Source organism: Bombus flavifrons, chromosome 5, assembly GCF_040668555.2.
Source record: "Bombus flavifrons isolate JBK064 chromosome 5, iyBomFlav1_principal, whole genome shotgun sequence".
In the NCBI taxonomy this organism is placed as follows: domain Eukaryota; kingdom Metazoa; phylum Arthropoda; class Insecta; order Hymenoptera; family Apidae; genus Bombus; species Bombus flavifrons.
The window spans coordinates 16,341,494-17,447,305 of record NC_138446.1 but is presented as its reverse complement, the minus strand read 5'-3'; the positions used below and the strand labels follow the sequence as shown (position 1 = coordinate 17,447,305).

The following is a 1,105,812-nucleotide window of genomic DNA, read 5'->3' as shown; positions in this document are numbered from 1 at the left end:
AGTGTGTCTGGGAAAGTTGGTCGAACTCTGGGACTTGCGCGATCTCGTTACTTCGAGTCGAGTCACGTTTCGCGTCACGTTTCGCGTCCTGTTCGAAATACTTCACCGCGACCAAATTTCACGTATCGCGCAGGCTGGTCCTATCCATGGACGATTGATCGTGGCTTCCTTCGACCTTCGACCAGAAAATTTCATACGTTCCGCTCACGAGCGAAAACCATCGTACGTCGTAGCTTACGCGAGCGGTCAAATTGTTTCCGCGAGCATTTCGATGATATTCAAATCGGTAGTCGATTATTTTCGGAATTTATTTATCGTTAACCCGGTCCAAGCGAAATAAGTTTTTGGTATTTCGAAAACACTTATCCGCAAGTTGGGATAGCGACGTCACGCGAAACCTCGTGTCTTTCGACCGATACTGGGCGACTCGTGTTTCGCGTGCTCGATCTGCGACGCCTTTAGGCCAACTGCTCGTGAAAATGCGGCTCTTGCTGCGCGCCACGTTCCCCGCGCCTGCGCCACCACCAATTTCTTCGATACTCTCCTTTACGTGTTTTCGATATCGCGAGCTTCTGATTAATTCATCTTCGTTCGGGTACCTTGAACGACGATTTCCTCGAACTGCAGTTCTTTCCGTCGTTGCAGCCCCTTTCTACCTCGTTCCACTTTTTCAATAAAGCTCTCCCCTAACTTTGGACTCGTGTAACGATGTAAATCGTCAAGATGTAACGACCGTGTGTTGCGCGTACAATCGACAGTAAAATATAGCAGCGAAAGCGTTAAGATCTTCCGCTTCCGTACCTCGTTAAGCAGTCCTTGCTCCAGTAACTCGTCGAAAATAGGCCTGTTCGTATATCATACACAACTTTGCTCCAATTATTTCACGAGGACGACCTGGTTTCAGCGCGAATTCGCGAAACAGACGTCGGATACAGTTCATCTTGGACGTTTCCACTTTTCGTCATACATACGAGCAAATGAAATCACAGAAGCTACGTAAAATTTTCTCCAACATCGTTGGTATTGGTCGGTGATGGATTCGAAACGCGAATAAGAACAAATTGGACGAAATAGGGACGGAAATGGTTGCAAGAGCATGGCATTCTTATTCGTTCTGGGTACTAATATACGTATATTTCCGGCTGTGCACATCGATACGAATATATCTCCTTTAAAACGAAATATTTTGGAATACGCGTTATATTTCCCTGTGATGTGCTGTTCCGGAAATATTTTTACCGAAACGAGGAAAATACAGGTGCGTTCGACCCGCTCGAACTGGATTATTACTTGCACGATCGGAAATACGTTGCATTTCATCAACGATGAAATATTTAGACGAGACCATTAACCGCAATGCCCCTCGATGCCTTAATTGGCTACAGACAATAGGTGCGTGCGCATTAACCGGTTGGACGCAGAGAGGAACGCGCGATGATTAACGCACTGTATATCGATTCGGTTAACGAGGCGTCTAGCTCGTACCATTACGTTATCGTTTGTTCATCTTTCGCTTACGTCGCCAACTTAATCCGATGACGTTCGCGTGACAATACGAAAACGGGTACACCTGCGGCAAAGCACGGCCTTCTATGCATACGCGAGCGTGTACCCGTGCTGACACGTGCAACCGCGAAATCACTCGAAACGGACGGGATGTGATAGGACGCTTATACCGTAACATCGTACTCGCCTTGGATATTCACCTCTGACCAATGGCCCGAATATAGCGGCTGGCGAGAATATTTAGACATTTACCGTACCGAACTTTTATATCTATGTACTTATTGTATACCTATATCGTATCTGTATATATGCGTGTACATGCATGCATGTGTATATCGCTTGAACAGGACGTGCATGAAACGCGTAACTTCTGAAAATCGAGTTGAGAATAACGAGTAGAATTACGAGTACATTAAATGGAGCAGTAGTGGAGAATAACATAAATTCGGTGATCGAAACATCGAAAGTTCGTGAAACTTTCCAGCCATAAACGTTACACGTATGCGAATAATCGAGAGAACAATGAAAAATTAACCGGGTCGAAGTTGCGCGCAACTTGTTACCGCCTCTAACGAGCGAGTATAAAATATTCGATCCTAAATTACCGATCATATCGTCCGATTCGTTATCTGCAACTGATTAACGACATGCAATGTTTCGTTAATAATCTTCGTTAACGCATTAAATCGTTATTCGTTACGCGGTATTTGCTAGATTAAAACGATGGTCGAGAAGTCAGCCGAAAACCGACGCGCATTTCGAATTCGATTTAGACGATGCACTTTAGAAGCTACACAGGATATATACGTAAATTGGATTGTCAATGGAGGGATGCTGGTACTTGTATTAGCATTAGACTCTGGTTGCTGTAGGACCGACTATGCCGATTAACCGTATCTATTTGCTCGACTACAAATACGAAATACAGGCCTGCCTCATCTGCATTCGATTCCATTAACGAACTAGTTATCCGACCGAGGATCCTCGTAAATTTTTACTCTTCTCGTCTCATTTCTTTTCAACCTTCGATTCCAGTTATCGGATATTGCTATTTCGGAGATGAAAATTCGCTTCTAAAATCACTTGGAAATTTGACTGCCTCGAAAATCATATTCCATGATATTCGATTTCCGAACGTTCCGGCTCGTAAAAGTTCCATTGGTTTTTTTTTTTTTTGGTAATCGTTATTAGAAGCGGAACGAGAAAAGGCACGTGGAAGACAGTTGGCAGAATTTCGGTTTGGCTCGAGCCACGAGCGTGTCATCTCGATTTCTGACTACCGTTTGATGGCTACAGTTTCGTGATAAATCGTAAACCGTACTAGACGACTCCGATCTTGGATTCTCTGAATTCTCCGGGACTGGAATGGAACTAGAATTTCCTCGAAAATACGTCGCGATCTTTGCTCGAAGATTTTTCAACACTGCGCTGTGAATAGTTTAATAATAAGCGTCGAAATAGCGGAATCGCGAGGTGAATCCAAAGTATTCCCGGAGAGGAAGCGAAAAATGAAAAAGTGAAAGGGAAAGAAGCAAAGTTTATAAGCAGGTTTCGAGAATACGCAGAAAGAGAAGGCAAACGTCATGGCATTGATATACGCGACAGATGATGCAAGTGCGAGACAGTCGGTCGCGTTGCGATAATCGCGTGAAACGAACGTTATACGGCCGTAATTGACGGGACGTTAATTGCATTACTAATCGCGTGCTTCCGAGCACGTAGCACCGCGCAAAGATCGAACACGCGTGCATCAGTACTAGGCCAGAATTACTCCGTGCGCTGTTTACATATTTTCCTTCGTGCTCGTTTTTGCCCGCATATATTTACTTGCTTTTTCCGTTACGTTTTTACGTTAAAGGATGAAAAAAAGGTAAGGTTACTTTTTACCGCCGTGTGGCGAAACACCGCGAACGTTGGTTCACGAGTAAACGAGAAACTCCTTTTTACGATCAATCTTTTACTCCAAATATCAATTACGTTTCAGTGATTTTTAATTTAGCCGTTGGCAGCAGAAGAGATTCGGCACGCTTTGCGTAATATTTTTCTTTTTCCTAACAGTTATAACGCCTACGTGACGACAGTTTTTCTTTTCATTTTGCGGTAAACAGACGTGTATCGAGTTGATATCTAAGAAAGAACGACGTGAAAAAAACGTACTCGTTTTTCAACTGCTTTTTGTAATTTAACGAAGCAACGCGACTTTAAACGGATCACGTCCGACTGACATTAAATTTCGTCCAAGCGTGAAACAGCGTCAGAGATCGCGCAAATATCGATTTATCTTTTCTTCGATCTAAGTTTAACGCGCTTTCCTATTTCTGTCGTTTCGGCGCACACGCAGACAAGATATTCGTCGCTCGGGAAATACTAGTACGTTCAAAATGAAACGCTTTTTTCAATTTTTTGTACAAACATTTTCTTTCGTTATTGACACTCGCGAACAGGTGTGCTATCGATCTTAGTTATTTAAAGTTCGGTCTTAAGCTACAATTGTTTCGCCGCCTTTATCGTTTTCCAATTTCCTCTGCTTTCGTCGAACTGGACTAGCGGTGGCTGGGCACGGCTCCCGATCGTTTCTTCTTTCGATCTTCGCTCGATTTCCAACTTTCGTCCAAGTTTCCTTACTGCACTAATTGTAAATATTCTCGTGGCACATGATCGACGGTAAAAACGCTATTGGAATCGTATAAAATAACACGCGAGAAGCCTGCTGTTTCGGCGATGCTTTGCGAAGAATCTCTCTCACACTCTTGACACGAACGAAGAGCGAGACAAAACAAACAGCCCGCTTTTTCTGCGAAATTACGAATTTAATACGCCTTTAACACGCCTTGTATTCCACGGAAGACGCATTTGCCTTTGATTTATACTTTACGACAGTCATAAGCGTCTGTGCAAACGTATTCCTATTAAGCACGACGAAATCGCATTGATTTCGCATCATCTAAATTGTCAAAGCACGGCAGCAGTGTATTGTATCGTTGTCGAGAAAAATAGATGCACGAAAGCGGCTTTTATCTTTGTCCCGAAAATATCTGCCAGAGAGTCGGGGATTCTTTCCTCTTCCACTGGAGAGCTACGATTAAATCCTGAGGAACAAGGAAGTCGATAGCAGGTTTTTAATAACGCGCCTATTGCGAGGAAAATCGAAACGTCCATTACCTAGCGTCGATCGCGCGATACGCTACGTCCGATCTTTCTCTATCTTATCCTCTTCTTCGATATGAAAGCGATCTTGAGCAGATTGACGATGGGCGCCTCGAACGCGATGGAAATGCAGAACGACATCAAGTAGGAGGCGACCAGATTGCCAAAGTACAAGATCAGCTGAAAAACCACACGAAAAGTGAGCATTTCGAGAAAGTACGAAGGTACAAATAGTTGTTTATGTCTGATTCACGGACTAGAACTCGTTCTGATTCGAACCATCTGACACTTTGAGATTCACCCAAGCGCACATTGTCGCCGTTTGGACCCGAAGAGAGCTGGTTCGTTCTGCGTAGACTTACCACGATATTGTTGTGAAGGTGGAGCGGACCATCCATCTGGGATACAGTGACCATCATGATGACAGGATGCACCAAGTACGCGCAGTAAGTCAACCTCGATAGCGGATATATCAGCTTGAGCGACAGTAGACTGTCGATCATTCTAGCGTACCCGGTGCAGCATTGAATCACGATGAAGGATACACCGATCGCCCAGGCGGTGTGTCCTAAGGCGGCGTACACGGAACTCACCGGCACGGTTAAGTTTCCGGGATATAGACCGTAGACTACCGAGAACATTATGGCGGTAGATAATACCCAGCCGATTACTCGTACGATCTGCAACAGTGACGTTTAAGCTCGCTCGCTCGATCTCGTCTCGGTTACGAGTATCAGCTGACAACCAAATAATTTATCAAAGATTAACTGGAACAGGTTTCCTTGATTTTAAACTCGTCGGTATATCTGCCACGTTGGTCCACCAAGGGGAATTTACGTTTCACTTTCTGAGATCAAACGGAGCATCTTTTACCTTATTAAGGTGCCGGATTAGGCTACTTACCAGAGGCAATTTCAATTTGCAATTCGTTCTGAACAAAATGTAACCGGTGATGATGCCAACGAAGTAAGGCCCAGCTCTCAGCCAAGGCTTATCGTACAGCTCGTCGAAAAGCGCAAACGGTTCTTGGATTCTAACCGGGGGAGAAACAAAAAGAGAGAATGAAGATTTACGCGGCAGAGATAGCCGGCAAGTGCGGTATAAGTGGAAAGTACGGGACTCGCTAAGTTATTATAATTAGCGAGTAATCGCGTTATAACCGTTCGCAAAGCTAGAAATCTGACGTTTAATTATAACGGGTGAAAATTTAAAGCGGTGGTGTTTCATTTATAAATCGAATACCGTTAAATCCAGTCTAAAAGTAGGTAGTTGAAATTACACGTTCGGACAATGGACACGACACGCGACAAAAAGGAGAAAAAGAGAGAACGAAGGGATTTCACTGCTGAACAGAGGTAAACCGGAACGTTTAATCGTTAACGTTAAACGTGCAATCGACAAGATTTTAACGCTTAACGGATTAATTACCTGGCGATGTAATCGTTGGAGTAGGCGACGGAGAAGGTGGTAAACCACGAAGAGGCGATCAATAGCAAAATCACGACGACGATGGCCTTCAGGTATTTGATAGATAGAAGAAGCAAAAGTATTCCGAGAACGTAGAACTGTGTGTCGTTCGCCATATACCAGCTCCACAGCATACACTGGAAAGTTGTTAATCAAGTATTCATAGGATAATCACGTCAAGGTTCAACGTACCGAGAATAGGTCATACTATCGGGGAGTATCGAAAAAAAAAAAAAAAAAAAAAAAATACTTGGTCCATGGAAAATCTATAGCCGAGAAAAACTTGATAGCTAATGGATCAAACGTCGTACTAGTTCGACTAGTTCGTTCGATCAAGTAGAACCGTTTTCACGACGTTACATAGACACGACGATGGTTTCCTTTGGTTTGACAGTGGCAGCTCGTAATTTCTCGCTACAGATCTTTGAAATGCGAGGAAGCAAACGGTCGGCTGTTTAACCAATGATTAACCCACTCTTTCTCATGGACGATGAAATTAATTCTAGAACGGTTAGACACTCTCCGCGTTGTCCCGGCACTTTGGAACTTTCTGCGAACGATAGAATTAATTATCGGAAAACGATCGAGACGCTGACACCTTCCCGTCCCGTAATCTCCGCGACTCGTACTTCCTTCTGGAAATTTTGCCGCATCCTCCTCTCGCTATGCATCGTCGTTCTTTGATTTAATTGTATTTGCGTTCGGGTTAAGAGCTACGTCAATATTAACCAACGAGGCTGTTAATTCGCTAACGAGTCTATTAATTTTCTAAATGGTAAAAAAGTTGATCCAATATCCTTACCATCTCGGTACGAGGGTAGAGCGAGTTAAGGTACAACGCGTTTCTCCACCAAAACTTTTCGCACGTCAAATGGTCGACGATCACTGGCGAGAACACCGTCCTTGATAGCGCATACTTGATGGCGATCTCGTTTATTCCCAGGACAAAGAGATACGCCGGTGTCAATCTTGGTAAAAGAAAATGGAAAGAGATCGGTATGCGAATTCGCTTGACCAAGTCAGTCGTTTGACAGTCGTTTATTGGAAGAGATTCCTTCTTATTTGAAATTTGTATGCTCGATCGAATCGTGTATCGGATTTTATCGTGGATTTCTTCGCTATCGACTTGGAATAGAACCACGTGCGAAACTTTTACAATTTTAATCCGTTCTGTTTTCGTATCGTAGAATAGTTCGATCTTTTTTACCTGATAAATCTGTAGAGGATCATGATGATAAATTTGGTGAAACACGTCTTCCAGAAAATGCCTTTGTCATTTTTCAAGCTACCGGAAGACCGATAGAAGAGGATCGTAACTAACAAGCCACTGAAACAGTCGCATTCGTATGGATTAGGCGATTGATTATCTCGTAACGAGGATACTTGTCATCGGATGTGTCTTACCTGATGAAGAAAAATGTGTCTACGGAGAAGGTGGCGTTGCTGATAGTTTGGAACATAAAATTCCGCTCTGTCACCGAACGCAGGGTTTTGTTCTCTGTAAGGCGATAGAGAAAGTCATCTCATCTTGAAATTATCAGAGAAAGTTCGAGGTAACACGTTATACCGAGACGAAGAAAATTCGATTACGGTGAACCAGCAGACCGGTATACGTATTCCGTTACATCACAATATGTTGTACAGAGAAATTAATCGGATCTATATTAATAAACAATTTTTCCAACAGTGAAAACTACTCTAAATTCTAATTGCTTGCAATCTTTTTCCATCGAATCTCATCTATCGTCGACTAGGACGATTCTCGGTGTTCTTAATAGCAACGTCGCAATTACGACAATTATTATTTTCACGAACGACTAATAACAATGTTCCTTGTACTCGTAAATTATAGCGATCAGAAAATCACTCGGGTTCTACTAAAACATAGTGGTCCAAAGTGGTCCAAACGGACGTTCACCGATATTACGCGAACATCGTGATGTTGTTTCTGAAAAGGGATGATCACTTTACCAGCAATGGAGAAGACTTGAAGATAGGTGTGCACCATGACCACCCATCCCAGCGAGAACACTCTGAGCCCATGCAGACAAGTCAGGCTATCTCTCGCGGCAGGTTCGGTGCTAACGATCTTGCTGCCGTTCGCGATAGGATCGAAGGCTGTTAGACACGTTAGCCAGAAGCCTGAAAAGAAATCGACGAGAAAGAAAACTGTTAGAGGATCCAATGATTATTAGCGAGTAACACGAACCGCCGAGCACGCGTCACCTTTCTTGCTCTCCTTTTCAGAACGACCAGGCGATTCTTTTTGCAAGTTCTTCCCCTTTTCGATCAGCTCCTCCCCATTTTCTTGGATCACTTCGCCATCTTGGTTTAGATTTTTGTTGGAAAAATTGCTCAGTCTCTCGTTGTTATTCGATACGCTAGATGATTCCACATCCTTGACATTCGCTTGTACTCGTGTTCTGTACTCGTACATAGTCGCACAGATCATCAGAAATAGTAGCGCGCCTGCAACTCCGCTGAAAAACCAGTCGGAAATATGTTTCGCGAACGTAACGTGCAAAAGCAGGATGAATTAAGGAAACGTATCCTCTTTAGAGGATGATTCGAGAAAACTAATTGCAACGTAAACTCCATAAGCTGTCTCTTTCGCGATGATAATTTTAATGGAGCAATCCTTTTATCGGGCAAATTTACATTTCTTCAAGAGGTTGAAATTATATCGAGGTGATTACAGCGAAGCATTAAAGCGTATATTAAAATGTAAAATTGATGGTAGTACCGCTAAACCGCTCTTAAATCACGAAGGGATATAGGAAATTTCCCGTGGCATATTCGTTTTCCGTCTCCTGCTCCTTTTTCCACGACATTTCGCTGCTCGCTTTAAAACGCGATTAAACTACGCTGATACCCCTGTAAACAGTTGCCTCCATTATACGTATAAATAATGTAATATCGTGGACAAATGGCCTAAGAAATATCAGGTGAACCATAAACAATGTTGCGAGAAAGCCTAAGTGTCGACAAGCTCATCCTGCTCCTGTGTCGTGGGTCCTTCGATCGAACAGTTACGCGGGAAAAGGCCTATGTGACCATGTTAAACCTTTCGCTTCGCATATAAGCAGCGACCACGAGACGACTGCTGAGTCCGGCACCCCATATATCCGGCATCCAAATGATGCATATACAAGTGCTATCTGTAGTCAATAGTATATTTTTTCGTTACCGGCAGAACATTTTCTGCTGATTTTATTGACATATTGGATTAATCACTTCTTCAAGTTACTCATTACCGAAACAACATCAAAACGTTTCACGCGATATATTTCAAATATCCAAACCAAAATATTTACCCTGTTACGTTTTTGTTTGATTTGTTTTGGTTGTGTTGCCGTTAATTTTTGAATTTAGATTAAATGGTAGCGTTGTCTGATGTTTAATGCGATTGCCAATTAAACTCCACGTTTCGGTTAACTTGCTACGCGCGGGAGTACTGGCGCGGGAGAGGATTAAGGTTGGTGAAAATAAATGTTCGCTTAATCCTATTACATTATTAGACAAATATCTTCCACAACAAATGTTTATTCTAATTCTAATTGGGTATTGACAGAATTGTCGTTGAGATTTCGAATGCTCGAAGTTACAATCGTTCGCGATACGTTTTCGCTCTTATTAATTACAAGATTTTAATTTAATTGATTTTCAATAATTTACGAATTGACAAATACAAACACATCGATTAACAAACTGACAAGAACTGGGAACTAATGAAACAGAGAACTAAAAGCTGAAAACTAAAGGACTAAAGACCTTAAGAACTATGATCGTATACTGTTTCATGTTAAAAAATATATTAAATCCATTGACAGTGAAACGATATCTTTCGTATACGGTTCTTACAAGAATTATCGTTATTCAAGACTTAGGAAAACGTGCATACGGTGTGCGTATTTCTGGCGCGTGTTTCCGTTCAGTGACAGTACTTCGGCGGATTGGACTGCCGAAGCGAAAGGGTTAAGGGAGAAAGACGAATTAAGAGTCGATAGTTAGTCGAGAAATCAGAGTGTTGCCAGCGTTGTCAAAGAGTGTTGTCAACGTTGTCGAGGAGGATGGTCCGCGTGAGAGAGAGAGAGAGAGAGAGAGAGAGAGAGAGAGAGAGAGAGCGTTGGAACCGTGGTGACGTGAGTTGTAAACGAACTATTTAGTTGTCTTAGTCACAGCACACTGCTGTATTTAGTTCACGTTAAATAACCATCGTTTCCTGTTTAATCCATTCCAGATAAATAAGAAAATCTTACAATAATAATTCGGGTTTACGAACAGCTAATCGCTCATGTTTCTTAGGAAGTAGAACTGGGCATTAAACGAATTACGAATTGTACGGTTAAGCACATTTAGCCGCAATAATTTTTATCATATCCATCAATCAATTTGAAACGCGAGCTAATCTAAACGAGCATGACCGAACGTGAACACTGCGAATGCAATTAACATCTCTTTAAAGTAATTAGGTTATGTCTATCCTCGATAGCGATGTTACTGCTATTAAACATACGAACGGTTTTACATTATCGAAAATTTATGACACAAGTTCCAATGCGAATTGATAATAAATTTAGACTTTAAAGATCAAACAAATCTTTTTCAAAATTAAAATAATGGACGACCAAGGAGGAAATTAATCGGGTCGCTGATGAATATTTATAACGTGGTTACTTAATACGTAACGGTAGATTTCTCACGGGATTTTTAAAGATCGCTACGTAGCAAATATTTCTAAGCATCGATAGAGGCCAAGTATATCGATACGGACGAAGGAAAACCAATAAAGTTTGGGAGATTTATGTATAGCGCGTGTTCCAGATTTCTGGAACGCTTCCCACAAAATCGAACCACCTGCGCAATCATTACCCGTCAACGGTGACTTTACGTCGGTCATAAAGATTCGTAACGACTCAATCACTCTAACTGGAAATTGGTCGTTTCGAGGTTTATTTACTAGCTCGCGATTCATCGAAGAATTACTTTTGAATATACGGTAGAACATTGATCGTCGGGACGATTAACGGTACGATCGATCATCGGATCACCGATTAAGAGAAAATTGTAATGGGGCAACGACGATAAAACTCGAAAGAACTTGCCACATTTTTATTCGAAAGCTTCTGTTACTGCTTGATACGGAAACGTTTCATTTTATACGACAGCGAGATGTACGATAATTAATTTGGATAATTAACGTTCCGTTATATTAAGAAAAATCGCGATGAAGCGCAATCAGGTTCACCGTGCGATATCGACTTCGTGACTTTCTTTCCTTGCTTAACCTTTTTAATCGACGTGCAACGACGCTTCGCGGAAAACATTCTTTCCATCAAGCGTTCCTCCTCCCGGGGGAAAGCGAACAATAAATAATGCTCGTCTTTCTCTTTCTCATTTTTTCCAGTTAAAGTAGCGAGCTATGGCAGAGAACAAAGAAATCGATACTCGAGGGATCGACTCACGGTACAACTAGGAACAGAAGGCGAAGTATGCCAGAACCGGGTAATCGTAAGTAAAGTATTTCGGTTTGTCAAAGTTGGTGGAAGAAAGAGAGCTTATTCCGCTTGGCGCGGGACAAACGACAAAAAGTTCGTCATTTTTCTACGTTAATAGGCCCTTAAACGCGAATCACGATGCGCTGGGGGAGAACAAAACGGGGGACAAGTTTTTCCCTCGGCTTTAAGGGGACTCTCTCGCCGTCATTTTAAATTACGATGGGAAGCAGCGGTATAAAACTTGCCAGATTTAAATTATGCCGTGGCTCATTTGCATTTCTCCTATTTATTTCGAGATTTTTCAGGAGTCACGCGGTAGTTTGTTCGCATGTCCGACGAAAGCTCGTCGAAGGAAAATCGAGGAAGAAATAAGAAGAGTAGAATTACCGTGAAAATTGGTAAAGCACTTTGATCCTCGTGTCCGAAAAGCATCGAAACCGGCTGAGAACTTTCGGTTAATGCGTTACTTATATAGGATCGTTTCTAGGTCGAAGATTAGGTACTTTTACCAACCTTCAAGAACCTTTATCCGAATCTCTCGGGGGCGTAAGCGTAACGCGGCGGTAAAAATTTTCAATTTATCCAGAAATTGAACCGTGCAACGTCTTTATCCCTCGAGAAAACTGGCTACTCCGAGTCGAATCGGAGGTCCAATATGACGTCTCCTTGACAACACGACGCTTGAGAATGCTAAGGATAATAAACGCAATTTGACTTCGTCCGTCATGGTTTCCTACGTACTATGTTCGTCATACTTTGTATCCCATGAATAAGATTTCGTTCCGCACGGCGTTATCTCAGTACTTTTCCTTTCTCCACCTTTAATACATGCAAATGAAAAATTGTGGCAATACAGTTTTTTGTTGTTGGACAGCGCGGAAAACTTTTTATCTAATTTTATTCATAAATGTAAATTATCTAAGAACGCGCGGAGCAGTGATTCGCTTATTCATCGAGTCGGCCCTTATTATGCGTCGTTTCTTGCATTTTCGTGTAATTAAATTCGAACGATTACGCGTGCATTTTCATTGCAGATTCGCTGGTTTCTTTGCATAACGAGTGTATATGTTATTCGATGGAACGTTAGAGCGAAGTTAGCGGTATCAACGCGATAAAACTTCACCATTCTGTAGTCGTATTTCGATAGCCTTTATGTCATTTCTGCTGAAACGATCGTTCGATCCGGCAAGCAGCTTTCAAAATCGATCCAGGTGGAGCAATGCTAACCTTAACGCGAGAAAACCGATGGCCGTGGTACCCTCTTCTGGACGTTGAACGATTAAAATCGGACGCGAATCGGTAGAGAGACGCGAATCGAATCAATTCCGCCTTCGAGTGGAATGCACACAATAGCGAATCTACTTTCACGTGTCGACGCTTTCAGCCTTTCTACGATCTTGCGTAATACATTCGAGGCACACGTGCGACCGTGCACACCTGCCGATACGCGCTCTAACACGAATTTCCAAGCAAATCGATCACCGGAAGAAGCGAAACTCCAGAATGTATCTATTTAGAAGTCGGACAGGGTGTCCAATTCGAGAGCTTTGTATCTCAGTGGATGCGATGTAAACACGGGCTCGGAATCTCTCTCACGTTCATTAAACTGCAAATGCAATGCTCGTTGCATAATTGCTGTAAACCGGTTCGTTGCTAATATAAATACGTGGCTCATCGAGAGAGGGAGAGAGTGTAAAAAGATGATCGTAAATGGACGATTAAAACCTATATATTTGCGCAATCTGGAAAGCAATCTGGAAATTGCTAATACATCGATGCAAATACCAATCGTATTTGTAAAAATCGTGTAGTTTGTTCAAAACACTTTCTTCGAACGTGGTTACGTCGAAACGTACGCACATTTTTGCAACGATTAAGCTACGAGTAAATAGGTCGCAAAAATTTGATTCGGACTATCGAGAAAATCGATCAATTCGTACAATTCAACGAAAAGTTAGTAAGAAAGAGGATCGTAACCCTGACCTTAGACGAAAGCTGAAAGATCTAGTGACTGTTGTGGATGGAGCTTAATAATCTCGAGGTGCACGATCTTATCTAAACGGCGATCGTTTTAAGGCCATAAGATTGTAACTTGCCTTGGAACTTGGACGCGCTACTTGTTGTATTATAGTTAACAGGTGTATATGCATCGCGTGCAAGGACGCGACGAGGTGTGAATTCCTATTTATAGTTGGAGCAGGTTAACACTGACGTAATTTGCAGTTAGGAGAAAATTACAAGTTCGAAGGTAGCGAACCCTTTGGAAGCATCTTGCTGCTAGTTCTGTTCATCGAGCGGCCGACCAAGTACAGCCGAACGATTCGAATATTTATGACCCAAGTTTTTCGATTAAGATCGGACTTTTACTATTTTTAGCGGAAGTAGAGCGACGCGGCGAGCTTTCTCCGGTATTTACGTGATCGTCGATCTTTCGTTCATTTTGCATAGTTTCTCGTTTTACCGAGAGCGACTTAAGTCGTTGGCATGCGATAAAGGCGCTTCCTCTCTCGGCATCTATCAAAGTTCATCGTGGCGAATCAAGCCGCTGTTCGAAACTTGCGAAAAATTGTGTACGAAGTAACGAGGTATTCGGCGACCGGATGTATACGACGTTGCTTTGTGTTCGTTATGATTTACGCAGAGTAATCGCTCTTAGCACGAGCTGGCTTCCGTCTTCGATCGAACAACGATCCTCGAATGCATTTAGAGATTCGCATCGATTACCAATCTCTCGCTTTCTCCCGTTCTTTCCTCCGGTGACATAACGTCGTTTATCGAGATTTAATTGGCCCGGTGCAAGGACGCAGCGATAGAATCGCTACGAGATATTATCTCAGATCTGAAGGCAAGTTTCTCCAGGAAAAATCGGCGGATGACGTTCGAAAGTTAAATGTCTTTTGGTACAACTTTCGAGTTGAGTTGTTAAAGTAGCAACGCAGCCGCGTTGCATAATTCGCGATCCGATGGCTTTGCAAAAACCGTTCTGGCGTCGCCACAGACACGGTGAATATGAATCTAAGTTGTGCAAGTAATGCAACCAACGATCTGCGTGCAGCGTATTTTTCGTATTTTTCTTTTGTTCGGACTGTCATTCACGCAATCGTTGTTCTATGGCGCTTTCGTGTAACTGTGACATGGCTCGCATAATATTCCATCGAGGCGTGTTCGATCTTTTCTTTCGATTTGTCGCAACCACTCAAAAGTAGAACGGATGTGGCAACATATTTTTTCGAAGAAATCTGCTTTTTCAGAAAATTGCCGAGTTGCGTACGAAAGGGAATGTCGCGATGGACCGAATCGATGCGAGCGTTTCTGCATGGGGCGAGCAAAACGCGTTCTAAAAAAATTTTGCAGCGATGGTTTGCGCGGAGACCGTAATTCCATTCCAGAAGAAAGTACAGAAAGCGTATCGCGCCCGTAGATGAACGAGCTTGCGTACGTGCGCCGTGATGGATCATTAAGCGTGCTATCGTACGGACGATAAACCTGTGATACAGGCTCGCTGTAACTAGACAAATTTACAACGTCGTACAATTAAAAATACTACCACCTGCTGCAATGCCTTCAACGCCGCTTTTAGGAACAAGAAAGTTGATGAACTATCGGATTATACGCGCGCAGGATCAAAAACCCTCGAGCTCGCTTCTCTTCGTGTATCGTTTAAAAATAGGCACATGTAACCGACGATTGAGAGAACTTAATTTTGTTTCGTTTCTTCGCGCGTATTCCTCTTTACGCGAACAGAGACGCGCGTCTAATCGGACAACGAGGAAAAGTTTTTCTTATATAAGCCAATACATTGGAACATATCGTAATGTTACCGCGAGTTAGCTAGCCATCTCGACACGTAGTTACGTGAACGCGTGTGTAAGTTATTCGTGCTAAGTTATCGAAGTGAATGTAACCATTGCGCAAATTCCGGTCGTGTAACTGAAGAAATCGCGGCAAAAAATATATTTCTATGCGTTGTTAGGTCTGCAATGGAATTTCGTAATTACCGTAATTTCGTTGAAACGCCAGTCGCTGATTGCGTTGCACCGAGCATGCTCGTATTTCGAATTCTGAAATTTCGTAATTTGACCACGAAAAGTTAAACCGCAGAAACTCGTGGTTAGCTGATGGCTTGAAACACGTCGAACGAGCTTTGCAAATGCTTTGCCGGGGTCTTAAAAATTGTCTTGTCGGAGTTTAACTGCAGGTAAACCGCGCCACTGATCTTTTACGAGTATTTAAATACATATGTATATCCTCATCACGTAGTTGCTTCATACGCGGAAACGTTCGAATATTTTTTACGTAAGTAAAGAGACACGAATTCGCGTAAGAGTGTCATGCATGGAAATTCTTGTTGATCAAAGATACGTATCCCGTAATATCTCGCGATATCTTGTTCCACGCGGTTACGCCGTTTCTCCGACTTCTCAGCGACTTTTATCCGTCGTTCGAAGTTTCTTTCAACCTTTGCAATTATTTTCTCGTTGATAGCTGATATAGGAAAATGTGTCGGTTTGTTCGAGTTGGCAATCTAGCGGAACGAAGCCGATAAACGCGGCAGCCTCGCAAAGGAAAAAATAATTGAGATCGCGCGATAGGTTATCGGATGGTGAAGTTCGGTGGAAAATTTGATCGGTCGACTTACGATTTACGCGGGCCACGGCGAAAGAAAAGTTCTTGCATTACTTACGAGAGAACGTACGACTTGGGATCGCGCCAAGGGTTGTAATTGCTCGAAGGCACAGATTTCACCGCAACGATGTGGATCTTCGGGCCGGTCGATCGATAAGTCGAGTTACCTTCTCGTTCGACTCGATCGGCGTTCGCTCTTAGCATCGAGGTGAGGGATGCTTGGTCGCACGTAGCTGGCAGGCAAAGACCCAAAAATACTTGTCTTGTCTGAAAACAAATTGGTTCTAGTTCGATCTACGATGTGGCTCGACAAGGATGAAATTACGTCGCCGAGATACGAAGAAGCAGGAAAAAAACTATCGAGGCGTCTTAATTAAATTTCAGACGCTGAATCGCAAGATAAATCAGAGCAGGAAGATTCAATTTCAAGATTAATTAAACTTTCATGCGCTCGCATTTCGCTCGGTTTACTTTGCGCCATGATTTCCAAACTGCCTCGAAGTTCGACGGGCTTTTAAAATTCAATTTCTTTCTAGGTTTTCTTCCTTCGTTGCTCCATTTGTTTCTGCTACCCGTTTCTCCAGCGCGATCGTGCCACCCATCGTACGTCTGACGGGAAAGTCGCGAAACGATTTTGAACTTGCCTGACGTACAGCTGAATCTGCCCTCGCGATAATCTTCCCACGTAGAAACTCTTCCGTATCGGTGGCGTTGTAAACACGATTTCTAGGAACCACCTTAGTGGACACCGTGAAAGACGAACTATCGACTACTCTGTTACAGGAGAAGTCGTTGATTTTCGCCACGCGAGAACTTGCCGCGCCTTAGATTTCCCACGTGCTACTCTTTAACTCGGCTTCTCGATCTTCGAACAGCATTCCAAGAACGATATCCACCTTGCAGCGTTTCTATCCTGATTAGCTTGATTCTCGCGCCAGACGCGTCGCAACAAGGAAGGAAAATAACTACGAAGCACGGGGTTGTTTCTCTAGAATCGCGAAATACGGAGCGTCGTGTAATCTGATTAAGCTAAACGATGCAACTCGGATTCTCGGTAGCGACGAAGTTCTTCGAGTATTTACGCTACGATCAAAACGCTAATAATCGCCAGGTTGTCGCAGTAGTTGCGTTAATTTTCCCGCTTGCCGTACAAATAATTCGCTTTATTAATCTCGTCGCGCGGGCAAAGACGACAACAGTCGGCGGATTCTTCCACTCGTAAATATTTAACAGAGGCTAAACAATCGTTTGCGATTAATTATTCGTCGACTAATTCCGTTCGGAGGATAAACGTTTCGTGCGTTTGCCGAAGCCGGTTTCTTGGAACTATGCGTTTAATTAATCCGTCTGATAATTCATTCGCTATCAGAGCCGTCGCGCTATTCGACTTACGAAGGCTGATTAAAGGATGGTTTAATTAAACGAATTAGGAATACCTTTGTGCAAAACGATAATTCTGCGCGAATTTATCCGATGAAGACAAGAGTTAACGATGGAAAAGTTGAAACGATCGGGAAGAAGGAAGCAGAAGTACTTACCGAGAATTCGAGTTCCTTGGGCAACGTCAAGTACATCCTCGCTACGTGAAATTTCAACGCATAGGGCGGAGTATCGTCGAGTTCTTGGCGAATACTTCCTCTGGTGGCATTTAGCTCTTTGCAGAGGGTGCTCGAACCAAGCCAGAAACCGTTCCCGAAATGGAACTGCGATGAGTAACGGCCACTGGCGTCCGACACTGCGAAGAAAGAAGCACGTTGAGGAATCAAACGCGATAAAGAAAGCGTTCTTCAAGAAAACAGAGGAAGATAACCGCACGTCGCAAACACCGTCGTTTCTCTGCAATGAATCTCCGTCTCGAATGGGTTTACGAATTGCCTGCTGAAAGATGAGATTTCAAAGTTGAAAGAACAATAGCGACGAAGAGATTTCAAAAGGTTTTTTCTATCGTGAAAAGACATGCCGCGCTGAGAGAAGATCCTTTTCCTTCTCCTCTGTTTTCATTGTTTTTGCTGGAGACTCGCGCGAAAAGCTCGGCATTCCAGTTTCCGAGGGTTGGATTATACGACCACGCCTGAAAGGTTCATTGTCAGTTACGTAAAGCCAGATTGTGACCGCAGTAGCGGAGAAAGTACAGTCGACTGCCATTACGAGAAAACACGACTCACTGGCGACAACGCGTATTTAAGCGGACGTAATTTCGCGTGAATCTTGGATCGTCGAGATATTAGAGGTAAACGATAAAATCGACCAGATGGAATCTCGCGTGCAACAGTTGGGATGCTTCTCGAGAAAAGAATTCTAGCAAGCGGGAATCGCATTCGACGCTTTGCTTCCAATTTTGTAATGTTAGCTACGTTCGAATTGACAATTAGAATGGCTTTTAAAGAACTTTGTTCTTTCTACATGCATGTAATAAATACAATTCTCATAAAACCGTTCAAATATTTGACTAGAAACTACATTCGTATTTACTACGTGTATATTTACTAGGCTCTTTTTCAACAAGCTGCTCAATTATACTTTGTTCGCCGAGTGCACAGACGATTAACAGTTTGCGTCGGAAAAAGGAGGATCGGTGAACAGTCTCGAGCTTTCGAAACACTGCGGTGACGGGTCGTGTCGGTCTGTTTCGACGAACGAGCAAAGTAGTCTGCAACGTTATCGTCCGACGTAACAGCTTGTGTGCATTCAATGAGAATTTGTCAAAGAAGTAATCTCAGGAAAATCACCGTTCACCGGTTACTCCTCGAGGGCTACGTTCACTCACCGAGTTTGAAACGAGTGTTCCATAATTTCTTGGCGTCGTTGCGAGCTTTCAACCGTTCCCTGTATTTATGCGACTACGTTAAAATGCAATTTTTAACTGGAGCGTCGAAATACGTAGAATACGCGCACAACGCGCGTGTTTCATAAGGCTCGTTGATGCCGTGAATCCCCTCGTACGAGCTATGAGTTTGTTAATTTTTAATATCGATATTTTCCACGATATTGTCAAATGTCAAACGTAGAACTCGTACGATATAGAACCTGCCTTTTATACGTTCGATGGGGCACCGCCTACGCGCGATATTTTGCGCGTTCCAAACAAAGATAGAAATTATCAGTATGAACGAAGTATTTGGGATATCATTACGTTGGTCGGAAATCATCGTATTTTATTTGTTTACAACTTCGGCGATGTCTGTACACCGTAGGCAGATAAAATTGCTGCGTATTTGAATCGAAATATAAATTATAAAACGATGGTGTAATATTGTTGGAGAAACGAATCGTTCAATGAATTATTCCGTAATAGAGAGAATCTCTTGAACGCAGCATGTTGTACGAATGTCTGATAAAAGGAACTTGCAATAGGAGCGATCTTCGCAGTCTTTTTTAGACGCTTTATACAATTTTTCCAGCTTAGAGCTAAAGTATTTAGTATTGCGAGTCAAATCGTAAAGCCATTGAAAGAGTATTTCGACGACAAACAAAAACAACAACAAAAATGAAAAATGAAAAATAATATAATAAATAAATAGGTAAATAAATATAACGAATATAATACTTATAATAAAATAAAAAATATAATAATATCAAAAATGAAAAATTTAACAGCAAAGAGATAAATGAATCGCTAAGTGAATAAATGGAAAAGAATAACAGAAATTTCAATAAAATCCGAATTATTTCTTTCCTTCTGAAGAACAAAAAACGACGGATCAGCTTAGTAGATTGAAAGCACAAAACTCGTAAGTCATTGGAACAGGTTCGTTAGTTGAATCAGTGCCGATAAAAAAAACATAGCGATCGTATGGCCATCTCTCTCGTGTTTCTCCGTTCCTCCACGACCAGCATGTCGCAATGAACGCGATGTATCTCTGCGGAAAGGGGTCGAACAGTGTCACAGAGCGTTTACGTCGCTTTGGAAAGTGAATCTGCCTGTACGAGTGCGAGTGCGATAACGTCGTATGCGGTTTGTCGGCGATCGAATCGGCGCACATATTCGCGTTGCAGTTTGACCGACCGTTTCGCCATAATCCGATCTGTGCTTATTGCCGGAAGCAATCGCGAATCTGGAAAATCATGCGATTCTATTGGATTCGCGTGATCCAGAGCACCGATCGGTTCGTCGAATGATCATTCCTCCGCGCGTCTTTCTCTCTTTCTACCAACCAGTAATGACCGCACGACCTCCATCGCGATGGAATTTGGACTTCGAGGTAGAAAAGTACCATTTCCAGACTGTCTTAAGACGAATCTTATCGTTTTAAGATCTCTGTATCGATGTCCAAAGCGAAGTAACGATCGTCGAAAAAAATGCGTCTGGTCGTAAATTAGGAACTCGAGATTTTCAGATTGAAAATCGTCATAAATTCTGCCGATTCTAGCATTCGTCGAGGAATATTCAAAGATACGAGCGACGATTCAGCGATCGTGCGTTAAGTGCGTTTGACAAGGAACCGCGATGATCGAGATAAGCGATCATTGCGAAACGACCGGTGTACGGAATTCACGCATAAATCAAATTATATAAAGCGTTAGCTGTTCCGTGGTATAGAAAGCAAATCTATTCGTAATGCACGTTATACCGTTATCGGGCGAATGCCACGGTTTATGGAAATAAATCAGTTACGTAATGCTGGACGGCGTCGAGTGGCATTAATCCAGCGAAACACAAACTTTCGATTCACCCGATTCGGAGTCACTCTGGGTCAGAATTAATGGAAAGGGAATATTTCGAATTTCCAACTTTCTTCGACGAGTTTACCAGTGATCGAAACGATCACCCACCCTGACGTTGGCTTGGTGACACGGCAGAAGCGGGAAACTTCACAACTACGAGGTGTTGGTTCGCTTCCATTGCGATTTACGATAATAACTTTGCGTTCCTAGCTCGAGACCTAAATTTCGCAGTAACTTGGCTTGGAACATCGTAATAGACTGCCCGTTCAACTTGGCTTTTTGCATCGTCCCGAGCCGCAAGAATTCCCCGATTGCTTTATCCACGGTGGAATAAGGTCGAAAATTCGTTTAACGATAAAGCGTTCGTTCCGGTGCTATTAGATGAACGTGACAAAAGCCTTGCGAAAATCAAGCGGTAAATTGCTGTTTCACATCGTAATAACGCATTTAGCAATCGGCTCTGCCAACGACACGCCGCTCGCAAACACAGCGAAACACGACTTTCTCTGAACGCTCGTTATTAATTGCGGGCAACGTGCGAGTGCTAAAGTATCAGTTCCAGAAATGTTCGACACATACTAAAACGCAAACGTTGCAACGTCGCAAGTGCGATTGTTAATCGCGTGACACGACGGTGGATCACCGCGAGGCGGGAAACGACTCGAGCGTTTCCTGCTGTTTTCTCGATCGTTTTCCAGCGAGCTTGTTCTACTCACTCTTGGCGGCCCATAGCTTTCCATCCTTCAGAGACTTCAGAAACAATTCTAGTTCGTTCCTGCAGTCGTGGCCGAGTTTACCAGGTACTCTGGACCACTTGAGGGGATCGTAAAGATCCACCAGCCATTGGATACTGTTCGCCGTCTTCTGCAACTTTTCTTTCATGAAATCGATATCCAGATCTTCGTGTTCCTCTTGCTTCTCGTCGAACAACTTTAGATACTTCTTCCAATCAAGTTCCGGATTGTTTTTGCTGAATTCGATCAACGGGCCGCGCCTATCTTTCGACGTCTGCTTCTCCACCTCGTAATCGGTGCTGTTCAAATTTCTCACCCTGGCCGTTATCGACGACGCGTCTTGAGGCCTGCCGATTCGCAGAATGTTGGATTCGTTCCTCGAAACTGGACCCGCGTCTACGACGCAGTTTAGCACGAATAAAAAGCAGCCAAAGTAAAGCGACATTTTTCGGCCGACTTTACGAAACGGTCCAACTATCTCGTATTTTGTATCGCGTTTTCCAATATGGATCGACGCTGCGCTTCTCTCTCGGTTCCTAAACATGTCGTCGGTTTCTTTCGTCGAAATTTCCAGACGTCATATTAAATTACAACAGCGACTGAACTTGCCTCGATGGGCAATTTTCGTTTCTCGATTGCTCAGCTGTTCAAATCATCGAGCATGTTTAAGGACGCGGAAGGTCGATCGTGACAGGAATGCGACCGGGTTATCCCAGACAGTTTACGATCGTAGCACGAGACTCACTTTCGTTTCTCACTAACCACCGGTTCGACTCTATTTCCAATGCGAATTACCGCTTAGCGTAACAACGATCCGGTAACGACACGAAAATTCCAATGGAATTGCCGGATAGATCGTACGAATAGAGCCTGGATTCGTTTATTCCCTCTCGAGATATTGGACACGAGTGAAAAAATCGAGTCTCCAGGGGGCAAAGTTAGACGCACACACGAGACTAAGGATCACGCACTGAATGAAGCGAATCGAGTTAGCAGTCACGTTTACCTGTCGACTTGGGGCCCCCCTTTCTCTTCACGATATACTTTACCGTGGTAAATACTTTTCCTTCTTCGGCCCTCCGACAACGGTCGCCGACGAGTGGCGTCCTGTCTCTTTCCAAAAAGACCCCTTCAGAAATCCCGACGATCCTGCTATCAGGATTCTCTCTGTATTTAGGAAATCCTTTCGCCTTTTTCTTCGTTTCATGGCTCGATTCGTTCAACTTTACGATGCCACTTTCCGATACAAAATACTACTTTCATTGCGTAAAAAATTACACTTGGTAGTTGTGCTGGGTATGAACGCTACTCGATGCGATTATCAAACAAATTACAAGACCTTTACACAGGTCTTTGCAGCATATGGAAACACCATAATTCAGAGATACTTTGCACGAACGTAAACCGTTTTTTCGTTCGTTAACGGTGTTTGGAGAAAGCGATGAATATTACGTCGATTACTTGAGTTATAGTTTCTAGAGTAGCTGGTTACTATCGCCTCGGTGAACTAACGCTTACCATTAGAATGCACGTTTCTTTTTTTCCCATCTGTCATTCTTTCGTCCAAACGCTTATTACTTTCGCAAGGTCGAACGAACGTACATCTTCTTTAGAAATTTACATATAAAGAAGTTCATGGCTCGTAAATCTTCACATTTGCGTCGTAGTGAATCGTATCGTAGGAAAGATGTTAGAGTATTTCTTTTTGTTTTATTTTGTAATATATTTCGTCACCGACGAAGTCACCTCTGCGAATCCACGTAAAGATTAAAATACTACGTATAATAAGATAGAAAGATAGAAAAGACAGGACAGAAAAAAGGGGCACGCTTTTCGCTGCAACGGCGGCCTTCCTTCGATCAGCGACTTTTCTTTTCTTTCGTAGAATATTCGGCGTAAAAACACGTAATTTCTGCGAAAAAAAAGAAAAAAAAAAAAACGAGATGCGAAGCTGGTGACAAATTTTTGCGAAAACCTCGTAATGTCTAAGATAAAGACAAAGAAAGGGAAGCGCGCAAATCTGCGCGAGAGTTCATCGAATCAGCGAGCCATCTGTTTTCTTTCGACTTTTCCACGAAGTGCTCGAATTAAATCCCACGGGTGCCTGAAAGAGAAGCGTTTAAACGAAGTTCACGTTTCTAACTTTTAGATCTTCGTGAAATTGCATCTTCCACTTGCGCCCAAAGCCCGAGACGCGGCAAAGGGTTTGATGAAATCTTGTTCCGCGATAATAGAGAAGCTTCTCGTCGCGTAGCTCCTCGAAATAAGATTTAACAAACGAGGTTTTAAAAGAAACTTTCACCCAAAGTGAAACTGCTTCTTCGTTCCCTCGAAATATTTGCGTTTTCATCGAGTAACTGGCCAAGTGCCTCGTCATCGTCAACCCCGCGTACAAATCGGGACATCGCGAGACCCTTCGATCGCGTTCTTTAACGGTCGTTAGGTCATCCACGACACGGCTGTTGCATATTTTCACTTTTATTTGACATTTACGTAACGCTAGCGCCAGTAAAACCGCCGCGAGAGACTTTCGATCGCGGCTCTCACTCGTGAGCTCGATTCTCGTTCGCGTTACGAAGCTTCCAAGGTTTCTCCAAATTTCTCGATCGCTCCCTCTTCCGACGATTTCCCGGAATCATCGGGGTTCGGCTGGTTCCACGGCACGGAAACTGCCTCTCGAGGAGATCCGGTTGTCTGTTACGCAACGGAGCTTTCTACGCTCTCGGTAACGACTCGCAACCGGTCCCCTCGTAGGAAGCGGGAGCTGAGTCTCGGAGCCGCCGCTTTAGCGACTTGGAACCGGTGAGAAAGCAATTTACCATCGATTCGAATTCACGTTATTGCTACGCGGGACTGCTGCAACAATCGATCTTTTTTTTAAAGTCGATTAACCTTCGACGATCTCGATCGACAAGTTTTACAAAATTGGATTCCCGCCAATTGGAATTTAGACTACACCGTTTAGCAATATACAAAGTTTTAGAAAGCATTGCAAAATAGATGGGTTTATACGCGAAAGGCATCGGAACAAACGGAACGCGTATGAGTAACACGAGCTCGTGTATCGAATGATATTTTGGCGTGGTATTTTTCTGCCGAACTTTTTTATTCACACAGAAACGACGTGCGACGTGAAAAGCGTGAAAAGTGAAAAATCGCGTGCGAGCAACGGTAAATGATATTTCGCTGGAGTGTCGTATGGCACGTAAAATATCTTTTGGCAAATATTGCATTTACATACATTAAGTATGTAAAAAAAAGAATATCAAACATCTTCTCGACGAGAGTTTCATTGAAAAGCAAATATTAAGGAAACGTACGAAAGGACTAATTAGTAGACAATACACATAAAAGACGCGTGGATGTAATTGCGTTTGCAAATACCATGTATCGCGGAAGTGAAAGGCCCAAGTATTGGTAGAAAATTCTATTACGATTTCCAAGTGTGTTTTTGCATACCGTGAATTTATCTCACGCATAAATTCAGGTAGCGAACTACATTTTCTGCAGATGGTACTTTGTGCCGTTCTGAAATATCGATCGTGTGAAAAGTTACAGGTACAAACGATATTCGCAAACAAGATACGTACGTAATTTTTCAAATTAAAATTTTCAAATTAAAAGTTTCAAATTAAAAGTTTGTAATCTTATCATTTCTATAATCGTCGTAGGAAATCGTAGGGGGCGTAAAAAACATTCTGATTTTTTTCCAGTCGATGATCTTATCGTGTTCTCCATCGGTAACGTCGGTGCATCGCTACAATGGTAAAAAGAATCGAGCCTTCGAGCAACAGAAAAATGTAGACTCAGGCAGATAATATTATTTTATAACAAAGTTTAATTTGTAGCTTACAATCGTTCCGAAATTAAATTCCATTTTGCAATTAGATTTTCTTCTTATATCTATCAAATTCCAAATATAAAAGCATTCTGTACAATTTCTGACGCATTTTGAAAATGTTGCATCGAGTCAGGATGGCCGAGCGGTCTAAGGCGCTGCGTTCAGGTCGCAGTCCACTCTGTGGGCGTGGGTTCGAATCCCACTTCTGACAAGTTCCTTTTTTTCTTTCCATCTCAACGTTTCTATCAAATCATTATCGACCATAGATATCATCAGCCTCTTCTATTTTAAACTGTGTTACGAAACAAATGACGATATCGTATATTTTTTAATTTCTTCAATCCACGTAAGAATCGCTGCACGTTCGATGAAACGAAAGCTAAATGAGGAAAGAAAACAAACCGATGGAATGGTCGCTGTCGAAGTGCAAAAGATCTTATCGCGTGCAAATATTATCGCGTTACCAGTTAAGGTATCGTGCTTTGAATCGCGTGTATTTACGATTTTAATGTTTACGATAACGAGTAGCGACGAAGATAACTGTTTCACGGCGCAAACAGTTAAACAAACAGGGAAGAGGAGAAAATCAAGAGAGGAAGTACTATTCACCGTTTGATCGATGACGTGCAAACTCGAATCGCGACGTCGGGAATTTGTAGCATCGTCGCGGACTTTGGTACAAGAGAAATACGAGGATACTGGCAAATTCTTAAGCGCAATCCACGTTGCACTACCGATATGCGAGACCAAGAGAAGCGTTGATAGGACAAACGAGTCATTGACTGGCACGGTCGTAACATTCGAGACAGCGAAAGAGACAAAGCCGAGAAGGAAGCGAGCCTGGTCTCTCGTTTTGTTCGTAGATATCGAGAATTGGTTGTGCGACTCCATTTGCACACAAAGCGCAGAAAATATCGCGCCATTTGGAAAAGGAAATCGCGACACGTTCGACTTACTGGTTTACGCGTGTCGATTAATTTTGATAGAGAGATCGGAGTTCCCATTTATTCGTTTATTCGTCGATCCTTGGCTTACGTAACAGTTACAATTATAGAACACGATCGTGGGTAGATAAAATGCAGAAGAGATTCCGCATAAAGGTAACATGGGAACAGAAAACGTTAATTGATCCATCGAACTCACTTACGTTGACGATGTTACGCGAATGGAATGAAATTCGTCGTAAAGATTTCGGCGATAATCTTAGAATGGAAAGAGTCTCGTTTTAAGGCAGTCGAGGACGCGTGTAGGTTGAAACGCGATAAATTTTCAGCTTCCATGACTACGCTATTAGAGACACTTTATTATAGACGATACCACGATATTACCAGAGCGATCTAAATCGTTGTATCGCGATTGCAATTTGACCGGCGTTCTCTCGACCTCGTGGATACTTTTTCGTAACGTCGAACGTGCGATTACCAAGCGGTACGACAGGCGACATACGGTCGTACACATTCGTGAAAGTTACATCGCGGAGCCCGCATTGCGCGTCTCGTGGAAACTCGTTACACCAGGCTCCGTATAAACAGCTGGATTTGTAGCTAACGACGCTCGGCACCGCGATGCAGCTCGGCGATTAAGATCGATGCGCCGTGTTTCTATGCACGGATTGTTTACACGCTGCAGGCGCATGATTTCGCAGGTTTCGCACCATCTGGCGCACAAGTAGCGGTGTACCGTCGCGACGAGCTTCCTCCCGCGACCGCGAGGACCCACTTTCCAGATATCGCAAATACACGTTCAACGATGCATCGATAAACGATGTCCGGTCGCCTAATTGCCCGTAATCGCTTGGAATTCTCGAAAATGTTTCCCCACTCCTACATGCCAATACCGAGAACTATCATCAGGAAATACAACGATTACGAGCGATCCAGTGACAGATCGAAACCGAAATACCATTAAACGTTACATCGACGCTTAGGTTGCGCTTAGGCGAACAGTTCGCGGTCCGCTTCTTGGCGCATCGTTCAAGAAGAAGCGTGTTTTACGCGTCAAACGCCTGCAACGTCGATCCGATGAATAGAACGTTAGAACAATCGATATACAGCTCTTTGTAAGTGTATGGATCTTAGCTTAACGCGAACATGGTAGCTGAAAATTCTTTGGAATTTTCCATGACCCGTTTTGCTACTCGCTACGCGACGGAGGCAACGAAACGGTATCGGTCGCGATCGAACGTAATTAAATGGCACGTCGGTTCGCGCGTCGAGGACCATCTGGCGCCTGCTACCAGCGGAATATGCGAACGCGCGCGAGCATAGCGGTCCATGGGTCGCGTGTTCCGCAGCATCGAGCTCGCTCTTTCGGTACCGAGATTCCGTTTTCAGGGGACCTACTTTCAGCGGATACCTTCGCGCGGTCGATGAAACATCGCGTCGTTCGATTAAATTCCACGTTCGCGGCTGGACGAATCGAGCAGGCTAACCTCCGCTAATCTCGCGCGCCGAACGATCGTTTGAATAAATTTCAATCTTCTCGCGTCGCAGGTTTACAGCGGCGATTTGCCTCGCAACGAAAACCAGGTACCGTTCCCACGAAGACAAACGCGTAACGAGCAAACGCACGCGTATTAAATTATATTTGCGGCGACATTGGATCGGAATGCAACTGCAGCGATGACCAAGCGCGGCGAAAAAAGGCTATTAGATTAGCGATAATTTCGAAGAACTCGAAGGATGCTTGGTTTCGTTGCGAATTTTCAATTTTTCGGGACAATGGAAAATGCGGTGAAACACTCGGGCGATAAATCATCCACCCATGAGGTTTAACCAGGTTGGCTCCTAAGGCGGTTCGCCTGAAAGATAATCCTGCTGCTTGGAAACGTGCTGGAATCTCGATAAGCCGCGCCGAGACGAGCCTCTCGTGTACGTTCACGGGTGATTGTTAAAAACTTTTTTTCAAGATGAGCAGCGATAACCGGCGGATAGTTGCACGAATCAACGCTTAACCCTCGATTTTTTCACGCCGGTTCTTAAGGGTCCGGCGAAACTTCGTGTCAGCTCCAAACACCGTTGTCGAAGCGTAACGTCGAAAGCGTGACCGCGTTGTTCGGTCTAATACCGTCCGTACCCTGTCTCTTTTCGATTAATCTCGTCGCGTAATAAATACGTACTACGACGAAACGAGCCTTCGACTTAGTTTTATACGAAAACGTCTCCGTCGTTTAACGTCGATCGTAGTTAGATCGTTCGACGATGCAATCGCGACACGGTGACTGAAATCACGCGAAACGAACACCCAAGGCAGTGGAACGCGCAGCTATCGCAGCATCCTCGCTGGAAATAACTACGCCACGGTCACGGTAACTCGGTCGATTCTTCGATATTCTCGGTAAGTTTCGCGTCCTCGTTCGCGGGCGTGGAACGATATCCCATGGGTCGAGGACGAAAGGCAAGATATTATCTGGCCCACGAAAACGCAAACGGAATTTTCAACGACACGGCTAACCACGATGTTGCATGTATAGACGTTGTATAACGACAGGGACTTAACCGGATAGGCGATAACTGGAAGAAGGAAAGAATCACAGGCTGCGGATATCTCGTAAGTACCAACCGTGAAGTCTTAGCTGCGATTCGATGCATTGCCGGCCGCTTCTTCCCGCTTTAAAGGGAATGGGAATCTCGTTCGGCTAATTTCGACGAGGAAACGATCGTGATGCGTTTCACGGGGAAAATATTCAACGTTTCTAGAGATAGACACGGTCCGTGGATGGTCCAAATAGCTGGTCGATATCCTGGTGACCCGATTGACCGTTTTCAACGCATGACCGCGTATGAGGAATATTAATTATCGCGTATTCAGCGGCAGCACGCCGTGCCGGCGAATCGTATTGACACGGCGGAAGTAGGTCCACCGGCGATAAATGCCACGCTAAACGTCATCGCGGTGGCGACACGAATAATTTGGCGCGATAATTGCCCGGCTAAACAGTGGCGAACGTGGCTAAGAACGCGGGGCAGAAAGGCATCCGCGGAATACCGGCGCGAATGTACCGTTTACGAGAACGGAACGGAACGCAACGGACGCGATAATAGGGAGCGAACGAGCGTCGAGATACCCGACAGGGTTCTGAAAGAGAGCTTTGCGTCGTTCAATCGTATTCGAAGAAACGTTAATTGCATGACAGTGCGGAAATCGTGGCTGCGTCGTTGGCGCGGCTGAACAAGGTGCAAGGTGCTCGAGCCGTGCGCCTGGAAATCTGCTTAGCTCACGCGTTTAGTCGTCTCTCAAGTCGTCTCGGGCTAAAATGTTTTCGCCTATTATCGACGAATTATCGAGGCAGCGAGGTACGAGCAACGATCGATTCGAGGCTGTCTCGCGAGTGGCTAAATTAAATTGCGCGGAGAGGATCGCGCGATCGGAAGTCGATACGTCGAGGGTCGACGCGCCGTTGTTGATTTACGAAGAACGAAACTAGAGTATCGTCGACCAGAGGATGCGTCGCCCAAGTGATAATGGAATCGAAACTACGCATTCGATCGAAGATACATATGGCAAGACGTATAAAGTATTCATCGCGCCGATCGGTCGTTTAGCTCGGACGAGCGTCATTAACCCGAATAATCTTCTCTCGTATCCGTTTTTGCCGCGTCACGAAAGCGGTCGAGCCGATAATGAGTTCATCGACGATTACGGCAGCGGTACGACGCGGTTCGCCTGCAAATACGCTTATGTCACCAAGTTGGCGGCCAGCAGGTTAGTCGTTTTCGAACCATCTTTATTTCGGTCGTTCCGCTCTCCTCTCACCTTCTTCTCCTCTTTCTTCGATCTGTTTCGCCGTCCACGTTGCTCGCACTTACGTTTACGACTCGTTTGCGCAGCCGAGATCTTGAACTTGACTGGAGTCGAGAGCCCTGAACGCGGCAGCCTTGCCGATCGTTACCGTTACTCGTCATATCAAGCGAATTCCCGCGCGGTCGAAACTAATTACGAGACTTTTCCGCGTCGGCATCGTCGCCAGATCGAATCGCCAAGACCATAGACCGGCCACTGCGCGACCCTTCCAGCGGATTCTTTATCGCGCGTGGGAAACCGCGAATAACAAGATTCTCAATCGTCGGTTTGGAAAAGCTCGCGTCTTTTTCTCTGCCGCGCAATTTCAGTTGCGCGCTATGCGAGCCATTCTCCAGACTAATAACGAGGATTAATTGGTCGTGCATACATCGCTGAGGTTAACGATCCGTACTCCCCTCCAACCTGATCTTCGCTTCCTCTGTCGTTCCTTCGGTTCTTTATTTAGATACTGTTCATTAATCACACGTGGTTAATTCTTATTACCTCGTAACCACGTCCGAACGAAAATACATCGGAACAGATAGCCGCCATACAACGTTCCAATGTTTGCAGTCTGACGCGTGTATTTCTAGTATCGCGTTCTACTAAGGCGTTATCCTCCGATTGAAATAAGTCTAGCGCGACGAACGAGGTCAGTGGAGTGGATCGCAGGAGGAAGCGAACAGACGCGGAAAATAGAGTTTCGAGCGCGACGAACCAGGTGATATCCACTCGATACCATAGCTGTCTCTGAACGAACGTTTCGCGTACATAGATTTATTTCGCGGAACGTCCAAACCACCGTTGCGAATCTCTACCGATCGTAGATTAACAGACCAGCCACGAGTTGCACGATATCGCGCGCGTTGGTCGTTTGTCCGACCGTTTTAATCGCCGTTCGTTTAATGCCTAACGTCGATCGAGTCTCCCACGTTTGTCGCCACGATCCATCACCCGAGATACTCGTCTCTTCGCAGTCGATAAACGCGGACAAATTGCTATTGTAAACTAATAAGGAGAAATTGCGTGGATAACGGTATGGACGCGAACCACTCGTGGAAACGAAATTTAATTAAACGGTAAATTAGAGGATAGTTCGCGGGATCGATCCGCGCGTCATTTCCATCTCGACGAACGCTCTACGAGTAAATTAATCCGATCGCCGCTTAATTTCACGGTCTTTTCGACGGACGATCGCGTTCGCGAAAGGTTAGCCACGATGAGCCTGTCCGATCATTTCGTTGCTACGCACAACCTACCGTTGCGCGCAAACTCTATTATCTGGTAAATTGCTGCGGCGCGTTCCAGACGATTCAAACGCGATTCGAGGGACGGTGGCGCGTCAAACGATTTTTCAATTATCGAATCGTCGATTCCGCGAAGCCTCGTTCCTTGTTTGCCAAGCGTTATTTCACTCTCGATCGCATTGTGCAGGCGGACGTTTAGAACCAGTTCGTAAAGTTTGAAACAGATTCGACGATTGTCTACGCCACGATGTCTCGCTGCATGGGAAAACCAGGGTTCTAAATCACGGTAAACCTGTTGTTCGATGTACTCGAAGCTTTACGAATTTGCGAGCTGCTCGTAAAGCGAAACGATCGATTCGATGGAGTTATAATCGCGCAGGAAGGTACGATGTCCCAATAACGCGGACCAAACACACTCGATCCACGAAGATCGAACGAGCGAGTCGGTCGTAACAGCGATCGTTTCGATAAAAACGTCAGCTCGAGCACCCTATCTAAATATACACCGGCGATAAACGTCCGTCGTAACGAAAACGGCATCCTGCCGACAACTCGTGGCGAGTCACGTGAAATTCCTGTTCTAATTCTCCCATGATCTTCGATCTCGACGATCCTCGGTACGCGTTCCACTGTTCTCACGCCAGTCGTTTTTTCGCCCCTCCTCGTCTCCGAGATGATAAAACTGGAATTCGTGGGAGGACGAAGGCTGGGTGCTAGCAGGCAGACAAACAGAAAGCGGGAAACGCGGAAATCGCGCGGCGAAATCTCGCGTTCGTCGGCTCCAAACGACTGGCCCATATTCCACCGACTTTCCAACCGACGTACAGTTATCTGGACGCGGTTTCTACGCACCGGCGCTGCGTTCTTTCAGCCGATACCCGAGATTCTTTGGATCTCGTAAAATCGACGGACGACCGTGGCAACGGTTTCGTGCCTCTGTTCTTTCCTTCGTGTCTGCTCGATTGCCTCGTGGGCGCGGTGGTATTCAGATTCCTGCGTCTTCTTCGTTTTGCAGACGATCCGATGAAACGTATTTTCATAGGTCTTCGTGACTTTTCCGTAAAACATCGAACCACCGTAATTTCTAACCAGCACACGAGGCGATTATATCAGAATTTCCAAGGAAAGATACGGGTGGTCGAACGCGGACAGGCATTCCGTGGAACCTTGGCTTCGTTTAGAATTTGAAATTCGCGGATCGAAAGTGCGCAGACCGCCTCGATGTTCCGTTAGTCGAATGTCACCGACGTGTAGCTCATCTTTCAATTTCATAGACAACGAAGTCGCGTTACCGTGCCAGCTACGATTGCCAGCAACGAAAGTTAAAAGGCATCCGCTACGTTTCGTGGCACGACGGCGCGTCCCCTGATTCGCGATCCAGCATTTCAAGCAGCTTGCATAAGCATCGTAATTTCTTCGCGCGGGACAAACAGAATCCCGTACGAAGCGACATTTCCGAGAAAGCGTTGCTCGCTGAGGTGGCCGAACGCCGCTGACGCGTAACCTGTTACGCACGCCCATCACGACCCGTGCACGCGTACATATTCTGCAAATTTCCGAGTGTTCGTTTCCCATCAGCGGCTATTCTAATTGTTAGGCCGTGACACGTTCCGTGTCACCGGTATTTCAGCTTCGTCCACCGTTTGCCCCGTCCGTTGCGGTTAATACTCGATGCATGAGAGTTTTACATTCGACGTGCCAACGAACATTCGGCTTCGTGCGAACGACCAGTGTCGTCTTTCTCTTCGCTGTCTGAGCCGCCTTGCCCGATCGAACCGATATACCAGCGAAATTTGACAACTTACGAGTTACCTTTGCCTCTTTTCAACGCTACCGCATAGTCGCATGTCGTTTTTACGTACACCGTTGCCGCTATTCGCGGTCTGACGATGCGTTTTCTCTGCTTGAAGATATGCGTGTGTGATCGAGAAAGAGAGAGAGAGAGAGAGAGAGAAGCCAAGGTTCTCGAACAGAGGAATGCCGAGAAATCATACGATTTCGTGCTTGCGACGTCGATAAGCGGAAGACTGACGATCGTCGACGCACCTAGTTGAGATTTCCGATACGATCGCGGTACAACAGGAACGCGAGAATCGCGCGCATACAGGCAACGACAACTATTTCAACCGTATGACACTAACTAAGCGCACGGAGTAGGCGTTCGTCCGACAGACTCGAGATTACCAAATGACTTCCGTAAGTTTCGAAGTAACGGTGCCTGCCTTGCACATTGTAACCCTTGAACGCATATTCTTGCCAGCTAGAAAAGCGAAAACTGCGTTTTCTACGGTTTATGACAATTCGCACTCGGTTCAAACGAGAATCGAGAAGATGTAAACACAGGGGACGTTAAATCGCGGTCGGTACCCTGCGTAGAAAGCGAGAGCGGAACCGACGACAAAGTAGCCGAGCATTCGGAAATCTTAATTAAGCGTATCGGAGAAACAGCGGTAAAAAGACGGGCCTCGTAAGAGCCTTTACAACTGGCGATATCATTTCCACTTGCTATACGGTCAGCCACGAACCAGTACAGTTAACTCCAAGACCGGAGACTTGAAATATTGCGCGGCTTTTTTGCCGCCGTTCGCGCGAGAAACTAATGGATTGTACGGTGGCTGCGCACCGAGGGCGCGCCACCGACTTCCATTCGAATACGCGTTTAAGCGTCGTTACCGGCAAAGCCGGTCGTTATTCGTGTAACCGATACTCCCTCCGCTCCCTTCTTCCTTACAAGCTTCGGTTAAAAATCGTTCGATTCCCCTCTGTCGTCGTTTTCCTCTCTTTTTTCAGGCCATCGGCGGCCTTCTTTCGACCAGTGACTCTTTCGGATAACTCGAGGCGTCGAATAGCAGGTCCCCATCCCGGTTGCCGCGTGATACGCGAATAAGACGGAGAAACAGCGGAATAAAGAGTAGCAGTCCGTTATTTAAAATATCCCGGAATGACCTCGCGGGTCGCGCAACTCGCAGCTCGTACATTCAGTTTCCGGAAAAATGTCGCCTCGACCGTGTTTAACCCTGGATCGTGGTACATTGAGAAGTGGCGGAGGATCGTGAAACGATCGCAAATTAAGTTACGCCGCAAGTATTCGAAGTTAATTTGAGTTCGATCGTACATCGATCGAGTACGTGGTTAGTTTCTAAAATATGCGCGCATCATGCTCGTAAACTTGGCAAATAGTTTCTTTCAACGAGATAGGATCGACCAGATATATAAATAATAATTTGACCTTTGCCATTCGCCTAAATCTAACGTAAGCGCGGGTTGCGTCGCTTCCTGGCATCAGACTCGAGCTTCCTCGTAGTTACCTATAAAACGTTCGCCATAACTAATACCACGGTGAATTTTAATGCTTCGTAGGTTAGGCTATGTAGCTACCGATCTCTTGCCACGACTCCGCCGGAGAACGGACACGTTCGACTCTTCCGCTCTGAGAAAAACGCTTGTTAGATAGCCCTTAAAAGCCTCTTGTTAGATTAGTCCTGTAAATCGCAGGAAGTCTACCAACGTTTTCCATTCAACTTCGGTTAACGAGCATCGCTGACCGTTTTTGTCATTTGATAACGGGGCGAAACGATGCGGTCTGACACGCGGCTTTCCACCCACTCCTTTACGTTCGATGTCGATGGCTCGTGTCTCGCAACGAAGATGCCTTGGTCGACTACAGCACGGGTCAGCGCTGCGTGCCTCGCACGGATGAAAACTCGCGCGACAGGAACGCCGTGTTCTCTCGTTTGTATCGGCGATGTTGAGAACATCTTGGAAATCTTCCGAAAATGTACTTCAACCAGGAAGTCGTATCCTTTATGTGGAAGATCAGGACGTAATAATGGTATCTTCGGGTCGAACGCGTAACAGGCTCGCGTAGAATCACGTTTACGACGAATAGGGTAATAATAACCGTGGATCGGGATCGTAAAATTCTTGGCCGTTGCTTTTATCGTTGATACGCAAGAGTTGAATACTCGTCAGTGACCTTGCTGACCGAACCTATACTATGCACGAACGTAAATCGAATTAGCTTTCATGGATCAGGTCTAACTCGATCTTATACGCATTTTCGACTGTAGCTCGTTATTAGGCAAAGTGTTCGCATCTACCGATCGTACCAGGTATGTAAATATGAAACTGGAATTTGCCTATAGCTGATAATGTAGTTATCATTAAACTGCATCATTGATGCCAAAAGTCTTTGTTGACATCTCACAAACATTTTCGACTCGGAACAATACAAGTTTCATACAACAGCATAGTTTGTAATAGCGTTGAACGTGTCAAATTTTGTGCCTGGAAACTACGATTTGCGGACAGCATTGATTTTCTGTTACCATTTGAAGAAAACTGCTGCAGTATCGCATCGAATGCTTGTCGAAACTTACGGTGAGCATGCTCTTGGTAAGTCGCAGTGCTTTGAGTGGTTTAAAAAATTCAGAAGTGGCAATTTTGACGCGAGGAACGAAGAACGTGGAAGACCGCCGAAAAAGACCACCGAGCTGTTAAAACCTGGCGAAACCGTTAATACCGAGCGCTACCGACGACAAATGATCGATTTGAATCAAGCTTTACGCGACAAACGACCAGAATATCAAAAAAGGCAACACAAAGCAATTTTGCTTCGTGATAATGCACCATCGCATACAGCAAAACCGGTCAAGGAAACGATCGAAGCGTTCAGTTGGGAAATATTTTCGCACGCGGCTTACTCACCAGACTTTGCTCCATCCGATTACTATTTATTTGCATCGATGGGACACGCACTTTCTGACCAGCACTTCGCTTCTTACGAAAATGTACGAAAATGGCTCGATGACTGGTTTGCCTCGAAAGAGCGACAGTTTTTTTGGCATGGCATCCACCAATTGCCAGACAGGTGGGAAAAATGTATAGCTAGCGATGGGCAATACTTCGAATAAAATATTTTTAATCATTTTCATACAATAAACGTGTATTTTCTATACAAAAATTCCGGTTTTATATTTACATATGGTATGATCCGACGAATAACGCGACTCCATCTCCCGTATTGTCCCGCTGGTCTTCTTCTCAGCTTTGTGCGCATGCTAACGCGTTGAAGAGAAAAGTGTACATACTTAAAAAATTAACATGATTGATGAGGTAGGGTATAACGATTTCTTGATTACATCGAAGGTCGGCGGAATATATCGATAGATGCTGCGTTAATAATCATACGATTAATTGCCACGAGGTAGCCAAACACCGTATCGCGAGATTCTGAATACGTGGAACTCCGTAGCGCCGTGGATTTCTCGCTCCAACGTTAACCTTTTTTCTCCGTAATTCGGCAACTGTCCATCGAATCACGGAACAGCTTTATATTCAACGTATATAGGATGTGGCGAGATTTCCTTGTATTTTCCAATCTGGCGAGGCTAAGATTGGGCAATGCGAGTCGATAGTTACATCGCGTCGAGAAACGAAGCAAGATTTTCCCTTCGTAGTCAGATGGGATGGTCCATTCCGACGCGAAACCAATACAATGCCCGGAGCAGATCGCTGCGATAATTCCGAACAACCGTTCCACTGTAATTACGATTTCGATGTTCGTTCCGATATTCGGTCGACGAAGGCTGGACAAAGTCGAAAGCCTTGGACAACGAATCGAACGTGCCTGCGATAGGTTCGCGACGATACGACCACCCAGGAAGACAAAAGGACGAACACACGGGGTCGAGAGAAAAACCTGCTGAGACGCGTAGCGCGATTCCTGCATAGTACACACCCACGCACGCGGCCGCGCGTTGCGTCGTCCCGATTACATCGTGGTTTCACGGACTGGCTACGATCGCGTAACCATGCGTCGAGTCGATTAACCTGCCGGTTAGAATCGCGCGACCGAGCAACAGCTCCGTTTCTATAACGCGATTCGTCGCGTGGGATCCAGCGAGCAGGGTGCTCGACTCGCGCGTACGCGTCTTGGGAAATTGTACGTTGCGCACGCTACTGCGATGCGCGTACACAGGAGTGCTGGTTTGACGTAATAAATTCTACCTTGGCCTCCTATAATTAATACAAAATAAACAATTTCTTATAATTGGATTTCGATGTTTGAGAACCTGGTGTCGTGTACTCGATAGACGTAATATTTCTTCCTCGCGCGTATAATTAAATTATAATAAAATTCTTATCGATTCTAACGGCCCAACGATTCTGCTACGAAGTTGACAAATATCTACTTAAGATTCGCGACAGTGGTGTTTCTTCTCTTCCAAACAATTTTGCGACTTTACGTCTCTTCAAAGACGCTCGCGATTCTTTAGAAACATCGACCGCGTATCTTCGTTCTCAGAGGTGTCTTCGCCGATGAATGTTCGCGAAGTGACGTAACTGTCATAGACGAAGATTTTTTCGATTTTGAAAGAGAGAATACGCGCATGAGTAACGAGCGGGTAAGGCAGCTGTCGGAACGTTGAGAATCGTCGAGCAAAGCCAATATTTTTCTCGTGGCGTAGAAACCTGCTTCACGCAGAGAACAACCGTTAGAGCACAACTATATGCATATTTTCAGGAAGCGTTTCGTGAAGTATCTAGAAAACGCGCGGAAGATTACGCGAGAGGAGCAAGAAAACTGTCCCAGTCGTGTCAAACGTGTTACGGACTAGTGTCAAACGTGTTACGGACTGGTGTCAGGACGGCTCGAGGACGTCGTCGTATCGGAAAATGCGCGATTAATTCCAAGCTGACAGTAATTAAAGACAATGATTACAGCTTAACGGCACTGAAAACGTTCGGTGTATGACGTTCCATTACTTCGCGGAGAATTCCAGCCACTGCTAACGATTCTTTGTTTAATATCATAAGACGGATGTGCGATTGCATCAAGCTCCGCTTTACTGTTAACCGACCTAGAAAAGAACGGTCGCTCGTTCGAAAGTTCGCTGCCTTCCAATTACGTTTTGAACCAAGTTTTTGATTAATCGACGCGCCGAACTTAGAGACATGTAGTAACGCGTTGATCGACGAAACGCGAGCATCCGTTTCCCTCCGCTTCTTCCTTCTGCCATTATCTTCGAGCATGGGAAATGTAATGCCCCGTGATACGACCTCGCGCTACAGCATGACCCGTTGTTATTTCCGTGAACATTGTGTGGAAGCGACGAACCATGCCGAAGAAACAGGACCACGGCCACGGAGGTCGTCCCTAAATACCTGAATCTCCATTGCCTCCGCTCTGCGCCGCGCATCCCGCTTCCACCTCTTTTACCTAATCACCGAATTATGTAAAATGAATCAGGCGTGTACGCAAATACGGTTTCGCGTATGGTGATTGTTAAACGCGTGGCTCGACTCGAGAAGCGGGAAACCTGTTTGGACTGTGAATAATGAAGGCAAAAAGCACGGCCAACTTTAATGAAAATATAATGAGGTTTTCGACGTACGAGCGTAATTCCATTAAATTCGCCGAACGAAAGAGACCCATGGTATGTGGCTTCGTTAATCAAGTTTCTCGGCACACGTGCCGTTACGAGCAGCAAGACAAATTGAAAGGAAAAACCGTGCGCCCAGTTTCATTACGCGTTTTACCGCGCCGTATTATCGAGGAAAAACGCCTACTCGCCGCTTCTTGCCGGATATTAATTTTCTTTCGAACGAGTTGATTCGTTGTACGCACAATGACACAATTACCACGCGTCGATGCGTAACCGTACGAGTCGTTCGAACGATCTTCTTCGAGTACGATCGGCCTGGTTGGTACGAGGCGTAGAGAAGAACCGAGATAAAACGCGAAGACCTCGCGTCTCGAGTTAATTAGCGAGACACCTTCCGTTCGTACGGCGCGTCGACGGAGCACGCGGCCCTCGTGAAAACGAGAAGCGACGACCCTAGGTCGCCATTCCGTACGTCATTAACGCACGCGCTCGCGCGCTTCCAACGCGCCTACACGCTGCACCCTCGACTTGACGTGGGATCGTGCGATCGAGTCTAGTTAATTGCCACTCAGAATGCAATCTCGCGAAATTGCTCGCTTCCATGCATTCCTTTCAAGGACGGAAAAACATCGGAACTCTGGAGCGGTGAATCGAGGGAGTCGAAGACCCTCCGCGCCTCGAGCTTCCACTTTTTTCCCGAGCTTGCCGCGCTCTTCCAACTCCGAAGATTACAAAGCAAGTAGCAACAGATCGTATCTATTGCCGTAAATACACCACGACCGTGAAATCAACGTAAAGGTGCTCGATACGAGCTGGCAGATTGCAGCGTTATTTGCAAAATCGTCGGGCGCCGCGATTACTTTAAATCACGTCATAAACCGTGCAGTTGCGATTTACGTCCTCCGACGCGTTTCACCGAAGCGCAAAGTGTATCCTTGCTCTTGATACGCGGAGGAATACCAGAAGACTCGAACGCACGGTGTTGCAAAATCGGTCGGTCTCTCCTTTCTTCTTCGGACCCTTCTTTCGCTGCATCGCAGTCGTGCGAAGGCAGGCCGCAAAAATCACCTTCCTCGCCGTACAAGGTCCGCCTGTACAGCTAGAAATGTAACTACGAATAGCACGACCGACCACGCGTGCCTTTGGAGGAACAGTTGCGGGATCGATTTTTATACCGTTTGGACGCTCGCTGGATCGAGAAAAGATTCGCAAGACGTCGAACAAAAAGCCGATAAATCACTCTCGCTGCTTCGAGAACAAAAGCTCCTACGAATCGTTCCATTTCTTTTTTTTTTTTTTCTTTTTCTTTTTCCTTCAATCCCACTTGCCGCGTCGAGGGAGCGTACGCGGCGCGGCAGCTGGCAGGATAATTGCCGATTAGAGTAAGAAACCGCTTTCGAATGAAGCTGAAGGGTTGGGTGATTTCGAGTAAATTCCCGTCTGCTTGTAGACAAAAAATTGTTAATTTAAGAAACGTCTGTAGCGACTAATTTATCGATGAAGACCGTTGGCGAGACGAGTCGTTGTTAATCACGACGAAAGAGGCAGAAGTAATTTTACACGATCGCGATTTACACGAATTCGAAGAACCGGTAAAAGTAAATAAGTAATAAGTGGATGTAGAATAGGTAGATAAGTGGACAACGTCCAACACCTGTTGTCAAGGCACAAGTCTCTCAAGAATCGGACTTGGAGCCTCTTCGACAGTGACGGTACTGTTACTTCGACCAAGATCCACATCCTTTAAGGTCACCTACTCCTAACTGGACCTGGCGTTCATTATCGGATGTTGAACGGCAATTCGAACGCAAACGTTCGATGATGTCGTCCTTTGGATATCGAATGCGGCGAAATTACATGCGCATTCTCGAGGATGAGCATCGATTTCCGGTGATAAAAGGACCCTTCCATATTCAGCAGACGCTCCGTATTTGTCGATCCTTTCTTTCCTTTTTTAACAGGAACGTTGAATCGCGAGAGGGAATGGAGCTCAGAGAAGGAATTATAATAATTAACGGACAGAAGAGGAGGACTTCTCGTTCGAAGAATTGGTCCAAAGATACCGTGACTGTTATCGATTTGTCTTCCAGCCGAGAAAAACCAAGACAACCGCCGCGTTCTCTTTTTCTTTCTCCCTCTTCTTCGTCCTGCTGCGTCTCAACGTTCGTTACATCGAGCCTCGCACACGACGCTAAACCAGTGCCAAACGATCGAACGCGCGACGAATCCTCGTCATAAAACTTCGATTAACCGACGCTCGACTCGGAAAACCTTCGTTCGCAATGTCGAAGAAATATTAATTTACTCGAGTGTTTGTACGTAAAGAGAGCAAAGACGATTCGAAACTTGGAAAGTTGGAGGAGGCGAGGCGGAGATCGCGTTCTCGAAAGTCAAGGCCATTCGTAGGTCGCGCAAGGTTGCCTCGTTAGCTGGCTTATTAGAAGCTATGCTTCATATACGGATTTTTCATAGAATTTTTCCTGGAAATCCGTTCGTTCAATTTGCAATTACGCAAATGATGCTGCCGTTCGATTTAAATATGCTTTACATGAATTACATCGTATCGCACGGATCACCTTCCTGCATCAGTTTTCGTTACGGTCTTTGCGTCGAAGAAATTCCTGTTTCGCCAACCTCCCCTAATTGCCGACAATTTCGCTAATTAAGCTAATCGAAGCTGCGGTAGCGTGAACAGCAGCTAACACGGGTTACAATGAGTTCTTGCTCCGTGAAAATACGTGACGTAATTTCAATATTTGGACGTGGTTCGTTTCGCGTACCAGCAAGCTCCCGCCAAGATGTCGGATATTTGCATCGAACGGACGATGATTCTCGTCGAGGATGCACAACGAGATAGAATGTATTAAGGATATTGTAAGCGCTGCGATTCTTCCTTCCAATTCGCTTCATTTTTTCCAACGCCTTTAAGCGAAGTACGAATTATTCGTTCCCCTCGATTCAACTTGTTCGCTCGTTATCACCGCGTTCGGATCGAGCGAACGGATTTTCACGCGATGCAGCCGATCGCGCGGTTCCCTGAAAATTCGTCGATCAACGCGGATCGATCGGACGAAGAATCGCGCGATTAATCATCGGAGCGTGGTTTTATCGTAACCGAGGCAGCTGCGATTAACGACGATCGTTAATCAGTCGGATCGTGTCCTTTTCTCTCGTGGCGGAGACACGCGATACGATGTTCCACGTGCGTCTGTGGGTGTCGTGGGTGTATTCGTAGAAAACGCGGTATGGATAACCGGGACTGGTGAGCGAAGCGAACGGCGAAAGAAGAAGGGAGAGATCATAAATCTGTATAATTGACAGGTCCCGCAGAAAATGTTCATGCTCCATAGATGCTCGAACAGATAGCTCGCTAATAACGCCGCGCGAGATGTACGGACATATATAATAGCCGGAGAAAAAATTCGTACGTCGACTTAGTATAATACGAAATCGTAGGACGCTCAGTGGCTTTGGGCTTCCCTTAAAGAAACCGCTGTCGCAACGAACGATTCCCTTCGCGGCTGTATCGCCGACGATCTCAGCTTTCGCGTTTCTCCGAAAGAACTTGGGCGCCGTTTTCGAGAATGCCGGAATACCAGTTGGCCGTGAATCGATAAATAATTAAACGATGCAGCTACGCGATACGAGATCCGCGTAGCTGGTCAATTACGTCCACGCGAATAAACCAAGTCGGCCCGCGCACGTCGAGATTCCTCGGCAACTCCAGCTGCGAACACGCGTTACACGGTGTTGCTCTATGCCTCGTAAACGAACGAAATTGACAGGGCAGCGTGGCGCGGTGATGCTTGAAAATTATCGTCGGCTCGTGCAACGCGCGCGCAGATACGACGATCGGAACGACGAAGGCTAATTTAATTTTAGATCAAAGATCCATGGGATCGTGCGGAAGGAAACCGAGAGTCTCGGCGCGTACGCGTTACTCTCAGCCAGAAAAGAACAGCCCTGAAATTATGTACCTGTCCATTAGGCGGACGCTTAACTCGGTCCTGTGTGCATACGCATAATTTTCCACGCAACACGCTGCCCTTCCTCGGCGGCATTCGCGCCCCGTTCGCGGTTACCCAACTAAGAGGCTAATAATTTCATTCAAGATCGGGTATAAACCCGTCCGAGGGAATAGGATGCGGTCGTTGCCTCGTTTCAGCGAATTCTCCGCGTCAGCTGCTACAGGCTGCTCCAGCGAACCAGTAGATTTGTGGGAGAAAAACATCGTGCAAAGCTGTAGAATATGTTGCGCGCCCGTATCTCGAGCAAAGTACAAATGTTCCAGAGTACTCCCGGCAGATCGGAAGAGAAACAGGCTACTGAATAGCCCACGATACATCCACGTTCCATCGTGGACGCGTCTTTTCTTGCTATTTCAATAAGCGCGAGCGAGCCGGATCGAATTTCTCGGATTGCTCGAGCTGCGGTGCAAACGGTGAAATCAGCCTCGATTTAACGTCGGTAATCGACCGGAATAAGCGAAGAAACGTGAATCGCTGGTGGTTAGCGCCACGCGTGCGCGATCCTGTACGCCTTACGGACGATCGCGGATCGGCCGAGGCATCCACGAAAACGTAAGTTTGCTCTGACATCAGTCACGAGGGCCGCGTGCAGCGAGTTCGTCGACAAGGATCTGGCAAGCCGGGCGATGCTCGCGACGAAGGATCGCCTCGACGCGGCGTCGGATACAGCTTCCTCGAACTACTTGGCGTGTAACGCTAACGAACGTATAATTACGCGCCCGACATTTCCACCTTTTTTTCTCCTACTTCTGCCCGCCATATAATAAACACATCCGGGAGCACGGAGGGACGAAGTCTGTCTGGTGAACGCGTCGTAATCGCGTCATCAAGTTCCAAAGTCACATCGTCGGGGAAAGCGGAGGACGCAGGCGAAAGTATCGGAGACGAGACGAGTAGCTGTTGCCAGGATGTCGACGATTACGGTAACCAGGTAATTGAATCGCGTCGATCGCAAGATCACCTGCACAGAATGCAATCGACGTAAATTCGCGACGGAGCGTGCTCGAAACACAAGGATGAACGAGCTGGAAAGAATCAATTAGATGGACGCGGTTCGATGGATCGACGAATTGCCTTCGGGCCGAGTACTAGACATCTTCGCAAGACCAATAATTCATTGTTCAAACGTCGATTATGCTTCTTCGGGGCGATTTATTTACGATCGAGAAGACGCAACTCGTCGACGAGACTGACCCATTAAAAGCGTCTACGCCTGTAAGGGCCTGCTTGGAGCGGAATAATTCGTTCGAATCGCCCAGAGAATAGCACCGATGGCGCCGTTCCCCTTGTAATCGCATCTGGATCGGCCGACAGCTTCCTGTGCCTGCGGTTCGCCGCTCGAACCTTTGCAGCGTGGTAACGCGGTAAAAGTGGACATCGACGAGAGGCCACGTTCCGCTCGTTCGCTCGGAAATTTCTAATTTTTCTCGTAACAGAGAACGGAGGCTAGCTGTCGGGGTAATTATGAGACATTTGACGCCGAGCATCACGGACATTTGCAGCGGAAACGTAGCATTACCGTCACGGTTATAGCTTCCCTCGAGACTTCGGCGAGTATTTCTCGGTTCGTCTACCTCGAATGACGAATCAATTCTGAAAAGCAGAAGAACTGGAGGCGTAGATCGACGATCGAAAGTATCGAATATACGCTCGAGGAAACGTCGAACGACGAACGCCATTGTAATTTCGAATAAAGTCGAAAGACGAGGAATAAATAACAAGTGGACGAGTAAATAACGACGAGCCGAGATCGTCGCGTAAATTCATCGAAGCACGTGCACGCGTAGTTACTGCTCGTTTGCAACAAACTATGCGCGTACAGTTTGTCAGATTGCTTTCATTGGTTTCGCCGACTCGACAAAGTAGGGCAGGTCGAAAGCGTGAAATTGGAAAAGCATTAGCATCGACGTGTAAATGGCGGTGTCACAGAAACACCGATAATAGGAAACGACAAAAAGGCGTGCCACGAAATCCATCTTCTCGGACCATCTCGTTTATTTATCTCTTACCTTTAATTTAGCGTAACGAGCACTCTTCTTTGACGAGTAACGAGATATCCATTATCATTTGCGATTTTAATGGGAGGACAGAGCGTGCGAGCAACGCTCGAACATCTGCAGTTTGTACGATGTCGTTGTTCGTGTTTCCAGCCTCGGTTTCTTTGGTCTAGCGTTGGCGCGATTAACGCCGGTCGTTAACGTTTCGTGTTCGACTGGGAATACCGATTGCTCGCGCGGCTCTATCGGGCCTGGACTCGCAGTGACCGTTACCTTGGGTCGACCTTAGTCGATTTATCGAGGCCGGCGAAATCAGACGTTCGGTATCGGATTCAGGTCCCGTTCGGTGAAACGCTCGATCGAGTTTGTTTCGATTTGTCGAAGGCGATCGCGTGGTACGTGTAACGTCCTTGAACGTGCACGCGAGTATTGCCACACGTCGAGCGGAGAAAATTCCTAAGAAATTGAACGATGAATTCGAGGAAGGCGGAAAACATCGTCGATTCTTTCGATTCTAAGATGGTAAATTAAAGCGAGGTTGAACGCGATCGGAAGAAACATCAACCGGTCGTTGGTAGGATATAGAAATCCGCGATTATTAATCGGGCGGTTTTGCCGGGACGCATTAGCCAGGAATTTCGCTGTTAATCGAAGGAAAAAGATAATCGAGTCGCGTTAGAACCGATAACCGCGCCATACCCGTCAAGTATTTTATGATATACATATGTTCACGACAGGGAAAATAAATGGCGGATCACGGGGCAAAATGGCAAGCTATGAATTACGTAATTATCGCGAATAACACGCATCACATCCGGCAGCAAGAAACCGCGCTCTAACGAAGGAAACGAAAGAAAGATCCAGTTTGATAGTGTGTGTGATATCTGTCGTTACCACTGGTTGTAATATCGAGAAACGGTAAAATTAACCACAAATATGCATTACGCTAGCCATAAGTACGCGTATGCATAGCGCTTTACGATCACGAGCGCGAATCTCATTTGCTCTGGTTCCAAAGCGTTCAAACCTCCTTATCAGCGAGAGATCGCATTTACCAATTTACACTAATTTTAAAAGAAAACCAAACGGACATCGTGATTACACGATTCTCGATCTCGAGTAAACAAAGACGTTAGTCTGGTGAAAAACGAGGACACGGTCAGTGACCAAACACAAGAGAAGAAAAAGCCCTAGCCAAAGATATCGCGTTGTAATACCATTCCCAAGCAGAACGCTACACGACTTCACGAACGGTGAACACATGGACCGAACCAGAATCGTAAGCAATCTCCGGGTTGCGAGTTCTCCGGGCCGAAATAACTCGAAATTAATCGGTCGTGACCGGTAGCCCGAAGAAAGAAGAGAGGTAGGATGGAAAACGTGTCCGCGTCGGAAGCTCGTTCGTTCGTCTGTCGACGTAGCTTTTATCCGGTGACAAAAAACCAGTAGGAAACGCGTTCCGCGTGCAGGGTAATATCTCTGGGTCTGGTAGGTGGGACCAATTGCAACCGGCAAACCTAATCGCAGCCTGGTCGCAATCGACAAAACGATCGGCAAAACTATACGTATCCAACTGGCCATCGGGAGAGTCGACGAGCTCTCTCGAAGGTTGTTATGTGGAACGGCGTTGATCGCGGTACAGTTACCTTAACGCCATCGAGCACATCCTTGCGGATTCTTTAACAGAACAGGCATGCGAACAGTTCGTCGTTTTATTACAGCTTCTTAACGAAACGGGAATAAATCGGCGAATCCGCGGGCTCTTGCTCCATTATCGTAAGGAGGTCTTCTTCGATCGCGTGTATTATCGATCTTATCTCTCAGTTTTCACGATAGTTTGGTTTACGTCGTTTCCTCCAATTTTCCCTAATTGGATACAGAACTTTGGATCGACTTTGCCGATTTCAATGGCCTTGGTATATGGTGTCAAGGTCAATGTACCGAGTAATCTCATTTACGTAGACAGCGTTGGTTTTTGCTTTTCCAGGTATTGGCGGACGTCAAACCTGACTGGATATGATAATCGCCGAATTTTTTCAGGCGACATCGGACGTTTATTAAAATACGCGTTGTTCGCGTGGCAAAAAGAAGGACGTAACAGTAGCCCTCGATCAATTTGAGTCGTCTTTTCTTGCAATCTCTGTACAGGTGTTCGTTCCAATAATACGCGTAACAAACGAAGGTGCTGGAAGAAAAAAGGCTGACGAAGAAGCGCGACGACAGCCGGCGGTATCTTAGCCCAGACCGCACACGGCAATCTTCGAGATGATATTTCAATTACGGCGGACGCCGCGAGTCGAACGGAAGTTGCGAGGATGGGAGTAAAATTAAAGATGATTCGCCTGGTTGGAACGTTATGTTCGACTCGTTGAATTCCAAATTGTTCGCACGATTTCGATCGAAGAAGGTTCTCCGATGGCTTGATCGGATTCGTAGTTAAGAAAATACACGATCGCTCGAGTTTCGTCGTTTTGGCCGCGTTTCGCGTGGAAGAGATGCATCGTTTCTTGATCGCGGAATACGTCCGTTGAGATGGTACTCGTCGAAGTTAAAATTAGCACGGGTGGTCGGAGAAATGGAAGCGAACGTAATGGAGCACTCAGAAGTAAGCGAATGAAATTTGCAAACGATTCGGTCGTAATCGCTTTCGAAATTGTAGACGGCAGATGCGAGTTGGAATTAACACAGGAAACGTATCTTACGATGAATGTACAACGGTTCTAGAGCAATTATCGTTGTTGTACAGCGTACCGAAGCTATGGGAATCGAAAGGAAATTACTCGCGAGCGAGACGAAAGATTTCAAAATCGAGAACACATCGGTTCGAATACGCGTGATATTCAATATCAATGGTTCGTCTTCCATTCAAAATCGTGATTTAACGACCACAGTGAACGCGGTGGTAGCCGTTGAAGCGTCAAGCTGGAAAAAGCTACTCGGAACCGACGAACTTCGGCGCTCCAATTCGATACGATCTTCGTGCTTGAACGATGATTGGCCGCATTCCGTGTAGCGTGCCGTTTTTGCGGCAAATAAGTCTACAATCCGAGACGTCGGCGACAAATTTGCGGAGAAACAACTACGAGGCGTGAAGCTGTACGTAAAACGCGGTAAAAGAACGACTCCCGGTGGAAAAAAACGAAGACGCTACCCGATGAAAAACGGATCTAAAATTCGCAGGATTTATCTCCCATAGTAACCGTGAAATTCTTCAATTATGTACGCGATTTACAGCAGGGCAATTACCCCCGGTGCATCGTCGATGCTCGTTTTTCCAACCTCTTTTTTCCCTGCTCTCCTACCACAAAGCCAACGTAGCTTCTTTCTGTTGGTTTTGCTATTGTCTTGGTCGTCACGCAACTTTTACCCGCTACACCGTGAAGCATAGAACGGGTGTCTCTTCTCCGCCACATCCTTCTGCGATCGAGTAAAAGTATCGTTCTACGTCGACCGAATCGTCGACTTAAACATCTCGTTTTACCGCGCACAACCATATCTTCCTGAATCTTCGTTGGACGTTAATTTCCTATAATTATACCGGTTGTGACTCGGCCACGAAAAACAAGAGTTCGGCCATTAAACCTAGCTGCGTCTCGCGCCGATCTCGACGATCTATTAGTCGCATCTACATCCGTGGAACAGGGCCGATAAGCGCGCGACAGTGTCCTCGACTAGTTACGCAGAAATCGAGCCGCGTATCTCGATCCACGAAGCTCCTGATGTACCAAAGAGAAGCGAGAAAACCGAGAGAAGCTTCGGAGATACCAACGGTAAATCCTGCCCACGAGCGTCGCGCCGCTACGATCCACAGAGGTGACAACGAATAGATAGACTCGAACGCTTCGACCAGACGAATCGAGCACGATCTAAGAAGCGGCGCTCGGATCTCGAGCCTCGAGAGAGCCTTCTACCGTCACGTCCGACCGTGATTAATTAAGCGTCAGCGGATCCGGTGTAGCTGCAGAATGTCCTTGTGGCTCAACGCGAGGACAAAAATCGTCGTGCCGAGTCGTCGGGATCGCTCGGTCGAAGATAACCAGCGCCCACGCGCTTTCTATCGAAACGCCCGATAAGATGGCAAACGAGATGTCATTTTTCTCACTGAACGCGGAAAGGGAGGAAGAAGCGGTTATAGAATTTTAATAGGCACGGAAATTGATTCGTATCGGTGTGGAATTTTTCCGAAAAACCCGAAAGCGGCTCGTTCCACCGATTTAACGAGATACAAGTGACAAGGTAACGGCTTGCAGCTTGCACATAAGCGAGTTTACATCTTCTCGCTTGTACTCGGAGTCTAGTTTCTCTTCTTCGGTCCCTCTTACCCTTCGTACGTTGTACGTCTATGCGATAATAGTCGTGCGAGTTCAGGAAGGTCGACAGGTGATGCTTTATAAATCGCCAGCGATTAATTCACGCGGCATACGCGACCCGAATACGCGCGATCCAATCTGAGATCGCGTGACCAACAGACAGGTCTATTAAGAAATAGACCTTGTCGATCACATGCTCGAGTATTTTTTTCTCGTTTCGTTGATGAGACGTCGTGCGACCTAGAATATCGCTTTGGTCGTTGATTATCGTCTAGGAAGTCGATTCAACTGTACGTAAATATTAGACGCGTGATATTCCAGCGACGCGAGAGATTGGAAACATGGAATTTGCTACGTTTCCACGAAGGGAAGCGAGTTTCCTAACCTAATGTAAAGCGGTTTTTGCACGAGCACGTGCGTATAGTATTACGTTTCGAAGAAACGAACCCATCGATGCCGCCTCTCTTCGGCGTGGGGCCATTTCCTCGGGCAATGGAGAGGATGTTCGATTTCATGGATTCTTTCTACGCAAACCTACTCGCGGAGCGATTATAGTTTTCGAGAACCGTATTTAAAAGGCAATAATCGAGGAACGATTGTCGGTTAATGCTTAGAACCTGCGAACCGCCCGCTATGTACATCCGACAGCAATTTAAAACAGTCGTTATCGAGATCGGCACAACGTACGGTTGTCGGTTAAATTCTATTTCCAGTGACGGATAATCGATTTCTGTCGCAACCCGTGAATTTACAGCTGTGGTGAAGGAATGCAGCGAATTTAAAGAATTTTTCAACAATGTGCCGTTCAACCAGGCAGTCAGGATCGTAAAGTTCGTGCAGGCTCGTCAGCGAGTTCATTAACGAGGTTTCGCTGCGTCCGAAAATGCCGCTCGTGCAGATTGCAAATATATATATACGCGTGTCTCGTAAGAAATATCTTCGCACACGTAAGAAACGCGTAGCGGTATCTTTCGCTGGTTGGGCTGATTTTTGGGTCAAGAATTTTTGGTGATTCGTCAGATTCTTGTACGTTTCGTTGTAAATTATTACAGTGTTCCGCGACACGAAGGCATTAACACGGTAAACATGCTTCCGAAAGAATTGCCGGTAACCTGGAGCCATCTTCCACCACGTTCCGTCATCCGCCACGATGACGGCAAATCACGAACGCCGGAGGACGAGCCGCGCTACGATACAAGCTGCGGAAATCACTCAGCGACGAAAACGAAGAAATCCCAATCTCCGTAGATCTTATTAGCGAGTACCGTTGCCGGTGCTGCGCGTCACGGGAAATCGGCAGAAAATATATACGCGCAGGGGAGGCAGGCAACGCTTAAGGTCGTTTACACCGAGTCGCGAGGGAGGGGCAGTTGCCTGACTAGGAGAGATCGTTTCTCCATTAAATGGAAGCGGCCGACCTCAGGCCCGATAATGCCGCATGCAGTCGCCAGGATCTGCGATTTACGGCCAGTTATTCGATCGTTAGCGGATCGTCGAGGGAGCGCCGACAAACGCGCGCTCGCAGCCACGAAACTGTAATAGTTTTCGGAAAAACCATCGACTACCGATTAAACCTTCTTCGTATTTTTTTTTACGACGGCAGAATTCACCGACGAAACGGTTCTACGAAGATGATTCGAATAGAACGCGACTAGGTAAAAGGTTATTTACACCGTGGCGGATAAGAAACGGCGGCGGTCGGACCGCGGGATCGGCGCGTCATCGAAAGAAAGCATCCACCGTCTCGCTGATCCCGCGCTGCGTTGAAAACCGCGAAGGCGTGCGACCGTGGGCCAATTATTCAGATCCCTGGTGATTACGAAACAATCGAGCGATGCCGGTACAAAACCGACGACTAAGCGGCGAGCAAACCACGCGGAAACTTTCCGTGCGAAACTTGCAAATTTCTTTTCGTCTCTCTGCCTCGCCGCTTCTCTCAAACGCTGCCCTTGATAGCTGGCAAAAGTATAGTTCGCGCGTCTCTATCGAATAAAATAAAATGAGATATCGCGTCGAGGTACGCGTAATTATACGCCGCTTTTTCACTCTTTTTATAAATGAAATTAGCCATTGAAACAGCGGCAAACGATTCGAGAGTCATTCCGTTTGATATATTATGACGCAGGATGGTATTCACTTAGGCATTCGCCGCGAGAACAACGCACACACGGCGGTCAATTGTTTTACCAGCTGGCTTCAAGTTGGAACAATGGAAGGAGAGAACGTTCTCATAGCTCGGTGCCACGGTCAAAGCAATTAGCATCTAATATACCTCGAACTTCATTAGCGACGTGTTCCTCTCGCGGTTCTCGAGCTCTTTGCGATCGACCTCCGACCGGATGAAATCTTCGACCAAGTTCAAAGAGTGTACCGTCTTGCGCAATGAGAGAGAAACGCGGCGAAGAACAGAGGAAAGTTGGAAAAGCATGGAAAATCATCGGCGATATGGAAGAGACGCTCGAGCTGTGACGCGCGCGAGAACGAAGAGGAAAGTACCGTAACCGCGGTCGGCCGGGAGGACGCGTGGCTCCTATCCGCGCATTGTCCGCGAGCGTGTGCAGTTCGCGGCTCGAGCGGCTTCAAACCGGGCCCTGTTCCCTCAATTAATAAAAGTACTGCAAAAAAACGGGACCGTAGTTGTAATTAAAGCGCGATACGGAAGACGGTGTTCTGCCGGGACGGTCTCTCGACCGAGCTGAGAGGAAGAAAGAGACGACACGGGGAGAAGAAGCGTTGGACACCGGTCACGCTTCGTGCCGATTTAACTCGTCCTCGGTCAGAGCGAGAGAATCGGCCCGTCCGAGCGAAACGGACGATCTACACGCGGAAATCAGCTACGATGCCGAACGTGTTCGAGGATCGCTGCCGCCAATGTCCTTTGGGGAGTTCGACCACCAAAGAAGGTGAAAATTCCTCCTCCAGCAACATATTCTGATCTATTCGCGTGGTAATTACAGCTATATGCTTCTCGGCGAGATTGCTGCGAAGACGATGATCGTAACTCTGAATTGCTGCCGCGAGGGATATCGGCGTACAGATTCAGCGAAACAGAGGGAACGCCTTTGCTTCCCCTCGACGAAACAGCAGCGGTTTTCCGCGACGATCGAACCGTGCCTCGTTTAATTACTGTAATCCGAAACGCGGTAATTGGCGCGGTAATTATGCAGCGAGATTAGCTTAGCACGCGGCGACTATCGAGAGAAGGGGCGGCGAGGTCGATCGGTGCTCGAACACGGTGGACACGCGGAAGCGCGAACAGGAGGAAGGAGGAAAAGCGTGTGGCGACAGAGGAAGAGACGCGAGGGCGTGGAGAGCGGGAAAAGAGCACGTGGAAGAGCACGGAGAGCGAACGGAGGTAACGAGGCAGCGAGTCTGGGCGCACGAGTGAACCGGATGGCGAACGGACTTTTTTGACCGAGTAAATACTCGCGTGACACTGGAGCACGACGGTGTACCGTTTTTTCCGTGGCGACCCCGTCGTTTCGCTTACCATTCGCGAATAATAACGTGAAATAAAAGTTGGCGACGCGGCGCGCGTCGTCTCGTAGGCTAGTTCGTTCTTTCTCGCGCCACTGACGGGATAATCGACCGGAACAGAGGACTCTGTATTATTATCGTTATTGCAAACGGAACGTGTACACAGCCGGCGGAGAATGGAGTCGGATAATGAAGCGAATTACCAGCTGGGAATCATTGTTGCACGAGGGTAACGACTGCGAGCGGATTCGAGCGAAACCACCATAAGAACGCGTATAAATCTTCCAACGTGGATGCGTATAATCTCCGTTTCGATAGCAAAACACGCGCGATTCTTTTCGCTCGCGTATCGCGCCTGATTTCGCTTAATACGGCGTAAATAAACGATTTTCTCGTTCTCCGTGTCGATTTCAACCGTTGTTAGACGTTGAGATTCGTCCGTGTCGATCGAAGCAATTTACGAACCACTTTCGTAGGGGATCTTCGTGGCTGAATTCGAAAGAGCAAAAGGACCGGAGCGGCTCGTGACCGCGATCGACAAACGACTTGCTTTGTGTCCCAAGGAATATCAGAAGCTCGGTATTCCATTGTTCCTGTCCACGAATCGATCGATCGGGCAAAATGTACGTTTTCCTGCTCGGCCGTTCCATCGGCGGAATGATAAAGTCATTGGAGGAGGCGAAAAGAGGAGGGCACGCGCGGAATAATTACGACGCTTAGATACGTTACATTATCGTTACTAGCGAGCGGTCGAACCAAACCGGTACACGCGGCAATTTATACGACCAGCCGGAAGATTTATGTGACACGAGAAACGTGTAATATCGCGAGGCGCGAATACGCGCCAACTATAGTTTTTTCCGCGGAACGAACGCGAACGCGATCAGGCCGATCGATCATACAAAGAGAGAGAGAGAGAGAGAGAGAGAGAGAGAATAGAATCGTGAAATGGCCAGCACGTTTTTCGTAAAGTACGCGGGCTGACTGGTAGCTACGCTGATCGATCGGTGCGGATCGATCCATGAACCGAGCTGGCATTTCCAGATATTCTCAGGATAGTTACGTCTATATTTAAACGCGGAAATAAAAGCGAACGTTCTCGATTCGTTCCAACATACTTGAGAACCGGCGATCCTCTTTTTTTCGACGCTGAAAGTGAATGAAATACACACCGCGCCGTAGTCAACGCAACTGTAATGAGTAGAGTCGATATTAAAATCCGCGATACCGTTAGTCGATGGCTCGTACACAGGCAAAAATGGCTCGCGTTACGACCGATAACGAATCTTCGAATCAGGTTCTTCCATCGTCCTTCCGGCTGCGTAACGATTCTACGAGTACGGTTAAAGCACGGTTAGGGTGAAAAAGACGAAAGAGCGAGAATTACGGAGCGGTCCAGGACGAGCGATAGAGGCGGAAAAATGATCGGACGATGAAGGAACGAGGGGACGGGACTCTCTCGTGGACCGATGCAACGTGTCGAGCGTGACACAGGCTCGACCGGATTCCATCCCGGTATTTTCCTCGGCGCTTCTTACGGTGTTCGTTCGTGCGTGAACCGTGCCTCGCTCGGTAATATGTAAGAGGATCGGCCGTTTTATTATTACTCGCGAGAAACGGAGGATAGAGCGGAACGCGCGCGCCGCGCAGCCAAGTCCGACGAAGATAAGGGGCCGGCAACCCCTCTTCTGCGAACGGGACGCGGCGTGCAGGGGAAAAGATCGCGAGCGATGAAACACGAGGAGCAAAACTATCGAACGGTTAAGAAGTTTCGAGCATCTTGGACGAGCCTGCCGAGAGTTTGCGCGAATAACGTGTCGTAAAAAAACAAGAGACGCGAGACGGTCGCGATGCAGGAAGTCGGAGGCGGTTCCTATAACGCCGTTCTCCCCGCTGTTCTAGAGCGATCCTAGAAGCGCCAACCCATTAAACTAACCGTACATCGCGTCGTTGCTGTTGTATGTTTTCTTTGGTAATGCGACCATCTCTCTCGTCCTTCCTCAAACCAACGGCTATTTAACTACCGAGTCGGCAATCTGGCTCTGATAAAAAACGCGAATACTGTCGGGAGAAATTCTATTTTTGAAACGTTTCTTTCGCATTCCGCCACCCCCCCAGAACGTCGCATTACCGGTAGCAATTTGCGTTCCCGCACCGTCATTCTTCCACTCTTCGTTCCAAGCGTCCACGAGCGAATATAACCTACCTGGACGACGATAGAATAGGCGAGAAACGAGGAAGGAAAGAAACGAGAAAGATGAAGATGAAGAAGAAAGGTCGAGGGGGAGACGACGTTCCGATTTTCACAGACCTGTTACTCTCGTTCTTTTCAAGGGGGAAGGCTACGTGGAGAGACCAGTTTGTTGCACGGGTTTCTGTAACCCAAGGTCCTTGCGTCTCTCGATCGACCTTGGACGACCTTGGACAGACCGACGACCGGTGGCTGTTGCTACTCGCCTTTCGATTCCCGCATTCGACCGTGGCTTATCCCGTAATCGGCCGCGGAAAATATCCGTCGCACGCCAGTCACTCGCTGTTGCAGCAACGAGTATTTTATCAGCGACGAAATCGCGCCAGTACGAACGAATCGACGCGCTTTCCCGTTTCGCCGTTTCCACTCTTAGAGTGCGCCGCCTGGTTTCCACGTGGTTCTCGTCGCGACTTTTCAGACGCAAGGAAAATTCCGACGTTGGAATTCAGGAAGGATCATCGGGAATGGTCTTGCAGATCGGATCCATATTTCAAGGAATAAATGCGCTCGGTATACCCAGAGATTAAGGAAATTTCTTGGTCGGACTAATCGAGCCACGCGATACTTAAAAGCGTTACCGTGTCGTCGCGTCAGCGGAAATTGACGACGTTAAGCAAAGGGACAGAGACGGCTAAAAAGCGCTTAGGCTCGGATTAACTCCTTGGGGGAAGATTTAGAATCGAAATGCTTCTCCGTTGGCTCTTACGGTTGGCGCGGAAGAGGGCGGGAGAGGAAATTGGCGGCTGTTTGCGAAACGAGCGGTATCTTATTTTTCCTGCTGCCAAATCGTCTCTCTATTCAGCGAAACGATTAGGTAATCGAAGGCCACCTAAGCGCTGAATCGCGTACGCCGAAAGTCACGCGGTTCTCGTTACCTCGTTGCGACACGGCTCGTCGTATGCGTTGTATCATTATGGTTCCGTTATCGGCTGAAAGTGGCGAGGAAAATTGCCGGCTTCCACGAGCTTTGTGTGCGTCCTCGCTGCCAACGTACGTACGCCCCGGGCTCCTAATCGTTCCTGATGTTCCATCGTGAGATACAAGTTCCTGAAAATCCCGACACGACCTCCCGAAGATGAATTCCCTCGACGATAGCAACGAACCATTACCGCCGGATAAAAAGCATCGGACAAGTCGAAGTCGATACACGAAAGCCGCGTAATTATCGGTTACGCGTTGAAAGGCTAGATTTCAGGGACGATTCCGACCGGCTGGCTCTCCGAGGGCTAGAAAGTTGTCGCGAGCGTTCGCGACTGCGTTTCGTTTCCTGCGCGAAACGCTCGCTCGAATCAAAGGCTAATGAAAGTGCACGACTCGTCGAGCGTTCCTCGCGGCTGAGTATCGAGTATCGAATGGCCGCGAGAAACTGAATAAGATGGTACTTGGACCGGACGATGAACGTATTCGCTTGGGAAGATTGCAGCCATTTCAACGGAGTCGGTATTGCCGGCTAACTTATCGCCCGCAGTTTCTATAGAATTAGCGTAACGTATATGCGCGGTTATCGCCGACGATTTCTTCCAATCGATCGTTTCAATTATCGTTTCTTGCCTTTTCTTTATTCCACTGTGCTCTAACCGCGTTGCGCGTCTATTTTCGACGATTCTAAGCAAAGATAACCGATCCGTGTATCCCGCTTCTCTACGTTAATCGATTTGTTTCCACAGCGATAAACACGCTCGATCGAGAGAGCAACGACGATCGATCTGCCTGCTTGTCGGCCGAAGCCACTACTCGTCCATCATCGATCGATCAAAGTCTCGTGTAATTCCTGATTCTTATCCGACTTAAAAAGTTTGCCGCCAACGACGTCTTTCGATCTTCCTCACTCTGTTTACTTTCGATCTTCCGTATAAACTGGTCACAGACCTCTTCTCCGATCTCAGGTCACTCGAAACGACATTGAGTCTGGCCGCGCGTAACAAGTGGTCCGGTGTGCGTGCACGCACTCGAGCCTTATATTCCAAACCTAACCTCAACTAACGCGACATCCTCGAACCGTGTCGTCCCGTTCGCGATACGCCTGACGTGGACCGACCGGTGGTGACATCCGAGACTCACCGTAGCTTCCTCCTCTTTACAGTTTCCTCATTCCATCGCGAACCAGCTTCTCTCTCTTCTCTCGCTCTTACTTCGCCTCTTTGACTACCCGCTTCCCTCGATCTGCCATCTTTTTTTCTCCTCTTCTCGTTCGTCTTTTTTCTGCTGCTTCTATAGCAAACGTTTCCTCTTCTGCGGGCTGCGACGGAGAGAACGATGCGGTTAAGACGAATCGTTCGTCATACCGCGGTTCGAATAACGCGTCACCGCAATCTCGGCTCGCCGTGGCCACGGAAAATTTGCATTTACTTGGAAACGAGTTACTCCGTACCTCTTCCGTCCTACGATTGCGAAATAGAAGAAGATTCAGCGTCGCAAATGCTGTAAATATCGCGAAGCGTGAAAAATCTCCCTCTAGAAGCGGAATTCGAGAGACAAGAGTAGACAAGGTACGTTCGTTTCCGCGGATGCTGTCCAGATGCTAAGAGGAACGCGCGCCTAGCGTTTGAATAATCGCGTGCTAGACAGATACGGATCGAACGCGATACTCCTCTCGTTTTTCTTCGACAACTTTAATCCTCGCGTTCCCAGACAGGAAACGTTCGGAACAGGCGCAACGTTTTTCTGCTGCCTCTTCTGCTTTCCCTCCCCGTTCTTGCTTCTATCGTGATAAACATGTATGAACCAACGATTGCCGGACGTTGAGAGAATCGTAAGGGACGCCGATATCCCGATTCAACTGTTCCCGCTATCGATTCAGGAAGGAGACCGTACTTGCGGGATGTTGTTTCGAATGGATTCTCTGTATCTTTCGATATATCTTTCGACATATATTTCGTCGAACTTGTCGGACAAGCTTGGCTGTAAAAATTAGTCGGACGAATAAACGTAAATGTTAAGTAAAATATTTATATCGGAGAAGAGACGGAGAGTTGACTGGAGAAATCGAGTTTGCCGATGACGATGACTCGAGCCAATTAGTCTTGAGCGTGGAACAGTGGGTAGCATCGAGGATTCCGTTCACGTGCCTACGTGTCCTACGAAAGCACGTCGTTCCAATTTAAAGACTGAAAGTTTTACGAAGGCGAAGAGAATAACGAAACGACCAACTATAATTCTTGAGAGGAGAGGAAAATTAACGGACTTGGTGGTAGTAAAACTCATACGGGAAATTTGCAGGAGTGTGGCGAGTTAGTAACGAAGATAATTTTACGAGGGTAAAGAGAACGATAAATCGTGCGATAAATTATTAGAAGACGATAAACCTGTAGGTGAAAAAACGACAAAATCAGAGATCGGTCAGGAAATAACGAGAAACAAGAAAAATTGTTACGATTCGAGCTTCGGAAATCGTTTGCAACATCGTCGTGTGTTTTTACCGAAACGATCGAAACTTCCTTTAAAATCGTACGAGATGTCGATAAAAGTCAACGCATGCGGCTTGTGACAGAATACTTTGCTTGCACCGATGTTGGATGAACCCGTGAAACTGGCAGCCCGTTATATCACGCAGGCGTAATTTTCTCGGTGAAACAACGAGGCAGAACGCGTGCAGGGTTAACAACGTGAAGAAGGATGAAAGCGAAGGGATAGAGAGGAGAGAAGAATAAAAAAGAAATTTGATGAACGGACAGTCGATGAACAGGCAAATAGAATCGACGTTCACGGCACTCTTGTCCGGTCGACGTGTTCTACTCGTTCGAGTCGACGAGCGGGAAATAAACGCGGAGAAACTGATGAGAAGGAGGAAGGGAGAAAAGGAAGCGAACGAAGACTGGGAAAGACGGCTATGCGGATTGTTAAATAGTTCGCGGCCGAACGAATCGTTCGAGACTCGTTAAACGTGGTAAAGAAAATACAAGCGTGACCGCACTCGTAAAAACGGAGCAGAAAGGACTATTTTCGATTCACTACGCGGACAAATAGCTGCACGCAACGAGTTTCCTCCCTTTGTTCATTTTTTCCGCTTGTCAACGATGACTTTCCGACTACGCTTCTGATCGAGAATTACCGGTCGCCAGATACTTGTTGTTTTTTGCGTGATTTGGATACTCATAGAAAACGTGCTTACTTGTTCGAAGGAAATAGTCGGATGAGCTTTCTCACGAACACGGTTTACAGGCTCGATACCTTTCATCCGGCGCTCTAGCTAGTTAACCTTCGAGGCCGACGTGTGTCTGACCAAACGGTGACAATCTACTTTCCGCGTAAGAGGTCTCGTAATGCTTCGATAATATGACGCTTACACTGCCAAGTTTGTCGTTTCTCCCTTCTTACTTCCGAGTGTACAACAGTAAACATCTTGCGACGACTGTGTCTTCTTCTTCTTCTTTTACCGTAGCAAGAAGCGGAAACACTGGTTCGGTATCTGGTAAAAAGGGCGATGCTTCGTCGATTCTGTAAAATTTGTAAGTTCTACCGTGTCTGGATCTGTGACTAGAACAGGTTACCATCGTAAACCATCGTGTTACAGACCAAAGCGACGTTTACTTTCCAAACGACCGCTTGATATCTATAGGATAGTCTTCCATCGAACTGTTCTTAGACTTTCGCGTTGAAGCAGTCGACTGCTCTTCGAAACGTAACTTTCTTCTTATTTTTTTTTTTTTTTTTTTCGTACTTACCAGGGTTCGATAAAGATATTTTTGGATTCCCTGGGTATCGGTATCAGTTGTTCGTAAAACTAGCTACATACGCAAAATACTAAATAACAAGTTTACATCCTCTCGTGGAATAAAACCAAGTGGATCTACCACTCTTAATTAGCTTCTTCCATTAAAATCGTCCTTAAAAGCCCTGCCGAGTATCCTGAATCCGCTGAGTTTTTGCCAAACATTCTAGGAAGTTTATGGCAAAAATTCCGAAGGGAACTGGCTTCTGTTGTTTTCGAGATGGCACGAACAGCGGAGCAGAACGAAGCGGAGCGAAGCAGAGGACTCGCAGGGAGGAAAAACAGCCGAACGAGAGAGGAGGATGATCGTGGATGCACGTGGGCTCCGACACGGCCGCAAAGAGCCGGCAAAAAGGCGCGACGGAGAGGGCACGGTTGGTTGGTGGCACATAATGCAACCGCATCGAGCACGATTCGAGTGGCTACGCCGATAATGGCCGTTGCCAAGGGGGAATAGCCGAGCAACAGTGTGAGCATTTCGTGCGGAAATCGATTACGCAGATTTCGCGACGATACAAAAAGAAACGGAACGCCGCGCTAGTCCGCGCTGCATCGCGGCGTGAAAATGCGCTCTGGAATCCAACCTGCTGCCCGCCACGTGACGTTCCACCGGCTGCCAATTTCGTCTCGCTTCGAAATATCGCGCGCGAGAATTGTACCGTTCGACAACGTGATTTGAATTTGGGCGCGACTAAACTGCGACACACGACTGTTACCGATTAGAGGATTAACCTGATTTTCCTCTATAAGTGTGTTCACCCTAGAAAAGGTCCATTTCGATGCATACATAGCGAAAGCGTTTGCACATTTGTTAGAGAAAATCTTCGTAAATATATTGTCTTCGTGTACGAATCTCTTTGAAATTTTACCGAACCTGTGGCTTCACGACGCTATCGTCACACGCTCAACGAGCGCTACCTACTCAGAAGCGGTGATCAAGTAGCCCAAACATCCTGCATGCCACAGCTATCGAAATAATAACAAAACAGTAACTGAATAGCCGCCTCTGATATACATCCGACGATAACCCCTCCAAAGGGACTAAAACCTCCATATAAAAACCCTCCTAAATTAGCGCTCACACATTATTCTGCTGTAACACTTTGAACCGTCACTCTGTTGGATTTATACAATAAAAATTCCATCGTTTTATACGAAGTTCAATTCCTTCACCTTATTCGTGAAACGTTCGAACTGCGACGCGAGAAGATCACCGGCGATCTATCGGTTTCGTGATTTCTTGTGACTTCGACGTGACACTATCGTAATTATATCGATAAAATTTGAAATCGAAAAGATTATAAAATGCAAACATATATTTATCGTCCTTTTTTAATAATCCAGTTTCTTTCCTGTGTAATCCACTCGGTGTTCGTTGCAATATTTACAAGGCTATATACGAAGGTAGACTGATGTAGACGAATAATGGCGATGAGTATCGAAGGGTATAATGAAAGCTGAGAAAACCACGTTCACCTTTCTTCTTCGCGATGATTCTGGACCTATAGTCGCGAATCTGGACGAGATAACGCAGGTTTTTCCAACTGACACACATCTACGTATCTCGAGCAGGCGGATCGTAAAGCCAGGAACTTGTCGAGAATATCCGTTTACGGGTAATAGAAATATTCGGAGCAAAAAGGGAGATAAGGTAGTACAAGTGGCATAAATTAATTTTATTAGGGGAGAAAACATTCGATATCGGCGAACGACAAAGAGACTCAGCCGGAACATGTTCACCGTATCGCGTTACGACGTTGTACGCGTTTCTTCCTTAACGCAGAACGTTCGGTATCGTGCGAACGACACCCGCCACGGTAATTGCTCGGACGCGGCATGATTCCGTCGTAAACGTTAATAATCGCGGAACAAATGGAAAGCGATAGGCAAGTAAACGCGCGAGGCTGAAAGCGGCAGGACGCGCGAAGCAAAAAGCTAGGCATTTACGAGCCATCACCACGGAAGACGGTAACGCTCTTCTTGTCGCTCCGAGGTGCCTCCGGTTTTTGCGCCTCACGGGGCAGCCGTAAAACGAAAGGTCGTTCGCGAACAAGCGATAAAGCCGCACGAGGAAGTCGATCGGTAATTACGGCATCGATTAATTTTTTTTAAATCACGCCTCTGCCACGGATTTAATCGATAACCTAACAGGTTTTGTTCAGATTTCTTTCGAACGAAAGCGACAAGGCGATCGGAGAAGTCGAGCCACGATTTTCTGCAACTCTGGGATACCAACAACGAGTCGACCGACCGATCGTTCGTTAAAGCGAATCGTCGCGGAGGGTAAACGTCGTGAATTTATACCCCGCTGCGATTACCCTTCTCCAATGGAGCGTCATAAAGGATAGCTTGCTCGAACGGAACGCGGATTCGCGTCGTACAACCGATTCAATAGACCAGACGATGCATACCTTCTGTGACTTCCGGCCTCTGTACACCACGGTGCAATCGGGTTGTAACCGCGTAGCGCGGACATCCTTGAATCGCATTCAGCGTCTTCTAATTACAGGTCCGCGTTATAAATCACGCTGCAGCGCGAACCAATAACGGTTTCGACCACGACGGCGAGTCACGTTTGCACAGGATGCAACGAACTGCACCCGAGGCTAAGATTCTATACTTGGGATCTACCGTCTCATCCCACGACATCCGTCAAACTGGATCTTGATCGGAAAACCGGTGTCTATTTGCGAGTACGCGTAGCCCTAAATTTGACCAAAGCGAAGGAAGAGCGAGCATACCATTACGATCCAACGCGCCATTGCGAGCTCGAAGAGAAGGAAACGTATTAGCTAAAAGTTGGAGTATATCGTTGGCCGGCAGCCAGCCGCCGCGCCGGCTCCATAGGATATCACGCTCCCTTTGAATCGAGCGTTAGAATGGGCCGAGGGAGAGACGTTGCAGAGGAATAGCTCCTTTCGAAGCGTACACGAAGGCGGATAAGCGATTCGACGTAGCCTACAAAGCACCTAACTCGACTTCCGGGCTGCTGGTAGACGCGTGCAAAGGGCTGCCTCGGCCTTTTACGCCGCTTCGCCGCGCCTTGTATGGGGAAACTCCAGCGAGAATCATTTTCATGTCCGGCTTGTGCGGGGAAACGATCCTTGCTCGTTTTCAAACGGATGTATCGATTATCTTGCCGAATGTCGCTGAATCGAGCAAACTGAGATTCGAAGCAAACGTTATTCCTTTCGTGGACGACTTTGCCAAGTTGGATTCGAAGAGAATTCTCGCGCGGTAACGATTCGTTCGGAAACCACGTACCTCTTGCCGCTTATTCTATCGCGAATTCAACGTTTGGAATAGTCCAGTTCGCGGACTTAGTCACGGTATTGGGAAGATCGCGAAGCCAGATAGAAATAAAGCATATTCCGGGCACGAGAACAAGAGATACGATAGAAGTCGATTTATACAAAACTTTGTCGGAAGACAAACGGTTTATATAATTGGAGGTCGTACGGTAGAAGAAGGTCGTTGCTACTTGCTGACAGTGTTTAATTCACGACCTCGCTACATCGTGACCGAACTCTATCGTGTTCCGTTTTATCGAGCCCTGAAATGCGACAGCAAAGCGCAGCGCGACTGGTTCTGGCGTTTCACGGCGATCAATCTGATCGTCGAAGCGTTCCCGTTCGCGAGCTGGCAGCTCGCGACGACTCTCATCCGCGCGTACCTATAAATAGACCCGTTCTGACTGAACGCGTGACCTTGACGAGAAATCGCCGATAGATCGAGCGGAATCGAGGCAGCGAAAAAGAAGGCCAAGAAACCGAGAGGAAGCGCGGAAGAGAGGCAAAGAGAGAATCGAGAGCATCCCTATCGAGCATGTTATTACATATTCGTACGAACTGATCAGCGAGTACCATGAACGGAAATAACGCGAGGAGCTGCTGCTCGTGCGTATTATCCTTTTTGGAAGCTTCGAGAGCTAAACTCGAGCGTTCCGACGTCGAACCGACGAGGCGGTCGGTTTGTTGGTCTGGGCGAGGCTGCTTACGGCTAGATCGCTCGAGGCAACGTGTGAGAACGAAGGTGCGCGACGACGGAAGTCTCCGAGGAGGAGAACACGCCGGCCTGATAGCGGTAACGAAGCTGGATAAGCGAGCCTTTGAGCCGCGTTTATCGCATCCTGAGGAAAAATGGAAATGGAGTGAAACGGTAGGCGAACGAAGCGATACGAACGAAGAAGCGAGCGCGAAACGACCGGTGTACGAAGAGTTACCTGGCGCTGCGGCGAATTTGCAGGTCGAATAGAAACTCGAAGAGAAGCTGTCGGACAGTGTTTCGTTCGGAGGTTGCGATTAACGATGATCTTGGGCAGTAAACTACGGCCTAATGAGTAATAACAGTAATTAGCATCGGTGACGAGTGTTGAAGGAGATTAACGGATGAGCGGCTTTGGTCGGAGGAAATCGCGTACCAGGGAAGATAGGCAGGAACAGACTCCTCTACGATCGTGGCTGCTCGTTGTTTGCGAGGACGGCGGCAACGGCGTCGTGCCGGCACTTCGCGAGTCCTTGACCGACCCTGAACCTCGAGGAAGAGTGGAAAGCCGGCTAGTACCTGATTGGCTGCCGCGCGCCACACTCGATGCCTCTCGAACCGGCCAACTAAAATATAGTGATTACGAGAGAAGCTGGTGTGGGAGGAGGCGGCGTAGGAGGAGGCTAGGTTCCACGAGAACGCCGCGGAAGAGCCAAGAAACGACCGAGCCGACGGCCGATCGAAAGGAACATCTTCCGACGCTGTTCCTGCTCGAATACGATAATCCTTGTTATTTCCAACCGCTATCGTTTCCATTTATTTATTACGTTTCGCGTACTTTGTCGAAAGATCGAAAAAGATCGTTTCACGGTTGCTTCTTACCTCGTTGGGAAACAATTAGAAACGTAGTACGATCTCGTTCACCTTTGACGCTCCTGTTTATCGATCGATAGGCGTGCCATCGATCGACTCCTTTGTTCGCCACCTCCGACAAACACGGCGTTTCCTCGCGAACCCGGAGAAGAATGGGCAATTAAAGTAACGCGATAAAGAATAATCATAAGAACAGCACAGCCGACGTCGGATCGCGGAACCGACTATAGCGGGATAACGTAACGTAAATTAAAAGTAGCAGAGAACGACCTTTCTCCTCCTTTCGACTTCCTCTCTGTACACGGTGCCGCGCATCTCTCACCGGGAGATTCCCGTTGCGGGAGCCTCTTTCGTCTCCTTCTCTCGGTAATTTCGGTGATGATCCCTAGTTTTCTAACGGTACCACGAGAATCGAGTCAAATCGGCCAACCGGTAGCCACCCGAAAATCACTCGACGACGCGCCGTCGATGATTTCGTCCCAATTCGAACGAAACCGAACGAAACTCGGCGTGACTACGCCGAGAGACGGGGGAACATTATTCTCGATCATCCAAGCGTTGCTCGAAATACCGGCGAATCCATCATCGAAACAGCGAAATAAGAAGATACAAACGAAGCGTCTGTACGACGGTTTCCGAGTCATCCGACAGAATTGTCATTCTTCGTCCATCGATTGATAAAGACGCGCTGGAATTCGCTCTCATCCTCTTTGGAAAAATCACCTAAAGCGATTTATACCATGGAACGAATCGTGCCTCTACAACGACAAAAAAGAAGTTTCTCTTCCCTTAATCCCCGATTATCCACGGTGTTCTGGACAATGCTCCGATCCGGTTATTATTCCTGCGCCGTACGCGCTGCTCGATTCCGTCCAGCTCCGAGAAACCATCCGAACGGATGCCATTATATCGATCCGATTAATTATGGGAAAGAGCTAGGTACGCCGGCACGTAACGCGCTTCGTATGAAATATTGCAGCGTAATCAGTCGCGCTTCCGACCCCGCTTCACGCAAATCTATTTGCACGCGTAACGATGATTGAGACGCACAAAGCACCAGAGGTTAGAGTCGTGGCATTTTTTCGACGAGAGGAGGAGGTGCGGAACGAGCGATGGCATTAACCGATCTCGTTTGTACCAGTTGGTAAACGCAACCTCTCAAGGCCTCGCAATATACGCGCTTTTTCGATTGAACGAGCCTCGACTACTTACGTCCAAGCACCGCGAATCAACGATCTACCAAGCGATGCTTGCTTTTTGTAGTTTTCGCACCAACCGCCGTTGGCTCCGCTACTCTCGTTCTCTTTCTCTCTTCTTCTCCCTTCTTCTCTCTTTTTCTCGTCCCGTCGATTCGCCTCAGAGGTAAAGCTCGGAAATCGTAATCGAGTGGCATCCATCGCAAACGATCGCGAACGATCGCAAACGAAGCCGCGCTGATGCCCGAGGAAAGGTAAACGAGACGAGGAAAAGAAAGGAGTTAAACGGCGGGAACGGAAGGTAAGATGGGTGAAATCGCAGGGGGCGGGATAATTAAGAGGTTAACCCGCGGTGACCTCGTCGACACGGCGATTCTCCATATCTGTAAACGCGTGGTACTTAGTTACACGGCGTTTCCTCGGGCGAACGCGAGGACTCGAAGGAGCTCGTAAAGCATCGAACGACGGGGCCACAGCCCGAACCCGTATGCCCGATCATCGTCGTGGAATAACTTCGCACGACCCACGGGGAATCGTATACACGCCCGCGTGCAACGATGGATGAACGGATAGACAGATAAATAGATACTTTATTACATGCTGTAAGAACCGTAAGACCAATCCGCCGCGGGATGGATCGATGCGAGCCCTCTACCACTGGGACAGCGAATGGATGTTCGAAATTAAAGGTATGGGCGAGTGCGCGTGACAGATGAATGCCTAGATAAATGAGCTGATTTTATCCGACGGAGATTCGACCGGCGGCGCGATGGACACTTTGACCCGGCCACCGGACAGAACAGAACTTCCTGCGATTCAGGAGCGTTTAATTGGAAATCTATCTAGCCGCCGCGACGTGTTACGTCCACGGTACGACTATAAGTCCACCGGAGGAAAGATTCGACCCACCCGACGCCGACAAAGAGAAATCGTCGAGAGACGAGCTGGACGAGGAAAAAATTAGGCGAAAAATGCGCGGACACGGTACGGAGGATCGCGGTCTAGCAAGGCATAAAAGTCTACAGTTAACCAACGGTGACTGGCTGGGACAGAGGAAGGGTCATTTGCATGGTGGCCACGTGGTCGCAAAACTCGACGTATGCAAGTTAGATCAACGAGCATAAAACGCTACAGTTAGGCACTTAGGCTGACCAGCGGCGCTGATTTCGGCTGATTGTTTTCCACGGTTCTCTTCATGGTACGCTGATCACGCTGTCACCGGGCAAACCTGTTCCGCGAACATGTCGTTGTTTGTTCTTAATCACGAACAATGCCGAGACCGTATCTCTCGCCAACGTCTAGGCGTTGCTTAGACCGTAGTCTCCAAACCAGTGACACGCGATCGCCTCCTCCACGCGTTCGTTCCCCAGGATTCGTCGTAAGAAGGTTACGTGGGATCGTCGTACTGTAATTACCAGATCGCGGATATTTGTGCGCATATGAGAAATTTAAAGATGCAAAGATATTCAGGTTATAACACTTTCCCTGCGAAAGAGAAAGTAAAAGAAAAAATGATGGAAAATAGAGGACCACCGTGTAACGCATTATTGCTGCCTAGCTGCTTGAAACGTTACTTCGCTATTGCTCGATCAAGCAACGAGTGAAATTGATCTTCGTTCACATCGCATTACTTTAATTACATTTGCAAAAACATGGAATTGCATAAATATCCACGGTACAACGACGCAATCGAGCATCGTCTCTCCTCAAACTCTAAATCTATCGCGTCGTTTCTTCGGGTAATGGCCATTCGACGTTCCTTCAGTCCGATGATACCGGAGTCACGCGAAACGACTTACACGCGTCGCGTGTTTAATTAACGACGCGATTCCACGATGTCGAGAGAACGCGGGCACCTCGTTCGTTGAGACCCGTGACCCAGCGTGGAACGCGCCACGTTGGTCGACTGTTAAACGGAGGGATCGCGTGTAATAAAGAACAATTAGGAAGGACGAGGAACGCAGGAACGCGAGATCACGGAACGAGATGGGACTCGCTCGTGGTCGGGGAATGTCGAATATCGCGCCTAAATCGGTGGAAAACCGGGAAGTTTCCTTGGTTCGACCGTTGGTCGGTGAGCGCCGAGATCGTCGAGAACGTTGCGTGTACATAACGACGACCATTAACGACGAACCGCTTCGATTTGCTCTCGTGGCGTTTCGTAGAAGAAAAAACCATTATCCGACAGAGGCGTAACGAGTCTACGTCGTTTCGTAGAACTGGAGTCGCGCAGGCATCCCTCTCGAAAGCTCGTGATTCGTTGCATCACGAAAATTTACTCTCGAATCCAAGCGGTTTACGAGCACGGTCGCGCGGCAAACATTTTTCCCGCCCCATAAATATCCCGACGCCAACGTTAATGCGCTATACATGCTATTCGTGGTGCAGGACCACGACTCTCTTATGACGTATACGTCCGTTAACGATCCACCTGCACGGCTAACGAGTAGAAAGAAACTTGGTACTGGTGAACCAGATACGCTGTTCGCGATCGAGTCGTAAATCAAGGTCGACTCGTTGTTCGATTCCTTCGTTCGATCGTTGCTCCAGGTTCGCTTGCATCTCCACGAATTCGATCGTTCCTCGAAGGTAAATTGCGATACCAATAAATTTCCATTTCGACGCAAGAGTCTCGTCGACGAGCCATAACCGGACATGCATCTTCTTGTCTACCTATAGTCACGATGGATACGTGGAAGCAACACGTGTTCTCCAACTAAAAATCCGATATCGCGTTCGAACGTCGAGCTTGACCTTTCCCGTTTGAAGAACGTACGATCGATAGACGTCGGTGGTTGGATCTTCGGACGGATCTTCGCATGGGAGATTTCCACTCGCTTTTCGGTCAGCTATCGTTGCTTTGCATCGCGATGCATCCTATCTGCAGGGCGAAATACCTTCTTCGAGAGTATTTCTTTAAAATAACAGTTTCATGCAGCGGTGATTGTCATCAAGGGCCATTACGGAGTTAGAGAGCCGGTTGGTATCCTCGTAAATGGCGCAGTTAGGATATTCACGGTAGTTTGATATCTACGGCGAAGGGTTCGATCGGAGGTGACGGTGGTTCGGTCGCTCGAGGCAATGATCATCGTCGTTTCGTAGGAATACTGTGATCAGGCTCGAGGCTCTCGCGTCCACGAGATAGCTCGTTAGCGACAGTTATGTTTATTTAGTGGTCGATTTATCTGAATGGGAATTATGTGGAATTGCGTGCACGCGCGGATTGTACACGCGCGCCACCGCTGCGAGCCGAGCGGGACGTTACGCTCGCCTCTCGCTTCGCTTAATAGCCTTGTTAGCAGCGAGCCGACGCTATCGAAACAACTGTATTTGTCCAATGCTAGCTTCCGCGCGGAATACGCATGGAATGTCCAAGATCGGCCTTTTGCTCCTTCGAGAAAGCGAAGAAATAGAAAAAAGACGGATGGCGTGGGTCGATGCAACGTGCGTAATTCGATCGTGTCTTTTTCCTCCCACGCCTCTGATGGATCTGCGGCACTAACATCTTGCCGATGCTTCTTAATATCGTATTTCAACATCCCCTCTCAACGACATACAGTAAGAGAAGTTCGGTTTCGACTATTGTTCAACGACGGGGGATAGCGAGGAATCGACGTAAGCAGGCATACCGTGCGCGCTCGGTGCAAGAGTCAGCGGATACGGCCATACGGAATTGCAGAGACTCGCGGTTTCTAATCGGAGATCGCGTCGCCTCGCGCGACCAGCCATCGTCTACATCGTAGAAGTTCGCCGGCCGACGCACCGAATTAATCTTGCTTATTACCTCGACTTGACCCTCTGCCACGAAGTACGAACGTCGCTCGGGCTTCCTGGTTGCGATCATCTTGCGATCGATCTTGGAAAAATCTTTCCCTCCGCCCCATCTTCTCTTACTTTTCTTCCACCCTCCTATCTCTTTGCGGGGCAGCGTGACCGCCGATACCGTCGCGTCAGCGGGTCGTCGAGGGCGGCCTATTTCTCGAATTCTTGGTCGGTTGGCGGCAGCGGACGAGCGTTTCATCGCCAAGCAAATGACGCGGCGAACGATTCGGTAGCAGTTGACGCGACCGTCGCACGGAAGTCGAGGCGAGATACGAAGAGAAGGAGGAAGACGAAAGGGAAGAAGAGAGAAAGGGAGGGAAAAAGCGGTAAAATGTCACTGTTCCCTAATTACGCGAAATAACTAGCCTGTGCTGGGTTCGAGAGGAAAGCGAGAAGATAGAAGGGAAGGACGGAGAGAAAGAAGAAGGAAGAACGAGATAGAGACGCACGGAAACATCGTAGCCACGAAGAAGCGAGAGATCCCCCTTGGATGGAGCCACGGTACCGCTAGATCTCGCGGCCAATCGCGCGACCTGTTTACGCGAACGCGTCCAATCGCCGGCTAGGTTTGACCGGCAAGCAAACGCGACCACCACCCGGCCAACTCCGTTTATAAAGTGAGCCCGATGCGCCGCCTCGAAGACAGAGCCGTGCCGACAGCCCAACCATCAGGAACGTTGTTTTTTTTTCTATCCATCAACCCGTCCGAGACGAGTGTTCCGTCGTGTGTGATCGACCGGTGAACGAAAATTCGGTGAAGGTTTCTCCGTCCTCTCTGTCCTCCCTCCTTCTTCTCCTCCGGTTCTCCAAAGATTTCCGGTTCCGCGAAGTTTCGGCACAAGTTCGAGCGGGAACCCAGTGATAACCGAGAGTGATAAGAGAGAGCTGGTGAACCGAAGAATTCAAGTTCGATACCGAGTGAATTTCCAACCAAGGTACGTGCGTACCCAAAGTGTTGTCCAACCTATTCCTGGTGGAATAAGTGTTCGAACGCACCGGTGTCGAAGATTCTCCCAGGTCGATAAGGAATATTCAATGATAAGGAGTCCACCACGATCGATCGAAACGATCCATGGATCGATTAATCACCGCGAAGACGTGATAAGCTGAGTGACGAGTCCGCGACGGGATTTACGCGATGAGAATCTTCCTCGCCGTTGCTTTCGGATACATGTTCGTCCATTGGATGGCTTCGCACGGTTTGCGAGAATAGATAGAATGTTTTGGAGCAGAAACGACGCGCTGGTGGTCGTAAACGGTGGAATACGCGACGCGAAAAATATTCCAGTTGTAAATCGTACGAATGCGATCTGTTCTTCCTAAAGAGATTCTCCTCGGAGAGCAGAGGTTAGATCGAAAAACAGATAGATGGATAGACGCGAGCGATGATCGATCGAGTCGGGAAAATAAAAACCTGTGCGATCGGCGCGATGCCTCGTGGTCGCCATTCCCACGGTTCAGAGTCGAGCAAACGCGGTTCAAAGTCAGGGCCGTGTTGAGCAACAGTCGAGACCCGTAATATCGAGCGAAACCGCGCATAAAACCGACAATACCGATCCGACCATTTTCATTGCGAGTAGAGAGAGAGAGAGAGAGAGAGGGAGAGAGAGGGAGAGAGAAAGAGAGAGAAAGAACAAACTCTTCTGACAGACAATGCTACTGTAAGCTGCGTCGTGTCGTGTAAATAACAGGTCCGTGTTTCGAATAGATCGAGTATTTTTAGTCATTTCAACGATGCATCGAGCTATTGAATCGTTTGCTGTATTATGCCAAGCGAATCGTTGCATAGAAAGAAGACAAGTATTTCGAATAGGTGGAGTATTTTTAGTCGTACACGGACACTCGGCCGTCAAATCGTTCGTATTCTCGATAGACGTCCGATTTCGTGTCGGCCCGCGACGCCGGTCGAATATTCATGCTGGTACCTTGTTTCGACTGGTCGGAAGTCCGTCGACCCTTCGAACAACGAGTTAGTCTTTCGATATGTAAATTCCGCGAAGCCAACGATATCGCGTTAAATACGATTCCAGTTAGGAATTTCGGAGAAGAAGTTATAAAAATCCAAGTAAGATAGACAGATCTTAACGAGAGATACGCGGAGAGAGTTTTTCGAAGAATCATACAAGTAGTTTCGTACCGCGAAACGTTTAGGAATGGAAGTCCGACGTGTCGCGAGCAGGTGCGCGTTTTCTAAGGTAGAAGCGCGGTCCAAGTCGGTGAGTTCAATGCCAGAGAGGCGTGACGCCTGCCAATACTCGCACCGCCGGCGTCGTTATTCCGCGTACTCGCACTTTCGCGAAGATCGCGAATCGTCGAGTCGAGGAAGTGCTTGCGCCTCGATACTATCGTCGATTATCTTTCTGCCGAATACAAGTTGAAACGCAACGAGACACGGTCGACCGTACGCGTTTCTATCGTCCCTTCGTTGAGTCATTAAGGATAGAGCGGCGTTCGCGTAAACTCTTCTCGCGGAACGTTCGAACAATGGCTAATATTATTCACGACTGAGAAACGGAGCAAATGAAAGATCCGAATGAAAGTGTAATTGTCGGGTGACCGGAAACGTTATTACGTCCATTATGGTTCTCACGAAAGGTTCAACAACCATTAAATCATCGGGTATGTTCGTATATTTAATTACGTAACTCGAGCACACTTAATTACCTTTTTGTCACGCACATCTTACGCCGCGTGAAAGAATCCTGATTAACTCTGAAAACAATAAAACTAGAGGTTTTACTCTACCACGGTGAAACGATCACGCGTATACACGTACGTATATCTCGTGTATCGAAAGAAGAAGGATGCACAGAGGGATTCGCATAATGTTATAGCACGTTATAATTTCACAGTCTCGTAAGAGGACGATGAATAATCTCTGCTCTGTACTTTCATAAATCGCCAGTCATCGTCGGTCAGAAAATTTCAGCGAGATCCGCATCGGCTCGTCCAGGTGCTATATTTAAACGACCAACGATGCGATGCTCGAATGGTCGCTGACAAAAAAACTCTAATTCGTGTCCCCGAGATCTGACGCAGCATCCATGGTACTTGCACGGAGAATCGTTTCGTCTTGAAACGATCAACGCATCTCGGAAGATGGTAACGTTCGCGGGACTGCTGTTCTTGCACGATATAAAGTCCAAGAGAGAAGAGACTCGCTGGTAGAAATAGCGTGCGCGCGCAAGCTCACCGCTCCGTGACGGACTCCTTCTTCATCGCCGCCACCATCATCATCACCGCGATCATCATCCTCGTCGTTGCGATCGTCGCCGTCATCGTTCCTATGCTTTTCTTAAAGCAGCCCCACTTTTTGCCTTATCGCCGCTATGAATCGCCGAGTTACCAGCACCAATCCCATCAACAAAGTTGAACGAACTTGAAAACCATATTCGCCGCTTCACACGGGCTTTGCAAAGGAGTTTGCGAATTCCCATGCTCCTTGCTAATCTCGTATTTTCTTCTTACATCCGTCTTCGTTCGATTCGAGCTTTTACGACACGTAATTGCGTTTGAACAGGAAACGATTTGTTCCTTTTGCAGCTTTGATCTTATTCGTTAAATCGTGCGATTTGAGCGTTGCCGAGCGAAGATCGTTTCGCCTCGCTCAGAGCTTTCGCTGCCGCGATCCTGAATGGCCAGCGAAGAAGAAAAGTGAAGCCCGCGAGAGGACACCCCGAGGTGACAAGCGTGACGTTTTTCATTTGGCGATTCGCGCGAATCTGCCATTCGAGTCGGCGGTGTTCTCTTCTATCCTGTCGGTGCCTTTCCTTTTTCCTTTTTCCCCGGACTCGTAGCCACGACCTGCCCCACTATCTCGCGTTCAGCCGATGGAGGATCTTCCAGGCGCCGCCTGGCCGTTGACCCCGAAGCTGCCTACGGCCCTGACCATCTTAGTAGCTCCGCGCTTCGCTCGCTTAGATCATCGTCGGACGACCTGCTTCTTCGGCGACCCTTTGGAATTTTATCCCGCGGAATCTTTTCAGTTAATTAACGTTTCCTCGTCGAGCGTTGTTCCAACGGCAATCGCTCGCCTTCGTCGACCTTCTCGCCTCGCGCGATCCGCGTCAACCGGTCCGTTCGTCACCGAGAAAGATACCAACAGGTGTGAGACATTCCGCTCAGGAAACTCGTATCCCCGTTGCTACTTCGCTGCTACTCCGCTCTACAAATCTGACCAAGAATCTGGCGTATCTTTTTCGGTGATTAACGAGTAGAGTTGCCTCTTGGAATATCTCGGATCTTAAAGAATTTCGGGCCCCGGCTAACTTTGAACTTGCTGCGAGGTTCGACGAACGGAGTTCGTTTGGCTGGAGTCCAACGTTCGACAAAGACGCGATCGACTAGAAATAGCGATCCGTCAGTTCGCCACGGTATAGTCGCCAGGGGAATATATATGTGAACCGCATAACGGATGTCGGATTCATAAATGAGACGCGCGGAATGTCGTAACAAACGACCGGTTAGAGAGCGGCAAACAAATTCTCATTTGCGAACAATGAGGACGGGACACGGGTTTCGCGGACGCGCGGAACAAAAGTCAGATTACGATCGTATTAGATCGCTTCGATTTGTGCGTCTCCGTGCGACGACCTCGCGACGTCGTTCGGGTGATCGTAAAGAAGGATTGCAGCTTGGACGCGTTCACGGAAGACACGAACGTTCGCAGAAGGTATTTAAGGTATCTCATTATGGCTAACAATATCCTCGAACGCGCTCTACCCATTATCTCTTCCGCCCTTAATCAGTAACGCTCAATTTCTAACTCGTAATTTGCGCGGACGGTGTGTACACGCTCGAAAGGAAGAAGGTACGCAGTCGGCGGGAAAGTGAAAAGGAAGCGAGCCGAAGGAGAAACCAATTACTCGAACAGACCGATTAGTTCTCTAAAACAAACGGACCTGCCTGTCTGGGAAAAGCAAAACGAACGTAGTGCTCGACAAATTTTCGATCAACGACTACGAGAATAGAAGGAAAATAAGAAAGATGGGAACGAAGATCGTGCTGAGAGTCGATGAAAAGTATCGATACGGGGATCGAAACTGAGCAATGGGCAGTCGAACGCGAAGGTAAACTCGTAAAGGCGAACGAACCCGAGGAGCGAACGCGAAAGAAAAGGGGGAAGAGGACGACAGGAGCTCATTATTGAACACTTAGCACGTTTTAAAGCTACTTCCTGGCCATACTGCACAGATAGGCGTGGACGCGCGCCGCCGCATCTCTTCGATTCGCTCGACACAACCTTTAACGATTCCACGCTGCCTGCCATCGTCGGCAGTTCCTCGCGATTACAACCGAAGGCGAACACCTGTGTTCCCTGCACGGTCTAAAAATAAGGCGAAACCTCCGGATCAAGTATTCCACTCGCGTTCGAGGAAAATTACGCTTTAACTTAAGGCGATCGACCGTTTAGATTTCCTGCTTTCCTAGTCCCGCCAACGATCTCTCACGAAAGGAGCCTGCCTGCCAGTCAGCCTTGATCAGCCCAGAACGCTTCGTCCTTCGGAATAAAGTAAAAATAAAGCGTCGGGGTGTTCCCTGGCCCGTCTGAGAACACCTGCACGATCGGTCGTTTAGGGCGTACTGAAAAACGAAAACAGGAAGGATTAACAGCCTGTGTAATTTCGGCGGCCTGTGTAATACACGGAGAAAAGAAACACCGTAATCTCGAAGCGTTCACTTTGCCCGTGGTTATGGGGGCAATACATCCGGCAATTTTGGGCCGATTTTCAATCGCTAAACGGAGATCGCCGATGAAGATCTCCAACGAAGAACGCGCAAAGTACAGGATCGACGGTGGACGTTATGCATCCTCGCTTGATCGCGTAAAAATCGCCTGACGAAAACTCGAAATGCGGAGAAAACGCGATATCGCGACAGATGCAGTTGGCGGTTCGCGTTATTTGCAAATTGCTCGATCAACGGTACCGTGTTCGATTCTCGTGGAGGAAGAAGGTCGCGATGGAGGTACGCGACCTGGATGACTGGCACGATCAGGAGAAAAGGAAAGAAAAACCTGGTACCGATAGTTTGGTCTTCTCGTCACGAACAAATATTTGAACCCGTACGACTGGTAATGTTGGAACGTTCTGTTTGAAAGTCGTTCCGGTGAGTGCCCTCCGTTCGTTTCAGCCACCCTCGCTCGTAACTTTCCGTGGGCCGAATATGTGGGTAAAACGGTTCTACCGGTCTCCGATCCGGTTCTTGGGCCGTCCTTACATTTCGATAGACTACGCCACGCTCCACTGCGCTAAAAACACGCTTTAGTTTCCTCCCTTCGTTCGATTTTCCAAACTTTTCCAACGACCGTTACGCTTATCGGCGTCCGCCTAACGTTAGCGGCATTCTTTGCTCGATTTTCACGAGTCGAAGAATTACGAGGCCGCAGGAATATACGGCGGAGGAATCGATTCGACTGCTTGAAAGAACGAGCGTGCCGAAACCGTTCGCTGCAATCCGTTAGAAGGCCGGCCATCGAAACCGTGTCGTTCGCGGAAGGAACGCCGGAAAGAAAAAGCCGGTTCCTGTTCAGCGATCACGTTTGTTCGTCGACCGCAGGCGCCACGAGAGAAGGAAGTGCTACGGTTTGACCGTGATCTTTCGACGCCGATCTTTCGCCGTTTCTTTCAAAAGCAACACTCTACCAACCCGAAACCATATTGGACTATCAGGCTTCGCGATCCCGGAAAAGTCTCGCGAAGGAGTAGATTTCGCAATGAGCCTTCGCCGTATTCGGTTTATCGGAAGGATCGAGTAGCGCGTCCCATAAATGGCAGAACGAAGACGCAGGGGATTAACGGGAAGGAACGGATACGGACGCGGTTCGGACGAACGCGAGCTGATATCGTCGAACGGTAACCAAGTTTTTGCGACATCTACGCGCGATAACAACCGCCTCGCAACGGCTTTTAACTTCACGTGGGTGTGAAAATGGAGCACCTTGGACGGAGACGTCCTCGTTACCTCTATTCTACCGTATCGCGACGAACAGACTCCAATGTCGCTGGGCTTCGAAATCGTTTGGCGAAACACCGTTTAAAAATCGAGACGAAGTATCGTCTTCGCCGAAGTATCGATTCACGAAGCTGATTTAAATCGTGCCGGGCAAAGGACGTATTCTCGGCGTTCGTGATCCAACTTGCACGATACGTTAAGTAGCCGTGATGGTCACGCGGCCTATAACAATGCCATAAACGAAGAACAAAGATACGAAACGAGGGGAAGAACGAGACGAAGATGGAGATGGAAAAGCAAACGAAGACACGCGATTCCTGGAGAATATCGACTGTAAGGAGTTTGTGGACCACGCAACGGTAACCGCTCCTCTGGAGCGCGAATCGCGGAGCTTGTGTTCGAACACCGTTACACTTATGAGCGCGAACTCCATAAAACGCCACGACCTTAGTTATCGGAGTTGGCCGGCGAGGCCACGGCCACGGCCGCCAACGACGCCCACCGCTCGCCTTTATTTTCTCTCGCCACTGTGTTACCGTTAACCGTTGTGTTTCCTTGCGAATCTGATTCCGCGTCCCTCTCTGCTCACGACTTTCTCTATCGCCAATTTGTGCAAATCGGCGGCTGCTCGCAACTGTCGTCTTCCGGCGAAAGGGCACAGGCCAAGAAGATGTAGGACGAGAAGCTACGACGTAATGCTGAATCGTAAATCGAAACGCGCCAAGTAACGATAGAAACTCAACGGACAATATCAGAAAATTCTATTTAAAACTCGGTAAATCGATAAAAGTAAAATGAAAAATAAACGTTACAACGATAGAAACCATAATAGAAACGGATAATGACGAAGAGTTCTACCGAAAGAATCGACGAATCTCTTGGCAATCTATGGACTGAGATTAAAAAACGCGAAGGATTGAGAAAATGAAAGATGAAAACCAAACCGGAAACGAGGAGCCGCCATCGCGGGTGAATCAGTTCTCTGCCATCTATATACAACATCCTGTTGATTCCTGGCAGGGCTCGCGAGAGGCAACCTTGTCGTTAATGGCAATGCCGACGTCGAACGACTATTTATCTCCGATCTCGTTCGAGCATAGGAAGGAAGACTCAGAGGGGAAAAAGGAAGAGGACATTCCAGGCAACGATCTGTTAAGTGGCCGTTCGCGATCGAATTTCCCATTCGATCGATTATAATATTTCGAACACGGCCTCTCTGTCGTTGCCGAGCGTATCGAGTACGCGGTTATCGGCGATAACGATCATGATAATGGACCATCGAAGTTTTACGACTGATTCGACCGTTCGCTTCTGGAAAATGACATTTGCTCTACGAGCTTTTTTCGCGATCGTCGTCTATCGAACGATACGCATACGGTAGCCAGCAGTGCATAGCTTCCCGTTTCTGCCAATAATGCCACGCAACGGTGCTTCTGCCTCTGGTCGCGGCATTTGCGAACGCCGATATATAAATATCGAGCAATGGCAGATGGTGTACGAGTGTGTCACGTTCCGATTGCCCATTAACGGTACATCTTATGGATAGGATAGGATGGGATAGTCGTGGGATCGCGATCGCTGTCTCTAATCGGCCGTTCTGACAGATGCCACGTAACTTCACGCATCGAGCATTCTACCGATGGAAAGCGTTTCTCGTCGCTTCGACCTACCACCGATGGATCGTGTATTAAAACGTTTTCGTCTAAACGGCGATCCGAGTGAACTCCCGCCGGCTGAAAGTAAGTAATTACCGAGTCGACAGGCTACAAGCGGGCGTACGTAATTGCTAAGAATTTACGACGCCACCGTGGACGATTAATCGAGCAAAAGGAGGAATGTAGCCGCGGGGGGATCGTGCACTCGAATTTAAGGGGGGGTCGCTATTCGATTCGGCTGGCCAGTTTCGACGATTTCTTGGAAAACGATCGTATCGAGGCGAACAAGCGTAGGGACCTGTAACGACACAGCGGAAAATTAATAACGCGATCGAAACGGCGATAAGCGTCTCCTTTTCCTGTGAAATATCGAGGCAAGAGCAAAGAAGAGATAACGAGTCTCCGGTCTTAACGCGAATCTGTGATTTCTTAAGGTGAGTAGGTGTTACGTCGCGCAAGGCATCTGCACGCCATCCGGCGCTGCTTGACCGCCAACGGTCTGCGCACCGTCCTTCGACCCTCGATAAATCCAAGGAACCCGTAAAACGACAGCTTTTAATGCTATTGTTTTGACATATGTCGTCAATTTACGGAATAAGCTCCATATCCTAAAGATGCTTTCCGTTTATAGCCAGTTTAGAAAGGCCCTTGGATTTACTACACGCTATTAGGAAACTCGGAGAAAGCAGGTAGTGACTTAGCAAGAAACGAATGTTTAATCACCGGGAAATCCAGGTTTTCCGTTAAACAAGACATCGACTAGCAACATTGGTAGGAGGCTCCATCCCCTCTGGTCATTCTTTAACATTGACTTAAACCAATGGACATCGTAGGTCGTTGCCCTCGCTCTACTCACGAAAGGTGTGAACAACGAATCCACGTCCTTGATAAAAAGGGAAACACCCACACCGAGCTTTCTTCTGTAATCCTACGAAAACGAACTACAGTGAACATTCATCCTGTCGATTACGAGGCTACTTCGGTTGTCTCTCTTACTCGTTCCTTGACTACGTCATATCTTAGGATATCGTCTACGTTACTGCATATCAGTGTAAAAGCGTTGAAAATATATAACGTTTATAGCTCTGTTAATCACAGTGTTATACTTATTCAATCACCCTTATTATCCTAGCCGAAATAAGGGGATCGATCTATTCGCGGTGTCGATTCTTGCAATCGTAACGGGAATTTACGACTCCCGTTGACGCGCACTCTCGCAACCGCGTCTGCCCGCGATAGGCCGAAAATACAGTAGGGAAAAATTAGTTGCTCTTCCTCGAATAACATGCTCTCAGATTGACTACCTCGTAAACGATTAAAAACTATCGTCGACCCTCATCGATCACATCCGTTTTTATCTTTCTCGCTGTTCGTGCGACTCGTTTCGTTCGTCGTTTCGTTGTCTCGTCCTCGACCGCGTACACGACCGCGTAAGAAGACAATCGGCGGTGTCGAGTGTACGCGCGATTCCACGAACAGGCTTAATTAAGTAAAACAAGTAACTGTATCAATTAGGGACACGCTTTAGCCGATTGTTCCGTCCGACGAGAATATTTTGTGATTTATAATCGTTCAAGACCGTTACCTTTCTCTTCTCGCGACGAGGTATATCGCGGCGAAGGAAGAGAAAGAGAAGGAGAGGCGAACGCGAGAACCGCGACGAACCGAGCCGAAGAGAAGGGACGAGATAAAATCGTCGATTCTAATTCCACGCGATGCGCGCCTAACTGTATGCAATAACTGTGGCACAAGGTGAACAATCTTTGTCGACTTTAATGCGACTTTAACGACAGCCGCTCGCACCGTTACCGGTATAGGAATTTCCTGAGAATCAGTCGACAGAGAATTATTGTTTTCCCGCGGATTACACGTTGCAGCTTTATACCGTATCCTACGATCGTCGTTGCCGCGTAGATTCATCGCGTCAACTAACGTTTCGGAACGGGTTTCCGGCTTAAAAGCCTCGCGGTAGGCGTGCGCTATCTGGATCCGTGACGATTCGAGAGTTTGTCGTTTCGATTTACGTCTCTGCGAGACGAATCGCGTCGAGCTTGTATGGACACCGTTGTATGCGAAAACCGCGATACACGCGTCGTTTTTGCACACGTGTCTATCAGACGCCGCGTTTCCGCCTTCGAACGAGACGATGAGAAGGTTAGCGCGTACGGAATGACAAAAAGAATCACGTTCTTTTTATATCTGTAGATTTATTCTTCAACGGCGCATGTTTTCCTAAAACCGTATCGTGTTCGTTTAAAAAATCGACGCTGCTCCAACAAGCGTAAAAGCAGACTCGTTCGAAAACGATCGGTCGGCCTAACGAAAGAATTTTAGCCGAATCGCTGGTTCGTTCCTTGCCCCAGCAGGGCTCTCGCTTCTCCTCTTTCTCCCCGATTTTACGACGAGCTCCACCCCATCGTCTAGAGGCTGTTTATCATGGCGAGGAACTTTTATCGACCTTATTTTCGTTAGGAGGAAAAAAAAGAGGCAGGTCTGCCGACCTCGCAACGTATAATTTAGGAGCGATCGAATCTGCGCGGAACAGGGCCCACTAACGTGTTCTATCTTTCGCATGACGATCCTGGGAAGGAGCGTCGTTCGGTATAATTTTATGTTTGACTATCGAAGCACCGAACATCGAGCGCGCAACTTTCGTTCCTGGGCGCGCTATTAATATTCAACGAACGACGCGACCGGTCCCTCTGCTTGGCTGCTTCTTACACGACGAGTCCGTGGCAAATTAAATCACGGCTACATCGATACAAACAGAGATATTGACCGACTTAGACCGTTCCATATCTGTAAAGTTGCATCTGCCTGAATTTCATTAATTATAACGCTAAATGGAACGGGAGAGACTGGATCGCACACTCGACCGCGTGGTAGTATTCTCGGTCGTTGTGCAACCGTAAAGGGAGGCTGATACTCCTTCAATACCGTTAAAAGCAAGCAGACGCAACTTCCATCGTCCCGTTCCCTTTTCGATGGTAAACCTCTGATCGCCGACACTTCGACGAGGCAGAAGTTCTTATCTCCCGTCGAATCTTCCAATTCGCCACGCCCTCCCATAATTTATGGATAATAGAAAGAGAGGATGATCGATACGAATTTTTTGCGCATATCCATATCTAATTAACGCTACCGAATTTATCGACCCCGACGATTTATCGACGATCGTACCCCGACGCCGTGACTCTGCGTTATCGACCGACGTACGAACGAAACGTCGTACTTACGGTTGGACGAAAATCGCACGGCTATAGCGACGATCGACGAATCTGTGGAATTTTTCTGAAACCTGTAGTCGCCGCTCGAAGCGAAGAAATCGAGGCGAAGCGTCAGCGAAGAGTCACAACTGCGAATCGACGCTTCGAGTTTAACGGTAAATCGCGTAACAAATCGAACGGCCACGACCGATGAGAAATGGTCAATGAAACGCGGCACGACTAGTTTGGTAACTCGAATTGTCACCCGATTAAAACCGTTGTTCGGTCAACTTTTGCTCGACCTAATTCCAACTGACCCTGTACGAAGTTCAAGGCGAATTTCGGAACGAAAGTGGGCCTTCCCTTCTCCTGCCAGCGAAATACCATCGAGCTGGTAGAACCGCTGCAAAAGGAAGTAACCTTTCTCGATTGTTCTCCTGTCGCGAAAAGGTCACGAACCTCGGTCGGTATAGAACGAGTTCTCCATCATCCAAACAGATCGTAAATAACGTATCTACATATGTAATAATTATTTTATTACGCTGTTTTATCGGTAAGTCCATCACGGGGTTCCTATCGCCAGACAACGCTCGCGAGTTTCTATGATTAGGCAATTCGCTGGATTTAAATGCCATTGAAAATGGCATAGATACTGTTGAAATCGCTTGTGTATTCATTTTCAATCGCCGTATTATCGAACTCGAAGGCAAGCGCGCAGGATGTGCGACGAAATAATGAAAATATGTAGCGCACGATACGAGAAAAATGCATGTTACGATCGTGGCAAGGCAATGAAATACAAATTATTAAAGACTGTTAACCATTTCCAATTCGATGGCCAAGAATATTACGTGGATAGTTGATTTTATGTGCAAGTGAGATCGCGCGCGTTATTACGATAATTTCCATAGAGTGGCGATTCTTCCGCGAGCTGGTCGTGTCAGCGAATAGAAGAGGAGAATCCGCCTCGGGGATCGGATGAACTTGACACCGAGATTGCTTGTCTACCCTCGGCCGTCAGTCGTCGACCACCCAGATGGAGCAGTCTATTAGCTCTTAACTACGCGATTATTTTCAAGGAAGGTTCGTTTCGTTAAAAACGATCGGATCGACTGGTTTGTTGAATTGCGTACAAGCTTGCCACAATGTCAGAAGGGTTCGTTAAACGGAGCATTACCTTGATCATATAAAACGCTCTCGTGGGCTACTCGTGTTCGCCACAGTCGCTTGAATTCTCCTCGACTTCGCTACGGAGTAGAGCACGACGGTACCTACGGTTAGGCACTCCTTCTCGAGATTCGTTCCATTTTCTGTTTGTAGCTCCAAATCTTGATCGTCGAATGTAACGGTCGACTGTTTTAATAATTGCGAAACGAATAAATCGCGAAACGAAGGAAAGAAAAGGCATCGATGGAGAAAGGAGACGAGGCTCCCAACGTTTTCTCCTCCTTTCGACTCTAGTGTCGCGCTCGTCTTCGCTTAACGGTATAAACTTCCTCGAAACGAGGTCGAAACCGAGCGTTCGAAAAATCTTGGAATTGCGCAACCAGGCTTGGGTCTCCGGCGATTAATCGTTTCGTGAACACCCAGTCGCATCCATCGACTCATAATAAATCAGCGTACTTTCTTTCCGCGCGATGAACCGCCGCGTACCGTTAGCTTCTTCTTTCCGATTCTTTCCAAGAAACCGCAGTTCTCCGTGCAGAGTTTTAGATTCGTGGAAAAGAATCGTTCCGGTCATCCAGACTATCCCTTAACGTCGGTTAACGTCCGCGTTTCGCAACTACCTATATCCTGTTCTGTATCTTGCAGGGATAATTCTTCGAAGAAATTTCTTCGGTCAACTCTTTCGCAGCTATCGACGCGTATGTTACGTCGCATTAACTATATTCTCCTCTCCACTTCTTCTTCGCGTTTGTATCTTTTACAGATACGTCCTTTCTTTCGGATACTTCATTCATAAAATGCGTAGGATACGCAAAATGTAATAAAATTATATTCGGTACTGAAAGCAAATATTGAAATATAGTACTTATTTGGGACTATACAGGCCCGAGGAGAATAACTGAATCGATACTATAACGGAGTATACTTTGTTTCCGTTTGACGCATGTCTAGCTCTATTCGTGGATACATTGCGCTATATCAACACGTTGTCCGATACTACCGACGCAACAGGTGCATCTTTGTTTTCATGCGGCTTTAAAAACCACGTAGTATATAGTCATACAGTAAACATCTTTATGGATGAACAGACTTCTCAGAAAACACTCTTGCCCGCGACGTGCAACATAACGAGAGAGTGCTTCAAGGACAAGGTGATGACTCGTTCGCGGCGCGCGAGATGCTCCAAAGAAAATGTGTTAATCTCTCGAGCGTTTTGCCGGTATACCGTTCTAACGGACTCGAACTTCGCAAGTACGTCACGTTTGCTCGAGCTTCAGAGAAACATTAAGATCGCTATTGTGAAAACAGCGACGGTGACGTGTCTCGAAGGTAAACAACGTGCAACGTGGATCCTCCGTCGCGATAACGAAGCCGGTAACCCTATGATCCGATTCGAGACGCGGAAACATCGAAACTGGCTTCTGCCGTTTTTGTCGCAATTAAACGATTCGAGTCCCCGAACGAATCCCAAAGGACTCGACGTCTCGCAATATTAATTTTCTCGTTGATTCTACCCTTTCGATGTCATGGAAATTCTACGAGCTTACTATTCGTGATACTCGATTGACGAGTATCCCGAGTTGCTTCGACCAGCGATACATCGACGTTCTACATAATAAATGTATATAGGGAATGTGGTTATACTCGTAAATCGACGAAGAAGAAAATGTAGCGTAAATAGTTAATCCAAACAGCGAAGCGAGATCCTTAATTATAAAAGGCGACGTTCAACTGCGCGGACTCAGTTGCCCTTTAATTTGGTGCTCACCGCGAATGGATACGGAACGGGATGCCTAGGGAATGAGGATGTTTGTTCACAATAGCGAGCATGGTTGCTCGTGGCTGGAGAAGGTACGTAGCGCGCCTGCGGATTGATTACAAGGCATGCAGCCCTGCTTGCTGCTTGCAGCGCGCCGCTGTTGCTTTGCCACGGAGCTACGAAAGAGTAATAACGCAAGTGACTTTGGTCCAGAATTGCCACGTCCTACGTAATTCTATTTAACCGCCGTCCACGAAATGGATGCAATCGACTGGATTCTGTCGGCACGATGACACGATTCGTGAAATGCAAGCGTAAACGACGAGCATTTAAAGTTATGAAATATACGTACGTATAACCAATGCCATCTTCTTTTCGTATAATTTTATTGCCTTCTTTTTGCACAAATGTAATCGTTTATTTGTCGAATACGAAAGTAAAGAGCAATAGCGACGAATAGACCAAAGAACAGTTAATTCGGTACTGTATCTTTCAATTTCGATGAAGACAATCGGTTTCCACGCGCCATTAATCACGCAGAAAGCAAGGATCGGTAGTAAACGAGTCATTCTAGCATCGGTCCAGCTCATCCTCGGCAGAGGGGAACGAATGACAGGGAACGGAGCGAATGAAACGGCAGAAAGAAACGAAAAAGAGCGAAAAATTTATTCGAAAGTTTTTCTACCCCGGAGTCTTGCCAGACGATCGACTGTTCTGCAATTTCACGGCTGATATCGGATATTACGAACCGCTTGCTCGTTTGGATTCCTTTCCCGAGATGATAACGAATACGCACGGGAATGCGAGCTTGCCGATTTTTCCTGACATTGAAAAAAAAATCTCGCGATGAACCGGGAAACATCGAAAATCCGTAGTTAGCGAACGAACCGTAGAAATCGACATGTTCTTGACTCTCGTCTAGTTCGATGCTTTCTTGATTTTTCATTCGCGTTTCTTCCAATTAACTCTTTCTTATGGACTCAATCTTCGCTCGCGTTCGACGAAACTGATCGACGATGGGAAGATCGAAACACGTAACAGCGAACTCGCCTTCGCGATACTTGGATCGATTAGGGGGCGTTAAACTCGTTTTCTCTTCGTCAGAGGCATCGAAAGCGCGTGGCTTGTCAGATTCTTGTTTAAACAAAAACTAGACGCGCCGAACCACGAGAGGCACGTCCAATGGTGCCCTTTGATTTCCAACGATCGCCGCATCCGCCATTCGTGCTGCACGCACGCGGTGGTGCACGCGTTGGTCAGTGCCGCGAAACGAGCGCACCATGATTCGTGCTTCTTCCACACGCTCTGAGCGAGCTTCGTCAACCATCCAGTTCATTAACTCTAAATGATTTCTCGTTCCATAGCGCACGAGTCGTGCGTAATTGCGTAAAAGCTATCGCGTGTAATAGGAAGACAGACTCGCTCTTTCCCATCGTCTTTGAGAATCAGGATATATCGAATTTACCAGCCAGCTCTTTCTTTTCTTCCTTTTTCCATACGCGACTGGTTTACAAACCTCGAGTGGTTTACAAAAAGGAACCGAGCAGTCTCGCAAAGCAACCTTCGCTTGAAAAGAACGCGTAATGTTGATATCGGATAACCTCGCTCCTCGTATAACTGGATATTGCGAGCAATATCGAAGTTAACAACTAAATCCAGGATATTTAACCTCGGTCGTGTTGTTTCACCTGGCTCGTAGCTATATTGCCGAACTTTATCGACGAAATTGCCAGCAATCTCGTTCTTTTAGTACGTGTCGTGTTCTTCGTGCTTCGAGGAACATAACATAATACGTACGTTTCGATGGAGATGAGAAACATACCGGACAAGGTAGAGTCGCGTGCCCAACGTTTCTGCGGCTTTCGAGTTACGTAAACGCAATCACGATTACCTCCAAGTCTCGTAAGCATGGTGAAAGTACATCTTCCACTCGACACTGACCCGCTTTTTCAGCGACCGTGAAACAGACTCCTGAAACTTTCTTTACGCGAGCTCGTGCGGTTTTGTATGATGATCCTGAAAGCTGATGAAAACGAATTCGCGGCGCCTACACTGGATGCGTGTTCCGATGAACTCGACACGTCATATCGGTATGTAGACGTATTCGAATGTGTGCATTTCGGCCTTCGGATGCTCCATTCCTCGAGACGTGCATCTACCGTTAGCATCAGCCGTAAGTCGAAAGTCCACGCTTTAGCGTTGTTTCTCGGTTTCCTTCCAACTTGATCGACTCTAGCTCTTTATCGATATTTATCGATTCAGGTGTCCGGATTATGTTAAGTATGTCGTAAAAATTAGCAGGTATTCATCGACGATCTCGATGGTCGATCAACATCGCTAGATATATTTCAATGACCGTAGAAGAGGAACGAAGATAATTACTCGAGCTGATAAACGAGCCAGTCATCGTATCGTCGTCGTGAGTCGAGATCAACCGGTAGGTTAATCGCGTAGTTTAAACGTTATGCAGGCGAACACGGTTGAAACGTGGAGAGAAACTGGATTCCGAGACCATTCCCGCCGATACATCCGAGTCTCTCGAGCTTGACTAATTGATCGGCGCTCGTTGCACACTTCCTTATGCCGAGTAATCTACGCTTATCCGCAGCCGTTTAACTCGAATTATGCAAAAGTCCAACCGGCTCGCAAATCATCGAACAACGAGCTCGCCGAGAAAATTACATGGCCAACTACGAAATCATACGCGATTTCCTTTACTGCCGGGTCATCACTTATCGCCTGGCGAGCATTCCCATGGACGTTCGATTACAGGCTGTTTCGCGGCACGTGGGAGCCGCTTCGAATGTGCTTTCACGAAGTAAAACGAATCCATGAAATGCTTAAACATTCTAAACGATCGGAAGATTATCTTTCGAACGAAATTTCGCGCCTCTTGTAACACCCTGGATGTAGACTTTCCTACGAGCATCGACGCGCGTGGGATTTCGAATAACAATCGCTTTTCTTAATAGCAAATCGAGATAGAAATTTCAACGAAAAGTCTTCCCTCGATCAATCGTTTGTAGTTCGTTAAAGCGTTCCACTTGTACGACGAAGACGAAGGTCCACAATTGCCGTGAAATCTTTAAATATCGTAAATTACGAAAGGGATAGCTTCGACATCCTGTACATAGGCTATCCTACAAGCACACACGCGCATAGCGTTGTAGACAACGTTGCGTTGCTTCCCTTGATGGCAAATTGAGATAAAAATTTCTTCCAAGTGTTCGGTCTCGAAAAATTCTTCGTGGTTCGTTAAAGAATTCCACCCACGCGACGAAGAAAGGAGAGAAGAGGGAACCTCGAGCAGTCGACTCGATGGCCGTGCATCGTCGTCGGCGAACATCCTAAGGAGAATCATTAGTTTCGAATCTCGGCAGTGTCGGGACTGGAATAGCGAATTTAAAAGAACTCCACCGAACAAGCAGTTTCGTGTAACCGAGATCCACGAATGACTCTCCCCGGTGGATCCTTTCGTTCTTCTCGCGTTCCAAGCTGCATTCTTCCTCCTTGTTCGCCGGCTTGGGCATCCTTGTCACGGAGCTCGGTGTTGCGGTAGATCGTGTCCTTGAGCGGTACATCTCCGGCTCTTCCTCGGGCTCCTTTTTCCTTCCTCGTGTTCTTTTTCTACCGCCGGCTGCCGGCGTTGCTTCGTGGCGGGTTTCTTTCGCTCGCCTATTCCTGGCCACTCCATTTGCATGGAGCGCAACAAGAAGAAGACAAAAGGAAAGAGAGAGAGGGAGAGCAAGAGAGAGAGAGAGAGAGTGAGAGAGAGAGAGGGCGAGGGAGAAGAAGAAGCAGAAGAAACAGGAGGTGGAGGCAACGGAGAAAAGTCGAGAGATCCGCTTAGACGGCTGGAAAAATCGCGGAACACGAAAGCGAGCCGCTCGTGCATCGAGGGAAGAAGACAAAATGTCGCGGGCGATGGTTTTACATGGTCGTGGCTACGTAATATCTGCCGGCCGGCTGCACGACCGGATGCTGCGTCTCCGGCTCCGAGTTGCCTCGTTTCGCGGCCGAACACCGTGTCTTGAATTTGCAACCGGCGTTTCCTGCGCGCTCCGAGCCATCTGATAAGCCGCCCTCCGCCTCCAACTCCATCCTTTGCTCGTTTGCTTCTGCTTTTTACAAGATCGTGCCCTTCGACTCTTCTTGTTCCTTGCGCGGGTCCCACCGCCGCGACCACACCGCGGCTACCGATCATGCCGCCAATAATCTATAGCTGCCTGGCGACTCGTGGCAACTATACGATTCCACCAAAGCCATCAACTCGTTCCGCGACACACGTTCCACGGCGACAGAACCAACGGCACAAACTCGACAGCCACCCTTGCAGTCACACCGCTGCAAACACACCGTCATGGACTTTTACCTCGCGCCGTTCACCTACCAGAGTCACGTTAGGTCGCGACAGTGGCACCGATCTAACGGACCACCCGCGGTCGTCTTGCTTGCAGTTCCACATATTATACCTACTATTGTACATCTACGTAGCAACCCTTTACAAGCAACGGCTCTCGCTTGCGGTTCCTCGTCCGGCCAGGCTGCGTACCATTGTCCTATCGCCAACATCCGCAACTTCTAGCTGTATAACGGAGTCCCCTGGTGTTCTTGTTCGGTCGTTGCGAAGTAAGTAGCAACGTAACGAATGCCTGTAGACTGCTTTCTTGACGCGTATCGCGTGCTCGATCCACCAAGTGTTCTCGGTAGGTCGATCAGAGGCATCGAATCTCATTTCCAAGCACGTGATACTTTTTCACCGAATGCGCGCGTTTAGCCTGCCATTTCGAATCGTATAAATGCTTCTATCGGTAGCGATGACATTCACCGTCAGTTGCGGTTAGTTGTCCATTGAAAATTCAACAGATTCCCGGTAATCCTGTGGATTCCATCGTAAAGCGTTGCGAAGGTGCAGTCACGCGACGTATAGCGCCATTTCGATTCGCTACGTTGATAGGCTACTTTATCCGGGCGGCAAGCATTCCCGCGCGAACATCCATTCGTCGACTAAACACAGTAATCGGACGGAAGAGGACGATCCAAAACGAAATCGACTCGCCACCACCTTCCACCAGCTTCTTCGAACGATGAGACAGACCTTCGACAACTGCCAATTTACTCGATTCTCCAACGAAGAACGCTCTTGTCTCTTAGCTCCTTTCCGCGCCAAGGAATCGGCCAAACGCTTCATCGAGCTCTGAAATCACGCGATTCGAATCGTCGATAATAAGCACAGCCAGAGTACCGATCGCTCGCGTGCAATCTGACGGAAGAGATCGATGGAAACTCGCCAACTTTCCGAATCGATTCCACGATTTGCCATTCCTAGAATGCGAGTCTACCGGAGATCTACCGGAGATTTATGCGCTCGGTGATTCTGTTTGCGCATCGAGGCGTGACGAAAGTCGTAGAATATGGAAGAAAGACTCGTTCAACGTGAATTCGCGGTTTCCAGCCCGATACGTTGCCTGGTTCGTCCTCGGCGATCGATCGAAGGGCTCGCGTAGAGAGAGTGACGTGTTTTGTGCGATTGAAATATTACGGCGTTCAGCGGGACGCTTTCGAGGATCGTTCGGAGGAGAAGGAAGCTAGTCTTGGCGCGCAGCGTTCACCGCGATGATTAAATTTACATGAAAAACGAAAAGCCCGAAGCTGGCAGGCCGACGTCTCTGCCTGGCGGATGTTACGTCGGCGTTGACGTGGCAGCGTGAAGAGGAGCTGACAAGCTGGAATAGAGTTCTCATCCGTGGATCCGCGCCGGTTCGACGAGCGTTCACCTTTCAAAGTCGATTCTCGTTTCTGTCGACCCGGGAGTAGCTCGATCGCGTTGCCCCCTTCCAATTAAAGCGTTTTCTCGTTAATGACCGCGCGCTCCCGTCGCCCTATCGAATAAATCAAGCGAACGCGCGACCCCGAATAACGTTCGTGGCAAAAAGTCGACAGCGCGCAACGCTACGAGCGCGTTCGATTAAAATCATAATTAACGCAGAAGCAACAGGGTCTATTTGCGGAACGAAAGATAATCGGACGTGGATCGAGGTCGAGGCGGACGATAGCGCTAATCCGATGATCTTGAGTAAATTCGAAGGCGTAGATCGAAGCGAGGAGGTCGCGGCCGCGCTGCCCCCTCGTATTATTATTCCCGCGGTACGAGAGCGCGCAAGGGAAGCGAAGGGCTTCTTCTCTAGCGGGACGAGGTCGTTGCTCCGCGCATCTCTCACCGGCAGAAGGTATAATCATATTTCTTACCGCGTTCCCTTCGTCTATCGACTCCCCTTCGTCCGTCCACTCTTATTTCGTTTACACCGTCTCGCGTGTCTGGAAACGGCCATGAAGACAACTACGCTGCAACCGCTAATTACTTCGAAGATTTATCGAGATCGGTTGCCGCGCCTGTGTACCTTCGCCGGATCGATCGTTATCACCGAGCCTTGTGCTTTTCCGTCGGACAACGTTCTGCTCGCGACAAAATCGATCGTGGTCTGGACTCGGCGCGAACGAAGAGCAATTTCTCCCGTTGCAGACGGATGTTGCAAGGTCGATGTTAAAGCGATGTCAAGACGAAGATCTTGCGGCACGCTTCGTCGATTCCTAGGTGTCTACTCGCGGAGGAACTATCGGAATTAGAACGTCTTCGTTCCTCCAGCCGTGCGTGATATAACTAACTATGTATGATCGTATAGCTCGCCGCCTGCTTTCTCACGGAAGACGAACCCAGATTCCAGAGACGGAACGCGCGATTTATACGATCGACGAAACGGCGGAAAAATCATCGAACTTGGTTCGCGGAGATGGCGACCGTACGGAAGAGCTTCCGTGGAACGAGATCCATTGCACGGTGGAGGATCGAGGCAGCCAGCTCGGCACCGATTTACGTGCCTTCATTGTTTATGAATCTCTTATTCTCCGAAAGGAAATCGCTGCTCGACCGCTCTACCCCCTCCGTCCATCGTCTCATTATTTATGAATCTACTCGCGAGCTACCGTTCGCCGCGGTGCTCGTCGAGATGCACTCGTAAATCAGATCGTTGAAGTCGACCGTTGCAGGGATCGCGGCGTGATAACCCTGCGAATGCCGGGCAAGCCAGGCCAGCCATCCCTCTTCGATCGATGCGATCGCTCCGAGGCTACAGCTACCGACTCTATGTCACTGACCATAATATTCTCGTCGACCGTTTACGATCCGCGCCGAATGAGCGTCTATAGGAAATGGTCCGCGTCGTTAAAAGGAAAATTGAATACTCGCCCATGATTGGTTGGCGGAATGGCTGTTGGAACGTCTTCTGTTGCTGCGGAGGGACGCGAGAGGGCGCCACGATTTACGAGCGAACACATCGTCTTCCCGTTTGACTCGCACCTACGTAACTTCCATCCATGACTCTGGACGATGAATTTGTTTATCGCGATCGGCGTAGATCTGATCTTTACGCTGGCGCGAACATTCGTTCGCGAAGGGAGGCTGCGTGTTGTGACGGAGAACGCGTTCGTGGTCCAAGCGGTCTTAAGCGAAGACCGAGTCCCGGTTCGGGCTCGGGGCTCGCAATCGGCGACGATCTACCATCGAGTAAAATATGTAAATGACGTAGACCCTGCCGGAAACGACGGGTGGGGCGAAATTAGCCGACGGAAACGATAGTATCGCGGTTTTTAATCTGCCATGCTCTATCCTCCGCGAATTCCCTTTCGCCTTCGAGCATACGTTTCCACGGAACGCGAGCAACGAACGAGCCCGCTAATCCGCGCTGCTTCGCGCCTCGCTCTTGACCTCGTAATTTCACCCCATATTTCGGACATCTGGAACGAATCGATTAATTGTACGAGATGCTGATGAATTTGTGAGTCTCTTTCTAGAAGAGATCGATTCTAGACGCGAAAACTAAAACTTAGGCGAGAATATACGTCGAGGCTTCTCTGTCGTTCGAGTTTAAAAGATATACGTATAAGGACAACTAAGAGCGAAGCTCTTACCTGTAACCTGCGAACGTGCGAGTATCTTGCGCCAGTGTTGCCGCGTCGTACGAATAAATTATCGAAACGTACCGTGAAATGACCGAACGTACGATTGGAAAAAAGGGTCGATGTAAAATCGATGGACTCGAAGGACTCGTTAGCGAGAAGGCCATGGTGCGCAGTGATCGCTGTGCGAGAAAGACCACGCGGAAAGACCACGGACGACCATTAATCTAAAGAGCGGAGACGTTGCAAGGAGCATAAATCTGCATGTTGCAGTAGCTGTGCTCGCGCAGCATCTTCCCGCTATCTGTCCAGGACGCACGATCGCGAGATCGCGATCGTACGCTCCGAGAGTTTATCTCGATGCGCGAACTAGATTTATCCGGCTAATGTTGGCCCCGTCGTTCTGCCCCGTCGTTCTGCCCCGTCGTTTTACATCGCCGTTTTATATGGCCGTTTTACACCGCCGTTTTACCCCGTCGAATGGAGGCCGCTGAAAATCGTTCGAATTACGTGGGAATACCTAGCGATGGAGAAACGATGCTCAAAAATCTTCGAAAATAATCCCGTGAGCAATTTTCTCGAAGCACGTCTCCGCACCGTTACCATCCGCGTAATTTGTAGGTAATAGGCGGTAGATAACCGTCGATCGACACACTTTTGGCGGTGCGGCTACGGCTAGATGGGACGGGAAACAGATACAGAGTGCTTAGGATCAATTTCGAGTCAAAGACCTCGAGAAACAACTGTGTGGATTATTCTATACTCTGTTGAATCGTGTCGCATCGCGTCAGGTCATTTTACACTCTAGCTTTTTCAGTCTACGATCCCTACAAAAGGTATTCGTACACCATTGTATTTATCATTGTACCATTTACGTACTAATCAATTAGGTCCAAGTATATTAAGTTACGTATCGATCCTCGGTACTTTCGTACGATTATAAAATTTTGATACTGTAGCGGCACACGAACTAGAGGACAATTCGAGCCACGTTGTTGTCTTGCCTCGGAGTATCAACACCGTTAGGACATACATAGTGTAATAATAAGTAAACTCTGGGCAAAAACAACGTCGCCGCTACGTGTAAAACCGTCTAACAAAAGCGAATGGAAATTTACCGGTAAGGTGACGAGTTTATCATTCTGAATCTCGTTCGATCTTATCAGCGATTTATACACAGTCTTTAGCGTATTTATTAATTGTTTATTAATTACTTTAAATACTCTTGACGGTTTTAACATCGACTCATCTCGTCATTTAAAACCAACGCCCAACCATCCTCCACGATGCTGTGAAAATGAAACGTAGAATCGAATAGAAAGATGCTTCCTCTTCTGTTTTCCGCGACACGGTAGCACGGGCTGTGACAGTTAAATCGCAAATCGCGATGGTTTAATGGACGGAATAAAAATGCGTGCGACGATTCGCGTGTAAACGATTCGACAGACGTTCGTTTTCGGTACCGTGAACGGGAAGGTGTGTCGGGTAATTGATTCTTCACGGAACCCAAAGATCCCATCGCGTAATGGCGCGGACGGATCGCCGCGAGTGCTCCGCATAATTCCCCGAGAACAGGCGATCGTGACTTTGTAATTAACCGCCGCCGAGAAGTAGCCGATTCTAATAAATGCCGTGATCCGCTCTCTTATCTCGTCTAATGATTAACAATTTACCGGAATCGCTGGATTTAATTAAAACGACATGGAACGCCGACCCCTGTTCCTGCGTCCCAGCGGCGGTCTCGCGAACGCGTCCTTAGGATGCGCGTCGTGGTGTAGAATGTCGCTCGATTCGACACAGTGCTCCAACTACAATCTCGGTTACCAACGGCAAAACCGATTAACTCGGAGCTGGACAAGTCCGTTCGCGTAGCCTGCCTCGGGCAATTTTCTCATCCGTTACGAATATCGTCTGCGAAGCATTTTTCAAACGCTCTTCGTGAAGAACGCCGAGCACTCTACAAATAACCGTGGCACGTTGAGTCGCTCGATCGAGTCTTTACGCGGTACTCGGTTCGCGTCGATGAAAGATTATTGCTATCGCCATCGAGGAGAAAAGATTTCGAGGCAACTGTTGAAAGAGCTGAAACGAACGATATGGACGACTGAAAATCCTCTTCTCCCAGCGAGCAAATGGTTTTTCGAGAAATTAATTAGCGGATTGTTTTACGATCGCGCTAGGGAACGAATAACGCGCGGTCGGATTCTAAGATGCGCAGGCTACACGCTTAGGCAAGAACCTAATTGGAACTATCTACTTGCGAGAGTAATTGCTTACGGTAGCGGGAGAATGCGAAATTATTAAGCCCGCTTTAAAAGCACGATGACGCATAGCAACTGGACGTTCTAAACGCAGAAACAAAAGGTAGAAAAATGCGCATAAGCGCAATTACGTTGCTCATTACCGTTCGTCATTCTCGTTCGAAGGTTGGAAAAAATCGCTGGCGAAAGAACACGTCGCTGAGGATGCGCGTCGCTTATGCATGCAGACGTAATCGCCGCTCGCCGTTCGTTCGTTTAACGAACGCCAGATAGATAACCGTTTAATTGCCCCTGCTCGAGTTCGCAGGCTTTTTCTGGGTCGAGGGAGGAAACGCGCGGTTGGCGACCTGTTTAGTATCGACGATTCGATCGGTTTCTGGGTTGGGAACGGCCGCTTATTGCCCTTCGAGGGCCACGGATCTCTAAAACTAGTTCGTTACCGGTGGACGAGTTAATAAGGGGGATAGATTCGCTCAGGGCGATCTCGTCGACGTCGACGAAGGATACGACGGGGGAACGCCTCCGCGAGAGTCGAGTGCATTTGTTACGAGATCATTGTGCCTAGTCACGAGGCTGGCCACGAGAAAGCCAAGACAAATGGAAATTCGTGCTCTCCCCGGGACGCCAAGGAGCAGGTCATGATTCACGAAGCGATTTCGAGCGAGAAGGAGAAGAAGGCTCGAAGGTAATCCTGGGGACCCATGCCTTTCATAAACAGGATAATTAACTGACCAGAGTTGCGGCCCGCAACGGTGTCCGAGTCCGGATATCAATTACGCCACTCCGAACTATCGCTGGGCCGATTCTACCGACCGTTTCTATACGAACGAATCCAGTGGTGAATCCGAGCTGCTAATATATTATTCCCGCCGATGCTATCCGTTTCGATCACTGGCCGATTCGTTACAACTTTTCTTAAGTTTTTCACGCTTTCGTTAATCGACGAGTTGTTAATTAACGAAACGATAGTAACAGTTGCTTTTAACGAAACTGTTCGCAAACATTAGCGCGTCCTGTCTGCTTTAGTCACCAGGCCGAAACAGTTTGCTTCTATTGCTCGTGATTAATAGAAGACAAATTTTTCTACGAATTAACGCGATGTTCGGACGTGGAAGAGTCAAAGAGTTCAAGTTTTTTGGCTACGTGGAATATTATAGGTCCGTACACTCGATCGCCAATTCGTATACCAATAACGTGCAATTTACGTATTTTGCCAATTAACTTCCACACTTGTCTTCTTTTCGTGTTTTCTGTTATTCCAGATAAAGTCGTACAATTTTAAGAGACGATACACTTGCGCCTTACTTGTTAATCTGTTCGACGTTTGACTTTCTTCAACGCAAAGACGGTACGTTCGCGTTTTACACTTCAGTATTTCCCTTGCACAGTCATTTTTCCAAATTGGCTCCGTGCAATGTACTTACACCCTTCGCTCCGTAAATTTACGGAACGAAATTTACGGAAGAATTCTTATTGTTTTCTGTCGGGTAATCCGAAATTCGTAAAATCGATGAACAATGGTACGATAATCGTGTCGGAGCGGTCGGTTCCGCTTGTCATGGAAACGTACCCACGATTACAGCCGAAAATATAGCCGAGATAGCGTTTGTTAAGGACGATATCCTTCGTAAAAGCGGAGGGTTAAGAACGAGGGGTCCGGAAGCGACGTCGTTCGCGGAACGAAATACCGGAAGCCACTCTCTATGCTGGCAGGGCCTTGAAAAGCCGTGGAACATCTCGCGAGAACTCGTCGGCCAGGTTTCTCGCTCGTATCACCGGTAGGGACCGGTTGTGACGTAAAGGTCAGGGATACGTGTGCACACGAAACGACTTTTCCTGCGGGTGGAACGCCAGTTAGGACAATGCGCTCGGAGAAGTTCGCACGTCTGCTTTCAGCTGTTTCTCTCATCTGCACCTTTCGATCTTCCTTTCTTCCTTCAACGATAAAACATATGACTATAGGAGTTCGCAAAAGATCAGAAAAAATCTTCGAGGAGAATTTACACGAATTGAGAGAATAGCTGGAACACTGCGAAAATACATTTCTTAATCCCTCCAAATGAGAATAGGGTAGAAGCCAATTTATCTGCAAGTTCGTAGATTCTCTCCATTATGTACGATTCCTCGTTCGTATATCAGGAATTTGTGTTCGAATTACTGAATTCTATCGATCAGAATTCGTTAAATCGGACAATGAGTAAAATTTCGTTCGAATGAACGAAGTTCCACTGTGCTTCGTTAGACCAGAGGAACCTTGCCTCTCCGATAGGAAATCGAAGTTGTATGTCTCGGAGCGCTGCCACATGTGGAAGAAAATGTCCCGGTTGTTTGGCGGTGACGTGTTACGCGACACGTGTGACGTTAGCACTCGGACTGTCCCGTGCTCGAGATGAAAGTAACGCAGTGTCGAACGGTAACGCGATAAAGTACCGCGTTCCCCTCGATACCGACGTTCCTAGAAAACCCAGTGTTCTCAGATAACTCGGTAACCAGCCGCGCGCCGGAAGAAAACCGCGCTTCTTCTCTCGGTTTCTTTCGCGGCGACCGCAACGAGAGCATTAATCTTCGTAACAGTGCATCAACCCGTCCGCCAAGAGAAACACGCGCATTCCTTGTTGTTAGCGGGTGCAACTTCGCAACGTTCGCAACTTTATCGCAAATGTCAGAAAGAAATTCGCGAATCTGCAAAATCAAATACGTATCTTCGAGTCGTAGGCGAATAATCGGTGTACTCTCGACGATTCTCGATAGCGATTCGCGACACGTTCGATGCGATTTCTACGTGCGATAATCGTTGATTCCGACAAACGACTGACGACGTCGTTTCGACCAATACAGATAGATTCTTACGAGTATATGCAATTCGATGGTTCGTACGTCGGGACACGGGCAATTCGCCGGTACACGTATCCGCTGCAACCATAATCTAAAACGTGTGTACAACGAAGAGATTGAAATCGATTGCACCGAAGCTCGAAACCCGTCGTCACGGGGCGGTCTGGGGGAGGAGACAAGAAAGAAACGAAGAAGAGGAGAAGGTGGGGATCCAGGCTGAACCTTTGACCTCGGTGCAAGACACGACAAAGCTCTCCTCCTCTGTTACACGGTCCTCGGCTATTGCAGGCTCGATGACCTCGAACCGAGGCTACGAAACACCGAAGCCTAGACTCCATCGTCCGAGGTCCTAACGCGCCGTTATCGCATTACGTTCGTTTCAGATCGAGCAATCTCGCGTCATTTACGTGCTGCCGCAATTACTAGAGAGCACGTCGCACGACACTGAAACGTGTACACCGAATCCCTTGGATTTTAGCGAAGGCGAACCAACAACTCGCGTTTCTATCGCGCTTCGAACGAAGATAACCGACGGATGAACCACGGGTGAACGAACCAGCTGCTCGCTCGAGGCAATAACCACGTTTCGAACGATCGTTCGAGGAGGAAACGAGTCGGTTGATTTTGGAAGGATCTAACCAACACGCGGGAAACGAAAATGAACGGCGATCGGCGTAATGACCGGTCTCGAAGCAGGATTTACGTGCTCTCGAAGCAGGATTCCGGAGATCAAGAGAGAAGAAGAACCTAGAACAAACCTGCGAAATGGCGAGCCTTACACGGCAGCCTACCGTAAGTATCGCTGGATCGCTCAATCGACCGGCAGGAAAAACGAGGATCGAGTGGAAGGGGGAGGCGAACGATCGCGGACGCGCTATCCTCGCTCGAAGACGAAGAAAGAGAAATAGAGGGAAATAGAAGAGGAAGGGATGAGAAAGAAGCTGGGTAGATACAGGAGAGAAGAAATAGGGAGAGGTAGAAAGGGAGCAAAAACCGAGGGAAAGAAGAAATCCAGGAAGCAGTCAGTTGTTGAAACACGAGCAAAAGGTACACGGGAAGCCGGTGACTTGCGTGCTTCCCGACCAGCTTGCACGGGCGAATTACTCGACCGACGCCAGCAATCTCGAACGACTTCCTCGAGCTGAGATCGTCTCTTAACACTTTTATGAACGGACTCGCTCGACGAGCGGCTATCGACTTCCAACGATTTATTCTTCGCTCGATTGATTTACGAACGCTGTTATCGGGAACCTCTCACCTCTCGCCTTTTACCTCTTATCTCTTATCTCTTGCCCCTCTAGCGTATGCCATCGACGTTGTGCCAATACAAAAGGATAGAAAAGAAAGAGATCGCGTGGCAAACCGACCGCGTTACGCGCTACGGCAGTAAACGAATTTCAAATTCACGCCATCGATTAGATGCTCGTTTGACTCGTCTTGGAACGAGCGGAACTTCGCTTGGTGAACTATTTTAAACGCGTAAACGTTTCATTACTCTGTCTGTCCCTGTTACGCGCGCGCAACGTTCATTAAACGACTCGCATAGGAGCGGAGGCACCTTGGGAACGAAGGACGAGCACGAGAGAATCGAGCTGAGCGCGACGGGGTAATTGCGCTTCTAACCGATATCCATTGCTTCTGTTGCAGATGGGCTCGTCCGCGATCGGTACGATGGCAACCGTGGTCGCTGGCGTCACGCTGCTGGCTTTCGCCACCGTCGCTCACGCTGCTCTAGGTAAGTACCTGTACCTCTGTTAGTCCCTCGAAAGTACCGAACGAGATGCTCGAGAACCACTTGTAAACAAGTAATTCCAGTTACGCCGTTCCTTGCAACGTTTTCAAAGGAGACGCGTTCACGTTTCAGCTAGGACAGCGTTCGAGAAGCTGACAGACTACGATTACCGCGGAACCACGTACTACAGCGTGAGGAACCTGTCTTTGTACGAGTGTCAGGGCTGGTGCCGCGAGGAGTCCGAGTGTCAGGCGGCGGCGTTCTCGTTCGTCGTAAATCCTTTGGCGCCGATGCAGGACACCCTGTGCCAGCTGCAGAACGAGACAGCGGCAACGAATCCCGCGGCACAACCGCAGAGAGCTGCGAACATGTACTACATGACGAAGCTTCAGATCAGATCAGGTGAGCGGACTCGGCCAACAACACGCTTCGAAACCTCGCAACGCGAGATCGATCGAACACGGCCGAGAGAACGCCTGCTAAATGCTATTAGGGCCATTTCTTTCGACCAGAGAGTCCACAATGCTCGTGCACTTGTCTAGAAGATTCCACCTCGAGCAGCTGATACACTCCGGAATAATCGAGCCACCAGCACCGGACGGTAAACTCTTTCGAGAGGTCGATGAGAGAATAGAAAAGAACTAACAGGACGTCTGCAGGTCAAAGTAAAATCCCGCAGTATAAACGGCACTGCCGGAAAGGAAACAGGCAAAGATAGGCACCGGGTACGATAATCCGGGTTTGAACGCTAGTGGCAAAGTCGTCTGAGGGCAGGTAGATGCGCAAATAAGCGCGGATACCGGTAGCCATCAGATCACGTTGCACGGTAACCTAACACAATATCGTGGAAACAACGATGCCAGGTCCTTTCTTTGCTAGATTCCGCCTTTTCTTAAACTTCCATCTTTTTATAGCTAAAAATAAACAAAAAAATCAAGGATAAAGTCGAACGAAAGATCGAAATTGACAAAAATACAACAAGAAAAACGCTAAACTGAATTTTAGTGAAACGTTCCTAACATTTAAACGTACGGTGCGCTCGTCCATTGTTCGTCGTACTAGAAACGAGCGTGGAAAAGCTTCCAAACCCCTAGACCCTAATGCAAAAGCCGTATCCTGCGTGGGTATAGGCAGTGGAATTTTCACCAAGGAAAGAAATTTTAAAGAAAGGGCAGGTCAGATAGCAGTAAACCACCTAAAAGATTTATCGGTACCTTTCGGGTAGTACGGAAGATACCTTAAGTACGGTCGCCGTTGTAAACAGGTACCTGCAGCCAAAGTGTCGAAAAGATCCCAGGGGCGTCTAAGAAACCTCTAATATTAGTTTAACGAGCCTGCTGGTACCTCCGATAACGCCAACTATCTTAACACGATCGTAAAGTTCACAGCGACGAGTCCCCGAACACTCTCAGCGATACCCTCCAGGTTTGGGCCTGGATCACGCTCCGAAGGACAACGCACGTGAAATCGTTCGTTTCCTCGAAACGCGCCAACACTTTTCAAGCCCTTCGTCGTCCTCATTACGATACATTGACGATCCTGTCGACTGGATAGAAAATAGGTCATTATACAACGAATAGTCTGCGAATGTTAATACGTATTCATATTTTAGAGAATTTGTGACTAGAGAAACTGAACGTAAATAGAGATCCGTTTCGTCTACTAAATATTTTCCTCGCGTCTATAAAAAAAGAAGCGATCGTGAAGCGAGGAAAATTTAGTAGCGACTTTTAGTATCGAAACGACACGTTTTTCAGCTGGTAACTTCCGTTCGAAATCCTTCCTCTCTTAAAATAACCGAGAACAGACGAAACAGACCTCCGTCATCGAAGTCTCGACACGTTAAGAATTTGCATGGGCGCGGTCGATCGGCCTCTCGACGACAGAAACTCGAGCGTAAGCACTTGGCTCGTGCAAAATTTTACGCAACGAGCCCCGTTCCGTTCCCGTATCCCAAAGTTTAATTCGAGAAAATAAAGCAACCCGCAACGGCGATTAATTTTAGCGAATTCGCGTGAGTCACAGATAACAGAGTTCAACGTCGGTTCGCTCTGTATACAAAATATATTCGGCGAATAAAAATTACCGCCCGTTTCCTCGTCTCTGTCGTCGTACGCGCGTTTCAGTCGTCTGAAAATAGCGAGCGACTGAAAACAAGCGGCCGGCGTATTTTTAAACATTCCAACTGTAATATTCGTGGCGCGATTGCAATTACACTCGTATTTAATTCTCTCCGCTCTTGGCAAACCTTTATCGACGAATGATCGAATTACGTAGTCGTAAAGAAATCAAAAATTAACGAATAAATAAATCGGAAGATGTAAAAAGTCTTAAAAAAAAATGGAACAATTACACTCCATAAGACGTCATTGTCGAAGAAACGAGGCTAATATATCGGCTGGTATATCTCGATGGTCGTCGTTCGATCGTACGAAACGAGGAATTCGCTCGACCATGGTGAATCATCGGTGTCGTCGTGACGCGTCGATTCGTTGGCATCGGTCCCCGGTGTTCGTCGACATTAGCGCCGGTTTCGAGGGCGGAACAAAAGAAATTGGAACGGTCGGCCGGTCCTCGACGAAGTGTATTCTCGTTTCTCGGCTGAAAGTCGCGCGGTCGTGCGTCACGAAGCGGCGGATCGTTCCATCTGCCAAGTCACATGTTCTCCACTCGTGATTTCGGCATCGAGGCAACGCGCGCGCGCTTCAACTCGTGCCCGTCTCGCGGCCGTCACGCTCGCGTGATCGGCCAACCGAGAAATTCGCCACACTTCCTCGGACTGGCCGGATATAGTATAACTGTTCCTCGATCGACGATCCGTGCCCCGAGCGTACGCCTCGCATTCTTTTCGTTTTTCACGCAGCCGTGCTTCCCTCTCGACGAATACGAATTACCATATTTCACGGACGTTGTCCTGTCCTACACGCAACTCCGTATCTGCTTTGGAGTTAAAAATAAGAACAACCTTGAAGTGGCCTTGACTTTCAAGAAATAGTTTGAAAGAGGAATCTCGAGCAATTCGTAGAAATATTATTTACACTGTGCACCGTAGACGCTTTGCTGATAGGACTCTTGAAGTTTGAAATGTTGCAATGTCGAGGATGCGAACGTTGATCGTTTCTCGCGTATCTACAGGTGTCGATATATGAGGCTCGTGTGGCATACTCGAGCGTTACGTAAGGAAAAACTCGCAGCAGCCTGCATGTGCTTCATCAGGTGTGCAAACGTCGCGTCTGCGGTCAGGCGTACGCACGTGCTCTGCCTCTCTATAAACAAAAACATTTCGCTCGTTATAAAATTATACAACGACGATATGGCACGAGACACTGTTCCTCTCGGGTCTCTTTTTAATTTCCTCTACCTGAAATTGGAACGTTCTTAACGTTTTGTTCGCTTTCTCATCCAACTTTTTCAGAGAACGTCTGTCTGCGACCATGGTCCTTCGAACGCGTTCCAAACAAGATGATTCGTGGCCTGGACAATGCTTTGATCTATACATCGACGAAAGAGGCTTGTCTCGCTGCTTGTCTCAACGAACATCGATTCACCTGCCGCTCCGTCGAATACAACTACGTAACTTTACAATGCCATTTGAGCGATTCCGATCGAAGAACGACCGGCCAGTATGTGCAATTTGTAGACGCCCAGGGCGTGGATTATTTCGAGAATCTATGCTTGAAAGGTACGACACAACAGACGTTCGTATATCAAAATATATCGTACGAATCGACATGGAGAAAAGTTACTCAAGATATGGCAATTTTCAGGGAAAGAAGCGTGCAAGTCGCAGAGGAACTTTCAGATGCCACGAATCGGAGTGGCCGATGATAAGGTCGCGCAATACGCGGGATTACATTATTACACGGACAAAGAGCTGCAGGTTCAGAGCGAATCCGCGTGTAGGTTGGCTTGCGAAATTGAGAACGAGTTCCTCTGTAGATCTTTCCTCTATCGCGGTGCTCCTCAAGGATCGGCATACAATTGTCAGTTATTCCATCTGGATCACTGGACTCTTCCTGATGGGCCTTCCACGTACCTCAATGCGGAACGACCTCTGATCGATAACGGAGAAAGAGTTGGAACTTATTTCGAGAATTATTGCGAAAGTAAGAGAGAAATTTCAAATTTCCGTTGTATTTCTTCCATCGTACGATCGAGCCCGTCGTTCGATATATTTCAATTGATCCACAGAGGGTACAGGACCATTAGCGGATCCGCCAGTCGTTTTCGAGACCACGGAAGACCCCACTATCAATAACCTCACGAGAAACGACATAAACTGCGATAAAACTGGTACCTGTTACGACGGTATGTACATATTAAACAGACATTAGCTAAGGAAGGAATATGCTATTAATCGATTGAAAAATGACAAAGTATTCTTCGGAGCTATCCCCGTTATCGTGAACCTGAAAATAACGGATCGTTATATTATTGCAGTATCGGTGGACTGTAAAGACACGCGAATTGCCGTCCAAGTTCGTACGAACAAGCCGTTTAATGGTCGCATTTACGCTCTCGGCCGTTCGGAGACCTGCAACATTGATGTGATTAATAGCGATCTCTTCAGGCTCGACTTGACCATGAGTGGGCAGGACTGTAACACCCAGAGCGTGGTAAGTGATTGGTATTACCCGTTCACACTCTGGCCATGTATCCGCTCGAGTCGTTAAATCCTGTTCAAACTCTCTGTTCACTATGGCAGCGTGACGGTTTTCAGACTGGCATCTACTCGAATACGGTCGTCCTCCAGCATCATTCCGTGGTGATGACCAAGGCGGACAAAATTTACAAAGTGAAGTGCACTTACGACATGTCCTCCAAAAATATCACATTCGGGATGATGCCTATCAGGGACCCGGAAATGATAAGTATCACCAGCGCGCCGGAAGCCCCTCCACCAAGGATCCGCATTCTCGACAGCAGGTCCAGGGAAGTCGAGACTGTTCGTATCGGAGACAAGCTAACATTCAGAATCGAAATCCCGGAAGATAGTGAGTTTCTATCGTCGTTACGTCGAGATACATCGATTTTAATGTTTCTGATCGTGACCTTCGTTTTTTTCGATCCATAGCTCCCTATGGAATTTTCGCAAGAAGTTGCGTCGCCATGGCCAAAGACTCAAAAAGTACCTTCCAGATCATCGATGACGAAGGGTTGGTGGTATTTGTATGCAGAAAATATCGTCGCGATAATTAATAAGTTACTTGAACGAGTAATTATTTCATTTTCAGATGTCCGGTAGATCCATCCATCTTCCCAAGCTTCACGCCCGACGGAAACGCTCTTCAATCTGTCTACGAGGCATTTAGATTCACCGAGTCTTACGGTGTGATCTTCCAGTGCAACGTCAAGTACTGTTTGGGACCGTGCGAACCGGTGATTGAACGAACATCGAACATAATTTATATATCTACATATTACGTCGACGGCTAACGAAGATGTTTAATTGATTATAGGCTGTCTGCGAATGGGGACGAGAGTCGGTGGAATCGTGGGGTAAGAGGCGTCGAAGAAGCATCGCGAATGCCACCGAGGAAAAAGCAGAGGACATGACGTTGTCTCAGGAAATCCTTGTTCTCGATTTTGGCGACGAGAAACAGTCAGACTTCTTGAAAAGTGACGCCAGTATAGACTTCAACGAAGCCGGTAATTGTACAACAGACGATTTCAGTTGTCTCGAAGTTTTCGTTTCTCTTTGGAATTATTCCAATATATTATAAAGGATATTTTCTAAAAAATATTTACTTTCATTTTCCAGATAAAACGGTGACCATAATAGAACCCTGTCCAACGAAGACTTCGGTACTTATTCTAGGAGTGACGTGCGCCCTGTTGGTTCTTATTTACATTTCCACGATCTTTTGCTACTACATGAAGAAATGGCTGTCACCTCGCAAGATGATGCCCTGAAAAATTCCCATCTAGGCTGAGGACCCACCGAGTTGCTCAGGTGGTGACGAAAGAAGCGACAAGGAAAACTCCAGATAAAGTGCAAATTCATCTCGCGTAACGCGTCATACGTGTTACATGATAGCATGCGGTGAACCCGATGGACACGTGTTCGCGTAGACGCATGGAAAATTTGCAGTTTCGCGCTGTCATTCTCGATATTACTCACGGTTCGCGCCTCTCTCACAAAGGTAGCAGCCGTACGGTAAAAACATTCGTGTTTCCATACGAACTACGCCAACATATTTTTCATTCAGACGGCGCGGTTTCGGGTTTGTCGCGATGCTTCGTTACTGTCGAGGACTTATCATTTATACATTAGGCGAGAACATGATATTCGAACGTTGCGTTTAACTCGTGAAGCAATTTAATTAATCGCAGTACAGATGCCCCTTACCCTCGAAGCTTCCAAGCATAATTCACGATGAATGTAACGTTAGAAAGGCGAGGCAAAATTAAACAGAAGAGGAAAAAGAAGGAGTATCTCTAAAAAAAGAAAGCTAAATCGAAGATCTATTGTTCGCCGTTAAATCGAGGACTTGCACATGGCGGAAGTCACAGGTCGGTTATGCAACGCTCTGAAGAAAATCATTTCATTGACGATGTTAAAGCACACTCATTATAGAACACTTTAAATATAATTTCACACGGACACGCGACATTAAACGATGTGGCGTGTGACGAGAATCACGAGGCTCGCCGCTTGTGCAACGCCTCGAAAGGGGGATTAGTTTTACATACAGCTGAGGATCGATGTCGTATACAACGACAGAGCTAGATACGTTGGTTTCAGAATATCTTACGGGACAAGCTCTACACTTACGCATTTTACGTCTGACATTCCACTCATTTATACATAATATTTATCATACATATCGGATCTTTTAGATCGCATGGGTCGAAGATCGCAGGGATCTTGCGTGCAATATTTCGTAGGGAGTCGCGGAACATCCATTTTCTCGACAACGATGAAACTATGGGAGATAAAGGAATCACGCCTCGCGTGGACGTCCCTCTGACGTCGTGTTCCTCGTATCGAGAAAAGAAATGATACATTTGATCGAGGATCGTCGATTGGACGAAAATTGTTCCCCGATCCGCGATTACTACGTTCTTTTCACTAAGAACAACCAGGGACACCCTGACGACAAACGTTGTAATAAGTACACTTTATTTAAGGACATCTTAGACACAGCTAACTGTCTTATCTCTTAAGGGCTACTTCTGATCGGGTTGCAAGGGAACTAAGGTGTAACGAGCGACAATTCTTTCCCCCTTCGTTGCTCGGTACAATCTCTGTGAACTTTTCAGGTTGTTGCCGAACGAGATAGGTTTCTCCTCGATCAAATATCGTTCGGCACAGCCCTAGCCACATTTTATATCCCACGGAAATCTACTTATAACCCGTATCAAGACTAGCGATATTTAAAGGTTCACGCTTCACTAACGTTTCTAACGATACAACTAGCGTTTAAGGTAGAAAATAAACGAAGCATGTAAGCATAGGTAGAAGCAAGAACAAAAGAACGAACGAGAAAGAGCATTTTTTCATCACGATTAATACATACGCCGTTGAAGTCATGCTGGTGCCTTTATCGACCGCTCAGAACTGTCTTCCCTGTTTTCATGTAATCAACTATCAGGATCTTTGAAAAATTACAGTTACCGTGGCAGTACAAAAAGACGAACGGTAAATTCAACGTCCCCGGTAATTGGAAGATTAATGCACGAAGTCTAGCATGAACTCCGATCACGAAATTGAAGCTGATGAAAATGTCGATCGCTCGAAACAAACTGCGAGAAAAACCGAGCTTTCGGGATTATTAGGTGCAGATACTTTGATCCTCGATATCGAATCACAGATATTCCAATACCGAATCACACTAAATTTCCATTCCATCGTAGTTATAGGTCGTCGAAACAAACGACACCATCGCTCCAAAATGACAGATACGAGTAAATCGTTTTAATGAAAATTTTGTGTAGGATCGATGTTGAAACATATTTTTAATAAAGCCCGAATCATCCATATCTTACGTAATTCACACGCATGAGGAGTTATATATAAATCATAAAGTGCATGAAATATTAGCAACATTGATCATACTTCTGTATAAATTGCATCAAATATTCTCGAAGCATTGCGTCAGAGGATCGAAAAGGAAGAGGGAAGGGACAATACACTTGCAACAAGTGCAAGCAAGCATCCATAAACTTTCTCCGTATGTCATTCTTAATTGTTCCTGACTTCGTTTATCGGCGTGATGATTAAAGTGGATTTTAAAAAGGGTCGAATCTCAAGGGTAGAAATGGAAAAATACAAATGTATATATTATTGGATCGTAATAGGTATTGAGATGAAGAAGACATACATACACGCATCAATATCACATGTATTTGTACTCTATTTATGTACGCGAATGTTCTAATAATTAAACGAAGATCAATTTCCAAAACACCCTGTTCCTCTTTCTTTCTGTTCGACGGTTAATCATTCGTGGTTACGTTACGCGAATTGCTGTTAGATTGCAAATAATCTGATAAATTAGTGATAAAATTTCACAGATCTCCGTTGCAATATGCATTCGAAATCGCTATCGGCAATCGTACCACAAGATTCCTCAACAACCAGACGTGTAAACAAATTAAAACAATTGGTCGACGGCCAACGATCGGTTCGAACTTGTGATTAATCGAGCTGTGTAGAAGCACGTACTAAAGATGCACGTGTGTAAGTTTATTATTGCGACAAGTAATAATATGAATCACTTGATACGGTTGCTGTCGATGAATAGTCAGTTGACTCTAGATAAAAATAATTACGGAATTTTTGTCTAAAAATAGACTGCAATTGCATCCATCGAAAACATATTTTTAAATCTTCTCTGTAACGTTAACGTAAATCGATCGATCGAATTTTTAAAATTTACCAGCTAAGCGTCGAGTGAATTAAATGAAAAACATATTTATCCTTAATCGAGAACAAATTGTAATCGATGTGTAAATTTCAACGTATCCGGTGTATTGTAGACGTTCCGCAGAACTGCATATCGATGACGAGTCATGTTTTAATGAGGTTTCAAAGGCTAGCATTAATCGATAACAAATTTAACGAGCTTAACTGCTCTCGACCCTCGAAGACAGCGGTTATCTAAACGATAGATATTTTCAGCTGCTCGTTAAAAGAGATTTTGCAATACCAATGAAACGACTGAATCATTTGAACGGCGAACGAATATCATTGGCCACATTTAACTTCATGGTTAATCCAATTTGGGGATTAAAAGTAAATATGAAAACGCTGAAGTAACATGAGCGGTCTTAAAAAGTTTAGTGTGATTAAAAAAAACCCTACTATACATTGATATGTAAACACCGCGAAAAAATAAATGAATCGATGATATCAATAAATCAAAAAAGTGAGAAAAGAATTGAATGAAAAATAGGATCAAAAGTAGCGTTCAAACGTCGATAAAGCAAATAACGGATAATACGTGGCTTTTTAATCCTTTAATTTTTTACCGCTCGGTCGATAAAGCAAATCGCGAGGCGGTAACCATCGAGGTCAGAGGGAGACTACACCCGTAGCGATCCCCGTGTTCGAATTCAAGGTTTTCCCGAAAACCAAATACGAAAGACGCTAGTAATCGTTTCGAATCGTGGTCATCCGCATCGTCGTTGTCTTTCATCGTCGTATCAAAAGTAAACGCATGGCAACCTCGTCAACCTCGATACGCCTTCGCCAATGATAAGATAAAGGTTAGCATGTGTACGTTTCTCGTAGAGTTGCAAATGTGGGCGTTATTGTATTTCACTTACTCGTGTGCACTTCGATCCTTGCGTTCGTTCCCGATAACATTTCTTTCTACGCGTTCTTTTTGTTCTTTTATTCCATCCTTCTTTGTCTTGGCGATAACACGAAAGAAAGCGAGTGGATTGTACAAAGGAACGAATCGAAGAATCTCGATGAAACAAGAGTTTGCGAGGTTAGCCTCGGGCTCACACAGGTATGCGCAGGTATGCGCGAGTAGGCGCCATCGTGTGACCGCCCACGGAGAAGGTATATTTCTGCATTCGTACGTGGGCAAACGAGCGATGCGACCAACTGTGACGCTTAACCTATGTATACATATAGATAATAATCAGGGCTGCTTTTATCTGTCAAGGTACGAGGCGACATGTTTCGTTCCCTGATGCACTAAATTCATTTCGTTACGAATTGTTCAAGCTTCGAAATTTTGCATCGAAACCCCGCTGTGATTAGAAATTCTTACGGACACACAATCTGTTACGGTTCATCTATGCGACTAGATTTAAAATACACAAGCGTTCACACGTATACACGTAGAATAACGTATACAACGCAGACACCAACACGTAGCAATGGAACTGTATGTGCTGGTGCACGTGTGGCGCTCTCCCAGTTAGCATGTACGTAAATAAACTCAGGTTATAAACTCGGACCTGCAATTTTAGCAAGTGCCGCTCTTCATTCTGGACAAAAGATCTTACATACGTATTATCGTCTTAAATTGTCTACAATTATTCGTTATACTACACGATGTAGAGTATACGGAGTTGATACTTTTTTTCTCCAACTCCGATCATAAGGCCCAAAAACAAAGACAAATGAAGGTATAATTAGTTGAATGAAGGAACAAAGCGTTGCTTGACAGAGGCTCGTTCGAAACGTATACGTATACACAGCAAAGTGATATTACGTACTGGACAGAAGCCAATTATACGAAAACTTGGACAGTGCAGCCTCAGACAGGATTCAATCAATCGTCCGAGCAAAATAAGTATCATAGGCGACTGTTTGTCTCGTGTTTGCCAAGAAGCCTTGAACGATGCCTCTATACGCGTGTAACGCAGACAAAGATAACGGAGAGAACTGTCTAATGCGTTTTTTGCAAGCAATTGCAACCGGTACGCCCTTTTCTTTTACGCTGGTATTCTCACGTGACTTTTGCCCCGCAAGTAAGGTAGGTAAGGGCTATATGAGTATAGTATGGTACACAGAACTCAAAGGTGAGGTGTCGCAAGTCGAAGCAATGGTAAATAGAAGCGTCTTATCTCGCTTACTCTTACTTTCAATCCGGCGACTCTGTCCTTTGACTGTCGCGCGCGCGCACACACACACACGCGCGCGCACGCGCGCACAACTACAAATGTGTGAAAAGAGAGCAAGGAAAGCGAAGGCTACGAAACCGAAGCAAACGAACATGGGGGAGAAAGAGGGAAAGAGAATGGTCGGCGTACATCATTTGGGCGCCGAGAAGTCTGGCGCGACCAGGCCAAGCCAGGCCAGGCCAGGCCAGAGGCGCGTCTCTGGTTACGCGACCATTTGGGGCGCCAAGCATGGAACGCCGCAGAGACGAGAAGAGCGAGAGGATGGGCAGATAGAAGAGGAAACCATAGAAAGGCAAAGAGGGAGAGAGAGAAAAGAGGGCCCCAGGAGGACCAGTGCTGAGGAAGGTAGGCGTTCGAGCATCGTCGTCGAGCTTTGAACCGGGGAATCGCATAGGGTGACGTTGAGGAAGGAGAGGAGGGAAGGAATCAACGATGGGGCCCCTGCAGGCTACATTCCAGCGGGACGCGAGTTTTCAAACATGGCTACCCGCGTGAATGTAGGTCCACGACCGATCGTATAACACGCACACACGTTCGACCTTACGAACTACAAGATCCCTCTTTCCTTCCTTCTCCTTCCTATTCTCGGTCTTCTCCGTTTCGCCTGTGTAATCTGTTCGGAACGATTCCCTCTCATAAACGTGCTCCTTCCCCCTAATGCTTGCTCCGTCACACGCTTATACAGACACTAACCCACAGAATCCCCCTGCCCCTTTACACCATCGGGTTGTTCGTTTCCCCTCTCCCCTCGTAGCAACCCGGACGGCCAGGCCGACCGAGCTGGCGACACCCTGTCTGGCAAGACCGGCCGGCGGACAAAGGAGGGGGAGCCTGGCCGCTGCGTTGCCACGTCCTCGGACTTCGAGCTGCACCTACCTTCGGCCCCAAGGACAAATCCGATGAACGTGCCAGCCATCGTGGCGTACTTAGGCGACTGTCGGTCTGCTACTGCTATGCCTCTTACCGATATTATTCCACGATCGGCTCTGCTCTCGTTTCTCCTCCATAGACCCAGAGCTCGACTACGATCATGAGACGTCCGATGATAGAGAAAAACAACATTGAGTTCGATAAAAAAAGGAAAGAAGATACGATCTCGTGATTTGAACGACAAGCATAAAATACCAAAAAGATGAGACACGCTCGCGAAACTATGCGAAGGTCGTATCGCTTCAGGAGGCACGTTCCTCTCGTCGCGATGTTAATGATTGTCAGATGTATTTAGAAGCGGTTCGGAGTTGGAATGATCGACGGAGCGAAAATAAGCAGGCAGATTCTTAGAAACGCAGTAGGGTGCTCCTTCGTGGAACGACAGGAGGATCGGCCGAGTCTCAGTTTCTGCTAGTGGCGCGAATCGTGGAAATTTACGAGGCCTCGGTTCGTTTCTTTCTACAAGGCCCGTCTCTCTCACTCCTGTTTCTCCAAAGTACATATATACTAACACGAGGCTTGCGTCATTGCTTGCAGGTCTCTCCGCGTCCGTATACGTTGCGGCCTACGTGCGGCTCAGCGACATGGCAACCGCGCGTGAAGCTAAACATATTAACTGTCGGCTCACGCCACAAAAACAACATGATCTCATTCCACTACGTATATGCGAGGAACGTGTGATCCGTATGCACGCTTCGAAATCTCATTCAGTGATAACCAAGAAGTGAATAGGACGAGCATTCGAGAAACGAAAAATAAGAATGCGACGAAAACTATGAATAGCCACCGTAATGACTGGTAACGGTAAGTCGGTAGAATGCTGGTAATAACCAGGAAAAAACAATACAGATCACATTACCCTACCGCGATTATAATGGGAACGGTACTTCAACCCTAACGAGACCTACCACTACCTGGCAAAGCTGACACGGCCACAGGCATTTTTCCTGGAAGACAAAATCCCCTTGCCTCACCGGCCTTTCCCCTTATTCGATGCCAATAAAACTTCCTAGACGACGGTCGCTGTGTTGGCGCTCGGTACGGCAAACTTTCAAGAATCGTACCGTATGCGAAGTCTGACGTAGGTCTTCAACGATTTAACCTAGATAACACGCCTAATCTCAGCCGCGCGAGAAAACATCGTAGCTCGTCGAGTCGAGTCGAGTCGAGTCGCGCGTCCACAATTCTTTTGACGCTTTGATTCGATTCGAATCGATTCGATCGCAATTCATAGACATTGGAAAAGATTCTGCATAGCATATGCTAGTATAGCGAGTGCCGAGAAAAGATATGATCGAGTCGCACTAGGAGAAAGGCGAACAAAAATCACGGCTCCATGCTGGCTAGTGCGAGCCGAGAGTTGGTAAGCAACGAGCGAGTGAGCGAGCGGGCGAGCGAACGGCAGAGGCAGGCAGGCAGGCAGGCAGGCAGGCAGGCAAGCAAGCAGGCAGGCAGGCAGTCAGACGAGTACGGCAGACAACATGGCGCCGAGAGCGTCGTCACGCTGGCGTGACGTTTCCCGCGCGCGTCATTAACGGAAGTGAGCACACAAAATGGCGGAGTTTTACGGAGCTGAGGTGTGAAAGGGAGGAGAGAAAGGCGAGAGGGTGCGACGGGGGGGAGGGGCGGGTGGGGCGCCTACGGGTGCGGGCAGTCAGGCAGGATGACGAGAGCCGTAGAAAGAGAGAAGTTGGTGGAGGTTAGGTCGGTGGCGCAAAGAAAGAAGAATGACTGGTGGCCGACGGCGGTGGACTAGCGCCTGTGCTACTCGAGTGGGATGCGGGACGTCGAGGGGCGCTTACTGAATACGGAGAGTAAAGGACAGAGAATGGATCGGTGGTAGGAAAGAGGAAGAAAGCCCGAGAGTACGGTCGATGCGGGAGTGGGGGTAGTACGGTGAGAGACCGAGAGTGCGGCAATGAGAAGGGAGACGCGCGGCAAGGGGTGAGCGAGCGAGAGCGCGAGCTTGGGACGAGGGAGGGGAAGGGAAAGATCGTTTCAGTGGGAAGCAGCCGCATTCGTCGCCGGTGGTGGGGATGAAAATTAGTTACGGCATCTACCAAGACCTAAAAGGAACTCCGTGCGCGGCGCGGCCAGGCCACTTCGTGCAATGTTACGCGTTAAGGTACCCCCGTGCGTCGTTGGCAGTGCCCGGTTTCGAAGCTCATCGTCGTGTTCTCGTTCTCGTGTTCGACGTGACGGTCATCGTCACGCTGCGAAGGAGTTCGGTTTGTGAAATATAACACGCGTTATGGCTCATGGAGTAAACGAAGTGCTCGGTGAGGGAAACACAGCAGTGAAAATGGTGCATCAAAAACAGCAACAACAGCAATCAGTGCATCAACATCAGCAGCAACAGAACGCGAGGAAATCGGTCGGTGTGATGGGAAGCAGACGGATATTTGCCCCGGCCTTCAAGCTCAAGGTTCTCGATTCGTACAGAAACGACATCGACTGTCGTGGAAATCAGCGTGCCACCGCGAGGAAGTACGGGATTCATCGACGTCAAATACAAAAATGGTTACAGTGCGAGGATAATTTGAGAAACAGTTGTGCCGAGACTGGAAATACCAGTGGTGGAGTGGTCTCGACAACGGCGATCTCTCCCGTGGGTGTTTCCAAGCCGGACGGTACCGTGACGGAAGCCACGGGGCCTGCCGTGACTCCAGCAGCGCCGGCCTTGAACCTCAGCCTCGCCAGACTGCACGGCGACGAGCTGGCTACACAGCAAGGGCCCCCACCTCTTCTTTCTCATCCTCCTCATGGTGGTTCACCCTCTTCGCCCCAATATGCTTCCCAATCTGGAACGGCGGCGGCGCCGGTTTTGCCCGTTCGTCTCGGATATCAAGAATATTCCGGCAGCAATTCCGAGCAGCATCATTCTTGTCGGGAAACGGAGGATCGAGTACAGGTAACGGTGGACGTTCACGGTTACTCAGAGACACGCGCAGATCAAGAATCCACCTACTACGTTCTAAATTCGGACGGCCAACGAGAACACGAAAATTTTATTGACGGTCGAAACGAAGCGAAAGTGTATCAGACTCTGACGGCGTATCGAGTACCTGTTCATCAGGAACACCACCGATACGGTGGTAACGAGGCTAGCAACGAGATTGCGATCGCCACATCGTCGTTACATCGACATCGTTCTTCGACACCTAGTGCTACTCATCATCATCATCGATCTCAACAAAATTACGGGGACGTGGATTCGTCGTCGTCGATGGACGGGAAATCATCGTCACCGCCGTCGTACGGATCGCTGCTAGCGCCGTCGATGATAAAGACGGAACGAGCGAGCCCAGACTCGGCGGCGACGCCAGGGCCGTGCGAGTCGACGAGTTCCCCCGGTGCCTCGAGGGTCCCTCTCTCGCCCATTTCGTATCCAGCCAAAGGCACCGGTTCCAACTCTAGCTCCAGCTCCACCATGTCCGTTCACTTGGATTCCCCACGGGCCTCCGCGAGTCCATGCTTGCACGTGCACGTCCACGAACACGCACACGCACACGCGTCACCAACGTTGGATTCCGAGAAGCCGATCCCGTCCCTACACCACCGATCGGCGCAGCAGCAACACCAGAGAGAGTCCAGGGAAACGACGACCACCGCGGTTCGTATCCACGCAGAGAAGGAAACGGAGAACATCGCCAAAGAACCGGAAATCGGTAGGGCGATGGTCAAGGAAGAGATCCAGCTGGAGGAGGATGTCGCAGCACCGATCGTGGAAGAAGGAAGAGAAGCCGTTGTCGCGTCTTCGTACGTCGATTACCAACGACCACCTGCCGCTACGTCGACACTCGCCGACTCCTGTCCGATAAGCCCCGTACACGATCGAGAAGGGTACTCTTTACCCTCGAGCCCTCAGGAACCAGTCAGCTCGGGTAGATCCAGCACAAGTTGCTCCGACAGCGAGATGGACCCTCTCGACTGCTCTTCCGGCAGCCACAATTCATCCAACGATCTCGCTCGTCGTCGATCTTTCTCCCTTCGATTCAAATTGGACGTCCTCGACGCTTTTCATCGAGACGTCGGCGTGGCGGGCAATCAACGTGCCACCGCCAGGAAATTTGGCATAAACCGTCGTCAGGTACAGAAGTGGCTCGGGCAGGAGACGGAACTGCGAGGCGAGATCGCCCTCCGTGGAAACTCCAGACAACGGCTCGGCCCTATCCAGGATGCCGCTTCCGGTGACTCACCGGTAGATCTGAGGACGTCGAACTACGTTTCGAGCTTATCGCAGGATCGAATTGAAATCGAGTTCGAGCGATCGCCTCCGCCTCTTTACTGTTGTGACGTTGGTTCCTCCTCTTCGCACCATCTTCCGTACTACCAGCATCCAGCCACGGTCGATGTATCTTCCGAGAACGAGCCCGTCGTTTCTTGCAATCTCGCCTGTTGCATGGACGGCCACGTCGTAACACCGGTCTCGTCGTGCTACCAAGAAACCTCCTTAAGAGGATCTTGCTACTCCAACTCGCACACCAGACTGTACTGTTATTCGCCTCGAGAATATTCCTCGGAGATCACCTCGGCTCCCGAGCACTCGGAGGAATTGTCCCCTACGTTTAAGAGACAGCACTGCACGCTTTCCTGCTGTTACGAAACTCTGCCGTCGCCGAAGAGGCTCTGCCTAGAAGCCGAAGACCCGATCAGGACGAACTCCTGCCATGAAGTGCCTCCTCAGGAAACGCCGCTCTGTTTGGTGAAGCCAAAGAGGCTCGTCGTCGCCTCTCCGTCGAGGACGGAGCCGGTATCGAGCACCGTGCCAACACCACCGGCGTCCACCGCACCTCCGCCACCGGGACCAACGTTGAAGAAGGACGCAATTCTGTTCAAGCCGTATTTGGACAATCCTGTGACCAAACCCATCAAGGAACACGCGATCCAAAGAGGCTTGTCGCCAGTCAGTAGCCAGAGTATAATCGTGAACAACAACAACAACTGCCAAAGTATTTGTAATTTGAACGAAGGCAGGGGTCACGACTATGCTCTCGAGCTGAGCCTGAGATTGCCGGTATCCTGGAGGGCTCACCCAAGCCCGTACACTGAGTTCCCACAGGTCAGGAGTGCGTTTGTTAGGTATCCAGCGAGTCCTCATTACACTTAATTGGTAAATCACGTTTGATCCTCGATTGCGCGAAACAGGAGCGACGGTTTGTTCTATCTTGACGGGATATAGTATCCTTCCAAATTAATCGAATATCAAGGAGTCGATATTTGATATGAAAGCAATTTTTTAAAGCCGATATCTCCGTTCAATGTAACCGTTATCGATGACATTTAATTCGGAAACAAAAAAAAAGATTATAGTTAATATTTTATCCGTATGAAGGACGTTTCAATCGATTCGTAGATATTCGTCGGATAGCAAAAGACCTTCCACAAAGGATTTAGCCGGGCAGGATCGATTGGTACGTGATCTACGACACGTCGTATGCCACGTAAGCGTTTATCATTTCCTCGATCATCGGTGTCGCGTTATACATCACGATAAGTCTTAATCGACCATTGGACGAGCCGGGATATGGAAGGAGATTATACACGGTCGCGTCTTCGTTCGGCATGTTCCAACTTCTTCGGATCTGGCCTTTTTTCTCCCGCTGCCCTCCGCAAGGTTTCTTCACTCCTCCCCTTCTACTCTCCCTCCTTCTCCCCACCCATGAAAATCGTCGAGAAGTACACACACGGAGAAGTTTTTTCTCGCGCCGGCTTTATCGACGAGATTAGCTCGTTCGACGGCTATCGGCTAGGCCGTTTAGAGGTCGAGTGTGCTCGCTATAATTACGGAATTATGTCAGTCTCGGTATGATATCGATCACGAGGAAAACTCGGTAGCGTGGTCTCGCGCGCGGCACCGTGCCGTTCCGCAACGCAACACCACGAAACCGCCTTTATTTCGCCGCCAATTGCCTTCGCGGAAAACGCTCGATTCGTAATCGACCATGGGAAACGGCTACCGGTTTTTCTTTTTCGAGCCCGGTTCGATTTCTTGGTAGAAGCATATCGGTGTCGCGACACCGGACTTTTCCACGAACCGACGCCGCTCCTCTCGTTTCGCGTTCAGTCGAGGATCGATCTCTTAATATCGTTTAATTGCTCAAACAATTTCTTCCATACGCGCACCCGTGTGCCACGCATGGTGCGTAAGTATTACGACAGGGTTTCGTCTCAGTTTTTCCTCTCTAATTTTCCGGAACTCTCTCCCCTCTCGAACAGCCAGGCGATTTATTTCCTTAGGTATCTCGTTTCCTTCATCCTGGATCGAATTTTCTGTAAATATGTATATACGATGGTACGGGAAGATCGAGCCAAGTAAACTCGGATTTCGAACATATCGATGCATCTTTGATAATAATTTGGTTCGATCTCCTCGCTAACATCATCATTCGTGGTTATTTTTGTATCGAATGTGCGATCCCGAGGAAGAAGGAAAGGGACGAAATGTCGTAGAAGGACTTCGCGAGAAATTCGCCGTACACGTTTCCCTTCGAGGCCGCCATCCGTGCCTTTCTTCTCGCTGATCCTAGAGCAAACGTGTAGCCCAATTTAGAGCAAACTTACACGTAGACTTAGTCGTATATAGAGCTATATTTTGTACAAATTTGTGTCTCGATTCCGCTAAGAAGTCGACAAGGATAAAAAGGGAATGTAAAACGGCGAATCGATTCCGCGTGGAGAAACTTAAAAATATGTATTTGTTGCGATAAAGTAATTGTAAATATTTTTATTGCTATTGATCGATGAAATGTTGACAATCCAATGTTCTACGTCGAAACGATTCGTTCGTTGATCGCACATATACGTATACTCCAAGTCGGGATACGAGACTGATCGTAGTACGGGGAGACTTTCAAAAAGACACACACGAAAACGTTCCGTAAAATCCGCGTGCCTTACACGATATACATATAATATAGAAATTAGAATCACACAGGGACTCAACGTCGTTATAGCATCGAGTGTTTAGAGAATATGGTCGCGATTCTAATTTAGGTTAGCGCACTCGTTCGCGGTACAAAACCACGAGAGTAATGTTCTTAATTATTCTTATAAATTATTCACGCGTTTACATCGTTTCATGCGTTCGTTCTCCAGTTGGTATTCCGCCGGCTTATTTCGATTCTCGAGTCGATAACGCGTTCATTTTTATCGTCGAACGACCTTCGAGCTATCACGGCGAAGAAAGTTTCTGAATCAGCGGTCGGTCGCGAAGCGAAAAAAAAAAAAAAAAACTCGGAAATGCCCCGTTCCGTTTTCCGTGTCTGATAATCGATCGCTATCTGTCCGAATCGATTGGAACGAGATAATCTACGCGTACAGCGTGTGCCCCACGGTCTGCAAAAATAGAGTACGATCCGGCGAGAAAGTTTCCCTCGGATGGGAAACCGAAAATAGCGTTCCACGAATGTTCTGCGATCCGGCAATTGAGCACGTCGCGGCAAAGAAGGGCAATTTTGTAAATTACCATCGCAGACAGAGCAGTTACGTCAATGTTTCAATATTCAGACTCAATCGAGCTCGTTCCAAGCGCAACTAATCTCACGCGTTGCGATAGCCGCGTGTATTATCAGCCAGAAAGATGCACTTGCGTTCCTCGTGGATAGTGCTACGCACGGGTCAACGGTATTCACCTGGATTCATGCCTCCACGGAGCAGAAACTAAATTCCTCCGGTTTCCTACCTCTATTGGTAGATGGAATTTCATCTACCAAACGTACCGCTAATCTCTTTCTTTTATTCATTTTCTAACTGAGATCTTTTTAACGAATTTCTTTGGCAAAGAATAAACCTCGAGAATCGAATATCGCCAAAGTGGGAGAAGAAACCGTATTAACCTTGTCCGCGTTCGCCGATAGGGTCAAGGTGGCAATGTACAATAAAATATAGCGTAATCTTAAGCCATAATGAATTACATAATGCCATAACAACGTTTTACATAATAAACGTACTGTCGAACCGACTGACGAGAGAGAGAGAGAGAGTGTGTGTGCGTGTATGTGTGTGTGTGTGAAGGAGAGATAGAGAGAGAGAGAGAGAGAGAGAGCGTGCGCGTTCGATAGCGCAAGAAATAAATGCGTGGTTGCGTGTATGTCGGCGCGCGTTTTGAACGTGCGCACGCGTGTGTTCCATGTGCACAGCCCACAAGAGTCTATTAAACGAGGCATAAAGCGTTGTATAAGCAATATTTTTTAAGTGCATCAAACTGTGTGAACAGAAAGTAAAAGAGAGGGGAAGGAGACACGGAGAGAACGAACGGTTGGTTCGAAGTGGGGAGAAAAACTTCGTGGGCGAACCCCCACGTTTTAAACCCACGTGCAGGGAGACGATGTATATATACAAACCATACATACACACATACACACACACACACACACACACAAATAATTACGTTGTAAGCATAATGCTCGTGTATCTTATATGTGTAAAGAAATATATATATATATATGTAGTGTTGAACGATAGAGACAAAGTGACTTTATATATATATATATAAATAAATATGTATATGTATACATAATTATTATATTTTAATATGATCAAATTGTATGTAACGAAGCGCTTGAAAACTCGCCCGGTGCCTTTTAAAGATCGCTCGTGCCTTATAGCTTCGCTGGCGCGAGAAAGAATCAAGGACCAAAGTGTCTCGCGTCCTTAGAACGAGCCACGTATTTTTACGTCCTCTCCGCGGCAAAGAAGCGTTCCCGTGCGGGTTGTTGGCAAGGATACGCTCCGCGAAAGAGAACACCGGTGACTCGTCCAAGCGTGTAATAATATCAGTATTCACATTTATTCTTTTATTTATTTGGTCGCTAATTCGACGCGTCAAAACCATCGTCTTGTTTCTCTTCTCTGTTTTCTAATTGAATAAACCAGATCGATCTAAATGTCGTATAAATTCGATGGATCATACTTTTGTTCGTTTCTTTTTTTTTTCTCCTCCTTTTTAGTATATATCTTCCGCTCGTCCACTGTACATCTCCAGTCATTCTGATCGGTTGGCATTTAATTCGCATTCGATCATAAATCATCCGGATGATATATGGAAAACTGTGTTAGTCGAACGTGAACTCGTTCTGAGGGTTGATCGAGAGCTAGAAACGAACGAATCGGGTTCCCTCGCCAAGAGAGGCAGCTCAAAGTGTGATAATCGTAGAATCGTTGATACCTAGCCTCGAGGGCTTATCCATTTTTTTTCCTCTCTTTGTACGGTCGAAATTCTCAGCGGACGTTAAAAACAGCGGCGAAAGCAACGATATTCCGCGCATCGCCCGATCCGCATATTTCTCAATTTGTCGGCAAAATTCGACCGATTACCAAGCATATCCGCTATTGTGATTCACCGAGAACAACGTAGCGACAGCGTGAGAGGGAGAGACTGAATTTATTCGGAGAGAAAGGGAGAGAGAATGCTTGAGAACGATTTTAATGTACGGTGAGACAGGCATCATGAATCTGTCGTTTATTTCACTTTTTTTGTACGCTCGAAGAAAGAAAAATTACTGTATTAAATATTGTATTATATACACACGCGTAGATTATGAGAATTTGAGAGAAAATATAAGAGACTATTTTAAAAGAAACCTTCGTGTATTATTTCCATTCTTGAAAGTAATTAACAACTTAACGCAACAACTTAATTATAGTGGCACGACCTTTCCCTTTAACCCTGACTACATAGTACGTGTTTATCGTGGAATACAAATTCGCAACCGTTTTTGCATCACGTTTTGCCACCATCGAAAATATAATGCAATCAGTACATCCTTTTCTTTTATTTCTCGTAGCTTTAGATAATTCTAATCGTACGAGATTACGTGATTGTGAAAACGCATTTGATTATGTATATACATTTCTCAGAGGCGCTTACACGCGTGGCAGACTGAGCGTCTCGAGATAACTGGCAAACTGATAATTTGAGAAAAGTTGACAGAGTCGAACAAAGATACATACACACGCCGATTTACAAGTTGACTTCGAGGGAGCGGTACAGTCTTTGATCTCGATCTTGTTCCATCCCATTATTTATTACGCGACGTATCGATACATCGAGGACGAGAATATAATTAGAAATGCATTCGAGGAAATAACAGACATGGCTTACAAAGTAACTTTTGTCTTATCGACCCCACAACTTTCCTTTGCCTTATGCCTTTCTTTTTTGTGACAATAACGCGAATAAAGTTCCAATATTTTGAGAAATAACTCTAGAAATAAGGTGAGAAATAAATCCAATAACTTATGTCGTTGGGGACTACGTTTGAAGAGGTTTGACGTTGAAAGCTCGTACGAAGAAAAATGTCGCAAATCGGTATCATTCCTGCTATTGTTCAAACGATTGTTCTTCTTTTCTTTTTCAGCAAAGATGGTAATCTTATCTAATGAAACGTTTCGCACGCTGAAGAAACTCGTGAAATACTACTGCAACGTTCTGCCTCGAATTACGCTAAATTCAACTTAAAACCTACAACTGCGATACAAGCTTGCAATATGTCAACGTCATTCGGTTCGAAATTTCGTCATATTCTGAAATACCGGCGTTACACACGTGTTACATTTATCGTTAAAGTACACTTCTTCGCGATGTTTTTAAATAATTCTGTCGCATTTGAACGAGGACTGAAGTCATATCGAAGATAAGGACAAGTCAACTTAGTGATTCGTATACTGAAAGTAGTCACGTCGGATGCACACTCATACAGTCGTGCGATCTGCAATCGATGCAACCGATGCATTGTTTCCGTTATCGTGGTTGATTGGTAGTATCCGAGGATCGACGATCGCACACGTACTCGCTAAACTTTCTAGGCACGCAATCGCACGCCTGCCTGCACGCCATGCAGTTGCTGTTCATCGGCTATGCACTTGTGTCGATAAATGACGTAAAAGATCTTTAACTTATCGTAGTTGTTTTTTCAAATTGCTAAATGTCTTCTCATTCTTAAAACTCGGCAAGTTTTTTTACGATATAAAGACTACATGTTTATTTATAAATCACCGTTAATGCAGCAGGCTAATGCGAGGAGAAAAATTGAATTGCTGTTTTTATTGACTGTTTCCTTGAACTTACGTAGCAGGGGCTAAAAAATGTAGCGCGGGCAGCTGCACACATGCATGTGATGCAATACATATATTCCTATATATCTCTAGAGTAGACGTATAATTGGATTGGAATAGATGATAATTAAACCGGAAGAGCGATTAGTTTCGTGCGATAAACTTGTACTAATTGTTACATTCCTATTTAAATGTGACTTTAACAGCTTATTTAAAATTGTAATGTCCCGAATGACGTTGATCAAACAAGTTTTGAATCCCTCTGCAGGTTTATGGAAGCTCTTAACGTCAATCGTATAGTCCAGGCATTTTTGTTATCGACGGTGGTAGCATAGTTGTACTGATTTATCGATACTTCTCTCTACGATTTTTTGAAAGATTATTAAATATCTTATCGTTCTTATTGTAGGCCATATTGCGTTCTCCCGGTACGTAATTAGCTTAAAATCATTTGGCACGATTAACATTGCAAATGGGAAGAAAATGAAATCCGCGATAACTCTGTTTGTAAGTGGTGTTCATTCTAGCCGATAATTTCGGCTGTATTAAGGAATAAACGATGTTTATCGATAGTTCCTAATATTAAATCGCGATTCGTTTTTATTGAGGCCACCGTGTGCGCGCAAAACAGACCTTGAATCAAAGTATGACTGATGCAACGTTTCAATCAACGCCAATAAATGTCACCGACTGCTACAATGCAATTAGGAAGGGTACAGTGGTATATGCACACGAAAATTCATACTAACGTTACATATTTACTTCGATCGTGTAACCTTGCAAATGAATCTGTTCGAATTGAAGTTACGATTGCGTGGACCCAGTTAATTTCCTCCCAGTAAGTTGTACAACTGCATAGCACCGTATCTTTTGCTAAATCGTTTCGCATTCAAAGGTAATAAGCTACTGTCTACAACGCTAAAAAATTCACGACAGTATTCCACGCGTCTGGCGTTCTCAACCGGAAGTTCGAAAGGGATACCAAAAAGTTTCTGGCTTCATTCCAATAGACGAATAACGTGTCTTCTCTGTTTGCGAGTTAAAGATCAGCGTGACGACAAAGTCTCAAGTTTCGCTGATTATTCTTACCGTGTACTTCTTGTCCGTCCGCCGATACCATCAGACAGTGCTTGCTTATAAATTGTCAGCGACTTTAGAAACCGCCGACCTGGACCGTATTTTATCAACCATCGTCCGTACAACAAAGTTGTTTGAAAAAGCTGGGCATCGTGTTCAATTTACCGGTATATAGATTGCATGTTCTCAAACTCGGTTAGAATCATGGTAGAGTCATCTGTTAGACGTAAGCGTTAAAGAGAAAAAAGGTAGCAGAAACATTCAACCATTATCATTTTGATTGGACAATAATTTAGTGCTGAAGGAGGGAAAAAGAGAAAATCTCTCTCAAGAAACGGAAAAAGAAAAGACCAGATTGCGTAGCTAATCAAAAAGAGGAGGAAAAAAAAGTAGAGAATATTAATTCTGAAAATAGTTGGAAGACAGCGTTTACTGCGTTGTGAAAGTCCAGCCAGAGTTTATTTTTACCCTAGACGAACGTGTGCCTTCTCTCCATCGTTTCTCCTGCTTGTTTTCGTTCTCTCGTTCTCCTCGAAACATGCCTCTTTTCCCCACTGTCTTTTATCTCTCTTCTGTTTTGGTAGACAATAATTTTCGAGGGACAGATCGTACACTTCTTTCGATCGATGATTTTGCTGGTTCGTTAAACACAGGACATTTTATGATGATTGTCATGTCGTTCAATCGCGGAGCCCATTTGTATATCGTAATTTGTACATCGATACGTGTTACAGGTTTCCTATACAAAGACCATTGAAAAAAGAGTTGTAAATGACGGAGCGCTATGAATCGCCCGAAGTGAAGGCCGTAGTGACCAAGGAAGAGATTCACAAGAGATACCAAGACGCTGCTCTGATCATATTTAAAGTAATTATTTATTTACGACGCACAGGTCTACCAATTAAAAACGTCATATTTAAATTGTAATTAAATATAGAAACAACATTTTATTAATCTTCTGTTTCAACTTAGAATCGTTTTAATACATAAATTGTATTTTAAGAACACATTGTATATGGTTTTGTACATTGTTCCGAGTAATAATTATTTCAATGCCTCGTAAATTTCTACATTTCAGGAGCAACAAAGTAAAAAGGAACTTGTTAACTATTTAACCTTTGGGACGAGTCGCAGAACCATGGAATATAGTAGCTACGGAAACCATCCTGTTATTGTGCGGAGACCAGTCGGCTCTTTGGCAACTCGTAACGATAGTACCATATCCTCACAAATATTAAGGATATATCGAAAGCCTCGAGATAGCTGTGCAATAAACTAATTTATAACCCAATTATGGTTCTCGATTGTAAATTAAACGACCATGTCTCTATTTTATAGTTTAGTGTCTTTAATGTTTTCCCTCCCTTTATTTCCCTCTTTTTCAAGTAAAGTAGCAATCAATTCTCGTTTCATTTCCTACCTAACATATTCACATTGATTTTATATGATATCCAGTACAATCGTAATTAATACGTTTATATACATAAATGATTCTTTAAATATTTATATAATTATATTTATACAATATATTTCCTTCCGGATACAATATTGTGAATTGAATTACAATCCGATCGATCTATAATAAACGTGGTCCAATATCGATTCGATTTTAGCACAAGTCCAACGTTGCCATTACGACAGAGTTTGAGTATGTTCGTGCGTTACAAGAATATAAGCAACAGTAACAGCTTTGCGTTTAACCGATATCATCCAGGAAAAATTAGAGGGTCATTTATGACTTCGTATAAAATAAATATACGACAAAGCACATAATATTAAGAAGACCCGTGGTAAAGCGATCTTGATTAGAATACCAGTAATACTGGTGAGAGAAAACAGCACTTAACTCACGATTTCATCGATAATTAGTCAATTGGCTGTTTCATTGTGGGTTATGATGTCACGACTAAATGTAAAAAATTGTCAGGATAGCTCATGTGTTCAGACATCCATTGGAGGGGTGTTTCCAAAGGTGGGTTAATACCATGAGTGAACACTGTAACTATACAAAAAAAAACGATACATATAACTCATAAAATATTTACAAACAAAATAAATATTTACCATTTTCATTGTCCGGGAATACTTCGTTCAGCAAATGCCTTAACGTCTTCCTTTGGCCTTCCTCATTTACAGGTTTTACAAGTTTTTGTACATATTTGTCCTCGCTTGTATAACATCGAAATGGTATATACTTAAAACCTTCCTCCGTGTTACTAGCCTCCATAAGTTTTCGATTTACAGACCAGAACTGATCAAACTTATCATTGAGTAAACCAGACCATAATTGATTGTGATCTTTCTTTTGCATACTGGATACAACCTGGCTTCTGTGCTTTAATACATCTGCTTCCTTTACACAGGAGAGAAAGTATGCTTCCACTACTTCTCTATAATTGAAATTCAAACGTCTCGTCAAATCGAGTATCTTATTAGAAACAGATATTCGGCTATTTGCAGATATACTCACTTATTTTGACAGTGCATCAGCACATTTTCTGGGAACCTGTCAAAATGAACGACGATATTCCAAGGTAATTCAACGTCATTGGAATAGATATCCAAAAGAACACCAATTGGATAGTGCCACTTTAGGGGGATACCGTTAAATTCTAACCACATCTCATGCTCCTGCTTACTGTCACTTTGTATATGTCTTATAAAATGTTTTCGTATCTAATAAAAAAAATGTGTAAAATGGAGCAATTAAAAATTATAGAGATAATTGTTATTGATAGCACTTTACTTACATCTTTTATATTATTTATGTTATTTATTTACCTTATCTGTGCAGAGTGGGAAATAACTTAACCTAGGCACCATAAGATAAAATGGGTCGGGTCCTTGTAATTCACATATTTCTTCGGAATCAAGCGTAAAACAAACAGGAATTTTACCATCCCAAATTTCTCTCAATACCTCCCGGTCATTCGCCATTATGCATACGGCAATAAATAACCTTTATTTTAATTCATTCGAACTTTTAATAACAATCGTGTATCTTGAAATAAAAGGTTATGTTTTTCGTCTGCTACAAAAATTAACTAAGTCCATTCAGATAATGTCACATAGTGTCCAAAGATGAGTAGGATGGTTGTCAATGAGCATGAGAGAAATTTGGCCAAAGGTACGCTCCACGAATTACCGCCTCTAACGGTCAAACGGTCGAACTATACACACATTTCTTCGCCCGATGCTTTTGGTGGGAGCATACACGGCGAGTGGAGAAATGTACGTTCGTACCGAGCCGTACGGAGTACGGGAGACTCGAAAGTAAGCGCTTACTTATAGTGCGATTCGAAAAAAACGATAGAACGCTACGCCCGTTAATATGACTACGATTTTCACGTCATTTTCGTCACTTTTGTGAGAAAAGAGTTGTTCTAGATCCATCGGTCGAACAAAGAAGTCAAATTCATAGAAGATTATTGTAAACCTGCAACTGGAATTAAATAAAACAATCTCATTTTGCAAATGAACAAAGCGTTTAATAATTTAAAATCCTTCCGACGGCCACAACCCTCGCGTAAAAGGTATTCGAATCCTTCTGAAATTTCTAGTAACAACGTCGTCATTTTATGAGAAAATCGGAGAGCAAAAACTTTTCTGACCAGTTTTGGGATTTCGTATCAAGAGAGAACGTACACGTATCAAGAGATAACATACGAAGTGACACAATTTCGCGATCATTTTTTAATGATCTGGCTACTTATGATATGCCGATTGTCGTTTCTGTCCCACTTCCCCCACCGAAATAGCATTTCTATACTCAATAGAAAAGAAGCAATTTATTTCTAATTACTAATTAATCTTCTAAGCAATTATTATGTTTATTCTTCTTTATCCTTCGCTGGCCGTTGTGCCGGTACGAATGTACACTTCCCCTCACGCCGTACATACGCTCGTTTCTCCCGCCAAGAACGTTGAAGAAGAAGCGTGCGTATATTTCGGTCGTTGGCCACCAGAGGTCTGTATTCTTAGTGTGCATTTATTGGCTGACTTTTTTTAACATTGCACAGGCGATCTTCCTATTCATCTCTGTAGCGTTTATAACACGCAAGTCTCTTAATGTCGTTAAGTGTGCTTTACAAATTGATCATTACCCATAGAGCTGCTGCGATCTAGCAGGTATTTTCATTCATTTATCGATCTATGTATGCAACGAAATATGCATCGAACAATTGATATGCCAGAAATCGAATACATACGTCCGCGCTTAAAATATTTCCAAGCGTTTCCACGAGATGACAGCGCAAACGTAAAAAAATCTAGTTGATAGGCTAGGAATCTGTGATACCGTCGGTCGGATAGCTCGGATAAAGCTGCGATACAAAGATAGAGTGTATATATCTACGTAAATAGATACATAAATGTATATAAAAAGATATTTTTCGCGTATTTATTTTAAACATACATTGGTCAGGTTTCTGTCGAACATGTGAAAAGACAGAGATTGCACTGATAAATAAAAACAATTTGTTTGTTCTTTCGATCTGTTTGAATGTTCAGGTTTACGTTCTTCGTAGAGCAAACATTTTCGATAAAAAATTCTATTTTGCGATGAAATTGTCAATAAAATCCGAAGAGGAACTTGAGCATAAAAGGAAGCGTGATAACGCACGAAAGTATCGGACACGTGGTTATATCAAATATCAAATATAAATAAGCAAGGCAGATTTCTTATCAGTTAAGCGATGTCGGGCGAGTGAACGTATTATCGGTCGAACCTTTGAACTTTGAGAGGGCAGTAAGAAAATTCACTCTCTTCGTCACGATAAAAGCTTCTGCTCCGTTTCGACTGCTTCGACAGCCGTGCACGCACCTCCATTTCACTGATCATTAACACACGTATCATTAACAGTCGTAACGCGACTAAACACAACATCGATTTTAACCACCTGTTGCTCCTTCTGCTCGGAACGAACAGTATTAAATCTCAGAGTGCCATGTGTTACAACGCGTTTAAAAAGATAAACGAAACGTGGCATTTCCGATGGTTAATCTTTTAACTGTTTATCTTGCATAATCTATCGCGTAATTTGCAAACTCTCGCGTATAATGTATGCATTAAACGTGAACGTTGTTTTCCAACGTTTAATTCATTGTGGCGGTAATACTCGAAATGTTTTTACGTAAATATAGCTATCGTTGTATCGTTGCGTCGTAGGCAAAGTATGCCGAGCACAACGCGCATTACAGAAATTCTGAAAGAAAACACTGGTAAAATACACGATCCATCGTCAAAGTAGCTAAACCGCGGCATATATCGTAAGACGCGCTAATCAGAAGGAAATTCTGTGGCTCGATAATCGAGGCATACACGTTGCTTTATTTACCCGGCAGCGATGGTGGATTCGTAGCGGCAGTAGTATCGGTCGACAGTTTAGTTTATCGTTACACCGTTTTTTCCAAAGGCAGAATTTTTGATCGATCAGTCCGGTAATAACTAGCGCGCCTTCTTACGTAGAAATTGCAAATGGGCGGGCGGCACGACATCAATTTCGCGTACAGCTGCACGCAGTGCCGCGTGTGCGTGTTTCGCTCGCTCGTGTCTCCACCGACTGTCTGACCCGACTGTCTGTCCCGATAAACGAAACCTTCTGATAAATTCCTCTTATAAACAGCAGCTCGAGACCGACCAACGATCCGGCATGAAAACTTTATCGCCAAGCACTTACATCATGCCGGGCAGAGGGATATCGAACTAACATCGTATTACTAATACGCGTATTATAACCGACGATAAAACTGTCACCGACAAGATTTTTCTGTTTCGTCACTTTTAATTAGGCACGATACGACAACGATGACGAAGAAATGTTTTCATCGCGTTTACAAATAGAACGGTTCGCATACACCGCAGAAAAGAAGTTGCACGCGGTTTTACGTTTACAAGAGTTCTACCGACAGAAAATCGCTACAGGAAATACGTTATTGTTATTAATTGGGTTATCGTATCGGTCGATTTATGTGTATTCGGCAATGAAAAAGACAGTACGCCCACGCAACCAGTCAATGTGGCTAAGGTCATCGACGAGTTTATTGTGGACTATGGCTCTCGATCGGAAACCAATGCCTCTCGGCGATAAACGTATGAAAAAACGATCTGGAATCTGGAATCAGCGAAGGGTGGACAAAGCGGAGTACGTATAAATATATCCGCAGTGCGGATAAAAGCGACGTCTTTGTCAAGAGAAGCGCACACCGACCTATCCTTCAATAACGATCACGGTCTATTAACAAAAATCGCCGGAAGGAAAATAAGAGGGCATTTATTCCTTCCTCCTCTTCCTTCGTTCGCGACTGTTCCATCAAAATGGCTTTTAAATTGTTTTTCGCTGTCACGCGAAATTTAATGCTCTTGACAAGGTTAAGATCCTTGGTCGATAGAAATTTTTATATCGTTGGAAATTGTATACCTACGTGTCTGTGAATTCGAATATTTGAATGTTTGCGTTTAAACTCTCGGGTACTGGAATATTCTTCGAATTTGAATTTCTCAAAGAGAGATTTTCCGAAGGAAGGAATCGAACGACGATGCTTTCCGCTGCAATCTCTGTTTGATCTGCTTCTGACTGGTTTGCGCGATAAAAACGTGGCAATATAAGGCAACGAGAAAAGGGGAGAATCTATCGCTGGAATAAAAGTCATTTCGTCTGTGCTGACACGAACTGCAATAAAAGCTCGATTTATAAGACAACCTTCGACCCCGGTAAATGGTTCGCAGTTATCGTTACCGCGTTACAACGTCGAGCAATACGATCGCGAATATAAATAGCAAAGATCCACAAGCTTCCAGTAAAACGTCGTGAAAGTTGAATTGGAAAACTGGAGAAGTTGAAAAACCACCATCCACTGCGGCAGATAGGTACAGTTGACCAACGACGAAACAAAGAAGCGGTACGACGGCAAATCCTTGGGGAATTTTGCTCCAAGGATCTCTGCTTCAAGTTTCGTCGTAATTTTCGGCTCGCAGTTGCTGCCTCGCAGGCAACCTTTAATTCCGAATAAAACCGATGTTTTCGGAGTCACTGGCCGCGCCCACTGAAATCCTCGATGCCACTGATTGCCAGAGAAATGAGTTTCCGGCTAGTCGATTTACTAAACCGAAATTATACCACCGAAATCCACCTTGTCGCAGTCGATATTCGCTAAATTGGCCAGAAAGAAAATTAAAGTGATCGGATTAAGGTGATCGAGGTTACGAAACGGACCGTCCGACTTAACAACGAATCGAACGGGACGAATCTACAGCTATTCGGATAGTTGGAATCGGAACGAGGTTACGCGACGACGCGTCAAAGCGGTGTAGACGCGAATACCCGATGTATGAGCCGGCGCTTCCGGTGTCCCGGTGCCGGAACTGCACGCCCGGCCGGTTCGCTGTCGCGACGAGGACAGACCGCTCGCGGCAGAACTCGCCCAAAGTCATTTCACGCCCGGCGGAGCGCGGAAACGGGCGTTTACTCGAGATTTTCGTTCATAAATCAAGCGTCGAGCTTTCATGCAGCCCCTCTTTTCATCGGCGAGGCACCGACCCACTCTCACGGGGGGGTTTACGCCGCCATTCAGTCGCTTAATCGACGCTCTTGTTCGTCGAGATCGTAATCGTGGAATTCGTCCATACACCGGAAACGGAAGAGTTGCAATCACGGCGCAGTTCCGTCGTGTGGCGAAGAAGAATTTCCAAACGGAAGTCGCAACTTGTACCTTCGCGTCACAGGTTACAACGTTGGCAAATGGACGGAAAATATTCGCGCTGCCTGGAAAGATATTCCGCAGTTGTGACTTCCAAACGATCGATCGTCGGTGACGGTGACTCGTGCGCGCTCTGGCAAACCGGAAGAGGCATCGAGTTTTTTCATAGTCGTATTCACCCTTCCCTTCGGAGGAAAAGCCACTGTGCGCCGACTGCGCACCGAGCGTGGAAACTCGTAGAACGTGATATTATTTTGATTTAAAGGAAATCAACAGGTGATCGCCGACAGACGGGTAGCGAGTGTCGAAACCCGTGTAGATAGAGCCTCTGCTATCCTCTACCTGTTTCGGATCATTTTCGATGTTATCCCGCAACATATGCCCGACAAGGGGCAGATGGTAAAAAAGCGTTGAGCTGAAGCAGCAGCGTGTGACACGGGACAGTTTAAAGGACCCCGTTGCTGCTCATCGAGCCAGCCACCAATCACTGTTCCCTTTTGATTCGGCGACGCTGCACGAACGCGACGGCCGTTGCACCCTAATTATTATCCGTGAATGCTCCTTTTAACGGGGACGAGCGCGTCGGCCAAGCCTCCGATTAAACGATTCGCCGAAGCCGAAGCCAAAGCCAAAGCCGAACTCGCATCACCGGGGGGCGCGTCCTGTCTCGCAGGGGAAGGATCTTTCTTCCTTCCAAGCAACATATTTCTCGAGAGTTTCTATCGTTCTTCTTAGAGAGGCCGCCACGACCGCGTAATTTCCCTAGAACGAGACGGAAATCTCAAAGATTCGCAAGTGGTACGTACCTACCATATACTCGTTTCGTCGTTTAACGAACACCACGACCGATCTAGCCGACGTTCGTCGATCCCTACCGCGTCGATCTACACCGCGGCAATTTCTAGGTCGTTGTCGCTTCACCCGTTCGCCATCCAACGGAATTTCCAACGGATGGAAACTCGATTTCGCCGTAGGCGGCGAGTATTACTTCGCACTTGCCTGCGATCTTCCACGCTTTACTACGCGATACTTCCTCCTTCTTCGTGCTCGCCCTTGTTATTATACCACCCGACACCATTGCCATCGTTTCACGCGTCCATCGACCATGTATCCCCCGACTCGATTATTAAACAGCGAACAAAAAAGACCGATCCTTTCTCGGGCGTCCGTATCGAGAGACGTTCGAGACATGGTCGAACGAAGCGATTCGGTTCTAACGACGACGACGACGACGACGAGGAACGGTACGTGGACGGAGATCGATGGCGAGCGATGGTCGTGGAGCAGCGATCGTTGGGCAACGGTCGATAGCTCGAATTCGAGCTAGCGATCGTTGGGCAACGGTCGATAGCTCGAATTCGAGCTTGGCCAGGAAACGAGAGAAAATTTATGATAAGGACGGGAAGATGGTGCGAGCCGTTCGAGGAGAAGGATGATGACTCCGTTCCACCTGTACGTACACGAACGCGTATCGGTATACCGTGTGCGCGACACGCGCGCCCGTGTATGCCAGCCCCAGCTGCCATCCATCCCAGCCGCGCTCTAGCGAGGAGAAAGGAACGTACAGGTGCAATCGTTAACTCAATTGAACTTTGATAAGTAAGTAAAAGTGCGCCAACATACGCGTGTGTTTACTGGCGCGAGCGCGACTGCCTTATCGTCGCGTCTTTTATCGCGGTCCGCCTCCGTTCGATTAATTGCCCTATCCATAAATGGACGCGTCGGTGGTGCCGGACCACCTCGTGCCTCCTGTTTCCATAAATTCACGAGGCAGCAAGTTGCGCGCACCAAGCTTTCTTCCTATCTCGCTTTTCGACCAACGTCGTTTCCTTCGGACTCTTTAAAAATTGCCCTTCGTTTAACGATTATGACGGCTGTTACTCGCTGCTTCTTAAGTCGTTAATTACTCGTTGATCGCTCTCACCTATTACGTATACAGATATACGAAGACGCATTAGCGGGCGAGAAGCTTTTCGAAGGTTCTTCTCGAAGGTTCTTTTCGAAGGCGAAAGTTCGTCAATGGGAAATTTGAACGCGCCGGTAGAACGTTTATGCGTCATCGCGTCGACGCGCGTCGAAAAACCCGAGTTCGCAACAAGTTTCCATGACGATCGCTCGCTCGAACAGTGGTCGGCAACGGCGAATAGAACGAAACGGAATGGAAACGGAAATCCGGGAAGAGAAGTCCGAGAAGAAAGGCCATCCACGCTCGCGTGGGACAACGTGTCATTAATTCGAGAAAGCACTCGCGCCGCCTGCACTTGTCCGTCCAGGAAGAAGCACCTGACGGTGAGCCACCACGACACAGGGTGGAATTTCAACAGTCGGAAACATAGCGACGCATAGTGATTTCGAGGGTAGCGCCGACTGGAGGCCCCGTTCGATAGATGATCGATAATGGGACGCAGGTGTTTCTCTCCGACTGGTATCCTCGCAACTCTTCCAACGTATCTTCTCTACCTTCCTCTTCTCCTCCTTCTTCTCGCCTCTTCCGGTATTCGTTCGTGTCTTCTTTCGTCGTTACCGTCTTTCGATTTTCTCTCTTTGCCGTTACAGGGGCAATTTTAAAAGGATGGTTCATCCGTAGCGACCGATCTACGCTTCTAACTAGAGGAATTTCCAAGGAATACACGTTGAATTGCCCATTTCTAGAAATACGTGCTACGATCTTTACTATTTTAGCGTGTAAAACACGAGTCTCTAGGTTGCTCTAGTTCGTGACGTAGAGATCTTATGTCCGATTAGGTTGTCCTAGTAGCGCCGTCAAAGACGTACAGCGTATAGGACGACCTGACTCCGGTTTTCCAGGATTCGTGCGACTGGTTCCGAATAACAACGGTATTATCGATTTCCGAGAAAAAGAAGCTTTTGCGAAATTCTGAATATCGACGAATATTCGGTGTAAAAGGAGGCCGCCTCTTTCAATACGGTAAAAGTAGTACAAAGGCAGATACTTTAAAGTTGTCTTGACCGTACGCGATATGCTTCTGCTCTTAATAAGAAATGGTTTTAACAAGATCGGTAATTCTACCGACGTGTCCACTAGCACGCTGCAAACCGACTGCCCTCCTCCTTCTTCTCTGTCCTCCGTTTCTTCGTCTATTTCGTGGATAGCGCCACAACAGCGAGTTAACCAGCTAGATAACGAGATCGAGTTCCGGGGTGGGTGGAAAGTTGGATTGCTAACGCAGAAGGCAACGAATTGGAGGATCGAACTCGAGTATCGGGCCTATCGATTGTTTCTTCGCTGCCGTATGGCATTGTGCTGTCGCGGCAAGACGGAGAACGAGTGGGTTCGTCGGATGGTTTCTTCGGTCGTTCGGCACCGTACACGGCGAGTGTAGCTTCGTGGGGTGGGAGTCGAGGGGTGGTGGCGCTGAAGAAAACGACGGTTGAAAGTCGCCCGGTTTCTCGTGTGGGACCTTCAGGTGGACGTGAAACTTTTTAGCTCTCCACGGCACTCTCGATGCCGCTCGGGGTGTGCACCTGCTATACACCTGTTGGCCGTTGGTTGCTCCTGCTGGCTGCCGTGAAACAAATGCGACCGCGGCTCTCTCGCCGCCGCACCGCGCCGACTCCTCTAGCTCGTCCGTTAGAGGGAAAAATCGCTTTGACCTTCTTCGCCGCCACCTTCTCTCGCCTGTCTCCAAGGAGGCGCCCGCGCCTTCTGCGTGGATCACTCCACGACTCCACTCCCCTTCCTTCCTGCCTGCCTTCGTTCTCCCTTTTTTATTTCCACCGCTTTCAACGTGTTTGGTAAATTCTCGAAAGTTCCTACGGCTCGTGGCGAGGCGAGCAAGCGGGAAATGTCACCGAAGCACCTACGTATCGAATCGGTATTAAGCCGGCGCGACGTTGAGAAATGGAGGCAGCGGATAATGCCTATGCGATGCCGAGATTTCTCGATAGAACGCTCGTAAAACGGCGACTACCGTTGCGAAGCGTAACTAAGCGTGTCCAGCGACGAAAATGAGGGGAAAAAGGAAGGAGAGGACGATTGCGTCGGAAGAAATCCCGGCTGCTCCGATTATGTAATTACCCTTGACTTCGTTTTGGTCGGTTCGGTCGATCGGCAGTGTTGTCCCGTTGGTCGGTGCTCGAGCATCGAGCCGATCGGGATTAATGTAAAAAACACGAGGAGCCGAGTTAGCGGCACGGTGAACGGAGAGAGGCGGCCGAGACGATCGTAATGGTCGACAGTTTCCGGCCGTGGAACATCGCCGCGCCCATTCTTAGACCGTTTCCAGCAAAAGCACACAGCTAACAGTCGGCTCAACCGGGATAATTATCGGCAGAGTAGAATCATCAGGTATTTCCAAGTGGGAGGAGTACGAGTACGTGCAGGCCAAAGTGAAATCGAATGGAGGCTCGCGAGCGGGAGCATGCCATGACTACGGAGCAGCGAACTAAAGAAGAGGAGCAATACAAGAAGAAGAAGAGGAAGAAGAAGATGAAGGTGAAGGAGAAGAAGAAGAAGGCAACGAAGAAGAAGAAGAAGAAGGAGAAGTAGAAGGAGAAGGAGAAGAGGAAGGAGGTGGAGGAGGAGGAGGAAGGCCTGATACACTTTTAATACGGGACCAAAGGAGCCCCCTGCACAGCAGGTGCACCGCAGGTGATTCTGCTCGTCCTTCTCTCGCTGCGCAGGCTTCCTCTCACGACTTCTCGACCGGCCTGCACCCTGCGTACGCGATCTCCCACAGTGGTAGACTCGTCTTTTTTCCGCGAGAAGCACACACGGCGATCCTTTTTCGTGAGACTTCCTCCTCCTCTTCCACCCTTCTTCCTACGTCTCTTTCTTTCTTTCGCTCTTTCACGAATCGAAAACCAAGGGTTCGATCGCGACGGTTACGTCGTCGGCCGCTCACATCTCGGACCAACGACTCGCCGTTTTCACGAAGAGTCGACGATCGCGATATCGAATAAACGGCTGATTTCTACCTTTTATCGCAGTCTCGAAGTCGCACTAAACTCTTCCTTCTTTCGCGGACGTTGCCTCGTTTCCTCAGAACTTTCGGACAAGTAAACAATTCTTGATGCAACGTATCAAGTGCTATACCGTATAGAAGGTAGAACTAATAACGGAAGAGACTCGTTAGCGCGGCAAACGCAAGGAGGGTTCGAGTGGAACAAGGTCCCGAAGGAGTTGGCTACGACGAAAGTCGGAGTGTCGGCGACGCGTGGGAAAGTCGAGGGGCGCCAACCGTTTTTCGAGAGAGTAGAACGGCGAGACCAGAGACGCTGGGGGTGGACGCGTAATTGATACGCTTCGCAGGGCCGTGTTTTGAATTTCATTAAAACCCTGACGCCATTTCGGAATCCATTCCGCTTCACTGGCTCGTCCACTCGAACGATCAAGAATCCGCTAGCCAGCCACTCTCATTCTCTCTCTCTCTCTCTCTCTCTCTCTCTCTCTCTCCCTCTCTCACTCTCCTGGTAGCGATCGAAACAGTCTCACGACCGAAAAGTGCATCGCTCCTCGAGCTTCCCTACCGGAGGATTAGCTTCCCTGAACGCGCAAGAATCGTATGGGAAAGTTCGGGGTGAAAGAGGATAACCCTCTGATAGTTTTTGCGCGTAACCTGCGGAGGTCAGGCGGATTACGTTGCATCCTCGTGAGATTGTGAGAAATGTCACCAATCTCGCCTCTAAAATATCGTTTAAACGGTGCTTTTCGCAATTTTTGGAGATGTACGCGTCTGAAGAATAGGCTTTCGTGCGTCGATAAAAATAAGACTTGCGCATCTTTGCGTATAATGCTAAGATATAGGAACAGAACTAGAATACAAAAAGTTATATCGGGCAGGAAATTACATTTTTGCTAAAGGCGTCGTTCAATGTTCGTACCATTCGAAACAAGGATCGGCTAGCGCACAAACATCTCTGTTAAACGCTAATAAATAAATGTCACGTTTGCGTCGATGGAGCGCGCTAGCAGAGTACCATAGAGGATTTCGTTTGTACATATCCAACCATATACGTACGACCATACCGCTGAAAGGATTAATGAAGTTGCAAAGCGATGGAAAAGAACGAAAAAGAAGTGGAAAAAGACATCGATATTTCAGCGGAATGATGCCCGGCGATCTCTGTAAGGAAAGCTCGGATCGAATCTCCCTTATTCCGGTCGCGCCGCCGACGCAAATGGGCATCGACCGGTCCGCAAAAAGACAGTGACGTTACGGGTTGTCGAGGAGCAGGCGCGTGCTGCTCGCGTCCGTCAAATTACTAAGCTTTTCTTTCGCCAGCAGCGAATTCGTCGCCCCGACGAACACACTGGGCATGTGCACTCGTGAAAAATGTCGGTTGCACGGGAATCGTGCGACGCGGCTCATTGTCCGACTCTGGCTCACCTGCTGCCCTGCCGATGAAGAAATTCTGACAAAGAACCTCACAGGTGCCATTCGTTTTTCTCGCAATGTTACCGAGGTGCCTAAAGCATACAATTTTATAACTCGCTGGCCGCCGCGTTGCGCAACGATCGACCGGCGAAAAGAGCGTCAAACTCTGTTCCTCCGCCTTGCCCGAGTATTATCGAGCGAAAATCGCCCGGAGATCCGCGCAGGATTCTGCTTCGGGGCCGCTAAAGGACTGGCACGGTGGAACGATGCGAGGGACGTGGATCGTCCAGCGGCCGCTACCTCCGAGATTAACGCCGTCTCCGAGACGCAATATCCCCACGAGTAATTGCGTATTTAATGAGGAATGAAGCAGCGATCGCGGGCCGCGCGTGTCGGTTAATTACAGACAGGGTCGATGCCGAAAGGAACGGAGGCTGGTGCGGTGTCGGTAGAGAGCTCGGAAAAGGCGAAACACGCGTGTCACAGGCGTGCAAGGTGCACGCTGTTCGCGTTCGATGCGTCTTGCATAGCCAACGGACCCCCATAAAAGAGCAGCGCAGCTGTGTTTTTTTTCGAAAAAATCCGAGCCGTGTGTGCGGGGGCATGCGGTCGATACGATACGAGAAGACAGTCACGAAGAAAGAAGAAGGAGGAAGAGGAGAAGAGGAGGAGAAGAGAAGAAGAGAAGTAGAAGGAGAAGAAGAAGAAGAAACAGAAGCGCGGAAGGAGGCCGAGGCAGGGAGAGAGGCAGAGGCGATGGAAAAAGAAACGAGCTGTCGCGAGCAGAGGGTTGAAGAACGGGTTGAAGAAGTGGAAAAAGAAGGACGAGAAGAAGCGATGCAACAGGCCGAGGGTACCGGCGGCGGAGGTGAAGGAGGATAGCGAAGGGGCAAGGTGCTGCCAAGGTGGCGGTTAGGGCAGCTGATCTTCGAATAGCAGCAGGTGAATGCGAAGAAGCTCGCGCTCGTAGAACGAGCGAGACAACCGAGATGGTAGTTGCGGTAGATGCGCCGCTGGCTGTGGAGGAGGAAGAGGTAGAATCCACGCGTGCATAAAAGGTGTTTCGTTATTGTTACCAAGCGCGCGCGCTACCCGGCTCCTTTCGATTTATTAATCTTGTTCTCGTGGCAACGAAGTTTCTCAACGCCCAGACCGATCGAATCAACCTCCGACGTATCCTGTCTGCCGTTCCCGATTCGTCTATTCGTGATGTCAAGCCGCCGGAAATTCGTCGTTCGTTTAAAATATATCGTAGTAGAATTTCGTTCGTCCGAATCGACGGACGAGTAGTTTGTGTAACAGTTCGCCGTTTCCGTCATCCGTGCTTTTTTCAATTATGTAGTCGGGAACAAAAACAAGTGGATAGCTATCGTGACAATAAAACAAACGACTACGTTCAGATAAATACATTCGCAAGATAGGACTTAATTTAATCAGAAATTTCGAGTAAAATCTCGTTCGCACGAATCACGTTTTAGTCTACTCGCCACGCCTGTTATCTATCCACGCGTCGCTTATTGGCAACGGAACCGGTCATAGGCTACGTTTTCAAATCGCCGGCGGTAAAAAATCTCATCGAGAAATCGACAGATACGAATTACCGATCGCTATCTAAAAATAGTGCCCGATTCTTGCAGCGTGGATCCCGTTAGCGCCGCGCATGGAGAAACACGCGTTTCAAGCGAATCGCTGATGAATTTATGACCGGTTCCGCGGCGCGAAAAGGCTCTCGATGCGCGTGCACGTACTCGATCAACGACATTCTTTCCCATGCCGAGTCTTCCGTAGACGATGCGAAGGACGAAGCCGCGTCGTCGAGGGTACACCGATGCCTGCTGCTTCTCGAAACCTTTTTCCCCTGATTGCGGTTTTCAGGCTGAACCATCGTTCGAAACTTATCCGTTACGTAATTCCGCGCGTCGAGCACCAACTACGTGCTTTTTTAACGGAATTACGTGGTAGATACGTATTTCACCATGTCGCTACTCTCCTCTTTACGCGATTGAGATTCTTCCACGCGATATTCAACCTTCACCTTCGACCAGATATTCTTCTCTTTCGTTCGTCAATTTGTTTCTGGATAACGACAGAAAAATCCGTTCGTTCTATCGATCATGATCGATTCTGATATCGACGATATTTGCATCATTATATGTTAATCTTAATTCGTTTCTATACAAGTTTGCAATTAAATGTAGCGTCAGTGACAAAACTTTGAAGCTTGCTTCGCGTTTACTTAGAAATTACTGCTATCAATTAGGAATCGCGCTTACCAAAAGATATTCGCAGCCGTTTAACCACGGTGAGCAAAAGATTCGTTGCGAAAGTTTAGCTCCATCAGTTTCACGGTAGAAGTCAAAGGGCCGGAAAAGTAACCTCTTGGAAGTATCCGCGATCGGTGATCGTCGTTTCCTTGCGGTCACTTAGTACCGAGGAAGAGTAGCTCGCATCTAGGCGCTCCTTCTCCTCTTCTTCTGTATTTAGCGGAAGACGAGAGGGACGAGGAACATCGTGCGTAAGACCGTGTAACTTTCTTGCGAACGCTCGTTCCCATGTCCTCGACCGTTTATGGGGCTTTCCGTTGTCGCCGCTTCCCATGGACTTCCTAAACATTGACTTCCTCGAAGGAGCCAGCAAGAAGCAGATGGCCTATTAATTCGACGACCACGAAGGAGAACCCACCACCTTCGTGCACCCTCTGCGGCACAACTTGCGTCCAGGGAACACCACTGGCCTTCTTCCCACAAGTGCGTCGTGCACTTGTTCCGTGGCGTGTTCGACCGTTAAGTTTCACAGATTCCTCGGCCACCTTGCGCCCGCACTTCCTTCCCAACGGCCAGTCCGACTTTCTTCCTCCACACCTTTTCAACTTTTCCATGGAACTTGACGGTACAACCGTTACGAACGAACATATTTTAGTTGGAACTGGCTGATCTCCGTCTTGGCGTATGTCGTTTTCGCGTATCTTTCGGTATCTTTGCCATTTTCGTTATTAGTCGAACGAATGAGAAATTTGAAGAATTTCGGCTGGTCTCGATTCGATTCACCCAGTCAGAAGATGAGAATCCCCCGGATGTCTCCGGCGAGCGTAACGCGTTTCTTTGCACTTTCTCGTAACATCACGGGAAAAAGTCGAGAGTTCGGGGTGAAAACTATCAATATACGATAACTTCGGTGAAATTCCTGCGAAAGGTTAAGTCGAGAGAGCGATCCGTCGTCGCGTGTGTTCGCGATCGGAGAAATCGTAGAGCGTCTCGAGTAGCTAGCTTACGCAATCGAGCTACTGTTATGCAATTAATCTTCGTTGTATCGTTCATGATTTCTGGCGTGGCCACGTGAACGGTCGTGACACCGTAATTTGTCACCACCAACAGGCACCAGCCAATTTCTATCTTCGAAAGATCGATTTTCCAAATCGTGGGTCCGAACTTAACCTAAATTCCGGCGTGAAGAGAAGCCGACCGACTCTGCATTTTTAGCAAGACTGGAAAAAATGACCCGTGGACGCAAGATCCGAGATCAGATTTTTAACTACCTGGCGCCAATATGTTTCTGTCCGACGAAGAACCTCCGTGGCCACGGCTGACGTTGTCCCTGGCTATTCTGCGGTTGATGGAAGGTCTGGATGAACTGGTGGAACGAAATAATGCGATCGGCAGAGACTGTGGAGGGTGAAAAGGGGCTACGAGACAACAAGATAACCGAGTAAGAGGACGGAGGAAAGGAACGAGAAAGATGAAAGAAGGACGGAGATGAAGAGGACGAGAGAGGAAAGTGGCGTTAGAAGGTTACGCGATAGCATCTACGAGGGCTCCTGTTTTCAGCGTGACCGGTAAAGCACTCGGGGATCTTTGGGCCGGCCTTTGACGATAGGCGACCAGCAAGATCGCATTTACACGTGTACACCGATCTTCTACCGGTATTGTTTTGACGTACAATTACGCTTACTTCTGCTTCTTCTATCTAATAGACGGTCGTATCTAATTGCACCGTCAACGGTACGTTACGTTATAGGAGACTGAGAAAGAAATATGTAGATACCGCGAGTATCGATCCACGAAACAGACAGATCAAATTATCTAGCAGTTTGGAATTCGTAGACATAACCGTCCGCAAAACGATAGCAACGCTCCAGCAATTTCTTGGACAATTGTACCATTTCCCGTTATATCACTTGCGCAATTATATTACTTGCTATTGTTTTCTTATTATTTTACAGTATTATTATCACTCTTACTAAGATCATCGGACTTTAACACGGTGGAGGGACTGAGACAGAAATATGCTATGGGGTAGACCGCTATCTGATATTTATGAAAGTTAATCCTAACGGTAGATGAGACCTACGAAACGAAAACAAGTCAGTTTATTCCGAGAAGGTATCAGATAAACGCCATTATATCATAACACGTCTGAGAGACTCGGTCAGTCGCACGACGATACCTACTCACGAAGGGTTAAACGATTCGATAATGATAATTATATACGACGCTTTGGCGTGGCTGTTCGTCAAAGTGTTAGAAAGGCTTCTTATGGAAATCAGACGTACGCGTGCAAAGAAAGTCGTAGCTGGAAGCAATTGGGAAAATTTCCATGGATGAAAGTCGACCACGAAGGGACGGGTCAGGTGGGCTGGTTATCTCCGTTGTATCTAGTCAATCGTTCGTGGCAGATGGCAACGACCAACAAATTCGGATATACGCGTTCGCCGCGTAATTATTGGTCGCGGTAGATGTCAGATAAGATACACAATCGAATTATTAATGAAACGGCGCAACGGCGCCCGCGCAAGAGAAATCGGCCGGAAAAGGAAAAAAGAGGCGGACAGGCGGTGGAACTTGTTACATCATCGCGCTTCCTTGACCCTGGATCCGAAACTCGTCTCGCGATACTTTTGTATCATTCCAATAAACTGGTTATGCGTCCAGCTCGAGGATCGCCATTACGTCAGTGAGCAAAAGATAGCGAAAGGAAGTTTGCTGAAAACGTACCTTTGCAATTCGAATACTCGACTTCGTTCGACAAAGTCGACATTTCTTTCCAAGTTACCGACATCGGCATACGATGTCCATCGTATTTGAACGAAATTTTAATTAGTGTCCGATCGGATCGAAAAGTACGTAACCAGATGGAGAAGAGAAATGAGTGGACTCTTATTACGCGTTTGAATAAACTGCCACTTTTCTCCATCGGAAAGTCCATATAAGCAAAATTCTACCGTACATGTACTAATAAAATCTAAGGACACGGATACGTAGAAAGACCAGGACACTCGCGTGAGCGTATCTTTCCGCGGCAACTCGGCGGAAAGAGCGTGAAAAGGAGATCCGAGATGGAAACTGGTTGGCGTGTGCACAATGGCGGGCAGGGTTACGTAGGCGCCCTTGGGATCCCTATTCAGGGTCAGCCTCGTCGAATAGGAGCTCAAAAAGGATACGATGGGTTCGGTATCGTGATGTCCGCGTGCACCCACGCGAGACACAGGGAATCTTCGTGAAAAAAAGGGACGGAGTAACGGTAAGGGAAAGGTGACGCGTAGTAACCGTCTTTACTCCGTCTCCATCTATTTCCATTTACGAGAATTTAATTTAACGCTAAAGAAGCGACGTTTATTACGTCGGACATAAATTTTTAATCGATCGATGTTCTTATTGATGAGACAATTTGAGAAGCTCGGGGCGGGCAAATTAAATTACTGGCTGGTAACAGGAGGCAACGTGGCGAAAACACTCGACGATGGTATCGCGACGTGAACTTCGCAAAGAGAGATGGAAGTAGAAGAAGAAGAACGGCTGTACATTATGGATGTGCATGATAAACGGCCGTTCTACTATCGTTATTTATTTGACCGATACCGGGCAAACTGCGAATTAAACGACCAACTGCTCGACGCGGTTGCGGGAGTAGCGGTAATTGAGATAAACCGGCCCGCTCTTTGTATCTATAGTATACAACTATCACCGCGCATACTCCGTTCCAACCTTATCGCAAGAATTCTAGACAAGAACGTCGACGATAAAAAGCTAGCAACAAGTTGAGAAAACGGCGTAACGGGACGAAATTATTGCTGACCGCGATATAAAAAAGTTATAGGGGTATCAAAGTCACGAGCTCTGTCAAAAAATCGAGGCGAGAGATTCGCTATGCCTTTCTCCCTCCTCCTAACGTTCTTCGCTCGCGAGACGACGTTAGTGCGCTTCCTTTGTTCGTAAGACCAACGATCCAAACGAAATGGCAATAGAATAACGACGTATCGGTCGATAAGTAAAAAATTGTTAACGAACGAACGGGAACAACAGAAACGACGAAGTTGCCTACTAAAAAAGGCAATGACGTGGTCCACGATGGCATCGATAACGAAGACGTAAGTTTCATGACTTGCCCCTATTTTTCGGTCGGCGTACATGCTCGTCCACCTGTTGCTCCCTCCTCTCGAACACGAACGTGCAGACCCGTTTCCTAGAGGTACCGCGCGTGTCCTGGCTCGAAGAGTGAACGTGGAGGATCACGAGCCGCTTTCGAGCGGCAACCGTCGCTCGATCGTCTAGTTCGCAGGAACAAGGAGGGGAGAAGCTGTTGAAGAGAAACGACGGAGAAAGGATCTCGAGAGGAAGGAGACGAGCAAGCCGCCCCCAGCAGAGCATGCAGCCTCCGCGGATCGTCCTGTCCCACGTCTGGCTACGCTTTGCTCGGATCGAGTTCCCTCTTCTAATTTCTCATCTTGTATCTCCAGATCGTAACACCGAGCTCTGATGAGTTTGAAGTAACGCGGCTAGATTTATCAACGGAGAGAGGCTGCAAATTTTTAAAACAGGTTAGAGAGAAATTTGTCGTTATTTTATAGAAACTTTCAGAGATGATCGAGGCGTGCGATCGGAGAAATAAAATCGTAGACGATAGTCTTGTCGATAAATATCTATCAAGGTAGCAGAACCGAGTGAAAGAAGAGGAGAAGTTTAAACAGAGGTTAAAGTAGAAATGAAATAACTTTGAAGAAGTTCGTGGTTAGCGCAGACATCGCGGAGTATATCGTCGAAAGCGAGGCAGACGCGTCCTGGCTCCTTAAATCAATCATTTTGTGGGCGTTTCAAGAGTACAGCGTGCTTTCGTTGCTCCATTCGGAGCAAAGTGGTCGGAGGGAAAAAAGAAACGCAAGTGGGACAAGATGGAACGGGAGAGAGAGCGAGAAATAAAAAGGGAACGCGAGGAGAAAAAAGTGAAGAAGCAAGAAGCCGCCCCCAGCAGAGCACGCAGCCTCCGTGGCTGGTCCTGTCCCACGCAATATCACGGTTTACTCCGCACAAGCTCCGCTATACTTCTACCTTGCGTCCCCAACGGTGTCAAGATAAATAATCTTCGCGTCGTTACAGTCTTCTAAATTTCTTCCTCAAACTTATCGAGTACCGTACAGTGAAACGTGTACACACATATAAGCTCCATATGGAAGACGACCGTCTGTAAAAAATTTTCCAGTCTCTTTCCAACGGACGAAGAAATCCTCGGGTCAGGAAAATTTGGCGGAGCAACAACGTTGAGCGATCGTCGATCGGCTGGTCATAGTCCCAAAGGACGGTAACGCGAGTCCTTTTTTGGCGTCCCGACTGACCTAATTGGGACCACCATGCTCGTGTCCGCTCATTCACCGATCGCGGCACACCACTGCTCGTGTAATTAACCCGATTTACTGCGGTAGGTCTTTCGAAATTTTAGCAACCAACTGGTATCATCGGAATCGTCAGAGAACGAATTCTTCGTTCTAAGAGCTAGGAAATGTGATTTCATCGAATATATGTATATGTACGTTGTTTCGCCACGGGCGAAGGTTTTTCCAAAGAAATTTCGCGCGGTTCGACCCTTTGTGCGGGAGCATTTTCGATAAAATTGGAGAAAAAGTACGGTTACCGGCGTGGTCGAAGGTGGTCAATGGTTGCTAGGTAATTTACAGGACATTTGGACGAGCGGGCGTCGCGAGACGTTGAGAAATAAATTTTGGTTCTGTCAGCGAGGATGCGGCGCGCCGTGAAAGCAGCCTGGAGCTGGAATAAATCTCCGAGCCACGATCGTCGTTGCTTCACGAATGACAAATGCACGGCCGTATAAAAAGGGAGGCAAACCTGACCGAGACGAGAAGGTGAATCGAGATGCCCGGATCGATCCGAAGCGCGTCCAGCCTCGCGATTAAAATAATCAAATAAACTGGATGGAACGTCGCTGAATAACGGTACGTTGTCAATCGCGTTGATCGCCAACGAAATCTCGCGTGGTCGATCGGACGATAATCGTCGACTGGCGCGCACTTTCTTCGGAAACGAAAGAGAAACGCACGAGAAACGATAATGGATCTTTTCGACGATCCAGAAAAAGGGGGAAAACCGTTCAACGAATATTGTCGTGTCGATCGCATCGATCTCGATCCAGATGTGAATTCGAGGGAGAGCGGTCAACGAGACTCGACGAATGGCAGTGGCGGACAAGCGCGATTTTCTGCGCAGCGAATTAAAGTCGATTTAAATTTAAACTCGGCCAACAAATCTTTCAGGCTACGTTAAATCTTGGGAGACTCGCGGGATCTCGCACGGCGAATGTAACGCGGTACGAAAGCACGCACTCGTGCGTGCACAGAGACGAGTTGGACGGACGCGTGTGTCCGTGTGCGTACACGCTGCTCGCAGCAATGCACACAGAGGCACACGCACACGAGTAGCGAAACGCATTCGAAGCAGGGGGCAGGTCTGCCTACGTCTTCCCGGGGTATATTAGGATGATTCTCCATCTGCGGTGCATTTCCCCGCATTACACGACGCATGCTCGCTCGTTCAAGTCCGAACAAAGTATCGAGTGTAGATCGTCGACCGGTTGCGTGTCTAGGAGATCTTGGAATTAAATCGTCTCCAAGTCTCTAGAATTACGAAATTATGACTCGATACGGAATCGTTCCAAGTTCCGACATCCGAAGTTCGTTCAACCTCGCGATCCGTTCGGCAATTTTCGTTATTCGTCGAGATTCTCGTTCCATCAAATCGGCCACAGTTCGGGACAGTTCGGGCAAAGGGGAAGACCTCACGGGCAAAGATCTTCCTCGCGCATACAAAGTCCGCGCTTGGGACGATGATCGGCGGTGAAATAAAATTTCCCTCGATTCCGTTACGTACCGCGTGCGCGATCCACGCAGCGCCACCTAACCGAACGAACGCACACGGCCAGACGGCCGCGCTCGAACGCGAGAACCCGATGTGTCCTTTCCTTTCGACCGTGTGGGTTGCCCTGTGGGAGTCCCTTGCGGAGCTTTCTTATTCCCGGCTGCTTCTTCCTCTCCTTCTCTCTCTTTTTCCCAGCCGCCACCTCTTCTGGAGACGGACGCAACGGATCCGTGTGCGTGAGGCTTGGCCGCGCGACACGAGCTCCCGTACGAATATATTACTACCGCGTTCGAAAAAGAACGCAACCGCAATAACTCTTTCGTCGCGAGGCCGCGACCGAGCGCTGCCGTCTCCTCTCTCTCTCTCTCTCTCTCTCATTCTCTCTCCCTCTCTTTTTTCCTCCTTCCTTTCTCTCGACAATGCCCACTTGTTTTTCGTCCGATCGACTGGCCCGAATTAAAGGCGACGCGAGCGCCGGCTGCCCCCTCGAGTACGGCCAACCACGAGTTTCGACGTTTAGAGAGAGGATGGACGTCGATCGATCGGAGATCGCGCCGCGGTAGGTCCGCGACAGTGAATCTGGAATTCATGTAAATAGATTCGGCGAACTTGATCGATCCCTTCCATCGTACTCGTCGCCGTGAGTAGACGCATCGTCTCGTCGGTTGAGAAGCAGCGGCTCGTTTCCGCAACCACTGCATTTTAATCACACGTTTCTATTAATTGCACGTAATTACCACGTTCCTGCCGCGACGCATCCAGGTCACGAAAAATGTCTCGCCTGATAAATGATTCATCGAGCCGTAAGAGAGAGGAACCGAGAAAAAGAGACGATCGAGGTATTCCTGTCGCAGCTGCATCGCGCATCGGCAAACCGAGACACGATCGCGATCGGTACACGCGACACACGTAGAAACGGCTCGGTTCTTTCCTTGGGATCTACAGCGGTTCGAAGAGCAAGGGGAGAAAAGGAGAGAACGAAGATGAGAAAGAGAGGCATCGAGGTAGAAGAGACACGTCTCGGCTAGGTGGAAGGGATAAGGGTTGAGGGTGTGAGGTAGTGGGGGCTGTTTGGTCCGGGTTAAGTTAGGTTAGGGGTCTCCCCACTCTGGCCGCCGTGGCGACCGCCTCCCAGGGGCCCTGGGGGCCCACAAACGCCGCACCATCGTCGGCCCTGACGAGAGAGTGGGACAAGGATAAAAGCGACAGGAAGAAGCGAGAACGAAATCGAGAGAAGGAGAAAGAGAAGACGACGCCACGAGAACCCACGTAGACAGAGAGAGAAGCCGAGGCCGGAGGAAGACAGAGACGGAGGGAAAAAACGGGAAAGACGAACCGAAAACCCACACCCGAGGCAGGGACTCGCGAGGAACCTCTTGGTGCTCTCAGTTCGAACCGAGCATCCTTGGAAACTGGCGGTTCGATTCAGACTTGGACTTTTCGTGACTCACTCGCGTTGCGTTTCTCTTCTTCTCCTTCCTCTTCTTTTTCACCTTTTCCTCTTTTTTCTTCTTCTTCCTCCTCTTCCTGCGAGTTCTTCCTCCCTTTTCCGCCACTTGTCATCGTTCGTCGTCCTTTTCATTCCTCCGATCGTCGCTGCGCGATTCCTCTCCACCTCGTCGCCTCCTCGTTCGCTGCCTCGTACGCGCACGTGTCTTGGACGAGAGCGTGAAATTGCCGTTATCAGACGAGAACGTCGTGGAAAAGTTGAAAAGCACGCAAATCGGGCGCTGCCTCGGCCTGGACATCCGACAACTCGACGATCCTAGCCCCTCGGACGTGTATCCGAACGAGCACGTGGTGCCTCGAACCTCTTCTACCTGGTGTTTGCGGTCTGCTACCTGGTCGGATATGCCGCCTGCCGTATAGCCGATTGTTTATCACCGACGATTCCGCGTCAAGACTGACTTCCGTTTTCTTCTTGAGGATTTTTCTCGTCGTTTCGATCACCGAGGGAGCCCGATGTGTCAAAGGAAATACCGGCGGATCGCCTCTACTCGTTGTTGGTGAGTTTCTAAGATTCTCCTTCCGTTATTAGCGAACTTAAAGACGAGATCGGCAGAGCTCTTGCTTCCAAATGTCGCGCCTTTCCCCGCGAGAGGGGAGATACTACGCGGTGACGCGAACATTTCGAATCAGTCGCGTCTGATCCATTCCATTGATACATATTCTTGACAAGCGATTACGTAATCGCGTATATTTATCGAAACGTCATCTATTCAAACGCAGTTGCGACAATCGATAATTTCGCTATAATACGAGAACGTGTCGCTTGGGAAAAGAATAATACATACATAGCAATAGTTAAATAATGTACGCGCGAAAGGCTCTTCAAGTGCGTAGCTCGAGCTCTGACCGAGGATTTTGTGACTGTCGTTTTCGATTCTCTTCTCCTTTGTCGTTCGACGTTTCGAAAATGATCCGAAGATTTATCGCGATTGAATTTTCGGGAGAAGCTATCGATCTCCCGGAGGTTCTACGAAACGACAGCTTCGAAGGACCTTTGAAACCAGTTTCCCAAATTTCTGCGGACGGGAGAGAGATGCGAAGAACGAGTCGCCTGTAAAATGTTTACGGAACTCGCAAAATTCGACCGAAGACGTGCAAATTATAATACCTGCTCGCCTTCCACCGATCGCTCCGCGGAAAGACGAGCAAATTCTCGGAACTTGATTTACCGCCGGCAAATAAATACTGCGGCGAAGGTGTCGCTCGCTCGACGACTGCCAAATCCTTCGACAAACGATTCCATGAATTTCGTTTTGTCGGTGAATCGGTGCAGTCGCTTTTACGGGATGATCCTCTTGACAGTTAACTGAAAAAAGCACATTGTACGACGCACGATCTCGCTTCCATTTTATACGCATACAGATGTACCGTTTACCTAAACACGAGTCAAGTCTCCAACGTGTATGAACAAATAGCAAATGGATAAATAGCAATAAGGTGGAATACCAGCCTTCGGTGTTCCACTTAATTTTAATTCCCCTTGATCAAATTGGCCGAAGGCTCGAATCTCTGATCGGTGCAGTCCTTGCACTGGGACGATATTAATCTCTAACGACGAATCGCATGTATCGATACGGTGTTAACTCCGCAGTTTTTAAATTAGGTCGAGAATCATCCCGTATCTTAACGACGCAACAAGTAGATATTTCTCGGTTATCGTTGCTCCGTAATACGTTCGACTGTCGGATAGACGTGGAAAAAAAGAGAACAAAACGGAATGGAACCAATGGCAGAGAACCGGGTTAGATCATAGATTAGATTTTAAACTCTACGGGAACCAGACCTGGGTCCGATTTTGACCTCGCTTTAATTAATGAAGATTGACAACGAGCACGGCTCTATCCTTTAGCCCGCTTCCCTTTCTTCGATCCTCGAGATATCACGAGCGGGAAAGGAACGGCCGAGACCAAACATGGAAAGACCCACGCGGACCAAAGATCTACGCGCCCACGCCATTGATCCGGAATCTCGTACGTGTATTTTAATCAGCTGTATAGAAAGCACCAGCCTGAACCTTTCTAGACCTGACTGTTTTCCCAGGTTGCTCGAAAATTCGTTACCTGGTTTTGTGTATATACAACCTTCGTTTCTAATTCCAAACAGCCGCCTGTCCTGCGCTATTTGTACGACGGCTGTACGTACCGACTATCCCATATACCGAAAATTCAATTCTCTCTTCCCTCTTGGCCCGTTGTCGCGAGAAAAATAGGGGGTGACGAACGTCACCGCGGCGAGATTCGCCGCAGCGTGACAATGACGCTCGACGGAGGACGGATAAAAGAGAAAAATCGGCCAACGATGCATCCGAGGAAAGAAGATGGGGGACTGCTCATCGTAAAACCCCTATAGTAAGGGTATTTTCGAGTCCATGGGGGGGACTAGGTCCCCTAGGACAATGTCCTCATGCTCCCAGGTTGGGATTATCCTCGGATCAGGTAGGAGGAGAAAGGTCCCCAGCTCTCGATTCGGTGCATCGATGCAACAATATGACCCGCAGGTCATGTTCAATGGGATTGCGTAAAAATCGGTCAGGCTCGTTGGGATGTGTGGGAGTCTAGACTGCATTTGGATCTTTCGAATCGAGTTCGAGAAGAACTGGGAGGCGGGGATCGATGTTCCGGCTGTAACGTACTTTTGCCGCGGGCACCGGAAGCCCGCTAACAATTTCGAGGCTTCGACACCTGCATGCTGGTAAACGACCGATTCGTCGTGAGAACACGTTCGAATGGTTTAGGTCGTAGGTAGATGCGTAGGTAGGTTCAGAAATATCGTCCCTATCTTAGCGATGGGATAAATTTTAAAGGGAACTCTCTCTCTCTCTCTCTCTCTCACACACACACACACTCTCTCTCTTTCTCTCTTTGAATGTCGTAGAAGCAATCTACATGCGAAATTAAGAAAGGACTCGTGTTGGTTGCCTGAGTATTGCCGGTGGAAAAGATACGATGAGGTGCGTTATCGGTCAGGCGTTAAAGTTTACGTGTTTCGAGAGACGAAACAGTAATTTGGGATACACACGGCGGAAGATAAGAAGCTCGAGACATAATTCGGAATTGTACGACGTCGAGTCAGAATTATCTCCTCCTTGTTACGTTTAAAAAAATCGTATCTGGACTTCGAAATAGCAAGGTTATGTTATAAACGTTACACAGAAATGAAATGTACCGATGCACAAACGATCCTCAAAGACTCCAGATGCTTTGCTATAAGATACGTACGACTCTAGGTGCTATTGCTTACGCGATCGTCAATTGTGTCGTCGATTAATACCTCGATCTATTACCTGGCTAATACCTCTTGCGTGAAATATACGTTTCTCGCATATTAAATCGACCCACTCCCAACCACGCTATTTCATCCTGTCCGTTAGACAAAAGTCCCTGGAAACTACATAGCAGGAAGAAGCTAACGTACTTTTTCAGCCTCCGACTGGTCCTTGGTCTGCTCCCCGGTTCCACGATCCCTTGACCGTTAACGTAAAGAAGAGGAAATAAAAAATTATATAGAAGGAAGCGATCACGTAGGAAGTTAAGTTAGTCCCGCGACCGTTAGATCCGTTCTTTTTGGAGTCAGATTCACGGGCCTAATCTTCGCTAGACAAAAGGACACTTCACGTGTCCCGGTCGCAGGACGAATCGTCCCGGTCCGGGATACAGGATGAACCGGTATCCTGTCGCAGGACCGTTGGCGGCCAAGTTTCGTTTCTCTCGCGCGGTCGAACGAAGAAGGATAACGGGGCACGTGGAAGGGAATCGACGGAAAGTTGGCCCCCGAGAAGATGCATATGTATGTCCACGTAGACACGCATAGGAGTCCCCTTTTGTACTTCGTCGTGATTGTTCCATTGTTACGGGGGAATAGAAGAGACAGGTTTCATTTATGGTCACGTATGGTAATGACTGGAAGAGGAAAGAGAGGAAGAAGGGGAGACAGTCAGCGAGAAAGAGAAGGTTGGTCGTCGAGGTTCGTGCAAGTGAGTAAACCAGGCAGCCCAGTCAGGCAGGATGAGGAATCGTGTCCCGGGATACGAATATAAATTTGCATATTTTCGGCCCGCATCCTTCGACGCGCGTCCCACGTGGGAATCCGCCAACTTCTGACTAACCGGTGAGTCCGTGAGCGGAGTGACGATGCTTTAACGGTTCCTTTTGTCAAGGAACCCTCTTCGCGAATCTTTGTCGCGGTGTATCCTCGTTTCAATAATGGGATTATCTACGCGTACCTCGTCTCTCTTCGTTTCAACGTTTCAACTTTATAGAGAGTATCCGTTTCGCGTTCCGTCTCGATATCGTCCTTGGAGAATTTGGTACTTTTCAGTGACCGATAAAACGAGGATGGCTATACGTACGTGGAAAGCTTTCAGAGGTCGATCATCGATGTCGATGGCCTCCATCCGCGCAACGTCAACGCACACCTTCCTCCGTTCTCCGCATTGTTCGTGTTCCGATAGTTTCTTTTTGTCGGTCACCTCCATTCGCTCGTTTCGAATCGGAACGCGTTAGTAAAACTCGGCATCGGAATCGGTGTAGCCCCACCGCGTTCCGATTCGGAACTCTGATTGCGCTCGACGCATCCTGCGTTCCAGCGACTTTTTTGCCAGCCGTCTGCATCGATTGCACTTAAATGTAACCTCGGTCTCTCGGCGCTGGCCTTCGTGAACGGAGGTCGTGGTCCAATCTGAAACGTACACCAGCAAATCGAACAATGAATCGTTTCCAACCGTCCTTTCCTTTTCCTGTATTTACCAACATGTTAGCTTACGCTGAAAAGATCGTACGATTGTTCGACTTTACGTCCAAAGATCTCTTCACGACCCTCGCATACTCGTTTAGTTTAAAAATACTGTACCTAGAAAATGTTTCGACAGTGAATGCACGATATATCTAGTTCTCGAGATGTATTATTACCTTCGTCGTAAACGCATTGTCCAGGAGTTTATAAAAGTTCGGAAACACGCCATAAACCGTTCAATGACTTGTTTTCGTAGCTCGTCGGACCTTTCCTCTTTTACTCGGCTGGCAAAAGCGAATTGCACGCAGGTCATGGAAGGGAAGATCCTTTGTAAGGTGTTTACGGGCTGATTTTCGAGGATGATGGCTGGTTCGTAGGTGACAGCGAACGGTTCGCTTCGTCGTTGACGCTCGTCGAACCTTTCTATAGCCTCGTCGTATAATGGACCACCAAGACGATGTTTTCACCGTTAAGACGTTCAATTAGCAACAATGCGGGAAACCCCCTGCCGAGAAAGCCACCGTTAGCCGACGACCTTTTCAACCCGCATAAATCTTTCTCGAGAGTAGAGTCTCTTCTTCGTTGCTTCGTGTCCCCTCGATCTTCGTGTATTCGCGTCGCGCTAGGACTCTACCACCCATCGATTCTGTTTTGCCAACATCGCGATATTAGGAATCCAAAGGAATCACTTCCCTACCAGGAAGAATTTCAAGCCAGAACTTGGCTCCCAGGGGTCTCGAGACGTCGAGTGCCGAGATACGTGCGTGCAAAAGGCCCGAGACTCGAGCGTTACGCGTACCATCTGCTAAGAGAATCAACGGAATCGGCGAATCCTCCGTCTCTTTTTCGATTTGGCCGTTTAAACGATCGTTGCGCGTCTCACGAGTCAAATTGCCTCGCGAGGGGAAATTGATTGCACGTTTCTGCGAACAGCGTGCGCGCTCGATCCGGCAAAAAATCGCGCTTCCGGCCACTGGTCAATGTCACGAGTGCGATTTCGTAACGAGCCGGTTCGCGAGCGTATCGCGCCTTTATGGCTACTTCCCGGGCGCGTTTAATAGCAAGGTGGTTAAGTGACTCCTCTCGGTTTTCAGACGGTCGGTCTCTCGCTCGTTCCTTCGCTCACTCGCTCGCGCGTCCTTCTCCCGTTCGGGCTGCCGGCTTTTTTTCTTTGGTTTCGCATGGAAGATGGAAGGAGGAAGGCCATGGTGGTGTGGACGGAGAAAGAAAAAGCGGGAGGGGGGAAGGGCGATCCTTCGTGTGTGGTCCTCGTGGAGTCCTCGGTCAACTCGGAGCCGAGGTGTCGCGTTGTGTGTGGTATGCTACGGTGTCTTGCGTCGCGCTGCCGTCTCGTCCCACGTGAACCACCATAAGCATCGAGCAGTTCGGTCGTCTCTCTATGCGCGTACTTATAACAACCGGGATAGCTTGTAAGAGGAGTCCTGTTCGTCCCTTGCTACACCGACCCCCTATAGAGCTTCGCAACGTCCGCGTTCAATCCTTTTCTCTTTTCGTCTTAGCGCGTTTGGTGCCACTCTCTGCTCCCTGATCCCCTACACGTTGTATATTGACTGAAGAAGTCCCTAAACCGGCCAATTTGTTACGATATAGAGAAACATTTACATCTCGACTAGGTCGCGACTCTCCTCGGCGAACGAACGTGCGATTGTCGTAGCGAAGTGACATATCGTTTCTTTCCATGCTACTCTTTTCTACTCGTTGGGTAGTTGGATAATCGCTTCTCTGATCGGAACGTTTCATCTTTTTATCCTACCATCTTAGCGAATCGAAGAGCTTCGTTTAGAAAGAACCAATTAGCTAGGGGATTCTCGCAAGAGCCGATGGGTTCGAGCGGATTTCTAAGGAACGGTTACGACGACCACGAGCCACGTATTATCGTCCAGCCTTGCAAAATTTACGAACTTTCGGCCGGATTCACGCACCTACAGCCCCGCCGCGAATCTGGGGAAGCTCGTTTACGTTCGGTGAACCGAGATTGCGGCGATCCGCCATTGGGACGCAGAGGAAATAGCGAAAACGCGGAGTCCAAGTTGGTCGTCGTGATGCTATTTTTAATCCGGGAGGACCGTGTCATTCGGGAACGTGTCCGCAACCTTGAGCAGCGGAAAGAAAAGAGGAGAAAGAGGGAAAGGGAGGCACGACGAGGAACCACGAAAGCTCGAGGGACGAGGCGTGTGCAGGCTCGATGTGGGAGGTCCTCCGGTTTCGTAGCTACAAACCGTTCGAATCATTTGTCAATGCAGCCCAGTTTAGCGATTCGTCTCACCGACACCAAACTTCCACGGTTCCGTTGCACGCTCGAGCTCCCCTCCTCGGTGCGGTGTGTGTTCTATTCATTGCACGGGACCGCGTAGGTCCGGTCGAGACGCGGCAAAGAAGCCTCGAAGAATCCTCCCACCTTTCCTCTGCCTTCCTTTCTTCTCTACGCTCCGATCGTGGTGTGAAATTCGTGATTAATTGTCAGGTCTCGGGGGCGGGTTGAACAGCGAGATTAAAGACCCTTCGGGAGATGCGCGAACTCTGGCTGCCTCGTCGCGTATGGTGGAGATCGAAGGTCCGAGGGATTCTCAGAAACGTCCGATCGACCGTATTCGAGAACCGATAAATTCTCCCTGCTCGGCACTCAGATTTTTGTTCGCCGCTGATCTCCATCGATCTAGGATGCTTGTTGACGGAAAAATTCGTGAAACGACCAAGAGGAATTTCTGTAGGACAGAAAGCCGAGTAAACAGGGGAAAGTTGGCAAATATTTTCCTTCCTATCCGGTGCGCGCGTACTTGCATTCCTTCCAGAAATCGAGAAACGTGCGAAGGACGTTTGGATGTTCGGAACCGGCACGGCCCACGGGGAGGGGCCCACGAAACGTGTTTGAGGAAAGTAAAACTTTGCCTGTTTATTTTTGACCTCGTGAACCATCCAAGGGGTCCCGTCAGGTTCTCGGACAAGGTAAGACTCACGGTCTCCCCTGGATCGTTCGACGACGTTCGCGACGTTCACGACGTTCACGACGAAGAAAATACTCCGAAATAGCCGTACGCGTTTCTAGTCGAACGATTCTCGGCAATTTCTATCTTTTCATCGGGTAACTCCGTACCGGCGTAACTTTAAACATTTAAACGCCGAAAGGCTAAACGGCGAAGAAGAAAACAACATATCGTAGCCGAGGCAGCGGCAAACCGTTAACCGATCGCATCGTTACGACGCTGGAGGAGCTTTACAACTTCCTAGTGAGGTGCGGCGGGGGTAGAGTCGCTATCGTAGCGAATGAAACACGCGATGAAGATGTCATCGGGGTCACGGATAAAGGGCAACGGAAGTTTAAGCGACACTGTGTAGTCTCGACGGGGGTCTGCCGGTGACTCGTCTCTGGACCTTAAGCCGTCGTTGTTGACTCGCAGGAACGAACAACGGATAGAAACGGACAGAGAAAAAGACAGAGAAGCTAAAGCCCTGTTCGCTCGGCGCCAGGGGCCTATTAAAAATGATGCTTAAAGAACGAATTATGGAAATGAGCCGTTATACCAGCTCTCGGTTCCCATATTACCGACGACTTAGTCCGCTCGCGTTGAAATTACAGGTTGCGCTCGTCTCCCTCGTACTTCCCCCTCCTGTTCTAAGTCGGGAACAGGCCGAGCCCCTCGGGGAGGAATACATTACGTTGATTTTCGGAATTGAAGATTAAAACCTCCCGCCGCGGGGGCTTCTTCTCGATCTTCTTCCTGCCTCGGCGAGTGGAACCACCTATCCAGCGCTCTCTCTCTCTCTCTCTCTCTCTTCACGTGATCTAAACGATCTTCGCTCGTCTTGTCGGTTCTTGAATCCGATGCCCTCGGACTAGCAACGTCGTAACCCAGCCGCTGTTCGCGTCGTTCCCGTAACTTCGACGCATCCATCTTCTTCGCCTCTTCGTAATTGGACCTATCGAACGAGATCGCGCGTCGCGCGCCCATCGCTCTTCGTATTCGTCGCGTGAAACACAGCGACGTTTTCGACGAGTCTTTCATCGGTGTACGTACGGCCAGAGAAACACGGTTCGGAATAACGGTCGAGAGCAGAGGATCGACAACGCGACTCGGTTCACGCGCGATATTTAACGCAGAATCGGTGTATCGCGCGTGAGAAAGTCTAACGGTCGAGAGCGTTGTTCGCGGTTCGCGATTTCTCGCGGTCTTCCAGATCACCCGAGATCTGGAAAGATCAACGAGATTTTCGAGAAGCTCGAAGGGAGAAGAGTGCGTGTTGAGTCGATGGGTGTGACGAACGCGTAAAGCTAGAAGCTTTCGGGCCGAACGTTCTCGTCGTATTGGCTTCTTCGAGTAAAGTTCAACGCGTCCGATCGAACTCGACGTCGATTTATTTACGTTCGCGTCTAGACTGGAATTCGATCGAGGTTCAGCCGGCTCCCGTTCAGCCTGTTATCGCGTGCTCCATCATCTCGAGCCGACTTACAAACATCCTTATAGAAAAATAAAGCGTTATCTCGCGATCGTCCCAGTAGCGACGCGATACATAGCCGTTCGTTGGTGCGTTTAAAGAGGGCGATAAGATAGATGCAATCGCGTCGTTGTTGTTGCTTGTACGACTCCTCGTCGTCGGGTGTGAACTGAAAAGCGTCGACACAACGTGAACGGAAACGTTGATAACGCGGATAAGAACCTGCGATCTTAGCCTAGTCATCGATGTTAACGAGCTTCTAAAGACAGGTGTTGCAAAATCGAAAGCAAACAAAGCGTGTGTAACGCGAAACGTAGGAAAGCTAGGAGAAGAAGCAACTTGCGAAAGGAAGCGCAGCGGGCGAGTGTGGCGATCGACGGCGCCGTGTTCCTTATAAAGCGGTCACGTGACCGCATAGGCTCGACGAATCAGCAGACGGTAGCGCCGTCGCCGGGAAGGGAACGGGAGGAACGCGAAGCGGGACCACGAAGAGGAGAAAGAAGAATAAGAAGAAGAGACAGCCGCGGAGGAGCGAAGGGCTGGGAATGGGATGGGAGGAGAGTGAAGGGGAAGGGGAGGGAAGGGAAGAGAGGAAAAGAGAGAAGAAACGAAAGTTCGCTTCTTTCTCGGTAGCAAGGTTCGAGTCGGCAGAGAGGTAGAGGACCCCCGGCGTGCTCTCCTGCTGTGACCGGTAGCTATCCTCTGTCCCGTTCGTAATACCTATGGAGAAGGTGTGTGCGTGCATCGTGATCCAGAGACGTGTGCACACGTACACGGTGCACGGTGGTTCGACGCGACTCGGTGTGCGCGATCGAGGACGCTCGTGACGCCTGGAAAAGGACCGGAGGCGCACGCCATACCGATATTAATATTCCATCCTGAAACGTGATAAATCACCAAAGGATACGTCGTTCATCCCCAGCGGCGTCCTCGTCGCCCATCTCGCGTTACCCCGCAAGGTCACCGCGGTTCGACTCTCCCGGCCGTGGTTCCGTGGATTCCGTGCGAGTGACGCGATCCTCGAGACGGGTTCGACCGAACGATCGCTCGAGAGACGACAATTATTCTAATTGGTTCGGCTACCTGGCTGAGACGCCCGGCAACGCCTTCCTTCTTCTTGCGTTCGAGAAAAGCTAGGGAATAATCCGAGCTGTTAGACCGTTGGAGGGTCCGTGCTCGGCATTCAGACGAAATCGTTCGACGACGGCTAGGGTTCCACGAGTTTGCTTAATAAGTAGACGGATCCGGTGGTTGCACTCGAATTAGTCCAAACTCGGCTCCGTGAGACGAAGCTGATCGTCGACGGTCGTAAGCCGACAGCCCGACGTTGGTCACTTCGCTGAGAGTTGTGGGAAAGAAACGGAAACGGTTCGGCTAGGAAGCACTCGTAGGCGAAATTTGCCGGGAATGAGATCGATCGAACGGGGATCGAAGTAGCGTGGAGAGTCGTCGAAGGTAGTAACCGCGGGGGTTTCACGGAATACATCGACGTTGGCCGTCGCGAAAGACGAGAGGCCACGACGGTCTTCCCTCGGCGGCCGTGCTTCTCTCACGGCACTCGAGGCTCGCGTCGGTATCGGTTGCCGGCGAGGCAGCGAGAGAAAAAAAGAGCAGAACCACGATCGTTCCGGCCCCCAACAGCGCGATCGAATAAAAATGTGCGCCGAGGACGTCTACGTTAGACGACGCGGTACCCCGATCGAACCACGGGAATTTCAACCCCCGCTGCGCCACCGACTGCGACCCTCTACCGTCCTCGCGAGCTCCGATACCCTGCACCCTCTCTGTTCACAGGGTATTTCTGTAGCGGCAGCCACACGCAAAGTGCCACGCGTTCTATATATGCGTTTCGTTGCTTTGGTGCGAGTTAAAACGCCGCAAACACACGGGTGCCGTGTAAATTCTTGCTTGGAGGTCCGTGAACCGCCGCGTCCTTCTCTTCTACCTTCGACCCGACTCCCAACAGACGACGACGGATCTTTAAACTAGCCGATGAATCGTGTTTCCTCCGTAATCCCCTTGTTGCTCGAGGAAACCTATAATTCGTGTGCGAGACCTTGGATACCGATCCACCGTGCCCATGTCCATTAGTAAATAAAAGACAAGACCGCGTCCAGCTACCGAAAACGATTCTCTCGTTGGCGAGTCGGGGATCTCGGAAATTCCCTCTGGGCCTGTGGAAGATGTTTCGCCGGTGGAATACCGAAATCAAATCTAAATGAAAGATCGGAGAGGCTGACGGCGGGGGCAGAGGGTGGAGAAACCTCTTTCGGCGTTCCATGGACGCGTAAGCTGCGCGACAAGGAGCTACGCAGAGAGTAGAGAGAAAAGAGAAGAGAGAAAGAGAACGAAGGAGAGGTGGAAGGATCGAGGGAAAGGGCTATCTCCGGCGGATCTCAATCTAAAAACTCCGAACATATTTTCTCGAGTTTAGAGCCGGGTCCGGATCTCATTGGTCCCGCTGGAATCTCCGTCTTTGGCTGTCCGTCTTTCTCCTTCAACCTTTTCATCCTTTCCCCGTCCTTTTCTCCGTCTCTTCTACCTGTTCGCCGCGTTCTTCGAGATCAAAGCGCGCCGACGCCGGCAGTTCGGTCCGTGGGGTGTCATGCGAGACGAGGGGTGGCAATCCATCCGGTGCAAGGGACGAGAGAAAGCTGTTGGTACCATATTCGTTAATATCCTTGCGTAGGGCCGCTGGGGGTATCTAAGGCCGGCAGCCGGTATCACACGGTTCCACGCAACGATTCGCCATGCCGAATCGTCGAAATCGCCTCTTAGAAATTTTCGTTTTCGCGCCTTTCACACGATACGATCCATCGACGGTGTACCGTCTGCTATACGTTTTATGTACGGCTGCTCGTGATCATCGATGATAAATTTACTCGTCGAACTTCGCGTATCCAGATATCCGAGATCCTAGACAGATTGGTAACGCTACTCTGCCAACATCGCGCGCGAACACACGCGCGTATACGGTTTCGTCGTCAATGTGGAATGGACGTCGCGACTCGTCCACTTGTATATCTGTGCACGTCGATCGAATTGTCACGGAAAAAATGAAAAGCGACGTGCCGAAAATTTATAAGGTACGATCGGATGGAAGTCGAGACACCAGGTATATACCGGACGTTGATCATCCTCGAGTTAAGATCGACGGACAATGGCAGCCCGCGCTCCTCGGGAAATCCTTAATTTTTTTCTTCCTTTTAACGTCTATCTTCCGTCTGGCATCTGCCGTGTCGCCGTCAGGATGTCGCTCGCGCCACCACTCTTTGTCCCCTTATTACGTCCAACCCCCTAATGCCTTCCTGATCGTTTCTTAATCTCTTCACGAGCGTAGTTTCTTTCATCCATGTGTACAATGTGTACGATACGGCTTCTTGCGACGTAACGCAAGTTGGACGGTGAACGATACGTGGAACGAAGCGAACACGTGATTCCGAAGGGGGGAAAGAAGTAGCTTTTTCGAATCGCTCGTGCGCCGCAACTATATCGGTGATATCACAGCGTGACAACGACGCGAAACGACTACTCCTGCTCGTACTACGTCAAAATTCGTATCTTACAACGAGCAATACCGCAGAACCACCCGCGGTGTTCTTATCTAACAAGCAGTGAGATGTGCCACTTCTCACGTAGATAGCTTTTCTCCTCTTACGAAGATAGTGAGCATCGGTTGTTCGACGATCTCGAGTAGCCCGCTGGCATGGTCGATCATCCAGAAAAATCCGATACACGTAACGTTAGAAAAATGCAAACAACACCGCGACATAAAGAATGCGTCGCCATTCTTTTCTACGCTTATCTGGATTACCGTGTTACTTAGCGCGTACATCTATCGAAATGGAATATTTTCCTCGCGGTACAGATAAGAAAGAAGAAACGACGCTATAATGAAAGTTTGCCTTAGAAACCGTTTGAGAACCACTGCCGCTGATAGCAACAGGTGGATCTTGATCTTGACTCCGGTGCTTGTTTACCAACGCGCACGAGACCAATTCTGACCCGCGATTCCAGATTAGATCGCCGTTCGATTAGCATCCTGACGAAGAAACGACCATCGTCTCGCGTCGATAATTTACTGCGCGAAGGCCGAAGACCGTTCGATCCGAAATTGGCAAATAGGTACTTGCACGCGAAAATCCAAAATTTTGCCTGTAACGAAGGAAACGCTACGAAAGAGAGTGGAAAATTTTCTCATGGAGCGTAAAGTTCGTCCGCTTTTGAAGGGTCACGAATCTCGCCTAGTTTCCCCCGTTTTGTTCGCGAAAGATCGAACCGTGGGGAATAAGCGAACAGCGACGTTCGATTTTTCATTTCGCAGAGAATGGTCCATTTATCGTAACGTTCAGGGTCGGTTGGCACGCATCTGCTGCGGAAACGTCGCTTTCCTCTCGAAGATAGTTTCGTAAGCGATTCTTGTTTGCTCGTTCGAAAGCAAAAGCCAGATGATTCTCGTAATCGTAACCTTGACACACTATAGTTTATCGATATTTCCATTGACATTAGTAAGATATTTTCGGTAGCGTTGAGAATCGTCGTAGATACGATCCGAGTCGGATAAGTCTGTCTGTAATAGCAGAGATACGCGATCGCTCGACCCATGATCCAACCCACGATGATTATTGACGGCTCGTTGATCTTTTCAGTCGCACGCAAGGTTGTTTGCGCGCGATGATCGAACGCTAGAGGATCGGAATAAATTCAAGGTCGGCCCATCAACGGAAACGGGCTCGAATCGATCGTCTCGACCGGTCCGAATGCACCCACGGACATATTCGACTTTCGAGCAGCTGCCCCCTACTCGCATCGAACGCGATTAGTTTCGTGTAATCTGTTCGATACCGCGAATCCGGCAGCGCTTACGGGACAACTAGCCGTCGCGATTGGTGGTCCGTGACGAGAACACTTGCGTAACTCGAAATTTTTTCCTCGTTAAGATAGCTCGAGACTCGACGTCAGACGTTTACTGCGACGCACCTCGCCGCTTGCTCCACTGAAACTTCGTAGAGGGGGTCCGGTTTTATTTGGCCGTCGCTATTCCGTGACAAATTCCTTATTCCTACTTGAAATCGTCGCTGTTCGAACGTACTCCACGTGTTTTATTTCGCAAGTTCTTTCGATAGGCCCGGCCACGCGACGATCGGTTCACGATCCCTCTGTTCTAACTTTTATCAACGCGATTTTCTCGGTCCGAGAATCGGCTGGTCCCCGATTATCGTCGATCGAATCGCGATCGCGACTAATTTATCGATCGTTGATATCGTTACGATACGATCACGAAAAACACGCGTTCGTGCACGGTGGCGACGAGACCTTGGTCCAACGAAGGATTTTGAAACGTAAGCGCGAGGGGGCCCACCCACGGTGCTACCACGTGCTACTTGCGATGCTGAAATTTTGACTAGTGGGAGGGAATTACTCGAGTCGAGGTCTATTGACTCAGCTTGCGAGCGCCCATTCGCGGCAAAGCGTTAATGCGAGTCGCGATAACGTTGCGCAGGCTTCTCAGAGATACCTACGCAGAACTTTGTTCTCATTCACTTGGCGGGGAAAGGGGTACTTTGAATAGGATTCACGGGTGCGAATCCTAAATGATTGTAGCACCTGTCGTCATCTTTTTCCTCGCTCAAGGCACAGAACCGTCGGTTTTCGTTGCAACGACTGGTTACAGATCGATTCAGAAGCTGCTACCGATGATTAAACGTGGCGTCGTTCGAATAATCCAGCCGACGTCCGAGTTTCAAGAATTCCGAGTTATTTCAAGATAGCTTGACGATTCTCTACGATTCCTCGAAACATTGGCTTTACTTAAATTGACGTTACTCGAAGACACAACAAATCAGAAGATTTTGGCAATAACCATGTATTCTTTCGTTTTCGGACATGTAAATTTGGAAAATGAAAAAGAAAAGTTATTCGACGAAATGTTCGTACAAATCGTGTTTGTCGAAGCGTATCGTCTTTCGAGATAAGCAACCGACAAACAATCGTCGATCATCCTGTAAATTCCAAATGTTGGCAAAACTGGCGCCGTTTTCATCTTCCGTAACATAACTAGTTATCCAACGTTGCTTTCGAAGATATCGGTAAGTCCACACGGTTCCGTCCACTGACGCATTGCAGTCGGTTGTTATCAACGTCGATGTATTGGTGCGCCCGGGCGGAGAGGCGTGGGACGTTATCGGCGACGATAGCGCGGCTATATATAAAGCGGCTGGTTCGTCGTTGACATTAGTTCCACGTTCGTTGCAGCCTTTTCGCAACAGACGGCTTCCTCTTGTTCTTCGACTGCCTTTCTTCTCCCTTCTCTGTCCTACGCTCCGCGCTCCGTGCTCCGCTCTCTGTCTATCAGTCTTTGGCTGACTTAAGTTACTCGACGAGGATCATCGATACGCGTCTGCGCCAGTAGTCGACCACCGTGGTACGCGATTCATCGACGTCCCTGGGGGGTAACTCTGACCACCTGATCATCGACGCGTCACGCTGCCAACCGGAGCCGAGATCTTTGCTCCGAGATAAAGAGGGAAGTCGAGGCAGAGAGATCGAGCGACCAGATACGAGGAAAGAGAAACGAAAAGATGGAGGCGACGTTGTTCTAGCGTCGACAGGAACCGATCTCTGCAACGTTTGACAGACCAGCAGTAGGCTGTCAGAGGGGGCTGTTCCGTGCGCCACGGAAGCCTCAAGTCGATTCGATCGGGGTTGCAAATCGAATCGGTGGTATCGTTCGGCGAAAGCGACGGCCTCCACGAGGAAAGGGCGCTCGCGTTTGATGAGTCTGTCACGGGCCAGCCTAGTTATGTTCTCGATCGAGTACAGCAAACAATTCCTGAGCTACCGTATACTCAAGTCGAACCGGTTCAAGTACATCTGACGATACGGACTCGGACTAAGTGTGATAAAAGTGTGCGCGCTACGGCGAAAGTGTGTATGTGAGCGTACTGTGCCGTGCTCGACTTGTCGTTGGCGACGGTGTTCAGGAAAAGGAATCGAAAGCGCGACCAAGTTCGAAAGAGAGCCCACGAGGATACGGCAAGACCTGGAAAGTCTTGTTCACGATTTTCATCGATGCGCCGATCGTTCTCTCCGTTCGTTACGAATTGAGATAAACGAGACGTCACCTTCGAAACTCGTTGATAAGACGACATTTTCGAAGGCGTTTGAGGTCGCGACTCGAGGAAAGGACGATTCCGATCAACGGGTGGCACGAGTCGATCACAGCCAGATAGATATAGGCAGCCGATGAAACAAAATTACATTCATAAAACTTACGTATTTCAACGTGCTTCTTTCCATCCTACAAATCCATTCCAAATTCTATCAAATCGTCTATCAAAGCGAACACGATAGCAGTTCAATTTTTTCGATCCCTTCTCACCTAAGTTCTCGTTGATCCAGACAACGTACACGGCGATCCGATATCAGGAAAATTTGCACGTTTTTCGATCAAATTGGCGAGTTCCTCGACATAACGAAATTAAAGGGAACAGATAAATACAAGAAGGAATAAACATGATCGTTTACGTTCCCGGTAGAATGCCAAGCCACGTTGGCGCGTACGGCTCTGTTCGCTATCCGGGCACGCTGCTAGGAGTGGTGCCGGGTTTTTACAGTCCGATTTCCGGTTACTCGACCAGCCCAAACCCCAGCTACTACGAGAGCCTCAGCCTGCAACAACAAGCACCGCTGGACCTTCCGGTTTGGCCACGAAGCATGCCGATCGAGGAAGAACTCGCAACTTCCCCGTCGGCTGTGATACCGGGTTTGGGAGTCTCCCCGGATGGTTTGGCAAACGGTGGACCACCTAGTCCAGCTCACAGCGACTCGGACGCCTCCAACTCCAGCTTGGAACTTGGCTCCGTTCGACGTGGCGAAAATGCTCAACTAAAATGCAGGTAAATTGTACATCGCTGTTTCCATTCTAAAATAGTCCTAAGCTAGAGTTTCGTTGCAAGTTTTCAGAGACAGTTCGGGTGGTAAAGATATTTTGCCAAAACCTAGCGTTACCGTACGCTCGTCCGGAACAGAATTTGTGAATACGCGATCGTTATCTGAATCGAACACGGATATGTCAGACCCGACCGAGTGTGAAACGCCTGTTTATTTTCGGTTGTGCATCTCGTTATCAGAAAAATAGCTTGATGCGCAATTACGTTTTCTTTCGCTCGTCCTTCGCCCGAACGACTCGCTTTCGGCGACTCTTCGCCGTTTGCTTTTCGCTTCGTTCGCCTTTTTCACACGAACAACGTTTTTAGTCGACGGTGGTCACCGGACGATGAGTTTCTACGCGAAACGCGCGCAATTCACGCGCAACTCTCTTAAGTGACGCTAATTTATCTGCGGCGCGCGCGCGCGCGGTTACGTTCGCAGCACGCGTCCCATTCCGGTTCTAACCAGTTTCCCGTATCCGTCGCGATATCAAACGGCATTCTGCTCTTTTTCCATATCTTTCCTTCTCTTTCTTTGCTCTGCCCTTCCCGCTAGATTCGACCGAGACTCTAGAGTCGTATAGCAGCCTGGTTCTTCGATCGAAATTCGCGGGAATCGATCGAGGGAAACACCTTATCGCGCAAGTTTCACAAACTCGAACAAGAATCCAGTAAGCGAGAGCCACAAGTTGGAAAGAGAAAAAAAAAGAACAAAGTATAAAAATAAGTAAATCCAGCGGGGGGGATAGCGAGATATCGAAGCGGTTAACGAATCTAAGCGATTACGATACTAGAAAAAAATGTCAAATTTCGATAACCCTGAAATAACGATACGCGATTACACGGTAAGATGGCATTCAGCTTCGTTGAGAAGATTTCGGCTGGCGAAACGGTACGATCGTTTATCGCGTCAACAACTCGTTACGTGCTCGCGCTTTGCATGTGGTAACCTCGTGCACTCGGGAATGCCTGCTTTGTTATCACCGTGGCAATCGTGGACGATGTCGTCGTCGCATCGTTGTAATTGCGACTCTCGTACGCGTCACACGCCGAATCTTTCGTTTTCCTTGAAATTCGATAAACGCTGAATTTTCCGTGAAATCGCAGGATCGCGAACGTGAGTCTGATAAAAGCGAGAAAATTCTACCGGCGATTACGCGAGTATGTAAGAACGGTTCTGAGGGATTAGCTGCCGTCGCCTTGATCCACAACCTTTTATGCGAGCATATCGTTCACGGATGCGACGTCGTTTGCTGTGACAGTATCAAAGCCCATGTGTCCAGATAAACTGGTGTCAAGCGACGCCAATTGCACAACGGACGGAATTGGTATCAATTGGTCGGTTGAACGGATGTTCTTGACGTAAATCGCGCGTCGATGTTTCAACCGAACGCCCGCGTCGCGTCGTTTCAATCCCACTATTTACGTTTATGTACGTCGACTCTGGTTCACGTGATAGCATGCTACTGGCGGCGCAACCTTGAAAACCAGGGAACAACTCGAGTCGATCTCGAAGCGAACGAGACTTTTCGAAGGTTTTACGAGCGCTTCTCTCGAGTTCCAAGCGTAGGGATATAGCGACGCGCGAATCGATCGAACGATCAAGATGCACGGGGCGACCCTTCTCGCGCGTGTTGGTTATATTTAGAAATTCCCGGTATATGAGCGACAGGATGAATAAGTAATATAAATAGATCGATTGACGGGAAGAATACAAGATTCGAGATATTGGCCTTAAACGATAATCATCTTATGAACGGCACGATTGATAGGAACGATCCAGCGATCAAAGATCAATAGCCCTAAACGTTTCGCGACTATTCCCGTGCGATCGCTTAATACGTAGTTGCTTACGTTCCCGATGCTGACGGACGACACAGCGAGTCGAATTAAAATTTTACTGGCGAGACCAAAGGCTAACGCGTCTTGCTCCAATTCGCAGATGGCAAAATTGTGGTCGTTGGTTCACATCCTTGGAACAGCTGGCAGGACACGTTGCGCGACTTCATGCTGCGCCGGGACCACGTGGTCTTTTTTACTGTGGCTGGGAAGGGTGTGCCAGAGGTGAACGTGGATTTAACGCCAGGTAAAACCTTCTTCTTATTTTTCTAGAATTTAAAACCGATCGAGTTTCGAGTTTTACCTCGCTGCTTCTTTCGTTATCCAGGTACAAGATGCTGGTCCACGTTCGAACGCACACGAACGAGAAACCGCATCACTGTTTCCAATGCGACAAAAGCTTCAGCAGAGCGGAAAACCTGAAGATTCACGCTCGTTCTCATACCGGTGAACGCCCTTACGTCTGCCCCGTTGAAGGCTGCAACAAAGCTTACTCCAACTCCTCGGACAGGTTCAAGCACACCAGAACTCACGCCGTGGACAAGCCTTACTGCTGCAAGGTGCCTGGCTGTCCCAAGAGGTACACCGATCCTTCCTCCCTGCGTAAACACGTGAAAACCTACAGACACTACGTGAATAATAACGACAAGGTGCAAGAGAAGAGTTTCGAGGAAAACAATTCACAGGAGAAGGCGAGATTCGATACCGTAACGCCGGAGAAGCAGAGCAGCAGTACCCATTCCGAGTCGTCCGACAAGAAGGACAGCAGCATAGAGAGCAGCGTATCAGGGTCTAGTCCAAAGGCCAGCAATAGCTTCGAGGAGCAAAGGAATTTCGTCGAGTGGAATAACATGTACAACCTGCAAGATCAGCGCAAGGAACAGGAGCACATCACGCCGAGAAAGACCTACGAACAAGAAGTGAAGATCTATCCGAGAATTTATGACGAGAGTTACATAATACCGGACAGAATTCAGGTGAATCCCATGTACGTATCCAACAACCCGATCATCAAGGAGAGCCCACCTCAATCGGTTCAGTCGGTCTCGCCTCAGACCAGTCCGCACCATGCCCCCGACACGTTGCCTCATATCGGAATGCAGTCGACGCCCATCAAAATCGAGGAACCCATCGAATGCCCCAGTAAGGTCAGCACGGTCGATTACAGGAACATCGAGTCGATTATCAACAGCACGCCCTGCAAAAAGGAGAACGTCGTTATTTGCGACCCGGTGAGACATTCTGTGATAAAACGAGCGGAAGACCTGAAAATGGAGGTCGAGCAAATACCGACCAAGGAGGATATGTGCAAAGACACCACCGATTGCTGTTGTCGTCACAAGTGTTGCGTGCACAGTAACGACAATATCTTGGAGAAAACGAAGATCCTGTCGGATTTAATCCTCAAGACGCAGAATCCTCTGTTCAGACACCTGTTGGGCACGGTGGATCTGCAATACGGATTACAGAATATGTGGGGCAACATTGTGGACACGAACAATACATGCGGGCAAGACCTTAGAGTTAAGAACGAGAATGTGGTAGAGATGGAGCAGGATCTTCCATTGGATTTGACGATCAATAAATAAGGAGAATTTTTCACATGGTATTGAAGTTAGCGTTGCAACGAGTAAAATTAGAACGCTTAGAACTTTGTTAGGTATATTTCTCTCGCAACGAATCGATGAATTTTTTAAATTCTGTAGAAGCAGTCCTCTTAAACTACCGACCGTGGCCAGGGTTCGAACATCTTCGAGGCCGTCCTGGAATCGAGTGCCTTGAGTCTTAGGTCGTAACGTCTTATTCGGTATTTTTTATAAATCCAGGGCGACTTTGAACATTGGAGAATTTGAGTTTCTACTCGGGCCATGGTTTTTACTTCCGTCATTTTACATCAAATTAGTCTTTCGAGATTAGCGAGGCTGCATAAAACGTTTGAGGATTATTATTTTTGCCTAGTTTATTCGATTCGATGATAACTAAAAATTATAAAAGTTGATTAATACTAGAGGCAGATAAAGGTTGATTAAATGTATCGGTTTGAAGGAAGGTTTGTTGTTGGCGAAAAGAAAGTTGTCCGTTTTCGTTAGACTGTGAAGCCAAATATATTGTAATACGTTAATGTCTGTCGAACGATGAAGTTAGTCGAAGCAGAAATAGTTTGATATCGAATGAGGTTTGCTCAATCTTAATTCGTTAATAACTCCTTTAGCAACGTAATTAGAAGAGTCTCAGATTTAGATTTACGGGTAGTTCGAACGATCGTCTAGAACGAAATCATCGTCGATACCTGTATATACACACGTTAAACCAAAACCTAACAAACAAAATAGAGTAAAGTAAATGAGAACATGCGAGGTACGTGTTTCATAAAACTCCCAAGTAACATTACGGTCAAACGACCGCTGTATCATAATGTGTCTGAAAGAAGTGATTCGATATGTAATGTTCAACATCTATGTATAATATGTATATAAAGTTGTATTATGTTATGTATAAGGTATTCAAGATGTTAGACGTATGAAGGAAAGTACTGCAATGAGAAAAGCGTGTTTAACGACATTAAACTATTCAATAAAAACATTATTTATGTAAAAAATGTTTATTTTTTCTTAGCACATAACAAGTTTCATCTTACCCTCGATGTCGGAAGTATTGTAAAACCGCATTTTTGATAACATCAGCAAAAGAATACGAGTCGCGGTCACGCCTATAAAAAACTTCTCTCTTTTTAAATATCGCCAAAACAGGTTGGTTCGATATTGGCACCAGTCATTTAATACGTGGGAAATTATCATAATTGATAAACGTTATCTTCGAGCAAAATAAAGTTTAACATCGTAAAGACACGTGTTTAACTCATAATAAAAAAAATCAATAGTTGCAGTTAGGAAGTAGATTCAGAATGAATATGGCACCAATTTTACGGAGGTGCAGTGTCTCTGTTGTTAGCTGGATTTACAATCTTATTATCGGCGATAATAATGACCATATCTCTTTAAGTATGTTGACAAAAATACGCAAGAAAATTGCGTTTCTATATATAATTCTCACGATATATTATGACTCATTAAGAGTTCAGACATGCCGTCTTTAATGATTTTCAAACTTTCTAGATCGGAGTTTATCGTTGCTATAAGTTGTGCCATGCCCTGTTGCTCCATTGTTAGGTACTAATAAAAAAAAAAAAAGCACCGATTACGTATGTATTCTTCGATAACTTTTTCGTAAACATTTTCTTTACGTACCGCTTTTATGTCATCCTGCGCTATGGGGTCCATCGCATACCTTTCCTGATTTTGTGTGTCTATATGATTTCTCATTCTCAATTGAGAAAGCATTTCACTAATTCTACCTTTGAACTGAGTTGGGGCGCTAACTTGGGAATGCATAGATTCGAACCTACGTGTTAGAACTTCTTCCTCCGGTTGCAGAGACAACCCAACTTTACGCGTAATTTCTTGACGTACCAGTACCTAAAGAAATATTTAAACATATAAATTGAATGTATGCCATTTGAAATAATTACCAGAAAATACATTTACATACCTGCAACACCCTGTGTTGTAGTTCTAACAGAGTCCTCCGATGTTCCTTTAATCTAGCTTGTATCGCCGTATGTTGTCTCTGCAATCTTTGTATTTCATCAGCCGCCATGTCTAGGAAATTTCTGTGCCTTGTTGTTTCTTCTTCTTGACACTTTAACCTGTGTTTAACTTGTTGGAAGCCGATCATTGGCACAGGTATATAAAGTTCTGGATTGGGATTGTCCAGCTGAGCTTGTTTCCATAATCGTGGATCGATTGAACAAGGCGGATTGTCTAAGTATTCCTTAAGCTGCGCAGGATCTAATTTTACTAAAGGTAACATATCTTCTACACCATTTTGCACTAATTGTTGCTTCTGCATCGGTTGCGATAAATACGCAACTAACTCGCTGGCAGGGATTTTTCTTGGAGCTCCAGTAATTCCTTTTTCAGTGATAAAAATGGTCACCTGACTTTTGTCTTCTCCAGTTGCTTTAATATTGTCTATTGTAAGCGATAAATTCGGTTTATTTCCCAAAATATTATTCATAAAACCGATCAATTGTGCCTCGCCCTCTTTAACATCCTTTTTCTTTTTATTGAAACAGAGTACTACCAGACCGTCGTTGTTATCAGCATCGGGCATCCGACTGTACCCGATAGCTTTGAATCTACATAGTGGATTTTCTTGATTAAGCTCTATAGGTGGAGCATTCATATAATAATAAGCTTTTCCAGTTCCCCATAAAGCTTGTATGAGGTTCCACCTCGCGATAATATTGTCACGTTCATCGTTATATAACTGGCAATTAAATACGGCATTGTACAACGCTTCAGATATGGTATTAACGGGCTGTTGCTGCTGTTGCTGTTGCTGAAACTGTTGTTGAGTCTGTGCTAACCCAGATCCAAACCCCGTAAATCCTGTACCTGCATAGATAATTTAATCTGAGTAAAAAATACGTTGATAAATAAAGGAATGGTGCAGCTACCACCAACCTGTACCAAAACCACCAAAGCCAGTGGTTGTAGTTGTTGCCGTTGGTTTTGTGCCGAAAGCACCAAAACCTGTAGACGTACCAAAAGTAGGGGCTGTACTTGTAGCACCAAATCCCCCAAAGAGGGAAGGCGCAGAGGTGGTCGTTGTAGTTCCAAATCCACTGAAACCACCAAAGCCTAAAGAGGATGTTGTAGTGGTTCCAAATGTACCGAATCCAGTGGTAGAGGCTGGTGTGCTACCAAAAGTAGAAGTGGTGCCGAATGCAGTGCCCGATGAAGCAGGTGTACCAAATACCGGAGTAGTACCAAAACTAGTAGCAGAAGCAGCAAAAGTAGGTGCCGAGGCAAAACCACCTGTTGCTGTGTTGCCAAAACCAGTTGCAGCTGGCGAACCAAAAGTGGTACCACTTCCAAATCCTCCTGCTGCTGGAGTTGAAGAGGAACCGAAGAGACTTGGTGCTGAGGTAGCCGGCGTACTAAATCCAAAAGATGGCGTTCCAAACCCTGCTAAAGTGTTTGGTTTCAATATTTAATAACGATACATAAGCTAATATTAATAAGATAATATTTAATAACTATATATAAGCAATATATATAGAAACGAGACGTTCGAGGTACATAAATACGCAGGTTATGAAAAAATATAAATATATACATATATATATATATATTATGAAGTTGTACCAATTTTCTTACTGAAAAGTTGACTTTTGTTTTTACTGATTTGAAACCTGCTTCAAGTAGAAAAACTAGTATATGACAGAAATGTCTTGCACAAGATCGCAATAATAATTTGCGCTGTATTCGTTCGTAAAGTCTAACTACACGCGTTCAAACGAATCGAAAAAATCATATAATTCGTGTTCGCATGATAAAAATTTATTAAAAGTCCCTGAATTATAGATAATTGCATAGCAAAAAACAATATGTCGTATATAAATGAGCAAAATCAGGTAAGGCTGTTAATAAAGCAAAAGTATAATGAAAATCTAATTCAACTAATGAAATTAAATAGGGAAGCAAATATGGACAACTTGCTAAAAAATTATTAAAGATAGCTTCAATATCTGGTAGGAAGGTTGCACTTCGTCATGTTGGTGAACCTATCGATTATTCTACTGAATTGTTGCACGAATTTGGCACTACAGATATAACAATTGGAGTATGTTTTAGAATTTTTTTTATACATATTATTACATTCTATATTATAGCATAAATTATAACATGTTTCATTGCAATTTGCGAAGGATGTTACAGCAGATGTTATGATAACAACAATGGGTAAAATTCCAAGTGAAATGTTTTACTTAGAGGATACAGTTGCTACCGTAGTTCCACAGAGAATACAAGAAACATCTACATTTGCAAAAGCTATTGTGGCAACTCAAGAATATTATCGACCAACGGAGTCCTCCAGCCATTCGCCGGTCTTAATTGCTTTATTAACCGCTCTTTTTATAATATTGTTATTATGCTGTATTACGGCATGTATCGTAACCAAGTCGAAGAGGAGAAATAATTTCTTTGGGAAGGGAAACATGGAATGCGAACCAGGATGTACAGGACTGAATCAGCCTCTGCTAGGAAAACTTTCAACCACTACAAATAAAACCAGCATTAGCTCTTTGAGAAATTAAAACTGATTTTGACACTAACTTGCATAAAACTTGCAATAACTTTTTACCGAATAAAACACGGTCTTGAGGAATTATTAACGTGCGACGTAGAAATTAATGCAAGCTGATTATATTATGAGTAGGCATTGTGATGAAACAACACATTGAAAAGTGGAGTGTTCTTCGAATTGATATTCCAAGAATATCTACAAAGACAAGTTTTGGAAAACTTATAAGACATACGATAAAGTTCGGACCAATGGAAAATACAAAATGATAACTTTAATGAAAATACGTTTGAAAAGGTCACATGTATCCATAGAACGAGCGAAATGTGACTTAACCTATAAACTAGACAACTTACCCGGTTTTACTGGTGTCGCCGTAGTGGAAGCCGTTGCACCAAAGCTAAACGCAGGAGCGGGTGTCGAAGTCGTTCCTCCGAATCCCGTACCAAATGACATTTCTCAAATTAAACTAAATTTAACGTGTTACGAAAACAGTATTTACCGCGCGCGCCTTATAATTTCGTATAGGCGACAATATAACGAATATGGCGGCTGACATGCGCCGCGAATACGAATTTCCGTTTTGGTGCAGACACGATGTCACGTGATCATGCTAAATGCTGATTATTCAAATCACAATACGCGGCAAAATCATGCCCTTAAATTGTAACTAAGTTTATTTGATTTTTTAATACAATTGTATTTCATTTGTACTACATATTTTTTATAATCGCCATATGGATCTATGATGTATTAAATATACGTATTTCTTCAGAGAATCGTATGTGTCGTCCCCTAATATCTCTCAAACAAAGTTCGTTTGGTTTCCTGCAAACTTTTTAAAGTTCACGATAGTAAAATTGCGATGCATTCACGCGAATTAAATACTTCCGATTTTAAGTTCGAAAGCACATTGTTTCGATTATGTAACTGTAACACAGCAAAGATCCGTGAACGATTAATAGATTCGAGAGCGAACGCTTTTCCGATAAGCGCAGGGTTATCAATAACAGATACAATATGAATTTTTAACGAATTTTATAATTTAAAAACTTAAAAATAAATATATCTCCATATTCTAACGTATATATATATGATACTTTCTTTAACAGTTTGATAAGACTAGTATATGTATATCGTATAATAATATAGTAGTCAAGCGCAATTCGCGCGACAGTCGATCGAAGAAATATAGTAAAAAATACGTGGATGAGCACGATAATGATTATACGAGAAAGAATTCAACAGAAGTTCGTAAAATCTCTCTAAACGTCGTATATACGTGGAATGGTGAAATTGAAACGCAAGTACGAAAAAGTTGTGCTTCGTGGCTTGTTCAATCTACGTTATACATACACGTAAGTCGTCTTGTGTACCGATAAAATTTGAATTGCAGTCAAATCACATTATTTTCCCATTGATAACGTGAAATAGTTTCTGAACTCAAGATTTTCAAATATTTCAACGTTCGTGTCTGTAAAATTTGAACCTTTGGCATTCCGTTAAAAGAATCCTCAGACACATATCTTGTTGGATACAATATCTTAAGTTTCGACTAAATCGTAACGTTAACTGAATTGCACATTTATAAATTCAAGGGTCTTTTCCAAGCCGCCACTCTGAAGAAATATCATTCCATTGAAATAATCTCTTCTATAGACGAGATATGCGTGGCAAAATAACTCATCGACGATGCAATGATAGAATTGAATTTTTATCGCTACAAACACGATTTCCGGTTTGTTTCCGATCACAAAATAAGAACATGCAGTTCCATTGGAATTACGCATGTGTACATTTAACACTAGTTTTAGAAGAGAAAGAGAAATAGAGCGTTTTGTCGTGAGCTTTTAGCCCGTTCGTACGTTCGTATGCTCGTATTGCTTTTGTCATCCTAATCGTCGGGGCTCTTGTGTTCAGCCAACCTGGTCCGTTTCTAAAAAGAAGAATTCAAAAACGATAATCCCTCAGATATCATGCGGGGTAAACGTAGAAAGTTTCTTTGCCCATTCATAAATAATTAATATTTGATCAGACTCAAGCATCCGAGCACCTTTACATTTAGATCAGTCATCAGAGGGTGCAATCTGAAAGATTAAGCGTTAACTGGCCATAAAGCACGTCGATCCACCTCATCAAGACTCCCAAATTATTTATGAATGGCGCAATGTTTGAAGCGTTTAAATCTCGTTAGCACGTTCACTGTTTTACGTGTGTACCTTGTTGCCCGCGATCGAACACCAATTTCGCGTACCGTGCAACGTTTCGTACAATTTGGGAGCAGACTTCATGAGGTTCACATCGATTCGCTGTCTCGGAAACGACCAGGTTATCGTCTAACGAGATTTAACTGCAATCGTTGCAAATCATGCGTAAACTACGTAAAAAGGTTTAGGCCTGCGGCAAACGAAACGTTCGCGATGCTTCTTACGTTTCGACTAAACGGATCGCGACTCAAATTATACGATATCCAGTAATTTAAGCGATCTTTTGTACCTCGTGTGGAACGTATATAATATTCGCGAATAAACGAAAACGTTCCTTTCTTTTATGTTTCTCTATTCGTTTCTTGGACCCGTATAAACGTGCGCGAAGAAATTCGGATCGTCGTGCATTGTCGCGTTTCGCACCAATACAATGCATGATAATAATGCACGGACAATTGAGTATTTTGCATAAAGTATTCGAAAGTCAACAGGAAATATTTTACGAAGTGTTTGGTCCGTGTTACGTAATCGATTTATGCGACCAATGCGATTAGTGTAAATTTATCTAATCATGATTTAATTAAGAATCGATTCGTTTGATAAAACTTCTCTGTACAAATATCTGTATAATAATAAAATCTGGATAATATGTAACGAAAAAGATCGTTGTAAACGAGAACGGCGCGATAGTCGTAGGCCAACTTGCGATCTATGATACCTAAGAATATCTCGCGCGTATGAATTTGTTTTACACAGAGATACTACTAATCGTACTACGCATACGCACACCTATTACTTTGTTTGTTATATACATACATCCAACATTTATACGTTTAGACACCGAGTACACGACACAGAGTGCGCCGCCTCGGGAGGAGGCAGCGCATCCTACGAACTATGAACTTAGAAACAAAGCTGTCTCGAGCTAACGAGTCGCCTGTTTGCATTTCAGAACTTTGGTGCGCCGTTTCCCTTTCGAAGTTTCACTAAAAAATTGCAACGAGTGTCATTCGGTGTGCGATAGTATGTAATAGTACTTTGCAAAAAAGAGACAAACAACGAGAAAATACGTCGCGTGATTCGATAGCCTCTAAAAAGAACTTAAAAGTAAACGTCGTCGTAAGAAGAGAACAACATATGTACTTTTATCCATTTAGGTCCCAGTTTCTTAAATTCGTTACGATGCAGCCAGAAAGGGCAGAAACTTAACGCACGGCGAATCTACAAGTACGATCCTGAAAACTCAAAGTCAGAAGCAGAAGCTCGAGATGATTGAGTATAAACAGAAATACCCCCACCGATTGCGCTATCCGAAGTCCCCTCGCCGGTTACAAAATCGGCGACTATCAACGAATCCTTCGGAACGTTTCCGCTGCCACCTTTCAGCGTGTCTCGCTCGGCCAACGTCTGTTTTAGAAGTTTGATCTTTTCTTCCTTCTGCAAAAGAATCGTCCGTTCTTCGTAACAGCCAATCGTTGACAACTGCGATCTTGAAGCCGAACAGCGAAAAGTTTCCTTACCGCGGCGATCAGTTTCTGAAGCTCGTCGTTCTCGCTAAGCAGCTTCTGATACCTTTCCTCGTCTTCCTTCGACATGCCCACGTCCGGATTGTACTTAGATTCGGCCTTGTCTTTCGGATGCCTGATCACTTCGATCACTTTAGGCACAAAGATCAGCGCCATGCTTAAGAAACAGCAGAAAATAATGGCGAGTGCAACGAAAGCGAAATTAGCATCTTGCTGGCTGGCGATCACCATCGTCACCGGTGCTGTGATCAAACAGAGAACAACCACGTTGTATATCGACATCCCGACGTATCTGGAATCATTGATCTGTTTAACTTTGATGCTCCTCGTTTCGTAGGCCAAAAACAGCCCGAATACCAGAATTATTCCTTTGTAGCTGTAAACCAAACCTGAAACAAGGACGCGGATGATAATCTTTGCTCGGTAATCAAAGATAAGTTTCACGTTGATCAGCTTACCAAGCCAAATGTTATTGTGTATGCTCTCGCAATGCTCTAACTCAGGTCTGATCATTGCATCGTCATCGCCGAACGAAGACGACTCCAACGGAAAGGTTTCCATCTTTCTTTGCAAAGGATCGAATACTTGCCAGGAGACTAACAACGCTATATCCACCGCTAACAGTCCGCTTACCATCGTATACAGCTTCCACGGTTGAACTTTCTTCTGTATGGACGAAACTTTTTGTTTAGCCATGAACAACTAGAAAGAATCGAGAATACGTTAAAGTCGAGGGTCATACGAGCAGGATCTGCAAACCATGCACGGGGCGGGCACACTGCGTGACTAGAAACATTAATTAGATCGTTAATCGGTTAATCGATCGCACGTGATTACCGTGGGTGACTCTCTAAAACGATTTCAAGCAATCGAGCGCGTTGATTCGTTGTTTCCGGTACTTACTTTCGCTTGATCGGCTTTCGTCTTTGTCGTGAGTCTGTGGACCCGCCACACTTTGCTAAACATCGCGCCGAACGCCAGAGTAAATCCCGTGGATAACATCCAGGATCTGGCCTGGCAGATAGCTGGATATTCCCACGGTGCGACGAATCTACCATCGATTCCCAACAGAAACACCGACACCAGACACGCTATCACTCCAACAAGCATTATTGTATTGCACACAGGATGTGACGACATTATAACCCTAGAAAGGGGGATACCAGCGTTCTCAAATATTTAGAGAAGAAAGAAATAAATATGGAACGAGCAGATGTACCTTCTGTGCCTGTTCCATATATTAAAAATTATCAATGCCAGCGCTATTGCGATTCCCACCGAGGATATAGTTCCCATGCAAATAAACAAAGGCAACGAGACTGTCCTTAGAACGGTCCTTACGATGGTCCTATCCTGAGGTACTTTACCACCGATCCACCTTTCCATATTCCTCCAAGTCAGATTGTCGCTTTGCGTATCGTAATATCCCAACTTAACGTACTTTCCATCGACCACTTGCTCGATTTGGGTCAATGCGATTCTGTCACCTTGCGAACTAAACGCAACGTATCCCTATAGCATATACAGGATCGATTAAAGATAAGTCGGCCTCTTATTAAAGATAAAGCCTTCGTTTTATTTCTAGTTCTAGCCGAGTCACGTACAGATACCCCTAGAAACTGAGTGGAGTTGATCGCCGAGTAAATTTCGTCCGCTATCTCCTTGTTGGTGTAGGTGAAGTTCTTTAGACTCTTCCCTTGCTTACTCAGCTTCTCCATTGTTTTATTGAAAGCTGTAGTTCAAATACGAAGAATACAAAACTGTGGTAAAAATTCGACTCTTCTATGACCGGCACTTTTACGTAGCAATTCGAATTCATACCTAACGCCACCGACCAAACAGCGTCGTAAGCGAGGGGCGCTTCTTGATATCCTTCGGGGTAGTGATTGTTATCGATGTCAAAGCTGCTTTCCTTCAGCACTTTGTTTAATCTCTGCCTAAAATCCTCGGAAGTCATGCCGCTGATTGTCGTGTCGTTATTTTGATTCCACATGAGAGCCTCGGTCGTCAAGTGTCCTTCAGCCGCGCGCCTCATTTGTTCTATCGTGCACGTGATTCCCTCCGTTTCCAAGTTCTTCTCGAACCAATTATCCTCGTACCAACCGATGAAGAACCACACGTAACTTTTGCCGTACAGATTCTGATGATACAATTCGCAGAGAACTCTTCTCGCGGCCACCACGTAGAACAAACCGACGATGATTCTGGCATCTTGGCGACGAAGATTTCTCACCGCGTCCGACGGGTCGGACAGGAAGCTCTGACGCGTAACTATTTCTATTCCTGCTTCCTTGCAACGTGCCTCTAAATCTTCTACGGTCTATAAACATAGAGGGAAACAGAACGATAAATTACCATGTTCGAAGGTTTGGATGGATTTGTGCGAGAGTGAGATGTTACAGATATGAACACTTCTTCGGCTTGCTGCAAGATTGCCACTCGAGACCAGCCAAATTTTTGCAACAGTTTAATTCTCGTGGGATTGTGCACCGTGGCTGACGGGTGTGTCCTGAAAAGTGTCGGGAACCGATTTCGATCCGACAACGCAGGAGATGATGCACCGTAACACAACTAAAGACGACACGAGTCAGTTTCCTTTTCGTATCTGTTTATTTAAATAACAAATTTCATCGACACTCACCACTACCAGGTTCCACATCTTCGCTGCTTCAGCGACGGTCGTACATACCGTACTACATCCGGCTAACAACATTAATTTGTGTGGTTTATAGTATAATAAATTGTACATCACTGAGGCACCGAGTCCTGGCTCGCACTGAAACGATCATATAATCAATTAACGAAGTTCCTCCGTCGTGATTTCCCTACGGTGCTTTTCAAGCTTCTCGGCAAACATTTTGTATACCTCGCTATCGTTCGAGTGAAGCTTCAGTATGAATCCAGGTAACAAATTTTTTTCACGGTTAACATCGTCTAGAGCCAGGTTCACTGCTGGCATGCAAGCCTGTTGAACGAAGTATACGTTGACTGATGCAACTTTTATACATTTAAGAAAGAATAAAAATTAATACTCGCCTGGCCACCCTGCCATCCACCCTTTCCTCGTATGGGAAAAATGCCACCGATATGCAACACATTGTCGGCGTCGTCGGGAGGTAACGAACCCCCGATCGCTCCCGTCAACGTTAAAAATATAACAAGCCCTATCATCACGTCGTTTGCCAAATTTTGTCATTTATTCGATTGAGCAAGCTTAAACCTTCTGTACTTTCTGTTTGCCCTACGACACACCCCAACAGCACGATGCCGAGTATCGTAATTTCTTTACACGAATCACAGCCATCGTCGTTGACCGCTGATCGTTTTCGAACGAGAATCACTGATCCGTGGAACGATGATTTTACCACCGTTCGGGATTTTGCGAACAGAGAGCGATACACTCGAGGGAATGTTCCGATATTCTCGGTGTCCCTAACGAAACGCGACGTACGCGGCATTAAAATCGTGTGTTCGCGTTCTCCATCGCGTTCGCCCGGTCTCGACGCTCCCCCCTGAGCGATACGCCGTGAAATTTCGCGTGCGAATGAATTTACCGAAGACGGAGAGGAGTTCGCGTGAGCTTTCTATTGATTTCATCCCGGCTTTCAAGGATCGTAGTGGGGATAGGGTGGCTCTGTGCCCTAGGTTTCTTCTAGAAGATCAATATATAAACGATTAGACCTTACGGTTCACTCGTGACCGAAGGTCACGTTGAAAATCGAATTTTCAGATTTTCCGTGCTTTTAAAAAGACGAGAGATCGCCGGTTACCGAGATGATTACGAGAGATTTCGAATTGAGGTGCACTCGCGACCATTTTGGTTCGGTCGGTAAAATCGCATCAGGCAATGGCGTTGTTATGATCCCGTTATGAAGTGCTCTAAACAGTTTGTGTTGTCGCAACGTGCGGAGTTCGTCGTCGTAAATAAAGGGCTGTTAATTTTTATTTGAAATAATGGCAGCACAGCGAGCATTACCGCAAAGCAAGGAGGCTTTGTTGAAGTCTTATACAACAAGGTTAAAAGAGGATGTGAAATCGATGTTGGAAAATTTCGAAGGTATGCTATATAACCTCACTTTTTGCGCGGTACATAATAATAAGAGAATCGATGGTTTTTTTTTAAATGAAAAAACGATGTTACGTTATGCAAGTATAACAACCTATTGTTTGATGGATATTTTCGTTGAACTTAAACGATTGGTTTTATTCAATATACTAATGATATTTAAAACCTAACCTCTAATTATTCGCAGACGTTCAATTAGTTTGATTGTTATTTTACAGAGATTGTAAAGCTAGCGAAAGGAGAAAGCGATTCGCAATTATCTCGGATGACACAATGCGAACAAGATACGTATGAAATGCACGTCAGGGCGGCGAATATCGTTCGCGCGGGAGAATCCCTGATGAAGCTAGTTTCCGATATAAAGCAGTATTTGATACTCAACGATTTTCCATCTGTGAACGAAGCCATAGCACAAAATAGTAAATTATTTAGGACAAAACAAGCTGAATGCGATCAAAAGTTAGCATCCCTGCGAGACGACATGGCCGCCGATTTGTACGATTTGGAAGAGGAATATTACACGTCGATATACAAATAACACAAACTTCGGTTAGGTTTTTCAAGGATGTACAGTTATGTACTTATTTGGACCACGAATTTACTGAAATGTGATTTATTCGTTCAATAAACTGTATATATTTATTTAAATAAATAAGAATAGTTTTGATAGTACATTCTTACTTCTTAATTGGGAGCCTGACGAGACACGCGAAAAAGATAGACTTGACGATATAATAATTCGGGCATACTTGTTTCATTTTATTACTTGAATACCTTAATAACACACAGACGATACATCACACAATACTTCTAACTGGTAAGTATACTCAATAAGGTAATTGTGGATTCAAGCTTCGGATAATGATAACAATAATAAGAATAATGAGAGTAATCATAATCATAAGAAGAACAATAAGAATAATCTTAGGATAATACTATTTCCTTTTTTTTTTAATCCTTTACTTGAACGACGATGCCTCTCCATACTGTACAGCAATAATTTACAGAAATAATACGGAGTTCCCTCGACCGGAGCAGCGAGATTACCGACATCGATTCGCAATCAATCGACCGATTGGGTTAAACGCAAAAACGCGTGCTATTAGAATTTGGAATGTTTCGTCCATCGTAATCTCGCTCACTCCGATACGTAGTACATACTGCGAAAATACAAACTGAGCGGTCGACACGGTTCTGGTTCCTTAAAATATTCGGAAGCAATTATTATATGTCGTTATTAGAGAAAGTAAGAAAAATATCACAGTGTAAAATGCAACGCTGTGACACAGACCCATCAAGCATCGATCAAACGATAACGTGAAATCAAATGAAAATAGTACGAGAATACTAGCGTCTACTAAATACAGTGACGAAAACTGGAACACAGTTGTTGTTTCGGTGTATAAATGCATCGTTATCGGTAATTATTATCATCGTATCGCACGTTTACCCTTGAATCAGTCCGCGATCACGCGATTAAATCTTAGTAGAAAGTTAACCATACTGCCGCAATCATACTTCGAACATTTACGCGATTCAACATAACATTTTTAATTTCTCGACGTTCGTGTAACCACTTCAAACATAATACGGACAACGAAAAAGAAAAACAGAAAAGCACACGTAATAAGTCGATCTCAAAGCAATTTAATTGTTCCGTGTATAAACTTTGCGAAACTTTGAGATCGATAATAATTTAATATGTACAAAATTTGATTCGCTTAAAATTAACGCTCGTATTCACCAACAAATCGATATTTTCCCCCGTATCTTTCTTATTGATTATTAATTTTTTTTCTTTTTACTTGGTCCACGTCTAGATGTAAGAAACGAAAAGTGAAACAAACTCAACAAAACAAATATCGTGTATACATCTATCGTCTTATCTTGAGCATTCGCAAAGGATATCTGTATGATATATCATACATTTGGTATAAATAACGAATTTCTCGGAATTTACAATTGCAATGTTATTCCTGGACCAAAACTTTCACTTATTGTACATATACATATTATTAAGTATATCAAGTAGACTTACATTCTACTTTGGCTAAAACTTTTACAAAAGTCTGAACTCGAGTGTTCCAATGTTTTCTTTTTTTCTGCAACGATTCTTTCTTATTGCGTTTAATTGTTTTTGTTTTTTTCTTTTTTAAAAAATCCTGCATACAACTCTGGCCTTTGACTGGCAGCTTGAACGTTGAAGGGTTCAGCATTAAAGTAATCTCAAAAAGGTTACAAAATGTTCAGTTCCATCGTCGACTTCTCTTCGTTTGTTATAAAAATGTACCAAAAAGGTGATATGCTCGTTTTTTTTTTTTTTCTTTTCTTTCTTTTTCTCACCGATCACTGGGCTCTCCGTTTAAGGTGCTATCGAAAAAAGAAATGCACTGACATATCTTGGCAGTTATAGTTACGCGTCACTTAGGAAAAGTCTGTTCACTTCGTTATCGTAATAATACAAAGAAATGCATATACTTGGAATGATACCGTTTTTTCGCTTAATTACCTAAGAAAAGGATTGCCTCTGCTTCGACGCGTTCGCGAACGAATATTTACTCCCCTTTCCTGCTTTTGATTCGTACCCTATGTCGGGAAAAAGTATTGCGCGCAGTTCTTACGACAGCGAACTATCTACGTAACACACGTAACGCTCGCTTCGACCGCGAACGCGTCGGGTGATGCGTTTCTCGAAAAGTTGCAGCTCTGCTTATACTCATAGGGTGAGCAATCGTCACGTTGAAACGTTCGAAGGAACTCTCGACATGCTTCTCTTCTTTGTTCGTAACGACTGTTTACTTCCTTCTTATAAAAGACTGTTTCCGCGACTCTGCCTACGAAAAAAGGAAAGAAAAATACTTTGCCATTAGTCTTCAGAGTAGTCGGAATTTTGGGATCCCCTGCTCTCTCTTCCAAGGAGAGAGAGCTCTCCTTTGAGCTTTTTAACGAGTTTCCCGCTTCACGCGTCTTTCTCTGATCTTCGAGTTCTTCGGTCGCGTCAGTAGAGGAGATCACCGGTCGTTTCGGAGCCCCACGCGCCCCCGTCTTGAGCCGGTTTCAGGTAATCCACTTCGGTTTCGTTGTCCGCTTGGCTCGACGCGGTGGTTGTCGGCGTCGACGACGATGTCGATGTTGCCAGCAAGCTCGACGATACGGCTCTGGTCACGCCCAGCTCGAACCCTTCGGACGTCAAGTCCACTTTGCTAGGAGTGTAACTGGCAAGGCCACCACCACCACCTGCGGGGAACAAGCACTAGCTTTCAGCACGCTACGCGATCTAGGAGAGTTGGACAAGAGAAACGTGAACGACGTATACAGAGCGAGGGACTAACGAAATGTTTCGAAAGTGATATAGCGACAAGAAAGACACGGAAAGTTTTTTCGACGAAGATAAGGAAAAACTGTCGGTTAAAGTCGGTGTAGGGAAAGTGAAGCGTTTCTAGAAACTATGGAACTAATTTATACTAGAGACTCTTTTACGGGGTCGACATTCAAAAGGAATTGCAATTGTCTGCAGCGGTTCACGGGAGACATAACGTGGTGTATGAACGTCGCCTCTGGAAAAAACCGAAAAGAACGAGATACGTTGTTAGTGAAGGAACGATGTACTCGATAAAAGCTACATTCTTTCCTAAGTAAAAGTAAAGAAGAAAAAAAAAAGTAGTCTGACCGCGACGCTGGTTCGTGGTAACGAGAAACAACGATTAAAATTACCGAGTAGGGTCGGCATGTTGGTCGTCGAATTGGTCGAGGACGTTTTACCGCTGATCGGAGTTGATTGCTCGACGGAACCGGAAGTTTCGCCATCCACGCTGCTCTCACCCTCTAGCATCGACGCCTCGCTCGGATATTCGAAGGTACGGGTAGCCGTATCATCAAATTGTATTCGATGCTGAAACAAAACGCAATATATCGGTCAGTTCGATAGCACATCGAATTGGCAAGCTGTTCGATAGAGAAGTTTCGCGTCTAACGGAAATGCACCGAATTCCACCATTTGACGAGACAAAGGCCTTTTGCAACGATCGAAATACATCGATACCACACGATTATTGCGAATCAGACGGTTATACGACGCGGAAAGGTCCGTGTCTTTTGCCGGTTACAAATAAGACACGGGAAGAACAAACAACGGCACACAGCCTGGAATAACAGTAACCCGTCACACTCGATGCTTTTTCGACTGCGAGCGAGGACATCGCCTCCTCGTCCGTCTCTTGTCCATGAACGCGATCATCAAAAGAGAAAGCAATTCTTTTTCTAGAGAGTCGTTGGAGCTCGCCGTTCATCGTGCATCCGATATTTCGGTCCACGAGGACCTTCAACGTGCCAGACTATCGTAGCCTTGTTTACTGAAAAAAAAGTGGAGGGCACCTTCTCTTTTGAATGTTCGTGCGACGGGCATCGATTAGTTTGTTTCATAGCGACGCTTGTGTCCGCGACGATAGCGCTACTAGATCGCGAGAGCAAATAAATCCTTGGTCTTTGGACTTGCCGAGCTGGTAACAGTATCTGCGATTATTTCGAGCAGAGGATGACTACTCGCTGGTTAACTACGTGTACGGAGTTTTCAAAGCTGCGAAACTATTTCGGACACGACAGCGGAGAACGCTCGTTCGTCGTTTAACGAACAAAGGAAGGAGATCGTTGAGAAGAGCGGCGACAATGGCGAATGCCTTCGAACGAGTTTCCGGCACGCACCAAACAAAGAGTAGACGCGTTTTATCCTTTCGCGTATATCGTTTCACAATGAAAGAACGTTCGATAGGATCGCACGCGCGAGCTTTACGAGCAAATTTTTAATCGACTCGTCGACGAACTGTTTGAAAAGAGCACTCTGGCCGATCAAGGTCAGCGACGTCCGGAACGTCCTAGTTAATTAATGGTGCCAGTTAATTACGAACTGCCATCCGTCTCGGGTCATCGACAGCGATCAGAAGAACTTGCATCGTATAATCACCTGTTTCCAGCCGGTATAACAGCCTATCGACTGGTTAGCAGAGTCTCTTGTTCGAGCATCTATCGACTCGTTCGGAAGAAAATATCGCTCGAGTTTAATAAGCGTTTGTTCTCGAGCGTACTTTTTTCCGTAATAAAGTTTCTTTCGGCGAAACAACTTGAAACGACTTTGAACGAACGACTGGAACGTTTAGAATCCGTGCACGTACGCCTAAGCAGAAGCGACTATCGGAGCGAACGCGAAGAAAAGGTTTTCTTCTTGGCGCGAAAATCGCGACACTATGTCGATAAACAGAACACGCGCGCCATTGGCAAAAGGCAAATATCAAGATGGAAAGTTACATCCTGGACGTTCGGCTGGCAGGGACGAGCGTGTTTCGCGTGCAACGAGCGTCAAATCGTTCTTCGAACCGAGATACATGGGAACCATCGGAGGCTCGCGCTCATTGGTCGCCGGTATATTGATTTTTAGGAAGAAAACGGCGAACCGAACTACCCTCGAAAGAGCGCAAACCTTTTGTTGCGTCGCGCGTGTGCTTTCTCGACCATAAAATCATCCTCGAGAGCACGCTGTCGGTGAATATCCGTTTAAACTTTGCGCGTATAACCGTTGGCGAACGTTTAGGAGGAGAAATTCACGGACGAAACCGAGGTGCGCGAAACGCGTTTCTAAACGCGTAGAAACATCCGCTACTGCGATAATATAAATACAATGTGGCGTGATTTCGAGAGACAGATTCGCGTTTTTCTGCGGTCTCGTTAAGAAACGGACAAACAGGAATTTCGATAACGAGTCGTTTGGTTTCTGCTTCGCATCTTTACGATCGATAAAGAGAGGAAGGCCGCCTCGTTTAGAGATCGCGTTCGCGTTGCACATTCGTTCCTCCCCGACAAGCTCGGCAACCTCGAAGAATTTTTCGATTTCGATGACAACGACTCTCCGCAGGAAGGAATCGGTCGTAGGAAAAGTGCGTCTACAATGTCGCGGACAAGCCATCGTTACTTTCGACCACAACCGGAGAAACAATGCGCCTCTTATCGTCCTCGAGAAAGGAAACCGTTTATCGCGGCGGACAATAGAAAGAGGAAGCCAGGCGGACTTTTACGTATTATGCGTTACATTTTACGTCCCACATGCGCCGCGCCGCTTCGTAATGCCTTTGAAATGCCGTCGCGTCGCTTCGCGGACAGCAACGTAGTTCGCTCTAAATTTTATTTCAAGATTATTCGCAGTCGAAACAATGTCCGACGCTGCAACGGAGAACCATGCAGAACTAATTCGAGAAAATGAGTCGACGAAGTCGTAATGGCGCGCAATAAATTATTCGCGCAAGTTTCACGGACGTAGCGCTTAACCTGGGGGATAGGCGATCGTTCGGGGATAATTTGCAAACGCGAGGGAGACATAAAGTTTAACGCGGCGCGAACCCTGCGATAGGTCGAGCAGTGAAACTCAAAGGGGAGACGCGGACTTGTAAAGTCGAAGCCTTTTCTCCGCGTCGCTTTGGCCAGGTCGTGCACGGCAGGCAACATAAAAGCATCGAGGAATTTATCGTCGTGACGCCCCGTTCCCGTGAACACCCGCGTATCTCACCGCACGACCGCGTCAAATGGACGCATAAAGCATGTTCCACGCGGTAAAAACTAGACGCGTACGTATCCGTTATGTCTGGCAAAACCTGTGATCTTTCTCGCGCTGACAAGATTAAACGGCCCATGAGGTATCGCGCATTCGAAAAGCGGACAAGAAGCCAATTGTTCTTTGATTCTCCGTTTAAACGACCGCTGTTCGAACGTTCAACTCTGTAGCGTCAAACCGCGTCGAACCACAGGCTTCGACTTTTCGTAGAGATCCTTTAAATATGATCTCAACTGGTTCGAAACGAATTTTTCTTTCGATAAATCCAACGATACGATAACGTGAACTTTCATGCATATTCTAAATGTAATTTTTACTCTTTGCAAACTCGTTGCTCGTCAGTCCTGAAAGGGTTAAATTTTGCAATAATCGATACCCATCGATAACGAGATCCAAAGAACGAGAAAGTGGTTGCATCGAATCGGGCTATTCTATTCGTCGCGATTAACGTTATGCACGACGAGCGATTCGCGTGAATTTTTCGAAGATTATTTACACCGGTATTCGGCGTCGATCGGATGGATCGTTTCGAATACCGTTACCGTATAAACGGTCACATACACGTTCACATGCACGGTCCCACGAGCACGTTAGAAGCAAATTGCCCGCGTCTACGAGTGTTTACATTATTTCTTCATTTGCATACGCGCCGAGCGACCTATTCAATGGCGATGCACGCGGGGTGCATTCCTCGAAAAGAACTTACAAAGCGATGTTGTATTTACGAGGCAACACCGGCTGAATTTATTAGCGTACAGAGAGTCTCAATCGACTAGCCAATGTTACGAACATTTTCGTTGTTTCTTACAACATCGAAGAAATCTTTGGCGAGCGCAGTTGTTCGTACCGCGACGGTACAATTTTCATTTTTACAAATCGTTTTAGATCGTTTTCGGATAAACTAAAACAGCCTTGGATTGGAATCGTCTTCGAGTGACGTTGAACGAGAAACACCTTACTCGCATCGATGTTAACCATGCGAAGCATATTGCGATGACCGAACGAAAGAACGTATCTCAAAAGCTTGTAGAGACAAACAGCCAGGAGAAACGCGCCTTACAACGATAAAAACTTCGATACTCGAAATAATCTTTTTTCTCACGAGGTTAGCCAAGTTGAACGCGGAAGATGGAATGCCCTGTACGCAGCTCTTTTCGACAAGATACTAACGGTCCGTAAACGCAATTACCCGTCGGGTTTTCCGCAACGTGGTAAAATTAGAAATTCAAATTCACCTTTTTTCTCCCTGCTACCGATCCGGAACAACGTTCCTGCGCGGTAGCAAGCGAAGTAGAAAAAAATCCCGCCGCGCTTCGTCCAGCCCACGAATTACAATTGATTTTCGTATATTTTCCAGCGGCTGCGGCGTTGAAACGCTCGCAACTGTATTACAATCAAAGCCGAGGAGAATTACCGGTCGTGCAATTTTCTCTAGAATGGTATGATTTCGCAATTGTTGCGGGAGGTGACGGCACCATAGGGTCGACGACCACGATGACGCTAGCGTTAAATAACCAAAATATACATACAATAGGCAGACGTTGCTTCGCAAAGATATTCTTCGCTTTTTGAAATATTATCTTCAGACGTAAACCACCTGTCGTTGGACGTGACAACGCCGATCGAACTCGAACTTATGAAATTCGACGATAAAACAATGGCGTAACAATATCTGTTCGATATAAGCGAAGAAATCGCGTAAACAAAGTTTTCAAATCGTTGACCTACCTTTTAATCAAGGACGACGAACGTTGCAAAATCGCTGACGAATCGTTAACAAATCGGCGACGAGTCCGCGAAGAGAATCGCAGGCTAGCCGATTCAGCGAATAAAGGTGCTCGGTTGCGACGTCATATCGTTCGCGAACGCTGCGATTATTTGGAACCGATGTCATTTGCGTTTTATTCGAGTCGATTATGCAACATGATTCTGCCATCGTCGTAACGATCCGTTATCGCGGTACAGCTTCTGAGAATTTGTTAATTGTTCGCCGAAGCAATCTTTAACGCGCTTGTTTGCCCGTCGTAGACGTTTACGTCTTCGACCAATTTTCATGCACACGTTGTTTGTATCGCGACGATTCGGTAATCGCGTTGATAAGCGGCGTTATCAGTGCGAAATTTTAAAATATCGCGTTTGACTGTAATTTAGATAACCGTGGAGACATAACTAAGTGTTTGAAAACTCCTTGTTTCATTTAACATGCCATTAATCGTAGTCGTAAGCAGGATTTCACGCAGAAGATAGATGACTGCGAGGAATCGACGTCCATCGGTTGAGTGGTCGATGTCGCTTGTCGCGCGGTACAAAGACCGCAGCCCCGAAGCGTGTGCGAGTGTGCCATCAATCGCGCTCGCGATTATTCGCATTATCAGATGCTGCACGCGTAATGGCTTTACACCGGAGCGCCGGTCATTACCTTTCACGGATCGCTATTAAATAAAAGAAGCATGAGCAACGGTGATGTTGATCGCGGATTCTCGCGGAACCACTTACCACTCCATTAAGAGTCAAGCGATGATATTCCTTTGATCAACGTCTCGATGTATTAAACGGTTAATTAATTGGTATATAACTCGTTCGTCAATTCGATGGTAGGCATCGGAACGTGTCTTAAGATTCGTCGATATGTTTCTTTGAAAATAGTTCGAACGTTCCTCTCGAACGTTACGCCGATACTCGAATTGTCACTCGGTGTTTGCCTACTATCAACGTATGGATACGTTAGATTCTTCTTGTAGATCGCTCGTGTCCTTCCGGCAAATACGCTGTTAGTGAAAGAGATACAACGAGGCTATAAAATCGGTCAGGCGGTAAAGTTTATGCGTTTCGATACTCGAAACGATTTGAAATTATTGTAACGTATGGTGCGAAAGAAAAGAAACGGATTCTAGAAACAGGCGACTGGCTGTTTTTCGTACAGCGAACATATCGATTCGAAGATGATTCGTAGCTTGAGATTCAAAGCGCTCTTCGATTTACCACCTCGTTATACTTTTTCTAGCAAACGTAAGTACGTTAAATGTGACTGATTTTAGCCAACGCTCGATTTGATAATTCTTGTCAATGGCGTATGTTGAATTTTTACGAGACGCCAGATATTTGTGTATCGCTGTACGTTACGGAAAACAAGAGAACCGTATTCCCGCGGTTGCTACGGTTGCGTTATTGTTCGCGCGTCTTCGATTTCAGGAGAGAAATTTCCAACGGTGCTGAAATATTCGACCGGGAACAGGGTCAGTGAATTTCGCACGAGCCTCCTCTTTGTTTCACCTATTTCCCTATCGAGCGACGTGCACGCACGCCGGCACATGCCGCGTGTGCTTTATCGTCGAACGACTCCGTACGTGGCTAGTATCGGTAATAAAACCGATTGTTTGCGAGGTGAAACTGTACGATACGCGGCCGGAGGCAAAGTGGATCGTAAAGAACAAATTATCTGCAGCAGCGTGCTGCGACGACCGCCGGTGTTTGTCAGACGAGGACGACAATTTCGCGGTCGAAAGTTGCTCCTTTCGCGTGCTTTTTCAGTGCATCGAGTCGGAAAATCAAGCAATTTTCTCCTGCACTTTGATGCAGTACGTGCCGTGTTCGTCTCGCTCGTTCCGATGAAAACCTTCGTTCCGGGAATTATACGCGTGTCTTCTGAAACGCGTTTGGAAAATACCATCGACGCGTTTCGCTATTTGGATCAGGTTGCAGTAACGAAACGACGAGCGTAACAGGCGAGAATTTGCGCAAAAATGCTGCGGGTTACGTAGCGAAGCAACGAGCTAGCCATCGGGTAATTCGAAGAATTTTTCTAACACGGCATGCAAACAGGGTTGCGCAACGCGTCATCTCGCGCCGCTGTTTTCAGCCGTGTAATTTTTCACCGTTAGAATTCCTGTACGTCCAATAAAATTAAAATATAGCATAGAAGCAATCGCGGTACGCGTTCTCCGTGACTAGTCGCGATTTCTAAGCTAACACGTTTCGAGTGCGCGGAAACGCTTTCGCGTCGCGAAGATAAACTTTACGCGATACTTACTTTTATGGGTAGGTACGCGGCTTTGCTTTCGGTCAGCGCCGTTTTAAGGTAATGGTATTTAAGCCGAGCTAACTGTGAAACCTCCGACTGCCGACGTACCGTCCGATTCGCCAGCAGTTCGCGCAACTTTGTCCTTAATCATCCCGTTATCCTATCGAATTCAATTTCGTACGAGCCTAAACTCTCTTTATAGACTTGGTAGCGTGGTTCGAAGTAGGAATTAGCTGGTAGCTTGGACGACGCCTCGTCGAGCGAGGAACAACGCCCGCATTTTCTACTCGAGAAGAATTATTCGCCGATAACTCAGGCCACAATGGAATTCCACGTCGTATAATAGCTTGTTCGCAGTTTCTATCGATCCGATACGCTCGACGGACGGCGGAATAAATCCGAGAAAGAAAATACGATGCATCGGCGAACAATCGATTCAGGAGATATCGGTTTTTTCGAGACGCGACCCGAAAGATCGATCGCTGGACAATAAGCGTGACGAAGCGGCACTCGAGTCGTTTCGTTTCGATCGCTTTTACGATGAAATATTCCGCACCGGTTTCTCCAAAATCCGCCTACCCCCATCCGCCAATCCCACTTTCCAATATGCAAATTGCCTCTTTTACCGGTTTTGATTTTTCATAACGCTCGTTACGTAATCCGTTATTAAAGGTTACTGCCTGTGCAACGTTAATTGGATACCAAAATTGAAACTTAGGCGGAGCCTCGTGAAATCGATTTACTCGACGGTGACTCAAGCATCGATGCATCATTATTGACTCGGATCGATAGAAAACACGTTGCGTAAGGTTCAATTTCCAGAGAATCACGATCATCGCTTCTCCGTCGTTTCGCTCGTAAACCGATCGAACAAAAGAAAAACGCAAATCGTCCCTCGCCTTTGACTTTTAGACACCGTCGCCCGTTGCGTAAAACAAACAAAGATTTCCGCCGAATCCGAAAGCAACGCGTGCTCTTGCGCTCGTGAAAGACATATCGTGTTGCTCGGTTTCGCGACGACCATGAAACGGAATTTGCGCGTGTTTCGCCGCATTCCCACGAAGCACGGTAGATTAACTCCTTGGACGAGTCGTTGCTCGAAAATCATTGCCGGTTCGTGCATCGGCTACTACTTTTACTTTGCAAATCGACGCTGGTAACAGGTAGACTACCTACGGAACGTCACGGGAATCCGCGTGTACTCGAGCCCGTGAGAAAGTCGTCCATCGACGCGTTTCCATCTTTTAACGTGCTAATAATTATCGACACCGACAACAAGACGAAAACAATCTACGATTTCTGTGCTATTCGGTTTCTTTGCTTGTACATTTACTTTGGATTTGCTTTAAACGGTCGACGCAGCGCCGCGGGTCCGCCGTTTCGGCCTGCAGCAGCATATGCTTGGCATCGTAAGAGGAACAGACCGGGAGACTGCTTCCCCGGAGATTCGCAAATACCACGATGAGTCACGTGGTGTCGAAACGTAGAATTCCATGGGATAAGACGTCGTAATCGCAGTCGATTAACCAGAGACGAATCGATCGTCGAAACTGTACAAGAGCAATTTCATCTTTAATGGCAACTCGCTGGGAGAAGCTGGGCCGTGAAAATTAATGACGCGCCTGTACAATGTTATAGCACATTAATTATTTAGAACGATTATCTATAGTTCGAAAGGAGAGTATCGTTTAATCCGCTTTCGAGCTAGAACGAGCCTTCGGGTACCGGGGATACTTGTTCTACCGAAACTCGTTGATCGGTAAGTTTTCGCTTTGGCGAGTAGTTCGTTGAACCTTCGCGGGTATAAAAATCCAAAGTACCTACATATCTGGAAAAGGTAGGATCGTGGAGCGAAAAAGTTTTTTTCATATCTTGTCACGACGCTCGACAGATACGACTGTGACTGAAAGAATGACGCGATAAAAGGAAACGTTCAGCGTGTAAATCCTAAATTGTATAGAATCAAACATGACTCTGCATAACTACCTTGCAAATCGATATACATATATACATATACAAAGATAAGCTATCAGCATGATGAACGGTTGCTGGATATAGCATGCAAGCTGTAATAGGTTTATCGGTGACACAACACAAATAACGTCTTTTGATTTTCATCCGGTTTAATATACAACGATACCGCGTCTTACGATTTTCGACCGAGAGACACAACGTAATTTCGGCACGCCTGTTTTCAGACAGGGACGAAAAATGCGTTAAAAATTCGGGTTGAGGGAACAGGAAATAAAGAAGGGACCGTACGAAGGGAGAGAAGAGCCGAAAGGCTCGGTGCGGTTTGTCCTTGAATATTTTACAATCTCTCTCTCAAGAGGGAAAGCGCATTCCCACGGCGAACCAAGGGCCTTGGTTACAGTATTGCGTCGCTTGCTTTTTCACTTAAACGAGCCCCCGCCGCGCGATCCCAACTATAGAGCTGCAGTTGATTAGATTAGATAGCGTGTCTTTCCGTCCGATAACCAGATGTTAACTTATCTTTCGAAGAGAAAAAAAAGGAGCAAAAGTAATAGGACGTATCGGTAAACGCGACATCCTTGTGTTTAACAGGCTTTCGTATAGTTTTCGAACTTAACCCAAATTATCGCGCATCAGATAACGCTCGATCTTGTAATACACGCTCGTCGCAGATCAACAAACAGATTATTCCGAGCTTTTTGCGTCATTGCTTTTTCGTGTTTTTAGTCGGCGTTGTTATTATTAGATCGCGGAACCTCATGCGATATTGCTAAAGAAATTAAACAAAGAGTTACTTGACGTACTTTATACGTACGTTTCTACAGACTTCAATTTTCCACAAATGCATAAACGTTTGATCATTTGAGGACTCTCGCGAGTCACAAAACTAGTCGAAAATACTCAACCACACGTTTTGCTTACCTTGTGATTTCGCGGTGTCCTCGAGAGATTGCTGCGACCGTTGATGAGGACGTTATCGTTGAAGAAAGACACGTCGCATGGCGAAGGTGGACCACCGGCGAGTTCCCATTCGGCGTCGTCGGTCGTCGACGCGTCCAACGTAGTGTCCAACACTATGATGCCACCGTCGCCAACCTGCGGGCCCAGCAAAAAAGAGGAGTGAGCTCTCGAAATCGGAACGTGATGCGTGGAATCCGGCGAGGTGACTTTCGAGTCTCGTCGACCGAGTTCCGAGGAAACGCGCTGCCTCGCGTTTCTCACCTTCGATCGTTGCTTCGTCGAACCGCGAAAAATCACCTCCGGCTACGAGTATCGACTTTGCTTAAAAAATTTCCGCGTATATCGACGCAAAGCCCGTTTCGAAACCGGCTGTCCAGAGTCTGTTACGGCCAAAGTGGATTTCGCGATCGTCTATATGCACGTTAGCGCGCGAGACGCGCCCACGTGCTCGCTTGGCTGCAATTTGCGTGCGCGATGCAAACGAGTCGTGTTCGCTCGCTGAACAAACAGCGCCAGGTGTCTCGAAGAATAAGAAAGACTGTTTAAAGCGTCTCGAAGAACACTCGACGTGCAGATATCGAAAGAGTATCGAGATGTCGAGGCGAGATCGAGTGTGCCGTAGGTTAACGCAGAGACAACTATAAACGTCGTAACTTCCTCGATACGCTTCCCTCGAGCCCTCAATGTCGGATACGCTCGCACGGGACGACACGCGTCTCGACCGAGCGTTATTCATCGACATCCGCCGCCTTTCAATTATTTCGTGAATGAACATCCTGTCGATTTGGAAACCGAGTCGAACGAAAAGCGACACGAACGCGTCTTCGACACGCACCATCGTCCGTCTGTCCTACTATTTCGAGTTCCACTACTTTTTCGCACACGGCTGTCTCTGTATCTACCGACACGAACATAAAGATACAAACACGCGACTGTTTTCACGCGTATCTCTCGCGATGACGCGTTTAATCCCGAACGCGTGACAAAATCTGCGCGATTCGCGGAGTACGTCGCTCGATCGTTTCGTTGAACGATCAATAGAACGGAATCGCGTTCTTCGTCAACGAGACGACACGTACGTACGAGCAATTTCTCGTACGAGTTGCCACGAATCTCTGGATCCGTACGCCAGAGAAGAAATAATCGGCATCTTTCGAAAGTGATTCTTTCCTGTTCGCGACAATTTCTTTCGCTCGTTCTTTTCCGTTTCCCACTCTCTCTCTCTCTCTCTCTCCGCGCGACCGAAAGAATTCGGGTTGAACGGCGAGATCTAAGAAAAAATGCGGTCACGGATCATAACGCGAAGCCACATTACGGACGAGCAGAAATCGGGGCCGCGTAACGCAATATCTATCTGGATTTGAATATAACGTGCCGCGGATGCACTGGAACGAAAAGATATCGATCACGGATCGCGGTGGATTATCGATCACCGGATGGAAGACACAGAGTCGTCGCTGTGCGATACAATCTGGTTTACGGTTTCAAAAGCTATGACGAAAACGCGCGTTGAGATTATTTCAATTACGAACCTGTGTTCCTGGTGAAAGAGATACGACAAGGTTATAAATTAAAACGTTAAGTAGGTACGTCGACTGATCTAGCTGCGGTCAGACAAACGTAGCCTCGTCGGTAGATTGCGAATGTTCGTGCATTCACGAGAAATTTAGACGTGTAACGATCTGCAGTACGTACACAATATCTAAAATAAAGTATTCGTTACAGTATTGTTTAATATTATTTTTAAACCGTATACCTTTATTCGCGTTGATAAAAATTTGCATTTGCATAAATATCGGCAATCTATCTTTGAAGAAAACCCAAAGTAGAAGCACCCATCGAATCGAGTTTCTAAACGTCGTTCATAGATCGAATCGAATTCCTGTTTCGACTATTTAAACTCGTGCACTTTCAAGCTTCGCTTGTTTTACAACCTCGCGTATCTCTTCCATCCAGACAGACAACTTACGTTTGGATGTGTAATAAAGCGCGAGCGAAATTAATCGATCCGTGGCGTTATCGTCCGTACGATAATGAACGTTCATTGATGCTGCCGTGAGAAGAAAGTAACTCAATATTTCCGTTGCTTCCGTGGCGCGGTTGGTATCTCTTTATTGTGTCGGCTATATTACGCAAATGATTGCACGCGATAACACGTCGTGAGAAAAATCGTTCTGGATGCGTTTATCGCGCATTCTCGCTCAATAAAGAACCAAGTAGGCGGATTAACTTGGACACCTTGGAATTAACACTAATCCAGTATCGTAAATAGAATAAACGTTTAGATCGATCTTGGTTTATTCCGTGTACCGGCAACATTTCTAATTTACCAGATCTACCGACTGCCGACCACATCGACGACTTTTAATCCGACGCTATCGATGGTCGAACGCGTTCGCTCGAGTTGACGTATTAATTGGAACTAAGATATCGTAAACCAAGCGTGCAGTATGGCTTAACCGACTGCATCGAAAGGATTTCCAAGGATAAAAAGGTAGTTTTTAAGGGAAAATACGGAAGACAGGGGAAGGAAGCAACGACAATGAACCTAAAGATGAGGTGGCTGACTTCATGAGAAATTCCCAGGACGCTTCTTTCCATTATTCCAAGCGTATCAGGGTATCGCCTGTACTGCTTAGACCTTGAACCCTCCGAGAGTCCAAGACACTGTCCTAACGATCGTATAGGAACAACCTCTCTTCGAATACACCTGCGTTCACGGAGGTGCAAGCCCGCATAAGTTAACCCTTTGTCGTGTTCGAACCACGTAGAAGAGTCAAAAAAGGCGGAGAACCGGATGTATGGGGTGTCTCGAAAGTAAACCTCGTGTCAATAGCATATTCGATTTCGAAGGTTTGCGTTTAGGCTCCCTATATAGACACAGCAAAGACGATTACTATTATTAAAAAAAAAAAAATAAAAATAAAAAAGGAAGAAAAAGGACAGAGAAGATACGATCGCTGTAATACGCGTAGCTACTTTTTTTTCGTCAGCTCTACCCGACGTTTAACGAGCTCGTTTCCTGGCGAGAACCACGGCCAGCTTTGCAGACGTCACACACTCGTGGTCTCTAAGCAACGAGTTTAACAATCTAGCTCAAACAATGCAGCTATCTACATACATATGTATGAAATTGTAATCTCTCTACACGGACACGATTGCACGAGAATAATTAATGTCATGTTAATTTCGCTTTATTTGACTTTATTAGGCGCGTGCGTTAACGATGATTCTATTAAACCGAGGACTATAAAGATTTGCTATCTAAGTTCGTACGGAAAAAGCTTGGCGCTCCCCTCTGCGCTACGGAAACATAGCCAATTTCGTATAAATTCTCGTCAGAAGTTTACGATTGTATATTTCTATTAAAAAGGAAGTACACGATGATAAGAGTACGATACGTTATCACGTGGAAATTACACGATGACACGCCGCGCAACGGATGCAACGTTTCGTCATATTCGTTGCATGTGAATTCTCGAAGAAATTCAGTCGTTCGTGAATTCGTCTCGTCACGCGAAATTCGTCGCGACTCGCGCTAACTCGGAACAATATAAGTCGCGACGGGCGTAGAAAACCGATTTTATCTTCGATACCAGTTCCTCAAAGTAGAAACTTTCTCCCCTTTGTTCTACCCTCGGCAGTCGTCGCGTTTCTTCGCTTCGCCGTCAATTTGAACGGCCGCCGTCCCGTGGGACGTAGGACAGCGAAATTATGCAAGAGAGACCACGCCCAGTCTTGTTCTCCGTCTATTCGCGGATTCGACAAATTTATTTGTCGCCCGGAACGTTCTCCGTTTAGTCGTGGTCGCCGCTGCTGACTCGAAATCCTATGAATCAGCCACGATTTCGCGACACTGCGAAAAATCGAAACGCTGCCTCGTCGCGGGTTTTTCACGGAAACAGCGATATGACTCGTCGGTGGATCGTGGCGTCGCGTCGGGTTTCTAAATTGGAGCTCGCACAGTCCCGACGGCATGATTCATACAGTGTCGAGATTAATCCATGGAGGTCGTTTGCCATAACCTTTCCGCGATTTCCATTTACGCGTTTGCCATTTTCGCGTCGCTGATACCGTACATTCTACTCCGTAATGGATCGAATTATACAGATACACCGACGGATAAAAAAAACGTCAAGTCGTTTTCGGATCTAAAATACCGGCCATAGACTTTTTCGTTTCTAATGCTAGTCGAAGGTCGTTAAAGTCACCGAAGGTGATATACAACCAGGCGATACGATTTTAATTGGTCGCTGTACAGCTTTTATCTTTGACTACCGTAAGCGTCCTGGTATTTATTAGGCTCTTAAAACGAATATCTTCCTGTTCGTTGATAGAGACGCGTTTTTGCCAAAAACTGGATCCATTACGTAACCGGAGAAGGAGGGTGAGAGGGTCGAACGAACCGTACAACGTTCGAGGCTTGCATGCAAATGCAAATTCGATCCACGACCAGCTGTCCGCTCGCGTTACCACTCGAGTTTCTCCAGAGATCGTTGGTCAAGGCCAAACGAGGTCAGGCACACCGAATTTCGTTAGAAAGACGAAAACGGATGATCGGCGCGCGTTCACGACGTCAATTGAAAAAATTCCATCGTGCGGTATAAGCGTGTCGGTCGTGGCATTCGGTTACTTTATCTTTGGCTTTATTTATCCAACGGACCAATTAAGAGAGCTGGAAAAAGCGCACGAGAAATAAACACGTAGCGGGTACATCTCGGTAAATTGATCCTCTCGAGTTTGAATTTGTCCACCGAGGGAACGGCCGATAAATCTCTTGGATCGTCCGGAATAACCGAAGACTGGCCACGCAAGCCATCGCCGCTTATTTACTGCGTCGCCGCGATGATAAAAACGTGAATCGTAATGGGGTTAAGGAATGCAACAGCTGGCTGATTCGAACCGTACCAGTAAACGGAGAAAAGTTCGTTAACGTTGCCTCGTTAATCCTCCCATGATCGCTTTTTAGCTCCGGGTGCCGCGATTAATTTCGCAAATGGACTTCTAATAAATCGGAGAGAACGCCGCCCGTGTGTCGCATCGCCAGCGAGCTGCTTTCAATTGCGAAAAATTCGCGTCAGCTCGGAGATTACCGACAGAGTTACGCAGCCATTTTACGGTTTAATATCCACGCGGCGAACATTCGGCGACGCAATAATAACGTTTGTTCAACGTATCGATCACCGGAATTAACGAAACGATAAATCGATAGCGCAACGATGGTATCGCGCGTACCGACCAACCGGTTCTCCACCAGTTCTGGAAACGTTCTCCGACCGGTCAAAGTCACGCGTTGAAGATTACAGAGTACGAATCGCGATCGTACGACCGACGATGAATCGGTGGATCGGAGCTTCCCACTAGGAATTACAAAACTCGGAGTAGAGAGCCGGTCGAATTTTCAATGATCACGATGACACGATTCCGAGCATCGATTATGCAAGAATGCATTGTTCGCCGCGGGCGGAAGAGCAGATAACGCGAAGGAAAGAGAAGCTATTGTCGCGTGGCCTACATACCAAAAATCTTAGCGGCTGATTCAGTTGCGACACGATCGTTAGAGCGCAATGTTCCTTAGAAGGTCTGCCTAAGGAGCGAGTCTGAAACGCGATAACGGGCCTAGCCAGCTTCACTCGCTGAAGCGGTACGTACAGTCTCGCGTCCCTCTAGGACGACCATATACGAGAATTCCCATAGCGTGGTATGGAATGTCACCAGCCACGATGCCGCTGCCATTTCTTAGCTGGCTGATCGGCTATCCAACTTCTACCTGGCAAATTCTTTCAGCGACTACGACCTCCCGTGACCGCCGACCGATCGAGACGAACTGCGAATTCGTTCCCCTCTCCTCGAAAGGAGCGAAAAGAAACGTCTCCATCGAATTCTCGAGACAACCGAATCTCGCTATTCGAATCCGTTCGTGGCTAAACTATCTTCTCGACCAACGATCATCGATGACGACGTCTAACGCGATAACATTGCTACGTGCTGTGTGTTTACAAGCAACGGTAAGTAAGACTACGAGAATCTAGAAAGTATCATCGAGTTGGACGAATTAAAAATGCGATCGCAGATTAGCAAGATAAAACGGTAAGCCGAACTTGAAGACGAGGTGCGAATAACAGGCTATCGGTGATAGTTATCGAAAGAAAGAAGGTCAAGGATACCTTCTCCAGGCGTAAACTCGATTACCGTACTTGCATGCAATACGGTAAACCTGTCGACGAAACGAGCCAACAGTGGTTCTTCGAACGATACGATGCGCGTTTCCTTTCTCTGCCGCGATCTCGCGAGTATATACCAGCGATAGCACGAGCTACGCAAAATCATCGAAGCTTCTCGATCGAATCGTATTGCCTTCCCTTCCAACACGCCCAATCCCTTGTCGATGGTAATTTTGAAAAAAATACGATCGATGAAACAGCATTTGACGCATCGGTGGTATTCAATAACTGGCCGTTCTTGTCTCCTCTTAATTATCAGTCGATAAGACAAAATAAATAACTGCCTGACTCATCCAGATATATCCTAAATTGTCTAGGTATACGAGCAAGGATTGTATTTATACAAGAACAACTGTAGCCGTGTGTTTATCTTTCTTCGATGACAACTTGTTAAGCGTTGTACGACATTCAACGATAAGTCGATCGGAATTCAATGGAACACGAAACATGCTACTCCGATCGTAGTACTTCCGTTGAAACGGAGGACACACCGCAGAGCGTGCATGGTCTGTTTCTAGAAGAAATTAAAGAAACAGAAGACAGTCTGACGCGCTTCGAAGATCTTTAACTTTTTTTTTTTATAACGAAAGATAGGCAAATCGTGGTCGCGCGCGTTTCGTCGAAACTGATTTTCCTTTCCGAATATTACGCGTGCAACGTTACATCGGTCGGTAGAGCATTTAACGCATAATGGATTCGTGATAACAGTAATAACATAGAAAGCAAAGGAACGTATTTAACGGTTATGTAATAGCGCGTAATCATCGGTTGTACTTCCCTGCGGGTTGTTACACGGACAAGACGAATGCCTGCTAATCGTACGTTTATGGTGACAAAACTAATGTATCGGCCGGCTATTGTAACGTAATAATAATAAGCGCGAAGGAAAACGAGCATAACTGGTCTCGTAACGAGTTTGGTTTATCAGTTAACATCCACATTCCTCGGTAATTAGCGTAGTCAACGCCGAGAGGCTTTCGAGCCTCCCACCGAGTTGAAACTCGGACAACGACAACGCGGAATTCTTGATTTCCGTTGCTGCTACGGCACGATTAAGACGCAGAAATGCCACGTAATTTCTGCTTTCACCGGGGATAAACTTTCGGAGGATTGTGAAAGATTTTACCGTTACGGGAAACAGCGTTATTCGAAATGTACACGGATCCTCTATCGCGCCCAAGTGGAAATATTTACGAACGTATACTTCTGGATAAGCTCTGTTCGCGTAACGTTGAAAGAACTCGCGAAAATACAAATCTTATCGTTATTATTGGCAGACTTATCGTAGCTTATCGAAGATCGAAAAATGCTCTTCCTAAAATAGCGGGGCAGCTCGGTTGCGTGTAAAATACAACCACGTGTATACTTTCCGTCCACGTAATACCAAGTTGGTAACGCTCTGTTCTGCAATTAATTTCTTTCCGGCTGCATTACGAAACGCTCATCGTTTCAGTCGGCTACCTCTAGGAATGCCACGAGACTACACTCAGCAATTCTATTTCATTTTCCTATTTTTTTCCTTTTTCAATTACATCTATCCCGGTTCTAGCTTCATTCCTGTCGTTTCTCGTTATAAAGTCGCTGGCAACGGGCGACGAAGAAAACGCGCGATCGTCGATGCAACTTGATCGATCACGAATATTCGTTATCCGTGTTTCCTCTTCTTCTTTCAGCGTCGTACATTAAAAAAAGAGAAAAAGAAAAAGAAAAAAGAAACAGAGAGGACGGTCTTCCGAACGGAGGATCGTTCCACGGCCTAATTCCGTTGGCGCATCACACGGTGAAGGGAGCCTTTTACCTCGTTACGTGCGCGGATCCCGAACCATTGTGAATATTTTCGTCGATTAATTAGGCCAATTATTAAAGCTCGCTATAACCGACTGCATCGTGACGCGTTACACGCGCTGCCGAGGTGCACCGCTCGAGCTTGCGCAATTATTACGAGGTCGTCGAAGGTTAATTAACGCGACCGACGAGTGTTGCACGCAGTACTATCGCGTATCTCGACCGATCTGCCTACATTCGAGCCTAAACCAGAATCTCCTCCCACTTCGTTCGAACTTTTGTCGCCCTTTTTGTTTCGGCATCGAACATACCGGACAAACTTTCGATCGATTAGCATCGTTTACCGGCGCCCGTTCGATTTCGTAACTCGATATCCGAGAAGCGTGCACGTCTATGCAATTTCGTTATCGCCAGATCCGTAGCCACTTAATTTCTGTTTAATTACCAACGAAGGAAGGTTATATTCGCGGCGGCAACATCAGCAGCAACCAGCGGTAGCAACTTCGGAATCGCTGATCTACGCTGACACACGCTACGCGTATATACGGCAGCGTCGAACCGTGCTAACGTTATGAGACAAGGAATCCGATATCCGCGACATGTCATCAATCGAATTACGCAGACCGCCGCGAAATTTTACCTTTCCCTGACTGCCGAAGGTAAACATAGTACAAGCGTAATCGTACACCTCCTCTCGCAGCTACGACAAAGATAAATTTGCAGAGGTGTAACAGAGGCTTCGCGAACATACCACGAAGATCGCACAGGTATCGATAGGTAGGCCGTTTTGTCCTTACGACTATAATCTAATTGTATCGGGGACAAGCAGGGGCTTCTCGAGTTCTAACGTCAGAAATTTCCATAGATAGCTGCAGATCCGGCTTTTAATCCGTGAGAAAGCTACTTACGACTAGAGATAGTCTACGGAAATAGCGTAGACGGAATAAGACACGTATGCACGTGCTACGCGAAAGAACGCGCTACCTTCGCGACTCCAGAAGGCCTTTCGGTCGACCCAAGGACGACGGAGCTTGACTCGATCGAATGGAAAGTGTCACGAGGAGTGTCGTTCGATGCATAGCGGTAAACGTTCAAAAATCCATCACGTTCTTCGCTTCGTATGGCTCGACGATGATTTCGAGATCTGGATGCACGCTCCAGTTTCCCGTTCGTTAAACGGTCCTTCCGTGTATCAGGACAGCGCGGTTGTTCCCTCTTTTCCGGAGGTCGATTCGCGAAAATCCCGTTACAACTATTAGACGGACGTCTCTCGACGAGATGTTCGTAGATGAAGATCACGCAACAAAAAGTCGATAATTCCAGGAACAGTGATAAATTGCAAGGCGATGATCGTTAGAAAATTACCGAGAACGGCTGAAAGAAATTGTAGAGCGATTCGTATACCGGACGATCGAGCTTCCGCGTTATCTAATACGAGAAAGTCAGCCTCGTCGCCACCTTCGATTTGCCGATCGCGATCTTAATTTTCTAGCTTTTCGATGGAACATGGAATACGCTCGATTTCACCGGTAGCGGTAAACCCTTGTCACCAGGTTAACGGTCTACGTTCTTTAAAGTTCAAAGCTCCGCGACAGACGAGTTCGATGTCAGGAGTTGAATTACGATCGAATAGAAGAAGCGCGTATCTGTCAGAAAAGTCGCGTTACCGTTTCGATTCGGTATGGCATCAGCTGTGAGACAAGTTTACGACGAGTCGAATGCGCGACATCCTTCTACTCGACGCTGTGGAATGGAAAACAAATAAATGTCGTGTACGAGCTGGTTAAATGTGACCGCGTGCCACGAATGCTCAGACGTCACTTAAAATTCTACGTGTGCCGCGGCCCGAGAGCACGTACGCCTCGAACGCAACGCCAGCAACGCTTTTGTTAACGTAAGTCATATTAAAGAAAGTGAAATGCTCCAATTATACGCACACGTACGAAAAGAAAGTGGTCCGTGACAGGGTACCATTGAACCGTGTCGATATCCAGCTATTTATAATCCGATCACGAACTCTTCAGTTTCCAATTGGCATATCTCAGACCGTTCGAGCAAAGGAGCATCGTACGTTTGAAAGGTATTTTCCTTTCGAAACGTTGCTTTTAATGAACTTATGCAACCGACGAACTTTTATTTTAGTTTAAGAAAGTGTTTCGGACCTCGTGCGTAATCAAACTGATATCTTTATTGAGACGTTGCCTGTCGCGAGCTACGAGCTATCGGTTCTAACATATCGTTAAACAGATAAATTTACTAACTTTATCTATCGAACCACGAGTTGATTAATCATTCCATTCGATGGAAAATTATACACTTGTGAATAAAAGAACTACGCAATTTACAACTTGTACTTGTATACACCGATTATATATACAACGATATGGTTAAGTAGAAAAATATCGCTCAAGAGAACCCTAACGTCGAATAATTCGGTTTGCAACTACGATCGAAAACGAACGATTGTCCGAATTCACCCTTCGAGACACGCAGTTTCGAATATTGGCGCGGTTTGGAGAAACTGCGATAGAATGAGAGGGAAACGAGCGAGATTGGAAGTAGTCGTAGCGATGACTCACCTTTGGCTTCTCCCGTTTCTTTTTGATAATAAGTCCGTCGTTCTCGATATAATCCGGCACTTCCTTCCGGTTACTGAAATTGAACACCATGGTGTTGTTTTGTTGGTTCCAGGGCTTCGTCTCCCACAGTCCGGCTCCACCCGTGCCAGACTTTTTCGCGGGTTGAATCTCATCGGCGCTCTTCAGGCTAACCACAACCTTGGTAGGTTGTTCTATACTTTTCACTCGATTGATCAGATTTTTCTCCAACTCCCGATTGCTCAGATTCTGCTGAGGATGCTGCGCCTTGGTAGACACGAGCGGTCTTATTATCCCGATTTGCTTTTGGGGCGGAGACTCGACCTTTTGGCATCTTATCGTCTTCAACTCGTTCCCTTGCGGATACGAGGTATTGGTCGGAGACTTGATCAGACCCAGGCTGCAGATAGCACCGATCGGTTTGGTTTCCACGTTTGCTTTGGTATCCGTCGTATCCTCTTTATTGTCCTCGATTTTCCTGTCACACTTGTCCAGTTCTAACCTCTCCTGCAGCCTCGAGACGGTCTCTTGATCCGTTACGACGTTCGTGGAACCTGCGGACAAAAACGACTTGCCCCGAGCAGGTTCCAGCGACAACGACTTCGTTTCGGTCCGAGCATCCGCTTGACGTTCGTCCGTTGGCTTCTGACCATTCTGCTTGAATCCTGGCAAGTAACTCTTGTTGGAGATCGGTTTGTCGTTGAAACTAAACTGCATTGTGACGCCGGTTTTCGCGATATTCTCCAGTGCGGTCTTCGATATCGTCTTTGGGGCATCGACCTCCTCCGCCAGTTCGTCGTCGCTGTGATTCGCATTGTTGATCGGTGGCTTGTTCTCCTCGGGCTTCTCTTGATCCGTAGGACTGTGCTGTATCCTCTCGGAGGGCTGCTGCTGCTGCTGCCTCGGATGTTGTTCGACGTTGACGATATTCCCGTTCTCCTCGAGTTGCGGCCGCGGCGTGATCTTACAGGGTTCGGTCACGGACATCTGTCTAAGTAACTCCCTGCTGGGACTCGGCGGTGGCTTGTGGACGGGGCTGGAATTCTGCCTGACGAAATCCTTCATCGGGGACGGAGGACTGTGAACGCGTGGTGAACATTGCCTGAGCGTGTCCTTCATCGGGGACGAGGGACTCTGCAACCTGGGCGAGGAAATTCTGGGGGAAAGAACGGGCGTTACAGGCGGTGACTTGACGTTGATCTCCAGAGAGGATTTCAATTTACTTAGTTGTGGCTCGGGACTGGGCGCGGGCGAGAATTTCAACTTGTAGGATGGCTCGGGCGACGGGGATGGGGAGTGCGACTTTTCGATTTGCTGGAACTTGCTGACCACCGACGACACCGACTGCACTATGGGATCCGTAATCACTCCGTCGATGTGATACTCCTGGCCGTCTTGGCTCTCGATCAGCTCGGCCGTGGGTTTCTGCGGCAACACGATTTTCTTCGGCGATCCTGGTGGCGCTCTGGAATTCCCATTGACGAACGGTTTAGGTTGAATCGGTGGTTTCGGCCCTACCTTCTTCTGCGCCTGGGCTTTGAACGTGTCGTTGATCGTTTTGAACGTGGCCACCTTCGCGGCCACCTCGCCTTTCGGTTTCAGCTTCTTCGCGGACCCCTCGAAGATCCTCATCGTGGTCTTGACTAGATCCGGCGGCGGCCTTTCCGTTTCCGCCAGCAACGGTTTGATTCTTTTCGGCTTGTTCACGGGTTTGGGCCTGTCCAGCTCGCCCAATCGGCTCTCTATTTTCACCGAGCTACGATCGATCAGAATAATGTGATCGTTGACCGGGTCCTGCTTCAATCCGTTGGTCACCACGCGACCGGATACACCGTGGGTACTGCCGACTTCGTCCGTCCCGTTGTACCTCATCAGAGTTTCGACGCTTCGGGCTCGTTTCATCGACTCGTTACCACGGCAAGCGTTTCTGTACCTGTCGGTTTTCGTAGCGGCACCGGTTGTCGTCCTTTTCGTGTACTTCCTCGCGTTCTTCTCTCCCGGTTCGTCGTCACAGTCCAGCAGATCCTCGAGACTCGCGGCGCGTCTGAAACGTTGCACCGAGACGCGACTCTTGTTCATCTCTTTCAGAGTAAGATTAAGGTATTTGCTCTTGAGTTTGTTCACGATTCCCGGTCCGTACTGCAGTTCTTCCGAACTGTCGCTCTCTCCGTCGTCGCTGGCCGACGCGCGATTCCTCGCCATTTCCGTTTCCATTTTACCGGCTTTCATTTTCGACAAATCCGCGAGAAGCTCTCTCTCCACTTTGTTCGTTCTACACGCGCGATGATCGTCGCAGCCTGCCAACAAATCGGCCCCTTTTCCGTCTTGTTTGGAATCCTCGATCTCCGAACTGTCACCGTGTTCCGATTTTCGTTCCATGTCCGTCGACGATTTGCTTAGAGTATCGTTCGCAACATCCTCCGAGTCGGAGCAGAACGACAGATCCACCTCGAGACGCATGTTGCACGCGACTGTCGAGGCAACGTCGGTGGCGGCGGTCGTTCCGCTGCTGATGATGGCGCCACACGCCGGTCCTCTCGAGAAAAACGGCGAAGATGATACAACGACACCAGCTATGGCGCTTCCACCACTACCACTGTTAGCACTCGAGCTGTTAACCATATTCACACTGTCCTCTCCGCTGCTCGTCGTCCACGATCTCGATGGCACATTGCCGGCTATACACTGTTCTTGACTACCGGTCGGATCGACCACCGATTCCGATGTCCCGCCTGTCGTCGTCGTTGTTGTCGACGAGCCGATCACCGCCGAACATAGCTTCACACTGGCTCCGTTATTCGCGAGAACCTTGTTCTGTTGCCGACGACGCTGAATCAAGTCTCTTTTCCACTGTGGCACGTTACTGCCGTTCGTTTCGCCGGCGCTTGTCGTCGTGTTGCTGGTGGTAGCCATGTTGGACGCGCGATGGGCGCGTTCGCAAACGCGCGCCCGAGTCTACGCGACACCACACGTCCCCTCGGCCTCTTTCGATTCTCGCGCTGTCAAAATATGTCCTTTTTCGTTTCAGGCACAACGCTCGGCGTTCATCGTGCTCGTACGAATCCTTCCACCGATCGGAACCACCACCAGCTGCGTATGCTCGTTGGAAAATCGATGTCTCTGACACATATGTATGCACGTTTTCACGCGCACGAGGTTGACAGAAGACACGTTTCGTTTCTCCGGCAATGATTTATACGATCATCTTTCCTAGTGTCTCCAAAATTAGAGAGCAACGATATTCTCGACGAATACGTCGTATCACCGACGAGTCGTAACAATTAACGGAAGATGCAGCTTTTTCCTCGTCGCTCGATTCGATTCGACGTTTCGACGTCCGAGTCGACTTTACTTTACTCGAAGAGTAATTGGAAAAAATCAAAGGCACCTGTCGTGAGAAACGCACACGCATTCACACTTGCACACGCGCACAGCACCCGAGAGGAATGAACAGCACAACTCCACGTACCGTGCACGTACTATTTCACTCCATGGTAACTATCATGTCCGCTTCCTGGTGCAGCGTCGTACCCGGCGAAGGCTCGCCAATCGTTGGAAATCGAAAGTACCTGCCCGTGAGGACGCACTCATGCACGCACTCACTCACGCACTCATACGAAAACGCCGACGAAAGGCGAGCACGGCCGTCCTCGTTCGTTCGCACGCACTCCACTCCTGCCCCTGTACAGATATCTCCTCTCTCTCCCGTTTTCTATGCATCAGCCCCCTCTCGCGCCACCACACAACCCATCTGAATCTCTCCTCTCCTTCACCCTTCTTCCTAGCCCCGTTTACCACCGCTCGCTCCACCACCCTGACGTTATACTTTCGAGTAAACGCGGCTACTATCGAGTATCGCGAACTGACATCGAAATCTTGGGGTTACGAGGACGTATCGTGATTCGAACGTCGATTCCACGGGGCGGGAAATATAAAGCGAAATGGGGTTGATATTCGTGCTTGACGTGGTACTCGAATTTTCATCCGTACGAAACAACGCGTAATACGATTCGGACGTTCCAACGAATACGTATCGCCGTTTCGAAGTTAACGTAACGTGTGAAATTAAGTGATTAAACGTTTATACAAATTGGTCGCGTTTTAATACCCTTTATCGTTAAATGAAACTAGTGAAAAATGTAACATACGTCGAGGGGAAGTGCATCCGGCGAACGATAATAACGAGCATGAGAAAAACAGGACGGATCTGAGAATCGGAACGAACGATGACCTAAAACGTGGAATCCCGAGCACTCGGCTCGTTTCCTCGTGTTCCGTGACGGGCGAGTCCCGCTCGGAATGTTTGTTCATTGCACGCTTTACGCGAAACTCTTGTGTGGGTGTTATTATCTCGTTACATCGTAGACTGGTGTTTTATACGCATGGGTTTATATAGCCCTGGCTGGTTCACGAAATAGTTCACTTCCGGCGTTGGCATTGCTATCAGAGCGTGCGAAGATTCATAGTAACATCGACGCTGACGAGAAAAAGCAAAGTGTCTTAAATATACTTATCCGAGGAATCGATTAATTTTACGTTGCAAAGGATGCTCGTTGCTCGAAGGGATCGATTCTGTTGTCGCAATAAATCGTTCATCGATCGTCGAGACCGAAACAAATTTCTACGAATCGATTAATCGGCTAAAGCATGCCCTTGAAAGTTTCAGCACCTTTGTCACTTTTCTCGCAAGGATACTAAGTTATCGATTAACCTTTGCATCCAGATCAATATGCCCTCCTTACGATCGAAAAACTATGTTACGACACGCGTTAGATCGCGTTTGGATATATCCATCGACCAGAACGTTTGAGAATGTCAGGAAAGGATGATTGTTGACAAAAGCGATGAAAAGTTCAATTTTACGAGAATATGAGTTTTCATGCGTTTTATACGCGATAATTGCAGGTATGACTTCACGAACATACATTGCGTATGTACGGATGTATGCGTCTTAATTGTATGGGAAATTCGAGCTAATTATGAATTATAATGCAAAACATAACGCGTATATTGTGGAAAGTGAACGATGAAACTCGGTGTTGTACGCGCTTTAACAATGTGAAAAAATTCAAGGAATGACGTAATAGAATCATAGAAATGCCTACAAATCATTAAATGGAATGCGCTCAGTTTATGAAACTTGACATCTTACGTTTAACATGATCCAACATGTAACAAGTGATGTAATAATAAATAATTTATTATCAGTAGATTGCGGATTTTTATGCATTTATAGGAAATTTAAAATTGGAAATAAAACATTGCGCAGACATAATATGGAAAAATGTATAAAGTATCGAAAGTGTAATAGCTTTCATAATACTTGGTAGGTAACACAACTTTCTACCGAATCTTGTAGATTTTTAATTATATTCTGAGAATTATGAATTTGCATAAATATCCACAGTCTAATCATCAGAATATCTGGAATGTGGCTCTGGTAATTCTTTCGCGCGAAACATGGCTGTGAATTCTTATACGCGTAATTTTTACGTTCTAAGTAGTTCGGCAGTTGTACAACGGTTCTCTATCCTCGATATTCGCGTAAATCATGCTTCAATGCTGAATTGGTATTATCGTCAGTCGTTCTTTACTGAAAATATCGCTGAATACTGCCATCCACTGCTTTTAATTCGAAACTTGAAACTTGCTAACGTCTGACGTTACAAACCGACCGTTAACCCATATCTGAATATGTTCGAAACTGGTACGACCGTACACAATTCTATTGGTTAGAGAACCTAAGTACTTTTGGTGTTTACAAAGTATGAAGTAACATGGCCGCCAGTTCTCGACGCGTACGGAACCAGTTTCAGTATGAAACCGGTTTGGAACTAGTTTCCATTGGTTTTTCGGCCCCCTGCAAGACCGTGCCACGACCGAGATTGGCACTCGTGTCGGACTTCTTTCAGAGATTAGAACGGAGGTTACGTTACGAGAGTGTGCTAATATGGCCGATATTACAGAACAGAAAGGTAAGAAAAGCAATTTTCAAACAAGGTTATATCCTATTATTGTCCTGTATTCATCGTGAATTCTGCGCTGCGCCGAATGCCTGGCGCTCGTGTCGTACGCGAGCGTGGTCATCTCGCTGCTCCCTTTTGAAACTGTTCAAAATTATTTTATGTTGTTAATAAATACATCCATGACTTACTTGCTCTCCTTATTCCGATTGTTGTTGTTCGTTTATCTAAAACACGTTTAATACACTTTGTCATGTAAATATATTCTTAAAAAGGGGAAAACTTCGATGAACAAATGGAAATCAAAGTGGAACCGGCGCTGCAAGGGTATGTTGAAGAGGAACACGAAAACGATTTTCCCAGTTCTGACAGTAACAACGTAATTCCTTCTAGTGCTGATGTCGGTGCTTTAAATTTATGGACCAGTAAGGCCACCGCGTGTCTTATTAGCCAGTATAAGAAATATCATTCGAAGGTAGGACAGTCGACTCAGATTCGAAGTTTACGTGAAATGTTCGAGATGATTTCTCTCGAGATGCAGAAACATGGCTTTTACTTTAGTCCGCAAAAGTGCGAGAACAAGTGGCGTGTTCTCGAACGAAAGTACAAGAATCTTGTGTTTCGAGAGCTTTTAAAAAAACCCGGTAGAATGAGACATTACGGGCAATGGGAACACAAAAGGGCGTTGGATGAAATTTTTAAAGAAAAGAAGAAACACATGTATTTGGAGGAAAGTGATTTTCCACCGCCATCCGGTTCCGCGAGATATATGTTTATTTTACCAAAATCTATAAACGAGGAACAAAGCAATATTAGCGTCGTCAATCAGCAACAGGAGGACCCTCTTGCGGCGCCGTCCTCGAACTCCTCTACAAACAACAAGAGCGAAGCGATGGATCAGAAGGAAACCCCAACGACGCTTTTCGACAAATTTCTCAACGAGATGGCAAAACATTTCGCGATCGCGGAGAAAAATAGAGAAAGGAGGCATAAAGAAGAAATGGCGATGCGGCAAAGCGAGTTGGAAGTTCAAAAAAGACTATTAAAATTAAAAGAACAGAAAATGGAGTTACAGAAATGTCAAATGATCGCTGCTGCGCAGCATTTACATTTGAACATGTAACGAAAACACTTGAAAACGTTGATCAAAACAAATTAATCTAAAAAGTCAAATTTAAGAACGAGTGATTATAAATTAAAGTTCAATATAGATTTTTGTTACATCGTTTTTATATAAGATACTTTGTTATATCGTTTTTATATAAGATATTTTGTACGAATAGATTTACCAGAATAATATAAAAACAACTTAATTATTACAATATCTATACATATTTACGTCTACTTTTCAGTGTGTGTACACTGTACACTTTCTTTTTGAATGTGTTACGTCGTGATTGCTCACTAGTTGCGCGAAACAACCTTCAGGTGGTAGCACCTACCATTTTGCCAGTTCTATAGCTGCATATCATTAGGTAATCGATGTGCGCGAGTTCTGTTTTTTCGACTGTCGAACCGTACAAATCTGGTTGTTCACGTGTTGTTAGTGTTTTTCCATTTTAAGTTTTCAAAACGATCGATTAAACGAATGTAAATTGTTGATCAAGGATAATAGATCAAAAGGCCAACACGCTGTCCTGCAAGTTGTAATACGGTGAAAAGAGTTTAAAAATTGTTCTGTTTGTAGAAACCCTGTACAAGCGAGTTTATAGAAGAAGTACATGTATCTCATACGTTATACATACATATATGTACTCGTACATCATGTTACATGGCGCAAAGATATGTTGGAGTTTGGTTTTATTGTTAAAAGTTACAGGGCGGTTGTTCCTGTTCGACGTTAAGGATTACTATCGTTATGTATGCTGCCTCGTGCTCCTAATGACTCAATTTATTAAGCGGCGGTTCAAAAGATTGCCTCCCTAGGCTTCGTCGCATTGATATTGCACCTTCAAAGGATCATGCAACGCGTAGGGCTCGACAGAGATTTATAGCGCTTAAATGCAATTTCATTATTCTATCTTATCGGATTAACACAGATCAAGTCCTGCACTTTCATTTTATTTATGGATGTTTCATGCAGATGTGGATCATAAATTATATCAACTCTCAACGGAAATATAATAATAATACGACAGAGACGAAATTGTTTTGTGACTTTACGCATCGTGAATTATATTTGAAACAAACAAAACGCGCCTGCGTCATTCTTGAGAGGACAGAAAAAGATGTATCATCTACGAAATGTAGAACGGCGCTCATTAAGCTAAAAGCAACAAAGCAACGTGGTAGGGAAAGTTAGGTATGGATTGAATCAACTCGGTGAATCGTATTCCCCGTAATTAACATTCTCGGTACGAAGTCATTCAATTCGTGATGCGATTAATTGAAATGCCACGAGAAAAATCTCGTAGAAAGTGAAATGGAGACGTTCGATGACTATGGAGCAGGCCAAATTTGCATTGACAGAACAGGTAGAACAAAGGACAGGAAACATAGTTTCGTGAAGCTCGATCATGGTGATGTCGAGCATGTATCGTGATTCTGTAGTGGACTGCCTTGGTGTCACCTTACATTACGCCTTGCATTATCCAGTGCATGACGATTGTACGTTTGGAATTTTGAAAAATTCATTCCTGTTACGCAGCATGGATTAAACGACAAGTCACTTTCCCCTATAGAACAGTCTGCTTGCTCGTTCCTAGCTCTCCAGTTTTAATCTAAATTCAATGGTAAATATTAAAAATCTGTATCCAAATATTTGAAACAATTTTATGTTTTAATGTTCCGAACGATACTCGCGTAATCGCAATTTCCTGCGAAAGGCATTAAAATATAGCTTCAAGAAGTTTACGGGAATACCGAGAAACCACAAAGGGCAAACAATTTTACAAACCGTGGTGAATGCTTTTCGGGAAAAAATCGGTGAAACCGGTTACACCCGGCCGTATGAGTATTCGTACGCACTGACGACACATACATGGTGCATATGATACACACACAGGGGCGTAAGAGTTATACGCGAGCACGTGCAGGTACGTGGCAATAGGTGCACCTTGGGTAGTAGTACACGGAAGGGCGCCGGTTCGCTTGATACGGGAGTGAGTACGGCGGGTAATAGCGCGGAGGCGGCAAGTCGTCCAGTCGAGCCGCGACTACCGACCGGTGAGCACATATTTTTCAATTTGCCTTCGATTTTCACGGACAGAAGAGAGACAAGGAGGGATTCGAAAATATTGCATCGTGTTCGACATGAATTTTAGTTGGAACGTGCAGGGTTCCGGTGAGAAAAGTAACCGCGCGAGGATCGATCTTCGTCTCGGCGAAATTTCGCGTGCACACGAGTAAACAGAGGGTGAAGGAGGACACGCGATTCGTTGGTGCCTGTCGACGCACGCGTACACGTTCTATCATACACGATATATCATAGGCAATGTGCATCATAGCGATTGTGGCATACGTTTCGCGTGACCCGTGAACGTTCTGCCTGTAACGCGCTACGACTCTCACGAGTTCTCGAAATCGGGGCTGATCGTTCCAATTGTTTAGCCGTGCATCCATTTGGTCAGACTCTGGGAGATCGTTCGAGCTAGTGGCATCGAAGTATCAACGATACCGGCTTCGTCGATGGTAATCGTCACTGCGACTGCAGCCCTATATATTTACGTCACGTCTGTGTAGCGTGTCACGATCGTATCCTTGGACGTTGGTGTCCGAGAAAAGAAGGGAACGAATAAGAGTGAATCGATTTTCAACAGTACCGACGAATACCTGTCGAGAACTATCTCGATATTACGCTGGTTCCGTACGAAAGATACATAGCTTAGGAGAAAAGGAGAATCAGAAAAGTCCGAGCGCGTGGTATAGCGGACTTTTCTTCAGTGGCAGATGGCTTGAAATCGTATGCACCGCGTCCTGGTCTCTGCATCGCGTTTTGCAGCACGTTGCGAGCCCTGAAGGCTCTGTCTAAGTAACAGTACTTCCTCGCGCTCGGTGGAGTAAGCCTCTCTCCGAAGAACGGGACCCACACTCCACGAGCCCGCTCTCTACACGCTCCTCGCCTCTCGCCCCCTCCCGTCTCTTCACCGAACATACTCTTTCTGTGTATTTCCCTCTCCTTCTATCGTGGCCGAAGTAGTCTGGCCGGTCGAGCACGGGGAGTCTCGTGAAACCAGTCCTCGTACGGTGGACCTCTCGGTTGGGACCTGGCGAAGAGAGGAGGTTGTTCGCTTGTTCCTCTACACCGGCACCTTTTGCACCTGCCGTGTGATTCCAAGTTTTTTTGCCTTTCCAAACCGATGCCCTCTGTGCTACCTCATCCGAATAGTAACGAGATTTTCCGTGGATGCTCGTACACGCTTCGCTACAGTGAGACTGCGATCGGCTTCGCGTGAATGCGAAGCGACGCGTAGCGTGTTTATTGCACAAACCAGTCCTGCTAGACGGAAGGACGCATCGGTCATTTGTTAAGTGGCACGCTTTTGTACCGAACGCGGTACTGCAAGATCGCAGGTGTACCATTTGCAGCAACATTTTCGGAGAGCTTACCTTACCAGAGAGTGACTCTGTTGTGAATACGACGTGTGATTTATAGGGAGGAACGGAATAAGAAACGTTTCGTTAAAAACGGGAGAAGAATCGAGGATTTATGAAATTAAAGAAAACGTCCGTGTTACGATATTTTGTATTTCTTAGCGTAGACGTGATGCTCGCGTCAGGGTGCGCGACGTTTAATTCGCCCCATGTCAATTTTTGGAGGATTCCGAGAATCGAGAAAATTCTTACGAGCGAGAAGATCAGCGACCAGTAAATATCAAGATCGGTAACACGTGCGAGCAGAGAGACTCGCGTGAAATCACAGTCACCATGTCAATCGCTGTCGAAGCGTATCGGAGGTCGAGGTGTACTTTGGAGAAATAAAATGAACGAAAAAGCTAAGTACTCTGTGGAAGTTTAGAAGAATCCGTCGTGGTCACCGAAGCCGAGCGATTATCAGTTTGGCGAAAGAGAGGTTATGTGCCTCTCTCCGGATTCGACCTAACCTCCAAGTGTCTCGGTTACGAGTCCCACTAATCTAATTCGTGCCTCTTACTGCCGCGCACTCGATGGAAGCGCCGACCGTATGCTACATCGTGTAACTTCTTTTTATAGCTATCGATAATCATCGTGCGATCTCGAGGATTTGGGATCGAACGGAAACGGTACGACGCGTCGTCGATCAGCGTAAGATATCGACCATCGCCATTATTGAATTTTGAGAAATCGTTTAAAGCGTCGAATCTTGTGCTTTTCGTTACATTTGCTACCCTTCTCGGTCACGGCAACGTCATCGATTTAGTGACCGGTGAAATTCGATCGATATCGCTTCGCGTATAACTCGATTCGTGCATAGAATAGCACGGTGCTGTGGTTAATCGGACCGAGATCGTAAAGATCGAAAGCAAACGCGTTTCGAGTCAGTGTTCTTTTCCTTCTCGCGTGTGCGTGTTTGAGCTTGTGCGTTTCGTTTTTCTTGTTTTATCTCCGATCGCTCTTGCCGTGTGCCTCGACGCCGAAACGAATCGATGGATCGACGCTGAGGGTCGTTCAGAAGAATTCACGAAGAAACAGTCAGAAATGAAGACCACACAACGCGCATTAAGGTAAGATCTGTGCGAAAGTTCCTCGAGAAGGGAATTTACTTATTCCGGTACGCTCTATGCTTTTCTATAATAGAACGGTTGGCAGTAACAGTACGCGGATCATCGTCCGCGGTAAAAGCTCGTTCGTTTAACGAGGGCCGTAACGAGTCGCGTTTGTTTGGACCATTGGAAAGTCACGGTGTATTAACGTTGAAACAGACATAAATCGAATTATCCTCGAACCGTTTGTTATGGCTCATTTTCTTCGAAATCTCTGTTAATAATCCTATCCGTTCCTCGCGCGAGCATACGTCGTAGCGTGCAGGAGGTTGAACAGGGCAGGAAAAATCTCATGTTGAAACGTGTCGTCAAGGGGGTTGTTGAGTCGTACAACGATGAAAGTGCGTCGTTTTAAATTGTCGCTTTCTTCGTCGTCGAATTCAGCGTCTATCGCACTTTACGAATAAAACACCTCATTTCCTAAGAATGTCCGTAGGTGGTAGCGGTTGGCATTGAGATTTGCATCATCCTATAACATCCCGGCACACTTTTTCCTGCTTCTTTGTCGTCGGATCGTAAACAATTTTACAATGGCGCAACGGCAAATTTCTTGGGAGGAGGTTCGGCTCGGCCACGACGAGCAATAACGCGTCGCATTTCGAGCGAATTTGCATGCGGTGTTTTCGAATTGATAAAAAAGAGCTGTATTCTGACAAATGATCAATGCGATCATTTCGAAAGAACGTGCCGTTCGTTCGATGCCAGGTCGAGCGCGATGCAGACTCCCTTTAATCACGAGATTAACTCTGCGATCTGTTCGCGAGCCGTGTGCATCGGTTCACAGATAAATTGACGAGTATCTCGGCCACAATCGCGATGCAATTACATCGGTAGCCGTTTGTTAGGACGAACCACCACTACGTGTTTGGCGAACGTCGTAAAACTCCGGGAATTGTTATTGTCGTATTCGTGCCTCGTTTGTACATATTTGTATGTCATTCACCTTTAAAACGACGTAAAAGAAAAAGCGCGGTGGAATGGGTTGGGGAACGTAATTTCGGTGATCGATTCACACCTTTGATCGGGAAAGTGACGTTCGTTTATCGGCTTAGAGGGGCAGATAAGATAGAACACGATCGCACGAACGACTATGTAAATGTTACTCGGCGTATTGTACGAAGGCTTTGCATCGAAAATGTCAGGTGCTCGCCGACTGACGACTCCTCGGTTCGAGTCGTTGATCGTGGTTGTGTCGTTGTCGCGACTGCCGTCTCTCGAACACCTGCACGGACAAATTGAAATGCTAATTTGGAAGCTGCCACCTTCGGAGGCTGCCGGGGCTTCCCGCTGTTTCGGACTAGCTTGATTTTCGACGTTCGCCCCCTCCATCGAATTTTCCCCATTCTTCTCGCGGTCGTCGCGTATCTGGTGGACGGTCACCGACTTCTCGTTAGTCGGCATTTTTATTTTTTCAGTCTGCCGTAGTGCTCGGTGTCACGATCCATCCGTGACTCTGCGGCGACCTTTCTCCGGCGAGAAGATCGAATTCCTCGGACATTGGTCGGCCGTACGTTCGTTTAGGAACAATAACAGTATCATGGCTGGGCCTTCGCATACGAAAGAGGCCGGTTATCGCGACCGATCCGAAAGTGGGGCTCTCCCCGAAAAAGGGAATAGAAAGCGGGAAAAATATCGAATGAGAATACCGACCGGCTTGGTCGTTGGGTCGGTGAACTACAAAAAGAAGTTTCGACGTTTCAAACATAAATCTTTCTCGATGGCGCTTTAATTTTTCATTGTTACGCCGGCAAATTACCCGCTAGAGGTAGCGTCCGCGTGCTTCGAATAAATTAACGAACATTCGGCAGCAATTCGTTTCGTTCCGAGTTCATATTCGCTGGCGAGTAAGACGGTCAAAATAAACGTGTCCGCCGCTTATGAACGCGCCAGCTGCAGTAATTATGGAATCTGTTGCGACGTCTGGGAAAATACGCTTTCCTTCTTTTCGTTTCGCGAAAACGAAGCATCGATAGTCCTCCTCTTATCTTCAGCTTCTCTCTCCTCCTCTTGTTCCTCACCCTTCTCTCTATTCTCTCGTCGAACGAAGCTCTAATTAAAGCATTTCAATTAAGGAGATCAACCGGCCATTGTACCTCTCCAGCGACTCGACTCGACTCGACTCGATTCGATTCGATGAATTTTCCCTCGACGTCTCTTCAGGCTTGGGAAAGTCGTCCTTGATGCGATTAATTGCAGAAAGCGGATTTCTCTCTTCGTCCTTTTCTCCCCTTTGCCTCTTTCTCTTTCTCTTCCGGAGCAGCACGTCAGGAGAAACACAGCCCGGAGTTTCTTCTTTCTTCGTTAACTCTTAATTGATCGAATTTCGTTGCAAGATTTTTCCACGTAGAACAGCCGTTCCTGTCTAATTTCGTTGCACGCGTCTCGCCGGCGTTTCGCGTCCTTTCCACAGAAGCTTCCTCTCGCTGATCGAAAGCGACATTGAGGTCTAGTTGGAACACGGTAATACGATTGTTCCGTTTGAAGAAAGGTTTCCTCTCTTTCGTAATAGGAACGCGGCTCGGAATCCGCTCTCCCGAGCGACTTTTACGCGATGTTGTTAAGGTTTTATCTCGTAATAGCGAGAGAGAGAGAGAGAGAGAGAGAGAGAGAGAGAGAGAGAGAGAGAGAGAGGAAATGCGTGGATGAATGTATAATAGAAAAATATATTTAAGCGAGTTTAAGTATAAGTACACTGTGTATGCTAGTCCAGATCCGCGCGCTGGCAGCGTTACTTCACGAAAGAGTTTCAAAGCCACGGGTCTACGAGTAGTTATACAATTGCGCAAAAAACTGGCCTGTCTGTATCCCGTTGTATGATTTGTGCGAGGCACGTTTCTACAAAGCTACGAGGCTGAGAGGCCCTTCGAATTAATTTAGCGTCAAACAATAATCCTCAGTGGCTTCGAGGACTAAGAAAACTAAAGTTTAGAAAAGACGCGGAGGTTTCCTCGAAGTGGGACCAACTTCGACAGATGTACGAAGCAACGCGACTGATAACGACTTGGTTTTGCTTTTCGAGTTGGAGGAATTCGCATGGTAACGACGATTTTTCCTCGATAGGGGGAAATATCCGTCAACAGGGGAACCCGGAACTATCATCCCGATGAAGAATAGCCAACACCGTTGTTTAGCCCGTTAATCTCGAGTCATTCTAACGACGTGCAAGCGGTTTCAACGAAATCTCATTAATCTAACTATTTCCACGTGGTACGATGGGATAGAGTTAAGGGCCATAACCGCGTAAGTTATTGCGCGTTACTTTGAACGTTGCGCCGTGCATCATATTTTACTGCTGGCCCGTTACCGGCTCTCCGCCGATATATTTAAAAGAAAATTCGCTAAACAGTTTGCAAGGAAATTACACGCACGCGAGACACGTGGAGTAGAGGGGAAGGGTGGGGCGGCGGTGACGAGAGTTTCAGAGGAGCTTGTGCTCCGTTTTTAAGGCGTTACGGAATAGTTTCTGGGAAGCGATTGCGCACCGAGCAAACTCGCCGCCTTTTCAACAACCGGTCGTCGAATGGCGAGAGTTTGTTCTTCTAGCGACGCGTAACGATCGCCGTCGTTTATTCCGTTCGGCTTAAACCGCCTTAAATTCGCCATGACTGCAATACCGTTTCATTCGCGTTACTCTTTCGTTCTGTTCGTAATTACTACGCCATTGTGCGTGTTTAGCGTAAACCAGCGGAATGACTGGCGTTGATCTCGATCTGTTCCAATGATCCACTCCGACATAGAAGACTCGTTCCACCGTTATCCTTGTTCTTTGTCAGCTTATAGGACTCGTCGAGCCGAGTTCGTCGATGCCGCCTTTTGGCCACAGACGCAGAATACACGATATCGAGTTGCGTCGTAAGTCTTGTCATCTTCTATCGAAACTTTGATACGAAATTGTAGAAAATTTGTTCGGTTCGGTGGCCAATTTATTTGGATAATTTAGGACGCACCAACGACTTAAGTTTATTTGCTTACATTCTTCTTACCACTGCGCCGAGTGGTGGAGCATCATCAAGCTGTTTAAGACTGCAGCGAATGTCCTTAAACTTGAAACGCGCGAGGTAAAAATGAGAATGGCGTTGCAGATTCGCGAGTTTCCCGACGATTAAAAAAACGATATCGATGTTTGATAACATTGTTCGGCGAGTTGTTGCTCGTGAGCACGATCCTTATTGCAGGGGTTCGGTTCGCGGATGATTTCGTGCGTGAGTCACGAGTGATTCACCTCGCCGGTAGAACCTGTTGTTGGCAGAGAAATCACGTACCGCGAGATTGTTCGTGCAAAGTCGGCTTCGAAACAATCGTATCTTGGATGCATTCGCAATCGCCTCTGGGTGTCGACCGGTCGTCCAAAAGGGTTCCAACTTCTCGTTCGCCGACTACGTGGTAAACTTTGACTCGGCAAATTTACATATTTACGATCACGCGTCAGAAACGAACAACGGGGAATAACGTTTCTTTCGACGATCTCGCGATCGATTTATCGCGGCAAGTGTCGAACGCGAGGATAAAGCTGAACGAACTTGTGGATAACGGGGTTAAACGGCGGGTCAAGAATTGTTTCTCTTTGACGTCGTCGGCATTGATGAACAAGGAACAATACGACGGAGATTGGACGCTTGGTCGAGCGGAAAACCCGAGTGGAAAATGCTCGGACGACGAATAAAAGGACGACGACAACCGGCCGTTGATTGGAGGGTTGCTCGCGTCGCTTCGACGACTACAGCCGAGCTGTGAAAATTCCACCAAGGAAAGCCCCTGATCGAGCGTAATTTCCGAACGGAGCCGTAACTGGGCCAGCCGTATCGCTTTGATACACCTTATTCACAATGGCAACTGCCGCGTAACTTTTACGTAACGACTCATCGCCCGAGGCTTCGGCCGCTTCTGTCGTCGGTCGAAGAATCGTTCCATTGTTCGCCCCCGTCTTTCCAGTAATCCCTGCTTCCACGTCTGCCTCGTACGTACGTGTTGATCCAGCTGCTCCGTAAATCTCGCGATAATTACACCGCGGATAAGCAACTTTCGCGTCTGTTTGCCTCGATCAGAGGGATGGTATCGACATCGACGAAAGAATCCGGTCCTCGGATTCGATTACGATCGAGTCGACATCGTATCGCATTGTTCGCCGCGATAACAAAGGTCGCATAGTTTCGTCATTTGATAGATCGACTGGATACCGTGCTAATGGGATACGTCCGATCAGGGAACGTGGCAGAGGAACGGTTCGTTGAGGAATTCGTTATCGGTGTTCGTTGCAGAGGCTGGTCCGTCGAATTATAATCGACGTGGATGCTTTCCTCCTCGTTCAGCACGCGTCAGGTTCGTCCGTGCGTTCTTTCGAAACGTCAACGTTTCTGTCGTATTAGCAAGTGGAAAGAAAAGAAGCGGAGAGCGCGAACGATGTTGCCGAGACACGTGATTCTGCGTATAAAAGTCGAATACCACGCGACGAACGTTGATTTTCAGAAAGTCGGCTAATAAGATTACACGGTTACCGGTTGTGGAAGGTATCCGCCGGACAGAAAAAGCCACGCCGTGAAATTGCGTCGTCGTGAAATAACCGTTTCGACGCGAAAGCGCCTCCACGACTTCCTGTTTTTCCTTTTTCGTCCCCCGTGTGGCTCCGGTGATCCGTGACGAGACGCGATTTCAGTCGGGATCCGCCGATATCCTCGCTGAAATTCTCCAACGCTACGTTCCTGGCTGTTTCGCCGCGAATTGATCGAACGTTTCAACGGATTCGAGAAACGTCGCGTACGAACAAGTACGTGCGTCCGTGCGGTCACGTTTCGTCGGACAGTCCAGCCTTGACACACTCGCACGTTGACGTAACAAAAGTTGCGCTCCTACGAATTATTCCCATTTTCCACGAGTAATATGCCTATTTCGCTTCCTACCGATTTTCCAGAGCTATTCTCCGCCGGAGGTAACTTCCGAATGACGTATTTTCAATCGCGAACCGTTAGTTGGCTAGTAAAATGTACGGCAACTATTTGCTACACCAACTCGGCGTCTACATCAGACAGAACGTTATATATCGTTTTCGTTTTATACGTGCCCCAGAGCGTAGCAACGTTTCATCTTTGGTATCCGTTATCGGGCCTATTTTTCTCCGCGGTCGAAACGCTCGACAAACGTTGAAATATTCGTCCAAGAGCGAACGTTTCAAAGGTGCAGGAGTTTCTTTCTGCGCAATTTCCACGATATTCGACCGAGCGAATAACCGTGTGGGTAGGATCGCGGCGCGACGCACGTGGAAACCGTGAAATTTCGCGATGACGTCAATCAGTGTCAATTGATTTTCAGCCGGTCCGAAGATACCGGCTGGTATCATCGAGCGACTATCCTCGTTTCGTCTCGCTAGTAATTAACGCGAAACCTGGTACGAACGTCGAGCTACGAGCGTCGAAATGAAAAGGGAGCCACGGAAACGGCATTAAAATTACGACTTTTATAGCGCTGTTGGAAATCACACTTTGCCAACTAGAAACACAGTTTGCCGAGATCGACGTACGTGTAACGTTAATCCACGTCAGAGACCAGGCTCGCTTTAAAATCGGAGATAAAGATGTGGATGATGAGCCATCGATATTCCAACGGTCCTTCCGCCGAATATTCGAGGAGAAGGCGTGCGTGGCAGCGATCGCGGACGCCTAACAAACTCAAGGATAGTGGGGATATCGAGGGGTGACAAAAGACAAATAACCGAATCCGATCGGAAGTCGAGTTGTAAGAGTCAGTCTTGAAAAGTCACGCTTAGAGCTCGGAAGTAAAAATTGTGAACTGTGTTGGAAAAAAAAATAAAGTTTCTTCTTTTATTTTTTTCTGTCTTTTTTGTGTTATTTTGCGTGACATACGCTGTGACCGGCGTATTTGCGACTTCGCCGGACACTGTAGGGCAGGCGGTCCTGGTGCGTACCGGAAATTAGGTATATCCGCGTCGCACGATACTTTGGTAAGCTGCGTTCATCGCGCGACCTCGATATCCGTCCAGCTTTAGCTCGTTAACCGAAACGAACGAGGCGTATAACCGTTTGCGTGTTCCGTAGGTTTCGATGTGACTGGAATCGTTCGTGACAGAAAATTCTTATATCCGTTAAACGTTACATTCCCGTTTCTCTGCTGTGGTGTTCTAGTTAGTTAGTCGTATTTAGCGGTATATTCCATACGAAGTTTGGTGAAAGAGCGTTAGAAAGAAGGTAGCTTCGACGAGAACGTTAACACGTTCGGATTCATCGGCAATAGCTTCGAGTTACACGTTTCGCGAGTGTATTAGCAGGCCGGGTCGTATCGTATGGAGACAAAGCTCGCTTCGATCGAGGAGATGGTCGATGCTTTTCATAAATTTACATAACGTGTAGTCTGTTGCTTTGGCCCGTGAACCGTGCACCTCTTAGAGGCGCAAACGACGATTCGAATTTTAAATTCTCAAAGGTCGGCGGGATCGTAAAAATTCAAGCAGGTAGAAGAGAATCGAACGAGGAGAGCTCGTGAGTGGGCCGTTGGAAGTTTTCAGCTTGCCAGTAATTACCGATCGATCGCGGAACAGGCAACGGTTCTGCTTAGTTGGATCACTGGAGGCTTTGTCTCGGGCGAGTTCCGATGCCGGTCCAGGAGGCGATTAGGGAGCAGGTTCGAGTTTCGAGCAGTCGCGTTTCGGCGAGATCAATCGTGCGAGACTCGTCCTTCGGGACTTTCTTGTTGCTTTTCGTTCGTGCTGTTCCATTCGCTCTTCGTTCGACCTGCAGGCTCGCGTTCTATCGTACGTTTCAACATCCGCGTCAACATCCTCGTTGATTCTCTCTCTCTCTCTCTCTCTTTCTCTCTCTCTCTCTCTCTCTCTCTCTCTCGGACGTCGGTGAATCCTTTTTACAGCGACAGGCTTACGCTACGTGTAAAAGCATCTCGATACGTTTTTAACGTCAAAACGCGCGGTGCTTTGCCATTTGAAGACATATCCGCCTGGATACGCTTTATTTTTGATGTTCGAGTTCGACGAACCGAATGTCCGATCGTCAATTTGTGTCCGTTACCCACCTTCATACGCATTATATATAGACCAGCGTCGTTACGCCGAAGCAAAAGCGATGCCTTTAGGCGTCGAGATACTCCGATTAATCGAACGTTTAGTCCGATAAACGATTCGTCGATCTAACAGCGATATTCGTTAAGCGTAATAAGTCTGAAGTATTAATCACGGCCGATGCGGCGCCGCTCGTTTAACGTCGAAAGCGTAGTAATAGGTTTTCCATCGGACCAAGCGAACCGTGAAAACCGCCAGTCGTGATAATCATTTTTACTCGACGTATAATACGCGATGCTTCTTTTTAAGAAAACTGTAGCCTCTTGGGAGAGCGGACTCTGGTGGCCGATTTTACGAACGGCTTTGTCCTTCCTCGTTTCTATTAGTCGTTTTCACATCGTTAGGACTTCGTTTAGGGAGCATCAACCACCGTGTCCGGCTATATTTAACGATCGGTTCCGAAACCGTTCTCGCGCATATCCGTTTAACGACCCGCAAAATTGCGGAACGTCGCTCGTTAAAGCCTGAAAACCGAGGCTCGATACGGTTCGGTTTTATTTGCCTTCGAATTTGACATTTACGTGTCTGCGCGACCCGTAAAAATGCACCGGTTCCGCCTTCGTGACCGGTTACACTTTCACGCGCGGAAACTCGTCGGAAAATGCCATCTCGATCGATCTCGAAAAATTGTCAAATCGGAGGACTAATATTTTCGCTCGAACGGTAGTTGTCGTTGGATTTTAACCGCTACCGGAGGTGTAGATGCAACCATAGCAGAGAGAGTTATCCGGTGGAAGAGCCACGGTCGTCGTCGAGTACGCAACGTGTAAATTAACGCGATTGTAAATAAGAACGCGTTGCGTTGGTGCGAGGTGGTTTTCGCGTTTCAATTTCGTTCTAACGTTTCTCGGCTAACGTAGCGACCGTAGACGGAAAGAAGGAAAAACGGAGGAGAATAAATCGGTATACCGCAAATACTCCAGTGTCTTATACCGTGGATGCATTAGGCCGTAGCATAAGTGCGGCATAAACGCACGTGCGATGCACTCGTGGCTGATTGGTTTACCACCTGCGGCTACTTCGCTCTTTACGCCTCGAACGGCCTTTAAAGTTTCCCTCTGGCCACCCTTGGTTGCCCTCGTCCTCCGGCTCTCTTTGTCTCTCTCCACGGTTGATCAGCTCGGTTTATTTCTTTGGTTCGGACGCTCTCTCGGAAGTCGATCGACCGTCGGTGATATCTCGATATCGAATCGATTCATTTCAGGGTCGAGTGCTCTTCGTACATTGATTTTGCCGAGTTCGGTGGCGCCTGTGCTCGCTCCTTTCCGCGGATTCATCGCCAGAGCAAACGCGAAACGCTCGTCTCGTTCGTGGGAACTTAGTCGATCGTGGCTCGTAAGTAACGCCTATTTTTTCCTTCCTTGGCAAAACAAGCCAATTATCGAGCGGTTTCTCGATCGCGCCGTTCGATTCGAGAAAGCGTAACCGCTGTCGAATTTACGACGTATCCGGTTCGTTTCAAAAGCTCTCTCGGGCACCGTGAAAATTTTACCACGAGTCATGGGAAAACGCGGCAGGATTCGATTACCGCGGATGGAAGCCGTATCAACGCGGAAAACGATACAACGGCATTTCCTGCACGCATCGATGCGTGTGAAAAACATGCTGCTGTATGACGTTGCGTGGCCAGCCATCGTGGAACGCAGCGCGTCGCGTTTCAGCCACTTTATCGATTACGCTATTATCTACTCCTGTGAATTTTCGCGAACGTCCGCGGGCGGACAGCCTTCCGAGCCTGTCTTCGCGAGCTTTTCCTCTTTTTACCCACGCATCCAGGCCAATCGATCTCCCCGCTTCGTTTAATTCCACTCCGACCGCGATTCGCTGCCCCTTCTTTCGATCCCAAGTATATTATGCTTTTCGGAGATTACGTTTTTTCAATCGCAGCGTATACGAGTTTCTCGATGGAAAATTCGTTCTCGCGAAAATGCTCTTCGATCCTCGGTAACTGGGATTTATTCAAAGTTATTCGCGACACGTTCGCGCTTATTTCCTTGGAATCGTAGCGAAGACTACAAAGGCGCGGAAGGCAGAGAAAGGGGACTTGGTATCGATCGATGCCACTCGAAAGCGAAGCTGGTTGGCGCAGTTTTCAGGTTTCACTTGGCTAACAGGCGTCCTACGGGCTATTCCGTGGACGACGCATCGCAAATACGGCAACGGTCACTGAAAGAGGAATAAAACTCGCAGAGAGTTGTTCAGATCGCTTTACAATAAATGCGGAAAAAGTATTCGACTGAAAACGATGGCGAAGCGAAAGAGGGCAGGACGAGGAAGGCTCTTTTATTCCGCTCGCGTTTCAACGGCCACGTCTCCGATCTCTTTCTCGCATTCAAGTTTAACGTTCTTATCGGGAAAATTTGTTTTCCAATATCGACTTACGTTCTTCCTGTTCGCTGTCCGTCCGACAGGTAACGATAGCTTGGACGTCAAAGGACAACGTAGCTTCCGTGCAAGCGAACGCGACAGTCGGAATGAAAATTCGCTTATACTCGATGAAAGAGATACAGCGAGTTTGTCAAATGAAACGTACGTGTTTTACATGCAGGCAGCCGCAATGGCCGCGTTTATTTTTAATTCGATTTCTATCGTTGTCAGCGCTGGCGAACACGCTCCGCATCGCGGGTCCAATCAAGAAAGATAAGGATCGAGAATCGTGTGTTTCGAAGCGAGAGTAACGGACCGTCATCGTGCCTACCTCGAATTGCTTCGTGTCACGAAATCGGACTATCAAAAAGACACGTTTTTTCTTTAATATGTGGTAGAAAGCGTAGAACGAAGCTTCCAATTCCTAAATCCTGTACGTTCCTCGAAACGTCTCGAATTGCTCGTTCGCATCCTCGAAACGCGTACGCTTTGACTCGTGGTCGATCTAACGACTTCACCGAGAATCCGTACGTCTCGTTGTGTTCCGTCGCGTGCGGCGAAATCGTGCGACTTGGCTTCGGGTAACGGTGTCCGCGATCGAGTCGCTGCGCCGTATCGGCCGCGTGTACGTCGCGTTGACGCGAATTCGTACGTAAGGGAAAACTAGCGGCAGAAGGCGATATATTTTTTTCTCCGTCCGAGCAAATAGTAGAACCGATCCACCTTCGATTTCCAATTCCACGTACGAGTATTTATCTTTGGAGAGGAATGCAGTGTCAGAACGCACAGCGAGATGTTATCGAGGCAACGCTGCACGGTCTTCTCCCCCCGCGTTTTCATACTTGGCGCGATAAGAACTTCTTTCGGATGACTCGGCGAAGATGCGAGAGAGCTTCTTCTCGTGGTTGCTGGTTTTCGCGTTTCCCTGGCGTGACCGCATGATCGACGTCCCTCTCGGGTCGACCGGCTCGCAGACGTCGGATGGGAAAAGAAGCCAAGACCCCCCGAAGACAAGAGGATACCCTGTTGAACGTTGCTGTGTGCAGCAATCTTCGAAGGACGCGGAGTTTCGCAAACCGAGGTATCATTTACAATTTAAATACGTTGATTCTGCCACGTGTGCGCCTCGGCGAACGTCTTCGTACTTCTTCGTGCTTCTTCTTCCTTCTCATTTGCTCGGCTCCTCTCGGAGCGCGACTCGCGGATTCGCGGCCGATTTATGTTTATTCGTCACACGGCTACAACGCCGTGAAATCACGATCTAACCCTCCGATTTATGGCCGTATTCAAACGAGGGTGAGTTTTATAACGCGCAATCGCACACGTGCGACGCGGTCCAGTTACTTGGACTCTCGCGCGATCGCTGCAGTTCGCGGTCTCGCGCTGCTTTTTACATCCGTCTGGTTTCCACGCGCGATGCTTCAGCTCGAATCGAGGCTATGTTCGCGACGCGCGTTCTATAGAAATACGTGCGTAGATGGTTTCGGGCGTTCTTCGCCTCGGTTTTCGTCCACCGCGTCGTGATTCTCCTTTGGCAACGAAATAACGGCGTATGGTTGTACGCGATGGTAGTTAGGAAGCGAAGAGAAGCGCTCTCTCGGGATGTATTTTCCTCTCGATACGGCTCGCTGTAGGACGTTGGCTGGTCGTGCGGCGTACACGATCCTCTTGAAAACAACAGGAACAACAGGAGATCCCGTTGTTGCTGGCGGGTGGAGTCGAAGGTCGATTTTAATGGGCAGCCGCGGCGGTAGTGCACGTAAGAGTGATATACTGCCAAGAGGAATTGCTTTTAATTGCTGTTGGGTGTCCGTGACCGTAGTGGAGGCCACTTCTTCGCTTTTTCTTCTTTTTATTCTACGACTTCTCATTGTCTCTCGTTCGTGCTCTTTTCTTCGTCTCGAGAGTCTGCTCGCGATCGTCGAACGTTGCCAACCAAGGGAATATTATTTCGCGTACGGTCGCAGTTTCCAACAAACTCGGCGAGAGTCAGGAAAACGACCAAATTTTCATGGAATAATTTTCACGTCGATCGATATCGAAGCTTTTGATCGTCGAACGAAGGAAAGCCTGGCAATATCTCTCTATGCGACACTTATTGCGACCTAGTCTCTCTCCCTCTCTCTTTCTCTTTTACAATGTCCATTGTGGCTACCCGTACCTCCTTTTATGAAATCCATTTGCAGCGGGGCCCGCATTTATATGGAAATCGAATGCACATATCGTTCGAGCGGCCACTTACGTTCGAACGCTATCCCCCCGGATACAGTTTGACCAGTCATCAAAGTCAAAGGGGGAATAATCTGATTCACGCGGAGCTACCGGCATCGGTTCCGCCCGTTGTTTAATAGCGGCGAGCGGGCACGATCGCATCGCTCCATTATAAATTCCTCGTCGCATAAACTGCATATTATCGGAGATTAACCGTCGAGATTAGAGCTTCGCCTCTCTAATCTATTCGGAGCGCTCGTTACCGCGTGAGAACACGTACTAGTTTCGCGGAATTAGAATTCTAATCTCGCGGAATGCAACGCTCGAGAAAATGTCCATCTTCCGAAATTCCACGTCGACGTCGAGCCTTTACCTTATGCCGGTGCTTCGACACGTTCGCCGAGAATATCCGACTTTCGTTATGTACAGCGTTGCACGCTATTCTGCGCGCCGCGATACTTTGTACGCGTATCAACTCCATGCGAATTATCGCTACGTGTTTCCTCTCCATCTCTTGCTTTTCGGTTCGCGTTTTACGTTCGAGACGCCGCTGTCCGAACCTACGGGGCAACGCGTTAAGAGAAGCGCTTCATTGAGAAAAAAAATGGTGGATGGGGAGAGGAAAGTATCTTGACTATTCTCGGCGCATCGACTTAGAACGATCGAGCTGACAGTGTTCGCAACAAGAGAACCGATGGATCATCCTAGATGACTGTGCAAATCCGTCGATCGGCTGGAAACCGTGTAACGCGAGAAAATCAAGCGAATCGAACGTGAGCAACGTCAGAGAGGTTGGTACCTACTGCGACGAACGAGCGAGGTTGCAACCTTTCTCGATCCTGGTGGGTATTTTTGCGTTACCAGAGGAAACGCGGAGAAAAAATTTCTGCAACAAGCTGCGACGTAATCGTTGCGCTACCCTCCAGCGTCGTACCCTCGAGAGAGGGAAGGTCGGCGTAATAAAGCGAAGCTTTTTCCAATCGCGATCATTACGCTCGTTCGATCGATGAAAAGATGTCTTCTCAACGTGGTCGGTCGTCGGTGGAGTTAGCGATACAGCGTCACGATCAGTCGCGTTGTAAACGCATAGATTCGTCCGATACGATTCGTCTCTTGTTCGATTTTGCGCGAGAAACGAAGAGCTCGACTTTTTCCCGAGTTTTATGCTTCGACGAACTCTGCGCGAAAAGTCGGTCGAAGCTGGTACGGCCGATCGTCGAAGAGGAAGCTCGCGTAACCTTGCCATCGCGTTTTGTATCGATCTGCTACGCACTTGACTCGTTTGCGAGGCGAAAGTGAAAGCGAGCGAGAAAGAAGGGAAAAGCTCGCGCGACCGGAAAAACTTGCACGAGCTGAAGCTGTAAGAGCGATGGCGCTCTTTCTATCCGGGCCTAACGGCTCTCTGTGGAGAGAATTCTCGCAAACGCGACTGGATTACGCAACAAACAGAGAGGAAGATTTATCGAAAAGATTGTGTTAAGGTATGGCGAGAATTTGGAGAGAATAAAAAGTTGAACTTTATTTACATATTAACTAAGTTTAGCTTTACACGTGGGTTACTCTCTGAAGGACTAGAAGACACTCGCTTGCTTGCTTTCTTTCTTTCAGTCATACACTCGCATACAGTGGCATACAGTCTAGGAAGAGCATGCACGCATGTGTCTGCTCGCTCTTCGCTCTCTCACTCTCACACGTACAATACAAATGTACTGTCTATTCAACAGATCGAAAGAGTGAACGGAGGACGTTAATGACAAAACCGTCGATTAACCTTACGTTGACGTAAGGAACGTCAAATAAAATTATAAACGTCCCTGTTACGAACTAACGTTATTTCGATTATTTGTACAGCGTGCGCTACGATTAATTCGTACGACGAACGTTCTCTATCAACGTTACGTTAAGAACGATTAGCAGAATCTGCCGCCATTTCCAGAGCAAAGTCAAATTAACGACAAAGATTGTTTCTGGCTTTGTGAAACAGATGACATCTAAGAAGAAGTACTCGCGTTGCGCGTGTTTCACTTGGCAGAAGGCGGTCTGTCGGTCGAAGGAAATCCATCGAAGACCTTCTGTCCCTTGACACACGCGGCCATAAATAGACAGTCTTTCGCCATCTGGCTTTTACGAAAGGGAAAAATATGCGAAATAAATGGAAAAGAGCGTAGTCTCGTTATTGGAGGGCGGTAAATAAAATATCGATCGGTAGTAGTCGTAGTCGAAGTGGAAGTAGAAGCAAGGGAGAAAAATGAAAGGGCAATGGAGGCCACGAGAGGGATCGCGACTGGTAAGTTACGATAATGGCGGGCATCGCTAAGTTATGTCAGGACGAGACAAAAAAAAAGGAAAAAAAAAAAGAGAAGAAAGGAAGGAAAGAGCGACACGAGAGGAAGAAACCGGCCTCCGCAAATAAACGGGATCGCTGGAAAAGAGGCAGACATCGCGACGAACGACCGAGGAACGAAGGATGACGCGAGGGAAGCTGCGATTGGCAGACTCGAGCAGACGCGCCAGTACGAAACGAGAGAATCTTCTCTCGGTAAGATCGAGCGTAGGAACGTCGCGAATACATGCTCGGTACGACCGTGATGACTATCATCGAGCGCAATTATCAATGCTCTCCGGACTAACGAACGAAAACGAATGGTAGGTGAGTTAAAGATAGCTTTTAACGCGCTTCGCGAGCTCTTGCCTTGACCCGCTTCCGTCTACCACGTTCCTTCGTATTAAATTGGCAAACGTGCTCCTGTTTCTTCCGAGGCGTTTCGAAGTGGCGACAGGCTCGATTTGCGATCTCGATACGATACCAGGAGGGAGGGCATTAGGGAAAGTAGCGGCGAAGAAACGGCGCGATCGGCGATCGCGTTGAAACGATGGCGAAACTTGCACGAAATTGGTTAGGTCGGAGGGATCGTGGAACGGCAGAGGCGAAAGCGGGCAGGACGATTGGACAGAGAGAGGTAGAAAGGGAAGGAGGAAGAAGGAACAGACGCGGCAGGAGGCCTCCTGCGACTTTGGAGAACTCATTTGCGAGAATCGTAAAACGATTACTGCCTGTTTGCTTCGTTCGGCGGCTCAAGTCAAACAAGAAATTGCATAAAATCGCAGTCGGCTGTCGAAGGGACAAGCAAGAGAAAAAATAAAGCACGAGACGGAAGAAAAGGAGAAGTAGGAGAAAAAAGGAGGAGGCCTCGGGAGGTGATTTTAGTGGGACCGCCGTGATGAAATAAACGTCACGAGCACCATTCCAGCCATTGAAAACAATGACGAAGGCGCGCAGGATGATGGCGGATCGTAAATGGAAGATAGCGGGAAAGATGTTGAAAACGGCGGGTCGCGAGATAAGGAGGCGAGAAGATGGCGCGTTGGAATAGAACGCGAAAGAGGGATCGAAACGAGGTCGGGAGAGGGCTGGCCGATTTGATACTCTTCTTTCGAAAGAAACGGGTGTAGCTTGCGCCGTGATCTTTACGAAAGCATCGCGCGCATCCGAGGGCGAGATTTTTATCAAACGTCGTCGTCGACCCCAGTTGGAACTCTATCCCGTAGAAGTAGATCGGAAAAGTCGAATCTTTCTGCAAGAGACGATAGAGACGAAAGGCTCGATGGAGCGTAACGAGATGAAACGCGACGGCATAGCGGAGGCAGAAAGTAAAAGTCGCTGTTCGTTGTTTCAAGTGGATGTGTCGGATACGGTGATCTGAAAATGACAACTAATTGTTGCGCTTTCTCGCGTCATCGTACGTAGCCGCGAGCCGAAATATTTCACCGGCTGATCGCTTCGGAACGGTGTTCATTTCCATTCGAAATTGTTTGTCTTTCGGTTTTTAATAAACTCTGTTTTATCCTCCTTACGTGTCGCCTTTTTCTCTGGAAATTTGCATTTTATCGCTACCATTGGTTGGCTGCGTATCATCGTCGTATAATTTACGACGCGAAGTTTCTCTCGCTGGTGAAAAGACAACGTTCTTCCGACAATTTACTACGGTTTACGAGGAATCGTGCGAATTCGTTGTCGCTTAATTTCAAGGACCTCCAACGATCAGTCTACGATACTTTCGTTATAAATTATTTCTCGCGAACGATCTCTTCGACGTCTGAAACGCGTATGTTTCGCGTCAAATATATTTTAAAGAGATAACGATGGCGAGTCGTGGAAACGAACTTGGACGTTACGACGAACGAGCCAGCAGGCTTGGTGCACGCTCGATCGCGAATACAGTCGTAGTCGACCTTTATCGTCCTTCGACTTACGAAATAATCGCGCGGTGGCGAGCGCACGCGGCAGGATTAATCGTCCTCACCTTCGATCGCCCCTCCTCGCGTGGCACGAAGGTCCCGATTGGACGGGAATCGGCGTTCTCGCGAACAAGCGTCGATCTGCACACGGCCGATTTCATACGTTCACCTTTTCCTCGGCAAATGCCAAGTCCTCGAGAACGTGTTCTGCCTCTAACGCCGATATACGTGCCGGTCGCGCTGCGGCGGAAAGAGCAGAGGCAAGACGGAGAGAACCGTTCTTTTCCGACCTGCTTCGACCGCACACCGCCACATTAATTACAGCCCCTGGCCATCGAATTAGGACCGCGTGCAACGATTTTCATTCGAACGCGTTTAGTCCACTTTTACGAGCAAACGCCGACGAACGAAATTCCACGGTGCCTGGAGAGAGAACAGCGAACAGATTACTTTGCACATTTGCGCCTTTCATAGTGAAAACTGCGCGTTCCATGATGACGTAACGAGCGTCTCTGGTAATCGCAGGCTATCGCTCATCGATGATGTTGCGAGAGGAATCGAAAGCTCCCAAGAGACGATTCGATCGACGTATCGTGATTACGGCAACTCTGTCTTCTTCGAATCGAACTCTCCTTCGGTCTTCCTTTCCACGTTGAAAGTCCGAATTAACCCAGCGTCCTTAGTATTCGAGACTGGACCGCTTCTGTCCGAATAAGGTTCGGGTTAGGTTATAGATATACTTTTCAAGGTTCTACGAAACGTTCGACGTAGCGAAGCGCAGAAACTTTCTTCTTTCGTTGCGCGTTGAAGGAAGAAGCTGAACGCGATAAACCGATTCGGGCTATAGAACGGCGGTTGGTTGAGCCAACGTTTCACGGATGAAAGTTCTTCGCTACTTGGAGAGGATCGTTTATTTGCCATTTGTCCACCTAGCCGTTATCCAGGCGAACGGAACCGCTTCTGTTCGACGGACGCGTGGTTAACTTTGCTCGAAGCACGCGTACGCGCTGCTTACCGCTGCGACTCGCCAACTGGGTCGGCCAAGTTCGCCGATAATCCGCTCGAGACTAATCCTCGAGATCGTTCCCTGATACCGAGACGCGGGAGACGAGTTTGTCCGGACCACGAGGGAGTTGTTTGTCGTCCGGCGTGTTCGGGGATTCCTCGTTCCGAGACAAGAGGCGTAAATCTCGCGTCTTCGTCATCCGTTAAAAACCTGCCAGCAGTTAGGCTAAGCTTCCAGGCTTGGTTCGAGGCTCGAGCTTTAGCGGCGTAATGCAACGAATCGATCGGTAATTCCGTGATTTATCGTATTACTTTAACGAGCGTACCGTGATCCGGGAATTCTGCTCGTTACAGCGTCGTCCAAGACGTGCCTCTTCAAACGAACCTCACCCTTTCCACGTAACGCTATCTCGTATCCGATTCCGCGGCGAAAAAAGAACGTTTCCACGCCGGATGAAGACCTGTGTACACAAAGACGGTATGCAGTCGGTATGAACGCCGGTATGTAAACTCCGCTGCACTAGGGGAAACGTATTTACGAAGCACCGCAAATTGCCGGCTCTCGTTTTTCTTCGCCGTACGTCGTCGTGGCATCTTCGTCAACCGTATGGACCAGGCTGCAACGAAGAAAACTATACGCTCGTTACCACGTATATTCCAGAAAAGGACGATCCTCTCGCGTAATTGAATATTTCTTACGGGACGCCACAACGGGCTACGATACGCTAACCCAAGTAAGAGTATCGGATCTCTCGTTGAGTATAAAACGAAGAAAGATCAAATATAAAAGCGAGCTTAAAGATCTCGTACGTAAGATTTTACGCGTTCTTCTCGCGTAATCCCACGTACAGCACGGCCTAATCCACTGGGATACTTCGCCACAAACATTCGTTAAATACCTCTTCTCACTCGCGGAACGGCGATCGCTCGGGGCGAGCACGAAAGCTCGCGCCACGAAGCGGCTGTTTCTTCAGCCGCCGCCGCGAAACGTACCCTTCGAATCTATTAGTCGAGGAAAATATAGCGTGTAGCATTCGGTGCTTCCTTCCACGTCAGGATACGCTACGCGTACGCTTAACGAGCAGCGCCCTTCTCGGCGACTGGTAAATCCGCGCGCCATAGCCAAAGGCATGGTAAATCCTGTCGGTTGATCGTGTACACGGAATATTCCATTTGCCGCGGCGCGTGTATTTCGGAAATCACGAATCCCTCTGCCGCGATGCTTTACGATTCTCCATTCCCCTTCCTCCAATTACGCGGCTTCGATTCCGGCCGCGCACTTGCCAATCTACCGCCAGAGATACGATGCTATTATTCTTGACGAAGCGTACACGCTCGAAACTCGAAACCGTTCCATTTCGAGTCATGGACGATGGCCATTCGCGCGGATCAAGGTTCCGGTCGAAGAGAACTTCCGTTCGGTTGCTTCGATTTAATACTCTCCCACCCCCACTTTAGTAGCTTCTGGGACACACGAGATACCGCACCATGCGAACGACTACGGAGGCGGATCTGCATCCGGTATCGAGGGACAAAGGACGAAACCTTTTCCGCTTCGAGCCACAGGTTGATCGTCGTAACGACGAGCGATCGAAGCGTTGCTGGCGGTCGTCGAAGGATCGCTGGAACACGGTTGGCGCGCTCTCTTCGTCTCTTCTCTCTCGGGGTCTCTCGCCCTATGGAGCGAACGTCGTCCTTGCATTGAAAAAGCAGCAAGGTCGTTCGGGACTTATATAGCACGGTCCGGCAGGCTACGGTTCGAAGCCCTCTCTCTCTCTCGCTCTCTCTCTCTAGAGAGACGTCCTTTTCGATTCTCCCTTTCGCTGCCTCTCTTTCTACCCCTTCCTACCTATCCATTGGTCGGTACTTCTTTTTCTTCGCCCGACTCGACACTCGTACACCGAAGGTGTCCTGGCTTCGTAACTCTCCGACACCGAGCAAACTGTGCATTACTTATCTTCGCGGCTAGACGCTCCCACACGAAGCCCGACTCTGATATACGAGAGTAGCGACGAAATCGTCGTCGCGGGGTAACCGGAGAGAGATAAAACGCGGAGTAGCCGGAGGAGAAGCACGCGATTCGCTACAGTCGTGTTGCTTTTCATCGCGATTTTTCTGTCCGCCGTAACGAGACGTTTACGATACCGTGCACGACCACTGCGCGTATATCCCATACGTCCTCTTACGCGCTTCTCACCCAACCGAATCGAATCGAAGCGACTCGCAGCAGCGACCGTTCTTCGGCAATTTGTCTTTTAACTTTCTCACGATCTTATTCGCACCGATGGAATCGATTTGTTCGAGGAAAAACGCTCGCCACGTCGAGAAACGACGTTATTATCGGCGTCGCACGCGCGTAAAATAATCTGTCGGAAATTTTCTCGCGATTTTACGAGGTACAACGCGTCCCGGTCAACGAACGCACACGGGTTACGAGCCATAGTCATCGGATACGTTTCCTCGTGTTCGTTCCTCGTTTTCCAACGTAACGTGCCCGTTCTCCTAGGTACGCGAATACGTTCGGAGGAAAGTTTTTCGAAGAACGTCGCTGCTGCCCGGTGTACGAGCATCGCGAGAGCATTCAGCGGGATTTATGCCAGCGAGTCCATTTTACTCGTCTTCATTTCCCATCCGCGCTCGTTCCAACGATGGCTTGATCGTATCTGTCGTTCCTTGTGTTACCAGCTTTGAATTACGACCACGGTTACGACGATCCGCATCTTTTCTCGGCTTCGTGCTGCAACTGCATCGCGGACGCACGCCACCACGCTCGTGTCTCGAACCCGCCGAACACCACGATCGACGAATCGCACGTTTTTACACGCCGGATCGACGCAATACGATCCGTTCCAAAGATTCCGTTCCTTCCGCAACGACTCCGACGATTTCGCTACCGCTTTTCCAACCAAGGTACGCATTCCCCTAACAATATCGCGCCAGTTCGAATCGATACGAATTAACTTTTGCCGGATAACGGCGTCGAGGTTCCAGGGTTTCGAGTAAAAAGCTCGATTATCGCCAATGGCTGAGCGTAATAAGCGTTTCGAACGACTGTAAATTTCGTCGGCGCGATTGCACGAGTCCTTTATCGCGCAGTAGCGGCCGGTTTATTTCCACCCAGGCGGCGGAGAAACGACTTGGCGCGGAGAAATCAAGAACGTCGCGCCGTCGTTGCGCTGCAAGGAGAATATCGAGGCGCCTTTATTATCTCGTGTTGCGAATTCGAAAGAACGCGGCAAGTGTCACGCATAATAACGCGATACGTGAGCCGACTCGTCGATCGATGAACCAATTAATCTCGGTAGAGGTCGTGCTCGTTAGAGTACCGTGCCTTGATCGGTTCTCGAGAAGAATTCGCTATCGATTCGTTGCGCGTTAATGGGCAGAGCGCGTAATACGCGTAGCATATCGGAGACGCGAAAAATAGGCGCAAATCGATGACCCGAATGACGAGACTAGACGATGGTCGTCGGATCGTTCGAACGGTTCGGCACTGGCAGCAATTATCGACGAAACAATTTCCACGGCGTTCGATGCGCGTACAGATGGAGAGTAACGATGGCCTCCGCGAGGACTCTTCGATCGCGCAAAATTTTCGATGCGCCGGAATCGTACTTTCGAGTTTGCCAAGCTTTCTCGGAGCGATCTACCATCGGCTCGCGAAATGGCGTCGGTTCGCCGCTACGAGAACAGAGATGCACACGCGCGCCGTTCGACGTGCGATTATGATCGCGCGTTTTTTTTCGAAAAGAATCGAAGGCGGCGGATCCGCGTTAAAAAGCCACGATACAAAAGGGTGTCAGCAAAGTTTCTGGTCAGGCCGCGTAACCCATATTCGGGTGTCGCTTATTTCACTACTTGCGAAGGATCGTCGTAGGTATTTGAAAAAATATTCCATAATAATAAATTGTTAATTAATAATTAATTCTAATAATAGTTGAATTGTTATAAAATAAAAATACGAAAATGGTTTATTAAAAAAATTATTTAGAATGTAAAAGTCTAAAGCATTCTATACGTAGTTGAGGTTGGTCGGGACAATTTGGACAATAAGTTGTTGTTTTCTTCAAATTCTTTTGTCCCTTTGTTCGGTCCATTCGACGTCTTTTATTTGCATGTCGGAGATGAGAGGACACCGGAGCCTCCCCTCCGAAACTTCGGGAAAATCCATAAGAATTATAATTAAAGTTTACAGCTGTAATTAAACAATTTGCCGTCATTCTACCCAATTGGTTTTATTTGAGATTCGTGACAATGAGCTTGGGCTCAAGACGACAATCAGTCGCCGAACGTAGCCGCGGTCAACGGAACGAACGCTCCGTCTAACAAAAGTATGGAGTGATGATATAGCCCTCGTTAAAAGAAATAGCCGTAGAGGTACTCGACGGTAAACATTTCAGCGGTTCCTTCGGGCAAAATAATTACCAGATGTCGACGCACCTACACGGCACAAGTTCAGCTATCCTGAGGACCCGCTATAAAGCTTAGGATTTTGTTAATTAAGGTTCTTCGAACGGACAAGCGGTCTTTGTTCCAAATTGACCAATTAACGGCAGCGTCAATTTCCCTCGCTTCCCGAATGAAGACATCTCTCCGCGAATCCGAGGATTTCGCGTTCTTAGACACACCCCGTCATAGTTTTCCTCGACAGCGTCACCGTGACGGAAAGTCACTCTCGCTGGTGTACGAGCACTTGGACTAGTTAACTAACGTCTTGCTATCGATTTCAACTTAGACTTCGACGAAGGAACAAGGCTACTAACCGGTTGGCCGCGGATTCGTTGTTAGACCTAGGATCATCGTCGTTAGCTTCTCGAGTGTCTGATTACCGCGGTCACTTGTCAAATTCTGTAGTAGTAGTATTTGCACTAGTCAATGTCTTCCTCATTGCATAGCAGCCATGCGTAGTTCAAACGAGGATTCGTCTTCACGCCCCTAACCCTAATCATAATGAGAACTCGACATGCATAACATAGTTCGCATGCGCGTCTAATGCTTCTTCCGGAATCGTTTTTCCGAACGGCGATATTATGCCGACTCCGTCGAAGACAAGGATTTTTTGTATTTTCAGACAACCTTAATAATTTTGCAACTAGTAATTGTCTAAATATTCTAATATTTATATTTTTTTTCGTTGCAATTTTGTAAACCGTCAAAGCGTTTACGACAGAGATTCCCAGAAAGAATCGAATGCCAAGTTTTCTGTACCATTTGATTCCTTTTCTAATTGTGGTGGCATAAGAAACCATTTGGTCGGAATAATCTATACCACACTTTCCTTCGTTATATTCAACGACAGCTAGTGGTTTTAACGTTGCGGACAAACGAAACGAAAGATCGTTCTTGAGACCACCGCTCGAGCGATTCGCATTACTAAAATATCGATGGGAGCACCTAGCAGAGAACGCTTGGTATTGCTGTACGCGTGGCCTGACGGAGTTTTCTTTGAAAACACGCGTGGCGGTCAACGCATTAACAGCGACGATAAACGAGTTTGCGGGATTTCGTTTTCGCGGACGGCACGAGCGTGTTTACGATCGTACGCGGCGTTGATCGCGTTTACGCGCCGCCTCTGTGTTCTTGCGGCGGCACCGCGCGCGCATTTTCTCGTTCCTTCTGGTCGTCTTGCTCCTCTTCTTATTTCCCACGATTTACCTCGGCTCGTTTACCCTTCGCGCTTGGTTTTCGTTGGTTTGGCGGTCGACCGTGCTCTTTTCGGTTGCCGTCGTGTGTCTAGAAACAGGAGTCAAGGGCGACAGACCAGAAGGCGCCTGGGGTTGGCTCCACGGGTGCACATACAATCGATATAGCCACTAAAGTTCATGGCGCAGCAACCACCAACCACCAACCACCGACCACCACCACTACCTGCCACCGTTACCTTCCTGCGGTTCGAACTGCCTTGCTTTCATTCCCTGCCAGAAGGTTCTTCTTCCCGTTTTCTTTTATTCCCCCGCGCGCGCCAGTCTCGCCTGACCTTACCTACCCACACATTTACACGCGCTTCCAGCGCACGTTGGATCGTTCCGCCGTTTAACCTTGAATTTTCTCCGCCACCCTAATCGGCCTACTTTTTCTTCGCAGCGACGTCTTTGCGAGGGGCGCGTCGTGGCACGCGTACCCACGGGGTTACGTTTGCCTCGAATCCCGCGTAAATCTCGCCGACTCGCGGTCTCCGCGCGTTTCATCGCAATACGCGCGTACAGGCTTGTTACGTAGCGATGTTACCTAACGCGCGATCGTCGCGTACCAGAATATTCGAGATAATTAGCTTTCGATCGACCGAATCGCGCGCAACGAATCTCACGTAACACAGCGAGCGAATCGTTTGAACGTATTTTAACGCGATCGTTCGTCGCACGTGGCTCCTGCCGCTGCATCCTTTTTAACGATCCGCCAACAGCTCCAGTCGATCGCTCTCCTCCGAGTCGAAATTTCAGACGGAAGACGATCTGCTACGGTTATCGATTTCGCTCGATCGTTGTACCGAACGTTACACGTTCCGATATCAAGCAACGTGCAGATCGTGGATGTTCGTTCGTAATTATCCAAACGCAACCGAAGAAACGGAACAGGCATTAATCAGAGATTTGTTTCGCCTCGTAAACGTTGTAACGGTTATTGCAGCTTCCATGTTTTATATATTTTGGGATATCCATGTTCCGTGCAGTCTCGTACGTTTAAATGTCGCGTAAATGCGCAAGTATCCGCGGTCTAGGGAGGCGGAAATAAATAGAGCCAACGTGGCGAGAAGCGAAGTTCAAAAAATTTCTTCCCCTTCCTCTCGAGTATTCGAATAGGCAAACGTTGTCGTTGCACGGCTTTTTCGCAATTTTAGCGAGTAAACGCAGGCGACTGAAGAGGAAAAAATCGCCGACAATATCGACCATAGACGACAGAGTTTATTTTCTCTGTTTTCTTTCGCCTCGATTTCCATTTCGTTGGCCTTCCATGTACGCGTCTCCTTTTTTTCACAGTTTTTGTTCCGCCTTTTATAACAGAATCCACGCTCGAAGGAAGCGGCGCAAACGTGCGTGCTTGCTTTCCGTTCGCTTTGCATCGTTACTTTCGATGCAGCTTCTCCCGAGTCTTCGCTCGCGTCTTAATTAATCGGCTAATTAATCAGATTCCCACGTTGTTCGCGAACGAGAGCGATCCGAAGCTTCGCGAGGCGTCGTCGAAATCATCGGACGGAAAAATATTTCGGAAATCTTCTCACAGCGGTTGCCATTCTTCGGAGTTTGCGCGGTGAGAGGATCAACTTTCGATGGAAAGTTTCGACTAGATCGTAGACGGTTCGCCTTCGGTTCGATTACGCAAGAAGGAGACCGCGCGAGGAGCAAAGCGTCGAGGGACGGAAACGAGAGGACGGAGGATGTCCGCGGCAGCGAAGAACGTTGAACACCGCGCACCGGTGAGATACGAGACTCGGATAAAGGCTCGAGGGAACTAATCCGGGCTTATCTGCCATGATAGATTATGTATTTGCCGCGTGGACGATAAATCGCATGCGCGCGAGACGTACTTTCGCGGCCGAGCGACCGATCTTTCGGCATGAAAAATGTTTAACGACGGCACGACGTCGTTTCGCTCGACCGTCTCGATGTTACCTGGGATACTAGACGGAAGGTAAATGATCCGACCTCCTCGAGTAACCAAGAATCAACGTCACGGACCACGATACCGATCGGTAGAGCTCGCTTTTGTTTATCTCGCGTGTACATCCAAGTTGTCCGACCGATAGGGACCCGGTTGTTTGGAAGTTTCGTGAAATTACGCAAACCTACTACCTACGTATCGCAGGCGGAGACGGATGGCAGATCGGAGGTACGGAGGATCGTCGGCCGTCTTCCTTCGTACGACTCGCGTTGGCTCGCGAACGAATCTGGTATTGCGATAAAAAGCATCGAATAGGAGGAGATAAGGAGAAAGCTAATTTGCTAGGAGTGAAATACCGCTGAAATACCGATGGAAATACGGAGCCGTAACTAATCGGGCAAAAATCCTAGCGGCCGAACAACCATCGCCACGCGTAGTTGATCGCTTTCGATTCCATCGACTTTCGGATAAAACGGGGTCATGGTAAAAGCTCGGACGATCGGTCAGCACGCCGCGAATCGATTCCAGCGGGTCCCGCGCTTCCGTCCTTCTTTCTTTCGTCGAGTTTCAATTACGAGTAAAATATCGCGCGAAGCGTATCGCGTGTTGGAGAACGCGCCAGCCAGACAACGTTCAGCGTCTCGGTAACGAGGAACGAATCGAAAGTCGCGGTGCGCGCCTTACCGCGCTCCGATCCCCGCCAGCGTTTCCGTTGCGTTCACCAATTAGATAGCAACGCGTAGATAGCGGCGTTAATCCCGCCGCGGTATAAGAAAAAGCAAATAATTAATCGCGCGGCACCGTGGATATATCATCCCACGCTTTTTCCAGGTATCATTGTACGCGCCGCGTATACAGCCGTCGCGCCGCTGTGTATCGGTTTCGCGATGGATAAAGAAAATATAGGGACCGCTCGAGGACCGGCAAAATTTATTGCTCCCTGTTTCTCTTTCTCTTTCGTTCCCTCTCTGTGAAATCGGCATCGTCGCTGGCAGTATCGCGTCCATTGGAAAAGTCTAGCCTAAGAGGAGAGGAGTAGAAATGGTAGGAAGGAAGAGGAGAGAGACAGACAGACAAACAGACAGAGAGAGAGAGAGAGAGAGAGACCAGCGTCCAGAGCCGTACCAATAACGATGGTAACAATGTTGACCTCGTAGGTCGGCAGACACACCCTTGCAATATACTCGTTTCTCCTCTCCGTTGTTCCCGACGTTCTTTTTCGTTCCGTCTCTATCCTCGTTTCGCGCATCCTCGCTTCTCGTTGGCGGAACGGTCGCTGGAGCCCCATGGGTTCTATAATAAGACGTATTCTACGGTACACCGTCTGGTACTGCACGTGTACCTGATTCCATGATTGGCCAGTACCCCGCAATCTGCCTCATACGTGATCTATGCTCGTTTTTTTCCTCTTCGGCGCCTTCTTCTGTATCTATCTCCGTCGTGCTTGGCGGCTTTTTTCCTCGGCCTCTTTCCTCCGTGCTTTCCTGTCACGGCTCGTTGCCTCTATCCACTCTCGGCCATGGGACACGAGCATGCACGCGAATCCAGACCGCGGATTAGTCGAGTCGCGCCGCGTGTTCGCGCGATCAAAGGGAAAACGACGATAGTTATTCGCATAAATCAGCGCGGTCTCGGCGGTGCCACCGATCCACGAGAAGAATCGCGCGCGAATACTTCGCAAGGCTCTTCGTTTCGACCGATATCTTACGCTCCTGTCTCTGCGCGTGATTTTTTCCTAAGGTGATTTCGAGCGAATCTTAAAACAACAGCCGCACTCCGACGATTTAAATTGCAGAATACTCGCAGCTTTCTTTTCAGCCAGGCGAAGAAACTCTCGCCTGTTTCCAGTTCGAGAGGCGTTTGAAAGAGAAACAATGCTGTATAAATATTCAGCCGCCATTTCACGGCGGAACAACGGCTACGTGTCCGAATGTTGTCGGAAGAACGAGTTTGAACGGAAAGAGGAGGAGGCGGTTGCGCGGTGCGGTTTCGCTTAAATTAAAACGTATCGAACGTCCGCCAACGAAGATTCGCAACTTTATAAAATTCGTAAAAAGGAGAGACGGATATTATTCCATTTCTCGCGAAGCTGCGCCGAGTCCGAAGGACGTAATAACCTAATTTAAACTTTGAAATATCTCTCGCGTACCGAGCAATCTCGATGGGGCTCGACCCGCGTCGAGATTGCTCCGATTCTTTGAGACTTATCTCCGACACCCACCGACCGTTCTTCCCCGTCGCTCGTTCGATCGAGATTCTCTTCTCCGTGAAACATTCGGGTGCCGGTGAATTTTTAATTTTCAATTAGCGCCTACGCGCTTCGCAAACTCGGACGATGAGAAGAGCGCGCCGTATCGCGATTCCGCTCTTTATTCGGAGATACGATCCGGCCAGAAAAAGCAGAAAAAGGAGATCGTCGCTTCGGCGCTTGGAAACGACTCTCTTAAATAATGGCCGGAACGAATTAAAGTACGCTCGCGTGTATTCATCGCGCGTTCCACGCACACGTTACGCGAGGTGACTGTCGCTTCTTCGTCTTAGCTAGTCCTTTCCCGAATAGACTTCCTCGGGCAATTATCCGGGCGGAGAAGACGACCGTAACTGGCTGATAAAGTAGCCAGAGTCAGCTTTTTATTATTTACGGTTTAATGGTGTGGAAGATACGTGGGTCGGTCGTTATTAATCGTCGTTAATTGCGATGAATAATCGAGCTGGCAAGACGGAGAGGGGACACGCTGGAGAGAAGCGCAGGGGTTGACGGACGATCGGTTATAGTCGTCGTGACGTTTCGTCGTCCAATTAGCGAGCCGATAGCCGTGCAACGAGCCCTTAATAAACTCTGAAACGCTCGTTTTTCTTCTATCTCGAGGATGAACCATCGATCACCGGTGTACGTCGTCGATAATCGTCGTTGCCTCGTCCTCCCACTCCGTTTTAGCCTTCTTCCTCTCTTTCCACGAGGAGTAAATGGAGCAACCGAGCGAGGGAAAAGCGACGTTCGAGAACTCGGTCGAACGCTTGCCGCGTGTTGTTCGAATCGCTTTCGAATCGCCAATGAAAGTGCATCTACGATGCGATAATTGCGCGATTCTCCGCGTGTGCTTACGCCGCTCCGTACGGTCCAGATATTTCTGCAACCTGTAGCGGAGCATCGATGCGACTCGAAAGACGTTCCAACAGCTGGAAATTATAATCGTCGATCGCGTGTGATACGCGGTGGCCAGTTCGATTTCCATACGGCTCGCTTTCGATTTCGTCGATTTATCGCCGGCGATGCCATCGGTGGACGTACGCATCGAGTCTCGATCGTCGTAATGGTCGTAAATAACCGGAGGGACTCGTGTTCGATCGATTCCTGTATTACTCGAGCACACCAGACACCGCGTTAAATCTCTTTCCCTCTACATTATCTTGTCCGTTTAGCCGCGACGTGGCGCGTGCTCGCGTGCGCTAGCTCCTGCCAAGGCAGATAAACTGGATAAGCTCGATAGCGTTTAACAACACGCGTTGCGATTCTATCCGAGCGACGTTGTTTCGTTCGCCTCTCTACCTTCGCCGATAGCGAAGCTTCTTTCACGCGGCAAACGAAGAAGCTTTTAAAGAGGGAAAAGGTTATCCCTCCCGTTGGCCGTCTTTTACGCGAAATATGTTTTTCCGCGATAGCAGTCGCCGTAAGCGTCCGTCGCGTACCGTGACAAGCATTTAGGAAAGGCACGATCCGTCGTTTCTCGATCTTTGTTCCGCGTGCTGGCACTTTCGCGCGTTCGAACGTGGCGCCGTGCTGGTTTCTCTCGCCGAGGTGGGACAGATCGGCGACGTTAATTGCAGCGCGAGTCGCATCGAGGGAAATCGACGGCATCGACGATGACGCGCGAAGAGAGAACGCGGCATAATTGCGATCGCGATACGCCGGTACGCGCCACACAGCTACGAAACGAACAGAGGCGACTCTTTGTTCGCCGCTTTTGTTTCCTTCGAACGTTCGTCCGTCGACCAACTTTCACTCGTTCGAGGCTTCCTTTCGTCCGTTGGCCGTTCCATAGATGCTCGCTCGATAGACGATATCGTCGTGACGTTTAAACCACCGCCGACATCCGCGAATCTACCCGCTCGACCACGCGAGAACGATCGATCTGCCTGTCTGCGAACATCGATTTTCCCGAATAAGACGACAAATTGGTCGCAAGATGGAGAAAGTCAACGTGCAGCTGGTTGGACGTGCGGAAGGCAGCTCGTAATCGGACCGTGCGAATCTCCTTTGTTACGCGCACGTGCGTGTCCGAATAGCTGGCGGAGAAGCCGTGCGAGCCAGCGCGTACTCGTAACCTCTCGTTAGTCGGTCGAAAACGTTTCGCGCGCAAATTGCCCGCGCTCGTGAATATTTTTTTTACGAGGTTCGAAACGGCGAACGAGATTCGAAGGAACCATCGCCCCTGGTGTTTGTTCCTTTCCTGGTGCAGGCTGAAATTATGCCGCACCGATTACGCAACGGACGCGGCAGCCTCGTTTCCCGTCGATTATTCGCCTTTTCTCAGAGTTCCAGCGAATAGAGACGCCTCGACGAAAGGTAGATTCAACGTGGAAGAAAGAGGTGTAGGAGGCGGTGAAGGAGACGGACAGTTGCGACACCCTGCCATGGTCTACATTCGTCTCGATAGTTCAAGAGTGCAGATAGTTGCCTCTCCTTTTCTCCTTCGCCCGACTTCTTTTCTCTCTCTCTCTCTCTCTCTCTCTCTCTCTCTCTCTCTCTCGCCTCTTCGTCTCTCCCGACCACTCGTATCGCTAAAACGAGATATAGTTTAGATCGTTACGCGCCATGGCTTTCACTTTTCCTGCCTCTCGAACACCCACTCTCCGACGACGTGCTGTGGGAGAGAACGAACCGCGATCCACAGCTGCCGCAATCGTGGCTGCAATACCGCGGCTGTCTTTGCTTCCCGTCTCCACGAATCTGCATTTTCACTTTATTCCCCCTTCCGTTTCTATCCACTCTACCTTTCGCGTTTCCTCGTCGACCGTCTTCGAATACGTAAAATTGCTTACGCTGTACCATTCGAATCGTATTAGCATATTTGCGAAAGGCGAAGATCGGATCGCAGGAAAGAGAGATCACCGAGGTCTCGACAACGAGGAGGAGATGGCTTCCGATCCTACAGCACCGTCACCTTTTCCACTCCCAACTACCGAGCAGAACGCTCCTCCCTGTCCGCCAGAGACCAAACTCGAGGCGAGCGTCCAAGAATCGTAACCGCGTTGACCTCGACCCCGTCGGCCCCCACGACACGCAGAAATACGATTCGAGAGTAAATAACATCGGCCGGAGAGACGGCCGCGCGAATAAACGTTGTTCGTCGTCCTTGACCCAGTGATCCCGTCCCGAGACGGATGCAAAATTTAAGACGCGGCTGAGCAACGTCCAACTGCGTGGCGTCTTGCTTCCGTCGAGGGTGACGACGATATTTTCAGCGATGCCGTGGCAACCGCGTTTCTCCGCTGCGGTTTCTTCTGGCGAGACTCGGTGGCTCTGTTTCTCTCGTTTGCTCGACGACATCGACCGCGAAAATGCGGATTTATCGCCACGCTGTGGTCCCCGTAGCGAACCATGCGAATACGTGGGTACCTACTCCCGCGTCCTCCGTCGCTTTGATAAATCATCCAAGAACGGCTGGACGCTGCATTAACTCTATTATTATTTACGACCGGCCTACGAGCTGACCCCCGCGTTATTTCTCGGTATTACGCGTTACCAAGCATTGTAATTCATTGTCGAGGCTTTGTGCGCGTTCGATCGCGCGATACGGCCATTCTCGCCGTAGTACACCGTCCACGGTTTCCTCCCCTTCCTTTTGCCGTGCTTTTTTTTTCTTCTCCTTCGCCAGCGACCAGACGTTACGCGCGCTGTACCGCCGCAAAACACCCAACGACTGGTCTCTCTACGAGTACGGTCGACGATTATCTCGAAATCGCGCCCAACGTTTCGCTCGTCTTTCGCGCAAAATTGCCAGGCTCGATCCGCTGATTTGTCTCGGCGCCGCCGGGCACTTGCTAATTAAATCGTCGGATCAAATCGGGCTCCGTTCAGCTATCGCGCGTGTCCGACTCCGACGCTCGAACGATTCGACGCGTAAACCCTGCGAGCAACTGTGCAAACGGCAAGTGGAATTATACGAGCGGTTTTTATTTTCGTTTAACTCGAGCAGATACGACGTGGCCCGATCCGCGCACGTCGCTCTCGTTTCGCGATTCCTCCATTAAATATTACCGACGTAAGTATCTCTCGTTCCCTCTTTAATCGCTTAAGGGCATATCCCGAGATAACTCGATGTCAATTTTACGTCAAACTTCCATTATCCCGAATCGAATCATTCCTTGAGCGTTTATTCGTTGCGAGTTTAACGTACGAGCTCTAAAAAAAAAAAAAAAAAAGAATGAATCTTTTCTCGTAGCGGTAAGCGGTGCTCCTTGGCCTTCGTAGCCGAACGAGTTAATGTTTGCGAACCATCGTTTCGCCTCTATATCGTTCCGTTACGTTGCGTCCTTGCCGCTTCGAATGAGAACAACCACGCGACCGGCGAGCAAAAAAGCTGGCCAGCGTTCTCGTCGGACTGCAAAATTTCGAGACGAATCGGAGCCGCGTAGATCCTCGGGGGCGGCACGCGAGACCCGAGAGGCGGAGGCGACCTCGTGAAAAGTAGGTTTCGGGGAAGTACACGTCACGCCGCGTTCGGTAATGGAGCTGCGGTATCTGTAGCGATAAAACGGGCTTAAAAGTCGCGGGACGAGAGATAAGAGAGAGAGAGAGAGAGAGAGAGATTGGGAGGAGGAACACAGAAAGACGGAAGACGACAGCGGATAAACGAGAAAGGGATAAGGAGGAGTACGGGAGGCCGCGACAGGCTTATGCACTTTTCTGGTTGTGAGGCGGTGTCGCCTTAACGAGTCGGGAAACGGAAACCCGTCCCGGAACAGATCCGGGAACAGGTTTTCTCGGGGTCTGGACGTAATCGAAATGGCCGCGCCGCGTATTTGCATACCAAATCGTGGTGCAAGGCGTGCACCGCTCCCCTCGAATCAATTAGACGGACTGTATCGTATTGCGAGGTCGTGTCTCGAGCGATGCTCGAAAACGGCAACGACAAGGGCGACAAAGGGGAAATTTGGACAGAGACTCGTTCCGCTTGACCTGGTTTCCAGTATAAATCTTTTTATCGGCCAAAGAGGTTCCTTCGAGTCGAAGGACCGCTTTTCGTAGAAGAACTTACGTATCGGAAAATATTGGAAACGAGCCGAGGCGACGAGACAATGGTATTCGTCGTTTCGTACGTCGTTCGCTCTTTTCGCGATGGAGCGAAGCGGAGAAAAACGGAAGCGTCGTTTCGATCGTTCGCAAATGGTCGCCGCTGGACGTTCCGGTTCTCTCGTCCGCTTTCGAGACGGTAGCCACGGGGCAGGGTAAAAAGAAAAAGAAAAAAAAAAGCAACAGGAATCTAGAAAGTCGAACGTGACAGCCCGATCCGTCGAGTGGCATCCGATCTTCGATGGAGAAATTTTACGCTCCGTTAGATCGAACGCCACCGGCGAATAAGCGATTTTGAATTGTAAATGCGCCCGGCGAATTAATCCCACGCCGGCGATTATTGGAGCAAAAAATCGTATCGTCGACGCTGTTGCATCGTTGCATATCAACCCGTGCATCGCAACCCGTCCCGTTAGACGACGCTCTGAAATCCGGTAGCGCTTTAACCATCGAATCGATCGAGGAACGTCGACGTGCGCGTCGTTTGCATTCCGCAACCAATCGGCTGGAAATTATTTCCACCATCGACTGCCTCGAATCGCCATGGTGATTTAAACGGGGGAAGGAAGGTAGAGACGTTCGGAGGAACCGGCACGAACCAAGGGGCTTGTAATTTTGGTCGGAACAAGATACACCCGGTGCACGCGGTACGTGCACAGACTGTAAAGGTTGGATTCGATAGGAAAGTCGTATATCGCTATCCAGGCACGATGGATTTTTATCGCTCGTAGGTTTCAACGAGGAGCTACTTTATACGAGCGTAGTCCGAGTGCTAAACATAACTCGCTTTCTTCTCGATGTATCTTTCCTCGAGGCCTCCCGAGGTGCAATAACGTTTACCCGCGTCTCGTTTTTCATCCTCCGGCACCGTGTATCTCCACCGTCCTTCTAGAAACCGATCGCAACGGCAAACACCTATTCCTATATCTACATACGTATTTTCTTCCAACCCTTCGGACATCCGCCCCACCTCCTTTCCTCCCTTTCGTTCTTCTTCAATTTTCCTTCCCCAACCGGAACCAGCTTGCGTTGCACGACGCCGATATCCGTCCGACGAAGCTCTAGAAACAAAGTAGCAACACGCGAGGAATCTCGCAGAGATGTATTCTCCGTGGAATTCTGCTTTCGCGGTCGAAGCGGTAATTTCATGCAAAATACCTATTCCACGAGACGAGATCGCGTGCTTCGCTGTTCCACGTTTTCCAATGCGAATCGAAGATACCGCGCGCCGCCTCCATCCAGATTACCTGCTTTTCTTTTCTCCGGCTTCTGTCAATTTGCTCGTCCGGGCGTCTACGACGCGTGAATTCTCGCACTCGACCGATCGTACAACTTCTCGATATCGTACAAGCTACCGTACGCGTCTTTGGTTGTCACGCGTCGCTGCGGAAAAGTAGGTCGAACGCAACCAAGTAAATCGGTAATCGGACGTAATTAAACTGTCGATTGGTAAAACGGTCGATCAACGAGTAAGAGAAAGAACCTGGCTATCGGATAACGTTACACGCGTTGCTTTGTGTAAACGACCACGGATTTCCTTTCCACTTTCTTCCAATTTATCGCTTTTCCCGACCGATAGGATCGACTACGTTGCTGCCTCGTTTCTCGCGTTCCGGTTTCCTTCTATTTACCCGCGGAGATTGTGTCGCCGCGTTCATACGTCGTCCGACCGACGGGATCTTATTCGGCCTCTTTTCGAGCGCCTCTTCGGCCCATTGTACCGTCGACCTCCTTGCACGCACCTGGAAAACCAATCTTCCTTCCACGTTCGTCGTGCACCGTTGCATTCTAAGCGCGCGCGCGTAGATCCGCAAAGTTGGCGATTCCGTGGCCACGATATTCGTCATCCCGTCAGGTATTTGTTGCACGCTTTGACGTTTACAAATTTCACGAACAAACATTCGACCACTTTCGCTTTCGTTCGCGACGACGACGTCGCGTAGTGGTTGAGATCTTTTTGTATTATTTATACCGGCGTATTTGTGGGAAATCTTCAACTACACCGTTATTAAAACAAACACCGGATACCTTTTTCCCTTAATAAATTCCCAACGAAATACGTAAACGAAACGTGATGCGGAATGGAAGAACCGACGAATTTCTTCGAGATTTGCAAGACAATTATCGCGATCCCACGCGCGTTGCCTTTCGCTGTGCGCAACGTCGAGATTAATTTCACGAGCTGCCCAACTTCCGGCATCCGGAGGCGGCCCTGCGCGTGACAGGAAGCAGCGGAGGGTCTAAAAGGCTGGAGAATTCCGACGAGCGAATAGAACGCGTCTAATTATTCCGAAAACCTTATAACGTGGTTATTATCAAAGGGCTGACGTATCTACCATTAAAAAGCTGCAGTTCTTGTTCGAGGTTCGTGCTCGCAGTGGAACATTAAAGGAACGAATCTCTCTCGCGAAGAGGATGTTGCGCGAGCTTCTTACGTCTACCTGCTTTTATCAACGTGAACTTTCATATCGAAAACTTTCATGTCTCGGAACGACGACGAAAATTGATCGCGTAGAAATTGTTAAGGTATAGAGAGGATTTGGAAAAACAAATAGTTTAAAATTTATCTACAAATTATTCGGCTCTACGTGTACGTTACTCTCTGAAGGACTCGACAACCTACTCGCTTCTGATGTGTTGAGGTTATTCGATGTGTAAACAGAGAAACTCGTAGATAAATTGTAAGGTAGAAAATATATTTAAATAGAAGTGTAATTATAAGTAAGAATACAATTTGAGCTGATCCAGATCCGCACGCTAGCTCTGTTATCCGATAACTGAAAACCCCGACGCCAATGTCACGTAAACCTAAGAGTTGGTTGATGAAATAAAATAGCTGAGTCGTAACACAACTACTAATTTTGTTTTAATTAAACTTTATTACGAATTCAGCAAGCACAATGTAATACACACTGAATTAACATAAATCACAATTCACTCCAACCACGTTATGTAAGACTTAGTTACAATGATACGTTAAATACGCGACTGTTATAAGGGTAGAGACCGGTAAAGATACGTTGACTATTCTGAGGATACCGAACAAGTGCGTTTTACTGACGATACCGTGTCTGAGGAAGGCTAGGGGTGGGTCTGTCTAAGGACACGAGACTATCGGATTTGTCGATGACAATTTTGGCTAAGGAAGCGAGGGCAGTAGACACCGTCTCCGATTGGACGATAAGACGGTTGGTGGACCAGGAAGGGTTTTAGCCGCCCTCGCGAGAAACTTGCTAACGGAACATACCAGATACGAAGAAAACCAACTTTCTATGCTAACGCGTGGTAGACAATAAACGTAAAGGAAATCTAAGACAAGAGATACTCGCTTGGTCCGAAGGACCTTACCTATGAAAATTCCAAGACCCCTGGTGGGTACTTAGGGCTACTTAGGAGGGTACGCGCCAAGGATGTGCAGACATCTGGATGCCATCCTGTCCGCGGTGAGTGGCCTGGTCTCTGATGTGAACTGACGTTACACCAACGTCGCCTGTCTACTGTTTGTGGTCTGTCTTCTTCCTGCAAAAGTGTACGCGTAACAAAACGCCACTGGAGCCAGTTTTCTTCGCCACGTAACATCTCGATCTTCGCACTTGCTGATTCCATTTTAACACTATCCCTTACTTTACTAAGCGCAACGCTTTAAGAATTTATTCACTTCACGTTGCTGCCTTACAATTTACAGCCCTGAGCCCATAACCTGTTGAGGTTATTCGATGTGTAAACAGAGAAACTCGTGGATAAATTGTAAGGTAGAAAATATATTTAAATAGAAGTGTAATTATAAGTAAGAATAGAATTTGAGCTGGTCCAGATCCGCACGCTAGCTGTGTTACCCGATAACTGAAAAAAAAGCCAAACGAAGCCAACGTCGCCCGTCCACTGTTTATGGTCTGTCTTCGTCGCAGTCTTTTGTCTACACGCTGTCGATGGCTTCGGTGCTTGAGAAAACTAAAAAGACCAGATGTAGAGTTTTCTTAGAAGTGGTAACCACTTCAACATGATGATTCTGAGGTGGATAGGTCGTGATAGGTACTGAAGGTACACTCGAATATGTTCGACGACCAATAACGTTTATTGGACTCTATCAATTAACAACAATCAACAACGGTTGACGCTTAACGACGATTAATAACGGTAACGATTAACCGAACTCTCAAGAGTAGACGACTCGTTTCTCTTCACCATTCGCACATTCGGGCAGAACGAATCTTTTTGGTTCAAATCCGAACAGATTCTCTCCTTTGTTGCCTCTCGATATCCACGCTACGCGCGCGTTTATTAGAAGATCGCGACGGTTGTGTCACGACCGGCTCACTTTAAAATCGGAGATAAAGATGTGGTGGCACTCGGCGACAATGTATATCGCTGAAGTGCCTAATGAACCATCAACATCCCAACAGTCCTTCCACCGAAGGTTCTAGAAGAAAGAGCACGTGGCAACGGCCGCGGACGCCTAGCAAATGCATGGACGGTGGGGATGTTGAGGGATGACAAAAGAAAGTGATCGGATCCGATTGAAAGTCAAAAAAAATCATAAGAGCTTCAGTCTTAAAAGGTCACGCTTAGAGCTCGGAAGTAGATTGTAAAACCAAGTGTTAGAAGAAAAATAAAGTTTCTTTTTTTTATTCTTTTTTGTTGTTCTTTTGTGTAATTTTACGTGACAGTTGCCGCGTATGCATTCTACCGGATATTCGGCGAAGGAACCATAGGGATATCGTAGGGATATGGTACGTTAGGCCTTACGCTTTGAAGGTGTAGCACTTCGTGGCGCGAAGGCGTTGGAAATTTCCGTGGTCGAGTGCCGCCACAATTCTAATCACTTCCAACGGCTTTTAATAACTTCTAAACGCTTTTAATCTGTCTTTTAATCAACCGAGACCTGGGCGTCCTTCGACGCTCGCATACGCTTTCACACGTACAGTATAAAATGTTGGTTGGCTGGACCGCGAGCTCATCGAAGATGCTCGATGCGTTTTTCGTAAATTGAATTACGGTTGGACGTCGCTTCGCGTTTCGATCGAACTGGAAATACGCTCCGGTGGACCGAAAGTGATTGGACCGTACGAAATGTGATCGAGTCGAGTTCGCTCTTGATATACAAGAACGAACGAAATAATTTTCGGCGTACTCTATCACCGACAAACTAACCGAAAAATGGATTAAAACGTCGGACACGTCGGATCGTATTTGCTCGACGATGGACTCGCGAGTAACGGAACGGACGTCGATCGAAACGATTACATAGACACGGTGAAACCGGATTTTTAGGAAGAAAATCGGATCGTCGCGTAGAGTACGAAGGAACACCGGTGCCGCTTATCTAGAGCCGTGTCACGCGATGAAGATGTTCTCGGCGCATAAACGTTTCTCGGAGACGCGCGAGGACCTCGGGGTACACGAAGAGGCGGCTCCCTCGATCCCTAGCGAGGTGTCTACCAGGAACAGGAATAAAGCAGGGAGGGACAAAGAGAAGCTATTAAAATTCGAGCAAACAAACCGCTTCTCCGGTGAAAGAGATGCGGCGAGGATAAAAACAAAGGGAAGAACCAGTCCATCGGGTTTCTTGCCCGATCTGGACGCGGCTCTCTCTCCTCTCTTCCCTCCCCCGCCCTTCGTTCCTCCGAAAAGGCGCATTCTCACGACTTTTCGTGCCTACTCGACGATCGACCATGGACGATTTCAAGCCCCGTCCACGGCGAACGATATCGGGCCGGATACGATAATTTCTCGGGCAACGAACGACCAACTTGACGGAAGACAATCGCCAGATATCTTTTGTCCTCTGGCGTTTTTTTTTTCTCCCGATTCGTGGTTCGCGAGTCGTTTAAAATTCCGAAACGAAGGCCAGCGATGTTCGCGGCGTGGACAAAAACTTGCCGGAAGAGATGTTCGAGTCCGACGATCGCGTCAATGCGCCGAACTTTCTTCGGTTGTATCGTCTCGAAACTCATCGACGATACGGCTGGCTCCGTTATTAGCCGATCGTTGCGCGTCCCTTTGCCTTTTTCCGTCTCCCACCCGTGCGCACGATCGAGAAGCTCGCGAACGAAAGTCGCTCGCCGATCGAGCGCCTCCGAGCGAATCGATTAGCCTTTTTTCCCAGGACACTCCGAATTACTGTCTGGACCATCGTGCTTCCTGTTCCTCGATCGCTCCACCGCCTTCGAGGTGAACGTTCTTGCCAAACGGCGACCGAATAGGACGATGCTCTCTCGAATTACGAACCATACGAGCCAAAGTGCCACCGGACTATGTAACGTCGATTCGAGACGGTGCAACAGCCGGTGGCACGAAGGGAAAGAAACGAGCGAAAGGAGAAACACGGGGTGGAGCAAAAGGCAATTTGCGGTGACCGGTTAGGTGGACAAGATTAGCTCTGCCTTCTTCGCTTTAGTCGATATACGCGGCAGCTCCGATTTTTACCGCAGTCCGCCGAAAACCATCAGAAGGGAGAAAGCGTCAGTGGGTTAAGGCCGACGAGCTACGTCCGCGTGGGCGTAGCGGCAACCGTCCATTTCCATAAATATTTATGAAAGTTCGACTCGCGCCGAATCGATGTTCCTGTAGCGGATACCGTGGCTGCCAGCGATCGATTTATCGGACGATATTTCCCAATTTAATCTGCTACGATAGGAAAAATGTCGCGGCGAGTCGAACTTAAAGTTGCTGTAAAAATATCTACGAATACGGAAGGAGAGAAAAATGAAATGGAGCAAGAAAGGAACCCGTTCTTTCTGTTTTCGATACGCGCGAGTTCAGGATCGCAGCGGTCGATTCGACGAGGTAGGGATAGGAGCGTGGAGGCGGCCGATTTCAGGACGGAAGTGGAATCCTGGAAACCAGGACAACGACGTCTCTTCGTATCTTTCCGTCTTATTGTATTTGACCACGTGAAACTGGAAAGGGAACGGCGGCTAGGTAATTTCAATTATGTCGGTCCATTTAATTACCAGCGTCGGAATCGTGGGACGCTGTGCCCGCTTTCGAGACAATTACACCTTCTCTATCTACCGAAAACAAAAACGTGGATAACCGAGAGACCGTCTATATTCCGTAGCACGATATAAATTTCGTCTCTTCCATTCCTCTCTTTCGTTCGAACCAGTAACCTAAAGGGCTAATTAGCGTACTCGATCTCCGTTTCTCCCAAACTCCTGCCGTTTCTATTTGCGATTCGCGTAATTAAACGAGCTGTTCTCGTTGCGAACTCGGAAAGTACGAAACGCAGAGAGCATCCTGCCATAATATCGACGATGCGTACAATTGGAATTTCGGTGGATGGCAGGTTTCGCGTATCGCGTTCGTACTCGCCGGTGTAGTTCGCCTGTTAAACTCGTGCACGCCAGATTGATCGATATCCTCATCGGACACGATCGAGCGAGACGAAACGACCGGCGGTTCTGCTATCGACGGCTGAACTCTCGCAACTCGGCTTGGTATTATCGATATTAGCGTCGATTACGTAAAAGTAAAAGAAAGAAAAAAGGGACGAAGCGAGGCAGTTACGTGAAAGACACGCGTCGCTTTTCGTTCTCTCGTTTACCTCGTTAAACGTTGGACAAGCGCGGAAATAAAATTACCGGCTTTTTTCTCGGCGCGATCGTTTTAATAACAGTGGTAAATAACGCGGCCGAGCTTTCGCGAACGCGTAAAACGTTCGGCGATGTAATCGAATCGCGAGGTCGACGAAGAGCCGACCGGACCGTTAGCGTAGAGACGTCGGTGGAGCAGCTGCTCCGCAAGCTGCTTAACGTTGTTAAACTTTCAGCCGTCGAGCGAATAAAGGAATCGAAGCAGCCCGTGCTACGCGAAACGAATCCAATTGTACGTCAAAGTTGGGCCCTCGTTCATCGAAACCGTCAAACTTTGTCGGCAAGAATTTCTCTGTATTCGAATTTTATTATTTTACGTTGCTACGTTCGTTGCAACGTTCCCACAAATTAAATATTCTCTCTCACGTTTGACGCGTAATGCGGACTGATAAGTCTGTATTCTGCAAGGTAATCGCGTCGAGCGCTACGTAACGCAACGACTCGACGACTCGAAAACGCGTGGCATCCAGAGAAAAATCTCTCTTTCTGTCTGTCGTAATCGCTTTGATCGTCGAACGAGCATGACACGGCTGTTATCGAGGAAACTAGCTGCAACGTAATGACAACCGGTTACGAGCAGCGTAGAAACGCGATATTCCAACGTACTATGTTGGAAACATTGTTGCGGCACCTGGATCGGATATTGATTCGCAAATATAATTGTCCTCGGTTTAATGGCTTGCTGAAACTCCGAGCAACTCGCTCGCGTCGAACTTGTCAACTTGTCGGAAGCGTGCAACCATTCCACTCGATATTTCGCGATCGAAAAGGGAAAATTACGGGGAATATGATCGGTTACGAGACGCGCAGTTGCGCGACGTCGATCGGCAATTATTCGACTGATTACTAAACCGGAGACAAAGCGAGTTCTCTGGCTGAAAATCGAACCTCCGAAACGGGTTTTCATTTAGAAAGGGGTAGAGGAGCTCGAGTGTCACGCAATGCCAACTAACGTTTTAATTGCTCGGCGAGAGAGAACGCGTTCACTTCGGTAACTTGGATAATTCTGCGCTCGGTAAATCTCTCGTCGTTTGTACCGATACGCGAGAACCTTTGCACGATATTTCCTGCTTGACGTATCGACGATCGTCGAATCGTCGAAATGAAAAGGAAAATTTGATATCTTTCGCTTCGTAGTTGTTTCATCGTGTCGATGGAATAGCCGAGTTTCTTCCGGAAATTACACCAAGCACACGATCGCGCGAATATGCGACTCGTGGAAACTTCTTCTCGATATTTCATCGACGCTCGATGATTCTCATTGTCAACGCGACTCGTCTTACGTTTCCACTCGTGACTACAAAGTATCGCAGCGTAATCACAGCAACGGGAAATGTAACGTAGAGTGGAAAAAAGTGTATCTGACAGGAAGCTTTCTTCTTATTACGGCAGGATGAGATAATTGGAGCGTTGCTCGCCGCCAAGTGGTCGCGATTTTAATTGCGCGAAACGCACGACGAACGAACGCAAAACTGGCACAGAAACTGGCTGCCACTTTGTTCGACCACGCTTCTCCTCTTACAATTAGTAAGAAGCGGAACGAATCCACTACGGCTGATCCCATTGCCATAGAAAACGTTTCGCGGAATATCAGCAAACGATCGTGGAACGGCGACTCGACGGTTTACACGGAAACGATCAACGAGCGATCGAGCGTAGAAACGACGGGACCAGGAGCTTGATCCGAAGGAACGACATTGTCGTTTATCGGCAAAGGTGCAGGTCCATCGGAACTTGGATTTAATTGCTTCGTTACCGTTACCGCTGCTGCTCGTTTCCAGCCGAGCAAAAAGCAAAGAACAACGCGAACGGAGGACGAAGGGAGAGGGGAGGAGAGGGAGGAGACAAGAAGCGATGAATGAAAACGAAGCGGGCAGTGAATGGTATTCCGCGGCCGCGAACCACCGAGCGTAAAGATCGTCGTTACGTATCCGTGTTTATGTCGCGTCGCAGGCCGGTTCTTGTTAAAACGCAAAAGGGTTAGAGAAGAGGAAAAAGCTCGTTACGTCTGGACCGTGTACGGTGTCGCGATTAATCTTGTTAATAGGGGAAGATAACGAACGACGGACAGTCGATTAGTCTCATTGATTAATACGCCTTCGATAAAGGCTGATCGATTAGCTCTTGATTAAACAGCCCCTTATCGATGCTGGAGCGTTCCCAATAGCCTCTTGCTTCGTGCTCTGTTTGTTTCGATAACGTAACGATAACGGTGAGAACGTCGTTGCTCGTAGTACAACGATCAATTATTAGCCGCTCTGCTAACGACGTTGCGTAGAGCATCGTTAAACGAGACTATCGTGAAATTTGTCTGAACATCTGCCCGATCGTTGCGTCGAAGTATCGCCGATAATTTATCTTAATTACCGAGAAACGAGTCGGCAAATAGTTTTAAACGATCAGCTTTTGCAAAGTGGAGGAGATAAGGTTTATCGGATTGGATCGCTGCGAAGGTGTACAGAGTGTCTTGTTTCGATCGATTATCGGAAATATTTTGAAGGGCACGATTAGCGGAAGAAACTGAAAAGCGTAAATGGATTAAAAAAGCTGCGCCCCTCTGCGCTGTCGATCAAGCTCGTTCCACTGAACGTGCGAGTTTCAACGTGCAGCGACTCCAACTTTTCCATCTATTCTTCAGCGATCGTTCGATAACAACTTCGAGTTCCAGCTCGTTTCAAATTATTCACGCCGTTATGGACGAAGCGACGCGTCCGAGGGTCGGTGTAAGGCTTCCTCTCGACCTTCTGCATCGGTTGTTACGGTAATTCCGCGACCAATGTGGCAAAGCGGCAGCAAAACCCGTGGAAGCCGTCGATATCACGGAATAAAATAAGATCGTGGAGGAGGAGGAGGAGGAGGAGGAGGAGGAGGAGGGCTCGTAAACGCGAAACGTACAAGACTCTGATAACGATAACGTAACCGCATAAAGGCATCCTGGCTAGTTCCTGGTCAGATAATATTTGCCGAGCGACCGTCGCGATTTATCTGAAATTTACGTATACGCGCCTTGACCTAAGCTTACCTTTTCGCTCGACCGACCGTTCGTTTTACCCGAGACTCGATCAGCGTAGAAATTTTTATCGATTTTGCTTGCAAGATCAGATGCTTTCGATCTACAGCCATACCGACGTTCTAACGCATAAATACCGTAATATAATTCGGATATTGGAAACGTGGAGCATCGGCCACCGCACGGAGGATAATTTTACGAGGAATCTTTTTCATCGCCGAGCAGAGTCCCCGACAATGTTAAAATAACGGAGGAATCACTGGATGGGAGATCGAGCTGTTACGCTCGATAATGACGGTATTTAACAGCTATTGGCGAGAGAAGCCCCGCGTAATATGGAACGGTGGGCGCGGTAATAAACGCAAAGCGGCCGCTTCTTGCCTTAAAGTCGTTTAATCGTATTAAATTAAAATGCCTAGCCACCGGCCGAATCGTCCAGAAGCAAACGACCGTGTGGGAGTGAGAGTGGGATGATATAACGTATAAATAACAAAAGGATGACGATAATCGACGGTGGATATGTTCTGGCATACGGACAAAGGTTGTTTGCTCGTTTGCTACCGCGACAAAACCAGGGTCTCGCTCGTCGGATAGTCGGTGAATCAACACGCGTCTTGGTAACGAGCACGCGGTCCACATCGTGTCCTGCCTTCGCGGCCATGATCCTTGGGATTTGTAACGGAAGGATTCGGGGAGATCCAGCGTATGTTCTATGATTAATTCTCAGTCGGCGTGGTGTCGATAAAATCACCGGTGAACATTTTATATATTTCCCACTGACTGATTTTGTACACTTACGATGCAAGACTAGTCGTTGGCTAGTTGACGATAACGCGATATCGTCGATACGACGAGGTTAATGGGTTCGTTTGTTGGAAATTTATCGACGACCCGACCAGCGACCTATCGGTCGACGATCAACAACGAACGTAATTCTAGTTCCTAAATAGCAAAAACAGTCACCGGGTAAGTTAACTTTCGTGTCATCTTTTCAGAGGAAAATTCTAGAAACTCTATCCAATGCCAAGCAGTAGGCAATAATACGGCGAAGCTTATCGAAGAACGTTTCTACCGCGTTGCCGATCTTCGCGAAGGTTGTAATACGAGCTTCCGTTCGTGATTCCATCGACGTCACGCTTTTCTCTGGAATATGCATTACGAATTAGTAACAGACGCCCACGAAACTGCTTCGTGACGCGTCCGATTTGCCCCAAACACCCACCGATGTTACGCGAGAAGAAGAGACGGATCTCTATGGACCGACCGCGGCATTCTTTTTCCCTGCGGACCGGTACCTTACGCAAGCGAGCGAGACACGCCGATCGATTCGGCACATCGCGCTCGTCTGTAACTTTCGCGTATTTGCAACAAGGCCAAGACCGCGCGGAACGTTGCTAGAACCCGTTTTTCGAAACGACGCAATGCGTTTTCCTTCTCGGTTAAAGCTACCGAACTAGGTCGAGTTTATCTCTTATCTCGCTCTCTGCAAATCTTTGTCCAAATCAAATCCATTTCAATCTCGGAAACCTCCGAGTCTTTTCTTTTCCTTCAACTTCTTTCTCTTACCGTTCCTTTCGCCCTTCTCTCTTCTCTCATAATTACTTTCTATTCTTTTTCACCTACACGCCGTCTTAAACGGCGACTACACGAAGATTTAATACGTCGCAAGAACAGTCAGGCAAAGTAATTACCTACGCAACTTGGAGCTTAAGTTTCAGCAAAACTAACGGCGAACTTGCGGACACCAGGGCCGGAACTTGTATTTCACCGCGTGGCGGACATTCGTTTCCGTCTGTGCGGCCGATAACGCTCTCGTGTAAACGAGGCAAACAGAGACGGCGCGCGGCTTTTACGCGCAGATTTACCACTATCGCGCGCCCATTAAATTTACGTCCATCTCGGTGTCGCCCTTTTTTCCGTCGAGCTAGCCCTCCCACTCGCCCTTTATTTCAACTCGTCCGCACGAGTGGGTGTGCGTCGTTTTCCCTGCGCCTCGATTCGCTCGAGCCGCCTCTCTCGCAGACGTTTTGCCAACAACCGTCCGCTACATCCGCGAAGAAGAGTAAAAAGCGTCGTTCCGCCTGGAAAGATCACAGAGGTTTTCGTTCGCCGCCGCGATTCGCCTCGACGCTGTTCGAGCTCGCGTCGTTCTCGTCGCGTATACATTAACGCGACGGATCACGTAGGAGGAATCGTCCTTTGTAGGGAACGCCACGTTGCTTCGCTCCCCTTGGATTTTATCGTGGCTACGGAAACTAGCTGGTAAACCAGGATCAGGCGCGTGAAATTAGAGAATTTGTTCGCGTCTCTTGGTCGCTGTTCTTCTTTCCTGTCCAACGAACTACGAAATTTCTCTAACCTAGGTGAGATTGGCAACGACGCTGCAACGAATGGCAACTGGATAATAGCGGAAAGGATCGGAACAGCGAAAATATAAAAGCAACTCGTCGGTAAGACGAGTTTGGTTAGCCGCGATCGCGATATCCGTGCTCGGAAATTTCTGTAAAATCGATCAGACGCGCGATTATATATCTTTTTATTACCGCTGTTACGTCGGGCGACGCTTTACCTAGTCCAGGCCACACACCGCGGGCAAGGCGGGAACTTAGATGTCCGCTCATCCTTGCTGCGTACCCTCGATAGTCTCAAGGTCCCATCGTAAATCTCAGGAATTCGCTAGCTAAGGTCCTTCAGATCGGACAAATGTCGTTTTTCTAAATCGCTTTCTAAAGAGTATCGTCTACTACGGCTTGACTCGGGAAAGTTAGTTTTCTCACGTACGATGCTTCCCACTAGCAACTCTCTCCCGGGGGCGGTTAGCACCCTTCCTCGCCAACCAACCTAGAACATCAACCAATTGACTGCGAAGTATTTCCCTCGCTCTCCCAATGAAACCTTGCCCTTGACAAATCAGCTCTTTCTTGTAGATTGGACCCACCTACTAATAGCTTTCCTCCGACACAGCATCGTCACTTTACCTCACTTATTCTTCGTCGTTGGAATAGTCAACGTGTCATTACCGGGTTTCTATCCTTAAATCGATCACTTATGTAACTTATACGTACGCATCAGTGTAATTATCTTCTCTACAATGTTGTTGGAATAAACGTTAATTTACACCTGTTCATTCGGTATAACCTGGATCGAAACACCCCTATTATCGTAACAGAAATCAGGGGAACGATCGGTTCGTGGCGTCCGCCGCGAACGGTCGAAACAACCGCCGTTTTCCTTCTTTTCCGAACGTCAGACGGCGAATGCATAACGCGAGCTATTCAAATATAAATATTCGTTCGAAAGTAAACCTGATAAACCGTGGCTGTTCAGGGAGTTCGACGACGAAGATGTAAAACTTGCTGGAAATGAAAAGCCGAAGGACAGCGACGAACGGGAGCGCAGTTTGCCGCGAGTTCCGCTAGCTTGGGAATACTTGAAACTTCTGGCAAGTCAGAGAGGACAGGCAGGCGAGTTCGAAACGATCGAGAAGTTTGAATTTCAATTTGAAACCGTAGGAAACAAATGGAAGAGATTCGTCGGCCAAGTGCTGGAAATCGTTTCGAATAGTTTCTCCTCTCTCGTTCTACGGTACTCTCGTTCGGTGCAAGCGCGAACAGGACGAGCGAAAGAAGAGGTAAATTCTCGGAACTCGTTCGTGGCGATCAACTCGATCGGCGCATGGAAATTTGACGTAACTCGGCGAGAGGCACCTCGAGCGTCGCACGGTCCAGCGAGCGAGCAACGGCTAATGCACGCGTACAACGCGCCCCACCGCGCTTCGTGTAGGAGTAGAAAGTTGCTATTGTGCCTGGATCTGGTTTTATATAAATAGCTGCACTCTCGGGGCTCGATCCGTGCCTCGAGTTTCCGCCGAATAATGAAATAATACGTTTCTCGTTAAATCCCTTTACCATCTTCTGTCAAGGAGGTGGTCGTATTACGTCGCCGCTAATTTCATCGAAAACGACGATCGATTGTTCGCTTATTTCCGTTCTCCTGCCGATGATCCATCGCTTACGAAGGCTGTTCGCGCAAAAATAAACCCGCTCCATCTCGTCTCATCTGGCCGTGGCCAGATATTTTTTATCGCCTCGGGGAAATTTTCACAACGCGATCGTCGAGTTGACCCAGAGTCGGTGACTTTTCCCCGTCGAACGAGGAGGAGAAGGAGGAGCGAACTGCTTGAGATTCACGAGTTGCAGATGGAAGAACGGTCGTGGTAGTTTATCGCGGTCGTCGCTGATGGTTCTCGCGCGTTCATCAGACGAGTAACGGCCCGTGATGCGGTGACCCGTTGTTTCGATGGAGAACGCGCGCTCAAAACGTGCCAGGCATTTCCGTGGAACGGCGCACGGGCAATATCGGCGAGTCGAGTGTTTTTCAAACAAGAGGAGAGCGAGCGAAGGCCGTCTGCCGCGAAAGTTTCCGCTGCGCTGCTTTTCCCTCGATGCACCGTATTTTCGTGCCCTCGTTTCCTCGCAGGGCCGAACGTGGCGGTCACCTCGACGATTCAAGGTCGAGTCAACGCGCGCCAGATTCCAATTCGCTAAGATCTCTTCGCGAAAATTCCAACGTGTCGTTTCGCGTCTCGTTTCTTTCGCGCGTTTGCCCGCCAACGAATCCCAAAGTTCGCAACAAAGCGGCCAATACGAACGTAACACCGTCGGATTCGATTTGCCTGTTGTTCCCTGGCAGCGGCAAGGGTCAGTTGGCTAACAACAGTTTCGCAACAATCGCGTTTCACGGAAGCCTCGCGGTACCGTCCGATTCACCGAATAGCCTGATCGGACCAACATATGGCTAACGGTGGCGGGTCGTGGACGTTGGAGGCCACACGGCCAAGCTACGCGTGCGGTTGCAGAGCGCGAGCCAGCGATGCTTGTTCGCGCCACTTTTTCCCCGAACGGATCGGCTTGCGCTCAATTTGTTGCCATAAATAACATAGAAATTCAGGTAGACGAAGGGGAAGGGGAGACCGGGGGATCGCGTACCGGTCTCTCTGGATCTAGTCGCGGTTTCAGCTCACGACGAGGTAAAACCGCTGCTCGATCGTCCAAGTAATCTGTTGGAAGCGTGTCGTACGGTCGATTTCCCTTTCAGATCGGCGATCGTATATCTCTCGGGTCGGCCGCGTGATTAGAATCGTAAAATCGTCGTGTATCGCAGCGGACAGCCGAGTCGGTTTTATGGACGCTCGTTTTACGCGCGCCCCACCTAGCCAGCGCCGCGGTTACGTGCGTGTCCGTGCGCGCGCCTTACCGGTTTTCTCGATTTCTGCCATCCAATACGACCCGTTATTTCGTCATGGATTTAGATACGCGAGAAACGAGCCGTTTCTTAACGCTGCCCACCCAAGGACGGCTCTTTGCAGCCTGAATCGCGACACATCGATATCGATAAGGTATCGAAGCGTTGCCCGGACTCTGTCGCTTATACACTCGCGTACACGTCGCACGGTTTTTCTTGCCAACGATGTTTTAATGTCTCGACTCTGCGTAAAAGCCGCCGTACCGCGGAGAAACGTAACGCTCCATTTAGAAGGAACGAAAATGACACGATTACCTCGCTAACACTTTCACCTACCGCGAGCGTATCTGTACCACGCTGAACTTTACTCGATGCTGGGTGAGCCGCTCGGAAGCCGCGTCCATCGACTTTGTAAATTCAAAACCGTGTTTTCGACTTTTTCTTAAAAATTGTACGTACGTTTCTTCGTTCTATCCTCGTACGATAAATACGCGTACGATGGCATATTACGTGTTTGTTTTTTGAAAAGATCCACTCGGCCGCGGTTGCTTAGTTCGAATTTCCAGGCAGCCTGCTAGTAAGGCGGCGGTAAAACGAAACATCCTGAAAACAAAAGTGATCCGCGCGATGAAAAGGCCTGCAGCAGATATCAAGGTATATAGGCTACTAGGTCGAACGTGCTTCTTCTTGGTTAATCGCGGTTTCTTCGCCCATACTTTTCGTCCTCGTTCTGGTCATTGTCGCGCAAGGATGCTACGCGTTTGCGTTGGTTCGAAGTAAGTCGTGGCATCGATGCTCGGAAGGCTGAACCAGCGACGCGTCTTTGCCTTGGTCGATAAATGTCGGCTAGCCGCGAAATCGAATCTCCGACGGGGAATCGCGAAGAAAAAGCCGATCGTCGATGTGGCGATACGAGAAAACCGATCGCGTCGAGAAACTCTCGACCTATTCCCGGTCTATTTCTTTGCGTGGCCGTTATCCACGGAGGAATCTCGTCCGAAACCGTTTCGCTGTTTTCTCCGGATCCGGGGAAATTTCGTGGGAACGAGCGAACCGGAAAGATCGTCGAGCGAAAACGCTTCTCGAGGAAATGTCGCGTAGAATCGTACGGCTGAATCGATGGCTGATCTCTTCCGAGACGCTCCAGCGATTCGTTGGTATCGTTGTGTGAAATTTGCGTCCTACGTATTATATTTATATCGGGAGAATAGCTGGGAATGTACTTGTAGGAAAGTGGAGATCGTTAACGTTGGTGAGAGAAGAAACGTTTCGAACTACGTATACGCGAAGCCACCTGCAAACCGATAATACAAGGGAAATATTTAATAAGTTTAATTACTTCCCGGATTCGCGGCGGTTCTGCCGGAAGTCGGTAAACGGGCGACAGCAATTGTCAGGGTAACTGTCGGAACAAAAGGCAAGGAAGGCGTTAATCGCGGTTTCGGTTCGAATGGATTCGCGAAACTTTCCTCGGTGATCGGATGAATGGAGAAGGCATAAAAAGAAAAAAGAAAAAAAAAATGGGCGGGGAAAATTAATTTCCTTAACGAGATTTCGAGCCGCGCGATTAAACGCGGCAGAGACGTCGACCGCGATATTCCAGCGAGGATAAATTATACGTGGAGCGTGGAGAGGTTCCTCGCGACGAGCAGTAGATCCGGGGCAAGCAAAAAACGTGGAAAAAAAGCTTATAGAGGAAACGACCGATAAAAATGGCCAAGTTCTTCGCGTCTAAGGAATCCCGCTTGGCAAGGTCGGGAAACGACCTAGCCGCCGGCTATGGCACTCTTTTGCCTTCGTATTGGTACGCGAACGTGCATCTATTTCCACGAGTGCTCGCGCTAGAAAGACGACCTAACCCCTCTTCGCGTCCTTTCGTGTCGATCGCGATACAAACGAGCAGCTTGCTACCGATTAATTGGAAATTTACAAAACTCGAGAAAAAGTGCAAAGCGGGCAAATAAAGCAACGCCTATCGTATCGGCTATCTGTCTACGACGCAGAGAGTAGGAATATCTGTGGGCGAAATATGCAATTTCAACGGCCCTGGCCGATATTATTCGGAGAATAAACTGGAAAAGCCGAAGATTGACGTAGCCGAGTTTCCAGATCGACTTCGTTATCCGGTTACGCGTGCGTTCCAATGATCTTACGTAACGTCGGGGAAGTAGCGGAGCGGCGTTTTGCGATCGCCTGGCAACGGTCGAGGCAAAGCGGACTATCGAGAACACTCGGACGATTCCGTTTTCCATCCGAAAAGTAGCTGTAACCAGGCTGTAACCCGTTGACAGCCGATGGAAACTCGGATGCGAATTTTAATTACGCCTTTCTCTCTGGCTCGTAGATCGAACTGTCGCTTTCGAACACGGATCCTGGCATTGTTCCGCGAGAACCACTGTCTACCGTTCCTCTCCGATGGACACGTTGAACCTTAACGAGGTTGCAGCGATAGCGATATTGTTAATTGTTCGATCAAACAATCGCCGGTACGCTGTTAATTCTCGCAGCGTGGTCTATCGTACGATCTCACCGCGCCGCAGAGCAACTTCGACTCGTTAGCGATCGGAAATCGCGCGCAAATATTTGATGCAAATATGGGCGATCGCGGAGCTAGAGGGAATCGCGAGACCTTTCCGGTCAAAGCTAGAGGGTTATCGTTTCGCCGAGCAAGTTTAGAGCGGTTATCGGAAAGCGCTTGAATTCGTCGAATAACGCGAAGAGTTTCGCCGAACTCTGTGCGCGCTCGCCACTGAAATCCTGTCGCCTCGTTCGCGTTTTTATCGCGTTCGACGTCACGCTCCGAATGGAAATTCCAAATGGAAATAATCTCCGAACGACTCTCTCGCCGTCGAGAGATTTACTCGAATTCGTATTCGCACAGGGACACCCGGTAAACGGAGAGTTGGAGGTTGCGTCGGTAGTCGCGTGGAGACGTTTCTCTCGCAAACCGCGTTAACCCTCGTTTAAATATCAAACGAGTTACACGACGCGGCGTATCGGGACGAGAGCTCGCCGTGAAATTTACAGCGCGAGGTCGTCAGCGAAACGTTCGAGGAAAGCCGATAAAATCGGGTCGTTCGCGCGCAGCAGCAGTTAGGATAATTAGCTAGAAGCTAGAGTCGCGGCGAAACGAAGGAAATTACGTTGGCACGATCGGATGGTTCGCTCTCGCGTTTTCGATACCGGTCGGAGTCCGTTTCAATTTTCCAGGCCTAGGGAAACGTCGCCGATGAATCTGAAACGTCTTTTCGATCGATCGTACAAAGCACGCCCTTGTCCCGTTGTTCTTTAGAACGCCTCGATATTCTATGCGGAGAACGTTCACGCGACAGCTTATTGGAACGCGACGTCGCTCGATTTCCATTTATTTCTACCGTGTATTATCGTCCAGAAGGCCACTCGATCGTCCTCTTTGACGCGTCGCGCGTTGCCGCAAAACGCGGCGTACGTTACTTTTTAGCGAACCAACCGTTCTTTCTCGGTAGACGATTCTAATTAAGTTTCAGGAAAATTCGCACCGATGAAACTCGAAACCGCGATCGTTTTTCCACTCTCGTCGAAGTTTCTCGTACGAAACGCAAAATTTGACGCAACTTGCGATAGCTTTGGAAGAACTTGCGGCGAAAGCCGCTCGATCAACGATCTTAGGAAAAGGCAACCTAATAGTTGGTAGGACGAAGAGGTAGGCGCAAGAGGTGAAAGCAAGAACGTCGTCCGGAATGTTTTTAAATCGACGGTAAACGTCGCCACCGATTCTCCTTACCTGTAGAGGCGAATTGACACAAGGAATTACTCGAGAAGACTATTAAGTCGACTCTGTCTGTCGAAGATGAAACAGGAGGATTCTCGGAAGACGCCGGCTGTTCCCGTGGAAGTACTCGAAGCTAATTGCCTTGGAGCTCGATCAGCATCTTCCCTCGGGGAGGGTACATTACGGCGCGAGAAGGAGGCACGCGTTTCTTCATAAATCTTCATTCGCGAGGTGTCGTTAGCCTGTAAAATAAAACGGCCAGCGTGCGCCAACGAATGATTAATCGCAACGGACGTCGTTTGTTACGCGGACATCACGGAGAAAATAGTAACACGGTTGCGTAATCCGAGTCCCGCGTTGTTTGCACTCGGCAAATTACGCGAACGTGTCTAACGTGGCGAAGACGCGACGAGAACAACGTCGCGACCGGCCAACGATCATTTTTTAACTCTCGTTCGCCGCGTTCCCCGCCCTTTCCTTCTGTTTCGTGATTCGTTTCGTTTCGTTTCGTCTCGTTTCGTTCCCTGCCGATCCGTCCCGTTGGCAAGATTGCTCCTGTCCGTGTCACGGCGAAGATTAACGCGCCACCACATTCATCAGCCTCTATCTCGTGACTTTCTACTTGGAACAACGACGAACGACCGGCATCTTAACTCCTAATCGATCGTTATCGTCAGGTTTGCCGCGGTGCTTCGCTGCTGCGTTGTTTATCGGAGGGAAACTTTCTTCGATCGCTTTCGTCGAATTACGTCGTCGAGGTTTTGCCAAAGGATATTAAATTGGATATTTGCCACGACTCGCTCTACCAAGCATTTCGCGTTACGTCTCTCCGCGTAATTAGATCGCCGGTACGATCTGTCTGGTACGGACGACGCTTTGCCTCACCGTTCCAATTCCATCGACGAAAAAGATTCTTCTGTAGAACACGAAGAATCAAGAAACGATATCAACGGCTGGCTGGAAATGTAGCGCAGTCGCGTAATTAAGAAAGAAGCAGAGTCGTTTATGGCGCGGAATGCAAACGACTTTGGATGGCGCGCAACTATCGCCAGTTAGATGAGATCTAGAAGAGTGCCAGGGTCGTTCGACGGCCTCCTATTCCCGATCGAGGCACTCGCCGAACGATCTTTATTCCTTCGTTTTCGCGACGACCGTGCGTCCCGAGAACGCGTTCTACAGCGATCGCGTAATAACTTGTGGTCGGAGAAGCGGTAGACCGACTCGTTTTCAGCCAGTTCGTTCGTCTCCCGCGTTTATTTCCCTCGCCCAGTTCCCTCCTTCCATTTGTTATCCTTTCACGATGACAAGGCGTGCGCCTGTTTCTTGTTACAGGTGAGTCAGGACACGGGGAATTTTTCCGACATTCCTCCGGTCGACGGGTGTGAGTAACGGCGATTCGAGTTTCCAGCTTTTCCCAAACCGACGATGCTTCTCGAGCTCGTCGCACGGTCAGTAAAGACAAGTAAGATAAGTACGCGTCTCGGTCGATTCTTTCCGATTCCAGCAACGCGCGAAGCAAATGTTCTTTCGCCTATAACTGGATTCGTTCTGGCGATGTTAAAATTTCCTTAAAATTTCGTTAAAATTTCAATGAGATTGAAAAGGTCAAAGTGGCGAAGAGAAGAAAAGCAGTTTGACTGTACGCAAATTACGCGGCGAAAGCGCGATAACTTGATGGTGAATTGGCAGACGGTACGCTCGTATTAGGACTCGCTTCTTCCGCTCGACGACTTGGTGCGTATAACGGACAGGAAACTACGAGCGTGTACATCCGGAAGCGTTGATGCGCTCAATGCCTCCCTTCCGGTGGTACTACGTAGTCGACATTGCGAACGAGGCGAACAGAGGCGACCCATCGACGACGGCGCCCGGCGTCGCTCCTACCACCTGCCTCTCAGCCTGCTACGCAGATGGCGGTAGTCGTCGGTCGACCGAAACTTACCTACCATCGTTTCTACCCAATTCCCATACGGAATCGTGTACACCGTTCCGCAATAAATTTTCAATTTAATCGTTTCGAGAGTTCGACGGTTCCGTCTGTAAATCTAGAAAAGACTTTTGGCTGGGCAACACGGTGATACTGTATCGTCGTCTCTATGTATAAATGCGAGATATACTTTATCGCGCAATGTTCTTTCGCAAATACTGCGACAACGAAACTGTCGTAGCAAAGGCAGGTGTGTCTGGTGGAACGAAAAATTAGGCGCATAGTTGGAAACGTGAAAAACGCATGTAAACAAGCATCGATCTATTTAGTTTATCGCCAGGGAGTCGCTGGACCGCGACGCGAAGCGTACGTTTTTACGCGAACGAGCGCATCGTAATCTCGCGTAAAAAGTAGCAGAGTGGATTGAAAGTAAAAGGATATAGAGAAAAAAGGTAGAAAGGTAGGCGGAGAACCGGACAGAAAAACGGTTTACGACGGTCGTGCTTAAAATGCCGAGTGCTCGGAAAATTAGGAGTCTGGCTTCATCGGCGTAATGCGCTCTCCTTTTCTTTCTCCCTTTCTCTCTCTCTCTCTCTCCCTCTCTCTCTTTCTGTCTCAGCGTGATAAATTTCATTTAGCTGTGTGCCGCGCATAGCGTGCGTGAACGGTGAACAGAAGAGAGCGTTTCACTCGGACGCTGCTTTAACGCGTCGACCAAGCGACGATGGGAATTTGCAAACCGCGTTGTCCGTGATGAAACCGTGATGAAACCGTGAATTCGCACGAGTTTCGTCGGAGTGTGAATTACGTTAATCGCGATATACGTACACATGCGTGGCCCGCGTTGAAAAATAACCACTCGTTGAAATCTCGCCACTGCGTTCCGCGCGAGTGAAATTTTTCAAACGCGGATTATTTTTCAATCGCGAAAACGGTTCCGTCGCGATACGAAGCTCGTAAAATTGTCGAGCGCTTCGAGGTCGACCGTACGCGCGTATCTCGACGAAGAGTCGACATATTTTTCATAATAATTGATATTTTTGATAATTGGGAATAAACTGGCTGTAGGAAAAAGCAAAATATCGCGAGTAGATGCGTTTCCAGTTGGATCACGCGCAGCTTTACATCCGTGCAAATAGAGAGGAACAACGAGTAACCGGATATGCCAGTCGATCCGTTGTTACTTTCCATCGGCGAACGTATGGTAGAAAAACGACTGGCCCGCGCACACGAGCAAACGTTAATTACACAACATACTCGATTAATTAATATGACTGCGTTTGTTTCCTGTGCGTTTGCCGGCCCTCGGAGTTTCGTCCTCTACCGCAAACAAAGGCCGACAAAAACCACGACGATTCGCCGATAGTGGACGCGACGACAGACAGTGTTTTCATCTTTTTCACCATCGACCCGGCGACGTCCTTTTGGCCAGACCAGAGCATACGCGCAAAATACAGAGCAGTACGCGACTGTTTTGTTTTATCGATGAGAAGGAAAGCGCGTGCCTTGCTATTTATTTCCACTGCTCTCTCCTGTTCTTCCTTCTGTCTGGCTCTCTATGGGACGCGCGGGGTACCTGTAGAATCACGTGTTTGTAATTCGACGCAACGTTAATTCCATCGGTTCGCGTTCGTCAACGATACATTATCGATATCGATGTTATTACCATATCTCGGGTGGAGTTAGGCGAGTCCCCGCGAGACCCAACGTGTCCCAACGTGTCCCAACGTTAATGCAAACACGTAATTGTACCTGTCGAAATTCGTTCGCTCGGCCCTTCGCCCCTCGTTTCCCCGCCCTGATCCATCGAATCGCGCTTACCCATCCGCATCGTCGAAAATTCCGAAAGCGTGTTGCATCCGTTTTTTGTTTCGCGTTTCTATGCCGCGTCGACGCGTTTCGAAACGTAACTACGTTTGTCGAATATTTGAAAATTAATCGCGGGCAATGGCGCGATATTTTGCTAGTCAAAAATTCCAAGTCCGCGAAACGAGTTTCGCGCGCGAACTTCTGGCGTCTCGGATGTCTACCCACGGTTGCAATTTCGCGGAAAATCTTTGTCGCCCTGTGTGCCACTTCCCATCTCGCGCAAATATCTCCACAAAGGATTTCGTTTCGCGACGAATGCGAGTTCCCTCGTTCGCTCGTCCCTGCTCTCTTTTCACGACTATGCGCAATTTGTCTGTCTTACCCGACACTGGTATTTCTCATCCTCCTCGGGCTTTCTCGTCTAAGCGATTCTACGATAGTTTCGCGTATAGGCACGAACGACCGAATGAAATGCTTTCGTTGATTTAAGAATTCGCCGGCACGTTCGAGATGCTTCTATCGTACGAGAAAGTACGCACGCGATACTCCGGCTCGACCTGCGAACGCAGTTCCCCGAAGATACCAAAACAGGGGCATCCCGTTGAAGTTTAAAAACGAACGAGGTTTGTTTCTTACGAGGAACTGATTTTTCAAACTTTGACGTTATGTCGCGATGCACAAAACTGCTGCCTAGACGCTGTCGCGTATCTGCGACGTGCGTTTCCCAACGAGAAATTCAACTCGTCTCTGGAGCAAAAGAGGAACGTCGCGCGTGAAAAGGGCCGAGCGTTCGATTCGCGCGTTCCGATTCATCTGCATTTACAGGCCGAAAGTGGAACATCCTGCGCATCGGGTGAGACGAAAAATCGCAAATACGGAAAACACGCGACGTTACGCGTAGAATCGCTCCACGAAGCTCGATGCACGCTCGTGCCGAAAGACGACGAGATCGCCTGTGTTGCCCGTCACTCGGGCACGCCATTCAATAGTCTTTTCGAGCGTCGAAACGCAGTCATTTTTTCTTTGACTCGCGAAGCCGTTCGAGTAACGGACCGTGTGTGCGTAGGGAAGAGATTCTCTGATTTACGAGCGCGAGACGCGCGTCAAACTCGGCCGTAAATTACGAGGATGCGAACCGAAAACACTAACGGTTTCGAGCGCCATTTTTCTACAGCCGATGGCACGACCAACGCTCTGGTTAGTCTCTGGACGAATCGAACGCCGCGATCTTCCATCGTTGCCTGTATCGCGAGCAATCGATAACCTTTTGCAACCGCCGAACGCGACGGATTAATCGTTTGACCGAGGAAAGCGCGACGCAACGACGATCGAATATCGACGCGCTCGTTCGTCGGTCGGTTCGAGTCGACGCTCCACTCGACGAGGTAATTAACGTCGAGTTACGGTATTGTACACGGGTCGGTCACTTAGCTGCCGGTCGAGATCCTAGATGACCGAACAAATCGTCGGAATAAAGCGGAGTTATCGACGAAAGGGCGCGAGATCTCGATGAAACGCGTGAAACGAGAGATTCGATCGGATACGTAGGTCGTAACGTCGGACTGACAGTCATGTGCAAATGGTTGGCTGCATGCGATTTGGAAATTTGCCCGGCGTCGGTCAGTCTATTCTACACCGCGTGTTTATGTATTTTTAAGTCATAGCTCGTTCCTGATGCAACGATGACGAAAGAAGGATATTTTTATTAAGCACCACCACGCAAAGTTTCTCATTCGATCGATCGTTCTCTGTTATTTCAAGATGGTCCGATGCGGTTGCCGCAGTTCGACGAGTCCAAGCTCTCGCGGTTATTAAGCGTTCCGCCAGCTTGTCCATAGGGCGTGTTCCTCTTTGGCATCCGATTACAGTTTCCGCCTAGGGATGCTCGCCTCGCGTTATCCATTCGTCAAATTGCCCCGAATAATTTCCATTGCAAAACGATGGTACGCTCGTTCGACCGCCATTTCGCTCGCTTCGTTTATTCGTTTTATCGAAACGTACGCATCTTATCGCAAAGATAGCTCCATTCTCAAGCTCGTACGTCCCTTTCGGAAGGGACAAGCTTCTAGCTGTCGATGTAGTAAAATTACAGGTCGATGCTCCGCACGGAAAGCATCGCATTTCGCGCGTTCGACGTAATGCTTTTTCGTCAGCTCGAAGATATTTCACGTTCCCGCAGTTTGATTTTCCGGCGTGACGGACTGAAAGCAGGGTAGACGATATCGGCGATGGATCGCGGTAAGGGGCCAATATTTTCGACGTCAATTTGCAAACGGGCCGAAATTTCCGCGCGCGATTTCCTCGGTATCCCGGAGCTGCGCGATCTCTGCGGGAAGCGACGTCGCTTTGAATAAATATCATCGGCGTAGCTGGTAGTTGCGGAGTAACGACGATAAGGCGGTTAGCGGAGGACGTAAAAATGAAATGGTCGCTTTACGAGCCGTGTTAAATACGTTGTCACCGACTATCGACCCTCGTCACACCGATGTTTTCCCATCGTCGAATCGATCCAATCGGTTGATACAACGTCGATTTTAGCCTAATACGATTAGGTCATCAAACGAGCCGCGATTCTTATCCTGGTTCGTAAATTTGATAAGAAAACGTTTCAGCGCTCAGATGTCCGATAATTTATTCGCCGTTTACATCGTTTATTATCGTTTACGCTTAAAAAATTGACGTTTCCGAGAGAAAAGCTTCGATAAATTAAAAATTCGTCGAACGCCTATGCGTAATTGAAGAATCGAGACGATATCGATCGCTCGTTGAACGCGTAGTTGTACGCGAACGATTATTTTACTTGTTAACAAATGCTAAATAATTTCGTGTACCGAACGATCCGTAGCGCCGAAAAGATTAAAAATGTCCGATCGTCAAATCACGAACGTTTCGTATTTCGATAATACGACGCTGCCAAAATTTTGTGGCACGCCGCCATAAATGTTTGAAAAAGACATCGGGCTGGACCTTCGAAAGACTATGGGTCGATTGAAAAAGAAATATTTGCATAATAAACGTTGCGTACCAGATGATTATCGATCGGTGGATGATTCGTTGCGATGCTACTCGCGACGTCTTAGGTACATCTGTGTCGGCGTACCGATCGTCGTGTCACGTTTGATCGACATTCTTCGAATTGCGACCGGGATGCCGCGAATCCCTTTAGCCTGCGCGAATCTCGCGCTCGGAATGACGCTTCGGGAGCGATTATGCGACGCCTCGGTGCTGGCGACTCGAAACTCGCTGCCCTTATCGCTCGATGCGTGTCACCGAGTATTATGGAACTCGACAGAATTTCCCGTGGGGTTGAGTCTGGCTGATGTAAGACGGCTGAGATTACCTTCCTCGAGAGAGGGATTAAAACATCCGCCGTGTTCAGCGTCGCTGATAGCCGGTTCATTTGCAGGGGGAGGTGTGTGTGTGTGTGTGTGCGTGCGTGTGTTTGGAGAAGATAAACGGCGCGAGATCGTCGCGAGACACGAACTAAGGAAAACTGTGAAATCGGCTAAGACCACGCGTAGTTTCATCGTCCGTCGTTCTACGTTTCGTTCGTTTCTCTTTGCAACTTTCTTAAAACGAATGAATAGTCTTGCGAAGTACGACCAGCGATCTACCGTGTTAATGGTCTTGAGCGGTTAAGATCCTCGGAACGATCTTGGGTTTAATTCAGCCACTACTCGGCAGAGAGAATTCATTGAGAGATTGATTGCGGTTGGAGGAAAAAGTCGATGGGTTACTCGGTCGTTTGGTGTTCCTATCCTGATACGGCTGGACGAACGCGCACAACGGGCACAAGCGCGGAAATGAAAATGGAGTCCGTCCGATCATCGCCGGAATTCGCGAACGACACTTTCGATGAAATCGGTTACCTCCGTTGCGAGTCGGAAGCGCGCGTCTCCCTTAACCAATAGACAGAGAAGGGTCGAAGCGTTAATCGCGTATTCCATGCAAATAGTAACGCGTAACCACGTGCGATCGCTGGAACCGTTTCTCTTTCAACGAGAACAATCCTACAAACGAGATGTAATTCCAAGATTAAAGAGCCCGATAATGATTCGACGTGAACAAATCGGATAAGTGAGAAGTACTAATTTGAAGAAGCGACTGGTTACAATTGTATGGAATGTAAAGAAGAGAGAGAGAGAGAGAGAGAGAGAGAGAGGAGGGTGTGGTGCAGTACGAGGACAAAATCGACGGTCGTTGACTTTGCCTCGAGAATCGCTAATGCACTTGACAACTTGCCGAGTCTGCCTCGAAGGTGAGTTTATACGCGGAGAAAGTTTGGAGAAGCCCGTATGACTCGCGAGTATTCTCCATTTTCGTCCGGTGAAACGCTCTCGTAGAATTTTGCAACCCTTGGTTCCGAGAAGTTTGACCGCGTCGAGGCACCGTCTTTCAGGAAGCTCCGTTGTCAGCGTATAATATACGCGTTTGCATGGAACGCGCTTCTTTCACCGCATTGACAGCGCCAACGAAAATGAAAAATACGCTTTCCATCGTCGACTATTCGCTGCATATACGGTACGCGAACCGAATGACACAGTTATGTGCACGAAATCCGATGCTTAACCGTGTATGCGAATATACGGAAGTTACTTTTCAAGCTGAAGCGGGTTTTCAGCTTGTCACCCGTGTATTATCCGCCCTGTAAAAACCTGGCTTCTCGGATAATTAGACGCGCAGGTGGCATTTAATTACTCGGCGAACGAAAGTCCTTTTCACATTTCCATTTGCCGCTTCAACGGCTCTTCTTGGTTTAAAGGCGATCAACCAGTACGTTCATCTTGGTTTCAACGAAATTCAAAAGCGAATCGCGAAGAAAGACGAAATCTTCGAACGAACCAGCCAAATAGATTTGGAGCGTGTACGCGTAGACTTGGCAAACAGAGGATGCTGACCTCGGTTAGGCAATTTAATAAATCGGAGATCGTTTCAGCCTGTCGACACGCGCAAGCGACTAACTTTTCCTTCTTTTGTCTCCGATCGTGTCTCGTTTTCCAGCATGGCGAAACAGAGGCGACGTAACTTCAAGAAGAACGAGCCTATCGATCGTCTAGCCGATCCCAGCAAGTCGATATTTTGCATAATATTCCTGGTTACCCCTGTTTCGTTGTTCCGATAAACTTGTTGGTCGCTTGGCGAAAATGGCGTTGTTTGGCGCGTCGTGGAAGGAGTCGGCGATGGTTCCTTGCATTCGCCGCAACGAGGATGTATTACCGCCGTTATTGTTATCGCGGGAATCGGTAGGTGGTGGGAATCGGTAGAGGAGGAAAACGAGGGCTGGGAGGGGCGTCGGGACGCTGCCGGAGGAGGTTGTCGAGCAGCTGCAGCCGATGTCCGCCGGTCGGGGCTTGCAAATACGACGCACATGTAGTATCGGCGAATATTCGGCCACGGCAGTTGCGCGGCGAACGTGCACGAAAGCGGTCGCGAAACGCGCTCCGTCTCGACGTTTTCGCGCGTTCTTTTCTCCCTGTCGCCCTTCCGTTTTACCGGTTGCGAACGTAGACGCTTCGAGAAAGAGACGGAAACGGCAGCGATACGAGTAATTCTGTGAAGAAAGGCGAGGCTAAGACCGAAGGGCCGTTTAAATTTAGCGAAGAAACGCAGAAGGAGCCAACGAGACGAGAAACATCGTCGAGTATCGAGTTTGCACTTCGTTTCGATGGAACGCGTAAAGTCGAGCGTGAATGTCACCTCGATTTTCAAGTTTCGATGCAAGTTCTCGGTGCATTCGTCGAATGGTGAAGTGGAAGCGATTTTAGTTGGCGAAATAGTCGTATTTCGAGACAATATACGGCTGAACGATCGTTCGGCTGTGCAACGAGTCGCCTCGCATCGGAACACGGGTAGTGGAGGTTGAAAATGATCCGCGCGACGAAGATTCCCGGAGGTATAAAAACACCCGGGAGAATGGAAAAACCACCGTGATTCGCGGTTCAATCGGAGAAGCAATTAAAAATCCTTGGAACAACTTTATCGGACACCGATAACCACGAAACTCGAGTTCCGTAAAGAAAGAAACGAAAAATTGGAAAGTCTGTAGCGCGCGTCAACGTGGAGTCGCAAGGAATCTCATCGAGAATCGAAGAACGCCTTGCGCACGTTTGCGAGAACCTTCTATTTTCCACGACGTTGGTCACGTCCAGAGCGCGAGCCACGATATAATCGTTCGCAATCTTATCGCGGTAACTTTGCAGCGAGGAAACGCAGCTGGCCCGTTCAATTTTCTTCTATTCCGAGTTCGCGCTGCTTCTTCCAGACTACCACGGAGACCGATACGAACGAGGAGAACGAGAGAAGAGAAGGTTATTCGACGTGTCCCGATTGAAATTAACGTCACGTCCGCAGCTCCCCGCGTTCTTCTACGCTTTGTTCGCGACCACTCACGTTGGCCGAGCGATTTCGCTGTTTTATACAAAATTCACTGTCCTCTCTGAGATCGTCGTCCCTTCTCGTGCAGGTCGCTCCGCAGCAGGTCATCCTACCGACGTCCGGTCTGAGTTTCTTTCTTCCGCCTCGAGTAAAATAACCGAAATTCCTGCTCGTAGACGTTTTCTATCCTTTCGCTCGTCTTTTTTCGACCTTCTTCCTCTCTTCGGTAATAGACTCGTCTCGGTGGTTGCCGTTTCGCAAGGACTCGGCTTCCGTTGAAAACGCAAGGATTCAGCTTCCGTTGAAAACGCAAGCATTCAGCTTGCGCTAAAAACGCGAGGATATCACGGTTATCTTTGGTATTTACTTTTCAGCTGAATTTTCCTTCCTTGGTTCTCTCGTCGAAATTCTCGTAGAATCAGATTACCTTCCAACTATACGAGCCTTCGTAAGCTAAACTACGTTGAATATTTTAGTAGTCGTAACGCGCGAACGAAAGATAATTCGATACACAGTCGATGCATACTCGATGATTTCGTTTATCGCGACTGTCGAGTACATTCTGTCGCCCTTATATATTCTCTTCTAATCTCGACCACGATCTCGATATTCCGTTTGTACGCGAAGTTCGCGTTTCCCCGACTAACGAGGCGTGTTCTCGTTCGATCGTTGCACAGAAAATGTTCGGTTTCCGAGTTCTTATCCGCGAAAATATCGAAACTTCGTTCCGCGGTTTTCACGTTTGTGGCTTCGTCGTCCACAACCGTTAGTTTCCTTTTCTTTCGTCGCGGCGAGTAGCAGCTTGCAGCCAGCTTTCGTCTGTCCTTGATCCGTTCGTTCGCTAAAATCTCGTCGCTACAGGGACCAATTTAATAACTTGGCGAAGCGTATTCAGCGCGTTAATCCGTCGATCGAGAATGGTTTCGTCGAACACCGTCCACTCAAACGGACGAGATTCCTTTTCATTTGCAGAAAATCGAGAGACCGGACGATTGAACGTTCTCGATGTTCTTTTTTCACCGTGCGAATCCGTCGTGTCTTCCGCCGGTAAATGGAAGCAAAACAAAAGACCGAAATGGAATATGGTGTTTCTCGTTCGGTCGAAATACCGCGAGTTTGGTGGGACGTGCGCGACGAGATACCGGGAACATTCTGTCACGTAACGGCGTGCTTCTTTCGTCTTTCCTGACACGCGCGTTTCGACTCGATCCTGTTGCGCGGAATCGCGCTTTCATTCCCCATGATACGTTCTTTCGTAGCGAAGCTACTCGCGAGAGCCGAGGGAACGCAACAAAGTTACCAAAGCTTGTCTCCGAAGTCTGGCAAGTTGCCCGTTATAACGAACTACCTTTCCAGTTGCCTACGACTCATCGACTCGCGGCAATGTCTTTATCGTCTATCGTCTCTCGGATGTTTCGAGCTCGCGCGAAATTACGAGCAACCGGGTAAAGTAGAAGCGTCGCGCTCCAGCCGATAGCTCTGCCATCGGAGAATCGACTTTTCTCTCGCTTCCTCGACGTTCCGACGCGTAGAACGAAAATTGGCGAATCGCGGAAGCCTCGAAGAACGTCGAGATACCATGGAATTCGCTAGGAACGCGCCAAACTCACTAGTTTCACGCGTAGCGTCGACAGCGTACGGATGTCGACGAGCCTGCAGCCATTTGTTCTTCGCATTCACCGGTAATTTCGACCACAGTCCGACCGTGTCAACCTCGCAATTCGAATACCCAACGCCGCTATCGCGGTTCATATCGTAATCGAGGAAACGTTAAACAGGAAAAAGAAAAGGCTGATTCGTTTATCGTTAACTTTTAATTAGTCGCTTTCGTGCGTATTCCCGCAGCGGACTTGCATTCTTCCTTCAAACGAATTTTCTTTTTCACGTACTTTTTCTCTTTAACGATTATCGCCGTGTTTATCTGTAAATTCAACGGATTAAACCGTCGACGATTACAGCTTCTCCGTAATTGCTCATAATCGTTGGAAATTTATGCTCGCGTATGAATACGCGGACACCAATTACAGGGGCAAACGGCGTCGCTCGGATCGTAGCTGTTGTATTCGCGCAACATCTAGTTCGCTCGTAAACGTCTAGAAATTCGCTTAACCGCGCGAAATCGTTGACTACGACAGCGATTTTCGACCGTGAAACACGACTCGCGAGTGTGTTGGCGAGCTGGAAGGGTTCGTTCGATGCGACTTGACGGATAATTTGTTGGTTTTGAAACGGTTTGCCGGTCTCCGTGGTATCGTATTCGCGAAACTCGTACGAAACTCTGCGAGTTTCACGGGGTGACGTTGCCTCCGTTTAATTTTCCCACGGAACGCGACGTTGTCCGATAGAACGTAGCTTCTTCGCAGAATTATTCCTCCCGATGGTTATTAACGTAAATAGTTTTCGACGAATTTGCCGTGCAAATTCGAACGACGCGTCGATAAGATATTTTCAAAGATCGCTTACTTTATTTATAAGCAGAGACGAAAGTAAGTTTTCGCGAGCGAAGAGAAAATCGCGATAAATTGGCAAAGTTTGGAATTCACGAAAGCAACTCCACCCCCTCCCTAATTACTGGAATTTACCCAATAGTACCACAAACGGTCTTCAGTTTCTTAAGCACGCTGTATCGCGGATAAAAAGTTATAGGAAAACGGTTGTTCGATGGATCTCGAGGCAAGAAGCGGCTACGGAGAGAGACAAGCCGCCCTTAAACTCTATGGAAAAAGGGCGTATCTGGCGCTGTTCGACGTTGCAAAGTTTCGTAAGAAGATAACGACGGAAGCTAGTCGAAGATGGATCGAACCGATCGATCACGGAATCGCGGCGACCGGAGTACTCTACTCGGATGTCGGATGGCCGAGCGACGCGCACCACCACTACACGTGGCCTACTCGAAGAAGCATGTGCAGAACCGCACAGTATGCAGCGAGTTTGACGAATTTCAACCGGCACGGCGCAGTGGCAGCAGCGGCAGCGGCTGTATGCGCGTTCTCCGCTTCCTCCTGCCGTGGGTTAATCGGGCTTGCGGCGTCGTCGTCGCTGCTTCCAGCGCTGCTGCCGCTGTGTCTCACGGACGTTGCTGCGGATGAAGGTTCGCCGTCGTGCGTCTGCGTGGTTCGCCTCGAGATGCTCGCCACGAGATCGGGAACGCGATTTTGAAAGACGGTGCACGGTGAACGCGGCGAGTTCCGTCAGTCGGTTCGTCGACCATCTACCACGAGGACTGTTTGCTTCGCTGGTTGCAGTGGTTGGATCGCGCGACTCGAGCTTCGAGAACGGTGACGCGCTATCGTCGGATCGAGTCATCCTAGAGGAATTATTGGAAGGAGGAAGAGGATCAACGTAGCAGCATCGAGCAGATGAGTATCCCTTTGACGAGACGAGGGAGAATCTCACGATCCACGTTTGTCTGCATGATAGCGAATCGGGCCAAGTGTTTGTAAACAGGACGCAAGGGGTGAGCGGTCAGACCGTATCAGAATTTGGACATAGAACGGAACTGAAGCCGCCGTAACCGCGCTGACTAGATCGACGAACAGAGAGCTATAGACATCGATAAGTCGAGGGATTATCGGAAGAGAAGCAGGAAACAGACGAAAGAGAAAAACCGGCCGTAGCACACAGCTGTTTAGCACGAAGCCGAGAATCTCCGACCGTCTTTAGAGCGCACCATACTCGCTTTGCGTCGCCTTTTCTCGTTTTCGTCTTTTCTCAGCGAAGACGCATCGATCAAGGCTCGTAAAAGCGGACGACTTTTGGCACGAAAGCCCTTCGATGCAGCTTTTTTCGTTTCGTTCGCACTTTTCGTCCGCCTTATCTCTCGCTCTGTCTCTGTTTCTCTCTCTCTCTCTCTCTCTCTCTCTCTTTCTTCTTTCCGTTACACGCGGTCACGCGCCTCGTCTTCTTTTCGTTCGCTTCGTCCCCCCACCGCGATTGCATCAACCACCTGCCACCTTGCTACTCTGCCTGCTTTTTCGCGCGATACTCTCTTTCTCGTTCGTTTCTTCTACCTCACCTTCGTCGAAACAATTCGATCGTTTTTTTTTTATCCTTTGTATTTTCATTCTTCGCTGTTTCATCTTCCTTTCGGGAGTTGCCCGTTCTTTCCTCGTCCAAGAAGAAAAGAAGGTCCATTGGAATCGCGGTCACCACGAAATACCAGCTCTCTCGCGTTCCGCTCCACCTACGATCGAGTTGTCCGGCTTTTCATCGCGCCGAGACCAACGAAAAGGAGACGAAATTCGCTCTCTGTCGCGGAACACAGGCGACGCGTCATTCTCCTTTTTCGTTCGCGCAGGATGCATCGTTTCTGCTCCGGATGTCGCCACATCGCGATGCCGACGAGACCACGACCAAAGGTAATCCTCTTTTCGCTTCTCTATCGATTTGTCAACGCGTGTGCTACTCTATAGGGGAACGAAGTCCGCGTCGAGATTAACGTAACGAGACGACAACGAGTTTCTCGCGGTCAGCTCTTGTTTCACCTCTTTCGCACCCTTTATCCGCGCGCGTTTCACGAGCCCGTTAGGCAGGCTAATTGCGAAATCCTGTACGAGAGGACGTACGTTTCCGCGCTCCGCCTTCAGCCTCGCGTTTTACATCAACCGCCGCCACAGCCGTCGTCGATCTTCCTGACCTTTCCCGCGCTATCCTCTCTCATCGTCCTCGGAAAAAAAAACGCTGCTAGCGAAAGTATTTAGCGAGCTTCCGTCGCCGCTACAGGTTCTCGGATTCGTGAAAATGCCCAAATAACAGTTTCCAACGTGGTTTAGCGCTAGATTCTCGAAGCTTTTACCTTGTCCGCTATAGTCTTCGATGACCTGCCGACTTTGGCTTAATTTCATCGGGCGTATTAATTTCGGACTTTGCCTCTCGGAACAAAGGACATTGCGAACTAAAGTCTTTGTCGTTAATAAGATTTGTGACGCGAGGTAACCACGCGAGAGTCACAAAGTCGAGGAAAAGACTCGTCCGAACGAGCATAGTTCCGTTAGGGCCACCGACTCGCGATGTTTACCGTTTAGAGTCTACCCTCTCGAATCTTCCTCTCCGTTCGAGAATCCGCGTCTAGTAAATTATTCGCGAAGCTCGAAAAACCTCGGGGTTTTTCCTCTTATCAAAAATTTCGGTCTCAGAGATGAGAAAGGAAACGCGCGTTTTCTCCGAGAATCGTGGCTCGTAACGATCGAAGAAAAGCGGCATATTTGCGTTTCGTAGGATGAGCGAAAGACGCGCGATTAACGAGGGAAACCGGCAGTCTGATGGAATTAGAGGCACCAAGCCAAAGTGGCAGATGGCGAGGACATAACCCGAGAATCCTCGAATGGGCGATGACGAGAACAGGTTGTCAAAGAGGAAAAGAAAGTGGAATAAGCAAGGCAAATATTTTCCGGTGGTGCTTTAAGAGCGGCTATAAAGGAGAAGAAATGGCAAGGGAAACTGCGAGTACCGCCTTCAGTCGCCACACTGTCGAGAAGAACTCTTCGAATATACATCATCCGCAACGAATCTGGCGAAAATGCCACGCGATCCAACTTTCTTCGACGAGCGATTTTAACTTACATCCGTTTTTTCTTTCAGCTTCGCCTTTATATGCTTTACGATATCGCGGTCGTCCGTAAATTTTCCGCTCCGCCAGATGTTGCGTGACAATTCTCCTCCAATTGTTCGACGATCTGCGATTCGTTTTAATAGAACGCAGCTTCCAGTCGTTATTTATTCGCCGCTATATACGTCGAGAGCCGTTAATTTAATGGGATCTGGAAATCGATGAAAATTCGGCGTGCCAGATTTTCTCATACACGCGCCGATCATCGAGCGTTATCGATTCCGTGCGTTCCCAGACGCGAGAGGTAATTGATAGATCGTGCTCGAAATACTTGTTCCGGCAGTGGAGGAGTCATCGCGAGAGGTGTATCGGGAACTTGGGATTGATCGTCGAGGTCGAACGAGCAAAATAGAATTTCCTAAATTTCATCGCTCTTCTCCGTGGAACATAAAACTAATTTCGTCGTCGATACTCGTTATTACGCTGGCCGTTCGGCGGCAATCGTCGTCGATAATGAAATTATAATTAATACGACCGGCCAGAGGGAATAATTGCGAAATTTTCCTGCCAATGATTGATACTTTTATACTGCGGGGATCCGGGAACGGGAGGATCGCTCGGTACAGCCGCATGTTCGTTTCCATTCCTGCGGCAATTACGGTAAAACTGTCTTTGTCGTTGCCTGTGTTCGACCATGCGCCGAATACCTTTGCTAATCCATAACAATATCGTTCGCGTTGCGCGCCGTTTAATTCGGCAAATTGATTCGCCAACTTATCGGACCACGCTCGTTCGTCTCTCAAGCGCTCAGTCTACGGGAACGCGCAGCTCTTTGTTCGAAAAATTACCGATACTACGTCGTATATCGAGATACACGGACATTTCCGTTCTTACGTTTACGATAATTAGGAATTCACGTCTGCGAAGTAATTTATTCGTAGTCGTAAGTAATTGGCGATGAACGAGTTTTATGGACAACGTGGGTGAGAATTGGCCGACGTCGTCGATCGGCTACACGGGACGAGCAACTTTTCGCGCAGTTCCTCCGACAAACGTTTTCTCCGGTGTGGTGATTCGGTGCCGCGGTGGAATGCTATTAGATCTGGCGTCGTTCGATCGAAAATCCAAACGACGTTGCAAATTAACGTCATCTTCTAAACTAGCCGTTTCTTGTTCGCGTTAACGACAGCCATGCTACCGTTAATACGAACGTATCGCTTAATGGCTGGTGAAACATGAATCTCGGTATTCGGCAAACACGTTCGCCTCGCATTATCCCGTCGTAGTTGCCGAATGGCCGAGCAGTCGAGTAAACGCGCGAAGAAGAGAAAAGCGAAAGGGTCGTCGCGTACACGCGACGTTCTATTATCGCGTGGCCCGAAGCCAACTCTTTGAAAATAAAGGAAAGGGACGAGAATAGACGACAGCTTGTCGATCGGATCGCAGAATCGGCGAATGATCGAAGATCGTCGTCCGACGGAGGAAAAACGAGGTCGTTCGGAGGGAGGAATGGACAGGTTCGATGGGAGGAAATGTTTGTTTCCGAGGAGAGCTTCGATGACCTCCGCAATTAGGATAAACACGATCCGAGAAAAGGCCACGTACTCGGCTTTTTACGAGCATTCGTAAGAGCAGCGTACGACGAGGCGAGCGTTTCCGGCACGAGGTGGAAATTATGCAAAATTGGCGAGAGATGCATGCGGTCATCTCGATGTAATTCGTTGGACGATGAACGGCGAGTGTTGGTACGGGTCGCGTAGCAGCGTGGTCGTCGCGATCGGTAATACCGTTTGGAAATTACCGGTTGTAAAAAAACACATTCGAGAATGACCTCTTCTCTCGCATAACGCCGTGGCATTCTCGGAACTCGAATCCTCCGACGTTTATCAGGCTAATCGATATTTCGGTTACGTCTGTTGGTGCAATTTTTCCGAACCAGCCAACTTTTAATCTTGCGGTGCGGCAACGGCCTCGAGTGCCGTCCGGTTACATCCCCGTTCGAATCACCGATTCGTCGAGGTAGTTAAAAGTTATGGTTTGCGTCTTGGTCGTAGAACCAAATCTCCGGTTTGGCCTCGATCGAGCCAGCTGCGATGTCGGCGAAACGTTTCGTCCAAGTGTTACACGTACGCAATCTGTTCCGTAGCTTATATCCCAACGATCGATCCATCTTATTCAGCGTGTAACGCGCGTCCATATCCCAAATTACTTTTCCAATTAAATCGTCGGAAATTCGTAGATGGGTCGACTCGTAGTTTAAAACGCCGTAGTTCGATGCCAGATGAGATTTCTTCCGCGATTTTTGAAATCCTACGATCCGCGCGAAACGACCTCCGCGAGCCGCAGCGCGCGTCCTGCGATTAAAAACTCTCGTGCGAATGATAAATAAGGTCGTTAGAACGCGTGGTCGGCATCGGCGCCACGAGGACGCGTAGTCACTCGTTTCGAGGAAAAATTACGCAAAGGCAGAAGGTGGAGCAGCTACTTATTTTCACGGCACGCTGCTGCGTGCTCGCTTTCCTCGGTTATCCTCGTCGTTGTCGTCGTCGTAGATTAATTTTAATCGCGCGATAAGCTCGGTTTGCCGATCGAGATGGTTCGCGAAGTGCCGAGACGATCGTAAATCGCGAGGATCGTCGATCAAACTGCGTTCGTAAACTTTCTACGTTCGCTCGCGGAATATCCTTTGACCCACGTGCAATTCCACTTGAAGGCGTATCTTTCGTTGGTAATTTACATTTAATTCTACGTATCGCGTCTGCTGCACAGATGGACGTCGAAAGTTCAAAGACCTCGAAGAAACTCGAGGAGATGGTTTCCACCGTTTGGTTCGTTTATGTCCGAGCTGCTTCGCAAAACGTACGTATTACTTTTAATAGAGACGGTACCTGTGTATTAGCCGTGTAACGCAGGTCGTGACGGTTGAACAACCTCTATGATGTAATTTATTGGAGCGGCGAGTGATTATTTTCAGGCTATGCAGAGGCGATCGTTCGGCCCCCTGAGAAATTGCATTTCCTATCCCGTTCTTTATCCTTCGGACAGAGCCGACAACCACGTATATTATAATTTTTGACTGACTAGGGCGAAATATAATTTCCGCCCGTCGTTGCTCCCGCCCCTGAATCTATAAGAGTTCCTGATTCATCGACAGCGGAAGCGCCGTCGTTCAAAAAGCTTTTATCCCTAGTCTCTTTTACCTTCCTCTACCTATCCTTCTTTTCCTTCGTTCCTTTTCAACGTTTCGTTTGTTTTTGACGTATATTAGCTTCTTGCAACGAGGTTTCGCGAAATTAATCTACCACTTTTTCCGGATACCTCGCGATCGGTTACTCCGCTCGTACCAATTGCAAGCAGATAATCCGATTACATTGAATTTTGCTGCTCGAATTAAAACGTCTATTACTTTAGCCAGATCGAGGTGGTAGAGATCTATCGAACGAAACACTTTCAGACACGTAGACAAACACGCCCGATCCTCGTACCCGCCGCCTGTCATTTTGACGTATTTTCTCTTGACCACGGTTCACCGTCGACCAACGTTATCGATCGATGTCCAGCGATGAATCACGTCTGCCCACGAACCGTTCTATCTCGGTGAAATCGAAGATCGTGTATCGAGGTATTCGTTCGATTCGCCGTGTATCGGGGGTGCACGGTTAGTAGTCTTTTGTCGGTCTTTCTTCTAACTCGTTGCCTAAACGCCTCGATCGATCGACACTCCGGTTACCTTCGAAAAGGCCACAGGCAAGCGGCATCCTTTCTATTCGAAACGTTTTTGCGATCGTTTCGAGAGGTAGGTGTACACGGACGGTCAAAGAGATGTAAGAGGTGTAGTTGCTGCCAGGTGAAAATAGAGTTCGCGTTTCGTCCCGGGACTACCGGTGGACTCGTCAGCAAGGCTATGCCCGGTAGTCCCTGCCTTAGACGTAAAGGGAGTCTCGCTAGGTGCGGTATTTGTATCGTGACACCGTATATTCGACCGCTAACGAGACAGACAGACTCGTTGTCGTCGTAGTAGCACTCTGGTGTTGGCGGTTGGTACCCGGATCGCCCGCAAGGTGTTACGACCGCGTTTGATGCCTCGACCTGTCGGCGTCTTGTTGGTACCGATCCGCCACAGAGACTTCGCTTAAAACCATGCTTCGTCCAGTTCGTTAACAGCGTGCCTAACGATGGAGTTCTTTAAAACGCCTGGTCCTTTCGTTTTACGCCAAAGGACCAAGTAAAAACGAGAAATAGACGAAAGAAAAAAAGGGAGCCTAGGTGGAACGAAAGGTCGAGGAAAGAGAAAGACAGGGTCGCGATACGACGCCGGTCGTTACGGTTATCGAGATCGCAGCTGAAAACGGCTGGAGCTGCGCGTAGATTAACCGGACCTCCGTTTCGCACCACCTGGCGCACAATTCACGACGAAAGACGAGTGGGTTGGTCGGTCTCTCTAGATCGCGATAGTCTGTTTCGCAGGTGCGTGCGAGTCAAACGAACGGGAGGGTTCTTCGTTCGACGTAGCGTACGCCACCCCTTTCCATGGCCGAAACAGAAACGCGAGAACCGAGCCCTCTGTTCGCATTGTCGGCGATAATTGAGACCGATTTGCAGAAGTCGTAAATGAAGGCCTGCAGGGCTCGTAAACCGACAGGGAAGGGAAATTCGCGCGATACACGCGACTATATAATACGAACCAGGGGATAGTTTCGCCGGAAGTTGCAGCGAACGGACATGTGGCAAGCTGAGAGACGGTTTTGTTTGTCACGCTGCCGCGATCGTTCGTGGTTAATGGAGAACCGTGTCCAACCAGCTGCGTTACTCGTGCGCTTGCAGGCGAACAAAAATTGCGCTGTTAGCAAGACGCGGGCATACGACCTCGAGGATGCTGCAAATTCTGTCAATGAAGCGTAAACCCTGTGTGGTCTTAAATAAATCAGCTGTCAACGGCGCGTTAACGATGCATCGGAGTTGTATCAAGATCTCGCACTCTACTAAACTATACGCGTCTTGCAAATTCCACGGATTTGTTCGTGGCTGTCCAAGTACGTTAATTGCCTCTTAGGCACTCGCGTCAGCTAACAGACACTGTATCTACGTACAATTACGTAGCTCGTGCAACGTCACTCGTCCGAGGGGCTCAAAGGCACCTAGGAAATGAGATATTCGTAAGCGATCTTTCGCTAGGAAATATTTTTAACCGTCGCATGTTTGAAGAACGCGCGGAACGAATCGACCGGCGAGAAACAACTGAGAATTTAGCGATATTAACGTTATGAATATTCAACGGTCGAATAAAGTACAAACGACGAGGGGTTGTCTGGTGAATAAGTAGAGCGCTCAACGGAGCGGGAAGTGGCACGAGTCGGTGCGTGTTTTTCTTGGTTCGCGACACCCGTCTATGTCGTGCGAAATACAGTGGCGAGTAAGCAAGTACGTAGACGGACGAAGCTGGAGGAATCGATCGACAGAAAGAAGGAAGCGTGAACCGTGTCGGGTGACTCGGTCGGTGACTCATGCATAATTTATTTCAACTTAATTAGCGAATGGTCGGGACTCGCGTGCAGGAAAAGCAACATTTTCCATAAATACATCGAGGCTGTGTTATGCAAATGATACCTAAAATTGTAAATGAAACGTTACTCCGTTATCCCGCTTGCTGGATTTCGTGCGGTCTGTGTATCGATTATGTTCGCTGCTCGAAATCGTTGCATACTTTTACGAGTACAAATCTCGAATACGAATAGCCGAATAAACCGTAGAGCGCGACTGCAGCCTTGCACGAACGCAGTTCCCCGTATAATATTTGATACGTTTCATTTGAATTTACGCCAGAGATATTATGTTGGATTTTTCGCTCTCGCAACGGTGAATTTCACGCGGTCCAATCGCATCGCGCGGAATTTCCGACGGCGCGTCAAAAAAATCACGAATATTCCGCTGCGAATATAGAATAAAATCGCGTAATTCGTTTTCCGTGTTTCGAGAAGGCGGTACTCGATGCGATTAAAAGCCATAGATTCGTCGTAACCTCGGACAAACAACGAATTGTTTTTATCGAATAAAATACGAGCGGAGTTATTAACTTGTCGGAAAATTCGAGAGCTCCGTTGCGAGTTAATAAACGGAAACAAAGTTTGCGCGCCGGTAAGCGAAATTTTATCAACGGAGTCGTTCGAATCGCATCTTTCGAAACCCGGTATAAATTCTTACGGTCGTGAATCCGTGTGCCCGTGTCTTTCGCAAGCCGCCTGCTTTTTCAAATTTTCCAATTTAAAACTTTAAATGGCCCAGTTTCTTTCACGAAGAATTAATTATTCCCGAGGAAAAGAGATTTCGCGTAAATCGCGAGAGCGAAAACGTGGTAAGGAGAGTGGAAGGAAGCGAATTTACGGACGATTTACGGATACGCGACAAAACTACGGAACGAAGCTCGCAGGTTCTCGGTGGTCGCGAGAGCCACGGAAGTTTCGCAGATGCTCTCTCGAATTTTTTCTGATATTCAATGCGTTCGGTGTGCTGCGCGATCGCGGCGAGTCCTTGCGGTTCTTATTAAATTTCACCGCGAGCTGCATGACCGAACGGAACTCACGGGACGAGCGGATAAAAACGAGTCTCGTCGGTCGATCGATTCACCGTCGAACGATAGGATAGCATCGTTCTCGTTTATTCGAATCGAGACTCGGTTTTCAAAGGACTCGGCTGGCTCCACGCTCGAGAAATCCTCGTTTCCACGTAGCTCGGCTAATCCCGATCGGATCGAGGAACACGCTCCGCGTGGTCGCTTAAATATTTACCTCGCATCGATTCGCAGTTTCGACGACACCGTACACTTTCCGACGATCTTGCTCCACCGTCTACGAGATCCATTACCGACCTGATAAATAGGAGATCTCAAAGACGGTTCCCTAGCCGTGCATTTCCACGTTTCCTTCCTCGATCGATCGATCACGCGACGAGTAGGCATTCGCGTCGCTTCCAACGATCCACGTTTTACCATTCGTCGAGGTTCCAGCTCGCTATCCAGATAGAACCAACGATAAGTCAGCGAGATCGAGACGCGAGCAATCGTGCGAACAGAACGGGAAATAAAAACGATCGTTCGATTTCTGATTTCAGTTTCGACGAGACGTCGATGGACAGCTGTCCGTTGGCAGCGATCACCGAGGCAAGGCCAGGCGATTTGTCCAAGGATGGCAACGAGATGGAAGTGACATCGCTGGAAGAGGCAAAGTCGGTAATAGCTGCGCTTCGAGCGAGGCAAAGAGCACAGGCGCATCAAATGCTCGCCTGGCGAAGGACCCTGAAATTGCAGGTAAAAACGAAGCCAAGGAGGAGGGGGGGGGGAGAAAATACATCGTGTGTGCTTCTACCTCGGAACCTTGTCCGTGCTCGTTGATCAAAGCTATTATCCGGTAAAACTTTGAAGAGGAACCCGAGCCCGCTTCCGGGACAAGCCAGACGTTTCGTGACGTTCGACTATTTCCCTTCGGACCTTGCGTGATCACGGACAATCTACGTGTTCGTGGCGGTGCATTCGCGAAAAAAAATCCTCCCTCGAAATTCTGCGGAGATCTGCGCGGCAAATGATCGACAACGATCTCCCCAACCCCAGGAAGCACGGATTACGTACGGCATGGCAAAAGTCTCGGTCTTGGCGCGAGCGATAGAAACTGCCGGGAAAAAAGTAGGAAACGCGAAAGCATTTTCGCAGAGGTATCTCGCAAATGCTAGAACGAGACGTCGATCGATCTCCTCTTTAGATACGAAGAATCCGCTGAACAAGCTAATTTCCCACACGATCGTTGTACGTCTATCGAAAGAAAGACGCGGCGGAAGTTACTCTTTGACTTTCGCGATTCCTTTTTATCGTTGAACCTCTCGCTAATTATCGAGAATTTTGAGAAGAGATGAAACTGAATGAGAGTTCCTCTCAAACAGTCGTTTCTCGAGTAACGCTGTGCAGAAAACTTTAATTTATCGTTCACGCGGGATTATCGTTTCTCGTCCGTCACACTTTCATCCATTATCGCTTTTATCTCTCGACGATTTCTTTACGTTCGGCTGATTCGATCATTGATCACTTTCCTGCCTCTAATACGATCGGATTAATTACGAATACACTTGTCATTGGACCGAGCGCATCTCCTGGTCGCTTTAAAATTCCGTTCCCACGTCGGACGCGTGGTTCCATACACGACGGGGAATAAGAAATTGTTGGAATACACAACGATATTAATCGCATACAGACCAGGTGATCGATCGAACGGATTCTTCCCTTCGTTGCCCAGCGATATCTAGCGTGCGTTCGTTGGATGTACCGCGGCGGCTGGCGCGTGCATGCTCTTCCGAGAATTCGGCCGAAGAAGCGTAAGAATATGGATGGAACATTGGGCACGTCGGTGTCGCGCCTCGACGGCGTAGCGCTTTGTATCGCGAAGCTGCTGGAAGGTTCCGTGGCACGTGCCGCCACACAGCATCTACACAGGTCACGCTCGTTACCGCATAGAGAGTGGGGTTCAAAATCTCTTCAGGGGCCATGGGTCGCTAAGTCAGTCAGTCTGAGAATGACTAGCCGACTGTCAACATTCCACACAACACTCGCTTATATTTCCTGTAATTTTTGTTTAATAAATATCACATAATATTATTTCAACATTGTCGAGGTTATTCGACGTGTAAACGGAGAAATCTCGTGGATAAATTGTAAGGCAGAAAATATATTTAAATAGAAGTGTAATTATAAGTAAAAATACGATTTGAGCTGGTCCAGATCCGCACGCTAGCTGTGTTACCCGATAACTGAAAACCCCGAAGCCAACGTCGCCCGTCTACTGTTTATGGTCTGTCTTCGTCGCAGTCTTTCGTCTACACGCTGTCGATGGCTTCGATGTTTGAGAAAACTAAAAAGAGCAGATGTAGAGTTTTCTTAGAAGTGGTAACTACCTCAACAAACACAAACATCGTGTCTTCCACAGATTATTAATCTTAATTTCGAGATAAAATTCTAACAGAAATTGTCGCGAGAATTAAAGTTAATGTAGCGAGACCGACGAAATTCCATTCGGTCGAAATCAACTGGCGAAACCGAATTGAAACGAAGACGAAAGGGAGAGACACGCCGCTGGCGAATACAAACAACCGGTGCATTAACGAGCGAACGCGCCTACGTTCGTTTCCGCCAACTAATTCATCGACCGCCACACGACCTCCCTTTATGCGAAAACAGAAAGGACAGAAGTTAATCAGATCGACGCTCATAGATACGAGTTAGAGCGACCGATGCGAGTAGAATAATCTCGTGGAAAGTCTGGAGGAAAACGATCGATGGCGATTTCCGTGCGAACTGCAGCCTTACAACGACGCTTAGTCGAGGGAAAGATTGTTAAATGTTTGCGACCATGTCGGAAAGACGCTTAGGACAGGTGGAGTAGATGTATAGTAAATTGCTACTGTCACTCGTCCTGTTCCACCTGCCAAGACGTCGTTTCTTCGATATTAATGCGACGCGAGAACTCTAGCCCTCGTTGCAGAAACTGGCCCGTTCCTTGTCTCGTTCCCTTAAATTCTGAATGTTGCGTGGCGCCAAGAATCCTCTGTCGACGTTGGTTTTTGAAGTTCCTTCGAAATACATGCATTCGTATATATATATGTACACGAAAGAAGAAAATCTACGGAGGAGAACTTCTTTAGGCGAGTCGCGCAAAAGCTGTCAACCTCGTAAATTGAAAAGTGGAGAAAATCCCAGGAATTTACGATTATTTGTACCGTCCTGTCGCGGCATAAGCGTATTTCTGGTAGTAAATCGTTTGTTTTTTACGTAGTCGTGCGTCGCTGTTAATCGCGTCGGTGTCTTGGAAACGGAACCGTTGAATTTATAAAAGTTCGATCGATTTTACATTTAAACGGCTGGGTCGTTTTCGTCGCATCGTAGCCATCTTCGTGCGGTTCTTTCAATTTATACGAGGACGTTGATCTACGTCGAAGGAAACTCGTGAAATGCGAGCGGTCGTTCGATCGCAGGCTTCTCGTGGCGTCGATAATTCGTAAAGAAACGGACAGCGAGCACGCGACCGTCACGTGCGCGAGATACGACGTCGTAACAAACGGTGGAAGAAGCGTTTAATTACGACATAATGATCTGTTATTAGGCGCAACGACCTCTTCGCGTGCGACACACGTGACCACGTCACGGCACCGAGGAAATTTCTCGTTCAGCGTTGCACGCCGCACGGTGTTCCTGCATAGCGTTATTTTGCCTATGGCCGGTCTTCGCGCCGCTTTTAGTTTACCCTTCGTGTCCCTTCACGCTCCCGTACATTTCTCAATCGTCGTCCCACGGACCGTCTCTCCGCACGCGTGTCAAACTCTATGCGCGAGAGGAGAAACAAGAAAAACGGCAGAGATCGGTTTGCTGGTCGCGCTTTATTTCTCGTAAGTTGCAGCCAAGTTAAATACCTTTTTTTTATTATTAACGCGGAGGAAATCCGCACGGACACCAGGTCGCTTCTGGGGAAAAGCGGCGTGGTAGTGCCGGACTCCAACCGACTAAAACCTCCACGATGACCGTCCAAGCTGCGATCGAGAGGGGTCCGGGAACCGGTGTGAACGACACACCGGGCCCCAAGCTAAATACCTAGGACTCTACTTAGACAGACGATTTACATGGAAGCAACGTGCCAGATCAATCATAGACAAAATACGGATAAAAAGAAGACAGATGTACTGGCGAACCAGTCGAAACTCTAAACTCAGAATGGAAAATAAACTAAAAAACGATAATAAAACCAATTTGGACGTACGGAATACCACTATGGGGGGTAGCAGCAACGAGCCACGCAAATAAACTACAATCTACGAGCTGTCTAAGCTACAATCGAAGATACTCGGAACGACAGTCAACGACCCATGGTATGTCACAAAAACGAGGATATACGCAGACTTAAAAATACCAACGGTCAAAGAAGAAATCGGCAGGTACGCAAAAAAATACAGGAAAAGAACGGCGACACAGCCAAACTATCCGGCTGCTGAATCGAGCAAAACTCTCATAAAAAGAAGATCGAAGAGAAAATCCCACCGACCTCGTTAAAGAAATAAAATAGACAAACTCGAAGATGGTATCCCGCTGGGGGTAGCCACCCGCGTGTCAATATTTGGCAACAAAGGTAGAAAAATTTACCGAATGTCCAGCTGGACATATCGTAAAGCACAAATTAAATAATAAAAATAAGGAGTTGGAGAGATCATCGCGCGCGTCATATCGAAAAGAAAACGAGAAACTCCGCCGGGGGTAGCCATCCACGTGTCAATATTTAGCAACAAAGGTAGAAAAATTTACCCAATGTCCAGCTGGACATATCGTAAAGCACAAATTAAATAATAAAAATAAGGAGTTGGAGAGATCATCGCGCGCGTCATATAGAAAAGAAAACGAGAAACTCCGCTGGGAGCCCGTTGTCCGATCGAAATCGAAAGGACAATTTCGCGTTCCTTTTTCAACGAGTGCGAGAAGCGCAACGATAGACTCGTAAATCGATGACGTGCGCCGTCGAAGAACCTACGATACTCGTCGCGTGGGCCATTCCATGGCACTCTACCATTTACGCGAAACAATGCCGAGAGTAACGGACTCGTCCTGTTTTCGTAGAAAAAAAAGAACGAGGAAGGTGGTCGGGTCTATGGTCCGCGCAAAGCACCGGACGCGTTTCGCATTTCAGGAACGCCAAGCTTCGCGAAGAACAGGTTTGCCGGATCGTCCCGTACATTCAAGCCGACGCGACAGAAAAATTCTCGAGGACCCTGCGTTTCGAATGTTTCGCGTTACGTACTTTTACCGGCTTCCCCTATTTTCTACGTGGACCTGTCGCGCGCCAAGATCGGTTCAGCGAAGAATTCGCGATCGCTTTTGCCGCGAGGTTAATACTCGAACATTGTCGTGGCGGCTACGAACTTTGATCGAACGAAGACAGAGACCGTCGAAGGCAGCGAGGACGATCGATGATTCACAGACAGTTCGCAACGTCGAAAACGAGGTTCCTGGCGCGGTGACAGCGTCGGACCTCGCTCGAGTTACTTGAAAATTGACAGCGGCGTTGAACGTTTATAATTCAAGACGGTTGTCGGACGACGTCGTGACATCGGCAAAGTGTAAAAGTTAGCGCTCGAGCGAACAGCAAACTCTGTTGGAAAATTTGTTCCCTGAAGCACCTCGTACACCGCGATGGAAAATGAGATGTAACGAAGAGGTTGCTTTAATGGACGAAGATCTTTACGTAGGAAGAAGAAGAAGACAGGGAGGGATTGTTTCAGTTTCTTGACATTAAATACCGACCGTTCGCGATCTAAGTTTGAAACGTAAACGTAAAACTTTTGTCCCAAATCGTTGTTGTCGTCGTACGGAAACCAGGCCCCGACCGTATACGTACAATGTTACATATATCTCGTGGAAAACGTTCCTTGTATTTAGCATGCACACGGTTAATCGAAAAGCGAAAGAGAAACAAACTCGATAATACCGTGCATTGGCATAATGCGGTAATTGGTAATGCGGTCGGGGCAAACCCTCGGGATCTCCTAATTAATACCACATTAATAGGCAAATCGGAGATGCCTTGCGACTGACACAGTTGCGCGTAGCCGCGACGCTTCCTTTCCCCGTAGGATACGATCGTTGGACTAATTACGACGACGACGAACTCGATGCATGCAAATTTTATCATTATCGATTCGCAACGGTTTTCTCGCGAATCTTTTTCTTTACGGTCGGTCAGTTTCTTTTCTTTTAACGCACTGCCGGAAGACTGTGGAGAAAAAAAGAAAAAGGGTCGTTAATCAAGCGATTCTTATTCCTTAATTATCGATAATGAGCTAACGTGATTAATCGTTGGTTGATTACTAGCGGAGAAGAGCGAGCCGAAGCTCTCTCGACTAATACAAATTGCTGATTAATTCAACGTCGATAAAGCCACGCAGAAGTGGTACGTTTACCACGGTCTCGAAACTGCGCAGCGGTGGCTCGCGCGTACGTTACATGAATTCGCCAAAGTCACTCAACGGCTGATATAATTATTTCAGGAGGACCTCGTGGCACGGCTGACAAGGGAGAAGGCAGAGCAGCTACGGACATTGTCCTCGCAGCTGTTGCTGTTCGAATCGAGGCTTTGTCGAAAACAGAAGGAGATCGAGGCTAGTCTGGCGCAACGAGAGTCCATTATTCTCAGACAACAGAGGGTGATTCGTCAATTGCAAAGCAGACTGGCGGAAAGAAGTACCGGGACGAGAGATTCGCCACCTTGCGACGCTCTGGATAGATTGGACAGTCTCGGAGACAGCGACAGCGCCGTTGTTCTCGAGGAGGCGGCGGACGACCTAGCGCCACCGAGGTACGCGTACGCTTCGTTCGACCGAAACACACGCGAATTTTCTCTCCGCGCCTTTAAAACTATCGTTACGGCCGTTTGTTATTTACCAGCGAAGCTAAAGACAGAGAATCCTTTGCTTCTACGCGATGATTAAATTTACTTAAAAAACGAAACCGTTCTCACGGTTCGATAGACGCGAAATATCCGCACACGTTAGGAACGGTACGTTGGAAAGTTAATAAGTTAAGTCAAGTAAATGTAAAATATCCTTCGCAGGTTTCGCTCGAACATCACCGACGTGACGGTGATCCGATCGGTTTCGGACGCGGTCGAACCGTCGAGCAAGTACTCGTCGATGCGACGATGCAACGGTTTCCTGAGGAGACCGGAGATCTTGGAGACCGTTTACTCGGTGGAGGAGGACGGAGACAGCGAAAACAATCAGGACCCGTCCGAATCGACGGAAAACTCGGAATGCGAGGAGAGACGGGCAAAGAACTTGGGAAACGGAAAGGGCAGACTTCAGGATTTGTACGGCAGCTTCGAGAGACTCGCTCAAGAGGCAGACTCCCCGCCCAACGAGAGACCAAGGGACGAAAGTCAGCAGGCGCAGGTAAGAATATCTTTTTCTCCGAATATCCACTTAGTCGCAACCGTCTTTCGTATCCACCGTTTCTTCTTTCCACCTTTTCGTTAGTCTATTTGCATACGCGCTATACGCGCCACTATCGAACTTGTTTCGTCGATTCGCGTTCGAGCAACGTCTGGGAACATACGTGTACGAGAATTTTCTTCTCCCTTTGAGAATCCTCTTTCCGACTTTTCATCCTCTTCGACTCGTTTATCCGTCCTATCTTCTTACATTTTTACTATATTCGCGGTATTTTCGGAATCCTTTGAAATCAAACGTTCGTGCAACCGCGTCCATCGTACTCTCGATTCTTTCTCGTAAGCCGGTCGCAATTCTGAATCTCGTGTTTTTCCAGGTCACGTACAACAGGGTAATGAGCAATCACCGATCAGTGACGAAGCCAAAAGACGTGAAGTACAAGAGGATAAACAAGGCGAAGTCGAAAAGCCTGGAAGAACTAAGGGGACGATTGAGAAATTGGGTGGAGAAAGGGAACAAAATCGCTATATCGTTGGATCAATCTTACGCCTGAATCTCTACTTTCTGAAAGTATATTATACAAATTGTTGAAAACGGCGATCGAGATCGATCGATCGTTCGTCGTCGTGCGCGCGGCAACCTCGAGCGTCAACGATGTGGTGGACGTCGACGCGATCGATCGCCGTTGTATATTTAATTAAAATTCTCATCGCTCCATGTGATATTTACCGTAGTGTCTCGAGAATTAATTAGAAACTTTACGCACCGCGGAATACGTTGCGCGTGGACAATTTTAACATTTGTGATATATATAATGATTTTATGATAATGCAACCACGTTATCTAGTGATAATTATCGTCGTCGCGATCGCGGAACGGTAAGAGGAGTAACGCTAATGGAGGAGAACGAGACAAGATAATCGAGAATATTTGCTAATCGCGTAAACGTAACTTGTACCGTGGTAAGCTCGCGTTGCCAAATTCTCTGGCGTACGATCTGCATCGTAAATCGAAATTGCCTTTCTCACCGCGAGCGAAACTAAACGCGCGCCCGATATAACCGAGTCGTAGCTTCCTTACTTCCTTTCCACGCGTTCGCCAAATCGTCAATTACGACCACCGTGCTATATCGATCAACTGACGCGACGTTTGATCTTCTTCGAAAAGAGAAGAGCATACGCGCGATCGCATTGTCCAACGGACCTGAGCTCGATTTTTTATCTATAAAAATTGCTTAAACGCCGATCACACGCTATATATATGGCTCTGTCGCGTCATACTCCCTTATCTGACTGTATATCTTCGCCTATACGCAAAAAGAACAAACGGGATAAAAGCTTTGAACGCGTCATACGCGAAACTTGTACGATATTCTCGAGCATCTTACGAGATACGATATCTTCTTTCTTATGTCGTTCGACGAACATCCTACATTATATTCGGTATCGACAAATGTGCCACTCTATCTACTTTTCTATTAAGATTTCGTAGGGCGAACTTGCTCATCGATTCTATCGCCAGGCTAATCGAAACAACCGACACTGTGCACCGTAGCGAAAAGAGACGCGATTCGAGTTAACGCGCTTACCGTACTCGTAAATATCAAAAATTATTATCGAGAGGTAATACTATATGAAATATGTGTATACTGAACGATAAATGCTTTAAAAAATCACGGTACTTAAAGTATCGATGAAAATATTTTAACTCGACCACTATATTCTATTACCGCGATTGTTTCGATCAGTCTGGCTAGTGAATTTCTTTAGATAATCTTCGAGATTATCTGATTTAATCGACGGAAGATAATCAATATCTATATATGTATATGTGATGCATTTACTGAATCTAATGCAGCACGAATTATTTTTCGAGATTTACGAATGTCTTTTCGATGCGATTAAAAAATGTTCGTAAGACACGAGTTACACTGTAGCATAATATTTTTCGATCGTTCTTTACGCCGTACCAACGACACGAACTCGACACTTTATTTATTTATCGACCATGTATGTGCGGCCGTCGTCTAACCTTTCTGTCTCATTTTATTCAAATGAGAAAACTATTCTTGCGGGTACCTGTGTAATGTTAAAAAATACATAGAAACGTTTTCTATTTCGCGTTCCGTTCGAGGCGAATTTATATTTAACCGGCGCGTTCTCGAACGGGATAAGGGTACAAGAAAACTATCGACAATCCCCAATTTTGAAAAAAAAAAAAAAAAAAACGCAAAACATATTCTATTAGAGAGGAATCTACAGACAGTTCTTTTGTAAATAAGATGAGATGAAATATATTATAATATGTAATAGCTTAAGGTTAAAACTCCTCGGAATTCTGCAAATGATTATCATGTAGATAGCCGCGTTAATAAGAACAATAAATTTTAACGATAGAGAATCAAGTTTTATGTTCCTGTAGGCTGCATAACAGCCATCGACAGATCTCGTGCATAATATATTTGCGCGCTTATAAATACATATACTTATAAATAAATCGCATATAAATATATAAATATATATAAACGAAATACTATATGAAACTGTAATTGAGTCTACTTTACTAATGACGAAGTGGGAATGAGAAAAGAAAAAAGTCGGAATAATCTGAGCAAACTGACACTGATGAATCTGTGGTATCGTATTTGCAGATGTTCCAATATACGCGTGAACAATATAGATGCTACAAAACTGATACAGATATCGCAAATGGTTTATAAAGAAAGTCGACTGTCATTCTAATTTATGTAAACGATGTATCGTGTATACCATCGCTTTCTTAGAAAATTAGTAAACTGCTACCGATATTAATAATTACCGCATTATTATTTTAATTATTATATTAAATCGCAAATAAATTATAATACAAAAACTTGTTGCGTGTGTCATTGTACCCTTTCAATTTCAAGCATGATGGGAAACCATGGAATTAAACGATATAACTTTTGAAATATGATCTTGTTTCAGTTACAATGTCGCATATATTCGTTTAGCTCTAACGATTTGTTTAGAATCGTTATCTATCTTTCACAGATCTAAGGCTTTCATACATCCTACCTATACAAAGATCTAATGATTTCTTTAGAATTACTAAAGTCGTGGATTAAGTTTTTCTTGATTTTCTCGATATCAATGAAGTAATATTTTCTGAAATATTGTAAAAGCATAACGTTTTATACTTCCTTTGCAACTATACGATCTATTACGATCGATCCTGTTCTATATTTTAGTTATAATTTCGTAAAGACTTAAACCTACAAATTTCATGGAATGTCTTGTCTTAATTTAAACCGGTGTGTGCCATTGACTAAATATAAGATAGACCTAAGTCTGCTATCTATTACTATACCGTGTTAAGTCGATAATATCGCATGTGATACGAAAATGGCAAGGGGGTCGAGTGACCTCCAAAACGTGAGACACGAAAAAGCATTGCATGTTACATCTATCTTGTACCTCGTCTGTGGCGCTATTTTAGTATTGGCGCGTTTTGAATCGTTCTACCAATCAGATTCAATTTGGTAACCACCTTCAAAACAAAATAATATGGCTGGTATTACGCATAACGGAAAGTTAACCGGGATGCATTAATAAAATTTTATAGCGATCAAAATCATTTGATCTTTGTTAGTGACATGATTATTGTGCTCTTCCATGTGATCTATTTCTTTGGCAAGTTTGTATATCAGAATTATCGAAGCAAAAGACAAAAAACAATGGATAATAATACGGTTAACATGGAGCCAGAACGCAACAGTTCTGAAAGTGATTGTACAATGATAAATCCTGAGACACCTCAGAGTTTTGAAGAAAATATCAAATTTTTCCCGCCGGCGTACATCCAGAGATATGCTGCTGTCGCCGATGTACTTAGTAGTGAGAGATATCGAGGAAAAATACGCAAGGTATTCCGCTTTCATATCTTCGCAATAACTTTACACGTGGATTTTTCTTTATTGCTAGAAATATACTTATAAATCTTACGCGCAATTTCATATATGATATAATACCTTTTATTTCGTATTGCATGTTTGATATTTGCAAACATGGATTTAACAAATTTTTAACAGGTAATAAAATGACTAATCTCTTTCTTTGTTTAGATCGTTGACTTTGGATGTGCAGAACTTGGTTTTTTAACACACCTAAAAAATACAAGTGGCATACAAGAAATATTATGCGTGGATATTAATAGACCGCTTTTAGAAATTTATAAAAATAGAGGTGCTCCCTTAGTATCTGAATATTTACATAGAAGAACTGCACCTTTTGTGATTGAGATAAGCGAAGGTTGTGTTTCTCAAAATGACAAGAGGCTAGAAAACACAGATGCTGTAATCTGCATAGAATTGTAGGTTGCTATATATCGTGATCGATTGTTTTTAATTTTACTTTTCAAGCGATAAGAAACTCGTATAATATTTCATAAAATATAACTCATATTTTAACGCTTTAGGATCGAGCATTTGTATCCAGATACTTTAATAAATTTCCCTTTCAATATTTTTGGGTATATCAAACCAGTATTGGTAGTGATAACAACTCCAAATGCAGAGTTTAATACATTATTCCCAAACTTTTCTGGATTTCGACATCCTGATCATAAATTTGAATGGACCAGGCAACAATTTCAAGATTGGTAATGATTTTGATTTTCTGTTTAATTATAAATTTTTAATTTATTTTTAAATAAACAGGCTGGTATATATGTATATACAGGCTGGTCTATGAATCAGTCACCACACTTTGCGAGCCTTACCCGATGATCTGATAAGAAAATGTTTTCAATAAAAATTGAACAATTTTCAACCGGCTACAAAATACGGTATACAAAATTTCCAAAAATGCTTTTTTCGACCAAAAGTCAAGGTTACGTTATTTATGCTTTTGTAATGTGCATATAATGAACATTTTTCTCCTTGAGGCGTCCGATTTAATCGAAGTAAAATTATTTTTAACGGTAGCGCCCTTCTCGATTAATCATCGTTTCAATATTTAGTGTCATTTTAAGGTCATAGTTAGATGATCGTTATAAACTCGTATTAACGTCAACTACGACAGTATAAAATAAAAATACGTGGCATTCATTTAAAGAAGTCAAGGTGATCTTGACTTTTTCTCGAAAAAACGATTCTTTCGGAAATTTCTTGTATTGAAATTTGTAGTCGATTTAAAGGTGATCAATTTTTATTCAAGATATTTTTTTATTAATTTGTCCAGTGTCTGAAGTATTGTGGCGATTGATTCATCGGCGTATCAGCCCGTACATAACAAATAATCATACATGTCATAAACATAATTTCTGTTAACAGGGCTCAAAATATTGTTTTAAGATACCCCAATTATATAGTAACATTTCATGGGATTTGTAAAGGCCCAGAAGGCTCAGAACATTTAGGATGTTGTACTCAAATGGCTGTTTTTCATCGCGTCGGTGAGAAGGAAGAAGTGTATAGCCCTGGCATTGAAAATTTATTCAAAGTTGTAGCTAGATTCGAATACCCGTTTCAAATAGATAATCGCTCAGATGAAGAAAAGATCGTTGACGAAGCATCGTACTACATTAGACATTTATCGTATCAAGACGATATGGAAGAAGAAGTTCCATTAAAACTAATATTAAAAATGTTACGTACATTTCCAATTTCTATGGATGAATTGGAAACAATTTTAGGGGACGCTGGCTGGGCAATTGAAGAGCGTGAAGAAGGCCCCGTTGTCTTAGTACCACCACCTACTACGTATTCTGATACTACAGTAGGAGGTGGGCCTCTTTGGAGTAATGACATGTATGCTTCGGAGGAAGATGACTGGAATATGGAATCCGAATCACCTATAAATTACAGCAGACGAGAAAGGGGCAATGAAGATTGGAACGTAGAATCAAGTATCCTTATACCTGTTATGCCACACAGTAATTCTACGCTTGAAGACAATTCTTATGACGAAAAGGATGTTTTACTTAGTAATGAATTTGAAACGACAAGAAGTGCCGAAATTTCTGATAAATACAGTGAAATTAACAACGAAGGAAATATAGATTCGATACTTGGCACAGATAATTTCAATAAATCATTTGACAATAACGATCCATTGTACTTAAATGAATCAACAGAATTATCTGATTCTTCCGTAACAAGAAAACTTAAAAGTTTGTATATAACATCGGACACACAAGATGATGCTGTATCAGATACTGCACAAAAACTTAATTGTACGTTAGATCTAGTTTACATGTCTCTTTCACGGGCCTCTACTTCGCCTGAGCCATATCTTTTAAACGCCGTTAAGATGGACCAACAATTAACGAACGATAGTATATGTAATCAAAGCATGAGTGATCACTGGATGTTAAACAATTCGCTCCAACAGGAAAATATATCAACTAACACCAACGCAGATGTAAATGATGAAGAAAGCAAGAAATCATCGTTAAAATATGATCTCGATGTACATGATCACTTAAATGATATTTATTCAAATACATTATGTAAAGAAGATAAAGATCCTGACAATGATACTAACACAGCAGCAAGTACAAACCCTATCGATCAAAATCAAATGCAAAGTATCCAACAGAGCAGTAATGTCTCGGAGCATAATTGTCATCTAAAAGATCAATTACAATCAGACAATAGTATAGTTTCTGCTAATGATATTGTAACAGACAATCAACCACAGTTTACAAGTTCACCAAAAATAGAAACTAGAGCAAGTAGCGTGGGTAAAAAACGAAGATCTCTTGATTACAAGGAGCAGGAGAAAAATACTAATTCGTTAAATATATCACAGAAATGTCAGTTCACAAGCCCTGGTAGTAATAATAGTAGAAATGAGGTACTTTTACAAAGCAATATTGATACAAATATAACTGCTATGTCAGGCAATAAACCAAATACAATAGGAGAAAGGTATAGTAAACAAGATACTTCTATGTATCAGAATGATATGAAAGTAAAAAGTGGGAACGAGTTAATAAAGAACTTTGATAAAGATACACTTAATAGTAGTGATACAGCAACAAATTGTCCTACATTAGATGATGATAAACAAACAATAGAGGAATTGCCTGAAACGAATTCTTTAAGTAGCAACAATGGCACGAAAAGTAATGAAACATTACAAAGGGAAATTACAGATCCTTGTGCTACAGGAAAGTTAGTAAAGGAAGAAAAAGAGCTTCCTGCAATAAATACCAATAACATACAGTCAGTAAATTGTGATACAAAAATTCAATTGACGAAAAATTCAATTAATGAAAAGACTGATTTAAAATCTGAATTACATAATGATCATGATTTAAGGAGCGTTGTTACCGAAATGTTTTGTAATGATACCAAAGATACAAGAGATATTGAATCCACATCAGTATTAAAAAATGAGAAACAAGATGAATGTAACGTAGAGAATCGCGAATTGAAACCTTCTCCAGAAACTGTGGAAACACCTTCAAATAGTTGGTCTCCGGAAGTAATAGATTCCGGATATCCAAATACCGCTTCCGCTCAGGATATAACACCGGAATACGCTCTATCAAGTATAGCGCAAGATCATATATCCGATTCTGAATCTCCAAGTATAGCAGAAGTTCTAAGACCCGAAATTCCCGATGAGATCGAAGTTGAAAACGGTGATCTTGCAAATAATAACAGAGATGGTGAAGGTAATAATATGATTGCTGCAGAATTAAACGAGCTGGAAGACTTACAACCCTTCATTGAAGTACTGGAAAATGATATTGAAAACGAGAATGATATTTATGGTGTAGAGAATGACTTCCCTATATGGTTGCTAAGAATATTAAATATGGCCAACCCAATTGATGTGGACATAGGCATGCAGAATCACAGGGAATTGATGTTTCCAAACAGAGCAGCAGGTAATTTTATCAGTATATACAAATTGTCAATAAAGATAATGATTAATTTTTATATAAACAGGTGACAACGCAAGATACGTAAATATGGAACGCGATGAAGGTTTTGATAATAGTTCTGAAGAGAATAGTGATTTAGAAAATAATGAAATGTAAATGATGTCAATGAAAATGCGCTAATGAATAATGTCGAAGACGATAATGAAAATGCGCTAATGAATAATGTCGAAGACGATAATGAAAATGCGCTAATGAATAATGTCGAAAACGACAATGAAAATGCGCTAATGAATAATGTCGAAAACGATAATGAAAATTCTTCTAACCGAAATAGTGAAAATGAACAATGGGTTATAATTACACGTAATACGTAATATTGTTGAAATAATAATATAGATGATTTCACATATCACCCTACAATATGTTTGCAAGGTCTGAAGATAAAAATTTGAAGGTAATTATTTTTTAACAGTACATACATGTGTGTATTCTGATCGTTCACTTATGTTCCTCTTTTTTTCTTTTAAATGTAAATATATCTTAGAATATTGTAAAATCCATAAAAATCTTTCAAGGAGCTTGTTACGAAAGTTTCTTTTTCTTCCTTTTATATATATGTATAATATAAGAGATGAATTTTTTTTATTGTCTTTTTTCTTTTTTTATCGCATAGAAATATTCGTGATACACTCGTTTTCCCATTCAATCTATCGAGATATCAATGTTCTTGTAAGTAAGCGTAACACAGTATTTCAGTATCAATACATCTGTATGCGATTGTATACTAGTAATAATATTTGCTTGTTAATACTTGAAACATTAAGACGTCGAATTTAAAAAAGATATATATTTTCTTACGATTTTCAAGACTTCTCGTCATATCGTTTTTAAGTACGTAAATAAGATTTGTGATGCGCTATTTTATCTAGATATGCTTTATGAAAGTTTATCAATATGTTACATTTCTGTCTACTCGCACTTATTTAATAAAATGCCTAGTTAATTTATAACGATATTTCCTGATAATATATATGTTGAAATCTATCTAAGACTGAAATGGCATTTCCATTTTAAACAAATAAAACATATCACATACCCTCTAATAACTTTTCTCAATACATTATTATATTATTTAAGAACCAGTACTACTAGTTGATATTAATGGCATAAGACACTTAAGAAATAGACAGATGATATCTTTCTTTATTTCAGTAAAAGTGGAATGACATTACAAGGTGTACAGTGATACATGTGTAGTAACCTAAAATCTTTACATGACTTGTTAGTAATTTATCTTTATATATATTGTTTTTTAGTATTTACAGAAAGTACATCTTTTGTTTCATACATCAGATGTAGGATTATTGTTAGCTATTGTACGAATTTCTAAAGTGATCATAATCTTCGCTTCGAACGTGTATATGATACGTAGTAAATGTTACGTTAACAATAATGCAGTTAAATTATCGTCAACTGGGAAAAAAAGCAAAACAAAAATAATCATTACCAATCTCTTCTATAAACTGTACGATGCAAGATAACGGCACGATATTTAATTTAGTTCTTGGTATTCTAAATTGATAACTCACAGTACAAGGAGTACAAAATAAATTAATCAGTAATTCCATTAAATGAATGGCACTAATTAATACACACACATACACACATTCACACAAAGCTAGATTTACAATCTAAAATATCTTTTCAAACATTCTTGAATATTTACTCGGTCTTATTGTTCACGTAACAGAAATGTTTATTACACATTTGGTTAAATTCTAACTTCGAGTAGTGCCTTGACATAATTTATGGCCTTAGATCTAATTTATGTAGATTCTGTCAAAGCAAGAGACAAATGATAATTAATATACGTTTAAGCATCACACGTCCGTACATGTCGTTTACTGATTGCGAATTAATCAAATTTTCAAAAAAAAAGGAAAGAAAAAATGAAAAAAAAAGAAAAAGAGAAAAAAAGGAAAAAAGGAGATTAAGGTAAACGGAAAAAATATTTTGCATTGTAAGAGACTATATCTAGTCTTATATTAAGTTATTTTGTTCAGCTGCCAATGTACCTGCAAAATGTTGCAGTATTATTTTACGTGATTATTAATAGCATCAGCAGACAATAAATTGCATATAAAAATTAAACAATGTGAAATGTTTCTCTTTCATGTAATTTATGTTACTCGTTACGATTTAAAATTAGTTGTAAGGCGCATACATCAATAAGTGTCATACATATTCTTTAATCAATAGCCCTAGATATACCGATTAAAATAAAAGTTTAATAAAAAAAACGCACATGTATTTATGATTTTGGAATGTCATTGTAATAAATCCGTACAGAAAGTAAATGAAGATTACAGAAATATTATCTGATTTCCGCAGTCTGTTACGTCTGTTAGTTGCCTGAGAGAAAGAGAGAGAGAGAGAGAGAGATCGATAGATAGATAGATAGATAGATAGAGAGAGAGAGAGAGAGAGAGAGAGAGAGAGAGAGCTATTTATATACAGTAAAGTCTATAGTATTTCTATTTTCCACGTCTTAGACTAGTTTCATACAAAACGTAGTGAACTTATCGCTAACATCTATTGTAATCTTTTTTTGCATCTCCATATGTGCCCTATCACTTAATCAATTGCTTAATATAGGACTTCTAATTTCGTGTGAAATTCCTTATTAATACATAAAAACCGGATTTCAAATAAAATTAATAATTCACAAACCAAGTTTAGGTAAAAATCAATATACTGAAACGATTAACAAATGTAAACAAGTAATATCAAGATTAATATCAGAGTTGCAGGATAAAGCTGACATCGCTAAAAGCACGCGATTAATAGTGCACGCGAGGAACCTGACGTAAAATATACCGAATGTATATTATAAACAGGTCAAGTAGAATACTACATGTAATCATGGACGTACATTGTGTATTCGAATTTATATTTCAAATAGGTCTTTTCTCGTAATATACGAATTCTTCCAACACTTCGCCTGGTTAAAGTAACTTCGTTTGAATAGATGTGTATAATATATTATAATTAGGTTTATTTTTCTACTTCAAAATAGCGTTCCTCGTTATATTTATGCACTTTAACTCGAATACTTACTGAATCACACAACTTCCTTAAGATTATCACGAGTCTCGCGATTACGGGAATGTATCAAATGATGCATTTCACCTCCGGGTGCGCTATCTCGTCTAAGATCTTTCATTAATGACGGAGCTATTACTTCTCTTTTATTCGCCGCTTCTTTTATACTCGACAGTGTCTTACTAAGCCACGGCCAGCTGTTTCTCGCTGCTTGAAGTTCAGAAGCAGTCGCATGCAATTGATGTGTTAAATCCTATAAAGGAAATTAATCTTACAAATGTAATTCTAGATAATATCGAGAATTAGTAAATAACATGCTTATTTACCTGGTTTCTACATTCAGCTTCAACATGGGCTAGCTTTGTTTGGGCTAACTCCAATTCTAATTCTCGTACTCTCTCCTGCACTCTGTGCAACATAGGATCTATTCGGTTTTCTAAAGGGTGTGCAATATCTGCTAATATATTGGACGAATCCATTATACAACTTTTACACTTTTCACATTTCGAAACCTTCGTCTAAAGGGTAAAATTATTTATAAATTGTCATACAAGAATTCCATGAGAATTAAATGTTTTTTACTTACTCGCAATTCACTAAGTGTTGTCTTTGCAGCATTATAGTCATCTTCCAAACGTTGACAAATCTAAAATAAATATTTCATCTATGATACAGTACAATAAATTCAATAGTTTCATATGATAAATGTGATCATTTACATATACGTGCCTGTTTGTACTCAGCAATAATAATATTGCTTCGTCTACTTTCCGCATCTGCTCTTGCTACTTCTCGTTGTAGCATTTCCTTGACTTGAACCAATTCGGCTTCTAATCTCTGTTTTTCCTCCTCATTTCTCGCTACTGTGCCCCGTAGCTGTTCTACTTCATTGCTATATTCATCCGCATTCTCTTGCGCTTCTACGCCATAAGAAAAAGTTACACGTTAGCGTTTGAAACAAGTCTATATACGTACATTTGTATGTTTCTGATATTTTATATAATAAATATTTATATTAAATCTATAGTTCTATAGTAGGATAAAAATATTACAGTATTTTTAATCGTGATTATGTAAGAAGCTTACAAATACAATCTTACTCTCTATCAATGTCTTTATAGTATGGCTCATGATTCCGACAGTGAAACATTGGAAACGAATGACTTTAATGTAATTGGCCGACATACGATATCTTGGAAAAGCAGATACCACCACATATATTCTCTATGCAGAACATACCATGGCCAATTTTAAACTGCTGGCACAGCTGTTAAACTTATTAAATATGTTTGTTGCCTGCTATAGCTCATAAATATACAGATAATGCCTCTGATAGAATTTAACGCGTTCAAGGTATAAAAAATCGCGAACAAATATAAATTTAAAGCATTTGATATAGTTTTAGAATGCCCTGTATATACTCGTTATTACTGTACCTAAATAAGATGATTTGTGCGCGATAGCGTATTTATCATTTTCGATAATGAATTTCAATATTTATCAAGCCTTGTAAGCCTTAACAACTTTGTATACAAATTCTTGCTAAAATCCCATTAGTATTACATTAGAGATGCACTAACTTGCAAACAATTTAATAATAATATACCTAAAGTATAATTTATTTGATTCTGTAATGAGCAATTGGTAAAATAAAAGCTATAAGCTTTCATATAACAAATATAAAACATTGCATAAAACAATTGCGGTTAAAACAAAAAATGAAACTTTTTCATAAAGTGTGAGGAACAGGGTATACACAGGTAAATTGACAAAATTAAAAACGCTATTCTAAATGGACGATTTATTTCTAACAAGAAAAAATAAATAATTTTTTTTTTTTATAAAAATTGATATACAAGACAGTATACAAAGCAGTACGGCTGGATAAGCGCGAAAAAATGTTATTATAAACAACACAAAATTATAAAAATTTACAAATATTACAACATAAATAATTCAATAAAAAAATGAGTATAATTTTTGGACAATGCTTTTTTATAACAGCTGATTTGCGCTTCGTTAGTTTGTACGAAAGAATATCAACTTTAAGCATAAGAGAATCAATCAAAACAGAAAATGTATCGATCTTGCAAAGAGTATATTGCTATAACATAGTAGCTGTGATATTTCAGCCAGTCTATCGAATCTGAAAAAATTCTGTCCAAAATTTACAACTGTAATCTCTTATTACTATTTCGTCTTTGAGAAAGAAATTGAAGGGACCTCTTTGGAATTGACATAAAACTGTCTCGCGGGAAATATACATGGCAATAAGAAAAAGATAAGAAACGTATTTCATGATTTGTCAACTGGTTGAAATCTCATGTTTGTGCATAACTGTTACTGAACTAATATTTTATCAACATATGTACACAGCTTGTGGTTAGCTTGTTACGAAGATTGACAATACATTCGAAAAGTTATACAAGATTAAATGGAATACCAAACAGAAATAAAAGAATCTGTTTATAAGTAGAAGAAATATTTCTTCAAAACAATAAATTTCATTAAATTTTTACCAAATATTTACTACATAATTCTTGATATTCCAAACTATATTAAGAGTTTTATTCCACAAGTTCGTATTATGCAATAAAATGTTTTCCAACAACGTAGATCATATTGTAAATATCAAATATTTTTTACAACTATTCACTGAAGTGTCTTTACAAGACTATGTAGGTGGACATAATTTATGCTTTGGTATATAAGCATGAAATTATGTCATGCAAATGTAAAATATATTTATTTCATAAAAAAAAAAAACTAGATTGGGATTAGGTCATATTATAAGTTGCCAATTTTCTTCGAACTTAGTACTAGATAAAACAGAGGTATATTATTTTGATTTTCATTCATATTCTATGTATACTTTCATTAAAGTCAATGAAAAGAGTAGGTATCTAAATGTCGAAATACGTATTTACATTTCAATTCTAAAATATGGCAACAAAGACGAACGTGTAAAGCTTCAGCACAACAAAGTTAAATTTATGATCGCTCGACCATTTTTTTCATCTCTATACAGACTATACATGCATATAAAAGAGTATTGTAGTTTGTATTACTTTCAGATGTACTAAAAAGTATACATGTATTTGCGTGATTCAAACATAAAATATGAAATTACCTTTCAGTGTCATAAATTCCGCTTCATACTTCTTTAATTTCTTTAAGGTAACTGAGCAGGCTAACTTCATGACATAGCGCGATATTTCTTCGTTTCGACAACGTTTAGGTAAATGCACCCGAAAGTATTTTAATATACTTTCAAAATCTAATTGAAGTAGTTCCTTTTTGCACAACTATAGAAACATACATTTTTATAAATGATATATTCTGTAAAACGTGTTGCGAGTTAAAGACGGTTACCTACCATTAATAACGCGAGAGCAACCTGGAATAATGTATCAAGTCCTTGTAAAAGGAATACGTCCAGAATATGGAAAACAAGATAAAGTGGAAATCTGGCTGTAAAAAGAGTTAAAAACCATTGTGCAGCGAACATATGTGTTTCTACACCACGATCGCAAAAATGTTTATAAAGTTCTGGCAGCTGGTCCTAAAAGTACAATAAAAATTGTAAGTAATAAATATTGTAATTGTCCGTAATTAATTAAAATATATTACGAACCTCTATTAATCTATTAAGCTGATAAAATCTCATATGAAGGTTGTCAAATCTATCCTTGTACAAATCTCTTAGACCATAGTCATACATTAACTTCACCAGAACACAAAAAGCTTGTTCTTCCGGCATCTGTAAGAAATACCTAATGTTTCTCTTGTCATTACACACCCTAATAAATTACTATCAAAAATGCAGATATGCCTCTTACAAATGTCAACCATTGGATGCCAATCACTTACGTGAAGGAGTAAACTAGCAACTAAAAAGCTAAGTCCTTGGCAATATCCAACTTCTTCATCGTACACTGCATACGCTTTACTTATTCTGTACAAAGAATCTTGTCCCAAACCACCTGTTTCTTTGAAAAAGTCATGGGCAGGAAATGTTCTATTAATATCTCTTAAAATAACACTCTCGCAACTGCTTTCCTATAGATGTAAAACAATATAATTATTATATACGTTTTCTGTCACATACTATTTTCATTTACCTTAGTAATTAAAGTCCTGTATCTATCCATCATTTCTTGTGAATTATCGCAATTACTTAAACGTTGCCATACTTCTCCGCGTAGGGCTTCAGGAATACCTTGCTTTGTAAGTTTTATAAGAAGTTTTGGACGTTGTTCATTAACTTGCCAACTGTCTAGTACTTCTGCCCAACTAGCTAGTTCGTCTGCAGAACAATCTTTTGATACTTCACCTGTGCCACTTAACATCGGTTCATCTCCATCTGTCAATGTAGAAATATAATCAATATACTTTTTATCCTTCTCATTAAATAAAATAGTTAAATATCTTATTTTAACCTGAGTCTATTTCCTCCTTGGGTGTAAGCGTGTCAATGCTAGTTAAAGAAGGAGATCGAATCAGTGATGCTAAATTAAGGGCGAGATTTAATCTGTTTCTATCCAGCTCTCCTGAAGTTTCTATACTTTGTACTTCATAGTGAACTTCCGTACCATCTCCGGATATTATCTATATAATGATAAATACGCATGAAATTTGTGACATTAGAATGAGTAAAGAACTAATATTTTGGATGTCTTACTTCTTTTGAGTTAAGGTAAAATTGTTGTACAAGATTTCGTTTATTAAAATACCAAAATCTTTCATTTTGTGGAAATACTTTAACTAACGTCTCTATTATAAATCTGACGGGTTCTCGGATACCACGTATTACTAAATCAACAGCAACTGTCATATAAATTTTTCCTTCTCTTGGGGTTTCAATATTGAGAGTTTCTAAAGCTGGATCTGCAGGATCCCAGTGACCACATATGTTGTAACATTGTTTATCTTGAACTAGTGGACCAGCATTAACTTGCTACAAACAATATCATTTTTATTATTATTGTAAGACCAGAAGCATTATTAATTATAAATATCTGGTTTGTAAATAGTTAATGTTACCATTTCAAGCAGACGCATATCACTATGTTTAACATTGCGTCCAGGACTAACAAGGACTCCAAAGCACCTCTCAACTTCAAGAGTAATTCCTCCTTCTTTGCTAGAAACTTGCTGAATACTTAAACACACTTGTTTAGCTACGTTATTTCGAAGTTTAAAACAATTTCTATCCTTAGGAACTATACTGAAACCTCCCTTTCCATCTTCTTCTTTTATTTCCATTGTTACTTCAAAAATAAATACACGAGAATTAGTTTTTTCACTTCCAATGTTAAACCCATTGAAATCACTTCCTGTTAGAGAGCTAGTCATCGAACGTGGTATTCTGTGGAAGGCTTTAGAAAAGCAAGCAGAAACTTGTCCTACCTATGACGAATTACATCGATAATGTATTTTGATTAAAACTTGATATTATCGTGCAAAAAAACATTGAACATACTGCTTCTGGTATATCGCATCGGAAAACATGACACTGATAAATGGCAGATTCCAATGTATCCCCATGTGACCATGTAAAAGCAAAACATGCTGCGCATGGACCAACACTTTCACCACGCGCATAAAATAGGATTCGTTGTACTTCATAATGTGCAATTGGTTGTTGAGTAGCAGCATCATATAAACTATCAAACAAACATAATGATACATGATGTACGATGAAAAAAACATTTTATTACTATTTCTAGTAGCTGTACATACACAACAGAACCTTGAGAGCTACTTGGTACAGAAACAGATACTTTAATTCCCAAATTAAGGGATTGTTCTGCATTTAATATGTTCATATTGCGCTGTATTTCACATTCTGATTTAGGCGCATTTATTGTTGCCGATCCCAGATAAGTCACCCCATTGAAAATAGTACATTCTTGTTGAACATTAGCCAGGGAATTTATTTCTAAATATAAAAAATGATATCTCATACTCTGCAGAATATCTTTTATGGTTGATAGAGAAATAATAATTTGTACCTTCGTCAATATAATCTTCTGGTTTCATAATATCCTGTTTCTCAGACGCAACCATACAAGAACTTACATCATAAAATTTACTTTGTCCCACTTTTTTAGATTTTGGTTGATTTTGTTGCGCACTGCTCACAATTTTATAATCATTGCTTTCCATTTTTGAATCTTCTGTCAATACCTATGGATTTTTATCAGTGACTCAGATAATTATTGATATGCAGTTAAAAAGATAATATACGTTAAGAATTGATATTTCTAAATAATATAAGTATGTCCAAACCTCACGAAGATTATTTTGAAGATCTTCAAAATTGCCGTTATTGGCAATTTTCAACATTGGTAATTCACTGATTAATGTTTGTTGATGTTTGCCATTACCTCTGTCATTTACAAATTCATATTCATCACTTGTTGCCACTGATTCCATTGATTTAACACTCATGCTATCCTCCATAACTATGTCTATAACATAGCATATAATATTACTGTGTTATAATAATGTAATGTATAACATATATGTATATATATACGATTAAATATTCTTTAATTTGATATTTTTGTGTAATGATTACATGTAGATATGTGAATACATATATATGTACACACACACGCGCGCGCACACACACACACACACACATCTTGGAATATACATCCCAATATATAACAATAGATACATAAGGAAGAGGAAAAAATAAAGCACAGTAATATATGAGTTGAATTAATATTAACAACTACACACAACTGCATGATAAATTTAAAGATAAAACTAACTGCATGTATTCACTATACATAGAAGATGCACAATGTTCGCATTCTATTTAGAGAATGTCGTGAAATCAAAAAACAGATATGTTTCCCACAAATGATTGCACTCTACTCACTATATTTCTCGAATATAACTTAATTTTTATTTTTAATAAGCAGAGAGTACCATTTGAGTAATAAATTCGGGAATGGGAATCCGGGACGGAAGAATTTCACTTGTGACAGAATTTCCTAACAATCGAGCGTCAACCTCATAATTTATCAATACGATTCATTCGAATACGAAGAAAATAATTCAGTGGATCGAGATTGATAAGCAAAACAAGCTTTGCGCGTACAAAGTTCGACACGGCATCGTTAAAAGCACACTAACTCGAATTCATAATGTCGATTTGGTTTGTAAAGTATTTCGGATCATCTGAATTGCATTCTTAAGCGAACTTATTGTGCCTCGGTTCTCGGTGTCGTACGGTTTTAGTTGCCCGCTTCTATTTACACCCCCAGCAAAGAACAGGGATTACCCTCTTGGTAGATCCAAAATTTGAAGAGACACCGGTGCCTCTTCTTGCGTTGTTGTTGATTAAAACCACGGACACACCCCGTTTCCACGATCCACGCATCGATCTACCCACGTTCCAACGATTTTTCCAAGTTATCGGTGGACATTTACATGATTTCGATCACGTCAGAAATAATTTCGTTTGACAGAAAAGACAACCTTGGTGTCGGCCATTCGAGCACTAAGGTGCCGGAAGTCTGCTTTGTTACAACGAATTGCGAGCGAACCACCTCCAAGCGCGCAACAACTTTGAACTAACTTTAGTTACCGTCTCGCCTATACTTATTAAGATTCTTTTTCTTAATCATAATCAATTATGTAATTATGGAAGAAGAATATATATATACTAGTTTGTGCTGGAAAAATGTTCATATATTCAGAGATAATACCATTTGAATGGCAAATGTGGAGCTTTTTATCCGATATTACTATCTTACCTACTTGCACATTGGAATAAAATAATAGTAAGAATACGGCGATTGCGAACGTTTATTTTAAACATTATACGTTCGATGATCTATTTATTGTCTATTTTCTTATATTTAATTAGAGCATTTTTTAAATTACTAACTTCAAGCACCTATAACTTAGTCACGTGAATAAATTCACATGCTGTCATAATATCTGTATACAAAATTTAATAATACATATAATTGCATTCAAATATTTATTATACTATGTGACATGGTGCAACATTCTACTATGTAAATGACATAGGATTATCAGTTTACATTTAAAGTATTTTAAAAGTGACCGATTTGACGATAATACTTTTTAAATAATATTAATTCGTATAATACCGTTTAATACTTGAATTTGGAAATCGTATCAACTTTCTTCCTAAACGTCTGTTTCTATTGGTTACAATATTGCCCGTTATTTCGGAAGTTATTCGATGCTAGCGACAGGATAGTGGAACGGTTTGTCAGAAATTCTTCTGGTCGTTTTGGCAGTGACCAATCAGGAAATGCGTCTCGCTCACCGCGTGGTAATCTCGAGGCCAATAGAATTTCCGTTCGAATATAACTGCAAGGAGTCGACGACAGGTGGAGTTGCAACGTTAGTGAACAAGCTGATATCGAGACGCGTCAGTTCACAGAGGACCTCCGTTCCGTCGGATGTGAGGAAACTTTTTTGTCCGTAAATTTGTCAAGTTCTCGCATCGAGACTTTGTAATTTCGTGGTTTCCCGAAGGAATGATTTTGTAATCATGAAAAGTGTAAGACTGTGCGAGGTTGGCTAACATCGATAAAAGCGAGAACGAGCCGACGACGAGTGAGTACAATTCAGAGTTGATGACTCTCTTTTTTGCTTCTTTTTTGGAACGGGCGTCGCATATCATTGATAATTTCGCGGTCCGTTACGATTTTACTGGCGTCAGGATGTTTTCTTTTTCCGTGCTACGTTACAGTTTGACAGATACGCGAGATAAAGCCCGTGCACTCGTTGGAAAGTTATCGGCGAGATGAAAGGAGAGGTTATAAAGTCAAGACGGAAATTGTTCTGCACCTGCCATCATGAGACGATTACTGTGAACCATCGAATCGCGTTGTCTTTCGAATCGTTTCTTGTCACGATGCGCTTCATCTTTTCAACTTGTGCCTCGAAATTGGCGTACCCTTAAAAAAATTGTTGTCACAATACGGTAGATCGCCTGGCGTTGTTTGCATTTGCTCTGAAAAAAATCGAGCTACGTACAGTGTGCCGACGTTATATTTGATGTATCACGGATAAAATCGTTTGACAGGTGGTAGAATAACGTATCGTTGTGTATTATCCATCAGAAAATTCCGAAAATATATACCCGATATATCGCTTGTTTATTGTGGCGTAATTTTATCTGTAGAGAAGCTCAATGTCTGTTCGCAAATATCATTGCGAATGTGCACACGTCGCTTCCACCCGTTCCTCGTTCTCGACACAGAAATGAACGAAAATAATACGAAATCAGATTCGTACGGTGTACACGGTTATCGTTTGTTTCGCGCTTTTTCCTCCCCGCATACTCGTTAGTAGGTTATTCGTGGCAGAGCATATTCGTCTAGCGTTCTTCTCGATCGTGTATGCACCTTTGTGTGCATAAACGGTGTGTAGTAGTGACACGTGACAGCCAGTTTGTTTAAACAAAACGCATCGGTGGAAACGGGCGCATCCGTGTCATTAACGCGGCGCACGAAAAATAAAACAGGTAGGTGAGATAACGTCGAGAGATAGATTTCGAGATGCACGATTCCTGAATTTTATCTTTTTCCGTCGCTTTCTATACAATATATAATATATACAGATTGGCGGTTGCGTGTGATTATGAAATTAAACGATTCGTTCGTAATTCGCGATCTTCTAATTAGGACTGTGTTGCATTATTATAATTGCCAAATATACATTGCCCAGAGGGTTCTGTTAGTTCGGTCAAGTATTTGTAGGCGCGTGGGTTCGTTTAATTCGATTCGGACGAATGCGCTTCTTGTCCCGGGATCGAGCTTCGTCTATATAGTTCTATAGGGTGGTCCATCTGTAACGAAACTGTTACGTTTTTCTTTTTGAGGTATATTTTTACAATACGTTTAAAGTTACTACGCGAATTTGGTAATACTTCTTTTCCTCGACAGGTGATAGGTAAAACTAGGAGTGAAATTTATTATTTTTCTATATCAGGCGGAAGTTAGACCCAAATAAGGAGGAAATTATTACGAGTAATTTGATAAAACGAACATAGGTAATGATATTTTGTAATTATCAAAAAATAATGTAGAATCTAAGAAAACGTTAATTGCTCCTTGTTGCTGTTATCGATGATGCATCGATCGATTTCAAGTTGCTCTTTATCTTCGATCGGTCGGCGATCGAGGGATTTCGTCATTTGCAGTGCTTACGTGGTAACTTATTTATTGTAGAGACGATAACAATAAGACACGAACAATCAAAGAAAGAAACAAATCCGAAGGTCTGAAGCAGTTTCTAAAAAACTGCCTCTTATCTTATCGTTCTAAATTAAAACCACGCCTCCTTCCTCCGAGTATAAATATTCTAATATCGTTCGCGACAAGTAGTATAAATTTTTCCTCCGCATTTTGTGCTTTCAGCCTTGCTCCAGAGTGTTATCGTTTCGTTGCAACTTCAGTTTTATTTCAGTGGATCGCGTTAAATTTGCTTTTTGCTCTTCGTTAACGAGCAACGAGTTCGCGTGTAAAGTTTTATTCGCTCGTGGACGTCGTTGTTGCCCTCGAATCAAAACTACTTAGACGAACGTCGTTCAATGATCTTGCACGCGCGTAAGTTCTCATAGGACAGATGAAAAGACAAACTTCATTCACGATCGTTCATTTCCCAACACGTTATAGTTTCACGCGATTAATTAGAGACGTTACTAGATTCTCTTTCGCGAACGTGTATACGTTCGGTTCAAGAAACTTATCGTTTCAAACTATGTCTCTAACTAAGATTTTTTAAGCCGAAGTTAGTTTTTACTTAACTTTACACCGCGTTCGATTTACACGCTATCTACACAGCATAATAACACGTGTATGCGATAGTATTGTTGGTGCAAACGATATAGCGAAAAATGACTTTTTGTACTACAAATCGGATCGCGAGGTTCTCTCATTCTATCCTCGATTGGTGTAACGAACCGAATCAAAATTGACAAGAATATTTAAATATATGCTTTATTTGTAAGAAAGATGGGACACGCGAAGAAGCAGGGAATTTCTAAAGGAAAAAAAGATCATCGTACGAAAGAAATTGACGAAACGCGTGACGGGTCAACTCGTCTTCATCGGTTAAACGTCTGATCGATCCCGTAGCTCTGCTACGTCTGTCTCGCCAACTATACACGGCGAGTTCGGTGTGAATGGTCGGACATGATTGACGAAAGAGTCATCGAGGGCCGTTAATACGTAATTCGTAGTACTAGGCGGAGAGCTCCGGTGGTCGTCGTGTCGAGTGCTGCGGTCACCTACTTCGCAACTTGAAACCCAACACCAGGAAGAGTGTGCTCGTTTTCGCTTGCTCGCGTTCCCAGCCGCAATTAGCGTTTTCAAAACAATCGACGTTGCGCCGACGGCGACAGGTCTCGCGACCACTGGTCGCTCGATCCTGCTATAGGTCTTCAAGTCGCGTGAACGTGCCTATTGGAAATGTCGATAAAGGTTCAGTGACATTCGTTGGCGAACGTTCACCCGCTAACGCTTGCTACACTCTGTTATTTGTTCAGTGGCGCTTTTAGTTCCTGGAACTTTGCTCTTTTGCTCGTACAACGCGAATGTTTATCGTCTATGGTCGTTTGATAAATATCCTTAGATTATGTTTCATAGAAAAATAGGATATCAAAGTGTGGATCTAGAGTACGAATAACGTCGAGATTATATAGGTCGAAGAATATTATCAAAGTACTATATATTATCAGCCAACAGGATGTAAATAATTCGTATAAAAGGTAGTAGGATTGAGGTGATAGATCGTGACAATGTTAGGAAGAAATACTTGAGTATATTTAACAGTATATATGTCGGAGATGAAAGGACATCGGGGCTTCCTTTTTGCAATGTTGGGAAAAACCCCAATACCCTAGTCCAGACTTTTACTACAGCTACACTTAAGTAATAAAACTAAGAAATAGTTTTAATGTTCTAATCCGATTTTATGACGATGGGCTTGGGCTTGAACTAACATAACGGGTCACTGAACGTAGCCACGGTCACGGCAGGGACGTGTACCTGACACAGGTATGGAATAATTATATATCTCTCCTTAAAAACAAAGATTGACCCGAAAGGTGGGGAGAAGAATATATAAGGGCAGTTTCACTTGGACTGTAGGTCAGTTCATGCAGATAAGTGTTACTTGTAAGTATAGTCATACGTGTATCACATCGCATTCGTCATTCCGTTAACCGTGGATTTTTTTATCGAACCTGAATTCGTTGTCATCGACATCTCGCCCATCCGATCGCCGCTATTACTTATAGCCTCTCGTAGTGACCACATTTGTACCAATAAATATCAGCTATATCCGCGATGGTAGATTCGAGCGAAGGTTCGTCGAACGCCTAAAATTCCAACCTTAACCCGACATATATATTTATTGTGATATACTCTATACGTACATTTTGCGTAGAACTCGCGATTACTATTAGCGGTTCGCGATTCGCGATCACAAGTTCGACTTCTGGTCGATGCGTTTTGATGCGCGATACAAGTTCGGGCGATGGTTGCTTAAGATGCCGAGGAACTCTGATCGATTATTGTGAACTACCAACTATTGGACTCGGACCAACGTGTAACGACTCTAACTGACTGTAACGACTGACTTTCCGTCACGATGATGCTGCAGAGGGAAACTATGATGCGGTCTAAGGATGCGAGATCATCGGATTCGTCGAGGAAAGCCTTGATTCGGAAAGTGCGGGAAATGGACGTCGTTGTTAATTGGCTAATTTTGTGTCGGTGGTTGGAAAAGGATGCTAACTGCCCTTGAGAGAAAGTTGCTAGCGGGAAGCATCGTACGTTTAGAAAAACAGATTTCTCGTATCTTCCCGTAGTAGGTGATAGATTTAGGGACTGTTGAGAGAAAGACTATTTGTTCCTTTGGAGAATCTTAGCTAAACAATATCCTAAAATTTATGGCCATGGACAGAAACCGTTGGAAAGTTTATTGTCGAGTGCCGCTACAGGATCAAACACGCGGCTTAATCGCGATACTTAACGAACCGTGTAATTCGCTGTTTAAAATAGACACGTACAAAATATTCGGTGTAAAAATATTCGTTGTTGTTTGCTTTAAGCGGAACAGATTGGCGCTATAAATTCAAAAATAATGCCTGAAATTAGAATGAACACGAGCTAGACGCGAGCATCTATCTGGAAAAAATTGCACAAGCAGACCCATAGACCTATGTAGCAACGTCTCTGATCGCTTTTTTTTTATAGTTGTGCAATGAAAGGTTCCAGATGCCCGTGGCCCTGGGATTACCGCGGGCATTATCGTTCAAAGCTCGAGTATTAATGCCACACACACGCGCGCGCGTCGCGTATGTAATAGATACGCGAAACGCGGTCACGATTCTTCGCAGCTTTTATTATAGAAAGACACTGAATTTGGTTTAATTTGCAGTCTCGACGAGGATGGCGAGCACGAATAATTGCCGTTTGTGAGTGTCGGTGCCGAGAGAGAGGATCGCGGAAGGCCACGTTCGTGTTGGTACGAGAGAAGAGCAGCGATGTCGGTGAAGCTTCGAACGAGATCCGCCCAGCCGGCTTCAAGTGTTCAGCTTCGTCCCTCGGGATCGACCAGCCTGTAAAAAAGTTGGATGATCGTTGTTCGACAAAGAGGATCAAAAAGAAACGGAGGGCCGTGGTACTGCCTTTTCGTAGCGGAGTAGAAAACGCGAAGAGATATTTTGGTAAATAGTATCTAAGGTAATTGGTGGAACGGTATCACGGCGCGAGACTCGACTAGTCGCTATCGGCGATAAAACCACGTTAAATGGTCGCATTTGGCGCACAATTTCTACTTTTCTCGCGCGTGCCGTGTACCGTGTTCGTTGTTTGCTCGAGAAAATCGTCGACGATTTCCGAGTAAGAAGCTGGAGAATCGCGAACGTTCTCCGATCGAATTTAACCACGATTAAGCGACTCGTGGTGAAAGTGAAGTGTCTCGGTCTTGGTGACATGGCCTTCATGATGAAGAAGAAGAAGTACAAATTCTCGGTGGAGGTGAACCTGGAGGAGCTGACCGCGGTGCCATTCGTGAACGCAGTGCTGTTCGCTAAGCTCAGACTTCTCGACGGTGGATCTTTCGTCGATCATTCGACCAGGTAAGCGATCATCAAAATTTCCCTTCGTTCTCTCGTTCCTACGTTCGCGATCGTTTCTCGCGAGTACGAAAAATCCCCTTGGTATTCACGCGAGATGTCGCGTTAGGAGGAGAAGTTTCGCGACGATAATCACGATCGATTCGTTTCGATCCGCCAACGTGCGTACACGTTCCAGCGACCGAGTGTCATAGTTGGAAGTACGAACGGCGATCGTGTCTAGTCCAACGGACGGCGAATTTTTTAATTCGCGATACAATAACGATCGCGTGTCTGTGCAGCCGTACAGCTCGTTAAAATTACTTTTTCAACCAAGTCCGGAGAGTAATTACTCCGTAGGAGGCGGTTGTTTCGTGCGAGAACGAAAGTTGTTCCAAAGCGTTTCGTCTGATCTTCGCTTAATCTTTTTTTGAAAGCTCGTTTACGTGCTCAACGACCACAGGCATAATTCGGTTCTCGAAAAAAAAAACCACTTTTGCTGCATGTTCTTTTCTCTCATTTTTCCATACGGTAACTTCGTTATATCAGAGAGCATAGACGGTTGAAATTTAACGAGCGAACAAACAATTATCGCGAAATAACCGGTGTGCCGGTTGAACGAACGTTCGCTACTGTGCACCGCTGAACAACGCGTTTTACGACGCGTCGAATGACACGCTTACGTTTGCCACGAAGAAGCTCGCGTACGTCTATTGGATTATTTAGTTTCCCTACTTGAAAGGACAGCTACGAAAGCGTGACGGAAACTCGTTTAAACCGTATCGGCCGTGAATGAAACGCGTGCCGTGGACGCGGATTAGTAGCTCTCTTGAGCGAAGCGTGGATCATCCGAAACTCGGTAACAAGGTTCCACGCGTGTTGCCATTCTTTTTTTATTCTTAATTACCAGTAACGTTGACGCTTTATCGAGCAAACGCGGAATACGAAGAAGCTGACCTAGCGCCGCAAAGTCTCCATATACCTTGGCATTTCGCCATTTTACCAACTTGGATATGATTAACGAGCTCTAACGTACAACGTACAATACGTACTTTGCTTCGTTAATAATAGAGGGGATACCGCGTACGTACGCGGTAAGAGGTTTTAGCGAGTATCGAACGAGCGATTTTCTGGATCCGCTTCGATTCGCTACTTCCTAGCAAGGCGAAAAATAGTACGGTGTTTACGATGTAGTCGCTTTTAAATAGCTGACAGTTGCGTGCGTCGACCATACATTTCGCCCACGCCCGCCAACTCTAAATTCGTCCTGGAATTTCTCTAGCGTTCTCGGAACTCGCCCGGGATTTCCGAATCGACTAATCAAATTTCTCTAACGATCGTCACCGTGATAGACCTTGAACGAGCGTAAAATTCGATGGTGCTCTCCCAAGGAGAAAGAAACCTTTTGCAGTTTATCCACAGCTGGCTTTTCTTTTCTCCCCGTTCGATGAAACGTGCCTTGACTGCCTCGAGTACCTACGCGCTTTGCGTTCTACTTTTGCTTCGCAGAAACCAGAATTTCAAGGGAATCTTACCATTTCGTTTGCACGATCTCTCGAAATCTTTCGCGTTATTCCGATGCATCCGCTACTTCCATCGAAACGTACATCGAACGTAATAAATTTCGTAGCAGCGTAGGATGGATCGCGATCGATCGACTTCGAAGAAGCTCGTAGAAGCGTCGATAAATTTTCGTGGAAGAACCGTACCCGTAGCTAGCTACGCGTTGGCATCCGATCAGGTGTTACAAAGCAACAGTTGGCTGATAGCGGTAGCGCTACTCGACGATTGTTTTCTTCGCGCCTGTCTAACAATAGATCGTTTTCTAACGTGGAACGTTAGTTCGGGTAATTCGATTATTAACCAAGACGAAGAGAAGAGAGAGAGAGGAGAATCGTCCGCTGGTTGATCTATCTAGCGCGATATTTTTTAATTTAGTAAAAAAACCAAACTCAGGGCGAAAACTGAACAGAATCGCCAGAGCGATGTAACGCGTACTTACGCGCAACTGGCAACCCGAAGGAACGTTCAAACGCGACGTTAACGTTTCCTTCGGACAGTGTCGCCACGGTATATCGATATCTTCGCTTCGCAGACACGATTCGATCGTGTTCTACCTTCCGTCCATTGTCGGTCGATATTCAGCTGCGATATTTCACCGAGCCCGGAGTGCACGGTATTTACATCGAGCGCGCGTTATGCACGACATCGTGTATTCTCTTGGGAATAGAACGTACCCGCACGTGTGCAAGATGCACGCGACATAAATTCCAGCGACCGTACCGGTTCGTAAACCATATTTCGTCGGTAGCCGCGGTCTGCCGGACGCGGACGCGCGTCTCGTTTAAACCAGCGCGGACGTTTCACGGCAAAGGATCGATTTTTTCCTCCTTCTCTCTCTTCTCTTTACGCGTATCTGGTTTATTTAGCTTCCGTAAAACATCCTGTCGTCGTACGATGTACAACGTAATACGTAGACGCGGTAGTAAATTTGTTAGCGGATCATTTCGAAACAAACAAGTTGAAACGAAGGGAATTCCTTATTACACTCGACGACGTGCTTACCGCGACTTTTGGCGCTTGGTCCCAGAGACGCGTAGCAACTTGTTTAAAACTTTAAACGAGGAAAGTAAATCACAGATGAACGTGTTTTGCTCTGCGAACCGTTCGCTCCTAAACGCCGAGAGGCGCATAGAACGATTAGGTTTTCCATGGCAGAGAGACAACGTTCGACGGAATCAAGACTGTACGAAGAGGAAATTAGCACAGTCTGCGGAGAAGAATACGTCAAAAACTCCTGTTCCGGATTATCTATAATCCCCCGACACAGGGTTAAATCAACGCGAATTGTCGTTTCGCGGCTATGAAATCAGCGATGAAAATGAGTCACGTACGGAGTATATTGTTCACCGTTGCAACTTTTCAGACCGTCTGTCTTCCCCTTCGTCCCTCGCTCGTGACGCCTTTGAAAATACCGGAAGCTGGCTGGATCGGTGCCAGAACGGTCTCTACATCTCTGGCGAACGACCCGATCGTTTTATTATTTCGCGATCGGTGTTCGTTCGCATAGCTTTCCCATTTTTTCGCCATATAAACCTACCGCAGCTTGGGCAATTTTTCGCGAAACGAGCCAACTTTGGCATTTTCCGTGGCGACGCGACTCGACTCCAGCCGATGTCGCAACGATCAACGATTAATTAAACCAGCACATTTTTGGTCTTTTTTCCGATTGACAAGTTTAATCGCGGCAAACGGCGATAGCTGGAGCTCGTAATTAACCGCTTGCTCGCCGCTAGTTCCAGAAGCGTGTGACCTCGAGGTGATCTCGATCGATTCGCTCGACTTTCCACCGAGTTTTCCCGAAAGAACCAGAGAAGGGAAGGAAAGGTGGGGGATCTCGGAACGTTCTCGCGAGAACGCATCGCTCTGCCGATCTTCCTGTGATAGGATTTTCTAGGAAAACAGAAGCAATGGTATTGCGGAAAAGCGGCGTTTCCGGCGATCCTTCGTTGATCGATCGCGTCTAAGTGACGAACGTAAACTGATCATCACGCCTCAACGGAATTGCTGAATATCAACGAGATACATCGCGTGTCTTCTCTCCTAGCCTTTTTGGTTCCTTCGATGGAAATTCCTCGTGAAAATCCTGTTACCTCGATATCTCGATATCTAGAAGATCTGCAGTTTATTCGCAATGGATGCTATTCCGCACGGCTGATAACGAGATCTTGATCTAATTGTATATACAAGTTTCTTGTCGATTCTTTGATCTCTTTACGGAAAATGATGCAAAGTAGGCTAGGGAATCCGTGTTTTTCAGCACTCTCTAGCGTTCGTGAAAAGACAGCGTATCCGCGAAGAAGTCATTACAGGAGAAACACCGTTCCTTTGGATCTATGTCAGTGAGAACGATTTAAGTTTCTAAGAGATTTCTCTCCGCGTTCCTGCCGTGTGTAACCCTCTCGATTTCAGCCGGTGACGAATCCTTGGCTACCGTCCATGTTATTACATCTCGCCAACTAACGAAAATTAGCGGTGGGAACACTTTCGATCGTCGTTTTTACGTTATCTTGCAAGACGAATCTCTTGAATATTCGAATCGTTCGTTTGCAACGACGCTGTCGCTTCGAAAACAAAATCTCGTGCTTATTGTTCCTAAACACATTTCCAAACGTTATAAATTTTCAAAAATTTCGCCTTGGACCAGGGTTTCGACGATTTTGTTTTCCAGTTGGCCAAGACGAGATCGTTAAAGGAAACTCGAACTCTCCGAAGCGAACGTACGAGATAGCGTAATCGCCGAATCGAGGGGAACAGCGTTACAACGAACGACTGGCAAGGCCGATACGATTCATCGTCGGAGGGAGCGGTGCGCGCAATCAGATCGAGATAAGCGATTTCGATTTAACGTCAGAGACGGTCGGCTGGTTTCTCGGCAACAAGGTCTACCTTGAACCATGACCTTCCTCGGAATCGGCCGCTGACCACCGAATAAAAGTCTGGAAATAGTGCGTCCACGACGATCGGGCAACGAGATTGGCGGCGAAAACACGATGGAAAGCGGAATACGGCACGAATTTCCCGGTTTCGAATGCGTCGATACGTGGAAGACCTATTCACTTTAAAGTTTAGCAAAATATCCGCTTTAAAAGAGATCGAAAACGCCTCGAAACGTCTCGCATACGATATGGTAGAGCTTTTCTCGCTAATTTCTCGACGGTACCGATCGATGGTCGGTGGATGAAGCGACTGGATAAATAACGAGACTCGAAAGCCGCGCGAAAGAAAAGCGACAGTGGGAAACGTCGAAAGAGAAACGCGATTCTCTCGCCACCGATAGCGTTAGAAAGTACGGCGATTCGTTCTCGTCCTGATTCGCGAGGCGCGAAAATTGAAAGAGAAAAGTTTGGTCGGTCGATGGGTGAGGAGGAAAGGAATCGGGGAACGTGCGAACCAGTAGTTGATGGTGTCGAGGAGAGGCAGAGCAAGGGAGGTGGAAAGAGACGGAGATGAAACGAGCGGAGGTAGTTGACTAGAAGAGAGAAGGAGAAGATACACGAGGGCACGACGATAATGGACAATGTCCTGTCGTCCGGTGTGTCCCGGGCATGGAAACGAGTGACCATCGTTGGAGGACCTGACACCGCCTCAATGTGTCGTGATGAGGAAACACCCGATTACAACGCTCCGACCGAGGCACGGAATATTTCTGCGTGTATCCACGGGAACGATTATGTCGATACTCGTCGCGCCATTGGCTCGTATAACCATGCACATATTTGCCGAGAAGGGGGTAGAGCAGCACGAGCCATAGGGTCGCAGATATCGAGGGATTCAACGTGTCACGAGAAGCTTACCCTGATTTTTATCGACTCGAGGGGTCACGTTATAGAAGTGTCTTCGAAAGTGTTCCGCCGCTTTAATCGCTCTCACGTACTAACTGTTCGCAAACGCCGATCACCGTTTATATTTAGGATCGTCGTATCCGATCGACGACTCGCGAGGGTTGAAATTCGAAAAGAGTTGGCAAGCGGTTGCTTCCTGTTAAGAGTCTTCCGGTTACGATACATCTTTTTCTCAACGATGAAAATCTAAACGGAAGATATCGTGCAACGAAATGAAACTTTCCAAGTTTGTCTCGCCTCCTGGCTGTCCAATACGAATACGAATAATACTGCGTTTGATGTATCTCGGTTCGACGACGAACTTGCGCGAATAGCTGTTAAAGCTGCGCGCCGCGTAACACCAGTAAAACCAGTTTGAAAGTCAGGCAAAAATTACAGCGACTCTTGGTCGAAACTCTGGTCAGGATGGGCCAGCTCTTGGAACGCTCGCGTTCTTGCTCGCGATATAAATTTCGAATACGAGGCGCGTGCAACCGACAACGCAGCATTCAGCGGAAAAACCAGCCGACGGCCTGCTATTATTTCGTATTTCCTGGATCGTCGGACGCACTCTTTCACGATGCGCGTTATCGCGCGGTCGTTAGTCGAAATACGTATAACCAAAAACTGTTTCGAATTACGTAACCGGAAAGGTAAAGTGCCTGGCGCATATTCATACGTCGAAGCGTAAAATCGATTATTATGCGGCTACTACGCGTCCAGTATAAAACGCAGAAGAATCAACCAACGTGTCGAGTTGTTCGGGTGACCGGCTGTTTAAAAAAAAAAGAAAAAAAAAAAAAAGAAAAATAGCGACTGTATGACAAGCAGGTCGGTGAAATTTTGTGCATCTGCACGCTTAGCGTGCTCGCTGGAATGGCACGCGAATCTGTTTCAGTGCCACGAATGGAAGTGGAATCTGCATCGTTGAAATTCGTAACGGTGAAATCGAGATTAATCTATAATATTATGCGAAAAACGTGCTGCCGACTTTTTCACCTTTAAACGCCGGCATAATTTTCGCCTTAATTTACATCGCAACAACCGCTCTCCTTCCCTTCTTCCGATATTTGCTAACTTGTAGCTCCGTTGTGAACAGGCGCGTGATCGTCGTATCCGCGTTTCGATCATTTCAACTTGTTATTATTATCGACAAATTCCATCTCTTTGTCGAGCACGTAGTTACTTTCTGAAATATTACCGGAATTGTCACGATGGTTCCGTTCATCCTGGAATTATCTAATATGTCGTGACACGATCGTGGCCGAGGAACTAATCGTAACGATCGTAACACTCAACGGTGGTAACTATCGGTGACACTGTCCTCAGGAAATCACGTGCCTCTTGTACGGATTGAGCGTCACAACCAGAAGAGGAGCCGTTTCGCGTGGGTGGTCCGTTCGATCGTTTGAAATTCCGCGATGCTCGCGTCTGCGCCAACGACCGTCCACCAGCCGCTTTCCTATCTTTCCCCCTTCTCCTTTCTCTGCTGTCTTCCTCTTCATTCACCTTTTCCACGGAGGTTCCTCTCGTTTCGGCAAGAGGAAAAAAAGAGGTGTGGGTGGGACACGTTAGCCTACATTTCGCGTTGCTTCACCGAACTAGAAGAATGACGCGAGATCCGAAACGGTCGGGAACTTTGTATTCGGTGGCCGAGTTGGCAGGAGATTTCATCGAGGTGGACCTCGATCGATCCGTTCGCCCTGAAGAACGACTCCGAGCCAGAGAGAAGAACCGTTGTCCCAAACCGGCTCCATTCTTTTTTACATCGTTTTCCCTGGTCTCGCGTGACGCGTTACGCACGCTTCCAGCTCGGGCACGAGAGGCAGACTACTAGTATCACGTCCGTGAATTTTTCCATCGCGACGAGAAAGTCCGCGAAATGGTCGGGAAAATGGACGTGGGTAATCGTAGGTAACGAGGAAATTCCAGTTATTTCGAAAAATGGGAAAAAGCTAGTTGGACGCTCGGTCGTTCCGCTCCTACGAAAATATTCAACGTCCTCGAAATACATAGGTACGCGAAACTGGATTTTTCTCGAGTTTTCATCTTCTTCGTTTCTCTTCCTTTTTCCTTTTCTTTGTTTATTCGACCGTACGCGGAGAGACGCGATCGCGAGGAAGCGCGTCAACGGGAGTCGTAAATTCCCGTTACGATTAGACAATCGACGCCACGAGCTCATCGATCCCCTATTTCGATTAGGATAATAGAGGTGGTTTTAACGAGTAGAATGCCTGATCGACAGTTCAAAGATATTACACGTTTCCAACAACTTTGCAGAAAAGATAGTTACGCTGATGCGTAAGGTATAAGTTAAGTAGGTGATTGATTGAAGGGTGGAAACCCGGTAAGGAGATGTTGATTGTTCTAAAGATGACGAATCAGTGAAGTTCGGTGACGACGCTGTTGCAAAGAAAACTCTTGCTCGGTGGTGATCGACCACTCGTCGCTTGCAGGTGGAATCCCGGGAAACATGGGAAACCTACCTTTCCCCTATTTCTACCTGATGGAGCAATAACCGTAAGGAACCTTTAGACTCGAAGATGTTTTATGCCAATTAACTGCCTTAACGGTAAATCGAAAAGGTTCGTTTTATGACAGTTCCTTAGGATTATTGCGGTCTGCTTAATTCTATGTGCACAGCTAGTGGTCGCCTCGACGTAGAGAGTCACCGGACGTAACGTTCTTCTTTCTTTTTTCATAGGAGAGAATCTTTTGTTTCAGAAAATTAAAAACTCGTTAAACATCTCGTCGTTTAAAATGCACTTTTTCTGCGAATATTTCTCACAGAATTATTCTGCGACATTTACCTCTTGCCACTATAACAATTAACATACACGTTTTACACGCGTCCAACGCTTTTCCAAGGCTTTTTCGATTCTTCGTTTTCGTTGGATTCGTCTGTCGGGAACGAAGTGCTTCGAGGCAGAACTTGTTATCCCACATTTTCCCCTCTTCGACTTTCTTTTTCTTCGCGTTTCCTCTTCACCGTGTCCTCCCATTTTCCCTCGCAGGCCTGACGATTTCCCTTTCTCGTTCTTCTTTTTGGAGCTTTGTGCCGGGTCGTTCTGCGTAATTCGCGGCCCTGGAAATTCGTCGTCTTCTTATCGGGGGAAGTTGGCAGCGCCGTTCCTTCCATTCTCGGAACTTGTCACATCCGGCTTGAAATAACGCCCGCACCTAGGAAGCATGTTTTATTCGCTTTTAAAAGTCGTAGGCCGTAACACGAAAGTAGATCCGACGCGTTACCTTTCTGTTCAGTTATTCCGTTGCTCCGAACTGCATCGGTTTAACCGGCGATCTAACGAATCGTGATTTATTAAATCCGATGTTTCTTTCAAAATGAAAAATCAGTGCTTCGAAATGTATAAGCTGGAGAAGCGTAGGACAGTCGATAAAGTTATTGATAGTTTGAAATAAAGGTCACAAAGAGTGTATCATTAGCCACCTTCTTACGATTTTCCATGCTCGTCTCGAGCCAAGAAAATGTACGTAAGGGCCATCTCGGAAATTTATCTTGTCTTGTTCGATTGATCGAACGTATTTGGTTTGGCGAGCAGACCAAACTACACTGGCATACTCTAAATAGAGTACTGAATCTCACGATAACTTCTAAAGAGTGGGAAACACTAAGGAATTGCTGAAATCCTTACAAAATCGGATTATAAAATTTGCAAACCACATTCGTGACACGATCAGTGATTAATTAACTTCTGTAAGTATCGAAATTTATTTTTCAAATTGTTCCGATGTCACCCTTTTTTGTGCAAGTAAAGAATATAGAAGGGAAGAATATAAAAAACTGATGGCGCTGAGATTTTAAGATTTTTCTAGAAAGAAGTAATTAAAAGGCAGAAGAAAAATACAGTACACGGCTGACCACTCATCTTCCTAAGAATCTTGGCGAAAACATATAGACTTCGACGATCGAGTAAAAAGGATTGTACGTTCTCGCAGCCGCAACCAACCGATCAACGCGATTCGATGTTCTTCCTTTTTCTACAAGGAATCAAAATCGATGCTAACGAAAGGTATTTTGCTCTGTTTATTAATCGCGAGTAAAGCGTACGATTACGAGCGTATCTTTTTGATAAAATAATCAGCTTATTTTTATTCGGGCTGATTAGACGAGCCTCGATTACTCTCCTCTATCTCCTGGACTATGTATCAACTCGCGATCGCTACCTTCCTTCAATTTCTTTACGAAACACAATTAATACATGGGACGAGAAATCAGGTTGCACGCTCGCCAAAGCGTTTTACCTTTGATAATTTTTGTCGTTGGAGAGAGCGGCTCGCCTGTTGTGCAATTTTCCTTGCTAATGCCTCGGTAGCTCGAAAAATCGGAGTGCAAACGAGCGTGTGTGTGTGAATCGAGATACGTGGCGTCTCGGTGGTTGAAGCACGGCTTCCTGAAAACGTTCCTCCTGTTTTGAATATTCATTAGATACACATATCGGTACGCGTCTCAAGCCGAGCAGCAAATGTACCGTCTAATTTCTTAATTGAATTTAATTCGCTGCGTTAAGCGATACGATTATAACGACCAATCGTCTTTTCGTTTATCCGCGTCTGCTTTTACCATATAACGAGAAAAATAAATTCTGCTTCGTCGATTTCAACGTGATAATCGAGTAACTTGGTGCTCGTATTTCCGAGCCAGAGATTTCCATTTTAAATAGATAGCACGACGATTTATCTGAAATAACCGCAACGTTATAGGTCGGCTCGTGTTTATTCAAGTCTGAATGAACTCGTTCCGCGAATACTTCGCTTCCTTTATCTCAGAGCCCACCCTTCGTTTGCACTCGTGCGTGCTTCAAGCTCGAGCTTCGCCGGTGCTCGCGAGCAAAGCTCACGATCCGACACCGTCAAACGAAGCCTTTCTCTCCCCTTACAAATTTTACAAATCCTCTCCTCCGCCTCACCCACCCCCTCAGTCATATACCGACTTTTCCGTTCAGGTTCGCGTTATTTTCTGGCCCCGTTCACGGTATTTTCATTAACGGTACTTTCACCCTTTCGCAGAGTTTCCCTGTTTTTCAACTTTTCTCTGCTGGAATTTCCCCGGTGTTTCCACCTTTTCGTCCATCTCTCGTGTCCCCATTTCCTCTCGCATTTCCAAAATTGCTTCAGCCAACGAACCACGCCAAAGCCCACGCGTAGATTTCGACTAGGCAGAGGAAGGTAGCCACGCCAGGAACGAGAAGCCAGGGTCGCTCGACAAAGTGCAATGCCAAATAATTGCAAGGTCGGAGGGATTTTCAGTGTCGATCGTTCGACCTTGACCGAACCTCCGTTCGTCTCTGTTGCCGAATACTCGCGGCTGTGCTCAGCGTTCGCGCGGCCGCGCAGCTCATCCTTGACAGACTGAAATTTCCGTGGAAATGAATTTTCGTCTCCTGTCGCTACCTGCCCATCCTCTCGTTCTAACCCCAAGGAGCTTATTCTCCGAGAGACTACTACGACGGAATAAATCGCGCTAGAACGGTAAAGAGGATATTCGTCAGGGAAGGGAGAACAGTAACGCAGCGGGGTTTCGGCCGTCGATTGTTCTCCACGCGATACACGAGACAGAATTGCTTTCAGCGACGCTGAAACTTTCTCGTGGCCCTCCGCAAAAAGGGTTGTTTGTTTCGCGAGTGCCCCTTCGTCGCAGGGGCGTAGCCGGTCGCGCCAGAGCCCGGTTCCAACCTATTATTTGCACCACGCGCATTTCCAGCATCGATTGCTCGACCTTGACCGATACCTCCACCCCCGGTCGTCCTTTGATATTCGGGCGACTCGCAGCGATACAAATTCGCTCCACCTCGAAGCGGGTTGCGTCCTTTGTGACTTTCGTGTTCGCGACTCGTAAGGATAAAAAGTGTAGAAAAGGAGGGAAATTCGTACGTTTTAAAGAAATTTCCTCTTTAACGATTCGACATCGAAGGCGAACCGTACCATGATACCGATAAAGTCGTTAGAAACTCGGCAAGATTTTCCACCGAACGGAATAGTTCCGTCGTTTATTCTAATTGACATTCTCTCGGACGTGGTCCGATTCAATTTCAGCCAACAGATTCGAACAAAAGGTTACCGATAATAACGATCGCGTGCTCGGCGTTGATCGACGGCATCGAGCCCCCATTTCAGTTTCAATTTCCCGGCCAGCGCGCAAACATCCAGCCTCGCCGTCGTTCCTCTTTTTTTCTCCTTTTTTTCGTAAACGCCCGATTGATCCTAGGATGGTTGCAGGTCCAACCTGACGAGCCACCGCGAGAAATCTCTTTGAAAGCTACGGCAAGCCGAGTGCTAGACATTGTTTAGTCAACAGTCGAGAAACTTATCGATCAGTGCGACGCACACGCACGCGACGCCCCTGTGCATATGGTTCGACTCGATTTCAAGCGTTGGTGGTGGCCGCGCGCACATACCCCTTCCTTCCGTTTAACTCTTGTGCATCCCTTTCGTTCGACCGTGTGCGTATCAAGCGCAAACTCAGCCAGACGGTAGATAACGAGTTTCCTTCCACGAAAAGAGTTTCCAATAACGATGCCAGCTGGAAGTTAACGGGCCGCCTATTTTCCCGACTCCGCGAACGAAACTGGAGCGTTTCACGTCCTCCTATTTCCATCGATCACCTCCATACGGCCATATCGCGACTTCTGCCTCTTTTTTTGCTTATCGATTCGGCTTGATCCCGAGGAGGAGCAGCCAGCGACTTGCAAGTTGAATGCTCGGCGAGATGCACAGCGTCTCGACTCGTACAATAGATCGAACGTAATTAACGCTTTCGATGCTCGAAAGCGATACGAATGATCGAAGAGAGGCAACGAGATCGTGGAACCAATACGAATCTTATTTATCCGGACTCGTCGAGAGACAAACGGTTCGTTTAGCAGGAGTTTGCAGATCCTTCTAAATACGCGCGATTATTTAGCTCGTACAATGGAAGTTTGTAACGTAATTAAGTGGAGTCAGTTGGCAGGATTTTGGACGATAAAGATCCAGTTGTCCTTCGACGCTGTCTCGTACCGTCACTTCCTGTGTCTTCCAAAAACGTCTGCTTGATCTTCAACGACCGTAGTGAGTCCACGCGACACGTTGGCAGCTATTGCCGCTTAACTACTTCCAATCTCGCTACGTTAAGTACGTCGAATTAAGTAGCGACTATAATTAAAAGCGATGTTTTTACGATATGAATTTTATCACTTACGCTCGACCGATAATCCGTTTCGGATAGATACTGCGACCACGGTTATCTAGACACTAGGTGCAGCGGGTCGAACGGTAATTCATAATTTATCTGGCTTTTAAAATAGCCAAGGTCGGCCGAAGCCATCGACAGCAAAATTGAAGGTAACGCGCAATGCAAGTTCTAGACAGAACTGTCTACGGTCGTTTCTCCTCCAATCTCACCGGCGAGGAATCAACTAGGTTAATTCCTAATTGGTAAGATTGGCAAATTCGCAAAGTCAACGCGACCAGCGAACCAGTTACCCCGATTTATGATATCGACCTTAATACATAATCCATTTCCACGGAAGTAGTAGAGAGGGCGAGTTTCAAGCGCCTCTGGCGAAATTTGAAATTTAAAAATCGCGGAAAATCGAGCTTCGGCCGCCGCAGTCTCTCCCCTCCGTAAATTCTCTGCAGAGCGATTTACTTTCGCTCGACATCGATGCTTTGCCGCGATCGTTCCCCTAACTTTGATTCGTCGTCTCGTTCGTTTTCGACTCTCCGGCGAGGCCAGTGAAATACGTCTGGTAGGCTGCACACCACGTGCGTTATTTTCTCTTTTTTTCCTCTGTCAACGGGACGGTTTACGTGGCTTCTTCCCACGGCTTGCCAGCCCTCTGATTCCTCGTTTTAGCAGGCCACGTACATTCGACTCTTATGCCGTCATTTCCGCGCGTTCCAAGCAAGTGCGAAACGATTAACACTAAAGCTACCAGCGGCGATCGAATCGACCGCTCTCCAACTTCTACGCAAATTTAGCCGTATTTAAACTTTATCATATCGCTTCGTAATTTCCGACTTTTCCTAAAACATGCGTACAATATATTTTTCGGTGTTTACTCTTAGTTTGCTCTTTTATTTTATAGAGAAAAATTTGTACTCTGCTTTGCCCATCGTGAGCGGTCATTTTGACCGCTCAACGAAATATTTTAGTTGTTCTTAAAATACATGTAGTCTCGACATTTCTTACAGTCCATTGTTAGTAACATTTTAAAAATCGAGAGGTTTCTTAGGGTTATTGCTCATTGCGATAAGACGCGGGAAAAGCTCTCTCAACTCCACCCTCGAGTAACCGTTGGTGTAGAACGGCCAATACCTGTCAATATTTTCGTGTAAATATGCCGTCACAGACCATATTCTTACTTGCTATTGTCCTCTCGTCTAGAATACATCTCAGTTTGTTAGTCAGTTAGTCGAGATCTGAACTTGTTATCTGTAAAACTCAGACGGAAAGCATCTCAGGGCGTTTTGCGTAAAGTTGTTATAAAAGGAAAAGTAAAGCACATCAAATTTGACAATAATTTTGTATTCCGTACGTGGTATTATTCTTTGATAAATATTTACCCTAGAAATGTCAAGACTTTCCAAAAAAAATTATATATAAAAAAAAAAAATAACGGACATAGAAGAAGACTATTCAGTGTGCGATGAGCAAGAAACTTCAGCAACTGAAAACAGCACGGAGACACACGAGGAGCTATTTACAACCGAATCAGAGTTGAATATTATAAATAAGCGTTTACGTAAGGGCAAAAAGGAAAGAAATTATCGTTGACAGCAAAGGGCGAGACTGAGGTAGAGAAACAACGTATCGAAACTGGGTCCGATGGGACAGTTTGGAGAGAAATAGATGCAAGTCCCAAACCTGGCAAGACATCAGTTCATAATATTTTTAGGGATATGTTTAACGGCATATCGTGAAAGGACAAGTAAAGACAGCATTTTGTCTTGTCATTGATCACCGCATAAGGGATCATGCAATAAAATATACGGAAGAAGAAGCATTTGGAGTATTGGGGACTAAGAGGAATCTAGATGCAACAAAACTATGTTAAGTAATGAACCCAGTACAGAGATGTTGACTGATCTATAGTCGTAGAACCAGCAAAGTTCGGTGATGATACTGTCGCAGAGGAAAACCCTTGCTGGGTGTTGGTCGCCCTACCACCGGTCGCTTACGGGTGAAAATCCCAGGAAACATAGAAAAGCCCACGTTTCACCATTTTTTACCTGATGGAGCAATAACCGTAAGGAACATGTTCACTCGAAGGTGTTTTACACCACTTAACAGCCTTAACGGTCAAATCGAAATGCTTAGTTTTACGACAGTTCCTTATGATCATTACGATCCAATTATATCGACGTAGTGAGTGACCGCCTCGACCGAGGTATGGATTCCGGGCTACGCAAAGAATCACCGGACGAAACAATTTATTTTGTCGGTAATTCTTCAAATAATGCGATGGTCGAGTTATATCGAGAAGCGAATCGCAAAGGAACGTGTCTAAATATCTGTAAAGCATAAAGCAGCGCGGTTCTAAATCGTATTAGGATCAGTTATCTATTGAAATACCAATCGCGATTGCAAAAATAATTTAGTCGCTAGAGACAATTTTGACAAAATACATTCGTCTCGAGCGCGTTAACGTTCTGCCATGTTCTCGTATTCTTTTACGTTTATTTTTTCCTTCGTTTTAACAAAGTCTCGCCTTTCTCGTGATATCCTCATCCTCTCGGTTTTCTCGAGACCGAGGCATCGTTTGATATCGTCTTTAACGAGACACGCTCGCCAACCTTCCCTCGCCCTTTGCTTCAACGGTAACGAGAAAGAATACGAGCGCTGGTATAGTTTCAGCCGGTTAACTGGCGCAATTAAAATACATTAGCCTACCTAGGACTTAGCCTGAGTCGCTGGCTTTCGGACCAAGGCAGCCGCGCTTGTTCCGAGAAGCTCCATTTTTGTTTTGTTTCTCTGAAATAAACGAGGATACGGAAGATGGCCGCGTACTTCAGGGAATTGCGAGCTCCTCCTCTTGCAGTCGTCCGCTTTACGGAATTGAAACGTTTCCTCGTCTCGTCTTTTCGTCGTGCTGTACACCACGCGCAATAAAAAAGATATTTTTACTTTTCTGATAGTAGATCTCTCGCTGTAACACAGGGAACTGGCAACGACCGAAATATAAATCTCGTTGCAAAGAAATTGGGATAGAAGGTACCCGCGTAATGCGAGAAGAAGAACAAGCTTTTCTCTATATATTTTATACAAAATCTCTGAAATTGCTCCAAAATATCCTTAATTATCCTTATTTCTATGAAAAATTTGTTTAAAGAAGGACGCATTCCCAAACTAAATCGCGCCATTTTCTTCTCCCTCTTCGGCATAGCACCCGTTCAAGGAATGCGAAACGCGATGATTAATGGAATTGGTAACACGATTACGTTAATGTCAGAGTTGTGCGTTTTGCCTTCCATCGCGGTGAACATTCGGGGAACGTCAATAACGTCGTGTGACTGAAACCGCGACGCGGTTTCGATTACCTGTCGTCTCGCGTATATACCAGCCAACGTGTCTCGTATTCGAGCCGAGAATTCACCGAGAAAACGCGTCTAACGGAAAACCAGTGTTTAAACGCAAACGATAAGCTATTTTCGGTACGTTTTGCCTTGCCGCTACACGTCCATTCTCCCTGTCTTGATGTTTTGTTCTTTCGCCTTCCTGTGCGTTTCTGTGCGTGTTCGGCCGCTTTAACCGAACAGTACCGTACACGTTTTCCCTTCGAAACGATATTCTTCGGAAAATAAAGCTAGTCTCCACGTATGAGCGAGATGCTGCGACGTATGGACGGCATTCTCGCGCGTTCAAAATCCTTCGAGTCTATGCGAATTTTAAAAACTGGCAAAGTACTCGCCAAAAAGTCGTACGTATTAGAATGTGCGATAGGCTTGTTTACGTTTCTTTAAAAATGCAGCAAAAATGTAATTAACGAAGAACGTGTCAGCTCTGCGAAGGCGAGTGAATCAAGTAAAGCGAAAATTAATAATTAAAAAATTCCGGTATTTACCTAAGCTATTTACCTACGCTATTTACCTATTCTTCAAATTACTTAGCTAATGATTATTGTAGAAAAAATTTTGCAAATATTCAACCAGTAAATAAATAATATTTCAATACCAACGCAGTGCAGCAAATATTCCAATAATTTCAAATTCGCAAGGGGCGAACAAACTTATTACACAACCTGACGTTACATCTCAGCTGCGAAGTTTATTAAAAAATAGTAACCGCTGTACGGACGGTTCTTGCGTCCTCGTGTTATATCTGCGACGAGAGGATCTTTAGTTCTACAACGGGTCAACGATATTCTTCGAAGCTGTTCGTCAGCCAGAAATAACATTTTTGAAGCGGCCGTCACTGACTTATTCGCTGAATTCTACGGAAGGGAATTTTCTCTGTTCTAGATTCCGTTCTAGGTGATTTTCCTCGGTTTGTTCGCGTCAAGAACGACGCGATATAAACGAAGAAAGCAACGTGAAGTCGATCAGAAGTCATCGAATCGGATATTAATTATTCCACAGTGAGGGCGTATTGCCGCGACGTTGTTAATTTGTCCGCTTTGTAGTCGGTTTACCGGCTGCCTCGCTTTCCTCGATATCCACTGTCTTCTATTTTCCAACAAGTTTCTTCTCCGCCTCGCTCAAAGACGAAACTAACTCTACCTTGCACTTGTTGCACCTCGTAGTCCGCCTTATTCGGCGTCTCAAGGGGAAACCTTGACGTCTCGCGAGAAGTATCGTCTTCTTAATCATAGCCCGATAAAAATTCCGATCGATTCGCACCTGTTACTCGGACGAACATGGTCGTTGCTAGTATTAAATGTTTTTACAAACCTATCAATATTATGTATTATCTCCGAGCACTATCTCATCTGGGTTTCGTCGAGGACTTCTTTCGCTCTGTCTAATCGCGGAAAGTCGTCAACTCGCGCTATCAAACTAATATATCGATTCTCGGAAATAAAATGACAAATGACTCTCTATGAAACGTACAAAAATAGAACAGCCAACCGGCTGTGAAATATACCGCCAAATAAACGAACCACTAAGGCGAACAGCGAATTCTTCACATCGTCGACATCGTCTGAACAAACATACACGAATGGTTTTCGCAGCTGCGAAATTACAAACAAGCCCAGTGTCTGAGACGAGACCAGACGATTCTCCTTTTCGATCGGTTCTTGCGTTGTCTTACCTTGATCGTCGTCGTCGTCGTCGTCGATCTATAATTAAATAACGAAATCGTTCTTCGAATCGCGTTTCGAACGTTCGATATCGGTGAAACGGGTTAAGGCTTACCGCGTTTCGAAGAAAGCGTTTAATTAATCCTGTTCACCGATGACCATACCGTGGCCGTTCGAGTTTCGTTGTATCGGCCTTGCGTAACGTATTACGTCCGCGCTGGTGTTACGGGCACGTAACGAAACGTATTCGAACAGGTTCTCCTCCCCTCGACACCTTTCGCTCGCTTTAAACTTTTTCGATTCAAGCCGCTGTTTCTCGATCGCCAAAGATTCACGAGAAAACTGTATATTCTACGTTCTACGGAACAAATCGGATACGACACGGTTACGAGAGACGAAGGTTCGCGTACATCGGGTTCTGGCGATATTTTTCACCGAAACGGCAGATACGTTCCTCCTATCTAAGTCCTACGTGCACGCGTTACGACACGTCTTTATCAATTTATCGGTGAGAACGTTTGCTCTACTATGTGCTCTACTATTTGTGCTACTATTCATCGAATCTACCGGCTGACTTTTGTTATCCGAATTATCATCGAGCGCGTTTAAACGAATGCTATTATGTAACGCACTTACGAAGCGGTAGATCGTTTAAGTCTTTTACCGATGCGAAAACTTCCTTCTTCGATAGGTTTGTAATCGATGAAATTGTGTAATATCTATATACACGAGTGTCCAACATTGTTAAATAGCAATGGCAGTAATAACAATCTTGGTGTATGGCCGACATAAGCAGAAATCGAATCTAAAAATAGACGATAGTGATAATAATGGTCAGCGAAAATGCGTTTCTCGCGTTTACCGAAAGATAAACCGGTTTACGGAGAGGAAAAATCGCAAAAATCCTATTATCGAGCTGTCTCGAGATGTCGTGGAATCTCGGCGTCGTCGATCGAACGTTCCTTCGCTATTCGGTGGATCGTCGCTATTCGTTCGAGACCGCTCCATTTTCGGAGCTTAGTTTGAAAGCGGCGTCTCGTCGCGGCAAATCGAAATGCTGATTAATCGAGAAACACGGCGTGGCTGTGGTATCAGAGACAGACGGAAATAGAGATCGAAGCACGAACGGCGCGCCGTTTCGGGCATCCGTTTTTACTCGATCGCGTTTATTTCTTCCCGTTTCGCGATCAACGATTCGCTCGTCGCGTTTTTCTTCCTTCTTTCCTGTTCGTTTTGCAGAACTGCGCCACGACCCAATTCGGCATCCCGTTTCTCATCGCGATTCCTTCTCCGTTCATTTTCCACTCTCGTTCAAAAGAGCGACGAATGCCTCGACGTCGATTCACGTACAACCACCGCCGATTTGTTCCACGTTCGTTCGTATTCTTCCTGCCTCTTTCTTTTCCTTTCGAGAACAAAGGCTGCCAGACGTTTAACCGAAAATGTACGCTTCGTTTCACCGTCAATTTTATTTAACGCCAAATTAACCGCCAAGTTTAACAGGGAACGCGATAGAGCAATCAGCTCGTGCGCCGGTGGAGCTTCCAACGACGATATACAGGGTGGTTGGTAACTGGTGGTACAAGCGGAAAGGGGGTGATTCTAGGCGAAAAAAGAAGTCGAAAATATAGAATAAAAATTTTTCGTTCGAGGCTTTGTTTTCGAGAAAATCGACTTTGAATTTTCGCTCGGTACGCGTGCACTTTATCGCGTCTCGTTATAACGGATCTCACTGTAGATCCTTGTCTTGATGGAAGAATTTAAAAAAAAAAATTAAAAAAAATTTTTATTCTATATTTTCGACTTCTTTTTTCGCGTAGAACCACCCCCCTTCCGTTTGTACCTCCAGTTACCAAACACCTTGTATATTTAACCGTAAAGAATGATCAACAGCAACAACAGACTGAAAATCATCGTCCCTTTGATTTCATAATTTAATTAGCTTCGTCGTCGTAATTTCGTCGCTTCGACGTCGTTCTAAACCGGCTGTCGTAAGATGTTAAGGAGAGGCAATCGAATCTCGCGAGGAAATATTTTCATAGCCAGCGTCAACTGGCTTTGAATCGCGATTAAGGAGTCTCCTTTGCACGTGTCTTTGCTGCATAAACGATGACGACTACCGTTAATAGGTGGCGACATTGTGAGATCTTACGTAGGCCGTGCTCTTCTAGCGGAGGCCGCCGATGCGCTGTTTGTTTGCGGACTTGACACAATCGTGTTGGAATTTTCTACGAACAACAGTGCTTTTATATATCGTCCGAGTCTGGACGTAACCCTGACGCGGCCCAAGAAACCGTACTTTTCTTACGGAACGTTGTTCGTCGCGTTTCCAGTCTCTTTGGTATTCCGATCTTGCTTAAATCGCAAACGCTCACGAGCAAACGACAATGTCCTTCGATTAATTTGTACGATCGATGTTCCATTAGGAGCCGCGCTCTCGTCGAGAAACATTGGAATCGAATGGCTAATTAATGGGTGGAAAGTAGGTCGGTCGTATGTTGATGAGCTTCACGGATGGTTTTAATCAACTCGCTGCGACGAAATCGTACGATTCGCCGTACGACGTTGAACGAAGTGTCTCAGTCGTGTGTAACGAGATAATCAAGTTCGATCGTTAGAGGACATTTTACCTGCTACGATTGGGTTTCGCTCGATTGCTTTGGCTGACTCGTCTCGCTAATTATGCGTATCGTGGCCGGCACGGGTAGTTGACTGGAATCTGCGTCGAAATTGGGCCACGCTCTCTACGAACGCCACGGGGTTCTACTTTAAGCGTTGCCACCGCTCGCGTTTTACCGACACTTGAAAGCACTTAAGGCAATCTATACTGTCGTCGGGCGAATTCTTCTGGTGTCCTCGCTTCTCGCCGCAAACGTTTCCGACCGTCGTCGACGAGAAACCGCTTATTAAATCCGCTTGAAAGTCGTTAACGTCGGGCTAGGCGAAATTTTTCTTCCAGTCGAGTCGAGTCGTGTCGAGTCGAGTCGAGTCGAGGAGAAGCTCCGAATGACATTCCGCGGTCTGCACAGTGTGAAAGGACCGCATAACGTTTTCATAACTCGTCAGGATTTGTGTAACGTCGCGAAGTATATACGAGCCTGGCGTCTTTCTTCATTCAACACCGTACACCTATAGTTGCAGCATCTTTGCCATGTAAAACACCTGTCGCACGTGCAATTCCAAGAATCGCAAGGAACCCGTTTCTGGCATCGACGAAGAATTTATGGAAAAATCAGCTTTCGCCGAGGATTCGCGGAAGCCGATTTGGAAAACACCTCCGGCGTAGAAGCGAGGTGAACGCTTCGTTAAAGAAGCTTGGAACTCGTTTTTCGTTGGTGGTTGAGCGAGGTTGTCCTGGATCGTACAAAGTTACCGTGCGTGCCAGCGTAACGCTAATTATAGGCCTGTAATCGTATGGTAGCGGCGCAACGCAGAATAAACTTTGGTACGTTTCTCGTTTTTTAAACACGATCGATTGCCTCTGCCGCGAATAAACGAGACGTACTGTGCGTTCGTTTAAAAATTGAACGTTTCGTATCGTTTTATGGTGCGACATTGACCTTAAGTAGCAAGGATGCACACGTTACGTGCCACGTATTAAATAGCACGTGCCCCGCCGTGACATTTATCGTATCAGTAATTACGTGAAATTGCAGAATTATTGAAACGCACGTAATTTTTCGTTACGCAACTCTTGCAACAATTTTGCCTCGCAGTTCGATAATAATAGATTTCATCGACAACGTACTAACACGGCGCGTAAGGATATTTTCTGATGCTTCTTGCGGCGATCGGTTAGTCTGGTAACGAGACGAAACCGAAGGAAAATTTTACCGACTATCTGCTTCAAAGACTACGCGCTTTATCGGCACGTAGGATCTCGTTGTAAACAAATAATTTTCACTTCAAATTTTTAAACTCCAGTATATTGTACAACCTGTGATATTGACACGTTGAATGCCATGGAGGCCACCGGTGACCACAATGAGATAAATTCATTAACGATGATTATACATTGTAACTTATCTCTTGCAGATAATATTTCATCGCGTAATAAAAAATTCACCGTCAACCGCGCCACGGCCAAACCTTGTAAAACTGGCGTGGCATTCAACACGTGTTAAACTATCGCGTTCGTCGGTGAAAAGGAAGTTGGTCTCGACAGGGTTGAGACGTGTAACGTTATCATCTGTGTTGGGAACAGAGTAGAATCGAAGGTTCGTTCCAAAGAATGCAACGATTCGCACGCCAAGCGGTATTACGCGGTAAAGAGTCGATTACGTAACGATTAAATCATAGATTGCTCGAAGATCGTCTATTTTTCGTGCGGCAATTACACACATACTCGTCCGAACCGGTAGATATCTTTCCTTTTCTATTTCTCGTTGCTCCCGATCGCTAATAGTGTTGGTGTTCGCAAGGTTGTCGACGAGGAATCGAGCGATCGACGAGTAAACTTCTATTTGCCTGCGCCACGCGACGCGTGCCCCATTATTCTCGAAGAATTCCGAATATCGCTCGAATAGTAACTCGATTCTCACGTTTTATTTCTCTGTTTTCTTCCGAAACGAACTATTCGTGCGCGTTTCGCGAACAATGCAACGGTATTTCGCGGTTTTACGCGCGGAAACAAAGGCTTTCTAGTTCGATAGAGGCGATTACCTCCCACGTGCTGCGGCTATTACCACCGTATTTTAAAATCTGCCAGATTGATATCTCGCAGAAATTGCCAGGCTGTATATTTCCATCCGAGTCGTCTAAAATCTACAACCAATATTTTACGAGTTCTTCGACTCGGTTAAACTCTCTTTCGTGGGCCGCAGGCGCGTTCCATTTTTCCATACTTTTGTATTTTATCGAAGAAATAGAAAAGGAGGAGAGAAAGAGAGAATGCGCTGTATAGCGTTCTGTGTAATACACCTTAGGTATATCGGATACGAGATATTTAACGGTAGAACACACGTCTGAAAGTTCTTTGACGTGGTTCGAGGTGCCAGCCTGATATATCGAATTTCTTTTTCAAACGCGAACGATACTGCTATCTATCCTGCACCGGTATATACATCAATAACAATCATATCACGATAGAACAGAGGATTGTAATTTCCACGAGGTTCCATTAGGAGAAAGTTATTGATTCGGTTCGACGTTCGTGTCACGGTCACGTGGGTGAACGTTATCGTAAATGAATTCGCGTGGCAACTTTTCCTCTCAGACTCCGCTCTTTCGTATCGCGTTCCACGAGCCACCGATAATTCAACGATTCTCGCAAACGTTTCTGTCATTGGTATTGGCGCTGCGCTGTCGTTTTCACGATCGCGCGACATCGGTCTAGAACACCGTGTCTACGGAAACGTTCGCAATTCGTATCACGCGTATTCGCGAAACGTATCGGCAACAAAGTAGCAAAGTTTAAAACTTTCGTTAAAAATACCTAAACGTTAAAACCTTCCGCGAATAACGAGGTTCAGATTTTTGAGAAGACAAGCGCTGATATTTTTATAGCCAGCCTGCGGTCGATACGTTCGTCGAGAAATTGTACCGAGAACGAGCGTCCAAAGGCTCTCTGACTCGAGATACGTAGCCTTCTGGCAACTTAAAATCCGCCGCTACTTTTCTCGAGGATGTGAATGTTTAAAAAAGGTAGCCCAGGAATTGCCACGTTGTCGGAAATCGTTTTCGTGGAAAGAAAATCGTATCTCGTCTGCGAGTCTCGACGGTTGTTTGCTTTATTTATTAAGAAGTTGCGATCGATTATAAAGCACGTGCGAAGGTACTTGCCGATAACCGTGTGAATTATTTGAACGGTCTGGCAAACGGTCTGGTAGCGTCTGGGAATCAACGAAAACAGACAAACAGTTTCGCGACGGCAAATTATCGATCTGACTCGCGAACCAGATGCTTCTGAAAATTGAATATATCCAGTCTAGACGTTTAAAGGTTAACCTGTTTTTATGTCTGTTGCGTTACCGTCGTGTAAAATCGAGGCATGTCCGATGCGTACGTTCGTCGTACAGCTGCGAACCTCTTCGACGTTCCACGAAACTTCCATTTTGATAGCGTTTGCGTGGATACGCGCCGGCTACAGGGAACGGAACGGCAGCAACCTGCATTTTTCGGCAAACGGACAAATTTTCGTTCGACGAATGTACAACTCGATCGGAAAGTACGCAAAGCCGGATTATTCGCTAAGCCGTATTTTTATCGTTCTTTTGTTTGCGAAACGCAACTGACTGAACTCGTAAAGAATTGCGGACAATTGAGATAAGAGGAAGCAGAAAATACAGCGGTACACGCGCAACGAGACGAGAGAGAAGGACGTGGAATATCGATTTAAGCCAGGAAAGAGAAAATAACGGTCTTCCTATTTTAACAACGAGAACGATAATTACAGGTAGAAAAGAAGCGAGTCAAGGGGTTAGATTGGTTAATTGCACACGCAGCGGTTTCACGACAACACGCGCGAAACGTTTTCGTGTCGCGTATTCGCGTGCTAGTCGCAGGTTTCCTTGAGATTCGCGCGAAAGAACGCGCTGCGTCGTACTCGCGATAGCGGCTCGGCCAAACACTCGCGTTGAATCTAAAACAGATCGGGGAATTTTCGGTTGACGAAACCGGGCCAAAGGTGCGAACGGCCGATCTTTTTAGCCTTGATTAGAATGTCACCGACCGTTTTGGCATTCGTCCCAAAGCCACCCGTTCATTTCTATCGCTTTCGCGTTACGGGCCGCTCTCTGCGATAATTTATACGCGCGTCGTCAATTTTCGCCTCTGTTTCTGTCTGCTATTCGCTGCGTCTCGTATACGAAAAGTATCGTTTCCGACGTGCTCCGTAGCGAGAAAGCAACGGTAGATACGCAAAGGAAACTCGCTATAAAGGTATATCCCGATTAGCATCGATCGAGGAATTCGCAACAGCGGGCTTTCCATCTGTCTCGACTCTGCTCTTCCCGAGTACCTTCACTTTGCATTGTTACGTATTCATAAGCGACGTTACGTAAGCGGTTCGAACGAATAGCTAGAATTTCGCCCGGAAGCATCGGCCGTGGCGAAACGATGCGCTTGGAATCGCGCGTGCCTTGCAATTGCTCCGAACCGGAAGGGATGTCTTCGACTTTCTGCTTCAGAAGTGGTTTAATTGACCGATTTCTAGGCAAACTTTTATTTTAAACGAGTCGAAGGGCGGGATAACGTAGTTCCTCGAATCGACGTAGTAGCGGTAAGTTCAAAGTTGGAGTTCCGAGGATAGTCTCGGGGATAAGCCGTGGCATCGAAGATGATGGAAAGCGTACGCGCTCGAAGCTAACCGCACATCCATACGTATTTACCCGACCAACGGGCAATCGCAATCTCCGACTAAAAGACCGGTAGGAGCCATGAAATTAAAGAGTTGTTCGAGTACTTGCAATTACAACAGCGCGCGCTTCAATTCCAACGAATCGTTATCGTAATTCCAGCGAGACAGATTGCGTTCCAGGAATGTTTTTAAGCACCTTAACGACGAAGAAGAATAGATTCAACGAGAACAAACCGGACAGACGTAGAATTTTTGGCCTGGCTGTTGCCAATTTATCTTTTCATCGCCTTTATCGATAAATTTAATCCGTTACGCGTGTCGCAAAGACAGAGAACACGCGAAGATTTGTCCATCGCAGTTGTCGCGAACAGTAAGTGTCGTGAGAAAGAGTCGTCGATTCGTATTGATCGTGCGAACCTGGGCAACAACAATGTCTCACACATTCAATTGTTGCGTTACGTTAATAACGCGCAGACGTCGCGCGGCAGCGGGTGTACCTTAACCGATGGTAATTATCGTTCGTTTGCCAGCGAGCACATCGGCCGCCTATGTGTCGAACAATGCGACATGTGACCGTTGTTACTGATAATTAGCGTGGCTGGTGGTTGTTAGCGATAACCGCCGATAACGCGATAAGAAAACACATTGTACTTACCACGTTGTTATCGTCTTTATTTCGAACCTCGTAAACTATCGCGCAATTAAATCTTATACAGCCAACCAAGCAGGACGATCTTGATCGAGTTTGGTATGGTTCGAACGCGAATCGGAAAATTTACCGATAGGAAACAGTCCGAACGTCGTAACGATTAATGCGCGCATGGTACAGCGTCGAAGAAGGAACGCTGTTAATTTATACCGTTTAACCTTTTCAAGCTTACCGTTTATGCATACGCGATATCGCGTTGACTTTACGCCATTACGATCGTATTCCAGTATCGAGGTATAGGTATTCCGTCTCGAAATATGCGAGTCTGGTGCATTTAATTGTCCGCAACTTGTCGATTCTACCCTGCCACGATAGAAGCACGCTGTTAAACGAGAGATTCGTAACGTATAACGTTAAATATACGTTACAAAATATGTACTTGAAAGTGACTTTTATACGCAAGTAAACGTATCAAAAAGATAATCGTTTTCGACGAATTAACATACAACGATCGATCGATCGATCGATTCTTCTACCACCTACGCGCATCGCTTCCAAAAATGTCCGTATCTCTCGTCGTTTGTATTTTTTTATTTATCGTCTATCGACGTCCTACATCGACGTATTCCAAGTAACTCCGATAACCACCAAGTTCGCGCTCTTTCTATTTAAAGAGAAGCTGTCCTCTTAGCAAACTGGTGTGGTTATTCAACCTGTTACCAACTGGTGCATTAATTTCAATGAATTCTCCGCGTTGAAAGTCGATACTGGAAAGCAAACGGTTCTTGAAACCTCGAGATCCTGCTTGTGACCGCGATCTCGGACGGAAGGTCTCGGTTAATTGTCAGCTTATAGTTAGCGCGTCTTATTATTAGTGCGTACACGTGTTCCTAGCAGCGGAAACGGTGCTCGAAAGCCGCGTCGTACCTTTTCCTACACGAACCCGCCTCCGATCTAACGTATAACGGTCTCCCACGACGACGTTTCCCTTCGACAATTTAGACGCCTGCGTTTCGATTGAAGTCAACTCGATAATCGTCCGTCTTGACGAGCCGACTCGAATTCTTCCGGCTCGTGTCGATCTCAATCGTGATTCTCGATCCCCGGCAGTCACCGACTTTCCTTTGTTGCGGCCCTTCTCGCCGATATAGACGAAAGAAGCATGCGACGCGTTTCGCCTCTTCTCGCTTTCTGTCCGACTATCTACCATTCGATACCACCTGCTCGCGTATTCACCGAGTCCTAGTCTTAGCTGTTACGTTTCCACTGGTTACGTTTACTTCAAAGTTAAAGTTTCCCTTCGTCTTTACCTAGAATAGCAATCGAGGAAGCATAAAATCGTCTTCCAATGGCGTTATAACGTAAACGAACGCGCGTCGATTCTCTTTGACGATAAAGCGATCAAGAATCATCTGGGAGAGACTTATCTTTCTGTCTCGCAGATGTTTCGCGTCTCTGCTAGATTTCTGTATAACCACGGGTTCTTACGCGTTTGTACGAAATTTGCACAGAACGAATATGTCGGAGATGAAGGAACATCAGGCCTTTTTTTTGGAATTTTGCAAAGATCCTCGATACTTTGGTCTAAACTATTTGTTATAGCTGTACTTAAAGAATAGAACTTAGAAGTAGTCGTCGTGATACGATCCGATTGTGTTTGCCCGAGATTTGTGACGGTGGACTTGGGCTGGAGATGACACAACTGGTCGTCGAACGTAGCCAGGGTCACGGGATGGACGTTTTTACCTAATAGAAGAAGTACCAATATCGAGGGACGCACGTTGTATTAAGAAACAAGCCCCGGGCAGGAGCAATGTCGGGTCTACGCGGGTCTGTGTAGTAACGGCGCCTGGGATTTTGTTGATATCCCCGGTCAACATGCAATTGACAAATGTGATCGTATCGGTCTTTTATTCTTCTGATCACCTTGGAGAGTTTACACACATCGTCTTGTCAGTCAGAATAATACCGAGCGTCACAGCTAACGTCGCTTTGTGTTTCAAAATATATTCTATCGAACAAAGAGTTTTCCCCGTTGAACGTGGGTTCGTTATCGAACCTAAGAACATTGTCTTTAACATCTAGAATGTCTAATCACCACGGTTAATCGTCAAACTCTGTAAAATCAACATTTGTACATAATATAATTGTAAATATAATCTCCATTGAACGATAACTATGGCTTGTCCTAACGAAGATACGTTACACACGCCCCTAAGTCTAACGACAACCCGACATATATGTAGTATCGTAAATGCTTAGGGTGTAGATGTTGCTGCTGGGTACGGCCGCTTTTCTTTTCATTTTTTGTATCGTGGAAGAAAAATCGGAACTCCGGTCGCCGGGATTCGAACTCGGGTTCCGAACGTTCGCAACCTAAGACGCTAACCACTGCTCTTTTTTTTTTTAATGACGTTTATTTAAACCAAGATACAATTTTTAATACATATTGGGTATTCACAATAAACTATGAATTTCGATAATATGTGTTAGGCAAAAGTACCGATACGCGACGGTACGACATAGCCATACTATATTATGTGTCGGCGCTTTACATTTTTTGTGTTAAAATCTAATCTTTGGATTTAAGCCGCTTGGGAGCGGAGCTTTTATGTAATTTTGTTTTTGGTTGACTTTTTTGCCCTGAAAACTTGGTCGCAAAACAGGACGCTTCGGTAGTCAACTTTTTGGGTGCTGTATAACTTTAGGGAGAGGCGGGATGATAGGGAGGGGGCGGGGGAGGGGGATGTCAAATAGGTTTATTTACAATATTTACAAATATTTACAGTTTACACCTGTGTTATACGGTGCCAGAGTTGAGTTCTGTCGGTTTAATGGTTTGCTCTCTTGTTTTATTATGGATTTGGAATCCACCAATATTTCTTTGTGTTTTTTCTGTGTTTGTCTTTAGTGTCTTTCAGAGGGAGGGCGGCGCTAACAACTGCGCTACCGTCGTCCGACACTAATTAGCGTCGAGTGGTGGTATTTGCTATCGAATGCCGCCACAGGCCTTTTCCCACGATACTACATATACAGGGTGGTTGGTAACTGGTGGTACAAGCGGAAAGGGGATGATTCTACGCGAAAAGGAAGTCGGAAAATATAGAATAAAAATTTTTTTTTTAATTTTTCCATCGAGACAACGATCTACAGTGAGATCCGTTATAACGTACCGCACGCGTACCGAGCGAAAATTCAAAGTCGATTTTCTCGAAAACAAAGCCTCGAACGAAAAATTTTTATTCTATATCTTCGACTTCTTTTTTCGCCTAGAATCACCCCTTTCCGCTTGTACCACCAGTTACCAACCACCCTGTATAATAGGTAGATAAAAGTGCACAAGATATCCATAGAATACTCGGTTTCGTTCTTAGTAGATAACACGAATCTCTATTTATTTTCGCTTCTCGGCTCTGTCCACAAAGATATAAATTCGCAGAAAGATCCGCAGTCCGATAATATAATTCCATTAAGATAATTCCTACGTACGATGATGTTCGAGATGCGAAGTTGCCGCTACTGTATCTAACAACTTGTTCGAGTTTCTCTTGAGCCGCGCTTTTGGATGGTTACATCTTCTCGCCGTCACGGTATTTCTATTCTTGTTCGTCCAGTTCCTTTTGCAGCGTGTGAAACCGATTGCAAACAGTGAATCATTATGAACGCGCGATCCCATTACCAACAGCGGCTTAAACTCGTCCCAGGATATCAAACGAGATCGCGTTCTTCTGGCTAAGGGAACTGGTCAGCCCGGAATCGTGCGCCACTTACGCCTCGCCCGTGCCATTTGCTTTCTCGGTGTTTCCAACTCGATTCGAAATTGTACGACGCGCGCGTATCCTTTTGGCCGGAAAATCCAGCAGCTTCGTCGCACGTTTTCTTCCTTCCCTGTCGAGCATCGATTACGCGAAATCGCACGATAACAGACGCGTTGCTGGATTCGCGATCAACTTTTGGTCGCCTCGACCGATTCTGAATTTCATCGAGCGTCGAAACATCGAACGCTCGCGATTCAGATCGAGAAAATTTGGGAGGCTCTGTTTCCAGTTTTCGGATATTGGCCATGGGCCGAAGGAACTTTGATCGTTTAGAAATTCGTCGTTCTTCGGCAGTTTCGTTTCTAATTCCAAAGATGGGGGACGAATCGTCGTGGCTGTTAGTTACCCTCAACGATTCCTGGGCGATGAATATTTTTTCATCTATCGGCGAACGAAAAATTAACATCTGGTCGTTGGTTTTTATTGTTTGAACTTTGGTCTAGCGACCTTATCGTTTGCGTACGGTGACCTTCCGATGTTATCGATTTTGTTTTATTATTTCCCGTGTTTTGTAGTCGATACGAGTAATTTACAATTCAAAGGTTCCTTTACGAGGAAGACGTTCTAACGACGCGAATGCGTGGATAAGCGTCTCGTTCCGGAGATTAATCAAATCCGCTTAGTTCACCGCTGCTTTGGTGCTGATCGGAACGGATTAAACGCGAGCACGATGAAAAACAAGGAGACAGCGCGTCCTTTTGTCTCTAAGAGCGAACGTGCTTTAATTCGAAATTTCACGTGCTGGAACGACGCTGCTTTCCGCTTGGCTCTTTGAAAACATCCGTACCAGGCCTTGGTCGTGATCGTAACGGAGATTTATTAATTTCCTCAACGGTAATGAAGCGTCTTTTCGACTCGAACGTAACGAAATTGCGAATCTGCCAGAACCAAAATTCCGATAGCTGGCAGCCGTTCGTTTACAGTTACTTGCATTCTCCAGTTAGAGAAACGGTCCTCGTCATGGCACGTTCGTCGATCGACGTTTGGAATCGAGTCGTCGTTGCGGTACTTTTATATATATTCTGCGGAACGTTTATCCGAAGAACCATCGCAGTCACAGTTGCGAGCGTAAATTGCAATTGAATTTAGAAATTGGCCGGAACGAGCTTCCAAATAAGTTCGTTCGCAAATGACCGCACCGATTGCATTTCTATGACTAAAAACTAAGGTCGAGCGGGACGATGAAGCTACCTCGGAGAAAAATCTGCGAAGCAAACGGCCGCAAGTCCGGGTAAGCGGTAATTATCGTACGTTAGCGAGTTATCGGCTGCGAGCGTCGCTCGAACTTCCCTCCAGTGGAATTAATCCTCGTGGGTCCTGGAAAATTTCACCAGCAGCCCTCGCCAAATGTTCTTTAGCCCAACTTTGCTCGCGATTCTTCACGCTAGTCCTCCTGTACGACCACGATAAGCTTGGCAGCGGGTTTGCGCGTGCATTCGTCAGACACGATGACAAACTGTCCGTGTCGTTAGTTAACGGGCCGTGGCGTTCAACGAGCGAACGCTGCTCGGAATTTACTGCTTCCAGGTTACGTAATCCGCGCGTGTTAACCATATCCGATGGATCGCGGATCGAGCACGAGGATCCTCGTAAGGATTCGACGCGGTTCCTTGTTAACCGGATCGATCCACGCGAAAGATCGTAAGAACGTCGCTAATAGAAACTCGGAATAGTCGAAAAAAGAAAACGTTTATCGAATACGTTGACCTCTCGCTGCAAAGAGACGGAGTCGTTATGCCAACGCCCATTTCTTTTTTTGTTTTACCGTTCTGGACTTTCGGAAAAAATCGTAAAACGTTTATCAGGGTAGCTTTGAAATTCGCTCGATCGAACAATTTCAAATAAATGTCGCGGAAGGAATTATTTTTAGCTTAGACCGTTTGACATTGGTCGCAGCAGATGGAGATTTATCGTTGGTTAGACGTTAGACGTTAATTTATTAGAACGGATCGGGGGGTCGATAAGACGGAATATTTGAGGAGAAGGCGCGGTTCTCGATTCAATGGGGAAATTGTGTCCGCCCGTGAAATATCGCGCGATTGTGTAGCGCGTGACGCGCGACGGCGAAGGCTCGCGTGCAAGGTGAATCAGAAATAATCGCGAGATTTCGTTGTCCCTCCGTCGCAATATCAATCGATTCGTTGTTTCGCCGATTACGTCGCACGGTTAAACGCGAATGCATCGATCAAAACGAAAATAACCGTGATCCGCCTTCTGCCTGAATAAACAGTCGATTGACTGGCATCCATCGAAAAAACCCGCCTCCGCGGGGAATCTTAATCACAGGATATTCTTTTCGAGTCAGTCTCGTTTATGAAGTCATCCGATCGCATTTTCTCTATACCATGTACGCGCATCTACGTATACGCATCTGTATGCACGTCGTACGTGGAAGATGGATGGCGAAGCACGTCCAATGTATCGAGCATTGAGTTATTTAGAACGCTACTGCTGGAATGTTATCTATTTTTGAATTTTTATCCTCATCGAGTCTCTGATAACTCGCGAAAGACTATCTCGTTCTTCTTACGCGCATATTCTCACCACGTGCGAGTAAATTTCACATTGTGCGAACGTTATCTCACGCATATACCGTTCGTCATTCGTATTTATCAAAGTTACTCGGACAGCTTTTATCGCGTAAAAAAGCCCAAGCGTCCACCATCCTACGCAAAGTCACAGAGTCGCTCGAAGAAGGCATCGATAGCCGCAAATAAAATCGAATCGAACTGCGTTACGCTATTCGACCGTTTGCGACTACCTCGGCAACCGTATCGCCGATTACGAGACACGATCAAGCGATCACCTGTGCGTGAAAGTGCTACGAGAGCCGACCGTTCGCTTGCGAATAGCTAAGTACACGCGAGAACATGGGCTTGCATTTTCATCCGAACTCGATTGCGAAACTGCGAATGACACACAATCCGGACAGCCTTGGAGCAGCCTTGCCCACGGCTAATGCAACGGTCGAGCTCGTTCGTGATCCGTGAATTATACCCGGTGACGTCGGTGAAAGTTATACCCGTGATCCTCGTATCGATCGTTCGGCGATCAGTTTCGCGAGATCACGGTGCGTTCGACGCATGTGCGAAAAGAACTTTCGTTGCTGCGATTTTTCCAATCCACGTGCGCTCGGATTTCCTATCTTGACCGAGGGAAAATTGCATTTCGTTCTTTCGAACGCATCCTTCGCCGTCGTTGGAACGCGTCTGAGTCGAGAAACGGCCTCGTTTCATCGTGCATCGCCGTCTTGAAGCTAGATCGAAACGTATGGATGGTTCGCAGTCGAGGCTCGACCTATTAAACTTGTAATTGTAGCCGTGGCAACGGCGGTCTTTATCGCTTCGTGTTTAAGAAATTAATCGAAGGTTCCGTCGGTGTTGGTTCGATTCGGTCGTTAACTTTAAGGGGTCCACCGGTACGCTCGATGTTCCCGCTTACGAATCTGACCGCTTAAAGGTTACTACAAAGCGGTGACCATAATCAGCTTAATAGGTCTCTATGGACAGTGCTTAATCCCGACAAGGACGTCGCACGCATTGTCCGGTGTACGCGAATTGATTTCACGAAATACTTGGATCGACTGGAAAAGCGCAAAATCAGGGGAACACGGCTGATGGCTTTTTTCTGTTCGGACTATTCGAAGATTTTACGATTACCGGGAAAACCTCTTCCGATCTATTTTTATTTCGCCGTGTACTTGAAATTTTCGCTCCTAACGTGTACGAATTCGACGTGTAATCGAATCTCCGAGTCGAGTTTAAACGTTTTCGTGTTTGTAAAGATTCTTGAATCGGATTCTGCAATTCCAATTTTATCGTCTATTTCGATTTTCCAAATCTCATCGAAAGATAGAAGTTTAAAAAGCGTGGAAGAGGAAGGTTTCGCTCGCTTGTTTTTCTTTCGAAGCACCGATGACTCCGCCGGTTGGACAGGCAACGTCGCTTTTTTTTTCGGCGTCGCGGCGCGCCACGAGCGTCGACCGCTGACATATTTGGAGCAACGACTCGGTCCAATTGTCCGCGGAGCCACCGTCGTTGCAGCGCTGGCTATCTTTCGCCGTTGATTTTTTCCCGTGCTCCAGCCACTTGCTGTCTTCCCGTCTCCTCCTCTTCTGTCTCCGCCTCTTCCTTCTCCGTCGCCTGCTATCGATCTAACGCTTTCCGTATCGCCAGATTGAAACAATTATTCGAAAAATGAATTCCGCTTGCTGGTAGAAGACGGGACACGGACAGAGCCGCTTTGTCGCGTATATCGTTCTTCCAGATCGAAGAGATGGCACGGTTTCTCTTATTGGATCGGATCAAACGCAAACTGCAGGACGACCGAGTACGTTCGAGCGAATAATAGATAGTTGCATAGTTACGGGTTCGATATCGTTGGGTGCAATTTGCGCTTGGCGTAGGAGACGAAACCACGGAGCGAATTCATGAAATATTCAAGACGGTACGTTATTCTTTATCCGTATCGTACGTACAGAGACAAAAGCAAAGTGGAAAGCGGCGAAGAGGGTAAAGGAGCGCGGAGATTCGTCGCGGAGCACGGCCACGAAGACCTGTTGACATCCCACGCTGATATCAACCGTGGTAGAATCGTCGTAGGTAGAGCAGGATCAACGATCAAATTATCGAGCGCGCACGGTGGTTGAATTTAATCGTCGCCTTCGCCTTCGATCTACTCGGTCCACGGGTTAAATTCATTCCGTAGCTCTTATCTTCGTCCGTCGAACTGGAAGTTGTGGGTATACGATCGAAACTTCGCCATAGACGCCAACTCCCGAACGATCGTCTTCGACGAACGACCACGATCGGCAGGTGCTTGAATTTTACCAAACGAACGTTAAATCGAGCAACCGGATTGCTCGAGTCGGACGAAATACGTAGCAAAAGGAAAATACAGATTCGCTTGGAAAATCGTTTCACGCCGTTTACGGTTTTTTTTTTTTTGCGTACAAAGTTTCGTCCCTGAATCGGAGAATCGATTACGAGGCTTCTTGCTCCCCAAGCTGCTGTGCAATATCGTTTTACGAGCGCGACGTACGTTGGATGGACTATCGTCCGGCACGCGAGCAACCACGTTAAATCGTGTTTCCGGATCGCGTCGATTCCCTGGATACACGTGTCTTTTATCAAGGAATCGATAACTTTTGTAGCAGTGTGCCGCTTACTTTCTGTTTGCGAAACCGTTGCCAAGGAACGCGCCCTTAATTAAATAACCAAAGACCAACGACAAGGTGTCGAGCGGACGTTCGATTGGAAATTCGACATCCATCCGAGAAGCAGGAACGGCAAAAGTTAGAGCTTTCTCGTTAACCGAACTCTAACCAGAGGGAAGACTTTACGACGCTATTCGGTCCACGTTTGTCGATTCTCGTCGATGGACGTCGATCAACGCTGGCGAATTTCGTGTTCGCGTTGAGACTGAAAATTCGTCGGTTCCAAGGGCTGTGGCTATATAAATTTTTGGACACGTCAGAGGATAGGTCGACCCGGTTTCCACGGTAATTGGCTCGTGCTTCCCACCCGACGGACAACGGTTTGTCTTCGGACCCGTGCGAATCTCGTAGCTCGGCGGCCGTCCCGCTGCCAAAGCGTCGACCGTGGTTTCGTCGAACGCTTCTGTCGTGCTTTCGCAAGCTGCCACGATATCCTCGCGTTACGTTCGGACAACGAAATTCGTTGCCCGGATAATCGACTCGATAGCGAGAAAGAACGATCGTCGGTTTATCCGATCCCTAACAAAGCGAAGTACCCAGTCTCGCTAAATTCAACGAACTTTCTGGTTATCCTTCGATTTGTGGCGGCAACAAATACCGCCACTCGACGCTAACTTCCACCGGACGACGGTAGCGCAGTGGTTAGCGAGTCCTGTTTTGCGACCAAGTTTCAGGACAAAAAAATCAAGCAAGAACAAAATTACATAAAAGCTCCGCTCCCCAGCGGCTTAAATCCAAAGAATAGATTTAAAATCACAAAAAATGTAAAACACTGACACATAATATAGTATGGCTACGTCGTACCGTCGCGTATCGGTACTTTTGCCTAGCACACCATTACCAAAATTCACAGTTTATTATGAATACCAAAATGTAACAAAAATTGTATCCTTGGTTAAATAAACATCATTAAAAAAAAAGCAGTGGTTAGCGCCTTAGGTTACGAACGTTCGGGACCCGAGTTCGAATCTCGGCGCCCGTAGTCCTATTTTTCTTCCACGCATCTAAATTTTTAGAAGAAAAATAGCAGTACCCCAGCAGCGACATCTACAGCCAGCATCATCTACAAGTATCACGGACAATAACTACACGTCAGATTCTTGAATTTATCGAGAGAAACGAAAAGCCTACGTTAGATACGATTCTGTACGTTACGTCGGATAGCTACTCGAGCTTCTGTTAGGACGCGTAGCTGTAGCCCGAAGAAACCGCGAAACATGTTCTTTCATCAAAAGCATCGCTATGGGACTTTTCTTGCCAGAATCCGAGAAGAAAAGTCAATTCTGCTTCGCGTTCGTTCGATCTCCGGGAAGAGGAAAAGAGATAGGTTTTAGGGCCGAACAACAGCGTATAATCGCAACGACTACACTCGTTGTTCGTTGGATTACAGAGCGCAGTTGGAGATCCAGCGGATAAATGCTAAATTTACGCGAAATTTATTCCTAGATGACGTCGATTTTCGCGCGTGAAATTACGCTCGTCGCGAGATACGATCCGCGTTTAACTCGACGACTGCGGTATCGCGAAAGTTTACGGCAGACTGTGTGCACCAGAGGCAGATGAAAAGTATGACGGAATTAGGGTCGGCTGGTATCGCGATACGGAGCGTGGCTCGGCCAGGGTTACACGAAGCTTCTTCTTTCTCGTTCTCGTCGTCGAGAAAGGTGAGAGGAGGTCGGTCTTGTTATATCGATATTCAGGGGCTCGTGAATGCTTTTGCCGGTAGCCTACGTGACCGTAATTCCTCGACTGGATGCCTCGTCACGTTCGTAGTTCGTGGGAAATCCTTTTTTTTTCCGCTGGTCGGCATACGTTCTGGAAATAGTGGCTCCTTTGATCGAGCTAAAGATGAAAGCGACGTTGCGCGGGGGCGGAAGGTAAATTCCGCGTTTCGCGTGGTAGAGCGCGACGAAATCGCGACACCTTGGTGAAAACACGGGACGACCGAGGACTCGAATTTCCTCGGCGATTCGCTGGCCCAGCTTCTCCGACGACTACTCGTCGGCTTATCTGCAATTCTTATGCTCCGTACGATCGTTAAACGTAATTAACCTTGCACACTGTGACCGTGAAATTGTACGCTAGCGGGCGATCACGGTTCGATTATTTTGAAAACGTTGCTTCGCTAATTAGCTGCGGTCTCTCGTATTTCGTCGATCGAGTTTGAAAATTTTGGTCGTGCGCCGAGTCGACGAATCGGACACGTTGCGTGATCAGACCGTTGCGAGAATAACAAAGAAAACGACCACGCGCTTGATTCGTTATCGGTTATCAGCAGGCCGCGTCGTCTCTCGCGTCCTGTCCCTATAACCCACTATCCGACATTTAATCGCGACAGGATGCACGTTTCTTCGAAACCTTCAAAAATTACACGTGACGCGCTCGGTTCATCTCGTCTACGCGCCTTCCTTCCGGTCAACGGAAGTTCGTTTAAAAAAGAAATTAAGCGTGACGAAGCTAAGACATTTTTACTCGATCATCGATCTTCCGCTTCCTTTACCAAGTACTATTTATTCCTTGAGTCTGCAGTAGCTGCTACATGTCGCGTGAGAGTAAAATATTCATCGTGATTAATTGTCAGATACTTTTGGATAAAATCTGTTAATAACTAAAACTGTCGATTCCACCGAAACGGCAATCCTATCGCAGACGGCAATAACAGGGTGACTTTTCCAGCGACCGATACGCGCATCCAGATAACGGTGGACTAAGGCAAACCCGCTAAGCCGTGCGATCTCGTTAACGAGTCAAATCCGTCCAACAAACGTACACACGGTCGACCGATGCGTTTACAGGCGACGATGTCGGTCATCCGTTGGTCGATTCTGGGAAAACTTCAAGTACGATTCGGTATTTCCATCGTTCAACAGGATGACGACCGCGCATCTTGGAGATCGCGTTCCTCCGAAGCGCGCGAGTGCCTTTGTCGTTGCGTTCTCCTCGACGGCGTTTTGTTCCTCGGAAGTTTTTCTGCTCCCCATGCAAGGTCGATACAACGGGGTGGATCTGGACGAGCGAGAAGGGTGCGTGTGGCGTGGATGGCGTTTACGAGTCGGAGGGTGCTCGAAAGGAGCGCGAGGCAAATGGGAAAATCCACGAAAACCCCGTTGCGTTTACTTGCCATTGGAGCAGCGTATCGTAAAATCGTCGTTATCCGAGAATTTGCATTTCGTAGCAGGCCGAGCAACTTTCTTCTTCTTTCTCTGTGTTTTGCATAGGTAATGCAATTGATCGTGAACCGTAACAACGCGCACACGGTATATCTTTATCTATCTAGTTGGATTGCAACGACTCGACCGAAGGCCATCGAGAGACGGAATTCTCTGTCCTCGAATGAAAATAGAATAGGAGGGCTGGTTTATCACACGCTACTCGCCGAACACGTACAAGCCGCTTTCTAGCTTTGGTTCTACGCGTACTTACATTGCGACTTATATGGAATTCGTCGCGCGAGACATAAACAATGACGGCACATAATTCAGCCCTTTGTACGATTCGATACGTGACGATGACGCGGCCGCCGAGCGGATGTTCCCTTACCGGAAGCAAAGTGGTCTGAATATTCATTTAAACGACCGGTTGGTAGATCCCGGTGAGAACTTGCCAGATCAGCGGTGTCCTGCGCGAGACTGTGAATCATCGTTGACCGTGAATTTCGTTTAATCCCTTTGTTCCACCAGCGACCACTTGCAAATTGGTCACCGAAATTCGTTCGCGTTTCAATGTCACTCGTAACCGCGTAGCAAATGAAAATGCGATTAAGTTTCACGTCCGCCCTGTCTCTGCACGCATATTCATGTGTTTCTTTTTCGTTTCAGGGAGGAAGTGCAGGAGCATACCGTCAGATGGGACGCTAAATTCGAGTTTCTATGCAAGATGAGTGCCAATGCGTCCACCGGTGTTCTCGATCCGTGTATTTTAAGGATATCCGTGAGAAAGGTGACTCGTTTGAATTTGGCCCTGGATGGGCCAAGCGTTTCCCTTTTCTACCTGTTCTAACGATAGATTATTTTCGTAGGAATTGAAGGGAGGCAGGTCCTTCCAGAAGCTTGGCTTCACCGACCTGAACCTCGCCGAATTCGCAGGAGCTGGACTCTGCAAAACGAGGTATCTTCTGGAAGGCTACGACTCGAGACACAGACAGGACAATTCCATGTTACGCGTTGCCATCAAGATGAACATGCTGTCCGGAGATATTCTGTTTAAAGTGTAAGTCGCAATAGACGTGTTTTGCCGTCGTTTTGTAATCTAACGATTAAGCTTGACGATTATACCCGTGGTTAGACGGAATGACGAAAGCTGAATCGCATTTTCTAGGCCGTCTCCGTCGTTGAAGCAAACGCAGCTCGCAGTACCTGGCGTACCAGGTGTTTCCGGTGTGACGACGGACGAAACTGCATCCGAGAGGTGTACCAATCGAGAAGATTACGTATCCACTGGTTCGTTAGCTGGAAGTATAGCTAGTGCTAGCAGCGGTTTTGGTAGTCTTCCCAAAAAGAGGCCTGCCCTCTTTTCCTCGGGTAACGAACGAATCTTGTTTCGCCATCTTTTCATGTTCTTTCGCCAAATTCGAGTAAGATAAGCGAAGAACGACGTTTCGCAGACAAACGATAGAGAATCGAAACTCGGTGACAGAACATGACAGGAACGAGGATGGTAATTGGTGCGGTTTTCACGATTGACGAATGGTTAACACAGCGTTGATTTTCAGAGCTTCTCAGTGGGGCGGAGTCCTACGATCCGATGACCCTAAGCGAGATCGTACCGTCGGCTCTTCCAGTGGAGACTCTAACCGAAGCGCACACAGAGTCAGGCCATTCTCGCAATAGCAGCAACACCAGCCAGCTGAGCAAAGGCTCCGGCTATGGATCTTTAAATTCACACAGTCAACACAGTAGGCAGAGCAGTAGTGGTGACAGTGGCCACATTAGGTAAGGCCACGCGGTCGCCCCAGGATGACGAACGAGACAGACAAATACGCAAACGATAGAAAACTCTTGTTCAGGGTAAACGAGACGGAGATTCGAATTAGATTCGGGAATTTCAAGCGAAGAAAGAGAAATTAAGCCCCGATCGATGTCCAGAGTTCTCTTCTCGAATCTTTCTGTAACAAGTACTCGTCGAATACTTTTCTACTAGTCGGTAATCGCTTGATACTTATCCTACCATCTTCGAACGTGTCCTCGCTCCGTCGATCTCTTTAGAACGAATCGTTTTTTTTTTTTCTTTTTTTTTTTCTCTCTCGTTAATTTGAAAACCGTTTTGCCCCGACGTTCGATAGACATTGTCGCGATCAGCGTGTTTCTAACAGTCTTTTTGGTTTTAAATACTTGGACGATAAGTGCGCATGGTATTTTGTATGGGATCGAGTAAGAGGAACCTCTTAACGGAAATACAGTTGTTTGTACGGGTCGCGGGATACCTCCCTCGGATAAGAACGCAACCAAGAACATCACCCTGTAACATTCACTAACAATTTCTTAAATCGCGCGCCACTAAATACCATGCAGTCGCGCTTTTGCGATTTTGCTTTCGAACTCTACGCTTACGTCTATATTTTAATCGAATCTTTCGACAGAATCTTTTCAAATTTCATTATCGGTAACTTTCTAGAAATTTCTCTTCGGAGAAGTTTCGGTGCTTGCCTCTTAACAAAAGGAACATCAACACGTACGCCATCGAATTCTCTTTACTTTACCTAACTTACCATTCGGACTCTTATCATCTTAGCACGTGTTCGTTGAACGGTTGTTAACAAGAAGGCATCGATAACGATTTACGAGGGAAACATTAGATCTGTTTCTTTTTTTTATTTTGTTTTTTTTTTTTTTTTTTTTTTTGTTACTTTCTTGAGACTCTGGATTTTCTCTATTCCCAGATACATATATACACATATATTTTTATTTTTATTTTTTTTTTCTTTACGTCTCCCACGTCTTCTCATTTTCGTCTCTACTTCGTACTGTATATGAGTTTATTATTATTTTTGCATGCTTGAATATTTGTGTTGTGATCTTTATAGGTCACCCTCCTGGCCGGTATGGGCTCCACGTATCCCCAATGTCTCCCAAAAGTCCTCGAGCCAGCAGCCTGCCAGACCCGAGACCTCTCTCGACTCCGAATCCCCGTCCTCGTCTTCCTCGACGCTGCTGGACCCACGAAATAGGTTCTGGTCTATGTCCAGCCCTCTTTCGTCGCGCGAGGGAAAATCGATCGCGCGGAATCCTCTAAGATCGAGTATAGCAGCCGTTCCTCCGTCGAACGACCAAAGCGAAACGAATGGATCGAAGAACGGCGTCGTTTCGAGCGACGACAGTCGCGTTAACGAAAACGCCAGTAACGACGTTGGCGTGTTCAAAGTGCCTGGACCACAGGACGTTCGGCGACACTTGCGAAAAAACGTCGAGAGGAATAGCTTCGACGCGCGAAACGAACGTAACGCGACGAATTCGGCGGCGAACGATCGGAACGAACAATGGAACAGCGTGATCGTGCCGACCGCAAAACCGAGAATCGGTCAGCCAGGTTGGAGAAGTATCTCGAAAACCTGCGACTGCATCGAGAAAGGCAAGATCAGCCCGGTTTTGCGGCTGGTTGACCAGGCCAGAGCCGTATCCTCTCCCGATCCCCTTCATAGGCCCGATAACCCCAGAGCCTCGCTACGTTCCGCGACGACCGCTCAGACCCTCAGGTAGGTTTCATTCATCAGCGACTTTCTCTGTTATAATTGTTTTTAATTAAATCCCCCTGTCCTTCCGTTCGATGATTTTGTGCGTTCAATCTGTTTTATCACTCCCTCTGCTCGTTGTTCTGCGTTTAACCGGCGTAGCGTAGTTCGATAGGTTTCGCGCGAGCAACCTGCCGTAGTCGTCGAGCGCGTCAACTCGATTTCTGGATGGACGAGTACGTTCTTTTAAATCGACAATGTCCGACGTTAGATATCGTTCGTTTAAAAGTTGACGCGACTCGTCAAAATCCGAATCGTACGTCGTAGTATCTCGGGTTACGGAACAAGGACTGGCGATTCTTTTCTCCCTGCGTGTTTCTTAATTTTTTCGGTTACAAGCACGCGCGTCAGTTTTATTTCTTTTGTTCTTTGTATAATTTATCGCAATTGTATCTTTACGTAAACTCTCGTAACGCGTATTTTTAACGTATACGCGTTAGGTTCTTTTTTCTCGGCAATATTTTTCCTATTATATCGTTACGTTTCCTCGAAACGATGCTCGAAATTAACGACACTCAACGTCACAGGCATTCCGATCCATACGATTTTTAACATTCTATCGACGAGGCATCGGACAAACACGTTAGATACACTTGCTGCGACATCAGCTTTCGCTTTGCTTCCTCGATCGCCCGAGTTTCCCTCTACCGATGCTAAAATTCGACGATTCGAACGAGCGGCATACGCCGTACTTGTTCGTTAACTGCGATTTTAGTATCGTAGTTAATCGTAAGACGTTCTCTGCGATCTCTCTCGCGTGTAAAAGTTTACAGGAGGCGCAACTGTACTTGAACGCGACGTACGTACTAGAAGGAGGATATTGGAACAGCGTTTCGTTAAACACGCTCGAAGGGACTGTTTCAGTGAAAACGTTTGCATCGAAATTTCTGTTTTGCGGTGTTTACTAATTTCAGAGAACGAAGAACGTCGGTCGGCCAAAAGATGGATAACAACTTACGTATCCGATGTATCGGATACAGTTGCGCGATAGACGATGGATCGACCGTTCGTCGTTCTACCGGCCGTCGTAGAAAAACGTCATAAACGATCCGTTGACAAAGCAAACACGATGATCTCGAGCGATCGAGCAATTTCGACAAGCTGCGTCGTCGAACGTGTATTTCGCCGAACGCTTCCACGGTCGACAGGCTACTCTCAACTCGTTTCGAACGATAGCTACGACGAAACCGATGTAATCGGTCGGACGACGAACGATTTTCGAAGGAAAGGCAGTTGCGACCGTGGAAGCGTGCGCGACGTACATGGAAGAAACACCGAGGAGGTGAACGGGTATAGGGAAAAAGGGGAAACGAAAGAAAATAGGGGGAACGAAGCGAGTAACTTGAACGAAGGATGAGAGGAGGTGTAGCTTTCCTTGCAGTTTGGATGGCTTTGTGAATCCTTGCAGGGGTATTGGCGGAAGTCACCGGAAGTTGCTGGACGGGGCGGGGGGCAAGCTGGCTACGGTCGCCACCAGCCCAGCGGACTCCGAAGAGTCCTCCTTAGGGGTACCGGAAGTCGCTCCACCGAGCTCCCAGCACCGAAACAGCATAACCCCACCGTCAGTCCATGCTTTCGTCTTAATTCTCTTCGTTTTTCTTTTCTTTTCTCGTTTTGTCTGGTCTCTGTATTTCTCTTTCTCTCTCTCTCTCTCTCTCTCTCTCTCTCTTTCTCTCTCTCTTTGTCGCTTTGCACTTTCGACGCGACTCGCGGACACGTGGATACAGACGACGTCGACGCCCGAATCGGAATCGGAACTGGCGTGCCCGTCCTTCGTTCCGCGACGAGGTTGCGAAAGTCGAAGTTGCGTGTTTCGAGTATCGGAATTACGATGTTTGAGCCGTTGTTCCACAAAGCAGCGGGTTAAACGTACAAAATGACATACGAGTGTCACGTATTTCTGCATAAAGTCATGATTCAGCGAGATTACGGGTGAATACGAGAAAAACAATTACGTAAACTTGATGTATGCGATACTTAATGAGTTTAGTTCGATCGTTACAAAAAAAGAAACGCCAAGCTAACACTCTGGCTGAATTTTTTTACGTTTTCACGAACGGCGTTGAATGACTGCGTAGAAATATATGCAAACGTATTACGTTGATGTCTCCACATGTCCGTCTGCGAAACTTCTAGAACTATTAGAAAAACTATTAGAGAATATTTTTTAAATTCGATGCAACTTAAAAGGCGAACGAGCTTTGGCAAGTTCTGAACGCGTTGTTCTCTCTATCTGTTGCGCTTCGATCGACAAAACCATTTTCTCGATCGATTCCATGCTACTAATACTTGTAATCACTTTTTTGCACGCATAGTTTTTATCAGTTGTAAACGATATAAAAGCGTAATTTCATTAGACTAAGATAAAGTCGCCTGTTAATCCCGATCGATCGATCGACTGCTTTTCCCTGCGATGGAAAGAACCGCTCGAGTTATATATCTCGCGTAAAACTATCATCGGCGTTCGTTTTCTTTCGCTACAATTACGATATTTCGAAGTTTTGCCGAGGAAAAAGTGCAAGCGCGAAGAGTCGAGCACTTGCGTAACTCAGATCTGTCCGTAACCAGATTCTTTCACCTTGTAACGAATCTCTGACATTTAGAATATTTAATATGCCACGTCTATAAGATTTATACCGAGCAGTAAATTTGTCAACTTCTCCGGTCGCTTTTGCAAGTTACTTCGGCGAAAAGTAAAGACAGCGTAAGAGCGGCGAATTTGGATAGGGCTGGCTCGATTCGCCGGTTCCACTCCTAACGTAACGTCGATCTGGTGACGGTTGGCTCGTTGCATGCGAACCCAGCATATTCGCCTTGGCACATATTCGATCAAAAAAATTAGCAATCTCGCCGCTTGACACACACACACACACACACACACACCTTCCTGTTTCGCTTGCTCTCGTCTATCTCAGCCTCGTCCCAAAACGTCTATCGTATTCGATCGTTACGAGACGCGTTCAAAAACCGACCAATCGCTTTTGACCTTTGCTTTTGTTTCGTTAGCGTCGTAGCAACAACAGCTGTCGTGTGTTCCTTGATCTTTGTATCGAACGTGACGATGTTTTTGCACGAGGTGTGGTCGTGGAAATCATTCGCGTCCAATTATCCCGCGAGGAAGATGAGCGCTGGCACGGAATCGTCGTTTTGTGAAAGCCGACGCTGTCGTAAAATTGTAAAGGACCCAAGGACCGTGTTTCTTAGGAGCAACGATAAATATTTATTAACTTTGTCTCAATAGCTTTCATGGCCAGATGTTCGTGTTTTCTTTCTTTTTCTTCTTCTTCTTTTTTTTTTTTTTTTTTTCCCCCTCCTTTTTTGTCGATCGTCCGACCAACGACTATGTCCTTTACGGCGATTTGCTTCTTGGAAAATCCAAGAGGAAACAGAAAGAAGAGGCGCGTATTATTCCGTGCCAGTGCTCGAAACGGCAGAAATTGGAACATCGAGGAGGAGGAGGAGAAAAACGGTGTATGTTAATGGTCGATTCGTCTGTTCCCTAGAAATCCCTCCGGTGGTTCCGGTCTCAGCGAAACGGGATCTTTGGACCGAGCAAAGGCGGCGTTGGAGCGTAGGAAAAAAGCGGAAGACGGCGCGGGAAATCCCATCCTGTGCAGGGTGGAAGTGACCAGGCCAAACCCGGATTCCCTGATCGACGAACTGATCAAGGCAACGAACTTGGAGCAAACGGATCTCGAGAGCTCCGAGAGTACGTTACTACGACACCCTCTGTTCGATTTCGTACTCGACCCCGTTCTTTCGTTTTCAACGGCAAATACGAACGGTCTGGTTGAAACGCGATATAAAAAGTTATAAGTGGTCGATTAAATGTAATTGGTTTTTCGACGTCAACAAGGCGTAATACAAACAGCGTAATCACGTCTACGGGAAAAAAAGCTATTGACTACTTTATTTTTTTCTTTTTTTAACGTCGTATATCTAATGTCTGGTGTCTAACGTTTCTGATTATCGATGTTTGTAGCGACTGGACTGCAGCTATTCATAGCGAAAGACGGGACGACCGCGCTCGGTAGCCACGAGATCAAAAGTCAGATGCCCGCGGGTGTGTTCAAGCAGGTGGTGATGGAAGAGAATAATAGGTAACACGAAGCTATGGCGGCGAGAAGACAGTACGCGAGACAGGCCAGCGCTACGTTTTCGCTGGCCCTGGTGCCAGAGCTCGTCTACGAGGCCTACGAGCCCCGGTAGTTGCGAGGACAACGAAGCTTGGACGAGGGAATCGTCGAGAGGGACGGTGAACGCGGCGACGATGGACTAACGCCGGTGCACCTCCATCTCCTATCTAAATTATTCGTTTCGGTTGCCTATCCGCCCTATCGGCGTTCGGCGCTTTACGCTTCTCGTACGTCGTACCGGTAACCAGATCGATCGTCCTTTGCGCTCAAACGTTGCTAAAAATCTTTCTTTTTATATATCGAATCTAAATTTACGCGACTGATTTCGCGGTCCGTGGTAATTAAAACGGGACGAAACGCTTCGAGTCGTATAGGACGCTTCGTCGATGAAAACCGGCACGGGTGCACACGACTCGACCACGCGACGCGTATTCTCTTCCGCCAAGTCGAAGCACAATACGAAACGATTCCTCTTTTTCCTTTCTTTTTTTTTCATTTTTTTATTTTTCAATGTTCTTCTCGTCGACCGTGCTTCGAGAGGAAATCGGAAAGCGTTGTTCGCGTAATTACGCGAAAAAAGAGAAAAAGAATAGTTTTGACAGAGATCGGAGACAGCGTATTATAGAAAGCGCGCATCGATGTGCGAGAAGAATGAGAAAGAGAGACAGACGGACAGACAAAGAAAGAAAGAGGAAAATATGACGAAACGCGATCGGCGCTTAATGTGTAACGTTAACCGTTCGATGTCGAGTAGCGTTGAACAATGCGCGTGCACTAACGCTTCTTTTTTCTACCTGTGTTCACGGTTCCTTTGTCGTTCGCGTAGACGACCGCGCAGTATACTATCGAACGGACCGAAACACGCGCGTTCGTTTCGATCCTCGAGAGAATACTCGACGTCGGGCAACGTTTAAAAAATAAAATAAGAGAAAACGCGAGTAGACCCGCTGCACGCGCGCTAACGTACAAAAACATTTTCCAACGATTCATTTCGGCTATACTTTTCCTTTTCGTCGAGTTTTTCTATCGTTTAAGGTACAAGCGTTTCGTATGTACGTATGTTCATATATATAGATATATAGATATACAAATATATAGCGTTCTGTCGTTCAGTTGGTTCGCTGGAACCGAACGGATTCCGCGTCGGACGTCTCCGTCGGTGTTTCGATGATGTATTTATTTTTATTCATGGATTTAACTCCACTTTGTAGTACGTATTTCCGTCTAATATATTCTCGCGAACTGAATTTTGTCGCGACGGGTCTGTACTTTGTAGCCTTTATGCCGGCTCCTTTCTTTTTCTTCTTGTTTCTTTTTTTGCTCTCATTCGCGCGGCCGTTTGCGTATGCGTGCATGTATGTTGCGTGTATGAGAGAGAGAGAGAGAGAGAGAGAGAGAGAGAGAGAGAAAAGAGCGTCGTTTCCTGCTCGCTGTCGCGAGAGGAGATTCCATTGTACGAGACACTTGGAATCGGTGAAACGAGATTCATCAAGTGCCACATTATTTAATTTTCGAGGCTGGACTGTTTTCCGTGATATTACTCTATAATTGTCGTATTCTCGTCCTCGTACCTTTTCCGCTATCCCGTTAAGCCAGAGAGATACGAAGCGAAAAGAGGGGAAAGAAACGCATGGAAGGAAGAAAGGAAGGAGGAAAGACGAAGAAGAAAGCTGGAGTTTGATTTTTTGGTTATCCGGTGCGATCGGTGACCGCGTTAGTGATTCGTTGTATATAGAGCGGTAGTAATTGTTACGTAGGTAAATGGCTGGTGTCGTATACGTTCGTCCTCTCCCTCGATCACTACTCGAATTACCTGTAACTGCTAGAGTACCGGGCGCCGGACGGCGTCGGCGAAAGTTCGTCGCGCGCCGTCCACGAAGAAAAATGGCTAGAAGCGAGAAGACGATAACGTTTTGTGTACATAAGCGTGCCTGAATACGTCGAGTGTGAATGAGACTCGCAGAGAGACAGAGAGAAACACAGCGAATAATCGCAGCACGCAAGGAGGAACGAAGAAACCGTTGAAAAGAAAGCTGGAGGAAGAAGAAAGAGGAGAAGAACGGCGGAAACGTTGCTCCTTGTTTGCTACGTGCGTGGCGCCTTGCGACCTGCGACCAGCCGCTCCATTTCGCCAGTAGACTAACGAACCGAGTAAAGAAACGAAGCAGAAAAAGTAACGATTGAGACAAGCGCGATGGTAGCAATCGTGCGCGCAAAAATCAAAAGCTTTCGCTCTAAGAAGAAAGTCTAGCCTCTTTGTTTCTCGTCTCTATTTTATACAAACTTGCAGAGCGAGATAGCTCTCGGCTGATTTTAACTGTTCCATCGTTCTCGTGCTGCAATTTTATTTTAGCTCGACTCGCGTTTTTCATAGTTTGCATATCTTCGACCTTCTCGATAAAACGAACCAACAGTATTCGCGCCTACGCTTGTTTCTCGCTAACGCGCGTATCGCTACGATCACTGTCCACGATTCCCTACTTTTTCTACTTTGTCATGGATATTACGGGCTCGCGCGTAAGTCGCCAAGTCGAAATTGTAAGCTCGGAAAGCGAATTATTCGATACAGTTTGATCCGATCGAACGCTGCAACAGCGATGTTTTACGGACGTTACAGAGCGACGCGGTAACCTATTACTTAACGGAAAAACCAATATTACTTAACGACGCGCTGGATAATTGTACGCGTCAGAGTTCCCTCGCACTACCTGCTATTTCCTGCGATAACGCAAATAGTCCATCGAACGGTGTAAAAAATTGCCCGACCAACGCAAGCAAGTGCGACTAATCGACGTCGAACGAAACTGCTAATCGAGTCGTTCCCCCGCGATTTTTCCTCCTCTACGACCATTCCGTTTCTACTTCTTTTCCATCGCGCTCTTCGCCGCGGTATTCCTCTCCGATGCTCGTCCGACTTTCCTACGATTACCGCGTCGCGTTGTTCCCGAGTCTCGCTGCGAGCTGGCCGATTTCGTTTCTCGCGGCGGAGAGAAACGGGCGCGAGTCGCCGATCGACGCGCGTCGTACGCTATTTTTTCAATGTACGTCGACGCGGAGACAAATTTTTATTTAAAAAGACGCCGCACGCTGTTCGGCGACCGCATCCGTGCGCCACGACGCTTCGTTCTATCCGCGCAAATCCCTTCGCGGTTCTGCCTGTCCGCGTTCTTCTTCTTTCGCGTCGTGGATCTTCTTTTAATTTATTCCGGTCGACCGAGTCCGGACACGCGAGCGAAACGAGCGTGTTATCGTTCACCTCGAAGTCCATGGTCCAACCATCGAGCGGTTCGTTCGATGGCTCGTGTCCCAATCGCGAAATACGCGTCGAACACCAAGGTATGTCGAGGTCTAAATCGGGCCGAGAACGTCGCGGGGGTACGTGATTTCACCGGCCGATTTCGCGCTGTTACGTTCTGCCCTGCGAAGAAAAGGAGTCCTTCGAATTCGAATAACCAGTTTTCGTAGGAACGCGCGTTTCTAACGCGTTTTGTTAGCCCGATCCGGTCTTTTGAAACGCGACAGGCATCACGCCGCTCTTTATGCTTCCGAAGTCCGGTGGAAATTCTCGAGACTCTCCGCAGAGTTCGAGGTAAAAGGCGCGCGTCTCTCTCGCACGTATACCGGACGACGCGATCGACGACGATGGTCGCCGCCACACGCGGTAAAAAATTGTTGTTGCGTTCCTTCCTTCCTTCCTTCCTTCCTTTCTTTATTCTCCTATTACCTTGAACCGTTCGGCCTTATTCTCGTTTAAGCGTCGTTTTCCTCCTTTTTCCATGCAGGAGTCGCGCAAAAAACACCCGGCAGATATTAACGTTGTGATAATTTCTAATATCGTAACGATTACTCGCGTCGAGTCGCCTCTGTATTACGAATTATATTACACGAACGAGTACTACTCTTTTGACGTTAGAAGCTGACTTTTAGAACGCCGCGGATAACGCGGCTCTCCGGCGGCCTGTAACGTCCGTTTCTCTCTTTTTTTTTTTCTTTTTTTTTTTGTTTCTTATTTATGATTGTTGACGTTTTGTCTGATTCTTACTTTGTGAGATGGATGCGAAACTATCATGTGCTGATAATAATACATTGAAAATCAGAAGGTATCTGTGTTGTTTTATCCCAAGCCACTTTCTCTGTCATCGTTCGCGCGTCATGGTTTTCCATAGTTACGGGATGCACCGTTTTCCCAATAGGCTAACTTTTTCACCGACGATATCGCGACCAACGGAGCGAACAAATCCGCCCGAGGCTTCGGCCGTATACGCGTACGAACAACGCGTGTCGTTAGATACGGTTTCATCGGATCGACCGGTAGACTCGTAAATGGCGAGATTCGAAAGATCCAAGACGATGGTACGAAGATTTGACGATTTTTCAAACGTCGAAGACGTGGCGCGTTTATCGATTACAGATTACAGGCTCGTTAATCTTTGACTAAAAATCTGGACAACGCGACGCGTCCAGTCTGTTCTCGTCGGTCGGACAACGTTTTTTTTTTTTCCTATTTAGTTGTTTACATTCACGATTTGTCCGATTTGGACATTTGGTAGAATTTTTTGGCTGTTTGATTATCAGGCGAGTGGCTACCCCCAGCGGGATACCATCTTCGTGTTTGTTAGGTTATATCCTTTGTGGGTCGGACAACGTTACACGGAAAGACGCGACGAAAGCGACACGTTCCGTTGCTCGAGGTTCAAGGTAACTTCGAGCGAATCGCACGCGTATTTCGGCTTCCATGTTTTCCTTAGGAAATTTGGACGAAACAAGGCGGCGATAAAACGAAAAGAAGAGAGGAATAAATGGAGCGAAATTTCACGCCGGTGTCGTTGTCGCGGATTATCAATGAACGTATCGAGGAAAAATCGATGCACGCGAACCAGGAAGAGGAAACGGCTTACTTTCTCCGCCGTGGACAGATCCACGGCTCTGACTTAACATCCGTTCGTACATACCGGCGCTCGTTTTACTCCGAGCGTTATGCGAACGCTTTCACAACGTAACTCGCTTCTGTTACGTCTAAATGAAAACAAACGTGGATCCGTACCACCGAACGTAATAGGATGCGACACGAAGAAACAACTGGCTCTATTCGTGAAAGGCTTGCTCGTCCATCTTTTCTCGCATTTTAGATCCAACCAATCCACGTTTTCTTACGGATTTATCTACTTTCTACGCCACGTCGTAATTCTTTCGTCTCTCCGATCCTATACTACGACGTCCGATTTTCGATATATTCTTCGTAATCCGCTTCCGATCTTGTTACCTCGCTGTCGTACGTCGACGACGTATCTCCAGGGACGAATCGCGGAGGAAGATATGAAAAACGAAAGGAAAAACAAATACGTCGACTGCATCGTTGGCTCTTGCAACCATGCTGTTGCCAGAACGTGTTTCGTAATAATTTGAATTACTGATTTCAAGTTGCATATATCGATGATTTATAACCAATTTTTTTGCACCAGTCGTCGTTAACTCTTTTCATTCGTGCGCACAAAAAAAGGATATATAAATATATATATATATATTTATATATTAAGTGATAATTACGATTTTATTTTGATATCGTTAAAAATGCGAAGCTACGAACGATAAAGGTTGTTTATTTTACAGCGTAATTCTCGTTTGACTCGCCCGTTTTTGCTTATCGATAACGAATTTAATTTGTCCTCTGCCCCACGTCGCTGCGTATCACCGTACGAATGTTTGAAACGTTATTACTTTGCTGCCAAAGAGGCTACATCTTTCCTCGAAGGGTGAGCATCTCGCGTGACCGAGAACTAAAGAAAAACGCGAGAGGATTTTCCAACCACCGTACTGAAAGATACGTCGGTCGCTAAGGCGTTCTGCGATAGCGTGTAAATAAAAATTAGGTTAGGAAGCAATCGTCCTTTGCGAGCGACATTTTTTCGTACACCAAACTGAAACGCGAAATTGTCGTTTTTATCGCGCGTTACGAATATTGTGCAACTGCTGTTATGAGTATTAATAATGACGTCACGCATTCCTCAAAAAACCCGCGACTTCTCCTTTACACCATTCCGATCACTGTCCCGAGTACTCGTTACCTTTGTAGAAACGTCGCGAACGCGGCATCGATTTCTATCGTTCGTTCGTCGTCGCGAAACATCACTGAACTCGGCCTGAATTCGCGATACAAAATTCTAGTTTCCGAGATTTATCAGTTTTCGAGATATCGATAAAAAACCGTCTGTACGGATCTTTGCCTGTACGACTGTACTCGCTGTATGGTGGTCGACCGTCGAGCAGCGACCATGACGCAACGCCGATATCGGTTTCCATATCTATAGGGTGTCCCACTCGACGTATTCGACTACTTTTTCCTAAACGCGTAACCGGCGATCGATCGGTATTAGCTTTCGATCAGGATCGGGTCAATGGCGCGATACTAATCCGGCTGCCGCACCGCGAGACGTTTAATCGTTTAATCGCTTCAAACAACAACGAAATAGAACGTAAAGAGTCCTTTGTCGAAAGTGACGAAAGTCGCAACGATCCATTTTGCGTCTCCGACGTTCGATCTCCGTAGAGATTCGTAGACATCGTCGAGCTGTTGAACGGTCAACGACGACGATGACGACGACGACGACGACGATCGTATCGGTAACGCGTGTACGACGGGAACTCGATGTACGGTACCGAAAGCTGCGTATTAACATCTCGCGGATGGATAAATACGGCGAGATAAAAGAGATAAAATCTTATATTCCAGGCGTTCCTCTGTAACTTTATCGAAACATTTTCCTCTCTTTCTACGCTCCGACCGACAGAGGCTACTTGTATCGAATACGACTGGTAATCGATACATTTGCGATAAATAAGCGCAAGCGACGCGATTGTTGGAAAAATCCCATTCGGCGTGCGAATCGATCTATCGTTGCCGGGAGAAAGAGGGGAACGTGAACGAATTTTGAGTGTAACGTCCTCTCGTATCGCTTCTGTACGCGCTGTGTAACGCTCTCAGCGTTACTTCCAATTTTTCCAGTTACTTGGAATAAAATTACGTTTTATCTGGATACGAAGGGGAAATACGAAATTGTAACGTTACGCGATAACGAAAAATAAATGTTCGTTTGCCGAGAAACGCTGACACTCGACGTTTCCAGATTTTTTTCTTTTTTTCTTTTTTCGTGTACTCTTCGTACGTACGTCTCGAGAATCGCCGATAACGGTCAATAACGCAAAATAAATAGTTTCGTTGTTCGAGTAAATGCTAAAGTAATGGCGATAGTATTTAAAATTTACGTTTGTTTGCGTAGCGTAGTTGCATCACGAACGGAAATGCAAATGGGTGATTTTTTTTACAACAACCTTCCAACGTTCGTCACATCGTTAATACAAATTAAAATTGATTAATTCCATTTCTCTTAATCCGTACGGCGAAAAAAACGCTCTGTTTTTGCAACACCGCCGTCGACTATATTCCCAATATGGAACATGGCGACAGCTGAAAAGTTAAAGTCAAAGTCTAAACGTCGGTCGAGTTTTCACGTGACCGCCACTTTTTTAACACGATCTATCGAAATTGTATCCGGAAGTTTGCCAAGATCGGTTACGTATTATCGTACGTTATCGTATCAGCGTACGTATCGGCAACGGAAACATTGCCAATAGTTTTCACCAATTTGCCAGTACGATTATTTAATTTTTTGACACACCTGGTATACGGTATACGTGGCGGCCTACGATTAAAGCGACCCTGCGTTCCTTTCTTTTACGACATAATTTTGCGACATAATTTCAGGCAATTGGCCCAAAGTTTAAGAGGCCGTTGCATCTCGATTTAATCACCGTCGCTGTTCGAACGTCCGTGGAAATTTCATTGCGAATATTCTTCGGCAAAAGGAGACGGCAAATTTTGCAAGCAGAATGTTCTTGCACGAAGCGGACGTGTAATCGTGGAGCGTCGGAATCCAAAAACATTGGAAACGATTTATCGCGTGCCACTCTCCTAACAAAAACTCGATACGTACATGCATACCACCGCGCAACTCCGAATCGCTAACGATACGAGGTTGCATCGTAAGTTTGTTTCGACGTTGATGTTCCGATGACGAGCATTTTTATACACAAAACGAACGAAAGCGAGTAAATCGGAGTTGGAAGTGGACGTCGTCGAAGCTCGCGTATAAAAAACACCGCGAACGATCTATGGTTATCGGAAGAGGTCGCGGATAAACGATCTATCTATAGTTCGCTCGTGGCCAAAATTAAGAGAGAAAAGAATAGAACGGCGCGATTATCGCGTAAACGGTTTGCACAATGCGGTATTACAAAGACGCGTTACTTACTGAAACTACCACGCACGTACCCTGCTGGTACGTAGCCAGTACCGGTTCGTGTAATTCATAGATTTGCGTGGCAGACGCGGAGAGGTCGAAAAGTCGATTCGTAACTGCCGATTGGACATACGCGTGCAAGAAATTCTAAGCATCGGCGGGATCGAACGACACGCGTCTGTCGTTGCTTGAAATTGCGAGAAAGAGAAAAGCGAGGAGCGCGGAGAGACGCGGATAACCTTTTGTGCGAAAGAACGAGAAGCAGAAGGACAGCTTGGAAAAAAGGGTTACGTTGTGCTCCGGGCTATAATCACGCCGCGTCGGCTCTCGGACGACGGACGCGATAACGAAAGAATTTCTGCTACTTCGATAATGTCCCGCCGCGTAATATTTCTATACGAAATCTAAAATCGACCGTTTGCACGATGGCTCGATCGACGATCGGCTGTGAACGAGTTACAAACGCGTACGTTCGCTAAACTTTTTCCTCCTGTGACGCACATAAATTAATTTATGTTAAACGTGTTTGCGGCACATCGAACGATACATCGTGCTCACTTCGAACACGAGGTTCGCGTTGCACGGCTATTGTGGTTTTTGCTCGACGAATTAAGGGAAAAGAGGTCGACACGTCGGTTCGCGATCGCTTCGAGCTGTCTCGAGGTTTCAAGGTGCAACGAAAAACGTTTCGCTGCAACCGTACATGGGCCAAAGAAGCGAGACGCTGCGCGTTCTGTTATGCTCGATCGAACGTCGATCAGCCTCGTCGCGAAATCGCCGACCAACGAAACGTTCGTCCGCCTTTACCGCGTGTTATCGTTCTCGCCTCTTCTACCTGTTAGGAAAAACGCGCGCTATGCGTCGATCGTTATTCCTTGTTATTATTAAATCGATCATACGCAAAGCGAGATGTTTTTCTGCCGATATTCCACGAATAACTTGCGAAAGCGCGATTCGTGGCTAACTTACTCGTATCCTTGACATTATTCGTTCCTCTCCTCGAGAAAAGGTGTAGCTACGTTAGGTGGATTTGGCTGGCGGATCGGGTCTCTATACTCCAAATGGTCAGGACCATTACATAAACTTTCGTGTTTTCACGAAGACGGCAAAAGGGAGTGGCCGTTCGAAGGAAAACGAAACTCGCCAACAATCCGTGTCATCGCGGATGGATTGCGTTCGAGATACAAAAACGGATAATTAAGATCGCGTTGTCGTGTGCGACGATGTTTCAACCTCGCGTTCGACACAGAAGCGACGAACGTTACTTTTTTTTTTTTTTACGTTAATGATTCGTAAGAAAAAATCGTATGAAACGAGCGTCGGTGAGGCGGAAACGTGACATTTGCGTCGTCGCGTCGATTCACGTCGATTCACGCTTCTTCCGAACCGATAGAAGCTTCTCTATCGCGTCCCAGCAACGCGCAACTACGTCAACGATGTCCCGGACAAGGTTGATCTTTTTTCCAGTTACGTCGACGACGCTTCCAACGACCCATCGCGATCGTTAATTTTTAAGAATTTTGCGGTTTGACAGGTTTCCTGTTTTTCGATTCGGCCGTTATTCCCGTCAATTTATAATCTCCTTTATTTTCGCTTATTTTTACAGCGATTTATAGCCCACGTTCTTTTATATCCTTTCGTTATTTTCGTCTTATTACATTGTTTCTCTTCTTCGTTATATATATTTTTTTTTAATTTGGCCAAATTTACAGAAACTGTTGTTCTTTCGAGGAGCAACTTTTCAACAAGTTTGTACTCGTTTTACGTGGAATCGAAAGCGAAAGCGCCTCTATCTAGCGGATCGATCGCCACTCGTAGAAATCGCAAGAATTCGTTCGGTCGAAATAATACGAAAAATAGCAAACGAAAGTGAAAAGGCGAACAATTCGGTGAAGAATCGGACGAATCGTCGAGTTTCCATGACCAGGTCGTGCTACGTTCGAAACGAACATATATCGTGCAAAGAAGATGTACGCAATTTGCTCGTATTCGTCGATCTGTTCGGTTAAGAAATAATTTTACGCCAACGGTTACGATAACTAAACGCTCGGAATTAGCGTTCTCGTCCAAAAAATAAATCGTATTAGATAGAAATATTTTACACGTACGAGCGTCGATTATGTAACAGACACGGAAACGGAGACAAGACAGCCAAGTATTATTTTCATAATATATGCGTCGTTGATCGTAAATTCGAGGCGTACGAAAAATGTCAGAGACTGATATTTTTCGCTGGAGGAGCAGGAGCAGGAGCAGGAGTAGGAGGAGGAGGAGGAGGATGAGGAGGAGGAGGAGGAGGACGGGAGAAAAAGAGGAAAAGTCGACTGGACTTTCAAAGTCGAATTTCAACGAAACCTCTCGGAGCGATGTTTGTCGAAAACGGAGAGGACGACGAGGAATTTGAAAGATCTTAAACGCGCACTCGACGCTCCGAAGACAATACACGATCTTGTTAATCAAACAAAAGTCATCGTGCGCGAGTAATTTTTTTCATGCCTGTTTCAACATTCAGCTTGGAACGAGCGAGCGCAAACGCGAGGAACGATCGTGTCCGCTAAGGACGATGGCTGTTCCCTATCGGATTCGGATAGATTTGCAGGCGCGTGCTACGTGACGGCGAAATTCGACGAAGTAACGAGCCGGCCGAGACTTTACCTAATCGCGCCAATAAAATAAGAATGCTAATTGCGCGCAACCGGCGAACGTAAAATCTCGTGGAAGGAGCGTTAAACGCGCGCCCGAGACCGAGAGTGAAAGTTTTTGAAAGAAAACGAACCGCGATGGGCAGGGCGCGGGACAGGGAAAAGAAAACGAAGAAGCTTGCTCGTCCGATTCGGAGATTCTATCGCGGTTACGCTTACCTGTATCCGTTCGACGAAGCGACATAAACCGAAAAGCAGAGCAACCGCGTATCGCGCGATGCTCGCAACTCGCGTAGGCGACCCGATGGTATTAGAAAACCAGTCGTACTACGTATCTACCGAGGTTTTGACTCCTTTTTCGTGGAGTCGCGTACTCGCCGATTCGCCGTCTCGATTCGTCGTACCGCCGACGGAGTTGTCAGTGACGAACGAGCTCGTCGACCGTCTCCGACGACGCGTTGTACAGCGAACAGGTATTTTAACGAATTAGAGGCGACTAAACGAAGAAGGAGGTGCGGCGTGGCGTCGGCGAGCTCGTATAAGTCGAGCGGAGAATTTTTAAATAAATCGACCGATTTTGAAAATGACGAAAATGAGGAAAACGTTCGTGCGAATTCGCACCGGATCCGTGATCCTGAGGAAGCACGAGGCGAGGAGAGGAAAACAACGCGGTGTACCGATAAAGGCGAAAAGACGAAAAATATGGCAGGTAGATGGAATATTTGCAACGACGATTTATCGGTACGTCCTAGGGATAATAGCTGGTGGAGACAAAACGCGTAGTAGGGTGGGGGGTGTGCTGGTGTGACTTCAAAGCCAACAACGATGACGATGCAGACCACGAGGACGGCTTGCTTTCCATTTGGATTCTGTGATTACTCCTCCTGTACGGCAGTCCTTTCCCGTTCGTCGTATCTCCATGGTCGGTGCTCTCATGCAAATAAATCGTGTGTTCCTCGCTGGAAACGCGTTGTCTCGCTGCGATCTTGTCCAACATCGTTGATTCTCTCGAGCTTCGTTCAACGAGCGAGTCGCGTACAACCCTGTCGTATCGTCGATTCGAACGTAGTATCGAGACGGCGGCAACTCGACTTTATCGCCAGGAAGAAAATAATGCTGGTTCGCGCGATCGCCGATTTTTCTCGACAGTGAATTTCGATAATCCAAGTGTACAAATTACATCGTGAAGCATGGAGCGTGGCAAAATTTCCTCGTGCTCCTTCTTCTTCTTTTCGTTATTATTAACGAGCTTTTGCGCGTGCATCCGAGCGACCGCGCAAGACCCGGTCACCATGAGGCAGGTACTTCCAGTGTACGCGATTATGGAGAACATCGGTCTTCTGAATTCCAGCAGATGTCGAACGGAGATAGAAGAATTTCGTAACGCGGTGGACGAACGAGTAACTTGGGGTCTGAGAGGTTAATAGAACTTTTAAGATATTTCCGTATAACAAAATCGCTATCGCTGTATATCACGTTCGCCGCTCTGTTTCGTAACACGTCGTAACACTGTTGTCGTTCGCGTGTGGAATGCGTTAACACCGCGGAAAATTCGACTCGGTAACAATAAAAACAAGGGTTGCGCAACCGCGAGAATTCTTCTCGGCATGATTACATCGAGTTACATCGCATTACGTGGCGATTGTGTCAGATGCGTAATTTTTTGTCCAGCCAACCCCCGATCCCGAGACTTTCTTCGCGCGTTGCACAAGAAACTAGTTTCTTAGGTCGGAGCGCGTAAAAGCGGCGATCGTGATCGCTCTTGTTCCCCTTTTCCCCGTCCGATCAGATGCAACTGGCTGCGTTTAAACGCGAAACGTCAAACTATGCGCTTCATTTTACCGCCGTTTCCCGTTCTTATCGCACGCAATTGTATCGCAATTGTATTACAATTGTATCGCAATTGTATCGCAATTGTATCGCAATTGTAGCACGAGCTGGCCCGATTATCGTATCATGTATTTTTCAAGTGATGGACACCAGTGGCGTGCCACCCAGCGGATTTCTCCATGGGGATAATTTTTGGTTAGGAGATGAAAGAAGTTGCTATATACTCTCAGAAAATACCACGCTACCTCTCTCGGAGAAAACACGAAAGAACAATTCGATATACCGGAATCCGAACGAGGAGTTTCCACCTTTTCAGCTTCGTTTCTTTGTTGGACGTATGTGGCACAATAGCACCGTGCAATATCATGTAGAAACAGAAAAGGAAGTAAGCACGTGGATATTTTACAGTTTGTATCTATCTATAGCTCGAATCTATAGCTGGAATCTGCAGCTGCGACGATTCGAGTGCGCGCAACGCGCGTTGCCGTACTGGCGATCGGCGCGTAGTAGCCCGTTTACACGGCCGATCCACCATTTGCCCCGTTAAAATAATCCACCGGACATAATACGAGCTTTTGTCGTCGTAACGGGCTATCGCGCGTTTCACGCATTTCACAGATTTCAGAGATTACGCTTTTTTAGAACATGATCACGCTTGGACTTTGTTTGCCGGCATCCTGCAGCAAACGCGATGTAGCCACGATGCTGGATAAAGTGTTCCGTGATGAAACTCTTTTGATCGGGAAACTTTTTTCCATTGGCTTCAAATTGATCGAAGTGAACGATTTGGTGAACGATCGTCAATGGCTGCTCTCTGCGAAGATCATCTCCATCATGTATGTAAATTTCAAACGTACAACGAACGCCTAACTAACGCGATGGAAAATGTTTCGGACAAAGGTTGAACGCTTTCCAGGTAGAACGTAATTTCACGCGGTTAACGTTTTTCGTAGAAGAACGCGTAGAGGACGGACGAAGGTGCAATTTCTTCTTTCAAGTAGAACCGCCTGTGTATTATTTCGCGCGTATCGACTCTTTCAAACGCTGCGCGTCCACGATCGTCGAGGTAAAAATATTCAAAGGATTCGTCGTGTATTTTTCGTTGAAGAGTAATCGATTAAAAAGTTTTCGACACGCCAAAGTCGGAAATATCTTCGGGATTGCCGACTGTTGTCGATATCGAGTGCCAATGTTTTTTTACGCAGAATGTTCTAAAGAGTCGATACGTGATAATAGCTATACCAATCGCTTAAAAAACAAAAGCTGTTTTCTTCTTTCTATAGGAAACTCGACGAATGCTCTCTGATATTTCCAATATTTACGTCGTGTATCTTACATTCGACGAATCGTCGGTTCGTTTAACATCGTACGTTGATGCTTTTTCGCGTAGAAATTTGTTCGTTAGGAAAAGGACTAGCCACGTCGAATTGCGTTTTCCTCTGGAACCGTTCAACCTTTCCTTTCAAACGTTTTTCCTTCGAATCGTTACTTGCGCGGCGATTCGAGCGATCCCAGTCACACGCACTGCCCGGTATATCGCGATCGAACGTTCCATGAAATATCGACTAGAAACTTTAAAACTTTGATTACAGGGGATTTTTGCTATTGTTAATTGCTCTCGCGATAGGAGCCACGCTATACGATTTGTTCGTATACCGACGGGTAAAAGAACACAGGAAAAAAGAATTTCTTACCTTTGAAAATAACAATACGAACGGTAAGCGACACGCGTATCGACGCTTCGTATTATTTAACGCATAATCAATAATAAAAACAAAACGCTCGAGTAACGAATTTACGCAACGTACGATTAACTGCGAACAGAATTGAAGAGCGAAACAGAAGAGAAATGCGATACCGATCACGAAGAACCGGTACTGTCGGAGTCGAGGCAGCAGAATCGTACCTTCCAGTATCTTCTCTGTTTTTCGATTTCTTCCAATATGCAGCAAATATTTCAACGCGAAAAGAGCGAAGATAATACGCGTATGTTCCACGGCCTGAAATTCTTGGGAATGGTATGGATTATTACGGCGCACTGCGTCTTCTACTCGCTTCACACTATAAGTAAGAAATGAATTTTAATCGATTTTAATTTCGCTGATCCGATCCGATTCGATTTCCGATCTTTCTTACCTTTTCTTTCTTTCTTTTTGACGAAACGAATCGCGTACACAGGTAACAAAATCGTCGTCTATACGATAACCGATACCGTACCCGCGCAAATCCTAAGCAACGCGACGTATTCGGTGGACACGTATTTCTTTATCAGCGGGTTCCTGTTAACGTATATATTTCTGAAGCAACGAGAAAAAGACAAGAGGATTCCGCCTATAGCAGCAAGGGCGAGCCAACTGATTAGAATGCTCGTGAAACGATATATCAGGTATGGTATAGTATTATAGACGCGCATCTAGTTCGATCGATCGGATTTCAACGATAACGAAATAAACGTTACTTCGAAGGATTACGCCTGCATATTTCATCGTTATATTGATCGTGATACTGAATTTTTCCTGGCATGATCGTGTCTCGTTGGTTCTTCCTATCGAGCAACCGAGTTCCAAATGCTCGAAACATTGGTGGACCAATATACTCTACATCAACAACTTCTACAGTTGGGACGAGTTAGTACGTGTGATTATACTCGTTAATTTACTAGATGATAAACGTCGTTTGCGTTACTAGAAAAGAATCATTTCAGAAAAAGTAATACTTTCAGTGCCTGACCTGGAGTTGGTACCTACCCAACGATATGCAGTTCTTCATATTTGGCAGTATTCTCCTAATGTTATCCGTCACGTGAGCTTATAATTTGCTTTTTCTAATCGTTTGTCTAATCTAGTTTTATCCGATCGATAAATTTAATCGAACGTTATTTTCAGACATTACAATATCGCCCTGGGAATAGGCGGTGTTACGCTGCTTTCGTCCATAGGAGCAACCCTTTACATGGCGTACACTCTCGATTACCAACCTGCGTAAGCAGAAAAATAATACAAAATGTTTCCAACTTTTTCTATCATAGGGAATGCATAGAACACGTACATTATACGTATATATACTTTTCCTAGATTGGACGAACAATATAGGACGTTGACGTACCTTTATTTACGGCCGTGGGTCAGAATACCGCCGTATCTCATAGGAATGATCACGTGCCAACTTCTTTCAAAGTGGAATTACCAACTAGATTTATCAAAAGTAACGTATCCCGTTTCTACCAGTTTCTTCGTTATACGTACATTTCCGCGCATCGTTAAACAACACGATCGAATCTATGTTTCAGAGAAGCTTGATCATTGGTTCCACGTTGGCTATTTTATGCAATTCTGTGATTCTATTCGGCACAGCGATCAAAGACATGCCATTGAGCATATCCGTCCTTTATATAGGCTTGAGTAGAACATGCTGGGCCATGGGCATTGCCTGGCTCATAGTTACGTGCGCGACGAATCACGCCGGTAAATCGACATTTCTTTAAATCGTCTTCTCTTTCGTGAAATTACTACTAGTTTCTATCGCAATATTTTTTTTACGCTTGCAGGTATGGTGAGGAAATTCTTATCGCTAAATTTTTTCGTTCCTTTGAGTAGATTAACCTACTGTGCCTATCTCATAAATCCTATTCTTATACTTTCGATAAATTCGATACGTGTTTATCCCTTTATCGCTGATGAAATCATGATTGTAAGTATGATCGAATAATTACGTTCGAACAATTCCCGCGTAATTTTAATATGACTTAATAACGTTTTCTTCTCTTTCAGGGTGCTTTGTCCTTTACAATGATTATTTGTACTTTTATCCTTTCGATTCTGATATCCGCAGTAGGAGAAGTGCCGTTTATATTGCTCCTTCGATTACACAATAATCCACAAGGAAGAAAGAAATGAGTGTACACTAATAAATATCTCCGAGTCCTTTAATCAATAAACTAATGGAACGAAGTCACACACATACACACACATACACACACACGAAACTTCTAAACATTCCGCTTTATTACGATGTCGTCCCGGTTCGATGCAATAATTCGTAACTTTATTTACTATTTCGTAACGCCTGGGAAGGAGAATTAATTTATAGAATCATTTGCGCAAAAGTTGTAAACGTTCTTCTTTATCAACGGGCATTTTGTACATAGCGATATGATTCGAGCGAAAAGAGCAAGCTCATATACAAATAACTACAGATCACTGAAAAATTGAGAAAGAATCTTTTTTGCCGTGCTATGAGTGAACCGGCGAATGTATCCTAGGTGGTGCCGGCGACGTCATTGAACGATTTGCTCGACTAGCCTGTTCGCGACGACCTTCCTCGAGTTGCTTTTCCAGTTGTTCCTTCAACACTAGTAGTTCTCTTGTTCGTTGATAAACAGGATCCTTCGAGAACACGGTGAAAAGAACGCGTAACCGATGATTTAAGTTCACCTATGGAAATTAAATCGCTAGGACGTTTTACATACCTGCTGTCGCATACTGGGATTCCATCTACAATACAGACTTTTCCACGGCTTGATATACCTCATACTAGCGATTGGCATTAGAACGAGCTGGTAATTAGGAGCAGCCCAGTACAAAGGATTTTGATACAAGGATAACTGACTATTCGTATACGACCATAACGAGACAGTTTTTTGTTTCACTTGTTCGTGAACTCGTTCGCGTTCGCTGTAGACGTATTTATAAACGGATGATTACATCACAGACACACACACAACGGCTTTACGGAAAATATTTCGCATACCTGCTAAATAAAAATGTGCCAAATCTACAAGAGTATAAATGATCGAGAATAGTGATTAGAAAGTGTTCGTTAAACTCGAATGCATTGGGAAACTGTCGACTTATTTGCCACACACAGTCCATAAACTGTAAAAATACCGGAGATCTATCCGCGTCGCTATGATGTTCGACACCATGACCGATCCTCTAAAATACATTATTAGAATTATATATCATTTTCACTTCAACGTGCATAATACCTAATTTAATTACGTATGCATCATCGCATACCTGCTGAAATTTATGACCAAAACTTAGCCATTCCTTTTCTATAAGCACTTCAAAACCTTTGATGGTTCTGTAATACGGATCTAACATTAACATGGCGAGAGCCGTGAGCTGTAAAAAGTTATAAATATTAAGAATACATTAAGTTTAAAGCGCACTTCGTTGTTTCTTAATTACCTGTGCCGTTCTATCCCAACCGTCCGAACAGTGCACTAGTACCGAAGTTTTATGATTTTCAACTTTATCTACAATTCGTAGCGCTCCCGCGAGTACATATTTTATATGCTTCAACCAAACGGTAGATTCTATTCCTGATAGCCATCTGGCCTCGTCAATCGTTGGAAAGCATAATTCTAAATGATAATCGCTAATATCGATAATAATTTCTTATTGCCAACTTAATAAAATTATTAGCGACTGAAATTATATATCTACCTTTTAGTTTTCTCAGGCTCTCTCTCATTACATGTATATTGTGAATATCAAGAAATACCAGCTCTGCATTTTGATAAGCGTCCTCACTCTCGTAACCACCACCTTTAGCTTTGTTCGCAACTGCGTTAGGCATTGGTCTAGCGTCCATAATAAAAAGTTTGTGACTTTGCGCATTGGCATCCATTATTAGCTGAACGTATCGTTCGTCCTCGCGACTACGCTTGCCACCAACGCCTACTAACGGTTGAGCGCAACGAGTTATCGTTGCCTGACTCTCTGGGTGGATCCACGATAATACCGGCAGCCTTCCTCTACTTCGAAAGGCTGCCGATGCTTGTAAATCTTCATCGGTTGCTGCCGCAGGTACTGCCCATACGACTGGATAACTATCGCATATCGAATACGTATCGTTGATTTTCGATATCTTCCACATATCGTTGTTTACACCCTGAAAATAATCGTGACGTCAATACGTCTTCTGATTATTAATTAATGTTACGACAATTTTTACCATTCGTTTTAATTCGGCTATAGGCTCGTAAACATTCCATCCATTTTCAGGAAACGTCTCGGAATATTCGAACGCGAAAAGAGGTAATTTATGAGATAGAGGAAATGAATACTGTTGAAGTTTCTCAAAAACATCTCTCCTGGAATGATTCTCTTGCTTGTGAGCGAATCTAAGATTTCGCATGTCTTTACAGAACACTTCGATGCCATAAGAGTTTTCGCCTTTGCTAGAAGCGCCACCGACTTTCTCTATTCTACTAACAACCCCTAGTGGCACCTCGACTACGTAAGGTGTCTCGCGGTCTACACTCCGAAAATGAAGCTTGTAATTTGTAATGCTAAGAATTCCTCTGACTGGCCCTGAGTAAGGACATACGTATGTTACTTCGTGAGCAATGCCTTGTACACGCTCTCCGTTTAAAAGAGGTGGACCTGTTTCACCACCAGATAAATTCTGTAAAAGAAGAACAAATATGTTGATAGGGCAAACATTAGATAATTAAACGAACATCTGCTACTTTAGCTAGGTATTTATGTAATATATATACTGAAAAAGTAAAAGTGACGAAACAGAATTTCTCAACAAGAGATGAAACGTACCAAACGAATGAAATCAAAAACATATTGTCTGGAAAAAAAAAAACAAATTCTGATAACATGTAAATGCTCGAGAAATTAGGAAGCTACATTAACTCTAATCGTCTATATAGAACTCACTTTTACTTGATTGTCTTTTCTAGCTTCTAAAGCAGAGACAATATTATTATCTGTCGAAGTAGAGCTTGAGGAAAAACTTTTGGAATGTGATGCTTTATCCCAGCTTTCCTAGAGAAGTTCAATGCTTGCATACAGTCGGATATAATTAAGTCTAATTTAAAAACCTGTACTATTGATTAAACTAAAGTATATTACCGATTCTTGACCCATCTTAGAATTAAGAGAGCTACTCTTGCTATCTGAATTGAGGGAATCGGAGCTGGCATTTTTAGAATTGTTTTGCTCGATATTCAAAAGTTCAGCGCTACCTCTCTTCTCCATATTTCCAACTTGTACAGTTTCTTATATTTTCACATCTGGTAAAATATTCGTTACATAATTCCACCTACTACATTTTTTTTAAAATGACACCTTCAAAGATAAAGTATTAAATTTTATTATATATTTATAACGTATTAAATCGTTTGTTTAAAATTTTTGTTTACATCAACAAATTAAATAATAAATATTTAGAAAAAATACTTGCTGCGATAGTAATCAAATAATAAATCGTACAACATTTATAAGGCAAAATATAACGTACAAGGAACACTAGAGTCACACATCTTCATCCAAATCACTTAACCTCAAAATCCTGAAAACCTTATCACTCGAATCACTGTAAATATAAATTTCTCTAAACATAATTGCACAGAGATAACATTTGAATATTTACGTAGAACGTAAATTTTCAAATACAAAATAAATTCTAACACTGATGTAAACAAAATTTTCTATATTTTATGCCACACCCAGAAGGGTTATAATTCTAATTTTTATACATAACAGGATACACTGATCTCAGTATTGTTTATATATAAACAGCAATCCCCCAAAACACTAACCTCGTTCATAACGTATTCTATGAAGTATTCTATTATGTTCAATCCTTTCAGTGTAACTCGTGTTTGACAGATATACTTCACTTCACAGTTTGGAAACTGAAATATATATTTATATAGAAAAGCGCAGGACTGACGTACTTAATATAGTTCGCACTACGATCATTTTAGCGCTGATGACACAACATTATCAGCCAAGTCGTGGCCGATATTATCGACTGTGGTTAAACATGGTAAATTCTTTCTAAAACGACTGAAAGTGCGAAACAATAAAGAAAAGTAAGCTTCTTATTTTGTATTTTCCAATATCAACCCGATGTACATACTTTACGCACTATCTACTAATTACTATACTTACGAAGGTACATAAAATATATTGATTCCACACGAAATTGTTCCCGGATTAAATCGCGATCAAAAGTGCTTTCGAAAGGTACTGTTTCATTCACAAAGCCAAAAAGAGAAATTACATTACAAAGCACTCGAATGAAAATTTGAACATTTGAATTTGTTTAAATTTAAATTCAATTACAATTTAAACGCACTTCAATTTAATTCGGATATTACTTTTACGATACCTTTCCCGTACAAGACAGCCAAATTAAAATTGAAAAAGATATTACGTCAAACCATAAACTTTAGGCTACGATCGACGAAGTACATAATTAAAATTTATATGCACGCTTATTGCTTAAATTTGATATTTGTAATGGATGTTGAAATCAGATTAAAATTACATGCTGCAAAATAAATGCATCTAGATTCGTATCGTAGCATAGATATTTCAGGATAATTAAATCTTATTAGTCGGATGTGTAATCAAACTGTACGTAAACTGCTTGCCACTCCCCTTAGAGGAGTTAAAAATCGTAGATTGCATTTTATACAAGAATTTATATATCAATCAACGCATATAACTTCATCCTTCTTCCCTCTTCCTCCTTATTTTGACAATAAGTTTGTAAAGTTTTTGCGTAAGAAGCGTTCAAAGTCGCGTAATATTTAAGCGACAGCCTTGATCCGTTTAGGTGTACTTAATTAGTAAAATATATATTCTGGGTTTTCTCAAATGATATCAAAATCTTTTGAATAGGTTCTACGTTAATTGTTGGGGAAAAATTACGAATTTATTTATAAAAAAAAAAAATTGCTCAACGGAACAAAATATAGTTGTCAGTGTTCGACGGTGATGCAGCGATTTCGATTAAGTGTATTTCACAATATAGAGCATATTTGTAACATGAAATATAAAACTCTCATCATCAACTATATATATCGTTAACTTTAAACATGGTCAACATATAAATATACAATCATCACGGTAAGTTAAATGTATCCATACAATACATACAATGAATCTATACACGGTACAAGTAAGACCCTACATCTGCTGCTCTTCCCATTTTCTATATTCTGCTTTTCTCCTGTCAGCTCAGATACATACATAAATGCATACACACGTATATGCGAAGTATATATATCTCGGAATACGTTGCTAATACACAATTATACAAAACGCTATAGCGAAATTTGCGATCGCGCGTGTTATTCTTTTATATTTTTTTTTTTTTTCATTTTGTTTCTCTTTTTCCCTTATAGAAATTTACATTTACCAATGGTACGTAGACATGCTACCGATAAAAAAAAAAAAGAAACAAGATAAACGAAAATATATATATATATGTATATATATACATATAATGTACACATATATAATATACATATATATATTGTATATACATCGAAAAAGTTTCATTTACATGAATTACAAAGAACGGAGTATTGGTTCAACGGATAATGTCTCTCTCTTTCTCTCTTTCTCTCTCTCTCTCTCTCTCTCTCTCTCTCACACTCCCTCTCACAATTTTTTCCATGACATTTAGATTGCTTATTACATGTATAGTAGCATTTTGGCACTTATAGAGAAGAATTTTGTAGACTGTAGATTTTACGCGGAGACGGTGCTATATCTTGTTTGTTTTCTTCTTTAAATGGATCGCAGAATGATTTAGGCCAATACCGAAGTATTTTGCACTCGTGTTTTGTCTGTTGGGTGGTTGCTGTTTGCTGAACATCCGCCAATGGCAACGAAAAAATGTGTACGATATCTTTAGGAACATGCAGAGAAACATCCGTGGTATCTTCTCCGTCTGTTGGTCAGTCTCCAGCCTCGACGGGCTCTCTCTCCTCTACTATTCACGCGAATAAAGTCATCTTGACGAAGAACCCGAGAGATCCTCGTGGAGTCCTGCTCGTCGTTTTCTCTCTTGATTCGCAAAGTGTGTCTGTGTAGGTGTGTGTGTTGTGTCAGTCTTATCTGGTAGTGTACTGCCAGTCCGGTCACGTCATTTGGGCGGCGTTGAAGCCTCGTTTCCTCGACGTGGTGAAGTGTTGCGGGTTGCTGATCTGATATTGTTGCACGTATGGATTGTTCCTGAGGACATTACCACCAGGCGAACCGGCCGAATATTGCGAAGGTACCGTGATTATCCCGGTTTGTTGCAAATACTGTTCGCGATAGAGTGCCTGTTGTGTCACGTATTCTCCGTTCACAGGATTCTGAGCACCGTAATGAACCTTCACGGTCTTCGCGGATGTCTGATTAGCGTTGCATTCCTTATAACTATCGGGATAACGCAGACCGGTTGGAGAGGATCCAGGCGGCGTGACATTTTTTAAGCTCTGGGTCGGACTCTGGGTGATCGACTCTAACACGTGCCTCGGCATACTTGGCGATGGGCAGTGAGTATCTTGGAGACCGTCTACGCGATTCGCGTTTCTCATGTAAATAGGTGCGCTCTCCGGTCTACCACCGACTATATTCCTCATTCCTTCTCTGTCTTTAGCGCTTAGACTCTGCCGGGACGCGTTCAGCCCTGAGCCACGGTTCTTCATCGCGGACGGGGACGCGTTGTTCAGATCGGACACACTCGACCAGGTTACGCTTGCTAGTTCCCATTGACGAAGAAGATTGGACACTCGTTCGGCTCTGGCTGTTGTGTCCAGACTTTCGTCGTAGTCTGGTCCCTGAAAATATCGTTAGAAAAACATTGTAACATCGTTATCGAGTATTTTACGTATTTAAGTACGTCGCTCTCGCATAATATTATACGGGATACAATTACGCGAGAACCATATCTCAGTCTCAGTTCTAGAAATCAGGATCACGTTAGGACCATCAAGAACAATCAGTACAACAGAAAAGGAATCAAGTGAGAAGGAACGAGCATCTTCGAGGCAAACGTATGAGCATTAAATACACAGCCGATGAAATATCGGACAAATTCGTATGCCACGATCGATAAAACATTCAACGGACTGACCAACGCGGCGCACGAATTAATATTATTATTGCGACGAGGTCACCGCAAGGTCTACGAAGCCTTAAGGGAACGTTTACTCTACGTGCCCTGATTCCAATACATATGTATCGACACGATAGGAAATACACCGTGTAATTTCAGGCTGATCCTGATCGTTTTTTAAGTCGAAATTTTCATCGCGTCGTGCATTTTCTCTTTTTTTTTTTTTTTTTTTGGACGTTACATAAAAACCAGCCGACGAAAAGTATATTCGAGTATTGCGCAATGTTAGAACTCTCGAAGGAGCAACTTACATTCTCGATTTTCTCGTCAAGCATCTTGAAGAAGTCGAGTTGGCTGGTGGATATCTCTCTGTAAAGTTGAAAATGGAAAATGATTAATTCGTTTGACGCGTTAAAACACTTGATCCGGAAGAGATCAAAATTAATTGTAAGTTATTTCACGGTCATTTTAAAACGATACTTTTCTTTTTTTTTGTAGCAACAATTTAGCAAGTACACGAATAATATATTACGCGATACAGACGGAGCGACGACCAAAAGACGTTACGATCGACAGAAATTGGAGTATATACGGGTGAATCTATCGAAACGTACGCTTGTTGCAACAGAGGACCGTTCCCAGGTGCGTTCGGCTTCTTCTTGGCTTGGCTCTTGACCTCGCCAGAACCATTTTGTTCCTCGTTTCTGTTCACCTCGACCCCATTGTTATTCGTTTTGTTGTTCTTCGTGCTACCGTTACCATTTTTCTGTTCCACAGATGCAGAACCTGCAACATGCGAATCGTAAAAACGTTAAACTTCAAATTCACAAGGACCCTGAAACCTAACGAAACGTAGTATAAGTTTGAAAAATTTCGTTTACGATCGCAATTCTTATCTTCTCTAACGCAAGCAAAATTCAGAAAAAAAAGCAACGGATTATCAACTCTGTTACCATATGCTCAAAGAATCGCCGACGTAACGATAACGAAAAGTCGCCGATATAAAGTTCGTCTCGGAGTTTCTATTTTTCTTTTCCATTCCGGAGAAAATCGTAAACTCGCTCGTCAGACTGTTGACCCTACAGAACTATCAAAGCTGCCTGTTGTAACTTTCGTTTCTCTTTAGTCGTTTAACGCGTGTGGAAGGAAGCCTTTTGTCAAAATGAACAGGCTCTTATTGAAAACACTTCGACTATAATATAACTTATACATAGTATGACGTACGTTAAAAATTCTGTTTGAAACGGTAGTCGCGTCGTGTCTGCTATCTGATTCCATCGTATAGCTAGTGTCATCTGTTCGGGGCATCGCGGTAAAAGCAGGCGAGAAACTAGCTACGTATTCGATGCGAAACGATAGAGACGAGGAGAGAACTCGCCTGTTAAGCACGCGAGGGCGAAATTATCGTTCAAAGCGCGAGTTGAAGGAACCGTATCGAGCCACTTGCCGTGCCTTTTTCTACCGCGAACAAGCGCGTAAAAACGTAGAGAAAGGAAACGAAGAGAAGGAAAAGGAAATGCTAGAAAAAGCAGAAAGAGAGATGGAATGTCGCATAATAGGCCAATAATGGGGAGAAACCAGTGCCAAATGAAAACGGTACGACGCTAAAGCGAGACTATTTCTCGAACCTACGCAGAGCGGAGCGTTGAAAAAGAAACGATGTGAAACGCATATAAAAGATGCGAACGAAGTGCAAGGGTCAAGATTGCGCTCATAAACACGTTTAATCTTATCTCGAGCAGGCTTGATACTCTTAAGGGCTGTTGTCGCGATTGGGAATCGGTCCAAACGGAATATTCGATTAAAATAGACCTGGCCGTCAGTTATAAATGAACAGCTGAAAAGTAAGTGACGCGCATCAACCCGTTACGCCTCTCGGTGCGGCTTTCAGCGACACACATACGTATATGGGGAGGCAGCGCGATACATTCGCGAATTACGTTTCGATAACGAAGTGGTAACAGCTTTTCGAAGCTTGGCTGGAAAGCTTGAAAAATGGAGCGCAGTTAATTAGAAAATTGCTGCTCCAGACCGTTAGATCGTCCGACGCTTCGTTACCGCGTAATTTGTCGGAAGACAAATAGTTTGTATAATTAGAGTTCACGCAATGGGAGGCCGCGTTTAGGTAAACGAATTCAAGCGGTAGAAGTTTATTTGATCCAACGCTGACTAAAATTTCGTTCAAATAAATGGAGTCTCGTTCGATGTCTCTCTCGTTGCGAGTCTGTCGATAACTCGCTGCGAACGATGAAATTTGGTTCGCGTTAACCTTTCCGAGTAAATTAACTGGTTCCAGGCATCCCGCTCAATTAACCGCGCATTATTGTATAAACGACAGAACAGCGAGCATCGATCCGCGGAAACTTGACCTTAGAGTGCCAGTCCCGGCGTACTAAATATCTCGTGTACTCGGCATAACATACGAGTTACTCAACGCGCGTAGATAAAACAACGAAAACAAGACGAGATAAGGCTATTGGCGCCAAGGAACGAGTTCGGCGCCGATCTATCCGGTAAAAAGAGATTCTTCGTATTATTATAGCGAGCCAATTGTACGAACGCTCTCGTCGACATTGAATTCGACGATTAACGGAGGAGCGCCAAATGTCTGCTCTCCGGAATTCGATCGACCATCGATGAATCGATGCGAGTTTCGACCCGGTTTAACGGTGATCGTTATTTTGAATTGTAAAGCGAGTATCGTAAACGGAAACGGATGACGGATCGTCTCGCGAAGGCGATCGGCACGCACACGCACGCACGCTTGCACATGTGGTCCATTCATTGGCACGCGAGGCGACCAGAGACGGGGCGCGAAACAGAGCAAAAGGAGAATGAACTCGGATTACAATGAAACGCAAATAAACCCGAGACACGCAGAGAGCCACGGACGAGCAGTGGCGCTCTCTTTGCACGTGTGTAGGTCAGTAGGTGGGTCCTCGGCTGACTGCGCTCGCCGTTATCGTCGTCATCGTCAGGCTGAAAGCACGCGCCTATCGCGATTATCCGATCGTATATTCGACGGTTGTTTCGCGATACTTTGACGATACCCACGCGACGACCTTAACCATCCATCCATGTGTTCACCCGAGTACCACGTTTCACTGTTTACCCGTGATATTCTGTAAGAAAGGTGCTCACCGTGTGCGACGATGCGAACAATTATATCGAGGTACGTACAACAGCGTCAGGTTTTTTAAACGATCCGATTCTCCTGAATTATCGGAGAAGCGTGAAAGTTTTATAACGCAGAATGGTGGTCGTAGCAAGAATTATGAAAAGATTTAGAATTACCGATCAACTTCTTAACGCACGAATTTCCCTCGGTTTATTAGCGGCGGTCTAACTAGATTTTTACAATGGCACGCAGTCTAAACGGATACGCTATATATCTTCTATAAATAGATTTAGTATCTATACGAGATTTCGAAATAGTTAGAATAGAATAGACTAAATTGTAACTTATGGCCGCGTATGATCGTATTTTGCATACATAGCGTCAGCGAACACTTGAAATTAACTTGACCAGCTTAAGTAGTTTGTAAAAAATCGTGTGCATCTCCGAAATATAAAGACCTCCGCCGCTTCGAATCGTCTCGAACATCGTTTATTATTCTTTCCACAATGTATACATACACAGCGAGTCTTGAAATACGTAGAGGAAATTTTGCCAGAGGATATCGCTCGAGAGAGGTGGTTGGTTGAACCTTGACGGTTCAATGAATTTCGGCTTGTGCAGGTCCCTCGCTCCAAATATAGAAGACCGTGGTATCAGTTAATTTCGACTAACAAGTGGTCAGCGAGGAGCCGAGGTTAGCTACAAATTCGTATCCTGTTTTAAGATACCAGCGACGAGAGGAATCTATTGGACGATAGAGTGAAAATAGACGCAGCTGGGCTTGAAACGTTTTTCTCTTGCGGATTAAATGAAACTGCGTGAAACCACGGGAGTGACTCCTATCGAGAAATAGGAAACCGACGAAGGGAAAACAACGAGAGGAGGAAAACTGTCGGCCGGTTGTTTGCGATCGAACCGCCTATTACACGACTCGCGCTGCGTGCGAATTTTATTTCATTCCTCGTTGGCCGAAGCCTCGCGGCACAAAGACAAAAGAACGTCGCACGATGGAAATTGCTCCGCGTTCGAGCATCGAAATATCTTTCTAGCGAATGTTCGAGTTACATGAAACCGGACGATAAGAAATTTATGGTGGATAAATTCGAACACGTGATGAACGCGTGTACGCGTTAACCCGTCGATTTGTTGTTCGTCATTGATATTGCCATAAATCTTCGTTATACGATCGTGCTACCACATAATCCTGTTAAAGCTTTAATACCATTATCTAACCTCGTGTGATCTGTTTACATACTTGTTACGCGTGTAACGCTCATGCTTCCGAGAACCCATACAGGGAATAAGAGAATCCTAAATCTAAAAAGCGTATTTTCCAGCGACCGTAGACATCGCTGGTTACGATGCCGTGCCTCGTACGTAATTGCGGCTCGCGATGTTGGAAGCCTCGTCGAACGAACCAAGAGGCTTTTCTAGGAATGTACATAGCTCGCGATCGAATACGCGTGACGCTTCGTCGATAAGGACGTCACTTGCGACTTCGCGTTCGTCCGCACAATTATCGATCCTGCGCTGAATTCCTGCGACGATAATCCTGAACGTCGCGACGATATCGCAAAAATAACTCAACTCGTTAACCTTGCGGAGATCACGATTACAGATACATCGTAAAACCTTGTTATAAAAGTTTTCAAACGAGCGCAGCGTAAAGCTTGTTTTGACGAAGAACTGTCGCCACGTACATCTTGGATATGATTTCTATGAATGTGAGACACGTTTCGATATCTCGATCAGAGAACGAAACAGAGAGAGATCGACGAGAATACGACGACGATCTATCAGGAATTTCTTACGGCCGCAACCTGCGCAGGATAAAAAGTCAGATTCCTTTCGAGTAAAAGAGATTCGTCTGCCGTTCGCGAGAATGGCCGTTTAATTTCAAACGCTTAATTCAAACGCTTAAATATAGCAGAATCAATATGCTAGAGAAAAATATGCGAAGCTAAAAATAGAGTTAGAACGTATCTCGCGAGAAAGCTTCGAATAATCCCACGATGAAATCGTATTTGCATTTGCGAGTTGGAAAGGCCGAGAAACCGGTCGGTTGCTAGGATTCAGCGACGTCTGTAGACACATCGGGAATATTTCAAACGTCCCGGCCGGTGACGGTAACAAAAAATCAATCGACGGCAACGGCTTTCATTCATTCGGTTCGAATCCTCCCGGGTTTCGAGCTGGCACCGCGCCGAAGGTCGACGTACGTCCGATCAGGCGGAGTGAAATTCTAAAATTCCATAAAACGCCCCCGCGGTACCGCGTCCAAGCGACAATTTGGTGGAGAGACGCGCGAAAAGTGAAAATAAATCCATGACGCGAGAACGAGCGTCGGACGGTCGTTTTCTCGCGACCATCGCTCTTTTCACCTGTACTATCTACCTGCGTTACTCTTAATCTTCGAATCGCCGCAATAGAATATTGCATCACGCGTACATTCTGAGAACTCGCGTTGGCGTTTCCTTTGGTTTCTTTCGTAGAGCGTCCCGTACAATTGGGAAATTTTGTGACTTTGATAGAAATTTCGACGCTGTTCGCGTCAAAGTGCAAATAACCGGGCTATTGTTCGTACAGAGACAAGGAAATATTCTTTGTTCGATTCGATTCTCGATAAGGAGTTCGTGACGTGTAGCAGCGGAAACGATGATTATTATCGTTCGAACGACCGAAAATCTCTCATTCGTCTTCTTGTCGGCTTTATCACGCGAAAAGCGCGCATAGCGTGCACGTTCGATAGACATACGTAGACCGCAGGGCGATGACATTAGATCGTAGGATTCATCGCGATAAATCGTGCAGCTTCGCGTGACCTGACAATTATAAAATTTATGAAAACTCCGGAGAAGCGTGCACGTTAGCCAGGTATACGCGTTTGATATTTCGGTCGCGACTTGCTGCATTCACTTGGCGATGTTCGCGAAATTTCGCCGTACGATCATTAAGAAACTCGCCAAGTTTGCCTTGTAAATCTTTATCCTTTGAGAATATCAAGAAGATACCTGTAACACGGTTTATTTCCAACGCGACCTCGCGTTCTTCTTGCCATTTGCATTACCTTTTTATCCCCACGATACACGTCTAAAAACCACGTCTGTAAAATAAACATCTCGTTATAAATCTCGAGTCAAGTTGTTGTAAAACCATCGATGAAATAAATTAAAGCGTGAGATGTCTTTGTGTCTTGACCGAGAGAATAGGACCGTTGAAGACGTTGTTTTACCAAAGATACACGTCCTTGAGGAGCGTACGATAAAGAGCGACCAAGAAAGACCGGAAATCACCGGAGATCAAAGACCTCGGCAACGGACGAACTTTATAATAGGTCTCGTAATTCACCGATTACCTTGTCGACGTAAGAAACGAGGCTTATCGTGAATTCCAGTGATCGGCGTCATTTCTTTCCTCAGCGTCGCGAGTGGTTTCTGTAGCACGATAAATATGTCGAGGACACGAACGCGACGCGACGTGGCGCGCAAAGTCGACCAGTCGTGGAATCTGGTCGACGTGAAAAGCAAGAGGATCGTAATACGGATTGATAACAGACTCGTTATACACGTGCTCGGAACGTCTGGCCTCTGCATCTTAGCCAAATTCGATTCTCGACGTTACTACGATACTTTGAATCTTCCAAAGATATTTAAACCGCTAGAATTTTTTCTCTTTTTTCTGCCGGATAGTTAGATTATTTTCCGCGCTATCATAAAATTTAGCTTTTACTTCTCTAGGAAACGCTTACGTACGAAACCAATGGAATTTTTCGGATAGTCAAAGTTTCAGTTTTGCGATAGCCTGAATGCATAAATTTCATGCATCCTTCGATGTATGCAAGATTTAGCGTGCGAAGTCGAGCAGAGAATATTTCAGGTTTAATCAACAAACAACGTAATATATACGGATCGTCGTAAAATATGCTATACGCAAACGAACTCTATCCTGTCCATAAAAGTAGGGGCGCCGGAAAGTTCAGCTGGCACTTACGCGCGTTCAACCAAGCTGCTTCTTAAACGCGGCGTTCACTTTTACAGACAACTCTTCGAACCTATAAGAACGATAGAAAGAAGAAAAGGAGTACAGGAACGTTTTTAATCGAGTTGCTTAAGAGCTGATTAATCGGTTGTTAACGCAATCGAAACGGGTTACGACTATCAGTAACGTAGATTTTCAGAATCGAGCGCAACACCCACGAGCGATGCGATTGGATAAGCGAGCGATAATAGAAACTCAAGTTACGTGATTTATTTCTTCTACCAGAGTTCTAAACGCCTGTATAGCCAATGTAGCTTTGTCGGGAAGTATTTCCAAGTCTTTCAGATACTATTAGCTTGTCCGAAAAGTGTCTTTCTTTTACAGACGCGTCTTTTACAACGACGCATCTTTATACAAACATGAAACCTAATCTGTCAAACGTTGTAATCTTTATCTTGATAGAACAAAATGGACGTTTCGACCGTTCGCGGAGAGACGCGATCGCGAGGGAGCGCGTCAACGGGAGTCGAAAATTCCCGTTACGATTAGAAAATCGACGCCACGAACTGATCGATCCCCTATTTCGGTTAGGATAATAGAGGTGGTTGAATCGAATATACACTGAGTAAACAGGTTATTAATTACAGTTTATTCCAACAACTTGTAGACTAGATAGATAAAAGTCAATGAAAATAATTAAGATCTTGATCGATAGACAAAGTTACTGTGCAGAGCAGGCGACGTAATTTTGTATGGTGACGGGTCAAAAAATGTAGAACAGCTAAATTTCAGTGAAGATGATGCTGCGGAGGAAAACTTGCGATGGGTGGGTCTAAGGACACGAGATAAGTTGATTCGTCGAGGACAAGTTAGGGAAATAGACTTCGCTGTCAATTGGTTAATTTACCAGGTCGGTGGGTGAGGAAAGGGTGCTAACCACCCGCGAGAAAACCCAGATTTCCCGTATCCTCCCGGAGTAGACAATAAATTTAGAAAACAATTCAAGTCAAAAGATATTTGTTCGGTCTGAAGGATCTTAACTAGAAAATTCCTAAGATTTATGGTGGGTCCTTAAGACTATTGAGGGTACACAATAGGAGAATGTAGATATCTGACTGTCATCTTGGCCGCGGTCCTGGTTTGTGTAGAGAGTCACCGGACGTAACAATGGATTATACGTAATTGGATAAAATAATATAAAACGGAAAAATATTGTGCATCCATTATTTCCTTATAAAACGAAAGAAACATTTCGGACGACCTAATACATAGAGATCTTTAGAGATTACCATAAAAATCTGTTTTATCCAGGGTGGTTGGTAACTGGTGGTACAAGCGGAAAGGAGGTGATTCTGCGCGAAAAAAGAAGTCGAAAATATAGAATAAAAATTTTTCTGTTGAGGCTTTGTTTTCGAGAAAATCGACTTTGAATTTTCGCTCGGTACGCGTGCACTTTATCCTGTCTCGTTATAACGAATCTCACTGTAGATCGTTGTCTCGATAGAAAAATTAAATTAAAAAAAAAAAATTTTTATTCTATTATATTTATAAAAATTTTTATTCTATTTACCAACCACCCTGTATATATAAAACAGATTTTTATGGTAATCTCTAAAGATCTGTATGTATTAGGTCGTCCGAAATGTTTCTTTCGTTTTATAAGGAAATGATGGATGCACAATATTTTTCGTTTCATATTATTTTATCCAATTATACCACCAGTTACCAACCACTCTGTATATTATGTATACAGTGTTTCGTATAACAGGCGTAATATATTCATAAAAGATTCCTATTAGCGTTCGAATATTTTCCTGAACCACTGTATACGTATATACGTATTTCGAAGTAGAATGGATAAATTAAAGCAACGATAGGCGATCGAGTCTGTTTACGGATTCTAGATTCTGACGATAAAGATCGTCTTTGTATCAGGCTGGATAGAATCGGGCGAGTGATCAAAGGGGAAGTTAGCTCGTTAAAAACGTTCGCTAGCACGGATCCAATGATCCTGCCTTGTAATTAGTTGATAAAAGAAATAACACGACAAACGGAACCACGTTGGCTCACGGGGAACTGTGTCACAAGTGTACAAGGAATATACGACGTGTACACAGTCACGTAGTTCGAAGCGGACGCGCATCGTGCGCCGAGCGTACATTAGGTAACGAGGCTTCGTCGTGGAAAATCTCACTACCGTTCGTTGCACGTTCAATATAAAAAAAAAAGACGAGGAAGACAAGGTACCTTTATCTTTATCCTACAACACGCTGTATTTAATCGAGCGGTTACCGAAGTTCTCGTACACTTTTCGTTGCAGTGTTGAAACGTTGACGAATTAATAGCGTAAGGTTAAAACGTTAAACGAAAACAAACGAAACGAAACGTCAAACAGGCAGAAATTAATTAACGCGAAACAAAAAATTCTATCGCCTTTGAAAAACTCGAAACGTTTATTCCACAAATAGGAGGTCGTCGCGTTTCGATGCCGCCAGAACGTGGAATTCGAATTATGCGCGCGATACATATGAAACGCGAATCACGGACATGACGTGCCGCGTTCGATGTTGAATCACGATGACGAAGAACTGGTAGGGACAAGGTGGAGCGCCGTAAAGAACGTCGATTTTAGCAGTTCCGTCAAGAAAACGAACACGATGTTGGCGTCGACTGGAATCACCTATATTTAGTGTCGAACAGAGTGTTGACGCACGTAACTTTACGTCACGTTTTCTGTGTGCCGTGTGTTCCGACACATGACTGCTTAAATATATTTACACGTAAGGTCGCAAGACCGTTCCTAATGATATAGTATCTACGTGGTCATCGGCTACTACCGAGAGCGTGGCCCACTTTGTGGCTATCGGGCTTCTCGATAAATTTAGGAACGACGCGCAACCTAGACGCGAATGCGTAATATTTTTGCGTCGATATTACATTACGCGTATTTGCTACTATGCTGTAATACGGCTTTTTATCGACTATTTTCTCGCGAACGTATCGCAGATGTTACGAAATCTGCTGGAATAACGCGCAAACAGTTTCAGGGAAGCGTATGGGTTGATAGAGGGTTAAAATAAAAAAGGGGCACGGGAGTTAGGTTACCTTAACTCGAAGCTAAATGGGACGTCACGACATTTCATTCGATGGAAGAACACCTTCGGCAACTAATCGTTAAACTAGCCGAGCCAGAAATATGAAAATTAAACGGGAGGAGCGAACGTTATAAAATGGATAATCTGAAAGTTCGAATCAGACGGAGTAACTTGTATCGTTGCTCCGAAGCAACGCACTTGTAAAACTTATAATTGATCCAAGTGCCCTTCAGAAAGTTTCCCTGCTATTCGTCGAGATCAAACGAATGTTTTCTCGATCCATCGATGTTGGAGTAAGGAGAGGCGATTGGGGTTAAGAGGAAACGAGATGGATGAAGAGGAGAAGAAGGAAGAGGAGACGAGGATGCGTTGCGTAAAAACGCAATCGCTCCGTTTCCACGAGGTCGTATAAACATCGTCAAATTGAACTAAACTCTAACACCAGACATGCGTCTGCCTTTGCCATTAGTACCATCGCGCCAATGTATTTTAGAATTGCTGAAAATTCTAGGATTCTCTGCTGCACGCATGTAACGAAATAAAAGTCTAGGCTTCTCTCAGAGGCGAGAGGTTTGCGATTAAAAGTCGAATAAATCGAACGTGATCAAAAGTTAGGCTCGTCCTTCGTCGACGTAACGAAATAGCCCATCCATCGATCGATTCAAGTTACGAACGAATTGCTAGCCAAAATTCGGTTAACAATTGTTGGAGATTCCTACGGTTACGCGGTTTAACGAGTATTGGGAAGTGGGCAATTGATTTTCGAACAAGTAGAAGTACCTTAATTTTTCTCCCGAAATACTCCGTTCCCGATCTGGCTCGTTTTGCAAAAGTTAGCGGCGGGACATTTGTCCCAGTTCGGTCTTTCATTTCCTTTCGAACAGCTCCGCATGCGGGATCACGAGAAAACGCGGCTGAGGTATTGGCAATCGATTGGTAATTATTCTTCGCGTCCGGTTCCATTACGGTTCTACGATAGCCGTTCCAGTACAATGTCTTTTGAATAATCATCGAATAAAGGGGAATCAAAGTCCTACAGCTTCGATACGTTAAGAAAGAAAAGCAGCAAAATAATTTGAAAAGAATTTTCTAAGTTAAGGAACAGACAGTAGGGGCAAAGAGAAAAGTTATCAAATATCGACCTATCTACGATTACGAATCTTCGAAATATCCGACGAAAACGTAATCTGCTATTTTAGAAGATTAGGAGGTAGCGTAATCAAAGCGATAGAAAATCGATTAATCCAATTATCGATTGCGATGGAAAGTGTCTAAATTCGCACGTTTCTCTGCTATTTTACAGCAAGGTCGAGCGATCGAATCGTACTGGCAAGAAGGAGGAGTTTTTCCGACAGTATCCACGCGTTCCAGTAAGCGTCGTTCCCAGACGAATCGTATAGCTACGTAGAACTGTTGCTTCGTAACCAAGGTCGAATATTCGTCGGGGAAATGATCGATTAAACCCTTGATCCACGGACGCCAGATAAACGTAAGTTTTTCCATGAAATGGCAGACGATGCGTAAGGAAAGAGAAAAGATAGGAAACGATGCTACGCGATAACAGGTGATAACGAAAGAAACGTCCTATTTTTTTTTTAATCGATCGATAAATGGCGTCCACGAAACGCTCGACCGTTTCAAAAATATTGGGTAAATATTCCCAAGTCCTACAAAACGAATCTACCACGCTATATCACGTTGAATCAGTATCTAATAATAATATCGTTCAAATGCCAGAAACCGGAGTAAGACTTTTATTTAGCGTCCAACTTTCGAAACGTCGATCGACGTGTTCCAAGCGATTCCAATTACTTTCGTTCGATGTATAATGCACTTTTCTCGGCGATAATTTTTTTAACAAGCGACCGATAAACGAACTTGGAGAAAACGCTCGATTGTTTCGCGGAGAAACGAGCTCGTTCCACGAGGACCACTTTCGCAGCGTTCTCCTCGATTCACCGAGGCTCCAGCTCGCTTCCTTTCACCCCTCGCGGATGCAGAACTAGCCGAAAGATCAATTGTCCGCTTTAAAATAAATCGGTCATTGAAACGCGCATTGCGCTACGCCCTTATCGATAGCAAGGGAAACAAAGATGCCGAGGGAGGATGTAGAGGGAGAGAAAGGAAGAAAGCAGCGATAAAGGACGACGATTCTTTTCACCGTGGCTATGGGAAACGATTAACAAAGTTAATAATATAACATCGATGAAAGGCGTCGCTTTGAGCGGTCTCAGGACGGACCAAGCTCGCTGGTGCACGACAAACTTGCACGTAATCAACCAGAGGCGTAATTAACTGCGACGCAATTAGTTCACCTTCGACGCGATGTGCACCCGCTATTTCATCGATTCTCTCTCTCTCTCTCTCTCTCTTTCTCTCGAGTTGATCGATGCATTACCGAATTCTATTTAGAAGAAACATCAAAGATACTAGCGTTTCCTTGATTAATAAAATCGACCGCTGGTCGCGATAAACGAGTCTTGAGCACTTTCGCTGGAACAGCCTTGGATCGTATCTTCTTTTATCTGAACACTAAAAACCATCGATTAAGTGGAAATTGTTTTTGTACAAGATTCATGAGAACGAAACCGTGTCCTACGTGACGATGATTCAAACGGCTAGAGTGGAACGAAGTAAGAAATTTACGTCTTTAGAAATGATTTAGAAGGATGCTGATTCTTCAGCATGAAGGTAAGATGACGAATTCGAGAGGCGAGAACATGGAAGGTCGATGATGTGGATCGTGGTGGCCTTGCCAAGTCTCGAGGACGTACCAACCACGAACGGAAGTAAAATCGTCCGTAAAGAAGTTGAAAAGAACGGAAACTATATCTCAAGATCGCGACGGTAGATAATCTTTCGTCATGAAAGTTTCATAAAGTCAAAGAGCAGAGGATACAGGTATAAAAGTAAATCGAATTACGTTCACGATGTTGCCGTAAATCACAAAACTACCACGGCACTTGGCCTTGCTTCCTGACCCAAATTCCCGCAGCAACTTCAACCTAGAAGCCGCGCATGAAAAAAATAATCCGAGTGAGAAATGACAGAAACCTGTTGGGCTATTGCCGGAAGACGGCTATTGCCCACGAACGATTAACGTAATATAGAAACACGATGGAAGAAGCATGCGAGCGTAAATGCGAGAGCGACGCATTTATCTTGCATCCGCTAGGAGGAAGGATGATACGGAATCGCAAAAACTACCAGTAAAAACAAGATAAGAAAAGAGATCGAATCTCAGATGATCTTTTCCGATAATTAACATATTCGTTACAATATTACCAATTCTTATTGTGTACCGGTATGTAATTATTTTAACACTGAAATTTCGCGAGCAATAAATATATATCTCGTAAGAACAACGCTAATTTCGTGATATTATCGCAATTCGTCTTTGCTCGCAATCCCAAGATAACGTGTGCAATTAGTCAATGTAATTTTATACGTGTTTGCTCGTCAATTAGTTATATAACGACGATCGAGTGTTTCGTCGAATTGCAGCCGCATTTTCTCTCTTCTTTTATTTCTTTTTGGAAATTTCCACGCGAACACGGCCTTCGTAATTGCATATTCCTAATTACGATTCGATACAACAACCTGAAAGCCCGAGGACGAAGAAAGCATCGGTATTGACGGTACAAACGCAAATACAGCGAGCGATCTACCCTTTTATCTGGAAATCACGATACTCTACGATACTCGGGCCAGAAGATAATCGAATGGATGGAAGAAGAAGCAAAAAATGGGGATGCGAAGCGAAAGGATTTAATTCAATTTGCCCGTTAGGCAGATTCTTTGTGACGACAGGTCACTCGGTAGATATCTGGAATATATTTCCGCGATGGCTAAACCTTCCTTGTCGAGAACAACGAGCTATCGACCCATGTATTATTCGCTGTGTGGGTATCGTGTGCCATAATTCGATGGGATTAACCTGCGCTTAACAGATTCATACTGTGCGTGTACTTAAACGCACGCATAAGATGCCGCAGGTAAATTGAATTTTATTCAGAAGCTTTACCCTGAACGTTTAACTTATATCTTCCAACCCTTTGCGTTTTCATACCTTGCCAGTTGTCATGTACTTTGTATTGTCACAGTTTAACACTAAACCTACCGACACTTAGCGTATACCTGTTCCTACCGTGTGCGGTCAAAATCAATGTGCGGTGGTTAAAGAAATAATAGTTTTTATGATTTAGCTTAGATAGTGGTTATAAATATCGTTCGAATTCACTTTTGTTTAATTTCAGTTATACAAATAGAATTATACAAATTATTTCAATTTATTTATATTGAATTTCAATATATTTAATTTCAATTATACAAATAGACTCAAATAGAATTACACTTTTATTTATACAGAGGTATATCTTATTCAACTTGGCGGCATTTTTTACGAATTATCTTATTGACAAATGTACATTCGTCGCACAAGTATTTCCCGCATCTTAAACAAATTTTCGTAATTTCGTAACGTTTACAATTTTCTACTTGACAGGTTTTTTTGTAGTAATGAATTTGAACTTGTTGATAGTTTTATTGCATGGTTTTTTCCCGCGATTCTATATATAAAAGTAACGTATGCACCAGGTTTATGACAATTTTATGAATTCTCTGTAAATTGGCCCCATACTGTAGATACCATTGGAAATTTATTGGCTCGTAAACGTTGGCTTCTTTCGCTCTTCTTACCAAACCGTATAAACCTCATAATTTCAACAAAGTCATTTCTGCTCATTGTTTTTGAACAAAACAGCACATCTGTTTTATTCCACAAATTATTTTATTCCACAAATTTTTTGCCTGATATGAACCGCGGGCATATAGCAGAGCAATCAATGCATCTAGTTTTGTTGCATCTAGCTCCCTTTTAGTTCCCAATACTCTAAATGCTTCTTTATTGTTATCATTTTTTTTTTAAACCTTGACATTTCTAGGGTAAATATTTATCACAGAATAATACCATGTACGGAATACAAAATTATTGTCAAATTTGATGTGCTTTACTTTTCCTTTTATAACAACTTTACGCAAAACTGACTAACAAACTGAGATGCAATCTAGTCGAAAGGACAATAGCAAGTAAGAATATGATTTGCGACGGCAATATTTATACGAAAATGTTGACGAGTACTGGCCGTTCTTCACCAACGGTTACTCGAGAGTGGAGTTGAGAAAGCTTTTCCCGCGTCTTATCGCAATGAGCAATAATCCTAAAAAACTTCTCGATCTTTAAAATGTCTGTAACAATGGGCTGTAAAGAATGTTAAATTTTATGACGGTTCCTTAGAATTATCATGGGCCTGAGTTGACGTCTTGACAACTGCAGGCTATTTTGAACAAGGGATGGATAGTTTTATGACAAGATTACAGGTGTAACAGGTGTTATTATTTGTTATTACCGATTTTGTTTGTCTTTTGACTTTGAGATAGCCTTTTCTTTGTACCGATTGCATTTATTTTAAGAATACCCAAAATATTTTGTCGGGCGGTCAAACTGACCGCTGACGGTAAACAAGACAGAGTACCAGTTTTTCTCAGAAAATAAAAGAGCAAACTAAATGTAAATACCGAAAAATATATTGCACGTATGTTTTAGGAAAAGTCGGAAATTATGATGCGATATGATAAAGTTTAAATGTGGTTAAATTTGCGTAGAAGTTGGATTTGACCGCCGCTGGCATGTTCAGCGTTAACCGAGTTATATGGAAAGGAAGGAAAACAAAATTGGAAGAACGTAATCTTCCGCATGAGATATACAAAATTGGTCGTTAATATGTACATATGTATTGAAACGAAGAAACTTCAGTGTTTTATCAAGTTCGTGATACATTGCACGTTGCCTTTATGAATATTCTATTAGCGAGAAAAGTAGCAACAATCTTGCGGAAACTAAACGCGTCAGTTTTGATAAAAGCAATTGGAAGAAACGATTGGTCGCGTCGTAGAAGCGTCGCATTGGTCGACGAACGGAGTACTGATTTCGGTATTCCATAAATACCTGTGGTCAATTTTCAACGATCGTCTACTAGGCAATATGGAATCGTTATCGCAGCAGGTATCGTGATTTGTTAAAGCGTTCCACGCGTTTCCATGCGCGCAGACGGATGTTAGGGCACGCGACGATTGCCAGCGACCCTGACGCGGCGAACCGATTTAACGATCGTTGGTCGTCGTAACGTCGAGTCGAGGTGAATCGAGTCGTAACCGATTCGTTGCTCCATGCACAATAGATCGTTTGGTTCGGTCGATCGGGCACATCGTCGACACCCGTAACACGGAATTCCAATAATAACGCGCCGACCAATCGTCAGGAATGCGATTACTCAACGTTTCGGATCGCTCCGTAACACGTCGATACCGCGATGAATACTAATTTTTCACATGGTTTCACATGGCTTTTGCCCAATATTCTTTATCATTGTCAAAGTTTACCTACAGGTATAGAAATCGACCGACCGAGTGAATGTTTATTTGCTCGTTTACGAACGTCGGCTCTTTGGTGCGGCGGAAATTACGCGCCAGTGCCGGTTGTCAGACAGTCAACGTATTACCGACACCTCGGCGATACGTCAGAGATAGGAAGAAAGGTGAAAGAACTCGGTTCCCTTTCCCAATATCATCGATAATTGCAGCAATTGTTCGTTTAAACGGTCTACTAATTTTTTCACGTCGAAAGACACGATTATGGAGCTTCGTTATTTCCGTCGGCGTTTCACCTGATTCCGTTCCCTTCGATATTAACTCTTTTGTTTGCTGTCTTTATCCCTGTGTTATTATAATCCCGGATCAAGCGAATTGCATTACGAACCACGTAGGCTTCGGGTCTCCGGTAAGTAAATAATTGCAACAACCACGATCGAGCGATAAAGCTGAATAATAAACGACGTGTTGTGTTTATTCGTCGGCTCTCGAAAGGGCTTGAAAAGCGATACGAATAAACGCGAGAAACGAAAGGAAAAGACGGTCGGTGTCGATACGTATAGCGGGCTGAATTTTAATATTCGAAAAAGTGGATGGGAAGGCCGATCCCTGCGAGCCGATATAATTAAATTGGCCAGCGGTAAACCGAACAAGGACGGGCATGCAAATGATCGATAGGAAGCCGCGTCTTTTGATAATCTGATTCAGTAAAATCCTGCGTGAGGAGCTTATCCGGACACGCAGGAAGGCACGTGCCTTCTATCTACAATTAGATTTGTCCCTCGGCAATGACGCGAAACAAAGTATCAACCGGCGTTAATTTTAGCCAATCGAATAGAGATTGTTCGTCCAGCTATTGAAAAATTTGCTAGACTCGCGATGTTTATACAAATTCGTATCTTTATGAGTACGACTAAAAGATTGGCGAGGGGATGAAAAATGACATAGTTTTACTATATTTTCACCTTTCTCTGGATATTTTACACAACCAAAACTTTGCATATCGTCTGCATTCTTTGTACTTAAATTTCCCATTAATGCATAAACATCGGCTCAAAGACAGATTGAGCACTTAGTTATAAAGGTAGATATAAGTTAGGACATAGAGATAGAGCAAGCAAGGTGCAATAGATAGGCATAAGCAGTACATAATAATAATAGAAGTGCTAGAGTAAGAGAAATATATGAGATGTAAGGTCATTATAAGAGATGTAAATCGGAAATCGTCCAAAGCCGAAAGGCATGGACTAAATAAATAAATAAAAATAATAAAAAAATAAACACCGGTCTCATCAGCCGTCAATTCTCGGAACCTGTTGAAATCGAAAGCCATCGATTTCGTTTCTAACAAATTTCTTAATTTCGTTACTCGGCTGCAACGTGACCATTACGCGCGCATGCTTTTCGAAAAATAAACGAGATAGCTTTGCGAGTTCGTTCGTCGTAGAAAGACATTTATCGCAAGCATCGTCTCGTCGTTTTTCCCAGGTTTTCAATCTACGAAATTGATCAGAATAGCTTCCGAGTGATTCGAACGATGCAACCTCATTAGCATGTGCGTAACCACGGATCCTCGGTGACGTATAAAGTACGCGCGAGCCATCCCGATGAATTTAATTAATGTCTCACACACGCAGCGAGCATCGAAAATTAAATCCAACGTAACCTTCGTAAAAGATCCAAACGCGTAGACGATGACCGCGGTCGTTGGTTATTCGCCCGCGAGAAATTCTACGCGCGCCGCTAAAAATATCAAGGAAATTCGATTCTTGATGGACGAACACGACCGACTTGATAGAAAATCGAACAGTGGGCCGCCACTAGTTGATTCACCCCGCATACATGTGCCGTTAATGCGTCTTGGCAGCAGACGGGGCCAAATATAGGACGGGACTTTCTATTCATTGTGACTGGCCGTCCTCGAACGAACGCGTGTACATTCCGCCGAAACATGACGTTCAGCCGAATCCTTGAATCGTACGGTGACTTAAGCTTCTGAGAGACGCGTGAGAAGTCTCCTGGCGCCTAGACCACGCGGAACTGTACGGCAAAATTCAGCAACTCGGAGGAAAATTTGCATGAAACGAAACTTGACCAGAGTTTCATCCTATGTATTAGGTCGTCCGAAAAGTTTCTTTCGTTTTTGTTGAAGCGGTCACCACTTCTAAGAAAACTCTACATCTGGTCCTTTTAGTTTTCTCGAACACCGAAGTCATCGACAGCGTGTAGACAAAAGATTGCGACGAAGACAGACCATAAACAGTAGACGGGCGACGTTGGCTTCGGGGTTTTCAGTTATCGGGTAACACAGCTAGCGTGCGCATCTGGACCAGCTCAAATTGTATTCTTACTTATAATTACACTTCTATTTAAATATATTTTCTACCTTACAATTTATCCACGAGTTTTCTCTGCTTACACATCGAATAACCTCGACAGTTTTATAAGGAAATAATGGATGCACGACATTTTTCGTTTTATATTATTTTACCCAATCACGTATGATCCATTTTGTTTCATCGAGATGAAAATCACAACGTTCGACAAATTAGATTTCATGTTTATAGAGAGATGCGTTGTCGTAAAAGACGTGTCTGCGAAAGAAAGACACTTATCGAACGACCCAATATCATATGCTAAATATTCCAATCATTGCTTTGCTTTGAATATTTCGTGTATCTTTGCAGATCGTGTTTGCGAATTCTCAACTAAGCGGCGATCAGTCAGTTCGCAACCGATCGATTGATATCGCGAACCTTGAACGATATTAACGCTCAGGGTGGATGTAAATTAAAGATGCCGAGTAGTAGTATGTTTGGGTTATGTATTTGCGAGTTAAATACAGAATACGGTGCGGTATAACACGAAAACTGTGACGCTCTGATGAAGACTGTTGTAAGACTCTGTTGATACTGACCTAAGAAGCTTCGCCCGGTCTTTATACGCTAACTTCCCTCTCCCGGCTTTTTCTTCTTACCGTGGATTTTATGGGATGGAAATCTATTATCTCGAACATTATACTTGCGTATTCTTGTGGCTCTGGTATTGCTAATTGATACCAGATTTTACTTTAAAGCTGACCCAACACTTAGGGTGTTTCTTAGCCTCTTGGCAGGTAAGAAATTCGGATTTTGCCAAAAGATTGCCAGATAATCATGAACGGACGGCCACTCCAAGTGTCGAACATACCGTACGTTTTAAATTTCCAAATATTCCCAAATATCTACAGTCTGGTGATATAAATCGTTCGTTTGAAGAATCTGAATAGAGTTACATTTCAACAGAGCAATCTGTACGCTTCTAAGCTATTAAATTAAAACACATCGCTAGTTAAATACAAATATTACGCGTCGTTGCCTGTTCCTATCACTTTATTGGAAAAAATTTGTATCGCTGCTCCATCGAGCGCCTCGACTCCAAACGATAGGTATTCTAGAACAGAGAGAATAATCTATCGATTCGTTGGACTAAAACGCCCTAATCTCGGACTAGATGGTAACGTTAATGCGATCGTTCTCGATGAAACTCGGTGGAAATGTGTCGGAGCGGAGAACCGAAAATGAGCCTTTTCGAGCACTTGGAATTGATCGAGTTATACCGGGTACGAGGCAGCACGTAAATCCAAGACTGAGGAAAGCGCGCGCTCATAGGGTACAAATTACTCTTGATTCAATTTCCCTGGATTCAATTTACCGGAGGACGCAGCTGCTTCAAGGTGAACGACTCGTGACGAAACCGCGAATCCATTGATTTTCAACGGAGCAACGACGACGTTGCCCACTTGGAGGTAGAGTAAAAGACGGAAGAAACGGCTAATTCCTCGGTGAATCGTGATATTCGTAGAGCGAGCGAAATCTTCGACTTTATCTGTGGTAGGTCGAAATTGACCTCGATATCGCTATCTCTTCTTCATTCCTATTCTATTTTATCTCGCCACGGGGTACGTACATAATTCTTTTTTTTGGGGCGTGCCGATAAGAATTCATCGATAGATCTCTCGTTGTATACATAGGAGTCCGTTATTATCGCGTACTCGCAGCAATATCGGCTGAAAACATAATACACGCCCGCATACACGCACAGCGTCATAAATAATGCATGAACCGCGTTAAAGATCGATCTGTTAACCACGGTGAACGGAAAACGCGTAAAAAAGAAGCTAAATGTTTATCAATATCCGATACCGCGTTTCTCTCTTTCCGACGAGTTGCGCGTTCCTTCAATGTATCCATTATATCCAGCAACTATTCAGCTATGAGATTTCAGAGTGCGCATTCAATGCTTTCCGTTCATATTCAAATTCTCTCAACGTAAGCTATTCTGCTCTGCACGAGTCATCTTCGCTGTATGAAAAATTATTCGCCGCTTCTTCCGTCAACCCACCCATAACCGTTGTTCGCGTAAATTTGAAAGATACATTATCTAGCGATATTATCGATATTTCGTGACTAACTTGGCAATCTTATATATCATAGTTGATAAATATTGACGTTTATCGATACGGTAGTCTCTCCTTAAGCTTCTTCGTACAGAGCTTCGAAGCTAACAGCAAGTGCCATTAACGGCTAATACTGCGTCTTTTTAACTGCAACGGAGGAACAAATGGAGCAGCAACGGTCACCAATCGACGGTCGAGGCAGCAACGATCAACGAAGGGAAGAAGTATTTTCAACGACGCAGGAAAAAAGGAGACACCTCGTCATCCAACCCAATCCAATGGTACCATACGGATACGAGCCGCGAGTTCGAATTACCGCGATGTAACTGGTTTCCGTGGAAATCGATACTCGGACGACGATTGATAGCGATTCCAGTATTCGGTCGGCTCTCTTTCTATATGAGTAAAATAAACGAGAGAAATAACGTTTTGGTCTCCGCAACATCTATTAAAACGCTAGGCAATTTCTGCGGAGAAACGTAATAGTCTAGGCGACGAGGAAACACGACCACGCGAAAAAAGAGAGAAATTCCTCTCTTTCTCTCTTTCGTCGTATCTAGGAGATCTGTTTGAGAAAACCGGAACAATCCGTTCGAGCAATAGACCGGTCTCTTTATTGAAATCCATCGTGTATACGAGCCTCGTCGATGACTATCGTGTTATTACCAGCCAAATGAAATTGTATAATTTTACCAAGGGTGAAGGATAAGGAATACGTCGAATATTTACTGTAAAAAGTATTTACATTGTGAAAACAAAACGCGTCTGAAATCCATCAACCATACCAGCAGGTGGAAATAATGATAAAAACGGATTATTTAGGCTGCTGGCAAACGTTCGTCAAAATAAATATAACCTACGCTTATCTCGATGGTTAATCTCCGGGCCGAAGAGAATTTTTCCACGACAAACTTTTTTGCCGTAGCTGGAGAATCGGAGAAAGAACATTGCGACAGAGAACTTTTTCTTCTCAGAAATTTCTACCCAGAATGGGGTGCTTTCTAACCGGAGATGCACGAGAAGATAAAAATGTAATCCGAGAACACGAACGTTTCGAGCGATTTTGTCCTGTCGACTTCTATAGATATGAAATAAAAAAAAGTGACGCGATACGACGAGCCTCTGTATAACAAAAACGCCGCGTTTAGGTAGCCTATGGAAACTGGAAAAAGATTCGTCGAAGCGAATACTGGTGTTCTAATACGGTGAAACGTTCAGCGTTTTATGACGCCACGTTCGCGAGACCACGAACAGCGATACCGCGGATACAACGTGAGATTTTTTTCCAGACTGCAGGTGGCCTCGAGAGTTTCGCGTTTTCGTCAAATATTGAAATCTTCCACGAATGTTTCTCGCGTGGGTGTGTCTGCCAGTTGAGTTCTTTCGACGAGGAAGACGATCTTTGAACCGCGTTTATATCGCAAACACGTTCGTTCTCGTCCGACGAAAGAAAGAAGAAAGAAGAAGAAAAATAAAGAAAAATTCCTCGATCGAGGAAGTACTTCGATATTTTTAAGTCGTTTGTACATAGTGAGCGAAAACTGACGGATCGGCGGTTTCTTAAAAACATAGGCGCGAAATTTGAAACGTCTGAATCTTCCCGCCATTCTTTGTGCAATCCTAAATGCTTCTCCTCCACATTTTTAATATTTTTCGTCTGTTCTACATAAATGAAAGTTTAAAAAAGCAAGGCTGATAATGCTTTTGCACACAAGATTGATAGTTTGGTTAAATATCCTGTACCTTTCGAGTTAACCTTTGGACTCATTATAACATGCAACCTAATAACGAAAACAAACTGAGTCTCGGGTATTATTGTAACGCAGATATCAATGTCGTGTTTTTGACCGCCCAATCGACAACGTAAATAGATAATTATTACGCGCAGAAAACTTCTAAATGCCGTTGAATTTACGAATTTTCAAGGTTTTCTGAGAATATTGCGCGTTATTCCTCTGATTATATTCTCAATGCCGGCGAACGCGAGAATAAACATTCGCCGATCTGAAATCAATAAACAAAGCACGGTTTTTACCAAATAATCATGATTTCAGATACGCGGCATTTAAATTGCGCTGATTAATCATCTTTAATTACACCATGCGAAGAACAATGCACAAAGCGACTGAAATTCGATGACACGAACAGATAAGGATAAATTCGAGTACAATAAAGATTTTTATTAACCGATAAGACCGAGATATCGTCAAATACCTTGCCGTTATCTTCACTGCGCACTTTTTCAACTGCGCGGTTTATTATTCCAAAAAATATGCGCAGAATATGCAATTTCTGTCCTCTCTTCCTTTTCTTTCGTCGGAATAACGAGTGACGAGTCCTCGATAATCTTAACGTGCAATACGACTTTCCGAAAACGCATTAAGGATATCTGCGTCACTGGTTATTCCGCAAACACCGCATCTGTTTGACGAGTCATCGTTAATTAGTAAAATCAACGTGTCGCTAGATACACTGTTTTTGAAATTTCCTTTTTCCGCATAGAAAAATGTAAATGCGAAAAAAGGAGAAAAATTGGGCTAACAGTGACGATTAAATAGGTGAGATCTCTTTGAAAGGCTGACGATACCGAAAATAAATCGTTCGTTTGTATCTTATTAACTCTGCTGTGTCCTTTGGATCGTTTTCAAATATTTTCAATCGAATCTTGTCTTTTCATTGTTAGACAACTTTTCAAGTTTAAAAAAAAATATGAAAGAATTATAATTTATATGTGCCTTTCCTTGCCTCGGTTCTGTATTAAATAAAATATAAAAAATAAAAATTTACGGACCGTAACAGAGTTAGCTTGATGTATTTGAGAGTAGATATCAACGAATGCGACCGCGTAAGAAGGATGCCCGCGCATAAACCGCATTCGCATATCTTTTTCGAGCGCCTACGCCACTGCGTGAAATACATATCACGTTCTATGTATAGTCACATGGGTATCACGAGCTACGCATTTTTCCCCCGTTTCTCTTCCCCGGATATGCACGCGGGGCGTGCCTCAAAGGGGAAAGTGACGTCTAACAAAACCCGTCCGATTAGTAGATCGAACGCAACTCGATCGGTGAGGATGCTTCCTGTACAGCGCAGCCTTCACACACCTCTTCGATCGTCACTAATCCGTTACAACATAAAGAACTTCGAACTTTCTCCCGATCTAAAAACAAAAACTTAAACATCGATAAGATTATTCCGTGAGACGTTAATATCGCTCGATTAAACTTAAATTTAAGGTTCTGCGCCAAAGAAAAACTTCGTCGCAAGTTGCAACAGCGACAGGTTATACTCCAGTTTGTCGATATATACAAGACGATATACTAATATTGACAAACAGATTTGACACAGTATATCGTATGCTACGAATGCTACAGGTAAAGAGTTTCACGTTGGAAGTAACGTAATCTCATTGACGATCGATCGTAGAAATTGCTTGAAATAAACGTCAGTCTTACATCTCGCTTTCAAGGTCGAGTTGACGGAAAACGCTGACACGAATGTAGTCACGTTGATTTAACTGAATGTTTTAAGACTGAGAATGTTAAGATTCGAAAAAAATTTTTAATTTACTACGTAATCAGTTACTACGTTACGTACAAGTATTTTCTTGTCACAAAGGCTCTTCCACAGTTACCGATATGCGATTGATAAACAAAAAAATTGAACCGCTTAATAATCGCGCGCGGTTTCTCATTTTCTAACACTAAATATACCACTGCTGCGAATTCAAACGCAACTGCATCAAAGCGGTTACGATGAGATCACGTGCCACGCAGTAAACACCGACTTAAATATAAAGTAGATCGCTTGTACGATTTTTCTGAGAGGTTAACAGACTTAGAATAATGCAAAAGCCGGATATGTTCTGCTGAAGCAGCTGTGAGTCACGCAGCTGCAACAGCATCGTCACCACGCATTCCAGAATTCTCTTCTCCGAAAGACCGCGAAATACGAGACGGGCTTAAATTAGAATGCAGCCTAATTCGAGGATAGAATTACCTGCATCCTGCAACAAAGTTGTATGCGAACACGTACTTACTTAAACTATACATACGATTACCATTGCCGATCGTAAAATATTTACAAAGAAGAATTTTAATTTGTCGCGTATGATCCTCTAAATTCAAGTAGCGTAAATCTATAAATAGGCATTCTTTCGCGGTGACAACCGTCGTCTCGTTTCCCCACTAAGCTCCGATTTCAAGGAATAAATGTGACCTTACCTTTCGTCCTACGGGCTAAATGTGATATATTCTGCCTGAGCACTTTTAGCCACATCTTGGCGGCTCCCTTCTGTTTGCTCTCAAAATCCGACGTCCTGGCAGGACAATTGTCCTCCAATCCAAGTGAAATATCGGATTCGATGATTCAACGCAGTATAAAAACCGTTCACTGTCACCGACCGATGGTGTATTCTTCGGAGCGCCGGTTACTTAACCTCACTTTTTGCAGTATTTATAACGTCGCGTGTATCGATAAAATCTCGATTAACAGCGATCGATAAACGTTAGATATAAATAGGACAAAAAACTACTTGCAACAGAATTTTTTCAACGATGAGAACGAACGATGTTCGCACACGAAATTGCTACGAGAGACAGACACTGACGCTAGAGAGGCGCGACCCTTTTATACGCCGAACAACGATCACGTAGGCAAGTCGTTAGCTGCTCTACTACCGAGCGCGATAATATCGGCTCCGGGCCTTGAAGTTTGTCTTATTTACCAAGTAGAGACGTATCGACTCTAGCGTATTTTGACGAAATGTCGGCCAAATACTACGAGAATCGAACTTGGACACGCGACACGTTTTGAGATACGAAAACGCGAACGTCCGCACACACGAGGGACACTTTAATCATTCGCGGCACAAGCTCCCGCTTAAACGATGGCAACGCTGTAAACAGTGTAAACTGGCAACCAAGTTGCGCGCGCAACATTATGTCGTTGGTAGAAAATTGAAAATTAAAAGTGGAAACAGCGTATTTTAAAATATATTATCGCGAAATATGTATGTTATTCTAAATTTAACTCGTCACACGCAATTGTTAATTAAGTGGATATAAAAAAATAAAAAATAAAAATTAGTTGAACATTTCCCGCACTTCCTTCTATATATATATTAGATTATACCAATATATTTATGCGTAGTATATTATGTATATATGCGAATTTTAAGAGAATGAGATAATATACAACAAATTCTCATAATAATGTACGTATATGTTTTCAAACTTATGTACTTATGACTCTGTAAATAACAGTGACAAAATTATTTACGAATTTTCCCTGGCATAACATATTTGCAATAACTGCAGATAAGATGCAACAAACATCGGAATATTAATAGCTACCTATTTGTATTTTCTCAAGTATAATGTATGGTTAACGATCAGTAAAAAATAATACTTTCATCTTGGATTTTCTTCTCGCAAACAATGTCTATAGTGGATAATTTTATTTTTAGCGCAATACTGTTATGACATAACGCGTTGATGTTGATTTCAGCAGAATTTTACATTGTTTGTTCCTTTTCATAATAGCATAAATGATAAACGATCGAGCGCGATTTAGGCCATTGCTTAAATTGATAACTAAAAATACATAATCTTGGTGCATGCATGAATTACTAAACGGCAGTATTCCCAAGTACCGTAAGCGAAGTCATCGTAATGATATAAATATCAGAATTATCGTGTGATATATTTAGATCGCAGACGTCGAAGCCGGTAAACAACAAACCACGATACATACGATTTCAAGACGCGTGGTTCGCTGATTTGTTTTCTTTACCTTTTTGCTTCTTTATTAGCGTCGCACATCGTATCTCACTATCACGAGTTTACAAACCACTATCGGCCATTAACGAAAGAAGGAAAATATATAGAAACGAAATCGTTTGAGAATCAATGGATACGACGAATGTAAAAAACACCAGAGTCATTTACGTTAGCGAATCTGGGTCGCATGATTCCACAAAGTAGAAAATCTATGTATACTTGATTGCCGTTGATAATTTATTGCTAGTGAAATTAGGACGGCAAACATAGCTCGTAATAAACACTGTTTTGTTTGAATATTCGATTATCAGGATTTACAGAAGTACAGAATCCAATTGAAAAGATAATAGAGGGATAAAGAAGGGGGGATGGATTTTTGCAAGCGAGACTAAAAGTACGTACGTTGAAGATGAAATACATACGTCCGGTGGTTATCGAACAGGTCGTTCTCAACGAATAAAACAACAGGCGTGCGAACAACGGTAGAACAGGGTTGTTGAATGTCAATTTATCGTTCAGAAGGTTACGCTCCCCTTATGCACGACCTAACCCAAAGCCTAATCTACCTCAAGTGATGTACGTTAAGAACGAAATCGATCGTTCCCGCACGCGTGCGTATATAGGTGTGCGTGGCCACGTACGCCGCGTACTTGTTGCCGCTCCACTGAATTCTTATTATAATTCTAATATAAAATTCTACGATAACGAGTTCGATGAAGCATCTTATCTACTGCCTTTTTTCGTCGTAATGCCATTTGTGATACATTATTCAATTACGCGTTCACCTTTCGCCGAAACAAGTGGGGAGGATAAGATATCGATGAATCACGTGGCAATTGACGAGGAATTTTCGGAAACATCGGGAAATTCTTAATTAGTAGAAAAAGATGCAATACGCGTCTTTAGAGTGAAATCAGCGTTGTAATCGATATTATGATTTTTCTGTCGGGAAGTATCCTCGTTAAACCTTATCTGTTTTATCTAACAAACTGCCAGGTAAGATAACACGGAAGATGTTTAACGATAAATCACGTTGCTGCTTTGGAATATGAGTGGACGATTACTGACTAAACCGAATGAAGCAAATATAACAACGTAAGCGTGGTGAGGGATTTAAAGAATTTACTGGTTCTAATAGGAAGAAGTTTAAATATTCTAACCGAGTGAACGTACAACGGATAGACACACGAGAGTCGCACGAAAGAACCTCGATGCGTTACGTTAAAGATAAACAGAAATGAAAAGCTACTACCATGGTAATTATACAACGAGAATTGCGACTTAGCCTCGAGACGGATCCGTGAGATCTAAATATGGGCATCTACTCTGCTACGATTGGCGGTTAAGTTCCACCTGTTCTGGAACGTAATTTCAAACTGGAGGCTCGCCAACTTATCTTCGATTGTCACGCACGGTAAAGATCTTTTTTCTTCGCGTTCCAACATAACGGGTAACAAACTGCGACTTTAATTTCAACAAGTTATTCACCATCTCGGAATAACTATGTTACGTGCATTAATGTACGCGACAATCAGGTCGATCAAATCATTTTATATATACTTACTGTTCTATAAGAAGCGGAAAGTCATATTAAAGTCATATTCGATTTGATCTTGAGCAGCTAGATATACGCGTATATTCGTGAAGCAACAGTTTTACGACAGAGAAAAGCACCGGTATAATCGAGGCGACTGTTCAATCACCTTTCATCAGGAAGGAAATCTCTGGATGGGTGTCGATGTTCTAGATTCAGACGCATCTGTTTAATTACCGTCATCGGGTTAACAATTACACGGCAGACCTAGATTGACGAGAAACGGCGTTAATTACGCGAACAATGTCGATCTCGCCCGCGTCTGTCAGACGACGAGAGGATCTTGCCAAATCGGTTATTACATATTTCCACTGTGGACGATCTAATCTTTCGACCAAGCAATACAATCCGTGCAACCAAAAGGGTAAAAACAAAAAAGTAAAAGGAACGAGGCAAATTGAAAAGGAATTTTATTTCAAGTTGAAAATAATAATTATCGATCGATTACTCACCGACAGAGTCTCCGTTTTTCTTGCCGGTATTGTTTTTGTTCTTCTTATTCTTCGGATAGATATTGCCGATTTTGCTCTGTCCACAACCCATCCTGCTTTGTTGCTGCCAGCGATCACACTTCAACTACACTTCTCACTGACTCTAAATACTTTCCTTTTCTAATTGTTCGTTGCGCGCTGTCAATAATATTCTCGATAAATTGATAAGAGTCTCGTTAGATAAATAAAGAACGAACGAGCATTTCTTCCTTCGAGTTAAACATCTTTCTAACGTTAATTCTCTTCATAGAAAAAAAGAATAGGTACAACGATACGGTTTGCGTACTTGTTCTTTTACCGAATCGCACACAACACTTTATCCGCGAATACTTCTATTAGGCAGCGAAAGAGTTTTATTACATGTGTACATATATATATATATATATTATATATATTCTGTTTCTACACGCATGTATATATATATTCCGACATATTTCCAATATGTATAATAGTCGAAAATTCGCGTAATGAGACGCGTACGCCACTTTGTATATACGTTCGTCAGAAATTTCTTAAAGCTCTTATAGATGGTGTGACAAGCTGTCTGTGTGTACAACGTGTAGATAGGTATGTATGTACAACAATTACGTGAGATCCCGAGAGATATGTATGTGTAGCGCGATAAACGAAAACAGATTCCTATAGAACGCGATATGCGGATCTCCTTTTTCTCTTTGAATAATGAATTAACGTGTGTTCAGTCTTTTCGTGAGTCAAACGCTAACGTTCCGTTGGACCAGTGATCACCAGTAAATTCGTATTGGCCTCCTTCTCCTTCTTCTTCTTCTTCTTCTTTGAACAAATCCACCGGAATCTGATGCATAGATCAATCGGTTTGAATTCCTCGGTTGATTATTGATTATTAAATTCAGTCTTTTTGCACAACGTCGATCGGCAGATGGCAGAAAAGGAAAAGCAGTCTTTCAGAAGTAATACTCTCACCGACAATGTTAATGGGGAAATGTGTTCCCATTATTCGATTGAATACATAGAGAAAGAGAAGGGTAGCTTTACTAAACAGCTCGGGGCCTATCCGCCCTGGAGCCCTCGACCTTGTCGTCTCTGGCTACCTGAGCCGAGGCACCCAATCCATTTTGCATTTCCTATTCGCTCTACCACCCCATCATTCGCAATCTATCATCTATCCCATGTCCAAAGCTGCCAGCCGTACATTCTCTCGTTCTGTCGCTCTGCACATTCGTTCGCTCGTTTGCCTCGTTGTTATCCTCGACGACGTACTCGTTAAGCAGAGAAGAACGCGTCGGATAACTTTATCGATTCACCGAATTCGATCCGTCGATCAACCAAGCTCTCTTCTCCATTGTAAAATCGAGCTACACGAGAGAAAACTTCTTACTCTTTCTATTCTTTCCCACCCTCGTGCGGTCGAAGGCGACCGCAAGAAACACAGGGATGATAGTTGGACGATGCGTGGTTTAAGAGCGTGGTTGGCACATGTGTTTCGGTTACAAGGACAAACTGGCAAGGTCTTGAAGTAACGCTGCTTATGGGCAACGGCTGTTCCAGTTTTTCCAGCGGCCAATGTCGTTCGTTGGATCACTACGCAACCGCATTCAGGTAAAATAAAATAATTGTCGTAGAAGGCAGAAGATACAGGTGTGGAATAATTAAAGATAGAGACACGATGCTGCTTTGTACGAGGGACGAAGCTGACTGAAGCAGAACCAGAGAAGGGACGAGGTAAATTCGTTCGATCCCCTCGGTCTTCTCCCTCCGTCTCCTTCAGAGGTGAACGTCTTATGACCTGTTACTACAATTTACTTATTGAATTCGGGCCTGGAAAGAAACAAAACAACGCACTCGTTAGAACATTACTATCTCGACGAGGAAACGTATGTTAGAAACGTATGTTAGAAACGTAATTATACCAGTAATTATTCCTATTTAATGCGTTTACAGATAAGCAGCTTAATTACCACTTAAAAGAGGAAAATGGAAAAAAAAGCGAATACTATACATTCAACGTTAGTTCGAAAAGAAAAACATAATCGAGCAATTATTCTTTCTTTTTTTTATTCCAGATTCGATACATTTTTAGGTTTGATACTAAGTATAGGTTAATTGTATTTTAAATATTAATAGATTTATAAACAATTGAGTATATATAAGGGCAATAATTTTTTACGTAATACGGGACGCGCTGACGAATTATAAAAGTCGAACGATCGATATTAACTTTGGCACGATATCTGTTGTGCTTCAACTTTCGACGGGCGCACACACGCGCCTTTAAGAATGAAACGCCACACGAAAAAGCCGCAACTGCGAAATTTGTGCATCACCGCAATAATATTGCAAAGATGATCTACACCACACGTAGAACCGAATCGCGCGACACGATTACCATTTTTTTTCCCAAGAAGTACAATCTTCTTTCCAGCATCGTTTTATCACTCTGAATGGTATCGATATGTTTGTTGTTATTAGATATATCGATAATGCGTGATTATTTCGACCAGATGACCGTTTCAAAGCAAAACATCAAAATATCGAGATTCGAACGTTAAAGAGAAAGTAACAATACGATGTTTCAACGACTACATGTTTCATGGTAATTACAAGATGAAAGCGCGTTTAATGCATATCGATATTCGAATCAACACTCGATATTCCACGGCATAAAATTTATGCGCGACGATTGCTTTTCCATTTCTCGGTCAATGTCGTTTCCTTCGATTCTCCTCTTGAACGCAATTGACTAGTTATATATTATATTAGTCAGATTTTCTTTTTTGGTAAATAGCGTTCTGAAACGTGTATCCATGCGTAACAACTGTACAATTAATCGAAATCTGTGTTATTGTAATTATATCGGTGTATAGTCAACCCTTATCAATCTCTTCGCGATAACATTTTTCTTCTAATTCAATAAGTTACTCATGTTATGTAGTGTATGGCGAAAGGCAAAAGATACTTAAAAGCACAATAAATTGTAACGATGTTCGCTCGGACATTCTGTCAAAGCTTAAATGTTTCGTGCCGATAACCGATTTTCCATTCGATTTTATCCATTCAGCACAGAAATGTAGCACGCTTTTCGAACTTTTAGCCAAGAATTTAATATAGTTAAAAGATACAACAGCTAGCAGATTTACAGGGAACAAGTGACTCCGATCGGTCAAACACGCGATACTATTTTTGACTAATACATCGCGTTGAAATATCATACAAGAAATATGAGAAGCGAGCGCTATCCCCGAGTAATCCACGTCTACTTTCGACTATTGTCACACGCGACACTGAAACAACGCGGCATAGAAAAACACAGGGGCCGTTTCTTCGAGGCAAATATCCACGTAATGTCGTTCCCCTTTGGAGCGGCCGCCCGAAATTCGATTTGAAGTCAACTAACCTCGTTTCACGCAGCAAACCGACCGACCTCGACATCCACCTGTTCACGATGATCGTACATAAATGATACTCTTCACCTATTCTATGACTCGTACCTATGTATATGTACACGAATATAATTTGCGTACCAATTTACGACGATAAGACTTAAAGAACAAACACAGACACTCGCAGTACGAAGTTCCAGCATCGACTACAGCCGGTCGAGGCGCCAGCTGGATTTGCGCATGCGCGCTCCCTCCGTGTATCTCACGTACGCTTTAGACACACGAGTACTCGTGCATCAGCGTAGTGGGTTCTAACCTCTACGTACAGGCGTTCTCGTTTGTACGCGCACTCACCAACACGCTAGAACCTTTTGCTGCATATACGATTCACATATATACTCGTTCTATACACTGATCGTATCTCTTTGTAGGGGTGCGTTCGCTTACACGAGCTCTAGATCATTCTCAACATAAGATTATCTTTATGAAAAGCGAATTACAATATTGTTTGTCATCGTAAATTTTAGTTGGAAGTGAATGCAATGTAATGCGCATAACAAGTAAATATGATAAGCAGTACCTATACGAGTAACGCAAAATAGTTAATCTGGCATTTGTAGATTTGTGGGGTAAAGGGAAGAGAAGTGGAGAACCTCATAGAGGATTACTAGAGATCCACGATGTGATGACCTTCCGACAGGGATTCTTGGTTTCCGTGATTGCATTTATAAGCTGCCATCGCCATTATGGTACACGTGTACTCACCGGATTAAGTCATGTTTACGTATTCTAAGACTGTCGTTCGAAGAGCAAAATGACTATGCCATCAAATTAAATAATTTCGAATTATTTACGTACAAGATCCAATATTGTACACCTATTCCGCGAAGTTATACGCAAATATTGAGTTTCTGCAAAACATATAAACGTGTACTACTTTACAGCGAAAACTTCGCTTAAGTTCGCTATAATGATACACAGATAGAAAGGAAACAGCTTGTTCATACTTACTCGATTTTATTTGAAACAGTTACCGAGAAAAGAATAATTTGCAATGGATTCGAATAAATTCGCAATTCTTTGAGCGAAATATGTCCACAACACCTTTGTGTCCGATGCTAATGAATTTCACAGTCATTTAAATTTAACGCGATATTTGATTCAAATACAATTACATGGTACTTACGTATATTGCCTTTCAAAGATCACAGTGTACTCTACACTACATAGAAAAGCATATCTAGGGCAGTGGTACTCATTGGTTTCTTTCGAGTGATCCTTGAATTAAAATATTGTATTTTGATTCGATCAATGACATTTATCTTTTATTTATATAATGCTCACTGATACTACATCTAATTTCGAAGACGACAATTATCCGATCAAATTTTTAGTAATCTCAATTGTTTGTCGAGGTAATGTCGTTAACACGGATCAGTGAGTACATCTACTCACCATATCAAGAAGCATATGATTCTAAACGAAACAAATAACACGTCTGATCGACTCCCGATATAACTCGTGTAATACAAATTAAAGTGAATTGTACATTAATTGAAATGCTCGATCGTACAAAATTATCACTCGTAAACGTTGTATTCAATATATTCTGATTAAGGATACATGAGACAGTACTGATACGATGAAGTGTCGTTATTGCGTCGCTTCCCGAGTCCCATCCAAGAAGCAATGATAAAGATTGCAAATGGTTTTTTGTATCCACAAACGCGTACAAGTTTTATCAATAGCATATTACTTTCAAGGTCAATATACTAGGCTCCGTTAAACTCCGTTAAAAGAAGAACGAAATTTATTACATGAAGAATCAACTTTTTATTTTTGCTTCTTTTCTTTTTTTTTTTCATTTTTTTGCCAGCTTCTTCGGTTGAATACAATGATCAATCGATCGTCACGATCGATCGCATTAAGTATCTCGAATCTCAGCCACGCTATCTCGTTACAAGACGTACATTTCACTCGATAGCAGCTTCAGCATAATATGACGAAAACGAAGCCGAAATCCTATTACAATACGTGCCATGCGACGTCTGTCAATCAAACGAAAAATCTGCCATCCGATCGTTTTTTCGTGTCAAACCCGATTGAGATTCGTAGTAGAATTCGAAGAGAGCAAAATGTTCGATAATTCACTTATGCATAACACAGTTAACAATGCCGATATACAAGACATATTTCTGGAAGTGGAGAAGTTCCACTTTGTTCAAAACTAACCTCATCGATCTTTTGGATCAATCAAAATCACAAATTTCATTGACGTGTTAAAGTTAACTCTAAGAAGATTCGTAGATCAAGAGCTGTTTCATTTCTTTTCTTTAACATTCTTTTTCGTTCCGTTCTTTGCAAACGCTAGATAATTTAAATTAGATCGTTCATTTTGAACGTTTTTAAGCCAGTTTCACTTATCGCTTTCGTCACTTCCGATTTGATTCTACGCTTCGAAGAGCCAACTCCCGTTAATTTTAAAATGTACATAACGTAATATGTTTCTCGGTGTTCAGGTCGACACAAAAACACATTCGATAATCTGCAACCGCATACAAACCCTTCTACATGTACGATATACATTAAAGCAATATACAGAGGAATGTCTTCCGAGAAAATAATATTCTAAAATTTGATAGTGACATACAGGAAGATTGATTAAGGAGGACGCAGAGCGCGAGGGTCGCAAATTCTACTGTTTGCTTTCTCTTGTCTTTGTATTCATCATCTGTTCACGTGTGTTACACATTACACATATCTAAATAAACACTTTTTATTCATACTATCTTACTAGTCTTCACAATAAATTAAAGTGTAAAAACTAAAGTTAAAGAAAAAAGAGAGTATTTTACATCATTGGTTAAATATTAGCACACTTCGTCAAGACCTAATTCAAGTTATATCGTATCACAAGAACAAAATGGTTTAAAGTGTAAAACGCAAGTAAAAAATGCAGGAATAGGTTTTTTACTTCTATATATTATACAGCCTAACCATTGTACATCGTAGAGGATCCATTCGTATCACTCGAAGGTTTTATCATATCTAGAAAATTGCACTATAAAAGATCTCGGAAAGCCATTTAAAAAGAGCTATCCCCCGCACCTTGCACGACATCCTCCTCTTTTACATATCTCTTTTTTTTTTCATTTAATAATATTTTTGTAACATCATTAATTATGTTTCGCGGTTCGCTATTTCCCTGTTACGAGAAAGCGTCATTAACAATGACAAGTGCGTTCCTTTATTCCGGTGAACGTGTTCATCGGTAATTTTCGTTCCGTCCTCATCGTCGTTTTTACATACATTCTCTCTTTTTCTCGCTCTCTTGCACACTTGAACACGTTTTCTCTTTTCCTATGATTCACATATTCACTGTTCCTCGCAATCATGCACTCTCGACAAAATGTTAAAATCCAGCACTTATTTATTAGTATTTTTCCTCTTTTTCTTTTTTTTTTTGTTGCTTTTTAATTGCATTTCATCACACTTGGATTATACATAAATAAATAAATAGTAAATCGGGATACCACGTGCTTTAGAAACAAGATATCACTCGTTTTAACTAGTGAAATTTCGAAGATTTCCTCTTAGGCCTTTTATATGTTTCGGAAACATGTCACGGTTTGACGAGTGTCGCATCGATGTTAAATTTTAGGATACGCCCGCAAATCAATGATGCAAAATGTTACGTAGTCGGTATGGTTTATCATCGATCGCGTAAGCGTGCTTCAGACGCCCATCGAATAAAGTTTCACTAATTTCTCTTTTTCACTACTGCGCGTTCCCCCAAAATTATACGATACGCAAGTCGAAAAGTTCACTCTATTATTTTCTTTCTCGCTGTATACCTCTCTATACTCGCAATCCGCATACGTTTCCCCTATATGATTATTTACTGTTGATCGGGCCGTTATCTGAAACACGTTTGGTCATAACAAAAGTTTCGATCACCTCGTAAAACTGAAAGTCTTTAATGCTATGTAACAAATACTTTACGAATTCATCACTTCGAAGTGAAGTTCGCGCCCCTTCCTGCATTATGAGCCTCAAATACAGTGAAAAAAAAACTTACAAAAGAAAAACAGTAATAGTAAAAATGAATAAATATTAAAATGCAAGGAACAACAGTCGACTACAAAGTTAGGAAAAAGAAATGGAAGTTAGTCGATAACTTGTTCAATCTATGTTGCAACACGATATTACTTCCTCTTTTTACCGTCGATGAGTGTAAATGATCCTTTAGGCCTTGATTCGTAACGATGCTCCAAATCAAGCCAAAACAAATGACTCGCGAGAATGATTTATTATTATAGTCTATAATATCGATGAAGTCTTAAAGTAAAGGCCAAGTATACATATCACTTTTTATTTGACTTTCAATTTGATTTGTCATTTTTTTCATATTCTTTTTTTTTTTAATACAGTACAACCTTTTGGTATCGTTGGACCAAAAGAATCTTTTTCGTAGAAAAAAAATTTACTGCGTACAAAAAATCAGTCAAATATGATTATTATTATAGAAAACAATTACTACAAAAAAAGAGGTAATCGTTGTAAAATATCTATTACTACAGGATATCTAGTTAATCTGTATTTAGAGTGTCTACATTTCGCTCTTTTTAAAAAACAATATACGCAAATTTCCGATAATTTCAACGAAACTTATGTACATACTACCATTAAACTATAAATTATAAGTTATATGAAAAGGAACAATTCTTATGTGAGCATGTTGAAGACAATACATGAAGGAAGTAGGTACAAAAATCACTTCGGCGTTTGCAAAAATACTTCACAGACAAATGACGGCCCACGTAGATTTAAATGCCGTTACTTCTATTACTTACTTAATTTTTACATCCTTCATAAGGATTCCACGAAAGTACAGACCTCTACACCAACACGCGTACACGTGCGCTCGTTCGTACGTGTATACACTTGTTTACGAATACGCGTTTATGCACGCGAACAATAACTCGTTAAATAAATGTCCTTTTTTCATAGATACTTGGTAAGTATGTAAAGATAAAAGCTACATATGCGTTCTTGCCATGAAATACATCGGATACGTCAATTAATAAGATGAATTTTTGTGTCCTTATATTTTTTTTCCTTTTTATATTAGCTGAATTAAGTATTGTATAATCACATTCTACATCGAGCGAACAATTGCAACACAGTCAAAGTGTAGTTGTAAAGAATCGCGTAGATTGTTCATAGCTAAGTTTATTACGATTTCGTTTCCATTTTTTTTTTTTAATATTTTTAAATTTTATGCAAATTGCATCAGACTCGTTACTTCGGGTAATACTTTTATATGTTCCCACCGGAAGGATAAAAGGAAAATGCTCCAAACTGAAAATTCACTGGAGTTTTTGGCGAAGCACAAGTGTATACAAAATCATCTGATTGTAGCTGCGTCCTATTTAAGTTTGGTTCAGATGCTGATCTCGTTATTTTAGGTAATCCTCGTGAAAGACCTTCTAAATTAGCTAAAATTTGACGAAATATTGGTCTATCCTCCCTAGAAAATTTGATGCAATCTTCGGTCAGTCTCTTCAGTGCCTTGGGAGTATCTGAACGCAATTTATTTAAATCCGGACGTAAATTTCCACGTCCAACCATAAATAATATCTGATCCTTGTTATTAACATGCGAATATGGTAATTGACCGGATAGTAATTCAAATAAAACAACGCCAAATGCGTAAACGTCAGACTGAAAACTGTATGGATTTTCTTCTTGCATTCTTATGACTTCTGGTGCCATCCAGAGGATAGATCCGGTTGGTTGATGGAATTGTTGAGAACCGGACCATCTAGTTTTTGCTGTGGCCAAGCCAAAATCTCCAATTTTTACAGTAAGATCGTCGTGCAGAAATATATTGTTACTCTTTAAATCTCTGTGAATGATATTTTTTGCATGTAGATAATCCATGCCCTGTGCAGTTTGTCTTCCAATTTCTATCAGTGTGAATAAATCAAACTTTGTCTCGAATACATGTAAATGTTTATACAGAGAAGAACCTTCGCACCATTGGGTAACGATAGCCAGTTGTGGTTTGCTAACGCATCCCATGAACAAAAGGATATTTACATGCCGTGTCTTACGTAAAACTGCAACTTCATTTTTAAATGCTTGTAACTGAGCAGCAGTAGGTATTTTGACATTAAGCGTCTTTACAGCTACAGGACCATGCCAATGGGCTTTGTATACTGTTCCAAAAGAACCTGATCCAATGCGAGCTCCAATTAAGATTTCATCTGCTGGAATTTCCCAATCCTCTATAGATTCTCTAGGTGCTAAAAGATTTTTGGATGATTCATCGGCTGATCTTGCTCTTGGTCTTTTCGGCCTTAAAGTACTAGTAGGACTAGCCTGTGTTGACTGACTATGTTTCGTTGGGCTACTACCTGGCGATACTGCACTTTGCATGATACCAATGGGACGACCTAAACTCTGAGATCTACTGTATTCATCTAAGTTAGCAGATTCTCCGCTTGGTTTCACCATATTAAAACAAACATTAGGCGCAGAGCTGGAACGATCTTGTTGTCCCAAAGAACGAGGATGCCTCTGGCTTCTCGATGGAGCCAGAGACGGGGACATGCTTCTACTTAATCCATATCCTGAAGGAAGTTGCAATATCCCAGCGGTACTTTCAAGGTTATGTGCTAGTAATGCTTGGTAATAAGCATCCTGCATACGTACTTGGTGGCACAAAGCAGGTACACCACCAGCACATCTTTGATGAAATCGATAATTGCATGTTCTACAGTAAAAGCCTTGAAAAAGGAGTTTTCTACAACATTCACAAAATGCTAGTGAGAAGAAAGTCTTGCGCACAAAGTTATGAGAAATGGAAGTAGTTATTGGAAACTTATCCAAAATTTCCACAGATATTTCATCGCAGTCAAGCAACGAGATGTCTGTATCCCAAGAAGTAAGATATTTCGAGTTGTCTGCACCCAAAATGTATACGACGCACATTTCCGTAGTCAAATTCCTTAATTTCATTGCTTTGGCAAGTGCATCTCTTAACGAAAGTCCTTCACGAACCTGTACACTTGTACGCTGTTGATTAGGTAAATATGCCCTGAGCAGAGATTTCATTGGAGTTCTTTGACCTCTTGATGCAGATGTATTAGCATCACGAGATTCACTCTCTGACGTGGAAGCACTACCAGATACTCGACCAGCGTTCAACAATTCATTGAGCTTCTGTTCCTTAGATTCTAAATCATGCAACTTGCTAGTTAACTCTTGATATTCATTTAAATATATCGATGGTGGATGTTGGAATCCAGCAAACCGATTGTTTAGAGCGTCAATGTTTTGTCGAGTGACGTGTATCACATTTTGTATATTTCTCAACTCATACCTCAACGGATCTGTATCCAAATAACCGTCCTCAGAATCGCTCAGTTCTCCCGATTCCGGGCCGCTACCTCGTGAAGAGGACATAGCTAACTGTACAGAGTGTAGCTTTTTTCTCTGTCGGCGATGACGGGAAGATACAGTCGAGGACGACGAGGACGAGGAGGACGGCGACGTAGCTGTCGTCGCTGAACGTATCGCCTCGCACCTACGACACGAAAACTCCGTGTACGCGTTCGCACGGACCGCCGTGTAATACCTCTGCTCGCCGATCACGGCCATCTTCTTGCTCCGTCGGGCAGCATCCTGAGCCGCTGCTGCTGCACTTCGGAACACCTTGGTAGCTTTACTTTGCTACCGGTTACCGCCGAATTTTTCTCTAGTTCAAGCTTTCACCACGCCGCCGTCGCCTCACCTCTCACCGCACGACGACACACGACGACGCGTCCTCTCACGCACCTCTCTTTTTCTTTTTCTTCTTCTTTCCTCTATATACCTCTCTCCTACCTCCTTCTTTCTTCTTATGTCCGCCAAATCGAACCTACTTTCCGATGCGCGTCTCCAAACCACGCTGTCTTTCCTGACTTTTCGGCCATTGAATTTCTACTATTACGTCGCGCAACAGTTTTCCGTGTTCCGCACAAAATGCGGTCCGAACCCCGAAATCGGGTACAAAATTCTTTCGTTTAGACCTTCTGCGCAATCCCCCTTCTGCTTCTTCTCTGGAGCCCTTGCGAAAGAAAACTGGCACAAGCGTTACAGGACCGTGAGCAGAGGCGCGGGGCTATGTTTCTTGAAGCGCCGGTGCTGCCAGTCTCTTTGCGTACAACCTTCCGCCCCCTCCCACTCATTTTCTTCCTCTTCCTCTATTTAAATTCTACCTGTTTACTTGCACAATCCGTTTTCAATATTTTCGCAATAAATATTACTTTCTTCTTTTTCTCCTTTAGATCTTCAACAGTTTTATGTCATACTATTTCGTAGTTCAAGTAGTATAGAAATTTGTTTAATCTCAGACGTTTCAGCAAAAAAATTTATTATTGAAATATCGGAATAGAACTTTGCGATAAAACAGAATTTTGTTAATTATTTTAAGATCGACATGTTACACCGCATTGTTTTCAGCTTAAATAATAGTGATACATATTTGTATGATTTCCTTTGCGAATTTAAATAATTTTTAGTACAACATTTGACAGCTTTATCAGTATGATTTTATCTGACCATCGCACTACGATAGATCTATTTTGTTTTTCACTATTTAAAGCAAAATATCCATAGATCGCCTTACATTCTCTCTGAGAAACAACCATTTGGAACAGGTCTATAATTCAAGTTCAATTTTTCTGTAAACATAGCTACTCGCGTTGCGTTTCTGACGTCACTGCAGACTTGCGTTGACGTCAGCAGCATATGGTACGGTTACCTAGGTAACAGAAGTCCATCCTAATTGGTTCAATGTTTGCGTACATACTTACTGTGCGTATATCTACTAATAGCAAATAGTTGAAAAAAGTATTCGAAATATATCAGAATGACTTGCGAATCAGCAAAATCAATGTCTTTCAGTATCTTCTACTTATTCATTTACGCATTTACTTATATTGATCAAGTCATTGGTCTTTTATAATCTATATTTGTAATTAATCTGTTCGACTTTGTACTAGTTGTTTTCTAATTGAAAAACGAAAATGGTAGCCGGCAAAGTGGCCTTTGTAACAGGTGTGCATTAAAAAAAAAAAGAAAAAAACAGAGAAAGAAGAAAAAAATTAGAGAAAGCTTATAGTGTACATCAAAATAGAATTTACTTCAATTACAGGTGCTGGTAGCGGTATAGGTAGAGAAGTATGCCGTATTTTGGCGAGACAAGGAGCTAAGGTTATTGCTACAGATCGAAACTTAAAAAGCGCTGAAGATACCATTACTTCTTTAAATGGTTTGAATGTTAAATATTATTTTTTTCCAATTATCTATTTAAGATGAAATTATTAAAATTCTACGCAATTTTTAGGTTCCAATCATTTGGCATTAAATGTTGAAGTGTCAAACGAACAAAGTATTCAAGAAGCATTTAAAAATGCAATAAGTAAATATTCAACTGCGCCCACTATTATAGTTAATTCTGCAGGAATCACGCGTGATCAGTTCATTTTAAAACTCACAAGTGAGGATTTTGCTAAAGTACTTGACGTGAATTTAAAAGGAACATTTTACATAATTCAAACAGCAGTAAAAGAAATGATTAATGCTAACGTAAGTACAAATGGTTCGATCGTTAACGTAAGCTCTATCATTGGAAAAATTGGAAACATGGGTCAAGCTAATTATGCAGCATCAAAAGCTGGAGTAATAGCTCTTACACAAACTGCTTCTTTAGAATTTGGACAGTATGTATAAGTACTTATAGTATATGTACAGTATTTTGTTCAATGATTTTATAATATTATCGGGCATATATTTCTATTATAGATTTGGAATTCGTGTTAATACAGTGTTGCCAGGTTTTATAGAAACCCCTATGACAAAAACTGTACCTGATAATGTAAAGCAGTTATTTATAAAAAAAATACCTCTTCATAGAATGGGAAAACCAGAAGAAGTGGCAGAAGTAATTGCATTTTTAACATCTTCCAAAAGTTCCTATGTTAATGGTACTTCTATTGAAGTTACAGGAGGGATGCATTAAATTTATATAAACTTCTTTAAATATACATATTTTTGTAATTTTTATAATGCATTTGATAATTGCAAATTTTACAAACGTTAGATTAAAATACATATTTTCAATTAGTATTTATTTTTTCTTCTTCCCTTTAAGTTTCTTTGCATGTCTATGAGCTTTATAATGCAATTTTCTTTTCTCATCAATGATTTCTTTATATTTACGTTTATTGAACTTAGAAAATTCAGCATCAACCATAAGTTCATCAACAATTGTCTTCTTACGTTCTTTCTTAGTAACACGACCGGAGTAGTAATCCAAGTGCGAATCCATAACTTTACCAATTTGAAAGTACTTTGGTATTGTTTTATGATCGTTCTTTTTATAGAAATGTTTTGGATCCAACACTGATCTCATTCTTATAACTTGGAGATCATGTCTGACTTCTGGTGTCAATTCAGGAGCAGGCATATTAAACCAACTTTTGCCTTTAGTTTTAGCATGCTCTTTGCGTCTCTTAATTTGTAATGATCTTTTACTTAGCATATAAGGAGGTACAGCATGTAGCTGTTCAAAACCAGGTACTATGACACTTTTTTTGAGTACCTGATCTATCGATGTCAATTCTTTTGTTAGTTTGGTTACATCTGGAGCAGCAGGTGCTGTACGAACCCCTCTTTTTGAGGATACTGTTTTGTTTGACCAACCCATATCTTTTTCAAATTCCTCGAGATTGATATCCTTAGTTGGGTTGCAAACCACTTTTTGTATTGGAATCTCATCTTGGATTAAATCTTCCTCTATGTCAAAAAATTTGACCGATTCTGTACCTGCTAAATCAATGTACGTAAAAGCATATTATTATTGTCATAAATTCTTAATCTCTAAAAATAATATGATACAATGTAGATTTAATTACCGTTATTTTCAAAGTCTAAGTCGTCTTCATCGCTGTCTACCAAACGATCTTTTGTCACTAAATCTGCTTGGCCTTCCGTATCAATTATTATATCCATTATTAAAATTATTTGTTTCTAAAAGTGAATTAGAAAATTAACTGTTTGCTTTCTCAACATATCTTACGTGAGTCACGTGTGCCTGATATGTTCTGCGGTTTACTTCAAACCGTAGAAATGACTTCTTTAAACAACTTTAAATATAAAAAATATCTTAAACAGACTTAAAAAGATTTGTTATATAAGTAACAATATAATCTTTTTAAACATTGAAACAACCACAAACTCGGAAACGAGATAATTAATAACAGACATTCATGCTAAATGCGTCATCTTCAGCATTTGGCCGCGTGGTGCAGCACTAACCAGGAAACAATTAGAACCATAAGTGTGAGCACTCTCATTTTCTCTCTGGTATTACATATTATCACACTCTAGGTCGACAATTTTCGTAATATAGAAAATATGTAATACACCTGAAAGTTATGTAAACTTGACAAAAATTATTATCCTAGAGAGATTCGTAAATATCTATTTTCCTTCCAGGCTTGTTGATTGTATTAAAGATATATATATATATATATATATATATATATATATACTAACTGAGTTACCGATCGGCCACAGTCACTTCATTTCTGAATATGCCGTTAGGTGCTGCCTCTTTCAGGTGTTTAAGTACATACTTTCCTTTCCACTTCCTCTTTACTTTTCCCCTCTTGGATTTGTTAAACCCAAGTAAGTATTTATTTCTTTCTCACTTTTTATTTCTTTCTACCCCTTTCACTTTTTCCCTCGCTTTGACGAAGACAAAATTTGGCGATACGATTTTAGCTACTACTATTTATGCGTAAAAAACATTAATAATGTTTTACAGGTGATATTATTCTTCGCTTGTTCGCTATACCAACTTATTCTTCCACTTTTTATCAGCTTTCTCTTTCTATGGTGCCCTTACTCCAAATCCGAATCCACTTATTAAGATAATAGAAAAAAGAGTAAGAAATAACTCTAATCTTAATTTTGCATCTAATTACTAATTACCACTACAAATAATTCAATTCTTTATTAATATTAGATACACTATTCACGATCATGAAATAAAACGATATACTACGATACGATTCTTCTCGTCCCTATCGTGTGGAAAGCTGGTTAATGAATCTACGGAAGAGTTTTTGTGGGATTATCTGGAATAGAAAAAGGTAGGAGAGATTAGAAGGCTAACGTTGCTGGTGATGTCTCTGATCTTTATCTCATGCGGGGGTTGCAACAGGTATGTCCGCTTCAAAGACGTCCGCTCTTAAATAATGATTGTAAAAGTAATTCTGGCTAAGCAGCGGCTCGACAGGGCACAACATACCATCCTCAAATTGAAGTAAAGGCCAAAATACAACACTACGCTTAATGTATGTATCTCAAAATCTAGAAAGACGGTCATGACTATTTCCTGAATAGATAGCGTATTATTACAGCCACAACTTCATCGGCTTCGCCAAATATTCTATCAAAATAACCTATAATATCGCAGAATTGTGTTGCCTTTTTACGTTAATTTTTTGATATTTTAGCTTAAAGTACATGGTGCTTATCATATTGATCACGAAACATAAACGATATATTAAATACAGCATAGTTTAAATAGCTATATTAATTGCCTTTAAGGACGTATAGGTATATTTCGTTCGAAGCTACAGATTCTGTAATAACGAAAGGACGATGACCGTTGAAGAGAAATCCGTTTAAAAAGGAAGGTCAATCGTTGGAAGGCCAACTTTGAACCTTCGATGAAGCGATGAATCTAAATTTTTCTTTCAATATTCGAAGATCGTCGAAAATCGTCGAAGATCGTCGAAGATCGTCGAAAATCGTCGAAGATCGTCGACAGAAACTTGTTCCTTTCTCGTAAGAAATGGATGAGACGAAATTCGATTTGCTTTGACCAATTTCACTTTGCGACAATGCAACACTTATGATATTATAAAATCCGTAATTATATGATCTTTTATTTCCCTTTACCGTGTTATTTATAGACTAAACTACAGGAATGAAACTTTGAATTGGTGATTTTCTCTCATCGTACAAACTAAATCGACATTGTCATGGTCAGAGTTTGATTAATATTCTACGAAGACTTTACCAAAGAGCAACAAAGATACGCAAAGTATCGCAACAACGTAAAAGTGCAAGTGCATTTATAAAACAAGTAACTACACTTCGTAACTGCATTGTGCCTATTTTTCACGCGATTCACGTTTTATTGGCACGTGCCGCGAATATAATTCATCGACGTTCATGTTAATGGCTTTCTCAACGCGATATCTGTCGAAAATGTAACATTAACTTTCGACCAGGTAAGAAATCATCAACGATTGCAAAGGCTGATTATAGGTGGTAGAAAATTTGTATTTTGTCAGTCATTATGGTTTTCGGAGGAGGCTGTGTAGGATTACTAAAGGAAATTATACGGTAGGATAGTAAAGTCTTGTAATGGCAAAAAAAAAGGAAAACGAATTTCAGCACGACTGAGCAGCCAATGACAGCGTTTGACGAAAGTTTTGCGCCGGAGAAAGAGAAACACTCCTCTAATAGCATGAAATTTCTTTTGTGAAACTTTTATAATAGACTGTGCTGTCAATTTCAGGCGAATTCACGCAAAACCTCACCGTAAACTTCGTAAGTCGTCGCATCGTACGCGACTCTATAGTCGATTCCACTAAATTAATCAATTTATTTAACGAGTATCATATACTGTGATCATTGTTGGTTCGTTGAAGTTTCTTATGTACCTTCGTAAAATTCATTATGTATATCGATTAAACGTTCCTAATAAAGTATTCATGAAAAAAGGAGAAAACCTATTTTTTGCAGCCTATTTTTTACCGAAATGTTCTACGTAGAAAAGAAACTGATACAAGAGACGACCGTTGTTTAAACATCCTCATCCGTTCTGTATGATAAATCTTGTATTATGTAAGCTTTACAACGTTAATGAATAACATCTGGCTTCCTTCTTATCCTACCTTCTTTTTATACCAAACTCGAGAAAGAAGAAATGTACAACTTTGTTTAATAATTTACCATATTAAATTATGTTCTTGGTTTCCTTTGAGCGTTTATCATTACCATATTTTATAGACGTAGCGCAGACGGCCCACGTACAGAATATACTGAAATATTTATTATCTAAATATATCTTATGTGAATGTATTTCATCCGTTTTGAAAAAGATGAAAAAAACAGTGATGTTTAACAACTCTCGTGTGGGAACTGCCTCGTCTTTCAAAAGAAACGTTCTCTCACTGCCTCTTTCATTTTGTCAACAGACATGAAATTATGTTAACTACGAATCTACGTGACAAGTTGTATTAAACAAGACGAGTATCGGGCTAAGGTAGCCACCGTTAGCGCTCACTTTTCGATATGGGGAGGTTTCTCCCCACCATTTTCTCGCACTTTCATTACTACCAAGATATTCAGCCGGCAAAGCAATTTTTCTACCACTGCTAGCCTCGTCGTCCTAGGTGATTCTTGGGCGTCGAATAAGAAGGAACCACACGGAAGGGAAGTCACACTGTCAGGAGTTGGAAGCCTAGTCCCAGATCGTTCAGGCAGTCGTGCCGCGGAGTTCATACTCTCTCCTTCCGTCCACTCTCGCTACTTTCTCAAAAGTATGATAACTAGGACGGGAGGGCCTCGAAACGAAGGGCCCATCGCCGGATGAATCGGAAAATGCAACCAGAAAGATTCACGTGACTCTGAGAGGAGTTGAAGAGATCAAGATCCGTCGTTGTCAGCATAGACGAAGAAGGCTAGCTGGGCATCGACCGTGATATCAAATATTTTTTCTGTGATAGTTTACGATTTCTAAGATTTCTAGCGTGCACGAAAAACTCCGATCGGATATTCATCGAAACTACGTTAGCGAGATGCGAGATAGTTAGTTGAAGTTAATCGACCTGTGGACGATTCTATTTCTCTAGTGATTTGTGTAAAAGTAATTGAGACAACGATGAAGCAAAAGTGGTATCTCGTCGTTCTTTTCGCAAGCTTCGCGATCTGCGGGGCGATAGCTTCGACCGTTCCAGAGAATTCGGTACGAGACTCTTTGGCGGACCAGCGAGTAAGAACTTTTACCGATGTCGATAAGATTCCGGATAGAAATTGGACCACGTTGTCGGAAGCGTTGGACCTCTTCGATGTGCGTTATCTTGCCAAGAATTGGACAGAAGGGAAATACCCTGTTCAGGAGCAGTGTGCCAAAGATATTACGAGGTATATCAAAGGATTGAAGAATCACGAAGATTGGGCTATAAAAGGTACGTCGAACTGATCAAACTTCTTCTAAAAATATCGATGGCTTCGGTAGTTGGTTCCTGTTCAAATGTTTGACCATCAATTATTCGTTTGGAACTAACCGTGAGCAAACATTTTTCTCTTTTCTCGTGTACACGCGAGACAACGGTATTTCGTGAAGCGAGCAAAAATTTATTATACGAATAGAAAGTGTACGAGTTACAACGGCCAGAGATACAATTAACACGGCGTATGATTTCGTTGGCCTTTAATAGAAAGGTTTTCGGAGATCACGATGCAAATACGAGAAAGGAAGAAACGAACTCGGAAGATAACGAATTTATCGGAAAATTAACGAGATTTATTAATATCTCCCCCCATCTCGGATTTAACGTTTTTTTATCAGATCAGACGACTGGAGTGACGAATGAAATTCCACGCGGTTTAATTCACTTTCATCCGTAAGGAAATCGAAAGTCGATGGGTCACCGGTAACGGCGGGAGCTCGCCAGAATCGTCCTCGCTAAAACGCATCTGCCTTCCTCCCGGCAGTTCCTTTTGCTTTGCCTACTTTCATCGAGAAATTTCACTTTTCGCGACACAAAGAGCGACGCCATGGCTACTTGCACGACCGGCACAGGCTCGGCCCGACAACGAATCGCTTTCAATGTTTTACCGCTTCCCTCGGTCAATGCCACTTTTCGCAAGAGTCTCGTAGTGTTCCACTTTTCCCTAAGTATCGGCAGTAACACGGCCGTTGTGGCTTTCTGTCTCAGGGGTTCGAATATTGCCAGCGTAATTTATGCAGAAAATTGGTACACGATACGCAGATGCACTTTAGTTCGAATTTTTTCCAAACGGAATACCGACGTGACATTTGCATCGATTGCAACACATTGAAAAAGAACGCCACTCGACATGTGTACTTAGATACTACCATCTACGCAATATCTAAGAATAGAATACGCTTTCCTACTGTCCATATATTACCCGTTACACTTTTCGGGTCGCATTTTCAAACGCTCTCTCGCCATTTGGTACGATCAGGGTCGCACCTGATACAGGTGAAAGGGTTAAGCGCGTCAGGATTGTTTCTCTCGTCTAGGTCTTTTCAATTTTAGACTTACGAGGTTCGATTTTACCAACGAACTTGGGAAAACCAGTGCCGCTATTGGTTTACTCTGACGTTACATATATCTGAATTTTCACTTAAGAAATGGACGGAAATAGGATCACGGAGAACGAATCTTTCGTACAACTAAATAAACACGTACGTAGTTGCGAGACGTACTCTTGGCGTCTGTTAGAAACGACTCCTGGAAGATTTTATGCAACTGGCATAGCGTAGCATTGAAATTCCGACGATTAAACATCGTACGATTATTTTCGATTAATTCGATACTTCCGAAAGCAGTGTCGGGACCGATATACAATTCGCCTAAAGAGGAAGAAACTGGTTTTCGTTCTGGTACTTTCGACATATCCTGCTACGAAGAAAAAGTTAGTGGATGTATAGAAAACGAATAGCACTGGATGATTCGAGAAAGCAACGCTTCACCTTCGAAACAGTTTCCATACGAGGGACTATTTTTCCAGGAAAATTTCGCCATTAACGGGAAACGAACTCGAACGAGAAAAATGTTTATTTTATTTAAATTTCATTTTTCTAAAATTCCCCATCGAGATAACCAGATAGAAAGCGTTATCTCACTCTCCGTTAATTCGATCAAGCGAGAGTAAAATTACGTTAGGGTTTATTATTTCCGGTGAGAATTCCGTTTGTTCAATTCTGCCCAATTTCCAAGCGAAGGAAAAGTGCACGAAGCGAATTTCATGACTTTCTCCTCCCGTGACGCTCTGTGTTCCATTATCATTGTAGGAAGTTCAAAGCGCAATTACACGGTGAAAAATACCTCGTGGCTATTAGGGAGAGAACAAACAGCGTTAGAAACGTTATCCTCGTGACATTCGAAATTTCTGTTCGTAGCGACGCCAATTACGAAGCAAATATTCGTCGTTTAACTTTCGATTGTATCCAACGTCGATCGACCTTCCCAGCTTCTTTAATATAACTTTACGATATTCCATGTGTTAGTCGTATCCATTGCGATATTTAAAATTAGTTCGTAGATTTTTTTTTTTTTTATTTTATTTGGAAGAATTTTACGATCAATTCTCATTGAGAATTATAAGTAAATTATTCCGGCGTACTACTATGTCGCGCGTAGTTCGTAGATGTAGGAAAAAGCTTAACGAAGAAAATGTCCGACATAACGAAAACGTGATAGGCAGAGTACGAATTTCTCCATTGTTTTACTTGTGTTTATAAAAATACAAATTTGCATAGACATCCGCGATCTAGCTATGCCGAGATTCGATGCCATTTCTAAAACAATGGACGAGTTTCTTCGACGGTAGCGCGTCACGCTGCTTAACTCGGCGACAAGCTTATGGATGAGTGTTCTCGGGACTTCCGCGAATATCCTTCGTGATACGCGTAAAGGTAACGTTAGAAAGTTTCAAGGAAGACTCGCGCACGAAGAAACACGGTCGAAGTAGAAACCGCGGCAATTATCGAAATTACGTCACACCAGATACAAAAACCGCCCGGAGAAAGGATTACGTGGAAACCGGGCTTGCAAACGCAACTTTCACGTAACGCTGGACTTTTCTTCGGCTGTTCTCGATCCTTTATCATTCTGTTTCTCGGACTGCATAAACGCCGTGATATAATAACGGCTCGTGAATAACGTCGTTGGAACAGCACCGTCTCAGTCTGTCGTTTCCTGGTTCGTGGAACACGCCGTTTCACGATCTATCGACATCTTCGCGCGGCCAGTTCTTGTATAAGACACGTAAACGCGTATACACCCGCTTTCGACGAATCATGAAATGCTTGAAATGCTCGTTTGGATTATAATTACACGCAGTTTACGCGTATCGGAACTTTTCTCGTGTCTGATTTAATGTTTCGACCTCAGGATTACATAAACAGATATTTCCTTATGTACTTTCTATTATATGTTTCGCTTTTAAACAGGTTTCCTTCCACATAAACTTGCATCGGCAAGTAGAACGCGTCCTACACGAGTGTTTATTCTATCCTGTTCGAAACTTGCACCAATTTCAATGAAAATCAGCCGAATTCCCGCAACTGCAAACAGAGGCCGATCAAGTTGATTTTCGTTTCTTTCGTTCGACGAGGTAGCGTTTCTTTCTAAAATATGTACGAAAAGTAGGAAGCACGTACGTATCTGCGTTCAAAGTTACGTAACGACATTCCTGCCGAATACATTGCTAGCTGTTTGTCTTATGTACGTCAAGACCCTTTAATTAACGACAACCAAAGCCTGTTAAATAGAGGGAAAAGCACGCCTCCGTACGTTTATCGGTAGAATTCCAGTGTTTAGAGTTATTTCGACATTCGATCGAGCATTAAATTGCCAAGTTTATGAGCCATGTACCAAGTCGTTCGATCGTTCGTAGCATCCAACAATGAGTCGATAGTTCGTAGGCGAGTTTCGATAAATTTTGCTTGCAAAATCAGCCGATCGAATACGAGCCGCTGGCTAACGTAACCAACGGACGTTTTCGTTCATCGATCACAGATTATGGAACACGTTTGAACGGCCGTTTCACTTCCTACTCGTTAGAAAACTGAGTCGAACGCGTTATAATTTTATTCTGGTGTCGCATAACACAGCTTGATGCAACCGATCGATGAACGCATCCTCGGGCCATGAATTTTATTATTAACGAGAGAATTAATGAGAAACAGGAATCAAGAAATCGCTATACTATGCAGATTTTTTACAATCCTTTATAAAAGGTCAAAATGATATAACCAAGACCGATAAATTTACCTTTGCATGCATGTATGTAATAGGAATATCCCTAAATGATTCATATGTTAAAATGAAGGAAAGTTCAAGCATGCGTATATTAATATTGCAACACAATCGACTACGTTAAGGGGAACCTTTCTCTTTCCAAATTACTTTCCCTAATCGATCGTGCATACGTGCCATTTAGAACGTTTAGTCGATCGGAAGCAAGCGATAAAATAAACCGTTACATTCCACGATCCATAGGAACGATTATTTCAAATACTTACGGATTTTCGTTCCATGAAATTTTATTATTTATTTATTCTCATTCCAAAAATTTTAATAAAAATTTCAATGGTGGTTTTCAATTAAGCGACGGTCGTAATTAATCGCGACTCGCCATTCAAACGTGCAAAAGTCAGCGTCTTTCGCTCGTTAGCGTGAATGCGCCGAGAAATTTCGTTACATTCGCTGATCGACGAATAAGGAGTACACGCAGCGAACTGAATCAGAGTTTTTTAGTAACTCTCGTTGCGATAGCTCTTGAACTTTATCAAGGAGAACTGCGACCATAAGCGTGTTATTCCAAGCAACAGACCTTGCAAACCGGTCGCACTCCCTGCATTGAACTCGTGGAATTCGCTTTGTTCCGTCCTCTAATTTCTCTTCCTTTTTTTTTCCACCAGACTTTTTTTATCCACAGAAATCGATCCAATGCCATTGTGTGTCGCCATTCGTTCGCGCATCCCACATACGTGCTGAAAAGGTAACTGACATTATAAAACAGCGTAAGTCACGAACTGCTGAATATTTTGAACGATAACGAGTAAAAGTTTCTTGTTCTCTTCCGTATTTGTTCGAGTACAAGGATTAAACGAAACTGAAAAGGAAATGAAACAACCGTTGATAAATTAATGGGGCGAGAGTAAGCAAGATGATTCCATTCTTTCACGAATCTACGAAGAAACGACACGAGTCACGCGTAGAGATTGAACTTGACTTTCATTGTTCGACGAAGGATTGTGTCAGAGATCACCGCACGTACGCAAAATCCATTGTTATTCTAATTTCTTTGCGGTTACGCGTATACGATTCTACTTTTGTGCGAATGGAATCGATAATAGGATGTCTCTGAGTTGCGTTGTTTGTTGGGTTACGGTAGCGTTTGTAAAAGTTCCATTGATCGAATCCAAATACCAAATAGGCAAGGTCAAGAATTACTTTCGAATTGGAATTGTCCGATTCATAGAATCGTTGAATAAGACTAGCAGTGAAATAATAGAATTAGGAAAATGGAGAAAAAGCAATCTCAGTGGTAATATTGAACCGGTGAGACGATGTACTAGCGGAAATCAATTAGAAAATGTTTCGGAGGGAAACGTCGGTATATCTGTTTCTGTGTAGAACGATGACATTGCGATTTATTCTACAACTGCAATTTACGAATGATGTAACGAATAGTGATTAGTAATTACGATACGCACCGTATATACTACATAGCGATCTATGGAAACGGTTTGAACACCACCACGATAATGATTAGGATAATTAGATAATATTACTTTCTTCTGGAATATAGAAAGTTGTTGTTAGAGAACAGCTGAATTCCCAGCTCGCGATAGATGTCGTAATCTTTGGTAATGAAAATTATGTAGCAGAACCACGTCTACGGTCGAACGTCGGTTATGAAAGTGTAAATGAATACCGCGCACTAATATTTAGCTTACGACATCAAACGATTCTCTGTTACTGAATATTAAGTAAGAACGCGGGAAATCTCTATCGTATAAACGAACAATTATTCAGCAACGATGAAAATACGTTTGTCAAGTACGTTTATATGCTACTCGCATAAGTTTCGAGGCATATCCAAACATTAGCTTCCATTGGTATTTCATCCAAAGTAATCCGGAAATGGCCACTCGTCGAGCAGAGAGAAAGTGTCTTGAACGATGAAGTAGGTCATCGGCTAGCTAACAAGCAAGTCATCCTACACAGTAAAAGAGTACGCTTACTGGTTTCACAAAGCCTTTAGAAGATCTTGCTTTACTAATCGATAGATTACATCGAATTTTTCTTTTCTTGCAGCGAATGATGCTTCAGGCAGATATACCAACGGCTTCCTATGGGGAAACTCCTACTATGTCGGTTCAGCTATCCAGTGTGCCTACATCAACGAAGACTATGGAAGAAAAATAGTGAAAATGCAAGAGAAACCGATGGAGGAGGCGAAAGAGTTTAACAGCGAACCGCAAAAAAGGCACGGCGGTCTCACTGAAAATAATCTCTGGACCGGGACAAGATCGAATAAGTCGCCTCACAAATTGGGATTTTATATGATGACCATTTCAGTGAATACCACTTTATTTCCTACGGTAAATAGTTGAATATTATTTAACAACTTTCCGCTTGGATAATCGTCTGTAATCGTTGCTTAACGTTAATTGCAGACAAGAATGATTTATCTAGGAGTATGTTTACCTTTCTCGTGCAACGCTTCCGACGTTTCTGTGATAGCAAAACTTGCTGCCAGCGAACAAGCAATGAAACATTCGACGCTTCACAAGGTTCGAGATCAGCATGATATGTACGATATGTACGAGGACCCAGTCTTCTGGATTCTATCGTACGTTGAATCGTATTAAAACCAAACTAGAGAAATATTAAAATAAATGAAAATTAAAAACATTGGGAACGTTTCAGTGGTGTGACCGTTGTGGTTGTCTTGCTGATGGCAATTGGGACCGGATATGATATCTATATAACGAGAAAATATACTCGAGGAAGAAAAGTGATTTACGATTTGGAAAGGCACGCTAAACTTGACCAGTTAACTGGCAGAAGTCAAAAGTCTCTCAATACTGGTAAGATAATTTCTTCTCTTCGAACGTCCTTCTTGTAATGTTGCTTTTCTTGACGCGGCTTCAAGAAAACGCAGTATCTCTCTCATGCTCGTTCCCTTTACCGAGAACAAAAAGGTGACTAACACTTACAGACGATCACAAGACAAGGGGACAGTAGCAAAGACAGTGACACTCTTTTATCGTTATATTTCGCAGCTTTTCAAGGTAAGGTCTACCTTCCTGTTCCAGCGGCAGAAGCTATCATCAACGGACCTCAATCCTTAGCAGTTAATAACAACAACGATCACGAAGGTAGTCTACGCTCAGCCAGTCCGAAAGTACATAAATTCAGTAAGCGATTCTTTGTTTTAATAAAACACCTTGATACGTAATCACAAGAAGCTAATCACAAGAAGATAATTGCTAATCTTCCATTATTTGGATGCTAGGTGTCTTCGAGGAGTTGCTGCTTTCTTTCTCGGTTCGAGCTAATGTAAAAATTATTTGTGACGATAAAGTCGGAGGTGATACGATCAGTACCATTCATGGTCTCAGAGCGATATCTATGGCCTGGGTTATTCTCGGTCACACTTGCATTATCATCTTCAAGTACTCGGATAATATGGAATATCGAAAAATTGTGGAAAGAAAATTCCTCTTTCAAACTATAACGAACGGAGCATTCAGCGTCGATACGTTTTTCTTCATGGGAGGCTTACTCGTGAGTTTCCTCTACTTCAGGACAAACGCGAAAGGAGACTTGAATAAACTTACGCAGGGCACACGGGGCATCGTCGCAGGTGGCCTCAAGTTCATCGGTCTTCTCATGTACCGATTTTGTAGACTCACAGCTCCCTACATGTTCATACTCGGAGTTAATCAAATCGTAATGAAATGGTTTCATTCGAATTCCGTGTTTGAACCACCGACCGCGGATCATTACAACTGTCCCAACTACTGGTGGAGGAATTTACTCTATATCAATACTTTATTCCCGGTAGACCAAATGGTGAGTCGCCCGATCGTTTTTCAAATTTTTACAAAAAATTCCCACTTTAACTTGAACGAAAAGAAGAATATATCTATTCGCGCTTTGTAGCTTTGTAGTTTTATAATAATTTAAGATTAATACCTAGTATCGCGCATTTTTTCAGTGCATGATTTGGAGCTGGTATGTTGCGGATGACACTCAATTTTACATTATTGGCGCCGTGATATTAGTTTTAGCGACAAACCACTTTAAAATTGCAACCTTCGCGATGACTACTTTACTACTAAGCTCCTGGATAACAACAGGATACATTGCTTTGATAAATAATCACATGCCAAGCTCGGACGACCCATTGGCGCTTTTCGATAAGATCTACGATAAACCATGGACTAGATTAGGTCCTTATCTTATAGGCATGTCGGTAGGGTACTTCCTTTTCAAGACTGATTGCAAAATAAAAATGTCCAAGGTACATTGAAGTTAATAGTCGTGAAACAATTAATAGTCGAATAACAATAATTTTACTATGAATTATAATTTCATCGTTTTCAGACGACAATTTGCATAGGATGGCTCCTTTCTTCGGCATCTCTTTCAAGTTTATTGTATGGTCTGTACGAAACAGAACTTAGTCCTATAATGGCAGCTAGTTATTCTTCGTTAAGTCACAGCGTATGGGCGCTTGGTTTATCGTGGATCGTCGTTGCATGTAGCACAGGTTACGGAGGTAAACATTATCAAATTAAAAATAACTATAGAAACACAATTTTAATTATCTATACCTATATATAGGATACGTGAATAGTATTCTGTCAGCACCGATTTTATATCCAGTTAGCAGAATAACGTACTGCGCTTACTTGGTACATCCGCTTGTGATTCGAATGACGCCTATGAACTTGGACTCACCACTTCATTTAGGAAAATATACCATGGTGCGTCGATATAAAAGTAACAAATTTATTTTCTCTAGATATTTATCAATAGATTTAATATAACGATACATTTTTTAGATGATCACTTTCTTTGGAGCACTGGTTTCATCGTATATATTATCATTTATCATATCGGTATCCTTCGAAGCTCCTATTGTGAGCATGTTAAAGATACTTTCCCCCAAGAAACGGAAACGCATACAATGATGCAATGACGCGATTATTTGGCATACTATATTTCATAAAATTATTTGTCTTTATTGTATGTAATTAATGTAAAGAAGAAATTAGGAATCAGTGAGAAAATGTAGACGCGTGCGTATAAAAATTAAGCACAATTATGCATTATTACACTATTCTGCATAGTAATGTAAGTATTTTGCGTAGTGTTAAGGTTACAATGTATTATTACTTATAAAATAAATTATTTACCTTTGTATATCTGCATTCTTCATCGTACGGAAGAACAAAATCCTTATTTATGTACCATTATATTTTATTTGTAGATATAACATAGAAAATAAATAGTATATTTTTTGTGTTTACATAAAAAAAGTTATTCCACATCTTATACAATGTTTTCAGTAGATGTTAATAACTTTTAACACTCTTAACATATAATAACAAAAAGGAAAACAATATAACTCATACACCTCTTTCTACCGCAACTTCTGTATTGGCTTCGACGTAATGCGGTCCTTGAGTTACAAACTCCGCAAACCTTTGCATTATATTTGCATCGAATACATCTTGTTCAGCTTCGGCTAGCTGTTTTACAATTGCGTATTTAGCTTCCTTACATTCTTTAAATGATTCGACATTCCTGTCCAACAGAAATTCAACCAGACCTGGGTAAGAGGATATGTATTCTTGACCCCATACTTGAGATGCCACAACTGCCATCACCTCTAAACTTGCTTGCCTGATATCTGCAAATGGTTGCCTACACAATGCCAGAATCATACCCATAGGATCATCGCACATAGAGTTAAACCATGATTTTGTCAGTGACATAATTCTGTTGTCTTGTTCTGTTTTTTGTACATCAAGTATGAGAGCCAAGTTATTAAGCCCACGAATTCTTAATGCTGTAGGCATTCTTTGTATTATGTCAGCAATTTTTTTCAATGCACACGGCATAGCATCTCCCAAAGCTTGCAGAGCATATTTACCTTCCACACGCATAGAAACATGTCCCAATGTGTCTAAAGCAACACCAAGGATAGTTTGATCACCACTCTCTATTACTTCAAATAATGCAGAGACGACAATTGGATATTTTGAAAATATTTCGTTAGGCCAATAACGTGCGACATTTCCAAAAAATTTCATTAATCCAGGAATCAACAAATTTGACAATGGATTTTCATTGGCCTGTGTTATTTTTTGAACAAATTTTTTTATGACTTCTTGTTGCTCTAAGTAATTTAATCCTTCCTCTGTTAATGCCAATTCTGTCAGGATTTCTAATGCATTTATCTGTAGCAATATATCTTCGTTTTCAAGCACATCAAATAAACTATTTAAAAATCCTGATTGAACAGAAGCTTCTAGACCTTCTTTTGAAGATTTTGCTACATCCACAACAATTTCGTATATACGAAAACTAATAGTATCGTTTTTTACTAACAATCTAGCAAAACTTCTTAATAGTTCACCTGTATATAGAATTTGCAATCCATTTGGATTTTTACCAATTTCTTTCATTATACGCATTGCACAATTAGCTACCTCCAAATTGTCATCTCCGATCCTATTTATGACAGCAACCAGTAAATTGACATCTCTGAGCAGCAAAGGTAACTTTTGGGGATTAGAAACAATGCAGAAAATTTCATGCAACACAAGTGACCTAACTACATCAGCTGGATGAATTATCAACTGAGATATTTCTGTTGAATATCTTTGATATACTTCTCCAGGTTCTAAAATGCCAAACAATGCCTTCAAAATGTCACATACTTGATCTACAAATTCTCTGTAAGGGAAAAGTAGTAAATAGTTTTATAGTTATTTAATTTCTTGATGTTCTTCCATTATTGTATTAATATTATAATAAATTATCTAGCAAAAACGCAATTCTTTATTTATAATATATTTGTAGCTTTTTTTTATCCTTCTTTTAACAAAATATATAAAAAGATAAAAAGAAAATATATTTTAAAAGATATCTTAAAGATCACTAAAGATTGTTTCATGAAATCAGTATTGTTATGATACCTGTCATTTGAGGTTAATTGAGCAAACAATAGACTAAAATCCACATTACGAGAGATCTGTTCAGTTTCTCTATTGTTTAAACTTCCCAATTTTATTTTTATATCAGATAAAATATTATGCTTTTCTTCTACGTTATTTAGTTCGAAAAAACGAACAATTTTCGATTGCAACCACTCTGCCATGGCCGTTGTACTGACATTACTTTTTTGAAAGTATTGCCCGAAAGGAAATAAGAGTACTCATACTTATGGATCCGGCTGTTCCCGAACCAGTGCTGCTCTCAGCGACCCAGTGCTGAAGGTATCCCACGTTATCATATACAAAAACCTATTTAGTTCCACCACAATGAATAATATATTGAAATTATTGCATCACTCTACTGATCCATTATCATTTGAGAAGGAAGATTTTCTTTATTTCTCTAAAACAATTAATTTCTTTTTCTTAGGCAATTAATTGTAATTATTTTGCGATTTTGTCATTTGCATGGGCTCTTATAGCGTGGAACCATAGCGGGTATACCTCGTTTCGTTGGAACTCCTTCAGCACTTGGCCGCGTGGTGCAGCACCTGTACCTTGGGACATTTAGAACAATCGTGAACCTCCGTCAAAACCCTCATTTTCTCTTTGGCATTATCAAGTATTACTAGTTGAGCTTCAAAATGCCAACAAATCAAATACCAACTTAAAACAGTGATGACTTTTAAATATCAGATCTGACTAGATAGTGTTCAAAAAATGAAATCAACTTCTTATCCATATCTCCCAGTATTTAAACTTCATTATTCTTTAAAATTTTATATTGTTTTATATATAATTGCAAACTATTATAATATTGTACGAGCATAATAAAATTACTATTTTATTTTAAATAATTGTAATATTTACTAAAAAAATTGTTAACAAAATAATGAATCAACAATATTTCATACATTATAAAAACCACATATCATTAAAAAGAAAACAAAATATGTAATTATTTAGAACCTTGATCACAAGTTATAATATAGTGCTATAATAAGGTATCATCAAAGAGGAAATTTCCTCTTAGGTATCATTTAACAAATTAAAAATAAAATCAAAATGTTGAAAAGAAATGAATGAGAAATGTATGAAAACATTTTCATTTTTCTTTTTTATTTAACTATCTTAAACCTATAATTTTAAAAACTAGTAACTAAAGAAAAATTTAATGCGTGCGCATGCAACGAATATTCACTATTGTCTCGTATATTACGGTAAAAGAGATCTTTTGAAAAATACTTAAAAATTCATCAAATTTTGATAAAGAAAAAATCAAATGCATATAGTAGACAAAATGTTTAGAAGAAGAATCTTGTTTTTTATTATATAAAAAATTCTATTTCGTTAACATATTTACTGTTTTCTGAGGGTCAATGAGCTTTCGTGCTTTGCACTTGACCCAGGTTCTACTCTGACCATATAACTTCTTCCGTCAGTACATTCTTGTACGTCATAAAACGTCGTACTGTATGGTTGTGTTTTCGGTTGTTACTCTTTCGATTAACACAAGGTAATAAGGGTTGAATGTACATAATGACATTTAAAAGTTTATCAAATTTTTTGCAACCGTACAAGTATTGTACCTCTATGATTTATGAAGCCAAGCATGCACTATTGTAATGGCATATCCCGTATTTTTATGTTACCTTATCAGGTCATTCAGTGATACCTGTTACTATGTCCTATTATACACTGTGTGTGTATGAAAATTAGCTCCTTTTACAATTTTCTTATAAACAATTACTAATACTTGAGTCAAAGTTAAAAAGATCGTTCATACATATACACGCTTACAAACATACATGATTAAATAAAGTTGTAAATATATGGTATTCAAAATTACATTTCTAATACATTTTAATAAAGTTACTTGAACATAGATTTTTTAAAAATATACTGTTATTGCTAATTGTCAATTATATATATGTTTCTCTATATTTTGTTAATGGATTATTGTTACGTAACTAAATATACAGGAATAAATTCTAACTGTATAACTAAAGAAAGCTTTTGTATAAATAAAATAAAAAAAAATTCTTATTTTACATACTCTCTAAATTTATAAATTATTCTTTATAGTATTGTGTAAGAAATGGCGGTAGATTTGGATCCAAATGATCCTGAAGTACGATTATCACAATTTCTTTATGTTGGTAAAGAATATCCTGATTATCAACCTGGAAACTGGTTTGTTCATGATTATTTTTTGGCTAAAAATGTCCTGTCTATTGAAGAATTAGCTGAAAATACAGAGAAGCAATTATTACCAATTGAAATCATCACAAAGGTAAGATCTCATGATAAATATTAATATCAATTATATATAATTAATTTATGATAACGATTTAAAACATTTTATCTTTTACAGGCATTTGAAAGTAATCTTGTCCCTAATCCAGAAACATTGGTATTTGCTCTTGCTGTTTGCTGTAGACAGATGAAAAGTGAAAGTTTACGTCATGCAGCATATACAGTTTTAAACAAAATTTGTATATCACCACAGCATTTCATTTTGTTCATAAAATTTGCTTCTCAAATAAGTAAAAAAAAAGAACTTGATGCAACTGGTAGTTCAAAACATGGATGGGGTCAAGGTTTAAGAAAAGCTGTAAATAACTGGTATTTATCAAAAACACCAATGGAATTAGCAAAGTGTGTTACAAGATATAAAGGCAGATATGGTTGGAAGCATAAAGATATTATAAAATTGTCTCATCCTGTACCTCTTAATCCTGGTATTTGTCTAATTTATTTAATATTTATTAATCATATATAAGTAAACATAATTTTAACTAAACAGTACGCTGCTAAATAGGGGGTGGAATGGTCCTTAGATATGTAATACATGGTTTAGAAGAAGTGAAAAAATACTGTGCAGAAGATCCCACACTTAAAGAAATTTTAGATTATATTGAACATGTCGAAGACTTCAAACACTGTACGGATGAAGTACGAGCAGCAGGTCTTTTGGAGATGTACAAACTAACATTAGATCATGTACCCGGACACTTGCTGAAATCTAAAGAGGTATGACTAAAAGACAACTAAAATTCTTTAGAAAATAAGATACACTTGGTTTATAATTATGAATAATATGTAGGTTTGGAATGCACTAATACCATCGATGAATTTAGTCATGCTTTTAACCAATCTACAAAGAATACACAATCTTAAATTACTGAAACCAACCTCGCCAACAGTTTCCAAAATAATAGATCAAATCACTAATGAAGAAAATATTGCCCGAGATAAGGTTCATCCAGCTTTAGTATTAGTTACAATAAGAAATTATGAAAATTCTGGAAAGTAAGTCGTAAAATAAAATAATTTCCAGTGTGTCTTCCTTTTCTATATTTTATTAATATTATCTAATATGTAACTTTTGAAGACCATTAACGTACGAAAAGAGAAAAATCAAAGAACAAATTGATAAACCATCACCAGCTCTGTCTAAACCAAATTCTAAAATCATTGATGCCCTTTACAAAATGTTGAATATTTCCTTCTTTGTAAGTATAAATAAAAAATGCTCATAAAGCATTTATATATGTATTTATTTACTATATTAATTATTTTTATCTAGCATATTCAACCAACTGGTTTACGTTATATGGTGACGATCAATACGAATAAAGCAATGTTGGAAACAAATACTTGGCGTAGCGGTAATGTGAATGGTGCAGAAGCAGCGTGCATGATTGCACTTGCACTTCTTCGTAGTGAGAAGAGCGTCACCATTGTCACGTTTAAGAATCTTGGAATTCATGTTATGAACATTGATAAAACAGCTTCTTTTGGTCAAGCTATGAAAAGATTACAACAAATGCCTGGTGGAAACATAAATTTGGCTAAACCAATATCATGGGCTGCTCACCAAAACTATAAATACGACGTATTTATTAACATTGTAGATCAAATATTTGAGAAGTTTGATACATCCGAAAAAGCTCTTGAGGCATATAAAACAAAACTCAAACTTACGAATACAAAGTATGTCTTTCTAAATTATTTTTTCGCAGAAATTATCATATGAACATATTGTACATTATTTAATTCTTTTCAGATTAATAAATTGTGCTGTGTGCTCTTCGTCGACTTATCGCAAGCAGAAGAGTGACAAGAATGTTTTGACAATTAACGGCTTTGATGCTAGTGTTCCTGTAGTTATACAGGCTTTTGCAAAATCTCTATTTTAGTCACTGCATGCGTAACAATTTCTTCTTTGGCAAGCAGTACTAACTAATCAATTATTACGCTTTGAAAATGACATTAATTCGATGTTTAAACAGATAAGTCTAAAATAATTTTTATGAGTCCATCGATTAAGAAATACTTCAAAATAGTTAGATTACTACAAATCAGACTCGTAAAATAGTTTCCAATAATCTATAAATGTTGCTAGTCTGATACTTATACGGTAGTCAGAGCATGCACTAGTTGAGCATATAAAATAATTGAAATTAAACTTAAAATCACTATCAACGTGCAACTTTTGCATATTTGTAAGTACCACAAAAACTGGTAAATGAGGTTTAAACTTTTTCGTTTATTGAAATTCTGCTATTAAAACGAAGGAGATTATTAATAAATGATAATGTTTGACTATTCAAAAGGACACATTTAAATAGAATGTAAAAACAATTTATCTTAGAATGCCGAAAAAATTATTTAGTCTAAACGAATTCTTTCTGTACTGAAATATTAATATTGACAATTCACATCAATCATTTTAGTACAAAACTATACTTATACGTTTAATGTACATTTCTCCTTTGTTTTTTTAACCCCTTTCCCTACGATTTAAGTTCCGAATGCAATCAAGAAAAAAAAGAGTTTGTCGCATGTTGCCCGAAGGACGTACCACGGTTCTCGCACGTGTTCTTCATGTTTGGCCCGAAGGACGTACTTTGAGTCTACCACGACGTTGTAGATTAAGGGGTTAGGTTTTATATGATGAAAGGAAGAACGATTCGGCACTTAATTATTTTTCATTTCTAACTGCTAATCCTATAATTATATCATGTTAATACTAACACATTACTAAACATTACTAAATAATTACTGCATGTTTTTAGTGTTTAGGGTGAGCTGTGTAACTTTTGATAGTGATTTTATTTGTCTTTAGAGAGTGATCCAACAAATTTTGTAAATATTTATTTAAAAGAACGATACAATGATAAATGAATTAATAATTGACAAGTAAATGAATGTGATACACCTGTGATCAACCACTTGATTAGATAAATGAAAATGTTTGAAACGGCATGGGCCATCTTGTATCATTTAGAAAACAGGTACATGTTTACTAATTTATCGCTTTCCATTTGATAAAATTAGTTGCACAGCTAAAAAAATTAGGATAAGACTGCATATTAGATACAAAATAAGTATCTTAAATAACCTAAGGTGCATTTTTAACTAATGGTAAAAGATACTTTTACTTTAATATTGCCTGCTTATTTCCACTGGTTGGCGGTAAAGCTTTCTGCAATATCTTTAATAAGATATATAGATGTAACGTGATTTTTAAGATGATACATTATTGAAGACTGGTGTGCTTCTGGAAATTCCAATAAGAATTTAAAAAAAAAAGATAGAAATGTTGAAAATTTTCCCACTGTGATATGCATTTAGCCCCAAAGAATATAGATTTACATTAGTATAATTTTACTGTTATTTCATATTTGCCATATCCAAAGTAAATGCGACAAATACTAAATACACTACTAATATAATACTGTGATACAGAGTACATTGTTATTGTTCAAACTAGGTGAAAAAGTAAGTAAATGTAACCAGAGGCGCACCATGTATCTGCTTCATTTGTTGATTAGTATCTATATCTATTAGCACATCAGTTTTTGTTAAAAAAAATGTGGCAGTATCGAGAGATACCTCTGCTTCTATTTCGATCCTTGAATTACCCTCGTGGGATCCTTTGATTTCCAAAGCGAGAAGCAAACTCTTCTTAAGAAATGTTGCTAAAAAGTACAGCGTGGATGGATTCTCAGGTCTGACAAACATTTAAATTAAGTGCTTAAATATTCACGTGTTCTTTCCAGCCTACTTGGTAATTCATAGATCGACGTTAATTACATATTATTAATTTTAATACATATAAATCTGCAAAGTATAAGAACATTATAGTTTCTTCAAAGAGAAAAAGTAAGATTTAAACAGAATTATGTTTGTAATACCGAAAATAATTATTGTATGAGAAGTTAAATTTTTCCGAATGAAGTTCATTCTGTAATCTTCAGCCTTAGTTGCGCGACGCCTTAGAGGACTATCTAAAAATTATAAGTTATTAGAAAATAATATTTTTAGATAAATTTTTGGTAATAGACATTTATGAAGTTTTATATTGCATTTGGAAGATTATTTATATAAAGTATTAACACTTAGTCAACCGCGCGTGCCACACCGAACTATACGTTTCTCATCGTGCTCGAACAAGTCAACACCACTAAATTGGTGTATTTTATTATATACTGTACTTTATAAAAGCTGAAAAAGTCCAATTACTTGGAAACAATTCCATGTAAACAATAACTGATAATAATAAAAGAAAAACGCGTTCCTAAGGTCTAAATGGGAGATCCCCGATCGACCGTGTAGCGATTTACTTTAATGTGGGGAGATCTCTCCATTCGGTTGGCTAAGTGTTAAATTTTGTCGTCTCATAAAAGGGAGGAAATTAATTTTTTTCATAAAAAACATTACGAAAGATAGACGAAAAAATATTTTAATAGTCGCGCATCTAGTTATTATTTACTCATTAAGAGTAATAGAATATATGCTACATCTATACTTGTAGCTTATTTTATTCGTTTACATCATGCAAAGTAGTTTAACATACATGTTTTTATTTAACGATCGAAGAGAAACATATAAATTTTAAAATAATCATTAATTATGTATTATATCACTGTCATTTTACAACTGCCATTTTTATTGCATATTATATTTTACGATCTTTGATTGACTTGGCAATGGTATTAAAACGTAATGATTATCAATATTGTAATCATTAATCATAAAGAAAGTATATACTTTTAGATTTTTTAATGCTTTCGATGAAATTATGAAGAAAATTTCTTTTCGATCGTATAGCTTAAATTAGGCATGTTCATTGTCTATCGTAAGAATACGTCCGATGTTAAAAACGGAATGTTAAAAAGAAAAAAAAAAAAGAAAAACATAAAAACTACCGCAATGCAAAAACAGATCCACCTGGAAAGATACTGTACACGTGCGCTTTTCTTTTAAAGTCCACACAAGAGTTCAGGTTGTACTGTTTTACCTATGGAAATATGAAAAACAACATATTCAATGTGTTCATGCTAGTTAAGAAGAAAAAAGAATATTTACCGTAAGAAAAAAAGGAGAAATAAAAATTTTACATTTCGTAATGAATAATGTACGTAATGCATAAAAAGATAAAGCAAGTTCAAAGAAAAAAGTTAGCTTCCTTATAAGAAATGATCTGGTTTTTCGATCTGAGATATTTAATTTTCATCAGGAAGCACAAATTATTCATTTCATGAATATATATTCATATAAATATTTTACACACGAACATACTGTTGATTAATTATCGGAGTCTCGACTTATACATAATTGTAATGACACGTTCCTTAGGATTAATGAGATTCAAAAAAGAGGAGAAAAACTTATTGTACCTGCATTTTTAGTGTACTACCCTCCGATGATCCGTGAGAAAAGTGTTCACCATCTATCACATATAAACCTTTTTAAGCAATGCCAAAAAAAAACTGTTGAATGTTACGATTGTACAAAAAGAATTAAAAAATACCTCGTATATATTTTGAATATATCGACGGATTCACAATTGGGTTGCACTAATTATGCCTCCGAAAATGCCTACTTTTCGGCCTTACTGTTTTTATTAAAGGAAAAAGTACTCTAAACTTGCAAAGTAGACATTCATTTTAAGTATTCTTAATATGTATAGTTATCAATTATTTATTATTCATTTCGATATCTATTGCATTCATAAATGGTTTTACTCATTTCGATCTATGTCTATTGTATTCGTAGAAGAAAAAACATCGCTAATGTACGATAATATGTTTTTGTGCTAATCAATTATTATGCGAGATATGACGTCCTTTATTTTGTGTAATTGCGTTCGTTGATCGACAATAGTATTATTACTTTTTAATCTTGTATCTAATATAGTTACTTTTCTAAATTATAAAACCAAAATCTATACTGTAAAAAAAAGTCATAGGAAATTTACCACAGAAGATTCGTCTACAGAAAATGGTTGTTACGGGATTTCGACGTTATTTTTGTACCTAAATCTGTATGTGAAAAAAGTATTTAGTGACTGAATTGCTTCAATAAGCAAAAATATTAAAAAATTATACAAAAGAGTATATTATACTACTATTATTACATCTGTTAATATTATATTTCGATTAAACACAATAGGTATTTAAAACTATAGAAAATTAATCCTATCTGTGAATTTTCAATTGTTTTTGTTATAATATTAAATCATATCTTCAAATAAAATTTGTTCCAAATCTATTTCTATATATTATTTCTTTTCAGATATCTAGTATATTATAACTGAAAAGAGTACTTTTATTGTAATTTACTGAAAAAATGTTTATTTCCGTGATACTGATACATATGACATTCATTCACACAGAACAGCTATATTGTACATAGTACGATATAGTTTATCTACAGGCAGTAATAGGCGCAAGTCATACACGCTTGCACATTCACTCTGTCCTCACACAGCACATTGCAAAACCTGTAACGCGAATTACACAACTGCTTATTCCATTATATGTAATGAAACATACAAAACAATTAATTAAAATAAATTAACGCGCAGTATTTTTAGTGGAAACTAGTGAAGCTACTCTCGGTAATAAAATTCCTTCAATTAGATATATGTTCTTTTATCGAGAAGATTAAAATCATGACTGTTATGACAAATACGCTATAGTACAATACATAGATTGATCTCCACAGTCATGTATTGTTTACTTCTGATGTAACTTAATGGATAACAAACGTTCGTCGATCAGTCTTTTATACTCGACATATCAACGACGTATTAATCTCTGCAACATTTGCATGAGACTGTATTAATTCAGTCTAAATTAGGACGAATACAAGTACTGATCATATTTTAGTTAAAGCTCATCTTTCAGATCTTCTTCATCTCCTCCGGTTGGTGGAACTCCACCACCTGCACCCTGATACAATTTGGCAATAATGGGCTGAACAATATCCGTAAGTTCTTTCTTTTGTTTCTTATATTCTTCTGGATCAGTATCTGGATTCTCTTCTAACCATTTAATTTTTTCTTCGATAGCTTCCTCCATTTTGGCCTTGTCGGAATCGCTAACTTTTGAGCCAAGTTTCTCCTTATCAGCTAATTGATTTTTCAAAGAATATGCATAAGATTCGAGTTCATTGCGTGCTTCTACTCGTTCTTTTAATTTTTTGTCGTCATCAGCAAATTTCTCGGCATCCTTTATCATCCTTTCTATGTCATCGGGAGTAAGACGGTTTTGGTCATTGGTAATAACAATCTTTTCCCGATTTCCAGTTCCCTTGTCCTCAGCAGATACTTGTAGAATACCATTAGCATCGATTTCAAAGGTAACTTCAATTTGTGGTATACCCCTTGGTGCTGGTGGGATGCCAGTAAGATCGAATTTACCCAGAAGATGGTTGTCTTTTGTCATTGGACGTTCACCTTCGTATACTTGGATAGTTACTGTATGTTGATTATCAGACGCAGTAGAAAAGATTTGCGATTTCTTGGTCGGAATAACGGTATTCCTGTAAACAAATAAAAAATACATTTTTTATACAAACAATAAAATTATGCAAACAAATAAAATTATTTATATACATAAACATAAATATAAACATGAAAGATAGCGAATATTTTCTTACCTTGGAATGAGTTTAGTCATCACACCTCCAACAGTTTCAATACCCATAGTAAGTGGGTTGACATCTAGAAGTACAATAGCATCTGTATCTTGCTCTCCAGAAAGGACACCAGCTTGCACAGCAGCACCATACGCGACGGCCTCGTCAGGATTAATACCCCGTGACGGCTCTTTGCCGCCAAAGAATTCTTTAACTAATTGTTGAACTTTGGGAATTCTAGTGGAACCTCCAACGAGTACAATTTCATCTACATCTTTCTTATTCATGTCGGAATCTTCTAGGACTTTTTGTACAGGTTTCAAGGTACTACGGAAAAGATCCATGTTCAACTCCTCAAATTTGGCACGCGTTAAGGTCTCGGAGAAGTCTTCACCTTCGAAGAATGATTCAATTTCGATCCTCACCTATGACAGGATAAAGATATAAGTTATACAAATATTATTCATAGATATTACTAAATCATTTTCGAGCAAATTATAGTGGAACATACTTGGTGGCTAACACTGAGTGCTCTTTTAGCTTTCTCAACTTCGCGACGCAATTTTTGTAAAGCTCTACTATCCTTGCGAATATCTTTGCCTTTTTTCTTCTTATACAGTTTGGTAAAGTGATCCATTACACGTTGATCAAAGTCCTCACCACCTAAATGAGTGTCACCGTTTGTTGCAACAACCTCAAACACTCCATTATCAATTGTAAGCAAACTGACGTCGAAGGTACCACCACCCAAGTCAAAAACTAACACGTTCTTTTCTCCATCTTTCTTATCCAAACCATAAGCAATTGCAGCAGCTGTAGGTTCATTGATGATTCTCATAACGACAAGTCCAGAAATAGTACCTGCATCTTTAGTAGCCTAAATAAAAATAATCACTTATTTACTTATAGTACTAGTTCAGTACCTATTTTAATACATATTTAATCACTAATATCCTAATAATTTGTTCTCTAAACTACATATTTCATATTTACCTGTCTCTGGGCATCATTAAAATAAGCTGGTACAGTAACAACAGCATGAGTAACTTTTTTGCCCAAGTATGCTTCTGCTGTCTCCTTCATTTTACCAAGTACCATGGCAGAGATTTCTTCAGGTGCGAACACTTTTTCCTCACCATTAATTGCCATTCTTATATGTGGCTTGCTATTTTTTTCAATTACTTTAAATGGAAAGAACTTGATATCACGCTGTACAGTAGGATCTGACCATTCTCTACCAATTAATCGTTTGGCATCAAAAACTGTATTCTCAGGATTTGTGGTCAGTTGGTTCTTTGCAGCATCTCCAATTAAACGTTCACCATCAGCAGTAAATGCCACATAGGAAGGTGTAATTCTGTTTCCTTGATCATTGGCTATAATCTCTGCCCTTCCATTTTTATAAACTCCAACACTGAAATAATTCATTCCTCAATAAACCTTTCCATTAAACATCTATATATACATATGTCACTATTAAATGTTATTTAAACTTAATTACCAAGAATATGTTGTGCCTAAGTCAATTCCAATGACAGTCCCAATATCTTCCTTCTGTTTCTCTTCTTTTGTAAAAACAAAAGTTACTAAGCCTAGGAAAAATAGAGCTTTAACTCCCTTCATGTTTCTTCATATAAATGCTCTTCTGTAAAAGAAATATACAATTCCTGAAATTTGTACTCTTTAAATGCATAAATTATTTAATATGTAGTATTTTGATATAACCTTGCAAGTTTGCGTTTAATTATTAAATAATATGACAAAGGACATGAATTGTTGGTACATAGAAAATTCTAGCACCGACGTATAAAGTATAAAAAATTATCGCATAAAATTAATGCAATAAAAAAGTAAGCACTATATAAAAATTTAAGCAATATTAGGTAATATTGCATCATTATTTGTAAATGTAGTTAACAAGAATAATAGATCATGAGTAAAATCATTAATTCGTATAATGTTTCATTTCGGCAAACATATTCCGCTAGCTATTGTATGGTACATTATAATTATAAGACATTTAAAATACGTTCTTTTACATTCTGTTAGGAATTGAAGTTAACGATGTAATAATACTTTATGCGTTTTAAAGAAATTTGTGAAGGAATTCTTTTACTTAGAATAAAATATAAAAAAATAAACTGCAATATTTTATAACAAGACGTGGCAGATAATGAAGTGTTCTTAGGGTTCTATGAAGCTTTAAACGTAACACCGTTCTCGATTTATTAATATTTATATTTATTTAAATAATATTTGGCTATATTTGCTACTTACCAGATTAAATATACGTGCGCCTCTTTCTTCTTTTTGTAAGTAAAAAAACTTGATTATTCTCAGCACAAAATTACCGAACAACACGAATAACCAGGAATGACTGACTACAGGCCTATCTCAGTACCGGGATATTAACAAGCTGAATACGTCGTGGCCTACGTTGATTGGTCTCAAAGCATCCGTACTAAAGGAAAGGCGCGTGTTGGTTGGTTGAACTACATACAGTTGGCTGCTATCGATAGGCCCACGTCACAACGGTACCGTACTTCTGGAAATTTCGAGTACTCTTATGATTGGAGGAATCAATGCTAAGAGAAATTCATGTAACACGCGAAAACCATATTCATTCACTCGTTGTCATATCATATATTAAGAAAATATTCGTATACTTAGAACTGTTATATATAAAGATCTTTATTGTTTTTTTATGGACAGATATTTAATTACATTCTAATTATTCTCTACATAAAATGTCCATATAAATGTATTTATACATTCTACATTTATTCGTCGATTTATCATTTACATTTATTAGATATTTTTAAAAAGATTTATTACGTATAGATATTATAAGAGAGACATATGTACATATTAAAGGCATCATTAATTGGAAAAATAATCCTTTGATATGATAACCTGAATATCTAAACAAAAAGAAGACTCCTTTCTGTATTCTTTGTTTTGACGAACAATCGTTTCGACGTTTTATGTGTCTACTGCAACGTAAAGGAATGTAACGGTAACAGGACTTCTATTTTACATCAATTAACTATGTACATCATTTTTTTTTCTTCTATCATCATTGGAACATTCAGTCGACGTTACATCGTTTTATATCAATTTTACGAAATAATGAACAAAAGAATGTATAAATATATTTACTTTATTTACCACACCAAATATTAATATCATATGTCATGTATATTTAATCTTGCATCAATGTCCTCAAACATTTAATTACATAATTACTGATATTAATATTTACTTTTTGGTTGTAACATATCTAAAATTAATGGCGTAAAATATGTTATAATACAATCAGCACCTGCTCTTCTCATTGATAAAAGAACTTCTTTTAAAACATTCTCTAAATTTATTGCACCATTTTGAGCACCATGATAAAGCATTGCATATTCTCCTGAAACCTGATACACAAACATTGGATACTCTGGATGTGCATCTTTTGTATGTCTAACAACATCCAAGTAAGGTAAACCTGGTTTGACTATAAGCATATCAGCTCCCTCAGAAACGTCTCTAGCCTAAAGGAAAATATGTATTTACTAATATTTAGAAATTAATAGAAAATTAAAAGTTTAGAAAAGATAAAAGCTAACAGCCGCTCTAGCAGCTAATCCGTTACTTCCTGGAGGTAATTGATAACATTTTCTATCTCCAAACTTAGGTGCAGATTGTGAAGCATCTCTAAAAGGTCCATAAAATCCTGATGCAAATTTCACAGCATAAGATAAGATTGCAACTTTATTCATTAATCCAACTAATGCTAGTTTCTTTTTTATTGCACTTATCCTTCCATCCATCATATCAGAAGGTGCCACAATTTGAGCTCCTTTGTAAGCAAATGGATAATAAATAACATCATTTATATATATTTGAAAAAAACAACAATCTTACCAGCTTTTGCATATGCAAGTGCAACTTCAGAAATTCGCTCAATACTGGCTTTATTGTTTATACTCCCATCTTCATTTAAAACTCCACAATGGCCATGGATAGTATACGAGCATAAGCATACATCGCATGCTATTAGTAGATTTGGAAACCATTTTCTTATTAATGGTACAGCTTGAATAATGGGATTCTGTGCACTATCTGCATTACTTCCAATATGATCCTATTAAAGATATTGTTGTTTAATTACTTTACTTAGATCCTTTATGTAAAAGATTACCTTCTTCAAGTGTTTTGATACACCAAATAATAATATTGACTGTAAGCCTTTTGAAACCAATGGCTGTAACGTTTTTCGCAAATGATTAATGCCATACCGATAAACACCTGGCATGCTAGCAATGGGATCTTTAGCATCTTGTTCATCCCTGTAAATATGCACCTTCTATATACAAAATGAAACGTTATATAAAATTCTTAATTAGACATTAAAGTTTTCTTGCTTCATATCTCTGTACAAATTTTGAGAAAGCACAATTATGTATGTTTTTTAAAATTAATATAATGTTACTTGTTATACACTTATATAAGAAGCAAAAAATTATTTTCAAATAACATCAAATTGACCTCAAGAAACATTTGACCCCTCTTTTCACTTATTACTTCCCATCTGTTATTTTAAAATGCAAATATTAACATATTTCATAAAAAATCTACAAGCAATAAGCATAAATAGACATACTTACCATATATACGTAAATGAATAAAAGCGGTAGATATGAATTTCACTTACGTGATGAAGATAGGATACATGAGAGCATTAACCGTAATCTCTACATTTGGTGATTGCCATTGTCGTAAAACAGGATGAAAAATGCCACTGTGAAGAATATGCTTTGCTTCTACCTCTACCATTTTATTCCTGTACGATAAGTCTTTATTTATTTTAAATTAATTCCTGTCTCATAGAATATTCAACGGTTAAATTTCAACCTAACCTGTTTACTTCTCGTGGCCCAATTTAATCTCAGTTGTGCGTATATCGTTTTGCTATTATGCAGTATCTCTATCCTTTTGAATTTTATACAATGTATACTTTATTATTTTTTATTCATGAATATTTAATTTATTAATCTTATATTATCGTAATTTATAATTCTAATTTACTAATCTTATATTATAGTAATTTGATAGATTTAAAAAAACAGAAACATATTAATATAGAATTAATTACACTATGCTATCTTCATTGTCTCGTAAATTTTAATTCTTTATACCTATATTGAATGAAAACAGTTAAACAACTTACATATATTTTTCCCTCAACCGTACATATATTTTTCTGAAAACGGAACTGTAATATGGATTGCAAAATGATTGTCATGATGATAAGTCATCATCATCATGATATGTGATAATTCTTACTAAAACATTTGATCCTTCTATAAAAGTTTGTGATAATATTTTGCTGAATAATTATTTGCACATTAATTATATATAATTATTTGTGAATGTAAAAACTATTGCTTATATGTGTATGCGTAGAAACACTAAATATTATTTCATAATTACGCGCCAATATGAAGATAGGTAATAGTCCCTAAGTTTTCTATTTCATAGATTACACAGTCTATAGAAGAGATGATTTATTTGCAATAGTTGTTATCGTTGTACTTTTTTATTATTTCACTTTTTATTATTACTGTAGTTTAGAAGAGACGTGATTTCTTTATCCGATTTTCTTTCTTTCTTTATGCGTTCTTAATTTAACATACTCTTAATTTCGCAATAACTTCTTGTTTAGGCTTACTTGTTTTCGATCTTTTCCCATTCAAATCACGCCGTTCGAATATTTTGGTTACTCACTGTACTTGAGCTCCTATTCTATACACTCTATAGTTTCATCTGTTTTCTTAGCTATTTGTACACGTGCTTGTGAAGGAGGAGGTTGTTGACTTCTAGTTTCCTTTATTGGTGAATGTATTCAAGTTTAAAACGAAAAATTTGATAAAAACTACAAGTATCAAGTAATTCATAAAGCTTTGAAAATGTCAAGGTGCATAATTGATAACCAAAAACGACAAGAAGACGAAGTCTTAGCAATTTCAAGTATTTATAGCAATAATGAATTTTCTTATTGCAAAAATAATATAATACACTGCTACTATAATGTATTTATTAATATGAGTGGCGATTTATTAAAACTCGAAAATGTTGATGAACAAAATTCTCACTCAGTTCATCCTTATTTTATCAAATATTTGCCACCTATTAAAGTGCACTTGGAACTGAATGTTGATTATCCTACTGAAAGGTCGCCAAATTTTCGTATTATTTGTTCTTGGCTTTCACCTTGGCAAATATCTTTTATTTGTCAGAAATTAGATGAGATATGGCTGGAAAATAGAGGTCAAGAAATATTGTTTTTGTGGTTCGAATTTCTAAGGAATGATATCCTCCAATTCTTAAACATTAAAGACACATTAGATATTTCATTTATGTATATGACATATCGTAAGCCAAATCCAATATTTCAAAATGATATTAGAGCTATATACAGTAATTTATCTTGTGATCCATTACAATTTTTACTAAGTTATAATGAATATATAAAAGAGATTAAATTTCAAAATAATTACTTTGACTGTATTATATGTTTTGATAAATTTTGTGGACGAGAGTGTATAAAGCTCAAAAATTGTGGACACATATATTGTAAAAATTGTATACAGGAATATATTATTATAAAAATTAAGGAAGATAATGTAACTGGAATTACTTGTCCTCATTTAAGCTGCAATCTTGATATTACAACTAATGAAGTTAAAAGACTTTGTCCAGAATTATTTTCACAATATGAAAAAGCTTTACTACGTGTGACATTGAATAATATGAAAGACATAATCTTTTGTCCGAGAATTTCATGTCAATGTCCATCTATAAAAACTTATGATGATACATTAGGAATTTGTAGCAAATGTGACTATACATTTTGTACTTATTGTTATAAGGTATACGATTTTGTAATATAAAAAGGATAAGTACAATATAATAAATGCATACTACTTGAATGTATATTTTAAGGTATATCATGGGGTTGAACCGTGCGAAATGTCTTCAAATAGCAGACTAAAACTTATTGAAGAGTATCAAAATTGTAGTAAACATGAAAGAAAACAATTAGTAGCAAAATATGGTAGGAAACAGATACAAAGAATAGCAGAAGAACATTTAACACAAATATATCTAAAAGTATATATTAAGTTTTAACAATAGTAAACTATTTATATTTGTAGCAGTTTTATAATGTAATAATATTGTTTACAGAAAAATGCCAAGGCGTGCCCAAATTGTGGAACTATAACTGAAAAAATTGGAGGATGCAACAAAATGACATGCAATTATTGTCAGGCCTCTTTCTGCTGGCTTTGTGGAGTGCATATTAATGCAAAAAATCCATATGACCATTTCTTGGATGGTAGTACTAATTGTTATCGACAATTATTTGAGCAAGAAGAAAATACTGAACTATAACATAAAAAAGAAATATATTTTTATTAAATGAGAATTAACATGTAAGTTCAGTTTAAATGTTATTGAATGATTAATTGAAATATATATAATATGTATAAAATAGAATATTTTACATATTAGTAAACAATAACCTACTATTTTTAGTGTTGTCAAGCATCTTCTGGCATATGAACCTCAACAGTAGCTTCTGTTACAAACTGTTCAGCAATAACAGGGACTGTTAATTCATCTCCCTGGCAATGTACTATGTTATCTAAAAATAGTTATAAATGTTATGAGACTTTTAATATTTTCAAGAACAATTAAAACTTACCAGCACATTCCTTATCACAATCTAACAGAGTACGTTTTTCAAAAAATCGTTCCACATTCAGTTCTATAAGTTTTAGGCCAAATATCCAATATCCAAGACCTCCTCCCAGTACAATAGCAATATTTATGTATACATTATATGTCATAATAGCTAACATTAAAAGATAACCAAGAAAGGTATGTACAAACCAATGAAATACTTGAAAACTCCACGTAGACCACTGCATACTAGTAGAACAATATATAACAGTAACTTATGGTAATATTAATCTGCTTCTATAATTTAATAATTTATAAAATATAATACCAATGTAAAGAAACATGTTTTCTAATAGATCTTGAAGATATTTTAGACAGTAAACAAGAATTCTCTGATATTGTTGGGCTTTGATTTTGTATAAGGGTTGAAGTACTTTGATGTAATTTAATTTGTAAAACTTTCATACCCTCGTATAATATTGCAAGTGCAAATAAACCTAAGCAGGTGCAGAAGAAACTGGAAGTTGTAATAACATTATACTTCGGTAAAAGAAAGTTGCCTAAATTGTTTCCAAACCAAAACCACATATTCATCTACAAGTAAATTAGTACTTAATAGGATGATTGAAAAACATAATTATGAGGTTATACGTACTGTAATTAATCTTATTCTCTTCTAACATGTAGTGAATTTTAAGAAAATTATTCAAACTGATAAGAATTATAAATATAATTGCCCTCTACATTCTAAATAGCACCTAGCTTTACCTAATTGTTCAGTAATGACTCAATTGTATATTATTTACAGATAATACAGCTTAAATTCTATAAGCAGTTATAGTACTCTTAGCTTATACGCAATTACAATTGCATTTGTCATTTTAATTGTATGTTTATCACAAATAATATCAAGTTACACCCAATATCGTATTAAGAATACATATACAAAATATACTATAAAATTTTGAATGTAGTAATAGACATTCATATATGTATATATAAACAGAATATAAATAACTATCTATATCAAATGTGAGATACAATTGCAATATAAAAATATTAGATCTAGTGAGTTTATTAATTTTATGTTGTTAAAGTTGCTAGGAAACAGGTCACGTGATACTAATATAATATGCGTATCGGTTTTAAATTTTTTTGATTGTGGACAAAGTTCTTATCGGAACCAAAGGAAGAGCAGAAAAATGGCGTGGTTGAACGCCTATATTCTATTTAATTGAGTGTCAGTTAAATAAAGCGTAGGAAATTTACGGCTGAAGTAGTGTATTGGAAATACATTGATCGTTCATTGGTCAATGAAGTAGAGAAAAAATTGTTTATGAAAATATAAAAATTTGACTAAAATACTTATTATAAATATTAACGTTCATTCAACAGGTAGTAAAATTTCAGTATCTTTATATAAAACGTAAGGTTCTAATTAGAAAGGTTTAAATAAAAGAAGAATTTCTAAAAAGAAGCCGGAAGGTGGCGGATAGAATAAAGTACGGCAGCGCTATCTACATCGTTGGGACGAGCAAGCGTGGCTAATCAAAGCACCAAAAGGTAAGCCGTAAAGACTGTTTATTTTTGGGTTTTCATTCGTCCTACAAGGTTTTTTCTCGAGTAATGTGCTTCCTGGCCGTGTCGGACTGTACATCGTGTTTGAAAATCAGTTGACGAAGCAGCAATGACCACGGAAACGTAGGTGAACCGCCGGATAGGCTGTAACGTCGAGCATCTTGCCTAGTAAAGTGAAAACTCCATTTGCTCCCCTCACCCTGATCTCCCCATACCTAGCCTTTCGTTGGCGCCTTTCTAACCAATTGCCAGGCGTGCACTAAGTACTGACGTCGTATGTACGTGTGGATAATATACGGAGATCTGAGAACTTTTTTGCGCACGTATCTTTACGCATTATATACGAATCCTGCGCTCTTTTAACGCGGTGATCTCTTCTACTTCGTAGGCTGATAGGAAAAATATTTCTTTCATTTTTTTTATTCATAGGAAAATGAGCAGTTCTGAGGAGGTATCCTGGATTTCGTGGTTTTGCAATCTTAGAGGCAATGAATTTTTTTGTGAGGTAAGTACTTTTTTTGCCATAATATTTCATTTCAATTGTATATATCTTGACCCAGTTCACATTTTTGAGGTTAAAAGTTTTGAAGTTGTTGATTGTTCAAAACAAATTCCATGTCTGTATCACAATTCCGTATAAATTTTTGTTTTTGTACAATATTTGATAATATTTACATTTCAAAATTCAATGATTTAGCAATTATATTTTATATTATATAGAATTGTTAATACAATCTTCTTATAGGTCGACGAGGACTATATTCAGGACAAGTTTAATTTAACTGGATTAAATGAGCAAGTACCACATTATAGGCAAGCATTAGATATGATACTTGATCTTGAACCTGGTAAATATATTATTTACACCATGCCAGAAAATATCAAAGTACTTTTAAGCTTGTTTCTATCCTGTAGATGATGAATTGGATGGCCATCCAAATCAGTCTGAATTAATTGAACAAGCATCAGAGCTTCTTTATGGACTAATTCATGCACGTTACATTCTCACTAATCGTGGCATTGCTCAAATGATTGAAAAATATCAAGCTGGAGACTTTGGTCATTGCCCACGTGTATATTGTGAATCCCAACCTATGTTGCCTCTGGGTCTTAGTGATGTCCCTGGAGAAGCAATGGTTAAAAGTTATTGTCCAAAGTGTATGGATGTTTATACACCCAAAAGCTCTCGACATCATCATACTGATGGAGCATATTTTGGAACAGGGTTTCCTCACATGCTTTTTATGGTTCATCCAGAATATAGACCTAAACGTCCAACAAATCAATTTGTACCTAGGTAAGTTGAAATAAAACTGATTTCTATTTTAAAACATTTTTGCAAATGTGTACAAAAATTTGTTTGAATTTTAATAGCAAATATATAATTTTGTTAAAATTACGTAAAATAATATTTTTACAGGTTATATGGCTTTAAAATTCATCCTCTAGCATATCAGTTTCAACAACAGTCTGCATCAACGTTTAAAGCACCATTGCGAGCTGTTAATTATAATAATGGAAAACGTTAAGAACATTGCAACATAGTCTAGAACATTTTTTCATTACTCAAAATACAATTCCTAATTTCGTCCCTAAGGATTAAATAAAATATTATTTTTTATATTGATCTTTACACATCTTAGCAGGGCGCTGAAATACTAATCGTTTTGTTTAATCATTCTGTAATTTAAAGTTTGAATGCGACACTCTAACTTTTCGGATTTTTCCACGGTATTTATAGCGTACCGAAAAGATTAAGAGCGATGTACCAAACTATCAATGTTCAGCAAGCGCCATGTTCATTTTTATTTCAGCTTTAGTAACAATTTTCTTTCGTATCAAAAATCATACTTGTATGGTTATATCAATTCTGGTCGATTGAAACAACAAAAATGAAATACATACTTAAAATAATTACTAGGGAGTAAGGATGCAGATGAGAATTATGATAAAGTGTATCTGTTTAAATGTTTTACATCTCCGTAATTGCTACCTACTAGTGCTTAAAACACACGACCGATCTCGAAATACAGGAGCAGGTAGCAGCGGATATCGATTGTTTCTTTAAGCAAGAAAAACGATAATTATATAAATTGAAAATTTGTTAAATATAATTTAATTTAAATATTAATTAAGCTGCTTTAAAAAAGCAATTTATTTATACATGATTTATCTTAATAAATATTAAGCTCGCAGATAAATAAGGTATAAAGCAAATTTAAAAGTAAAGACTGTATATTATTCTATAAAATCTTGTTTTCTATCGCAATTCTTCGAAAACGTATTATATGCAAGATTTAGTGGCCAGAAACAAAATCTCAGAAATTTTCTGAATATGATATATATTTAACATAAACAGTGCATATTTTAATATAGTAAAATAAAATGATTAATACAATTTTTTTATTACAATTATTATAAGTGTTCAAAATTGTTATTTATGTATTAAACCAAATAAGTTATGTATTTTTAAACATAGTAATTTTTTAAACAAATATAGTTAAACTAAATTAAAATTATTTAAAAGTAAGATACATACAAGATACATTTTATTATGTATTTTGGATATCTTAAATAAGTACATTCTCGCATTTTTTCAATATCGATCTTCAACATTGTACATTTAATCTACTTTAACAATTAGATAAAAATTTAAATTTCATTGTAAAACATAAAATTCCAAAATAATTAATTTTTAAAATTTCGGTGAAGTGAATTTTCTCGTAAAATGTAAGCATTTATAATGTTCAGAGAATATGTATTAGTAAATGAATTGTATTTTATGTTAAAATCAATCATTGTTTTTCTGTCATTTGTTCTATATTACTGAATTTTCTTTCAAGTATAAACACAAATCATTGTAATATAACATAATATACTGTAACACGTCATTATGTAAAATATTAAAAAACATTATTTTATGTTAATTTTATTATATTAATTTAATAAAAAAACACCTTTTAATATTTAATATCAATGATACATTTGGAACTAATATACGTGAAAAGCGCTAATGCAATTTTGTGAAATATCCCTAAAAGTAGAATGTTGCGTATTGCAACACTGTTAGCATTAACCAATCAACGGCTGTACTTAAGGTTTGAATTTCATGACGTAAACGAAAAACCAGTATGATACAAACCAAACAGTTTAGAATCACAAAAGTCAATTATGCATTTTGATGAATATATTCTCAAAGTTAAGTGTTTCCGATAATATTTAATGAAATGTGTCTCACATTTTTATTAATGCATTCAAAAACTGTTTGTTGAGTGTTACGGTTCAAGCAATTTTTACAATTATAGGTACGATAATGCTTTCAGGCCAACAAAGTGGAAATAGTTCGAAATGTTTTGTTTTATTTAATCCTCACGATATTTTGATAATTTTTAAATATATCAAAGGCTCTGGATGTCTAATAGTTTTAATAAATTTTGATATTCTGAAGTAATATTATACTGTACATATATTTACATGTTTATTATTCTTTTTCTATTAGTGTATATTAATTACAGTATTTTTTTAAATATCAGATCTGTCAGCATAATAGATGCATGTTGAATAGTATGGATTATCAAAATCATACCATTTCACGACCAAAATTTCAACCAATACGTGTGAAAGAGTTATTGCATTTTTGTGAAAGTGATGATGATGAAAGCGAAGATAGACCACAAGACTCTGATAATGAATCAGATTCTGATGATCCTCAACCTCTACCACAGGATGATCATGTTGAAGATGTATTGAATAAGTCATTATCTTTATTCAATACAACATGTAATGAGTTAGATGGAACTTGTAAGGTTTCAGAGATAATTGTTTCTTCAAAACCTGAAGAATATGTGTTAATTAATAATGTAGAATCTAAGCTTGAAAGTAAATTAACATTTCACGAACATGAACATGATGTAATTGAAAGAAGTGTAAAGTGTGAACAATCAAACCAGATGCAATTAAATATTGAAAATCATGCACAAGAAAAGCTTTCACAAACTGAACACAAAAATAAATATATTACTAATATAGATATTAAAGGAGAATTAAATCAGGACCAACTTTTAGACCAACAGAGTATTTCCAAAATGAGCAGTAACAGGGAATCTATTACTTGTGCATCTCAATATTTTGAAAGTATATCACAATCTGGAGTGGATAATTTGCAGAATACAAATAGTAAGAAAGTAACAATAGAATCAAGTTCCATAATAAATGAAGAAAAAGCTCATAGTGAAAACATTGCTTCCACAAGTAAAACATTAATATCAGATACAGGAACATATATAAATTCTAACGATCAGTGGATATTACAAACTCCTTTAAAACATGCACCAATTAATTCTATATGCCCAGACCCATGTTTCTCTCGTAGAAATATTACACAAACACCACAAAACAAAGTATCTGATGTATCTAAGAATCATGGGTTAACACCAGCTACAATCTTATCTCATTGGTCTATAAATAACATAAAACAAACTCCATTACAGAATAAAAGTGTTAATTTTAAAGATTCTATGCAAACTCCAAAAAATTCTTTTTATTTTACACCAAGCATAGGAAAACATGAAACTCCAAGGTATATATATAATGCAATGTAAATAATTTACATAGTTATTATTAATTTCTTTTATTTAAATATGTATTATTTAATTATAGATATTTGGATACAGAAGGTAAGGTAAGAAGACCTTTATCAGATACAGGAAGTTTGGTACAAAATGATGCTTTTAGTAGACATTTATTACAAGGATCTCAACTTCCTAAAGTAAATGAAGTAACACCTAAAATTCAAGAAAAATCGTTATGTAAAAATTTATATAAAACAGATTTGCCAAAGCAAATATCTGAGACATCAGAAAATGTACATCTAGAATCAGATGTTAATGAAGAATTAAAAGAAAATAAACATCCAAATAAAAATAATACATTGCTGAATAAAGAAACAGTAAATAAAATACCAAATAATAAACAGGCTCCATCTTGTACTAAAGACAATAAAGATATCTTGAAATCAATGTGCAATTATCCTCAGAATCAGCATTCAGAAGTCAATAATCAAAACCAACAACAAGATTTAAATAAAATTGTAGATAAACCATCAAATGTACAATTCTCAATTCCATCTAATGTTCCTAAATCTAGGCAAACTAGAACTCTTTTTGTTAAAGGAAAAGAGTATTTAATTTTGGGTGTACTTGGTCAAGGTATGAGTGGAGAGGTTTTGAGAGTACAAGATTTATCTTCTCTTGAGTTGTGCGCTATTAAATGTGTTAATCTTAATCGTATGGACAAGGACTCTGCACAAGGTTGCTTAGAAGAAATTTCAATGTTACATAAATTACAAGCACCATGTATTGTTAAAATGTTTGATTAGTAAGAACTTATTTTACAAAAATATATATTGTACATATTACATATACTGACATTTACATTCAAGTTTCTCATTTTAGTGAAATTAAGTATCCTATGGTCTATGTAGTAATGGAAATGGGAGACACTGATCTCAGTCGTCTTTTAAAAACTATGTCACAAGAAAAACAGATTCCTCTTACAATGATTTTATATTATTGGACAGAAATGTTGACAGCCGTTAAGCATATACATGAAAATGGTAAATATCTTACTATAGGATAATCATTTATTTATTATATAATTTTTTATGTAATAGATTATATTTTACATATATACATTTTTAGGAGTAATTCATTCAGATTTGAAACCAGCAAATTTTTTGTTAGTACGGGGACGATTAAAACTTATAGATTTTGGAATTGCTTCTAGTATGAATGCTGATATGACATCTGTTGTGAAAAACTGTCCAATTGGAACTTTGAATTATATTAGCCCTGAAGCCCTAATGGATATTGGTGGAAATTCAGATTCTCCCTCACAGAATGTTAAATATAAAGTACGAAGATGACTTTTTAGATATAATCAAAATCGGAACCTAAAAGATAATAAAACAAATATATTTATTTTGTAGATAAGTTTTAAGTCAGATGTGTGGTCTTTAGGATGTATTTTGTATAGTTTAGTATATGGTCATACTCCGTTTCATCATGTTCGTTCACAATGGGCTAAAGTGAACGCAATAACTAATCCGAAGTTAAACATTCCTTTTCCTACAACTTTGCAATCAGAAGATGGTAATAAAGTTATGCCGTCACCACCAATCTTAATTGATGTAATGCGTAAATGTCTACAACATGATCCAAAAGCACGACCAACGGTAGCTGAGCTTTTGCAAGTGGAGTATATACCCACTAAAGAAGAACATATATCAGCTACAGTTCCCGAGATTCCAGCAAATATTTTAATGAAGATAAAGCATACATTAAGTGAAGATGAATGGCGACAATTGACATGGGTTTGTAGTAGTTTTTATAAAATACATTGTATGTATGATAAGAAAAATAACTTTTTTTCATATAAACTTTGTATTTTTCTTCCAGATTTTGGAGAATAGAAGATTTATATGAAAGTATTCAGATTAAATACTACTATTTATGTACATAGATATTTTTATACATAATAATCGATAATAATACGTGGAGCGCTTATTTAAATGTATCATAGCTAAGTATGGGATTATTTCAATACTTGTTAAATACTTAAATACTTGTTAAAAATATAAGATTGTATCATGATACGATTTTATTATGAAGTCCACTTATGTTTACCTATATGATATATATTAAGTAGACAATACGTTATAAATAAAACACGAGTGATCTATTAAATTAAAATATCTTTCATTTTATTATCACACATTCATGCATACAAATGACTTCATTTAACAAAAATGGTATCTATTGTGCTAAATAGCTGCATGGTTGGAAATCTAAAAATACATATCTACATGTTGCTCGTGAAATAATGTATTTTGAATCAATTCCGTTGCAATTACTTTTAGACTTTAAATAATACAAAAGTATGCAATATTTTCATACTACATTTTTTAACGTATAAAAAAACGCAGGAAGTTCAGCATCATTCTTTTTTTTTGCGTTTCCATTGAAAAAACAGTTCCGTTCTTGATAAAGATGCATATTGCACAATACAATTTTAATATTGTCAGTCAGTGCATTGTTGTTAATTGCCAATATTGCAATAATCTTTCACCTTTTGGTAATGACATTGAATTGGGTCTTTCGAACGTTAGCATTATATCTTTAACCTTATTTTTTAACTCACTATCGAATAAATGTCCTCCAGTACGTTCTAAAGCTGATGCCATATCGTACTCTACAGAAGGGAGGGGTTCACGAATGAAACGTGCAGCACTAGCAATACTTGGTACTATATGCCACTGTAAGGCTTTAATTTCCCAAAGACTACTAAGGAGTGCGTTACTTAATAAAGGATCTCGTTCTTCCATTAAAAATGGATCTCCAGCACCATTATTTTCTTCTGACGAAACTTCTCCTCCTTGTGGATGATCAATGAGACGTTTCAAGCCGGGATGCCTAAGTAAAAGATTCCCAACAAACAATAAGATAATAAGAATATCTTCAGGTGGTGCTACAAGAGTTAAACGCGCGAGTCTTTTTGCGAAAGCAGCAACTAATGCTTCCGGCAAGTGTCTAAAAATAAAAAAGTATGTGGTAATTTTTATATAACATACAAAAATATCATACATTTTAAGCACTTACGTTGAACTGAGGAAAAGATCGGACAAATAAAACAAACGTGCTTTGTATTTTGTATGAAAGATCTCTGGTTCAAACATAGAATAAAGCTTGGTAAAAATATTAGGATATTCCAAATTATGTTTGGTAACTAGTAAAAATACACCTTGTAATGCAAGTAAGCCAATAGGCCCATCTGCATCCAATGAATCCATAAGAAAATCTGTTAGTAAAACAGGTTTTTCTAAATGTGGCATTACTCTCTCTAAAAGAACTATTAATAATTGTTTATGTAACTGTGGTGTCAATTCCCAATGCATGACACAAGCCCAGACTTTATTCAATGCACGTCTTGCTCCAACTTGATCCCATATAAAATTTTTAGTAGCTAAAACAAAAAGATATGAATATATAAAAAATTATAATTTGCTTAAATACAAGAAAAGACTATAGAAAATATATCTATTACCTTGCTGTGGTGTACACAATAAATTCTTATTTTCACACATCTCATTTTCTGAAACATGATTAAAATTTAAGTTAGATATTAATGTTAAAAGAAGTGATAAGATCATATTTAATCTACTTAATTTATACCTTCAATTTCTTTTGGCAATGATAATTTATGTATAAGTTCCAACAAATTTTTAATATAAATTTCATGTGGTTGTCTTTTTGGGGTAAGAGATGGAAGACATTTCCATGTATAGTAAAGAGCATCAGGATATTCTATAATTTCTTGAAATCTAGATATTAAACTGGCATTGTCCTCCTCCGGTGAAAGTAACTTCATCAAAATGGGCTTTAACCGATGAAGTGGAAAATAATATCCCAAGTTGCCAATTGGTTCCAATGGATTTTTACCTTCTTCAGCCATCAGTTTTATAGCAGTAGTGAGAGCTTGTAGTTGAATGCCAGGTCGACATTTTTCCATTGATGTAAGTATCTTTTCCCATATTTCTTCATAACAATTCCTCAACCAGTTAACGTATCTTGCTTCAGGGCTTGGCTCTGTTTCAGAAATCTTATGGAAAAGCTATTTCAAGTTTTCAGGCACATACAAAATTAAAAAATAAACATGTATCTTTTATCTTTATGCTTATACTTTGTGTCCAAAAATGTATTTTCACAAAGTATTAATACATAAGAATTTACAATTCTTATCAAGAAATTCAGAGATGTATTGTATAATGTCAAATATTGCCAAACAGTAGAAAATACTAAACTATTTGAGGATACCTGAAATAGTAAGGGATATCGTACGTTCCAAATACATATCACCTCTTTTTAGGACTTCAACGAATATTGTTTCTATCGTGAGTAGGCAGGACGAAGTGGATTCCTGATAGAGTGATCAGGAATTTTAATAAATGACATAACCTTAAAAAGTTGATACATTCATCAATTTGAAACAATTTTAGAATTCGTACTTACATCCCATTGAGAAATTATATCTACTAAATTATTTGCGCGTTTTCTCGAAGTTAAAAATTCCTGAGCTTTTTGCCTTAAAAGTTTTGATGACATCTTTTGACTGGAAGAAGCGCCGGGAAGATCTGCTGCATCCGCCATCGTTGAATATAAATTCGGTAATAGCAAGGCAGAAAATTATCAAGAATACCTACGTGAATGTATTCTCTTTTGTATGTATATTCTTCTTCAGAATCAGAATCTAGAGAAACTTATTGCAAGAAATGTGCTAATTATTATTAAAAGTGGTAAGATATCCGTGTTAATTTCTCTCTTTTATTAACATTTTGAGTTTTGTAACACTGACTGTTGATATATACAGAACGTAATATAATAATTTAGAAATCCATTTACGAGCAAATTCAATCGAAGTATGTATTGAATGGCTGCTTAGGGATTTTGGCAGTTTTGGGCTAGGTTGTTTGCTCATGAAGTACAGAGACATTTCATTCGCGTTTTGTGAATTTATTTTGTGGTTCTTAAATAGAATCGAAACTATTGAATTATTTAAAAATTAATGAACTTCTATGAGGAATTTTTAGAACAATGTATATTTAAATAATTAATTACAAATTAGGAAGATTTTAACATTTTTACAATTATCGGGATTTGACCCCTTGCTCAGCGATGAAACTCTCTTTTTTTACGTTGTTTGATTTACATATATTTTCGATTTTACATGATAAAATGCGATTTATTTCATATCCAATCGAGAAGGTTGTTAATAATTTATGTTAATAGATATAGATCTGATTTGTCTTTACAAGTGCTTATGGTAAAGAAAGTAATCTGCATAATATGCAGATTAACGAATGATTACAAGTAGTTATCAGTAATAATCAATAAATTTATTATCAAACTTATTTTGTTCATTGTCTCGACTACACTACCGTATAATTCATATTTACCGCTACTAGATTGCGACAGTATAAAACATTCTTAACATTTACCCTACGGGGAGCCACTTAACCTCTTCGGTACGAACACGGTACAAGTGTCGGCTATAGTCGACATCCTCTGCATATTCATGGACGAGCGTCGACGTTGCGTCGATTAAAGTTAACAATAACAATAACAATATGCAAACGTTCTTGCTCGTGGTCGTTAAGTAATATTTATTACTTATTAGTGAGACTATCACGGGCTCTGCTCGGACCAGCGTCATATCGGAGAGGTAAACAACGTATATGGTCATTAAATATATTAAGGGCGGATTCATATGACAATCAAGTTCACCTGCCAGCGTTACAGGAGTATTTCGTTTTAGTAGAAATACACGCCAATAAAATTTCCTCTCTGGTTCTATTAACGTTGTAATATACTGTAAGTAGATATCATATTAATATTTATTTGTAAATAAGAAATACTATCAATTACATATAAAAGATACTTTTTATAAAGTGATACGTGATACAGAACTGAATGTGGAAAAGCTTAAAGCTAAGTATTTTGTACATTTGTCGTTATTGATATTTCATTTCATAACCTTCATGGCTGTATCTTGTATAGAATCAAAATTTTTATGATAAAAATGCAAAATGCAAATTTTCTTTTTTGAACATTGGTTTGATAAACGAAATTAATTTAAGTTGCATTTAAAGCTTATGTTTTATCCTATTATTGGATTTATATATTTATTTAGATTTTAGAGAGATCTTGCTTTTATTAATGTGAATATATATTCACTGATATTAATCAAAAATTAGTTTTCAAAATTGTAATTGGATGTATTTATTTTTTATATTTATTATTAATATACATATAAATACAATAACTTTTGAATAATTATTTATTTTAAGGTAAAAAATGCTAGAAATAACATGTAATGATCGTCTTGGTAAAAAAGTTAGAGTTAAATGCAATCCAGATGATACAATAGGGGATTTAAAAAAATTAATAGCAGCCCAAACTGGAACTCATTGGGAAAAGATAGTTTTAAAAAAGTGGTATACTATATTTAAGGATCACATAAAATTACAAGATTGTATCCTTTCAAACAAAATATATTTTCACAGAAGATAATTATTAACAATATACCATTTTTCTTAACATAACAATTCAGATGAAATTCATGATGGCATGAATTTAGAACTGTATTATCAATAATTAAGAATTAATATTATATAAGTTAATGTTATGTATATATATAATAACAATAATAGTAAATTTTATATTTAAGCATTTTTGATTTTGTATTTTACATATTTAAGTATGTAATGTATATAATAACTATACAATAAACAAACATAAATAGCAACAACAAAAACAATCTTATCTTAAATTCTTGATACTAAATGCTGTTTACAATGCAGAAGCTTACTAATGTTATTGCTATTTAATATCTAAGTATTGCTACATTATTTTTACAAATTTAATCTCTAGAAATATATTGTTCCTCATATTGCAAAATGTAATATCAACTCCCAAATACGTTTCAATTTCTATGTGTACAAGTGATACTAAAATGGAGTAAAAAAACAGCTTATAGTATATTTTTTTGAAACTTAATCATCTTTTTAAATGTATTACTAATTTAATAGTGATATTAAAAAATATAGGATTATTGAAAATAACAAAAGATACATATTACAATAACTCATTGTTAGTTAATTTTCTATTAATGTCCAGAACTCGAAGAATTAATGTGGCCTCTTGGACAACTTATCTGTCCTGTTTATTGAATTTTCAGGTTGAACTGTATCTCTACCTCTGTTGCTTAAGAAGTCTCTTATATGTTGCACTATCAAGTCTATTGCCACTGTAACCGAAAATAAAGTAAAATAAAGTATAAATCAGTAAAAATAATTTTGTAACAATGGGGAACTTGATTTCTTTATTATTTTTTTATACAGTTTAGACAAACAATATATCAAATTACATAATTCAAATTGTAATTATCTTGTATAATAATAACAATTTTAAAATTATTTGAGCGTTTAAAAAATCAGAATACAGAATAAAAGAATTAGTACCACACTGAATAATATAATTAAATGTTTCTGAATATGGCAGTATGTGAATAATGTACTAATTTAAATTAAAAATATCACATTTTAAAGAATTATGCTAATATCATATTTTATAACCGCTGAAATTATTATATGTAAAATATTTTATCGATTTATATTACTATACTGGTGCCTAAAACATTCAATTGATTACGGAATAATAATATATAAAAAAATCTAAATTTTTGGGAACCCATACATGCATAAATGTATATATGTACATACATGTATATTTATAAAGGTTCTTATATATAAATTAATACTTAAATCTTTTTATATATATATCTATATAACATAGATCAATCTTATATGTAAAATTGAATAATTATGCAATAGTGGAATTATAGTGTTTGGACGAGGTACTCTGTATAATCATGCACTATGTCCAAGTTTTAGGAACAGTGAAAAATTAATTTTTCCCATTTAAGGGTTTAATAGATGCACACATACTAGAAGCAATATTGTTTGCTGCTTAGTATAAATGTAATACAAATACAGCTGTATAAGTATATAAGAGACATATGTATTAAAAAAAAGTCTTAAGATTACTGCAAGCTTGATCCTAGATCAATGTATGGTGTATAAAAGTGTAGTGGTTATAAGTGCGCATATCATGCTAAAATCATCTGCTGAACGTGTCGGATGAAGTCGAAGTACGCCTATGTTGGTGGATGTATGGATGCTGTCTGGATGAGTTTTCAGCCTTTTTCAAACGCAAAATGTCCCAGATGTGGTGCACTATAAGGTCTATTGCCACTGTAAACATACAATAACCAAACCATGTACGTTTTTATATGACCTCCACTTTGCACTAACTTAAAAGATAGTTCGTCTAACAGCCTTTACATACCAGGCAGCACCCATAAATGAATGTATATGTATATATATATGTATACATATATGCATGTGTGTGTGTATATATATACATACATACATATATGAAGAGGAAAATTTTCAGCTGCCTCAATCAATTAAAATTTGCATTTGGAGTGTACACTTTAGAATCACCATTAGAATAAATATAATTATCATGATCATAAAGTTGTAATTGATTTTCATATCTAATTAAATTTTATGAAACTGAATTTTGGTTATGATATAATGTAAATTAATTTCACGAACAAGTTAATAATAACTATTACATGTTTAATACCAAACGCAGTAAAGAGTTAAAATATAAATAATTTACTTTCCTAAATTAAATTGTTGCACATGATCCTTATTACATTATAACAATATCATGATTTACCTGTATTGTCTGCACCTCTTGGTATAATAACATCAGCAAATTTTTTAGTGGGAAGACAAAACTCTTCAAATGCAGGTTTCACAAAATTCATGTATTGATTCAATACATAATCTAAATCCCTTCCTCTTTCTTTTATGTCTCTTGGTACTGTAAAAATTGAAAGTATTCATTCATAATATTTACATATGCAACTCTAAAAGAGGAAACATGACAAATGCTTTATATTATTACCTCTTCTAGCTAATCTAGTATCTGAATCAGTATCCACAAATAGTTTCATATGAAATAAGTCTCGTATTTTAGGGAAATAAAACACTAAAATGCCTTCAAACAGAACTACATCAGCAGGATAAATTGTTGTAATTTGATCTTTCACTCTAAAATCCCACAAAAAATGATTAATTTTATTTTTATTAGTAATTTATGTCACTAAAATTGTTTTAAATGATACGTACAAACTGTTTGTTCTATAATCATAGGCTGGTATTTCACATTTTACTCCAGCTAGTATGTCTTGTAATGTTTGAAGTATCAAATCATTATCAAATGCGTCAGGATGATCGAAATTATATTGACCTTTTTCTGCTTTAAGTTTTTCGGCTGACGATAAATCTCGATAAAAACTATCTTGTGAAATACAAACTACTTGTCGTTGCATGTGATCCATGTCTACTTGCCCTAGTTTTTCCATTATACGCTTGCACACGGTTGACTGAAAGGACGAAAAACATTGTTTTCATTAGCTCTTCGATCGGAAAATTAATCAAAGATCTTATAATTTTCAAGTACACGTTTTTTCTAGAGGTTAAGTTAGACCGGAAATATATCTTGCACAAATTATTTAAATATAACTTAGATATTTCGGAAACACAAAATGATACATTACTTACTTTTCCACTGGCAGTGCCGCCTGAAACTCCAATTAGAAAAGGTGTTTTGCTTTCTATACCATTTAATTTTCCGTTAATACCAAAAGACATCTTTCGCGAGGTAACAATATTCATCGACATATCTGCCATTGTTAAAGATTTACTTAGATCTTCCGAAACGAAATATAAAGATCTTGAAAATGACACTCAAAAAATGGTTTTACCTATAACACGAATGACTCCAGCAGATGTTAATGGAAGTTGCAGATGTAATATATAGCTTGGTGTAAATCATTAGATCCAACAAGCGCGCGCATCGGCAAGCGACATTTAAATACTATCAGAGAGGAATTTTCTCTCTGATGCTATATACATATTTGCATGACGTGGAAAGATTAAAAATAACCGAACTAAGTTTTTTATAATTTAAGTTACCTATTATAATTTAAATTTAGTATTTGACTTAATTATTTTAATATATACATTAATATTGGATTTCTATTCTTTACAATATTTTTCATTCTTTAAATATAATTTGAAGGACTACAATTGATTTCACTAAAAATATTTCATTAAATTTGTTTTCATAGCCTTAATTATGTGTTTAAATTATTTTTTTCATTGATAAAGCAAATAAATAAAGAAGTAAGTCTTCATTTTATTCTTGTTAATAAATCATAGTTTGTACTGTTATTATAATTTCATATAAAGAATCACATTTCAATAAAAAAGACAACGGTACTTGTTACGTTTTTAAATTAGTTATAATATAATGTAGAAATCTCTAGAATATTAGAGATAACATATAACTTCATCTTAACAAGTTTTATCGTAGTATTGTAGTATAGTTTTATCAAGTAGTATCGTATATTATTAACAAACGTTTGATCGTAAAGTTCTGAAACAAAAAACAAGTTTTTCGACTGTCGAAATGGAGAGTTACGAAATTTTGAAGATAAGAAAAAGGCATCGATGGTGTCGTCATGTCGTAACTGATACGATACATGTCGTATTTGCACAACTGAATGTAGATATTGGGAAACTGAGAATTTCAATACGCTAACTAGTGACAGAAAATTAATCTGCTGAGAGTAAGTCGAATATCCACATGGTCACCAATGTTTAAATTTGACATTACATATATTTGTGAAAAACGAATGTTTTTGAACTTGTTTTAATGCTTTTAAATTATTCAGTATAATAAGAATCATATAATTATTTAAGCAGTTACAAAAATTTACGTAATAGAATTTTCTCTTGGGAAAGATAAAAGTAAAATATATTGCTATATGCAAAGAAAAGATGTGATTATAGCGGGAGAGGTAGTATACATGACCTCGTGACTTCATACTCATACCACTGTAGGCTGTAGACGTACAGACTGTAGATAAACGGAGGTGGGGGACAAATAATGGAACAGAATTCATCAATGAATGAAATTCATGTTAAACAGGGGGGAGTTTCCTGATATAAACTCTGTACGAAGTAGATATTATGGTAGATAATTATGTAATAAATGATTTTGTACTTCTGCTTTATTTATTAAAAAAATAAAGCAATGTGGGATAAACTTATCAAACGTTATGTTTGTGTAGCAAGTTATGAGGTAACTTTCTATACTTAATGCAACTATTTGAAGTTATAGTGAATTTTCTATTCAATTATGGAACAAATTAATAATATTCTTCGCGATGATAATTTATATAAGGTATAATATAAATTGTTATTTGATTGGTAAAATATTCAAAAATTGAGTGAGAACAAAGGAGTAAACTGTGTATATATGTATGTTTATTAGGATTATTTATTTTAAAAATATCTATTTACAGGCTGCTATACAAGCATTACATGGTTTACAAAGCAATAGTAATTATTTAAAATTAGTAACAAAAGATAATTCACAAGCAAGTGCTGTTCGTAAATTGCGTGATACAAAAAAATATTTAATCCGGTAATGATCTCCTTTTTGTGTTGCATTAAATAAAAAATATGTATCTTAAACATCAAAACAATTTGCTAACGTAACTTTTACAGGTCTGGTATTACACTTGAAAAATTAGATACTTTGTCAGTTATACATATAGCAGGTACAAAAGGAAAGGGTTCCACTTGCGCATATACAGAAGCTATTTTACGTGAACATGGTTTTAAAACAGGATTCTTTAGTTCTCCACACTTAGTTAATGCAAGAGAACGTATAAGAATAAGTGGGCAACCAATAAGCAAAATACAGTTTACTCAGAACTTTTGGAAAATATATAAGAAACTAGAAGATACAAAAGAACATGAATCTGATATGCCTACATATTTTAAATTTTTGACAATTCTCATGTTTAATATATTTTTAGATGAACATGTTGATGTTGCTATAATTGAAGTTGGAATTGGAGGTTTATATGATTGTACAAATATTGTAAGAAATCCTGTATGTGTAGGCATAACTAGTTTAGGATTAGATCATACTTCTTTACTGGGAAATACTGTTGAAGACATAGCTTACCAAAAATCTGGAATTTTTAAGTCAGGAACTGTTGCTTTTTCTGTTCCACAATTATCTCAAGCAATGCGTATATTGGAAGAACGAGCAATTGAAAGAAATTGTAAGTTACGTGTTATTCCATCTTTTGATGAATATAAGTGGGAAAATCTTTCACCTATTTTAAAAATAAAAAATAAAGTTCAGCAACAAAATGCATCTATAGCTATTCAGATGGCTACTGAATGGCTACTGACTAGGGATAAAGTTGCATCTGTATCTATGGACAAGATCGCAATAGCATTGACCTCTTGTAAATGGCCAGGTCGAATGCAAATTTTAAGAAGTAGCATTGGCGATTTTTTTTTAGATGGTGCACATACCATTGAAAGTATCGAGTGCTGTATTTCATGGTTCAATGATACAAGTAGTGGAAGTAAAGGAAAAAAGGTTCTAATTTTTAATACATCTGGTACTCGAGATCCAATACAACTATTAATACCATTAAGATCTTTACATTTTTATAAAGCATATTTTGTACCAAATCTTGTAGGAATTAAAAGTTTAGACAATGAAATGAATAGCTCATTGACAGATGAGCAAAGAATAAAATGTGAAATAAATTCTAAAATATGGGGAATGAATTCAGTAGTTGCAAATAATGTTCTTGAAGTTTTAGAAGATATAAAAAAGAACTTGGTACAAAAAGATAATTGTGAAAGGTATCAAATACTTGTTACAGGATCCTTACATTTAATAGGTGCAGTTCTTGCTATTTTAGATCCGAATTTGACAATGAATACAGAATTTTAATATGTATTTTAAAAATTTGGGATTATATGGTATATTTACGAAATATATAATAATGTTTTTAAAAAAGAAAAAATTTAAAGAACATTCTTTTTATATAAACAATAGAATTATGTATTTAATAACTATATTAACAACTGTATCAATCCATAATAACACAGTAATGAGATATTGCATTGTTATTCTGATGATAATCGTAAAATACTTATTGATACTTTTTCTTAACAATTCTTTTGTACTTCAGTATAAATATATTTTTCATAAAACTATAAGTAATTGTAAAGTTATTTGTACATATAACAAGTTAGTGTTACATATGTTTATGGAGTGAACGACACAGAAAATACATGATGTTAAAATAAGAACTAGAGAAAATGCTTAAAATATTTTGGTATGATAATCTAATTCTGATTCTGCTTCCGTGTCAGACAAACTTAAGGAAACGCCAGTTCTTCGTCGCAGACGATTTTCGTCAGGACTCTGAAACATATAAAAACAAGTTTCAGATGAGACGAAATATTTTATTTGATTAAGGAGCACCTATCTGACTTCTGTTAACATTTAGTACTTGGTATTATCTGAATCGTTGTTGACTAAATGATAAGATAAAATTTTAGAAGAGCTACTGCCTGAAAAGATTAAAGATCGATACCTGATCTAGAATACCAGCAGTGGGTTCAGAGGCATATCCTACTTCTTGTGCATCTTCTTCTAGATCTGCCTCGTATTCCTCTAATTCATCGGTATCAGAATCCATTTCCAAATCTACATATATACTTCCTCTGGAGACTTTACACACCATTTGAGCTAAGTCTGTGAAGGTATATGAAGATACAGTTTGCTGGTTTGCCGCTTGGTGTTTTGCTCGCAATGCACGGGCATTTTCTCTATCTGCATTAAAACGTGGTAAAACCCCAGCTTTCAATTGTACTTCAAAATAAGTTTTTCCTGTAAAAAGTATACTTCATATAATCTACTTATCTATAATATTTCTATAGAATGTAATATTTACCGTGTTGATATCCGACATCTTTAATCTCATCAAAATTAGCGAATTGAAGAGTTTTATATTTATCTATTGGTGGCCTAATATATTCGCAATAATCTGAGTTTTTAACTTCCTCCAATTGCCGTACACAACTCACGTATGCTAATCTCGATTGTATGTCGGGTAAATTCGGAACTTTGACAGGCGTTGCGAAAGGATTCCATCGTTTCCACAATAACCACCAACCGGATAAAGAATCTCCATAATTTGTTAAATCCGTATCATCTTGTGATCCAACGTCAATGGCCAAAATATGATGCGCTCCTTGCCTCAACATTTCGTCAGCTTGAACAAAGAGATTATAAAGCCATATGCTGGAAATTGATTATGACGTATAAGTTATTACAGCTATGATATGATAAACAATACAGGTTTAAGATACCTGGCACGTTATTAACATAACACCCATCGACCAAAAGATGCCCGTCAAGAGGGTCGCAAATAGGAGGAAAGACCCCCGCAATGGTCATACTGGCTCGAATGTATCTCCATAGCAAACCTGAGTTGACTTAGCTATTCAGGATTTGACAAATGCATCTTTTATCAACGGGAGTGAGCTTTATATCATTTTCAAGATTATATTATGCTTTGAGTTACAATAAACCGTGTTCTGAGCTTATATCAATGAAAAAGACTAATATAATTTCATCTATTCATTGATACAAAGTTGCTTTTAATGTCCAGGTAATTTTATAAAATTAAAGAAGAAACTTATAAACGTTTTCATCTAAGAGCGTTTGTGCGTTCAACTCAAAGTATTTTATAGTATATATGTCAATAAATTTTATAGAGACACATAACGCAATTGTTTTGTATCATATAATAACAAAGTTAGACGCACTTTTTTAATGTAACGCTCAAATTACCTGGAAGGTTATTGACGTACCCGCCGTCGAGCAGGAGATGGCCGTCAACTGGGTCACACATGGGTGGCATATAACCAGACAAAGACATCGAAGCCCGAATGTACCGCCACAGCGATCCTAAACACGACGAATTAAGTTCTTAAATGTATGTTTGTATTTTTCTTTGAACTTCGTATATTCTTCTATAAAATACATGATTACTCCTAACGTTAGAATCGATAGCTTCAAAGCTGTTTGTTAGCAGAATTCATAAAAAACATCTCAAACGAGAAATAAAGTTCGACATTTGTCAATAAACGATACATAACGGAGAGTACGTCATTACAGTGATTATCTAGAAAGCTCACTCCCGCTGTTCAAGCTTATTTCTACGCAATGCTCTACAGTAATGCTTCTTTGAATTTAAAAAAATAGGTCTTTGAGCTAGAAATGTATTTATAAGTTCTCTATAAATTTCACCAAAACAGCGAGAGAGTTTCCAGTTAGTTAAATCCAAACCATTTAAATTTATACCTTAAATATATATCAAAGAAAACTGGAAACTGTCAGTGTTTTAATAAATGTTATACTACTTTCGTTTGTGTACAGACCGTGTGTATGAGTGCGCATACAAGAATCAGTGATGTCTGTGGTTATTGTAAAATATGGTAACCATAAATCTTCTATGTACGTATCACCAAATGTTGTTTGAATTGTGCTATTGAAGTCTTTTCCAGAAAACATGGATGTTACTGGATATGTTAAATCCATTATTTGTCTCCACCATTGTGTCATTTTCTATCAAAAAAAGTATATGTTCATATAAACAAAAAATAATAAATTTTATGATATGATATGATATGATTAATTTTATGACATTTACTTTAGACCATTCACGAGCTTTCTGGGTTGTTGTTGTTATATTTTTTTCCATACACCATAAAGCACCCATAAACGCTCCAATACTAACTCCACCAACCATGTCTATAGGTATACCGGCTTCGATAACTGCTTTAAGCATCCCTACATGGGCTGCACCTCTAGCACCTCCACCTCCAAGTACAAGCCCAACGGAAGTTCCAGTTAACCAGCGAGCAAGCCTACTGAAGTCACTATGTATGTTTGGCTCGGACATCAGAACTTTGGAATACAGCTCATTCTAAAAATTGAATTATTAACATGCTTTATATGTAATGAGACACTCGGTACTTCTCTTTATAGCTTACAATTCTATACTGAGATCTTCTTGTAAACATCCGTTTAGGACATTGAATGTGATGATGACTAGAAACCCAAGATCTCATATTCAACCACTGCACTGTATTGGTAGGTCGTTGTCCACTTTGTTCTTTATGCAAAAGTACTAATTCTTTTTGCGTTCTCATTACTAAACGTTCGACTTCACGTTCAGTTCTGCCTATGGATGGAGGTTTATCTCCTAAACCTACAATAAGAATACAGTCGGCTTGTCGAACACATCGTTGGGTCCACAACGTGTACGTTGGATCACATTGGTATAATGAAATTCGGTGTTGATCCTCTTGCTGCGCAAGCCATGATGTTAGACGGTATTCATTTGCAGGTTCCATTATAGTGCTACCTAACGTCTATTAATTAAACAAAGATACAGGCATTTTGTATAATTTTATTACTTGTACTGGAATTAAAGTGATTTCTTTTTTATATTAACTGCTTACTTTTCGAACCACATCAGAAGTAAGGCGTAAACATGGCCCAATTGCACATAACGAGTGATAAAGTTCATACGTAAATGCTGTTAATGGGACATCATCGGATACCGGGACTATTGCAACAGTTGAGAAATTTACTTGAGCTGGTCTTGCATCAACTGTTGCAGCGGCCCGTCTATAAATATATTCATATGTATAAAGGAAATTCAAATTACTACAAAAAAGGAATTGTATAAATAGTAAACAAAATATTGTAGATATTTACTGTGTATCACTACTGCCATTCTTTGTGTGTGCTTGTTGCCAGGTGCCAAGTATACGATGTCCAAGTAAATTTATAAGTCTTGTAACTACTATTGGATAACGAAGTTTTATAACATTAAATAGTCCCTCCGGAAGTTTCGCTAATTCAGAATCTCGTACTGCCATTACTGTTGTTGATCGTGGTGTTTGTGTAACCATTTCTACAATACCAACAAGATCGCCTTTTCCATATTCTGCAACAAGTTCTTTTTTCCCATTCATATATGTGATTACCGACCGAAGTCGACCACTTAACACAATAAATGTTGAATCTGATTCATCTCCTTGTCGATACACTGCTCTTCCACTTTCAAGAAATAGCCAATCAAGTGCAAAATCAACCTTTTGAAGAAGATAGGATAAATTATCGGTATTAAGTAACAAGTGAAATAAATGGTACAATAGTTTTACCTGTCTTACGAAGGGACTAAGTCTTCGTACAACTGAATGAGCAACATGTAACACAACAGTTGGTTGTTCTCGCATAATAGCGAAAAATGTTGGTTTACTAAGAAGTGCTATGCGACTAGAATGCTTTGCTCTAATGGTATAAAAAGAAGGTTCTCCAGTCAATACAGCTAGACCACCAACAATCTCGCCTTGATGAGCGCTAAACATATGAACTTCTTGACCTACATCTCTACCTTCTGAAACGCGTTGACTGATTATTAACGAACCAGATACAACATAAACAAGCGCAACATCCTAGGAAAAAGGAATGTAAAATTGTATGAAAATTGTATGAAAATATAGACGTTTATGAATAATGTATAGCAATATTTAAGAAATGTTAACCTTATGAGATTCTTCCTTCATTAAGTATGTTCCAGCTGGTACTTCTCTGATTTGAACTTTGCCATCTTTGAGTATTGAATCATCTTCTAAGCCAAGTTCCCGAACAAATGCTTCTGTAGCCATTTGCACAAGCTGCGCTTCATCGAGTTGTTGTTGTATTGGTTCAGTAGTAGTAGACCTCTTTTTGCTTGGATGTGAATTTCCCGTGTGTATTACATCTGGTTGCGATACTTGTTGTGATGTTATAGGCGAAGAATTTGGCCAATGAGAATCACATTCTGGTACCATATCTGCTGTATTCTGACCTGATTGTGGACTTAAATTTTGATTTTTCCAATCAAGATTAGTTTTTGGCCTATTATGGAACGAATATTAATAACAATGCATTTTTTATTTCCTACAATTTTTTCGTTAAACTTACCGTCGACCTATGACTATAGGTACACTTTGATGACTACTTGTAGAAATGTCACGATGAAACACTTCATTTCTATCATTTTCTGATGAGACAGTTGCAGTTGTAGTGGATTGATTTTCTGTATTTTGGGTAGAAAATGTTTCTTTAGTTCTTGATCTAACTGGAGATCCTGAAAATGGGCTTTGTTTCTTTTTGTGTGGTCCTTGATTAACTAATTCTGCAGATAATCCAAGATATTGATGTAAAGCAGTGAAAGTGACTCTTTGAAGACGGACCATAATGACCTGGATAACTCGAACAAATGCATCAGGATGATCTTGAAAAACCTACAAGGTTTAGGAATAATAATTTTAATTTATTTTAGTCTGTAATGTGTAACTTGAATTATACCTCTTGAAATGCACTCATTGGTAACTTGACTACAATAGAATCCTCCACAGTTCTGGCTGATACTGTTTTATAGGTACTTGTATGCCCAGTAAGTACATCTGTGAAGCTAAGAAGACTAGTTACTGATTCTCCAGTTTTTACTAGCTTTAGTGATATTTGAGAACCATCAGGTCCTGTGATATAAACATTAACTAAGCCTTGCTGTACGATAAATAAATTTTCATCTGGATCTCCAATTTTAAATAAAGTGCTCCCAGCTGGTAAATTCACAATTTCTGTATGCTTGCATAATTTAAGAAATACTGGTTTTTCAAAATGACCAAATACTCTGATACTTTGTAACATATATAAAGCATCAGGTGGTACTTTCTCTCCAGGACCTAAATCTTCTTCTAAATATTCAGCAGGTGGTTCTAAAACCTATGAAAATATTTAAAAAAATATATAATAATAAATACGAAAATAGGAATCAAAATAAGAAATTTAAAATTCAAATACTTTTAGTTGTTGTGGCGCTGTCTCTTTTTTAAGTTGCAAAAGTCTTCGTGCAAATCTCATAACAGCCTTTCTTTTCTTTCCTTGTCCAGTTGCATGTACTTGTCCACTGATGGATTTCACTTTGCGCAACATTTTTCTTCCATAAAAGAGTACCTTGTCTCTTTTTCTGAATCTGGGCTTGCCTGTACCTACCCCAACAAATTCTTTCACTTCTGGGAGGAATTCTTTGTTTTTCCATTTTCGAAGAATAATTATAGATGCAATCAATAAAATCACAAGAGTCGATATTATGAGTATAAACAGAGTTTTTGATATTTGGTATTCTGCAATTAACTGGCCAATCCATCTTGAAAATAAATAAGAACCTAGACTTTCATTACATTTATTGAATAGTTCTACCACCTATAAAAAATAATAGCAATTAATTAATAACTCATTTCACTTCATTTAATTTCATTCAATAATATTAATGATATTCAAACTGATTATTGCGAAAACACCTTTATATGAATGAATCTTATACGTCAACAAATGGATAAAAAAATTACAAAATTATGAACAAAATATAACAAATACAACCTCCATAGTGGGCATTCATTTCTTCCATCAGAATGTAGTAGAATGTTGAACAAAAACTGCGTCACAAATTCATAAGTGAAAGGCGACGGAAATGCAAGGTAGATGGATTAGAAACAATGTTCTTGCTCTGATATAAAAAATTACTTATCTACATTGAATTAATGACCTTTGATACTTCGCTCGAGTCATCCAGCGCCATTTTAGTCAATTTACAAGCTTGCAACTTATGAAGCTTGCAATTTCGCTTTTATATATTTTATATATTATATGACATTTTATATTATTTATGTAATTACTATTATTAAATATTATAAAATTCGAAACCGTTTTCATACGTATTTTCTGTTCTATTTATATTTCATATAATTTCCGTTCTTCTAAAATCAAAATATCGAAGTTAAAATTTTGCAATTTTGCATTTTTTACGTAGTATAAATTACAAATTAATTTCAGATATAAGGAAATAATATTTTTATGCTAAATTATTAATTGATTGATTTATTTTTGATTTATTTTTCAGAATAGAGGGAATTAAGAAAGGAAAGATATAAAACGCTTAAGAAGCTGTTATTTTGTTATTAGAGCAATATATAAACTATCGTGTAAACCTATCTAAAAAAAAAAACGAATAAATATATGCAGTAACAATTTTATTTCCTTAATTAGTAAACCAATTTTTAACAAACGTTGTTCAACGTTATGGCATTGTTATTATTCGTCGTATCAAAGAAGAATTTGAAATATATCCGCCAATATATATTTGACCAATGGTAAAATATTTCCCCACTTAACACTTATTTATATCGGAAAAGTTCGATAGAGTGCGCTACAGCAGAATTCTGGGCGGTTTTTGATGGACAGTTGGGTCCAGCCAGTCAGTGGTTACGGGCCGACATGTTGGAGGTATTTCAGTGATCGTGCGCGGTGGGTATAACGTGTGATTTTTCATGCGTTTTTTGTGCGTGTTCGATATATAAGAAGTGCTTTTTGGATTGCGACGCTACATGTGAAGTGTCGAGTGAGACCAAACCTGCTTGTGCCTGGTTTACCCAGCCCAGCAAACATGAGCTGGGGTACAGAACTCTGGGTAAGTCTACTTGAGACTGTTTCTTCCTCCACCTATCTATCTTTATCGTTTTTTTGTTCTTTTATGATATACTCATATACGACAACACCGAGTAGTATACACGTTGAAGTGCATCGGATGCTGACCCGTTGTTTTCGCCAACGCGTAACAAGGATACCCCCCAAAACCAGTTCACGGTGGCAAACCACTCACGGGAGTTTTGCCTTTGCGGTTGCTAGCCGCGGGCGACGTTCTTCTCTCCTTTGGTATATCCCCTCCTTTCTCTGCGTACCCAACCCCGGGTCTACTCATCGCTGTGCTTCTTCGCTTCCTTTCTCATGAAATCTTCGATGACTACCGGTGCGGCGGTGTATGACAGTAACTTGTCATCTTACTACGATCTACGATACGAATTCCGTTACCCTAAAACAATACGTTTGGAGATTATTTTAAAGTATGTTAGCCTTCGTATAGTAGTTTACTTCTTTTAGTATTATACATTCATCATACATTATTTATTCCTGAAATAATATTCGTGATATGCTTTTGTAAAATATACAGTTTATTGGATTTTATATTGAATATCTAGTTACAGCCCGAACTCTGAACTTTCAGCTACCTATAAACGTGGTATACTTTTATCTGTGTATGCGCGCGCGCGCGCGCGCTTGTGTGTGTGAACTTGTAGTGATTCTAGCAAGTACACCCGTTATTCACCGAAAATTAGTTACTTAAGTAGGATTTACAGAACAACTAATAATTGCTTCAGGAGTTTATTTCGAAAATAGTCGTTCTTTATCAGTGTGATCTTACGTGCTTACTATTTTCTCCCGTACGTTTTCACAAAAGAATTCACGCGCATCTAAGCTTGTATGCATAGGACTGAGAATCATGCCACTCAGGTTCGTCATCTTCCTTACTTTCTGTTCTCTATAAATAATTCATTCACGCATTCCAAGCCGTCGTTTTTGTTCCCCGTGATCTCTCTTGCTCGTACAGGTTCGGTGATCGATGAATTTCTTGCTGCTCGGTCTTTGCCACTAAAAAAAATTAAAATACATATTTGATAAGTGTACACAATTTATACACTGTGTTGTCTCGTTACTCGCGTTAGTGTTATGTTGCAGTGGAGCTGCCAATATCAAACACATCTTTCACATTATGAATATTCTTAAGTTATAAATCGATATTCAAGATTCACGGAATGTCAATTGTATTGAATGTACATTGGTACATGCGCAAAGTAACGATTATTTTGGATATACAATAGCGTGATCTAGGTGTGCAATACAGAAGACTATGAGTATTCAATGATAACCTTGCTTTCGAGGGTATAGTGTAAGGCACGGTGTACAATCTGTAAGATTATCGCAACTATTGTTTCGATGCGCGATATATCGAGATTAGGTTAATCTGTGAACGCTTCGATATGAAAGTATAGTTGATTCTATATGTCATTATGTATTACGATTCATTGACGTTCTGCTCATATTCCCTCATGAATCATGATACAGGACGCGTTCGTGTTTAACCGCTAACGGCTGCTCGCGAGCATATGTACACGTACGACACGGGCGTGCCTCGCCATGCTCTTGACAGAGAAAGGGAGAATACAGAGAGAGCTTTGCTTTGAAAATTTCCAGCTGAAATATCATTTCTGTCTATACAAATGTCTGTTTCATCTTTTTCGACAAGTTACGAGATCTTCGTCATTTCATACAGTATATTACTAACCAATAATATTAGTGAATTGACAAGGTACAAATTGTAGGTTATAATAGTACTAGTCTTAATAATATTAATAATACTAGTTGAATCGTGCAAATGGTCTTTCGCAGTGAATGAAATCGAGTAATCGTGGAGGACATTCAAAATATCGATAAGTCGCATTCGGCCTGTAGATTTTTCAAATTTGGTTTACGCAGACAGGATACGCAAGATGATAACTATGTTTCTTCTGTGTTGTTGATTTAACGATAAAACTTTATTGTTTGAGAAATTTGTCGATCGATGAAGTTTCTCTCGCTTATACCTGCGCTATCAAATATTTGCTCCAGTTGAAGGCGAGTCCTTGCTTTTAAAATCGATTTGAAGATGACTAATTGAGGTAATTATTTTCCAAGTTGCGTATGTATGCGTCTGTACAATGAGCGTAACACGATCGTTTCTTTGATCATGTTCGCGTCAAAGTGCAGTAAATGCAAGTCCTTATCGGTCTTGTATGGAAAAACAATTAACCACGTAACGACGATTTATTGCAAGAGAAACATGACCGTAATGTTCGTATATCGTATTCGTACCGATGCATGAAACGATTTTCTAGACAATGAATTTTCAAGAAGTATTCTAGAAAACGAAATAACGCTCTTAATTCTGAACAAATTCTGATCTCTTAGATAATTTAGGTAGCGTAATATAATTTTGCGTTAAATTACCTAGATATAATGAAATTCAGCGATCTCTAGTTACGTAGTGAATCTCATAATGTAATCTAGCACGTATGTGCTTGTTTTTATTGCTTTTATATATTTGTCAACAAGTACTGCAATTCTGTGAGTTTGTATTTTGTGCCGATAAGCTGTTCGCTATACCGATCTTGTTTTTAATCACTTCCAAATCTCGTGACTTGAAAAATGGACTTGGTCTTTCTCTCTCGATATCAAGTTAATTTTAAGGTATAAACGTTAAGTTACAAACGTTGAAACGACGTGTTCCACTTAGAAAAAGACGTTAATCGAGTTATTCTATGCGATTATTGTACAAAAATTTCTGAAAGAATATCGAAGTATTTTCGATACACCTTCGAGTTAATTTACGATAGTAGCAGAGCAATGGAATTCACGAACAAATCAAGGAGAACAGGAGATCTGTCTCGAATTCTTCCTGATCACCTACGCGACTTCTTTGCATTGGGATCGTGGAAAATGGAAGTAAGACGATGTAGGCGGGAAAAACACGAAGGTTACGAGCACTCGAGTTACTTTCTCCAGCACGACGAAATCAGGAATCGTTTTCTTGTACGTGTACTACAGGGGGATACCGCTCCTCCGCACTCTGAATTACAATCTCGCGGCGGAATGACGTAAGAAAATTGCGGCTGAATTCTCATTTCACCTCGATTTTCTTCCTTAATTTCACAAGCTGTCCAAATTTTCTAAGAACAAGCGGCAGTTTTAGCTTTTTCAATCTCATTTTGTTCGGTTTCGTAGTGATATAAGAGTTTTCTTGTCGATCATTGAGTAATAAGTAACAAAAGAATGAAATCTCGCGTGATTCCACGAGCCATCGGTTTCGAAGAACGAAAGCGACTTTATCCGTGTTCTCGATTTACTTATGAGCACAACTGACTCTTTCCTCGAGCCTATCGTGGGTTTGTTTCACGAAGAAACGCGTCGCGTCGTTCTTTCCTTCTCTCCGATTGTCATCCAATGACGTCGGTTTTGCAAGGTGTACCGCTCGATAAGCTGTTTCCGTTGAGTAATAGGCGAATAAAAGCAGCTCTTTTTTTTTACTCGTTTCTGTAGAAGCAACAATAAGAAATAAAACAGTCGTTGACGAAGTAGTAGAACGCTAAAGTTAGATGACTAAATTAATCGAAGGTGTGATAATATCATATTCTAGATTGACCAGCTAACGCCAGCTGTCTTTTTTTTACATTTCCATTATTTTATTTGGCTACTTTAGTTTTTCCAACTAGTGATATTCGTTTCTGAAATTTTCTATTCGAAAGGCACATCTCACGACTTCGACGTTGTTCAAGTTCCCAGTTGGCAAGCTTCAGGTATCAACGAGTTTACCTCTCTCTCCATTTCTTCCGTTGGAAATCGTACAGGCAATTGGAAACGTAAATACCAGGCTCAACTTTGTATGCTAACCGATGATTTCATGGTACGACATTCTTCGCTCTTGTCTCAGACAGAGAGTAAGGTCAGGTGTGTTTCTCTGTTCGGAGTTGGAGTATCTAAAAAGGTACAAACTATCTCGGAGAGGATAGGCAGACGCTGAAGGGTGGTTACGTGTCTCGAGAATCGATATCGACCAGCGAAAAAGAACGGTCTTGCTGGGAAGGCGTTTTCAAAGGAGAACCCTGTAGGCAATGAAGGCAAAATTTTCGAGCGTTCAAGTGGTGCAAAAACTTCACAGACAATTTGTCAGCCAGCCGGCTAATTGAGCGTAAACCACTTAACAACGTGGAACGAAAAACTTGACCGATTAAATTTTACAGGTATTCTTCGTCGAATCTGTTGAAAATCGACGATCATTTTAATCTCGAATTAAATTTTCGTGTCAAAATTGGCGCTTAAACCACTTCTTAGAAAACATATTTCTCGGTTCTCGGAGATATTTGAGTTATTACGTGTGCTAGAATAACAAATCCAATTGCCATGATGTAGACTTTTCGTTTGTTTTGCGATTACCAGAAATATACGGATGTTTGTCGTGTAAAGTTCGTACTGGCTTTCATTGAAACAGAATTACTCTCGTCGCATTACTTTTGTTATAATTGTATATGATATATGCACGTTATATACATTAGAAATTGCCAGTTCTAGTGCTAACTATTCAAAAGATACACGCTTTCCCACCCAATCGAATCTATTTTTCTAAAAGAAGAAAGATTCGTCGCAAGGACTTGCCTTGACGTACAAGCTACGTTGAAAGTTCTCAATGGATCATTCGTAAATACGAACGAGATACACACAGTGTAAAGTAAGATTCATCGAAACGAATAAATCAATTGAAATCGTCTGGTACGAAATTGTAGGACGAAATAACGCGACGTTGTATAATCACTTCTCCATAGTGTAATTGATAGACGAAATCATCTTTTCTTGGTACGTAACTTGCTGTTTCACTGGATATCGTTCTTATCTGGCTTGCCCTTATCGTTTACCTGTCGCGTTGTTCTTTTCCTACGAACTACACTCCGTTATCTCTTCCCAACAGCGAGATTCCCGACATTTTTGTTACAATCTTTTTCTCTCAGCGCGTTCCAATGAACCTCGAGCTCCCTCTAACCGAGGAATCGAGACGATTATAAGTTCACCACGACTCGGTTTGCTCGTTTAAGAGGAGCATTCTCGAGAATAGAAACAGGGGCAACGATTTACACGCGGTATGATTGTTCTTCTTCGCGGTACTTATCGATGTGTATCTACACGGAGCATCATAGATATGCGTCGTTGAATTGTACTAGTGTTATCGAGATGCATAACAGCAGAGAATAATACGTGTATATGGAAGTTGAACGTCGTTAGGAGGCCCGAAACGATAACGTCGGCTACGATGTGTTTTCTTTAACGTTCGATATATGCTTAATAACATGTTGATAAAAGTATCGTAAGAGTAAACGAAGTAAAGTTCCATTAGTATATCGAGTTTTTCAGATAACAGTCTAATTTATCGCAACGATCGTTTTGTGAGTCACTAAAACGGAATTTCATCGTAAAATGTTTCAAAATTATTTGTATTGTCAGTTCTTATCGCGAATTTGTCGAGCGTTTCAATTCAGATAATTACAATCTAGGTAGAAATACTTGGAGAACGTTTGGGAAATTATTGGCGGCGAGCAGATAAGGAGAGTCCTTCGTTAAAGTGCAAAGTCACTCGGCGAGACTGCATGGTTGCTTTATGGTGTACAATGGAATCCATGAATTCGAAATTTCAAGCGGCGTCTGAGACTTGCGGTTCCCACGTCCCATGGACACAACCGGTAGCTAGCCTCGAGCATGGACGAAGGAAGATGTTTGCATGATTACACGCTTTGTGTCTCGCCCCGTGTTCAGGAATTCTCATAATACTCGGGACTCGAGAAATCGTTCTCTGTGAGTATTTTTCTGGCCGCGATTATGCGCTCTTTACTTTAATTACATTCTATTATGCTGATAGAACTTATTAACTCAATTATCCAATGGACGCGCGTCTTAGGTGAAAGTTCGAATCGTTTGCAAGAACCTTCTTCCACGCACGAGCATAATACTTTGTTCTTAACTTTTCTCCATGCCGTAATTAGGGATGCCCTTCAGTTCCTTCATCCTTCTCTACTTTCTAACTCGTTTATATTCTTTAAACATTTTGCCACTGTTTTATTACATTCTCACGTCGCTTCTTTCCACTCGCTACAGCCATTGGGTCCTTCGCCTCTGTCATATTTCCACTTGCTTTGCGGATATGTATATTCCAAGTATTCGAAGAATTCTTGAAATACCACCGCTCGAGATATTTCCTTTTTCTCTGGTAACAGAAGCGTTCCATGTGACATCTCCTCTAATGCGGTCTCTCTATCAATTTAATTACGTTACGATTGTAAATTCCATCGAAGAAGTATTCGAATTTCGCCGTTTACTTTCACTCGTCGAATCTTACGATCCGATTACATTTTGTAAGAAATTCCTCCTCGTTCTAAAGATCCTAAATATACTAAGACTCGTTCGTTTTTTACGAAAGGAGAAGACCTCTTGTTCGTTCCGGTGCATGGCGTTCCTTGCGATCGCGCATCGCTCGTTATCCGATTCACCGGTTCTCTTCCATAGAATTTCGAATTAATATCGCGAGGAGGTTCAGGTTCGGCAGAGCCAGGCTTGAACGGGTCTCGCGAAGCTCACGAGAGGACCTGGTCGACGCAAAGGTGGGGAACGGTTCGCGGTGGCGAAGAAAAATCACCGGGATTCTGGCGGGACTGCTCGCTCTCAGGGAGGCGCTCCTTCTTCTTTCCTTAAGCAGCGTGTCCCTTTTGCAGCCGGTTTTCGCCGTGACGCTGCTATATGCCGAGAGTGCATTTCTTCTTTGCGGCAGAACACGCGTGCCGAGGTCGCTCAGCGAGACGCCGACCGGGGAACTTGCACTTGAATTTTTTCATTCTCGCCCCGAAAGTTCATCGTTTCTAGCTCTGTGAATACTTTCTTTTCTATTCTCCTTCTTTATCTTTTCTTTCCTATTTTCTATCAATCTTCTTGTGGATCTTCTTGCGTTTTTCCAACATCGATCTTTTCCCCCATTTAATGGGCAACCAGTCGTACTGCCAATCGTTTAATAATTAATTTCAATTATTAAACACAGATTGTTTATTTAACAGACTGTTGCTGCAACGAGTAGCCAGTGTTTACTGAAATTGCTATTCAAGGAACAGCGCAAGGGGTTGATCACGATGCAATGGAATTAAAGTGAAAAATTCAATCGTCGCGAGAAAATAAAACGAAAGGCGATAATTAAAGAGGCAAGACGTAAGAAAGGAAAAAAGAAAGTCGATCGCCTGTTCAGTCGATTCCTCGCCAAATATCTCTTGGCCGAGCCACGTATTTTTGCCCGCATGTATGAATGTTTCTTCGAGAGCCGGCACGTATATTCTGCGTGTGCGTGGACCGTGAGGCAAAGAAAGTGCTCACGAACTTGCCCCACCCACGCATTGCGCCAAATCTCTATAAATATACCGTAGAGGCGAGAGAGCACGTTTACGCGCACACGAGTCGTGCAACATAGAATAGGAGAGAGAGAAGCTTTAAGTTGTTCGTGGGTGTGAGCTTCTAAAAACGATACTTGTTTCGTTTTTACGGTGTTTTCACGCTGACGAATTAAATGTCCATTCGATAGACTCTCGTATGATGCGGCTACCTTATACGATTCGCCGAGCGGAGGCGAGTATGTTTCTTTATCTACTACTTCGTCGAAAGACAAATTTTTACGCGTCATCTTTTTCAGACATTAGCCCGAATTAATGGCGTTTCTTGAAGGTTCGTGTCGTTGTAACATACTTTGTTTTGTTTAATATGTATTTAACGAACAAGCGACAATCTAATTGCCCGCCTAATCTATTTTGTGGCAGCAAGGGTTAGAAAGGTCTTCGTGGAGCAATCTGTCGGAGGAATCGTCATAATTCCTAGACTTTTTTTCGATCTTTCGAAATTGCTTCCTCTTATTCCATCATTGACCCTTTTCTTTCTATCTGGCAATTGTCTGGATTTTGTTCCTCGCGGTAGTCGGTGTATCGGAAGTGAAACGCGGCGATTCTGCTTCGTTACAGATCTGCTCCACTTTGAGAATCGATAAGCTACTGGTCTCTAAATGAAATTCTACGACAAAGAAGGGCAAGGTTTTTCACATTAGCCAGTCGGAAGTGGACCGGAATTGTCGTCCTCTAGGTATACTCGAGACGCAGCGTATCACAGAGAGAATCTCTCTATATACACGTTAAAGCTGACGTCGTACGGTCTCCTCCTCCATGGGTCGATCGATAAACGCAAAACCGAGTTGCGCCTTTTTGCGCCGCTAAGAAACACAGACGGACTATTGTACTTTCGAGTTATTACTTTTATAGATGCAGACGAGCAATGCAACTTCGTCTTTCGCGCGATTTCGTACCAGTGACGCTTCGTGATTCGCCAGATTTATGTTTGAGAAGCTTGGTAGAAAAGTGGTACAGGTGTATTCTTTATACGAATTTGCACTGCATAGATGAACTGCAAACTACACGTAAGATTCGCATCCATTTAGAGGATCTTGTTATGAAGTTTCGAGGTTTTATGAGTTCTCGTAATAATACATTTTAATGCACGATCACTGTGATGTATATACTGCGCGTTTCCTAGAACCGATAGTGGTAGAATTATATTAGTAAAGGTTTTCAAGATTTGCAAGCGTCTCTTTATCGATCTAATCTATTGCCCGAAAGAAATCCGTAAAAGAATCGCAGCTATTTCTCCACACAGAAGCTCGTAATTGGGATATCGATTTTTAATTGCAAGAACGACGCGATTCTTATCGTGCAGCTGCGATTTATTAATTGTTCGTTCCCCGAGGCGTATGCATTTTCTCGAAACAGCGTCGCAACGACGTAGCGTAGATTCTTAGGATTTTCAGACACGTAAGAATATACATTGTTACCCATCGGAGTTTCGTAACAGACTAATCGGAATACTTAGCTCGTCAGTTGAGAAACCGGCATTCGTCGGATAACAACGAACTTGCTAGGAAGATCCTATGCGATAATCCTAATTAGAATTATAAGGTAACACGCGAAAACTACAAGCCTCGTAGCCTTCGAATATGTTCACCTTCGGCTATGGAATTGCGGTATTCGAAGACATTGAACAGATGTATAGGTTCAACCTTCGCTTCGAGCTTCGATCGAGTTCGAAGACACGCAAGACACGATTCGTTCGATCTTCGCGAGGCGTGAACTTTAACATTTAACGTTTCAAGGATCTCGAACGACTTAGGCGGCGCAGATTCACGAAAATCGATGGTGAAGCGTGCCGAGATCGGATGTCACCTGGCATACTGTAGTCGTTCATGGTTGTGGCCCGTTACACGGCCAGGATTTGACCGTTCGATTCCTTTCTCGTACGCCACGCAGTTTCGTAGCCCGTGTTTTGCCTCGTTATGCATGCACGTAACGCATTCTTGCGCAAGCAGAAGCAAACGTCCGATTTTCGATCGTAGCAGTCGTATAACGAGTGAGAATGCGTTTTGTATGCTCGATTCTTGTCGTCGGCTTGCCAAATCTTCGTTAGGGTATCCCCAATATGCGCAGCGCGAGTAGCATCAGTCAGGCTCGTGGAAAATTAGCTTCTAACTTTAGTGCACAATTATATCGTGCTGTATCTTGTATACGGCGTGTAACGTGTTGGCTGGCAAATATGATGGAGCCAGCTACGATCGTCGAGAAGCCGGTTAGTTATTAAGTTCTTGCTTAATACCGTACGTGCGGTGAATTTGTCGCTTTTTTCTCGTCGATCGTGGTACAGCATAGCTTGAAAGTGAGGTAGGCTACAAGGTAAAACTGGAATGATAAATCTACGACGAAGTAAATCTTTAGCAGTACGAAAGTGTGTGGCGAGTTGATATTTATTTGAACGACGAGAGCGAATTAAAGTTATGAGAGAAATCAAAGACGCGTATTCTGTTACATATGCAACTTTATGAAAAAGAGAGTAGACTGCCGAAATGATAAAAAAGCCCACGCTTACTAGGCTTCTATCTAGTTCTAGTTGGATTCTGTTGCTTCAACGGTGTTCCATTTGCTTCCGCTTCTTTGGTATATGACAAAATGCGCCTTGATACGCGTAATTTTGTGAATCCTACGATTGCGGGGATAGTTGGAGATACGTTTCTTTTTTATCTTTGTACTATTGATCGGCAAAGTCAAATTGCAGATAGAGTGAGTAATAATTACTCGATGTTTAATAACAGAGATATATATTTTAAATAATGAATAACATGTGGCTGTATAGAGAGTGTTGAATTCTTTGTTTTTTTGTTATATCATGAGCTTGTACAAATGGAACTTAATTTTGTGAAAATGTCGAAATTTATAGGAAACAAAAAATTATCGTCCAGTACCGATAAATTGTTCAATTAATAGATTTTTCGGCCTAAATGCTTAATAACGCTAAAAAAAAAATATATGTGGATGTTAGGACACACATTTTTACGCAAATTTTATTTTTAAATATATCACAAGCAAAGTAACTAATGTTTTCTTTGTCTGTGCATTCGACGAGTGAGCAGCCCTCACGTTTGTCGTTTTTGGAACATTGAAAATCTCTACGCCCTGTACCTGAGTCATCTTATTTTCGAAGAATCGCTTTAAAGTCGCATCCATATTCCCTCTATCCAATTTCTTCTCTTCTGCTTTGGAATTTCGGACATTTTTCTGCGAGGAAAGATAGAAGAAGGTTCAAACGAACGTTTTCTCATTTACTATCAGTTGCCAACCGATTGAACTTGCAGATAAAAAACATTTGGTTTGTACTGGTCGATGGCTGATCGGTTGGTACTGGACGATGGTTGGATGGTCGGCTGTGAACGACAAACGCGTGGAAACGTTTCAGACTATGACATATATAATATACGAAGAAAATTGTAAAACTGGCGCTGGTAATTACACTTAATAGGCTAGATATGGTATACATAGTAGAAAAGGAACAATTTAATTACTCGAGAAATAAAATATCAATTAATTTTTAACACTTGGAATATGAAATATGGAAAAATTTGTTTATGCAAATAGAAGTGCACGTGAGAAAAGTCAGAAGTAATTTTGATCGGTACCGTATGCCGGCTGGTGCTGCACGATTCTCCCCTACTACTATTTTTATTTTTTCTTAAATTCTTAGGGCTACCTTTGCTCAGAGATACTCCTGATGCTCTTCGGAGTCTCCGGTGGTCTTCGCTTCAGTGATGATGAAGCAGTTACAAATCATATCGGCTATCTGAAGACTCACAGGTGCTCGAGTCTCCTATGTGGTATAATATCATGTTGCTGCATTCAGTCCCTGGGACAGAACAAAACGGATAACATCGGATGAATCAGTGTTGTGCACGAATTGCATTGACTCGAGATAACAAGACCACGACCCCGTTGCTGGCGATGAAGCCGTGTTCAAGAGGAGAGAAGAGTTTCCAAGGGTCCTTGTTAAGACTTTCGAGAACAGGGATTTCGTCCTCTCGAACAGGAAAATACTTAACGAGCAGTATGCCGCAAACATTTCGTTTACGCTCCATTCGACGAGAGCAAACGCTCTGTACTTCTTTAATTTTATTTAAATATCGTCAGGAGACCTCCGAGTTCTATAAGTATCAAAGCTGCCAGTAATTATGTACTTTGACGATTCTCAATGGATTTGTATTTAAATTTCGGTGGAGCATAATTATTTCACCCTCGTCGTCGATTCTTCCTTTTCTGTTTCCACCAAAAGCTGCAAAGGCCGCAGAAGCTTAATTATCTACGAGTATTAATACGCTTTTGATCAGACATGCTATCGCCGAGTACAAAATCCTGAAAATGCATTACTCATGCGATCAAAGTATAAATACTCGTTATCGAGAGAATACGTGCATAAATACGATACAAGAGCATCGGTTCTCTTATTTTCGTTCTTCTTATCTCTGATCTGTGCCTTTTCTAAATGCACAGCGGGATGTTCACGATTCATCGAAAGATCGCGCGTCAACTCGAAACGTATGGACGTGAAAAGCGTGCTCGTTTTTCCATTAAAATGGCCATGGCGATACGAGAACGTGTCCACTCCACGACAATACCGGTCATAGTTGAATAGAGAGGAAGAGAGAAAGAGAGAGAGAGAGAGAGAGAGAGGGGTAAACAAAGTAGAGAGTGGAAAAAAACAATGAGCCTGAATGACAGAGTGCGCGAGCGACTGCTCGTATTATCCGGAGAGGGAGAAAAAACAGTGCGAAGGTCTGCCGAGTCATTGACCGCGTCCAACGATAGTAACGAAATGTTCCGGTGATTCCGTGCTAATTAATTCGCGTTGCATAGTTACGATTGTACACGCTTCAAGTAGCCGCTGGCACTCGAGCTTGTGTCTAGCTTGAAAAGGCGTAGACGAGACACGTGGAACGTGTCGTCGCGTCGCGGCGTCGGTAGCATTGTCGTCGAAGGAAGAGAACTCTTAACCTGCTGCGGGGTTGGGTATGACCCCTTGGCTCGTCCACGCAGCCAGCCTTTTTCTTCAAAGAACAATTGAGCGCGCTTCCCTTCCGCTTCTTCGAATCCCTTTCCGTTTCAAGCGTTTTCCATCGCGAACCTTGTAACCCACGGGAACGACTATTGTCTTCGATCAGGGACGTTGTGAAATAGAATTACATATTCTATTTTCCGACCAGCGTGGTGCGGAAACGAGAAAGATATCCAGTAGGCGACTAGTTTCAATCTAGATGACTGGCCTGGCTTGCGTGAGATATCAAAAACTGTAATGTATTATCGTTTTCATGGAATTAATCGAACGGTACTTGAAATCACTTGCTCATTGAGTTCGACCAGATTAACTTTATTTCCGAGGGTGTAAAGTACAAGTCCGATCTTTTATTTTTCTAGTCTATCGATGTGAATTTTTAATAGATCCGAAAATTCTGGGGTATTCGTGAATGACCGTACTGTACTATAAGATTCTTCATCGGATCGAATAGTTGAAGCTTGCTTCTCGATAAATATAAACATTTCTCTGGAAGAAATTCAAACGCGAAGTTTAGTTCGACACGCGACCTCGTTTATTTACGATATAACACCTTGTTTGCAGTAATTATAAACAAAGTTTATATAAAATACAAAACAACGAACATTTTCGAAGCTTCTTCGCCTTGAAAGACGGAAATACGCTCTATACTCCCAATGAAACGTTTCTGTTTTTGCGTAACGAAATGCAAGACGACTGCCAGATAGTATTAGTTGCAACGATCAATAAACTCTGACGTCCCACAGTTACTTCTCTGTGAAGTGTTTCTTCTCTGTGAAGTGTTTACGCCGTTCGTGGTTACTGACTACGTCGAATGCCTATAAATAAACTACTTGGCACACCGGTCATTATGCGGATTGCCGATAACTCTGTCTAAGACTGGCGAATAATCAGGAAATCGCGATACGCCGTAGGAATAATTTCAGGTACAGATAAACGGTGGCCTATTGGCACGATGTATCGCTCGACCCATTTTCCCCCGAGGATTAACGCGACGAACTGAACGCTCACGGGCTTCGTTTCGCTCTCAACGATGCAGATATTTCGTAGTTGGCGATCGCACGAGGTTTACCTTAATCGTCGAAGAGGATGAATGGACTTGATCGTCGTGGGACTCAAGGTCTTTGACCTTAACCGCAGGAAGAAAAATATTAGCAAACTATAATCCGTCGGATAATTACGTCTGTCCTTTGGTATAACAGAGATCAGGATAGGCCAGTTAGCACGACAATGGTCGTTGACAGGCTGAAATGTATATCATGCATATGAAACGCATCGTGGCCTGCGCAGAATCTCTGCAAGGAAAGTTGTTGCCCCGCTCGAGATACAGGTTTTCTATTATTCAATCGATCTTTATGCATTTCTGCGTTTAGTTAATGGCACGTACTGGTTACGAAGGAGAAATGAGAATTCGAATCTGTCGATTTATTGAACTAAGAGGAATGAATTCGTGGAAGCTAATCCCGTGGCCGGTACCCGATCGGAAAAAATGAGCTTTAGTCTTCTTTTACGTTATACGTATACTGGTTACTGCTACACGTAACGCAAAAGAATAATAGAAGTATTTCGTTGAATATCAAGAAAAGAGACAGGTATGTAACTGGAAAGAGAAAGTTTATCTAAACGCATAGTACTCTCGTGAAATCACCGAATCGATGGCATAATTGGACGTCATACGAGACATTGTACCCATCTTTGATCCACGATTCGATTTATAGATAGGATACTTTGAAATAACTATGATGTTTGTACCATGCGTGGGCGTTCCTCGCTCTTGGAATTAAGATAGGATCGATAAGATCGCGTAAAGTAAAAGCTTGGACAAAGCGTCGTATTGTTTTGATAACGGCTTGATCTCTTGTCGCTTCGTAAACCATCTCCGTCTGTGGACGAGCGATAAAAGGCGTCAGTCGGACCACGCGACTTTCTCGTTGACCGACGATGAGTCGCGATTGAAGCTCTTTGTTCCGTAATCCGCATCATTCGTCTCTCACCAGAGGACGAGTTTACCCATTACACCGTCAGCGTACGATCCGCGATAGTACGACCTAGGGTAACATTCCTGAGAATTTGCGAGTGTGCGAGTATTCTCGATCGTCTATCGCGCCGGATCCGTTTCTCGCGTACTACGATACGATTTCGAGCAAAACTCGGGCGAGGCTTTATTCGATAAATACGTCGTCGTTGGAGGTTTTTTTTATCGCCATTCGAGAGATACGATCGACTTAGACGAGCACAAGTTGCATAACGGTGTCTTACGGATACCGATAAGGCTGAAATAAACGCGACGTTGTAAGAGCCGGCCAATTGACACGAGGCTTAATTAGAAAATCGTGCGAGCGCGATTTATCTTTGGCGACCGGGACGATTCGTCTTCGATCAAGCGAGCACTTGTACGGACGTGAAACGATTTATGGCGTCTATTAAAAGCTCAAGAGCAGGGATCTGTCAGTAGTGGAAAAAACGTGTGAAAAGTCCGTGGCTAGGAGTCAGCCTTGGAAAATCGAGTATGGAAGTTATACGCGCGTCATTCGAGCGGAGCAGCGAGCGATCGCTAGGCTGGCGCGGAGGAACGACGACGTCGTACGTCCTCGGAAGGTCACACAAGAGAGAAAGGCCGGGAGGGAAGGAAAGTCGTTTGAATTTCGGCGTTTGAGCGACGAGTGCACTCGCTCTCGTTCCCCGTACGGCATTTCAAAGGAGAGATTCAAGGGTACCTAATTCTGGAGTATTTTTTCGCGTCGTCGAGAAGGCCCTGTCCCGTTTCGCGAAAGCGAACGATCTCCTAGGGTGGGGAACTGTAGCGTTCCGAACTGGTACTCTTTGCAACACTGTGAAAACTGAATGTGAATTTGAAGTCTACTTGGTTGCAAACGGCCGAGAACCACACTCCTCTGTGTGCCAGAGTCAAGCATGCTATTTTCGCGAGACATCCGAACGCACAGCGTAGCGTGCATCTCTGTGCAGATTATTCACGCTGGATTGCATTAAAGACAACGGCGCATTCTCGGCGTTTCTATCATGCAACAGCCTCGTATCGTGTATCCGTCAACGGCTCTTGCGACTACCTTAGCAATTAGTCTTTTCTATGCTTCTCTTTTCTTTTCTTCTTCTTTTTTTTTATTCTCGTTACGCGTGTGTACGTATGCTTGCGCGCACAGGCGCATCTAACTAAGTATTCACCACCTTGAACATGTTGCATGCACCCGTATGCACCGCACGAGCCAACGACACTAGACGCGTACGTACGCTCGCTGTTGGTTCAACGTTCCGTCTGCTTATTAAATGCAGCCACCGTGCTCTCGTGTTTCACTGGTTACTCGTTAGTACACACGAACGACGTGTTACGAACATAGACGAAAGTGTGGAGTATCGTATCTACCTTTACCAAAGAACAAGAGTACGTTAGCGGGCTATTCGCATCTGTTCGTCTTCGCCGACCACGTTGTATTGTTTTCCTTTGGTTCGTTTTCTCCTGTTTGTCCGTCAGTGTGACTGCACGTTTCTGGCTGAGCAGTTCAAGCACGAAACTAATTCTATTTGCTATCGCATTTTATCGTCGCTAGTGGTAGATAGTAGGTTGTGTGATTCAAAACTAAGATTTCTATTTGCAAAGTTGGCAAGACCAGTATGTTTTTTTCGAACTGTCAGACATCGTGAGACAGGGTGTAGCGAAACATTTTGTCTCGCCTCGGAGCCACGCCCTATTTATATAATCCTCGATTGCTCTTCGTCAATATTTGACCGACGTCCCACGGCGTATAGTACTCGAAAACTCCATCTAAACTTTAAATCATCGTACTCGATCGTTTCGTTCGTCAATGATCTCTCGTCGTATCGACGATCCTGTTCGTTTCCTCCTGTGTTCAAACGTATATATACCTAGTGGAGTAGTATCGTGCGCGTACTCGTGTTTGTCGCGCGACAAATTTCTCTGTCTGTTCCTCGCTGTCTGTCTGCTTGTCACCCCTATCCTTCTTCCATCGCCCTCGTTTCCCTGGTCCTCTCTGTTGCTCTTTGAAGTTGCGTGAGTATACACAGAGAAATGCAGGATCAATAGGGTGGTGGAGGGTACGAAAGCACCCCAGCACGATTTCATGACTCATAATACACACTTGTTCGAGTCGTGCTGCGTTTCGTTCTCGCTTTATCTTACACGTGTCTCTGGTTTCCAAACAGTTTTTATAACACGAAATATTTTGCAATTTTTGTTCCATTATTCTTTGAATTACGATAACGCGTGTCCGAGCTGGAATATTGATTTTCCACTATGTTCGTCTTCCCCACTTTTGCCACTGTCTCACGGTGAACAACGCTTTTTTCAGCTCGCTCTCGCTGAATTAATTAACACGGACTTCTCTTGGAAACTTTTTCAACCGGTCTTTCGGCGAGCCGCGTACTTTCGGTGCCCTCGACGCGATCGCGTTCCCATTTCACCGCAACGAAAAGAAATTTTAGTTAATCAAAGACTGCCCACTGGGCTATGCGACTCTCCGAGCTACTCTCTGACTTGCACGTTTCACGGTTTGTCTTTGTACGCCGTAATTTTCTGGAAAGTTTTAGAAACTACCTTTTTAACGTCTTTTATTTCTTACTCTGTTCAATTAAAGTCTTTGAAGTTGCATGATAAACCGGTTCTAACGAGCAAGGATATTTGTATAGAATATAGTAGACAAGAATCGGAATTATGCCTTGCTCTTGTGGTAGGGAAGAAACGTGATTGCCTGCCAGAAATCTTTCTTAACGACTTCCAAGTCGGAAAGAATTGCTAAAAAGGAAAGAAAGGAAGAAACGCGTCTGTAGATGCCGTGGTCGAAGGTAATCGAAGGTGTCCCGAATATCGGGGACCAGTTCGACAGGCCGAAACTCGAAGTCTGAAGATGTAAAAGCAAGAAAATAGTGGCAGGTATAGCGGTGGTTGGACAAAGGCAACTGCCATACACGTGCATATCGGAAATAACCGACCTGCATAGTCTACGTTTGGCAAGGTTAGGTCGACGTTGCAAGTGCTTGTCTTTGAAAAAGATCGGACCTAAGGGGTGAGTCATAGAGCGGCCGGACATGGCGGTGCACGTTTTTCATCTATCGACCTGCGGTACAGAAAACGCAGGATTGGTCGTGGGGAAACTCGGCTCAGGCCGCTTCGCCGGTGTACAACCGTGCGTATACATCGTGGGGAGGCTTTGCTCGCTGAAAATCGATTCCGGATAATGGGCTATAATTTCATTCGCGTCCTACCGAATGAAAATCGAACAACTTAAACCGTATTGATGAAACTCTTCGATCAATCGAAGTGGTTGTACGCTGTTCCAGCGATTTTACGGAGTGTTTGCTTTCCTGCGTCCTGCGAGCTGAGAATAATTTTATTTGAAATGGTAGTTATATAGAAAGTTGATTTTATTTTCAAGTCACGCGTAATTAGTCGACTAATTTCAAACATGTTGAGTTATCTAAAGCTAAATAGATCCGGAGCGATAGATGTATAAATTCTTCTACGATCTCGTATATATTTAATATGAATATTCAGTCGCTCTTTGTATCTCTCGATCGAAGCAATATCCTGTTGTGAACGTAAGGTATTCCGCTTGAACCGATTTACGTAATATTCGTGTTTTTCCCCCAATAAACGACGAGGCTTAGTTCGATAATTATAATTAGACCGCCGATATCGGAGGCGGTGCGGCGTGAAAATAAAATCAGTCGCTGGTCAAGATAGAGCGAAGTGGCGCGAATCGGCGAGGAAAAGGATAAAATGATAGGTTTTTCTGTTCCTGTACGTTCGAAAGTCCGAGTTCGACTATCACCTGCGTTACTAGTTCTCCGTTATTTAGTTGTAAATTGCCCCGGTTACGACGTCGATCGCGTACAGTTATCACAATGAGAAAGTCGCGAACGATTCGGGAAAATTATGTTTTACCTGGCGTAATAGCTGGTAAATTATTGGCGAATCTCTACGATCGAGTCTACGACATATGACTTATTGTTAGGTATATGATTCAAGCGTGTTCGGTACCAGATATAGTATCGTATCACCGCTCGTCTGTATCGCTACTCGGTACACGTATCATGTTATACCTGCTACGATTAGCTTGGTCTCCTGGATATTCCTGTTTACGACGACAAAACGAGTCTCGAATCGATATCGCAAAGACTTTGTCTCTTCCTCCGCCACTTTGTAACTTTAGATTGTATATGTACTTTGGTTAACATCTTAGGTGTTACGGGCGGGCTGAAACGATGCTTGACACGATGGAATAAACATCTACGTAGAGTAGCATTTTAGAATATAAACTAATCCCGTTCTAATCGAATCTAGTCCGTGCTATATATTGAAAAGCGACGCGACTTCAACCATAAGCACGTCGTGAGAGTAAGAATGTTTATATTAGATTCAATAGAATACACGTGCAGGTTCGACCACACTCCGTTCGAAGAATGTTTGCTATGCGCGTGAAATCATGAAGCATGTACGGTACGACTGAGAAGCAGAGTCCAACGTGAATTGTTAAAGAGTTCAAGGTTTAAAAGAATCGAGTCGTGTTGATCGTAGAGTTCTGCGTTATTTCGTTACTTTATTATTGCGTTATTTCTGTTATACCGTTAAATATAATTTCTGTTATACATCGAACGATTAAAAACGTGCTCACGACCCAATCTTTTTACGATGTATTCTATTACATATCGTGACACGTTTAACATCGATTAATTGCATAAAACGTATGATTTGATGACTCGCGGTTTTCTTCTACCTGCATTTTCCATATCTTGTCACCATCAACACGATGTCAGATAATTACTTTAATCAACTTTAATGCACGTACACCAGCTAGATACATCCTGGACGTGTGACATCGATGCGTCACGAGATCTTGTTCGTTTCTTTCCTTTTTTTTCCTTTTATGCAACTGGTTCGAGGTGGATCTCGAAAAAGGAAAGAGCTGCCGATCGCCGATGTCTGTACACGTAGACGCGCGTCTTACGATCTGTGCGTGGCCCTTGAATGGCTACTTGTTGGAAATGAAAGTAACGCGTTTCGAATGCCGCAGCATAGGCGACTCGATCAGGCTTCCCTCCCGTCCCTTCCGCTCTTTTCCACTCTCTTTCCCCGAACACGAACGGAGTAAACGTTGCCGCCGTGTACCGTAGAGCTCGATTTGTCCTTACGCCGCGACTAGCGTAAGTGTTGAAAGACAGGATCGTCCTTGAACGATAAAGCTTCCATTCCGTAACTCGGTGCGCTACGGCGAATGTCGTTTTCTTTCATGTTCCCAGAACCTTGAGGAATTCTCGGTGCTGTGGCGCTATGCGGTTTAATCGGTTTCGGGTCATCACGCGAAGCGAATACTTTTCAGAAGAGAATTCCACGAACACGATATTCCACGGTATGGAACCCGGGTACGTTCCTCTCTACGTGAATGAATTAAACTTTCGATTGATGAGGCTTCTTGCGTGTAGCCGGAAAAAGAAGGGGTCGTAAAATCGAAGTTACGTGTTTCGAGTGTCCGGCATAAACGTTAGAGTTACGACGGTACCAAGTTTACGTTTAGATACTCGTTGAAACGCGTAAAATAGGATATTCAATTTGGATATCCTTTATAGGTGGCGCTATACGACATCTCGGATAATACGATTTATGATCTCGTTGTACATATTTCTTTCGTCGCTCGCGTCGATCATCGTGAGTCTACGTAATACGTGCGCTCTCTCCATTCACGAGGTTCGTTCAAAATGTGAATGAAAATTCGTCGGCGGAAGAAAGAGCTGGTCGAGGCTGTACGGTAGCGGTACCGTTGCGATTCATAAGTCCGATAAAACGGTCGGAACCTATGGGTCTCTGGCCTGGTGGTGCCCGACCAGTTGGAATCGCGGGTGTACGTTGCGGCAATGGCAAGCAGAGTCCAGTTTCACTTTTCGTGCCGAGCCGCTAAACGGTCAGAAATCTTTCCACCGGCAGTCTTGCGAAATCCTTCATTGTCCTGAGGGGGGCAATGCGTGTATGTGTGCCAGGAGGTTTTCTCAGTCGTCGACCGTGATGAATACATACACGCCGAGTACTGTCTAGCGTGCACACCGTCGCCGTTCGACCATGTCCCTGCGAAGAAAAATTCTCTCTTTCTCCCTTTGCTGTTGGCAGACGACGTCGAGACGTGGAGAAATGTTCCGATCTGCAGCGGCACTCGACAGTAAACTTTCCAACGGCTTTTGCCTCGTGGCTCGCTACGTAAAACCCTATTCTTCGGGTAAGATGATTGCCAGATATCGATACATGCTCACAGAATATTTGCAGCTAGCCTAAGGACCTGCTATAAATCTTAGGATTTGTTTAGCTAAGATTCTCCAAAGGGACAAATAGTCTTTCTCTCAACAGTCCCTAAATCTATCACCTACTACGGAAAGATACGAGAAATCTGTTTTTCTCACGTACGATGCTTCCCGCTAGCAACTTTCTCTCAAGGGCAGTTAGCACCTTTTTCCGACCACCGACACAGAATTAGCCAATTAACAGCGACGTCCATTTCCCTCCCTTTTCGAATCAAGGCTTTCCTCAGGGAATCCGATGATCTGGCATCCTTAGACAGCATCATAGTTTTCCTCTGCAGCAGCATCGTGACGAAAAGTCAGTCGTTGTTACAGTCAGTTAGAGTCGTTACACATCGGTCCGAGTCAATAGTTGGTAGTTCGCAATAATCGATCGGAGTTCTTCGGCATCTTAAGCAATCATCGTCCGTACTTGTATCGCGCATCAAAACGCATCGACCAGAAGTCGAACTTGTGATCGCGAATCGCGAACCGCTAATAGTAATCGCGAGTTCTACGCAAAGTGTACGTATAGAGTATATCATAATAAATATATATATGTCGGGTTCACGTCAAGAATAGGATTAGGGGCGTTTAACGAACTTTCGCTAGGATTAGCCATGGTTGTTATACGATAGCGGTAATGTTTATTATCACAATCGTAAGTATTACAAAGTTATCGAGTAACCGCGGTGATTAGACACGAATGACGGTGGTCTCAGGTTCGATAACGAATCCACAGCCAACGGGACGACGAATACGATGTGATGCACGATCCTGGTGTCACTCAACGTGCAAGTAGTACTGCTCTCGATAGACTCAATCACAGTCCAAGTGGAACTGCCCTTATAGTCCTCTCCCCACCTCTCGGGTCAATCTTTGTTTTTAAGGAGAACTATATAATTATTCCATACCTCTGTCAGGTACACGTCGCTGCCGTGACCGTGGCTACGTTCAGTGACCCGTTATGTCACTTCGAGCCCAAGCCCATCGTCATAAACCTTGAGCAGCCATAATCGGATTAGAACATTACAACTATTTCTTAGTTTTATTACTTAAGTGTAGCTATAGTAAAAGTCTGGACTAGGGTATTGGGGTTTCCCCCAACATTCCAAAAGGGAGTTAAATATACTCAAGTGTTTCTTCCTATCACTATCAGGACCTATCACCTCAGATCATTGGAACGCTATGGTCGATGCATCGGCTCGAGCAACGAGTTACGGCAGCTCTTTCGAGCGCCTCGGAAGAAATTTTAAGAAGCCATGCTTCGTCGTTCGACCCACTGTCCCTCGAGAAACAGGGGTTCCGGGACAATCGATGAACAAAAATTGAGCTACGCTTTGGTACGATCGCGATTTAATATCAAATTTTTGTCTGTACACTTTTTACGATAGCTTTTGGAAGTGTATTTTTTATCGCCCTGATAACAAATTGATATTAATTTCGCAAGAAAGATAAATTGTTTGCTTGAAGTATATATATAGGATGTAATTTTAAACGAGGGATCAGAAGTATCCATCATGTAACGATAAAAATAATGTTTAACGAAATAGAACAACGATATAAAATGATACGAAATAAGGAAATAAAATTTTCCCAACTAGCTACCGTGTATCTCACGTTCGTTCCTTATCTTCGTATCCTAGTCACCGTACACTCGTAAAGACGTTACACGTTCAACGCAGATTCTTGCCACGTGTGCCAAATTTCCACGTGGCATCAAGCGTCTCGCCAGTCTCACGTGTATTCTTCAGCTCGTTATAACTCCACAGGAATTTTTCAAGCGAATTCGCTCTTCCACGCTCGAACGTAGTATCATCCTGCCAGATATTAAAATCTATATATAGTTTTGTTCTTTCCAATTACGTTTGACAATCTCATCGAGCTTCTAAACTACGTCAACTGATTGTGTGTGTTTTTTTTACTGCAGGACCAGTACGAGAATCTGTCCCTGCACACGCAGAAAGGGATAGAGTTCCTGGAAAGGTATGGCCATTTCATTCGTGACCGATGCGCTATCGAGGTGGAATATGCTGCTAAACTCAGGTAAGAAATACTTGTGCGTATTAGAAGCGTCTTTTTCACGTGCATAGATTTCTCGCGAGAAATTTATCGTTGGTGGCTGTTTTTGTTTAACCGAGATGAACGCCTCTCTTTTTCTACATAAATTAACAAAGGGGGCAGTATCCGAGGTTAACGATTTCAATAGGACATCCTGTATAATGAGCGTGTCTCACGCACCCCATGAGTTCACAGACACAAGATGTAGTCAGTAATATTGTATTAAAGGGCCCCCTTGTTTGTTCCGTGAATACCGTCTACTGTTGCACACTTTTGTTCTATCTGGTGTCTCGAAAGCAGCTTATTTTCTCCTCTCTGCCGGTATAATATAAACTGGTTTATATAATATCCACCTGATTTAATAAAAAATAACTTAATAACGAAACAAAATATCGACTAATAGAGCTAACGTTATCTGTCGCATTTTTTAAGAAGAAACGATTGGAATTTAGCTACAGAGGTAGCGCGATTTCTTTTGAATTTGGCAGGGTTTAATTGCAACGAACGTTATCGGTGTCCCTTAATCAGTTGACGCATATGAAGTGTAGAGAATGATTCCGCGTGCTCGTCACACATCTATCCAAGGCACGTTCGTTCCACTGCATATAAATTATCACGGGCACGTTCCTCGCCTTAATGCGCCGTAATTTCTACGATACACGCTCGTGTTACTCGTACAAATGGAGTACCGTTTTACCGCGTGGCAGTTTCCCTCGATGCACCGTTGATTTTCATTAAAAGCATTCCGAACACTCTGCAAAATACGGTTATATTCTTTAAATCTAGCGCACTTAATTTCTTCGAGTTTCTCGGTTAGTTAGAGAAGTTCGGTGCAATGTACGACGAATTATCGGATACTAACCCAGATCTAGAAAAAAGAGCCCGAGAATCGTAAGACAGAAATAGCTTGTCAAGTCCCTTTTCTTCTATCTCAGTAATTCGAACGTAAAAGAGTTCACTTGTGTCCAAAGCAGCTTTATCGACTCTTTTTTAGCTACCAACCTAGACCCTCGATATCGAAACGTAAATTACTTGGAATGTATTTCCGTCAAGCTTTTGAATAACGATCTCTAGATCTAGGCAAAGGATATCGGGAATCGACTTGAAAATAGCTTTCCCAATTTTTGAACAGTGACCCAGACCTACGAAGGGGAATTCAAGCGGACTCGAAAATAGCTTTTCCGATCCGACACGCGCACGTACATACTTGGACTTGCCTCCTAATTTACGGTTCCCGTTTCTTGGTATTTTAGAAATCATCGGCCGTTTTCACGAACCGTTTTCCGGTTTCGCGGCACGTTGAAGTCCGATAAACCGTATGGTTGATCTGGTATCAAGGACACGTCAACTTCCGGATGATAATGCATTTGGTGGCCGACACACATTTATCGCTCGCTCGTCGCCCGAGTGTTCAAATTAGAATGACTCGGCCGTAGTTATTTCTTGCTGCACGAATGACTAAACGCAATCTGAGCATGGAATTCTGGAAAACGTCCAGCTTTATTGTTCGACGTGAAACACGAGCTTTATCATCGTTTTGTCGCGCGGTTTTATAATGCTCAAAGAGATTTCTTTTTCCTTACGCTATTATGGAAATTCTAATCTTCGCGTTCCTGTCAACAACGTTACGATCTGTGCTCAGTTCCAAAGGCGTCCGTTTGAAAATATCTTTAAACCACAAATAACCAGAAAAGGACCGACGTTATTTAAACGTAGGATTTTTTTGTAATCTTTTACACGAACCAAAGATAAATTATTTCCTTAGCAGGAGATGTTAGGTTTCTTCTTCGTACGTTGTCTTCGGTTTGACTATTACACGTGATCGGCAATCTTGTTTCGTTTCTGATTTCAGACGTCTCGTGAAGAGCTATCAACCCAAGAAGAAGGAGGAGGAGGATTATCAGTAAGTATGAGCCAACTCAGAGGCGTAATACCGGATCCACGCTCCGTAGTAATGTTCCTCGACATGAATAATGCTTCAAAATAATTCCTACTGTAAAATACATTCTGCCTACTTTTTCTGTCTTATTTCTTTTCTTCTTGGCATGTAAATTATATTTTAGTAGGTCGTTCTCGGTCAGAGATAAATGATCCGGTAAAGAATATATTTCCTGTGTTTTTCCAAAGCGACTTTACTATCTGGCATTCGGCCCATCTTTTTATATTCTTAGTTATTTCGTGAACGTCAATCCTCGATACTTATTCCTCGTAGTCAGGATTGATCTCGCAACTGATCGCGTACGTCTTGCGATTCTTAAGAGTTACGAATGCTTCCTAGACTTTCGATTAGAATGCAAACGCGGCGCCTGAAAGTAAAGAAAAATTCTCGAGCGCCTTTGATATTCCATGCGTGGCATGACAGAAAACAGTAGCTAATCTCTTATCTGAGGGCGTGGGTAGATTGCATTATAAGTTGTAGTCAGTAACTGGCTCGTTACTGCGCTTACAGGCTTGTTTCTTTTCATGCTGCGGTTCGTTCTGCGTCATATTCATTTACGTAAACCAGAAGATTTATGACCTTGCGTCGTATAATTAAATACGAGACGATGTATGAACTTTGACCGCAGGTATAGTCCATGTCGAGCGTTCAAAATGGAGTTGAACGAGGTAAACGATCAGGCAGGACAGAGGGAAGTAATCGCAGAGAATCTACAGGCAAACGTGTTAAGGGAATTGAATATTCTCGTGAAGGACTTCAAGGAAGACCGTAAAAAGCACCTTCAAGAAGGCGCCAGATTAATGGCGAACCTGACCGGTCAGATTGGGAATCTGGAGCGTGCTAGGAAGGCTTACGAGAAAGCTTTCCGTGAGGCGGAAAGAGCAGTGGAAAATTATCAAAGGGCAGATGCTGATTTGAATCTCTCGAGAGCGGAAGTAGGTGGATGGTTTTGATCCTCGTTTCACTTTTGCACCTGAGAAATTTCGAATTAACTTGGCTGAGTAGCTTTTAACATAAAACTCTAAGCGAATATCGATCCGTGGATACTTGTCGAGGAATACAAGTTGCGTGGTAATAATCTGTGAACTCTGTATGGTTTATTTTATGCTCAGGTCGAAAAGCAGAGGATGAACATGACCTTAAAAACTCAGCAAAGTGAAGAAGCGAAAACCGAGTACGCGAATCAGTTGCAGAAAACAAACGACATGCAGACGCTGCATTATCACACGGCTATGCCAGAAGTGTTTCAACACCTGCAGGTATACGACATTGTTTGATCTATTATTTATCTATCTGGAATCCAGAATTCCTATCCTTTGAAGATGTACACGATTTCAACGCTCTATATATCTTGTTGTAGGAACTCGATGAAAAGAGAATAAAAAACATGCGAAACTACATGCTAAAGTCTGTAGAAATAGAACGAGCAGTGGCTCCTATAATCGCTCAGTGTTTAGACGGTATCGAGAAAGCGGCGAACGAAATCAATGAGAAAAAAGACACGCTATTGGTAATCGAACGTTACAAAAGCGGCTTCCAGCCTCCGGGAGATTTTCCGTTCGAAGACCTTTCCGTGGCTAAAACGTATGACAGCAATAGTCAGTTGTCACAACCCGTGATGCAGCCGATACACAATCATCACCTGACAGCGAAGGGTACCGTTTCCGGTAGTAAAATCAAGAAGAGGGTTGGTCTGTTCGGCATATTCAGTAGCAATAAGGTAAATGTTGTTCATAGCGATTCCACCAGTGTAGTTTTTATTTGTGTCATAAGTATGTTTGTGATTCAAGCATTGTTCACGTTTTTTACTCTTTCTCTCTTCAAAAGTGTAAAAACGTCGAAAGTAAGAACGAAAGATAGTTACAATATGCACGAAATATTCTTTATTTTTTTGTAATTACCTTATTCGATGCGCATATTCGCATAATTATCTATCAACAAGCCTGAAATACGCACACAGATCTTTTGCAGCATGAGTGATTCGTGTAATTTTTAGTTTTCTAAATAATCGTGTTTTCCGTTTTTTTAGCGATGTATTATTCGTTTAAAATTTCCTTTTTATTTCGTGCGATCGTTAAGGCGAAAGGGATGGAATAGGGATATCACGTTCATTCTATCTAGTTCGAACGATAATTTAAAATAGTATCGTGTTAATTTTCGCGTAGCCAGCATAACTTATCTTTCTTCTGTACTTTTTATTAATTTGGTGGATGGTTCGATCTGCCTGTGTGGTCTCTTGTTTCCAATCACCCGTGGACTATGAATTTGGATACTATTGTACTTAGTAAGTACACTACAAATCGCTTGCTCGCCTGCCACTGTGTAACATCAGCATTTTGTTCTGCATCGAGATATATATCAGTAATTACGTACGTTTGTTAGATGTGTCTTGTTGGCCGAGTACAAACTCAGACATCGTTGAAACAGTAAATACCATTTTGCGTATTACGGAATATGTAATGTACATGATATTTTCTTTACTGAGTTTTTACTCAACGCTATCGCCTGAGCCCCGTTTTTCCGATTCATTCGCTGAATGATACGCTTTTGGAATTTGTTTCATGCGAACAACAGAAGTTGATCGAGGTGGGCATAGCTTTGAAGGTCTGTCTATTTCTTTACTGTTGTCATTGTCTATTGTACGACAGTCCTTATTCACAGAGTCCCACGGTTTTGATGATTGACCACAGAATACTCGCCTTTATGTATATTTTTTTTATTTCATTGATATTTTGTCCAGCTCTAAGTATGCTCGTGAAAGTGACGCATAATATAAAACGTTGTTGAATTTGTATTTATTAACTCTTCATTAGTAACGTAGAATTAACTCTACTATCAAATATATGATAATCGCGTGCTTTCTTCTCTTTTGTTTTCCATCGTAATTCATTAAATATTTTGCTAACATTCGCCTTTGAAACTTGGATACTTAAATTGAAATATTCCAGAATAATGTGCCTGGATACGGCGACGGTGCAAAGGAGGACTGCAGCGATCTACCTCCGAATCAACGCAAGAAGAGATTACAACAAAGGCTGGATGAAATACAAGCAAAAATTCAGCAAGAAACCGCAGCTAGGGATGGTTTGATGAAGATGAAAGGCGTATACGAACAAAATCCTGCATTAGGTGATCCGATGAGCATAGAAGGACAATTGAATCAATCGAGTAACAAACTAGATAAACTCGGTGCAGAATTGGCAAAGTTCCAAGGTTATTTCGAAGAAGCAATGCGCGCCGGTGTCAGTTTATCCAGGTGACCTTGCAGAATTTCATAGACTCTTTTCACGATCTACTTAGTTCATAGTGTAAGTTGTATAATCTAAAATTTCTAGTCCGAGTCAAGCACCACGAAAACCGACTAGTAATGGTTCCGCAACAAGGCCGTTAAGTTCAAGAAGATCCAGTCATTCAGGAGGAGAGGAAAGTCTGTCAAGATCGGCGTCTGATTCAAGTGTAAGCAATGCGAACGCTAATCAACCAATACACAAGAAAAGTGCTCCGGGTACGCCGCAGCCGACGCACGGGTAAGTTTTAATTAACTAATTCTCATTTCGAATTCTATCAATTCTATATCGGGTCATATTAAGAAATTAATTTAGGATCTACCGTGAAAGACTTCCTTTTTGTTAAGTCGAGTCGTTGTGATAATAATGAGTTTTTGAATCGGTATAAATACAGATTAGAATTTTTAACTAGACCAATTAGACACGCTTTTCGCTTTACGGTACTGATGCACAGTTCCACGAATAGCCCGGAATCTGGTCTTGGAGAATCGAGGACATCCCTTCCTGGTAGTGGCGGAGAAGAATATTACGTTGATGAAATTGATGCTCAACCGCCATTGGGAACGTGTAGGGCTCTTTATCCTTTCGATGGTACGTACATGATGCATCCAACAACTTTACCGAAGTATTCTTAATTTATTTCTGTTAATAATCCAAAAAATATGTATATAAATTGAAAATTATATTTTTAGCGACTAGCGAAGGTTCAATACCGATGTACGATGGAGAAGAATTATACATGATTGAATTAGATCAAGGGGATGGATGGACGCGTGTGCGTCGCATTTCACAACCAATCGAGGGCTTTGTACCTACATCTTACATAGAGTGTCATCTCTATAACACTTAGCCACTTCTTTTAGAACGTTAAACAATTGTGAAATGAGGAAGTTTCAAGGTTATTCATACTATGAGTTCAATATGGTACATTGAACGATTAAAAATAGCAATGAGAGTGTTGTTAAGGGTTTTGTGTTGGTTGAATGGCACAAGGCTTCAGCATATACTCTGGTCAAATCATGGGCCTAAATGTCGGTTATGTCGTATAAATAAAAATTATTATGTGCCAATGTTCTGATTTTTGGAAGAATCTTATGACTTTGGTTGTCGAAGGTTCAGTCAATTATGCCCAACACATTTCCCTCTAGCTTCCATCAGTTTATCGAACAAGAGAGAACAAAGAGAAATTAAATTTCACTTTTAAGATCTAGCTTCTTTTATACAAAAGTGATCGACAAGTTGAACTCACTTAGTACTAAATAGTATAGTTAAGATCGTACAATTACTTAGAATGATGTTATGCCCAACCGTTTTAAGGACGTTTCATTGTACACGTTCAATATTTGCGAAGTACGATACATTTTTTTGAAGAAAAATGATAAAAGCACCCTGATCACTTGGATGATTCTGGAAACGTGTCTCTGTAATTTAGATATACACAAGTAAATAATTTGCAACTTCATTAATGGAAAGTAAATACCTGCCGTATAATACACATACATACACACACACACACATATATATATATATAACATGTGCTCCGCCTACACATCACGGATAAAAATTACGGTCGTTGTAATTGCACGAGTTTTTATGTGCTTTTTTTTATTAACTCGGTTGTAAAGTAGGCAACTCACAGACGAATTCACACTATCTCTGCCGAAGTTCAAGAAACTGATAAATACTACAGTGCTTTTAAATTTAATTCTTATTTAAATCTTATATATATTACAAAAATGGGGAAGATGCATTATTTGTTTTATGGCATATATATATATATATATATATATATATATATATATATATATATATATGCACATAAAAGCACATATATATATATGTCTGTTTCTTGCTTTAGCCGATGATAGAAATGTGATGTCGCTTCTTTACAATTATTTTTGAATTATCTTTTAACTTCTATTGTTCTTTAGTAAGTTTATTAATTGACGTTTATTTTTCCTTTTCTTTTTTTTTCTTTTTAATGCAACAGGAAGGTGATTAGGTGGTGCTCTGTACAGCAAGTAGATTCCGAAGATTGGTCGGTTAAGTTTTGTTTATGATATTGCCTGGATGTGAATTTAGTTAGAATATATTTCTGTACATATTGCAAGGGATATGGGAGGAAGAACGAAATGAATGGTACGTGTGTGAGTGCCAGATTCGATGTGTATCCTGCGAAGCGATACATTTGGTTCTATTGCGGATATAAGTACGAAATGGTGGTGTTAACATTTTTGTTTGAAAAAATGCCTCTATTTCGATGCTGGAAGGAATTCTTAGCTTCGCAGTTACAAAGCCTAGATTCGTCCTAGATTCGATTGCGATGTATCGAAATCGTGTAGTCGTATATATGCTCGCGTATTAAAAATATGTATATGTATATGTATATATATAAATATAAATAAATAAATAAATATGTATATATATACATATAGATATATAAACTATAATCACTCATTAAAGTATAGCTTCGGTATATAAGGTACGCAAGTACACGAAATTAAACAAAGATCAATAGCTCTTTCTTGAGCCGCAATTGCTGCTGCCTATTCATTCGCTGTAATTTCTTTATCCCCTGACATACGATTATAGGTTTCACTGCATTTTCTGAGCAACCAAGAATAAGCACGCAGTACGTGTCTTCGCGCGATATTTTTTAAATTTATCATTAGTTGTCAGAATGCGAGCTGTAAGATTTTTGCGAAAGTCAACAGTATTTTCGCGTGCGGTTATCGGTTTCAATGAAAAGTCAGTCGCAATACTTTTCGCTTGAATATCGATCCTTGATAGGCTGTATCACTTGATGAAAGTGTAATGAGAAAATCATTAGATAACGATAGAAAAAAGAACGAGATCCGTATGTCTACCTTAATTCTTAACATTCAATTGCGCGTCCATTCTATGTATATTTTGTGATTTTATATTCATGAACAAGTATTGTAGATAATTAACTCCGTGACTCATTATACGTTTAATTATTATTATTATTATTATTATTATTATTATTATTATTATTATTATTAATATTGAAAAAATATAGCTACTAAACCAATATAACGTGGTTTGAGACACTAGTGTGCAAATCCAACGTATCCATCTATTACTCCTTAGCATCCTTTTCACCATTAGAAAGGAAGTGAGTTAGAAGGAAAAATAAAGGAGAACTGTGTTTCTTAAAGTATATTGTAACATTTCGCGGACAATTGACTAGATCAGAAATACAGAGCAATACATTCTGATACCTGTTGTGCATATACACAGAGCTACATTACAATTAATACATAATACAGTTTAATGTACATATCGTTTATATAAATTAAATACAATTGTTCCTGTAAATTCTTACCAGTCCATAAGACACGTATCTAAACAAAAGAAAATAATGAATTTTTGTATATTCTAATCGGTACATTGGATTTATACTTCTCATTCTCTTCTTTTTCTTTTCAATGTTTTATAAAATCAAAAGTATTGATCGATTTATGGCGAAAATGTCAGTAATAGATCGCCTATATATTGGCAGTCGTTCGATTTATTACATAATATGTCGTAGTGTGTCAAGTCCACGCATAAAAAATAATAAAACATATCTTAAATGTACAGGATACTTATTTGGAGTTAGTAAAAATATGGTAGTAAATTGAATCGGCAGCTCGCGATGTTACACATACATGGATCACAGCATTCCGCGGGCCAAATGAGCGAGCAGCATAATAATATCTAAAAAAATCCACACGGTACAAAACGAGAGTAAAAGAAGTGACAATCAATCGCTATCCACGAGATCAATGAAGAAAGTTCCAGGTACGCGGCAAGTCTATCCTTAAGTACAGATTATAAGAAACATCAACTGGAGAGAGTTCCATTTCCTGATGATTCTTGCCGCATATCATCACACCTGTTATCGATCAGTCATGTGCTTTTTTTGTCACTGTACAAAATACTTGCTTTTGTTCGGAATTCGCGTAACAATCTGCGAACTTTTGAACAATCTCAGTCAATAGTAATGGAAGCAAACTACGTCCATGTAGAACGATTATTCGACGATCAGCTGCTTTGGCAGATATTATTGTTTTCTTTGAACTATAGATTCACTTCAAATAGTGAGGTCCTCCCATTCTTCGACTTGTCGGGGGGTCAGTTCAATCTTAATTCGAGTTAAAGTACTTAGAAGATCGTGCATCCTGGCCGTTAATGGATTGGCTTGAAGATCAATAAATTCCAACGCGGGAGCGTGCCTGAGTCTTTCAACGTCTATGTCTAGAGAAATAAAATTATCAAAATTACCAATAATATCGATAACTGAATCATTTGAATATCCTTTATGTAACAAAGTAAATAATGCTTACCAATGATTGAATTGTTGTTAGCAAGAAGCCGCTTGAGTTGCGGTATCCGACATGTAACGGGTGGCAAAGCAATGAATGTATTATGCGATATATCCAACCTTTCTAAAGCTTGCAATTCAGCAAGTTCTTCTGGTAGCTTACTCATTTGATTATGACTCAGGTTCAGTTCTAGAAACGATTACGTGTTTGAATTTGTATTACAGTGATACCTTTCAGCTTAAATAGAAAAAAAGAGATAAAATTTTCTTTAATTATCGAAAACAAGATAATAACAGAGACAAAAAAGAAATTAACAGTACGAATACTTAATTAAAAACAAGTATTAATCAACTTACCAGTAATCAGAGAGAACTTGACTGCAAATTTTGGTGGAATTTTTGTTATCACATTCCCTGACAGATTACATCTTTTTAACTCTGTGTGTCTCATTAAATGATAAACTGCATCAGGTACCTGCATTAGTTGGCATTCTGACAGATCTGAAAAATATAAAATGGTAACATTAAAAAGTGTTACGTAATTACTTTGTTTCAGACATAAAAAAAAATATTTTCCGAAATCTATATCTGATCAAATTAAACATATCAACAGTTATATAAACAAGACATTATTAATGCTATATTAAACATATATATTCTATGTATTGTACATATATATTTGAACTACATGTCATAAAAGATAGTGATGTGTTCAATTTTCACAACTGGAGCACGAAGATATTGCGCCCGGCCGTATTGTGTTCTTGACAGATCAGCTGTCGAACTAGGTCAGTGTATCAATATTCCACGACGATAACAATAGCAGTTTGCACACTTTTCAATTATTGTTTCTTACTTTCGAAGTTACAGACCGAATCTAATCTGCTTAAACACATAGAAATTATATTGAAAACGTGAAAAGCTTGAATAAACACATAAAATTTTTTATAAAACCCGCGATGCACCTGTAGCAGCGAAAACTAGGTCATGAACTAAATTAAAGTATCTACAATGACAATTAATTTAAACAGACTAGTCTTAAATGTTTACGAGAATCGTGATTTTGACAGTCTATGAAAACGATTTTTTAAATATTTTACAAAGTACAATTTACCAAGATTGTTAGTTTCTTGTGCATCCTCGCAGCGCAACACTACTCTCGTGACGGCGTTCGCCATCTTGCTGAGGCAAACTGACTCAAGTTAGACGTCTCGCCACCTTTATATGAAACATTTATTTTCGACGAATTTCAGAAATAAATAGCACGCGTTTGATGACCTTGGCATTCATTTTACTTTCCGGAAATTCGTGCTGTGATATTGTGACGTGGAAATCAATGACGATAATGTAAAATGTCTGATACATTCTGATATTCGTAGTATCATATTTTCTTAATGATTGAAATTTAAATTTATTGTTATCTAATTTAAATTTTAATAAGACAAAAACAAATTTTAGAAGCGTTTTAGCGATGTGAAAATAGATGCGGGACACTCGCTTGTTTGATATTGCGCTAGAAAATCTTGTCGCCATTTTTCGGGCGCTTGCGCGTTTAGTTCTGATTTTGTTATGCCTTTTTCTGTTTCGCGTCAAGTAATATTTTTATGATTTATATTATTGCAAATGCTTATGTACGACTTAAACCGATTAATTTTGTTACCGAGGCAATATATTTATAGTTCACGATACTTAACATCGTACGAGATAAAATATTATACATTACTTCATGAATTGATTTATAGGTACAGTATCGAACATTTGAAAACTTCGCTACAACGAAACTATATTTCTTTCGTACTTATTTTTTAACATCATTATCTGTTTCAAACTTTCAAACACAACAATTTCGTCTTTTATTATATTTCAAACGAAAAGATTTTCAACGCTGTTAACTGAGTCAACTACCTGACTATGTTTTACTGTTTGTATTGACAGTGGCGATGACTTTTTGCTATAAAGTAGTAAATGGCTTTGGTGGCAAGCTACCATTTAAGGTTACGTTTCCATACATGGTGGCGCCTCGCGTACCTGTATTCATATAGCGCACAAGGTGTATACACTCGTATTTTATCTCATGGCTATGAAAATATACAGTATCGTCCATGTTTTACATATGAAAAAATAATGCTGTTCATATAAAAATTAATAATTCTTCGATTTCTTATGAAATAAGTCTATTTCAATCATACGCATTTATTAAATATTCATAATACGCTCACTAATGTAAATATTTTTTACGGAACAGCGTTCAGGTCGAGTGATAAAACTGCAAGCTGACTCACACTTATTCAAGCACAAGTTTTATACTTTGGACAAATAACGCTACAAGTTAACTAAGTTTGCATGCATCGGTAAGCCCGATTTTTTTATAGTCGGATCCATATGATAAAAAATTTGAAAGATGAAATTCTAGCTTTATTGAAAGAAGACAATGAGCAGAAATTGCACATTCAAATAATGAATGTATTAAAAAATAATGGGACAACAATGAAAATAACATGATGACGTAACAGCTTAGTAGTTCATTAACACTTTGTCGCGGATACATGTAAAAAGATCAGGAAGAAGAAACGACTCTCGTGCGACATGCAAAGCGCGAGCATTTACTTTGCCAGGGCCTCGTAGCGGTTCACTATTCCGAGATTGACCTTTCGTATGCACAAATGCCTCCAAAACGTACAATAGATCTTCCTGTTGGCCGACTGTTGACTCACAAGTTGACGCATCCATATATCGTACAATAATATCAATAGCCAATGTTAAAGTGTTTACAAACTTAAAATTTTTTATTAATATAGTTAAAATACAATACAAAGTATTGTAAAAAAATGAAAAAATTGCAAAGGAAACATAACGGCTCGGACGTCATAAAAATGTTTGTATTAGTACTGCAGTTATACGGTACACGATATAATCGTATTATTTTAAGCTTCGTTCATAAAGACAAAATTTGCAACGTGTTCGGATCGATGGTTGGATAGCTTAAGGAACAAAGACCGGATATAAGAGTTGTGTAACGCAATGTTTATCCAACCAATTATCTATGCTAGAAGCCGGAGCGAGCATTTCACTTTTATTCGAATTGATGCACGAGCCGCTACCGCAGGAAAGAACACGACCACCTGTTACGTATGCTTGCCTAATGCATCATACTAACATTAGATATCCCTATCACCTAACGAGCTAACGTTATAACATCTCTTTTGCATTTTCGAGTAGTAATACTATGTCGGTAAAGATGAAAGACATTTACATATAGTAGAATAGAAAGATACTTTTAATTATCTTATGCCGAACTTAAAGAAATAGAATTAGAACGAACTCTAAAATGACAAAGAAATTCTTGATAACACAATTCAGTGCTGACTATAACCAATTATATCACTTCTGGTTGTTGCTCCGATGCTTCTTGACAAAACAATTTTTCTCAAGCATCGCTACAAGTGTTGTTACAGAAATGCGCATTCGGACGTAGAGTGACTCCTTGAACGTGGCTGCCAAGTACCTCTCGCTCTCATTTTCTCCGCTTCAAGACTTTCGCCAGTTACCGATTAGAAATCTCGTATTTACTTTTGACGGCTTGACAGTAATGTTCTTAATCACGATAGAGCTAAGAGAAAAAGAACGTAATTAAGGCATTATAAGAGTGCGCCTAAAATAATTAACAAACAAAGAAACAACGAAGAGATAAGGTAACACCCGATACAGATCGATTCAAGACAAACTTGGATGAGGCGACATTGAGGAAGGTCTCAAATCTATCCGGATAGGCAGATAAGGCGAGGACTGAGACTCGTTCTTACTTCCAGGTTGAATCAGGAAGCGAGTCGCATGATCTATACGGTGGTTTGAAAAGTAAGTATCGACGCGGAAGACATTAGCGTACTGGTGAACCTAGTTTGTCACGGTAGTTTGAAAATCGAGCTCGTTACGGTTACGGGTCAGTCGAAACAACGAATCAAGGCCGGCTAGAAACGCGTATCGAGTTGCCAACTATATTAGTCCTCTAAACTCTAACCGAGCGAGTTCTAAGGTCGCTCGATACGACACGACGTCTATTAATTTATTATTCGATCGTTCGCAATTTATTGATAATGCCTCCTGCGGAGGCAAAACGATCAAACTTATTTTGCGATGGAGCAATTTCTTTTCGATTCCATATTTATCATGTAAACAATTTAGTTCGTGTTATAAGCGAACATCAAGTTGCTTTCACAATTTTGCACACGTTAAGAAGATTATTTGCGATGTTTGAGTGCAATAGGGAGTCGAGCAAATTACATTACCGGCAAATGTACTGTTGCGAGTCGATTATACCAGTAGGAGATCGGGCCATGCGTTACAAACAGCTAGCGAACTTAAACAACCTGCATAAGATTTACGATTTATCCGATCTGCGATATACAGTTCGTGCTTAACTGCAAGTACATGTACAAGCAAAAATTTTCAGTGAAATCGATTAAGAAATAATCCACTAGACCGGATTTGAACAAACGTGAGCGTGGAGGTGATAAGGAATTAGTCTGAGTATACTTTTCTGAAAAAACATATACAATTTTAGCATTATCCGATATCTTATCTGAGCTTTTATTATCATATACATGACGAAAAGTGCGCAGTCCATTATGCGAATTGTTCTCTGTTTCGTGAGACAATCATAGCGTTTTTATTCATCGATCGTACAGTAAGTATAAATCGAGAAGAACATCTTGATCTAATTTTTAGAGAATCATGGAAACGCGAATATTACTCGACGAATGTTCCAGCACGTTTTCTTTCCCCAAATGAAATTCTCAGCCGAGCGAAAGTGTAATACCTCAAAGGCGGAAAGATATCGTAGCGTAGAAAGTATCAAACGCGAAGTAAACAATTACGTTTCGCTAACCAATTCTACGTTAGCGAGGTAGTTTCTCGAGTCAACGCTAATAAAGAAAAATACTACTTTCTGTCTGCTCTTTTATTAATAGTTTTTCATTTTTTTCTAAAAAAAAAAACTATGCGTTTTTCTCTTAAAAGAGTTATTTTTATTTTTCTATCAGAAAAGGTTCAAAGATCAACTTTTTCTGCGGATTTATTGTTTTACATTCGAAAATCCAACGAGCAAGTCGAAACTTTGTCGATGTTAGGAGGCGAAACAGATTAGAACGTCATCAAAGATAGGAAATCATACAATGATAGATTTGACCCACCTAGATTACAATTGTCCTGCGCCTCTTCGCACCGGGAAACTACCCTAATTATCGCCCGGCCCGCCAACTGGACGCAAACAGCCATAGCCACGTTCCTCTCTCCTTGCTCCTGAGAAATCTGTTGCACATCGTCACCATTGTACGCGGGTGGTCTCATCTCTTCTACGTTTGATTATGTACGACGGACGTGGAAAAATCTTTGTAGAGTTTTAAACGAAAGAAAGGAACTCGTCTAGAAATTCTATTTATTCGGAATCGAACGATCACTGAATCTCTTCAAAGTTGTCTAATCACTGTCGAACTCGTTGCACAGTGATCAAGTACACGCTTTTATGGTTTCTTTCTCGAAGTATCAATAGCACCCTTGATTCTCTCCACTTCTTCCTCGCGCATTAAAAAACAATCATGTTTCGGGACGCAACCTTTTGATCGTACACAAAGAACGCTTGAAACGCACTTTTCCGACGAGATACTTGTTGCCTGAAACTATCGCGTCTAATGCGAACTTCTAGCGTTATCGTCGCAAATGTTGTCGGTAGTATGTTTATCGAGAAAACAACGGAGAAGCGTTGGCTTCTGAGAACATCGATGAACCGATCGCGTCTGAGACGAGATCGTTGTGTCCTCGATCTTTCACGAAGCTGCGAAATTCCTGCGATTTTCTGTTTTTCCCCGCACTTGAAGAACTCTCAGAAAGTAAGGGGAAAGATATCGAAACGAGAGTGTTTCAGGTGACGCTGGCTGGCACTGAAGTGCAGAACTCCACGCGGTGCTATTTAAGCCTTCGTAGCAGAGTCTCCCACCAAAGATGCATCTCGAATCAGCTGACTACTTTGTTTCAACTCCCTCTCTTTGTTTGAAAACAACTGTAGGTGCCACAACGCATATGCACAGCCAGGTGCACTCGGCCTGCAACCTGTCGAAATTGGAGTTAGAATTTTCACGAACGTGCAGTCAAGGTCCCAGCTATCAGAACACGTCTCGTTTCAGGGTTCGCATTGTCATTGTCCTTTCAACGAAGAAAGAACAGGATGAATTTTCGTGGACCGTTCGCGTGTAGCTTTTCCGCGTTACGCTTCTTAAGAGTCGAACTACGTTAAACACGGCATTGAAGTTTCTTCGTACAGAAATAGGCGCGTAAATACGACTATTCGAAGGCCTTTGTGACATAGACGAAGGAAGTCTGAACATAAGATTGACGGAAACAGGAAGGGATCGTCGCAGGGAGAAGCGTAATACTCGATGCAAAAGTTCTCGCGGAACGGGATGACTCATCTAATTGCACGTTCTATCGAGATTGAGGTTCTTTTGATCGTGCCTGCACTCGGAAGAAACCTAGATATCGTGCGTGTAAGTTTGGAAAGCGTCTGTACGTTTACGTGACTCTGCGAATGACGCCGGCCAACTTCCTACCAACATTTCGTTACGAGCTTCCAAATTCTGTTCCTCTTTCGACTTGCCATTTTAATTAATTCCACGTTTCTTTCATCTATAATTCATGACATGTTATAAAGATCGTAACATCCGTGGCAAGCCAATTTTTCGTTTCATATTTATCCATACGTCCAGAACTCTTACGCAATACTGTAAAAGCGAACGAAATTTCTCAGATGCGTACGAAGCGTAAAGGGGAAACGTTCGATGATAGATTAGCTGAAAGAAATTATACAGCGGATTAAGAAATTATTATACAACCGCGTGTACAGACGATTCCTCGATTGTCGTTGTTCAAATATTTTTTTATTCTTTTTATTTTCATATATATATATGAAAAACATTCAATATACATTCATATATATATATATATATATGTATATCGAATCGCGTCGTTACATAAATGTGCAATTAGCGGCGTAGCTCACGCGGTAAGGATGAGGAAGCGAACAAGGTTCAAAATGAAAAATGTTCAACGCACACGACTTTCATACGCTTCCGCTCCTTTTTTCGTGACGAAAGCTTTGTTCCGCTCTTTCCGTTCACCTTTCCATTCCTGTTCGTAAAATATTCGCTTGAAACATCGTCTAAATCCAAGGTCGAAAATACGACGAACCATCCGTTCGGCACGATGCCTACTGCGCCATTGCGAACGTTCATTATTGCCCATCCGTTCATCGGTGGCGAACTTTTCCAGTAACCATTCTGTTTCACTTTTCTTCGTATGTATCTCTTCGCAAACAACGCGATATAAAAATGGCACGTATCCGTTTCGTACGACAATGGAAACGAACACGCGTTACCATTCGGAAAATTTCTCGACGTATTTCTTTGGAACAGACTATAAAAAGTAAATCGATCGACAAACTTGCTAAATATATCTTCGTTATCTTGGACAAGAGTTGACGATCCATGGGAAAGAATATCGAACATTTCATCGAGAAATATTCGAAAATATAAAATACAATTAATCTTCCGTTAAGTGACGGTTTATAAAAAAGACTGCATACAGACACGTGCGTCGTCGTTTCATCGTGATAATAAACAGCTAGAAGGAGCATCTGGAATAAGTGATACTGCCAGGGCATCTTTTCAGACAAAAGAAAACATCGAATGCGCGTGTTTTGGCTGACGTCGCGAGATCGAAAAGCGTATTCGTTTCACCGCATTAAACAACGTATTTCTACGCCTTTCTCCCGAAAGAATCTCTCGTTCGTTCGATCACGCGGTATTCTGGAAAAGAAAATCTTTATGACTCATCCGTTACCAATCGTATCGAATATTCTCAGCAAACTATGGAAAGAGAAAAAAAATAGTAGATTCGAATCTCCGATTATCCCTGATTTAATGGTGAACTAGCGCGGAGAGGTACTTAAGAAAAATCAATCACGTCTTTACTTTTCCATGCAGATCTTTTCTCTCCATTCATTGCAGAGTCCAGTGCCCAACAGGGATAAAATGTTTATACGATTCTTCGGTATGTTTGGCACGTGGCCAGAGGATACTGCGCGTGCATTTCATGGACGAGAATAGATTCGCGGGCCAAAATCCCCCATGACTTTTCAGTCGTCGTATTCGTATTGACTCTCGCATGAACGTGCGCGAGATATAAGCTACGCTGTATCGTGCTGAGATCGATGCACGCGGTCCATGCACGTGTATACCCTCTTTTTCTCTCTTTCCCCCAAATGATTTCTTCCTCTTCTCTCTCTCTCTCTCTCTCTCTCTCTCTCTATATATATATATATATATATATATATATGGTACATTTTCATATATCGACAAGGAAGATGTTCACGGTTTTTCAGTCTCCAACGGACCCATTTCATGTTTAAAGAAGGATCCTTGATCGACCTTTTAATTCGTAATAATGAACGTAAAACATCTGCTCGTACATACATACATTCTCTTTGTGAATTCGATGACTTTACGTTTTTAAAACGACGCGTAATTTTACATTCGGTCAAGACTGGCGAGTTCTGATTTTACGCCAACTGTGATCTGCCAACACGTGTCAGAAAGAAACATCATGTTCCACGAATAATTCGCGCAGTAAATTTTTCTGAATCTTGGGAAGTCGTACGCCCGTGTGCAAATGAAAAGTATCGCACGGGGAATACGATAGGGTTGACCGGCAGCGTTCGTTGATTCACGATCAAGTGAAAAACAAAATGACATCCGAATTGTTGAAAATTTTATATTACAAGCTATCTTCTTCCTTGCTTTTACGATGCAATCTGGCCTCCCGTGATTATAATCTGCGGAAAGCCTTCGCAAAACGTCTCTGTTTGACCGCGAACATTGGCCCTATAAAATCTTTGGCTCTGACGTTGACTCTTTGTGCGCCCGCAAGTTACTGCGTCTCCGTTTTTCGAGTATTTTCATATTTACCAAGAATTCGGATCTTCCACGTAGTTTAAACGGAAAGATCATCGTCACCGATAGATATAAACGAACGTCTACCCGATTTCGCATTTATTCGCATATATTTCTCGTTGGACGAATGAAACATTTTCGATACTTAAATCATCGCTTGGAACAGCGTGTTTCAAAAGAATAATCACTCAAGAAACGGTTTTCGTTAATCTTGCTATTAGTCTTAAATAATACGAGTACAAATTATCACTGAACACTCGTTCAATAATCTATATTGATTTTCTTATATTTATTTTACATACTAACAATAAATCGTAATATCTTGTTAAAGCCATGAAATATATGTATGTATCAATACCTCGATGTTATCTATTCGTGTTATCTATGGATGGAATTCTACCGTATCGTGTATTTCATTCATACTCGTATGTAGATAATACTAACGTTGATATTTTTTAAATCAGTCGCAATTAATGTATTTCGTTGCAGCCGGCTTACAGATAAGTAAAATACGATTCAGTAAGAAACAAAATCTATTCTGAATGATTTAAATCTCATAATCGAAGGTCAATCGTTATATCGATATGAAAGAGAATAATATCTGTTCCGCAAAACTATCGAATACTGTAATTAAATATCTAATTACTCACTACCTTACGCTTAAACTCAAGACACTATTTTCCCGTTTTTGTTATCCTAATCATTCTATAACACAACTATTTACCTACACCGCCGAAAATACTCTATGCGTAAACACAGCTGGTATACGTTGTACTCTGTTCTCTACGAGTATACATAGAATCTGTAAATACAAGTCTTAATATTTGGTGTTCTCTGGTAAACTATGAAGGTATCACGATAAAATTTACGAGTATTATCTAGAGGCCTATTAACATGAATGTCGCTGAACGATTTATAGAGAAATTTCAAAGCAACCATATAATACGTACAATTGTAAGTACGTATATATATGATACAGATACCTGAACGGATATTTATAATCGATCAGAGCTATCGACGATTTCTGTATTAAACAGACAGTGAAGTGAAATAGAATGTACGCGGAATTGGAATGTATATCGATAGTTTTGTTGGCATTTTCTCATTGAAGCTAAGCCTGTTGGGACTCCCTGTTTCTTTGAGATCGGTCTAATGCTTCTTGCGCGTGTTGCAATCCAGCGCAATAATGCAATAGTAAGACACTAAGTGCTTGCACTCGTAAATCGCTTTGTGCAATTAATTTAATACTGTCCATTTCTCCGCTTTGTGATAATTCCAATCTTGAGGCAGTTTCCGCGTCGAGCGCAGTTTTCAGCTTCCCCATCTACGTTAAATGTTAACATTAAGTATACGATTAATTGATATATGCTTTGTTAATAAAGGTTCAATATTATTTTTACCATGACATTGATTTTTTCAACGCGTTCTAGTGGCTCCAAATGTTTGTACAGAAACTTGCCGGTATCTTTAGCTCGAGACATAAGACCATCGTCCAAATCGCCAGCTACTAGAGGAGCTGCCACGCTAGGTTCAGCACCCTCCAAGAGATCAGGACTTATGCCCAAGCCACCAACCAATGAATTCTAAACGTTTCAATAATTCGATCAGATTCGTCGGCAATTTTAGAATCATTTTTAGATCTTGACCCTAAAGAATAGATGCACCTACCTCGATTGTATATGATAGTAAAGGTGTAAAGAAAGCATCGTTTATCACTCTATGAGAGATTGTATTAGTTATATAGTATCAATACAACAATATCTTATATAATAAGCATGGCGATCTCGATGTGCATCTGTGTGTCTGTTCTCTCCAAATAACAGTTAGTGCCATGAGCAATAAAGAATAGTGTGACTATTTGCGATAGGAAGGAAAAAATAGAAAGCTGGTACAAAGTTCCAAAGACATCGCACGTACAATGAACGACAAGCGAATCAAATATAATTGAAGCTTCAAAATGACAGTCAATATCTTATTGTTAGTCATAAGCGTGTTTTCTGCCCCTTACAATTGCTGGTACAAAAAATAGAACAAAGAACAGAAATAGAGCAGAGAAGGCCCAAAATTATATTTGATATAATTAAAATTGTTATTGATATTTAATGCAAGGAATATCAATCTGAGATCCTTCTCTGTTCCAACTGAACAAATTTGTGTTATTAAATTCTACCTTGCGGGATGCACAGGGACTTGGGGGAAGACTTCTAGATGCCAGACCAGTACCGGAAGCCGGTGGGGCCAAGCAACTGGTACTTCCAGCCTTCTTCAGGCCCAATAGAGTATTAGCTATACTAGCCTTCATGGCCATCATAGTTGCACCCTGATTAATCGATCAACGGATTTCAAATTTTTAATACCAAATTTAATTTCAATTATAATTTCATTTAATATCAATATTAATAATTTTACTTATTCAATCGACAACACCGATAAACTATTAAAAAACAAAGAGAAAAAGGAGAAACGATACATCACGCAATCGCGCCCTCTATCTCATTCTTGATTATTTTGTGTGTAAGGTTTACTAGACAATAATAAAACAAATGATCTATTCACTTACAAAATTCACAAATACTCAACATTAGAAGCAAGGTCAAGGTGCAAACCTACAAAAAACCTTCACCTCCCTATTATGCAGATGACCAATTTTATTACCAACAATAAGGTGAATCACACTTAACAGTTGTTTCCCTATGTACAAAATACCAAGAATACTCTAAATATTTCAAATACACATTAATTGCCCAGAAACTGCAATTCCTTGATTACAGCATTACATACTGTACAGTCAAATATAACTAGTAAAGCGTAGATATGCATAGTGATCGTAATTTTATATTTCTTTTGTAAAATTCCACTGTAACGACAATTGCATAATAAAATTTTATCTTTCAAAATTAATGTACAATTTTTTTTAATAAAAATATAAATTATATATTCATATATATTACATATTCAATAAATTTCAATTCAGAGATCTAACTTTAAGTTGTAAATAGTCTTAAAATCACTAAGTGGCATATTAAATCACAATGAAAAAACGAATAAGAATTTATATTTATTTTATGGAATTGTCAACTACAGCATTTATTGCTGTTTTAAAATGTTGTGTAAATTTAAAAGTCAACAAGTTGACAATGCCATTTCTGTGTAATAAATACTTTTATTACGTCTTGAGTACCTGTACATTATCTTCACAACTGGTTAGAGAAATCTCTGGACCTGATTCCCCAATAACAGTAGTAGATTCTATTTCGTCTGCTTCCAATGCCATTGTTGTTATACTTTCGGCTCCGCATGTTCCTGATGCTTGACAACGAACTTCACATTTCTTATGACACACCATACCACAATCTCTACACTGCACTGCGTCCTTCAGCCAAATCTATATAATGAAGATATATGTAATTGTATTATTTACTTTAAAACGTACACATAAAGAAGCAAATAAGTGTGAGAACATAGACCTTCTTTGTACAAAAGTCGCAGTGTGTTGCTCTATGAAAATGAGTTCTAATAAAATCGTGCAACTTTTTCTCAGAAATTTCTTCGCTCAAAGGTGGTTGTGTTTTGACAGCTTCTGTACTTTCCTTTTTCCCTGAATCACCAGTTATATGACGATTCGGGTAACTAGACTCCCATAAATAAGATAATAAAATATCACCATAACAAAGTGTTGGGTCGAATCCTGAATATCCTTGTAGTTTTGGATGTACCGTCGCCAAAGAAGCTTTCAGAATAGTATATAAAATTAGTAAAAAATAAGTTACAAATAAATATGATATTAACAATTATACATATTTAATAAGAATACTACACACCACTATCTGGTGGTAATAAAGCATAGCATTTAAGATAATGACCAGTGGAGGATGTATAACATTGTGCCAGAATTAATTTCATAGGGACATTAATATATCCTAATAACTTTGCTTGAATTTCTCCTCCTCTTACACGACCCCATACTCCTATATTTAAGTACTGGAGTTCTGAATCAATTTGAAAAGACCTAGTTTCTTCGAAAGTGATTAAAGATGCATATTCTTTTTCTTTAGTAGTATAGTATAAGTCTGATATATTTATTACATAGTTATCGTCATTAAAGTAAAATTGAGAGCTACTCGATATTATCGACTGATTCGAAGTAGTTGAAATCTTTCTGGAGGGGGTAGCGTCTGGTGTCTGTGTAGTATCATCGGTATGTGCGCTGCTTTTTCTCCTTCTAAACAGTTTACTACTCATTTCCAATTTATCAGAAATTTCATTTTCACAATCCTTTAGATCCGAAAATTTTATTTGGCTTTCAAATTTGATCTTGCTGTCTTCGGTACTGGGCGTATCTCCCTTATTAAATATAAAATCAGTTTTTAATGTTTTCTTATCAACTCCTCTTTCTGTTGATATCCTTTCACTATCCAATTTCATGCTAGCTTGTTTGTCCGAATCTGCTTTAGAATATTTTCTTTCAACCCTTATGATAAAACGCCTCTGCACCGCACTTTTTACAAATTTAGCTACTTGATTCATGTTAGACACCTTTTTGCCATCTACTGCTATTAAAATATCCCCTTTTTTCATCTCAGCAATTGCAGCAGGACTTCCAACTATTATAGTCTCGACTAACACACATACATGACCTACTTCTGGCACAAATTCTTGCTTAAACACTACGCCAAGTTGCTGAGAACCAACTTTACTAATAATTAAGTCCAACACCATATAAGGAACTCCAGTATATTGAGTCAGATATACCCAAGGTGTTGAGTCTATGCTTATTGTACAATATACTTCAACTTGTGATCTATCGTCTGCATTAAGTATATTAGGTCCAAGATTTAATCTAGTCACTTCCACCAGTGATATCTCCAAATAACCTGGTGTCAATTGTATATTGGCAACCTAAATAAAAGTTTTAAATATTTGTTAAATATATTCTTTTTCAATATTTTTATGACTTTTTAAATAAAAATATATATTTTACTTCGGATAAATCTACTGCTTCATCGTTTAGTCTACGGAAAAATGGTTTGTAACGCATTTTATAGCGAGGTAGTGTATGCTTCCTACGCACAGCTCTACGAATTTGTCCTGTGATCAAAGAAATGATCTGTGGCTGTAATTGACGACCTTGAAATTGGGATTGTACTTCCAATTCAAGTATAGGATCTGAATAAAAACTTAAGGACCAGTGAGTATATGGAACACGTGTAAACTGCAACCTAGCTCTGCCACTGATACGTTTCACTAAAAAAGATGTTGCTAACTATATTCTACTAGAATTTATTCGAAAATAATATTTAGAGAAAATAATTTCTTACCTTGTAAAGCCATATATGCAGTCTTTCCCAGTAGCATTTTAACATCTATCGATAATTGAAAATTTCCAGAATAATGTAGATCTAAAGATAAATCCAATGTCTCCAATAAACCTGTATCAGCATCTATTTTTGAATCTGCAACTTCTAAACCTTTTATTGTGGGAAATTGTGAACCCAGATTCAAGTCTCTTAACTGAAAATATATATAAATTATTATTGATGTAACTTTAGTGGAAATATTAAATAATACTTCTAAGTATACACTTTACCTGTACACTGTCTAGCAATTTGCCAGTGGTAGATTGAGTTAATAATTCTTTAAACTCATTATTTAACTTTCTATACAACCAAAGGCGTACTCTCTCAGCATTTCTAAGTTCATTAAATAAAAATTGCAATGTTAAATTTATTGCCAAGTTTTCATTGCCTTGGCACATACCCTGGCGTGATATGCTTATGGAACTTGTTTTTTCATCTTGAATTTTGTCAAGTAACTCCTTAGGTAACTGAGCCTTGCCATGGTGTTTTAATTTTCTTGGTGTACTTTCCAAAGGTGCTTGCTCCAAGTATTTTTTGAATAAATAAAATTCCAGCACAAGTGTACATATTATACCACACACAAATGTAATCACAGATATGCAAATATATTCAAAAATGTCCATATTAATATATCATCTATTGGAAACTCAATGATTTCCTTGAGTAATACTAATGTCTTCACTACTAAGAGCGAAAAATATTCACACAAATTGTAGAAACAGTTACTCTCTTATGAGACAAGTATGAAACAACAATCATGTAAAAATATTATATCTCAAATTTTTGTAAGTAATATTTCTAAGATAAGTACATTGTCTACGTTCATACTAAATATTAGGAACTCCTATAATATCTACGATCTTTAATCGATCATAAACAAAATATTGTTTTTGTAAAGCTGTATTACATTGTTATGAATCACCCTCGTTTCACGGATCGGCAAATATTCAGAACACTTTCACCTACCATTATAAATCAAGATTATGACATTTTCAGAAAAATATGAATAACCTTTCTAACGATTTAAAAAATATTCATGTTCACAAAAAAATATCCGTACAATACATATTAGAAAATCTAATAACACCAATGAGCATGGACAAAATGTATCATGACAGTTTCCTATTGATCTCGGCAGCCATGTTAATGCCAAATAAACTTGTCAATTTGACAGATTCGTCGATTGTTTATCTGAAGCATGATAAATAGAAATATTGTTTATATTCTTTAAATCCCATATTAAAATAAATGAATCGATTATAAATATCATTATTACAATATTTTTAGGTTTATTTGATATACGTAATAATGAAAATTATAAAGATACTTCTATTACTGTCGTTATTATGTTTATCAAGAAACAAAAATTTATGATAATAACTAATATTTCCGTACAAAGTGGAAAATAAAAGAGCATAAAAAATATGATAAAGTACTTTATAAATCAATATTTAGTAAAATAAGTTATATATGTTAAGAAGTTGTTGAATTTTCCTTTATAAATAGAAGATCTGTTATTTAATAAGTAAATTTTTATATTTTTTTTTATTAATAAACAGTATAGTAAGCCATTTAATTTCATAATACTTTGACACATGGCATACACGTATAAGTATAAATTGAATAGCATAATCAACACGTAATCAGCTGAGAGCATAGCTGTATAAGTTTGTTTGCAGCCTGCAAAAAAACACATTTTTTAAGTTTGAATTATATATGTAACTTATAGTGTTGTAAATGTTACTAACAATAAATAAAGGTTATTATAAGCTTTAAAAATGAAAAGTTACTAATTTTTATTTCTTACTTAATATAAAATAATAAAAAATATATGATTAATCTCTATAGTTATTAAAGAATATTATAATATTAAAGAATGGCAGCTTTAATGAAGAAAAGGGTGTTGGCAGAATTTAACCAGAGTCAGGTAAATTAAGTGATTTGTTTCAAACAAATTTATATTCGATATCTTATTTAATTAAACTTGTTTATAGGTTATAAATGAGCCACCAAAGAGATTAAAAACATTACACCTTACATCTAGTTCAGGCAGTAAAAATGGGATAGAAGGAAGTTCAGCATTAGCTTACATTGAGTGCCTTGAGAAATGTAAATGTGGTAATGATGCTTTACAGCTTCTTGTTCGTATATCTGATACGATTGCATATATTTCTCCGGAAGATGTTCCTTCTGTAGTAAAAAGGTTGTCAGAAAGATTTGCTATAGAAACAGAAGCAGCAGTTCGTGCCAAAATTCTTTGGATATTTGCAGAATTAGGAGATGTAACAAATGATTCGATAGAAAAGACAAAAATTGTTAGTGAAACTGCCGAACTTTTAAAAAATGAAGAATCACATAGGGTAAAAAGCCAAGGATTAGCAACATTATTGAAGTTGGGAGATTATCATAGGTATCACATACATATTTGAAATTTTTTTTTTTTAACATTAAAGAAGAAAAATAATTCATTAAATTTTAGGAGTCTTGTATTGAAAATTGCCCGTGAGCATTTGCCTGATACATGGCATGGTGTACAGACACGTTGTCTTTCTATTATTGGTAGATATTTGACTGCAAATACTACAGATGATACTTTACCACTTGTTAGCAACTATGCACATTCTCAAGATCCAAGGGTACGTGCACAAGCATTTGCAACGATGGCTGAACTTCATTCTTATAGAGGCTGCAGATTACCTGCAAGCTTTTTTGGAGAAGCTTGTACTGCACTCAGAGATGATTATGAAATAGTTCGTAGAACTGTTCTTAAATTAATATGGCTTTTAGGCAGAGAATACCCCGAAAAGTAAGCAACATTTAATATCTATTTCAATCTGTTATCAATATTTATTGTCAGCTATATTATCTGTTTATATCATCTGTTTTATAGTATTATTATGGGAACAGATGGAGAAGATATACGTATGGTGGATTGTGCATTTTCCCAAATTTGTAGCCTTATGGGTGACTTATCACCAAGAGTTAGAGCTTTAGCAATGTCTCTTCTAGGAACAATGAAAGGTGTCTCACAAAGATACATAGAACAAGCATTGGATAAAAAACAAAAAGTTGTAGAAGCAGATAGACCAGAAGTAGAAGAAAAGAGCGGATCATGTGGTGCATTTATTCATGGTTTGGAAGACGAATTTCTGGAGGTAATATTATTTACTTGTTTATTATTTAATTTATATTCTGAGCAATTAAAATAAATACATTCAGGTGAGAACGGCAGCGGTTGAAGCCCTTTGTACCTTATCTTTAGAACAACCAAATATAGCCAAAGTTTCATTGGATTTTATGGTTGATATGTTTAATGATGAAATTCAAGATGTTCGATTAAGAGCTATTGAATCATTAAGAAAAATGTCTGCGAGCGTAACGCTTCGTGAAGATCAATTAGAAACAATTTTAGGAGCATTAGAAGATTTCTCGGTCGAAGTACGAGAAGGCCTACATGCTACTTTGGCTGCTAGTCGGCTTGCTACAAGAAATTGCCTCCATATGTGTGTAAACCGTCTACTCGATAACTTAAGTCGTTATCCACAAGACAAAGAAAGTATTAGAAATTGTTTGGCAGCATTAGGGGCCACGCATCCATATTTAACATTACCCTTAGTACCACAACTTCTTGGACGTCATCCGTTTTTCGATACACCGGAGCCGGATGTCGACGAACCTTCTTGTATCCTTTTAATGATTCTCTTTACAAAATATAAATTATACTAGCAATCTTATTTTTATTATCCTTAACTATAAATAATAGATGCAAGCGTGTTAGTCCTAATATTCAATGCTGCACTTCATTGTCCAAGCATGCATGCTCTTTTTACAGAGCATGCATCTAAACATTATCATTATTTACGTGATACTATGCCGCATTTAGTCCCTCGATTGCGACCAACCATAACAAGTGGATCAAATTTTGGGAAAGAAGATAAAATTGACGAAGAAGCTGGACGTGGAAAAGAATTTCTAGAAAAAGTAGTTACAGGTGTAGAAAATGCAAGGCCTGGAGGTAGAGTGCACACTCAGCTCTTAGAAGCTGCAGCTGTCGACCTCGATCGTTTAGCAAAAATGGATTATCGTATGGAAGGAGCTGCACGTTTTACTGCTTTATACATAAGAAGTTTACTACTTTTGAAATCTGTATTAAAAGAATTTTCAATATTATCAACGAATTCGGTATCTACAAGCCCCTTGCCGAATACAACTACTAATGTTTCGGTTCTTCTTCAGAATACTCAAAAGTATGTTAAGCAGTATGTTTGTTTTTGTAAATATATACATACATATATGGATATTTACTCATAGATAATTTATATGAATGTCACAGATTACAAAGACTATTTAGTGGATTAGGTGAAAACGAAATTATATTAGCCAATGATGTGTGGTTGAAGGCATTGGCAGTAGAATTAATTCGAGTTACAAGAAGCGTGACAGGAAGGAGTGCTCTTCCACTCGCGCGTCACTTTTTATCTGAAGCCGATATTCTATCTCAAGATCCGACAAAATTACCATCTTTCTCTAGAGCTTTGGTACTTCAAATTCCAACTTTAGCTGATGTAAAGCCAGGATCTTTAACACGAATGCTTTTACCATTATTATTAACACCAGCGTCACAAGGGGAAGAGCGTCTTCCAAGACCATCAGTATTTACTCGGTTCTGTAGAGCAATTATCGAAGAACCCAGAGGTGATGCAGATGCAGCACTGAAGTTTACTGGAGGACTTCTATTAGGAATCCCATTGACAGCAAAAATACTGAATTTACGAGATCCTAGTATGTTACGCATTAAATTGAGGCATCCTGATCAACAAGTACAATTACTATTACCGCGTCAGTCGGATCTGCGACTACAAAATATGGAACAAAATGATTACAGATTAAAAACTATAGTTCTACTGTCCCATCAAGTTTGGATGGAAGCTTGTAACGTAGAAATATCTCTTGCACTTCTTGTGCCATCTTCAGCTGTATGTACGCATTCCCCCCTTGATGATCCATGTGTAATAGATCTTTGCAAACCAACTAAAGTATCAATTGCACCAAAACCTATAAAGCGAGGTATCTAAATGTATCTTTATACAGCGTCGTTTAATAAAATCTTTTATTGTATATAAATTCAAAATATATTGAATCATATCAACTTATGTATAACACAGATGTCAACAATATTTTAATACTACTATGTTTGATCTTTTTTTCTTTTTTATAAAAAGTAATCATAAATACACGATTTAAACAGACTGAAGGAGCACGAGAAGTCTATCTTCTTTTAATAAAAATAATGTATCATTATGTAATTAATGTATCATTATGTAATTTATTTAATTTAGATATTTGTTGATTACCGCCAAGTGGAAAAAGAGCTTCCGCTATAACAAAAAGTACATTAAACACTTTTTACTTTATGAATCTAAAAAGTTATAAAAAAATGTAAAAAAATAAGAAGAATTTAATTTTTAACTTACCTAGTAAATACTGGAGATTTTGGTACATCTGTGGTTTTTTGTGCTAAGCTACTGAAACTAAGCCCACCTGATTGACTCGCTAGAGTTTCAAATGTGCTACTACCACCACTTACATTTCCAAATACCTTCGGCATGTTGTTATCAATTGGAGCAGGACTTCCTCCCATAGTAGGTGGATTTCCAAATGCTGTTTTATATATTATTAGTAATTAAATTTTATTCATAACTTAAAGAAGATACGAAGTACAGAAAAGTGTAATGTGATATATTATTTACCTGGAGGACTAGTATTGACTCCAAATGCTGTCGTCGCAAAACCGGTGCCGAAGACTGGTTTTGGTGCTCCAAACGTTGGTGCTGATCCAAATATTGGTTTAGCATTAAATGAAGGTGTTTGCCCAAAGGCATTAGGTTGTGCACCTAATACAAGCTGTTCTACACCCATTGGCGATGTATTAGCTGCGGTACCGCCAAATACAGATGGAGATCCTGCTGAAGATAACGCTGGAGTGACATTGTTTGTTGCACCACCAAAAAATGATGTAGAGCCCGTGTTTGATGTGGAACCAAATATTGAGTCAGATTTCTGGGCATTATTATCAAAGACGAACGTTTGAGGTGTTCCGAACGTATTTATCGAGGAAGTATTTCCTCCGAAAATAGAACCTGATGAGGATACTTGAGTGTTTTCACCAAAGATCGAATTAGTATTAGTTCCGCTGAAGATCGAAACGTTCGTTAAAACTTTAGTCGTTTTGTCAAACATAAATGTGCTCTGAGCATTTTCAAAAGGCTTAAAAAGGGGTGTAGTAGTAGCTGGTTTTCCAAACGTATTATCTGTTGGAGGAACTACTGGCGTACTTGGAAACTGAGAGCTCATTGTAAGGGGAGGTTTACCAAAAACTGGAGCAACTGTACTTGTTGCAACAGTTCCGAATGTAAGTGTAGGTAATGTAGCAGTAGTAGTAGCAGTTATAATAGTAGTAGTAGTTGTTGTTGTTGCTGTAATAATAGTGGTAGTAGTAGTAGCAGCAGCAGCAACAGCAGCAACAGCAGCAGCAGCAATAGTAGTAGTAGTAGTAGTAGTAGGAGTACTAGTAGTAGCAGTACTAACAGTAGTAGTGGTAATAGCAGTAGTAGCAGTTGTAGTTGTACTAGCAGTAGTAGTAGAAGTAGTAGCAGTAGTAGTAGTAGCAGTAGTAGTAGCAGTAGTAGTAGTAGCAGCAGTAGTAGTAGTAGTACTAGTAGTAGTAGTAGTAGTAGGAGCATTGGCGGAGCTTGCTGTAGGTAACATAATGGGACCTTTCTCGAAAGGTCTTGATAAAGTACTTTGAAAAGGAGAGATGGTAGCAGAAGTTGTTGTCGTTGTATTTGCTGTTGTACTTGGTGTTGTGAAGAAACCACCAAATAGTGGCATGGATGAAGTAGTTGGAGTAGAATTTGACATTTCTTCAAATATAGAAACATTCGATGTACTGTTCAGAATGTTGAACAAAGGTGTAGTAGAAGATGCAAGTAAATCTTGTGCAGCACTTGTTGGAAGGCTAGAAGTTGTTGCTTCAGTATGAGGTACTTCTACAATTGTAACAGAATTATGTTGTGCAGAAATTTGACTTTCATTAGGTGAGAGAATTTGATTAACGTCAGATCTTCCAAACGTAGCTTTGTAGTTATATTTTCCATCGGTACTAGGACTATTATTAGTAGATATACTAGGTGCTTGATTAGATGTCTGAAGTCCTATAAATGACCCTGTTAAACTTAATACATCTTGTGTTTGAGATTTTGTCGCTGGTGATGTCATTTTTAAATTAAATGGAGTAATAACGTTTGATGATTTCGAAGCAAAAGTTGTTTGTGCATTCGTTGTTTGTGATACAACAAATGTACTCTGTGTAGTACTCTTTATTGGTGCAGGGATGGTAATTGGAGTAGCAAAACTAAATGTAGATACTGCTTTGGCTTTTACTGCTGTTGTCACTGGTAATGTCACTCCGGTATTTGGGGTAGTTTGTATTTTTTCTAACGAAGTCTCTGGTGGTAATGCATCCTTTAATGAACTACCATTAAACAAGTTATTTTCTGTTTTAATAGTATGCAACCACATTGATTGGATAGCTGGATTTTGTGCTGCTGTTTCTTCTAACTTTTGCACTGATGTATCAAATGTAGTAGTATCAACCTTAGGAAAAGCTTTTATTAAGTTAGACGAAGTATGAGCAGGAACATGTAATTGCATCTGATTTAATGTAATAGTATCTTGTTTAGCTTTAGTACTTTGAGGTACTCCAGTAGTTGTTGGTATACTAGATATTTTCTCTGCTTGTACAGGTTTATTTCCAGATATAGGAAAAGTAATGCCAAAGCTAGGTTGTTTGCTTTGTATTTTGTTTTGTATTGACACATTGTTAGATTCACTTGTGCATTCGCTTGTACCAATTCCTGCTACAATGCTAGCCATAGAATCTAAAGGATCAATATATGTATTCTGTTGTTTAGTAATTGTATTTTGTTTGGAAACAGATTGATCAACCTTATTTTTTATATTAATGCTGGTAGTATTTGAAGAGGTTAAAGAGGACAACGTTTCTTCCAAACGATCTTGAATATTTGAAGAACTAACAGGTCTTATAATCCTTGGAGTAGAAGCAGATAAATGTTCTCTTAATTTAATTTGTTTTTCTTGAGAAAAACTCAAAGTTTTAGAAGCAATTGCCTTGCATCGCGCTTCTATGATTCCTGTGTTTCTTGGAAGAATGGTTGAATATTTTGACGATGCGATAGTTAAATTAGATAATGAATGATTTAATCCAAAAATACTATTATTACGAGTAATTAATTTCCATCGCTTTTTAAGGTGTTCCATTCTGCTTTTTTCTTCTTGTATAATTTTACTATGTAATATAAGATTCTGATATAAAAACTCTAAATGAGGTATTTTCATTCGTGACGTTTCTCGAGATTTATGATTTGACCATTCTAGGTCTAAAATTTTACTAGCTTGAGTTAACTGCGTTTGAGTGTAATAATAAAGTTTTTGTAGATCAGACATTTTATTGTTATCTCCACAATTTCTAGTGGTAAAATCGTTAGTTGCTGCATTTTTTGATTTTGTTTCTTCAACCCAAGCAAATGATTGTAATAATAGCGCTTTCAAATATGCTATGTCGCTAGATAAACTATTTGTTGTTTCTTTCAATTCCCGTAAAAACTGATCTATCACAATAGATGTGTCTACAAGTTTTTGACGTTCTTCTTCTGTATCATACTCTAACGTTTGTGGTTCTAATCTTTTACGTAATTCTTTCTCAAACAAATTATGTTCTTCTATATATGCATGATTATCTTTAGCATCATCATCTACAAATGGTTTTGGTTCCACAGACTCTTGCATAATTGTTTCTCTAATTGACGTTAATTTAATATCCGGTTTTGCAATTTCTTGAGGTTGAATTTCTCTAGTTGGTTCCAATTTCATCCCCATACTGATTTGTTCAGGTTTCTGCTCTTGCTGTGGTTTCTCAGTTGGAGGTAATGTAAAACTAGATTTCTGAATAAATTTATTCAGAATGTTTCCTGCAGAAAGAGGTTTTGAACGTTCAAGAGTATTTTCTGGTTGCTTAACTAGTGGTGTACTAGTTGCAGCACCATTCATAATAAGAGATTTTTCAGGACTAATGTTTGACTGTGTTTGCAGGGGTATTGCAATAATTTCTGTAGGTGGAGAATTAATAGAAGGACATTTGGGACTTAGATTCACCATATGAAAGCTGCATAATTGTCCAGATGTTGCAAGAATGTGAAGTATAGGAACTGGATGGGGCAAAGTGGAATCTGCCCCCCATGGTAATTTTCTAACTGGAGATTTATCAATAGCTAAACCTACTGGATAGCTTTCTGTGGTGTGAATCAATGGTAATTCAGCTCTGCCACTATCTACCAATTGCCACTGATTCCAAGTAACACCTTTATCTGTAGATCCTAATACAGCTATTTCACTGCTATTGCTACTAGCAGCAATAATTAAGCCCCATTCTGGTACATGATCAAAGTAATAACGAGGAATTGTTCCTTCTGCTTCTGAATCTGTTATTCCATAAGTAATATCTTCATAATAAGTAAAAACAGCATTTGTTTCGCCTTTAGGGGCATCAATTACAAGAACATTAATTCCCTGTTCATTACTCAAATAAGCAGCACAAAATTGATAATTGCTAACCCATAAAATACTAATAACTTCACCAATGTATGGATTGGGGCCAGGAATTGTCCTTGCTATCTTTAAATCAGGTTTAAGTTGTACTATACTACCATTTTTACAACCCACAACAATTTGTTTTCCTTTAGGGCTCCATGCTGCACATAAGGCATTTATATGTTCATTGTTCAATTTTTCTTTCAATTCGAAAGTGTCCAGTTCGGTTGTAGCCTTTTTCTTTTCTTTTATTTTAAAACTACCAATTGTATAATCACTAGCTATTGTACACAACATCCTTGGTACGGCGGGATTCCATCGTAGATCATACACAAGTATATCTCCGCTTAATGTAGAAATTTTAACTTTATGTAGTAATTGTAAACTCTAAGAAAAAGAAATATGATTACAATATGCTTCGAGTTACTCAGTAATAATTCAAAAGAAAGAAATTTTATATAAAATAGATTAAACGTACATTTTTTGTAAGTGCCTCTGCATCATAAATTAAAACCATAGGTCCATGTGCCACGGCTAGATAGGTACAATCACAATTAAGTGTTAGTTTAGACACAACTAGAGGCACATTAAATTCTATTTTCCATTCTGGGTCACTGTCTTCTCCTGGTTTCAATATAATTATTTTATTATTTTGTCCTGCATATAACAACCCCCTTCTTTTATCTGCAGCCAATAAACTGCATGCAGTTGGTGTGGATGTGAATGCATCTAAAATTTGGGAAGTGTTTGACTGTTTAAATTGAAATTCCTGAAAAATAATTGCATTAATAAAATAAATATCATACAAATATAATAAGAAAGAAATGTATATACATATATTTCCTTATACTTGAATATAACAAAATAGTATGTCATAAATATTTGATTTAAAAATATATTTTGATAAGGTTATAGGCTGCATGTATATTGCAAATATTGACAATTGCGTTTCTAGGAAATAACATATAATACCTGGATGTCCTTTGGATCAGACGCAGCTTTCATGTTTAATTATTTTATAACAGTCTTCATAAAAATTAATCCGATAGGAATTAAATTTCTTCGGATTCTTGACAAGATTAAATTTAAAGTAAACGAAAGCAATAATAGCTGCACAAACTTTGATTACGTAGATTAAGATTGTACACATTTGGTGTTTTTCACAGAAGAATCTCTTAGCTCCTCTAGCGGCATCAAGACACAAGTTTGGGAATATTTAAATTAAACAAACTAACAAAATTTAGCATTAAATATTATTATAATTTCAATATCTTTTTGATTAATGATTTTTAGTATTTTTTCTGAAATTGTACATTTTCCTCTCTACGAAATAGTGTAATTTTAGATATTGATTATTATAAAAAATAATTATTATTAAAAATTTATATCTTTTTTATTTCCTAATACTTCCTGCATTTAATACAATAGTTATACTTAATCCAATTACGTAAAATTCTAAAACTTATTTAGGATAACGGTCATCTTTTAAAAACCCCCTAAGAATAAGAATATACTGTTTCTTCCATAAACTTTGATTTAAACTTCAAATAAATATGGCGTCTCGCGTGATTACCAAAGATGCTAGAAGTAGGGACGCGGTTGTACATGACCGTGGCTTATGATGTTCGCATGTGGTTTGGTTAGAATTAAGATCAAATGGAATATTTGAGTTTCTACATTTAAAGTAATAATCGTTATTTTAGTTTCGAGAACGAGATGGAACCTATAAGTACTTAAGTTTATATTTCATATATGCGTTTTTCTATTCACTACTATAATTTTATTTCGCATGCGTACGTTTAAAGACTAACTGTTTGATAATATTTACAGGAAAGAAATATCGTGCACGAGTACCAATTAATAAAGAAAGGTTAGCGAAACATGATAAAGGCGGAGGAATCGATTTAAGGGCGACATCAACTAATATAAAAAATAAAGTAATAAGACAGAAATTAAAAAAAAGAGAGAATACTTTTAATAATACAATAAAGGATACTGCGCGCACTGAATTATTTTTGGCAGAAGATTATGGTTGCTTAGAGGCTGATCCTGGGGAAGTAACAGTGCAATATAAACAAAAGCAAATTGCAGACAATGTGGATATAACTTCTGCAGCTAAGCATTTTACATTAGATTTAGAGTTTGGCCCATATTACATAAAATATACAAGAAATGGTAGACACTTAGTACTAGGTGGGAGGAAAGGCCATGTAGCGGCTTTAGATTGGGTCACAAAAAGATTAGCCTGTGAAATAAATGTAATGGAATCGGTACATGATGTATCATGGCTTCATATAGAAACAATGTTTGCTGTGGCGCAAAAAGAATGGGTGTTTATATATGACAACCAAGGAATTGAACTCCATTGTTTGAAAAAATTGTACAGAGTTAATAAATTAGAATTTTTACCTTATCATTTTTTGCTTGCCACTGGATCTAGTGAAGGTTACTTGTCATGGTTGGATGTTTCTATAGGCAAATTTATAACATCTTTTAATTGCAGATTAGGAAGGATTACAGTAAGCTTGAGTATATTTGACACTTTTCTGTAGGGATACTATGTGATATTATAATTGCTTATTTTTTAGGTAATGACACAAAATCCTGCTAATGCTGTGCTTTGTGTGGGTGATTCAAAAGGAGTGGTTTCTATGTGGTCTCCAAACAGTAAGGATCCTTTGGCAAAAATGTTGTGCCATACTCAAGGAATATCTACCTGTGCAATTCATCCTTATGGAACTTACATGGCAACTAGTTGTCTGAACAGATTCATAAAAATATGGGACATCAGACAGTTAGCAGGTCCCGTGCATGATTATCGCGTACGCTCTCCTATTTACCATTTATCTTATAGTCAGACTGGCCAAATAGCAATGGCAATGGGAAATGTTATTGAAGTTCATCAGTAAATATGCGATAATTTATGTCTATGTGATAATAAGAATCATATATATACATTTTTATAGTTTGTCGTTTTTATAGATTGTCGGGTGATGGAATGAAACCCTATTTACGTCACAGAACCAAGTCGTCAGTGACAAGTATGCAATTTTGTCCATATGAAGACGTTTTAGGTGTTGGTACAATGGGAGGAGTATCTTCTCTTCTAATACCTGGAAGTGGAGAACCTAACTTTGATGCTCTTGAAAGTAATCCATTCCAAACTAAAACTCAGAGACGTGAAGCTGAAGTAAAAGCACTATTGGACAAGATTCAACCAGAACTAATATGTTTGGAACCACTTGCTATAACAGAAGTAGATGTATCCACTCTTAAAGATAAAATAGAAGCTGAAAAGAAACTCTTGGTGAGTATTTAAAGAGTTAAATCATTTAAATTTCTTAGTAATCATATAAATAATTATTTATATATTTTTATAGTATCTCAAACCAAGGAATATAGATTTCAAACCTCGTAGAACGAAAGCTAAAGGAAAAGGAGGAACAGCTAAAGTGATTAAGACTAAGAGAATTCTAAAAGAATTGAGTCGAAAGGTAAGTGATTTTTTTGTATATGTATATTGGAATGCTAGGAATTATGTCTTTCAGGAAACTATCGATGTACTTCGCCAAGCAGACATGCGACCAGATACCAAGAAAGCAGGACCTCAGAAAGATTATGGAGTACTAAATAGATTTTTACCAAAATCTAATAGAAGAACAAGTAAATAATAAAACGTTGTTCAAGCTATTAGAAAAAATGCATTTCTATTTTATATCTTTCTGTAATTTTTCAAATATTAGGTTGTCCAAAAAGTTTCTTTCGTTTTATGAGGAAATAATAGGCGCACAACGTTTTTTGTTTTATATTATTTTGTCGAATTGCATACGGTCCATTTTGTTCTGTTGAGATAAACACCACGACATTTCACATACTTGGTTTCACGTTTATATGAAGGTGCACTGTTGTAAAAAAACACGTTTGCGAAAGAAAGGCACTTTTCGGACAACCTTTCGTATAATCTAAGTAAAATCTTGTTAAAAAAAAAGTAAACTTTCTTAATTAATTGGTACTGAATTTATGTGTATGTATAAATTGTTATACATAAAGAGTATAATTTATTTCTCATGATTCTTCATCGATAGCATATGTATCAATACAAAGTAGTGCAAAGTGTGGTGTAAATAAAATCAAGTTAAATAATTGATTAGACATATGGTATTGAAGTATCAAGGTATTTAATAAAATAAGTAAGCATCCAATAGTTTAATTGTAACATATTCTATAATTTAATAACTGTTGTAACTACAACTAATTTTGGAAAAGAGTGCGAGTAAATTCGATATAATCCAAGGCTCCTGTGATTGGTCGCTCCGTTTTTGGATCGACGTAAGGTTTCATACGAGCAACACAGTAATCAGCCATCTCCTTGGTAAGATTCTAAGCATATATGAAATATCGTTAATATACACCAAATAAATTGATAATTGTATATTTGGAAATTCTATACTTACAGCATATAATTCTTCTTTCGTAACATATGGCCGATCTGCCGCAGTAATAGCACGGAAAGCATTTTCGATTTCTTCGGAACTTTGTACATTCTCGGTTTCCTTGCTAATCATAAACGCCATGTATTCTTGTAACGATACGTAACCATCTCTATTCGGATCAACGATATCTGCAAAATAAACAAAAAGATAGCATATTACACTGTTTCAATATACAAACAAGAACTTTTACGCTTTTCATTAATTATCTAATTTATCTGCATTTAATGACATAATAAATATGAGTATAAAATATACCTAAAATGTTTTCGAATTCTGGATCAGGCTGGCCTTCTTCTACCATTGGTAAATCGTAACCAAGGGCCCTCAAACATGATTTGAATTCCTGGTGATTTAGACGACCGCTCTTGTCCTTGTCGAAGTGTTTGAACATCATCGAGAACTCTTTGAGTGCGTCTTCAGAAACACCGGATTGGTTACGTGCTTGTATTTGTTGTTCCAAGTTGTGTTGCATGCGCATTCCCAGTTGATCTAATTGATCCCATTGTTGTGCCAAGCCTACGGTACTATGTTCCGTGTAACGATTGTCCAAGATTAGATGTTCTTCCAAAATAGCTCCCAAGTCTTCGATCTTCTTTAGATCTTGACGACGAGCACGAACCTCTTGAGTCTTTCTCTTTGTTGCTTCCAATTGTTGTTCTAATGATCCTGATCCTTCCATCATAGACGTTCTTGTCTCCGCTAGCCATTGATGGAATGCATTAGCATGTTTAGCAAACTCTTTACGCAACTTGTCATTCTCTTCTTGCCGTTGAGCTTCTTTCGCAAGCTCCACGTCGCGTTCTTTAATTATCTTCTGTAAATTACGCCAGGTATCTTCTAATGCTTCCATTGTGAACCATGTGTACGGATTGGGGCCAACATTGAAGCTCTTGATTTGCCTGTCAAGGGCAGCTAAAGCTTCGAAGTCTGCTTCTGCCGAGGATAAACTCGCTTGGAATTGTGCATGTGCTTCTCTGAGGGCTCGAATTTCTTCGATACTGTTACATCGCACAGGGTCTGTTAAATCTTCTTCTGCGTTCTCAAACCACGAGTTGAAAGCAGAGGCTTTCTTAGCGAATGTCAAATACAATTCTTCAATTTGTCTGAACTGATCTTGCATTCTTAGCAAGCGTTGCTTTCTCGCGTCAGAATCGGCCAGGAGCTTCTGCCAGCGAGCAATAACATCCGCATGACGTTTTTGAATACTAGGCGTCTGATCATGACCAGAATCGACTAGCATTTCCTTCAAAGAAGTGATGTTCTGAATTCCTTCGTGTTCAAAGGCATGCAATCCGGCATCAAAGGTTTCCTGTTTAGTCAGCAGTGTCTGAACGGTAGACAAGTCTCGTCCGAATTCCTCTGAGCGTACGTGAGTTTCCTTGTCAGCGATCCAAGATTCAACTACATCTGCCTTCCACATAAACTGCAAATAAGCCGAATTATCATTAAGTCGTGTCTTCCTTCTAGCAGCAAGAGCACCAAGTTGTTCCAATTTGTTACGAAGTTGGGCACATCTTTGTCCTATAGCGTCCGCACGATGATTTCCAGCCTTGATCAAAGCTTCCCCTGCTTCGCAAATGTCTTTGCAACGTTCACCATGAGCTGCAAAGTCAGTTTCAAATGCGTCATGTTTTTTCAGTAAGCCCTGAACAGCAGCCATAGTGTCACCATAATCTTCGACCGATAGCAACTGTTGTTTTTCTGTGATCCAAGCTTCTTCCTCTTCTACTTTAGCTAAAAATTGTTGATAAGTTAGGGACTCATCCAGTTTCTGTCCTCTATTGGCTGCTAGCTGTTTTAATTCAGCCCATGCTTGGTTGAGTAGCTTTAGACGTTGCTCAATTTCAGGCACTCCCAAATTAGAGACGTCCATCAATTTCTCTCCTGCTTCTTGAACAGCTTGTATAGCAGGCTCATGACTACCTAACTCTGCCTCCAGTCTCTTGTGTTTCTTCTTCAAGTTTTGTACGCCAGTGAGATCACGACCATAGTCGTCTGATCCAACTAGTAGCTTTTTCTCCTTGATCCAAGACTCTTCATCGGCGATGTCCCTGAAGAATTGATGCAAAGTGTTTGCTTCGTTCAACCTTGCCTGTCTATGAGCAGCGAGGTTACGAATTCTCTCATAACGCTCGTTTATACTCTGTCGTTTCTCTTGGATACCAGCTGCGTCAAATTGTCCACTTTCAATCAGCGAATCTGCTTGCGCATTCATGTCCTTGATCCTTTCTTCGTGTGCTTGAATGTCAGCCTCAACCAACTGGTGCTTTTTCATTAAATTTTGTACAGAAGCTAGATCTTTGCCAGCATCTTCGGACGTAAGCAAGCTTTCCACTTCGCCAAGCCAGAAATCTAGATCTTTAACAGCAGCAATATATGTACGCTGTTTATTGGCTTCTTTCAGTTTCATCGACTTCTCCGTAGTCTTCTGGGTAAGATACTCCCATTGATCGGCAATTGACGCTAGCCTCTTTTGGACAGCGTCCTCAGAACCAGCACATTGGTGTTTCTCGATTAAATTACCTCCCATAGCTAATACAGATTGAATTCTGTCCGCATTTGCTGCCAATTCAGCCTCAAATGCTTGGTGTTTCTGATGTTTTGATTGAATATTAGCTGGATCCTTGTAGTTCTCCTCAGTAGCGAGCTGCAGTTTCTCAGCAATCCAATTTTCCATTTCATCGGCATCTCGGGAGAATTGTTGTAGAGTTTGAGATTCTCCTAACTTGGAACGTTTCTCAATAAGAGCATCTTTCAAATGTTTCCAGCGGTCCAGAACTTGGCAACGTCTATCGTCAATTGGTTTTGCAGCATAATGTTCGGCAGCGATTAACTGATCAGCCAGAGTCTGCAATGTGGCAATCTTCTCTTCGTGAGCATTGATAGCTTTGTCAAAGTCCTCGTGTTTCTTAATGAGAGCCTCTACGTTGTCACTACTATCAACAGTGTCTGCACTGCTTAAGAAAGCTTCTCGGGCGCTCATCCAGTTCTCAGCTTGCTCGCAATCTCTGCAGAACAATTGTAGCTCCAAGTTTTGATCTAGCTGCATACGTCGTTGAATCCAAGCTTTCTCTAGTTCTTGGCGTGCTTCAGCCATAGATTCGAGTTTTTCTTGAATCTCGACACTGGCATAGTGACTGGATTGTAAAAGCTGTTGACCGAAAAGTTCGAATGCCTGGAAAGTACCTGCTCTGGCGTCGATCTCCATGCGATGTTCCTATAACATAAACGAAATTAGGGTCACATAGATTCACGTATACTACTTTAACATCCTCGATATAAATTCACACGCATATTTTGCACGTATCTCAATCCACTCGACAATAGAGACTACGATAAGCGGAAAAGGCAGCGATTACACTATAAGAAGCGTTGATAGTACTCCATAAGTGTTAATAAGGCGGTGTCTTCATTACTAAAACATCGATTTGCCAATCTGTTCTTTTTTCATAAAACAGAGATTTAAAAACAACAGAAAAAATATACCAAAAGTGATTAATTATAAAGAACGTATTCAGAGACAAAGTCGCACAGTTTTGCTCCATGCTCTCTTAAACTTTTCAGTACCTCTGGAAGTATGCCGTATCGTGCGTCTATCTCTGCTCTGTGATTCTATAATTCATGAATGACTCGTGAACGACCGTGTGAGCATTGGACCATTTCAATATCAATAACTTTTTAATTGATCAACTCACCTGGTGTCGTTCTAGGAGAGCTTCCGCACCGGTCACATCTGAAGCCAGCTCCTCTGACGCGACTAAACCCATCATCGAGTTGATCCAAGCCATCAGATCTCTGTAGTCACTAAGGAAACGTTGCAGATCATAAGAATCCAGCAACTTTTCCTTCCTACTATTAGCTTTTGCCGTCAGTTGAGTCCATTCTTCGTTGATCTCTTTCTGCTTGGCGTAGGTCTGTTCAGCAGTTTCAGGATGTGATTGCATCAAGCGATTAGCCGTTTCATCCAGCTGTTTAATTTTATCTCCCAAGGCAGCCAAATCTCTTTCCAGACCCTCGTGCTTGCGCTGCAAAGCCTGAACGCTCCGTAAATCTTTTCCAAGATCGTCGTTGTTCAGTGCAGCATCCTTCTCTCGAATCCAGTCCTTGGTCTCATCGACGTCACGATGGAATCGTTGAACCTCGTGAGCGGAACCAAGTTGATTAGCACGTTCCGCAGTGAGAGTTTGCAAGCTGGTCCATTTTTCGTTCAGATCCTGTATCTGCGTTTGAATCTTCAGAGCAGCTTCTGTCTGCCCAAGACTCATTAACTGTACGGCAATCTCGTTCATTTCAGCTAACCGAACCTCATTGGCTTTCAAGTCTGCCTGGAAGTCATCGAATTTCTTCTGCATTACCTCTACCTGTTCTAGATCCTCACCAACGTCCTGAACTTGAGCATGATTCTCTTTATCCTTAATCCAAGTGGCCAATTCTGCAGCTTCTCTGACAAGTACATAAGCCTTGGCTGTTTCATTGAGTTTATTTTGCCTTTCGCGCGCAAGTCTCAAAAGATCATCATACTGAGCTTCTATCTGAGCTTGCCTGGCAGCTATGGAACTTTGTTCTCTGGCAAGATTCTGTTGAGAAGCGCTTAATCCCGCCTCGGGTTCTACCCTCTTTACATAGGCAGCTGGAACAAAACCTTGACGATCATTTACTTCAACTTTCCACCAATCTTTGTTATTAGAATTCAACAGAGTCAAAGTGTCGCCCTTCTTCATGGAAACTTCTCTTGGTGACTTCTCTGTATAGTCATAGAGAGCCACCACACACTCTTTGCCAGTAATATCAATAGTAGGAGTTTCCTGTTGACGACAAGAAGCAGCCTGGTCTCTAAGAGCAGCTATGGTACTTGCAAATGCCTCCAGATCACTGACCAATGCCTCGTGTTTCTTTAAAAGAGCCTCAGAACTATCTTCGTCTTTTCCATAGTCAGCATTCATAACTATGGGTCGTTTTTCCTTCATCCAGGATTCAGCTTCATTGGCATCAGCAAAGTACTGATGTGCCTGAAGGGAGTCATCCAGGTCATTCTTACGTTGTCTGGCTTTCTCTTTCAGTTGTCCCCAATGCTCATCCAATGCAGCCAAACGTTGGCTAATTTCCTCTGCGGCGAAGTGGCTTTCTTGCAACATTGACGCACCTGCTTGACAAACAGCAGCTACACGTGGTTCGTGATTATTTATTTCTGCTAAAACAGCTTGATGCTTCTTCTGTAGATTTTGTACACCAATGAGATCGCGTCCACGGTTGGTGGACGCTGCAACTGGTTCTTTTTCGCGGATCCAAGCTTCTTCATCCTCTATATCTCTGAATAGCTGTTGTACCTGCAGTGAGTCGAGAAGTCGTTGTTTACGAATGCTCATGGGCTGTTGAAGTGCAGCGTATCGAGCTTGTAGTTGTTCCTGCTTAGCCTTGATATTGTCTGCATCAAAATGTCCCGATTTCACAAATTGATCTGCAGCTTGGGCAATGCTATCGATTCTATCCGAATGGGATGTGACGTCGGCTTCCAAAAGAGCATGCTTCTTTTGAAGATTTTGCACACTGGTTAGATCTTTGCCATAATCTTCAGACATCAGTTGTCCTTCTACTTCTGACAGCCATAACTCAATATCCTCGACGGTACGATTAAATTGTTGTTGTTGGGAGGCTTCTTGCAGCTTAGCACCTTTCTTTTCACTGGCATGAGTAAGACTTTCCCATAGAGACATAATTTCATCGGTACGAGTGCGAATTCTATCACTGGCATAGTGACCACTCTCAATTAATTCTTGACCAGTAGCTACCATCTCTTCCATACGAGTTCTGTTGGCGTTTAATTCTTGCTCAAAGTTCTGATGTTTCTGTACTTTTCCATTTAAGTTAGTGGGATCCAAGTAGCTATCATCAGTGGCAAATTTGAGCTTCTCGTTTACCCAACCCTTTGTTTCATCGCAGTCGCGTTCGAATTGCTGTAGTTTGTATGCATCCTCTAAACGGCGTCTTCTTTGAGCCGATTTTTCAAGAAGAATGGCACGTCTTTCTAACAGAAGTTGACGTCTTTGTGCCACGTCGTCAGCTGCATAATGTTCTCCTTCTATCAACTTGCCGGCAAAGTCGTCCAATATCTTGACCTTCTCCTCTTGAGCTGCCAAAGACTTGTCGAAATCTTCGTGCTTCTTAATAAGAGCTTCTACGCTGTCAAGGGAATCACCCAGGTCTTCGTTCGCTAAAAATGCTTCCTGCTTAGCCATCCATGCATCCGCTTGTTCCGTATCACGGTAGAATAGCTGCAAGTCCATGCATTGTTCGTACAAAATTTTTCGCTTTTCCCAAAGACTCAAAAGTGACTGCTTATCTTCGGCGAGAGAATTTAATTTCCTGGTTACTTCTTCTGCAGCATAATGTTTCTTTTCCAGTAGTTTGTTGCCAGCCAAAGTAGTCGCATCGAAGCTGTCGGCTCTAGCATCAATTTCTCCCTTGTGCTCCTGATGTCTTTCAACAAGAGCTTCTGCACCAGCAACGTCTTTGGCTAGTTCGTCTGCCGATATAATCGCGCGCATGTCGTTCATCCAAGAAACCAAGTCTCTATAATCAGCCAAAAATCTATGCAAATAGTACGATTCATCGAGCTTCAGACGACGTTCTTTTGCTTTTGCCGTTAAGCTCTCCCACGACTGCAAGATCTCTGCGCGTTTAGCTTGAATCTGTTTAGAATGATCTGCTTGATGAATGGCTGCAAGACGATCTGCCTCTGCTCCCAATGTATAAACTTTATCCTCTAAAGCTGCCAAATCACGTTCTATGCCCTCATGCTTTCTTTGTAAGGTTTGTACGCTTGCAAGGTCGCGTCCAAAATCATCCGAAGATAGAACAACATCCTTTTCTGCGATCCAAGCCATTGTTTCATCGGCATCTCGGTTAAATCTTTGAATTTCGTGTGCACCAAAAAGTTTCTCTTGTCTCAAAACAGCAAGCTGCTTCAATCTTTGCCAGGATTCGTTGAGTTCCTCCTTCCTACGTAGGATAGTATCACGTTCAGGATGCCCATCCAAAAGAAGTTTATCTGCCAGTTCGTTTACTTCTGTTACTCTGTATTCTTGGCTAGCCATATCCTTTTGGAATTCGTCAAATTTCCTTTGAAGTACTTCAACGTGTTCCAAGTCGTGACCAAATTCGTCCGTTGTTACAAATGCTTCCTTGTCATGAATCCAGAACATTACTTCGTCACAGTGTCGAATAAATTGTACAAGTACCAGGGCTTGTTGTAATTTAAGACCCTTGTCTGCTAATCTAGAGAGTAGCAACACCCATAACTGATGAAGATCCACTGCAAGATAAATTTGATTGTTAATTTCAAGCTATAAAATAATAACATAAACTCAATATCAATGGAAACTTACTTAATCTCTTACTAATAACATCGCTTGCAAAATGGTGTTGAGCTATCATCTCTGATCCGGTATTATCTAATGACACTATAGCATTAGAATGAGCTGCAACTTCCGCTTCGAAAGCTTGATGTTTCTGTATCTTTGCCTGAAGGTTGGTAGGATCTTTGTAACTTTCATCCGAAGCAGCTTGCAATTTTTCAAAAATCCATCCTTCGAGTTCGTCCGCATCTCGCTTAAAATACTAGAAACGAACGAATATCGTTACCAACGTGAATAATAAAAATTGAACAGAAATAAAACAACAATCAAAAATATACTTGAAAGCGACGGGAGTCCTCAAGTTTATCTCTCTTGTTCCTAGCTTCTGCCTTGAAATTCGCATATCGACTGAGAACTTGCTCTCTCCGTTCTTGAATGTCCTCAGGATTTTCCAAGATTTTCACTTCCTTTGGCGTAATCTGATCCATTTCGAACAATGCTTTTCGTTTGACGTTTTGTAGACAATTCTCTACCGTCCAAAATGGCTACAGGGTGTGGTAAGGTTGTCTGATATAGTGAAATCAATAATTAAAGCTTCAACAACGCGTTTGTCTTTTGACATCGATTCACAATTACGAATTTGGACGATCGTTTGCATAATATACAATGTAAAAACAATATAAAAGTGATACGTACCTCGCACAATCCTTCCAAATGCAATATACCGTTGACAAGTGACGTTCTCCAAGGTTCGATATTAACTGGAATCATCTACGTGTGTAACGAGCAGTGAAATACTTTCTCTTAAAGCTACGTCACTGATTGGTCGACCAATAATACGTGGAACCAATGAAAGCTTCTCTTTAGGTACGTATCTTATCAATTACCAGCAATCACCTTTATATATAACTATTACGTCACTGAAGCGTAATCCTTCCAACAAGCAGTTTCTAAACACCAATAAGAAAGTCACAATTTGACAATTTAATTTTATCTTATATTGTCTTTATTTCGATGATAAATTGATTTTAAGAAGCTTACTTGTTTCATTATTTATTCTATGATTGTATTTAATTTTATTTCAAAAATAAAAATTTGATTTGATTTTAAATATAATGATATGTATAATTGATCTTTCTTTTCTAGGAAGAAGGGTATAAAAAATATCAAAATTATGATACAGTAATCTTTTATTAAATTTCACCTACAAACAACGAATCACAGAACGTTACATTACAGTTCCTTACGTCAATCCATCGTGTCTTCGTATTATTTTACAGGTAAATAATTATAGATTTATCCCTATTACAGTAAAGTCTTATTTGTTAAAATATCTTGTAGCGTAGTCAATCGTTATGTATATGTAAATTTAATTTACCTAAAAATAGGATTTTTTTTGTTGCAATGTCCATTCATTGTTTATAAGTGGATGTTATGTATAGAAGTGGTACTATTTATAGGTACTTGCTTTTTTGTCCATTGTACTCTGATGTATTTCATTTCATTCTCTCTCTCTCTCACTCTCACTCTCTCTCTTTCTCTCTCTCTCTCTTTCTCTCTCACTCCCTCTCTTTCATTATATTCATCTTATCTTTTTTTATTGTATTTTTTAAGTATATTTTTCATCTGATACGTGTATGCAAAGTGCGATATGAAAAAAGTCTTCGTGTACCAAAAACGCTTCTCAATTTTTTTTATCTTTTTTTTCATTACTATTATTATCATTATTATTATGTTTCTCTTGACAAAAGTTACAAAACTCTATGCTGACAAAGGGGGGATGATATACAGGGTTAAAGGTTTTCTTTAAGTACCCGGACAAAGTCGATTGTATTACAAATACAAATTGCTAGAATTTTTTTCTTTAATATGTTTTCTTTGTTAGAAGGCAACACGTCTTTGTTAATTACAAGAAGGCAATTCGCTTTGTATCATCTGGTATGTCTGGCGTCCCAAGACATTTCTTCTTGATTCGAATAAACCGCGCGTATTAATTCTTTTCATGGTCATTGTTCTTTTTCCATCGTTTCCTTTTTTAAGTGGCAAAAAAATGCAAGGGACCGTTTACAGGCATTATTGGCAGCACTTGATCGTTTTTTATCTATTATTTACTGTATTACCGTTTTCTTCTCTGAAATGTTTGGAGATGATCGTCAAGAAGAACAACTTGCAGCGAGAGGTTACACCTTAGAGGTATGTCGCGTTCGTATCTCTCGTGTTCTACCTGTCTCTCCTATTTCTCGTTTTCTTTTGTTTCTTTTCATTTATCCACGATTACGAAGATTAACCAGCGTAATGTTCTTCTAAGTATGCTCTCAACGAATTTTTATGTACAAAACTTATTTCTATAGGATACGCTTGCACTCGCACGTCACGTCCGTATTCAGGGGCGGGCTGCTGCTCAATAAATTAATTTTCTCTCTAACTTATCATCATGTTTCGAACGCTCTGCCCCGTATATCAAGAAGGCTATTATACTCTAAACGTTTAGAAAAGTACGATATCTCTGATTCTAGCTGAGCATGAAAACCACGCGGATGTGCGTTTTTTTCCTCGCGGGCTACGTAATCGAATCGCTGACCGTGCAAATTGATTCATTATCGTTTGATCCTAATGTGGAGAACTTATAAAAAAACATGCAACACAAAAGAAAAACGATAATGCTTCCATAGTGATTGCTTTTTATATGTGTATATATATATATATATATATATATATATATATATATATGTATATATATACATATGTACACATATAAGATATATAAGACACGAATAGAGACATCGTACGGATAGACGGTTATTTAAACTTCCTTCTACGCAGACGTGACAGAAGAATCTCATAGACACATTAACTCGCTCCATTTACTACATAACATACAATATATATTCATATAATATATATATAATATTCAATAATATATATACTAAAGGTGTATTTTTATATATACAGAGATATACGTCTGTTTCAATAATTTTTTTATGAATTAATAACACTAGCTTGCTAAATAACATTCTTGGACCTCGTGTGTATAGCCAGCACCTTACATTGTTGAACCCTCAGCTCAAATAGAAGAGTCGCCCTTTTTTGCTTATATTTAAAAAAATATAGTGTGTGTACAGTGTGTGTCTGTGTAGACGTGTAGTGTACAGGTGTGTGTTTGTATATATGTGTACCTCTCCCTGAGCTCGCTCCGTAAAACTTTTTCAACATCTTTATCATTTCTGCACTCATATTTTTCTCCTTTCTGAATCTTTTCACAGCCCTCATTTCGTTTCGTTTTTTTTTTTTCTCTTTAAACTCTCCACGTTCGCGTGCGTGCACTTTATATAAGTTTTACTTCCCTTTTGCTTCCTTATGGTTCCCTTCGTCGACACGTATATAACAATTTCTGCTTCTTTTTCTCGTTCTAGGTAACATATATAATCGTCTAATATACAATAAATAATTTATCGCGCTCTTGAATGTACAACTGTTCGCCTATATCCCGTTTACACGTTAAGTAATAGATTCATCTTATTTTTTCCATTCTTCATTTACTCTCGATTAAAATACATTTAATAACACTTGTGCCGTAGCATCTTTAAGAACTAAATTTTGTACAAATTTGAACGAGCTCAACGTATACATATATATGTATAATATACATTTATATATATATTAGACGTTGTAAAGCTTAATACGATTACTATCGACGTACACCGTCAAGGAGTAACAAAAAAAAGAAAGACCAAAGGAGGACGAAATTTACGATATACATATAATTGTATACGTATACCGTGGCAGCTGTCGCGTCGACAAAAACAAAACGTTCATCCTCTTGCGGGTAGCGTTGTTGCGCATGCGCATCCGCTATTCGCGAGTTAATATACATATCTTTATAGGTATATACTTATAATACAAGGAACAAACGAAGTCAGAGAGAGGGCATGCTTTAGATCGTCTGAGGGTTGTGCCAAGTGGGCACATTGTGGCAGGAAGAGCTGCTCGACGATGATAATGACAACGATAAGTTCTCGCGTAAGATCGCGGCACGAATACACGAATCACTCTTTTCCCGTACAGCTCGTCTCTCGTGCTGCTGTTCCCTCGAAGGACGAACCCTGTCTCACGCGCCGGTACAGTCAATTTCTATAATATCTTTCGGTACGTCCACAAACTGATAGACCAGCCTTTGTCCGTCAACTTTCGCCAGGATACCGCGCTGATAATAATAACGCAGGGCTCTGCCCATGGTTTCATAGTTCATGTCCGGTTTATTCTTGTGTAAACCCCATAGACGAGAAACCGCCTTGCTGTCCACCAGTTTGAAGACACCTCGTTCGCGATTCGTCCATTTGATGTATCGGGGGCAGTACTCTCGGTCCTGTAGCAATTTTAATAAAAATTCCCATAGATACGTCGTCGAACCTTCGCGAGATTTCCTTTTCACCGCGGCGCCATCCCCTTGACGCGGCTTTTTTAGTTTGTTCTTTTTCGACCGTGGGGGGAAACCTAATTCCAGCAGGTACAGGTCATCGGAAACTGAGCTGGTTGCTGCTTGAATCACGCTCGTTGGAACTCCACCGGGTCCCCGTGGTGGGCTAGGAGTGCAGGGGGTGGCAAATTGGGCTCCACTGGCGTACATCGAATTTACGTAACTGCTATAGCTCTCAGACACTGTAAACAGAAGAAAAAATATCATTAAATACAGACTTATCGATCGTCTCTTGATATAAATTAGTAACAATATTTTAATTGACTAATATTTTCATATAAATAATTAAACTGAAAATTAACTGCGCAGTATAATATGTATCATATGTATTTATTATTTATAATTATAAATGTGGTCGTCATTTACGTTTGCGCAATTTCCGTCAGATGGCACCAGCATAGCTGTTGCCATTAGAAGGCAATGTAGGTTGCCATCGAATTAATCACAAATTGAATTCGGCCATTACACTTTTTGCTTGTGAAAGAAAGGATCGATCCACTTGTACGTAAAAAAATGGAATTTTGTGCGACAGCTACTACTTTTTTAACATGCTCATCAGATACGCGTCACAGCATGGACATATTATGGAATAAGTGGATTTTAATCACGCTTGATCCATTTTTTTTAACTCGATCAACTATTCATTTTACGAACATAAAAGTGCATTTTTATGTTTCCTATTCAAAAAATTGCAAATATTTATTGAAAATTTGGTGTTTTTAAATGTCCAATATATAAACTTATCCTCGCAGTAACTTTAAAAAATACTATTCTATTCGTAGTTCGAATATAGTTCGAATTTATGACTCATCAGACAATAGTAGTTGCTCGTTCTCGTAGGCCACGAATTCCATTACATATTCGATTTGGTTGTATGTTCTATTCCACTGATCATAGGCAGCCCTATTCCACTGATCATGGGCAGCCCTATTCCACTGATCATGGGCAGCCCTATTCCACTGATCACGGTCTAACGTGTTTAAAATCTTCACTAGCAGTCAATTCGTTGCGCGGCATCAATATTTTCGCAATGCGTCTCAAGTATACATCGTACTTAACCGTGCAATGAACTATTAATAGCTGTCCACGGAGCATCGTTGTCGGTGCTTTGCCGTTTCTGTCACCGGATGATTGATGCTTCGGGATCAGCTCTCTCGCGGCTTCGTCTCGATAACCTTTTTTCTCTCAGGCGGTCACGATCGATCTCGATTCCGTGACTCGTAGCGCAGGAAACGTGCATACGCGCGACCCGTCAAATCGGATACGCGATCTGCGGACGCTGCAAACATCGTTTACGCGCCCCGTTGTGGGGAGGTTAGTTACAGCTCTCGGTTGTACATAGTCGTGGGCGTAACGGCGACTAACGCGATGTACTTTTTCAAACTAACTCCCCGCGAACAGTTCTATTAATGAATGGATCGATGACATCGACCATGTAACTACGATGCTAGGAAAAAAGCAAAATATGGAAATGAGTTGTAAAACTATCTCTAATCGTAGGATTTGAATTTCATAAACGGCTATTTGTATCGGATAGTTTATCTGAATTTACTTCGATTTGCACGACGCCACCGTTGTCGTTGTTAAAATAAGTAAAGTATATAGATTCTGACAGAAACTTGTATGGCGAAACGATTCCGTGGTCTCTGCAAAAACGTGGAACTTCAGAGATGCCTCGAAATAGAAAGTATTCTTACGCCACTGGTCGTGTGGCTAGTGCCATGTGTGAGCGAAGAGAAGGAGAAGAGGTGGTGGTCGAGTAAAGAGAGGGTTAAGCGGAGCCAAATGGAGAGAGAGAGAAGGAAGGTAAGAGGGAGAGTACGGGAGTGAGATACGAGAAAGAGAACGAAGATCGAAAGGGTAGGGGAACTCTGGCTGCAGTATGATAGAGGACTGACCCGAGCCAAGGTTGCACGGGTGACGCCATCAAGCTACTAGTGCATAATAGCGCCGCTCGTTCTGAGGCCGCCGCGACTGCGCTAAAATCGGAACTCGTTCTCTGCGTACCCTCCACCGCCGCTCTCTGTGCCTCTTTCTCGCGTTCTATACGTCGTTCCCCGTAGTTCCGCGGAGGCGCGCCACGCGGTTGAACGATTCCTCTTCTCTATTCGAAGAGAGAAGCGTTTTCTGCTTCCGAGCCGGTGCCAAAGAGGGAAGGTTAAAGAAAAAGGGAAAGAGAGAAAACGAAGCGAGCAAGGCAGACAAAAAGATGGGGAGGCAGGGAACCAAATTCTCGAGCTGCCTCTAAAAATAAAGAGAACGCCCCGTTGTTCTCAGGATCCGTGTACATAGGTTATACAAGAGAAAAAGAGGTAGCAGAGAGGACAAAGAACGAGAATAGGAGGAAAAAGAGAAATACAAAGTAGGAAGAAGGAAGGAAGGGAGGGAGCGAAAACAGACAGAGATAGAACGAAGATCAAGAGTAAAAGAGCGGCCGAGAACAGCTGGAGTGGATCGTGTTTACGCGCCGTATGACTGGCTAGATGAGTCAATCGTAGACCCGTTGTCTAGGAGTCGCGTGGTGGGGGAGCTACTACTTCACTGACCTATACCACGGACGTCGTATAGCGAAGGGAGAGACCGCTAGAGAGACGATGCATCGCGTATATACATGAATGTTTCGTGACGCATAGAACACACCGTCGCCGCCGTCTTACTCTTTCAAACAAGAGTCAGAGTTCCGGCGTGAGATACAGTTTAACGATCATCTATTGACACTCGAACGTTTGCGTAATAGAAAAGCTCGCGCTGCTGGGAAAAAGCTGTTACACGTCAGGTCGAATTGTAATTCTTCGCCTTCTATCTTACAGCTATTTCAGTTTCATTCTTTCACGTTCTCGAAGCAACTTAAGTAGGGAAAAAGAGGAATTAAAGGGGAAAATCTGAGAAGGAAAGAAGACGGACGAACAAGTGGCTTCCGCTCCGATGATAATGTTTTCGTCGACCACGTAGTCGATCGTTTCTTTCTGACAGCGTTGGCAGGAAGTTTAGACGAAACAGCCGGTAACGAGTCGATAGTTAAAAATACGTATAAAAGAGAGAGAGAGAGAGAGAGAGAGGAATGGGGGGAGAGAGAGGTTAGAAAGGAGGATCGAAGTGATCCACAGAGTCGTGGCTCTCATGTATTTTGCGAGAATTTCGCGTTAGCCTTGCGGCCGGAAGTACAAGTATAGCAAGAAGGGAGGGATATAGGGAGAGCGCGAGAGAAAAAAACGGGGAAGCGGGAGGAGATGATCTCGAGCGCCTCTGGTGGGGATATTCAGGAACGTACGAATCGGTAGTGGTAGTGGCAAGATGGGGTAAAGAGACGTGTAAACTGAAAGTGAAGACAACGCAAGAGGAATCTCTGCGTCTCTATACGAAGAACGGATTCTCACGTACACTGTCGTAACTCGAATAATTACTCGAAAAATAAATTCCACGCGAATGCATAGACATAGGTAGACATACGTAGACGTAGACACGCACACAGAGCAGAGAGACGTTAAAACGGATGATAGGTAATTATGACGAACGACTATGAACAGATGCAACCGGCAGAGATGATAGTCAGACGATCAATTTCAAGTATTGCACTGTTTATATCGATATCCCTTCGTTTATCAATCGTGGGAGTCGAAGCGTCGGGGGTTTTCGCGAATTTGATTCTTTTTCCAAGGCAATGAAAATATACAAGTTGTAAGCAGCTGATATACGGTGTATGGGCGAGCGAGAAAAAGAAGAGTTGAGAAAAGCGACAGCAGATATTTACATACATCGGGGGACGTATCTATGTATGTGACGTTAATAGCCGTGAACCCGTCATTTAGCGAGACGTCGCTGTATACACATACCGATACTCGCATTATCGGCAATTCATATAGCTAACTAATTGAAGACTCAGATACGCGCCAGAGTTATCGTACGATTTCCTTCGGACCAGTTACTGTACCAATAAACGCACCGTTATTTCTTCCCCAGATAGTGGTTATCTCCTCGGCGATATTGTTTGCAACTGTGATCGAAGAATATAATGGAAGAAAAAAAGAACGATAAGGACACGATCGACAATGTTGATAATATCGATCGACGCGTATGGTATTTAATCGACGATAAACAATGATCGGCAAACGCTCTTATCCTCTTTCTCCGCTGATTTCCGTCTGATGGCGACTCGCGCGAGAAGAATCATCCTAGCTCGTTATTACGACCCGAAAACATAAATTTCGATTATCCGTACGTGCGCACGAGATTGTGTGTGTGTGTGTGTGCGCGCGCGAGTGTGTGTGTGCGTGTGAGCGCGCGCGTGTGTAGGAAAGAAGCAGCTCACACGGACGACGAAAGAAACACGTCGTGGAGGATGTGACTGTAAAGCGAGTTCTCACGTACCAGGACTTCGAGGCGGAATTCCGCGTGCACCTAAGTGCACGAATGACCCTCAACCCGTCGAGGAGCGCAGCGGCAGCGGAAGAAGGATGGTGTGACACGGTGTGAAGAAGAAAAGACACCGAAACTGTTCGTACAGCATAAACAAAGCGGTCGTGGATACCAATATTTGTTTATGTGTGCATATGCACATACACGCACACAGTGGTGCACGCGCGTCCGATACACAAAGACGAGATATAGGTTCAGGAACGACGTGTCTATAGCGGTATATAGGAGAATGCATATGCGCGCGTATCGAAGAATACGTCGAGAAAGAGAGAGAGATAGGGAGGAAGGAAGGTGAAGAAAAAGAGGATAGGATAAAGATGAGACTGGACACACGTAGAGTGTTGGTGGAGCATGGTAGCGACAGCGAAAGAAACAGAGAGAGAGAGAGAGGGAGAGAGAGAGAAAGAGAGACAGAGAGAGAGAGAGGGAGAGTGAGAGAGAGAGGCAACAGCAGCAGTTCAGCGGGTGGTGGAGAAGCGGGTAGGAGGAGGAAGAAGGCGAAGAGACGGAGGAGCGAGAGGTGGATGAGGAGGATGAGGTCGAGAGAAGGGGAGAGTTGACCTTCAGCTGCGCCGGGAAAGTCAGGCAGTCACTGACCGACAGACTAACTTAACTACTCTATCCTTCTCCTCCTTCTCTCTTCTCCACCACCATTCGCGACTGGCTAGTCCGATGCACCGTGTGCTGTACACATCCACCGTGTCTCCTTTCTCGTTCTATCTCTGTTTCGCCCACGGATGGATTCGAGCCTTCTCTTCCTTTCAACGTCCTTTCTTTTCCTCTTTGCTCGTTCCGTCTCTGTTTCTCACGTTCCTTCTGCATCTCTCTACTACCGCGTGTCTCGACGTCGAGCCGTTCTCCTCTCTTCTCTGCTCCCATTCCCTTTTTCTCTGTCTCTCGTTAGACCCAGACCCCCATCCCGGCCTATTATGTTACCCTACTGCCTCGGGATACTATCTTTAACCCCGAAACCCGTTCAAATTGCGAGCCGCTTTGCGCGCACGTGTATGAGCGCGCCACTCTTCGTACGTTCGTCGTCGCTCTCTCCCGGAAAGCACCCGGAAAGGGAGAAAGGGTGCGCGCATCCCACGGAGAAGAATAGAAAACGCTGCTCCATGTCGCATGGGAAATCGAAACGCGAAGCGCGAATCGGAATTCGGTTTGCAAACTCTGTTCGAGAGACGTGTCTACGCGTACACGCGTACATCTAAAAACGCGCACACGTGTACGCCAGGCATACGTAGACACGTACGTAGGAGAGAGAAAAGGAAGAGGACGGTGCGAAGCGAGAGAAAGAACTCGGTGGCTGGGGTCCGAAAAGCTTCGCTTTCGTCGGGATCCGAGCCGAAGGACGTCGAGGTAAAAGTCTGCTCTTTGATCTTTCCACGCAAGAGGCAACGACGCGTCGAAAAATGCCCGTTCCCGCGCGTTCTCGCGCGCGATTGCAATAGACACCGTGGGCGGAACGCATTATTTCTCGGCCGTTTCTGTATTCCTCGAAGCGGCGACGCCCAAGTGGGGGAATACCACAACGCTTCTGGCCTGTCCGAAGCTTAACGAAAAGAACGAGATTTACGTCCGCGGAGTTCTTCGCCGCTTTTTCTACGCATCCACCTTGGCTGCCTATAAAACGTACGTCAAACGTGTGGGCCTCGCGATCCTCTGCCGATCCTACTTCCCCTCCACCGCTTGCAAAACCACTCTTCCCTCTCCTCTTCTTGCCTCACCACCCCCTCCAGCCCCGTCTCACGAAACGGAAATACTTGGGAAAAATAGCAACCGAGAAGTTACGCTGAACGTGTTGCGGATACGCGTTTCCACTACGTGTGTAACACGGAGGATGGAGAGAATGTATTTTTGAAAATATCCACGAGGAGAGAACGCATTCAGGATTTATTTCGACGACAAGCTAACACGCTGCCGTGGCCGATTAATAAAATGCCGATAAATTTCTTAACGACCGGAGAGCAAATCCGTTCGATACGGAATATAGGAGGAAAACAGCCGCGTCTTTATATACATCGAGGTGGATATTTCTTCGGATCGAAGTATCGCGAGCGTGCATCGTTTGCAGGATACGTTTCTTCGCGAGTTCGTCGATCGTTCGATGGGATTCTTATTACTAGTTTCCTGCTGCACGTATCGCGGTAGGTAGCTCTTTGTAGCTGGCTCGTTGGTATCCGGAAGTCTCGATACTACGACGTCCGACGACCAACACGGTGCACCTATGTTCCTCGCAGCCCATTATTCTGCTTATAGGTGGACGTATACGTGTCTGTGCATGCTGCTTCGAATGTACGTATAGCTGCAGCTTCGAAAGTATCACGCGTACGTACACGACTATATAGTTTCTATTTCAAAGATGCACGATGATACGTATACATCGTTACGCGATGCTGGTCGCTCGAGATTTCTGGAAACTAAAAGACCAGCGGTTTAGCGATGCATATAGGCTGCATTATAAATGCACAGGGCGTGCAGACGCGCGTTTGCATCTCCAGACTGGTCTAGCGCGCGTACTTAGCTACTTGGTAGTCATTAACTCTGTCGTCGGCAGACGTCGTTCGACAGAACATCGGGGGAATAAAAAAGCAGTGCATCGTTTCATCGTTAGACCTTGAATAAACACCATGAGTCGTTCATCTCCTTTACGAACTTCTCTCTTTTCATATTCCAAGTTTCTAACTTCTTGGAAACCAACATTGTTCGTCCAAAACTGTACTAATAAAATTAAGCGAATTAAGCGTGGTACTATCAAGGAAAGGAAATTAAGATGAAACGAAGATGAAGCGAGAGTGAAACAGAGGAGAACTCGTAGTCGAAGAATTACGTCGCGTTAATTCCGGAACAACAGTGCTCGGTTTTAGATGGTCATCCCGCCGATACTTTCGGGACATCCAATCAAGAAACACATGGATTCGCGAGCGAAAGAGGCGTCTATATTCCCGGACCAATCCAACGCGTGTACTGCCTACGTCGCACGCATTCTTTTCGTTCGCCAGCGGACAGAGGTCAAGACGACGACGGCCGAATGGGAAGAATGCGTGACTCCTCTTCCGTCGTCGCGGACACGACGTGTGCGAGGTCAGTGACCATCGGCGCGCACTCTCGGTGGGCGCAACTTCTTGCAAGCGGACGAGGAAAGAGAGAAAAAGAGAGAGAGAGAAAAGAGAGAGAGAGAGAGAATGCGCGCCTCCTCGAAGAGAACCAACGGGAACGGCAGACACACGACCAACAGGGACAAGTCAGAGGGAGAGCGAGACAGGGAGAAGGAGAAAGGGAAAGAGAAGTTTCGCGGTGCAAAATACCCACGAGGATATTTAATAGTCGGCTGATACCGAATTTAGAGGCGGGACGAAGGTAATACCGCTGTCTTCTAGACCGGCAAAAGTGTCGGTTCGTATAAATTCCGACTGGAGACAGAGAGCAGAGCGTTAGCAGCAGCAGCAGCAACAGCAACAGCAACGGCCAAGGAAACTGGAACTTCGACCCTTTGATTTCGTGCCTCTTAATTGAGATCCGAGCGTAACGAGCCATCGCGACCCGTTCCTCCGGCTTGATTTATTTTCGGCTCTGTACACATATATTTTCGCGTAGCTATGGCGTTGGTTCCTCGAGTCTTTCCTCGATGCCGAGCACCGAGCTTGAAAGAAGGGATCTCGAGTAGTTTATTCCGGGGAGAAATCGTTGAAAGAATCGAGATTCAGAGCAAAATTCTCGTACGTATTACGCAAGGAATTATCCGATAACGAGGTCGACGTCGTTGACGCGTTCGTACCAGCGTGCTAACAGGATCCACGACGCAACATAGTGGTGCACCGTTGAAAATCAGACGGTGTTATCGCGTGACGGATAACCCAGGATAAAATTACCAAAATTGTGCTTTTCCCCTTCCCCTGCTATCGTTAAACGAGATTTGATAAAACGATCGCGCAAGATGATTTGGTTCAGTGGCATTGACATGGATCATATGGAAGGAGTGACTTATCAATCGGTATAATAATTACAATAATAAGATAACGATTGCAACGAGAATGTAAATAAGTTGCTGCTTCGCGCGACGTTCCGATCTGACCGTTTGTTCGCGAGTTTCGCGATATTACATAATGCGACGCAAGGAGGAAAATAAAGAGAAAGAAAGAGGAAGAAAAAAAAGACAGGAATTTAAAATCGGAGAAATCGAAACGGACAGAAAGGTGCGCATCCAGCGAAAATAGCGGGATTTCCACGTGATTTTCGATGAATTCGTCGAGATTGGGAAATGCCTTATTCGTCGAGCGTTCCGAAAACGTGGTTGGTAGCGTACTTAGGATGAGCGGAGAAAGCTAGTCGTCGGCATTGATAAAGGCGACAACGGGATCCGGGGTCCGCGTTCGATGCCACGAAATGACGTATATCGGCCAGTTGGTGGCAAGGCCGGACTCGCGGAGATTTCCGTTGTAATAATAAAGCGGATGGGCGTTGCAGTGTGTACCGACGAAGAGGAGATCTTGCTCCGGGGGAAAGCAGGCGTAACGAAGCACAACTAAAGAGAAGGAGAAAGAAAAAGTAACCGTTCGAATCTCCGAGGAAGGAAAGAAAGAAGAAAAGCAGGGGAGAAACGAAACGAAGGGAAAGGAAAGGGAAGGAAAAAATGTAGCGAATAAAAGAAAAGCGAGAGAAATAATACAGAGGACGGAAGATCGCGTGACACGAAAAGTTTCGTGCGCGCGGAACTACCACGTTCGTAAGTACTTGATGCCCGTTCACTTTCTCCGATAGTACTAGAGACAGCCCACCTCCTCTCCCCTTCCCGCATCTTCCTGTTCCTCCCCACCAGACCATATATATCCGCGGGTCTAGGCTAGCTCAGTAGGTCTAGGTCTAGGCTGGCTGCAACGTCGCGTGTGCGTGCAGTATGCACCGACGATGCAGCTGCGTGCATTCGCGCCACCGAGTGCCACGAATGAACGCGACACAACCGGAGAGAGAAGAGACAACACCATCGTCGTATATTCGTCGTGCTCGCTTGCTCTCGGTTGTTCGTGCTCGCGCTCGTCCCTTGCAGCACGGTGCGCATTATATTTAGACGCGAACGTGTGTGCGTGAATTCGCGTCCGAGAGACCCGCCTCGGTTAGACCGGCGTCCATCGTCGTCTCTTTTTCGCTCTCTCCGCCTCTCTTCTTCTCGCTTTCGCTTTCTCGCTGTTCTCTGTTACGCGCGTCTCTTTCTATTGCGAGTTTCGTTCCCCTTTCTCTGTATGATGCTTTTCTTCTCTGTTCGTCCGTCGGTCTCGCTTTGTTTCTCCGTTGACTGGAACGACGACGAGACAACGGGAAGGAGAGCCGGTCCCCATGGAGCGGAGTGGAGCTGAGCGGAGCGCCGGAAATGAATCATTTGAAATTGTCAATTTTCGAGCGTGGTTCATGCGCGGTACGCGTGAGGAGCGTACACGTGCCTACGCATCGTCGTATGCTGCATGTTGGCCCTTCGCATTGAAACCGAGAAGGGAAGAAAAAGAGAGACGAACGGGTGAAGAGAGGAGAGGAGGCGTTAACGATCGGAACGCGGCGAGATCACAGAGAGATGCGTATTACCGAGGAAGTGCTTTAACACCCGCAGAAAAGATCGTCAAAGGATTGCGTCACACGGTATACGGATGCTGGCCTACCGGTATGAGAACCGACTTTTTCATCGCTCGCAATTCGTGCCGCGTTGCGTAACCCCTTCTTCTCTTTTCCTTCGGCTAATCTCCCTTGCCGCTGCTCTCCACCGTGCTCTTCGCGATAACGGTGTTGCCTCTCGCGCGCGTCCGTCAAACCAGCTCGATAAAGAGGCGATGAGCGTGAAATCTGCTGATCGAAGCGAAAGAAAAATTCGCGCGTATGCCGTTTCTCTTTTCGATCACACGCGTAACACCGTCGTACCATGACTTTTCGCTCGGTCGTGAAATTGCTATTACGAATCACCGTTCGAGTTTGTTACGAAAATATTGTGACGGATATCGTTGTGTAAATATAACGGTGACGCGTTACGTAAAAGTCAATCGGTCTTTTCCTGCTGGGTATGCACGGGACTCGCGACGTATATGGGACGAACAGGGCTCGTCGTTTCAAAGAACAGTGTCGAAGGCCTGCGCCCGAGATAACGAGAATCGAAGGAGGAAAACAAGAGAGACGGCTGTACCGCCCATGGTCGGATGCACGCGAGCCGAGATCGACGAACAAGGAAAGGGAAGAAAGGAAAAGGGACGAGGAGAAAGGCCACGCGGAAGAAAGCGCGTCGTACGAGAACGAAAGTGAACGTACACTCACGGGCATTTTATATTGCGCGTATGCAAATATGTACCCTGCAAGTTCGCGATTCACCGAGCAGACTTTTAACTGGAAGGTGGGAGCGGGACCGGGACCGAGAACAGTTCCGTGTACGAGCGAGGAACGAGGAAGAGGAAGGGCGAGGAGGACGAGACGCGCGGGAAGACAACGTAGAAGCAAATAGAAACGTTGCCGATTCGAGGCGGATCGCGGAAACGAGGAGGAAACATTTAGAGGAAAACCTAGAGATAGGTAACGACGATATCACCACGAGATTACACGATGTTTTTTTTTTTTCACGAAACGTGACACGAAAAACAGTCGGAGGAACGTGGAAGGAGATCGCTGGGAGATTTTTGCATCGCGCTACGTGGGATCGAAAGAGCGAGTGCGAAAGGAGGAAGGACATTGTCGCACGTAAAGGATCGTACGCCACGAGGAGAACGTACGATCAAATAACTCGAAACACCGAGAAAGAAAGGGAGAAAGAAAGAAGCAGTTATAGGGGGGAACGAGAAGAGCGGAAAGAAGGACGGAGGAACGTAGTGACGTCGCTGGTGACGAGTGCAACGAGGAGCACGCCAGCCGCGATGCATTCGTGGAAGAACGGAGTGCGAGCGGGACGGAGCGATCACACGAACGCGCGGGGAGACGGAAGAGAGGTCGACAACGAGAAGAGGGGTGTAGCGACGTCGAGAAAGGACGCGGTGGTAGAGCGTGAGCGCGGAGAGCGTCGGAGAGGGTCAATGGAGGGAAAGAAAGAGAGGCGCAGAAAGGCGCAGAAAGGCAGAGGGAGGTCGTGCGAGTAGAGAAAAAGAGAGGGAGAGAGAAAGGAAAGACAGACGGGGTGAATTGCCGGCGACAAGGTCACCGTCTATACCTCGCTAAAACCGCCGATACGTGCCTTCGGCGTTATACTCGCGTGGTACTCTAGCTGCAGTTCTTTTCCCTCTCCCCCCTTGCTCCTCTGTGCCACGATGCCAGCCCATCGTACCCCACCGCGCCCCTTCGCGACGCGTCGTCTCTCTCTTCCACGCTCTCGATCTCCTTTCTTCCTCTTTCCTCGATGCAGCCTCGTGTATACATGTGTATCACCGGCTCGGTGCGTGTGTGCACGCCGCCGCGCACATGTGAGGGCGTGCGTGAGCTAGTATAATAGGAATAAGGAAAGTGATCCTCATGACGGACTATGCCGGGACTCTGTGCGTCGTTCCAAGGAACACGCTGGAAATTCGACTGCGACCAACGAGACGAGAAATTATTTGCACGCGGCGAGATCCACGTCGGTGAAAATGTTTTCGCTGGCAATTAGCGTGACCAGCTAAGAAGTTCGTGGAATCGATGTTGGAGGAAAAGGATCGATATCTTCGACGACGATGAGATCGGCGACTTCTCGCGATTCACCCACCCCTCGAAAATAATCGTCTAACGTACGAAACTGTCGCTATCGAATCTCGATTGAGTCGTTATCGTCGTTCGTTCGATGGCGATAAGAAAACCGGATAATCGGAAAACAAATGGAGATCGATCATCGTCGTATTGTCGTGGTATTATCGAATCGGTGGTACGAGAAGCGAAACGTCACGCCGTTGCATAGAATCTACGTAAATCGTGGTCGAAAAAGGTGGAAAATATGCGCGGGACAGGGAGAACTGGGCGAAAGGTTAAGACGAGCAAATCGGACGTGGCGCGATAGTGGTCTTCGAACCGGTAGTAGAAGAAAACGGGGAGGGTACACGAGGCCTTGAAGAGGCATCGTTTATTCCCCGCTCGCAAAGCTCCCCCTGCCTCCCTTGTTTCATCCTTTGCTCCGATTAATTTTATCGTGACAACATCATCGGCGCATCGCAAATATTTTTCCCGCGGATTTGCTGGTCGAGAGGGCTCGCGGGGAACAATTCCCTTCGGTTAATCGATTCGGCTCACCGTCTCGTCGATAAGCCGGATCAACCAGCGATGACTTTTACACGCGGGACGGCCGCAGGACAGGGAAAAAAGAGCGAGAGAAGACGGAGAGAAAGAAAGAGAAGTCTGTCCGGTTGAGAACCGTCTGGTGCAACAGCGCTATGCATTTTTGCCGGCGGCGGCGGCGGCGGCGGCGGCGGCGGCGGCGCTCAACACACATTCAACAACCTCGACTGAGTGTGCAATAGTGTGCATGCTTCTATTACGTGTATGCGTGCGTGGATACGTGTGCGTGAACGCGCGCAACACACCGCACCTACACGGTCGCGGACACCGACAAGTGCACACACAGAGGAACTCGCTCTGATAATACGTACACTGCAAATATACAATACTACAATACATACGTAGGTAGGGGCAGAGACCCAGGAAGGACGCTTACTGCGAGGCTTGGCTGGCTGGCCGGCTGCCTGTTCGCCCGGCTGCCAGCCTCTGCCTCTGCCTCTGCCTCTGCCTCTGCCTCTGCCTCTGGCTCTGCCTCTGCCTCTGCCTATCTGTAAAACCCGTGTCTCGTTTCCTTCTCCTTCTTTCTCCTCTCTTTCTTTTTCTTCGTCCCTATATCCTTTCCCCCTTAACCCCTTTGCTCCATCCTCTGTTTCCCCCTTTCTACCCCGTGTACTTTTTTCTTCTCTGCCGATTCTTCGTCTTCTTCCTTGCCTACCAGCAGGGGGGCAGCGGGCCGAAAATCGACGCGCAAAATATCGCGCCACTTCCGGACGCGGCCATTTACAAATTCACCGGGACGACGGCATGCGATCGCTCTCTCTCTCTCTCTCTTTCTCGTTCTCTTCCACGCTCGTTCGCTAACTCGCTCGCTCATACGTGCCTTTTTTCGTATTCAGAGGCGGGAACCACCGAACGTTTACCGGGTGACACGCTGAGTTTTTGGACACGTATCCCGGTAACCGCGAGACAGCCTTTCGATTCTCCTCGTCACGCAGTCGGGAATTCGTTTTCCGGTTTCGTCTGGCGTGACGTTGTGTTCGCGCAGGTTGAATGGTGCGCGTCGTTGAAAGTGAAACGTGAAATGTTATCGCGTCGCGCGCTCGTTAACGTTTCGTTCTTTCAACAGCGCGTCCATAGTTTTTAGATACGTTTCCGAGACCGAAAATTTTTAGTCGAATAATTTACCGCCGCAACCTTCCCCTCGCCGTATCGTAACGAATGTCGGACTTCAATCATGCTCATAAATATTCAACGCGGCTCGCTGTTTCAACCAACTACGCGCTTATTGTCGAGCCCGTATCACTTTCGATTACGCTCTACGCGTAATCTACGTACTAGTACGAAAACTCGCAAAATAGGAAAATTATCAACGAAAAAGGCGTATAACACGCGAATAACGATAGTCTCCCTGGAGAATGTCTGTTCTCTATGAACGAAAGAAGACGCGAACGTGCGCAGCTCGCTCGTGTAATACTGTACGCGGTGTCGATTGCTCCTTTGAAAATCGTGTCGAATTCACGGCGGAACGTTGTTTCCTGCTTTCGCGGCGGTTTTTTAAACTCCGTGGTGTCTTGGCCTACTATAAAATCCGACACCGTTTACGTTTCCGGAGCGCGAAGAAGACATTAATCAGCACCCGATGCGATGGCAGCGTAACCGTCACGTGCGATCGGTGTGAATGCACTTTTTGTTTCAACACATTCGCTTTCTATGTCGTCTTTTTTTTTTTCTTCTCTCGATAATCTCACTCGCAACGAGAAAGAAACTATTTACAGCAGCCTTGTTTTACGAATCGATTAACATACGATCGTCGCTCGATAATCGTTCTCGCTTTCGTAGACTTCGAACTCTGATATTCGATGGTGGTACGGACGAAAGGAATTTTCGCGATATTCTATTTTAAATACGGACGCAGGCCAGTGTTATCTTTCACGGAAATATCGGGTTTCGTAGCGAGGAGGTGAGCGCATGGAGCGCTATGTCGACGGAAAAGGCGATTCCCCGCTACTAGGCCAGGAAGTAGACCGGCGCACCCCTTCCTAGTCGACCTAGACCTACACCTAGACCTAGCCTAGCCTAGCCTAGCCTAGCCTAGCCTAGCTTAGCCTATCCTAGCCTATCCTATCCTAGCCTAGCTTAGCCTAGCTTAGCCTCAGCCGTGGCGCTTGTTTCGCTCCTTTTGTTTTTGCTCGCCGCCTTTGTTGCACCTGCTTGTTCGCTGACTGCCGACGGTGCCGTGCTGCTTTCTCGCCCGTTGGACTTTTCCTCTCTTCGCGGTGAGAAACGAGGTGAGCGAGGCTACTTAAGCAAACGCTACGGCGCACTTTCGCGTTCGAGTTACCGCGAGAAACCGGACAACGAGTTTACGATACGATAATTTCGTGCTAGTTGTATGTCAACTCGCGCCTGGGGAATTTGTTTAGTTGCCGTAACGCGGATGGTCGCGCGTTTCGTCCGGCAAACACAAACCGAGCACACGACACAGCCTCGCTTTCTATGCGTTCCATCGGCGAGCACACTTTCGCGTAACGCGTTAACGATGCAACCGATTTCCCCTGACAAGCGCGTCCGATGTATCGCCGTGTGAAACGTCGTTTGTACGAAAGATGCCTTTGAATACTCGTATCTCGTCGGAGAGGCACGTACGTACCTCTATGTCGCGAGAAAAGCCGTGAAATATGTTCTGCGTACAGATAGCACCTGCGAGGTGTGCGATCGAGAACGTACGAAAATAAATCGTAACGCGGCACCGTCGTCCTCCGGCGAATAATCGCGATCGGGGAGAAGCCTCGAAGCGAGGAGGATCGACCTGTGCGAGGAAACCAAGTACCGTACGAACGACAGCGTACGTATATAACCATACGCCCCGCCTAGTCGACCTAGACCTAGACCCAGTCTATGCTCAGAATCCACTCTGCATCGTGTTTCGTTCCTTTATTTTTACTCGCTGCTATTCGCTGCTATTCGCTGCTACGCGAGGCGTTACGTAACAACACGCACGACCCTTTCAGCACGGCCATCGCCTGAGAAACCGTATTTTCTTCTTCGCAATTTTTTTTTCCTACCACACATACATTCGCATATCCTTTCTACCTCATCTTCGTTTCTTCTTTTAATCCAAGCCGTCTTCCGCGATAATTTATAGGAAACCGAAATATCGCAGACCGATGTTCAAGATTTTGTTACGCGGCTTCCGAAAGAAAAAAAGAAAAGAAAAATAGATCGGTCGCGACTATCGTATCTAACCAGGTTTCGATCTCGAGGATGTCGCAATCATACTGAAAACTATCTCGATCGTTTAGACCGGTTTCTAACGGCTGATAACGAGCACCTGTGTAAGTGGCTTCGCTTACGTCGTAGTTAACCGTGCGAAACGTTCGCATCTTAATCTCGTAGCAACGACCGGCATTTTTTCCAGACAGGTTCAAATTGCTTTCTGTCGTACGTCGACAATACACGCTTATCCGGCTTACATCGAGGGAAACACCTGTCGAATTCTGCCTTTCGACCAACCCTTCCGATCGATCGGGTAGCTTCCTTGAATTATTAAAAAGTAGATAAAGCACGCGTTTTATTAGAACGAGAAACCTGGCGGAATAGTAAAATTCGTGGAGTTGGCGTGACGAATCGAGGACCTAGCTAGACCGTGAATTTTGTTCGGCATGGATGTTTTTCTCTGGTCGGGCGACTCACGGTCGCTTGTTGTTCGACATCGATCGCCGGAGCAGCTCGCCGTGCGTTCTATTTTTTCTTTGATTTCCCCGATACCACCTTAAACCACCTCCGTCGTCGTCGATTCGTCGTCGGTCTCTTTCCCTCTTTTTCCCACCTTTCGTTTTTCCTTGCCGCAGCCGCGTTCGGAATTACGTCGGCGGGGCTCGCGTCTGGCAATCTTTTAAAAATATCCGGACGAGTACTTGATCTAGGGCAACCAGGACATCCTCGATCCGCGCGAGGTTGCTCGGCCGAGACTCGGATACGCGCGCGCGTTTCCCTGCATTTTTTTCGGCCGACGCAGTTGCCAAAAGTTCGCATCGCGCCGCGCTGAAAAATTCGGCGCCGAATCACATGACAGGTTCCGGGAAACCGTGTTACACGTCCTGCTCGAACAGAAATAAGCTTGAAATCACGCGTAGCTGTTTTCGAAATCGTCCGTCGAACGACGGATCAAAGGAACTCGGAACAACCAAGGAAGACGAAATTTCACGAGAACCAGCTTTTTCTACCAATACGACGACGGATCGGTTTAGAATGCTAATCGTGGATTCCTGGCCGATTTCGTTCGCCGTGTTAATTAATATTTACGAATTCTAATGAAACATCAGACGTCGCTTTGACACGCGGTCGAAGCAAAGTCGCGACTCCGCTGTGACGGTGTACAACTTGGCACCTTTGTACTTCTAATAATGTAATTCGCACTAGCTTGTGATTCTGCCGTTGGAAATATAACACCGTCACATTCGTAGAACGTTACTGGTAGATATACGAAATCGTAAGATACCGTCGTACGATACGTCGTAAACGATCGTTCACCGCTTCTTCTTCCAATCGGTCGAATCGCGAATATCGCGAATATTACGTCGCGTACATTGCGTTTTCATGACACAGGACGCGCGGTAAAAATATTTTTGCCGCGATGCAGTTGTAATTCGCGCCACAAAGAGCCGTTAAAATCTACCGCGATCTTCACGCTTTGTTTTCTTTTTTTTTTTTTTTCTTTTATCAAACTCGACGTTTTCATCGAGTCACGACTAAAAGTACGGAAAAACCTCGAACGATGAATCGATTCTCCCGCCGTGCGATCGAAAGCAACGTGCGATCGATAGCCCGAGTTGAATAAATTACAAACGCGAGGAGCGACGCGTTTGGTCGATTTTCGAAGGCAGATGGAACGTTGGCACAAACGGGCTGCAGCCGGCTCGCAACCAACGAGAAGGGTTGATCGGGATTTGATCGGCTCGCGGAGCCTTGTAACGCTTTACGACGATTCGTCCTCAACATTAAAATGTGTGCCACGTTGTGTGCCAGCGCGCGACGCGCGAAACTTTCGTTCCCGACGTGCCTGAAGGGTCTTTCACACGTTCGGCGAGCCTCTGACTGCCCGAATCGTAGTTCGATGATGATCCATTCGAAAATAACCGGCCGATGCCTATTCTTCGCCGCGTTTCTATTCCGGTCGGACGGTGGCGCCTACTACGGTCCTCTCGTCGCTTGCTCTTGTCAGTTCGTCTCTCGTTAGCTCGTTAGAATGCCGTTTATTTCGTTAGTTTTATCCATTTCGCGAGAACAAGTTCTCGCAGTAAGAAGAAATTCGGAACAAACGAGACGACGCGTTCGTTTCTTTTGACAGGCGGAAAGGCTGGCTAGCGTGGCTTACGGCGGCTTAGAGTTCCCAGGCTATTTCCGATGCTTATCTGGTACGTCGTTCTAGATAGAAGCGACCGATGGCGAATCTGGTTTGGCAAAATCGCGGAAAGACTTCGGGCCATTTGGCAACGTGCGAAAGTTCGCGCACGCACCGGCCCGGATCTGAATTTTAGAATGTCGCTTATTCGAAGAACGGACCAGGCGACACGAGTGAAAGAGCGACGCGGCCGAGCGCGATCGTTGATTCCAACGTTGCTCGCTCTTTCTCAAATATCGAAACTTAGAACCGCGTCTCTTCGCTACCACCCTCTGTACTCTATCGAGAGCAGCGAAGATCGTCTTCGCAAACGTTAGAAGGCGACTAAGACACCTACGAACTTCAAAACCACGCCATTCCGTCGTCGCCTGCAAATTACCATACCGTAAAATATTCAATTCGAACGATGAAATCTTTCTTTCGTCCGAGATACTCGTTCTCGATAGTATCTGAAGTGTGTTACTTCGGTCGCAACTTGTACTCAGCTGAAAGATACGGTCGTAAGATAACCAGAAACGATAGGAAGCTCAGACCTGACGTGCCTGCGTAAATCAAATTCTGTTTCCACCTACGAATTACCATACTGCGATCGGTAAACGCGTGGAGAAGCCGATCCGGCCGTATTCCTAGCGTAACGCAATATGTCTGCCGTAAATCGATCGGACCTAGCAGTAACGGAGAGCGGGGTCGCGGTCCTGCGATCGAAGGGCCCTTTAAGAGCAGGTCGAATTTTCCCTCGGCTTTCGTTCGCGTCCACCGTGGTCGGCCACCGCAATGGGAACACGGTCGTCGCTGGTGGGGCGCCCCGCAAAGTTACCAAATCGCTATGGCGTAACATTTTGCTTATTCACGTTCGATTATACAATCCGGCACACTTTTACTCGGCAAGTCGGCCTCTGCCTCTCGAGAGGGCCTACCTGCCACACGGTGTGTCACTGTGCGCAGATTGTTTTTTATCCGTGCGATCGCTTTTTTCTCTTTTTTTTTTTTTTGCGAGACATCAACAGATGTTCCTCTGCGATTAAACAATTATGGGTTTCCACGGCGAACGTACCTGATGGACGATTCTCGACGGACGATATTTTATTCGCAGCGCAGATTTTCCCTGCGATCGCACGAATCGGCCCGCTTTCAGCTGCCTGTCCCAATTAAGCGATCACCTTTAGAACGTGCAACGAGACAACCGGTCATTTCGAATTCCACGCTTTTAACGCTCACGCTACGATTCTGTGATACACGGTGCTTTGGAAATATACATATATAATAATTGGTTTCAAGCATGTGAAATTTCATTGGCGTTCAGTGGTACTTCGATACGAAAAGATGGATACCATGGAAATGAAACGTAAAACCTGACGAAAAAAAAAAAGAACGTTTTCTTGGAACGTCCAAGTACGTTTCTGTACTAAACGGATATAGCCGGCGTGTGTATTTTAAAGGCCAAAAACACCTGCGTACGTATAGCGTAATTGCGAAAACAAAAGATCCGAAATTTCCCATTCTATTTTGATCTTCCATCGAAAAAAACATTTCCCTCGATCGTTCGACGAACGTTACGTTCGGCCCGAGATCAAGCCGTGCTATAAGCTGTTATAAACTAGGAAAACATAGAAGAGTTTGCAATCGGACGTTCGTTAGAACGAAAGAAACGAGGTTAAACTGGTTGCCACGCTTCGTCAACACTTTCAATCAGGGAAAGTCCGGCGCAGACGTTCCTAGCGTAGTCATTGGAGCAACGTCGAACAGGAACCGCGCTTATATCGTAACATTGTAATGGATCGAAGAATCGGCTGTACGTAATATATAAAAATCAATGCAGTTTCCCATACGGTGGTCCGTATAATTGATAATAACGGCGTATAATCGGTAATTGAATCGGTTGGAAGCGATGTTTCAGCTGGTGAAGCGGTTCGACGAGCTTTCCATTCGGTGGCTCGTTTCGAGCGAGACTCGCGCGGTGCAACCTTGGCGGCGATCCAATTCGAGCACGGCTGTTTGAAATCACGACAGGGCCAGGTGTGTGTCCCGGCGAAATCAGCTGTCGTTTCGTCGAACGCGATCGGAAAGGCGAAATAGAGGGGCGCGATTGCGCGACTCGCGTGCGATTACCGCTCTTGGCAGATTCTGGACCCGGCTGCTCTCTTTAATCGCTTGGCCGCGCTCGTTTCGCGCCAAGATCGCCTCGAAATTCGAAAACCTGCAGCAACCGCAACCAACGTCGCAATCGTGCGACGATCGAGCGACTCGAAATACGCCTCGTTCGATAAAAGTAAACGCGAATACCAGCGGCAATGAGAATCGCGTGCTTTTAATACAATCGCGAACGCAAAATATCTGACACCGTTTAGACTGTACCTGTAGCGTTGAATTGACCAGTTGTATCAAGGTTGATCGTTACACTGCTAGACATCGTTATCAAATCGCGGACGTTTATGTATTTAGAGGAAACATAAATGCAGAGAATACCGAAAGACGTGGAAAATACGAGAAGCGTAATATTCGTTCGCTCGAAATTTCTTTAGTTGTATTCAGAAAAACATAAACCGACAGTGTGTGATAATTCTATATATATAAATATATTCTAATGCTAATACCGAGAAACTTTTATTTCTCATGCGTATCGATTCGAATGGTTGTATTCCGCTGTTACCGCCAATAAGGTAACGATTTTCTCTACGAGCGTTCGCTCGAAAGGGAAATCGTGGTCGGTTAAATGGGACGTGCTTGAGAAAATCGCGTGAGACGGAGCGAGAGGAAAAAGGAAACGTCGGAAGAGATCGGTCCGCGGATCGAGACGATCCTATCGACGCGCGCGACGGCCAGGAAGCGAATCTGGGCCGTTGAATCAGGGAAAGGCAAGTGGGTCAAGAGAACGAATGGCTCGGCTGATGTCGGCGTTGTTGCGATTTCTGCCGACGTAGATGACGAGGCTCGACACAGGGTACGACGAGCGTCCGTAGCGTGTAACAGACCACGCGAAACTCGCGTACACACCGTATGCGCACACCACCTTCCCTCTGCTTTTTTCTCCCCTTCTCCATCTCCTTCTCCTCTTTTAACTCTAATGGAACCCTCGGTTATGTCGGAGCCGCTGTTGCCGCAGGCAATTCGCTACTCCTTTCACTTTGCATCTACAACCTGCCACGAGGAAGTGTCGCGCTCTTTCTATCTCTCTTCTTCGTTTTCCTCCAACTAGACGAGCTAGACACGTTTCCTGCTGCCGGCGTTCACCGGCGACGTGGTTACGTGGAAATCGAGCACGAGCTTGGCTTGACCGATATTTCTAGCGCCGGGTGCTTTTAATTGGATCGTTCTCGCGGACGATCCACGGAGAATCGCGATTCGATCGGCCCGAGCACACACCCCGCGCACCGAGCTTCGTCGCCCCGATCGAGATTTCGTTCGTTCGCTGGGTAATCCGTGTCGCGGTTTCGTTCGAAAGCGGCGCTTATACTCGCAACGTGGGGCTTATAGGTCGTAGGAAGAACGATGACAGGCTAGAGCACGGATTAGGTGTATTTATCGGGATTCGTAATGCGGTCGAATCGGCAACAGCCGCTCCGGTTGTTCGACTAAAGCGTTACGAGCTATTTTCACGGAACTGCCGGAAATATCAGCCTACGGTTTACATCGCAACACTTTGCATAAACGTGCACGTTCATCCAACCAGTTCGTTTCCGTGTCTACGCTCGTGCGTTTCTATTGTTAACGTTGCACGTCGTACACACCGTACCCGGAAAACTACTCTCTTAATCGCCATACAGGAATTTGGGAATTTGCGCGACGAATTTCCATCTTTAACGCGCGCACGAACAACGCTCTTCCGTGTGTTTAAGGCACTACAATTCGGTAGTTTCGTTCTTTGTAACGATTTTGAAAGCAGCCAAGTTCGAATTATCGCTTCCTGCGGGTTCTTCTCGGTGAAATTATCAATCGAACGTAATTACCTAAGAGGCCGAGACACTTTCTTTCCTTCTCCGTATTAATCGATACCCAGAGCGAGCCGAAATAAACCCGAGCCGCGTCGACGTTGCGTCACGACTATCGAATCTCTCTCTCTCTCTCTCTCTCTCCCTCGATATCGCCGCGAGATACTGAAATTACTGTCTTATTGGTGGTCGGCTTCGATCGAATTCGCCAAGACATCGAGATCGTCTGGTACCGCCGAGCCTGCAGCCCGTGGAAACGGGGTCGAGAAACGTCTTATACTTTGCCTTTTGTTTAACTTCTATTTACACACTTTCGCAAAAAAAAAAAAAAGGAATAGAAAAAAAGAGACAACGAGAACGCAAAGCGTAGAATTTCCCTACCAAGGAGATTTATCGCAACTTACCAGCTTTTCCGAGTAAATCATCGACCTCGAGCGAGCGCGATATTTTCGCAGAAATTCCATCGAAATAAAAAATTTCAATTTCCCTGGAAACGTCGCAACCGCGATACTGGCCACGTTTACAATTCCGAAATAGAGGGATTTTGCCAATACGATGCAGACAATTTCTACGTGTTCCATGGTTTTCTTTCGGAAAGGCGAGATCGTGGACCACCGTGACGACGAAAACGGAAAGAATAAAAGGAAGAAAGAAAAAAAGAGAGAAACGCGGGAAAAAGATAAAGCAACTTACGTGTAGGTGGCTGACGATAATGCAAGTGTTGCAGACTCTGCGTTTGGTGGTGGTGGTGATGGTGGGGCGGTCCCATTGTCGGGCCCATCGTATGGTTCCCGTGTTGATGGTGAGGCGAACTCCCTCTGTGCGGATGGTACTGGGAGGGATGATGCTGATGAGGATGATAGGAGGGCGGCAGGAAGCCCGCCGTCGACGGATAAACGCCAGGACTGTGACAGGCTGACCTGCCAAGCGCTGCTGTCGGACATTCCACAGAGATTTCTAATAAGAAACTATATAGTCGTTTACGTTCGTACAATGACAAATATCTTACCGGTTTTTTTCCCACTCAACAACGGCAAGTATCGCCTACATCGATCTATCGTTCTATTTGTTCGAACCTTTTTTAACACGTTCGCCGTAGATGCGATTTTCGTTGCTAGAATCGTTTCATTCGCTAACTATCACAACGAGTACTGTACTTGCGACGTTCTATACGTTTCATTTTCCGTGCATTTCCTATAAATTCGTTGCACACGATGCAGTATTATGGCAACAAACAGTTTGCGTGCAATATTCGCTTCTACGTTCGATAGAAATGACTAGGAAACATCGTTCCACGGTTTGATTCGTAATTCGCTAAACGTAACAGCAAATGCGTAGTCAACGCGTCAACCGAAATTCGCGTAATACTCTCGACTTTTATAGCAGCTGCAAGATCGCAAAAGAATCGCAGATTTTAACGGAGATACGCGGCTTCGAAATACCATCGGATAAAATATCCATAGAATCGGGACGATCTATTATCGTCCGCTTGTTGTCTAGGTCGTTCGTCTAGACTAGACCGAGAGAAAAGATCGGTCGAACGAGATCGTTACACGACGAGACTGCGTAGTCTCCGTAGTAGGATAATTGGACGTAGGATATACGTATGCGCTTACCTGACGACAAATGAGAATGATGGGACGCGAGACTCGGCTGAAGGGACGAGTTAGGGTTGAGCCTCGCTTTCAATAAAAGATTCGCGTCCTCGTTACCGCCCGAGGACGTGCTGGATTCGACGTCGCTGACTCCGCTGTCGGCGGGGCTCGCTGGCAGTGATCCGCTTCCTGTTTCCATGCGATGAAACAAAAATAAAACGATACAAACGTTTCGTTCGGTAGTCGCGTCCAGGTGACTGACCTCGAGGAAAAAAGGGAGCCAAGCATAGATACTAAAACGCGCGCACAGCTGGGCTCGTTGATTTTCCAACGTTTTGCACGCTTCCACTCTACGTACGTTTCCAGCGAATAATTACGCGATAACGCGAAACGAGCGCGCACGGTTTCATCCGCCGATCGAGTTCACGAGTACCGCTGCACGCTGTTTCGGAGGAACCCAGAGCTCGATGGTTGCGAAATTTTGCAAACAAAATTTCACATCGGCGAAATAAACGTGTAGGACGGCCGTTAAATGGACCGGATTGAAATTCCGACGAATCGAAATTCCGATCACGAAACGGGGTCATAGTTTAAGGTAAGGTAAAACGGCTGTGCATCGAGAGTCGGGAACTCGGAGGCGCCATCTGGCCGAATTACCCGCGGTCGCAGGTCTTTACGCTCGGTTACTCCGGTCTTTGTGTTTCGCGAACGAATTAAAGTCTCCGAGGTGGTCCAGAGCAGCGAACGACTCGGAGCATCGGTCGCTTTATCGAGCACCGTGCCAGACCGTCGAACGTGTTTTCGCGTGCGCCGTCAATTAAAGGCATCTTTATGCAACGGCCGAAGGTCATCCGGTCATTGGGTATGCATATCGCTCGTGCTTCCCACGGTCTCCTTCTCTCCCTCTCTCTGCTCTGCTCGCAGCCAGACAGCCAGAAACAGACAGAGAGAGAAAGCGAACGATCCGAAACCAGTCGTAAAAGGTCCTCTGTGTCGCGCGAGATGTTAGTCCATCTGTATCTCTGTAGGTCTGTCCGTATCCTTTTTCACTGTTCGGAGCCGCCTCCGTCGTCTACGTCGTCGTCGTCGTCGTCGTCGTCGTCGTCGTCGCGTTACGCGGAGCGTACGTCATAGTCGTACAGATGCAGATCGACTATAAGTCTATCTCAGGACTAGCTGCGATACTCGTCGATTTTTTCACCGTTTTTTTCGATCGATTATTTTGGTAAATCGACCGGACCAAGCGAGGTACTCGTGAACCGGATCGCAGGGAACGCGTCGCGAGTACTACACCCGTGTCTGGCTTACGCAACGAAACTTTGCAAAGCGTCGAATCACGTGCAGGGTTGATAATATAAATATCTTTTTCCTCCCTTTCGCCTTTCAACGCGTTTTTATACGTTTCGTTTTATCCTCTTCTAATCGTTTCTTCTTATCGTTTAGAAGATTGAAATTATTCGGTAGACTTCTAGGAAGCTTGCGTGCAAGCAGGCTAAGAAGGTGGGGGATTTTCGGGTGGTCTCGTGTCGCACAGGTGAGCCCCGGTGGTGAAATCTTGGCTCATCGGCGGACGGGAAGTCGAGAAATCGATATTACCGGTCTGCGCGGCGGCTAAACAGGAATTTTCGCCTTTTTATTGCCAGCTCGTCGTCTCTAACGATTAACGTCAGCGGCGAGGGAATTGCACGCTGGTGGAGCGAACGAGCTAGCGGAGAAACGGCCAATGGGAGCGAGCGTGTAACGCTTTACTCGCGGCGGCGTGCCCATGAAAAGCGTGGCGAGAGAGGAAAGTCAAACGTTTACCGGCTCGGCTCGGCGCGCCGCGGCCAAGCCACGCCGGAAGTGATTTCCTGTCGGCTGTTTACCAGCCAGCCGTCGATATTGCTTTGTAAATATTATTATTGGCCGAGCAGAGCGCCGTTCCAATGGAAAATCGATGCACGTACTCTTGTTTTACGCGACGAAAGGGGAGAAAAACGAGGAGCAATGGAAAAAATCGCTCGTTTTTCGTCTCGTTACGACCTTGCACGCGATTCGATACATCTTCCTCGAGCCGTTCGCACGAATTGATTTCACTTGTTCCAGCTTGCAGGAACGCGCAATTGCTCCTCTCCGTTGCTTTCTCCGCGTTTCTATTGTAGTCGCAACTGCGAGGTTTCGACGAAAGCGTGCAATACGTTGCGTACGCGTTACAATTATTTTTCATCGATAGAAATTGTTCGCGGGGATCTCGTTGGAAACTCTTATGGGAATTATATTCCAGTCGTTTAGAAGCCACGTCGATCGATCCGTTCCTTTTCTTCGGAAATTTGTCGCTTTAAAGTAGCGCAACGGAATTGAAAAATCGATCAAATTTGCTAAGAACGATCGACTTGGCTCTGGAAAGACTCGCGAAAGTAGTTTGAGATTGACCTGGTGTACTGGTGGTGGCGATCGTGGCAGTGGTGTAGGACGGCTGGCCCATCTGAGCATGGCCGGCCAAGTGACGGCCGTATCCATTTTGCACCCCTAGACCGTGCTGCTGGGGATGCTGCGAGAGAATACCGTGCAACAGACGAGTTCCCGTGGTGGTCGTCGTCGTACCGGTCGATCCTGGTTCCGCTTTAACGCTCGCCAGACTCAGTTGTTCCTTCTCGTTCGCATCGTGTGGCTGGACCTCCCTGGTATCCACTAGAATCACACAATCAACGTTCGCAAAATGTCAGCTTTTGTCCCATCGCTATCGAAGAGCAGGCTTTTCGCGTTTTACTTTCACCGCCAAAGCTAAGGGTTCCCTGTCGAAAATATACGATTCTTTGTCGGTAGCAATTACAAATTGATACTCGTCGAACGTCGAAATTCTCTATTACGCGTCTCTCGACTGTCTTAATTTCGTGGAAGCTCGTGTCAAAGATTAGCAAGTGCCTGGCGACTCGTGCGAGCGTACGCTCGTTATACGCTCGTTTCTATCGCGATCGATTACGATTCCGGTGAAAACGGATTATACCATTAGACGCTGGGAGCAGTTAGATCGCTTCCTAACGGTAGCCCCGAGAGAAGGCTAAGGAAGCGCGAAGGAAAAAAAAAAAGAGAGGCATGGGAGGTGTTCTCGAGGGGTATAGCGCGGCGCTGCGGAGAGGAAGTGAAAGCCGGTGTGTCTCTCCTTGACCCACTGCAACGTTTCTACCTTCCTTTCAGGCAGTGCCAACCTCGCGGCTTCATTAAGCAATTTCTCATGGCAGCAGCCGAGGAAAAATCGCCGTGGAAAATCGACTCGAGCCGGCACGCTCGATGACTGACGCGAATCGACCGAGCTAGTTCGCGCTTTCTTCGCCTCGTCGCACTCTCCATCTTCCTCCTCTTTTTTTCGCTTCGGTTCGGTTCGCTTTCCGACGACTACTTCGTACCATTGTCGGTCTCCTCTCGTAAAACCAGAGGGATCACCACGCGAGCCAGAAAGAAGTGTGTCGACCGCTTTTTATCGCGTTTACCTTTCGGCGCCCACACGGTTAAACGCGCGGCGATCGGTTGCGTAATTCACGATATTTGCGCCCCAGACGGGTCTGCGTGTCCGATGAAAATTCAGTGACGAAATTCGAACGAAAACAGGATCGTCTTGTATTATTATATCTTGCTCGTCGTCCATTCCTCGCAGATATTCTACTTTTTGCACGGTTTCGGCTGTTTCAAACGACCATGCGTTTTTATTCAAATTAATATTATCGGTATAAGTTTACATTATGTTAGAAAACTTCTCGAACACGTACAGATCGTAACGAACATTTCGTAGAAATTGGATATTTTCGCATGGAACAAATACGTTGACTTTGCCACGATATTCGATAGAAATTCATTTTCAAAGACTCTCGCGACTAACCGTAGATTCCAGAATTTTCCATCGAAGATACGAATAAACTATCGTATCGAGTTTTGTTTATTTTCTGAAAAGCACCTTCGGGTCTCTCCGGCGCGTTGATAAAGCGGTTCTACCGGTGTTGCAATTTTCCCTGTGAAATTAAATAGTAAAATCGAATCCCCGCGAAATGTAGCGCGCGAGAAAGTCGGGAGAACCGGAAGCAAGGTTGAAATTCTAGCGGACGTAGCCGCGTTTCTCGAGGAAGTCGATCATCGAGAGGCGATAGACGATAAATGGACCTCGGCATCTCTCGACGTCACGGACGGATCCGTGAATTGAATCGGTAATTACGACCGCGTAGATCGAGCCAACGGGTGTGTTTAGCTGTTGGCAAGGTAGTCGAGCAAACGATCGGTTTCTTCTTCTCGCCCGGGAACAGACTGCTGTTTCAGGTCTGCTTGTTTATCGAGTAACAAGAGCAAAAGAGAGAGAGAGAGAGAGAGAGAGGAGGCGAGCACAAAGGGAAAAACGGAAGGCGAAAAACTCGAAGGATAAGGGAGGGAATAACGAGAGGAGTCACGGACGTGGAGTAAAACGAGCCTATGCGCCTAGTCGTCGTTTTCTGGAACGCGACGATGGGCCGACGTTTGGTCGTCGTAACTTGGAATATTCGTTCGTACGCGAGATCCGCGGTGCATTCTTCGTGTTCGATATGCGTCGGTTTCGTATTAGATCGTAAGCTACCGCGAAATTGGATAGACGAGCTTTTACCGACCTGCAAACCGGAGAAAGCTCGCCACCGTTTACTTTTACTGGTTCTACCTGATCGGACGCGAGACGAGCGTCGACCATCCGTTTCTAACGAGTCGGTTACACATGGCAGAGGATCGATCTTTGGACGAAAGATGGAAAATTTGTATCTCGAGTATCTCGCGGAGAAGAGCAAAATATTCGCGAATAAAATTTCCTCGACGCGAACGAACGCGAGCCAGGGATGATCGTATCGTTCGGGTCAGGCTTTAAGAATCCCGTTGACCTCTGTTAACCCCGAAAACACACCCTCGACGAAATCTCTACTTACGAGGGTGCATTTCAGATGCACCTACCCCCGTGACTGGATACGCAGCGAGCACTCGTACGTGCGACCGTTAAATTATTCCTGTCCGCTCGACGTTTTCAATTCGAAACGAAGTTGTAAATAAATGGCTTGTTACCGAGGCACGCTCGTTTTCCCTCTGCCTCGTCGTCCACGTTGTCCGTAATAATATTGATTCGACTCGAATACGTCGACAATTTTGTCCTCGAACCTACCATTTTGTGACGACCGTTTCCTCTTCACAGCCACGAAATATATAGCAGTCAGAGAAAACGGACGATGGGTCGTGCAAAATTATTTCTGCTCCTAACTTCTTGCCAACCCTATTGCGACCGAGTTAATTTTTCAGCAGGCAACCAACGTAACAAACTACCACGCGAACCAACAAATTCTCCAGCCGTCCACAGACAGAATCCTAACTCTTCGCGAGGTTTTCAGCGATATTTAATCGGTCGATAATTTCGATGTAATTCAACCGCTCTGTCGAGACTCGTGCAAAGAGCGTTAACCGATGCTTAAAAAGTTTCTCAACCCGCGTTCGATTCCGATCCGAGTAAAAGTTGTTGCGTGTAAAACGCGTTTAAAATACGACGCGAGATAACCCGAACGATGGCGAACGGTTAATCGCGTCCGCGCCCAAGCTCCGATCGAAACGACCGTTTCACGGCGGCGGAGATCTCGAGGATCGTTTTCTGCGATCTTCGGGCGTCTTTGCTCGCGTACGGTCGTTCGTATCGGCTCGTTAGCGACGCGTCGAGTTCTCCTGCAGGTTCCGGGGGGCTCGACCTTGCTTGACCTTGACTCGCCCTCGCGTCAGCGGAGAAGGGTGGGTGTCTAGCCGCATCGACCGAACACACCCCCGCTTTCGACTCGCGTCGTTTCGAGAACCGAGGAATTTTCACCGATGTTTTTGCCTTCCGTCTCGTCTATTCGGCACGCGTTTCGCCACCGAAACCCGCTTCCGGCGCATCGACGCGTCGATCCGCTTCCCTCGAGTCGAGCTCGTTATCGCGCGATGCTCGAGTTCTCGGCATTCTTCGGCTATTTTCGATTAGCAGTCGAGAGCCGATTCTTTCGGCCAATAATTTCATTCGTTGTATTTGAACTCGTTTGTACCTCGGTTTGTTCGCGCGTGTATACGATGGATGTTTGAAAGAGTCGGCGATATCCGTTAACCAGGTATTCGACGTTACAGCTATCGACGAGCAATTTACGTATATTTAAATAGATACGAGTAAACATAATTGGAGCCATATATATTTACGATAGAATTCAGCGTTAATTGATTCGACAGGAACATCGGTAATTTCCGTCGCTAATTGCTGAAACGACAAACTTGCACGTTAACGCTCGTAATTTTGCTACGTACGACGATCGAGATACGCGGAAGGATTACCTAAGCGAATCATTAAAGCGCAACCATCGAGGTTTCAACGAAAGAAACGCTGTTCCAATTATTCGTTTCTTTGGCGTTTCGCGAATCACCAGCGAGCAACGATTCTCCATCGTCCAGTCGTGCACGACGATCTTTAGACTTCTAGATTCCAGAGGATCGAACGTCGATACGAAGAGACGAACGATTCCGTCCGAAGAGCGGACAAACACGACGACCGCGGAACATACGCAAACGAGCGGTTGCGCCTCTGTTCCGCTTTCCTCGCTTCTTCGAGGCTCGAAGCGTGTCGACGGACGCACGGAGCGTCGTCGAGAGGACGAGAGCGCTTGGCGATCGGTGCGGCTGCCGGGCGATCGCCTCGATCGAGCGCCGAAACGATTCGGCCGCACACGCGCACGCGCAGTACGTAAGGTCAGCGTTGCCCGGGCCACGCAACTTTCTCGCCGCGTACACGCACGCTCGCACGCACGCACGCACGCACGCACGCTCGCACACACCTTCCGGCCGTGGCGCGCATTGCGTAACGGTAACGACTCTCTCTTTCTATGTGACATCACGCGCGCGCCCCACAAATATGCGCGCGACAAAGGTGGCCGCGCGACCGATTTCCATCGATCCACTCCGTTTCGCCTGGAATTCTGACGAAACGGCCGATTTAATTGGCCACCGTTTGGTGCCGGCCGAAACGAAAGTAAGTTTGACCGGGAATTTTTAATTTGGCGGCCAAGTTTCATGGAAACGTTCGTATATACGTATAAGGATGGCGCGATCGACGGAAACACGAAAATTGCGTGGAAGAATTTACGAGGAAAGACGCGCGAATTATCGTACAGTGACTGGAAGTAATACCCGCGCGTAATCTTATTTTCCAACGTAAAGAGTTTCTTAATAATCAGACACCGTGTATTTTGGGATTACGCCGTGTACGAATTGTTAATCTCGTTTGCTCCGTGCTTTTTGTTCTCGCGCAAATGGTAGCACGCAGATTCTACCTATTATTGCGGTATTATCGTTGTATCGTACTATCCGTACATTTATATCTAACGATCGTTTCATCTTCCTCGCAGCATCGCACGAACCACGATCAATTTATCAAACCTATAGAATTCTTCGTTTCCATTTGCTTTATTGATACAATAGAATCGTTGGTAATAGCGATGCTCGGATAGTTTCTCGGTATCGTGATATTCTTCCCAGCATCGAAACACGAGATTGCGTTACTTTTGCATCACACCCTATGCGAACTTCGATCGCATATCTTATTTTATTAGAAAGAGAAGATTCGTCGATCGGGGCAATTTCGCCGTACATACTTTTCCCTAAGATCCGAAGATCGGAGATCCGCGGGGATCGAACTATAGGCGCCTGACATTTCGATGCCACGTTCACAGCGGCGGAATCCGTCGATGACCCGGATAGTCGGATCGCCGCGGTTGCTAACTTCTCGAAGAGGACGGAGAAGAAGTTGGAACATCTCGGCTCTGCCGCACGCTTCGTCGCTCGTTCGCGCCAACCGAACGAACGTATCCTTGACACGAAGACATCGATCTGTCTCGAAACGAGTTCTCCCACTCGTTGCATATTTTCCACCCCCTTGCTTTGCTCTCCGGGAGAGACCTTCCTGTTTCTTCTACGAGAAGACCGCGTCTGTTGCGTCGGAATCGTTCGAGTTCACGCGTAGAGAACGTTCGGTCGTCGTGAGATTCAGGAAAGAATCGACGGCTAACAAGTAACGAGTCGGAGCAACGGCACAAAGAAATTACGGCCGTGAAACGATCGCGATGTTTTCGTGGCGGTCGCAGGTGCAGCTGCACGCAGGTGTGGTTGGCCAAGAATGGAATACCGGCCGTGGAAATCACGCCTCGAAAGTGGCAGTGATTAACCCTTTTTCGACCGCGGCACTGTTTCTTCGAACTTGGAACGGTTCTGTTGCGCCAGACGGCAATTTTCGGGAAGACTTTAGCGAATATTTCGTTTAAAACGTCGCGGCTCGCGGTACGTCGATTCGTCGAGCAACGAATCGATCGAGAAACCTCGGCATAACCGCTTGCCGCTTTCTCGAGAAAGACGATCTATACGCGCGCATTGCAGCTCGATTAATTTCGTTTCAGCGTCGGTATCCCTGCAGAGGTTAATACTCGTTTCGTGCGAGCGAATACAAACACGGCGCAAGTGTCTGATTCAAGTTCAAAGTTAGAAAGGCTGGCGATATCGCGTTTGTAAATAGCATTAAAACCGCGTACACGAAAGCGCACGGCGCGGATGATGGAATACGAGTTATTAGCCGTGGATTCTGCTCGATCGTATCCAAGACCAGCTGAAACGGGTACAGAGTCGAGTGGAATACGCGAAACCGCAATCACGAGCAGTTGGAAAGAACGAAAAAAAATACTTTCAGTCTTTATCTCTTTCGTATTGGCAAAGGTGGTGTTTGGTGTAGCGCGATGCAATCGCCCGGCAGGCAGAACCTTTGATTCGTCGCGGTTGGTTATTGGCTGCGTTATGTAATTTCGTGGCACGCCATACTTTCTCGCTTCGATCCTGCTCTCTCGATCGAGTCGAGTTGAAAAATGTTAGCCGGTTACGGGAGTCGAGGATCGATCTCGAAGCGAAATTGCCGCTAACTAAGCTACTCGCGTTTCTGTTTCTTTAATACGCGATCGTTGCAAGATTTCATTAACGACTCGTAACATCCAGTCTCGCTCGTCACGCGGATTACGGTTATTATTCCGATAATCGATAAAGGCCTTTTCACCTGATTCTAATTGTAGTTTCGCTTTCTTACGCTGACAATTATTATGTGCGACAAATTATACGCGTAATATTTGAATTACACAAAGTGGATACACGAAAATCGACATTAATCGATATATTTCACGACGGAGGTAATTTGTAAGCAACGGCGCGTTCGAATATTTTATAGCGACCTTTTTTCCCCCCCAACAAATCGGCACTTTCGTGTCGCACTTTCTACAATTTGTCAATTGTCATTCGAGATTATACTTTGCGCGATCTTTCCCTAATTACAGTCTCAGTGCCTGAGACGACATCGACATATTGGCTAAGCGCGTGCTTAATGAACGCGTGGTTCTACGATTTAAGGGTTAGCGAACAGGTATCGCGAATTCTAGCGCTATCTTTTCCCCCGGCGTCTTGCTATCGCGTGATTTGCGATTTTACAGTTCGTTGTCTTTTCGATCTCGTGCCAACGAGAGTTCGAGCACTCGATCGTCGACTCGCGGACTCCTACGCTTCCGCCTTGCTAGAACCAGAAGCGCGATACCGTTATTGATTCTAGATAGTCGGTAATTACGCTCCGCGATGTTTTCTTTCTCGTTTAGCGTGCCAAACTGTCTATTTCCAAATTTCAAGGGGAAAACTTGACGCGATACCGTGCACGAAGTTTGTAAAAACGGCATCGGCCTTGGCTAACCGATCGAACTGCCAGATCGTGTCTTATCCGATTCTATGAATTCCATCTAATTTTACAGCCGAATCGTCCAATCGGCCGATACTTGTACGATCGAAGTAGAAAATAAGAAATATTCTAAACAGGTTGTGCGATACGATGGAAGAATGAAACGGTATGGCGGTTACGGCGAAGCAATCAAAACGAAACTCCTCGAACAATACGATTTTCGAGTCACGTTGCGTTATAGAGGATTAACGTAACGATCGCCTCGGTCGAATTCGAAGCTACGTACTTTCGTCTTTTCGCTAATACGAATAAAAAACAGGCGACAATTGCACGTACGCGGTAAAATCTCGTCGGCTAATTAAAACGTTCCCCGTTAGAAAATTAATCGAACGTTAAAGAACGACGAGAGACAGCTTCGCGACTCGTCGACGATCGTCCAACTCGACGACGCGTCGTTAATTAAACGAGTTTAATTCCCGAGGAGAGTAACGAGAAGGGGGGAACGATCGGTCGTGTAACCTCTTGCACCGCGAATTGCCAAAGCCGGAAATTTCGATACCGGAAACGAAGCGGCGGTATGGCGCGGTGCGGCGCGTCTGTGCATGTGCGCGACCCACTTCCTCCGTCGAAACCGAGAGTGCTTCTGCCCGTTCGTGTGCTCGGCCATTCGACCGTGTGCGTGGCTCTCTGTGTGCTCGTGTGCATGTCACGGCGAGTGGGTGTTTCACGTAAAAGAGCACGGCCGTTATCGCGCGGAGGAACGATCGAGAGCGACGAGCTCTACACTCCCGACCAAACAGGAAACATTCGATTCCACGGAAGTCTCGTTACGTGCGCTTCTCCCTATCCCATTCGAAAAACCGTTCTTCCTCCATTTTTTTCCACGTTCGATCACGCGATGTAACACCGAGCTGCCCGTTTTCACGTTTCGTGTCTATATAATCATCGGTTTATAGATTTTTTTATTTTTTTTTTTTGTTTTTTCTTTCTTCTAAGCGGCTGCTCGTACTTCTCCGTTTCTTGGGAACGGAATTCGCTCACGGTTAGGTTTACGCTCGATGCAGTTGGAATCGAGTACCGACAAGGTATTAGGTATTGGCGATCGATAACCGAGATCGAGATTAATACGGTTTGCGCGGAGTGTACAGAGTTTTGCGTAAAAGGGTGAAGGACGTTGCGAGGAAACTAACGTGGCCGATATTACGATAAAGTTAGTTACGGTACGATGATAGTTTAATAAAAGGGAAACGCGTATAACGTTTACGTAATTATTCAAATCGTGCGTTTCGATCCGAAGATGCAGAAATGTACGAAATACGTAAAATATTACTCGTAATACTCGCGTTATATAAGGCTTATTTATCGAAACCAAACGAATGCGTTTCAGTGGAACCAGTTTCTTCTTAAGCTTCGTTTCTTTCGTACGTATAAAAACACGAATTTACATAACATTCGTCTAATCACGGACGTAACAGCCGTTTAACTTACAATGCGATAGTCGCGAGCGTACGAGGCTATCGCGTAGCTCGTGCTGCTTTAATTTCGTGCTAATTCGATCGTCGAAAGATCTCCGAAAGAAAGAAAGGAACGAATACCTGCTTCTATTTTGTCACGAACCGAAACGACAGATAGAATTATGGAAAGAACCGAATGTCGATTTACACCTAGTCGGTCGCGTTAGATCGTTTAGATGGGAATCGTGGAGAGCGAAACGAGCACGAAACTGGCAACTTTGCTCGAACGAAAGGGAATTTCACGCGGAAACGCGTCGCCGACTGAAATCGGTTTCCACGTGGAAATGAATTCCGAGCGAATTGCTCCATCCAGGTGCGTGGGCCGTGCGCTAGCCTATCGCTTTGTAATTCGAGTTACTCAATTCGAAAGGCTGGTGAACGAAGGCAGGAGGTAAAATGTGGGTCAGCGTGCGCGTGCAACCTCTAGAAGGGAGGAAACACGGTCGGGACCGTATCGAAACATCATCGGGTTCCATTCAACCGGGAAACACGAGGAGCCACCCCTGGCTTGTGTGCAGCCTTGAAAACGCACGACCATCGAGGGATATTCGCAACCTACCTACGCACCCTTCTTCTACTCTCCTCTCTCTCTCTCTCTCTCTCACTACTTTCTCGACCGTGTTTCACCGTGACATTTCTCTCTTTCCTTCTTCCGCAGAAAGAGGAAACGACTGCGCCGCAAACTGCGTCCCTGACCTATTTCCAACGGCTGAATGGTCTGGACGTGGAGCGGCAGCCGCGCACGCTTCTTCGTCCGCCATTGTGTTCTAAGGACAGGATCGTTCCAACACGCACACGCCCACTTCCTTCGTGGACCGGTAGAACGTTCAAGAGAAACGGCAATGGGAACGATTTGTTAAGGTTTCGAAAAAGGTCGACGCGGAGGTAGCAACATCGGCGCAAAGGTTACCGGTGATGATTACCGTAGCGTGGCTGGAAAGTTGACTAACGGCACGCTTCTCTCCGTATCGCTGCGTCATATCCATTCGATTTCTACGCGTCACCATTTTCACCAACGACCAGCCTCTCCGGATGAAAACTTACCAGATACTAAACGCTTACCAGATAGCTCGCGGTGGAATTAAATTTGAACGTTTCGATCTCCTCGCATCCTCGCAACATCCGCCAGCCAACTTCGCAACCACGAACGGTACGCGTCTTCTTGCGTATGTACGAGGATGTTTCAGTCAGCTACGTCGCGTTAATCGCACCACGTAGAAAATCCACGACGACGATCCTCGAGCCATCGGGAGAAAGAGAAAGCGACGAGAGGCAAACCGTTAACCAGCGAAACGTTTGATCGATGAATAGATCGTTCCACGAGCTTCGCTCGGAGTGAAAATTCCTTTCTCACGGGGGTGGATACCCTCGCCACTCGTTAATGCGTGGTCCGTTAAAAGCCGATGAAAGAAACTGGGTTATTCGGCGAGGATCGATGTTTCGTTTCTAACGGTACGCGCTTAGGATCCAGGTAAAAGAAAACGCTACAACAGGAGGGATGACGCTGCTGGACCAGATGCTCCTCGATGCTTTTAAGCGTTATCTGTTCGGACGTTCTTACGGTTTTCTCGCAGGACACGTGAAACCTTGTTGCCTGTCCTTTTTGATCGAGTACGATCTCTAAGAATCCCAGATAGAAACATCTACCGCCTAGGCTGCGGAGAAAGCGGGAGAAAAACCGTTTCACCTGGAAAACCCTTCCGGCTGGATAAGGCGAGTCGGTCGAGTCGAGAGTGAAACGGAACGAAGGACTTCGTTATCGTGGACATTAACAATCCGGTTGGCTTTTTAGGAGCAGACGCCGTTAAAGGCGTGGTTGCGTAACCTAATGGCGAAGAATCTAATTTCTTAATTGCGTAACGCGACTCGAAGCGATACGTGTCCCGGGCTGGAATTTCGTGGACTTTCTTTTCGCTATCTCCCACTCTGAGAATCGGTCGGTCGGTCGGTCAGGCCAGAAGTCGAAAACCCCTGTAGACATCGACGGCGACTAACGTAACACCCGTAATGTAAAATAATAATAAAAAAAAAAAAAAAAATAAAAAAGGAAAGAAAGAACGCGACGGCCGAGTCTCGAAGAGAAAGCGTCGCGACGATTCGTCGAAAAGGTCAGTGGCCAGTTTACGAATCACCGGGTCGAGGTCCACCGCGTTCAGGTCCACGCGGACGTTGGATGGCGTTAATTCGTCGACGATCGAGCGTGGAGAAGCCGAGCGCGGAGTATGGGGAGAAGGGAAAAAAGATGTCAAGGACGACGGTGGCCAGGAACACACGGAGAACCCGTAGGTAGGACGCGTCGTACGGTCGAGTCAGCTCGAGGAATTCGTCGCAGCGGCGGCATCATGGCCGGGACAAACGACGGAATCTGCTTACCATTTGATTAGAAAATAGTACTCTCGTTTTGCTCGTGCACGGGCTATTGTATAACGAGACCGACAGGCCGGTAACGAGCCTCTCGACGCACGTACGATCGTACGCGGGCAGAACCGTGTGTTCGCCGTTCCGTCCGTTACGTAACGTCAAGTGCCGTAGCAGTGTCCGCGAGATGATATAATAACGGCGTACACGCGGCCCTTTACGCGCGTCGTACGTGTGCCTCGCGTAACGGATGGTTAACAGCTAAATTATCGGTCATTATACTTGGCTAGAATTTTTTCCATCGACGTACGGCTTATCGGTTACGAAGCTCGATACGAGCGTTATCGACGCTCCTTCGTCCGTCCGTTCTGTATCGACGTTTCTCGTTCGGATTTCCTGGTGACTTTTACCTGCAAACGACGACGACTGTCTCTACGGACGACAGTCCGATAATCGCGCGACGCATCGCTCCACGAAGAAAAATAAATCGCGGTTCGTATTCGCGGAAAGCGCGATTTCAAAAACGGACGAGCGAGACTCGACGGTATCGCGTTCTACTTGAAAAATCAGCCGAAGCTACTCGACCCTTTTCCCTTTTTCCTGCGTTCGTCGAGGCCGCGTTTAACCGCTCCACCGATGGACCAAGGGAAAGAGGAGAAAAAGAGAACGCGAAGAATAAAGGTGAACCCGATTACGCGATTTCACGTTTGCCCACGCCGCTATTGCCGGCGAGATGGACGCGAGCAGAGGGACACGCTCTACACCTCGTTGCTATAATAGTCTAGGTAGCTCTAGCGTAGGCTCGCCTAGCCCACAACGCGCTTTACTATGTAGGTCAGGGCTGGTGCATTCAACGAGCGAGCTGCTCTTCCTCTATGCACCGTTCGCGTAGATACCTATAGCTAGCGATCGAGCCCGCCTCTCCTCTCCTCTCCTCTCCTCTCCTCTGCAAACCGTGGCGTTCCTTTCCTTCGCTTCGCCGCGCATCTAGCGGGTGTTTCGTTTTCTTCTATTATCACCGGATAGTACGTCGTTATCTAGTTTCTAAAATCTCCGTTAGTCTGGAATACAACGTATCAATTTTTATCTCTCGACTCGGAAACGTTTCAGAGATCGAATTTTATTGGTAGGTTCGACCGGTGCATTCGAAGACTGAATGAACGCGAAGTTGGTTCGCGATCTATTTAAAGGTGGTTAATTGGGACACCAGAGAGCGGTACCTCGCCACGGCCACCGATCGTCGGGCACAGCGCGTCTATTATATCCATCGTCGAAATTTGCGATCATCGTTCGTAATCGCGGATAGATGCGCCGATCGAACACGTTGCGTCGTGATATCACACGTGGTTATAAATATCGAGATCGTTGAATTCCCTCGAGATTTCGTAGCGTTTTTCCCTCGACGATGAAACTCGTATTATACCTGTTAGAAGATAGATGTATGTACGCGCGTATTGTACGAGCGAGGATCGAAAGAGAGGAACAAAGACAAAAGGAAAACGCCATGAGGCGAGCGCATCGCGTTTGTATCGAACGATACGAACGTGCAATAAAACAAATTCATCGCTGTTCGAGATGTACGAGAGAACAGAGCGCTGTTCGTTGATATTTCGAGTTATTACGTTATATATAAAATAATCATTCTGTTCTAATAAACGTTCTATTTAATAAAACGTTATATAGCATTACTTTAACGATATCCCGATTATTTTGTAATTTCTCTATCGCGCGTTATCTATTTCCTACTCGCAGAGATTTCTAATATCACTTATCCGTAGGTTCAGGAACTCATTTCCATTAATACATTCGCAATTATCGATCCCGTATCGACGTCCAATCGAGACGAATAGATCGGTATCTGTGCTGCGCGGCGGATGATCGCGAAACGCGAGCTTCCCGCGGAGTCGAGGATTAATAATGCGGTTACGATGGCTAATTAATCGCTCAGCTTCCGAGTGATTCTTCCAGGGCCGGGGTGGTATCGCAGTCACGTTCGTAATTAATGCGCCCCTTGTGCGAGATATCGATCGCTCTACAGGGTGTCCCTTTGAAGCGGCGATGGTACCGATAGCGCCGGTAATTGCCCCGCTTCCACGTACGTATACCTACGCTCGTGAACACACCAACCGGCCTACATGGTGTGTTCGACGATCTTTCCACATCTGCATCGAAGCAACCGATCCGATTTTTACCTGATTCGTTTTGTATTTCGCTTGCCTCGCGTTAGAATCCCATCTACCGCGACCCACTCGTACGATCGTTTCAGAGGCCAAATTGATCGATTAACTTCGTTGCACGTTTACACGATCATCGTGCTCCACATCGACGAAACGAACGAGTCGCTTTCGTAAATTGGTTCGTCGCGACCGGATAACGCAACTAGCGAACGATTCTCAGGTAAACTTAAAAACCACGATGTTTCTCTAACATCGTCGGCTCGTTTAGCGATCGACTAATGGATCAACGAGTTTATGTTCGTCCGACAGAACAAGATGGTTACGACCACGAAGCTTGTTTCTTCGAAAAAGAGTCTCGATCTAACGATCGAAATTTTATATCGAAGCATCTGGCCCCAATTTCTAAAAGATTCATCTATTCCATTCGATTCGATTCGCATCGATTGCATTGGCAAAGTTGTACATTGACGATTGTACGGCAACAGTGAGCGGCCGTGAAAAGATGGAAGAATCGCGTCCCGTGCGCGATATCGATCGCGGATCCAATATTTATTCTCGATATAGTACGGCGGGTGTCGCATTTCCATAAGCAGGTTCGTCGCGGGGATAAAAGAATCGCGGCCACGCGAACGATCCAAGAGCCTAGGCGCGTTGGATAACCTGCCTCGCGATGCAAATGACCCATCGTAGCCGAGCGTACGAGCATGCTCGATCGTCCCCCTTCGTTCAATTCGGCCGCGGTCGACGCCATAAAAACCGCAGACGATTGTGTCAAGGTGAGGTCAATTACTCCTCGAGAAAGAGCCGGTTAACCGGCGCATCTCGCGCGATCATTCCCGTCGTCCTTCTAACATCGAACGGGTTTAAATCTAATTATTCGTATGAAAATGGCAATGGCGATAGCGTTGGACGAATCGGACGGTAAGCTTTGGTTTTTCGCGTCCAACTTCGAATAGATTGGCATTTAATCGATCGAAATTATAAATGGTAACGAAGTTTAAGTGGAAATGACGTGGTAAGATATATCGTTTCCGTAGTGGACTCTGAGCGTTGAATTTCGTTAATTCTCGACCTCGTGGTTAGTATTTGCAACCTTGCCAACAATATCGGATCCATTGTTCGTACGAGTCGAGCTACGCTTTTAAATGTCTATTCGGTGATCCAGTTTCTTATATCGGATGTCCGCGTCCGTCGAGCGCGATGTTCGATTTCCGAGCAGCGGGAAGAAAACGAGGAAATCGTAACGCGAAACTATATCGCGGTTACACCAGTTACTCGCGCGTTCCAAATTCCAGAAATATTCTAGAGAAACTTCATAAACGAGGCAGCTCGCGACTTTAAAATATAACGTAAATCATGCAGAAGACGAGAAGCTGCGGTCGAGTATCGTGGAACGGATCGACTTGGATCGATCACGCGGACGGCGCACATATTTTTCCTCTATTTTTACAAAGGACTACGCTCCACTTTCATTAACCGTCATACGTGCCAAGTGTCAAGCGTCCCTGCAATTGGGACACCCGGTAGACGAAGGTAAGCGTCTCCGTGCCAACGTTCCAATAACCACCCAAGAGCACAAGGACAGTCTACCCCAGTTTTCCTATTGCGACCGCCTACGGCACGTCCTTCACCCCCTCTCCTCTCTCGCTCGCTCGCTCGCTCTCTCCTCTGTGCTCGGTCGCTCTTGGTCGACTCTCTTCCGGGCCGATCGGCGTGGAAAATACCGCGGGAAATCGATCTCGACCGGACGCAGAGGAAATTCGTGAGGCGTGAGACCACGCCGCGCGGATAAAAGGGTGGACCCGGCGTGGAAAGGCCGACGCCAGAGAGGGTGATCATCCCCTTCGTCAAAGACGGACCAAGAAACCGCGTTGGTTTCAAGGAGGAAAAAAAAAAAAAAATAGGGATCGCTGCTCGCTCGTGTGTCGAGCCGAGCTTTCTTTCAGCCCGTAGACGAGCTATAAAAATAAAAAAAAAAAAAGTTTCACGCCGTTCGAGAGCGGGAAAAGTCGGGAGCGACGTTTATTTAAGAACCACGAGGGTTCGTCTATTTGAGATTTTTGTCAATCGAGGAGTTTGCAGCCACGAGATGCCCTTTCACGGTAACACGAGTAAACTGAAAATACAAAGATCCGCTCAAAATCAATCGCAGTGCAGGTAACTAACGGTAAACTGATATTCGTAGTTACAAAACTTTTGCATTTTTCGACATCGAACCTACAACGTTCCACGTTTCCTAACGAATTCCGCGATATAAAAATTGCTTTCAAGATACAAATTTGTTATCAAAATGGCTATAATATCGTCGAGAAAGCGCGAAGGCGAACGATTTCTCGGACCATCGACGCAAGTGTTGAAGAACGATAATTTCGATGTTTGCGTAGATCGGTCGAGTTTTAGAATCGTCGTTGAAGTCGAGCAACATTTTTTTCGCTAGATTACGTTATTTGCTTATCGACTAAAACGTGCCAACTATTCTCTCCGATGGAATGTCGACGCCTTGTTATTGTTTATGCGCAACGACTGATAACGATCCGTTTCTCGCCTGATAATTAGCAAGCATAATCTTCTCCGCGTGATCTTCGCGAATATCGAATCAAGTAGCTCCTACCGTCGTCGGAAACTCGCATCAAAACTCGCACACTCGATCGTATTTCGTGTCTTTTTTTTTCTCCTTATCGTTTATCGTGATCGATCGAATATAGGTCAGTTTCGCGGACGCGTTTAAAAACGATTCGAAGTTACGTAACGGCCGAGCGTACGATTCGATAGGATCGATATCGACGAGATCTAGCGCCGTTCCAACGAAATCATCGACTCCGCAAGCTGGCGAAGTGCGCACGAGTTTCAACTTCCATCTCGTTTCCCTTTTTCCTCTTTCTTAAAATCTACTTCCTCGAAAATCTCTTTCCGCTTACCAAAACGACAGAAAATCAAAATATCCACTCTCTTTCCCAATGACGAAGAAAAGATTCAGAATATATGAAAAAAATTTCTAAAACCATCACGAAGTGCGTCGAACGACGACGGTCGAACGAGCATCGTTCTATTAATTCGACTTTCTATAAGCGGCACTCGATGGAGAAAATTTTCCTAGCAACTTGGTGAACCGTGAAAGTCGAGCCAATCGAGTAATTTCACGACAAAATGTGCGTTCAAGGGACGTATTTGCCAAAAATTCATCCGGTCGTGTTGGGACTTTTGATCGTTCGTTGTAGACTCCTTTGTTTTTTCCTCGAAAATTCTATTATCGAAACCCGTGTATCCGTTCGAAAATCTTCCTCTTTCGAAGTAGTTTATTCGTGAAAAAAGACGAAATACGTAGAAGCTGGCGTTCGACGATATTCGCGGAAGGATAGTAAAATCAGATCGAATATCGAAATGAAATATCGAAAATCTGCCCTGTGTAAAATAGAAGTAAAGAAGTTCGAGTAACGTTAACGAAATCGTCGTGATCGATCGTAGCTCAACGACACCGATTTAAGATTAATTTCAAGGTGGTTAAATCAACGCGCTTTCCGCGATTGTCTTTTCCCGCATCATCCTCATTGAGCGCACAATCAGAAAAAATGTCCCTGTCCTTAATGGCTTACGTTTCGTTTCTTAGATCGTATCGATGTATTCGAATTTATCACGTTATACGTCAGCGGAGGAGAAAGATCGATTTAGCCTAGGATTCATCCAGGAGAAGAAAAGGAGGGAAAGGTGTCGGTATGGCGCCGCGGCGGAACGCCTAGGTAGAGGCGAAGGTACGAAGGAGGGTAACCGCAGACAGGAAGTTAGTCCTTCCTTCCTCGCCGGGCCAATATCCTGAATTACAATGAGGCGACGCGTTTCCTCGAAGAGTCGCAGGCTATTTAAATACAGCCAGCGACGGTTTCCATATATCGCCACGATATATAGCTGTCCCCCTCGGCAACAGCGTTGCACGGAAGGAGGCCGAGCGCAAAACCGTCTCTTATCGCAATTCAAACAATGACAAAGTTCGAGGTAAAAGAACGATGTCTCGTTACGCGTCCGAGATCCTCGAGCCAGCAGCCATCATCCGACTAACGTGAAAGTGTAGCGACAGTGAACACATCGGCGAAGTGAGAGTCTTGGAGAAAAGTGTACAGACGCGCGATGACCGAGGAATTTACGAACGTTAAATTTGCAGAATTTGTGGCGCGACGCGTAAGAATATCGGCGATAGTAGTTGAACGCGTGGAGAAACGATTAGACGAGAGTATCTATAACGTATTGTTACGGTATTAGTTGCGCGAAAATTGCCATTGATATAGAAGATCGGAGGAGAGAATTAAGCGGCCGATGAGACAAATCGAGCGAGCCGAGACGCGCGAGCGGTAATTAAACGAATTCGATTTCGATTGCTCGATCGATGGAGCAGAGGCCGAGTAAAGGTAAAGGCTGTTACTTTCGGATACCCGTGATACGAATAAGAGTGGAAGGAAGAGCGAAGGAGATTCGACAAGGTGTTGCCAACGTGGAGTAAAGTCTAGATAACGGAAAGGGTTCGTTTCTCGGTGATTCGTCGACACGTAGGGCGTTCCCGTTTCTTTCTTTCTTTCTTTCTTTCTTTCTTTCTTTAGTTGGCTCGCGTTGATCCGAGAACGATCTCGCCCGTTGCCCGATTAACCCCGCGGTGGCTGCTCAATCGACAGACACTGCTTTCTTCCCCTTCGAGGCGATCGAACGGTCTTCATTTCCTGATTAACCCGGCAGAGGCCCGCCTCTCTCTCTCTCTCTCTCTCTCCCCCCTCCTGTCCCTCTCCCTCGAATATAAAGGAAGAGAGTGCAGCCGGAAGTAATCTGTCTTCCTCTGCTCGTGGCGAGGCACTCTCGCGAAAAGAGAGGATAAGCGAGGGCTGGACGGAAGGAGAAAAGGACGGAGAGAACGTCCGCTCGAATTCACTTGGAGTGATTTAAAGGCTGGAATTATCCTTTTCTCCCCTTCCTCGAGTATCCTCCTCTCCTTGCTAACCATTATATATCTTCTGTTGCGTGCCTCCCTCGACTCTTTTATATCGCAACGTGGATGATCCTCCCTCTCCCCTGCTCCTTCGCCTCGGCTTCTTCCTTTTTCTTTTCTGCCTCGTCCACGAGAGGAGAATCACAGACTCTTCTCTTTACCACGTGTTTCTGCGCGATTATGTATATTATACGTATATGAATATACGCGCAGGGGACAAACCGGGCAAGAAGAGATTTTTTTTTTCTCTCCTTATCGGCAACCGATCTGTATCTGGGTTTGTAACAATCAGACGGGTCGGTGGTCGCGTAATTTCACATCATCCGATATATCATTCAGACTTATCTTCGCTTGGCTCGTAGTAGCCGATATACACCGATAAGAAACACGCTTCGACGTCGTTCATTGGCACGCCTGCACCACTCGCGAGAATCCGTTTTTTTTTTTTTTATCCAATAAACTATTAATAAGCCGTTCGGCTGCTTTGCGTAGAATCGTCGGCCCATTCGGAACTCGACGAGCTTTCAATTAACAGCGGATGGATATTAGGTTGCTCGATACGTCTTCGAAGCGATGGGAATAATAGCGGCGGCGATCAACCGTTCGACGTTCTCCTCTTTCTTTGTTTCACTGGTCGAGTATAACGGGCGATAGCAAAACGCCAGCAGGAATTCGAGTTGTCATAGGAGATAAATTTATAATCCGTCGACCGGGCAGCTACCTGCGTCGTGAAAGGTTTCGAAAGCTTTTCCGGATACCGCGGCAAAGAGGGGGGAGACCGCAAAAGCCAACAAACTGGTCATCGGTAGCACCGACAGTTAACTTTATAGTACACGCGGCCGAATTTCTTTCTCCTTTCCCTCGACCCTTTCTAGCCTTTCGTTCCCTTTTTTTTTTTTCTGTCGGCCCTTTCTTCGAAGAATATATTCGGCATACGCAGGATGTTATAAAAAAACCGTAAGATTTTGGGATTACATTTACCGAAGATTTGAAAATGTCCAGCGAATACATGTAGCTTTCAAAGCTAACTTTTTCTATGCCGTGTCCGTTTTTCTAAAGTGTGGCAATTGTAATAAAACCAATTAGGCAAATACAATTTATTGGCTATAATAAATACGCAGCGACTGATTTCGTTGTGCTATTTACGGACTGCAGATTTTTGTACGAATTTGCATTTTACTAAACTAACAACTAACGAAATTACGCAACTTAAACGGGGATCTGTTTTATCAATTTTATTATACTTTTGAATATCGCGTGCATTCGATTTGAAAATAAAATCCAGTCCCCTCGCTTTTATACGATTACACAGGTCACTGGAATAAATTATCGCTAAATGGAACTCGCATTAAAGCAAACACATAACTTAGTTCCCAAGTTTGCCTTAGTCGAAACCGTGAGTCATTTTTTACCAAATACCAGGCGATATATAAAAAATATTTTGAGAAAAGACAAGACCCTACGAGCAAGGACGAAGAACGTTCGGCTGCTAAGACTTTAAGAACGTTAAGGCTTTTCTTTCCAGCCACGACAAATTCATGGAAGGGTTCGATATTCGATCTTTTCATGTAAACAAACCTAGATGTTTTTTTTACGCGAGACGAAAAAAGCGGTGTAAAAAACGTGAATGTTCTGGCTGACAGACCGACGACAAACGCTTTGCTTTTTTACGGTGGACAAGGATCAGCGTTTCCTTCTTCGTATCGTATACTAAACACACGCGTGCCGAGCTAGTGGTCTCGCCGATCGTCGATTCCTAACGACCGTCTACATACGTAATTCTTTGCCTTTTCTTTGTCAGACCGTACGCATCGTAGCTGTAGTATAAAATTTCCCGGAAGCTTCGAAGCTTTCTATTTTCTAATTTTTACCTTGGTCGGTAAATGAACTTGGTGCGTGAATCTGTTCGACACGGGGCCGGTTGTAAAATCGAAGGTTGTAAAATCGTTTCCTCCCGGGGGCGGGGAGGGGGTGGGAACACTGGAGGGCACGCGTAGGTTGATTCATTTGTCTCGAACTGTGACGAAAATGGAAACAAGAGAAATTTTTTGAAAATTCTCGGTCTACTTTCCACTCGACCACTTCTCTTGCTTTCTCTGGCGTTAGAGTTTGAATAAAAAGGGATCCTAAAAAGGATTAAAAATGTTTTCCCTAATTTCCGGCTTTCGTTACGCCCTGCAGCTCCTTTACAAAAGAATCCTCTCACCGTTTACGGTCCTTTCTTTTTTCAACTTTTCAAACGAAACAATAAATCTACCTACTTACTTGCGATAAATAGAATCTACCAACTTCGTACGATCTCGAATAATCGAGGAAAACAAAATTTCAGCCAAGTACGTGGAACAGCAAGTTATCCTAGAACGGACCCACTAAGAAGACGGTACCGTTGCACAGCCTTAACAGTCTTAACAGTCTTAACAGCCTTAACAGCGATACGAGAGTTTAATTTTATTGGGGCTGGAGCAGGTCATAAGGTATTATCCCCGTTCCGTGACAAGAAGCAGTGAAATCTTCAAGGGGCACGATAACGAGCGAAGAAACTGCAAAATTATTCGACGAGTCGAAATGTATATCGTGCTACGAGGTTTACCGTCGCCCGAGTCCCGTCGTCGAACGACCTTCGCGGGTTCGCTTGCGTAATATTTTTATCGGTCGAAATTACACATACGTTCACGCATGCACGCACGTACTCTCTCTCTTTGTCTATCGTTCTCTCTCTCTTCCCCTCCTCCGTCCCTCTCGCGAGCCCGACAGCTACCGAACACGAGAACAGTCGGGGGCACGTATTTTCGGTCGAATGCGAGTATGTACGCCACGCACGCTTTGCCTGCTTTTTTCTCGCTTTCGCGCTTCATTTTTATGTACCGCCGGTGGAAGAGATATAGCCGGCTCATAAAATCGGTCAGGTGTTGAAGTTTACATGTTCCGAGAGGCGAAACGGTAATTCGAGACACGTAAGAAGGGTACCGGGGGGGAGGGGGGAGGAGGAGAGGAGAAGAGAAGGTAAGTAGCTCGTGTCTATTCATTAATGTCCTTTTCATTATATGTAGCATGTGTGTAAAAAATATGCAATTTCCTATTTTTCACACAATGCATATACACCTGTCTGTAACTGGTTACAAGTACGTATTAGGTGATCCATCGATATGTAGGATAATAAACAAAGTAAGAGTTTTTCGGGTAACGATTCAATAAGTATGCCGGACAGTAGTTAAAAATATCCTAGCATTTTTTCCAGTTTCAATGTATGTTGAAATATTTGAAATTCCCGTTGTAAGTAAAGTTATATTATACAGGCTGTTACGAAATAACGATTAACAATGATAAAAAACAAAAACTTTAGTTCTCTTCGCTTTCGAAACGGGCAATAGGTCAATTCAAGAGTATTATTAAGAAATTTATATATATCAATTTGGAAATGTATATCGCGGTCTAATATTCAAGGTGTTTCTCTCGAATACGGCCACATCAATCGGTGTCACCGATTAATTTATAATCTCGCTGTATCTCTTCTTCCACCAGTAAGAGTATAAGCGTGTGTCTGTGATCCTTCGATCATGCGTACGCCTACGTATTGATAAGATTTCGCGGTAGAAGAGAGGGGACGCAGTCCTAACCACATTCGAAAGTCTGAATTTGACCGCGAAAACGATCGATTAGTCGAAAGATTCACACTTCCTGGTTCCCGGCTGTTCCATTTACGGTTCATTAGATAACATCGTTGACAGCTGCGATGAATACGATTATTGAATCGAAATTGCCGAGATTATCGACGATTGCGTGCGTAATGCGGGAGGATAGATTTATTTTATAATTGCGAGAGAAATCCCGTTACATGCCGCAATTTCGCAAAGATACGATAAAAAAAAGAAAAAAAAATTTGCGATTAAACAGATGAACGATTAAACTGACACGAGCGTCACGGTTCTAACGAAAAAATAAGTGATTCGATTCCGAAGCGATTGTATCGATACGTTCGAAGGCGGCGCGTAATGGCGGCGAAAAGGCGCGAAAATGCAGAAACCGATAGGTGTAACATTACGAACGTTTATACAGTCGTAGGAAATTTATATACACAAGAATGTATATACATCTTCTTTTGGATCCTATTTCTTTGATCATATTCAGGCCGAGGATTTTTTTCTATGCGTTCATAAGAAATTTGAAGGTGCAAAGGAAAATGCTCGGAAAGTTCAGGATACGTAAAAACGTATAAAATATCCGAAGCGTATTCTGTAGATGAAACAATTTTCTATCAAAGTCACGTTTTTTTCCGTTAGATAAAGATACGAATTTGCATAAATATCCGCAATCTAGCCATACTGGTCAAAATTAGAATTTACATGGACGTCCGCAGTGCAATGAAAACTTAATGTGAAACTCACGGTATCGTCTCATAAGATTCTTCTTATACGGTTTGGTACCGGGTGGTCTGGACCTCGATCTCATGCTACCGTCTTTCTGATTATTGTCGGAACACGAGTCGTCCGAATCTTCGGAACAGGTACGATCCTCTCTTTCCTGGGAGTATTCGGTGGACGTGGCGGCGACGAAGCATCCTCGTAACCTGAGCGCTGCCGCGGCATTCCCGTAGTCGTCGATCGGTTCTTTTCGATCCTGATCCTGATCGTTCTCCTCCCTGGAGAACTCCGCGTAGTCGCCTACCCGAACGCTCAAGTCTAATGGTTGATCCTCGAGCATCGTTTTTATCTTTGCCAGCCTCGTTTCCTTGCTGCCAGTCTGTGCCCACGAGCTGATCCACGGCTACCACAGCACAGTTGCCATCTTGATCTTCAACGATTTGTACTTGACACTCGTTCGATACGATGTAACATTACACTCGCCGGTCGATTCTCGATTCGATGCGGCTTTCTTCCTCTTCTTGGACGTTTCTTCTATACAAATTTCACCGTAACACGAGAGAATTTCACGCGAGAAGAATCACAGGTTCGATAGACGCGATTTATCGTGCTCGACGAGATAGACTCGAACGCCGGATCGAGCGATCGAATTACGAATCGATTTAAGAAAAGAAGTGTCGCTAGAAAGAATTATTTTCGATAAAGTCGGCGAAGACGCGATAACACGAGTTGAGCGGAATAGAGATGGAAAAGGAAGAATAGATATCTTCGTGGGAGGTAGAACTCTTCCGGCAGTGTCTTCGTCCCGTGTGGTACGCGTGACGCACAGCGGATACTCTACCGGCAGTTTCTAGCGGCGAACAGTTCTCGATACTAGCGACGTTTCCGTGTTGATCACGTTGTTTCGGATAAAATCAACCATTCCTCTCGTTACTTCTTTCCGTTTGTCAACATAGATAATGATGTACGTAATCGGTTGCACTTGTCAAGAAAAAAAAAAACGGAGAGTGACAGGGGGCAGACAGGTTACAGACGGACGTTACGTCGCAGCCAAGAGGTATCACGCTGTTCTTTTCGATCGGGGATCATCCAGAGAACAGAATCGATTTCACGTAACAATCGCACTTTGAAAAATGCTCGTTCGCTTCACTGTATAAACTGCGTTCCGTGACTGCGTATGTAATATATACACACATATATATGTATACACACATATATATATACATATGTACGCGTGTGTCGGCGAGTATCACGTAGAAGCCAAGAGAGGCAGAAAGAGAAAAACGCGAAACAGAGAATTGCCGAAGCGTATCCACGTTCTCCGCACCGAGGCTACGGTTGCCGGTGGCACACTGACTGACTCGGAACCGGGGTAGCCCGCTAGTCCAGACTCGTTCACTCACTACTCCAGACCCACACTCCAACTCCGAGCGCCGGACTCGCTCTCGCTCGTGTACACCGCACACAGTACTCTCCGGCCGCTAGAGCCCACCACCTTCGGCACTTTCCGCCGGCCGACTTCGGTTCTTTTCGGTTTCTACACTGCCTCGATCAGAGTCGGCGGCTTCACGTACATGCCGGCACCCACACACAGTCGCGAGCCGTCGCTCGAGATGCGCGGATGCGTAGCCTACCGCAATGTTCGAGCTGGTGATGCTCCCTCCTCCGCCACACACACTTTCTGCTCTTTTCTCTCTTTCCATCTTTCCTCTCCCTCGCCTTTTTTCCCTCTTTTTTACCACCTCTTTACCTCTGTCTTGCTCTCTCTCGCTTCGTTTCTTTTCTTTGCCCTTCGAGCAAACAGTCTCGTGCTTCTTTCTTTCTTTCCTCCTTTCCTTCTTTCTTTCTTTTTTTCTTTCTTTCTTTCTTTCTTTCTTTCTTTCTTTCTTTCTTTCTTCCTATCGCGCTCTGCCTTGATTCTTCGCGATGGTTTCGCAAGGGAAAGCTATTTTTTCGTCTATTGGGATAGGACACACGAAGAAGCAGCCAACGAGCGCCGTCTTCTCATGACATTAACCTTCGATCCTCGACTGCTAGAAACAGCGGGCGGCGACGTGAAATATGGATTGTTTTAGCGGCGGCTTTTTTCAGACCAACCTACTCGACGTATCGTAGGAAGGAGAACGCGGATCCTTTGCTCGTTCTTCCGACGATTCTATCGCGACGAAACGATCCGCTGTCGTCGGATGAACCAAGTGTGTGCAAATCGGTACACATGTTACGCGCAAGCGTTTCAACCAGTCGTGTTTCTCTCTAATCCCTGACATTGTCTTCTCGAGGATGAATTCGAACGGTAACGAGCGACAGCGGCTCTCGGGACAGTATAGGAAGAACCGAGCAACAGAAACGAGACTGGAACGATTGCGTATGCACGGTACACACAATAGGTGAACGTGCGTACGAGGTCGCGGCGGAAAGCAACTTCCAATTCGACGTCTCGTTGCAGCCGGTAAACACAGGTGCAACGAAAACGTCGGAAGTGTTTTTGCAACGGGGCATACAGAATGAACCTTGAGAGTGACCGATTTCGTAATTTCTCTCGGCTCGCCGTTCCGGCGTCGCTTCCATTGTAACCGAAAAAAACGATCTTCGAGATCGTGTTTGTTGAGTTTAGGCGAGCCTCGAATCAACATCGTAAACCGTTCTTTCCACCATCAAATTACATCTGTTTCTTTTCGTAATTACTCCTTGAATAACACGTTCCCCGCATTATGATCTTTTGCTCTTTGAAACCTGTTAATTCGATATTATTACGAAATCACGACTCCTTCGTCAATTTCTCATTACGAGAAATATCGATATTTTTATTATCGTAGCAGGTATCGTACGTATTATACGAGGCACTTACACGGACCAGCCGCACATCGGGCGAAGGCTAATCTTCCTTCGGATTGATTGCTTCATTTTCGAAAAATTTTAATTAAAAAGACTAACCTAAGATCGTATTTAAATACCGAAATTTAAAGAAATCTCTTTTCAGAAAATAGGATCGATCAGTTTCTGAGAAATTGTAGAACGACGGTCGAACGAATCACGATTTTTCCATCGCGGACTGACAATGTATGCACCGCAAGCCGTCAGGGCCACTTCAAGATTTCATCCTAGAAACGTAACGAGCCGCGCACGAAGGGCTTGTTCACCAACCAGAAGCTCTCGGATCCGTTTCCTCGATAAGTGAAAACAGGTTGGCCTTAATTGCACTTCCTGCCGTCGAACATGCGATTGCATTGTTGCCGAAAAGCGTTTTTCGCAGACTTCACGCGCTGCGATCAGCGACCCTGCGGAATACGAGATTGTTCCAACATTTACAACGAGGAATTCGTTACGCGTCCGCACCGACGCGACGATCATCGTCCATGCATTTGCATAGAAAACTGAAAACACACCGACCGCTGCGATAAACTTGCTTTCTCGTCGGATCTCGGTTCCGACCATCGTCGAGTCTCGCGATCGTCTTTGATTCGGATTTACGCTGGTCGATTCTCGTCCTTACGACTCCTTAACCCTTGCTGCGCGATCTTAAATGGAACCGTATTTTTCTCGAAAGCTGGCTTCTCGGTTGGAACGAAAGCAAGATCGAGGCAGGGAAATTAAAAAAATCGCAGCAGGGTTAAAAGAGCGAATTATCACGGGATCGATATCGAGCTCGTCCGTCAAGTTTGGATAACCAGTCTCGAAGTTTTATCGTCGTTTGCACAGCGACGGCGATGCGTCAACGACCCTTTCGTAAAAATTCAACCGGTGAATTTCGAAAGTAATTTAGAAATTCATCGTGCTTGAGTTTCGCGAAACTTTAAATTTGAATTCCATAGACGAGGGAATATTTGAAAGTTGAAAGATTAGCCACCGAGGGCAGGAGTGATTTATGGGCGCGAAATTCGCTAGGTCCACAGTCGGAGAACGTTCACATCTGCGTTAAAGGGGTTGGAAGCGCGTAGAAACCGGGCTCGCTATCCTCGATTTGTCGTCCCTCGCCACGATGCGGAGTCACCGCGAAGCCGGGGACAGGCCGAGAGTTATTTTCGCGCAAAAACGGCCGACATTGCCGGCCTGGGAGAGAAAACCTCGTAACTCTCGCCGATCTTGGAACGGGATGACGCCCGATCCAGGAAAAGTACGATTTCTAATCCATCACCGAGACTGCACCGGCCCCGTGCTGTTTCCTCGACGCGACGCCACGCCACGCCACGCGATGCGACGCCACCGAACGTCACTTTCTGCTTCTCCGTGATGCGCGCTCTATTTCCGATGCAACGTTCCTCGTGAATCAACCGCCGCCGTTTCCCCCATTCGTCCTTCGCGCGACTGAATTTTTACCTTTCGCGGTGTCTCCTATACACGGGACAAACTTCGATCTTCGTTTCAATCTTCGATCGTTGCTTCGAACCGGGATTACGTAGTTAATAAAAACGATCACACCGCGCAAGGTATGGTAAAACTGTAAACGTGCGCGTTTCGTACGAATTATTGCGAAATGCTTTTTGAAAATTTCGCAATTTTTATTTTACGTAGCACGTTCGAGCGAGTAACGTCAAAAGAATCGCAGAGAACCGGTAAAATCCGACTACGCGAAGCGCGTGGTCTGTTGAAAATTTAAATTCGTACGTGTGTGAAATGAAAATTTCTTTCGGAGAGAAGTAGAAAAAATAATATTCTCCTTTTTCTTTCTACGCAACAATTAACTTGTTAACGTGTGAGTTTCTAATGGAGAACGATATCGCGTTCATCTGGCGCAAATTCGTAGCATCACTTTCGTTTTCGCGGTCCGCGTCCCCTGTCGATTTTGTTTTTGTTCCACGGCACAATTTTCCACGAGCCGGTGTGTCGCGTTCTCTTTCCTCCGCTTTCTACCGGCGAGACCCATCCAGCCTTTCGAGATCTATCGATCGTTCGATCCCGCGTTTTTAACTCGCGAAACGCCGCCGCGATCGGACGAACGGTCGAATATCGGTCGAATGGACCGACGTTCGAGGGAGAGAGGGTGGCAACAAGAGAAAAGAAAACCGGAGGACGCGTCTGAACGAGTTCGAAGAGGGGAACGAAGAAAGAGAAATTTCGTTTTTTGCAGGACAGCGAGCAAGAGACGCGACGTTTCCTGTCCAAACGACAGCGAAGAAAGTGTATCTAGGCCTTTTTCCAGCCGCGTGTTCCCCTGCCATTAGAATATTCAGCCTGGCGCTTCGACGAACACGTTTCTACCGACACGCGTTTCGTTCGTTACGATCCCTCCGCAATTATGTTCGTGTGCAGGGAAAACCGAGGAAAGACTAGGAAATATACTTAAACTCAAAAGACATCGTCGTGGAAGTTTCGTCGACGGCGAAGCGCAAGAAACGAGAAGAAAGGTAGAGGCGCAGAAAGCGAAATGAGCTCGCGAATCTCTCCCGAGTTTCGACTCGACTTTCGTTCGACACATGCGCGTCTCGGTGCTCGCGAGACGGCGGCGATTTTAATTTCTTGTTATCGTGCAGTGCCGGCGCGGAGGCGAAAGAGACGAGGAAGAGGTATTAGCCGGCGATTCAGGCCGAGACTAACGCGCACTTTTCCTCCGCTGCACGTTTCTCTGGTCGGCGCTTCGTCGCGGATGATTTCTTCGTCCGTCGTCGGCGTTTCTTCCTCCATCGAACGATCGCGTTCGACGATCGAACATTACGTACAGCGGTTGGCACGACCAACCCCGACAAACGACGGATATCGATTGGAAAGGACGGCGTGGTTGTCGTCTCGACTCGATTAGAACGGAGAGGAGCAGAGCGGAGAGTAGGTGGCCGGTTCCGCGGCCGGTTGCCATGCCGAACGAGCCTGCGCTGCTCCAAGTGCCAGAAACCGTGAAGGAGGCCTCTCGTGATCGCGACTTTCCAAGGACACGAGGGTGCGTGGATACGTGGCGTGTGCGTGTCGGCTCGTTTTCCTTTTCGCGGCGAAAATCACCGGCGAGAAAGAAAAATCGGCGCGCGCGGCGCTGTGCCAGCGAAATCGCCGCCACGTTCCATATAACACACAACAGCCAGCTATTACGCCAATTTCCCTATCGCGTGGATTTTTTTACTCGCGGACGAGTCGTCCGCGCGTTCCGCCGCTTTCTTTATCGTCGGCCGTTCGAAACCTGGCGAGCGTTAATAATCCAATTAGAAGTACGATCGACGGAGAGAGATAAGACCGGTTGGTCGTAGCTCGCCAGGCTGTGCGGACGATCCTTTCGACCGCCGAAAGAACGGTCGGTTTTAGGCTGCAAACGCCGTCGCGTCCTAATTAACCTCTATTCCGACGATTCTTTTCACCGTCGATGGTAAGACGAGCTTGCAAATAGCTCAATCTCGGTGTAAGGAACACCAAATGCAGAAAAAGAAAAAGGGAGAAGAGGAGGTAGGGAGTAGGGGAAGCTACGGAGCCGGCATTAGGAGGAGGAAAAGGGAAGCGAAGGGCAGACGAGGAGGACGAGCACGAAGACGAAGAAGAAGAAGAAGAATCCCCCTTGGCTCACGTCCGCGAGAACCGGAAAGATTCCCTCGATCCGCTACGAACGGCTTCCAAGGTCCGCACTCCGTATTCGAACGACCCCAACACATATACGCGCATGCACACGTCTCAACCATGACGTACACACGCGTATACGTGCGAGTAAGCGTACAAAAGTGCGCGCACGAAGAGGAAGAGAAAGAGAAAGAGAAAGAGAAAAAGAGAAAGAGAGAGAAGGAGAGAGGTAGAATAACGTAGAATGGCGCACTCACGCACTCGCGCCCTCTCACACGCGTGCTTTAGACGCACGTCCGGCCAAACGAGCCGCGAGGTTATTGTTTAAAGCGTTCCCCTTTATTGTGTCTACAATGTGCTCGGTCACACGCGGCCGGAACAGCCAGCCGCCACGTTGCGGCCCTCCTCGTCGCTAAACGCTCTTTTTATTTTATTATTCTATTCGGTTGCTGCACCTCGCGCCGCTGCTGGGCGTTGCCCGACTACCAGCCAAAGCTCGCTGGACTTTTCATCAGGATCCTCTCTTAATTACTCGGGGCCGACTCGGGCACGACGATCGAGCGTTCGATACGACGTTCCATCGATCCAGACTCGCTATGATCGTAAGCCGCGTTGCGTCTCGACGGCACGCGATAGTCGATAGGGATAGTTACGCACGTAGAATGGAACGAAAGGTTTAATCGGTAAGGCAACCTCGTTGATCCTAGAAATACGCATACGTTCGCGATCGTTAGTTACGCACCACGAGACTCTCCTTCGTTTCGTTGCCAATTACTATCAAACGTATTAGCCAAAGACGACGAAGTCCGCGATATCGTATCGCAGGAAGAAACGTCGTAGCAGAAAATGGAACGAATCGGGAGGAAAAAAAGCTGTTACATTTAACGACGAGTATAGGTGATTCGCGCGGCATTTACGCATGGCAAATAATTCGCTGGTGCGGCTGTGGACGCCGGTTACGCGGGACCGTAAACGCTTTATCGAGGCCGCATCTCGCGAGGTAGAAGCGCACCTGCGCTCGAAACCAGACGACGAGCACGACGAAGACGACGACAACGACGAGTTCCTGTTGGCGGAAATTGCCGGTTTCCAGGCAACAGCGTGGACACTGAGGCAGGTCCGGGTAGCCGATTATTGTTAAAACATTCGGTATTGTGTCTACAAAGTCGATCGAGAAAGGCAGGAGTTTGGCACCGTTCCACGTACGAACGTGGTCGAACGTGCGCAACTTTGTTCTCTCTCTCTCTCTCTCTCTCTCTCTCTGTGTGTGGATCGAGTGCCGCTTCTTGGCAGGAAGTCGAATCGCATTTAATTTACCATACGCTCGTCGTTGGCCACAAATTCCTCTTCAGCTATTTATACGTTCGATGGTATATTTAACTGTACGTACACCCTACACGGACGAATTGTGATTCGTAATGGAGGGAAAAGGAAAGAAAGAAAAGCGCTGACCCGATCGATGATTAAAAACGAGTTACGATCGTAGGCGAACTGTAGTGAAAATGCCTAGCGAGAGAAGCTTGCCAACTGGCAAGCCTCCATTCTTCCTAGTGGCACGGAAACACACGAACCGTGGCCGTTCTTCGAAGGATTTCCCTCGAGAGTGGCAATTTTCTGGCGCGAAAACCTTGCTTCCTTTATCGTCCGACGAGCGTCCATCCGCGAGTCTAGTGCAAAGACAAGTCCCTATCCCGAGACAATTGCCCTCGAACGTTGCAAATCGCTATAGAGCAGCGATGCAAGGTTAATCCTATCCGTGTACCACGACCAGCGACAAATTTTCCTCGTGTATGCTCTTTGCAAATATACTTTTGAACGTCGAAAAGGGCGAAAGCCTGGACGGATAAGAAAGAGAATCGAGAGCATCGCGAAGGATTTCTGTCCTGTGGTCCCATCGAGGAATCCAACACGTCCCGGAGGCACACGTCGCGGTGCCCAAAGATCGTGTCGTATCTCTTTCTCGATGCAACCACGGCGTGCAGGACGTTCAGAAAGAAAGAGAGAGAGAGAGAGAGAAGGAGACGAGACACACGGACGATGGAGAAACGTCCACTAGGAGAAAACGCGAGCGTAGAGTCGCGTGCATGCATGTGCGAAGCTAGCGGCCGGTTAGCATGTGCACGTCTCGACCGGCGACTTGGAAAGGGGAAGTCGTCGACGGTCGAGGATCGAGAGAACGAGCTGAAAAGAGGAGGAGGAGGAGGAGGAGGAGGAGGAGGAGGAGGAAGAGGAGGAGGTGGAGGAAGAGACGAGAGGAGGAAGAGGACGAGGAGGAGCAGCAGCAGCAGCAGCACCAGCACCAGCACCAGCACCAGCACCAGCACCAGCAGCACCGAAGCGCGAGGAGGATGAGGTGGACGAAGAGGGAGGTAAGGTGGCGGTAGGAGGGCTAGAAAAGAGGCGAGAGGGAGGACGGACAGACGGACGGACTCGAGAGGTGCAGCGAACTCTCCCAAGGCCTGCGTACCCCCACCGAGCGTGCAACTGCAACTGCAACTCTTGCGGACCGAGTCGAAGGAGCCGAGAGTCGACGGAGCGTTTGCCTGCACGACGTCTCTACACACACGTGCACGCGCGTGCGACACACACCGTACGAGCGTGTGTGCTCCTCTCTCTTCGGAGCGACGCGACTCCGTGTAGCGACCGAGGAAACAACCGGTCAGAGGGAGACGGACGGACGAAAGAATGGACGGCTAGAGCACGCCGGAGAAACTGCTACCGAGAACACCGACACCTTCCGCGAGTCTTATTTTTCACATCCTGTTCACCGGCGACCTATTTTTAAGCCGATGCCCCTTCGGTCGGCCAACAGGCTGGAAAAAAAACCCTTGGGAAAACGGGCCGGACGGGAAGACCGCTCGCTCGCTCGCTCTCAACCCTACCGGATCTTCCGAATACGTAAAGGTTTCTTCTCCGCTATCCGCATCGTCGTTTCTGCCACCCTTCGTTCCCATTTACCGACACGCGACCTCCGTGCCTACCAAAGTACGTAGAAATTTCCTACTCCCCGCTGTGTTTCTCCGCGATTCTAACGAACCTGTCCGAATCTCGGTGTCTCCTCTCTATTTCCATCTATTTAGACCGTAGGCGACGCGAACAAAGAGCGAAGAAACGGTTGTTTATTGCGAACGAAGATTGGAACGGAATGATAGAATCCTTGGGAATAACCGAAATTTACGCGCTAGATCGGAGCACCGACCGAGTACGATGGCTCCTCGCGGCGACTCCTAGGTATCCTTGAAATCGTATCTCCTGCTATATCCTCGGCGCGTTACATGCCTGCTCAACCATTGACGTCACAGAGAGTGCAACGGCGGCGCGAGCCGAGCCGGCGAACGTCCGACGAATTTCAATCTCCCCGGAACGATTTCGAACACGTCGCGCATTTCCAAGCGGCTAGATGCGACGTACCGAGAGGAAGAGTGAAAAAACAGCGAGAACACGAGCGAGAGGAAACGAGAAAGCGAGAGAGAGAGAGAGAGAGAGAGAGAGAAAGAGGGTCGTCGAAGCGAGCGAGTCCCCTTTCGTTCGCGTAAAAATACGCTTCATTTGTGTCACGGTGCGCTCCGCTCGCTCGCTCGCGGCTGTCATGCACGCTGCGTCATGCGACGCGGTTAAAAGTGACTCAGGTTTTATTTCCTGCTTCGAGTTCTAGTTACCACGGCTAGTCGCGCGCGACAGATAGCGCGAATCGATAGCGCGCTCGCTCTCCTCTCCTCGTCGTGTACTATACGAGTGGCGAAACGGCCGAGTACGTTCACCGGTCAACGAGCCGCTTTATCATTCGTCCGAGTTCTGGGTCGATCGCTAATCGCCGATGCACGCGACGATCGCGACACTCCCGTCGATTCGTCCTTCTCTTCGTCGTGCTCCTTTTTTACCGTGCGTTCCGTCCAATGGTTGCGCATCGTTAAATCCGTTTGCTGGCGTAACCTGTCGCGGAATTTTCGGACAACGAATTAGCAAAAGATAAGAATCGGACGATCCTCCTTTCTCCGTCTTTTCTTTTCTTCTCCTTTGGAACAGTTGTTTCCTGCAAACGACAGTCCCGCACGCCCATCTCGTACATTCCAAATAACGACGAACGATGAATCGCATCTTTCCTCTTAATCGGTCCGATCGGCCAGTTGTTAGTCGCGGAAGACACGCGCGCGAATCTTGCGATAGGAATTTTGTTCTTCGGCTCTGAATTTGGTATAGCTATACCGTGGAATGGGACGAGATTCTTTTATACGGTGCCACCGATTCTTTCGCATTCTAGCGTTACTTCCATGCGTTGCAGCCGGCATCGCGCGAAGGTGACACGAGTGGGTAGAACAGGCCCTCTACTTCGCTAGTTGTTACAGGACTGCGAATATTTATGCAAATTCATATTTTTACGAGCGTGCATAAAGAAACGGAAAAATAAGCGAACAACGATCCGTTCCACCTACGTGTGCACCTCCTTTAGTTTTCTATATCTAAAGCAAAGTCTATTTATTGTTAAACGAACGGAAAATGTTATCCGGTCTAGACGATTTGACGAAAATTAAGAGATATCTACGAAACAATACTATCTTTGGACTGGCGGAGATACGTCGCATCATCGTCTCGATCCGCCACGATGTTTGTTCGCCTCGCGATGGCTCTCCCGGTCGGCTGGAAAACTCCGGCGATAAAGTTGCGCTGGTAATTCGAAGATAAACAGCACGATGGGTGTCGTGCTTACGTAATAAGGATTCGTGCGTGCGCGCGCTAGACGCGCTGCTCGTATTTTGGAGAAGTTGGTTCGCCAAACTCATCTTTTCGTCCGTCGATCGCGGCGATTCGACGAGAGGATCTTTGGATCGTGTTGCGAACACGGACGTCTCGAAGTTTCGAATTATTACGCGGCATCGATTCGGATCTGTCGCGCGATGTGCGAAACACCGTAGACCGTGGTTCGTTGCAGGGGCAAGTGGCGGATTGACCACGTTCATTGGAAAGGTAAATATATTTCTAGAGGATATGCAATTGAAAATTAATGTGTCAGTGAATGTATAACTAAATATCATTGTCGTTTGCCGAGCAGGCGAGAACGTTTCGACAGAAATTTACCACTTTGAAATCGAAATTAATTTAAATACGATTATTCCTATCGTTCTGTAACAAATCGTTTCAAATTATCGTCGCCAAAAAGTATGCTCCGTGTCTAATGAAAAAGAGGGGAAAACGATTCAAATAAATGCCGGCCAACCAGTCGCTGTATTTCGTTCGCAGCATCAATTCTACAAAGTAGCACACGACGCACTTCGTGCAATCGCAAGGTGGAAATCGCCGATAGTACGCTAACGATTCTATGTAGCGCGAATCGAAAGTGAGATCGAGATCGTCGACTACCGTGTGCGTGTGCTCGAGCCAGCGAATCCAGTTAAAGAGAGACAGTGGCAAATAGGCAGATAGAGGGCCTCGCACGAGATTCTCGACGACATTTCGGCTCGGCGAACGAGCGCGCTCGCGCGCGTCATTCTCCGTTTCCATTAGTGCACGCACGTGCGATCCTCGCTACGTGTACTTACGTACGTGCATACGCGGGCAAGCGAACGAGCGAGCGAGCGAGCGAGCGAACGAACGAACGAGCTGTTCGCCAAGCTAGCCCTGGCCTAGATAAGCCGGCTACTCGGCTTTGCATCGTTGCATCGCTTTAAGCCCGACTCACGCGCGACCGATCTATCGTTGTCCTTTTCCTTCCGTGGCCGTTCAACGAGTCGACGTCTGTTTTAAGCTACTCCGGTACGTTCTCCTAACTTCGTTGCACGCGTCTTTCAACAGGCGTGAAAATGCGCGATGACTGTCACGCGTGATCACAGCGTTAGCCGCTGATTTCCGTGACTCGTTCTCGTGACACCGTTTCCTATGCGATCGATACTCTGTAAATTACATCGCTCCGCCGCTTTCTTTCCTCCCCCTTTTCTTCTTCTTTTTCGCGTTTTGGTTCGACGGGACGCGCGTTCAACACCCTAAGACGCGTATTTTTAACGCTGATCGATATACACGGTTTCGTACGTTGCGCGAAAGCTACGTCGATCGTGGCTAAAACGACCGATCGGAGGAAACGTAACCGACGCCCGTACGTGTCACCGGCATGTGCGTTAAACGGTCGAGTATTGGCGAAACACGGTCGAAAGGAAGAGTGTTTCCTGGTAGAAGTTGATCTGCCTAAAAGTGTAAAGTATCGAAGATCGATACGATGGGAGGGAAGAAATTGGGCGACGTAAACGAAGAAGAGAGGAAACGAGAGGAAGTAAAAAGAAATCTCGGTCGACGTAGCTCGAAGGGGATTCCGTAGCGAGAAGTTGGCTTAAGGTCGCGTGAATCCGTGCACCGCAACAGCGGACAGTGAAACTATGCCGTTTTTTCTCCGACTCTTTCCTTTTCTTCGAGCGGCAGTCACGTTGGCAGAGAGACGGATTCGCCTTTCCCTCGATGGCGAATCTACCTCCGGTGGAAGGCCACTTTTCCCGACGATACGTGGCAACGAAACCGACACTTTTCGGTCAGAGATCCGCGAAACTAGAAACGTTGGATCGGAACCCAGTCCAACGCCTCGCTGAACGTACCTGCCAGCCACCGTTAATGGATCTACCGGTATTAGATAACCAATACTTTCTTCTTTTCGAATCGACGTTTATCTTCTGACCGAACTTTTCGAAGAAACACGAAATTACGTTGAGGACGAATGACGAAATATTCCCGTGAATATTTCAGCTGTGCCGTGGTATTTCGATTGCGTACGCGAGGGTTAACGAACAACGATAGATTTCGAACGTATCCGCATTATGCGATTTCGCAAGAAGATATCCATTAGCTAGCTCGGTGGACTAAACTGGAAGAGGAATAGGCGGAGCGCGCGTTGACGCGCGTACCCATCATCCGAGATGTACAATACCGTAACCTCGATTCCAATGAAAACGATGTTACGCCATTTTCCCTGTCAGTGAAATGCGATCTATTTCCACGGAATTTGCCGTGGCACGGCAGAGCTGGAGCGATACGCGCCGCGTTTCGCCGCCTCTCGTTTCCAGCGACGTGAAACCGCGATAAAAGCGCTCGCATCGAGCTTCTTCTCGATAGCACGCTATTTTTCTCAACGAAGAAACAACCGTCTGGTCCCGTAGTTTTCAACGACCCGGCGGTGTGACGCGCCGCGAATTAGGTCGAACCGGCTCGAAATCGCTGTGCGCTTCTAATCGCGCGATAATATCGCAATTAACGCGATTACCAGCGTAGTTTGGACGGTCAGGCGACGGCACGCGTCTCCGTTTCCATGTCCGATCGTCGTTCGACTAATACGGCTGGCGACCGTCTCCGTTGGCGAATTCCTAAGGAAAATCGATTGCGTAACGCGTATCGCATCGCGTCTAATATCCCTGACATCGAGTACGACTAGCATCGACGTCGATCTCAATTTAAAACGTGACGAAACGCGCGCGTTACATTTGCATAATCTCTGGTCGACCCACGACACGACGCTCGTACTACGCCTTTGAAAAACGCTTTTGCCTGGCAGGCCGGTTACATCGCGCCGTATTCGCCATGCGAGCATCGTTATTCAATTTCCACGAACGTAATCTGCCTTCGTGCCGAACCTCCGCAACGACCGCAACGAGCGATCTATGATTCATCGCATCGAGAGCTCCCTCTCGGTATTCGGAACGATACGATAGAACGCATCGCGCGGAGAGGAAAGCGCGGAGACCAGAGAGCGAGAGAGAGAGAGAGAGAGAGAGAGAGAGAAAGGAGAGGGGGAGGTAGAGAAAAGTTGAAAAAAGAAAAAAAAGAAAAAGATCGAACGATCTTCGGGCATGAAATCCTGGAAAGTTCGACGAGCGTTGGCCGACTCGGTTTTGGCGGGATGCAGCGCAAGGAGAGAGGCACGCGCGGGTGCGCGTGCAACTGCACGGTGCGGTGCATCGAAGACGACGCGGTCGGCGCATGCGCCGCTCGGCCGATGCACGTGGTAAGTACAAGTATGTCAAGGCGCGACCTGAATTTTCCTACTCTTAGTGCCCCCTACCGTACTCCGTGCCCCCTCCCTCGAGCACTCGCTCGCACGCTGCCACCACCGTTGCTCCACGTTTACTCGATGCAACTTTCCTCCCCCTCCGCTCCTCAGCCTCCTGAGTTGGCCATGCGGCGCGATGTAGCGCGGTGTGGCGCGCGCGCGCGCGCGCTCCTTCTACCTGTGCGCGAGAGAGTGCCGGTGCTGGTGACCACCAACACGCACGTGCGTGTCCCGAGACGGGCATGCAGACCGCGCGCGCGTTCCTATGCACGCGCGACGGCACATGACTTTTCACCGATGCGTCCGGGCCCCTTCCCCCAGCCTCTTCCTCCTCTCCTTCTCCTCGTCCAATGTCATTACGCCGGCATTGTGTGCGAGCCACCTTTTTTCTGGGAACGCAAAAATAAGGAGTCGCGAGGCCCTGCCGTGTCTGGAGAACCCGCGCGATTCCATATCCTCCGCTACCCACCGCCTCTTCCGCCGAGCCGATCCTCTTTTCTGCGTCCGCTGTCGGCGAAGAAAGGGGACGATGCAGCGCGACGGTCTTTCAACGACGGGCTAGTCGCGCGTATCGCGATACAAAGGATTTTCAACGTCGGGGCAACAGGTCCCGATGTACGTGGGTCGTGAAATTTTTCGTTTTCATTTTTCAACGAATTCAACCTTCCTTTCTCCACTTCTTTTTCTCTTTCTTGGTTCTGGAACGTTAAAGACGCCGTCGAAGTTCCTTCGCAATGCGTCCGATTTCGATTCACCGAAGACGTACGCCGTATAGTCGTACGCTGCCATCGCTGTTTACAAATCGAACGCTCGAGGCCGATCTCCGATATCCTATTTCAGATGTCGTTCCTATTCTCGGCCAACTCGTCAGGCCGAGTTTTCCTCGTCAATTTGTCACGGAAAAGGAAAGCGTTACGGTATATCTAGCCGATCGATCGATCGCTCGATGTCGTCAAAGCGAGAGGTCCCCTAGAAAGCTGTTCTCCCGCGCCTTCCAGGGATCCCCATCGGTCGCTCTTTTCCCTCTCGTGCGAGCGTCCTCTTTTCCCGCTCGTTTAAACTTCGATAACTTCGATAAGTAAACGCAACGAGCCAACCACGCTCTTTACTCTCGTTCGTAATCCTCGCACGTTTTACGCCGAGAATTCTTCGTCTTTTTTCGTCGTTTCGACGGTCTGTCGTCGTTGTAAATTTCTATGGCGACCGTTTCTCCTAGGAAAATTACCCTGGTTACGATCGTAGCACGTTCTATCGTCGCGAAACCGCTGTGTTGACGGTGGCGTCGAGCGTCGAGATTTCGAGAATGGGGTCGGTCGGATATTACGTGGAAGCGCGATCGCAAAGTATCCACCGGCAACTGCGAAATTACGCGATCAGAGTTCTTCGTGCACCTCGCGACGCCTGAGCGTTACGACGCTTTCGGGCTATGCGCGATTAAACGCTAACCTGTTCGCCGATGGTCGCTGCTGCGTGGTCGAATCGAGTCGGGAACAGTGGAAAATTGCACGCGTGCGAGTACACGACGCATCGAAAAATTTTCATCGTTTCGAAGCGCGAAGACTGTCGTGCAGAAAATTTCTGTACGCCGCGTAACGTAAGAACTACGCTGGAAGATAAAGAAATTTCTTTTAGAAGCTAATTTTAAGGATCGACGTTACGAGGATTGTGACTGTATTTTTAGACGATTACGACGTTTATTTATAACAGGACGAATGCTTTTCGTATTTTGATTTCTACTCGGGAGGAATCGAGTAGATGCAACGAAGAAGGCGAGAAGAAACAAACGCCCAGCGACAGAGACAACGCATACAGCATACCTGGTCGATGCAGAATACGCGACTGCTTGTTTTGCATGCTGACGTTTTTACGAGCGCGTGACGCTTTTACGATCGCAGTCGGTGCAACGAACGATTAGAAACCGATCGGACGGCGTCTTCCCAACGAGTCCGCTACGGATTTCCAGAAATTCTTTCGCCACCGAGAAACGCGTCGGAGATTACGCTACCGGACGTAAGTCGCTTCGCGCTCCGTTCTTCGTCGTCGATCCATCCCAAAGCGAGAGTTTTCGATAAGACGGTAATCCGCGCTTTGCCCCAAATGGTCTGTCACGTTCCGATGAAACGACGCGTTGACGCGTCTGCCGATTGATTTCGTCGGGCAAAGAGACAACGAAAAGAAAGCGAAAGTTGTTCGAGTCGACCCTATCGATAACGGTACATGATGCGTCGTATTGTTCGTTTCGTCTCTCGCCTTTCGTTCCTCGTCCCTGTTTTCCGTAGTTTTTGTGGGAAATTTAACGCCCGTCTTCGGTCTCTTTGTGACGCTTGCCCCTTTCGGAACCTATTTTACCAAGGTCGTTCGGAGCGCGCGTAGACGCAAGGCGCTCTATGGGAGCTGTATCGAACGACAATGGGCGGTCGTTCGGGTTCCAAGTTTTGACAAGGTCGAGGACGAGCGTGGTACGACGAAGGAGGAAGAATGCGACTTTTTTCTCTCGTTCGCAAGGTGCGGTTACGCTCGAAAGATGTAGGTGTTTGCCTGGGGTTAAACGGTAAATCGAAGGAATATCGATTCGAGATGCGTAGGTGGGTGCTGACCTACCCCTACCCCCATTCTCGTCCTTCGGACGACCTTCTGGGCGCGTCCTACCCCAACCCAGACATCCGTTCCGCCGGCAAACAGCTTCTCCACCAACACGCCGAAACCCTCGGCAGCCCCTTTGCGCGCTTTGCCCTCTATATCCCTCGACGGGAGCACGCCAACCCTCGTCAGGAACATTCTATCGAGGCCACCCTCGCAAAAACTAATCCAGGGTCGACACTTCAACCACCGTCCCATTTCTCCCCTTTCTCTGCCTCCAACTTTTTCTCCGGTGCCACCAGCAGCTCGAAAACTCGAACGTAAAAGAAATCGAAAGTGGTGGAGGGAGCTTCGTCCGGATGATGACACTCGGTGAGAACGATGCCACCGTCCTTCGCGTCCTCCAGATATTCGTCTTTTTGTAGCCAGCCAGAATTTTATGGAAAATGTATGTAAGAGAGGAGAGACGATGCCGCGTTAGAATAGAGGGGTTGATATAATCGCGAGACGTATGGCACGATACAGTTATTGTGTTTTTCCAAGACTTCCTTCTTTTCTCTCGAAAAGCGGATCGGTACGAACGTGTTGAATCTCATCCGATGGAGATACGGTTATTGTTGTCGCGAGCATCGAATATTTCATCTTATAGCGACAAAGCGAAGAGCCGAATTAAGAGGCTTTTTACTCCTTCGCGATACAGTTTCTTCGCAGAAAGAAGATAAAATCCTTCGCGGATTTTGGCCGATCGTATCGATTTTCTTCTGGAAAAGTATTCTTCCATCGTTGAAACACTCGGATTCGGCGAAACGAAAACCACGCATATACTCGCAGTATTATAGGAAACAAAGAGACGGTAGAAAGTCGAATCGAGGCGAGTAGACGCGTAGACTAGCTACGGCAAAGTAGATTGGGAAACGGAAGATGCGCCATCGATGGCAAGCATTCGAAAACGCTGGATCGATCGTTCCGGAAACCCTCCAAACCGCGAGTTCCTCGAAACCGTTGGGCCGCATAGCGCGAGCTAATGATCGCATGCAGTACGCTCCTGTAATTAATACCTCGCCGAAATTAGGCTACCCCTAGGATCCTGTTCATCGATCTCTGCCTTTCGAAGCAGCGGCGCACCGCTTGCTTCTCGTTCGAACGATCCAACACACCCTCGAGAAACGGCGTCGAAGCGCGATCCATACGACTCTTTGCCTACTCGCTGCTCTTCAAATACCCAAAGTCGTCGAGTCTACCAGTCAATTCGCGTTAATCGTCCGCGAATAAAAGTTACGCCGAAAGATAGGCGTAAAGATATTCCTCGTCTTTTCCTTTACCGCCGATTCGTCCAAGCAACGCACGCGATCGAACGCGATAGAATACGACGAACGTGATCGAGTCGCGAAATCGAGAGCGTCTCGCATCGGTAACCGGATCCGAAGGTTACGCAACGTCTCGCAACACGGCCAGACTTTTCTGGACCCGGGAGGAACCAGCCGTGGTACACCCTACCAAAAGCAAGATACTCGGGGCCAGCTAATTGGAAGCGAATTCTGACGCAATTCCGTGCAACGATTCGGCGTTGGAAGCGTCGGCGGGCAGCGCAGGGGCGGATTGTCGAGGGTCAGGGTTCCGCCCCGTGGCGTCGTTTTTCTCTTTCTGGCACGCGCTTCTCGGTCGTGCCGCTGGAAACTGAACGGGGCCCCCTTAGTTCCAGCCTGCACTTACGTCTCGCGCTGCCGTTGTTCGTGTCCGAGCTGTTTGCAAAGTGGCCGGCCAGTGGCGTGAGCGCACAGTCCGGCTTGGATCGTGGCGAGCACCGAGACTTTACGACTAACCGGTGTAATTTCGCTGAAAGATTCACGAAGATCCGGATCGATGCCTTCTCTCTCCCTTTCTCGCCTTCGTTCCGCGAATACTAGTTCCTCGCTGGCGCAACCACCAGATCGAGAATATCCTCTCGCGAGATAGAACTCGCGCTTCAGATCTTGCACTGCGAGAGTCGCTACGCGTACGTTGTACGCGGTTAGATAGAATGGAATATCGTGCGACGGACGACCTACGTACGAAAGTTTAGCGAACTGGCAAGTCGGCGCGAATAGCGCGAGGAATCGACGATTGGCGGCGCGAACAGAATTATACGAAACGTCGGTTTAGCTGAAAATTTTACGCAAGAGAGAAGACGATGCCTCGTAATCCTTGGCAGAATTCTATTTAGCCGAGCTGCGTTTATTGGAACGAAAGTTCGGGATTTACCGCCCGACTTCCACTAACCTGTTGACCGAATCGGTCAACTGTTCGCCCCTTTTCTGCATTCGAATAAATAGAGCGCTACGGTGCACGGAACAAAGGGAAGATATAGAGATCGGAAACGACGATCGAAGAATCGTAACTTAACCCCTTTATCGGTGCGAACGAATCATCGGCAACGGGTTAATTAAAAGTAGTGGCAACCTTACACCACGATGGAATTATTAAGAAGCACGGAATTAAAGCGATGCGCGAAATTATACAGTCGATCGCGCTCGCGAGCAGCCAGAAGCGGAACGTTCGGCTCGGTAACGAGGCTCTTTATCCGACGCTATCTGCTCGTGTTTTTTCTGGGTTATTTGGACCGATATTTTTTCATCGTTTTACAGCATCCTCCCTCCCCCGTATGGTCCCGCGCGTTCCCCTCGCTTTCGACTGCTCCAAGTGTCGATAATGGCCGTGCTACCTATCTGAGGTCGAGGGTCAGCCCTCGTCGATGCACTTTCCGTATTTGCAGAGATACCAGCGTCCATCGGTCTTTCGCTATTCGTTGGACCAAGTCGTGTAAATAAGGAAATTCTTTTTTTAATGACCTTGACGGGAAAAGTTATTGCGTTAACGTTATTTATTCCGGAATCGAGACTCGCCGATCGCCGCGCCGAGCTTATTATTAGCTCCACTTAAAATATTTTCCGCATACAAAATTCTTTTTCAGCGCGAATAAATATCGGGTGTGCTTTTTACGATGGTAGAACCGCCATCCATTGGAATAGAATTTTTAATCATCGATCGACTAATTTCTTGCAACCTCGAGTATACACGTGCGCACACACGTTACACGTGAGATATAAAATGCAAAGATTCGATCGGTCCGATCTGTTTTACGTTACGTTATCTGCGAGTAATCGTCCGCAACGACTCTCCATTTTCCATCCCAATTTTCATAATTCGCGTGTCGAAAGGTTTGATCTTCTCGCTCGTACGTGAATTTCTATCGTTCGAATAAAAAGTCACAGATATTAGACGGACTTCGTTCCAGTTGTTCGAATTACGTTTAACGAATTCTTCTGTGCGACTGATTCAACGATCGGCGCGTTGTACAGGTGAGCCGAGCGAGCGAAAAACAATCGTCTGGAAAAGAGACTAAAAGCCATCGGTGGACCAAACAAGAGGCGAGAACAGGAAGCACGCTGGAATCAGAACTCCGTTCAGAGAGTCTACGAGAATTTATCTGTCCCTGGAGTTCTGTTGCCAGGCTTCGGGTCGTTCGTGCGACGATACACGCACGTCCGCATGCGAGAAGAGCGTATCTGAGAGTTTAGCCAGGGCCTCGTAAACAGCCTCCGTAAACGCGAATCGTCCGAGCCATTTATATCCCATTACGCGTTTACAGGTTACGTAACGGTGCGATTTAATCAAAATTCTGGCCGTCGATCGCACGATGGCCATGTCCAATTCGAACGGAATCGGAACGAAGACAAGAAGAGGAGAAATTTCCGGGAAAACCGGACTCCACGATCGACGCGAATCCACTGGAATAAAATATGCACGGAAGGCTGCGGAGAAGCTGAGAGATGCGGCATTCTGGTTGTCGCTGATCGGCCGGTTCGATCGCGGAACGAACGGAAGGCGTCGCCTCGCTCGGCTATCTTGTCGAACCAGCAGAAAAACACGCACTGCGGGCTGTGGAATTTACCGTAAGCTTCGATTTATAGTCGGTGCAAGCGCGATCTTCCACGTCCACGAAGATTAACCCGTTGACGCCAGGCGCTGTGAGTTTCGCGTGAAACCAAAATTCGAGGTAGTCTCGGTCGAACAAAACGATATTCTCAATTTCGAGCAAATAGACGTTGGACAACGGAGACGCGTTATCGTAAACGGACGAATAATCGTCGGCCGTGACGAATGATTTGTAGAAATCGTAGTATCGTTTCTTTGAATTGAAATGGAAAAGCAAGATGCTCCAAGACGAGCGGCAACTTTTTTTTACATGTCTGATTCGACCTTGTTCCCCGGTAATCGGTAATCGTCATAGTTTACGTCGCGCGGCGCGATACAAATTCTTTTATCTCGGCCTCACGCGACCACCGGCCAGGCCACGGGGCCACGTCTCTAATCTTCCGCCTCGACTAGATACCGTGTTTTCTCTGAATCACAGTGACTCGTCATCGAGTCACGCGTTCCACGTCCGGAAACATCGAGTCGTCCGTCGTTAATTACCGTGGCCTGTTCACGATAATCGTCCACGTGTTCGCCGGTATAGCACGCGTATACGCGCATCCGTGTTCGCGTAGGAATATTCGAGGAAATCGGACGTGATTATCGAGAAACGCATTGACCCATTTGCGAATCGTTGCTTCTTGTCTGTTCGAATTGAATGAAAATTGTTATTATTATTATTATTATCATCATCATCATCATTATTATTATTGTATGTTTCATTCGTTCATTCATTAACGCAGAAAATACGCGAAAAGAAGTACACGCGATAAAAAGCAAGAGAGAGCGGATGCACAGAGTAGCAAAGGATGGCAATTTTTGGGAATGGGAACGAAAACTTGCGAAACAAAGCGCACGCTTTGTACGAAAAAGATGCAGAAGAAAAAAAAAAAGGATAAAAATAGAAAAATTGGCGGTGAAAGTAGGTGGTGAGAGAACAAATGCCGACCGATGCTTTGGAAAATGCACCGTGGCGATCCGGGAGCGGATCAACTTTTACGCACGAATTAGCGAACAAACGACCGAACGTTGCGGTCCTTTGCCGGCTAGAGGACGCGGCCCTGAAATTTAGGGGTTGTTTCCAGGCGATTTGCGAACTGCGTAGCGAACACCGGCAGAGAGAGAGAGGGTCGCCGAGAGGGTGGTGTACGGCAGACAGGGCGTGGTCGTCCTTGAACCTACCTATACAGCCCTCCGACGGACGATCCTGTCTCTCTTTCTCATCCTCCTTACCCGCGTACGACCCTCCTCGTTCTTCCTCCCACCCTTTCTCTGCCTTTCACTCTTTATCCCCCTTCGAACTTCCCCTCACTTTCTCTCCCACTTTCACTGCCTCGTTACGGTTCGCCCCTTGGCTCGGCCACCCTTTGTTTGCTCTGCATACGAGGCACAGAAACGAACAGTTACCCTCTTGATGTCCTTTTGATAGGTTCACCGAGTTCTCCGCTGGCATCGCCGATAAAAATTTCAATTTTCGATCGGAGCTCGCGAAATAATTTCCTTCCCTCGTCCAAGAGTCTAACCGGACGTTACGTCGAACGTAACATCGGTGAACGTTAACGTCAACTCGTTGTATCACCACGTTCGACGGAGAAATTAGTCTTTATAATCGGTCGTTATCCAATCAACCTTATTAACGAAACTTTACAAGTAACGAGTTATTAAGTAACGAGATACCAGCGGTAGGAAATTCCACTACGCACCGGTAACGAGTTTAGCAACTAGACGAGCAAAGATCTACGCGTCTATTTTACGAATCACGAACCACGCGATTGCCTGGTTCGATGCAAAATAGTAAACTTGCAGGATTTGCAACAATACCGTATCACGCGTATCGCAACGATACGTATAAAAATCAACGACCACGCAAACCCGAGAAATCTCAACAGGGACACGTTGCTACGATATAAGGTTCGCGATACTCCGCGATAAAAATACGTTTCTCGTGCTTCGATCTCGTTACAGTTGTATAAAAAGCGAGACGAAACGGGATAGGGAAGAATTGGCTGTCGCGACACGGCCAGCAACGTACGTACCCTAGGACATGGCACGACGTCTCCGTGGTACGTGTAATTATCGGTTTGGCCGGCGAACCGTCTTATTAAGTGGAATACGCATCGAGGCGTCCCAGACTGGCCGTTAAACGCTAATAAATGATTTATCGAAAGACTGGCCGTGCCCGGTCGGTTCTAATTTATTTTCTTGCCGATGTCGCCACCCTACGTTGTTAAGGTAGGTTAGGCAAGAAATCGTCGACGTTACTTTTTGCGCCGACCACCGTTTCTCTTTCCTGTTCCTTTCCACCGGTGAGCGTCTCTCGCGTCGATTCTCCGTACATTTTTCTCCCCGTCGAGGCTCCATGAAAATCGTTCGTCGTTTCCGCCGTCTTCCGTAGAACGCGCGTTGAATTTTCCATGACGCGGACGTTCCCGTCGACGCTTCGCGGCTGCCGGATCGGAACGACATCGAAACGAGATCTTCGAACGCGTCCGATTAATTTCATCGTTTTCGACGCGAAATTCGTGCGTCGATCGTCGTTTACGGAGTTTCTGGAAGTTTCCTCTTCGATTTTCAACGGGACGGGACTCTTCTACTATGCAGGTGAATTTTTATCTCGTCTTTTAGTCGGCGGTAGTGGCCAGGAACGGTGCGCTTTTTGTCTTATTAATACAATGTCATCGATTCCAGAAACACCGAGTTCGTAGTATTTCGATCGCTGCTTCCGCGAAGCCGGCGGATCGAGGAAACGTCGTCCTTTGATCTCGCGGTTACGAGGCGTGTAACACGGAGCGTGCGAGCGGCTGGTCGAGACGCAAGTGACAAATCGTTCGATCGTTTCGCGCGTCTTATCGGCGACGTATCAACGACGATTCGATCGATCAAATTCTTCGCGCAGTTACCGCGTTCTCCGACGATTTCTCTTTTCCACTTCACGGACACGAGTTTCTCGAACACGAAGGAAAGAAATTTTGGCAAAAAGCGTTGGCACCGTCGAAAAAGGGCAAACGCGATCGTTCAACTTTTCCGTCGGGTCATAGCGGTGGTATCGCGCGAGCCGTTTCTTCGGGGGGCGAGCATTGCGAGCAAGTATCGAATGAGGAGAAAGAACGCGACCCCGCAGGTCGCCGAGAACGAAGGAAGAAAGAGAGAGGGCCGCGAGGCGTGGAATTCGGCTGGAATTCTAGCGGCGGAGGAACCGGAGGTAGAGGACCCTTCGTAGTCATGGCGACTGCCGGGTTCCACCGGCTGATCGATCCACCACGGTCAAGGTCATCTACGAAACCACAAAGCAGTCCTCGCTCTCATCACTGTCTCTCCCACCATCCGCGTAACGATGGTGCCGTCACGACGGACACACCCCTTCGAACATTTTCCACAGGATTCGTCTCGATCGCGTCTAATTGCGCAAACAATCGCCCGTTTTCGTTTCTGGCGCGACTCGTCCGCGAACGATCTCGCAACCCGTTGCGACCTCGCGAAAATTTCACAATTTCGTGGTCGCGACATTTCGTCGTCGCTCCGTTCTCGCGTCGCTCGCAGGTAAATCCAAGCGTCGGTCGACGAGAAAGACGAGCGAACGCTGGAAAGGAACGATCGTTGCGAGGAAAGCAGCTGGCGAACGACAGCGTCCGAGGGCGCGATAAAATTTTCAACTATTTTCTCTCCGACGTTTGCACGTACGCGCGAGTTCAGCTACGAGCAATTCCCACTGCGTAGAATTAATCGCGTTACTCGAGCGGTGCCTCGTTGCTCGCTCGTCGAGCGTACGAAATCATCAACGAGCGATCTACGCAAGAACAGGTGGAACGCGTCGTGTTGCAGGATATACGTGAGGTGCGCGAACACGCTTTGTTGTTCACGGTGTCGATTCGAGCCTGTTCCGCGCGTTCCACCCACGTACGAGTCTGGGCCGCTGATATGCATCGTTCCGGGAGCCGAGGTGGACCGTGAAACGGCGGAAGTGAGCGGAGGATCGCGGCGGACGCGCAGCTATGCCAAACGCGAGCTACGAGGCGACACCGATTATATACAAAATTTTCTTCTCGCCGTCTATGTAAATTCTGCGTAACGATCGCGATCGTTCATCCTCGATAAGACTGGAAATTTATGCCAAAGCGTCAAAAGTTACGTTCAACGAGGAAAAAATTCTCTGGCCGAAGCTAGTGGCACGTATCGCTTATCCACGCTTATCCAATTAAACAAACAAGCGGACAATTCGACACGCGGATTCGATACGCGTTCGTAGCGAGATAGCTTTTAGCGACCCAAACCGACAGCGTGACCGGTCGATCTGTTCGTTTTGCCACTTAGGCGCGAGACGTGGATTCGTGGTAGCCGTGCGAAACAGCGCGAGTCTAGGAGAATCGTTAGCCTCGTAACGACGATAACGAAATTTCCAAACGTTTCGCGCGACACGTCTAGCAGGTATATTCGGTGAAAGTTACCTATACGTGGTCGAGGAGCAGTGACGCGTACGGCAAGTTTCTCGCGAATAGGAAGGAAGCAGAGTGATCGTTATCGATAACGTTCACCTAGATTCCTCGTAAATTCGCCACCCTTTCGTCATTGGATCGTTTCCTCGCGGTAAATTCCAACGTTTATCGCGTTGCGTCAAGCGCCGTCGCCGCACTGTTTCTGCGGTCGTCTCCGGGGAACGGCAGAGAGATTATCGAGTGCGTCACTGCCGACTCGTGGAACGGAAGCGGTATTATATCGGAGGATCGTAGAAACGCGCGAAATGTTTTCTTAAAGAACCTCTGCTTTCCTCTCTCTCTCTCTCTTCTCTCCTCTAGTTCAGAACGAATCTCTTCTTCGCTCGATACCTTCTCGATATCAAGCGTATCGAGCGGCGTATTCGAGTGCATAGGAACGCGAACGTCGACTACAGAGCGTTTCGGTCGGAAAGTCCCTTAATTAGCTCGTCCGGTGACAAAAGAAAAGGAAATCACGGCGGATATCGGTTTCTGTGATTAGTAAGGCTAAGGTTGCAGATTAGATTACTGCCGCGAAAACGCGATCAGTCAGGAACGAACGTTCTCTCGTCTAAGATAACTCGCCTCTTACAAACCGACTCGTTTCGCCGCGGACCGTTCTATTTAAAATTCGTTCGGCCGACGATAAACCCTCCGGCAATTAGATAACGCGGCTGTTTCGACGTTTATTTCTCTTCGTTGCCGAGCGAGTCGAACGTTCGATGCTCGATATCGTTTTACCGTACGAAACTGAGTCGACGAAGAGCCACGGATACATCGATAGGACTCTTATCCGATTCGCAAAGGTCTTCCTTTTCGAAATACCGCTACTTTATTTCGATCTTGCGTTATCTTTGTCCGGAAGATTTATAGATCTCCGGCGAATCTACGTGTTCCATTACGTTACGAACGTCGTTTAGCGTGTTTATTGCGTAAGAAACGAACCCGAGTGGATACGTGCGTTTAGGAAACGTACACGGTACCAACCTGTCTGCGAGACGCGAACCAAGATTTACGAAAATTTCTTGTTCAAACACGTATGTAAACCTTTACGATACAGAGACGTAACGCGAATATTGTTCGTTAGCGCGTAGCGTCACGAGCGATGAAAATTCCACGTTAAACGTGTTAATAAAAAAAAAAAAAAAAAAAAAGAAACGAAAGAATCAAATTACACGAACGAATCCACGAACGTAATCGTATATTTCGAAGGGAAGAAAAGTAAGAAACGTAGATCCAAGAACGATATCCCGAGAGGAAGGAACCGAGGTGTCTGCCCGATGTCTGCAGTTTTCTCGGTGACCTTTGACCCCGCGCGCAGAGGACGCGAGTCCAACCGACCAGCCTCGCGACGCTAGACGTCGACGATTCCGTATCGTCCTAATAATCGTCTGAGAAAGTCGTGGAGGGGTGAAAGGGGAGTAGGCGAAGCGAGAGCAAGAAGAAGCGAGAACGAAGAAAGGAGACAGCGACGCGGGGGTTGCTGGCTGCGGTGGAGGCCGTGGCCGTGACCTTGGCGCGGCTCGGGGGGGGGCGGTTTATCGAACGTCAAGACTTTCACCGTCCCCCTGCCACCCTCTCAGTCGCGATCTTTCTCTCTTCTTCGCTCGTACGTCCGTTCTCTCCGTGTTCGCCCGGTCTCCCGCCTCCGCCATCGCCGTGTCACTACCACCACCGACGACGTAACCGCCGCCACTTTCCCCACCGTGGCCCATTCACGCAACTTTCTCCATCGAGCGACGAGTTCGGCCGCCCCACGGCTCAACCACCCCAGCCACGCGACCATCCCTCCGAGAGTCTAGACGGTTTCCTTGCAATCATTTCCTCCTACCGTCCCTCCAGTCGTTCTGCCGTAGACGAAAGGACCGACCAGCACACCGTCACCGCGTCCTTTTCTTATCGAATGGCCGGCACAATTTCGTTGCAGACTATGAAACTGGCGGATCGTGGGCGGCCGACGACGCGACTTATCCGCGGAAAGATTCTCTCGGGTTTCTTTCCTCGCGCAGGAGGGAACGCGCAGAGGATACGGTAGGATATTTTTATAGGTCGAGACGATGCGTTTGCGATTCCGCAAATTCGATCGTGGACAATTTTTCAGCGATCCATGTTCGCAAACGGATCCTATAATTTAACCGATTAGAGTCGCGATAAACGGTGAAATATATTGTGTACATCGACGGCTCGATGACGCGCGTTATCAACGTCTTCCTCGCGGATGAAGCAGACGCAAGGTTCGGTGTACGTTCTTTTTCGTTTCGGACGAGCAGCTGTAAAAGGATAAACCAGAGATAGCTAGATGGAATAGGAGAGGTGAAGCAGGAAGACGATTACGACGGGACAGCGACGTGTCGGCGATGGGAAATCCCGCGAAGAAAATCGATCGGGATCGTAGAAGGGGTCGTTGCTATTCGCGTCGGTGATTACGCGAAATTTTTCCTCCCATTAACGTGCAAAGACGCGCGCGCTGGCGAAGGAACGTGCGCGTGGAACCGGTTTTCCCGATAAAATTCTCCCCCGTTCCGCAGGAAACGAGCGAACTGTCGGGGTCGAGCGTTGAACGAGTCTAGACGGTTTTCCCTCTCGCACCCTTCCACGACCGCCCCCGGCGGCTTCCGTGCCGCGAAAGTAAACCCATGAAAATAACGTTACGTCGTCTGGACCGCTTCGAGCTTCTTTTCAACCTTTCCGAAGGTCATCTCCTTCGACCGTCTGTTCCCGCGATTCCACGGGGGCGATTGTTTGGAAGTGTTGCCTCATGCCGAACGATCGTAACGACGTTTCGTTCTTTGACCGCCGGACAGACGATCGAAACGTTCCGATTACTCGCAACGATACCAAACTCTCGAGAGCTAAATTCACCAGCTTCGATTTTTTTTGCGATTTCTTAGCTTCGTTATATAGGTCGGAGATAAAAGGACATCGGAGCCTTCCCTTCGGAACTTCGGGCAAATCCCTTAACACCGTAATCTAGATTCTATCATAGGCGTAATTAAACGATTGTCGTCGTTCGATCCGATTGTATTTGTTCGAGATTCGTGATAACGAGCTAGGGCTCGAGGTGACAGCCAATCGCCGAACGTAGCCGCGGATGAACGCTTTGTCTAACAAAGGTATGGAGTGATTCTATAGCTCTCCTTAAAAGAAATATTTCTGGCGACACGCGACAGTAAACGTTCCAACGGTCCCTGTCCCGTGGCTCGCCACACGCACACCCTGTTCTTCGAGTAAGATGATTGCCAGATATCGATGCGTCTCCGCAGTACGTGATCGGCTAGCCCGAGGGCCGTTATAAACACTAAGATCTAGTTACCTAAAGTCCTTCAAACAAACAGTCTTTGTCCCAACTACGAGAAGATAGAGGAGACCTATTTTTCAACGAACGACGTCTCCCACTAGCAACTTTCCCTCGCCTTCTGAACGAAGGCTATCCTCGACGAATCCGATGATCTCGTGTCTTTAGACACACCCCATCGTAGTTTTCCTCTGCAGCATCATCGCGACGGAAAGTCATTCTCTCGTGAGGTCGTATTAGCGAGTTACTTAGCGTCTGTACGCTCGGTGGATATTTCACGTTTTAACAAAGAGCCCGACTTAGATTTTGCGAGCACGTTCATCCATCATCCCGTTGACCGCGGATTCGTTATCGAACCTAGGATCATTGTCGTTAGTTTCTCGAGTATCTAATTACCACGGTTACTTGTCCAATCCTATAATAATCGTATTTGCACTAGTCAATGTCTTCTCTATTGCATAACGACACTGTGTAATCCAAACGAAGATACGTTTCACGCCCCTAACCCTAATTCCAATGTAAAACCCGACATATAGGTACGTGGACGTTCGACGTAGAATCATCCGAGAAACGAGGATCTTCGACATTTTCCTCGGAGAATAGAAAGATTCTTAAGACAAACGAAAGAGAAACAGCCACCAAGTTTCTCGTAGTAGGGTTAACCGTAAAAAAGGAAAGACGAGAAGAACGCAGCCGAGATATTTTAGTTTCGAAAAGGAGCACGGGCGAATAGAAAGTTGATAAAAGCCTCTAGAACCGACGTATTTCGAGAAATTCGAGACAATAGCGTCTTTGGTTTTTACGGAGATTCGAAGAAGAGGCGGTCGCTGGGCTGACATCGATCTACGCCGTCCTTGTCCCGGCCAAATCCATCGATATCACCCTTCGAATCGAAACGGGGCTAATCGGTAGTCGTCCGCCTGTTCTCCTCGAGAGGTGGAGAACCAACGGGGAAAGTGCCCTCCAGTGATCCATTGTTCCCTACGTACCCCTCTTCCTCTCAGCATCTCCCTGCTGCCGTTCCACAGAGATTCGAAGATTGGAATTCGCCTAGAAATTCTTTCTTTACGCGTCCGTCGACGAGCTCGTTTATGGCAAAAGAATCTGCATATATTTTAACGCTTTACTTTCCCATTTGGTTCACATCTCCGATATCTCGGAGGGATTGTATCTTTTCTATCGAATTTCAGATATTAATAGACGATTTCCAGTGCTCGCGAACCAAGGATAATCTCGACGGATGATTGGTTTTCGTTCCCGGCTCGGATAATCTCGATTTCTGCAGGCTTATAGCGGTTCTCGCGTAATCTACCCCAAAAATACGATAACAGCGGCGTTCTTCGATCGACCAAGGTCGCGTGTCTCCGTCACCGATTCCGCTTGAAGCGCGTACGTCGAGTTCCAGATCCTTTCCAGTCTTAACCTTTTGTTCGTCGCTCATTGAAAGGAAACGTTTCAAGCGGTTTCGCGCGTCCCTGTAAAGCCACGATTCCGAGATTAAACGCGGTGCTTAGCACGGTCGAGTCTTTCGCCTTTCGGAGAATCGAAGAGATGAGCCGAAATTCTGCGAACGACCGACAAATCGACGTACTCGTCGTGGTAGTAGCGACGAAGCAGACATAGGGGAAAAACATAGGAGAAAAGTGCGAGGAACTCGGATTTCTAAGCAGCAACCTGACGCGACCCTCCGGGACCGATCTCCCTCCAATTTATCCCCGAATATTCCCTCGAAAATCTATTTAGGTTTGCGTAATCGATTATGACGCACCGCTAGAAGTCAACAGGACGAGGAACAGGGGTTGAAATATTCGACGATCGAGGGTTCGAGAATTGGGAATTGGTGCATGGGACAGCGAGAACGTCGCTCGTGATTTCGACGTCTTCGTGACGCCGGACGAATACGTCGTACGCGAGACACCTGCACACGGTGACCATTGTCATCGCGACGAGTCAGTGCTTTTTACCTTAGAAAAATCACGTCGTCGTCTCGAATGACGCGCGATCGACGAATTTGTCTATCGTATCTATTTCTTCGATGTACGATAACAGAGTACGAAGCGTCAAAATTCGACGTAGACGTATCACGTGTGTATACATTTGACGGTAGAAAATGATTTGCACGATTGATTTACAACCGGTATTATCGCTACCTATGTTCGCGTTATTTACGAGGGTAGACCAGAGGCGAACGAACCAAAGGGCGGTTTCCTCAGATTTTCAGAAAATTGACGAATTTGTGACTCGTCGAGCTACGACGTATACGGAGACACGGTGGCACGTAAGGTATACGGAGCGTCGGGGGTGAATCGATAAGGTCGCTCCAGACGACCTTCGAGGACCACCCCAGCTCACGGGGTGTATAACCCCGAAAATCCAGCCGTGATAAAGTACGAAAGGCGTCACGACGTCAAGGTCTTCCTTTCTCCCTATCGGATACGTGTTTTGCCTCGGAATCTCGATCGCGAATTTGTCGTTGCGACGTATCGAGATGGAAACGAGCCGTGTAACTTAACGAAAGACAGTAAGCACGGAATATCGACCTACGAGTTGGTTATCACAGGCAATTTTCAAGTTGCATTTAAAGCGGACCATCCGCTTGGCTACGGCTGCGTACAGTGAATTTTCATAGGGAAAACGACGCGAAAATACGCGGAACGCGTATAATAGGTATAAGAAAATATAGGAAATATGCAAAGTAGAGTATTCGTTAAAACTATTCGCTAAACGAAATAAACTTTTGCTTAAGTTTCATTATTTATTTAAACGAGAAATGATACTAAACACTGTGGCGTGTAAGATAGCAAAGTAGGGGAAGGTTACGATTAACGCGCGTATATAAGTTAAAGATATAAGTACGAGGAAAAGAAATAAACGAAAGCGTACGTTCCAACGAGCGTGTTACGGAGACTCGGATTTGTCGTTTGATCTTGTACATAGAAATGATATAAATTTGCATAAATATCTTTCGACTACGACTACGGATTTAACTAGAGAAATGGATATTATCTGTTCTTCGATGTCGTTTCCACCTTACGTGGAACATTCGACTTTGAACATTTCGGCCTGAATCACGACTTAAAGGGAAATGTCCGTATCTTTGGGAGATATGGCGGCAAAACACGGGAATGAAATATCGTGAAAGTGGCCATTATCGACGCATCTTGATCGCATTATGGAAGCGAAAGTGTACACGCATCTAGCCGCGTTTCTTTCGTCCCGGAAAAGTAGGTCACGAATTTTTTCTACGCCATTACCTTCTCTCTGCCGACGACCAAACCACCCCTACTATCCGTCCTGCCCTACCTCACAACGCAACCCTCGCTGCCCTCTTACGTCTGCGTGCCATCCATCGATCTCCTGCCTCGCTAACGACCTACCGCTTAACTGACAGCCAAAATACCAGTGCTTCGATTATAACCGTTTAATTTCTTCGTTGTTTCAATTAAACGAGTTTAATTCGACAAACTCGACCGGCTACAACGGCGTTCCACGTTCTCGGTCCTATCGGCTAATTTCCCAAACAATTGCCAAACTTTTATTGCGAATACCTGCTATACGGAACTGTAAAGGACACTAGGAGAAGGGTAAGAGGACCTTTTTGTACAATTTTATTAATACCGGTTACCAGCGAAATTCTACGAGTTATCGATACCAATAAAGTGCCTTGTAAACGATCTTGTTGATAAAAGAAATCGAGCGTTGTAAATAAATTGCAGAAATTGCGCGATCGTAAGTCAGAAGTCTATCGCTTAAGTTTGCAACGCGTCAATTCGCTAATATCGTTACTGGCTAAATTATCGTGCAAAAGGATGCGGTTGGTCGCATGGATAAAACTGGTGCGTTTTGCGGTGACGCGCCATCGACCAAGTGATTCGAGTTAAAATTGTACAACGCGGAAGGCGTGAAATTTCTAATTAGTAGACGCGTGATACGTTGTAATGGAAAATTCGTGATCGATCGAACCTACGTTTCTTTCTATCGCTTCTCTTGCAGCTGTGCACGGCACGGCGAAAAAATGAGATTACAAACGGCAAATGGGTCCTTTCTTACGCGTCACCAAACGACCCTTTTGCTACCATTAAGTAAGCACGGAGGAATAAAAGAGACGAGGCTGCGAACGACGAGGTTCGTCGCTTCTTTTCCCGGTTTCCTTTCTCGGTCGCTCCCTGTTCCGGAGGCGAACCAAGGCGACGAGTATATTTAAAGCCGCGGCGAAACCTTCCGCGCATCCGGTCCCCAACGACGACATCGAGGATGGTCCATTCGCACTCGCCATCGCCACACGAATTCGACGCGTTCGTCGTCCGACGGCAAAACCGGAATCGAAACCTCGATCGAAATTTTATCCAAGCGAGGGAACAAACCGCGGAATAAACAAATAAACCGCGGAAGCAAACGAGCGAAAAGTATAAACGAACCGACGAAAGCTGTAAACGAGAAAAATGTTAACGAAAAGCGCAAACAAAATGGGAAACGTGCACAATTATGGAAGAAGTATACGTATCTAAAGAGCATAACGAAGATATACGCGACATTGTGCTTAGACGAGTTGTTAGCTAACTAAATTATTATCGCATATTATTATATTATATTAATTACACAGAACGCAGAGAACGTAGACATTTGTGCTGCAACGAACGTCGATTCTGAATTTTGGCGTATTACGTATTCTCTGCGATAACAGCGGAAAATATACGTTTAGATTATCGATAATCGATAAAAAAAGAAAAAGAAAAATACGACGCAGGAAGGGTTGATATAGTGCGCGCATTCGAGGGAGTCCGCGTCTGGTTTGCAAAGGGATGACCCGCATTTAACTATGTCGTCTCGTTTTTTCCTACTTTTCTTCGTGTTCCACGCTTTGCGAGACACGTATTTTTACTCGGCTGATTTTTTACCGCGCGCTATTCGCGCGATTTTACGCGCGTTGCTCGTGGTGCGAACAAGCGTTTAATAGACGGCCAGCGTCGATCTCGAGCGGAGCGCGTTTCAACGACATTTGCATACAGATTAAATTCTGAGAATAAGGTTAAGGTTACAGCTGTTCCACTTCACGCTTCGAACCAAGCTGAATTAGCGTGGCTCGTTAGCGCGTGGATGCTCCGCCGACGATGTGCAACGAGGACCCGGCGCACGAATAAATTCATCTCGGCTCTCGTTTTATCGGTCGGATATTCGCCTCGTCCGTCGAATCTCGCGTTTATTCGATCGCTCGTTCACTTTCCAAGAAGCGTAAATTTATTTTTATTATTAAATAACAATAACGAAAATATGGTTTCGGTGTAGCAGAGCGAACGACGTTTCAAGATAATTCGCGTTGAAATTTACAGAGACGAGAGACGTTGCAAAATTTCGGATTCGAACAATTCACGAAAATCGTTACGTACGAAAGGAAAATTCGAAATTTTGTTAACGCGTGCAAATTACGTCTTAACGCGCGCAGAAGCGTGAGAAATGAAAATCGTATCCGTGACCGTGTTAACCACATTGCCCGTCGTCGGTGTCGTCGAGCCAGCCAGTAGCTAGGCAATGGAGATCGAGAAAAGTTAGGCGGTGGAAGACCGCGTCGAAGAAGCAGATCGATCGGAGGTTAAATTTTGCCGTTACGATCGCGTGCAGCGTCGACGGGTTTCTAGAATCGCTGGGAGAGACGATCGAATCGTTGCATTATTGACGAGATCCTCGAGGAGGGTCGCTCAACTTTCGTTATTAGCCACGAATAATTCGTCATCGTCGACGCTCGTCTACGACTGGAAACTTTTCATCGTCCGCGTCGTTTATTTTTTCTCCGTTCTTTTTGTTCGTCTCGTTCGTTCGTTTCGATGCTTTTAACCAATCGTGCCCCGTCCGACTATCGCTACTCGAAAAAAAGTAAGCGCGTTGCGTAATTTCGTCAACTTCCAGCCAATGGTGAAAACTGTATGAGCTCGACGTGGGCGGACAGAGCAAGGGGTGAGTCGGTTGTTCGAGTCTTCAAATCGAATTAGCATGTCTGAGTGAGTTTCGATCGTTATTACATCGGCTCTCTTTAAGCGTAACGAACGACCCTTCTCGTCGCCGTTTTCCCCTTCTGCTTCGTTCGCGCCGGCAACCGCTCGTCTTGCAACTTCTTCGAGGTACGTGTTTTTCAGACCATCGGTTTTCATAAGTAATCGGGGCAAATCGAGAACGTAAACGGCGACGAGAAGTCGAAAGGAAGGTGGCGCGCGTACGAGAAATAAAGGACACGAGATGCTAGCGGAAGCGATCGACACCCAAGTTCGCAACGGTAGCTCGTTTCGCAAGCTGGAACGCGTACAACCAAGAGTAACAGTTCGCGAATGCCTTTGCAGGACTTTGCAGGCAAAAGGAAACGCCAGGCGCTTCGCGATTCTTCGTTCCACCTCCAATCGCGATTCCACACCTTTCGACCTACGCCGTTTGCGTGCCGTTTACCATTGACCTCGCGAAACCTCTACCTCTGTCTATCTCTCTCAGGCGACTACGTCCATCTTCTTGCAAACACGGTGTACGGACGCGAAACATTTTCGTAGATTTGGAAAACTAGGTTGGCGAGTTGCATTCGCCGAGAGATCGTGAAACGCACGCTCGTTTCCGTTTCCAACGGCGAGCAAATAGCAAGTAAGACGAGCGCGACGAAACGCTCGATAAATCGCCGAAGAACGATCGCCAATCGTGCTATTTGCGAATACGTTGGTCGGTGAGTACGCGGCTTAACGCGTCGCGTCTCCCTGGTGCGCATTGGCAAATGCACCGGCGGGCCAATCCAGCGTTAAACGTCGACTTTTCTCGCCTGGCTAACGATCTCGAACGAAACAAACGGAGAGGAACGAGCGTGTTCACGGTGCAGGGAAACCGATATCCAGCCGCGAAGGGTTAATCTTTTAAGCAACGCCGCCAGAAGCTGCTCCAGTTCACGTGCCACCGACTTCTTTCCCCCGCCGGACTGATTATTGGAAAGCTGATTAACGCCAACTGGGTCGACGCAGCACCACGCTGCTGCCTGCTCGTCCGACGCTTGTCGAAAAATCACGAGTCGCGGCGCCCGTCCACAGCCGACGGAAAACATCACCAACTTCAGGAATTCGACGACAAAACCGACCCGGTCACCTCGATTCTTAATGCCCCTATCGAACCGACAAACCCTCCACCCTTCTCTGCGGTCTGCCTGTTTCCTCGACGGACGGGTAATCTGGGTCAAGCACAGAGTCACAGTCTTCCTGGATTTTCCGATGACCAACGTTTTTTCATTAGAAGCGAGTAAGTCGACGTAACTGTTTGCAAACAGATAGGTACGAAGACGCTTAAGACTCGTCGCATAATTATTGGAAAATCTTGAGAAACTTTGCTTCGACTCGTGGCCGTGGTTAACGGAGCTACGGGTTTCGAGCAATCTTTTGGACGAATTTTTCTTTCTCGTTTCTCGAAACTTTCTTTCTGTCGCTTATTTACGTAGAAACGAAACTGGAAGATGGATCGCCGCGTCGGTGGTCTCGCAGGCATACGCGCCACCAAGAATATTTAGATTAGAAAATGTGTGGCTGTACGAGCGAACCCGCGCGTGTCTGTGCTGGAGGAAAAAGTTACCGAGTGTCAGCCGCGAAGGAGAAAACGCGTGAAAACGACGTTACGAGACGCTGTCGCGAGACGTACGAAAGCGGAGAGAGAACCAGATAGCGAACCAGATTTCCTCGTAGAATACGTATATGCGAATTATATAATTCGTTCGGTAATAGCTGTAAGTATAAACACGTTCAGTTCGATGATAATTTGCAGCAACATCCGATAAAGAAAAGAGGAAAACAAGAAAAAAGGAAAAAGAAGAAAAGAATGGAGCGCCATCGAAATTTCTCGATAAATTTGTCTCGGGAGAGGTCATCGCCGCCTGCGATCCCGATAAAATTTTGCATGCAGAAAATATCGCGTCTGGTTCGTCTGGTTGTAGCGCCTGCGCGACGATACTCCGCTAATTATTACATAACGCTTGAATCTTTCATTATCAGATCTCTGGAAAAGGAAGGATCGTCGCGTCGCTAACTCATCTCGGTAATTACGTGGTCACGATACGATCCGGAAGAAAACCAGCCGATCCTCTTACTTTTCCTATATACGACGCGCGTCTTTCCGCGTAAATAATTCCGCTACATACGTCTATTTTCAGACGCAGGTGTACGTTGTCGCGGTAAATTTACTTCGCTTAAGGGCGAACGCTAGAGGAGACGAAGGTTCTCCGAAAGTAAGAAACGAGAGCGACTAGCGCTGACACGAGGCTGAAAATCCGAGTATCGAAACGTTACGCCACTCGCGCGAGTTGCGTTATCAGATTTCTTAGCGGAGCAACGATCTCGCGGCGACAGTTAGCCAAACCGCGACGCGCTAGAAACGGGAACGACGGTAACGAACGCTGGCTCTCCATATACGCGACCGACATATTAGAACGCCAATTACCCAAACAATCTACGGTAACAACGTACGCAAGCCGATAAATAACCGCTTTCGGTTACTTTGCAACGCTTGAAAAATACGAGAAGAAAAAAGAAATCGCATGTAACCGCTGGTTATCGTCAGACTACGGACGTTTCTACGGATTCGCGAAACGCAACTTCCAACCACTGGATCGCACAACGATGCGTCGTGCGCGTATTACGCGCATTCCCGCGTCTTTAACTTCGTCGACTCGAAACAAAAGCGACTTTGTCGAAACAAAAGCGACCGTCGATGTTCGAAGGAAATCTTTCGGACGGAACTCGAACCAGAAATCACACACCGAGATCTCGATAGTCGCGTCTGTCGGTATGTTCCATTCTTCCTGCAACTTCTGTAAAAAGTAATTTTCGTTGGGAAGAAAATCACGACCGGAAAGTGGGGAAGCAACGGGGTGCAGAATGCGAATAATCGAGAGTGGAAGAATCAACGTCCGGCGTATCGTAAACGAGCGGCGGTCTATCGTAAATCGAAACGATATTAATAGCCATGGTTGCGGCGTTGCGTGGCTGGCGATCGAGCGAGCGAACGAGCGCTCGTCTAACGTCGGCACTCGTACGCGAAATCGCCGATAAACTTCGATAAATAGATTGCGTTTTCCGCTATCGGCATGCAATGCCTGACACGCACTGTGTCAAGGCCCCGGTAGACGTGCGCGCCCGATGCTAATAGACTCATAGAGCGAGCGAGACCAGCCACGAGCAACAGAGAGAGGCAGAGGAACAGAGGTACCGGCTCTCCTAGCCTCTCTCCAGCTGCTTACTACCGTTTCACTCTCTGCGTGTGTCTAGTCAGGGCTGTACCGATTCGACCAGTGACTCATCCATCGCGCCCATTCGTCCATCGGCTCCTCGAAATATTTAACGCGTTCTTTAACGCGTTCCAAGACGTTCGAATTTCGGCTTGAAGATCCTTCGATAGTTCGTTAAACATCCTGGGTTTGGCTCTTATTTGCAAGCGACGATAAACTCGGTAACATCGACACGATGTCGCTCTTTGGTTCGCAATTACTCGTTAGTTCGGTTTCTCTGCGAAAGATAGACGACGGTTCTAAGATAAAAGCATTTCGCGTACGTAATAGCTTCGATCTTAATTGTAGTTGCGTCTATCCACCTAAAAGTGATATCGCGACCGAAGGGGGATTGACCGATTCATCCGACTTGTTCATCCTGCTAACGGTTACTCTTGATAATCGGGATATTCTCGAATTAAAAGAACCGTCTTTCTATCTAAATCGTTGGAATAATAACGAGCGGTAATGCGCACGGATCCTTAAGGGACGCTCATTGCGAAGATGAAAAGGAAAAGGAGCAACGAGCGCTCCGAACGTACGATACTCTGCGTTCCTTCCTCCATCTTCCACTTATTTTTATTTCTATTTGCATCTTCTAGAGTTTTTGCAAATTTCGCAGGTGGTGCGAGAACACCGAATCGATCGGTTCGACCGACTCAACGTATGTAGAGAGTGGTACGAGTACTTGCGTGTTGGTTCGCGAATGGTCACGGCCCTGCATCTGGGTCTAGGCGAGCTCTGGCGAGCACGAGCGAATCGAAGATACCGCGAATCGGTGGAGCACGAAAAGGACGAGTTCGGGATAGAGACGATGCGTTAGGCGAGAGACGGAGAAATACGGAGAGGGCGGCAGCCGGCGCGGCAAACCGCGTAATCGATGACGCGCGCTCCGCGCCGACCTAATTTACAAAGTTCTTCCTACACGTCGGATCGTATCGCCGTTCGGTTTGTACCCCAACTTCGATGTACTCGCGAGCCGGAAGCGTCTCGTTTCTCCCTCGCGTTCGATTTCCCTTTCGTCCACGCGCGTATCCACGTCACGTCCACGAAACGTACTGCTCAGCCGTGTCCTTGAAACACACGCGTCTATTAGGTCGTCCGGAAAGTTTCTTTCGTTTTATATAGAAATAATTGTTGAGAATTGTGGATCTTTGGAGCCGAGATAATGTTACAGGGACGCTAAATTTACACTAACGATTCATATTAAAATAGTAATATATTTATTTCATGGACGATTCCTTATATATTCATCGATACATACTTGAACGCGTCTCGGCACTTTCTTCCATACCCGACTTTTAACCGACTCTTAATCGACTGACTAGTTTACAATCATCTGTTTTTCGGGACGCCGTGCACACACATGCCTCCACACACCGACGCTCGCATACAAGCATCTCTACTACGCATTCAAGCCAGTCCAGCACAGAAAATTACACGTATCTCAACAATAATGGACGCACAACATTCTTCGTTTTACATTATTTTATCGAATTACGTACGATCCATTTTGTTCTATCGAGATAAAGATCACAACGTTCGACGGATTAGGTTTCACATTTGTATAACGATGCGTCTGCGTTGTATAAAGACGTGTCTGTAGAAGAAAGACACTTTTCGGACAACCGATACCTTCGACGGATGAGTTAGAACTCGGGTTCTAAGTTTCAAAGCGTAACGCCGTACGGAAGAACCGAGCGTCTGTGTCTGTTTGAGCGTACTGTGTACGCGTAAACGATCGTAATTGAAGTAAATGTTGGATCTCATTGGAAACGTCGTTTGTGAATTCACGTTTCGCGCTTCTGATCGAAACCTTTCGTCGAAATTACTTTGCCTCGTTGTAATTACTACGTCGCCAAGAGTCGACGGAGAGGAAATTTCCGTATCAGTTTCTATACCGAGGAAAATCGTTGCAGCTTTCACGAGCCGCTCGACGTCGGCTGCACTGGGGGCTCGCCAAACACGGAGAACCGCGTGTGGCCGTTTTCGCGATGTCCTCGAAACGATTCTCTCCTTCTCCGTGGCTTTTGCCACACGATCGATCGCCACATCGACGACCGTCGTCGATTTCAGCGACTCGACGATTGCCCCTTTACGACGACGAACCACGGATTTTAAACCGGCGTACAGTTTGGAAGAAGGTATCGAAAAGGTTTTAAAAGCAACGAGCGAAAAGCACGAAAATGCCAGCGACCGCAAACTTTCCAAGACGCAACGTTATAGATTCTGGTTATTTGGAGATCAGTGGATGGATCGAACGTCTCAATCATTTATTCGGATGGCGAAATTTGTCCGGCACTCGGAGAAACCGAAAAATTATCGAAGATCCAGAAATAAGCGGGATGACTGACGAGGTTTATCCAGCTTTTCGCGAAATTATTCCAAGCGCCGTCTGACGACCCAATTCGCATCGACGACCGCGGCCACGTGGTGTTCGGAAATAATTCCTACGTTGTACTATCGTGGGCGCGTCGGATCGACCGCGGAAGAAATCTCCGGTTTACTTTATATACAGCCAGACCTACCGAAATAGCTGTCACTCGAATTAACCACGCGTCCGATAAGCGTCGTATCGTGCAATATAAATTTCTTTAGAAAGAATAATCGCGCGTATCGTACCATCGACGAATGTCGTTCAGCGAGAGTAAAAAATAGTTGGCTTTGAAAAATTACCATCGCGTCCCTCCTCGATCGATTTCCAACCAGACGGACTAATGGCGAAGGAAATGGACCGTTTTCAACCTTTTTCCGTTACTTCGACACGCGTATATCGAAAAATGACAGGCAGCGTTTCTCGAGCGAACGGCGCTCGAACCTTCGACGAACGACGCGCGAAGGGCGTTCGTTAATTATTCTCGTTCCACGACGCGGTAGTGTTTCCTTTTTTACTTCACGGACGACCCTTTCGATAAGTTTTTTTCAAAGTTGCCCTAAACGCGCAGATGGCTGTCGGAGGGTTCCAAACCGAGAAGAAAACGCGACGAGAACGATGGAAGGCCGGAGTAACGGGCGATTTCCGGTTTACCAGCGGCTCTGGATTCGTGCAACGTTATCGTTGCACCGATAGCCAGCGCCGTGGAAAAGAAACGTGGGCCGATTCCGTGGGAATAAATCATCACGGAGAATTAGCACGAGGACGTTGCCCGATGTACTTACTTTTTTCCGATCGATCGGTGCCTCTTTTTCTTTTTTTTTTTTTTTTTTTGTTCTGCGTAGAACCGGGTGCTTAACTAACAAAGACTTGTTATCACGACCGAAATAAAAAATTGATTAACCCAAATACAGCGAACCAGTCCAACCCACTTTTCAACGCGGTTCTTTCTCTCTCTCTCTCTCTCTCTGGTCGACGTGTTTGCTTTGTGCAACGCTCTTATACCGTGGACCGGCTTTTCAAAGCCGGAAGAACTATTTTTCCACACAGCTTTCAAAACTATCGCGCGAAGCTGAGCTCCGTGGAGAGAAACGGCTGTCGTCGACGCGGGATCAAAGGAAGGCGCGCGAACCTCGAGTTTCGTGAAAGAGCGGAGAGGACCGCAGGCGTATCGCGTCCCGCTGTGTTTCCGGAAGCAACGTTTGTTTCAACGTTTTCACCGACGATAAATCCACTGCCGATAATCCCGTTCGATCCGATATTTGCATGGTTCCGCGGAGCAACGACACTCCATAGCCGCGCCTCGCAAATCCCCTCTAAACGTGCAACCCTATGCCCGGGCACGTTCCTCGCCGCTTAAAAACCCATCCGCCAATGGATTCCGCCAGCCTGTTGAATATGCAACGAGGTAATTCCGGCGGAAAAACCATCCGGGCGACCGATGCGATGAAAAGAACAGCGAAAATCGTAAAAGGAGGAATGTAAAATTCCCCGTTCGACTCCGACGCTAGCGAACACAAGGGGGAAAAGCGCAATTTCTATTATCGAGGCGATTACCAACGCGTTCGAGCGGCAGGAATCTCAACGAGGTTGGAATCTAGATCCGGACGCGCGAACACGCACGCGGATCCCTCGTTAGTCGGTGGGCGGCCCTTCAAGGGCGCGACCAAGTCCCACGACCAGGCCAAGGGTTCTTCCTCGACGAGTCGAGGGGCTGCCACGCGAGTACTGTACGCGTTAACGCGCGATCGTGACACGAACCAGACTTCCGTTCTACGCGGTTCTGTCTCCTCCTTGCCGTTTCTACTTAGCCGATCACCGTGGTTTCCCTCGTTCTCGTATCCGACCCGAGCTTTTCCTCTTCCTCGCGATACACATCGGGACCTGGTCGTATTTAATCGAACGTCGTATCTTCTGGCATCGTGGCGCGTCTTCGCCAGCTAACTTATCGCGCGAGACGTTGAAAATTGCGACACGGTATCGCGCATCGGATGGATCGGATAGATTTAGATAGTTTCGGGATTAAGTGGTCGTCGTTACACCGTGTACGTGGCAATCGCGTATATAAATCTACGCGTTCGCGGAATCGCAAGGGGACCGCGATCGAATAGAGCAGAGTACAGAGGTTGGAAAGCTGGAAACCAAAAACAGTGGGATTCTACGAAGATGCCGAACAGCGCTATTCCGGTTCTAAGATCGATTTGCGTTCCAATAGCACGGCCAACGAAAGGAGCGAAGAAAACTGGCGAACGTGATTTATTTACGACTGTTAGTCGTGAAACGTATTTGCGGAGCGTGTTTAATTATTTCGTCGCGAATCATCGAAAATTTATCCGCACGGAAATATCCAGACGAGAAGCTCTCGTTTTCGCAGGAGCACTTAGTCAGTCGATCGATTATCCAGGGGAAATCGTTCGACGCGCATACAGGCTGAACTTGCCAGGCAAAAATAATCCTATGGCGAAACGCGACGCGTCGTCGCTGCATTTTCCCAGATTCGTCTAATTTCAAATTTAGCCTCTTACGTATGCCGCAAACGGTCGATTTCTTTCGAGAAATCTACGATCTTCGGAAGTTTCTTCCATCGAAAGAAACGATCCGAACGCGAACGAATCCGAGGATCAAGGAATAACCTCTGGCACGATCAGAGGGTGAAAAGATAACGGACGGAGAAAGGTTCGAGCCGTGAGTTCGATCGCGTGGGATATTCGCTGACAGTTTTATTGTAATTCTAATGCCTCGTCCACGTTCGCTTCCAACGACGGATTCTTTTATCTGCGCAGAATTACCAAGCCGACCGACGTTGATTTATAGACGGGACATTACGCAAGCTCGACGTTATCATCCAGAGAGCCCATAAAGAGATTAGAGAGAGGGAAAGAGAAAGAGGAAGGAGCGTAACCTTTTCCTCTCCGCGCTTTCGCAAATTAATGGCCGCCGAACGATCGGCTATCGCGGCACCAATAAACAATTGGCTCGGCTTTTCCTCTTGACCCAATTAGACGGCGGCGTTTCGGAACGCGCTTCATCGGGTCTTTTTCCGAGAATCGAGGCTGACTCGTTTCGCGATCGGGAAATTATTTCGTCGTGGTCGCGCGTCTGCTCGTGGAGAGCTCGGCAGTCGGAAAGACGCGGTTCCGCGAGCGTGCGGTGAATCGATTCGCAACGAGCCTAAATTACGACGGCCAAAATCGTGGCGCGGAAAGGACCGCCTTCCGCAATTCCTGCGGCGAACGTGTACGCGAGGGCGGCGCCTAAAATCGACGCTATCGTCGATCGTTTCGAAGCGTTAAAAAGGAAGCGCTAAACAAGGTGAAAGAAGGTCGTCGAAACGTTGGTTCGAAAGCTGTTGGATCGATTTTGGGCGCAGTTCGATCGTGCCAATTAATTGCTCGCCTCTTGCCTGTAGATTACGCTACAGGATGACGCACGCGTATCGCGGTAAAAAGAACTTTTAACTCGCGTATCTCTTTGTACGATACTGTTAATCGCCTCTCACTTTTCTCCATCTTCGATCGTTTTCCACGTTTTGCGTCATGCCGCGGCTATACGGCTTGTTAAGAACGAGGTAACGTCTCGGCATCGTACAACGTCACGAAGAACCGAAAAATCGAACAGGATGAAGAATACGATCGCGACGATAGGATCGGCCGTGAACCGTGCTCGATTACGAGCAGCGATCAACGCACGTCCCACGTACACGGAGAAACCGATTACACGGTTCGCGTATCGTATCCTTAACGGCGCATTCTTCAACGGAGATGTCATCAGCCTAACAATACGCCGATCGTTCGCGCTCCCGCGCCTATCTCCGTGACACGCCGACAAATCGTCAGAGATAAAGCAACGGAGCGTCGGTTTCCGCGACTTGGCGCGGTCCGCTTCCCCTTGCGCGCGTTCCTCCGCCTCTTCGCCGACAGAGAAACGTCGTGCCTTTTCCATCCGTGCTCGATCGCTCGTACTCGTACGACCGACGATGAGACGAGGAGGGTGGCAGGAAGGGAGGAAGAAGGAGCGAACGAGGGTGGGCGATATCGAGGCTAATAACGTAAAACGACACGGAATTTGGTCGTGCAACAGGCACGCGTACGCGTATCGCAAGGTACGGTACGGTGTTGGTCGCCTCTCGCGCTTCTCCTCTGCGTGTACACGCCATGTACACACCGATGTACACGTGTGCGCGTATTTACACGCGGAGACAGGGCTCACAGGTTAGCCTCGGCCCACATTGGCATAACACTTTCACTGACGTAACACTTCACTCTAAACTGTTGCGTTGCCATACACGTATCCCTCCCTCCCTTCCTCGCGTCCTACCTGTCGGCCGCGCCGTGATACTCCGCGATGGGAATGATGCCCTCGTAACCGACGTATCGATACTTTTGTACTCCAAGACTCTGCGAGTCTTCTGTTTCGTTTCTTCTCTTTTAAGGCTACCGACGACTCCAACGCGCTTCGACGATCTCTCTTCGTCGCGTTTTACAGCTTCCGATCGTTCCTTAAAACCTATCTAACGGGTGTCCTAATGTTCATGGCCAGGCGTACATGTGCCGCGAACGTCACGGATAATCGTACGATTCTGCAAATGTGCGTGGAATTTGTATCGATTTTATGCCCAGGTTAACCTTCGTCTTCCCTCTCCAAGCTGCCGATACAATTTTTTCGAGAGATGCACGCAGCTAGACAGACGTTTGATACGCGTACGACGATTACGAAACTTATTATCCTAGAATACTCGAGTTCTGCGAATAACAACGTCCGACTAATAATTACGTTCGTAATGTACGTAAAACACAGCGTGTGATTATCAAATTCTCGTTATTCCGTATCCTCGACAGCGTCTGTCGACTTCTTTTCCTTTTCTTCGGTTCGAGAACGGCACGCCTGTCGTCCGATCGGCTCTTCGTTCGCCGAAGAAATCGCAAGTCGGATACGCGTACGCGCAACGAAAAATCGAACGACGACGCGCGTCCGTTCTCGACAGAGATGGAATCGCGTTGACATTTACGTCGGAGAGGCGGTCGACTCGAACGTGGCGTCGAATCTTCCGCGTACGCGACGAAAATCGTTCCCCAATTATTATCTATGACGCAATGGCTGGCGATGTGTACGTGTCTCGGACGAAAAAACACGTGCACCTTTTAAAACCGGGAAATCCTTGAGCGGTAATTTACATACGTATCGCGATTACTGGAAAAATGATGGAGAAAAAGTCGAGGAACGAGCGGCAGCAGGATTTTCCGGGCGTTAAATTCTTTTACTCCGCTCGAATTATTATCGAGCCTTTGCTATGTTTCAAAATAGCGAAGGGGATGGAAGAAAGGTAGACGAAAAAATGTAGAAATAACAGCATCCGTTCGAATGGAAGGAAAATGTTATTTACAGCGTTCGCTCGCGTAACTTTACGCTCCCCAACGAAGCCTTCTTTCGTCGAGTTTCGCACTTCGGTTACGCATCGTCAAATTTTCGTAGTCGTACGTAGTCGTATTAGCACGAACGGTACTTAGTTAGACAGATAAGCTTAATTGTAATTACCGCGTTTCTAATTACCGCGTAAATATTACGATAAACACAATGGCGTAGAAGTAATTTTCGATCGTTTCGTATACTCTTCTTATCTGATTCGAATTAAGATCGTTTTTTCCTGGTTGCTTTGCATCCATCTACGATAATTATCAGGCGAATTAGACGTCCGTAAACGTCGGTAGGTAGACGGACAAACAGAGGAGACGAGGAACGAAAATTTCCATCGTTATTAGCCAACGCGTTTGCGAGAGACGACAGAGTCTGTTCCTGGGGCTTCCCAAGTTTCGATAAAATCGGTGGAAGCTATTCGGCTGGTAAACAGCTACCGATCGAAATTAATACGGACGTCTAACTCGGGCGCGGCCCGGTAACCATCGCGCTGTCGAGGGAAGGCCAATTACGACACCGGAAGCCGAGTTATTTGCAAAGGCACCTGCTACGGTTGGACACCGTTCGACGAAACAAACCCGTGTCTCGAGACGGAGCTACTCGATCGATCGACCGATCGGTCGTTTTACTGGCTAACCGTAACCCAATTTCGTGCGTTGGTAGAGAACGCGCGTTGCGTGTACGCGTTTTACAACGTACACGCATACACACGCATACACACGCATACACACGTACATCGTTGACTCGTGTAGTATAAGGAAATTCCCGATCTCGCGAGCCGTGATTCTCTTGCGAAACTGTTTACCTGCCGGCGTATGGGATAGGTCCAAGGATAAAAGATTACACGAGTCTCTCCGCGGCGTTAGTCTCTCGTCTCTCCAACGACACGGTTCGCCTCCCTCCATTTTTGTTTATACTTTTCCGCCGCTGTTGAATTCGATCGGCCTACTTTCCCGTCTATTCTGTTACGACGGTTCGCGGTGACGATCGTGTAATGTCCGTGCAACGAGACCGATTTTCAACAGCGAGCGTTTCGATTCGTAGAATCGGCGTTCTATCGGCCATCGACGAGGTTTCTTTTATTACGAAGAACGTGGCGGTCGAACGAGCATCGACTAACCGAGATACGCACTTTCCCAAGTCTTGGTTCGTAGGAGAAAATAGCGAGAGAATCGTCTCGATACCCAGAGACGAATTCCTCTTTTCAACGACTTAGTAGCCAACGACGTTTTCTTTCTCTTCGTGCATCGAGTCGTGCCGCGTTAACTCCGTTTCGTACGATCGGAAAGAGGTAGAAGAATCTTAAATAGTTTGAAGGTTAAAACGAAAGAATGCGAGATTTTAAGCGCAACTTTTCAAACTTGCGAAACTTTCGACACTCGCGACGCTTTCAATGTCGAAATTTTAAACATCGAGCACCGAAGATTCGCGCGAGACCTATCGAGACTTTCGAGAGTTCCCAGCTGAAAATTCGTAGTTGAGCGAAATCTGCGTAGCGTTGAAAATTTTCGAATCGCTCGAAAATTGAGATTCGAATGGCATCGCCGAACGCCAGATCATCGACGCGTCGTTCTCATCGAACTCCGGAAAAAAAAGCGCATTCCGACTGCGGAAACCTTCAAGGTCCGTTCATTGTGTCCGTAGAACGCTTCCTTCCCTTTTTTATTTAACGATAAAATACCGTGTTATCCGGCTACGGGTCCCGCCGGTATAATTAAGCGCGAAGGACACGCGGGTCGGTAACTTAATTCCCACGAGCGGCGTGCACGCGGCTTCGTGACTTCTGCCATGCGTTTCCTCGCCGGCGTGTTTCCATGCAATTTTCCTGACGGCCCATCGCCGGCTTTCGCAACGAAGATTAACTTTGCACGACAAGAGGAAACGGTCGAGAAACAACAATGCCAACCGGTTCCTCCTGCAGCCGAAAATAATTGAGGATGTCTCTCCTCGATCTCGTTATCGCGTTGCCTCCTTTTCTCTTTATCCTCGAACGTATCTCACAGCGAACTATTCGCCACGATCGCTCGAAAAAATCTTTTTTGTCGTAAAAAAAATTTGTCAAATTAAATCCGCCGAAGCTTCGGCCGCGTTATCGCGTTCTTATCGGAGAAAATTGTTCCTTTCGCGAGTGTCTCTCGTTTATCGGCAGTGCCGAAAAACACGTGACGTTAAGACGCGTTTCCACCGATCCAATGGGTCACGTTTCAGCGTAACAACAACAAAGCATCGGTGAAGGATGACACGACAGCGAAGGCGCGAGAGTTCCAGCTACGTCGGTTTCGAGAATGTCGAAAAAGCCGCGGGAGATTGTTCGCCGGAAAAAAGGGACTCCCTCAAAGGGACTGTCGAGGAAGTCTCTACTGTAAACAGACCGCGTGCATCGGCTTCGAGAAACTAGGGACGCTACACGGGGGCCAACGATGCACGTGTTCCCCGTTAGTACGCCGTAACTACCCTCGTAAAACCGCGTTCTCGTTTCCGTGTGTTGTGCTTTCGAATTTTTTGTCAACCCTTCTGAGTCGATCACGAAGACGGCACGTACACCTGTCACCAGCCCTCGTCTTAACGATCCCCAAGATTTTAACGCTGGTCATGGGAACACGCCGAGGATCATCGTCTGTTTATGTACATACGCGTTCACTCTCGTTTCGCTTTCGAGAACCCTTGGTGCGACGTTCCTCTGACTCTACGACACCAGACAGACCAACTACGACTTGACGCGCGCGTTACGATAATTACGCTGATTTTGTCTGCTTTGATAGATGGTAAATACGATGCGAGTCGGAAACCGAGCTAAACTGAAACGCAAAGGATCGTGATGAATTGATAAATTGATACGAGATTATAATCGATATTGCAAGCCTCGTTATGGGTCTTCTTATTGGGCAGCGGATGAACCAACTCTTTGTTTCTACGAAACGATAAAACGCCATGTTTCGTTTTTCTAATTTACGCTAAAAAAAAAAAAAAAAGATTTATCGTTTTGTCCCACTGATAGAAAAAATATATATCGTGCGAAATAAAGTGGCGAATAACGCGATATTAGCTCGCATCGATACAAAACGCGTTCTTCCACCAGCGAATACAGGCGCACGTAGACGGTGTTCCCTGGCTGTGAAAGCGATCTACAAATACGTTTCTTCCGCAGCTTCCTCTGTATCTCTTGCCTCTTCGAATTATAGGCGACGCAAAAATTGCTCGATAGAGAAACAAAGGCAGAAGGTTTGCGTTTCTCTACAGCGAGGGAAAACATGTTTGTACAGGCAGTGGTAGATTTCCAACAGGTGGTTCTGGGAATTGCGTCGAGCAGACTCGCGGGTCTTTCAAGTTCGAATTTCCAGCCGCGTCGAGTCGATCGAAGAAATTAGCGAAGCGTCGAGGAAGTTGCGGTCGGGTCGGGTTCACCACGTCGAAACGAAACCTCGGGTAAATATTATCTCAAGCTTTATACACGGCGGAGAAATCGGAAGGGAACGGTCCGCGAGTTTCTGCCCGGCTTCCGCGTCTGCTTTCGAAAACGCTTTATTCGTTTTTCCCTTTCGGCGTACCGCGTACGTAGTCGTCGACGTTTCGTGCGAGAACCAGCGACGCTTACTTTCCACGTTAGAAAACGCGGTGATCTACATGGGCGAAACCGATTCGAACGAAGCCGAAGAGAAAGATAGAGGATCTCGTGAAAGTAGAAAAAAAAGAGGGTCTCTGGTTGTTCGTCACGGGACTCGTCGCGCTTCTGTCTCGTTGCGTATTTACGCGCCAATTTAGTCCTTTCGCGAGGAAAAGCGGCTACGGTGACTCACCGCCTAGACTCGTTCGCCGCGTATCGAGTCACTCTACAGACTCGACCGCTGCCCTAAAATCGACTCTGCGATTGCTCAAGGAATTCCTTCTCTAAAAGGGAACGACTACGCGCCTTCGTATATTATAATTTTCCGATATCTAGATTCGTTTTTCAACCGGTACGACCACGTATACCGTGCTTGAACGCGAAAGAGAAGAAACCTAATCCTAACCTAACGCCAATCTAAAATCACGGAAGTCGAGTTTCGATATCTTCGAGATCGAAATTTTCTGCCAATTGTCTCGCATCTACGAACGATATATCTCGCGTGATATTCTGCGTTTCTGACGATTTCCGCGAATTCTACTGGCGCGACGATCGAATATGGCGCTAGTTGGAACGAGTATCGCCTCGGGAGGGGTTATAGGTAATGCCGGAGTGCCTCGACAGGGGGCCCTGACCCCGATTGCAGAAAATGTCAACACTCTGGTTACGTGGCCGCACTATCGCCGGCCGCGAAGCAAACGCGCGCACGAAAACGCTCGCAACGGCGAACGTGGAGCGTGAAAATGCGCGAGAGGGGGGAAAATACACGGGTGCGGTGGGTGTATGGGTGCGTGAGCGCGTGCACAACACACGTAACCGCGGTACGCTTTGGTGTCTTTAAAGTGGCCATCTTGACTTCACTTTCAAACGCTCCGTGTGTCTTGCTATCGGACTGCAGACAACGAACTAGAGAGAAAAGGAGACGGAAGGATACGGGGGAAAGCAGGAGAAAGACGGAACACGGTGTACGCATTGTGGCACCGTGTGGCAATACGAGGAAGCCGATTACTCAACGATCCAGGGCCCCTCCTCGTTCAACGCTGGTTACACGTGATTCCGCCTAAATTCCACGTCTTGCGTACCGATTCGTACTCGTCGGATCTCTCTTGCCTTATTGCTTTTTCTCTTTTTTCTTGTTTCCACGTTGCTTGACCGAACACGAGATCGAAGTGCGTTTTCTGCGACGATACAAACAACAAGTTACCCGCGAGAAAATCTACGTTTAGCAGAGAAAATTCTAGAATCTTGGCCCGCGGGTTGATGAAACAGTAATCGGATGAAAAATTGCGTTTCGTATCGCCGTGTGATTTTGAAATGACTTTTTCACCTTGTAGTCGGAATTCCATTTACGGGAATAAAAATGTATTTAGCGCGATTAACCCGTGTGTGACGTAAAGGCTAGCCCGGTGAAGCATTTTAAACATCATCGGTTCAAACGCCAGAAATATTCGTTTGAAAATGTAAACTGTATTAATCTGTACTGAACTCGCCGTCAATCTTCGTTATCCCTGCCATATTCCCAAACCATCGCCGTACATAGACGTCGAAATTCGTGATAAAACGCGACCAAGATGCGAAGAAATAAATTCGAGTGGAAGGGAGTGGCGGCCGGTCGAAGGGAGCAAAGGAGGAAGATGCATCGATGGCAAAACGGTGGGATATCGATTCGCTGCACCTGTTTTTCTTCGACGAACAGCCATAGAACGAGGGGAGAGAAAGGGGGACGAGAGAAAGGGAAAGGGGGAGAGAGAAAGAGAGAGAGAAAGAGAGAGAGAAAGAGAGAGAGTCGACGCCGGGTCTCGAATCTATTTCCGTGGGGCCCTAACCCGAGTGTCGAGAGACGGAAACAGACGGAAACAGACGGACGGGGGAAGAGAGACAGCGCAACAGAGAGACAGGGGAAGAGGAGAATTTATGTGTTTGGAGAGGGTCAAGGGAACGAGGGTAGCGACAAGTGCAGCAGAATCGTACAGCTGGATGCAACAGGGGGTAAAGAAACGCGTTCCCCTGTCACGCCTGCGTTATCCAAACTAATTTCTCAGCGTCACTTGAAAATCGATCTTTTTTAACCGCGCACCAACGAGTTCCTAGGAAATTTGAGTTGTCGCGCAACTCGTTCCGCGAATATTCATGTAATTTCCGTTCGATGAATCTCCAGCTGTTGAGAAAAAATGCGAATGTTTGGAGAAAGGAATTGGTGAGAATTCACCGATATTGTCGATTTTCACGCGTTCACCGGTCGACGTATCTATCGCGAGCGTGACGACGCCAACGATTCTACGTGAAAATCCACTTTTTCGTCGGTTACGCAGGATGCACACGGCGAAAGTGATGCGTGTCGAAGAGACGAGACAGTCGAGTCCGACAGAGCGAGCAAAAGTGCACGCGAGAGTATAGGCGAGAAGTTCTTTTCTCTCGTGCTCGTGACTCGAGAAGTTCACTCGGTAGACATAGAGATTCACGGACGTGAAGTTGGAATTCGTTTCGATCTAGCTAGATGCACGGCTTGAGAATCGAGTTTCTCGCATTATGCGAGAGGGTAGCAACCGATAAGGAGGCTCGAGTATTTTTGCTAAAAAAATCGATCGACCGGCGTAACTGGATCGATGCTCGCTCTTCTGCGTCGGTAAGCAAAGCGGAAACGAACTACCGGCCGCAAAATTCTTACCGACAGCAATTGGAACGTAAATACGTCGACGACACGAACGACATATTTTCGTCAATATTTTACTGGAACAGCGTTCTAATCTGTATTTATAATAGTTTTGCTAGAAAGTACACGGTTTCTCACTTTCCAACCGCTTTCTAAAAATGTGAAAAGAACAACGGCGAGCACCCATTCCGATTCGTGTTCTAACGGCACGTAATTGGCCGTCGCGGCCTGCGGTTGAAACGGAGTCGCGAAGTCTACCGCGGATCGTTGAAACGTAAGACGCGCAGTGAAAATTTCCGTTCCACTGTATCGTCGCAACGAAAAACAGAGAAGGAGAAAGATGGAAACAAAAACGAGCAACACGAATCGAGTAAACGTTCGAAACTCTTCACGATCTTGAATTTTCGAGAACTAGAAACGTTGATTCGATTAATTTCTATTACCGTTTAACCAGAGCCACTTTCTTCCTTTCCTTTAGATACTTGCAATTTTTCTTTGTTATCGTTAAGCACTGGCAGACAGAAAGACTCACCCGCCCCTTTGATCGTTTTAAACGCTCGGGTTAAAGGCTAAGCGTCTCACGCGGCCTACAAAAGGTCGTTACCACTTTAGCAGTGTCGTGCATAAGATACGTTTGTAAGACGGTTGCATGCACGTACGTACGACACACGCGTTAAGCATCGAAGCAGAGCCGAGGACGCGCGAGCGTCCCGTTGTCGCTTCAGCAGGTATGTTCCGAGTTATAGAACACGACACCTAACGCTCCAAGTGGCATAATATTTGCGCCGCGCAAGCCGTAAGGTCGTGTAAATACGTTCTTCCTCGATGGTCGTTGCACGTTCCAACGTCTCGAGGCTGACTCGAAGCAATCGCGAAATCGCGTACGCACGTAGTGTGTTGTTACGACATGGCTGTAAATTGTAAGAATTGGGCCACTGCGAACACCAGCGCAGAGCTTTGTGTACGTGCATGTCATACGCGAATGTTGGCTGCTTTTTTTTTTCGCGTCGACGCAAGAACGCAGGCGCAATTATCGCTAACGCGGATGTCTGGTCGCGATTCGCGGGGCCTTGGCCGGTTTCCCTTTCGGAGTAGCGAATCGGCATTGTTTAAATACCAAGTGTAGTTCGACCACGAGTCCAACTCCCGATGTGTACGTCGTTCGTTCGTATCGATGCAAGATACACGCTCTCCCATGGAACAACCACGCAAGCAATTTCTATTGTACCGACAGGAAAGATATTTACGATGGTAAATCGAGCCGCCTGAAGCACCGGTAGACGAACGAAAGTATCGATAATGTAGGACACCGGAGATATAACTACGGTCGGTAACGTAGATCGGAAACAATGGTAGTTTAACATACGACGGCCGATATAATAGATGGAACACTGATCGAAACTGCAAGATCGTTAAAACACCAACGAAACGAACTGCGGTCGATCGTTGATTAAAATCGCGAAACGAGTACGTGGAAGAAACTTACCTTTACTCGTTTCAGGTTGAATATTCTCCGTCTTGATCTCTGCCCTCGTTGCATACGGGATGGAAGTTGGAGATGCTTGCGACGAAGGAGCCGCCAATTTTTCTGTTACGAGAAAAAAAAAAACAAAAAAACGATGATTGACGATGATAGTCCACGTGCTTGAAATCTCGTCTATTTACGAAACTCACCTGCTAACAAAGGGTTGGCAGCCGCGATGTTGTACCTCTGCCGTCGACAGGAAGGGGTTACGGAAGTTGTAGTGGACGTGGGTTGACTGGCTTCAGCCAAATCAGCTTGCAGTTCTCGAAGGAATGTGTCTAGCGTGTCAAAGGGTTCCTCACCTGTGACACCAGCCATTCCTTCGCCCTCTTCCGCCGGCATGTTCGGAGCTGCCGGCGTCCCCACAAGAGCACTCAATTCCATCGGGGAAAATTCTACCGATTGCCCTGTGCTGCTTTCCTGGTGAATCGATAAAGTCTAGTTATCACTTGCTTTCGCGCGAAATCGATCCTTTCGCTCGGATGAAAATCATCATGGCGGACGAACCTGGAGACATTGCGTTAAGTCGACCATTTTGCCGTCATTGTCAGGGCACCAAAGTAACTCGTCGTCTATGAAGGGCATGTTTGACTCCTCCTTGGGCACGAGGGTGGAGGTCAGCGTGAGGGTTTGCGATACGGGGACCGGCATCGGGACCCGTACCCTGCGGCGGGGCCTCTTTAGCCACCCCCGCGCTTTCTAACATCCAAAACCACCTCTGAAACGTCCCCACTTTTCGCCTCCTTCTTTTTCTGCTCCACAGATTTCTCCCTTTCGATTTACGCGCTACTCCGATTCCCCTGCAACAAATAAATTACATTTGTCGTAGAATGAAACTCTCAGCGAAACGGAAATCATTAGTTACGTTCAAAAATTACTTTCTCTCGTTACACGGAACGGGTACGTTCTTGCGAGCTAATTCAACGATCGTTCCGACAGTGGTCGCCGCGATTGTCGATCTTTAGCTCGACGTATCGTTCATCGATAGCGAGAAACGGCTCGATGGGTTTAATTATTGTGCGAACCGTGAAACGGTCCCGATCGATCATTCAGTTCGTCGATGCAAAGCAAACCGATTCCAATAATTAGAAGTTGATGCATGTAGAAGCATGTAACGGGACAGGTAACGCTGGCATTTCCATGAAAGTGAAAACATCGAGTGAAAACTTTCTTTCTGGCTTGTAGGTTGTTTCACTTCCTGTGCGCGTAACCTCACTCTCCTGCCGCCGCTGCATTTCTATGCAGCTTCTACACGCCGCTGTCTTTACGTAATCCTCAGCCGCGAAAGAAAGTTTCCATCGTTGCGAGGAGGTTAACATCCTCTAGCCTACCTATTCAAATATCGTTCGCTGCCCCATGTAATCGGGAGCAACGCGCTGCGTTGAAAACGAGGCGATCAAATATCTATATACCCGCATGGAAAGAGAACTCTCCAATGAAACCTTATTATTTCCTTTCTTTATATAATCAATGGAAATTTGTACGAAGCAAAAACGTCGCTAGGAGCACTTGTTTTCTCTTAGACCCGAAACGTACACATGGATGATATTGTTTTCAAAGCGGAAGTATAAATATCTATTTGACTCATGGTGTGAAATTCAAATCGCCCGCCGAAACCAGTGTCGAACAGTCTTAACATGGCAGACGACGAGAGTAGCTCGACGTCCGACGAGAGTTTGGACGCGAAAAGTGTGAAATTTAATCCGATGAAAGCACTTTATTCAAAAAAGATTCAACTATCGGCCAGCAAAGCACCGATTTACGACAATGTTTCCAAGTTTGAAGCCGTATTATCTGGCCTGGCTGGTCAAAAGAAAGTGCGTATTACGCTACGCGTGCCGGTCGCACGCTGTCGGCTGAGGTCCTTCGTTTTCGTTTTCTTTAATCATTTCAGAAGAAAGATGAAACGCCCGACGTAAAGCGAGGAGAATGTTCGAGACAACGATTTTTACCTCATCAAGGTAAGACGACCGTTGTTACATTCCGTGCACCGACGTATTTCGTTTATTGTTATTCGAAAAAGTGAGGTTATACCACTTGCTCGACCCAACCTTTGAATGCTTGACGAGAGATGGCGACCGTGTGAAACCCTTGCATCGCATCGTCGTCGGGAGGTCGCAGTTTCATTCATGATAACTCGCACGTGGTATCAAATTTCAATATGCTTACGGTTAGCTAACACGAACAGTGTACGTACGCGGAAGTGGAATGGGGAAGTCGCGTGAGAGCCCATGACGGTTCACGCGTCCTTCTTACACCCGAAGAAACGTACTCCAAGTCTCGTGCAATTTTTCGTTCAATTAGAGTATATTAACCTCTCTACTTTCAGAAACATGCCGTCCGCACGATATATGCCAGTATACAACGAGTTGTACGCTATTTACACGTATACTACGTCTCTGCGGTATCTTTGGGAAAAATAAGTCTCACGCGTGTCGTTGGATCGATCGCTCGGAAGGGAAGTGATACGATGCGCGGTTTCATCGAAAGAGTCACACTGTTGAGGTAGTTTGTTCCATATTTGCGAGATGTTCTCGAATGAATCATTCAGCCATGTTTTTTTTTTTCTTAGTTCCCCATCTAGGTCGGTTGTTACTAATAGCGCGAACAAACGACGCCGACTGTGGACTCTATATCCCAAGATATTGGCACGCTTTATTTACGAACCGGCAAATACCACGAAGGTCGTCGGTATGCCTTCGCGAGGCGCGCGCGTAGTTGCGTGGAATTTGACCTCCGCGAAAGTGCGTCTCGTGGAAGCCCCCTCGGTCTTCATTGTTTCCTTCCTCGCGACTCGGTCCTTTTATCGCGTGCCTCCGCATCACCGCATCATACCTAGTGTCACGAAGCATTCGCCGAGACCTTCCCCCGGGTACGTATTGTGCAAACGCATCGTGGAATCCGCGGTAGAAGGTCCCGAAATGTTTCGCAATCGCGGAAGCCTTCCGGCGATGATCGACGCGTGTACAGGGTTATCGGATGCGCTATATTTTTCTTTTTTTTTTCTTTTTTTGTTTTGTTTTGTTTTCAAGCATCATGAAAGGGGCTGATTAGAAAATTATCATCAGCGCTATTATTATGATGGATTTTTAAAAGAAATAGAGATCTCGGTTCCCCTGAACTATTATTACGCTATGCATCGCAAATTCTTATCGCTAAGGACGTAATAGAGAAGCGTTAGTTAGTAATTTTGAAATTTGAAATGGCACGCGGGGTACTTGGAAATGGACAGCTCTGGTATTACATCAGACGAGTACCGAGTATGTATGTATGTCGAGTGGCGTTGTACGCCCGGTCGAAACTTGACCGAAGCCCGCGTCGCTTCTTAACCGTGATTCTGACACGGTGCCAAGCGAGGTCGGCTTAGATTTTCAGTGAAAGTGGCGCGGTTACCGAGGTGAGCACCGCGACGAAATTTCGGCACCGCTATCTTCTCATGGCCGCCAGGGAGACTCAGGGTGAAGCGAAAGAGACAGAAAACGGGAGAGAGAGAGAGACAGGGGAAGAGCGGCGCGGCATAGAAAGCACAAGGGAAAGAGGGAAGAAGGACAGGAGGGGTTGGCGGGGTTAGTCAGTGTGGACAGAGAGGTGGGCGCGTTCCCTTCGTGTCGCAGCGGGTAGCCCGGGGGGTATGTATCTATTGGCCGGCAGCCAATTACACGAGGCAGCCGATAAATCACGGATCCCTGACCCAGTGCAGTTTTATATTTACAGGCGACGCTAGTGCGCGAGAGAGGAGGAGGTACGGGCGCGCGCCTCTGCCGCTGCCGTCACTCGCCGCGGCATTCACCGTCTTTCTCTTTCGTTCTTTCTCCGGCGTTCGTTCGTTCGTTCGTTCGCATCTCTCGGTCCCGAGTGCGCCGAGAGCGATGTGTCGGTGTGTAGGGCTCTCTCGTGTGCTTGGCGATGCTCTCTCGCGCGCACGACATCGTGTGGAAAGCCTCGGCACACACGGAAAGGCGGAAAGAGAGAGAACGAGAGGGAGAGGGCTTCTTCCACAAGGGGGTGGAGAGAGGTTGGTCGTTGGGCTGTATGAGTAAGTGGAGTGGGGTGTAACAGCGTATACGTACGTAATGCAGCACTTGTTGCGCCCGGGCGTCGACCTCGGACTCAACTCGAGGCTCCGCGCCGGATTGACCGTCTTCTAGACCGAAAATTTTGCACGGTGCATCGCTGCGTAACCTCGTCGAGGCCCTTTGACTTCCGGTTCACGTCTGGTTATCACGAGATTCGAACGGAATGTGGAAATCTCGGTGAAGGATCTCTGGTCGTGGATATCGTAAGGAAGTGACAAAGTCACGGACGACCGTGAATCGGTACTTTTGATCTTGGCGAGCGTTTAGGTTTAGGAGTTGCGAGAGGAACAGATCGTAGATGTTTCGGTGGTTTCGAGGAGAATCGGTATCGTTGAAAAACTCGGTACGATATCGAAGAGGATCGCGGGCGCAACGAGAGTCGCAGCAGCACTTGTTGCGTCCGGACGTCGACCTCGACTCAACTCGAGGCTCCTCAGCTTCGGCGGCCTCCGAACACGTTCGGCCGGAACTGTGATTTTCATGATTGCGCTTATGTAGAACGTAATCGAACGTTATTATCGTCGCTTAATTCGCCAGGGGCTTTCTCGCATAACGCTCGTAATCTTCGCGTACACGCTCGCGTACTTGCATTTTCCCTCTTAATCGCTGTTCGACACAGTGTCCCTCGAGACGCGTCCGTATCGCGCTATCCCCTTCCTCGTACGCGAAAACAGCAGGAAGTTGGTTCGAGCAATAAACTTCCTTCCGTGCAATGCGACGAAACGCGGCTTGAACGATCTTTACGCGACCTAGGGCAACGTGAGTCATTCGTCGTTCCTCGACTACCATCGACGAGTTTGAAAACGTTAAAAGGTTCACTCGAACATGATCTTTCGATTTCGTTGCTCTCTTCTGGATCTAGATTCTGTCGTCGTCGTCGTCGTTGCTTTCGTCTTTTGTATTCCGTGCTCGTCGCGGAGGTCGTCGTGGACGATAACGAGGTTTGTTCGCGGGTCGCTAGCAACGCGCGAACGCCATCGAGTTTCGTCCGTTGGCCGGCAGAAACACGATGCAAAGCGAGTCCGGCAGTCGTTCGCCCCGAGTAACGGAATACACGTCGTGCTGCCGATGTTTTCCCTTCGATTCTCGCGGCGTGTTGCGCAATATTTATACGCGCGCGACATATGCATCCACCACTCGGTAACTCCACCACCGAGGCCGACCGACCAGCGCGGAGGGGACTTCTTTTCTTCTCCGTGGTAGTGGCTGTGCAACGGCTGCTAGCAAGCAACACCGGCAATCCCGTCCAACGCACGATGCATCGCGGCGTTTTTGTTCGACAACGTTATCGGATACGGAAGCGTTCTCTGGCTAGTCTCGAATTCCTCGCACGAACGAACCGAGGAACTGAACGAACGCAGAGGCGATGTTCCTCGTTTTTCGAGCAACTTGGTTCGATGGTAAATGAGCGACACCCGGTAGACTGGACGATCCAATTCCTCGGCCGTTCGTGTGCACGTACCGCCGCCTCGACCTATCCCAACGTAACAGATGACTATCGAGCACGTCGAAACGGTGGCGTTCCTCACCCTCTTTGAATTTCGAGTGGCACCAGCCCGCTTTCTTCTCGGTCAGACCGTCGTCCTATCCGCTTGATCGAACCAGCTTTTTCAACGAATCGAACGAACGAACCGCGTAACCCGAGAGATCGAAGAATCGAATCGGCGAGAAAGAAATCCTGGATCACGAACGTACGTGGAAACGCGTGAAAACGTATATACGCCGCAAGGGTTAATCGCGTCTGTCGTTGACTCGCCGTTCGAAGAAGAAAGAAAACGAACGACAATAACGCGCGGAGCAACGACTCGTCGAAAGGAACGCGGCAAACTTCCTAGATGCATATCGCGATATCATTGAGAACAATTCCAAATTCAGCGATCTCTCGCCGATCTACTTTTTCTCTGATCCGCGCGGGTCGTTCGCTGCTCCTGGGGTAAAAGTGATTTCTCCTTTCTTCTGGAATCTCACCGAGCCTCTATGGACTTTCCTGCCGGTCGTTCTCGCGGTCGATCGCTATTTCCCACGACGAGTCGGGGAAGTACGACTTCTCGTGGCTCCGAGAGAGAAGTAGAAGAGAGTAGAAACAGGAATCGTTCGTTCGAAAGCGGTAAACCACGAAAACAACGTCCCACGAAATTCTCGTCCGTTCGCCTTCCTCTCTAAGCGTGTGTATCCCCTTTGGCTCGTTACCTGTCCGCTACTTAGAAGAAAACAAAGCGGAACGGGAGAGTGGGAAGGAGAGAAAGAGAGGGAGCGAGGGGGACAGGCGAGAAGGGATCGAAAGGGCCTGGTCGCAAAAGTAACAGTACCTACGGATAGTTCGCGTAAAGCAAACTCTCGCGAAGCGAACAAGCCAGCCGGCGTTTTCTCGTGTGCGTTTCTCGCCTATGTGTATGTGTATTCTCGTACATGTATACACCGTCTTCTCCTCCCCTTCTGCCTGCCCACTCCCCTTCTTCTCGTGTACACACACGAACGAAAAAAGCTCCGGGTGTGTAGGAGAGCGCGTGCGCGCACGTGTAACGTCGGTGGAGCGTAGGTACGTGTCGCGTGCGCGAGTATTCGCCTGTGTACGTGCATGTGTATACGTACGTACGTGGTGTGTATGCGTGTATAGAGAGGTCTGGTGGCTGCTCGGCTGCCTGCCTCGGCTCTCGGGTGCGCTGCCCGCCAGGACGTTGAACCCAGCGCGACTCAACCTGGGGATCATCCGCGGGTACAACCAGCCCTCCTCCCTCTCCTCCTAACCCCTCCACATGCCCCACCGATACTTCTCGCTGCTCTACCTCCTCCTCCTCCTCCTCCTCCTCCTCCACCACCTTCGCTACCGCGTCTCTCTTCTCGGTCTCGTGCCTTCTTTTCCTCTCTCCGATCATCTTTCTCTCGCTCTTCGTCGGCCGTTGCTTCTTCCTCTTTCCTCTTAGTAGCCTCGCCCGTTTCCCCGCGATATTTCGTTGCCCAGAACCCCGCAACGGGGTACCGCCAATCGCCCCACCTGCCCCGCGTACGAACATTCTCCAGGGGCCGTCGTACCCACCTGCATAGGATCCTCTCCTCCTTGGGACCAAGTGCTCCTTCGCACGCACGGTAAACATTTTTGCAGGTGAACACGTGATATATGTTGCGCGGACGAGTCCGTCCGATCGGGCGTACACGATAATTGCCGGGTCCGACGGTATGCTTTTTCATCGGGCCCAGCTCGGTCTTTTCCTTCTTTTACGATTGTTCTCGAGCGATCGGTACCATTTCGGTCATCTTCCGGTAAAATGGAAATTATGTATATACGATATAACGTATATAGGAATACACGTACGTAGGAGAGCGATTTTACTCTGATTCTTTGCGAATGGCCGAGTAAGTAAATTTTTGACGAGACGCGAGTTGGAAGTTGGAAAGGAAGAGGTGGAAGATAATACAGCGGGGCCGTTTCGCGCGGTCTGTGCCATCGTTCTCGACTCGCAGTTGTAAAGCTAACGGTTTCCTCCGCGGTTCACGCACGTGAACGCTGTGGAAGCGGCGGGTCTCGCGTTATCTTGTTCGCGCCGCCGGTATATAACTGAAAATGGAAAAATGCTGCTGGACTGGTCGAAAGGGGAGAGGAAAAAATAGTGGCACGTTGGAGGTGGACGAACGTTTACTCCTTCCTTCTCCTCTCTTGCACTTTCTTGCTCTGCCTCTGCTTTCTCGAGAGCTCGCGAGATCGTCCAGGCAGATTGCATCCTCGCGTGGAGAACGAGAACCGACAGTGGAAAGCGACTATCGTAAACACGGAGGCGACCCTTCCGTGCCTCGAGTAAATATTCCGTAGCTTTCCTTTATATCGGATGAAGATATATCGGCGTAAAAGCGGCAGATGCTCCGGGCGTAATTTCGATAATCCGTTTTACGAGCAACGCCAGCCTATTCGACTCGCTCTCTGGCGATCGCGTTCCTTCGGTTCCATATAAACTGTGGGAAAAACCTGGGAGGATCCGCGCGTTCGCCATCGCGATTAGCCACGCGTGTACCGTAAACGAAGCAATTTCTAATTTCACCACGACTCCGCTGCCGCTAGCCTCGCCGTGTCTCCCTTTCGCCGTCCTAAGAGACGAAGACCAGCGATCGTATTTTCCTCGAAAATTCATGGAGCACGGTTCGATGGACGTATTTTTATCGGTCTCGTTGGTAGACGATCGGTTCAGCCAGGCTAGTGGTTCTCGTTCGGGGGCTTCTCGCAACTTTTTATTTTTAGAAATCACCCAACGCACCGTGTACCGTAACGCCACGCCGTGCTCTCGAAAAATGGCTCGGTCGCGCGAGTGTCGGCGAGCAGAGCGTTAGAGGCTGGTCGTAGCTCGCCGAGTGGAATTGGATCGCGACGATAGTGAAAGTGGCGCGCGTGGTGCACGCGGAAAGGAATAAAGAAAGGTGGAAAAGAAGCGAGTAGAAGCGAGGGGCCGGGGTAACCGGGGAGCGTAGGTTTAAGGTGGATGAAAGTTATCGGAGAAAGCCAATTGGCAGCGTCGATCTCGCGAGTGCACGATCGCCACTCGAGCCGCTCTTTTCGCGCTCGCCGCCCGTCTCCGCACGCAACGCCTATCGACGTACGCTGCGTTCGAAGGTGCTCGCGCCAACACGAGCGAGACCTTGCTTGCATACTCCTCTACTCTCTTTCTCTTGTATACGAGTACACGCATATTGGTATACGCGTCGTTATACGCGTTACTATACGCGTCCGTGTGTATGCGTGAAATCGCGCGCGGCCGCGGCACGGTACACACACGGGCAAAATAAGTGCACTCGTGTGCACAGCGTATGGCAGAGAGAGAGAGAGAGAGAGAGAGAGAGTGTGTGTATAGAGCAGAGCCAGCCTTTACGTAACTCTGCGGCGTTCCTCTTTCCGCGCCCGGTCGGCCAGGGCCGAGCTACCTACTCGCGAGGCCCCCTACCATCGAACGTCACCGCTCTATACACACGCACGTACACGCACGCACACGCGCATTTCCCCGATCCGAAATCGGTTTTTATGGGAACGCACGATGATATTCCAGAGGCTGGTTGCTTAGAGTTAGAGAGCCGCCGACCGACGACGACCAGTCATGCACGGTGAATACTTTCGCCGTTGCGAATAGTTAACGAAACGTGCAACGTATAGAAGAAGTTACGAGTTCCACGAAATACGTGTTCGCGTGCCTCTCAGCCGCTACGTAATTTATCGTAATCAAATATTTATCGTCGTAAATAACTGTCGCTAGCGCGACAATGCGGTATACCCCACCCCTTCTTTCCCTCCTTTTTTCTTTCTTCTTTTACCTTAGAGACGGCGCGATGGCCTTATCGATAGAAGGAAGAGAGGCTGCAGGGTATTCCGCTCGCGCAATTCGGTTCGCTTCTCTCGCATACAAACTCGATTTTTCTTAATGGAGCCGCAGCTTCGTCGGTATCTTCGACATCGTCCTCGTTGTCGGCCGCCGTATGCGTAATGGCTCGTCGTCTCTCGTCTCGCGGTGACGGCAAAAACCAGCAAAAACTGAACAACTAGAAGCGCGATGTTATCGGCGAGCGTTCGTCTCCGCGGAATACAACGATGATTTGTCGACGAACCGACGAGTCGCGAGAGTCACATAAATTCTTATTAGCACGGCGTTACGACCGCCTGGAAAAATTCTGCCGGGATAATGCCGAACGCGTCCGCTCGTTAGCCTGATAACTCGCTCTCGATCGAGAGATATAGCGAATTTCACCCCCGTCGCTCTTTATTTTCCTAATATTTTCGTTTCGTTCACCCCTGTTTCTTCCGATCTAATCTATTTCGACGATACATGGGACAGTTATAGCCTCCGTCCAAGATTTTTCTTCGGCCCCAACTATTATATAGAGCGGGGCGGCACCGTAAGAAGAATAAATTCGGAATCAGCGATTTTTTTCCTTTGCGATGTGCAGAGCCTGTGACTGGCAGAAAGACGACCGGACAACCGCACTGGAGTATAGAAGGAAGAAACGTCCTCGCGAAAATGCAAAGAGCCTTCGGCCCGTTAGGTATGCTACACGGATACATGGAAAGTCGGACCCGCGTTAAGGTAGGTCAGGCCCTGTAACATTTTTCCACGAATCAGATACGTTGTTTCGAAGGAAACGATTGCCGTTTAACCGTTACGATCAATACAGAATTCGGGGAAGATCGTAAGTAACGTTAGGAAGTCGTGCGACTTCTTTGCGAAATCCTCCGATCTAAATCTAAAACGTGTGAAACGAAGAAATAAAAGGAAAACGTGAAGGAAAGAAAAAAAAGGGTAACTTTAAAGGCACCGAATAGAAGAGAATACGTGGATCGACTATCTTGATTCGTGCTTGGCGGCTCGACGACCATGGAAATTCGAGGGTAGTCCTGAAAGCGGCACTGTAAACACCCACGCCCCCCCCCCCCATTTCTGCCTGACCCCTGGCATTGTGCGCGCACGCACATGCGGCTGACACACTTTCGCGATCGGGAGACACGTGCGCGAGCCCTTCGAAGGTAAACGAGGGCTGGAAACAGCCGAAAGGTACGGATAGAGGGAGAAAGGGAAGCATTCGGGTCAACACTCGTCTCCATGGAGACAACCAGGGCCTTTCTCCTCTTGTTTACGCCCCTGATCTTTCCCTTACTTTCGAGGGACGCTTCAAGAAGACAAGGTCGACCATCGAAAAGTCAAAAGACTCGCTCTATGGAACACGGTGGTTTCGCTCGCTATGCTCAGGAAGCGCTTAAGTAGGCATGTACCTTTGTGCCAACACAGACAATTACTTTCTAAATCGTTCGTCCATTCTTCGTCGTTTAATTACGTTTAATTACGCCATCAAAGGGTTAATAGAGTAACTTCCGGGAATAAGTTGCACGCTAGGGATTATAGCGACGGAGATATCGCAAGGTTAGAGGAAAGCTTGGTACTTTATCTGGATGGTTGCGTAACGAGAAAGCGAGGACGCGCGCGTATCAAACGTTTTTAATCTGGCCGTGGCGGCATTCTTCTTCGACGGGGAAACTGAATATCGCGTGTGAGTCACACGGCGATCCAATGAAATCACGCGAAGACGTTTCTGGATCGTATTAGTCGCCGACAACGATCGCGAGCCATTTTTCTCGCGACCGGAAAATAAATCAACGTGCAAGGTCTTTGTGTTTCGTTTTCTTTTTCTTCTCCTGGCGTATCGTTGTAACGGAGAGAAATCGCGAGCGGAGTCGTCGGCTCGTCCCGACCGAATCAAACGACGAAAGGAGGAAAAATCTACTTCCTGCCACATCGAGTATCTCGTTGCTTCCTACTTCCATAATTAGCGGCGCATTTGGCGAATGCGAGAGAGAACGGGATTTCTGATCCGAAGCAGGAAGCGTTACGCCGACTTCTCTTCTACGTTTCCCCCGAACTGCTCCAAAATGAAGCGAGGCTGGTCTAACGCGTTGTCGAGATACGACCAAGTTCCAGATCCGGGATAAAAATAAACATAGGTTCGCGTTCCGATCACGTACCGGCGAATCGGTCGGGGAACGTTTTCGAAGGGGGCTATTCGTTCTCATCGTTCGACTCCTCGACCATCATAGACGTAGCGATATAAGACATTTAAAACGCCCCAGCTTACTCGGTTAACTCTTCGTTCGAACGGAACGTCTGGCAAAAAGAGAAAAAAGGTTAATCGTTAAATTGATGTAATTGATCTTCCTGCGGAAGCGCCAGTCTATATTCGATATTCTCAATGAGCGGAATCGAGTTCCTAATTAAACTCCTTTCGGATGTCGAGCTTTTAATAAGAGACGGGAACGTGTTTCTCGATTAATTACTTTCATTAGCTTTCATTCGCGGCTTTGTCCGGCCATCGTCGTTCCAGCCACGTTTTATTTCTACGACAAAGTCTTCGCGCTGTCTCTAGATGCATCAGCACGCACCGCGCGCGTTTCATGAAACCACCGTCCTTGGGAACAGATCCTAATCTCTAACCTTCGGATGTGCCTGCATCCGGAAAGAAGATTTCTATCTGCGTCGATCGATTACTCGGCCTTCGGTTGCTTCTCGAATCGCCGAAGAAAGCGATTGCCATTTTCCTTGGAACCAGTCCCATCTCGCGTTATTTTCATACATTCCAACGTAATAGCTTGTATAATGCACCGTTACGTTACGTAACGAAGATCGCGAATGGAGAAAAAGGAAAGAGACGGTTAACGAATATGATTCGCGCGAGGACGATCGTCGTCGCGCGATTTCTATTGCTTCGTCCGCGTTCGTCGTTATCCCCTGTCGTTGCGCTCGCGATCACGCTCTTACGCTCTATCGTTTGTCGCTGTTATTCTCGTGGAATTTCGTTCGAGCGATTTCTCAAGTTGTTACGATCGAAAGGAACGGAAGTAAATCCGCGCGATTCGTCCGACTTTGCCTCGATCCCGGTTTAACAGGCGCTCTAAATTTTCCGATCCGATCGAAATCTCTCTCACCGAACCTCCAGGTTCCACCCGACCGATATTCGATATCCGTGGACCGGCTGAATGCACAAGAAATTTCACGTATTCGATCGCGGTGACAAGACTAGATCGAACCTTGGACCCGACGGTCGAGCAAATCTACGAACCAGATGACAACGCTGTTATCCTTCGCGATTAATCGACGGATCTGGCCCCGTTGGACCAGCAAGGATATGCCCCGAAGGAATCTTGAGGACTCCTAGAATCGATTCTAGCTTACAGCTGCCTCGACGTCCCTCTTCTCAATGGCGTTTCGCGCACGTACGGTACACGTGCACAGAGTCAATGACGAGCAGCAAAAGAAAGGTATCGTGAGGTTGTGTTTCGAATTCTTGATCGAACTTTTCGAACACCTCGCGATTCTATTCTGCCGGGTAAATCAGATCGATTTAAGAAAACAGAGTTAAAAAGATTTTTGTTTCACCCGAAGAAAGAACAAGTTGAATCGAAGAATTTCAATGGAATTTACACTGAGATCTCGAACGATCGGGCTGGAAAGAATCGATTAAACTGAATTAAAATGTTAAAAATATAACTCGATTTGTTCGAACATCTCGCGGAAAATTGCACCGAACACTGGATGCGTGTAAAAGGAAAGGAGAGGGAAGAGAGAGAGAGAGAGGGAGAGAGAGACAGAGACGGAGGAGCGAGTCAGAGTCGGAGTCACGCAATTAGTTTTCATTGCGACAAAGCTGGGTATATATCAGTGCGAAAGGCATTGAAGGGGGCCTTGCCACGGTCTGCACTTCCGCGTATCATGCTATCTTGCCTCGCGACATATCTACGCGCGCGACAAACAACGGAACGACGTTCGTATTCTCGTAGACACGCTCGTGGTTACTGTCATTAATACAATTGTCGTCTGGAAAATGGAAAAGTTCGCGCGTGCACGTACACTTTCTTCCTTCGATCTGAAACGATTTTCGTCGTTCATGCACGATGCCTCGAAGTAGAAAGTTCGACATCGACGAAGATTTAACCTTCGAGGAGGCTTTGTAAAAAGAATCTTCTTCGTCGAATAAAGCTGCACATTGGCCATGCGACCTTCTTCACGGTTAAAAGTTAATAAATCAGTGACAGATAATCGAGGTTGAAACATTGTATCCGAACGGAGCACGTACACGTTCGTCGGCAATTTGTCGTAATTGCCGCGTTAATGCTCTCCTTTCTCCCGTTCTTTCGCGACGCAAAAAAAAGAAAAAAAACGTACAATTAGAGCATGTACGAATTATGCATGCGTCGTTTGGTGTGGTGCGCGCAAAAAATGACGCACCGCCTTTTGCCGGGCCGAAACGATCGATCAACGAAGGAACGAGCACAGGCAGCCGCGCGCGATGTTCATCTTCATCGCAAGTACGGACACGTACGATCTGGAATAGGCGAATCGAGATGCGCGTTACGTTCGTGCACTTATTTTCGAGGGAGGAGAACGACGACGACGTCTCTCTCTCTCTCTCTCTCTCTCTCTCTCTGTCTCTCTCTTTCGCTTATTCCGTCTCGTTCTCGTGCCTGTTTCGCGAGAAGCCGGCTTTACCTGGAACGGTCGAACCGCCACGACGAACGGGTAACACGAGACTCGCCACGATTTAAAAGGAATAATCGTTCGTCCTTTGTGCCGAAGGTCTACACCAGGAACGCGCGCGGCATAAGGGGACACGTGGAGGCATACGTGGCTGCCTTCGACAAGCACTGGAACCTCGCGCTCGAGGACTGCTTCGAGGTTTGGACCCGTAAAGTCAAGAGGAAAGCACCTGCTCTTGGTAATTTCTTCCTTTTTTTCTCCTTCTTGTTTTTTACCTTTCTTCTTTCTCGTCTTTCGTTGATTCTGCGATTCCAAGTCATTTAGATCGAGCCGCTTTGATCGAGCGACCAAATTAACGCCGCGTCGATTATAAAAATGTAGTCGTGTGTATAAGACGATCGTAAATTTGACATCGGACGGACAGAGCGGCTCGATTATTAAAATAACGTTGCCGTATCAATTTGATGGGATTTCCGTTTATTTCGTTTGGATGATAGCGTGAAGCATCTGCGATGAATCAGAAATCATTGGGATGCTAATACGGTCTATAAAAAGCGGTTGAAAGCTGTAACCTCCGACATTTGTAACGTGGCCGCTGGCTCGTCTTGCCGTGATTGGAGCGCGACAGGCGGTGCGCGAGGCGCGATACGGCCCTGGAAAAATTCAACCTCTGACAGTCGCTCAAGGCTATCGCCTTGCCGGGGAATTCTAAACAACAATGTGGTGGGTTCAATGAAAAGTCGAATAGCCACGACTAAAAGCTACCGGCCTTCTCCTGTCCTTTTTACATTTCCATGGAATCACGTTCGACTTAATACGAAAGAAACGAGAATCGTTTTCGATCGCTACTATCGAAACTATCGGTACGATTGAAACACGATTCGAGTTTTCTTTCAACGAGCAATTTCAGTTTCTACGGTGCGTTAACGTATCCTGATACTTGACGCGACCGATACCGTGACACACGAAGCAATTCGTCATCTGTTCAGGGTTACATTATTTTTAACAGCATAACGTTTGCGTTTCGCAAAAACATATTCGGTATCTATTAATCGGCCTCGAAATGTTTCCATCCCACAATATATACAAATTGGCATGCAAATTTTTAAATTATACATAATGGACGCGTTGCGCCGCGTGCGTCCAGAATTTTAATACATCGTATCAATAGGCGTAGCAACGTTCGCATGTATTCTTCGAGACCAACGAGAATCCAATTTAGTCCTTCCTACACTTGTCTGACCATGAATGACTCCTACTACTGTCCGTGTCAATGAAACGTTCGCGCGCCTCTTCCTATTTACACGGTTAATCGATGTACGAATAGCACGGTACGGTAGCACTTTTCCTACCTTCCATCTCCGCGCCTCTGATTCTCCACTCGTCCAAATCCATTACAAGATCAACCGTAATTACGTGTTTGAATATTTTAACACCGATGCTCTATATGAATGAAACTCTGCCTAATAACAACAAGAATAGCCTTTCGGTTCGGTTCGTTTCGATGACCTATTTTGAATAATTAACCACTCCTCTCGATAATAGTACATACGAGTGACGCGAGAATCGATAAAATTAATCAACGGCTTCCGGCTGGCCGTTGCTTATCGTTAGCCACCTTTATTTACATGAAAAGAGAGAAGCGGAGGTAGTCAAGGGTCGTTGTATCGCGAGGGATACATCCTTAGGACGCCCCTTCACGCTAAGGGGCAAAGACCGACCTTGACTACATAGTGGTTGCTACGTTCGATACAAGGCCCATGTGCTTCGCGTCGTCCGTTTCCCTTTTTTCCTCTCTCTCGCGCGCACACGCGCTCCTTCCTTCTTCTGTTCATCGAACGCAAGAGGTCGTTCTTGCTCTCGCTCTTTTCCTCTTCGCTTCGCTCGCGTCCTCTCTCCGTTCCTCTCTTCCTACTACTCCCGTTTTCCTCTTGCTCGCACCTCTGCCCTTCCGTTCCATCTTCCTCCTTTCCTCATTCCGCTACAACCCTACAACCTTCGGCACACGTTTTCATTCATTCACGTGGGTACGCCGCACGTGCGTCCGCAATTGCAACTTCCCTCGAACCTCTCTTATCGAGACCTTCGCCTTCCTCGCGTTCTCCAACGCTTATCCAAAGATATCCGGCGAACTGGTCGTGCTGCGGTTCTTTCAGCAACGCGTTATCCTCTGTTCGTTTGCATTTTTGTAGGCCGTTAGCCGGTAACCTAAATTCCTATTTCACGAAACTCGTGCAAGACGAAAATTTTCAGAACAGGAATTTCGTTTATCGCTGCGTGATCGTACGTACGATTCCGCCAGCTGACTCGATATCGTCGTACCTTTTCCAGCATGATAAAAATCTCGATACCTGTTTCAATGTGCTCGTAAATCAACGAAATGATTCAACGATTTTCACGTTGTGGGAGGACAGTAGGGCGGGCGCCGCTCAGGTATGATTAATTAATGCTCGGTCGAGAACGAGACGGAGAGCGAGAAAAGATAGAAAAACGAGAAAGAAGAGAGAGAAAATATAGGACGACTGTGTGTTGTTGTTTCGAATCTAAAAGGTTATGCCTCCGAGAACACTGTAATCGCGGTACACCGAGAGAGTTCAGGGTTAGTTGGCCTACTGACGTACTTTAGGATATCCTGAGGGGTCGAGAGGTCGTTGATACGAAGCGGCGAGGGTGGCAAGCCGAGCGACCTTGAAGAGAAACTTCCAGGATCGATGATGTCTGCCGAGTACACGTGTCCCAGCGACTCCTCGCGCTTGCCTGCTCTCTCCTAACCGTATCGCCCTACGCCCTTCTGCTTCCCCTCGAGCTTGGCGGACACGTGCCAGCACATAAACAACCTTTCGAGTCTTACCTCGTGACCCATCGACATTCTCTTCGTCCGCGGTTTCTCCGTGACGTCAACCTCCGCTGTTTTCTCCCTATCCCGCTCCGATTCCCTATATAGGTTTCTGCTCTCGTTTCCGCGATCGGAACGTTGCAATAAAAAAAGTCTCGTTTCGAATATAAACTAAATCGAACGATACGTATCGGTGATACGTTTTCAAGAATCCAGAGCGACAAGGTGCGTTTGGCACGACCAACCATTTTCGGAAGACCCTCGATAAATTTTCCGAGTATTAACTTTTAAATGATATCGCGTTCTCGATCCATTAGGTGCTCCAAGCGGCGTGAAGAGGAAAGAAGACACCGCGCCCAAAGTAGTCGTGAAGAAGATCGAAGGAAAGGAGGAGACCTTGGAGAGACACGTGCCGCAAATGCTGCTGAGGGGAGAACAGGTCGCTATAATCGTCAAAATCAATTGAGTCAGTGAATACGTCCTACCACCGAGAAACTGACACTGGTGACGTCACACGATTCCACGTTGCGACGTATCGTATCGCCGGACGAGTAACGAGCAACGCGACGCGATACTTTCTTTTACAATAAAATTACGATTTTCCACATTTTGCTTTCTTCTATTGATTCTCCCTTACGACGATCTCCCTAGACCGAGTTACGAACGTGCGACGCGTCTAGGAAATTCGAATTCAGCAAGTAGACGGATTATTATTTCTGACCGGTGCCTGCGATCACGTTCGCTCGGAAGGAACGAGGGTGACGAGCTGTTCGATAAGAAACAGAGATAGGGAGAAGCGAAAGAGAGGCGAGAAGCAGCGGCAGAAACACACAGAGGCGGGGAGAAAGAGCACGATCGGTGCAAACATCCACGGGTCTGGCTAATCTGCGGCTAATCCGCAGCGTGACCATCGACGAGGAAATTGTACAAGAAGAAAGTAAATTCGTAATTGTTCGGCTGCACGCTGTCGTTGCAGTAACTAACTCGCCGCCGCGGTCGCTTTTTCTCTAAGGCGGTGCTCGTTGCACGTTAACCGGCTCTTTCTCTTCGTTTCTCGCGTGCTCGCGAATTGCGCGTCCTCAGAAATAAGAAAGTTTCGACGAATTACGCCTATAGACGATATAACTATCTCTTATCTCGCCTCCGATACCTCCATACCATCGACCATAAATTCTTCGATTCAGTTGCCAGATTTCATACGAATCGCGCCGCCTTTGAATCCGTTCTCCACACAACTAGAGAAACTACCAAAACCATTGGCATTCATCCATTAGACATCAACATCCTCCCACGCGAATTTTCTTTCCTCCGTGTTCAACAGCTACTGCGAATCGAGAGTAACGTGAATTTTTCCTCTTCTTTCGGAACGGCCAGACGATAACGCGCGCCTCCTTCGTTTCTACGTCGCAGAAAAGCGCAACAGCGTCGCTTGGGCCACGGTGAAAGCAAGAACCCTGTCCCCCCTTGTCCCCTAGATCTACCGGGGGGCGCGCAATCCCGGCAGGCCCTCTCACTTTCGCTCTCCGGAGAAAGTCTGGCCGGCGTCACCGCTGGCCGCCCTCCACTCTGCCCCTCTGCAAACCATCGCCACCACCGCCGCCGCGAGCACGCCGGTCCCTCGCGCGTCTGACCACCACCTTCCTTCTGCCTCCCATTGCCTCCCTGCTCTCCTCCTCTTGGCCCTTCCTAGACCGCCCCTGACTTCGCAAAAGCGCTTGCTCGCGTCGCACTCGGCAAGGCGAGCACGACTTCTAGCTTCGCTGCTGTAAACACGATAGAGAGACCGAGGCCTGACGGCGGAACCAGAAGCGAGAAGCACCGAGCCGAGCCGACAGAAAGAAAGAGAGGGAAAGAGAGAGAGCAGAGTCGGTTCTCTCTTCTCCGTTCTCCTTCGCGCCACTTGTGCACTTCTTCTACGGTGTGCTCTCGAGCCGACGGGGGTTAATGCACTCCTAGAGCAAGCCATAACCTTAGTCGGGGCCCTGGAGAAGCGCGGGAATCTTGGCGGCGTCGGACGCACTAGGCGCGCTAGAACCACCGAGCGCGCCCGATGTTTACAGAATCGTCGCTACGATCGTTAATCGCGCAACAGGAAGATTTTGTCTAAGGTAGAGCGAAAAATCCTATGGATCGTGGCTGATCTTTGCTGGGCTACAGGCAGGCGGCAGACATTTCGATTCGCTGGAATTTTTAACGTTCATCGACTGCTCCGAACTTGAAAACTTTACGATTCGTATTCCGATCGAATCGTACTCCAATATGCACGCACTATGTACATAGCGTTGTGATTTTGACCTGTTACCGCGGAGATTAGAGTCGTTTAAAGATGTTCGTGCAACGATTCCTCGACAGAAATTGCATCGGTTAGCAGCAGCGAGATACGCCGCAGAAAAATGCGCGAGCGGTCATCGAGATTCGTGGACGCGAAACCTTGGAACTCATTGTCTACGAGCGATAATTGGATGTACTTGACTACAGTTTCGTATATGTGTGCACACGCTACACGCTCGCCTAGAGAGAATAGTTTATCTCTCGCCTGTATCAATCTGTCTCGCTCGTTCGCGCTAGACGATAGACTATAGAGGTATACAACGGTCCAGGGCCGACAAGCGACCGCCTTGGAGGCGTAATGACGATCGTAGAAACTCTCGAGGCCGGTCCACGAGGGCCGATGGTTTTATGAATGCGCGAACGCGATAGAAGACTGGAAGAAAAACAGACACACGTCGATACCGTGCAGGTATCGGGTTTTATACTATCACTGTTCCACGATTCGATTAATCGATCCGGCGATTCGTTCGATAAATTCATCCAAGATATTTCGTATAAACGATAAACTCGATCGAGATTCGCCGTTAGTCACCGCATTATTTTGTATGCGATGGGATATATTCGATATCGGAAAATGTTGATTTAATTTGAGCGTGAAACTTTCGGAATCGAAGCAATGTAACGCGTTCGCGTTTCGTTTGCACGCAGTTTGAAACGCGCGGAATCGTCGCGGAATCGTCGCGGATTAATTTTATTTCGATCGAGTTACTTGGAGATTTCGCAACGCGTCGGTTCGCGTCGACGATCATCGTTTCCAAAATATTTACTGAAAAAACAACGATGTCGATACTCGAGCGTTTTAACTGATATTGCAAAACGATTTGCAGTCTATAAACAAAGCGAGGTCGCGTGGCAAAATGAAACGAAACGGGAGACCTCGCGGAAAATTCCAGATCGCACTCTGTCCTCGAATTTAAACGATAATGAGCGGGGGAACAGGAGATTACCGCGTTCTATGAACCAGCAGCGAGTTTCATTCTTAAACGAACCGTCGATCTTTATCTACGCGCGACTCTACTACGCCACGAGATTGCCTGCCAATCTACCTTTTATCGAAGACGAAGCATGGTCGTTCTGCGACAGATACATTTATGCGTCCAATTTCAAATCTGATTTATTCTCTACTTTACTCCTCGCCATCGCTATATCGCGACGTTTACCAAGTTTATCTCTTTATTTATAGTTATTTATTCATTGAAATTAACTAGCAATACTGCTACACGATAAAGCTGCTTTCCAATCTGTGGCCCCTTTATCGAAGACGAATTTCCACGATGAAGCGTATCTTCAAAAATCGACGCACGCTCGCGTATCAAATTCCGATCTATATTCTACTTCGCTTCTCCGCTGCAAACTGCCATGTTTATCTATTGCACTAAATTAGATCGAATATCGTTGTACAAGCATCGACGAATTTCGTGGGTTAGGATGACGCAAATGACGGAAAAGATCTAACGCGTGAAATTTCACGGACGGGAATTCGGCAAATTCTTCGACACCGGACAGCCAGTGCGATCTTGTACGAACGTCTGTGACGACCAGTGGAAACTCGAGTCAAAGTCAACGAATGCCCGCCATCGATTCGAATCGAGATCTTCGACTATGATGTTTCCCGCGCTGATTGGGAACCGCGTGGGCTCGTAGCCATCCACACGCCTGCAGGAGGCGCACACGTGTCCGATCCGCGGGCAAAGTGTTGAAAATAACCTCTTCAGCGTCCCTGACGAGGTGGGAATGTTGAGTTTGCCGCGAATACTATTCTGTTAGCTCGTGATTTGCACTTCCTAGTCGAAGCTCGTACGCACCAATACATCGGCCACGCGCATTCTCTACGCGGTATGCACATGTACGCGATACATGGAAGGATGAGAGTGTGCACGGGAGGCCGAGAAACGTATCAGAGTGTTGGTGAGCGTCGGACGAGAACGTTTGACGGTGTCGGTGTAAAACTAACAATAATAATAAGGTTGAGTCATGTGGGGCCTTCGAGAGCAAAGAAGGGCCTTGATTTGTGCCCCGGGCAAGGCGAAGCTCTCTGTCTCTCCATCGACCGATCGTTTCTCTCCTTCCTTGATTCGACGTGCTTTTTTGGAGCTCCTTGCCTGCTCTCGGGGATTTCTACGTTACATAGAAACCGATTCGAGGGCAAGCTGATCGTAAAAATCTGTGTTTCGATCGATTCGATCGAATCGCGCTTAAAGAGACCTCGCGTTTCACCGAATAATCTTACCTTCTCGAACTTCTTGTCATTCGTTTTCAAATATGCAAATCCGAACGAATCGTTTAGTCCGAGCAAAGAATAGTGTGTATCCGATCCAGGTCGCCTAGTTAATAATGCGTACGCTTTACGATGACCGGTAAAGATATTTGCATTTACGCTTATTTTCCCAACGAAACGTTTCATTTTCATAGTATCTGTAGTGGTATCTGCAGTCGAAATATGCTATGCAAATTACCTTTTGTAGCCATGGTAATTCTCGGAGCGAACACCTCGTGACAAATGGATCTCGATCGTGCTCTGTCACAGGTATTATCGATTAACGTACAACTTTCTCACGATAAATTGCGAGCAGCAAAGTGTTCAACAGTTCGGTTATCGTCGATAAGCATGCGCGTATGTGTCGTTCGAGTCCCGCAGCGAGTTTAATGGTTATTGGCAAGTCGGACAACTTCCTCGAAGGCGACGGACACTCTTCAACGCGTTCGATGGACCTCGATCAGCCGGGGACGATCTATAAAAGACACGTTTTATAATACGCGTGTGCTGGAACAACGGGCTGACAATTCCACGCGTGCAACGCCGTCACCGGTTGACTGGCCAACAATCGGGCTAGGAACGCGATTGGGTGCTTCGATCAATCTTCGAATTCGAACGAGCCTTTCTTCCCTGGGCTTTTGGAAATCCGTTCGAACGTTCGACGAATTCAGTAGAGAAGGTCGTTGACGTCAATCGTTCGAGCGTTGCGCGATCATTGAATCACAGGGACGAGATGGAATAATGATTTATTTTTATTCCTTGGTGAAAGCGCGATGTGACAGCTGCGTCGGTGAAAAAACTTGTCACTTTATCTACGTTACGTAGCTACGGTATCATCGCGAAGAGAATGATCTGTTCTCTGAATAGCGGCAATTATTGTGTTTACATTGGGCTTTAACGACACCCGCGATGTGAAACAGCGTTTTCCATGCAATTATGTAAATACGGGACAAGTGTCATTAAAAAGCGATTTCGATTATTCGCCTTACTCGATTATCGCGCGATGGAACAAAGCCGGTACAAAGATCAATACGCGACATCGTGTCGAACGAAGACTCGCAAGATTTATTAAAAGATTCGAACTCTCGTAAAGTTTCATCGTTAACGTTAAAGTACAACGGTACGGTATTGTTCGCAACTTAATACGAAACTTTCGCCATTTTATGCACAATTAGATCCGATTGTTTACGACCGAGTACGCAACGTTTCGTCCACTTTAATTACGCCACGAATATTAGCTTCCTATAACGAGCGTTTCATTAGCGATATCGTTCACCGCGGATCGCGCACCGGTACGACTAGCCACGGAAATTACGAGGTACTAAGGATAACGATGAACACGCGGCAAGAAGCGAAACGCGCATATTTATAACAGAAATAAATAGGACTCGTAAACGACGAAACGATTCTGGTCGTAGTTATATTCGAAGATCGTTCGCTACTCTTCCGATATATCTTTGTCATTATATATTTCGTTACCTTTACGCGTTCCCGTGTCGCGAAACCGGTTTCTCTCAAACATCATCCGCAACGATTCGATCTCACTGTATCGCGTACTCGAATTTTGGATCAACGTTCTTAATTCGCGATCGACGCAACGATGGAAGCGCTCGAGCGCTAAGAAAGAGAAAGAGAGAGAGAAGAACGGGTAACAGAAGCGGTAGAAGAAGAAGAAGAAGAAGAAGAAGCAAAAGGGCATTATGCGTACGAAAAACGGTCAGTTGGACGTCTCGATCGGGTCACGTCGTCGTACGCGATCCTGATCGTGAATAGACTACGAACGAAGGAAGCAAAAAGTGAAAGAAGAACGGTGGAAGTAAAAGAATCGCGAAAAGTTACATCGAACAGAGTATAGATAGATAGTGCGACTGCGAGCGGCCTTCCGAGCTCACGCAGCCTTCCGCTTTTATTGCGCTGCGTGAATCGTCGCGGTAGCGCCGCAGCTAGGGCTGAGAGTGCCAACTTGAACGATCTCTCACCGATGGTCAAGCTGTGACATCACTTCGCGGCAGAATCTTCTGCTAGAATTCCATGCACACGCCTTCCGACCGTCTATTTTCACCTTCGCAGACTATTTAGACGTTGACCCGGACGCTGGTAGGGCGATAATAACTGTTAGTTTGCGTAGTTTCCGAAGATCGAACACCATGAATGGCCAACCGGCATTAATCTCGATGAACAGTGCGTGAAAGTCGCGATACGCTACAGCGAGACGAATAAAAGGTTTGTACTTGGCAGAATATCGTAACACGCGCCTGCTTTCCGTACCCTTTTGGCAAGATTCTTCGGGACGAAAATAATTTCGGTTGGCGGATTGCATAATGAATGGTGTGAAATAAAATCGCGCGGCACGGTATCGCAAACAAAATGGATGCGAGCAAACAAGCCGTTCTTTCTGCATACAATTTGCAAGATAACGAATTACACGTGCCGCGATAGCTACGACCGACGTGGTAAGGGACAATCTCGTCTAACGACTTGTAAATTCTATGTTCTTGTTCGTGGAAACGAATATCAACGGTTGCTGATAATTTACTTTCGCGTATCCTTCGCAGGAAGCTTGGTTTATCATCGGCACGCCGTCAGTTTATCAAGCATCGATTGTTTTTCCGCACATGTCACACATGCTGTGTTTCATCGCGTTGACGAAACGTTATTTTCTTTGCGTGTTATAAAAGTCACACCTACACGATACAAATGCGAGCCGCATTAATGCAAGCCACTCGGTTTTAACGGGTATATACTTAATCGTACATTCTGCTGTTTTGAAGGTAAACGGTTTCAAGGTGAGCTAAACCCAGCCGAAGAGTAATTGTTTAATCGGCGTAACAATAACATTTGATTCAGCATTATTCCTCTTTTCATAGCAGTTGCGCGGCAATGAAACAACCGGCGAGCCAAAGACATCACCAGGAACCGTTTCTTAATTGGATGACTGAAGCAACAACGTATAAACCGAATGTTTATTAAACCGAAAAACCGATCGTTCCATCGGTTCATCCTTTGAGAGAACGATCGTGCCTGTTATGCAGCTGCATACGAGCCGCTGTACATTAACCGCTATATACTCCAATATGTATTTGTACGTGTATATGTATAATACAAGCGAATGATTCACAATCCCCACTCAAGTTGGCAATTGTGGGAAAGATCTTCGAGGTAGCTCCTTTTCGAGCAATTAACCCACCTTCGCGGTATCAAGGCAGATCATCAACGCGGCGACTTTGACCACGACGCGAGCAAACGTCGGAGAATTTTCGTTTCCTCGTACGTTACTTCTCGTAGGTTTTCGGGCTACCCTTGACCATGACCGCCTTTACCACGGTCTCTCTTTCTCTCTTCTGTTCTGGGGCTACCTACACGCGGCCCGATCGTTCTCGGGTGTTACGTCAAGCGAACGCCAGGGCACGAGGGCCCCTGGCTCGAGAAAGGTTAGGTCCACGATCTACGGGCCACGGCGTGTTCGCGAGTCTCTCGAAGGTCATTGGTACGTATGAACGAAGCAGGGGCGGATATTCGGAAAACGAGGAGGGGAGCTATGGAAGGAGAGGGCCCCTGGGCGGGGCTCCCTCTTCGAACTTGCCAATATATCCGAGAGAGTCAAGGCTCTGGCCTAATTCGAGTTCGTAGACCTAGACGGACGATAGGTCGCACGTACGCGGGACTCCTTCTTTTTCTCTTCGTCTTCGTCTCTCTCGCTAAAGGTCATTTACTTTTACCGAGGCACCTTCAAGGTGTCACCTTCGGGTCTTCGAATCTCCTTGTCCTTGAGTTAGGGTTCGAGAGGAAAGAAGAGATGGCGTTTCTCGCTTACGTACCGTAGAAACGGCTATACTCGCGAGGTTTCCTGCTTGGTCGAGGCGCAGGTGCAGAAACGCGCGCTCGACCTATATCTCGACATCCCGGTTTGCCCTTCGAGCGCGAACGCGCGGACAGATTGTTAAATAAACGCGTGCCGCGATAATCGGGCGACACGCAGAAACCATCAGAGGGCGATCGGAGGCGACTGCGTTTGCTTTCCATAGCCGGTAAAAAATAATTGCACCGCTGACGACAAGCGTCACTTGCACAGCCATTATTTTTGGATATCGTGCACGCGTGTATGTACACAACGAACTGGTTGCGTGAAAACGTAAACACAAATGTAGACCTTGCTCTTGAAAGCCAGACATTACGTGCGTCGCGATCGTATCGAACGCGCGTAATTGATGTCATACAAAAACATAACATTATGGAAATAAGGATCGATCGATCGAGAAAAAGAACAGGATGCACACTTTGCATTGGAAACTTCGAACTTTGTGTTACCGATTCCAAAGACGCAATAAGCGATATCGAAATTCGATCAACGGATCTAGATAGCTGCGAATTTCAATTCCTCGGAATCTTTACGAAGACGAAGACTTTTCCGCTGGTAACCGCCATCGATCATATTCGGTTCATGAAAAGGAGGGAGCAGGAGAAACGGAAAGAAGGAGGAACGAGTAGTCGATCGTAAGTTTTCCACGATAGAGAGGATTAAGAGACGTAGTGAATCGAAGCGGAGTGGAAGGCAAGAGGATGTGGAGGAGGAGAAGGAGGAGGAGGAGGAGGAGAAAGAGGTTACGGAGTGCTCCACGTGGTATCAAACTTCAGGGACGCTGGTTTATATGGGGCGCGAGGCTACGGGGCCCTTATGCCGCGTCGGCATCTCGATATTTATCGAACGTATACCGACGCGGTACGATACTAAACACACGAAACGATTTTGGCCCTCGGCCGTGGGTAACAGCGAAGGTCGCCGCGTAACCGGTCACGCTAGAGAATTAGAGAGCGATCGAGGGAACGCGAAACTCGCGCGCAAACTATAAATCTCTTAACTATATTAAAGAGTCGCGAAGTCTTCTGAGTCGAAGCCAAGCGAATAACGGTGGGAGGAGGGATCGGGAAACAGAGGCGAACAGAGACGAAAGGAAAGGAAGACGGAGATGGACGGTCGCGAGGGCCGAAGGTTGGCCCGAGCTGAAAATACTTGCAAGAAATATAGTTGCGTCTTATTTCTGCGCACGTGAGTACGTGCACAAGTGCATACGCGATCTACGTATTCGGCGTTACGTCTGTTTACATGGATCACCAACGTATACGGGCGGTATGAAATTACGAAAAGCCAACCGACCAGTTCTGTTCGATCATCGACGAGTAAATCGCGTTTTATCAGTCCCCTTTAGAATCGATTCGAACCGGACGATCTTCCAATCGACTCGATGAAATTCACCGTGTTTCCCTCCAATCGACCATAGACGCCAACCACTCCAGGTTTCTCCTGTTCAATCGTACCTGCGATACGTGTACGTTTCGCAAAGATAAGGATCGACGCGTGCATACAACGAGTCATTCCCTGCCTGCGCTATCTTCGCTCGAATCGTCAGAGACGGTTACAATAATTTTATATAATCGATACAATAGTAACGCGAGCTACGGTACGGTCTATGCGACACGGACGGAGGAAGGGAACGGGATTGAAAAGAGAGGCGTATCGATTCGTAAAACGTTATTTACAATCGCGTCCATAAAGTGACGCAGAAAACCCAACGTACACCATAGAATTTAATCGTTTTTACGTAAACCGATATCTCGTGGTACACCGAACTATAATGCGTGATCACTTCCTTGATCGTATGCGATTACCGTCCGGTTGCTCGTTTTCACCCCGGCCGAGCGAGTCGTCACCACCACCACCACCACCGCCGTCATCGGGTCCGCGAGATTCGCTTCTGCTCGGAGAAAACATTCTGTTAGGTAATGCCGACAAAGACGTTCGATCGCGCCGTTTTCGTTAAATCGCTATTATTGCTTCGCGTCCCGCGCTCCACGTTTGTCAGACCAACTCGTGTAGGTGGCATTCAAACGCGTTCGACTTTACCGCCACCTCTAACTGTCACCAATCACGGAAGCGAGCGTGCCTCTTCATTCGTTCTTCCATCTCTTTATATACGACACGATATATACGGTATACTAATTGTTTTAGTCGATCGATGTTAATTACTCTTACCTTCGTAAGACGATTTACGATGCCCAACGTGGATGGAAATACAGACGATACAGACTGGACGTACTCTCGACGCACACCGGTTACTTTCGCACACACTCTACGAACGACAGTCTCGTATCCGTAAGACAGGTCTGTTTTTCCCGCTTTCCACTTGGTCGTACTCCACTTCTTCCTAGTCACAGACAACGTAAACAAACTTTTCGTGCGCGTGCCTGACGCGCACGCAAAAAAAGAAACAGACGAAGTAAAACGTCCTGAGACGCGAGGAACCCGAGTCGCGCACGATTTACGATATTCCGGTAGAGAAGCGCGCACAACCACGCATCGATACAGTTATCGTGTAAAAAAAAAAGTTTGGTTTTCGATGCGACAATGGCGGTTCTACACGCACGCACAATCGGTAACTGTCCTTCCACGAGCGATCGAGGAAAAGGCGGCCATAGCTCTCTGACGATCCAACGAAAACAAGCGATCTCGTAACGTGGAATACGAGGACGATGCCGCGCGCAATGATTCGAGTCAAAATCGTCCGGTCGGCGCAGAGTGACGCGCAGCCGTGGTACACCGTCGGCCGCGGGAAATTCAGGAAGCTCGTGTGCCGCTTAATGGTGGCGATACGATTATACGCTCGCGATGCTTCGCGATTCACGGTGGTCTTTTTTCCTCTTCGACTTCGCCGGCTCTCTCGAAATCCTTTCTCCTGCACCCGGAGGGGTTTGTAGCGAAGGGGAAAGAAGAAGAAGACGACGACGGGTTGCGTGACACGAGGCGTGCGAGTCTTTGGCCGAAGCGCGAGGGAACACTGAACGTAACGCGCGAGCGGCGAGTCTCGGTTTGCCTAGCCTAGCCGCCACTAAACGCCACTATCCTAGGTTAGACACGCTCGCGACACTCTCCCTCCTCCTCCTCCCCCTCGCCATTCCCCTCTGCCATTCCACTCCTAGCTCGCGCCTCTTCCTTCTCTTTCGTACCAACAGTACTCTCCCTCTCTCTCTCTCTCTCTCTCTCTCTGTCCGGCTCTCGCCCCCTTCGTCCGTCTCGCTCTCGCTTCATCGATCTTGCGTCTTTGTCCGACTCTATGGATCTATGTACATAGAGTACGGGGGGTACACACGCCGTGTGGATTCGGAGCGGTTGGCTGGTGGGGGTTCGTAAGGCCATAGCCACGGCCACCGAGTCGCACACTCTCGCAAACCCAGCAGGCGCATGCACGCACGTATACACACGTTGCGAACAGCACACATTGCCGGAGCGACCGTTGTCGCTCCGTTTCTCGCGTGTGCGGGCTCGCCAGCGCGCACACGTTTCTAGCCTCTCTAGAGCGCTTCGACGATCTCGTGTATCGTCCGTGTATCGCTGTCGCACGGAAGCATTTCGCGGGACTATTTTATAACCGGAATCCCGAGCGCGAGCTAACGAGAAAGTGGAATCGCGATGTCTTTCTTGTTTTTATTTCTACGTATACTGTTTCGTGCCTGTTGCGCCGTAGGATCTTTTAAAACGCGAATAAAGCCATCGAATTTGAATTAAGAATAGCCACGGCGAGTCCCGTCGAGGCTTGGCGCGACACGGTCGACTCTAAACGCGATATCACCTCCGTGCTACGAATATAAGTGCACACATAGATTCGCGCGTGTACACGTGAGAAGTTTAGAGCGAGCCGTAGCCGAGACAGAATATACATTCCATGTGTAATTTGTTCTATATTCAAGAGGCACTCTAGCGCGTATATGTGTGTCTATCGCGCGTATGTACAACGGAATATATGTCTTCATGGACGCGAGGGTGTACAAGAATGTAACCACCGTGCGACTCAATACAACAAGGCACACAATGTCCTCCTCCACTGACGTCCGTTTCTCTGCAAGCGTGTGCAGAACGCGTTGGCATTCAAATGACTATTTACACGCCTTGTTATTACGATGAACAAAACGAAACGCACGTCGCGGCGCTCATATTATCGAAAACCGTTTGAAAATCATACGAGCTGGCAAATCGTGCGTTTACTTATTCGTACAGCGAACAGAGAGCAAAACTCTTCGCACACGGTACACAGAAACGAACCGTAGCTTTCGTTCGACAGCTCCTCTGAAGCGCGATTCGCACGCAAAAGCGGAATAAATTTTCCTCCTCTTCGCCGGCGAATTTATATCTGACGGAAACGTTATCCAAAGGCTGATCGTCTTGTTATCTCTGTACGACACGGTGAGCCAAAGCGAATGCCAGATTAAGAGGCTATTAATGATCGTACGAGCCGATACGATACGAAAGCGTTGATCGCTCAAGTACGGTTATCGCAAGTTATTGCAAATTGCTGTAATTAACATCAGAAGGTGAGCGCGGTGAATTTGTTCCACCGTATTTCTTATCTCTTTGAAAGGAATGGAAAAATCATCGCGTTCGTTTTTTCCGATAGGTAACGTTTGCACGTACGACTCACGCCGTGTCGTAGGGAAAAGAAAAAGGCAAACGCGGGATCCAGCGTATGTAGGGCTAAGGGTAAACTGAGTAGCGAGACTCCGAGTTTGGTCAGACAGGCAGCGTTAATCCACGTTCACCGGTTAGGTTCTCTCGATGGTTGCCACGGATGGCGGAGTCGATTCCCGAGACTTTCTAACGAAAGTGCAAGTCTTTTCTTCTAACCGGCTACCATACCGTGCAACCGTCCTCGACGCGACTTTCGCGCGTTTTCCGCGGTTTCCCGCCGAGGACGAAGACGTTCAACGCTTCCGGGCTGAGTCACCGCGTCTCTCGTAAGAAATATCTTCCCCGGTCGTTTAATTAAAAAGAAAAAAAAAAAAAGAACGAGAAAAAAAGAATATAACGAACCTTTTAATTGGCTAGCGTTTCTATTCGCGTGACTGTATCTTTCGTAGAATCGCTCGGTTAAATAACGCGATTGTTAAAAATATAAAGAGAAGATTCGAGAATATCAGTGAAGTGGCCGATAGTGGAAAATATCGAAAAAGGCAAAATCTGATTTAGGAAGTGACGATCGACCTTCGTGTTGATTCATGAATCTGAAGCAAACATTTCTAACATTAAAACGTAGCGAAAAGGCCGCCTTCGGCACACAGTCAAGGTCTCGGCTCTCCTCGACTTTGCCGTGACATAAATATTCGGGGGCCTTTTGGGCCCACGTTGGTTCCTCGTGTCGAGGCACCTGAACTTGCCGGTCGAACGGGAGGAAGAGAAAAAAGCGCGACAGAGACAGAGGGCAGAAAAAGTCCTTTGAAGGAAAAGAGATAGAGGAACCTCGCTTGTAATCGTCTTCACCGGGAACGAACGACCCTGAGTAGGAACTAAAAGATTAAGCCATCATTCCGCGACCAAAACCTTCTCCTCTCGACTATTTTTGAAGTGCTAACAATTCTATTCAACGTGACGAATCGCTATCGCATAAGCGTCGTCGTTGCATAGCGACGTTAGTACAAATGAAGAATATAATTAAAAGTATCCTTCACGCTTCTATTCCCTATACACACAGGCCAATCTACATATATCCTTCGCGAATAAAAAGCTCGGCGACCGGTCGATGGTAAATTTCTGTGTCTGACTGCACACGTACCCATGTGTGCACAAAGGAAATAAAAGAGCGTTTGATCGCTTCGTTCTGGTTGCTCCTAACTCCGTGACATTCAAAGCTGACGCATAAAGAATCGCACGCGTTCTGATAGCGCGGTTTGCACACGCATTAAAGCATCGCACGACTAAGCCGCGCGCATACATGCCACACGTTCGCGCCGACTCGTCATCGGTGTATGTTCCGTACTAGACTTCATAAACTTTCACTGGCCTCTCACGCGTTCATTCTCTCTCTTTGGCCGTGCGTGCTCGGCTTCCAAGTCATAAATTCGGTAACCTCTGCGGGTACCGCCTCCTTGTGTCCCCGTCCTTGCGCGATCGTTCTGACGGGATCCAGAACTCTCGTGAAACTTGCCACGTCCGCTACCGGAGACATCCGTGCATCGGAAAAGAAGCAATGGATTCTACTAATATATAAATAAATGCACCTCAAAGACTCTGCGTATCCCCACTTCCGTTCCTCTTTCTCTCGCTTCTCTCTCCCGCGCTCTCACGCGTGGGACGTTGCCCCATTAGCGAAGCAGATATAAGTGCTTGCGAGAACGTAGTCAATTTAACGAGGTTAAAAAAAAAATCCTCTCTCCCTCGTTTCTGACGCCAGAGGTTCGCGTACGGCTTCCCAAAGACAGCCAGACCGCACGCGTTTGCGTAAAACACTGGCGTACTGCCGCTCCCGATCACTCTCGCTTTTCACCTGGCCGATTGACAAAGATTCTACCGATCGAAGAGCGATCGTGATACATGATCCGATTAATCCGACACTCGGAATACGTGTACCCGTTATTTGCCATTTTCCAGCGCAATTCGCCATTACTTCCGAAATTTCAGCGAGTCAACGTTAAATCGCTGCCTTTGCGCAGCGTTCAGGAGAAAGTTGAAACGGTCGAAGAACTATGACGTTCTCCTACCGTTTCCGTATCTCTACGAGAACCATCGTTTCATCGGCGAAGAATATCAAAATCGCGAGTAAAATATATCACGAACAAATGAAACTGAGTTTAACCGTAGTAGCGAAATACTCTTACTTTTTACCTTCCCGAAGACAGACCGGCGAACGCGGTTCTCCTCGATTGGTTCGTACAACCCACTCGGTCCAAGATCGGTGTTAACGTACGATTAGTGGGCCAGTGTCAGTCAACGACATCGTTTTGATGGTTAGCCGGTAGAAATAAAGCCGGGGAAGGAGACTGACTACCGCTCCGGTCGCCAAATACCGCACACGGTGAACCGTACATACGGGGCCACTGGCCAATATTTGGGCCAATGTTAACGTTGGTCTCTGTGCCGATTGCCTAATACCGGCTCGAGTCACAACGCACCTGATAATCAGAACGACGAGAAGGAACTTTCGTATATGAAATGCGTTACTCAACCTTCTACGTAACGATCTTTCGTGGACGTGTAAATACGCGACCTCGGAAGGATCGATCGATTGTCGTGACCATCGGTCCATAGGCGATCGATTACGACTACGGTAAAATTTAAAATCCTACGGTATTACGTCATCGTTTAACAGCGAAAGGAAATTGTGACGAAATTGGGGCCATCTTTCGTCATCTTTTAAAGACGTTTCGTTTAAAACTAACTTTCGTTTAACTAACTTCCCGATATGAAAATGAAAATTATGTCGCAAAAAGAAAGCGCGTCAACGCTCGATGAAGTGAATTCGCGAGCAAAGTTGATTCAGTTTCAGCAAACTGCCGTTTCCCTAGCGGAAGATGATGAACGCCTCGCGTCGTTTGGCATTCGGAAGCCATTATCCAGGTTTAATCGTACCAGCGCGGCGTCACGGCAAGACTTTCAAAATCTTGTTCTTGGCACTCGATCTACCTGCTCAATGGCTTGTAACTGTGGCCCTTGGAATTCGCGCGTGTCATTGTGCTTTCTTCAGAGGCAACTTTGGCCAATTCCTGTCCACTTTGTGCGATACTTTCTTATTATCCAGTAAAATCCTTCTTACGATTAATTCGCAACGGGAAGAATTTTTCCAGCGGTCGCTCTGAAAGAAGTTGTATCGTACGAATCCGCTAGACTCTCTCGGAAATACGCTCGCGGACACGAGTGGCTCGCGTTCGTTCGCTCTTAATGTCCGTGCCTGGTGACCCGTGGTGCAAACTAAACCCACCGGAGAAAGTTGCCAGATACTTTCTCGTAGCTGCGCTGCCTCCTTGCACGTTGGTCGATGCAGTCACTTAAACGGTCCCCCGTATCGATTCGATCGTTCGAGCCAAACGTTCCAAGCTCGTGACACTCACAGGTTCAACGAATAGAAAAAAAAGAAAAGAGAAAAGAAAAGAAAGAAAACAAACATACGATAAAAACTTGACGTTTTACCATTAAACGGCTAATAAAATAAGCCCGAGCGTTCTATCGGGAAAGATTGGAATGCGTATCTCGATAAATATTTACGATATCGCGTATCGAGATAATTCGAATATTTTCCATAGAAAATCGTTCATCTTTTTAGAAAGTTTTCTATCGTTCGGTTAAAACACCAAGTTCGTTCGTCGATTTTACGATTAGAAAATACCGGCGGAGTTAGAATTACGAATTCTTTTAAGGTCATCGTCAAAAGAGAACGGCGGGGAGAGAGAGAGAGAGAGAGAAACGAGACGAGAATCAGTCGTTCGAAGGGAACGCTACCAGTAATATCGGGATGAATAGCGCGGATGCGCGGCAAGAATGGATCAAGGGGCTGGCAAAAATATCGAACCATTCTTGGCCAGTCTTACGAGCTCGCGGCATTCAACCGCTTCGCGGACCAGCGACTTGATTTACTCGTTCGAGGGAACGAACTCGCCCGCACTTACATATACTTCAGAAAGGTATAGCCATGGCTCTATGTATAACCGAGCTATTATACACGCAGGTACATCGTGCGCATAGTCGTCGTCGGAGGAAAATCTTGGTCCTCCTACGCCTGTTCGTTAACTATTCATGCGCGCACCGTATAGCCCGCGGTCGACCGTGATGAATTGGAAGTTACACGTGCTGGAAAAAAATTATTTAGCCAGCCGCCAGCGCAATAAGTCATCCGTTTCGACCGTTTCTGTTTGAGATAAACCGCTCTGGACTCGGTTTAACGCGTGATAACGAAGGAATACCGATTGGCCGACTCCGTTCCCATCGATTATCCATCCTGTATGGACGATATTTTCTTCCATTCTTTTGTAATATCAAATTTTGCGAGAAACGCGAGAAACGTCAAAGTCGTCTCGATGGCACACGTCTCGTGCGCCAAAGCGGAAAAACTTTGGCCGCAAGAAACGCGGCAGGTATTAGCCGGCGCTGAATGCGATTGGATTCTTCCCAAGGAGTTCTAAACGGAGAAAAAGGAAATATTTTCGTGGATGCATCTTCGAGGATGCAACCAACCGTGACGTAGCTTTCATGCTGCAAACCCTGTGACGTCACTCATTCGATGACGTGTGGTCAACCGCGGTCAATGCACCAGGCCGACGTTTCTTGCAGGGCACTATAATGCTCGGTTCACTGGCATCGTGCTTGTGTGCGTTTGTTCATGTACACAGGCTGCACCGCGGTGCATGTACGCGCGTTACACCGCAAAATACCGGGTGTTCGTAAAATCTCCAGTCTCTGTGCCTTGTCAAAGGAAACCGTTGGCGAATCGAGTCGTCACATCTTGAATATTTTTCCGATTTGTCCAGCCTGTTTCGTTTCACGTTCGAGTTTTTCCTGTTACCGAACAACCGATATCTGTCCTTAACGAGCGAGCAAGCGGACGGACGAGCGAGCAAGCGGACGGACGAGCGAGCGAGCGAACGAGCGAGCGAACGAGCGATCGCGGCTGCGTTAAAAATTCATACGCGATGACGTCGAGCGTTGCTTGAAATTCTTGCAACGTGCTACGCTTATGCCAGCATCAAAAATTCATGCACGTCGTTGACGCTGCTACCCTATATCCCTGTTTAACGAAGGTACGCTTCAACGTTTGTTCGTTCGCGCCTTTCTGTGTTTGCTATCTACGGATACCGTAAATATTACCGTGCAACCAGATGAACTTCGAAGATTAAAAACAGACAATCTCCTCGTCTCGTCGACAACGAATACTCTTTTTCCACCAGACAATGGCCTAATTACGTACGAGGCTCTTTTTCGGTCTCATTGTCGTTTAATCGTCCAGTATCGGTGACGAAAAATGCGCACCCACGTGCGACGCCTACGTTAAAACGATGCTATAGGTATAGATCGGACAGTAGTAGGTGACGCGAGTTATCGAGCAAGTAGAATGGTCCGCAATATAGTCGGCCAAGTTCCGATAATCAATGATCGTGTGCGCGTGTACCGGATACGGGAATTGTTTACGAAGTGTGTAGAAGGTAGAGGAAAATCGCGATACGTAACGCGTGAAAGACAAGCCCGAGTCGTTGAGCCTTGGTATACGAGTAGGTAGGTAGTATACGAGTTGTCTACGAGACGAAGGAAAAAGAAAATATACGGAGAAAAGAATAACAAATAGAAAGATAGAAAAAGGTTGGAAAGCGTACGTCGTAAAGCGAAGAAAAAGAAACGAGATCTATTGGATTTTGAATTGCGTGAGATCGGTATCCGCGACAAAGAGAAACCGAAGAATTCGGCAGAACAAATCTGTTACGTAATCAGCGAACGGTTTTGCTTTTGGCGTTGTCTTCGAACGAGGCACAACGATCTCCTCTCGTTTAGCCGTATCTTATCAGGATTCGTGAAATTTCGCGCAAGAACGATGCCTTTCGTCGATTCTTGTCTCGTCGAAAAATCATGTAATGGTGTGTCTAGAAAGCATGTAGCGAAAGGAGGTGTAACGTTCGTTGCATAAGAGCAAAAAACCATTGTGGACTATTAATCCTCAACAATTCTTACCGTCGCTGCTAATATATCCTTCGTTAGCAAAGAAATCCGTATGCCGTGTGAACAAACGACGGACACGGTGGTCTTCGTGCTTTCTAAAATCGTGTTGGCGATTCGATAACCGGAGACTTGTTAACGCGCGGCGCGATTTTCAAAAAGACGAAACGTCCGGCGAGCGTGCTCGCTAAGAACCAGACAACTTTACATCGCTTGCTTTATTTCAGGAACCACGAAACGTCCGTCTGGTTGTCGTATACGCGCGACATCCTGAGCGTGATTTAAAAACGCTGAGAAGCACGTTCTCCCTCTATCAAAGAAAAAAAATGCGCACTGGTCGAAACGAAATTTACGAACCGATCGTAGAAGAGGCCAGTTCAGCACAGAACGCACAGAAGCTGTGTCAGCTAATAGTAAAGACGACGTAGAAGAGGACGTGATCCACGAGGAAGGAAGTCGGAAAAGAGGAAAAACCCGGCCGGGCTTCTCGTTTCCCCTTTGTCGTGCGAGAAGAGTGGCTTTCGTGAAATTCGTCCAAGTGAGTCTCGCAGGAGAGACGGAAAGGGAGACGTGACTTTAGCCATAAGCCGTAGGTAGGCCGCACAGAGCATGGACAAGCAAGTCGAGTTGAGAGGCGCGGACGGGCGGTCAGAGACCCCGCAGGGCCGGCGCAAACAGTACAGCATTACCCACTCGCTCGTTCTATCGCAACCTGGACCCAACAATGCTCAATAATCGTCCCTGTGATCGCGCCACCTTTTAACCGACAACCTGGAAAAATCGTCTGCTCTTTTTCCATCGGTTTTGCGCCTTTCTTTTTTTTTTTTTTTTTTTTTTACAGCCCGCAAAAATACACGTCGAAGAGAAGAGAAAAATACCAGACGTTGCGTCGTGGTTTTTTTCTTTGCGAGATCAAGCGAAACTAAAGAGTGGAATTGTAGGAAGAGAAAAGAGTCTTGGAACGATAAGACGGTGGAGAGGGATCGTTACGAATAACCAAGAATAGATGGATGGTAAAAGACCGTAAACGATGAATTCGACAGCGATTTCGTTAATTTCACTTTTCATCGAACGTGCATTTTTTACTGTTCGCGATCGAGCACACAGGAACGAACGAGCGAGCGAGTGAGCGAGCGAGCGTGTATGCACAGCTCCACGGGACTTTCTCTGTAATTCGCGGCATAGTCTTTACGTCTCCTCGGAATTATGATTTCCGCGATTCGTTATAAATACGTTCAACGTGACGCTACATAATCATAACGCTTACCCGTTTTACGCTAACTTTCTGTAACCAGAAACCGCGCAATAATGTTCCTAATTTCGTCGCTACTTTCTCCCCTCTCCCTGTAGACTCCTTTTTTTTTTCGTTCTGGTATAATTAACGAACACGTAGAGCTTCGCGGTTATTAACATTTTTAATAGAAGCATCGTCGACGAGAAAGAACATCGAGAGATTAAACGAAGATACGACGCATCGTTAAGACGCAAACATAGCGCGAGAAGCTTCTACAAAGTTAATTATTACTCATCTCATTGATATCGTAAACGATTTCAACTTCGTACATAGGTGTATACATGGTATAATTTTTATGCAGGCTGGTGTAGAGGCGAACGAAAAGTCACAAGACATGGAAACAAGAAAGAAGTCTAACTTCGTAAGAACGTAAATTCCGCGAACTCTCTAGTGCGACTATAGGATCTGCGTGGCTGGATTTCGAGCTAGATAGATGGTGCGAAAGATACCCGAAGGAAAAGTTAAATATTGACTGGCGCGGCTAGCTTTAACTTCAACGTGGAATCTTACGCGTCTATTTTAGTTCCAAGTAAAGGAATAGGCTGTTCGTTCCAACGTGTTTTGCTAGGAACATAAACAATGTACCAAGAATACTAGGCGCGATAGAAATCGCACGGTTAATGCGTTTCGATGGCACCCGCGGTGCGATCCACGGAAACGCTTTGGAAAACTCGCGAAAAAGAATTGGGACGTCGTCGGTCGTTTCGAAGAGAACCGACGCTTTTTCCACGATTCGCCGAAACTTTCAACGATGTCCTAGTCCGTCTTAAACCGTATACGGTCAATGATCCCTTTCTGCCCCGATTTCACCAATTTCGCTGAAAAAAAACAAAAAAAAAAAAAGAAAAAACGCCTTCTCGTTGCGCTACTAGCTTCGTCTAGTGGCTTTGCGTTTCCGGTTGATAGCTCGCGGACGCAATCGATTAAAAATCCTTCGAGAAACTCATTACCGAAAGATAACGCGAATTACGTATTACAGAAATTATTAACCCTTGACGTACTGCTCGCAACGTATGACTAATTAAATTAGAAACTCACGAAGCGCTAGATATAATCTTTCAGCCTAACATCGAATGGTTCGGCGAGTAATACGCGATTCATCCTCTGGATAGCATAATATGAAGCGTAATGATCCTCACTCACCGATCGAGGACGCGCCCGTGACATCTGGATCTAGCTGATTCGCGTAGCTTTCTTCTATTCGATCGTCACCGAGAGACCGTCGGTCCTCTCTTCCGGTTCTTCGGTGTTCACTTCAAGTCACCAACTGACAAACCACCCACACACTGCACCGTCCTCGTCGGAAGATTCGTAATCTTCCAAGTCGCGATCGTTCTCTGTTACGGTCGTCGTCGTTCTCCACTCTCTGTGCATCCAGCAAGGTCGAAAGAATATTCGTGAAACGACGGTGGAAGAGGAAATCGACGGGGGGAAAAATGGTCGCGGCCGTGCAACCGGCACGGTGTCCTTTTGCGATGTCACTCGGTACTCGATGTATACTGTATAGGTTGGAGCCGTGTATCGTTCTGTTACGTTCCGGCGGTTTAGCCGGCACGTGGTCGCGTACGAAACACTTTCAGTCTGGCCGTCGAGAGAGAGAGAGCCCACGCGTCTCGTGTGCTTGTAATCGCGCGTTCGACTGAGCGGCCGAGTACTCCCGAACTCCCCGGCTCTCGCTCGTGCCGCTCTTCCTGCTCGCGCTCGTCTCCTTTCCTCTCCCTCTAACGCACGCCGACTTCGATGCGTCGCCTCTCTCTACCGCGAGCCTCCCCACTCTTTCTTCGTCGCTCCAAAACGCCTTTTCGTGCATTTCTCTCCAATATTTCGATCCCTCTTGCTCCTTGTCTCGCGATGTTCATCCTTCCTTATCACTACGACTCTCCCCATCTCTCTCTCTCTCTCTCTCTCTCTGAGACTTTGACTTCTTTCTTCTTCTGTTTTCACATTTTTGCAAATATTACGATTATCCGGTATCTATATACGATAGCGCAAGTGTGCCGGTTGTCGATAGGCGTAACGATTACAGCTTTATACGTTTTATCTGTAATTGTTAGCGACCAATGGCAGCATCAAACGCTTGTATTAGCTCGTGTTTCCTATTACTTGAGAGTTTACGCCTCGTTCCAATACTTTCCCTGCTTTCTTTCCCGACGTGCACCGTATTACGCCACTGTCAGTGCCGCTTAAGCGTTTTCGATTGATCGCCTCATCCTGCGTTCCACGCTTGTCGTTTCCTCGAAGCTCCGAGTTCGACGTTAACCTCGGTACCACGCGATTTTCTCAAGGCTTTCGTCCTCACCGACCGCATAGAAGGAAATCGTACGAAAGCCCAGCGGCTCGTAATCGTCGAAAGAGAAGCGTCTCGTCCATCTTCGTTCTCGACACTCTCATTTTCTTCCAGCTCGCTATCTCGGTACACTGGAACAGAGGATTTATTATCTGTTACGTCGTGTAATGTCTTTTGAGGCAGGTTAGGGTGCTTAACTCGACATTAGCCGTTGAGGTCTGCCCCCTACGGCGGCACTCTTCTGCATTCTGCCGGTGAAATCGGTTGACGCGCGATCAACCACCACGGTAGCAGTAAATCACTAACCGAGCATTAACTGTTGCAAACGGTTGAACGTTTTATTGCGTATTTGCGTCGAACGCGCGACGATTAAGTTAACGCTGCCGAGTTAGCTCGTACCGGCCGAGCTTCGATCGCCGCAGCTCGCCAACGGTGTTAGAGAAATCTCAAGAAAAGGGTGGACACGATGCGATATCGCTGCAAGGTCGAATGGAACTTTTAAACGAGCCGTATATGGGCCAGTAGGTCAAGCAGACATTAGTATATACATTAGTATATACAAAGTAGATCACGCGTGTGGAAATCGTGTCGCTCGACGTTCGTCGATACGTTGCACGATATACGATGCACCGTACGCATCCATTAAAATTCGATAAGGTTCCGTTGATTTCCAGCGTACGCTATCGATCGACGAAGCCAGACATCCGTCGCAGGCACGGAGATTACATTTTTACGTTGCATCGTGATCGTTGTCGTTTTAAGGAATCGACTGATACGAATTTACCGAACAGGAGGATCCATCTTGGACGAATCGAACATTGCGATCGATAGCACGCGCGGCCTCTTGCGTTTTCACGAGCATACGCTCCGTGATACGAATGAACGAGTTACTCCGTCTTTTTCCTCTCTGTCCAGCTTACAAACGATAAAGATTGATAGTGGTAATCTAGAGATGCGCCATAGTAGAATCACGAAGCGGTAGGATAATCCCCATAGACGATTCCATCTACCTGAATGTTAAGATTTATGTGTCTAATATGACCGGTATTAATTCATAAATCCGGAGGGTATTACCATCTACGAAACTCGCGATTCATAAATCCCGAGATTTATGCGCGCAATACTAAGCACGAGATGGAAATGCTCGCTAGCCCGTTCGCTCGCAATGTGTGCAGTTAAATTAACCTTGAAGCGATTCAGTTGCTCGGATAAAATTGCAAATCTTTTAGCTACTCGCTTTTAGCGTTGCCCGTTATTAAATATTCCGTGTTCACCGTGTTCACAGCGGCGGCGACCACCGTGGACACCGGGTGCGCGTAAAATCGCGAAAACGATTTACTCTCTTCTCCACGAAGCGAATGCTTCGAAGCGCCGTACGCGAGAGAACTGCTGCATGACTTCGATTAAAATTTTTCGGCCAGTCGAGAACGCGCGCGCGCAAGCGGGGCCGCACTCGTTCCCTAACGGACCAGTATATATTCGAAAAGAAAAAGAAAAGAAAAGAAAGAAAAAAAAAAAAAAAGAATTTCCAATTCCACCACTGTGACATCAGAGGCAAAGATCTTCGACCGGAGGAGGAGATGGAGGTCGTTGCTAGAGGAGGAGGTGGTGGAGAAAGAGAAAGAGGAGGTGGAGGAGGCACACGGGTTCGCTTTTGCCTGAGCGTACCCGTTCGTTCACCCTAGCGGGGGCACCAACCTGGCTTTACTTCAGTTACACGCCGAGAGAGCCGGCGCTGTATATAGGTATATAATACATTCTCGCGTGTACTTACATCTAGTATAGGTAGGTATACGGAGTGTACAGAGAGTGTCCCGGTCGAGCATGATGCGGTTCCACGGCCCTTTACGAGCGAGGCGGGGTACCGACTTGCCCCGTTCTCCAAAGAGAAAGATGGAACACGCTATGAGAGAAAGGGATAGGGGGCAAGCCCTTGTGTTCGATCGCTTTCGACGAGCCATGGATCGTACTTTCAAAGAAATTTTATACTCTGATACAGACATTACGATAGGGACGAATTTCGATTAAATTTTCTTGTCATTGAAAACTTTCAACGATCTACTTTTATTTTATCGGTTGATGTAAGCGAGTGGAATTATAATTAAATGGAAAATTACTTATAGATTTATATTTTTTATTTGTATACGAATGATATTTTATTTATTTTTCCGACGATGCGCGATTTGCATTACTCGGCGTGTCGAGGGGTCCTTGACCTAGCACGTGGTGATTCCAAAACGCTGACTACTGATAATAATGACGCTTATTTATGACAGGATCGCTAGAATATACCGTCATAATCCATCGGACGGTGCTATTTAAGAATTTTAATACCGCATTGCTTCGCACGTAAAAAAAATTTTACGACTCTTTATTTATATTTGTAAGATCTTAATTTTCTGGTGATAAATAAATACATATACCTACATATCATTGTTAATTCTTAAGAAATAAATAGATTGCGTAATATTTCTTTCCCGGCTAAGCTAGATAGAGGTTGAAGTTGAACAAGAACTACGATATTTTAATTAAGAATAACGACCAGTATGTGTGCTGACCATTCTGATGGATACTGGATCTGTCACTGTATCTGTTGGACTGGATGTCTGTTGTTGATGCGAGTAGCTTACTTCCATATCAATTTCGTCTAATTCTTCTTCCTCTTCTTCATGGGTATCTGACTCTTCTTCTTCTTCTCCTTCTCCCTCTTCTTCTTCTTCTTCTTCCTCCTCTTCTTCTGATCCTCTGAACTATATACAATTAATAATTTCTATTTTGACGTCGGTTAACAAAAACGTATTAAATAGAGAAAACTAATTTATCATAAGTTTCATTCTCCAAGCGATATTTGCTTAATCTATATTCGTCGACTTATTCGACAGTCGGTAATGACGTTACTAACAATAAATAGGATCGCCACATGCGATAAAGAATTTAGCAATTTTGAAAAGTACGTTCCTTTTTGCTCCACGCATCTGTATGAACCAACGTATTAAACAACAAAAAATTAAGTACGTATAAATTCGTTAAATAACGAAATAAAGTATAATATGTATTACGAAAGCAAATGTGAGGTTAACTTACGTCGCTGACTGTTTTTCCGATAGGGATATGGTCATAACGTTGAACTCGGACATGTTCCCTCTGAAAGACAGATAGAGATAAAAGAACAATTTAGATAGAAATAGTTTATATTTGTAAGACAAGCTTGTTAGGTTATATGTAGTGTACTTACCCACGCTTGATGTTCCGCTTCGAGCGCAGCTACTTCGCTCTCATCGTCGCAGGGTCTATCGGCATTGAACCATAGAGGATCTGTTGCTCTTGGTTGTAAATTTGGCCACAAAGGGATAATCGACATTTTAGAACTTCTTTCACTGTTTGTCAAGAACGTTCGTATTTCCGTTGTCAAACTGTTAGAAATACACAAACCGCATACGCATGCGCGCGAGTTATGTGCTTGAGTTTCGGCGCTTAAGATTTCCAATTCAAACGCTTTTAAATGTTTCAAGAAAAAATGTACTCATTCGCGTAGCGAAGAGAACAATAAATATTTTCATAATTTCGTAATATTAATCTTTTATACCATTCTTTAAATATTCGTGTATTCTTAGTTACTTTTACATTGCAATTTTGTCTAAATTCACAAAACGTTTTAAACACAGAGCGTGACTTATTACGCCACCTGTTGTAGAATAGATGTAATGGTGTCATTGCTCTAGCGTCACGTGTTTACCCGCCGAAACCATTACGCCGAGTCTTCGTTATGTTACATCTACGGCGATGGAGGAAACCGTGAATGTTATGTGCAGTTTATTAATGGGTCTCTGAGAGATTGCTCGACGGTTCGCGCAGAGAAATCTGCGAAAGTGTCTATTTATCTCATCGTAATCACGTTCAACTATTTTTATAGAAAGGAAGCATTTCTTACAACATAACCTGGACCATTTAATAAAGGTATGTTCGAGTATCGTTAATATTATTTTATACGTCAAATTAGGACGTATTTAATTTAATTGGTATAGATAATGTAATCTTTTTGTACATTTAGTTTAAAATTCGCATCCATATATATAAACAATTCCCAATCTTGCGATATAAATTAAACATGAATGACCCATATTGACAGCTATATTCACATTACTAGTATGCAGTAAGATAGTCATGTAATCAAACCTTCGCGTGTTTCAGCGTTAATATAATTTCTATACACTTTCTAAAGTCTGTCACTAGTACATTGATTTCTCTACTTCTGTCTTCAACTTCTAACATTGTGTTCTTAGAAAATGAAAGGATTTCGATTTTTCTTCCATAAGTTTATGTATACGACATATGTTTCGTGCACATGATACAGTGATAGTTCAAACTGATAAAAAGTGAATGTATTATTGTCGTCGTCAGTTTCTGCGAGAACGTTGTCAATTAGATCCTTGCAACTTTACGTACTTCTTACGAGTTACGATTAGGAGCAAAATATTTCTCTTTATAGGTTAGAAGATAATCGACAAATTAATGTTTGCAATTCGAGTCAATCTTCGACCACAAATCTCAGCGCCAATGTACCACGAGTTAGTTAATCGCAACTAAGCATCATCGATCCAATTGAAACCAATATCGTTCAATTCTCATTGTTTTCAATTTTACATTACTTATAAATTTCAATATATTAAATAAATTATTAAGATTCATAGAATATGGATGTTTGAAAAGAATGTAATGTAATATAATGGCCTGATAATTAATAAAGTATACAATGTCGTTGAAAATCTTTTGTTTCGCGCTTTTAAACAGAAGTTGTACCGCGACCTGGAATACCGCGTAATGGAATAAATCGATAATCGAAACATCTTCCGAGAAAATTATAAAACATATTCTTCCAATGGAATCTTGGTATTTCAATATAAGGATTCCAACGGAGCATCTTATACCTATGCACAATGGCGTAGGACTTCACAAACGAGCCGAAATACACGATAGCGTAGGAATTCAGAAGTAAATATTCCCTCCTAATATCTTGTTTGATTAAAATATTTGAATTATTTTCTTTTTTTTTTATATATTATGATATGCAAACGCAAGTAAAAAATATAATTGCCTATATTACCACTAATTCTGTTATTTTCTTGAGAGATTTCCTGTTTTCAACGCAGTCATCGTTCGTTTTAACCGCTTGTGGTTTCGGCGGTGAAATTATTCACTAAAAATAATGTCCTCTTATATTATCATAAAATTCCCCTCGAAAACAAAGGGAAACTCGTATCATGTTCAGTATTAATTTGACCTACAGTATTACCTTCCATGTCGTAGAATTTCTATGCTTTTTCCTGTTATGATACCGATGTTGTTAAAAACAACCGGACTCATTTACCCTCAAAGATATTATAGCATGTATCGACTATAATTATTCGATACATGAATGTCTTTTTTAAAGGTTTAAAGCAATATATCCTTATTACCGTGTAAAATGTCATAAAGATGATACATACTCTTCGATTGCAAAACTATGTTTGTAAACAATTTCCTACCCTTTATATATATACTATTCGAGAATGAATAGATATAGAATCTTAGTCGGGTGATAAAATAACTAAATAGATGGCCAATGTCTAAAGATAAGAAAGCGAAACCAATCGACTTGCGATTCAAACTGAATCAAAATGATTTATTCCGGTTGGGCAGTTTAAGTATTGCAAAGCATTTTTAATGCTCATTTAATTACGCGTGACCTAGAATATTGTTTGTTTTTAGTAAATTTTTCAGTAAAATTATGTAAATTATATATCATTACACGCGAGACCTTGGTTCATGAACTTTTTATCTCGACGATGTTTAAAAGCCTACGATATCTCTTTACGAAAATTTTAAAATTGAAAACAAAAGGTATAAGAAATGCAGTTTTCTCGTTCAATATTAATAATGTGTTTTAGGGCTGAATATAATACCTAACATTCATTATCCAGAGAAAAATGTTTATATACCTTTTAGACATATTGTTTACCGAAGTACTCACGATTAGCAGTACAAAATAAAATGCATTTCGTGACGCTCTTTACGGATTATCGTTTTCAGTACAAAACATATCGCGTTTCTCTTCCAACGAGAAGTATAATCTTCTGGACGCATCGCGTTTCAAAGCATTCGCATTCAGCGTTTACAATTGTGATTTCAAGAAAAATGTATTTCTATAATTGGTCGAATCCTTGATACACCTATAACGATACAAGTACGTTTCCGTATTTCTATCTTTAAATGTACGTAAAATGTTTTTCGGTGATCGTAAACGCGCGCGTATCAGTTTCGTTAAATTTCTTCGACCTTTCACCTTACCATACCATAAACAATCTTTATTTTAATAATTTTATTCCCGACAATGTAATAAAAAATATAATTCTTTTTTACGAATCGTCAACGCCTGATAACATCATAATCACACGTTTTGAAAGCTATGGAATTATTTTATCACAGACCTCAATTTTAATAGGTGAACGTAATGAATGCTAGAGTTTAATCCTACGACTACAATGTACAAGCTCCTAGAATGGAATGTTAGCTACTAGATCTATGTGAGACCTCACGAACTATCCCGAAGAAATCTACTTTAGAAAGTACGCTGGCTCGTGTTTTTTTTCTCTTTCGTTCTCTTTGTTCGTGTTGCCCGATTGCCAGTCATGAACTCGTTTCTTCTTATACTTCTGTTCCAAACTCGTTCACGGCTAGCTTGGCAGATTGCCGAAGGGGAACGAATGATTTTACAAAAGGATCACAGTATTAATTAGAAAAAGACGCTGTTGACCGCTCAAAAAGTATGATCGTCCGTTCATGAACGATCGCGGTAGCGGTTTTTCGAAGTTTCATCAAATTTCTTGTTCTTGAACGGTTAGTTACGTAACATCGTTTCCTTGACAAAAAGGAAGTGAGGAAGTAATTTAACAACAAGTCAAAAAGTTTATCCGTTCCTTTTTAAACGAATAAACAGGTTTGTGACATTGATGTTTCGTTAATGCATATAATTACAGTTTTATTGATGAAGACGTCGAGTTTGACGTTTTAAGCATGCACACGAAGACTTGTCGCTATGATGCCGCGTAATGCGGCAAATGTTCTCATTACAAAGTCAACGGATCGAGCATTTGAGTAACAAGTGTTCTTAGAATTATGATTCAGTTTTACAGTTTATGATAATAAAAAAAAAACTATTGCTAATTTGCACTGAAACATCTTTTTTATCACTCGTATGATACGATATTTTCACCCCGTTTCCGTTAAGTTGATACCGCATTGGTTATGGTTTTGAATGATTACTTCGACCTTCCAGTTATGACACGTTACTTTCACGAATTAACAATAAGAAAAATGACGATTGTCCTCTGTAATAGTAGCTTTCTGTGCAATGCGCAAAAGCTGATAACCATTTAATGACATAAGCATAACTACTTTCTGCTAAATGTTAGGATTTTCAGTTGTTAAAATATTTGTAGAACGAAATATTGACAACTTTAGACCGATCAAACAATCTGCACTTTTTTATTCTTTCTGAACAGATCATTTGTGTAACAAACTGTTTGTTTTATCGAATTTGGAATATTTGCACCTTTCTTCGCAGATGTCTCACGATCATATGGCCCATATGATGAACGTATCGAGTGGGCATCCAACCCACGTTAATCACGCGTCTCATGAATCTATGGATCATTCAAATATGGATGAAAGTATGATGCACAGTTCTATGGATCATGCTAATATGGATCACGGGAGTATGAACCATGAAAGTCACCTTACCGCTGCCTCGGAAGCATGTGGCAATATGGGGATGCACGGTATGTCGGTATGTATCATCCACAGATAAAACTCTGATGCTGACTATCGTATATAAAAATTTCATTTATAGATGGTCTTCCATGGAGGATACTGTGAAAACGTATTATTCGAATCGTGGAAAATCTCGTCGATCAGTGGTCTCGTAGGATCGATGATCGGTATCATGATCATGGCCGCACTTTACGAGGGATTAAAGTATTACCGAGAATATTTATTCTGGAAAATGTATAATTCCCTTCAATACAGAAGCGTCACGATGCCACAAGAGAAAAATGTCGTAGCCGAGGATAACAGAGTCGTACAGTAAGTTTCGTGCTCTCAGATGTACAATGGATGGCAGTTTAGGAATTCACGATTGTATTAATTCGATATTTTTTATTTGAATACATAAAAATTGCTATATGATTTTATATATATATATATATTTTTTTTTAGTATGGTTGGAGAAGTAATTCACAAACAACCGTAAGTAGATGAGGAGTGAAATTCTTGATTTGCTCTTTTTTTCTATTAGTTTTGAAATTGCTTTTCTGTGAAAATACATTTTTTTTTTTTAATTCTATTTCTTGGAGAAATACGTACATAAACGATTAAGGTATTAATGTCGCACTGGATCGTGGGATTTTCTACAACCGACGTTATCTCTAACATTTTATGGAACCGCCTTTGTGGACCTTTAGTAGTATTTATTTAACATAAACATTCCGAGTATCAGTATCACTATCTCGCTCTATCTATCGGTATTTGCCAGGCAAAATTCTTGATATAAATCTCTCTCTTGTACTGTCACACGATCGGTATCGAATTGTCAGTCGAATTGGTCAAAATGCGAGGTAATACTGTATAATCTTCTTGCGTTATTTAGTTGCAATTTCGTTTAATTCTATGGTTAATATTGCTTAGCATGATAAATTAATAGCATTATGCATATATTATTTTATGTCCAAGAATTAATCCATTTCATATAAATTTGTGCAGGCCCACAATGTTATCATGGATGCATACGTTCCAAACGTTCTTACACATTGTGCAAATTGTGCTGTCATATTTCCTTATGCTGATCTTCATGACTTACAATGTCTGGTTGTGTTTTGCTGTAGTATTTGGTGCAGCAATTGGTTATTTTTTGTTTGGGTGGAAAAAATCTGTTATTGTGGATGTTACAGAACATTGTCATTAGTTGTTTATGTATTTAAAATACATTGTGTTTTTACAACAAAAATGTACATCACTGTACATTGCCGAAAAGTTCATTCTGACCGGAAGAACTTTGAAATAATTACATGTAGTATATGTGTGCAGGAAATATAATTATTCTAAATTCGTATTTACACAAATATATAAAGAAAATGTTCTCAGTTTAAATTTATTCCTATGCATACAGAATGCAATTTTCAATTGTTCGTTGAGAAAAATAGCGCATGACTTAATTATTATTGAATAAAAAATATCTATAAAATGCAAATTTGTATACAAAAATACTCGAAGGTTAAATCTTTGATTTGGATAGCCATAGCGCACCTAATTTGTAAATATTGTTAAAAGGTTTAAATGAGGAAAGTATCGTAAGATGGACGCACACTTTTCTCCAAACTTTTATACGGCCACCTTCAATTTTTTATTGTAATGTATTTTATAAATTAATCTTAACGTTTGAAAAAAAGTGTGCAGTGATATCTTGAACATTGCATACATGATGTATTGTTATAATATAACGTTATCAACGATTGTATTATTACCAAGTAGTCCATAAACTACTGTTATTTGTAAAATATAACATAATATCACATGAAATACAAGAAAAACATTTTGCCAATATATTTTATCATTTTTAAAGAAGCACAGAGCTCCTCTACTTTTTTTGTTCTTGTTTCTGTTGCAAGATCGATTTTTTAGATTATAAAATTTATAAAATGTAGATGTTAACTAATATTTAAGACATACCGTAAAAATCTTGGCTGACAATATATAATAATTAAATAAAATAATTGAATAAAATATTTTTATAAAATTATTAATGAAACTCGTGTAGTACTGATGACGTAAAATATATTCAAGTAATACAGAACTGATATTTTATATTATAACAGTTGGTGAAATGTCTTCACCTTGATATGATTAAATTTTATATATATATATGTATATTTTGCACTTAAATCAACAAATTGTTGAATAAGAAGCCACAAATTTATATATTCGATATGTAGCTATACAAAAAGCACCAGCATGCATGTCACATTTATAATTAATGCAAGCCTTGTCATTGAAAATAATACTTAAATTATAATAATATTATATATTATTTATTTCCTGTATGTAAAGCATCGCTAAAGTGTTAGGTAGCTTTTAAGTAAGTTACAGTGCTTTAGAAATGCGTTCATACGTTTTATACGTACAAGGTTGTACAAAAAGCTTTATTTGACGTGTTTATAATATTATTCACTTTGTAGGAAAATCTTTAAACACCGATTGCAGGACATTCCAAGAGCAGCAGAGTATGTTTTTTTATAGTGTAGATATTTCAAAATCATATATATATATATGTATATATAAAGATGATTCAGAGGATTTTGTGATAAATATATATTACTACCACTGCCCTTAGTTTGTGCTGCGAAGATAAGGCAAATTTAGATTACAAAGCTAAATTACATTTTATATCTATTCCTTATTTGTAAAGCAGTTGATGATCATGGTTATTACTATTATTATTTTATCACAAGCCAATAATGTCTGAAATACTTAAAATACTGTCTGTAGCTCGCGAACTGCACAAAGCGTGATACGAGCAGGACGTTCAATTTGACCTTACAGTTTACAGTTGTATTCTGGAAATATCAACCATAAAGTATTATTTTTTTCCGCGTAAATATAACTTCAATTTGCATATTTTAACGAAACTGAAAAATGTTTGTAAGAATAAATAAAATCATATGAATTTAGAAAAATATCTATATACGTTCACATTGGCAACGGAAGAAACACTTAGTGTCACTAAAAATAAAATAGACAAAAACTACTTTCAGCATTAAAATTCACCTTATTATGAGGAAAGTATTGCAGACAGGCAAGAAATCTCTTCAAATAATTTTGTTAGACCTAAAAGAAAAAGTATATTACCAGCAAATTTGTCACTACAACAATGATACTAAATATTTCTGTCTTCGTTATCAACTCAGTATGTAATTAGGTGTTTGAATATTTTACATTTTTTGTAATTGTGTTGCCAATGATCTTGACTTAATCTTTAAACATTAAGTTCAAACCGTTCAACCAGAAATGAATATTGTTTATGTCAAAGGAAACAATAGAATTATATAATATAATATCCTTATATATCCTAAATACATTAATCATAATTTATAAGTGTTGGTACAATTTGCGACATATCATACTCTTTTCAAATATAAACGAATTCTATATGTCCATACCAAAAACTGTCAGTATGCATCACAAAAATTATTTGTTTACCTCTTTCTCATTCATTCCAGTTAGATTATGATTGTGAATCTTGAGAAATATGTTTCATGCATTATGTTGTGAAAACATAAAAAATATTTAAAATCTTGTATCTGTAACCTACTCAGCACCAGACACAGGCATACAACAACTTGAACGATGAGGAGATTGTTGTTTTGAAAGATCAACAGTATCTTCTACTAATGGTCTTTCTAGTCTAGCTTCAAGTTGTGCCCAAGCAGCAACAGCTGCACCAAATGCTGCTTCAACATTGGTTGCATCCTTTGCAGATGTTTCTACTAATGGAGGGTCTCCATTTTCTGCACACCAAGCTTGAGCTTCTTCCGTAGAAACTTGTTTCTCAGAATCTGGAACATCCACCTGTAAAAATTATTTTTGTAAATATTACTAGTAATATTACTCCCTTTTTCGTAAATATTCTTGCTTACTTTGTTCCCAACAACTATAAATGGAAATGTTGATCCTTCTTGAACATCAGCATAATAAAGGAATTCAGATCTCCAAAGTGCTAAATTTTTAAAACTTGTTCTATCATCTACCGCATATGTTAAAAGGCAAATATCAGAGCCTCTATAGAACGGAGTTCTAAGGGTCTTAAATCTTTCTTGTCCAGCTGTATCCCATATTTGCAATGTATATGCCTCTCCATTAATATCAATATCCTTGTTTAAAAATTCTACTCCAATTGTATGAAAACTATGTTCATCAAAGTGATTTGATACAAATCTATTCATAAGACAAGATTTGCCAACACCACCATCACCCAGAATCACCACTTTTAAAAGTGTAGATCTTTGAGAATTACGGTTTTGTAGATTACCACCTCTAAGTGTACCTACTGTAGCAGAATTGTTTCCTGACATCTTTCAATCTTTATCTTTTTAGAATAACGAAGAAACTATATGTTCAAAAATATGATATATATGTATATCCTTCATATATCACTATTTTCGACATCAGATAATTCAATTCTTCATTCGTTAAACATCGGAAGTATCAGGGATCCTTTGTCAATGTAGGAATCAGCTGATTCTGATACCAAATAAGTCAATCCACTTTTCTCATATTAGATACATCTTAAGCCAACAATATATGCTCACTCAGGATTTGCGACTTCGTATTATTCGTGTGCAGTAAATAATTGTATTATTTAAAACACTTTAATATCGTAATTTTCGTTTTACGATCAAGCATAACCTTCTCATTTTATAGCAGCAATTTAATGTCAATTTAAATGGGGTTCATATTATTTTGACGAATGAAATTGTAATTTTCAATCTCACAGAGGCCATGTACTTTATCTCCTTCGATGTTAACTTAATTATTTGAACAAAGTCGCGATACCTTGAAAAGATGCCCTTTGGTACTGAGTCATAGCCAACACCGAGTAAAATTACAATTTTCTTGAACAAGTATATGTCGTACGTTCACTCCAAAGCATTTGGCAATGGTAAGAATCATGAACGACTTTTTAACTTTTCTGAACAGCTAAAAAGTATCACTGGCTCTGAGCATTTTTGTTGTGCGCAAAGTATTTGACACTTTGCAGACGACAAAAGAAACGCCCATGTTGGATGTTAAACATACAGGATGAATATGGCTACCAGAAATTATAAATAATGTTAATTCTGTATATATCGCATAATACTATACCATATGTATCACCTAACAATAATTTATCTTTCAACTAATAATAAATAAAGTAATAATAGTTATATGTTTACTATTACAATTTATTCGAGATATTAATGTATATATGCTTTGATTCATTAATATGTATATTATGATCAAAATGTTTTAAAATTATAAGCTGCTACAAGCTATTATATCGCAATAATAAAATATCTTTTTTATATTCTTCTGTAGAGTATAGCTAGAGTATAGATATTATGCTATAGAATGTTATAGAGTAACTAGAGTAATATATTATAATAATATAATAAAATATTACGATTCGATCCATTAATATCGATCAATGTTGCTAAAATAAAAAAAATATCTTACATAAATCATTGCATAAAAATTATTGTATATAATTGTTATAATTGTGCACAATGCTCTAGCTGTTTTTATGTAATTTGAATTTTATTTACCACGCAACCAGAAGATGGTGTTATAGTGCATGAGAGATTCTTTCTTTTACATTTAGATGTCGTATAGAATTAACAACACGAAATAGTGTTCTAGTAGGTGTATTATTTATCTAAATTTCATATTTTTTCTATAATTTTTATAATTTGATTTAACATCGAAATTGCCTTATATCATGGAAGATTTTAAATTGTAAAAATACATATTTTTCACTTAGTTTTATAAACCCTGTATATTAGATAACAACACCTTTTATATATTTTATATTTGCAATCAATGATTATTAAAGCAAATATGTTCCATTTTACTCATGTAGTTTAATATTTCATATCAACATATTTCAGGTGAGGTTATAGAAAATGGCAAATCCTCCTCCAAATGTTGGGCAATCTTATTTTTGGGGCACAGGAGTTTCTCAGCCACAAAATATGGGATATTATTCGGTGCCACCCCCAAATTTTCCACCTCCAAATTTTAGTCAGCCACCACCATCCTATAATATACCGGTCTCTACTTTGCCTGAAAATAAAGGTGCAAATTTTATTCCACCGTATCATGCTATGGGAACATGTTATCAAAATGAAGTTTCAAATTCTTATGATGTTCCTTATCAAACTCCAACGGAACTACAATGTAACAATCAAAATTATGGAATGTCTAACTATTCTCAACCTGTAAGTAATTTTAACACAAATTGGGATGATGGAAGTGCATATCATAACAATGACAATGCAGAATGGAAGTCCAATAACTATTCGTCTGATTGGAATAAACCACAAGATAGCAAAAATTCTTGGTATGAAACAAATAAAGTGCAAGAAGATGATAGAAAATCATCATATGTAAAATTTAATGATTCTCCAAAAAATAAAAGGTTTGAATGGAGATATAGAGACAAAGAGCCTTCTAATAGTTATTCAGTTAGTAAAAGACGTTCCAGAAGTCCTCAGAATAGGTCAAGGGAGAGTAGATCAAGCAGATCACCATATAGATCAAGGCATGATTCCCAAAGAGAGAAATATTCAAAGTATCCGAAAAATAGATCGGTCTCTAGAGAGCGTTTACATTGTGAAGAAGACTCTGACAGAAGATCAATACATAGAAAAAACAATTTACATACGTCATGCTCTCAGAGATCATATACAAGTTATAGAAGTAGGAAGAGATCTAGATCTCAAGAATCTTACTCATCTAGAACTGCTAGTCCAAATAATAATCCCCCCAGTAACAGGGATAGAACTGAAAGAGAGTTACTTCTAGAAAAATATAGGTACCTCAGTAATATAGTACATCTTTAAAAATTGTATACATATATGTATATTTATACAATTTTAATTCATTCTGTGTTATATCTCAAGGCAAGACTATTGTGCAACAAGTAAAGATATGGAAAGGAAAATGGATGAACTATCTGCAATGGGACCTGAAGGTATTATGGAAAATGCAAGAAAAGTATGGACACGTACTGCACCAGCAGATTTATATTATAACAGAGATGAAAGCAACCCAAAAATAATGAGAGGTACACCTAAACTGCATGAGTTATGTGAATTATTTAAGAAAGTATTACTAAATAGAGCTGCAGCTGCAAGAGCTTTACAGGTATATTTATTTTTAAGTAATATAATATATGTAGAAAATTTTTATATATTTAAAAATATTTTTAATCTTTTACCATATAGCCTCCTTATGAACCACCCCCAAGAAAAACTAGAGCTCGTTTATGCAGGCACAAATCTGAAGCTTGTAGTAGCTCTTCTTCTGACAGTGATAGTTCAATGGATGAAGATGACAGAACAATGGAAGAATTAATGGCAAAGAAACAACATCCACAAAGATTACATCCTGAAATGTGGTTTAATGATCCAGGAGAAGTAAGTATCTTTCTTTTTCAACCCTTTGTAATGTTCCGTGCGATTAACATTAAAAAAAATTGTTTGATATTACAGATGAATGATGGACCATTGTGTAGGTGTAGCGCAAAATCAAGAAGGTCCGGTATTAGACATGGAATCTATGCTGGAGAGGGTGCAATAAATAAATGTGATTTAAATACAAATAATGCCGATAAATTATATCATTATCGAATAACAATTAGCCCCCCAACAAACTTTCTTACTAAAACACCAACAATTATTAAGCATGATGAGCACGAATTTATATTTGAAGGATTTTCTATGCTCTCGCATTTTCCTCTCGTAAAATTACCGACTTGTAAAGTAATAAGATTTAACATTGAGTATACAATCCTTTACATAGATGAGAAGTTACCAGAAAATTTTATGATTGAAGAATTGGACTATTTTCGTAAGTTTTCTTTCGTTATATTTACTACACGATTGAATGTATTTCATGTTTATAAAAGATTCTTTTTTTTTCAGAAACTTATTTATTTAAAGAAATATTAGAACTTACAGACTTTGATTTACAAGCTGCACAAAATAAATCAGGTTGTGGTCAATTTCATTTCATGCCAAGATTCGTTCGCGATTTAGCTGATAATGGACAGGAAATATTATCCATGAATGAGGTTTTAAATTATTTAATCAAAAGTAGTAAATTGTTAATAGATCCAGACGATCTACCTAGGTTAGTAGAGATGCCCCAATATAAATGGCAAAATTTTGCGGACGAAGTAAAGGGTATGATTGTTACATATCCTGGAAAAAAACCGTGCAGTGTTCGTGTAGATCAGTTAGATAGGAACCAAGCAGATCAGCCACCTGGTGTAATTGCATACCCTGAAATTGTACATTTTGGAATTAGACCACCACAACTTAGTTATGCAGGAAATGCAGAGTAAATATCTTTTGCTGTGAAATTATTTCTTTGACGAAAGGTAATATTTAAATTGTTTTTATTTATTTCAGTTACCAAAAAGCTTGGCGTGACTATGTAAAATTTCGTCATTTATTGGCTAATATGCCAAAACCATCGTTTGAAGATAAACGAAAGTTAGAAGCAAAAGAGAATAAGCTCCAGGAATTAAGAACCCAAAGCAAAATGAAACGTGATGTTACTGTGGATGTTAGTTCTGAAGGATTTTATAGAACTGGAATAATGTGTGATATAGTACAACATGCAATGTTAATTCCAGTACTTGTTTGTCATTTAAGATTTCATAAATCTTTAGATAACTTAGAGCGTACCTTAGGCTATGAATTTAAAAACAGATATCTTCTTCAGTTAGCTCTAACACATCCTAGTTACCGTGAAAATTTTGGTACAAATCCAGATCATGCACGGAATTCTTTGACTAATTGTGGAATAAGACAACCGGAATATGGTGATCGGCGAATACATTATATGAATACTCGAAAACGTGGTATTAATACGTTAATTAATATAATGTCAAGATTTGGTGCGAGAACCGAAACTGAATCTTCGATAGCGCACAATGAAAGATTGGAGTTCTTAGGAGATGCAGTAGTAGAATTTCTAACATCGATTCATTTATTTCATATGTTTCCTGACTTAGAAGAAGGTGGTTTGGCTACTTACAGAGCAGCAATTGTTCAAAATCAACACCTCGCTGTATTAGCAAAGAAATTAAATCTAGAGGAATACATGCTCTACGCACACGGAAGTGATCTTTGCCATGATTTAGAATTACGACATGCAATGGCAAATTGTTTTGAGGCATTAATGGGTTCATTATTTCTTGATGGTGGCATAGAAGTTGCAGATAGAGTTTTTGGCGAAACACTTTTCAAGGCTGAAGAAGATCTCGGAAAAGTTTGGGTAAATTACCCAAAACATCCTTTGCAAGAGCAGGAACCAACAGGTGATAGACAATGGATACCAAGTTTTGAACTATTGCAAGTAAGTATTAAAAAATATTTCGTATTTAATGATATATTGACAACTTCTATCTTATTTTTAGAAATTAACAAAATTTGAAGAATCTATTGGTATTGTGTTTACTCATATCCGTCTTTTGGCTAGAGCATTTACCGATCGCAGTATAGGATACACGAACTTAACGCTGGGTTCTAATCAACGTTTAGAATTTTTAGGAGACACTGTATTACAATTGATAGTTTCCGAATATTTATACAAATATTTTCCAGAACATCATGAAGGGCATCTATCTGTAAGTAGTATTATAATTTTTTTCATAAAGACATGAGAAAGTATTCTTATATTATATACAATATTCTTATATTTTACAGTTATTACGAAGTTCTCTTGTAAATAATAAAACTCAAGCTGTAGTGTGTGATGATTTGGGGATGACTCAGTATGCACTTTATGGTAATCCAAAAGCCGAATTAAAAACAAAGGACAGGGCAGATTTATTGGAAGCGTTTCTGGGAGCTCTTTACGTCGATAAGGGCTTAGAATTTTGTCGTGTCTTTTGTGACGTATGTTTCTTCCCACGTTTACAAGATTTCATTATGAATCAAGATTGGAATGATCCAAAGAGTAAATTGCAGCAATGTTGCTTAACATTAAGAACAATGGATGGTGGAGAACCTGATATTCCTGTATACAAGTAGGTTCAAGTCACACAAGTTTAAATGTTTTTATATATATTACAAAAAATATACATAATACAATATACAATATTGTGATTCAATTTTCTTTTTAGAGTGATTGAGTGTAAAGGACCAACAAATACAAGAGTTTATACCGTTGCTGTATATTTCCAAGGAAAACGATTAGCAAAGGCATCAGGTCATAGTATTCAAGAAGCAGAGATGAATTCAGCAAAAGAAGCTTTAGAAAAATCTCAAGGTATTAAATTAAATATTTGAAATGAAATTTGGAAATATATAACTTTTTACTTTATTTTACTTATTCTTTTACAGATTTGTTTCCACAGCTAGATCATCAAAAACGTGTAATAGCGAAGAGTATGAAAATGCAACAGTGGCCAAATAAGCATAAAACAAGGGGAAGATCCATGAAACCTACAGATAGACACGATGATTCTGATACTAGTCAGCGATGTAAAAGAAGTCGTAGCGAAGCGTAACTGACAATGAAAGTTAATTTGTTGCAGTTGAAGTGTTATTTTATATTGGATGTATGTATATAGTAATTGATATTGTATAACTGATGGTAGATATAATAAACCTTTAATAATTATCAAAATAAATACTACTGTAATATAACAAATAATAAATGTTTATTTAACATGATTATTCAATACTTAAATTTCCATAGGATTGTAAGCAGGTTTTACTAATGCAGGGTTTTCCTGATGTAAGCAATCTTCATTCCGATCTATAATTTTTTGACACATTTGCATGTTGTCTACAATGTGTTGTAGAGTCCAATTCTTTGTTAATAATGCATGCTGTATATTAAACAGACCATCTTGTACACAAAGTATTTGAGTACAAGTAGCATTGCTACGAAGCTTCAGCCCTAGCTCATGAATAATGGTTTTCAGGTACAAATCATATTCATTTGTGCAAACAATTTCTACAACATTATAAGACATACAGAATGTAATTTTCTTACAAATTCTATTATTACTTTAAAACTTTATTTAGTGAGATATATTTACCTAATGCAAATTCTGGGGGTGAAAAGTCTACGCATCTAATAGTATATACCATAGGGATATTAGGATCTGCTGGTCTAATTGGGCCTTTAATTGCTAGATCGTATGCAGCTTGGCTTTGAATATCTACACCACACAATCTATAGACACATGAAAATATAATAGAGTTACATTGTATATAATTGTTTCTAAGTGAGAATTAAATCTCAACATACTGAAACATTTTTTTTTGATGAGAAGATTGCATCGAGCTACATAACTTGTCAAGGTGACCACGTTTTATGTGCGCATATGTAGATTTTTCTACTACATTTCCAGTATGAAAATAATTATCTGTTGCCTCTCCTAATAATCCTTTTACCCTGTAAAACCTTAAACTTTTGGATGTTTTTATTTTATGAATCAATCGATTACCCTTGTTAATTCCACAAAGTACGACACCAGATATGTCCTGTTGCAGAATTTTTGAAGCAGCAAGTCTAAAGTCATTTGGTTGATAACGAGGTCCTGTTATTAATGGATGATCTGCAAAACTATTTCGAACAACGATTTTCATAGGCTTATTTGTTTCTCCTTCTATAGCTACATGCTTCATTGTTGGCCTCGTATACATGTCATTTAAATCTATAAGCAATAAATTCTTTAAATCTATTAAATTTGGTTTACTTTTTGTTTTAGTAAATTGGTTAAATTCTATAAAACAAGAAATTGTTATAAACAAAGGATATATCATAACCTCTGCATAAGTTGCTGATCAGCGTTTCTCTCATTCTATTGTAGTGTAAAGATGCAGGTTTATAAATCACAACTACACCATTTAATGCGCTGTATAGCAGTCTCGCGTCCGTTACATATTTAGTCACTGTTTGTACTGCTGACATACTGAATATTTTATGGTTATAATAGCACTTATTAATCTTTATGAAATAGTAAAATGTGTTAAAAACACGTGCAGATTGATATACAAGTATCAAACCGAACCATTTACTTTTTATACGTTTGCTTCATAGTGTCATTTTACATCTAAAACCTAACACATTATTGCACACGATATACACGTAAGTTGTATTTTAGTAAACATCATTTGATTCACATATGATCTGTATCATACATATATACTTACGTCTCTTTTTAGTGTTCGAAATACAACAAGGACATCTAACGTTCGGTTTCATAAATGGCTGTAGTCACAAGTTTAAAGAATTTTGGAATTAGAGCTTTCAACACCCGGCGTCTTATTTTTAAAGGTATTTATAAAAAAATATATAACCTGATTGAATATTCTGATAAAATACTTAAACAACGATTAATATGTATTGCTTTCAAATATGCTTTTGATATGTTTGTCCGGTAGAATGAAAGTAATGAACTAGTGCAGCGATAGGTTATGTTGCTTATGATACTTGTTTCTTTTCAGCGGTGTTCTCAAATAATAGACAGCTTGTCACGATGTCAGAATTACTGGATGACATAGTTGATGTGGATATCGATCGTCATGGAAAATTTAAATACATCTTGGTCGGCGTTTATGACGAACGTGCAAAAGTCAGCAAATTCATCGTCAGAGGTTATGCTAGAGCTCAGTGGCATTGTAAGTAATTATTATGAAATGTTTATAATTTCTTGATGTTTTTGCGCTGAAACAATCCTTTTTGCTTAAAATATTATTACATGAAATATCTTTGTACGAAGTATCTTCTTATGTAAAATATGTGGTGAGTATGAAATGGAAAGTTATAAGACTTATAAATATCTTAGACAAAAATTTTATTTATAGTTGTAAATTATTTAGAAGGTTCATAGGTTAGTGTTTCACATATATTCTTGTACAATCATATTCATATAATTTATTATTTACATAAATAACGATATAATCTGTACAGTTTTACATACATATGTGCCTATACACGTGCAATAAAATACATAAGTCAGGCACAAATCATTGTAAAACATGCCTTTGGATTATCTTATCCTATTAAGGTACAGTGACTTTTGTAATCTATTTAATTACATAAAACATTCATTTCACAATTAATAAAAGACAATACGAGATAATACCGAGATATTTTCTGCCTAAAAAAATAGATTCGAGATATTCGATTTTTTATAGATTGATTTTTATGATTGATTCTGTCAAGTATGTAGATGAATGGATTTTACAATGTGTCATTTAATAATCTTATTATTCGATAATCGTCGATTTGCACATAATTTAAAGGGCAGTACGATTTTCATTTATAAGAATGGCGCGGGTAGGAACTGCATAACCCGTAGTGTATTCTCAATTGCGAAAATCGTCTCTCGATCAACCTTACCAAACCTGTGGTAAGATAGTTTTAGCAATTAAAAATTTTTACGCTCTATTGATATTATACAGAGAATAAAATTTGTATAAATCTGTTTTCCCACGACATATATACATGACGTTAATGAAGGAAGATAAAACGATACGTAAATGTTTAAAATACTTGAAATTTCATAATTACTCGCGTATTCATCAAAACCTCCTCAATCGTCAATTAATCAACGAAAGAAAGAAAACATCGTGGTCAATTTTTCTAAACGTTGCTTTTCTTTTCGCGTTACTAAGAAGCTCTTCTAAAGCAACACCAAGCTCTCTGTATATCGAAACCCAATTTACAGTTCTTATGATTCGAAGTTTTCACGTTTCTCGCGTCGTTATTATTCTTCGTCGATGATCGCGACGATGCATCGGTCGTTTGCGCCTGGTCTCAGGTACTGTCGCTTTCCTCGTAGTGCTCTATCAGATCCACGTCGATATCCCTGGACTCTTTTAGTTTCTCTTTAATCGGTTCTAATTTAGTTGTCTTATATTTGTGTTCGTTATCCTCTTGCCTCTCGAGATTCTCTGTAATCTCCTCGTTCGGCTTCCCTAAAACTCTTGGCTCTCTGATCGGGGACGGAAAGCCCACTAAATCCGGATCTGTGTTGCTATGCATTAACGTGAACGGTAACTTAAGCGACACTTCTCCGCCCATTGTTGAAATTAGTAGCTTTACCTGCAAGGATGATAAGATGAATCGAAGCCTAATGTGATTATTAAAAAAAAAAAAAAAGAGAAAAAACATCGGACGTTCATTGAAATTTGTATTTTTATGAATAGAGATAAAAAAGTGGGACTTACTTAAATAAAAATTTGGTTGCGATATTTTATGTACGTAGCTTTGCATATTATTCTGTACATTCTGTACCCGTAAATGCATAAATACCCGCTATTCGATGAAAATGATTGACTGCTCTCACGAATAGTTTAAGTTTCATAAATTACCTCGCTCATACGATCCACATGCAAAGAAGCAATTTTCGCTTATAATATCTTTTTGTTTGTGAAGATGGCTTACCTTCACGTAATAGGAAACGTATATGGCAAAAACGTTTCTATCCTCTGGACCGTTTCCAGGGCAAATAACGGTGGAGGCTAACGTCGCCTCCGCCTTCGTGTAACTGTCTTCCAAAGCAATCCAATTTTTGGTCGAGCCTTTGATCGGTCTAAGCGTGTAGCTTTTCCTCAGCGAAACTCCGGGACCTATCGGACATCCCTCTTGCGACGACAGCAAGGCCACCACGTTCTTGAATTTCCCATTGCTGAACATGCACACATCTACGTGTTGTACGATGAAAACCTGCGGAACAACCGGTTGCATTAGCGGAGAGAATCATGCGAAATATCATAAAAAGATTATAATTATATTATAATTTCGTGAAAAGATTATAACAGGTACCGCTGCTAGAACAATGTATAATTCACTTTGTTTTATAACGGTTGGAAGGTTTAATGAATTCTAAGAGAATCCGTCAGCTTTGTGGAGTTTAATACGCGTATTTAGAGAATTTTGAGAGTGAACCTTTTAATGGAGGAACGTAATGTAAAGTAATGAGATGAAACAAGTCTTGAGAAATAATTTCTGCTTGGTTTTATCGCTTCGTTTTAATTTATTCGTTTTATACATTATGCAAGGGAAGCTTCGTTGCGTTTAAAATAAAGGGCAGGTTAATTACGACGCTAATTTAGTAGAAAGACTGGTATTTGCCAACCGAAGAACAAATACGACTACGTGTTTTAAGTCTAGTGTATGTAACTTGTCGAGTCTACTCTGTGTCAGTCTGTTTGTCAAACTGTCGGAACAAAGTTAACATAGCGGACCTATTCGGAACCCGTACACTAGTCATCACGCTATCGAACCCGTCTGTTCTCGTTTTCAAACAATGTTCGTCACACTCGCTAATGAACTGTGGCGCAAAGGAAATTGACACGGACGTGGTCGCTTTACATTCTCGGCTCCTTCTGTCGCCTGAGAGAATTCACTAGCCAACCTTATTCTCTCTATTCTTTCGCACCTCTTCTACCTTTAATTCTCTTATATTCATTATCCTAATTTACAATCCGATCGATTTCGTCTATACTTTTTAGCTTTTTCCATATAATTAAAAAATATGCGAAGAAAGTATCCGAAACTTGGGAAACTTGGCACGAGTTGTAATATTAATTTGATAGCTCTTCGAAGCCTCGATGGAATTTTTCTTTTAATATTGTACTTTTTATTTGATCTAGTTCGGTAAAAAATTTTACCGTTAAATATTTCTTCCTATTAAGTTTTATCGTTTCTATTATCATACGTCTCTAGGTTCCAAGCGATTTGTTTTACAAAGATTCGAAAATCTCTTAGCGTTCTTATCGTATCCGAATCCCGGAACGTTCGTTAAAATTGATCTTTTCATTCAAATTACAATGTTCAACCGGATTCCACTAAAACGAGAGAAAAGAATAAATTTGTCTCTGTGGTTTTCGAACAAAGTCGTTTATTATTAGCATCTCTTTATGTTTTCTAGCAGGTGATATACTATCCCCGAATATTTTTAAAGAGCTAATTGTAACTCAAACTTTCTTCGCGATACGCTATTCGCCAATACTTTGGAAGTAAAGCGTGAGTCAGTATTCAGTGTCGAGTTGGACCATTTTCGGGTCTCCTCAAATACGATGTACAATTATATTACGGGTGCATGTTCTACGAATGAAATTTTGCTCGAATTAATATTCTCTGACCCGTGAATGTTACTATGCATCATCGTATTTCACGCGAAACTGTCTTCGTGATGGAAATAATTATGTAGCTTCGAAGGGATTCCTCGAGCTTTCAAATTCTATGCAAATTTCCCTATCGTTCGAAAACCCTCTATTTTATTATCTATGTATTTCTGTTGTAATGTTGGTTAACGATAGTCGGTTTGATCGAATTTTTGAGAATTCTATTTCGTATTCGATTATTTCCTTGTGCTTCGAGCGAAGCAATAAAGCGCAGTAGAATAGGCAATCGCGTGGTCCGCCGTATCGTACGTACATTACTTCATTTACTCGATATGCCACGGTTTAACCCACTGAACAAACACATTTTTTCGGTTTATCAATAAAGGTGATTAAATTTGTTATTCTAAGAAACACACCTTACGATGAAAATGGACGACGAATATATGTTTTGTAAGTTATATGCGTAGTTTGGTATACGTATAAGATATCTTGGTTCTTAAATCCGTAAAATAATCGTTTACATCACCGGCGTGTGCGTTAAACGATTAACATTGTTTTATAGCAATTGGTTGTGAAGCGGTTTGGCTACTTACGATGACACAAACGATGGTGGATTGTCTTTCTTTTCTTCCTCCTTTTTTTTATGATTGAAAATTACGAAATGAATTAATAATCTGGCATCCTTATTAAAATCAGCTGTTGTTACGTACGCGAATGACACACGTCGTACGGGACGCAGATTATTATTTGTAATTTTAATTTGCTCAGTTATCGAAAAGTTACTCGCGGTAGGGATAAAGGAGGGATAAATCGCAAATTGCTTCTCGAGCCAAACAATCAGTCTCTTGTTAGCATTTGAATCTGTTCCCGGTAATCCGGCTCATACATAATACAATCAGTTGCGCGACTAAGGATGCGTCTTACCTTGATCCTCCTCACAGTTTTGCTGCTGTTGTTATTGACGTTGACGTGCACAGTTATTGGATCTCCGTGAGCGTAGATCGCACGATCTAGTCGTGCTTCCAAACCCACGCGACCATCGCTCAATAAGAACGGTTTCTCCACTGCGGCATGTGGCCCTGCGTTCTCTGAAACAGGCAATTAGAGATTTGTAACAAGTTGGAATAAGCGAAGCATGAAAAATAGAACAGTCGGATGTGAATCGATGAAATTGTCGTGTCTAAGCGACGAGTCAACTTACATTCCTCGATTAACACTCTGACTGCCACGTTGGTCTTACTACATGACCGGTCACGGTTTCTCCCGTAACGCCACGGTGGTCATCGGTGACCGGAGCGCTTCAACTTCTTACAATTGTAAAAATTGTATGAAAATCGACAGTTAGGGCATTTTCAATATAACCGATAAATAGAAGATACTTTGAAGTAAAACGTGTCCCATTTAACGATTAAACATTTTTATTAGAACATCGATAAAAAAAAAAATGAGAAGGATAATTTACTTTGAGGGGTAATCTACGAATATTATTATAAACACAGCTTAGAAAATAATCGTAAATGCTGCTGTATGATCATACAATTAAAGTTAGAAGTGTGAACACACCTTATTATTATATATAAAACGAGCAAATACCGTTTACTAATATCTTCTACACGTTTCAACGATATATTCCGCACGTTTTGCTTGCGGCGAAATAACAAATGCGAATGTTTTGTTGAAATAAACGAAGCCTTGTTACAATATGTCGCTATCGACCGTTACCAAGGCGCCACGACGGTCATCCGTGATCACCACCAATAAGATAAACGGTCCATCGGGGAAGAGCGTTGTCTGACATCATCGATTCATTATTATTTTGCCATTATATGCTTTGAATAATAAAAATACTGCCGTGGCGTTCTGAGCGAAACGCGTGATTTCGGCGTGGCAGTCAAAGTGTTAACGTGTAACGATCACAAGGACGATCCTCTAGAACATCTGGCCGGTCCTTTATCGACTGACCATCGCAAACTTAGCCTGTCCAACGTTTCTCGCCAATCATATTCGCGCACACACATTCGTAAATAGCCTTTTACAGATAATTAAACAGGGATTTAAACGATTGATCAGCCCGTATGCAATGACTAATCGTGATCAGCTTCAAAGCAAACCGAACACACTTTGATGCTTCGTGCCATTCATCCAGAAATAAAGAGCTTACCCTCGTCCTCTGTGATCTCATTTTCCATGAACGAGACTCTCGTTTTACAAGCTTGACCTCTGGATCCAGGAGAAGGACTCGCTGACACTGGCACGCTATATACGCTGGTAGCTGGCAACGGTGGCTTCGTAGTTCGCTGCACGACACGGATACCCATCCTGACGGTCGTTTTCCGATGCAACTTCTCGTCCGCTCGTTCAGCTAAATGTCATCGTGTCCAGCGTTTAGCAGGCAGTTACGACGTTATTTACGGAGTATCAAGCCAGGAAGGTTGTTCTCGGGTAATCGGAATTCGAAGCGATCGTTCAATCGTCCGATCGTACGATTCAGTTTGGAAAACGCGGCCGAGAAGATCCGATTTAATTTGCTACGTGGGCGTAACGCGCTACCATGGCGTTTTAAATCGAGAGTTTCTACGTGATTCTAAGCCATTACTGCCAGGGGACACGAAATACGATCTGGGAAATCGATGACGAAGTTCAATCAATGAACAGCGAGTAAATTCATCGATCAACGCTTGACGTTTACTTTTTTTCCTTCTGTTCGTTTATTCGCTCTTTGCTCCCTCGTTTACCGATTCGACTTTTTTAATCGATAAATTTTATTGATCTTCCTGGTGATTTCACATGGAAACACGACGTATGGATAGCTGAATGATCCTTTTATATCGTACAGCTTTTATAGAGTTTCAAAATGAATGAATTTCACAGTGAGAAGAGCGATCAATCTTTTTCATGCGTTTCTTCGTAAAGGTTCGGTCAATTATGTTTTATCCCCGTAAACGAAGCTCGACTCGGTTTACTCACCTACGTAAGCTCTGACGTCGTAGCTAGTACCAATGGGGGCCCCATTGTATTCCTTAGCAGGCACCAATTGCACCGACGGGGGTGCTAACGGCGTGATTTCCATGGTAAACGCGTGAGCATTTGGACCTAATCTTTTCACCAACGCCTCCTGCAATAGAACATCGAAACCTTATCACCGTCGCGAACGATTCGTCTCGTAATGCATAACGTGTTTCCATCGTCTCGTTAAATTAATATCGATGGAAAGAGGTGGAGATTGAGGTAACTCACACCTTTCAATTTAATATATTACCAGAGTATAAAGGATATTTCTAACAGTATATTTGTGTTTAGAGATTAAAAAATTGACGACGGTAATATTTAAAAATTGTATTTCGAAGCCTCGTAGTCACGAGGATCGTAAGCTTAATAATTTTACATCTGCGCGATAATTAATGTTCGACTCAGAGATCCAGAGATCATTCCGTTTTCGTTCAGAGAGATTCGACGGTTTGCGCGATGCTATATATTTGAACGTTTCATTACACGATGACGGAATAATCCTCCGAAATTTGTTCTGCTTAGTCGATCGATAGAGGATTTACACACAAAATTATCGACGTATATTAGGCTGCTCTTTGACGTATGTTAATTAATTGACTATTTCAAAGTTTATCGACGCGCAAGGTTTGTCGATTCTCAATAAAATCGAGTCTGTGTTTTTACGCGATATCCATTTATAATTGCTCGAAAATCTTTTTCATTTAATCGAGCGTATTTGCATAAGGCTCGTTCAGAGTATTTTATCGTGATCAATTAACTATTTGTGTAATAAACGTAATGGTAGCAAATTGCGCGTCGAAACGAAATTTATCGATCGCCGAAGCGATTCGCGAACGCAAACGCGTTGTGGATAATTCTACGCTTTACGCGCGGGACTTTTACAAAGAGAGAAAGGTTGTACGAGGTTTATCACGACTAGGTGTCAAGCATTGTCGAGATATGCCATTGTTGTTCAGTCAAGTACATCGTTTCACCGAGAGCGAAATCGTAGCGCGGCGAAAAGGTTTCAATGGATATTTGACATACACGCGTACATACAATGCGTAAAAGACCGCATTCATCGGCGTCGGAGACGAAGGCTGGTAGCTACAACGTAGTCTCACCGCGACGTTTTTCTAATGACATCTTCGTTCAACGCGTCAATTCTGTCGCAACGAATTAGATTCCACCGCTTTACTCAAAGACAAAGAGACCGACAACCTGGAAAATCAATATACCGCATGAAGATAAACTATGCGGCATTTCCTAAGAGTATCAATTACTCCCACCCGTGTGAAATTCCGCTTTAAGATTTTATTTCCTATCATTTTTAGCCTCTGTACGGCAGATACTTTCTCGTCGAGGTTCTTCAAAGAGAGCAGCTGCAATTTCTCGTGGGAAATATTTCATTCTTAGAATATTATTTTTAGAATAAAATTTTAGATAGAAGGATGCATAGCGCTTTTTACTACCACTCGGACAATTCATTGTTCATACGACTGATTCTTATTTCTGAATTCTTTCTTTCCATTGACTCGCTAGGTATAGACTATCCACGCGTATTTTATAACATTTAAATTATTCGTTTCCATTGAGATATGTATAATTTTCTGTGCTGGACTGGCTTAAATGCGTAGTAGAGATACTTGTATGTGGGTATCAGTGTGTGGAGGTATGTGTGTGCGCGGCGTCTCGAAAACAGATGAACGTAAACTATTCAGTCGGTTGACAGTCGGGTATAGAAGAAAGTGCTGAGACGCGTGCAAGTGTGCATCCATGAATATATAAGAAATCGTCCATAAAATAAATATATAACTGTTCTAATATTAATTCCAAGTGTAAATTTAGTGTTCGTGTAACGTTATTTCGGCTTCAAAGATCCACAATTCTCAACAGCTTCGATCATTCATTTGCAAAAAGTTGCTCTATTAGAGAAGCTTATATACCGTAGCGGTATATGAAAACGTTCCCTAAAGGTATATTTAGTCGTATTTACCAGACCAGTGACGCGCATCGTTCAAGACTTCACACACTCTTGATTTCTTTTCGATTTCTCTCCGCTTGGATTCCGTCTTTTTTTCAGGAAGTACTTAGCGCCTTCTCGTTCGCTTCTCCTTTACTTTCTCCCTGTTTCTTTTTTGCCTATTCGCCGTAAAGCTGGTTCGCGCTCTGTATGCATGATTGATGTGCGACGTAGCGGCTTTCAGCTCTATCGCATTACCCCTTTGAAACCCGTCGGCCGTGGAATCGTAACATTTGTAGTCCACCGTGAAACCATATTATCCAGCCGTTTTCAGTGCATCCATGTTGCGCCTCAACCACCGAGAGTAATCCTCTAACGATAATATCGCCTGAGGAACCTGAGAATTGCGCGCTTCAAGATTTTCACCGCGTCTTTTCACCCTCTCCGATGACGTCCTCGAGAGATTGCCAACGGGCAAATAAAAATTCTTATAATTTACGTATACAAATATTACGTGTACGAGTGGTCGGATAAGTTTTGCACCGACAAAGCTAGCAAAGCCTATGAGACGCGCTCTCGACGCTTGTTCTTTTCTCGCTGAATAGAATAGAATAGGAAAAGAAATACGCGATAAATAAGATCTTTGTCGATTTTCTGATTTTTAATTATCAAACGAGAAGACGTTATCTTATAATCAAAGAGGCAGATTTCAATACGGTCATTGAAAACATCGTCGTTTCTGAGACTTTCTAATACTTTGTAACTTTTTAATATTCGTACAAGGAAAACTGGTCGTTTGGAGTACACGTAAATTTTCCAATACTATAAATACGCGCGATATTACTTGCTTCGCTTTACTCGACGTTTATCATGCACACGATATTAAGAATCATTCTGAAACGAGCAACCTTTATCGTACACATACTTTTCCATTTCTCCGCTCCTATATTATGGAAGATGGTGTCGCTCGTAATTTTTCGTTTCGCGTGACGCTCTCTTCCAGCTGCCGGATACACCAGTTTTTACGCGTGCTTCGTCTTCATTCGCATGTGCGAAAGCTTGTACACTCTCGTCTTACGTTCTTACATTACCTTCTCCTTTATCTCGTCTTGGCTGATTTTCCATGGAAGTAGGCACGATCAAGAAACTTCCACTCTCATTAGCAAAGGAAACTTTCTAATTTTAGGGTGGATTAGTAGAGCGTCTTATACAATTGGACGTCGTTATTCGTGCTAGAGATAATTAATATCCGTCCTTGAAAACGATGGTTCCTCGTTAGTCAGGAGAGGCTCAGATAATTCTTGCAATCTCTTCGAAATTCCTTTTTGTTTTCTCTATCATTGATCTTTCACTTTTAACAACTCTACCAGATTTTATAGTATCAACCGGAATTTGCTGAAGTGGCGCTCGGAAATTGCTTTCTTCTTTCATTTTCAACGATTAATAATCGAGTGAAACGTTTTCTCGATGTTTGAAATGTTTTAAGCGGTTGATTACTTTTTAAATGCGGCCAAGTGTTTTCAGTTATGCGTTATTTACTGTCTGTCCCATTTAACCGGGATAAATAAATAAACAAAATAAAATCGCGTAGGGGTATTTCGTGGAATATTGCGTGAGATTAATATTTCGAAATGTTGATCGTCGAGAATTGTCTCTTCCTTATAGGTCGGCCTCTAGATACGTAGGTACATATTGTCTTTCGGTTACGGAGGGCTTAGACAGAGAAAGGTGCGTTATTTCGCGAGCATCAGCGAACGACCCAGAACTTAGGTACAGATTTTCATCGAGTAAAAAAAAAGAAAAAGAGAAACGAGAATTTTACGTAATGGATCGTTCGTCTCGCGACAATGCTACGCAGTCTCAGTAGCTTCTTATTCGTTTCTCGACAGGTGATTTGGAAGGTTCTCCAGGCGGAACCAAATTATGATTGATCACCGAATCCTAAAAGTCCCCAGTCATAATGACTTTCCATTTGTGTTCGTCCTCGCTTCTCGTACGACTCGATTTTCACTCGATAGTATTTCTTTTGCCCCTCGAGAAAGAGATTTTATCGTTCGGGACGATAATCGAACGTGTGACGTTTCTAATTTCCCGAAAAGATTCTGACGACTTTCTCGCCCGATCAATTCTGTAATTGATTTTCTTGGCAAAGGACGCCAAAAAAGGGTGTTCCTGAAATTTAACTTTTCTTTTTTTCTCGTTAAAATGGCTAAACATTCAACCTTCCTTTTTCTCACGGTTAAATCAACATCGATTCGTTAACACGGTTCGTGTTTGTTTTAAAAAAGCGGGCCAACTAGCTCTACCATCGAGGAAAATTAGTCGAACGAGAATTAATTTTCGTGGAATGCAACAACGCCGTGCGACAATAGCCACGGGGCAAAAATACATTTTCGTTCGTTCGGATGGCAAAAGCACAAATTCTAGCGACGTTCTCTGCGAGTTAATTAATAACTTTTACCGCATCCGCGACTCTGATTATCGTTTATTTATACGACAGCGATATCACGCCAAGCTTCTCGTGCTTAGCCTCAGTGTTTCGCGGGATTCAAACGATCCCATTAGTCTTAGTATTTCTTGCTTTGTTCCGCATAAATCGTGGTTATTACACACAGCGACGTGGCAATTTTTTCTGTGACGTTCGTAGCGGTAATTTTCGACCGGCCAAGTGATATTAAACATTTATAAATGACCCGGAATATGATTCGGCCGAGCTCGACAGTGGCGAAAATAAAAGTCTTGTCACGATTCGTTACCCAATATGCACCGCGCTACTCTAAACCGCAGCAAAATGGAGGATAATTAAAGCTGTTTGTTTGATAAATAATTTACATACAAGTAAATATTTTCAAAGCGGGTATAGCGTTTTAAAATATATTTATGAAACTCGGAAGAGGAAGACGATAAATATTTTGATGCTATCGCGCGAGTAGTTCGGTGTTCAAATACTCTTCAAATTTCGTCGAATAAATGCTTTGTCGTTTTCTTCTTTTCCAGCTACTCTTTTTCCACAGTCTACAGCAGCCAAGCGAACGAGAAATTTCGTTTATCGCCGTTCACCGTTAATAAAACCTTATGGAGTTCTAATGAAACGCAACCTCGACCCGATTCCATGATAATTGCGAGCTGGCGAATATTGTTATCGTGTACATCGTGTTACCTTGCAACGTTTACTTAGGAGAAACAGACGAACGTTGGAAGCACGCTGATTTCAACTGCCTTTTATTTGGCAGTCGATCTAATGCATCTGAAGGAAAGGAATATCATCGACTGCGGTACGAGTCGTGTCGTTTGCCATTGAATCGATCGATACGATTTAAATGCCCTTCTACCTTTGCCGTCGTGAATCGCGATCAATTAATATAGGAAAGTCGCGCAGGAGTAATTTTGCGGATAAATCCAGCGTAACGCGATACGGCTGACTATGCCGTGTACAGCGCCGGTGCTGTTGCAAAAAGGAGATTCGCGAGAGTAATTGAAATGGATGAAAGTAGAAGTCAAGCGAGAACAGTTTTCTCGACGTTCCTTTGGCGATAGAAAGGAACAAGAAAAACGCTGAAGAAGCACGTTTCAATTTGCGTCGTGGATTCGTTGAAACGAACTTAATTCTGACGAACGATTAACGTAAATAAAGAACACGCTCGGTATCGTGTAAACCTCTGCTACTTGACTGTCCATTCTTGTTTTATCTCAACGTGGGAACGAATGGAATTTTATCGAAAAACAAAAAAAAAAAAAAGAAGAAGAAGATTGAATGTAATTTTATAACACGCAACGGTGCAATAAATCGTCTGCGAACGATTTCTTTCTAGTCTGCTTTAAATAAAAGTTTGCGTAACGAGGAAAAGAACGATCTTGAAGAGGATTCGAGGTCAGTCGTATTTTTCTATCTAGTTACTTTCGAGTTATTCTTCTCTTTTGCTTCGAGAACAGTTCGCAACGGTTATCGTTTTCCATCGTCGTACGTCCGTTGTTTCGCGGTTTAAAAAATCTCTTTGAGAATTACTTTGTAATCGGAGAATTCAACTTTGGTCGCTTGAAATTATCCAAAGAGAACGGAATCTTGTTAGCGAAATGCTCAAAAGTCAATTTCGATAATTGGAAACACGATAATCCGTGGGAACGAGAATTCTTGATATTCTACATCGAGATGTTGAGTGGTAAAGAATTGTAAAAACGTTCGTGCTATTGGTAGCGAGTAAGAAGAGCGAATGGGAAGAGAAGCGAGACGAATAATACGCGAGTAAACTCTACGAGGAATTTGGAATGGAATTCGGAATGCGTGTAATGTGGAATAATTGACTAGCATTGGACTGTAAGCGATCGAATGATCGAAGGAGCGAGAGAATCGTTTGAAAGTCGAAGAAGGAGAATTTTGCGAAAATCGTGAATTGTTCGCGGATTTATTATTTATCCTGTTTATTTCTATTTTATTGAGAAATGGAGAAATTATATGTAAATCGGCGAAGAATTAAGGAATTTATTTGAAAGCCAAATAATTTATAATATAAAGAATCATAATATCACTGTCGAACATAACTTCATTTATACTCAACGACTCGATCGCTATTCGCTTCGCGGTCGAAAATATTCTATCAAATTTCGATCTACGGCAACAAGCTCGTGGAAAGATGATGAGGAAAAAGCAAATTCCCCGAAGAATTGCCATGCAATCAAGCCGTGATATAAATTCCATGCTCGTCGAACGAGATCCTGCAGTGGTGGGTAAGACCAGCCTCGCGTATTACGACAGGTCGCGGCCTTGACACTAACCCTGACCCGCAGCTAGGTCGATTTGGCGCGTCGTGAAAATTATTTATCAAGTCTCTTTCCCTTTTCCTGGATATTTCACCTGGCTGAGGTTTTTACAGGCGCCGTGCGATCCATTATTCATTCGATCGATGAATTAGACATGAACGACGATCGTTTCGTAGGATATCATTGAAAGATGAGCCACTTCATCGCACCTTCGCTCGTGTTACGAGTCTCGAAACCACGTCTCCCGCGATGTCGAGAAATGCTTCTTTAATTTCCCTCGAGTTCGTTCGGTTGTAGTTAGCACATCACGCCTAAGACTTTTCGTCTTATGCTTAAAGCCAGAGATCTCAAGTTCCTCTGATATTAGGTTGTCCGAAAAGTGTCTTTCTTTCGCGAACGTGTTCTTTGCAATAGTGCACCTTCGTACAAACGTGAAACCAAGTCTGTGAAATGTCGCGGTGTTTATCTCGACGGAACAAAATGAATCGTACGTAATTCGATAAAATAGTATAAAACAACAAACGTGCGTCTATTATTTCCTCATACAACGAAAGACAACCTAATGGATTTATAACAGATCGTATAGCATCTATCGTGTATTTTGGTGTCTATATTTTTCAATATGTATATAGATATACTTTATCAATGGATACGTTCGTTGAATTAGTTATCGTAGTTACGCATTATCAAGAAAGACGAAGAGCTTTCCGGAAAGTAACTCGCGATTATAGGAAATTTGAATTCTATGAGAGCGCAGTTTCTTAATCTCTTTGGTTCTCTAATTTCCCAAATTTAGAATATGACGTATATTTTAATAGGCAGTGAAGCGTAATATTTGTAGCTTGTGGTGTGAAGAAACGAAACCAATTCGGCGGGAGACGCACCAATTCTTATTTCATACATACGACCTCGAAGTGTTTTCACTCTGCTCGCGGTAGGGACGCGTACACCGCACAATTTGAATCAACCGATGGGACACCTTTGCACCTGTCACAGCTGTATCTCTGCGAATCCGTACGCGGATACACGATATCCGGCGTCGTTTCGCAATTCCGCAGATGGTGGAGGAAGATCCATTGCGAGAGAAACGTGATCTCTGGTGAGCACAGTCGGAGAAAAGCAATTTCATCGCGATACGTCTCACCATTTCACCGTGTTTTCCTGCTGCCGTCGTTTATGAATACGCGAGGATCGATACGCCAGGATGCCTAGGATCGAAAGAACGTTTCGTTCGTTTTTTAATGTTTATCGAAGCTCGAAGCGACGGTTAACCGAAGCTTTCGATACCGTTCGGTACGTTGGGTGATGCAAAGAAGCTCGATCCTGGCCAGGAGCTGACCTTGGCCTGCAGCGAACGCCGTAGGAAAAATTGTCTCTGGTATAGAATTTTCCGACGTTCTTCATCATGGATACAATGCTTTTTCAAAGAATGCTTTGAACGACGTATCGTTTATTTTCGTGCAAAATGATTCGGACGTTGAAGGATAACTATGAAACTGCAGAAACAATGGCACAAAACGGTATACATATGCTTTTTAAGAGGATTTTTCTTACTTCAGGAAGACCGAGATATTTTAAGAAAAGATTAAGTGAGGATTAGGCGAAGATTTTGTAATTAAAGATGCGCGTATAAAACGTTTAAACGTAAAGTCAGAGAAAAGAGTTAAACAAAACGGAGAAAAAATTCAGCGTACGTAATTAAGAGCAGTGAACACATGCATATTCGCCGCGCTTCCATTCTGCACCTTTAGGAACTGGATAAAATTATTCCAGGGAAATATAAACGAGACAGAGTTGGCAGCGTTCGGAACATACTTTCGGGAATGGCTGGACCTTCTCCGACCAACGAATTTATTGCAAACGGCCGGAAAAAAAGGATGTAACCAAACTAATTTGCCGAGTATGTTTTCGCAAGCTTTTAGTTGCGACAGATGCTAATCAGATACATTCATTCCGTCAACCACGTTCTAACGAGGATTCAAACATCGAATATTTAGCACGAATTTAACCGCTATACGTTTATATATCCTATCACGTTCTGCGTAACACCATATTCCTGACTTGCAAAGTTTCGCCAATAGTATTCAATTCAGTTGTGCAAATTCTTAATCTCAAATTATAGCGCGTTGTGTCTCGTTTAAAAAACCACTCATTTTAAAGAAAATAAACATTTCTATTATTAATGATGTCCGCTCACCCTTACTGCGTACACTCAATAGTCTTAAGGACCCATCGTAAATCTCAGGAATTTGCTAGCTAAGGTCCTTCAGACCGAACAAATATCGTTTTTCTAAATCGCTTTCTAAAGATTATTGTCTACTACGGCTGACACGGGAAAGTTAGTTTTTCTCACGTACGATGCTTCCCACTAGCAGCTTTCTATCGAGGGCGGCTAAGACCCTTCCTAGTCCACCAACCTTCGTTTATCCAATCAGAAGCAATGTCTACTGCCCTCGCTTTCCTAACCAAAATTGTCATCGCCAAATCCGATGGTCCCGTACGCTAGACACACCCATCGCTAGCTTTCCTCCGACACAGCATCGGCACTGTAAATTACTTATTCTTCAACGTTAGAATAGTCAACGTGCCAGTACCGGGTTAGTCTCCCTTATTGCTACGTCAACTATAACAAAAAGACTCTAAGAGCCTTGCTCGATCACCAACGAATATTGTGCCAGTGTATCGCATCTCTGTACGCCAAATCATTGTCTACGACGTATATCACAAGCAACGGTGTAACTTAAGTGTTAAAAATATATAGTTTATAACCCTGTCAATCGCAGTGTTATACCACCTCAACCACCCCTATTATCTCAACGGAAATCAGGAGATCGATCGACTCGTAGTGTCGATTATTCTAATCGTAACGGGAATTTACGACTCCCGTTGACGTGTTTCTTCGCGATTGCGTCTCCCCGCGATTGGTCGAAAATACACAAAAATTCGGCTGTGAAACGGTTGATAACAGGCAAAAGCTTGAAATACGCGAGCACAGCTGAAAGCTAAGACGTCGAAATTTTCATTCTTAGGTATTTCATCCAGTCCTTGGAAATCAAAATGTATCGGGTGAAACCACGGTATTTCGCGGCGAAAGTTTTCTTTTTACCACTACTTTCGCGACTACTTTCATTGTAATTTTCGCAAAGCGCCGTTAAAGCTTCCCATTCTGGACGAAAGTTCTCGCAATTTCAACGTAACAGCTTCCGCCATTGTGCCTGACTTGCGACGAAACAATGGTAGCCAGTTGACGAAACAACGCCAGAAGGAGAAACAGCCGACTTTTCATCAGCTAACAATAAGACGAAAGTCTTAGTAAATTGGGCGAGAAAGTTTGTTTCCCTAGACAACGCGACCTTAGCTTGACTTCCGTACGTTGGGAATGGTTTTCGCCAAGCCCAAGTGTTAGCTCGTCGACACCTGACGTGTATGTGGTTTTTCCATTTATGGAACTCTTGAGAGGTGGTCAGTGAAAATGAAACAGCGAGGAGGGGCGACAGGAGACAGCTTTCAAAAGGTTTCTAGTTGAAAGGAACGACGGACCTTTTTTTTATCAAGAAATATCTTTTGAAGATAGGCAACGACAAGCGCCAATCTTTGTCGTCCCGTTCTTTTCCCTGAGCAACGTTCGCTGCCTTCATGAAGTTTCTATTGTGTCGTATAACGTTTTAAAATGATCGCTCGACATTAGCAAGACTATAATCCTGATTATTTTCTATCGTCTAATTCTTGGCAATGATAACTCCGCGAGCAAAATGGCTTCCTTACTAATTACAAGTACTAGGATACACTCCCTTGGTTTTGTAAATTGTTTTTGGAATGGTTTTGTAAGAAAGACGCAGCGCTCTAAATTTGAGATTTGCCTGTCTGATTGTGAGATCATTTTACCAAAGACGAATATATTTGTCGTTTCGTTAATTGGGAGCTTGTTGAGTTTGTAAATCTTTAACGATCTTTAATTAGAGCTTTACGTTCTCTTGTAAAAGCACCCGGTAATTGCGCGAAGAGATTTCCGCCGAGAAACCGTCCGTGAACCAAGGAATCGTAAATTCTCAAAGAAGAAAGAACATGGTCGAAGGAGATATTCGATGGAAAAGTTGATAATTTCTCAGGAAATTTTCGATTATACGAGGTAAAAGCGACGAAATACGTTGAAAATTGAAACGGCCAGCTACCCCATTGGAAACTCAGATAATTGTGGCTGCCGGTTGAGGATTAAAAGATCGCGTATCAATTTTGTTTCCGTACGGAACTAATAACTCGCTCGGTTCGTTACAACGGTCAACCAATGGTGGAAGGTTTGAACGAACAAGGCGTTAAGGGATCTGGTAGATCGTTGATCCTCTCGGAAATGAACCGTTAAGCTTATGGAGTACGGGATGCATGTTATATAGGTCGTAAGCCTTGTAACTGATACGCGCGACGTCACCGAACAACGTGCATCGAACCGTTCTGAAACAACCCTCCGCTGCTTGCCTTTCGCCGAAGAAGCTCTCGTGACTGGTTCTAAAAGGTTACCCTAGTAGAACTCGTCTTTGAAATCTTCCTATTCAACCGAGAAAAAATTCACATCGTAAGCGCTTGCATCGTGGAAATGCACAGAGTAAAGCACGATAAAGTAGACGATTTCGATCGATATTTAATATTAATTTAATAATGAGAGGTCCGATAGAGGATAGTGGATGAACGGAGAAAGATACAAAGAGAGATTTCAGGTAACGATAAATTCTAATTTTACAGAAATATTTAGAGACGCTTTAGAGATGATAAACGATCTGCACTTGACAATCTGTCTATTCCTCTCCATCTATTATCTCTTCTCTTATTCCATTGCTTCTCTATCCGATCATTCTCCTCCTGTTTCGATCCATATCAAGTTCATCGCTACTCAGAATATTTCCTCTGCGTTATTCGCATCTGTGCGCATTTCGGAAATGGGAATTACGTTTGCAACATCGCTTAACCTCTTTACATGGTTTAGCTGCATAAGCAAACATGGAGCAAATTTTCAGGTAGCGTGTGTAATATTTCGACAAGCTGCTCGCAAACGTTCTTCATATCGCATATATTCAACTGGCTGGAATACACGATAAACAAGGTATTCGCGTGTCCAACAGGGGCAAATAAATATTGAAGAGCGATGAACTCGGAGAGAAAACTCGGAGAGGTTTGCGTTGACCGATTTGCCGCTGGCCTCGTACAGCGGAGAACGAACGTGAGAACGTTGAGAACGTGGAGGATGTCAAAGACAAGGCAGCCGAGCTCGCTGTGATAAATTCAACCTCAGCAGGAAGCTTTTCCGTTAACGTCTAGTTTTTTCAACCGAGAGCGTTTCAATCACGACGCTCGATTATCGTGAGTTAGGAGAAACACGAGCACAACTTACTCGAATTAATTTATCGCGGTCGAACGTTCCGTTGTTAAATGTTTTATTTGAAAACTTTCTTCAAACGATTTACGTTATAGAGATCTGCTTTTGCTACGTTTATACTACGTTTACAGGCGGTATACATGCCAATGATTTGTAATTCGCCCTGTTGCTTCGATCACGGCTTCTATCCTTTTTCATATATTCCATGTTATATGCTTTGCGTTTCATAAACATCTATTTCTATCACAGTGACTACGATCGTACGAATGACACGACGTATCGATCGACATTTTTACTTTTGAGAGATTTTCGTCACATTCGGATGGAAATATCTCGAGATTAAGCGATCGAATTTATCTTATTATGGTTGATGAAATAATTTCACCTTGTCCTGGCAAGTTTCTTCGTACAACGACAGATAATAAGTTTATACGATCCAGTTTATACGGTTGTTAAACCTTTTCCTCTCTCGAAACATCGAACAACGCATCGGCAAACGAGTGTCTAGTTTCAATTGTTTAAATTTCCCAAATCCATAGTTTCGGAAATTTGTATACGGTCCGGAGCTGGTGAAGCTTTTTGCTAGGAATTACACGCTCGAGGAAGCGTTATACGGTCTGCTAATGCAATTTGCAATCGGTGTTGCGTATGTAAGTTTCTAATTATCTAGGCACGAAAACAGCTAAGCTAAGCCGCTTGGCTTATTTCATTAATTGATTACGAACTTACGGTGCCGCGTCGTTACCTCGAATAATACGACCCTTTTACCGTTTAACCGACTGAGAAAATCCAGCACCGTCGCGATTTTACGTTTTCTCTTCGTTTTACCAACAATTATTCATCGATTCCAACTTTTATGCATTTTTATCTTTCCTCTTCCTTTTTTATCATCCGTCGACGCTTAAATCGTGAAGCAATTTTAAATAGAAGATTAAACACGGGTAGAGAACGATGAGTTTTTGTACGGATAGAAAAATAAAGGAAGATCCGTCGAGAAATTTGAAAAGTTACATCCCTTTTCTATATATCCTGTCGGAAAGGATCATCGATTATCGAGTCCAGAATCAGTGCGGAGATTAAGCTGTCGAATGATGCAGGAATACTAATTTTCCAGTTTTCTACAATTTTACGATACGTTATGGAAACATCTGCGGATAGGAACACGGGACACTTGCACCATCGAAGGCTTTATTAAATTTTCATTGATCGTAAGCTGCTGGCTCGCCGTGTGTCACGTTGACGGACAAGATTTCACGAGTTTATGAACACCCTTGCGTTCAATCTCATCCGGCAGGGTTCCGCTCGTTAAATCGCTCTGATTTTCTAAATTTAAGTCGACCGTCTCTAGATACAGAAGCAAAATGCCAACTCGTAAACCTTGGAAAGAGAGATAAACGTTTAATTATCTTTATACAGACCTGTAACGGGGTCGTTTCTTGTTGATCAGCGCCGGAATATGGGGGGTAAAGTTGCGCGAGACACATAACCGCCTCGTTACAGAATTTCAGTCCCATTACTTCTTCGTCTTCCCTCCCGTAGCGAAAAGTCAACGTAATTTGCCCGTACACCTGGAACATCAGACGGTTAAATTGGTAAATAGAGAGGTAAATAATCGTGATTCCGTTCTTTAGAATTGCGCGAATGCTAGTCTATTCTCGGTTGATAGTTGTGCCAGGATTTTTAAATTCTTCGCACAGTTTTTCGGTAGAAGCTCTAACGAATTTTACAGAACCACTGTACTAATTCTCGGATAAATAAAAAGTCAATATCGAATTTACTCGCGGTTGGGCTTCTCGACCTTCCGTGAATATTAACTATTCGATGATTGTACGATATTTTTCAAATTTTACTCTAACGAAAGTTATCGGATCGCGATAATTTATAGGTAAATATAATTCAGTGGAGGCGGCAACTTTTTACCAGTGGATGAAAGATGTTTACGTAATACGGGTATCTGTTGGGTTAACGGGAAGTATCGAGGATGTCGTCTCAGGGGTCGTGAGCTCGCTGCCATCTTCTTCAAGCTTCTTCTAGTCTATAAATTGCCCACGGAGTAACCCCGGAAGTATCTTTAATTAAGTTCGACGGAAAGATGTCGCGAGAAAGTTGTCGATGAAATTGAGGTCAGAGAGATAGAATGTTTGAGAAATTAGGCTTGCAGACGAATTCTATCCATTGAATTAAACCAATGGAAAGTTTCTACAATGGTAAGTATGATTTCCTACGTTTCGTTCTCCTATCTCAGCGTGGCATTTTCAACCACGCGAAAGCGGAATATTTGATTGTTTTCTTCGTATTGAAAACTCACCCTTTTCTCTTGCAAAAATTCAGGATCGACCAATAGTACGCCCTGTAGTTTATCGATTTTCAACTCGCTCACGATCAGATCTCTGCTCGCCAAGTAGAGAGTCAGCTTGTTGTTCGGTGATGATTTCTTATATACCCTGTGGAACAGAAGAATGTAATTAATCAGTCGTCAAAGGAGTACTTTTGTCAGTAAATTAGACCATTGACTCGTTCGATTATCGTAATACGTTTAAATTTAATTACGTTCTCTCTGTTTCGTCATCGAATTTCGCGGCTCGTTCGGTTTCCACGTGGAAACAAATGGAGGAAAAGGTACGGTCGAAGCGTTAGACTCGACCCAGGCTATCGGTGATTCGATTCTGCTAAATTTTTATCCCACGCTTTCGATCGTAGGCATTCGCACTATGAGTAGTCCTCACGGACAAAGATTATCGAAGAAAGAATATTTTACAGGTGCGAGATCGATCGGTCCGCGACTGAGTCGATAGTGTGAACGAGTTTTTCGATTCACGAATCGTGAAATATTTTTAACATCTACAATCGAAACAATGGGTTAATAATTTGATCGAGCCGAGAGTGAACCGAGACTGTGAATCGAGCCATACTCTGCTTATAATCGTAAATATCGCAGGACCGATTGTCGTTTATTTTTCATTATTGTTTGCTCGCAATTCTCATCTGCATCGACGGTTATATAAATTAATAATTCCACGGGGATTTCGCGCCTCAGTAGATGTGGACGCGTTTGTACAATGTCACGTGCGTTATCGATACACCGAGCGTTTCAGCGTGTCCTTCTTTTCATCGATTAATGCTGCCAACGTTTATACTCTCCGATCGAAGGTACTAATATTTTTCCAAGGCACTACACAAGCGTCTTAAGTTAGATTTTCCTTGAGAAAATATTTTCACGCGTTACAATCTTCGCCAAATATTACAAAGCACCTTCGTGTAATATACACTTTGTAATTTGCGTGAGTTTTTCCCGGTGCTCGATAAATACTCGTCAGAACTGTGTCGCGACATTTATGCATGGGACGATTGGCGAAACGATTATGCAGCGAAACGCGAATATATAATATGTATGGTAGGTGTTACGCGTAGAAACATTTGACACTACTGTAAACGGATTTTCATATCGTGGTTCTAGAAACTTTACTCGGATTTGCTTTCCAATAATGATGTCTATCTTCTTAACGTAACGAGTAATGACGAAGAATTCAAAATGAACGATATAGAAAACAGTAACTTCTTTATATATTTTCAAATTTGCACGTATTAACCACCAGATGAATAATTATACATATAATGCATGTAATGTAATATTTTTAAATTGACTCCGTTATAACAACACTTTGTCATTTTCATTCACAGTGGGAAGGATTAAAGGGATTGGATGAATTAAAGAGATTTTTTGATTATACAGGTGATTAAGGCAACCAAAGGTGATTAGGATGACGTTGCTAATAATCCCATCGATCCTCGTAATACATACAATCTCGAAATGGCTGATTGATGCGCCACCGGATATTTATTCCACGGTTCAATCCAAAACCGCATTGCTACCAGTTACCACACCAAGCGGAGTATGCGAATTCCGTATGAGCGAGAACGATTGCGTTGGTCCTTGACACCGTTACGAGATTTTCCATAAAAATCGTTCTTTCGATCGAATATTCTCGAATATTCTCCAACTTTGTCGCCTCTCGATTCTTGCCTTTGAAAAGTTTTCTACAACGCCAACTATAAGAATTGAGATCGCGCAAGTCTTCGAAATCTGGCTCTTCTGTGCTCCAGAGGAGAAAGTTTAGATCGAAAGTAACGTTCAACTGTGGAACGTAAGAAGTTTTGAAAAATTGTCAGTGTATTTTTGTCAAACAGTCAATAATGCAACTACCTATGCTCGGGTTGAGATACTCGGTGTATTTAAAAGTTTTCAGTTTAATCAAACTGACGAGCAAGTTCGAAGGCTGGTTTGTCACGAGCGACCCTCGCTCTTTTTGATTAAGTTGAAAACCCGTGTTCGTTGTTATTTAGTTTTCACACAATCCCGGATAGGTTCGACGACTAGGTAGGCAGGTCACTTCGTCTAATATTCCAGCCATTCTTTGCTCATCACAGAGTGACTCCCGATGCTGTTTGTTATTGGAGCGCGCTTGTTACTCTCTATCGTTTCGCATTGTAAGATTTTTATCGTGATCAAGAAGATGTTATCTATCAAAATACTATAATCTACTATTTTCAGTTTTACAGTTCAAATATATGGACATTTTTTATTAAGCGCTTTGTTAGGAAAATAATGTTACAACGACGTCGTTCTTCCTTTGAAAGCTATATTTAAAACTCTAAATATATAAGAAAGTTAATTAAAACGCTACATATAATCTACTATCTTGGAACCTAAGTTTCAAGCAGAATTCATTACAAAGGATTCTTTTACGGAAATAATAACGCAATTCTGCTCTCCTCCTTTTTCAACCTGCATTAAAGTTCTATATAATGGGGATACTAATTAACATACCTACCATAATCTATTACTTTCATGCTCGAGTTTGCAACAAAATTTAAAAGGCTTTGTTAAGAATACCAGTTAGCAAGCCAACGTCGTCCTCCTTCGCAAGCTACGTTACAATTTTAAGTACGTAGTAGGAGCTTGTGCGAGGAAACTTGAAATGCCGTAAATACTCATGAAAGATCGAATTTTCTTTCCACGATAAATTTTTCCTAACCGCTCAACGACCTTCTCTCGTATTTTAGCCTCACCAACGCGTATTCGCGTCTTTTCTGTTTGCTATAAATTATCCCTCTTGCGATACCAGGTCCCGCTACGTTCCACGTTCCCCGCGATGCAATTACATAGTTACGAGAAAGAATTATTCTCGGAGATGATATTTTAGTTTGTTTTTCTATAGGGGATACCTAGCAGGGTTGCCTGTTGTTCGGAGTCTGCCAAAGTTTTACGACGCAACGAGCCACCTCATCGTCGAGGATTTTTCCGCTTGCTTAACGCTCGCGTTTGTTTATGTGTCGGAGATCGTCGTAAGATCTGTCGTTACATAACGTCAGCCACTCTCCCAACAGAAACTTTCCCAAAACTTGGTCGTGAACAAAACGGTCTCCCAACTCCTCCGACAGAGACAACTTTCGATTTTCTCACTAAACGCAGTGTTCTCTCTCGTTTCAGATTTCGCCGTTGAGGTTTACCTTTGACTACTAATCGCGTCCGATGCGTTGTCACTCGGGTTGTCCATTTTTCTGAAACATAAAATTTCAGTGGATTATCCGAGCTTTCGTGCATATACGGTGGCTCATGAAAGCCGGTAAACTCTTGTATTCGTGCACAAACTAAAGTTGTTAGCTTTACATAAAATAACCGGTACCACGCGTTAGCATAACGTTGTTGCATAAAATGGCTGGTCGACGATGTGTTATTAAAGCTCAATCTGTATTCGGTGAGTCTTCATCTTTGATTTAATTATTCATATTAATATTTTACTAAGCGTATGCTTACGATAAACTTCAATAAACCACTATAATCGAGATAGTCGTTTACCATTATGATGCCAATGAAATTTCAAAGAGTAGTACACAAAATATATTTATACTTGCTAACGTTCAAATACTTTTTCAGAGTCTCTAACGACGAGTCGCTGTATTGGAATCGAAGAAAATATAAATCGTAATATCATCGAAGTAATTCATCATGTATTTTCCCCTAACCATTTACACGTAATGCCGTGTTGCTGGTTTACACTCATCCATCGTGAATGTCAGTTTCATCGAGTCTTCAAGTAGAAAAGCTGCGCTATGTTACTATAGGGCAATTCGTTAACCTCGACTCACCTCCGGGATCTAATGTAATTTTCTTTGCACAAGACTATTTTCCCTTGACCAATTCCTTCCTTTTTCCACCTTCTTCCGTGTGAACGTGACAAGTCAAAGAAGTTTGAAGCCACGCAGATGTTTTACCATCCGCTACATTCTTAATCCTTTAGAGGCCAATGACTAAATGTATCATCGTATCGTCGTATCATTAGAACTTTTTCAGTTTTGGTATGTCAAATATTCTTTGGTGTTGTAATTCAGTCTGTTGGACAGGAAATTACGATTCAAATTCCGAACAGTTTCCGTATGTAGTTTCTTGAGTATAAACCAGTTAGAATAAAATGTCGAATGTTGCTCTGGGCAGAAATGTTTCATTCGCAGAAGCTATTGCTTTTTCATATAATTTATGTATTAATATCGCCCGAGGCTTCTTTCACGATATCTTTATCTTTTTCATAAACATGTATACGAATCGTGTCAGAGGTAGTTTAACGATAAAAGCTTCTCAAACACAGATATCGCGGAGAACCTTAAGAGAAACACGTAGTTAAGGGTACAAATTGTGTGGGTAGTCTCTTTAAATAAAATTTCAAATAAAAATGTTCCGCGCATTGATCCAACCCGTACGGTGTTTCTACCACGGATGCTTTATTTGTTCAATATTTATTGTCTATTTCCGCTTTAAAATAAAAAATAAAATTGTATCAAAATATTTTCAAAACATTTAATTCGTTCCTATTATCGTTGATATATCGAAGCACGCAATAAACACATTTTCAACTAACATCGTTATTTTTGTTAGTGATTTTGTTATGTATGTCGTATATTACATTATACGATATAGGGTAAAATTACCTTCAAATTGTATGTTGCAGCAAAAGCGATAGTGGTAGTGGTGTAGCATCGGTGTCAATTCGAATCCATTAAAAGTCACTGTTTCACGTGGTGAATAATTCTCGTGAAAATGATAAACTTTGGAGAAAATACTGTGAGTAAATTATACACTGAATGCTCTTTTTTTTGTGAAACTAAGTTATGAATTTTGTCTGCCTAATTAGTTCATTCGAGCACTGTGCTTCGTAGACGAAAACCTCCGCGGAGATTACCAGTATCAACTGCTATAAAAACTTTATTTTCAATCCCGTCGTTTAAAAGAGTGCCCGCTCACATAATGGAACCTACTTTCCACTTTTTCTCCATTTGATAAAATTGTACGACCGTGCGAAGCGTTCGTAGCAGACTCGTATGAAAAAATTCACGTCCAAGGATATACGGCGACAAAGAGAAGGAGGTCGCGAAGGAATTTACGCATTTTTCCTCGTGACGGAGTGCTTGAAGTGATTTAATGCGGGCTTACTCGTAGTAAGTCGCAGCAGCAAGATATTCGTTCTAACTCTGACGTATCTACTTAACACACGTATGTACGTACGTTTCGTGCGTGACTTTTTGCCTTGGCGAGAGGGACAGAAAAATCTTTATACCGTGTCTTCCATAACAAGAATTGCGCAATTTAGTTTGAAAGTTGTAACTCTTTTTAAGAAAAAGTTTCACGACTCTGACGTAAAACGACGTAAGAATTGAACGGGGAAAGGATTCGCGGATTATTCGGTCCACTTGCAAGGTCTACGGCTCGAACTCCGGCTTTAATTTTAGTGGATTTCAATCGAGTGTTACTACAGAAGGATTAGGTATCACGAGTAACTATGTGACTCTTTCTCTCTGTTTATGGGAACATAAACGAGATCTAGTCCACTCGGTAAATCGGTAACTAGCTTTTATGACAATGATTCGTATCATGAGATTTACAACTTTGTAATTGAATTAGATGCTACAGCATAGAAAATAGTTTTGCGTATATCTTTGAGACTAAAGGTGAGAAAGAATCGCGTATACGTAAATTTATGTAAAGTGGTTCACAAGAGAGTTCGTTCGTTAACCTTCGCAACGCATAATTTCTCAAAAGCAGCGAAATCGATGAATTAATCGCTTGGTAAATAATTATCGATTTTTGTTCCACCATCTGTTGATACTTTCTCGAAGCACACAATTTTCTGAAGCCTGGTCTTGCATTTTTACTATGATGGAAATGAAATACTATATAGAAACGGCGCGTTTATTTCCGCTATAAATTACACCAAATGCTGGCACGCTCGTATCTTTGAAACGACGCGCGATAAACGCGGGAATGACGAACGAGTGATTCCAGGGATGAGATGATCCGCGCGGAAAACGTTGCACGCTCGGTCGTCGAGGAATTTTACGCAGGTCCGTAAAACATTACGTGGTTCTTGAATCTTTACTTACGAGACTAATCGGTAAAAAGGAAAAGGCCGTCCAACTTCGTCATAACAAGGGAGCAAGCATTTGCAGAATGTCAGGGGCGAGCCGCGTAATTTCACGGTCGCTGCGATTCATCATAGGTCACCGTGTCTCGCAAGAAGCTTTAATATATTCCAATTTCTTGAATAAGTCATAATCACTGGACAGGAAGTAAATAACGCCCGAAGCCCAGACGAAGAACAACTTGGAATAATAAGAAAAGTAATAAGAAGAAGTTATTATAAAAGTTGCCGCGAGCCTAAAATGTTTATAACGTAATCTAAGTTTGTTTCTGTTGGCTTTTTACCAGGAAATAAAAAGAACAAGGGTACCCGCTAGCATCTTCAATTTCAAACTCGAGTCTTTCGAAAATAATGCATCACACGCAAAAGTTGTATTCGACATTTCTTAATTATTTCTCCACGAAAGATCATCCTCTTTTTCATCGTTTTTTAATATTGCTAAGGCATTCCATTCTAGTAATAGATATAATAGCATAGCCTGGAATCCTCGACTAGGAAAAGATCGACATTTTAAAGAGGATTTACTTATCTGTTCGACGTCATTTACTGTTTGACGAGTCGTGACACGAGGTCGAGGGTGAGTCAATTTACTGTATCGTGTACCGTGCGATTTACGCGCATCCTATCTCATTTAGAGGTGAATTTCGCAATGCACCGCCAAGAGTCGGTTTCTCGTTGCACCCACTGCGTTGTTTCAGGAGCCACTCGACCGCATGCGAAATTCTACAGCTAATTCACGTTGCACAAAGCGCCCGAAGACCTTCGTGACGTGTGGAACGTGCGCGTGGAATTTATGCCACGTAGGAGTACCGTTGAACGTGCACGGAAAGTCCACCTACGAACCTCTTTGCTTCTTTCCTTTTTCTTTTTCTAACCCGTTTCGAAACTTTCGACTATAGGTATGATCGACACCCACAATCCTTTACTAGGATTGCCACTCCCTACGATATTCTATTTCGGTTATCGTGGCACACGTTGAAAGCGAGAAGTTCAGAATTTGCAAGTTTATATATTACAAGAATAAAATATTCCATAGATTATAAGAATTAAAGAAAAATCCAACTTTGAACTTTATTAGCTAGGAGAATTCGTTGGTAAAAACTATGTTTCAGCGAAGGAAATTACCATCGATATCTCTGGCATCAACTTCATATTTTCAGATTAATTAATTAAACATTAGCGGAAAATAACAATAAAATTAACATTCGGTAAAAAGGTTTTCACACTTGTGGCTAGTAATTAGAAATATTCGCAGCTTGGTCGCATTTATTTCTACGCGCATGGAAGGACTATGTCGCTTTTGCCAAGCGGTTTAATCCACTGAAACATGCAGCGTATTACCTCGTCTATCAGTCTCGTGTATATCCTTAAAATTTGAAATTGAAGATGTCCGGAACATCACTCGTTTTTCACTTCAATTTCCTAGTGTCTTCTTACATCTTCGTCAACTCCTAACGGGAACGCTTCGAACCGCAAAACATTTCCTTGAAAGTTTCGCAAGAAGTTTATGGTCGAACGCCCGAAATTCATAAAATTGTGTACGTAAATGGCTGTATGTTGAACCGATGGGATCGCTGTATCTTGTAGCTTTTTTCCAGCAGAGGAACACGACAGGGAGAGGATATAGCCGACTATCTGTCGAAAAGATAAAAGATGATGTCTTTCCACCGTGAAAAAGACTCGAACGTTTCCACGATACGCTTCCTTGCGTAGATACTTCTACGCATTCAAGGAGCAATAAATACTTTCGTCTTAGTGGTGGGGACACGTGCGAAAATATGCAAAGGAGAGGAAGAAACAAAATGCATACGTAGATGGGACAACCACTATGGGAATTACCATTCGAGGTTGCGGACGATACACAGAACAGAATTTGCACGTGACTTCTCTCGAGACAGGGCTTTTTGATTTTTATCACATTCACTGTGGACCCAATTTTCATTTCCTACAATACTATATCGGTAACAGTGACATGTTAAATGTTTATAAATATTTAAAACACGCGATACATATTACAATTCGTGCAAATGTATGAAATTAATTATACATTTCGTTATATGTTTTAATTGAAAATAATACGATCCACGTGAACGAAAATCAGTGGATTCGCTGGATTGGAAGATGTGGGTTCGCTCGGTTCGTTGACGTAAAATGAATTTTTGCTAGGCGCTATCGATTTTCAAGACTGCTGTTCTTTCGATACGATTGGTTCTTTCCTTTTTAAATATCCGTTTGAATTTTTCTTTGAAATTCGACGTTGCAATGTTTCCACTGACTAATTTAATGAAATTGCCTATTTATCCTCTTTTCACGTTCGCCTTCTTTAAAGGAAAGGATATCGAAGGAAAGGATTAATATTAATTGAGTGAAACGGTTCAAGGATAAAACGAATCAATTCTTCGAGTTCTACGTTTTTGCAGCGAGCTTTTACGCTTTCGCGATAGCAGTCTGACCTTGTCCCCGTCTTATCTCTATCGGGAACTTTTTTTTTATTAATTCACCCGGCGAACACGCATTAAAGAACTACTTTGTATCGAATGAATCGGTGCACGAAATGAAATCTCCTGATTTATTGAGATTTCTTTGCTTCGTTCGTTGCTATCAACGCAAGTTTCGTTCTTTAAAGCGCGCAGAATGTTGGACCTCGAGCCCCTTTTCATTTATCTCCGCGTTACATCGCGCCATTGTCGATCGATTTTATTACGAATTCCGTGAAATCGGAAACCCTTTATTTTTGACTCGATCGCGTTCACATCAATAGCTCGGAAATGTTCGCTGTTCTTTTCTAACAAACCGTATTTCCAAATGTATATCCAGTATTTTACAATTTCGACGCGAATGTAATAACTGTTCAAAGACCTTTTACCTTCTGTAAATGTCTGAACGTTTTTACCTACATCTAACGTGTAAAACAAACAGCATATCGGGTCAACCTCTTGCTATACTTTTGCGAGTCTGAGTCGTGATGAGAATTTTGAGCCAAACCTGAATATCACGAGTCAGGCGCGTAGTCTTAATCTTGGGCCAAGTATGGATGCATCGAATGGCGTCTTTTTTCTAAACACGGCCGCGGTTATCTTCGCACTCAGTCGCACGATCTCATGTTTCAAGTTTCGACACTCTGTCTCCGTCGCTTTGGTTCGTTTCCTGACCATTCGAGTGCAATATTTTAGCCCGGATTCTTCCGAGTTAAATGGTATGGCAAGGGGTTAATCCATCCCAAGCGGGATTTAGTGCCTTTCCTTCTCGTTTGTAACTACGTTCTGTAATTGCTTGAAAATCCAACGTGTTACGGAACGCGTCGTGATCGTTATGCGTATAAAAATAACTGGATTATCCGAATGGCGAAAACAAATTATGGTTGATGGTGATGTAGATTCGCGATCGTTTTTGTAACAGATGGCGAGTTCCTCTTTGTAGCGGGCAAAACAGCTAATAAACGGTATTACGATGTTGCTGAATGGATACAGATGCGTTCGAATTATCGCGTCTCTAACTAATTTACACTTAATCGTGATCGAAGCAATAGAGGGCGAGTATTACGGTTGCTCATTATTTGTATTCCGTTTTGGTCCTGGTAATACATGCTGGATATAATGAGCTATACAGAGATTCGCAATTACTGTAAAGTTCCAATTAATCAGCAGTCACGATGGTTGTAGATAAATATTTTAATTCTTTTTTTCGGGTTTGTTTGAGAAAGCATAAAGTAAATCTCGATCGCTGATAATTCACGTCATAATTATCTACGAGCTAATGAACTAATTAAAAATCGTGTAAGATCAATTGGAAATTATTTATCGTATAGACAGAGCTGATTTTTCTACCGTCAATGAGATAAATCAATACGATGACTACAAAATCAATTAAAATGCTCTAAATTATATATATTATACTAACGTATACATTTTTGGTGTTTGCGCATTCATGGAAAATATAAAAATACGCAAAATATTTCAAGTAAAATGCAATATTTGCGAGGTAAAGCAACCTTCTGTCGCTAATAATCCATGCAAGCGGTTAATGTAACTGTCGCTAACGAAATAACGTAACAAATTAAAAAACGGAACGAGTAATTGGTTGTAAACTCGGCCTCGTCGATATCCTTTTTATTAAATCGGTACTAACAAAAATTCTATATTATCGACGAAATCACTTACTATCAATACCAAGCAAAATTCAATATCAATTATTGCGCGAATGGCTAATCGTATCAATACTTCGGATCGCCGTTGAAGTTAACGCGTAACGTTACAATGGGAAAAGAGCTCGTTTCATCGAATGGAATGTTGCCCGAATAAATGAAAAACAAATTAAAAAGATATTGCGATTCTGTTGCAACGCGTTGGATAAATTTACGAACGACGTATTGAAATAACTATGAAAATATGAGAAATAGCTTGCGAATTACAGACACTCGTATACCTACAGGTAGTATATTCGTTAGGCCAGATGCTACGATATTTCCTTTATTTAGGAATATCACATATTTCCTTTTTCCTATTAATAATGAATCGTCTACTGTGTTCCTTCGTACACGTACATTTTGTCCAGACACAAAATACCTGCTACATTTCGCGGTATTAAATTGCTGGTGTCGGAAACCGTCGTTGAAATCTACCGCTTTGATACCACGAGCGCTTTGATATTTAAAAACGTTGAAACACGAAACATTGAAATCTTGTAACGTTACAGATTTTTATAATTTTCCAAATATTCAAGACTTCAATTATAGTTGATATTCGAATTTATTTTCCCCCTTTGAACCAACGAGATCTCACTTTTGCATATGAATAACGAAGTTTGAAGTAATCAACGTATCAAAAGAAATGATTTATTTTTGAATTAAGAATTCATGATGGCTCCAGAAACCTTCTCAATAGTGTCATAAACACTTTATCAAGACCTTTGGAAATTATTTTCAAAGAAGTAAATAGAAAAACTTTTTTTTTCTATCATATACGGATGTTCTCTCTTTATTTTGCTGGTCGCGTTCATTTTGGTTACACCGTGTAATTTCTATTTTCACCAAGGTTTTTGCTTTGCTGGTACCGACGGTGGTTTTCTCTTTCTTCTCCGGCAGACGTGAATTAGATAGTCGCAATTAATCAGGCTCGTATCCTCCGAAGCTTGTAACTTCGGAAAATGACCATTTTGACCCTGAACGGGCTTCTATTCGTAATTTCTGAGAAATTTTTATATGTGAGATACGATCGCGAGAAAATTACCGCTATGAATATTTAAAGGTTGGGAGGATGACCCGTGCCGAAAAAGAACGTCGAATTTTACTAAGTATACACATAGCCAATTCTTCTTTAATATTTGAATACATTCAAGTGACCTCAAACACGACACGTCTGACTTTGAAGCGAGCTTAACTGGAATGACAATGAGCTTCACGATCTTCTGTGTTGTTCAAATGACTGACCGAAATGGACACGCCCCCGATGACGTTTCGTGACTATCAGGCGAGTGTAATCCGAAATAACGCGACTTAGGCGATCTGCTATGAATTTCGATTGATCGTAATCGTAAATGACAACACGATCTCAATTATTTTCGTGACTTTGATCGACTAAGATAAATAGTCACGCGACGTTGAAGGATCGCCAATGTATTATATTTAACAGAATAATTTGAGAAACATTGGACGACTGTTCTTCATTAGCTTTATGTAGTTTCTTTAACAGAGCAAGTAGCGAAATCAAAGTTGTCACTAAAGTCAACTATACGATAGCTTTGATTTACGTTTCACCATTATTATCTCGGTTCGAGAGTATTGGACACTACGCCGAAGATTCAGCGGTTAATATGTTAATAATTAATTATAATAAAATCAAATATTTGCGAGCGAAAGTGGGTGTCTTTCTGTCGATTGAGACATTATGTTCCTCGTTCCTTATATCCTCCACGTTATATTTCACGTAGATCCGGTTTCCAGGATTTCCGGATAAATTAATTAACCTAGTTTAACAAATGCCGACGCCACACCTGCGACTTTTAACTTTTCACTCAGCGGCAGCATTGAATTTTCCTCCGTTATTCCTGTTGCTAAATCGAGTGCGGAATTTGGTTTCACGTCTGTTTGTTTTGCTGAAAACTCCACTTTATACCAAGTTGTTACACGGAGCTTAGTTACGTTCAATTACATTCAACCAAACCACCAGGAATATCATTCGAGCAACATACTTCGCTTTCAAAGCATCGCGATTCTCCGCTGACACGGTTAAATAATCGAACTTTTCACGACAGAGCTCCATTGTAGCTGGATCACGACACCGCGTATCTTTCGCGCGAGCTTCGGTCCGTCGCATTCGACGTGGTTTGCTTTCCCTGATCCGCGCACACCAACGAACCACAAATCAATTAGTACGTTTAATTAGACGTTCTTGCGCCTCGTACTCTCTACAGGCGGAACATATATCTCCGCGGTAGAATCTGTGGGCGGTAAATAAGCTGTCTGGTAATTTTCTCACGTCGATATCGAAAGTTTCTTGATAATATCCAACGGCGATTCTGATGTCACAGCTACTTTAAAACGTGTATTCGCGTCGCGGTATCTTCAGCTGTAAATTTCTGTTACATATTTTCATAAATTCATGTCACATAAATTCAGTGATGGCTCGGGTCACCATCGTAACTTTCGATATCTACGATATGGAAGGAACATGTATTTATTAGTTTCGAGAATCCATGTATTTGCATTCTCCTATGTTGTTTTAGAATCGACAGAGTGCTGGACGTTTAATTCGTATTTAAATGCTTTGACGTTTCTCGATCGATTGCGATACACGTACGGTGATTACAAGAAATGCCGACAAATACAATTTATTTTTATTTGCTAAATAATCAGGAACATTGTAGAAATCAGGTGTTTTAAAAGCATGCCACGTCACAGTATTTCGAAATACAATCACATAAAATTCTCTCCTCGACGGCTAAACGACAATTGGATTCGAGCTACTCGCGAATACCGTGACACGAGAGCATCGTATCGATCATTTAGCTCCTCTGCTTTCGACTCGCCATTTTATGGGTTATGTTGGCGAAGGATCCACGCTATCGGATGTGTCCCATCAGCGCAATTGGGTTCCGCTCGCTATAATCGAGGAGACCCAAAACCTCCACGAAAGCCACCGTAATGGTAGATCGATATACTTTTAATGGAGATCCTCCACTTCGATAGTCGCCCCTGACAATTCGACGATTCTACTTTTGACTCGTTTCGTTCCAGTTGGATTGGAATGTCGAATGAGGGTACACTCGAGCCAGAACGAGTTGTACTTGAGACGTATTAATTCGAGTTCGTCGATCTAATACGAATTTTATTTCTTTGCGACGCTGTAAAGAAGGGAATGAAAAATGGGATAGGACTGTTAAATTGTGTTTCGTTCAAAGCTAATTAGTAAATTCCTTGGTAAGGGAAACTTTATTCCCCGAGTAATTAACTTCTCTCGCGTTGCAGACTACCGAGCTGATCTTTCAGTCAACTGGTTAGTATGATGAAAATGTAGATGATACCGTAAAGCCTCGATAGTTTACAAACGCAACTATCTTCTAACAAGATTTACATTATGTAAAATCGCAAGTGACAAATATATATGGAATATATGTATGGAAATAGATATGGAAATGATCACTTTCCTATGGCTTTACCAAGCAGGTAGGGTCAAGGGTCAGATGTGGCCCGCAGTTTGTCATCGTTATTTTAGATGCTAGAATAGCAAAGGCTAGGTTGGAAATTGTATATATAGGAAGAGATAGCAGAACGAGTGCTTGCTATGAGAACTATTTTCTGTGAAAATTACTTCGGTAGTTAGTAGGAAAATACCGTCTTTCTACGTTTTCTGTTTCTTTTCTTCCGTCAAAATCGCGGTTCTTCTCGCGGAACACGAGACACAGAGAAGTAGAAAACCGGATCTTATTTGCTATGTTCGACGGTGATCATTGGTCGTGACATTGGCTCCTTTAGGAGGCTCTCGCTCGGAACGGAAACGAGGTAAAAGGTCGGCGTAACGTGGAAATTGTGTGTTAATAGAATCGCGAGCCGGACATTATCGAATTGGTGTTCTCGTTGCGAGACCTCCGTTTCCTCGATGCTTACATGTTCGAATTTAACCAGTGAACGACGTCGCTTTGTTAATTTCTCAATTTCGCGATCGTTTCTTCGTTAAACAGCGACCTTTTCGGTGGCTGTAGGATCTTGGTGATTTTTAATTTCGCAGTTTCATCGATCGTAGATTACAGATTGTGTTCGATTGACTCGCGATCTTGTTAGCGAGTCTTGAATGAATCATTGGCAAACGTAGCTTCCTTCACGCGATTTTTATTCCTACCACGTTTAAGTATATTTTTCACGGAATCGTACCACGCAACGCCATTTTTATTCCGATCGGAGCTGCCATTTTACGGCATTTCGCGTTTCACAAAATATATGATAAAATTATATTATTATTATACTATAAAACTTGTGATTTTTTAGTAGTTTTAATTTCTAACGATTGAGAAATCGATTAGACTTGTTCTCTCCACGTTTCAAATTCTACCTGTTTGACGCAATCGCTTTAAAGGTTACCAGTTTACCAGAGTTTCTCGGGTCAAGGTTATCCTAGCATGATAATGAGTCTTACGGTTTAACACGTCGCGTAATTAATTTCTTCGAGCATTTTTCGGTAGTTTCGAAAACAAGAGTTCATTCCTTTTAAACTTTTTTCGTATCCCTTACAGTATTACCATATTGTAAACAGTAAGATAAAATGAACGTGGTAGCACAGAGAGTAGTAGCTGTAACACAATCTGTTAGCCAAATTTTACGATGCAAATGTACTCGAATATCATATACACCCTCTTCGTACTGGAAAGCAGATGGTAGACGGGAGCTCGTAACGCGGAGCTGGCTAACGACGATAAAAATAAGAAACAGCCAATTCTAGTGAAAGCGTATATCGTGTGAGATACAGAAAATTTGATCGCCAGTGTCGCCTATTAGTCTGATCATACCATGTTTCTTTTCGTCTTTGATGCCTCCTCCGTGTCTTTCCGCGATTTCTCGAGCGATCGGGCAATGGGCGTGGCCGTGATCGTAAATCGTTAGGGAAACCGCGGGAATCATCCGTTTCGAACCATCGTCGACGATATTAATCGGCAGACGTTGTAGAAAGGATCGCGTGCTTACCTGTCTTGCGTGTCGGTAGGCTGTAGCTGTGGCAACGATTGGGTCTGCTGTAACCTCTGAGCTCGATTCTCCAACGCGTGTGTTGTTTCCTTTTTGCACGGATCTCGCACTGCAGACTCTGCGATCGTTTCCACGACGTGCCTTTTCTTCTCCATCTGCGACAGGATAATGGAAATTGCTTTTAGATCGCGTAGATTGGGTAATTGAATTCGGAAGAGTGGGCAGATGGGTAGTTCTTGTCGTAGATTGATAATTTGATTCCGTCTAATATAACATTTTCGGTATCATCGCTTCGTTACTTCGATATTTGTTTCGAGGATACTGCGGTTGGTGGATTGTGGATGTTCATACATTTGCAGGAAGAATGAAACGCGTGAAAATGCACGTTATATGTGAAAATATACAATATATATAACGTAATCGTCGATTATAACGTTCAGAGGATGAGACAAATATGTATTTCAATTGCACTGCTTTGAGTTTTCTTTGAACTGCCTTTTCAATGAATTTGCATAAACAGTTCGGTCTAGTGATTGGTATGAGCATCGCAGTAATGCTATATGTAATTTGAAGATGTAATTATTTAGAAATGAATTTGAAATTTGAAATTGAAACGACGATTTATCTCGAATATATATTTCCGTTTGTGACTGTGAATGATTCGACCACGCTGTATCAGAAATGTGACTCGATTTTCAATCTGTACGTGTCCGTAATGGTTTCTGAATGTCTTCGATCCGACTTGAACGATCTTAGGATCACGTTCGAATGATTTTTGAATGATAGGTTTTCAGATATCTTCGAATCAAAGAATTCAAAAGCTAGCAAGTTATTACCGTATGGTGTTTCTCATTTATGAAATGGTTTCTGTACCGTAATAGGGTAAAGAGACACCCGATGTTCCACAGAATCCGACGACAGCTCCGTGATTTCTGCTTCCACGTGTCTCTCGTTCTCAGCCATATTTCCGTTCTCTTCTTGGCCACAGAGGCCTAGCAAACAATGAAAGACCACGCACAAAACTTACGAATCGTTGTTCGCTCGACACTCGACAAAATTGTTTAACCGAACACACGATTTTCCACGTTCGTCGATTATCACGCGCTTATCTCATTATTCCGATATATCAAATTGTTTTTTGATTATCGAATGGGGACTCCGGTAGCGAAAATCTTAGGAACCGTGGTTCAAGGTCGAGGATGAACGAACCTGTGTCATGGACACCGAACGAATCGATTGTTTCAATTAGTCGATTGAATGCAGGGTAATCTAAGAAGGGCAAATATATACTTTCGTTGAAAGGAAACCGTCAATCGTTGTCGAAAGAAAACCGTCAATCGTTGTCGAAAGAACCAGGAGAGAGAAGGTATGGCGTTTAGGTAGAGAGCAAATTTGGTGTATTAACGTTAGGACTATCAAACAAACTGACCGATGTCGCCGTCTCTTGTTTTCGCAAACTGTTAAAAAGGAGCAATTTACGAAAATGCTCGCAAACAGTATGGGAATGGATGTCGGCGAACGTCAGTGAGGACGCATCTTTATAAATGCGACGGATTTTTCTCTGAAACAAGTTTCCCTACCTGCGGCTCGGTATGAAGCGACTAGTCACGAGCCACCAGAGGATGGTTTCGCTTTTGTAGAGCAAAATTTCCCTAATCGTCGATAAGAAGTTTCACCGAGAAGAGCCGATCGTCGGGTAGTAGCACTCGCCGAAACGGGCCACCTTGTTCTGATAAATCTGATATCGTTTGGATCGGGCGTATCTTTTAAAAAACTTGCTGCACCAAACAAACTCTTTTTAAGAGACGTTCCATCTTGCATTTCTCCATCTGACTGGAAACCCACGAGTATCATACGTTCTCGTTGAAATATCATCAAGTCGTACGAGAAGTTTATGTGACCAGAAGAATAATTTGTTCCAATGGAACCATTCTAAGGATGTCTAATATTCTGCCGAGATCGGTGTGCTTTTTGTGTCCACGCAAGTTGGGTTTCGCCTGAGGACGGCCATTCGTTATCGTGTCCTGGCAAGCCCTTCCTCGTCCATTCTCAACATAATCAAAGCGTGTCACATGCTATCTGCAATATCTCTCGCTCCATCATCAAAGCGTTGATCTTTCGAATTAATTTGACGTAATTCCTATTTAATGGAATTCCTAATACAGAGCACGAGGGATGATACATTGGAATAATAATGAATTGGGGACTTCGTGTCGTAGGAGTATCCGGTTCTATGGGCAAAATGGATAAAATGGTTGAAAAAAGCTTTCGATAAGCTTCGATAATATTCGACGCTTTCTCGGAGGCCTCCCGAGCTCCTCTCGTTTCAACTCGTGCTTAGAGGAAAGTAGCCTCTGTCTCTCATTGAGAACTCTTCGGGGATGGTCTTGCTTGCGTCATCTGTATCCTTTATTCGGCACGATCAAAAGCGAGTATGGAACACCGCGAGTGGTTCTTTGTTATCTCTAGTCCCTCCACATAATTTCGTAAATGCTTAAACGCGTATTTGAGAGATAATTGAAAAATCGCGGAGAAAAATTCTTTGCCGCTCGTAGTTTTTGGAAATCCTCAGAGACGCTATCCTCTGGAAACGTTGTGAGGAAGAGCAACGCGTTGTTACGGTTATGATTCGTCTACAAAGAGTTTTCGTATGTCGCAAAAAATCTTCCGTTTGAAACCAAAGCGGACTGTTCACGCACTTTCTCTGGAAATAATGTGACTAACGCGATAGTCCGGCAGAAAGTTCTTCGTATATTTTTCTACGTGTCACCTTCGTCGTTTATTTAACGTCTATGAAAACGCATTGACTACTTGCGTAGTGTCCTTGCGTAAACTTAAATCGAGCTAAATACGATTTGCTTCGGAACTCGAAGGTTTTTGGGCAACGTGCCAAAACTTTTAGAGTTTATTTGATAGTTTTCGTTTGAGTGTTTATTTCATTCAATTATGTGATTGTTTAGCGATAGAAGGATGAATCGGGTCAAAATACAAAAGTAGGAAGAGTATTTAAAAGTAGGAACAGGATTTTCAAAGTAGAAAAAAAGAAGATATACTTAATAAAACTGTTGATCGATTTCACAATAATCGAATCATTCGACTTCTTAATCATCGAGATTTCGATTCTCTTTTACCAGCGAAAGTGGTTAAAACATTTTAGAACGTTACGAAAAGAACAACGTGAATTGCCATCAAGTCAGTCTATCGCTTTAAGGTCAGCGGTTCGTCCGTTGCTCTCGATTTACATAGAACACGCTGTAAAGCCTCGAAAGAACGTTTTAAGTCTGGCATAATGTTGAATTCTCGGCGAATCATGCCGGGTAATTCATTGCGAATTTCTTCACGCCCCGTCAAGTCTCAGAAGAACCGTGAAATTGAACGTAGTACGTCAAGCTTCTCTGCTATTCTCTTTATATGTTTCAACTCTTTCTGCTCGCGTTTATACTAGTACGATTATCTCTATGTTCTGTCTATATTCATTCTTGCATGGAACTCCGCTTTTTCCAATTTCAATTTGCTACGATTTCGTTCCAGTTATCTCCGAACGATTTTAAATGCTTTGCGTCACAAATAAATTGGATGTTTAAGCAAATTTGTATTTTTACGAATAAAGCTAGAGAAGTGAAAAGTGAAAAAGATACAGTTTAAATATCTACTGTTAGAAAAACTTTGTTTCAGTCGTTTCATATATCTTTATATATCATGTGCATTCCGTGTATTTTTCGCATTTTGTATGCCCCGTTGTCGTGGCAACGAAACTGAAGCATTCCAATCCTTTTTCACGGATTTGTACGGAGAATTTCCCATACAAATCTCAACGAAAGACACCGCGTTTCGGTGGAATGCAACAAAAAGGTGACGAGTTCTAACTCGAACCTTTCTTTCCAGGAATCCTCGATCTCTAGATTGCTCTTTCTTATTGTATTCAAGCAAAACCCGCTATACATTTGCGCATCCAAACTCATAAATGCTGCTTCCCAAAGCGGATCAAAGCGTAAGAAATATCTAGTATTATTTTGCAGCAATACTTTTCTGGAAATTTCACACTGTTGTTACACGTTGTTTTATTTGCCTCGTTTTATTCGGAATTTCAGTTTTACGAAATACGAAAGTCATCGAACACTTGTAGATACCTTTGGTGAATATGTTATGTGCAATATACGAACATTTAGAAATTTCGTTAGTACTATTACTCGCGACTGCCATAACTATATTTATCAAACTCGATCAATCTGCAAAATTTACATAGAAACCACAAGATATTCGATGTGAATATATGATATGGAAAATAATAGTTCGATCTTTTGTCTGTGCTTCTATCTCGCTAATGAAAAAGATGTGAAAAATAAGGATGGAAACAGAGCGCTCTTTCAATTGGCCACGGATGTAAATCTATCGAGTCAGAGTCATGGCAATTGGAATTCTCCCGCATTGCTGGGAATACCTTGCGGTTTCACCGATTTAATCGTCGTTTTTGTTCTCGTTTGCCTGGCTTTATTCATCCTGGAGCGCCATTTCGTGCCGAAAAATTGCGTATTAAAAATAAAAGAAACAAATGAAACGAAGTGGAGGATTCAGTGACAAAGCTATCCAACGATCTTTGATACGGAATATAGAGAAGCTCGGATTAGTTGCCACTTTTGTAGACACATTGTTCCATTGATTGAGTTATTCGACGTTTTGTGTATCACTGGATTAGTCCTCGAAAGTTGTTTTTACAACGGAAAAAACTACCAACTACACGGATTCTCGTGTTTTAGTATGTTATTTAGAGAATAAATAATGAAGTATTTCTGGAAGCATTTGTTTCTTCGATTAAATATCGGAACGAGTGCTACTTCTTCGGATATTTTGTTCGAAGATCATAGAAGAAGAAGATAATAAATTACATTTTTATACTCTCGTCTAGTCATCAAGTACAATAACACGAATACAATAGTACAAATTCATACATTTTTGCGTATTACGTGAGTTCTTTGCATTTTCATAGCTCTTAATTTTTCATAAGTACATAAAGATGCGCGGTCTAGCAATAAAAATATTATAATTAAATAAAATTACCCGTATATAAAGCGGTTGGGATGGAAACGAGGTTCGAATTGTTTCAGTCAACGAGTAGAATATTTGATCGTTCGCGCGAATTTAACCTATTTTTTTAACATCCTACAATTTCCTTGATCAAATGTTGGACGATTGTGCCGCACACTTTTTACGCTCGTATATAGTTTCGTTGATTCTCGCTCTTTAACTAACGAACAACGATGGGAGAATGCGATGGAAGGTCCGATGGAAGGCAAGACAAGTCTCGGTCATTAAAGAGAGCCATCAATCAGGCTCGAGAAATTAGCTGGAAGACGGGAAAGTATATAACGCGAAAAGCTGATTCCAGTCTATTTTTGTGCCACTGCTTAGCACGTGTCTCGTAAAAGCTTCACGAATTTTCGAGGATTTCCACTTTATTCCTCTATGAAATGTGAATGTGATACACGTGCAGTCGCGTACATGTTGGCCCTTGTGTATCTCGGGGAAACGAAGAAAAGATTCTAGTCTAGAAAGGAAAACAGTGAAAACGCGTGGGCATGGAGATAAAAAGTATCGACGCGCGTTCAACGAAGTAAGGATCGTTAAACTAGAAAAATTGTTTTATGGCGAGGGTACATGATTCGTAGATAGAATTCTTTCTTCGAGAATTTGAGAAAGAAGGTGAAAAGGAAAGATTTTAGATTTCCTCGGCCTATGGATGTCAGAAATGCTTCTAATCCGTGAAAATTTATATAAGCAATTTGGGTATTGTCTAATTTGTTGGAGATATAGCGTACGGTAATTGGTAATTAGCGTGCGTGTACCTTTGGTTTTCTTTTAATTGAATCATGGCACTAAAAAGTATAAAAATATAATGGTCACGTAAATGTACGATCAAAAGTTTGGAATCACTGTTCTACAGAACTGTAAGTTCTCAAAGAGAAGTTAAATTACAGTTTTGTTACCTTAGAAAGTTCTTTAACCGAACATCTATTTGAAACGTTAAAAACAATTATTTTTTCGTACCTGTGACAATTTCGTTTCTGAAGAGGTTAAACGCAACGCGTGTGCCATTTGTCATTTGAAAACGAGCAGATGATCGTTACGTAAATCGTCCAGGTACATTCGATCGGTTACAGACCGTTGGTTATCACACTGGAAGTACTTTGCGTAAGATCACGTAATACTAGCAGCCGTAATCGGATACAAAGCCTATCTTGATTAACCGATTGTCAGGTAAACACGGTTCCGTACTCCATATCCGTTAATTATCCACCGGTGTCTCTCAGAGGCTCAGTCGAGTAATTAAACCATAATTATGAGGTAACAGATTTTTCGACGATCCTAATTGTCACAATCGATGCATTATGTAAGGCAAAACATAGTCACCGTGATAAACGGCCAAGGTCTCCGATATGGAGTTACAATTTAATCGAGTTTGTATTGGAGAACTATCGATTATTAGATGCTCGTTAAAATACGAGGTCCTCTTTCGTTCCTTTCTCTGTTTGTACCTTTCGCTGTTCGATTCCAGCGAGAAAGTTGCCGTGTTGTTTTTCCCGCTGTGACTCCAGCATCACAGACTTCGCTTAACGAACCTCTACCTCTCGAGGAGAAACACGTTTCATAAAATTCTTTTATCGAAGCATCCTGGTGAGTGGAAGACGAAAAGCACTCGCTGATAGATTAGTTGCGAAAATATTGTTCGCGCAACAGGATCGCATTCTGTTCTTCAAGTATAGCGTAGTTAAGAAAATTTCACGTAGATCTAACAATCTGGAAAGTGGATTCTAAGAATAACTGCTATGCAATTTGCTATTTTCCATACAACGCACATATATTATGATATTTCAATTCACAAACGATCTTTTTGTCTACTTTTCTGAGATTCAGGCTATCGTATAAGATACGTACAATTCTGGATGTTAATCAAACCAAAAAGACATAATTATCTTGTTTTTTTTTTTTTTTTTTTTTTTTTTTTGAGAAATGTAACATATCTATGTAACCATTGAATATTATGAGCTATTCATGAAACAATATCATACACTCAGGATTATTTGTTCGCAAGTATCTTTGCTATATCTTTCGAAATCATGCTTGAAGTTAAAGAAAAGATAATTGTACACGTATTTCTCGATATACCTCGAAAGTATCATTTACAATTTCATTATACGTCTTCCATTAACTATACATTTTTTACTTTAAAGGAACTTTGTCCTCCTATCGGAATACAGATAAACCACCATTACGAACAGAACAAACTTGCTCTCTGGTTCAAATTCTAAATAGGAATACCGAATGTAGGTCTCTAATCCAGATCTGTCTAACACGTAGCTTGAACTTAGACTACATTTCGTTTGCATTCAATATCGTGGCTGATGAGTCGTCAACTTTGACGGCTAGAACTTTCTCGTTAGTTACCTCAGGCCGATCCTTGCAATTTACGTAGATGTTCTCGTTACGCGAAGTTGAGTCGACGATGACACATCAACCAGTTGACGACAACGGTCGAATGTTCACGAAGGTGCCTACAACGCGTTGAATTTACGACGGAAGTTGGCTTAATCAATTCCTCGCGAATAGAATGAGCTGTCGCGCGCGAGAACGCCCACGAAATTTTCAACGTATAATCCTTACGCGAGAGATTTCGTAATTCCGTTGCATTACGCTGGATCGTGGTAGCCGACAGTCGCGCTATTTTTCCAAGGGATTAAAACGATTTAGGCTGATGATCAAACCCGTTAATAATTCAAGCGTACGACCCTCGAGCTCGCTATTAGTTAAAAAACGTCCTCTCGATGATTAACGACCGATACAGTACAGAATTGGGTCGAAAAATTTTCTGTACTTTCTTTTGGTCCTTCAAAGGAAAGAAATAAATTTAAATATAATTTCTATTAATTAGTTTTTAGTGCAATTTTCGATATTCATTTATCTGATAATCGATTTAAACTATCTACCGAGTGTTTCATTTTTATTGTGAAATTATTCTTTATCTGTAGTGGGATTATACGGGTTTTAGATTCGGTGTATCGACTATTTTTCCTGTATGAAAGTTTTATAAAGATTTAAACGAACTACCGAGCTACTGTGAAAGTTGCCATCGCTATAAATTTTATCATCTAACACTTGTACGAAATATGAAATCTCTAACGATGCATTTTGTAATGTTTCGAATAATTCATCGATCAAGTTTTCAACAGTAGATAATTTTTCAAGTAATATTACACCACTTTTTTACAACCGTTCATTATTACGAAATATATTTTTGTCCATCTCGCATCATTTTATATTCTCTCTCTTATTATGCTTCGAAAAGGTTATTCTTTTTCTGGTTCAAATATACGTACATTTCAACTAAGACTTATGATTTATGGAAATCCCCGAATAAAATTGCGAATATATAAATCTGATGACAAAACTTTCCGACTAACTTAACGCAAACAGACATTAGCGTTATATAGCGATAAATCGGTGAAATTCTACGCAATTAGCGATTAGCTGGACGATTAGATCTCTTATTTAATCTTCGATGCGTTCACGTGCTTCTCTAGCTAAACTGTCGATGGTCTTGTTGACTTTAGGATGTTTAGTGTAAGTTGAACTCTCAGGAGAATTTCCCTGATCTCCAGAGATTAGAAAGCATAATTAATCGCGAATTAATTCGAAGACACGCGTCGCGAGACTAACGGTGAATCGAATCCAGGCAGCAGAGACCATCGCGTCTCTCTTATGGTTGACTCGGTGAATTATTCGTTTCTATAACGGCGAGCTATCAGACAAATAAATTTCTAAAGCAGGGCAAACTTCGCCTACTCGGTTTTTGGGCCATCTTAAAATTCCATAAGCCATGGTATCCTGTTTGCTCGTACATTTTTCATGAGCATGTTTGCGCAAGAACAATGAGATACTTCCTGATACATCGAACGACGTCATGAGTCAGGATTATCGATACCAGAGTGCACTTTGCATACGTAAAATCGCTTTCACGTTTTCCTTGCGCGGTTTGAACCGCTGAGCTATAACTATACACGACATATTTATTGACCAGGGAACGAATACAAACAGTGTACGGCATAACTCAATTTATCTGAACTCATTGGAAGACAAACAGTTTGTATAACTGGAATTTGTATAATAAGAGTTCGCCGAGTTTCACACTAGCGAAGTATTTGGACACCTGGTGTAATTTGATCGAGAAGTTGATATTTTTATTATATTTGCAATGTTGTGATGGAAGAATTCCGTTGCCTGTTCTTTACCTCTTTCTACAGCTGCGATCAAACGCTCTGTCAGGTTTAAACCGAAAGAAGCAATTTAGCAGACACGCGCAACAAGAACTTCAATTCGCGTGTCTCCACAAGACAAATTTTCACGCACTTTCGATTATATCATATACTATGCCGAAAATAAGTACTGTCGTACCCTTTAAAATGGAATAACTTTTGTAAAATTGGACCAAACGATCTGATTGTTGTGAAGGATAGAAGGTTTATTTGTTGGATGATATACATAAATAATTAAAAAAAAAAATTGATCAGAATCGTGAAAGAGATCTGAAAGTCAACCAACCCTTAACATCCTTTTCATCTGAGCTTGCAATGAAGACTCAAAAAAATTCGTCTTGTGGATCTGTGTCAGGCATACACGCGCTGAAAATTTGATCGAAATAAATCAACGTTGTTATGAGTTGCTGCGAACGGTTTAAAGTGGTCAAAATCGCAGTTTTTTTTATTAGACTTTCGGTCTATGGCTCTATGACTATAATAAATCTAAATCTTTCGACACCTGTCGTTCGTTTCTGTACCAACTGATTTTGATAAAACATTAAGCATGTAACGTAAATCTACACGACGTATTCTTTAAATTTTCATTGCGGGTTCAGATAAAAAGTTATAAAAAGTTCTAACTTCTAAAAAAAAGATGAAAAAAACATTAAGCCGCTTTAAAAAAGTTACTCCTACCGATATTTATGTTCGACAATGTAGGAATTATTCAACATCTAGGAAGTACACGGTTGCCTGGGATAAATTTAGAGGACTAAATTAAATTCCAGAGTTTCGTTTGAAGTATATTTTGTGTATTTACAATAATTTAAAAGCGTATGTATTCGTTCATGTAATAGAAGTTAAGGTTCAGTTAAGCAGGCTTAAATAGTAGGAAGCCATTTAATCGGAAGCGAATTAAACTTTCGTTCGGAAAAATGAAGTTCAGATAAATAAAGTCCTATTGTACCGATCATTGGTAGTTCATACCGATCTTCGAATCATCAAAAGCTTGCTCTTCGCCTAAATCGTTCAATTTTTATCGAAAATTTTCTTTACAACGTGATTAAATTAGCTCCTATTCTTTTCTCCTCCTTTTGTTATAGTAAATCAATCGAATGGCTCGCCTAACCAAGGATTCGCGTTCTATTATCGCGATATCATTTACAAAACGGAATAATCCGTTATCAAGTTTGACAAGCGAAAGGGCCTTGAACAACGCGGCGAATAATGAAAACGCCGCGGGAATTAAATGGGAAATTACCTGTCCTTTCGGCTATACCGTTGCGAGCGCGGAAAAAGTACGTCCAAATATATCTTTTAACTACTTCTAGTACTTCCAAAATCTGTTTCAACAGCAGATTTCTATTACGAGGTGGGAATTCCGGTCTTTGGATTTTGACTTCTCACGAACAAGACCACGTCGGTTTATTTTACTTACGAGCACTGTTTACACCGCGCCACTAGTTGCTAGATCACTGACGCTACACTGTAAACAAACCATCTATCGAATACCGCGATCTTTATTACATCGGTTCTCGATCATCCATCTTATGTATCGATCACTTTCTCGAAAGATTGTCTCACAACTTTTCAACTCTTCGAAACATCGTTCCCGCAAAACCTTGAAACGTAAGCCTTTCACGAATAAGTTACGAATCTTGAACCCTAATTTGATCGTTGTTCTTTATTCATTTCTTTTGTCGCTTCTAATTTTTGTTCTACGTAGAACTTTGGAAAGATTCGATAACGAGCGATTAACGAAAAACTCGAGCGATTCTATAGGATATGTCCTGAACGTTCATTGATTTGGCGCAGTTTATGATTCGCGATCGACGTGGTTGATGGAATTTTACGAGGCTGGGTGTTTTTATTTGTCTGCGAAGCGCGGTTTTTTCGCCAGGGCCGCGAACAAGTGGTAAAGCTCGGCGTTACGCCCGACGTCCGAAGTCCAGCACGGCTCGCCGACTACTGAGCCATTCGACGCAGGCGTCGAGGCGCCTGGTCCCTTCACGCGATCTCCTGCTCACTTTCTCACCGAATAGCTCTTTTTCAAACTACCTGTTTACCAGTTGCGCCAATTTTACACCAACTCTAACTGTTATTCGGAAAGTCTAATTGGTTACGGTACATTTAATTATCTTTTCGTTGGATGGACAAACGATTCTTTTCTCTTTCACCAAAGAGGATGTATTTTTCATCAGATAACGAATTTATCAAGCGCGAATCATCATCAACGATCATAATCGCTCGAGTGATCAGCCCGTGGAGGAAAATGAAACACCAGCGTGTTACGGAAATCACGTTATAGAAATTACAATGAAGAATTATGCGTGGCGTATCTCAAAATAAAGCATACACGATTAAACTTTTAATTATTGTAACTGAAGTTATTCAGCCGTGATGTATGTCTTTTAAAATTCGCTTGTTTTCATGTTTTTTCAACGAACAATATTTATTTATCTCGACTTTACTTTTTTCCCCGTTGGAATAGTACGATTTATGAATAAAAATGAGTGGATATTTTTTAAACTAAATTTTCCAATTTTGCAACGACCACTTAAGAAACAAAAACTCTTTCGTTTCAAACATTTTTTTATCGGAAATCTTTTCTTTTCTCCGACTTCCTACTTTCATTTTCTGTGTTTTATTCGTTATTGGCGATATCACGGTCGATCGTATCGAATAATTCAGTTGGTCAGAATAAACGGAACGTCCTGCACGAAAGTACCGCGTGGCAATTCGACATGGCGATCGGAAAAAGCAATTGCCAAACAACAATTCCAGGTCAAACAACCAAACTTCCTAGTATCGTGAATAATTTTATTCGATATAAAAATATCGTCGTACCGCATATTACGCAGAGTCGTACTACACGTACATGCTTCTCATCCCATTCGAAACGTGTTTCTTCAAGGTAATTCGCATTCACCAAACTTATCCACTTTCACCGTTTTGACCATTCTCGTTTCGATCTGCATTTCGTATTCTTTGCTCGGGATTCTTCGATGATGATTTCGAGATTTCAACCTTGACGAGGCTGCCACGGTGTTCGAGGTCGCGTGCGTAGAAATCGTATCATTTCAGTCAGCCGAGAATACCACGCTAGTAGGTAGGTTCTCATCCGGCTCTTTTCCCCAGATTCCTGCCGTCTTCGACTCTGCTCAGTGTTTTCACCCTCCGCAACCTTCTGCGTGATTATCGATTCTCCGGTTCGTGTATAGCACTCGCCTGTGTGTCTTTAAGGATATAGCGAGAGAATCCAGCCACGTTTCAGTGAGAATTATCGTAGAGTTAAATTATTTAACGATGAAATGGAAATGAACGATCAAAATTCTACCTGTAACTTAAGGGATCCTCCCAAAGTGGCGCTTGAAAAAAACCAATCTTTTTTACCTTTTTCCTTTTCCCTACATTCCGAATCAAACTGCCGATTTTTCTAAAAGCATTTCCCAAATCCCATATCATCTAAGACATCACGCGTTCCGATTAAACTAAAGAAAAAAAATATATATATTTTTTAAGCGAAAAAATATGCGTATTTATCCCACAGGCGAAAATCGTTATTCCACAAAATGAAATTCATTTGTCACAAATTTTTCTGACAATTTTGAGAATTACGTTTTAAAATTTCATGCACATATTTTCCAGATGCTACGCTATCAGAAAATTCAAAAAACCATCGATTTGTCCAATTCGGTGTACCAGTAAAACTTCTTAACATTTTTGTCTGAATTCTTCGTCATATGGTTATGAATTAAAAGACTCGTGGAGCGTTATTCGATCGTGAACGTTATTCTGTGAAATTATTTTCGATTTCACAGAAAAACCAGTTCTCGAGGAGGAATTCAGGTTTGGAACGGCGATAAGCTCGATCAATTTGTGCGACATGCATTATTCATTAACCACGAACCAATGTAAGTCTGGGGAGCGTGTGAGCAAACGAGAGCACGATCAAAGGTCATCGTATAATTAGCGTGGATATTGATATAGAGACGTAAAACGCCTGTTTGCTATCAAAGATATTAAGCGCGAGAAGCATAGAAAAATTTCACTAAAATACAATCGATCGCTTTTAATATGCAATTATATTTCAATTCATAAGCTCTTCGAGAGATTCCTCGAATTTCTCGCAATAACGGAACCGTGGAATCATGTAGCAAGTCAAACGTTACAAACGGATGTCACAGGTTGCATTGTTGCGGCAGATAAGCGTACCATATTTGATTGACGCGGCGTTTGCTGCAAGGCGACCCGTGTTCTCTAATTGACAAGATCCCGGAGCTTCGAGCCGAAGTAGCTGTCACGACGCGTTTGTTTCGAACACTAAAACGCGTTAATTTATCAGCGTCAAAGACGTGGAAGGCAATTTGAAAATCGCCTCGTCTATTTTTCAAGAAAATACGTAAGAGAATAATTGGACGATGTTCTGTAAAAACCTACCAATTCTCGATGATGTGAAATTAAGTAAATTTAGATTGAATATATTAATTAAAAAAAAAAGAAAAAAAAAGAGAAGGTAATGCAATTGGCCCCATAAAGCCAATTCTACTTAAGAAGATTAAAAATCGTTCAATATGACCGAGTCGTGTTATTCTTGGAATTTGGAGGGAAAAATTAAATCAGAGAATTAATTCATCATCTTCTTCGTTTTTCAATGTTCTTCGGAGGTTCAAAGATAGATATTTGATGGATTACAGAGAAATTTTGTAAAATACATATTTCATATATAAGCTTGTAAAAGAAAGAATGACATTGGATGAGAGTTGCCGAGGAAGAGGAAGGTCCCGGATGACTAATAGCTATCGCATGAAACATTTAGGAAAGAAATGATTCTTCAAGGATACTGACATTTATAATACATAATTATAATTGTGACGCATGATGTCGCGGTAACGCTGGTTATTTTGTAATTCGCGATGTTAACGATAACACTACAACTTTTTAAAGGTTTTAGTTAAAAAAAAAAAAAAGAAGAAGAAGCAAAATTTGTCGATATCTAATCAAAGCTAGATGAGTTCGATAAAATTTCCCGGAGATGTTCCGACGACGGTCATAGCTTTCATTTCGCGGCAAGTTTTAAGGAAGACGCGCGGATGCGACCACGTTACGGCTAGAAACTTGGATCGAACAGCGAACTTGCTTGACATCGATTTCCTGGGAGTTTCGACGTGAACGATTTCTTGGAAATTCTGGCATTCATTTGTTCGCGTGTCCGATATTTCATTATCGAGTACTACTCTCGCTGCGGGATCGTAAACCTCGAAGCTCGATGCACCGACTTGTGCGAATGGCTCGCGGCTTCCGAGATTGTCAAACTTCTCCGGATACAATCTGTATATAGTGTGCAGGTACGTCGGTCGTGTTTTCATCGGAGTCGATTCAACTACAAAACTCGCCCGCCAGGCAACCAACGTCCGGGAAGACGAACAATAACGATGCAAACGATAAAACCATCGAAATGGACCAATGGGGTGAATAGGAATCGAGCGTACCTACGATTTCCTCTTCGCAAACTTCGGTGTTAGAGACACGATAACGATAACCAACTGGACCGAAACGGAGGTTACAAGTTGAAGAAGGTTGTCCAAGCGTTGTAGATTAATTTGACGTTTCTATATAACTCAATACATACAGTCAGGCAATATATGCGACTTTAACCTCAAGAGGAATTTTAGTAAGAAAATACCGAGTTTGCGCCAAGTGTAACATAGTTGTTGAAATATAAAATAACAAAAATTATCACCGTACACGCAGCAAAATAATACGAATTACAGCCGCAAGCGCAAAATATTTTGCTGTCTTTCGCGACCTGCCTTTTCTAAATTTCCTTCTTCGAGATAGTAATTTCGGAAAGCTGTTTGCGCACAGTGAGGCACAAAGCAGATATTACGTCTGTATAACAGCATTCACATCCCAAGGCAATGCGTTACCTTGTAAGTAAGCATTACCAATTTTTCATTACTAATATTAATTTTTTTATTAGATTAAATTGAATAATATTTTCCCATAGGTAATTGAATTTCATAGCCCGCAAATTCCATAATAATTAATTCGCCATTAAGTTATTAATTTCCATCAAATTCCGACGAATGAATCTAAATAGCAGAAGGGAGGGAGTTATCCTGGCTCATATATGAATCACGAGATCACGAACATGCTAAACTTTCGATGCAAAGTTATGCCCTTTGAAGGTTTATCTTGTTATCAAATTTATTAACAGCTGAGATACGCTTCTACGTTTATAGGAAGGTTTCACGCGACCGAATAACATTGGATATTCTCCCACGTTTCCTTTGGATACTGCAACGATTAAAGCAGCTTCTGACGAGACAGGATCCTTCGTCTAATTTCCCGTACGATTCTCATCCGAAAGAGATGGACTTCTTCGTAGTTTGGCCTTTATTCGTTGTCTAAGGATATTCTCACGGCCTGTCCTTGACACTCGATTTCAGCGTGCTTGAAATATCATACTCTACTTTCCCTTAATCCTTCCCACAGTAATACGTTCTAGCGATAGTTTCCACGCTATCCCGATTTCTGTTTCACACGTTTACTGCTCGTAAGTATCTGAACACTGGCTGATTCTTGCTAACAAAGCGTGAATTTTCCCAAACTAATTACATTACTGATAAACGAATAATTAGAACGAATGCTTTCTAACTATTTTGGAATAAGCAAATTGTAAATGTAAATTATCTATTAGGAAATACGGTAATAATATATATTTTTATTTGTCGTATGCAATACTACGTACGTTCATTTTTTAAAATATATATGTGCTCGGATACTTTTTATGGGGAGACTGTAATTCGTTGCTTCGTAACCGGTGAAACAATCCATGGAAGGTCGGGTAAAACGATTCCAAGAATCGCGATACAGGAGGCGGGATATTCTATCGAAAATAAGGATAGCCTCGTCGGTCATTTTTTCATCCCCTTTTCGACGATCCTTCGTGAAAAGGAAACCGAGCAAGTATTCGATTACGTGATAAAATATTGCCACACGAAATCTCGCCAATCATCGTGAGGACCACCACCCTCGATCGTCGGAAGCAAAAGCTACAGATCGCTTGGAAAAACTTCGATTATCGGCCAAACTCTTTCGTCTCCCTATTTATCCACGTCTTGCGGCCATCGTAATTCATCTCGTCGCCAATGTAATTTCTACTTCATTTCCGTGTTTCATATTTCAGTTAGAAATACAAGTGTTCGTTTTCTTTAGTGTCATAAAAAAATTCGCTGGATCTATGACGCACGTTTTCTACAGAATACATCCGTTTCCTACGTATCTACGAGGAAATCTGCTCTGTCGTAAAACTTCTCGATTAACATTCGTCTGACGTCAATACGTTGAATGCAGGACCATTTTCACTGTTCAGACTACGCGAGTCATCGATCGTCCATACTATTGTAACTGTATTATACATCGACTGATTATATTTTGTAGCATTTCACGATCGTGTTCTGTTTTACACGAAATAATTAGAACGGTCCGATCTAAATGGGAAGTTCAGCGTGGGTCATCGATGGCTCACGCGGTATTCAACGCGTTAAAGGACGTTTCGCGTGATAAAAGCGTCGTCTCGTTTTACAGTTTTCGTTATCCGCCGTTTCTTCTTCCGATTTCGCGGGATTACTTTGGCTTTTACGTCGCTGTTCTAGAAATAAATTAACTCTCCGGCTATGCGTTTCATCAGAGAGAAAGTTTTATTGGCCGGGCACAGTGATCCTCCGTCCATAATCGAGTAACCCGAGTTTTAATCTCACGAAGATTTACTTTTATCCTTTGTGTGCAACTTTCCACCTTGCAGATGGAATTTGATAATAGACACAGTTCTCTGACGTAATAATGCGCCACAGAAACGAAACGATATTTGTAATAAAAAGTTTTGAAAGTTTTCTTTAACCTTTCTCATATGTTCGAATTAAGAGCGTATCTTACTCGGAATCGTGGGCGCCGATCCAGATGTCCGTCAGAGGAAACGAGATTACGAAGTTTTACGTAAGCCAGTTGGAAAATCGGCTTGTGACAAGCCGTCGGCGAAAGTTAGGTTTACATCACTGCGGCCCATGGAACCGCCAAACTCGAACCATTCTCACGTAAAAAAAGACATCTTAATACGGACGGAACTTATTTTACTTTTCTCTCGTATCTTTACGTCTTTCTCTTTTGTGCTCTCTCGATCGGGTTTGTTTTCTGAATAAACACGAGCTGCAGGACACAGTTGTAAAACCTAACCCAACTACACCGATGGAAAAGTCGTTCGGTGTACCTTGAACCATTTCTCCTATCTTTGCTAGGTTTCTATTATGTAACAGCAAAGTTTGTTCAAATGCTCGTTCATCCGGTAAATACCGTGATTAATCGAATGCATTGAAAAGCATCGTCCATAAGACGAGTTTTCAACGCTTCGGCGATTTAATTATCAGCAAGTATTTCTATCGATGGATCAAAGTGTTTGTTCCATTCTCGGCTGGTACACGCTCGAAAATTTTAATCGATTCCCAAGGACGTTAAACAAATTGCGCTAGAACAGATTATCGCGAGTACAATCGCGATCAATCGTCCCGTTAATTGCTTCTTACGGCGAAACGTGTGTCTCGATGGCGTAATCTTCTTGGATCCGGCTGAATAGATTATCGTCATTAGGCGATTAGCACGGCGCGGATCGTTCGATCGCCCGATTTAATCCATACCTGTTATTTTTCATAATTTTCAGAGATCAAGCGAGAGTTTGAAACATAAACTGAAAATGTCGAGACTGTAGGGATGTTGTTGGTTTGATCGTTTGTAGGAGAGTGATCGTAATCCTTCGACCGGTAGGTTGACTTTTTGCAGAATTTTTCGGCGGTAGCTTGACGAGTGTTATTGTACGTCGCTGTATATATTATCGGAGATGCAAAATTCCGCGCAAGTCCTCCAAACATTTATGATTGAATTTGTTTGCAAAATATAAATTTCACGCGTGGGCGAATTGAACCAAGAGTCACGATAACCTTTAATCTTGTAGATGAACGTTGATTCTCGTCCGATGTATTTTAAATTGCAACTTCGCTCTCGTTGGTATAAATTTCCGGGCTCTCTAAGCGACCTACGATGTTGTTTCCAGACTTCGCGAAACGAGCCCCAAAATTCTAGCAAACTTATTATCGACCGAATATCCGTCTTTAATTCACGACCGACATTTTCCACTCCTCGTTTCACGACTTAATCAATCCGGTGAGCGTGTCCCCTAAAACTGCTAATTGCAAATGAATATCGCCAGAGTGCTAGTGGCATCGGACCTTAATTTCGAAAATTTGAAAGCGGCATTGAGCGTGTCGCGGGCGAATTCACATCCCAAGGACGGCCATATCCCTTCACGGTTACAACCTTTCTCCCTTGCTCGGGATAATGAACTTGAGGGCGATGATTATACCGTCCTAATTAACTTCCTTCGACCTTTTTCACGCCTACAAACTCGCTCGCCGATAATTGGACCGTGGTTCGAGTCGGCCGAATCGCAGCGTGCTGCAATCGCGTTTGCTTGTCTCTCGATGAAACGTTTTCGACAGGCTGGTTGGAGCTACAGCACGGCGGAGTGCAAAATTCTCGTTCGACGATTTGCTTTAGTCGAACGTTCGTAAACGTCCATGCGTAAAAAAGAGAGAAAATCACGGCGATTCCCGAGTTGCGCGATGTTCGTTCGCATGGCGAACGAAATCAACCAGTCCATTTCCTTGTCCCATTTCCTGTTTTATTTCATTCTCCCGTGGCAGTAGCAACCTTGGAGAAAAGGTTGCTACATTCGCGGTGGTTGTCGATGGATGGACCGGAGATTCGATCGTTGTGTCTTCTCTTCTGGTTTAATCGTGGTTTTTCATCTCGTTGCGTGATATTTCGCCGAAAGGACGATATTTCATCGAATCGCGTGTGTAAATCGATGCCATAAATCTTGAGTCGCAAAGCTGGAAGCTCGTGACAGCGAAATTGACCCGTCTCACCTGCATAAATCAGTTGCGCGTTTTCGCGCTGCAGAATATCGTCTGGCGCGATTATCGAAACTTCTGGACAGGTTTTCATCGTGGACACCTTAGACGTTTTGCCGAATGCCATTTTGATCAGATAAAATGTCTTTTGTTGCTTCGACTAGCGACTTCTTTTTCGTAGAGAAGCCTACAGTTGCCATTATGATAACATAACGACATCCACGAACTCATCGTTCGCATTTACTGATACCTTTCAGATATAGAAGTCGATAAACGTTTCGAGACTGGTACAAAAATAATTAAATCTGATTTTTCCTGTTTTCTCGTATTTTATATTTGTAACGATCGAAGCTAACATGTCTCTACATTTTTTCTATACGAACATGGGTACTTATGACACAACGAATTTGAGATTGTCTAGATCCTAAAATCCTGTTTAAGATCTTGTCTAACAAATGTTTGCGAATAAATTTTGAATAGAACCACGTATATTATCGTATATTTACGACGAAGGATCAAAACAGATTTTTCTGCTGCGGAAACCAACTCCAGCGAAGCCAGAGCTCTTTCACCTAGCAACCGGATGCTTCTCGGCCCTCTACCTTTACCGTGTTTTGCACTTAGCGATTTACCCGGCCGTGCTTTTAGTACCCACTGAGAGACCGAGATACCCCTTCCTTATCGATTTCTGGTAATTTCCAACTCACCCCATTCACCCTTTCTGACAATATTGCGGCTGATATATACAACGTACATTCACGTCGTCGATCTTCTGGTGGCCTATAAATGCCGTTGTGCTTTGTAACGACATCACTCGCTACAGCCTTTACTTTAATCACAGATTTACGCATCCACCGTCCAGCGCCTCCGGATCCAGCGATAGTCGGATCGAAGATGAATTTTTTAACGAAAGAAAAGTCGAAAATCTGATTGATAGTATTTAGGTATGTTATGTCGCGTAAGACATCTGCACTCCATCCCTCGCTGCTGGACAGCCGACGGTCTACGTACCGTCACTCCGACCCTCGATAAATCTAAGGATCCACCATAAACCTTTAACTTTTAACTTCATTGTGTCAGCGTATGTTTTTCGGTCAATCTGTCCTGAAGGATTTTTTAATCCTAGAAATATTTTCGGTGCACGGCTGGTTTTCAGAAAAGTCCTTGGGTTTATTATGCGCTCTTAAAAATTGCGGGAGAAAGCGAGTAGTGATCTAACGAAAAAGGCGGTTATTTATCTAACGGAAAATCCGGTTTTTCCCTTAAACGATGACACCAACTAGCAATATTGGTAGGAGGTTTTCTTTCCCTCTCATCTCTCGTTAACATTGACTAGAACAACAATGGACATCGCAGATCGTTGCCCTCACCTTACTAACGAAAAGTGCGAGCAACGAATCCGCTTTCTTCGTTCAAAATACCACACCCACACCGAGCTTTCCTCGGAACGTCAGTCTCCTCTACTGCTACGTCAACTACAACTAGAAACTCAACTATTCCTAAACCTTGTTCGACTACCGACGAATATTGTGCAAGTGTATCGCATCTTCATACGCCAAATCATTATCTACCACGTATATCATACGCAACGGTGTAACTCTTAAGGGGGTATTCTGGTCTAGAAATTTGAAAAAATCGAAAAATTTGTTTTTTTCATATTTTCAAAGTTTAGACATTCAAGAATATGCCCTTAAAAGGATTTTTCAAAATTTCAATTATTTTATGTGTTACAGCCATTTTTGTGACGCGGCGTCTGCTCCGGTCTGACCGGAACAAATGAATAGAAGACGGTAGACGTCCGAGTAAACTTGTCTCAAAACTTTAAACGCGTTTTTCTCGAAACTACTTTTTTCGAGTTGACGTGCACGATATCTCAAGTTCTAACGAACCGATTTATTTTAAATTTGGTCTGAATATTCCTTATATACTCCTCTATCGTCCGGATCACGCTCAGCTCAAAATCTTTAATATTACTATTTTTTAAACGTTCGGAATTGTCAAAAAAAACGTGCGAAATAAGAAATTTTTTTTCAAACGGCCGTCATTTTGTGAAAAAATGTTGTATTGACTTTTCCAAGATTCAAACGATAGCGGCATCCATACTAATTAAGAATCTGTTCGCATTTTTTGTCTCAGATGACTAGAAGGGTTGATATCATGCACGCCACGACACCCCATTTTTTTGGCAGCACCTACTTTGCCAGCTCTTAACCTTATAAATATTGAGTTTTTTTCAGTGTATTTTTTACGTAATCTCGATATATCAATAAACAAATGCTAAAAAGAAGGATAGCAAAAATATTTTTTGTTTCGCTTGTACAGAGCTTCAAAAATCGCCCGAAATTCATGCCTCTAGACCGGAATACCCCCTTAAGTGTTGAAAATATACAGGGTGGTTGGTAACTACAGTGAGATCCGTTATAACGTACCGCACGCGTACCGAGCGAAAATTCAAAGTCGATTTTCTCGAAAACAAAGCCTCAAACGAAAAATTTTTATTCTATAATTTCGACTTCTTTTTTCGCGTAGAATCACCCCCTTGTACCACCAGTTACCAACCACCCTGTATAGTTTATAACCCTGTTAATCGCAGCGTTATACCACCTCAACCACCCCTATTGTCTCAACGGAAATCAGGGGATCGATCTATTCGCGATGTCGATTATTATAATCGTAACGGGAATTTACGACTCCCGTTGACGCGTTTCCTCGCGATTGCGTCTCCGCGCGATTGGTCGAAAATACAAGGTGGATGGTAGAATTTAGATGGATGTTTCACTTCAAAATTTGTAGACGGCGAAGCGCGATTCGCCGTGTTAACGAAGTTACCATCTCAAACAACAAGGAAAGGCTGGCAGTATAATTTTAAGATAACCAAATAGTCTTTTCGCACGAGAATTATCCAATACCGACCGTGTAGTCCTATCTTTATTTTTCATTTTTATTTCTTCATTATTCAGCGTCGACGTACTCGGGTCGTTTCCGCCTCGCGTCGAAACTTGGAAAAGCGGAAGCACGGAATTAATGGGATACGCTGCGTTTAGATGGGTCAAGATAAACGTTTTTTCGTCAAGGTTTTACTACGGACGGGACGTGGTCGCCTCGTTTGTCACGCGTGTTACCAGTCTCCTTCTATTCTTTTTTCTTTTCCGGTTCTTCGTCCAATCCAAAAACGATATCGATAGCATCGAAGAAAACCACTCGACAACGTTGTTCTCCCTTTTTTTTTTTAAATTTACTGCACGATTTATAGCGATATTTCATCCCTTTCAATCTCAAACCGAGACCGAGCTTTTTCGTCGATTCTGTGTCCACCGTTTCTGTGAAATTTATGTGCGTCGTCTGAACGTCGGACAATGAAATCGTGTTTAATATGCACGGGTGTTCTGTCATCAGCGATACCCGCGAGTATACAACCAACGTCAACAGAGAACCATTCTTTTGTCACGTTTTCTTCTTTTTTTTCCCTTCCCTTCCCGGATCTGGATAATTGATTTCCCGCTATTCAATAATTCCCTTCATTTATTTCCAGTCTTCACGTCTAACTTCGTCCCGAGTTTCTTCGTAATTATTTACGATCTCTGGTTTACAAACTTCTTTGTAGGACGTGTGTGTTTCACAGCGTAAGGATACGACAAAAGTTGTTTTTTCTCCAGGGTTAACGAATATTACAAAGTACAGTCGTCCTACAAGGAAACGATTTCCATGCGAAAGAAACAAGGGTCACGTACGAATATCCACAGGTCTTGGCGAAATTTTCATTCGTTTCGTATCTTCTTCCTTTGGAAATCGAACTATAATATAAAACCTTCCTTATCGAAACAACGATGGGAATCGGATTGGCAATCTGGATTCTCGTTGCATAAAGAAACACACGTGTTAGCAGATAAGGATAGTTTTATTAAAGAATGATTCTAGAAAGCAAACAATCTGTGCGTTTGCAATTCGTTTGCTCGATACTGTGTTTACTATGCAGATTCGTGACATCGATATTGCGCAAGGATCAATGGAAAAGATAAATACGACGCGCTCGTTGAAATTAAACGAGTTCATTCGCTCGACGTCGGATTCAATTCTCTCAATGATGCGACGTTCGCGTTCCTTCGAAATGAGAATCTTTAAAAAAGATCTTTAAAAGAGAAATCTCGCTGATCGTATCGGAGTAGAGATTACGATCGTGTTCAAAACGGTCAACATATTTGGTAACTTAGCGTGTCTGTTGATAATTCGCCGAGAGATTCCAACTTCCGCGTTCCGTTCGGATTCTCCGCTGGGAGAATTCGATCCGTGTCGGAACTTCGGATTGCGAGCGTCGCGACGTGTTTACGTTTCACAAAGCTCGTCGTGACCACACGCTTTGATTCACCAGAATTCGACTCGGTAACGTGGTTTTCGCGGAGCCAGTTGTTCCTCCGTGAAACAGAGAATTTCTAATTCTCGCTCGAATCTCCAACTTTCTGGACCGAAGATTTCCTCAATTCCGAAGCTTTCCCGCGCTTTGGATTAACCTTGCTCTTCACAGAATGTGTTTCATTGGTTTTAAAGTACCTTCGTTTTCAAGTATTTTACTTCCGTTAGTCTACGATGTAGACGGTAGATTGGGTTCTACGGGAGATATAAAAATTGTTGGAACCTTGCCAAGAGTCCCAAATCCTTAAACATAGCTACAGGGTTTATTTGAAAAATTATAAATTTTATATATCGTTTTTAAGTTGCTTAAATATACAGAAGACGTATTATTGCATACAGCATATAACTTTTACCGTTGTTTCGAAATTATGTTTTTACTTACATCTGCCATAAATGTGTAGAGGATTGTAATATAGAATAACAAGAACTTGCTGTTGCAACGCGTCAGATATATTTAAAAGAATGAAATAAATTAGTAAATATAAATTGTTGAAGTGGCCACAACTTCTATCATAAGAAAACTCTACATCTGGTCTTTTTTAGTTTTCTCAAGCACCGAAGCCATCGACAGCGTGTAGACAAAAGACTGCGACGAAGACAGACCATAAACAGTAGACAGCTAGCGTGCGGATCTGGACCAGCTCAAATTGTATTCTTACTTATAATTACACTTCTATTTAAATATATCTTCTGCCTTACAATTTATCCACGAGTTTTCTCTGTTTACACACCGAATAACCTCGACATAAATAATGGCGGGACACGCCCGTACAAACGTATTCGACAAGACAGTGTATAATTGCTCGCTGATAACTCGTAGGTATTGATCGATAATTCGTAGATACTCGGTATATACTGATTCGCTCGCGATCGCGTTCGTTTATTTGTACTGGTCGGGGCAGAGTCGGAAAATTCAAATTCGTCTTTGTTCGACGGTTGCACGCAGCGGCGACATTGTTTTGCTCGGAATTTATTTATTATTACATGACGTGCATCCTAACGATCTTGATACTCCGAGACGAAACAACAACGTGATTTGAATCGTCCTCTACTCACGTGCCGCTACAAATGCGTAAAGTCCACAACGTATCGTCCATAAAGATGCACGATGAAGCGAAAGTTTAGCCGAGCCCCAATTTTTACTTCATCGTCTTCAAAGCGAGTGTCTTAAGAGTGTCACGTAAATTTTAAGGGTTGGTTGATGAAATAAAATAACTGAATCGTAACACAACTATTAATTTTATTTTAATTAAACTTTATTACGAATTCAGCAAGCACAATGTAATACACGCTGAATTAACATAAATCACAATTCACTCCAATCACGTTATGTAAGACTTAGTTACAATGATACGTCAAGTACGCGACTGTTACAAGGGTAGAGACCGGTAAAGATACGTTGACTATTCTGAGGATACAGAATAAGTAAGTCTTACTGACGATACAGTGTCCGAGGAAGGCTAGGGGTGGGTGTGTCTGAGGGCACGGGACTATCGGATTTGTCGATGACAATTTTAGTTAAGGAAGCGAGGGCAGTAGACACCGTCTCCGATTGGATAATAAGACGGTTGGTGGACCAGGAAGGGTTTTAGCCACCCTCGCGAGAAAGTTGCTAACGGAACATACCAGATGCGAAGAAAACCATCTTTCTGTGCTAACACGTGGTAGACAATAAACGTAAAAGGGAATCTAAGACAAGAGATACTCGCTTGGTCCGAAGGACCTTAACTATGAAAATTCCAAGATCCTTGGTGGGTACTTAAGACTATCGAGGGTACGCGCCAAGGATGTGCAGACACCTGGGTGCCATCCTGTTCGCGGTGTGTGGCCTGGTCTCTGATGTGAATTGACGTTGCAAGAGACACGACGCGTATCCACCAACGTTTGCAACGAAGCATCCGGAGATTATTGCGATGCATCGTGCAGGCGTACAATCTATTCGGTTATTCCAAGACTTTATTCGGTACGTGTGGCGCAAATTATTCCATTAGTTAGTCACGAACGAGACGGAAACTTTGGCGCCGTCACCGCGAAATTAAACAGGGAACCCATAATGGAACCTTCGTTTCGACTTCCGACTGGAAATGTCAGTCGTTTTGGATCGTCAAATACGATGGAAATGTTGATCTTCCATTTATATATATATATATATATATATATATATATATATATATATATATATATAACTGGCGATCGTACGGTTATTTAATTTCTAGCAATCAGAAAGATATCGGTTTTCCGTTTCATCGACGAGCGGAGATTGCGGAAATGAATTTTCGCGCGAGATATTGCACAATGAGAAATCCAATTTTTACATGGCAAACGGATACGCGCAAAGGGAATGGTCCATCGACTCGATGTTCATCCTCAAACCTGACAGATATCAAGCTTTTTATTTTCAAATTTTGTCACGTTTTATATTTTTTGTTTTTATTTTTTATCAATACTCTGGACGGTCTTTAATTTGCCAAGTTTTCAAGTGGAATAAAATTTCTCGAAGCGGAACTAGTATACGAGCTGTAAAGATTTAATCGGCGCATTATGCGACGAAACGACTGGATCGAATTCCCTTTCGTTTCGTTCGTTGACTGCCTGTTTCTTTGTTTTAATGCCTTCGTAAAAATGTTATCGTCGTTGGATTGCCTCGGCCAGTTATAGTACTGGGCAAAAGTTTTCAACCGTCTTAAATGTTATTGCTTTTATAACGACTAAACATGTTTATCGAGAACGCTTTACGAAGCTACTACTATTTTGTTAAAACATATCTTTACGAGAGAAAATTTTTCTTCACGATGTTACTCGTAGATAGAGAACGTTTAAGATTTATTTGTAACGCGATGAAGATCTTTCGCGATGATATCGATGAAAGTTGGATAACTCTAACGCTAATTCGAAACATTAAACTTTAACAAAATTTGAAGAAATAGTCTATACATCGTTCTGATTAACGGAAGATAATTTCCTCCTGTTTTAAATTAAAGTAAGAGCAGGGAAAATTAGTGCAAGAGTATGCTCGTGTACTAATATTTAGATAACGAAGCAGCTCTCGAGGCGATCCTTGCACCATCGTTCTATATTATTTATTTGTATTATATATTCCTTTAAATATGTACTTAAAGATATGTTATTATACGAGAAATCAATTTAAGAAATAGAAAAAGAATGATAATTAAAATCTTGACTCTTAAATTAACCTTCGTACTAATCGCATCCTCTTTCTTTGTTGCTTTAGCCAACATTTTTAACGAGGTTGCCGATCGTGTGGATTCGATTCATTATTTGAGCTGCAAGTGCCACGGGGGTGGAAGAATCGAGCACGACCCGGACGAAAAGACCATCAAAGTCTACGGATACTCCCAAGTAAATCCAGAGATTAATGAGTTCTAACGAACTTCTCTGTCTAGCTCGATCTAATCGGCTAACTCTTCGTTCTTTTACATGCTACTAATTTCACACCTACCAATGTTCTACCTTCAACATCGTCCACATCGACGCTTCTCTATCAGGCTCGTGCAACTTTCTTCTCGTTATGTAATTTTACTCGCGTCTAGAGCCGGAAAACTCGTCGATAATACGAAGATAATACGAACGAAGATTTTATTACATCCATGTATCGGAAAAACTTCGATAAAGCTAATAAATCGTACAGATTTTCTCGTTAAGCGAAGCTCAAGGCTGAATCGAAATTAGATGAAAAGTAAATCCGCGAGCGTGGTAGATAAAATCGAATTTCGCCTGAAACTGTGTTTGTATGGAAAACTTGGAGCGCCGATGATCATTCACCGGGTTCCTGATCTTAAACAGCCGATATTGTAGACTAATTATTCCACTTTGAAGACTGGGATGGAGTAGGCGCGAGATGAGATCAGCGAAATTCGCATAAAACCTTATCACATCGCAACCATGATATTCGATGGGTTGAACGAGGTTTATTGGGAGGGGCTGTGGACTTTGGAAAAATGGCTTTGCCGAATCTGGTCGGAGAGACCTCGAGGGGAAGCAATTTTAACGCTGCCTGGGGGTACCGTGTCTTTTTTTCTTTATTCCACGAATCAGAGTGGAGTGTACTTTGGAAACAGATCGTTTCACGTCGTCCCTGCGTTTCGTGGATTAAAGCACTGTACGGAATTCGTAAACCGGGAAGATCCACGGTTTACGACATCTCTGATAACAGAAACGAAAAAAAGGCTGCTTTATTTTCAGGGCTTTGGGAAGGCGGATCACGAAGTGACTGTTGGTCTACTGAAAAAGAAGTACCCCGACTACACGATCACTTGGTCCGACGATGGATATTAGACCGAAGAAGGATTCGTTCTGCGCGTCGCTCAACGAGAGACGTATTCAAACGCGTTAAATGTATAATTTAATAAAGAGTTTCTATGGCTTCTATTACCGTTGCCTCGATTCTGTACATTTCCTATTTAGCGGTAACACGAGCTAATACGATTTAAAACGTTTAATTCTACGTCGTTTAATTGCTAATTGCGACTAACAATCTAGTCGTTCGAATGGCTACGAAATTAATTTACCGATGTAACTAGTTCTAATTGATAATTCATTTGATTCGGTTAATTTGATGTCGTCGAGCTTGCGTTCTTTCCTAATTAAATTAGTTTGGTTGATAAGCGTTTCGTTGAACGATCCGAACGCGAGCTATGGGCGAAAAATTCGAATCGGAGCGTTAAGTAAGAACGTGAAGAATAGAAAGATAGGCGTGACGTTAAATGGAAGTTTGCGTGCTGGTTTACGAAATACCGAACTGTCAAAAAAATCACTGTGTTCCTTAACTGCTGTTTGCGTTTCCCTATGGCGAACGTAGGAATTATCACAGACGATTCGTCATTGATTGTATCACCGAGCTACGAAATAAACGTGACATTTGTAATGGCAACCTACCAACGTCTTGCTCCTTTATCGATGTAATTCCCAACAACTTTTGTATCTGTCGCTGTTCCGTATTCCATACCCCAGGTACGCGAACGCGACCTCTGTTATCATCATCAGGGATGCCTGATATCAGCAGTCATCCAAGGACAAGCTGCAAGACCTCCAAATAGGTCAGCCTCTCCACTATGTCGAAGACCAGGGTACAATGTAAAATAAAATAGAACCCGTATCATTGAGTCTTGCACTTAATTTCTTCTTACGAAATCTCGTGCGTTACTATTTCCATTGCGTTAACAATTCCTAGCGTTACCATTGTATTATATTCGTATATCTCGTAGCATATAAGATTTGTAATAGTTGTAGCAATTTTACATTCTTCATTGCTGAATACAAGATTTTGAACAAAAGTTCTTAACACTTGAATATTCCATTCGGTTCTTATTTTTATTTCTTTTTCGAGCAACTAGAAACAAGTGGAAATTATAGATTCGGTGCTGGCGAATGTGAATCACGAGGACCATCGCTCACAGCCCCTGAACGACGCAGCAGGGAGGACATATCTGCATGCCGTTGAAAGCCATTCGTTGGCCAGAATTCTGGACCTTCGTTAGCTGCCTTTTTCGCTAAGCTAATTTCGGCAACGGCTCAGTGGCGAAAACGCGTCGTGCCGGTCGTACAAATCAATTTAGAAACTTTTTCGTTGGCTGTACGAATCCACTGTCGCGGACATATCCTCTGCGCTATCCTCTGAGAATCGTAGAGCCGGCCAGGATAATAGGGATTACTCGTATCGCCTGTCACAGAGAACGCGGTAACTCTCGAGTTGCACCAGAAAACCACGTCTGCTCCAATTCCCTGAAAACTACAGTCGAACGACGCACACTCGAGTCTGCCCGCCCTCCAGGATTTTTGCATAAACGATTCGGCACACGATATAAATCTTAAACGACGCCCAACAATGTTCCGCGCCTATTACCGGGCAACCACCCGTGTGGCCGTGCTGTACGATCGGCGTGCAGGCGTCTTACCGCGTGTTCAACTAAACGTTTGACCATATCGCCTCGTGGTCAACGGATTGTAAACTCGTAACGTCCGTAAGGAAATCGCCGCGAGAAAATCCATTCTATGCTGATACAAACTGGCCGGCCTGACCCCTATACCATTTCTGTGTCGCATACGACGTTATCAATTCAATATACCAGTATCTTGTCGGTGTTATAAAGATCTATATCTGTATAACCTTTTTTTTCAAATCCTCCATATGTACCTACATATATATATATATAGTTTTAAAACGGCTTGCAAATAGATTTACAAACATAACTTACAAGTATTTAATTACAACAATACAGTAAAATTTGCAGTATGACGTATATAAGTTAGAAAGTATTGTATTTTTGCGTAGATTAATTATTTTTAAATATTATTGTATAAATTGTTAATTTGTATAAATATTATAAAACCAGCGGCATTACATCAATTACGTTATATTGATATTAACGATGGAGTCGCGCAATTTGTATAATTTACGTGCTTCTACATTACTAAAACGTTTCAATAAACGTTTGGTCAAACTTAATCAACTGCTTGATCGTTTAATGGTCTCCCCGGCGATCCTAGAGTGACCAATCCAAATGCTTTAACGAGAAGCAGCGCGGAGGAACTTTGAAACAAAGTTTGGAAACTCGAACCTCGAAAAACAGCCCTGGTCAGGATTAGATTAGTTCGAGGAATTTGTTAAAGATTGAGAAAATTTTCAGAATTTCTGCCACATAACGCGGACACAACGTGATGTTTGAAGAATTTCTTTGAAATTTTTAGAAGTTGACATTTTTCGGCTCCTTTAAAAGTTATAGACCAACAACGACGATTTCGTACCAGGAGAACACGATGGCATAGGAGGTGGCACAAATTCTTGGAAACGACTTGGATACTCCGAGTATCGCAAAAAATGCAAGGAACGACGTCATATCGCTATACTCGCGAAAATTCTAAAAAATGACCTCAAATTCTCATAATTTTCGAACATCTACAGACATTTATTTAGATTCGTTTATTTGTATCCTCGATGAATATTCGCAAAGAAAATTTAAAGTTTTTCTGATTTTTGTACGTTTCACTTATTCTAACTTGCGAATGTAACAAGGAAGAGGAGTGGAAGATGGACGGAATTAAGGATAAACGATAAGACACTCAAGACAAAACGATAAAGAATATTGGCTGGCACCGATAGACTTCAACTTGATTCAAATGTCTCGCATCTTGGTTTATCAAAAATGTTAGGGATCTCACGGTTGACGAAAGATTCGAGTAAAATCTCGTTCGCTTATGTAAATCATCGCAAAGCGATCTTCAATTTGGTCGAGCGGAAACGAGCGGAGACTCGCTAAGACATACGCAAATGGGAGGAATGAGGGTGGAAAGCGGACGAGCACTTGTCCGAATTACGTCTTACAGCGAGCTTCGATGTGACGTTAATTGGTAATCGGTTGTGTCGTAACACAGTTGGAGTAGAATCGAGTACATCGCAGAAGCAGAGAATTCTACATTTCATGCGCGAAATGTCCTGTTCTATACCTTATTTAATTTCATAGGAGAATTTAGTTTCAATTCAAACCACTACTGTATCGAATCGATAATGTTGTACGCGATACAAATATGATATAGGGCGAGCCACAAAACGTGGGACACGGAAAAGAATCGAACGTCCGGTGTCACGTTCATTCTGCACCTCGTCGGTGATTAAAGTTCCGATTCAGTCGATAAAACGTTAATTTGCGTATCTGCGACGGGACAGTAACTCGATCGATAAAATAATATGCAAGCTCGGCTTCGCGCTATTTCCTTCCAACGATAATGCAGGTTACTGTTTCGCGTGCTTCGTTATCGACCTAATCTACGATTAAGTATGCGTTTGATACGTGTTTGCCAGATGGCTGCATTTGAAAGAATTCTTAAAGGCGCGTATTATTTAAACCTTCTTTCGTGGTTCTCAAAGAAAGACTCCTTGAATGGTACGAAATAGAAAAATTCTTCTTCGAAATACATACGCGATTATGTGCGTATACACAATAGCCTCTCGGATCCATTGCAAACGTGTTCATTGGAGCTACGATTTTGTTTTTCCCGATGCACACTGTCGAACGATCTCGGAAAACAAATGCAACGTTTCACTTGGTAACCGGACCCATTAGTCGCAATTTGGACATGTCAGACGCCCAATGAAGGCGTTACAAAAATTTCCAGTAATACACCAACAGGAATAACAATGTTTTCCCGGGCCGCCAAGTCCATCGTGAAAACTATCGGTCAGCGAAAATATCATGCTGGTGAAGAGAACATCAAGGTATCTCGAATACTATAAAAAATAAATCTAATATACGACGCGTCCTCGGCTGAAAGACATCTCTCGATCGGACGATTAGCAGTTAAAAAATGGAAAATATCTTCTCATACTCGAATCGTTTGTACAGTCGGCGGTTATTGGAGGCGCAGGGGAAGTAGGACGATCTCTCTCGCAAATGTTGAAACAAACCTCGAAGCTCGACGTACTCGCACTTTATGACGTGGCCGCGTTAAATAAACGATATTTAACACCGATGCAAATCAAGAACTTCAAGGACAGTAACACCGCCGCAAATACCGCGGTAAGATTTTCATATTTCCTTTATCTTCTTTCTCGTAGATCGCCTTCCTACCGAAATATCTTCAATTGAAATTTCCAACAGAATTCGCGGATGCTGACGATGCTGGAGAAATCGAGATCGAATAAGAGCGGCGAACATCTGCAAACGTCATACTTCTCGAATCGTGTGTCAAATGCAAACCAGGTAATTCAACGTTTTCTACTAATATATATACAGAGATAAATAATAAATAAAATAAATAAAACAAATAAAACAAATAAACGTATGGTATCGTACAAAGAATGCTACCGACGAGCTCGTCAGAAGCCTGCGTCAGCTGCCAATCGCCGAGGAATGCGCTACGAATCAGTTTGCGAGACCAACGATGGAATCGCAGGTAAGAATCTTCGTTTAACGCGTATTTCACCGAAGGATTGACAAAATTTCGATCGAACACGTTCGCATCGTAGATCCGTACTTGAATCGAAGTCGAGTTTCGCGCGTATTAATACGATTTAAACGCGATCGCGCGTCTCGTCCACTTGTAATCGCGTCGATGGCGACCATTGGATGAGGAGGAGGATAGGGATGAGAAGCTGACGAGGCGGCGCTAAAATATTCCACCGGTTGACAGAGTTTCGTGTGATTTTTATACTTCGAAATATGGTCGAAAAGAGCAAAGACAAGTTTGCGCGTTTATATTCTCGCGGTGCAACTCGACGACCACAGAGGATCCGAAAGTTTGATATACAAGCAACGTTGCGGAGGCTCGAGTCGACGCGACAAGTTAATTTTCCAAAGATCAAAGAAGAACGTCGATTAGAGTTCTGTTACGAAACAGAAGGTGGTAGGAGCAGATGTAACTCGTAAAAAAGAAAAGGAAGGGAAAGCATCGAGGGATTGCTTTTGCCTCGAATCGTTGCTCGGCTAACGGCATGCGGATCACGTTCGTGCGTCGCGCGCCTCTTTTTGCCATATCCCTGTCCCCTAGAAAATGCATCATGACGAGAGACGATGGACGGGGCTTTGAACACGTTAAATCCGCCAAATAAACGTCCAAGTATTTGTGATGTTACTTAACCCTTTCGCTGTTAAAATTCCTAAAATTCCTTACGATCGACCATCGCGTTACGCTTCTTTGTTGTACGAAGATTGCCTTGGAGAAAGTGTTAATCCTTCAACAGTGTAGTCGGAGGAAATATAGCCAAAGCTTTAATTTGCTCGATTTATTCCATTCTAACGTTTGTTGCTTATTAGAAAAATGTATTTTTGCGTGTGTGACATAAAGCATGCGGGTAATCTTGACGAAAAGCGTTAGAGCAATTGGTATATTTGTTCGAAAATTGGAAAAATATTGGAATTCTGTTAACACTCTGACTGCCACGTTGGTCGTACTATATGACCAGTCACGGTTTCTCCTGTGGTCATCGGTGACCGGTGCGCTTCAACTTCTTACAACTGTAAAAATTGTATGAAAATCGACAGTTAGGGCATTTTCAATATAACCGATAAATAGAAGATACTTTGAAGTAAAACGTGTCCCATTTAACGATTAAACATTTTTATTAGAGCATCGATAAAAAAAAAATGAGAAGGGTAATTTACTTTGAGGGGTAATCTACGAATATTATTATAAACACAGCTTAGAAAATAATCGTAAATGCTGCTGTATGATCATACAATTGAAGTTAGAAGTGTGAACACACCTTATTATTATATATAGAACGAGCAAATACCGTTTACTAATATCTTCTACACGTTTCAACGATATATTCCGCACGTTTTGCTTGCGACGAAATAACAAATGCGAATGTTTTGTTGAAATAAACGAAGCCTTGTTACAATATGTCGCTATCGACCGTCATCAAGGCGCCACGGCGGTCATCCGTGACCACCACCAATAAGATAAACGGTGCATCGGAGAGGAACGTTGTCTGACATCATCGATTTATTATTATTTTGCCATTATATGCTTTGAACAATAAAAATACTCGCGTGGCGTCCTGAGCGAAACGCGTGATTTCGGCGTGGCAGTCAAAGCGTTTAAACGTAAAGAGTGTCCTAACACTTTTCGTGTATTCTGAATTCTTGATTATCGAACGACACTGTTAAAGGGTTAATTACCATCCTCTATCCCCTCCTTTACCTCGAGGAATTATCTAAAGAGAAAAGTATAGAAAAGAGATGTAAAACGTTTGATGGAAAGAACCAACGACCTTGAAATCGTCTCTCCGTCTGTTCTCAGGGGAACCACGCGTGCGCTAACTATCTGCGAGGTCCTAGAGTTCTCGGTGAAATGGGGCCCGCTACGTTCCAGCACAGTGGCCGCATCGTTTCCGAGATCTGTAGACAGTTTCCCGATTTCGTGAACTACTTTACCAAGATTCGTTCTAATAACGACGACGTCGCTTCCACGCGACGATGGTACTCGAACATCGCGCTATCTTGCAACGTTAAAAGCGAATTAGACTCGAGAAGTCCGATCGCCGAGTTTGCCGCACATTTCGAGAAAGCTTGCGCACGGAGAAACACGGAGAAAATTTCTATGACGATGAAGAACGGCCACGCGCTAGACAGAATGGACAACAAGGATCGTTCGACGAAGAAGGATGGCAAACAATTGAACGCGACGTCGTCGGAGCAAACTATGAAGAAGAAATTGTTTAAAGACAACGAGAATCGAGCGGCGATGCAAAGGTACGATCGGAAGAGAAACGAAGGGAGAAAGTGTAACGAGTCGAAGATCATAGAGAAAACGACGACTAAAGTGGAAAAACGATCGAGCAACGTAGAGAAGTCGAAAAACTGGACGATTCCAGCTGCTTTGTCGGACAAAAAGCCTAAGATGTTGTACGGTTTGGTTCGACAGAGACGCAAACCCCTTACGAATTTCTTCTCGAGATTCTTCGAGGTTCGGAACAACGACCTCGCGGACGATTATTACAGCAAGTTGAGCGGTTGGAAAATCGACAGGATCGATTGCGCGGCGAATCAAAAGATACTGAAGGAATCGAGTCGGGATAAATCTCGTAGAAGGAGGAGTAGTTATCGAGAGAATAGATCGAACGTTTCGACTTCCGTAAGCGATTTAGCCGCTGGTTCGTTAGAAGGAACAGAGAGCTCGATGATCGTGGAGAACTCGAGATCTCTCGAGCAATTGGACAATCGAACGATAGTACAACGGTCGACAGAGAGTTCCAGTTGCGACATAATCGAGGGAAGAGCAACGACAACGAGCAACAGCGAGTCGGAAAACGATACGAGTGAAAATGAATCGACACAAAAGATATCGTCTAAGATCGCCTTATTCCTGGAGAATTTGAAGATCAACGGACAAAGATCGCATTCGCTATCGAGTCTGGTTTCCTACAATCTCGAGTCCCTGTTCACCGACGTGGAAGTGGCACCGATTTCGAACCACCCTGCCCCAACGTCTATTTCGTTCTCGTCCAGCGACAGCGACTGCAAGTTGTCGATAAAAGATAAACTGAAGAAAATCTGCGGCAAGAAGAAGTCGAAAAAGGAAGATGAAATATGTAAAAAGAGAAAATGCAAAGTGGTGGATGCGGCTAAGAGTTGCGGTAAGAAGAACGAACCGCCAGCGTGCAAGAAACGAGACGAGTGTAAGAAACGAGACGAGTGCAAGAAACAGCCAACCTGTGATGAAGATGTGCAGGATCCCTGTAAACCTTGCAGATCGGAGGAACACCACGGGCCAACGTGCAAAAAGTACAAGGAGGAAGCGAAATACGATCCTTGCGACAAACTTTGGAACGACGAAACTCACGGGCAACGGTGCAAGAAGCAACAGAAGAAGAAGAAGAAGACGACGGCTGATACGTGTTGCCAGAAGAAGGAGGAGAGTTACGATACGAAGAAAAAAGAGAAAACAAAGAAAAGCGAGAAAGCTAAGTGTCCACCGGTAGTTCGGGCGCCAGGATGTCCTCAGGACGACGATAAATCGGGTGGAACCGGACGTGGATCTTTTCGAAGATACTCTACCTTCGACTCGAAAATTAACGCGAATAATGATTCTGATTGCAAGGATATTTGTAAGACGGACGAGTCGAACGACGTTTCCATCGATTCGCAGCGTAGTCGGCAAGAAAAGACGAGGAAAGTTGGTCTTCTCGACTCGAATGCCTTTGACGTTTCGTGTCGTTATCGCGACGAGAACTTCGGAAATTATTGAACGTCGGTTATCCAACCGCGAGTTATCTCGCGTATATTTGTCCCGATATCTTGGAATATTCGAACGAAAATTATATGTAGCGTGCGTGAAAGTTGTAACGTGAATAAACGTATTTTTCGAAAGTCACGTATATAGTTCGATTCCATTTTATCGACGCGCGTTTCTTTCGTACACCGATTGTTTAAAGAAGGTACAAAAAATCCATCTGTGTGCTTTGATTTTAATTCCAGCCGCAGGTTACGCCAGACACCCTGGCCAGACACCATCGGAACGGTAACGCTGTCCAAGTAAGTTTCACAAAAAAAAAAAAAATTGTTTAATACATTACAGTTTATCATCTCTCGAATCGGTCGCGAGCACTCGATAACGATTATCGAGCAGCGCGTGAAACCGTGACTCGTCGCTATGGCTCCACCTCCCTTCTGCCTCTTCCTCATCTCCAAATTTAATCGTGAAAATTGAAAAAAAAAAAAAAAAAGAAAATAAATCAATCGAAAATGTCGGATCATCCTCTCTCCCCGCAGAGGGCGAGCATCGGTTCGCTCGGAATCAAGGGATCGAGCGCGCGAGCCTCGGACCGAAGAAACAGGGGCCCTTTGTCAATGACCTCTAACTCGATCTTCAACCACGCCACGAAGAACCAAATCCTCGACGGTCTCGCCAGGTCGTATCGAGACATGGTACTCTTGGAACAGGACAGAATCAGCAACGACGACTACTTCCCCCAAGGCGAGGAATACGAGGACGAGATTGGTTTAGACTATGGCCAACTGCAGAAAGAGTTCCCCAATAAACGCGTTTCCAGAGACGAAGACATGGACTTGCGTCCACGGAGTCGTTCGTACGATGGCACGTCGTTTAAGGATCTTTTCGAGTCGTTGTCGTTGAAGAACGACGCATCGAATCCCCCTAGTTTAAGCGTTTAAATGGCAACCACTTGAAATTCATCGAAGATACGAGACATTTGTTGCCTATGCGTTTACCATCGTTCGTCTAATACTACTATAGAAGATCGTCGATAAAATATCGTTTCGCCGCGGATTTCGCCTTGCGATCGTGATAGCCATCTCCTTCGAAAACCGTCATCCTTTACTTTCCATTCGTGACACGCGTTCGATTCAGTCGTGGGCGAAGGAGGGAGGTGGGCCAGAGGCAAGGCGTTTGCAACGAGCGATCGGAGGAGAAACGAGAGACCTAAGCAAAACGCGATATGATGTATCCAGGGTGTAGGGAGAAAGAGGCGGCAGCTACGATTGGGCGAGCCGGACTGCGGCGAGGATCCGCCGGATTGGCCGATAAAGAGCCCTTGCCATCCGCCAAAGGGCCCCTGTAAGCCCATGGGTCCACCGGGCTATCCCGCGAAACCGAAGCCGGAAAAGAAGCCGTTTTGCGTTAAGTGTCCACCGAAGAAACCGTGCAAAACGAAAAAATGTTAGGCGTTGGGCGTCACGCGCACCGAGAGACAGAGGGTACGTGGAGATAGCGGCGGACTAAACGATCCTCTATCGATCAAAATCTCTGTTGTCTGCATCGTAGGCCAAATACGATTTAAACACGCCGTTGCTGAGGCCTCTTCTCAAGCTTTCCACCGCGATGCTTGGTAACTTCCGAACCAGAAGTCGATACTCTTTGGGATCGTACGTTCTTAATGGGCGCAGTTGGGCGTCGTCGAAAATACCTAACGCGAGCCTGGCGTTCGCGAGGAACTTTACCGCTACACCCGCCCTATCGAAGGGTAGCGAGAAGATCGTGCGTTCATCGAATGGATCGACGAGACGCTTGTGGCAAGAGCAAGCGAGATTCTTTCGAAACGATTGCATCCTGATGGGCAAAGCGCACGGCAAAAGGCCACCTCGTCCTCCCTCCAAACTCTCTTCCAAGTCAGTTCCCGATTGTAGCGAAGGCCAGAGTTCACGGAGAAGGTCTTGCAGACAATCGTACCAACGACAGAAGCCGTGTATCCCACAGGATAAATGCGTGCCACCCGCTCCACCGTGCTCTCGTCCACGTCCGAAGAACCCCAAGTGTCCCCAGCCTGAAACACCTTGCCCACCCCCTTGTCCCATGCCCTGTGAAAAACCCGTGGAGAAGAAGTATCTGCCGCCGAAGATATGCTATCGAAAGTGTCCTCTGCCTCCGAGACCACCCAAGCCTCCGAAGTGTCCCAAGTGTCCAGCTCCATTGCCGCCTCCACCGCCACCCAAGGTACCTCGACCGCCCAAATGTCCGCCACCCTGTCCGCCACCTCCCGCACCACCGCCACCCAGGTGTCCAAAAGTGCCAAGGTGTCCCGAATGTCCACCGCAAAGAGAGTGTCCGCCGCCACCGCCTTGCGAACCTTGCCCTTGTCCGCCGCCATGTCCTCCAGCCTACTGTCCGCCTCCACCACCCTGTCCACCTTGTCCACCACCCATTCCGTGTCCCAGACCGCTTCCTTGCCCACCTCCCCCTCCACCCAGAATCTGTCCACCTTGTCCACCGTGCGCGGAGTGTCCCAAACCTCCACCCTGTCCACCTCCGCCACCGTGCAGGCCTTGCCCCTGTCCTAAACCGCCACCGCCTTGTCCATGCCCGAAACCCTGTCCACCTTGCCAACAAGTCGCCAAACCGCGAGTCTCCTGTCCCAAGGACGTGCCGTCTTGTCCCAAAAATAGCGGGAGAAATCCGCGAAAGAAGAACCGAAATAAGCCGAGGAAGAGGGGGATGTGTACTTATCACGCAGTATCTAGGTTCGCGCCTCTGAGCATCGATTACAGAAGATTCCACGTCGACTCGACGTTACTCGGTTCGTCCGACGAGTCTAGAAAATCCACAGCGAAACCACCCAGTTGCAAGGATTTGGAAGACATTTGCGAAGACAAGAGACGCAGCTGCGTGAAACCTTGCGAGAAGAAGCCCGAGAAGAAGAAGAAGAAGAAGGACGTGTGTGCCGGCAGAAAGCCGGTAAAATTGCGGGAGAAGAAGAAGGAGAAACAGGACGAGTGTGACGACAGGTGCCTACCAAAGGGAAAGTGCGAGGTGCCTGAAGTCTCTAAACCGCCGAAAATGGAATACGGGCCGACTACTTGCCCAGCCCCGAAGTTTGTCTCGCCTAAACCCTGTCCGGAAATTCCTGAGGCAAAGTACGAAGTAGAATCGTGCGTGGAAGTTCGAACGCCCGGTAAAGCGAAAAAAGAAATCTGCGTCCCGCCGCCTCTTCCCGAACCACCGACGGAACCGGTGATTCTTTGCCCTTGTCCACCTCCACCGAAAATGCACCCTGGACCTTGTCCTTGTTACGACTTAAAAGCGGTTAAACCGTCCAAGCCGACGCTGCCACCGTGTCCGCGCAAGGAGAAATACGTTTGTTGCAAAGATCCGTTTTATTGTCCACCGGAGAAATTGGAGTGCAAGAGGCGCAGGCCTTGCGATCCCAAGAAAATGAAGAAGAGGAAGGAGAGGAGGGACAAATAGCGCAGGTAAAAGGCTTTCTATAGCGTGGCGCTTCTGTCTGCCAAGTTTCAAAATATCTGGTCTGACTATCCTACGCGATAAAATTGTCCATCTTCGAACCGTTGTAGCTTTCTGAAAAATAATCATAGAACGATCGTTAGGCGACTGTGTTTCGAAGCGAATCCTCGGATTATTATTTAGGAAGCTATAAGCGGTCGAGAGACAGGCGATATTTTATTTTACTGCCCCGCGTGTAATACTCTTTTGACGTTTAAACTTCTAGAGAAAGTGAATATCCGGACAATCGGCGAAAATGGAGAAGCCAGAAGAGGATCGCAGTTTCTCACGGGGTCTATCTGACGTTGATTTCCCGGATCGATGTTCGTCAACGATATTTTCAGTCGCTTCGTTCGTTGGCTCTCGCTTCGAGGATCGATCTAGCGCCGATCGAAATTGTCCTTCACCTATTTGGCCTGCCTGTGACCGCTGGAAAGATCCGAGGAGCGAGACGCAGAGGGCGAACGAGCAGACTTGTTCGTGTGTGTTCTTTGTCGCGTGCCTGACGTCGCGCTTTCGTCTTAAATTCATTCGTTGCGCCGTCGAGTCTCGTCACGTACAGCCCCGACAATCGTGAGGAAGGTGAAAAGCCGTCGTACAACGTGGCAGACGTCTCGAAAATTCTTCGTCCGTTCGTAACCTCGCTGGAGGGTCGAGCTTCGTAACTCTAACCTCGGCTGGAACGACGAATCAGCCTCGTCGGCCACGCGACACTCGATACACATTCGATTATTTTTTCTAAGAGAAGTGCAAGTCTAAATTTGGATAGGCCTCGTGGCCGAGTACTGTCGATTCTTCGTAGAGAAGATAAAAGGACACGAGGATGATAGTCGCGTGAACTAGGCTCGGGAAAACGCAGCAACAAAAATAATCCGTGTAGTACTCGTCCCTGTAACTTGATCCAAATGCCACGTATCTCAATCGCAAGGCGAACGTTCCGCCAACGAAACGGAGAAAATTGTCGAATAAATCCAATAGCGAAAAGAGATTCTTTTTATTTCAATTAACCATCCGTACTTTATCCATCGGACGGACGAATGTTTAATTCTTTTGTCGAAACGCATCTTAGAAACGATCATCGCGGTTATAGATTCTTGCAGAGTTTCTACGAAAATGCTCCTTCTAGTTACTAATTTATTCTTAGTAGATATTTATGATCGATAACGTATGCGTGAAGAGCGGTGAAAATGTTAACCAGATACATTCGCGTCGATACAACGTTAGTTCCTAAGCAACCTTGTACCAACAAGAAGATTGGACAGATTTTTCGCCAGATAACCGGCGAAGGTTGGAGAATCGAATTCGAGATCTGGAATGGTCGCGTCGATGTCCTTTCTGCGACGCGCGCGATCCGGAAACGATAAATTCCTCGGTCGATTCAACGAATTTGCGAGTGTCCGATCGCGTGGGCTCGTCTGAGCAATAGAGCACGCGGAAGGAGAAATTGCCATCAAAAGCGGTTCGTTACAATAATATCGACATTTATATACGAGTTGGCTCCAGTCAGAGGAAACGAAAGTGGGGAGGGGGGTAGAAAGCAGGATGGAGAAAGAGGGAAGACACACCGGGGTTCTTATCATTTTATTATTGGGGTGAGCAGCCCTTCGTTCCAAGAACGACGCTTTACTTTTACCTTCCATTGTCTGTCCCCTCTCGTAAAGGCTTAAGGGCCGTTTCCAAACGCTCGATTCGATTATCATCCGTGGATTCTCTTTCTCGTTCGTTCCAGACGCTTCGTTACTTTCCTTCTCGTTCTACCACTCTTTCCAGATACTCTCGAATTTATTCGTACGTAAAACATATTCGATAATCGTTCGACGAATCGAAGCTTCCTTTCAAACTGTAGCCCGACCGTTCGATAAATCTGTTTGATACAGTCCCAGTGTCGTAAAAATGATTACCGTATAAACAACGTTAAAAGAGGATCACAGTGTTTGACAGAGGGCTGTTTGAAATTTCTCCCAGCGGATCCCTTCGATCGGTCGCGATCTCTGAAGCGGGGGACGCTTTTGCCCGAGTCTGTACCGCGGCAAATATCGCGAGTATTATCACGGACGTTCACCGTGATTGGTCGGATTCGAGGGTGTCCTCTCTTTTTCCTCCCTTTCGTTCGACCAATAAGTGACGTTTCCATTGGAGAAAGGGCCCGAAGGAAGGGAGCGCGACAGAGAACGAGAACAGGGGATTGAAGCGTAGCTGAAGGAGACGATGAAAGAGGAGGAGGAGGAGGAGGAGGAGGAGGAGGAGGTGGTGGAGGCGGCGGAGAAGGCAGCAGAGGGTGTTTGGGGTCGGGGGTGGTCGCGAGGGTGGAAGCTGCGAGAGGGCAGAAAACTCCCCGCGTGGAAGAGAGTCGAACAGGTCGAGGCTGCGGATGGAAACGAGCGGGATGGATAAACTTCGAAGCGAAGCGAAGCGACTGTCCCCGAGGCTGATGCATAATTCAGGAATCGTCACCGGCGAGGATATTGCCAATTTGGCGTCGATGAAAATACGATCGGATTTGTCGGCTACCCCAGAATGGCTCGTCCGACGTACATCCAGTGAATTTAACACCTTCGCCCAACGTGCCGCCAGCGTACCGTGCGAAATTGCATCGGAGCCAATCGCCGGATCGCTCTAATATCCTCCTTGCTTTCACGCCGTTCTCCCCGGTTAATGGCTTCCCGTAGGGGCGCTTATCTAAACCCCGACGTTGTCCGCTCTTCTTCCAGATCGAGATTCGGCACCCGTGCACCTCCAAATTTCCCGAGGATCCATGAGAATTTGCAAACTAATCTTCACGGGGATGGAAACGAACTGTACGCTTTAGAGCGTTGTAAGGCTCCTTGTACACGAGGGGCACACAGTTCCTTTGTTATTTTATTTATCGAGTTCTCTGGATATTTTCGTTCGCAAGATCGTCCGACGAGAAAATCGTTTGGTTTAGCAAATTAATCGCTGGAGACATGCAGATCGATTTTCGATGAAATTGATGTTGATATTTATTGATATAAAAACACGATTACGCGTGTCTATCTATTTTCATTAGACCGCTTTAATTCCAGTGTTAAAGAAACGTAACCATGCGCACCTTGAAGATGTTGTCAAAAGTTACGTGATGTGCGAATCTCTTCGTATAAATACGCGTTACATTGTCGGAACATAGCATCGAATAGACACGACTATAAAAATGGCACGTGCTCGTGTGCGACTGACCCAAGTACACAATCTTTTCAACTATTTCGGACAAACCTTTCACGCCATTCATATTTCATCCCTAACTAGGATTTCCATTTTCGAGAAACACTTCCTTCCATCCTCGCTGATACTGATCGATGGAAGATTATCGGTTCCTCGTTGGTTTTCTCGTGAAGATTTTTCGAGGGTGTGTCGCGCGGCTGCCACATCGGGGGGATGATCATTGAACGTTCTACGATTTTCCACGAACACAGGGATGCCCGACTGCCATGAAATATTTATGGACCAGGACCACCGACGTACAGTCACGATGAAAAGAATACATTCGCCGTCGATTCAATTTGTCAACGCGCGCCGTTAATTACGTTATTATACGATCTTCTTAGATTCTGAAAGCGCCCGTATCATCAATAACCCATAAATACTTGTCTCGCCTCGTTGTCTCCGCGATGAAAAAATCTCTTCTAGGATTATCGAACGATTACGATTTTTTTTTTGCGATGCGTCACGATATACTAGGAAATATAATACATATAACCGCACCAATCATTTTGATCTTTTGCATTTGCGATTGCAGAAAAGCGGTCGGTTGGTACTGCAGAAACTCGTAACTCAAAGATCTATATCTGTTTTATCTACGATACTTGAAACACTGAAAATTCCTCGTCACACTCTTCTTAAAGCTGTCTCTTTACTATCTTAATAGGAAATACAGGAATACATACGTGTAACTTCGGCTTATTTAATTGATTGAAAATCGAGTCTGGAATATAGATCGGTCGGTAAAACAGCAAGTATCGATCGATTCGAAGATTTCTGTCGTGCGACCGTCGATCATTGGCGATTGCTTGCGATTCGTAATCGATAGAACCGACCGATCGAGAGGAACGGCGACCTGGAAAAAGCTTGATCGCAAATTTATTCGTCGGACAGAGTGAGGGCTCGCTGTCTTGGCCAGCGGGCACGAGAAGGCGGGAAGAGACCGGGATTTATGGCACCGGATGCGCGAATACGGTGGAACTTCCTTGTATCCGGTTTGGCGAAAACTTTTCTCTACGTACGCCTGTTCCATGTTTCCCCCTTTTTCCTACCATCCCCTCCATATACAGCCTAGAAACGCAGTTCTTTTACCCTCCCCCTCCTCGTTGGAATTTCTATCGGGATCAGCAAAAAGTTTGATAACGAGTAAACGTTACAGTCTCTGTTACCGACATAAAAAGTTGCTGTTTTATTGAAAGAGAACCACGTGCGATTAAGTAACGATCGTTTTCACCTTGTTTTTTACTTTCACGATCGCACAGTGTCGAAGGACCTCCGAGAATCCTTAGAATTATTATTATCTACGTGTTTATCACTAGGAATAATAGATAAATCTGTAAATTTCATTTAATTTCTGTCATAACAGTACGAAACCAGTATAAGTATCTGCAGTCTAAGTGTCATTATTATTATTATTAGTAGAAAGATATCGAAACAAAGATCAAAGTTCGAAGTTTCCCCCTCTTTTATGCCGGGGAAAGAAGCAACGACTTTTAAAACGCAATTTAAAACGGCGTTGCTTGTCGCTTTTGTGGAAATAATCAAGCACTCTCGGTGCTCCGGTGTCCCAGGTGATTCGATCGGTTCCTCGGATCGTGGAACTTTTTAAACCGGCGTCCGGTTTGCAGGGGAGAGCCGTGGAAGGGAATTTCGAAGGCAAGGGAAAAGTGAAGCGATCGGCCGGGAGGTTAAATTAGATTTCGTACTTCCGAGACGCTACAAGAACCTTAAAAGAGGAGGTAAGCGTGGACAAACGTCCTCCATTTTCCAAGAGCTTCGGAGTTTCTTCGTTTCCTCTTCACCCTCGGCCGTTCCGCCCACCGAAGAAAAGATTTTTTAAGAGTATCTTTAAATTTTCTTACCACGTACTCTATTCACCGTGGTTATTGGTACAGATACAGTATCCAACTAACTTCGATCGTTTCTCCTTCTCTCATCTATATCGTACCGCATTTTCGAATAACGAGAATTTGTTGGCTAACGATTATCTATATTTGAAGTGCACTCAAAATTTTCAACATTTTTCATGTTTTTGGTAAAATCGAGAGACACGAGCGTGCTTTACACGTATATAATGACGATGTTTTTCGACTGTTCGGTTGTTATTGTCGAGAATTGTGGACCTTAATAGCCGAAATAATAGTAAAGGAACACTAAGGTTACACTTAGAATTTATATTAAAATAGTTTTAGATCTATTTAATAAACGATTTCCAGGATCTTCGTCGATATACATTTGCACGCGTCTCGGCACTTTCTTTGTCTCGCCATCTTCCATACCACACTGCCAACGGAACAGTTACATTCATCTGTTTTTCGAGACGCCGTGCACACACGTACTTCCACACACTCGTATTCGCATACGAGGGTGTCACTACTATGCGGCCAATCTAGTCTAGCACGCAAAATTATACACATCTCAATAGTTATATCTATAACACGTGTGAAATATTCATAGTAGAATATTTACTACAACGTTTCACACAAATATGAAATAAATTTCTATTTAGGTAACGTTTCTTTCATTTTGTTTACAAGGATAGAAAAATGTACAAACGTTTATAGTCTACTCGTTGGACAAAGGGAAACACGATCTCGTGATTTCGATTTTTTGATTTACCGGAAGAATTAGAACCTACCCCAATAACGATATCGTGCCAAAGTATCGAATGACCTTCCTCCACCTCGAAAATCTATTACCCACGAACGTATACTTCGTGAAGGAGGCTCTTCATGGTTGCACTCGACCGGCTTAGCCGGCTCTCCTCTCGAAAAGTCGAGGGGATCGCACCCTCGAAACGTAGCCGATGCGAGTGTCGATTTCTCGTCGCTCGTGGGACCGGCGTTCACTTGGCAGTCCACGGGAAGAAAGGGTGCGCTCGCCAAGAAAATTTTAAGGACTTGATTTTCGAAACACTGGACACGTTATTGTGTCCAATGACAAGCATTGACGAGGAAAGGGAACGAAACAGTGAACGTGCGACCCGGAACTTTGACTTCTCGCCCCGCAAGCCAATGTCGCTGACGAACCAAACGGAAACGAGTGCTGCACTTACAGAAATGAGTAACGCGCAAGTGCAGCGCAAATACATACGTTCGACTGCTCGTCGAAGCGTTCTAAATGAAAAGTCCTGGAGTATCGTCGGAGAAATTCGCAAGCTGTCGCATCGAGTACTCCTGGGAAGGACGAATTTCCTTGAACATACTCCGTGTTAAGAAATAGCTAATGCTAGTCAATAATACATACGAAACAGTAGATAATTAAGGAAAAACATACACCAACGCTTTCCCTTACTCTCGTAGTCCGAATAAAATCGCAGTACGTTAGTTAATATGCGGACGAGCGTACGTCGACGCGATATATAAAACTTCCCCGATAAACCCGACTAAAGTTAAAAATACCGCGTTGTATTTTAATTCATTTTCTTCCGCAAACCATCGATATCACACGCGATGCCAAACTTTCGAGCGATAGTGCATATCCAGGCCGAGTCACGAGCAACCTTCGACTTTTTCCACGGTACCACGAGCTAATCACCGCCCCTTAAGCTTATCCGTCCGTCCGATTACGTGGAGCGGCGGAAAGCTGACCGGAAAATGAGACTTCGATAATCGATGCCCGGTACATTGGCTCGCTGTTAACCCCTTGATATTTAACCTCGTAATTAGCGCGATGTCAGCCATAGCAGGGGTTATTCCCAAGTGTCGTTGACGAGTCTAGTTGCACGAGTTCGTGTTTTACGTTCAACGGAAGCACACCTACACATACAGCCCTTCCCCTGGTTCATCGTGGCGCGAGAAAGTATTCGATGGAGGATGGAGGAGGAATTGGCGCGTTATGAGAGAGAGAGAGACGAACCGATTCGCAGCCTCTGCAACCCCTCCGCTGGGGGTTTCCGCGGTAGCGTGATTTTCTGATTAGCAGCGGGTCGACTGGTTGCGGTTAACCGTTGTTAGGTTACCGCTCGATTGGTATGCATGGGCTGGGACTCGTGCCCACGGTACAGCCCCTGAACCCAACTAACCTTCTCTCTCTCCTACGCCACCGACTAACGGCTACATCGGCCTTGTTATACTTCCTCACCTTCTGCATCGTTCGAGTCCGTTCTCTGGTTTTGGTCCACTCTGCTCCGGAACTTTTCGTGCCCAAAATATCCACCGGATTTCGATATTCCTCTAAAAATTCAAATGGACGAATGTATTTACGCAGAGAATTATCGATGTGTGTTCGAGCTGTGAAGCTCTACGTGTCTCGAGACTTATGACTGTTGTCACGAGTCAGTAAAAATAACCACCTACTGGTTACGCGAATAACGTACGGCGACCGTCCAGTTGGATAAATCGAAGCGTTCACTTTTCATCGTATCGTTCGCCAGTGATTACTTTACGACGTTCCGTCAAAATAATATCATTTTTCCTGTTCTTGTGGTCTAAATTATAAACTGTTAGCAGCCTTTCAAAACATAGCCATCTATTTTAGTAGCGCGAAGATTTCGGTAAAAACTACAAAGCATAATATCATGGTAAAATTATCCTCTCAGGAGGATGACAGTCGTATCCGAGGCAAGCCGCAATTTTTCTAGTCGCAAGAAATTTTCTCTCGGAGGAATCTTTCTCTTCTGACTCTTTGGTACTTTTGCCAAGTAGACTAATGTAGCCTAGCGAATGAAACAGCTTCGTAATTTACAGAGAAGAAGTAGAATCTGGTTGATACTTAACGTGTCGTATGTGTCAAGGATAATCACGATGCATCAGGGAAACAATTACATACTAAGTGTTGGCGAAACGATAAGAATTACGATTACGTCGAATCGTTCGTGACGAGTCGTAGCCATTTTTCAGCGGTTGACTTCGCTTTGACACCGCGCCACTCGTCGACCCTCGCCGCCGTGTAACGCGCGTTACAAGAGGGAGACAGAGGTTTATGTAACGACCACCCCGTCGATACACCGTATCGAGTATAGGCGGGACGAGGATCGAAGGATAGGGTACCGAGGGTACGCTCGAGACAGAAAGAGAAAAGACGAGTCGCGGTGGCTCGTATGAATACCTAGCAAGGAGTTGGAGAGATTGGGGGGTTACAATTTCCCATGGATAATGGCACTTTGATTACCCCGTGACGCCGTGCGTCCTGTCAAGTGGCACGCCACCCATAAATGGCCAACGTGGAAAAAAAGAAGCGAGGAACCGTCAGCTCGTCTGTGTACAGGGTGCATTTTCGAACTTGCTTCCTTTTCATAGAGAACAGAAATATTATTTATTTATTCATTTATTTATTCATTAAAAGGGTATAAAGAATCCTTTGGTGTACGAGTTAATATACGATCGTGCTAATAACGTATTCGTGAATAGAATATGAAAAAGAAGCTATCTAAAAGCGATATGTAAATGGGAAAAGTCAAGCATCTCGTAGAACTTGAGGAGAAAAGGAAGTGTTAAGTCGGGCCAAGAAACGTACGAGCCGATCAATAGTCAAACTGATAAACTGCATCGGCGTTCGATGAAACGACGTACGACGATGTATCGTTTCGATGGAAAGAAAAAGAAACGAAGGAACAGGGGAGAAATAAAGGGTTAATCGTTAGTACATTAGCATAGGAAATTACGTCGCGAACATCGAACCACTTAGAATTTTCATCGCGTGGCGATTACTTCCTTCCGGTCGGTTTATTCTCTTTCCCCATGCGATTTCGAGGAATCAGCACGTAACGCGCACACGTAATTTTTCGTGGAACACTAAAGATCCGAGATAAAGCGTACTTTTATTCGTTTCCGCGTGTTCCTCCTCATCGATATTTCCGGGTCACCCGGTGCGTACACCAACCATCAAACTCGTAGTCTGTACTCGACCGTTAAATACACTATCGAAGAAAGATTTTCATTTCGTGGAGCTCGAGTGGCAGCGCTCGCTCGACGGCTCTCAAACATGCAACTGGTAGCGAACGATTCGGTGGCGCAACTCGAGTGCGTCTTTTATCGAGGAGGGTTTCGCGAGTTGACGACGAAAGCCGGTGAAACGACCATTGAAAGGTCGCCGCTTGGAAATGCTTGGGCCCCGGAACAATCGTACTGTGGCTATGAGAACCTAACCACGTCAAATTCGATCAAACGTTTCGTGGTCGATCTGATCGAAACTTTTAACTTTCCGAGTCCTCTTGAGCAACAACTCGGCGAGTAATAATATCACTGAATCGATAAATTACGAGTTATAGATTAGAAACTTGTTGTACATATTTTTAGAATGAAAGAAACAAAGAAATGTAAAATGTCCTATTTAGCGTTTCTTCGTTTCTCGAGATATACTCGAAGGGAATATTTGAAGTTAGGTTATATCGTACTGGCTATCGCGAAATGATAACTAAATATTTTTAATTTAGCGGAGAAAATTAATAAGAGCGCGAAGAAAACGATAAACCTGCAGTTTTAATCAGTTTCGAAATGGTACGTAGGACGTTTTCAGGAAAAGGGATAGTAACGCGTCTGTTAAGCGTAAAACGTCGATGGCAGAGACATGAAAAGAGAAGAACAACTCTCTTTCTAAACGATACTTTTAAAAGAACGTCGAATAAATCGTCGTTCGAAAAACAAAATGATCGCTGATTTACGTACGGAAAGAAATCGCGAGCGAACCAGTCTCGGGACCGAACACTCTGATTTCTACCTTTTCGAAACACTGTAATTTGCTCGCGAGACCTCCGACGCCGAGCAACCTTCTTAATACCGGTGTCACGTCTAATGATAGCTTTGTGAAAATCGCTAATAAGCAGTACTGCGAAATTTTCGTTGGTTTACTGTTTTCTGGTAACCGATCATTTGCTGGGTGACGCTCAATCAGATAAACCTGGATGCACCCGTATCTTCGGCTTTTACATTCCCTCCAGGGGAATTCGGCGATGCATCGGCAATAGAAACCTTCGAATACGTTTGACATTCAATTTCAGGCAATCATCGACAATTTTTGTGGCAGATCCTTCGAGTTTCGTGCTAATGCTTTGCGATCGTATGTTGAGCCGGACTCGAGATCGGCCTACGTGTCATTCGTGTTATTTTTTAACGCCTCTAGTGGCTACAAAAGATATTGTACCTTTTAAATATACGTCAAAAGCCTTCGTATCTATTGCCTTTCGATAAGCCACCAGGTAAAGCGACGAAAATTCAGCTAGTCAAAATTGAAGGATTCGAGCGAAAGACTTTGCTTCTCAATGTTAGTAAAACGGCATATCGTAAAACGTGTGGGTAGAAACGCGAATTCCTTGGACGAATATGCACGATATGTACTAGAAAAGTGGTAACTAAGCGACTGTTATCGTACGAAATTCTGAAATAGACGCTTAACCGAAGCGTTTGTCGTTTAGACTTGATTGGCTTTCCGCGATTTCTATCAGCTTGGAAACTTCGAAGAGAAGGATCGTTGGAACGCGCGGACCACGAAATGTGCAACGCGGTGGCACGTGTCGTCACGTGTCGTTGACTACGGTCAAAGCCCGATTTACTCCTGGCCTGTCCACGTGTCCAAATGAGCAACACTTTGAATAATACTCACGTTGCGCGCTCCACGGCCTCGACGCTCGAGTCCCCACGGACATGCCGCGGTGTCTCTATATTCTGTAATGCATAAATCAAGCACCGGCAAATGGCATTCCTCGATCGTGTATTACCGTAACACCTCACCGGTCCCTGTCGAATATTGGATACGCGGTTGAATAGCGTGGCGCCCGATCGCGATTACGTTGCCATCGGCAACCTACCGTTCTGGCGACTCCACGTTGCACTCGAAACTACTATATTCGTAATTATACAATTCGAACGTATCTCTTGTCTTGCCCGTGAAATAGTATTTATAAATTAAGCGATTTACGAAGTCGTCGTGTTTTATGCTTTGCAAGCTTCCAATTTATTTATTTGCGGGAAAATTCACTAGTGAAATGTACATTATATTATATATTATATATATATATATATATATATATATATATATATATATATATATATACATGTGTGTGTGTGTGCGAGATACGTAACTACGAATAATAACAGCGAGATGGGGACAGACAGAAAGAGATATCGACTGATAAAAGAATATCAGTGGATGTACAAACATCAGCATGAATTAACGTGTGATTGAAACAATTGAAATAATCATACGAACCAATGTGAATCCTTCGAATTCGAGAAACTAACGAAGCTTAACCCTTTCTGGTGCAATTTGCATGAAACGTTTTATCGTGACCGGTTGACTGTGCGTTAAACTGGCCCGTATTTCAAGTCATGTAATTATGTAAAACACGATATTATCGAACGTTTGGTTTCGAGCGATTTAACCGACGATTCGAGCATAAATCTGTCCAAAGAAATCCGAGAAACGTGGAATCTAGGAGAAATCTCCGCTAATCGAAAAGGTTAGCCACGAACCAATTAGATATCCTGTGGATAGTTTCTACGCGAATTGTTCGCAGGTGGTCGCGTTGGTCGACGTTAATGGGAGTGCTACGAGGAGAACTGGATCCACGGGCGAATCGGTGCGGAATAGGAAACGACCGAGTTTACGATGGAACGCGGAAGAGCGGCTACCGTTGACGTTCCACAGATTTTCTCCCAATTCAAGCCGATTTTTCCTTGTTGCACGGCAGAATCATCCGCAATTTCGTCGATCGAAATCACACCAATCGACGTCCTGTTACTAGAACTGTCATTTAATTCGAACTCTCGCGTTTCGAACTGAGAAACTCGCGCGTTTGCTCGGTCGACTAGCGAAACCTCCCGACGCAATCGACACAAATTGTGAATGTTACGAAAAGGATCTTGCGATGCTAATTCAAAATCAATGATAAAAGATGCTAATGAAAAATCATACGACGCATACGATGACAATTCTGAAGAATTGTAAAATTACACTAACAAGTAGCTCCAAGTCTAGTTCGAGCTAAATGGTATACCAACATGGTGTAACCAACTGGTATTGCAACTGAAACAACAGCACGGTTGTATTCAGACTTTGACGACCATATTCTCGAAGAGAATGGATGCCCGTAAAGCCGAGAGCAGCGTGATCGAGGAGGAACGGAAAGAGACGCGAGGATGGATGAACCAAAGGCTGTACAGTAGTTAAGTAGCAACGCCACCATTCGAACGTCGAGTGTTAACCGTCAGACAGTTTACGAGGCGATTCGAAGCTCTTATCCGTTAAGAGCGAACACGACGACACGAGTGCGAAGAGGAGAGCGCCCTCGATGCAAAATGGCCACGAGGGAGAGGGTTGAGAATCGCGATACCGACGCGAGATGATGATTTTAAGAACACGTTGAAATCGCTGCCTCCGAATCCTTTGCAAACGGAAAACGAAAAATACTCGACCAAAGGCCAATGAATTCGTATGGCGACGGAAAATTTCACTACGAAGAGGAAATGTAAAACTTGATAAAAAAATGCTTCGTTGGAATATAAGAGAATGTGCGAATACGTTTCGTAGCACGTACTTCTTGCATAATCTAATTGTTTGCTAATCGTTTCGAGTATCTGAATAAATAATCTAGCAGTTAAGAAGTGGAACATTTTTTAACGACCTTGGTGGACGCGCGAGGAGTATTAACCGTTCGAAGGCGGACGTTTGAGAAAAATGAGACGCGTAGCGAGTGTTCGCATTTTCTTCTGCCCCTTTTCCTCGACTTATCGGAAATTTCCATGCGACGGTCACGTAAACGCGTTAAACTCGTGACTAATCGTTCCTCTGTCGGCAGACGAAAACGGGAGCGAAGATAATGGCAGCGCGACCAAATAGCTTCCGCCAGGCGATCACGCAGCCGCGAGCGTTTTGCATACGTTTCGTTATCTAATGTCGCGAGGAAAATCAATCATCCAGGTTCGGACAGACCGATATAGCAGACCAGAGATCGTCGTTTTGTCACTGTTACGATTTGACAAGAGGAAAAGAAATGAGCTTCCACCGGAACGATCCTCCCACCGTTGACGATAAATGTCACAGGCGAACGAATTTATCGACAGTACGTCGACGATAAGCGCCATTAACAAAATAACTAACGCTTTGTGTAAACGATCAACGTCAGTCAGGTCTCGTTACACCGGAATTCAAATACAAGGCGAACGAGGTGTATTCGATCGTGTTCTCTTTGAAAGAAGGGCGAACAATCTCGTCTACCATCGACGAGTACCGATTTACGAGCCTGGCGAAACTTGCAGCTTCGTGATTTTCGACCTTTCTACCGATTCTCTATTCTCTACTGTCAAAGATGTCGTCAATATTGTATAAGCACTAGGTTTTGCGAAGTTTTCTTGCAGAAATCGAAGTCGAATTCGCTTTGAAGGAACGAGACGTTTATTTATGTAATCGTTTGGGTGGCGAACGGTTGGAGGTTACTCGACATTAGCCCGAAAAACTAACGACTTTAGCGAGAACTTTGAATACGACAGTTATTGCCAGTTTATCTTCGCGAAATAATGGCGCCTTTTTTCCTGCGGACGCAATAAATGAGCAGCCGACGACACGGTTAGTTGTTCGATGCTTTTCCTCTTCGTTTCTTCTTATTCTTTATCCGACTGCGATAAAAATCTCTACAAAGATTCTATCGACGCAATAAAAAGAAAAGCACAATTCAAACAACTGATACGGTTGTGGAACGTTTATTATGAAATTTCGAATTCCCCTAAGGTCGATAAAATTGATCGCTTTTCGTTAGAGGCAGTCGATTAATAATTAATGGTAATCGAGGAGTTTCACGGTGTGTGTCTCAGGCTCGTTTGAAATGTATCACGCTGCGCGGTTTCCAAACGGAAACCAGGCTACGTAGCCGAAGAGCGAGCGCGAGCAGGCGCGAAACCCGATAGCCTGATTTCCGGAAACCGACTCTGCGGACCACACCTTACGGGAATCGTCAGAACGTGACTAGTATGGGAACCGAGTTTGGTCAGTCATGATATTCATGGCCTGAGACCACCTCGGGGCCAACACGGCGACCCGATACCCTGCCAGTTATTTGATCTGAGGACTGCAAATTTGAATATTTCGGAAAAAGAGATTCATGTATATTTTATTCTCGTTTGTCGAAGGCGAAACGACATCGCGGCCGGTGTCGGGGCATGTGACTGGACGACACGGAACTCCACTTCAAAAGGATCATCGACGAGTCAACCTATGAAATTCAACGTTGTCGCGTCACCAGGGATCGAAGAAAATTCCTCGAAAATTTCCTCTGGGCACGGTTACCGTGAACGTCAATCAATATGGACTTTGACGAAATTTCAATTCGATTCGGTGGCTACAAAAAGTATTTGTACGCCGATGTAATTATTATTGCGCTAATTAATTATGTCCAAGTACGTTAAATGTCTTGTCGTTTACTTTCGTAGTATTTACTTTCGTACAAAAGCTATTAGAATGAAATGCAGAATATCGTCAAGAAAATATCTCTTTAGAAAACACGAGCGTGGAGATACTTTCGTGGCCGCTCTACACTGCCAAGTGTTTCGAATCAATTTTGGATCGGTTTAAGTTCGAAAATCGACCGGACGATTTAGCTTCCTTTATTCGAAAGATGATTGCACGATCGTAGCGTCACGAACCGGAGACGGAAGAATCGGCGGCGTTAATCTCAACGCAAAATCGAGAAACCGCGAATTTCGTGTTGCGCGGCCGGTAAAGGAATCACGCGCGTCTCCGCCAGACTTTTTCGCCCCTCCATATGTTGCAAAAACGCATTATGCAGGCTGCACGCGCGTGCATTTCGCAGCGTTTCGTGATCTCGGTTGGCCAGCTGCCGGCCGGTGCTCTTCTTCCCGCTCCGGGCGTCATCGACCACCGGTGATCCTGTGATTTCCTCGACTGGCAGACTCAACAGGGATGAGAGCAAGGATAAGGGCAAAAAGAATACCGGATATCCGAAACACATGACGGACGAACCGCAACGCGATTATTCCCGCAACTGTTTTTCGGACTCACGCGAGTAAGTTGAGGATGCGCGCGCTCAAAGGGTTTCTCGAAAGTGCAGTCGAGTATTGTTACGAATATATTGAGAATGATTTCATTTGTGAATGCGTAGAACGGCGTATCCTTTAATTTCTTTATAAATGTTGGAAAGTAGAGTTTTATGCCTTTAAATTTTATTTCCCATTACATCGAGGGATTGTTCTACCGTTGAAACCTTTGAAAAAATCAATTTCCTTGTCTCTGTATCTTCTGAAAGAAATATAGTTTTAGCAGTATCGAAAGCGTTTCAAAATTTTACACTATCGTCCATTCTTGTCGCTCTTTCAAAAAAAAAAAATAAAACTTGTAAATGTTACCGAAACGTTGACAAACGTACGCGCAAAAAACGCTGACACAAGAAATTATACGCTTTGCTTGTAAAAAGATGTCGAAGAACAAAAGGAAAGAAAACGTCTTTCGAGCAATCAATTTCCTCGATGCAGAAACCCCGAAGTGAATCGAAGCTCCGAGCAACGTCACGCGATCACAAGTGACAATTACAAAGTCTGAATGCGATGCGTTTGTCGACGATATCCCGATCGACGTTCGGTTAGAATTTCAGCAATTCCGCGTCCTTTGGCAACGCGATTCGACACGCGAGTTCGCGCGGCAACCTGTTCTCGGTCCTTTGTCCGGCGAGCAAATAGTTTCACACTCGGCGAATTTTGTCGAGCGAAAATTTCACGGTCACGAAAGTGGCGCCGGCCTCGCTGAGAGGCATCGAGGCTGTCGATGAAAGGCGGTTATGACAGGCCTCGGCTCTTGTTAGTTTTCTGCGGACTGTATCTGTCGTTTGAATGGGATCTCGCAGACACGCTAGCTCATTTCCGACGAAAACGTCTCGCGCTCGGACAACGATTTAGCAACTGGCGATTCGTTGTTCTTCGCCCTCGATGAGTCGATCAGTGGCGAAGCCACCGGTCACGCGAAACTTCCATCGTTAAATTTACCACCGTTGTCGTTTTCAAACGAAATTGAGAATCAAAACCTGATATATCTTGGAAAGTTGGTCTTCGTGGTGTTAAAGTTTAGAAAACTACGATCTCAGCAAGTTTAATGCTCGTTCATAGGCGTTAGAACGTTCCAGAGGAAAATAAAACGACGAATTAACAGTTATGTTGAGTTGGCAGAATTGAATTAATTAAACGCGAATAAAATAGACCAAATATAACGTAGAAGAAATATAACGGAATACCCGATGTAAATACGAATACATTAAGATGTAACAATTGCAATGGGAAATCTGGTAATACGAATATTAAAATTGAATAAATCAGCAGTCAATGGATACAGTAGATATAGAACGTTCAACTTTATTATACGTATGTAATTAATAGGATTTTTAATACAATACTGAACGAATGAATTCTTTACGATCTAAGCCTCCAAACGAGTTACCAATTTTTAGATATTTTCCTATCTTTAGAATATTTCCAATATTCCTAACGTGTATTATAATTCATCGGTTTTACCTCGTCTGTCTGCAAGTGTCCCATTGCTACTTAAGAACGGTGGCGTATGTAACCTTCGAAGCTGTATGTCAGGCACGTTAAGGTCGAAGCTTGGTATCGACCATAACAACTATAAAGCAAATCTTCCGGTTCGCAAAGTTTATACGAATGAAATTGCAGCGAAGTAGTAGGAAGTTCGCGAAACGAAATTAGTTTTCTGCGATTTGTCGCAGAAGCGCTCATTCGCGAGCAACTCTGCCGCGAATGTGGTGCTTAAAATTCATACGGTGAACTTCTCCTCGCTCAAAGCGACTCGATATCAACAGCTCTGTATCCCTCAAAGGCGGCGAGAAACGCGTTGATTGTTCGCGCGGTCGCGGTTTTAATACCGTCGAAGCTTCAGACGCCCGATTATGGATTCAAAGCGTCGCGCTTTTGGGGGCAAGCAATTCGCGTTTTCCGCGTCTCGCTCTTTTATATTCAGCCGCCGTGAGACGCTAGTAATTGGTACGAGCTCCTTGTCACCGACGAGACTTTGCTACTTTAAAACCCATTATTCGCGTCGCTATGTTTCCTCGGCGTTATTCCGCGTGTTTCCTAGTTATAACTCTTCTTGCGCGTAAAAAAATTCCTAATTGCTCCTTCGATCGTAGAATCGTCGAACGCAGAGACGTTCGCCGTCCATCGAGTAACATTAAGAAGAAAGGAATTCCACGACGATAACTACGGAAACCGATTCGAAGAAGCGAATTATCCACGGAGGACAACGATCACGAGACGTTTTCACCGCGATCGTCGTTTACCTTGAAATATCTTTTCACTCGACCAAAAATTATATCGAAGAACGCGGAAGAAGTGATTGAACGTCGTGATAATATCACAGGGCGAAGCCATTTATCGGTCTATGCCAACGTTTCGCAGTCGATCCTCCGAATCGTCCTTCGTTCCCTTTTATTCCTTCCTTGATTACTTCGAAATAAAACAACGATTTCGGCCAAGTCTCGAAGGCCGCAATAATTCGACTTACGTAGCTACGTCTAATGGCCGGGGCAATCGAGGAAATCTAAGTGCGATCAAGCGGCACGTGGCGCCGATATCATCAGCAAACGACTTACCATTGTCACGATATTCTTGCAGTCGGTGTTCACTCGACGAATCACGTAGCGCATCAACATCGACGCTACTCCGTACGCTCCAGACATTTCGGCAACCTTTTCTGTGAAAACACATCTGTGAATGAACGACGAAGAGATGGAGATTTCAAGAAATTAAGAAAAAGTAAGATCTCGTTGCTTCGATCGAGCAAATAATTCTGATGGTTGGGATATATAATAGAATCTCTTCCTCTCGGTATTCGTGTTTCATCGAGCGACCGGTGTAACGTAGTACTCGCGCAGATTCCAATATCCGTCGGGCAATCTCGGAGCAACCGGTCGACGAGCATCGAATCGAATTAGTATTCGGATATCCAGACAATCGCGGGTCTAGACTATGCATAGAAAGCACGAATGGCTATGTACGTACGCTTTGTATTTGTACGGGTGTCCAGTTCAATATCGGCTAGTCACGCGAAATCAAACCATCGTAACTACGAATGCACACAGTGCCCCGCCGCACTACCTGTCCCGGCAATAACGACGATAACACACGGCTGAAATGTTATTAATTTTAATGCTACGCTCGAACGAATCGGCCCGGATCGGCAGCGCTACCTCGTCCCGATGCAGACACTTTTCTCTCCTTTTTCTTCCTCCCACTCCTCCTTCTATCTTTTGGCTTTTCTTTCGCGTATTCGCCCGTTCTTTTCCCCTCTACCTCTATAGGTAGCGGAGGAGGAAGTTTCTAGATTTTAAAACGTAGGAAAAGAGATGATTGAGTTAGAATTTAACTCTCTCAGGTACAGATATCACCAGACACGACGGTAGAATTTTCGTGCGAATTCTAACTCGCGATAAACGTACCGGCGTGAATAACGGTACAGGTGGCTAGTGTAAATATCGTAAATACAAGTATCCGTAAATATAAATATCAGAAAATACACTAAACCTGTTTGTCTTTTAATTATTAACCATGTAAAATATAAATTCTTTCTTACCAGTAGTAATAAGTACTGCTCTGTTACCATTTCATATTAATAATATACCCATTTCCTGACCCTCTTTCATTATTTCGCAGCCGTTTCCTTCCTCCCTCGTAGTCTTTCGATTCTTAGCTCGGTTCTTTGGCCGCCACGCTAATGACGGCCAGCCGCAGCGGTGCAATCGGCGCAATTACGATTTTGCGCAGCGACCGCGGCCCGCGAGTACATTTCCTTCCCTCCCCTGTTCTTCCCGATCGAAATCATAGGCCGATCAGTGGCTGTGGTCGAGGGGTTGGATCGCCAGCGGTATCTGTGCTCGAGGATCAACCGCGGCCGGTATTAATTTTTCACGGAGATAACGGTAAATTGGAACCTTCAGCGAGTGTTCTTGACGAAATACTCGCGGCCACGTAACTAGATCGCGCGATCTTCAATTTCGAGCTCGCGATAGATCTAATCTTGCCGTCTGAAATTGGCTGGCCCTTCGAACAAAACGATTCGCTCTGCCACCTGTTTTTTTTATTCATCGACGAATTTCGTGCGTCAGAGAGGAACGAAGGAAACGAAAGTTAAAACTAAGAATAATACCTGCGTTGATAGACACCGGTTGCAGTTTGTTACTCAGCAAGCAACGATTCTATTTCGCAATGGTAAGAAAGCGAGTTGGTAAACGCGCTGCTCGTAACCCGTAAGGCCTCATTGAACTGTTCGATGAAAAAATCTCTATATTCTACCGAGGCTATCGGTAAAGAACAATGCGTCGATAGATATGGATGGGACTGGTGAAAGCGTAGGAAGAAGAAGAAGATCCCTTGGAAGGAAGAAAAAAGCAAAGACGGTGAACGGGTCAGGATGATTGTCAAGGATAGGTAGTAGATACGAATTGCGGCAGGATCGTGGACGGATGGTATGAGTAATTGGCCTGTTCGTAACGATCATGAAGTATCGGTAGTGACGTTAATGATGGAAGTACATTATCCGCCGGACAGAGCGGCGGCGGGAGCGTAGCAATTTCAGTTGAATTGATAGTCAAGAGGAGAGCATGATTTTTATTACTGCGATAACTGCGAAACGATCGTAATCAGTCGTTCAATGGATCCGGGGATACGTTCGACGTGGAATCCGATCGACGGATCGAACGAAATGACGGGGCAATCAGGCCGTGAGCCAACGAGGGTGAAACAGCCATCGGAAACTCGTGCTGGCGGATACCATTAATTTTATTACCGCGATCGCGCGACTCCAACCGACCAAATTTCGTCACAATCCACTTTTCCCATGGTTGCTGACATCTTCGGTCTAGCATTGTATTTACAACGAAACTTTCGACGAACGGTACCAGCTAGAGTCGTCGATGAAAGATTCTTTCAGTTAGGTTAGATCATGCTTGTAAAAATACGACTTTACGTAAACAATCGCAGTTTCTTTATTAGATATTAGATATTATATCTTGCATCGTATGTTTCCTTCTATACAGTTTGTTTTATCTCGCGTGATTTTACCGTTACAGTGTCGTATCGTCGATAGACAAGCAACGATATCTACACGTACGATGCAGGTAAAACCGCATTGAAAGCGACGTATAGAAGAATTCGTAGGAAAATAGGATTTCCCGGATTCAAGATGCGTAAACTTCGTAAATATATAGCTATTAGCGTAATCTTAAAGAAGAAGGGTCGGTAAGTGTTCGGTAAAAACGTTCCTTCCTCCAACAACAGGGGGAGAATTTCACGGGACCACTGTGTGTAATCGTGAACGCAACTTTGAGGAAGTATCCTCGGACAAGGTGACAAGAAGACGTTTTTAGTGGTCAGCAACAAATTTCGGACGATTAAAGAGTCGTAAAGCGAGCGCGGTCGAGTCAAACACGGATATCCTCTTAAAGGAATCCTCTGCTCCGCCATGGATCTAAATAGAGCCATGATTAGGAGAGATTAAGGCGAGACTCTGGTACCAACGAATACCCGTTCTCTGTTAAGATAACGCGAGTGCCTTATACTAATCGTGTCCCTTCCTCTCGAAGATAGAACGTTTTAGGCTGGGCCCTCGTGCCCGTGGACCCGTCGCGTCGTTCCAACAAGAACAACCAAAAATAATCCCAGTCCCTCGTCCACTCCAAAGTGCGAAACGATCGATTTACACGGCACGGTCTTAAACGTTCCTTTATACCAATTATCCGTGAATCAATTTCTAGAGAACAAGTTTCAACAACATGAGAATAACGTTCACAATGCTCCGTGAAACGCGATTATTTCTTAAGCAAGTTTTTCTTCACGTAAATCGACGAAGACGAATTTTAAGAGTAAGGAGATCTTCTTGGTTGCGCTCGATCGATGATCAACGAAGGAAGAAGAAAATCGAGAAAATCGATGATCTGTGGATCGACTGGAAGGAAAAATCTTAAGGATAAAAAGCTTCTGCTTAGTGGTCGCGTCCAACTAAGAATCACGAAAGAACAAAGTTAAAACGACAAAAGAAAAATTCGAAATTCGCAATATTCTTTGAATATTTAAAAGACGACTGTCCTTTACATCGCGTCTTCGCGTTAATTATTCGTTGATCGAAAGACCCGCTGTCTGGTCGCACTTGACTAAGAATCAATAACGAAAGTACAAATTTCGAACAATAAGAGAGGAATCCAAAATTTACGATACTGTCTGGAACACGGTCGTCTTTTTGGGGAAAGTGTACCACCATTATACCTTGGCGTCTCGAAACTCGTCTTGGGCTCGTAACTCCGTTTCATCTACCGATTTACGAACGCTCGGTCTTATCTACTTACACGTCGATTTACGATCGTAGCCGACCGCGAATCACCGCCGGGATTTCCGTGCCCCATCGGTCGCGATGAAAACCAAACTGTCGTCATTTACGCGATTTTTCTGATTCCGAAAGGTCGCCGTCGTGCAACAACGTTTCGCAATAACCGTGCTCGAAGGAGGCAAAGAGGGCGAAATATGTCACGGCGATAAGCGTAAATATTCGATTCCTCGACTAGTATCCTTTGGATCAAAAGATCTCTAGAAATCTCGCTAGATCGTCCGCCTGAATCCCTCTGACAACGTTGAGCTTTTCAATTTTGCCTTCTCTGAAATTTACTTCTCTCTGCCAGTCTCTTTAAAGGCAAAGAGAAGAGAAAAAGAAGAAGAAAAGGAGGACAAAGTTGTTCGGTTCGAGATTTATCCAGTTTTCGTTTGGCGAAAACGTCGAGAGAAATAATTTGTTCGAAAAACGCGTCTCGATGGGTTCGAGGCAAGAGGCGAAAGACAATCGTAGGAGGCAGAGAAATAATATTACACCGGGAACCGGCGATAAGGCCAGAGACGTGGAGGGAGGCCGAGATAAAAGGACGAGGAACGAACAAAGCGCGATTACCATTTGTCATGCCAGTAAACGATGCGATGGACGAGCCGTTATAAAGTATAAACGCTACGCGCGAAGATTACGAAAGTCTGTCGCGGTGATAATGCGTTTCGCGCGACACGCATGCGAGAGAAATGGCCAGAGGAAACGACCGTTGTCAGATAGCTGCGGACCTATAGAAACTTATTATCAGATCCTTACGTTACGTTGCCACATCTTTTTTCTCTCCCTCGTATCCTCCCGAGAAATGGAGTTTCTTCGTCAACCTCGGTGATCACCAATCGAGAAGATTACTTATCATACGTATTTGAGAACTCGTATCTCGTTGAAACAAATCGAGACGAAAGTGCAATTTTTATAGAGTATAAAAGGAAGATAGAGGGTGTCGAAGGTGCGAAGAAAATTCTTTCTCGAAATTGTGTTCGTTTTTCGAAGAATCTGAGGGATACCGGTGAATGGAGACGTTTAATTTGTGAACAGGTCCTCCTATCGGTCCGTTAACTCGCCTTATAAATTAGCTACAAGACCACGTAGCCAGATAAAGTAGTATACGCGTGCTTTCCACCTCGGATCGCCCTTTCTTCGAACAGGTAAATGTACACGAAATTAAGATATCCGCCGCTGAGGCCGCTAGACTAAATCGTTCCCATTTATATAAGAGCTCGCTCGCGGAGATCTCGGCGACGATTTATGTCAGCGCCTTCGAGCGTTCGTACAAATTTGTTCCACGACCTCGTGGATTTCGTCATCGGTGCCGGCGAAACGCACGCTTGTCCAACAAAAAAAAGAAAAAAAAGGAAAAAAAAAAACACCAACCTATTCCCATAAATTACCGCGTAATTTACCGACGTCGTATTAAACACGAATTAGTCACTCGGATTCGGATACACACGTGTCCGGAGCGGCGTGACCTCCGAATTATCTCCGATCTTGGTTACGCTACGTTCCACGCCCGCTCTAGATCCCGAGTTTCCACTCGGAATCGAATTCTCCATTACGCCCACGCTACCTTGAATCCAAATTACTTCGAGCCGAGTGTAAGCCACAGCTTGCGACAAAATTAACTCGCGTTACGCCTACGCTTTGCTAATGTTTGATTTATGGATCCACGGTAAGTCGAGTCGAAGTCACTCGGTAGATTCGAACCACGCTAAACCCGAATTACGCTAGCCGCGGGCCATCATTTACGCCGTGCAAAGTCGATGCTGTGCTGGATCCAAGTCGCGTTTCTATATGTCGATTCAAACGTTTCTTAGTTCTGTCGCAAATTTTATTCGAAGCGTGTTTCCTCAAATATCGATAGAAAATTGAAAACGGTGAGCTAACGAATCGATAGATTTCTGGACCTTCTGGATACGTTTAATTAATACGAATAAGATTTCTGGATACGTTTTTAAGCCTCTAGCCCATAGAACGTTCATGCAAAGAACGTTGAGTTTTAGACAGAAGAATTCAATAGGAAAAATCAAACCGAGTGAACGTATATTTTTTAAGCAACTGCAATTTGTTCTATGTAAATATATATGACACGGAATTACGGTAAAAATGATATAATTCGAAGCGATTTAAAAAATACAGTTGCTGCTAGTTTTCAGGCAGATCATGTATGCCGAACACACGTTAAATCCGAGCTACGCCGGGTTTAAAGTTACACCACGCTGCAACATGGTGAGAAAAAATCGAGCAAACAGATTCCGTGGAGATCCTAAAGGCATCTTATAACACGAGGTACATGCGTGGCGCGAAACGCTTGAAAGAAGCTGTCAGCGAAGCGGATTCGACGATTTGCGCGCGAATGAATCGAGGCGTCGCGTTGCGTCGCGCTTCCACTGGCTTACGTAAGTAAACGGACCGCGAGAAAATACGACTTCTCGCCTCGAACCTCGGGTAATCGAATCTAACCGGCCCGTCTCTTTCTCTCATTACCGTTATTACGTGTCGTCGAGTCGGTGTATCGTTGACAACGTAATCACTGCGATTACCTTCGTTCGCTTTACTGATTTTCATTCGTCGCCTTCTCGATCCGCGATCCTACGATCGCCTCGAGGTCGAAAGGAAATTCCATTCGATCGACGATACGCACACGGCCAGACGTTTAATTAAATAATTGCAACGGTGTGATCGAACGTGCATTCGATTTACCTATGTCTTTTGTTTTGCCATTATATCGCACGAAGATTATAGAGGAAAAAAAGTGACAGGTATCTACATGGGAAATATAAAAATTGTAAAATTGGAAAATAGTGAAATTGTATGTAGTATAAAATATCTAACAAGTATGGTATTCGTCGTAACTGTTGAGGTTATTCGATGTGTAAACAGAGAAAACTCGTGGATAAATTGTAAGGCAGAAAATATATTTAAATAGAAGTGTAATTACAAGTAAGAATACAATTTGAGCTGGTCCAGATCCGCGCGCTAGCTGTGTTACCCGATAACTGAAAACCCCGAAGCCAACGTCGCCTGTCTACTGTTTATGGTCTGTCTTCGTCACAGTCTTTTCTCTACACGCTGTCGATGGTTTCAATGCTTGAGAAAACTAAAAGAAAAACCAGATGTAGAGTTTTCTTCGAAGTGATGACCACTTCAACAGTAACGCTTCGGGAATACCGAAACAAATCTCTGTTATCGTTTTGTCTCTTTGATTCTATTCGTAAAAATATGAATTTGCATACGAAAATATCAGCAGCCTGGTGTGATAATTAAATTTACGTAAGAAACAAGATCCTTCGTGAACAATAGCTTTTGGTTTGGTTACCGATAACGCGTAAATATAATTTAAGATATATCGAATAAACTGGAAATATCTGTACGAGTCAGAATCGATCGAGCCCCTCGTTGTTTCAGACTTAATCGACTTCTCGCGATCGATCGATCGTTCGAATTCGTGAAACTGCATGGAGAACGATTAGTCAACTTCTCGGGTTCGAACTTCTTTTTGGATGAACGAGAACAAGCGACCCACGAGTCCTCGCCGGGATACCGTAAAGTTTCGTCTTTATTACCAGGTGATGTCGAGGGCGGATGCAGGACGCGGGAGGGGGGATGATTGATGCAGCCTGGTTATCGGGGACACGGGCCAAAGAAGATAGTCGATCCACGGGTCTCATTACCGCGACACGAGATGCTCATATTATCGTCATTTTTATTAAACACCGCTCGTACATTTTCGCTGCAGTCCGACGATAATGTAGCCGGCGAGGGAAACGTTCGATGAAATATTAGTCGTGTTCGATCGCGTCGTCGACGCCATTTACCTCCGGCGAGAGACGCTCGATCGTCCATTGCGAAATCGTCAAAGCTCGACGATCCTTCCATCCATCGGGTTAACCCGAGATTCGAGAACGACCGACACAGTTTTACGATTTTTCTCGGAACCGTGATGCGAAAAGGAGGCTTCGAAAATGGTGTGGAGCTGACGGGGGTCGAACGATATCGAACTAACGACGAGGATACGAGCGTTATTAATCCCGCGGAGGATCATAAACTGGGCGAGGACAGAAGATAAAAGGCAAGCCAAGCAATCGTGATGGAGAAAGAGATATCGAACGAAGCGTCTAACTCCTAAATGCATAGTGTTGCCATTTAGTATTGTAACTACTATAGCAGAAATATGATTATTGCAGAGTGTTCTCGAATGGATTTAGATTACCAATATAAAGCTTCATAAATCACTTTTAATTTATTGCCTTATTATCTTCACGAGCAGAATAGTTTAACATTATTCATAGCTATTTCTTCATTTTGATATTTGGAGCGTTTATTATTAAGGTAAAGTATTTCAGAAATTATGCTATACAACCAGTAAGATTAAAGATAAACAACATTTAATTTATTTATATATACGAGATGTTGCTTGTATAGCCTCTTTTTCGCAAAATTACTTTCCTACCTGTGATTTCGTCACAGGTAAAGCGGCAATTTCGTTGTATGTGAAAAAGATCGCGTATGTATTTAAGGGTGAAGGTATACTCGAAGCTTGGAATCGAAAAGCTGCATGGCCACGCTCGCTTGCCTCGTAATAATTCACTCGGCAATGCGTATAAACCGCAACATGGCGGACCAACGGATAATTAAGTAACAATTAGACCTCGGACGTAGGAACGTGCCTTGGCCGAAGAAAAGGATAAAAAGCGAAAAAGGCCGGCATATGGCCGCTTTATGCCATTCGAGTTCGCGCTGTTCGAAAAGCCTCGAAATTGACGATTCATTCGGGATGCTTGACTTCTGTCATGCCGCGCGCGTTCTCCACCCCTCTCGCTTGCCCCATCCGGCTTTCTTTCTTCTTCCACCTTTCCCCTATTCGCTCTGTTTGTCGCCGTTTCTCCCCTGTTGGCCGTCACCGTTGTCATCAGTCAGCCAGTCTCCCCCATATTTTTTTCATTATTCGTTGCTCGCGTGGCCGTTCGGCCGCGAAAACACGGCACCACAACCCGTAACCGCAACTTCCTCGATCCTGCCTTTCCATCGGTCTAATGCCTCTCATTGCTGTTCCAACGATGCGTGATCGGCGTACACTAACGACGGTAAAAGTTAAAAGGATTCGCGATGACTCTTGGAAACGGTAATGATCGCCGAGCAACGCCGTAATCGATCTCGAACGCGCTACTTTGAATTCGAGCGGCAATAGTTTAGTGAGTTACGTCATCGGATATGTATTCCGCTGTTCGGTATACGAAGAGTAGCATAGACGTTGAAATAGAGTGGAAGTAGGTATGTAGGATATATTATACTCGTTCCTCGATGAGTTAGTTACTCGTAATCGGATGCCAACGATCGAAAGCTGTATTCGAAACTGAACCTCGTCAGGGACAAGCTTATTCATCCGTGGCGTGTTGTAAGTTTTAGCGATACGACTATCAGAATCGCTGATCCATAACTCGTTACCAACTCGTTCGAAAATCTACGACAATTCGTTTTTGGAGATTCGAGTGGTTTGTTTCCGTAAAACGTACGAATAAGTTTGGTACGCGACGTTCGAACGTTAATAGATTGTTCAAAGAATCTCAATTGACGTGAAACTTGAAAGGATATTTCAAGTCCAGTAAACAACGAGTTCGCACAGATTAAAAATATTTCCAGTTAGTTAAAATTCAAGCAACTGGAATAATGTAAACGAGCGTTCAAGTACGCTTTATCGTTTGTTCGATTTCTATCGATAGGAATCTGTTAAAAAATTGTTGATACGTTTGAAACGATACGCTGGTTCGTATTGTATGGTGAAAGACAAAGGGATTAAAACGAGAGTGAGCGTGAAAATTGGAATTACGAAGCTCGTTTCGAAGCGAGCTTATTGGCTAACTTGCACGAGTGGAGGCACGGATGAATCGTGTAACGGTGAAAATTTTGCAGATTCACTTTCGGACGAGTTTTCCGATAATTCAATATAATAGAAACGCGACCGAGCGGGCGCATGGTAATTGGTGTTAACGAACACGCTCTGTCATTCACGACAGCGAAAATGACTGCGGCCGAGTGGAGTGTTTCCGGCTCACCGGCCAACTTCCGCGGCAGAACAATGGGAGCGCTTAACGCACCGGCGAAAGTCGTTAGTCAGTGTTATATTCCGCGTCGGTATGCGCGCCGTGCCGTCCAAATGCGTTAATCTAATTTTCTGGGCATCGATTAACGCGTCGGCCCGGCCAACATGGCCGACCCTGGCCGCGCGGATAAACGATCACGCCAATGAAAAAAATGGAAATTTGTTTTTCCGGCAGAATATCGTCACTGGATATCGTCGAGCGAAACAAAGTAACTCGAACGCCCAATAACCTCGAAGAATTACGATAACGTTGTGAGATTCTCAAGGATAGCTATACGAATCTATTTTGGGAAAGTACAATTATCTAGGAAAAATTCTGATAATTTCAAGACGAATAAAGAAATCCAAAATAAAACATATGCGATCAAACCAGAAGAGAAAAGAAACGAATCGATTGCATAATCCTGGTTATTTAATCGATACGTAAACCAGTGACGAAGCACGCGATCCGAACAGCGATAATGAAAATTTTCTGACAATCGACCGATCTGTTCGAAAACGAGAAAATTTTCCATCGAAGCGTCATTAAACGCGCCATCTGCTACACTCTTCGCGTTTTTAAAATCATCTTCGAGGCGCGGCATCTACAAGGTGGGAACAACCATTCACCGGTTTCGTTTACGTTACTCGTGGAGCACCGCAGGGGTGCCCGTTACCTTTTTATTCGCCCCACTCGAGAGCGGATCGTGAACAAATTGCCGCTACCGAACATCGTCCTCTTTCTTATGAATAGCTGGCCGTTGAGAAAAGTCCAAGTTCGTGTGTGGGTGTGCGATCGAGTCCGCGTGTTTCTGGAACCTGCTGTCGAGATCACGAAGAAAGCCACGGGCGGTACAACCGGCGGAAGAAAAAGAAAAAAAGTAGACAATGTCTCCAAAAATTGGTCGAAATTAGTGAAAATCCACGTAGTTATATAGAAGCTGACCGAATCAGGCTCCAATTAGACGTGGCTCCATTCACGTGTATCCGTCAGACTGCCCTCTGGGCATCTCGAAATATCTTTTTAATGGACGGGCGCCGCGTGATCGACCCGTTCTCTCCTCCTAGATTCCGTGTCCCATTCTCTTCTCGCCATCCTTTCCTACGTCACATCCGGCACGATTTACGAGGAAATTAAAAGATCGACACGACCGACGACGTGTTCGTTAACGAGCGACGCGGCACTGGCGTCTGTTTCCATGTCGAACATCGATCGACGATGCGTCGATCTCGCGTCGTCTAGACACGTCCCTCTTCATGGAAACGTTACTTTTTCACTACTTGGATCTTCTTTACGGCGGATACGCGTTTCATTTCTCACGAGACTGGCTATGAATCAATTTCGTGTAGCTAGACAGAGATAGGGAAGGGTATGGAAAGAGAGAAGAGAACCAGAGAAACGAAGGAAATCCATTAACGATCGATTAGCAAAACGGATCGAATAGAAAAGTTTTGGTGGCGAAACGATGCGTTTAAAAAACGATTTGCGGCCGTACGAGCCTGTGATTTTGGTCGATAAATTAACGGGCCGCTGTCAGCCGCGGCCGGTGATTACCGCGGATTCCAGTGCTCCACTTTACCAATTTTCTCGATTACCGGCATGAAAAGCCCTCTTAAGTGGACGCCCATCGAACTAACCGGAAGGTTTTACCTCGTCCCGGGACACCTCTTGAATTATCCGGACCGATCGACCTCGATTTTCCTCGCCTCGCTCCGAGATGTCTCGGAAATGCCTGTAATTTCGCTGACGAAACACCTAAAAGCATCTTCGAGGACGTTTCACCCGGCTTTGGTCGTCCCTAACAGGTGCCCTGTGTCTTGTCCGACACAGAGCCATATAACAGCGAAGAAATTGTTCATAGTCTTTCGATCGCATCTCTCGTAGAAATAATTAATACAGAGTTTTAATCGTAAAGTCACGCTTTAGATACGTAGGATTCTTAATAAGCGTATGCCGTAAAGTAGAATACAGCGATGATGTATTTTATTCCGAATCTTCGAACATGCTCAGCAAGAACAGGTTCAACGACAATTTATTTCAACCACCGTGTCGCTCGTATCCAAGCACGGTACGATCGCGAAAGATTAATCGAACGCTGAAATCAACGCCGAACAGTCTGGCAGATCCATCGTTTCGTATTTTTCTAATGAACGATTCGGACGCCTACTGCAGAAAAATTACGCGCGCCAACGTAAGGTATGGCTTTACACTTTGTACAGCAACTTGCACGTTGCTATATTCAACTTTTGACGCTTAGTCATGCTTACAAACAAAGGCGATCGTAAATGCCGATCCACAATGGAGACCATCCGGCATAAAACTCGAGAACAAAAGCAGGGGAAACAAGGAAGAAGCTAGAGGCGCGATAAATCCGTGAAAATCGAATTAACCGTACGCGATTACGAATAACAAATCCATGGCGGGCGTTAATGAGCGTCACCGGAAGCGTACGCGTGCACGCGAAGGAGGGGAATTCCGGGCAGGCGAGAAATACGAAGCAGGAGGGAAAGAGAAAGAGAGAGAGAGAGAGAACGGCACCTCCTGCGGCTGGTTCGCAGCTTCCGGTTCGGTTGGGGGCTCACCGACGCAACGCCAAGGGGACAGAATGCACCGGTGGTGTACCGCGATAAAATCGTCTAATTGTTTCGCTAAGCGTATGTGAATGTCCAACACGCGGGTGTTCGCTCACGCACCGCCGTTTCGTGCGCAACGTATTTTTCTCTCTGCTCTTTTTCATTTTTTCCGCCGGTTTCCCCCCGCCCGCCGTCTTCCCTTTCCCTACCATGGCCGTTCGACAAAACAACAAAAGAATCGTAATCGCGGAGGTGACGCGAGAACGATCGCGCGACCCATGCTCATGCAAATGATGGTGGCGGCGAACGAGTTCGCGGGAAATCGTTCCTTTCCGCGGCGTTCCTTCGCCAACGGCCCGAATTAGTTCGCTCCGTAGACCGTAATGTGTATTGTAATTAACGTAACTATGTAACCAGAGATAAGACCGCCGCCCCTGTACCCGCTCGCCGCCGTTTTACATGGTAGCACGGTGCCACGACTTACAAAACGCGAGCACCCTTAATGAAGATAATTCGCTAGCCGAGTGGTAATTGCATTTCGTATTATGTGTATTGCGTACGATATCAAGATCGTAGTTCCGTCCCTCGATGGAAACTGTACGGATAGATACGTACTTATGCGAATTCAGAAGTAAAACGTTTCCCGAGGCGATTCGACGCGGCGATCTAGCCGCGATAAATCGTAAGATGTTTCAATCGCCAAGTACCGGCTACGGGGCACCGTATCGTCGAGTTAATTACGTTAAATCGGACGTTATTAATCGAAACGTGTTGCGCTAGCCATGCTCGTCGCGGCAACAATAATAATAATACGGTAATATGGTCGAGCAATAACAACAGTTGTTTCAGTCGGATCGAGGTGGAGTCGCGGCGAATAATAGTGGGAAATTATCGTTGGAGTTCTCGGAGCGATCGAAACGGCGGGATCGACATGTTAAGCTACGTAATGAAAGAGTCGAAACGTAACACAGAAAGTGCGAGTTACCTTCGATGAAAAAGAACTCGATGAAGTCAATGACGTTGAACGGGCTCGCGCAAGAAATAGCTAGAAAATTGATTCTATAGCCGGGCAGACGGATGGATAAGAGTTCCGAGTGTCGTTAACCGCAGAGACGTTCGTTCCTTGGACTTTCGAACGTTCGAGCTGGAATGATAATTGGTCGATTCAATTAAGACGCGCCACAAGCGTTTCGGATCGCCTAATTAAGAGATAGCGCATGGGAGGAGCTACGCGCACCCTTTTTCCGTTCGCGAAACCATCAATCCGCACGGACGATATAGGCACAGCGCGGTTTCCTAAGGATAAATCAGATAGAGAAGAACTCATCGAGGAAGGAGGTGGACGCGAGCACAACGAGAGAGCTGGAAGGGCTCTGCTACATAATTAGAAGTTGTACCTCCTTCGCGGTCGCGATAAGCCACGGTCATTATTTCCGTGTTTAGATAGTCCGGCGAATGGACTCTGCCCCGTGGGATCAGCGTGCTCGTCGAAACGACAAGAACTACGTCTAACAGTCCATTCAACGTGTCCTTAAAAATCGATTCTTAAACAGCAATTTCTAGTACAAATTATACATCGCGAACTTTACGAGTCGATGTTACGCTTTCATGGACGGAGGATATGACTAATGGAATGATAATACGACCCAGTTAACCCATTAAGGCGCAAAGTTGCGTTAACGTCTATCGGATTCGCCTTGTAATTACGAAACGAAATTTCAAGAATTTGCTTCTACGACGCGTCTGTTATTTCCATACGTTTTTTCCAACTTGATAAAACAATAATTCGTTTCGTTTATATTATTTGATCGAATTTACGCAACTTTTCTCTGTTATGCCATCGTTTGGTCCTCGATGCGTTAGAATATTTCGATGATCTGTGTTCGTCTTGGACGAGTTCTGAATAGGCAGCGTCTTATTGCATCCAGACGCAGCGTGGTTCCCATGCGAGATATAGAGGCGGCGCGTACGTTATTATAAAAATTAAACGACGTTCATGCGATTGATTATCGAAATTATATATCATCGAATCGTCCGCTGGCGGATTTTCTGCGGAACGACGAGGCGGTCGGCGACCACGGTATACGAAGAAAGAGACGTGGATGGAGAAAGAGAAAGAGGGGAATGCTAGAGCGGAGCGGCTCGATCGACGTAATTGTACGCGATTCAACACGGACCGATGAAGATAGAGTTCTCGTGTGTGGATCGTCCGGCTCTCGGAGGGCTTAATAAGTCGTTTTCGAAAGATAATCCGCGGCGGGTGTGTCATTTGATTTCTTGTAATTTCGTGTTGGTCGCAACGCGGAATGCCGCGTAGATGAACACCCTCGTCGTCCCCGTCGTGCGCCGTAGACATCCTACGGACACACGCCTAGATACCCATTCTGTGTATGTATTCGCGCGACCATCTCTGTTTCTAACGTCCCCTCTCAACCTAACTCTTCTTCTTCGACAGCGATTCTCACAGCGAATTATAATTTTTTCCCGTATCTATTTTTTCCCGCAGCTGAAATTCACGATACGTTGAAACTAAGTAACTAAACGACGATAATTATATATCAGGTTGTCGGAAAAGTGTCTTTCTTTTGCAGATCCGTCTTTTACAACGATGCGTCTTTATACAAACGCGAAACCAAATTTGTCGAACGTTGTGATTTTTATTTCGATAGAACAAACTGGATCGTGCGTAATTCGAGAAAATAATATTAAACGAAAAATATTGTGCATCCGTTATTTCTTTATGAAACGAAAGAAACTTTTCGGACGACCTAATACATTTTTCGAAGTCCTTTTTCAGAGAGAATGTCCCATCGCATATGCCACTGCCTCGATTATACGATCTGTTTGTCTCCCGATGAAATTAGACAAGCACAGATTCTCGAGAGTATCGCAACGCTTGTACGTATCTTTTGTAAATACGTTCTGAACGTATTACGCATATACGGACATAAAGTACTTCCGTTTCAACGACAAGCGTAACGTTACCTTCCGCGACGAGGTTCTAAATACTTTCGCGAACCAACGTAGTCCGACTACAAAATACAGAAATGACTCCGTCGAGTTGACATCCGTCGCACTTAGCCCGACGCACGTGGAATACTAGAAAGTTTGAGAAACGCTGGTCTAGCAGGTTCATTTTTCCCGTTCCTTCGCCCTTCGAGCCACGAGATTACACTCATTCAGAGATTTCGGCTGGTTCTTTCAGCGGTCCGTCTTTTTTCCTCGGTTGGCTGAATGGACCGTGGTTTCTCGGCTGGATTTCCGTCCTTGCCCGGCGACGCGGCGATCGAAACATCGCTCGTGGCCCCGGGGAGTCTTTCATTCACATCGCTCCAGCGAAGAAGCGGTCTGAAACGGCGTGTAAGAATTACCAGCGTCCGAGGGAGAGAGAAAAGAGAGAGAGAGAGAGAGAGAGAGAGAGAAACAGAAAGGGAAAGACTTCTAGAAGGAACACCGTGGTCACAGTTGCACCACGAAATTAGCTCGTCGTGTACCTGTTTCATCGTCCAGACGAACCGACGGACGACCCGTGTCCCCTTTGCGTGGGACGATTCCAGGACTCTACCTGGCGCCAAGCGATTTCGTCCCGGATTGGAAGCCCGGGGAATCATACGGTCCGAGAGCCTTAATTGACACGATGCAACAATCCAATGGAATGGACCATCGAATTCCGGAGTGTGGTTCGGCTTTATCGATCGTAAACTCACACTGCGCCGTGGAAGATCGCTCGCTGCTCGCGACAAGATTCGATTACGTACTTGGACGAAGTACAATACGGTACGGAGCTGGGAACAGCACTATGGTCACAGGGGATACGCGTTTTGACGAATCGTTGTTCCGACGAATGGGACATTCGAAGGCGGAAATGCGTACGAACCCGTCGAAATTCAAATCGATCGATTCCACCTGCTGCAAATTTCTTTTTCATCGTTATCCGGATACGCGTAATTAACGTCTGCTTTATCGTAACGTATAACTTATTTCCGTAACGTTGTCTAGCGCGAGAAGACGCAAGACAAACAGTATCGAAGTAACGAGGCGAAATAAAAATGCTATGGGCAACGCGATCGCTTTCTCCTTCTTGTCGCGTTCTCCGCTTGTAACGCATGACCGACGAAAGGCTGCTTACGACGAATATACACTTTTTGTACTACGTAGCATCGAGTTGGAAGAGGACAATCCTGTCTGAAAGTGGATGTGCCTAATTACTCGGTCGTAAAACGAGCAAATTATTACATCCACGCGTTCGTCCATCGGAGGAACATCCATTACCGGAATCTCTGTAATAACATGTCGTCTTTGGAGGATGAATCGTGGTCAGTCGGATAAAGCAACGGGTTTGGGGTTCGGTACGCGGGGCACGGAATAAGAAGATCGTCGGACGAGGGAGAACGATAGGAGGATGGTTTCGAGGGAGAGATAAAGCAACCGAGCTTTCTGCTCCGCTCGGTGAAACGTGCAGATAGAAGGAGCGGAATAGAGCGAGAAGGGAGGAAGAAGATGGGAACGATTCAAATTAAATGCCGTTGAAACAAAAAATGATCGAGTAATGACAGCACTGGTGCCTTCGCGGTGGCTCTGGCTATCTTTGAGCATACGGTCCGGAGAAGAAGGGAGACCGTGTGATTACCCATCGACCAATAGCCGTGCTCAGAGCGGCCATCATGGTCCAGGGAAGACGTGCAATCACGCGGTTCTCCAGCATCTTCCTCGCGAGCCACGGGATGGTTTCGTCTTTCCTGCAGGCACGCGTGTTCCGGAGTCTGCCTCCTTCGATCTAGCTTACCAACGATGTATCGGCGTTCGAACGTGTGGAACGTTGCTCGATTTCAAGACGTCCATAAAGGAACGTAGGGATTCGAGATTGCGACTCGAACAGGTCGAAACTCGAGCTGTTCGGCAATCGGTCGATATTTAAAGAGAGGCGGTCGATTTTTCGAAACAATTCAGATTCAAAAGTTTACGAACGACGAAACTCGATAGCTCGAAACGAGTTAAAAGCGTCGATTTCTATGTAACGACGCGAACGTCGACTTTTCCCTCGTGACAAATTATTGTAGCTGCATGGAACGGCGGCGGTGTTGCGTCACGTAAGAATAACTAGGCCTCGAGAAGGGGACGACGCGTTTTGGTAAGGTGTAACACAGTTGCGCAAAAGCAAAACTAGATAATGGCCGCTTTCACGTACCGTAGCCTCGCACGGTGGTTCGGCGAACGTATGTAATTTAACAAGTACGCCTTATCCGACAGCCATCATTGATGAGCAGTGAGCCCTATAACGTTAATTATTTTCACGGTTCTCAACTCGTCTTTTAGAGGCTCTAAGAGGCAACGGCTATTCATCGGAACTGGTTCGAGGTTGTTCGACTAATTAGCCTTGCTTCCGGACAACTGCCTCGAAATAATTTGAAATCGTCCAACGCTGTGAAGACACAGCGGCACGTACGAGAAAGAAAATCTGTATTTATCGCGTAACAACGCACGATATCGGTTGTTCTAAATTACAGCTTCGAGAACACGTCGACGACGTCGACACAGGCGTGGAGAATTCGCAGAGGTTGAAGCACCCGCAATTACCGCGACTCGATGAAAACGCGGTAGCGTCTCAATCGGGAACAATTAAGTCTAATGAATTCCAAAGGTACGGGCATGAAACTCGCGTATTTGCATGATACATTACCGCGGCACGATGCGCGTCGACTTGAGAACCGGCAATTTATGAGCGCATATTTTTCTTTTAACGATAACACTTAAGCTCGTGTGTAATTGCATCCTGTACGCTTAAGGTCTGTCCACACGCGGCACCAGTTGGCCGCCGATGTCGTGCCATATTTCACGCGGACATTTCAAATCGCGTCGTTTTCGCGCGGCCTGGCTCGAGTTCCTCTTTCGCTACCTCGACTAACTCCGTTCTTTTTATCTCTCCCCTCCTATCTACGAATGATCACCGACGATTTCACTCGGCGCTCGTGTGAAACGCGGATAATGACGAGCAACGTCGAAGCCAGGATAGCCGGCGCTTAATAACTCGTTAATTATCGTTTTAGGAAATCCGCGCGCACATCGCCGAGCCGTCCAATTACTTTACGTAACTCCCGCGCCTTCATTTCTCCGCTCTGGTCGCGGTAATTGGTTTAATTGCGTTTCGCAAACGAGAAAAAAAGGAAACCGGCGCAGATTGGAAAGAGCTGGCGGAACAACGAAGAAGGGACTTTTATCGCGAGGTGTCTTCGCACGTATTTCCATTCTGGCCATCTCGCAGAAACGTAGGTAGGTACACGTGGTACACGTTTCGCATGTTCCACGCGTCTACGATAACGTCGTTTCCTCGAACGACAAACGTCGATACCAACGATCGATGGATAACGGCGATCGCGCGTTTCCGGTGCTCGCGAGCTATCGAAAATTCGTTTTGCCCGCGATTAATTGCGAACGGAGCGGCGTTCCACGGAAAAACTTTCTCCTCGATGGTCTTTGATTTCTCCGCGATAAAAAGGGAAAAGGAATGGTTAATTATCGCGCGCGAAACGAACGACGAAAAAGCTAGCGGCCACGGTAAACTAACTTTTTGCAAACGTTACAAAGCGAGCGTCGTTCGAAAGAAGAGATTCCTTCGTTCGCTCTTTCTCCTTTTGCTCGGTGATTTTCCTTTTTCCAAGGATTCCGTGACGTTGTTTTCGTAAACGAACGAAACGAAGGAGAACGCTCGTGTGTGCACTTCTGACGGCAATTAAGAACCGCCGCTTTTGATCGCGATTCGTCGACCTCCTTCTTCCTCCCGGTATCACGCGATTTCCACGGCGGCAGCGACGTACGAAACTTTGTTGCGTTTCAATATTTTTTCTCCTTTCGGTGGACGGCGAAACGCATTCACGGCTTCCTGCGAGATGGTATCGCGTTTAGGCGAGCTTTAGGTTATCATTAAGTCAGTCCTTGGAGGAATTTTCTGTCCTCGTAAACGCGACGCTCGGTAATCGTTTCGATCGTGCCTCTCGACGAGCTATATCCAACCAGAAAGTTAATTGCCTTCCAAGAATGCTCGCAAGGGTCGGCCCGTGTGGTACCCGCTTGGAAATATTTCAATCGCCTGGCAGAATGTGAAAGCACCGACGATTGATATAGGGAAAAAGTTACGCGCCTTTTAAATTTCATGCACACCGTTACGGCTGCGGCGATTTTTCTGCGTTCGTACGTCGCCTCGCTATTCCTTCTAACGTTCATTACATTACGACGGGTACTTGACTTAACCGCGCTCCTATCTATTCACGATCGCAATGGAAAGTTTCGACAACGGTAATTGGATTAGAAATTTCTAAAAACGGGGAAACAAAACCAAGCAGAGGTACCTGAATGAGATTTCGCTGTAATTGGCCACGATTCGCGGTACAGAAATCCCTTGGCCTGGTTTAAGCTAAAAAACACGTCAACGCGTGTGCACATAACGGGCACGCGGTTGCATTGTTTTTCTTCTCTTTCTCTCTCTCTCTTTCTCTCTCTCTCTCTCTCTCTCTCTCTCCCTTTTCATAACTCATCCGCGATCCATATTCATGGGGACGGCCGCGGAGGAAGGCGGAATGCGCAAGAAAATGAAACAACGAATTAGCAGCACCGAGCCGAGTACACGCTCGTGTTTCTGCTTATGTATAAATATACCGGGGCACGGATAAGATCGCTCGTATTTAGCAACAAAATCGCCGTGCAATGCGAAAAGTTTTTCACGACTGCCGTAGCACATAATGAAGTATAGTTACTTCCTGACATCAAACTAATTCGCCGCCATTACGGTGATTTATATTATATGAAATTGCCCGGCCCCGGCTCTTACGCCTAGCGCGATTCAATTCGCTATCACGCATTCAGCAAACCATGAACGCACGAACGCTCGATAATGACGTGAATCTGCAGCTTTGACCAGCGAGAAAGAACACCGACAGTTACGAATTTATAAGTCTGGTCGGCAAGAATTACCTTCCAGTCCGTTCCAATTCCTTAACGAATATAAATATTTATCGTACATTACGATACGCTGGTTTTACATCGTTCACGAGTTTTTCAGACCCATCTAGAGTGCGGTATTTTTCGTTTTCGTTGCTTGATTCTCGAATGGTCTAGTTATAAACGGAAGAGGGCTGGAAAACGGAAGTTGCACGACGTCTCTCTTGGTGTTCGGACAATGCCGCGACGAAGGAAGTAATTCGTGGAGGACTTAGCCCGTGGCGGTGTTCAGACTCGGCCTGTTCAAAGGCGTGCTACGCGTACGAGCATTGTCTTGACAACTTAGCGGTTATTTTACACGCTGTTAGCTCGGTAAGCTAGCCACGAGTTTACCGCTGTTTCTATGCTAATGAGCCACACCAAGACGAACGAAGCTGCAAACACGCGGCCAGCGAGAAGCAGCGCGGCGGCTAAAGTCGCGGCAGCGGCACGACTCTTAGACCGTGCTTCCCTCCGAGTCTCTCGAACAGCTCTAGTTAATACAGAAACTCTCGGCCTAACTTCGCCCAAAGGGAATAGTTGCCGCGATATACGCGTGTAACTTCGTCAGAAGAGCCGGGACCACCTTGCTTTCCAACCGTCACGCGCAAATTTAGTTAAAGATGGAACCGCATGACGTACACTCGAGCTTCCCCGATCGATGTCGCGACTTCGATGTATTCGGCGAACGAATTTCTCGAGCAATTATCGCAACCGATGTCCGTCTCTATCGATTTACTCGCTTTCGTGTCACTCGATAACCAAGAAAACGTACGTACTACGACGTAAAATATAATCGAAGAAAGGAATAATCTGATAGATAGGAAGATAATAAGCTTGATCGAAAATAACCGATAAATTTACGATGTTTTGCGAGAAACGGTCGTTACGTTAACGCGTGTTCAAGGAGCGACGACGACGCAATCGGCCATTTAATCGCAAAATCCATTCGTTTTCGTTCGAAGGTCGAGCTCTTTAACTTTTCGAAGATATGGGAAAAGAGAAATCAACGAAGACGATAGGTAAACGTGCAAGTTTCGTTCACGATCGGTATCTCGTTTACACGGACTTTCCTTCAACGCCTCGTGTCTGGCTTGCAAATCCAAGGGGGTCGCGTATAGACACAGGTCACGTGCACGTATTGCCCAAGTACTCGTTTTGTCACCAGCGTTACCGCGAATAAGTACGAGCAAGTTTCTATATTAGTTTAGTTGCTCGGGATTAGCTGGTTCGCCCTTGCGAGTAGCTCGGCTGCTCGCGCATATCTATAAGGTTCTCGCGTTCCCTCAACTGCAGAGGCAATTTTAATTGCCACGATAATATATGCGCGAAGCATTTGCATCTGTACGTCGTAGCCGGTGCCTCGTAATTGTATATCCCTTCCGTTCAATTTCCACCTTTGCGCCAACCCTTGACGCGCACCGATAATATCCCGCGTGGATTTTATTTATGTAAAAAATCTCATCCGTACGTACTGCATGAAATATCCATTAATTCGTCGACTTGGTTGCCAAAAGGGTAAGCAAACTCGCGACTCGCTTTTCTATCTCCTCGCACGCGTGTGAAGTTTCTTTAACTTAGAACGCGAGAGTCGCAGTATTTTTTATCGTTGCTTTATCTAGTGCGTTTTTGCTGTTGCACAATCCAATTGCTTTTAAATAAGTAATTAAATCACGATTAAAACGCAACGAGGAGTATCGGTAGCATCTTATTCCACGTGTTATAATTCCAAGGCAATCGCATCCATTGCTGAACGCAGTTTCGACTTCCTAGCTCCTCCGAAGAGATGTACTGCACGACGATTCCTTGGAATTGACTCGCACGACCTCGAGCATTACCGTAATCGTCGTAACTACCTTAAAAAGCGGTCTCGCGCGCCATCGGCTAACGCAACATGCAGATTGTCGGTTGTTCGATCCGGCAGGGGATCCCGGGATTCCTGCATTGGTCGGCTACTACTGGTAACGGCCCGTTCCCTGTGGCTCGGGCCAGGAGTGAAACGAGAAAAGAGTTGCATCGGGACCGACCCGTGAAACCGTAGAAAATTGTGCGCGATCGTATACCTGGAAACGATGGTTCGTTTGGTGGAATATCGGCGATGCGGCGCTATAGAAACTTCGCAGGGTAAAAGAACCGAGATTTTATTTATTTCCTTCGTTTCGTAACGACGCGAAACACGTACAAAGGTTGTTCGAGATCGTACGATTCTAAAATTCACGGCGGTAAAATACCTGCCCTAGCGGGCAATAAATACGCAAATTTCAGTTGAAAGGTTGGAAACAAGGCATCGAAGGGTGGAGAGAAAGAAGAGAGAGCTTTGGACAGACAGAGGGGAAGTGTAAAAAGCGAAAAAGAGCTGGGATCGACGAGACGCGACAAGTAACAAATAATCTTGGTCACGATTGGGGGGGAGGCGGGGCGGGTAGGTAGCTGCCGTTGTTCCTTCCTTTGTTTCGAAATTTCCCGAACGATGGATGCCCGTAAAAGTGCTTCATCGGCGAGCTAGCACCGGACGTGCGTGTTCCGCGCCCCGCGGGATCAATGGATTCGCGGCCGAGGAACAAAGGGCCGGGAAGGCGAAACGGCCGAAAGGGGACGAAGAAAAGAGCGAATCCGACGCAGCAACGAGAGAAAGAGAGAGAAAGAGAGAGAGAGAGAGAAAGATACGTAACAGAGGCCGATAGAGAGGCCGAAAAACGGGAGTAGATCTGTCGTGGCGATAGAGCTGGTCTGCGGCCACCGCTGCCCGGGCACCCATGAAAAATAACGAAAATTTAGTCGAGGGCCGGCCGCAAAGCGATTAAGTCCATTATACAGTTTTATCAGCATGAGAAAGATCTAATAGCGAGCGTACACCTCCCTTCTCGTTCAGCCCTCGCTCAACTCGCTAATTCTCCGGTGTCGCGTGTGTATGTACGCGCGAAGGAACCCCCTCGATGTGTCATACGCGCGCCACTTGTGTCGCTCAACGCCTCTTCGTCTATCGAACGTGAACGATGAGTGCGAGCACGCCAATGGCCCAGACCAGAGCATACGTGTATTGGAAAGCGCGCGTGCGCGACTACTTGTGTGCGTGTACGTACGTTACAAGTAGTTAGTTACACGGGACATAGGCGTAGAATTTTCGAGATTGATACGCCGTCACAAGGTGATTAGCGTGTCTCGTGACGCGGTGCTCGAAAAAGCGCGTAACGACTCTCCGCGATTTCTGGCTTCCACGTTGGCCGTAACGCGACCATTACGGTCGCGGTTTAACGGCGCTCTGATCGTTACCGCGAAACGATTAACGTCGCACGATTCGATCGTGGTCGTGTACTACGCTCGATCGACGCCGGCTCGGTGCCTTTTTACTCGAAAGAGGAAGCAGGCGCTAACGATTTCGCAGCGTTTATTCCAGAGGGTATAAAATATCGTTGTATGGCGATAATTGTCAGAAACGACGCCTATGCGACAGAAGGTACGACACAAAGCATTAACCACGAGAGAACAGCTAGCGCGCGCGCGCGCGCGCGTGTGTATGTGTAACAGGCGGAACACACGGTATAACTAACGAGAGACCTCAACCCCTGGCCGGTGGAAACACCTGCAGGAAATCACAACCCCCGAATGCAAATATTATCTTAATTGCTATAGAAAAGTACCGCCATTACGCGGAAACGCTTTTTTCTTTCAGCTTTGCGTCGCGTTAACGAGTGTGACCGGGTCGAGATTGCTCCGCCGATGAACATAGGGTGCGCACTTATCAACCCCTAAACGAAACCGTCCACACGTTGCACAATCCCGAGCGAACGATGACTCGGTAGAAACTCGAGTGTGAAACGTTAAATAATAATAAATCCCTTCGTCGATGGCCATGGGAACAGTTGCAGATCTTCGATCAGGAACGGGCTAAACGTAAGATGCCAGATACCTTCGAAGGTTTCGCGTGTTCGAACGAAAATTTTCGCGAATACTTGCACGGCTGTTTGTCATGTAGAACGTTATGAGGCTAAAAGACGGGCTACGAGGCGCAAAGTGGCTCTTACATTGGTTTCAAGGTTATCTAGCTCGCTATCAATGCAAATTGCCCGTAATGGAGGCTCTTAGACGAAATCGGATACGTACGGGAATAAGGGAGCTGGCGTTTGTCGGTTCTCTTTAATCGTCTCACCTGCGCGATTGTGTCGTCGACGGAAAATCTCGTATGCTATCAAAACGCGTTCGCGTGTGAACGCAAGAGCCTTTAATTCGAAGGAGAAGAAGGGGCCGCGGAATAAATGGAAAATTTTTTATCCGCTTATAACGATGCGACGGTTATTAAGTTTGGCAATTACGACACGGCCGAGACGAATTCGTGTCGACACCCACGATGACGAATCGCGTATTTGGCAACGCTCTTTAGGCAACTTCCGCCGCCGCGTATCCTGTCAATAGCGCTTCTCCGCGCGTTGCCTTTAATTAATTTCTCATGCATACCGGCCCGTGGAAACTCGAATAGCTCGCGCGAATTCGTGCATAATGAGTCGACGCGAGCATCGAGCGAAGAAATCGCGGCAGGCTACACGATCGTTCGTTAACGTCCTCGGCACAATTTTAATTATCATCGACTAATCGTCGTCATCAGCTGCTCCACTGCAAGATGCTTCTTAAACATCTTAAACTCGCGTCGTAAACGCCGGAGGATTCGCCGTTTCTCTGTTTCGTTTTGCGATCGATCAATTCCAGTAGCCGCGTAATCGCAGGAAAATCGCCTAGCGATCGATAATGCGTCGTTAACGCGATCGCATAGCAATTTGCATGCGATCAACCGGGTTGCAGAAGCCCAAGTGGAAAATGGGACGGTTGTGGTAGCGGCAAAAACGTTTCGTTGAAAATCATCGAGTACCAAACGTTCGTGTTAACAGTGGGCTCGCGTAAAGACACGTAACGTTCATGCACGATGCAATTTGCATCGGCAAAACCGCGGCGTTTGATGGCGAAACACGACGTAGTTTCACCTTCGATTAAGCCCGCGTTTACTCGCGACTAGCTCGAGCAACATCGTCGTTGCTTTTCTCTTTCGTGCGCCAAATTTCCGCTATCGCACCCGCGGGAACGCATTGCGATCTTAATGAGCACTTAGCATAACAAACGTAAGATCGGATCGGGTTGCCAGGTTGTACGGTACACGCACGGCCTGGTTCGACTACCGGAGCGCGCGCGCGTTCGTTGAAAGGGCTGGCGAACGAAGGGAAAAGGGATCGGGCTGCAAGGAGGGGGGCAAGGTTCGGGAGGAAAAAGGTGAAAGAAGCGGGCAGAAAGTGAGATAAAAGTGGAGGGGTGGAAACGAGGGAAGGAAAAAAGGTGGAAACGCGCGACTTTTAAAGGCGGTACGAGGCAGAAGAAGAAAAAAGATAAAGAGGAAAAAAGAAAGAAAAGGAGAAATAGGGAATCGAAAGGAGACAGGCTTTGGTTTATACCACGCGATGCGCATGCGAGCACCTCCGACTTATGGAAGTTTAGCCGTTAACTTAACCGGCGTTTACCTTAATCTAAGATCAGCTCTGGCCTGCCGCGTGCACTGCTCGGTATAATGTATGGCCGTATGAATATGCATTGGACACGGTATGAGGTCTACCACCGATGTAAACGCGCGCGTACGTGTGCCACGTACAGCGACGGCTACGTTTACCTATGCAACCGTTCGCCCCTGCGAGTCTGCCTCGTTCGTGTGTTTGCTTACGCTCGGTTTGCCGGCCAGCGTGCACGCGGCCGTGCCGCGCGCGCCTTCCTTTTATACACGAGTTTGAACGGTGTGTGCACGGGCTGATCGCGAGCGCGCTGCCAATCGCCCGGTGAGAAAACCGGACAGGAAGGCGCGTAAAATCACTGCGATGCTCGTTCGACTCGCGTTCGTTCGTACGAACTTCGACTTAAACGTCGGACACGTAGGTATACGAGATAGCCGCAACGCTGGAAACGAGAATCGGAAGAATCGAACCGAGTCGCTTACAGGGTTGGGCCAATCGCGTGCCGCGATTAATCCCTACGCATCGCGTGGTCATTTAAACAGCGTAAACGTTGCTTTCGTCCCGAAGGTTGGTCGGTCGTAATTCACCGGCCAACAGGATTTCATTTTTGCGAGCGGATCGCCGCGCCGGCTCGTGCTGCGCGAGAGAGGGTTCGCGCGTAGGCTGACCGCTCGTCGAGAGCGCAGGTTGCACGCGCGAGACACTGTTAACCGCGCGTGGGAGTAATTTGTGAGCTCGCGAGTGCGTTTCGTGCGTGCCGGCCGATACGGCTCTACGGAGGAAGCAAGTGGAAGGTGGATCCTTATCTGGTCGAATTTTACGACCGTTTTAAAGGATCGTTAATTTTCGAGCGTTTATCGCCTGCCCGCCGCGGATCCTTCCACGTCGCCTCCTCCTCCCTTTACGAACGATTGTCGGCGGTCGACCGATTCCCCTTCTCGAGATGAAAATTCGAACATCGATCTTCGGAACGTTGTCCGCGGTACGCCACGAACCAACTAAAAGCGGACGTTCTAGGTATTTCAGGTATCGCCGACCGGACGACCTTTCGTGACGCCATTTGTCGCAAGCATGGCCGCTTTTACGGATTTTCATTCGCTCGTAAAACCAATTGTAACATAGTTTTTTAAAGAGATTTTCCCGGCCGATCTTCGAAACGCGAACGACGTTGAAATTGGGTCATCGGGCTGGAGTTTATTTTAACGCCCTGCGCCTCCAGCGAGGCGCTCGTGTCTTTGGAAATAGTCGAATAAGAAGCGGAATGGAGTATTTTCCACTGAACACGAGTCGCGGCTATATCGGTAAATCCGCGGATCTCTTGGACGAGGTTTTTGCCACGCATCGAGTCTAAGATCTTTGAAAGCCCTTTAGAGGAATATCCAAAGGTCGTTCTAGCGCGAATCACGGCGCAAGGCGACGACATTCATGAGGGTTAATTGCAAGTTGATGAAAACAGTTTTAACGCTCTTAACTTTTCACTTGGTGTCTCAGACCTGACGGCGAGACTCTCATGTATATTTAATAGCCGACACGTGGATACACTTGTCTAGGCTGCCAACGCGATACGTGTATCTATGTTAATTCGCTGGGAGCGACGTCGAAGCTTTAAAAAATTCAACGACCTAAGCGCATTTCTTCGCACCTAGCTGCTTCGCCTCTTTGCTTTAACTTCCCCTCTGATTTCCCTCAGAATCGAACATAGCCGAATTCAACCGCGCAAGAAACACCAACGAAATTCCCGTTCTTCGCTGCCGATATGGATGCACGTTACAGACTCGGGGAGAGACTCGTGGAAAAGTCGTTGTTCGCGGCGCCGTTGTTTAACGACGCGAAGCTTTTGTTTCGCCGCCTTCTGGTCGCGACGCTCGTGACTAATTCTCGTGTTCGTTTAACGAGCCGCCCACGAACGAACGCGTTAACCTTTCCACGTGCGCTAGTCGCGCGAAGAACGCGCGAGCGGCTGCACGGACATCCGCGAAAGGGCAGCGTAGAACGCGAGGCGTAGGTGGCGCGTACGAAGGGAGGAAGGAAAACCGAGCGTTGCCTCCTTGCAGCGGTTTAAACCGTGTCACGGTTTGATAGTCTCGTTACAGGCTCCGTTAACCCGTTTTTTCATCGGACCAAGACCATCTCGTTCGGTACCTTATTCGTACAAACCGGGGAAAAAGCGAGGAAAATAACAGCGAAAAAAGAGACGTTGATATACCGCTTGGTTTTCTTTCCACGGCGTGCAATACCTAATCGTCGCTTAATGGTACACGTCACGCAGCGTAGTTAGCGCAAATAGCTCAACGTTTAACGACGGGAGCACTTCCGAGACGCAATTCGGTCTCGCAATTTGCCCGGCCGATAAAACAATCCGGTCGCCTCGGTCTCGCGGATTTTTCAGATTCTTGCATATTATACGACTTCGCGCGGTGTACCTCGGGCAGAGGATGCGTGGACAAGTTTCCAGGCGAACATCGAAACGCGCATACGTTAGACGGTGGCGTGTCGCGAAGAGGATTGCCCGGCGTCGAGTACGCGCGCCATATGGGCTGCTCGCATAAATAAGCGCAACTATGGGCGGTCAGCTGCCCTGATTAAACGACGTCGCTAGCTCTTTTTTCTACGATTCTTCCATTTCGGTTTACCGTCGCGTGGCTAATTCGATTTGGTGCCGGGTCGCGTTCGTACGACGCTGTAATTATTCCTCGGCGGATACGCTTGCGCGCATTGTTTCCGAGCTTGGACGAACTTGCAGCGGCGATTTCGAAACGCTCGGACAGCTCGCAGAGAAGCGACGGCGGTTCGTCGATTCGAACGGACGACAAAGTCGACCGACGCCGCAACAGCGGCGAAAAGGGGCAGAGGAAGAAGAGCGTGGAAACACCTTCGAACCAGATGGTCGTTAGATCCGATTCGGTGATCGATCGGTGGTGAAATTTTCGGTGGAAAGTTGCGTTCCCTTTCGGAAGCATCGTCGTCGCCATTTACCAACACTCGTTCGTTCGTACGCGTTGCAATCGTTGCGTGGCTTCGCAGAGATCTTGGCGAGGTTGGTCCAACCGAGCGGGGTCGATCGATCGAATCGACTAAACGACGACGATGGAGGAAAAAGAAGAGCGGCGCGCTCGTGGCTTCGTTCGTAAGTAGAACCTTCCGCCGTGGCACGGACGGAGCGCGAGGCAAGTAGAAGTGGACGGCGGCCGGTGGATTCGCGGCAGAAGCTCGAGGTAGGACCACCCTTCGGCCTCGATGGCTCTTCAACCCCTTCCAGGTGGACGCGTTGGACCTCTCCTCCCGCTCGACTGCTCCGGGAAGCGATCTCGAACGGGCAAGGAGAGAACGAGAGCGGCGGAAAGCGGTCGAAGTGGGAGCGTTCGTATCAATCTCTCCTCTAGCCTCTTCTACCCCTTCTCCCTTTACCCTTCTCTCGGTCGGTTGGCCCTCCTCGGTACCGAAACCCCTCCACTTTGCTGCGCTCCGAGCGCAACCTGACCCTCCCTCCCCGCGCTATAATGAAAGATATTAACTACAATTTTATATCGAATTACCGCTGAAACACATTTCAAATTAGTTGGGCGTAGCCGCGCCACGTAGCGGAGGCGCCGAGGTTGCCGTGTCGCCGATTGGCTGGCTAGTTAGCGCCGCTTTCGAGGATTGGTGGAGCAGAAGGAGCAGAGGGGAATGCTCAGGGCGTGCCACGACGCCGATATGGCCGCCCAGGAACGTACGGAGGCGGCTGGTCTGCTCAGTGCGAGCAGATCAGTCGAGGCAACCCGATGCACACGCACGCCTCGCCCCAGCCAACGCTCCCGACACCTCATCATCAGACGCAACGCATTCTCTCCTTCGACGATCGCTGCGATTCGAGCGCGATCCCACCGAGATCGATCGCGTCGAGATCACCCGCGAGTTCGATTGCACGCGTGTTTCCTTCGTACGTGGTGCCGACGAGATCGACGACCAGAGATCGAGAGAACCTGGCCAAGCGTGAGTCGCGCGAATCCACAAGACCGGGCTCGAGGATGACGTCCGCTAACGGTTACGTGGATCGTTGGTGTTCCATCGGCGAGAAGGCAGACAGTCTGATATTGTGAACCATCGAGTTTCGAGCGATAGCCGGTTGATCGATGTGACGCGGTTGATGGGATAAAAGAGACGTTGAAGTTCGGTGAACGTGAGACGAGGAACAGAGAGAGGTAGTAAACCGGTTCGGTGACTGTCCGTTAATCGCAGTGCGATCCTAGTGATTCTAGCCGGTCGAACGATCCAGTGTCTTATCGATGGTTGGAAGGAATCGCGTCGGCAACACGAGCCAACTCTATTAAGCGTTCTCCTTAGCAGAACAGGTATAACGAGCGCGATTAACGCGGCGGCGATCGGTTGACGCGACGGAGAGTTCTTGACGGTGCACCTTGTGTACGTGTACGGATCGTTTGGGACACGCACTATCACGGAAAATAGCGACAGACAGAGAGAACGAGAGAAAGGGAGAGGGAGAGAGAGAGAGAGAGAGAGAGAGATAAAGTCGGATCTTTTATATAAAAAATAATTAATAATTAAACGGCCGAAGAAAAGAAGAAAAAGGAGAGCGGAAATGGCCGGCGAACTGGCTGTTACGCGCGGCAATTATGTTAAGTGGCCAATTAGCAATTAACCAAGGAGACCAGCGGAGCGGCCCCTTAATTGCGGAGAACAAGAGGACGACGAAGAAGGTGGAGACGGAGGTGGAGCGACCGAGTGAACGGGAGGAAGCGCAAGGTGCATCGTAACCATCTCACGCGCCATTTACTCTGTATTCTCGCTCTGAAATCGACCACGAGATTCGTCGACTCTTCCACACCGACGAAAGTTCGACTGCCAAAGTGACGCCAAGTATCGCGTTCGAGAAGAATTCGCGAAGAAACGGAAGGAAAGATCGTGCAACGTCACCGTAATTTCGAACGATAGCGATCCGATCAATGGGAGGAATGTTGGCAAAGAACGCAGAGAGACACTGGAAGAAGAGAGAACGGCGTACCGAGGGATAAATAGGATACAGTGAAGTGTAGGTGCCCGCGGGGATTCGGTGAAACGAAGTTCCTAACCCGAGGCGACGCCGTCACCGTCGGCAAGATTCTGTCTCCCAGGTACCGGGCGAGTCCTGGGGTGGCGACAGAGGCACCTGCAGGTGCCCGTAGCCCGAAGGAACCACCTACGTGTACCGTGATGACGGTCCATCATCATCAGAATCACCACGTGGCGGCTCGCAGCGGCGTCGCCGTGGCCAATAACGGTCTGAATCTGAGCAGGATGTCCGGCCTCGAGGCGCACAGGCTGGAGAACATCGTCGAGAGGAACGGAGTGAGCGTGGAACGTCTGTCGAATGGGCTCGACGCCAGGAACAACAATCACAGCAACAACAACGGTCTGGTGGAACGCGGCGACGCATCGACCACGATGCCGCAGAGATCGCGATTTATGATCACCGATATCCTCGGTGGCGCGTCCAGCAAGATGCACCAGGCGGGTCTGCAGACTCAAGAACCGCCCGGCAGTCCGCCCTCTACACCGAGGGACCTCAGTGTCAGGCATCAGTCGAGAACGTCCTTGAACAATAGCAACCTCGACGAGGATAGCGACGCGAGTCATCACGACGGTGCTTCCGTTACCTCTAATGGTAAGCGGTCAATTATGTCCTTATCTCGGTTTCGTCGACGCGCGTAAATATTTCCGCGAACCAACCTCGATTAAATCGTTACGCGGGATAGCTTCGGAATCGTGTCCAGCGAAATTCGAGAGATTCGCCGCCTACGGTATAAGCGACACGAGCCTCTAATCGTTGTTCGTCCGCGTTGGCTAATTGGCCGACCGACGGTAGAAGGAGACGAGAAACGGAAAAGAGAGAGGGAGGGACGGGGAGGGAGGGGCGGTGGGGAGAAAATAAAAGAGGGAGACACAGAGAAGCGAAGGAGGCGCGAAATTAATTTCGCCACTCGGTTTGTTCACCTGACCGCTCGCGTGGACTTTCACGAAGGTGTCAAGGACATTTATGGGGCGGACTGTCCCGACCGGATGTTCCACTCGGCGAGAGATCGTGTCGGCCGTCGGTGGTTGTGCGAGCGCACGAAACGCAACTCGGACCGTGCTTCGAGAATCGAAAGATATTTCCCGGGAGATAGTAGAACGTCCTCCTGCTACGGTCGCCCCATTCTCCGTCTTCGATCCGCCTCTGTCCCGACGATCGTTTAGGGATTTTAATGGTCTGGAATCGGACTCGGACGCTCCAACGCTTTAATTACGTTACCCTCGTTTGTTTCCTTTAACTCTTGTATTCGTGAGCCGCCGCCTTCCGCCGTTTAGCACCCTCGGGGCCTTCCAGTGCCGAGCGAATTTACCGTTCTCGCTCGCACTCTGCCGATCCGTTCAGAGAGGCAAGTAGGTAAACGTCTTCTCCGCGAGAGACGACCGCGGGAGAGGGGACGCGCAAGAAAATCTTTTTACCGGAAAGGGAAACGCCGTGTACGCGTGTACGTGCCGTGTTAAAGGAACCATTTTCCACGAGATAAATCTCCACGGTTAAATTACAATCAATTCTTAAGAGAAAAAAAAAAGAGAGGGAACGGCCAGTCGGTGTCTAACGCTTCCTTCATTCATCATTTCTGACCTGTTACGGACCTATCGCGAGTTTACCTCGGTCCTATCCTTTAATTGACCGATGCTTCACGGCTATTGACCCTTAAGGATGCCGAGGCATCGGCCACTGCGTAATACGTACCTACTGCCGTGATCGATTTGCCTTTCGAAATTTCATAGAACGCCGCGGTTTTTAACGATCCAATGATTTTTCGTTTTCGGCCCTCGTCCACTAATTAGAGGCCATCGCGGTTTTTTCGAGTTAATGGAATCCCGAATAATCGTTAGCCGGTCGAAGCTCACCATTTCGACACTTCCGTCCATTATTCTACGCTCGTTCTCCTTTATAGATACTATGACGTATCTGTTCTTTTTTTATTTCCACCGATTCGCCGACCCGTAACTCGAAATTACAGCCGTAATCGCGAGATCGTGTTCTCCTTTGTTTATACAAACATCGAACGCCACTTCCTCCCAGGGAGAATGTTTGGAACCGCGTTAGCGATTAAACGTCGGGTACACGGTGATATTTCTCTAGTTACGATTATTAGAGAAAAAGAGAAGAAAAACGCTAATTACAGGCATTTGTCAGTTTCCAGCTAGCTTCGGAGCCGCATTGACAGAGGCATTGGGAGAGCACGGCTAATACCAATCATCTCGAGACGATTTCCGTCAATTTACAACCAGCTTTTTACCATTCTCTCCGCGTTGTACATTCCCGTTTTACGTTTGCCGTCGATCGACGCTCCACGGTACTTTCCTTCGAGGCTAAGTTCATACGCTTACATCGTAATCGGCTTATTTTGCACAAAAAGTACATTAAGAACAATTACGCGCATGACTACGGCTACGTGATTAGAGACACGGTTCCGAGCACTAATACTGCTTCTGACTGTGAGAACCGAATAGACGGTTTCTCGCAAAAACGGAAACAGCCTTTTATCCTCCTCTAAACAATTACTCTCGCTAGGTAAAATCACGGATCCCTCGTTTCTTCCCTCGACATCGATCTCTCGTCGTCTAACCGTGTTATATACTACGAGAAATTGCAAGAAATCGGGACACCTACGAACTTATCCGCCGTTTCGCGATTCGTTCGTCAGCGATCCTCAACGTGACCGAATCGTCGATCTCGGAAATCTCGAGAGTAACGCGAGAGTAACCGCTCGTCGATAGTCGTCGTCGTTGCCGGATTGCCGAAGCGTGCGATTCGCGATAAAAGAACGGCAGAGCAACCTCCGCTGTTTCGTCTACTCTGACGTACCGAGCGATCGTAGATCGCGATTCGCAAAGTTGAAATATTCCTGGGAAAGCGTGCGTCGCGATAGCTGGCCGATATATCGTGGTCGACGTTTTTTCTTTCCACCGAATAACGTATGCTCGAGGGCCGTTATCAGTCGCGGTTAACCTCACACGCGGCTAATCGTCGCCCCGGCGTCGACTAAAGAATTAATGAAGGCCAATTAGAAGGAGTAACGCCGTTGTAATTGCCGGTGAACATGCTTTCCGGATGATCGAACCGGTGATTATACACGATCCATCCTCTTGATCTATCAGCGCTTTCGACGCCAACATCCTTTCTTCCCATATCTTTTCTCGCCTGATCAACTTTTTCCACCCCGATCGTTTAACAGGCGCGCCGATCTTCCTACAAAACGTCGATTCGTAATTATTTCGCTTAACCCGTATATCCCTTGATAGGATGTTTGTCTTCTTCGTATCGTTTCTTTTACTTTTTCGTTCGTTGCCTGTGTAGCTGCACATCAGCTGGAGGACAATTCCAGTCACGTTGTCGTTTTGCCTCGGATTATCAACATCGTTAAGATATACATCGTGCAATAATACACCAACTCCGGTTAAAACAATGTCAATTGTTCACACAATGTGTAACAATTAAAACAGTATCAATGAACAGTATAAACAGTATAAATGAACGAACACGATCGCAAGGTGACCAATTTTTCAGCCTCAGTCTCGAGCGATTTTAGTAGCCACCAACGCACAGTCTTTAACGAATCAGTTAGCACCGATCGTCTTAGCGAACGTTCTTTTATTTCTAATTATTCTGTATTTATAATTATTGAAAAATATATTTGACGGTTTTGACATGGAGTAATCTCGTCGCTAAACTACCACACGACCAACCATCCTCGACACCTGGTTCAACGAGGAAGAACGAGTATCGAGATACGTTCGCGACGATATCAAAGTAGAATTCCTCTTTAATACTGAAAAAAAACCGTCGTTGTCGACGCGATGTGTTATCTCGTACAGCTGTTTTGTGTGCATATCTAATCTCGCGGGAGTAATTGTCGGTACATGCGCCGTTGTCCATCTTGCTCGTTCATTCCAATAAAGAATTAATGAAAGCCAATTAAGAAGAGTAACGCCGATGTAATTGCCGTCGGACACGCTCGCACCGCGTCGGGCTCCACAATTTTCCACGATCAATCGTAGATTTTTATACGCTTCTGCGCCTCTATTATTCTTTCCGATAGAACCTATACGATAAGACGCTGCGAAATGAAAAATCAAACTCGTATTCTCCACAGCTTCTATGTTGGCGTTTCCACTTTCCTCCCTGCCACCTATTACGCGTAATTTCACTATGAAAATAGAGACAGATTCGATGGTAAATCGTACCTCGTAACTCGACTTCTGTCACGTTTCTGCAATTTCATAATTTTATAAAAGCAACTGAAAAAATGGAACCTATAATTACGGTATAGTTCCACTCGATAGACATCGTAACGATCGTTGTTCCACTTTAGATATTTAAATATTGTTGCACGTTGTGCGCGTTCCGTATATCTTTACATTTTTAATTTCCCATAAATGCATAAGCATCCGCGATCTGCTCGCAAGATATCGAGTACAGCAGTGAGTTCGATGGAATCTTCGGATGGCGGGCAAACGCGTGAAATGCTTCGCGAAATAGAGAGTTTCTCGAGCGCGTGTACAAATCGTTTGTAATCGGCTTACAAAGCCAACATTCGTTTCTGGGACTCATTGTTGTTGGTTTCTGGCGTCGGGCCGGAAGGATCCGGGGGCCAGCCAGTTTCACGCCCTTAAAAGGGAACCGACTTTTCGCGCGCGACTAATCCGAGAACCGGAAATGATTGGCAACCGTTTAGATCTCGGCGCGGATTAGGAATTCTATGAGAGGCGTCGTAGCCGCCGAGACGAAAGGCGACTTCGACTTCTTCGTTCCTCTTTGCTATTTCTTTCTCTTTTTTTTCTTTTTCTTTTTTTTTTTGCGCCCCATACGAGAACAGCCTGACAAACGAGAACCGGCTGTCACCTTTCTGACGAGACTATCTGCCCAGGATTAATCCGTGCTCCGAATAATCGAGGCCTGGTACGCGCTTCTTTATAGAAACGTCAAAGGATATCGCCATGAACATCGTAGGAACGGGCTTGAGATTTCTGAAAGAATCAAAAGGGAAAAGGGTAACCGAAAGAGCCCTTCAAAGTCGATTCTCAACGATTCGAATCGAGAAGAATTAATTGCGAGAAAATGGAACGCATAGATTTGGAGATTAGGAAAAGTTTCAGTCTGCGAGTAGAATTTCCTGTAAGTGCTCAGACACGCTTTTTGTTCCACGCAACGATTTCTTACCAGTGAGATTTCCTGCATCGAAGTATGTCGTGTTTGTGCATTGATGGGAAATTAAGAAATGAGTAAAATGGTATTTTAACGGATGGAAAGAACGTCCGACTCGATGCCGCTACTTAATTGGTTGGTTCTAGCCAAAGAAACATAAATTCGCGTAAATATCAGTGGGAAATTTCATCTTGGAAACTAGATCGTTGGAAACTAGTCGGTCGATGCGTAAGAAACATCGTCGTGGATTCTATGCTTTTGCAACTGTGGTAGCACACGCGGACGACGAATTGTCAGATTTCCTAAACATTCCTCAGCACTGAAACGCCAGTGAGCTACATTGCTGTCGTTGGGATTCGTGCGGTTGGTTTTCAACGTTCTCTTAATGAGATTCGCGATCGCAAATCCTCTTAACTAGCTTGTTCCAACGTTGACAGCGCTGACCTCGCTTTGCGCTACCTTTAAACAGCCAACTTCTACATTGTTTGCTGCACTGGAAATTATACGACTGGAGATAAAGCGATCGTCCAGACGATGCAACCTGCTAAGTAAATCATCCATAAAAAAGTATAAATCGAACGAATGGAGATCGGTGGAAAGAAACGTTGAGAACACGAGGGTGCAAAGGCACCGCCGTCATGGTGCTTGAACTTCGAAGGACGCGAGCGGGAACGTTGATCGCGAGAGGGGTAAGGTTAAACTGTCGTCGCATCGTAGAAGCATAACGACATCGAGGAACGTCATTGTACGCGAACATCTCGCCAACTTAATCGGGTCAGGGTGTATTGTTTCAAACGGCTGACTTTGCAAGCGCTCGAATAATTAATCATGCTCGCTTAATCTAGGATCGGCCACTTTGTAAACACTGGACGCTTTCCACGTGTTGCGAATTAACGGTACCGATAGTCCAGCCTGATTACATATCTCGCGATATTTCTGTGTATCGTGAAAACTCTATAACGCTATGATCATTTTTCAACCGAAGAGTTTATTTACTATCGGGAGAATCGCTAAACGGTGTGCCTTCCTTTCCTCGACACCTTACAGAAATTTCTAACTACCTCTTCCGGTAATTTTCGGTTCCTCCATTCTCTGACGGGCTTATTATTAACTCGATAACGAGGAACAGCCATTCTCGAACCAAGTGGAGCTCGGCGCCGCAAGAAAAAAAAAAAAAGAGAAAAGAAGGGAAAGAAAAGAAAAAAGAACGCCCCATTCGTCGACGTCACCGAGGTTAATTGGCACCGGTATCTCGGTTTGCCGAAATTTCCTTCCACGTATTACGCCCAATGCAGTCGCAATTAACACGCGAGTATAGTCACGAACGTAACACACCCACACAACCACTGTCGCCAATGTGTACCACTGACTACGTACAGGAAGGTAGGAAGGTGGACACGTGTACACGAACCCCCTAGAGCAACGTTGACGACTGCTAGGAGGCCACTTGGCGAGTCGCTAACACGACTTTTGCGTGACCAGGAGGCCGGCCTTGATATCACAAGGACCGAGTTTCGGCGTGGCAGGAACGAGCAACGAGTGTCTACGTGCTGCCATTTCAGCGACCAACTTTCCATTATTCCACCTGTACTTTGCCTTACGAATTTTTACACGCTAACACCTTCTAGGGACCGTCGCAACCGCGTCCTCGATGCTCCCCTTTTGTTTGTTCGACGTCGACGCTTCCACTCTTCTAGCTCGAGTCCCTGTTACGACTAAACGAACGATCCAAATTTTAGGAAGATCAAGCTTCCGCCGATTTTCGGTAAACGCGCGCAGAACGTTCGATTCGTCGATACGAGTAAATCCGATTCGAAGCTGAAACGAGTGGCAACTATGCGCTTTCCCGTCGGCCACTCGCAATTAAGGCAAGCTGCTCGTTACTCTGTACTTTGTTCCGCTCGCAGCTCCGCGGACCCGGTGTCCCCGTTTCACCCTCCGTCTTGTTCCTGCCTTTTCTTCATCGTCCACGGCCTCGTGTATCGGAAACGATGTTTCTCCGGTGATGGAATTAATTTCCCGCTGAGCTCTTCCGGGGACTGCGTTCGAAAACCTGGTCGATCGAATCGTCGACGTTACATCGACGTTCGAAACGATAATATCGCCGGTCCGTAACGAATAAGAGAAAATACGTGCGGTCGACGAAACTGCGTAAAACTTCTCCGGTGTCCTAGCTAATTACCTCGGAACGATCGCATGGTGCAGTAGTCGTATTCCTATTCACCGGTCACGCGGAATGCACCGATGAAATTCGAGAAACGCGTTCGTTATGGAGCCCGCGAAACCTTAGGCTCGCATAATTCGATCTGACAGTAACTCCCGATTGCATTTTTCCCTATAATGTTTCCACGCTGCGACAGATCGTTCTGCGAGCCGACACTCGACACCTCGCCGTCCTTATTCCGCCGCTGAGATCCCTTTAAAAACGAGCGCGAGGCTTCGCCTGGACGAAATTGTTCGTCAAACGATAAAAGAAGACGAGAAGCGTTGCTAGATTTATTTTCCACCGTGTCGATCGCTGACCATGGCGATTAAGAATTCGACTATGCACGTTAGGATACTAATTCGACACCAGCATCGGCGTAATTTGTTTTTCAAATTCTCGCCCTGACAATTTATCCCCGCCGGGGTGACTGCAAATAGAGTGGGCAGGCAATAAAACGTTAGCCCTATAACATTATCTCCGGTGTTCTCTACCCCCAAAGGTGGTGACACGGTAACACAATACACAAGAGGGGTCAAATTCTACCCCCGTCGGGCACCACCACCCTTGTACACGATACGAGAGAGGGTGCGTACAGGGCGAACTAAGAAAGGGGGTGTGTGACTCGAACGAGGAAAGCTAAATTCCTACGCTAAATTCCCTGAATCTCTCAGCTCCATTTTTATCAAATTTCCTTCCCACGACCTGTTAATTGCCAATGACAAATTGCAAACTACACATTAGCTGAATATCCTTTGGCTAACTAAACGGTTTCTGCATGTACGAACGATTATACGTGTACGAAGAATAAACGACGAGATCGTAACGTGAAAATTCAACGTGCTGGCAGAACTCGGTATAGCTTCGAGTTAACCTGGACAGCTCGTAAAAGCAGCGATAATAAAAGTTTCGCAAACCGTTGCTCCGCGTTGCTTTATGACTGGCGGAGATAGCTGGAAAGAAAGACGAGGAACGAAGCGGAGAAAAGAGGGCGGACGTATGGGGGGCGGCACGGAAGGGTGGAAAGTCCTCCATTGTGCGCCGGTAGCTACGATTTCATTTGCTTATTGCTTTATTTCGTCGCGGGCTGAGCCGCGCGGCTAACTAGTCCGCAGGTGTGCGTTTTTACCCGCAAAGCTGGCGCAATGCCGTTAACATTCGCGGAATGTAGACGTAAACCGCACGTAACAGTGCGCGATAAAAAGCGCCACGCGGCAGAGGCTGCGATCGTCGCGTTCGATGAGAAACGCTTGACTCGTCTCTTTCACCCTTTTATTTTAGTAATATCGAGGCACAACGTAGTTCGTAGATTTTAATTGCTACGCGATGATACGCCTAGTGTTTGTCTTAATTCGTACTTTGCAGTATCGTTGTCCCGATAGTTGATAGTTACATGGCTATTTGTTCGCTTTTGTCTTCGGTCTGTCTTTGAAATAAATTCTTTTTTTTTTGTCATATCAAAGCGGAATACAATTTTACAATTGTTAGTTTACTATACAACGGTCTATTTAATAGATCGTTATGGAATTCCAGTACCAAAGTCGTTGGACGATCGACACGCTCCTCCTAAACTTTTTGCACGAATTCGAGCATATAATCTATACCAATGTAGACTAATCTATCCGACAAATAATCGGCAATTGCAAGACCAAGGCCGGAAACGTGGAATTGCTAAATCTAACCTACAAGGTCTCACGGTAGATGGATTTAATCGATCGCGGTGGATCGGTGAAAAATACGCGTGGTTGGCCTCTCAGGACGACGTAATCGGTCGCCCGAGTATGTCCGTTCCGCCGTAATCGTCCGAACATCCTGCAGGTGTCGCGTTTCGTTGTAAACCGGGCAAACAGTACTTCGCATGGACTTAAACGAAGACGATACCTGGTCAGCGACGTGGACGCGACCGTGCTGGCACTAATTACGGCAGCGAATAATTGCTCGATAAACATCCTGTTAATCTCACTTTTATGTTCCATACATTGTACGGTGTCGGCGTGCTGGTGTAGCACGCGAGGGCCTCGATTTCCCTCTCTGTTTTTCGCACACGAAACACGACAATTTTCATTGGCGCATACACGCCGTGTATCCGGTACACCGGCATGTTTTTTTATGTCCGTTGCGACAATTATCTGTACAAACTTAATTAAAGTAACGCGACTCTACGACGGTCGTGTAATCTTCCTCTTGTCTCTACGGAAAAGAGGGACGGACCGCCGAGTAACATTTTCGAGAGTTTCGACGCTGCGATTCGTTAATTTCGAAGCGAATTTACGCAGTGAGAAATCGACTCAAACAGTGAGAACAATAAAGTTTTTCGTGGCAAACATGTCGCTAAATAATCTCGAGAGTCTCGACGCTTAGATTTCAAACTCGTACGACGAAAACAATAAAGTTTATGGAAAACGTGTGCTAGGTGGACAGCGCGAGATGTATGTTGTTTGTTGGAAAGTCGCGAAGAAGACGGTGGCCGGTTCTCGAGGAAAAAGTGAATGAAACTCGGAGCATCTTGTAACAGAAAGAGGTGGTGGAAAGGAGTCAAAAGAATACTGTCACCGGGGAAAGGAAGAAAAATGAGTACTTTGGAACGGTTCCGGAGTCGCTGTACACTCGTGCTTCCATGGTAGAAAAGAGTCTCTTCATTTTTCATCGAATTAAACCGATGGTTGATCAGAGGAGGAGAAAGAGGAAGATAAAAGGACAAGCAGTAAAGATATCTTTCAACGTCCGGCTTGACGTTGATCGTTTTCATTTGGAGAAGTCGTCGTCGTCGTCTCGATCGCGATCGTACATCGCAGAAAACGTTTTTGCGAATCCCCTTCGAGAGCATCGGCTCCTATTACCGGTCGAGGCAAAGTGAAACATACTTACAAAGCGGAGAACAGGCTCGTAAAGACGAGCCAACACACGGACAAAGCTCGCAAGTACGTGCTGTGGGAGTAAGCGGTGGAAGAAACGTAGTAGCAGAAGCGCTTTTACGCGGAAAGCAGAAGAAGAGAAAGGAGCGGAATACGATGGCGACGAAGGAGACGAAAAGGAACGACCGTGTGTTTCGCGATAGTTCTCGAGTTACTTCGAACTGTGTACACGAGAGGATAGCAGAGGGGCTGAAAAAGTTCCAGCCCAACATCTCGGAAGTGTGTAAAAAAGAGAACTGCGTTGGTTGAGACCCGGGCTCTAAGTGTATCACATAGTAAATTTAGTTTTCCAACCTCCGTTTTATCGTCTTCCCTCTTTTTCCCTTTCTCTCGAACCTCGCGAGTCGACCTCGAGCTGCAGTCTACGATGAAATTCCTCCACGAGCTTTTCCTCGGGGATCGTCGGCCATGTTTCCCAACATGGCGGACCAGTCCTGGATCCGTTCGAGCGAATCTGGCCGATCAAACGGAGGCTAAGAGCCACGCTTTCGTTCGAGTTAACTCAATCCACTGGCTCTCTACCATCCCACTTTTCCCTCCCTCTCTTTCTCTCTGTCCCTTTCGCGCCTGTACTTCTCTCTTCCTAGTCCTCCCCACCCCACGAGTCTCTCTTTCTTCTTTTCGTTTCTCCACATCCTTTCCCCTACTGCAGCCCTTCGGTGCTGTTTCTTCCGCACCACCCACGACCGTTCCAATCGATGAGCTCGCGACAACAGTCCTTTAGATACTTTTAGAAGCCCGCAGAACATCTCCCGTGGGGTTGCAGCCGGCTGATCGGTCCCCTGACGGGATTCCCCCGAACTTCGCCAACCGATCCTTCGGTTCTGCATCGGAACGTACGCTCTTCCGACCGTAATCCCGTCTATCGAGCTGCATTTTCGTATCGACCTGTCAAAGCATCCACGAACGACGGACAACGATCGCCTTTCGTCGCTCGAAACGTCTCCCGGAAGACGTAGGCGATCTCCGAACGAGCGAAACAATTTTTCCGCAGTTCGTCCAACTCCGTTCGTCGTAGATTCGCGTTTATCTCGATCGAGTTAATATCGCTTGATACGCGTTTTCCTGCGATCGAGACAGGCAAGTTGCGTCTCTCGGACGATGAGAAAAATAAAGGAGCGGCGTTAACGAGATTCGAGGGAGAGACGAATCGAGAGGAGGGGGTGTTGCGTGGTTCGCGTCAGATTTGATCCGGGAAACGAGCGTGTGTGCGTGGAGAAGCGCAACTTGCCGACGAGTATCGAGTGTAATCGGTTTCCTCGGGGAATCCCACCCTCTCCGTGGGTGCCAGCGAACCGGGGGGATAATTTGCGGCGTCTCGACGCGGCTGCGTGGTCCAATCCGCGATACCAGCCAATCGGCTCACGGCTGCGCGGACTCGAACGGAGAACAAAAGGATCTCTGCCGATAGAGAGAGAGGCGGCCGTGATCGCCATGCAGGGACCAGCAAAAACGCCAGCTACGTATATACGGAGCGCACCACGGCATCGATTACTTCCCCTACGGGTTGCGATAAAGCCTCTTCTGAACTCCGACCTCGCAAACTTCCACCGCCCGGCTCATGGAATCTCCACGTTTACTCTCTTCCCAGATACGAGCTCATCTCTGATTACGTGTAATTAGGATTTTATAATGGACGGTAGGCGTTCCTACTAGTTCCTATAGCATTTGGAAGTAACTCAGGATAATGAAACATTTCGTAGACTCTGTATCGTGAAAGTTAATGCGTTGTGAAAGTTAGATCGTAAGAAACTGAATTTTTAATCGTCCAAACGGAATATCTTCAATTTAGAAAATAACAAAAGAATCTTGCTGTTCGATTAATATACAGGGTTAATATACAGTTCGATTAATGTCAGAACAAACATAAAAATTGATATCCGAAAATGTCGATCGAGCGTGTAACACGTACTTACACGAAATATTGGAATATCGATTTTGTTCGCTGCTTTTTTCCATTATAACCGTAAGCGAATTTTTGAATCGAAATACAATTTTAACCGTTGATATGGAAAGCATGTATTTCTATGTATTAATATAAAAAAAAATGAGTAATAAAGAACATTAAACATATAGAAACAGCGAAGTTGTCATTTGATTCCTCCACCCTTATCCTAACTGACGGAACGCCGACTCGCTCAGAGTGCAAGAAAACGAGAATACGGAAGATAATGTCGTTCGAGTAGCAAGAAAGGATATAGACCTTTCACTCGATAAATAGAAAGCATCTAGTTTTTAACGTGGCTAATCAATTGAGCAAAGAACCGCTTGATTCGCAGCGAGACTTAATCGAACATTGTCGGGGTTTCAGGTGGCAAGGAGGACGATCCAAAGAGTTCCTCGTCCAGCACGCTCAGCTCGGCGCAGAGCAAGAAACAGCGAAAGGCGCGCACGGCTTTCACGGATCATCAGCTTCAAACTCTGGAGAAGAGTTTCGAGCGACAAAAGTATCTGAGCGTGCAAGACAGGATGGAACTGGCGGCGAAGTTGCAGTTGACCGACACCCAAGTGAAGACGTGGTACCAGAACAGAAGGTAGGATTACCACTCGCAAAAATGTATCGTTCGTTTGACAGATTACAGCTGTCTAGGATGACAATGGCGGTGGATAAACAACTTCGGAAGCGATAAACAACCCCCTGTGACGTGATAACGCTGTACGAGGATATAATGGAAAATAGCGTTCCTCTTCCTCGAGAACCGTGCGATACGAAACGAGCCTCCGCCGAGTCTAAATTGGTTAATAATAAACTGCCTCGCGTAATGATACACTGCACGAAACAATTAGAGAATCATTGGTGTGAAAGGTTTATAATCGCATCGAGCGAAGAAATCTTGATCGATCGACGCGTTATGCCTAGCTATGATATCGTAACTACTGGATTGTGAATATTTATGCAAATTCATAAGGCAGCAGAAGCTAGATAGTGATTTATTTCTTTCACTGGATGATACAACGAATATTCTGCTTCGAATGTTTCAAGGTTTCGTATCATTCGCGCGGCAATACGCGTTTCTAAGTTCCCTGTAAATACAAATTCACGATAACATGCATCGTTGACTTTAAGAAGATCGTCGAAGAAACGTACAGCGACACGAAGGATAGGTAGAAAAATGATGACACGACGCGAAGAACGATACGCTAACCGTTTCGAGTAGCGTACTTGAATAACCTCGGACGAGAGCGAGCTTCGTCGAGTTCTAAAGAGAAGGCAAGCAGATAGAGGAGGATGTTGTGGTTCCGACGTTTTAATAAACTACCAGGATCCTATTGCCATGTAACAAAGAAACGCGCGAATCACGACCGTGCTCGATACGTGATGAACGAAGAAACCGGACAGACAATGGAGAATTTACTTTATAAAACGTTTAAAGGAGCAAAGTAAGAAGCGGGCGAAGAAGGCGATCGATCGAGGGGTGGTTCGACACTTTCGTTACTCTGTGCATGTCAATCGGAGGATGCTGCTCATCGAGGCATCTCGGAATGAGTAGCACAGCGGCGAGGCCTTTCGCGACAACCCGTATCGAATCCGTAAATGGAAATCGCGGCGGCCAACAAAGGCGCTGTTTACGTGGTTAAACGCAAGGATCACCGGCCGTACGGACGTTTCTGCTCCAATATTTCGAAAGTCACGTAGCTCTTCTGGCGAGCTTCGCGAACGTCGATAATCGTAGCAGCGTGAACGATCCTTTAAAAAACAGCGACTCTTGGGAACCGTGGCTTTTTACCGCGAAAGAGTGATACATTTCGGGCACTTGACAAAAATGAAATTCACCACCTAAGTCGTCGCTACTCGGATCTCACGAATCGACCAAAACACCGTTTCGGTAATTCAACTTTTTGAAACTACAGACTTTAAGCTTCAAATGAAAATTTGGACATTTTAGACGCTCGAGGATTTAGAAATTTTCGAATCTTAAAAAGACAAAATATTAGTTGAAAGACTGGAACGTTTGGAAATTTAAGAGTTCAAACGTGCAGAGATTTAAAAGAATTTCGTTACTCGAGAATCTGATATTAAACGGAGGAAGAAGAATCGGAAGAACGAGGGTATAGGCCGATACGTGTAATCGAAGGCTCGATTTTCGAATCCTCGGCGGCATCCTTTGTATTCGAACAGCGCGTTTCTACCGAGTCATTCAGTGGCGCCTGCAATTTCGTCCTGTCGATACTTCGCGGTCCTATCTTTCCTCGATCACCACGCTCGTTAGTCACGAGAATCCGGTATTTAAGATCGAGCGAGGAAAATTAAATTCGTAGGCTTCGTATTGTCTTTCGCAACAATCTGTCCACGCTGTTGCGATCGCTTTTCAACCGGCTGCAAACGGGCTTCGAAAATAATTTCCATCCGACAAACTGTTCGGTTGAAACTTCTTTGGACCGGTAAATAATCCTTCCAGAGTCTAACGGCGTTCTCAACGGTGGAAGAAGAATTTCTAATCAAAGCGAATTCAATTAAACTCGACGCTGCTTGCATTTTAAAACGAAGCCATTGAAACGAACGTGCTTCGAGGATCCGCTCTTTTCGTCCTCCGGTTGTTCCAGCGCGTTCAAAGACCTCCAAATTTATAGAAAATGTGAATTTCAAAGCGCCCGTGGTTTAATGCACAAAGGAATATTCAAAGAGGCGAGAGAACGCGAAAGCTCGAGCCCAGGGTGTCACGCGACGAAGAAATCAGTTGCCCGAGCGTTTAAGGGTCGAAACTTGCCTGAATCATCGCCTCGTCGGAATACACGTTTCGTTTATCACGAACAAAATTTCTTTCCAATGACTTTCTGTCCTGGAAATGGCTTCACGCCAATTTCCACCCCGTCGTTAGTTGCCGGTGGCTCGGTGCCCTCCGAGGGTGATTAGCTTCGAAACACCCACAACTCGTGACTACGCGACTTCTGTGGCCGTTTAGTTTGGACAAGCGGCCCATCGAGCTCAAAGAAAGCGAATCGTTAATGAGAATCTCCGAGGCTCGTGATGGTTCGCGTATAGCGGCGAACAAAAAGCGAAGAACGCGGGACAAGGGGGGCAAATCTTAGACTCTAAACCGTGCCATTAGACTGTCAATTACGAGGCGACCGAACGCCGTAATCACAGACGTGCACGCTGTTAGCTATCGCATCGACCAGTATTTCGGTGTCCATTCAGTCTCTCGGATCTAATTGCGGCCAGCCTGAAATCGTTTCCCATCTTGCGAGCAAACTGGCCGCGTATTACGCGTCTATCCCGCAACCTGACAATTTGTTAAGAATCGTTGCCACTTGGCGAGAGAAGCCGTGAGAAGACACAACGATCTCTACGACGTTCAAGACTCTTAAGTGTAACTTTCGTTTAATTATATACATATGCATACACGTACGACACAGAAATAATATTCACGAATGATCGAAAAGGATTAATCAACGGAGGAGAAGAAGGACGATGACGATACGCGTGCCATGATTATCGCCGGTATGGATGAAAGAACGAAAGGCTGGTAAGAGGGCGCAAAAAGCCGGGAAAATTAGTGACGCTTCTGTCAGCCGGCTTCTTAAGTGCCCGCTTAAACTTTTGTTGCTCGGTGTACGCGGCCGCAGTGACTCGGCGCCTTTTCGCGGAGGCGCCGACCACACCTCGGGCGCCACCTAGACGCATTTCGGATCCCTTTTTCTCGGCTAAACTATCACCTTCGAAAGGTGGCAAACGATTTTTCAACGCGATTACTACCTTCAGCCGTCTCTCCGTGTACTCGTAGTACCTGCGTTTTCAGTTAATTTCCACTGGAAAACGAGCGGTGATCGACGATTAATTAACCGTTTGGAACCTGACGCGAGCCTCAGCGACTGTGCAGCAATTGGCAGATCGTTCGTAACGAGATCGAGAAGGAGCAAGAAGAGGAAAAAGAAACGAGGCAAAACGGAACAGGTCGTTGCCGGTAATGAACGTTCCACTCGACCGGTATTTACCCCGTTCTTGAATCTACGACGGTAGCAGGATCGCCGTCTAAAACCGTCGTCGAGTCGCGGTGATTTTCTCGCGGTGGACGTATTTTCCGCGAAATCGATCGTGGCCCGGCAGCTTCGGTTAAATTGCCTCGTCGAGTCCCGATAAGCGATACGCTCGCCACTTTTTCTTCGCTGCATGCCGGCCATACGCAACGGCGAAGTTGGTTATTTAGAAGTCATTAGGACTCGTTACGTTACTCACCGCGCACAGTCCCTACTTATCGGCTAATTACGTACACAGCCGTACACGGGTCGGTGCATCGGTGGATCCATAAGTGGCGCGCACACACGCCGTACGGCCGATCGTTGGCGCGCTTTCGGTCTTTAGCGTCCCCTCGGCACACTTACCTCCGCGTTCAGAAACTGCATTCTAATGAAACGCCACGAGACCCGCTCGCTCGCTCGTTTATGTAATTCGCGACGCGCATCGAGATTTATGTATTCGGACACGTAGATTTATGTATCCGCGGCGGATTTATGCGCTCGTGGCTGGATTTATCGCTACAAAGCCACTACGGAAGCCCTGCTACTTTAATTAGTTCGAATCGCGGCCTTAACCCTCCTCGATGACGTTTTCCCCTTCTTAGCGGAAAATTCTATTCGCATCGACGCAACGTTGCGTCTATCCGGATTAGTTGTAATCTAATCGTTTCCAAATCGATGGACATGGTACGCTTTGACGTTCCTGTTACGTGGAATTGAGAACACGAGAGGTAGCAGAGGAAATATTCCATGAACGTGTAGGTTCGATCGTCGTGGAGAAGTTGCACGATGACGCGCAGGTAAAAGAGGGTGGCGCACGGCTAACGATTTCGAAAAACTGTAAGCCGAGCTGGAAAGCAGCACCGAGCCACCGCGTAATACTCTAGAATTACGAGTCACGTCCTGAGGGTAGTATTCCCTCGCACGCACACGAATCTGCCGCGCTGCCGAATCCGCCAAAGCTGAGACTTTGCCTTTACGGTACGCGCAGGACGTTATCTCAGACGATAAAGTTACACCGATACGACTACGAAGTTTCGACCATATCTGCGATAAAAACCGGATATCTTCGAATCTATCGCTTTTTCAAAAAAAAAAAAATAGAAAAGTTCAAATTCTCAAAACAGTTGCTCGCTAAAGTATTCGTGCATTGACAGAAATCTGTCGCGAACGCGTTACGCGTGTTACAGGAATTACGATGTCAACGGAGATGCAAGGGAATCTGCAAACGTAAGTTTTCGAGTTATTATCGATGTAATTACGGCGGTCGTGGCTCATTACGATGGTAATGAAATTTATAAACGGTTTATCGTCGTTGCTTTTCTCAGCCGCTGTATCGTACCGTTTGAAAAGCATGCTTAGGAGAGAGAAGAACGACGAAGAAGAATCTTAAGTGGAAAAGAATTCCGTTGCGTTAAGAGAGACGAAACTATCGCGCGTTAAATGAAAATACGAGCAAGTGAAAACGTCACGAGCGAGCAGGATGATTCCGAGAGGGAGGCAAGAGTCCTTCACACGGTTTTGCGCTCGTTATATGCCATCAACGCTAAACACCATCAACCATGAACACGCTATAATATTTTACTACATGGCTATCTAGAAGTAATACCTCATACACACATTGGATAAGAAGCAAGAGTGATACGCGTATAACGGGCCGCGCAATAGAGATGCCGGTACGATAATAAGATACCGATAAGTCAGGAGGAAATTAAAAATTGCCCTCCAACACGCTACGCGTTTGCGTCTATGCGAGAATTCGATTCTACGCTTTAAGACTAATTACGTGTTTATTCTCTTACCTTTTTGATCGGACAAGGAGGCCATTATCGACCATCTTCCATCTTCCAGCGAAACATCGAACGTTTGACGCTAAATTTAGATGTAAAACTAAAACAGTGAGTCACGTACTTGAGAACATTACGCTAACGAAGTATAGTATATAATGGTCGTTAAAACGAAACGAAACAGAACTGTATAGAATTTTACGACGTACAAAACTAATAACGCGACGATGTTAGCGCCCCGCTGGTTAAGTTACGACTAAACGACTCGACCAAGGACTCGAAACGAATCGAAATTTGTTTTTCCTTTGTCCTCCGGTTACTGAACGAAACGATAACGACTATCGTTCGAACGTCTATGTATCACGCGTATATGAATATTCCGTTCCGTCTATATATACCGTCTAAATACTACGTCTCATCGTTTAATATTTTTGCCTTGTAGCCGGCGTCTCGTCCCGATCGTACCGTTACACCGTCCGTGTTTCGAATTAACGAACCAATTATTCAGCGTGCCGCAAACAAGGGTACACGGAAAAGGACACGACCAACGAAGAGAAAGTTCTCGTAAATATAGCAATTACCTAAAGCGTCGGATCGAGGCGCTGCTAAACACGAACAGGCTCACCCGAGGCGATCTGTTAATTAGAGACGCGCGCAAAACATTTCCATTGAAACGGTAAATTAGGTGCAAATTTAACCGCGGGACCGGCTGAAAGAAACACGAGGAGAAATGCAACGAAGAAACATTCAGTTTTTTCTCTCGTTTCTTTTTCTCTCTTCTCTCCTCTTTTCTCGAAGCCACGGCGCCGTAACAGCATGGCGACATCGCTAACGCGTCGTGATACATCGCAATCGTGAGAATCCGGCTTCGTTGTTTCTTGAGGCTTCTCGACACCAGCCGGAAGAACACACGAGCTTCCCACGCCTCTGGCAAACCGCTTTATAACGGATCGTCTTGATTTCTCGGCTAGTCAAATGCACTGGTTTCGAGGCGATCTTTTGCCGAGGCAACCAGCCATCCACGGTCGGCGTGATTGAAGAAAAATTCGTGTCACGAAACCACCGAGCACCGACACGATTTCAAGTACGGAATGGGCGGTGGCCGAGGAATTTCGCGAAATAGCTAGAAAAACGAGGCTAACCGGCCGGTACCCGATAACCGAGGGGAGTGTGCGGTGTAACGATATATTTGCATGCGCGTTTGTCCGCCTATATGGTGCCTGTAACGTTCCAGCTAAGTTTTCCATCTAAAAATACTAAATAGCACGGCAATCTTGCCTGAGAAAGCGTGTCTCGTACAATTCTATCGTTATTTTCTCGGCTCGTTACAAGCTACCCTTTAGGCGGTCATTTTCTCTCTCTCTCTCTCTCTCTCTCTTTCTTTCTTTTTTTTAAACTTCGTACGCTTCTAAAGGGTGAACACGACTCGATAATACCGGCGATCGAGCGTTGCAGAACGTAAACGCGTTCCGTAATGGCAAATGCTAATTCGAGTTCTTCTCCTTTTATCCCTTTGTATCGCGAATGAAAATTGATACGTATATTACACCCGTCTATCTGGTGGAACATGTGTTCCATAGTCAGTCGAGCAAATAATAATTTGAAAATATGTCGCCCTATTCTTTGCCTCCGTTCTCTGTCTGTCGCCATTATTATCGCAAACCGAGCCGACAGCTTGGTTGCATTAGTGTCGCGAGGACTCGTAACCACAAAACCACCGACCAGTCCCAAACACCATTATAAATGCATTAACTCTCTCCCTTGGCTTTATCCTCCCCCCTCCTCCCCTCGCCCACACGCCTTTTAAACGTGCGTCGTTCGCGTAATTCTTTGTCGTCGTATCGTTACAAGTCGCGCGTTATCGAAGAAAAAATAGGAAGAAATTTCCCGATTGAATTTCTAGAAGAGCGTGGAAAGATGCGACGATCGGAGAAACGTTAGCCAGAGTCACCGAAGAAACCCTGTTGGGTCGGGGTTTCCTTCGTCTCCGAAAAGTCGACGATCGTTAAGCCCGATGGAAGCGATCGTTACACTTTTCTTAACACTTCCCTCGGACCTCTCTCTCCCCAGTTTACCCTTCGTTTTATTCGAGGCAAGACGAAGGCAGCTCGCGGCAACCTTTCGAGAACGATAAATCAATGACTCTTGCTCTTTCCGCAGCTACTTCCGACCCTTGCCCTGTCTCGCTCGCTCTCGCGGTTATTCAACCGCCGCTACAAAGAGCAGGCACAGCAATTAAGGGTGTTTTAGAGTGGCTGCACTCGAAAATGACCGGCCACCCCTAGCGGCGGTATTAAAAAACATTACTCATCATATAATCGCACGAGTGGTTTTCATTGCAACTTGTCGTCTCCGTTCTTCACCCCGTAACTCACCCTCTTCTCTCGGTTACACGGCGGCCTCCTCTCTTTCTCTCTTCCCCTCTGCCGTTTCGTTCTCTCGTGCCTGTGCATCGGCCGGTCTCCTTTTCGCCAGCATGCCAGCGGAAAAATGAGAAATGATCGTGGCTCGATTCGGGCAGGGCCCTGTTTAAAATTCATGAACGATTTTACTGCTACCTCCCCTATCGTCGAGCGTCACAAAAGGCCGAAAGCTAGGGGGCATATCGAGAGAGAGAGTGGCCCACATTTTCGAGCGATGCACACAACGCGTGCAGAGTAAGAGAGACAAGTCGTGGACGGGAGGGGCGGCGAAGAGGGAGGCTTGCACCCCACGAAATATATTAATTGTCGAATTTTCCGTGCGAGCTGCATATCCGTTAGAGCCGCTTTGTCCCTTGCCAGCCACGGATCTCCTGATTATTAATTACCCTGACAACGAACTTCGTCCCCCTGCTCGCCCCCTCTCGTCTGGCCTCCCGTGAAATTCGCGGCCTCGTTTCGAAGGCACAACGTTTTTCCTCTGCTATTTTTTTTCATTTTTTTAATTTTTATCCCGTGCCGCCGGTTTTTATGGAAAAACGTAACGAATGTCCCCGTCGACCGTTGGGGGGCTCGTTAATTATCGTCCCGAATTCCGCAGCTAGCGGATCGTCGGCTTTTAATTGAGAGGGTAGCGGACCGCCGAGCTGATTTATCGTCGTAGATAATCGTGACGTTTGACGGCGCTCGTCGAGCCGGTCGAGATTGCCCGAAATTCTATTCCCGATTTCGCGATTCGAAGCTGCCAAGTTTTCTAATTATCTCGCGGTAATTACCTCGAACGGGTCGATCGATCCTCGATTATTGGAGCATGAATCCATATTTAAACGGGAATCGATTACGCGTATAACTGCCGTTAATTATTATAACCAGCATGCACGGCAAAATTATTTTTGCATCGATGAAAAATTGTTTTATCAACCGTTCGCGTGCACCAAATTATACGCGTAGATACTCGTCTGTACTTTGCTCGTGCTCCGTTAATTTTTCCAACGTTATCGACTAACAACGTTGATCTTCGTTTTTGCCTACGACGCGCTGCTACGTCCAGGGGACATTTTACCATCGTGTACGCCACCGCGCGTGTATAGTCCACCAGACAATGAGACGTAACATTATGTTTACAGTAATAACAAACGAGTAATACGCTGCAACTCGAGCGAGAGAGCTAAATCACCACGTGTCGGTTCAGACGCGAGACTATAATTTTCCACTCCGCTCTTTGATAATTACGCGCGATGCAACGAGTTGCGTAATTGGTTCAATCGGTGCACTGCTATCATCGTCGCAAGCCTCACGGACGCGTTTCGCCCTTTTCGTTTATCCCGCATTTCCATAATAACGCTGGTGAAAAGCGTATAGCACGAAATCGCGCCCCTCCTTTTCTTTCCGTTTTTTTTTCTTTTTTTTTTTCTTCCAAGTTCATAGTCGGAAACATTTCCCTATCTTCAACCGGGATCGAACGAATGCTACCCTTTTATTTTACAAATGATCGCAATTTTCCTCGAGTCATCGTGCTGGTCCCGCGACTCACGGCTGCGTACACACGTATCGCGGGATCGTTCATTGTTTTTTTCACCCCACGCGATAGTTCACTCTCTAACCTCTCCGTGCACTTTGCCTTTATCGGGCCGTGCGCGTTGTCCATCGGCTGGTAACCCGTGGAAAAGACACACCGACACATCTCCAAGCACGTCCAAAGGCGCTTTAACGTTCGCAACCACGGCGTAGGAAGTTGCGCGCGTGGCATGATACGCGATGATTAGGCGGTGAAACTCCACGGGCTATTTGTTAGTATAATAAGCTCGCCAACAGTGTGGCCAACGTAACCACTCGACGGCACGCCATCCCGTTTTAGCGTAATTGTCCCAGATCGAGATTTACATACGCGGACAGAGATTGGGAGGCGATCGAATCAACCGGGGAACAGTTAGGGGTGAATTCGAAGAAATCGCAAAAAACCACGAAGAATTTTTCCCCTGTAAATGCCTTTGAATATCGTCGAGGCGTTGCTTCTCAAGCGATAGCTACGAACGATCAACGACAAATTTCCTGACCATTCGCGAATAAATTGCAAGAGGCGCGTCGATGAGGTATAAACGTCGTACAGAGCGGCGAGGAATCGTACGATCGAAATTAAGCTCCTCCCTGTATTCTCTTTGCAGAACGAAATGGAAGAGGCAGACGATCGTGGGCTTCGAAATAATGGCGGAGAACAATTTCGCGGTGGCGGCTTTCCAGCAGCTGTACGGAAGCGGAGCGGCAGCGGTTCCTGCGCATCCTGCGGCAGGACGATACTGGCCGTATCCTAGTGCACACGCGTTACCAACCAACGGTCTCTTCTATCAGCAAGCGTCAGCGGCGGTCACCCTGCAGAAACCCCTTCCCTACAGACTGTATCCTCCGACGATGATCCTGGCAGGGCCTAGCAATCCCCTTGGATCTCTGACAGCCAGCTCCAGCCTGTCGAATCTTAGCAACTATTACAGAGACAGTCCAGAGATGCCGGATGGAAGAGACAGAGAGAACATGGAGAGATCGTCCAGGCAGAGGGACAGAAGCAAAAGTCCCGTGCTCAGCGACAGATCGCCATTGATGAAAGAGGAAAGACTGTACGCGCCAACGATGGTGCAAGCCGGTTCGAGTAACAACCTTGGAACTCTCACGGCGAGTTCCAGCCTCTCGAACCTCAGCAACTATTACAGAGACAGTCCGGAAGCGGTGGACGGACGAGAAAGAGAGAACATGAACAGAGCATCGAGACAGAGGGACAGGAGCAAGAGTCCCGCGTTGAGGGAAAGATCTCCTATATGCAAAGACGATAGACTCTATCCACCTACGATGCTTCAGGCAGGGCCTAGCAATACCATTGGTTCATTGACGGCGAATTCGGGTCTGTCGAGTTTGGGCAGCTACTACAGAGATAGTCCCGACATGATCGAGGGAAGGGAGAGAGAACACTTGAGAGCGACCAGACAGAGGGATAGGAGCAGCAGTCGTTCGCCGAAAAGAGAAGACAGTCCTCAGAGTATAAGAGCGGACAGCGACGACGAGAGTATACACGATATCTAGGGTATAGATGCCGAAGGAAGGTTCGACGACCTACGAGAACCATTAGGAAGCAGCTACGTCGAGATCGAGGAGGATCGATCAGGCTCTTTCCAAGAGGAGGACGATTAATCCTCTGGAAAGGTTGGCGCGTTCGACGCAGAGATTCGACTTCCACGAACTCGCGATATTTAACGCGGATACGAGCTTTATCGGCAACACGCTCCAGTCTTTCGCGTCAGACCAACTGAACGCGAAGTCGAACGTCTATCGAGAAGCAACGCGGAGAGAAGCGATCGAGTTAATAGACCAGCACGCGTTGGTTTATAGCGGTTGCTCGAATCCTTACTACGTTACGTAAGCAAGAACGCGCGTATAAAAAATTTTCTCGCCGGTTCGGTGTCCGATGGAACTGGCAATGGATTTCGTGAGGTGGAACACAGGAAGTGACATGGCACGGGACGTCCGGGATTTCCTAGATAATGAGAATGCGCAGAGGAAGCGTTATGTGGTTAACCAAAGTTTCGCGATTGGAACATTTAGCGAACCAACGGTACGCTGAAACACAGTATTCATACTCGATGTAATAATCGTTATACCGGTAGATCGGAAGAGAGCGAATCGACTAATCGACGACGTCTCGACAGATTTATCGTAACGCTCACACGGTTCGTCGATCGTGTGTGCCTGTCTGTATATCCATGAGTGTATGTGTGTGTGTGTGTGTGTGTGTGTGTGTGTGCATGTACGAATGCGCGTGTGGACGTAAACGCCAAAAGGAAACGGTTGTTAATTGGTAGAAACGTCGTTGAACGACGCGAAGCGGCTACTTTTCGCGGTGTAAATAAAAACTGTTCACCTGTCTGGGAAAGGGGAAGGATAAAGAATAGGTTAGAGAGCCGGCTAGACCTACCATCGAGAACGACTGGAGTCGCGCCAGGAAACGAGCCAATCGCGCACGAACGCGAATCTACAATTAATATGACATTAGGGGGACCTGCCTGCGGGGGAAGAAATCCGAAATGACACGAAATTACACGCGGTCGCTGAACAAAAAAAAAAAAAAAAAAAGAAAAAAAAGAAAAGAAAAAAGAACGGTCGGAAAAGAAGAAGACGCCGGAGAATTTCGGTATATACATAGCGTCGAGGGACCGCTAGGCTGTTCGAACAATCAAATAGCGTTTCTCGCCACGCGACATTTTTGCTCACCGTTGGTTCGTTTGCGGAGCGCCAACAGAAAATTGGCCGATTGATATCGGCGCGGCTCCTGCATTCTACCACGCGACGAGCTCGCGGCGTAGGGAATAAATTCCCGTTGTAAATACGATTAGAACTCGATCCGCGCGATTCGCCGCGACGCATCGTCGATATAATTTCACGGACAACTATTGTAAATAGGTACGTTCGAGGACGAAGTCGTATGTAAGTCGAACAGTAGGCCGGTTGGATGCGTCGAAATCGCAGATACTTGTAAGGCGTAAGTCGAAGCCAACCGTGATAACAAGGTATTCCGAAGTATTTTTCAGATTCCAGTATATGTAGAAGAACGCGCGGAACGTGTTTGAACCGTCGGAAGGTGTCGTATCGTTTAGAATCGTTTGATGGTCGCGTGGAGTGTTCAGAGTTACGCGATACGTGGAAAGATGTTTGGGACGGGTGGTTGAATAGGGGGAAAAGATCAAGTTCGACGGTGCAGACACGGTTGTTGCGTGTTCAGCGATGAAATACCAGTATTACGAATGCATAAAATTAGGCTGTACGATGGCGAGAACAGGTGTTGTACGAAGTAAAGGAACACTTTAAAGGAATGACGACGTTTGTTGTAAATCCGACGAGACGCGATCGGAGAGTCTCACGGTATCGTGTGACTTAACGTTAAGTAATGCAGCAAGAAGTACATAGTATAAATCATGCTTTGTAAAATAATGTCTGTATAGCGAGAATTATTATATGGAAAATATATTATACTAAATTTAACGCTCAGCCTCTCTTACTTCTCTCTCATCTTTTCTATTAAACGGAATATCCTATCCTTTCGCTGGTAATAAGTTCGTTAGTATTCATAAGGTTATAGATGTTATCGAGGCGAGCAATGTAGCAAGAAACATTTTGATTGCCTGTCCGCGCGACCAACCGCTCGTAACTCGGAGATTTAGCGAATTTCATTATTTCCAGCATTATCTTGCACGGTGGCTGGTATAGAATTTAATTGAATTCTCGAATTAGCACTTTCTTCTTAGTTCGCGAAACTTAACGACGAGCCGGAAGCGATCGTAGATTACAATTAAAATTAACTGGATCGTTAGACGAAAACGAAAGGAAGAAGGTGTGTCTGTTCCATCCTTTCTTTCTTTCCGCGAGTAAATCGCCATAATCAAACTATCGTTTGCAAGTTGCGATCCTTCGGGGTTCGCCTATCGATCGCTACTTCCCACGGGTAACGCGCGCAGAGCAGATTCGCCTTTAAACGAAAGACTTAAGCCCTTCGAGCAGTTTTTCACGCGACGATGAATATTTCAAGACGTTTACGATCGGCTTAATGCCTACACAGAGATCGCGTCCACCTCCTGCTCGCTTATTTGCATTCCCATTTGCATACGCACTTACGTAAATTGTTTGATCGCGTTTCGCATCTTACGGCTAAACAAGCAAACGACCCAACGACGTATCGATAATCGCGATAGTCGAATAACGTAGCCCAGTCGTACGAAACTTTTACAAGTTGTACGATACCTTCGTATTCTTCGCGAGGGTGTCGAGTCCTATTTTTTCTTTCTTTCTTTTCCTCTTTGTCTTTTTGAGAACGCTATATCCTACACAGAACGGTATACAGAACGAGATTGGATGGACAAAGTTTTATTCGCGATTCGCGTGAAAGAATTTCGAGCGTAAAGACTATTACGACGCTGGCTGTCTCGTCTCCATTACCGAGCGAATTTTCGGCAGTCCGACCGTGCCACGGTGTGTAATTTGCTAGGGCCTTAGTCGTCGAAGGTAAAACCCGAGAAGCGTGACAGCGTGCTCGGGGCTTAATCGCGTTTGCTTATTTCCGGCGTTGGTCAGCCGACGCTGCAATTATGTAGGAGCGAGCTCGAGCGCTAACTGCTGCATAAGGGCTTATTTTATTCCTATTAGGGTAAAACGGGTAGTCAGGACGACGCGCATTCTCGTGTATCCCCAATTACGTGAAATTAATTTGGATCCCATTAGCGGTGGCCCACCGCTGCCGCGTCAACGATTTTTCCCAACGGTTCCCCCTTCGGTTTCCTTTCCCCGTAAAACATACCTTAAACGTAAACCACAGATCACGTAAACGTTTCTTACTTACGTTTACGAAGCGTAGAACGCGTGTTCGTTAACGCGAAAAGATCGCTGCGAATATTATTGGATCCGCTGAGAAAGCGCAACCACGTTGCGCTTTAGAACGATCGTTGCTCGGTTTTACAGGCAGTCGTAGTTGACAGGAAACGCATCGACGAGGCAAAGATTTCGTCACGGATAGGGTGTTAACGATCTTTCGGTGAAAGGATAGAAACCGCGTGGACGAGGAAAGTGAGATATTTATTCTCTTCTTTTTTTCCTCTCCTTTTATAATACTTTCTATGGAAGGCTTGCCGGCGGAACGAGCGTCACTTCCGTGGGACAGGGCTTGAATGCAACACACTGTTAAATATCGCGCACCGAACGTGTGCCTCGTAAAATGTTTTAAGAAAGCGCAGTGCGCGCGCGCGCGGTTTGCATAATTGCAGACCGTGGCCGAGAACGGATGCGCTTATTAGCTGAAAGCGGTAGGAAATCACAGTTTCATTTTTTCGCGTGAAGGTTCCACGCGGTTCGTTTCGCGAAGGTACACTGCCTGATGGAAACCGAAGAAGAAGAAGAAGAAGAAGGGAAGAAGGGACTGGCGAGAGGATGTGGTTAACCCACGGTCAAATCGAGCTTTTGCCGGGCTTCTGCATCCTGAAACGGGCGACAAAAGAGAATCACCGGAACAAAAGTACAGCCGTATACTGCCCCCGCATCCTGTTCTCTCTCGATCCTCCATTTACAGTCTAGCTCTGTCTTTTCGACAGATCCGAACGTCACCATCTACCGTCCGTCTACTTTTCCACGTTTTGCTGCGGTACGATGTGTATCGGTGTCGTAACAAATACGCAGCGTGCAACTGAAATTACAGTTTATCGATCGACAAATTGGACAAAATGCAGAGTTAAAGAGATAAAAAGAGATATAGATAGGAGGCGTCGGGGCAAGATTAATGGATTATCGTGCTGCTATCTTAGCGCTGACAATATGTACGTACGCTGGCCTCTGGCTTACCCAGAACGTCGAGACGCGACGTCTACTTAATATTAATAACGCGTCGCCTGGAAACACAAGACGAGTGAGGCGGAAGGCGATTAACCGGTGGGCATTTAATAAAATGCAAATAACCGGTCGCCGATCGATTATCGCGGTTAGCGGTAAATAAAGTTATTTCGACGACATCGGCAAATCGCGAACGGATCGAACACGGCACAAAAGGTTCCGCTCGTATTACGCGGCGATCGAGGGGGAACGCGCGATCGCGAAGGTAGCAGAGGGAAAGATACGACAACGGAAGATTGAACAGAAACGACGACGATGAGGACGACGAAGAAGAATAAGAAGGAGAAGAAGAAGAGGACGGGGAAGAAAGAGAAGGACAGGGAGAAAAGAGCGAGGGAAAAAAAGGTGGATCGAGGTGAATAACAGCGTATAATGTGTCCAAAAGGCACCTGCTTCTTTCGAGCTTACTATCTTCCCATCGAATGGTCTCGAGAAAAGGAGCTAGACTCGAGTTAGCCGATGTTATCTCGTTCCGAGACCAGCGAACCACTTATATCGTTAATTGCTCCCACTTCCGGCCTCCCTTCTCCCTCTTTGTTTCTCTACCTTCCGCCTCGTGTTCTCCCTCGACGTCCATCTCGCTCCCGCCGGTTTTATCTGTTGGCCGATGCGTGTGCTCGCGCGAGTGCTCGTACGCTGACGCGCGCGCGCGAGCGCTAAGAGCACGCATTATGCCCTCGGTTAAACTTCGGAAAGGCGAGCACGGAAGCTTATGCCCTTTTAAGCGGTCTCGTGTAAAGTGGATGTTCAGCCGGCCTCGAGCACAATGTATTTTAATCGCCTCGTCACGAAATTATTTATTGCGGATTCCGTTTTACGAGGAAATCAGTGGTAATTGGGGAGACTTAACAGGGAAATACTTATAAACTTTATTGCATGTAGATCGGGTGCATAGCCGCGGAAACCTCGAGGGTACGCGCGGTCTGGCGTAATTAATTGAAGAATATCCAATGAATTCCTCTCGCGCAACCTCGGGGCGAGCTCGAGTGTAAAATCAGTATGGAGCGATGACGATCAACCATAATTTATACCAGATTTTACGAGGGTACGTTAAACAGTTAACAAATTGGCAGGCAAGTTTCATTATTTCCAGATCTTGCAGCTTCGGTGCTTCTTTCGCCGGTATAACGAATACGTCGCGCAACGTAATAGGCGTAATAATTTCTGCGAAGAACCTGCGACCAGAAACCGTTGCTGCCGCATTTCGTGAACAGCTTGTGGAAAAGCGAAAGATTCGGTGGTCGTAATACTTCGAAGAAGCGACAAAAGCATCGATTCGTCGGCAAGAGGCGCGTGAAACGTCGCGATCAACGACGATCCGCACGACGTATAATGGATCGCCGAAACGTCGAAATATGGGTAAGTAGTGGCGCGAAATTCCTCTCGGCAACGTGTTAACGATCTTCCTTTCTCGACGTCACGGAGATTCGTCGAACAAGATTAAGACGAAACCAGTTGGTCGAGTCAACGTGACAGGATGAACCAGCGTGGAGGGAGAAAAAAGCGAGGGATCACCAGGCGTAATCGTGGCAACCACTTACTCGCGTAAACGTACGCCTGTTCGAAAAATCAACCAGCCTCGCCTTCTATTCCCAGCATGTTGGCGAAAATTGGGAATAATATGGAACACGGGCCGGTAAATTGGTGGCAAACCGAGCAATTCTGCTCCAATGAAATTCGTCGACCGAACGTTTGCCGTGTCTCCACTCTATTTTGTACCTATCAGTGGTCGTATCGAGGTCAAAGTGCCGCGTATTTAAATAATATCGTGGCACGTCCGCATCGTAAATTTCTATTAAAACACTTAGAATGCTTTTAGCCGTTCGTTTCGTTTCGATGTTGTAAATAAAGTTTAATCGAACGACATATTTCACAGTCAAGAGTGAAACTATGTCTCGCTATAATTCATCATTAAGGATACGATAAATTACAAAACGTAAAAGTAAGATCCGCGGAACGAGATGTTTATCGTTAATCGAATCCTTTAATTGCGCGCCTGTTTCGAAACGATAACGTGACGCGTGCAGGTGTACGAGGAGTGAAAACGATATAATCGATGGTAGCTTGTCATTATCGAGTATCGTATATTATCGGCGCTCGTCAATGTGCCAGACGAGTGAGATTTGTCGCTTGCATCGTTACCCATTCGATGACAAATCATCGTCCAGCCAATTCGACGATTCTACCGCGATACTCTAATGTCACCCCGGTTACCTGCCTTTATTAACCCCTCGAGAAAAAGCTCGTTCCTTCCCATTGACTTAACGAGAATATGCAAATATCATTCGCCGAATGGAGATAAGAGCGTAATAAAGTATAATTTCTCGGCGAATCGTTTATAATTTCTCCTCGAGTTTCTTTATCGTGAAATATATCAAATTATGTCATACTGGCTACCGACAAGTATAATCGTGTTACATAATACAACTGTATTAATTTTCTATACGAAAAAAAACGTAAACACGTTACGTAAAACTTCGCCAAAATTGACTCTTCGTTCGAACTTTAATTTTACAACCTAAATAGACTCTAACTACGATCCGGCTACTATTTATTGTTGAAGCGGTCACCACTTATAAGAAAACTCTACATCTGGTCTTTTTAGTTTCTCAAGCACCGAAGCCATCGACAGCGCGTAGACAAAAGACTGCGACGAAGTCAGACCATAAACAGTAGACAAGCGACGTTGGCTTCGGGGTTTTCAGTTATCGGGTAACACAGCTAGCGTGCGGATCTGCACCAGCTCAAATTGTATTCTTACTTATAATTACACTTCTATTTAAATATATTTTCTGCCTTACAATTTATCCACTAGTTTTCTCTGATTATACATCGAATAACTTCAACATTTATCAATTCGTTAAAACGTGTCCATCGTAATTGTATTATCCAACGGTCGCGTAGGACTTCAGGTTGTAAGCGGTTCTCGACGATTATCGTTAATATCGCATGTAGCGAAGAAAAAAATAATTCATTCGACGCTCGTAAAATTATCGAAACGCAGCTCGTTCTTTACCGAGCGGCCACTTACACGCTGTATCTGATGTGGCCGTATTAAGGTAATGAATTATCGTGGTCCGATCGCGATAACCGTCGAATGTTTAGCCAACAGTTTTCTCCGCGTAACCCTTGCAATTTGCGTGCGTGAAAGCGTGTGCCCACGCGAACAGCCGTCCTGTGGCTGAAATAGACGCATCGCCGTGTCCGAGATAAAGCCCGGGAAACCTTCGGGGAAACACATGGCCGCGAGAATTTAAATATTGTAATTAAGAGGAGAGGCTACGCGTAATCGAGAGCCGAAGCCCGAGCTTGGTCGAGCACCGAGCATCGTTTCGGTGGGCGAGCTTCGGCCGAGCATATGGCCCGGACAATTACCAAGCAAACTCCGAAAACACGAGGGACACCGTCCCGCCTTATCTTCCTCCTCGATCCCGACCATTTTTGGGCCCGTCCTGCTCGTCGGTTGAAACGCTCCTCCGAAGATATAACATCCACGTTTCTCGTTTCTTGTAACGTATTTTTCGAAGCAACGGTGCTCGTGTGTTCCACGCTGCATCGGGAGGAAATATCGTCTTACAGGATTCACGTTCAAGAGTTTTCCCGTGTCACGACTAATTGTTTCTCGGGACATGATAAAGTCGAACGATAAAAAGAAAAACATAGAGAGAAAGAGAGAGAGAGAGAGAGAGAGAGATAAAGAGGGATGACAATAAATACTCGGAATCAGCGTTGATTAATACGCGGACGTAAAGAAATTTCACGTGATAACCGGCGAGTTCGATTCCAGATTATAGGTGAGTAATGTCCCTGGCAACCGTTCGGCAGTCAGCACGACGACAGAATCATTACTTAAACCGATACACTGCGCGCGGTGGGTAGAAACTATAAGTACACGCTGGATGCCCAGTTTACGTGCGTAAACCCGAGGTCTCCAGCGGCGGTAAATTGATAAAGTGGGTGACAAGTCGTTAAATCACCGGCAGGTACAGTCATCGAGATGCGATTGCATGTGCAGTCGCACTCTCGCGTGTGCGCGCGACTACGGGCCGAAGGGTCGAGAGGGAAAGGCGCGGTGTCGAAAGGCAGAAAGAGCGAGCGCGATCGCGAGAGGAACAAGAGGAAGAGAGAAAGGACGAACGGGTGAAACAGCGGTGAAGAGGAGAAAGGAGGAAGCGGGAATCAGATTTACCAATCGACGATATATTTCAACTATCAACATTTTTGTAACTTATCGTTTTAGCGCGCGGAAACATTTGCATACGAGTTTCGTAAATCATTTATAAAATACGTTGCCAGGAATTTACGACTTTTGCCCGCGACTGCTTTATGAACGCTGCTATTTTTTTCCTTTTTCGGCCGAACATTCCCTCGTTACCGAGAACTTGATTCCCTCGTTAGTTGGAAATACGTAATTTCGATTAACGTATCGAGTATTGCACGATACGGACGAAACGGTTCTGGATTCGGCACGGAGCATCGTTTCAGGGAATTTCGTTGCCTTGAGGAGAGGCAGGTCCGATAAATTTACGCCATGCAAGGGGAAAGTGACGCGGCAGGTGGAATTTAGCGAGAACCGCTGAGAACACGGATTGTTTACCTGGCTGCTTTCCTGCGGATGTCGCGATTCGTGTTAGTTTAAATCACTGCCATATTTTCAGCCCCCCTTGCGCGTACATCATACGCTTTCTCTTGCCTCTTCCTCTTCACCTTCGCTTTCAACTAAATTTTAGACTACTCGAGAACCGCAGCGTGATCCACGTGATCGTTCGACCTGTGCTTCGTTCTTCCTTTCTTCGATTCCCCGCGAGTCGAAACGTTTTACCGCGAGCTTACAACTTTTCGCCTCTATATTTTCTCCGGCGGTCCCTTTCGAGCGGTGCTTTCCTTTTAAAAAAAAAAAGATTTCTCGCGGGTCAGTTCCATCGGGGCATTTGAAGAAATTAGCAGGTGTGTCGCTTAAAAGCCGCCACAGCTGCCACGGAACGTAGCTAATTTTTTCTTCTACCTACCGAGGCAACATTCCCTCGAAACGCAAAATGGAAACGGATTCCTTTCCTTCCAAATTAACGAACAATTACTATCATCTTAAGAGATGACTCGGCAAACGAATTCAAGATCGTGATATTATCCACCGAAACGACTTCTGGGGCACCGACGATGAAAGACCGAAAAGACAGCCGAACGAAAACCATAGCTATCACAAAGCGAGAAATAGTCGAGATCCTCCGATGTCGAAAAAGAAAAAAAAAAAAAAAGAAAAAGAAAAAAGAAACGATCGGCATGTTTGCTGTTTCATGGAATCGAGGAAATTGATTTCCTGTTCGATCTGTTGTCGATTTATTCGCTGACGTTATTCGGTATAGGATTTTGAATCGCTGTTCGCGATATTAGGAGCGAGGCGAGCAATCGCCGGTGGGAAACGGTTTCTGGGAAATCGAAAGGCGAAGGTTCAAAAGTCGGGCGCACGATGATGGATGAAGAATCATTTAGAGAAGAAGCAGTAGGGTCTTGCGGGGAGGACTATTAATTACGACAAAAGGGGCCGCGGTTCGGCATCGAGTATATAAGCGGCGGGACTGAAGAGAGCGAACGATTAGTTACTTTAACCAAATTATCTCGCGGACAATGGGGCCAACAGGTGAGAAGTCTTCTTTTGCTTCGTATTTCGATTCCGGAAGATCGTTGCCCTGTTCGCGAACCGATGCACGGAAAAGGCGTAATCACGTTTTTTTCGAAATTCCGCCCCCCTCGCTTCGTAATAATTTCGCTTTGACAGAATCAGGTTGTACGTATTTGTAAACGAACTCCACTTTGTATTTCAGCTTTGGTTTAAATCTTTCAGATCGAAGATTAGAACGTGAGAACAAATTACGTGTAATTTTTTAAATTTTTTACACGTGAGATGTTGTTACAGATTACAGTAACTAATGTTTCCTTAAGCAGCCACTGAAAGAATAGCGCATGCGACGACAAGAAATTTCACGAGTAAAAATACTTTCGATAAATGTAGAGTAAGTTTAGTCTGTTAGCTAGAATATTATTCGTCGGTATCTCTTCTCTCCTGCTGCTATTTTATCCGCCTAATCTGTCAAAAATTCGCGTGTTTCATCTTCGTCGATAAATAATTTGTTAAGACACGTAGTCACGAAACGGACGCACACGACGAAAGAAATCTCATCTCGCTAAACGAAGCTTCCTCTTCGGGCACGAACGAAGACGGTTCACACAGTCGAACCCCTATCCGAGCCGTGACAAAATGTTATTCACGAAGGTTAGACGTTAAAGGTAAGACCGAAAGGCATTCGACTTTTCCATCGACCGTGTGTTCAAAGTGGACCAAATAACCGAACAACAATGACTCGACAACCGGGGCAAAATGATCTTCATTATACCAAAATCGGTAGCCAAATTGAGCGCGCACTTTTAAAGAACAGTAGGTTATCCAATATGTAGGATGTCGTGACGGCGCGGCGTGGCAGCGCATCCGAGACGGTTTCAGCGGACTTGGTCGTTTCCCATTGTGTCTCGAGTGGACAGGATGATCGTCGCTCATTTGTTTCCTGGCGGGACGGCAAGAGGCGTCAAGACGGCAAGAGAGCAGCAGCAACAACGCGAACGACGATGACAGGAACGGCAGACAAGGCTGCCTGTAATTTCATACGTCAGCGCCGAATATTAATTCGAATTCCTCCCTTAGACCGCTCGTCCTCGCAACGAACCGAGGCAACGGCAAGCGGAAGGCAGGGAAGAGGGGCAGTTTTTGTCCGGTAAATGAAATATCTTCGGTAGCTGGGCGTCCTGCGGCGATCGAGTTCGCTTCCACCGGCTTTTGTACCGGCATTGGATTCTTCGGGGACTCCCCGTAGCGGATAAGTGGAATCATTTCAACGATCCACGAGGATCGAGGCCGCCGCTACGCTCGACTACCGAATACCGTCTCTAATACGACTCTCTTTGACCGGTGTTCGCTGCTCTTAAGGAATCTATCTTGAAAATTGGATCATTTTTAGCCGGCATCACCGTGCACCATCGCTCTCTCTCTCTCTGTCTCTCTGTCTCTCGTACAAAGTTTGGCCATGGAAGGTTCGCGATCTTCGTGATCGAGAAAAAAGTTGCCAAGCAGAAACGTTTCTTGAGGTCAAGCAATGAGGTCCGATCTCGTACAGCAGGCAATGTAATTAGCAGAAAGAAAGAAGGAAAGAAAGAAAGAGAGAAAGAAAGAAGAAAATAGAATGTTATCCCACCCTCGTGGTCCTGCAATTAGCATCACCGTCGCTGCACGTTTTCGTTGAAGGTTGCGGTGACGCGATAAATTCGTAACGCGACAACTATCGATTTAATTAAAGCAACGGATCGGATCGTCCTGATCTCTTCGAGCGTACCATCTGCACAGGACGACCGCAACCTTTTTCAGGTCGAGAAATCGAGGAGCACTCGACTCGATCGTACGCCTATCGACGAAGGGGTCGTCCTCTCTTCTCGGACGATAACGCAACTCGGGGGAAGAGGAGATGCACGGCAGCTGGTTATATTGGTTCCTCTGGAACACACGTGGATAGTCTTTTACACGGTCGAGGTTCGAGAGACGAGAGACGAGAGACGAGCGGCTCGAGTTTATACGGTGTGTCCGGTCGTTAGAACGAACAGACCGATCGCGGCAGATATCAGAAAAGCACGGGCAACGTCGTCGTACACTGAGTGGCCGCGCCAAAAGAGAGGGCGAGAGATAATTAAGGCGGTCCCGTAGTAAATACTTGCTCGTCCGTGTGCAACGGTGTGCGGCTGTGCGCATTATATATATCGAGAGCAGTACATGTTCCGTGACACATATTGATGATGGTGGCACTGCCATCTTTTAACTACTACTCGCCTCTTTTCTGACCTTTCCTTTTTCTTTTCTCGCCGCCGGATACATATCTTCGATAACGACGAAGGAAGGAAGGAAGGGGTGGCACGAAGGAAAGGGGAAACGCGAAAAATCAACGATCGTCGTGATTCTCGAATTTTACTGGCGGCAGAGGAAATTGTTGGCTCTGGCCTGTGTATGACGGATGTCACTCGCGGGCATCCGATCCGGGACAAACATTTCCTGTTGCATCGAGTAAGGCGAAACAGCGAATAGAAGAAATAAAGTTTAATAGAAATCTGCATAGAGAACATCAGAGACTCTGTCGTCCGTGTGCGGCAAAAAATATGATTAATTCGCGAAATAATAGTGGCACGCCGTTGTACGCTAAATGCTGCATCGTGTGCGCGTTATATAATACGCGTATATACGTATAAAGATAAGCGTATAACACGATGACACGTATTGATGATGCCAGGCATCGCCGTCCTTTTCTTTGCTCAAAGCAGTTGCACTGCCAAGGGAGATCGGCGAGAAACGACACGGGGATACCGATGGGGAGGAGACCGTACTAAGAAGACAATTTGGCAGCGTGCCGGTTGTTAATTTTAATTACAAAAATAACAGGACAAAAACTTTCTCGCAGCCAATCCAAAACCGACTCCGGTGCCCCCGACGCCTCTTATAAACGAGCTCCGACGAAACTGTGAATTACGAATTTGCTGTTGGATCGAGCTCCCGGCGATCCCGATCCTGCCAGCTCTTAAAGCCAAATCTTTTCCGAACTATTAGCGTTATCCGATTTCTCCTTTTTCTCCGTATTTTTTGTCACCGTGGCGTCGTCCAACTTCTCTCGGTTATCTCTTCTACTGGTTATTGCGTGGCGATCGTCGCGTAATTCTCCCGGGCGACCAAAATTTCCACCGCCTGTCCCCGACAAAATTACTTTCTTCCAAAAGTACCGGCTTCGTTCGTTGGCCGATGTTAACGCGGAAGGTTGATCCTTTGAAGGACCTTCCGACGGGTTTTCAGCCGAGCTAAAGGACGTCGCAAGCTGCACAGACCGCTGCGGAATAATTTGTCAAACTTGTCACCGAGGCAGCGGCGCGACCATGGTTTCGCCTAATGAAGCGTCACGAAATTCCTCTGCGAAACACATTGACAATTTATCCGGCCCATTGCACCCGAGTAGCACGTTATGGGAACGGTCTTATTTCACGGGACGTTACGACAATTCTTACCTCCGTTCCGCGTTCCCTTTTTGCAGAAACTTGAGAGCGCGCGCGCGCGATCGTTCGCCTCGTGAACCTACAATAAGTACTACATAAGCTCGTGATCGCGCGATGAAACGACGCGCATGAGGACGTTGAAACGCGCTCCTTCTCAAGAACGCGTCTCCTCGGATCATTAAATTAATTACTGTCGTGTTCTAAAGGGAACGATGTTCCACTTAACGTACCTTGATCGCTTCTTTCCGTGGATTTTAATTAGCAAGCGTTGAATTATGCACCGCGTTAACGTACCCGTTGCAGTTAGAAATTAATGGCCGCCGTTAATTCGCAAAGTCAATAGTGTGAATTTCCGATCCGCGTTGACGACACTGAGATAAGCCGCTGTCGGGGTCTAATTGAATTAACGGCCGCGATTAATTAGAACTCGCTGCCATTACTCGAGTAAGTCAGGCAAGAGGAACGACCTTTGTTCTCGATATCGATTAAGGGACGCGATAACGAACGGTATCTCGCGTTCGTTAAACACGCGATGCGAAATCCTTTTTTCCTAACTATCGAACGATCGATTTCTTAAGGGACGTACGACGCGCGTTCACGCGGTTTCCAGATCGAAATGCAACCCGGTTGAACCGCGTGGTTTACGACGCGATCGACAAAGACATATCCTTGTCCCGGTCGATGCTCACTTAACAAGCCGGCCAAAGCAGCTGGTCCTAAGTGAAATTAATTGACTCCGATAAGTTAGCATACAGATAGCAGACCGTGAAGGCAAGTAGCACGGGCCACCGCCCGCGTACGTGCGGTTCTCGCGTGCATTACACGCGTGTGCGTGCCCGTAGAGAAGCAACGAGGCGGTGGTATGGGTGCGCTATCCTGCTGTACGGTCGCCTGCATAAAAGGCCAGGTCTGCACATTGCCTTTATGATGCAAAGAAGGCCAGCATTAGCTGGTAACAATGGCTCGACCAGTACCTCGCCCCCTCTCACCACCTTCCCCCTCTCTTCGCTTCTCCCTCAACCCCTTCAGCGCCCCCGCGGCTCTTACACTTCGTTCTTTTCCTTTGGTAACAGGCTTGTTAAAGTAATAACTCTAATTACACACCGTACGAATACACCTTCTCACCTTTTTGAATGGACTCCACGGAGAAGCGTCTCGTTTCTTTTCTCCCCTTCCCTCTCGCGTTCGGCTCTTTCATTATTCCGTATCGTGGCCGAGTGGCTCCGAGTCGAAAGTTCCTGTTACTCGCATCCGGTGCAAAATAAAGTTGAACTTAACGCGCGGTTACGCGCATAATTTATATCCCATCGCGGAGGGAAGCGCGTTAGGGGCGAGCTGAAAAAACCCGGGGAGAACTCTACGTAACACGTTCGACCGATTCTCTTGGATGTTCGAAGGGAAAATAGCTGTTGCCAGCAACCATCGATAACGCAACAAGGAAATACGATTAGTGGCACCGGGTAATCCGAAAGATGATGATAATACCAGCCATCGTTATGCTTGAAAAACTTTGTGCTACCGATGATAGTATTCTAAAAGTGCCTCTGCCAGTTTCACAATGGCTACTTTAGCCGCGATAAAATCAGTCCTCTGTTTCCTTGCCCTCTCGAATTCTCGACAGGAACAGGGTAGCAAAGAGAAGCGAGCAAAGATCCTCCTACTACTACTACTACTACTACTATGTCCTCTGTCGGCGAAACAACACGATGTCTCGCTGGTAGGTGCGCAAACAATTTTTAAATCCAATTAAGTCGAGCTTCAAGTCGGTCGGTCGGCGGTCGCAACAATAACACTTTGCCTTTTACAATGCGGTGGCGCGGTTGCTTAATACCGCATGTGCCACGCCTCCTAGCTGCCCCCTCATCCCTTCTTCGTTTACCCTCTCTAGTCGACTGGCCAAACCCCACTCCATCTATCGCGCCGATGCCCTTTTGTTTCGCGGTTCATTTGTCTTTCTTCCTCTCCATCCTCCTCCCACTTTTTCCTTCGCCTCTTTTCGTACCTTCGTATCCTTCACCCCCGCTATTTCTCGGCCCGGGTCCCGCTTCCTCTCTCGTTTTCGCGTTCTCACTCTTTTCTCTCTTTTCTGGCTGGCTGGCTGGCTGGCTCGGCCCATCCGACTACGATGGGGTTCTCCAGCAGCGCTACGGTCGACTCGCAGCCCCCGAAAGGACCATAAAACGATAAATTAAGTCGCACCGAGAGTAAGAAACACCGTAAAGACATCGTTCACGGCGTACCGCCTATTATTACCGATCGATGAGCAACATGTCATCCCAACGAAACGCGTTCACTAGTTTGTCGAGATTTACGGCAGGTGAAGTAAACATGACTCGTCTTGTTCGCCATTTGAAACTGAGTATATGCTTTTACTTGCCAGACATCCGAGTTTTCTCCTCGATAATTACCGTATCGTTGACTCGACCGATTTCGTACTCGACGAGACGCAGGTACTCGACTGAGAACCAACACGTTGCCTTTTATCGTAGAATCGTCTGTAATTGATTGATCACGATTCGAGATATAGGTCGCCGTTAGAAAGTATATTCCCATCCGAATGACATCGTTTGTAATTGGACGATCCATTCCGTTGCCGGTAACAACAGGGCCGCGTGAGACAGAACGTGGTCCGATATTTCCCTCCTCCTCCTCCTCCTCCTCCCGCCCTCCAATATCGTTACCGTCGATTGCTCTAAAAATGCCTTTCGTAACGATTGGAGGAAACGTTTAATTTTCGGCGACTCGTTTCAGTTTGTGAAAACGACGTTGAGACCGATCGAGTTAGTAACGATCCAATAATAATAATAATAATAATAATAATAATAATAATAATAATAATAACGAAAGTATAGTGCGCGACTGATCACGATTTCCAATTGAATGCTCCGTGAAATCGTGTGCAATCACTGCAGCGAACGCAGTTTTCGTGGACAAAATGCGGCCCCGATTAAAGTAATGGCAAAGTCGGTTTCGCCACGATTTGTCGTTACCGCTGTTATTTTTTTATTTTTTTCCTTCTGCTTGGTAGGAAGCAAAAAATAAGACATCGATAATCTGGAAACGTTTGGTATCCGAACAGGATTTTTGTCCAAGTGCATGAAGCAGCGGCCACGAACGCCAGAACCATTCCTCCTCCAAATATGTCATTACCATTGGGCAAAACGATATTACCCCGTAATCGCGAAGAGCATCGGTCCGCAGAGAGACACTTAATTTTCGCCGATTCGTATATCCGTGGCCGTATCAAAAAGTGGCCGAAGCTCGTTCGAGATTGATAATAAGGGCCTCGATGATTGGCCAGGAGCGTTTCGTAGGACCTTCCAACGACACGATCGTTCGCAATCACACAAACAGCTTTTTCCACGAGTCAAGCGCGATCGGTGGTAAATTACGCGTTCTCCTTTGCCCTTAATAACGACGGAACAATCCGAGCCATTTAATTTCCAGGTCTCTTAGGTTCCCTTGTACTCGGTGCGAGGGAGGACTCGTCGAGCCGAAGGGAGAGTCCGTTCAAATGACAGTAATATCGTTGCCTTGTGGTTTTGTGCACCACGGTCTGATTATAGTCCACTTCCGCCGCGTAAACAACGGTCTCGGGACAAACCTCTTTAATGGCCTTTACCCCTCAGCAACGGGCAGTCCCAGCTGCCCGCGAGTATTGTGGGGTAAATCGTTCTACCTTAGCGTATACACCCCTGATTTTGTACTTGCCTTTTGTGATAACTCGCTGAATTACACGAACAGCTCGGACGTTTCATGACTTACGGCTCTGGAGAGTCTAGACTTGGCGCCGCTGACAACCAAATCCCGAGCGGTCAGTCCGCTCCGTGTAAACGGTACTTAACGGGCATCGAGAATACCCAAAGTTGTGACTTGGGCATTGTTTGGGAGATGGTGGTCGCTTGTACGCAAGCGTTGCGCAAACTTTCCTTGACAACACGAACAAAGTATCTATCTCGAAAAAGGAAGACATCCGAAGACAAAGTATACTACAGACTCGAGTCATCGACAAAGGGAACAGAGTCCAGAGACACGCGATTAAAACGGAGCCACGAGAAACATAAAGGAGTGAAAAACGCGAGGGTGGCAATTAGAGATTTCAATTTTCCTTTGGGTACCATCTGCACAGCTGCACCGTACGCCGGTTGTCTAACGTCCAATTATGCTTAGCGGTAGAGGCTGAGAAAGGAGATTTGTCCTGTAGGGCACGAGCGCATTCCGCGTGGCAACGAGCTTAAAGGTACGAGGCCAAGATAATGAATTGTGTTTCATTTCAGTTGGTCCGAAAGGTATAATTCCGGCCGTGTGCCCGCCTAATTAGGCGGAGACATCTGTAGCCAGGGGCTCTCAAACACCGCTCCACGATTATCACTTATCGCGACGTTACTTAATTAAATTTTCACTGGTAGGAAGATGGTTGGACAGCGCGTACCAATATCGCGTAAATTAAAATCGCAAAACAATATCACGAAATTCGGTGCGTAACGTGGACGTGTCCCTGATCGAACGATAAACGAAAGTAACGTACGACGTTTTCGATCTTTATCGTACTCGAGCCCGATTGGAACGCGTTAAAAACAACATCAAGATGCGTCCCGAATCATCGAGCATTCGATCCGAGGCAGATAAGCATCGATACGTTCCGCCAAGGTGTGCGTTCGTTATATTATACGCAGCAAGGTCCGGGCAAAACGATCCCGCGTAGGAAACGTTCGCGCGATCTCCGGGCACGTCTCTGCTACTCTGGCCTCTGTAATTTTGCGCTAATCCCACTCGCCGCGAGGAGAAAATGTTATCCCCGGTGCCAATCGCAAACGTAATCTTTCTATCTATTACAGACGACGACCCGGCACCGCGCGCGTTCGTATCTACGTCGATGCGAACTTTTGATCTTACCATCGCTATATTACATCATGCGCGGGGACTCCGATGCAGCGTTGCTCTCTCGTCTCGGTGAAATCACGTCTTTATCTGTCGTCCAGGTAAAATTCCACGCTACCATCGTGGGTGCCATACCATGGTAATCCTCGATTCGTAAGGTTTTCGTTGATTTCCACGGCATTGTACCCGGCGCACAGGCAAACGTTACTTTCCACGTCTGCGGGAATGTAATCTTCCACTCTATCGCAAAAAGGCCGGCTCGAGCACGGTGTTCGTGTCCCTGTTAATGCACGGCAATTCTTCTGATCGCTGGACAAGTCGCGGTAATATTGCTTCCCACATGGAAATGTGAAAGTATTTTCATTAAGATAATCGAATAGCTGGCCTCAATTTATAATTTTTCCTTAATTCGAGGACTCGACGCGTTGCACGAGTACCGGCACACGAGCATAGCCGAGCGTGCCTTGACGTCTCGCCTCGTAATATATGGAAATTAAAAGGAAATAAAGAACAACCGAAATCGTAAAGAAAGAAACAGCTGAATTACCCTGGCGCGTTGCTACGTTCGCGAAGATGAACCTTCGATCTTATCAACGTAACGTTTATGCATGGATCTGCGCAGGTGTTCGACTCCCTTTAGAGTTAATTTACAACCGCGTACCAATACCTCGCCGCTGAAACCTGCGGTAGCACACGTGCTAACGGTTCATGTTTCTTTTTTTTTTTTTTTTTTTTTAAACGCGTCCAATGATATTGTCCGAGTAACGAAAATTAGCTCCTCGACGATCGATTCCTCTGGAATCCGGAAGACAAATTGCTTTCATGATTATTCCCACTGGTTTAGAGAGGTTCATTAAGTCACGTCGACGCGGTACTCGGCATCTATTTCCTCCGTAAGCGGCCGTTTACAAAGTCTAGCCCCCGATAATTTCCTCGGTACATTAGACCAGTTACCGAGGTATTGTGTCACGAAAGCCACGTTCAAATCATTTGTTCGTAGAGTTACGGGTAGCCAAAGTTGCGGAGACTGGTATAAACTGTGTGACAAATCGACGACCGTTAACCAGCCGAGTGCACAGACCTGTGGCCATTCGAATCGAAAATTTGCAATCCTTTATTTAGTCAACAAGCCGAAAGGACACCCGGTTCCTCCTTTTGTTCGGACATCCTCCATTAGGCCCAGTGGCCCTTAAGGCAACCACACAATATATACATCCCCGTAGAGTTTTCTCGGTCAAATTCACCGATCTCTGAGCGATTCGCAACGGACGAACACCGCGTCGAAAGAATTTCTCCTTCTTCGGAGAATTCTTTCTAACGACCCACTAATATTCCTCTGTAGACGTGTCTTCACAAAGTCACGTCTCATTCTGCCTATTGTCGCGACTTCAAAGCATCATTTATTAACGAAGCAACAACAAACGAGACACATGTAAGAAAAGTAATGCAAAACCACGGTGAAACACGCTTCTTCCTGTACTCCGGCACAACGAAGCTCTTAAAATCTTCATAGGATTCTGGTTGCCGTTGGCTCGCGTCACAGTATACGCGCTAATCGTTCGGGACAGGTCGACACTCGTCTCGTTTCCCGTAGAGAGGCGAGGACGAGTGTGCCGGTTTCTCCGGCGACGATCTCGTATCACGATTTCACGTTTACATACGTGTACCTCATCAGGGATCACCGAAGTGATCGCACTGGCCCGATCGTGTTACGGGATACCCGTCCCTTCCAGTTCGTTCGGCCAGATTTCTTGCATGATCGCACCCGAATTCGTCCGTCGCGGACATGTGGACACCTTCCTCCTCGTTCACGATCGGCTACAATGTATATTAATGATTCTCGTTAACTACTCACGCCGATACGTAATCGACAGTCACATTACGCCGGGAAACGCCCTCGATACATCAATCCTCCTCGATCATCCCTCTATAGTCCGGCAATTATAATTCTCGAACTACGCGTCGTCGTATAGTAATTTCCTCGCGAGCGAGCCTGGTTTTCTAGTTGATACGACGGAACGAGATTCTTTAAAATATTTTACGGTCTTTTTGCGGAAACGATCTGTTGCGGTCGCGGCTCGATATTCAATAAGGTTGTCGTGCGAGCGTCGCGAAAATTTTTCTTCTGTATTCCACGTAAACCAAGGATTTCCAAACGCGCGAGAGGCCGTACCATGGAAGCCTCTTACGGAGTTCCACGAGTTCATCCTTTCGGAAGAGATACCATGGACCTCCCACGTTGGAAATACGATACGCGGACCCGGGTGACGATCCCGATCACTAATTGACCGTGCCGGCCTCGGCGGTGATCTTTAAAAACACCCGTCGGATCGTAATTGTTCCAGACGTGAGACAGCGTATCATCCTAATTTAATAAGCCACGCAAGGTAAAGGTGTAATCTTTACCGAGGAAAAATATCTACTTTCCTGTAAACGGTGGTAAAGAATGGATACGTATCTTCTTGCAGAGGAACTCAATTTTTTTCTCATCTATAGGAGACTACGAAACGTTCGATCGACTAAACTGTTTGCCCTCTGTGTCTTAACTACCCTTACGGTATTCGTACCATAGAAGGAGACTCGGCTAAAGCGTTATCCTTGAAGTTGTTTGGCGTGGGAACTGAAAGATCGAACGAGATTCGGTCGTTTTCTACAAGGGTCCGGCAGGAATTCGACGATTGTTTTCTAACGTAGCCGCACGATATTCAGCACGGTAGCAGAACGGTCCGTGAGCGCCAATACCACGCAATCACGGCGAATTACTCGACTGATTGGATCGTTTATGCTGATCCTTTGATCTCATCTTTTCCCCCCTCCTGTTCGTCGATATATTCCTCCACGATGCGGCTAGCCATGGATCCGTTAGAGTTTATCTTTGACCAAATAAGGACGGAATAAAATAAAGAACGATGCCCGTTCGTGGATCGGACTGCGGTCAGGGACAATCAGCCTGGTGAATTACCGATATGATTGCTACTGAAATATTCTTGCCGACAAAGGTCGAAACGTCCGAACGCTTCTCCATAGTTCGTGCACGCAGCAGCAGCAACCTCGAGAAACCCTTCTGTTTGCACAACTCGTCGTCACACGAGTCTCGTAGAAACAGGTACAGGCGAAAATAAAACGTTCCGATTGCGTTATTGCTCGTAATCCTTCTCCGTTGTAATCTTCAAATGTTTGCAAACTTAAAATACTCTTTATAGCTTTCTACCTTCTAAACAATCGAGTCACTTACTACCCTTACCTTCCTTTTCGTTTCTTAACAAGCTTCATCTTCGTTCTACGATACCTGACTCGCTATGTATCATGCCCATTCTTGGTAATTCTCCAAGCTTTAAAATCCCTGACGTTCCACGACAAAAGGGTTCTTCCAGTTCCAAGCGTAAAAAGACGTTTACAAATTGTAAAACAGCGATGAAACCACTGTGTGACCATGTTATTCGCAACAAACACTCCTGAAATCAGTGTACTACGCGATTAGCGATATATTTCTTCCGGTGTTGTTGTATCCGGGTGTGTAGCGATTTCCCATCCTGGAAAACATTCTGTCGCACGGTATCGATCGTGTAACTGAATTAGAGGACGAGATAGCAGCTAGCAATACCGCTTTGGCAAAGGAATACCTTCATTTTCCCCTTTCGTGTTCCACCAGCATTTTGCCGAAGGCAATTTTCCAGTACATGACAATGGCAATCCGCGTTCGAAGATGACGATAAGAGTAATGGCGCGACGAGACTCCCTTCTTGCTGTCATTATCGTTGCTGCTTTATTATCGCGTCGCTGGGTAGTCCGCTCGTTATTGCCCGCCGTTAAACGAGAGCAAAGGACTATAACGAAGCGGCGGCTACGAGCGGAGCTGAACTCCGCTGCCGTGAATTAACGCGAGCATAAATTCCCATAGACACCTCCTTAATCGGCGTGTTCCTCTCCACACCTGCCCCCTTCCAGGGGAACATATTCACGTCGTGCCAGGTTATACATGCGCGCTCAAGGTACCATGAAGACGTTGCTGACAATACGGCTAATGCATGATACAGTAACTGATACAGTTATCTGTTCTTAATTGTCTACGGCGAACGAATGCATATGTCGCGGGTTATGGGAGATTTTATACGTCGATAACGCGAAACCAACCAGTACGGAGTTAGATCGCGTTGAAAGTTCATCGTTTGTCCGCTGGAGCAACGTTTAACGTACGGTTTCTCGTGCATGCGTTATCGCGAAGCGAGAGAAATTTGATTTTCAATTGGAATTTAAGACTCTCTTCGTCTCGCACGAATTGAAAAATGCAAAACGAATGGAAAGTTGGATGATAGGAACTCTGGCGTACGTGGTACAACGACGAAGCGGTGTAAAGATACGTTCTTCGAAATGGGGATCGTGGTTACGCTTTATATCGTCAGGCTGTAATATCCTTCGTTCGCGACTTGTACGCAAATTATTACGTATCGAGGGACAATGGCGGTCTCCGCCTACATAGTCGATTGAATTTTCTGACTACAGGGAGTACGGAGCGAGAAATTAGCGTGGTCTTTGGTCGCAAGTTTAAGCGCGGAAACCCCGCGGGCACGCAGAAGTATTCGCCGTGATGGTGGTTGTAGATGGATTCGCGGCGAAGTCGGTGCGGAACGACGGCAATTAATAGCGGGTGCCTATAGGGTGCCTGCGGAAGTAAAAATAAAATGGCACGAAGCTCGCCCCTTTGGCGGCACTACGGCGGCGAGTCATTAAGCGGACGGGGGAGGGGAAAAAAGGAGGGGAAGGCATTGTATAATATCTCGTGCGTTACTGCGAAAGCGAAGCGGTGCATGTGCACGCGCACACGCATTCGCGGCTCTTCGAGCCTCGGCTTCTTTCTCGCTCCCATTTGGCGCGGTTGCAACGGCACGAGCCGAGTAATAAAGTTTCTAATTGCCCATGATCGCTGGCGTTGCGTGTTTGTTTTTAATCGATGAACAACACCGGCGTGATTACGCGATTATTAGATTCAGGAATCGGAGCGGATCCATAGCTCGACTCGACTCGACCAACTTGCAAATTAAAATAAGCGACGAGAAAGCTCGTCCGGTGTTTCGTTCCGAAATTAATTTTTGCTTGGTGGCAGGAATGTTGATTTGACAGGCGATCCAAGACGAATCGTTCGAAAATGATCGAGGAACACGGCGCGGACGAAATCGGGGACTGATCAGCCGCGATCACGCAGGCAGCCTCGCTTAATGAAGGTAATTAAGTTTTTCTGCATCTAGAAGTCACCACCGCCGCGTGGTTGATGGATGCTTTGGCCGATCTACACGTAAGTGGTAGCATGCAAGGGAGTAGAGGAGCCAAATAGACCGAGAAGACGAATGAAAAATTAGCTCTTCGAGAGCGCGTTTTTGCCGCGACCCTTCGTCACTCCCGGCGATTTTATTCTCGCCTAAGGTGTATCGCGCATCGATGCACTCGTTGCTCCTTAGAAACGAAACGACCCCCGGTCTAATCCGATAAATTGCGCTTTACGTCCAGACTACGGATTTAAACACCACGCGATTCCAATTTTATACGACCAGAAATTATGACGAATACCTTTTCCCATCCTGCGGCTCCCTCGGGATGGAAGAGTCGTTCTCTCGCCAACCAACCATGCCAATAACTCAAACCGTGCAACTTTTAAACCAATGGAAGCCCGACGAATTATGCATTTTTCTATACCGTACGAAATTGAGAGCGCGAAATTAGAAAGACCGCGGCTGATTATACGCGGGTCGAGTTTCCTAGAGGGAAAAGGGTGAATCGATGAAATTCACCTCGGCGAGACTGGACGAACCGGCGCGGCGAGATCTCAATTTAGCCGCAGTTGCTTCCACTCCGAAAGATTAAAACGATTACCGAGATTGAGGAACGAGATGGTCCGAGATACGTTAACGGAGAGAGGAAACGATCGAGCACGAGAAGTAGGTAGCTGGAATTCTTGTTAGTCGATTACGTCATTAGCAGGAACCAACGATAACAAGAGTAACAAGAGATAAAGATGCTGCAGTCAGCAGCCAAGGGTTTACTTTCTGCGTTTGTTTGTATATTCCGCGAGGATTCTTTCACGGATTGAACCCAGCAACGCATAACTCTTGCATATAGGTATTTACGCAAGTGCGTGTCGGCATGCGGATCGTTGGTGTTTTATCAATCGGACGAAGTTGGACTCGCTACCTGCTGGAGCAGGTTATAGAAGAAGAAGTAGATATAGAAAACGCACATTCATCAAAACAGCGACGTTAAATCGTGTGTTCGAAAGCGACGGGGGTCGCAGACTGCTGCAAGTCGAAAGAAGACGCGCAATTTCGAAGACACGCTGTAAATTTCAAATTACGTGGAATCTGCATGATAGATGCGGTGATTAGTAAATGCTACCGGTTGCGGAAGTTGTGGAACTTCCAAGTACGTGGTCTGCGTGCGTATCGTACGATGTTCCCGATCCACGTTACATTCCTGTAGAAAGGAAGCGACGAAGCCTGATCCTGGTCGAAGGATCGTAAAAATCGTGGGTATTGCCGGATCGACGAATTCATCGATGAGATCGAGCCGACGAGTCGACGAAGGGACCGGTTAAAGACGGAATGCGGTCTTGCCACAAGAAAGACTTTGTAACTGATCAGTCAATCGGCTCTCTCACAAGCTTGCGCAATTCACCGAAGAATGATACACAATATATATCGATGCACTACCCCTTTCGGCGCTCTCTTTCCAGGGGACCACCGTGACCACACACCGTGATTTTTCAGCCGTAATAACCTAGTAACGTTGAAGATCTGATTGATGTCTCTCTTTCGATCGTACGATCACTTTCGTCGAACGTCGAATCGAGACGTGAAATGGAGCTAGAGCAAAGCGACCTTCGAGACGAAAGATTTCTGTTAATCGAATGGAATGGAATTTGAGAAGAATCTCGGTATCGTACTAGGCTTCGATAACGATTCCTGTCATCGGAGACACTGCGATCGATCGGAAATCAAGCCTGCCGGTCGTTTGCGCAATCCACGAAGGCTAAACGCACGTGTAATACGTGGCAAGACGCAGAAGCACGGCGATCGTTCGAGTATTCGCTTCTTTCTTTATTTCTCTTTGCCGATCGTGGCCCCCTTTTCTCGTTCAAGCGCCTTGCAGCTTCTGCGGCCCTGGCCACACGTTACGGGCTTCAAACCACAGAGCCTAACGTTCCCATATGTATCATATGTTCTGTCCTACCGTACACCGTCACGCGCACGCACACGCACGCACGCATGTCAATTCTCACGCACTCGTGCACGCACATCGGCCACTTAAGTCTTTTATGGAAAAAACACCGGAATTTCTGCTGGAACAATTAGATCGTGTCCCGAGATTCCAAAGGTTGGAGAAATCAAATTGTCCCCCAGGTAATCAGACATCTAAGTAAGATCTAGTTGAAGGATCGTGCGAAGTTCTAACTTGGCGTTGATTATAATTTCATTTTGCCAGATATGTTTCTCATTATAGATCCGTATCGTGACTCTCGACTAACAATTAAATTCGAATTTACCTAAATATAATAGAATTATAATTTCGTGGAGAATTGTGCGACGAACGCGCGAAAGAAATAAGATGGCAGAGATATACGGGAAACCATGTAGTAGGGCACATACTTTAACTGCTACAGAACAGGCTGCGGTCATTGCGGCATTATATTCGTTTACTTTACGTTAATCATGGCGTTTTATGGTAACTCAATAGCGTCTGTCCTCCCTTGTGTCTCCCGGATTAGTTCACAGTCTTTCATTCCGCAATCGATCCTACATCGTCGATACGATTGCCGGTGCAACGAGGATCATGCACGTCGGTAATCCGATCGATCGATCGACGGATCGATTGGTCGTCGTAGTTGCCTCCGGCTAAACTCCATGGCTCGTCGATCAAACCTTGTCCTCTCGTAAGGAGAACCGATTTGTTCGTTAATAATCCTCCGTCGTTAGTGGTTAATTAATGCCTCTCGTAATTAGCCTCTCTAGGAGAAGATAATCTGTCGTTCTTCTTTTTATTTAATAATCGCTCCTCTACAACGATTAACCGGTTCTCGCTCTTTCTCTTCCTCCGCGCCAAGTTTAATGTCTCTTTGATCTCGGCTTATTGGCTGTTTACGATACCAATGATTTACGGCCGTTAGAAACGTCATAAATCTTTCCTTTCTCTCGACGCAGAATCGAGCGAATTTTTCCATCGAGGATCAAACGATTCGACTCGGTCATATCCTACTTTTAATTGTACGTTGAGATCACGCGGCTCGTTACCGCGATCGGATGACCTCGTACGACGCCCTTTTAAACGCGCTAGCTGCTCCAACGCTAGTACGGATAATTCTCTAACCCACGAGGAGCATTAAGAGCGCGATCCATTACGAGTAATCGCTTCTGACAGTATCGTGGCGAACAAAAGTCATTGCTCCTCGAAGGACTGGCCCAAGAGGTTTTCTTGAATATTTTTCGACACATAATACTCTGAGCGGTTAGCTCGGTGCTCGCTCCATCAACTTCGATCAAAGCCTACGAGTCAGACGAAGAGAAAGAGAAGTCTCGAGGGGCTCGATAATAAGCTTAGACATCATCTCTTCGAGCCGAGAGGAAAGAGAAGTACGCGAGGGTAAAGAGAAGTTTTGTGGTTAACTCGCATTAAAATCTGTACGATATAATTTCCAACAACTATCCTTTACATCGGCTGTAAATCGTACAAGGAAAGAACGGTTTTATCAAAGTGGAACTATCTCGATAGCCTTTAAGAGAAATTTGAAACGGTATCTCGTAATGACGAACTTCTTCGAGCAGTGCGTTCGAAAGCGGATGACGTATCGAGCGTCGAATCTTTCGACGAAGAAAAATTTAAAAGATCGTTTGGTTTTTCACGGACGCGTAAAATGCAAAAGAAATCGATACCGAGAAGAAATATGAAGAAGGAGGAGAAGAAGAAGAGAAAGAAGTTGGCAGAGAAAAGGAGGAAGCCAATGATATTTTTGTGGTAGCGCAAAAGTTAAGGCCGTGGCCGCAGAGCAAACGTCGGTCGGCCGCAATCTTCGGTCAATTTCCGAGCAAGAGGCAAGCAATCTTACTGTGCAAACAAAAAGGTGGCCACTGTGGGGTTATCTTTCGAAAAAGAAACGAGATGAAGCGAGATGGAGAGAATCGCTGATCGACCCTTTGTCGGCCCTTCGTCCAGAGATGTTTCAGTGGCAATCGCATCGATAATTTCACTTCGTTTCTCGACTACCGCGCGCGCTCCTTGTAAATGCAATCCTAGTATCCCCGTAACCTTTTCCTCATCCGATTTTCTTTTTTTTTTTTTTTTTTTTTTTTTTCAAAACTTCCCAACACGCTTTCAGTCTGCACGTCTGACTTCGTGGAATTTTCATTCGTTGCGATCACGTAAGATATCTAACGTGTTTTTGCCGTGAGAACATATAGATACGACGATTTCGTAGATGATCGGAAGAATTCGTCGTAGCTTCTGTCGTTTTCTTCTTCGAGCGAACAATTTCAAATCGTTTCGTCGATTAAAATTAACGACTATCCATCGAACTGATCGCCGGTATCGCAAGAAGCCTGTACAAGAAGATCAGGAAGAAATTGTTGAAGAAAATATAGTGGAAGACGCTTGACGTAAGTAAATTGCCGGAACTTCCACGCGGCAATCAGTTTTCCATCATGACTCTATTACCGGCCGATCTAATTAATGCCTCAGAATTTTTCTTATCGAAAGCAGATGATTCTGTGAGAGTCTAGGGTTAAGACATCGGCCGATCGATCTTTCCATACGCCGGTGAAAACAAATGAGCTTCGGACAGCCGAGGTTCGAAGCGGCCCTTTTGAGGCCCTTTGATGCCCGGCAGCTCTTGGGTCAGGCTACGCCATTCACGGTAGCCGTTCGGTCTCCTCTGACCTCGACACTTTTCTTATTTTTCTTTTACCCTTTTTTACTTCATCCCGCCGACCATCGCCTCATTCCCTACTGGAACACCGTAATGAACCTAGCGGAATGGACAATGGTCCTGCTACGTCCGAAGCCTGATGCCTCGCCACCAGAAGGGTTAATAACGATCCTCCGCGATCATTAGTAATTACCCTTTCCCGCTTCTACGCTAGAATCTCGCCGAATTTTCGTCCATCTCTCTTCTTCCTTTTTTCTCTCCTAACAATTAATTTTCACCCTCGTTTGAGGCAAATTTTCCAAAAGAAAAAAAAAAAACAGAAAAAAAGATAGAACGAGGGAATCGTTTAGTTAACTAATTGTATTGTCATGTAGGACTTTTGTCCTTCGTATAGGCACGCGTGTGAAATCGACGAAGCTATTTAACGAAGGCGATGCAATCAGTATCGCAAGGACTCATTAAGCAGGATCTCGTTTGAGCGATTTTTTGAAAGTTGCACAGCTCTGTATCCCGCTAAAGCGGTGCAATTAAAATCGCAGCTGTAGCAGATTGCGGCGTAAACAAAAGGGAGAAGAACAGCAAATTACAACAATAGCCCTTGCCTCGAACTCCATTGTCGATGTAATATTGATTAATTACAATGTAGAGTGTCGGCTTGTCAGACAGGCAGACACCTTCGGCGATCGTCCGCAATCATCAAGGCCTCCATTAACAACAAAGGGCCGTACCATATGTGTACGCGGTGGTCCTTACCTCAAACTTTATGACTTCAAGAACGAAATCGTGCCCCTGCGCTTTTATAGATGTAAAAATCGTGCGAGTGAAACATCTGTGAGCGTATCGTACGACCTAACAGCTGAACATCGTCTTTCCCGGATAACGAGATTTCGAATTTTTATTCGTCTTGGAGCAGATGTAAAAGTCATGTTAAAAAAAGGAAATATGGATAATGATAGTAAGGATTATACGCCCCACAAGCATGCCGTTGTTAAGACCTTACACGGCCTTAAATCCCCTTTAACAGGATAATAGAAAAGTTATCGGCGGCGTTACAATAGCGGAGGGTGTTTGTAATTAATAGCCTTCCCACACACTGACATTTCAACCTATTTTATCGATGTCGGATATGGAGAGGAGGGTGAAGTGGCTACGTTCATTGATATTATTACACGGCGCTTAGTTTTAATTCTACTACTTATTTTAAAAATACTTCTTACCAAGTATTCGAAATACGAATAATGTTTTTATCTTCGTTAGCAACTGATTGATCGTTTGATTAAATATCAGTGTAAGAAACCAATCGTTAACGTACATTTTTATAGGAAGTAAAATGGTTTATAGGCAAAAGCATTACAAATAGCCTTTAGAATCGGAAGGTGAAAAGTTCTTCCTGACCCAACCTTTTCCTTTCTGATCCTAAAGGATAATTAATTAAGTTTGACTCACCGCATAAATTACAGGGACTCGAAGTCAATTAATTAATTGTAACTTAGTCCACCCTTGCGAAGCGTGCTCTAAGGGGATTTTGTCACCTTTTAAAAGCAGTTACGAAGACTCCGGACTTTCAGAGGCATAATGAATATCCTTTCAAAGCAACCGTCCTTCAAGCTTGCATATCGATTTATAAGCTGTCAGAAGAAAATCTACTGTTAATAAATAGTTCTAAGCGTAAATGTATATTTCGATATTTAGGATAGCGTTACGTAAAATGTATCCAGTGTGCAGATTTCTTAACAATGCCTTATATCGCGGATAAAGGTTAAGCCGAAAGATCTTCGCTCGTGCAAATAGTAAACCATGTGAGAAGGATACGAAGACCGATAGGAGAGGGTAGTTAGAGAATAGGCGGGAATAAAAGAAACCCAGCAAGAGTAATGCCTGGGGAAGCAGTTAAATTCGTTGCATGTGTGCCCCCAAGAGATTTCTACTCGCCCCTACACCCTTTGTTTCTGCGTTAGGTAAGCTTTTGTTTCGGTTATACGACCGAGGATACCGCAGGCCCCAGTCCAATAAAACGAAAAACAGATCCCCTTTACAATGCCGCGCATTTGCATAATTTCGCGTAATCTCCGCCATTTTCGCTCTTCGCGAATCTCTTCGCCCTTTTACTACGAAGGAGAGGGAAAAATTAATTTACGAGCACTCGCTTGTCTCCAGCACGTATTTAAATCCACGGGTTTTCGCGTCAATTACCGTTACCTCCTTATATATACACCTGCTAGCGTACGATGTATAAGCATACAAAATCGAATGTTTAACATTGGACGAATAGCAGCAAACATCTTAAACTTACCTACCGTGTCGAATTATATTTTTACTCGAACTGGGACGGTAACTGCCCAAACGTCATTCGTCCATACTTGTTATTGGCAGTAACGGAGCGCAGAGGTTCGTATAACTTTCGCGACTTGGCAAGGCAACGAGCAATAATGGAGAACGGAACTCGCAGGCGAGATGAATTCGAATGATTAAGAACGATTGGATTGTAGGTGCTCGCTTCAATTATGAGCAAGACACGCCATTCCCTCGTTATATCGCACTACTCTCGACCACAACGACCGAAGACGACGAGCATACCGGCGTGGACGCAGAGGCGCGAACTTTTAATACGTGTGAACGCTCCTTTATTAGTAGCGTGACCAATGAGCGCTGACGCTATTAATCAAACGTCTAACATCAGCCTGTGTGCGCTGTACACACACCCTACCGACTAGTGCGCGAACCGTTCTTCTTCCAATTATTATCGAACAGCGCAGTCTCGCGGATTTAGAATCTATTATCGATGGACCGATCGAATTCCTCGATGCGCGGACGCCGACCTAACTTTATCCCGCGCCTATCGGTGTCTCGTCTTTTCTACCATAGAAAATAACGGTGAAACGGTGCGAACGTTAAAATCGAAAAAGAAATCTCTTCTCTGCTTTACCGCTCGTTTAATCCAGATACGTATCTTTCCTACGAATTAATTATGGAAACACTTCCGGCGCAGCGAAAGCGGAAGTAGCGTGTAAAAGAAAGTCTAATCAGTGTAATGTATGTACGAACAATTCCAGGTATAATTTTTTTTCTATGAATATCTATATCGGACTGTCGCAAGTATGTATTTCTTTTCTTTTTAATTAAAATGATTTACGATATCCAATTATGATAAATATCAACGCGGTATATTCAGTGATCAGTAAGAACCGTTTTGACTCGCCGAGTAGAACGTAACCTAACTTTTTTGTCAACGTTCAATTCGCCGCGCAATGTTCGCATCGTACCCGATTAATTAATCAAGTGTTTTCGCGGCGTGACACGTTTCTACCTGAGATTCTCGTATATCTCGTTTGTGCCTCCGTAATTAACGCGTTGAATTGTTCCGTATGATGCGATACGGAAACGGGAATATGTGTTAGTGCGATTGTAACGCGGCAGCTCATGACTCGCGTCGATCGTATGCAAATCCAAATATAATCTGGCAGAGTCGGTGACAACGAGTAACGGTCGAGAAACCTTAGGTGATCCGAGGCGATCGAATTTCGAAATCGACACGACAACATCGCATAATGGCCATGCAGTTACAGGTGTGTCCAATCGTGATCGTTTCACTTTTTGTTACTCGTGCCTCGAAGGTACAACGAACCGTGTTGCACTGTTCCTCGAATTAACTTGGACGCAGCAGGAAATTATATCGATGAGATGTCATTTCCACTTGGTTCGACAATGATATTTATCAATGAATGAAATAATCCATCTGACCTTTTTTATCAGAGTAATCACAAGTAATTAGAAACAATATAAATAGCAATAACGAAGTAGGAAACCTCGAAAAGCTTTATCATTCTATCCGATCGAGAGTTACAAGAGCGTTTGATGGAATTGCCAACGACGCTGTAGAACGTTCAATTGACCATCTGTCGACATGTGTGTGTTTGCGTGTCTCGTTTGAAAAGAAGCAATGAGAAGTCACGTAAGGACTGAGGAGGAATAAAAATACCTTCTAACGACAAACGTAGGAAGCGGAAAATTCAACGCCATTTTACGCACGCCGAGATCCGTAACCGAGATTACGCGGTAAGTTATAACGATCTTATCTTTTATAACTATGTTTCATAATGCCTCTGAAATCGCCTTTAATATGGTATGATAGCAGTTAATAGATGTAGAAATAACGATAAACATATAATTAAACACGAAGAAACGTATGTTTGAAAGAATTTGAAATACAGATAAGTTTCTGTTTTAATAATTTCGATCTGAAGAAACTGTTGAAATTTGCATCAGAATGTATTTAAGTGCATTACAAATACGTAAATACGTAGAAACGTAGAACCCGGCCCGAGGGCACTGCGGTCGGCAAGTATCTTGTAATCTGTTTATCGTGTTCGCCCAGTTGCTTTCATGATGTCGATACTCCAAATTAACGTTTTATTGCGGCTGCGAAGGATATTCGTTACCACTCGGAGGGAGCTCGCGTGTCGTTAATACCAAGATCCAGGATGTACGTTTAAAAGTGGGGCAATTAAGGATACAAGGCAACACAATCCCTTGCTGTAATTTTCCCATTCTTGAAATCCACGTTATTCTCTGTAATTACTTAAGAAATGGAAATGCTCGTCGTTCACGAGTGACACTGAAATGTTTAATGCATTTGAGATTTGCAGAAAAGTGGCGTAGGATGAAGCAAGAGGGAAGTAGGAACAAATTCATTAGACTCATCGATAATTGCGAGGGAAATACTATCCGAAACTTCTCACGATAGAATCTTTAATGCCATCCCAAGCACTTTCTTACCGAATAATTTAACAAGCCGAAGCACCTTTAATCACGAAGTTTTTCCTCCACCGTTTCCCTGCCCCTTTCTCCGCCTTTCTTTTTCCTTCGTTCGTTCGTCGAGTCTGCAATAATTTCCTCTTTCAAACGAGCAACGCGAAGGGTGGGGGAAGATAGCGAAAAAACGTGGAAGAGAACACAGTAGTTGTTTAAAAGAGGTTCAAAGCGACTGACGAACAAATTACCGGGAAGTTTACCAATCCCGCACGCTTCTGCCCCTCCTCTTACTCTTTCTTTTTCTCTCTTTATCTCTCTTCTCGGCTCACCCTTCCCCGACTTCGTTGTACTCGTCTTTTTTATATATTAATCCCACCGCAACGACGCGCTGATAATCTTGGAAAGGGCTGTTTTAAATTGGCTCCTTTGACGCGATACGCCGCGCGATGAGTTTCATATCGGAATAATTTTCGAGTATCCCTGCCCACCCCTTCCTCTTCTCGTCGTTTCCTTTTTCCTTCTTTTTTCAAACCGCCGTTTTTACCGCGAGGCGTCCACCAGCAACATCATCGATTCGCTAAACGTCACACTGTCGATACTCCTTGCAATTTGTCGGCAACGATGTTCTCTCGCCAATACGATGATCCTCTACTAGTCTCCGTAGTCGTCGTCTTTCCATTCTTTCGTTTTTTCTTTCGTTCGTTGGTCGTAGGGAAGGAGAGATATTTTCGTTATTTAAATTCGAATTTTTAAATTACCGACCAGTTCGGCGATAGTGATTTGTCATTGTTCATCATCGTGCATCGTTTGCAGGACATTAATCACCGGTGAGAAGGGATTGCAAAGTTAAGCGCAACATTGATGCGTCCGTGAAACAAAAGAAACAGGCGTAGCTGAGCGGCATGATGAATCCACCGGTAGCCAATTAAGTCCCAGGAGTGTCGTTAAACTACTACATACTCGTTAACGTTAAAATGTCGCTCAGCGAATAGGCAGGATGGTTTAAAACGAGGAAACGGACGTGAAAAATGACAATTACCGTGCGTTGCAGCGTTATCCCGTCAGGAAACTGGCAGGAGTCGCGAGACGACGAAACTGTTACATAAAATTTCGCAAAACGTACGTTTGCGACAGTGAGTTTCTAACGATTTCGTCGGCGCTCAAACCGTGTGAAACGTTGGGAGAGAAAAAAGGAAAAAACTAGCGTAAACGACGAGGTATAAAACGAAAGAGCGAATTGTTGTCGCGGTGATGCGCGACGTCGCGTTTTATTGTGACATTATCGAACGGCTAGTTTTCAAAGCGTATGCCGTACGCTTCGGGCATTATTATTATTATATTCGGATCGTAACTAGAATAATTCGAAACGAGGAAACGGACGTGAAAAACGACAATTATCGTGTAACAGAACAACACGGCATCAGGAAGCTATCGAGATTCGTGCAATAATGAAATTATTACATAAAACCACTCGGACCGTGTATTCGCGACGATGAAACGCCAACCGGGGTTCCTGTTCGTACATTCGTGCACGGCATGTTCCATCTTTCTTAACTTTCCTACGTAGCTTAAACTCTCTACAGGACGGATTTATTTTCTTCTTTTAATTGATGCGTATAATTATCGATGCTTATCGATGGGCGAAAGGGACTCGTCATAAGCGGACGAAAAGAATAAGCATCGTTGTACTCAAAGCGTAAGTAAGCGTTCATACGACTAAATTACAATTTCAATTTGGTGTATTACACGGCAACGGGAAGCTGTTCCAGGAAACGGTAACTTATAATTTTCTCAGATCTTGATCATCAAATTAAGGCCATCGTTACGTGTGGAGGCTACAACGGCAGACATAAATACCGAAGATCGCGTCTAATCAGCGCATTGTTTCCCGAACGTTCGAGTCTCGTTTTAGCGCGCACCGACAGCCGGTAGGCGAGCTAAATGCGCAGAAGGCTTTTTAATTCGCGTCTAAACAGTCGGCCGATTCCGCGGCGAGAAAAGAAAGTCGCCTTGACGACGGGTTTCTTCTATACAGGCGGATATTTAAAATGCGAGGAAATGAAATTGCCTAGGTGAAGCTCGCGCGCTCGTTTGAGAACCGGGAAGATGGTAAAATAAAGTAATTGTTGCTATTACCGGGCGACGATGCTCGTGTTGGTAAATTGCAGGTGTACATGCATATACATTATGTATAACACGCCGCGCGTTGATGCAGCTGTAGGTGTGCACCGAGGATTCTCTCTCTTCTGCGCGGCTTGTGAGAATCCGGGCAATTACGTGGCTTCGCTCGCTACGGAATATCTGGCTTGTTTATAACGAATTAATTTAGATGTCTTAATTGCCATCGGTTAATTGTTGTGGAACACGGAGCGCGAATATCGCGGCGGATCGTCGCTTCAAAGACACCCGGAATTCGCGAAATGGGATTGCGTTGCTTTCACCGAGTTCCACGCTTCCGCTCTGCGCGATCGTTCATTAAACTCCGCCTGCATGACTCACTTTTCGTCCAAATATTTCTTATTGGCGAACGCCGCTACTTTTTCCAATCTTTGCCTTTTCCGATTTGTACCTTAACGTGTGCAAAACACTTCCTAAAGAATCACGCGAATAGTGTTTGCATTAAGTCTGTAGAAATATGACGCGTTGCCCGATGCTGTAATTATATTAATTAAAAGCTAACGGAATCCACGGTACGTGGCAGGGGTTAAAGGAGTCGAGATCTATTAAAATTACTTACAAGGTACGTTAAATTTTGTAAATTCCTTGGTCATTAGCGACTCGAGGAAATGATAAACTTAAATGCGTACGCGTCGGCGATTACAAACGCACATTATTCTCGCTTTCCTCCTGGGAAAGTTAAGGCATCGAGCGTGTTAATTATAATGAACGTTAAGTAACCGGTGTATACGGGCGCTATTATCGTTTGTACCGAGGCAACAAAATCGCGCAGTCCTGCATCACATCGGGGAAAGCAGTTTACAGCTTGTTACTTATCGCGATGAAGTGCACTAATGCGGTAATGCACGAGAAATCCTATCGACCGGCAAATCTACCATGAATTGAACATAACGATGTTCGAAACGGTACAATGCAACGTCGTAATACATTTTTCGCAACTTTTCGCTTACACGATTTTTCGCCGTTATGCGTTTTCCGTTCCCCCCGCCCCCCCCCCTTCCAATCGAATCGACCAAAGACGACGAAAAACTTAATTCTCTATTAGAATTCTGTTTATTAACGCAACGTGTAGAATCTCCGTAACGCATCGGAGAAGATAATCTAAAGTGTCGAATAGAGACGTAGAGAGCGTATAGAGGGAACGTTGAGTAACCGGATCGCAGTTTAGTTTAACCCAAGGATTCGAGTATACACAGTGAGTGCAGTGCAATGTATCCATATCGTATAGACGAGGAAATAACGAGGGAAGAGTAGAGCTATTGCAGGTAACGTGCAACTATTGCTACCGCCGCCTGGCCGAGGCAATGGCTCCTTCACACGACAGGCCAATAAAACGTTTCCATGGGATATGAGCAGCCTGCAAAATGCTAATCGCCTTGATTCCGACGCATTTTCGAACGGATTTCACTTGCCGCTCTTGAGGAAATAATTCTCTCGTCTTCCTGCCGTCACGAAAGAATTCTCTCTTCATTGTGTCGAGACGAGAGAGTGCACCGCGTCGCTGACATAAATCGCGTTATTCGTGAAACTTAATTGCACCGTTATCGGAATAATTGGAGCAACAATTACATATCTACGTACACGGTTGAATTATTAAGATGGTTCGCCCGATACACGAACGATCGCGCCAGCTTTTTCTTTCTTTCTTTCTTTCTTTTCCTTTCGGACCGTCGATCAAACGTCTCGATATCTTCCGATGCACGCGATAACAACGTACTTATTACGAAAAATATGCTACACTAGCGAGAGGGATCGTCGAACCCGTGGCCGAACATCGGCGATCATCTCCTCGATATATATTATCCTTAATTCCGAGCGTGAAATCACAAAACATACTTTTCATCGTCAAATAGTTTTGTCACGTGAACGATAGGCTCGCGTGAGACACACGTGATATTTCCCGTGGAACAGCTGCGATAATTCGATAGTAGAATCGTGCGACACGTGTCGCGTATTCTCGAAATAACGAAACGATCGAAAGTATCCAATTAAAATCGAACTTCGATGCCTTTTAAATGAATTCTTTCGTAAATCGTATTTTGCAATCTGTTGCAGAACGGTGCGCGTTGATTTCGATGTTGGCGTAATTCAAAAGCAGCCAACGAAATACCAGATGTAACGACTGGTAATAATGAACACGGTCTGCGGTGTAAACGATTCGAAAAAATCGTTAACTGGCCGGAAATCGGTAATCGCCCGGAATAATCGGTTCCTTTTATATCTGCTTACGTTTTTTCAGTGGCGCATTAGTCGCGGACACGCATTTTTCTACGTAAAAACGAAACACGAGGGTGGATACGCGGTTCGTCCCCGTGCAGTCGGCTCTTTTCTTTATCGTTTTTTTTTTCTCCTCTCTTTTTTTTCCATCACCTTCCCTCCTCCCTTTTCTGTCATATTAATCGGACTCAAGCTGCGCATATCCTCCGGTAATGAGAATTACACCCTTTCTTCGGCTTTCCTTTTTATTCGTTCGAAGCAATCTACGATTACTTCTTCGTCCACGAAACCCATTCGACGAATGAACAAACGGGATATCCTAATCGTACGGTTCATTATGAGCGTGTGCACGCTCGCGATGACTATGACTGATGCTAAGCCACGACGAATTGCGATGCACATTACGAATAAATATCGCACTCTTTGCCCCGTCTCGTCTAATGTGCCCGCTCACAGATTGCTACTTGGGTGGGTTTCGAAAAGGCATCGGGACGAGAGCGAGGGACATTACGTTTAATTAAATTTCACCGTGTCATGCGACGCTTACTGTTCTTTCGACGATGAAAAACACTTTATTCGGCACGCGGACAATCGTTAAGGCAAATGAATCTGCTCGAAGTTCGAAGGAACGAGCCGAACGACACGATGGGTCGGCTCACGACCATCTGGTTGATTTTTCGAAAATATGCGGTCACGCGGAATAAAAATCGCTGTTCGGTGATTATTTCTCGTCGCGGGTAAATCGACCAACGAACTTTGCACGCGAAGACCGAATAAATTTCTATTTCGTGACGCAGCCGCCACTTGGAAATCGGCTGCCGAGTAGAATCGCGAATGCAATACCGAACGCTGAATCGAACTTTCGAATGAAAAATTCGCGAATGTCGCCATCGCAACGATTAATCGGCAAGGTTGACCGATTAATGGAAAGTCGAAATCTATCAGAGAAAATCGCAATTCCGAACGCCGATGCCGTCAGGAGAGGCAATTCAGGCGATTCCGAGCACGCCATCTATCTTCCAGCGCGTTGGTAGCGAAGAAAGAAGGCATAATTAAATTAAATTAAGCCCGGCTGAGCTCTCGGCCTCCACCCCTTCTCTTCTTCAACGTTGTTCCCCTCCGCTTCTTCGTTGTCCTACCAGCGGCGATAGTCGACGCCGCCTTTATTTGCAAGCAATTTGCGCTCGCGGATCGCGCTGCAAAAAATCTGAAAATAATGCTGCCGTATTAATCATATCCCTCCGCCCTTATTCCTCCCCTTCCTCTTTCGGTTCTGTCTCCCCCTTTTATTCTGCGTTCGTCTGCATACCGACATACTTACGCCTCGTCCTCGCATATTTACGACCAAAAAACACCACATCCGCGCACACTCGGCGTAGCGCAATTTAGTGCACTGTTTACTATGCTCTGCGAGTATACGATACGACGAACTGTGCAAGGAGCGAGGAATTTCGTTGAAATTATTTAATTACTTCATTTGGGAAGAGAGGTAGACGAGGAACGTAACGCGCAAACTTCGTAAGCCGAGTTTATTCCTTCCGTAATATTTACACATTTGGTATCTTTATCTCATAGGTGATATCGAACGAGATTATATTTCTATGTACAAAACAATCGATCTGTGCAACCATGTACCTACGGATATGTACATCGCATGGTATAACGGAGTAAGCAAGCAGCAGCTTGGATAAAATGAGGAAAATGCGAGTAACCTGATTTTCCGGTTAACCGTGCGCTTAAAGGAAGGCAGTGTATTTACATGAGAGGTGGGAATCACGATAACGAAATCGTATTTTGTTCGATAGTAGTCGAGGTGATAATGCGAAGCTCAGGATTTCTTTGGCTTCTTCACGGGCTCGAGGCCGCTGTCGTACTCGGAGGTGTTAAGCATTCTGACTCTCTTCAGCAACCCCATCTTCGGTTCGTCACCTTGACGCTTCTGCTTCTTTGCCGGCTCCCCGTCGAGCCTGAAAACGCAGAGACGCTCCTTAATCGTCGCATTAGGGCTAACCCGCAATTTTCGGTAATTCGACGTAAACGACATGTGGCGAGGACAGAGCGAGGTAATCGAAAATCGACAAAAAAGCGGACTCGCATTAAAAACCGGCAATACACCCCCTGGTCCGCTGGCGTGCCAGAGAATTTCGGCCAACTGCCGTGCCGAATTTCACGTTCGTCACTAAGTTTTTCCCGGTCGATCCGTTTTATTCGCCTAATCTTTGGCGGCGGCTAATGCTGCGCCACAAAAGAACCATCGAAATCAGAAAGAAAACGGAATCGTTCTTTTCTACGGAAGCATCCGATACGACGACGTGTCCGCAAAAATCTGCAATCTCGCCAAAAACAACCGTTCCCTTCGGTTCGCCTCTCTAAGACGATCGAGATCCTCGACCGATGAACACCAACGTTTCCTAAAGCGTTTCCTTCTCGTGTATCCTATGATCCATCGTGGAAAAGATGATGTTTAGACGTGTTCACGGGCGCACATGGTGACACGTATACCCTGGCGTGAGTCGGTAAATATATATAGAGAAACGCACACAACAACAGGCGTAATCGCACCCACAGAGGCGTACACCATGGGTCTCTCGATCCATTGGAGCGTCAGCTCGGTGCCCGCCTTTCACCCATTAAAACGAACTTGTTCTCTCTCTACGGGTGGAGGGCACCCGTCGGTTACCCGTTGTGTGCATCGAAAGCACGCCCATTCAAATCGCATTAAACAAGTTAGTGCTTAATGTCTGCCCCAAAGAAAGCGGCATGGTGCGTGTCACTAACGAAACGTCGATATACATCTCGATAGATAAATACCCTTTGGAGCGAGCGACAGGCGGATACTGTGTAAGTTCTACGATTAGAACTGTAAGACGAAATAGCCAAATATAAGAGACATAAATGAGAGTGGAAAGGCCGGATTTATTCGAAACGGTCGTCGCGTCGTACAGCGAAAGAGTAATTTAGCGTTACGGTACACGCGCCGTCTTATCGGCCGATAGTCGTGATCGACGAAACGCGACCTCCTCGCACCGGAAAAAGTACGGCATGTCGAGGAAATAACGAGCGATGGCCAGAAAATCAGAGTGACGTTGCGGGTGAGAGTTTTCCATAAAGAGGGAGAAGATTAGAGACGGGGACAGGAGAAGCAGAGAGTGAAGGGAGGCTCGTGCTCGTCCCGTGGTTTCCGTAAATGGCGCAGCCAGGGCCGGAAGTAGCGGTCGCATCAGTCTGTTTAATAGCCGTATTGTATAATTATGAACAATGGAGAGATATAGTCAGAGAGAGAGAGAGAGAGAGAGAGAGAACGGGAGAAGCCTGGAGAAGGGCAGAAGCCAGCCGAATGCCATGTGAAATGCATACCCGGAGAGATAGACGGAGACGCGGTTAGAGAGAACGAGAGCCAACCGACGTCAGATAGAGAGAAACGAAGGGAAACCGAGAGAGATAGGGAACAACGAGGATGAGCACGACGAGAGCCGTATGGCTTATGGTTGCCAGCCACCGTACACCATGTCCGCCCGTTCGTCGTACATGACGAATGACACAAAGCGACAGTTTTGACGTATCTAACCTCTCTAGGAACCACGAGCTGTCCTCCCGCTACGTTTGCGTGTACTATCTGTTAACACACGTGGTTGCGTTTGTTAGTTATTGTCGTGAGAGTGAAAGAGAGGGAGAGATGGAGAGAGGGGTGCACCGCAGTTAACACGCTAAGCCACGCATGAATCCGTCATTAATACTGCGAGCGAGCTCGTCTCCGTGATTGTCTACCTCAAACATCGACCAACCGGTCACCCGGCAGTCTGTCTCTCCTGTTCCTCTTTGAAATCGAATAAGAATCCGTTCGGATTATCCTATCGTATCGAATAAGATGACGTAACGATAGAGACATCGCAAAATAAAATCGAGTACTTACTTCTCGTTCGTGAGCCTGTTGTTATGCTGTTGCTTCGAGCTGTCTTTCTCGTGCAGCTTTTTCCCTATTCCACCGATTCGCTGCGGAGTTTCCCTTAGAGCAAAACTCTTTGCGTAGTGACCCAAATGGGCGGTTCGTCGATCGAAGATCTCCCGCATGTCGCGTGGGTAGCTAGAGTAGAAACGTATCCACGAGGTGTACGCTGAAAACCAACGAGATCCCAGATTACTCGCGCGTTTGATCGCAGCTGATCGTGCAACTTTACAAGCTCTAATAACGTTCGACGAGCAGCGCGAACAAAATCTCGAGAATCGTCGCGAACAGCTTTAAGAATTGCGTGGATCCCGTCCACGTGTAAATGAGGCCACGTGCGCTGTAACTCGGATGTTAATCATTGACTACGCGCCCTTATTAATCGAGCTTCCATTAAGTTCCACGGGGGGCAGGCAGGCAGCGCACGCGATTCTATGGGGTGTGTGGCCCGCGGTGTGCTATTAAGAGGCATTAACGGGGGTCGAGTCAAGTGCTGTGGCTAATAGTCATCCCCCTTATTCCCTCTTAACTTCTCCAGCTTCCGCGAGCGGGTGAGAAACTCGGGGGTTCGCCGATCCTGAGAGAACTTGACATGTGCCAGTGTTACTGTCACTCCGTGCGAAAAATCTACCGTGAAGTGCTTCTCTGTCCGCTCTTTTGACGGATCGGCATGCTTCAGCTTCTCCCCCTCGATCAAATTCATCCGAGTTGAAAGCTACGATTATCGATGTCAAAGAATATCTACGAGTTTGTTGTTTCTTTCCGATGTGTTTCCGAGCGCATATCAAATTTGTTTGTCGAACGGATATCGTACGTGAAAATTAAAACGTAAGATCTAGTAAAAAGAACTTGGACGATTATTTCTGTCGGGAAAACTTAAGCGTCTTTAATTCCGATAATTCACCTCGTAGACCTTATGTCTTGACATTTTCCGGCTTGATTTCCGTCTGCCTTCTATCCCGACTCGACGCTTCCGTACATAAGAAACTTGCAAAGATCTTTCTCTCGTGGCCCGGTGTCGACGTTGAAAAGGGAGAAATGTTTTTCTCCATTTAGCACATAAATCACCCGCGGGGGTGGTATCTAGCCGAGAAGGCAGAGAGAACGCGAGTAGGGGGTGCAAGAGTGGGCCGGGTGGGGTGGCATTGTTCCTAAGTGATGTAACTGCGTCTTATTGTATTTGTATCCTGTATCGCATTGTTAAGAGTCTCTCGCCACAAAGCGTAAGTGGTTTTGGCGGAAGCCACATTCAGTGGTTGGATTGTGTCGGCCACCCCCATGCGAAAGGCGTGCAAGTGGTCTACACTAGATTCGATCTAACTTGTTGTGTACCATTTATCCACTTCCTCTCAGTAGAAAGAACTTTGTAAAAAATATATCGGAGATAAACATTCGTAATTCCTTTATTTCGGAAAGTTGAATTACGTTTTTCGTTCAAAAAAATATTTGCTATATATCATTTCATTGGTAATAAGTCTATAACACAAACGCGAAGAAACGTAAATGGACAGATGATGGTATAAATTTTCATAGAATTTAATAAAGATGGAAAAGTATCAGTATCGATTACCAAAGTTACACCGAAACGGCTATAGCTAAGGACTGGTATAAAGGACGACACATATACACGAGCTGGAGTGGATGAATCTCTTTGATTGGTGGTAGTGGTCGAAGGCCAGGGGGTTGTTCTATGGAGTTGTATTCACTATTGAGGGCTGTTCGGCTCTATTGGGGCGATAATGTTACGAATTAGCAAGATTTCCACTTCTATGCGCTCTGCCAGGATGCTACATTGCTCACGAATTAAATTCTGGACTTAGAAAGGAACGAAAGATATCGTTACGAAGTGTTTGATACTTTTTTTTCTTTTTTAGATATTGCTTCGTCATCGTTATGATTTTTCAAGGTGTTGTAAAAAAAAAAAAGAATCACGGTATCGTCTGAAAGGTTTCCGATTTCAAGGTACATACAACTAAATCAAATTTGTGTTCATCTCTTGCTTTCACAGCCTTTCTCTGTTTCTTTGTAACGGCACAACCTCGTGGAAAGCGCAGCGTCGAATTATCAACGACAATTAATCTATCAATCACCCGAGGCACGTAGAGGCACGGTCAAGTGGTTAACTGTGTACCGTCACTCAAATCTGGAGGCGGCTAAGCGCTCAAAAACCGTGGCTAACCTTCGTGTAAAGCCACGCTTGACGTGATACAACTACGAAATTCAAAAACCTCTTAGAAAGATTTATGGCCTTTATTTTTCGTTTTGGAATCGATCACCCTCGAACGGCGAGAACACTACTGACACTATCGACTGTGTCTCTCTGCCATCGCAAATCGTACTCTATAGCAGGCTCGTAATATTCGAGCACAAGGATAAATATTCCCTCCGAATGAAACTCGAATCGTCGCGTTCTAATGGATTTATTATCGCAGCAAATAAATTTTTCGGCTTAACGACTCTAATAGGGGAACCATGACACAGCAAACAAGATCATCGCTCCCATCATCCAGAGAGTATGTAAATATCCAAGTGGTCGACGAAAACCGAGACGGAGCAAAGGCTCTGCAACGCGGTCGTGTAAGGGTTGCTTTATATGCGAGTAGGGTGCCCGCTGGAATTGGCTTACTGTCCCCCAAAGTCAGCTCGCTTTCGTTCCGATCCAACTGAATCGAAGTGCGTGCTTCCTCATCCTTCGCTAAATTTCATGAGTACTTTGTGTCTCATCATGGCAGAGGTTAAAATCGGATTAAGCGTAAAACCGTAAAGTCGACTCGACTTTCTATCGAGCTCTTACCTCCGTGCATACATCTATCACCCATCTACGTTAGCGTATTTAAAGCAGACTTACCTTTGCACGCTCTTTCCCGCAATTTCGTATCTTCCAACACCATAGTTTCGAACTCATTCTGAAGCCCGATCGCTGCGTTGTGAACGGAAGAATGTTTCGACAGGGGAGTCAGTAGGTTGTTTAAAATATCGTCCATGATCTCTTGTCTGATTCTGATACGCCTAGACTCGAGCATTCGGACAAATTCAATTTCTGGCGGGGTTAAAAAGATAGTGGCCGAACCGGAAGAACCAGCTCGCGCGGTTCTACCGATTCGATGCACGTAATCCCTGGCAGATGTCGGTCCTGTGTATTGAATCACACAGTCCACCTTTGGCAGATCCAATCCTCGAGCTGCAACATCCTAAATAAGGAGAATCGAACGTGTACATTTGAAATTAAAAGTATACTTATGGAAAACTTGAAGAGAGAAAAGTTGTGCTGTGGCCGATGATTCGGACGTGTTGTTCTTCGATAATAATGCAAGAGGCGAGAGCAAGGACCGAGAGAGCGTGCGATCTGCTGGTACAAATGTCTTACAAACCGTGCCGATTTCTCGTTTTGTACGAAGGTGAATGCGCGCGGCTGGCAGCGAGCGCCCGCTGTGAAACCCCAACAGCGAACGTTTGAGCACGGCCCTGATTTCCTTGCGTTCGGTTAACCAATGATTTACCGAACGGAGCACATCGAGTTTCTGCTTGACGACCCTGGAGACTAATCCCGGACCACCAGTGGGGGGCGTCGTAGCCCCGAAAATTCTTTCGCGGCACGATACGGATGTGTCTGTCTTCTTCCTTTTTATATCTTTTTATCGAATTAATTCGACGCCAACCTACGACGCAACGGTCCAGGCGCCGGGGTGAAGGAAAACGAGAAAGAAGTTAGCCCTATCGAAATAAAATACCGATCCTGACGGCGAACCGTGTTTTATCGGCGCGATTTTGTTTCATCCGTCTCTTCACGCTGATTATGGTATTATTTTTCCACGATAAACTTATTCCATACAAATATATTATACTAAATGATCGACTATTTTCCCGAGAAGGAATATTTCAAGATCGTCGTAATTGATCGGCGGGTATAAACAAGTCCGATTAGAACTCGACCGAAAGATAGTCTGATAAAGTGAAATCGGCCGAGGACGCCCACGTATCTTTAGATGAAACAAGCACCGCAGCTGCCACCGGTGCGATATAATGTAACGAAAACAGGGACGAGGAGCGATCGATGGCAGCGATTAAGACAAACGATCGTTTAGGAGAGAGGCCGCGATCGTGGCTCGGAGGATCGAGAACGGATCGTCCGCTCAAAACATCTCACTCGGACCATAGATCACCTCGTGGATCCGGATTCACCACCGCTGAGAGCCGCGGAACATTCCATCCGCGGGGGCTCTCGTGAGTTTTCAACGTGGAAATTAATAATGCTGCCATAGAATCTTCGTTCAAGTGACGCTGTAAAATGTGGGCGGCTGCCATCGTTGTTCAGGCACTCTGGGATCAACGTTTGTACCTTTCGAAAGTAAAGCGCCAAAATTTTAACGAAGACGAAAACACCGGCACAAACGTTTCGTGATGTCCGTTTTCCCTTAAACGTTCTTTGCTTTATTTATTCGATAATCTTAATAGCAATTAATCGGTTTATATAGAGACTAATGAAGAAGGTAGAAAGAATAATGACAAGCTGTAACGAGTTACCGTGAAACACGTGTTGAATCAACGATGCAATCGCCTGATTAAAAGAAATTAATCTTTGCTGTGAGTAATGTGTAACACTGTTGCGTGTCGTGGATCATGAATTTTAAAATTCGTGCATTCCGCTGGACTTGGATGGTCTCTTCCTTTTTCTTCGTTCAAGTGGCGCTTTAAATTCATGTTAACCGACGAGGAAGAAAATTGCAAAGCGAACGATAATGAATTTAATTATTACTACTGCATTTTTAACGATATTTATCGGACGTCAGGATCGATCACTTTCACCACTAATTAAAATGATAAAGCAGTTGTCATGGAGTCACGATATAACAGAAAGTTGATTCACTAAATCGATACACGATTAATTTGATTCGTGTAATACGATGGTAACTAGTAAAGGAAAGAAAGTTGTCTATCGGTCGTAAACCGTTGCATCGCGTTATTCTTCGAAATAACACGTAGGAAACGCCTTTCAGGCCAATGCTCGCATTCCAGAATTAGAATTTTTCGTGAGTATCAGTATCGGCACTGACGGCTTTCCCCAAGAAATCTCTCTATCAGGATAAGCATTATTAATGCGAGCATTCGCTATTTAAATGTAGAAAACAATTAAAGAAAGGGCTAGCAGATAACGGACAAACAATCATAATTATACTCGTTACGAAGGCCTCATGTGCGCGCATAATTTTTAACCTCCGGGCACAGCGTGGGTCCAGAGATATTAAATTCTGCTCTGAAAGAATAAGCCACGGGATAATTTACCGCTGGGGGAGTGCCGTTGGTGTCTCTAGCTTTTCTTCTACTCTTTCCTTCTCCGTTTCTCTCATTTGCCACTGTTTTCTAATAATTTTTGTTCTCACAGAGGAGTTTCGCTGTTTTCATAAAATGATCTCGTGACTCTATTTTACTTTAGGCTAATGGGTAATGGCTTTCACGAAATCATTGAAAATTTCCAAGCCTAACTAATAGATACATAAAATGTTACTTACCGTGCAGAGTAGAACACCACTTTTCGCCTGTCTGAAAGTTTTGAATACTTCGGTTCGTTCCTTTTGAGTCATGCTACCGTGTAATTTGAAGAATTCCACATCGACCAAAGGATCAGAATCGTCGTCATCTTCGTCGATGGGTTTAGTTAGTACAGACGATAAGATCTCCATGTGATAATCAACCATATCTTGCGTGGCCATAAATATCAGTATTTTATGTTGACCGTGACTCTATTAATAGTACAAGCAAGCTTATGAAATTTCAAGTACGAAAAAATAGTATTGTAGTTTTATATAGAAAATCTACCTGACACTTTCCCGCGATATAAGCACTTAAAGTCACCATTCTCAGTTTTGGAGGTGTGACGATATAACTTTGATTCACGCTTTGTGGAACTACTAAATCTTCGTTAAGCTCGTTTACATCACCACCGGTTGTTTCCAAATTTTCTTTAGCAGCATCGATGAAAACAGGATGATCCATAGCAAGGCCTGCCAATTTTTCTACCGCCTGTGTCAATGTCGCGGAAAGTAAAATCGTCTGCCTTCTCGACTCGTCCCCACTATGATTATCATCTTCTTTGAGTTGCGTCTTATCTTCCAGGGTATCAAACTCCTTCTTTTCCACAAAGTCTGAACAAGCTTTCTGCCTATCTGATTTTTTCGATTTAACGTAAGGCTCGCATTGATCGGAATCATCGTCACTGCTAGAATGATACACTTGTCTTCGTTTAGTATTGTCTACAATATCATCGTCCTCAGATTCTACATCTATACCCTTGTTCGATTCAACCAATAAGTTATCCTTTTGCTTATCGTTTCGAGACTCTTCTAAATCAGCACTATTTTCCAAGTGCTCAAAATCTTCATCGGTAAAAACTTTCTTTATATTTTGACGCAACATTTTCATGGCATCGTATCCTGTGTTTTGACTTGGGAGTGACACCTTCAAAGCACTTACTATACTGAAATGGTATTGTATTATAAAAATATTAATATCAGTTTTTTTTTTATTTTACTTCTATTTTTATTTTTATATATTTTTTGCTACGGATAAAGAACATACCCAGATATATCTTTCTCGTACCCCATGTCAAACATTCTATCAGCCTCGTCTAAAACGAAGTAGTTAACATCGCTCAATTTTAAAGCCGTCGTTCGTTTTATATGATCTAATAATCTACCCGGTGTACCGACTAAAATATTGCATCCCTTTCTCAGTCTAGCTTTTTCTGCTTTTCTTTTTTCACCACCTGCTAGATATCCTGGTACGATCCACGTAAATGGCTAAACACGTTGGAAAATGAATGGAAATGTAAAGTGATCGATAAATAATGAATAATGCAGCACTTACTTTTATTAATTTCAGAAAGCACTCGTAAGTTTGTAGTGCTAATTCCCTAGTTGGTACAACTATAAGAGCTTTTAAACCACTATTTCTACTTAATTTTGGTCTAATTTTATGTAAACACTCAACTATAGGCAAAGCATATGCTAATGTCTTCCCAGAACCAGTTTGTGATCTAACTAGAATATCTTTCCCTGAAAATATCTGAGGAATTGCTTTCTGCTGCACTATAGTCATTTTAGTGATATGCATATTTTGCTCCAAGTTAGATATCTGATAAAATGTTTCATAATTATTAAAATACATATTGTTATATCAGATATGACATTTCTGCAATACTAACCATGAAAGGATGAATTTTAAGATCGGTAAAGGTTGTCCCCGTAAATATAGGCTCATTTATCGGTTTTACTAATCTTTGTCCAATGTGTGGTATGTCTGGGTTATGCCCAAATAAGGAAGATATCTTTCCAACAGGTTTATGAGAGAAATTTGTATTTTTATTATCTCCTACATTGCTATTGTTATCAGTTTTTGACTTTTCTAGCTGTTTTTTCTTTTTTTTCTTGCCAAGATTTATCTTTTCTGGTGAATCAGAAGGTTTTTTGAATTCTTCTTTAAATTCCTCTTTAGCTTTCTTTTTTGATATATCATTTCCATCTGGTTCTCTTTTCTTTAACGAATCAAACAAACTAGTTTCAGTTTCTTTAACTTCAGATTCTGGTCGTTTTGAAAATATGCTAGACAATGTCTTCTTAGTATTTGTATCTGTAACGTTTCTCTTCCTTGCTAACAAAGTTTTACCAAAATTTTCTTTGGTAACTTTAGTGAATGAAATAACAGGGACATCAGAATCTTCATTCGCTTTGTTGGTCAAAGAGTCACTTATTTCTATATCATTTTTATATTCTTTTGTAGGCTCTTTAGATATTTCTTGTTGCGATTGCTTCTGTTCAATATTTACTTGTGATTTAGTCTTTAATTTATTTTGTACAACAGAAGACTGATTTTTATTAGGTGTATTAGTTCCCTTTAATTTCAGTGCAACAATTGCTCCTAAAGACTTTTGCTTAATTCTTTTTTTAGTGGTACTATTTTCTCTAACGGATACTTTTTTTGACTCATTATTATTTTGAACTTTACTTTTAGCTACCTCATTCTTTGTCTGCCTCATTAAACTAAGGATAGAATCATCTTCTGTCCCTATTTTCTATTGAAAAATTACAATTCTCCATGAAAATAACAATTTAACAACATTTTTAACCTTTCACTTACCTTTTTATCAACAGGTTTTGCACATATATTCAAAGAAATATCCATATCTTGTATAGTCATTTGGAACTGTTATTCTTTTAATGTACACTTTCAAAAAGAACAACGCGCACGTCTATAATTATTGATTAACAAACACAATATGTATTAAAAAACGTGGAACTAACCTAAAAGCACATGTTAGGCGCACATTTACGTCCGACTAGTTCAGACACTGAGCATGCGCAGATCGTTGCGCGCGGCTGGCTTCGAGGCTACTGTCGAAACTGTAGTCTTCTTTCGATCTGTGATTAAATCCACGTTAGAAACATAATAAACATTATTTATTGAGAAGCTTATTTATTTATTTATTGTCAACGCATGTGGGTTTTGTAGATATACGTTTCTGAGTGAAATAATAACATTTTTCTATAATGATCGCTATATCACGTAAAAATTATCAAATATATACACCAATGCAATATCTTTTTCCTATTGCGAAATTAATTATTATCGATTAGAAGTATTATCGATTACTATTGATAATAATGATTCGAGCGTAGATTTATGAAGAAATAATCAGGGGAATTAGTAGATGGATCGAATTGCTATATGAATTGAATTTCGTAGTTTTAAAATTTAAGCGCGTATTTACTTGTGGACATTTGTGTTTACATTTTTTACGATGGATCAGTCAAGTGTCGTTTGACGTAGTAACGAAAACAGTGATCATTCCTGCTTGTTCGAGCATTTCGCATTCGTAGTTCATCGTATCAAGACGTTAACAATCCGACAAGAACATGTACTGTATCGGACTAGCGTTGATCACAAGGATCATCAGCACCTACACCATGGTAAGTGACAGACAATCCGTCAGTTAAACCGGTTTTGAACACTTGGTACGGTAACGGAAAATATTGTTAAATTACTGTTCAAACTCGTTTCTATCGATGACGAATATTATCGTTACTACGTTATATATTCTATTTCTATATCTTTTTCCTACTATATTATCTATTCATTTTGCATTTTTCTAGTCGCTGTCAATACTTATGATAAACCTGTTGATGAGCAGATATTTTTCCAAAATAACGGACGAAGGATTCTTTAATTCCATTGAAAGTTGGGGTATACTTGGTTTTAATTGGTTGCAAGTTTTGAAAAACTTGCAAATAAAGTATAAAGGTGGGTACAATGACGAACGCATAGATTTATTCGAAAAATAACATGACACTAATGTAGAACTCGAAACTCTTAGCACAAACAGCCGTGATTTTCTTCCTTGTATACATAGTATCGTTTTTACTGGCCAGTGCGTATCTCGCCTTGGGATCAATTTCCGTAAGTATATATTTAGCTGGTTAATGTCTCTCGATAAGTTCGAAATACAATGCGTAAATGACCAAAGAGAACGGACGTTGTAGTCGTGTATTGAAAGTGAATCGATCGTAGACTTCTTTATTTGAAGAACGTATTTTCGGCACGTAGCAACCTTGCTTAAACTCGCTAACGATCTTGCTAACTTCGGCGTACGTTCACAGAGGAAACCTAAGTGCGCCGTGCCTTGGATTTATTTGCAAGTGATTAGCATAATAGATCAGTCTGTGGCGTTGTCTATTCATCTGACGCACGAACAGCGATATGATGTTTACGATAAATCAATATGGTACATTCCACTGTGCAGTGTCTATCTAGGTGAGTATATTAAAATTATATAACTCATCGATAGAGAGTATGTCTAATTAGACTGTACTTGTCGATCGAGTTCTTTCTTCCTTATGAATGATTGACAAAGTTTACGTTTTGTTGATTCAGTATTTTCTGCGTGCATATGGATGATTGTATATAATGCTCGGAAAGAATGGATCGAGGAACAACGGAATCATACAGATTTACCACTAACTTCAACCACATCGACGATGCAATCGAACAATGGCGTCGGATTAAAATCACCATCGTTCCTCTCGCAGAATTTTTTGATGTTCGATTCACCGAGACTATTTCCAATATTATCCAAATAGCTAATTCACGCAAACTCGTGGACTCTTTGGACTTTGTCCCTATGTTGCACTTTCCAACAAGAAAAAAACCAGGTAAAACGTACAGTAATTAATTGCTTACGCGTTGCAAGTTCATTTAACATTCGTATGTTTATTCATGGTTTCAAACTCCTAACCTTAACTTCTTAGCATAAAAATCAATGACTGCTTTCAAGTTTTATCATTTTTTGCGATACACGTAGTACGTACATAATTCGTTCTATAGAGAGACGCGTATAGATATCATTTTTATGTTTCTTTTTCCTCTCCTTTTTCTTTCTTTTTTTTTTTCTTTCAAAACATTTCCATTTCTAGAAAAGATTCGAATCTTAAGTCCTCGTAATAACCATTGATCACTCGCAACTAATGGAATGTGCGGAGAGCAGGCAAACTACCAGAATACGATGAATCTCGGTCCCGTAACTGGGAAAATGTATAATAATGCGGGTAACTCGATAAATCAGTCCGGGGATGCGACTAATAGAGTGTATCAAATGCGCCCACGGCGGAGCGTAGCTGCATAGAAAATTTGAGAAATGGCCACGTTTTACGTCGAAATACTTTTAAACTTCCGGGATTTGAATCGCACGCAAGCATATTCCCCATACGAGGACCGGCGTCTCCTAGATGGAAGTCGATTTGTCCAAAAATGGTTGGAACTTTTCACGAAACTCTCGAGAATAATGATCGAGCGTACAATAGCTGATAGAAAAAGACCCTTCTCACGATTTATTTCGGGCGTTTCACCACGTTCCTAGGCGATCATTTGCGTTCGTCGAATAGTAACGCACCAACGGGCGCAACTTTTACAATATTCTAGAATATCCTTTCACCGCGCAAATGTTTCTCAATTTCGTGTTCCTTACACGAGAGTTAGGTTAAGCTCGAAGACGTCGTCAATTTACGTGATTATCGATAACAAGATATATCCTCGACGTATAAATTGACGCTAACAAAAACTTTCGTAAGCTTTCCGTTGAACGATACGGCTGCGAACATGAAGGACAGACACAGTGGGGTACGCGACGTGGTTGGTTGGTGGTGCTTTTAAAAAGAACTGAGCGAGCCAATTTGTAGACTGTCGCAAACTTTTAAAACACTAGTTGACAGCCGGTCCGCCCCCTCGCAACTTATACACCCTCCTCGACACTCGTCCAACCATCCAGAAGGATTCCAACCACCATTCCACGTTCCTCTCTGTCTCTCTCTCTTTCTCTCTCTTCCTCTCTCTTTCTCGTCTTTCGACTGAAGTACCTACCTACCAGTAGACGGCGAAACTCACCCCTCCGTGTCGTGGAAGCCGATGGATTGTAAAATAAAACTAACTTGGCTCTTTCGTGGATCGAGAACGAAGTACCGGCGAAATCTTATTCCCTCGAGTCTCTTTTATTTTCGCGTACCCCTTTTTTTCCACCAACCAGGGTGCAATCACGAAAAAGAACTCGACGAAGAGTAGATATGTACCACGAAAGAGTCGTGCTTATTCGAAGAAACGAAGAGGTCTTGATCTGAGATTAAATCAATTGAAGATCGTATTTGCGGCTGTTACTTCCTCAAAATATTTCTTGTAAATTTGTATGATTCTTAGTATTGAAATAAGTCTGAAATAAACGGGTACTTGTAAGCTGGCACGTAAAACAATAGCTGTTATTATTTCCAGAAGAACTTGTTCTTTAAATATTTGCGAAATGCAAACTTTCGTCGAATGTCATTCCCGAAGAAAATACCTTCTCATGGAATGACGTGCTGTTTACTACACTTCTTTAATATCTGCGCGCAACTTGGAATACTTTTACGAGTATCCAAGGATTAAGGAGAAGGGTAATCACACGCATGGTGTATATAAAGGGTGGTGCGACGTAATTAATCTTCTTGTATGACACTTTAGCTGGTTACGGGGCAGAGCTTGCCAGAAGCCAGAACACAACATCCCACTTAAGCTCGACGCCCAGAAAACAATTAATACGAAATTGATTAATAATTATTGCGTCCCAGTTTCGGTTCCCTTGTCGTGCTTTCCGGTCTTGCTAGTCACCGAACCGTGAAAAAACAAATTTTTCAGGTTCTTCGATTTCCTACGAGAACCCTTCTCCTGATCAATATTCCATAAAGACCGTTTACGGTATCAAACTATGTTCTAAAGTCGATTCCTTTCGGTGTTTTGGCAAATAGATTCGATCGTCTCGAGCTAGGAGAAAATCGAACCTTAAAGCGTCTGGTTCGACGGAATGGTCGGTACGCGTAGCCGTTCCACTCCTTTTGTGACATTTATTTGTTCGTCGCCAAAAACGGACAGTCGATTTGGCATTACTTTTCCAGACAGACAGATTTTATTGATCTGCCGCGTTCGCTCTCTGCCGAACGTGAGCTGGAAAGAGAGAGCGAAAAGACGAACACCACGGGCGCGAAAGAGACGATGATAGAACGGCGGAACTGAACGCCCCATAAAGCTAACCAATGCTAATACTTCGCATCTCCGCAGTGGCGTCCTTTTGCGACCGTGTATCTCGTAGCTCATCTGTTTGCTCGCGCGGTTTGGAAAACACGCTGCGACGCCGCTGTCCTGGACCGGAATCAGCAATAAACGCGTAACCGAGCCTAATTCGTAATGTTGGCTCAGTCATTGTGGCCCATTGTGAATTCTCTTCCCCTGTTATTCAGGGGCCACGAGTATAATGCTGGGGTTATCGCAGGAAACTGCCAGTAACGACAGTAAGAGGCATGTAGGTACTCTTGCGAACACGCTTTACCCGTTTGCTCCTCGATATTTCTTTGCGGCTTAATATCGGATACATCGTTTTTATGAAACCATGGTATTTCGACCAACATCCTACGGTCTTAAAAATTAAATAACTCTTTTGGATGCTCCGTTGTGCGTCAAACTTACAAATTTCAGCCAGTATGAATAAGACGAAGAGAGAGGGAAAAATGGGGGATGGGAAATCACGTGCATCATTATCGAAAACTTAATTTGCCAAGAATCGTACGCGAATATCGGCGAAACGTCTTAGCATGTGAATAAGAGGATACCTATCGCCTGTCTCTTACTTGGTACGATTCTTTTTCTCTTCTTCCCTCGCTAGTGGAAAATGCAAGGCTACCGAAACGCAAACCGATGACCGTTCCTGCTCGAGAAACGGACACAGACGGGAGAAATCACATTACTTTCGAATTTCTTTGCGTCGTAACGGGGGTGGCACGTGTCCGTGCTTTTTTTTCTTTTCTAAGGAGAGGCGGATGGACAGCGGGAAGCGAGGAAATAAATTTGTGAACACGATGGACGGTAGGGCACAATAGCTGCGTTTAATACTACATTAAACACGATACAGAACGATCTACCCCGTGACCACTGTGACAAAGTTTCCTGGACAATGCGTCACGATGACTGTATTAGTGGGCGAGGGATGGAAATCTGTAGGCACGTGTACGAAATGCTCGTCGACTTTGTGTGTGTACGTTGATCCTCGTGTCATATACGAATTTCATTTGCAAACTGTAATTTTAAACAGGCTCTTTGTCACGCAGGTGTTATTTAACGAAGAAACCTGATTTTCTTTCAAGTACAAGCGGCCATTACAGTCCAGATACGCGATATTTCATTTCGTACTGTATCGCCAGGTTAAGCTAGATTACTAGAGCCATTATCCTTGGAAGAAAGAACGGGTGCAAACGAGTTCCTTCGATCGACTTCCGACGTTCTCAACGAGGTTTCCACGTTCCCGCTCGTGTGTTCGGCTACGTGAAGCAATCGAACGCTACCTCATTACCGCGCCAAGTAATTGATAATTGGTAATTATCGGCAACTGGCCGAAAGATATGGCCTCGCTACTACGTGTCTTCGTGGTTGGACTCATCTATCTATGAATCGATAGATCTCGGATATTGCTTTGTATGATAATGACGAAGTCAAGTGTGGAAACTTTCCACCGACATTCGTTCAATCTTAGAGGAACAAAAATTTCTTTTCTTGTGAAGAGAAGACGTAACGTCGTATTGTAGGTTACTCGAAAATCGAAGATCGATCTTCGTACAAAGGGTAGATCGATAACGAGGGACAGAACGAGGGGAACGGTGTCCGGTTATCTGGTCGGTCGATTCAAAGTGGCGGAAGCGAGCGAGGGGTGGTGGGCGGAAGGAGCCGGTTTTTCGAGAATGGCTGCTGTAGGTGTCGAAGGGACACGGGGCTCGAACGAGGCCGCAATTAGGCGGTCCCGGGGTCGACGAGCAACGACGAGGTCGGGCATTATGCAAAGCAGATTTTAAATTTAGATGTGGCCCACCGTGCCCACACACCTCTACACATACCTCTGTGGCAAAGAGGCGCGCGACTGTACGCAGTTCCGACTACAGAAGGAGTATGGTCACACGGACGGTCGAAGACACGCGAGCGGGGCGGTTGTGCAAAGCGTGGGTCGCGTCGTGCTCGACAAATTAGCGCGTTTTAAATCCAATCTAAGCCGAAAGGGGAGGGAATCGTTATGGACGGCGACGGAGGGAGGAGGCCAGCAACTCGAGGGATACTCGACGAGCTGTTTTGCATTGCTGGCTGGCGCGCGCGCGCCCAACATTTGAGGTGTAAAATATTAAATCCAGGCGCCTCCGCCATATCGCCTACGTCCTCGAAAGAGAGGAGGAGGAGGAGGAGGAGGAGGAAGAGGAGGTGGTGGAGCAGGCGGATGGAAACGGTACGCGGATAGGGGTGCACGATGTGCAGAGAAGGAGGACGGGAGGTGGTGAAGGGGGTCGGGAAGGGGTCCGTTGCTTGATGGGGGAGGATATGGCGAGGGTGGCTCTGCGGCGCGCACTCAGCGAGTTTACATTTAAATGTAAAAGTGCCGAGTGCTGCTAGGCGAAAGCTGCTGTTTTGCATTCGAAAGCTCATGATTGCCTCTGAGCTTTGCTTTTGACGTCGAGGGTTTCTCGGTGCCGACGGACGACGAGAGGCCGGTTCGCTGTCGGAGCTACGAGTTCTCTCGTTTCGAACAGATGGGACGAGCTTAGAGCTTCCGGAAAAATTCGCACAAACGGAATCGGCGATTATTTCGAACCGGTTCTGCTTTCGAAGCGAATGCACCAATTAATCACGCCGCGTGTCATCTTCATCTCGCGACCATCAACAGAACTCAAAGTCCCTCTGATCGTCATTAATATATTAATCGACTGCTCGTTAAACTTGAAATAATCGTGTCGCGCCAGTCAACCCGTTAAATGAATCGACGGCTAATTAACAGCGGCCACCTAGCGAGCATCCCTGTTGGGTGGGGAATTCGATAAACTTTGAAATTCTTCTCTCGTATCCAATGTTGAGTTACTCTCTCCTCTCTCGTTCTACATAATCCGATCATATCTTCCCTTTTTGACAAGTTTCTTTCTCTTTTTTATTTCTTTTCTCTCTTTTTTTTTAGAGGAAATGTCTCGGTTCTCTTTCGAACGTGGATAGATATATGCCGACGAATGCACCTACACGCACGCACGCACGATTTATTTCCGGGCTCTAATCAATTCTCGGAACGGAACGACAGACACACGAGGTTACGAGCTAGGCCGCTGTTATTCTTCTAATATGTATGTTTCTTATGAGCGGCGGTAAAAGGGCTCCGTGCAATTTCCTATGATAGATCGAGTCCCGCGGACAAGTTCCATTACGGCCAGCCTCTGAATTATTGAACTGGCAATTCCCTGGCGACACGCGGGACACCCTGCATCAAAGTGTCAACGGGCTCATTAAGCCTCCAAATCAAGTGAACTAACGCGTTAACTGTTCTACCCTTGAACTTCTTGATAAACGAATTAATAAATTTTTTGTTCCGCTTGGAAATTTATTATCCACTGCTCGAATAAAAATATATCATCTTTCCCGTATTTCTCGAGTCTTAATAGAGAGAACAACCCGCTTTAATTAGAAACATAGAAATACAATTTCGTCTATTATCTTCTTAGAGTTTACGTTTCAAAAGTGGTGTATACGTGGGTTTCATAACGAGGAATCAAAAATATTTAAAACCATGAAATGGTACGCCGAACGATCGAGGTATAACGTTACACGAAACGAGATTTGCTCGCTCTTTTCAAGTTTCCTTTTACGGTCCGAGAGAAGCGAGCATTTGCATTCTGGCTGATAGATCGGAAAACAGAAGATGGCCGATAAAGATTAAATCTATTTGTAATCCCTTGAAATAGGACCTGTTACTGCAAACTGCGGTATCTATGCGCGCGATCACCGACACGGAGAGTAAAAGAGAGAGGAAGGCTCGATCAGTATCTGAGATCGCCCTTCTAGTCCATATGCTGGGTTAATAAGAACCCTAATAACGGGTACCACCCCATCGATACATAGGGACTGTCACTAAATATTTTTCTTTCTCGACGTTTGCTTTGGGAATTCGGCCGTGTCGATGCTCTAATACGCGAATACATATGTCGTCGACGTAGAAACATCGATCCGTCTCTTGCAAATTTTATTTCGCCGCCCTTTTCCACAGGAATTTTCTCCTACCTCGAATCGGATAATCGACATGGGACAAATATACGATCGCGTTTGTTCATTACGAGGCAGCTTTAACATTGAAATATCTATTCTAATTCCCAACAAGAAGATTATTTATACCAAGATAGAGGAATACGTTAAAGGCGGCACAGTGAATCCAGGTTTTGACAAGAAGTTAGGCAAATATTTTTTTATTAATTCGCCTCACTTGAAATGCAAATGGCCCAATCACGCGTCCGGAAGGCTAGAGCGACCGACGCTTACTCGAGTAATTTATTCGTAAGGGCGTTAAAGTTTCATAAGTCGTGCACATAAAATGCACTCGAGAGTGGAGAGCAAGGGTATCTAGGCGTTCCCGTCCGAGCGTTCCGTTCGTCACTCGTTCTCTCTATCCTGGCGCGGCAGAAAATTATGCAGATGGCGGAGAAAAGCTTTGATAAACACGACAGTCTCTGATCGTTATGCAGATCCGCGCCACTGTAAAATGGCGGCAATCTCTCCCTCTCACTCGACTATCCACCCCCTCTCTATCTCGCTCCTCTGCCTCTTCTGATCCTCCCTAGCTCGCTGGACCCAGGGGTGTTTCGGCTTCTCACCCTCTTCCCCGACCATCCCCTCCACCCCTCTCCGCTCCTCCTCAACCTTTTCCTCCTACCCCGGCGCTTCTCTTTCTCCCCTTTTTATCCTCCCTCCTGTCGCTGCTCTCTTTCTCTTCCGACTCCTCCAACTCCACCGCGGCTCGCTCCTGATTTTCACACCCCGGCCACGGCATTACCAGCCCAAGTCGAGGGTGGAAATACGCGCCCTCCTGCTTGTTTCCGTAGCGCGTCTGCGCCGGCTTGTACCACCCGACGTATATATGCACTGCGATTTCATTGGAAGATCGTGCTAGCACTTGAAGACACAACCAGCCTCGCATACACTCGTGCCAGCAGCCATTCACTCCTATTCTCGTACACGTCCTCGTCTCCGAGACAAGCAAGCAGTCATCCAGACACCAGAGACGCGCATATACTTTGCAATCGTTCCGTCGAAGAGTTCAATTATTCTTACTCTCGAATATAGAACACATTTGAGGCAACTAATGTTTCGTTAACGAAGAACGAACTAGCTGACGTCATCGAGGAATATCAAAAGCGCGTCGGTGTCATAACGCAATTACGTTGAAACACAGGGATCTAGGTGTCGGCGCCACCCCTCCGTGACGGCTGTCGAAAATTCATTTTGCCGCGCGTTTAAAATTTTCATCGGTGCTCCAATTTTCGCTTTACATTTCGGAACTGATCGCATTTACCGAATAATTTAGCCGCTTACGGTCTCGTTCGGCCGAGTCCCGGCCCGTAATTGCTCGCGAGATTCCACGGGAACGCGAACAAAGTATCGTTTCTCAGACATTACGAGTTCTTCTTCTTCTCTTCTTCTTTTTTCTTTTTTTTTTTTTTTTCTTCAAGCGTGCACGCCACTCGTGCATCGGCTGTCTCTCCGAATGATGTTTTATTCATGTACATCGGGCATCGAAAGTGTTGCCGGTTGAGCGGGGTCGAGTTAACTCGGCTGTGTTTAAGTGCACAAACCGCCTTTCCTTGAAACCATAGAATACTTTAACGCCTCGGCTAATTGGCCGGATACGTGTTACGAATGAAAGTTTCGCTGGAAGGCTCGATTGCGTATCGTTTTCGCGATTTCAACCGGTATTCTCTCGCATTCGTCCGTTTCGATCCCTCTTTCGAAGCGGGATAATGCTCGCGAGTCGACAAATTTCTTTATTCTCTCTCTCTCTCTCTCTCTGCCTCTCTATGTAGTCTCGAGAGTGTACTGTGCTACATACGTGTACTTACTCAAGAGGATATCATGGAACGCGATACTCTTGGATTGACGCGGAATAAAGCTGTTTGGCGACGATCGGCGCGATCGGTTGTCGTGTAACGCCAGCATCCGATCGATTTTGGAAGAGGCTCAACGCCGCCGTGTACGATGGACCAGTTTTTCGCTCGTAGTTTGTTTCACTTTCGCACTATGCATAATGCATGAGCGGACTTTAAATTCTGCCCGCGTCGCAACAAATCGTTGCTTTCGATAATATTCGTCCATCTTTCCAGACGATATAGATGGATTTAACGATCGAGAGGAACGCATTTAACAACCGGTAGAAACCGCTGCTTTCCGATGAAAAAGCTTACGATCGGATGGTCCGGTACGAGCTGTCCGATTGGAACGATATCTCCGCGATGGTCGGTGGCTCTCGCGCCCCTTTGTAAGGCGGGCCTTTCGATTAAAGGATAGTTATAGAGTAGTGTGATTAAGACGAGCCTGGGAGGACATCGTGGTCTCGGCCGATTGGTCGGCATATCACGAATGCTCGGGGCGTGGTTCGGTTACTAGCTCTCTCGACCAACCGTTCTCTCCTTTCGATTATTATTTAATTACGCTAATTGCCGGGACAGGGAGAGAACCCTCGCGATTTGCCAACCGCTCCGGAGGAGCTCCGATCGTTAAGTCGATGTAAACTCTTCGTAGAATTTTAACGAATCGTCCATGTTTCGTACGTGATCAAAATCGCAACATCGTCCATCGGCTAAACTACGAATTATCGTAATGGTAATTGCGGTGATGGTTGAGTTCGTTCCACTCGATTTTTGTTGCTTCTCTTATTATTTTGGTTCCGCCATAGGAGATCGACGTTCAGATGACATCAGAAAGGAAAAGAATCGTCTCGCTGGAAACGATTAGCATAACATCGTTGAAGCGACGGCTATATAACGGGCTGAAAGCGTTGGTAGTCTTCCGGCGAGGTACCAGTGCAATTCAAATTCGACGCGGGACCGCTTCGTACGTGTCTGAAAACAACACGGATAGTCTGGTTCACCTTCGTTTCCCGTTCTCGTGTACGAGCGCGCAGAAAATTTTGCAAAATTATGCAGTCCAGCATAACGTGCCACTTCGGGGCAGTGGCGCGGCGGGGAGAATCGCGAGTACATCGGGACACGTGAGCATAAATTGGCTCGACGCAAAATTGGCCTGACAGTTTAACTATGACAAAAGCACAATAGAATGCGCCGTTTCCTGAACGCAGCATGCGGCTGTAATTTCTCTGTCTGTCCATCCGTCTCTCTCTTCCTCTCTTTCCGTGCCAGTCCTCCCTGCGCTCTGCCTCTCTCTGTTTTCCCTCCTACGGCTGTTTTCCACTATCCGTCTCTATCGCGCTCTTTTTCGCTGTCTATTCCCATCGCAGCTCGTTTTCAAATGGCGGATATCGTCGACAGTTTAATACCGTGTCGCCGTCACGAATGCTCGTTAGTGGACGATACTTTGATCTAATAGAAAATACCTCAGCAACTCGGCGTTACAAGATACCAGGCGAACGTGGCTTCTTCGTGAAACAACGATTTCTGTAGTATTGCTTGTTTCGATCGTAGCGTACGAGGATAATTTTTATCGAACCAGATTTTGGAACTCACAAGCTTCGAAATTCGTTTAAAGAAACATATTAACTTTACGACGAATACGGCTTCGTAAAAATGGTCGTTTTCGATGACGGTTGTTACAATGACACGTGTTTCTCACGACCGTGAACCGCCGTTACGAAATTAACGAGCCATCTCATCGATTAAGTGAGAAACGCTTCGTTGAGATTGCTCGTCACTGTTCAAGTTGCTTAAAGCACGTTAAAACTTTTAATACGAATACCGTTGAGCGTCTCGACAAAACGAGTGGTCAGATTTCACCCTCAGATTTGAGCCTCATCGAAGCTTTAGATTCTCCACTGTTCGCTGGAACTTGTCCAGTAGAGATTCGTATAAATATGAAATAGAATAATATTTACTAGAATGGGGCAAAAAGTAAAGCGTCGAATCGTCGATGATCGTTGGAAGGGGCATGGTTTCCGCGGGCAGTAGCAAAAGGACGAATTTTCCACGAGGAACCTGGTCTGGTTCTAAGTGGTCGTCGTTTGATGACGGTTATTACCATGATACGCTGTTTCCTGCGACCGTGAGTATCTTCCACCCACACGTCGACAAGAAACGGCTTGGCGGGAGTGTGTGTGGGTGGATGCATACACAGAACGGGAGTCGCAGACGGGGAAGCACGACGACGACGACCTGCACGTAACGACCGCTTCGTGCACATGCAGAGACCGCGGAGAGCCGGCAACTCGTGGATGTTGGTTGAACACGGCCAGCCAGCCGGGTATCTCCTCTTTCCACGTAACCGCGTATTTCGTCATTATATAATACACTCGTTTACACAGAACATTATTGTCGCAAATATGTCATTAATGTCGGAAATCAGCGGTCCGTATTGTAATCACGCCCTTGCGTGATGCGGTTTTCCAGATTTCGCTTTGACGATTCCCGGTGTGCATACGCGGCTGTCCACGGACGTAGATTCTCCGGCCGGTTGCCTCTGGTCACCGGAAGTCGCCAATACGTTTCTGCTAAACGAATCCCTGTCAGAAGGAACGAAGTTGCCCAGACTGCTGCAACTTGGTTCTCGCGCTTTCTCTTCTGCCGTTTCTTCTTGAAATCGAAGCTTTGGTAGCAATGAGGAGACAGTGGCTTCGATGATTAAATTGTATCTATTAGGAAGGGTAAGAAAAGAAAAGTATAGATTTTATATTCGAAAGTGGAAATGTTCGTTATTACGAATATTAAGTGATTGTGATTTTTCTCCATTTAGTCAAACCTTTTTTTTTTTTTTTTTTTTGTACGTGGAGAAATCCTCATGGACACTCCGCTGTTCTAATAATCGGGGAGCAACAGAGTAGTGTGGGACTCCCACCGACTAAAACTTCACGATGACCATCCTACGCGTATGACAGGAGTGCTCCAGGAACCTCTCCATTTAGTCAAACTGCTAGAATACGAAGTAGCCTATTGGTCGATCGTAATCAAGTATGACACTTCCTATCTCTTATCTTATTCGAGGGTTTTATTTATTCCACTGCAATAAACTTATCAGTAGGTAGAGATTAATAGGCGTTACGAGTACTTAATCAGAGTAACATCGATAACGAGAGCACCGATAATTCCCTTTCGTAGATTTCTCTGATGTTTGCACCGATGGCGAAGGCTCGTCGGGAAGGAACTGCCCTCTTTCTCGCTTTCCCGCGCCCCGTAGCTAATCATGTAACTCGATTGAATAGAACGAGCGAGAGCGGGCCAATAAGAAGCTCCCTTTAATCGGGTTACTTCGTTACTACGTTACTCCGTCACTCGGTGCGGTGATATCAGCGGAATATCAATTGTAGTGATTAACCAAGACGTCCGTCGCGGCCTGAAACTTCGCCTGAGACCTCTTCGATGAAAGAGGGACGAAGAGAGCACGGGAATAACATCTTTTGTCAGTCGCAAATTAGCTCGCTGGAATATTCAAATCTCGGAGTCCGCTCGAGCGAAGCTCTTTGAAGCATTTCAATCGCTTCTTCTCGCACCGAAAACATCCAACAGACTATTTTCCTTGAAGATTCTCGCGAACATTTCGACGAACGATCATTCGTATTTAGAGATTCCAATCGTAGTTACCGCGTAGTTTCCACGGATACGATTAACGGTTTACGACGTCACGGGGAAATTTCACGAGCGATCGGAACTCGACAAATTCGCCGCCAATTAATCGAATCGCTGACGACAGGAGCAAAGACGGACAATGAATTAGACACGGCGTCGTGATCCGGTAAAATCAGGCCCGAGGCCACATTATAATAATACGAGAAACGGCCAGGGAGCCACGAGGGTGGCGAAAGAGTACGTATCGAGGCGGACACTCGACACAGCTGTCCAGGAAACGTACTCTCTCTCCTATTGTGTCGGCTAGTACGCGGCCTAACCAACCGTAAACACCGAAAATCTAATTGACGAAATTCAATTCCGCGCCGAAATTCAATGCCGGCCGCGACAGATTATCGCGTCTCTCCGACTGTATACTTTTCCAAAAACTACATCGGAATCGAGCGTACCAATCCGCCATTGATTCGTCACGGGCCGAGGATTCGACGAATCGCCTGAATCGCGTTAAAAGCATTGCTTCTGTGCAAAGCACGCGCGACCAAGCGTTAAGCCGATAATAAGCACGATAGACGCGTCATAATCTCGATATTTCCTAAAAATTTTTTGATATCGCGTAGAAAATGTCGAAACCATTGTGTCGTATTACCGTTACTAAAGGGTTAAAGCTGGTTTTAAATTTACAAGAAACGGTACGATCAAGCTTTCGATGGTAATACAGCACGCGTTTCAATAGGCGTAACTTCCCATTGCGTACCTACGATCGTGGTCGTCGATAAATCCTACTAATCTCTGCACACGAATCCTGAGAGAGATTGTCGCGCCTTCGTGTTTTCAAATTTCCATCAAAATGCTCGAATCGCCTTTTCCCCCCTAGCCGCATTCGAAGAGGAGGGGATGTCGTATTAGGCGGGGTGAATTATCGCAGAATCAAAATAATTCGATAGATGGGGTGCCGTGTATTACAAGAGGGGTGACCATTTCTGCACGTTGGGGTGCCAAAACATCCGCCGTAACTCGGTAAAGTATTGTCGAAGAATTCCTCGTTAAAATATTTTCTTCGCTACAATCTCTATCGAGGTTGCTATAATCGTTCGGTATTCGCACGTCGTCTGAAACGTATCACAATTTTCTTGTTAGGTGGCCGATTATCGACAAAAATGATCGTCGAAATCTGTACGAAAGAAAATCTTTCATAAAGCGAGAGACAGAGATGGAGAAACGCCAATACTTTAGCGGTCCGTCAAGATCGTATTTATTCATTTGAGCTAATTTTTTGGGCGTGGAATCGGCTATTAGATTGTCGTGTTGTGCTTTAGGGCATATTGACGCCGTGGCTTGGAAAAAAGTAATCGAGACAGCTGCCAGAACGTCTACGATAGACCGTACACGGTACACCACCCTCTTCTATACGTAACTTTTGCTCGGTATCGTTCGGGACCGATTTGCAAGAACTTGGCGATTCGCTAGGAAACGTTTTGCAAATGAGAGAAGCAGACACGAGGAAGAGCGTATTTAAAATGCAGAAAGGCAAACGGTGGCGTGTCAAGAACCGTCAGGTGGTCGGTTTAAATGACACAATGGCTCAATTCGGGGCGAAAATCCGTCGACTAAATCTCCCATTCAAATGCGATCTCAATCCCCTGCGTCAAATGGGACCTAAGTAGCTACTTAGTTGCACATTTGGCTTAAAATTTTCGATAGCCCCTCCCCTCTCCGCATCCCATCCAGCGATACATACGATCGTACGAGCGTGTTAGATTCGCGATGCTATCTCTCAGCGCATTTGCGATACGAACGCATCACCGGTACCTGGACGCGTCACGGTAATCTATTTGAAATTCAGTCACCCTTATGGTCGCTATTATGTTACATGCTCTCGCGGAGATCCAACCATCGACACGCGCGTTTTCCTTTCAAACGGAATGGTAAAATTGCGATTGTTTTATTAAATAGAAGAGAGCGATCTTGACGCGCGATAAGTATAGTCTTGTTGATATTTTGATCTTAATAATATCACGTTGTAACTAAAAAGAAATATTCTAATACGAAATAGTTAAAAATAAAAAGGAACTGTTATTAAATGTATAAGGGTACAGTTGATGAAGTTTCGTAGTAAATTGTTGTACCAAGAAATGATATAACTGTTAAGAGGAACAGTATCGTCGTCGATATTTCAATATTACCGTAAATATCTTCAAAATATTCTGCATTTCGTTCGATGGGATTGAACTTTGATATAAAAGTTTAAGTTAGAGACAACTGGATAACGTGGCTAATTCAATAGCGTTCAATTAGACCTGCAAAGTGTTTTCTATAAATTCACGGTTAACGAGATTCCAATTCCGTGGTATATAATTACGAACGATCGGGCCGCAAGGGTCCCTCGGTTAGCCGATGCCACCACGGACGAGAATAATTAGTTTTAATTGCCCCAACGAAACTTATCCCTCCCCGTTGACGCATTAAGACCAAAGTTAGACGGGCCACAGGAGGTTTAGGTTTTGCGAAGCGTGAGCAGGTAAGGTATACACGTACTACGTGACACGGTTGGTAAACCCAAAGCTGGCTTTGTTAAGCTCGGATTCTGAGTGCCTTTGATACGTGTACTTGCACGCTAACTAACCAACCTAAGCTATCCACAGCGAACTCGCGTACGTACGCCAGATGTGCGTGTGTTATACGCTTTTCTATATCGCTTCAAACAGGGACGTCTAGTTCCTGGCTCGTATTTACAATTTGAAATTTTCTAATAACTTTAGTATTTCGTCGAAATTTAGCATAGATCTCGATCTGTAAATTTCTCTTTTAGAATTAAGAAAACGAACTTCGATTCTAGTTAGTTTTGTTCCAAACGATACGCTATAAATACATTTCGATCGTTGAAAATACGATTTCGCGATGAATATACAATTGCTTCTAATTATCCGAGAATGAAGTGACAAAGAAAAAAGAGATAAAATTGATTGAAGCGTTAAAAGTACGGTGTACTCGTAGGAGCCCAATGATTCGACGTTCCTGTCTTTTACCTACGTTACCCTCGGCATCGTCTATACGAGTATGACCTACACGTGCGCGATACATTTTCAACTGGGAATTGAATTTCCTTGGTAATTTTAATGCCATTGTGGCTGAAGGGGTGGAGAGAGGCACCGAGACAGAGGGTAAGGTAACAAACACAACCACAGAGTGTGCATCCCCTAACCACCTCGTAGACGTAAAATTTAGTTGGAGACGAATACGATATCCTTACCATTCCCGCGTGGTTCTCCGCTCGGAATGATTCGAGCGCATGAAATTTAGACATTCCTTTGCTATTCATAGTGTGCCATAAACGAATGAAAGATAAACATAATTCCTTTAATGCATTGTTTCTCCTATACGTACTTGTGCACAAACAATTTATGTGGAAATATACGAACGCAACCGTTAACATGTAATAACAAATATAATATCTTTAAGGGAGTTTCGAACGAGAAAATAGCGTCCAGGAACTTTATTTTGTCGCGTAAAACAAAAGTGGTGCATTCAATGCTACTTTATTTCCGGTACTTCATTGGAATACGGAAAATCGCGAGATACAAAGCCAAAGCGCTATAACCACTTAAGGAGGCTTTGACCAAAGTTGCAACAGAATCTGCGTTGTGGAGTAAAGCGGATTTCCCCACCTCAAAGTGCCCCCTGTTATATCTTTATAAATGGAACCACTCCTAGGGTATATGGAAAAGCGACAACCTTTATCACTTACAGGATTTACAATATTATATTTCTGTCGAGAATCGTCAATCATTTCTTTAAAACTTCTTGGCACTATTGTTTTTGCTTCGCTTCGATAATTTCAGTCAATAAAGAATTTCCATGTTGTGTAAAAATTTCAACATACCTGTTTCAAACATTCAGATTGATATTTCTCATTCAACTGAAAACACATTAGTATGATACAAACAAATATCCATGATTATTTTGTAAATTAAAAAATCTACTGCTGTATTCAAAACTGAATTTAAGCCCTCTTATCATGCTATAATATACGGATATCATTTTCATTTGCAGTTGATAAAACAGAAATCTGTTATATCTTATCTGTGATTTTATTTCTAATATTCCTTCTTCTTAGTTCCTACACTCACCACTCTAAAGCGTACATTTCATTCAGCGTATTTCAGCGACAAAAATGATTTTTTAACGATCGGTATTTCAGTTCAGAACGTAACACAAAATTCCATTAAATGCGAGATCTATTTTATACACTGTCTATGGTCTCGTCGAAGTCGTAAACGATGTTTACTGGTTGTCATTATTTTCGTCTGTAAATTTTTAATAACTTAAAATATGTTAGAAAAAACATCTGGTATAGATAACAATCAGTTATCCAAAGAAGATTATTTAATTATGCGTGCGAAAGATGCATTACCAATTGACATTTATGCAGCTAAGTCCTGGTTAATTACTGCTAGATCGTTGTTTCCTCACAGTGCTAAAGTTCAGGTTAATATTCTTAATGTTTATTGACATCTATACGAAAAGTATTCAATTCATTTTAATTTATATAATGTGTTATGCGTTATAGCTTATTATGTGTCATGCATTCAAATGACATTTTATAAATTGTCATGGAATTAAATTATTGATATCTTTTTAAAATCCACTATATAATAAGCAAATAACTTTTCAATAATAAATTGTGCTGTTTGTTCAATAGTTCGAAGCCTATCGGATCGAAAAGCTTTCAAAAAATGTGAAGGAAGCAGCAAAATGTTTTAGTGAAATGCAAGTCTATGAAATAAATTACATTATGTTATAAGAACCATTTGCACGTAAACAATTGTTTAAATGAAGAAACAGATTTCAGAATTTTCCGGACGATCGCGATATATGGAAGGAAATAGAAGCAGTAACAGCTTGTCTTCGTTTGGAACAATGTGATGCTGAAGCAGAATTTTTATGCCAAATGTTCCAACATATACCACAAGAACTTCAGCATAAATTGCTTGTCATGACTGCTGATCATAGCGAAGACACAATGGAGCACTGTAAATTATTACTTCTTTTACTGCGTAGATTTCCTCAAACAATTGCCACTCATGGAGTAAGTATCTTTAGTTAACATGTTTCTAATATTTGTATCTGCTGTTTTAGTTCTTAATCTGTTACATTTTCAGCCACGTTTAGTAGAAACTCTTCTTACCGCGGAGAAACACAGTCATCCAGGATGTGCGGTAAACGGATACAGAAAATTATTAACCTGTGACGCACTACCTCTCCTTGGTACTGCGCCGGTAGTATTAAATCCGAGGCTTAGCTTGAGATTACTTTGTAAAGCAATAGAATTTTATTTGACATACATACAGCAGCCGCAAGATAATCAGATTCAACAACCCTGGGATAGACTGTTTCAAGTTGTAGAACTAATAGGGAAAAAATTAGGATGGGAATTAAGTAGTTTATTTTCTATGACTTGGAACAGAGAAGCATATTGCGAAAGATTGCACCAATATGCTGTTACACATTCTGCTAATTTATGCGAGGAAGTGGTGGCTAGACAGCTATTAATGTGTACTATTGCAGTATTATTAAGAATATTAAATGAACATACTGCACTGATTAATAATGATGAAACCATGTATTGTTTGATAGAAGCATTCGCAGAATGCGTACATTCACCCACAGGTGAAGTGTAACATGTAATAATCTGTAACTTTACTTTAATCTATAATTTCATTATTTTTGTTATAATTAGAACCCAAATTGAAGAAACGGAAAAGGGAAGATAATGGAGGAATCGTAATAACTAGCGATGGTGATTACAGCGGTAATGGATTGGCATTAAACGTGAAGTTATGGGACTTGTTACATAGTAGTGATTATTTACAAAGAGAAGTTGGGAAACTAAGTCAACAACTCCGATTAGACTCGTGGCTAAATTCTTTTTTAACAGATTTAGCTATGTATAAGGGTTTACACCATGAAGTATTACCAAGATTATCTCAAGAACCAGCTAGTTTATCTGTTCACCTTCGTTTAGCAAGTACATGTTTCTTCTTGAAAGATTATAAGGTACACAATGTATTTTCATATTTTTATACTTTACTTGTACTTAAAAATATGCTTAAATACATCATATTTCTTTTTCTAGGCAATGTTAGAGTATATAGTTTTAGTAGTTACTGCATTACCTTCGGTCTGTAGTAAAGTATCTCACAATTTAACTGTTCCATGTGGAAGACACTTACATTATTTGACGCTTGCACGTTTTCCTGTTATACAGTATTGTTGCAGATTATTGCTTCTAGCAATAAAGGTAATTATAATGTTATGATTAAAAACGTTTTTCATTTTGTTATTATATTTACGATACGTACTGTACGATAGGAAAATTTCTCTATACCTGGTGCTGTTGGGGATTTAGCTATAGGACATGCATTAGTTCTAATGCAAATTGATTGGCCACAGGAAGCTAGTGCTTTATCCACAATTACGGAAAGGATTATTAATCGTGGAACTTTTTCTTACCCATTATTTCAGGCTTATATTATATGTGTAGATATTTTAGAAGAGTTAACATATCTATGGACAGAACATGGAGGTGGTGTATCTTTAGATATAGCTACAGGATCGGGGATTCTACAAAGTAAGTTATTTTAGAAATTACACCATACATATCTTTATTTTTATCTATAATATGACTATATAAAAATATTTTATAGATCGACGTATTACTACTCGTGGAGCAGATAAAGGAGTCCGCGAAGAAGTAAAACAAGCAATGCGCCGACAAGCAGCTCGAGATGGCATCGATCCGTTAGATGAATTGTTACAAAAGTTTATTATCAATGAAAAAACAGCCATATTACACAGTTTAATTATTCAATAAATCAATTTAACCTTATTTTCATTAATTAATTTAATACATAATTTTAATGAAATTATTATATAATTTTTTATTTTGAGATATACACACGATTTTCTTAAGCCAACTTTAATATTTTATGTACATATTACATTCTGTTAAAAGAAACAAAATTTTATTAACAATATCTGAATATCTGTTCTAGTTTTTACATGCGTCTTAGGTAATGAGTACTTTCAATTGTACCGGAATAATGATACCTTATCTAATCCCAACAAGCCACTTTTGAATGTAAATATATAAACATTATGATTTTGTTGATGATACAATTGAGTCATAAAGTTTATATACAAATACTTGTGACTATCCGTACTATACTGAATAATATAGAAAATTAATAAAACGTAAATATCTTATTAATTAGGCAGCTAAATTAATAAGGCTGTTAAGGATTACACAAATTACAAATTATAAAAATGAATAGGCGTAAATATTCCGGGTTTTATATATTGCATTCTATCTAATATAGACATTCAATTGAAGAGCGATTAGGAATAATACTTTAATACCAGGCATGAAAGAAGCTATCTGGCTAAAATCTGGACCTGAAACTAATTGTGTATGAAGATCTAAACCTCCAGTATAGTTTCCACTTTGTATCATCTGTGATATTTGATGTAATCCTTGTAAAGAATTCTGTGACAGCTATAATAAGACGTACACAATAAATATATTTTTTCTTTTTTTTTTAAATCAATAGTTGCAAAGTGCAAAGAGATATGTATACCTTATTCTCTCTAAGGCAATCGTATAAAACTTCGAGTTTTCTGGATACATCTGCTATTTTGCGTTTAATTTGCTGAAAAAAAATGAAAAATATTGGTAGTTTTGACTGTAATATAATAAAATATTCCTATAAATACGAAGAATCATCTTACTGGATTCTTGGCGTTTTCAAAGCACTGATTTTTTAATTCATCGAATACTGTTTTTAAGTGCATATGCTGTTCCGGAATCGGTGCTTTTGGCTTTTCCGGTTCCGGTGTTCTGGCAATTGCGACCGGTGGTGTAGGTTCCATTGGTTTGGCATATTGAGCAGCCATATTTGGAATATTCTGAATGATATTGGATTGATTTGGAATATTCTGATGATATTGTTGCGGGTTGTAAGATGTTTGCGTATCCGGATAAAATTTGTCGTGTTGCAATACCTAGAGAAGAAAAAAGAAGTAGAAAATAATGATATTTTATTAGTTAACAAAAACTTTAATTATGATCCTTACATTTGGTTCGGGTTGCGGTTGGGTTCCTCTTAATGGATGTAAAATCGGGTTTTGTGGCTGATAATCTTGTTTTGACTGCAGAAAATATAATATTATGATATATTTAGAAAGAAATATCTTCATATACTAACTGCAATAACAAAATGGTACGCATGTATCGTAAAATGTAATATCCCACGACTACAATGTTTGTATAAAGCAGTTGGAAACGTCCTTGTATTTCACACTGTCGTATTAGTTAATATAGAGTCATAGGAAATTGTTATTCGCAATTTACTAAATCAAATTTAAGAGATACTTAAGGGGAATAAACATATTTTGCTTAAAAAGAAATAGCAATGATGAAACAGTATAAACAACACTCAATCTTTTTTAGGTGTCTACCTTAATATTCATATTCTTCGAATATATTGCTTTCCACTTCCTGGTACCAGCATGATCCGCAGACATTTCTTTTTTGTTGCATAATGCTAGTACTGGCTATATTATTTAAATGTATGTATACATATATATATAATAAGGATAATGTTATACATAATAACTAATTACTCACTATTTTTTTGGCGCACTTGCATGAAAAAGATACAAAGCTATTTACCTGTATCCTAGAGGGCTTTGCAGCAGGTGGATCATTCCATCCAGCAGGCTGTACCGGTGCTTGATAGATGTTTGAGCGATCCATTGGTGGCTGATTTTCGCTTCCATACATTTGAGTCTGCTGAATTGGTTGCATTCTAATTGGTTCATACATTTGACTTTGCGGTGGATTTTGCAGTGGCGACAATACACTAAGTTGAACTGGCTTAAAAGTTTCTGTTTCTTTAACATTTGATACGAGATTTTGTCCGGAGTACGTGTTCGTCGGCATAGGAACTTGTGGTTGATACATATTTGATGAAGAATAGCCTGATACAGGAGAAATTTGTTGATACGACGATGTTTGTTGAGGAAAACCAGTTTGTCCGTATGTTGAAGTAGATTTAACAGACGGATCTATTATATATTTTGACCTCGCTGGAGGTCCGGCGCTAGGTGGTCGAGATCCGATTCCGCTTGATGCACTTGAAGAAGGTGGTGGTGGAAGTGATTGAGAAACGGATGTTGAAGTGTAAGAATGAGATATTTGATCATATGGCATAGATGGTATAGGTGGCATAGGTTGCATAGATTGTACAGGTTGCATTGATTGTACATGTGGTTGAAGCGGAGATATTCCAAACATTTGTTGTTGCTGTTGAGTACTGAATTGATTTGGGGGAGGTGCGAAGGATTGTTTCATTGGAGCAGCAATGTTTGAATCGAAAAAGGGTCTTGTTGATCCAGTAGACAGTGGATTTTGTACACCTTGTATGCCAGTTACAGATCTTCTGGTTCGATCGTAATAAGCTTGCATTGCTGATGCTTTTGGCACGACTTTCGACTCTTCAATATAACCTAAAGCTCGCATCAAGCGATCTTTTAACATTACGACTTTTTCATCTTGACTATTTCCCAAATAATTTAGTGCAGAATCGAGATCTCCTTCGGCCGCTAACATGTCAGCATAACGAGACAAAACGTTGGCAATTTTTCCTTCTATTGGTACGTCCCTAATATTTTGCGTTTCTAATGCTTTCTGCATTATAACTACTAGTTCTACTATTTCCTGAATTTCAACATTGGAAGATTCAACCATTTTATTCAAATTACCAGAACAAATATAACAAATTTGAGCTTGTTCTTTGAGTGTTACATTGTCAGATGATGCTAAACGATCTCCAAGCATATCTATAAAATCAAAGGGACAGAATTGAGTATTATATATCTTAAGTTGTCACAACGCCAGCATTATAATACGATACATACCGCACAAAGTAGATCGTTCTTGTGGATTGGAATGAATAAATATTCCAATCAACACTTCTTTCCAACAATTTATATCAGCATTGTTAACAACATCAGCCCAATTTTCACTAACTAATGAATTGATAAGAGAATTGAGAGCTCCAGAATGTTCTGAAAAGTATCTGTACTGGGTACGTGCTAACAAATCAGGTCCAGCAGCCATTGAAAGAATGACCGCATCTGCGTACCTTTTATTTGCAAAGCACAACGACACAGCAGCTTCTATATTTCCTAAGAGGATTGCTTGAGTTATAAGCCCATCCTCATCTGTAAAATTACGTCATCTAATGTAATGAAAATTTGGGAAACGAAGTTCCTTATATGTAACTATAAAATTACCATCTGACACATTTATTTTAATGTTTTTATTTTTTGCAGCATTTAATGATGTTTTCTTAGATTCTTGTGCAATAGCATCGAACACCATGCTTCCATCAATAACGTTTCCATTAAGTACCTAAATGAAGAATAGTTTCTGTTATGTAATAATACTGTGAAAATTCTTCAAGTAATATAAAATTAAACTTACATTATTCAAGTTACCAACTCCTTCTGTAATACTATTAACATCTTCTTGTGAAACGAGTTGATTTAATTTATTATTCATTGTTTCTATGTTATAACCAAGTAAATTCAATATATTCTTTGCCACATTTTCACTAAAATATGCTCCCACACAATTCCATATCTTTTTTCTATGTATATCAGTAGTATTGTCAACTTTCCCTTTGCAATAATCACTATATTGCTCAGTTTTAAGAACTTCCTCCAACTCATTTGAACGTTGAATTAATTCTGGTTGTGTAACCACTTGTGATATTATCACTCTTTTGTTTGAATTTGGAGGTAAATTAGGATCTACAGGCCCATTTTCAAATATTATCAATTTACCACCAAACTAAAAAAAAGTTCATGATTCTTTTAATAGAAATTTAAAACTATAATATATAAAAATCGATAAATATTACATATTTTAAAAACAGATGCTTACACCAAAGGATGCTCCAAATGGTCTTTTTAACCATTTTGGAGCCTTTGTCAAGGTGACTGCTGGTTCTGTCTGTACAGGAGGTGGTGCATGCGTGAAAGGATCCATTCCAGGGAAGGAATCTACAATTTTGTTAGATGTTTCTGCTGACATTTGTTGTTGTCCTCCCAACAAAGAGTAAACTGCAGCATGCCCATCAAAGCTAGATCCCACAACTAATCCAGGATGTCTTGGACACCATGAGACATCAAAAATCCACTGATTTGTTTGTGCTAATTCACAAATTACTTCACCATTCTGTACGATAAAGAAATATACATATATAAATAAGAAATAAATTATATACATGTATTCGTAAACATACTCCTTTTAGACTTACTGGTGCATCTGAGTTAGGATTCCAACACAATATCCTATTGTCTTTGGCACAACTTAAGAGTAAATCTGAATCATGTGGATTCCATGCAATTGATAGGACACCACGTTGGTGATTTTGGAATGTTTTCAAGGGTGATGTTGCAAATCTCAAATCCCATAATTCAATTATAGGAGCCTGATCATCTTCCGATGCCAAGCACAACTGTGTTGCAACATCTGGATGCCACTGAACTACTTTCCATCTTACCTGTATGTATATATAAATGTACAAATGATGATATTACGAGTATTACAAAATATAGCGTAAGTAAAATTACCTTTGTATTTGTATCTGTTAAGTTGATAATTGGCTCATTTTTTCTCAAATCCCATATAGTACATCGTTGTGAAAACGTGGAAGCAAGGATATGTTGCACTGTAAGAAATGGTAAAAATTAAAGATATAAATACATTAGCAGATTAAACATTATGAGATACCTTGCTTGTTCCAAGCAATATGTTGGACATCTTCTAGTGGTTGACTTCTGACTCCAGGAGTCATGGGAGAATTTGTGTTAACAATATCCCATATATAAATTTCATTTTCTGTTGCACCAGTTGCTAACAAATTTGCTTGAAAGGGATTAAAATCAAGTGCTCTAACTGGACCTGTATGTCTGTCTGTTTTACTTATCAAGTAATTATTATCATTAGCTAACATTTTAGCAGCTGAATAAATCTTTATAATGCCATAATCACAGCCTCCGACAATTATACCAGCTGGATTATTACCATATGAACCCCATATTATTTTATGAAATCTAAAATTTGTATAAATTTATGAAGTATTGTCAACTATCTGATATACAAGTGCAAATATAATTTATCTCCAACCTATGGTCACTTGCAACACTGATCTTAAGCTCCAAATCATATCCAGGTTGTTGTAAGTTTAAGGAATATAAGTCCAAGCTGGCAGATGTGTTAAAACTTGCATCAAGTTGTTGGGCTGCAGTTCCTGCAGCCAATAATATAGGATGCTGAGCCGGTGGTGACCATGCTACATTGACAGTCTTGAGTAACTCCTTAATCTTCATCCTTGGGTCCCTAAGAAATAAATTATTTATATTTATTAACTACATATAAATGGTATTTCAGTAAATCTATGTAGAACTACAAAATAATACACAGCGATATATTATAGTGCAACATAGATATATATTTACTTAATTGTACTTCGATATGAAATTATTTAAGTCTTAAGCAAATAAATTTATATAAAAACACTAATAGCAACATTTAAGAGAAAATTTATTTAAGAAAAATCATATATTTTCTTAAGATTTTACTTTCAGCAAAATCATGTGAATGACTTATTGATAACATACGCTCTGAATTAATTATAGTATTGTAATGCAAATTTTATAAGCATAAATAATAATACTATAAATACATTATATTCGATTCGTCGGTTCAGCGCCCTACTACTATTAAATTGCAGCACGTGTACATTAATGTTCTACAGTTAATTTTTAATTTCAGATGGAACAGGGAATATATAATTTATTTAAATAATATTTTCTCACCTTAATATATCAAATTAACAGTAATTAAGTGTATTTTACAGAAATAAATCCCTAACGTCAAACAAGTAGCAATCACCCGTCAACTTCTTCCAACGTGGCGAACCATACGTTCAGAATAGTGCTGACCTCTTTGGTATTCGTGATAAACATACAGTTTGCTCTTTTTCACTTCCATCGAGTATAATAGAAGAGAAATAGACAGATATTTCTTCCACGTAGAATTTTCTAGATTATGTGTTCTTTCATAATAATCCTAATGTAATTACAGTCTATAATTGTACACAAGTACGAAAAAGATCTAATGAATTCTCATTCTAGATGGAACAGTTCATTCGAGTAGACCGTACGAGATTTCCTTAAATGTATATATTTTTCACATTGACAATTTGGAAAATTTAAGCAAATATCATATATGTATACAATGTATTTAATATTATAATTGTAATTTATTTATTATCATCCCCTTTCATCCTGTGTCTTTTTAATTGGCATTTAACCTAAGAATTAATAATTAACAAATCTACATACGTAGTTTTATTTGACATTTAGTCTTTTTAAGCTTATTTGCTTTTCCCAAATTGTATAAACCATCAATTTATGATCGGAAATATAAAATATATGAAGAGATACATTGTATATGAAATTGAACGTACATATAATTTATATGATACGCAATTTTTGCATAGGAAATAAATAATACATCCAATAGACGTAACTTTGCTTACAGATATAAAATACCAAATCCGTCAGTCACATTGTACTTTTCTTTTTTTAAATTATTTTTTTCTTTTAAACGTGTTTAATTGAAGATGTAGGGTTACAAAGTGTTTTGATACAACACTGCGTTATTCATAGCGTCCTAGCTCCTTGGAATTCATTCCAGTCGTCGAATCTGTGGCAGCATACATGCAATATAAATTTCTGTGCGCTATTTTAATTCAATAGAATCCTAATAGTACCCATTGACAGTGAAATAATTTTTTATTTCATGAAAAAATAGTGTTTATCGTATAGAAATAACGACAGGAATCATCTTCTCGATGTCATATACGTATTTGTGAGGTACATACATATGTACACATATCTGAAATCATTTCAGCGCATTCCGTGTACTCCACCGCTAAAACTTGTGATGCGTTTTTGATTCGAATTCAGGTAAACTATAAAATTGATTACAAACCTTGAAGACTGTATTTTCTTCTTATTTTCACTTTCATTGTAATTTGTGTAATGATGAAGTAAATAGAATTTTTCTTTATAGAAATTGCTTAAATAATAGCACGAACATTTATCGAGACTTTCGTAATGTTCTCCAGTTCGAGGTAGACATCGTAATTACTTTTCACGATGACCCGCGATGAAAAGTATGTTATAACGGAATTACGGCTTCAACGATAACAGTTAACTATTCCATAATGAGATAGATGTGTAGTTATTTCCAAAATTAGTTAAGTTTAGCGTTCTCTCAACGAGGATCACGATGTGGCCACGACTGAGAAAGTCTTGTCGCGCGTGGTCGATCATTCTCTCGATTGCTCTTTTGATGGGAATATTCTTCGTTTGGTCATTGAAAAGGCGAGAGGACGAAGATTCTCCTAACGATTACGTTTCACTTCGGTAAGTGATTACGAAAATGAAAATTCGTAATTAAAATTCTTGAAAATATCATTAAAAAAGGACATTATTGTTTCTTTCCGAGAAATAATTGGAATAGAATATTAACGATAGCTTTAATCACTGTAGATGAATTTACCAATTTCAATGTTGTAATTTCGTTCTGCACCTTCTTTTCATTCTCAGGCTCTTAGACAATCAAAGAGATTACATAGATCGTAAAGGAGTACATGTAGTAGTAGGACATTATATTGGAGATTCTGTGGATCCAATGAAAGCTCCGAATATTACGAAAGGTAAATTACGAAATACGTAATAATTCGCACTTAATATCAATGAATTCAGTCATATCTTCTATTTTTCATTAACAGATCTCATTAACAAAAATATGTTTGATCCACGGCCGTTTGAGGGAAAGAATGGCAATCCGGTTCTAGTACCGGCGAAAGACTTTTATAAAATGCAGCAGCTTTTTCAAATCAATCGATTTAATTTGATGGCTAGTGATAGAATACCATTGAATCGATCTCTACCAGATGTTAGAAGAAAAGGGTAATGTGTTTATTGGATATTTATCTTATCTATAACATATCAGCAGTAGGTAATTTACCGATTGCAGGTGCATAACACGATATATGAACGTAGGTAACTTACCGAAAACGTCGATAATTATCGTCTTCCATAACGAAGCTTGGAGTACGTTACTCAGGACTGTATATAGCGTAATTAATAGATCGCCAAGGCATTTGTTAGAAGAAATTATTCTCGTTGATGACAATAGTGACAGAGGTAAACAAATAATATCTTTTATTAATACTCTCTCTTTGTACATGCTTTAAAAAACAAATTTCTTGTTTGTTAGATTTTTTGAAGGACGCGTTAGATGAACATGTAAAGAATTTAAAAGTTTCCACTAAGGTTCTTCGTTCTAGGAAACGTATAGGATTAGTGAATGCGAGGCTTCTAGGTGCCAACAGAGCCAAAGGGGAAGTCCTCACATTCCTCGACGCACATTGCGAATGCACGGTTGGTAGGTAAGCTCTTTTGTTAATATTTTTATGATAAATACAGCATTACATACACGATAAAACGATATATTTTTTATTACGACGTTTACATCAATATGTTTTAGGATGGTTGGAACCCTTACTTGAAGCGGTTGCTAAGAATAGAACCAGGGTAGTATCACCTGTTATCGATATAATAAATGACGATACTTTCAGTTATACACGGTGAGATATAATTATGTTCACCATCTTTTGACAATTAAATAAATAACAATACAATATCGCAGGTCTTTTGAGTTACACTGGGGTGCATTTAACTGGGATTTGCATTTTCGCTGGCTAACGTTAAACGGTCGATTGTTGAAAGAGAGGCGTGAAAATATCGTCGAACCATTCAGAACACCCGCCATGGCTGGAGGATTGTTCTCTATGAATCGAAATTACTTTTTTGAACTAGGGAGTTACGACGATCAAATGAAAATTTGGGGCGGTGAAAATTTGGAATTATCTTTTCGAGTATGGCAATGCGGCGGTAGCATCGAGATCGCCCCCTGCTCTCATGTGGGGCATCTCTTTCGAAAATCCTCACCGTATACGTTCCCAGGCGGTGTCGGGGAGATTCTATATGGGAATCTCGCTAGAGTAGCTTTGGTTTGGATGGACGAATGGGCAGAATTTTATTTTAAATTTAATACAGGTAATTAAACTTTCTTTAAAAGATTGTTTCACAAATGAATTAAGCGCTCCCTGTACGTTTCCTTTCAGAGGCAGCTAGATTAAGAGACAAACAACCAGTTCGAGGTAGATTGGAATTACGTAAGAGGCTACAATGCAAGAACTTCGAGTGGTATTTGAATAATATATGGCCAGAACACTTCTTTCCGAAAGACGACCGTTTCTTTGGACGGGTAGATCTAAATTTAAAATTATTACTAAATAAAAAGCTTAAACGTTAAATCATCGTAATAAGTATTCATGTATTTTGATTACGATATATTTCAGATTCTGCATATTTCATCGAACAAATGCATTATGCGACCAACCGCGAAAGGGACGTATTCTCAACCGTCGGGATATGCAGTCCTTGAAACGTGCCTTCCACGACCAATACTTAGTCAAATGTTTGTGATGACGACGGATGGAATTATAATGACCGATGAGAGCGTCTGCTTGGATGCACCCGACCATGACACCCGGCACAAGACACCAAAGGTTAAGATAATGGCGTGTAGCGGCCACAATAGACAAAAATGGCGATATGACGAACAAGTGTGTTTCGAATTTTTACCTGTATTCGTTTATAAGCTTTAGATAAATTCTGAATTTTTATTTTGTCGTTTTTAGTCAAAGACTTTCGTGCACGTATCTTCCGGAATGTGTTTGCAATCAAAGAACGACGAGGGTCCTGTGATAGCAGCTTGTACAAAAGACATCGATCAGAAATGGTTATTGGAATCAATTCCTTGGAAATAATAACATCGGTATTTTCTTATATCGAACGCTATCTCAAAACACAATATATTTGTAAAAATTATTTCTAATGGAAATTTAATTTACGAATTTTTACTTTCATATACTTGCGGCTATTTCTACAGGAAATATTTGTAAATAAATGTATGGCTGGCTCTTTTATAAAAGTTGTTAATATTTATAAAAAGGAACTATTCAATGCATTCGATTTATGAACTTTGGTGTTATCTTGATTAAACGTGTGTCGCACACGTTTTTTCAGGCTAATATAGAAGTTTCTTAAGTAGGTAATACGTCATTGTCAATTCCGGAGAAGATGCTGTCCGTAGTAGGTGATTCATCGAACCACTAAGGCTACACGCGACGAATCATCTTTATCGTCGATCTTATCAAGGTTGCGTTGTCCTCAAGATTACGCGAATTTTGCATTTACGGTATCAAATGTATCTAGACGGAAAATACCTATTTACATGGATAAGTGGTCCCACGAATATCGCAAATTTATCAAATTTCATTTTATCCCTATCTATATCGTGGCTATTTATTTTTTACCAAAAAAGTTCTCTACGAAATCGACGAACGTCGAGTAGAATAGGTTTTCTGGAGAGGCGTTTTAAGTGTCGTTTCGAGTAGAACAATCAGAATTCGTACGAATAGTCTGGTTGGCGTAGTTTACCGATATGTGGGTCAAAGTCATGTCCTCGGCGAGGCCAAGAAGCCACTTAGCTCGAAGCGGCCTAGTCTCCCTGTTCGTTACGATCACCTCCAGGCCAAGTTTGGTTGAGATGAGCGAGTCTTTATTTATGGATCGGTATCGTTAAGCGCGTTAATCCATACGAGTGCTTTCTTTGAGTTCGTCAATTCGCATTCATAGACACGGAGTCGTGCGGATTCGATTATCTTTCCGTGGAAGCGACAATTCTCCGATGTCCACCGAAATTTTACATAGTCTTTATCTTTGTATTTTTACAACTATCATATTCCCGATAAAAAAGAAATTTTACATTACGCGTATATCAACGAATAACCGATAAAAATAGAAACAAGATCTCGAAGAATTCGCGAACGAGGAATAGAAAAGTGAAGACGAAGATTCAGATGCATTGACCACATGATCGCGACCATCTTCGCAAAAACTTGAACTTTCCACTCGTCAGATCTACGCATCTACCGTTACTTTGCAAATGCTCGGATTTTTCTCGCGTTAGAAGGAAACAGCAATTATTAGATAATTCCGTTGCATCGAGAAAGGCAAGTTGATTCGGTTTAACGAAGACGTTTCTTCGTCTTTGCAGGTAACTTTCTTTTAATCGCGTCTCATAATCACGCAGAAGCTCGCGAAATTGTAGGGACGCAAAAATAGGGAGTTTAATGAAAGGTTCGCAGAGGTATACGTATAGGCGGCAGAAACGCCGTGAGAGAGCGGAGAAAGTAAACGCAAGTACGATGAGAGTTTCTTTAAAATAAATTTCCACCTGTAACTTCGTTTCTCTCTCTTTCTCTGTATGTGTACATTCATATATATTTTTTCAAATCGAATATTACATATAAACATATATACAGTTCACCACTATATTCTACAGGACGCGCGTCTACGGGGGCTAAAACAGAGAGTGTGTGTGTTCTTTTTAACTTAAGTATAAAGTAGGAGCACATAAGAAGGAAAATCGTTCGTAAGAAAAGAGCGGTAATATCTTTCGTTTCCGCGACGGGATCATCCACACTAGCAAACGTGTACACGTCCGTTCAACTTTACAATATCCGAAACCAAAGGTGAAGGGACGCGACACATATGGAGGCAAAGGATTCGTTGATCTCGTGGTGACAGCGATCCCTGCGATTCGATCGGCGTTGGGTCGCCCTATTGAAATTTGACTATGTAAAAAAAAAAAAAAAAGAAAAAAAAAACGAAGGAAAAAGGAAAATAAAAGACAAAACTGAGCGTGGATGGACAACACCTGCGCACACTTACGAGCTAGCGGTTCTAAAAGGTAACGAGCGCTTGATAGCTTGGTCGGCTGGCGGCGCGGCGCCTGTTTCTGGCTAAACGGTAAATACGTATAACTCGGTAACCTCGGTGAAATCACAATCGTCGTACGATTTACACACACACGCACGCACATATATATTATATTTATATCCATTTTGCATATACAACTCTACGTTTATATATATATATATATCTGTTTGATACATATATATGTATATATATATAAAAATTAAAACGGTACTTTTTCACGATCCGCCTGGTACACCATGCGCGGGGCTGACTATGTTTAGTTGCGATGAGTAGGACGACGCGCGAGAACTATCACCCCCGTCGTTTCAAGCAAACTCGATTTCGATGCATTTTGCGCACCATTTTCCCATCGAGTCGATGCTCGACAGACGAACGCGTTTAGGTGAGATTCTTCGTTGAAATTGCACGCAGATTGTTCGCGGGATTAGCTGCTTCTAGCGATTCGCCCATCGACGAGTTCGTCTCGGTTTGTCGCGATCGGTTTGTAACGATAACGCTCGTATTTAGATCTCGCGGAACTCGCCGATGCGCGATAAACTAATACCTTTGCGACGACTTCGACTAACTAAATTGAGCCTCGTTTCAAATTCTAGCAGCTATATAGGTACATGTATTTTATTATATTATAATTCGCTAATACGATTCGTATCGCTAAAATATCGCGTGTCGTACGTATATACAATGATTGGAAAACAGGAGTCGGGGAATCCGTCTAATCGCGTCTCGAAATCGAAAGGTAAGAGCGAGCATTTCCAACCTAGCCACACGATGGAATCGCAATTTCCAGCAGGGTTTGTAAAGCGTCGGATCTTTTTCGTACGATGTTTTTCCCTGTCCTCGTAACAACAGGCTGTCGTAATTCGAATCGTGCTAACCTGTCCAGTGAAATCACGCGTGCAAACTGGAACGAGATGAGATCGAAAAAACCGGCGCTCGGACGTGAGAACATGCCGCGATTTTGTGGATAGACTCGTCTCCGAGAAATTTCGCGGCCTCTTTTTTTTTTTTCAGGCAACTGGTCGACGGATCGCCTAGCGTGGAAACTAGCGACCACTCCAAACGGAGATTCGCGTATTTTTCTGGAAAGCGGTGGCTTCGGTTCGCTATTACGTTGAACGATTTAGAACGAGAAGAGAAGAATCGCGGTGTTAGTTTTATTCGAGGACACGCTCGTGTACGAGTTGGTTTCTGAAAACGAAACGAAGACAGAAGGGAGAGGAGATATTCGAGGAGTAGCATCTGCAACGGGATCGGGGTTCGGGGATCGGGGATCGACGAGTTAAACCGACTGCGGAATTTCGGTCGAAATACGTTCGATCGGTGACTGTGGGAGGTGGCGAGGAAACCGATTTCCAAGGCTCGAGGTTTCGATCGATCTTTCTTTCTCCTGGTTCGGACGTTCGTCCACCGTTCTCTTCGTCTGGATCTGCGAGGACTCGTCGATTCGTTCGTTCCTTCTCTCGGGTGTATCTCTCTGTTAACGTTTCATGGATGTCGAGACTCTCTCGCTTCGGTGTGACTCTTTTATTGCGTTTCACTTTCGCGATGAGCTTGCCCGTCCGATCGGGGCGTGGCAAAAGTGTAACGCAACAGAGGTCCGAGGCCATCGTCGGTCGGGATCGTATGCGTGAGGCAAGAAAAACAGGGCCTGCCATCCTCTCTCGAGGCTTCGTTCGCGTAGCGCCGCGGAGGAGAGAGATATCTATACCGTAGAAGCTTAGTCACACCTCGGGCCACGTCCTCGTAACGCGTTGCATCGATCTCCTTACGAAATCGGTTCGCTCTTAAAATGGATTTTGTGAACACACACGTCGTTGCATGCCGCGCGCGGATCCTCCGATTCCAGATGCGCATGCTGATGCATTGACGAAAGGAACTCCACCGCCTCTCTCTCTCTCTCTCTCTCTCTCTTTTTCTCTCTCTCTCCATTTCCCGACTTCCAGACAAACTCCTGTCGACCGTTTCGTAGCTTCGCATCGTGAAATAAATTTCAATGTTTCAACTCTGTCGCCAATCTTCCGGTTATTGGTATTCAACATTCAGTAGAATTCTAGTTGCAAAGTTTCCTACGAAAGTTGCGTCGAGCAAAAGCGACGTTAGTTTTTCCGTCGTTTACGATTCCAGGGACGATTTTATCGCGTTTGTTTGTTGCAATGCGTTGCATTTGCCAGTCGATGACGATTTTTATCGGCTAGATATCAAGGTCGCGGTTGTTCGAGGTTCGCGTTTCATTTAGTCGGAGGCTCCTGTAATTTAGAAGATCGCCGACATTTCGAATTAGAAAGCGCAAATAGTTTCTCACGCGTCACCACTCGAATCCTCCGTGCCACCGTTTCTTCGGATTCCTTGGGAAAGAATACGCCCAGGCCTCTCCTCGTCGCGCTTTTCGCTTAATCGCTCGTCGATCGTATTTACCAAGGTCAAGATGATCTCCTGACCGCGTGGTTCGCCATATCGTGCACCTCTGCACCTGCGCTACTTACAGTGAATGTCGGTACATGGTAGAAAGTACCGATAAATTGCCACCTAGTACCGCGCCGGCAGCCGATTCGATCGCTTCCAACCTCCCTCTCGCTTTTCCACTCGCTTCCCTCTACTCTCGTGCGCTTTAATTTCCTTAATTTCCATGTTTCCGAAGCGAAATTCCTTCCTCGCTAATCTTCTCGCGGAATTTTTCGTTTCGCTAGCGTTTCGATCTTTGGTACCGTGATTCCACGTTTCTCGCACCGAGTTTCCTCTCTTGCCAATCGCCGAGTCGTTGCTCAATGATCCACCGCGCCGTAAATACGAAACCCGGCCAATTTCATTCAATCCGTGCAAGATGAGTGCAAAAAACGTCCAACTTTCCACCAGCCGGATTTCTAGCGGATTACGAGTCGCCCACGTAACCATCCGGTGCCAATTTTAGAAGCGTTCGTACGGTACTCCGTTGGCTGGCTGTTCGATCTAGATCGAGCGTAATTAATCGAAGCGGGTCCCGCTTACTCCCAAGGTCGAAACGCCACCCGTACGCTCGCGTCGATTAGAAAGTTCAGATGAATTCGTAACCACGAACGGAAAGCGATCGGATCGTTTCGCCCCGGGTACGGTTTCCAGCGACCATCCGCAGGAAACGAGGGGCACGTAGGATCGTGTGGGATCCGGCCGATGGCGCCTTTACCAGCTTCATCGAGTCATTCTGGTAATGGTCGGCTACAGGAAGCTGCTTTTCCTGCGTGCTTTCCCACGTATTCGGTATTATTTATCTTCGATATAAGATTCATCCTAAAGCGCGCCGCTAATTTCTCCATCTTTGCATAATCCTCTAATCCGTTTCATCTTTGCATAATCGTTTCATCGGTTTAAACTTTGCGTAATTTCTGCGCGTTCAATTTTTCTAATTCGATAAATGAAAGTCGACGATACGGACGGCTATAATAATCCGCGGACAACTCGAATGGCAAGACAACCCGTTCTTTCGATAATTTCTCGCTTTATGAAAACCGTTCCACGCTCTGACGTCGCGCCTCCAACTTCCTCAATGACGAACTCGACGAAGAACTTAACGACTCGTGTCGCGGGCGTCGAGTTTCTCGTTCTTTCCGGTCGAGGACGATCGACGACCGCACAGATCCGCCCATCGATTTCTATTTCATAGCCGGTGGTCGGTGATCGACACCGCTGATTAGGATCGAGGCGATGAAGTGGTTGAAATTCACTTTCTAGGTCGTAAAATCGCGAAGCGTCGTTTTCAGCCATTCGGTATTTCCCCTGTGGTGCTTGGTATTGTTCGACGATTTCGTCTCCTGGTTGTTGGCAACAGTCGCTGGAAATTATCTAGCTTTGCCCTTCGAATCGAGCAGCAAATATTCTAACCAGAAGCTACGCGATTCCGCTAACTTGCTAATTTTGAAAACGGCTGGACGAGAAAAGAGGACGAATACGACGAGAATTGAGTTACAGTTTGTCAGCCCTCGCGCGTTTATACACGTTCCGTGTAAATTAATCTTCAAAGTACAGAAGGGTATTGTACTTTATAGAATTATATAAAATTTTGTTTTCGATCGACGATAGTATAGTTCCTTCCATAACACTGCCTTGTCGATTAATTTAAAAACGGAATTGCACGTATTTCATTAGTCCACCTTGCCCTACTGGAACATAATAATAATCTGACGTCTAATGGTACTAAGATACTACTTAAAGTCGAGTTTAATCGTCCGCCTCGGCTAATTGTAAGTCTCTGCGCATCAAATACTTCGGAAAACATTTCAGGCACGTTCTGTAAGGCACCTCTTCGTTTGATCAACGTCTGAACACGATGAATTCTAGTTACCAAGTGTTAGAATTACACGAGAATGTAAAATTAGCGAAACAAGTCCGTTGCGTAAAAGTAATTCGTCAACGGTAAGATCGATACTTTGTCCTCGGGTAAACGGGCCGCTATTCACGAGCGATGGTTCGGTCGTCCAACGAACGGATGGCGACGTATCGACGAAACTTGGAATCCCAAGGAACCGTATCGATTCGGGGATACTTCGATGTCTAATTAATCGTACCCGACGAGGAATCGTCGGACGTACGATCGGATTCCCCGACTCAGGTGTTATTTCCAGGGGACAATGGCGGTGAATTAATTTCTCGTTGCTCCTCTTGCACGCTCTCGGGTCTGCTGGCGGTGCTGCTCGACCTTGAGCTCAGGTTATCCCTGTCGCTGAAGTAGGAAGAATCGCCTCTCTTCTCTTCCAGCTGAAGTTGTTGTTTGTCGTTCCTGAAATCGTCTCCTCCATGACCCAGCAGACCGGGGAAGTACGGTATTCCTTGTCTCTGCGAGGTGATCTTGCCCATGAAGCTGCGAATCTCTTCGAAGTAAGACTCGTCCGCTCTCGGCAATTGTCCGTGGTACCTCGATCTAACTTCGTCCAGTATCGTCGGGCCATCGGCGTCGTGTTTCTTCAAGTGTCTGTCCAAGTTGGTCTGCTGTCCGAAACATCGTTCGCACAGCGGGCACTTGAACGGTTTTTCCTTGTTGTGGATATTCCTGACGTGACGTTGAAGGTTGCTGGAGATGCTGAAGCTTCTCTCGCAGTACTTGCACTTGTACGGCTGCTCGCCGGTGTGCGTCCTCAGGTGCCGCGTCAGGTTCGCCGATCTGGGGAACACTTTACCGCAGAATTTGCACGAGTATCTGTCCTTCGGCTTTAGACCGGCTTGAACGCTGATGGAGTAAGGTGGAAGATTGGAAGCTTGTTGTTGCTGCTGCTGTTGCTGTTGTTGTTGACTCGAGTGACTTTGTTGCTGTGGCTGATGTTGCTGGCCACTCGAGGGACTCGGAACTCTCGCGGCAGCCTGAGAGGAAGAGGACGACGTGGAGGAAGTGGTGGAAGAGAATCTGTTCGGTGGCAATGGTACCATGGTCGGTAACGCCCGCACTTGGATTTTAGGTAGATCTGGTACCGACGAACTGTGATGGTGCGACCGGTACATGGCTTCGAGGACCAACGGATGAACGGCGTGATGCTGAGGAAACAGAACCGTATGATAGGGAAGACTTCCGCCGAGACTATTTTGGTTCAGAACCTCTATCTCGTTCTGATTCTCGTCCGTGAGTCTTTCCTTCTTGTGATCGACGCGAAGATCCAACGGTTCGCAGTCGAGATCCTCCTGATGATGAGATTGAGGTGGTCTAGCCGCCGGACTCATATGGGGCTGTTGCCGGTGTTGCTGTTGATTCGTGGGACTCGACAGGCCACGACCGTGGCCGTGGCTCAAATCGTATGGCAATTCTTCAACGTCCGGCACGCGAACGCTCAACGGATAGATGCTGGCTTGCTTCGGGCTGATGTGGCCCGGCATTTTTCTCGGACTCGAGTCTTTCTCCCGCATGGCTGGAGGGTACTTCGGGTCGTGCAACAACGTTGGGGGCAGGGGAATGTTACCGAGATATCCGCTCATCACACCGCTTCTGTCACCCTCGGCTTTGCTCCTGCTCGTCGCTCGGAATGATCTGAAACGACCGACAAATTTTTTACAGTCACTGAAAATAAATTCAATCGAAAATCGAACGTTTACATTGCAATTTAATTTTCAATCTTCGTCGTTGTTTCGTTGCTGCGACAACGAGAAAATTTACAATGAAAGAATGCAAGTATCGTACCAGACACGTCTCGTTCGGATCACCGACAAAAACTGATACGATTTACCGAAAGGTTTTCGTTTCTGCCAGATACACGAACTTATCCTATACGTCAAAACGAGACCTACCTAAGTAACGTACGAAACTGAATGCGATACATCAAAGCGTCAACCATATCGTGATGAATGTTCTTTCAGCCGGAGGCGATGATAGCGACACGTTTTTCGAAGCCGTAGAAATTAATCTTCCGATCATTCAAATTGCTCGCGTTTTTGTGTATCGACGTCACGCTGAACGATATTGAGATACTTTGGTAACGAACGCGCGTCGAACGTACAGCACCGACGATTTCTACCATGAAAGATTGCGAGGAACAAGCTGCGAGGATGTATACGAAGTTCTTAAGTATACGATCTCCACGTAACGGAACTCTAGTAGAACGTACAACGATCTAGCTTTAAAACGAGACACGTGATACGAGAGATTCATAGCCAGTGACATAATCGACGTGTTAACCGTTGGTTCAAACTTCTTTTTACAGCACGTGCTATCTATCTTAATCAACGGACATCGTATTCTCTTGATTTTGATTTCGATCTTACGAAACCGATCTCCGGGCAGATCCGTCTGTATAATGTACACGCGTAATGTAAAATCGCTCGAGCGAATCAACAAGAAAAAGCTGTTTTATTTCTTAAATTACGATTTTATAATCCGACTGCATTTAAAGAAATTGGGGTGCAGCAGATAAACACGCTGCTCGTGCAACAGAGATTGCAAGAAAGTTATATGATACATGCTGCAACGAAGACAGGTTGTCGCGTTAATGTTTCCTTATCTGGCATCGAAATCACCGCGCGTAAATCGTTACTTATGCGCGCGTTAAAGTCTTCGCTGGGCATATCATTTCGTACGAAATTCGCCCGTTTCGTTTTCCACCGTCGTTCGCTCTGCCGAAGGTAAATCGAATTCTTCGATCGATCTTCGACGAAGGAAGTTCTCGCTAATTCGAGAAATCGAAGAATCCTTTCACAGCCGGTGTCGTTTCACGCGAGTCGATCCAGTTACCGAAGAAGCTAATCTTCAGCTGGTTGTCCAGTTCCAACGAAAGAGAAATCCGCCGGTGACAGGGTTGGCGACGGGTGAGGGGGGAAGGGGGACGAGACGGAGGAGCGAAGGGGACCGAGGGAAAAGGAGGAGTTGGCGACGGTGCAAGAACCCCGTTCCGGCGTAAAAGGAGCAGGAGCAAAAAGCTCGCGACCGACAATAGTGAAAAGCGTTAATTACGAGTATAGAGAACGCGACGAGAACTGTTAGGTATTCGGTTGGAATCGAAAGTGTACCGAACGGTTCGGAAACAGCGATCCCTCCCGGACGATGTTCGATGATCCAGAACGGCCGAACGGTTTCGTTCGCGAGTCGTTAACCCATCGTTGCGTGCAAAAACCGAGATAAATTCCTCACCGGGAAAACGGTTCTCTCGAGCTTCTTTAATGACACTCCTAGCCTTTATTACCGGAATTATCGATGGACAGCGAGAAAGCCGCTAATTCTGAATTCCAACGATAAGAGATAGTAACTGGACCGTTCCCGTTGCTTTCCTCGCGTTCTCCGCGAATCGTATTCGTTGCGAAGAGAGCCGATAGGCATAGAGACGCGTCATCCGTCTAGATGTCGTTGATTAAGTTCGATTTACATATCGTACTTTCCCTTGTTCCCATCCGAGTCAGCCAGCCGGAGAAACTCGCGTGTGCTAATCAGATTTTTCACGGGATACAACGTCGACGACGACGACGACGTAACGCGTCCAACGGCAGATAACACGATCTTAAAGGCGCCTTTTACGAACAGAATCTCTGCCTGTCGTTAATTCGAACGTTTGGTAGTTGGTGGTTGTTGGTTTAACGAGCCCGCTGCCGCTTAATCGACCGTGAGGCTTTCGACGAGAGCGCGCGCTCGTTCTCCCTTCACAGATTTCCGGTAACTTAATCGCGAGCGAAGCGTACTTCTCGGAATTTCGTTTCCCTCGAGCAAGCCCGAGGCACCGCTTTATCTCCCGAAAGGTGGAGTTTCTCCGAGCGACTTCGTGAGTAATGTCCACGGGAAACGGTAGCTGGTTCCGTGGAACGGCAGTCGAAACAAGAAGAAGAAAAGGCGGGGCACACGATCCTTAAAGACTGACATCTGTTACGTGAATCAAGCTCGACTGACGTTACCAGAGATCGGTCGAGATCCACATGCCGCCGGCCACGATCCAGTTTTCGGTTTCTAGAAAGTCGGGATGAGTCGGGCGTGGTTTGTCTCTCTTTCCCTCGTCGTTTCTTTCTCGTTCACCCTCTGCCTCTCGCTCGTTGTCGTCCTTGCCGGTATGATTTCTCTCCCGACATTCACCTACGTGTACCATAAGTGCGCCTCCAGGGCCGCATGCGGTCCACGTACATATTGCACAATGCGTTGTTTTTCGAGCGGTGTTATGCTTTGGCAACATCTTTTAACGTAGCGTTTCCACTCGACCAATTCCGTCCCGTTTTTATCAATTTTATGTATTTATGAATCTCGAATTTTACGAAACTCGACATTTTCTCTATCCTTCAAATTTCTACAATCCGACAATACTAATTTCTACGTCGTTTATTCGCGTTTACCTATACGTTGTTCCATTCTATATCTTAGTATCTTGATATTTCAGGATGCATCGATATCTCCCAACGCAACCATCGTGAGATTTTCTTATTTAATTATATCGTGTTTCGAATAAATAAAAATAACCGACGCGTTGCGAGCCAAGATCATTAATTCAACTTGCATGGGTTCCCTGCTTGCGCATGTATCTGAAAATCTTCGAGCGTTAAATGCGTCCCTGCGGCGTGGTAAACACCGTTCGTGTAACGCGTATAACCGTTCGCCACTTGTTACCCGAACGGACCACGTCCCTGGCCGGATTGTCAGGCGCAGGGAAGATTTCAATCGGTCGTTTCTTTTCGCGTGACGCAACTTTTCTGTTTTTTGATCGGCGAGAAAAAACAACGAGACAGTGGAACAGAGCAAAGAAAAAGAAAGAAGAAAGGTGTTTGAGATATTCAAATCCGACACTTTGCTGCCATTTTTACAGTTCGTTATAATTTTTCTTTGTGCGACTAACCTGTCCAACGCAACGAACTCCTATGTTAATTCAATATCTTGTTCATTGTTACGTGTTACGGTAGCAACAAATTGCTCTTCTGTTCTACCTTTATGAAACGTGTCTTTTTTCGAACCTACGATTCACCACATAAACGTAATATAACAAAAGATCGTTTAATCGTTCAAGCACGAAGAACGTAATCTGATACATTTTCAGCGAATGAAAAGTTAACGCTGAGATTTTTGCATCTGAATTTTAAATTAATAAACGCTCGACATCTCGACGCTGGACAGGTTAATTCGCACGAATGGTGCTTATTTGGCAAATTATCGACCAGGCTATGTTACTCAATGGCTTAAAAATCTTGCAGAATTCCGTTTTAAGATCGTGCTCAATGCGAGAAAGGTTCGTTCTCGCTACGGATTTCGGACGATCTTGATCCGCGAGCTGTCCCCTGTCCAAGCACTGTCCGAGTCGAGCGACATGGCGAAAAACAAGATGCAGGAGACGATGCGGTCGAATAAGAAGAAGCAAAGAAGAAGAAAGAAAGACGCGTCGATTCGTGTCTTTTCTTGTTGCACGGGGTCTCTGTATGAGGTACGATCGCTCCTGCCGATAACGGGGCCAAGAGGTGCCGGCATTTAATTACGACGCGGGCCCCTTTAACCACCGCCTTGTCGGAGATAAAATACGAGACGCACCACTAAATTCATACGGGCCGCGACACCGAAATATTGCTCTACGTGTGCGACAGGAGACCGCGTGTAATTTTCGGTTGGCCGTTGCCTCTTTTGCTATAAGTGTAAAATTGCTTCGATAGCCTGTGTCGCTGTTGTAACATTGTAATTGGCCGATCGGCACGCGTCAAATTTGCGTACCGTCGCTCTCGACCGATCGATAACGACGATAAAACAAATGGCAGCGTCGCGTTACGGGAATATCTTGGTCCGAACCCTTCGTCAACTTCCAAGGATTTATCGGGTAATTGGAGTTCGTCGGAAGATGGCCACAGAGCAAGTACAAAATTGTGAATCCCCCCTTAACTACCCATGTGAAATTCGAACCGTATTCTCCAAGTCGAATGGAACTTTGGTCATTCTCATGTACCCGCAAGGGTAAGTGGAAGTAAAAGTATCGCAAACATCAGTACTATAGGCGAATTCGAGGGAAGGTGGACAATAAGCGATCGCGAAACAGCGAGGAGGCAGTGAAAGGTGGTAAAACGATACAGAACAGCGAACGAGTGGCGTTCAGTTTCTGCGCCGCTTAATCGTTTTCAATGTTACTTTCATTCGGCCTGACAAGCGACACCGTTCATTATTCATCGAGCTTCGCGTTTCGTGCTTGCACCGGCTACTCTGACTGAATTAATTTGTCGACAACATTTCGTCCGGTTGCGTACGCGTACGTTGCGCGCGTGCAGCGCCGATAAATCCGACGATTATTATTTATGATTTCGCCTCCGCGGTATAAAAGCTCCGAGTCCGTTTCCTATGTCGGCTTGATCGCGCCCACGCGGTGTTTGGTAGTTAGCAACCTTGCAGCTTGTTCGCGCGTACGGCTACATTTCCGCGGAACAAGTGAAACGAAGGGAAAGGAGAACGACGAAAGGGAAAAAGCGAAGCAAGTTGCATTACGTCTCGGTTGCGAGACACGTATCGAAATGTCCTCGAGAATATCGAGTTTCTCTGAAATACTTGTTGCATAGCCTTGAGTTCGTCCACAGATCTTAAATCAACGAACGAAAGGTGGTTAGGTTAAATGGTTGCAACTAATTTACTAGTAAATTGGTTCGCGTCGAGAAAGTACTCCCCGCAGTAGAAACTGTCCGTTCCTGATTAGACGTGTCTGGGCTTTTTCTACTTCCACCGCGCTCGCGCCGCGTGCCACGCCAACGCGGTTCTGTTATTTTCATTTTACCGCAAGGTGTCTGCGTATCATATATAGAATAAATAAGATTCTAGCCAGAAAACGCACCTTGTCTACGTAATTTTGAAATGGACAACACGCAACCAGCGATATATTAATTGTGCTCGATATTACGAAACGCTTAAACAGGAGCTTAAAATAAGCGGGTCTCGGAGCTCCGGTAGGAATCCGGATGGAATTTTTACAGCTGGAAAAACGACAAAAGGAGAAGTGATTCGTCTTTTTTTTTTTTATTGTTTCGCTTCTATGGAAACACTGCCATAACGCGTCTCTCTAACCTTATCGGTTCTCCGAGTCAATCATTCTATTCGGATTGCGATGAATGGGTTAAAGAAATCTCTTGTTTGGTTTCCGGTACTTCTACAGACGGTCTGACCCTAATAGGTATTCAGCCATTAGGATCGAGCAAAGACAATGCCGTCAGAGATGACTGCAATCTCGCTTCCAAGGGAACGACGTATCATCCACATTCCTCTCTGTCTCGCTGGAAACCTCATTGAATAACAGTCTTACGTTGTTGAATTTCAGACACTTTCGAATCTGCATTTCAATCTGCGTGCTCGTTAAAGTAATGCGCTCGATTCGAACTAAATTCCAACGGAATTCGATAGAAAGTAAGAATCAAAAACGTACCCGATGCATAGTAAAAACATTTAGGTAGATCGGAGGCAATATCTTTGCGAAGAACAACAAACGAAACCCGCGTAATTTTTCCTGGTTCGAGTTCGGTTTAATTTGTCCAGTAGTTACGGAGCGAGTTAACAGCGATTCGTTCGAGTGAAACTAAACCGTGGTACAAGGTAGCTGCAGGTGCTCTCCTAACTAGGAAACTTCAACGATGATGTGTACAAATTCGAGAGCGTTCTCGACGTGTTCAATAACAAGAACAAGGATTTGCTGCTTGGAACATACGTAATTGCAATCGATAGATAGACGATCCTTCGTCGATGATTTTCCACGTAGTAATTCGCGGTCTCTCTCAAGCTACACGGACATATTTCGGAGTCCTCGGTATGAGATAACATTCGGTAATTTTCTCCGCTATTTCCACGATTTAGATAAATGCCCGACGATTGCAGGCGTTTCCTCATGAAATCTTAACTATCGGCGCGCCGCTGGAATTTCGCCTTACACTCTCACCGCGGTACTGCCGCGAGTTCCGCGTTATTCGTCGACTCGTTGGTAAAAAGGTTGACAAAAAACCAGCATAGAAGCAATGTAAAAAATATTAAAATGCGACAAGAGTACAGAGAGTATGAAAAAAGCGGAAGGTACGCAAGGAAATTTCTGCGTGGAGATACGATGTTTGATTAGAAAAATTAATCGGCTAATAATTCGTTGCTACAGGACAAAACATGGTAGTTACTTTCTCGCGGAGTTTGCCCCGTTTCGAGGCGAAACGCTAATTGCCTGAGGTTAGCCAAATATTTCCAGCCACGCCGGAAGAAGATTATGCCATTTATAGACGTTAGATCGAGGACTTGACAATGCTGGGCTGAGAATTTTTCTCATGGGTCGCGCAACGCAACGCGTTTAGACCGCATCTGGTAACAGTAACGGCCATTTGTCTGCAAATTACGCGATAACAGAGGGAACCACGCGAAGAAGAGACACGCGAGTTAGAAACGGGAAAAGAAAGTAACTCGTGTCCATGGAAAGGAACTTCCCCTCGAGACGCTTCCTAATCGCAATTAATACAATTATCATAGTAGAATTCTGCTGCATGTGGATGCAACTTCACCGAGAAAAGAATTTCCATTCTGCGTAATTTTGGAATTCGAACGTTTAACAACGAATTTCCGTATATTCTGGTCGAGTAATTGTCGAAGATTAGCTACAACGACAGACACAAGTACTTTTGAATAATTTTTCGACGTTCAATACGATATCCGTGATAAACTTTCGATTTAACGATCCATAATGTCAACTGTACCGCGCCTGAACCTCACAGGCAGTCGAGATTTCGTAAGAATCTTCAGGCGACGTTAAAGTGGCGCGAGAGGTGTCGAAAGAAGCAGCTCCCTTCTCGATCCGCTATCGGAAAATTGTTCGGAGCGTTGCGTTTCCAAGGAAGCCAGCTGACGAAGAGAAAGGAGCGGCAAACGGAGGAAGGGTTCGCCGAAACAAAGACATCAAACGATTTACTCCGCCGTTAGACAGGTCGACCGAGTAGACCACAATCGGTTTCTCTCTGGTTCCAACCACTCGAAAATGCCCTCTGGTCGACATCCGAGTTTGCGAAATCGAACGTGCCCGATAAAATCGATCAAAACGATACGCCATAGAGTGTTTTAGAGCTATTAGAGTTTTTTCTATTGATTATTAGCAATCAAATTCTAGTGGTATTTAATTTTAGACGTTTAATAGCTTAGAAACTCCCTCTTTACGGCGTTATGGATAGCCTGATGTCGACGACACGCGTGTCTCACCGCATTGAATCGCTGCATCCGGTGGTCGTTTTTGTCACTCGATCGAAAGTGTACTGGACGCATGCACTACTTATTTATTTATCTTTGTTTTGTTGTTTTGCCAACGACTGCACAGCCTTGGCGATAGTCGAAGAAAGTTATCGACAGCGTCGTTTAGTAAGTTTTACTATCGTTCGAGTCGCATTAAAAGATCACAGACGAGTTCTTAAATCGTTTACGGACGCACAATGGACATTATTCTGTCAGGAGAGGTCGTTGACACTGATAATGGAAATTTGTGGCGACGATGGTAAATCACAGGAAAAAGAAAGAACAGAAGGAAAGAGAATTCCTGATTCCAGGTAGGACGATGGGACTCGCAGATAAGGGAAAAGAGGCAGCGTCAAAAAGCTATCGGTTATGTAATTGGTATATTTCGGGCGATTCCACGACGCTCGTGACCGAGATACGAAAATTACGTATGGGAGCGCACCTTCTTCCCGGCTAATAGGCGATTGTGATTTAAAAGGAGTGAAATCTGTGGCAGATGAGAAAACGAGCAGCGCGACAGTATAGAAAATAGACGCGGGGAACGCCCGTGAGCGACGCCACAGCGAGATCGATGACCCGCTGTAATTCAATTCGACGTATTAGAAAGCGTCTTTTAATTAATGCGTAGCGAACGATATTGGCGGCGAGAACGAGTACACAGTTTGGTAAAGCTCCTGGTTGCCGTGATTAATTGTAATCGCTTCAACTAGGGGTCCAGTCGTGGAACGAGGCTGTCAGAACGTGGTCCGTAATTAGAACGGCGTACGATCGAACTGTTGCATAATCGATGACTGTGGTGTGGCCTAAATTCACCTTGTTCGATGTATGTATTCGAGGTATTCGTAACCGAGCAAAATGTGCTGTACGAGCCACCTCTTGCTCTAATCAGGCAGATTCGATCATTCTGTTTTCCCTACCATTCGCGACGATGTTTCTTTCGAGTCCACGTGTCACGTATCTCTCTATCTCGTGTCGCGTACCATGGAATCGAAACGAGACTTCCTTCCGACACACGGAACTCGACGAAATGAATTCCGTGCCCTCGCGGGACGCGAAAGCGACGGAAAGAAATGTGCCAGGGATGGCAAAGAGCGGTCTCGTCAACGATCGTAACCGCGGAGAAAGGGGAACGCACGGGGGGACAGAGATGGTTGACTAACAAACGATGATTTCGTCCCGTGTCGCGTGAATATTTCATGAGAAAACGGTCGAAGAATCGATGCCACGTAGAACCGAGAGATCGAGGGATGGACGCGTTTAGAGATAACGAAACCGGAGTAAGAAAATGGACGAGGAGAGAGGCACGATGTCGCGGAAGAGGCGTGTGAAAGGGTGTCGCGACGGGTCTGCAAAGAAAGGAAGGGAGATGAACGAGCGACAGAAGAAAGAATCGGGCCAAACGCTAGCCAACAACGGGCCCCAAGGAAAATTCATGAAAATCTATTCCTGATTTTGTGACCGATCGTTGTATATATTTATACACGGTGTTGGCCAGGGTCCGCATCGATATCGGGGATTACCAACTTTCCACGAAGTGACACGAACGCTGTACAACTGCGTCGTTCCTCGTAGCCTGTGCCTCGTGTCGCAAACGGGCAATTTCGCGCGTTTCGCGGAAATCATTCCACTCGTGGAAACAACGATTCCCCGGTAGAAGTTTCCGATCTGACGCATTCTCCGTAGAGAACGAGGAAATCGAAACGGTTTACTAGCACCTTTGACTTTACCTGATTTTACGAGAATCTGCGTGTACGCATTAACTGATAGTTTCACGCTGAAGAATAATTGTGTATTCCAGGAACATGTAGAATGCCCTAATGGACACGCGATGTGATTCCAAATTGCTTGGCTGAGAGACAGAACCAACCGTGTCCTTCCAAGGCCACCGGTAGCCAATCATTTGCGAAACGAGCGTAAATTAAGGGATTCTCGCGAGGATCGATGGAATTCGAAGAAAAGGATTCCCAATGTTTTTTCTGCTCCTTATGTGGAAAGTGGCGAAAGTGGATCTATTCGTCGTTTCGTTTCTGCAACCAACGCAACGATTCAATTTTCTGACAAGTCTACTCAACAAATTCATTCGTGTATTTATATCCTCGAAAGATTGCTATTGAATAGCCTAAAAATTTGCTCCTATAAGAACGACTGGTTTCCCTCGTGTAAAAGACCTTCGATCAGGCATAACCTTCGATCGTGTAAATGGATGCACGTGCGTTTGCCGCGTCGCATCGCGCTTCGTCAGTAGTCAGCTGTGAATCTAACATTTCTCGTATGTAACTTTCAATAGATATTGAACGTAGATGGAATAAAAATTATCTAGACGCTATTCAGATAATGACTCGTGGTTGGATAAATTTCTGGGGAGAAAAAGTACACGGTTTAACATGTACATAAACGACTGTCAACAGAAAAATATTTTCTGTCACTTTTCAATCAAACGTTGTTCAATAGCCAATTATACCATTCAAAGTCTGAACGTTAAAGCTTCTCTCGAACGAAGTGACCCTCGAGCACTCCAACAGTTGTTATTCTCAAGAACATAATAAAGTTGATCCAGTCGGCAGTCAGCAAAATACGACATAGCTGATCCATAGTCCGTCCTAGAGTCAAGGTACACTGGACCATAGAACTAGGAGATTACTCCGTGTTTCTCCAGTCATCCTTATTTTCCCAACATGGTCGTCCGCGCATGATTAATCGAACGTTCCAAGTTAGGCAAACGTTATCGGCGCAACAGCGGTGGTGAACAACGAGGAAGAGACAAAGAGCTGTGATTCGATCGAGAAGAGGTCTGGTCTAGCGGTAAGGTGGCCACGAAGCGGCAACAAGCCTATCGAAAACGCGATCATCGAATTCCCACGCGCATTAAATTATCACGTATTAAAACGGTTATCATGTAATATTATCTGGCCAAGCGTTCGAACATTCAGCAGAAATATTCAACAGCTCTGATCAATGATGGAGTTCTAATTCGGCGTTCGCATTCGTTAAGACTGCGCTAGACTCGATCGTAGTGAAATTAATATAAAGCCAGCGTAACGACTGCTTAAGGATATCGAGGCTAGTTGCGCAGATAATTACTTGCGTATCGACGCCGATTATGGCTGGGGAGAAGCCTCTTTCCTAACAAATCTAAGCTCGACTTTTGGCGAGAGAGTCGCACGACCAAAGGTTCATGCGAGATTCCTTTCATAGTAGTTATAGTTGTTTCGATTTTCGCTGTCACGTCACAAGTGCAAGATTATGACCTCAAACTGAAGTTTTCAACGTCATTTCGAATCTGTGTCTCTTGTGCGAAACGATCGAGCATGGAGAACTTCGATGCATTCGATTGAATTGAATTCGCTCGTTTGGGATCATAATGTCGAAGGTCTTGGTTTCGGAAGTTTTCACGACGAATATGCCGACAAAAGATTGCAACCTTTTTGCACCAGCTATAGTATCATCTCGCAATGTTTTTGGTCGCTTTTTGCAATGCTCATAAATCGAAACGCGACAAGAAGATTGCATATTCATGCTAACGTGCGATGATCGCTTCGCGCTCGTAAAAATGCCAGGTTCGTACTTTGACTGAATACGCACCATGCACGTGTCACGTCCGTTTACATTAAATCATCAGTTTATGAACTTTTTTACTTTCCTTTTTTCTTTCTGTTCGATCTGCAACATTAAAGAGTATACCGTGTGCAAAGGTGCAAGAAAAGAACATATACCTTATTTGAACGGGGAAGGAAAAAACGACCTCATCCACCTTTCCACTGTGCAGGAAACGAAAGCTCGTTTTTTTTCGCAAGGACAAAGTACGAATGGTTTTTCTCGTTCTCGGATCAGCTCCAGCCTCGACTCGTGGATGTTTCCCCGGGAGGAAAGTAGGCGTGTGTCGCTCGTCTACGATAGGTGGGATCACCGCGACGGGACGGCAATGAGCTTAACAATGGCATTGCGGTACTGCTCGAATTTAATTTGAAAGCAGCGAAGGCCCATTGTACGTGTACACACAAACGGACGTATAAATAGACGCGGTCGGTGCGCGTGCCCACGCAACAACAGCTTTATGCCACCGAACATCCCCGTCTCCATCTTCCTCTCCCTTTCTTTCGCTCTCTCTCTCTCTCTCTCTCTCTCACTACTTGTACCGAGTCGAATTTACATTTACAACCGCGTGCGCGCGTCTTCTAGAATAAGAACGTATAAATTCTCGTTAAATGCGATTCTCCGAGACTTCGTTCTGTCGCCTCGGTTTCATCTGGACACTCGCGTCGCGAATTTAACAGTACCTAAATGCTGCCAGCGTAGACGTATCTCGCATGGCGATAGTTTTTGTTTATTTTAGTACCTAAGATGGGAAGATTAATTATGTCTTCTTGCTGATATTTACGTATTTACGCGATTAAAGCAATACTTAATGGAAGAAGGAAACTTTTATTTGGATGGCATTAAGTTAATTACGTCGATGAAAACATGAATGCGCATAGACGTTCGCGATCTAATAATAATGCTATCTTTTTCATGCTTGTAAATTAAAGTTGTTTATTACGTTTAATGTGTAGGGGAACTTAATAAGTTAGGAGATTAGAGGCGTTTTACGATAGCTTTCGAGATAACGGATAAATAACGTAACACGATGACAAGCGGGGCGGAAGGGGGGCACGAAAGATGCCACGAGGAGACGGCGTTGTCGTTCAGGAACCGTTTTATTGCCGTTTGCGCCAGTCCAGAGGCGAGGACATTGTTCGAACCTCTGGGAGTCTCTCATGATTGTCGTGCTTTTTCCATTCTCGTAATAGTGGTCGTATTCAAATAACGTCGGTACACGTTTACGCATCGCGATCGTTGGGCAATCGGAAAAAAAAAGAAAAAGAGGAAGCGACCTGCAGTCGTTCGTGCAACTTCGCTCCACTTGACACCGACGTGCCACATTCGATTCTCTCGAATCGCCTTTCTTCTCGTTACGCGGCTGCATATTCTTCCAAAAACGTAACATCCACAAATTTATCACTCGCATTGTTCGCAGTTGTCCGTATCGTTTGCTCGCGAGATAGTTTGATCCATCGAACGGAGTCGTAGCAATTTTCGTAACTTTCGGGCGACACGAAGAATGTATCCAACTCGATACAGAGTGAAAAAGGAGTTGCATTATAAACGCATAAACGCGGAAAATTCTAAGAGCTAAGCATTATAGGCATCGCCGTCCCTCATTGGATCGCGATAAATCCGGTGTAGTCCGATTCGCATCGTCGTCGATTCCGACGTTATCGATCAGCAGAGCGTTAATCGTACGAAACGTCCATGTAAATTACAGAGCGAAGCTGCTGGAAAAAAATCGAACAACAGTCGCCTGTGAGTTATTACGCAGACAGAGGAGACGCGGTCGCGAGGAATCGTTAATGGCACTTGGCGAGGATCGAACGGCGCGGTGGCGGGAACGGCGTAACCGGTTGAAAAGAAAGAAAATAATGGAACAGTGAGTGTGAGCGAGAGAGAAGAGGGGAAGGAAGGCCGATGCTATTGGTTTCACGCGACCGTTAACGGTCTTGTCGGTCTATTTCGATCGCGGCGTGGCTCCTACAACAAAAATTGAAGCGCCTCGCCGCTGATTTACCTGTTATCAATTAACTGTTAACGTTGCTGCACGTTCGGAACCGTAAGCGCTGCGTGCACTATCGTACCCGGCCTTTTCTCTATGAATAATGTATCTCGGTTCGGGGAATTCGTGGCATTTAATCATTGAATCGTTAAGAGACGGACGATCGACTTGCAAAGATTTATGCGATACCCACGAATATTCCTGCACCGTCATGAGAATCTTCTGTCGTGCCTGATGACCTCCTTCGATTCGGAGCAGGCGACACGCGTTGAATGTCGCGCCGCTTCGCCCGTACTCTCTGACAATGTTATCGATTCTTAAAAAATGCTCGTTAAACGATCGTAATATCTTGAATTCCGGCAAACGCTATGTCGCGTAAATTTTATATTAGTTTGCAAACTTCTATTCCTATTATGTGTTCAAATATGTTAATAGCCACGGTGGACGATAAACGAGAGAGAAAAGAGCCGGTGTTACAGGGCGAGGATTCCGCTGATAATACACAATAAAATAAATGAACAGGTCGTAGCATAAATGATGCGGAAGGTTCGTTGCAAATATTTATTACCTTGCAGCAGCTGTTAGCTTCGATACACGTGCGGTTAATGGCGCCGTATTTATAAAGGGAATGAAAAAAGATATGATCGGTAAATAGGCACGTTTTGAATTGGAAAATAGCTGTCGTAATAGCGTAATAGTTAGACGGGATAATTATTTCGACAATCGTACAACCGGAGCAACTTTTCAATCGAAACATGCTATCGCGCGTTACAGGTAGCCAAGATTATGTAACGACTCTTTATACGTGTCAAAAGTTTCCTGTTTATTGACTTAGAAGTTGTTACACTTACCCGTAAACTATATTAGATTATCCATCATGTTGCGCAACTATTGGCGCGATATTTTTGAAAAGTAAACAACAATATGATTCTCAAACCGGTTACTACTAAATCGTCCTCCAGGAATAAACGATTTTTCAAAGTTTCGCGTAAATCGAGCGTCTAACCGCTCACATTGCGCCAAGTTATCTCGTGGCAGCCGCGATCCCGCGAATGGGCGCAGCCCCTCGCCAGTCCGGAGGCGCGTAAATTTATGAACGAGGAAACGGCAAGGATCGCGGCGGGAACATAGCTTTTGCGATGTGTCTCGTTGGTTGAGCGGCAGAACGAACCGTTCGGTGATATAAGGACGAGCGTGGGCGACGCTTACTTTTCAAGCGGAATCGCAAACGCGACTTCGAAACTGGTTCCAAGCGAATTAGACGGCCGCGGGAGACTCGCCGAGTGAAACTCCGCGTCGTCGCTCGTGCGTTACGGAAAACGATCTATGGATCTATTTGTTACACGGATCATTTTTCATCGTGCCAATATGTCCGATGATGAACGGCCGATTTTTTACGCGGCATCACACGATACGAACCTATCGCCTAATAGGATTTAAGTCGCGAGTCTATTTAATTTGTTGCCGCCTTGAGATTTGTATCCGTAGGATAGGATTTCGCGAAGGTAGAAAATTCCATTTCCTACTTGATCTCTGAAAGATATATCTTTGAGAAGCGAATATTCGTCGTTTTGTACGTAACGATAGCAGAGAAAGGAGCCGCAGGAGTACGAATCGAGATTTTAGATACGGCGAGGTGGTCGATAGGTCGGTAGCCGGTTAAGGAAGCAAACGTCTCAATCGATTTCAGGTTGACGCGTTTTCTTTTTCGTGATCTTTGCTCGTTTCACGCGACAGACGCTTCGAGAAATCGAACGCGATCGGGTGACTTCATAAATATTCAGAGGCGCCAGCCGAGCTAAGCCTCGCCACGGGAAGGGAACGAGATCGGGCGAAGAAGAACAAATAGATTTACCTTATGCGTCATTCCATGACCTTGAAGCCGGGGGTAGTAGTCGACTGCACTTCCGGTGAACGGTTTCTCACTTTCCCCACTTGTTTCGTTGCGATTTTTCCCCCGTTCGATCAAACTCGTTTTCCTTTTTTCCCCTTTGATCGCGCGTTCGTAACAGTTCGACGAGTTCACCACAGCTCCACGTGAGAGAAAGAGAAGATAGAGTCAGTCAGTCGAGGGAGGAAGAGAAGAAGAGGTAGAAGAAAGCGAAGAGGAAAAATAGGAGGCACTCCGGTTTCAACAACGGCACACTATCCTCACACTCGAGCACTCTTCTTCTTCGTTCATCGATCATCCGCGGATCGTTATTCTACGAGTATCCAGATCGAAACGTCCGATCGAACATCCTGACGGTGATTGCGAGGCTCCGCGACGGGAATCTGCGTTCCAAGAGCGTGCCTCGTGGCGGCGCGGCGGCGACCACGTGTTCGAGCGACAGATCGCGACGCGCTTCCCTCGCTTTCGGTGCGTGTCACGCGACAAACGCTGTTCCAGCGGATCGTTTCTAGGTCATCCGGATCACCGAATCGACGTGGAACGGGATAATTATCCTAGAACTGTGTGTCCTGTTTCCGTGCTTTTGACTAGAGATAGTCCTCCTTGCGAAACTGTCGTCACTCGAACGGATGAAACGATCTAGGGCCACGCGACGACCAATCTTCACGGATGCACCTACGATCGTGTAATCGATGGATGTTGCACGCGCGACCGTCGTGTATCCTGTCCGGTCGGTGACGGTGACGGTGGCGTGGTATCGTGGATGCGGAAGGTGTTTCGGCGGGGCGATCGTGGTGTCCCGCGTGATGTTTCCGATCGATCGCGTGGATCGCGTGTCGTGTCGACAGGACAGCCGAGTCCTGACTGGTTGGTTCCTCGACTGGAGAGCACGGAGAAACGGAAGGAGTCAACCACGTTGCTCAGCACCGTCCGGCGATCGTTTGGTGCTCCTTGTCCAGGTCCTCTCTCGAGGCGTGTGATATCCCCCCCGTCGGGCTGCCTCGTGGACGAAGCGGAATATCAGCGAACGCTCTCGACGAGATTCGTGAGACGCGACTCGCTGCGAGTCGTGGCTCGTCGAGGCGGGAACGGGGAGAGTCGTGGCGTGGCGTGGCGCGGTGAGGCGAGACGGTGCAGGAGACGCGGCGACGAGAGGAGGCTGTGTGTACGGTGGTGAGTAAGCCGAGTGTATCGGTGAGTAAAACTGCGTCGCGCGAGCGAACAGAGGGGTCGGGGACGGGAGAGCGCGCGGCGTGGTCGCGATCGGAGTGGCGAACACCGAGACGGTGAAACGGAGCAGGGGAGAAAAAGGTGATCGGCGAGAAGAGAGAAAGAGAGGAAAGTAGACCAAGTTGGTGGAGCGAGCGAGAGGCGGATCGATAGTGAAAGAGAGACGGGATGATATCGCGAGGAGAAGCACGCACACAAAGAGAAGGGTACCGTGGTGGACTGGGCGGGGAGACTGAACTCGTAGGTTGGCGGGTAGGTTGGTAAGTAGGTAGGTAGGTAGGTAGGTGAACCACGAGGAACACACGGTGGACGTTCGCTTGTATCGCTGGTAGTCTGGGTGGATCGTCGGTGCGCTCCAGGTAGGAAGGTGTGCGCGTAAGGATAGCGAGGAGCTCCCCTGCGTGTTAACCGTGAGAGACGTCGGGAAGGTAAGTGCTTTCCTCTCTTTCAGCCACGGAGTAGCACCACGCCGGCACGCGACCTGCCCTCTCCCACCCCGTCTTTAGTCTCACGATCTCTCTCCCTCTTCTTCCCGTCTTTCCCTCGCGTCTTCTTCCTTTTGCTATAGCGGCAGCGGCCTCTCCCTCTAACGCTCCTCGATCGTTTCCTCTACGAGGTTCCTCCTCGACGTTCTCCTTCCCACTCTTTTGCTCTGTGCCGCGAAGGGATTACCGCGGTAGTACATAGTGTTGGTGCACGACTCCTACCAGGTGGACACCGACACGCCGGAATCCTCCCATCAGACGCGAGTATATACCCTCGAGAGGAGAGAAAGAGAGAAAGAAGCCACGAGAAGTCGGCTGTAACGTTCGCTATCTCCTCTCTGTCGTTAATCGCGGTGTAACCTCTCCGCCAACTAATTCACCTTTGTAACTGTACCGACATCCCACCGAGACCGCTTTACGGATCATTCGTTCCTTGTTTCTGTTTCCTTCGAACGTGCAAACGTCTTCCTACTTGATTTCCCTAATACGAGAGTCGTTGAATTTTCATTTCCTATTTTTTTTCTTGTCTGTTCCGTTCGATCCGATCGATAACACGGCAACAGAAACGTGTAACGTTACCGTCCTCCGATTTATTTTCCACAGTCGTCGCTAGCGTACTCGTCCACCCAGTTGTCGCACGTGTGCCTTTGTTTTCATCTTAGCAATCACTTTCGTCGATAGATCGACTCGTTTCACCTTCTTCCTTGTATTTCCGCGATCCTCTCCGCTAAGGAACAAGACCTGCTCCACCAGCACGTTCAACAACTCATCGTCAAACTACTCTTATTTTGTTCCTCGTTTCTAGGCTACTAATTCACCTCCGTAACTGTACGACTACCCCACTATCGAGCCCTTGGCTGCCGGTTCTCGGCACTCCGCGACGACGGTCCGGTTGTCCTAGGACCGGGCCAGCTCCTCGTTACGGTTTCGTTCACGGATCCCTACTACCGAAACGCTCGTGGCTCCTTTCGATTCGTCTCGCAACACGAGTGAACCAGTCGGACTTGATAGCGATCGATTGTCATCGAAACTTTTTCTTTTAAAGTAAGCGAAGCAACTGTAGCGAGCAGGACAATTCAAATCCTGTTATTGTTTTGCTCCGAAGTAACAAGAGTCACATTGTAGTATTGTAGAAAGTAACGAACTCCGAGTAAAACAATGTCGCCGCTACATATAACCGTCAAACGCAGCCAAGTTCAAATTTTCCGATTGTCCCTTCCACCAATATAAATAAACAGACGCAGTCACGCTGAGAGAGAGTTAAGTATACCGAGTGAAGGATTACGGACAGATAAGCGAGCATACGAAGTTTCTCCGAGATTCTCGTGTATTTATACGAATCATATATATTGTACCTGTGGACTGCGTTATCATCTATAACGAATTATTAATTGCAAATATATATCGACGGATTACGACGGAAATAACCCGACTTTGTTATTTCGTTATACCTTAAATAGACCAATCCTCCACACAACTTTCAACCTCTATGTTCTATCAATTTTACGTTTCGTGTTATCCGACGTCCCGATTTCTATTTTTCTCATCCAGCTTTTTTTCCTGTCAGATCAGCGATTCTTAGTTCAGCATTGTGGCTGCTAGACACTAGGAAATCACAACATAACGTCATTGATCTAGTTCAGAGAATTTGTTGAGTCTTGTCGGAGTCTCCAGCCACTCGCTTCGAAGTTGCCAATGAAGTTGAATCCTATTCTGGCTCTTTGAACAGTCCATTAATTCCCAGCCGATGCTTCGTCGGCATCGAAACCGGAGACACGCTGTATTAATTAGCGAAGCTGTAGCTTGGATCGGGCGATGATCATCGCATAAATTACTCATCCTTGCGTCGCCATATTTGGAGGAAACTTTATCCAAGTCCTGGCTTTCTGGGTCAATCTCTGGTTAGCTTCTTAGCTTTAGGTTGCTCGAGACGCCCGAGAAACTAAGCACGACGAGTAAATCGAGGAGGCAGTGTAGGTATATACGTCTCGAGACCTTAGATCATCGGATCCTCGTGGATCTGCTCGCTCCGCCTTGTTGCGCAACGTTCACCGCCGTCAGTGATCTCGGGCACAGCAGTCCTGACACAGTTACCTGGTCAGAACGCTACGGCCAGATTAAAGAAACGAAAAAAGAAGCCAAGAAACGTGAGCCACTCTCGAACACCCTTCTCCCCTCCGCGTCGCCGTTTCGTGACTTTTTTCCGATCTTTCGTTCGGTCAACGAAACGACAGTCCTGCAATATCTCTTCCCCCGAATGATCTCTTCCTTAGAATTCGCTATCATCTTTACGTTATATTTTCACAAACCATTTTTCCAAACTTCACGATAAATTTTAAATCATCTTCTGATATATATATTATAATTTAATATTGTGTAACTATCGTTGATTAAACTCTTTGTCAAATATAATGTTATTATTATTATTATTATTATTATAAAATTTCTTTCTCACCCTTAAACCCAATATTATCACATCGACTGCAAGCTGCAAGGCGTAGCCTGTTGTCGCAATTTTCGCAATCTCTCTTGTGACCATACACACCGAAGGGCGCTAAATTGGCGTGTTGGTGTCAATCAAAGATCGACGATCGTGATATTTCATACTGACAAAGGTGGGTCGGAATTCGCGACCACGTCGCGACGGATTCTTCCCTCTCGCATTCTATTCTGTACGATGACACTTCCCGCGGGGTTGACGCGACACGGGACGTACGCGTGCACGCGGTGAGAACCCATCATTAGACGCCTACGCGCGCGAATATCACCGACGACGACGAGAACCATTCGCGACACACCGATGTCGCGACGAGAGGTCTACAATGGACGGAATCGAGCGACTAGAGGGGTCACAGACGTCGATGACAATGTTCATTACCGGAAGCAGCTGTGGATGCAGCTGGAAATGACGAATAATCTTCGATTCTTCGATTTAAGAAGGATTGATTTGAGGATGGCACTAAAATTCCAAACGATACGCGCATCCTACGTGTATAGAATGTAACACATATCGTAACGAGAACGTTTTGCAATCCTTGGCTAATCAGGACGCCGTTTAAGACTCTCGATGTTTTCCATTTTTGAGCAAGCTTCAGGAATAAAGTTCGTTAATTTGTTTGCTCATTTGCCTATTTGATAATTCAGGCAGCTAAGAAGAATTTGTCATTTACGACGTGATGTTCCTTTTTAAAAGAAAAACAGGCAAAAGAAGTAATTTCATCCGACGTGTAGCAAGATTCGAATACAAACTACAGAATTATATCTAATTTTACCAATCCAAGTTGAACGACTTTCTCTCACCGGGTGAATCTTATGGTTCATATTGGGCGAGTGCCAAATAGGGTAACAACACCCTGGAGCGGCATTACAAATTCTAATGAAACGTAGCGGTAATTGGGTCAGAAAGGTGCCGAATAGATCGAAGTATTTCCCGCGCGAAGAACTTCGAAGCATCATGGTGGTGCTTGATCGGATTGAAATCCTGCTATTGGCAATCGCGATATCGTAATTCCTTCTTGGGTTCCATCATCGATGTGTCCAAGATCCTCTTTATAGTCGATCGACGAATCCCGCCCGCAGTGTTGTTGCGCTTTTCACGGCACCTTGCGCGAATGGTCGCTCTAAATCTTCCTTTAACGGCATCGTTAGTTAACCGGTACCGGTCCCAATGCGGTCCAGTTCTGGGGCCCAGGGTCCGGCCGCACGACTTCCACGCTGTCGTAGATCCTACGGATCGTTGCGAAAAAGATTTTGCCACCACGAACCAAAAGAAAACCGTACGGATTGGCAAAAAATCGAGGCCAAAGCCATGCACTCGCGAGGCGTGAACAATTAACGAGCACGAGAGATCGAGTTCGAGCTGCGATTTCGGCGGCGGCTGACTAATCTCGTTGCAAGATCTTAATTAAAAGAGAAGGACGCCGATACGCTGATTTGTAGCCCAGCTCGACGTTCTATTTCCACACCTTTCAATTTTAACATATAAAACGCCTTAAAATTGCTTTTTATAAGAGTATACCAACATAGATGGATACGTTGCTGATTACTGAAAACTTGAACATACGTCCCAGGTTCGAACAAATTTTCGAAAGTTGCTCATCGATTGCGATTTAGTTGTTATAAAACGTCGAATGCTGCTTGGATCGTAAGGGATCAACTTAAAGATTACAAGATTACAAGATTATCCAGTAACGATAAACTATTGACATATTCGATGCATCCAACGAGCTTCGAGGCGCGAGTATAAATCGCGATGTCGTCGACGTATGACGGTAGGGGCAAAACGACTACCATTCTCACTGGATTGGTCACTGCGACGTTACATTTTCAGTGGGAGGAGCTGCTCGTACCTACGTATGCAGCGTACAAGCACGCCGGCTGCATATGGATGCGCATAATGTATGCCTACGTAGCTGTCAGCGAAATGAACTACCAGCCGCGACGTTACACGTCCTCGCGGTGGCGGCGCGGCGAACGCGTGCGCTCGCACGCGCGAGAGTTGCGCTGCGTTCGGTTCAAAATATCCACGATAGCGATCTTGAAACTGACCTGACGAAAAATAAATCACACCCTTTTTTTGTTGATTCTTGGTGCGCGTATCTATCGTACAATATCACATTAAATCACTGATATACGTGAATTATGTATATGCATTGAGAAATACGTATTTCAGTTGAAAAAATAGTTTCACGGATTTGATATTTCTGTTCCTTTTCGTCGCACCACCGTTATATTTCCAACTACTTTGTTCAATAATAGTAACGGAATTGATATTTCGCTCGATCATCGTAATTAACGATAACGACATCCTTAAATATCTCAGAGGCCAGCGACGAGTAAAAAGTTCATTACGCGCACGAGGCGTTACGTGGACTTTCGTCCGCAATGTTTCCATTGCGCTTTCGTGTTTATACGCGCGCATGCATGCATGTACCCGCACTTCTGGTGGCGGAATGATAGATCAAGCGGCTTGATACCGATCTCGGGCCGAGAAAGGGTCCGAAACCCGGTGCACGCTGCTGCACCGCCTCGCGAAACCTTTCTCCCGCTCTCCTGAACGATATTTCAATGTAACGCTTGATACCTTATCAATTACCCGTACCTTTCCCGAGTTACGTCACGCGAATTTGCCAGATTTTTGCGACCGATTTCTCTCCACCGTGTTTACGATAAATCTCCTCGATGCTCTCCGACCGTTTTTCCCTTCTCCTCTACGAGACGCTCTTCGTTAACCATTATTCAGAAATTGATAAATGTTCTTTCGGTAATCCTTCGTTTTTGATTTATCGAATCTTTACGTTGAAATTCCACGTTACCGAATAATACGATTTTAATTCGGCGAGCTCGCGCGCGGTCTCGGAATTCCGATCGATGATTCATCGATCGAGCGTTTGCCCGCGAGAAAATCGCTAGCTGCGAACCAGTACGGTCACGTAATTACGATGAACTTCGATTTTGAAGCTTGCACGCTGGCGACGAAGTTCCGCGTCGGGACCCGGTTCGTCGCGGAGGACGAAGTAGCGAGTCACCGTTGCACATTCGCGGTATAGATTTACATATAAAACGGTATTGTTTTTCCTACGGAATAGGGCGCGTCTCCGGTTTCACATTTTACACCGGCGTTCAGGTACGTCGCGAGGCCGCAACGGTACCTGATATACGCCCGATATAACGCGATCTATCGCGTTTCGCAACGCCGCGAGTCGATAGCCGCACGAAAGTATGTCGTGGCGAACCTTTGAATCCTGACAGACCCGATATACTTCTGCGTATTTTCAAGAACTCCTGCGTGTCCGAATCGTTTCGAGCGGTTATTCGATTCTCGATCGCTTTCTGTTTCCAACTCGTGACTCCAAACATTCAACCTGTCATCGCGTTTTGTGCAAACATAATTACCAGCTCGGCGAAAGAAATCGGCAAGCAAAAAAGAATCGAATCGCGTTAATGTTCGGTTTTAGTTCGCAAAAGAAACTCCAACTGTGAGTTGCAAATTTCTCGGTTCAGCCGATTGGTTGAAACGAGAAGAACGAAACCAGCAACGAATAATCACGACGAAGTAGTCGATCAATTTTTACGCCTGTATTTGGTAGCTCCGTCCAATTTAGCCAATGCATGTCGATTAATCGTCAAATGTGACTTGCCATTCGGTGTGTGTATTTCTTCGCATCTAGGTATTCGATGGTCAGCCCGGAGGGTCCTTGAAAGCTCGCAGAATGGCGCAATCGAAAGCAACTGGATGCCTTCGGTGTGCGTACCCACCCACCTCGTATGTCTAATCTGTCGATCGCATTTGGTAATAATCTCTCTTTTATTCTCGATCATAACTGGGCCAACGATCTTGGACCTTTCTTTTTTTAATTAATTCACAGTGGACATGTAACCTGTGGCTAGTGGTCGTTCTTGTCGAATCTCCGGTCGCTAGATGAGTACAGCGATCTTCATAATATGGCGAGATCGAGAACGAAACTAGAAAGGCCCAACATCGAGTGACAGTACCTTGTAATCCTTGAGCTTCGTGGAAGTTGAGTGAATGTGCGTTTTAGACGAAAGATCCTAATTAATTTCTACGTTTCTGATTCCTCGCTGTATCGCGTCTTACTCCTCCATCGATCTACCATAGATCTTTTTAACTTTCTATCTCTGATTTTATTTCTATTAAATCTCCGCTTTTCCATTTTCGCAAATCACCTCTCCAACTTCTTTCTCCATTCATACGACGTTTAATTTTCATTCGACGAGCTGTCAGATAACCCCCGGTGTTGGTAAGGATCGACAGATCGTTGTTCGATTTCGTTCAAGTTTCATCGACAACGGGCGTTTTTTACGAGGCGGTCTGAACAATTTGCCGGGATGAAATCGAACAGAGAGGGAGGAGAACGCCGAGAAATCTGTCGTTTTCGTAGTTACGTAAAGACATCGCGGGAACTTCCTGGACGAGCGAATTATTTTCGCTCGGATCGATCGACAGAAGAAGAAAACGACAAAATGTATTTCGCAGTGTCTTTCGGTTGAGTAACCGACAATCAGAAAAACTGGCATCGCTTCCGAAGGATCGCGAAAGAGTCTTCTTTTTTCACTTTTTGAATCAGGGATTGCCCACGTGCTGCGACCACCGTCTAATGTCGTCCACGTCGTGTTCGACGATTATGCTTCTCCTTTCGCCAGATCTTTTTCGTATCCACCTAAGTTAACTGGGCCAATCAAGCGGTTTCTCTCTTTGACCGACTTCCTTCTTCCTCTACGTTCGGCTGGCGTGTCTAGATGTACCGCGTTGATTACGAATCGACTGTAATTATTGCGATATTGGATCGCTCACGGCTTATTCGTTTCACAGTGATGACGTCATCCTTGGTCACGTTGCCGTCGATCTGTTATTTCGAAGATATAACGACACGTCGTAGCTACAATTGTTTCTAAATCTTATTATCAAACCGCGAACGTTTGTACAGAGTGTTTTTACGAACAGAATCCAAGAAATGTATCTTAAATAGAGATTTTCGTCTTATCTCTCGGTATCGTGGCGAATATTCTACTTTCGATATTTGATATATTTTTGCACGAGTATCGTCGACTCTTCCATGAGAAAATTTTCCGAATCCTGTCGATCGATCTTTAAGCTGGAAATTTAATGGTACTCGATGGATACTTAGGTATTGCGAAGCGAAGCGTTCGACTAATGGAGCATCGACAATTTCATTAATAACAAACCAAAGAGGTATTTAGGCGGCAAGACGTATTTATTATAGGTGGAATGTTAATAAGCGGCTTAGGTACAATATATTTTTTTCTTAGTCGGTAGGCAATTATTTTGCTGGCACGCCAAGTATGTATCTTCGGTTAAATTAAGAGTTCTCCGCGGGAAGCGAGAGTACGGTCGAGCGCTACGGAGAATGTTAATCTTAAAGTAATTCGGGACGACCGATTACGCAAAGTACACGAATGGTGACTCGTCTGTAATTACAGAGTCCTACGTCGTCGGTCTTATCTCGTAGCATTGTAAACAGGTACGAACGGTTTGCGAGCGTACGTTATTGCACGTCGACGGATGCGCGTTGCCAAGAAATAAACCACGCGTCATCCTGTCTCTATCCTACACGAATAAAGTCATTACCGCTTCTAATAGACGCACGACAACTACATTCTGTGTCCTAGTGCCCTCGTGTAAGTCACTTTTTTTATCGATCGAACTCGTTTCGCGAGTAAAGTTCATTCAAGAACTTTTACAATTTTAATTGCACGAGCGCAGTGGAAGCGGTTGGAATTCCAAATAGCGGAAGTGGACGCGAGGTACACGGCAGCGGTGGATTTCCGCGAGACGGAAAAACGCGTAGAAACGGATTCGCCACGCGATACACGCAAAGAAAACGCCGCTTTAGGAAGAGGTGATACCGAGCGGTAATTCGCGGCGTTTTGTTCTCGGTCATTATACGCTTACATGCGCGATCGAGCACATCGACGACCGTGTATGGGGCTCCGGGTGAACTGGCTGAGAGTGTGTATACGCGGCACACGAGCACGGCCGAGCGAGCATTACACGCGGCGTGTCCCGGGTTGCTTCATTCCATTCGCGATATTCCACATTCTTCCCACACGTGTAAGAACACATCGGTAGGTACACAGTGCCTGAGATGCCTGTTGCTGATACGAACTCTCGGCTTGCCGCCACTACCGTGCCGCGCCATTTATGGGCCAAGGGAACATCCGAACCGTTTACGGGACAGGAGAATCCTCGGTTTTTCTGCCGTGGGAAGCGTTGTCCTGCGGCCAGAGCAAGCGGTGCCCGATCGTCCTACGAATCAACGACATCTAATTACATCGTCCGCGTGGCACCGAGGTGGCAGAGGTTAACGCGCGAACAAACAGCCGGTTCCTTAATGAAGAGACGCAACGATCGCTGAATGCAGAGGCGACGAACGTCGACAAAACGGCTTGAAGGAAGATCGGTTAACCGCGCACACGGCTCGGTAAACGAACGAGGCAAGGCGCAGCATCGTCTGCGATGTTTCTCAATGGGCGCTAAATGTCTGACACAGAGAGTAAGTACAGGCTCCCCTCTTTGTGGGAGGTGGAAGAGACGCGTGAGATACGGTTCAGCGTTCTCATAGCTCCTCTTGAATCGAAACGTGGGCGCGAGAAAAGGGTTTATTGCCGCATCGACGTGCGACCGATGCGCTAGCTATCGCGTAATTAATTCCAACCAGGAATACACGGACACGGTTCCTTTCATGACCGACGCGTTGTCGTCGTGTTTCGAAGCTGGAATACGGCTTCCTCCTTCTCTTTGCTTTCGAATAACATCTCTGCGAATCGTCCTCGTGTTCGAATAATTCTTTGGCCGGGGCAGAGAAACGCGGCGATCGTTCGTAGAAGATACAAAATTTGAACTGGAAGGCAAGAAAGCTGGGGAACGCAGGTGTGCCAGTGCGAAAGCGGTGACCCATTATCCCAGCTGCGAGGGCAGTCGCTACCAGGGATCGTCCCCGTTGGCTCTCGTTCAGGAATGCCTCGATACGCCTTAACAGGATAAACAGATGTACTCGTAAATAAGTTCCCCCGCGTGGTTATGCTCTTTCGCGGTTGCCTTCGATACTTCCATGCAGACCCCCCTCTTAATTACCCGGCCTAGGAATGTATTTCTCTTCGCGAACGAGGAAACGGTCTGGTCGAGGTTCGCTTCTCTCGCAACCAAGCTCTCTGCTTCTCTCTCGCAGACTCGTGTTTTTCAACCTTTGCGTCCGTCGACGCGTATGCACCGACAAATCCGAAAGAGAGAGTTCCCCTGCGATTACACCGAGGTATAATCGATCAGAATGCGGCAAAAAGCTCTCACGACGACCAGACTCTTCCACCAACACGAACGAAATCCACCAAGCGATCCACGAACAGACATTAAAAACAAATTTTCCATCAATCTGCGGGGAAATATTCGTCGGAATCGTCCGGCGCACCGCCAGTTATCCGTTTTCTCTCGATTTGTCGAAAAAAGAAAAGGGAGGATCTCTGCTTCTTCGGTCGACGAAAAAAGACATACGACGCGTGTTTCGCGTCGTTCCACTTTTACTTTGCTCTTGAGAATCCCATCGTCCAAGAACCGCACCACATTTCCACGGATCCCTTGCAGCATAGTCGCTCGCTAATCATGCGTACGTGTGTGTATGCGGTCCCTCGCACCATAGTGGAGAAGCGTGCTCGCGCGTCGACGCGCGTGTGTACGTGCTGAGCGCAACAGGAGCGGAGCGCCGCTTCATCAGGGTGGGGTTGCCGCCAGTGGAAGTTTAACTCTTCGGTTTTACTTTCTAACATCTCCCCCTGGCCTCCCCGAGCCGCAGCCCGGCCTCCTTCCTGAATGGTCTCCTCGCGCGACGACGTGTCCTGGTACACCTACTCCTTCGAGGACGAAGTCGAACACGCCGATTTTCTGCTTTCGTTAGGCTTCGCGCGTCGGTGTTCTTCTGGCCGTTCTCGGCGACCGCGGGGAAAAGTGAAGGGGAGGTGTTTTTTCGCCTTTTCGTCGTCTCGTTCCACCGAGATCCTTTGTGCCGGTCTTTTTTCACCATTCTGCTTCTGCGCAGATCTTTTTCACGTCTTTGAAACACCAACGATATAGTTTCTATTTCTTCGAACGTTACTTTATCGATGCTTGGCAGACAACAAACGTTTCGCCTTTCAGAAGCAAATCGTCGTGTCGATTCCAAAAACTAGATCTTCCAGTATGTACACGTATTATATATACGTGTGTGTATTGTTGACGTTGTAAGTATGTGTGCGCAAATTTCTACGCGAGTGCAACAAGACCGTGTCGGAACGTCGGCGATCGTGTGTGTGCGAGTAGACCACGCCAGGGTGGGGTCCTCTCGCATCCGACTTGGCGTTTTCAGTTTCACTTTCTAAGTCGTCGCTCCCCCCTCGCTCCAGCGCCGCTAACCCCCCACCTGAGACCACCTTGCTGCACCGATCTAGGCCCTGGAGTAGTCAGCCACCCCACGCCCTACTATTCGCTTCACGTCGCTCGCGGATGCAAGGATCGAGATCCACTGTTGCACTCTCGATCGGCTCCTTCGATCCTCCGTCTATTATTGCACTCCAAATTGAAAGCGGAATTTGCAAATGCCTCCTCCATGTGCGATAGATACGGTCGCACTATGTTTCAAAATGCTCGTTGCTTTAATTTTACGGGAATATCATTGACTTTCGTATTTAATTATCACCCAAAGTTCACATGAAAGCAAATCGACGACGAGAAATTCCCATTTACGGTCAGAGCCGTGTCAAAAGCACGTGCAATTTCACGAGCTGTACGTGGGTGCCAGATGAGAAGTCGTTGTTAACCAGAAGCTCTGGAGCCGACCTCCAAGGGGTCCGAATTATAATACCCAACGCACGGAGAGCGGCTGTTTTCACGGAGAGATTTATTTCGGAATTCGTCGTCGAGTTTAATTGGATCGCAGCACGTCGCCCGGCAAGGGCGTCGTTGCGTTGCACCTTCCTGTCCTCTCGGAATCGCAACCTTCGTCGACTTTCTTTGTCCTTCCTTACCGTGTAGAGTGGAGGCGACAATCGGAACTTGATTCAGCCTACACGAGGAGGATTTATTTGGCGCAGCGTCCATGAGCCGCAACTTTCGGCACGGGATTAACAACAACTCGAGAAAGTCATCGCGTGCCGCGATAAATTAATATTCCAGAGGCAGCGAACGACACCAACTTCTGCGACCACTGTGTCGCTATCTTGAATACCGTGACGAATGCTTCGATGTTGAATCAATTCGTTACACGGTAGAACTACTATCAGACATCAAGTGAAATTTCGTTTGAATAAACGAATCCTTCTCCTCGAGAGACACATCTTTCCAAACATTCCGGCGTTAAAAGCTGTTTTTTTCTTTATTATTATTATTTAAGAGTTATGTAACTTTCTCTATATTTTTACCAAAGTGTTCGTGATTCGTAGTATCCGCGGCGATCGTTGTAGAGGTAGAATTTCGAGAAACTATTAGAAGGGCTGCAAATTCACGGAGGCGCCGCTAAAAACTAGGCCGGAAGATTGCCGGAACACAGGAGGGATGAGAGGTTCTCACGGTTTAAGCTACTTCCAATCCTCCTCGGGAAGAAGCAAATCGATGCAGAACCAAGCGCCACCGAGCGTGGCTCCGAATCGAGCTGGCTATGATGCGTGACAAGTCGGTCGATTATCGCGTACGGATGGATTCCGTTGTCCTTCCCCGTCGAGGCCACCGTAGCGAATTTCTAAGTCTTCTCCATCGGGTTTGCTACGATTCCTTGAAACATTCGATCGTGAACGGAGAGGTGGAAGCTGTTTTTTTCCTCGTCGTTTCTCATCCGCCGTCCATTATGCCTTTCGAGGGAAATGATTAGCTCGAGCGTAACGGTGGGACTAGGAAGCGGATGATTGCGGAACACATTTTGTTGCTCGTTTCGCGAATTTTAGAACGAAATGGTAGGGAATTTGCGAGCTAATTCTTCGGATATAGTCGCTATGGTGGCTGTTCGTCCGACGAATAAAATATATTTCCTACCTAGGTAATATTCTCCTAGTTGTTTGCGATCGAGTCGTTCGATTCTCGATCATTCTTTTGGAACGTTACCGATGTTACGATCGATGAATAAATTAATCAATCAGCAGAAATGTTAACAAACGACCGACCTTGCACCGCAAGATGACGGAGAAACTGAAAGAACGCGTCGAGAAAAAGATCGTCCTCGGAGAATCTCGGACAAGCTGTGTGAAAGAATCGTCGTTAAAAATCGAAGTACGAGAATCGGAGCTGGAAACAAAAAAGAAGCGTCGTTAAAAATCGAAGTACGAGAATCGGAGCTGGAAACAAAAAAGAAGCAGCACGCTGCTCCCAGGAATTAATTATCGCCCGGTTCCTCTAATTGCCCTTAATCGTTTCTCATTCCACGACGCGGTTTGTCGGACATCGTCGACCCTGAGACGATGCAGACTATCACGTGCATACCGAAGACACGGAAGGAACGAGCGGCGATTCGACGCAGCCCGTTAAGGTTGACCGGGGCGTATAAGGTCGGTCGACCTTAGACATGATTCGGTGGCGAGCCGAGAATCGCTATGGAACCTCGCGGTGACGCACAATGTCGCGTAGTCCGCCGACTCAACGGTGTCCCACAAGCTGACACCTGGCCACGGATGATGCATAGCACCGTACCGGGTATTTCCTACGTTTGCGTTTAGCGTATCATTTACATCCCCGTGTACACGCGTTAGTATCTCCGCTCATTATCTGCCTACATGCGGCACCAAGCTTCGCCGCCGTGTCTCTCCGTGTCCATCTGGCCACTTGCCACTAATGCGCTCGCTTTCCATCTTAGGTTGTCCTCCTCGCCATAGTCGCCTCCATCTATGTAAATGGAACCTTTGATCCTTCAACGTTGGACGTCTTCGGCGTCTGCTAGTTCCGATCGTTATCGATGATTGTTCGTTATAGCGGGGAATTCATACTGCGGACAATTCAAAGGACTAACACTAGAACTACCGATAGTGTATACAAAGCTATTTCTACTAGAATCGGTCAAAATAACTGGTCTTTAAAAAATACGTAATAATAGAATATATTTATATTCATCGACTTATTACTTTCCTACAGAAGGAATTCCACGTTATGTAGTACATTTTTGGTATTATTAATCCATCTGAGACCATGATCGCTGAACGTGGGTTGATACATTCATAAAATTGTAGAACCAGTCATTTTGATTGGCGTGGTATTTCTAACGATAGCATCTAGCGATCTAGCGATCGATCCGGAATTTTCCTGATAACTGACATCATCGTATCGAATGATACGCGGTAAAAATGTTAAAAACGTGTGGCAAGTTGTAGAAAACGAGGAAACTGGTTAATTGGAGTTGGATAAACAGATTGCAGGACCCTTTTACATTTTGACAAGTACCGGACATTTGGACTGGTATTGGTATAAGTAGCCTCGATACAACATTATTTTAAGTTTGAATACATAAAACACTGTCGAGGTTATTCGATGTGTAAACAGAGAAATCTCGTGGATAAATTGTAAGGCAGAAAATGTATTTAAAAAGAAGTGTAATTATAAGTAAGAATACAATTTGAACTGGTCCAGATCCGCGCGCTAGTTGTGTTACCCAATAACCGAAAACCCCGAAGCCAACGTCGCCTGTCTACTGTTTATGGTCTGTCTTCGTCGCAGTCTTTTGTCTACACGCTGTCGGTGACTTCGGTGCTTGAGAAAACTAAAAAGACCAGATGTAAAATTTTCTTAGAAGTGGTGACCACTTCAACAAAAACAAAATAAAATTCGTTATATTATTCTTTTAGTTATCGTTGCGAAAGTCGTTACATCATTGCGCAAAAAAATATAACACGAAGTAGGAATTTTAAAATAAAATTGTAAAACCGGTCAATTTAACTGGTGTGGTAGTTGTAATGTTAAAGCTCGATGCGTTTCCACAACATACATGTAACGTTACCGCGCAGATAGCAACTCACACGTAGCGATAAAATGAAGCTTATCGCCAGATGTGTAACAATCGTCCACACGTAGATATATTAAACGCATAACGTACTCGATTGCGAAGAATAAGAATACACTCGCTCGCATGTATTTTTCTCCAAATAATCCGATAGACCGTCGAACGCTCATCTCCGTTAGGCCTAAGCAAACTGTGAAATAAACAAGCGACAAAGATCGTGGTGACGACCGAATGGAAAAGTTCGAGCAGAATTAAAACTCAAGTGACGCGGGTCATTAATCAGATGCAACGTATCGAAGAGGATTGGCCGAACATTTAACACGATTAACCTCGATGTACATAATTGGAAATGCTGTCTCAAAGTTGGCAATGGTAGACCATCGTGTTTAGAAGATCGAAGACAACCGATTGCGTTCTTCAACGGCGATTAATTGTTCGGATAACTTGGTATCGAAATAATCGATCGGGGATCGGGACACCCGCGACGCTCTTTCGTGTCCCCGAAGCGACCGGGAACGCGAGAACGAGGACGAATCGATCGTGTAACAGCCACGCCACTAAACTATTCGCCTATTTTATAGACCGATTGGAATGTTGCAGGAAGGAAGAGTTCGAGGCAGTCATCCGATAAAGGAAAAAATCTCTAACAGAGTAGTGTTGGTCCAGAAAATTGATGGACCGAATATTTTCTCTATCGCAATTTGCATGTTTATCTGCTAAGGAATTATTCGTAGAATCTTCAGCGTAATCATGTACGTAATATTTTTAGAATATTTTATCGATTAACCTACATCCTGTATATCCAAGTTTAACTTCTTCGCGCGATTCTATTTCGAATCCGAGTGTATTTAAATGTGAAAATTTCTGCCAGCGTCTAGCAGACGCTCGTTGGACGAAGAAAAGCCAAGAAATTGCACATTGGAATTCTCTCATTTTACGAGCTACGACATTAGGTATTAGAATCTCGCTTTCTAGACCGAACTTGAGCCGCGGAGAGACGAGTTCGGGGAGAAGCGAAGAAACGCGCGATTCCAGGGATTGTTTCGCGAGGCAGGCCGATCGAACGCTACGCGCGGCTTTCACCTATTTCTCGTAAAATCCGAAACTAGCTCGGCGACCCGTTTTCTTTCGTCGTTGATACGTATTATCGTACGTTGACTGGTTTTCAGCTCTCGGGTTTGGCGTGGTCGTGGTCGCTCGACAGAAATAATCCGCGATGATGGATGGACCGATTAACCGTTCTTCGCGAAGATTCCTGGCAGATGTTCCACGCAGCTGTTCCCGACTAAACGATGGGGAGATTCCTTTCGATTCTAATCGCGAAACCTGGAAATTGTTTGGGCCACGTTTCCGGATGTATTATCGCGCTCGAAACGTTACGTCGATTAATCCTGCGTCCACGGCTTTCACCTGTTTCCATGTGACGCGAAACACGTGCCGCGGCCGGCGATTCATAATCGAGAGGCGAGTCCGAAATCGAGCCGAGATCGTTAAGCGATCGATCGACTTTCTATTTCATATTGCCACCAGTTCCAAGGGGACTCTACTCTGGTCAGAAAATCCTTTCGTATCGCTTCGTGTCGTAACAGTGGTGCGATTATCGTAGCTGCCTGATCTTTCGTATTTTCATAATTTCTCGAACATCTCGTCGATCGATTGACGTCTGCGTACGCGAAGGAGAAGAAGGAAAAGTTTCGGTCGACGATGGATTCGTATCGTAGTGACGTATCGTAGTGATTGCAGGCATCGAAAGGCGGTGACTCTCTCGTTAAAATGTTTCTGGAGCACGCGATTCCGATGGCGATCGTTACCCAACGTGACTTTAGGGGCACCCTCTTCTTCTCTCCTTCGTCGTTTCGATCGCTTCGCGTGAACAGACACGTAACCTCTTTGCCACGACCGCCGTCGTTATTGCCGTCCGGCGTAATACGTTTTCATTAAATCCTACCGCTGCGGATAATTTCTTCATCTTTCCGTAATCCAGCTTTTCAAGGTTGAATTTTATTGCAACATTGAAAGATATTATACATCAACGTTCGCGATAGCTTCGTTTAATTACTCTGATACTCTGATCGATGGTCGAGTAATTAACGATCGATTAAGTGCGATTTCTCTTCGTTGCTTATTAATGCGGAAGATGCGACCAATCGCGCGAAAGACGACGCGAAGCGAACACGCGTGTACAGCAGAGGCGAGGAAGAGGGATATCGCGCGTGTGAGAACGGACCACAGTCGCGGCGGAGCAAACCTGTTAACGGCGATAACGGGACGACTGATTGAAACGCTACGACGAACCGTGGATCGGCCAATTAGTTTATCAAATACCGGGAATAGTAGAGCAGAGTTTATCGCGTGGCCATCTGCTTCGCAGTCGGTAACTCGTTAAGTTGCCATAAACCGCGGGCAAGACGATAAGCCGGAACGAGTTGTTCTCTATAATTCTCGCCAGTTATCGAATAGTTTCAGCGTTTTCACACAATATCGTTGGATTTTTATTCGTATTTCTGGCGTATCTTTTGCTTTGAACTTTAACCTGTTACTAAAGTCTTCTGGGTGGTCCGGTTACGCTTTCGAGGGAAATAATTTTCGTACAATTCGATGGAATACGACAACAGCTATAAGATAGATCGTGTGACGCAGTTTCGATATACTTGGGCTTATCTTCAAGGTAGTTTACGTAGATATTTATCAATTCGTATGCGATGCATTTCTATAGATGTTTCCCAATGTAAAGTGCAATGCTATCGATAGCCTCGTTAAGAGATGCCGAAGATCGCGATCGAGCGAACCGGGCGGTTTACTTTTGTATACGTAGATCCGTTAGGAACACGCCGATCGATAATAAACTTCTTATCGGTATCGCGGCCAGACGATCGCCGTCGTAACGTATCGAACGAGTCAAGGGAAAATGATTTTCGCAACATCGAGCTTCTCACTTGCAAATCCAATTAGCTAATAACAGTGTTTTCTGCACCGCTTCAATGAAACACAAAATCGTCGAGCCGTGAATCAGCTCGTAATTATCAATCGAATCTGAATCACGAGCGAGGAACGCGTCGACAGTGATAAACTGCGATAATTCACCGGCGAGGTTACCAAGTTGTTTATTCGCTACCTGGTCTTTCATTCATGAATTTTCGCGAGAAAAAAAGAACCACCTTCGACGAGCTGTATTTATTTATCTTGTGCACGATCCACGTGAAAGAAGTCGGAGGAACGGTGGCGCTGCCACGGATCCTTTTACGAGAAGGTGGCGAACCGATGGCGCAAATCGGCCACCCTACCATTCGTCTTATCGACACGAGCGCACACGGAAACCGTGGCGCAACGAAATAACGAGTTCTAATTGCGAAAGCAGATCTACAGGCCGGGTGGCGAGAAAAAAAGCCGAAGGTGCACCCGGCACCTGATTCATTTGAGTAGATAACGATCTATGACGCAGATACGGGTCGCCTTTAAAAATCGTTCCTCCACGCCTCGATCTTTTCTCCGGTTCCACGCGCCTGGCGGATTTCTTGCCTCGTTACACCGCCGCCACAACCCGACGCTCGGCTCCATCGCTTTTTTTCCCCTTTTCCGGGCGAATAAAAGTCGCTTTGTACTTCGATCCGAGGGAAGTACGACCGGTGGTGAGATAACGATTATTAATATCTTCTGTCGTAAATTCACCGTGTTTACGTCACACAGCACGAGCACGAGCACGTAATGTTATGCAAATTTCGAGCTGACGACTTTGACAAGCAAGTTCGTGTAACGTAACGTTCGCGTACAGAAGCGTTAAGTTCGGTATTACCTAGCAGACGCTTAATTCGCCAAGTAATTTTCACCACTGAAAAATAATTAATCGGTACGACATTGAGGTTGGATAAGGGATCGTTCCCACTTCGATCGTAAATAGCGACATTGTAAAAAAGGCAACATTACGCTCGAGTTTTACGCCGATAGCAACGGCAACACACATATATAAAAAGAGTATCTATCAAACTTTGATTTGATTAATGGCGATTGCGTACGATTAATTGGCGTATTACGTGGATATAAACACGATCGGACGCGTTCACCGCACACACACGTGTCCGCCGGTGCGTTCCTATATTTCTTTGTAGAAATTAACGTTCAATTCGCGTATAATAAACGACCCGATGTATTCGTTCTGCCATTGAATTATTAGTCGAATAAATTATTACCGAAAGTAATCGTTCGCGGGCCCAAAACCGGTTTTTCGTTTTGTTTCGTCCCGATTCCAGCACGTTCCTCCGCTTTCGTTTCAAGGTTCCATTTTCTTCGTTGGTTACGGAATACTCGCGCGCGTTCGATTATTACGATCGTCGTTTCGTCGTTTCGCGAGTTCCATCGGTGTCATCTACGGATTAAAAAGCGCCTTCGAAACTTTCCACTCGCTTAATCTCCATACAAACGATCGAATCGAAGTTTCGATCTATCATTTCCATAAAAGCATTTTTACATTCCTGTCGAAATTGATTTACAACATTCACGAGTACGAAGCAACCTCCGAGTTTAAAAAACAGATCGTAGAAATCACCAGTAACTTGAAGATTGATCGCGAAACAGACGACGAATTTGAATTTTACTCGAATGGAGGGGAGAAATTACGCAGCGGTTCCTTTCATCCCAACCGCAGCGTATTAAAACGATGGGGCGCCTTTCTTTTCACGATTTAAGGGATTTGCAGCGGTGTGCAATCGCTGCCGCGAGCGTAAGCATCTCTTACGCGGCACTACAATTACCCAAGGATTGAAGACCATCCGCTAATTCCGCCGGTAGACAGAGGTCATTTGCAACATGATGACTCTGCTCGCTTGCTGGATAGCGAGAGAGACTGCCTCTCCTGTTGGGTTCACCGGGGCCGGTCGATTACACGGAAAACAAGTAATCGGATTAACGGGGCCGGCCGTTTCTTCGCGAAACTTTCGTCCCTTCGCGAAAACGACCTTCTCTCTCTCTCTCTCTCTCTTTGCAATTTTTGTTGTTAATCGGTTCCGCGGGCAATCCCGCCGGACGTGACCCAGCGCCCGCGTAATTTCACCGTTTACGACTGCTTAATTCGACAAGAGGGGCGTGCTCCTCGAAGATCGAGCTCTGTTCAGAATACTTCGATTTAATAGGTTTCGGTTGCGCGATCTCGCATGCTATTGCCAAGAATCGACCGGCAAGACGAGCCAGGATCGATTTTTCGGTGGTTCTTGATCGCTAGATCGCCGGTTAACGCATTTATTGCAAACGTGAGTGTGTAAAAATGTGATGGACGCGTGCATATAACGCGCAAAATTATTCAAAATATCCAAAAGTGACGCTTGTAATATTTGGAGTATAAGAGCGATGATCGTTTGGATCGTATTTCTATGGATTTTGCGTAGAAAAATATATATATAGCGGACGATCGAATACTTCGAATCGAGGATATAAATATCAAGGGAAACGAAGGAAAAAAGACTTTACAGGCGATTCCAAGATGTAAAAAGATACCTAAATTGTCATTAGCATATGTTGCCAACTTGGTCACAGGAAGATCTGGTTGCGAATTTAATAGCGGAAGAAGAAGAAAAAAAGAAAATCGAACGCACGCATTTCCTTGTCTCAAAGACACTTGCTCCGCTTTAATGTTGCAATTCCAGTAAAAAACTAACGCACTTCTCTTCGGATCCGGTTCGAACGCTGTACGAACTTCGTGACGCAAAAGACAAGGAAGAAGTTTTCCTACTTTTACTCGTGTCCACGAAGGGAACTGGAAAAGAAACCGACGACTACGAGGACTACGAGGACTAGGACACATTCCGTTATCGGTGGGATCGCGCGTGTTCCTGTCCCGGCGTCGATCGTTCCATACACCGTTTCGAGAATCACAAGTAGATCCTTTTAGCATTCGTGGCGTTGCCCGGTTAACAGGTTGCACGGAAATCTAACGAAATAACTAGTTTCGCTCGCGAAATTGCGTCATCGTCCTCGAAAGAACGAAAAAGCGGATAAAAGAGAGCTTGCGGAAAGCCGGCTGTGTCGTGCGAGGACAAAGAAAAAGATTTTTTCATTCGGAGAAAGAAACTGATAGCTATCTACGTTCCTATGGTGCGCCTATGAACTGTATACGTCAAAGGTATATCACGTATCCCGTGTCTTATCATTTTCTCTATACCGTCTTAAATAAGAATAAGTTGATAAAAATTTTTGTTACGTATAATTTTTGGCCTATTAATTTTCCATCCAAGGGATTAAAGTATCTAGTTGCCTGCTATATGCCATGATTTAATTTCAGGCGAATTATAAACTGACGAAGCAGCGAATCGTTTCATAATCTGGACACCGGAACAGGTGCCACCGTATAAATCATGCAAAGCGGATACGTTGCTGGTCGTTTGACGTTCGACGTCGCGAGGCGAATAGTTCCGTTTGCGAAACGAGTTACCGTGCAACTTCGTTGAACGAACGGAGAGATAGAGCGGGGAAAAAAGTAGGAGAGAAGGAAAGCTGATTCATGTAAGTGCAAGTATCGCGGAGCACCACCTTGAAAAGTCGTCCGCGGCGCAAGGAAAGGCGCGGGGAGCGCGAATTAATTGATAATTTCCTAACAGGCTGTTTCCATCGTGCTTCGAATCGTTTCGCGCTAATTTTACGATTCGAACGTACAAGGAACATGAAAAACAGACGTTTTACATATATAATTCGCGTATTATGATCGCTTAACCTTTTCCGACTGCAAGAAACCTATGTACCCTTAAGTTAAGCAAGAGTATTATGAATAAGTAAATATAGGAAATTCTGTGTTAGAGAAACGACGTTCGTCGCTTTGTGCACACTGGTGTTGTTGATCGTCGATCGTTTGCATGATTAACGATTATACCGTATTCTAACTTTTTCCTAGTCCGTATCAAGTTAACGTTTCTTCGGTATCGAATACGCGTTTCCAACTCGATCCGTATATTCATCCCGAACGTAAAAACCGCGATACCTGTATCATCGCGAAATCGCCAAGAATATTGCCGTTTAATTATGCGTAGATTCCAGCTGTGAGGTGTCACAGCGTATAATTGCATCTGTAGTCGCGATAAACTAGTTGCTGGTTCGCGCGGAAATTCAACAAGACGGTCGTTCAGAGATGGAAGGCGAGAAACGAGCGATTTCTAGGCGATCATCGCGTAAATCGGTTATCGTCGAGCCGTCCGCTGCAAATTATCGCAATTAAACATAATTATCGCGTCGCGCCGCGTCGATTCGCGATTCACGCGTGACACTAACGCGATTTGTAAGTACGCGAGCTCTAATCCCCGCGATCTTTGGTCTTTCACCGTTTCCGGCTGTTTTTCGAGAACGCATCTCGGTCGTCGAAGTGGCGCGCGTCGGCGTTCCCGCGTGAACGCGAGCGAAACGCGATCGCGCGCCAACCACCTCGAGCAGCTGGAATTGCGAAAGTCGCCGGGACGCACATCTATTAATACCGTCTTATCTTTGCTGGTGTGGGTGTTATCAGGGCAGGGCGTGTCGCCAAGAAAGCAACCAGCGAACTGGCAGCCGGCAACGTGACTGTCTGCCTGCCGCCAGCTAGAATCCGCTTCTCTCTTCGTCTCTTCGCCGCCATCCCTGTACGTTCCATCTGTATGTGGCTGGTTCGAGCTTGAAAGGCTGTGGAAGCGTTCTGCTTCCCCGGCGAACAGATACGCGCGCGATCTCGCTTGTTTCGATAAGGCGAATCGCGTTCAGTGGGAAGCAGCGACGTTGTTGCTTTTCTTGCTAGTTTCGTTCCATTGAAATTCTGCTCCGCCGTTCTTACGAAGACTCGTAAACGTCCATTATCTCTAACGTTCGTGGATTTCAAATTTTGCTACTTTTGTCTCCTTGAGCCGTTGAGTCGAGCAGGATCGACGCACAGGGACGGACGATATAGATATTTTAAAATTGCGCGTCACGCACAGATATGACATTTCTGGAAACTGACGCCGAAAACCACAGTGGGTCACGGCCCCTGAGATATGGTGTTCGAGCAAACGATCATCGCGAACGTTCTTCGACAAGCACGAAACGCGAAATGAAATCTCCACTCGTCATTGAAGTATGCGATTACAGGAACAAACACCAAACGGATCACGCTCTCCCATGCGAATAAATATTACTTAACAAACGCTTAAATGTCAAGTCAAAAAACACGATCGACCCGACGTCGATGCAAATCACGGTCGAAAGAAACCGGTTGAAGTTAACATTGTAAAAGAACTGTAAATTCTCTCGCCGGTGTCTTATCAGCGAATTATGCGAACGATTTTCACACGGTTCGAGGCGGCGACCGGGATGCGCGTGTGACCCGAACAAATTTCATGGCGAAACGGTACACGTACGACGCCAGATAACCGGATAGCCGAGGTTATGTAACGCGTGAATATAATTATGCAGATCGCCGAGCCCGGTGTGTCTCTCTTAACATTTACCTTTAGCCCGGCTTGGATCGCAACGCTTAAAGGACAGGTCACGCATGCGAATCTAGCCGGTTCCTAGACGACGGTCATCGCGACGCTCGGTATATGCGTCGAACCGCACCGGAAATATCAATATTTTACTTTTGTCGCGTTAATTACGAATTTTCACGAACAAGTAACCTTGGAAAAATCGATCAGCCGATATTTTAACTACCAGCATGTAAGATCCGTGTAATACCCACGAAAGAACAAAAAACTGCAAAGTTCCCCGGTGCGCGGTTGCACCATACCGATCAACCACGTTGCATCCACTCGCGGCGCGTCAAAACGAGGAAGCGGTTCGATCGGTCGAAGAAACGGCGTTCGTTAAAATTCCGTCCATCGAGAGCAGAGATTCGCTGACCGCCATTTTCACCTAATCCAGGCCTAACTGGGACCCGTGCTCCGTGTCTCGGTTACATTCTAGCCGCATCGGTGTGCACAAGGAGCGCAACGGCAAAACCGCCGAGGAAATCGCAGGCTGTCGAGCGAAGAAACTCCGTTCGTTAAAATTCCGTGTATCGAGAAGCAGAGCTTCGGTCGTGAGTTCTGCGTGGCCAAAAGGACGTTCTCGTCGTCTGTCCTTGTCCGCGGCGTTTCTTCGCGACCATTGTGCACGCACAATAAAGAACCGCACTCCCCGGGAGCCAATTAAGCAGCGTGAACTCTCTAGTCGACGAACCGGTCCACGGAACTCGCTGTTGCCCTACGGCGAATTCAACGAGAAAACGATTATTAATGAGGCATCGCCGCCCCCGTATCTTATTAAGAACGATGGCGGTCTCGTCTTCTCATGGTCTAACATCCTCGTGACGGATAAAGCCGAGACAGTCCGGAGGGCGGCTGTACGCGTTCTTGATGTCTTTATCGAACTCGTTTGCACGATAATTCCACTTAACGAACGCGATTCGATGTCCATCGTATTTGTGCCGACAAAAAGGATAAATATCGGATTAATATCCGAGCACAGAGTTAGTCGTGGAATTTCTTCCGACGTTTCTTATTATCCTATATATCCAATGATGGAAGGATAGAAATAATGGTATACGAAGAATCAGTTTGTTCAAAGTCGTACCACGCAATTCTAACGACCGTCGCGTGTTTCGAACGACCGTAAAAACTAGCTCGCGCTTGCATGCGCTGTTCGGGATGCATCGATCACCGATACTCTTTAAATCTTAATCCCCCTTCGGGCGATAGTCTTCTCTTCCTCATTTCGTTACGTCCTAGATTCTAGTTTCCACGCCGAAAGGGACGTTCCACGACCGTAATTTTCGTGCTGTGAATCGTTTCTCCCTTTTACGTGCTGATTAGACGAGAAAAATCAACCTGCTTAAGTAACAGTCTCTCCTTTAGGAGTACTCCAACTGTTTTACGCGTCTAGTTTGCCAGCAAATGCGCGAATAAACGTTGTCCTACCCACGCCGAACGTCTAAACGAATCTAATAACCCGTAACTCGAAATACTTTATACAAACCAACGAGAGTTTAAATACACGTTGCTGGAAATTTGCAACGTTAGATGCTTAAAACTCGTAACCAAACGACGTAAGAAACGTCAGAGGCAAGTCGAATTGTCCGATATTCGAAAATCTGCCGTTTCGTAAACGGCGGGGCGATTCGGGCGTCGTCGTCCGGGCGCGAAGAGACGATGCAAGCGAAGTCTGAGCGCCAGGGATGTTGCCGATACGGTGACGACTCGTGATTGCCCCAAGAAGGGAAAGGTGTGGCGCGGTGCAGTCATGTTGCTGATTTATAAGGCTAAATTCCTTTACTGCTTCGCGGCGTGCAATAGTCTATAGTGGGTCGCCGCGCAGGCAATATAACCGCCTACACCTAGTCCTGACGCGCGATTCGGTTCTAACGTTCAACTAAATTTATCGCTACTTTGCCTTCTTCCGCCCCCTCGGTCCTCCAGCTGCGTAATCCTTGCTCCGCCGCGACGTGACCCACGTTAACGAACCAGAAACCGCTTCTTTCACTGTCCAGGTGAGAGTCACGTTACTCCTTTTACATTCGAGGTATTAATCTTGAGAGTCGAGTATTTTATTTCTACCATGCGTCCATCAAATTTTGTTGAAATATACGTAAACGACGGGATATCGGGATCTTCCAGCTCGTTGGACGAGCGACGATTAATATTCTTCGTGCGAGCAAGGATCGTTCTAATCGACACAAGGACGGTATTGAAATTAATTGAACGATCGCGGATTGTCCTCTGTTCCGCGTCGGGAATTAAAGGCGAGCGTAAATAACGATAATTGTATCGTGCAGCCTAGAATTACCTTCCTACACCGGTGTCTCTCTTATTGTTAGATCCGGCATTGAGCAAGCCAAGCAACTCGTCTGTGCGCGCGGTTATCGCGCCTATTTATACAGCCCTTCTAATTAAATAGACGATTCAGTCTAATCGATGGGTTAGGTTTGGGTTAGGTTTGTCACTCAATGGAATGCCGTTCCTACGAACGCAAACTTCTGGAGAACGTGTTTCGTTGCACGAGTTTATCCCTTTCAATTCGTCTTAACGTCGACCGCTCCAACTTTCAGATAATTTGCGAAAGTGAAAACATCGTGATATCACGATCTATAAGCAAGCATTTCGCGGACGAGATTCATCTTTAAGATTCAAGGTTGTCCTGTCGTTCGCCAGGCATAATACTATGGAAATCATCGTTCGAAAATGTCTTCGATTGCAAGGGTAGAACGACGCGTCTCACTGTCAAATCTCGATGTTCGCGAGCGTAATCGCATTACCGACGACTCGATAGGAACACGTAGCCGCCCACGTACGCTCATTAAACCGCACGAATATTTCGGAACAATGGCCAAGCTCGAGATACGTACCAAGTGGCCTTGGTGCCTCACCGATCGACGTTTAGCAAAATAATGAATAGGTAGCAACGATCTCGCGAAGTTATCGGCCCGTTCCTCGTGAATAAACCACGTTCATGCACTCTCTCTCTCTCTCTCTTTCTTTCTCTCTTTATCTCCGTCTTCCTCTCCGTTCTCTCTCTTTTCGCTGTCGGTCCGCGGCGAGATCTCCGCGAGTAACTGGGGCGGAGTTGTGTTGCATCACCGTGCCACAATACCCATTGCCTCCCTCCTCTCTCTCCTTTTCTCTCGTTCCGTCTTTCTCCCTCTTTCTTCGTTCGCGTAGTCGTTTTCCCTCCAATCCGCCGCGACTTCGACGATAGGACGCCCTGTATCTGCGTCGAATCGTCCGATGACGAGGCGTTCCGGGATCCTGTTGTCTCCGCCGAGCGAATACAGTCGCGTTCTGTCCTTTCGGTCCTTCCTTTGGTCGTCACGCGGCCACGTGTTCCATAGTCGAGACTTTCAGCAACCAGCTCGTTCTGTTTTCCACTGGTCCGTTATACGCAAAGATCCTACAGCCGCTATTAACAAGATCAAACTTTCACCCTCGTTCGTCATAGCGTCCTGCCAGTGTAGCACAGGATGACGATTAACAACGCTTAACGTAAAGTCGACAAATCTTTCAAACAGCCATCGCACGAACCATTTAATCGATTAACTCGACTCAGTCAAATAGAATCCGATGAGTACGATCGGGGAACGATGAATTTCGAGGACAGACCTTCGCGCAACGTGTCATCATCGCCCGTGCGTTTTCCCACTATTTTAGCTGCGTTGGGCGCCACGTCGAAGCTTACCTTAAGGGGGTGACCTTAATGTTCATCGAGAGGGCTTACGTCACGAGAACCGGACGGATAAATCGGAGGATGTGTAGCTACGGCCGTCGGCTCGGTGTTCGGATGACAGGCCGATTATTTGGAGTCCATTAAAAAGCGCGACCTAATTATCGAGCAGCGAGATCGGAAATTCTGCTCGGCTGGAGCGCGGCGTTACGCTCGGCGACCAGCTTCGCTCTCCACCTACACGCTCGTCGGCCGTCCTCTTCAGCTCGTGACGACATCTTCCTCTCCTACGTTCGCCGCGCTACCACGCCTTTCTAAGCCCAGGGGCATCCGACTGGATTAGATTCTGGATCGCTTCGAGGCTGCCGGCTTGTCTTAGCCCGACGAATATTCCATGGCCGATTACATGGACGCATCTCTGTGGTCAGACGACGCTTGTACGCGCAGGGAAAGTGATCCGTTCGAGGGAAACGCGGTGAACTGGATTTTTGAGAAAGTAAAACGTTGATGACGATATGATAATGCAACGAGAGACAGATATCAGTCTTGGTGTGTGGAGCAGACGGAGGAAAAATGAGATCGGGTTTCGAAAGGTGGATGATCCTTCGCTGGGAACACGGGAAAAACAGAAGGATAGGACGAGCGGAGTGAAAGCGAGAACGAGAGAAAGATGGAATCATTTATAACGAAAAGCAGAGTATGATCAATTGGATCGGATGTGGGAGTAATGATTAAGCTGAATCTAACAGGTAAAGTCGTTAGACAGGCGATTAGTAACGTGAAGAGGGAAACATGTAGGTTTGATTTCTGTTTGCGGTGTGTCATTATTTTAAATCGTAGAATTCCTTAACGAGCGTACGTTCAAGATTCAAAGAATAAGGCAAGAAACGGAATAGACTTTCGATCGAGATATGCAAACGCGATAAAGCAACGTATACCTAGAGCGTGCAGAATTCCAGGCATAGCGAAACGAAATGCAAGATGCGACGCGGTTCCATAATTGTCAGGTAATTTATTAACGATCGAGCCCTAGGTATGGTTTAAGAGGTTCTAAATCATAGATCAGGGATATAGAGAATGGAGATGGGTTTCCCGGTTTTTGTCGATTCGTCGTCGATCGTGCCGCGGTGAACCGCTCCGATCACGGTAATAGGCTCCCTCGGTTCGCAACGGGGCCCCCGCTTGAAGTTGCAGTTGCAGTTGCAGTTGCAGTTGCAGCACACGGATCGATTTTCTACGTGGAAACTGCACGATCCAATCGGTACTGACCTGCGCGACCTCCGTCGCATGACTCGGATCTCCTGCTCGCACCAGCCCGCTCTTTTCGCTTGATAATAAGCGCTCGATTCATCTCTCGTACCGTGGAACATTTTCGAACGTCGTTCTAATAAAATTAATAGAAGATCGTCACGACGACAATTGCTCAACCTACGACTTTGGACGAGGGAAACTTTAATTCGAAAAATTATCATAGAAATTACCATAAAATTTACTTAATTATTTATGTAATCTCGAGAAAATAAAGCTTTTAATTTACCAATGAATATGCAGTTTTCTCACGATTACCCGTGCGCTCCCGATTGCACAAAGTCTCCAATTGTTCCGACCTAAGTTCAAACCCAATTACTTGCCAAGTAATTAGAAAGCCCTCCTCGGTGAGTATCGATCGACAATCGGCTGTCAATGTAACATAATGGAGCTACCTAGCGTTGAAAGTTCTTCGATCCGTATCGTTACGATTGTGCAAGTGGCTAAGATTGCCAAGCAATTAGCTAAACGTAATTTCGACGGTTCTTTTGTTTCTCTGGTTATTGGAAAGGGGACACGACCGATATTTCATTCGCGATTAATCCGTCTGTTCTACCTTATTCGTCCTCTCTAAGTAGCATAAGTCGACTACAATCGAGGTAAGGAAACTTTGAGTCGGCAGAAGTTAATCCAACCGAGATCTACTTGAAACTCGTAAAGCCATAACCCCGTGTCATGATTCGCGTTACGTACGGTCGTAACGTAATCTATGTTTCGCAAAAATGTTCATCTAACAAATGGCCAAGGATTGGCGTAATCTAAGCGAAATCACGCGGATCCACTGGTCGAAACGAGGCCGTTTGAAAATATCTCAGCGGAGAATTTATCTCGTCACGCGCATACCGTGCCGTCTCGAATTCTGATTTTTGTCACGGAGACGTCATCGTTGTCGAGGACATCAAGGTCGCCGAAACCTGCTCCGATTTCCGTGAACCATCGGTCGCGATGACCTTCTCTTCAGAACTGACTGCTCTTCAGAAATGGCAGACATCGGTTTAATTTCGTTTCTCTTTCGTTTCATCCATTCTCCCACCGCTGCTACTCTGCTTCGTCCTCTGTCGGTGTCGTCCTTCTCTAGAAACTATCGCAGTCGAGGATAGCGGCGCACCAAGTCTATCATTATGCGGCTATTTGCGAGCACCGCGTGTACGAGGAAGGCACCGGGGACAATCTCAGTTCTGTATCGGTGGCCGCCGATCGAACCGGTTCTTTTTCCTTCTTTTCGTTTTCTGCTTCCTCGTCGTGGCGTAGTTCCGCGCTTCGCAGCGCGAGGATTCTCGGTTCTGCCGACAAAAAATCGACCGCGCTCCTCGTCCCGTTTCGCCTTCTGCCATCGCCGATCGCTGTGACGCACGATAGCAAAAAGACCTTTAATAGATTCTCGTCGCGAACGCGCCGTGACTCATCACAACCTAGCGGAAGATGAAAGCCAGAGTCGTCTGTATCAATTATTATCTCGTACGATTCGTCCTGGTGAAAATCGCTAAGGACGAGAAATAATTCGACAGTCGCGAAATGCAATGCAGAAACAGAGGGGGAAAGAACGATCCTTATTTGCTACAAATATTTCATCGTTTGAATGAAATTATCTTGGAACAGATCGTTCGGTTGCCTAGATGTATACCTATGCATGACTCGTTCAAGAATTTTTACGACGGTCGTCGGATAACACGAACGAGCTAAATCGAAGCTGGCGAACAGCGCATGCAAATGCGCGACGATGACACGACCGTCGTCGCGAGGCTTTCTATTCCTCCGGGCGAGCAGAATGACTGATCCGAACGCATTTTGTTTTATCGTCGCGTCGTTCTACAGCAGTCCACATGCTCGTAATGGTATAATCGCGCGTCGCTGTTTGTCGCGCGAGGAAGCGATCAAGAATGTTGATCATCGCTGCCGGCAAAAAATCGAACAAGAAACGTCCAGGCAGGTTAAAAAAGAGTCGTATGGCGTGATTATTTAATCGATCGATAAGAGAAAATTGATGAATTTTTACGCAACACGATTCTCGGTTGCGAAATCTAATTACAACAAACATTTGTGCTACACTTCCGACATAACGTGGTTCTATGGAGCAGCCTTTGTTCTCATCCACTGCAAGAAGCTAATAAAAGTTTCACCTGCCTACGATATAAGCGCGTCCCGAATCGTATCAGCATAATCGATATTCTAATGTTTGCCGACGAGATGATGCTGCGTCGGCAAAAATCTAAATTCAAGAGATCAACGATCCACAGAGAGAGAGAGAATCGTTTGAGATTCCGTGGACAGTGCTCCGTTATTTCCGCGTAAAGACGAGGAGGAATCGAACGGGCAGATGGACACGTATCGATCCGCGGATCGGAATTCGTCTGGATCGCGTCTGCTCGATCGAACGTCCGATCTTTCCATCTTCAGCTCTTCGATATTCCTTCGAACGATTTCACGATACGCTGTACAACGAGATTATCACGTTATACGATATGGTAGACGGTGAGTTGCGTGTATTCTGTCCGATTATGAGCTCCTGAAAGCTAACGAGCGCTTAATGCGCCCGATAACCGGAAGAGGCTCGGTATCGCGCCGTCTTTTCGCCTGTTTCTCTCGGCACCTGCTCGTTCAACGGTACGGTAATTTACGATGCACCGTTGAAAATCGCAACCAGCTACTCAATATTTTTACGTAAGTTAGCTGTAAGAAACTTAGCCGCCGATCGATGCAAATCAGCGAAAGACGTACCGACTAGGTTACTTTTTTCATGCTTGTTTCTTTACGAGCGCATTTTAAATACTGCGGGATCGTGATCGGAGATGAACGTGTTTTGCATCCGACACGCCGATTACCAGGATCATTACTGTTGCCAGGTCTGACGCACGAACGACCTCGTTGACGGTCACAGACGAATGAATTCGCGGTGGAATCGAAGACGGATGGCCGACATTAGCTGCTCCTTAAGCGGAAGCGTAACGGCATCCTCTTCGACGCAGCCGTACGTCTTCGTCCGATGGACAACGAGGACAACTACGCTTCTGGTACGGTTGCTCGAAAACAAAATTACAGAAAGAATTTGCACAGCTTACTAGATTAGATAACCAAGAAAATAGACGATAGCGAGATAACGAAAAACGATTCTGCGAGAAATTCTGCGGACTTTGAAGATAAAGTTTAATTCGTTCGGTGCTGATACGTCTGATAGCTCTGCGTATTTATTATGACGAGACACGTAATGGACTGAATAATTCTCTACGTTTTTCATGCGCAAAAGAAAATCGTTTGACAGCGATCAACGGTTTTACCTATCGCGTCTATACGTTCGTGCTGAAAGGATCAACGTCGTCGGTTGTACGTCTGTTTCGGTGGCAACGTTTGGAAATCAAGCATCACTGCCGATACGAACCAAGAAAGACGATGTCGATCGTTATCGGGCTCCTTCTCCTGGAGCCAGGCGTGTCCTTAGGATGGCCTTTCTTATCGCGATAACTCTCGAGGACATCGTCTCTCTCTCTCTCTCTCTCTCTCTCTCTCTTTCTCGTTGAGCAACGAAGTTACGGCTCCACCCACTCTCATCCGTGATCGGCCGCGTTACCTCCGGTCTAGACGCCTCCGGCGATCAAGGAGATCCCGCTCCATCTGACGATCGATCGATCGTTCCGTTTCGCCCCGTCTCGTTTCGATCGGCGACGATCGATCTTCGTGGCACGTGTGAAAACACGCAACGTGCCGAACCTTCGCGAAGAATCGCGGCTTAGTCTTCCCGATGATCGGACCTCGTTTCAAACGCACGAATCCTAAAACGCCTTGAGTAATTATGCTTAAAAGCGCGTATCCGAATCCACTCGCTTTCGGCATAGAATATATTGCAAAATTTCGTCGGATCGTTAGATCAGCGATTGCTTCGATCTATATCCTGATTAATGACTGGTTTTATTACGTGGACAGAGAAAAATTGGCTGTCCGATTTCATTCGTATGCTAACGAACGCGTCCAGATCCGGGCGCGTTGGACATCGTGGCGGTCGGATGATTCAGAACGCGAATGGTAGACGAGTCGTGGAGCGCGTTTCGATTTTTGCGCAAACTCGGTAACGGGTTAAACCGGGACGGACGACTGTATTATAGGATCGGGTACGGAATACGCCTTGGGAACGTGTCCTCTTCGCCTTTCCGTGCGATCGAGCTACGTGAACATCGGGCGTCTTCTGCTCCTGCATTGCGAAACCGCGCTGGCGCATCTGCTGGGAAGCCGAGTTTGCCCGCTTTTACGTCTCCTCCCGCTTCCAACACAAGGCGGTTTTCCGCTTCCCCCGTCGTGAGAGACGCCTGCGAGAATGAGACTCTCGCAGCTCAGCTAAAGGGTACAATTACGTCACCGAGCGTCGCCAGATACGCGCGTCACGAACGAATTACGTAATCATAACGAAAGCTCGCCGCCGGACTGGCTACAGCGAAATTCCGCGAATGCATCTCGTGCTTGTGCCTTTTAGCGGTTAGATCGTTGTCTTCCTTGTTGGAATTTCTTTAACTCAGCCAACGGCCACATTGGTTGAATGAAACTTTGCTATGCAAATAAACGCTGCTTTGTTCGTGTGATCCTACGTATTTGTACCAAGAGTTCCGTCGAACGAGTCCCCGTGAAAGTTTCAGACCACATTTATTTCGTACTCTTTTAAAGCCAATAATATTCTCAGCCAAGTAACCAAAATGTGGTCGGTCGTGCAGATTCGTAGTATTACGCATGAAATTAAAGAAACAGAATGTACATTTCGTTCGCTATACGTAACGAGTACTTTATAGCTTAACCTTATATAACTCTCGATACTTTATATATTTTTGGATATTAGAATATTCCGTGCACTCTTCGTACTTTTGAATTTCTTCTAAATTCATCGATATCGGTAGTCCGATAGCAACGCGATCGATACGACTCGAACAGAGCGTCTATACTCGACTCGACAAAGACGTCGGACCACAATCTTCCGAATCTACTTAAGCGCTTCGGGCGACCCATAAATCTCCTTTTACTGTCACCCGAACTTATAAAAGGTTTCAGGTAGCCAAACAGAGTTGATGCAACGTCTGTGGAGCAAAGAAGCAGCGACTCGATCGGATTCGAGGTTAATTCGTCTTCTGGAATTGAGTGGCTCGCGAAATGATCGGGGAGGTCGTACAAAAGGAGCGTGGGGCCTCGGGGCCGGGAAAATTGAGCCGAAAATAAAAGTCGACCGCGAACGAACGCGAACGCGAACACGGTGCATAGATGTGCAGGCTGGTGCGCTCGCGCGCGTACATAGGAGCTTGTAACGAGAGAGCGCCGGATTTTGCGATCGGAGAACGGCGATCGAGGAGGACGGAGCAAACGAGGGAAGGAGACGGCCAGAGAGAAAGAGAGAGGAGCTCGCGGCCGAGTTCGTGGATGGCCTGTTGCACGTGTGCCAGCACGTGTACGTGAGTAGGTGAGTGTCTCTGTGCGGGTACGCGCGCGTGCTGAGGGGCCAGTCGCCCTTGCCGAGGAGCCCGAGGCACGGGCGTGGGCCTTTCACTCCTGCCATCCGCATCGTTCTTTAACTATCGAGCCTACGGTGGCCGTGGCTGTGCTGGTGCGCGTCCGTGTGCGCCTCGCTATGCGCGCGGATAAGTACAATCACTCTCGTGGACCTCGCTCACTTCACCAGCCTCCCTGCGACCCTCTATCACAGTGGCACTCAAATTTCTCGCCGGATCGAGTTTTTTCTCTCTTCCTTTTTGTCTATTCGTCGTGTTTCTGATCGGAAGATTCACCGATCCAAAATGTTTCCTTCGGCAAATGAAAGGGTTACGACTTGGATATTTGGTCTTCGGATGTTAATCGCGCAGCTCCAAGTTCGTTTTACGGAGGAAATTTTTAATGACGGTGTTTTGTCGGGGTTTGTTCAAGAGTTTAGCGGAGATTGCGGTAATCGTCGAACAGGTGTGAGAGCAACTGTCGCTATTACAATAGACTCGTGAGAAGTAATTACGCTATTCCGAAGTGTTTACGAACGTTGGTTTACGCAACTCCGTGATCCCGTCATAAATAGCAATTACCCCGCATTACTCCTGACAACTTAGCGTATCTCGCGTTCAACACCGTCTCTCTAACAATCGTTAAATCCTCACAGTGGGGAAACAGAGAATCATCGATCCTTCGAACGCCTTCGTTCAACAGGCTCGGTCGAGTCGCTTCTCATTAATCAGCTGGCTGGTCAAAGACACCTCTATCGAACCCGATCACAGCAGTCTCGCTTCCTCCGGCACCTTCCATCATCTCTACGATCTCCGAGCGTATCTTCGTCGCCGGATCCAAACACGCGGGCAAACGTGCGTGAATCGGAATTACTCGAAAGGCAGGGAGTATCCGGCGCGATTAACCGCCGACTACAGACAGACGAAGCTCGCCTCTTGAACGGCCGTTCTCGTAATGTTTCTCGGTACAATCGTTATCAGGATCCGCGGAGGGAACGGAGTCAGAGATCGGCGAGACCGGTGAAACGTCGTGCGACCGGATATCGGCGCTGCCCCCGCGCCGGTCCCGATCGTTTATCGTCGAGCGGGAACGCGGCGATTTACGCGTAACGAAGCCCCAGTTTGCGTGCCACTGATACACCAAGCCAATCGTTGGAAGGAACGCCGCCGCGATCGTTACATGCACCATTATGTTGCGGCACACGGTGCACCGTGCTATCGGTAACGGCAGTGCACGCCGCTATGCCGGCAGATATTGCTTATTAACTTTGTTTGTTAGAAGGGGGAGAGTGTGGTGTGGTGCGCTGGTCCGTGCGGCGTGGCGTGGCGTGGCCTGGCCTGGCACGGTGGCTTGGCGTGCCGTGGCGTGGCATAGCGGCCGTTCTCGTGTGTCCGAGGTCTAACGGTCGTGGCTTGCTCCTTGCAACCGAGACGACGACGTAGGACCGGTTGCACAAACGGCACATCGCATCGTGCCGCTGTCCGTGGATAATCGGCTAAAACCGATCGCCGCAGCCGGGTACAGTTAAATGCGTTCTTACCAGTTCCCTATTGTCAACCATCAGGGGTCAGTTTTAAGACAATGCGCTGGAATGTCGCGAAGCTGGACGCGTTACGATCGGCCATCGTGAGCCAGCAAACGATCCCCAACCGTTAACCGCTGTTGCTTCAACGACGCGATTGCCATTTAATTGAAATCAGAACCGTGTAGGTACTACTCGGATGTCACGAGGGCAGCTTCGTTTTTCCTTCGATCGAGATTCCTCTTATCGAGCGTCGGAAATATCGCCGGGCACGAGGTCTAAAATAATACGGATCAACGAGTTCTTACGAAACTCGTAGCGCTTACCGGTGAAAGAGGGTTCGATATTTAGGTCGCGTCGGATTTCGGAAGAGACTGACGAGTTAATAGGGGATCGTGTGCGCGATCGTCTCAAGGCTTCGGTCGGCCGATCTCGTTTCTTTCGACTGGTATCGAGGCGTTGATTTTTCCAGCGGTCGGAAGGTCGTGTTGGCCACGCCGCGCCGTATACAGTGGGAAGAGGCCGCGAATCTCTCCAAGGCGACGCGACCGTGTTCCAAAACGAGACGCGGCAAAAACTCGGTCGTCCGATCGAAACTCGATTCGCTTGGCATCGAGATTGCGCGCCATACGGAAACCGAGACGAAAATTCGTTCGTGCGGAGCAACCATCGAAGAATGTCGAAAATTTCCCTTCCTCCAGAGAACAATTAACGCTGGATCGTCCGTAACCGTGACGAATCAGAGATCATAGACGAAGAACGAGCACTGGCGAAAGAGGGTGCCGCGGTAATAGCAAACTCGGCGCACGCTACTCCCGGGATAATCAAACAATTATTTTAATAATGCGTTATTACATTGTTGCCTATCGATGTAATTCCAACGCGAACAGCAATTTCATCGCCCGCAGTGTAACGATATTGTCCTAGAATAAGTGCACGAAGTCGTTCAGAAATTAGGAATATGTACGTCCAATCTGATATTAAATCGATGCTTCTATCACGATATTTGCTGAAACATTTGCTGAAACAATCTAACCTACGGACCCTGAAGAACCGTAAGAGAAGTTACGCGCATTTCAGTTATTTTTCCATATTTCTTCTCACTCGCTCGCTCGTAAGAAGTTTAGTTTCCAATTTGACAATTACACGTTCTAACATTGCGTATATCGAAGCTTTTTTTTTTTTTAAACTTTATTCATTAAAATGATCGTTATTGAACGATTAAGTCCAATAGAATCAAGAACAAAAGAATCTTCACAGCGAAGGACGAGAATAATGGCAAATCGTTGGGAAAATCGAACGTGTTTGTCCGGAGGCCAGGAAGGAGAACGTGGTTCTTCTTTTGACGGCCAAACGAGCCGCGCTTTGGCAAAAAATTGTCTGCCAAACTCGTTATAAGGACGCCCATGGAAACCCAAGACGAACGGCGTCGATAATGATTGATGTTTTGCTCTGATACGTCATCGCGTCCGTTTAGGAAGTGCATCGGGAGCGACGACGGTTGCATCGCCTTGACGGTGTCTCTCTTTTCGTTTCGTCCGATCTCGCTGGTCTGGTTCGCGTCCTTCCCACGATTCCATCCCGCCGCCATAGAAAAATCCGCAGACTGGTCCTTGCTACGGGCCTGTTTGATTACACGGAGTGTAAAATGAACGGTGTTACAGATTAATATCTATAAAATTATACGACGGAGCAGCTCGGTGGTTGTTGCACTTTATAACACGGCAGGATTTTTTGGTTCTCGAACGATAATTGGTCGTGGTTTATCCCTTACCCATGGAAGATCACCTTCGAAAGTTTGAGCAGCCTTCGAGCTATATCGAATGATAAAAATAGTATGTAAGTATTATTAATATTATTACGAAGAATCTCGCAAAGGATATTAAATATCGATAAAAATAATAAAGTAGGATATCCATGAAACTAATACAAGCGCAACGTTCAAGTAAAAGTCGTACCGAGGTTACAGGATGATTTCTCGATGTAGCGAGTTGTCATGGTAAGACAGCGTGTAATAACCCGAGCGGCGCCGACCTTCCCAACGCATATTTGGTATCTATCGAGAATCGCGTCTCGATATATTCGATACCCAAGCACCTCAGAAAATTTCAAAGCCCCGTCGACTCTGCTCTATAGTCTTACGCTGCGGCAACTTACTATCTCGTACAATACCCCGTCCTCCGGAATTTCTCTACCGCGTCCTTTATATGTAAATCCAGAGGATGAACTTGAATAAAACCCTGCAGCGATTGCGAAATCCTGTATACGGAATATCGTAAGCGGCGCGAGCTGCACGAACAGAGGAAAAAACACAGGCTTGCATTATCCCTGGCACCGAAGGGTCACAAAACTGCTGCAACCCTGATTACCGTGAAACGCGGTGTGTAACAGGTGAACGCGGTCAGTGGACGTCAATCAAAAGTCGAAAGCCATTAATTGGCGTGGACGTGCACGCACGTTTCAGCTCGGCAGCGTGAGACACGCATCTTCTCGAAGTTGTTCGCCGGGAAGGTGGTCAGCTGTTCCAGATCCGAGACCGTTTGAAGAAAAAAAAAAAGAAAAGAAAGAAAAAGAACGAAAGCTCGCAGACGTATAAGTTTCGGGAACGATAATTACGTCGTTCTTGTCAAAAAGAACGAGATAGTCTTGGTTGCAGTGTCGCGGAATATTATATTCGTATTAACGCATTACACGGTTTTGATAAATAGAAGGATCAACTAGTCTGTTTCAGCAACAAGATCGTCGATACATTAACCGGAGTAATGTCGATACATTAAAACATAAAACACTGAAATCGACGACAGCAAATTGTTATTTGAGCAGACAGCGTTCGGCCGACTTAAAAAGATACAAATCCCGTTATTCTTCGGATCCTCCGTACCTTTTAATTAATCTATTCCTCGTACATGAAAAAAAATTCCCTCGTTCTTCGTATCCTTGGTAGATGCTGTTAGCAAGAACACCAACGTTGCAGCCGAGCGTATCGTTAAATTACGGCTAACATCCCTGTATAAAAGTACCAATTACAAAGGCGCAATGCTACATCGGTTGCAACTTCCTCGAGGCCACTGGTCGAACGTTCAAAGAGGTGCACGTCCCGCGACGAAAGCTCCGTCCTTCTTCTCCAGCGAGGACTAAAAACTCGTTCCAGTCGCCTCCCTCGTTCCGCATCTCGAACGGTCAAAGCACCTTGGAGAAGTTCCGAAGGGTCGCGATCCTCGTGTCCATTACCGTTGAATTCCGCCATTCACGCCCACGTTGGTGGCTCGCAGCGGAGGCCTGGCTGCGTTGTCTGGTGCGCGCATCGCGCCCCTGAAATTTATAGGGAAAACGCGGCGAGATAGATCTCGCATTCATCACGGAGATGATTTACGTCGGTCGGTCGAGATATACGCCGCCGTGGGGCACGTGGGTGTCCCATGACCATCGGTCTGCGAGGCGGTCCTTCCCCTGCCGGGATCCTCGAGTTTTTGCATGCAAATCCCTCCGTTTACGAGCCATCGCGCTCGTTCGGAGAAAATACGAGCCGCGTGTTGGATTACGCGGGCTCACCTTCATTTTCTTCCATCATTCCCCTCGTCTTTTTTCTTTTCTCCTTTTACGTATAATCTGAACGAGCTGGTGTTTCTCGTCCGTGATTCGGAGTCGAGATTTCGCCAAGCTACTCCTCCAGCGATTTGCTAGCATTTTTATCGTCCTCGAAGAGTCGTGTTACTCGTGATTCCAGCAATTCAATTGAGAGTAACGTGTTTTATCGTGGCAACAAACCGAAGGAATCGTTTTAATGACATGGAATATACGAACGACTGTACGCAAGGTAGATTAATTTCGACGATTGGAGAATAATAGATGTCGTTTGTACACCGACATGAACGAGTGAATTACACGATAGACAAAAAGAAAGAAAAAAAAAAAAAAAAATAGAGATCGATGTTTCGTCGATAGACTGTGTAACAATAAGGCGCGATATTATTGCGTTCTCCGGCGCAACGATAATCGTGATAAATGACTGTCGCGGTAGGTTCGATCGCTCCATTAATCTACCATTATTATCCCGTTTGTAAGGACACCGTCAAAGAAATCTCTTTATTAATAAAAGCCACGCGAGAACAATTCGTTACGAGACGGAACGAAGGACCCGAGAGGGGAAGTCGGTAATGGCTTATGGAAATCGTGGGCAAGATTCGGCCATGCCGGATCGATACAAACGAGCGAGCATTTAAGGATAATTAGCCGTATAACTCATGCACTCCGTTTTTCTCAACGAAAGTCGTTAATTAAAGAAAGATGCATCTGTTTCCTGGCTCGAGCAACCAGCTCGCTGTTTTCTGCCGCTGCACCATATGTGGGTTAATTTAGAGCCGGTACGATGCAGAGAGATTAATTTCACGATTAAACGCGTCCGATGAATTCGTCTGCGGCTCGTCCGATTAATCCGCTATGTTTTTGAAAGTTCGCTCTTACAAACTTTCTTCCGTTAGAGATCGATCGCCAAGAAAGATTGGCTCTGTGGAATATCTTACGATGAATTCGTATTAGAAAAGTTCTATCTTTTCTTTCGTCTAGCGATAAACCTCTCAATTCCAGGACTCGTCTAACGGGTGGCAGCGCAGCACGGCGTGGAGCGCCGTTCCGAGCTCTGAAATTATAGGTAGGGAGCAGAGCTTGGAGATCACCGGACTACCGTGACTGAGCTACTTCGTCGGCCAGAGACGTCAGATAAACGCGTAGCGTTACTTTATTATAAGCGCGTCTCGCGCGGATGCATTTACCGACGAGCACCGGCGAGTCGAAGCTCTTTATCACCAGCTCCCTGGCGCGCCACTTTATTACTCCTTTTAACAGTCGTATTGTCCAGGAGGGACGAGAACAACGAACGTGCCACCATCTATCCCTGGCTCTTTGCCGCGAGAAAGCGAGACGGTTAGTGAATAATTTTATCAGATAACCGGTTGATTTGCAAGCGTCTAAATCCGAACGAGTCCATCGCGAATAATCCTATCCTGTCTGTGGGATCCGTTTTTTCCTCTTCCTCGACCGTTACTATCGACGTCTCATTTTCTTCAGGTTCGGCGTTATCAGGGTTAAATTCGCCATTAACGGTGTTATTTATTAACAAAATTGATTTCTTCGTGGTCACGATACCGCCGGCATATTTAAAATATAGGCAGGATTCTATTACCAATAACACTTCTACGTGAACGCAGTTACGCAAATGCAAGGTTACCAGTGGACGTATTTCGCATAAATTAATTTCAGAACCATCGTGACCCTTCTCGTCGCGGTTCACCGACACGGAACGCGAGCGAAACGCGATAGATCTCCACGCGACTCTCTACGCGGAATTCGCATTCCACGATTCGTTTTCCGCGCTTTTACTTGAAAAACCTTGCTGCGGGCTTGGCGATCTTATCTGGTCGCGATCCGCGTTGCGTTTCTGCCGATCATTCACCGTCGATACGTCGTGCCGCCTTCGATTTTACTATCAACCGAGCGCCGCCGTGTTTCTAGAATGCCAATTTTTCTATCCTATTCAATAACGAAAGTATGCGGCCACGCTAATCCTTCGACCGCTGCGATCGATTCGAAAGATTTATTATTCGCTTATTGAGTCGCGAATTCGGGCTGTAACGACGGATTCTTTCCACCCTTCTTCCTTCGTTCGTGCTGTTCGAAGAACGAACTGCGATGAATTTACTCGATAAAGAACGATTACGACTATTAACACACGTTTGATCGATAGGCGGAGAATATCGGTGCAGAGGGTCGGCCTCCAAACCCAACCCAAGAAACATTAACTTCGAGCAGTTTCGATTTACTTGGCAGTCGCCGTGCTACGAGGGAGAGACGCGGATAAGTAAGAACCGCGAAAGGTTAGCAGTGTCACGTGGCGCCTGGATCCCCTCGTGCGTCGCGCGATCGATCGATCGGAGCGCGCGGATAAAGCACGGTGCATAAAGATCCGCTGGTAAAAATCCCCTCGAGAGAGAATTCCGCGCGGCGACTACACCCTCTCGAGCGCGCGCGCTGCAACACCACAACGCGCTGTGGCGCAGCGATGGTGTGCACGCGTCGGGAAAGGATTCTTTCCTCTCGTTCCCTGTGCACAGTGCTGTGTCGTGCCGATATCGGTGCGGCGCGGTCGTTTAACGATGCAGATAAATCCAGACACGATGTGGCAACCGATAAAAGATCGTCTGGAAAATCGCTCGGTGCGCGTTCGAGCGACTCGCCGGCGTGTACCACCGCCGCGACGCCGTGCAATTGAGCAGAATGCATGATTGCGCACCGGCCGCATTTTGCATGTAAGCCTGCACGCGCACGCGGACACGTGTTGCAGGGCTTTCGGTTTCGAATGCGCCGCATGCATTTGCATCGGTAACGCTCTGTCCGCCTCCTCTGATTCTTTCCCATTTTTTTAGTTGCTATAAAAAAAAAAAAAGGAAAAAGAAGAAGAAAAAAAGCAGAAAGAGAAAAACGATAACATGCCCTGTTTGTCGTTGCGAGATAGGTTAGTTACAGATACGGTCGCTCCCTCGAGTGACCACGAACCTTTTATCCCTCACTGTCAAAATAATCTTTCCTCGGCGATCTCTGGACGCCGATGGAAGAGTAATTGGTGGCCCATTCACGATCCCGGCTAAATTGTTTTCGGAGCGTGAACACGAGCGGCGCGCATTCGCCTCGTGGGGTATCGAACGCGCACACAGCAAACACCGATATCCTGCCGGCATCTATCGGTTTCTAGGCAGGGTATATCGGCGCTCTCTCGTATATAAGTATGTTCCGCAACGGCGGCAAGTTGCACGTTGCATCGGTTGCGTTTCACGTTGCCCGGAGCAAGCGAAGCCGAGTGGAGCCTAGCTAGGGCGAGCGTTGCATTGTACGGCGTGTCGCTGCTCGTAAGGCGTGGCTCTCTCTCTCTCTTTCTCTGTTTCTCTCCTCTTCGGTTGTCCGCCCGTGTCGGAGAAGCACCGATACGGCCGTCGTGATATCGCCACGCTAGAGAGAAAGAGAAGAGTTTTAACTCGCTCCCCTTCTCGTCGTCTCCTTTAAGGCGCTATCGTAACCACCGCTGCACCGGTGCGCCCGCTAGAACGTTCAGCAAGGACGGTCTCCGGCTCTGGGCTTCTCTCCTTTTACCGTCGGCGACAATGTCGCCATGATTCTATATAGCTGTCCTTTTATCGGGCATCCGCGTTCGCGGAGCCTTGGACATACGCTCGATCGCTATTAATAATCGCTGGTTCGACAGCCGGAATTCGCTCCGTCTCGATCGAGGCACCTGTCGCTCGTTAATTACTAACTGAGTCATCGTCGCGAAAAATCTCAGACGAATAATAATTGCGACGCGACGAACGTTAACCGTCGATGACATCTCCGCGTTGACTATTTATAACGGAAGCGAAATGTTAAGAAACTGAATGCTATGTAAATGGTGGAAAGGTCGTTTCCTTGTTCGTTTGGCTATCGTGACGTTCGTGGCTGTGCCGCGAGATCTGAAAAATTAGCCGAGACAAGCATCAAAGTCCACTGGTAGCGGAGTTAATTCGACTCAATAACGATCGTCTTACGAATACTGGTCGTGCAGAGGCAATGCATTGTGTGTCGCGTGGACACAAGGCGTGGGGAAGCCTTCGATAGTACGTCGGTGATACGGCCACGCGAACTCCTTTCCAACTCGACCAAGCTGCTCGAGTTGTCCTATGCCACCGACGTATTCCTTCGACGACCAGACACGACGCGATATACTGTTGGCCAGAATTATTTATACGTTATATTCGATGGTATTGTTCCGGGAAAAAGGGGCGAAACGTTTGTTGTCATTAAGCTCCGTTTCTTCTTGGCTGAAGTGGAGAAAGCGACGAGGGGGACGAAGAAGAATGGACAAGGAGAAAGTGAAAAAAGTAATAGAGCGGACAGGTCGAGTGTTTCCTCGCAACAGCATCGAGCGTCCAGTAAATTAACAATGACACACGGAGTACGTGTCTCGCCGCGACTGACTTTCTTTCCGCTAGATCCAGTTATCTCTCCCATATGTTCCAACAGAATGGTGCAATAGGAAAAACGTTCGCAATGAAACTACAAGCCATACTTCTTCCTCGTACGAGGGAAAAATACGATGGAACACGATGGACGGATAGAACGTTTCTCTCCTATGACACCCTTGGCTGAATCTCGAGCAGGGGTGTAGGTCGAAAAATGGCGGATGACGCGATAACGCGGCGGAACCGGTGTCCTCGCTCGCGTCTACTGGTTCGTCCATCTTCGCTATCTCTAACTGTAGTTGTAAAATAAGCCGCACGCTATCGTTGACCCGCCACGCAAGTCCCCGCGTGTCTCTACTCCTCGTCCCGGAAACCGAAGAACGAACGCTGCCGGTTCGACGACATCCTCAACGATCCGTCCTCGGATATTCTCTCCTTCTCTCCTTCTCTACTCGACCTCATGAAGGAACCACGATAGAGGAGCGCACTACGTGTCCTTTGATGTATTCACCGGCGTCTGATAGAAGCGGCCGCGTCTTCTTCGCCGCGGCGTGGCTGCTCCATCCACTGTTTCGATTCTCACGTCGAGACCTTCGAACCCGAACGCGCTCGGTTCTTCCTGCTTCGTCTAAAATCATGCACACGTGAGCACAGGGATCGCTTTGTTCGGTTCCCATGACGGGCCGGGGCGCTTTCGAGCGCCGCCTTCCTGCTACGAGCCTTCATACCTCTCCATACTTCTCCATACCTCTCGATAAGTCGTTCAGCAATTTTAACAGCTTCGGAAAATACTCGTACGTAGAGAGCGATTTTAGTTCGCTGAGAAAATCCTTGACAATGTCCACGATTCGTAGCGTTTTTTCTTCTTAACGGTTCTTCGCAGAAGTATCGTGTTGCAGAAAACGTGGTTCCAGCTCAAAAGCGGCTAATCATTCGAGTGGAGGTTTTCGCGTACGAGCTCGTGCACGCCATTATGTCTCGTTATTAAATCGCTCTACTTGTTAAGACCATATATTGCTGACAATCCCCTCGCACCTATAACCGTCCATTACAGGATAGCGATATCCCGTATGGGATATCCGTGTATTATAGGTACTTCAAAGAAATTAGTTTCCCGATTATGTCTGCGATTTAATTCGCAACAAAGTTGCACGAAGAACCTGATCCCATCGGACGTTCAACGTAAGTACGTACAGTCGTTTCGTCATTTCGTTCAACTTGATGCCGCCGAATTCTTGTCGGATCTGCGAAACTTCTCTCGCAATCAGTGATCAGATGCCAAGTCCGAATTGATCGCGTATCGATTCAACGGATCGGTTGCAACACGCGGCGCGAACTTTTTGCTCGTGTTTCGCAAAACGTCCAACGCTATAACTGGTCACGTCGATGATCGCGTTACGATTAGCCGTGCTATCGCAATAATGCGTTCCTTCGCGCGATCAGCCGCGATCGACGTTATTCCGCCGCTTTTTCTCCCCTCGATTACACACACCCAAGTTAATATCGACACCAGATGATTCACGCGTCACACCATCGTTCCCCGAGCTTCTTTATTTCTTCTAACGGGTTGATAAAGCTTGTCGCTCGTCTTCTCTTTGCCGGCCTAGTTCTCACGCGTCCACGTATCCAGCTCCCATGCCGGGATTCTATCTGAAAACTGTATCTAGCCCCGACGAGACTCGCACTCGTCCGGCCACTTGTTCTTCCGTTGCTACGAACGCGTATCTCGTATAACGCTCTACCGCTCCTTTTGGTCGATTCTACATCGATTCCGAATTTGCGGAGGTCAGGCTCTCACGTTGATCGCTCGCGTTGATGTATCGGCAAGAGAGACTTTCTATCTGCCCACTGATGGACATTAAAATATGAAGCGAGGACAGTGGTCGATGGTTTCAAGTACGTTTAACTCGCCGCACAGCGTAAACTGTATGTAACAGTTTAGATATAGCTGGCATAGCCAGAAACAAAAACTAAGGAAGGAGTCGGAGTTTCGGAGCAGCCAGTAGGGCGATACGATTTCACTCGTTGGCTCTCCATGTCGATCACGTACTCTTCCCCAGGAGCAAGAAAACCTACCAACTATCGTTTCGAGCGTTGGTAGGATGTTACGCACCACTCGAAAGCGATCGCGATTTCTCGTTCCGATATTTCTAGAATTTTTAGAGAGTCGGATCGTACGTTTCAGCTTCTTTCGAACAGGCCGGTGGTCCCCGTGCAGGCAATACTCTCGTAATCGGTCCTGTCGTAAATTTCCTCGCAGTTTCGCGAGCACAATGCATCCGGTTGGCCGATACTTACGTAATACGAATTCGAGCCAACGTGCCGCTCGAAGTGTTCGTTCCTAGAGCTGTCGCTGTCGGGAAAACCAACTGCGGAAAGAAAAAAGAACGAATGGAAGAAAGAAAAGGGTGAAATCCGACGTCCGCCGGTTCGCCTTTTGCTCGACCAGTCTCCGTAGCAACGCTCCTTCTCTTCCTTCGTTCGCTCGTGGGAATGCAATCTCGCGCCGATATTAATATATCCGGTGAATTTTTAAGGACACGTGGAAACGCGAAGGAAACGCTAACCTTAAACCAGTGCTGACTCGTCGACGAGTTTTTCGCCTCGTTACCGTAATATGTTTATACTGTCGTGTTTTTCTACGCGTATAGTCAGTACGTGCTATTGGCGTGTAAGTTGCGATTGGTCAGCTTGAGAATAATAGAGAAGTCTAGCCTGAGAGGTTTCGTCCTGGTGTAAGAAGAGCGAACGTACCAAAGGCAAAAAGAAGACAAGATTTTCTTTAAACGTCGATGGGTTTCACCGGATTCAATTTCCCGTCGGTAGAAAAACGAAGAGTATCTCGAAAGGAACAGTACACGTTTCATCGACTCGTTCGTTTTTCCACTCGGCTACCCCTATGGACTTTATTTACATTTCGTCGTTCTAGTTTCTCCTCGTTCTTCCCCATAGCGGAAGTCTCTGCCCACGGAGGGTGAAACGAAAACGCTTGTGATCCGATAAAAATTGTTGGAGGAAAATCGTCGAAGAAGGAGATTACTAGAGAATCGGAGGACAGGAACAAGCTAGAGGGGTCAGACGAAGGCAGTAAGTTGGTTGGTTAGCAAAGTCGAGGCTGCCAGGGCACGACTTGACACCGGTGACCCGTGCCGTTTCACGATACATGAAGAGGTCGCTGAGGAACGTCGAGATCGCTACTTGAACGAGCGTACCGGCCGTTAAGTAGGCGGCACGAACGATCCGCGATGGATTAATCACGGAAAGTGTGAAGCGATCAGAACCGCACGGTCAGCCAATCCGGCAGTGAGCCGTTACTAATTCGTAACCGACCGGTTTGTCCGTGCACGATTACTTCGTTCCATAGATTTGGTCTACGAAATCCATGTCCATGAAATTTTTGCGAAAACAGTTTCTCTTTTTAACGTCGATCGTTGGATCGAACGAACTAAGATTAGGTGCTACTTGCTTTGCCATTTTTATCGAACCAGACATACATATACGTTGCATCTGAAGCGTAAAAACTCTCGCCAAAGACCCCGACGCGTAAACTGCCAAGATAAGGAAGTCAATTTACCGCGATTCAAGGATACCAGCGATCTATCATTCTTGTTTTATTCGGCAGGATGATTACAGGTTTCAAGATGCTGCGCGTCTGGTTAATCAGGGGAACCGTTGCAACTGGAAAAATAAAGTGCGAAAACACGGCTGCGAATCGATCGGGTTCGGTCGGTAGAAAGCAACGAAGCGCGGCGAATTCGTGTTTGTGCAACAATGTCGGTGTATACTGGTAGTCTGGGATCGTTAGCGTGATCGAAAGTGCATCCACGGGATTTAATCTGAACGACGTGTAATCGAATCTCGGCCTCGTCAGCTGGCAATCTTCATAATGCGGAAACTCGTACGATTAATAGAAGCTAAACGTAGTCGAGTTCAGGATACTCGAGGAAATCGAATTTTAAATCGAAATTTATTTTCGGATACAGAGCTATTTTTGGTTCGTACACGTATATCTATAGCTTCGTACGTCTACCTATGTTACTTGCATTATCAGCTTCTGTAGCTTTTCTGCTCGTTTATTCTCATAAAATGTTCGAGATTACTTTAGTCGCGCGTATTAAGCTTATACTCAAAATATCGAATAATCTCGATAGAAAGTTCAACGTATTATACCGTGTTACGCGTGGAATGTGTTATGTACACTGATATATTTTTTTAACGGCATACTAAATTTCGTTTCGAGAGAAAATACCGTAATACCGAACATTGCGATAACGTGAAACCAGCGTCGATTAAAATCAACGTTCGTACGTTTCTCGAACGAGAGCGCAGGGAATCCGGTGAAATTCGGTGAACCGAGACCGAAACCACCGCTGATTTGTGGGGCGTTACGCGCGTTCTCGCTGCCGCCTTCACCTGGAAGAGTGGACATCCTTGAAGACCTCTCGCTCCCTTTCTTTTTCTCTTTTTCCCGACGACGTGTCAATTATCCCGCACCGGTGGACTCTCGTGGCTCGAGCTAATTTGCGATCGATTTAATTCTCGACGTACAACCACAGCCAGGAAGAACGAAAACGAGTTGCTACAGTCTCACCGTTAGAACATCTCGATCGTAAATTATCAATTATGCTGGTCTTCTTCCGTGAACGACAAATCACCAAGCGCTTCTATCTTCGAGCTTTCATCTTCGATATGATACCGTGGAAAATTAGAATTTTACGCTGCCATCACTGAGAAAATTTAATCGAACGATACGAACGTATCGAGATTTCGTAATTATGGTTGCCGATCCAGAGAAAGGTTGGTAGATTCATCGAGAAGAGAGTAGACAAATATTTAGCGTAACGTTTCACCGTCGACTTTCGGTTGGTAATTATTGGGCCACGCTCTCCACCGATTGTCCCCGCGATTTTTTTTCTACCAACATTTTCACTACGCGTTCCTTTGCTTTTCGTTTCAATCCGGTCTCGCGAGGCGCTTCGAGACGTCAAGTCACGAAGGCCGGAACGGCGAGTCTCGAGTGACGTCGTTGACCTCGTTAGTCCTCTTTTCGAGTTCCTCACCGTGCTGTTTTTCTGCCGTCTTTGTGCAATCGTAACGAGATCAACTGCCTGTAATGCATAAATTATTATCCGCACGCGAAGACGAGCTTACCATCCAGTTCCAACCTGTTCAGTCAACAAACTCCTCTCTTTCTATGAATGTCGAGGCGTTTCTATGAAATCCGAGCGAAGAATGTTTTTTTCCTATCTACGTATCGAAAAATGGTTAAGACGTAAAATGCGTAAAGATATTTCAGATTTTTACGCGATATTTAACGATTTCTCTGGCAAGGCAGATCGTTTTCACTTCGTACGGACGTTCTATTTCAAATGAAAACGTCCGAACGTTCGATCGCGTATTCGAGAGCACCTGCTAGTTAATCGAATGCTGGTCTGGCTGCGATTAATTCCGCGAGTCCTCTTTCCTTTTGCTTCTTCTCAATTTCACTGCTAAGGAAAGCGGCAGCGGCGGCGGTGGCGGCGGTCTCTTCTTTTTGGAGGACGAGCCTAATGTCGTCTTTCCTAATAGAAAGTTCACCGCCGTGGTTTCGTTAAACGCGATACATTTCAAATTCTTCGAGCATCGTCGGCTTACGACGTCCACTCTAATCGTTTCCGTCTTCCTAAAACGAGATTTTAGATCTCTAGCTGAGAAAGCAAAGTGTACGTCGATCCAGCTTCTACGTCCACGTTACACGTATAACACGGAAGACCGACGATTAACGTATCCAGGAGTAAAGTCCGAAGCGAGGAACGGAGTTCAGTTGGAGAGCTCAATCAGCGCTACCTGAGATCCGGAGACATCAATGCCTGAAGGAAGGGACGGGCAGCTCGTAAATCATTCGCTGGATCTGGCTACTTTTCTCCTGGATCCTTGGCTGTTTAATTGGTCGGAGACCGCTCGGCTGTCAGCGCGGACATCCATTATTGATTTCGCGATAAAGAATTCTCGCAAACGTTATTTGGAGAACGGAGTTGTACGTGGCATTAATAACAATTACGCCCACTGGATATCGTTCGTAACTAAACGCGTTACAAACGAGTTCCGATCAACGTTTAAATGATTTCTAGAGTGGTGATGAGAAATCGACGATTAATACGAAAAGTTTCAAGAAAATTCGCGGAGGAGAAAGACGACGAAAGAACGCCTTAACGCGAGTAAGCCACTTTTCTCCGTGGTTTCTCGATACGTTCACCGATCGCCGCGCAGATCCTTTTTCTAGACGAACGCTGGTCCTGTGGATAGGACTGGTAAGGCTTGGACGACTGTTCCTTTCGAGAAAACCTGCAACGCCCTCGTACGTGCGTTTATGCCAAGGAGAGAACCGCGATAAGCGTCGACAAGCCGCACGATGCAATTACCGATACACGGCCGGCTGCGCGGACACCGCGGTGCGAGCTGCGTTTTTGCAACCAGCTCGATCATAATCGATCGGTTTATCGATCCTCCCCCTACCGATCCGTTTCTTTTGTCGGTAGAACGCTTGAGAAATCCATACCGTACGCAACGCAAACCGGCGAGAAAATCGACGCCCGGCGTCGGGTGTGGGGTCTCGCCTTTGTTCCGGATTCCATCGCGAGGCATTCGCTCCTTCTTGCTTTTTATTTTATCTTCGATCGTCGTCCATGAATTTGTAACTATTGTTGAAATTACAAGAGGAAACAAAGAACTAGAAATCTTTAAGACTATATCTCGTCTCCTTTTAATCGAGATAAGTACGTAAGTACTTATTTCAGCGTCAAAGAATCGAGCGAATCGATTACAAGAAAACAGGTTGATGTTTACAATGACGAGGACTTTGCCCTATTCTGTCAAAGACCGGAAACCCGTTCCTTGATACGATTACGCGACTACGGTGTCGCGTGCAAAAGGTCGCGGCACCGCGGCTCGAATCTTTCGCAATCGCGGTGACCGTACCACCACTGCGTGGCCGTACAGCACGCGGAATTTACGGTCATTCGCGCCACTTATCGTCGAACCTGTGAGAACCGTTTCGTTTTCGTAACTGTCCGACCAGCGCGGCGACTGAACGATAAAACGTCGCCGGCGCGTTAATGAAATCACTCCGGTTTCGCGTTTCCGTCGATGCAGTCGGAATAAATTAGAGTTACCGCTTGATTTCAATCGATTGACCGCGTATCGTTGTGCAACCGTTGAAAAACCGAGTGGAAGAAGTCGAGACTCGTCGAGACTCGTCGAGACTGTTACCTTTTCGAGATTGGTGGACATTAGTGGAGTCGTTCGATTGATTGTCTCACCGACCCGGAAACGAGACGGTTTTGACTGTGTTTACGAAAGTTATGAATATTAATAACGGCTATTTAGCCGCGAGTGAAAAACGGCTCGCAACCTGAAGAACGCCCACGTAAATCTTCGATCATGCTCGGCCTGCGTTCCTCGAAGACGCGACGAGCAACCTTCTCCTTCTTCGAAATATCCTTCGATGTTACCGCAAATCATGGACAAATTTGGCGATTGTTTTAAGAAAGAAAAGAAGGCACGAAACACCCGCTACGATGAATAATCGTGCACAAGCGTGTGTCGCGTACGGGTGAAAAAGAAACGATGGAAATTAATCGGTCGGCTTTGAATTTCGTTTTTTTTTTGCCTGGTATAAAAAGAAGACTCTGAGAGAAGAAGAAGAGAGAGGAAGAAGAGAGGAACGGAACGTGGGATCGCAGCACGAGTTATATATATCTACCGCGTTATCGCGCTGTTTATCCAGCTTTTTACGGATGCGACGCGCGCCTCCGAAGGTGAGAGGTTAAGAAACCCTCGGATCTGTAATGTCGCCACGAAATAATTAATCTGCCGCTCGTTCGGTGCGACTCTTTTTACGGGGGAACGGGATCCGCGCGCTTTTTACGCGTCGTTCACGAGCGTCCTCGGTCCAGAATTAATCGGCTCCGCAACCTTGCGAATATTTATACGCGCGTGGAAAAAATTCGGCGAATAGCAGCAGGAAAAAAAGAGCGAGGAGGATATCGTTCAGGGTCTTCCGACTCGATAAAGTAAATGGGCCTGTCGCGGAACGAGCTCCCTATGGTCGAGGATGTGTCGGCAGGAAGATATGCCGCGAAGTACATAATGCGATTTTCTGCTCCTTTGCCAACCGAACGACACATCGCTTATTCGTTGTTGCTCGACAGCGATCCTCGAAGCTGTTTGCAAGGCTGCGGAATTTGGATTACCTTGCCCCCGGCGGTCGCAGGCCTTGTTGAGTCTTCTTGTCCTCCCTGCGGAGACTTTCGAAGCCACCAACAGTTCCTCCAATCGCTTTGACCTCTCGCAGTTACGTTTCTTAAGCGGTTCAAATTTTCTCCCCCTTTATCGCCATGGAAAACACAAATACGAGACAGTGACAAATTTGCGAATTTAATCAATTCGATAATTTTATTGGCGGATCACTTTGAAATAGCAATAAGAAATCCGCATCGAAGTTTCGTCCGAATTTTTACGTTCTTTACCTCGTGAGGACCATAAAATCCGAGGTTGACTAGTAGATCATTACCGTCGATGCTGACCTAACGTAACTAAAGAATCAAGCCCATTGATTAACCCGTCGCATCGTATTCTTAATTTCCCTTTACGACCGCCGCAATTGCTAATAATAAGAAAAAGAAAGAAAGAAAGAAAATAGAAATACGCCAAGACCGAGCAAAAAGCGATGGAATTTAACCAGCCTTCCTTCGATTTCGTCTCGAGCGGAATTAGCGTATGGAAGCGCTTTCTACCTTAAACGCTGGCGTAAATATCGAACAGGCGGAGACGTTTTAATTCGTCGACGTAAAAAAGTATGCGACCGAACGAGGTCTGACTGGTATTGTTGAGAAGATATATAGCCTACCGATGGGATCTGTTTTCGCGCACAAGGACGACTCGTTAGGCAGAAAAACGCCGCCGCATTCTCGAGATTTACGCTCGAATTTCGGACTAACGAAGCGACGTTTTTCGACCGTGTCGCAACGTAACACCTCGCCCTGGCGATTTACCATCCCAGACCCAGGCAAATCGTCGATTGTTTTTCAGAGGTGAAATTACACCGCTGCCGTCTACTCCGCGCTGGAATTCTCCTCGCGCAGTTTTCTCTTTGCTTTTTTCATTTCTTTGGTATCGACGCCTCGTTTCGTAACATCGGTATTCCTGAGGATTACGTTATAGCACCAAGTCCTGTCTTTTGCTGCTTTGATCGCATCTGATGCGACAACTGAAACCGAAAAATTCATACCGTACGGTATTCTCTCTATTACCCGTAGAATGTATCAGAATCGAATTGAACAATTTGAGAGGAAAGTTGCCGTGACATAACAAATAAGTCCGCGTAGAAGCGAAACTCCGTAGCTACAGAGCTCGTGACACGCGTAAAATCCGAGTCGATTTGATTGTGGCGCGAATTCGCCAGACAGTCTGCAACGATCAACCCGCTGGGTGTCCCGTTGATTTGTCGCAGTATTTGTAAATACGGCGAAAAGCCAGGCGGAGCTGTTAACATAGTGGAGTTCGAGGTAACACCGTGGTACGTGCGCCGTGAGATCTATCCGTCGATCATGTTCGATCGGTTCAGCCAAGGTCGATCGTGATCTGCACCCGTGAAATATTATCCCATTGTGCTCATTTTTTTCGCTATCCTTCGACCTGTTAGAGGCGCCTCTGGCCTCCCCGCAACATTGACACGCGCTTGATCGCGCGTCGTGGGCGCGTTCGACGAACGGCAAAGAAATGAGATTACGAAACCGCCTTCCTCTTTCACCGGAATCACGTTCTCACGGAGTCTTCGCTTGATTAGCGATTCGCGGATAATGAAGCGAAATGCAGCTCGCCAACGAACTAGTGCTACGTGGCGAGATTAATTTTGCAATAGTATAGATTCTGCCGCGGAGCCAGGATAATGCTAGGTTCCACAGTGTAGGCTCAGGTAAGCCAAGTGTAACCTGAACTTACCATAACTGATGCCTACGGTGTTCTCTGTTTGCTATAACTTAGCTTCATCGTGTCATGCTGAAACTCGACATTAGCACTCTCCGATAAACACGCCTTGCTATAATCGATGCCGTTTACATCCATTAGAGTGATCCGGTGCCAAACGAAGCAAACTCCTGGTATAAAAGTTACATGCTAAATGCAATCGAAGAAACATCGATCCCGTCTGTTGTCGGTAATTACCGATTGAAACAAGCCTCGTCTATAACGCGGGCAGACTCGCGGCACGGCGGACTTTCCACTTCCTGTTTGCAAATTAGCGTTCGTTGGGTTCACGAAAGCCGCGCGTAAGCACGCGAGTTGTCAACCGGTGTGGCGCGCGATGCAGATATGCACGTACACGCGGAGTTGGCGGACAGTCGGTGCAGGGGTGTGCGATACGTGCGCGCCGCGGCGCAGCGGTTTGACATCCGCTATACGTTCACTATTGCACAAGCAATAGATACCTCCTTGCACCGGTATCGCTGTCTCGTGCAGAGCGAATTCTTCGTTCTACGGACTCTGCACACGCCTTGGTACACACCCTCGCGAGTAGGTGAACACCACGTCTGACTCTCTTCGATCTCTCTGCTCCCATCTTGCTTGCGCACGCGGCCAGATCGCGAGAGACGGAGGACGCACGAGAAGGAGAACGAGACAGAATTTTTTGCCTCGTGTGTTGTACCAGCGAGCCGAACGGAGAGAAGTTCAGCGACGTGTGCTACACCAAGCACGAAGGTGCCGGGATTTATGCAACACGGGATTTATTCCTGCCACGAAATTGCACTTCGAACTTTCGGTATCGGAAACTGCACGTGAGCCCTGCACGCACGCCCTGACTCGTCTCGCTTCGAGTCTTCCGTGGTGTTACTTTTTCTTCGAGAAGATGAATTTTCCTGATACCGAATCGTAAGCTTGTGTACTCGCGCCATAAAACAGAGTAGACTTTACACGGATTTAAGACGCTGTAATTTTCTGGTTCAAAGACTTTACGCGACTTTGCGTTTCTACAGAGATATCGGTAACCGGCATTATCAAGGAAACGGATGAATCGGGAGCACGCTCCTTTCCCAACACTCATTTCGCGTCTGACCCTGAAATATTTCGAGGCCCGGTAACGAGGGTAATCAACCTAAATACATTCTCCTGTCTCCGGTTAATTTCTTCGAGTATCTCGAAGCTTCATCCTCTAATGGTAGATCCATTAAGGAACATCGATCGAAAAGTCAGGATATGCTCGAGATCCATTAAGCGAACCGCAGCTACTACGTCCGTCAAATTACATTTTACATTGTCTGTCCGCCGAAAGGAGACAAATTCATCGTAATCGTACGTAAAACGTCGATCAAAATTTATCGCGACATGGTGCGAAACAATTGCTGTATCGACATTTCCTTATCAGGATCGTAAGACGTTTTATCACGACGTTGCGTAGAAATACCAGTTATCGTAATATACGAAAAACGTGCAACAACGTACGACGTCGATGGCGTGACATCGTCGAACGCCATCTCTCGAAGGACGAAGAAACAGGATCGGTGCTCGATTCGTCAAAATTCAGCGGCTGTTCGGAACGAAAGGTCAGATCGCTGCGCGGACAAGAGCGTTATCAGCCAGCAGGGAAAAAAGTCAGACACGCCCAACGGTAAATTTTATGGACCCCGTATATCGAGGCACGGATTTTCTCGCGTACGTCAGCCAAGTGAAACCCCAGAAAGGTAAAAACGAAAGCGATCCTCCCGCTCGTAAAACACGGTCCGCAACGGTCGTTACTTTTTGCAAAACGCCGTCCACTTGTGATGCACGCGCCATTACGCGAATCCGTCGCACAACGCGGTTAATTACAGCGCACCGGGGTCGTTCGTTTCCTGCGTCATCGTGCACGCTGCCTCTGGTTTACGACACTTTCTTTTCCTGAACGCGCGATCATTCCGCGCAAACTGGCTCGCGATTATCTCGCAATATCGTGCGTGCAGCGACGCCAATGTCCCCGAGCGTTCGCGTTTTTCGAATCCGCTTCCGGAACCTGCTGACCACCTGCGCGCGCATCAACAGCACCAGCGTTCCAAGTTTTCGAATCGGCCGCAAAGTGAAACTGGGTTATCTTAGAATCATCGGCTGCTCGTTGAGTTTCTGCATTCGTAACGAGGTGAGAAAGTTTCGAAAGATTGACGTTAAAGACCGCTTCGCGAGAATCCACGATGAAGTTATTCATTTTCTTTCGTCAGAAACGAAGGATATGTAAATATGGTAAACTACCGTTGTTAACCTTTCTTGCGTACGGATCGAGTTTCTTCTATCGACAATTTCATTCAGCGTCCAAGTTATCGGCGCCGTTCTATTGTACAAAGCTGTCATCGATGACACCATAAATCCGCACACATTCCGCGGCTAGCGACCGAGTTTAACGCGCGAGTCACCCGGTCAATTTACATAAACTATAACGAATTCTGCGCGGTGGTAGGTACGGTACTGTGTAACGCGATACGCACTGTATATTGTAAGGAAATCAGATCTTACACACGAGGAAGGAAAGGATAACAGGGCCAATGTGCACCGTCGTCACACCCATATATCGATCGGCCGCGATCCAAGAATTCGCCGGTTCTAGAACGATACGAAATCTATGCTCGTATCGTCTTATCTCCGCGACTTCGATTCGAAACCGATCCGCTGCTATGAAATTTATATTCCTATTCTTACTGAAACCGTTGTTTCTCCGAGCTACGTTATCCACCATGCTTTTCGGTGATCTTGTAACGTTCCTCTTCGTCACCGGTGCATCGTCCTAATTGCAGCATGTCGCGTACACGTCTGACACGTTTTAGATCTTTCCGGAATGTCCATTTACAAACTTTCGTACACGGTACGCACCTATAGGGCTTTGCATCTTTCTGCGCGCGTTGCCCGTCAATGGGTCTTTATCTCGTATACGAGATAGGTAGACGAATAAATAAATAAATAATTTGGATCTTCGACGAAGGAACGGGTCATCAAAATTTCGCGATTTTCCACGGAAGAACGACGCGACCGCGCCCCCATGACTTCCAACACCGACATTTTTACCTCTCCTCGTTCGTTACATGTTTATCTCGGGAACTAGATCTTCGTTACGATCGTGATCGTTCCATATGCGGAGCAGCGTTCGTGATCTTCGCTTCTGGGTTATTGCCCAATTATCCGTTTACATGGCCGCCTTAACGATCCGATACTAATCATTTCTCTACGCTCGATTCATCTCGTTCCATCTCCCACCCGGTCGCGCATCCCGCTCGAGGAGATTTCGCACGGATGTCTATATATCCTTTTTTTCTTCTTCTTCTCCTCTACACGGTCCTAGCACCATTATTTCGCTTTCTATCACTTTCACTGAGCCGATCGGGACAGGGGGCGCTCGTTAAAATCGTATCAGCGCGCACCTTGCGTTGCTTTGACCCCGGTCTAACGGGCCGGTGTTGCGACATTTTCACACCTGCCTGGTAATTATTGATGACTTTTAAACGAAATCAGCGCAAGAAATTAATGATTCGCTGTACCGACTGGAAGCACTTAGTCTAATTTGAAATAAACGTCATAAACTCGATTACCATCGGCTCCTCTAATACTCTCGTTACCCTAAATTATCTCTACCAAACGCATTTTTCACGAATCAGGACTTACCGATACTTTCACGCGGCTATAATTATCGGTTTCAAAGAACTAGTAGTGGAACGGATCGCGCTCGCTACGTCGAACAATTCTGATGAATCAACGATGGACAGAATCGATGGATGGACGATAGAGGCGTGTCAGTGGGTGTAATGGCGAGGCAAACTCGAGGCCCGATTTACAAGAGTACCGCGATGCAAGGGAGTGTAACGGCTTCAAGGACGACCGTACATACACGTCGGCTCTCCCAGGAAACTGCTAACCGACATCCGCGAGGACACAGTCGCGCGCATCTGACTCTCTTGGCTCGGTTGCATCGGCAAAAACCAGTTGGCGAGCTGCGCGGCCGAGTGGCGATGGCCATTCGATACGATTTCTCGCCGCCATCCGAACCGATCGATCTACGAACAGACTTTGAATCATTCTTGAAAGCGTTTTAGATCTATCCTGAATCGGAGCTGAGATTCAACGGCCTTCCGGTGTTAACAAGTCCACGGAAACGAGTGAGAAATTATTGAAATTTAGCTTTGCGCGTAACTCGCAGTACTTGCGAAAGATCTTAACTCCGCGTGGTTTATTCGTAAACTTCCTAATTTTGTCGTCCTATTAGATCGTTAAATCGCCGTTTAAATCAAGGTAAAATACTTCTATAAATAATTTCGATTCGTCATGGAACAAAGGTGGCTGGAAACGTGTCGTTTCCGTCCTTAGAAGCGACACGAATGGTCGATTAAAAAGCGGAGAGGAGCGATCGAGGAAGACCTTGGTCTCGCGCGGATGAAGAGGGATGAGGGATAAGCCAGTCGCGTTCCTGACCTAAAAAGCATCTTCCTTTTTGTCGAACCGATGTACGCACGCGAGCACTCGTTCCGCGAATTGCTTGAAATTACGTGAGTTGAATATGCGTGTTTACGGCGGTGTTGACGTACGGAGTAGCAATAAATGTCCACGATGTTTCCTCGCGTTCTATTTTATAACGCTAAACCATGACGTAACTCCGTCATTGTTACGTATCCCTTTCCTGCGTTTTCCACAGATATCGAGAAGCGTGCTCGACCGATCGACTAACGATCTCTCGAAATCACCGTCGAAGCGTTGTCGATCGCAATATTCCAGCCACGTTCGCTGAATCGTAATCGTTTCTAAGGAAACGGCCAGACGAAGGAAGCTAGTCGAGAGACAACTTTTCGCGACGTCCTCTCCCTCCGCGTGGTTTCAGCTTACCACGAAACGAAAGGCGAGTGCCGAATGGAATCGTTACGTTCGCCGTTAACCGTTGTCGTTCAGGGAAGAAGCCATAAAATTCGTTCCAGTTCTCTTTTTCTGTCGGAGAGAGAACGTGCTCGTGGTGGAGGATCAATTAGCGGGGTTTGTTGCCAGACGTTTTCATTACCGGTGGAAAGAGAGGTAAGAAGATACGACGGGAGAAAGCGCGCTGTAAGTTCCAAGAGATTGCAGTAGGTGAGTTATGATTAAACGAAAAATAAAAATGATCGTTGAACTATGGCGCGGTAATGATCTTTAGAGTTGCGCGATAGACGTACTACGTTTAGTAGTAGCTGCCTTTTCGTCGTGTATACATCGTGTCGTGCTAAGAAACAATTCATTGATGCAACGAGGTCGGCTAGGATTTACCTTCCTCCACTGTAATGTTCTTAAATCAGTGGCGCAGTGGCGATTCTTTTTCGGTTATCGATCTTTATAATTCTCTATAAATTCCAACGATTACTCGATATCTCTGGCTACTAGAACCGGAGAAACCACGTCCAAATTCTTTCCCTAACCGCACTTACGCGATCCCACCGACAACAACGTATAACGAATACATCTGAAATTCCAACCAGTGAAATCTTCAAACACATATTTTTAGCGATATCCGTTTCATAGCTTCGGAATTTAGCTAACCTATAACTCGTCAGCTTCGTCTAGCGAGCAGTGGCCATTAAATCGCCATTACGTCATTATTGAATTCCATGCTGCGGCGGTTATCGTGGCTGCATCGGTTCCAATAGAAACATCAAACATCGGCGATGGTTTGGAAGGCCGCGGGCAGCTTTCCAGCGGATTTGCTACGCCAGTGCAGCTGGCACGCAACAATCCCGACTACGGTAATTTCGTGTTTATGAGCGATCGGTTTCACGATCCTCGAGAGCGTCATGACGGACACGGCGCAGAAACAGGGACGTTCCCGGTCCCCGCGAGGCGAGATCTCGAAACGACTTCGAGAACCGCGGAATCGGCGACGTTTTCACTCGCGGCAAGGACTTTATCAGTTGCACCATCGAGCGATGCCGTGACTTTTTGCGGTTTTAGAAATCGGCCTTAAGGTCGATCGAACGGCTGGCGGTTTCGAGCGGAAGGGTTTCCTTGGACACGATGGATACGTAGCTGCTGATGATTGTAACTGTCTCGTATAAAAACGTTTATACCAGGGTCCTCTTGCTCACGATTGAACTAATATCGTTAGTGAAATTTTAAGTCACAAGTTGCCAGTCATCGGTGTTAATAAAATCTCTTCTAGTTTAACAGTAACCAATTTCTACAAATTATAGCGTGATTATACACCTTTATAAATAATTTGACTGTAACATCTTCATATGATAAAAAAAAACTGCTTGGTGGACAGAAGCCTGCAACATACGCTTGTCACTTGTCAATTTGTTAACGTTATTAGTGGTTAAATTATCGCGCAGCAGAGCTCAGAAAATTAATAAGCACGAGATACGATCATCAAACGTTACACGAACTTTTCACTTCTCGTTCGATCTGATAATAAAATAAATAACAAATTAGCGTCTGCCGTCGAACGACCAAACCCTACCAGATATTAATATCGAGCAATGCGGGAAATTAATATCCTCTCCTCATCTTCTACATTCAGCGATTTAAATCATCGCGTCACGAGGACCGATAAGTGACGCAGTTTTTAATTATGTCTTTTTAAATCGGACGTCACGATCAAGGTAAATCGGTCGGGTCCTGGACACCTTCGTCATATTCACCGTTGGTTAACGTTGTCAAAACATCTTTGGAGGTGTCGCAGTTTCTTAATACGCCGTTAAAGATAGCGTAAATCACGGGCGATCGCCTGAGAAACTAATGACCGTTGCGGCGTCCGTGTCTCGGCCAAGTCGACCAGTCAATTATTTTCGCGCGCCACGGAACCTTAAAGCTTTTGACCAAGCTCGATAGACGACCGGTTCCGAGCGGGTCGGTCAATTGTTTCGCGATCGAGCGGGCCGTTCGTGTGCAGAAGATCGGAGCTGGTCGCGCGATTGCTATCTCTTGTGTCAAAACGGAAGGGGGTCAGATATTTGCAAGAAAAAGATCGTCGATGCTCGTTTGGACGCGTTTCTCGCGTGCTCGACCTTGCGACGACTCAATGCGCCTGAAAACGGAATTAAAACAGCATGCGCTACGTATAACGAATAAGAATCCCGAGTGATTGGTTCTATCGAGATATTCCACGTAGCTGTCAACTAATTCTAGATATTTAAATCGTAAAATAATTTGTCCAACGAGACGTTCAATTTCAACGACTCCTTGTTAGATCATCGACAGATTTCTTTCGATCGGCTACCGGCTAGCAACCGTAACTTTATGAGCGAGCGCAGCAACGTCCGTTTTTCGCGTTCAGACCCGCGGTACACAATTAATCGTAGCTCGAGGGTTCGATAAATCATCACGGTCGGCCGCGAGTTTTTCGAAGACGTTTAATTTAACCAAGTCCGTTACACATAGCGTTACGAAGCGATCTACTTATGCACGAATGACTCTGTCGAACTATTGCAGAAAAATTCAGTTACGCAAATGATACGATAACAATGGTCGGAGTGTCGCGGTGATCAACGAACTAGAAGACGAAGGCTACTTTTTGTCGAGCGGCTTTTCTTGCCAACGACGAGCCATTTTCAAGCGGTTCTTGCAATCGGAACTGCAACAACGTCCAGTTAAGAGAAAGAGCGTGTCCTTCGTATCACGGTCGTTACTACTCGAGATCCTCGAGCTTGAAAAGTCCTGCCTTTTTGCTAGCGTTCTTTCGTCCTACGTTCGTAACACGGGCTGGCCTGACTTGTCTTGCATCGTCCGAGACTGTATATTAAAGTCCGCGATTCGACCCCTCGCATATCGACGCGAGGCCGCTCAACGATCCATAGCGTGTTCCTCAATCGTAACTACTTGTCGTCCCACGAGAAACATCTTATCGGCCTGTCGATGCTTCCTGCCTGGACCTCCAATAATTGCTTGGAATAATTGACGGGGCTGGTTAATTAATAAGAGTGATACACAGTCGAGTACGAGGGGCGATAAGTCGGCAGCGATAAATAAAGTCGTTCCTATTCTTGTCTGCTTACCTGTCCCATCTGGACTATCCTCGCAAACCACGCCGATATTAATCGTATCGCTAACAAGTTTATCGTGAAATACAAAAGTTATACGCCATATTGCAGCTATCTTAACAAAAATAGCGTTCCGAATTCCGAATGAAAATATTCAGTCACGATGCACCATATAGATCATCTTCGACTTATTTCGCAACGAGATTTTCATCCTTTTTAATTACATTGGGCTTCGTTCGAGCGACAAACGTAGATTCGACCTGTTATCGTGCAGATTGGATAAGCGTATCGTGTCGTCGAACGAAAAAGAGGAAAAGGAGGAGGAAGAAGGAGTACGGAGAACGACGAAACTCGGCCGATACCGTTCCAGGGACATCGGACTCCTACGCGCAACACACGGTACAGCGCAGCGCGGAACAGGAAGAAAAGGAAAGGAAAGGGAAAAAGAGACGGTCGGGATCGATGTAAGAACGGAGCTGGAATATATATCGACGCCAATAAAGGATCGATAACGATATAAATCGAGATATACGGATGGGTACACGGGCGGTACTTGTACGCGGAGGATCCGACATGAGCGGCCGCTTATTATGAGACTGAAGAGCAGTCCGTTGGCCGCGCAGGGTCGTAGCATGGGTGGTCTGTCTTTATGCTAATCCGCGGTATTGCGTACTTCATCGCACGGAAAATTGAGAACCTGACGGAAATTTCGACGAGATTCGTCCTTCCTCGGATCTTGTGCAAATCGGGTCGATGATCAGGCCGATGTCCTTGCATAAATTTTCTGACAGCGGCGCCCGATGAATCGCAATTTCACTAATTTGTCCGTTTAAGAGATTCGAAGGACGTGTAATGTTTTAATTAATTTCCGATGACGTGGCACAGCGGGTGTTCCCGCTGAGTTATCTCCAATAATTACAGTGCTCGGTCTTACGTTGTCTCTGTTTTTGGACGTCTCGGTGAAATTGAACGTTAAAACTGCACGCTATAGATGCTAATTGATCTCATAACTTTCGATCGCGTTTTAACTTTCCATTCATTTTTTTCCCGTCAACTCGGCGATTTCGTTTCGAACCGACTCGACTGTGGTGACCTCTCGAACATTTGATTTTCGAGTTGCATCGATGCAGCCATAAGTGCACACACGCGACTCTAGTCCTATCGACTCTCTCGCATCGGCGTTTCCTGAACGCGTTCGCCTCGGCCGTTACGTAAGTAAGGCGTTTAAATGCAAATCGCAATGCGATGGGAGACGCGATTTCCAACGAGAGAAGCGGCCGCGTTGCTCCAGAATCGATGGAAAAGAATGTCGCCCCGTAGCAGCTGCTTTCGAAAGCAGCTCGGTGCCGGTCCGCGCGCGGAAAAATCGACGCGGACGAACGCATTCGTCCCTAGGCGTCGCGGACGCCGTCGTCCGGACGTCGAGAAAGTCAACGAACGTCACCGCCGTCGCGGATTCGCGTGGGGGCTCGGTCTTCGGAGAACGAGGGAAACGTCGATAATTCGCGTCCGGTGTTAAACGTGACAAATAATATCACGGTATACGACGACCGATGTATCGTATCTGAAACGCGTTTATTTATCCAGTTACTCCAACGAATCGTTACAGACTCGCTCGTTGCTGCTTTCCTCCAGGCTCAAGCATAAATAACAAACTCGTAAAATCCTAAGACGTACGTAGAATGCAGATACTTCGCCTGCAATCACAGCGCGGCTGCAGTTACGAGTATTTCAATGGCGATTAAAACGTCGTATGTGGAGCAGAAGAAGTTTCTCGTGTCTATTACACGACCTTAAGCGATTCTACGAGCAGATAATCCTTAATTACTTCTGATCGTCAGGAATGTTCCGTCTGACTCACGTTAATCGTTGCGCGAACCGCGTCCTCATGATAACGAAACGATGTTTTCGCAGCGATTTAATTAAGTCGTTGATTTCATCGAGTCATCGTCAGGGTTGAACGTGGGTCGAACAAAAGGACGACGCGTCGTCTTGGAACGCGGAAGGATGTCGAAAGATCGTTCGCTCGTAGGAGGCTTACCTTTGTCGTCACGCTGTAAAATAAATACACCTCTTTGCTAAAATGATATCGTTGAAAAATACGATCGAATCGATCGACTTATGTAAATGCTACGAGTGTACCGAATTAGACGAGGCATTATGTCATGATCGAATCTCGATAAAGCGGTGTCTGCGTCAATAGTACGAATATCCGCGAGTATTGCTGCGGACGGGCAATTTTCTGATACGAAACGATCGGTTGCGAAACAATCAGAGGTGTGTCGTCGATAGTCCACAATTTCGACACATTTCGTATTTGCGTCAAACTTCGCGCTACGCTTGGAACCGGTTCGCGCTCGCGCATTATGATATGGGCGGCCGCGCGCAAGATCCAGTCAATCCGGTGGCTCGATAAATTCATCGATATACTCATAATTACATTCACGATGTACCGTCGTCGCTCGTCCGGCTTCTGTGCAAACTCTCTTTCACTTGCACCCGTTTCCTTTTGCTTCCATTTCCTCGCGACAATCCGCGCCACCGTCTTGTCATACAGTGATTAAGTTAGTTAAACAACTTTGTTGCCGACTAATGCAAATTAGCGATCGATGGATAGCTGGAAGCTGGAAGGAGTCGCGCTTCCGATCGAAAACAACTTTTATATATTCTGATCGCTTCAATTTCACAACAGTCTTTTTGCAAACCTGTCCATGTTGTCAACAAAGAGCGACTCGATTGAAAGCGAGGGCTACGAGCTTTCCTTACTGGCTCGTTTTCGCTTATTTTATTGAACCGTTCCAGCATACGTCTAATCTATGAAAGTTTCGCTGAGTATACAGTGTGCTTCGAGAGCCAGTCGCGACTATTGTAGCGATAATACATAACAATAATCTCGACTTACTATGAACTCGACTTACATTCGTACTATTGCATTTATCGCGTATAACACCGCGACAGTGAGTTGAACTGCGCATCCATTGTAAGATTAGATATATCCTGAATATCTCGGTTTAACCGGTGCCATCTTTTGCAATCAGGCTTTCCCGCTTCCTGCGACTTCCATATGCGCGCTCCGCGGACAACTAACGGGTTTGAAACGCTCTTCTCCGCCAAGCAGTATTCTGGTTCTGTCGCGAATCCCGTCTACGCACAGCTCGCGTTCCGAGGGCGGAGCAGTGACTCAGGACCGAAGGAACCAAGCACGAGCTGTCCCGGACCGGACGATAATCTCGAGTGGTCGAGGGAAAAAATGGTCAGCCCACCGTTCGTTCAGCACTAGGTGCAGCGCAGCTTGGAGATCGTGTAGGCTGCAGGCCAGGCGTTTCGATCGGTTTGGTATCGGATGCTACGGACACCGATCGTAATGTCCTGGCCTGGTAATAGAGACCGGTCGATGGAATCCTCTCGTTTCACCTTCCAAATTGTCACGTGGGTGGGAAGACGATAGGATCTCTCGATGAAGCTCGACTTACGGCTTACGGCTTACGGCTTACGGCTTCCGTCCCGTTCGACGGTGACACCATGTGTTCGACGCCCGCGTCCGTGGTCGCAACGGCTTTCAACGGAACTTGGCATTAGCTGAAATCCTAGATCAATCGTTTGCAATCGGAGAGACTTCGCGAGCTTGTCGTAATAGGTTAATCGATCGATTCCCAACTTGGCTATCTCGGTGTAAATTTCAATCTTCCTAGCACGGTAGAACATCGATTCTTTGAACTCCATTTTAGTTAGTGCTTGATCGAACGAACGCCTGTCCATTGAATTCGCTCGTCTGAACGCGAACTCTTATTGTACAAACGAAAGATCGTAAATGGCGAAGAGAATCGACGAATTTCCATCGTATAAATCTCAGATGTATCAAGTGCTTGGTTCCCAACTTTCTATCGCGTGCTTTCAAATAAAAATGTAAGGATACACGACGACACGTGCCGCGAAACGTGCTTTCAAAGTGTTTAACTCGATCAATCAAATATACGGAGAGTTTACACCGGAATGGTTTCGATCTCGATCGAGAATTTCGAGAGAGACTGCGCAGTCTACTTGCGAAAGAATTGTTTACGAGCGTGGTCAGAGAGGCGGCTAGCTCGCAAAGGGGACTCGAAAATGGACAATGAAAATTTCGCAATCCAGGGGCGTGTAGATCGGCCAACAGCGAGCCGGGGGCGAAATCGGCCGGTGCTACGCCGCTGTGCAGTCGTTCGCCTTTTGAATCGCTTTTAATTTATAACGCCGACCGAGCCCCACCAACCGCGAGAGCAACTCGTGCTCCGTGTCACTATCACTTCTGACGGAGGCGACGAAACTCGCCCGCAGTCGCCACTGCATCTGATGTGCGCCGCACGTGCCGCCATTCCATGTGTCACCCTGCAACGTTTATCGCTCCTGACTGCCGATCCCACCGGAAAATCCTTTCATCGTATAATTGTTTTATGCAAAAGACGAATTACGAGATAGCGATGCAAACTATAAACTCGATATCACCAGCGATTTCTCTCAATCACACTAATTCTTGATTATATTGGAACGTTAGACAGAGTTAGGATTGCGAGTGTTCGAGGTCTAACTTGGGCTGAACGATACAGGGACATGTTAATCGCAAGAGACGCTAGAACTAAGTTATAGTCAGATAACATCGAGCCTAGCCTCGGACACTTCCTGGTTATACTAATCCTAGTTCATGCTAACCCAAGCATCGCCGATTCTAGCTATCTCGAGATATACATTGGACATGTACCGATCTTAGATTGTGTTGGACCTACAGCCACAGGGATATAACGTCGGACACAAAGCGACTCGAGTTCGCATTGATTCTACGTTACACCGATCAAGCATTATAACGGTCTGTAATCACTATCTTCGTACGAAAACCTTGCTAATTCTGATAGACTTATATTATACTACTTCCAGAGTATATCACTTTCGAATTACGGGAGCAACCTGCAATTTCCAGTTCCACGAATCATCGGCGACTTCGGTGAAACCGCTCTGTCGTCCGATAAGAACGGTGCGTATCTACCGGCGCAGACGCGCGTTTAGACGAAGCGATCGAGGCGATGCTTTCTTTCCGTCGACGAAGTCATCGTTATGCAACCGAAATTGATCGATTCTCTACTATGTGCTTAGCGTAAAAGCAGCGAAGAATGCTTACCCTTTGACATCACGAAGTTTATACACGACCACTGCAATTAGCGCGGTTCGAGAGCTCCTCCATGGCGCTGGATACGCTCCGGTATTCGCCAAGGATTCTAAGAATGAACGGTGGTATGCGCCGTTCTCGCGGCTAGGATCGAGCAAAGGAGGAACGAAGGAGGAAGCGGTAACTGGCTTGAGAAATTATTGTACAAATTGGCTGCCCAATAAGCTAGCCACTTCCGCTATTTATCGACCTCATCTTTCTCGACGTAAGTCTTTTATTTAAGTTCGTATATTATGAAGTTTGATTGATCGATGGAGATTTATCGTCTTCTAGTTTTGAAAGTAAGGCGAATTACACAGTTCCCGAGAATTCGATTAGGTTCGATTTTGGCATGAAATATGGTCAGCGGAAACGCTCCAAATTACCAAAGAGATCTCTTGTTCGCTCTGATCGTTATTTGCCGCTTTCCGGTACTTATCTTCGTCAGCTTGCGCAATCGAAAGTTCCGCTTCGGCCACGATTAATACCGTAGCATGTTGGATTGCGTCTAGATTTCATAATTATACCAGAGGATAATCTATAATTAAACGGTTGATACGGCATATTCGGTCTCGTTATATGTATATACCAAGGTTTGGGTTAGATGACCACACGATGAGGCTATGGAACATATTAGAAGTAATTCGACCAATCTTCTTTTTTAAGATGGATATTAACTTCTGCTAATTACACGTTGCCACGACTATCCTAATGATTCAGATATTTCTATGTAATGTTAACCATTAACCCTACGGATTGGTCGTTTTTAATGGGTTCGATCGATCCAAGGCGAAGAAGCCATTAGTTTGCGGAGCGATAATTAATGGGAGCGGGTCGAAATCAACCCCGCCACTTAGTTACGCATCGCACGCGTTCCACCGAGATCATGAATGGATCGTTAAATCGTCGCTGTATGTTCGTGCTACGTCTTAATCCATTCGATTGTGTACTTCGTCGTTTTGCAACATACCACCGTGGAATCTTCCACGTCGATGAATCGAGAGAAAAGAAGCTGACCAAGATACGCGCTCCAACAACCGTTGAGTAACGTTTGCTAGGGAATATCGATATGAAAATTCGACGCGTTACACAAACTCAAGCACGCGTGAAGAAAATTAGAAGATCGCGCGTCCTTCTTTTGGAAAAGTTAGAGTTACTTTCTAAACCAAACGTATCACGGATCCTTCACCAAGCGAAGTCTATTGCATCGGTCTATCGATTCAAATCAATGGAAACTGGATCATTGCCGATTCGTTTCATTGGCGTTACGAATCGAAGAGAGCAAGAGTGTTACCAATCGAAAGTTCTCGTTTTACTGGCTATCCGCGAATCGCTTCCTCTTGAATCCTATTTGATATTCCATGCGTTTTTTCCACATTTTAACGAACCGCGACAAAAAAGGAACGATCCCATTCTATTTGCTGGAACCGACAAAAAACGAATTCCTCGAGTAGCCGACAAAGCTTTCGATTGCTATAAAGAAAACGATCATCGTACGTGCTAATTAAGCAAAGCGTATTAGTTGCAAATAGACGATGGAATCGAGGTAGGAAGGAAATCGGGGGAATGAAAGTTTGATGTACAGTAGCCAGCACGTTCGGGAAGGCTCTATAAAACCAGTTCGCGTGTCGTATGCTTAAATATCGTGGGGCTTATCAAAATCGAGAAATTACGTTGTGATATGACAAGCCGAACATGCGCGTGCTCTTTATCAACTCCAATTCACCTGTTCCGTTGGAGACTCGCTTTCTCGCGAAACCGTGCTCGTTACACTCCTACCTTTCGCGATCGTTGGAACGTTAAGTGCACCGGCTCATTTTCTTTTCTTTCTGGTATGAACTTTTATACAGTCGAGGCTTTTGGCGCGCACGCGCTACGACATTTACAACTGGTATATCATCACGATAACGTCGAGATTTCGTGCGAGTCGTGGCCTCGTTCAAATTTTACGATCCATTTAGGTAATAACAATGATAATTCGCGTCCTCTTTAGGCTATACAATTTGATAAAAGAATTATTTTAATTGGAAAGTGAAATTAATTTCGGTACTGAATTATACATATTTGGTAATGTCGGCTGTTTCGAAGGGTCTTCGCTAATAACAATTGCGCAAGACGATCCAGGTGTGTAATTAAAAGTTTTCGTGGATAGCTGGAAGCAACGGGACGTCCACGTGCGTGTACGTATACAGCGTGTACGAGTTCCAACACGGCGGAGAAAAGCGGCGTTATGCGCGGGTAGGACGCGTGGCCGAGCGTTACTTTCACTGGTTCTAGCTTGCTTCCTCTCGACTCGCCCCTTGTTCTTCTTTTCGCCCAAGGCTCTTCTCAATGATCCCGATTAACGTTGCGATCTACCTATATCTTACCTAAATCAAATTATAATTGACGTCTCAACAAATACGTAACCTAAGAATATTTTTCCAAAGACTAGAGCAAAAAAGATCCAACTTATCGAAACAGAGAAAACACCCTTACTAATAGCGTGTGTATTATGTGTCTAATAAAAGCAGCTAAACAAACAGTTAAATAACGATAGTAAAATTATACAAGTTGCAGACATGGTTTCCTACTGTTTGCGTTTCTGCTTTGTACCGAGTAGTTGGCGACGCGCGTTAATTTCAATTACCGTCCCGCTGTTTCTGACGTGCGCGCGCCAGTCCACGGAAGCGCAGGCCATCGACTCGCCGTTTAGCTTTCATCTGCGCTCGCCTTTTCGTTCTATTTAACGTTTTCGCGATCCGTCGGTGAAATCCGCCAGTTAATTGATTATCGGTGCACGTGTTACGCGTTCGCCTCTCGAGCTCCCGCGAACCACCACGGCGCCGTGCCTCCGTGCCAATTAATTCGCGTCGATCAAATATTTACCAGACCGATATGTACGATTAAAGCATTCGTTATTTTATTAAGCAATTAAATGCCACGGTTCGTGAATAATCGAATATCGGCTGCATAAAATCTAACCTACAAGTTGCGCCACGTTTCCATCTTTACGATCGTATAAAGAAATGATACCCGAAGGCATGGATACACGCGCGGAGAAGTCTCCTATTCTCGGGCGTTAACGCGTCGCCTGGTGTGAACGCCGCCAATAACACCGATTCCTTTCTCTCTTTCTACTGTATCACCATCGTTCTGGCGTGGTCGACGCGACCACGTCCAGAAGTGATCTAGTTTTGGTCTTCCACCGCTTGTCCAGTCGCCTTCACGCCGCTCGTGAAGATCGAAAGTTCCGATGAACGCACTGGCCAGCAGCTCTGCCTTCTTTCCTCGTTACTTATAGCATCGCGTCGTTGCTCGTTAAATATAATTTGAACATCGATGCTTCTGTCTCTTGAGCAAAATTGAACGACGACGCAGAACACTGTCAGCTTCTCCATGAGTATCGTTCGATTTATCTAGTAAAAATTGTAGGTGATAGGAAGATGAAGGGGCTAATAATTGGAAAGAACAGACTAAGATTCGACTCGAATAAAAATGGGAAAAATCGGTCGAAGGTTTCGAGAAAGACTAGTTCGATCTCATCGTTGCGTTGATACTTTTATGGCAGCGTGTCATTGAAAAATGAATTTCTGGTATACGCGAGCGCTAGACTAGAGACGCGATCTGCCGCGCGCGTTTATCGCGTTACCGTGCTTTGAGTTTCTATATATAGGAAACGGGAACAAGGTTTTCATCCTCGGCGTATCCTGGTACCAGGCGAGTGTGCATTCCGCGCGAGCTGCGAAATTGACATCGGTGACATCGAACAATTTCTTAAAAATAGATCACCGTGTTGTGAACCGGACGTAAAACATTTCTTATCGTTACATTCGATTATGCTGGATCGATTAGATAAAAGGTGAACTCGGTCAATTTAAACTCGAATTGCCAAAGATGGTAAAGCCAACGAAAAGACCAGCAATCTACAACAGTCAGCCGACCTGTTCGCTAACGAGTTACGAACGAAAAATCTTGGTTTCCAGAATTTCCGGTACGTAGCTCGATCGTAATACTCGTCCAAGGAGTCTGTATGTATCGCTCATAATACTATGGAGAAAGGAAGACTAAAGTGTCAAACCGGACAACGCAAAGCCGGTCTATTTAATTGTCCATCGGCATGACGCGAGTCTAACGGCGAGTGGACACGAAGATCGACTATCGATCGCCAGGGATCTATGATTGCTATGTAGAAATGGGAGTAAACCGAATTCGAGTTTCGAGGGGTTTAACACAATTCTTCTTATTTACGAAGAAAGTAACGATTATCTGTGTCTTTAATTCTTCTTCCTTACGAAGAGTATTTTACAAGAGAAAATAGAGATATTTAACGTAGCTTATCCTTACATACGAGATTAATCGTTTCAACTGTTTATATCTTTTGAATAAAATATTAGCGTAGAACGGCAAGTAACGAATGTCGAGTTACATTTAACATAAAAGTTTCCGCGAAGAAAGTTAATGTCGAGATAAACTCGAGGAGTTCTCCACTCTCTAGTTAATTTATTTTATATCTGTATAGCTACACTACCAAATACGCGATGTATAAAGAATCACAAAGTCTAAAGTGGGGTGATTGTCCGTTAAAATTTATTACGATCCTTCGTAGCATGCAGAAAGTTGGAAGTTTCTTGTTCTGAACGTTACTGGTGATTCTATCGAAGCGCTCGAACAGTGAGTAACCACTTCACCGGTGGCGCGATTCGCAGCACGACTGGCGCGCTCCGCTCGCGTAGATCAGCTAGCTCGATCCCATTCCTATCGAGGAGCGCGTGCACAGGCTGGTATACGGTACACGGTGTACGGTATATGTTATACGTTATACAGATTGTGGGCGGGGTGGTCCAGAGAAAGCCTCGACAAGGCTTGCGCGGACCGCTGTGCTCGCTCGTTCGATTTTACTCCGCTCGCCACGGAAAATATACACGGTCGGTGTTCGTGCCACTGCGAGGCGTGTGCCGTTTTTTATTTGCGGCCCTCGTCGGTTGCCCATTCGGCCGCTTACTTCGCGTTTTAGAGTTCAGCCGGGGAAAAGGAGAAGTTACACTCCCGCCAAACACGAAGATAACGTCGCAATAGTGCCCACTTAAATGTCATTACACGTTCTCCCCTCGCGTCGCGCGCCTTTCCGCGCTACGAGCCTCTGCTATCGTCTTTATCTGGGCTAAACACGGGTTTCTTAGGACCAAACGAGATCGCACGAGATCACGCGAGACCACAGGAATCCAAACGACACCAAACGACACCAAACGACACCAAACGACACCAAACGACACCAAACGACACCAAACGATACCAAACGACACCAAACGACACCAAACGACACCAAACGACACCAAACGACACCAAACGATACCAAACGATACCAAACGATACCAGACGATACCAAACGATACCAAACGATACCAAACGACACCAAACGACACCAAACGACACCAAACGACACCAAACGACACCAAACGACACCAAACGATACCAAACGATACCAGACGACACCAGACGACACCAGACGACTCCAGACGGCACCAGACGACACCCAACGAGAACAAACGAGATCTAACGGGATATCGAAAACTGAAATTCGAGCGCCGTTATCGGTTTTCTAGCTCTTTTACGTAATACTCTGCCTTTGAAATAACCTCGATTAACGATCTTGCTGATGCTGTGAAACTCGTCCTTTCGATCGAGTTTTGGTACCGATGGAAAGAGATTAGCAGGTTGTCTGTTCGCTCGATGCAATATCAACCATCTTGATAGATACATTAGATTCTGCTTGAAATATAAAATATTGAGATTATATAAGACGACCTGGAGTTATCTATAGGATACGTATACCGTTCGACATTTCGCCGGTTATCCAGTCTTTATCAAAGATACACGATCGTTTCGTGCTGAATACGCTATCAGCCAAGCCAATGTTATAATCCTCTACTGTGTAAGTAGTGGTAGCTACAAACGTCGACTCTTACGTTCGTGAAATACGAGTGAAAAGATCAAAGTAGATTTTGTCAGAGAAACACAAGTACCGATCATGTATGTGAAATACGCTGAAATTCGCTGATTCGCTGTCTCTTTCGATTAACGAATGGATGGCGGCCACTGGTCGCACGGAAAAGTGGAGATCGTCCAGTCGATCTAGTTTCTTCCTCGACTTACGTCCGCGCGATGAAAGCGAAGAGACTCTCTCGTTTGACCGTGGAAGGATCGACTGATACTGGATACGTTGCCGGCCTCGAAAGTAATATCGAAAGTGAAGCTGCCAACAAATAACAAAAAGTATCCCAGATACTCTCCGGATCCGATCATTTTCATCGACGTAGGTTTAGAACGTTCTTAGATAGGTGCGTTCGCGACACGACTCGGAGATTGCAATTTGAGAGATGAAACAGGGAGCCTACTTTTTGCGTGATACGTCGCTTTTTCAATCTTCGAATGGTCGACACGAGATCAAATTTATCTCTCAAGTGTGTTTTCATCTTGTAGAAACTCGAAGAGAAATTCACGAAGGACGTCGATCAGAAGAAGAACACACAGGTGCAGGCACTTAAAGCAGAGTGGCGTTGAAGAGTCGGCGCCATCACGCACGATGGTCGTTAAAGCCACTTATTCCAGTCGTTAGACGACTAAACGATATCGCTTGGATTATTACGTTAATTGATGTTTCCACCTATATTAGAGGATAATTTATACCAAATACGATCTTGCCTCTTTGCGTACATGCTGCAATAGAATTTCCAATATAGAAGAGACTCTGGTAACAGAGACTATTCTAGGGAAACTAGATACACGACGTCGAATTCATTCCTCTCGAATAGCTATTCAAATGCACTCGGAAGTAGTTTGCGGATCGTTCAGAGAACGGATTAACAGAGGAAGCCGAGTATTTTCCGCGAACGTGCCTGTCTTTGACCGACCTCGTTTCGAAGATGGAAAGTGAAAAGCGATGTGCGCGAAAATCCCCCCAAGCGATAAATCTCTTCCCCCGAAACCATTCCTACGATGTCTCAAACGTTACAAATTAACCTTTCTAATAATAACTCAAGGAAGAGAAGCAGGCTTTTAGCGTACGATTAACGTCCGAGCAGCTCACGTTCTCTTCGGATTCGTTCGACACGCGGTCCGCACGTGCAGCCAGGTGTGGACGAGCCTTAAGATAGTGTTAGCGTTTGCGGTGCGCTGTGTGCTCGCGTGGCGGGCGGCAGTCGCGACCCACATCCTGGACTCTGGAGATAAAGTGCTTCGAGAGTCCGCTCCCCGTGCAGTGGTTCTCATCGCGACCCCGCCTACCAATCCCTCTTATCACGACGCTATCAGCATGCCTAGCGAACGGTGATTTGCTCTTACACAACTTTCTTTCTTTTCTTTTTACGGCGAATCCCTCGATCGCCTCTGACTCTGTGATATCATCGCCTTTTCGAATCTGGTAAAGTAGCAGAGCTTCGACTACATACGCGAATGATGAGTTTACAAGGAACGAAGAGAGTCACGGTTTTCATTGATACAGTGTCAATACGCGGCAAAGGGTGTCGGACGAAAGAAGGATTCAATGAATCGTTCTATTTCGAGAGGCCAACGAATTTTAGCGAACTTTACACGCGCAACCTTGACCAACAGGAGGTTGGTCGGCGTCGGTCTAGGTGCGAAAGTGGAAACGTATCGCGATCCGGTGCGGTGGAGCGACGCTGAACCGCGAGGTCCACTCCCCACATTTTTGAAGACGTCGGCCAGCATCGAGCGGCCAGACCGCCCATACGTCCGCTCGCATTCTCCCGGCGCGCTCGCGTGCACGCACGTTCGAGGAAGAGAAGTAGAACTACATAGTAGGAGAGAAGGTGGAGGTGGAGGTGGAGAAGGTGGTAGAATCTCTGGGTCGTGTGCGTACTGTGCACCGAGACCGAGAGAGGCTCGGAGAACGCTCCTGGAAGTCAGTGGTAGTCGGGTTCGCTGGCTGTTCGCCGCTATCGATGCATCTACGCCTCGGATTACGCCTCGGTTTCTCAACGTTCACCTCCTCTTCCTTCTCCTCCCCGGTCGTCTCACCCTTCCTCCACCTCCACCTCTTTCACCACCGGCAACCACTTCCATCGCAAGCCGCTTCGTTTCATCGAATGTCCCCGCGAGCGTACGGCCGTTTCCCTTTTCGATAGAACGTCGCAGCGCGGTGCAGCGTGGCGCGGAGCGGCATTGCGTTATCGATACTCCCCGCTGACTGCCTGTGCGAGAGGAGCGTGCCCGACGCGAGCAGACAGCTTCCGGAAGCCTCGTGGAACGCCACGCGATTCAACCACCGACGTGATTTATCTCGCGAAATTTCAAACCGACTGCTTCGTTTGCCAACCATTCGGGATAGATTCGCGTAATCGAGCGAAAGCTTGTAATTAATGAACTAGCTGCTCTTAATTTTACATCCTACGCCGCCTTTCCTTTCCGTCTGCGAGCATCACGACCGTATAATATGTCAGAAAATTATCCTCTCTTCGCCAAGTCGTTTTTTCCCAAATATTCCAAGCACGTAGAAACCGGACTACTTTCGATTTCGAGACATCTCGATTCTGCCCATCCCACGGTCCATCAAAGCAAGCTCGACGAACGCGCGCGAGCGCGTTCCATTACTTTCTCCTTTTTTTATTTCCGTTCGTATCGCCTCCGTTCGCCGCTTCTCCTCCCATTTCCTAGATCGTTCCATCTGGAGAGTGCGAGTCTCGCTTTTTGTACACGCTGTCGGTCCATTCTCTCTTTTTCGGTGTGCCGTTTCAATTATTAACGGTGTCTATCCGCCGACAGGAAGAGTCAGCGTGCGCTCGCCATCGGTCGAACGTTTCCGGGCCCTGGCGGAAGCGACGATCCGGGCTGCGGTTTTGCGTACGCCGCGTATCGACTTCCGATGGTTTTCCATCGGCGATCGATATCCAGATTTTTCGCAAGCCTCCTGCACCGGATTGATTCGCTTCCGGTTTACAGCGCGGCACACGGAAGCGTTGCGTAACTTTTTCAACGACGATGAATGTCTCGAAGATTGTTCGAACACGTCTTAAGCTGCCGCAAGCCGCTCGGATCGATGACTCTCGGAATTATTCTATTGTATTTTAAATATACTGCCGGTTTCATAATTCCCCGATCTTTCCAATAGTCCGTTCTAGATTTGGGAAAAGTGAAATCTATCTATATCTGATTCAGTTCCTCGACTATTCCCTCTATACATATTATTTCCAATTTTTTATTTCACGATTCGAGTCCATCTACAGATCATCGAATGCTGTAATATCCGAACTGAGATTATATTACGAGCTACATTCGTCATCAAGCTTCGTGAATGAACATCAAGTAATCGAACAATATAAGTCACTTTCTACGGAATATTCGGTTTGGTATCGGTTGTTACAAGAAGAGAACACCTTCTTAGACAAAAAGAGAAGAGATCACACGCTCCACGATATTAGATAATTGTATCTACATTTTTGTCGTTATCCACTTACGATTCCTCTGGATGTGTGTTCCGTTGTCCAGTAATTTCACGGAGAAAAAGAAGTCTTGCTTCGAGAAGAACGCAGCAACACAGCCGCGTTCCTCTTCCATCTGCTCAGAGTGGACCGATGGGACCATAAAAGCGATCGCGGAGAAATTACAGGAAAGAATTATCAAAGAGAAACACAAGGTGGTATGCCCAGACGTACCAGAAATTATCTTACCGGTGGAATCCGCTGAAGAAAAAAGAAGAGGAAAAAAAGATGTAAACCGTGAACGTAGTTTTTCGCGACGAAGTGGAAACGGCCAGCTGTTCGCAGTAGGTTCCAACTATAACTAGCGCTATTAAATGGATTTTGCTAATTTCACATTCGTACCACTTTATTCGGATTCTGTCATTTGTAAATTAGCATAAACCGATCGAAGTTAAAAGGTCTGCTCCATCTATCAAATAGAATGTTCGATCCACAGTCCCATTCGTTCGCGTTACCCGCGAAATCTCTGTAATTTTATTGCAACGAAGAGAAAATTGTACGCTGCTCCCTCGATTTACAACCCTCGAGATTTTCTGTGGATCCAACGATCGTGTTGTCTAGCCACGTCGTAAGAATCGTTCCCGAGAACGGAATAGCTTCCGATGGTACGTACGGCCGATCGTCCAGAAATCCAATGCAATTTCCCCTTTTCTTCGCTCGGAACTCGCGGCCAGCTCCGAACACGAATTACTTCGCACACGTTAGTGGCGTCATTACGCCCGTTTTATTATCTCGCTAACTTTACGAGCATTCTGACCTTTCCTTTATTGCGATGCCAATTTGGACCTCTCCGGTTTGCCATGTTGTAAAACTCTTCGCCACGTCTCCGTTCACTGTTCGGAGTCTGACGAAAAAAAAAAAAAAAAAAGAAATAGTGGGTGGTCCCGCGACAATCGTATCTCGTAATAAACAGGCAAATAACAGCTGATTAAAAGGATTTCACGAACGAGAGAGAACGTAATGGGGACGGCGTTTGGCGTCTTGACACGACAACTTGACAAATCGTTCGTAAGACGTTTTTACTTCTGATCGATTTTTGCTTTATAGCATTGAAAGTAAGTCAGTCTGTAACGAACGGGATTATACTTTCGATCGGACGTGTCCATCGACTTCTTAACAATTTATTAACGATGACGTAATTTAAGAGTGTCGGGAATCGGGAACGAACGGCTCTCCGAAATTCGAAGATAGCACTGTCGTCGAAACTGTGCAAAAGAAAGAGGAAAATGCAAGTAGAGCGAAACGAGATTCGCAAACTATGGTTCATAGAATATGAAAAAGCAAGCCACGGAAGCTCACGAAGTTACCAGACCCGTGCCATAGATCAGAAACTTGCTCGATCACCTTATGATCCTTCTATCTCCTGCATGCTGTAGGTAGTTGCGAGATGCGCCCTTAAGCCTCCTTCACAACTCTATATTATGATCGGTATTCCAAAGGTAACAAGAAAATCTCTATATTTCGTACGATAAATCAAACGGAGCGTTTCTTTTTGTATCGAATCACGAGAAGAAGTTTCATTCATATTTCAGAAAGAAATTAACAACTATCGACGTAGCAATTGCGTTTCATTTCGTTTAACAGAGAAAGCGGTACAGCCGCTGTGAAGGGAGCTTAAGTCCAAGGGAAGCGATTCGATAGGCAAGCTGGATCGGTGATCCAGTTGAGGCTTCAGCCGGGCGCACACTCCCATATTAGTCGCGCGACCGGTCTAGGCGTACACGCTTTAAGCGACATTCTTACGTAGGAAGGCAGCGAGAGAGCCCGGTTTTGCGTCGCGGAAGATAGACAGACGCGTGCTTCGTTTACTCGCGGACCGCTCCGGACCTTAAACCTAATGACACCGTAAACTAATTAATCGTCGTTTATGTCCCATACGTTATCGGCCGATTCGTTCTCCTGGCATCCAACGCATTGATCGCGAGAAAGAAACTTCGAAACGAGGAAGAATTGCGTCAACCATCGTCGAGAGAGTGGTAGCGAATATCGAGCGACGTTGCTCGATTCTTTCTTCTTTCGAAAAATTTCTTCGATCAGGAAACGACAATTACGAGCAACCGACACGATAGAAATTGGCGGGATTCGTATATACCAAGTGCAATCTACCATATAAACGCCCCTGCCGCGAAACCCTATTATTACGAGGAAACCGCATGACACTCGAATTCAAAGATGCGTTACGATTTCGTGAATGAATTGTTATTATTAATTATGCAATGCCGTTTATTTTCGTGGCAGCCCCAGTCACTTTCGCCGGTGCGATAATTAGGGAGCGCAAGATCACCGCTCGATAACGGTGGCCCCGCTCGTAATTATAAGAAACGAACGCATCGATATACTCTTTTAACTCCTCGTATAAGAACACTGTTGAAAAATTGCGAAACGAAAGAGTGGAACCCTTCTCGCGGTAATTAACATAAACATTAACCTCTAACAGGATACTATATAGGTTTAGCGATATAAAAAAAGGGTAGTATTAAAAAATAGCTCCGTGTCTGAATCACAAAGGCGAGAAACGAACAAAGAGCGCGCGCGCGTATTGCATGTTCGCATTCCTCTTCGCGCTTTTATCTCTTCCTACCATGATTATTATACCGGTGGTGCTGCCGCGAACGTAGAGCTGGCGTCTCCGCAGTGGTAACGGTACTTCATCCACTGGTGTTCGATGGCGAGCTAGCAGCAGCTCGGTGATCGTTTCGAGCGCATCGATCGCGCCAAGTGCGCGTAAAGAAAGCCACAAAAGTATATCACGAGTAAAAAAGCGACATTCAACGCCCACGAAGCAGAATTTCTGTTACGTAACGTGTCCTTAAAACAAAGAGCTATTAATTTTCCGAAAAATGATCCTCTTTGATCGCGCGTTGTTTGGCCTTTCCGTGACCAAAGCGCCGGTTGGAAATCGAGAGCTTCGTTGTTTGCGAAACCTTATCGTTGGTGGATCGATTCGGGTTCGATGCGCGGTTCATAGGATATGAATCAACGTCGGAACGACGCGTTTAGGTCGCCTTTTCCCACTTTTCTCCCTTTCTTCGTCGAATCACGACAATTATTATTGAGTCGTGATCGTAATTGGCCGTGACGTTCCATGCCGGAATCCACCACGGAAAAGAACAATCGTTGCGTTTCACGCTCGTCATTGCTAGGCACCGCCACGTTCGGCGAGTGGCGAAATTAAGAGAAGACGTATTGTATACTTTGCGAAATGTTCACCGGGTCATCGGTCGACGCTCACCCCGATTAAGCGTACCACGCCGCTCTTCTTTGGCCGGTTTTCTTCGAGCCCATGACCCGTTTCGAAACTTTTCGACTCCGTGCACCTTCCTTTAATATCCAATTCGACGGCCCGCTGTGCGGCTCGTTTGTTCGTTTGTTTATTTACAGATGTGACGGCATCTCCCGTGGCTGCGATGAAAAGACTTCATGCATCTCTGTGCGAGCAAGTTTCACCTTAATCGCCGATCCTTTTACGTAGATCGTTCGGTTCAAAGCGAAATCCATCATCGTCTCTCTTCGTTGTTCTTGCTCTTCTTTTTCTCCTCCCCGTTCTTTGTCGGTCAGTGCGCATTCGTTACAAAACGAGATGAAAGCAGTTATTTAATCATTCGTAAAATATCGTTGGCAATTTGCGGCAATAAATACGTAAGCATACATCAGGGAATCTATTACAAAAACAAATTTAACACTACGATATCTTTAGTGGTTCACGAATGTTCCACGTCGATAAAATCTTCGAAGAACGTGAAAATCTGACTGAAATCGATGCGCGACGACGCTGGTAACCGCAAATTGTTCGATTGCGCAAATCATTGAAACCACAGAGCGATAAATGGTGTCGAGAGTGGTCCACGAGGTCGTAACGAGGAAACGACCGCGCGATAATGCGAATCGACGTGCTGCTTCGAGTACACGATTGTTCTGATCAAAACATCCTGAACCACTGTAACACACCGGTCCTCGTTCCTGTCGTAGGACCGTTCGCGCCGAATTATACGAAACTGGTTTCGTATAAATGATTCGCGTTGTCCGCCTGTCGTCCGTGCCCCTGTGACACGTTCGATCATATTGCAGCGCAGAGATGTCGGAATTTGAGTTGAGGAAGGCCACGGTTCGCGTTGTTTTCCTCCTCATGCAGAAATAAGCTACGATCAAAGTTCATCTTTCCTCGAAAATTGAGTTTACGGTCGACTTTCAAAATCGTGTTATTTTTATAACAGAAAACGTTTCGTCATTTGATAGAATCCTTCAAACAATCGAATAACTTTGGTTTCATATGACAGGAGATTATTAATTTTACAGATTTTAATTGACATCGCTGCGTTAAGCAATATTCCGATAATCCAAGTTCAAATGTACCTCAATGGTACTCGAGATTATCGTCGTGGTAATAAGATTAAATCAGAGAAGAAAGGTCCGATTTAAGAGCAACGAAAATATCGCTGTCTCATTAGCATAGTAAGATGCTAAGATGGTGACAGGAATCGTTGGAGGAAGGTAGACGAGCAACTCGGCGAGGAATGTTGAGGAAGGACACGGTCGGCGCAGCTGCGGTCGCCGGTCCACGGACCCGGAAAGAGAGCCTCCCATGTTGAACCATAGAAATTTATGGAGGTTCGATGAAACCGTGGGCCGCGTCCGCAACGACGATATCCGAGCTGGCAGTTCACAAATCAGCCGCCCATTGTCGCCTGGCTCGCTCTTCGCTTCGAGTGCGCGTTACTTTGTCATTCGGTGACATTCTTCCACCTTCGACCATTGGTTCTTTATCTGTGCTGTTGCTCTGTCCTTTCTACCTTCTCCTTCGTCCGATCCGACGCGCCTGGTGCAACAACTTTCCGCGAACGTCCATCGGCTCGGCTCCATTTCCAATCTTTTACCTCCGATAATTCTCTTTGAATCCTTATCGAAAAACTCGATATCCCATCGAGAGGTTGAATATTTCAAAGATCGATTAATCAACAAAATTTAGTATTCTATTAAATAAGATATTATATATGCTATGAACTTTTCCAACAATCCAATAGAAACGAAACAGCAATTTAATTTAAGCTTCGAGATTGTAAAAAAAAAAAGTCGATAACAAGAGCAATTTCACGGAAATTTATGTTCGTTCTTTTTCCCTTTTTCTAAATACACCTGGCACGAGTCAATATGAACCGCATCGATTACGATTCGTAGCCGGTAAAACATCGAAAGTAACGAAACGGTACCAGAGGCGCTACGAGTATCGCGCGTAACAGGAAACGGGACGGACTGATCGTAAAACGTTGGCTATCGATCCGGTAATACGGCAAAATCGCGGCAGTGGCGAGTCGAAAAATCCAGCTTCGGCGCGGCGATCTAATTGCAGGCGGTCGACGTGGTGCAACGTCTCGCTGCAACGTGTCCCCTTTTTTCCCTCCGTCTCGGCCACCCGGTGCACTTTAGCGACGAAGAGAGCCGCTATCTGTGTTCACGGTTGAACGGCCGCGGGTGAAAAATACGCCAGTGTAACGTATAATTATTCCAGCAAAATGCCAATTGGTTAATCGTGCATCCGATATATCCACTCGCCGGTGACGAACCGACGGAAAAATCTCTGCCCGGCGCTTGCCACCGTTTTTCTGCCTTCGACGCAACGTCGACGTCGCCTCCCGTGTAACGTTTCGTGACGAGTTTTAGGACCGTTGATCGAAGCTTCCTACCTTTCACAGAGATAATCGAATCGAGTGTAGCAACAAACATTGTAATATATGGAAACGGCAATCGAGGGAATCGATGAACGTTATTTTTAATTACTACGATTCAGATAATCGCGTTGCATAATTGCTGGCGATGAATGAAACTTGCCTCTTGCAAAGTATAACGCGGTAAACATCTAAATGCGATCGTGCAACCTCTCCTTCTTACTCGAGATTCAGGGTCTGATCTTGCGTCGCGCGATGGAAAGTGTTGCTCACGCCATTCGATGCACGTTATGCAATTAATAAAAGAAGAAAAAATATTCGGCCGTAGGAACTCGTTGATTCTTGCTAAAAACTTTTACCGCATACGCGTGAATCGTTGCTCGAGTCGGTATCGCGATAAAACTGGGACGTGCCTGGTAATAATGGTAGTGTCTGGTGTGGTCGTTCTTTTTCTCCTTTGTGGCAGTTCGCGGAGTTTGGATATATCGCGGCCATCCCTGGCTTCGACTCTTTACGTAACTCCGAATCCTGCTAATTAAGCACTCCGACGACGTGCAAGAACGAACGATCTTTCCTCGAAAGTTCCGGTGCCTGGTTACTCGCGGACGACAACCAATTACAGTTGCTTCTTCTCTCTTTTTTCGTTAAGAAATCTTCTCGAACGAAGACTCGCAACTTTTATGCGATGTAACGCGACCGGCGTTAAAACGAGAATACAAGAGATACACGCGATTACTATCAACTTCTTCAAATGTACCAATTACATACTACTTTTCACTCTCGGGAAGATCGCGAACACATAACCGGTAGTTGGATTCATACAGAGATGAGATAAAGATAAAATAGCTTGTAATCGTGCGTCTTCATCTGTCACTGCTGAAAGTATCGCATAAATATTCCCGAATTCATTTAACGCTCGTGACTTGCGCTTCCGCTCAAGCTTCCACGCTGTGCTCGATTGCACCTGACTTAGCAGGTCCTGAAACGAGGAAGAAGTTTCAGTGGCGAGATTTAGACGAACGGAAGAGCGGCTACCTATTAGCTATTCAATCGATTTCAATCGGCCATAATTCATCCTGTTAATCGGTTAGTATCCGCTGTGACCGCGTGCGTATAGTTTCCCTTTCGTCATCCGCTCGACGCGACGAGCCGATAGAAACGTTAGAAAGAAACATCCTTTCGAAGATAGACGTCGTACCATACGTAGATTCGTTAAAAAGTTTTTGCAACGATTTGATAGCGAACTTTCGCAAGAACACATTTACAACCAAATTGCATTGCGAAATACACGCGTATTCGTTCACTTTCCACCCCTTTCTATCTCCAAATATCTTCTTCTTCGCCTATACCTTAACCACGCTCCATTCCAACAATTCGCAAAAATAGTCGTCTACATGAACGAAACAAAGCGAACGAGTGCGTTGTGTATCGACGAAGCTTGATCTCTGGCGCGTCGTCGCGTAGTGTGTTGCTCTCGCGAAACGTGTTTCGTGTGCGTGCACGTTCGGCGATCAACAGCCCCTCTCTTTCTCTCGCCGCATGTTCTCCTCGATCCTCGTCTGGCACCGCGCTCACGGTGAAAGTGAGCGCATTCCATGGCCACCGCGACCACGCCCGACCAACACACTCTCGCCTGGTCGTTGGTTCTCTCGCGAGCGAGAGATCTGCGAGAACGTGGCCGAGCGGAGTCGATCTGCGGGAGAGTGTCCGTGTGGTTGCTCGTCGTGCCGGTGATCGTCGGTAGGAAATTCTCGAGTACCCTGCGCTCGCCGTCTCTCTACTCCATCGGGGTCCAGGACGGGTTTCCTATTTACGTCAAGACCACCTAGGCGGTACGCGTTTAGGAGCCCTCATCCAGTTCACCGTTGCTCCGATATATGATTTTTTTCGATGCTCGCTAGACCCTGTCCTCTCTCTCTCTCTCTCTCTCTCTCTCTCTCTCTCTCTCTCTCTCTCCTTTTCTCGTTGCGTTCCTGCCGCACGGCTGGATTCGAGATTTGCTCGCGTTTGTGTCAAAGCAGTTACGCTCGATTTCCGCTTCTTGCAGAATTACCTACTCTTTTAGCTAAAACTATTTCCATTTCTCCGGTACTATTTCGTGTCAATTCTTGCGAAATACTGCAACTTAGCGATTGGAATGGATGCAAAAGCGATCTTCGTCTTTGATAGAGTAAAATGTGGTGAGAACATGTTGAATTGGTTGTAGAAGAAGCGTAGATAAAATTAAATATCTTCCGTCTGAATTGGTATAGACCGTCGTTCGAACCGTTCAAAGCATCTTCAAAGGAAGATCTGTAAATAATCTCCATTTTCATTCTCTTTTGCTCGACAATTCTCCTCTCCGCGTATACATCGCACCGTGTCTTTCAACATCTTTTGCATCTCTATGTTCGCTCGGTATCCTCCGATCAAGCATCCGCTCTTGTAGCCGTCTTTTTCGTGTCATCCGATCCCTCGTCGCCATATTTCTTCGTGACGTTTCGCGAACCACGAGTATCGAGAGATTAAATGCTATCGATGCGGGGCGGTATTTATGAACCTGGCGGAACGCACTTGGAAACGTTGGAATTTTTCACGAATCGGTACGATCCGGACCACCGCGTCGCGAGAGTCCGGTCGCTGGCCGCCCGTCCAAGTTTCTCCCTGGTCCTTTTAATCGATCCCCGTTGCCTTATCGGCCGTTTTTCTACCCGATCGAAGCTCGTATTAGTAGAAAGTCGGATCGTCTAAGTTGCCTCGTAATTCCGCCACGCAGGAAGTGAAATATGAACGTTCGCACTCAGACCAACCCGTCTCTCTCGTTGTGCATCTTGAGGTTTCACCTCGGGAGCTTTCGAAAGCCCGGGAGTAGCGGTGAATTCTTTGGCGTGCGTTACTTTAGAACCGTAAAATGTGCTTTGAACTTTCCAGGAATTTTCGTAAAGTACATTTATTACGTTGTAAATTGTTTCATTTACGATACTTTGACGCAGAACGCTGCACACCCTCTAGATGTTGTTTATGCGTGAAATATATGTTTCCCAAGCTGGTAGAGAAGCCTGTAATTAAGCACGACCGCATCTGTCGTCGCTTTTTGCTCGCGATCCCTGTTTTTGCGAACGAGGAGATTGCACGGTGGTGCCTGGAGGCATAGGAGGCATACGACGGAATTTATTAATTACCCGTGATTTATCGTAACGCGCTTTATGACCGGCGGTACTGTTACTCTCTTCCCCCCTACGGATAGATTTTCAGCGCTCGCGCCATCATTGACGCTGTGGACCGCGTGCCAACGCTATCCAGCCAGCTATCAGAAATTTATATCGTACGTATGCACGCTTTATTATTGCTCCTTTTATGCGCCGGTTGTGTAATTACGCTGCACTGTTATAATTAGAAAGCAACGCCGCGCTACGATCAACGCGCACAACCGTTAGAAACGCCGCGTTGCCCGGTGCCCTCGCGACTGACCAGACCTTAATTATCGTCTCTTTCTCACAAATTACAGCTTTTTTCCCTTCTCGTGGAACCGATGGTCCGGTAGCTCGTACCAATCCACGTCCGTTCTCTGTGGCGGAAGCGTCGTTTCGTAACCTGCGTGACTAAGACAAGGACCGTCCTATTCTACTTAGCGTCGAAGACGATCCTCTTGCTTTTTCAAACGGATGGAATAACTCAGATTTTACTAACGATCGATGTTCTCTGGAGTTACACGTACCGACTATGTGCAACGTTAGATTTTAGATAAAAAAAGAGAACGCGAAACAGTCTCGGAGGAGTCTGTTTTATGACGAAATCGAATCTCAACTTTACATCAGACATCCATTCCCCTCGCGTCAAACCTATCGCGTTGTAATTCAAGATACGCGATTCTGAATACGAAGGAAGAGTCGCAGCTTCTCCCAAACGCAACAGTTTCACCAACACCTTCCTGTTCTCTCTCAACGCGCAAATGTCAAGAACGCGTCGAATCGAGCACAAAGGAACGGGTTAACGGTGTTGGATGCAGAACAAAGGATTGATCGACAGGTTCACGCGGATCAAGGTCGTCGGCCAATTTCGCGATCCGATCGTCCGAGTACCAGCTACGTGCATCGGTCCCGAGTGAAAACGCGGCAACAGCACCGTTGCGTTCGTAATGGCGGAGCATCCTTTGGTCGAAGAACCGCAAGAGTACGCGCGATCTTCACCGATTCGTCCTCGGCTCTGTAACGGTAGCTAACGCGGAGTGGATGCATTTCTGCGAGCTTTGACTTGATACAGTTATGCGAACAGCCGCTGCAATTTTCAGCTGCACTCGGAAAGGTGTGGCGCGATCAGGAGGATTCAGGTTCAGCGTCGAAGAGGTCGAGGGCGAGCATTTGCGAAGCAGCCGTTGCGGAACGAGCCGGACTCTCTCGGATTCTAGCCGAGGATGAGTAGCGGTGCCTTGGAATTTCAGACGTGCAACTAGCCACGACCCCTGCAACACTTGCGTTAATCGCGCAAATTAATCCCTCTTGAGAATTTCTCTCCAACCAACGAGTTCGTTCCTCTTTTTTCAGCTCGACGTTATCCGACCAGGATAGAAGATAAACGTGAGAACAAGACACGAACCAACGAAGCTCGATTTGATCTTTAACTCGACGTATGGCGATTAAACTTGGTACGTATCATTTTTTCCTACGATCGATGGTGCGCGATGTAAGCGACGATAACGTAATCGAACGTCGATTAACATCGATATGACTTCGATTAATCATCGATCGGTAAGATAATAACGATCGAAGAAAAGAGATACCACCTCGATGAAACGAAAACAGAATGGCAGTGTGATTTTAACGTGGTCGAACGAGTCGTCGAGGAGGAAAACATTTCGTGTAATGGACCACTTTTCACGGTCTATCGATCGGAAATCTTCCGTAATCGCGTCTCCGATCGAGAAGGAAGGCTCGTGCGATGGAGATCCGACCTTCCGACCAACGTAGCCCGCGCTCTGTTTCACTTTCGTAATGGCAGCTCGATTAATCCATCGTCGAATTTCGAGGACGCCCTGTTGCACCCGACCTCGAACGTCGCGTGTACCGGGCGGATATTTGAAGAATATCACCGCTACGTTTATATTTCGCGATAGATTCCATCTGGTTCGAAATGCTATAATATCAAAGCGCGATATTCTCTAAAAGCATCTGAAAATTCAATTTCGCTCTGACAGTGACGGAGAAAATAATTGAAAACGGCGTAGAAGAGCGCGGGGGGCGAAGCGGAGCTCGATCGCGGCAAAACGAAGGCGGAGGGTCGAAGAAAATCGCGGGAAATGGACGCGCGGACGTGGTCGTGTAATCGACAGGAACGTTCGCGAGGGAAATACCAGGTCAGCTGTCCGGATTGGTCGAGATAGGATCTCTCGAAGCGTTTCGAGGATTTAGCAAGCTGCCGGCAGACTTTCGTTCCGGTGCCCTACGAACACCCACGTAAGGTAACGCCACGGAGTATCGATAGGAGAGGGCACGGTACCATAGATCGAGCTAGCTATCGACACGTTTCGAGAGGAGCACGGAGAGGCTTGGAATACACAGGTACACGATCCGTGCACGTGCACACGCTTACACGGACGCAAGAGCACGTTTAACGCTTCCACGTCTACGGTTCTGTGTACGTGTGTGACTAGGCTAACGTGTAGACTGAAACATAGTCTGGCAGGGCGTGGTCGGTTTATGTAAGGCGTACACGTTTTTTCGTCACCCGTTTCGCGGTCCTCGATCTATCTCGAAGCGCTACACCCGCGCTTCGGCTCCGCTCCGCGCCTCTAACGAGTCTCGTTAACGAGCGAATCGGCGTTTTTCCCTTTTTTCTCCTTTGGGAAAGATCGAAACCGGCTGGCTCGCGGCTCGTTCCACTTTCGTCCGCGACATTTGCCACTAATTTGTTGGCTTTGTCTCGCGTTCGAGCGTACATCGATTTCCTTTTAAAGCTCGTTCCCACATTCGATAAGAAACTCGATTTCAAAGTCGCGACCATGGTACGGTAATCCAAGAAAAATTTGTCGATAGTAATCTCGTTATAGGTATAGGTTCGTAATGACGTTCGCAGATCGATTAGAAGAAGAAGAAGAGAAAGAAGAAGAGAAAGAAGAAGAGAAAGAAGAAGAAGAAGAAGCTAGGTTTGACATTTCCCCCTGTAAGGATGTCACCCGATTCGCTCATGTGAATGGGATGATCTTCGTTCGCAGGCTCGATTCATGGGATCTTCTGACATTTCGCCCGTTGATAAATGTGGAAGAGGCTGGTGATCGTGTGTCAGGTACTACGGTGCACGCGCGCGTATATCGTGCTCCTCTACCCACGATCGTTTCCCCTTTGAACCTTCCCTCGGTCTGTGAAAAGAATCGAACCAGAGAGAGAGAGAGAGGAGAGAGAGAGAGTAGTGAAATTGATTCGCGATTTGACGAAACGCTCTCTCGTTACGTAACCTGTGCATCTGTCATAGATAGAAACCTCCTCCTTCGAGGTTCGTTTGAATTTTCAAATAAACATACGTCCATCGACTAAATCACAACATGCGTTCTTCATAGAATAGGTAATATCGATCGTTATTCATACGCGGTGATTATCAGGACGCAAAAACGATTTTACTGCTAATTTCCATTCGATCGACTATCTCGGTCTGGCTCGGGTAGCACGGATTCCTTGAAACGCTTCATATCGACAAGGCTACCGTCTTCGAAGATTTATGTGTCCGCGACTCCGATCGCTAGGTTTATCTGATCTATTCGACACAGCCCTGAGCTTATGCCTTCTGCTACCGACGTCGTCGTCATCGGCGATGCTCTCCTGCTCTGTGTGAATGGAAGGAATTCTTACTATATTCTCCTTCTTACTATAGAATCCGATTCACCACGCTGTCTGACATTTCACTGCGCTGACTAGCTATACGCCATTCGCGTATGTTCCACGTGTGCGTCCGCACCACCGTTCTCCATCTAATGCCACTTTGACGTGTTCCAGATACAAAGCTCGGTGAAATCAAATCTTTCGATTTTGATCGGGTTACGAATTTTTAACCGTCCAACGTCGTAAAAGACAAGCAGTACTTTTTATATTCAAATATATCGTACGGTGAAAAGTCCTTTTGGCGTGCCTCGAATTTCCAAACGATCCAAATGTCTCCTCTAATCCTTTGGCATTTGCAAAGTATAATAGTTCTTGCGCGTAAAATCCACGTAGCTTACACACGTGTCTCCGCATCCTGCTCTTCCGCCCAATGCCAACGACTCCCACACTCTGTTTCGTTCGCACTCGGGTCACGCTTCGGATTCCTCGAGCTTCGTCCGTAGGGAAACGTAAATAGAAACGCAGTTTGAGCCAGTGTCGTTGCCTGACAAATTCAATTTCCGGTTACATTTACCTCGCTGTACGATACGTCAAATTAAAATATGACGGACGCCAATCCCAAGCTTCCATTGTTCGTCTCTGTATTTCATAGTTTCAATGCACAAAGAAGATCGCTCACTCAGATTGGCATAAATTAAGTTTTCAATTAGATCCACGCTCGTTCGCGGAGAGACAATTATTGAGACGTTATAAACCGCAACACCGTGAAACACAGGCTCTCGCGGACGAGTCCTTACGACGCTCGAACCGCCCACGCGCTCGATAACGATCGCGTCGCGTCGCGGGCGAGGACAGGCGCGATCGTCACGAGGTGATAGGTCGACGGATTCTCAGGCGGCAGCGTGCTTTTTCATCCGCAACCGAGAGTCCTGCTGCGCGAGCGCCGATAATTTGTAACGATCCGTGCTCGCGATAACGGCGATGGAAATTTCCCGATGTGCGTTTATCGATTGGCTCGTGGACGCGCTTCAAGGTGCGTCTCGGTGCGCGTCGGATAAAGGATTCGTTACATAAAGTACTTCTACCTCTTCTTTTGCATACGACTATAAACGCTATTAAGGACAGCTCGCTTTGCAATGACGTCTCAACAGAGACAATAGAGAGTCCTTCGGGTTGGATCCTGATTAAGACAATTTTTAATCGACATGTTCTTCTACGTGTTTCTTAACGTTTACGTTTCTTCCTATATCTTCTTTCGTGGAATATTTTATTCACAGAAAGCATATATTTTAACGATATCTGTTGAAATATACCGTTCATTTCGATTCGCATAGATCAGAAAAGAACATCAGGGTTATCTAACGAAATCGTGAGATATAAAACTGGACAAAAATTACTTGAAACGCGTGATCACAAATTTTGGTGAAACTCGTTCGATGAAACTATATAAATCTAGGAATTTTGGGCGATTGGTTCTCAGGGTAAAGAAGGATCACGGAATATTTATTTGCAGAAAGCATATATTTTAACCATATCTGTTGAAATATAACGTTCATTTCGATTCGCATAGACCATAAAAGAACATCAGGGTTATCTAACGAAATCGTGAGATATAAAACTGGAAAAAAATTACTTGAAACGCGTGATCACAAATTTTGGTGAAACTCGTTCGATGAAACTATATGAATCTAGGAATTTTGGGCGATTGGTTCTCAGGATAAGGAAGGATCACGGAATATTTATTTGCAGAAAGCATATATTTTAACCATATCTGTTGAAATACAACGTTCATTTCGATTCGCATAGACCAGAAAAGAACATCAGGGTTATCTAACGAAATCGTGAGATATAAAACTGGACAAAAATTACTTGAAACGCGTGATCACAAATTTTGGTGAAATTCGACCGATAAAACTGTATAAATCTAGAAAGACGAATTTCGTGTGGTTGGTTCTCAGGGTAAGGAAGGATCGCGGAAGTGGAAGGAGTCAGCACAGCTTTTCGAGTAACTGTGCATCGCGTTCACGGTGTGGCGTGCATCCAGGGAGAGCGAAGATGACGGCGGCTTCGTGTCGAAACCGACGCGCAGATAAGCTCGTTTTAGCGCGAGATAGTTAATCTTCCGCTTAATCGGCTTGTTTATCTCGACGTGCTACAACTGAAGGAACGCCGGTAATGGAGGACAGCCGCGAGAAGGATCGCGCGGGCTGCATCATATTCGAAGTTGCGTCTTGCAATTTGTCGTGTGTCTATGCGATATTTCAATCGACTTTATCTTTCGTCTGCCCTTGCGTGTTTTATACGATACAGGTTTACGAAACGACCCAGGATAATCGGTGACGAATCACGTCGTCGCTTTTCATCCTCGAATAAGCAAAAATGTCCAGCGATATCAACTTCTATCGAGCTTCGTCAAACAGTGAAAGTAATCTATATTTAGCGTTTGGCGCAACGAACGGAGCAAGGGTTTCGCGTACGCAACGTTCAACGTTCCGGTGTAAACTCGCGAGATCGCGGATCGATCTTGGCACGGGACGGAAGAAGAAATCGACCGCGATCCTCTTTCCTGGCTCTCGTTTCACGATCTCTTGGAAAGCAGTATCGCGAGCTGAGAAAAGCGAACGAAGACAGATTTGCGAATGGCGATCGTAAATCGTGCGAGTTGCGCGTTTACGCGTTCCTAACTAACGCGTGTGTTTGTAGCTGGTAAGTACGTTGGTAATACGTTCAGTGCAGAAACAAATTATTACCAGGTTTTCCATTACTTTTTAATATAACGAGTAAATCTTGAGTTGTAATAAATCTTTTTAACGGCCCAACTGACTCTTCGTTTTACACCCTTGTATGCTTTTCTCCATTCCCTTGTAACTTGTTGCAAGAGATATCGTACAAACGAGCCAATTAATTAAAATGCTTTAGTCGGAGTAGTTCGAGCGTTCCGATTGACCGGCAACATCGACGAAAAAGTATGGGAGAAGCGGCGTGTGCAGCGACGTTTTCTATTCCGGTGAAGCTGGCGCGACGGTGCGTAGAACAGCGCATTAGAGATCGGTGGGTGTGTTGCGCGTTCGAATCGGCTGCGCGATCATGCGTTAAAATGAAAGGAGACGCGACGTGGCGAGATGAGAGACGAGAAAAACATGCGCTGCCAGCCTCTCTGCTCCGTCTCCTAAACGGACGTTTCGATCGCCTGCAACCGGATGCCATCGCGGAAACCACCACAGGATCGATCGAGTCGGTAGCGCTTCTCTTCCTTTTTGCATCCCAAATAATATATTCCGTGTGCGTATATTCACACTACATTCAGAAATCACCGACTCGGTTGTCCAAAGTGCACCGAATAGCAATCTTACCGGAGCTCTTTGCAAATAGAATTTTTTCTATTTTATTTTATACATCACTCGTCTTATCTGGTACCTACTTTCTATAGACACTCGATCGTTCTTAGATACGAATTAGCTGCTGTATAAACATCCAAAGGAACAACGGAAAAACACATAATATCGAGAAAATACGCGGCAGACACGGAGGAGGGGTGGTTTTGTCCGAATGACAGATATCGATGGAAATACGACAATAAGCGAGGAACAATGGTAGCCAGACGAGAGATCGGCGTGCCGGGTAGCAGCGAATCGGCCGCTATGATGGATTTTTTCCACTTTCTAAACGCGGCCAAAGAGCGCGCAGAATTTCGTGATTAGCTTAAGCGTTTTTGTCAACATCACGTTGGCAATAATGTTCGTTCGCGCGTAGAATTATTACTTCACCGTTGTTCAGCTACCGATCGCTACTTGCTGATCGCTCGCATCGCGATCGATCGTCGATAGTTTCGTGAATCACCGTAGATCTTTCGTGGACCGCTCCTTACGTTCCTTTCGCAAGGATAACCAAAGAAACGGGCCGTCCTCTTTTTCTACCAGCGCATTCCGATTTCTTGATCAACCAAGCTGCTCTTTACAAGCAGTTCGGATTCTTTCCAGTCGATACCGGATAATTAAAAATGTGCTGTGCCTCTTGGGAACACTTCTCCGCCTTATACAGCCTCGAAGTTCAATCGAACCTTCGGAGACGAAATATCGGTAGAGAAGAAGTGTTCGCGTAGCCAAGAGTTCTATTTTTATTAGCGGCTCTCGATACTGAATAAACTTGTACTTGATTAAATTACGATATAATTGTTTCAATTAGCCAAGTTATACGTTACGCTTTAATCTATATTTACGGTAATAATTACGGCTGAACTAAGTTCGGAGAATCACGTTGGCGTAATTAGGTTATATAATTGGAATAAGAAGTGCAGCATCGTCGGAATCAATTAGACCGTAGTCGAAGTCGTAGAAACGAACGATTCGATCTGCATCGACTTACGTTTTGTTTTCCTTTTTTAAACGTAACAAGGCGAATCACTTGTCTTCCTATTTATCGAAGCGTGAAATAATGCAATGAGTTCTTATCGTGCGTTCTTTTTGTTGCCAGCAGCTCTCTCAATAACTTCCGTTATTATTAGACGGACGATCACCAAAGGGTTTCAAATAATCACGAATGTCAGAAATATTCCATTAAAGTTTTCAATAATAATAATCCGATCGAAACGAATCATTTATCATTGATTTTCCTTGCAATACGGCTCCTTTTTGCTTGAAAGTACATAAGGACGCACGATCGTTATTAATCTTCGATCTTCCTCGATGTTTCGACAGTGGAAGAACTTTCGTACCTTTCCCTTTTACTTTCGATGCCTCTTTCCTTCGTTTTCTTTCCTTTGTCGTATATTTCAGTAGCAGAATAGAAGTCGTTTTGCTTCTGTAAACATACTATGAATGGTGCGTTAGGCGCGCGTGTTAATTGTTCGATCGGACGATGTTGAATGAAAAGTCGAAGCGTACTATAATGCAACGAATTGAGTAGGCGTCTGAATTCGATTGAAACAATTACAACGTGTGTAAAGGCAAAGTTCAACGTTCGTTAATTCAACGCGGGACACCGGCAGCCAATTAGCTCTTTATTGTGCAACTTCGTCCGTTTTGATCATTTTGATCACGACACGTTTAATCGTTCGTCCAACCGCGATTCAATCTCTTATTTCTACATGTCGTGATTCTATTATGCATCGAGTCATAGTATAATAAGAATTGATTAAAAGGATGCAACGATTCGTTTCGTAAATTTGCATTTCTAAAAACCGAGACACAAGTTGAAAGTATTAAGCAACGCGATCTAGTGCGCTATGATGAAACTGAACTCATGGAAATCGACCATTTTATTTATTGTCGATAATGATGAAAATCTGAACTCAAGAACTTGAATCTAAATTTGGAAATTAGAAAATTTGAATTCGATTTTACGTTTGAAGATTTGAATGTAAATTGTAATATTTAAAAATGCACATTATCGTAAATTGAATCTGATAAGCTTATAGATAGCATATATACAAATTATGTCGAAATACATATTATATACCAATCATATTTATAGCGTTGTAAATACTAAAAACGTTCTGCTGAAATGTTAAATTATGTATTACCGCCGATAGGGTATAGTTAGTCAATGATATTACGTAACAAGATTTATTTAAATCCTAACTAAATTCGGAGTTTCGACTCGGCCATTGACTTTTGACTAAAGACAGTATAAACGTGACGTTAAATAGGATTACGTGTCTCACTTTTTGAGATACCGACCTGGAAGAAAATGAGTGTTTCGTACAATTGACTAAAAACAGGATAGAGGACGCCAGTGACTAATACTTGTCCGCGTCTACACTGTCCGAACTTTATCGACCGCGGAATATAACCGCCGCGAAGTCATCCCCTACTGTACCGATTGACGATGTTACTGATTTTTATGTAAATGTAGAAAAATTGGCAATTAAATAGTATCTGAAAAGTGAAATACTTCTCATAATATAATCAAGTCAAACACGTATATTTTTAAACAGTATTTTAAAGAATAAACGCTCTAGCATTAAAGGATGTTGAAAAAGAAAACAACCCAGTAGCCAAAAGGGCCATCTACTCTACATAAATCCGAACAACAAACCGTGAGAGGAACATTCTTACTGAAAATTCTCAAACTGAATCGCAGAATGTTTTATTACATTTATTTGTAATACTGATTTATTTATCATCGATAAAAAAAGAGGTGGAATATTCCCGACGGTATATACCATAATAGGACGTTTCAATTATTTACGCAACACTAAAAAACACTAATTTATGCATTCATATGTAAATGTACGCGACATTAATATCGAGATCTTCAGTTCCAGCCATATTCGAGGCTGCTGACGCAAGACCACCTCTGAGCAACTGTCTTAGTCGGATCAGGTAATCCAGGATAAACCGGTTCCTACAATTACAGTGGAAGATTTATGGGGCAATTCATAGGGGCAATACTAATTGAACGAGCGCGACCATTAATTAACGCAACGTTAACTGTAAAAGTAATTAAGGCAATCTCTAAACAATCCAACTCTTAAAATGAGTTCAATAAAAATGACTATTCTTATCTAAATGAAAAGTTACTTCATTTATTCGTGACAGCTACAAATCGCAATATTAGAAAGTCAATTAAAAGTTGACGTCTCTCTAAACCAGATTAAAATAAAACAAATTATCACCACTCCTAAGATTATTTTTCTAGAAATTATAATAACTAACAATCAAAGATATAGTGAATCAAATACGATCATCATTTTATCACGATACTGATTCAAACCAAAGTCATTCTTTCGCAACTCTACCTCAGACTGCAAAAAGATAACTACAGGATTCTAATTTAAATCGTAGTTAATTACTCGCAGCACTAATTAAAATAACCACAGTTTTCTGTTGGCCGACATGTAGACAAAAAAAGAAAAGAAATACAGATACAGATACTAGAAGAGGGCCTAGCGATAAAGTAGAAACAAGATTGACTTCTCATACTATTTTAATAATGTTTAATATCGTAAGATAAACTTCAAGAAATAGAATGACAATTTTTAAAACTTTTGAGTATGATATTTCACTCAAAAAGAACTACGAAATAAAAACCTATGTCGTCTTTAGCCGTACTCAAAATCAACGAAACTATTTAATGAAGCTTACTACAATCGCGATCGCAGCTAATCAGCTCGTATTATTTCTCATATAATTAATGACCTTATCATGTACAGTAATGCAATTAATAATTACATATCAAATAATACTGATCGCCTAGGTCTCACTAGTGTAGAGGTAGCTGCGAGTGGAGACCCACCCTACCCACGATCCCATCCACCCTCCCTCTGTTTCTTCGACCAGTCGCGGAGCAATAGCCATAAAGAACCTCTTGACTCAAGGATGTTTTATGCCACTTAGCGGTCTCAATGGTAAATCAAAAAGCCTGGTTTTATGACAGTTCCTTGGGATTCGTCAAATTTTTGGAAAGACTGCTCAAGGACTTGTTTTCAGTAATGGGCGAATTATGTTTCAAAGAAAGAAACAATATATTATACTTTAGTTTTGAATCGATATAGAACACGATAAAATACAATTCTAATGTGAAGTGAGGTTATTATATTGGCACGTAGGATTAAGATAAAATCCTACTGATCTTCCTAGAAACTTTTATTGTATACAAGGTGTTGGGCTACAGATGCCGGGACATTTAAGAGGTGATTTTTGAAACCGAAATAAGGCGAAAAACAAGTACACCCCTGTACACGAGCAAACCTTCTTACACAAACGAAAGAAAGTCAGCCTAAGCAGCGGATGGCTTACCTCGTCGTAGAGAGATTATGATATTCAGTAACGACCTCGCGCGACGTTTCGCAAAAGGAAATGGTAGATTGAACATTAAACCTGCTTATTCATAGAAATGCATAATATAAAAATTCATCGGATTGATCATTAATCATCTTTGCGTTTATTAGTTAATATTCCTGTTACTTTTATACTATTACTGCTATCGATAAATAACAAGATATAAATAAAATAAACAAAAAATAACGAGAAATTAAAACAAATGTATAAAATAATTAAATGAAATCACACTCAAACTTAAATTTTATTATAAAAATTTATGAAAGAAGCTAATATTAGAAGCTAATAATAATATCATTTAGTAAATAGACGGCTGAAGAAAAATTAAAACATGAAGTACCAGAAAACCACTTAATTTCATTATCTTAATGTTCAATGAATCGTTAAATAAATGTTTATTAATTAAATGATATTAATATCGAGATATAAACCATAGTAAAAAATATAGCAATGAATAGTACGAAAAATATAGTAATGATAGTAATGAAGAATTGACGCCACCAATAGATTAGACTATGTTACAAATCTGACACAACGGGAACCATGCTATTCGTACAACAAGAGACGACTAAATGACTAATTGCACCTTAGTTTAGAAGGGAGGGGGGACGCACGAACCAGCGGTACAAGAATCTATACAGTTAACGATTACGCCCAGTTACAGATTAACGATCTACACAAAAACACATATACAACAACGAAAACTACGCAACGCTTACACAAATCTTTCAAAATATCAAACAAAACATGCATACACGCAATATCTACATCCCACACAATGATTACATCGATATTTATAAAAATCGTACAATAATTCGTACCGCTACTGGCAACATTCGGTATCACAAATACATTTGTCTATCTTGGTGAAACGATCGCGAACCGATAAATCGCGAGTACAATTTCTCCAGTGTAGTAAGCGAGGGGAGAGAGACGAGATTTCTCTTATTTCGTTCGAAGATGGATAAGTATCGTTGTACAGAATAAGCTCACAATGCACTTAACATAGGTAGCTATCTTACGACTAATTAAGGCTAAAACGCACGCACTCCACGGTGTCCCACGGTGTTCAATGGTGTCCAACGGTGTCCAACGGTGTCCAACGGTGTCCAACGGTGTCCAACGATGTCCAACGATGTCCAACGGTGCAGTCCAGTCTAGATCATCCAAAATTTTGTTAGAGGCTTTTGGTGATCCAAACTGGACTGTTGCGTAGTTCTTGGCTTGGTATCGTTTTCCAAATATTAATCAACTGATTAATTTTTGAGAAACGATTCCAATTACCAGGTCTCACCACGAGGAGGTGACTACGCACGAGACCCGCCCATGGGTTATTTAACACTACACATCGACCTCGACATTCAACCTACTGGCAGAATGTCGAGTTTTGACTCTACTTGACCATGGGCCTGCGTAAAGAAATAGTTGTTTCGTAGTCTAACTGCGAAACACATATCTCCAACGCAGCGCTTACATGAATCTTTACAAACGTAGAACAAAGCATACGTAACACAACATCTATCTCCCACACAACGGTTACATCGATCAGTACAAATATTATACAATAATTCGCATCCCTACTGGCAGCATTCGGTATCAAAGACACATTTATCTAACTTGGAACGAAAAGAAGAAAATGAAGCTACTGACACTGTATATACCATTTCGTGTCTTGCAGAAGGGACATGCGAGTCGCTGTACTAAACTGTTTAACGTTCTACTTTTGCGACACTATAAGATATTGAAGATATTGAAAAGTTATCTAACGTGATTTCAATAAGTTTCCCTTAAAAATGGGAAAACAAGAAGATGCCCGATGAATCAGATGATAAAGGAAAAAATCGCGGCGCGCCCGAAACGAACGAGATCGCGATCTCTCGAAAGAACTAACAAACCTACGCGACGTACTCCCGTGCACCAGATAACTCTAAGGCTCGGCGGAAAGCCCAAGCATTGACCTTCTCTCGATTCCTGTCAAGTAGTCTGGATCTTATCACGGTCGATGGCAAAGACCGATGATACTAGTGACCCAACAAACAGGCCTGCAATTTAACACACTCCAACTGAAACAAGTGAGAACCCGGGGAGGGACCGCTGAACAGGATTACGAAGGCAAGAGGCCTCAACTGAACAGTGGGGTCCACTCACGAGGATGGACCGCTGATCAGGATTACGAAGGCATTACCCCAACTGCACAGTGGGGTCCCCCCGCCCGCGAGTTTTTCACATAAACAGGATTACGGAGGACGTGAAATGCAGGTCTCTGCCCGAGTACCGAAGTACCAATCGGACAGTATTGCGGATCGCAGGTATCACCAGTGCGATGACAACTCCCGCGATTCGAGGCAAACGACGGGCAGTTTTCGAGCAGTTACTAACCACAGAGGTGTGCTTGGGGCGACTTACGAATCCAAAGATTTGTCCAGTGCACGTTGACCCGCACGTACCCGGAATACGCGCGAACGAGTACGTCACGCTACGGTTTGAAAGAACTGAGCGACCGTGAACCGATATATCGCGGAAACAATTTTTTCAGTGTGGTAAGCGAGGGGATCAAGAGAGACGAGACCTTTATTTTTCGTTCCAAGATAGATAAGTATCTTTGTACAGAATGAGCTTACAATGCACATAACATAGGTATCTATCTTATGATTAATTAAAGCTAAAACGCTCGCATCCCACGGTGTCCTGCGATGTCCCACGATGTCCCACGGTGCCCCCGCGGGGGGTTATTAGTCCAGTCTAGATCACCAAAACTATTTTGGATGATCAAGACCAGACTATACTCATGTAGTTTTTAGCTTGATATCGTTTTCAAATAATAATACTAATATTCAAAATAGTACTTGGTGTATTATTATTTGGAAAACGATACCAATTACCGGGACCCACCACGAGGAGGTAACTACTTTTGGGTCCCATTTACATAAAGAGTTTCTAAGCATTGGAAGCAGAGATGTTAAATTATTTTATAATAAAGCGACATTATAGCGGCGACGTTGTTTTGCCCGGAGTTTATTTGTTCTTACATTACTTGTAACCTAACGGTGTTGATACTCCGAGGCAAAACAACAACATGATTTGAAATGTCCTCTGACTCATGTGCAGCTACAGATAAGATGTCGTTGCCTTCGGTTAAACTACACTTGCTTCCTTGATTCGATGAATATGATGTTGTTTTCTTGGTTTTTAGCAGACATGGAAAATTACATCTTAAAATTACGCTCTGTGTTACCGCTGCTTTTATACAAAATAGTGAAATTAGAAATTAAGTACTGTATTTAAAAGTAAAAAATAATGCTATATAGAAATAAAATAGCACATCTGGGACCTGAAAGATTTCGTTAATAAAATAAAACAAAATAAATCATTAATTCACTCACTACGCATTGATGGTACTGATTTAAATCAATGAATGTAGAGTTACAAATTAATGGTTTAAATGTTATAAATTAATAGCTTAAATGTTATAAATTAATGGCTTATATGTAATAAATTAATAATTTAAATGTTAGAAATTAATTGCTTAAATGTTATAAATTAATGGCTTGAATGTTATAAATTAATAGTTTAAATGTTAAAAATTAATGGCTTAAATGTATAAAATAACAGTTTATATGTTATAAATTAATAGCTTAAATGTTATAAATTAATAGTTTAAATGTTAGAAATTAATGGTTTGAATGTTAGAAATTAATAGTTTAAATGTTATAAATTAATGGCTTAGATGTTGTAAATTAATAGCTTAAATGTTATAAATTAATGGCTTATATGTAATAAATTAATAGGTTAAATGTTAGTAAGTAATTGCTTAAATGTTATAAATTAATAGCTTAAGTGTTGTAAATTAATGCTTTAGACGTTACAAATTACTGGCTTCAATGTTATTATTTGATATTTTTTTTATTTACCTTTTATTGAACTTCTTCTTCGATGTTCACTCTCCGGAAGTTCAGGCACAAAAGAGCTCGCGCGCGACTTCCGTGTTCCTTATATACCTTGACAAAGTGACGAGATTTCAATCAAACGGTAACGATCTTTTGACATTGCAATCGACGGTTTTCCTATTATAACAAAATCATATTGAACAATTTCTTAATTTTTATCGTAAATTGGCGTCTTTAACGATTTAATACGATATCTATTTTTATCATTTTAATAGTTTCTGCAAACTAAGACTAAATTCACACTTCTTGAAAATACTAGTTTTCGACTATCAATTAGTTTGAACGAAAAGGGGAAAAAAAGCCTAACGGCAGTCGATAACGTTACTGTGAAATTAATTAAGGTATTAAATAATCAGACAGATAACATTCATATTAAGCGTTATATTATATTATCGACATTCGTTCATTTACTCGTGCTAATTAAAAAATAAAATGTTCTTTTTTAAATATTATAAATTAATGGTGCGTAGTTCTTAGCTTCGTATCGTTTTCCAAAGATTAAACAACTGATTAATTTTTGGAAAACGATGCCAATTACCAGGTCTCACCACGAGGAGGTGACTACGCACGAGACCCGCCCATGGGCTATTTAACACTACACATCGACCTCGACATTCAACCTACTGGCAGAATGTCGAGTTTTGACTCTACTTGACCATGGGCCTGCGTAAAGAGAAAGTCATTTCGTAGCCTAACCGCGAAACACCTATCTCCTACGCAGCAGTTACACGAATCTTTACAAACGTAGAACAAAGCATACGTAACGCAACATCTATCTCCCACACAACGCAACATTCATCTCCCACACAACGGTTACATCGATCAGTACAAATATTATACAATAATTCGCATCCCTACTGGCAGCATTCGGTATCAAAGACGCATTTATCTAACTTGGAACGAAAAGAAGAAAATGAAGCTACTGACACTGTATATACCATTTCGTGTCTTGCAGAAGGGACATACGAGTCGCTGTACTATACCGTTTAACGTTCTACTTTCGCGACAATATAAGATATTGAAGATATTGAAAAGTTATCTAACGTGATTTCAATAAGTTTCCCTTAAAAATGGGAAATCAAGAAGATGCCCGATGAATCAGATGATAAAGGAAAAAATCGCGGCGCGCCCGAAACGAACGAGATCGCGATCTCTCGAAAGAACTAACAAACCTACGCGACGTACTCCCGTGCACCAGATAACTCTAAGGCTCGGCGGAAAGCCCAAGCATTGACCTTCTCTCGATTCCTGTCAAGTAGTCTGGATCTTATCACGGTCGATGGCAAAGACCGATGATACTAGTGACCCAACAAACAGGCCTGCAATTTAACACACTCCAACTGAAACAAGTGAGAACCCGGGGAGGGACCGCTGAACAGGATTACGAAGGCAAGAGGCCTCAACTGAACAGTGGGGTCCACTCACGAGGATGGACCGCTGATCAGGATTACGAAGGCATTACCCCAACTGCACAGTGGGGTCCCCCCGCCCGCGAGTTTTTCACTTAAACAGGATTACGGAGGACGTGAAATGCAGGTCTCTGCCCGAGCACCGAAGTACCAATCGGACAGTATTGCGGATCGCAGGTATCACCAGTGCGATGACAACTCCCGCGATTCGAGGCAAACGACGGGCAGTTTTCGAGCAGTTACTAACCACAGAGGTGTGCTTGGGGCGACTTACGAATCCAAAGATTTGTCCAGTACACGTTGACCCGCACGTACCCGGAATACGCGCGAACGAGTACGTCACGCTACGGTTTGAAAGAACTGAGCGACCGTGAACCGATATATCGCGGGAACAATTTTTTCAGTGTGGTCAGCGAGGGGATCAAGAGAGACGAGATCTTTATTTTTCGTTCCAAGATAGATAAGTATCTTTGTACAGAATGAGCTTACAATGCACATAACATAGGTATCTATCTTATGATTAATTAAGGCTAAAACGCTCGCATCCCACGGTGTCCTGCGATGTCCCACGATGTCCCACGGTGCCCCCGCGGGGGGTTATTAGTCCAGTCTAGATCACCAAAACTATTTTGGATGATCAAGAGCAGACTATACTCATGTAGTTTTTAGCTTGATATCGTTTTCAAATAATAATACTAATATTCAAAATAGTACTTGGTGTATTATTATTTGGAAAACGATACCAATTACCGGGACCCACCACGAGGAGGTAACTACTTTTGGGTCCCATTTACATAAAGAGTTTCTAAGCATTGGAAGCAGAGATGTAAAATTATTTTATAATAAAGAAGTGGCGAATATTGAAATTTATTAATTAGAATAGCTGTAGTACGTGGATCCGCATAATCGTACTTGAATTTTGAACTTATCATCGAAGAAACGAAACTATGCGAGGTACCAATTGTAGCGCGTATGGACAAATTATAAGATGTAGTTGCCTTCAGTTAAATTGCACTTGCTTCCTTGATTCCATGAATATGGTGTTGTCGCCTTGGTTTTGAGCAGAAATGGAAAATTATATCTTAAAATTGAACTCTGTGTTACCACAGGTTTTATACGAAATAATGAAATGAGAGATTAAATACTGTATTTAAAATTAAAAGATAATGCTATATAGAAATAAAATAGCACTTCAAAGACTTGATGGATTCCGTTAACAAAATGAAACAAAATAAATCATTAATTCACTCACTACGAATTGATGGTATTGATTTAAATCAATGGATGTAGAGTTACAAATTAATAGCTTAAATGTTATAAATTAATAGTGCAGTCCAGTGTAGATCATCCAAAATTCTTTTAGAGCCTTTGGTGATCCAAACTGGACTGTTGCGTAGTTCTTGGCTTGGTATCGTTTTCCAAAGATTAATCGACTGATTAATTTTTGAAAAACGATGCCAATTACCAGGTCTCACCACGAGGAGGTGACTACGCACGAGACCCGCCCATGGGTTATTTAACACTACACATCGACCTCGACATTCAACCTACTGGCAGAATGTCGAGTTTTGACTCTACTTGACCATGGGCCTGCGTAAAGAAATAGTTGTTTCGTAGTCTAACTGCGAAACACATATCTCCAACGCAGCGCTTACATGAATCTTTACAAACGTAGAACAAAGCATACGTAACGCAACATCTATCTCCCACACAACGGTTACATCGATCAGTACAAATATTATACAATAATTCGCATCCCTACTGGCAGCATTCGGTATCAAAGACACATTTATCTAACTTGGAACGAAAAGAAGAAAATGAAACTACTGACACTGTATATACCATTTCGTGTCTTGCAGAAGGGACATACGAGTCGCTGTACTAAACCGTTTAACGTTCTACTTTTGCGACACTATAAGATATTGAAGATATTGAAAAGTTATCTAACGTGATTTCAATAAGTTTCCCTTAAAAATGGGAAAACAAGAAGATGCCCGATGAATCAGATGATAAAGGAAAAAATCGCGGCGCGCCCGAAACGAACGAGATCGCGATCTCTCGAAAGAACTAACAAACCTACGCGACGTACTCCCGTGCACCAGATAACTCTAAGGCTCGGCGGAAAGCCCAAGCATTGACCTTCTCTCGATTCCTGTCAAGTAGTCTGGATCTTATCACGGTCGATGGCAAAGACCGATGATACTAGTGACCCAACAAACAGGCCTGCAATTTAACACACTCCAACTGAAACAAGTGAGAACCCGGGGAGGGACCGCTGAACAGGATTACGAAGGCAAGAGGCCTCAACTGAACAGTGGGGTCCACTCACGAGGATGGACCGCTGATCAGGATTACGAAGGCATTACCCCAACTGCACAGTGGGGTCCCCCCGCCCGCGAGTTTTTCACATAAACAGGATTACGGAGGACGTGAAATGCAGGTCTCTGCCCGAGTACCGAAGTACCAATCGGACAGTATTGCGGATCGCAGGTATCACCAGTGCGATGACAACTCCCGCGATTCGAGGCAAACGACGGGCAGTTTTCGAGCAGTTACTAACCACAGAGGTGTGCTTGGGGCGACTTACGAATCCAAAGATTTGTCCAGTACACGTTTACCCGCACGTACCCGGAATACGCGCGAACGAGTACGTCACGCTACGGTTTGAAAGAACTGAGCGACCGTGAACCGATATATCGCGGGAACAATTTTTTCAGTGTGGTCAGCGAGGGGATCAAGAGAGACGAGATCTTTATTTTTCGTTCCAAGATAGATAAGTATCTTTGTACAGAATGAGCTTACAATGCACATAACATAGGTATCTATCTTATGATTAATTAAAGCTAAAACGCTCGCATCCCACGGTGTCCTGCGATGTCCCACGATGTCCCACGGTGCCCCCGCGGGGGGTTATTAGTCCAGTCTAGATCACCAAAACTATTTTGGATGATCAAGACCAGACTATACTCATGTAGTTTTTAGCTTGATATCGTTTTCAAATAATAATACTAATATTCAAAATAGTACTTGGTGTATTATTATTTGGAAAACGATACCAATTACCGGGACCCACCACGAGGAGGTAACTACTTTCGGGTCCCATTTACATAAAGAGTTTCTAAGCATTGGAAGCAGAGATGTAAAATTATTTTATAATAAAGCGACATTATAGCGGCGACGTTGCTTTGCCCGGAGATTATTTGTTCTTACATTACTTGTAACCTAACGGTGTTGATACTCCGAGGCAAAACAACAACATGATTTGAAATGTCCTCTGACTCATGTGCAGCTACAGATAAGATGTCGTTGCCTTCGGTTAAACTACACTTGCTTCCTTGATTCGATGAATATGATGTTGTTTTCTTGGTTTTTAGCAGACATGGAAAATTACATCTTAAAATTACGCTCTCTGTTACCGCTGCTTTTATACAAAATAGTGAAATTAAAAATTAAGTACTGCATTTATAATTAAAAAATAATGCTATATAGAAATAAAATAGCACATCTGGGACCTGAAAGATTTCGTTAATAAAATAAAACAAAATAAATCATTAATTCACTCACTACGAATTGATGGTACTGATTTAAATCAATGAATGTAGAGTTACAAATTAATGGTTTAAATGTTATAAATTAATAACTTAAATGTTATAAATTAATGGCTTATATGTAATAAATTAATAATTTAAATGTTAGAAATTAATTGCTTAAATTGTATAAATTAATGGCTTGAATGTTATAAATTAATAGTTTAAATGTTAAAAATTAATGGCTTAAATGTATAAAATAACAGTTTATATGTTATAAATTAATAGCTTAAATGTTATAAATTAATAGCTTAAATGTTATAAATTAATGGCTTATATGTAATAAATTAATAGGTTAAATGTTAGAAATTAATTGCTTAAATGGTATAAATTAATGGCTTGAATGTTATAAATTAATAGTTTAAATGTTAAAAATTAATGGCTTAAATGTATAAAATAACAGTTTATATGTTATAAATTAATAGCTTAAATGTTATAAATTAATAGTTTAAATGTTAGAAATTAATGGTTTGAATGTTAGAAATTAATAGTTTAAATGTTATAAATTAATGGCTTAGATGTTGTAAATTAATAGCTTAAATGTTATAAATTAATGGCTTATATGTAATAAATTAATAGGTTAAATGTTAGTAATTAATTGCTTAAATGTTATAAATTAATAGCTTAAGTGTTGTAAATTAATGCTTTAGACGTTACAAATTACTGGCTTCAATGTTATTATTTGATATTTTTTTTATTTACCTTTTATTTAACTTCTTCTTCGATGTTCACTCTCCGGAAGTTCAGGCACAAAAGAGCTCGCGCGCGACTTCCGTGTTCCTTATATACCTTGACAAAGTGACGAGATGTCAATCAAACGGTAACGATCTTTTGACATTGCAATCGACGGTTTTCCTATTATAACAAAATCATATTGAACAATTTCTTAATTTTTATCGTAAATTGGCGTCTTTAACGATTTAATACGATATCTATTTTTATCATTTTAATAGTTTCTGCAAACTAAGACTAAATTCACACTTCTTGAAAATACTAGTTTTCGACTATCAATTAGTTTGAACGAAAAGGGGAAAAAAAGCCTAACGGCTGTCGATAACGTTACTGTGAAATATTTTAAGGTATTAAATAATCAGACAGATAACATTCATATTAAGCGTTATATTATATTATCGACATTCGTTCATTTACTCGTGCTAATTTAAAAATAAAATGTTCTTTTTTCTTGAATAACACCTACATCACTGTTTGCGATATTTAAAATTCTTATTTAATGCTTATTTAAAAGTCAGGTACCTTTTTAATTCTTCTCAAGTTAAGCGAGTAAATTTACTCGTTATAGTTGTAACATATAATGGCTTTATTTCTTCAATACCGCCTGCATCGCTGTACGTGATACAGTTATTAATTATGTAGCGAATAATATGATCTAATTGGCTGTAATCACGGTTAGGTATTTCTTCGTTAAATCTGTCGGTCTATTAGGCTATTAGGGAGAGACTTATTGATTCGTGGAAGAATTGTTTGATTCTTGTAAATTAATGTTTTAAATGTTGTCAATTAATGTTTCAATTGTTATAAATTAATAGTTTAATCGTTGTTAATTATTTGCTTAAATGTTATAAATTAATAGCTTAAGTGTTATAAATTAATAGTTTGAGTGTTAGGAATTAATGGTTTAAATGTAAAAATTAATAGCTTAAATGTTATGAATTAGTGGCCTAGATGTTGTAAATTCATGACATAAATATTGTAAATTAATGGCTTAAATGTTATAAATTAATAGTGCAGTCCAGTCTAGATCATCCAAAATTCTTTTTTTGGTGATCCAAACTGGACTGTTGCGTAGTTCTTGGCTTGGTATCGCTTTCCAAAGATTAAACAACTGATTAATTTTTGGAAAACGATGCCAATTACCAGGTCTCACCACGAGGAGGTGACTACGCACGAGACCCGCCCATGGGCTATTTAACATTATGCATCGACCTCGACATTCAACCTACTGGCAGAATGTCGAGTTTTGACTCTACTTGACCATGGGCCTGCGTAAAGAGAAAGTCATTTCGTAGCCTAACCGCGAAACACCTATCTCCTACGCAGCAGTTACACGAATCTTTACAAACGTAGAACAAAGCATACGTAACGCAACATCTATCTCCCACACAACGCAACATTCATCTCCCACACAACGGTTACATCGATCAGTACAAATATTATACAATAATTCGCATCCCTACTGGCAGCATTCGGTATCAAAGATACATTTGTCTAACTTGGAACGAAAGAAGGGAAATGAAACTATTCACACTGCATATACAATTTAGAATCTTGCAAAAGAGACATACGACTCGTTGTAATAAACTTATGAAGATATCGAGAAGTTATATACTCCAAAGTGATCGCAATATGCTTCTTTTAAAAATGGGAAAACGGGAAGGCGCCTGAACAATCAGACAATGAAAGAAAAATCATTTGAGTATCTAGTATACATATTTAATATGCTATAAAATGTTCGTATATGTAACTGAAATGTAATTTCTGTATATTGATAAATCTGGAACAAACTCATTTTCTGGTTTCTATATGAAAGAAACAGGCATCTTTAAAACGAGAATAATTTAAAAAATGAAAAATAAACTACTAATAATGGTCAATTATAGATCAAATTCCTATTGATTAAATTTTTGCAAATATAGAGAATCATTTGTATCTTTTTAATCGAAACTAGGGTTACGTTGAAAACAAGAATTTTAAGTAATTGAATTTAAACTGAATTAAAAATTGAAAAGTCCATTTGGAATAACTAAGATGAGGGAAACCCCGATTATTATAAAATCACCTGCTTTATCTTTTAACTTTTGACTTTTAAGAATATGTCTTATAGCAGTATTTTCAGTAATAAACGTAGTAATAAGGGGCGCATTAATAAAGGGCGCATTAATAAGGGGCGCTGAAAAAGAAACAAAGCAGTAGCCAGAAGGGCTACTAAAATTCAATCGTCTTCCACTCTATTGGTAAACCCGATCAACACGCCAAGAGTGGAACTGAATATTCTTGTTTCGCAACGCTAATTTACTACTAATATATATGAAGCAGAAAATTCTCAAAATCAAACGCGATGAGTGCTTTGTTATATTTGCAATATCAATTAATCTACCATTAAAAAAAAAGAAAAAAAGAAGTCTGAAAATTCCCGATATTTGATACGCAACGCTAATAAGTATAAGTCTACGCACTCGTATTTAAGCAATACGCAACACTAATAGCGAGAGATCGAAGTGCAACCATTTAAGAGGTTGCTGATGAACGATCACACTTGCACAGCTCTTGCAGCTGTACGTGTGATCCAGGACCAGTGTCCGACAATTGCAGTCGGAGGGTTGGGGTAGTTTGTGAACGCAACTCTACTCAACAAAACGCGATCATTCATTATCGCAACGCTAACAGGAAAAATTAGCAGAACTCGCGATGGAACAATATCGCAACGCTAACTCTTATAGTGAATTTAATAAAAATTGCTATTTACTACATAAAAAAGCTACTTTAAATATTCTGGTATTGCTACTTGCAATACTATAAAATTAATTGAAAACTAACACTTTTATAATCTAATTTTAAACAATAGAAAACAGGAAAAATTCTAAAAATTGCAAAAGACAATCGCGATATTGTAATTCGCAACTCTAAAGCAAACGCGATAATCATTTTCTCGCCACACTAATGAAAAGCCGCGATGTTACTTCGCAACTCTAATACAACCCGTAATTAATTTGTCGCAACACTAATAAGAAAAATCGCGATTTGCCCAATGGGACGATGGACCGATATATCATATACATCGGCCAAAAAAGCAAACTACTACTACTACTACTACTACAAATACTAAAATCGAGCATAGTGACAAAGTAGTAACAATAATGACTTCCCATGCTCTGGATGACCCAGAGGATGGGGAGCCATTAGTAGTTGCCCTCTTGAGTGGCAGTTTGCCGGGCCTCTTCGGCCTATAGCCTCTTCTTTCTTCGGGCGCAATGCCCGCTGAAACTTAAATCTAAGCTCGAGACTTCTAAATCGCAAACAAAAAAAAAAAACTTGAAAATAAAAATATAAACCGCGGAAGCTGATTGAAGAGCACATGGACTGACCAACGATCACGGCAGTGATCGTTGCCCACTCGCATGTGCGTGCTCGAGCGATAAACGTTCGTTTCGAGCCCACTCGCGACCGCGACCGCGAAATTCGAAAAATCGATAGGCAAAACCAGAGACGAGAGCATGCTCTACCCGTGCCAGTTTCACCGTCGATTTTTCAAATAAATTTCCAGAAACAGGTTGGTCACGCGAAAACGCGCCTACCCGACCAGAGACTGTGCCAACCTGCCCGGCCCTACCTACTTATAATTAACAGTCATACCAGAAAGTATACTACCTATCCTACCTAGCGCTATATTTAAAAATGGCAAAACAGGCACACCAACACATTCGCTCCACGGTTCTCACACAAACGCTCGGGCGCAAAGGTCCTACACTAGAGAGGACGTCCCGGGACGCCTCCGACACCCGAGCTTAACACACACCATGCACACTCTAAGGTACGTACCGTTTTCCTGAAATCGACTGACGAAGGCTAGTGACCATTGCGTAAAACGCGATAAAACACGTCTGAGGAAATAATATTGTTAAAATAAATGTAAGTAAACTTGGAATTATAATTGTAATTTACGGCAATATTACATGCGTGGTTACATTTAATCGCGTGGATGATATTATCACAAATTGCGATTGTATCGAGACGTAAATTGAATCGATATATGTCTCGACATTTTTAATATTTGAAGTTTTAACGAATGAGAGAAAGCGACGCAATTCCACGGCCTAACAACACACACACATAATGTGGAAAATACGTCGTGCACGATACACTAACACATCGTCAGTCGCTGATCAATTATTACATTACTTAATTCTAGATCATCGTACCCAATGTCTCTCTCCCATTCAAGTAGCACCTGGGCACGTGAATGAGATCCTGACAATGGGCACGGAAGGGGTTAAACCTGAAAATCCTGATCTAAAAAGATGATTAGTTTGTGTAATTTTGATTTAACGGACTAACGTTCTTTGATTTTATATTTTACTACTTCGTTTCTGATTAAATCAACTTTATTAATTTAATAGTAACTAAGTAACTCTACTTTATTAATTTAATAAATTAGAACAAAAATTTAATATTGCAAAAAAGGTAGCGTTAATTGAAAAAAACTGAGACTCGATCAAATGGAATAATTGACTCTAAATATATTACTAAGAAAGAAATAATCTCCGGCGATCTCTTTATCAAAGCATATACTCGAAAGTGCAGAAGCAGTGTTCAAAATTATTGCTTTGATTCAAAAATCTGCCTGTCGCGAAGTGTCTTCTTGCACGTAAAATTTCACACATTCTTGTACGGGAGAAAATGAATTTTAACTCATATTTTAAATTCTAGCCAAAGTGAAATAAACGAACGTGACTTAATATTGTCACGATTAATTCATTGCTTAAGATCAAGTATATTTGTGTCAAACAGATATATTCGTGTAGATATTTGCCATTTGCAAATATTCATACAGAATATTAACATGCATATTTATAAATAACACGAATATATTCTCAAGTGTATATGTTTAAACTAATTATTATAATCGCGCTGTGCAAGAAGACCTATCCTAAACTAATAAATTTAAAAAAAGAATGTTACTACTCACGGGTATAATAAATACCCGCGGTCACTATGCTCGTAAAAGATTCTACGTAATACAACCAGTCACCCGTGCCGATTCGGACCTTTCATCCTACGACATGATTGGGTGACCGGAGGAACAGAAATGCATGCGACTCACCGTTCGAAGCGGAGAAGCAGAGGACGTACCATGGATGCTGCGCCATCCCAGCGAATATCATCAGGCAGACTAACATCAGGCAGGAACCGTGTAAAGTCCAGTGGTGGAAATGGTGATTGTTTAAGGGCGGGTGGGGGGGGGTGAGGAAGAAGCGAAACGTCGTATCGACAATTTTCTTCTTTTTCCTATCGAACGTTTATTTAGAAAATACTGCTATTTTTTTACACTTAAAAATTATTATTAAGCAATTGGAACAAGTTTGAAAAATATTATTTGGTTGAAAATTGTGAGATATTTCTCGATAGCGAACAAATGCTTACAAATACCGCGAATGCAATGCAATCGTTTGCAAGAATTATACTGTTCACAATTAGAATATATACTCTGAATTTTCGTTATTAGAATACGAAATATACATTCCACTAATACACTATAGTCGCGTGTTATAGATATTGGAAATTATTTGCAAGAATTCAAAAGTCCCGTGAAGCATACTGTAATCTCCGTGCATTATGGTTCTTCTTGCAAATTTTAATGCTATAAATGAATAGTTTAATTGTTATAAATTAATAATATAAATGCTCTAAATTAATAGTTTAAATGTTATAATAATAGCTTAAATGTTATATAGTATTAATTTAAATTTAATAAATTATTAGTTAAAATATTATAACTTATTAGCTTAAATGCTATAAATGAATAGTATAAATGTTTTAAATGAATAGTTTAAATATTATAAATTAATGGTGCGTAGTTCTTAGCTTCGTATCGTTTTCCAAAGATTAATCAACTGAATAATTTTTGGAAAACGATGCCAACTACCAGGTCTCACCACGAGGAGGTGACTACGCACGAGACCCGCCCATGAGTTATTTAACATTATGCATCGGTCTCGACATTCAACCTATTGGTAAGAATGCCAAGTTCTGACTCTACTTGATCATGGGCCTGCGTAAAGAGATAGCCATTTCGTAGCCTAACCGCGAAACACCTATCTCCTACGCAGCAGTTACACGAATCTTTACAAACGTAAAACAAAGCTTACACAACGCAATATCTATCTCCCACACAACGCAATATTCATCTCCCATACAACGATTACATCGATTAGTACAATCGTACAATAATTCGCATCCCTATCGGCAACATTCCGTATCAAAGACACATTTGTCGAACTTGGAACGAAAGAAAAAATATGAGGCTACTATGGAAAAGGAGAGCCCCAACAATCAGACGATGAAAGAAAAACCGCGGCGCGCACGGAACAAACGAGATCGCGATCTCTCGAAAGAACTAACAAACCTACGCGACGTACTCCCGTGTACCAGATAACTCTAAGGTTCAGCGGAAAGCCCAAGCATTGACCTTCTCTCGATTCCTGTCAAGTCGTCTGGATCTTATCACGGTCGATGGCACCGATTGATGATACTAGTGTCCCAGCAAACAGGCCTGCAATTTAACACACTCCAACTGAAACAAGTGAGTACCCGGGGAGGGACCGCTGAACAGGATTACGAAGGCAAGGCCCCAACTGCACAGTGGGGTCCCCCCGCCCGCGAGTTTTTCACTTAAACAGGATTACGGAGGACGTGAAATGCAGGTCTCTGCCCGAGTACCGAAGTACCAATCGGACAGTATTGCGGATCGCAGGTATCACCAGTGCGATGACAACTCCCGCGATTCGAGGCAAACGACGGGCAGTTTTCGAGCAGTTACTAACCACAGAGGTGTGCTTGGGGCGACTTACGAATCCAAAGATTTGTCCAGTACACGTTGACCCGCACGTACCCGGAATACGCGCGAACGAGTACGTCACGCTACGGTTTGAAAGAACTGAGCGACCGTGAACCGATATATCGCGGGAACAATTTTTTCAGTGTGGTGAGCGAGGGGATCAAGAGAGACGAGATCTTTATTTTTCGTTCCAAGATAGATAAGTATCTTTGTACAGAATGAGCTTACAATGCACATAACATAGGTATCTATCTTATGATTAATTAAGGCTAAAACGCTCGCATCCCACGGTGTCCTGCGATGTCCCACGATGTCCCACGGTGCCCCCGCGGGGGGTTATTAGTCCAGTCTAGATCACCAAAACTATTTTGGATGATCAAGACCAGACTATACTCATGTAGTTTTTAGCTTGATATCGTTTTCAAATAATAATACTAATATTCAAAATAGTACTTGGTGTATTATTATTTGGAAAACGATACCAATTACCGGGACCCACCACGAGGAGGTAACTACTTTTGGGTCCCATTTACATAAAGAGTTTCTAAGCATTGGAAGCAGAGATGTAAAATTATTTTATAATAAAGCGACATTATAGCGGCGACGTTGTTTTGCCCGGAGTTTATTTGTTCTTACATTACTTGTAACCTAACGGTGTTGATACTCCGAGGCAAAACAACAACATGATTTGAAATGTCCTCTGACTCATGTGCAGCTACAGATAAGATGTCGTTGCCTTCGGTTAAACTACACTTGCTTCCTTGATTCGATGAATATGATGTTGTTTTCTTGGTTTTTAGCAGACATGGAAAATTACATCTTAAAATTACGCTCTGTGTTACCGCTGCTTTTATACAAAATAGTGAAATTAGAAATTAAGTACTGTATTTAAAATTAAAAAATAATGCTATATAGAAATAAAATAGCACATCTGGGACCTGGAAGATTTCGTTAATAAAATAAAACAAAATAAATCATTAATTCACTCACTACGAATTGATGGTACTGATTTAAATCAATGAATGTAGAGTTACAAATTAATGGTTTAAATGTTATAAATTAGTAGCTTAAATGTTATAAATTAATGGCTTATATGTAATAAATTAATAATTTAAATGTTAGAAATTAATTGCTTAAATGTTATAAATTAATAGCTTAAGTGTTATAAATTAATAGTTTGAGTGTTAGGAATTAATGGTTTAAATGTATAAAATAACAGTTTATATGTTATAAATTAATAGCTTAAATGTTATAAATTAATAGTTTAAATGTTAGAAATTAATGGTTTGAATGTTAGAAATTAATAGTTTAAATGTTATAAATTAATGGCTTAGATGTTGTAAATTAATAGCTTAAATGTTATAAATTAATGGCTTATATGTAATAAATTAATAATTTAAATGTTAGAAATTAATTGCTTAAATGTTACAAATTAATGGCTTGAATGTTATAAATTAATAGTTTAAATGTTAAAAATTAATGGCTTAAATGTATAAAATAACAGTTTATATGTTATAAATTAATAGCTTAAATGTTATAAATTAATAGTTTAAATGTTAGAAATTAATGGTTTGAATGTTAGAAATTAATAGTTTAAATGTTATAAATTAATGGCTTAGATGTTGTAAATTAATAGCTTAAATGTTATAAATTAATGGCTTATATGTAATAAATTAATAGGTTAAATGTTAGTAAGTAATTGCTTAAATGTTATAAATTAATAGCTTAAGTGTTGTAAATTAATGCTTTAGACGTTACAAATTACTGGCTTCAATGTTATTATTTGATATTTTTTTTATTTACCTTTTATTTAACTTCTTCTTCGATGTTCACTCTCCGGAAGTTCAGGCACAAAAGAGCTCGCGCGCGACTTCCGTGCTCCTTATATACCTTGACAAAGTGACGAGATGTCAATCAAACGGTAACGATCTTTTGACATTGCAATCGACGGTTTTCCTATTATAACAAAATCATATTGAACAATTTCTTAATTTTTATCGTAAATTGGCGTCTTTAACGATTTAATACGATATCTATTTTTATCATTTTAATAGTTTCTGCAAACTAAGACTAAATTCACACTTCTTGAAAATACTAGTTTTCGACTATCAATTAGTTTGAACGAAAAGGGGAAAAAAAGCCTAACGGCTGTCGATAACGTTACTGTGAAATATTTTAAGGTATTAAATAATCAGACAGATAACATTCATATTAAGCGTTATATTATATTATCGACATTCGTTCATTTACTCGTGCTAATTAAAAAATAAAATGTTCTTTTTTCTTGAATAACACCTACATCACTGTTTGCGATATTTAAAATTCTTATTTAATGCTTATTTAAAAGTCAGGTACCTTTTTAATTCTTCTCAAGTTAAGCGAGTAAATTTACTCGTTATAGTTGTAACATAAAATGGCTTTATTTCTTCAATACCGCCTGCATCGCTGTACGTGATACAGTTATAAATTATGTAGCGAATAATATGATCTAATTGGCTGTAATCACGGTTAGGTATTTCTTCGTTAAATCTGTCGGTCTATTAGGCTATTAGGGAGAGACTTATTGATTCGTGGAAGAATTGTTTGATTCTTGTAAATTAATGTTTTAAATGTTGTCAATTAATGTTTCAATTGTTATAAATTAATAGTTTAATCGTTGTTAATTATTTGCTTAAATGTTATAAATTAATAGCTTAAGTGTTATAAATTAATAGTTTGAGTGTTAGGAATTAATGGCTTAAATGTAAAAATTAATAGCTTAAATGTTATGAATTAGTGGCCTAGATGTTGTAAATTCATGACATAAATATTGTAAATTAATGGCTTAAATGTTATAAATTAATAGTGCAGTCCAGTCTAGATCATTCAAAATTCTTTTTTTGGTGATCCAAACTGGACTGTTGCGTAGTTCTTGGCTTGGTATCGCTTTCCAAAGATTAAACAACTGATTAATTTTTGGAAAACGATGCCAATTACCAGGTCTCACCACGAGGAGGTGACTACGCACGAGACCCGCCCATGGGCTATTTAACATTATGCATCGACCTCGACATTCAACCTACTGGCAGAATGTCGAGTTTTGACTCTACTTGACCATGGGCCTGCGTAAAGAGAAAGTCATTTCATAGCCTAACCGCAAAACACCTATCTCCTACGCAGCAGTTACACGAATCTTTACAAACGTAGAACAAAGCATACGTAACGCAACATCTATCTCCCACACAACGCAACATTCATCTCCCACACAACGGTTACATCGATCAGTACAAATATTATACAATAATTCGCATCCCTACTGGCAGCATTCGGTATCAAAGACACATTTATCTAACTTGGAACGAAAAGAAGAAAATGAAGCTACTGACACTGTATATACCATTTCGTGTCTTGCAGAAGGGACATACGAGTCGCTGTACTATACCGTTTAACGTTCTACTTTTGCGACGCTATAAGATATTGAAGATATTGAAAAGTTATCTAACGTGATTTCAATAAGTTTCCCTTAAAAATGGGAAAACAAGAAGATGCCCGATGAATCAGATGATAAAGGAAAAAATCGCGGCGCGCCCGAAACGAACGAGATCGCGATCTCTCGAAAGAACTAACAAACCTACGCGACGTACTCCCGTGCACCAGATAACTCTAAGGCTCGGCGGAAAGCCCAAGCATTGACCTTCTCTCGATTCCTGTCAAGTAGTCTGGATCTTATCACGGTCGATGGCAAAGACCGATGATACTAGTGACCCAACAAACAGGCCTGCAATTTAACACACTCCAACTGAAACAAGTGAGAACCCGGGGAGGGACCGCTGAACAGGATTACGAAGGCAAGAGGCCTCAACTGAACAGTGGGGTCCACTCACGAGGATGGACCGCTGATCAGGATTACGAAGGCATTACCCCAACTGCACAGTGGGGTCCCCCCGCCCGCGAGTTTTTCACTTAAACAGGATTACGGAGGACGTGAAATGCAGGTCTCTGCCCGAGTACCGAAGTACCAATCGGACAGTATGGCGGATCGCAGGTATCACCAGTGCAATGACAACTCCCGCGATTCGAGGCAAACGACGGGCAGTTTTCGAGCAGTTACTAACCACAGAGGTGTGCTTGGGGCGACTTACGAATCCAAAGATTTGTCCAGTACACGTTGACCCGCACGTACCCGGAATACGCGCGAACGAGTACGTCACGCTACGGTTTGAAAGAACTGAGCGACCGTGAACCGATATATCGTGGGAACAATTTTTTCAGTGTGGTAAGCGAGGGGATCAAGAGAGACGAGATCTTTATTTTTCGTTCCAAGATAGATAAGTATCTTTGTACAGAATGAGCTTACAATGCACATAACATAGGTATCTATCTTATGATTAATTAAAGCTAAAACGCTCGCATCCCACGGTGTCCTGCGATGTCCCACGATGTCCCACGATGTCCCACGGTGCCCCCGCGGGGGGTTATTAGTCCAGTCTAGATCACCAAAACTATTTTGGATGATCAAGACCAGACTATACTCATGTAGTTTTTAGCTTGATATCGTTTTCAAATAATAATACTAATATTCAAAATAGTACTTGGTGTATTATTATTTGGAAAACGATACCAATTACCGGGACCCACCACGAGGAGGTAACTACTTTTGGGTCCCATTTACATAAAGAGTTTCTAAGCATTGGAAGCAGAGATGTAAAATTATTTTATAATAAAGAAGTGGCGTGTATTGAAATTTATTAATTAGAATAGCTGTAGTACGTGGATCCGCATAATCGTACTTGAATTTTGAACTTATCATCGAAGAAACGAAACTATGCGAGGTACCAATTGTAGCGCGTATGGACAAATTATAAGATGTAGTTGCCTTCAGTTATATTGCACTTGCTTCCTTGATTCCATGAATATGGCGTTGTCGCCTTGGTTTTGAGCAGAAATGGAAAATTATATCTTAAAATTGAACTCTGTGTTACCACAGGTTTTATACGAAATAATGAAATGAGAGATTAAATACTGTATTTAAAATTAAAAAATAGTGCTATATAGAAATGAAATAGCACTTCAAAGACTTGATGGACTCCGTTAATAAAATGAAACAAAATAAATCATTAATTCACTCACTACGAATTGATGGTATTGATTTAAATCAATGAATGTAGAGTTTCTTCCTATTAACGGTGCAACTGTTATAAATTAAGAGCATAATTACTTTGAATTAATGGGAGAATGTAGTTATAAATTATTGGTATAACTGTTAAGAATTAATGGAGTAATTGTTTCAGATTAATGGCTTAAGTGTTATAAATTAATGGCTTAGATGATATAAATTAATAGTTTAAATGTCATAAGTTAATGGCTATATGTATAAAATAACAGTTTAGAAGTTACAAATTAATGGCTTAAATGTATAAAATAACAGTTTAAATGTTGTTAATTAATGGCTTAGATGTTGTAAATTAATAGCTTAAATTTTATAAATTAATGGCTTAAATGTTATAAATTAATAGTTTAAATGTTAAAAATTAATAGTTTAAATGTTATAAATTAATGGCTTAAATGTATAAAATAACAGTTCAAATATTGTAAATTAGTGTCATAGATGTTGTAAATTAATAGCTTAAATTTTGTAAATTAATGGCTTAAATGTTATAAATTAATAGTTTAAATGTTAGAAATTAATGGTTTGAATGTTAGAAATTAATAGTTTAAATGTTATAAATTAATGGCTTAGATGTTGTAAATTAATATCTTAAATTTTGTAAATTAATGACTTAAATGTTAGAAATTAATAGTTTAAATGTTAGAAATTAATGGCTTAAATGTTAGAAATTAATAGTTCAAATATCATAAATTAATGGCTTATATGTATAAAATAACAGTTTAAATGTTTTAAATTAATGGCTTAGATGTTGGAAATTAATAGCTTAGATGTTATAAATTAATGGCATAAATGTTATAAATTAATAGCTTAAATGTTATAAATTAATAGCTTAAATGTTATCAATTAATAGTATAAATGTTATAAATTAATTCCTTAAATGTTATAAATTAATGGTTTGAATGTTATAAATTAATAGCTTAAGTGTTGTAAATTAATGGTTTAGACGTTATAAATGTTACTGGTTACAATGTTGTTGTTTGATATTTTTTTTACTTACCTTATATTTATATTCTTCTTCGATGTTCACTCTCCGGAATTTCAGGCACAAAAGAGCTCGCGCGCGACTTCCGTGCTCCTTATATAACTTAACAAGGCGTCGGTTTGTTAATCAAACGGTAACGATTTTTTGACATAGCAGGAGACGGTTTTTCCATTATAACAAAATCAAATTGAACGATTTCTTAATTTTTATCGTAAATCGGCATCTTTAACGATTTAATACGATATCCATTTTTATCATTTTAATAGTTTCTACAAGCTAAGACTAAAATTAACACCTCCTTGATACTAGTTTTCGACTATCAATTAGTTTGAACAAAAAGGGGAAAAGAGCCTAAGGGCAGTCGATGACGTCACTGTGAAATATTTTAAGCTATTAAATAATCAGACCGATAAAATTCATATTAAGCGTTATATTATATTATCGATATTCGTTCATTTACTCGTGCTAATTAAAAAATAAAATGTTCTTTTTCTTGAATAACACCTACTCACTGTCTGCGATACTTAAAATTCTTATTTAATGCTTGTTTAAAATACCTTTTTAGTTCCTCTCACGTTAAACGAGTAAATATACTCGTCATAGTTGTAACATAAAATTTCTTTTATTCTCCAATACCGCCTACATCTTAGTACGTGATACAATTATTAATTATGTAGCAAATAATATGATCTAATTGGCTGCAATCGCGGTTAGGTATTTCTTCGTTAAATCTATCGATGTATTGGGCTATTAGCGGGAGACTTACTGATTCCTCGAAGAATGGTTTGATTCTTATAAATTAATGTTTTAAATGTTGCCAATTAATGTTTCAATTGTTATAAATTTATAGTTTAACCGTTGTTAATTATTTGCTTAAATGTTATAAATCAATAGCTTAAGTGTTATAAATTAATAGTTTGAGTGTTAGGATTAATGGTTTAAATGTAAAAATTAATAGCTTAAATGTTATGAATTAGTGGCTTAGATGTTGTAAATTCATGACATAAATGTTGTAAATTAATTGCTTAAATGTTGCAAATTAATGGTTTAAATGATATAAATTAATAGCTTAAATGTATAAAATAACAGTTTAAATGTTGTAAATTAATGGCTTAGATGTTGTAATTTAATAGCTTAAATGTTATGAATTAATAGCATAAATGTTATAAATTAATAGTTTAGATGTTATGAATTAATTGCTTAAATGTTATAAATTAATTGCTTAAATGTTATAAATTAATAGTTTAAATGTTAGAAATTAATAGCTTAAATGTTATAAATTAATAGCACACTGACCAACGGCGTCTCACGTTGCGGTCCAGTCTAGATTATCCAAAATTCTTTTCGCGGCATTTGGTGACCCAAACTGGACTGTTGCGTAATTCTTGGCTTGGTACCGTTTTCCAAACATTAATCAACTGATTAATTTTTGGAAAACGATGCCAATTACCAGGTCTCACCACGAGTAGGTGACTACACGCGAGACCCGTCCATGAGTTATTTAATATTACATAATATTATAAATCTTAAGAACAACTTTTCTTGTATGGTAAGCGAGTGGATCAAGAGAGACGAGACTTCTATTTTTCGTTCCAAGATGGATAAGTATTGTAGTACAAAATGGGCTCACAATGCACTTAACATGTGTATCTATCATATGAATAATTAAGACTAAAACGCACTCATCCCACGGTGTCCCCGATATCCCACGGTGTTCCCGATATCCTACGGTGTCCCCGACGTCCCACGGTGTCCCCGTAGGGCGGTATTAGTCCAGTCTAGATCACCAAAACAGATTTGGATTATCCAGACCAGACTATCTTAAAGTCAAATTACAAATTAGTTGAGTGAAATATTAAATACTGTACTTAAAACTAAAAAAAGAAACTGAATAGAAGTAAAATACTATTTCAGAGACTTGAAAGATTTCGTTAATATTAAACAAAGCAAAATAAATCGTTAATGTAATCGCTATGAATTGATGGTATTGATTTAAATGAACAGTACAATTGCTACCGATTAATGGTATAACAGTTAGAAATTAAGAGTTAAATATTGTTATAAATTATTGGTATAATTGTTAAAAGTTAATGGAGTAATTGTTTTACATTACTGATAGATTGTTATAAATGAATAGTATAACTATTATAAATTATTACTTTATTTGTTAGAAATGAATGGCTTAAATATTATAAATAGCTTAAATGTTATAAATTAATAGTTTAGATGCAATGAAGAAATGATCTGAATGTTATAAATTAGTAGCTTAAATGTTATAAATTAATAGCTTAAATGTTATAGATTAGCGGGATAAATGTAATAAATTAATGGTTTAAACGCTAGAAATTAATACCTTTATTTGTAGAAGTTCTTCTTCGATCCTCACTGTACAAGCACGAGACATGTGTTCCTTATATACCTGATGACGTTTTTCATTAGAATACAAACAAATTTAATCATTTTTAATAATAATAAACAAATTTAATAATTTTTACGAGCGAAAACTAAATTCACACTTCTGTGATATTAGTTTTTGGTTTAGAACTATGTTATTTTATATTGAATACCAATTCATGATGAAAATAACTGTACTGCTATATATTTGGTATACATATGTTATATTTTTACCGAAGTTTCAAACTTTCAATAAGAATTGATTAAGACAATAAAAGTTAAGATGAATAAAAATTCATACGTCGAAAAATACCGACAGTTAATAAAATGGAGAACACAAAATCGCAGCCTTGTCAATGAAACAAGTCTCATTATGTATTCTACCTTATCCATAGAACGTGAAGTATAATAACTGATCGTCGGAGAGAACGTGGTCGCGCCAATAATACCGACTGATATCTTACAATTACAATATGAATCTGTCTAATAACTGTTCATGCTAACGCAGAAGTAAATGCACTCTTTTATGGTATAAGACAAACTTCAAGAAATACAATGAACACTTTTTAAACTTTTGAAAATGATATTTTACTCAAAAAGGTTCATATTTTATTCTTACGCGTACTTATATCCATTGGCCGATATGAATATGATATTTCACTGCATTCATGATCAATCATAATTAATTATTCAATTACTAACATTACATAGCATTGTTC

At 44.0% G+C, this 1,105,812-nt stretch overlaps 60 protein-coding genes, 1 long non-coding RNA gene and 1 other non-coding gene across 152 annotated transcripts; 32 read left to right on the top strand and 30 right to left on the bottom strand.

Moving 5' to 3' along the window:
* Window positions 1-2,753: 2,753 nt before the first annotated feature.
* On the top strand, window positions 2,754-107,058 carry tyn (trynity). Of its 3 annotated transcripts, XM_069112810.1 has the most exons (13): window positions 2,754-3,376; window positions 11,528-11,631; window positions 98,991-99,078; window positions 99,208-99,477; window positions 102,491-102,757; window positions 102,843-103,181; window positions 103,267-103,383; window positions 103,516-103,691; window positions 103,781-104,069; window positions 104,150-104,231; window positions 104,310-104,454; window positions 104,535-104,724; window positions 104,837-107,058. In XM_069112810.1, the coding sequence occupies exons 3-13, from the start codon at window positions 98,991-98,993 to the stop codon at window positions 104,986-104,988; spliced, it is 2,115 nt and encodes a 704-aa protein (XP_068968911.1). In that variant the 5' UTR covers window positions 2,754-3,376; window positions 11,528-11,631; the 3' UTR covers window positions 104,989-107,058. The 3 variants fall into 3 exon arrangements, with proteins under 3 accessions (XP_068968911.1, XP_068968910.1, XP_068968912.1); XM_069112809.1 differs by lacking the exons at window positions 2,754-3,376; window positions 11,528-11,631 and adding an exon at window positions 70,012-70,485; XM_069112811.1 differs by lacking the exons at window positions 2,754-3,376; window positions 11,528-11,631 and adding an exon at window positions 70,015-70,485 and having other exon boundaries at window positions 103,796-104,069.
* On the bottom strand, window positions 4,053-26,829 carry LOC138179718 (O-acyltransferase like protein). Of its 2 annotated transcripts, XM_069112808.1 has the most exons (14): window positions 26,632-26,829; window positions 21,626-22,286; window positions 17,783-17,979; window positions 16,303-16,511; window positions 8,347-8,600; window positions 8,092-8,262; window positions 7,525-7,618; window positions 7,328-7,447; window positions 6,923-7,088; window positions 6,082-6,257; window positions 5,557-5,686; window positions 5,016-5,333; window positions 4,669-4,833; window positions 4,053-4,595 (listed from the first exon to the last, which is right to left on the bottom strand). In XM_069112808.1, the coding sequence occupies exons 2-13, from the start codon at window positions 22,185-22,187 to the stop codon at window positions 4,708-4,710; spliced, it is 2,523 nt and encodes an 840-aa protein (XP_068968909.1). In that variant the 5' UTR covers window positions 22,188-22,286; window positions 26,632-26,829; the 3' UTR covers window positions 4,053-4,595; window positions 4,669-4,707. The 2 variants fall into 2 exon arrangements, with proteins under 2 accessions (XP_068968909.1, XP_068968908.1); XM_069112807.1 differs by lacking the exon at window positions 26,632-26,829 and having other exon boundaries at window positions 21,626-23,156.
* Window positions 25,613-25,695, top strand: TRNAL-CAG (transfer RNA leucine (anticodon CAG)). The gene has a single exon. It is a non-coding gene; the product is annotated as a tRNA-Leu (tRNA).
* Window positions 107,059-112,760: 5,702 nt separating the features above from the next.
* On the top strand, window positions 112,761-120,672 carry LOC138180463 (transcriptional repressor brinker). The gene has a single exon (XM_069114372.1). It carries the CDS (start codon window positions 113,342-113,344, stop codon window positions 116,198-116,200), a length of 2,859 nt encoding a protein of 952 aa, XP_068970473.1. The 5' UTR covers window positions 112,761-113,341; the 3' UTR covers window positions 116,201-120,672.
* A 3,287-nt stretch (window positions 120,673-123,959) lies between these two features.
* LOC138180466 (uncharacterized) lies at window positions 123,960-124,562 on the top strand. Its single transcript, XM_069114374.1, has 2 exons — window positions 123,960-124,092; window positions 124,304-124,562. Exons 1-2 carry the CDS (start codon window positions 123,997-123,999, stop codon window positions 124,502-124,504), a joined length of 297 nt encoding a protein of 98 aa, XP_068970475.1. The 5' UTR covers window positions 123,960-123,996; the 3' UTR covers window positions 124,505-124,562.
* Atg5 (autophagy protein 5) lies at window positions 124,499-126,449 on the bottom strand. Its single transcript, XM_069114373.1, has 4 exons — window positions 126,007-126,449; window positions 125,696-125,901; window positions 125,290-125,615; window positions 124,499-125,227 (listed from the first exon to the last, which is right to left on the bottom strand). The coding sequence occupies exons 1-4, from the start codon at window positions 126,160-126,162 to the stop codon at window positions 125,118-125,120; spliced, it is 798 nt and encodes a 265-aa protein (XP_068970474.1). The 5' UTR covers window positions 126,163-126,449; the 3' UTR covers window positions 124,499-125,117.
* Window positions 126,450-163,318: 36,869 nt separating this feature from the next.
* LOC138179614 (uncharacterized) lies at window positions 163,319-169,216 on the top strand. Its single transcript, XM_069112580.1, has 3 exons — window positions 163,319-164,994; window positions 166,970-167,113; window positions 167,195-169,216. Exons 1-3 carry the CDS (start codon window positions 164,612-164,614, stop codon window positions 168,453-168,455), a joined length of 1,788 nt encoding a protein of 595 aa, XP_068968681.1. The 5' UTR covers window positions 163,319-164,611; the 3' UTR covers window positions 168,456-169,216.
* Window positions 169,217-169,895: 679 nt separating this feature from the next.
* Nup54 (nuclear pore complex protein Nup54) lies at window positions 169,896-173,577 on the bottom strand. Its single transcript, XM_069112579.1, has 5 exons — window positions 173,373-173,577; window positions 171,393-171,896; window positions 170,416-171,323; window positions 170,115-170,342; window positions 169,896-170,039 (listed from the first exon to the last, which is right to left on the bottom strand). Exons 1-5 carry the CDS (start codon window positions 173,470-173,472, stop codon window positions 169,917-169,919), a joined length of 1,863 nt encoding a protein of 620 aa, XP_068968680.1. The 5' UTR covers window positions 173,473-173,577; the 3' UTR covers window positions 169,896-169,916.
* LOC138179766 (uncharacterized) lies at window positions 172,319-173,029 on the top strand. The gene is made up of 3 exons (XM_069112892.1): window positions 172,319-172,345; window positions 172,408-172,554; window positions 172,640-173,029. Exons 1-3 carry the CDS (start codon window positions 172,319-172,321, stop codon window positions 173,027-173,029), a joined length of 564 nt encoding a protein of 187 aa, XP_068968993.1.
* A 1,001-nt stretch (window positions 173,578-174,578) lies between the features above and the next one.
* GABA-B-R1 (gamma-aminobutyric acid type B receptor subunit 1) lies at window positions 174,579-180,485 on the bottom strand. Of its 4 annotated transcripts, none has more exons than XM_069113426.1 (12): window positions 179,786-180,485; window positions 179,616-179,714; window positions 179,391-179,525; window positions 179,150-179,320; window positions 178,571-179,069; window positions 178,354-178,481; window positions 177,969-178,261; window positions 177,653-177,896; window positions 177,208-177,451; window positions 176,744-177,138; window positions 176,522-176,660; window positions 174,579-176,458 (listed from the first exon to the last, which is right to left on the bottom strand). In XM_069113426.1, exons 1-12 carry the CDS (start codon window positions 179,918-179,920, stop codon window positions 176,445-176,447), a joined length of 2,496 nt encoding a protein of 831 aa, XP_068969527.1. In that variant the 5' UTR covers window positions 179,921-180,485; the 3' UTR covers window positions 174,579-176,444. The 4 variants fall into 4 exon arrangements, with proteins under 4 accessions (XP_068969527.1, XP_068969526.1, XP_068969524.1 ...); XM_069113425.1 differs by having other exon boundaries at window positions 174,579-174,952; XM_069113423.1 differs by having other exon boundaries at window positions 174,579-176,660.
* A 104-nt stretch (window positions 180,486-180,589) lies between these two features.
* Window positions 180,590-181,487, top strand: LOC138180036 (mediator of RNA polymerase II transcription subunit 22). The gene is made up of 2 exons (XM_069113456.1): window positions 180,590-180,806; window positions 181,034-181,487. The coding sequence occupies exons 1-2, from the start codon at window positions 180,704-180,706 to the stop codon at window positions 181,351-181,353; spliced, it is 423 nt and encodes a 140-aa protein (XP_068969557.1). The 5' UTR covers window positions 180,590-180,703; the 3' UTR covers window positions 181,354-181,487.
* bif (protein phosphatase 1-binding protein bifocal) lies at window positions 181,428-208,026 on the bottom strand. Of its 2 annotated transcripts, none has more exons than XM_069113420.1 (4): window positions 204,957-208,026; window positions 194,330-194,503; window positions 184,530-184,707; window positions 181,428-184,052 (listed from the first exon to the last, which is right to left on the bottom strand). In XM_069113420.1, exons 1-4 carry the CDS (start codon window positions 207,885-207,887, stop codon window positions 183,814-183,816), a joined length of 3,522 nt encoding a protein of 1,173 aa, XP_068969521.1. In that variant the 5' UTR covers window positions 207,888-208,026; the 3' UTR covers window positions 181,428-183,813. The 2 variants fall into 2 exon arrangements, with proteins under 2 accessions (XP_068969521.1, XP_068969522.1); XM_069113421.1 differs by lacking the exon at window positions 181,428-184,052 and adding an exon at window positions 184,080-184,372.
* Window positions 208,027-209,753: 1,727 nt separating this feature from the next.
* On the top strand, window positions 209,754-212,259 carry LOC138180032 (uncharacterized). Of its 2 annotated transcripts, XM_069113452.1 has the most exons (3): window positions 209,754-210,949; window positions 211,213-211,264; window positions 211,331-212,259. In XM_069113452.1, exons 1-3 carry the CDS (start codon window positions 210,925-210,927, stop codon window positions 212,058-212,060), a joined length of 807 nt encoding a protein of 268 aa, XP_068969553.1. In that variant the 5' UTR covers window positions 209,754-210,924; the 3' UTR covers window positions 212,061-212,259. The 2 variants fall into 2 exon arrangements, with proteins under 2 accessions (XP_068969553.1, XP_068969552.1); XM_069113451.1 differs by having other exon boundaries at window positions 209,758-210,949; window positions 211,213-212,259.
* Window positions 212,260-214,071: 1,812 nt separating this feature from the next.
* On the top strand, window positions 214,072-301,453 carry LOC138180026 (uncharacterized). 8 transcript variants are annotated; one of them, XM_069113439.1, is made up of 6 exons: window positions 276,965-277,013; window positions 283,428-283,488; window positions 291,786-291,981; window positions 297,744-298,051; window positions 298,307-298,643; window positions 299,017-301,453. In XM_069113439.1, the coding sequence occupies exons 1-6, from the start codon at window positions 276,980-276,982 to the stop codon at window positions 299,191-299,193; spliced, it is 1,113 nt and encodes a 370-aa protein (XP_068969540.1). In that variant the 5' UTR covers window positions 276,965-276,979; the 3' UTR covers window positions 299,194-301,453. The 8 variants fall into 8 exon arrangements, with proteins under 8 accessions (XP_068969541.1, XP_068969538.1, XP_068969543.1 ...); XM_069113440.1 differs by lacking the exons at window positions 276,965-277,013; window positions 283,428-283,488 and adding an exon at window positions 214,072-216,579; XM_069113437.1 differs by lacking the exons at window positions 276,965-277,013; window positions 283,428-283,488 and adding an exon at window positions 227,992-228,149.
* Window positions 301,454-302,159: 706 nt separating this feature from the next.
* Window positions 302,160-306,855, top strand: Hen1 (Hen1 methyltransferase). Its single transcript, XM_069112633.1, has 5 exons — window positions 302,160-302,544; window positions 302,743-302,990; window positions 303,096-303,278; window positions 303,952-306,518; window positions 306,580-306,855. Exons 1-5 carry the CDS (start codon window positions 302,275-302,277, stop codon window positions 306,669-306,671), a joined length of 3,360 nt encoding a protein of 1,119 aa, XP_068968734.1. The 5' UTR covers window positions 302,160-302,274; the 3' UTR covers window positions 306,672-306,855.
* Window positions 306,856-308,942: 2,087 nt separating this feature from the next.
* Window positions 308,943-317,189, bottom strand: GAPcenA (GTPase activating protein and centrosome-associated). Of its 3 annotated transcripts, XM_069112637.1 has the most exons (17): window positions 316,767-316,907; window positions 315,909-316,090; window positions 315,632-315,806; window positions 315,360-315,558; window positions 315,100-315,283; window positions 314,661-315,026; window positions 314,299-314,574; window positions 314,057-314,225; window positions 313,739-313,980; window positions 313,488-313,676; window positions 313,252-313,377; window positions 312,994-313,179; window positions 312,748-312,922; window positions 310,347-310,537; window positions 310,204-310,263; window positions 309,944-310,135; window positions 308,943-309,870 (listed from the first exon to the last, which is right to left on the bottom strand). In XM_069112637.1, the coding sequence occupies exons 1-17, from the start codon at window positions 316,774-316,776 to the stop codon at window positions 309,637-309,639; spliced, it is 3,156 nt and encodes a 1,051-aa protein (XP_068968738.1). In that variant the 5' UTR covers window positions 316,777-316,907; the 3' UTR covers window positions 308,943-309,636. The 3 variants fall into 3 exon arrangements, with proteins under 3 accessions (XP_068968738.1, XP_068968737.1, XP_068968736.1); XM_069112636.1 differs by lacking the exons at window positions 308,943-309,870; window positions 309,944-310,135; window positions 310,204-310,263 and having other exon boundaries at window positions 310,311-310,537; window positions 316,876-317,189; XM_069112635.1 differs by lacking the exons at window positions 308,943-309,870; window positions 309,944-310,135; window positions 310,204-310,263; window positions 316,767-316,907 and adding an exon at window positions 316,915-317,188 and having other exon boundaries at window positions 310,311-310,537.
* Window positions 317,190-318,019: 830 nt separating this feature from the next.
* On the top strand, window positions 318,020-369,784 carry LOC138180023 (early estrogen-induced gene 1 protein). Of its 4 annotated transcripts, none has more exons than XM_069113428.1 (10): window positions 318,020-318,227; window positions 323,064-323,766; window positions 362,163-362,283; window positions 362,363-362,553; window positions 362,662-362,864; window positions 363,056-363,275; window positions 364,367-365,035; window positions 366,480-366,632; window positions 368,575-368,780; window positions 369,054-369,784. In XM_069113428.1, exons 2-10 carry the CDS (start codon window positions 323,621-323,623, stop codon window positions 369,173-369,175), a joined length of 2,031 nt encoding a protein of 676 aa, XP_068969529.1. In that variant the 5' UTR covers window positions 318,020-318,227; window positions 323,064-323,620; the 3' UTR covers window positions 369,176-369,784. The 4 variants fall into 4 exon arrangements, with proteins under 4 accessions (XP_068969529.1, XP_068969531.1, XP_068969532.1 ...); XM_069113429.1 differs by lacking the exon at window positions 318,020-318,227 and adding an exon at window positions 332,951-333,157 and having other exon boundaries at window positions 323,631-323,766; XM_069113430.1 differs by lacking the exon at window positions 366,480-366,632.
* An 11,074-nt stretch (window positions 369,785-380,858) lies between these two features.
* Window positions 380,859-385,913, top strand: LOC138180070 (nose resistant to fluoxetine protein 6). The gene is made up of 13 exons (XM_069113512.1): window positions 380,859-381,565; window positions 382,117-382,361; window positions 382,619-382,812; window positions 383,569-383,693; window positions 383,801-384,043; window positions 384,155-384,362; window positions 384,442-384,607; window positions 384,699-384,778; window positions 384,862-384,957; window positions 385,051-385,180; window positions 385,266-385,440; window positions 385,524-385,666; window positions 385,747-385,913. Exons 1-13 carry the CDS (start codon window positions 381,337-381,339, stop codon window positions 385,870-385,872), a joined length of 2,160 nt encoding a protein of 719 aa, XP_068969613.1. The 5' UTR covers window positions 380,859-381,336; the 3' UTR covers window positions 385,873-385,913.
* A 157-nt stretch (window positions 385,914-386,070) lies between these two features.
* On the bottom strand, window positions 386,071-390,502 carry mtm (phosphatidylinositol-3-phosphate phosphatase). Of its 6 annotated transcripts, none has more exons than XM_069113513.1 (11): window positions 389,538-390,502; window positions 389,176-389,311; window positions 388,849-389,064; window positions 388,654-388,761; window positions 387,938-388,390; window positions 387,427-387,874; window positions 387,169-387,344; window positions 386,995-387,102; window positions 386,726-386,910; window positions 386,445-386,649; window positions 386,071-386,361 (listed from the first exon to the last, which is right to left on the bottom strand). In XM_069113513.1, exons 3-11 carry the CDS (start codon window positions 388,972-388,974, stop codon window positions 386,209-386,211), a joined length of 1,962 nt encoding a protein of 653 aa, XP_068969614.1. In that variant the 5' UTR covers window positions 388,975-389,064; window positions 389,176-389,311; window positions 389,538-390,502; the 3' UTR covers window positions 386,071-386,208. The 6 variants fall into 6 exon arrangements, with proteins under 6 accessions (XP_068969614.1, XP_068969615.1, XP_068969619.1 ...); XM_069113514.1 differs by having other exon boundaries at window positions 389,180-389,311; XM_069113518.1 differs by lacking the exon at window positions 388,654-388,761.
* A 143-nt stretch (window positions 390,503-390,645) lies between these two features.
* On the bottom strand, window positions 390,646-425,341 carry tow (target of wingless). 2 transcript variants are annotated; one of them, XM_069113521.1, is made up of 5 exons: window positions 425,139-425,341; window positions 421,727-423,562; window positions 393,454-393,625; window positions 393,151-393,208; window positions 390,646-392,561 (listed from the first exon to the last, which is right to left on the bottom strand). In XM_069113521.1, exons 2-5 carry the CDS (start codon window positions 421,815-421,817, stop codon window positions 391,875-391,877), a joined length of 1,008 nt encoding a protein of 335 aa, XP_068969622.1. In that variant the 5' UTR covers window positions 421,818-423,562; window positions 425,139-425,341; the 3' UTR covers window positions 390,646-391,874. The 2 variants fall into 2 exon arrangements, with proteins under 2 accessions (XP_068969622.1, XP_068969623.1); XM_069113522.1 differs by lacking the exons at window positions 421,727-423,562; window positions 425,139-425,341 and adding an exon at window positions 418,124-418,735.
* A 1,629-nt stretch (window positions 425,342-426,970) lies between these two features.
* Window positions 426,971-433,319, bottom strand: Raf (serine/threonine kinase raf oncogene). Its single transcript, XM_069113511.1, has 2 exons — window positions 429,978-433,319; window positions 426,971-429,044 (listed from the first exon to the last, which is right to left on the bottom strand). The coding sequence occupies exon 1, from the start codon at window positions 432,787-432,789 to the stop codon at window positions 430,444-430,446; it is 2,346 nt and encodes a 781-aa protein (XP_068969612.1). The 5' UTR covers window positions 432,790-433,319; the 3' UTR covers window positions 426,971-429,044; window positions 429,978-430,443.
* A 649-nt stretch (window positions 433,320-433,968) lies between these two features.
* LOC138180076 ((3R)-3-hydroxyacyl-CoA dehydrogenase) lies at window positions 433,969-435,297 on the top strand. Of its 2 annotated transcripts, none has more exons than XM_069113525.1 (4): window positions 433,969-434,229; window positions 434,309-434,443; window positions 434,519-434,894; window positions 434,977-435,297. In XM_069113525.1, the coding sequence occupies exons 1-4, from the start codon at window positions 434,199-434,201 to the stop codon at window positions 435,191-435,193; spliced, it is 759 nt and encodes a 252-aa protein (XP_068969626.1). In that variant the 5' UTR covers window positions 433,969-434,198; the 3' UTR covers window positions 435,194-435,297. The 2 variants fall into 2 exon arrangements, with proteins under 2 accessions (XP_068969626.1, XP_068969627.1); XM_069113526.1 differs by having other exon boundaries at window positions 433,971-434,229; window positions 434,327-434,443.
* LOC138180074 (deoxynucleotidyltransferase terminal-interacting protein 2) lies at window positions 435,286-436,684 on the bottom strand. Of its 2 annotated transcripts, XM_069113524.1 has the most exons (3): window positions 436,465-436,684; window positions 436,089-436,209; window positions 435,286-435,999 (listed from the first exon to the last, which is right to left on the bottom strand). In XM_069113524.1, the coding sequence occupies exons 2-3, from the start codon at window positions 436,183-436,185 to the stop codon at window positions 435,302-435,304; spliced, it is 795 nt and encodes a 264-aa protein (XP_068969625.1). In that variant the 5' UTR covers window positions 436,186-436,209; window positions 436,465-436,684; the 3' UTR covers window positions 435,286-435,301. The 2 variants fall into 2 exon arrangements, with proteins under 2 accessions (XP_068969625.1, XP_068969624.1); XM_069113523.1 differs by lacking the exon at window positions 436,465-436,684 and having other exon boundaries at window positions 436,089-436,458.
* A 2,956-nt stretch (window positions 436,685-439,640) lies between these two features.
* On the top strand, window positions 439,641-449,405 carry LOC138180067 (nose resistant to fluoxetine protein 6). 2 transcript variants are annotated; one of them, XM_069113510.1, is made up of 10 exons: window positions 439,641-440,444; window positions 446,337-446,623; window positions 446,699-446,874; window positions 446,952-447,112; window positions 447,341-447,442; window positions 447,541-448,100; window positions 448,246-448,551; window positions 448,635-448,809; window positions 448,875-449,017; window positions 449,096-449,405. In XM_069113510.1, exons 1-10 carry the CDS (start codon window positions 440,138-440,140, stop codon window positions 449,222-449,224), a joined length of 2,346 nt encoding a protein of 781 aa, XP_068969611.1. In that variant the 5' UTR covers window positions 439,641-440,137; the 3' UTR covers window positions 449,225-449,405. The 2 variants fall into 2 exon arrangements, with proteins under 2 accessions (XP_068969611.1, XP_068969610.1); XM_069113509.1 differs by having other exon boundaries at window positions 447,308-447,442.
* LOC138180077 (uncharacterized) lies at window positions 444,552-445,934 on the bottom strand. Its single transcript, XR_011173193.1, has 2 exons — window positions 445,811-445,934; window positions 444,552-445,006 (listed from the first exon to the last, which is right to left on the bottom strand). It is a non-coding gene; the product is annotated as an uncharacterized LOC138180077 (long non-coding RNA).
* An 87-nt stretch (window positions 449,406-449,492) lies between the features above and the next one.
* On the bottom strand, window positions 449,493-451,502 carry LOC138180072 (26S proteasome non-ATPase regulatory subunit 5). Its single transcript, XM_069113520.1, has 2 exons — window positions 451,238-451,502; window positions 449,493-450,995 (listed from the first exon to the last, which is right to left on the bottom strand). The coding sequence occupies exons 1-2, from the start codon at window positions 451,417-451,419 to the stop codon at window positions 449,663-449,665; spliced, it is 1,515 nt and encodes a 504-aa protein (XP_068969621.1). The 5' UTR covers window positions 451,420-451,502; the 3' UTR covers window positions 449,493-449,662.
* Window positions 451,503-452,484: 982 nt separating this feature from the next.
* LOC138180025 (RNA-binding protein RO60) lies at window positions 452,485-458,460 on the top strand. 2 transcript variants are annotated; one of them, XM_069113434.1, is made up of 8 exons: window positions 452,485-452,771; window positions 453,341-453,548; window positions 453,630-453,996; window positions 454,077-454,288; window positions 454,362-454,567; window positions 454,650-454,770; window positions 454,845-455,251; window positions 455,325-458,460. In XM_069113434.1, the coding sequence occupies exons 2-8, from the start codon at window positions 453,354-453,356 to the stop codon at window positions 455,455-455,457; spliced, it is 1,641 nt and encodes a 546-aa protein (XP_068969535.1). In that variant the 5' UTR covers window positions 452,485-452,771; window positions 453,341-453,353; the 3' UTR covers window positions 455,458-458,460. The 2 variants fall into 2 exon arrangements, with proteins under 2 accessions (XP_068969535.1, XP_068969536.1); XM_069113435.1 differs by lacking the exon at window positions 452,485-452,771 and adding an exon at window positions 452,809-453,090.
* A 1,412-nt stretch (window positions 458,461-459,872) lies between these two features.
* Hsc70-3 (heat shock protein 70 cognate 3) lies at window positions 459,873-463,623 on the bottom strand. The gene is made up of 6 exons (XM_069113433.1): window positions 463,466-463,623; window positions 462,690-462,833; window positions 462,182-462,602; window positions 461,700-462,065; window positions 461,210-461,613; window positions 459,873-461,092 (listed from the first exon to the last, which is right to left on the bottom strand). The coding sequence occupies exons 2-6, from the start codon at window positions 462,809-462,811 to the stop codon at window positions 460,438-460,440; spliced, it is 1,968 nt and encodes a 655-aa protein (XP_068969534.1). The 5' UTR covers window positions 462,812-462,833; window positions 463,466-463,623; the 3' UTR covers window positions 459,873-460,437.
* A 709-nt stretch (window positions 463,624-464,332) lies between these two features.
* Pbgs (Porphobilinogen synthase) lies at window positions 464,333-466,561 on the bottom strand. 2 transcript variants are annotated; one of them, XM_069113450.1, is made up of 7 exons: window positions 466,407-466,561; window positions 466,096-466,168; window positions 465,891-466,019; window positions 465,378-465,525; window positions 465,101-465,320; window positions 464,803-465,035; window positions 464,333-464,727 (listed from the first exon to the last, which is right to left on the bottom strand). In XM_069113450.1, exons 3-7 carry the CDS (start codon window positions 466,010-466,012, stop codon window positions 464,440-464,442), a joined length of 1,011 nt encoding a protein of 336 aa, XP_068969551.1. In that variant the 5' UTR covers window positions 466,013-466,019; window positions 466,096-466,168; window positions 466,407-466,561; the 3' UTR covers window positions 464,333-464,439. The 2 variants fall into 2 exon arrangements, with proteins under 2 accessions (XP_068969551.1, XP_068969550.1); XM_069113449.1 differs by lacking the exon at window positions 466,096-466,168 and having other exon boundaries at window positions 466,407-466,431.
* Window positions 466,562-467,021: 460 nt separating this feature from the next.
* On the top strand, window positions 467,022-468,736 carry LOC138180012 (E3 ubiquitin-protein ligase RNF14-like). The gene is made up of 3 exons (XM_069113362.1): window positions 467,022-468,108; window positions 468,182-468,349; window positions 468,425-468,736. Exons 1-3 carry the CDS (start codon window positions 467,146-467,148, stop codon window positions 468,629-468,631), a joined length of 1,338 nt encoding a protein of 445 aa, XP_068969463.1. The 5' UTR covers window positions 467,022-467,145; the 3' UTR covers window positions 468,632-468,736.
* On the bottom strand, window positions 468,341-469,967 carry LOC138180015 (protein SLC31A2). Of its 2 annotated transcripts, XM_069113375.1 has the most exons (6): window positions 469,578-469,967; window positions 469,390-469,516; window positions 469,133-469,171; window positions 468,945-469,043; window positions 468,767-468,884; window positions 468,341-468,625 (listed from the first exon to the last, which is right to left on the bottom strand). In XM_069113375.1, exons 2-5 carry the CDS (start codon window positions 469,514-469,516, stop codon window positions 468,781-468,783), a joined length of 369 nt encoding a protein of 122 aa, XP_068969476.1. In that variant the 5' UTR covers window positions 469,578-469,967; the 3' UTR covers window positions 468,341-468,625; window positions 468,767-468,780. The 2 variants fall into 2 exon arrangements, with proteins under 2 accessions (XP_068969476.1, XP_068969475.1); XM_069113374.1 differs by having other exon boundaries at window positions 468,945-469,171; window positions 469,251-469,516; window positions 469,578-469,961.
* Window positions 469,968-470,067: 100 nt separating this feature from the next.
* On the top strand, window positions 470,068-472,631 carry CkIIbeta (casein kinase II subunit beta). Of its 7 annotated transcripts, XM_069113370.1 has the most exons (6): window positions 470,068-470,317; window positions 470,398-470,485; window positions 470,930-471,005; window positions 471,246-471,348; window positions 471,398-471,797; window positions 471,921-472,631. In XM_069113370.1, exons 3-6 carry the CDS (start codon window positions 470,934-470,936, stop codon window positions 472,027-472,029), a joined length of 684 nt encoding a protein of 227 aa, XP_068969471.1. In that variant the 5' UTR covers window positions 470,068-470,317; window positions 470,398-470,485; window positions 470,930-470,933; the 3' UTR covers window positions 472,030-472,631. The 7 variants fall into 7 exon arrangements, with proteins under 7 accessions (XP_068969471.1, XP_068969469.1, XP_068969474.1 ...); XM_069113368.1 differs by having other exon boundaries at window positions 470,068-470,485; XM_069113373.1 differs by lacking the exon at window positions 470,068-470,317 and having other exon boundaries at window positions 470,429-470,485; window positions 471,416-471,797.
* A 971-nt stretch (window positions 472,632-473,602) lies between these two features.
* Mps1 (dual specificity protein kinase monopolar spindle 1) lies at window positions 473,603-477,235 on the top strand. 2 transcript variants are annotated; one of them, XM_069113355.1, is made up of 7 exons: window positions 473,603-473,805; window positions 474,034-475,079; window positions 475,160-475,876; window positions 475,954-476,114; window positions 476,200-476,411; window positions 476,487-476,870; window positions 476,956-477,235. In XM_069113355.1, the coding sequence occupies exons 2-7, from the start codon at window positions 474,055-474,057 to the stop codon at window positions 476,980-476,982; spliced, it is 2,526 nt and encodes an 841-aa protein (XP_068969456.1). In that variant the 5' UTR covers window positions 473,603-473,805; window positions 474,034-474,054; the 3' UTR covers window positions 476,983-477,235. The 2 variants fall into 2 exon arrangements, with proteins under 2 accessions (XP_068969456.1, XP_068969455.1); XM_069113354.1 differs by having other exon boundaries at window positions 473,603-473,947.
* Window positions 477,236-477,238: 3 nt separating this feature from the next.
* LOC138180009 (nucleolar complex protein 4 homolog B) lies at window positions 477,239-480,006 on the bottom strand. Of its 3 annotated transcripts, XM_069113357.1 has the most exons (7): window positions 479,757-480,006; window positions 479,566-479,687; window positions 479,371-479,473; window positions 478,729-479,142; window positions 478,601-478,648; window positions 478,156-478,519; window positions 477,239-478,086 (listed from the first exon to the last, which is right to left on the bottom strand). In XM_069113357.1, exons 2-7 carry the CDS (start codon window positions 479,656-479,658, stop codon window positions 477,582-477,584), a joined length of 1,527 nt encoding a protein of 508 aa, XP_068969458.1. In that variant the 5' UTR covers window positions 479,659-479,687; window positions 479,757-480,006; the 3' UTR covers window positions 477,239-477,581. The 3 variants fall into 3 exon arrangements, with proteins under 3 accessions (XP_068969458.1, XP_068969457.1, XP_068969459.1); XM_069113356.1 differs by having other exon boundaries at window positions 479,566-480,006; XM_069113358.1 differs by lacking the exon at window positions 479,757-480,006 and having other exon boundaries at window positions 479,371-479,511; window positions 479,566-479,701.
* Window positions 480,007-480,544: 538 nt separating this feature from the next.
* Window positions 480,545-481,783, top strand: ubl (Ubiquitin-like protein 5). Its single transcript, XM_069113376.1, has 3 exons — window positions 480,545-480,924; window positions 481,401-481,585; window positions 481,664-481,783. Exons 2-3 carry the CDS (start codon window positions 481,408-481,410, stop codon window positions 481,705-481,707), a joined length of 222 nt encoding a protein of 73 aa, XP_068969477.1. The 5' UTR covers window positions 480,545-480,924; window positions 481,401-481,407; the 3' UTR covers window positions 481,708-481,783.
* Window positions 481,784-481,993: 210 nt separating this feature from the next.
* Uck (Uridine-cytidine kinase) lies at window positions 481,994-485,100 on the bottom strand. 3 transcript variants are annotated; one of them, XM_069113364.1, is made up of 6 exons: window positions 484,952-485,100; window positions 484,749-484,870; window positions 484,314-484,570; window positions 484,090-484,235; window positions 483,859-484,005; window positions 483,181-483,365 (listed from the first exon to the last, which is right to left on the bottom strand). In XM_069113364.1, exons 2-6 carry the CDS (start codon window positions 484,866-484,868, stop codon window positions 483,232-483,234), a joined length of 804 nt encoding a protein of 267 aa, XP_068969465.1. In that variant the 5' UTR covers window positions 484,869-484,870; window positions 484,952-485,100; the 3' UTR covers window positions 483,181-483,231. The 3 variants fall into 3 exon arrangements, with proteins under 3 accessions (XP_068969466.1, XP_068969465.1, XP_068969464.1); XM_069113363.1 differs by having other exon boundaries at window positions 484,749-484,897; window positions 484,952-485,045; XM_069113365.1 differs by lacking the exon at window positions 483,181-483,365 and adding an exon at window positions 481,994-482,359 and having other exon boundaries at window positions 484,749-485,042.
* A 738-nt stretch (window positions 485,101-485,838) lies between these two features.
* On the top strand, window positions 485,839-490,760 carry Fpgs1 (Folylpolyglutamate synthase 1). 2 transcript variants are annotated; one of them, XM_069113359.1, is made up of 3 exons: window positions 485,839-486,333; window positions 486,557-486,678; window positions 486,762-490,760. In XM_069113359.1, the coding sequence occupies exons 1-3, from the start codon at window positions 486,286-486,288 to the stop codon at window positions 488,014-488,016; spliced, it is 1,425 nt and encodes a 474-aa protein (XP_068969460.1). In that variant the 5' UTR covers window positions 485,839-486,285; the 3' UTR covers window positions 488,017-490,760. The 2 variants fall into 2 exon arrangements, with proteins under 2 accessions (XP_068969460.1, XP_068969461.1); XM_069113360.1 differs by having other exon boundaries at window positions 486,312-486,435.
* On the bottom strand, window positions 488,129-494,801 carry sws (patatin like phospholipase domain containing sws). 4 transcript variants are annotated; one of them, XM_069113350.1, is made up of 15 exons: window positions 494,581-494,800; window positions 494,002-494,403; window positions 493,504-493,923; window positions 493,117-493,439; window positions 492,696-493,050; window positions 492,312-492,605; window positions 491,863-492,242; window positions 491,604-491,772; window positions 491,133-491,513; window positions 490,790-491,065; window positions 490,518-490,704; window positions 489,928-490,044; window positions 489,026-489,346; window positions 488,666-488,961; window positions 488,129-488,493 (listed from the first exon to the last, which is right to left on the bottom strand). In XM_069113350.1, the coding sequence occupies exons 1-15, from the start codon at window positions 494,593-494,595 to the stop codon at window positions 488,392-488,394; spliced, it is 4,038 nt and encodes a 1,345-aa protein (XP_068969451.1). In that variant the 5' UTR covers window positions 494,596-494,800; the 3' UTR covers window positions 488,129-488,391. The 4 variants fall into 4 exon arrangements, with proteins under 4 accessions (XP_068969451.1, XP_068969452.1, XP_068969453.1 ...); XM_069113351.1 differs by lacking the exon at window positions 489,928-490,044 and adding an exon at window positions 489,444-489,560; XM_069113352.1 differs by having other exon boundaries at window positions 492,696-493,011.
* A 620-nt stretch (window positions 494,802-495,421) lies between these two features.
* Window positions 495,422-525,349, top strand: Cip4 (formin-binding protein 1-like Cip4). 6 transcript variants are annotated; one of them, XM_069112726.1, is made up of 11 exons: window positions 495,422-495,667; window positions 518,348-518,463; window positions 520,331-520,381; window positions 521,046-521,352; window positions 521,530-521,676; window positions 521,778-522,137; window positions 522,992-523,021; window positions 523,366-523,673; window positions 523,753-523,944; window positions 524,171-524,295; window positions 524,397-525,349. In XM_069112726.1, exons 1-11 carry the CDS (start codon window positions 495,644-495,646, stop codon window positions 524,552-524,554), a joined length of 1,818 nt encoding a protein of 605 aa, XP_068968827.1. In that variant the 5' UTR covers window positions 495,422-495,643; the 3' UTR covers window positions 524,555-525,349. The 6 variants fall into 6 exon arrangements, with proteins under 6 accessions (XP_068968827.1, XP_068968826.1, XP_068968831.1 ...); XM_069112725.1 differs by having other exon boundaries at window positions 524,159-524,295; XM_069112729.1 differs by having other exon boundaries at window positions 495,488-495,504; window positions 524,159-524,295.
* A 1,520-nt stretch (window positions 525,350-526,869) lies between these two features.
* On the bottom strand, window positions 526,870-533,998 carry Sclp (leucine rich repeat containing protein 20 sclp). Of its 2 annotated transcripts, none has more exons than XM_069114017.1 (4): window positions 533,221-533,998; window positions 528,389-528,532; window positions 528,054-528,221; window positions 526,870-527,964 (listed from the first exon to the last, which is right to left on the bottom strand). In XM_069114017.1, exons 1-4 carry the CDS (start codon window positions 533,375-533,377, stop codon window positions 527,801-527,803), a joined length of 633 nt encoding a protein of 210 aa, XP_068970118.1. In that variant the 5' UTR covers window positions 533,378-533,998; the 3' UTR covers window positions 526,870-527,800. The 2 variants fall into 2 exon arrangements, with proteins under 2 accessions (XP_068970118.1, XP_068970119.1); XM_069114018.1 differs by lacking the exon at window positions 533,221-533,998 and adding an exon at window positions 529,146-529,502.
* Window positions 533,999-535,018: 1,020 nt separating this feature from the next.
* Pdzd8 (PDZ domain containing 8) lies at window positions 535,019-543,715 on the bottom strand. Of its 4 annotated transcripts, none has more exons than XM_069114014.1 (9): window positions 542,618-543,016; window positions 542,349-542,541; window positions 542,012-542,274; window positions 540,852-541,929; window positions 540,498-540,760; window positions 540,212-540,415; window positions 539,201-539,350; window positions 538,431-538,613; window positions 535,019-538,354 (listed from the first exon to the last, which is right to left on the bottom strand). In XM_069114014.1, the coding sequence occupies exons 1-9, from the start codon at window positions 543,008-543,010 to the stop codon at window positions 538,142-538,144; spliced, it is 2,940 nt and encodes a 979-aa protein (XP_068970115.1). In that variant the 5' UTR covers window positions 543,011-543,016; the 3' UTR covers window positions 535,019-538,141. The 4 variants fall into 4 exon arrangements, with proteins under 4 accessions (XP_068970115.1, XP_068970112.1, XP_068970113.1 ...); XM_069114012.1 differs by lacking the exon at window positions 535,019-538,354 and adding an exon at window positions 538,699-538,747 and having other exon boundaries at window positions 538,440-538,613; window positions 542,618-543,715; XM_069114011.1 differs by lacking the exon at window positions 539,201-539,350 and having other exon boundaries at window positions 535,020-538,354; window positions 542,618-543,711.
* Window positions 543,716-543,894: 179 nt separating this feature from the next.
* IntS4 (integrator complex subunit 4) lies at window positions 543,895-547,547 on the top strand. Of its 2 annotated transcripts, XM_069114016.1 has the most exons (8): window positions 543,895-544,146; window positions 544,236-544,314; window positions 544,382-544,797; window positions 544,867-545,193; window positions 545,278-545,542; window positions 545,607-546,069; window positions 546,151-546,634; window positions 546,721-547,547. In XM_069114016.1, the coding sequence occupies exons 2-8, from the start codon at window positions 544,264-544,266 to the stop codon at window positions 547,460-547,462; spliced, it is 2,748 nt and encodes a 915-aa protein (XP_068970117.1). In that variant the 5' UTR covers window positions 543,895-544,146; window positions 544,236-544,263; the 3' UTR covers window positions 547,463-547,547. The 2 variants fall into 2 exon arrangements, with proteins under 2 accessions (XP_068970117.1, XP_068970116.1); XM_069114015.1 differs by having other exon boundaries at window positions 543,896-544,314.
* Window positions 547,548-547,616: 69 nt separating this feature from the next.
* On the bottom strand, window positions 547,617-553,185 carry Nup214 (nuclear pore complex protein Nup214). The gene is made up of 5 exons (XM_069114010.1): window positions 553,029-553,185; window positions 552,535-552,825; window positions 548,138-552,443; window positions 547,862-548,048; window positions 547,617-547,765 (listed from the first exon to the last, which is right to left on the bottom strand). Exons 1-5 carry the CDS (start codon window positions 553,059-553,061, stop codon window positions 547,738-547,740), a joined length of 4,845 nt encoding a protein of 1,614 aa, XP_068970111.1. The 5' UTR covers window positions 553,062-553,185; the 3' UTR covers window positions 547,617-547,737.
* Window positions 553,186-553,631: 446 nt separating this feature from the next.
* On the top strand, window positions 553,632-556,208 carry LOC138180329 (WD repeat-containing protein 46). The gene is made up of 6 exons (XM_069114097.1): window positions 553,632-553,785; window positions 553,887-554,575; window positions 554,645-554,961; window positions 555,039-555,363; window positions 555,437-555,550; window positions 555,605-556,208. The coding sequence occupies exons 1-6, from the start codon at window positions 553,773-553,775 to the stop codon at window positions 555,725-555,727; spliced, it is 1,581 nt and encodes a 526-aa protein (XP_068970198.1). The 5' UTR covers window positions 553,632-553,772; the 3' UTR covers window positions 555,728-556,208.
* A 53-nt stretch (window positions 556,209-556,261) lies between these two features.
* Window positions 556,262-564,723, bottom strand: alpha-Spec (alpha spectrin). Of its 3 annotated transcripts, none has more exons than XM_069114095.1 (8): window positions 564,601-564,723; window positions 564,243-564,471; window positions 563,935-564,166; window positions 560,245-563,861; window positions 560,117-560,161; window positions 556,805-559,766; window positions 556,511-556,677; window positions 556,262-556,436 (listed from the first exon to the last, which is right to left on the bottom strand). In XM_069114095.1, exons 2-8 carry the CDS (start codon window positions 564,390-564,392, stop codon window positions 556,308-556,310), a joined length of 7,302 nt encoding a protein of 2,433 aa, XP_068970196.1. In that variant the 5' UTR covers window positions 564,393-564,471; window positions 564,601-564,723; the 3' UTR covers window positions 556,262-556,307. The 3 variants fall into 3 exon arrangements, with proteins under 3 accessions (XP_068970196.1, XP_068970194.1, XP_068970195.1); XM_069114093.1 differs by having other exon boundaries at window positions 564,243-564,449; window positions 564,601-564,715; XM_069114094.1 differs by lacking the exon at window positions 560,117-560,161 and having other exon boundaries at window positions 564,243-564,449; window positions 564,601-564,714.
* Window positions 564,724-565,076: 353 nt separating this feature from the next.
* On the bottom strand, window positions 565,077-710,336 carry Eip74EF (Ecdysone-induced protein E74). 9 transcript variants are annotated; one of them, XM_069113838.1, is made up of 8 exons: window positions 709,091-710,336; window positions 671,205-671,497; window positions 670,847-671,117; window positions 670,659-670,760; window positions 594,343-594,600; window positions 591,952-592,119; window positions 591,029-591,292; window positions 565,077-568,563 (listed from the first exon to the last, which is right to left on the bottom strand). In XM_069113838.1, exons 2-8 carry the CDS (start codon window positions 671,346-671,348, stop codon window positions 568,013-568,015), a joined length of 1,758 nt encoding a protein of 585 aa, XP_068969939.1. In that variant the 5' UTR covers window positions 671,349-671,497; window positions 709,091-710,336; the 3' UTR covers window positions 565,077-568,012. The 9 variants fall into 9 exon arrangements, with proteins under 9 accessions (XP_068969939.1, XP_068969938.1, XP_068969942.1 ...); XM_069113837.1 differs by lacking the exon at window positions 709,091-710,336 and adding an exon at window positions 698,224-699,065; XM_069113841.1 differs by lacking the exon at window positions 709,091-710,336 and adding an exon at window positions 698,224-699,065 and having other exon boundaries at window positions 591,029-591,268.
* Lsm11 (U6 snRNA-associated Sm-like protein LSm11) lies at window positions 672,032-709,093 on the top strand. Of its 2 annotated transcripts, none has more exons than XM_069113878.1 (5): window positions 672,032-672,514; window positions 672,592-672,658; window positions 680,696-680,832; window positions 684,868-685,006; window positions 706,881-709,093. In XM_069113878.1, the coding sequence occupies exons 1-5, from the start codon at window positions 672,335-672,337 to the stop codon at window positions 706,925-706,927; spliced, it is 570 nt and encodes a 189-aa protein (XP_068969979.1). In that variant the 5' UTR covers window positions 672,032-672,334; the 3' UTR covers window positions 706,928-709,093. The 2 variants fall into 2 exon arrangements, with proteins under 2 accessions (XP_068969979.1, XP_068969978.1); XM_069113877.1 differs by lacking the exon at window positions 706,881-709,093 and adding an exon at window positions 687,922-688,204 and having other exon boundaries at window positions 672,307-672,514.
* A 2,106-nt stretch (window positions 710,337-712,442) lies between the features above and the next one.
* Window positions 712,443-713,675, bottom strand: LOC138180233 (anaphase-promoting complex subunit 15). Its single transcript, XM_069113882.1, has 3 exons — window positions 713,470-713,675; window positions 713,319-713,378; window positions 712,443-712,984 (listed from the first exon to the last, which is right to left on the bottom strand). The coding sequence occupies exons 1-3, from the start codon at window positions 713,593-713,595 to the stop codon at window positions 712,763-712,765; spliced, it is 408 nt and encodes a 135-aa protein (XP_068969983.1). The 5' UTR covers window positions 713,596-713,675; the 3' UTR covers window positions 712,443-712,762.
* A 322-nt stretch (window positions 713,676-713,997) lies between these two features.
* On the top strand, window positions 713,998-720,050 carry Ctr1A (Copper transporter 1A). The gene is made up of 5 exons (XM_069113876.1): window positions 713,998-714,191; window positions 717,838-718,059; window positions 718,123-718,355; window positions 718,488-718,517; window positions 719,031-720,050. Exons 2-5 carry the CDS (start codon window positions 717,838-717,840, stop codon window positions 719,230-719,232), a joined length of 687 nt encoding a protein of 228 aa, XP_068969977.1. The 5' UTR covers window positions 713,998-714,191; the 3' UTR covers window positions 719,233-720,050.
* Rab9 (RAS oncogene family member Rab9) lies at window positions 715,599-722,395 on the bottom strand. 2 transcript variants are annotated; one of them, XM_069113873.1, is made up of 4 exons: window positions 721,961-722,395; window positions 721,636-721,892; window positions 721,092-721,151; window positions 720,827-720,880 (listed from the first exon to the last, which is right to left on the bottom strand). In XM_069113873.1, the coding sequence occupies exons 1-3, from the start codon at window positions 722,393-722,395 to the stop codon at window positions 721,133-721,135; spliced, it is 711 nt and encodes a 236-aa protein (XP_068969974.1). In that variant the 3' UTR covers window positions 720,827-720,880; window positions 721,092-721,132. The 2 variants fall into 2 exon arrangements, with proteins under 2 accessions (XP_068969975.1, XP_068969974.1); XM_069113874.1 differs by lacking the exons at window positions 720,827-720,880; window positions 721,092-721,151 and adding an exon at window positions 715,599-715,629.
* Window positions 718,258-728,767, top strand: drosha (ribonuclease 3 drosha). 4 transcript variants are annotated; one of them, XM_069113824.1, is made up of 12 exons: window positions 718,258-718,355; window positions 718,488-718,517; window positions 723,968-724,893; window positions 724,982-725,225; window positions 725,306-725,497; window positions 725,573-725,930; window positions 726,005-726,422; window positions 726,494-727,445; window positions 727,507-727,716; window positions 727,796-728,118; window positions 728,215-728,360; window positions 728,435-728,767. In XM_069113824.1, the coding sequence occupies exons 3-12, from the start codon at window positions 723,983-723,985 to the stop codon at window positions 728,599-728,601; spliced, it is 3,921 nt and encodes a 1,306-aa protein (XP_068969925.1). In that variant the 5' UTR covers window positions 718,258-718,355; window positions 718,488-718,517; window positions 723,968-723,982; the 3' UTR covers window positions 728,602-728,767. The 4 variants fall into 4 exon arrangements, with proteins under 4 accessions (XP_068969925.1, XP_068969923.1, XP_068969926.1 ...); XM_069113822.1 differs by lacking the exons at window positions 718,258-718,355; window positions 718,488-718,517 and adding an exon at window positions 723,624-723,722; XM_069113825.1 differs by lacking the exons at window positions 718,258-718,355; window positions 718,488-718,517 and adding an exon at window positions 723,639-723,718.
* On the bottom strand, window positions 728,738-730,384 carry LOC138180226 (pseudouridylate synthase TRUB2, mitochondrial). 2 transcript variants are annotated; one of them, XM_069113872.1, is made up of 5 exons: window positions 730,259-730,384; window positions 729,872-730,165; window positions 729,351-729,759; window positions 729,139-729,275; window positions 728,738-729,053 (listed from the first exon to the last, which is right to left on the bottom strand). In XM_069113872.1, the coding sequence occupies exons 2-5, from the start codon at window positions 730,014-730,016 to the stop codon at window positions 728,779-728,781; spliced, it is 966 nt and encodes a 321-aa protein (XP_068969973.1). In that variant the 5' UTR covers window positions 730,017-730,165; window positions 730,259-730,384; the 3' UTR covers window positions 728,738-728,778. The 2 variants fall into 2 exon arrangements, with proteins under 2 accessions (XP_068969973.1, XP_068969972.1); XM_069113871.1 differs by lacking the exon at window positions 730,259-730,384 and having other exon boundaries at window positions 729,872-730,230.
* On the top strand, window positions 730,271-795,870 carry LOC138180232 (14 kDa phosphohistidine phosphatase). The gene is made up of 4 exons (XM_069113881.1): window positions 730,271-730,382; window positions 730,553-730,726; window positions 793,809-793,936; window positions 794,780-795,870. Exons 1-4 carry the CDS (start codon window positions 730,313-730,315, stop codon window positions 794,870-794,872), a joined length of 465 nt encoding a protein of 154 aa, XP_068969982.1. The 5' UTR covers window positions 730,271-730,312; the 3' UTR covers window positions 794,873-795,870.
* On the bottom strand, window positions 730,906-909,859 carry LOC138180222 (phosrestin-2). 14 transcript variants are annotated; one of them, XM_069113863.1, is made up of 11 exons: window positions 909,477-909,859; window positions 908,630-908,811; window positions 766,909-767,063; window positions 754,771-754,821; window positions 751,568-751,703; window positions 750,678-750,827; window positions 737,150-737,297; window positions 736,344-736,544; window positions 735,107-735,270; window positions 732,498-732,779; window positions 730,907-732,155 (listed from the first exon to the last, which is right to left on the bottom strand). In XM_069113863.1, exons 3-11 carry the CDS (start codon window positions 767,061-767,063, stop codon window positions 731,868-731,870), a joined length of 1,575 nt encoding a protein of 524 aa, XP_068969964.1. In that variant the 5' UTR covers window positions 908,630-908,811; window positions 909,477-909,859; the 3' UTR covers window positions 730,907-731,867. The 14 variants fall into 14 exon arrangements, with proteins under 14 accessions (XP_068969965.1, XP_068969964.1, XP_068969962.1 ...); XM_069113861.1 differs by having other exon boundaries at window positions 909,481-909,859; XM_069113854.1 differs by lacking the exons at window positions 908,630-908,811; window positions 909,477-909,859 and adding exons at window positions 767,782-768,177; window positions 777,460-778,204.
* On the top strand, window positions 801,641-803,281 carry LOC138179820 (uncharacterized protein DDB_G0284459). Its single transcript, XM_069112961.1, has one exon. It carries the CDS (start codon window positions 801,641-801,643, stop codon window positions 803,279-803,281), a length of 1,641 nt encoding a protein of 546 aa, XP_068969062.1.
* On the top strand, window positions 855,238-880,929 carry LOC138180224 (homeobox protein B-H2). The gene is made up of 3 exons (XM_069113869.1): window positions 855,238-856,061; window positions 868,051-868,273; window positions 878,070-880,929. Exons 1-3 carry the CDS (start codon window positions 855,611-855,613, stop codon window positions 878,974-878,976), a joined length of 1,581 nt encoding a protein of 526 aa, XP_068969970.1. The 5' UTR covers window positions 855,238-855,610; the 3' UTR covers window positions 878,977-880,929.
* A 7,968-nt stretch (window positions 909,860-917,827) lies between the features above and the next one.
* On the bottom strand, window positions 917,828-928,671 carry LOC138180218 (ATP-dependent DNA helicase DDX31). The gene is made up of 9 exons (XM_069113833.1): window positions 928,410-928,671; window positions 927,478-928,344; window positions 927,141-927,407; window positions 926,853-927,073; window positions 926,094-926,751; window positions 925,787-926,017; window positions 923,125-923,467; window positions 920,244-920,445; window positions 917,828-918,297 (listed from the first exon to the last, which is right to left on the bottom strand). Exons 1-9 carry the CDS (start codon window positions 928,467-928,469, stop codon window positions 918,159-918,161), a joined length of 2,988 nt encoding a protein of 995 aa, XP_068969934.1. The 5' UTR covers window positions 928,470-928,671; the 3' UTR covers window positions 917,828-918,158.
* Window positions 928,672-928,819: 148 nt separating this feature from the next.
* Window positions 928,820-932,065, top strand: LOC138180231 (uncharacterized). 2 transcript variants are annotated; one of them, XR_011173236.1, is made up of 6 exons: window positions 929,075-929,239; window positions 929,423-929,570; window positions 929,644-929,726; window positions 929,927-930,080; window positions 930,201-930,478; window positions 930,740-932,065. XR_011173236.1 is itself a non-coding variant. In XM_069113879.1 (5 exons), exons 1-5 carry the CDS (start codon window positions 929,186-929,188, stop codon window positions 930,404-930,406), a joined length of 645 nt encoding a protein of 214 aa, XP_068969980.1. In that variant the 5' UTR covers window positions 928,820-929,185; the 3' UTR covers window positions 930,407-932,065. The 2 variants fall into 2 exon arrangements, 1 of the variants encoding a protein (XP_068969980.1); XM_069113879.1 differs by having other exon boundaries at window positions 928,820-929,239; window positions 930,201-932,065.
* A 14,518-nt stretch (window positions 932,066-946,583) lies between these two features.
* IntS10 (integrator complex subunit 10) lies at window positions 946,584-949,304 on the top strand. 3 transcript variants are annotated; one of them, XM_069113834.1, is made up of 8 exons: window positions 946,584-946,903; window positions 947,118-947,185; window positions 947,261-947,504; window positions 947,578-948,085; window positions 948,156-948,472; window positions 948,552-948,716; window positions 948,788-949,046; window positions 949,123-949,304. In XM_069113834.1, the coding sequence occupies exons 1-8, from the start codon at window positions 946,748-946,750 to the stop codon at window positions 949,287-949,289; spliced, it is 1,884 nt and encodes a 627-aa protein (XP_068969935.1). In that variant the 5' UTR covers window positions 946,584-946,747; the 3' UTR covers window positions 949,290-949,304. The 3 variants fall into 3 exon arrangements, with proteins under 3 accessions (XP_068969935.1, XP_068969936.1, XP_068969937.1); XM_069113836.1 differs by having other exon boundaries at window positions 946,887-946,903; window positions 947,268-947,504; XM_069113835.1 differs by lacking the exon at window positions 947,118-947,185 and having other exon boundaries at window positions 946,764-946,903.
* A 114-nt stretch (window positions 949,305-949,418) lies between these two features.
* On the bottom strand, window positions 949,419-955,513 carry Sec31 (COPII coat complex component secretory 31). The gene is made up of 14 exons (XM_069113826.1): window positions 955,364-955,513; window positions 954,672-954,884; window positions 954,276-954,598; window positions 954,116-954,213; window positions 953,800-954,045; window positions 953,424-953,717; window positions 952,962-953,330; window positions 952,772-952,889; window positions 952,394-952,699; window positions 951,147-952,315; window positions 950,549-950,623; window positions 950,204-950,476; window positions 950,053-950,124; window positions 949,419-949,970 (listed from the first exon to the last, which is right to left on the bottom strand). The coding sequence occupies exons 2-14, from the start codon at window positions 954,872-954,874 to the stop codon at window positions 949,782-949,784; spliced, it is 3,735 nt and encodes a 1,244-aa protein (XP_068969927.1). The 5' UTR covers window positions 954,875-954,884; window positions 955,364-955,513; the 3' UTR covers window positions 949,419-949,781.
* Window positions 955,514-956,256: 743 nt separating this feature from the next.
* Window positions 956,257-959,625, top strand: LOC138179894 (polypeptide N-acetylgalactosaminyltransferase 13). Of its 2 annotated transcripts, none has more exons than XM_069113143.1 (11): window positions 956,257-956,518; window positions 956,680-956,980; window positions 957,164-957,273; window positions 957,349-957,529; window positions 957,597-957,766; window positions 957,840-958,007; window positions 958,110-958,209; window positions 958,272-958,681; window positions 958,750-958,892; window positions 958,987-959,253; window positions 959,329-959,625. In XM_069113143.1, the coding sequence occupies exons 2-11, from the start codon at window positions 956,844-956,846 to the stop codon at window positions 959,455-959,457; spliced, it is 1,815 nt and encodes a 604-aa protein (XP_068969244.1). In that variant the 5' UTR covers window positions 956,257-956,518; window positions 956,680-956,843; the 3' UTR covers window positions 959,458-959,625. The 2 variants fall into 2 exon arrangements, with proteins under 2 accessions (XP_068969244.1, XP_068969243.1); XM_069113142.1 differs by having other exon boundaries at window positions 956,625-956,980.
* A 1,598-nt stretch (window positions 959,626-961,223) lies between these two features.
* Window positions 961,224-983,537, bottom strand: LOC138180225 (MDS1 and EVI1 complex locus protein EVI1-A). The gene is made up of 2 exons (XM_069113870.1): window positions 982,544-983,537; window positions 961,224-967,460 (listed from the first exon to the last, which is right to left on the bottom strand). The coding sequence occupies exon 2, from the start codon at window positions 967,406-967,408 to the stop codon at window positions 966,053-966,055; it is 1,356 nt and encodes a 451-aa protein (XP_068969971.1). The 5' UTR covers window positions 967,409-967,460; window positions 982,544-983,537; the 3' UTR covers window positions 961,224-966,052.
* Between the last annotated feature and the right edge of the window lie 122,275 nt (window positions 983,538-1,105,812).

Excerpts from the sequence above, each read along its gene's own strand:
- LOC138179718 (XM_069112808.1), bottom strand. The coding sequence starts at position 22,187 with ATGTTTAGGAACCGAGAGAGAAGCGCAGCGTCGATCCATATTGGAAAA. Across the intron at positions 8,601-16,302 it reads CCCAAGTCGTACGTTCTCTC|CGGAGTTGCAGGCGCGCTAC; the intron begins GTAAGTAATGCA and ends CTGGTTTTTCAG. Across the intron at positions 7,089-7,327 it reads ATCCTCTACAGATTTATCAG|ATTGACACCGGCGTATCTCT; the intron begins GTAAAAAAGATC and ends TCTTTTACCAAG.
- tyn (XM_069112810.1), top strand. The coding sequence starts at position 98,991 with ATGGGCTCGTCCGCGATCGGTACGATGGCAACCGTGGTCGCTGGCGTC. Across the intron at positions 99,079-99,207 it reads CGTCGCTCACGCTGCTCTAG|CTAGGACAGCGTTCGAGAAG; the intron begins GTAAGTACCTGT and ends TTCACGTTTCAG. Across the intron at positions 103,692-103,780 it reads ACTGTAACACCCAGAGCGTG|CGTGACGGTTTTCAGACTGG; the intron begins GTAAGTGATTGG and ends TCACTATGGCAG.
- LOC138180463 (XM_069114372.1), top strand. The coding sequence starts at position 113,342 with ATGGCTCATGGAGTAAACGAAGTGCTCGGTGAGGGAAACACAGCAGTG.
- LOC138180466 (XM_069114374.1), top strand. The coding sequence starts at position 123,997 with ATGACGGAGCGCTATGAATCGCCCGAAGTGAAGGCCGTAGTGACCAAG. Across the intron at positions 124,093-124,303 it reads CTGCTCTGATCATATTTAAA|GAGCAACAAAGTAAAAAGGA; the intron begins GTAATTATTTAT and ends TCTACATTTCAG.
- Atg5 (XM_069114373.1), bottom strand. The coding sequence starts at position 126,162 with ATGGCGAATGACCGGGAGGTATTGAGAGAAATTTGGGATGGTAAAATT. Across the intron at positions 125,616-125,695 it reads CTGATGCACTGTCAAAATAA|AGAAGTAGTGGAAGCATACT; the intron begins GTGAGTATATCT and ends TTTCAATTATAG. Across the intron at positions 125,228-125,289 it reads ATTCCCGGACAATGAAAATG|TTACAGTGTTCACTCATGGT; the intron begins GTAAATATTTAT and ends TTTTTTGTATAG.
- LOC138179614 (XM_069112580.1), top strand. The coding sequence starts at position 164,612 with ATGATCGTTTACGTTCCCGGTAGAATGCCAAGCCACGTTGGCGCGTAC. Across the intron at positions 164,995-166,969 it reads AATGCTCAACTAAAATGCAG|ATGGCAAAATTGTGGTCGTT; the intron begins GTAAATTGTACA and ends TCCAATTCGCAG. Across the intron at positions 167,114-167,194 it reads GAACGTGGATTTAACGCCAG|GTACAAGATGCTGGTCCACG; the intron begins GTAAAACCTTCT and ends TTCGTTATCCAG.
- LOC138179766 (XM_069112892.1), top strand. The coding sequence starts at position 172,319 with ATGTCGTATATAAATGAGCAAAATCAG. Across the intron at positions 172,346-172,407 it reads ATATAAATGAGCAAAATCAG|GGAAGCAAATATGGACAACT; the intron begins GTAAGGCTGTTA and ends GAAATTAAATAG. Across the intron at positions 172,555-172,639 it reads CTACAGATATAACAATTGGA|GATGTTACAGCAGATGTTAT; the intron begins GTATGTTTTAGA and ends CAATTTGCGAAG.
- Nup54 (XM_069112579.1), bottom strand. The coding sequence starts at position 173,472 with ATGTCATTTGGTACGGGATTCGGAGGAACGACTTCGACACCCGCTCCT. Across the intron at positions 171,324-171,392 it reads CTTTGGTGGTTTTGGTACAG|GTACAGGATTTACGGGGTTT; the intron begins GTTGGTGGTAGC and ends TTATCTATGCAG. Across the intron at positions 170,040-170,114 it reads CGCAGGATGACATAAAAGCG|TACCTAACAATGGAGCAACA; the intron begins GTACGTAAAGAA and ends TTTTTTTATTAG.
- GABA-B-R1 (XM_069113423.1), bottom strand. The coding sequence starts at position 179,920 with ATGATAGGGCTTGTTATATTTTTAACGTTGACGGGAGCGATCGGGGGT. Across the intron at positions 179,526-179,615 it reads TTCACTCGAACGATAGCGAG|TGCGAGCCAGGACTCGGTGC; the intron begins GTATACAAAATG and ends TGATCGTTTCAG. Across the intron at positions 178,482-178,570 it reads TGTTTGGTCGGTGGCGTTAG|CTTTCAATAAAACAATGGAG; the intron begins GTATGAATTCGA and ends TTTGAACTACAG.
- LOC138180036 (XM_069113456.1), top strand. The coding sequence starts at position 180,704 with ATGGCAGCACAGCGAGCATTACCGCAAAGCAAGGAGGCTTTGTTGAAG. Across the intron at positions 180,807-181,033 it reads GATGTTGGAAAATTTCGAAG|AGATTGTAAAGCTAGCGAAA; the intron begins GTATGCTATATA and ends GTTATTTTACAG.
- bif (XM_069113420.1), bottom strand. The coding sequence starts at position 207,887 with ATGGCTACCACCAGCAACACGACGACAAGCGCCGGCGAAACGAACGGC. Across the intron at positions 184,708-194,329 it reads GGACACCGCGAAATCACAAG|CATCGAATACAATTTGATGA; the intron begins GTAAGCAAAACG and ends GTTTTGTTTCAG. Across the intron at positions 184,053-184,529 it reads CAACATGCCGACCCTACTCG|GTGGTGGTGGTGGCCTTGCC; the intron begins GTAATTTTAATC and ends TGTTCCCCGCAG.
- LOC138180032 (XM_069113451.1), top strand. The coding sequence starts at position 210,925 with ATGGCCGATATTACAGAACAGAAAG. Across the intron at positions 210,950-211,212 it reads CGATATTACAGAACAGAAAG|GGGAAAACTTCGATGAACAA; the intron begins GTAAGAAAAGCA and ends ATTCTTAAAAAG.
- LOC138180026 (XM_069113436.1), top strand. The coding sequence starts at position 282,905 with ATGCAGCTTTTTTCGTTTCGTTCGCACTTTTCGTCCGCCTTATCTCTC. Across the intron at positions 291,982-297,743 it reads GAAGGACCCTGAAATTGCAG|GAGGACCTCGTGGCACGGCT; the intron begins GTAAAAACGAAG and ends TAATTATTTCAG. Across the intron at positions 298,052-298,306 it reads GACGACCTAGCGCCACCGAG|GTTTCGCTCGAACATCACCG; the intron begins GTACGCGTACGC and ends TATCCTTCGCAG.
- Hen1 (XM_069112633.1), top strand. The coding sequence starts at position 302,275 with ATGATTATTGTGCTCTTCCATGTGATCTATTTCTTTGGCAAGTTTGTA. Across the intron at positions 302,545-302,742 it reads ATCGAGGAAAAATACGCAAG|ATCGTTGACTTTGGATGTGC; the intron begins GTATTCCGCTTT and ends TTCTTTGTTTAG. Across the intron at positions 306,519-306,579 it reads GTTTCCAAACAGAGCAGCAG|GTGACAACGCAAGATACGTA; the intron begins GTAATTTTATCA and ends TTATATAAACAG.
- GAPcenA (XM_069112637.1), bottom strand. Across the intron at positions 315,559-315,631 it reads AGAAGATTATATTGACGAAG|AAATAAATTCCCTGGCTAAT; the intron begins GTACAAATTATT and ends TTTTATATTTAG. Across the intron at positions 314,575-314,660 it reads ATATGCGTCTGCTTGAAATG|CAAGTTAATGCTGGTCCACT; the intron begins GTAACATTAACT and ends TATTGTTTGTAG.
- LOC138180023 (XM_069113428.1), top strand. The coding sequence starts at position 323,621 with ATGGCCTTCATGATGAAGAAGAAGAAGTACAAATTCTCGGTGGAGGTG. Across the intron at positions 362,554-362,661 it reads GGAGATATTCTGTTTAAAGT|GCCGTCTCCGTCGTTGAAGC; the intron begins GTAAGTCGCAAT and ends CGCATTTTCTAG. Across the intron at positions 366,633-368,574 it reads CGAAACAGCATAACCCCACC|AAATCCCTCCGGTGGTTCCG; the intron begins GTCAGTCCATGC and ends TCTGTTCCCTAG.
- LOC138180070 (XM_069113512.1), top strand. The coding sequence starts at position 381,337 with ATGGAGCGTGGCAAAATTTCCTCGTGCTCCTTCTTCTTCTTTTCGTTA. Across the intron at positions 383,694-383,800 it reads TGAAAATAACAATACGAACG|AATTGAAGAGCGAAACAGAA; the intron begins GTAAGCGACACG and ends AACTGCGAACAG. Across the intron at positions 384,044-384,154 it reads CTACTCGCTTCACACTATAA|GTAACAAAATCGTCGTCTAT; the intron begins GTAAGAAATGAA and ends TCGCGTACACAG.
- mtm (XM_069113513.1), bottom strand. The coding sequence starts at position 388,974 with ATGGAGAAGAGAGGTAGCGCTGAACTTTTGAATATCGAGCAAAACAAT. Across the intron at positions 388,762-388,848 it reads CTAAGATGGGTCAAGAATCG|GAAAGCTGGGATAAAGCATC; the intron begins GTAATATACTTT and ends GAACTTCTCTAG. Across the intron at positions 386,362-386,444 it reads ATCCCAGTATGCGACAGCAG|GATCCTGTTTATCAACGAAC; the intron begins GTATGTAAAACG and ends GTGTTCTCGAAG.
- tow (XM_069113521.1), bottom strand. The coding sequence starts at position 421,817 with ATGGGTTGTGGACAGAGCAAAATCGGCAATATCTATCCGAAGAATAAG. Across the intron at positions 393,626-421,726 it reads GAAAAACGGAGACTCTGTCG|GTTCTGCATCTGTGGAACAG; the intron begins GTGAGTAATCGA and ends CGCATGTTGCAG. Across the intron at positions 392,562-393,150 it reads TTGACGAGAAAATCGAGAAT|GGACCAGACTACGACGAAAG; the intron begins GTAAGTTGCTCC and ends CGATATTTTCAG.
- Raf (XM_069113511.1), bottom strand. The coding sequence starts at position 432,789 with ATGGCCGTGATCGGCGAGCAGAGGTATTACACGGCGGTCCGTGCGAAC.
- LOC138180076 (XM_069113525.1), top strand. The coding sequence starts at position 434,199 with ATGGTAGCCGGCAAAGTGGCCTTTGTAACAG. Across the intron at positions 434,230-434,308 it reads CAAAGTGGCCTTTGTAACAG|AATTTACTTCAATTACAGGT; the intron begins GTGTGCATTAAA and ends ACATCAAAATAG. Across the intron at positions 434,444-434,518 it reads TACCATTACTTCTTTAAATG|GTTCCAATCATTTGGCATTA; the intron begins GTTTGAATGTTA and ends CGCAATTTTTAG.
- LOC138180074 (XM_069113524.1), bottom strand. The coding sequence starts at position 436,185 with ATGGATATAATAATTGATACGGAAGGCCAAGCAGATTTAGTGACAAAA. Across the intron at positions 436,000-436,088 it reads CTTAGACTTTGAAAATAACG|GTACAGAATCGGTCAAATTT; the intron begins GTAATTAAATCT and ends TTGATTTAGCAG.
- LOC138180067 (XM_069113509.1), top strand. The coding sequence starts at position 440,138 with ATGAAGCAAAAGTGGTATCTCGTCGTTCTTTTCGCAAGCTTCGCGATC. Across the intron at positions 448,101-448,245 it reads TATTCCCGGTAGACCAAATG|TGCATGATTTGGAGCTGGTA; the intron begins GTGAGTCGCCCG and ends GCATTTTTTCAG. Across the intron at positions 448,552-448,634 it reads GCAAAATAAAAATGTCCAAG|ACGACAATTTGCATAGGATG; the intron begins GTACATTGAAGT and ends CATCGTTTTCAG.
- LOC138180072 (XM_069113520.1), bottom strand. The coding sequence starts at position 451,419 with ATGGCAGAGTGGTTGCAATCGAAAATTGTTCGTTTTTTCGAACTAAAT. Across the intron at positions 450,996-451,237 it reads CAATTAACCTCAAATGACAG|AGAATTTGTAGATCAAGTAT; the intron begins GTATCATAACAA and ends TTTCCCTTACAG.
- LOC138180025 (XM_069113434.1), top strand. The coding sequence starts at position 453,354 with ATGGCGGTAGATTTGGATCCAAATGATCCTGAAGTACGATTATCACAA. Across the intron at positions 453,997-454,076 it reads TCCTGTACCTCTTAATCCTG|GGGGTGGAATGGTCCTTAGA; the intron begins GTATTTGTCTAA and ends GCTGCTAAATAG. Across the intron at positions 455,252-455,324 it reads CTCAAACTTACGAATACAAA|ATTAATAAATTGTGCTGTGT; the intron begins GTATGTCTTTCT and ends AATTCTTTTCAG.
- Hsc70-3 (XM_069113433.1), bottom strand. The coding sequence starts at position 462,811 with ATGAAGGGAGTTAAAGCTCTATTTTTCCTAGGCTTAGTAACTTTTGTT. Across the intron at positions 462,066-462,181 it reads TTAATGATGCCCAGAGACAG|GCTACTAAAGATGCAGGTAC; the intron begins GTAAATATGAAA and ends ATTTTTATTTAG. Across the intron at positions 461,093-461,209 it reads ATGACTAAACTCATTCCAAG|GAATACCGTTATTCCGACCA; the intron begins GTAAGAAAATAT and ends ATTTGTTTACAG.
- Pbgs (XM_069113449.1), bottom strand. Across the intron at positions 465,036-465,100 it reads ACTTGCATATGCAAAAGCTG|GAGCTCAAATTGTGGCACCT; the intron begins GTAAGATTGTTG and ends TTGCTTACAAAG. Across the intron at positions 464,728-464,802 it reads GATTAGCTGCTAGAGCGGCT|GCTAGAGACGTTTCTGAGGG; the intron begins GTTAGCTTTTAT and ends ATTTTCCTTTAG.
- LOC138180012 (XM_069113362.1), top strand. The coding sequence starts at position 467,146 with ATGTCAAGGTGCATAATTGATAACCAAAAACGACAAGAAGACGAAGTC. Across the intron at positions 468,109-468,181 it reads TTTGTACTTATTGTTATAAG|GTATATCATGGGGTTGAACC; the intron begins GTATACGATTTT and ends GTATATTTTAAG. Across the intron at positions 468,350-468,424 it reads TAACACAAATATATCTAAAA|AAAAATGCCAAGGCGTGCCC; the intron begins GTATATATTAAG and ends TATTGTTTACAG.
- LOC138180015 (XM_069113374.1), bottom strand. The coding sequence starts at position 469,516 with ATGAATATGTGGTTTTGGTTTGGAAACAATTTAGGCAACTTTCTTTTA. Across the intron at positions 469,172-469,250 it reads AAACATGTTTCTTTACATTG|TATGCAGTGGTCTACGTGGA; the intron begins GTATTATATTTT and ends TTGTTCTACTAG. Across the intron at positions 468,885-468,944 it reads TTGTGATAAGGAATGTGCTG|ATAACATAGTACATTGCCAG; the intron begins GTAAGTTTTAAT and ends AACTATTTTTAG.
- CkIIbeta (XM_069113366.1), top strand. Across the intron at positions 471,006-471,245 it reads GCAATGAATTTTTTTGTGAG|GTCGACGAGGACTATATTCA; the intron begins GTAAGTACTTTT and ends ATCTTCTTATAG. Across the intron at positions 471,798-471,920 it reads ACAAATCAATTTGTACCTAG|GTTATATGGCTTTAAAATTC; the intron begins GTAAGTTGAAAT and ends ATATTTTTACAG.
- Mps1 (XM_069113355.1), top strand. The coding sequence starts at position 474,055 with ATGTTGAATAGTATGGATTATCAAAATCATACCATTTCACGACCAAAA. Across the intron at positions 475,080-475,159 it reads GGAAAACATGAAACTCCAAG|ATATTTGGATACAGAAGGTA; the intron begins GTATATATATAA and ends ATTTAATTATAG. Across the intron at positions 476,871-476,955 it reads AATGGCGACAATTGACATGG|ATTTTGGAGAATAGAAGATT; the intron begins GTTTGTAGTAGT and ends TTTTTCTTCCAG.
- LOC138180009 (XM_069113356.1), bottom strand. The coding sequence starts at position 479,703 with ATGGCGGATGCAGCAGATCTTCCCGGCGCTTCTTCCAGTCAAAAGATG. Across the intron at positions 479,143-479,370 it reads GATATCCCTTACTATTTCAG|AGCCAAGCCCTGAAGCAAGA; the intron begins GTATCCTCAAAT and ends TTTCTGAAACAG. Across the intron at positions 478,087-478,155 it reads GATCTTTTCCTCAGTTCAAC|ACACTTGCCGGAAGCATTAG; the intron begins GTAAGTGCTTAA and ends TTTTATTTTTAG.
- ubl (XM_069113376.1), top strand. The coding sequence starts at position 481,408 with ATGCTAGAAATAACATGTAATGATCGTCTTGGTAAAAAAGTTAGAGTT. Across the intron at positions 481,586-481,663 it reads TCACATAAAATTACAAGATT|ATGAAATTCATGATGGCATG; the intron begins GTATCCTTTCAA and ends ATAACAATTCAG.
- Uck (XM_069113363.1), bottom strand. The coding sequence starts at position 484,877 with ATGGCAGATATGTCGATGAATATTGTTACCTCGCGAAAGATGTCTTTT. Across the intron at positions 484,571-484,748 it reads GCGGCACTGCCAGTGGAAAA|TCAACCGTGTGCAAGCGTAT; the intron begins GTAAGTAATGTA and ends TCGTCCTTTCAG. Across the intron at positions 484,006-484,089 it reads TACTAGATTAGCTAGAAGAG|TACCAAGAGACATAAAAGAA; the intron begins GTAATAATATAA and ends CAATTTTTACAG.
- Fpgs1 (XM_069113359.1), top strand. The coding sequence starts at position 486,286 with ATGTGGGATAAACTTATCAAACGTTATGTTTGTGTAGCAAGTTATGAG. Across the intron at positions 486,334-486,556 it reads TTTGTGTAGCAAGTTATGAG|GCTGCTATACAAGCATTACA; the intron begins GTAACTTTCTAT and ends ATCTATTTACAG. Across the intron at positions 486,679-486,761 it reads ACAAAAAAATATTTAATCCG|GTCTGGTATTACACTTGAAA; the intron begins GTAATGATCTCC and ends TAACTTTTACAG.
- sws (XM_069113350.1), bottom strand. Across the intron at positions 493,440-493,503 it reads CAATGAGTGCATTTCAAGAG|GTTTTTCAAGATCATCCTGA; the intron begins GTATAATTCAAG and ends TAAACCTTGTAG. Across the intron at positions 491,773-491,862 it reads AATGGCAGTAGTGATACACA|ACGGGCCGCTGCAACAGTTG; the intron begins GTAAATATCTAC and ends ATATATTTATAG.
- Cip4 (XM_069112725.1), top strand. The coding sequence starts at position 495,644 with ATGAGCTGGGGTACAGAACTCTGG. Across the intron at positions 520,382-521,045 it reads AAGGAGGAGGAGGATTATCA|GTATAGTCCATGTCGAGCGT; the intron begins GTAAGTATGAGC and ends CTTTGACCGCAG. Across the intron at positions 523,945-524,158 it reads ACGCCGCAGCCGACGCACGG|TTCCACGAATAGCCCGGAAT; the intron begins GTAAGTTTTAAT and ends ACTGATGCACAG.
- Sclp (XM_069114017.1), bottom strand. The coding sequence starts at position 533,377 with ATGAGACCACCCGCGTACAATGGTGACGATGTGCAACAGATTTCTCAG. Across the intron at positions 528,533-533,220 it reads GCAGGACAATTGTAATCTAG|ATCTGTCAGAATGCCAACTA; the intron begins GTGGGTCAAATC and ends TATATTTTTCAG. Across the intron at positions 528,222-528,388 it reads CAAGTTCTCTCTGATTACTG|AACTGAACCTGAGTCATAAT; the intron begins GTAAGTTGATTA and ends AATCGTTTCTAG.
- Pdzd8 (XM_069114014.1), bottom strand. The coding sequence starts at position 543,010 with ATGGACATTTTTGAATATATTTGCATATCTGTGATTACATTTGTGTGT. Across the intron at positions 542,542-542,617 it reads AATTGCTAGACAGTGTACAG|TTAAGAGACTTGAATCTGGG; the intron begins GTAAAGTGTATA and ends ATATATTTTCAG. Across the intron at positions 540,416-540,497 it reads GCGACTTTTGTACAAAGAAG|ATTTGGCTGAAGGACGCAGT; the intron begins GTCTATGTTCTC and ends TTCATTATATAG.
- IntS4 (XM_069114016.1), top strand. The coding sequence starts at position 544,264 with ATGGCAGCTTTAATGAAGAAAAGGGTGTTGGCAGAATTTAACCAGAGT. Across the intron at positions 544,315-544,381 it reads CAGAATTTAACCAGAGTCAG|GTTATAAATGAGCCACCAAA; the intron begins GTAAATTAAGTG and ends ACTTGTTTATAG. Across the intron at positions 544,798-544,866 it reads AAGTTGGGAGATTATCATAG|GAGTCTTGTATTGAAAATTG; the intron begins GTATCACATACA and ends ATTAAATTTTAG.
- Nup214 (XM_069114010.1), bottom strand. The coding sequence starts at position 553,061 with ATGAAAGCTGCGTCTGATCCAAAGGACATCCAG. Across the intron at positions 552,826-553,028 it reads CTGATCCAAAGGACATCCAG|GAATTTCAATTTAAACAGTC; the intron begins GTATTATATGTT and ends ATTATTTTTCAG. Across the intron at positions 547,766-547,861 it reads AAATCTCCAGTATTTACTAG|CGGAAGCTCTTTTTCCACTT; the intron begins GTAAGTTAAAAA and ends TTTTTGTTATAG.
- LOC138180329 (XM_069114097.1), top strand. Across the intron at positions 555,364-555,436 it reads AAGCTGAAAAGAAACTCTTG|TATCTCAAACCAAGGAATAT; the intron begins GTGAGTATTTAA and ends ATATTTTTATAG. Across the intron at positions 555,551-555,604 it reads TAAAAGAATTGAGTCGAAAG|GAAACTATCGATGTACTTCG; the intron begins GTAAGTGATTTT and ends TATGTCTTTCAG.
- alpha-Spec (XM_069114093.1), bottom strand. The coding sequence starts at position 564,675 with ATGATTCCAGTTAATATCGAACCTTGGAGAACGTCACTTGTCAACGGT. Across the intron at positions 560,162-560,244 it reads CTCTCCTAGAACGACACCAG|AATCACAGAGCAGAGATAGA; the intron begins GTGAGTTGATCA and ends CATGAATTATAG. Across the intron at positions 556,678-556,804 it reads AGAATTCGAAAACATTTTAG|ATATCGTTGATCCGAATAGA; the intron begins GTATATTTTATA and ends TTTATTTTGCAG.
- Eip74EF (XM_069113838.1), bottom strand. The coding sequence starts at position 671,348 with ATGCCGGTCCCCGTATCGCAAACCCTCACGCTGACCTCCACCCTCGTG. Across the intron at positions 592,120-594,342 it reads CGCCACCACCAGTACACCAG|GAAGCGGATCACTGCCAGCG; the intron begins GTCAATCTCAAA and ends GCATGGAAACAG. Across the intron at positions 591,293-591,951 it reads TCATTCTCATTTGTCGTCAG|AAATCTCTGTGGAATGTCCG; the intron begins GTAAGCGCATAC and ends GTTTCTTATTAG.
- Lsm11 (XM_069113877.1), top strand. The coding sequence starts at position 672,335 with ATGGCAGACGACGAGAGTAGCTCGACGTCCGACGAGAGTTTGGACGCG. Across the intron at positions 672,515-672,591 it reads GCCTGGCTGGTCAAAAGAAA|AAGAAAGATGAAACGCCCGA; the intron begins GTGCGTATTACG and ends TAATCATTTCAG. Across the intron at positions 672,659-680,695 it reads ACGATTTTTACCTCATCAAG|AGCCTGTGACTGGCAGAAAG; the intron begins GTAAGACGACCG and ends TGCGATGTGCAG.
- LOC138180233 (XM_069113882.1), bottom strand. The coding sequence starts at position 713,595 with ATGTCGATTATCCCTTTGTGGCCAAATTTACAACCAAGAGCAACAGAT. Across the intron at positions 713,379-713,469 it reads AAGCGGAACATCAAGCGTGG|AGGGAACATGTCCGAGTTCA; the intron begins GTAAGTACACTA and ends TCTGTCTTTCAG. Across the intron at positions 712,985-713,318 it reads TCGGAAAAACAGTCAGCGAC|TTCAGAGGATCAGAAGAAGA; the intron begins GTAAGTTAACCT and ends AATTGTATATAG.
- Ctr1A (XM_069113876.1), top strand. The coding sequence starts at position 717,838 with ATGTCTCACGATCATATGGCCCATATGATGAACGTATCGAGTGGGCAT. Across the intron at positions 718,060-718,122 it reads TGGGGATGCACGGTATGTCG|ATGGTCTTCCATGGAGGATA; the intron begins GTATGTATCATC and ends TTTCATTTATAG. Across the intron at positions 718,356-718,487 it reads GAGGATAACAGAGTCGTACA|TATGGTTGGAGAAGTAATTC; the intron begins GTAAGTTTCGTG and ends ATTTTTTTTTAG.
- Rab9 (XM_069113873.1), bottom strand. The coding sequence starts at position 722,395 with ATGTCAGGAAACAATTCTGCTACAGTAGGTACACTTAGAGGTGGTAAT. Across the intron at positions 721,893-721,960 it reads TTATAGTTGTTGGGAACAAA|GTGGATGTTCCAGATTCTGA; the intron begins GTAAGCAAGAAT and ends TAATTTTTACAG.
- drosha (XM_069113824.1), top strand. The coding sequence starts at position 723,983 with ATGGCAAATCCTCCTCCAAATGTTGGGCAATCTTATTTTTGGGGCACA. Across the intron at positions 726,423-726,493 it reads AGTTATGCAGGAAATGCAGA|TTACCAAAAAGCTTGGCGTG; the intron begins GTAAATATCTTT and ends TATTTATTTCAG. Across the intron at positions 728,361-728,434 it reads AGCTTTAGAAAAATCTCAAG|ATTTGTTTCCACAGCTAGAT; the intron begins GTATTAAATTAA and ends ATTCTTTTACAG.
- LOC138180226 (XM_069113872.1), bottom strand. The coding sequence starts at position 730,016 with ATGTCAGCAGTACAAACAGTGACTAAATATGTAACGGACGCGAGACTG. Across the intron at positions 729,760-729,871 it reads GATCAGCAACTTATGCAGAG|ATTTAAATGACATGTATACG; the intron begins GTTATGATATAT and ends TATTGCTTATAG. Across the intron at positions 729,276-729,350 it reads CATCAAAAAAAAATGTTTCA|ATTGTGTGGTGTAGATATTC; the intron begins GTATGTTGAGAT and ends ATGTGTCTATAG.
- LOC138180232 (XM_069113881.1), top strand. The coding sequence starts at position 730,313 with ATGGCTGTAGTCACAAGTTTAAAGAATTTTGGAATTAGAGCTTTCAAC. Across the intron at positions 730,383-730,552 it reads CCGGCGTCTTATTTTTAAAG|CGGTGTTCTCAAATAATAGA; the intron begins GTATTTATAAAA and ends GTTTCTTTTCAG. Across the intron at positions 793,937-794,779 it reads AAGTCTACGGATACTCCCAA|GGCTTTGGGAAGGCGGATCA; the intron begins GTAAATCCAGAG and ends CTTTATTTTCAG.
- LOC138180222 (XM_069113854.1), bottom strand. The coding sequence starts at position 767,871 with ATGGCTGAGAACGAGAGACACGTGGAAGCAGAAATCACGGAGCTGTCG. Across the intron at positions 754,822-766,908 it reads CCTACCGACACGCAAGACAG|AAAAATGGACAACCCGAGTG; the intron begins GTAAGCACGCGA and ends TTTATGTTTCAG. Across the intron at positions 732,780-735,106 it reads AAACTGTGAGGAGGATCAAG|GTTTTCATCGTACAACACGT; the intron begins GTAAGACGCATC and ends GTTGTTCCGCAG.
- LOC138179820 (XM_069112961.1), top strand. The coding sequence starts at position 801,641 with ATGAAGAACGGCCACGCGCTAGACAGAATGGACAACAAGGATCGTTCG.
- LOC138180224 (XM_069113869.1), top strand. The coding sequence starts at position 855,611 with ATGACGGTCCATCATCATCAGAATCACCACGTGGCGGCTCGCAGCGGC. Across the intron at positions 856,062-868,050 it reads TGCTTCCGTTACCTCTAATG|GTGGCAAGGAGGACGATCCA; the intron begins GTAAGCGGTCAA and ends TCGGGGTTTCAG. Across the intron at positions 868,274-878,069 it reads ACGTGGTACCAGAACAGAAG|AACGAAATGGAAGAGGCAGA; the intron begins GTAGGATTACCA and ends TTCTCTTTGCAG.
- LOC138180218 (XM_069113833.1), bottom strand. The coding sequence starts at position 928,469 with ATGACTATACAAGATATGGATATTTCTTTGAATATATGTGCAAAACCT. Across the intron at positions 926,752-926,852 it reads TACGAGAAAGATATATCTGG|TATAGTAAGTGCTTTGAAGG; the intron begins GTATGTTCTTTA and ends ATACCATTTCAG. Across the intron at positions 920,446-923,124 it reads GCGGGAAAGAGCGTGCAAAG|CGTACACCTCGTGGATACGT; the intron begins GTAAGTCTGCTT and ends GTTGGTTTTCAG.
- LOC138180231 (XM_069113879.1), top strand. The coding sequence starts at position 929,186 with ATGTACTGTATCGGACTAGCGTTGATCACAAGGATCATCAGCACCTAC. Across the intron at positions 929,727-929,926 it reads TCGCCTTGGGATCAATTTCC|AGGAAACCTAAGTGCGCCGT; the intron begins GTAAGTATATAT and ends GTACGTTCACAG. Across the intron at positions 930,081-930,200 it reads ACTGTGCAGTGTCTATCTAG|TATTTTCTGCGTGCATATGG; the intron begins GTGAGTATATTA and ends TTGTTGATTCAG.
- IntS10 (XM_069113834.1), top strand. The coding sequence starts at position 946,748 with ATGTTAGAAAAAACATCTGGTATAGATAACAATCAGTTATCCAAAGAA. Across the intron at positions 947,186-947,260 it reads GCAAAATGTTTTAGTGAAAT|ATTTCAGAATTTTCCGGACG; the intron begins GCAAGTCTATGA and ends ATGAAGAAACAG. Across the intron at positions 947,505-947,577 it reads AAACAATTGCCACTCATGGA|CCACGTTTAGTAGAAACTCT; the intron begins GTAAGTATCTTT and ends TTACATTTTCAG.
- Sec31 (XM_069113826.1), bottom strand. The coding sequence starts at position 954,874 with ATGAAGATTAAGGAGTTACTCAAGACTGTCAATGTAGCATGGTCACCA. Across the intron at positions 954,214-954,275 it reads TATTGCTTGGAACAAGCAAG|TGCAACATATCCTTGCTTCC; the intron begins GTATCTCATAAT and ends CATTTCTTACAG. Across the intron at positions 952,890-952,961 it reads GAGTTGGTAACTTGAATAAT|GTACTTAATGGAAACGTTAT; the intron begins GTAAGTTTAATT and ends TTCTTCATTTAG.
- LOC138179894 (XM_069113143.1), top strand. The coding sequence starts at position 956,844 with ATGTGGCCACGACTGAGAAAGTCTTGTCGCGCGTGGTCGATCATTCTC. Across the intron at positions 956,981-957,163 it reads AACGATTACGTTTCACTTCG|GCTCTTAGACAATCAAAGAG; the intron begins GTAAGTGATTAC and ends TTTCATTCTCAG. Across the intron at positions 958,893-958,986 it reads ACGACCGTTTCTTTGGACGG|ATTCTGCATATTTCATCGAA; the intron begins GTAGATCTAAAT and ends GATATATTTCAG.
- LOC138180225 (XM_069113870.1), bottom strand. The coding sequence starts at position 967,408 with ATGAGCGGATATCTCGGTAACATTCCCCTGCCCCCAACGTTGTTGCAC.